Consider the following 1,153,433-nt stretch of genomic DNA (forward strand, 5'->3'; position numbering starts at 1 on the left):
GGGTTGGCACGAGCCTCAATGATCCCCTCTCGTAGGAGTCGCTGGACCTCCGACCTGATAAAGGCCCTGTCCCGTATTATACATAATACAATTGCAATGAAGTTACTGTGAAAAGCCCCTAGTCGCCACATTCCGGCGCCTGTTCGGGTCACAGAGGGAGAATTCAGAATGTCCAATTCACTTAACAAGCACGTCTTTCAGGACTTGTGGGAGGAAACTGGAGCTGCCGGAGGAAACCCGCGCAGTCACGGGGAAAACATGCAGACTCTGCACAGACTGTGAGCCAAGCCGGGAATCAAACCTGGGAGCCTGGCGTAGTAAAGCAGTGTTGGGCAAATTGCTGGAGTCTATAATCAGGGATGGGGTAACTGAGTACCTTGAAAAATTGCAGTTGACCATGGATTCGTGAAGGGAAGGTCATGCCTGACTAATCTGATTGAATGTTTTGAAGAGGTGACTAAAGTTGTGGACAGGGGAATGTCTATGGATGTCATTTATATGGACTTCCAAAAGGCATTTGATAAAGTTGCACACAAGAGACTGTTAACCAAGGTGGGGAAGCCCACGGAGTTGAGGGCAAGTTATTGATGTGTTTAGAAAATTTGTCGAGTGATAGGCTGCAGAGAGTGGGGATGATGGGTAATTACTCGAATTGGCAGGAGGTGACTAGTGGTGTATCACAGCGACCTGTGTTGGGGCCTAATTATTCACACTGTTCTTAATGACTTGGATGATGGCCATAGAAAATCATCTATCCAAAGTTAGGTGGCATTGTAGACAGCCTAGATAATAGCATAAAATTGCAAGGAGACATTGACAGACTAAAGGAATGGGCAAAATTGTGGCAGATGGAATTTAACGTAAGCAAATGTGAGGTTATCAATTTTGGACCAAAAAAGGATAGAGCAGGGTACTTTCTAAATGTAAAGAGGTAAGGTACAGTGGATGTCCAAAGAGATTTGGGGGTTCAGGTGCAAAGATCCTTAAAATGCCAGGAACAAGTGCAGAAAATAATCATAAAGGCTACTGGAATGCTGGACTTTCTATCTAGAGGATTGGAGTATGAAGATACAGAGGTTATGCTGCAGTATGGGGCTGGTTTAGCACACTGGGCTAAATCACTGGCTTTGAAAGCAGACCAAGGCAGGCCAGCAGCATGGTTCAATTCCCGTACCAGCCTCCCCGAACAGGCGCCGGAATGTGGTGACTAGGGGCTTTTCACAGTAACTTCATTTGAAGCCTACTTGTGACAATAAGCGATTTTCATTCATTTCATTTCATTTTTTCAGCTATGCAAAACCCTGGTTAGACCCCAATTGGAGTCACTGTGAGCTGTTCTGGGCATCACACCTGAGGAAGGATATTTTGTCCTTGGAGGGAATGCAATGAAGGTTTCCAAAAATTATATCTCGATTACAGGGGTTGAGTTACGAGGAGTGATTATGCAACTTGACCTGTTTTCAGTATAATTGGGAAGGTTAAGGGGTGATTACATTGAAGTATTCAAGATATTAAATGGGAAATGGTAGATAAAGATATCAAGGGATATGGGTTAAAGTCAGGTATATGGGGTTAGGTCACAGATCTGTCATGATCTCATTGAATGGCAGGAGGCTCGAGGGACTGAATGGCCTACTCACATATATAAGACGATGAGACCTGGGAGCAGAATTAGGCCACTCGGCCCATCGAGTCTGCTCCGCCATTCTATCATGGCTGATATTTTCTCATCCCCATTCTTCTGCCTTCTCTCCATAACGCCTGGTCCCCTTATTAATCAAGAACCTATCTATCTCTGTCTTAAAGACACTCAGTGATTTGGCCTCCACAGCCTTTTGCAGCAAAGAGTTCCACAGATTCACCACCCTCTGGCTGAAGACATTCCTCCTCATCTCTGTTTTAAAGGATCGTCCCTTTAGTCTGAGATTGTGTCCTCTGTTCTAGTTTTTCCTACAAGTGGAAACATCGTCACCACGTCCACTCTATCCAGGCCTCGGAGTATCTTGTAAGTTTCAATAAGATCCCCTCTCATCCTTCTAAACTCCAATGAGTACAGACCCAGAGTCCTCAAACGATGCTCATACGACAAGCTCTTCATTCCAGGGATCATTCTTGTGAACCTCCTCTGGACCCTTTCCAAGGCCAGCACATCCTTCCTTAGATACGGGGCCCAAAACTGCTCACAATACTCCAAATGGGATCTGACTAGAGCCTTATACAGCCTCAGAAGTATATCACTGGTCTTGTATTCTAGCTCTCTTGACATGAATGCTAACATTGCCTTCTTAACTGCCGACTGAACCTGCACATTAACCTTTAGAGAATCCCAAGTCCCTTTGCGCTTCTGCTTTCCGAAGCATTTCCCCATTTAGAAAATAGTCTATGCCTAACTTCCTCCTTCCAAAGTGCATAACCTCACACTTTCCACATTGTATTCCATCTACCACTTCTTTGCCCACTCTCCTAGCCTGTCCAAGTCCTTCTGCAGCCCCCTTGCTTCCTCAATACTACCTGTCCCTCCACAGATCTTTGTATCATCTACAAACCTAGCAACAGTAACAGTGCCTTCAGTACCTTCTTCCAGATCATTAATGTATATTGTAAAACGTTGTGGTCCAGCACAGACCCCTGAGGCACACCACTAGTCACCGGCTGCCATCCTGAAAAAGACCCCTTTAGTCCCCACTCTCTGCCTTCTGCCAGTCAGCCAATCCTCTATCCATGCCAGGATCTTACCCTGAACACCGTGAGCTCTTAACTTATTTAACAGTCTCCTATGCGGCCACTTGTCAAAGGCCTTCTGGAAATCTAAATAAATCATGTGGGCAGCACGGTAGCATTGTGGATAGCACAATTGCTTCACAGCTCCAGGGTCCCAGGTTCGATTCCGGCTTGGGTCACTGTCTGTGCGGAGTCTGCACATCCTCCCCGTGTGTGTGTGGGTTTCCTCCGGGTGCTCCGGTTTCCTCCCACAGTCCAAAGATGTGCAGGTTAGGTGGATTGGCCATGATAAATTGCCCTTAGTGTCCAAAATTGCCCTTAGCGTTGGGTGGGGTTACTGGGTTATGGGGATAGGATGGAGGTGTTGACCTTGGGGAGGGTGCTCTTTCCAAGAGCCGGCGCAGACTCGATGGGCCGAATGGCCTCCTTCTGCACTGTAAATTCTATGATGTCCACTGATTCTCCTTTGTCTACCTTACTTGTTACCTCCTCAAAGAACCTCCCTTTGACGAAGCCGTGCTGACTCAGTCCTATTTTACCATGCACGTCAAAGTGCTTCGTGATTTTATCTTTAATAACAGACTCTAAAATCTTACCAATGACTGAAGTCAGGCTAACCGGCCTATAATTTCCCATCTTCTGCCAACCTCCCTTCTTTTTTTTTGTAAAATATTTTAATTCTCCATTTTCACATTTTCTTCAGAATTTACACCCCACCAACAAGCAGTAAACGGTAACGAATACAAAGTCTATCCCCTTATCAACAACAACGATCCCATCCTCCCACCACCCCAAACAACGCCCCACCTGACAACATAAGCATCAAATAAAACAAACCCTCCCAGGGTGGGAAAAACAAAGGAAAAGAAAAAGGAATCAGGAATCGCCTATGGTCATCATTGACCTATAGAGTCCACCCCCAACCACCCCCCCTAATATTGAATGCAATCCAATCCCTGAAAGAGTACCGTAAATAACACCCATGAATTGTAACCCCCCCCCCCCCCTTCTTGACTCATTCCCTCCACTTCCTCTATTAAACTCTTCCCCCTAACCTCTGTTCCTTCCCCCCATCTTTCCACCCCGGCTAGACTCATCAGACCCTGTTCTGCCAGGCTCCGATGGCCGCAGCCCCTCCCCCCACGTCACTCCCCTTCACTGGCCGGCTTAAACCGGCCAGTGTGGAGGCCCCCACCCGGGTCTCCCTCCCCCTTGCCCATTCCCATGAAAACCAAGAAATCCCCTTTAGCACACAAACCCCGCATACACACCCAAGCCCCAAAGAGTCATCATTGCAAGTGAAAGTCCCATCTCTTCCCTTGTCCAAATATATACAACGTTGGCTCATCTAGCACATACACCAGCACGCAGTGAAAAAATAGTTACATGAGGCTACATCGGTACATGACCATTTCTCAATTCAGCCGCAGTCCTTCTGCCTTCGCAAACTCCTCCGCTGCTTCCGCCGTTCCAAAATAAAAGTCCTTGGATTTGTAGGTCACCCTCAACCTAGCTGGGTATACTATGCCGCACTGCACCTTACTGATGCACAGTGCCTTCTTCACCCGGCTGAAGACCCGGGTGTATGCTACGGGGCCTAAATGATCGTGTCTTTCTTGGAGGAGCACGGCCGAAAGGGTTTGGTCGGTGGTTGCAACCTCAATTGCATATTTGGAGAGTGGATCTGGGACATGGGATCTGTGCTGAGGGCTCTTTTTAATGCATCCATGGCATCCGTGTGCTGTGGAAGCCATTCCCATGGTGCTTGCTTCTTTATGAGTTCAGAGAGGGGCGCTGCCTTTGTGGCAAAACCGTCGATATGATTCCTACAGTAGCCAAAGTCCTAGAAATGACCAGAGAGCTGTGTCATTATGGGGCAGGGGTAATTTGGCAATGGAGTCGATGTGTTTCTGCTCGATCTGCTTGATCCAATGGAATGGACCAAAAGCCATTGCTAATGTCCAAAACCCAAATTCTTTTTGACTGGAGTCCCTGTTTTAGCATTGTCTTGGGACTCGTGGCTACGATGGGGGCTTACTTTGTTTAGTTCCCGGTAATCGATGGTCAGTCGCCGTGATCCATCGCGTTTCCTGACGGGCCAAATTGGGGCATTGTTCGTTGAGGCTACTGAACGGAGTACGCCTTGGTCAAGCAGACTCTGGATAACCTTTGAGATTTCTCCCTCTGCTTTTTGGGGAAAACCGTACAGCTTTTGGGGTTTAGGGTCGGGACCTGTATTGTTTACTAAGCCAGCGATCTTGCCACAGTCGTGCTTGTGCTGGGCAAAAGCTGCTTTGTGTCGCTGCAAAACGTCTCTAACCTCTCTGTCCTGACTAATGGATCGAGGGTCGAACCAGAAGTCTCCTACTGCGCTAATTCTGTTTTCGTAGTCTCCAACTGTGAGCCTGGCGGGGGCTCGTGCTGCCTTTGCCACACACATTTGTTTACGGGGTCGAGCGCTAGATTGTCGGAGCTCATAAAATCTATACCTAAAATGTGTTCGGCTGTCTGGGGTAGATCGACTAGAATTACGGGGTGTTTAGTTTTAATGTTCCCTATCTGAATTGCGAAAGGGGCTGTGAGTGTCCCTGCTGCAAGTGCCCTGTAAAACCTCTGAGAGTAATAGTGTCTGTGGTGGGCCATGTGTCTCGCTGAAAAATTGTGGAGGAGTTGAGCGTGGTGCGGGACCCTCCTGTGTCCCAAAGAAATTCTACGGGGTGTCCTCGGACTGTGCCTGTCGCTACCGGTCTTCCAGACTTGTCCCAAAGGGTGTCGCAGACCCAAGTTGGGGAGTCCGAACACTGTCAATTGGTGCCGTTCATATCTGCGTTCTCGGAACGGGCGCTAATACTATGGATTGGCTTGGCCCTATTCTTATTCAGGGTGCCTGCCTGCTGGTTTCACTGCTGTTTCTGGGGCGCATTCCACTCTCGTGCGTAGTGTCCTAATTGTCATTAATTATAACATTCTTGGGATTTAGGCTGCTGGGGGCTGTTTCTTCCCTCATTTACCCATGGGGGGTTCTGGTGCGTCCTAACTGGATGCATGTTAGCATCTGCCTGCTCTTCCTCTACTTTACCGTAAGCTGATTTTCCCTTAACGGACTGTTCCCAAGCTCGGGACAGTCTCTTTAGTACACATTTCTCATTGTGGGTCTCGTCTGAGGGGTCATAATTGGCGAAGCTCTCTGTCCTGCTTCTGTCGCGTGAGAGACTAGGATTCAAGTCCATTTGGCCATATTGTCTGGGGTCAAATGGGTGCGGGCTAACTCTCCGAAAACTGCTGTGAAATGAATCCACAGGCGTCCAGCAAACGCTGTTGGGTGCTCGGTCTTTTTCTGGCTACATTTGTTTAGGCCTTCTACGGGGTCTCCTTTGTTGCAGCCGATCGCATCTAGGATCGCTGCATGCATTTCTTGGAGGGTGCCTCCTCCTCCATTTTGTGGGTCGGGAAGGGCTGTCACCACTGAGGAGTCGAGGCTCAAAACGGTGAGCTTCACTTGCTCCTTTTCAACCAGGCCGTACATGGTCGCCTGTTGTTTGACTCTTGCGAAATAATGGTGTGGGTCCGATGTGGGTTGGAAAGGTGTAATCGTATCGCACGCGTCCCTGTCGGGATACTGGTGTACTGTATGGGGCTGTAGGGATACTGGATACTGTATGGGACTGTAGAGATACTGGATACTGTATGGGACTGTAGGAATACTGGTGTACTGTATGGGACTGTAGGGATACTGGATACTGTATGGGACTGTAGGGATACTGGTGTACTGTATGGGTCTGTAGGGATACTGGTGTACTGTATTGGACTGTAGGGATACTGGATACTGTATGAGACTGTAGGGATACTGGATACTGTATGGGTCTGTAGGGATACTGGGTACTGTATGGGACTGTAGGGATACTGGGTAATGTATGCGACTGTAGGGATACTGGTGTACTGTATGGGACTGTAGGGATACTGGATACTGTATGGGACTGTAGGCATACTGGTGTACTGTATGGGACTGTAGGGATACTGGATACTGTATGGGACTGTAGGGATACTGGTGTACTGTATGGGACTGTAGGGATACTGGATACTGTATGGGACTGCAGGGATACTGGTGTACTGTATGGGACTGTAGGGATACTGGATACTGTATGGGACTGTAGGGATACTGGATACTGTATGGGACTGTAGGGATACTGGATACTGTATGAGACTGTAGGGATACTGGGTACTGTATGGGACTGTAGGGATACTGGGTACTGTATGGGACTGTAGGGATACTGGTGTACTGTATGGGACTGTAGGGATACTGGGTACTGTATGGGACTGTAGGGATACTGGATACTGTATGGGACTGTAGAGATACTGGATACTGTATGGGGCTGTAGGGATACTGGTGTACTGTATGGGACTGTAGGGATACTGGTGTACTGTATGGGACTGTAGGGATACTGGATACTGTATGGGACTATAGGGATACTGGTGTACTGTATGGGACTGTAGGGATACTGGTGTACTGTATGGGACTGTAGGGATACTGGATACTGTATGGGACTGTAGGGATACTGGATACTGTATGGGACTGTGGGGATACTGGATACTGTATGGGACTGTGGGGATACTGGATACTGTATGGGACTGTAGGGATACTGGATACTGTATGGGACTGTAGGGATACTGGTGTACTGTATGGGGCTATAGGGATACTGGATACTGCATGAGACTGTAGGGATACTGGTGTACTGTATGGGACTGTAGGGATAGTGGATACTGTATGGGACTGTAGGGATACTGGTGTACTGTATGGGACTGTCGGGATACTGGATACTGTATGGGACAGTAGGGATACTGGATACTGTATGAGACTGTAGGGATACTGGATACTGTATGGGACTGTAGGGATACTGTATACTGTATGGGACTGTAGGGATACTGGATACTGTATGAGACTGTAGGGATACTGGATACTGTATGGGTCTGTAGGGATACTGGGTACTGTATGGGACTGTAGGGATACTGGGTAATGTATGCGACTGTAGGGATACTGGTGTACTGTATGGGACTGTAGGGATACTGGATACTGTATGGGACTGTAGGCATACTGGTGTACTGTATGGGACTGTAGGGATACTGGATACTGTATGGGACTGTAGGGATACTGGTGTACTGTATGGGACTGTAGGGATACTGGATACTGTATGGGACTGCAGGGATACTGGTGTACTGTATGGGACTGTAGGGATACTGGATACTGTATGGGACTGTAGGGATACTGGATACTGTATGGGACTGTAGGGATACTGGATACTGTATGAGACTGTAGGGATACTGGGTACTGTATGGGACTGTAGGGATACTGGGTACTGTATGGGACTGTAGGGATACTGGTGTACTGTATGGGACTGTAGGGATACTGGGTACTGTATGGGACTGTAGGGATACTGGATACTGTATGGGACTGTAGAGATACTGGATACTGTATGGGGCTGTAGGGATACTGGTGTACTGTATGGGACTGTAGGGATACTGGTGTACTATATGGTTTGTAGGGATACTGGATAGTGTATGGGATTGTAGGGATACTGGTGTTCTGTTTGGGACTGTAGGGATACCTATGTACTGTATGGGACTGTAAGGATATTGGTGTACTGTATGGGACTGAAGTGATACTGGATACTGAATGTTACTGTAGGGATACTGGTTACTATATGGGACTGTCGAGGTACTGGAGTACTGTATGGGACTGTAGGGATACTGGTGTACTGTATGGATAATTGGAGTACTGTATGGGACTGTAGGGATACGGGTGTACTGTATGGAACTGTAGGGATACTGGTGTACTGTATGGATAATTGGTGTACTGTATGGGGCTGTAGAGATACTGGTGTACCGTATGGGACTGTAGGGATACCGGTGTACTGTATGGGACTGTAGGGATACGGGTGTACTGTATGGGACTGTAGAGAAACTGGATATTGTATGGGACTGTAGGGATTCTGGTTTTCTGTATCGGACTGCAGGGATACCGGTGTACTGTATGGGACTGTAGGGATACTGGATTTCTGTATCGGACTGTAGGGATACTGGATACTGTATGGGACTGTAGGGATACTGGTGTACTGTTTGGGGCTGTAGGAATACTGGATACTGTATGGGGCTGTCGGGATACGGGTGTACTTAGAGATTTCATTTCATAGAATTTACAGTGCAGAAGGAGGCCATTCGGCCCATCGAGTCTGCACCGGCTCTTGGAAAGAGCACCCTATCCGAGGTCCACACTTCTACCCTATCCCCATAACCCAGTAACCCCATCCAACACTACTGGCAATTTTGGACACTAAGGGCAATTTATCATGGCCAATCCACCTAACCTGCACATCTTTGGACTGTGGGAGGAAACCGGAGCACCCGGAGGAAACCCACGCACACACGGGGAGGATGTGCAGACTCCGCACAGACAGTGACCCAAGCCGGAATCGAACCTGGGACCCAGGAGCTGTGAAGCAATTGTGCTATCCACAAGGCTACCGTGCTGCCCCTGTGTATGGGACTGTGAGGATACTGGTGTACTTTATGGGACTGTAGGGATACTGGTTTTCTGTATCGGACTGTAGGGATACTGGATACTGTATGGGACTGTAGGGATACTGGATACTGTTTGGGACTGTAGGGATACTGGTGTACTGTACGGGGCTGTAGGGATACTGGTGTACTGTTTGGGGCTGTAGGGAGACTGGATACTGTATGGGGCTGTAGGGATACGGGTGTACTGTATGGGACTGTAGGGAAACTGGATATTGTATGGGACTGTAGGGATTCTGGTTTTCTGTATCGGACTGCAGGGATACTGGATACTGTATGGGCCTGTAGGGATACTGATGTACTGTATGGGACTGTGAGGATACTGGTGTACTGTATGGGACTGTAGGGATACTGGATACTGTATGGGACTATAGGGATACTGGATACTGTATGGGACTGTAGGGATACTGGTGTACTGTATGGGACTGTAGGGATACTAGTGTACTGTACGGGGCTGTAGGGATACTGGTGTACTGTATGGGACTGTAGGGATACTGGTGTACTTTATGGGATTGTAGGGATACTGGATACTGTATGGGAATGTGGGGATACTTGATAGTGTATGGGATTGTAGGGATACTGGTGTTCTGTTTGGGACTGTAGGGATACCGATGTACTGTATGGGACTGTAAGGATATTGGTGTACTGTATGGGACTGAAGTGATACTGGATACTGAATGTTACTGTAGGGATACTGGTTACTATATGGGACTGTCGAGGTACTGGTGTGCTGTATGGGATTGTAGGAATACTGGATACTGTATGGGGCTGTAGGGATACGGGTGTACTGTATGGGACTGTAGGGATACTGGATATTGTATGGGACTGTAGGGATTCTGGTTTTCTGTATCGGACTGCAGGGATACTGGATACTGTATGGCCCTGTAGGGATACTGATGTACTGTATGGGACTGTCGGGATATTGGTGTACTGTATGGGACTGTAGGGATACTGGATACTGTATGGGACTGTAGGGATACTGGTTACTGTATGGGACTGTAGGGATACTGGTGTACTGTATGGGACTGAAGGGATTCTGGATACTGTATGGGACTACAGGAATACTGGTGCACTGTATCGGACTGGGTATACTGGTGTACTGTATGCAACTGTAGGGATACTGGTGTTCTGTATGGGACTGAAGCGGTAATGGTGTACTGTATGGGACTGTATGGATACTGGTGTACTGTATGGGACTGTAAGGATATTGGTGTACTGTATGGGACTGCATGGGTACAGGTGTACTGTATGGGACTGTAGGGATACTGGTGTACTGTATGGGACTGTGGGGATACTGGTGTACTGTATGGGACTGTAGGGATACTGGATACTGTATGGGACTGTGGGGATACTGGATACTGTATGGGAGTATAGGGATACTGGATACTGTATGGAACTGTAGGGATACTGGTGTACTGTATGGGACTGTAGGGATACTGGTGTACTGTATGGGACTGTGGGGATACTGGATACTGTATGGGACTGTAGGGACACTGGTGTACTGTATGGGACTGTAGAGATGCTAGATACTGCATGGGACTGCAGGGATACTGAATACTGTAATGGACTATAGGGAAACTGGACTCTGTATGGGACTGTGGGGAAACTGGTGTACTGTATGGGACGATAGAGATGCCAGATAGTGTATGGGACTGTAGGGACACTGGTGTACTGCATGGGACTGTAGAGATGCTAGATACTGCATGGGACTGTAGGGAAACTGGTTTTCTGTATCGGACTGTAGGGATGCTGGATGGGACTGTGGGGATACTGGATACTGTATGGGACTGTAGGGACACTGTATACTGTATGGTACTGTGGGGATACTGGATACTGTATGGGACTATGGGGATACTGGATACTGTACGGGACTGTAGGGATACTGGTGTACTATATGGGACTGTGGGGATACTGGATACTGTATGGGACTGTGGGGATCCTGGATACTGTATGGGACTGTGGGGATACTGGATACTGTATGGGACTGTAGGGATACTGGATACTGTATGGGACTGCAGGGATACTGGATACTGTATGGGACAGTAGGGATACTGGTGTACTGTATGGGACTGTAGGGATACTGAATAATGTCTGGGACTGTAGGGATACTGGTGTACTCTATGGGACTGTGGGGATACTGGATACTGTATGGGACTGTGGGGATACTGGATACTGTATGGGACTGTAGGGATACTGGATACTGTATGGGACTGTAGGGATACTGGTGTACTGTATGGGGCTGTAGGGATACTGGATACTGTATGGGACTGTAGGGATACTGGTGTACTGTATGGGACTGTAGGGATAGTGGATACTGTATGGGACTGTAGGGATACTGGTGTACTGTACGGGGCTGTAGGGATACTGGTGTACTGTTTGGGTCTGTAGGGAGACTGGATACTGTATGGGGCTGTAGGGATACGGGTGTACTGTATGGGACTGTAGGGAAACTGGATATTGTATGGGACTGTAGGGATTCTGGTTTTCTGTATCGGACTGCAGGGATACTGGATACTGTATGGGCCTGTAGGGATACTGATGTACTGTATGGGACTGTGAGGATACTGGTGTACTGTATGGGACTGTAGGGATACTGGATACTGTATGGGACTATAGGGATACTGGTTACTGTATGGGACTGTAGGGATACTGGTGTACTGTATGGGACTGTAGGGATACTAGTGTACTGTACGGGGCTGTAGGGATACTGGTGTACTGTATGGGACTGTAGGGATACTGGTGTACTTTATGGGATTGTAGGGATACTGGATACTGTATGGGAATGTGGGGATACTTGATAGTGTATGGGATTGTAGGGATACTGGTGTTCTGTTTGGGACTGTAGGGATACCTATGTACTGTATGGGACTGTAAGGATATTGGTGTACTGTATGGGACTGAAGTGATACTGGATACTGAATGTTACTGTAGGGATACTGGTTACTATATGGGACTGTCGAGGTACTGGTGTGCTGTATGGGATTGTAGGAATACTGGATACTGTATGGGGCTGTAGGGATACGGGTGTACTGTATGGGACTGTAGGGATACTGGATATTGTATGGGACTGTAGGGATTCTGGTTTTCTGTATCGGACTGCAGGGATACTGGATACTGTATGGCCCTGTAGGGATACTGATGTACTGTATGGGACTGTCGGGATATTGGTGTACTGTATGGGACTGTAGGGATACTGGATACTGTATGGGACTGTAGGGATACTGGTTACTGTATGGGACTGTAGGGATACTGGTGTACTGTATGGGACTGAAGGGATTCTGGATACTGTATGGGACTACAGGAATACTGGTGCACTGTATCGGACTGGGTATACTGGTGTACTGTATGCAACTGTAGGGATACTGGTGTTCTGTATGGGACTGAAGCGGTAATGGTGTACTGTATGGGACTGTATGGATACTGGTGTACTGTATGGGACTGTAAGGATATTGGTGTACTGTATGGGACTGCATGGGTACAGGTGTACTGTATGGGACTGTAGGGATACTGGTGTACTGTATGGGACTGTAAGGATCTTGGTGTACTGTATGGGACTGTGGGGATACTGGTGTACTGTATGGGACTGTAGGGATACTGGATACTGTATGGGACTGTGGGGATACTGGATACTGTATGGGAGTATAGGGATACTGGATACTGTATGGAACTGTAGGGATACTGGTGTACTGTATGGGACTGTAGGGATACTGGTGTACTGTATGGGACTGTGGGGATACTGGATACTGTATGGGACTGTCGGGACACTGGTGTACTGTATGGGACTGTAGAGATGCTAGATACTGCATGGGACTGTAGGGATACTGAATACTGTAATGGACTATAGGGAAACTGGACTCTGTATGGGACTGTGGGGAAACTGGTGTACTGTATGGGACGATAGAGATGCCAGATAGTGTATGGGACTGTAGGGACACTGGTGTACTGCATGGGACTGTAGAGATGCTCGATACTGCATGGGACTGTAGGGAAACTGGTTTTCTGTATCGGACTGTAGGGATGCTGGATGGGACTGTGGGGATACTGGATACTGTATGGGACTGTAGGGACACTGTATACTGTATGGTACTGTGGGGATACTGGATACTGTATGGGACTATGGGGATACTGGATACTGTACGGGACTGTAGGGATACTGGTGTACTATATGGGACTGTGGGGATACTGGATACTGTATGGGACTGTGGGGATCCTGGATACTGTATGGGACTGTGGGGATACTGGATACTGTATGGGACTGTAGGGATACTGGATACTGTATGGGACTGCAGGGATACTGGATACTGTATGGGACATTAGGGATACTGGTGTACTGTATGGGACTGTAGGGATACTGAATAATGTCTGGGACTGTAGGGATACTGGTGTACTCTATGGGACTGTGGGGATACTGGATACTGTATGGGACTGTGGGGATACTGGATACTGTATGGGACTGTAGGGATACTGGATACTGTATGGGACTGTAGGGATACTGGTGTACTGTATGGGGCTGTAGGGATACTGGATACTGTATGGGACTGTAGGGATACTGGTGTACTGTATGGGACTGTAGGGATAGTGGATACTGTATGGGACTGTAGGGATACTGGTGTACTGTATGGGACTGTAGGGATACTGGATACTGTATGGGACAGTAGGGATACTGGATACTCTATGAGACTGTAGGGATACAGGATACTGTATGGGACTGTAGGGATACTGTATACTGTATGGGACTGTAGGGATACTGGATACTGTATGAGACTGTAGGGATACTGGATACTGTATGGGTCTGTAGGGATACTGGGTACTGTATGGGACTGTAGGGATACTGGGTAATGTATGGGACTGTAGGGATACTGGTGTACTGTATGGGACTGTAGGGATACTGGATACTGTATGGGACTGTAGGCATACTGGTGTACTGTATGGGACTGTAGGGATACTGGATATTGTATGGGACTGTAGGGATACTGGTGTACTGTATGGGACTGTAGGGACACTGGATACTGTATGGGACTGCAGGGATACTGGTGTACTGTATGGGACTGTAGGGATACAGGATACTGTATGGGACTGTAGGGATACTGGATACTGTATGGCCCTGTAGGGATACTGATGTACTGTATGGGACTGTCGGGATATTGGTGTACTGTATGGGACTGTAGGGATACTGGATACTGTATGGGACTGTAGGGATACTGGCTACTGTATGGGACTGTAGGGATACTGGTGTACTGTATGGGACTGTAGGGATACTGGTGTACTGTATGGGGCTATAGGGATACTGGATACTGCATGAGACTGTAGGGATACTGGTGTACTGTATGGGACTGTTGGGATAGTGGATACTGTATGGGACTGTAGGGATACTGGTGTACTGTATGGGACTGTAGGGATACTGGATACTGTATGGGACAGTAGGGATACTGGATACTGTATGAGACTGTAGGGATACTGGATACTGTATGGGACTGTAGGGATACTGTATACTGTATGGGACTGTAGGGATACTGGATACTGTATGAGACTGTAGGGATACTGGATACTGTATGGGTCTGTAGGGATACTGGGTACTGTATGGGACTGTAGGGATACTGGGTAATGTATGCGACTGTAGGGATACTGGTGTACTGTATGGGACTGTAGGGATACTGGATACTGTATGGGACTGTAGGCATACTGGTGTACTGTATGGGACTGTAGGGATACTGGATACTGTATGGGACTGTAGGGATACTGGTGTACTGTATGGGACTGTAGGGATACTGGATACTGTATGGGACTGCAGGGATACTGGTGTACTGTATGGGACTGTAGGGATACTGGATACTGTATGGGACTGTAGGGATACTGGATACTGTATGGGACTGTAGGGATACTGGATACTGTATGAGACTGTAGGGATACTGGGTACTGTATGGGACTGTAGGGATACTGGGTACTGTATGGGACTGTAGGGATACTGGTGTACTGTATGGGACTGTAGGGATACTGGGTACTGTATGGGACTGTAGGGATACTGGATACTGTATGGGACTGTAGAGATACTGGATACTGTATGGGGCTGTAGGGATACTGGTGTACTGTATGGGACTGTAGGGATACTGGTGTACTATATGGTTTGTAGGGATACTGGATAGTGTATGGGATTGTAGGGATACTGGTGTTCTGTTTGGGACTGTAGGGATACCTATGTACTGTATGGGACTGTAAGGATATTGGTGTACTGTATGGGACTGAAGTGATACTGGATACTGAATGTTACTGTAGGGATACTGGTTACTATATGGGACTGTCGAGGTACTGGAGTACTGTATGGGACTGTAGGGATACTGGTGTACTGTATGGATAATTGGAGTACTGTATGGGACTGTAGGGATACGGGTGTACTGTATGGAACTGTAGGGATACTGGTGTACTGTATGGATAATTGGTGTACTGTATGGGGCTGTAGAGATACTGGTGTACCGTATGGGACTGTAGGGATACCGGTGTACTGTATGGGACTGTAGGGATACGGGTGTACTGTATGGGACTGTAGAGAAACTGGATATTGAATGGGACTGTAGGGATTCTGGTTTTCTGTATCGGACTGCAGGGATACTGGATACTGTATGGGACTGTAGGGATACCGGTGTACTGTATGGGACTGTAGGGATACTGGATTTCTGTATCGGACTGTAGGGATACTGGATACTGTATGGGACTGTAGGGATACTGGTGTACTGTTTGGGGCTGTAGGAATACTGGATACTGTATGGGGCTGTCGGGATACGGGTGTACTTAGAGATTTCATTTCATAGAATTTACAGTGCAGAAGGAGGCCATTCGGCCCATCGAGTCTGCACCGGCTCTTGGAAAGAGCACCCTATCCGAGGTCCACACTTCTACCCTATCCCCATAACCCAGTAACCCCATCCAACACTACTGGCAATTTTGGACACTAAGGGCAATTTATCATGGCCAATCCACCTAACCTGCACATCTTTGGACTGTGGGAGGAAACCGGAGCACCCGGAGGAAACCCACGCACACACGGTGAGGATGTGCAGACTCCGCACAGACAGTGACCCAAGCCGGAATCGAACCTGGGACCCAGGAGCTGTGAAGCAATTGTGCTATCCACAAGGCTACCGTGCTGCCCCTGTGTATGGGACTGTGAGGATACTGGTGTACTGTATGGGACTGTAGGGATACTGGTTTTCTGTATCGGACTGTAGGGATACTGGATACTGTATGGGACTGTAGGGATACTGGATACTGTTTGGGACTGTAGGGATACTGGTGTACTGTACGGGGCTGTAGGGATACTGGTGTACTGTTTGGGGCTGTAGGGAGACTGGATACTGTATGGGGCTGTAGGGATACGGGTGTACTGTATGGGACTGTAGGGAAACTGGATATTGTATGGGACTGTAGGGATTCTGGTTTTCTGTATCGGACTGCAGGGATACTGGATACTGTATGGGCCTGTAGGGATACTGATGTACTGTATGGGACTGTGAGGATACTGGTGTACTGTATGGGACTGTAGGGATACTGGATACTGTATGGGACTATAGGGATACTGGATACTGTATGGGACTGTAGGGATACTGGTGTACTGTATGGGACTGTAGGGATACTAGTGTACTGTACGGGGCTGTAGGGATACTGGTGTACTGTATGGGACTGTAGGGATACTGGTGTACTTTATGGGATTGTAGGGATACTGGATACTGTATGGGAATGTGGGGATACTTGATAGTGTATGGGATTGTAGGGATACTGGTGTTCTGTTTGGGACTGTAGGGATACCTATGTACTGTATGGGACTGTAAGGATATTGGTGTACTGTATGGGACTGAAGTGATACTGGATACTGAATGTTACTGGAGGGATACTGGTTACTATATGGGACTGTCGAGGTACTGGTGTGCTGTATGGGATTGTAGGAATACTGGATACTGTATGGGGCTGTAGGGATACGGGTGTACTGTATGGGACTGTAGGGATACTGGATATTGTATGGGACTGTAGGGATTCTGGTTTTCTGTATCGGACTGCAGGGATACTGGATACTGTATGGCCCTGTAGGGATACTGATGTACTGTATGGGACTGTCGGGATATTGGTGTACTGTATGGGACTGTAGGGATACTGGATACTGTATGGGACTGTAGGGATACTGGTTACTGTATGGGACTGTAGGGATACTGGTGTACTGTATGGGACTGAAGGGATTCTGGATACTGTATGGGACTACAGGAATACTGGTGCACTGTATCGGACTGGGTATACTGGTGTACTGTATGCAACTGTAGGGATACTGGTGTTCTGTATGGGACTGAAGCGGTAATGGTGTACTGTATGGGACTGTATGGATACTGGTGTACTGTATGGGACTGTAAGGATATTGGTGTACTGTATGGCACTGCATGGGTACAGGTGTACTGTATGGGACTGTAGGGATACTGGTGTACTGTATGGGACTGTAAGGATCTTGGTGTACTGTATGGGACTGTGGGGATACTGGTGTACTGTATGGGACTGTAGGGATACTGGATACTGTATGGGACTGTGGGGATACTGGATACTGTATGGGAGAATAGGGATACTGTATGGAACTGTAGGGATACTGGTGTACTGTATGGGACTGTAGGGATACTGGTGTACTGTATGGGACTGTGGGGATACTGGATACTGTATGGGACTGTAGGGACACTCGTGTACTGTATGGGACTGTAGAGATGCTAGATACTGCATGGGACTGTAGGGATACTGAATACTGTAATGGACTATAGGGAAACTGGACTCTGTATTGGACTGTGGGGAAACTGGTGTACTGTATGGGACGATAGAGATGCCAGATAGTGTATGGGACTGTAGGGACACTGGTGTACTGCATGGGACTGTAGAGATGCTAGATACTGCATGGGACTGTAGGGAAACTGGTTTTCTGTATCGGACTGTAGGGATGCTGGATGGGACTGTGGGGATACTGGATACTGTATGGGACTGTAGGGACACTGTATACTGTATGGTACTGTGGGGATACTGGATACTGTATGGGACTATGGGGATACTGGATACTGTACGGGACTGTAGGGATACTGGTGTACTATATGGGACTGTGGGGATACTGGATACTGTATGGGACTGTGGGGATCCTGGATACTGTATGGGACTGTGGGGATACTGGATACTGTATGGGACTGTAGGGATACTGGATACTGTATGGGACTGCAGGGATACTGGATACTGTATGGGACAGTAGGGATACTGGTGTACTGTATGGGACTGTAGGGATACTGAATAATGTCTGGGACTGTAGGGATACTGGTGTACTCTATGGGACTGTGGGGATACTGGATACTGTATGGGACTGTGGGGATACTGGATACTGTATGGGACTGTAGGGATACTGGATACTGTATGGGACTGTAGGGATACTGGTGTACTGTATGGGGCTGTAGGGATACTGGATACTGTATGGGACTGTAGGGATACTGGTGTACTGTATGGGACTGTAGGGATAGTGGATACTGTATGGGACTGTAGGGATACTGGTGTACTGTATGGGACTGTAGGGATACTGGATACTGTATGGGACAGTAGGGATACTGGATACTGTATGAGACTGTAGGGATACAGGATACTGTATGGGACTGTAGGGATACTGTATACTGTATGGGACTGTAGGGATACTGGATACTGTATGAGACTGTAGGGATACTGGATACTGTATGGGTCTGTAGGGATACTGGGTACTGTATGGGACTGTAGGGATACTGGGTAATGTATGGGACTGTAGGGATACTGGTGTACTGTATGGGACTGTAGGGATACTGGATACTGTATGGGACTGTAGGCATACTGGTGTATTGTATGGGACTGTAGGGATACTGGATATTGTATGGGACTGTAGGGATACTGGTGTACTGTATGGGACTGTAGGGACACTGGATACTGTATGGGACTGCAGGGATACTGGTGTACTGTATGGGACTGTAGGGATACAGGATACTGTATGGGACTGTAGGGATACTGGATACTGTATGGCCCTGTAGGGATACTGATGTACTGTATGGGACTGTCGGGATATTGGTGTACTGTATGGGACTGTAGGGATACTGGATACTGTATGGGACTGTAGGGATACTGGCTACTGTATGGGACTGTAGGGATACTGGTGTACTGTATGGGACTGAAGGGATTCTGGATACTGTATGGGACTACAGGAATACTGGTGCACTGTATCGGACTGGGTATACTGGTGTACTGTATGGGACGATAGAGATGCCAGATACTGTATGGGACTGTAGGGACACTGGTGTACTGCATGGGACTGTAGAGATGCTAGATACTGCATGGGACTGTAGGGAAACTGGTTTTCTGTATCGGACTGTAGGGATGCTGGATGGGACTGTGGGGATACTGGATACTGTATGGGACTGTGGGGATACAGGATACTGTGTGGGACTGTAGGGATACTGTATACTGTATGGTACTGTGGGGATACTGGATACTGTATGGGACTGTAGGGATACTGGTGTACTCTATGGGACTGTAGGGATACTGGTGTACTATATGGGACTGTGGGGATACTGGATACTGTATGGGACTGTGGGGATCCTGGATACTGTATGGGACTGTAGGGATACTGGATACTGTATGGGACTGCAGGGATACTGGATACTGTATGGGACAGTAGGGATACTGGTGTACTGTATGGGACTGTAGGGATACTGAATAATGTCTGGGACTGTAGGGATACTGGTGTACTCTATGGGACTGTGGGGATCCTGGATACTGTATGGGACTGTGGGGATACTGGATACTGTATGGGACTGTAGGGATACTGGATACTGTATGGGACTGCAGGGATACTGGATACTGTATGGGACAGTAGGGATACTGGTGTACTGTATGGGACTGTAGGGATACTGAATAATGTCTGGGACTGTAGGGATACTGGTGTACTCTATGGGACTGTGGGGATACTGGATACTGTATGGGACTGTGGGGATACTGGATACTGTATGGGACTGTAGGGATACTGGATACTGTATGGGACTGTAGGGATACTGGTGTACTGTATGGGGCTATAGGGATACTGGATACTGTATGGGACTGTAGGGATACTGGTGTACTGTATGGGACTGTAGGGATAGTGGATACTGTATGGGACTGTAGGGATACTGGTGTACTGTATGGGACTGTAGGGATACTGGATACTGTATGGGACAGTAGGGATACTGGATACTGTATGAGACTGTAGGGATACTGGATACTGTATGGGACTGTAGGGATACTGTATACTGTATGGGACTGTAGGGATACTGGATACTGTATGAGACTGTAGGGATACTGGATACTGTATGGGTCTGTCGGGATACTGGGTACTGTATGGGACTGTAGGGATACTGGGTAATGTATGGGACTGTAGGGATACTGGTGTACTGTATGGGACTGTAGGGATACTGGATACTGTATGGGACTGTAGGCATACTGGTGTACTGTATGGGACTGTAGGGATACTGGATATTGTATGGGATTGTAGGGATACTGGTGTACTGTATGGGACTGTAGGGATACTGGATACTGTATGGGACTGCAGGGATACTGGTGTACTGTATGGGACTGTAGGGATACTGGATACTGTATGGGACTGTAGGGATACTGGATACTGTATGGCCCTGTAGGGATACTGATGTACTGTATGGGACTGTCGGGATATTGGTGTACTGTATGGGACTGTAGGGATACTGGATACTGTATGGGACTGTAGGGATACTGGCTACTGTATGGGACTGTAGGGATACTGGTGTACTGTATGGGACTGAAGGGATTCTGGATACTGTATGGGACTACAGGAATACTGGTGCACTGTATCGGACTGCGTATACTGGTGTACTGTATGCAACTGTAGGGATACTGGTGTTCTGTATGGGACTGAAGCGGTAATGGTGTACTGTATGGGACAGTATGGATACTGGTGTACTGTATGGGACTGTAAGGATATTGGTGTACTGTATGGGACTGCATGGGTACAGGTGTACTGTATGGGACTGTAGGGATACTGGTGTACTGTATGGGACTGTAAGGATCTTGGTGTAATGTATGGGACTGTGGGGATACTGGTGTACTGTATGGGACTGTAGGGATACTGGATACTGTATGGGACTGTGGGGATACTGTATGGGAGTATAGGGATACTGGATACTGTATGGAACTGTAGGGATACTGGTGTACTGTATGGGACTGTAGGGATACTGGTGTACTGTATGGGACTGTGGGGATACTGGATACTGTATGGGACTGTAGGGACACTGGTGTACTGTATGGGACTGTAGAGATGCTAGATACTGCATGGGACTGTAGGGATACTGGATACTGTAATGGACTATAGGGAAACTGGACTCTGTATGGGACTGTGGGGAAACTGGTGTACTGTATGGGACGATAGAGATGCCAGATACTGTATGGGACTGTAGGGACACTGGTTTTCTGTATCGGACTGTAGGGATGCTGGATGGGACTGTGGGGATACTGGATACTGTATGGGACTGTGGGGATACAGGATACTGTGTGGGACTGTAGGGATACTGTATGGTACTGTGGGGATACTGGATGCTGTATGGGACTGTAGGGATACTGGTGTACTCTATGGGACTGTAGGGATACTGGTGTACTATATGGGACTGTGGGAATACTGGATACTGTATGGGACTGTGGGGATCCTGGATACTGTATGGGACTGTAGGGATACTGGATACTGTATGGGACTGCAGGGATACTGGATACTGTATGGGACAGTAGGGATACTGGTGTACTGTATGGGACTGTAGGGATACTGAATAATGTCTGAGACTGTAGGGATACTGGTGTACTCTATGGGACTGTGGGGATACTGGATACTGTATGGGACTGTGGGGATACTGGATACTGTATGGGACTGTAGGGATACTGGATACTGTATGGGACTGTAGGGATACTGGTGTACTGTATGGGGCTATAGGGATACTGGATACTGTATGGGACTGTAGGGATACTGGTGTACTGTATGGGACTGTAGGGATAGTGGATACTGTATGGGACTGTAGGGATACTGGTGTACTGTATGGGACTGTAGGGATACTGGATACTGTATGGGACAGTAGGGATACTGGATACTGTATGAGACTGTAGGGATACTGGATACTGTATGGGACTGTAGGGATACTGTATACTGTATGGGACTGTAGGGATACTGGATACTGTATGAGACTGTAGGGATACTGGATACTGTATGGGTCTGTAGGGATACTGGGTACTGTATGGGACTGTAGGGATACTGGGTAATGTATGGGACTGTAGGGATACTGGTGTACTGTATGGGACTGTAGGGATACTGGATACTGTATGGGACTGTAGGCATACTGGTGTACTGTATCGGACTGTAGGGATACAGGATATTGTATGGGACTGTTGGGATACTGGTGTACTGTATGTGACTGTAGGGATACTGGATACTCTATGGGACTGCAGGGATACTGGTGTACTGTATGGGACTGTAGGGATACTGGATACTGTATGGGACTGTAGGGATACTGGATACTGTATGGGACTGTCGGGATACTGGATACTGTATGAGACTGTAGGGATACTGGGTACTGTATGGGACTGTAGGGATACTGGGTACTGTATGGGACTGTAGGGATACTGGTGTACTGTATGGGACTGTAGGGATACTGGGTACTGTATGGGACTGTAGGGATACTGGATACTGTATGGGACTGTAGAGATACTGGATACTGTATGGGGCTGTAGGGATACTGGTGTACTGTATGGGACTGTAGGGATACTGGTGTACTATATGGGTTGTAGGGATACTGGATAGTGTATGGGATTGTAGGGATACTGGTGTTCTGTTTGGGACTGTAGGGATACCTATGTGCTGTATGGGACTGTAAGGATATTGGTGTACTGTATGGGACTGAAGTGATACTGGAAACTGAATGACAGCAGGGATACTGGTTACTATGTGGGACTGTCGAGGTACTGGAGTACTGTATGGGACTGTAGGGATACTGGTGTACTGTATGGATAATTGGAGTACTGTATGGGACTGTAGGGATACGGGTGTACTGTATGGAACTGTAGGGATACTGGTGTACTGTATGGATAATTGGTGTACTGTATGGGGCTGTAGAGATACTGGTGTACTGTATGGGACTGTAGGGATACCGGTGTACTGTATGGGACTGTAGGGATACTGGATTTCTGTATCGGACTGTAGGGATACTGGATACTGTATGGGACTGTAGGGATACTGGTGTACTGTATGGGACTGTAGGGATACTGGATTTCTGTATCGGACTGTAGGGATACTGGATACTGTATGGGACTGTAGGGATACCGGTGTACTGTATGGGACTGTAGGGATACTGGATTTCTGTATCGGACTGTAGGGATACTGGATACTGTTTGGGGCTGTAGGAATACTGGATACTGTATGGGGCTGTAGGGATACGGGTGTACTTAGAGATTTCATTTCATAGAATTTACAGTGCAGAAGGAGGCCATTCGGCCCATCGAGTCTGCACCGGCTCTTGGAAAGAGCACCCTATCCGAGGTCCACACCTCTACCCTATCCCCATAACCCAGTAACCCCATCCAACACTACTGGCAATTTTGGACACTAAGGGCAATTTATCATGGCCAATCCACCTAACCTGCAGATCTTTGGACTGTGGGAGGAAACCGGAGCACCCGGAGGAAACCCACGCACACACGGGGAGGATGTGCAGACTCCGCACAGACAGTGACCCAAGCCGGAATCGAACCTGGGACCCAGGAGCTGTGAAGCAATTGTGCTATCCACAAGGCTACCGTGCTGCCCCGGTGTATGGGGCTGTGAGGATGCTGGTGTACTGTATGGGACTGTAGGGATACTGGTTTTCTGTATCGGACTGTAGGGATACTGGATACTGTATGGGACTGTAGGGATACTGGATACTGTTTGGGACTGTAGGGATACTGGTGTACTGTATGGGGCTGTAGGGATACTGGTGTACTGTTTGGGGCTGTAGGGAGACTGGACACTGTATGGGGCTGTAGGGATACGGGTGTACTGTATGGGACTGTGAGGATACTGGTGTACTGTATGGGACTGTAGGGATACTGGATACTGTATGGGACTATAGGGATACTGGATACTGTATGGGACTGTAGGGATACTGGTGTACTGTATGGGACTGTAGGGATACTAGTGTACTGTATGGGCTGTAGGGATACTGGTGTACTGTATGGGACTGTAGGGATACTGGTGTACTTTATGGGATTGTAGGGATACTGGATACTGTATGGGACTGTGGGGATACTTGATAGTGTATGGGATTGTAGGGATACTGGATACTGTATGGGACTGTGGGGATACTGTATGGGAGTATAGGGATACTGGATACTGTATGGAACTGTAGGGATACTGGTGTACTGTATGGGACTGTAGGGATACTGGTGTACTGTATGGGACTGTGGGGATACTGGATACTGTATGGGACTGTAGGGACACTGGTGTACTGTATGGGACTGTAGAGATGCTAGATACTGCATGGGACTGTAGGGATACTGGATACTGTAATGGACTATAGGGAAACTGGACTCTGTATGGGACTGTGGGGAAACTGGTGTACTGTATGGGACGATAGAGATGCCAGATACTGTATGGGACTGTAGGGACACTGGTTTTCTGTATCGGACTGTAGGGATGCTGGATGGGACTGTGGGGATACTGGATACTGTATGGGACTGTGGGGATACAGGATACTGTGTGGGACTGTAGGGATACTGTATGGTACTGTGGGGATACTGGATGCTGTATGGGACTGTAGGGATACTGGTGTACTCTATGGGACTGTAGGGATACTGGTGTACTATATGGGACTGTGGGAATACTGGATACTGTATGGGACTGTGGGGATCCTGGATACTGTATGGGACTGTAGGGATACTGGATACTGTATGGGACTGCAGGGATACTGGATACTGTATGGGACAGTAGGGATACTGGTGTACTGTATGGGACTGTAGGGATACTGAATAATGTCTGAGACTGTAGGGATACTGGTGTACTCTATGGGACTGTGGGGATACTGGATACTGTATGGGACTGTGGGGATACTGGATACTGTATGGGACTGTAGGGATACTGGATACTGTATGGGACTGTAGGGATACTGGTGTACTGTATGGGGCTATAGGGATACTGGATACTGTATGGGACTGTAGGGATACTGGTGTACTGTATGGGACTGTAGGGATAGTGGATACTGTATGGGACTGTAGGGATACTGGTGTACTGTATGGGACTGTAGGGATACTGGATACTGTATGGGACAGTAGGGATACTGGATACTGTATGAGACTGTAGGGATACTGGATACTGTATGGGACTGTAGGGATACTGTATACTGTATGGGACTGTAGGGATACTGGATACTGTATGAGACTGTAGGGATACTGGATACTGTATGGGTCTGTAGGGATACTGGGTACTGTATGGGACTGTAGGGATACTGGGTAATGTATGGGACTGTAGGGATACTGGTGTACTGTATGGGACTGTAGGGATACTGGATACTGTATGGGACTGTAGGCATACTGGTGTACTGTATCGGACTGTAGGGATACAGGATATTGTATGGGACTGTTGGGATACTGGTGTACTGTATGTGACTGTAGGGATACTGGATACTCTATGGGACTGCAGGGATACTGGTGTACTGTATGGGACTGTAGGGATACTGGATACTGTATGGGACTGTAGGGATACTGGATACTGTATGGGACTGTCGGGATACTGGATACTGTATGAGACTGTAGGGATACTGGGTACTGTATGGGACTGTAGGGATACTGGGTACTGTATGGGACTGTAGGGATACTGGTGTACTGTATGGGACTGTAGGGATACTGGGTACTGTATGGGACTGTAGGGATACTGGATACTGTATGGGACTGTAGAGATACTGGATACTGTATGGGGCTGTAGGGATACTGGTGTACTGTATGGGACTGTAGGGATACTGGTGTACTATATGGGTTGTAGGGATACTGGATAGTGTATGGGATTGTAGGGATACTGGTGTTCTGTTTGGGACTGTAGGGATACCTATGTGCTGTATGGGACTGTAAGGATATTGGTGTACTGTATGGGACTGAAGTGATACTGGAAACTGAATGACAGCAGGGATACTGGTTACTATGTGGGACTGTCGAGGTACTGGAGTACTGTATGGGACTGTAGGGATACTGGTGTACTGTATGGATAATTGGAGTACTGTATGGGACTGTAGGGATACGGGTGTACTGTATGGAACTGTAGGGATACTGGTGTACTGTATGGATAATTGGTGTACTGTATGGGGCTGTAGAGATACTGGTGTACTGTATGGGACTGTAGGGATACCGGTGTACTGTATGGGACTGTAGGGATACTGGATTTCTGTATCGGACTGTAGGGATACTGGATACTGTATGGGACTGTAGGGATACTGGTGTACTGTATGGGACTGTAGGGATACTGGATTTCTGTATCGGACTGTAGGGATACTGGATACTGTATGGGACTGTAGGGATACCGGTGTACTGTATGGGACTGTAGGGATACTGGATTTCTGTATCGGACTGTAGGGATACTGGATACTGTTTGGGGCTGTAGGAATACTGGATACTGTATGGGGCTGTAGGGATACGGGTGTACTTAGAGATTTCATTTCATAGAATTTACAGTGCAGAAGGAGGCCATTCGGCCCATCGAGTCTGCACCGGCTCTTGGAAAGAGCACCCTATCCGAGGTCCACACCTCTACCCTATCCCCATAACCCAGTAACCCCATCCAACACTACTGGCAATTTTGGACACTAAGGGCAATTTATCATGGCCAATCCACCTAACCTGCAGATCTTTGGACTGTGGGAGGAAACCGGAGCACCCGGAGGAAACCCACGCACACACGGGGAGGATGTGCAGACTCCGCACAGACAGTGACCCAAGCCGGAATCGAACCTGGGACCCTGGAGCTGTGAAGCAATTGTGCTATCCACAAGGCTACCGTTCTGCCCCGGTGTATGGGGCTGTGAGGATGCTGGTGTACTGTATGGGACTGTAGGGATACTGGTTTTCTGTATCGGACTGTAGGGATACTGGATACTGTATGGGACTGTAGGGATACTGGATACTGTTTGGGACTGTAGGGATACTGGTGTACTGTATGGGGCTGTAGGGATACTGGTGTACTGTTTGGGGCTGTAGGGAGACTGGACACTGTATGGGGCTGTAGGGATACGGGTGTACTGTATGGGACTGTGAGGATACTGGTGTACTGTATGGGACTGTAGGGATACTGGATACTGTATGGGACTATAGGGATACTGGATACTGTATGGGACTGTAGGGATACTGGTGTACTGTATGGGACTGTAGGGATACTAGTGTACTGTATGGGCTGTAGGGATACTGGTGTACTGTATGGGACTGTAGGGATACTGGTGTACTTTATGGGATTGTAGGGATACTGGATACTGTATGGGACTGTGGGGATACTTGATAGTGTATGGGATTGTAGGGATACTGGTGTTCTGTTTGGGACTGGAGGGATACCTATGTACTGTATGGGACTGTAAGGATATTGGTGTACTGTATGGGACTGAAGTGATACTGGATACTGAATGTTACTGTAGGGATACTGGTTACTATATGGGACTGTCGAGGTACTGGTGTGCTGTATGGGATTGTAGGGATACTGGATACTGTATGGGGCTGTAGGGATACTGATGTACTGTATGGGACTGTTGGGATATTGGTGTTCTGTATGGGTCTGGAGGGATACTGGTGTACTGTATGGGACTGTAGGGATACTGGATACTGTATGGGACTGTAGGGATACTGGCTACTGTATGGGACTGTAGGGATACTGGTGTACTGTATGGGACTGTCGGGATACTGGATAATGTATGGGACTGTAGGGATACTGCTGCACTGTATGGGACTGTAGGGATACTGGTGTACTGTATGGGATTGTAGGGATACTGGATACTGTATGGGACTGTAGGGATACTGGTGTACTGTATGGGACTGTAGGGATACTGGATACTGTATGGGACTATAGGGATACTGGTGTACTGTATGGGACTGTAGGGATACTGGTGTACTGTATGGGACTGTAGGGATACTGAACACTGTATGGGACTGTAGGGATACTGGATACTGTATGGGACTGTGGGGATACTGGATACTGTATGGGACTGTGGGGATACTGGATACTGTATGGGACTGTAGGGATACTGGATACTGTATGGGACTGTTGGGATACTGGTGTACTGTATGGGGCTATAGGGATACTGGATACTGTATGGGACTGTAGGGATACTGGTGTACTGTATGGGACTGTCGGGATAGTGGATACTGTATGGGACTGTAGGGATACTGGTGTACTGTATGGGACTGTAGGGATACTGGATACTGTATGGGACAGTAGGGATACTGGATACTGTATGAGACTGTAGGGATACTGGATACTGTATGGGACTGTAGGGATACTGTATACTGTATGGGACTGTAGGGATACTGGATACTGTATGAGACTGTAGGGATACTGGATACTGTATGGGTCTGTAGGGATACTGGGTACTGTATGGGACTGTAGGGATACTGGGTAATGTATGCGACTGTAGGGATACTGGTGTACTGTATGGGACTGTAGGGATACTGGATACTGTATGGGACTGTAGGCATACTGGTGTACTGTATGGGACTGTAGGGATACTGGATACTGTATGGGACTGTAGGGATACTGGTGTACTGTATGGGACTGTAGGGATACTGGATACTGTATGGGACTGCAGGGATACTGGTGTACTGTATGGGACTGTAGGGATACTGGATACTGTATGGGACTGTAGGGATACTGGATACTGTATGGGACTGTAGGGATACTGGATACTGTATGAGACTGTAGGGATACTGGGTACTGTATGGGACTGTAGGGATACTGGGTACTGTATGGGACTGTAGGGACATTGGTGTACTGTATGGGACTGTAGGGATACTTGGTACTGTATGGGACTGTAGGGATACTGGATACTGTATGGGATTGTAGGGATACTGGTGTACTGTATGGGACTGTAGGGATACTGGTGTACTATATGGGTTGTAGGGATACTGGATAGTGTATGGGATTGTAGGGATACTGGTGTTCTGTTTGGGACTGTAGGGATACCTATGTACTGTATGGGACTGTAAGGATATTGGTGTACTGTATGGGACTGAAGTGATACTGCATACTGAATGTTACTGTAGGGATACTGGTTACTATATGGGACTGTCGAGGTACTGGAGAACTGTATGGGACTGTCGGGATACTGGTGTACTGTATGGATAATTGGAGTACTGTATGGGACTGTAGGGATACGGGTGTACTGTATGGAACTGTAGGGATACTGGTGTACTGTATGGATAATTGGTGTACTGTATGGGGCTGTAGAGATACTGGTGTACCGTATGGGACTGTAGGGATACCGGTGTACTGTATGGGACTGTAGGGATACTGGATTTCTGTATCGGACTGTAGGGATACTGGATACTGTATGGGACTGTAGGGATACTTGATACTGTATGGGACTGTAGGGATACTGGTGTACTGTATGGGACTGTAGGGATACTGGATACTGTATGGGACTGTAGGGATACTGGTGTACTGTATGGGACTGTAGGGATACGGGTGTACTTAGAGATTTAATTTCATAGAATTTACAGTGCAGAAGGAGGCCATTCGGCCCATCGAGTCTGCACCGGCTCTTGTAAAGAGCACCCTATCCGAGGTCCACACCTCTACTCTATCCCCATAACCCAGTAACCCCATCCAACACTACTGGCAATTTTGGACACTAAGGGCAATTTATCATGGCCAATCCACCTAACCTGCACATCTTTGGACTGTGGGAGGAAACCGGAGCACCCGGAGGAAACCCACGCACACACGGGGAGGATGTGCAGACTCCGCACAGACAGTGACCCAAGCCGGAATCGAACCTGGGACCCAGGAGCTGTGAAGCAATTGTGCTATCCACAAGGCTACCGTGCTGCCCCTGTGTATGGGACTGTGAGGATACTGGTGTACTGTATGGGACTGTAGGGATACTGGTTTTCTGTAGCGGACTGTAGGGATACTGGATACTGTATGGGACTGTAGGGATACTGGATACTGTTTGGGGCTGTAGGGAGACTGGATACTGTATGGGGCTGTAGGGATACGGGTGTACTGTATGGGACTGTAGGGATACTGGATATTGTATGGGACTGTAGGGATTCTGGTTTTCTGTATCGGACTGCAGGGATACTGGATACTGTATGGGCCTGTAGGGATACTGATGTACTGTATGGGACTGTGAGGATACTGGTGTACTGTATGGGACTGTAGGGATACTGGATACTGTATGGGACTATAGGGATACTGGATACTGTATGGGACTGTAGGGATACTGGCGTACTGTATGGGACTGTAGGGATACTAGTGTACTGTATGGGGCTGTAGGGATACTGGTGTACTGTATGGGACTGTAGGGATACTGGTGTACTTTATGGGATTGTAGGGATACTGGATACTGTATGGGACTGTGGGGATACTTGATAGTGTATGGGATTGTAGGGATACCGGTGTACTGTATGGGACTGTAGGGATACTGGATTTCTGTATCGGACTGTAGGGATACTGGATACTGTATGGGACTGTAGGGATACTGGATACTGTATGGGACTGTAGGGATACTGGTGTACTGTATGGGACTGTCGGGATACTGGTGTACTGTATGGGACTGTAGGGATACTGGATACTGTATGGGGCTGTAGGGATACGGGTGTACTTCGAGATTTAATTTCAGAGAATTTACAGTGCAGAAGGAGGCCATTCGGCCCATCGAGTCTGCACCGGCTCTTGTAAAGAGCACCATATCCGAGGTCCACACCTCTACCCTATCCCCATAACCCAGTAACCCCATCCAACACTACTGGCAATTTTGGACACTAAGGGCAATTTATCATGGCCAATCCACCTAACCTGCACATCTTTGGACTGTGGGAGGAAACCGGAGCACCCGGAGGAAACCCACGCACACACGGGGAGGATGTGCAGACTCCGCACAGACAGTGACCCAAGCCGGAATCGAACCTGGGACCCAGGAGCTGTGAAGCAATTGTGCTATCCACAAGGCTACCGTGCTGCCCCTGTGTATGGGACTGTGAGGATACTGGTGTACTGTATGGGACTGTAGGGATACTGGTTTTCTGTATCGGACTGTAGGGATACTGGATACTGTATGGGACTGTAGGGATACTGGATACTGTTTGGGACTGTAGGGATACTGGTGTACTGTATGGGGCTGTAGGGATACTGGTGTACTGTTTGGGGCTGTAGGGAGACTGGATACTGTATGGGGCTGTAGGGATACGGGTGTACTGTATGGGACTGTAGGGATTCTGGTTTTCTGTATCGGACTGCAGGGATACTGGATACTGTATGGGACTGTAGGGATACTGGCGTACTGTATGGGACTGTAGGGATACTAGTGTACTGTATGGGGCTGTAGGGATACTGGTGTACTGTATGGGACTGTGGGGATACTTGATAGTGTATGGGATTGTAGGGATACTGGTGTTCTGTTTGGGACTGTAGGGATACCATGTACTGTATGGGACTGTAAGGATATTGGTGTACTGTATGGGACTGAAGTGATACTGGATACTGAATGTTACTGTAGGGATACTGGTTACTATATGGGACTGTCGAGGTACTGGTGTGCTGTATGGGATTGTAGGGATACTGGATACAGTATGGGGCTGTAGGGATACGGGTGTACTGTATGGGACTGTAGGGATACTGGATATTGTATGGGACTGTAGGGATTCTGGTTTTCTGTATCGGACTGCAGGGATACTGGATACTGTATGGCCCTGTAGGGATACTGATGTACTGTACGGGACTGTCGGGATATTGGTGTACTGTATGGGACTGTAGGGATACTGGATACTGTATGGGATTGTAGGGATACTGGCTACTGTATGGGACTGTAGGGATACTGGTGTACTGTATGGGACTGAAGGGATTCTGGATACTGTATGGGACTACAGGAATACTGGTGCACTGTATCGGACTGGGTATACTGGTGTACTGTATGCAACTGTAGGGATACTGGTGTTCTGTATGGGACTGAAGCGGTAATGGTGTACTGTATGGGACTGTATGGATACTGGTGTACTGTATGGGACTGTAAGGATATTGGTGTACTGTATGGGACTGTGGGGATACTGGTGTACTGTATGGGACTGTAGGGATACTGGATACTGTATGGGACTGTGGGGATACTGGATACTTTATGGAACTGTAGGGATACTGGTGTACTGTATGGGACTGTAGTGATACTGGTGTACTGTATGGGACTGTGTGGATACTGGATACTGTATGGGACTGTAGGGACACTGGTGTACTGTATGGGACTGTAGAGATGCTAGATACTGCATGGGACTGTAGGGATACTGGATACTGTAATGGTCTATAGGGAAACTGGACTCTGTATGGGACTGTGGGGAAACTGGTGTACTGTATGGGACGGTAGAGATGCCAGATACTGTATGGGACTGTAGGGACACTGGTGTACTGCATGGGACTGTAGAGATGCTAGATACTGCATGGGACTGTAGGGAAACTGGTTTTCTGTATTTGACTGTCGGGATGCTGATGGGACTGTGGGGACACTGGATACTGTATGGGACTGTGGGGATACAGGATACTGTGTGGGACTGTAGGGATACTGGATACTGTATGGTACTGTGGGGATACTGGATACTGTATGGGACTATAGGGATACTGGATACTGTATGGGACTGTAGGGATACTGGTGTACTCTATGGGACTGTAGGGATACTGGTGTACTATATGGGAGTGTGGGGATACTGGATACTGTATGGGACTGTGGGGATCCTGGATACTGTATGGGACTGTAGGGATACTGGATACTGTATGGGACTGTGGGGATACTGGTGTACTGTATGGGACTGTAGGGATACTGGTGTACTGTATGGGACTGTAGGGATACTGGTGTACTGTATGGGACTGTAGGGATACTGGTGTACTGTATGGGACAGTAGCGATACTGGATACTGTATGGGACTGTAGGGATACTGGATACTGTATGGGAATGTAGGGATACTGGTGTACTGTATGGGACTGTAGGGATACTGGATACTGTATGGGACTGTGGGGATCCTGGATACTGTATGGGACAGTAGGGATACTGGATACTGTATGGGACTGTGGGGATACTGGATACTGTATGGGACTGCAGGGATACTGGATACTGTATGGGACAGTAGGGATACTGGTGAACTGTATGGGACTGTGGGGATACTGGATACTGTATGGGACTGCAGGGATACTGGATACTGTATGGGACAGTAGGGATACTGGTGTACTGTATGGGACTGTAGGGATACTGAATAATGTCTGGGACTGTAGGGATACTGGTGTACTGTATGGGACTGTAGGGAAACTGGTTTTCTGTGTCGGACTGTAGGGATACTGGATACTGTATGGGCCTGTAGGGATACTGATGTACTGTATGGGACTGTCGGGATATTGGTGTTCTGTATGGGACTGGAGGAATACTGGTGTACTGTATGGGACTGTAGGGATACTGGATACTGTATGGGACTGTAGGGATACTGGTGTACTGTATGGGTCTGGGGATACTGGTGTACTGTATGCGACTGTAGGGATACTGGTGTTCTGTATTGGACTGAAGGGGTAATGGTGTACTGTATGAGACGGTAGGGATACTGGTTACTGTATGGGACTGTCGGGATACTGGATACTGTATGGGACTGTAGGGAAACCGGATACTGTCTGGGGCTGCAGGGATAATGCAGTACTGTATTTGACTGTAGAGATACTGGTGTACTGTATGGGACTGTCGGGATACTGTTGTACTGTAGGGATATTGGTGTACTATATGGGACTTTATGGATATTGGTGTACTGTATGGGACTGTAAGGATATTGGTGTACTGTATGGGACTGTAAGGATATTGGTGTACTGTATGGGACTGTTAGGATATTGGTTTACTGTATGGGACTGGAAGGATATTGGTGTACTGTATGGGACTGTGGGGATACTGGTGTACTCTAAGGGACGGTAAGGATATTGGTGTACTGTGTGGGACTGCAGGGATACAGGTGTACTCTATGGGACTGTAAGGATATTGGTGTACTGTATGGGACGGTAGGGACACTGGTGTACTGTATGGGACTGTAAGGATATTGGTGTACTGTATGGGACTGTAAGGATATTGGTGTACTGTATGGGACTGTAAGGATATTGGTGTACTGTATGGGACTGTGGGGATACTGGTGTACTGTAAGGGACTGTAAGGATATTGGTGTACTGTATGGGACTGCAGGGATACAGGTGTACTCTATGGGACTGTAAGGATATTGGTGTACTGTATGGGACTGCAGGGATACAGGTGTACTGTATGGGACTGTAGGGATACTGGTGTACTGTATGGGACTGTAGGGATACTGGATACTGTATGGGACTGTAGGGATACTGGTGTACTGTATGGGACTGTAGGGATACTTGTGTACTATATGGGTTGTAGGGATACTGGATAGTGTATGGGATTGTAGGGATACTGGTGTTCTGTTTGGGACTGTAGGGATACCTATGTACTGTATGGGACTGTAAGGATATTGGTGTACTGTATGGGACTGAAGTAATACTGGATACTGAATGTTACTCTAGGGATACTGGTTACTATATGGGACTGTCGAGGTACTGGAGAACTGTATGGGACTGTAGGGATACTGGTGTACTGTATGGATAATTGGAGTACTGTATGGGACTGTAGGGATACGGGTGTACTGTATGGAACTGTAGGGATTCTGGTGTACTGTATGGATAATTGGTGTACTGTATGGGGCTGTAGAGATACTGGTGTACCGTATGGGACTGTAGGGATACCGGTGTACTGTATGGGACTGTAGGGATACTGGATTTCTGTATCGGACTGTAGGGATACTGGATACTGTATGGGACTGTAGGGATACTGGATACTGTATGGGACTGTAGGGATACTGGTGTACTGTATGGGACTGTCGGGATACTGGTGTACTGTATGGGACTGTAGGGATACTGGATACTGTATGGGGCTGTAGGGATACGGGTGTACTTCGAGATTTAATTTCAGAGAATTTACAGTGCAGAAGGAGGCCATTCGGCCCATCGAGTCTGCACCGGCTCTTGTAAAGAGCACCATATCCGAGGTCCACACCTCTACCCTATCCCCATAACCCAGTAACCCCATCCAACACTACTGGCAATTTTGGACACTAAGGGCAATTTATCATGGCCAATCCACCTAACCTGCACATCTTTGGACTGTGGGAGGAAACCGGAGCACCCGGAGGAAACCCACGCACACACGGGGAGGATGTGCAGACTCCGCACAGACAGTGACCCAAGCCGGAATCGAACCTGGGACCCAGGAGCTGTGAAGCAATTGTGCTATCCACAAGGCTACCGTGCTGCCCCTGTGTATGGGACTGTGAGGATACTGGTGTACTGTATGGGACTGTAGGGATACTGGTTTTCTGTATCGGACTGTAGGGATACTGGATACTGTATGGGACTGTAGGGATACTGGATACTGTTTGGGACTGTAGGGATACTGGTGTACTGTATGGGGCTGTAGGGATACTGGTGTACTGTTTGGGGCTGTAGGGAGACTGGATACTGTATGGGGCTGTAGGGATACGGGTGTACTGTATGGGACTGTAGGGATACTGGATATTGTATGGGACTGTAGGGATTCTGGTTTTCTGTATCGGACTGCAGGGATACTGGATACTGTATGGGCCTGTAGGGATACTGATGTACTGTATGGGACTGTGAGGATACTGGTGTACTGTATGGGACTGTAGGGATACTGGATACTGTATGGGACTATAGGGATACTGGATACTGTATGGGACTGTAGGGATACTGGCGTACTGTATGGGACTGTAGGGATACTAGTGTACTGTATGGGGCTGTAGGGATACTGGTGTACTGTATGGGACTGTGGGGATACTTGATAGTGTATGGGATTGTAGGGATACTGGTGTTCTGTTTGGGACTGTAGGGATACCATGTACTGTATGGGACTGTAAGGATATTGGTGTACTGTATGGGACTGAAGTGATACTGGATACTGAATGTTACTGGAGGGATACTGGTTACTATATGGGACTGTCGAGGTACTGGTGTGCTGTATGGGATTGTAGGGATACTGGATACAGTATGGGGCTGTAGGGATACGGGTGTACTGTATGGGACTGTAGGGATACTGGATATTGTATGGGACTGTAGGGATTCTGGTTTCCTGTATCGGACTGCAGGGATACTGGATACTGTATGGCCCTGTAGGGATACTGATGTACTGTATGGGACTGTCGGGATATTGGTGTACTGTATGGGACTGTAGGGATACTGGATACTGGATGGGATTGTAGGGATACTGGCTACTGTATGGGACTGTAGGGATACTGGTGTACTGTATGGGACTGAAGGGATTCTGGATACTGTATGGGACTACAGGAATACTGGTGCACTGTATCGGACTGGGTATACTGGTGTACTGTATGCAACTGTAGGGATACTGGTGTTCTGTATGGGACTGAAGCGGTAATGGTGTACTGTATGGGACTGTATGGATACTGGTGTACTGTATGGGACTGTAAGGATATTGGTGTACTGTATGGGACTGTGGGGATACTGGTGTACTGTATGGGACTGTAGGGATACTGGATACTGTATGGGACTGTGGGGATACTGGATACTTTATGGAACTGTAGGGATACTGGTGTACTGTATGGGACTGTAGTGATACTGGTGTACTGTATGGGACTGTGTGGATACTGGATACTGTATGGGACTGTAGGGACACTGGTGTACTGTATGGGACTGTAGAGATGCTAGATACTGCATGGGACTGTTAGGATACTGGATACTGTAATGGTCTATAGGGAAACTGGACTCTGTATGGGACTGTGGGGAAACTGGTGTACTGTATGGGACGGTAGAGATGCCAGATACTGTATGGGACTGTAGGGACACTGGTGTACTGCATGGGACTGTAGAGATGCTAGATACTGCATGGGACTGTAGGGAAACTGGTTTTCTGTATTTTACTGTAGGGATGCTGGATGGGACTGTGGGGATACTGGATACTGTATGGGACTGTGGGGATGCAGGATACTGTGTGGGACTGTAGGGATACTGGATACTGTATGGTACTGTGGGGATACTGGATACTGTATGGGACTATAGGGATACTGGATACTGTATGGGACTGTAGGGATACTGGTGTACTCTATGGGACTGTAGGGATACTGGTGTACTATATGGGAGTGTGGGGATACTGGATACTGTATGGGACTGTGGGGATCCTGGATACTGTATGGGACTGTAGGGATACTGGATACTGTATGGGACTGTGGGGATACTGGTGTACTGTATGGGACTGTAGGGATACTGGTGTACTGTATGGGACTGTAGGGATACTGGTGTACTGTATGGGACTGTAGGGATACTGGTGTACTGTATGGGACAGTAGCGATACTGGATACTGTATGGGACTGTAGGGATACTGGATACTGTATGGGAATGTAGGGATACTGGTGTACTGTATGGGACTGTAGGGATACTGGATACTGTATGGGACTGTGGGGATCCTGGATACTGTATGGGACAGTAGGGATACTGGATACTGTATGGGACTGTGGGGATACTGGATACTGTATGGGACTGCAGGGATACTGAATACTGTATGGGACAGTAGGGATACTGGTGAACTGTATGGGACTGTGGGGATACTGGATACTGTATGGGACTGCAGGGATACTGGATACTGTATGGGACAGTAGGGATACTGTTGTACTGTATGGGACTGTAGGGATACTGAATAATGTCTGGGACTGTAGGGATACTGGTGTACTCTATGGGACAAGGGACACTCGTGTGCTGTATGGGACTGTGGGGGTACTGGATACTCTCTGGGACTGTAGGGAGACTGGACTCTGGATGGGACTGTAGGGACACTGGTGCACTGAATGGGACTGTAGAGATGCTAGATACTGCATGGGACTGTAGGGAAACTGGTTTTCTGTGTCGGACTGTAGGGATACTGGATACTGTATGGGCCTGTAGGGATACTGATGTACTGTATGGGACTGTCGGGATATTGGTGTTCTGTATGGGACTGGAGGAATACTGGTGTACTGTATGGGACTGTAGGGATACTGGATACTGTATGGGACTGTTGGGATACTGGTGTACTGTATGGGACTGTAGGGATACTGGTGTACTGTATGGGACTGTAGGGATACTGGATACTGTATGGGACTACAGGAATACTGGTGCACTGTATGGGTCTGGGGATACTGGTGTACTGTATGCGACTGTAGGGATACTGGTGTTCTGTATGGGACTGAAGGGGTAATGGTGTACTGTATGTGACTGTAGGGATACTGGTTACTGTATGGGACTGTAAGGATATTGGTGTACTGTATGGGACTGTAGGGATACTGGATACTGTATGGGACTGTAGGGAAACCGGATACTGTATGGGGCTGCAGGGATAATGCAGTACTGTATTTGACTGTAGAGATACTGGTGTACTGTATGGGACTGTCGGGATACTGTTGTACTGTAGGGATATTGGTGTACTATATGGGACTGTATGGATACTGGTGTACTGTATGGGACTGTAAGGATATTGGTGTACTGTATGGGACTGTAAGGATATTGGTGTACTGTATGGGACTGTTAGGATATTGGTTTACTGTATGGGACTGTAAGGATATTGGTGTACTGTATGGGGCTGTGGGGATACTGGTGTACTCTAAGGGATGGTAAGGATATTGGTGTACTGTGTGGGACTGCAGGGATACAGGTGTACTCTATGGGACTGTAAGGATATTGGTGTGCTGTATGGGACGGTAGGGACACTGGTGTACTGTATGGGACTGTAAGGATATTGGTGTACTGTATGGGACTGTGGGGATACTGGTGTACTGTAAGGGACTGTAAGGATATTGGTGTACTGTATGGGACTGCAGGGATACAGGTGTACTCTATGGGACTGTAAGGATATTGGTGTACTGTATGGGACTGCAGGGAAACAGGTGTACGGTATGGGACTGTAGGGATACTGGTGTACTGTATGGGACTGTAAGGATATTGGTGTACTGTATGGGACTGCAGGGATACAGGTGTACTGTATGGGACTGTAGGGATACTGGTGTACTGTATGGGACTGTAAGGATATTGGTGTACTGTATGGGACTGCAGGGATACAGGTGTACTGTATGGGACTGTAGGGATACTGGTGTACTGTATGGGACTGTAAGGATATTGGTGTACTGTATGGGACTGCAGGGATACAGGTGTACTGCTTGGGACTGTAGGGATACTGGTGTACTGTATGGGACTGTGAGGATACTGGTGTACTGTATGGGACTGTAAGGATACTGGATACTGCATGGGACTATAGGGATACTGGATACTGTATGGGACTGTAGGGATACTGGGTACTGTATGGGACTGTAGGGATACTGGTGTACTGTATGGGGCTGTAGGGATACTGGTGTACTGTATGGGACTGTAGGGATACTGGTGTACTTTATGGGATTGTAGGGATACTGGATACTGTATGGGACTGTAGGGATACTTGATAGTGTATGGGATTGTAGGGATACTGGTGTTCTGTTTGGGACTGTAGGGATACCGATGTACTGTATGGGACTGTAAGGATATTGGTGTACTGTATGGGACTGAAGTGATACTGGATACTGAATGTTACTGTAGGGATACTGGATACTGTATGGGGCTGTAGGGACACGGGTGTACTGTATGGGACTGCAGGGATACTGGATACTGTATGGCCCTGTAGGGATACTGATGTACTGTATGGGACTGTCGGGATATTGGTGTTCTGTATGGGACTGTAGGGATACTGGTGTACTGTATGGGACTGTAGGGATACTGGATACTGTATGGGACTGTAGGGATACTGGCTACTGTATGGGACTGTAGGGATACTGGTGTACTGTATGGGACTGAAGGGATTCTGGATACTGTATGGGACTACAGGAATACTGGTGCACTGTATCGGACTGGGTATACTGGTGTACTGTATGCGACTGTAGGGATACTGGTGTTCTGTATGGGACTGAAGCGGTAATGGTGTACTGTATGGGACTGTATGGATACTGGTGTACTGTATGGGACTGTAGGGATACTGGTGTACTGTATGGGACTGTGGGGATACTGGACTCTGTATGGGACTGTGAGGAAACTGGTGTACTGTATGGGACGGTAGAGATGCCAGATACTGTATGGGACTGTAGGGACACTGGTGTACTGCATGGGACTGTGGAGATGCTAGATACTGCATGGGACTGTAGGGAAACTAGTTTTCTGTATCGGACTGTAGGGATGCTGGATGGGACTGTGGGGATACTGGATACTGTATGGGACTGTGGGGATACAGGATACTGTGTGGGACTGTAGGGATACTGGATACTGTATGGTACTGTGGGGATACTGGATACTGTATGGGACTATAGGAATACTGGATACTGTATGGGACTGTAGGGATACTGGTGTACTCTATGGGACTGTAGGGATACTGGATACTGTATGGTATTGTGGGGATACTGGATACTGTATGGGACTATAGGAATACTGGATACTGTATGGGACTGTAGGGATACTGGTGTACTCTATGGGACTGTAGGGATACTGGTGTACTATATGGGACTGTGGGGATACTGGATACTGTATGGGACTGTGGGGATACAGGATACTGTGTGGGACTGTAGGGATACTGGATACTGTATGGTACTGTGGGGATACTGGATACTGTATGGAACTATAGGAATACTGGATACTGTATGGGACTGTAAGGATACTGGTGTACTCTATGGGACTGTGGGGATACTGGTGTACTGTATGGGACTGTAGGGATACTGGTGTACTGTATGGGACTGTAGGGATACTGGATACTGTATGGTATTGTGGGGATACTGGATACTGTATGGGACTATAGGAATACTGGATACTGTATGGGACTGTAGGGATACTGGTGTACTCTATGGGACTGTAGGGATACTGGTGTACTATATGGGACTGTGGGGATACTGGATACTGTATGGGACTGTGGGGATCCTGGATACTGTATGGGACTGTAGGGATACTGGATACTGTATGGGACTGTGGGGATACTGGTGTACTGTATGGGACTGTAGGGATACTGGTGTACTGTATGGGACAGTAGAGATACTGGATACTGTATACTGTATGGGGCTGTAGGGATACTGGTGTACTGTATGGGACTGTAGGGATACTGAATAATGTCTGGGACTGTAGGGATACTGGTGTACTCTATGGGACAAGGGACACTCGTGTGCTGTATGGGACTGTGGGGGTACTGGATACTCTCTGGGACTGTAGGGAGACTGGACTCTGGATGGGACTGTAGGGACACTGGTGCACTGTATGGGACTGTAGAGATGCTAGATACTGCATGGGACTGTAGGGAAACTGGTTTTCTGTGTCGGACTGTAGGGATACTGGATACTGTATGGGCCTGTAGGGATACTGATGTACTGTATGGGACTGTCGGGATATTGGTGTTCTGTATGGGACTGTAGGAATACTGGTGTACTGTATGGGACTGTAGGGATACTGGATACTGTATGGGACTGTAGGGATACTGGATACTGTATGGGACTGTAAGGATATTGGTGTACTGTATGGGACTGTAGGGATACTGGATACTGTATGGGACTGTAAGGATATTGGTGTACTGTATGGGACTGTAAGGATATTGGTGTACTGTATGGGACTGTGGGGATACTGGTGTACTCTAAGGGACTGTAAGGATATTGGTGTACTGTGTGGGACTGCAGGGATACAGGTGTACTCTATGGGACTGTAAGGATATTGGTGTACTGTATGGGACGGTAGGGACACTGGTGTACTGTATGGGACTGTAAGGATATTGGTGTACTGTATGGGACTGTAAGGATATTGGTGTACTGTATGGGACTGTAAGGATATTGGTGTACTGTATGGGACTGTGGGGATACTGGTGTACTGTAAGGGACTGTAAGGATATTGGTGTACTGTATGGGGCTGTAGGGATACTGGTGTACTGTATGGGACTGTAGGGATACTGGTGTACTTTATGGGATTGTAGGGATACTGGATACTGTATGGGACTGTAGGGATACTTGATAGTGTATGGGATTGTAGGGATACTGGTGTTCTGTTTGGGACTGTAGGGATACCGATGTACTGTATGGGACTGTAAGGATATTGGTGTACTGTATGGGACTGAAGTGATACTGGATACTGAATGTTACTGTAGGGATACTGGATACTGTATGGGGCTGTAGGGACACGGGTGTACTGTATGGGACTGCAGGGATACTGGATACTGTATGGCCCTGTAGGGATACTGATGTACTGTATGGGACTGTCGGGATATTGGTGTTCTGTATGGGACTGTAGGGATACTGGTGTACTGTATGGGACTGTAGGGATACTGGATACTGTATGGGACTGTAGGGATACTGGCTACTGTATGGGACTGTAGGGATACTGGTGTACTGTATGGGACTGAAGGGATTCTGGATACTGTATGGGACTACAGGAATACTGGTGCACTGTATCGGACTGGGTATACTGGTGTACTGTATGCGACTGTAGGGATACTGGTGTTCTGTATGGGACTGAAGCGGTAATGGTGTACTGTATGGGACTGTATGGATACTGGTGTACTGTATGGGACTGTAGGGATACTGGTGTACTGTATGGGACTGTGGGGATACTGGACTCTGTATGGGACTGTGGGGAAACTGGTGTACTGTATGGGACGGTAGAGATGCCAGATACTGTATGGGACTGTAGGGACACTGGTGTACTGCATGGGACTGTGGAGATGCTAGATACTGCATGGGACTGTAGGGAAACTAGTTTTCTGTATCGGACTGTAGGGATGCTGGATGGGACTGTGGGGATACTGGATACTGTATGGGACTGTGGGGATACAGGATACTGTGTGGGACTGTAGGGATACTGGATACTGTATGGTACTGTGGGGATACTGGATACTGTATGGGACTATAGGAATACTGGATACTGTATGGGACTGTAGGGATACTGGTGTACTCTATGGGACTGTAGGGATACTGGATACTGTATGGTATTGTGGGGATACTGGATACTGTATGGGACTATAGGAATACTGGATACTGTATGGGACTGTAGGGATACTGGTGTACTCTATGGGACTGTAGGGATACTGGTGTACTATATGGGACTGTGGGGATACTGGATACTGTATGGGACTGTGGGGATACAGGATACTGTGTGGGACTGTAGGGATACTGGATACTGTATGGTACTGTGGGGATACTGGATACTGTATGGAACTATAGGAATACTGGATACTGTATGGGACTGTAAGGATACTGGTGTACTCTATGGGACTGTGGGGATACTGGTGTACTGTATGGGACTGTAGGGATACTGGTGTACTGTATGGGACTGTAGGGATACTGGATACTGTATGGTATTGTGGGGATACTGGATACTGTATGGGACTATAGGAATACTGGATACTGTATGGGACTGTAGGGATACTGGTGTACTCTATGGGACTGTAGGGATACTGGTGTACTATATGGGACTGTGGGGATACTGGATACTGTATGGGACTGTGGGGATCCTGGATACTGTATGGGACTGTAGGGATACTGGATACTGTATGGGACTGTGGGGATACTGGTGTACTGTATGGGACTGTAGGGATACTGGTGTACTGTATGGGACAGTAGAGATACTGGATACTGTATACTGTATGGGGCTGTAGGGATACTGGTGTACTGTATGGGACTGTAGGGATACTGAATAATGTCTGGGACTGTAGGGATACTGGTGTACTCTATGGGACAAGGGACACTCGTGTGCTGTATGGGACTGTGGGGGTACTGGATACTCTCTGGGACTGTAGGGAGACTGGACTCTGGATGGGACTGTAGGGACACTGGTGCACTGTATGGGACTGTAGAGATGCTAGATACTGCATGGGACTGTAGGGAAACTGGTTTTCTGTGTCGGACTGTAGGGATACTGGATACTGTATGGGCCTGTAGGGATACTGATGTACTGTATGGGACTGTCGGGATATTGGTGTTCTGTATGGGACTGTAGGAATACTGGTGTACTGTATGGGACTGTAGGGATACTGGATACTGTATGGGACTGTAGGGATACTGGATAGTGTATGGGACTGTAAGGATATTGGTGTACTGTATGGGACTGTAGGGATACTGGATACTGTATGGGACTGTAAGGATATTGGTGTACTGTATGGGACTGTAAGGATATTGGTGTACTGTATGGGACTGTGGGGATACTGGTGTACTCTAAGGGACTGTAAGGATATTGGTGTACTGTGTGGGACTGCAGGGATACAGGTGTACTCTATGGGACTGTAAGGATATTGGTGTACTGTATGGGACGGTAGGGACACTGGTGTACTGTATGGGACTGTAAGGATATTGGTGTACTGTATGGGACTGTAAGGATATTGGTGTACTGTATGGGACTGTAAGGATATTGGTGTACTGTATGGGACTGTGGGGATACTGGTGTACTGTAAGGGACTGTAAGGATATTGGTGTACTGTATGGGACTGCAGGGATACAGGTGTACTCTATGGGACTGTAAGGATATTGGTGTACTGTATGGGACTGCAGGGATACAGGTGTACTGTATGGGACTGTAGGGATACTGGTGTACTGTAAGGGACTGTAAGGATATTGGTGTACTGTATGGGACTGCAGGGATACAGGTGTACTGTATGGGACTGTAGGGATACTGGTGTACTGTATGGGACTTTAAGGATATTGGTGTACTGTATGGGACTGCAGGGATACAGGTGTACTGCTTGGGACTGTAGGGATACTGGTGTACTGTATGGGACTGTAAGGATATTGGTGTACTGTATGGGTCTGTAGGGATACTGGTGTACTGTATGGGACTGTAGAGATACTGGATACTATATGGAACTGTAGGGATACTGGTGTACTGTATGGGTCTGTAGGGATACTGGATGCTGTATGGGACTGTAGGGATACTGGATACTGTATGGGACTGTAGGGATGCTGGATACTGTATGGGACTGTAGGGATACTGGATACTGTATGGGTCTGTGGTGATACTGGATACTGTATGGGACTACAGGGATACTGGATACTGTATGGGACTGTAGGGATACTGGTGTACTGTATGGGACTGTAGGGATACTGGTGTACTTTATGGGATTGTAGGGATACTGGATACTGTATGGGACTGTAGGGATACTGGATACTGTATGGGACTGTAAGGATATTGGTGTACTGTATGGGACTGTAGGGATACTGGATACTGTATGGGATTGTAGGGATACTGGATACTGTATGGGACTGTCGGGATATTGGTGTTCTGTATGGGACTGTAGGGATACTGGTGTACTGTATGGGACTGTAGGGATACTGGATACTGTATGGGACTGTAGGGATACTGGATACTGTATGAGACTGTAGGGATACTGGTGTACTGTATGGGACTGTAGGGATACTGGATACTGAATTGGACTATAGGAATACTGGTGCACTGTATGGGACTGGGGATACTGGTGTACTGTATGCGAATGTATGGATCCTGGTGTTCTGTATGGGACTGAAGGGGTAATGGTGTACTGTATGGGACTGTAGGGATACTGGATACTGTATGGGACTGTAAGGATATTGGTGTACTGTATGGGACTGTAGGGATACTGGATACTGTATGGGATTGTAGGGATACTGGATACTGTATGGGGCTGCAGGGATAATGCAGTACTGTATTTGACTGTAGAGATACTGGTGTACTGTATGGGACTGTCGGAATACTGGTGTACTGTATGGGACTGTAAGGATATTGGTGTACTGTATGGGACTGCCGGGATACAGGTGTACTGTATGGGACTGTAGGGATACTGGTGTACTTTGTGGGATTGTAGGGATACTGGATACTGTATGGGACTGTAGGGATACTTGAAAGTGTATGGGATTGCAGGGATACTGGTGTTCTGTCTGGGACTGTAGGGATACCTATGTACTGTATGGGACTGTAAGGATATTGGTGTACTGTATGGGACTGAAGTGATACTGGATACTGAATGTTACTGTAGGGATACTGGTTACTATATGGGACTGTCGAGGTACTGGTGTGCTGTATGGGATTGTAGGGATACTGGATACTGTATGGAACTGCAGGGATACTGTAAGGGACTGTAAGGATACTGGAGTACTGTATGGGACTTTCGGCATACCGGTGTACTGTATGGGAATGTGAGGATTCTGGTGTACTGTATGGGACTGTAGGGATACTGGATACTGTATGGGGCTGTAGGGATACTGGATACTGTATGGGACTGTAGGGATACTGGTTTTCTGTATCGGACTGTAGGGATACTGGATACTGTATGGGACTGTAGGGATACTGGTGTACTGTTTGGGGCGGTAGGAATACTGGATACTGTATGGGGCTGTAGGGATACGGGTGTACTGTATGGGACTGTAGGGATTCTGGTTTTCTGTATCGGACTGTAGGGATACTGGATACTGTATGGGCCTGTAGGGATACTGATGTACTGTATGGGACTGTCGGGATATTGGTGTTCTGTATGGGACTGTAGGGATACTGGTGTACTGTATGGGACTTTAGGGATACTGGATACTGTATGGGACTGTATGGATACTGGTGTACTGTATGGGACTGTAAGGATATTGGTGTACTGTATGGGACTGCAGGGATACAGGTGTACTGTATGGGACTGTAGGGATACTGGTGTACTGTATGGGACTGTAAGGATATTGGTGTACTGTATGGGATTGTAGGGATACTGGTGTACTGTATGGGACCGTAGGGATACTGGATACTGTATGGGTCTGTGGGGATACTGTATACTGTATGGAACTGTAGGGATACTGGATACTGTATGGAACTGTAGGGATACTGGTGTACTGTACGGGACTGTCGGGATACTGGTGTACTGTATGGGACTATTGGGATACTGGATACTGTATGGAACTGTAGGGATACTGGTGTACTGTATGGGACTGTAGGGATACTAGTGTACTGTATGGGACTGTGGGGATACTGGATACTGTATGGGACTGTGGGGATACTGGATACTGTATGGGACTGTAGGGATACTGGATACTGTATGGGACTGTGGGGATACTGGATACTGTATAGGACTATAGGGATACTGGATACTGTATGGGACTGTAGGGATACTGGTGTACTGTATGGGACTGTAGGGATACTGGTGTACTGTATGGGACTGTGGGGATACTGGATACTGTATGGGACTGTGGGGATACTGGATACTGTATGGGACTGTAGGGATACTGGATACTGTATGGGACTGTGGGGATACTGGTGTACTGTATGGGACTGTAGGGATACTGGTGTACTGTATGGGACAGTAGAGATACTGAATACTGTATGGGGCTGTAGGGATACTGGATACTGTATGGGACTATAGGCATACTGGATACTGTATGGGACTGTGGGGATACTGGTGTACTGTATGGGACTGTAGGGATACTGGTGTACTGTATGGGACAGTAGAGATACTGAATACTGTATGGGGCTGTAGGGATACTGGATACTGTATGGGACTATAGGGATACTGGATACTGTATGGGACTGTAGAGATACTGGTGTACTGTATGGGACTGTAGGGATACTGGTGTACTGTATGGGACAGTAGAGATACTGGATACTGTATGGGACTGTAGGGATACTGGATACTGTATGGGACTGTAGGGATACTGGTGTACTGTATGGGGCTGTAGGGAGACTGGATACTGTATGGGACTGTAGGGATACTGGTGTACTGTATGGGACAGTAGAGATACTGAATAATGTCTGGGACTGTAGGGATACTGGATACTGTATGGGACTGTAGGGATACTGGATACTGTATGGAGCTGTAGGGATACTGGTGTACTGTATGGGACTGTAGGGATACTGGATACTGTATGGGGCTGTAGGGATACTGGTGTACTGTATGGGACTGTAGGGATACTGAATAATGTCTGGGACTGTCGGGATACTGGTGTACTCTATGGGACAAGGGACACTCGTGTGCTGTATGTGACTGTGGGGGTACTGGATACTGTCTGGGACTGTAGGGAGACTGGACTCTGGATGGGACTGTAGGGACACTGGTGTACTGTATGGGACTGTAGAGATGCTAGATCCTGCATGGGACTGTAAGAAAACTGGTTTTCTGTGTCCGGCTGTAGGGATACTGGATACTGTTTGGGCCTGTAGGGATACTGATGTACTGTATGGGACTGTCGGGATATTGGTGTTCTGTATGGGACTGTAGGGATACTGGTGTACTGTATGGGACTGAAAGGATATTGGTGTACTCTATGGGTCTGTAGGGATACTGGTGTACTGTATGGGACTGTAGAGATACTGGATACTATATGGAACTATAGGGATACTGGTGTACTGTATGGGTCTGTAGGGATACTGGATGCTGTATGGGACTGTAGGGATACTGGATACTGTATGGGACTGTAAGGATATTGGTGTACTGTATGGGACTGTAGGGATACTGGATACTGTATGGGATTGTAGGGATACTGGATACTGTATGGGACTGTCGGGATATTGGTGTTCTGTATGGGACTGTAGGGATACTGGTGTACTGTATGGGACTGTAGGGATACTGGATACTGTATGGGACTGTAGGGATACTGGATACTGTATGAGACTGTAGGGATACTGGTGTACTGTATGGGACTGTAGGGATACTGGATACTGAATTGGACTATAGGAATACTGGTGCACTGTATGGGACTGGGGATACTGGTGTACTGTATGCAAATGTATGGATCCTGGTGTTCTGTATGGGACTGAAGGGGTAATGGTGTACTGTATGGGACTGTAGGGATACTGGATACTGTATGGGACTGTAAGGATATTGGTGTACTGTATGGGACTGTAGGGATACTGGATACTGTATGGGATTGTAGGGATACTGGATACTGTATGGGGCTGCAGGGATAATGCAGTACTGTATTTGACTGTAGAGATACTGGTGTACTGTATGGGACTGTCGGGATACTGGTGTACTGTATGGGACTGTAAGGATATTGGTGTACTGTATGGGACTGCCGGGATACAGGTGTACTGTATGGGACTGTAGGGATACTGGTGTACTTTGTGGGATTGTAGGGATACTGGATACTGTAAGGGACTGTAGGGATACTTGAAAGTGTATGGGATTGCAGGGATACTGGTGTTCTGTCTGGGACTGTAGGGATACCTATGTACTGTATGGGACTGTAAGGATATTGGTGTACTGTATGGGACTGAAGTGATACTGGATACTGAATGTTACTGTAGGGATACTGGTTACTATATGGGACTGTCGAGGTACTGGTGTGCTGTATGGGATTGTAGGGATACTGGATACTGTATGGAACTGCAGGGATACTGTAAGGGACTGTAAGGATACTGGAGTACTGTATGGGACTTTCGGCATACCGGTGTACTGTATGGGAATATGAGGATTCTGGTGTACTGTATGGGACTGTAGGGATACTGGATACTGTATGGGGCTGTAGGGATACTGGATACTGTATGGGACTGTAGGGATACTGGTTTTCTGTATCGGACTGTAGGGATACTGGATACTGTATGGGACTGTAGGGATACTGGTGTACTGTTTGGGGCGGTAGGAATACTGGATACTGTATGGGCCTGTAGGGATACTGATGTACTGTATGGGACTGTCGGGATATTGGTGTTCTGTATGGGACTGTAGGGATACTGGTGTACTGTATGGGACTTTAGGGATACTGGATACTGTATGGGACTGTATGGATACTGGTGTACTGTATGGGACTGTAAGGATATTGGTGTACTGTATGGGACTGCAGGGATACAGGTGTACTGTATGGGACTGTAGGGATACTGGTGTACTGTATGGGACTGTAAGGATATTGGTGTACTGTATGGGATTGTAGGGATACTGGTGTACTGTATGGGACCATAGGGATACTGGATACTGTATGGGTCTGTGGGGATACTGTATACTGTATGGAAATGTAGGGATACTGGATACTGTATGGAACTGTAGGGATACTGGTGTACTGTACGGGACTGTGGGGATACTGGTGTACTGTATGGGACTATTGGGATACTGGATACTGTATGGAACTGTAGGGATACTGGTGTACTGTATGGGACTGTAGGGATACTAGTGTACTGTATGGGACTGTGGGGATACTGGATACTGTATGGGACTGTGGGGATACTGGATACTGTATGGGACTGTAGGGATACTGGATACTGTATGGGACTGTGGGGATACTGGATACTGTATAGGACTATAGGGATACTGGATACTGTATGGGACTGTAGGGATACTGGTGTACTGTATGGGACTGTAGGGATACTGGTGTACTGTATGGGACTGTGGGGATACTGGATACTGTATGGGACTGTGGGGATACTGGATACTGTATGGGACTGTAGGGATACTGGATACTGTATGGGACTGTGGGGATACTGGTGTACTGTATGGGACTGTAGGGATACTGGTGTACTGTATGGGACAGTAGAGATACTGAATACTGTATGGGGCTGTAGGGATACTGGATACTGTATGGGACTATAGGCATACTGGATACTGTATGGGACTGTGGGGATACTGGTGTACTGTATGTGACTGTAGGGATACTGGTGTACTGTATGGGACAGTAGAGATACTGAATACTGTATGGGGCTGTAGGGATACTGGATACTGTATGGGACTATAGGGATACTGGATACTGTATGGGACTGTAGAGATACTGGTCTACTGTATGGGACTGTAGGGATACTGGTGTACTGTATGGGACAGTAGAGATACTGGATACTGTATGGGACTGTAGGGATACTGGATACTGTATGGGACTGTAGGGATACTGGTGTACTGTATGGGGCTGTAGGGAGACTGGATACTGTATGGGACTGTAGGGATACTGGTGTACTGTATGGGACAGTAGAGATACTGAATAATGTCTGGGACTGTAGGGATACTGGATACTGTATGGGACTGTAGGGATACTGGATACTGTATGGGGCTGTAGGGATACTGGTGTACTGTATGGGACTGTAGGGATACTGGATACTGTATGGGGCTGTAGGGATACTGGTGTACTGTATGGGACTGTAGGGATACTGAATAATGTCTGGGACTGTCGGGATACTGGTGTACTCTATGGGACAAGGGACACTCGTGTGCTGTATGTGACTGTGGGGGTACTGGATACTGTCTGGGACTGTAGGGAGACTGGACTCTGGATGGGACTGTAGGGACACTGGTGTACTGTATGGGACTGTAGAGATGCTAGATCCTGCATGGGACTGTAAGAAAACTGGTTTTCTGTGTCCGGCTGTAGGGATACTGGATACTGTTTGGGCCTGTAGGGATACTGATGTACTGTATGGGACTGTCGGGATATTGGTGTTCTGCATGGGACTGTAGGGATACTGGTGTACTGTATGGGACTGTAGGGATACTGGATACTGTATGGGACTGTAAGGATACTGGATACTGTATGAGACTGTAGGGATACTGGTTTACTGTATGGGACTGTAGGGATACTGGATACTGTATGGGACTATAGGAATACTGGTGCACTGTATGGGACTGGGGATACTGGTGTACTGTATGCGAATGTAGGGATACTGGTGTTCTGCATGGGACTGAAGGGGTAATGGTGTACTGTATGGGACTGTAGGGATACTGGATACTGTATGGGACTGTAAGGATATTGGTGTACTGTATGGGACTGCCGGGATACAGGTGTACTGTATGGGACTGTAGGGATACTGGTGTACTGTATGGGACTGTAATGATATTGGTGTACTGTATGGGACTGTAAGGATATTGGTGTGCTGTATGGGACTGTAAGGATATTGGTGTACTGTATGGTACTGTAAGGATATTGGTGTACTGTATGGGACTGCAGGGATACAGGTGTACTGTATGGGACTGTAGGGATACTGGTGTACTGTAAGGGACTGTAAGGATATTGGTGTACTGTATGGGACTGCAGGGATACAGGTGTACTGTATGGGACTGTAGGGATACTGGTTTACTGTATGGGACTGGAAGGATATTGGTGTACTGTATGGGACTGCAGGGATACAGGTGTACTGCTTGGGACTGTAGGGATACTGGTGTACTGTATGGGACTGAAAGGATATTGGTGTACTGTATGGGTCTGTAGGGATACTGGTGTACTGTATGGGACTGTAGAGATACTGGATACTATATGGAACTATAGGGATACTGGTGTACTGTATGGGTCTGTAGGGATACTGGATGCTGTATGGGACTGTAGCGATACTGGATACTGTATGGGACTGTAGGGATGCTGGATACTGTATGGGACTGTAGGGATTCTGGATACTGTATGGGTCTGTGGTGATACTGGATACTGTATGGGACTACAGGGATACTGGATACTGTATGGGACTGTAGGGATACTGGTGTACTGTATGGGACTGTAGGGATACTGGTGTACTGTATGGGGCTGTAGGGATACTGGTGTACTGTATGGGACTGTAGGGATACTGGTGTACTTTATGGGATTGTAGGGATACTGGATACTGTATGGGACTCTCAGGATATTGGTGTACTGTATGGGACTGTAGGGATACTGGATACTGTATGGGATTGTAGGGATACTGGATACTGTATGGGACTGTCGGGATATTGGTGTTCTGTGTGGGACTGTAGGGATACTGGTGTACTGTATGGGACTGTAGGGATACTGGATACTGTATGGGACTGTAGGGATACTGGATACTGTATGAGACTGTAGGGATACTGGTGTACTGTATGGGACTGTAGGGATACTGGATACTGTATGGGACTATAGGAATACTGGTGCACTGTATGGGACTGGGGATACTGGTGGACTGTATGCGAATGTATGGATCCTGGTGTTCTGTATGGGACTGAAGGGGTAATGGTGTACTGTATGGGACTGTAGGGATACTGGATACTGTATGGGACTGTAAGGATATTGGTGTACTGTATGGGACTGTAGGGATACTGGATACTGTATGGGATTGTAGGGATACTGGATACTGTATGGGGCTGCAGGGATAATGCAGTACTGTATTTGACTGTAGAGATACTGGTGTACTGTATGGGACTGTCGGGATACTGGTGTACTGTATGGGACTGGAAGGATATTGGTGTACTGTATGGGACTGCCGGGATACAGGTGTACTGTATGGGACTGTAGGGATACTGGTGTACTTTGTGGGATTGTAGGGATACTGGATAATGTATGGGACTGTAGGGATACTTGAAAGTGTATGGGATTGCAGGGATACTGGTGTTCTGTCTGGGACTGTAGGGATACCTATGTACTGTATGGGACTGTAAGGATATTGGTGTACTGTATGGGACTGAAGTGATACTGGATACTGAATGTTACTGTAGGGATACTGGTTACTATATGGGACTGTCGAGGTACTGGTGTGCTGTATGGGATTGTAGGGATACTGGATACTGTATGGAACTGCAGGGATACTGTATGGGACTGTAAGGATACTGGAGTACTGTATGGGACTTTAGGCATACCGGTGTACTGTATGGGAATGTGAGGATTCTGGTGTACTGCATGGAACTGTAGGGATACTGGATACTGTATGGGGCTGTAGGGATACTGGATACTGTATGGGACTGTAGGGATACTGGTTTTCTGTATCGGACTGTAGGGATACTGGATACTGTATGGGACTGTAGGGATACTGGTGTACTGTTTGGGGCGGTAGGAATACTGGATACTGTATGGGGCTGTAGGGATACGGGTGTACTGTATGGGACTCTAGGGATACTGGATACTGTTTGGGACTGTAGGGATACTGGTGGACTGTACGGGTCTGTAGGGATACTGGTGTACTATTTGGGGCTGTTGGGAGAATGGATACTGTATGGGGCTGTAGGGATACGGGTGTACTGTATGGGACTGTAGGGATTCTGGTTTTCTGTATCGGACTGTAGGGAAACTGGATACTGTATGGGCCTGTAGGGATACTGATGTACTGTATGGGACTTTAGGGATACTGGATACTGTACGGGACTGTATGGATACTGGTGTACTGTATGGGACTGTAAGGATATTGGTGTACTGTATGGGACTGCAGGGATACAGGTGTACTGTATGGGACTGTAGGGATACTGGTGTACTGTATGGGACTGTAAGGATATTGGTGTACTGTATGGGATTGTAGGGATACTGGTGTACTGTATGGGACCGTAGGGATACTGGATACTGTACGGGACTGTATGGATACTGGTGTACTGTATGGGACTGTAAGGATATTGGTGTACTGTATGGGACTGCAGGGATACAGGTGTACTGTATGGGACTGTAGGGATACTGGTGTACTGTATGGGACTGTAAGGATATTGGTGTACTGTATGGGATTGTAGGGATACTGGTGTACTGTATGGGACCGTAGGGATACTGGATACTGTATGGGTCTGTGGGGATACTGTATACTGTATGGAACTGTAGGGATACTGGATACTGTATGGAACTGTAGGGATACTGGATACTGTATGGGACTGTAGGGATACTAGTGTACTGTATGGGACTGTGGGGATACTGGATACTGTATGGGACTATAGGGATACTGGATACTGTATGGGACTGTAGGGATACTGGTGTACTGTATGGGACTGTAGGGATACTGGTGTACTGTATGGGACTGTGGGGATACTGGATACTGCATGGGACTGTGGGGATACTGGATACTGTATGGGACTGTAGGGATACTGGATACTGTATGGGACTGTGGGGATACTGGTGTACTGTATGGGACTGTAGGGATACTGGTGTACTGTATGGGACAGTAGAGATACTGAATACTGTATGGGGCTGTAGGGATACTGGATACTGTATGGGACTATAGGCATACTGGATACTGTATGGGACTGTGGGGATACTGGTGTACTGTATGGGACTGTAGGGATACTGGTGTACTGTATGGGACAGTAGAGATACTGAATACTGTATGGGGCTGTAGGGATACTGGATACTGTATGGGACTATCGGGATACTGGATACTGTATGGGACTGTAGAGATACTGGTGTACTGTATGAGACTGTAGGGATACTGGTGTACTGTATGGGACAGTAGAGATACTGGATACTGTATGGGACTGTAGGGATACTGGTGTACTGTATGGGGCTGTAGGGAGACTGGATACTGTATGGGACTGTAGGGATACTGGTGTACTGTATGGGACAGTAGAGATACTGGATACTGTATGGGACTGTAGGGATACTGGATACTGTATGGGGCTGTAGGGATACTGGTGTACTCTATGGGACTGTAGGGATACTGAATAATGTCTGGGACTGTCGGGATACTGGTGTACTCTATGGGACAAGGGACACTCGTGTGCTGTATGTGACTGTGGGGGTACTGGATACTGTCTGGGACTGTAGGGAGACTGGACTCTGGATGGGACTGTAGGGAATCTGGTGTACTGTATGGGACTGTAGAGATGCTAGATCCTGCATGGGACTGTAAGGAAACTGGTTTTCTGTGTCCGGCTGTAGGGATACTGGATACTGTTTGGGCCTGTAGGGATACTGATGTACTGTATGGGACTGTCGGGATATTGGTGTTCTGTATGGGACTGTAGGGATACTGGTGTACTGTATGGGACTGTAGGGATACTGGATACTGTATGGGACTGTAGGCATACTGGATACTGTATGAGACTGTAGGGATACTGGTGTACTGTATGGGACTGTAGGGATACTGGATACTGTATGGGACTATAGGAATACTGGTGCACTGTATGGGACTGGGGATACTGGTGTACTGTATGGTACTGTAGGGATACTGGATACTGTATGGGATTGTAGGGATACTGGATACTGTATGGGGCTGCAGGGATAATGCAGTACTGTATTTGACTGTAGAGATACTGGTGTACTGTATGGGACTGTCGGGATACTGGTGTACTGTCTGGGACTGTAAGGATATTGGTGTACTGTATGGGACTGCCGGGATACAGGTGTACTGTATGGGACTGTAGGGATACTGGTGTACTGTATGGGACTGTAATGATATTGGTGTACTGTATGGGACTGTAAGGATATTGGTGTGCTGTATGGGACTGTAAGGATATTGGTGTACTGTATGAGACTGCAGGGATACAGGTGTACTGTATGGTACTGTAGTGATACTGGTGTACTGTATAGGACTGTAAAGATTATGGTGTACTGTATGGGAATGTATGGTTACTGGTGTACTGTATGGGACTGTAAGGATATTGGTGTACTGTATGGGACAGCAGGGATACAGGTGTACTGTATGGGACTGTAGTGATACTGGAGTACTGTATGGGACTGTAGGGATATTGGTGTACTGTATGGGACTGTCGGGATACTGGTGTACTGTATGGGACTGTAAGGATATTGGTGTACTGTATGGGACTGCAGGGATACAGGTGTACTGTATGGAACTGTAGGGATACTGGTGTACTGTATGGGACTGTAAGGATATTGGTGTACTGTATGGGACTGTAGAGATACTGGATACTGTATGGAACTGTAGGAATACTGGTGTACTGTATGGGTCTATAGGGATACTGGATACTGTATGCGACTGTAGGGACACTGGATACTGTATGGGACTGTAGGGATACTGGATACTGTATGGGACTGTGGGGATACTGGATACTGTATTGGACTGTGGGGATACTGGATACTGTATGGACTGTGGGGATACTGGATACTGTATGGGACTGTAGGGATACTGGTGTACTGTATGGGACTGTAGGGATACTGGTGTACTGTATGGGGCTGTAGGGATACTGGCGTACTGTATGGGACAGTAGAGATACTGGATACTGTATGGGACTATAGGGATACTGGATACTGTATGGGACTGTGGGGATACTGGATACTGTATGGGACTGTAGGGATACTGGTGTACTGTATGGGACTGTGGGGATACTGGATACTGTATGGGACTGTGGGGATACTGGATACTGTATGGGACTGTAGGGATACTGGTGTACTGTATGGGACTGTAGGGATACTGGATACTGTATGGGACTATAGGGATACTGGATACTGTATGGGACTGTGGGGATACTGGATACTGTATGGGACTGTAGGGATACTGGTGTACTGTATGGGACTGTAGGGATACTGGATACTGTATGGGACTATAGGGATACTGGATACTGTATGGGACTGTAGGGATACTGGTGTACTGTATGGGACAGTAGTGATACTGGTGTACTGTATGGGACTGTGGGGATACTGGATACTGTATGGGACTGCAGGGATACTGGATACTGTATGGGACAGTAGTGATACTGGTGTACTGTATGGGACTGTAGGGATACTGAATAATGTCTGGGACTGTAGGGATACTTGTGTACTCTATGGGACAAGGGACCCTCGTGTGCTGTATGGGACTGTGGGGGTACTGGATACTGTCTGGGACTGTAGGGAGACTGGACTCTGGATGGGACTGTAGAGATACTGGTGTACTATACGGGACTGTAGTGATGCTAGATACTGTATGGGACTGTAGAGACACTGGTGTACTGTATGGGACTGTAGGGATACTGGATACTGTATGGGACTGTAGTGAGACTGGACTCTGGATGGGACTGTAAGGACACTGGTGTACTATACGGGACTGTAGAGATGCTAGATACTGTATGGGACTGTAGGGACACTGGTGTACTGTATGGGACTGTAGGGATCCTGGATACTGTATGGGACTGTAGGGAGACTGGACTCTGGATGGGACTGTAGAGATTGTACTATACGGGACTGTAGAGATGCTAGATACTGAATGGGACTGTAAGGACACTGGTGTACTGTATGGGACTGTAGAGATGCTAGATACTGCATGGGACTCTAGGGAAACTGGACTCTGTATGGGACTGTAGGGATACTGGATACTGTATGGGACTGTACGGATACTGGCTACTGTATGGGGCTGTAGGGATACTGGATACTGTATGGGACTGTAGGGATACTGGATACTGTTTGGGACTGTAGGGATACGGGTGTACTGTATGGGACTGTAGGGATTCTGGTTTTCTGTATCGGACTGTAGGGATACTGGATACTGTATGGGCCTGTAGGGATACTGATGTACTGTATGGGACTGTCGGGATATTGGTGTTCTGTATGGGACTGTAGGGATACTGGTGTACTGGATGGGACTTTAGGGATACTGGATACTGTATGGGACTGTATGGATACTGGTGTACTGTATGGGACTGTAAGGATATTGGTGTACTGTATGGGACTGCAGGGATACAGGTGTACTGTATGGGACTGTAGGGTTACTGGTGTACTGTATGGGACTGTAAGTATATTGGTGTACTGTATGGGACTGTAGGGATACTGGTGTACTGTATGGGACCGTAGGGATACTGGATACTGTATGGGTCTGTGGGGATACTGGATACTGTATGGGACTGCAGGGATACAGGTGTACTGTATGGGACTGTAGGGATATTGGTGTTCTGTATGGGACTGTAGGGATACTGGTGTACTGTATGGGACAGTAGAGATACTGAATACTGTATGGGGCTGTAGGGATACTGGATACTGTATGGGACTATCGGGATACTGGATACTGTATGGGACTGTAGAGATACTGGTGTACTGTATGAGACTGTAGGGATACTGGTGTACTGTATGGGACAGTAGAGATACTGGATACTGTATGGGACTGTAGGGATACTGGTGTACTGTATGGGGCTGTAGGGAGACTGGATACTGTATGGGACTGTAGGGATACTGGTGTACTGTATGGGACAGTAGAGATACTGGATACTGTATGGGACTGTAGGGATACTGGATACTGTATGGGGCTGTAGGGATACTGGTGTACTCTATGGGACTGTAGGGATACTGAATAATGTCTGGGACTGTCGGGATACTGGTGTACTCTATGGGACAAGGGACACTCGTGTGCTGTATGTGACTGTGGGGGTACTGGATACTGTCTGGGACTGTAGGGAGACTGGACTCTGGATGGGACTGTAGGGAATCTGGTGTACTGTATGGGACTGTAGAGATGCTAGATCCTGCATGGGACTGTAAGGAAACTGGTTTTCTGTGTCCGGCTGTAGGGATACTGGATACTGTTTGGGCCTGTAGGGATACTGATGTACTGTATGGGACTGTCGGGATATTGGTGTTCTGTATGGGACTGTAGGGATACTGGTGTACTGTATGGGACTGTAGGGATACTGGATACTGTATGGGACTGTAGGGATACTGGATACTGTATGAGACTGTAGGGATACTGGTGTACTGTATGGGACTGTAGGGATACTGGATACTGTATGGGACTATAGGAATACTGGTGCACTGTATGGGACTGGGGATACTGGTGTACTGTATGGTACTGTAGGGATACTGGATACTGTATGGGATTGTAGGGATACTGGATACTGTATGGGGCTGCAGGGATAATGCAGTACTGTATTTGACTGTAGAGATACTGGTGTACTGTATGGGACTGTCGGGATACTGGTGTACTGTCTGGGACTGTAAGGATATTGGTGTACTGTATGGGACTGCCGGGATACAGGTGTACTGTATGGGACTGTAGGGATACTGGTGTACTGTATGGGACTGTAATGATATTGGTGTACTGTATGGGACTGTAAGGATATTGGTGTGCTGTATGGGACTGTAAGGATATTGGTGTACTGTATGAGACTGCAGGGATACAGGTGTACTGTATGGTACTGTAGTGATACTGGTGTACTGTATAGGACTGTAAAGATTATGGTGTACTGTATGGGAATGTATGGTTACTGGTGTACTGTATGGGACTGTAAGGATATTGGTGTACTGTATGGGACAGCAGGGATACAGGTGTACTGTATGGGACTGTAGTGATACTGGAGTACTGTATGGGACTGTAGGGATATTGGTGTACTGTATGGGACTGTCGGGATACTGGTGTACTGTATGGGACTGTAAGGATATTGGTGTACTGTATGGGACTGCAGGGATACAGGTGTACTGTATGGAACTGTAGGGATACTGGTGTACTGTATGGGACTGTAAGGATATTGGTGTACTGTATGGGACTGTAGAGATACTGGATACTGTATGGAACTGTAGGAATACTGGTGTACTGTATGGGTCTATAGGGATACTGGATACTGTATGCGACTGTAGGGACACTGGATACTGTATGGGACTGTAGGGATACTGGATACTGTATGGGACTGTGGGGATACTGGATACTGTATTGGACTGTGGGGATACTGGATACTGTATGGACTGTGGGGATACTGGATACTGTATGGGACTGTAGGGATACTGGTGTACTGTATGGGACTGTAGGGATACTGGTGTACTGTATGGGGCTGTAGGGATACTGGCGTACTGTATGGGACAGTAGAGATACTGGATACTGTATGGGACTATAGGGATACTGGATACTGTATGGGACTGTGGGGATACTGGATACTGTATGGGACTGTAGGGATACTGGTGTACTGTATGGGACTGTGGGGATACTGGATACTGTATGGGACTGTGGGGATACTGGATACTGTATGGGACTGTAGGGATACTGGTGTACTGTATGGGACTGTAGGGATACTGGATACTGTATGGGACTATAGGGATACTGGATACTGTATGGGACTGTGGGGATACTGGATACTGTATGGGACTGTAGGGATACTGGTGTACTGTATGGGACTGTAGGGATACTGGATACTGTATGGGACTATAGGGATACTGGATACTGTATGGGACTGTAGGGATACTGGTGTACTGTATGGGACAGTAGTGATACTGGTGTACTGTATGGGACTGTGGGGATACTGGATACTGTATGGGACTGCAGGGATACTGGATACTGTATGGGACAGTAGTGATACTGGTGTACTGTATGGGACTGTAGGGATACTGAATAATGTCTGGGACTGTAGGGATACTTGTGTACTCTATGGGACAAGGGACCCTCGTGTGCTGTATGGGACTGTGGGGGTACTGGATACTGTCTGGGACTGTAGGGAGACTGGACTCTGGATGGGACTGTAGAGATACTGGTGTACTATACGGGACTGTAGTGATGCTAGATACTGTATGGGACTGTAGAGACACTGGTGTACTGTATGGGACTGTAGGGATACTGGATACTGTATGGGACTGTAGTGAGACTGGACTCTGGATGGGACTGTAAGGACACTGGTGTACTATACGGGACTGTAGAGATGCTAGATACTGTATGGGACTGTAGGGACACTGGTGTACTGTATGGGACTGTAGGGATCCTGGATACTGTATGGGACTGTAGGGAGACTGGACTCTGGATGGGACTGTAGAGATTGTACTATACGGGACTGTAGAGATGCTAGATACTGAATGGGACTGTAAGGACACTGGTGTACTGTATGGGACTGTAGAGATGCTAGATACTGCATGGGACTCTAGGGAAACTGGACTCTGTATGGGACTGTAGGGATACTGGATACTGTATGGGACTGTACGGATACTGGCTACTGTATGGGGCTGTAGGGATACTGGATACTGTATGGGACTGTAGGGATACTGGATACTGTTTGGGACTGTAGGGATACGGGTGTACTGTATGGGACTGTAGGGATTCTGGTTTTCTGTATCGGACTGTAGGGATACTGGATACTGTATGGGCCTGTAGGGATACTGATGTACTGTATGGGACTGTCGGGATATTGGTGTTCTGTATGGGACTGTAGGGATACTGGTGTACTGGATGGGACTTTAGGGATACTGGATACTGTATGGGACTGTATGGATACTGGTGTACTGTATGGGACTGTAAGGATATTGGTGTACTGTATGGGACTGCAGGGATACAGGTGTACTGTATGGGACTGTAGGGTTACTGGTGTACTGTATGGGACTGTAAGTATATTGGTGTACTGTATGGGACTGTAGGGATACTGGTGTACTGTATGGGACCGTAGGGATACTGGATACTGTATGGGTCTGTGGGGATACTGGATACTGTATGGGACTATAAGGATACTGAATACTGTATGGAACTGTAGGGATACTGGTGTACTGTATGGGACTGTAGGGTAACTGGTGTACTGTATGGGACTGTGGGGATACTGGATACTGTATGGGACTGTGGGGATACTGGATACTGTATGGGACTGTAGGGATACTGGATACTGTATGGGACTGTGGGGATACTGGATACTGTATGGGACTATAGGGATACTGGATACTGTATGGGACTGTAGGGATACTGGTGTACTGTATGGGACTGTAGGGATACTGGTGTACTGTATGGGACTGTGGGGATACTGGATACTGTATGGGACTGTGGGGATACTGGATACTGTATGGGACTGTAGGGATACTGGATACTGTATGGGACTGTGGGGATACTGGTGTACTGTATGGGACTGTAGGGATACTGGTGTACTGTATGGGACAGTAGAGATACTGAATACTGTATGGGGCTGTAGGGATACTGGATACTGTATGGGACAGTAGGGATACTGGTGTACTGTATGGGACTGTAGGGATACTGGTGTACTGTGTGGGACAGTAGAGATACTGGATACTGTATGGGACTGTAGGGATACTGGATACTGTATGGGACTGTAGGGATACTGGATACTGTATGGGACTGTGGGGATACTGGTGTACTGTATCGGACTGTAGGGATACTGGATACTGTATGGGACTGCAGGGATACTGGATACTGTATGGGACAGTAGCGATACTGGTGTACTGTATGGGACTGTAGGGATACTGAATAATGTCTGGGACTGTAGGGATACTGGTGTACTCTATGGGACAAGGGACACTCGTGTGCTGTATGTGACTGTGGGGTTACTGGATACTGTCTGGGACTGTAGGGAGACTGGACTCTGGATGGGACTGTAGGGACATTGGTGTACTGTATGGGACTGTAGAGATGCTAGATCCTGCATGGGACTGTAGGGAAACTGGTTTTCTGTGTCCGGCTGTAGGGATACTGGATACTGTTTGGGCCTGTAGGGATACTGATGTACTGTATGGGACTGTCGGGATATTGGTGTTCTGTATGGGACTGTAGGGATACTGGTGTACTGTATGGGACTGTAGGGATACTGGATACTGTATGGGACTGTAGGGATACTGGATACTGTATGGGACTGTAGGGATACTGGTGTACTGTATGGGACTGTAGGGATACTGGATACTGTATGAGACTATAGGAATACTGCTGCACTGTATGGGACTGGGGATACTGGTGTACTGTATGCGAATGTAGGGATACTGGTGTTCTGTCTGGGACTGAAGGGGTAATGGTGTACTGTATTGGACTGTAGGGATACTGGATACTGTATGGGACTGTAAGGATATTGGTGTACTCTATGGGACTGTAGGGATACTGGATACTGTATGGGATTGTAGGGATACTGGATACTGTATGGGGCTGCAGGGATAATGCAGTACTGTATTTGACTGTAGAGATACTGGTGTACTGTATGGGACTGTCGGGATACTGGTGTACTGTATGGGACTGCCGGGATACAGGTGTACTGTCTGGGACTGTAGGGATACTGGTGTACTGTATGGGACTGTAAGGATATTGGTGTACTGTATGGGACTGTAAGGATATTGGTGTACTGTATGGGACTGTAAGGATATTGGTGTACTGTATGGGACTGCAGGGATACAGGTGTACTGTATGGGACTGTAGGGATACTGGTGTACTGTATAGGACTGTAAAGATATTGGTGTACTGTATGGGAATGTATGGATACTGGTGTACTGTATGGGACTGTAAGGATATTGGTGTACTGTATGGGACAGCAGAGATACAGGTGTATTGTATGGGACTGTAGTGATACTGGTGTACTGTATGGGACTGTAAGGATATTGGTGTACTGTATGGGACTGTCGGGATACTGGTGTACTGTATGGGACTGTAAGGACTTTGGTGTACTGTATGGGACTGCAGGGATACAGGTGTACTGTATGGAACTGTAGGGATACTGGTGTACTGTATGGGACTGTAAGGATATTGGTGTACTGTATGGGACTGTAGAGATACTGGATACTGTATGGGACTGTGGGGATACTGGTGTACTGTATGGGGCTGTAGGGATACTGGTGTACTGTATGGGGCTGTAGGGATACTGAATAATGTCTGGGACTGTAGGGACACTGGTGTACTGTATGGGACTGTAGGGACCCTGGATACTGTATGGGACTGTAGGGATACTGGATACTGTATGGGACTGTGGGGATACTGGATACTGTATGGGACTGTGGGGATACTGGATACTGTATGGGACTGTGGGGATACTGGATACTGTATGGGACTGTAGGGATACTGGATACTGTATGGGACTGTGGGGATACTGGTGTACTGTATGGGGCTGTAGGGATACTGGTGTACTGTATGGGGCTGTAGGGATACTGAATAATGTCTGGGACTGTAGGGATACTGGTGTACTCTATGGGACAAGGGACACTCGTGTGCTGTCTGGGACTGTGGGGGTACTGGATACTGTCTGGGACTGTAGGGAGACTGGACTCTGGATGGGACTGTAGAGATACTGGTGTACTATACGGGACTGTAGTGATGCTAGATACTGTATGGGACTGTAGGGACACTGGTGTACTGTATGGGACTGTAGGGATACTGGATACTGTATGGGACTGTAGGGAGACTGGACTCTGGATGGGACTGTAGAGATACTGGTGTACTATACGGGACTGTAGAGATGCTAGATACTGCATGGGACTGTAGGGACACTGGTGTACTGTATGGGACTGTAGAGATGCTAGATACTGCATGGGACTCTAGGGAAACTGGACTCTGTATGGGACTGTAGGGATACTGGATACTGTATGGGACTGTAGGAATACTGGTGTACTATACGGATCAGTAGGGATATGGTGTAATCTCTGGGTCTGTAGGAATTTGGGATGAATGGAAAGGGAACACCATTGCCACAGGCTGCAAGGCAGCCATTGAGCTGCGTACTCTGCTGACTGCCCACTGTGAACTTAGAGCGACAGCTTGTCTGGGTGTCCCCCCAGGGTCCTCCCCCTCGGTGCCCTGTGGCCCTGGCCCACTCATTCGTGGGATGTGGGTGCTCCAGCAGCATCAGTGGCATTGTGTTGGCGGGGATGTTGTGTGTGGGGATTGTAGTGTGTATATGTGGCTGCAGCTTGTCAGCCTCCCGCGTGTTAATGCCGAACCCGGTGAATCCCGCACCATTTTCAATTGGAATTGATTGTGTTCCACATGGCGCCGATTCTACCCCTTCCACGATCGTTGTATCGGTCCAGGTGCGGCCTCGGTTTTGCTGGCGAAGTACACGAATCCCCGGCGTCAACACCTCGGGCGGGATTCTCCGGCCGTGTCCGGCCGCCGACCGGACAATCCTGCCCAAGGTCAATGGACTTCACCATTGTCTGCGGCGCGCCCTTGGCGGAAGAATCCAGACCTTAGTCACAGGAACGGAGAATCCGCCGTCTGTCCTTATTGAGCTGATCAAAAAATGGCAGCTTACAGGAGGCATCCCTGATGGCAGACTTCACATGACTACAGCAAGCCAGTTAGGACATGCAGCACGGTTACATTGCCAACCCCAGTCAGCCTCTGTGATGCACCAGTCTGCTGAATTTCACAGCTCTGTTAAAACTTTAACCTTGGCCTTTGCCCTTCAATGTGAACAAATGAATTTTTGTCAGCCCTGGAAGAATTAAGGAGAAAAACATGAACCTCGAAAGGAGAAACTATCTTCGAACTGGAGGATTGATGTGCCTTCAATAAGCACCTGACGAGTGATGAATGTAACTGAGACTTTAATACACTAAACAGCTAGCCTCCTGGCCTCTGGTCCCGAACCGGGGCGGAGGCGGAGACCAGCCACCTTTATACATGAGTAAAGGGGAGGAGCCACAGGCGGAGCCAGCCGGGACAAGCCCAGGCATGTACAACACAACACAATGCAAGGATTAAGTATTTTACTTCACCAGCCAACAACCAGCCCAGCTAACATTCCAATTACAGAATGCGAGATGAGAGGATCTTCACATCGTTAACTATATTCCACCGTGATTAATTTACACCTTCCCCAGCCATGCTGCAGAATCACAGCAACACTCAAAACCTTGAAGCCTGCACTGGGCCATGTTACTGGCTGCAAAAACTTGGACCACTATTGCTGTTGTTGTGTCCCATCCTCCAGCGGGACCAGTCGAAGGTGCCTCTCTGAGCCAATTGTGCTTCAAATCTAATTCCTCCCTCTGGAACTTGTGGAAGATGTGGAGGCAGAAATGCCTTCAGGTGATTTGAAAGTTGCAGTTCTGGAACTGTTTTTGCATCATCACCGTATCTTATAAAAGCAAGCTTTATGCGGCGTAGTTCAACCGTAAACTATCAACTACTCCAAGAACTTCTCTTGAGCATGTTTGACAGTTATGTGAAGCTTTATTTACTTTTAAACAAGTTAGACAGGCTTTGTTGAGTTGTGCAGATTGCTCCCTTTGTGTACACATTTCACAGAGAAAGCCAGGGTTGGATACAATTGAGGAAGTGGTACCAAAGAGAAAATGCTGGAAAATCTCAGCAGGTCTGGCAGCATCTGTACGGAGAGACAAAGGGCCACCTGGACTCGAAACTGTCGCGTTAGGTACACTGGTCTAACACTGGCTGCAACTGGATGCAGCTTAGATCAGAAGGATACTCCAGGCCTTGAAGTTAGTTCAATCAGGTTTATTGAACGAATAGTACAATTAGCACAGTTCTCTGTGAGTTCGACTCTCTGCTAACTTAAGTGTGGTTACTCTGTCTGACTGAACCAGACTAGCTCTTAGCCATGTGGCGGAGGTGTGAGATTGTAACAACACCCTTGACTGACTCTCTAGATGTTTATCAGTGGAAAGAGGCAGAGTGTGAGTGCCTCGTGTCTTTTATAGTCAGATCCCACCCCTGAGTGTCCTGCCTGCTTATTGGTCATGTCCTGTTCTCTGTGTCCATTAGCTGCTTGTCTGTATATCATTATGTGTGTGTCTGCATATCATGATAGAAAAGTTAGCTCTTTTCTCTCCCTACAGATGCTGCCAGACCTGCTGAGACTTTCCAGCATTTTCTCTTTGGTTTCAGATTCCAGCATCCGCAGTAATTTGCTTTTATTGAGGAAGTGTTATTGGAATGGAGACAACCTTCAATTAATGTAGAGATTCCGTAAATTCACCCGTCAACCCTGTGCTTGCTGATCCAAACTGATTCCCTGTGGCAATGTCACAACTTTTCATTTGTTTTCATATCTTTCCCTCACCCCTCATATCTTTCCCTCACCCCTCCCTAACTCCATCACCTTCCACAGCTGTTGTGTTATGTTATTGCCGGTAACATAAGCTGCCACTTGATGTAGGCTCTGCTGAAAGATGCTCCAGACTCGGAGATAAGTTTAACAATTAACGATTAACAATGCTCTTAAATGAGTTCGACACTGTACTAATCTGCCTCTGGTAACACAGTCTATTCTGCTAACTATACAAGCTTGCTCTCGACCATTTGCTAGGGTGTGATGTTGCTGATAATCAACCCTGTCTTGCTCTCTGGGTTTCTGCCGGTGGAAGAGGCAGAGCCTGTGTGCCTGGTCCTTTTTATATGGATCATGTAGTGCCCCCTTGTGGTAATGCCACCTCTGGGTGTCCTGATTACCCATTGGTTGTGTCCTATTCTAATGACCCATTGGTTGCGTGTCTGCATGTCATGACAGCTCTGGTGCTCCCTCTAGTGGTTACTTAGTTGTAGTGTATTTACATTAACCCCTTGTGTACATACAGTGATGCATATCACTACACCCACCTCGCTACCCTCAGAAATCTCTTTGTTCTCCCGATCCTGGCCTCTTGCACATCCCCCGTTTTAATCACTCCATCACCCAAATAAAACTCTCCTCCTCCCGACATTCCACTTACCCTTCAGGATATTCTCTAAAATCTGACGTGACACCAAACCTATCCTAATATCCTCTTAGGTGTGTCCATGTCAATTATTTAATCATTGTTCCGATGAATCACCTTGAGTAGTTTTATGAGATTAAAGCTGTCATATCAGGCACGGTAAGAAGTCTTACACCACCAGGTTAAAATCCAATAGCTTTATTTGGTATCATAGAATTTACAGTGCAGAAGGAGGCCATTCGGCCCATCGAGTCTGCACCGGCTCTTGGAAAGAGCACCCTAGTCAAGCCTACACCTCCACCCTATCCCTGCAACCCAGTAACCCCATTTAACCTTTTTGGGGCAGTACGGTAGCACAAGTGGATAGCACTGTGGCTTCACAGCGCCAGGGTCCGAGGTTCGATTCCCCGCTGGGTCACTGTCTGTGCGGAGTTTGCACGTTCTCCCCGTGTCTGCGTGGGTTTCCTCCGGGTGCTCCGGTTTCCTCCCACAGTCCAAAGATGTGCAGGTTAGGTGGATTGGCCATGCTAAATTTCCCTTAGTGACCAAAAAGGTTAGGAGGGGTTATTGGGTTACGGGGATAGGGTAGAAGTGAGGGCTTAAGTGGGTCGGTGCAGACTCGATGGGCCGAATGGCCTCCTTCTGCACTGTATGTTCTGTGTTCTATGTAAAAGTAATCTATCATGGCCAATCCACCTAACCTGCACATCTTTGGACTGTGGGAGGAAACCGGAGCACCCGGAGGAAACCCACGCACACACGGGGAGGATGTGCAGACTCCGCACAGACAGTGACCCAAGCCGGGAATCGAACCTGGGACCCTGCAGCTGTGAAGCAACTGTGCTAACCACTATGCTACCATGCTTCTAGCTAACTTATGCTACCGTATCACTAGCTTTCGGAGCACAGCTCCTTCCTCAGGTGATTCCCCCAAACATTTCTTAGCGGGATTCTCTGTCGTCCGACGCTGAAATCGGGAAACACGTTTAGGCAGAGGATCGGTTCCAACGCCGAAATCGCGGCGGGTGCCAATTTGACGCCAAATTGCGATTCTCGTCACCTCGACAGCGACGCCAATGTGTTGCGGAACGCACGGACAGTAAACACCCAGGGCGGGGTTCCCCACTTGCTGATGCCAAAATCTCAAAATGCGATTCAGCGGAGAATAGCCTCCGACGCCAAAATCAGGCTAGGCAGCGGTTTGACGCCAAATCGAGACGTTCCGGCACCCTGAAAATCGCGTAAATGCGTCGCTCGCCGCGCGGCATTGAAGTACATTAGGCATATCATTAGCGGGCCTGAAATCCTATTCTCCTGGGCCTACGAGATTCACCGCCTCCAAGGGGCCGAGTTCCTGACGGCGTCATTCACTCCAGAGGAGGTTCACAAGAATGATCCCTGGAATGAAGAACTTGTCTTATGAGGAACGGTTGAGGACTCTGGGTCTGTACTTGTTGGAGTTTAGAAGGATGAGGGGGGATCTTATTGAAACTTACAGGATACTGAGAGGCCTGGATAGAGTGGACGTGGAGAGGATGTTTCCACTTATCAGAAAAACTAGAATCAGAGGACACTATCTCAGACTAAATCCTTTAAAACAGAGATGAGGAGGAACTTCTTCAGCCAGAGGATGGTGAATCTGAATGGAACACTTTGTCGCAGAAGGCTGTGGAGGCCAATTCACTGAGTGTCTTTAAGACAGAGATCGATAGGTTCTTGATTAATAAGGGGATCAGGGGTTATGGGGAGAAGGCAGGAGAATGGGGATGGGAAAAATATCAGCTATGATTGAATGGCGGAGCAGACTCGATGGGCCGAGTGGCCGAATTCTGCTCCTATGTCTTATGGTTTTATTGTGGCAGCCTGCTATGTACTAAATTGTACCCTGCAGCCGTGCCAACTTAACTGGTGTCTAACTTCCTGACCTTACGACCCTAATGCTATATGTGGGTGGATCCCCAGACAGTATATCAGGAGTGGAGATGGCCTGCTGTGGTTCCCACCCTGCGAACTGAGTCCCCGCTGGCGGCTGTCTTCTGGAGGGGCCCGGCTGCTGCTCAGATGTCCCAGGTGGTGTGGTGCTGCCCTGTTCTGTCCGCTGCCCACCAGATGCACCAGGGACTGCAGGGGTGTAGTTTATGTGCTGCGGTTTACCTGCACCTCCTCTGCGGGAGTCATCGGCACGGGCCCCAGCACTTCCTCCACCCTTGGGGTGCCCGATGGCCCCCGGGCTACTCCATGGGACAGTGGTGGGAGCGGTGCTATCCCCTGAGGCCCCCGCGCCACCTGGCGCTGCCAGTCCTGGAGACCCGCTCTGGTCTCGACCAGGGTCTGCATGTTCGTGGCCATGGAGCACAGGGAGTGGACCATCTCCGTCTGGGATTGCGACAGATCACCCATTGACTGTGCCACCACCTTCTGGGTCTGTGTCACGTCAGCCAGTGACTGTGCCATCTCCCTCTGGGACTGGGCCACCTCCCTCTGTGTCTGCAACACATTGGCCAGCGCCTGGGAAATGCCACCAACGTACTCAGCCATGGCCTGCTGTCACTGGGCCATACTAAGGAACACAGCTGCAATGTCCAGGTGGCTGTGGCACCTGGCTGCCTGTGAGAGGGCCGCCCTGTCCTGGGCCTTGGCTAGTGCCTACACAGAATACCCCAGGCCTTAGACACGCTGATCCACAGCCGCTATCCTCGCCCCAGTGCTTCCACTGCCGACGCCACCCTTGCGGTGTTGGCCAGGGTGGCACGCATTGTTGGCACCACCTGTGCCGTCACACGGTTAGATTCCTCCACCCGTGCCTGCAGGTGCTGGATGCTCGCCGACAACCCCTCATGTGGTCCCTGGCTCTGAGACTGCATCTCCACCATCAATGGGGCTGCCCTTTACAGAAGCCCGAATCCTGTCTGGACGGCAGCTAGTCCCTGGGATCGGCCTGTCCTCCGACCTTCTGCCCCCTCGGGAGTTCCTACCTCCACCTGCTGTACCGGAGCTGCTGCGTATTGCGCACCAGAGAGTGTCCCAGGAGCCTCTTCACCAAACCAGCCAAGGTGAGTGTCTCTGAGATGGTTCAGGGTGGTGTGGGGGTAAGGCTGGGGTGAGGGTCAGGGTCGGGGTGGGGGGAGGTGACGGTGGTGGTGAGGATGATGGTGGGGGGTGATGTGGGGGCGAGGTGATGGTGGTGGTGACGGTGGTGGTGAGGATGGTGGTGTGGGGGGTGGTGTTGTGGGGGGGGGGGGGGTGTTGACACACGTGTCACATGGAACTGCAATTCAGCAGGGTTTCACGCGCAGCCGATCTCCACCCCGACGACGCCCCTTTCGCTGGGCCTGCTGACCACGTCCCGAGCTCTCTGCTCAGCCACAGTGAGTAGGCAGGTCCGGCGGTCCCCCTCCATTCTTCTCCCGCTCCCGGGGGTTATGGGTGACCTTCTCATGGGTGCGAGAGGGGGGGGGCGGGAAACAGGAACAAGTGTTAGACAGTGGGATGCATGCAGCCCGGCGGGGGTGGGGGGGGGGGTGGGGCTAGCTGGTGGCCTCAGTGGGCAGGGCACTCGGCCATGGTGGCTGGTATGGGTGCTGGCATGTGGTGTAGGGTGGGGGTTCGGCCGCCCGCCAGGTGGGGTACGGGTGGGGACGGGGGTTGGTGCCCAGTGTTGCCCACTCACCCTGGCCACCCCGAGGAGGTCTTGCAGTTTCTTCCGGCACTGCTGGCCGGTCTGGGTGACGTTGCCCACGGTGCTGACGACCTCTGCCACCTTCGCCCAGGCATGGTGAATGCCGGGGTATAGGGTTGCCCGCCTCTCCTCCACGGTGTCCAGGAGGGTCTCCAGCTCGGTGTGGGTGGAGCGTGGAGCCACCTTCCTTGCTGCCGTCGTGTTGGCTGGGATGGTGTGTGGGGAGTGCAGTGTGTATATGTGGCTGCAGTTTATTAGCCTCCTGTGTGTCAGTCATGAAACCTGCGACTCCGGCACCGTTTCTCACTGGAATTAATTGTGCTTGCCCCTCCGCAGTTTCTGAATCGGTCTGGGGCGCCGCCAGTTTTGCTGTCCTGGAACCACACGAATCCTGCGCCGGAGTCAACACTTAGAGCGCGATTCTCCGCAAAGATCTCTAAGTGTTGTAGCGAGCGGGAATTTGCGCGGGTTTCCCGACGCTCGGCTCAGCAGGGCCGGAAACGCAATTCAACGTTAATTGGTCCACTTAGCGAGGCCTCGCGGGCTTCTCGCTGTAAATGAAGGCTCGCCAGCTGATTCACCGGTACCGCGCTCACCCCGCTAACGAGGTCGAACAGCACTTAGGCTGCACGTGCTCAGCCGACCCCAGCCAGCTCGCAACAATGGCGCCCAGGAGACTGGCCCCGAGATTCGGGGACACACATTTCAATGAGATCACCTCTCATTCTACTGAACCCCAGAGAATATCAGCCCAATTTACTCAGCCTCGCATCATAAGATAACCCCTCAGCCCAGGGAGCAATCGAGTGAACATTAGCTGCATCACCTCCAATGCAGGTATATCCTTTCTTAAACATGTGCCCAAGTAGCACAGTGTTCCAGATGTGGCCTGTACAACTGGAGCAAGACTTCTTTATCTTTGTTCGCTAAGCCCCGTGCAATAAAGGCCAACATGTTATTTGTCTTTCTAATTGTTCACTGCACCTGCAAGCTAACATTTTGTGTTTGTACCAGCACACCCAAATCTCTCTGAACATCAATATTTACAAGTTACACACCTTTTAAAAAATACTCTGCTTCTTGTTCTTACAGCCAACATGAATAACTTCCTGATATTATACTCCATCTGCCATCTTGTTTCCCACTCACTTAGCCGGTCAATGGGCACGATTCTCTGCAATGAATTCCAAGTGCTGTAGTGAGCGGAAATTGCTGCGAGCTTCCTGATGCTCGGCCCAACGAGGCCGACAACACAATTCAACATTAATTGGTCCACTTAACGAGGCCTCACGTGCTGCTTGCCGCAAATGAAGGCTCGCCAGCTGATTGGCCGGGACCGCACTCGCCAGCCCCCCGCTAACGAGGTCGAGCAGCACTTAGCTGCACTTGCTCAGCCGACCCCAGCCAGCTCGCAATAATGGCGCCCAGGAGACTGGGGATATTGACCAGGGCAGGCTCCTCGACGCGATGGAGGCCAGGGGGGGATGTGCTGTTCCCCCGAGGGTCCTGGGGAGTCAGCCACAAGGCAGCCAGTGCTGCCTGGGATGAGGTGGCGGCAGCTGTGAGCTCAGGGAGTGTGACCAGGAGGACTATCCTCCAGTGCAGGAAGAAGGTCAAAGTCCTGCACCGGGCAGCATGAGTGAGGAGACACCAACGCCCTCACCCCCCCCCGCAAGGGAGCATCCAGCCCCCAACTCCCCATGCAACCCCCAACACTCCTTTCACGCCCCTCCCCCACCACTGTGAACCACGCGTGTGGCTAACGATGCCCCCTCTGTGTCTCCTCCGGAAAAGCTCTCCCAGGTGAGATCCCGATTTCGCCCATGGGAGCGGGCCGGTTGCATCACAAACGGTTTGGCACCTGGTGCGGTTCTCTATTTAACATGTTCCTGGATCTGCTCCTTAAGTGCTGTAAGCTACAGAGCTATGGACTGGGTGCAGGAAGGTGGGATCAGAAAGGTCACCTGGGTGTCCTCGGGCTGGCATGGACAAGGTGGGCTGAACGGCCTCCTTCAGTGATTCTACGATTCAAAATCATCTTTCTCCTGCTTTGTTCCCGATCTCAGTTTCTTCTTAGTAGGCTGTTCAGCAGAGGCCCTGGAGCTCTGCATACAGCTCACACGAGCACTGCTTTGTCCTGCTGTCTTCTCTCCTAAGCAGCTCTCTCCAGCAGATTCAGTTGTGAGGCCCTGGCCTGTTTGTGTCTCTGATCCTCTCTTCCTTATATCATAACTATCCATCTTCAGTTCTTCATAGTCCTGTTGCGTTGCTTACTGGCAGTTAGAAAATGGTGGAATCTTTCCCCTGTGATTTCATGCCAAAAGCACGGACGTACAGGGCTTGATGTCAGTGTACGAGTCGGGCACGTGACCCGCTCTCTGTTACTGCTTCTGGCGGGAAAAGTGCACTGTTCGTGTTGAAACCCTGGCCCAGGTAGGGTGATTATTCAGAGGGTCGGTGAGGACTTGATGAGCAGAAAGGCCTCCTCCCCCCCCCCCCCCCCCCCCTCCCCCCCAGGAGCTGTATTACTTTTGCGCCCATCGCGGGCTCCACTTGATGCTTCCTATTTTTCAATTTCTGTTGTAAACCTCACCGACGTGTCATAGTGAGGAGGTAGTTCCTGAGGGAGAGTGGAGGGGAGCCTTTAACTTCATGTAAATTCATTTGCAGGAGAGGGAGACCGACGAGCATTGGGGAAAATCAGAAAACAAGGTCTCCGTCAGGAGAATCTCCTTTTCCGAAACTTGAGATATTTAAGTCCCACGTTGGGTGACGTAGACTGCAAATCGGCCCCATTATCGGTGCGGATATTAATTTCTCATCCCTCTCTGTTCCTGCTGTGTAAAGCGAGTGAAGACAGGCACAAGTTGTTCGATGCCTCTGCCTTTTCTTCATCCCCAGAATAATTTCTCATCTCCAATTTCTAAGGGACTAATCTTTACTTTAGCTTTTCTCTTCCATTTATATATTTATAAAAACTCTGACAATCTGGTTAGTTTATTTCTGGCTAGTTGACTCTCGTGTTCCATTTCTTCCCTTTCTTTTAACATTTTGGCAGCCTTCTGCTGGTTTATAAACCACCTCCAATGCTCAGACTTGCTCTGGCTTTTCGCAACATTGTGAAGTCTCTTCTTTTAATCTAGTTCCGTCCCTAATGTCCTGTCACTCGCTCAGTTTATGTTCTTCAATAAAGTTAAAGATATTGAATTGTTTCTCGATATGTTTCCCACTGTCCACTTACCTTTTACATTATTTGCCTAATTAACCGTAGTCTGTTCTCCCCTCGCACCAATGTCATTGGTAAATTCAATAGTATTATGATCATTATTTCCCAGAACCTTTAACCACGTCATTTTTAATTAACCCTGTTACATCAGACAATATTCAATGTAAGATAGCTTTAGCCCGAGTTGATTCTACAATGTAATACTCCAATCTCATCTCCTGGAGTACACCTGTATCCCTACAGTCCCATAGAGTACACCTGTATCTCTACAGTCCCATACAGTACACCAGTATCTCTGCAGTCCCTTACAGTACACCTGTGTCCCTACAGTCCCATACAGTACACCTGTATCCCTACACTCATCCAATATCCAATATCCCTACAGTCCCATGCAGTATTCAGTATCCCTACAGTTACAGTACACCTGTATCCCTACAGTATTATACAGTACACCAGTATCCCCACAGTCCCATACAGTATCCAGTACCCATACAGTTCCATACAGTGCACTAGGATCCCTACAATCCCATATATTATCCATCGCTACAGTCCCATACAGAACACCAGTAGCCCTACAGACCCATACAGTACACCAGTATCCCCACAGTCCCATACAGTACACCAGTATCCCTACAGTCCCATACAGTACACCAGTATCCCCACAGTCCCATACAGTGTCCAGTGTCCCTACAGTCCCAGTACACCAGTATCCCAACAGTACCATACAGTACACCAGTATCCCTACAGTCCCATACAGTACACCAGTATCCCCACAGTCCCAGTACACCTGTATCCCTACAGTACCATACAGTACACCAGTATCCTTACAGTCCCATACAGTACATCAGTATATTCAGGGGCTGTTTCGCACAGGGCTAAATCGCTGGGTTTGAAAGCAGGCCAAGGCAGGCCAGCAGCACGGTTCAATTCCCGCAACAGCCTCGCTGAACAGGCGCCGGAATGTGACGACTAGGGGCCTTACACGGTAACTTCATTTGAAGCCTACTTGTGACAATAAGCAATTTTTATTTCATTTCATTTTCAGTATCCCTACAGTCCCATACAGTATCCAGTATCCCTACAGCCCCATACAGTATCCAGTATCCCTACAGTCCCATACAGTATCCAGTATCTCTACAGTCCCATACAGTATCCAGTATCCCTACAGTCCCATACAGTATCCAGTATCCCTACAGTCCCATACAGTATCCAGTATCCCTACAGTCCCATACAGTATCCAGTATCTCAACAGTCCCATACAGTATCCAGTATCCCTACAGTCCCATACAGTACCCAGTATCCCTACAGTCCCATACAGTATCCAGTATCCCTACTGTCCCATACAGTATCCAGTATCTCTACAGTCCCATACAGTATCCAGTATCCCTACAGTCCCATACAGTATCCAGTATCCCTACTGTCCCATACAGTATCCAGTATCTCTACAGACCCATACTGTGCACCAGTATCCCTACAGTCCCATACAGTACACCAGTATCCCTACAATCCCATACAGTACATCAGTATCCCTACAGTCCCATACAGTACACCAGTATCCCTACAGTCCCATTCATTATCCATCGCTACAGACACATACAGTACACCAGTATCCCTACAGTTCCAGACAGTATCCAGTATCCCTGCAGTTCCAGTACACCAGTATCCCTACAGCCCCATACAGTATCCAGTATCCCTACAGTCCCATACAGTATCCAGTATCCCTACAGTCCCATACAGTATCCAGTATCCCTACAGATCCATACAGTGCACTAGGATCCCTACAATCCCATATATTATCCATCGCTACAGTCCCATACAGAACACCAGTAGCCCTACAGACCCATACAGTACATCAGTATCCCCACAGTCCCATACAGTACACCAGTATCCCTACAGTCCCATACAGTACACCAGTATCCCCACAGTCCCATACAGTGTCCAGTGTCCCTACAGTCCCAGTACACCAGTATCCCAACAGTACCATACAGTACACCAGTATCCCTACAGTCCCATACAGTACATCAGTATCCCCACAGTCCCAGTACACCTGTATCCCTACAGTACCATACAGTACACCAGTATCCTTACAGTCCCATACAGTGCATCAGTATATTCAGGGGCTGTTTAGCACAGGGCTAAATCGCTGGGTTTGAAAGCAGGCCAAGGCAGGCCAGCAGCACGGTTCAATTCCCGCAACAGCCTCGCTGAACAGGCGCCGGAATGTGACGACTAGGGGCCTTTCACGGTAACTTCATTTGAAGCCTACTTGTGACAATAAGCGATTTTTATTTCATTTCATTTTCAGTATCCCTACAGTCCCATACAGTATCCAGTATCCCTACAGTCCCATACAGTATCCAGTATCTCTACAGTCCCATACAGTATCCAGTATCCCTCCTGTCCCATACAGTATCCAGTATCCCTACAGTCCCATAGAGTATCCAGTATCCCTACAGTCCCAAACAGTATCCAGTATCCCTACAGTCCCATACAGTATCCAGTATCTCTACAGTCCCATCCAGTATCCAGTATCCCTACAGTCCCATACAGTATCCAGTATCCCTACAGTCCCATCCAGTATCCAGTATCCCTACTGTCCAATACAGTATCCAGTATCTCTACAGACCCATACTGTGCACCAGTATCCCTACAGTCCCATACAGTACACCAGTATCCCTACAGTCCCATACAGTACACCAGTATCCCTACAGTCCCATACAGTACACCAGTATCCCTACAGTCTCATACATTATCCATCGCTACAGACGCATACAGTACACCAGTATCCCTACAGTTCCAGACAGTATCCAGTATCCCTGCAGTTCCAGTACACCAGTATCCCTACAGTTCCAGACAGTATCCAGTATCCCTACAGTCCCATACAGTATCCAGTATCCCTACAGCCCCATAGAGTATCCAGTATCCCCACAGTCCCATACAGTATCCAGTATCCCTACAGTTCCATACAGTGCACTAGGATCCCTACAATCCCATATATTATCCATCGCTCCAGTCCCATACAGAACACCAGTAGCCCTACAGACCCATACAGTACACCAGTATCACCACAGTCCCATACAGTACACTAGTATCCCCACAGTCCCATACAGTATCCAGTATCCCCACAGTCCCATGCAGTATCCAGTATCCCTATAGTCCCATACAGTATCCAGTATCCCCACAGTCCCATACAGTATCCAGTATCCCCACAGTCCCATACAGTATCCAGTATCCCTACAGCCCCATACAGTATCCAGTATCCCCACAGTGCCATACAGTACACCAGTATCCCTACAGTCCCATACAGTATCCAGTATCCCCACAGTCCCATACAGTATCCAGTATCCCCACAGTCCCATACAGTATACAGTATCCCCACAGTCCCATACAGTATCCAGTATCCCTACAGCCCCATACAGTATCCAGTATCCCCACAGCCCCATACAGTATCCAGTATCCCGACAGTCCCATACAGTACACCAGTATCCCTACAGTCCCATACAGTATCCAGTATCCCCACAGTCCCATACAGTATCCAGTATCCCCACAGTCCCATGCAGTATCCAGTATCCCCACAGTCCCATACAGTACCCAGTATCCCCACAGTCCCATACAGTATCCAGTATCCCCACAGTCCCATGCAGTACACCAGTATCCCCACAGTCCCATACTGTACACCAGTATCCCCACAGTCCCATACAGTATCCAGTATCCCCACAGTCCCATACAGTACCCAGTATCCCTACAGTTCCATACAGTATCCAGTATCCCCACAGTCCCATACAGTATCCAGTATCCCCACAGTCCCATACAGTATCCAGTATCCCCACAGTCCCATAAAGTACCCAGTATCCCCACAGTCCCATAAAGTACCCAGTATCCCCACAGTCCCATACAGTATCCAGTATCCCCACAGTCCCATGCAGTATCCAGTATCCCCACAGTCCCATGCAGTATCCAGTATCCCCACAGTCCCATACAGTATCCAGTATCTCTACAGTCCCATACAGTATCCAGTATCCCCAAAGTCCCATACAGTATACAGTATCCCCACAGTCCCATGCAGTACACCAGTATCCCCACAGTCCCATACAGTACACCAGTATCCCCACAGTCCCATACAGTATCCAGTATCCCCACAGTCCCATACAGTATCCAGTATCCCTACAGTCCCAGACAGTATCCAGTATCTCTACAGTCCCATACAGTATCCAGTATCCCCACAGTCCCATACAGTATCCAGTATCCCCACAGTCCGATGCAGTACACCAGTATCACCACAGTCCCATACAGTACACCAGTATCCCCACAGTCCCATACAGTATCCAGTATCCCCACAGTCCCATGCAGTATCCAGTATCCCTATAGTCCCATACAGTATCCAGTATCCCCACAGTCCCATGCAGTACACAAGTATCCCCACAGTCCCATTCAGTATCCAGTATCCCAATAGTCCCATACAGTATCCAGTATCCCCACAGTCCCATACAGTATCCAGTATCCCCACAGTCCCATACAGTATCCAGTATCCCCACAGTCCCATACAATACACCAGTATCCCCACAGTCCCATACAGTACACCAGTATGCCCACAGTCCCATACAGTACACCAGTATCCCTGCAGTCCCATACAGTATCCAGTATCCCCACAGTCCCATACAGTATCCAGTATCCCCACAGTCCCATGCAGTACACCAGTATCCACACAGTCCCATACAGTATCCAGTATCCCTATAGTCCCATACAGTATCCAGTATCCCCACAGTCCCATACAGTATCCAGTATCCCCACAGTCCCATACAGTATCCAGTATCCCCACAGTCCCATACAGTATCCAGTATCCCCACAGTCCCATACAGTATCCAGTATCCCCACAGTCCCATGCAGTACACCAGTATCCCCACAGTCCCATACAGTATCCAGTATCCCTATAGTCCCATACAGTATCCAGTATCCCCACAGTCCCATACAGTATCCAGTATCCCCACAGTCCCATACAGTATCCAGTATCCCTACAGTCCCATACAGTACACCAGTATCCCCACAGTCCCATACAGTATCCAGTATCCCTATAGTCCCATACAGTATCCCGTATCCCCACAGTCCCATACAGTACACCAGTATCCCCACAGTCCCATACAGTATCCAGTATCCCCACAGTCCCATGCAGTACACCAGTATCCCCACAGTCCCATACAGTGTCCAGTATCCCTATAGTCCCATACAGTATCCAGTATGCCCACAGTCCCATGCAGTACACCAGTATCCCCACAGTCCCATACAGTATCCAGTATCCCTATAGTCCCATACAGTATCCAGTATCCCCACAGTCCCGTGCAGTACACCAGTATCCCCACAGTCCCATACAGTATCCAGTATCCCCACAGTCCCATACAGTATCCAGTATCCCCACAGTCCCATGCAGTATCCAGTATCCCCACAGTCCCATGCAGTATCCAGTATCCCCACAGTCCCATACAGTATCCAGTATCCCCACAGTCCCATACAGTATCCAGTATCCCTACAGTCCCATACAGTATCCAGTATCCCCACAGTCCCATACAGTACACCAGTATCCCCACAGTCCCATACAGTATCCAGTATCTCTACAGTCCCATACAGTATCCAGTATCCCCACATTCCCATACAGTACACCAGTATCCCTGCAGTCCCATACAGTATCCAGTATCCCCACAGTCCCATACAGTATCCAGTATCCCTACAGTCCCATACAGTACACCAGTATCCCTACAGTCCCATACAGTACACCACTATCCCCACAGTCCCATACAGTATCCAGTATCCCTACAGTCCCATGCAGTATCCAGTATCCCTACAGTCCCATACAGTATCCAGTATCCCTACAGTCCCATACAGTACACCAGTATCCCCACAGTCCCATACAGTACACCACTATCCCCACAGTCCCATACAGTATCCAGTATCCCTACAGTCCCATGCAGTATCCAGTATCCCTACAGTCCCATACAGTATCCAGTATCCCTACAGTCCCATACAGTACACCAGTATCCCTACAGTCCCATACAGTATCCAGTATCCCCACAGTCCCATGCAGTATCCAGTATCCCCACAGTCCCATGCAGTATCCAGTATCCCCACAGTCCCATACAGTATCCAGTATCCCTACAGTCCCATACAGTATCCAGTATCACCACAGTCCCATACAGTACACCAGTATCCCCACAGTCCCATACAGTACACGAGTATCCCTGCAGTCCCATACAGTATCCAGTATCCTTACAGTCCCATACAGTACACCAGTATCCCTACAGTCCCATACAGTATCCAGTATCCCCACAGTCCCATGCAGTATCCAGTACCCCCACAGTCCCATACAGTATCCAGTATCTCCACAGTCCCATACAGTATCCAGTATCCCTACAGTCCCATACAGTATTAGTATCCCTACAGTCCCATACAGTATCCAGTATCCCTACAGTCCCATACAGTACACCAATATCCCTACAGTCTCATACAGTATCCAGTATCCCCACAGTCCCATACAGTACACCAGTATCCCTACAGTCACATACAGTACACCAATAAACCTACAGTCCCATACAGTATCCAGTATCCCCACAGTCCCATACAGTACACCAATATCCCCACAGTCCCATACAGTATCCAGTATCCCTTCAGTCCCATACAGTATCCAGTATCCCTACAGTCCCATACAGTACACCAATATCCCTACAGTCCCATACAGTATCCAGTATCCCCACAGTCCCATACAGTATCCAGTATCCCCACAGTCCCATACAGTATCCAGTATCCCCACAGTCCCATAAAGTATCCAGTATCCCTACAGTCCCATACAGTATCCAGTATCCCTACAGTCCCATACAGTACACCAGTATCCCCACAGTCCCATACAGTACACCAGTATCCCCACAGTCCCATACAGTATCCAGTATCCCCACAGTCCCATACAGTATCCAGTATCCCTACAGTCTCAAACAGTATCCAGTATCCCCACAGTCCCATACAGTATCCAGTATCCCCACAGTCCCATGCAGTATCCAGTATCCCCACAGTCCCATACAGTACACCAGTATCCCCACAGTCCCATACAGTATCCAGTATCCCCACAGTCCCATACAGTATCCAGTATCCCCACAGTACCATACAGTATCCAGTATCCCCACAGTCCCATACAATACACCAGTATCCCCACAGTCCCATACAGTACACCAGTATCCCCACAGTCCCATACAGTACACCAGTATCCCTGCAGTCCCATACAGTATCCAGTATCCCCACAGTCCCATACAGTATCCAGTATCCCCACAGTCCCATGCAGTACACCAGTATCCCCACAGTCCCATACAGTATCCAGTATCCCTATAGTCCCATACAGTATCCAGTATCCCCACAGTCCCATACAGTATCCAGTATCCCCACAGTCCCATACAGTATCCAGTATCCCCACAGTCCCATACAGTATCCAGTATCCCTACAGTCCCATACAGTATCCAGTATCCCCACAGTCCCATGCAGTACACCAGTATCCCCACAGTCCCATACAGTATCCAGTATCCCTATAGTCCCATACAGTATCCAGTATCCCCACAGTCCCATACAGTATCCAGTATCCCCACAGTCCCATACAGTATCCAGTATCCCTACAGTCCCATACAGTACACCAGTATCCCCACAGTCCCATACAGTATTCAGTATCCCTATAGTCCCATACAGTATCCCGTATCCCCACAGTCCCATACAGTACACCAGTATCCCCACAGTCCCATACAGTATCCAGTATCCCCACAGTCCCATGCAGAACACCAGTATCCCCACAGTCCCATACAGTGTCCAGTATCCCTATAGTCCCATACAGTATCCAGTATCCCCACAGTCCCATGCAGTACACCAGTATCCCCACAGTCCCATACAGTATCCAGTATCCCTATAGTCCCATACAGTATCCAGTATCCCCACAGTCCCTTGCAGTACACCAGTATCCCCACAGTCCCATACAGTATCCAGTATCCCCACAGTCCCATACAGTATCCAGTATCCCCACAGTCCCATGCAGTATCCAGTATCCCCACAGTCCCATGCAGTATCCAGTATCCCCACAGTCCCATACAGTATCCAGTATCCCCACAGTCCCATACAGTATCCAGTATCCCTACAGTCCCATACAGTATCCAGTATCCCCACAGTCCCATACAGTACACCAGTATCCCCACAGTCCCATACAGTATCCAGTATCCCTACAGTCCCATACAGTATCCAGTATCCCCACATTCCCATACAGTACACCAGTATCCCTGCAGTCCCATACAGTATCCAGTATCCCCACAGTCCCATACAGTATCCAGTATCCCTACAGTCCCATACAGTACACCAGTATCCCTACTGTCCCATACAGTACACCACTATCCCCACAGTCCCATACAGTATCCAGTATCCCTACAGTCCCATGCAGTATCCAGTATCCCTACAGTCCCATACAGTATCCAGTATCCCTACAGTCCCATACAGTACACCAGTATCCCTACAGTCCCATACAGTATCCAGTATCCCCACAGTCCCATGCAGTATCCAGTATCCCCACAGTCCCATGCAGTATCCAGTATCCCCACAGTCCCATACAGTATCCAGTATCTCCACAGTCCCATACAGTATCCAGTATCCCTACAGTCCCATACAGTATCCAGTATCACCACAGTCCCATACAGTACACCAGTATCCCCACAGTCCCATACAGTACACGAGTATCCCTGCAGTCCCATACAGTATCCAGTATCCCTACAGTCCCATACAGTACACCAGTATCCCTACAGTCCCATACAGTATCCAGTATCCCCACAGTCCCATGCAGTATCCAGTATCCCCACAGTCCCATACAGTATCCAGTATCTCCACAGTCCCATACAGTATCCAGTATCCCTACAGTCCCATACAGTATTAGTATCCCTACAGTCCCATACAGTATCCAGTATCCCTACAGTCCCATACAGTACACCAATATCCCTACAGTCCCATACAGTATCCAGTATCCCCACAGTCCCATACAGTACACCAGTATCCCTACAGTCCCATACAGTATCTAGCATCTCTACAGTCCAATACAGTACACCAATATCCCCACAGTCCCATACAGTATCCAGTATCCCCACAGTCCCATACAGTATCCAGTATCCCTACAGTCCCATACAGTACACCAATATCCCTACAGTCCCATAGAGTATCCAGTATCCCCACAGTCCCATACAGTACACCAATATCCCCACAGTCCCATACAGTATCCAGTATCCCTACAGTCCCATACAGTATCCAGTATCCCTACAGTCCCATACAGTACACCAATATCCCTACAGTCCCATACAGTATCCAGTATCCCCACAGTCCCATACAGTATCCAGTATCCCCACAGTCCCATACAGTATCCAGTATCCCCACAGTCCCATAAAGTATCCAGTATCCCCACAGTCCCATACAGTACACCAGTATCCCTACAGTCCCATACAGTACACCAATATCCCTACAGTCCCATACAGTATCCAGTTTCCCTACAGTCCCATACAGTACACCAGTATCCCCACAGTCCCATACAGTACACCAGTATCCCCACAGTCCCATACAGTATCCAGTATCCCCACAATCCCATACAGTATCCAGTATCCCTACAGTCTCAAACAGTATCCAGTATCCCCACAGTCCCATACAGTATCTAGTTTCCCCACAGTCCCATGCAGTATCCAGTATCCCCACAGTCCCATACAGTACACCAGTATCCCCACAGTCCCATACAGTATCCAGTATCCCCACAGTCCCATACAGTATCCAGTATCCCTACAGTCCCAAACAGTATCCAGTATCCCCACAGTCCCATGCAGTACACCAGCATCCCCACAGTCCCATACAGTCCACCAGTATCCCCACAGTCCCATACAGTATCCAGTATCCCCACAGTCCCATGCAGTACACCAGTATCCCCACAGTCCCATACAGTACACCAGTATCCCCACAGTCCCATACAGTATCCAGTATCCCCACAGTCCCATACAGTATCCAGTATCCCCACAGTCCCATGCAGTATCCAGTATCCCCACAGTCCCATACAGTATCCAGTATCCCCACAGTCCCATACAGTATCCAGTATCCCTACAGTCCCAAACAGTATCCAGTATCCCCACAGTCCCATACAGTATCCAGTATCCCTACAGTCCCAGACAGTATCCAGTATCCCCACAGTCCCATGCAGTACACCAGTATCCCCACAGTCCCATACAGTATCCAGTATCCCTACAGTCCCATACAGTATCCAGTATCCCTACAGCCCCATACAGTATCCAGTATCCCTACAGTTCCATACAGTGCACTAGGATCCCTACAATCCCATATATTATCCATCGCTACAGTCCCATACAGAACACCAGTAGCCCTACAGACCCATACAGAACACCAGTATCCCCACAGTCCCATACAGTACACCAGTATCCCCACAGTCCCATACAGTATCCAGTATCCCCACAGTCCCATGCAGTACACCAGTATCCCCACAGTCCCATACAGTACACCAGTATCCCTACATTCCCAAACATTATCCAGTATCCCTACAGTACCATACAGTACACCAGTATCTCTACAGTCCCATACAGTACACCAGTAGCCCTACAGACCCATACAGTACACCAGTATCCCTACAGTCCCATACAGTACACCAGTATCCCTACATTCCCATACATTATCCAGTATCCCTACAGTACCATACAGTACACCAGTATCTCTACAGTCCCATACAGTACACCAGTATCCCCACAGTCCCATACAGTACACCAGTATCCCTACAGTCCCATACAGTACACCAGTATCCCTACATTCCCATACAGTACACCAGTATCCCTACAGTCCCATACAGTACACCAGTATCCCTACAGTCCCATACAGTATCCAGTATCCCTACAGTCCCATACAGTACACCAGTATCCCTACAGTCCCATACAGAACACCAGTATCTCTACAGTACCACACAGTACACAGTCTCCCTACAGTCCCATACAGTACAACAGTATCCCTACATTCCCATACTGTACAACAGTGTCCCGACAGTCCCATATAGCACAGCAGTATCCCTACAGTCCCATACAGTACACCAGTAACCCTACAGTCCCATACAGAACACCAGTATCTCTACAGTACCACACATTACATCAGTATCCCTACAGTCCCATACAGTACAACAGTATCCCTACATTCCCATACAGTACACCAGTATCCCTACATTCCCATACAGTACACCAGTATCCCTACAGTCCCATATAGCACACCAGTATCTCTACAGCCCCATACAGTACACCAGTATCCCTAAATTACCATACAGTACACCAGTATCTCTACAGTCCCATACAGTACACCAGTATCCCTACAGTCCCATACAGTATCCAGTATCACCACAGTCCCATACAGTACACCAGTATCCCCACAGTCCCATACAGTACACGAGTATCCCTGCAGTCCCATACAGTATCCAGTATCCTTACAGTCCCATACAGTACACCAGTATCCCTACAGTCCCATACAGTATCCAGTATCCCCACAGTCCCATGCAGTATCCAGTACCCCCACAGTCCCATACAGTATCCAGTATCTCCACAGTCCCATACAGTATCCAGTATCCCTACAGTCCCATACAGTATTAGTATCCCTACAGTCCCATACAGTATCCAGTATCCCTACAGTCCCATACAGTACACCAATATCCCTACAGTCTCATACAGTATCCAGTATCCCCACAGTCCCATACAGTACACCAGTATCCCTACAGTCACATACAGTACACCAATAAACCTACAGTCCCATACAGTATCCAGTATCCCCACAGTCCCATACAGTACACCAATATCCCCACAGTCCCATACAGTATCCAGTATCCCTTCAGTCCCATACAGTATCCAGTATCCCTACAGTCCCATACAGTACACCAATATCCCTACAGTCCCATACAGTATCCAGTATCCCCACAGTCCCATACAGTATCCAGTATCCCCACAGTCCCATACAGTATCCAGTATCCCCACAGTCCCATAAAGTATCCAGTATCCCTACAGTCCCATACAGTATCCAGTATCCCTACAGTCCCATACAGTACACCAGTATCCCCACAGTCCCATACAGTACACCAGTATCCCCACAGTCCCATACAGTATCCAGTATCCCCACAGTCCCATACAGTATCCAGTATCCCTACAGTCTCAAACAGTATCCAGTATCCCCACAGTCCCATACAGTATCCAGTATCCCCACAGTCCCATGCAGTATCCAGTATCCCCACAGTCCCATACAGTACACCAGTATCCCCACAGTCCCATACAGTATCCAGTATCCCCACAGTCCCATACAGTATCCAGTATCCCCACAGTACCATACAGTATCCAGTATCCCCACAGTCCCATACAATACACCAGTATCCCCACAGTCCCATACAGTACACCAGTATCCCCACAGTCCCATACAGTACACCAGTATCCCTGCAGTCCCATACAGTATCCAGTATCCCCACAGTCCCATACAGTATCCAGTATCCCCACAGTCCCATGCAGTACACCAGTATCCCCACAGTCCCATACAGTATCCAGTATCCCTATAGTCCCATACAGTATCCAGTATCCCCACAGTCCCATACAGTATCCAGTATCCCCACAGTCCCATACAGTATCCAGTATCCCCACAGTCCCATACAGTATCCAGTATCCCTACAGTCCCATACAGTATCCAGTATCCCCACAGTCCCATGCAGTACACCAGTATCCCCACAGTCCCATACAGTATCCAGTATCCCTATAGTCCCATACAGTATCCAGTATCCCCACAGTCCCATACAGTATCCAGTATCCCCACAGTCCCATACAGTATCCAGTATCCCTACAGTCCCATACAGTACACCAGTATCCCCACAGTCCCATACAGTATTCAGTATCCCTATAGTCCCATACAGTATCCCGTATCCCCACAGTCCCATACAGTACACCAGTATCCCCACAGTCCCATACAGTATCCAGTATCCCCACAGTCCCATGCAGAACACCAGTATCCCCACAGTCCCATACAGTGTCCAGTATCCCTATAGTCCCATACAGTATCCAGTATCCCCACAGTCCCATGCAGTACACCAGTATCCCCACAGTCCCATACAGTATCCAGTATCCCTATAGTCCCATACAGTATCCAGTATCCCCACAGTCCCTTGCAGTACACCAGTATCCCCACAGTCCCATACAGTATCCAGTATCCCCACAGTCCCATACAGTATCCAGTATCCCCACAGTCCCATGCAGTATCCAGTATCCCCACAGTCCCATGCAGTATCCAGTATCCCCACAGTCCCATACAGTATCCAGTATCCCCACAGTCCCATACAGTATCCAGTATCCCTACAGTCCCATACAGTATCCAGTATCCCCACAGTCCCATACAGTACACCAGTATCCCCACAGTCCCATACAGTATCCAGTATCCCTACAGTCCCATACAGTATCCAGTATCCCCACATTCCCATACAGTACACCAGTATCCCTGCAGTCCCATACAGTATCCAGTATCCCCACAGTCCCATACAGTATCCAGTATCCCTACAGTCCCATACAGTACACCAGTATCCCTACTGTCCCATACAGTACACCACTATCCCCACAGTCCCATACAGTATCCAGTATCCCTACAGTCCCATGCAGTATCCAGTATCCCTACAGTCCCATACAGTATCCAGTATCCCTACAGTCCCATACAGTACACCAGTATCCCTACAGTCCCATACAGTATCCAGTATCCCCACAGTCCCATGCAGTATCCAGTATCCCCACAGTCCCATGCAGTATCCAGTATCCCCACAGTCCCATACAGTATCCAGTATCTCCACAGTCCCATACAGTATCCAGTATCCCTACAGTCCCATACAGTATCCAGTATCACCACAGTCCCATACAGTACACCAGTATCCCCACAGTCCCATACAGTACACGAGTATCCCTGCAGTCCCATACAGTATCCAGTATCCCTACAGTCCCATACAGTACACCAGTATCCCTACAGTCCCATACAGTATCCAGTATCCCCACAGTCCCATGCAGTATCCAGTATCCCCACAGTCCCATACAGTATCCAGTATCTCCACAGTCCCATACAGTATCCAGTATCCCTACAGTCCCATACAGTATTAGTATCCCTACAGTCCCATACAGTATCCAGTATCCCTACAGTCCCATACAGTACACCAATATCCCTACAGTCCCATACAGTATCCAGTATCCCCACAGTCCCATACAGTACACCAGTATCCCTACAGTCCCATACAGTATCTAGCATCTCTACAGTCCAATACAGTACACCAATATCCCCACAGTCCCATACAGTATCCAGTATCCCCACAGTCCCATACAGTATCCAGTATCCCTACAGTCCCATACAGTACACCAATATCCCTACAGTCCCATAGAGTATCCAGTATCCCCACAGTCCCATACAGTACACCAATATCCCCACAGTCCCATACAGTATCCAGTATCCCTACAGTCCCATACAGTATCCAGTATCCCTACAGTCCCATACAGTACACCAATATCCCTACAGTCCCATACAGTATCCAGTATCCCCACAGTCCCATACAGTATCCAGTATCCCCACAGTCCCATACAGTATCCAGTATCCCCACAGTCCCATAAAGTATCCAGTATCCCCACAGTCCCATACAGTACACCAGTATCCCTACAGTCCCATACAGTACACCAATATCCCTACAGTCCCATACAGTATCCAGTTTCCCTACAGTCCCATACAGTACACCAGTATCCCCACAGTCCCATACAGTACACCAGTATCCCCACAGTCCCATACAGTATCCAGTATCCCCACAATCCCATACAGTATCCAGTATCCCTACAGTCTCAAACAGTATCCAGTATCCCCACAGTCCCATACAGTATCTAGTTTCCCCACAGTCCCATGCAGTATCCAGTATCCCCACAGTCCCATACAGTACACCAGTATCCCCACAGTCCCATACAGTATCCAGTATCCCCACAGTCCCATACAGTATCCAGTATCCCTACAGTCCCAAACAGTATCCAGTATCCCCACAGTCCCATGCAGTACACCAGCATCCCCACAGTCCCATACAGTCCACCAGTATCCCCACAGTCCCATACAGTATCCAGTATCCCCACAGTCCCATGCAGTACACCAGTATCCCCACAGTCCCATACAGTACACCAGTATCCCCACAGTCCCATACAGTATCCAGTATCCCCACAGTCCCATACAGTATCCAGTATCCCCACAGTCCCATGCAGTATCCAGTATCCCCACAGTCCCATACAGTATCCAGTATCCCCACAGTCCCATACAGTATCCAGTATCCCTACAGTCCCAAACAGTATCCAGTATCCCCACAGTCCCATACAGTATCCAGTATCCCTACAGTCCCAGACAGTATCCAGTATCCCCACAGTCCCATGCAGTACACCAGTATCCCCACAGTCCCATACAGTATCCAGTATCCCTACAGTCCCATACAGTATCCAGTATCCCTACAGCCCCATACAGTATCCAGTATCCCTACAGTTCCATACAGTGCACTAGGATCCCTACAATCCCATATATTATCCATCGCTACAGTCCCATACAGAACACCAGTAGCCCTACAGACCCATACAGAACACCAGTATCCCCACAGTCCCATACAGTACACCAGTATCCCCACAGTCCCATACAGTATCCAGTATCCCCACAGTCCCATGCAGTACACCAGTATCCCCACAGTCCCATACAGTACACCAGTATCCCTACATTCCCAAACATTATCCAGTATCCCTACAGTACCATACAGTACACCAGTATCTCTACAGTCCCATACAGTACACCAGTAGCCCTACAGACCCATACAGTACACCAGTATCCCTACAGTCCCATACAGTACACCAGTATCCCTACATTCCCATACATTATCCAGTATCCCTACAGTACCATACAGTACACCAGTATCTCTACAGTCCCATACAGTACACCAGTATCCCCACAGTCCCATACAGTACACCAGTATCCCTACAGTCCCATACAGTACACCAGTATCCCTACATTCCCATACAGTACACCAGTATCCCTACAGTCCCATACAGTACACCAGTATCCCTACAGTCCCATACAGTATCCAGTATCCCTACAGTCCCATACAGTACACCAGTATCCCTACAGTCCCATACAGAACACCAGTATCTCTACAGTACCACACAGTACACAGTCTCCCTACAGTCCCATACAGTACAACAGTATCCCTACATTCCCATACTGTACAACAGTGTCCCGACAGTCCCATATAGCACAGCAGTATCCCTACAGTCCCATACAGTACACCAGTAACCCTACAGTCCCATACAGAACACCAGTATCTCTACAGTACCACACATTACATCAGTATCCCTACAGTCCCATACAGTACAACAGTATCCCTACATTCCCATACAGTACACCAGTATCCCTACATTCCCATACAGTACACCAGTATCCCTACAGTCCCATATAGCACACCAGTATCTCTACAGCCCCATACAGTACACCAGTATCCCTAAATTACCATACAGTACACCAGTATCTCTACAGTCCCATACAGTACACCAGTATCCCTACAGTCCCATACAGTACAACAGTATCCCTACAGTCCCATACAGTACAACAGTATCCCAACATTCCCATACAGTACACCAGTATACCTACATTCCCATACAGTACACCAGTATCCCTACAGTCCCAAATAGCACACCAGTATCTCTACAGACCCATACAGTACACCAGTATCCCCACAGTCCCATACAGTACACCAGTATCCCTACAGTCCCATACAGTACACCAGTATCCCTACATTCCCATACAGTACACCAGTATCCCTACAGTCCCATACAGTACGCCAGTATCCCTACAGTCCCATACAGTACACCAGTATCCCTACAGTCCCATACAGAACACCAGTATCTCTCCAGTACCACACAGTACATCAGTATCCCTACAGTCCCATACAGTACAACAGTATCCCTACATTCCCATACTGTACAACAGTATCCCGACAGTCCCATATAGCACACCAGTATCCCTACAGTCCCATACAGTGCACTTGTATCCCTACAGTTACAGTACACCTGTATCCCTACAGTATTATACAGTACTCCTGTATCCCTACAGTCCCATACAGTGTCCAGTATCCCTACAGTCCCAGTACACCAGTATCCCTACAGTCCCATACAGTACACCAGTATCCCCACAGTCCCATACAGTACACCAGTATCCCCACAGTCCCATACAGTACACCAGTATCCCTACAGTCCCATACAGAACACCAGTATCCCCACAGTCCCACACAGTACACAGTATCCCTACAGTCCCATACAGTACAACAGTATCCCTACATTCCCATACTGTACAACAGTATCCCGACAGTCCCATATAGCACACCAGTATCCCTACAGTCCCATACAGTACACCAGTATCCCTACAGTCCCATACTGTACAACAGTATCCCGACAGTCCCATATAGCACACCAGTATCCCTACAGTCCCATACAGTACACCAGTATCCCTACAGTCCCATACAGAACACCAGTATCTCTACAGTACCACACATTACATCAGTATCCCTACAGTCCCATACAGTACAACAGTATCCCTACATTCCCATACAGTACACCAGTATCCCTACATTCCCATACAGTACACCAGTATCCCTACAGTCCCATATAGCACACCAGTATCTCTACAGCCCCATACAGTACACCAGTATCCCTACATTCCCATACAGTACACCAGTATCCCTACATTCCCATACAGTACACCAGTATCCCTACAGTCCCATATAGCACACCAGTATCTCTACAGACCCATACAGTACACCAGTATCCCCACAGTCCCATACAGTACACCAGTATCCCTACAGTCCCATACAGTACACCAGTATCCGTACATTCCCATACAGTACACCAGTATCCCTACAGTCCCATACAGTACACCAGTATCCCTACAGTCCCATACAGTACACCAGTATCCCTACAGTCCCATACAGAACACCAGTATCTCTCCAGTACCACACAGTACATCAGTATCCCTACATTCCCATACTGTACAACAGTATCCCGACAGTCCCATATAGCACACCAGTATCCCTACAGTCCCATACAGTGCACTTGTATCCCTACAGTTACAGTACACCTGTATCCCCACAGTATTATACAGTACACCAGTATACCTACAGTCCCATACAGTGTCCAGTATCCCTACAGTCCCAGTACACCAGTATCCCTACAGTCCCATACAGTACACCAGTATCCCTACAGTCCCATACAGTACACCAGTATCCCAACAGTACCATACAGTACACCAGTATCCCTACAGTCCCATACAGTACACCAGTATCCCCACAGTCCCAGTACACCTGTATCCCTACAGTACCATACAGTAAACCAGTATCCTTACAGTCCCATACAGTACATCAGTATATTCAGGGGCTGTTTAGCACAGGGCTAAATCGCTGGCTTTGAAAGCAGACCAAGGCAGGCCAGCAGCACGGTTCAATTCCCGCAACAGCCTCGCTGAACAGGCGCCGGAATGTGACGACTAGGGGCTTTTCACGGAACTTCATTTGAAGCCTACTTGTGACAATACACGATTTTCATTTCATTTCATTTTCAGTATCCCTACAGTCCCATACAGTATCCAGTATTCCTACAGTCCCATACAGTATCCAGTATCCCTACAGTTCCAGACAGTATCCAGTATCCATACAGTCCCAGACAGTATCCAGTATCTCTACAGACCCATACTGTGCACATGTATCCCTACAGTCCCATACAGTACACCAGTATACCTACAATCCCATACATTATCCATCGCTACAGACGCATACAGTACACCAGTATCCCCACAGTCCCATACAGTATCCAGTATCTCTACAGACCCATACAGTATCCAGTATCCCTACAGTCCCATACAGTATCCAGTATCCCTACAGTCCCATACAGTACAGCAGTATACCTACAATCCCATACATTATCCATCGCTACAGACGCATACAGTACACCAGTATCCCTACAGTCCCATACAGTATCCAGTATCTCTACAGACCCATACAGTACACCAGTATCCCTACAGCCCCATACTGTGCACATGTATCCCTACAGTCCCATACTGTGCAGCAGTATCCCTACAGACCCATACTGTGCACATGTATCCCTACAGTCCCATACAGTACACCAGTATACCTACAATCCCATACATTATCCATCGCTACAGACGCATACAGTACACCAGTATCCCTACAGTTCCAGACAGTATCCAGTATCCCTACAGTCCCATACAGTACACCAGTATCCCTACAGTCCCATACAGTATCCAGTATCCCTTCAGTCCCACACAGTACACAGTATCCCTACAGTCCCATACAGTACAACAGTATCCCTACATTCCCATACTGTACAACAGTATCCCGACAGTCCCATATAGCACACCAGTATCCCTACAGTCCCATACAGTACACCAGTATCCCTACAGTCCCATACAGAACACCAGTATCTCTACAGTACCACACATTACATCAGTATCCCTACAGTCCCATACAGTACAACAGTATCCCTACATTCCCATACAGTACACCAGTATCCCTACATTCCCATACAGTACACCAGTATCCCTACAGTCCCATATAGCACACCAGTATCTCTACAGCCCCATACAGTACACCAGTATCCCTACATTCCCATACAGTACACCAGTATCCCTACATTCCCATACAGTACACCAGTATCCCTACAGTCCCATATAGCACACCAGTATCCCTACAGTCCCATACAGTACACCAGTATCCCCACAGTCCCATACAGTACACCAGTATCCCTACAGTCCCATACAGTACACCAGTATCCCTACAGTCCCATACAGTACACCAGTATCCCTACAGTCCCATACAGAACACCAGTATCTCTCCAGTACCACACAGTACATCAGTATCCCTACATTCCCATACTGTACAACAGTATCCCGACAGTCCCATATAGCACACCAGTATCCCTACAGTCCCATACAGTGCACTTGTATCCCGACAGTTACAGTACACCTGTATCCCCACAGTATTATACAGTACACCAGTATACCTACAGTCCCATACAGTGTCCAGTATCCCTACAGTCCCAGTACACCAGTATCCCTACAGTCCCATACAGTACACCAGTATCCCTACAGTCCCATACAGTACACCAGTATCCCAACAGTACCATACAGTACACCAGTATCCCTACAGTCCCATACAGTACACCAGTATCCCCACAGTCCCAGTACACCTGTATCCCTACAGTACCATACAGTAAACCAGTATCCTTACAGTCCCATACAGTACATCAGTATATTCAGGGGCTGTTTAGCACAGGGCTAAATCGCTGGGTTTGAAAGCAGACCAAGGCAGGCCAGCAGCACGGTTCAATTCCCGCAACAGCCTCGCTGAACAGGCGCCGGAATGTGACGACTAGGGGCTTTTCACGGAACTTCATTTGAAGCCTACTTGTGACAATACACGATTTTCATTTCATTTCATTTTCAGTATCCCTACAGTCCCATACAGTATCCAGTATTCCTACAGTCCCATACAGTATCCAGTATCCCTACAGTTCCAGACAGTATCCAGTATCCATACAGTCCCAGACAGTATCCAGTATCTCTACAGACCCATACTGTGCACATGTATCCCTACAGTCCCATACAGTACACCAGTATACCTACAATCCCATACATTATCCATCGCTACAGACGCATACAGTACACCAGTATCCCCACAGTCCCATACAGTATCCAGTATCCCTACAGTCCCATACAGTATCCAGTATCTCTACAGACCCATACAGTATCCAGTATCCCTACAGTCCCATACAGTACACCAGTATCCCTACAGCCCCATACTGTGCACATGTATCCCTACAGTCCCATACTGTGCAGCAGTATCCCTACAGACCCATACTGTGCACATGTATCCCTACAGTCCCATACTGTGCACCAGTATCCCTACAGTCCCATACAGTACACCAGTATACCTACAATCCCATACATTATCCATCGCTACAGACGCATACAGTACACCAGTATCCCCACAGTCCCATACAGTACACCAGTATCCCTACAGTCCCATACAGTATCCAGTATCCCTTCAGTCCCATACAGTACACCAGTATCCCTACAGTCCCATACAGTATCCAGTATCCCAATAGTCCCATACAGTATCCAGTATCCCTACAGCCCCATACAGTATCCAGTATCCCTACAGTCCCATACAGTGCACTAGTATCCCTACTGTCCCATACAGTATCCAGTATCCCTACAGTTCCATACAGTGCACTAGGATCCCTACAATCACATACATTATCCATCACCACAGACGCATACAGTACACCAGTATCTCTACAGTCCCATACAGTACACCAGTATCGTCACAGTCCCATACAGTACACCAGTATCCCTACATTCCCATAAAGTACACCAGTATCTCTACAGTCCCATACAGTACACCAGTATCCCTACAGTCCCATACAGTACACCAGTATCTCTACAGTACCACACAGGACATCAGTTTCCCTACAGTCCCATACAGTATCCAGTATCCCTAAAGACCCATACAGTGCACTAGGATCCCTACATTCCCATACAGTACACCAGTATCCCTACAGTCCCATACAGTACACCAGTATCCCTACAGCCCCATACAGTATCCAGTATCCCTACAGTCCCATACAGTACACCAGTATCCCTACAGTCCCATACAGTACACCAGTATCCCTACATTCCCATACTGTACACCAGTATCCCTACAGTCCCATACAGTATCTCTACTGCCCCATACAGTACACCAGTATCCCTACAGTCCCATACAGTGTCCAGTATCCCTACAGTCCCAGTACACCAGTATCCGAACAGTCCCATACAGTACACCAGTATCCCTACAGCCCCATACAGTATCCAGTATGCCTACAGTCCCATACTGTACAGCAGTATCCCTACAGTCCCATACAGTACACCAGTATCCCTACAGTCCCATACAGCACACCAGTATCCCTACATTCCCATACTGTACACCAGTATCCCTACAGTCCCATACAGTATCTCTACAGCCCCATACAGTACACCAGTATCCCTACAGTCCCATACAGTGTCCAGTATCCCTACAGTCCCAGTACACCTGTATCCCTACAGTACCATACAGTACACCAGTATCCTTAAAGTCCCATACAGTACATCAGTATATTCAGGGGCTGTTTAGCACAGGGCTAAATCGCTGGCTTTGAAAGCAGACCAAGGCAGGCCAGCAGCACGGTTCAATTCCCGTACCAGCCTCCCGAACAGGCGCCGGAATGTGGCGACTAGGGGCTTTTCACAGTAACTTCATTTGAAGGTTACTTGTGACAATAAGCAATTATCATTATCATTATCAGTATCCAGTATCCCTCCAGTCCCATACAGTATCCAGTATCCCTACAGTCCCATCCAGTATCCATACAGTATCCAGTATCCCTACAGTCCCATACAGTATCCAGTATCCCTACAGTCCCATACAGTATCCAGTATCTCTACAGTCCCATACAGTACACTCGGATCCCTACAGTCCCGTACAGTATCCAGTATCCCTACAGTCCCATACAGTATCCAGTATTCCTACAGTCCCATACAGTGCACTCGTATCCCTACTGTCCCATACAGTATCCAGTATTCCTACAGTCCCATACAGTGCACTCGTATCCCTACTGTCCCATACAGTATCCAGTATCCCTACAGTTCCATACAGTGCACTAGGATCCCTACAGTCCCATACAGTATCCAGTATCGCTACAGTCCCATAAAGTACACCAGTATCCCTACAGTCCCATAAAGTACTCCAGTATCCCTACAGTCCCATAAAGTACACCTATATCCCTACAGTCCCATACAGTACACCAGTGTCCCTACAGTCCCATACAGTACCAGTATCCCTACAGTCCCATACAGTACACCAGTATCCCGACAGTACCATACAGTGCACTAGGATCCCTACAGTCCCATACAGTATCCAGTATCGCTACAGTCCCATAAAGTACACCAGTATCCCTACAGTCCCATACAGTACACCTATATCCCTACAGTCCCATAAAGTACACCTATATCCCTACAGTCCCATACAGTACACCAGTGTCCCTACAGTCCCATACAGTACACCAGTGTCCCTACAGTCACATAAAGTACACCAGTATCCCTACAGTCCCATACTGCACACCAGTATCCCTACAGTCCCATACAGTACACCTATATCCCTAGTTGACCGCTGGCAAGACCACAATTGGCATAGGGCCTCTTTTTTGCTTTAGGTGCTCAGTGATTCTATGAATCCATGACTAATATACACTTGGGTATTTTATTATATAAATAACTAAACACGCTGTCTTATCTGAAGTTATTTCTTGTTCCATGTTCGCTGAACTCATGTGAGATGACCCTTTTTGAAAAGCAATATCTAATTTTAGTAACTCTGTAGATCATATCCCATTAGTATTTACCGCACAATATCGCTTAGGTGACCAGGTCTCGGAAATCACCTCTGCCTGGTTCAGCGAAGGCAGGAAACTGCGTCTTTTAGTGGATAATATCTGTAACCTGCTGTGGTTCTCAATGTTAGTTGGAACAGGCCTCCAAGGTTTGGACATCGATGCAATTGGCCTGCTGACTGTTAGGTCTAGGAGTCGCCTGCTTCCCAGAGAGCGTGCTGCAGTTATACTGATCAGGATTCTCTCGACTCTGGAATGGGTTCCTGCAGATTGGAGGGTGGCTAATTTAACTCTAATATTTAAAAGGGGAGGTGGAGAGAAAACGGAATTATAGACCAGTCAGCCTGACTTAAAGGGCGTCCTTCTCCGAGCCCCCGCCGGGTCGGAGAATCGCCGTTGGCCGCCGTGAATCCCGCCCCCGCCCCCGCCGAAGTCTCCGGTACCGGAGATTGGGCGGGGGCGGGAATCGGGCCGCGCCGGTTGGCGGGACCCCCCGCTGGATTCTCCGGCCCGGATGGGCCGAAGTCCCGCCCAGGAATTGCCTGTCCCGCCGACGTAAATCAAACCTGGTATTTACCGGCGGGACCAGGCGGCGTGGGCGGGCTCCGGGGTCCTTGGGGGGGGCACGGGGCGATCTGACCCCGGGGGGTGCCCCCATGGTGGCCTGGCCCGCGATCGGGGCCCACCGATCCGCGGGCGGGCCTGTGCCGTGGGGGCACTCTTTCCCTTCCGCCTCCGCTACGGCCTCCACCATGGCGGAGGCGGAAGAGACTCTCCCCACTGCGCATGCGCGGGAAACTGACAGCGGCCGCTGACGCTCCCGCGCATGCGCCTGTAAACCGACAGCGGCCGCTGATGCTCCCGCGCATGCGCCGCATTTCCGCGCCAGCTGGCGGGGCAACAAACGACATTTCCGCCAGCTGGCGGGGCGGAAATCCCTCCGGCGTCGGCCTAGCCCCTCAATGTTGGGGCTAGGCCGCCAAAGATGCGGAGCATTCCGTACCTTTGGGGAGGCGCGATGCCCGTCTGATTGGCGCCGTCTTTGGCGCCAGTCGGCGGACATCCCGCCGTTGGGGGAGAATTTCGCCCTAGAAGTGGGGAAAATTCTCGAACCCATTGTCAAGGATTTTATAGCAGAGCTCTTAGCAAACAGTGGCAGGATCGGACAGAGTCAGCATGGATTAATGAAGAGGAAATCATGCTCGACAAATCCACTGGAATTCTTCGAGGATGTAACTAGTAGAGTTGATGAGGGGGAGCCAGTGGATGTGGTATATTTGGACTTTCAGACGGCTTTTGACAAAGTCCAGCGTAAGAGATTAGCGTGTAAAATTAAAGCGCATGGGATTGGGGGGAGTGTATTGGGCTGGATAGAAAACTGGTTGGCAGTGAGGAATCAATTAACGGGTCTTTTTCAGATTGGCAGGCAGTGACTAGTGGGAAACCACAGCGATCGGTGATCGGACCCCAGCTATTCACAAAATCTCCAAATTTGCAGACCAAGTTGGGTGGGAGGGTGAGCTGTGAGGAGGACGCAGAGATCCTTCAGTGGGATTTGGACAGGCTGAGTGAGTGGACAAATGAATTTGGAGAAATGCGAGGTTATCCACTCTGGTAGCAAAAACCGAGAGGGCAGACAATCATCTGAATGGCCATAAATTAGGAGAGGGGAGTGTGCAGCAGGACCTGGGTGTCCTCAGACACCAGTCGCTGAAGGTAAGCCTGCAGGTGCAGCAGGTGGTAAAGAAGGCAAACGGTACACTAGCCTTCATTGCAAGAGGATTCCAGTACAGGAGCTGGGATGTCTTGCTGCAATTATACAGGGCCTGGGTGAGGCCACACCTGGAATATTGTGTGTAGTTTTGGTCTCCTTCTCTGAGATGTTCCAGCTTTAAAGGGATTGTAGCGAAGGTTTTACTGGATTGATTCCTGGGATGGCGGGACTGACGTACGAGAGAGATTGAATCAGTTAGGATTGTATTCACTGGAGTTCAGAAGAATGATGGGGGATCTCATAGAAACTTATAAAATTCTGACAGGACTGGACAGGGTAGGTGCAGGAACGATGTTCCCGATGCTGGGTGTGTCCAGGACCAGGGGGCACAGTCTGAGGATATGGGTTTGACCATTTAGGACAGTGATGAGGAGACATTTCTTCACCCAGAGAGTGGTGAGCCTGTTGAATTCGTTACCACAGGAAGTAGTTGAGGCCAAAGCTTTATGGCCGGGATTTTCGATTCCTGAGACTAAGGGCTGGGTTCTCCGATTTTGAGGCTATTGCCGGAGGAAGTGTCTAGTTTTACGATGTTATCATAGAATTTACAGTGCAGAAGGAGGCCATTCGGCCCATCGAGTCTGCACCGGCTCTTGGAAAGAGCCCCCTACCCAAGGTCAACACCTCCACCCTATCCCCATAACCCAGTAACCCCACCCAACACAAAGGGCAATTTTGGACAGTAAGGGTAATTTATCATGGCCAATCCACCTAACCCGCACATCTTTGGACTGTGGGAGGAAACCGGAGCACCCGGAGGAAACCCACGCAGACACGGGGAGGATGTGCAGACTCCGCACAGACAGTGACCCAAGCCGGAATCGAACCTGGGACCCTGGAGCTGTGAAGCAATTGTGCTATCCACAAGGCTACCGTGCTGCCTGCATGCTTACCGTGATGAAAGGGTAGGCACCGCCCGCACCGATGCTCAGCCCGGTGGGGGGCTAGCAGCCGCACCACGTAAAACTCCCGGCCTTCCCGACAAAACGGCCGGTGAATTGCCGGATCTGTGGCCGCGCATGGGCACGACGATAACCTGCTGCAGCCGCGCCGTACAACATGGCATCGGCCATCCGTGGACCCGAGCTGCCAGATCGTGCCCCCCCCCCCGTACCCCTGCTCACCACGCCCGGACCACCCCCCACCAGTCCTCCCAGCCCCCGCCGGAGCCCCCCCTGGCCAGCAGCCGCCACAAGAGGTCGATGAAAACTCAGACCACGTGATCGGGAAGTCAGCCCATCGGAGGCGGAGCATCGGGGGCGGAGCATCGGGGACGGAGCATCGGGGGCGGAGCATCGGGGGGGGGGGACATATGCCCTGTGGCACTAAGTTGACAGTGGGCAATCAGCAGCGTGCGCAGCTGCACGGCTGCCTTTCGGAATGTGGCAATGGTGCTCCGTGCCCGTCCACCCCGACCCCATGCCCCCCCCCCCCCACTCAGGAGTGCATGCGGAAACATTCTCTTCATTTTAAAACAGCACGTGGTATCCCATGTGTTTTATTTGTGAAGACTGATAATTATAATACAGCATTATCGTGATACCATTGCGGAGATTTCACACAGTCACACAGATTTCACATGCCAGTGCTTCAATTCCACGGCCCCAGAGGAGAGCCACACATCAGTTATTTTCTCTGATTGCTGTTGGTGCCGTCTTGTCCGATCTCAGTTTGGAGAACAAACAAATTGCTGCAGTTCCTGTTTATGGAACTGTCACATAATTCCTCCTCCCTGTGGTGGTGTCGGCATTGATGTACTTGTGGAAGCCAGCGGACTGGGAACTGACTGTCAGCATCGTGAGCCACCATTCTCACTGCTCACACCCCCACACAAACCTCCCTCACCCCCACACAAACCTCCCTCACACAAACCTCCCTCACCCCCACACAAACCTCCTTCACACAAACCTCCCTCAAACAAACCCTCACCCCCACACAAACCTCCCTCACCCCCACACAAACCTCCCTCACCCCCACACAAACCTCCCTCACACAAACCCTCACCCCCACACAAACCTCCCTCACACAAGCCCTCACCCCCACACAAACCTCCCTCACCCCCACACAAACCTCCCTCACACAAACCTCCCTCACACAAACCTCCCTCACCCCCACACAAACCTCCCCCACACAAACCTCCCTCACACAAACCCTCACCCCCACAGAAACCTCCCTCACACAAACCCTCACCCCCACACAAACCTCCCTCACCCCCACACAAACCTCCCTCACCCCCACACAAACCTCCCTCACACAAACCTCCCTCACACAAACCCTCACCCCCACACAAACCTCCCACACCCCCACACAAGCCTCCCACACCCCCACATAAACCTCCCTCACCCCCACAGTGGACTGGGAACTGACTGTCAGCATTGTGAGCCACCATTCTCACTGCTCACACCCCCACACAAACCTCCCTCACCCCCACACAAACCTCCCTCACCCCCACACAAACCTCCCTCACACAAACCCTCACCCCCACACAAACCTCCCTCACCCCCACACAAAACTCCCTCACCCCCACACAAATCTCCCTCACACAAACCTCCCTCACACAAACCTCCCTCACACAAACCCTCACCCCCACACAAACCTCCCACACCCCCACACAAACCCCCCTCACCCCCACACAAACCTCCCTCACCCCCACACAAACCTCCCTCACACAAACCCTCACCCCCACACAAACCTCCCTCACCCCCACACAAAACTCCCTCACCCCCACACAAATCTCCCTCACATGAACCCTCACCCCCACACAAACCTCCCTCACCCCCACACAAACCTCCCTCACACAAACCCTCACCCCCACACAAACCTCCCTCACACAAACCTCACTCACACAAACCCTCACCCCCACACAAACCTCCCACCCCCCCCACACAAACCTCCCTCACCCCCACACAAACCTCCCTCACACAAACCTCCCTCACTCCTCACACAAACCCTCACCCCCACACAAACCTCCCTCACACAAACCCTCACCCCCACACAAACCTCCCTCAAACAAACCCTCACCCCCACACAAACCTCCCTCAAACAAACCTCCCTCACACAAACCCTCACCCCCACACAAACCTCCCTCACACAAACACTCACCCCCACACAAACCTCCCTCACCCCCACACAAACTTCCCTCACACAAACCCTCACCCCCACACAAACCTCCCTCACTCCTCACACAAACCTCCCTCACACAAACCTCCCTCACTCCTCACACAAACCTCCCCCACACAAACCCTCACCCCCACACAAACCTCCCTCACACAAACCTCCCTCACTCCTCACACAAACCCTCACCCCCACACAAACCTCCCTCACCCCTCACACAAACCCTCACCCCTCACACAAACCTCCCTCACACAAACCTCCCTCACCCCTCACACAAACCTCCCTCACTCCTCACACAAACCCTCACCCCCACACAAACCTCCCTCACACAAACCTCCCTCACCCCTCACACAAACCTCCCTCACACAAACCCTCACCCCTCACACAAACCTTTCTCACACAAACCGCCCTCACCCCTCACACAAACCTCCCTCACCCCCACACAAACCTCCCCCACACAAACCTCCCTCACACAAACCTCCCTCACTCCTCACACAAACCCTCACCCCCACACAAACCTCCCTCACCCCTCACACAAACCTTTCTCACACAAACCTCCCTCACCCCTTGCCATGATATCCAGATCAGCGTATCATGGCGCAATCACACACACACTGATGGACAGGTAGTTGGACCAACCAACACACACACAACATCGCAGCCAATCACCAGTGAGAGCACACGCACTATAAAACAGGGAACACCACAGTTCCTGCTCATTCCAGCAGGAGATAGCTCAGGGCACAGAGCTCATAGCGTGCCACTCAGACATACACCATGTGCTGAGTGCTTCACTAAGATAGTGCTGGGGCTGGGTCCACAGGTTAACTGGCGAAGTACGAACCACAGCCAGAAGTGAATAGTTATTATTGTACAGAATAATAAAACAGAGTTGTACCATCTACAACCGTGTTGGTTCGTTTGTGTATCGGAACACCCAACACGACATGATACCAGGACTGGAAACTCGCCAGCGACTGTGAGACCTACCTGCACCTCTTCAGAGATCCGCCATCCTGCACCATGGACACCCTCAGCCGGCCGCAGCTGCTCCAAATCGCTGGAAACCTCGGCGTCAACTGGAAGCTGTTTAAACAGCGCTTCCAGCTCTTCCTAGAAGCCACAGACAGGGAGAATGCATCGGACACCAGGAAGATCGCCCTCCTCCTCTCCTCGGCGGGGCAACACGCCATCCACATCTACAACTCCCTGGTGTTCGCGGAAGGCGAGGACAACACAAAGTACAAGACGGTCCTTCTAAAATTTGAGGAACACTTCAGCGTCGAAGTGAATGAGAGTTTCGAGAGGTACCTCTTCCAGCAGCGCCTGCAGGGTAAGGATGAGCCTTTTCAATCTTTTCTGACACACCTCCGTATCCTCGCGCAGTCCTGCGGCTATGAGGCCACTTCTGATTCCATGATTCGGGATCAGATAGTTTTTGGGGTCACCTCGGGCACCCTACGCCAGCAGCTCCTCAAAATCAAGAGCCTCACCCTAGCCACCGCCATCGAAACCTGCGTCCTCCACGAAAACACGACCAGCCGGTACTCCCAATTCCAGGTGGCCGAATCGGCATGGCAGGGGTCCTACGAGGCCGAGCGGGTCCAGTCAATCGAGTTCCTCCCGGCCCGCAGCCCGGATGAGGGCGGCCATTTAGCGCGCTTTCCGAGGCCTCCCGCGCTTGTACGCGCCAAAAGAGGGGATGTCGCCGCAGAGGGACGTGATACGCAGGCACGCTCTACGCAGGACCGCACTGCGCTTGCGCGATGGTGCAACGAAAGCTATGACGTCACGACGTGCGGCAACTGTGGATCCGCACACTTAAAGCGGCAATGTCCAGCCAAAACTTGACAATGCCTCCGCTGTGGCAGGATGGGCCACTACGCTGCCTGCTGTCGAGCAGCTCAACCTGCCAACGCTCCCCAGTTCCGCCAGCCTTGCAGGGACATGCGGGCCATTCAGCCTCCATACACCGAGTCATACCCTGACAACGTACAGACCGGTGATACAGACGACCGGGAAGCCTTCCGCGTTGCGGTCATTGACAGGAATCGGATGTCCCCAAGTAGGACCCACCAGCCGATGCCAGTGCACAGCGTTAATCCGGGTGATGAATGGTGTGCCACCCTAACGGTCATCCGATCACAAATCACATTCCGTTTAGACACTGGTGCCTCCGCCAATTTCATTGCATGGTCAGCCTTCCACACCTTGAAGGTCAAACCACCGATTCTGCCATCCCACTGTCAGCTGGTTGATTACAACGGTAATGTTACCCCGGCCATGGGATCCTGCCAGCTCGAGGTGGCACACAATTCATACACAGCCACATTGTCTTTTGAGATAGTTGGATCCTCGAAGGACTCTCTGCTAGGCGCACAGGCGTGCAAGATCCTCCATCTCGTTCAGCGGGTACACACGGTCTCCAGAAGGCACGTCCGATTTCCCGGATGCAGACTTTAGGACACAGCTCCACTCGCTCCTCGCGCACAACCAGGAGGTTTTCGAGGGCATGGGCACACTGCCCTACACCTATAGAATTCGGCTCAAACAGGACACCACCCCAGTCATTCACGCACCTCGTAGAGTCCCAGCACCACTCAAGGACCACCTCAAGCAGCAGCCTCAGGATCTGCAGGACCAAGGAGTGCTTTCCCGGGTCACGGAGCCCACGCCATGGGTCAGCTCCATGGTGTGCGTAAAAAAGCCCTCTGGCGAGCTCCGGATCTGCATCGACCTGAAAGACCTGAACAACAACATCATGAGGGAACACTACCCCATACCCAAACGGGAAGAGATCACGAGCGAAATGGCCCGGGCTAAAATTTTTACCAAGCTTGATGCCTCAAAGGATTTTTGGCAGATTCAGCTGGATCAGTCCAGCAGGAAGCTGTGCACCTTCAACACGCCCTTTGGCAGATACTGCTACAATAGGATGCCGTTTGGCATCAGTTCAGCATCCGAGGTGTTTCATCGAATCATGGAACAGATGATGGAGGGCATCGAAGGGGTGCGCGTCTATGTTGACGACGTCATCATCTGGTCCACCACACCACAGGAGCACATCAGTCGTCTCCAGCGTGTCTTTGCGGAGATACGAGATCACGGCCTGCGCCTCAACCGAGCCAAGTGTTCTTTTCGCCAAACTGAGCTAAAGTTTCTGGGGGTTATTATTGTACAGAATAATAAAGCAGAGTTGTACCATCTACAACTGTGTTGGTTCGTTTGTGTATCGGAACACCCAACACGACACCCCTCACACAAACCCTCACCCCTCACACAAACCTCCCTCACCCCTCACACAAACCTCCCTCACCCCTCACACAAACCTCCCTCACCCCTCACACAAACCCTCACCCCTCACACAAACCTCCCTCACCCCCCACACAAACCTCCCTCACCCCCACACAAACCTCCCTCACCCCTCACACAACCCTCCCTCACCCCTCACACAAACCCTCACCCCTCACACAAACCTCCCTCACCCCTCACACAAACCTCCCTCACCCCTCACACAAACCTCCCTCACCCCTCACACAAACCCTCACCCCTCACACAAACCTCCCTCACCCCCACACAAACCTCCCTCACCCCTCACACAAACCTCCCTCACCCCTCACACAAACCCTCACCCCTCACACAAACCCTCACCCCTCACACAAACCTCCCTCACCCCTCACACAAACCTCCCTCACCCCTCACACAAACCCTCACCCCTCACACAAACCTCCCTCACCCCTCACACAAACCTCCATCACCCCTCACACAAACCCTCACCCCTCACACAAACCTCCCTCACCCCTCACACAAACCTCCCTCACCCCTCACACAAACGCTCACCCCTCACACAAACCTCCCTCACCCCTCACACAAACCTCCCTCACCCCTCACACAAACCTCCCTCACCCCCACACAAACCTTCCTCACCCCTCACACAAACCCTCACCCCTCACACAAACCTCCATCACCCCTCACACAATCCCTCACCCCTCACACAAACCTCCCTCACCCCTCACACAAACCTCCCTCACACCTCACACAAACCCTCACCCCTCACACAAACCTCCCTCATCCCTCACACAAACCCTCACCCCTTACACAAACCTCCCTCACCCCTCACACAAACCCTCACACCTCACACAAACCTCCCTCACCCCTCACACAAACCCTCACCCCTCACACAAACCCTCAACCCTCACACAAATCTCCCTCACTCCTCACACAAACCTCCCTCACCCCTCACACAAACCTTCCTCACCCCTCACACAAACCTCCCTCACCCCTCACACAAACCTCTCTCACCCCTCACACAAACCTCTCTCACCCTCACACAAACCTCCCTCACCCCTCACACAAACCTCCCTCACCCCTCACACAAACCCTCACCTCTCACACAAACCTCCCTCACACAAACCTCCCTTACCCCTCACACAAACCTCCCTCACCCCCACACAAACCTCACGGCCCCTAACACTAACCTCACTCGGCCCCTCACACAAACCTCCCTCACCCCTCACACAAACCTCCCTCACCCCTCACACAAACCCTCACCCCTCACACAAACCTGCCTCACCCCTCACACAAACCTCCCTCACCCCTCACACAAACCCTCACCCCTCACACAAACCTCCCTCACCCCTCACACAAACGTCCCTCAACCTCACACAAACCTCCCTCACCCTCACACAAACCTTCCTCACCCCTCACACAAAACTCCCTCACCCCTCACACAAACCTCCCTCACCCCTCACACAAAACCTCACCCCTCACACAAACCTCCCTCGGCCCTTCACACTAACCTCACTCGGCCTCCCTCACCCCTCACACAAACCTCACTCAGCCTCCCTCACCCCTCACACAAACCTCACTCGGTCCCTCACATTAACCTCACTCGGCCTCCCTCACCCCTCACACAAACCTCACTCGGTCCCTCACATTAACCTCACTCGGCCTACCTCACCCCTCACACAAACCTCACTCGGCCCCTCACACAAACCTCACTCGGCCCCTCACACAAACCTCACTCGGCCCCTCACACAAACCTCACGGCCCCTAACACTAACCTCACTCTGCCCCTCACACAAACCTCCCTCACCCCTCACACAAACCTCCCTCACCCCTCACACAAACCTCCCTCACCCCTCACATTATCCTCACTCGGCCCCTCACATTATCCTAACTCGGCCCCTCATACAAACCTCCCTCACTCCTCACACAAACGTCACTCGGCCCCTCACACAAACCTCACTCGGCCCCTCACACAAACCTCACTCGGCCCCTCACACAAACCTCACGGCCCCTAACACTAACCTCACTCAGCCCCTCACACAAACCTCCCTCACCCCTCACACAAACCTCCCTCACCCCTCACACAAACCTCCCTCACCCCTCACATTATCCTCACTCGGCCCCTCACATTATCCTAACTCGGCCCCTCACACAAACCTCCCTCACTCCTCACACAAACGTCACTCGGCCCCTCACGCAAACCTCACTCGGCCCCTCACACAAACCTCACTCGGCCTCCCTCACCCCTCACACAAACCTCACTCGGCCGCTCTCCATGTCCTTCACAGGCCCACTGCTGAAAATCAGGCCCCCGCCTCCTCCGATTGGTCAGCTGAACAACGAGGCGCCGAATGTCTCTTCCTATTGGTCAGCTGGATGTGACCATTGGTTAATCTGGAGCCAATCAGACGGAGCATGGCACAATGCAGCGGCTGCTGGAAGCTGCGGGCTCATTCTCCACCTAAAAGCTGGTCCTGGCCATTGAGCCCTTCTCCCTCATTCGGGAGAACCACGACCGCTCGCTCCGCCACCCTCCAGACACCCACCCACGGATCGAGACCCTGAGTTTCAAAAACCTTGACTTAGGGTGAAGGGAATCATGTGAACCCACCTCCCGTCCATTGACTGCCTGGGGAAAGCGGGCAGCATAATCAAAGACCCCTCCCACCCGGCTTACTCACTCTTCCAACTTCTTCCATTGGGCAGGAGATACAGAAGTCTAAGAACACACAAACAGACTCAAAAACAACTTCTTCCCGCAGACTCCTGAATGACTCCCTTATGGACTGAACTGATCTCTTCACACATCTCCTCTACAATTGGAGCACTATATAACCATATACTTCACCCGCTGTCTATCTTTATGTATTTTCATTATGTATCCTCATGTATGACTTCCGGGTGCGGCTATGCAGAGCTAGGTCGCATATTCGGTAGCTCCTGCTTGGAACGGACTTTTGGGCTCTTTTACAGGGCCCCCACGGCATTTGTTGGACATTTCCCGGTGTGGGAAGAAGGCTGCAATATTCCCCCGACAGTGTCCCCCAGGAAGGGTATGTCTCTTGGTTGCCAGACACGGCAGAAACAGTAAAAGATTTGGCTGCAACTGCAGGATAAACAGGGCCTCTTCCAGCATGCAGGCGGGGGAAGGGCAAGCTTAAAGCTGCAAGCTGACCTGAGGGCCTGTATCAAAGGTAAATTCTAGCAGCAGAGGGAACAACTGTGAAAAGATCTCATCAAGGCCACTGAAGGGACTTCCGGTTGCGGTGATGCCGAGCTAGCCGCAAGCTTCGGCAGCTCCAGCTCCGACGGACCTTCGGGCTCTTTTAAGAGCCCCAACAGGGAATTTTTCGATGACGCAACCCGGTGTGGGGTGTGTGAGAAGGGAGTCCCCCCCAAACGAAGGATGAAAAAACCGGCGGCGGCGGCTGCAGCGCGAGGAATCGTCGACCAAAGGGTCAGAAAGAGAGAAGTACAAGATGGCGGCGGAGAAAACGTAGGCGACATGGGGGCCTGAGCAGGATGAAATTGTGAGACGGTGCGTGGAGCTGCTGAAGAGGGAGGTGCTGACCCCGTTGCTACAGGCAATTGAGGGGCTCAAGGAGACATTAAAGACCCAGGAGACAGAGCTCTGCGTGGTGGAGCAGAAGGTGACAGATATTGAGGACGAGATCCTGGGCTTGGCGGTTAAGACACAGACGCACGAGGCACTTCATAAAAAGTGTACTGAAAGGATCGAGGCCCTAGAAAATGGAGCGCGAAGGAAGAACCTTCGGATACTGGGTCTCCCTGAGGGTGTGGAAGGAGTGGACTGTGGAGCGTACGCAAGTACGATGCTGAGCTCACTGATGGGTGCTGAGGCCCCTACGGGCCCCTTGGAGGTGGAGTGGGCAAATCGGATTCCGGCGAGAAGACCAAAAGCGGGAGAACCACCCAGGGCGATAATCGTGCAATTTTACCGCCTTAAGGATAGAGAAGAGGTCCTGAGATGGGCTAAAAAGGTGTGGAGTAGCAGATGGGAGAATGCAGTGGTACGGGTATACCAGGATTGGAGTGCAGAGGTGGCGAGAAGGAGGGCGAGCTTCAACCGAGCCAAAGAGGTGTTGCATAAAAAGAAGGTGAAGTTCGGGATGCTGTAGCCGGCAAGACTATGGGTCACGTATCAGGAGAGACACCATTATTTCGAGACGGCGGAGGAAGCATGGACCTTCATCAAAGAAGAGAAATTGGATCGGAACTGAGGGACTGATGCTGCAGGAAATGTTATTGTTAATGTTATGGTTGAAGTTAATTGAGAAGTAAATTGGGAAGGGGGGAGACATTGGGGAAATGTGGGCGCCGGTGAGGGGGGAAAGACGGGACATAGTTGGAGAATGGGGAAGGGGAGGGGGAGGGGAAAGGGAGCTGCACCATAAGAGGCGGGTCAGGTAAAGGGATGTTCCCACGCCAGAAAGAATAAGGCGGGAAGACAGGCGCAAGGCGGATGGGAGTTCCCCACACGGGGGGGTCGAGGAGTGAGCAGGAGTAGCCGGGGTCAGTTGAAGTCAGCTGACTTACGGAAGTAATATGGGGGGAGCAATCAAGCTAGAAAGAGATCTAGCGGGGAGGGGGGGAGGGAGGGGGAGGGGGGGGACAACTGGGTTGCTGCTGCGGAAATCCAAAAGGAAATGGCTAAAGAGTGGGTGGGCGGGGATGGTGTGCGACGCTGGGGGAGCGAGCGGGAGCGCGGAGGCGGGATATGGGACTGGCCTAGAGAAGGTAATGGCTAGTCGACACGGGAGGGGGGCAGGTAGCCCCCTAGTGAGGCTGATCACGTGGAACGTGAGAGGCCTGAACGGACCGATAAAAAGGGGCCGAGCGCTCGCGTATTTGAAAGGACTAAGGGCAGACGTGGTTATGCTCCAAGAGACGCACCTAAAGGTGGCGGACCAAGTTAGGCTGAGGAAAGGATGGGTGGGACAGGTGTTCCACTCAGGACTGGACGCAAAGAATAGAGGGGTGGCCATTTTGGTGGGGAAACGGGTAGCATTTGAAGCAAAGAACATCGTAGCAGATAGCGGAGGTAGATATGTAATGGTGAGTGGCAGGCTGGACGGAATGGAGGTCGTGTTGGTTAATGTGTATGCCCCAAACTGGGACGATGCGGGATTTATGAGACGGATGCTGGGGCGTATACCGGACCTGGAGGTAGGAAACTTGATTTTAGGAGGGGACTTTAATATGGTGCTGGACCCGGGGCTAGATAGATCCAGCTCAAGGACCGGAAGAAGGCCGGCAGCGGCCAAGGTACTTAAGGGGTTTATGGACCAAATGGGGGGAGTGGATCCATGGCGATTTCTTAGACCTAGGGCTAGGGAGTTTTCCTTCTTCTCCCATGTCCATAAAGTGTACTCTCGGATAGATTTTTTTGTTTTGGGAAGGTCGTTGATCTCTAGGGTGGAAGAAGCTGAGTACTCAGCCATAGCGGTTTCGGATCATGCCCCACATTGGGTGGACCTGGAATTAGGAGAGGAAAGGGAGCAGAGAACACTCTGGCGATTAGATGTGGGACTGATGGCGGATGAGGGAGTGTGTGCAAGAGTGCGGGGGTGTATTGAGAGATACCTGGAGGTCAATGACGACGGCGAGGTCCCTGTGGGAGTGGTATGGGAAGCACTAAAAGCGGTGGTCAGAGGAGAGCTGATCTCCATTGGGGCCCACAAAAAGAAAACAGAGGCCAAGGAAAGGGAAAGATTACTGGGGAGATTTTAAGGGTGGATAGGGAATTTGCAGAGACCCCGGAGGAGGAATTGTACAGGGAGAGGAGATGACTCCAGACGGAATTTGACCTTCTGACCACCAGAAAGGCGGAGGTACTGTGGAGGAAGGCACAGGGGAGGAGGTATGAATATGGGGAAAAGGCTAGTCGCCTGTTGGCTCATCAATTGCGAAAGAGGGCAGCAGCGAGGGAGATAGGAGGAATTAGAGACGAAAGGGGAGACACGGTGCGAAGGGCAGGAAAGATAAATGAGGTGTTCAAGACCTTCTATGAGGAACTGTATAGGTCTCAACCCCCAGAGGGAGAGGAGGGGATGCGGCAGTTCCTGGACCAATTGAGGTTCCCGAAAGTGGAGGAGCGGGGGGTGGTAGGCCTGGGGGCACCGATTGGGGTGGACGAGGTTATTAAGGGACTGGGAAGCATGCAAGCAGGGAAGGCCCCAGGACCAGACGGGTTCCCGGTGGAGTATTACAGAAAATATGTGGACTTGTTGGCCCCGTTGATGGTGAGGACGTTCAATGAGGCCAGGAAAGGGGGGACTCTACCCCTGACGATGTCGGAGGCGACGATATCGTTAATTTTGAAGAGGGATAAAGATCCGTTGCAGTGCGGGTCCTATAGACCCATTTCATTATTGAACGTGGACGCCAAATTGTTGGCAAAGGTACTGGCATCGAGGATAGAGGACTGTGTCCCGGGGTGGTGCACGAAGACCAGACAGGGTTCGTAAAAGGGAGACAACTGAATGTTAACGTGCGACGACTATTAGGGGTGATAATGATGCCCCCAGTGGAGGGGGAGGCAGAGATAGTGGCGGCAATGGACGCAGAGAAGGCATTTGATAGGGTGGAGTGGGAGTATTTATGGGAAGTGTTAAGGAGGTTTGGGTTTGGGAACGGGTTTATTAGCTGGGTTAGACTTCTTTATGGGGCTCCAACGGCAAGCGTAGTTACAGGTCGACATAGATCGGAGTATTTCCGACCATATAGGGGAACAAGACAGGGATGCCCGCTGTCTCCATTGTTGTTCGCGTTGGCAATTGAACCTCTGGCCATGGCGTTGAGAGACTCCAGGAAATGGAGAGGGGTGATTAGAGGGGGAGAAGAACACCGAGTCTCGTTATACGCGGATGACCTATTGTTATACGTGTCGGACCCAGCGGGGGGGATGATAGAGGTTATGCGAATTTTGAGGGAGTTCGGGGATTTCTCGGGGTATAGGCTAAACATGGGGAAGAGTGAATTATTTGTGATACATCCAGGGGACCAGGGTAGAGAGATAGAAGGCTTGCCTCTAAGGAAAGTGGAAAGAAACTTCCGATACCTGGGGATTCAGATCGCTAGGAGCTGGGGAACCTTGCACAGACTTAATCTGACACGGTTGGTAGAACAAATGGAGGAGGACTTCAAGAGGTGGGACATGCAGCCTCTATCGCTGGCGGGCAGGGTGCAAGCAATTAAGATGATGGTCCTCCCGAGGTTCTTATTTGTATTTCAATGTCTCCCTATACTAATCACCAAGACCTTTTTTAATAAAATAGACAGGAGCATCACGAGCTTCGTGTGGGCAGGGAAAGTTCCGAGAGTAAGGAGGGGGTTCCTTCAGCGTAGTAGGGACAGAGGAGGATTGGCACTACCGAACTTGGGCGATTACAATTGGGCCGCCAATGTGGCAATGATACGTAAATGGATGATGGAGGGTGAGGGAGCAGCGTGGAAAAGACTGGAGAGAAAGTCCTGTAAAGGGACGGGTTTAGAGGCGCTGGTGACGGCGCCGCTACCGATCTCACCTAAAAAGTTTACCACGAACCCGGTGGTGGCGGCAACATTGAATATCTGGCGACAGTGGAGGCGACAGAGAGGGGTGTGGGGAGCCCTGGTGGGGTCCCCAATCAGGAACAACCATAGGTTCGCCCCAGGAAGAATGGATGGAGGATTTCAGAGCTGGTACCAGTTGGGAATTAGGAGGGTGGGAGATTTATTTATAGATGGGACTTTTGCGAGCTTGGGAGCATTGGAGGAAAAGTATAAGTTGCCCCGGGGAAATTTCTTGAGATATATGCAGGTGAGGGCGTTTACTAGACAACAGGTGAGGGAATTTCCGTTGCTCCCGACACAGGGGATACAGGACAGGGTGCTTTCAGGGGTGTGGGTCGGAGAGGGCAAGGTGTCAGAGATTTACCGAGAGATGAGGGAAGAGGGGGAGGAGTCGGTGGGCGAACTAAAAGGAAAGTGGGAAGAAGAACTAGGGGAGGAGATAGAGGAGAGTATGTGGGCTGATGCCCTAAGCAGGGTAAATTCCTCTTCCTCATGCGCCAGGCTTAGCCTGATTCAATTTAAGGTGCTACATAGAGCACACATAACGGGAGCAAGATTGGGCAGGTTCTTTGGAGTGGAGGACAAATGTGGGAGGTGTGGCGGGAGCCCGGCAAACCATGCACATATGTTTTGGGCGTGCCCGGCACTGGAAGGGTATTGGAAGGGAGTGACGGGAGTGATTTCGCGGGTGGTGAAGGCCCGGGTCAAACCAGGCTGGGGGTTAGCTCTATTTGGAGTTGCGGAAGAGCCAGGAGTGCAGGAGGCGAAAGAGGCCGATGTCGTGGCCTTTGCGTCCCTAGTAGCCCGGCGCAGGATCCTACTCATGTGGAAGGAGGCGAAACCCCCCGGACTGGAGGCCTGGGTAAATGATATGGCAGGGTTCATTAAACTGGAGCAGATAAAGTTTGCCCTGAGAGGATCGGCTCAAGGGTTCACCAGGCGGTGGCAGCCATTTCTCGACTACCTAGGGGAACGTTAGAGGGAAGACAGATGACCAGCAGCAGCAACCCAGGGGGAGGGGGGGGGGGGGGGGGTTAGTTTAGTTTAGGTCCAAGATAAAGGGGTTTTATTACTTGTGTATTGTTAAAAATTTCTGTATTGTTATTGTTGCGTTTGCTTTGTAAGAGGGGAAAAATGGTTGTTTGGGAAAAAAATTTCAATAAAACATATTTAAAAAAAAAATGTATCCTCATGTATCTATCGTAAGTCCTATGTTTTTCCATGTATGGAATGATCTGCCTGGACTGGAGGCAGAACAATACTTTTCACTCAGGCCAGTAGCACGGTTCAATTCATGTACCAGCCTCCCCGAACAGGTGCCGGAATGTGGCGACTAGGGGCTTTTCACAGTAACTTCATTTGAAGCCTAGTTGTGACAATAAGCGATTTTCATTCATATGGCGGGAGATGCAGGATGAGGCTATTGAGTTGGATGATCAGCCGTGACCATAATGAATGGGGGAGCAGGCTCGAAGGGCCGAATGGCCTCCCCCTGCTCCTATTTTCTATGTGTCAATTCCACAGTAGGATGTTGACATGCACGGACTCACTTAACTGAAGTGTTTGATGTTTTATGGTCATAGGCATCTGTATATACATACGCAGATATGTATATGTATATTTGATGTGTATGAGTATTTGTAGATAGGTTTTATGTCTTGGAGACATGAAGTGATGATGCCAGTTTATGTGTATGCAACAGGAATTTATTCAGAGTTTTCAGTGTTTACTCCATGCCTCTCGCTCTCGCTTCCAGATCCTACTTATCCTTCGTCCGCACACAGGCTTGACCAATCAAACACAGTGAGCAATCATGTCACGAGGCTCCAGATGATGCTCGCCATGAGGCAGCAGAGATAAACAAACTCACTGACATACATTTGGAATTTACCTCGGGATGTCCCCCCTGACCCCAGGGTCCCCAACCAATCACAATTTGAAACCTGGGCCTGTATATTTCTATACAGCGAAATATTTTAATAGAATTTACAGTGCAGAAGGAGGCCATTCGGCCCATCGAGTCTGCACCGGCTCTTGGAAAGAGCACCCCACCCAAGGTCAACACCGCCACCCTATCCCCATAACCCAGTAACCCCACCCAACACTAAGGGCAATTTTGGACACTAAGGGCAATTTATCATGGCCAATCCACCTAACCTGCACATCTTTGGACTGTGGGAGGAAACCGGAGCACCCGGAGGAAACCCACGCAATCTTTTATAGATTTTTTTAAAAATAGAATTTAATATTGAAATATTAATTGTTACATAAACGAAAGAGAAAATGCTGGAAAATATCAGCAGGTCTGGCAGGATCTGTAGGGAGGGAAAAGTGCGAACGTTATGGTCCGATGACTCTTTGTCAAAGCTATAAGACAGAGAGAGTGGTAAATATTTATACTGTGGGGTGAGAATGAAAGATGAGTCATAGCCACAGAAACCCAGGGAAACCGGGTGCGAATGGCCACAGAAACCACGGGGAAAGTCTCCAGACAGAACAAAAGGTGTGAAAGGCATCTTTGTTACATAATGTTACATAAAGTTACATACAGGGTTTAAGGTTCAGCCCAACCGGTCTACATGTGTGTTTTATGCTTCAGCATTCTCTAACCACGTTTCCTCCAACCCACATCAGCAGATCCTTTAATTCCTTTCCGCCATAAATTAACCAAACCTGATCACATCATCCACTCCCTGTGAAATGTGTGAAGGATTGTGAGGGTGGAAGTGCTCTGTTTCTGCAGGTGACAACTGCTGGCATTGACAAGGAAGATAAGTGTGAGAGATGCCAGGGTATTAAGGGATAAAATAAAAAGCTGCCATGGTCACGGCAAGTTTAATTTGCCAGGTGGCTGACATCCAGTAAACATGTACTCACTCGAACAAAAAGAAGATGTTGCTAAATACTCCAAGGAGCAATTTTGGCCGTGATCAAAGGCCGAGACAGCAGTTAGGCAATATGAAGGGCACATAATACGCAAAGTTTATAGGACCATCTCTGACAGTTCCTTGGGGCAAAGGATGACCTAGCATGACAATGGCTGCATTCAGCATTTGGTCAAGGTGTGGTTAAACGTCATCCTTCAGAACTGGCGATCCAGCAGACAAGGACATTGTTGGCCAGGTGAGAACCAAGACAAAAGAGCAGCCAATGGGCTTGTGGCGTTTTTTTAAATAAATGTTTTTTATTGGATTTTTGCACAGAGTATATTTTGCCATTACGTACACAGGATATGATCTATATATATGTAAGTAGGCATCTGTTTGTGCTGGGGAGACAATTCCGGAGGGCAATCCTCGAGTGGGCCTGGTGCCAGTGTTGCCCCTCGCTTCTCCCGATCGGATTTCGCCGCCGTTGTCTTCTCGTGCACGCTGCCGTTTCAGCCGGCCCTCCCGTCCTCCACCTGTATTCTCCTTTTCCTCTGTTCCTGCCTCCCCTCCCCCACCTCCCTGGCTCTCCTCTATTGTTCCCTATCTCTTCCCCCCACCCCCACTGTGGCTCGCCTTTCCTTCCTCTTAGATTTAGCTATCCCCCCCCCCTCTTCCGGTCTATCTCCCCCCCCCCCCCCCCCCCCCCCCATGCTTTGGCTACTCTCCCCTGATTCTTGGCTACCTGGCTATTTTTCCGCTTGTTCGCTGGCCACAAACAGGTCCCAGAACAATTGGGTGAATGTCTCCCACGTTCTGTGGAAGCCGTTGTCTGACCCTCAGATGGGGAATTTGATTTTCTCCATTTGGAGAGATTCCGAGAGGTCGGACAGCCAGTCTGCAGCTTTGGGTGGTGCTGCTGACCGCCAGCTGAACAGGATTCTACGGCGGGCGATCCGGGAGGCAAAGGCAAGGGCGTCCGCCCTCCTCCCCAGGAATAGATCTGGCTGGTCTGAAACCCCGGAGACCGCCGCTTTCGGGCATGGCTCCACCCTCATCCCCACCACTTTGGACATTGCCTCGAAGAAGGCAGTCCAGTACCCAGCAAGTCTGGGGCAAGACCAGAACATGTGGGCGTGGTTGGCCGGGCCTCCACCTCTGGGAAGAATGTGGCAGCGGGGCCATTCAAGAATGTTCTCAGTGAGCCAGAAACGGAGAATCCCGCCCATGACACCTTGGACGGGATTCTCCCCTCCCCAGCGGGGCGGGTGGTCCCGGCGCCGAGGAGTGGCGGGAACCACTCCGGCGTCGGGCTGCCACGAATGTGCGGAATCCTCCACACCTTCAGGAGCTAGGCCGGCGCCGGAGTGTTTTGCGCTACGCCAAACGGCGCAGAAGGGCTTGACGACACGCCAACCAGCGCCGACCGTTGCGAGTTGGCACATGCGCAGGGGGGTTCTTCTCCACACCGGCCATGGCGGAGGTTGGCAGCCGCCGGTGCAGAGGGACAGAGTGCCCCCACGGCACAGGCCCGCCCGCGGATCGGTGGGCCCCGATCGTTGGCCAGGCCACCGTGGGGGCATCCCCCCGGGATGTGCGTTCACATCTATCCTCCACCTCTGGGAAGAATCTACTCCTACGAGTTCTTGTTAAGTGGGCTCTGTGTACCACCTTTAGCTGCGTCAGGCTGAGCCTTGCGCAGGTGGAGGTGGAGTTGACCCGCTGCAGTGCTTCGCTCCAGAGTCCCCACCCTAGCTCAATCCCCAGGTCCTCCTCCCACTTCATTCTTATTGTGTCCAGTACGGTGTTGGCCCTTTCTACCAGTCGGTCGTACATGTCGCGACAGTTTCCTCTCTTTCATATGCTTGCGTCCAGTAACTCTTCCAGTAATATCTGTCGTGGTGGTTGTGGGTAAGTCCTTGTCTCCTTGTTCCCCCTGGCCAACTGGAATTTCTCCGTCAGTTCGCCCAGTGTTGCGATCCTCCCATCCGTGTATAGCTCCCTGACTGTCAGTGTCCCCTCGTCCTGTCTCCACCTTTTGAAGGTGGCGTCAGTCAGTGCTGGTGTGAACCTATGGTTGTTGCAGATGGGAGCTTTGTCCGACATTTTGGTCAGGCCAAATTGCTGCCGTAGTTGGTTCCAGGACTGGAGGGTGGCTATCACCACCAGGCTGCTGGAGTGTTTTTTGGGTGGGGATGGGAGTGCTGTTGTGGCGAGGGCCCGGAGGGAGGTCCCCATGCAGGAGGCCTCTTCCGCACGCACCCACTCGGCTTCTGGCTCCTTGATCCATCCCCTTATTCGGGCTTGTGGTGTTTTGATGAGACAAGGATAAGGGCGGGATTCTCCGACCCCCCGCTGGGCCGGAGAATCGCTGGGGGGGCGGCGTGCATCCCGACCCCGCCAGATGCCGAATTCTCCAGCGCCGGGGTTTTGGCGGGGGCGGGAATCGTGCCGCACCGGTCGGCGGCCGCTAGCAGCATCCCGGCGATTCTCCGGCCTGCGATGGGCCGAGCGGCCGCCCGTTTTAGGCCGGTCCCACCGGCGTAAATTAGACCTGGTACTTTCTGGCGGGACCTGGCTCTGCAGGCGGCCTCCGGGTCCTTGGGCGGGGGGGCGGGGGGGCCGGGGGGATCTGGCCCGGGGGATGCCCCCACGGTGGCCTGGCCAACGATCGGGGCCCACCGATCCGCGGGCGGGCCTGTGCCGTGGGGGCACTCTGTCCCTCTGCACCGGCGGCTGCCAACCTCCGCCATGGCCGGTGTGGAGAAGAACCCCCCTGCGCATGTGCCAACTCGCGACGGTCGGCATAGGTTGGCGTGTCGTCAAGCCCTTCTGCGCCGTTTGGCGTAGCGCAAAACACTCCTGCGCCGGCCTAGCTCCTGAAGGTGTGGAGGATTCCGCACATTCGTGGCAGCCCGACGCCGGAGTGGTTCCCGCCACTCCTCGGCGCCGGGACCACCCGCCCCGCTGGGGAGGGGAGAATCCCGTCCAAGGTGTCATGGGCGGGATTCTCCGTTTCTGGCTCACTGAGAACATTCTTGAATGGCCCCGCCGCCACATCCTGACCCACAACAATGGGCAGCACAGTAGCACAGTGGTTAGCACTGTTGCTTCACAGCTCCAGGGTCCCAGGTTCAATTCCCAGCTTGGATCACTGTCTGTGCGGAGTCTGCATGTTCTTCCCGTGTCCGCGTGGGTTTCCTCCGGGTGCTCCGGTTTCCTCCTGAAAGACGTGCTGTTAGGTGAATTGGACATTCTGAATTCTCCCTCTGTGACCCGAACAGGCGCCGGAATGTGGCGACTAGGGGCTTTTCACAGTAACTTCATTGCAGCGTTAATGTAAGCCTACTTGTGACAGTAATAAAGATTATTATATTATAAGAACCCCTCATGCACTGTACAGAGCATAACAAACAGAGTGCAATACAATTAAACACTATACCCCTAGCACCAAAGGGCTCCCATCTGAAAAAAGCAGCAATTTAACTTCAATACAAAAGTACACAAACAAAAATGTAAAAAAAATACTAACTAGTAGGTGTGCAACCAACCTCAATTGGCAAACAAAAATATTAAAACATGCTGCTGTGCAGAGGGACCTGGGTGTCCGAGTGCATGAGTCGCAAAAAGTTGGTTTACAGGTGCAACAGGTGATTAAGAAGGCGAATGGAATTTTGTCCTTCATTGCTAGAGGGATGGAGTTTAAGACTAGGGAGGTTATGCTGCAATTGTATAAGGTGTTAGTGAGGCCACACCTGGAGTATTGTGTTCAGTTTTGGTCTCCTTACTTGGGAAAGGACGTACTGGCGCTGGAGGGTGTGCAGAGGAGATTCACTAGGTTAATCCCAGAGCTGAAGGGGTTGGATTACGAGGAGAGGCTGAGTCGACTGGGACTGTACTCGTTGGAATTTAGAAGGATGAGGGGGGACCTTATAGAAACATATAAGATTATGAAGGGAATAGATAGGATAGATGCGGGCAGGTTGTTTCCACTGGCGGGTGAAAGCAGAACTAGGGGGCATAGCCTCAAAATAAGGGGAAGTAGATTTAGGACCGAGCTTAGGAGGAACTTCTTCACCCAAAGGGTTGTGAATCTATGGAATTCCTTGCCCAGTGAAGCAGTAGAGGCTCCTTCATTAAATGTTTTCAAGATAAAGGTAGATAGTTTTTTGAAGAATAAAGGGATTAAGGGTTCTGGTGTTCGGGCCGGAAAGTGGAGCTGAGTCCACAAAAGATCAGCCATGATCTCATTGGCTCCTAGTTCTTATGTACGTATGAGGTGATGTATTTTGGCAGAAAGGATGGGGAGAGACAGCATAGACTTAATGGCACAATTCTAAAGAATCAGGGCCAGTGAAATCTGGAGAGGGGGTGGTATAGGGGGCGGCGATGGGGGGGATCCTGTGTGGTTGGACATATTGAGGGAGTAGTTAGTAAGAAATCTGGTTTTTGCTTCATGATTGGAGGCATTGAATATTAAATTCGGGAAGTTAGGCTGATAGCCACCATCTACCTCCTGAGGTGAACGATGGATTCGGTGCAGAGACATAGAAACTGATTGTTACCCTGAAACCGACTCCCTATTGCGTCAGCACCAGGCAACTTCGGCTCCTTTAGCCTTTGGAAAGTTTTCATGTCACATTCCGAGACTCCCCAGGACAGTCTGCTGTCAACATCCAGCTTGTCAACATTAAAGCTGGACTCCAGGCTAACAATCCAGGCTCAATCTAAACGTCCTCGAAGTCTGGTTCTCAGGAAGGTTCCTGTCACCGCCTGTAGAGCTGACCAAGTCTCTGTATAGCGACCTCATCACCGACTTTGAAGGAATTACGTTCTGCTTTCAGCTAGCTGAGCACACCTGAATTTTAATTCCAACATGAAGGAACCCTCTCTAGACTCTGATATTCATCGGAAAAATACCCTTTTATTCCAGCTTTTTGCTTCCTGTCTGGTAACCAGCTTTCTATCCATCTCAGTTTTGCACTGAGTGCTGAATTTGGTGCTTTTTGAGTGCTATAGTAAGAGTTTGGTGACCGAGGGAGTATAAGGCTTCATTTTTATCTAAAGTTTAGTCTTTCTTTTATTGAGTTAATTAACTTAAAAGTTGCTGTTTGGTTTAGAAGAAGGTGAATTTTCAATAAGCTTTAAACAGGCTTCTACTTGTAGGCACTTGCAGCTGGAGCTTGTTAATTAGTTAATTGGATTAGGCCAGTTTTCAGAGGCTAGACTCACAGTATAAAAGTGATCCCCTACAGTGTCTGCACTGAGTGCTGAATTTGGTGCTTTTTGAGTGCTATAGTAAGAGTTTGGTGACCGAGGGAGTGCTGAATTTGGTGCTTTTTGAGTGCTATAGTAAGAGTTTGGTGACCGAGGGAGTGCTGAAGTTGGTGCTTTTTGAGTGCTATAGTAAGAGTTTGGTGACCGAGGGAGTGCTGAATTTGGTGCTTTTTGAGTGCTATAGTAAGAGTTTGGTGACCGAGGGAGTGCTGAGTTTGGTGCTTTTTGAGTGCTATAGTAAGAGTTTGGTGACCGAGGGAGTTAGGTGAGGAGGGAGGAAGGTGCTCCTTTCATTTTTTTCCCGACATTTCCGCAAAGAGTGCGAAGAGAGCCAGGAGTTTACAGAAAGTGTAGCTGACTGGGAGCAGAGTCGGAGATCTAGTTAGTCCACACGGCAGCTATATTCTGTAAGGTAAGAGGGGATAGAGGCTAGGCCAGTTGCATGCTCCTCCTGTAGGATGTGGGTGGTGAGGGATACCACTGGTGTCCCCGCTGACTATACCTGCGGGAAGTGCACCCAACTTCAGCTCCTCAAAGACCGTGTTAGGGAACTGGAGCTGAAGCTGGATGAACTTCGGATCATCCGGGTGGCAGAAGGGGTGATTGAGAAGAGTTACAAGGAGGTAACCACACCCAAGGTACAGGACAAGAATAGCTGGGTTACAGTCAGGGGGAAAAAAACAAACAGGCAGACAGTGCAGGGATCCCTCGTGGCCGTTCCCCTTCAAAACAAGTATACCGTTTTGGATGCTGTTGGGGGGGATGACCTACCGGGGGAAGGCCCTAGCGGCCAGGTCTCTGGCACTGAGTCTGGCTCTGGGGCTCAGAAGGGAAGGAGGGAGAATAGAAAAGCAATAGTTGTAGGAGATTCAATGGTTAGGGGAATAGATAGGAGATTCTGTTGTCGCGAGCGAGACTCCCGGAAGGTATGTTGCCTCCCGGGTGCCAGGGCCAGGGATGTCTCGGATCGTGTCTTCAGGATCCTTAAGGGGGAGGGGGAGCAGCCAGAAGTCGTGGTGCACATTGGTACCAACGACATAGGTAGGAAAAGGGGTGTGGAGGTAATAAACAAGTTTAGGGAGTTAGGCTGGAAGTTAAAAGCCAGGACAGACAGAGTTGTCATCTCTGGTTTGTTGCCGGTGCCACGTGATAGCGAGGCTAGGAATAGGGAGAGAGTGCAGTTGAACACGTGGCTGCAGGAATGGTGTAGGAGGGAGGGCTTCAGGTATTTGGATAATTGGAGCGCATTCTGGGGAAGGTGGGACCTGTACAAGCAGGACGGGTTGCATCTGAACCAAAGGGGCACCAATATCCTGGGAGGGAGGTTTTCTAGTACTCTTCGGGAGGGTTTAAACTAATTTGGCAGGGGAATGGGAACCGGATTTGTAGTCCAGCAACTAAGGTAGCCGATATTCAGGACGCCAAAGCATGTAGTGAGGCAGTGGGGAAGGGAACACTGACAAAGGAGAGTACTTGCAGGCACGGAGATGGGTTGAAGTGTGTATACTTCAATGCAAGAAGCATCAGGAATAAGGTGGGTGAACTTAAGGCATGGATCGGTACTTGGGACTACGATGTGGTGGCCATCACGGAAACTTGGACAGAAGAGGGGCAGAAATGGTTGTTCGAGGTCCCTGGTTATAGATGTTTCAATAAGATTAGGGAGGGTGGCAAAAGAGGTGGGGGGGGGTGGCATTATTAATTAGAGATAGTATAACAGCTGCAGAAAGGCAGTTCGAGGAGTATCACCCTATTGAGGTAGTATGGGTTGAAGTCAGAAATAGGAAAGGAGCAGTCACCTTGTTAGGAGTTTTCTATAGGCCCCCCAATAGTATCAGAGATTTAGAGGAACAGATTGGGAAACAGATTTTGGAAAGGTGCAGAAGTCATAGGGTAGTAGTCATGGGCGACTTTAACTTCCCAAATATTGAGTGGAAACTCTTTTGATCAAATAGTTTGGATGGGGTGGTGTTTGTGCAGTGTGTCCAGGAAGCTTTTCTAACACAGTATGTAGATTGTCCGACCAGAGGAGGGGCAATATTGGATTTAGTACTGGGTAATGAACCAGGGCAAGTGATAGATTTGTTAGTGGGGGAGCATTTTGGAGATAGTGACCACAATTCTGTGACTTTCACTTCAGTAATGGAGAGGGATAGGTACGTGCAACAGGACAAGGTTTACAATTGGGGGAAGGGTAAATACGATGTTGTCAGACAAGAATTGAAGTGCATAAGTTGGGAACATAGGCTGTCAGGGAAGGACACAAGTGAAATGTGGAACTTGTTCAAGGAACAGGTGCTACGTGTCCTTGATATGTATGTCCCTGTCAGGCAGGGAAGAGATGGTCGAGTGAGGGAACCATGGTTGACAAGAGAGGTTGAATGTCTTGTTAAGAGGAAAAAGGAGACTTATGTAAGGCTGAGGAAACAAGGTTCAGACAGGGCATTGGAGGGATACAAGATAGCCAGGAGGGAACTGAAGAAAGGGATTAGGAGAGCTAAGAGAGGGCATGAACAATCTTTGGCGGGTAGGATCAAGGAAAACCCCAAGGCCTTTTACACATATGTGAGAAATATGAGAATGACGAGAGCGAGGGTAGGTCCGATCAAGGACAGTAGCGGGAGATTGTGTATTGAGTCTGAAGAGATAGGAGAGGTCTTGAACGAGTACTTTTCTTCTGTATTTACAAATGAGAGGGGCGATATTGTTGGAGAGGACAGCGTGAAACAGACTGGTAAGCTCGAGGAAATACTTGTTAGGAAGGAAGATGAGTTGGGCATTTTGAAAAACTTGAGGATAGACAAGTCCCCCGGGCCTGACGGGATATATCCAAGGATTCTATGGGAAGCAAGAGATGAAATTGCAGAGCCGTTGGCAATGATCTTTTCGTCCTCACTGTCAACAAGGGTGGTACCAGGGGATTGGAGAGTGGCGAATGTCGTGCCGCTGTTCAAAAAAGGGACTAGGGATAACCCTGGGAATTACAGGCCAGTTAGTCTTACTTCGGTGGTAGGCAAAGTAATGGAAAGGGTACTGAAGGATAGGATTTCTGAGCATCTGGAAAGACACTGCTTGATTAGGGATAGTCAGCACGGATTTGTGAGGGGTAGGTCTTGCCTTACAAGTCTTATTGAATTCTTTGAGGAGGTGACCAAGCATGTGGATGAAGGTAAAGCAGTGGATGTAGTGTACATGGATTTTAGTAAGGCATTTGATAAGGTTCCCCATGGTAGGCTTATGCAGAAAGTAAGGAGGCATGGGATAGTGGGAAATTTGGCCAGTTGGATAACGAACTGGCTAACCGATAGAAGTCAGAGAGTGGTGGTGGATGGTAAATATTCAGCCTGGATCCCAGTTATCAGTGGCGTACCGCAGGGATCAGTTCTGGGTCCTCTGCTGTTTGAGATTTTCATTAATGACTTGGATGAGGGAGTTGAAGGGTGGGTCAGTAAATTTGCAGACGATACGAAGATTGGTGGAGTTGTGGATAGTGAGGAGGGCTGTTGTCGGCTGCAAAGAGACATAGATAGGATGCAGAGCTGGGCTGAGAAGTGGCAGATGGAGTTTAACCCTGAAAAGTGTGAGGTTGTCCATTTTGGAAGGACAAATATGAATACGGAATACAGGGTTAACGGTAGAGTTCTTGGCAATGTGGAGGAGCAGAGAGATCTTGGGGTCTATGTTCATACATCTTTGAAAGTTGCCACTCAAGTGGATAGAGCTGTGAAGAAGGCCTATGGTGTGCTCGCGTTCATTAACAGAGGGATTGAATTTAAGAGCCGTGAGGTGATGATGCAGCTGTACAAAACTTTGGTAAGGCCACATTTGGAGTACTGTGTACAGTTCTGGTAACCTCATTTTAGGAAGGATGTGGAAGCTTTGGAAAAGGTGCAAAGAAGATTTACCAGGATGTTGCCTGGAATGGAGAGTAGGTCTTACGAGGAAAGGTTGAGGGTGCTAGGCCTTTTCTCATTAGAACGGAGAAGGATGAGGGGCGACTTGATAGAGGTTTATAAGATGATCAGGGGAATAGATAGAGTAGACAGTCAGAGACTTTTTCCCCGGGTGGAACAAACCATTACAAGGGGACATAAATTTAAGGTGAAAGGTGGAAGATATAGGAGGGATATCAGAGGTAGGTTCTTTACCCAGAGAGTAGTGGGGGCATGGAATGCACTGCCTGTGGAAGTAGTTGAGTCGGAAACATTAGGGACCTTCAAGCAGCTATTGGATAGGTACATGGATTACGGTAAAATGATATAGTTTAGATTTATTTGTTCTTAAGGGCAGCACGGTAGCATTGTGGATAGCACAATGCTTCACAGCTCCAGGGTCCCAGGTTCGATTCCGGCTTGGGTCACTGTCTGTGCGGAGTCTGCACGTCCTCCCCGTGTCTGCGTGGGTTTCCTCCGGGTGCTCCGGTTTCCTCCCACAGTCCAAAGATGTGCAGGTTAGGTGAATTGGCCAATGATAAATTGCCCTTAATGTCCAAAATTGCCCTTGGTGTTGGGTGGAGGTGTTGAGTCTGGGTAGGGTGCTCTTTCCAGGAGCCGGTGCAGACTCAAAGGGCCGAATGGCCTCCTTCTGCACTGTAAATTCAATGATAATCTATGATTAATCTAGGACAAAGGTTCGGCACAACATCGTGGGCCGAAGGGCATGTTCTGTGCTGTATTTTCTATGTTCAAGACACTACCCACAATCCCATGCGCTTTAACTTTACATAGTAAACCGCTTATTGACAGAGGCCTCCACACCAGAGACAAAGAGGCCTTCACACCAGAGCACGGAAAACCCTCCACACCAGAGCACGGAGAGGCCTCCACACCAGAGCAGACAGAGAGGCCTCCACACCAGAGCAGACAGAGAGGCCTCCACAGCAGAGCAAACAGAGAGGCCTCCACAGCAGAGCAGACAGAGAGGCCTCCACACCAGAGACAGAGAGGCTTCCACACCAGGACACAGAGAGGCCTCCACACAGGGCACAGAGAGGCCTCCACACCAGGGCACAGAGAGGCTGCCACACCAGAGCAAACAGGGAGGCCTCCACACTAGAGACAGAGAGGCCTCCACACCAGAGCAGACAGAGAGGCCTCCACACCAGAGACACAGAAGCTTCCACACCAGAGCACAGAGAGGCCTCCACACCAGAGCACAGAGAGGCCTCCACACTAGAGACAGAGAGGCCTCCACTCCAGAGACAGAGAGGCCTCCACACCAGAGACAGAGAGGCCTCCACACCAGAGACAGAGAGGCCTCCACACCAGAGACAGAGAGGTCTCCACTCCAGAGACAGAGAGGCCTCAACACCAGAGACAGAGAGGCCTCAACACCAGAGACCGAGAGGCCTCAACACCAGAGACAGAGAGGCCTCCACTCCAGAGACAGAGAGGCCTCCACACCAGAGACAGAGAGGCCTCCACACCAGAGGCAGAGAGGTCTCCACTCCAGAGACAGAGAGGCCTCAACACCAGAGGCAGAGAGGCCTCAACACCAGAGGCAGAGAGGCCTCCACTCCAGAGACAGAGAGGCCTCCACACTAGATACAGAGAGGCCTCCACTCCAGAGACAGAGAGGCCTCAGCACCAGAGCACAGAGAGAGGCCTCAACACTAGAGACAGAGAGGTCTCCACTCCAAGGCACAGGAAGGCCTCCACACCAGAGACAGAGAGGCCTCCACACTAGAGACAGAGAGGCCTCCACTCCAGAGACAGAGAGGCCTCCACTCCAGAGCACAGAGAGAGGCCTCAACACTAGAGACAGAGAGGTCTCCACTCCAGGGCCCAGGAAGGCCTCCACACCAGAGACAGAGAGGCCTCCACACTAGAGACAGAGAGGCCTCCACACTAGAGACAGAGAGGCCTCAACTCCAGAGCAGACAGAGAGGCCTCAACTCCAGAGCAGACAGAGAGGCCTCAACACCAGAGCAGACAGAGAGGCCTCCACATCAGAGCAGACAGAGAGGCCTCCACAGCAGAGCAGACAGAGAGGCCTCCACATCAGAGCAGACAGAGAGGCCTCCACAGCAGAGCAGACAGAGAGGCCTCCACAGCAGAGCAGACAGAGAGGCCTTCACAGCAGAGCAGACAGAGAGGCCTCCACAGCAGAGCAGACAGAGAGGCCTCCACAGCAGAGCAGACAGAGAGGCCTTCACAGCAGAGCAGACAGAGAGGCCTCCACACTAGAGACAGTGAGGCCTCCACACCAGAGCAGACAGAGAGTCCTCCACAGCAGAGCAGACAGAGAGGCCTCCACACCAGAGCAGACAGAGAGGCCTCCACAGCAGAGCAGACAGAGAGGCCTCCACAGCAGAGCAGACAGAGAGGCCTTCACAGCAGAGCAGACAGAGAGGCCTCCACAGCAGAGCAGACAGAGAGGCCTCCACAGCAGAGCAGACAGAGAGTCCTCCACACCAGAGCAGACAGAGAGGCCTCCACAGCAGAACAGACAGAGAGGCTTTGGGTTCAGCTTGGACTTTATCACAGGCCACAGAATTGAAAATTAACTCTCATTGTTAATGTAAATAACCGGTGGATTGGATTTGGGAGCGGTGACTGGGCCGGACATATTAACCCCGCCTGGTGCAATGATAAATACACCAGTCTATTAAACCTATTATGGGCGTTATAAATTATGTTCAATCGACTGGTAAAGATTCAATTCTAGAAGTTTCCGGTGTTCATTGAGTTTTTGCCATTAAGGAATTAAAGGGGGTTCCTGAGGACCCAGCAATGCAGAATATATTCCAGAAATGGGCAGACCCAATAGTAAACAGTATTGTGTGTAAATATTGGGAGAAGAGATTGCAAACGGAAGACCGCATCCGCTCACAAAGACTGCCTGATTTTCCCAAGACAGCGTCTCTATGTGTAGCTGGCTAGTCACCCACTGGCATGGAAAGCTGTTATTAGATCTGACAGCTTTACTGTCAGTTCTCCAATTTGGCCTGCAGCGAAACAATATAATAATTGGCATTTCAGCATTAAGTACTGTAAATTAAATGAAAAGCTCTTTAAAAGTTTGGTAAGATGTGTTGTTGGAGGTTGGGTCAATCGCAAGGGGAGGAGGGTAGTGCGGACTGTACACAGTACAGAGAGGTTGAGAGTGAATGGCCTGCCTCATATCTATTCTGTGGGCGCGATTTAATAGCCACGTTGTGCTTTAGCGAGATTGTGACAAAGATGTTAGATTGCGGGAGAGGCCCAAATGGAGAGCCGAGGCAGGCACCGATCCGTTTGTGATCATACCGGCCGCTCCCATTGGTGAAGTCAGGACCTCGCCTGAGCTCGATGAGAAACCAATAATCACCACTTAAGCCCAATCTCCATGCAATTAACGGGGGCGACCCCCTATCTAACGGCCTCCCGTTAACCAACCGCCTCCTCAGCAAGTGTCGCCGGTTAGTACTCCATTTAAAAACATGAACCTGGCCATCTTCGCTCACAGGCACAGAGCCCAGGGGCACTGGGCTTGCTGCCTCGGTGACCGGAGGGGCAGACACGGTCAGGGTGGGCCGACAGTGGTGGTGGGGGGGGGGGGCGTTGTGGAGCAGGGTGCAGGTGGTCACCCATGGCCTTGGCAGGGCCCAGGGTGGGGTGTAGTCTGGGTGCCTCAGTGCTCACGGGCCCGCCATGCCAACCCTGGACCATGTGGCCCAGTTCCGGGGCCTACCCCAATCCCGCCTGACTCACCGACCGGCCATGAGCCCCACTGACTGCCGAGGTCTCTGGCCGTGCGGCTGAGGGCTATTGCAACCTTGGTTAAGTGAGCCCTTCACACAACCCAAATGGTTTCCTGTGGGTGGGCGGGCCATTTAGCATGTGGGGTTATTGACTAGCATTCCAATCAGACCATTTTGCCTGGACACTGTGCCTAGACACTGGGCGTGGACATTGGGCCTGGACACTGGGACGTGGACACTGTGCCTAGACACTGGGCCTGGACACGGGGCCTGGACACTGGGCCTGGGCACTGTTCCTGGAAACTGGGCCTGGACATGGGGCCTGGACACGGGGCCTGGACACTGGTCCTGGACACTGCCTAGACACTGGGCCTGGACACTGGTCCTGGACACTGGGCCTGGACACTGTGCCGAGACACTAGGCCTGAACACGGGGCCTGGACACTGTGCCTAGACACTGGGCCTGGTCACTGGGCCTGGACACTGGGCCAGGACACTGTGTCTAGACACTGGGCCTGGACATGGGGCCTGGACACTGAGCCTGGACACTGAGCCTGGACACTGGGCCTGGACACTGGGACAGCACACTGGGACAGCACACTGTGCATGGACACTGTGCCTAGACACTGGGCCTGGCCACTGGGCCTGGGCACTCTTCCTGGAATCTGGGCCTGGACACGGGGCCTGGACACTGGTCCTGGACACTGGGCCTGGACACTGTGCCTAGACACTGGGCCTGGACACTGGTCCTGGACACTGTGCATGGACACTGCGCCTAGACACTGGGCCTGGACACGGGGCCTGGACAACTGGGTCTAGACACTGGGCCTGGACAAGGGGCCTGGACACTGGTCCTGGACAATGGGCCTGGACACTGTGCCTAGACACTGGGCCTGAACACGGGGCCTGGTCTCTGGGCCTGGACACTGGGCCTGGACACTGTGCCTAGACACTGGGCCTGGACACGGGGCATGGGCACTGGGCCTGGACACTGGGCGTGGACACTGGGCCTGAACACGGGGCCTGAACACGGGGCCTGGGCACTGGTCCTGGACACTGTGCCTGGACACTGTGCATGGACACTGGGCCTGGACACTGGGCCTGGACACTGGGCCTAGACACGGGGCCTGGACACGGGGCCTGGACACTGGTCCTGGACCTGAGCCTCGACACTGGGCCTGAACACGGGGCCTGGTCTCTGGGCCTGGACACTGGGCCTGGACACTGTGCCTAGACACTGGGCCTGGACACGGGGCATGGACACTGAGCCTGGACACTGGGCGTGGACACTGGGCCTGAACACGGGGCCTGAACACGGGGCCTGGGCACTGGTCCTGGACACTGTGCCTGGACACTGTGCATGGACACTGGGCCTGGACACTGGGCCTGGACACTGGGCCTAGACACTGGGCCCGGACACGGGGCCTGGACACGGGGCCTGGACACTGGTCCTGGACCTGAGCCTCGACACTGTGCCTAGACACTGGGCGTGGACACTGTGCCTGGACACTGGGCCTGGCAACTGGGTCTGGACACTGGGCCTGGACACTGGGCCTGGACACTGGGGCAGCACAGTGTGCATGGACACTGGGCCTGGACACTGGGCCTGGACACGGGGCCTAGACACTGGGCCTAGACACGGGGCCTGGACACTGGTCCTGGACACTGGGCCTGGACACTGTGCCTAGACATTGGGCTTGGACATGGGGCCAGGACATTGGTCCTGGACACTGGGCCTGGACAATGGGCCTGGTCACTGTGCCTAGACACTGTGCCTGAACACGGGGCCTGGTCACTGGGCCTGGACACTGGGCCTGGACACTGTGCCTAGACACTGGGCCTGGACACGGGGCCTGGACACTGAGCCTGGACACTGGGCCTGGACCTGGGCCTCGACACTGTGCTTAGACACTGGGCGTGGACACTGTGCCTGGACACTGGGCCTTCACACTGTGCATGGACACTGGGCCTGGACACTGTACCTGGACACTGGGCCTGGAAACTGGGCCTGGACACTGGGCCTGGACACTGGGCCTGGACACTGGGGCAGCACACTGTGCATGGACACTGGGCCTGGACACTGGGCCTGGACACGGGGCCTAGACACTGGGCCTGGACACGGGGCCTGGACACTGGTCCTGGACACTGAGCCTGGATACTTTGCCTAGACATTGGGCCTTGACATGGGGCCTGGACATTGTTCCTGGACACTGGGCCTGGACACAATGCCTAGACACTGGGCCTGAACACGGGGCCTGGACACTGTGCCTAGACACTGGGCCTGGGCACGGGGCCTGGACACTGGGCCTAGACACTGGGCCTGGACACGGGGCCTGGACACTGGTCCTGGACAATGGGCCTGGACACTGTGCCTAGACACTGAGCCTGGACACTGGGCCTGGACACTGGGCCTGGACACGGGGCCTAGACACTGGGCCTGGACACGGGGCCTGGACACTGGTCCTGGACACTGAGCCTGGACACTGTGCCTAGACATTGGGCCTGGACATGGGGCCTGGACATTGGTCCTGGACACAATGCCTAGACACTGGGCCTGAACATGGGGCCTGGACACTGTGCCTAGACACTGGGCCTGGACACGGGGCCTGGACCCTGGGCCTAGACACTGGGCCTGGACACGGGGCCTGGACACGGGGCCTGGACACGGGGCCTGGACACTGGGCCTGGACACTGTGCCTGGACACTGGGCCTGACACTGGGTCTGGATACTGGGCCTGGATCCAGTGCCTGGACACTGGGCCAGGACACTGTGGCTGGACACTGAGCCTGGACACTGGGCCTGGACACTGAGCCTGGACATTGTGCATGGACACTAGTCCTGGACACTGTGGCTGGACACTGAGCCTGGACACTGAGCATGGGCACTGGGCCTGGACACTGTGGCTAGACACTGGGCCAGGACACTGTGGCTGGATACTTAGCCTGGACACTGAGCCTGGACACTGGGCCTGGACACTGAGCCTGGACACCGGGCCTGGACACTGTGCCTGGACACTGAGCCTGGATACTGAGCCTGGACACTGGGCCTGGACACTGGGCCTGGACACTGAGGCTGGACACTGGTCCTGGACACTGAGCCTGGACACTGAGCATGGGCACCGGGCCTGGACACTGAGCCTGGACACCGGGCCTGGACACTGTGCCTGGACACTGAGCCTGGATACTGAGCCTGGACACTGGGCCTGGACACTGGGCCTGGACACTGAGGCTGGACACTGGTCCTGGACACTGAGCCTGGACACTGAGCATGGGCACCGGGCCTGGACACTGAGCCTGGACACTGAGCCTGGACACTGAGCCTGGACACTGGTCCTGGACATGGGGCCTGGACACTGAGCCTGGACACTGGGCCTGGACACTGGGCCTGAACACTGGGACAGCACACTGGGACAGCACACTGTGCATGGACACTGTGCCTAGACACTGGGCCTGGACACTGGGCCTGGGCACTCTTCCTGGACACGGGGCCTGCACACTGGTCCTGGACACTGGGCCTGGACACTGTGCCTAGACACTGGGCCTGGAAACTGGTCCTGGACACTGTGCATGGACACTGCCCCGAGACACTGGGCCTGGACACGGGGCCTGGACACTGGTCCTGGACATTGGGCCTGGACACTGTGCCTAGACACGGGGCCTGAACACGGGGCCTGGACACTGTGCCTAGACACTGGGCCTGGACACTGGGCCTGGACACGGGACCTGGACAACTGGGTCTCGACACTGGGCCTGGACACGGGGACTGGACACTGGTCCTGGACAATGGGCCTGGACACTGTGCCTAGACACTGGGCCTGAACATGGGGCCTGGTCTCTGGGCCTGGACACTGGGCCTGGACACTATGCCTAGACACTGGGCCTGGACACGGGGCATGGACACTGAGCCTGGACACTGGGCGTGGACACGGGGCCTGAACACGGGGCCTGAACACGGGGCCTGGGCACTGGTCCTGGACACTGTGCCTGGACACTGTGCATGGACACTGGGCCTGGACACTGGGCCTAGACACTAGGCCTGGACACGGGGCCTGGACACGGGGCCTGGACACTGGTCCTGGACCTGAGCCTCGACACTGTGCCTAGACACTGGGCGTGGACACTGTGCCTGGACACTGGGCCTGGACACTGGGCCTAGACACTGGGCCTGGACACTGTGCCTGGACACTGGGCCTGGCAACTGGGTCTGGACACTGGGCCTGGACACTGGGCCTGGACACTGGGGCAGCACAGTGTGCATGGACGCTGGGCCTGGACACTGGGCCTGGACACAGGGCCTAGACACTGGGCCTGGACACGGGGCCTGGACACTGGTCCTGGACACTGGGCCTGGACACGGGGCCTGGACACTGTGCGTAGACACTGTGCCTGACACGGGGCCTGGTCACTGGGCCTGGACACTGGGCCTGGACACTGTGCCTAGACACTGGGCCTGGACACGGGGCCTGGACACTGAGCCTGGACACTGGGCCTGGACCTGGGCCTCGACACTGTGCTTAGACACTGGGCGTGGACACTGTGCCTGGACACTGGGCCTGCACACTGTGCATGGACACTGGGCCTGGACACTGTACCTGGACACTGGGCCTGGAAACTGGGCCTGGACACTGGGCCTGGACACTGGGCCTGGACACTGGGGCAGCACACTGTGCATGGACACTTGTCCTGGACACTGGGCCTGGACACGGGGCCTGGACACTGGTCCTGGACACTGAGCCTGGACACTGTGCCTAGACATTGGGCCTTGACATGGGGCCTGGACATTGGTCCTGGACACTGGGCCTGGACACAATGCCTAGACACTGGGCCTGGACACGGAGCCTGGACACTGTGCCTAGACACTGGGCCTGGACACGGGGCCTGGACACTGGGCCTAGACACTGGGCCTGGACACGGGGCCTGGACACTGGTCCTGGACATTGGGCCTGGACACTGTGCCTAGACACTGAGCCTGGACACTGGGCCTGGACACTGGGCCTGGACACGGGGCCTGGACACGGGGCCTGGACACTGGTCCTGGACACTGAGCCTGGACACTGTGCCTAGACATTGGGCCTTGACATGGGGCCTGGACATTGGTCCTGGACACTGGGCCTGGACACAATGCCTAGACACTGGGCCTGAACACGGGGCCTGGACACTGTGCCTAGACACTGGGCCTGAACACGGGGCCTCGACACTGTGCCTAGACACTGGGCCTGGACATGGGGCCTGGATACTGGGCCTAGACACTGGGCCTGGACACGGGGCCTGGACACTGGCCCTGGACACTGTGCCTGGACAGTGGGCCTGGACACTGGGTCTGGATACTGGGCCTGGATCCAGTGCCTGGACACTGGGCCAGGACACTGTGGCTGGACACTGAGCCTGGACACTGGGCCTGGACACTGAGCCTGGACATTGTGCATGGACACTGGTCCTGGACACTGTGGCTGGACACTGAGCCTGGACACTGAGCATGGGCACTGGGCCTGGACACTGTGGCTAGACACTGGGCCAGGACACTGTGGCTGGATACTTAGCCTGGACACTGAGCCTGGACACTGGGCCTGGACACTGAGCCGGGACACCGGGCCTGGACACTGTGCCTGGACACTGAGCCTGGCTACTGAGCCTGGACACTGGGCCTGGACACTGGGCCTGGACACTGGGCCTGGACACTGAGGCTGGACACTGGTCCTGGACACTGAGTCTGGACACTGAGCATGGGCACTGGGCCTGGACACTGAGCCTGGACACTGAGCCTGGACACTGAGCCTGGACACTGGTCCTGGACATTGAGCCTGCACACTGTGGCTGAACACTGAGCCTGGACACTGAGCATGGACACTGAGCCTGGACACTGAGCCTGGGCACTGGGCCTGGACACTGAGCCTGGACACTGGGCCTGGGCACTGGGTGTGGACACTGGTCCTGGACATTGGTCCTGGACACTGGGTGTGGACACTGGGCCGGGACACTGGTCCTGGGCACTGGTCCTGGACACTGTGCCTGGACACTGTGCATGGACACTGGGCCTGAACACTGGGCCTGGACACTGGGCCTGGACACTGGGCCTAGACACTAGGCCTGGACACGGGGCCTGGACACGGGGCCTGGACACTGGTCCTGGACCTGAGCCTCGACACTGTGCCTAGACACTGGGCGTGGACACTGTGCCTGGACACTGGGCCTGGACACTGGGCCTAGACACTGGGCCTGGACACTGTGCCTGGACACTGGGCCTGGCAACTGGGTCTGGACACTGGGCCTGGACACTGGGCCTGGACACTGGGGCAGCACAGTGTGCATGGACGCTGGGCCTGGACACTGGGCCTGGACACAGGGCCTAGACACTGGGCCTGGACACGGGGCCTGGACACTGGGCCTGGACACGGGGCCTGGACACTGTGCGTAGACACTGTGCCTGAACACGGGGCCTGGTCACTGGGCCAGGACACTGGGCCTGGACACTGTGCCTAGACACTGCGCCTGGACACGGGGCCTGGACACTGAGCCTGGACACTGGGCCTGGACCTGGGCCTCGACACTGTGCTTAGACACTGGGCGTGGACACTGTGCCTGGACACTGGGCCTGCACACTGTGCATGGACACTGGGCCTGGACACTGTACCTGGACACTGGGCCTGGAAACTGGTCCTGGACACTGGGCCTGGACACTGGGCCTGGACACTGGGGCAGCACACTGTGCATGGACACTTGTCCTGGACACTGGGCCTGGACACGGGGCCTGGACACTGGACCTGGACACTGAGCCTGGACACTGTGCCTAGACATTGGGCCTTGACATGGGGCCTGGACATTGGTCCTGGACACTGGGCCTGGACACAATGCCTAGACACTGGGCCTGAACACGGGGCCTGGACACTGTGCCTAGACACTGGGCCTGGACACGGGGCCTGGACACTGGGCCTAGACACTGGGCCTGGACACGGGGCCTGGACACTGGTCCTGGACAATGGGCCTGGACACTGTGCCTAGACACTGAGCCTGGACACTGGGCCTGGACACTGGGCCTGGACACGGGGCCTGGACACGGGGCCTGGACACTGGTCCTGGACACTGAGCCTGGACACTGAGCCTGGACACTGTGCCTAGACATTGGGCCTTGACATGGGGCCTGGACATTGGTCCTGGACACTGTGCCTGGACACAATGCCTAGACACTGGGCCTGAACACGGGGCCTGGACACTGTGCCTAGACACTGGGCCTGAACACGGGGCCTGGACACTGTGCCTAGACACTGGGCCTGGACATGGGGCCTGGATACTGGGCCTGGACACTGTGCCTGGACAGTGGGCCTGGACACTGGGTCTGGATACTGGGCCTGGATCCAGTGCCTGGACACTGGGCCAGGACACTGTGGCTGGACACTGAGCCTGGACACTGGGCCTGGACACTGAGCCTGGACATTGTGCATGGACACTGGTCCTGGACACTGTGGCTGGACACTGAGCCTGGACACTGAGCATGGGCACTGGGCCTGGACACTGTGGCTAGACACTGGGCCAGGACACTGTGGCTGGATACTTAGCCTGGACACTGAGCCTGGACACTGGGCCTGGACACTGAGCCTGGACACCGGGCCTGGACACTGTGCCTGGACACTGAGCCTGGCTACTGAGCCTGGACACTGGGCCTGGACACTGGGCCTGGACACTGGGCCTGGACACTGTGCCTGGACACTGTGCCTAGACACTGGGCCTGGACACGGGGCCTGGACACTGAGCCTGGACACTGGGCCTGGACCTGGGCCTCGACACTGTGCTTAGACACTGGGCGTGGACACTGTGCCTGGACACTGGGCCTTCACACTGTGCATGGACACTGGGCCTGGACACTGTACCTGGACACTGAGCCTGGAAACTGGGCTTGGACACTGGGGCTGGACACTGGGCCTGGACACTGGGTCAGCACACTGTGCATGGACACTGGGCCTGGACACTGGGCCTGGACACGGGGCCTAGACACTGGGCCTGGACACAGGGCCTGGACACTGGTCCTGGACACTGAGCCTGGACACTGTGCCTAGACATTGGGCCTTGACATGGGGCCTGGACATTGTTCCTGGACACTGGGCCTGGACACAATGCCTAGACACTGGGCCTGAACACGGGGCCTGGACACTGTGCCTAGACACTGTGCCTGGGCACGAGGCCTGGACACTGGGCCGAGACACTGGGCCTGGACACGGGGCCTGGACACTGGTCCTGGACAATGGGCCTGGACACTGTGCCTAGACACTGAGCCTGGACACTGGGCCTGGACACTGGGCCTGGACACGGGGCCTAGACACTGGGCCTGGACACGGGGCCTGGACACTGGTCCTGGACACTGAGCCTGGACACTGTGCCTAGACATTGGGCCTGGACATGGGGCCTGGACATTGGTCCTGGACACTGGGCCTGGACACAATGCCTAGACACTGGGCCTGAACATGGGGCCTGGACACTGTGCCTAGACACTGGGCCTGGACACGGGGCCTGGACCCTGGGCCTAGGCACTGGGCCTGGACACGGGGCCTGGACACGGGGCCTGGACACTGGGCCTGGACACTGGGCCTGGACACTGGGCCTGACACTGGGTCTGGATACTGGGCCTGGATCCAGTGCCTGGACACTGGGCCAGGACACTGTGGCTGGACACTGAGCCTGGACACTGGGCCTGGACACTGAGCCTGGACATTGTGCATGGACACTGGTCCTGGACACTGTGGCTGGACACTGAGCCTGGACACTTAGCATGGGCACTGGGCCTGGACACTGTGGCTAGACACTGGGCCAGGACATTGTGGCTGGATACTTAGCCTGGACACTGAGCCTGGACACTGGGCCTGGACACTGAGCCTGGACACCGGGCCTGGACACTGTGCCTGGACACTGAGCCTGGACACTGAGCCTGGATACTGAGCCTGGACACTGGGCCTGGACACTGGGCCTGGACACTGAGGCTGGACACTGGTCCTGGACACTGAGCCTGGACACTGAGCATGGGCACCGGGCCTGGACACTGAGCCTGGACACCGGGCCTGGACACTGTGCCTGGACACTGAGCCTGGATACTGAGCCTGGACACTGGGCCTGGACACTGGGCCTGGACACTGAGCCTGGACACTGGGCCTGGACACTGAGCCTGGACACGGGGCCTGGACACTGGGCCTGGACACGGGGCCTGGACACTGTGCGTAGACACTGTGCCTGAACACGGGGCCTGGTCACTGGGCCTGGACACTGGGCCTGGACACTGTGCCTAGACACTGCGCCTGGACACGGGGCCTGGACACTGAGCCTGGACACTGGGCCTGGACCTGGGCCTCGACACTGTGCTTAGACACTGGGCGTGGACACTGTGCCTGGACACTGGGCCTGCACACTGTGCATGGACACTGGGCCTGGACACTGTACCTGGACACTGGGCCTGGAAACTGGTCCTGGACACTGGGCCTGGACACTGGGCCTGGACACTGGGGCAGCACACTGTGCATGGACACTTGTCCTGGACACTGGGCCTGGACACGGGGCCTGGACACTGGTCCTGGACACTGAGCCTGGACACTGTGCCTAGACATTGGGCCTTGACATGGGGCCTGGACATTGGTCCTGGACACTGGGCCTGGACACAATGCCTAGACACTGGGCCTGAACACGGGGCCTGGACACTGTGCCTAGACACTGTGCCTGGACACGGGGCCTGGACACTGGGCCTAGACACTGGGCCTGGACACGGGGCCTGGACACTGGTCCTGGACAATGGGCCTGGACACTGTGCCTAGACACTGAGCCTGGACACTGGGCCTGGACACTGGGCCTGGACACGGGGCCTGGACACGGGGCCTGGACACTGGTCCTGGACACTGAGCCTGGACACTGTGCCTAGACATTGGGCCTTGACATGGGGCCTGGACATTGGTCCTGGACACTGTGCCTGGACACAATGCCTAGACACTGGGCCTGAACACGGGGCCTGGACACTGTGCCTAGACACTGGGCCTGAACACGGGGCCTGGACACTGTGCCTAGACACTGGGCCTGGACATGGGGCCTGGATACTGGGCCTGGACACTGTGCCTGGACAGTGGGCCTGGACACTGGGTCTGGATACTGGGCCTGGATCCAGTGCCTGGACACTGGGCCAGGACACTGTGGCTGGACACTGAGCCTGGACACTGGGCCTGGACACTGAGCCTGGACATTGTGCATGGACACTGGTCCTGGACACTGTGGCTGGACACTGAGCATGGGCACTGGGCCTGGACACTGTGGCTAGACACTGGGCCAGGACACTGTGGCTGGATACTTAGCCTGGACACTGAGCCTGGACACTGGGCCTGGACACTGAGCCTGGACACCGGGCCTGGACACTGTGCCTGGACACTGAGCCTGGCTACTGAGCCTGGACACTGGGCCTGGACACTGGGCCTGGACACTGGGCCTGGACACTGTGCCTGGACACTGTGCCTAGACACTGGGCCTGGACACGGGGCCTGGACACTGAGCCTGGACACTGGGCCTGGACCTGGGCCTCGACACTGTGCTTAGACACTGGGCGTGGACACTGTGCCTGGACACTGGGCCTTCACACTGTGCATGGACACTGGGCCTGGACACTGTACCTGGACACTGGGCCTGGAAACTGGGCTTGGACACTGGGCCTGGACACTGGGCCTGGACACTGGGTCAGCACACTGTGCATGGACACTGGGCCTGGACACTGGGCCTGGACACGGGGCCTAGACACTGGGCCTGGACACGGGGCCTGGACACTGGTCCTGGACACTGAGCCTGGACACTGTGCCTAGACATTGGGCCTTGACATGGGGCCTGGACATTGTTCCTGGACACTGGGCCTGGACACAATGCCTAGACACTGGGCCTGAACACGGGGCCTGGACACTGTGCCTAGACACTGTGCCTGGGCACGGGGCCTGGACACTGGGCCTAGACACTGGGCCTGGACACGGGGCCTGGACACTGGTCCTGGACAATGGGCCTGGACACTGTGCCTAGACACTGAGCCTGGACACTGGGCCTGGACACTGGGCCTGGACACGGGGCCTAGACACTGGGCCTGGACACGGGGCCTGGACACTGGTCCTGGACACTGAGCCTGGACACTGTGCCTAGACATTGGGCCTGGACATGGGGCCTGGACATTGGTCCTGGACACTGGGCCTGGACACAATGCCTAGACACTGGGCCTGAACATGGGGCCTGGACACTGTGCCTAGACACTGGGCCTGGACACGGGGCCTGGACCCTGGGCCTAGACACTGGGCCTGGACACGGGGCCTGGACACGGGGCCTGGACACGGGGCCTGGACACTGGGCCTGGACACTGTGCCTGGACACTGGGCCTGACACTGGGTCTGGATACTGGGCCTGGATCCAGTGCCTGGACACTGGGCCAGGACACTGTGGCTGGACACTGAGCCTGGACACTGAGCATGGGCACTGGGCCTGGACACTGTGGCTAGACACTGGGCCAGGACACTGTGGCTGGATACTTAGCCTGGACACTGAGCCTGGACACTGGGCCTGGACACTGAGCCTGGACACCGGGCCTGGACACTGTGCCTGGACACTGAGCCTGGATACTGAGCCTGGACACTGGGCCTGGACACTGGGCCTGGACACTGAGGCTGGACACTGGTCCTGGACACTGAGCCTGGACACTGAGCATGGGCACCGGGCCTGGACACTGAGCCTGGACACCGGGCCTGGACACTGTGCCTGGACACTGAGCCTGGATACTGAGCCTGGACACTGGGCCTGGACACTGGGCCTGGACACTGAGGCTGGACACTGGTCCTGGACACTGAGCCTGGACACTGAGCATGGGCACCGGGCCTGGACACTGAGCCTGGACACTGAGCCTGGACACTGGTCCTGGACATGGGGCCTGGACACTGAGCCTGGTCACTGGGCCTGGACACTGGGCCTGAACACTGGGACAGCACACTGGGACAGCACACTGTGCATGGACACTGTGCCTAGACACTGGGCCTGGACACTGGGCCTGGACACTCTTCCTGGACACGGGGCCTGGACACTGGTCCTGGACACTGGGCCTGGACACTGTGCCTAGACACTGGGCCTGGAAACTGGTCCTGGACACTGTGCATGGACACTGCCCCGAGACACTGGGCCTGGACACTGGTCCTGGACATTGGGCCTGGACACTGTGCCTAGACACAGGGCCTGAACACGGGGCCTGGACACTGTGCCTAGACACTGGGCCTGGACACTGGGCCTGGACACGGGACCTGGACAACTGGGTCTAGACACTGGGCCTGGACACGGGGCCTGGACACTGGTCCTGGACAATGGGCCTGGACACTGTGCCTAGACACTGGGCCTGAACATGGGGCCTGGTCTCTGGGCCTGGACACTGGGCCTGGACACTGTGCCTAGACACTAGGCCTGGACACGGGGCATGGACACTGGGCGTGGACACGGGGCCTGAACACGGGGCCTGAACACGGGGCCTGGGCACTGGTCCTGGACACTGTGCCTGGACACTGTGCATGGACACTGGGCCTGGACACTGGGCCTGGACACTGGGCCTAGACACTAGGCCTGGACACGGGGCCTGGACACGGGGCCTGGACACTGGTCCTGGACCTGAGCCTCGACACTGTGCCGAGACACTGGGCGTGGACACTGTGCCTGGACACTGGGCCTGGACACTGGGCCTAGACACTGGGCCTGGACACTGTGCCTGGACACTGGGCCTGGCAACTGGGTCTGGACACTGGGCCTGGACACTGGGCCTGGACACTGGGGCAGCACAGTGTGCATGGACGCTGGGCCTGGACACTGGGCCTGGACACAGGGCCTAGACACTGGGCCTGGACACGGGGCCTGGACACTGGTCCTGGACACTGGGCCTGGACACGGGGCCTGGACACTGTGCGTAGACACTGTGCCTGACACGGGGCCTGGTCACTGGGCCTGGACACTGGGCCTGGACACTGTGCCTAGACACTGGGCCTGGACACGGGGCCTGGACACTGAGCCTGGACACTGGGCCTGGACCTGGGCCTCGACACTGTGCTTAGACACTGGGCGTGGACACTGTGCCTGGACACTGGGCCTGCACACTGTGCATGGACACTGGGCCTGGACACTGTACCTGGACACTGGGCCTGGAAACTGGGCCTGGACACTGGGCCTGGACACTGGGCCTGGACACTGGGGCAGCACACTGTGCATGGACACTTGTCCTGGACACTGGGCCTGGACACGGGGCCTGGACACTGGTCCTGGACACTGAGCCTGGACACTGTGCCTAGACATTGGGCCTTGACATGGGGCCTGGACATTGGTCCTGGACACTGGGCCTGGACACAATGCCTAGACACTGGGCCTGAACACGGAGCCTGGACACTGTGCCTAGACACTGGGCCTGGACACGGGGCCTGGACACTGGGCCTAGACACTGGGCCTGGACACGGGGCCTGGACACTGGTCCTGGACAATGGGCCTGGACACTGTGCCTAGACACTGAGCCTGGACACGGGGCCTGGACACTGGTCCTGGACACTGAGCCTGGACACTGTGCCTAGACATTGGGCCTTGACATGGGGCCTGGACATTGGTCCTGGACACTGTGCCTGGACACAATGCCTAGACACTGGGCCTGAACACGGGGCCTGGACACTGTGCCTAGACACTGGGCCTGAACACGGGGCCTGGACACTGTGCCTAGACACTGGGCCTGGACATGGGGCCTGGATACTGGGCCTAGACACTGGGCCTGGACACGGGGCCTGGACACTGGGCCTGGACACTGTGCCTGGACAGTGGGCCTGGACACTGGGTCTGGATACTGGGCCTGGATCCAGTGCCTGGACACTGGGCCAGGACACTGTGGCTGGACACTGAGCCTGGACACTGGGCCTGGACACTGAGCCTGGACATTGTGCATGGACACTGGTCCTGGACACTGTGGCTGGACACTGAGCCTGGACACTGAGCATGGGCACTGGGCCTGGACACTGTGGCTAGACACTGGGCCAGGACACTGTGGCTGGATACTTAGCCTGGACACTGAGCCTGGACACTGGGCCTGAACACTGAGCCGGGACACCGGGCCTGGACACTGTGCCTGGACACTGAGCCTGGCTACTGAGCCTGGACACTGGGCCTGGACACTGGGCCTGGACACTGGGCCTGGACACTGAGGCTGGACACTGGTCCTGGACACTGAGTCTGGACACTGAGCATGGGCACCGGGCCTGGACACTGAGCCTGGACACTGAGCCTGGACACTGAGCCTGGACACTGGTCCTGGACATTGAGCCTGCACACTGTGGCTGAACACTGAGCCTGGACACTGAGCCTGGACACTGAGCCTGGGCACTGGGCCTGGACACTGAGCCTGGACACTGGGCCTGGGCACTGGGTGTGGACACTGGTCCTGGACACTGGTCCTGGACACTGGGTGTGGACACTGGGCCGGGACACTGGTCCTGGGCACTGCTCCTGGACACTGTGTCTGGACACTGTGCATGGACACTGGGCCTGGACACTGGGCCTAGACACTAGGCCTGGACACGGGGCCTGGACACGGGGCCTGGACACTGGTCCTGGACCTGAGCCTCGACACTGTGCCTAGACACTGGGCGTGGACACTGTGCCTGGACACTGGGCCTGGACACTGGGCCTAGACACTGGGCCTGGACACTGTACCTGGACACTGGGCCTGGCAACTGGGTCTGGACACTGGGCCTGGACACTGGGCCTGGACACTGGGGCAGCACAGTGTGCATGGACGCTGGGCCTGGACACTGGGCCTGGACACAGGGCCTAGACACTGGGCCTGGACACGGGGCCTGGACACTGGGCCTGGACACGGGGCCTGGACACTCTGCGTAGACTCTGTGCATGAACACGGGGCCTGGTCACTGGGCCTGGACACTGGGCCTGGACACTGTGCCTAGACACTGGGCCTGGACACGGGGCCTGGACACTGAGCCTGGACACTGGGCCTGGACCTGGGCCTCGACACTGTGCTTAGACACTGGGCGTGGACACTGTGCCTGGACACTGGGCCTGCACACTGTGCATGGACACTGGGCCTGGACACTGTACCTGGACACTGGGCCTGGAAACTGGTCCTGGACACTGGGCCTGGACACTGGGGCAGCACACTGTGCATGGACACTTGTCCTGGACACTGGGCCTGGACACGGGGCCTGGACACTGGTCGTGGACACTGAGCCTGGACACTGTGCCTAGACATTGGGCCTTGACATGGGGCCTGGACATTGGTCCTGGACACTGGGCCTGGACACAATGCCTAGACACTGGGCCTGAACACGGGGCCTGGACACTGTGCCTAGACACTGGGCCTGGACACGGGGCCTGGACACGGGGCCTGGACACTGGGCCTAGACACTGGGCCTGGACACGGGGCCTGGACACTGGTCCTGGACAATGGGCCTGGACACTGTGCCTAGACACTGAGCCTGGACACTGGGCCTGGACACTGGGCCTGGACACGGGGCCTGGACACGGGGCCTGGACACTGGTCCTGGACACTGAGCCTGGACACTGTGCCTAGACATTGGGCCTTGACATGGGGCCTGGACATTGGTCCTGGACACTGTGCCTGGACACAATGCCTAGACACTGGGCCTGAACACGGGGCCTGGACACTGTGCCTAGACACTGGGCCTGGACACTGAGCCTGGCTACTGGTCCTGGACACTGTGGCTGGACACTGAGCCTGGACACTGAGCATGGGCACTGGGCCTGGACACTGTGGCTAGACACTGGGCCAGGACACTGTGGCTGGATACTTAGCCTGGACACTGAGCCTGGACACTGGGCCTGGACACTGAGCCTGGACACCGGGCCTGGACACTGTGCCTGGACACTGAGCCTGGCTACTGAGCCTGGACACTGGGCCTGGACACTGGGCCTGGACACTGGGCCTGGACACTGAGGCTGGACACTGGTCCTGGACACTGAGCCTGGACACTGAGCCTGGACACTGGGTCTGGATACTGGGCCTGGATCCAGTGCCTGGACACTGGGCCAGGACACTGTGGCTGGACACTGAGCCTGGACACTGGGCCTGGACACTGAGCCTGGACATTGTGCATGGACACTGGTCCTGGACACTGTGGCTGGACACTGAGCCTGGACACTGAGCATGGGCACTGGGCCTGGACACTGTGGCTAGACACTGGGCCAGGACACTGTGGCTGGATACTTAGCCTGGACACTGAGCCTGGACACTGGGCCTGGACACTGAGCCTGGACACCGGGCCTGGACACTGTGCCTGGACACTGAGCCTGGCTACTGAGCCTGGACACTGGGCCTGGACACTGGGCCTGGACACTGGGCCTGGACACTGAGGCTGGACACTGGTCCTGGACACTGAGCCTGGACACTGAGCCTGGACACTGAGCATGGGCACCGGGCCTGGACACTGAGCCTGGACACTGAGCCTGGACACTGAGCCTGGACACTGGTCCTGGACATTGAGCCTGCACACTGTGGCTGGACACTGAGCCTGGACACTGAGCCTGGACACTGTGGCTGGACACTGAGCCATGACACTGAGCATGGGCACTGGTCCTGAACACTGAGCCTGCAAACTGTGGCTGGACACTGAGCCTGGACACTGAGCCTGGACACTGGTCCTGGGCACTGAGCATGGGCACTGGGCCTGGACACTGGTCCTGGACACTGAGCATGGGCACTGGGCCTGGACACTGGTCCTGGACACTGGTGTGTTAACTGGGCCTGGACGATGTGTCTGGACACTGAGCATGGGCACTGGTCCTGGACACTGGTCCTGGACACTGGTCCTGGACACAAGGCATGGACATTTTGCATGGGCACTGTTCCTGGACACTGTGGCTGGACACTGAGCATGGGCACTGGGCCTGGACACTGGTCCTGGACACAGGGTGTGTTCACTGGGCCTGGATGCTGTGTCTGGACACTGAGCATGGGCACTGGTCCTGGACACTGGTCCTGGACACTGGTCCTGGACACTGGGTCTGGATACTGGGTCTGGATACTGGGCCTGGACACTGGGCCAGGACACTAGGCATGGACATTTTGCATGGGGACTGGTCCTGAACACTGTGGCTGGACACTGGGTGTGGACACTGAGGCTGGACGCTGTGTCTGGACACTGGGCCTGGACACTGGTCCTGGACACTGGGTGTGGACACTGGGCCGGGACACTGGTCCTGGACACTGTGGCTGGACACTGGTCCTGGACACTGTGGCTGGACACTGGGCCTGGACACTGGTCCTGGACACTGTGGCTGCACTCTGGTCCTGGACACTGTGGCTGGACACTGGGCCTGGACACTGTGGCTGGACACTGGGCCTGGACTCTGAGCCTGGACACTGAGCCTGGACACTGGTCCTGGACAAGGGCCTGGACACTGAGCCTGGACACTGGTCCTGGGCACTGGGTGTGGACACTGGTCCTGGACACTGGTCCTGGACACTGGGTGTGGACACTGGGCCGGGACACTGGTCCTGGACACTGGTCCTGGGCACTGTGGCTGGACACTGGGCCTGGACACTGTGGCTGGACACTGGGCCTGGACACTGGGCCTGGACACTGGGCCTGGACACTGAGCCTGGACACTGGCCCTGGGCACTGTGGCTGGACACTGGGCCTGGACACTGAGCCTGGGCACTGGGCCTGGACACTGAGCCTGGACACTGGGCCTGGGCACTGGGTGTGGACACTGGTCCTGGACACTGGTCCTGGACACTGGGTGTGGACACTGGGCCGGGACACTGGTCCTGGGCACTGGTCCTGGACACTGTGTCTGGACACTGTGCATGGACACTCGGCCTGGACACTGGGCCTGGACACTGGGCCTAGACACTAGGCCTGGACACGGGGCCTGGACACGGGGCCTGGACACTGGTCCTGGACCTGAGCCTCGACACTGTGCCTAGACACTGGGCGTGGACACTGTGCCTGGACACTGGGCCTGGACACTGGGCCTAGACACTGGGCCTGGACACTGGGCCTGGACACTGGGCCTGGCAACTGGGTCTGGACACTGGACCTGGACACTGGGCCTGGACACTGGGCCTGGACACTGGGCCTAGACACTAGGCCTGGACACGGGGCCTGGACACGGGGCCTGGACACTGGTCCTGGACCTGAGCCTCGACACTGTGCCTAGACACTGGGCGTGGACACTGTGCCTGGACACTGGGCCTGGACACTGGGCCTAGACACTGGGCCTGGACACTGGGCCTGGACACTGGGCCTGGCAACTGGGTCTGGACACTGGGCCTGGACACTGGGCCTGGACACTGGGGCAGCACAGTGTGCATGGACGCTGGGCCTGGACACTGGGCCTGGACACAGGGCCTAGACACTGGGCCTGGACACGGGGCCTGGACACTGGGCCTGGACACGGGGCCTGGACACTGTGCGTAGACACTGTGCCTGAACACGGGGCCTGGTCACTGGGCCTGGACACTGGGCCTGGACACTGTGCCTAGACACTGGGCCTGGACACGGGGCCTGGACTCTGAGCCTGGACACTGGGCCTGGACCTGGGCCTCGACACTGTGCTTAGACACTGGGCGTGGACACTGTGCCTGGACACTGGGCCTGCACACTGTGCATGGACACTGGGCCTGGACACTGTACCTGGACACTGGGCCTGGAAACTGGTCCTGGACACTGGGCCTCGACACTGGGCCTGGACACTGGGGCAGCACACTGTGCATGGACACTTGTCCTGGACACTGGGCCTGGACACGGGGCCTGGACACGGGGCCTGGACACTGAGCCTGGACACTGTGCCTAGACATTGGGCCTTGACATGGGGCCTGGACATTGGTCCTGGACACTGGGCCTGGACACAATGCCTAGACACTGGGCCTGAACACGGGGCCTGGACACTGTGCCTAGACACTGGGCCTGGTCACGGGGCCTGGACACTGGGCCTAGACACTGGGCCTGGACACGGGGCCTGGACACTAGTCCTGGACAATGGGCCTGGACACTGTGCCTAGACACTGAGCCTGGACACTGGGCCTGGACACTGGGCCTGGACACGGGGCCTGGACACGGGGCCTGGACACTGGTCCTGGACACTGAGCCTGGACACTGTGCCTAGACATTGGGCCTTGACATGGGGCCTGGACATTGGTCCTGGACACTGTGCCTGGACACAATGCGTAGACACTGGGCCTGAACACGGGGCCTGGACACTGTGCCTAGACACTGGGCCTGAACACGGGGCCTGGACACTGTGCCTAGACACTGGGCCTGGACATGGGGCCTGGATACTGGGCCTAGACACTGGGCCTGGACACGGGGCCTGGACACTGGGCCTGGACAGTGGGCCTGGACACTGGGTCTGGATACTGGGTCTGGATACTGGGCCTGGATCCAGTGCCTGGACACTGGGCCAGGACACTGTGGCTGGACACTGAGCCTGGACACTGGTCCTGGACACTGAGCCTGGACATTGTGCATGGACACTGGTCCTGGACACTGTGGCTGGACACTGAGCCTGGACACTGAGCATGGGCACTGGGCCTGGACACTGTGGCTAGACACTGGGCCAGGACACTGTGGCTGGATACTTAGCCTGGACACTGAGCCTGGACACTGGGCCTGGACACTGAGCCTGGACACCGGGCCTGGACACTGTGCCTGGACACTGAGCCTGGCTACTGAGCCTGGACACTGGGCCTGGACACTGGGCCTGGACACTGGGCCTGGACACTGAGGCTGGACACTGGTCCTGGACACTGAGCCTGGACACTGAGCCTGGACACTGAGCATGGGCACCGGGCCTGGACACTGAGCCTGGACACTGAGCCTGGACACTGGTCCTGGACATTGAGCCTGCACACTGTGGCTGGACACTGAGCCTGGACACTGAGCCTGGACACTGTGGCTGGACACTGAGCCTGGACACTGAGCCTGGACACTGGTCCTGGACACTGCTCCTGGACACTGGTCCTGGGCACTGAGCATGGGCACTGGGCCTGGACACTGGTCCTGGACACTTAGCATGGGCACTGGGCCTGGACACTGGTCCTGGACACTGGTGTGTTAACTGGGCCTGGACGATGTGTCTGGACACTGAGCATGGGCACTGGTCCTGGACACTGGTCCTGGACACTGGTCCTGGACACAAGGCATGGACATTTTGCATGGGCACTGGTCCTGGACACTGTGGCTGGACACTGAGCATGGGCACTGGGCCTGGACACTGGTCCTGGACACAGGGTGTGTTCACTGGGCCTGGATGCTGTGTCTGGACACTGAGCATGGGCACTGGTCCTGGACACTGGTCCTGGACACTGGTCCTGGACACTGGTTCTGAATACTGGGTCTGGATACTGGGCCTGGACACTGGGCCAGGACACTAGGCATGGACACTGTGGCGGGACACTGGTCCTGGACACTGTGGCTGGACACTGGGCCTGGACAGTGGGCCTGGACACTGGGTCTGGATACTGGGTCTGGATACTGGGCCTGGATCCAGTGCCTGGACACTGGGCCAGGACACTGTGGCTGGACACTGAGCCTGGACACTGGGCCTGGACACTGAGCCTGGACATTGTGCATGGACACTGGTCCTGGACACTGTGGCTGGACACTGAGCCTGGACACTGAGCATGGGCACTGGGCCTGGACACTGTGGCTAGACACTGGGCCAGGACACTGTGGCTGGATACTTAGCCTGGACACTGAGCCTGGACACTGGGCCTGGACACTGAGCCTGGACACCGGGCCTGGACACTGTGCCTGGACACTGAGCCTGGCTACTGAGCCTGGACACTGGGCCTGGACACTGGGCCTGGACACTGGGCCTGGACACCGAGGCTGGACACTGGTCCTGGACACTGAGCCTGGACACTGAGCCTGGACACTGAGCATGGGCACCGGGCCTGGACACTGAGCCTGGACACTGAGCCTGGACACTGGTCCTGGACATTGAGCCTGCACACTGTGGCTGGACACTGAGCCTGGACACTGAGCCTGGACACTGTGGCTGGACACTGAGCCTGGACACTGAGCCTGGACACTGGTCCTGGACACTGGTCCTGGACACTGGTCCTGGGCACTGAGCATGGGCACTGGGCCTGGACACTGGTCCTGGACACTGAGCATGGGCACTGGGCCTGGACACTGGTCCTGGACACTGGTGTGTTAACTGGGCCTGGACGATGTGTCTGGACACTGAGCATGGGCACTGGTCCTGGACACTGGTCCTGGACACTGGTCCTGGACACAAGGCATGGACATTTTGCATGGGCACTGGTCCTGGACACTGTGGCTGGACACTGAGCATGGGCACTGGGCCTGGACACTGGTCCTGGACACAGGGTGTGTTCACTGGGCCTGGATGCTGTGTCTGGACACTGAGCATGGGCACTGGTCCTGGACACTGGTCCTGGACACTGGTCCTGGACACTGGTTCTGAATACTGGGTCTGGATACTGGGCCTGGACACTGGGCCAGGACACTAGGCATGGACACTGTGGCGGGACACTGGTCCTGGACACTGTGGCTGGACACTGGGCCTGGACACTGTGCCTGGACAGTGGGCCTGGACACTGGGTCTGGATACTGGGCCTGGATCCAGTGCCTGGACACTGGGCCAGGACACTGTGGCTGGACACTGAGCCTGGACACTGGGCCTGGACACTGAGCCTGGACATTGTGCATGGACACTGGTCCTGGACACTGTGGCTGGACACTGAGCCTGGACACTGAGCATGGGCACTGGGCCTGGACACTGTGGCTAGACACTGGGCCAGGACACTGTGGCTGGATACTTAGCCTGGACACTGAGCCTGGACACTGGGCCTGGACACTGAGCCTGGACACCGGGCCTGGACACTGTGCCTGGACACTGAGCCTGGCTACTGAGCCTGGACACTGGGCCTGGACACTGGGCCTGGACACTGGGCCTGGACACCGAGGCTGGACACTGGTCCTGGACACTGAGCCTGGACACTGAGCCTGGACACTGAGCATGGGCACCGGGCCTGGACACTGAGCCTGGACACTGAGCCTGGACACTGGTCCTGGACATTGAGCCTGCACACTGTGGCTGGACACTGAGCCTGGACACTGAGCCTGGACACTGTGGCTGGACACTGAGCCTGGACACTGAGCCTGGACACTGGTCCTGGACACTGGTCCTGGACACTGGTCCTGGGCACTGAGCATGGGCACTGGGCCTGGACACTGGTCCTGGACACTGAGCATGGGCACTGGGCCTGGACACTGGTCCTGGACACTGGTGTGTTAACTGGGCCTGGACGATGTGTCTGGACACTGAGCATGGGCACTGGTCCTGGACACTGGTCCTGGACACTGGTCCTGGACACAAGGCATGGACATTTTGCATGGGCACTGGTCCTGGACACTGTGGCTGGACACTGAGCATGGGCACTGGGCCTGGACACTGGTCCTGGACACAGGGTGTGTTCACTGGGCCTGGATGCTGTGTCTGGACACTGAGCATGGGCACTGGTCCTGGACACTGGTCCTGGACACTGGTTCTGAATACTGGGTCTGGATACTGGGCCTGGACACTGGGCCAGGACACTAGGCATGGACATTTTGCATGGGGACTGGTCCTGGACACTGTGGCTGGACACTGGGTGTGGACACTGAGCCTGGACTCTGAGCCTGGACACTGAGCCTGGACACTGATACTGGACAAGGGCCTGGACACTGAGCCTGGACACTGGTCCTGGGCACTGGGTGTGGACACTGGTCCTGGACACTGGTCCTGGACACTGGGTGTGGACACTGGGCCGGGACACTGGTCCTGGACACTGGTCCTGGGCACTGTGGCTGGACACTGGGCCTGGACACTGTGGCTGGACACTGGGCCTGGACACTGGGCCTGGACACTGAGCCTGGACACTGGCCCTGGGCACTGCGGCTGGACACTGGGCCTGGACACTGGGCCTGGACACTGAGCCTGGGCACTGGGCCTGGACACTGAGCCTGGACACTGGGCCTGGACACTGAGCCTGGACACTGGTCCTGGACACTGGTCCTGGACAATGGGCCTGGACACTGTGCCTAGACACTGAGCCTGGACACTGGGCCTGGACACTGGGCCTGGACACGGGGCCTGGACACGGGGCCTGGACACTGGTCCTGGACACTGAGCCTGGACACTGTGCCTAGACATTGGGCCTTGACATGGGGCCTGGACATTGGTCCTGGACACTGTGCCTGGACACAATGCCTAGACACTGGGCCTGAACACGGGGCCTGGACACTGTGCCTAGACACTGGGCCTGAACACGGGGCCTGGACACTGTGCCTAGACACTGGGCCTTGACACGGGGCCTGGATACTGGGCCTAGACACTGGGCCTGGACACGGGGCCTGGACACTGGGCCTGGACACTGTGCCTGGACAGTGGGCCTGGACACTGGGTCTGGATACTGGGCCTGGATCCAGTGCCTGGACACTGGGCCAGGACACTGTGGCTGGACACTGAGCCTGGTCACTGAGCCTGGACATTGTGCATGGACACTGGTCCTGGACACTGTGGCTGGACACTGAGCCTGGACACTGAGCATGGGCACTGGGCCTGGACACTGTGGCTAGACACTGGGCCAGGACACTGTGGCTGGATACTTAGCCTGGACACTGAGCCTGGACACTGGGCCTGGACACTGAGCCTGGACACCGGGCCTGGACACTGTGCCTGGACACTGAGCCTGGATACTGAGCCTGGACACTGGACCTGGACACTGGGCCTGGACACTGGGCCTGGACACTGAGGCTGGACACTGGTCCTGGACACTGAGCCTGGACACTGAGCATGGGCACCGGGCCTGGACACTGAGCCTGGACACTGAGCCTGGACACTCGTTCTGGACATTGAGCCTGCACACTGTGGCTGGACACTGAGCCTGGACACTGAGCCTGGACACTGTGGCTGGACACTGAGCCTGGACACTGAGCCTGCAAACTGTGGCTGGACACTGAGCCTGGACACTGAGCCTGGACACTGGTCCTGGACACTGCCTGGTCCTGGGCACTGAGCATGGGCACTGGGCCTGGACACTGGTCCTGGACACTGAGCATGGGCACTGGGCCTGGACACTGGTCCTGGACACTGGTGTGTTAACTGGGCCTGGACGCTGTGTCTGGACACTGAGCATGGGCACTGGGCCTGGACACTGGTCCTGCACACTGGTGTGTTAACTGGGCCTAGACGCTGTGTCTGGACACTGAGCATGGGCACTGGGCCTGGACACTGGTCCTGGACACTGGTGTGTTAACTGGGCCTGGACGCTGTGTCTGGACACTGAGCATGGGCACTGGGCCTGGACACTGGGCCTGGACACGGGGCCTGGACACGGGGCCTGGACACTGGTCCTGGACACTGAGCCTGGACACTGTGCCTAGACATTGGGCCTTGACATGGGGCCTGGACATTGGTCCTGGACACTGTGCCTGGACACAATGCCTAGACACTGGGCCTGAACACGGGGCCTGGACACTGTGCCTAGACACTGGGCCTGAACACGGGGCCTGGACACTGTGCCTAGACACTGGGCCTGGACACGGGGCCTGGATACTGGGCCTAGACACTGGGCCTGGACACGGGGCCTGGACACTGGGCCTGGACACTGTGCCTGGACAGTGGGCCTGGACACTGGGTCTGGATACTGGGCCTGGATCCAGTGCCTGGACACTGGGCCAGGACACTGTGGCTGGACACTGATCCTGGTCACTGAGCCTGGACATTGTGCATGGACACTGGTCCTGGACACTGTGGCTGGACACTGAGCCTGGACACTGAGCATGGGCACTGGGCCTGGACACTGTGGCTAGACACTGGGCCAGGACACTGTGGCTGGATACTTAGCCTGGACACTGAGCCTGGACACTGGGCCTGGACACTGAGCCTGGACACCGGGCCTGGACACAGTGCCTGGACACTGAGCCTGGATACTGAGCCTGGACACTGGACCTGGACACTGGGCCTGGACACTGGGCCTGGACACTGAGGCTGGACACTGGTCCTGGACACTGAGCCTGGACACTGAGCATGGGCACCGGGCCTGGACACTGAGCCTGGACACTGAGCATGGGCACCGGGCCTGGACACTGAGCCTGGACACTGAGCCTGGACACTCGTCCTGGACATTGAGCCTGCACACTGTGGCTGGACACTGAGCCTGGACACTGAGCCTGGACACTGTGGCTGGACACTGAGCCTGGACACTGAGCCTGCAAACTGTGGCTGGACACTGAGCCTGGACACTGAGCCTGGACACTGGTCCTGGACACTGCCTGGTCCTGGGCACTGAGCATGGGCACTGGGCCTGGACACTGGTCCTGGACACTGAGCATGGGCACTGGGCCTGGACACTGGTCCTGGACACTGGTGTGTTAACTGGGCCTGGACGCTGTGTCTGGACACTGAGCATGGGCACTGGGCCTGGACACTGGTCCTGGACACTGGTGTGTTAACTGGGCCTGGACGCTGTGTCTGGACACTGAGCATGGGCACTGGGCCTGGACACTGGTCCTGGACACTGGTGTGTTAACTGGGCCTGGACGCTGTGTCTGGACACTGAGCATGGGCACTGGGCCTGGACACTGGGCCTGGACACGGGGCCTGGACACGGGGCCTGGACACTGGTCCTGGACACTGAGCCTGGACACTGTGCCTAGACATTGGGCCTTGACATGGGGCCTGGACATTGGTCCTGGACACTGTGCCTGGACACAATGCCTAGACACTGGGCCTGAACACGGGGCCTGGACACTGTGCCTAGACACTGGGCCTGAACACGGGGCCTGGACACTGTGCCTAGACACTGGGCATGGACACGGGGCCTGGATACTGGGCCTAGACACTGGGCCTGGACACGGGGCCTGGACACTGGGCCTGGACACTGTGCCTGGACAGTGGGCCTGGACACTGGGTCTGGATACTGGGCCTGGATCCAGTGCCTGGACACTGGGCCAGGACACTGTGGCTGGACACTGAGCCTGGTCACTGAGCCTGGACATTGTGCATGGACACTGGTCCTGGACACTGTGGCTGGACACTGAGCCTGGACACTGAGCATGGGCACTGGGCCTGGACACTGTGGCTAGACACTGGGCCAGGACACTGTGGCTGGATACTTAGCCTGGACACTGAGCCTGGACACTGGGCCTGGACACTGAGCCTGGACACCGGGCCTGGACACTGTGCCTGGACACTGAGCCTGGATACTGAGCCTGGACACTGGACCTGGACACTGGGCCTCGACACTGGGCCTGGACACTGAGGCTGGACACTGGTCCTGGACACTGAGCCTGGACACTGAGCATGGGCACCGGGCCTGGACACTGAGCCTGGACACTGAGCATGGGCACCGGGCCTGGACACTGAGCCTGGACACTGAGCCTGGACACTCGTCCTGGACATTGAGCCTGCACACTGTGGCTGGACACTGAGCCTGGACACTGAGCCTGGACACTGTGGCTGGACACTGAGCCTGGACACTGAGCCTGCAAACTGTGGCTGGACACTGAGCCTGGACACTGAGCCTGGACACTGGTCCTGGACACTGCCTGGTCCTGGGCACTGAGCATGGGCACTGGGCCTGGACACTGGTCCTGGACACTGAGCATGGGCACTGGGCCTGGACACTGGTCCTGGACACTGGTGTGTTAACTGGGCCTGGACGCTGTGTCTGGACACTGAGCATGGGCACTGGGCCTGGACACTGGTCCTGGACACTGGTGTGTTAACTGGGCCTGGACGCTGTGTCTGGACACTGAGCATGGGCACTGGGCCTGGACACTGGTCCTGGACACTGGTGTGTTAACTGGGCCTGGACGCTGTGTCTGGACACTGAGCATGGGCACTGGGCCTGGACACTGGCCCTGGACACTGGTGTGTTAACTGGGCCACTCTGTTAACAGGGATAAAATAAAAAGCTGCCATGGTCACGGCAAGTTTAATTTGCCAGGTGGCTGACATCCAGTAAACATGTACTCACTCGAACAAAAAGAAGATGTTGCTAAATACTCCAAGGAGCAATTTTGGCCGTGATCAAAGGCCGAGACAGCAGTTAGGCAATATGAAGGGCACATAATACGCAAAGTTTATAGGACCATCTCTGACAGTTCCTTGGGGCAAAGGATGACCTAGCATGACAATGGCTGCATTCAGCATTTGGTCAAGGTGTGGTTAAACGTCATCCTTCAGAACTGGCGATCCAGCAGACAAGGACATTGTTGGCCAGGTGAGAACCAAGACAAAAGAGCAGCCAATGGGCTTGTGGTGTTTTTTTAAATAAATGTTTTTTATTGGATTTTTGCACAGAGTATATTTTGCCATTACGTACACAGGATATGATCTATATATATGTAAGTAGGCATCTGTTTGTGCTGGGGAGACAATTCCGGAGGGCAATCCTCGAGTGGGCCTGGTGCCAGTGTTGCCCCTCGCTTCTCCCGATCGGATTTCGCCGCCGTTGACTTCTCGTGCACCCTGCCGCTTCAGCCGGCCCTCCCGTCCTCCACCTGTATTCTCCTTTTCCTCTGTTCCTGCCTCCCCTCCCCCACCTCCCTGGCTCTCCTCTGTTGTTCCCTATCCCTAAATACGGCAATTTTCGGGAACCTTGGATGACGAGTGATATTGTAGGCCTCGTCAAAAAGAAAAAGGAGGCATTTGTCAGGGCTAAAAGGCTGGGAACAGACGAAGCATGTGTGGCATATAAGGAAAGTAGGAAGGAACTTAAGCAAGGAGTCAGGAGGGCTAGAAGGGGTCATGAAAAGTCATTGGCAAATAGGGTTAAGGAAAATCCCAAGGCTTTTTACACTTACATAAAAAGCAAGAGGGTAGCCAGGGAAAGGGTTGGCCCACTGAAAGATAGGCAAGGGAATCTATGTGTGGAGCCAGAGGAAATGGGCGAGGTACTAAATGAATACTTTGCATCAGTATTCACCAAAGAGAAGGAATTGGTAGATGTTGAGTCTGGAGAAGGGGGTGTAGATAGCCTGGGTCACATTGTGATCCAAAAAGACGAGGTGTTGGGTGTCTTAAAAAATATTAAGGTAGATAAGTCCCCAGGGCCTGATGGGATCTACCCCAGAATACTGAAGGAGGCTGGAGAGGAAATTGCTGAGGCCTTGACAGAAATCTTTGGATCCTCGCTGTCTTCAGGGGATGTCCCGGAGGACTGGAGAATAGCCAATGTTGTTCCTCTGTTTAAGAAGGGTAGCAAGGATAATCCCGGGAACTACAGGCCGGTGAGCCTTACTTCAGTGGTAGGGAAATTACTGGAGAGAATTCTTCGAGACAGGATCTATTCCCATTTGGAAGCAAATGGACGTATTAGTGAGAGGCAGCACGGTTTTGTGAAGGGGAGGTCGTGTCTCACTAACTTGATAGAGTTTTTCGAGGAGGTCACTAAGATGATTGATGCAGGTAGGGCAGTGGATGTTGTCTACATGGACTTCAGTAAGGCCTTTGACAAGGTCCCTCATGGTAGACTAGTACAAAAGGTGAAGTCACACGGGATCAGGGGTGAGCTGGCAAGGTGGATTCAGAACTGGCTAGGCCATAGAAGGCAGAGGGTAGCAATGGAGGGATGCTTTTCTAATTGGAGGGCTGTGACCAGTGGTGTTCCACAGGGATCAGTGCTGGGACCTTTGCTGTTTGTAGTATATATAAATGATTTGGAGGAAAATGTAACTGGTCTGATTAGTAAGTTTGCAGACGACACAAAGGTTGGTGGAATTGCGGATAGCGATGAGGACTGTCTGAGGATACAGCAGGATTTAGGTTGTCTGGAGACTTGGGCGGAGAGATGGCAGATGGAGTTTAATCCGGACAAATGTGAGGTAATGCATTTTGGAAGGGCTAATGCAGGTAGGGAATATACAGTGAATGGTAGAACCCTCAAGAGTATTGAAAGTCAAAGAGATCTAGGAGTACAGGTCCACAGGTCATTGAAAGGGGCAACACAGGTGGAGAAGGTAGTCAAGAAGGCATACGGCATGCTTGCCTTCATTGGACGGGGCATTGAGTATAAGAATTGGCAAGTCATGTTGCAGCTGTATAGAACCTTAGTTAGGCCACACTTGGAGTATAGTGTTCAATTCTGGTCGCCACACTACCAGAAGGATATGGAGGCTTTAGAGAGGGTGCAGAAGAGATTTACCAGAATGTTGCCTGGTATGGAGGGCATAAGCTATGAGGAGCGATTGAATAAACTCGGTTTGTTCTCTCTGGAACGAAGGAGGTTGAGGGGCGACCTGATAGAGGTCTACAAAATTATGAGGGGCATAGACAGAGTGGATAGTCAGAGGCTTTTCCCCAGGGTAGAGGGGTCAATTACTAGGGGGCATAGGTTTAAGGTGAGAGGGGCAAGGTTTAGAGTAGATGTACGAGGCAAGTTTTTTACGCAGAGGGTAGTGGGTGCCTGGAACTCGCTACCGGAGGAGGTAGTGGAAGCAGGGACGATAGGGACATTTAAGGGGCATCTTGACAAATATATGAATAGGATGGGAATAGAAGGATACGGACCCAGGAAGTGTAGAAGATTGTAGTTTAGTCGGGCAGTATGGTCGGCGCGGGCTTGGAGGGCCGAAGGGCCTGTTCCTGTGCTGTACATTTCTTTGTTCTTTGTTTGTTGTTCTTCCCCCCACCCCCACTGTGGCTCGCCTTTCCTTCCTCTTAGATTTAGCTATCCCCCCCCCCTTCCGGTCTATCTCCCCCCCCCCCCCCCCCTTTCCGGTCTATCTCCCCCCCCCCCCCCCATGCTTTGGCTACTTTCCCCTGATTCTTGGCTACCTGGCTATTTTTCCGCTTGTTCGCTGGCCACAAACAGGTCCCGGAACAATTGGGTGAATGTCTCCCACGTTCTGTGGAAGCCGTCGTCTGACCCTCGGATGGGGAATTTGATTTTCTCCATTTGGAGAGATTCCGAGAGGTCGGACAGCCAGTCTGCAGCTTTGGGTGGTGCTGCTGACCGCCAGCCGAACAGGATTCTACGGCGGGCGATCCGGGAGGCAAAGGCAAGGGCATCCGCCCTCCTCCCCAGGAATAGATCTGGCTGGTCTAATACCCCGAAAACCGCCATTTTGGGCATGGCTCCACCCTCATCCCCACCACTTTGGACATTGCCTCGAAGAAGGCTGTCCAGTACCCAGCAAGTCTGGGGCAAGACCAGAACATGTGGGCATGGTTGGCCGGGCCTCCTTGGCACCGTTCACATCTATCCTCCACCTCCGGGAAGAATCTACTCCTACGAGTTCTTGTTAAGTGGGCTCTGTGTACCACCTTTAGCTGCGTCAGGCTGAGCCTTGCGCAGGTGGAGGTGGAGTTGACCCGCTGCAGTGCTTCGCTCCAGAGTCCCCACCCTAGCTCAATCCCCAGGTCCTCCTCCCACTTCATTCTTATTGCGTCCAGTACGGTGTTGGCCCTTTCTACCAGTCGGTCGTACATGTCGCGACAGTTTCCTCTCTTTCATATGCTTGCGTCCAGTAACTCTTCCAGTAATATCTGTCGTGGTGGTTGTGGGTAAGTCCTTGTCTCCTTGTTCCCCCTGGCCAACTGGAATTTCTCCGTCAGTTCGCCCAGTGTTGCGATCCTCCCATCCGTGTATAGCTCCCTGACTGTCAGTGTCCCCTCGTCCTGTCTCCACCTTTTGTAGATGGCGTCAGTCAGTGCTGGTGTGAACCTATGGTTGTTGTAGATGGGAGCTTTGTCCAACATTTTGGTCAGGCCAAATTGCTGCCGTAGTTGGTTCCAGGACTGGAGGGTGGCTATCACCACCAGGCTGCTGGAGTGTTTTTTGGGTGGGGATGGGAGTGCTGTTGTGGCGAGGGCCCGGAGGGAGGTCCCCATGCAGGAGGCCTCTTCCGCATGCACTCACTCGGCTTCTGGCTCCTTGATCCATCCCCTTATTCGGGCTTGTGGTGTTTTGATGAGACAAGGATAAGGGCGGGATTCTCCGACCCCCCCCGCTGGGCCGGAGAATCGCTGGGGGGGGCGGCGTGCATCCCGACCCCGCCAGATGCCGAATTCTCCAGCGCCGGGGTTTTGGCGGGGGCGGGAATCGTGCTGCACCGGTCGGCGGCCGCTAGCAGCATCCTGGCGATTCTCCGGCCTGCGATGGGCCGAGCGGCCGCCCGTTTTAGGCCGGTCCCACCGGCGTAAATTAGACCTGGTACTTTCTGGCGGGACCTGGCTCTGCAGGCGGCCTCCGGGTCCTCGGGCGGGGGGGCCGGGGGGATCTGGCCCCGGGGGGATGCCCCCACGGTGGCCTGGCCAACGATCGGGGCCCACCGATCCGCGGGCGGGCCTGTGCCGTGGGGGCACTCTGTCCCTCTGCACCGGCGGCTGCCAACCTCCGCCATGGCCGGTGTGGAGAAGAACCCCCCTGCGCATGTGCCAACTCGCGACGGTCGGCGTTGGTTGGCGTGTCGTCAAGCCCTTCTGCGCCGTTTGGCGTAGCGCAAAACACTCCGGCGCCGGCCTAGCCCCTGAAGGTGTGGAGGATTCCGCACATTCGTGGCAGCCCGACGCCGGAGTGGTTCCCGCCACTCCTCGGCGCCGGGACCACCCGCCCCGCTGGGGAGGGGAGAATCCCGTCCAAGGTGTCATGGGCGGGATTCTCCGTTTCTGGCTCACTGAGAACATTCTTGAATGGCCCCGCCGCCACATCCTGACCCACAACAATGGGCAGCACAGTAGCACAGTGGTTAGCACTTCACAGTGCCAGAGCCCCAGGTTCGATTCCCGGCTTGGGTCACTGTCTGTGCGGAGTCTGCACGTTCTCCCTGTGTCTGCGTGGGTTTCCTCCGGGTGCTCCGGTTTCCTCCTGAAAGACGTGCTGTTAGGTGAATTCGACATTCTGAATTCTCCCTCTGTGACCCGAACAGGCGCCGGAATGTGGCGACTAGGGGCTTTTCACAGTAACTTCATTGCAGCGTTAATGTCAGCCTACTTGTGACAGTAATAAAGATTATTATATTATAAGAACCCCTCATGCACTGTACAGAGCATAACAAACAGAGTGCAATACAATTAAACACTATACCCCTAGCACCAAAGGGCTCCCATCTGAAAAAAGCAGCAATTTAACTTCAATACAAAAGTACACAAACAAAAATGTAAAAAAAATACTAACTAGTAGGTGTGCAACCAACCTCAATTGGCAAACAAAAATATTAAAACATGCTGCTGTGCAGAGGGACCTAGGTGTCCGAGTGCATGAGTCGCAAAAAGTTGGTTTACAGGTGCAACAGGTGATTAAGAAGGCGAATGGAATTTTGTCCTTCATTGCTAGAGGGATGGAGTTTAAGACTAGGGAGGTTATGCTGCAATTGTATAAGGTGTTAGTGAGGCCACACCTGGAGTATTGTGTTCAGTTTTGGTCTCCTTACTTGAGAAAGGACGTACTGGCACTGGAGGGAGTGCAGAGGAGATTCACAAGGTTAATCCCAGAGCTGAAGGGGTTGGATTACGAGGAGAGGCTGAGTCGACTGGGACTGTACTCGTTGGAATTTAGAAGGATGAGGGGGGACCTTATAGAAACATATAAGATTATGAAGGGAATAGATAGGATAGATGCGGGCAGGTTGTTTCCACTGGCGGGTGAAAGCAGAACTAGGGGGCATAGCCTCAAAATAAGGGGAAGTAGATTTAGGACTGAGTTTAGGAGGAACTTCTTCACCCAAAGGGTTGTGAATCTATGGAATTCCTTGCCCAGTGAAGCAGTCGAGGCTCCTTCATTCAATGTTTTCAAGATAAAGATAGATAGTTTTTTGAAGAATAAAGGGATTAAGGGTTCTGGTGTTCGGGCCGGAAAGTGGAGCTGAGTCCACAAAAGATCAGCCATGATCTCATTGGCTCCTAGTTCTTATGTACGTATGAGGTGATGTATTTTGGCAGAAAGGATGGGGAGAGACAGCATAGACTTAATGGCACAATTCTAAAGAATCAGGGCCAGTGAAATCTGGGGAGGGGGTGGTATAGGGGGCGGCGATGGGGGGGATCCTGTGTGGTTGGACATATTGAGGGAGTAGTTAGTAAGAAATCTGGTTTTTGCTTCATGATTGGAGGCATTGAATATTAAATTCGGGAAGTTAGGCTGATAGCCACCATCTACCTCCTGAGGTGAACGATGGATTCGGTGCAGAGACATAGAAACTGATTGTTACCCTGAAACCGACTCCCTATTGCGTCAGCACCAGGCAACTTCGGCTCCTTTAGCCTTTGGAAAGTTTTCATGTCACATTCCGAGACTCCCCAGGACAGTCTGCTGTCAACATCCAGCTTGTCAACATTAAAGCTGGACTCCAGGCTAACAATCCAGGCTCAATCTAAACGTCCTCGAAGTCTGGTTCTCAGGAAGGTTCCTGTCACCGCCTGTAGAGCTGACCAAGTCTCTGTATAGCGACCTCATCACCGACTTTGAAGGAATTACGTTCTGCTTTCAGCTAGCTGAGCACACCTGAATTTTAATTCCAACATGAAGGAACCCTCTCTAGACTCTGATATTCATCGGAAAAATACCCTTTTATTCCAGCTTTTTGCTTCCTGTCTGGTAACCAGCTTTCTATCCATCTCAGGTTTGCACTGAGTGCTGAATTTGGTGCTTTTTGAGTGCTTTTTAAGAGTTTGGTGACCGAGGGAGTATAAGGCTTCATTTTTATCTAAAGTTTAGTCTTTCTTTTATTTAGTTAATTAACTTAAAAGTTGCTGTTTGGTTTAGAAGAAGGTGAATTTTCAATAAGCTTTAAACAGGCTTCTACTTGTAGGCACTTGCAGCTGGAGCTTGTTAATTAGTTAATTGGATTAGGCCAGTTTTCAGAGGCTCGATTCACAGTATAAAAGTGATCCTCTACAGTGCAGACTTTGTTTTCACTGAGTGCTGAATTTGGTGCTTTTTGAGTGCTATAGTAAGAGTTTGGTGACCGAGGGAGTGCTGAATTTGGTGCTTTTTGAGTGCTATAGTAAGAGTTTGGTGACCGAGGGAGTGCTGAATTTGGTGCTTTTTGAGTGCTATAGTAAGAGTTTGGTGACCGAGGGAGTGCTGAATTTGGTGCTTTTTGAGTGCTATAGTAAGAGTTTGGTGACCGAGGGAGTGCTGAATTTGGTGCTTTTTGAGTGCTACAGTAAGAGTCTGGTGACCGAGGGAGTGCTGAGTTTGGTGCTTTTTGAGTGCTATAGTAAGAGTTTGGTGACCGAGGGAGTTAGGTGAGGAGGGAGGAAGGTGCTCCTTTCATTTTTTTTCCGACATTTCCGCAAAGAGAGCCAGGAGTTTACAGAAAGTGTAGCTGACTGGGAGCAGAGTCGGAGGGCGGAGATCTAGTTAGTCCACACAGCAGCTATATTCTGTAAGGTAAGAGGGGATGGAGGCTAGGCCAGTTGCATGCTCCTCCTGTAGGATGTGGGTGGTGAAGGATACCACTGGTGTCCCCGCTGACTATACCTGCGGGAAGTGCACCCAACTTCAGCTCCTCAAAGACCGTGTTAGGGAACTGGAGCTGAAGCTGGATGAACTTCGGATCACCCGGGAGGAGGAGGGGGTGATTGAGAATAGTTACAAGGAGGTAACCACACCCAAGGTACAGGACAAGAATAGCTGGGTTACAGTCAGGGGGAAAAAAACAAACAGGCAGACAGTGCAGGGATCCCTCGTGGCCGTTCCCCTTCAAAACAAGTATACCGTTTTGGATGCTGTTGGGGGGGATGACCTACCGGGGGAAGGCCCTAGCGGCCAGGTGTCTGGCACTGAGTCTGGCTCTGGGGCTCAGAAGGGAAGGGGGGAGAATAGAAAAGCAATAGTTGTAGGAGATTCAATGGTTAGGGGAATAGATAGGAGATTCTGTGGTCGCGAGCGAGACTCCCGGAAGGTATGTTGCCTCCCGGGTGCCAGGGCCAGGGATGTCTCGGATCGTGTCTTCAGGATCCTTAAGGGGGAGGGTGAGCAGCCAGAAGTCGTGGTGCACATTGGTACCAACGACATAGGTAGGAAAAGGGGTGTGGAGGTAATAAACAAGTTTAGGGAGTTAGGCTGGAAGTTAAAAGCCAGGACAGACAGAGTTGTCATCTCTGGTTTGTTGCCGGTGCCACGTGATAGCGAGGCTAGGAATAGGGAGAGAGTGCAGCTGAACACGTGGCTGCAGGAATGGTGTAGGAGGGAGGGCTTCAGGTATTTGGATAATTGGAGCGCATTCTGAGGAAGGTGGGACCTGTACAAGCAGGACGAGTTGCATCTGAACCAGAGGGGCACCAATATCCTGGGAGGGAGGTTTTCTAGTACTCTTCGGGAGGGTTTAAACTAATTTGGCAGGGGAATGGGAACCGGATTTGTAGTCCAGCAACTAAGGTAGCCGATATTCAGGACGCCAAAGCGTGTAGTGAGGCAGTGGGGAAGGGAACACTGACAAAGGAGAGTACTTGCAGGCACGGAGATGGGTTGAAGTGTGTATACTTCAATGCAAGAAGCATCAGGAATAAGGTGGGTGAACTTAAGGCATGGATCGGTACTTGGGACTACGATGTGGTGGCCATCACGGAAACTTGGATAGAAGAGGGGCAGAAATGGTTGTTCGAGGTCCCTGGTTATAGATGTTTCAATAAGATTAGGGAGGGTGGCAAAAGAGGTGGGGGGGGTGGCATTATTAATTAGAGATAGTATAACAGCTGCAGAAAGGCAGTTCGAGGAGTATCACCCTATTGAGGTAGTATGGGTTGAAGTCAGAAATAGGAAAGGAGCAGTCACCTTGTTAGGAGTTTTCCTTCGGCCCCCCAATAGTAGCAGAGATTTGGAGGAACAGATTGGGAAACAGATTTTGGAAAGGTGCAGAAGTCATAGGGTAGTAGTCATGGGCGACTTTAACTTCCCAAATATTGAGTGGAAACTCTTTAGATCAAATAGTTTGAATGGGGTGGTGTTTGTGCAGTGTGTCCAGGAAGCTTTTCTAACACAGTATGTAGATTGTCCGACCAGAGGAGGGGCAATATTGGATTTAGTACTGGGTAATGAACCAGGGCAAGTGATAGATTTGTTAGTGGGGGAGCATTTTGGAGATAGTGACCACAATTCTGTGACTTTCACTTTAGTAATGGAGAGGGATAGGTACGTGCAACAGGGCAAGGTTTACAATTGGGGGAAGGGTAAATACGATGTTGTCAGACAAGAATTGAAGTGCATAAGTTGGGAACATAGGCTGTCAGGGAAGGACACAAGTGAAATGTGGAACTTGTTCAAGGAACAGGTGCTACGTGTCCTTGATATGTATGTCCCTGTCAGGCAGGGAAGAGATGGTCGAGTGAGGGAACCATGGTTGACAAGAGAGGTTGAATGTCTTGTTAAGAGGAAAAAGGAGAGTTATGTAAGGCTGAGGAAACAAGGTTCAGACAGGGCATTGGAGGGATACAAGATAGCCAGGAGGGAACTGAAGAAAGGGATTAGGAGAGCTAAGAGAGGGCATGAACAATCTTTGGCGGGTAGGATCAAGAAAAACCCCAAGGCCTTTTACACATATGTGAGAAATATGAGAATGACTAGAGCGAGGGTAGGTCCGATCAAGGACAGTAGCGGGAGATTGTGTATTGAGTCTGAAGAGATAGGAGAGGTCTTGAACGAGTACTTTTCTTCTGTATTTACAAATGAGAGGGGCGATATTGTTGGAGAGGACAGTGTGAAACAGATTGGTAAGCTTGAGGAAATACTTGTTAGGAAGGAAGATGAGTTGGGCATTTTGAAAAACTTGAGGATAGACAAGTCCCCCGGGCCTGACGGGATATATCCAAGGATTCTATGGGAAGCAAGAGATGAAATTGCAGAGCCGTTGGCAATGATCTTTTCGTCCTCACTGTCAACAGGGGTGGTACCAGGGGATTGGAGAGTGGCGAATGTCGTGCCGCTGTTCAAAAAAGGGACTAGTGATAACCCTGGGAATTACAGGCCAGTTAGTCTTACTTCGGTGGTAGGCAAAGTAATGGAAAGGGTACTGAAGGATAGGATTTCTGAGCATCTGGAAAGACACTGCTTGATTAGGGATAGTCAGCACGGATTTGTGAGGGGTAGGTCTTGCCTTACAAGTCTTATTGAATTCTTTGAGGAGGTGACCAAGCATGTAGATGAAGGTAAAGCAGTGGATGTAGTGTACATGGATTTTAGTAAGGCATTTGATAAGGTTCCCCATGGTAGGCTTATGCAGAAAGTAAGGAGGCATGGGATAGTGGGAAATTTGGCCAGTTGGATAACGAACTGGCTAACCGATAGAAGTCAGAGAGTGGTGGTGGATGGTAAATATTCAGCCTGGATCCCAGTTACCAGTGGTGTACCGCAGGGATCAGTTCTGGGTCCTCTGCTGTTTGTGATTTTCATTAATGACTTGGATGAGGGAGTTGAAGGGTGGGTCAGTAAATTTGCAGACGATACGAAGATTGGTGGAGTTGTGGATAGTGAGGAGGGCTGTTGTCGGCTGCAAAGAGACATAGATAGGATGCAGAGCTGGGCTGAGAAGTGGCAGATGGAGTTTAACCCTGAAAAGTGTGAGGTTGTCCATTTTGGAAGGACAAATATGAATGCGGAATACAGGGTTAACGGTAGAGTTCTTGGCAATGTGGAGGAGCAGAGAGATCTTGGGGTCTATGTTCATACATCTTTGAAAGTTGCCACTCAAGTGGATAGAGCTGTGAAGAAGGCCTATGGTGTGCTCGCGTTCATTAACAGAGGGATTGAATTTAAGAGCCGTGAGGTGATGATGCAGCTGTACAAAGCTTTGGTAAGGCCACATTTGGAGTACTGTGTACAGTTCTGGTCGCCTCATTTTAGGAAGGACGTGGAAGCTTTGGAAAAGGTGCAAAGAAGATTTACCAGGATGTTGCCTGGAATGGAGAGTAGGTCTTACGAGGAAAGGTTGAGGGTGCTAGGCCTTTTCTCATTAGAACGGAGAAGGATGAGGGGTGACTTGATAGAGGTTTATAAGATGATCAGGGGAATAGATAGAGTAGACAGTCAGAGACTTTTTCCCCGGGTGGAACAAACCCATTACAAGGGGACATAAATTTAAGGTGAAAGGTGGAAGATATAGGAGGGATATCAGAGGTAGGTTCTTTACCCAGAGGGTAGTGGGGGCATGGAATGCACTGCCTGTGGAAGTAGTTGAGTCGGAAACATTAGGGACCTTCAAGCAGCTATTGGATAGGTACATGGATTACGGTAAAATGATATAGTGTAGATTTACTTGTTCTTAAGGGCAGCACGGTAGCATTGTGGATAGCACAATGCTTCACAGCTCCAGGGTCCCAGGTTCGATTCCGGCTTGGGTCATTGTCTGTGCGGAGTCTGCACATCCTCCCCGTGTCTGCGTGGGTTTCCTCCGGGTGCTCCGATTTCCTCCCACAGTCCAAAGATGTGCAGGTTAGGTGACTTGGCCAATGATAAATTGCCCTTAATGTCCAAAATTGCCCTTGGTGTTGGGTGGAGGTGTTGAGTTTGGGTAGGGTGCTCTTTCCAGGAGCCGGTGCAGACTCAAAGGGCCGAATGGCCTCCTTCTGCACTGTAAATTCAATGATAATCTATGCTTAATCTAGGACAAAGGTTCGGCACAACATCGTGGGCCGAAGGGCATGTTCTGTGCTGTATTTTCTATGTTCAAGACACTACCCACAATCCCATGCGCTTTAACTTTACATAGTAAACCTCTTATTGACAGAGGCCTCCACACCAGAGCACAGGGAGGCCTCCATATCAGGGCAGACAGAAAGGCCTCCACCAGAGCAGACAGAGGGGCTTCCACAGCAGAGACAAAGGGGCCTCCACACCAGAGCACAGAGAGGCCTCCACACCAGAGCAGACAGAGAGGCCTCCACAGCAGAGCAGACAGAGAGGTTTCCACACCAGAGCACAGAGAGGCCTCCACACCAGAGACAAAGAGGCCCCCACACCAGAGCATGGAAAACCCTCCACACCAGAGCAGACAGAGAGGCCTCCACACCAGAGCAGACAGAGAGGCCTCCACACCAGAGCAGACAGAGAGGCCTCCACACCAGAGCAGACAGAGAGGCCTCCACACCAGAGCAGACAGAGAGGCCTCCACACCAGAGCAGACAGAGAGGCCTCCACACCAGGACACAGAGAGGCTTCCACACCAGGACACAGAGAGGCTTCCACACCAGGGCACAGAGAGGCCTCCACACCAGGGCACAGAGAGGCCACCACACCAGAGCAAACAGGGAGGCCTCCACACTAGAGACAGAGAGGCCTCCACACCAGAGCAGACAGAGAGGCCTCCACACCAGAGCAGACAGAGGCCTCCACACCAGAGACAGAGAAGCCTCCACACCAGAGCACAGAGAGGCCTCCACACCAGAGCAGACAGAGAGGCCTCCACACCAGAGCAGACAGAGAGGCCTCCACAGCAGAGCAGACAGAGAGGTTTCCACACCAGAGCACAGAGAGGCCTCCACAGCAGAGCAGACAGAGAGGCCTCCACAGCAGAGCAGACAGAGAGGCCTCCACAGCGGAGCAGACAAAGAGGCCCCCACACCAGAGCATGGAAAACCCTCCACACCAGAGCAGACAGAGAGGCCTCCACACCAGAGCAGACAGAGAGGCCTCCACACCAGAGCAGACAGAGAGGCCTCCACACCAGAGCAGACAGAGAGGCCTCCACACCAGGACACAGAGAGGCCTCCACACCAGGACACAGAGAGGCTTCCACACCAGGACACAGAGAGGCTTCCACACCAGGGCACAGAGAGGCCTCCACACCAGGGCACAGAGAGGCCACCACACCAGAGCAAACAGGGAGGCCTCCACACCAGAGCAGACAGAGAGGCCTCCACACCAGAGCAGACAGAGAGGCCTCCACACCAGAGCAGACAGAGAGGCCTCCACACCAGAGCAGACAGAGAGGCCTCCACACCAGAGCAGACAGAGAGGCCTCCACACCAGAGACAGAGAAGCCTCAACACCAGAGACAGAGAGGCCTCAACACCAGAGACAGAGAGGCCTCAACACCAGAGACAGAGAGGCCTCCACACCAGAGACAGAGACGTCTCCACTCCAGAGGCAGAGAGGCCTCAACACCAGAGGCAGAAAGGCCTCCACACCAGAGACAGAGAGGTCTCCACTCCAGAGGCAGAGAGGCCTCAACACCAGAGGCAGAGAGGCCTCCACTCCAGAGTCAGAGAGGCCTCAACACTAGAGACAGAGAGGCCTCCACTCCAGAGACAGAGGCCTCAGCACCAGAGCGCAGAGAGAGGCCTCAACACTAGAGACAGAGAGGTCTCCACTCCAAGACACAGAGAGGCCTCCACACTAGAGACAGAGAGGCCTCCACACTAGAGACAGAGAGGCCTCCACACTAGAGACAGAGAGGCCTCCACACTAGAGACAGAGAGGCCTCCACACTAGAGACAGAGAGGCCTCCACACTAGAGACAGAGAGGCCTCCACACTAGAGACAGAGAGGCCTCCACACTAGAGACAGAGAGGCCTCCACACTAGAGACAGAGAGGCCTCCACACTAGAGACAGAGGCCTCCACTCCAGAGACAGAGAGGCCTCCACTCCAGAGACAGAGAGGCCTCAACACCAGAGCAGACAGAGAGGCCTCAACACCAGAGCAGACAGAGAGGCCTCCACACTAGAGACAGAGAGGCCTCAACACCAGAGCAGACAGAGAGGCCTCTACATCAGAGCAGACAGAGAGTCCCCCACATCAGAGCAGACAGAGAGTCCTCCACATCAGAGCAGACAGAGAGGCCTCCACATCAGAGCAGACAGAGAGGTCTCCACAGCAGAGCAGACAGAGAGGCCTCCACAGCAGAGCAGACAGAGAGTCCTCCACATCAGAGCAGACAGAGAGGCCTCCACAGCAGAGCAGACAGAGAGGCCTCCACAGCAGAGCAGACAGAGAGGCCTCCAGAGCAGACAGAGAGGCCTCCACAGCAGAGCAGACAGAGAGTCCTCCACACCAGAGCAGTCAGAGAGGCCTTCACAGCAGAGCAGACAGAGAGGCTTTGGGTTCAGCTTGGACTTTATCACAGGCCACAGAATTGAAAATTAACTCTCAATGTTAATGTAAATAACCGGTGGATTGGATTTGGGAGCGGTGACTGGGCCGGACATATTAACCCCGCCTGGTGCAATGATAAATACACCAGTCTATTAAACCTATTATGGGCGTTATAAATTATGTTCAATCGACTGGTAAAGATTCAATTCTAGAAGTTTCCGGTGTTCATTGAGTTTTTGCCATTAAGGAATTAAAGGGGGTTCCTGAGGACCCAGCAATGCAGAATATATTCCAGAAATGGGCAGACCCAATAGTAAACAGTATTGTGTGTAAATATTGGGAGAAGAGATTGCAAACGGAAGACCGCATCCGCTCACAAAGACTGCCTGATTTTCCCAAGACAGCGTCTCTATGTGTAGCTGGCTAGTCACCCACTGGCATGGAAAGCTGTTATTAGATCTGACAGCTTTACTGTCAGTTCTCCAATTTGGCCTGCAGCGAAACAATATAATAATTGGCATTTCAGCATTAAGTACTGTAAATTAAATGAAAAGCTCTTTAAAAGTTTGGTAAGATGTGTTGTTGGAGGTTGGGTCAATCGGAAGGGGAGGAGGGTACTGCGGACTGTACACAGTACAGAGAGGTTGAGAGTGAGTGGCCTGCCTCATATCTATTCTGTGGGCGCGATTTAATAGCCACGTTGTGCTTTAGCGAGATTGTGACAAAGATGTTAGATTGCGGGAGAGGCCCAAATGGAGAGCCGAGGCAGGCACCGATCCGTTTGTGATCATACCGGCCGCTCCCATTGGTGAAGTCAGGACCTCGCCTGAGCTCGATGAGAAACCAATAATCACCACTTAAGCCCAATCTCCATGCAATTAACGGGGGCGACCCCCTATCTAACGGCCTCCCGTTAACCAAACGCCTCCTCAGCAAGTGTCACCGGTTAGTACTCCGTTTAAAAACATGAACCTGGCCATCTTCGCTCACAGGCACAGAGCCCAGGGGCACTGGGCTTGCTGCCCCGGTGACCGGAGGGGCAGACACGGTCAGGGTGGGCCGACAGTGGTGGTGGGGGGGGGGGGGGGCGTTGTGGAGCAGGGTGCAGGTGGTCACCCATGGCCTTGGCAGGGCCCAGGGTGGGGTGTAGTCTGGGTGCCTCAGTGCTCCGCAGTGTCTGGGACATGGTGCTGGCACCCTCGGAGATGCTCCGCAGTGTCCGGTCCATGGTGCTGACACCCTCGGAGATGCTCCGCAGTGTCCGGTCCATGGTGCCGACACCCTCGATGCTGCTCCGCAGTGTCTGGGACATGGTGCCGACACCCTCGATGCTGCTCCGCAGTGTCCGGGACATGGTGCTGACACCCTCGGAGATGCTCCGCAGTGTCCGGGACATGGTGCCGACACCCTCGGCGATGCACCGCAGTGTCCGGGACATGGTGCCGACACCCTCGGAGATGCTCCGCAGTGTCTGGGACATGGTGCTGACACCCTCGGAGATGCTCCGCAGTGTCTGGAACATGGTGCTGACACCCTCGGAGATGCCCCGCAGTGTCTGGGACATGGTGCCGACACCCTAGGCGATGCTCCGCAGTGTCTGGGACAGGGTGCCGACACCCTCGGAGATGCTCCGCAGTGTCTGGGACATGGTGCTGACACCCTCGGAGATGCCCCGCAGTGTCTGGGACATGGTGCCGACACCCTCGATGCTGCTCCGCAGTGTCTGGGACATGGTGCCGACACCCTCGATGCTGCTCCGCAGTGTCCGGGACATGGTGCTGACACCCTCGGAGATGCTCCGCAGTGTCCGGGACATGGTGCCGACACCCTCGGAGATGCTCCGCAGTGTCTGGGACATGGTGCTGACACCCTCGATGCTGCTCCGCAGTGTCCGGGACATGGTGCTGACACCCTCGGAGATGCTCCGCAGTGTCCGGGACATGGTGCCGACACCCTCGGAGATGCTCCGCAGTGTCTGGGACATGGTGCTGACACCCTCGGAGATGCCCCGCAGTGTCTGGGACATGGTGCCGACACCCTCGATGCTGCTCCGCAGTGTCTGGGACATGGTGCCGACACCCTCGATGCTGCTCCGCAGTGTCCGGGACATGGTGCTGACACCCTCGGAGATGCTCCGCAGTGTCCGGGACATGGTGCCGACACCCTCGGAGATGCTCCGCAGTGTCTGGGACATGGTGCTGACACCCTCGGAGATGCCCCGCAGTGTCTGGGACATGGTGCCGACACCCTCGATGCTGCTCCGCAGTGTCTGGGACATGGTGCCGACACCCTCGATGCTGCTCCGCAGTGTCCGGGACATGGTGCTGACACCCTCGGAGATGCTCCGCAGTGTCCGGGACATGGTGCCGACACCCTCGGCGATGCTCCGCAGTGTCCGGGACATGGTGCCGACACCCTCGGAGATGCTCCGCAGTGTCTGGGACATGGTGCTGACACCCTCGGAGATGCTCCGCAGTGTCTGGAACATGGTGCTGACACCCTCGGAGATGCCCCGCAGTGTCTGGGACATGGTGCCGACACCCTCGGCGATGCTCCGCAGTGTCTGGGACAGGGTGCCGACACCCTCGGAGATGCTCCGCAGTGTCTGGGACATGGTGCTGACACCCTCGGAGATGCCCCGCAGTGTCTGGGACATGGTGCCGACACCCTCGGCGATGCTCCGCAGTGTCTGGGACATGGTGCCGACACCCTCGATGCTGCTCCGCAGTGTCCGGGACATGGTGCTGACACCCTCGGAGATGCTCCGCAGTGTCCGGGACATGGTGCCGACACCCTCGGAGATGCTCCGCAGTGTCTGGGACATGGTGCCGACACCCTCGGCGATTCTCCGCAGTGTCCGGGACATGGTGCCGACACCCTCGGCGACGCTCCGCAGTGTCCGGGACATGGTGCTGACACCCTCGGCGATGCCCCGCAGTGTCCGGGACATGGTGCCGACACCCTCGGCGACGCTCCGCAGTGTCTGGGACATGGTGCTGACACCCTCGGAGATGCTCCGCAGTGTCTGGGACAAGGTGCTGACACCCTCGGAGATGCTCCGCAGTGTCTGGGACATGGTGCTGACACCCTCGGAGATGCTCCGCAGTGTCCGGGACATGGTGCCGACACCCTCGGCGATGCCCCGCAGTGTCCGGGACATGGTGCTGACACCCTCGGAGATGCTCCGTAGTTTCTGGGACATGGTGCTGACACCCTCGGCGATGCCCCGCAGTGTCCGGGACATGGTGTCGACACCCTCGGAGATGCTCCGCAGTGTCTGGGACATGGTGCTGACACCCTCGGCGATGCTCCGCAGTGTCTGGGACATGGTGCTGACACCCTCGGCGATGCTCCGCAGTGTCTGGGACATGGTGCTCACACCCTCGGAGATGCTCCGTACTGTCTGGGACATGGTGCTGACACCCTCGGCGATGCCCCGCAGTGTCTGGGACATGGTGCTCACACCCTCGGCGATGCTCCGCAGTGTCTGGGACATGGTGCTGACACCCTCTGAGATGCTCCGCAGTGTCCGGGACATGGTGCCGACACCCTCGGCGATGCTCCGCAGTGTCTGGGACATGGTGCTGACACCCTCTGAGATGCTCCGCAGTGTCCGGGACATGGTGCCGACACCCTCGGCGATGCCCCGCAGTGTCCGGGACATGGTGCCGACACCCTCTGAGATGCTCCGCAGTGTCTGGGACATGGTGCTGACACCCTCGGCGATGCCCCGCAGTGTCTGGGACATGGTGCTGACACCCTCGGCGATGCTCCGCAGTGTCTGGGACATGGTGCTCACACCCTCGGAGATGCTCCGTACTGTCTGGGACATGGTGCTGACACCCTCGGCGATGCCCCGCAGTGTCTGGGACATGGTGCTGACACCCTCTGAGATGCTCCGCAGTGTCCGGGACATGGTGCCGACACCCTCGGCGATGCTCCGCAGTGTCTGGGACATGGTGCTGACACCCTCTGAGATGCTCCGCAGTGTCCGGGACATGGTGCCGACACCCTCGGCGATGCTCCGCAGTGTCCGGGACATGGTGCTGACACCCTCGGTGATGCTCCGCAGTGTCCGGGACATGGTGCCGACACCCTCGGCGATGCTCCGCAGTGTCCGGGACATGGTGCTGACACCCTCGGTGATGCTCCGCAGTGTCTGGGACATGGTGCCAACACCCTCGGCGATGCTCCGCAGTGTCCGGGACATGGTGCTGACACCCTCGGAGATGCTCCGCAGTGTCTGGGACATGGTGCTGACACCCTCGGCGATGCTCCGCAGTGTCTGGGACATGGTGCCGACACCCTCGGAGATTCTCCGCAGTGTCTGCGACATGGTGCTGACACCCTCGGAGATTCTCCGCAGTGTCTGGGACATGGTGCCGACACCCTCGGAGATGCTCCGCAGTGTCTGGGACATGGTGCTGACACCCTCGGAGATGCTCCGCAGTGTCTGGGACATGGTGCCGACACCCTCGGAGATGCTCCGCAGTGTCTGCGACATGGTGCTGACACCCTCGGAGATTCTCCGCAGTGTCTGGGACATGGTGCCGACACCCTCGGCGATGCTCCGCAGTGTCTGGGACATGGTGCCGACACCCTCGGCGATGCTCCGCAGTGTCCGGGACATGGTGCTGACACCCTCGGCGATGCTCCGCAGTGTCTGGGACATGGTGCTGACACCCTCGGCGATGCTCCGCAGTGTCTGGGACATGGTGCTGACACCCTCGGATATGCTCCGCAGTGTCTGGGACATGGTGCCGACACCCTCGGCGATGCTCCGCAGTGTCCGGGACATGGTGCTCACACCCTCGACGATGCTCCGCAGTGTCCGGGACATGGTGCTGACACCCTCGGCGATGCTCCGCAGTGTCCGGGACATGGTGCTCACACCCTCGGAGATGCTCCGCAGTGTCTGGGACATGGTGCTGACACCCTCGGCGATGCTCCGCAGTGTCCGGGACATGGTGCTCACACCCTCGACGATGCTCCGCAGTGTCCGGGACATGGTGCTGACACTCTCGGCGATGCTCCGCAGTGTCCGGGACATGGTGCCGACACCCTCGGCGATGCTCCGCAGTGTCTGGGACATGGTGCCGACACCCTCGGAGATGCTCCGCAGTGTCTGGGACATGGTGCTGACACCCTCGGCGATGCTCCGCAGTGTCTGGGACATGGTGCTGACACCCTCGGAGATGCTCCGCAGTGTCTGGGACAGGGTGCTGACACCCTCGGCGATGCTCCGCAGTGTCCGGGACATGGTGCTGACACCCTCGGCGATGCTCCGTAGTTTCTGGGACATGGTGCCGACACCCTCGGCGATGCTCCGCAGTGTCCGGGACATGGTGCTGATACCCTCGGAGATGCTCCGCAGTGTCTGGGACATGGTGCGGACACCCTCGGAGATGCTCCGCAGTGTCTGGGACATGGTGCTGACACCCTCGGAGATGCTCCGCAGTGTCTGGGACATGGTGCGGACACCCTCGGCGATGCTCCGCAGTGTCTGGGACATGGTGCTGACACCCTCGGAGATGCTCCGCAGTGTCTGGGACATGGTGCCGACACCCTCGGCGATGCTCCGCAGTGTCTGGGACATGGTGCTGACACCCTCGGAGATGCTCCGCAGTGTCCGGGACATGGTGCCGACACCCTCGGAGATGCTCCGCAGTGTCTGGGACATGGTGCCGACACCCTCGGCGATGCTCCGCAGTGTCTGGGACATGGTGCCGACCCCCTCGGCGATGCTCCGCAGTGTCTGGGACATGGTGCTGACACCCTCGGAGATGCTCCGCAGTGTCTGGGACATGGTGCTGACCCCCTCGGCGATGCTCCGCAGTGTCTGGGACATGGTGCCGACACCCTCGGAGATGCTCCGCAGTGTCTGGGACATGGTGCCGACCCCCTCGGCGATGCTCCGCAGTGTCTGGGACATGGTGCTGACACCCTCGGCGATGCTCCGCAGTGTCCGGGACATGGTGCTGACACCCTCGGAGATGCTCCGCAGTGTCTGGGACATGGTGCCGACACCCTCGGAGATGCTCCGCAGTGTCTGGGACATGGTGCCGACACCCTCGGCGATGCCCCGCAGTGTCCGGGACATGGTGCTGACACCATCGGAGATGCTCCGCAGTGTCCGGGACATGGTGCCGACACCCTCGGAGATGCTCCGCAGTGTCTGGGACATGGTGCCGACACCCTCGGAGATGCTCCGCAGAGTCCGGGACATGGTGCCGACACCCTCGGAGATGCTCCGCAGTGTCCGGGACATGGTGCTGACACCCTCGGCGATGCTCCGCAGTGTCTGGGACATGGTGCCGACACCCTCGGAGATGCTCCGCAGTGTCTGCGACATGGTGCTGACACCCTCGGAGATTCTCCGCAGTGTCTGGGACATGGTGCCGACACCCTCGGCGATGCTCCGCAGTGTCTGGGACATGGTGCCGACACCCTCGGCGATGCTCCGCAGTGTCCGGGACATGGTGCTGACACCCTCGGCGATGCTCCGCAGTGTCTGGGACATGGTGCTGACACCCTCGGCGATGCTCCGCAGTGTCTGGGACATGGTGCTGACACCCTCGGATATGCTCCGCAGTGTCTGGGACATGGTGCCGACACCCTCGGCGATGCTCCGCAGTGTCCGGGACATGGTGCTCACACCCTCGACGATGCTCCGCAGTGTCCGGGACATGGTGCTGACACCCTCGGCGATGCTCCGCAGTGTCCGGGACATGGTGCTCACACCCTCGGAGATGCTCCGCAGTGTCTGGGACATGGTGCTGACACCCTCGGCGATGCTCCGCAGTGTCCGGGACATGGTGCTCACACCCTCGACGATGCTCCGCAGTGTCCGGGACATGGTGCTGACACTCTCGGCGATGCTCCGCAGTGTCCGGGACATGGTGCCGACACCCTCGGCGATGCTCCGCAGTGTCTGGGACATGGTGCCGACACCCTCGGAGATGCTCCGCAGTGTCTGGGACATGGTGCTGACACCCTCGGCGATGCTCCGCAGTGTCTGGGACATGGTGCTGACACCCTCGGAGATGCTCCGCAGTGTCTGGGACAGGGTGCTGACACCCTCGGCGATGCTCCGCAGTGTCCGGGACATGGTGCTGACACCCTCGGCGATGCTCCGTAGTTTCTGGGACATGGTGCCGACACCCTCGGCGATGCTCCGCAGTGTCCGGGACATGGTGCTGATACCCTCGGAGATGCTCCGCAGTGTCTGGGACATGGTGCGGACACCCTCGGAGATGCTCCGCAGTGTCTGGGACATGGTGCTGACACCCTCGGAGATGCTCCGCAGTGTCTGGGACATGGTGCGGACACCCTCGGCGATGCTCCGCAGTGTCTGGGACATGGTGCTGACACCCTCGGAGATGCTCCGCAGTGTCTGGGACATGGTGCCGACACCCTCGGCGATGCTCCGCAGTGTCTGGGACATGGTGCTGACACCCTCGGAGATGCTCCGCAGTGTCCGGGACATGGTGCCGACACCCTCGGAGATGCTCCGCAGTGTCTGGGACATGGTGCCGACACCCTCGGCGATGCTCCGCAGTGTCTGGGACATGGTGCCGACCCCCTCGGCGATGCTCCGCAGTGTCTGGGACATGGTGCTGACACCCTCGGAGATGCTCCGCAGTGTCTGGGACATGGTGCTGACCCCCTCGGCGATGCTCCGCAGTGTCTGGGACATGGTGCCGACACCCTCGGAGATGCTCCGCAGTGTCTGGGACATGGTGCCGACCCCCTCGGCGATGCTCCGCAGTGTCTGGGACATGGTGCTGACACCCTCGGCGATGCTCCGCAGTGTCCGGGACATGGTGCTGACACCCTCGGAGATGCTCCGCAGTGTCTGGGACATGGTGCCGACACCCTCGGAGATGCTCCGCAGTGTCTGGGACATGGTGCCGACACCCTCGGCGATGCCCCGCAGTGTCCGGGACATGGTGCTGACACCATCGGAGATGCTCCGCAGTGTCCGGGACATGGTGCCGACACCCTCGGAGATGCTCCGCAGTGTCTGGGACATGGTGCCGACACCCTCGGAGATGCTCCGCAGAGTCCGGGACATGGTGCCGACACCCTCGGAGATGCTCCGCAGTGTCCGGGACATGGTGCTGACACCCTCGGCGATGCTCCGCAGTGTCTGGGACATGGTGCCGACACCCTCGGCGATGCTCCGCAGTGTCTGGGACATGGTGCTGACACCCTCGGCGATGCTCCGCAGTGTCTGGGACATGGTGCCGACACCCTCGGAGATGCTCCGCAGTGTCTGGGACATGGTGCCGACACCCTCGGCGATGCTCCGCAGTGTCCGGGACATGGTGCTGACACCCTCGGAGATGCTCCGCAGTGTCTGGGACATGGTGCGGACACCCTCGGCGATGCTCCGCAGTGTCTGGGACATGGTGCTGACACCCTCGGAGATGCTCCGCAGTGTCTGGGACATGGTGCCGACACCCTCGGCGATGCTCCGCAGTGTCTGGGACATGGTGCTGACACCCTCGGAGATGCTCCGCAGTGTCCGGGACATGGTGCCGACACCCTCGGAGATGCTCCGCAGTGTCTGGGACATGGTGCCGACACCCTCGGCGATGCTCCGCAGTGTCTGGGACATGGTGCCGACCCCCTCGGCGATGCTCCGCAGTGTCTGGGACATGGTGCTGACACCCTCGGAGATGCTCCGCAGTGTCTGGGACATGGTGCTGACCCCCTCGGCGATGCTCCGCAGTGTCTGGGACATGGTGCCGACACCCTCGGAGATGCTCCGCAGTGTCTGGGACATGGTGCCGACCCCCTCGGCGATGCTCCGCAGTGTCTGGGACATGGTGCTGACACCCTCGGCGATGCTCCGCAGTGTCCGGGACATGGTGCTGACACCCTCGGAGATGCTCCGCAGTGTCTGGGACATGGTGCCGACACCCTCGGAGATGCTCCGCAGTGTCTGGGACATGGTGCCGACACCCTCGGCGATGCCCCGCAGTGTCCGGGACATGGTGCTGACACCATCGGAGATGCTCCGCAGTGTCCGGGACATGGTGCCGACACCCTCGGAGATGCTCCGCAGTGTCTGGGACATGGTGCCGACACCCTCGGAGATGCTCCGCAGAGTCCGGGACATGGTGCCGACACCCTCGGAGATGCTCCGCAGTGTCCGGGACATGGTGCTGACACCCTCGGCGATGCTCCGCAGTGTCTGGGACATGGCGCCGACACCCTCGGCGATGCTCCGCAGTGTCTGGGACATGGTGCTGACACCCTCGGCGATGCTCCGCAGTGTCTGGGACATGGTGCTGACACCCTCGGAGATGCTCCGCAGTGTCTGGGACATGGTGCCGACACCCTCGGCGATGCTCCGCAGTGTCCGGGACATGGTGCTGACACCCTCGGCGATGCTCCGCAGTGTCCGGGACATGGTGCTGACACCCTCGGCGATGCTCCGCAGTGTCCGGGACATGGTGCCGACACCCTCGGCGATGCCCCGCAGTGTCTGGGACATGGTGCTGACACCCTCGGAGATGCTCCGCAGTGTCTGGGACATGGTGCCGACACCCTCGGCGATGCTCCGCAGTGTCCGGGACATGGTGCCGACACACTCAGAGATGCTCCGCAGTGTCTGGGACATGGTGCTGACACCCTCGGAGATGCTCCGCAGTGTCTGGGACATGGTGCCGACACCCTCGGCGATGCCCCGCAGTGTCTGGGACATGGTGCTGACACCCTCGGCGATGCCCCGCAGTGTCTGGGACATGGTGCCGACACTCTCGGCGATGCTCCGCAGTGTCTGGGACATGGTGCTGACACCCTCGGCGATGTGCCGCAGTGTCTGGGACATGGTGCCGACACCCTCGGAGATGCTCCGCAGTGTCCGGGACATGGTGCCGACACCCTCGGAGATGCTCCGCAGTGTCTGGGACATGGTGCCGACACCCTCGGCGATGCTCCGCAGTGTCCGGGACATGGTGCTGACACCCTCGGCGATGTGCCGCAGTGTCTGGGACATGGTGCCGACACCCTCGGCGATGCTCCGCAGTGTCTGGGACATGGTGCCGACACCCTCGGCGATGCTCCGCAGTGTCTGGGACATGGTGCTGACACCCTCGATGCTGCTCCGCAGTGTCTGGGACATGGTGCTGACACCCTCGGCGATGCTCCGCAGTGACTGGGACATGGTGCCGACACCCTCGGAGATGCCCCGCAGTGTCTGGGACATGGTGCCGACACTCTCGGCGATGCACCGCAGTGTCCGGGACATGGTGCTGACACCCTCGATGCTGCTCCGCAGTGTCTGGGACATGGTGCCGACACCCTCGGCGATGCTCCGCAGTGTCCGGGACATGGTGCTGACACCCTCGATGCTGCTCCGCAGTGTCTGGGACATGGTGCTCACACCCTCGGAGATGCTCCGCAGTGTCTGGGACATGGTGCTGACACCCTCGGCGATGCTCCGCAGTGTCTGGGACATGGTGCCGACACCCTCGGAGATGCTCCGCAGTGTCCGGGACATGGTGCTGACACCCTCGGCGATGCTCCGCAGTGACTGGGACATGGTGCCGACACCCTCGGAGATGCTCCGCAGTGTCTGGGACATGGTGCCGACACCCTCGGAGATGCTCCGCAGTGTCTGGGACATGGTGCTGACACCCTCGGCGATGCTCCGCAGTGACTGGGACATGGTGCCGACTCCCTCGGAGATGCTGCGCAGTGTCTGGGACATGGTGCTCACACCCTCGGCGATGCTCCGCAGTGTCTGGGACATGGTGCCGACACCCTCGGAGATGCTCCGCAGTGTCCGGGACATGGTGCTGACACCCTCGGAGATGCTCCGCAGTGTCCGGGACATGGTGCCGACACCCTCGGCGATGCTCCGCAGTGTCCGGGACATGGTGCCGACACCCTCGGAGATGCTGCGCAGTGTCTGGGACATGGTGCCGACACCCTCGGCGATGCTCCGCAGTGTCTGGGACATGGTGCCGACACCCTCGGAGATGCTCCGCAGTGTCCGGGACATGGTGCTCACACCCTCGGCGATGCTCCGCAGTGTCCGGGACATGGTGCCGACACCCTCGGCGATGCTCCGCAGTGTCCGGGACAAGGTGCCGACACCCTCGGTGATGCTCCGCAGTGTCCGGGACATGGTGCTGATACCCTCGGAGATGCTCCGCAGTGTCCGGGACATGGTGCTGACACCCTCGGCGATGCTCCGCAGTGTCCGGGACATGGTGCCGACACCCTCGGAGATGCTCCGCAGTGTCCGGGACATGGTGCCGACACCCTCGGAGATGCTCCGCAGTGTCTGGGACATGGTGCCGACACCCTCGGAGATGCTCCGCAGTGTCTGGGACATGGTGCCGACACCCTCGGAGATGCTCCGCAGTGTCTGGGACATGGTGCCGACACCCTCGGAGATGCTCCGCAGTGTCTGGGACATGGTGCCGACACCCTCGGAGATGCTCCGCAGTGTCCGGGACATGGTGCTCACACCCTCGGCGATGCTCCGCAGTGTCCGGGACATGGTGCTGACACCCTCGGAGATGCTCCGCAGTGTCTGGGACATGGTGCCGACACCCTCGGAGATGCTCCGCAGTGTCTGGGACATGGTGCTCACACCCTCGGCGATGCTCCGCAGTGTCCGGGACATGGTGCCGACACCCTCGGAGATGCTCCGCAGTGTCTGGGACATGGTGCCGACACCCTCGGAGATGCTCCGCAGTGTCTGGGACATGGTGCCGACACCCTCGGAGATGCTCCGCAGTGTCCGGGACATGGTGCTCACACCCTCGGCGATGCTCCGCAGTGTCTGGGACATGGTGCTGATACCCTCGGAGATGCTCCGCAGTGTCCGGGACATGGTGCTGACACCCTCGGCGATGCTCCGCAGTGTCCGGGACATGGTGCTGACACCCTCGGCGATGCTCCGCAGTGTCTGGGACATGGTGCCGACACCCTCGGAGATGCTCCGCAGTGTCCGGGACATGGTGCCGACACCCTCGGAGATGCTCCGCAGTGTCTGGGACATGGTGCCGACACCCTCGGCGATGCTCCGCAGTGTTTGGGACATGGTGCTGACACCCTCGGCGATGCCCCGCAGTGTCTGGGACATGGTGCTGACCCCCTCGGAGATGCTCCGCAGTGTCTGGGACATGGTGCCGACACCCTCGGAGATGCTCCGCAGTGTCTGCGACATGGTGCTGACACCCTCGGAGATTCTCCGCAGTGTCTGGGACATGGTGCCGACACCCTCGGCGATGCTCCGCAGTGTCTGGGACATGGTGCCGACACCCTCGGCGATGCTCCGCAGTGTCCGGGACATGGTGCTGACACCCTCGGCGATGCTCCGCAGTGTCTGGGACATGGTGCTGACACCCTCGGCGATGCTCCGCAGTGTCTGGGACATGGTGCTGACACCCTCGGATATGCTCCGCAGTGTCTGGGACATGGTGCCGACACCCTCGGCGATGCTCCGCAGTGTCCGGGACATGGTGCTCACACCCTCGACGATGCTCCGCAGTGTCCGGGACATGGTGCTGACACCCTCGGCGATGCTCCGCAGTGTCCGGGACATGGTGCTCACACCCTCGGAGATGCTCCGCAGTGTCTGGGACATGGTGCTGACACCCTCGGCGATGCTCCGCAGTGTCCGGGACATGGTGCTCACACCCTCGACGATGCTCCGCAGTGTCCGGGACATGGTGCTGACACTCTCGGCGATGCTCCGCAGTGTCCGGGACATGGTGCCGACACCCTCGGCGATGCTCCGCAGTGTCTGGGACATGGTGCCGACACCCTCGGATATGCTCCGCAGTGTCTGGGACATGGTGCCGACACCCTCGGCGATGCTCCGCAGTGTCCGGGACATGGTGCTCACACCCTCGACGATGCTCCGCAGTGTCCGGGACATGGTGCTGACACCCTCGGCGATGCTCCGCAGTGTCCGGGACATGGTGCTCACACCCTCGGAGATGCTCCGCAGTGTCTGGGACATGGTGCTGACACCCTCGGCGATGCTCCGCAGTGTCCGGGACATGGTGCTCACACCCTCGACGATGCTCCGCAGTGTCCGGGACATGGTGCTGACACTCTCGGCGATGCTCCGCAGTGTCCGGGACATGGTGCCGACACCCTCGGCGATGCTCCGCAGTGTCTGGGACATGGTGCCGACACCCTCGGAGATGCTCCGCAGTGTCTGGGACATGGTGCTGACACCCTCGGCGATGCTCCGCAGTGTCTGGGACATGGTGCTGACACCCTCGGAGATGCTCCGCAGTGTCTGGGACAGGGTGCTGACACCCTCGGCGATGCTCCGCAGTGTCCGGGACATGGTGCTGACACCCTCGGCGATGCTCCGTAGTTTCTGGGACATGGTGCCGACACCCTCGGCGATGCTCCGCAGTGTCCGGGACATGGTGCTGATACCCTCGGAGATGCTCCGCAGTGTCTGGGACATGGTGCGGACACCCTCGGAGATGCTCCGCAGTGTCTGGGACATGGTGCTGACACCCTCGGAGATGCTCCGCAGTGTCTGGGACATGGTGCGGACACCCTCGGCGATGCTCCGCAGTGTCTGGGACATGGTGCTGACACCCTCGGAGATGCTCCGCAGTGTCTGGGACATGGTGCCGACACCCTCGGCGATGCTCCGCAGTGTCTGGGACATGGTGCTGACACCCTCGGAGATGCTCCGCAGTGTCCGGGACATGGTGCCGACACCCTCGGAGATGCTCCGCAGTGTCTGGGACATGGTGCCGACACCCTCGGCGATGCTCCGCAGTGTCTGGGACATGGTGCCGACCCCCTCGGCGATGCTCCGCAGTGTCTGGGACATGGTGCTGACACCCTCGGAGATGCTCCGCAGTGTCTGGGACATGGTGCTGACCCCCTCGGCGATGCTCCGCAGTGTCTGGGACATGGTGCCGACACCCTCGGAGATGCTCCGCAGTGTCTGGGACATGGTGCCGACCCCCTCGGCGATGCTCCGCAGTGTCCGGGACATGGTGCCGGCACCCTCGGCGATGCCCCGCAGTGTCTGGGACATGGTGCTGACACCCTCGGAGATGCTCAGCAGTGTCTGGGACATGGTGCCGACACCCTCGGCGATGCTCCGCAGTGTCCGGGACATGGTGCCGACACACTCAGAGATGCTCCGCAGTGTCTGGGACATGGTGCTGACACCCTCGGAGATGCTCCGAAGTGTCTGGGACATGGTGCCGACACCCTCGGCGATGCCCCGCAGTGTCTGGGACATGGTGCCGACACCCTCGGCGATGCCCCGCAGTGTCTGGGACATGGTGCCGACACCCTTGGCGATGCCCCGCAGTGTCTGGGACATGGTGCTGACACCCTCGGAGATGCTCCGCAGTGTCTGGGACATGGTGCCGACACCCTCGGCGATGCCCCGCAGTGTCCGGGACATGGTGCCGACACCCTCGGAGATGCTCCGCAGTGTCTGGGACAAGGTGCCGACACCCTCGGCGATGCCCCGCAGTGTCCGGGACATGGTGCCGACACCCTCGGAGATGCTCCGCAGTGTCCGGGACATGGTGCTGACACCCTCGGAGATGCTCCGCAGTGTCTGGGACATGGTGCTGACACCCTCGGCGATGCTCCGCAGTGTCTGGGACATGGTGCTGACACCCTCGGAGATGCTCCGCAGTGTCTGGGACATGGTGCCGACACCCTCGGCGATGCTCCGCAGTGTCTGGGACATGGTGCTCACACCCTCGGAGATGCTCCGCAGTGTCCGGGACATGGTGCCGACACCCTCGGCGATGCTCCGCAGTGTCTGGGACATGGTGCTCACACCCTCGGAGATGCTCCGCAGTGTCCGGGACATGGTGCCGACACCCTCGGCGATGCTCCGCAGTGTCTGGGACAAGGTGCCGACACCCTCGGAGATGCTCCGCAGTGTCTGGGACAAGGTGCCGACACCCTCGGAGATGCTCCGCAGTGTCTGGGACATGGTGCTGACACCCTCGGCGATGCTCCGCAGTGTCTGGGACATGGTGCCGACACCCTCGGAGATGCTCCGCAGTGTCTGGGACATGGTGCCGACACCCTCGGAGATGCTCCGCAGTGTCTGGGACATGGTGCTGACACCCTCGGCGATGCCCCGCAGTGTCTGGGACATGGTGCCGACACTCTCGGCGATGCTCCGCAGTGTCTGGGACATGGTGCTGACACCCTCGGCGATGTGCCGCAGTGTCTGGGACATGGTGCCGACACCCTCGGAGATGCTCCGCAGTGTCCGGGACATGGTGCCGACACCCTCGGAGATGCTCCGCAGTGTCTGGGACATGGTGCCAACACCCTCGGCGATGCTCCGCAGTGTCCGGGACATGGTGCTGACACCCTCGGCGATGTGCCGCAGTGTCTGGGACATGGTGCCGACACCCTCGGCGATGCTCCGCAGTGTCTGGGACATGGTGCCGACACCCTCGGCGATGCTCCGCAGTGTCTGGGACATGGTGCTGACACCCTCGATGCTGCTCCGCAGTGTCTGGGACATGGTGCTGACACCCTCGGCGATGCTCCGCAGTGACTGGGACATGGTGCCGACACCCTCGGAGATGCCCCGCAGTGTCTGGGACATGGTGCCGACACTCTCGGCGATGCACCGCAGTGTCCGGGACATGGTGCTGACACCCTCGATGCTGCTCCGCAGTGTCTGGGACATGGTGCTCACACCCTCGGAGATGCTCCGCAGTGTCTGGGACATGGTGCCGACACCCTCGGCGATGCTCCGCAGTGTCCGGGACATGGTGCTGACACCCTCGATGCTGCTCCGCAGTGTCTGGGACATGGTGCTCACACCCTCGGAGATGCTCCGCAGTGTCTGGGACATGGTGCTGACACCCTCGGCGATGCTCCGCAGTGTCTGGGACATGGTGCCGACACCCTCGGAGATGCTCCGCAGTGTCCGGGACATGGTGCTGACACCCTCGGCGATGCTCCGCAGTGACTGGGACATGGTGCCGACACCCTCGGAGATGCTCCGCAGTGTCTGGGACATGGTGCCGACACCCTCGGAGATGCTCCGCAGTGTCTGGGACATGGTGCTGACACCCTCGGCGATGCTCCGCAGTGACTGGGACATGGTGCCGACTCCCTCGGAGATGCTGCGCAGTGTCTGGGACATGGTGCTCACACCCTCGGCGATGCTCCGCAGTGTCTGGGACATGGTGCCGACACCCTCGGAGATGCTCCGCAGTGTCCGGGACATGGTGCTGACACCCTCGGAGATGTGCCGCAGTGTCTGGGACATGGTGCCGACACCCTCGGCGATGCTCCGCAGTGTCTGGGACATGGTGCCGACACCCTCGGCGATGCTCCGCAGTGTCTGGGACATGGTGCTGACACCCTCGATGCTGCTCCGCAGTGTCTGGGACATGGTGCTGACACCCTCGGCGATGCTCCGCAGTGACTGGGACATGGTGCCGACACCCTCGGAGATGCCCCGCAGTGTCTGGGACATGGTGCCGACACTCTCGGCGATGCACCGCAGTGTCCGGGACATGGTGCTGACACCCTCGATGCTGCTCCGCAGTGTCTGGGACATGGTGCTCACACCCTCGGAGATGCTCCGCAGTGTCTGGGACATGGTGCCGACACCCTCGGCGATGCTCCGCAGTGTCCGGGACATGGTGCTGACACCCTCGATGCTGCTCCGCAGTGTCTGGGACATGGTGCTCACACCCTCGGAGATGCTCCGCAGTGTCTGGGACATGGTGCTGACACCCTCGGCGATGCTCCGCAGTGTCTGGGACATGGTGCCGACACCCTCGGAGATGCTCCGCAGTGTCCGGGACATGGTGCTGACACCCTCGGCGATGCTCCGCAGTGACTGGGACATGGTGCCGACACCCTCGGAGATGCTCCGCAGTGTCTGGGACATGGTGCCGACACCCTCGGAGATGCTCCGCAGTGTCTGGGACATGGTGCTGACACCCTCGGCGATGCTCCGCAGTGACTGGGACATGGTGCCGACTCCCTCGGAGATGCTGCGCAGTGTCTGGGACATGGTGCTCACACCCTCGGCGATGCTCCGCAGTGTCTGGGACATGGTGCCGACACCCTCGGAGATGCTCCGCAGTGTCCGGGACATGGTGCTGACACCCTCGGAGATGCTCCGCAGTGTCCGGGACATGGTGCCGACACCCTCGGCGATGCTCCGCAGTGTCCGGGACATGGTGCCGACACCCTCGGAGATGCTGCGCAGTGTCTGGGACATGGTGCCGACACCCTCGGCGATGCTCCGCAGTGTCTGGGACATGGTGCCGACACCCTCGGAGATGCTCCGCAGTGTCCGGGACATGGTGCTCACACCCTCGGCGATGCTCCGCAGTGTCCGGGACATGGTGCCGACACCCTCGGCGATGCTCCGCAGTGTCCGGGACAAGGTGCCGACACCCTCGGTGATGCTCCGCAGTGTCCGGGACATGGTGCTGATACCCTCGGAGATGCTCCGCAGTGTCCGGGACATGGTGCTGACACCCTCGGCGATGCTCCGCAGTGTCCGGGACATGGTGCCGACACCCTCGGAGATGCTCCGCAGTGTCCGGGACATGGTGCCGACACCCTCGGAGATGCTCCGCAGTGTCTGGGACATGGTGCCGACACCCTCGGAGATGCTCCGCAGTGTCTGGGACATGGTGCCGACACCCTCGGAGATGCTCCGCAGTGTCCGGGACATGGTGCCGACACCCTCGGAGATGCTCCGCAGTGTCTGGGACATGGTGCCGACACCCTCGGAGATGCTCCGCAGTGTCTGGGACATGGTGCCGACACCCTCGGAGATGCTCCGCAGTGTCCGGGACATGGTGCTCACACCCTCGGCGATGCTCCGCAGTGTCTGGGACATGGTGCTGATACCCTCGGAGATGCTCCGCAGTGTCCGGGACATGGTGCTGACACCCTCGGCGATGCTCCGCAGTGTCCGGGACATGGTGCTGACACCCTCGGCGATGCTCCGCAGTGTCTGGGACATGGTGCCGACACCCTCGGAGATGCTCCGCAGTGTCCGGGACATGGTGCCGACACCCTCGGAGATGCTCCGCAGTGTCTGGGACATGGTGCCGACACCCTCGGCGATGCTCCGCAGTGTTTGGGACATGGTGCTGACACCCTCGGCGATGCCCCGCAGTGTCTGGGACATGGTGCTGACCCCCTCGGAGATGCTCCGCAGTGTCTGGGACATGGTGCCGACACCCTCGGAGATGCTCCGCAGTGTCTGGGACATGGTGCCGACACCCTCGGCGATGCTCCGCAGTGTCTGGGACATGGTGCTGACACCCTCGGCGATGCCCCGCAGTGTCTGGGACATGGTGCTGACACCCTCGGAGATGCTCCGCAGTGTCCGGGACATGGTGCCGACACCCTCGGCGATGCTCCGCAGTGCCTGGGACATGGTGCGGACACCCTCGGAGATGCCCCGCAGTGTCTGGGACATGGTGCTGACACCCTCGGCGATGCTCCGCAGTGTCTGGGACATGGTGCTGACCCCCTCGGAGATGCTCCGCAGTGTCCGGGACATGGTGCTGACACCCTCGGAGATGCTCCGCAGTGTCCGGGACATGGTGCTGATACCCTCGGAGATGCTCCGCAGTGTCTGGGACATGGTGCCGACACCCTCGGAGATGCTCCGCAGTGTCTGGGACATGGTGCCGACACCCTCGGAGATGCTCCGCAGTGTCCGGGACATGGTGCCGACACCCTCGGCGATGCTCCGCAGTGTCTGGGACATGGTGCCGACACCCTCGGAGATGCTCCGCAGTGTCCGGGACATGGTGCCGACACCCTCGGAGATGCTCCGCAGTGTCTGGGACATGGTGCCGACACCCTCGGAGATGCTCCGCAGTGTCTGTGACATGGTGCCGACACCCTCGGAGATGCTCCGCAGTGTCTGTGACATGGTGCTGACACCCTCGGAGATGCTCCGTAGTTTCTGGGACAAGGTGCCGACACCCTCGGCGATGCTCCGCAGTGTCCGGGACATGGTGCCGACACCCTGGGAGATGCTCCGCAGTGTCTGGGACTTGGTGCTGACACCCTCGGAGATGCTCCGCAGTCTCTGGGACATGGTGCTGACACCCTCGGAGATGCTCCGCAGTGTCCGGGACATGGTGCTGACACCCTCGGCGATGCTCCGCAGTGTCCGGGACATGGTGCTGACACCCTCGGAGATGCTCCGCAGTGTCCGGGACATGGTGCCGACACCCTCGGCGATGCTCCGCAGTGTCTGGGACATGGTGCTGACACCCTCGGCGATGCTCCGCAGTGTCTGGGACATGGTCCCGACACCCTCGGAGATGCTCCGCAGTGTCCGGGACATGGTGCCGACACCCTCGGCGATGCTCCGCAGTGTCCGGGACAAGGTGCCGACACCCTCGGCGATGCTCCGCAGTGTCTGGGACAAGGTGCCGACACCCTCGGAGATGCTCCGCAGTGTCTGGGACATGGTGCTGACACCCTCGGCGATGCTCCGCAGTGTCTGGGACATGGTGCCGACACCCTCGGAGATGCTCCGCAGTGTCTGGGACATGGTGCCGACACCCTCGGCGATGCCCCGCAGTGTCTGGGACATGGTGCCGACACCCTCGGAGATGCTCCGCAGTGTCTGGGACATGGTGCCGACACTCTCGGCGATGCCCCGCAGTGTCCGGGACATGGTGCTGACACCCTCGGCGATGTGCCGCAGTGTCTGGGACATGGTGCCGACACCCTCGGCGATGCTCCGCAGTGTCTGGGACATGGTGCCGACACCCTCGGCGATGCTCCGCAGTGTCCGGGACATGGTGCCGACCCCCTCGGAGATGCTCCGCAGTGTGTGGTACATGGTGCTGACACCCTCGATGCTGCTCCGCAGTGTCTGGGACATGGTGCTGACACCCTCGGCGATGCTCCGCAGTGACTGGGACATGGTGCTGACACCCTCGGAGATGCCCCGCAGTGTCTGGGACATGGTGCCGACACCCTCGGCGATGCTCCGCAGTGTCCGGGACATGGTGCTGACACCCTCGATGCTGCTCCGCAGTGTCTGGGACATGGTGCTGACACCCTCGGCGATGCTCCGCAGTGACTGGGACATGGTGCCGACACCCTCGGAGATGCTCCGCAGTGTCTGGGACATGGTGCCGACACCCTCGGAGATGCTCCGCAGTGTCTGGGACATGGTGCTGACACCCTCGGCGATGCTCCGCAGTGACTGGGACATGGTGCCGACTCCCTCGGAGATGCTGCGCAGTGTCTGGGACATGGTGCTCACACCCTCGGCGATGCTCCGCAGTGTCTGGGACATGGTGCTCACACCCTCGGAGATGCTCCGCAGTGTCCGGGACATGGTGCTGACACCCTCGGCGATGCTCCGCAGTGTCCGGGACATGGTGCCGACACCCTCGGAGATGCTCCGCAGTGTCCGGGACATGGTGCCGACACCCTCGGCGATGCTCCGCAGTGTCCGGGACATGGTGCCGACACCCTCGGAGATGCTGCGCAGTGTCTGGGACATGGTGCCGACACCCTCGGCGATGCTCCGCAGTGTCTGGGACATGGTGCCGACACCCTCGGAGATGCTCCGCAGTGTCCGGGACATGGTGCTCACACCCTCGGCGATGCTCCGCAGTGTCCGGGACATGGTGCCGACACCCTCGGCGATGCTCCGCAGTGTCCGGGACAAGGTGCCGACACCCTCGGTGATGCTCCGCAGTGTCCGGGACATGGTGCTGATACCCTCGGAGATGCTCCGCAGTGTCCGGGACATGGTGCCGACACCCTCGGAGATGCTCCGCAGTGTCTGGGACATGGTGCCGACACCCTCGGAGATGCTCCGCAGTGTCCGGGACATGGTGCTGACACCCTCGGCGATGCTCCGCAGTGACTGGGACATGGTGCCGACTCCCTCGGAGATGCTGCGCAGTGTCTGGGACATGGTGCTCACACCCTCGGCGATGCTCCGCAGTGTCTGGGACATGGTGCTCACACCCTCGGAGATGCTCCGCAGTGTCCGGGACATGGTGCTGACACCCTCGGCGATGCTCCGCAGTGTCCGGGACATGGTGCCGACACCCTCGGAGATGCTCCGCAGTGTCCGGGACATGGTGCCGACACCCTCGGCGATGCTCCGCAGTGTCCGGGACATGGTGCCGACACCCTCGGAGATGCTGCGCAGTGTCTGGGACATGGTGCCGACACCCTCGGCGATGCTCCGCAGTGTCTGGGACATGGTGCCGACACCCTCGGAGATGCTCCGCAGTGTCCGGGACATGGTGCTCACACCCTCGGCGATGCTCCGCAGTGTCCGGGACATGGTGCCGACACCCTCGGCGATGCTCCGCAGTGTCCGGGACAAGGTGCCGACACCCTCGGTGATGCTCCGCAGTGTCCGGGACATGGTGCTGATACCCTCGGAGATGCTCCGCAGTGTCCGGGACATGGTGCCGACACCCTCGGAGATGCTCCGCAGTGTCTGGGACATGGTGCCGACACCCTCGGAGATGCTCCGCAGTGTCCGGGACATGGTGCTGACACCCTCGGCGATGCTCCGCAGTGTCTGGGACATGGTGCCGACACCCTCGATGCTGCTCCGCAGTGTCCGGGACATGGTGCCGACACCCTCGGAGATGCTCCGCAGTGTCTGGGACATGGTGCCGACACCCTCGGAGATGCTCCACAGTGTCTGGGACATGGTGCCGACACCCTCGGAGATGCTCCGCAGTGTCCGGGACATGGTGCTCACACCCTCGGCGATGCTCCGCAGTGTCCGGGACATGGTGCTGACACCCTCGGAGATGCTCCGCAGTGTCTGGGACATGGTGCCGACACCCTCGGAGATGCTCCGCAGTGTCCGGGACATGGTGCTGACACCCTCGGCGATGCTCCGCAGTGACTGGGACATGGTGCCGACTCCCTCGGAGATGCTGCGCAGTGTCTGGGACATGGTGCTCACACCCTCGGCGATGCTCCGCAGTGTCTGGGACATGGTGCTCACACCCTCGGAGATGCTCCGCAGTGTCCGGGACATGGTGCTGACACCCTCGGCGATGCTCCGCAGTGTCCGGGACATGGTGCCGACACCCTCGGAGATGCTCCGCAGTGTCCGGGACATGGTGCCGACACCCTCGGCGATGCTCCGCAGTGTCCGGGACATGGTGCCGACACCCTCGGAGATGCTGCGCAGTGTCTGGGACATGGTGCCGACACCCTCGGCGATGCTCCGCAGTGTCTGGGACATGGTGCCGACACCCTCGGAGATGCTCCGCAGTGTCCGGGACATGGTGCTCACACCCTCGGCGATGCTCCGCAGTGTCCGGGACATGGTGCCGACACCCTCGGCGATGCTCCGCAGTGTCCGGGACAAGGTGCCGACACCCTCGGTGATGCTCCGCAGTGTCCGGGACATGGTGCTGATACCCTCGGAGATGCTCCGCAGTGTCCGGGACATGGTGCCGACACCCTCGGAGATGCTCCGCAGTGTCTGGGACATGGTGCCGACACCCTCGGAGATGCTCCGCAGTGTCCGGGACATGGTGCTGACACCCTCGGCGATGCTCCGCAGTGTCTGGGACATGGTGCCGACACCCTCGATGCTGCTCCGCAGTGTCCGGGACATGGTGCCGACACCCTCGGAGATGCTCCGCAGTGTCTGGGACATGGTGCCGACACCCTCGGAGATGCTCCACAGTGTCTGGGACATGGTGCCGACACCCTCGGAGATGCTCCGCAGTGTCCGGGACATGGTGCTGACACCCTCGGAGATGCTCCGCAGTGTCCGGGACATGGTGCTGACACCCTCGGAGATGCTCCGCAGTGTCTGGGACATGGTGCCGACACCCTCGGAGATGCTCCGCAGTGTCTGGGACATGGTGCTCACACCCTCGGCGATGCTCCGCAGTGTCCGGGACATGGTGCCGACACCCTCGGAGATGCTCCGCAGTGTCTGGGACATGGTGCTCACACCCTCGGCGATGCTCCGCAGTGTCTGGGACATGGTGCTGATACCCTCGGAGATGCTCCGCAGTGTCCGGGACATGGTGCTGACACCCTCGGCGATGCTCCGCAGTGTCCGGGACATGGTGCTGACACTCTCGGCGATGCTCCGCAGTGTCCGGGACATGGTGCCGACACCCTCGGAGATGCTCCGCAGTGTCTGGGACATGGTGCCGACACCCTCGGCGATGCTCCGCAGTGTCTGGGACATGGTGCCGACCCCCTCGGCGATGCTCCGCAGTGTCCGGGACATGGTGCTCACACCCTCGGCGATGCTCCGCAGTGTCCGGGACATGGTGCCGACACCCTCGGAGATGCTCCGCAGTGTCCGGGACATGGTGCTCACACCCTCGGCGATGCTCCGCAGTGTCTGGGACACGGTGCTGACACCCTCGGAGATGCTCCGTAGTTTCTGGGACATGGTGCCGACACCCTCGGCGATACTCCGCAGTGTCTGGGACATGGTGCCGACACCCTCGGAGATGCTCCGCAGTGTCTGGGACATGGTGCCGACACCCTCGGAGATGCTCCGCAGTGTCCGGGACATGGTGCCAACACCCTCGGAGATGCTCCGCAGTGTCTGGGACATGGTGCTGACACCCTCGGAGATGCTCCGCAGTGTCTGGGACAAGGTGCCGACACCCTCGGAGATGCTCCGCAGTGTCCGGGACATGGTGCCGACACCCTCGGCGATGCTCCGCAGTGTCTGGGACATGGTGCTGACACCCTCGGCGATGCCCCGCAGTGTCCGGGACATGGTGCTCACACCCTCGGCGATGCTCCGCAGTGTCCGGGACATGGTGCCGACACCCTTGGCGATGCTCCGCAGTGTCTGGGACATGGTGCTGACACCCTCGGAGATGCTCCGCAGTGTCCGGGACATGGTGCCGACACCCTCGGCGATGCTCCGCAGTGTCTGGGACATGGTGCCGACACCCTCGGCGATGCTCCGCAGTGTCCAGGACATGGTGCTGACACCCTCGGCGATGCTCCGCAGTGTCCGGGACATGGTGCTGACACCCTCGGAGATGCTCCGCAGTGTCCGGGACATGGTGCTCACACCCTCGGAGATGCTCCGCAATGTCCAGGACATGGTGCTGACACCCTCGGCGATGCTCCGCAGTGTCCGGGACATGGTGCTGACACCCTCGGAGATGCTCCGCAGTGTCCGGGACATGGTGCTCACACCCTCGGCGATGCTCCGCAGTGTCCAGGACATGGTGCTGACACTCTTGGAGATGCTCCGCAGTGTCCGGGACATGGTGCTGACACCCTCGGAGATGCTCCGCAGTGTCCGGGACATGGTGCTCACACCCTCGGCGATGCTCCGCAGTGTCCAGGACATGGTGCTGACACCCTCGGCGATGCTCCGCAGTGTCCGGGACATGGTGCTGACACTCTTGGAGATGCTCCGCAGTGTCCGGGACATGGTGCTCACACCCTCGGAGATGCTCCGCAGTGTCTGGGACATGGTGCTCACACCCTCGGAGAAGCTCCGCAGTGTCTGGGACATGGTGCTCACACCCTCGGAGATGCTCCGCAGTGTCTGGGACATGGTGCTGACACTCTTGGAGATGCTCCGCAGTGTCCGGGACATGGTGCCGACACCCTCGGCGATGCTCCGCAGTGTCTGGGACATGGTGCTGACACCCTCGGCGATGCTCCGCAGTGTCCGGGACATGGTGCCGACACCCTCGGAGATGCTCCGTAGTGTCTGGGACATGGTGCCAACACCCTCGGCGATGCTCCGCAGTGTCTGGGACAGGGTGCTGACACCCTCGGTGATGCTCCGCAGTGTCTGGGACATGGTGCCGACACCCTCTGAGATGCTCCGCAGTGTCCGGGACATGGTGCCGACACCCTCGGAGATGCTCCGTAGTGTCTGGGACATGGTGCCAACACCCTCGGCGATGCTCCGCAGTGTCTGGGACATGGTGCTGACACTCTTGGAGATGCTCCGCAGTGTCCCGGACATGGTGCCAACACCCTCGGCGATGCTCCGCAGTGTCCGGGACATGGTGCTCACACCCTCGGCGATGCTCCGCAGTGTCTGGGACATGGTGCTGACACCCTCGGAGATGCTCCGCAGTGTCTGGGACATGGTGCTGACACTCTTGGAGATGCTCCGCAGTGTCCCGGACATGGTGCCAACACCCTCGGCGATGCTCCGCAGTGTCCGGGACATGGTGCTCACACCCTCGGCGATGCTCCGCAGTGTCTGGGACATGGTGCTCACACCCTCGGAGATACTCCGCAGTGTCCGGGACATGGTGCCGACACCCTCGGAGATACTCCGCAGTGTCCGGGACATGGTGCTGACACCCTCGGAGATGCTCCGCAGTGTCTGGGACATGGTGCTGACACTCTTGGAGATGCTCCGCAGTGTCCCGGACATGGTGCCAACACCCTCGGCGATGCTCCGCAGTGTCCGGGACATGGTGCTCACACCCTCGGCGATGCTCCGCAGTGTCTGGGACATGGTGCTGACACCCTCGGAGATGCTCCACAGTGTCCGGGACATGGTGCCGACACCCTCGGAGATACTCCGCAGTGTCCGGGACATGGTGCTGACACTCTCGGAGATGCTCCGCAGTGTCTGGGACATGGTGCCGACACCCTCGGAGATGCTCCGCAGTGTCTGGGACATGGTGCCGACACCCTCGGAGATGCTCCGCAGTGTCCGGGACATGGTGCTGACACCCTCGGCGATGCTCCGCAGTGTCCGGGACATGGTGCCGACACCCTCGGAGATGCTCCGCAGTGTCTGGGACATGGTGCCGACACCCTCGGAGATGCTCCGCAGTGTCTGGGACATGGTGCTCACACCCTCGGCGATGCTCCGCAGTGTCCGGGACATGGTGCTGACACCCTCGGAGATACTCCGCAGTGTCTGGGACATGGTGCCGACACCCTCGGCGATGCTCCGCAGTGTCTGGGACATGGTGCTCACACCCTCGGCGATGCTCCGCAGTGTCTGGGACATGGTGCTCACACCCTCGGAGATGCTCCGCAGTGTCTGGGACATGGTGCTCACACCCTCGGAGATGCTCCGCAGTCTCTGGGACATGGTGCTGACACTCTCGGCGATGCTCCGCAGTGTCCGGGACATGGTGCTGACACCCTCGGCGATGCTCCGCAGTGTCTGGGACATGGTGCCGACACCCTCGGCGATGCCCCGCAGTGTCCGGGACATGGTGCTCACACCCTCGGCGATGCTCCGCAGTGTCTGGGACATGGTGCCGACACCCTCGGAGATGCTCCGCAGTCTCTGGGACATGGTGCCGACACCCTCGGAGATGCTCCGCAGTGTCTGGGACATGGTGCTGACACCCTGGGAGATGCTCCGCAGTGTCCGGGACATGGTGCTGACACCCTCGGCGATGCTCCGCAGTGTCTGGGACATGGTGCCGACACCCTCGGCGATGCTCCGCAGTGTCTGGGACATGGTGCCGACACCCTGGGAGATGCTCCGCAGTGTCCGGGACATGGTGCTGACACCCTCGGCGATGCTCCGCAGTGTCTGGGACATGGTGCCGACACCCTCGGCGATGCTCCGCAGTGACCGGGACATGGTGCCGACACCCTCGGCGATGCTCCGCAGTGTCCGGGACATGGTGCTGACACCCTCGGAGATGCCCCGCAGTGTCTGGGACATGGTGCTGACACCCTCGGAGATGCTCCGCAGTGTCTGGGACATGGTGCTGACACCCTCGGCGATGCTCCGCAGTGTCCGGGACATGGTGCCGACACCCTCGGCGATTCTCCGCAGTGTCTGGGACATGGTGCTGACACCCTCGGCGATGCTCCGCAGTGTCCGGGACATGGTGCCGACACCCTCGGAGATACTCCGCAGTCTCTGGGACATGGTGTTGACACCCTCGGAGATGCTCCGCAGTGTCTGGGACATGGTGCCGACACCCTCGGAGATGCTCCGCAGTGTCCCGGACATGGTGCTGACACCCTCGGCGATGCTCCGCAGTGTCTGGGACATGGTGCTGACACCCTCGGCGATGCTCCGCAGTGTCTGGGACATGGTGCCGACACCCTCGGTGATGCTCCGCAGTGTCTGGGACATGGTGCCGATACCCTCGGCGATGCTCCGCAGTGTCCGGGACATGGTGCCGACACCCTCGGAGATGCTCCGCAGTGTCTGGGACATGGTGCCGACACCCTCGGCGATGCTCCGCAGTGTCTGGGACATGGTGCCGACACCCTCGGAGATGCCCCGCAGTGTCTGGGACATGGTGCCGACACCCTGGGAGATGCTCCGCAGTGTCCCGGACATGGTGCTGACACCCTCGGAGATGCTCCGCAGTGTCTGGGACATGGTGCTGACACCCTCGGCGATGCTCCGCAGTGTCTGGGACATGGTGCTGACACCCTCGGCGATGCTCCGCAGTGTCCGGGACATGGTGCCGACACCCTCGGAGATGCCCCGCAGTGTCTGGGACATGGTGCTGACACCCTCGGCGATGCCCCGCAGTGTCCGGGACATGGTGCCGACACCCTCGGAGATGCTCCGCAGTGTCCGGGACACGGTGCTGACACCCTCGGCGATGCCCCGCAGTGTCTGGGACATGGTGCCGACACCCTCGGCGATGCTCCGCAGTGTCCGGGACACGGTGCTGACACCCTCGGCGATGCTCCGCAGTGTCTGGGACATGGTGCTGACACCCTCGGCGATGCTCCGCAGTGTCTGGGACATGGTGCCGACACCCTCGGCGATGCCCCGCAGTGTCCGGGACATGGTGCCGACACCCTCGGCGATGCTCCGCAGTGTCCGGGACATGGTGCCGACACCCTCGGCGATGCTCCGTAGTTTCTGGGACATGGTGCTGACACCCTCGGCGATGCTCCGCAGTGTCCGGGACATGGTGCTGACACCCTCGGAGATGCTCCGCAGTGTCTGGGACATGGTGCTGACACCCTCGGAGATGCTCCGCAGTGTCTGGGACAAGGTGCCGACACCCTCGGCGATGCTCCGCGGTGTCTGCGACATGGTGCTGACACCCTCGGAGATGCTCCGCAGTGTCTGGGACATGGTGCCGACACCCTCGGCGATGCTCCGCAGTGTCCGGGACATGGTGCTGACACCCTCGGCGATGCTCCGCAGTGTCTGGGACATGGTGCCGACACCCTCGGAGATGCTCCGCAGTGTCTGGGACATGGTGCCGACACCCTCTGAGATGCTCCGCAGTGTCCGGGACATGGTGCTGACACCCTCGGAGATGCTCCGCAGTGTCTGGGACATGGTGCCGACACCCTCGGAGATGCTCCGCAGTGTCTGGGACATGGTGCTGACACCCTCGGAGATGCTCCGCAGTGTCCGGGACATGGTGCTGACACCCTCGGAGATGCTCCGCAGTGTCCGGGACATGGTGCTGACACCCTCGGAGATGCTCCGCAGTGTCCCGGACATGGTGCTGACACCCTCGGAGATGCTCCGCAGTGTCTGGGACAAGGTGCCGACACCCTCGGCGATGCTCCGCGGTGTCTGCGACATGGTGCTGACACCCTCGGAGATGCTCCGCAGTGTCCGGGACATGGTGCTGACACCCTCGGAGATGCTCCGCAGTGTCTGGGACATGGTGCCGACACCCTCGGCGATGCTCCGCAGTGTCCGGGACATGGTGCCGACACCCTCGGAGATGCTCCGCAGTGTCTGGGACATGGTGCTGACACCCTCAGAGATGCTCCGCAGTGTCCGGGACATGGTGCCGACACCCTCGGAGATGCTCCGCAGTGTCCGGGACATGGTGCTGACACCCTCGGAGATGCTCCGCAGTGTCTGGGACATGGTGCTGACACCCTCGGAGATGCTCCGCAGTGTCCGGGACATGGTGCTGACACCCTCGGAGATGCTCCGCAGTGTCCGGGACATGGTGCCGACACCCTCGGCGATGCTCCGCAGTGTCCGGGACAAGGTGCCGACACCCTCGGCGATGCTCCGCAGTGTCTGGGACATGGTGCCGTCACCCTCGGAGATGCTCCGCAGTCTCTGGGACATGGCGCCGACACCCTCTGAGATGCTCCGCTGTGTCTGGGACATGGTGCTCACACCCTCGGAGATGCTCCGCAGTGTCTGGGACATGGTGCTCACACCCTCGGTGATGCTCCGCAGTGTCTGGGACATGGTGCTCACACCCTCGGAGATGCTCCGCAGTGTCCGGGACATGGTGCCGACACCCTCGGAGATGCTCCGCAGTGTCTGGGACATGGTGCCGTCACCCTCGGAGATGCTCCGCAGTGTCTGGGACATGGTGCCGACACCCTCGGAGATGCTCCGCAGTGTCTGGGACAAGGTGCCGACACCCTCTGAGATGCTCCGCTGTGTCTGGGACATGGTGCCGTCACCCTCGGAGATGCTCCGCAGTCTCTGGGACATGGCGCCGACACCCTTGGAGATACTCCGCAGTGTCCGGGACATGGTGCCGTCACCCTCGGAGATGCTCCGCAGTGTCTGGGACATGGTGCTGACACCCTCGGCGATGCTCCGCAGTGTCCGGGACATGGTGCCGACACCCTCGGAGATGCTCCGCAGTGTCTGGGACATGCCTCTGCATGCCCGGGGCTCAGAGGGTGATGCAGGGCTGGCGGGGGTGGTTGGGGAGACGGCCCGTATGGTGGGGGGGAATGGTGTGTATGGGGCGGTACTTGCGGACATGGGTGGACCGGGGCATGGAACGGTGCTGGTGAGGGCGATGCCAGATACATACGTGTGGCGGTGGGGGCAGTCGGGGGTCCAGTGCCAACTCACCCAGGCAGCCGGGTGGAGGTCGTTGACTTCTTAGCTCAGTTGGTGCTGGTCCTCCTGGTCACACTCCCCGAGATATCGGCCTCTGCCAGAACTGCACACACTTCTCCAGCTGGAGTCTAACCAGTGTTTTATACAGCTCCATCATAACCACCCTGCTCTTATATTCTATGCCTCGGCTAATAAAAGCAGGTATCCCATACGGCTTCTTAACCACCTTTATCTACCTGTCCTGCTGTATTCAGGAATCTATGGACATAAACCCAAGGCTCTGTCCTTCCCAATGACCCACTGTTCATTCTGAATTCTCTTGCTTTGTTAGTCGTCCCAAAGCGCATCACCTCACACATTTCAGGGCTAAATTCTATTTGCCACTGGTCTGCCCATCTGACCAGCCCGTCTATATCATTATGTAATCTGAGTCTTTCCGCCTCGCTATTTACCACACCACTGCCACGACACCCTGGGCCAGAGTGTGGTCAACTACAGCCCCACGGGACCCAGAGTCTCAACATGGGTAAAATGTTATTTTATTTTAAAATACCCGAGGACCTTGGTTGATCCCAATAAACTACAGTCACCTGGTTTGCAACCTTAACACAAGTAACCTTTAATATGGCCAGTATTCCCCTTGAAGGGGAAACAATTTCAGGGCAATGGGGAAAGAGCAGGAGACTGGGACTAATTGGATAGATTTTCCAAAGAGCCAGAACAGGTTTGATGGGCTGAATGGCGTTCTTCAGTGCTGGATTACTATGTGATCTGATTATTCTATTTGAGCAGGTCTATTGGGAAGGTGGTGGCTGAGTGGTATTGTCACTGGACGAGTAATCCAGAGACCCAGAGTACCGCTCTGGGGATCCAGGTTCAAGTCCCACCACTGCAGATGGAGAAATTTGAATTCAATATAAATCTGGAATTAAAAGTCTAATGATGACCATGAAACCATTGTCACTTGTTGTAAAAACCCATCTGGTTCACTAATGTCCTTCAGGGAAGGAAATCTGCCATCCTTAACTGGTCTGGCCTACACGTGACTCCAGACCCTCTTAACTGCCCCCTCGAGGGCAATTAGGGATGGGCAATAAATGCTGGCCCAGCCTGCGATGCCCACGTCGCATGAATAAAAATAAAGGTTCGCTGCTTGACGAGTGCTGTGAAATGAGGAGGAGCCGATGGAGGTTTGTTGGTTTAGTTCTTTGTTCACTTTACCTGTCCGGGCAAGCAGCCCTCATTATGAGATTAGCCTGACGCAGATTGTTGGTTAAATGGCAGCCTTAGCTCCGAGCGATAATTTCTGCTGAGCTGCAAACGAATTTCCACTTTGTTGCGTGGGAGGAATCTCTGGGATCCCAGTTCACAGTCTGAGCTTCTTGCTGCAGGCTGAGCCTCGGCTGAGTGGGCAGCACTCACTCCTATCAGCCCAGCTCAGTGCTGAGAGAATGCTGCAGTGTCGAAGGTGCTGCCTTTTTGGCTGGAGCACTAATTTGTTGCCCTGTCTGTTCCTGAGGAAGGAGCAGCGCTCCGAAAGCTAGTGACATCGAAACAAACCTGTTTTAGGGTAGCCTGCCAGTACTACCCTGCCAACCTGCCACCCTGCCACACTGACAGTGCTCCTGCCAGTCTGCCAGAGCTACCCAGGCACCCTGCCACCCTGCCACCCTGAAACCCTGGGCTTTAACCTGGTGTAAGACTTCGTACTGTGTTCCTGAAAGGGACTGTGAAATATCCTGGGTGAAATTTTTCGGCCCTGTCGAGCCCAACTTGGTGCCGGGTCGCAGGCTGTTCAATCTCGCTCGAGGCCTATTTACTTCTGCATTCCCAGGATTCTCCCGTCTCCCGGGACCGAACGGCCGTTCCTGGGAGACCTCTCCAGGGCGCAGTTTAATACTGCTTTTCACAACTATGGATCAGTCGTAATGGCACCTCTGGGTGGGGTGGGGAGGAGGGGGGGGGTGCATTAGGTCATTAGAGATACACGGCTGGTCGGTGCAGGGCATGGTGGCACTCTGTTGCCCCCTGGCACCCGGGCACCACAGCATTGCCAGACCACCACCCCAGCAGTGCCAACTGGGCACCCTGGAAGTGCCAACGTGGCCCTGCCAGGGTGCCCGGGTAGCACTACCAGGCTGGCACAGGGCACTGTCAGGGTGGAAGTGGCAGGGTGACCAGGTGCCAGGTTGGCACTGTCAGGGATCATGGGGCCTCACCAGGCAGAGGGGGTGGGTGAGGAACTGTTCCCGGGGGCCTCCCGAGGTTGGGGGCGGAAGAGAAGGGGGGGTCAAAAATTGGCACCTGGGCACCCTGCTATGCCACCCTACCACCCTGCCAGTGCCTGTGCCAGCATGCCAGTACTACCGAGGCACACTGCCACCCTGCCAGTGCCTGTGCCAGCCTGTCAGTACTACCCTGGCACACTGCCACCCTGCCACTGTGACAGTGCTCCTGCCAGCCTGCCAGAGCTACCCATGCACCCTGCCACCCTGCCACCCTGACAGTGCTCCTGCCAGCCTGCCAGTACTACCCTGCCAACCTGCCACCCTGCCACACTGACAGTGCTCCTGCCAGTCTGCCAGAGCTACCCAGGCACCCTGCCATCCTGACAGTGCTCCTGCCAGCCTGCCAGTACTACCCGGGTACACTGCCACCCTGCCACCCTGACAGTGCTCCTGCCAGCCTGCCAGAGCTACCCGGGCACACTGCCACCCTGCCACCCTGACAGTGCTCCTGCCAGCCTGCCAGAGCTACCCGGGCACACTGCCACCCTGCCATCCTGACAGTGCTCCTGCCAGCCTGCCAGAGCTACCCGGGCACACTGCCACCCTGCCACCCTGACAGTGCTCCTGCCAGCCTGCCAGAGCTACCCGGGCACACTGCCACCCTGCCATCCTGACAGTGCTCCTGCCAGCCTGCCAGTACTACCCGGGTACACTGCCACCCTGCCACCCTGACAGTGCTCCTGCCAGCCTGCCAGAGCTACCCGGGCACACTGCCACCCTGCCACCCTGACAGTGCTCCTGCCAGCCTGCCAGTACTACCCGGGTACACTGCCACCCTGCCACCCTGACAGTGCTCCTGCCAGCCTGCCAGAGCTACCCGGGCACACTGCCACCCTGCCACACTGACAGTGCTCCTGCCAGCCTGCCAGAGCTACCCGGGCACACTGCCACCCTGCCACTGTGACAGTGCTCCTGCCAGCCTGGCAGTACTACCCGGGCACACTGCCACCCTGCCACTCTGACAGTGCTCCGTGCCAGCCTGGCAGTGCTACCCGGGCACCCCAGGATGCCCAGTTGGCAGTGCTGGGGTGCCAGGCTGGCAATACTGTGGTGCCCGGGTGCCAGAGGGAGTACCAGGCTGAAAGGGAGGAGGGGGGGGGAGATAGACCGGGGCAGCCAGATAAAATGGCGCCTGGTCTGTGAGGAGCCTTTCCTGCTGGCCAGCTGCAGCTCACAAGAAGGAAATTACTCTAAGTGCTGCCTTGGGATTGAGAAACTCCCCAAAGTGCCGTGAAACAGGGATGTTTCTCGGCATGGCAGTCACCGAGAAACACCTGCTAAACACGCCCAAAATTCCGGTTAAATCGTGGCCCCCGTGTCTATACTTCAGGAAGAGCTGGGGGAGTTCTCCTGGAGTTTTCCCCGGACACATGTCCAGTATTTATCCCTCAATCCTCACCACATTAACACATTGCTGACTGTGAGACCATACTGTGGACAAATTGGCTGAGCCTTTACTTGATTGGCTGGGAAGAGGGTTGTAGTTGTGAAAGGCATCAAAGAAATTCAAATCTTTTTGTATGTTAAGCGGCCTTATTGTGAGCACCATTCTCCGGGAAGATTTCTCAGTGAGGTAGAGAGTGGGAACTGCCGCCAGCTTCCCGAGCTCGGCCCACGGTGCGACCAGTGCCGTGCACAGCAACCGGATCCAGCCCAAAACCCCCTGCCCAAACCTGAACCACCCAGGCACCTCCCACACGTACCCCCAGTGCTCCGGGTTGAAAGCCTTCTCCATTGCCACTACCACCTTCTGCCCCTCCGGAGGCATCATAATCACATTAAGCAGCCTCCTCACATTTACCGACAACCATCTCCCTTTCACGAATCACGTTTGCTCCTCACCTATCACCCCCGGGACACAGTCCTCAATTCGCAAAGCCAACACTTTTGCCAACTTGGCCCCACATTCAATAGCGATATTGGACGGTGTGATCCACACTGCTCCGGATCCTTGTCCTTTATCAATATCGAAGAGAGGGATGCCTGCGATAGTGTTGGGAGGAGTTCCTTCCTCTCCCTCGCCTTTTTTTGTGCCCTCAACAGCAGTGGCCCCAGTTCCCCCCCAAACGTTTTACAAAACTCCACCGGGAACCCATCCGGGCCCGGGGCCTTCCCTGCCTGCATCGCCCCTATACTCTCCATCATCTCTCTCAATCCGAGCGGGGCTCCCAATCCCTGCACCAACTCCTCGTCCATCCTGGGGAACTCCAACCCATCCAGGAGCCGTCACATTCCCCCCCCCACCACCAACCCCGTCGAGGGCTCCGACTCATACAATCTTCTGTAAAAATCCTCAAACACTCCATTCACCCCCTTCCCGTCTCGTCCTTTACTACACCAATCTCCTTCGCCGCCTCCTGCTTCCTCAGCCGGTGGGCCAGCATCCTATCCGCCTTCTCCCCATACTCATATACCCTCTGGAGCTGCCCCACTGCCTTCCCCATGGACACTAATCCAAACTCCACCTGGAGCCTCTGTCTCTCCCTCAACAGCCCCGCCTCCGGGGCCTCTGAATACCTCATGTCCACCCTCAGAATCTCTTCCACCAGCCTTGCCATCTCTGCCCATTCCGCCTTTTCCCTATGCGCCCAAATTGAAATAAACTCCCCCCAACCACTGTCTTGAGTGTCTCCCACTGTGTTGTGGCTGTGTCCTCCCGCCTTGTCATTCAGCTCCACCCCCCCCCCCCCCCCCCCCCCCCACCGAATGGCAGCTCTCACCCACCGCACACCTCCTCACTGTTGCTTCACGTCTCCAAGGTCCCAGGTTCGATTCCCCGCTGGGTCACTGTCTGTGCGGAGTCTGCACGTTCTCCCCGTGTCTGCGTGGGTTTCCTCCAGGTGCTCCGGTTTCCTCCCACAATCCAAAAACGTGCAGGTTAGGTGGATTGGCCATGATAAATTGTCCTTAGTGACCAAAAAGGTTAGGAGGTGTTGTTGGGTTACGGGAATAGGGTGGAAGTGAGGGTTTAAGTGGGTCGGTGCAGACTCGATGGGCCGAATGGCCTCCTTCTGCACTGTGTGTTCTATGTACAACATCCATCCTGATAACAGAATCAGAAAGAACAGCAGAGTGGTGCTGGTGAATAAGTGGGTGGCGTTCGAGATGGGGAGCATTGTGGCAGATTCGCGGGAGGGGAGGGGTTGGTTCGTGATGGTGAGCGGGAAGAACAAAGAACAAAGAACAAAGAAATGTACAGCACAGGAACAGGCCCTTCGGCCCTCCAAGCCTGTGCTGACCATGCTGCCCGACTAAACTACAACCTTCTACACTTCCTGGGTCCGTATCCCTCTATTCCCATCCTATTCATGTATTTGTCAAGATGCCCCTTAAATGTCACTATCGTCCCTGCTTCCACCACCTCCTCCGGTAGCGAGTTCCAGGCACCCACTACCCTCTGCGTAAAAAACTTGCCTCGTACATCTACTCTAAACCTTGCCCCTCTCACCTTAAACCTATGCCCCCTAGTAATTGACCCCTCTACCCTGGGGAAAAGCCTCTGACTATCCACTCTGTCTATGCCCCTCATAATTTTGTATACCTCTATCAGGTCTCCCCTCAACCTCCTTCGTTCCAGTGAGAACAAACCGAGTTTATTCAACCGCTCCTCATATCTAATGCCCTCCATACCAGGCAACATTCTGGTAAATCTCTTCTGCACCCTCTCTAAAGCCTCCACATCCTTCTGGTAGTGTGGCGACCAGAATTGAACACTATACTCCAAGTGTGGCCTAACTAAGGTTCTATTCAGCTGCAACATGACTTGCCAATTCTTATACTCAATGCCCCGGCCAATTAAGGCAAGCATGCCATATGCCTTCTTGACTACATTCTCCACCTGTGTTGCCCCTTTCAGTGACCTGTGGACCTGTACACCTAGATCTCTTTGACTTTCAATACTCTTGAGGGTTCTACCATTCACTGTATATTCCCTACCTGCATTAGACCTTCCAAAATGCATTACCTCACATTTGTCCGGATTAAACTCCATCTGCCATCTCTCCGCCCAAGTCTCCAGACAATCTAAATCCTGCTGTATCCTCCGACAGTCCTCATCGCTGTCCGCAATTCCACCAACCTTTGTGTCGTCTGCAAACTTACTAATCAGACCAGTTACATTTTCCTCCAAATCATTTATATATACTACAAACAACAAAGATCCCAGCACTGATCGCTGCGGAACACCACTAGTCACAGCCCTCCAATCAGAAAAGCATCCTTCCATTGCTACTCTCTGCCTTCTATGACCTAGCCAGTTCTGTATTCACCTTGCCAGCTCACCCCTGATCCTGTGTGACTTCACCTTTTGTACTAGTCTGCCATGAGGGACCTTGTCAAAGGCCTTACTGAAGTCCATATAGACAACATCCACTGCCCTACCTGCATCAATCATCTTTGTGACCTCGTCGAAAAACACTATCAAGTTAGTGAGACACGACCTCCTCTTCACAAAACCGTGCTGCCTCTCACTAATACGTCCATTTGCTTCCAAATGGGAGTAGATCCTGTCTCGAAGAATTCTCTCCAGTAATTTCCCTACCACTGACGTAAGGCTCACCGGCCTGTAGTTCCCTGGGTGTTTGGATGTTGGCTGCTGCATGTGTGGTGTTGCCTCCCTCAGTGTTCAAGCCCAGTGTCCAGGCATCATGGTCTGATTGGGATGATAGGCCCCACATGCTACATGGCCCGCCCACACGCGCGAATCCACTTGGGTTGTGTGAAGTGCTCACTTCGCCACAGTTCCCTATTACCAATAGCATTCCGCCGCACAGCCAAAGGCCTCGGCAGTTGATGGGGATTATGGGTAGTCAGTGGGACAGACGGGCAGGCCCAAGGGTTGCCACCGGAACGGGTACGCACCATCCAGGGGTTGGCATGGTGGTGCCGCGCGTGATTACCCTCCCGGTTGCCTCCCAGCGCCTGACCCCCCCCCCTCCCCAGCCGAGTGTCCCCCACCCCCTTCCAAGCCGCTGGAAAACGGGAGGCTGATGGCTCCCGTTAATTGTGTGCAAATAGCAGCCTGCGGTGATTCCCACCCTGTGACCTGCGTCCCCCTTGGCGGTCGTCTTCTGGAGCGATTGGGTCTGGGTGGGCCCGACTGCTGCTTGGGTGACCCAGGTGACGTGGTGCCACAATGCTCTGCCCGCTGCCCACAAGATGGACCAGGGACAGGAGGGGGAGTCCGAGATGATGCGGTGTTGCGGGACCTCCCCTGTGGGAGACACCGGTACGGGCACCAGCAACTCCTCCTCCCTCGGGGTGCCCGATGGTCCCTGAGCTACTCCATGGGACGGGGGTGCGAGCGAAGCTATCCCCGAGGCTCCCCCGCCGCCTGGCGCTGCCAGTTCTGGAGACCCGCTCTGGTCTCGACCAGGGTCTGCATGTTCGCAGCCATGGAGCACAGGGAGTGGACCATCTCTGTCTGGGACTGCGACAGATCACCCATTGACTGCACAGAAAATTACAGCACAGGAACAGGCCCTTCGGCCCTCCCAGCCTGCGCCGATCCAGATCCTTTATCTAAACCTGTCGCCTATTTTCCAAGGATCTACTTCCCTCTGTTCCCCACCCATTCATATATCTGTCTAGATGTATCTTAAATGATGCTATTGTGCCCGCCTCTACCACCTCCGCTGGCAAAGCGTTCCAGGCACCCACCACCCTCTGCGCAAAAAACTTTCCACGCACATCTCCCTTAAACTTTCCCCCTCTCACCTTGAAATCGTGACCCCTTGAAATTGACACCCCCACTCTTCGAAAAAGCTTGTTGCTATCCACCCTGTCCATACCTCTCATAGGTTTGTAGACCTCAATCAGGTCCCCCCTCAACCTCCGTCTTTCCAACGAAAACAATCCCAATCTACTCAACCTTTCTTCATAGCTAGCACCCTCCATACCAGGCAACATCCTGGTGAACCTCCTCTGCACCCTCTCTAAAGCATCCACATCCTTCTGGTAATGTGGCGACCAGAACTGCACGCAGTATTCCAAATGTGGCCGAACCAAATTCCTATACAACTGTAACATGACCTGCCGACTCTTGTACTCAATACCCCGTCCGATGAAGACAAGCATGCTGTATGCCTTCTTGACCACTCTATCGACCTGCATTGCCACCTTCAGGGTACAATGGACCTGAACTCCCAGATCTCTCTGTACATCAATTTTCCCCAGGACTCTTCCATTGACCGTATAGTCCGCTCTTGAATTAGATCTTCCAAAATGCATCACCTCGCATTTGCCTGGATTGAACTCCATCTGCCATTTCTCTTCCCAACTCTCCAGTCTATCCCAATACCAGGTCCAGTATGGCCCCTTCCCGAGTTGGACTATTTACACACTGCTCTAAAAAACTCTCCTGGATGCTCCTTACAAATTCTGCTCCATCTTCGGGAGTGAGAGCTGGGACCTTAGAATCAGCGCGGGAATTTTGAAAAAGCGCGGGGGCTGCGAGGCAGAGGGGACCATTTAAAAGGTCGCTGTCTGTGGTGAGGTGAGTACAGATTAACTTACTTACCTTGCAGGTCAGCTGTTGAGTTCGGGAGTGAGAGCTGGGACCTTAGAATCAGCGCGGGAATTTTGAAAAAGCGCAGATTAACAACTTGCTTACCTTGCAGGCCAAGTCGATTTCAGCAGGAGCGGAGCAGGCTAGTCCATTTCAGTGGGGGCAGTGCGGAAGTGATTTCTGGGAGGTAGGTTTCTCCTTTAAATAAATTTAAAAAAAAATTCTAGTGTTTAAGGTGGGAACAGGAAGTCGACCCGCGGACTTCTGGGAAGACCCTCACCAATAAATTCTGGTGGAGAGGAAACCCGAGACACTACACGTGTAGTGTCTCCCACCCGCCCTCCTCCTCTAACCTAATAATAAAACCCTTTGGTGTGAGGTAAGTACCATATTTTATTATTGTTATTAATAATTTTTTTTTTTAATATATAAAAAATTTTTTTTAGTTGTTAGCCAGATCTTGGTAGAAAGTTAGAGGAATGGCAGGGAAGGGAGTGCAATGTTCCTCCTGCAGGATGTTTGAGGTGAGGGATGCCGTTAGTGTCCCTGCTGATTTTACCTGCAGGAAGTGCTGCCATCTCCAGCTCCTCCAAGACCGAGTTAGGGAACTGGAGCTGGAGTTGGAAGAACTTCGGATCATTCGGGAGGCAGAGGGGGTCATAGATAGCAGCTTCAGGGAATTAGTTACACCAAAGATTGGAGATAGATGGGTAACTGTAAGAGGGACGGGGAAAAAACAGTCAGTGCAGGGATCCCCTGCGGTCGTTCCCCTGAGAAACAAGTATACCGCTTTGGATACTTGTGGGGGGGACGACTTACCAGGGGTAAGCCATGGGGTACAGACCTCTGGCACAGAGTCTGTCCCTGTTGCTCAGAAGGGAAGGGGGGAGAGGAGCAGAGCATTAGTAATTGGGGCTCTATAGTCAGGGGCACAGATAGGAGATTTTGTGGGAGCGTGAGAGACTCACGTTTGGTATGTTGCCTCCCAGGTGCAAGGGTACGTGATGTCTCGGATCGTGTTTTCCGGGTCCTTAAGGGGGAGGGGGAGCAGCCCCAAGTCGTGGTCCACATTGGCACTAACGAGATAGGTAGGAAAGGGGATAAGGATGTCAGGCAGGCTTTCAGGGAGCTAGGATGGAAGCTCAGAACTAGAACAAACAGAGTTGTTATCTCTGGGTTGTTGCCCGTGCCACGTGATAGTGAGATGAGGAATAGGGAGAGAGAGCAATTAAACACGTGGCTACAGGGATAGTGCAGGCGGGAGGGATTCAGATTTCTGGATAACTGGGGTGCTTTCTGGGGAAGGTGGGACCTCTACAGACAGGATGGTCTACATCTGAACCTGCGGGGCACAAATATCCTGGGGGGGGAGATTTGTTAGTGCTCTTTGGGGGGGTTTAAACTAATGCAGCAGGGGCATGGGAACCTGGATTGTAGTTTTAGGGTAAGGGAGAATGAGAGTATAGAGGTCAGGAGCTCAGATTTGACGTCGCAGGAGGGGGCCAGTGTTCAGGTAGGTGGTTTGAAGTGTGTCTACTTCAATGCCAGGAGTATACGAAATAAGGTAGGGGAACTGGCAGCATGGGTTGGTACCTGGGACTTCGATGTTGTGGCCATTTCGGAGACGTGGATAGAGCAGGGACAGGAATGGATGTTGCAGGTTCCGGGGTTTAGGTGTTTTAGTAAGCTCAGAGAAGGAGGCAAAAGAGGGGGAGGTGTGGCGCTGCTAGTCAAGAGCAGTATTACGATGGCGGAGAGGATGCTAGATGGGGACTCATCTTCTGAGGTAGTATGGGCTGAGGTTAGAAACAGGAAAGGAGAGGTCACCCTGTTGGGAGTTTTCTATAGGCCTCCAAATAGTTCTAGGGATGTAGAGGAAAGGATGGCGAGGATGATCCTGGATAAGAGCGAAAGTAATAGGGTAGTTATTATGGGAGACTTTAACTTTCCAAGTATTGACTGGAAAAGATATAGTTCGAGTACATTAGATGGGTCGTTTTTTGTTCAGTGTGTGCAGGAGGGTTTCCTGACACAGTTTGTTGACAGGCCAACAAGAGGCGAGGCCACATTGGATTTGGTTTTGGGTAATGAACCAGGCCAGGTGTTGGATTTGAAGGTAGGTGAGCACTTTGGGGACAGTGACCACAATTCGGTGACGTTTACGTTAAGAATGGAAAGGGATAAGTATACACCGCAGGGCAAGAGTTATAGCTGGGGGAAGGGAAATTATGATGCCATTAGACGTGACTTGGGGGGGATAAGGTGGAGAAGTAGGCTGCAAGTTTTGGACACACTAGATAAGTGGAGCTTGTTCAAGGATCAGCTACTGCGTGTTCTTGATAAGTATGTACCGGTCAGGCAGGGAGGAAGGTGCCGAGCGAGGGAACCGTGGTTTACCAAAGAAGTGGAATCTCTTGTTAAGAGGAAGAAGGAGGCCTATGTGAAGATGAGGTGTGAAGTTTCAGTTGGGGCGATGGATAGTTACAAGGTAGCGAGGAAGGATCTAAAGAGAGAGCTAAGACGAGCAAGGAGGGGACATGAGAAGTATTTGGCAGGAAGGATCAAGGAAAACCCAAAAGCTTTCTATAGGTATGTCAGGAATAAGCGAATGACTAGGGACAGAGTAGGACCAGTCAAGGACAGGGATGGGAAGTTGTGTGTAGAGTCTGAAGAGATAGGCGAGATACTAAATGAATATTTTTCGTCAGTATTCACTCAGGAAAAAGATAATGTTGTGGAGGAGAATGCTGAGCTCCAGGTAAATAGATTAGATGGCATTGAGGTAAGTAGGGAAGAGGTGTTGGCAATTCTGGACAGGCTGAAAATAGATAAGTCCCCGGGACCTGATGGGATTTATCCTAGGATTCTCTGGGAGGCCAGGGAAGAGATTGCTGGACCATTGGCTTTGATTTTTATATCATCATTGGATACAGGAATAGTGCCAGAGGACTGGAGGATAGCAAATGTGGTCCCTTTGTTCAAAAAGGGGAGCAGAGACAACCCCGGCAACTATAGACCGGTGAGCCTCACGTCTGTAGTGGGTAAAGTCTTGGAGGGGATTATAAGAGACAAGATTTATAATCATCTAGATAGGAATAATATGATCAGGGATAGTCAGCATGGCTTTGTGAAGGGTAGGCCATGCCTCACAAACCTTATCGAGTTCTTTGAGAAGGTGACTGAACAGGTAGACGAGGGTAGAGCAGTTGATGTGGTGTATATGGATTTCAGCAAAGCGTTTGATAAGGTTCCCCACGGTAGGCTATTGCAGAAAATACGGAGGCTGGGGATTGAGGGTGATTTAGAGATGTGGATCAGAAATTGGCTAGCTGAAAGAAGACAGAGGGTGGTGGTTGATGGGAAATGTTCAGAATGGAGTTCTGTCACAAGTGGAGTACCACAAGGATCTGTTCTGGGGCCGTTGCTGTTTGTCATTTTTATCAATGACCTAGAGGAAGGCGCAGAAGGGTGGGTGAGTAAATTTGCAGACGATACTAAAGTCGGTGGTGTTGTCGATAGTGTGGAAGGAAGTAGCAGGTTACAGAGGGATATAGATAAGCTGCAGTGCTGGGCTGAGAGGTGGCAAATGGAGTTTAATGTAGAGAAGTGTGAGGTGATTCACTTTGGAAGGAAAAACAGGAATGTGGAATATTTGGCTAATGGAAAAGTTCTTGAAAGTGTGGATGAGCAGAGGGATCTAGGTGTCCATGTACATATATCCCTGAAAGTTGCCAGCCAGGTTGATAGGGTGGTGAAGAAGGCCTATGGAGTGTTGGCCTTTATTGGTAGAGGGATTGAGTTCCGGAGTCAGGAGGTCATGTTGCAGCTGTACAGAACTCTGGTACGGCCGCATTTGGAGTATTGCGTACAGTTCTGGTCACCGCATTATAGGAAGGACGTGGAGGCTTTGGAACGGGTGCAGAGGAGATTTACCAGGATGTTGCCTGGTATGGAGGGAAAATCTTATGAGGAAAGGCTGATGGACTTGAGGTTGTTTTCGTTGGAGAGAAGAAGGTTAAGAGGAGACTTAATAGAGGCATACAAAATGATCAGAGGGTTAGATAGGGTGGACAGTGAGAGCCTTCTCCCGCGGATGGAAATGGCTAGCACGAGGGGACATAGCCTTAAACTGAGGGGTAATAGATATAGGACAGAGGTCAGGGGTAGGTTCTTTACGCAAAGAGTAGTGAGGCCGTGGAATGCCCTACCTGCTACAGTAGTGAACTCGCCAACATTGAGGGCATTTAAAAGTTTATTGGATAAACATATGGATGATAATGGTATAGTGTAGGTTAGATGGTTTTTGTTTCGGTGCAACATCGTGGGCCGAAGGGCCTGTACTGCGCTGTATTGTTCTATGTTCTATGTTCTATCTACGCCTCCAACACTACATGAGTCCCATTCAATGTTGGGGAAGTTAAAATCCCCCATCACAACCACCCTATTGCTCCTACATTTTTCTATAATCTGTCTATATATTTGTACCTCTACTCACGCTCGCTTTGGGGAGGCCTGTAGTAAAGTTCCAACAATGTTACTGCACCCTTCCTATTTCTTAGCTCTACCCATATTGCCTCAGTGCTCGAATCCTCCATCGTGCCCTCCTTAAATCACAGCTGTGATATCATCTCTGACCAGTAATGCAACTCCTCCACCCTCTTTTACCTCCCTCTCTATCCCTCCTGAAGCATCTATACCCTGGGATATTTAGTTGCCAGTCTTGCCCTTCCCTCAACCAATTACCAATAGCATCATATTCCCAGGTACTAATCCAAGCCCTAAGTTCATCTGCCTTACCTGTTACACTTCTCGCATTAAAACAAATGCACCTCAGACCACCTGTCCCTTTGCATTCATCATCTCTTCCCTGTCTACTCTTCCCCTTAGTCACAATGAGTTTATTATCTAGTACCTTACTGGCTTTAGTTGCTGCCTCTTTACTGACCTCTAACTTCCTAATCTGGGGCGAAATTCTCCCGAAACGGCGCGATGTCCGCTGACTGGCGCCCAAAACGGCGCCAATCAGACGGGCATCGCGCCGCCCCAAAGGTACGGAATGCTCCGCATCTTTGGGGGCCGAGCCCCAACATTGAGGGGCTAGGCTGACGGCGGAGGAATTTCCGCCCCGCCAGCTGGCGGAAACGGCCTTTGTTGCCCCACCAGCTGGCCCGGAAATGACATCTCGGGGCGGCGCATGCGCGGGAGCGTCAGCGGCCGCTGAAAGTTTCCCGCGCATGCGCAGTGGAGGGAGTCTCTTCCGCCTCCGCCATGGTGGAGACCGTGGCGGAGGCGGAAGGGAAAGAGTGCCCCCACGGCACAGGCCCGCCCCCAGGACCCCGGAGCCCACCCACGCCGCCTTGTCCCGCCGTTCAAAAGATGGTTTAATCCACGCCGGCGGGACAGGCAATTTATCGGCGGGACCTCGGCCCATTCGGGCCGGAGAATCCAGCGGGGGGGCCCGCCAACCGGCGCGGCGCGATTCCCGCCCCCACCGAATATCCGGTACCGGAGACTTCGGCAACCGGCGGGGGCGGGATTCATGGCAGCCCCCGGCGATTCTCCAACCTGGCGGGGGGTCAGAGAAAGACGCTCCTGGTTCCCATCCCCTGCCACATTAGTTTAAAACCTCCCCAACAGTGTCAGCAAAAGCCCTAGGACATTGGTTCCAGGTCTGTGTCACATCAGCCAGTGACTGCGCCATCTCCCTCTGGGACTGGGCCACTTCCTCTGTGTCTGCCCCACATCAGCCAGCACCTGGGCATTGCCACAATCGTTCCCAGCCATGGCCCGCTGTGACTGGAGCGCCGCTGCAGTCTCCAGGTGGCTCTAGCACATGGCTGCATGTGAGGCGGCAACCCTGTCCTGGGCCTCGGCCACCACCTGCGCCAGTGACAGAATGTCCCAAGTCTTGGACACGCTGATCCATAGCCAAAACGCTCGCCTGCATCACTGCGGACGCCACCCGTGCGGTGTTGGCCTGGGTAGCACACATGGTTGGCACCGTGTCCTACACGCGATTGGATTCCTCCAACTGCACCTGCGGGTACTGGATGCTCGCCAACAATGCCGCATGTACCCCCTGGCTCTGTGACTGCATCTCCACAATAGATGCGCCTGACTGTTCCAGAAGCCCAAAACCCACCTGGGTGGTAGCTCGCTGCTGTGGTCGGCCTGCCCTCCGACCGTCCGCACCCCTCGGGAATTCCTACCTCCACCTGCTGTACTGGAGCATGTGTGTGGTGCGCACCAGAGAGTGCCCCAGGAGCCTAAAGTGCCCAACCGAGTGTCTCTGGGATTGGGGAGGGTGCTGGAGACAGCTGTGACGGAGACAGCTAACCTCCACCCCGACACCCACCTTTTCCTCTCGGCCACTGACCACGTCCAGAACCCTCTGCTCTGCCACAGTGAGTAAGCAAGTCCAGCGTTTCCCCCTCTAGTCTTCTCCCGCTCCCGGCGGTTATGGACGGCCTTCTTCTCCTGGTAGAGGTTAACGGAAATGAACAGTTAGACAGTTCGCGCTTGTAGCTCAGTGGGTGTGTAGCTGGTGGCCTCAGTGGGTAGGGCCATGGCGGCCGGTATGGGTGGGGCAGGGTGGGGGTTCGGCCGCCCATGGGTGGGGGGAGGTGGGCTTACGGGTATGTGAGAGAGGGGTTGGTGCCAAGGGCACAGTACTGCCTACTCACCCATGGCCGCCCTGAGGAGGCCGGGCAGTTTTTTCACACTTGCTGGCTGGTCTGGATGGTGTTATCCACAGCGCTGCCCACCTCTGCCACCTGTACCCAGGTACGATGAACGGCGGTGGCTGGCAGCCTCATTCCGGGCCGGGGTACAGGGTCATTCTCCTCTCCTCCACGGCATCCAAGTGGGTCTCCAGTTCAGCGTTAATAAATCTCGGAGCCGCTCTCCTCTCAGCTATCTTGTTGGCTGGGATGGTGTGTGTGGGGGGGGAGTGTGTACATGTGGCTGCAGCTGGTCAGCCTCCTGAGTGTCAATGGCGAACCCGGAGAATACAGCGTTTCCCATTGGAATCGATTGTGTTCCGTGTGGAGTCGGTGCAGCCCCTCAACAGCAGCAGAATCGGCCCAGGTGCTGCGTCAATGTCTTAAAAGTCCACAAATTCTGTGTTGGCGTCAACAAGGAGTATCCAGGGCAACACAGTGGCGCAGTGGTTAGCACTGCTGCCTATGATGCTGAGGACCCGGGTTCGACGTCACAGCGCCAGGGTCCCAGGTTCAATTCCCTCTTCCACGCCGGCTGTCGTGGCGCCAATCCTGCCGGTGCCAGCCTAGCCCTTGATTCGCCCGCCGGCGTGAGTTGGCGCATGCGCGGGAGCGGCAGCATGTACTGGCATCATCCCAGCGCATGCGCAGGGGGGTTATTCTCCACGCCGGCCATGGCTGCCATGGGTGCCCCCCCCACCGGGGCCAGATCCCCCCGGTGGCCCGAAAAAACGGCGCAAAAGCTGCACCGATCCTCCGTCTGGTGGGGGGTTCGCAGACATTGATATGACCATCAATTCGCTCAAGGACGCGTGTCGGAGAAAAACAGTGGTTTTAATGAACTATTAACTTTGCCTGCCTGCGACTGGTACATACGGAAGACAGTCCCACAGGCCTACTACTCTGATACTCCTTCAAAGGGGCGGAGCCATGGGCTGAGCCCGTACATGCTCCAACATCTCCCCCTGTGGGTGAAGCCATACAATGGCCCACAGATAAAACCCACCGGGTTAATAACGTACAACATAACTGGTGAATTAACTGTATTTACATTCACCACAGGCATGCAACGGAGAGACCCCGGCTTTACTTGCAGATACAGCCGGAGCATTGTCGGGTCCTTGACGGCGGCCGACTTCGTCTGCGGCACGCAACATGGTGCCGGCGGCGTGCATACCCGGCCTGCCGAAAACTGTAATCAGCCTCGCCACCCCCGGAACACCCCCCACCAGTGGCCCCAGCCCCCGTCAAAGCCCCCCTTGCCCGTGGTACGTGCCGTGTACTCTGCGAGTAGGCCATGTTCGAGGGGGCGGAGCATCGCAAAAGCGGCACCGCCCCCGATTTTGGTGCAAGCGGGGATTCTCTGGCCGATTGTCAAACGCGATTTTGGCGTCGGCGGCTGGAGAATCCCGCCCAGGATATCCAATTTAATCGGCCTTAAAACTAGGCCCTGATTATATTACCACACAGCCCTATTGCACCTGACAATAATAATAATGCAATGAAGTTACTGTGAAAAGCCCCTAGTCGCCACACTCTGGCATCTGTTCGGGTACCCGGAGGGAGAATTCAGAATGTCCAATTCACATAACAGCACATCTTTCGGGACTTGTGTGAGGAAACCGGAGCACCCGGATGAAACCCACGCAGGCACGGGGAGAACATGCAGACTCCGCACAGACAGTAACCCAAGCCGGGAATCGAGCCTGGGTCCCTGGAGCTGTCAGGCAATAGTGTGTAGCCACCTAAAATGGCTGATTCCCGATTAATTTGGCCAAAACCCGATTTAAAATGGCTAACCGAAAAGGCTGATGGGAAAAGCAGCCAACAGGACACAAACGGACAGCTTCAGACAGAACAGCATATTCGGCTCTGGGGAAGTCGGTCCAGATCGATACCTAAGACTATTAGCAGCACATCAACCCAGACATCCGGGGCGGAATTCTCCCCCAACAGCGGGATGTCCGCCGACTGGCGCCAAAGACGGCGCCAATCAGACGGGCATCGCGCCGGCCCAAAGGTGTGGAATGCTCCGCATCTTTGGCGGCCTAGCCCCAACATTGAGGGGCTAGGCCGACGCCGGAGGGATTTCCGCCCCGCCAGCTGGTGGAAATGGCGTTTGTTTCCCCGCCAGCTGGCGCGGAAATGCGGCGCATGCGCGGGAGCGTCAGCGGCCGCTGTCAATTTCCCGGCGCATGCGCGGGAGCGTCAGCGGCCGCTGTCAGCTTCCCGCGCATGCGCAGTGGGGAGAGTCTCTTCCGCCTCCGCCATGGTGGAGGCCGTAGCGGAGGCGGAAGGGAAAGAGTGAGTGGGCCCCGATCGCGGGCCAGGCCACCGTGGGGGCACCCCCCGGGGTCAGATCGCCACGTGCCCCCCCCCAGGACCCCGGAGCCCGCCCACGCCGCCTGGTCCCGCCGGTAAATACCAGGTTTGATTTACGCCGGCGGGACAGGCAATTTCTGGGCGGGACTTCGGCCCATCCGGGCCGGAGAATCCAGCGGGGGGTCCCGCCAACCGGCGCGGCCGGATTCCCGCCCCCGCCCAATCTCCGGTACCGGAGACTTCGACGGGGGTGGGGGCGGGATTCACGGCGGCCAACGGCCATTCTCCGACCCGGCGGGGGGTCGGAGAATGACGCCCTTGCAGTTTAATCGGCTACCCCCGGGAACAATTGCAACATATTAGCAATTGAATACCGGGCCAGACCTGTCGGCGCCTGCAGTGGCCGAAACAAAGACAGGTGAACGACCACCCCCTGATCGGGGAATCGCCCCGTTATTGGATATATCGAACCCAGTGATTGGGAACAAGTCCAATCACTTGGGCCTCAGGGTCAAGGGCCGCCCTGAGAGGCGGGAAGCCCCTGGGCCCTATAAAGTGAGGGGCCAAGTTCAGATCTCGCTCTCTCTCCCTTCTTCTCCTGCTTGTAACCTTCGCAAGAACCATCGACCAGAAACCGTAAGTTTGACTCCAGCGATCGCTACCCGATAGAGACTCCTAGCCATTGACCTGTATCAGCCTTTGAATCCCGCGGGCCAGATCCGATTCGATAAGCCATTCTTTTCCCTGACCTGGTGGGCCATTCCCAAAAGTTAAGTATTGGCCAGTAGTGGTAGGTAGTAGTCTAGAAAGTAGGATAATTGTATAAGTATTTATTGCTGTATATAATAAATGACTGTTGATTTCAATCTTACTAAGCGGTGTGCTGACTTATTAATCATAACTCGAGCTTGAACCGCGTGGCGGTATCAGAAAGATACCTGGCAACTCGTGAGCAAAGGTGACAGAATTAGAGCTAATAAACTAAGGCTAATAAGAGCAACAAGTGCTAACCACAGTGTTACCGTGTTACCGTGCCGCCATGCGGGTCCTGTTACAGATAAGTAGAATATCCTGGATGCTGAAAATGCTGAAACTGGTCTGAGGGCGTTTGTGAAGAGAGACACGAGTTAATGATTCAGCTCTACGTGACCTTTTATCAGCCTGAATAGGGAATAGAATGGGAGGGGCATGAAGGACATTCTGTGCGCACCATGTGTCTCGCCCCTCCCCATTCCCAGTCTTCCTGTCTGTCCAGTGTGGCACAGGGAAAATCCAGCTGAGATTTAAGTGGCAGGCGCTTTGTCAATGTCTGTGCGGAGTCGGCACGCTCTCCCCGTGTCTGCGTGGGTTTCCTCCGGGAGCTCCAGTTTCCTCCCACGAGTCTCGAAAGACGAGCTGTTAGGTGAATTGGACATTCTGAATTCTCCCTCAGTGTGAACAGGCGCCGGAATGTGGCGACTAGGGGCTTTTCACAGTAACTTCATTGCAGTGATAATGTAAGCCTATTTGTGACAATAAAGATTATTATTATCCCTGGTGGTGTTTCCATATAAGGTAACAGTAGATACGCTGGCTGGCGAAACGTCTGGCTCGATCTGGGCTATGGACAACACGGGTGGGATTCTCCGACCCCCCGCCGGGTCTGAGAATCGCCGGGGGGGGGGGCGGTGTGAATCCCGCCCCGCCGCCCCAACGCTTGCTGCCAAATTCTCTGGCGCCAGGGTTTTGGCGGGGGCGGGAATGACGCGATGCTGGTCGGCGGTCGCTGACAGCGGCCCCCCCCCCCCCCCGGCGATCCTCCGCCCCGCGATGGGCCGAGCGGCTGCCCGTTTCCGGCCGGTCCCGCCGGCGTAAATCAAACCAGGTCCGTACCGGCGGGACCTGGCTCTACGGGCGGCCTGCAGAGTCCTCGGGGGGGGGGGGGGGGGGGGTGTGGGGGGGGTCTGGCCCCAAGGGGTGCCCGCACGGTGGCCTGGCCCGCGATCAGGGCCCACCGATCTGTGGACGGGCCTGCGCCGTGGGGGCACACTTACCCTCTGCTGTCAACCTCCGCCATGGCCGGCGCGGAGAAGAACCCCCCTGCGCATGCGCCAACTCGTGCCGGCTGGGGGAGGCCCTTCGGCGCCGTTTGGCGCGGTGCCAAGCCCCCTCCATGCCGGCTGGCATGGCGCCAACCCTGCCGGCGCCAGCCTAGACCTTGAAGGTGTGAAGGATTCCTTGCGGGCGGCCCGACGACGGAGTGGTTCACGCCACTCCTCGGCTCGGGACGTCCCGGTCCGCCGGGTAGGGGAGAAACCCGCCCCACATCTGTGCATCTCATAGAATCATAGAATTTACAGCAGAAGGAGACCATTCGGCCCACGATGCTCTCCTACTGGGTCTCAGTAGAATGTGATGATCTTTGATGTGTGTTTGAATGGGCCAGGCCCAGACATGTTCTGCCAGCCTGTCTGTGTATTTGACTTTGGTCAAGTCTGAATTCCAACAGCCTTCCTGAGATTTGACTGCAGTGTGATTTTAAAATGCCCAGTTCTTTAATGTAGGGGCCGGACGCTCCGATTTGAAGACTAAGTGCTGACGCTGGCGTGGGAACAGTGGCGTTTTACGCCCGTAAAAACGTCGCAAAAGCTGCAGCGACCCTCGGTCTGGTGGAGGATTAGCAGTATTGCAGCGGAGAGACCCCGGCGTTACCTGCGGCTACGGCTGGAGCATTGTCGGGTCCATAACCGCACATGTGCATGACGTTTCGTCAGAGGCTTTGAGAGGGATTATGAAACTTTTGTTCCATTGTCAAGCCACTCCCTGCCCCAGTGGCAGCAGCCATTTGACAACTTTGAGGTAAACAGTAATTTCAGGTAACACCAGGTAATGTTACCGGAAACTGGTTGTCAATGAGTGCGGGGGTGGACAGCAGGAAAGTGCAACAGCAAAGTGCTGGGTGTTTGGACTTTAGACACCGAGATAAGAAGATCGATAAAGACAGACAGGCAGGTAGGTAGATGCTAGTTTCTTGGATTTCCACAGAGAGAAAGATGCAGAGAGGCAGGAGACGGTAGAGGAAATTCATCCTTAATTTCAATCTATTCGGCTCTCTCAGTTAATGTCAGAGGGTCGGGTTACGTGAGTGCTCCTCCAGCGAAGGAGGGGGCTGAGTACAGGCTGTATTCATTGACTCTGCTTTATTTCCAGGTGTGCGATTGCCCGAGAGATGGATAGACGACAGTCTCTGCCTCAGAGGATAGATAGGCGCCAGCAAAATTCAGCCACGAGGGAGGGTAGCCTGTCTAACCCCAGGAGGCACAATGGTCAGGACTACAGCTCGTTGCTCAAGACCTGTCTGCACACAGGCTGCTTTTTTGAGGACCCCGAATTCCCAGCAGACTGGTCATCGATAGGCAAATGTGACGTAACTGTAATGGAATGGAGAAGACCACATGTGAGTACGGAATCGGGGCTGGACTACTGACCAGACCCTCCTCTAACTATTGATCTCTGTCCAGACCCTCCTCTAACTATTGATCTCTGTCCAGACCCTCCTCTAACTATTGATCACTGTCCAGACCCTCCTCTAACTATTGATCTCTGTCCAGACCCTCCTCTAACTATTGATCTCTGTCCAGACCCTCCTCTAACTATTGATCACTGTCCAGACTCTCCTCTAACTATTGATCTCTGTCCAGACCCTCCTCTAACTATTGATCTCTGTCCAGACCCTCCTCTAACTATTGATCTCTGTCCAGACCCTCCTCTAACTATTGATCACTGTCCAGACCCTCCTCTAACTATTGATCTCTGTCCAGACCCTCCTCTAACTATTGATCTCTGTCCAGACCCTCCTCTAACTATTGATCTCTGTCCAGACCCTCCTCTAACTATTGATCTCTGTCCAGACTCTCCTCTAACTATTGGTGACTCTGGGCGAGATTCTCCGTTACGGTGACTCTGGGCGAGATTCTCCGTTACGGTGACTCTGGGCGAGATTCTCCGTTACGGTGACTCTGGGCGAGATTCTCCGTCACGGTGACTGTGGACGAGATTCTCCGTTACGGTGACTCTGGGCGAGATTCTCCGTTACGGTGACTCTGGACGAGATTCTCCGTGACAGTGACTCTGGGCGAGATTCTCCTTTACGGTGACTGTGGACGGGATTCTCCGTTACGGTGACTCTGGGCGAGATTCTCCGTCACGGTGACTCTGGGCGAGATTCTCCGTTACGGTGACTCTGGGCGAGATTCTCCGTTACGCTGACTCTGGGCGGGATTCTCCGTTACGGTGACTCTGGACGAGATTCTCCGTTACGGTGACTCTGGGCGAGATTCTCCGTTACGGTGACTCTGGACGAGATTCTCCGTTACGGTGACTCTGGGCGAGATTCTCCGTTACGCTGACTCTGGGCGAGATTCTCCGTTACGGTGACTCTGAGCGAGATTCTCCGTTACGGTGACTCTGAGCGAGATTCTCCGTTACGCTGACTCTGGGCGAGATTCTCCGTTACGGTGACTCTGTGCGAGATTCTCCGTTACGGTGACTCTGGGCGGGATTCTCCGTTACGGTGACTCTGGGCGAGATTCTCTGTTACGGTGACTCTGGGCGAGATTCTCCGTTACGGTGACTCTGGGCGAGATTCTCCGTTACGGTGACTCTGGGCGAGATTCTCCGTCACGGTGACTGTGGACGGGATTCTCCGTTACGGTGACTCTGGGCGAGATTCTCCGTTACGGTGACTCTGGACGAGATTCTCCGTGACGGTGACTCTGGGCGAGATTCTCCGTTACGGTGACTGTGGACGGGATTCTCCGTTACGTTGACTCTGGGCGAGATTCTCCGTCACGGTGACTCTGGGCGAGATTCTCCGTTACGGTGACTCTGGGCGAGATTCTCCGTTACGCTGACTCTGGGCGGGATTCTCCGTTACGGTGACTCTGGACGAGATTCTCCGTTACGGTGACTCTGGGCGAGATTCTCCGTTACGGTGACTCTGGACGAGATTCTCCGTTACGGTGACTCTGGGCGAGATTCTCCGTTACGCTGACTCTGGGCGAGATTCTCCGTTACGGTGACTCTGAGCGAGATTCTCCGTTACGGTGACTCTGAGCGAGATTCTCCGTTACGCTGACTCTGGGCGAGATTCTCCGTTACGGTGACTCTGGGCGAGATTCTCCGTTACCGTGTCTCTGGGCGAGATTCTCCGTGACGGTGACTCTGAGCGAGATTCTCCGTTGCGGTGACTCTGGGCGAGATTCTCCGTTACGGTGACTCTGGGCGAGATTCTCCGTTACGGTGACTCTGGGCGAGATTCTCCGTCACGGTGACTCTGGGCGAGATTCTCCGTTACGGTGACTCTGGGCGAGATTCTCCGTTACGGTGACTCTGGACGAGATTCTGCGTTACGGGGACTCTGGGCGAGATTCTCCGTCACGGTGACTCTGGGCGAGATTCTCCGTTACGGTGACTCTGGGCGAGATTCTCCGTTACGCTGACTCTGGGCGGGATTCTCCGTTACGGTGACTCTGGACGAGATTCTCCATTACGGTGACTCTGGGCGAGATTCTCCGTTACGGTGACTCTGGACGAGATTCTCCGTTACGGTGACTCTGGGCGAGATTCTCCGTTACGCTGACTCTGGGCGAGATTCTCCGTTACGGTGACTCTGAGCGAGATTCTCCGTTACGGTGACTCTGAGCGAGATTCTCCGTTACGCTGACTCTGGGCGAGATTCTCCGTTACGGTGACTCTGTGCGAGATTCTCCGTTACGGTGACTCTGGGCGGGATTCTCCGTTACGGTGACTCTGGGCGAGATTCTCCGTTACGGTGACTCTGGGCGAGATTCTCCGTTACGGTGACTCTGGGCGAGATTCTCCGTTACGGTGACTCTGGGCGAGATTCTCCGTCACGGTGACTCTGACCGAGATTCTCCGTTACGCTGACTCTGGGCGAGATTCTCCGTTACGGTGACTCTGGAAGAGATTCTCCGTGACGGTGACTCTGGGCGAGATTCTCCGTTACGGTGACTGTGGACGGGATTCTCCGTTACGGTGACTCTGGGCGAGATTCTCCGTCACGGTGACTCTGGGCGAGATTCTCCGTTACGGTGACTCTGGGCGAGATTCTCCGTTACGCTGACTCTGGGCGGGATTCTCCGTTACGGTGACTCTGGACGAGATTCTCCGTTACGGTGACTCTGGGCGAGATTCTCCGTTACGGTGACTCTGGACGAGATTCTCCGTTACGGTGACTCTGGGCGAGATTCTCCGTTACGCTGACTCTGGGCGAGATTCTCCGTTACGGTGACTCTGAGCGAGATTCTCCGTTACGCTGACTCTGGGCGAGATTCTCCGTTACGGTGACTCTGTGCGAGATTCTCCGTTACGGTGACTCTGGGCGGGATTCTCCGTTACGGTGACTCTGGGCGAGATTCTCCGTTACGGTGACTCTGGGCGAGATTCTCCGTTACGGTGACTCTGGGCGAGATTCTCCGTTACGGTGACTCTGGGCGAGATTCTCCGTCACGGTGACTGTGGACGGGATTCTCCGTTACGGTGACTCTGGGCGAGATTCTCCGTTACGGTGACTCTGGACGAGATTCTCCGTGACGGTGACTCTGGGCGAGATTCTCCGTTACGGTGACTGTGGACGGGATTCTCCGTTACGGTGACTCTGGGCGAGATTCTCCGTCACGGTGACTCTGGGCGAGATTCTCCGTTACGGTGACTCTGGGCGAGATTCTCCGTTACGCTGACTCTGGGCGGGATTCTCCGTTACGGTGACTCTGGACGAGATTCTCCGTTACGGTGACTCTGGGCGAGATTCTCCGTTACGGTGACTCTGGACGAGATTCTCCGTTACGGTGACTCTGGGCGAGATTCTCCGTTACGCTGACTCTGGGCGAGATTCTCCGTTACGGTGACTCTGAGCGAGATTCTCCGTTACGGTGACTCTGAGCGAGATTCTCCGTTACGCTGACTCTGGGCGAGATTCTCCGTTATGGTGACTCTGGGCGAGATTCTCCGTCACGGTGACTCTGGGCGAGATTCTCCGTTACGGTGACTCTGGGCGAGATTCTCCGTTACGGTGACTCTGGACGAGATTCTGCGTTACGGTGACTCTGGGCGAGATTCTCCGTTACGGTGACTGTGGACGGGATTCTCCGTTACGGTGACTCTGGGCGAGATTCTCCGTCACGGTGACTCTGGGCGAGATTCTCCGTTACGGTGACTCTGGGCGAGATTCTCCGTTACGCTGACTCTGGGCGGGATTCTCCGTTACGGTGACTCTGGACGAGATTCTCCATTACGGTGACTCTGGGCGAGATTCTCCGTTACGGTGACTCTGGACGAGATTCTCCGTTACGGTGACTCTGGGCGAGATTCTCCGTTACGCTGACTCTGGGCGAGATTCTCCGTTACGGTGACTCTGAGCGAGATTCTCCGTTACGGTGACTCTGAGCGAGATTCTCCGTTACGCTGACTCTGGGCGAGATTCTCCGTTACGGTGACTCTGGGCGAGATTCTCCGTTACGGTGACTCTGGGCGGGATTCTCCGTTACGGTGACTCTGGGCGAGATTCTCCGTTACGGTGACTCTGGGCGAGATTCTCCGTTACGGTGACTCTGGGCGAGATTCTCCGTTACGGTGACTCTGGGCGAGATTCTCCGTCACGGTGACTCTGGGCGAGATTCTCCGTTACGCTGACTCTGGGCGAGATTCTCCGTTACGGTGACTCTGGACGAGATTCTCCGTGACGGTGACTCTGGGCGAGATTCTCCGTTACGGTGACTGTGGACGGGATTCTCCGTTACGGTGACTCTGGGCGAGATTCTCCGTCACGGTGACTCTGGGCGAGATTCTCCGTTACGGTGACTCTGGGCGAGATTCTCCGTTACGCTGACTCTGGGCGGGATTCTCCGTTACGGTGACTCTGGACGAGATTCTCCGTTACCGTGTCTCTGGGCGAGATTCTCCGTTACGGTGACTCTGGGCGAGATTCTCCGTTACGCTGACTCTGAGCGAGATTCTCCGTTGCGGTGACTCTGGGCGAGATTCTCCGTTACGGTGACTCTGGGCGAGATTCTCCGTTACGGTGACTCTGGGCGAGATTCTCCGTTACGCTGACTCTGGGCGAGATTCTCCGTTACGGTGACTCTGGGCGAGATTCTCCGTTACGGTGACTCTGGACGAGATTCTCCGTTACGGTGACTCTGGGCGAGATTATCCTCACTGTGACTCTGTGCGAGATTCTCCGTCACGGTGACTCTGGGCGAGATTCTCCGTTATGGTGACTCAGGACGAGGGGCGAAATTCTCCCCCAACGGCGCGATGTCCGCCGACTGGAATGCTCCGAATCTTTGGCGGCCTAGCCCCAACATTGAGGGGCTAGGCCGACGCCGGAGGGATTTGCGCCCCGCCAGCTGGCGGAAATGGCGTTTGTTGCCCCGCCAGCTGGCGCGGAAATGCGGCGCTTGCGTGGGAGCGTCACCGGCCGCTGTCAGTTTCCCGGCGCATGCGCGGTGGGGAGAGTCTCTTCCGCCTCCGCCATGTTGGAGGCCGTAGCGGAGGCGGAAGGGAAAGAGTGCCCCCACGGCACAGGCCCGCCCGGGGATTGGTGGGCACTGATCGCGGGCCAGGCCACCGTGGGTCACCCCCCGGGGTCAGATCGCCCCGTGCCCCCCCCAGGACCCCGGAGCCTGCCCACGCCGCCTGGTCCCACCGGTAAATACCAGGTTTGATTTACGCCGGCGGGACAGGCAATTTCTGGGCTGGGCTTTGGCCCATCCGGGCCGGAGAATCCAGCGGGGGGTCCCGCGAACCGGCGTGGCCCTATTCCCGCCCCAGCACAATCTCCGTACCGGAGACTTCGGCGGGGGCGGGGGTGGGATTCACGGCGGCCAACGGCCATTCTCCAACCCGGCGGGGGGTCGGAGAATGACGCCCGAGATTCTCTGTTCCAGTGACTCTGGGCGAGATTCTCCGTCACGGTGACTCTGGGCGAGATTCTCCGTTACGCTGGGCGAGATTCTCCGATACGGTGACTCTGGGCGAGATTCTCCGTAACGCTGACTCTGGGCGGGATTCTCCGTTACGGTGACTCTGGACGAGATTCTCCGTTACGGTGACTCTGGGCGAGATTCTCCGTTACGGTGACTCTGGACGAGATTCTCCGTTACGGTGACTCTGGGCGAGATTCTCCGTTACGCTGACTCTGGGCGAGATTCTCCGTTACGGTGACTCTGGGCGAGATTCTCCGTTACGGTGACTCTGAGCGAGATTCTCCGTTACGCTGACTCTGGGCGAGATTCTCCATTACGGTGACTCTGGGCGAGATTCTCCGTTACCGTGTCTCTGGGCGAGATTCTCCGTGACGGTGACTCTGAGCGAGATTCTCCGTTGCGGTGACTCTGGGCGAGATTCTCCGTTACGGTGACTCTGGGCGAGATTCTCCGTTACGGTGACTCTGGGCGAGATTCTCCGTCACGGTGACTCTGGGCGAGATTCTCCGTTACGGTGACTCTGGGCGAGATTCTCCGTTACGGTGACTCTGGACGAGATTCTGCGTTACGGTGACTCTGGGCGAGATTCTCCGTTACGGTGACTGTGGACGGGATTCTCCGTTACGGTGACTCTGGGCGAGATTCTCCGTCACGGTGACTCTGGGCGAGATTCTCCGTTACGGTGACTCTGGGCGAGATTCTCCGTTACGCTGACTCTGGGCGGGATTCTCCGTTACGGTGACTCTGGACGAGATTCTCCATTACGGTGACTCTGGGCGAGATTCTCCGTTACGGTGACTCTGGACGAGATTCTCCGTTACGGTGACTCTGGGCGAGATTCTCCGTTACGCTGACTCTGGGCGAGATTCTCCGTTACGGTGACTCTGAGCGAGATTCTCCGTTACGGTGACTCTGAGCGAGATTCTCCGTTACGCTGACTCTGGGCGAGATTCTCCGTTACGGTGACTCTGGGCGAGATTCTCCGTTACGGTGACTCTGGGCGGGATTCTCCGTTACGGTGACTCTGGGCGAGATTCTCCGTTACGGTGACTCTGGGCGAGATTCTCCGTTACGGTGACTCTGGGCGAGATTCTCCGTCACGGTGACTCTGGGCGAGATTCTCCGTCACGGTGACTCTGGGCGAGATTCTCCGTTACGCTGACTCTGGGCGAGATTCTCCGTTACGGTGACTCTGGACGAGATTCTCCGTGACGGTGACTCTGGGCGAGATTCTCCGTTACGGTGACTGTGGACGGGATTCTCCGTTACGGTGACTCTGGGCGAGATTCTCCGTCACGGTGACTCTGGGCGAGATTCTCCGTTACGGTGACTCTGGGCGAGATTGTCCGTTACGCTGACTCTGGGCGGGATTCTCCGTTACGGTGACTCTGGACGAGATTCTCCGTTACCGTGTCTCTGGGCGAGATTCTCCGTGACGGTGACTCTGAGCGAGATTCTCCGTTGCGGTGACTCTGGGCGAGATTCTCCGTTACGGTGACTCTGGGCGAGATTCTCCGTTACGGTGACTCTGGGCGAGATTCTCCGTTACGCTGACTCTGGGCGAGATTCTCCGTTACGGTGACTCTGGGCGAGATTCTCCGTTACGGTGACTCTGGACGAGATTCTCCGTTACGGTGACTCTGGGCGAGATTATCCTCACTGTGACTCTGTGCGAGATTCTCCGTCACGGTGACTCTGGGCGAGATTCTCCGTTATGGTGACTCAGGACGAGGGGCGAAATTCTCCCCCAACGGCGCGATGTCCGCCGACTGGAATGCTCCGAATCTTTGGCGGCCTAGCCCCAACATTGAGGGGCTAGGCCGACGCCGGAGGGATTTGCGCCCCGCCAGCTGGCGGAAATGGCGTTTGTTGCCCCGCCAGCTGGCGCGGAAATGCGGCGCTTGCGTGGGAGCGTCACCGGCCGCTGTCAGTTTCCCGGCGCATGCGCGGTGGGGAGAGTCTCTTCCGCCTCCGCCATGTTGGAGGCCGTAGCGGAGGCGGAAGGGAAAGAGTGCCCCCACGGCACAGGCCCGCCCGGGGATTGGTGGGCACTGATCGCGGGCCAGGCCACCGTGGGTCACCCCCCGGGGTCAGATCGCCCCGTGCCCCCCCCAGGACCCCGGAGCCTGCCCACGCCGCCTGGTCCCACCGGTAAATACCAGGTTTGATTTACGCCGGCGGGACAGGCAATTTCTGGGCTGGGCTTTGGCCCATCCGGGCCGGAGAATCCAGCGGGGGGTCCCGCGAACCGGCGCGGCCCTATTCCCGCCCCAGCACAATCTCCGTACCGGAGACTTCGGCGGGGGCGGGGGTGGGATTCACGTCGGCCAACGGCCATTCTCCAACCCGGCGGGGGGTCGGAGAATGACGCCCGAGATTCTCTGTTCCAGTGACTCTGGGCGAGATTCTCCGTCACGGTGACTCTGGGCGAGATTCTCCGTTACGCTGGGCGAGATTCTCCGATACGGTGACTCTGGGCGAGATTCTCCGATATGGTGACTCTGGGCGAGATTCTCCGATACGGTGACTCTGGGCGGGATTCCCCGTGACGGTGACTCTGGGCGAGATTCTCCGTTACGCTGACTCTGGGCGAGATTCTCCGTTACGCTGACTCTGAGCGGGATTCTCCGTTACGGTGACTCTGGGCGAGATTCTCCGTTACGGTGACTCTGGACGAGGGGCGAAATTCTCCCCCAACGGCGCGATGTCTGCCGACTGGAATGCTCCGCATCTTTGGCGGCCTAGCCCCAACATTGAGGGGCTAGGCCGACGCCGGAGGGATTTGCGCCCCGCCAGCTGGCGGAAATGGCGTTTGTTGCCCCGCCAGCTGGCGCGGAAATGCGGCGCTTGCGTGGGAGCGTCACCGGACGCTGTCAGTTTCCCGGCGCATGCGCGGGAGCGTCAGCGGCCGCTGTCAGTTTCCCGCGCATGCGCAGTGGGGAGAGTCTCTTCCGCCTCCGCCATGTTGGAGGCCGTAGCGGAGGCGGAAGGGAAAGAGTGCCCCCACGGCACAGGCCCGCCCGCGGATTGGTGGGCACTGATCGCGGGCCAGGCCACCGTGGGTCACCCCCCGGGGTCAGATCGCCCCGTGCCCCCCCCCAGGACCCCGGAGCCTGCCCACGCCGCCTGGTCCCACCGGTAAATACCAGGTTTGATTTACGCCGGCGGGACAGGCAATCTCTGGGCGGGGCTTTGGCCCATCCGGGCCGGAGAATCCAGCGGGGGGGTCCCGCGAACCGGCGCAGCCCTATTCCCGCCCCAGCACAATCTCCGTACCGGAGACTTCGGCGGGGGCGGGGGTGGGATTCACGGCGGCCAACGGCCATTCTCCAACCCGGCGGGGGGTCGGAGAATGACGCCCGAGATTCTCTGTCCAGTGACTCTGGGCGAGATTCTCCGTCACGATGACTCTGGACGGGATTCTCCGTTACGCTGGGCGAGATTCTCCGATACGGTGACTCTGGGCGAGATTCTCCGATACGGTGACTCTGGGCGAGATTCTCCGATACGGTGACTCTGGGCGGGATTCCCCGTGACGGTGACTCTGGGCAAGATTCTCCGTTACGCTGACTCTGGGCGAGATTCTCCGTTACGCTGACTCAGGGCGGGATTCTCCGTTACCGTGACTCTGAGCCACATTCTCCGTTACTGTAACTCTGGGCGAGATTCTCCGTTACGGTGACTCTGGACGGGATTCCCCGTGACAGTGACTCTGGGCGAGATTCTCCGTTACCGTGTCTCTGGGCGAGATTCTCCGTTACGGTGACTCTGGGCGAGATTCTCCGTTACGGTGACTCTGGACGGGATTCCCCGTGACAGTGACTCTGGGCGAGATTCTCCGTTACCGTGTCTCTGGGCGAGATTCTCCGTTACGGTGACTCTGGGCGAGATTCTCCGTTACGGTGACTCTGGGCGAGATTCTCTGTTATGGTGACTCTGGACGAGATTCTCCGTTACGGTGACTCTGGGCGAGATTCTCCGTTACGCTGACTCTGGGCGAGATTCTCCGTTACGCTGACTCTGGACGAGATTCTCCGTTACGGTGACTCTGGGCGAGATTCTCCGTTACGGTGACTCTGGGCGAGATTCTCAATTACGCTGACTCTGGATGAGATTCTCCGTTACGGTGACTCTGGGCGAGATTCTCCATTACGGTGACTCTGGGCGAGATTCTCCGTTACGGTGACTGTGGGCGGGATTCTCCGTTACGGTGACTCTGTACGAGATTCTCCATTACGGTGACTCTGGGCGAGATTCTCCGTTACGGTGACTCTGGGCGGGATTCTCCGTCACGGTGACTCTGGGCGAGATTCTCCGTTACGGTGACTCTGGGCGAGATTCTCCGTTAGGGTGACTCTGGGCGGGATTCTCCGTTACGGTGACTCTGGACGGGATTCTCCGTTACACTGACTCTGGGCGAGATTCTCCGTTACGGTGACTCTGGACGAGATTCTCCGTTACGCTGACTCTGGGCGAGATTCTCCGTTACGGTGACTCTGGACGAGATTCTCCGTTACGGTGACTCTGGACGAGAATCTCCGTTACGGTGACTCTGGGCGAGATTCTCTGTTACGGTGACTCTGGACGGGATTCTCCGTTACGGTGATGATGGGCGAGATTCTCCGTTGCGGTGACTCTGGGTGAGATTCTCCGTTACGGTGACTCTGGGTGAGATTCTCCGTTACGGTGACTCTGGGCGAGATTCTCCGTTACGGTGACTCTGGAATGGATTCCCCGTGACAGTGACTCTGGGCGAGATTCTCCGTTACCGTGTCTCTGGGCGAGATTCTCCGTTACGGTGACTCTGGGCGAGATTCTCCGTTACGGTGACTCTGGGCGAGATTCTCTGTTATGGTGACTCTGGACGAGATTCTCCGTTACGGTGACTCTGGGCGAGATTCTCCGTTACGCTGACTCTGGGCGAGATTCTCCGTTACGCTGACTCTGGACGAGATTCTCCGTTACGGTGACTCTGGGCGAGATTCTCCGTTACGGTGACTCTGGGCGAGATTCTCCGTTACGCTGACTCTGGATGAGATTCTCCGTTACGGTGACTCTGGGCGAGATTCTCCATTACGGTGACTCTGGGCGAGATTCTCCGTTACGGTGACTGTGGGCGGGATTCTCCGTTACGGTGACTCTGTACGAGATTCTCCATTACGGTGACTCTGGGCGAGATTCTCCGTTACGGTGACTCTGGGCGGGATTCTCCGTTACGGTGACTCTGGGCGAGATTCTCCGTTACGGTGACTCTGGGCGAGATTCTCCGTTAGGGTGACTCAGGGCGGGATTCTCCGTTACGGTGACTCTGGACGGGATTCTCCGTTACACTGACTCGGGCGAGATTCTCCGTTACGGTGACTCTGGACGAGATTCTCCGTTACGCTGACTCTGGGCGAGATTCTCCGTTACGGTGACTCTGGACGAGATTCTCCGTTACGGTGACTCTGGACGAGAATCTCCGTTACGGTGACTCTGGGCCAGATTCTCTGTTACGGTGTTTCTGGACGGGATTCTCCGTTACGGTGATGATGGGCGAGATTCTCCGTTGCGGTGACTCTGGGTGAGATTCTCCGTTACGGTGACTCTGGGCGAGATTCTCCGTTACGGTGACTCTGGGCGAGATTCTCCGTTACGGTGACTCTGGGCGAGATTCTCCGTTACGGTGACTCTGGACGAGATTCTCTGTTACGGTGACTCTGGACGAGATTCTCCGTTACGGTGACTCTGGACGAGATTCTCAGTTACGGTGACTCTGGGCGAGATTCTCCGTTACGGTGACTCTGGGCGAGATTCTCCGTTACGCTGACTCTGGGCGAGATTCTCCGTTACGGTGACTGGGGACGAGAATCTCCGTTACGGTGACTCTGGACGAGATTCTCCGTTGCGGTGACTCTGGGCGAGATTCTCCGTTACGGTGACTCTGGACGACATTCTCCGTTACGGTGACTCTGGGCGAGATTCTCCGTTACGGTGACTCTGGGCGAGATTCTCCGTTACGGTGACTCTGGACGACATTCTCCGTTACGGTGACTCTGGGCGAGATTCTCCGTTACGGTGACTCTGGGCGAGATTCTCCGTCACGATGACTCTGGGCGAGATTCTCCGTTACGCTGGGCGAGATTCTCCGATACGGTGACTCTGGGCGAGATTCTCCGATACGGTGACTCTGGGCGAGATTCTCCGATACGGTGACTCTGGGCGGGATTCCCCGTGACGGTGACTCTGGGCAAGATTCTCCGTTACGCTGACTCTGGGCGAGATTCTCCGTTACGCTGACTCTGGGCGGGATTCTCCGTTACGGTGACTCTGAGCGAGATTCTCCGTTACGGTGACTCTGGGCGAGATTCTCCGTTACGGTGACTCTGGACGGGATTCCCCGTGACAGTGACTCTGGGCGAGATTCTCCGTTACCGTGTCTCTGGGCGAGATTCTCCGTTACGGTGACTCTGGGCGAGATTCTCCGTTACCGTGTCTCTGGGCGAGATTCTCCGTTACGGTGACTCTGGGCGAGATTCTCCGTTACGGTGACTCTGGGCGAGATTCTCTGTTATGGTGACTCTGGACGAGATTCTCCGTTACGGTGACTCTGGGCGAGATTCTCCGTTACGCTGACTCTGGGCGAGATTCTCCGTTACGCTGACTCTGGACGAGATTCTCCGTTACGGTGACTCTGGGCGAGATTCTCCGTTACGGTGACTCTGGGCGAGATTCTCCGTTACGCTGACTCTGGATGAGATTCTCCGTTACGGTGACTCTGGGCGAGATTCTCCATTACGGTGACTCTGGGCGAGATTCTCCGTTACGGTGACTGTGGGCGGGATTCTCCGTTACGGTGACTCTGTACGAGATTCTCCATTACGGTGACTCTGGGCGAGATTCTCCGTTACGGTGACTCTGGGCGGGATTCTCCGTTACGGTGACTCTGGGCGAGATTCTCCGTTACGGTGACTCTGGGCGAGATTCTCCGTTACGCTGACTCTGGATGAGATTCTCCGTTACGGTGACTCTGGGCGAGATTCTCCATTACGGTGACTCTGGGCGAGATTCTCCGTTACGGTGACTGTGGGCGGGATTCTCCGTTACGGTGACTCTGTACGAGATTCTCCATTACGGTGACTCTGGGCGAGATTCTCCGTTACGGTGACTCTGGGCGGGATTCTCCGTTACGGTGACTCTGGGCGAGATTCTCCGTTACGGTGACTCTGGGCGAGATTCTCCGTTAGGGTGACTCAGGGCGGGATTCTCCGTTACGGTGACTCTGGACGGGATTCTCCGTTACACTGACTCGGGCGAGATTCTCCGTTACGGTGACTCTGGACGAGATTCTCCGTTACGCTGACTCTGGGCGAGATTCTCCGTTACGGTGACTCTGGACGAGATTCTCCGTTACGGTGACTCTGGACGAGAATCTCCGTTACGGTGACCCTGGGCCAGATTCTCTGTTACGGTGTTTCTGGACGGGATTCTCCGTTACGGTGATGATGGGCGAGATTCTCCGTTGCGGTGACTCTGGGTGAGATTCTCCGTTACGGTGACTCTGGGCGAGATTCTCCGTTACGGTGACTCTGGGCGAGATTCTCCGTTACGGTGACTCTGGGCGAGATTCTCCGTTACGGTGACTCTGGACGAGATTCTCTGTTACGGTGACTCTGGACGAGATTCTCCGTTACGGTGACTCTGGACGAGATTCTCAGTTACGGTGACTCTGGGCGAGATTCTCCGTTACGGTGACTCTGGGCGAGATTCTCCGTTACGCTGACTCTGGGCGAGATTCTCCGTTACGGTGACTGGGGACGAGAATCTCCGTTACGGTGACTCTGGACGAGATTCTCCGTTGCGGTGACTCTGGGCGAGATTCTCCGTTACGGTGACTCTGGACGACATTCTCCGTTACGGTGACTCTGGGCGAGATTCTCCGTTACGGTGACTCTGGGCGAGATTCTCCGTTACGGTGACTCTGGACGACATTCTCCGTTACGGTGACTCTGGGCGAGATTCTCCGTTACGGTGACTCTGGGCGAGATTCTCCGTCACGATGACTCTGGGCGAGATTCTCCGTTACGCTGGGCGAGATTCTCCGATACGGTGACTCTGGGCGAGATTCTCCGATACGGTGACTCTGGGCGAGATTCTCCGATACGGTGACTCTGGGCGGGATTCCCCGTGACGGTGACTCTGGGCAAGATTCTCCGTTACGCTGACTCTGGGCGAGATTCTCCGTTACGCTGACTCTGGGCGGGATTCTCCGTTACGGTGACTCTGAGCGAGATTCTCCGTTACGGTGACTCTGGGCGAGATTCTCCGTTACGGTGACTCTGGACGGGATTCCCCGTGACAGTGACTCTGGGCGAGATTCTCCGTTACCGTGTCTCTGGGCGAGATTCTCCGTTACGGTGACTCTGGGCGAGATTCTCCGTTACCGTGTCTCTGGGCGAGATTCTCCGTTACGGTGACTCTGGGCGAGATTCTCCGTTACGGTGACTCTGGGCGAGATTCTCTGTTATGGTGACTCTGGACGAGATTCTCCGTTACGGTGACTCTGGGCGAGATTCTCCGTTACGCTGACTCTGGGCGAGATTCTCCGTTACGCTGACTCTGGACGAGATTCTCCGTTACGGTGACTCTGGGCGAGATTCTCCGTTACGGTGACTCTGGGCGAGATTCTCCGTTACGCTGACTCTGGATGAGATTCTCCGTTACGGTGACTCTGGGCGAGATTCTCCATTACGGTGACTCTGGGCGAGATTCTCCGTTACGGTGACTGTGGGCGGGATTCTCCGTTACGGTGACTCTGTACGAGATTCTCCATTACGGTGACTCTGGGCGAGATTCTCCGTTACGGTGACTCTGGGCGGGATTCTCCGTTACGGTGACTCTGGGCGAGATTCTCCGTTACGGTGACTCTGGGCGAGATTCTCCGTTAGGGTGACTCTGGGCGGGATTCTCCGTTACGGTGACTCTGGACGGGATTCTCCGTTACGCTGACTCTGGACGAGATTCTCCGTTACGGTGACCCTGGGCGAGATTCTCTGTTACGGTGACTCTGGGCGAGATTCTCCGTTACGCTGACTCTGGATGAGATTCTCCGTTACGGTGACTCTGGGCGAGATTCTCCATTACGGTGACTCTGGGCGAGATTCTCCGTTACGGTGACTGTGGGCGGGATTCTCCGTTACGGTGACTCTGTACGAGATTCTCCATTACGGTGACTCTGGGCGAGATTCTCCGTTACGGTGACTCTGGGCGGGATTCTCCTTTACGGTGACTCTGGGCGAGATTCTCCGTTACGGTGACTCTGGGCGAGATTCTCCGTTAGGGTGACTCTGGGCGGGATTCTCCGTTACGGTGACTCTGGACGGGATTCTCCGTTACACTGACTCTGGGCGAGATTCTCCGTTACGGTGACTCTGGACGAGATTCTCCGTTACGCTGACTCTGGGCGAGATTCTCCGTTACGGTGACTCTGGACGAGATTCTCCGTTACGGTGACTCTGGACGAGAATCTCCGTTACGGTGACTCTGGGCGAGATTCTCTGTTACGGTGACTCTGGACGGGATTCTCCGTTACGGTGATGATGGGCGAGATTCTCCGTTGCGGTGACTCTGGGTGAGATTCTCCGTTACGGTGACTCTGGGCGAGATTCTCCGTTACGGTGACTCTGGGCGAGATTCTCCGTTACGGTGACTCTGGGCGAGATTCTCCGTTACGGTGACTCTGGACGAGATTCTCTGTTACGGTGACTCTGGACGAGATTCTCCGTTACGGTGACTCTGGACGAGATTCTCAGTTACGGTGACTCTGGGCGAGATTCTCCGTTACGGTGACTCTGGGCGAGATTCTCCGTTACGCTGACTCTGGGCGAGATTCTCCGTTACGGTGACTGGGGACGAGAATCTCCGTTACGGTGACTCTGGACGAGATTCTCCGTTGCGGTGACTCTGGGCGAGATTCTCCGTTACGGTGACTCTGGACGACATTCTCCGTTACGGTGACTCTGGGCGAGATTCTCCGTTACGGTGACTCTGGGCGAGATTCTCCGTTACGGTGACTCTGGACGACATTCTCCGTTACGGTGACTCTGGGCGAGATTCTCCGTTACGGTGACTCTGGGCGAGATTCTCCGTTACAGTGACTCTGGACGACATTCTCCGTTACGGTGACTCTGGGCGAGATTCTCCGTTGCGGTGACTCTGGGCGAGATTCTCCGTTACGGTGACTCTGGACGACATTCTCCGTTACGGTGACTCTGGGCGAGATTCTCCGTCACGGTGACTCTGGGCGAGATTCTCCGATACGGTGACTCTGGGCGAGATTCTCCGATATGGTGACTCTCGGCGAGATTCTCCCTTACGGTGACTCTGGACGGTATTCCCCGTTACGGTGACTCTGGGTGAGATTCTCCGTTACGGTGACTCTGTGCGAGATTCTCAGTTACCGTGTCTCTGGGCGAGAATCTCCGTTACGGTGACCCTGGGCGAGATTCTCCGTTAGGGTGACTCTGTGCGATATTCTCCGTTACGGTGACTCTGGGCGAGATTCTCCGTTACGGTGACTCTGGGCGGGATTCTGCGTTACGGTGACTCTGTGCGAGATTGTCCGTTACGGTGACTCTGAGCGAGATTCTCCGTTACGGTGACTCGGGGCGAGATTCTCCGTTACGGTGACTCTGGGCGAGATTCTCCGTTACGGTGACTCTGGGCGAGATTCTCCGTTACGGTGACTCTGGGCGAGATTCTCCGTTACGGTGACTCTGGGCGAGATTCTCCGTTACGGTGACTCTGGGCGAGATTCTCCGTTATGGTGACTCTGGACGAGATTCTCCGTTACGGTGACTCTGTGCGAGATTCTCCGTTACGGTGACTCTGGGCGAGATTCTCCGTTACGGTGACTCTGGGCGAGATTCTCCGTTACGGTGACTCTGGGCGAGATTCTCCGTTACGCTGACTCTGGGCGAGATTCTCCGTTACGCTGACCCTGGACGAGATTCTCCGTTCCGGTGACTCTGGGCGAGATTCTCCGTTACGGTGAATCTGGACGAGATTCTCCGTTACGGTGACTCTGGGCGAGATTCTCCGTTACGGTGACTCTGGGCGAGATTCTCCGTTACGCTGACTCTGGGCGCGATTCTCCGTTACGGTGACTCTGGGCGAGATTCTCCGTTACGGTGACTCTGGGCGAGATTCTCCGTTACGGTGACTCTGTGCGAGATTCCCCGTTACGGTGACTTTGTGCGAGACTCTCCGTTACGGTGACTCTGGGCGAGATTCTCCGTTACGGTGACTCTGGGCGAGATTCTCCGTTACGGTGACTGTGGGCGGGATTCTCCGTTACGGTGACTCTGTACGAGATTCTCCATTACGGTGACTCTGGGCGAGATTCTCCGTTACGGTGACTCTGGGCGGGATTCTCCGTTATGGTGACTCTGGGCGAGATTCTCCGTTACGGTGACTCTGGGCGAGATTCACCGTTACGGTGACTCTGGGCGGGATTCTCCGTTACGGGGACTCTGGACGGGATTCTCCGTTACGCTGACTCTGGGCGAGATTCTCCGTTACGGTGACTCTGGACGAGATTCTCCGTTACGCTGACTCTGGGCGAGATTCTCCGTTACGGTGACTCTGGACGAGATTCTCCGTTACGGTGACTCTGGACGAGAATCTCCGTTACGGTGACTCTGGGCGAGATTCTCTGTTACGGTGACTCTGGACGGGATTCTCCGTCACGGTGATGATGGGCGACATTCTCCGTTGCGGTGACTCTGGGTGAGATTCTCCGTTACGGTGACTCTGGGTGAGATTCTCCGTTACGGTGACTCTGGGCGAGATTCTCCGTTACGGTGACTCTGGGCGAGATTCTCCGTTACGGTGACTCTGGACGAGATTCTCTGTTACGGTGACTCTGGGTGAGATTCTCCGTTACGGTGACTCTGGACGGGATTCTCCGTTACGGTGACTCAGGGCGAGATTCTCCGTTACGGTGACTCTGGGCGAGATTCTCCGTTACGGTGACTCTGGGCGAGATTCTCCGTTACGGTGACTCTGGGCGAGATTCTCCGTTACGCTGACTCTGGGCGAGATTCTCCGTTACGGTGATTGTGGACGAGAATCTCCGTTACGGTGACTCTGGACGAGATTCTCCGTTGCGGTGACTCTCGGCGAGATTCTCCGTTACGGTGACTGTGGACGACATTCTCCGTTACGGTGACTCTGGGCGAGATTCTCCGTTACGGTGACTCTGGGCGAGATTCTCCGTTACGGTGACTCTGGACGACATTCTCCGTTACGGTGACTCTGGGCAAGATTCTCCGTTACGGTGACTCTGGGCGAGATTCTCCGTTACGGTGACTCTGGACGACATTCTCCGTTACGGTGACTCTGGGCGAGATTCTCCGTTGCGGTGACTCTGGGCGAGATTCTCCGTTACGGTGACTCTGGACGCCATTCTCCGTTACGGTGACTCTGGGCGAGATTCTCCGTCACGGTGAATCTGGGCGAGATTCTCCGTCACGGTGAATCTGGGCGAGATTCTCCGATACGGTGACTCTGGGCGAGATTCTCCGATACGGTGACTCTGGGCGAGATTCTCCCTTACGGTGACTCTGGACGGGATTCCCCGTTACTGTGACTCTGGGCGAGATTCTCCGTTACGGTGACTCTGTGCGAGATTCTCCGTTACCGTGTCTCTGGGCGAGATTCTCCGTTACGGTGACTCTGGGCGAGGTTCTCCGTTACGGTGACTCTGTGCGATATTCTCCGTTACGGTGACTCTGGGCGAGATTCTCCGTTACGGTGACTCTGGGCGGGATTCTCCGTTACGGTGACTCTGTGCGAGATTGTCCGTTACGGTGACTCTGAGCGAGATTCTCCGTTACGGTGACTCTGGGCGAGATTCTCCGTTACGGTGACTCTGGACGAGATTCTCCGTTACGGTGACTCTGAGCGAGATTCTCAGTTACGGTGACTCTGAGCGAGATTCTCCGTTACGGTGACTCTGGGCGGGATTCTCCGTTACGGTGACTTTGGACGAGATTCTCCGTTACGGTGACTATGGGCGAGATTCTCCGTTACGGTGACTCTGGGCGAGATTCTCCGTTACGCTGACTCTGGATGAGATTCTCCGTTACGGTGACTCTGGGCGAGATTCTCCATTACGGTGACTCTGGGCGAGATTCTCCGTTACGGTGACTGTGGGCGGGATTCTCCGTTACGGTGACTCTGTACGAGATTCTCCATTACGGTGACTCTGGGCGAGATTCTCCGTTACGGTGACTCTGGGCGAGATTCTCCGTTACAGTGACTCTGGACGACATTCTCCGTTACGGTGACTCTGGGCGAGACTCTCCGTTGCGGTGACTCTGGGCGAGATTCTCCGTTACGGTGACTCTGGACGACATTCTCCGTTACGGTGACTCTGGGCGAGATTCTCCGTCACGGTGACTCTGGGCGAGATTCTCCGATACGGTGACTCTGGGCGAGATTCTCCGATACGGTGACTCTGGGCGAGATTCTCCCTTACGGTGACTCTGGACGGGATTCCCCGTTACGGTGACTCTGGGTGAGATTCTCCGTTACGGTGACTCTGTGCGAGATTCTCAGTTACCGTGTCTCTGGGCGAGATTCTCCGTTACGGTGACTCTGGGCGAGATTCTCCGTTACGGTGACTCTGGGCGAGATTCTCCGTTACGGTTACTCTGGGCGAGATTCTCCGTTACGGTGACTGTGGGCGGGATTCTCCGTTACGGTGACTCTGTACGAGATTCTCCATTACGGTGACTCTGGGCGAGATTCTCCGTTACGGTGACTCTGGGCGAGATTCTCCGTTACAGTGACTCTGGACGACATTCTCCGTTACGGTGACTCTGGGCGAGATTCTCCGTTGCGGTGACTCTGGGCGAGATTCTCCGTTACGGTGACTCTGGACGACATTCTCCGTTACGGTGACTCTGGGCGAGATTCTCCGTCACGGTGACTCTGGGCGAGATTCTCCGATACGGTGACTCTGGGCGAGATTCTCCGATACGGTGACTCTGGGCGAGATTCTCCCTTACGGTGTCTCTGGACGGGATTCCCCGTTACGGTGACTCTGGGTGAGATTCTCCGTTACGGTGACTCTGTGCGAGATTCTCAGTTACCGTGTCTCTGGGCGAGAATCTCCGTTACGGTGACCCTGGGCGAGATTCTCTGTTAGGGTGACTCTGTGCGATAATCTCCGTTACGGTGACTCTGGGCGAGATTCTCCTTTACGGTGACTCTGGGCGAGATTCTCCGTTACGGTGACTCTGGGCGAGATTCTCCGTTACGGTGACTCTGGACGAGATTCTCTGTTACGGTGACTCTGGGTGAGATTCTCCGTTACGGTGACTCTGGACGGGATTCTCCGTTACGGTGACTCAGGGCGAGATTCTCCGTTACGGTGACTCTGGGCGAGATTCTCCGTTACGGTGACTCTGGGCGAGATTCTCCGTTACGGTGACTCTGGGCGAGATTCTCCGTTACGCTGACTCTGGGCGAGATTCTCCGTTACGGTGATTGTGGACGAGAATCTCCGTTACGGTGACTCTGGACGAGATTCTCCGTTGCGGTGACTCTGGGCGAGATTCTCCGTTACGGTGACTGTGGACGACATTCTCCGTTACGGTGACTCTGGGCGAGATTCTCCGTTACGGTGACTCTGGGCGAGATTCTCCGTTACGGTGACTCTGGACGACGTTCTCCGTTACGGTGACTCTGGGCAAGATTCTCCGTTACGGTGACTCTGGGCGAGATTCTCCGTTACGGTGACTCTGGACGACATTCTCCGTTACGGTGACTCTGGGCGAGATTCTCCGTTGCGGTGACTCTGGGCGAGATTCTCCGTTACGGTGACTCTGGACGCCATTCTCCGTTACGGTGACTCTGGGCGAGATTCTCCGTCACGGTGAATCTGGGCGAGATTCTCCGTCACGGTGAATCTGGGCGAGATTCTCCGATACGGTGACTCTGGGCGAGATTCTCCGATACGGTGACTCTGGGCGAGATTCTCCCTTACGGTGACTCTGGACGGGATTCCCCGTTACTGTGACTCTGGGCGAGATTCTCCGTTACGGTGACTCTGTGCGAGATTCTCCGTTACCGTGTCTCTGGGCGAGATTCTCCGTTACGGTGACTCTGGGCGAGGTTCTCCGTTACGGTGACTCTGTGCGATATTCTCCGTTACGGTGACTCTGGGCGAGATTCTCCGTTACGGTGACTCTGGGCGAGATTCTCCGTTACGGTGACTCTGGACGAGATTCTCCGTTACGGTGACTCTGAGCGAGATTCTCAGTTACGGTGACTCTGAGCGAGATTCTCCGTTACGGTGACTCTGGGCGGGATTCTCCGTTACGGTGACTTTGGACGAGATTCTCCGTTACGGTGACTCTGGGCGAGATTCTCCGTTACGGTGACTCTGGGCGAGATTCTCCGTTACGCTGACTCTGGATGAGATTCTCCGTTACGGTGACTCTGGGCGAGATTCTCCATTACGGTGACTCTGGGCGAGATTCTCCGTTACGGTGACTGTGGGCGGGATTCTCCGTTACGGTGACTCTGTACGAGATTCTCCATTACGGTGACTCTGGGCGAGATTCTCCGTTACGGTGACTCTGGGCGAGATTCTCCGTTACAGTGACTCTGGACGACATTCTCCGTTACGTTGACTCTGGGCGAGATTCTCCGTTGCGGTGACTCTGGGCGAGATTCTCCGTTACGGTGACTCTGGACGACATTCTCCGTTACGGTGACTCTGGGCGAGATTCTCCGTCACGGTGACTCTGGGCGAGATTCTCCGATACGGTGACTCTGGGCGAGATTCTCCGATACGGTGACTCTGGGCGAGATTCTCCCTTACGGTGACTCTGGACGGGATTCCCCGTTACGGTGACTCTGGGTGAGATTCTCCGTTACGGTGACTCTGTGCGAGATTCTCAGTTACCGTGTCTCTGGGCGAGATTCTCCGTTACGGTGACTCTGGGCGAGATTCTCCGTTACGGTGACTCTGGGCGAGATTCTCCGTTACGGTTACTCTGGGCGAGTTTCTCCGTTACGGTGACTGTGGGCGGGATTCTCCGTTACGGTGACTCTGTACGAGATTCTCCATTACGGTGACTCTGGGCGAGATTCTCCGTTACGGTGACTCTGGGCGAGATTCTCCGTTACAGTGACTCTGGACGACATTCTCCGTTACGGTGACTCTGGGCGAGATTCTCCGTTGCGGTGACTCTGGGCGAGATTCTCCGTTACGGTGACTCTGGACGACATTCTCCGTTACGGTGACTCTGGGCGAGATTCTCCGTCACGGTGACTCTGGGCGAGATTCTCCGATACGGTGACTCTGGGCGAGATTCTCCGATACGGTGACTCTGGGCGAGATTCTCCCTTACGGTGTCTCTGGACGGGATTCCCCGTTACGGTGACTCTGGGTGAGATTCTCCGTTACGGTGACTCTGTGCGAGATTCTCAGTTACCGTGTCTCTGGGCGAGAATCTCCGTTCCGGTGACCCTGGGCGAGATTCTCTGTTAGGGTGACTCTGTGCGATAATCTCCGTTACGGTGACTCTGGGCGAGATTCTCCGTTACGGTGACTCTGGGCGGGATTCTCCGTTACGGTGACTCTGTGCGAGATTGTCCGTTACGGTGACTCTGAGCGAGATTCTCCGTTACGGTGACTCGGGGCGAGATTCTCCGTTACGGTGACTCTGGACGAGATTCTCCGTTACGCTGACTCTGGACGAGATTCTCCGTTACGGTGACTCTGGGCGAGATTCTCCGTTACGGTGACTCTGGGCGAGATTCTCCGTTACGGTGACACTGGGCGAGATTCTCCGTTACGGTGACTCTCGGCGAGATTCTCCGTTACGGTGACTCTGGGCGAGATTCTCCGTTATGGTGACTCTGGACGAGATTCTCCGTTATGGTGACTCTGTGCGAGATTCTCCGTTACGGTGACTCTGGGCGAGATTCTCCGTTACGGTGACTCTGGGCGAGATTCTCCGTTACGGTGACTCTGGGCGAGATTCTCCGTTACGCTGACTCTGGGCGAGATTCTCCGTTACGCTGACCCTGGACGAGATTCTCCGTTCCGGTGACTCTGGACGAGATTCTCCGTTACGGTGACTCTGGGCAAGATTCTCAGTTACGGTGACTCTGGGCGCGATTCTCCGTTACGGTGACTCTGTGCGAGATTCTCCGTTACGGTGACTCTGGGTGAGATTCTCCGTTACGGTGACTCTGGGCGAGATTCTCCGTTACTGTGACTCTGTGCGAGATTCCCCGTTACGGTGACTCTGTGCGAGACTCTCCGTTACGGTGACTCTGGGCGAGATTCTCCGTTACGGTGACTCTGGGCAAGATTCTCCGTTACGGTGACTGTGGACGAGAATCTCCGTTACGGTGACTCTGGACGAGATTCTCCGTTACGGTGACTGTGGGCGGGATTCTCCGTTACGGTGACTCTGTACGAGATTCTCCATTACGGTGACTCTGGGCGAGATTCTCCGTTACGGTGACTCTGGGCGGGATTCTCCGTTACGGTGACTCTGGGCGAGATTCACCGTTACGGTGACTCTGGGCGGGATTCTCCGTTACGGTGACTCTGGACGGGATTCTCCGTTACGCTGACTCTGGGCGAGATTCTCCGTTACGGTGACTCTGGACGAGATTCTCCGTTACGCTGACTCTGGGCGAGATTCTCCGTTACGGTGACTCTGGACGAGATTCTCCGTTACGGTGACTCTGGACGAGAATCTCCGTTACGGTGACTCTGGGCGAGATTCTCTGTTCCGGTGACTCTGGACGGGATTCTCCGTTACGGTGATAATGGACGACATTCTCCGTTGCGGTGACTCTGGGTGAGATTCTCCGTTACGGTGACTCTGGGTGAGATTCTCCGTTACGGTGACTCTGGGCGAGATTCTCTGTTACGGTGACTCTGGGCGAGATTCTCCATTACGGTGACTCTGGACGAGATTCTCTGTTACGGTGACTCTGGGTGAGATTCTCCGTTACGGTGACTCTGGACGGGATTCTCCGTTACGGTGACTCAGGGCGAGATTCTCCGTTACGGTGACTCTGGGCGAGATTCTCCGTTACGGTGACTCTGGGCGAGATTCTCCGTTACGGTGACTCTTGGCGAGATTCTCCGTTACGCTGACTCTGGGCGAGATTCTCCGTTACGGTGACTGTGGACGAGAATCTCCGTTACGGTGACTCTGGACGAGATTCTCCGTTGCGATGACTCTGGGCGAGATTCTCCGTTACGGTGACGGTGGACGACATTCTCCGTTACGGTGACTCTGGGCGAGATTCTCCGTTACGGTGACGGTGGACGACATTCTCCGTTACGGTGACTCTGGGCGAGATTCTCCGTTACGGTGACTCTGGGCGAGATTCTCCGTTACGGTGACTCTGGACGACATTCTCCGTTACGGTGACTCTGGGCAAGATTCTCCGTTACGGTGACTCTGGGCGAGATTCTCCGTTACGGTGACTCTGGACGACATTCTCCGTTACAGTGACTCTGGGCGAGATTCTCCGTTGCGGTGACTCTGGGCGAGATTCTCCGTTACGGTGACTCTGGACGCCATTCTCCGTTACGGTGACTCTGGGCGAGATTCTCCGTCACGGTGAATCTGGGCGAGATTCTCCGATACGGTGACTCTGGGCGAGATTCTCCGATACGGTGACTCTGGGCGAGATTCTCCCTTACGGTGACTCTGGACGGGATTCCCCGTTACTGTGACTCTGGGCGAGATTCTCCGTTACGGTGACTCTGTGCGAGATTCTCCGTTACCGTGTCTCTGGGCGAGATTCTCCGTTACGGTGACTCTGGGCGAGATTCTCCGTTACGGTGACTCTGTGCGATATTCTCCGTTACGGTGACTCTGGGCGAGATTCTCCGTTACGGTGACTCTGGGCGGGATTCTCCGTTACGGTGACTCTGTGCGAGATTGTCCGTTACGGTAACTCTGAGCGAGATTCTCCGTTACGGTGACTCTGGGCGAGTTTCTCCGTTACGGTGACTCTGGACGAGATTCTCCGTTACGGTGACTCTGAGCGAGATTCTCAGTTACGGTGACTCTGAGCGAGATTCTCCGTTACGGTGACTCTGGGCGAGATTCTCCGTTACGGTGACTCTGGGCGAGATTCTCCGTTACGGTGACTCTGGGCGAGATTCTCCGTTCCGGTGACTCTGGGCGAGATTCTCCGTTATGCTGACTCTGGATGTGATTCTCCGTTACGGTGACTCTGGGCGAGATTCTCCATTACGGTGACTCTGTGCGAGATTCTCAGTTACCGTGTCTCTGGGCGAGAATCTCCGTTACGGTGACCCTGGGCGAGATTCTCTGTTAGGGTGACTCTGTGCGATAATCTCCGTTACGGTGACTCTGGGCGAGATTCTCCGTTACGGTGACTCTGGGCGGGATTCTCCGTTACGGTGACTCTGTGCGAGATTGTCCGTTACGGTGACTCTGAGCGAGATTCTCCGTTACGGTGACTCGGGGCGAGATTCTCCGTTACGGTGACTCTGGACGAGATTCTCCGTTACGCTGACTCTGGACGAGATTCTCCGTGACGGTGACTCTGGGCGAGATTCTCCGTTACGGTGACTCTGGGCGAGATTCTCCGTTACGGTGACACTGGGCGAGATTCTCCGTTACGGTGACTCTGGACGGGATTCTCCGTTACGGTGATAATGGACGACATTCTCCGTTGCGGTGACTCTGGGTGAGATTCTCCGTTACGGTGACTCTGGGTGAGATTCTCCGTTACGGTGACTCTGGGCGAGATTCTCTGTTACGGTGACTCTGGGCGAGATTCTCCATTACGGTGACTCTGGACGAGATTCTCTGTTACGGTGACTCTGGGTGAGATTCTCCGTTACGGTGACTCTGGACGGGATTCTCCGTTACGGTGACTCAGGGCGAGATTCTCCGTTACGGTGACTCTGGGCGAGATTCTCCGTTACGGTGACTCTGGGCGAGATTCTCCGTTACGGTGACTCTTGGCGAGATTCTCCGTTACGCTGACTCTGGGCGAGATTCTCCGTTACGGTGACTGTGGACGAGAATCTCCGTTACGGTGACTCTGGACGAGATTCTCCGTTGCGATGACTCTGGGCGAGATTCTCCGTTACGGTGACGGTGGACGACATTCTCCGTTACGGTGACTCTGGGCGAGATTCTCCGTTACGGTGACGGTGGACGACATTCTCCGTTACGGTGACTCTGGGCGAGATTCTCCGTTACGGTGACTCTGGGCGAGATTCTCCGTTACGGTGACTCTGGACGACATTCTCCGTTACGGTGACTCTGGGCAAGATTCTCCGTTACGGTGACTCTGGGCGAGATTCTCCGTTACGGTGACTCTGGACGACATTCTCCGTTACAGTGACTCTGGGCGAGATTCTCCGTTGCGGTGACTCTGGGCGAGATTCTCCGTTACGGTGACTCTGGACGCCATTCTCCGTTACGGTGACTCTGGGCGAGATTCTCCGTCACGGTGAATCTGGGCGAGATTCTCCGATACGGTGACTCTGGGCGAGATTCTCCGATACGGTGACTCTGGGCGAGATTCTCCCTTACGGTGACTCTGGACGGGATTCCCCGTTACTGTGACTCTGGGCGAGATTCTCCGTTACGGTGACTCTGTGCGAGATTCTCCGTTACCGTGTCTCTGGGCGAGATTCTCCGTTACGGTGACTCTGGGCGAGATTCTCCGTTACGGTGACTCTGTGCGATATTCTCCGTTACGGTGACTCTGGGCGAGATTCTCCGTTACGGTGACTCTGGGCGGGATTCTCCGTTACGGTGACTCTGTGCGAGATTGTCCGTTACGGTAACTCTGAGCGAGATTCTCCGTTACGGTGACTCTGGGCGAGTTTCTCCGTTACGGTGACTCTGGACGAGATTCTCCGTTACGGTGACTCTGAGCGAGATTCTCAGTTACGGTGACTCTGAGCGAGATTCTCCGTTACGGTGACTCTGGGCGAGATTCTCCGTTACGGTGACTCTGGGCGAGATTCTCCGTTACGGTGACTCTGGGCGAGATTCTCCGTTCCGGTGACTCTGGGCGAGATTCTCCGTTATGCTGACTCTGGATGTGATTCTCCGTTACGGTGACTCTGGGCGAGATTCTCCATTACGGTGACTCTGTGCGAGATTCTCAGTTACCGTGTCTCTGGGCGAGAATCTCCGTTACGGTGACCCTGGGCGAGATTCTCTGTTAGGGTGACTCTGTGCGATAATCTCCGTTACGGTGACTCTGGGCGAGATTCTCCGTTACGGTGACTCTGGGCGGGATTCTCCGTTACGGTGACTCTGTGCGAGATTGTCCGTTACGGTGACTCTGAGCGAGATTCTCCGTTACGGTGACTCGGGGCGAGATTCTCCGTTACGGTGACTCTGGACGAGATTCTCCGTTACGCTGACTCTGGACGAGATTCTCCGTGACGGTGACTCTGGGCGAGATTCTCCGTTACGGTGACTCTGGGCGAGATTCTCCGTTACGGTGACACTGGGCGAGATTCTCCGTTACGGTGACTCTGGGCGAGATTCTCCGTTACGGTGACTCTGGGCGAGATTCTCCGTTATGGTGACTCTGGACGAGATTCTCCGTTATGGTGACTCTGTGCGAGATTCTCCGTTACGGTGACTCTGGGCGAGATTCTCCGTTACGGTGACTCTGGGCGAGATTCTCCGTTACGGTGACTCTGGGCGAGATTCTCCGTTACGCTGACTCTGGGCGAGATTCTCCGTTACGCTGACCCTGGACGAGATTCTCCGTTCCGGTGACTCTGGGCGAGATTCTCCGTTACGGTGACTCTGGGCGAGATTCTCCGATACGGTGACTCTGGGCGCGATTCTCCATTACGGTGACTCTGGACGAGATTCTCCGTTACGGTGACTCTGGGCGAGATTCTCCGTTACGGTAACTCTGGGCGCGATTCTCCGTTACGGTGACTCTGGGCGAGATTCTCCGTTACGGTGACTCTGGGCGAGATTCTCCGTTACTGTGACTCTGTGCGAGATTCCCCGTTACGGTGACTCTGTGCGAGACTCTCCGTTACGGTGACTCTGGGCGAGATTCTCCGTTACGGTGACTCTGGGCGAGATTCTCCGTTACGGTGACTGTGGGCGGGATTCTCCGTTACGGTGACTCTGGGCGAGATTCTCCGTTACGGTGACTGTGGGCGGGATTCTCCGTTATGGTGACTCTGTACGAGATTCTCCATTACGGTGACTCTGGGCGACATTCTCCGTTACGGTGACTCTGGGCGGGATTCTCCGTTACGGTGACTCTGGGCGAGATTCACCGTTACGGTGACTCTGGGCGGGATTCTCCGTTACGGTGACTCTGGACGGGATTCTCCGTTACGCTGACTCTGGGCGAGATTCTCCGTTACGGTGACTCTGGACGAGATTCTCCGTTACGCTGACTCTGGGCGAGATTCTCCGTTACGGTGACTCTGGACGAGATTCTCCGTTACGGTGACTCTGGACGAGAATCTCCGTTACGGTGACTCTGGGCGAGATTCTCTGTTACGGTGACTCTGGACGGGATTCTCCGTTACGGTGATAATGGACGACATTCTCCGTTGCGGTGACTCTGGGTGAGATTCTCCGTTACGGTGACTCTGGGTGAGATTCTCCGTTACGGTGACTCTGGGCGAGATTCTCTGTTACGGTGACTCTGGGCGAGATTCTCCATTACGGTGACTCTGGACGAGATTCTCTGTTACGGTGACTCTGGGTGAGATTCTCCGTTACGGTGACTCTGGACGGGATTCTCCGTTACGGTGACTCAGGGCGAGATTCTCCGTTACGGTGACTCTGGGCGAGATTCTCCGTTACGGTGACTCTGGGTGAGATTCTCCGTTACGGTGACTCTTGGCGAGATTCTCCGTTACGCTGACTCTGGGCGAGATTCTCCGTTACGGTGACTGTGGACGAGAATCTCCGTTACGGTGACTCTGGACGAGATTCTCCGTTGCGATGACTCTGGGCGAGATTCTCCGTTACGGTGACGGTGGACGACATTCTCCGTTACGGTGACTCTGGGCGAGATTCTCCGTTACGGTGACTCTGGGCGAGATTCTCCGTTACGGTGACTCTGGACGACATTCTCCGTTACGGTGACTCTGGGCAAGATTCTCCGTTACGGTGACTCTGGGCGAGATTCTCCGTTACGGTGACTCTGGACGACATTCTCCGTTACAGTGACTCTGGGCGAGATTCTCCGTTGCGGTGACTCTGGGCGAGATTCTCCGTTACGGTGACTCTGGACGCCATTCTCCGTTACGGTGACTCTGGGCGAGATTCTCCGTCACGGTGAATCTGGGCGAGATTCTCCGATACGGTGACTCTGGGCGAGATTCTCCGATACGGTGACTCTGGGCGAGATTCTCCCTTACGGTGACTCTGGACGGGATTCCCCGTTACTGTGACTCTGGGCGAGATTCTCCGTTACGGTGACTCTGTGCGAGATTCTCCGTTACCGTGTCTCTGGGCGAGATTCTCCGTTACGGTGACTCTGGGCGAGATTCTCCGTTACGGTGACTCTGTGCGATATTCTCCGTTACGGTGACTCTGGGCGAGATTCTCCGTTACGGTGACTCTGGGCGGGATTCTCCGTTACGGTGACTCTGTGCGAGATTGTCCGTTACGGTAACTCTGAGCGAGATTCTCCGTTACGGTGACTCTGGGCGAGATTCTCCGTTACGGTGACTCTGGACGAGATTCTCCGTTACGGTGACTCTGAGCGAGATTCTCAGTTACGGTGACTCTGAGCGAGATTCTCCGTTACGGTGACTCTGGGCGAGATTCTCCGTTACGGTGACTCTGGGCGAGATTCTCCGTTACGGTGACTCTGGGCGAGATTCTCCGTTCCGGTGACTCTGGGCGAGATTCTCCGTTACGCTGACTCTGGATGTGATTCTCCGTTACGGTGACTCTGGGCGAGATTCTCCATTACGGTGACTCTGGGCGAGATTCTCCGTTACGGTGACTGTGGGCGGGAATCTCCGTTACGGTGACTCTGTACGAGATTCTCCATTACGGTGACTCTGGGCGAGATTCTCCGTTACGGTGACTCTGGGCGGGATTCTCCGTTACGGTGACTCTGGGCGAGATTCTCCGTTACGGTGACTCTGGGCGAGATTCTCCGTTAGGGTGACTCTGGGCGGGATTCTCCGTTACGGTGACTCTGGACGGGATTCTCCGTTACACTGACTCTGGGCGAGATTCTCCGTTACGGTGACTCTGGACGAGATTCTCCGTTACGCTGACTCTGGGCGAGATTCTCCGTTACGGTGACTCTGGACGAGATTCTCCGTTACGGTGACTCTGGGTGAGATTCTCTGTTACGGTGACTCTGGACGGGATTCTCCGTTACGGTGATGATGGGCGAGATTCTCCGTTGCGGTGACTCTGGGTGAGATTCTCCGTTACGGTGACTCTGGGTGAGATTCTCCGTTACGGTGACTCTGGGCGAGATTCTCCGTTACGGTGACTCTGGGCGAGATTCTCCGTTACGGTGACTCTGGACGAGATTCTCTGTTACGGTGACTCTGGACGAGATTCTCCGTTACGGTGACTCTGGACGAGATTCTCCGTTACGGTGACTCTGGGCGAGATTCTCCGTTACGCTGACTCTGGGCGAGATTCTCCGTTACGGTGACTGTGGACGAGAATCTCCGTTCCGGTGACTCTGGACGAGATTCTCCGTTGCGGTGACTCTGGGCGAGATTCTCCGTTACGGTGACTCTGGGCGGGATTCTCCGTTACGGTGACTCTGGGCGAGATTCACCGTTACGGTGACTCTGGGCGGGATTCTCCGTTACGGTGACTCTGGACGGGATTCTCCGTTACGCTGACTCTGGGCGAGATTCTCCGTTACGGTGACTCTGGACGAGATTCTCCGTTACGCTGACTCTGGGCGAGATTCTCCGTTACGGTGACTCTGGACGAGATTCTCCGTTACGGTGACTCTGGACGAGAATCTCCGTTACGGTGACTCTGGGCGAGATTCTCTGTTACGGTGACTCTGGACGGGATTCTCCGTTACGGTGATAATGGACGACATTCTCCGTTGCGGTGACTCTGGGTGAGATTCTCCGTTACGGTGACTCTGGGTGAGATTCTCCGTTACGGTGACTCTGGGCGAGATTCTCTGTTACGGTGACTCTGGGCGAGATTCTCCATTACGGTGACTCTGGACGAGATTCTCTGTTACGGTGACTCTGGGTGAGATTCTCCGTTACGGTGACTCTGGACGGGATTCTCCGTTACGGTGACTCAGGGCGAGATTCTCCGTTACGGTGACTCTGGGCGAGATTCTCCGTTACGGTGACTCTGGGTGAGATTCTCCGTTACGGTGACTCTTGGCGAGATTCTCCGTTACGCTGACTCTGGGCGAGATTCTCCGTTACGGTGACTGTGGACGAGAATCTCCGTTACGGTGACTCTGGACGAGATTCTCCGTTGCGATGACTCTGGGCGAGATTCTCCGTTACGGTGACGGTGGACGACATTCTCCGTTACGGTGACTCTGGGCGAGATTCTCCGTTACGGTGACTCTGGGCGAGATTCTCCGTTACGGTGACTCTGGACGACATTCTCCGTTACGGTGACTCTGGGCAAGATTCTCCGTTACGGTGACTCTGGGCGAGATTCTCCGTTACGGTGACTCTGGACGACATTCTCCGTTACAGTGACTCTGGGCGAGATTCTCCGTTGCGGTGACTCTGGGCGAGATTCTCCGTTACGGTGACTCTGGGCGAGATTCTCCGTCACGGTGACTCTGGGCGTGATTCTCCGATACGGTGACTCTGGGCGAGATTCTCCGATACGGTGACTCTGGGCGAGATTCTCCCTTACGGTGACTCTGGACGGGATTCCCCGTTACGGTGACTCTGGGTGAGATTCTCCGTTACGGTGACTCTGTGCGAGATTCTCAGTTACCGTGTCTCTGGGCGAGAATCTCCGTTACGGTGACTCTGGGCGCGATTCTCCGTTAGGGTGACTCTGTGCGATATTCTCCGTTACGGTGACTCTGGGCGAGATTCTCCGTTACGGTGACTCTGGGCGGGATTCTCCGTTACGGTGACTCTGTGCGAGATTGTCCGTTACGGTGACTCTGAGCGAGATTCTCCGTTACGGTGACTCGGGGCGAGATTCTCCGTTACGGTGACGGTGGACGACATTCTCCGTTACGGTGACTCTGGGCGAGATTCTCCGTTACGGTGACTCTGGGCGAGATTCTCCGTTACGGTGACTCTGGACGACATTCTCCGTTACGGTGACTCTGGGCAAGATTCTCCGTTACGGTGACTCTGGGCGAGATTCTCCGTTACGGTGACTCTGGACGACATTCTCCGTTACAGTGACTCTGGGCGAGATTCTCCGTTGCGGTGACTCTGGGCGAGATTCTCCGTTACGGTGACTCTGGACGCCATTCTCCGTTACGGTGACTCTGGGCGAGATTCTCCGTCACGGTGAATCTGGGCGAGATTCTCCGATACGGTGACTCTGGGCGAGATTCTCCGATACGGTGACTCTGGGCGAGATTCTCCGATACGGTGACTCTGGGCGAGATTCTCCCTTACGGTGACTCTGGACGGGATTCCCCGTTACTGTGACTCTGGGCGAGATTCTCCGTTACGGTGACTCTGTGCGAGATTCTCCGTTACCGTGTCTCTGGGCGAGATTCTCCGTTACGGTGACTCTGGGCGAGATTCTCCGTTACGGTGACTGTGGGCGGGAATCTCCGTTACGGTGACTCTGTACGAGATTCTCCATTACGGTGACTCTGGGCGAGATTCTCCGTTACGGTGACTCTGGGCGGGATTCTCCGTTACGGTGACTCTGGGCGAGATTCTCCGTTACGGTGACTCTGGGCGAGATTCTCCGTTAGGGTGACTCTGGGCGGGATTCTCCGTTACGGTGACTCTGGACGGGATTCTCCGTTACACTGACTCTGGGCGAGATTCTCCGTTACGGTGACTCTGGACGAGATTCTCCGTTACGCTGACTCTGGGCGAGATTCTCCGTTACGGTGACTCTGGACGAGATTCTCCGTTACGGTGACTCTGGACGAGAATCTCCGTTACGGTGACTCTGGGCGAGATTCTCTGTTACGGTGACTCTGGACGGGATTCTCCGTTACGGTGACTCTGGACGAGAATCTCCGTTACGGTGACTCTGAGCGAGATTCTCCGTTACCGTGTCTCTGGGCGAGATTCTCCGTTACGGTGACTCTGGGCGAGATTCTCCGTTACGGTGACTGTGGGCGGGAATCTCCGTTACGGTGACTCTGTACGAGATTCTCCATTACGGTGACTCTGGGCGAGATTCTCCGTTACGGTGACTCTGGGCGGGATTCTCCGTTACGGTGACTCTGGGCGAGATTCTCCGTTACGGTGACTCTGGGCGAGATTCTCCGTTAGGGTGACTCTGGGCGGGATTCTCCGTTACGGTGACTCTGGACGGGATTCTCCGTTACACTGACTCTGGGCGAGATTCTCCGTTACGGTGACTCTGGACGAGATTCTCCGTTACGCTGACTCTGGGCGAGATTCTCCGTTACGGTGACTCTGGACGAGATTCTCCGTTACGGTGACTCTGGACGAGAATCTCCGTTACGGTGACTCTGGGCGAGATTCTCTGTTACGGTGACTCTGGACGGGATTCTCCGTTACGGTGACTCTGGACGAGAATCTCCGTTACGGTGACTCTGAGCGAGATTCTCCGTTACGGTGACTCTGGGCGAGATTCTCCGTTACGGTGACTCTGGGCGAGATTCTCTGTTACGGTGACTCTGGACGGGATTCTCCGTTACGGTGATGATGGGCGAGATTCTCCGTTGCGGTGACTCTGGGTGAGATTCTCCATTACGGTGACTCTGGGTGAGATTCTCCGTTACGGTGACTCTGGGCGAGATTCTCCGTTACGGTGACTCTGGGCGAGATTCTCCGTTACGGTGACTCTGGACGAGATTCTCCGTTGCGGTGACTCTGGGTGAGATTCTCCATTACGGTGACTCTGGGTGAGATTCTCCGTTACGGTGACTCTGGGCGAGATTCTCCGTTACGGTGACTCTGGGCGAGATTCTCCGTTACGGTGACTCTGGACGAGATTCTCCGTTACGGTGACTCTGGGCGAGATTCTCCATTACGGTGACTCTGGACGAGATTCTCCGTTACGGTGACTCTGGACGAGATTCTCAGTTACGGTGACTCTGGGCGAGATTCTCCGTTACGGTGACTCTGGGTGAGATTCTCCGTTACGCTGACTCTGGGCGAGATTCTCCGTTACGGTGACTGTGGACGAGAATCTCCGTTACGGTGACTCTGGACGAGATTCTCCGTTGCGGTGACTCTGGGCGAGATTCTCCGTTACGGTGACTCTGGACGACATTCTCCGTTACGGTGACTCTGGGCGAGATTCTCCGTCACGGTGACTCTGGGCGAGATTCTCCGATACGGTGACTCTGGGCGAGATTCTCCGTTGCGGTGACTCTGGGCGAGATTCTCCGTTACGGTGACTCTGGACGACATTCTCCGTTACGGTGACTCTGGGCGAGATTCTCCGTCACGGTGACTCTGGGCGAGATTCTCCGATACGGTGACTCTGGGCGAGATTCTCCGATACGGTGACTCTGGGCGAGAATCTCCGTTACGGTGACTCTGGGCGCGATTCTCCGTTAGGGTGACTCTGTGCGATATTCTCCGTTACGGTGACTCTGGGCGAGATTCTCCGTTACGGTGACTCTGGGCGGGATTCTCCGGTACGGTGACTCTGTGCGAGATTGTCCGTTACGGTGACTCTGAGCGAGATTCTCCGTTACGGTGACTCGGGGCGAGATTCTCCGTTACGGTGACTCTGGACGAGATTCTCCGTTACGCTGACTCTGGACGAGATTCTCCGTTACGGTGACTCTGGGCGAGATTCTCCGTTACGGTGACTCTGGGCGAGATTCTCCGTTACGGTGACTCTGGGCGAGATTCTCCGTTACGGTGACTCTGGGCGAGATTCTCCGTTACGGTGACTCTGGGCGAGATTCTCCGTTACGGTGACTCTGGACGAGATTCTCCGTTACGGTGACTCTGTGCGAGATTCTCCGTTACGGTGACTCTGGGCGAGATTCTCCGTTACGGTGACTCTGGGCGAGATTCTCCGTTACGGTGACTCTGGGCGAGATTCTCCGTTACGCTGACTCTGGGCGAGATTCTCCGTTACGCTGACCCTGGACGAGATTCTCCGTTCCGGTGACTCTGGGCGAGATTCTCCGTTACGGTGAATCTGGACGAGATTCTCCGTCACGGTGACTCTGGGCGAGATTCTCCGTTACGGTGACTCTGGGCGAGATTCTCCGTTACGGTGACTGTGGGCGGGATTCTCCGTTACGGTGACTCTGTACGAGATTCTCCATTACGGTGACTCTGGGCGAGATTCTCCGTTACGGTGACTCTGGGCGGGATTCTCCGTTACGGTGACTCTGGGCGATATTCTCCGTTACGGTGACTCTGGGCGAGATTCACCGTTACGGTGACTCTGGGCGGGATTCTCCGTTACGGTGACTCTGGACGGGATTCTCCGTTACGCTGACTCTGGGCGAGATTCTCCGTTACGGTGACTCTGGACGAGATTCTCCGTTACGCTGACTCTGGGCGAGATTCTCCGTTACGGTGACTCTGGACGAGATTCTCCGTTACGGTGACTCTGGACGAGAATCTCCGTTACGGTGACTCTGGGCGAGATTCTCTGTTACGGTGACTCTGGACGGGATTCTCCGTTACGGTGATGATGGGCGACATTCTCCGTTGCGGTGACTCTGGGTGAGATTCTCCGTTACGGTGACTCTGGGTGAGATTCTCCGTTACGGTGACTCTGGGCGAGATTCTCCGTTACGGTGACTCTGGGCGAGATTCTCCGTTACGGTGACTCTGGACGAGATTCTCTGTTACGGTGACTCTGGGTGAGATTCTCCGTTACGGTGACTCTGGACGGGATTCTCCGTTACGGTGACTCAGGGCGAGATTCTCCGTTACGGTGACTCTGGGCGAGATTCTCCGTTACGGTGACTCTGGGCGAGATTCTCCATTACGGTGACTCTGGACGAGATTCTCTGTTACGGTGACTCTGGGTGAGATTCTCCGTTACGGTGACTCTGGACGGGATTCTCCGTTACGGTGACTCAGGGCGAGATTCTCCGTTACGGTGACTCTGGGCGAGATTCACCGTTACGGTGACTCTGGGCGAGATTCTCCGTTACGGTGACTCTTGGCGAGATTCTCCGTTACGCTGACTCTGGGCGAGATTCTCCGTTACGGTGACTGTGGACGAGAATCTCCGTTACGGTGACTCTGGACGAGATTCTCCGTTGCGATGACTCTGGGCGAGATTCTCCGTTACGGTGACGGTGGACGACATTCTCCGTTACGGTGACTCTGGGCGAGATTCTCCGTTACGGTGACTCTGGGCGAGATTCTCCGTTACGGTGACTCTGGACGACATTCTCCGTTACGGTGACTCTGGGCAAGATTCTCCGTTACGGTGACTCTGGGCGAGATTCTCCGTTACGGTGACTCTGGACGACATTCTCCGTTACAGTGACTCTGGGCGAGATTCTCCGTTGCGGTGACTCTGGGCGAGATTCTCCGTTACGGTGACTCTGGACGCCATTCTCCGTTACGGTGACTCTGGGCGAGATTCTCCGTCACGGTGAATCTGGGCGAGATTCTCCGATACGGTGACTCTGGGCGAGATTCTCCGATACGGTGACTCTGGGCGAGATTCTCCCTTACGGTGACTCTGGACGGGATTCCCCGTTACTGTGACTCTGGGCGAGATTCTCCGTTACGGTGACTCTGTGCGAGATTCTCCGTTACCGTGTCTCTGGGCGAGATTCTCCGTTACGGTGACTCTGGGCGAGATTCTCCGTTACGGTGACTCTGTGCGATATTCTCCGTTACGGTGACTCTGGGCGAGATTCTCCGTTACGGTGACTCTGGGCGGGATTCTCCGTTACGGTGACTCTGTGCGAGATTGTCCGTTACGGTAACTCTGAGCGAGATTCTCCGTTACGGTGACTCTGGGCGAGATTCTCCGTTACGGTGACTCTGGACGAGATTCTCCGTTACGGTGACTCTGAGCGAGATTCTCAGTTACGGTGACTCTGAGCGAGATTCTCCGTTACGGTGACTCTGGGCGAGATTCTCCGTTACGGTGACTTTGGACGAGATTCTCCGTTACGGTGACTCTGGGCGAGATTCTCCGTTCCGGTGACTCTGGGCGAGATTCTCCGTTACGCTGACTCTGGATGTGATTCTCCGTTACGGTGAGTCTGGGCGAGATTCTCCATTACGGTGACTCTGGGCGAGATTCTCCGTTACGGTGACTGTGGGCGGGAATCTCCGTTACGGTGACTCTGTACGAGATTCTCCATTACGGTGACTCTGGGCGAGATTCTCCGTTACGGTGACTCTGGGCGGGATTCTCCGTTACGGTGACTCTGGGCGAGATTCTCCGTTACGGTGACTCTGGGCGAGATTCTCCGTTAGGGTGACTCTGGGCGGGATTCTCCGTTACGGTGACTCTGGACGGGATTCTCCGTTACACTGACTCTGGGCGAGATTCTCCGTTACGGTGACTCTGGACGAGATTCTCCGTTACGCTGACTCTGGGCGAGATTCTCCGTTACGGTGACTCTGGACGAGATTCTCCGTTACGGTGACTCTGGGTGAGATTCTCTGTTACGGTGACTCTGGACGGGATTCTCCGTTACGGTGATGATGGGCGAGATTCTCCGTTGCGGTGACTCTGGGTGAGATTCTCCGTTACGGTGACTCTGGGTGAGATTCTCCGTTACGGTGACTCTGGGCGAGATTCTCCGTTACGGTGACTCTGGGCGAGATTCTCCGTTACGGTGACTCTGGACGAGATTCTCTGTTACGGTGACTCTGGACGAGATTCTCCGTTACGGTGACTCTGGACGAGATTCTCCGTTACGGTGACTCTGGGCGAGATTCTCCGTTACGCTGACTCTGGGCGAGATTCTCCGTTACGGTGACTGTGGACGAGAATCTCCGTTACGGTGACTCTGGACGAGATTCTCCGTTGCGGTGACTCTGGGCGAGATTCTCCGTTACGGTGACTCTGGCCGACATTCTCCGTTGCGGTGACTCTGGCCGAGATTCTCCGTTACGGTGACCTGGGCGAGATTCTCCGTTACGGTGACTCTGGGCGAGATTCTCCGTTACGGTGACTCTGGACGACATTCTCCGTTACGGTGACTCTGGGCGAGATTCTCCGTTACGGTGACTCTGGGCGAGATTCTCCGTTACAGTGACTCTGGACGACATTCTCCGTTACGGTGACTCTGGGCGAGATTCTCCGTTGCGGTGACTCTGGGCGAGATTCTCCGTTACGGTGACTCTGGACGACATTCTCCGTTACGGTGACTCTGGGCGAGATTCTCCGTCACGGTGACTCTGGGCGTGATTCTCCGATACGGTGACTCTGGGCGAGATTCTCCGATACGGTGACTCTGGGCGAGATTCTCCCTTACGGTGACTCTGGACGGGATTCCCCGTTACGGTGACTCTGGGTGAGATTCTCCGTTACGGTGACTCTGTGCGAGATTCTCAGTTACCGTGTCTCTGGGCGAGAATCTCCGTTACGGTGACTCTGGGCGCGATTCTCCGTTAGGGTGACTCTGTGCGATATTCTCCGTTACGGTGACTCTGGGCGGGATTCTCCGTTACGGTGACTCTGTGCGAGATTGTCCGTTACGGTGACTCTGAGCGATATTCTCCGTTACGGTGACTCGGGGCGAGATTCTCCGTTACGGTGACGGTGGACGACATTCTCCGTTACGGTGACTCTGGGCGAGATTCTCCGTTACGGTGACTCTGGGCGAGATTCTCCGTTACGGTGACTCTGGACGACATTCTCCGTTACGGTGACTCTGGGCAAGATTCTCCGTTACGGTGACTCTGGGCGAGATTCTCCGTTACGGTGACTCTGGACGACATTCTCCGTTACAGTGACTCTGGGCGAGATTCTCCGTTGCGGTGACTCTGGGCGAGATTCTCCGTTACGGTGACTCTGGACGCCATTCTCCGTTACGGTGACTCTGGGCGAGATTCTCCGTCACGGTGAATCTGGGCGAGATTCTCCGATACGGTGACTCTGGGCGAGATTCTCCGATACGGTGACTCTGGGCGAGATTCTCCGATACGGTGACTCTGGGCGAGATTCTCCCTTACGGTGACTCTGGACGGGATTCCCCGTTACTGTGACTCTGGGCGAGATTCTCCGTTACGGTGACTCTGTGCGAGATTCTCCGTTACCGTGTCTCTGGGCGAGATTCTCCGTTACGGTGACTCTGGGCGAGATTCTCCGTTACGGTGACTGTGGGCGGGAATCTCCGTTACGGTGACTCTGTACGAGATTCTCCATTACGGTGACTCTGGGCGAGATTCTCCGTTACGGTGACTCTGGGCGGGATTCTCCGTTACGGTGACTCTGGGCGAGATTCTCCGTTACGGTGACTCTGGGCGAGATTCTCCGTTAGGGTGACTCTGGGCGGGATTCTCCGTTACGGTGACTCTGGACGGGATTCTCCGTTACACTGACTCTGGGCGAGATTCTCCGTTACGGTGACTCTGGACGAGATTCTCCGTTACGCTGACTCTGGGCGAGATTCTCCGTTACGGTGACTCTGGACGAGATTCTCCGTTACGGTGACTCTGGACGAGAATCTCCGTTACGGTGACTCTGGGCGAGATTCTCTGTTACGGTGACTCTGGACGGGATTCTCCGTTACGGTGACTCTGGACGAGAATCTCCGTTACGGTGACTCTGAGCGAGATTCTCCGTTACCGTGTCTCTGGGCGAGATTCTCCGTTACGGTGACTCTGGGCGAGATTCTCCGTTACGGTGACTGTGGGCGGGAATCTCCGTTACGGTGACTCTGTACGAGATTCTCCATTACGGTGACTCTGGGCGAGATTCTCCGTTACGGTGACTCTGGGCGGGATTCTCCGTTACGGTGACTCTGGGCGAGATTCTCCGTTACGGTGACTCTGGGCGAGATTCTCCGTTAGGGTGACTCTGGGCGGGATTCTCCGTTACGGTGACTCTGGACGGGATTCTCCGTTACACTGACTCTGGGCGAGATTCTCCGTTACGGTGACTCTGGACGAGATTCTCCGTTACGCTGACTCTGGGCGAGATTCTCCGTTACGGTGACTCTGGACGAGATTCTCCGTTACGGTGACTCTGGACGAGAATCTCCGTTACGGTGACTCTGGGCGAGATTCTCTGTTACGGTGACTCTGGACGGGATTCTCCGTTACGGTGACTCTGGACGAGAATCTCCGTTACGGTGACTCTGAGCGAGATTCTCCGTTACGGTGACTCTGGGCGAGATTCTCCGTTACGGTGACTCTGGGCGAGATTCTCTGTTACGGTGACTCTGGACGGGATTCTCCGTTACGGTGATGATGGGCGAGATTCTCCGTTGCGGTGACTCTGGGTGAGATTCTCCATTACGGTGACTCTGGGTGAGATTCTCCGTTACGGTGACTCTGGGCGAGATTCTCCGTTACGGTGACTCTGGGCGAGATTCTCCGTTACGGTGACTCTGGACGAGATTCTCCGTTGCGGTGACTCTGGGTGAGATTCTCCATTACGGTGACTCTGGGTGAGATTCTCCGTTACGGTGACTCTGGGCGAGATTCTCCGTTACGGTGACTCTGGGCGAGATTCTCCGTTACGGTGACTCTGGACGAGATTCTCCGTTACGGTGACTCTGGGCGAGATTCTCCATTACGGTGACTCTGGACGAGATTCTCCGTTACGGTGACTCTGGACGAGATTCTCAGTTACGGTGACTCTGGGCGAGATTCTCCGTTACGGTGACTCTGGGTGAGATTCTCCGTTACGCTGACTCTGGGCGAGATTCTCCGTTACGGTGACTGTGGACGAGAATCTCCGTTACGGTGACTCTGGACGAGATTCTCCGTTGCGGTGACTCTGGGCGAGATTCTCCGTTACGGTGACTCTGGACGACATTCTCCGTTACGGTGACTCTGGGCGAGATTCTCCGTCACGGTGACTCTGGGCGAGATACTCCGATACGGTGACTCTGGGCGAGATTCTCCGTTGCGGTGACTCTGGGCGAGATTCTCCGTCACGGTGACTCTGGGCGCGATTCTCCGTTAGGGTGACTCTGTGCGATATTCTCCGTTACGGTGACTCTGGGCGAGATTCTCCGTTACGGTGACTCTGGGCGGGATTCTCCGTTACGGTGACTCTGTGCGAGATTGTCCGTTACGGTGACTCTGAGCGAGATTCTCCGTTACGGTGACTCGGGGCGAGATTCTCCGTTACGGTGACTCTGGACGAGATTCTCCGTTACGCTGACTCTGGACGAGATTCTCCGTTACGGTGACTCTGGGCGAGATTCTCCGTTACGGTGACTCTGGGCGAGATTCTCCGTTACGGTGACTCTGGGCGAGATTCTCCGTTACGGTGACTCTGGGCGAGATTCTCCGTTACGGTGACTCTGGGCGAGATTCTCCGTTACGGTGACTCTGGACGAGATTCTCCGTTACGGTGACTCTGTGCGAGATTCTCCGTTACGGTGACTCTGGGCGAGATTCTCCGTTACGGTGACTCTGGGCGAGATTCTCCGTTACGGTGACTCTGGGCGAGATTCTCCGTTACGCTGACTCTGGGCGAGATTCTCCGTTACGCTGACCCTGGACGAGATTCTCCGTTCCGGTGACTCTGGGCGAGATTCTCCGTTACGGTGACTCTGGGCGAGATTCTCCGTTACGGTGACTCTGGGCGAGATTCTCCGTCACGGTGACTCTGGACGACATTCTCCGTTACGGTGACTCTGGGCGAGATTCTCCGTTACGGTGACTCTGTGCGAGATTCCCCGTTACGGTGACTCTGTGCGAGACTCTCCGTTAAGGTGACTCTGGGCGAGATTCTCCGTTACGGTGACTCTGGGCGAGATTCTCCGTTACGGTGACTGTGGGCGGGATTCTCCGTTACGGTGACTCTGTACGAGATTCTCCATTACGGTGACTCTGGGCGAGATTCTCCGTTACGGTGACTCTGGGCGGGATTCTCCGTTACGGTGACTCTGGGCGATATTCTCCGTTACGGTGACTCTGGGCGAGATTCACCGTTACGGTGACTCTGGGCGGGATTCTCCGTTACGGTGACTCTGGACGGGATTCTCCGTTACGCTGACTCTGGGCGAGATTCTCCGTTACGGTGACTCTGGACGAGATTCTCCGTTACGCTGACTCTGGGCGAGATTCTCCGTTACGGTGACTCTGGACGAGATTCTCCGTTACGGTGACTCTGGACGAGAATCTCCGTTACGGTGACTCTGGGCGAGATTCTCTGTTACGGTGACTCTGGACGGGATTCTCCGTTACGGTGATGATGGGCGACATTCTCCGTTGCGGTGACTCTGGGTGAGATTCTCCGTTACGGTGACTCTGGGTGAGATTCTCCGTTACGGTGACTCTGGGCGAGATTCTCCGTTACGGTGACTCTGGGCGAGATTCTCCGTTACGGTGACTCTGGACGAGATTCTCTGTTACGGTGACTCTGGGTGAGATTCTCCGTTACGGTGACTCTGGACGGGATTCTCCGTTACGGTGACTCAGGGCGAGATTCTCCGTTACGGTGACTCTGGGCGAGATTCTCCGTTACGGTGACTCTGGGCGAGATTCTCCGTTACGGTGACTCTGGGCGAGATTCTCCGTTACGGTGACTCTGGCCGAGATTCTCCGTTACGCTGACTCTGGGCGAGATTCTCCGTTACGGTGACTGTGGACGAGAATCTCCGTTACGGTGACTCTGGACGAGATTCTCCGTTGCGGTTACTCTGGGCGAGATTCTCCGTTACGGTGACTGTGGACGACATTCTCCGTTACGGTGACTCTGGGCGAGATTCTCCGTTACGGTGACTCTGCACGACATTCTCCGTTACGGTGACTCTGGGCAAGATTCTCCGTTACGGTGACTCTGGGCGAGATTCTCCGTTACGGTGACTCTGGACGACATTCTCCGTTACGGTGACTCTGGGCGAGATTCTCCGTTGCGGTGACTCTGGGCGAGATTCTCCGTTACGGTGACTCTGGACGACATCCTCCGTTACGGTGACTCTGGGCGAGATTCTCCGTCACGGTCAATCTGGGCGAGATTCTCCGATACGGTGACTCTGGGCGAGATTCTCCGATACGGTGACTCTGGGCGAGATTCTCCCTTACGGTGACTCTGGACGGGATTCACCGTTACTGTGACTCTGGGCGAGATTATCCGTTACGGTGACTCTGTGCGAGATTCTCCGTTACCGTGTCTCTGGGCGAGATTCTCCGTTACGGTGACTCTGGGCGAGATTCTCCGTTACGGTGACTCTGTGCGATATTCTCCGTTACGGTGACTCTGGGCGAGATTCTCCGTTATGGTGACTCTGGGCGGGATTCTCCGTTACGGTGACTCTGTGCGAGATTGTCCGTTACGGTGACTCTGAGCGAGATTCTCCGTTACGGTGACTCTGGGCGAGATTCTCCGTTACGGTGACTCTGGACGAGATTCTCCGTTACGGTGACTCTGAGCGAGATTCTCAGTTACGGTGACTCTGAGCGAGATTCTCCGTTACGGTGACTCTGCGCGAGATTCTCCGTTACGGTGACTCTGGGCGAGATTCTCCGTTACGGTGACTTTGGACGAGATTCTCCGTTACGGTGACTCTGGACTGGATTCTCCGTCACGGTGACTCTGGACGAGATTCTCCGTTACGCTGACTCTGGACGAGATTCTCCGTTACGGTGACTCTGGGCGAGATTCTCCGTTACGGTGACTCTGGGCGAGATTCTCCGTTACGGTGACTCTGGGCGAGATTCTCCGTTACGGTGACTCTGGGCGAGATTCTCCGTTACGGTGACTCTGGGCGAGATTCCCCGTTAAGGTGACTCTGGACGAGATTCTCCGTTACGGTGACTCTGTGCGAGATTCTCCGTTACGGTGACTCTGGGCGAGATTCTCCGTTACGGTGACTCTGGGCGAGATTCTCCGTTACGGTGACTCTGGGCGAGATTCTCCGTTACGCTGACCCTGGGCGAGATTCTCCGTACCGCTGATCCTGGACGAGATTCTCCGTTCCGGTGACTCTGGGCGAGATTCTCCGTTACGGTGACTCTGGGCGAGATTCTCCGTTACGCTGACTCTGGGCGAGATTCTCCGTACCGCTGATCCTGGACGAGATTCTCCGTTCCGGTGACTCTGGGCGAGATTCTCCGTTACGGTGACTCTGGGCGAGATTCTCCGTTCCGGTGACTCTGGGTGAGACTCTCAGTTACGGTGACTCTGGGCGAGATTCTCCGTTACGGTGACTCTGGGCGAGATTCTCCGTTACGGTGACTCTGGGCCAGATTCTCCGTTAGGGTGACTCTGGGCGGGATTCTCCGTTACGGTGACTCTGGACGGGATTCTCCGTTACACTGACTCTGGGCGAGATTCTCCGTTACGGTGACTCTGGACGAGATTCTCCGTTACGCTGACTCTGGGCGAGATTCTCCGTTACGGTGACTCTGGACGAGATTCTCCGTTACGGTGACTCTGGACGAGAATCTCCGTTACGGTGATTCTGGGCGAGATTCTCTGTTACGATGACTCTGGACGAGATTCTCCGTTACGGTGACTCTGGGCGAGATTCTCTGTTACGGTGACTCTGGACGAGATTCTCCGTTACGGTGACTCTGGGCGAGATTCTCTGTTACGGTGACTCTGGACGGGATTCTCCGTTACGGTGATGATGGGCGAGATTCTCCGTTGCGGTGACTCTGGGTGAGATTCTCCGTTACGGTGACTCTGGGTGAGATTCTCCGTTACGGTGACTCTGGGCGAGATTCTCCGTTACGGTGACTCTGGGCGAGATTCTCCGTTACGGTGACTCTGGACGAGATTCTCTGTTACGGTGACTCTGGACGAGATTCTCAGTTACGGTGACTCTGGGCGAGATTCTCCGTTACGGTGACTCTGGGTGAGATTCTCCGTTACGCTGACTCTGGGCGAGATTCTCCGTTACGGTGACTGTGGACGAGAATCTCCGTTACGGTGACTCTGGACGAGATTCTCCGTTGCGGTGACTCTGGCCGAGATTCTCCGTTACGGTGACTCTGGACGACATTCTCCGTTACGGTGACTCTGGGCGAGATTCTCCGTTACGGTGACTCTGGGCGAGATTCTCCGTTACGGTGACTCTGGACGACATTCTCCGTTACGGTGACTCTGGGCGAGATTCTCCGTTACGGTGACTCTGGGCGAGATTCTCCGTTACAGTGACTCTGGACGACATTCTCCGTTACGGTGACTCTAGGCGAGATTCTCCGTTGCGGTGACTCTGGGCGAGATTCTCCGTTACAGTGACTCTGGACGACATTCTCCGTTACGGTGACTCTGGGCGAGATTCTCCGTCACGGTGACTCTGGGCGACATTCTCCGATACGGTGACTCTGGGCGAGATTCTCCGATACGGTGACTCTGGGCGAGATTCTCCCTTACGGTGACTCTGGACGGGATTCCCCGTTACGGTGACTCTGGGTGAGATTCTCCGTTACGGTGACTCTGTGCGAGATTCTCAGTTACCGTGTCTCTGGGCGAGAATCTCCGTTACGGTGACTCTGGGCGAGATTCTCCGTTAGGGTGACTCTGGGCGGGATTCTCCGTTACGGTGACTCTGGGCGAGATTCTCCGTTACGGTGACTCTGGGCGGGATTCTCCGTTACGGTGACTCTGTGCGAGATTGTCCGTTACGGCGACTCTGAGCGAGATTCTCCGTTACGGTGACTCGGGGCGAGATTCTCCGTTACGGTGACTCTGGACGAGATTCTCCGTTACGCTGACTCTGGACGAGATTCTCCGTTACGGTGACTCTGGGCGAGATTCTCCGTTACGGTGACTCTGGGCGAGATTCTCCGTTACGGTGACTCTGGGCGAGATTCTCCGTTACGGTGACTCTGGGCGAGATTCTCCGTTACGGTGACTCTGGGCGAGATTCTCCGTTATGGTGACTCTGGACGAGATTCTCCGTTACGGTGACTCTGTGCGAGATTCTCCGTTACGGTGACTCTGGGCGAGATTCTCCGTTACGGTGACTCTGGGCGAGATTCTCCGTTACGGTGACTCTGGGCGAGATTCTCCGTTACGGTGACTCTGTGCGAGATTCCCCGTTACGGTGACTCTGTGCGAGACTCTCCGTTACGGTGACTCTGGGCGAGATTCTCCGTTACGGTGACTCTGGGCAAGATTCTCCGTTACGGTGACTGTGGGCGGGATTCTCCGTTACGGTGACTCTGTACGAGATTCTCCATTACGGTGACTCTGGGCGAGATTCTCCGTTACGGTGACTCTGGGCGGGATTCTCCGTTACGGTGACTCTGGGCGAGATTCACCGTTACGGTGACTCTGGGCGGGATTCTCCGTTACGGTGACTCTGGACGGGATTCTCCGTTACGCTGACTCTGGGCGAGATTCTCCGTTACGGTGACTCTGGACGAGATTCTCCGTTACGCTGACTCTGGGCGAGATTCTCCGTTACGGTGACTCTGGACGAGATTCTCCGTTACGGTGACTCTGGACGAGAATCTCCGTTACGGTGACTCTGGGCGAGATTCTCCGTTACGGTGACTCTGGACGGGATTCTCCGTTACGGTGATGATGGACGACATTCTCCGTTGCGGTGACTCTGGGTGAGATTCTCCGTTACGGTGACTCTGGGTGAGATTCTCCGTTACGGTGACTCTGGGCGAGATTCTCCGTTACGGTGACTCTGGACGAGATTCTCTGTTACGGTGACTCTGGGTGAGATTCTCCGTTACGGTGACTCTGGACGGGATTCTCCGTTACGGTGACTCAGGGCGAGATTCTCCGTTACGGTGACTCTGGGCGAGATTCTCCGTTACGGTGACTCTGGGCGAGATTCTCCGTTACGGTGACTCTTGGCGAGATTCTCCGTTACGCTGACTCTGGGCGAGATTCTCCGTTACGGTGACTGTGGACGAGAATCTCCGTTACGGTGACTCTGGACGAGATTCTCCGTTGCGGTGACTCTGGGCGAGATTCTCCGTTACGGTGACGGTGGACGACATTCTCCGTTACGGTGACTCTGGGCGAGATTCTCCGTTACGGTGACTCTGGGCGAGATTCTCCGTTACGGTGACTCTGGACGACATTCTCCGTTACGGTGACTCTGGGCAAGATTCTCCGTTACGGTGACTCTGGGCGAGATTCTCCGTTACGGTGACTCTGGACGACATTCTCCGTTACAGTGACTCTGGGCGAGATTCTCCGTTGCGGTGACTCTGGGCGAGATTCTCCGTTACGGTGACTCTGGACGCCATTCTCCGTTACGGTGACTCTGGGCGAGATTCTCCGTCACGGTGAATCTGGGCGAGATTCTCCGATACGGTGACTCTGGGCGAGATTCTCCGATACGGTGACTCTGGGCGAGATTCTCCCTTACGGTGACTCTGGACGGGATTCCCCGTTACTGTGACTCTGGGCGAGATTCTCCGTTACGGTGACTCTGGGCGAGATTCTCCGTTACGGTGACTCTGTGCGAGATTCTCCGTTACCGTGTCTCTGGGCGAGATTCTCCGTTACGGTGACTCTGGGCGAGATTCTCCGTTATGGTGACTCTGTGCGATATTCTCCGTTACGGTGACTCTGGGCGAGATTCTCCATTACGGTGACTCTGGGCGGGATTCTCCGTTACGGTGACTCTGTGCGAGATTGTCCGTTACGGTAACTCTGGGCGAGATTCTCCGTTACGGTGACTCTGGACGAGATTCTCCGTTACGGTGACTCTGAGCGAGATTCTCAGTTACGGTGACTCTGAGCGAGATTCTCCGTTACGGTGACTCTGGGCGAGATTCTCCGTTACGGTGACTTTGGACGAGATTCTCCGTTACGGTGACTCTGGGCGAGATTCTCCGTTCCGGTGACTCTGGGCGAGATTCTCCGTTACGCTGACTCTGGATGTGATTCTCCGTTACGGTGACTCTGGGCGAGATTCTCCATTACGGTGACTCTGGGCGAGATTCTCCGTTACGGTGACTGTGGGCGGGAATCTCCGTTACGGTGACTCTGTACGAGATTCTCCATTACGGTGACTCTGGGCGAGATTCTCCGTTACTGTGACTCTGTGCGAGATTCTCCGTTACGGTGACTCTGTGCGAGATTCCCCGTTACGGTGACTCTGTGCGAGACTCTCCGTTACGGTGACTCTGGGCGAGATTCTCCGTTACTGTGACTCTGTGCGAGATTCTCCGTTACGGTGACTCTGTGCGAGACTCTCCGTTACGGTGACTCTGGGCGAGATTCTCCGTTACGGTGACTCTGGGCGAGATTCTCCGTTACGGTGACTGTGGGCGGGATTCTCCGTTACGGTGACTCTGTACGAGATTCTCCATTACGGTGACTCTGGGCGAGATTCTCCGTTACGGTGACTCTGGGCGGGATTCTCCGTTACGGTGACTCTGGGCGATATTCTCCGTTACGGTGACTCTGGGCGAGATTCACCGTTACGGTGACTCTGGGCGGGATTCTCCGTTACGGTGACTCTGGACGGGATTCTCCGTTACGCTGACTCTGGGCGAGATTCTCCGTTCCGGTGACTCTGGACGAGATTCTCCGTTACGCTGACTCTGGGCGAGATTCTCCGTTACGGTGACTCTGGACGAGATTCTCCGTTACGGTGACTCTGGACGAGAATCTCCGTTACGGTGACTCTGGGCGAGATTCTCTGTTACGGTGACTCTGGACGGGATTCTCCGTTACGGTGATGATGGGCGACATTCTCCGTTGCGGTGACTCTGGGTGAGATTCTCCGTTACGGTGACTCTGGGTGAGATTCTCCGTTACGGTGACTCTGGGCGAGATTCTCCGTTACGGTGACTCTGGGCGAGATTCTCCGTTACGGTGACTCTGGACGAGATTCTCTGTTACGGTGACTCTGGGTGAGATTCTCCGTTACGGTGACTCTGGACGGGATTCTCCGTTACGGTGACTCAGGGCGAGATTCTCCGTTACGGTGACTCTGGGCGAGATTCTCCGTTACGGTGACTCTGGGCGAGATTCTCCGTTACGGTGACTCTGGGCGAGATTCTCCGTTACGGTGACTCTGGCCGAGATTCTCCGTTACGCTGACTCTGGGCGAGATTCTCCGTTACGGTGACTGTGGACGAGAATCTCCGTTACGGTGACTCTGGACGAGATTCTCCGTTGCGGTTACTCTGGGCGAGATTCTCCGTTACGGTGACTGTGGACGACATTCTCCGTTACGGTGACTCTGGGCGAGATTCTCCGTTACGGTGACTCTGCACGACATTCTCCGTTACGGTGACTCTGGGCAAGATTCTCCGTTACGGTGACTCTGGGCGAGATTCTCCGTCACGGTGACTCTGGACGACATTCTCCGTTACGGTGACTCTGGGCGAGATTCTCCGTTGCGGTGACTCTGGGCGAGATTCTCCGTTACGGTGACTCTGGACGACATCCTCCGTTACGGTGACTCTGGGCGAGATTCTCCGTCACGGTCAATCTGGGCGAGATTCTCCGATACGGTGACTCTGGGCGAGATTCTCCGATACGGTGACTCTGGGCGAGATTCTCCCTTACGGTGACTCTGGACGGGATTCACCGTTACTGTGACTCTGGGCGAGATTATCCGTTACGGTGACTCTGTGCGAGATTCTCCGTTACCGTGTCTCTGGGCGAGATTCTCCGTTACGGTGACTCTGGGCGAGATTCTCCGTTACGGTGACTCTGTGCGATATTCTCCGTTACGGTGACTCTGGGCGAGATTCTCCGTTACGGTGACTCTGGGCGGGATTCTCCGTTACGGTGACTCTGTGCGAGATTGTCCGTTACGGTGACTCTGAGCGAGATTCTCCGTTACGGTGACTCTGGGCGAGATTCTCCGTTACGGTGACTCTGGACGAGATTCTCCGTTACGGTGACTCTGAGCGAGATTCTCAGTTACGGTGACTCTGAGCGAGATTCTCCGTTACGGTGACTCTGCGCGAGATTCTCCGTTACGGTGACTCTGGGCGAGATTCTCCGTTACGGTGACTTTGGACGAGATTCTCCGTTACGGTGACTCTGGACTGGATTCTCCGTCACGGTGACTCTGGACGAGATTCTCCGTTACGCTGACTCTGGACGAGATTCTCCGTTACGGTGACTCTGGGCGAGATTCTCCGTTACGGTGACTCTGGGCGAGATTCTCCGTTACGGTGACTCTGGGCGAGATTCTCCGTTACGGTGACTCTGGGCGAGATTCTCCGTTACGGTGACTCTGGGCGAGATTCCCCGTTAAGGTGACTCTGGACGAGATTCTCCGTTACGGTGACTCTGTGCGAGATTCTCCGTTACGGTGACTCTGGGCGAGATTCTCCGTTACGGTGACTCTGGGCGAGATTCTCCGTTACGGTGACTCTGGGCGAGATTCTCCGTTACGCTGACTCTGGGCGAGATTCTCCGTACCGCTGATCCTGGACGAGATTCTCCGTTCCGGTGACTCTGGGCGAGATTCTCCGTTACGGTGAATCTGGACGAGATTCTCCGTTACGGTGACTCTGGGCAAGACTCTCAGTTGCGGTGACTCTGGGCGCGATTCTCCGTTACGGTGACTCTGGGCGAGATTCTCCGTTACGGTGACTCTGGGCGAGATTCTCCGTTACGGTGACTCTGGGCGAGATTCTCCGTTACGGTGACTCTGGACGGGATTCTCCGTTACACTGACTCTGGGCGAGATTCTCCGTTACGGTGACTCTGGACGAGATTCTCCGTTACGGTGACTCTGGGCGAGATTCTCCGTTACACTGACTCTGGGCGAGATTCTCCGTTACGGTGACTCTGGACGAGATTCTCCGTTACGCTGACTCTGGGCGAGATTCTCCGTTACGGTGACTCTGGACGAGATTCTCCGTTACGGTGACTCTGGACGAGAATCTCCGTTAGGGTGATTCTGGGCGAGATTCTCTGTTACGGTGACTCTGGACGAGATTCTCCGTTACGGTGACTCTGGGCGAGATTCTCTGTTACGGTGACTCTGGACGAGATTCTCCGTTACGGTGACTCTGGGCGAGATTCTCTGTTACGGTGACTCTGGGCGAGATTCTCCGTTACGGTGAATCTGGACGAGATTCTCCGTTACGGTGACTCTGGGCAAGACTCTCAGTTGCGGTGACTCTGGGCGCGATTCTCCGTTACGGTGACTCTGGGCGAGATTCTCCGTTACGGTGACTCTGGGCGAGATTCTCCGTTACGGTGACTCTGGGCGAGATTCTCCGTTACGGTGACTCTGGACGGGATTCTCCGTTACACTGACTCTGGGCGAGATTCTCCGTTACGGTGACTCTGGACGAGATTCTCCGTTACGGTGACTCTGGGCGAGATTCTCCGTTACACTGACTCTGGGCGAGATTCTCCGTTACGGTGACTCTGGACGAGATTCTCCGTTACGCTGACTCTGGGCGAGATTCTCCGTTACGGTGACTCTGGACGAGATTCTCCGTTGCGGTGACTCTGGGTGAGATTCTCCATTACGGTGACTCTGGGTGAGATTCTCCGTTACGGTGACTCTGGGCGAGATTCTCCGTTACGGTGACTCTGGGCGAGATTCTCCGTTACGGTGACTCTGGACGAGATTCTCCGTTGCGGTGACTCTGGGTGAGATTCTCCATTACGGTGACTCTGGGTGAGATTCTCCGTTACGGTGACTCTGGGCGAGATTCTCCGTTACGGTGACTCTGGGCGAGATTCTCCGTTACGGTGACTCTGGACGAGATTCTCCGTTACGGTGACTCTGGGCGAGATTCTCCATTACGGTGACTCTGGACGAGATTCTCCGTTACGGTGACTCTGGACGAGATTCTCAGTTACGGTGACTCTGGGCGAGATTCTCCGTTACGGTGACTCTGGGTGAGATTCTCCGTTACGCTGACTCTGGGCGAGATTCTCCGTTACGGTGACTGTGGACGAGAATCTCCGTTACGGTGACTCTGGACGAGATTCTCCGTTGCGGTGACTCTGGGCGAGATTCTCCGTTACGGTGACTCTGGACGACATTCTCCGTTACGGTGACTCTGGGCGAGATTCTCCGTCACGGTGACTCTGGGCGAGATACTCCGATACGGTGACTCTGGGCGAGATTCTCCGTTGCGGTGACTCTGGGCGAGATTCTCCGTCACGGTGACTCTGGGCGCGATTCTCCGTTAGGGTGACTCTGTGCGATATTCTCCGTTACGGTGACTCTGGGCGAGATTCTCCGTTACGGTGACTCTGGGCGGGATTCTCCGTTACGGTGACTCTGTGCGAGATTGTCCGTTACGGTGACTCTGAGCGAGATTCTCCGTTACGGTGACTCGGGGCGAGATTCTCCGTTACGGTGACTCTGGACGAGATTCTCCGTTACGCTGACTCTGGACGAGATTCTCCGTTACGGTGACTCTGGGCGAGATTCTCCGTTACGGTGACTCTGGGCGAGATTCTCCGTTACGGTGACTCTGGGCGAGATTCTCCGTTACGGTGACTCTGGGCGAGATTCTCCGTTACGGTGACTCTGGGCGAGATTCTCCGTTACGGTGACTCTGGACGAGATTCTCCGTTACGGTGACTCTGTGCGAGATTCTCCGTTACGGTGACTCTGGGCGAGATTCTCCGTTACGGTGACTCTGGGCGAGATTCTCCGTTACGGTGACTCTGGGCGAGATTCTCCGTTACGCTGACTCTGGGCGAGATTCTCCGTTACGCTGACCCTGGACGAGATTCTCCGTTCCGGTGACTCTGGGCGAGATTCTCCGTTACGGTGACTCTGGGCGAGATTCTCCGTTACGGTGACTCTGGGCGAGATTCTCCGTCACGGTGACTCTGGACGACATTCTCCGTTACGGTGACTCTGGGCGAGATTCTCCGTTACGGTGACTCTGTGCGAGATTCCCCGTTACGGTGACTCTGTGCGAGACTCTCCGTTAAGGTGACTCTGGGCGAGATTCTCCGTTACGGTGACTCTGGGCGAGATTCTCCGTTACGGTGACTGTGGGCGGGATTCTCCGTTACGGTGACTCTGTACGAGATTCTCCATTACGGTGACTCTGGGCGAGATTCTCCGTTACGGTGACTCTGGGCGGGATTCTCCGTTACGGTGACTCTGGGCGATATTCTCCGTTACGGTGACTCTGGGCGAGATTCACCGTTACGGTGACTCTGGGCGGGATTCTCCGTTACGGTGACTCTGGACGGGATTCTCCGTTACGCTGACTCTGGGCGAGATTCTCCGTTACGGTGACTCTGGACGAGATTCTCCGTTACGCTGACTCTGGGCGAGATTCTCCGTTACGGTGACTCTGGACGAGATTCTCCGTTACGGTGACTCTGGACGAGAATCTCCGTTACGGTGACTCTGGGCGAGATTCTCTGTTACGGTGACTCTGGACGGGATTCTCCGTTACGGTGATGATGGGCGACATTCTCCGTTGCGGTGACTCTGGGTGAGATTCTCCGTTACGGTGACTCTGGGTGAGATTCTCCGTTACGGTGACTCTGGGCGAGATTCTCCGTTACGGTGACTCTGGGCGAGATTCTCCGTTACGGTGACTCTGGACGAGATTCTCTGTTACGGTGACTCTGGGTGAGATTCTCCGTTACGGTGACTCTGGACGGGATTCTCCGTTACGGTGACTCAGGGCGAGATTCTCCGTTACGGTGACTCTGGGCGAGATTCTCCGTTACGGTGACTCTGGGCGAGATTCTCCGTTACGGTGACTCTGGGCGAGATTCTCCGTTACGGTGACTCTGGCCGAGATTCTCCGTTACGCTGACTCTGGGCGAGATTCTCCGTTACGGTGACTGTGGACGAGAATCTCCGTTACGGTGACTCTGGACGAGATTCTCCGTTGCGGTTACTCTGGGCGAGATTCTCCGTTACGGTGACTGTGGACGACATTCTCCGTTACGGTGACTCTGGGCGAGATTCTCCGTTACGGTGACTCTGCACGACATTCTCCGTTACGGTGACTCTGGGCAAGATTCTCCGTTACGGTGACTCTGGGCGAGATTCTCCGTTACGGTGACTCTGGACGACATTCTCCGTTACGGTGACTCTGGGCGAGATTCTCCGTTGCGGTGACTCTGGGCGAGATTCTCCGTTACGGTGACTCTGGACGACATCCTCCGTTACGGTGACTCTGGGCGAGATTCTCCGTCACGGTCAATCTGGGCGAGATTCTCCGATACGGTGACTCTGGGCGAGATTCTCCGATACGGTGACTCTGGGCGAGATTCTCCCTTACGGTGACTCTGGACGGGATTCACCGTTACTGTGACTCTGGGCGAGATTATCCGTTACGGTGACTCTGTGCGAGATTCTCCGTTACCGTGTCTCTGGGCGAGATTCTCCGTTACGGTGACTCTGGGCGAGATTCTCCGTTACGGTGACTCTGTGCGATATTCTCCGTTACGGTGACTCTGGGCGAGATTCTCCGTTATGGTGACTCTGGGCGGGATTCTCCGTTACGGTGACTCTGTGCGAGATTGTCCGTTACGGTGACTCTGAGCGAGATTCTCCGTTACGGTGACTCTGGGCGAGATTCTCCGTTACGGTGACTCTGGACGAGATTCTCCGTTACGGTGACTCTGAGCGAGATTCTCAGTTACGGTGACTCTGAGCGAGATTCTCCGTTACGGTGACTCTGCGCGAGATTCTCCGTTACGGTGACTCTGGGCGAGATTCTCCGTTACGGTGACTTTGGACGAGATTCTCCGTTACGGTGACTCTGGACTGGATTCTCCGTCACGGTGACTCTGGACGAGATTCTCCGTTACGCTGACTCTGGACGAGATTCTCCGTTACGGTGACTCTGGGCGAGATTCTCCGTTACGGTGACTCTGGGCGAGATTCTCCGTTACGGTGACTCTGGGCGAGATTCTCCGTTACGGTGACTCTGGGCGAGATTCTCCGTTACGGTGACTCTGGGCGAGATTCCCCGTTAAGGTGACTCTGGACGAGATTCTCCGTTACGGTGACTCTGTGCGAGATTCTCCGTTACGGTGACTCTGGGCGAGATTCTCCGTTACGGTGACTCTGGGCGAGATTCTCCGTTACGGTGACTCTGGGCGAGATTCTCCGTTACGCTGACCCTGGGCGAGATTCTCCGTACCGCTGATCCTGGACGAGATTCTCCGTTCCGGTGACTCTGGGCGAGATTCTCCGTTACGGTGACTCTGGGCGAGATTCTCCGTTACGCTGACTCTGGGCGAGATTCTCCGTACCGCTGATCCTGGACGAGATTCTCCGTTCCGGTGACTCTGGGCGAGATTCTCCGTTACGGTGACTCTGGGCGAGATTCTCCGTTCCGGTGACTCTGGGTGAGACTCTCAGTTACGGTGACTCTGGGCGAGATTCTCCGTTACGGTGACTCTGGGCGAGATTCTCCGTTACGGTGACTCTGGGCCAGATTCTCCGTTAGGGTGACTCTGGGCGGGATTCTCCGTTACGGTGACTCTGGACGGGATTCTCCGTTACACTGACTCTGGGCGAGATTCTCCGTTACGGTGACTCTGGACGAGATTCTCCGTTACGCTGACTCTGGGCGAGATTCTCCGTTACGGTGACTCTGGACGAGATTCTCCGTTACGGTGACTCTGGACGAGAATCTCCGTTACGGTGATTCTGGGCGAGATTCTCTGTTACGATGACTCTGGACGAGATTCTCCGTTACGGTGACTCTGGGCGAGATTCTCTGTTACGGTGACTCTGGACGAGATTCTCCGTTACGGTGACTCTGGGCGAGATTCTCTGTTACGGTGACTCTGGACGGGATTCTCCGTTACGGTGATGATGGGCGAGATTCTCCGTTGCGGTGACTCTGGGTGAGATTCTCCGTTACGGTGACTCTGGGTGAGATTCTCCGTTACGGTGACTCTGGGCGAGATTCTCCGTTACGGTGACTCTGGGCGAGATTCTCCGTTACGGTGACTCTGGACGAGATTCTCTGTTACGGTGACTCTGGACGAGATTCTCAGTTACGGTGACTCTGGGCGAGATTCTCCGTTACGGTGACTCTGGGTGAGATTCTCCGTTACGCTGACTCTGGGCGAGATTCTCCGTTACGGTGACTGTGGACGAGAATCTCCGTTACGGTGACTCTGGACGAGATTCTCCGTTGCGGTGACTCTGGCCGAGATTCTCCGTTACGGTGACTCTGGACGACATTCTCCGTTACGGTGACTCTGGGCGAGATTCTCCGTTACGGTGACTCTGGGCGAGATTCTCCGTTACGGTGACTCTGGACGACATTCTCCGTTACGGTGACTCTGGGCGAGATTCTCCGTTACGGTGACTCTGGGCGAGATTCTCCGTTACAGTGACTCTGGACGACATTCTCCGTTACGGTGACTCTAGGCGAGATTCTCCGTTGCGGTGACTCTGGGCGAGATTCTCCGTTACAGTGACTCTGGACGACATTCTCCGTTACGGTGACTCTGGGCGAGATTCTCCGTCACGGTGACTCTGGGCGACATTCTCCGATACGGTGACTCTGGGCGAGATTCTCCGATACGGTGACTCTGGGCGAGATTCTCCCTTACGGTGACTCTGGACGGGATTCCCCGTTACGGTGACTCTGGGTGAGATTCTCCGTTACGGTGACTCTGTGCGAGATTCTCAGTTACCGTGTCTCTGGGCGAGAATCTCCGTTACGGTGACTCTGGGCGAGATTCTCCGTTAGGGTGACTCTGGGCGGGATTCTCCGTTACGGTGACTCTGGGCGAGATTCTCCGTTACGGTGACTCTGGGCGGGATTCTCCGTTACGGTGACTCTGTGCGAGATTGTCCGTTACGGCGACTCTGAGCGAGATTCTCCGTTACGGTGACTCGGGGCGAGATTCTCCGTTACGGTGACTCTGGACGAGATTCTCCGTTACGCTGACTCTGGACGAGATTCTCCGTTACGGTGACTCTGGGCGAGATTCTCCGTTACGGTGACTCTGGGCGAGATTCTCCGTTACGGTGACTCTGGGCGAGATTCTCCGTTACGGTGACTCTGGGCGAGATTCTCCGTTACGGTGACTCTGGGCGAGATTCTCCGTTATGGTGACTCTGGACGAGATTCTCCGTTACGGTGACTCTGTGCGAGATTCTCCGTTACGGTGACTCTGGGCGAGATTCTCCGTTACGGTGACTCTGGGCGAGATTCTCCGTTACGGTGACTCTGGGCGAGATTCTCCGTTACGGTGACTCTGTGCGAGATTCCCCGTTACGGTGACTCTGTGCGAGACTCTCCGTTACGGTGACTCTGGGCGAGATTCTCCGTTACGGTGACTCTGGGCAAGATTCTCCGTTACGGTGACTGTGGGCGGGATTCTCCGTTACGGTGACTCTGTACGAGATTCTCCATTACGGTGACTCTGGGCGAGATTCTCCGTTCCGGTGACTCTGGGCGGGATTCTCCGTTACGGTGACTCTGGGCGAGATTCACCGTTACGGTGACTCTGGGCGGGATTCTCCGTTACGGTGACTCTGGACGGGATTCTCCGTTACGCTGACTCTGGGCGAGATTCTCCGTTACGGTGACTCTGGACGAGATTCTCCGTTACGCTGACTCTGGGCGAGATTCTCCGTTACGGTGACTCTGGACGAGATTCTCCGTTACGGTGACTCTGGACGAGAATCTCCGTTACGGTGACTCTGGGCGAGATTCTCCGTTACGGTGACTCTGGACGGGATTCTCCGTTACGGTGATGATGGACGACATTCTCCGTTGCGGTGACTCTGGGTGAGATTCTCCGTTACGGTGACTCTGGGTGAGATTCTCCGTTACGGTGACTCTGGGCGAGATTCTCCGTTACGGTGACTCTGGACGAGATTCTCTGTTACGGTGACTCTGGGTGAGATTCTCCGTTACGGTGACTCTGGACGGGATTCTCCGTTACGGTGACTCAGGGCGAGATTCTCCGTTACGGTGACTCTGGGCGAGATTCTCCGTTACGGTGACTCTGGGCGAGATTCTCCGTTACGGTGACTCTTGGCGAGATTCTCCGTTACGCTGACTCTGGGCGAGATTCTCCGTTACGGTGACTGTGGACGAGAATCTCCGTTACGGTGACTCTGGACGAGATTCTCCGTTGCGGTGACTCTGGGCGAGATTCTCCGTTACGGTGACGGTGGACGACATTCTCCGTTACGGTGACTCTGGGCGAGATTCTCCGTTACGGTGACTCTGGGCGAGATTCTCCGTTACGGTGACTCTGGACGACATTCTCCGTTACGGTGACTCTGGGCAAGATTCTCCGTTACGGTGACTCTGGGCGAGATTCTCCGTTACGGTGACTCTGGACGACATTCTCCGTTACAGTGACTCTGGGCGAGATTCTCCGTTGCGGTGACTCTGGGCGAGATTCTCCGTTACGGTGACTCTGGACGCCATTCTCCGTTACGGTGACTCTGGGCGAGATTCTCCGTCACGGTGAATCTGGGCGAGATTCTCCGATACGGTGACTCTGGGCGAGATTCTCCGATACGGTGACTCTGGGCGAGATTCTCCCTTACGGTGACTCTGGACGGGATTCCCCGTTACTGTGACTCTGGGCGAGATTCTCCGTTACGGTGACTCTGGGCGAGATTCTCCGTTACGGTGACTCTGTGCGAGATTCTCCGTTACCGTGTCTCTGGGCGAGATTCTCCGTTACGGTGACTCTGGGCGAGATTCTCCGTTATGGTGACTCTGTGCGATATTCTCCGTTACGGTGACTCTGGGCGAGATTCTCCATTACGGTGACTCTGGGCGGGATTCTCCGTTACGGTGACTCTGTGCGAGATTGTCCGTTACGGTAACTCTGGGCGAGATTCTCCGTTACGGTGACTCTGGACGAGATTCTCCGTTACGGTGACTCTGAGCGAGATTCTCAGTTACGGTGACTCTGAGCGAGATTCTCCGTTACGGTGACTCTGGGCGAGATTCTCCGTTACGGTGACTTTGGACGAGATTCTCCGTTACGGTGACTCTGGGCGAGATTCTCCGTTCCGGTGACTCTGGGCGAGATTCTCCGTTACGCTGACTCTGGATGTGATTCTCCGTTACGGTGACTCTGGGCGAGATTCTCCATTACGGTGACTCTGGGCGAGATTCTCCGTTACGGTGACTGTGGGCGGGAATCTCCGTTACGGTGACTCTGTACGAGATTCTCCATTACGGTGACTCTGGGCGAGATTCTCCGTTACTGTGACTCTGTGCGAGATTCTCCGTTACGGTGACTCTGTGCGAGATTCCCCGTTACGGTGACTCTGTGCGAGACTCTCCGTTACGGTGACTCTGGGCGAGATTCTCCGTTACTGTGACTCTGTGCGAGATTCTCCGTTACGGTGACTCTGTGCGAGACTCTCCGTTACGGTGACTCTGGGCGAGATTCTCCGTTACGGTGACTCTGGGCGAGATTCTCCGTTACGGTGACTGTGGGCGGGATTCTCCGTTACGGTGACTCTGTACGAGATTCTCCATTACGGTGACTCTGGGCGAGATTCTCCGTTACGGTGACTCTGGGCGGGATTCTCCGTTACGGTGACTCTGGGCGATATTCTCCGTTACGGTGACTCTGGGCGAGATTCACCGTTACGGTGACTCTGGGCGGGATTCTCCGTTACGGTGACTCTGGACGGGATTCTCCGTTACGCTGACTCTGGGCGAGATTCTCCGTTCCGGTGACTCTGGACGAGATTCTCCGTTACGCTGACTCTGGGCGAGATTCTCCGTTACGGTGACTCTGGACGAGATTCTCCGTTACGGTGACTCTGGACGAGAATCTCCGTTACGGTGACTCTGGGCGAGATTCTCTGTTACGGTGACTCTGGACGGGATTCTCCGTTACGGTGATGATGGGCGACATTCTCCGTTGCGGTGACTCTGGGTGAGATTCTCCGTTACGGTGACTCTGGGTGAGATTCTCCGTTACGGTGACTCTGGGCGAGATTCTCCGTTACGGTGACTCTGGGCGAGATTCTCCGTTACGCTGACTCTGGGCGAGATTCTCCGTACCGCTGATCCTGGACGAGATTCTCCGTTCCGGTGACTCTGGGCGAGATTCTCCGTTACGGTGACTCTGGGCGAGATTCTCCGTTCCGGTGACTCTGGGTGAGACTCTCAGTTACGGTGACTCTGGGCGAGATTCTCCGTTACGGTGACTCTGGGCGAGATTCTCCGTTACGGTGACTCTGGGCCAGATTCTCCGTTAGGGTGACTCTGGGCGGGATTCTCCGTTACGGTGACTCTGGACGGGATTCTCCGTTACACTGACTCTGGGCGAGATTCTCCGTTACGGTGACTCTGGACGAGATTCTCCGTTACGCTGACTCTGGGCGAGATTCTCCGTTACGGTGACTCTGGACGAGATTCTCCGTTACGGTGACTCTGGACGAGAATCTCCGTTACGGTGATTCTGGGCGAGATTCTCTGTTACGATGACTCTGGACGAGATTCTCCGTTACGGTGACTCTGGGCGAGATTCTCTGTTACGGTGACTCTGGACGAGATTCTCCGTTACGGTGACTCTGGGCGAGATTCTCTGTTACGGTGACTCTGGACGGGATTCTCCGTTACGGTGATGATGGGCGAGATTCTCCGTTGCGGTGACTCTGGGTGAGATTCTCCGTTACGGTGACTCTGGGTGAGATTCTCCGTTACGGTGACTCTGGGCGAGATTCTCCGTTACGGTGACTCTGGGCGAGATTCTCCGTTACGGTGACTCTGGACGAGATTCTCTGTTACGGTGACTCTGGACGAGATTCTCAGTTACGGTGACTCTGGGCGAGATTCTCCGTTACGGTGACTCTGGGTGAGATTCTCCGTTACGCTGACTCTGGGCGAGATTCTCCGTTACGGTGACTGTGGACGAGAATCTCCGTTACGGTGACTCTGGACGAGATTCTCCGTTGCGGTGACTCTGGCCGAGATTCTCCGTTACGGTGACTCTGGACGACATTCTCCGTTACGGTGACTCTGGGCGAGATTCTCCGTTACGGTGACTCTGGGCGAGATTCTCCGTTACGGTGACTCTGGACGACATTCTCCGTTACGGTGACTCTGGGCGAGATTCTCCGTTACGGTGACTCTGGGCGAGATTCTCCGTTACAGTGACTCTGGACGACATTCTCCGTTACGGTGACTCTAGGCGAGATTCTCCGTTGCGGTGACTCTGGGCGAGATTCTCCGTTACAGTGACTCTGGACGACATTCTCCGTTACGGTGACTCTGGGCGAGATTCTCCGTCACGGTGACTCTGGGCGACATTCTCCGATACGGTGACTCTGGGCGAGATTCTCCGATACGGTGACTCTGGGCGAGATTCTCCCTTACGGTGACTCTGGACGGGATTCCCCGTTACGGTGACTCTGGGTGAGATTCTCCGTTACGGTGACTCTGTGCGAGATTCTCAGTTACCGTGTCTCTGGGCGAGAATCTCCGTTACGGTGACTCTGGGCGAGATTCTCCGTTAGGGTGACTCTGGGCGGGATTCTCCGTTACGGTGACTCTGGGCGAGATTCTCCGTTACGGTGACTCTGGGCGGGATTCTCCGTTACGGTGACTCTGTGCGAGATTGTCCGTTACGGCGACTCTGAGCGAGATTCTCCGTTACGGTGACTCGGGGCGAGATTCTCCGTTACGGTGACTCTGGACGAGATTCTCCGTTACGCTGACTCTGGACGAGATTCTCCGTTACGGTGACTCTGGGCGAGATTCTCCGTTACGGTGACTCTGGGCGAGATTCTCCGTTACGGTGACTCTGGGCGAGATTCTCCGTTACGGTGACTCTGGGCGAGATTCTCCGTTACGGTGACTCTGGGCGAGATTCTCCGTTATGGTGACTCTGGACGAGATTCTCCGTTACGGTGACTCTGTGCGAGATTCTCCGTTACGGTGACTCTGGGCGAGATTCTCCGTTACGGTGACTCTGGGCGAGATTCTCCGTTACGGTGACTCTGGGCGAGATTCTCCGTTACGGTGACTCTGTGCGAGATTCCCCGTTACGGTGACTCTGTGCGAGACTCTCCGTTACGGTGACTCTGGGCGAGATTCTCCGTTACGGTGACTCTGGGCAAGATTCTCCGTTACGGTGACTGTGGGCGGGATTCTCCGTTACGGTGACTCTGTACGAGATTCTCCATTACGGTGACTCTGGGCGAGATTCTCCGTTACGGTGACTCTGGGCGGGATTCTCCGTTACGGTGACTCTGGGCGAGATTCACCGTTACGGTGACTCTGGGCGGGATTCTCCGTTACGGTGACTCTGGACGGGATTCTCCGTTACGCTGACTCTGGGCGAGATTCTCCGTTACGGTGACTCTGGACGAGATTCTCCGTTACGCTGACTCTGGGCGAGATTCTCCGTTACGGTGACTCTGGACGAGATTCTCCGTTACGGTGACTCTGGACGAGAATCTCCGTTACGGTGACTCTGGGCGAGATTCTCCGTTACGGTGACTCTGGACGGGATTCTCCGTTACGGTGATGATGGACGACATTCTCCGTTGCGGTGACTCTGGGTGAGATTCTCCGTTACGGTGACTCTGGGTGAGATTCTCCGTTACGGTGACTCTGGGCGAGATTCTCCGTTACGGTGACTCTGGACGAGATTCTCTGTTACGGTGACTCTGGGTGAGATTCTCCGTTACGGTGACTCTGGACGGGATTCTCCGTTACGGTGACTCAGGGCGAGATTCTCCGTTACGGTGACTCTGGGCGAGATTCTCCGTTACGGTGACTCTGGGCGAGATTCTCCGTTACGGTGACTCTTGGCGAGATTCTCCGTTACGCTGACTCTGGGCGAGATTCTCCGTTACGGTGACTGTGGACGAGAATCTCCGTTACGGTGACTCTGGACGAGATTCTCCGTTGCGGTGACTCTGGGCGAGATTCTCCGTTACGGTGACGGTGGACGACATTCTCCGTTACGGTGACTCTGGGCGAGATTCTCCGTTACGGTGACTCTGGGCGAGATTCTCCGTTACGGTGACTCTGGACGACATTCTCCGTTACGGTGACTCTGGGCAAGATTCTCCGTTACGGTGACTCTGGGCGAGATTCTCCGTTACGGTGACTCTGGACGACATTCTCCGTTACAGTGACTCTGGGCGAGATTCTCCGTTGCGGTGACTCTGGGCGAGATTCTCCGTTACGGTGACTCTGGACGCCATTCTCCGTTACGGTGACTCTGGGCGAGATTCTCCGTCACGGTGAATCTGGGCGAGATTCTCCGATACGGTGACTCTGGGCGAGATTCTCCGATACGGTGACTCTGGGCGAGATTCTCCCTTACGGTGACTCTGGACGGGATTCCCCGTTACTGTGACTCTGGGCGAGATTCTCCGTTACGGTGACTCTGGGCGAGATTCTCCGTTACGGTGACTCTGTGCGAGATTCTCCGTTACCGTGTCTCTGGGCGAGATTCTCCGTTACGGTGACTCTGGGCGAGATTCTCCGTTATGGTGACTCTGTGCGATATTCTCCGTTACGGTGACTCTGGGCGAGATTCTCCATTACGGTGACTCTGGGCGGGATTCTCCGTTACGGTGACTCTGTGCGAGATTGTCCGTTACGGTAACTCTGGGCGAGATTCTCCGTTACGGTGACTCTGGACGAGATTCTCCGTTACGGTGACTCTGAGCGAGATTCTCAGTTACGGTGACTCTGAGCGAGATTCTCCGTTACGGTGACTCTGGGCGAGATTCTCCGTTACGGTGACTTTGGACGAGATTCTCCGTTACGGTGACTCTGGGCGAGATTCTCCGTTCCGGTGACTCTGGGCGAGATTCTCCGTTACGCTGACTCTGGATGTGATTCTCCGTTACGGTGACTCTGGGCGAGATTCTCCATTACGGTGACTCTGGGCGAGATTCTCCGTTACGGTGACTGTGGGCGGGAATCTCCGTTACGGTGACTCTGTACGAGATTCTCCATTACGGTGACTCTGGGCGAGATTCTCCGTTACTGTGACTCTGTGCGAGATTCTCCGTTACGGTGACTCTGTGCGAGATTCCCCGTTACGGTGACTCTGTGCGAGACTCTCCGTTACGGTGACTCTGGGCGAGATTCTCCGTTACTGTGACTCTGTGCGAGATTCTCCGTTACGGTGACTCTGTGCGAGACTCTCCGTTACGGTGACTCTGGGCGAGATTCTCCGTTACGGTGACTCTGGGCGAGATTCTCCGTTACGGTGACTGTGGGCGGGATTCTCCGTTACGGTGACTCTGTACGAGATTCTCCATTACGGTGACTCTGGGCGAGATTCTCCGTTACGGTGACTCTGGGCGGGATTCTCCGTTACGGTGACTCTGGGCGATATTCTCCGTTACGGTGACTCTGGGCGAGATTCACCGTTACGGTGACTCTGGGCGGGATTCTCCGTTACGGTGACTCTGGACGGGATTCTCCGTTACGCTGACTCTGGGCGAGATTCTCCGTTCCGGTGACTCTGGACGAGATTCTCCGTTACGCTGACTCTGGGCGAGATTCTCCGTTACGGTGACTCTGGACGAGATTCTCCGTTACGGTGACTCTGGACGAGAATCTCCGTTACGGTGACTCTGGGCGAGATTCTCTGTTACGGTGACTCTGGACGGGATTCTCCGTTACGGTGATGATGGGCGACATTCTCCGTTGCGGTGACTCTGGGTGAGATTCTCCGTTACGGTGACTCTGGGTGAGATTCTCCGTTACGGTGACTCTGGGCGAGATTCTCCGTTACGGTGACTCTGGGCGAGATTCTCCGTTACGGTGACTCTGGACGAGATTCTCTGTTACGGTGACTCTGGGTGAGATTCTCCGTTACGGTGACTCTGGACGGGATTCTCCGTTACGGTGACTCAGGGCGAGATTCTCCGTTACGGTGACTCTGGGCGAGATTCTCCGTTACGGTGACTCTGGGCGAGATTCTCCGTTACGGTGACTCTGGGCGAGATTCTCCGTTACGGTGACTCTGGCCGAGATTCTCCGTTACGCTGACTCTGGGCGAGATTCTCCGTTACGGTGACTGTGGACGAGAATCTCCGTTACGGTGACTCTGGACGAGATTCTCCGTTGCGGTTACTCTGGGCGAGATTCTCCGTTACGGTGACTGTGGACGACATTCTCCGTTACGGTGACTCTGGGCGAGATTCTCCGTTACGGTGACTCTGCACGACATTCTCCGTTACGGTGACTCTGGGCAAGATTCTCCGTTACGGTGACTCTGGGCGAGATTCTCCGTCACGGTGACTCTGGACGACATTCTCCGTTACGGTGACTCTGGGCGAGATTCTCCGTTGCGGTGACTCTGGGCGAGATTCTCCGTTACGGTGACTCTGGACGACATCCTCCGTTACGGTGACTCTGGGCGAGATTCTCCGTCACGGTCAATCTGGGCGAGATTCTCCGATACGGTGACTCTGGGCGAGATTCTCCGATACGGTGACTCTGGGCGAGATTCTCCCTTACGGTGACTCTGGACGGGATTCACCGTTACTGTGACTCTGGGCGAGATTATCCGTTACGGTGACTCTGTGCGAGATTCTCCGTTACCGTGTCTCTGGGCGAGATTCTCCGTTACGGTGACTCTGGGCGAGATTCTCCGTTACGGTGACTCTGTGCGATATTCTCCGTTACGGTGACTCTGGGCGAGATTCTCCGTTACGGTGACTCTGGGCGGGATTCTCCGTTACGGTGACTCTGTGCGAGATTGTCCGTTACGGTGACTCTGAGCGAGATTCTCCGTTACGGTGACTCTGGGCGAGATTCTCCGTTACGGTGACTCTGGACGAGATTCTCCGTTACGGTGACTCTGAGCGAGATTCTCAGTTACGGTGACTCTGAGCGAGATTCTCCGTTACGGTGACTCTGCGCGAGATTCTCCGTTACGGTGACTCTGGGCGAGATTCTCCGTTACGGTGACTTTGGACGAGATTCTCCGTTACGGTGACTCTGGACTGGATTCTCCGTCACGGTGACTCTGGACGAGATTCTCCGTTACGCTGACTCTGGACGAGATTCTCCGTTACGGTGACTCTGGGCGAGATTCTCCGTTACGGTGACTCTGGGCGAGATTCTCCGTTACGGTGACTCTGGGCGAGATTCTCCGTTACGGTGACTCTGGGCGAGATTCTCCGTTACGGTGACTCTGGGCGAGATTCCCCGTTAAGGTGACTCTGGACGAGATTCTCCGTTACGGTGACTCTGTGCGAGATTCTCCGTTACGGTGACTCTGGGCGAGATTCTCCGTTACGGTGACTCTGGGCGAGATTCTCCGTTACGGTGACTCTGGGCGAGATTCTCCGTTACGCTGACTCTGGGCGAGATTCTCCGTACCGCTGATCCTGGACGAGATTCTCCGTTCCGGTGACTCTGGGCGAGATTCTCCGTTACGGTGAATCTGGACGAGATTCTCCGTTACGGTGACTCTGGGCAAGACTCTCAGTTGCGGTGACTCTGGGCGCGATTCTCCGTTACGGTGACTCTGGGCGAGATTCTCCGTTACGGTGACTCTGGGCGAGATTCTCCGTTACGGTGACTCTGGGCGAGATTCTCCGTTACGGTGACTCTGGACGGGATTCTCCGTTACACTGACTCTGGGCGAGATTCTCCGTTACGGTGACTCTGGACGAGATTCTCCGTTACGGTGACTCTGGGCGAGATTCTCCGTTACACTGACTCTGGGCGAGATTCTCCGTTACGGTGACTCTGGACGAGATTCTCCGTTACGCTGACTCTGGGCGAGATTCTCCGTTACGGTGACTCTGGACGAGATTCTCCGTTACGGTGACTCTGGACGAGAATCTCCGTTAGGGTGATTCTGGGCGAGATTCTCTGTTACGGTGACTCTGGACGAGATTCTCCGTTACGGTGACTCTGGGCGAGATTCTCTGTTACGGTGACTCTGGACGAGATTCTCCGTTACGGTGACTCTGGGCGAGATTCTCTGTTACGGTGACTCTGGGCGAGATTCTCCGTTACGGTGAATCTGGACGAGATTCTCCGTTACGGTGACTCTGGGCAAGACTCTCAGTTGCGGTGACTCTGGGCGCGATTCTCCGTTACGGTGACTCTGGGCGAGATTCTCCGTTACGGTGACTCTGGGCGAGATTCTCCGTTACGGTGACTCTGGGCGAGATTCTCCGTTACGGTGACTCTGGACGGGATTCTCCGTTACACTGACTCTGGGCGAGATTCTCCGTTACGGTGACTCTGGACGAGATTCTCCGTTACGGTGACTCTGGGCGAGATTCTCCGTTACACTGACTCTGGGCGAGATTCTCCGTTACGGTGACTCTGGACGAGATTCTCCGTTACGCTGACTCTGGGCGAGATTCTCCGTTACGGTGACTCTGGACGAGATTCTCCGTTGCGGTGACTCTGGGTGAGATTCTCCATTACGGTGACTCTGGGTGAGATTCTCCGTTACGGTGACTCTGGGCGAGATTCTCCGTTACGGTGACTCTGGGCGAGATTCTCCGTTACGGTGACTCTGGACGAGATTCTCCGTTGCGGTGACTCTGGGTGAGATTCTCCATTACGGTGACTCTGGGTGAGATTCTCCGTTACGGTGACTCTGGGCGAGATTCTCCGTTACGGTGACTCTGGGCGAGATTCTCCGTTACGGTGACTCTGGACGAGATTCTCCGTTACGGTGACTCTGGGCGAGATTCTCCATTACGGTGACTCTGGACGAGATTCTCCGTTACGGTGACTCTGGACGAGATTCTCAGTTACGGTGACTCTGGGCGAGATTCTCCGTTACGGTGACTCTGGGTGAGATTCTCCGTTACGCTGACTCTGGGCGAGATTCTCCGTTACGGTGACTGTGGACGAGAATCTCCGTTACGGTGACTCTGGACGAGATTCTCCGTTGCGGTGACTCTGGGCGAGATTCTCCGTTACGGTGACTCTGGACGACATTCTCCGTTACGGTGACTCTGGGCGAGATTCTCCGTCACGGTGACTCTGGGCGAGATACTCCGATACGGTGACTCTGGGCGAGATTCTCCGTTGCGGTGACTCTGGGCGAGATTCTCCGTCACGGTGACTCTGGGCGCGATTCTCCGTTAGGGTGACTCTGTGCGATATTCTCCGTTACGGTGACTCTGGGCGAGATTCTCCGTTACGGTGACTCTGGGCGGGATTCTCCGTTACGGTGACTCTGTGCGAGATTGTCCGTTACGGTGACTCTGAGCGAGATTCTCCGTTACGGTGACTCGGGGCGAGATTCTCCGTTACGGTGACTCTGGACGAGATTCTCCGTTACGCTGACTCTGGACGAGATTCTCCGTTACGGTGACTCTGGGCGAGATTCTCCGTTACGGTGACTCTGGGCGAGATTCTCCGTTACGGTGACTCTGGGCGAGATTCTCCGTTACGGTGACTCTGGGCGAGATTCTCCGTTACGGTGACTCTGGGCGAGATTCTCCGTTACGGTGACTCTGGACGAGATTCTCCGTTACGGTGACTCTGTGCGAGATTCTCCGTTACGGTGACTCTGGGCGAGATTCTCCGTTACGGTGACTCTGGGCGAGATTCTCCGTTACGGTGACTCTGGGCGAGATTCTCCGTTACGCTGACTCTGGGCGAGATTCTCCGTTACGCTGACCCTGGACGAGATTCTCCGTTCCGGTGACTCTGGGCGAGATTCTCCGTTACGGTGACTCTGGGCGAGATTCTCCGTTACGGTGACTCTGGGCGAGATTCTCCGTCACGGTGACTCTGGACGACATTCTCCGTTACGGTGACTCTGGGCGAGATTCTCCGTTACGGTGACTCTGTGCGAGATTCCCCGTTACGGTGACTCTGTGCGAGACTCTCCGTTAAGGTGACTCTGGGCGAGATTCTCCGTTACGGTGACTCTGGGCGAGATTCTCCGTTACGGTGACTGTGGGCGGGATTCTCCGTTACGGTGACTCTGTACGAGATTCTCCATTACGGTGACTCTGGGCGAGATTCTCCGTTACGGTGACTCTGGGCGGGATTCTCCGTTACGGTGACTCTGGGCGATATTCTCCGTTACGGTGACTCTGGGCGAGATTCACCGTTACGGTGACTCTGGGCGGGATTCTCCGTTACGGTGACTCTGGACGGGATTCTCCGTTACGCTGACTCTGGGCGAGATTCTCCGTTACGGTGACTCTGGACGAGATTCTCCGTTACGCTGACTCTGGGCGAGATTCTCCGTTACGGTGACTCTGGACGAGATTCTCCGTTACGGTGACTCTGGACGAGAATCTCCGTTACGGTGACTCTGGGCGAGATTCTCTGTTACGGTGACTCTGGACGGGATTCTCCGTTACGGTGATGATGGGCGACATTCTCCGTTGCGGTGACTCTGGGTGAGATTCTCCGTTACGGTGACTCTGGGTGAGATTCTCCGTTACGGTGACTCTGGGCGAGATTCTCCGTTACGGTGACTCTGGGCGAGATTCTCCGTTACGGTGACTCTGGACGAGATTCTCTGTTACGGTGACTCTGGGTGAGATTCTCCGTTACGGTGACTCTGGACGGGATTCTCCGTTACGGTGACTCAGGGCGAGATTCTCCGTTACGGTGACTCTGGGCGAGATTCTCCGTTACGGTGACTCTGGGCGAGATTCTCCGTTACGGTGACTCTGGGCGAGATTCTCCGTTACGGTGACTCTGGCCGAGATTCTCCGTTACGCTGACTCTGGGCGAGATTCTCCGTTACGGTGACTGTGGACGAGAATCTCCGTTACGGTGACTCTGGACGAGATTCTCCGTTGCGGTTACTCTGGGCGAGATTCTCCGTTACGGTGACTGTGGACGACATTCTCCGTTACGGTGACTCTGGGCGAGATTCTCCGTTACGGTGACTCTGCACGACATTCTCCGTTACGGTGACTCTGGGCAAGATTCTCCGTTACGGTGACTCTGGGCGAGATTCTCCGTTACGGTGACTCTGGACGACATTCTCCGTTACGGTGACTCTGGGCGAGATTCTCCGTTGCGGTGACTCTGGGCGAGATTCTCCGTTACGGTGACTCTGGACGACATCCTCCGTTACGGTGACTCTGGGCGAGATTCTCCGTCACGGTCAATCTGGGCGAGATTCTCCGATACGGTGACTCTGGGCGAGATTCTCCGATACGGTGACTCTGGGCGAGATTCTCCCTTACGGTGACTCTGGACGGGATTCACCGTTACTGTGACTCTGGGCGAGATTATCCGTTACGGTGACTCTGTGCGAGATTCTCCGTTACCGTGTCTCTGGGCGAGATTCTCCGTTACGGTGACTCTGGGCGAGATTCTCCGTTACGGTGACTCTGTGCGATATTCTCCGTTACGGTGACTCTGGGCGAGATTCTCCGTTATGGTGACTCTGGGCGGGATTCTCCGTTACGGTGACTCTGTGCGAGATTGTCCGTTACGGTGACTCTGAGCGAGATTCTCCGTTACGGTGACTCTGGGCGAGATTCTCCGTTACGGTGACTCTGGACGAGATTCTCCGTTACGGTGACTCTGAGCGAGATTCTCAGTTACGGTGACTCTGAGCGAGATTCTCCGTTACGGTGACTCTGCGCGAGATTCTCCGTTACGGTGACTCTGGGCGAGATTCTCCGTTACGGTGACTTTGGACGAGATTCTCCGTTACGGTGACTCTGGACTGGATTCTCCGTCACGGTGACTCTGGACGAGATTCTCCGTTACGCTGACTCTGGACGAGATTCTCCGTTACGGTGACTCTGGGCGAGATTCTCCGTTACGGTGACTCTGGGCGAGATTCTCCGTTACGGTGACTCTGGGCGAGATTCTCCGTTACGGTGACTCTGGGCGAGATTCTCCGTTACGGTGACTCTGGGCGAGATTCCCCGTTAAGGTGACTCTGGACGAGATTCTCCGTTACGGTGACTCTGTGCGAGATTCTCCGTTACGGTGACTCTGGGCGAGATTCTCCGTTACGGTGACTCTGGGCGAGATTCTCCGTTACGGTGACTCTGGGCGAGATTCTCCGTTACGCTGACCCTGGGCGAGATTCTCCGTACCGCTGATCCTGGACGAGATTCTCCGTTCCGGTGACTCTGGGCGAGATTCTCCGTTACGGTGACTCTGGGCGAGATTCTCCGTTACGCTGACTCTGGGCGAGATTCTCCGTACCGCTGATCCTGGACGAGATTCTCCGTTCCGGTGACTCTGGGCGAGATTCTCCGTTACGGTGACTCTGGGCGAGATTCTCCGTTCCGGTGACTCTGGGTGAGACTCTCAGTTACGGTGACTCTGGGCGAGATTCTCCGTTACGGTGACTCTGGGCGAGATTCTCCGTTACGGTGACTCTGGGCCAGATTCTCCGTTAGGGTGACTCTGGGCGGGATTCTCCGTTACGGTGACTCTGGACGGGATTCTCCGTTACACTGACTCTGGGCGAGATTCTCCGTTACGGTGACTCTGGACGAGATTCTCCGTTACGCTGACTCTGGGCGAGATTCTCCGTTACGGTGACTCTGGACGAGATTCTCCGTTACGGTGACTCTGGACGAGAATCTCCGTTACGGTGATTCTGGGCGAGATTCTCTGTTACGATGACTCTGGACGAGATTCTCCGTTACGGTGACTCTGGGCGAGATTCTCTGTTACGGTGACTCTGGACGAGATTCTCCGTTACGGTGACTCTGGGCGAGATTCTCTGTTACGGTGACTCTGGACGGGATTCTCCGTTACGGTGATGATGGGCGAGATTCTCCGTTGCGGTGACTCTGGGTGAGATTCTCCGTTACGGTGACTCTGGGTGAGATTCTCCGTTACGGTGACTCTGGGCGAGATTCTCCGTTACGGTGACTCTGGGCGAGATTCTCCGTTACGGTGACTCTGGACGAGATTCTCTGTTACGGTGACTCTGGACGAGATTCTCAGTTACGGTGACTCTGGGCGAGATTCTCCGTTACGGTGACTCTGGGTGAGATTCTCCGTTACGCTGACTCTGGGCGAGATTCTCCGTTACGGTGACTGTGGACGAGAATCTCCGTTACGGTGACTCTGGACGAGATTCTCCGTTGCGGTGACTCTGGCCGAGATTCTCCGTTACGGTGACTCTGGACGACATTCTCCGTTACGGTGACTCTGGGCGAGATTCTCCGTTACGGTGACTCTGGGCGAGATTCTCCGTTACGGTGACTCTGGACGACATTCTCCGTTACGGTGACTCTGGGCGAGATTCTCCGTTACGGTGACTCTGGGCGAGATTCTCCGTTACAGTGACTCTGGACGACATTCTCCGTTACGGTGACTCTAGGCGAGATTCTCCGTTGCGGTGACTCTGGGCGAGATTCTCCGTTACAGTGACTCTGGACGACATTCTCCGTTACGGTGACTCTGGGCGAGATTCTCCGTCACGGTGACTCTGGGCGACATTCTCCGATACGGTGACTCTGGGCGAGATTCTCCGATACGGTGACTCTGGGCGAGATTCTCCCTTACGGTGACTCTGGACGGGATTCCCCGTTACGGTGACTCTGGGTGAGATTCTCCGTTACGGTGACTCTGTGCGAGATTCTCAGTTACCGTGTCTCTGGGCGAGAATCTCCGTTACGGTGACTCTGGGCGAGATTCTCCGTTAGGGTGACTCTGGGCGGGATTCTCCGTTACGGTGACTCTGGGCGAGATTCTCCGTTACGGTGACTCTGGGCGGGATTCTCCGTTACGGTGACTCTGTGCGAGATTGTCCGTTACGGCGACTCTGAGCGAGATTCTCCGTTACGGTGACTCGGGGCGAGATTCTCCGTTACGGTGACTCTGGACGAGATTCTCCGTTACGCTGACTCTGGACGAGATTCTCCGTTACGGTGACTCTGGGCGAGATTCTCCGTTACGGTGACTCTGGGCGAGATTCTCCGTTACGGTGACTCTGGGCGAGATTCTCCGTTACGGTGACTCTGGGCGAGATTCTCCGTTACGGTGACTCTGGGCGAGATTCTCCGTTATGGTGACTCTGGACGAGATTCTCCGTTACGGTGACTCTGTGCGAGATTCTCCGTTACGGTGACTCTGGGCGAGATTCTCCGTTACGGTGACTCTGGGCGAGATTCTCCGTTACGGTGACTCTGGGCGAGATTCTCCGTTACGGTGACTCTGTGCGAGATTCCCCGTTACGGTGACTCTGTGCGAGACTCTCCGTTACGGTGACTCTGGGCGAGATTCTCCGTTACGGTGACTCTGGGCAAGATTCTCCGTTACGGTGACTGTGGGCGGGATTCTCCGTTACGGTGACTCTGTACGAGATTCTCCATTACGGTGACTCTGGGCGAGATTCTCCGTTCCGGTGACTCTGGGCGGGATTCTCCGTTACGGTGACTCTGGGCGAGATTCACCGTTACGGTGACTCTGGGCGGGATTCTCCGTTACGGTGACTCTGGACGGGATTCTCCGTTACGCTGACTCTGGGCGAGATTCTCCGTTACGGTGACTCTGGACGAGATTCTCCGTTACGCTGACTCTGGGCGAGATTCTCCGTTACGGTGACTCTGGACGAGATTCTCCGTTACGGTGACTCTGGACGAGAATCTCCGTTACGGTGACTCTGGGCGAGATTCTCCGTTACGGTGACTCTGGACGGGATTCTCCGTTACGGTGATGATGGACGACATTCTCCGTTGCGGTGACTCTGGGTGAGATTCTCCGTTACGGTGACTCTGGGTGAGATTCTCCGTTACGGTGACTCTGGGCGAGATTCTCCGTTACGGTGACTCTGGACGAGATTCTCTGTTACGGTGACTCTGGGTGAGATTCTCCGTTACGGTGACTCTGGACGGGATTCTCCGTTACGGTGACTCAGGGCGAGATTCTCCGTTACGGTGACTCTGGGCGAGATTCTCCGTTACGGTGACTCTGGGCGAGATTCTCCGTTACGGTGACTCTTGGCGAGATTCTCCGTTACGCTGACTCTGGGCGAGATTCTCCGTTACGGTGACTGTGGACGAGAATCTCCGTTACGGTGACTCTGGACGAGATTCTCCGTTGCGGTGACTCTGGGCGAGATTCTCCGTTACGGTGACGGTGGACGACATTCTCCGTTACGGTGACTCTGGGCGAGATTCTCCGTTACGGTGACTCTGGGCGAGATTCTCCGTTACGGTGACTCTGGACGACATTCTCCGTTACGGTGACTCTGGGCAAGATTCTCCGTTACGGTGACTCTGGGCGAGATTCTCCGTTACGGTGACTCTGGACGACATTCTCCGTTACAGTGACTCTGGGCGAGATTCTCCGTTGCGGTGACTCTGGGCGAGATTCTCCGTTACGGTGACTCTGGACGCCATTCTCCGTTACGGTGACTCTGGGCGAGATTCTCCGTCACGGTGAATCTGGGCGAGATTCTCCGATACGGTGACTCTGGGCGAGATTCTCCGATACGGTGACTCTGGGCGAGATTCTCCCTTACGGTGACTCTGGACGGGATTCCCCGTTACTGTGACTCTGGGCGAGATTCTCCGTTACGGTGACTCTGGGCGAGATTCTCCGTTACGGTGACTCTGTGCGAGATTCTCCGTTACCGTGTCTCTGGGCGAGATTCTCCGTTACGGTGACTCTGGGCGAGATTCTCCGTTATGGTGACTCTGTGCGATATTCTCCGTTACGGTGACTCTGGGCGAGATTCTCCATTACGGTGACTCTGGGCGGGATTCTCCGTTACGGTGACTCTGTGCGAGATTGTCCGTTACGGTAACTCTGGGCGAGATTCTCCGTTACGGTGACTCTGGACGAGATTCTCCGTTACGGTGACTCTGAGCGAGATTCTCAGTTACGGTGACTCTGAGCGAGATTCTCCGTTACGGTGACTCTGGGCGAGATTCTCCGTTACGGTGACTTTGGACGAGATTCTCCGTTACGGTGACTCTGGGCGAGATTCTCCGTTCCGGTGACTCTGGGCGAGATTCTCCGTTACGCTGACTCTGGATGTGATTCTCCGTTACGGTGACTCTGGGCGAGATTCTCCATTACGGTGACTCTGGGCGAGATTCTCCGTTACGGTGACTGTGGGCGGGAATCTCCGTTACGGTGACTCTGTACGAGATTCTCCATTACGGTGACTCTGGGCGAGATTCTCCGTTACTGTGACTCTGTGCGAGATTCTCCGTTACGGTGACTCTGTGCGAGATTCCCCGTTACGGTGACTCTGTGCGAGACTCTCCGTTACGGTGACTCTGGGCGAGATTCTCCGTTACTGTGACTCTGTGCGAGATTCTCCGTTACGGTGACTCTGTGCGAGACTCTCCGTTACGGTGACTCTGGGCGAGATTCTCCGTTACGGTGACTCTGGGCGAGATTCTCCGTTACGGTGACTGTGGGCGGGATTCTCCGTTACGGTGACTCTGTACGAGATTCTCCATTACGGTGACTCTGGGCGAGATTCTCCGTTACGGTGACTCTGGGCGGGATTCTCCGTTACGGTGACTCTGGGCGATATTCTCCGTTACGGTGACTCTGGGCGAGATTCACCGTTACGGTGACTCTGGGCGGGATTCTCCGTTACGGTGACTCTGGACGGGATTCTCCGTTACGCTGACTCTGGGCGAGATTCTCCGTTCCGGTGACTCTGGACGAGATTCTCCGTTACGCTGACTCTGGGCGAGATTCTCCGTTACGGTGACTCTGGACGAGATTCTCCGTTACGGTGACTCTGGACGAGAATCTCCGTTACGGTGACTCTGGGCGAGATTCTCTGTTACGGTGACTCTGGACGGGATTCTCCGTTACGGTGATGATGGGCGACATTCTCCGTTGCGGTGACTCTGGGTGAGATTCTCCGTTACGGTGACTCTGGGTGAGATTCTCCGTTACGGTGACTCTGGGCGAGATTCTCCGTTACGGTGACTCTGGGCGAGATTCTCCGTTACGGTGACTCTGGACGAGATTCTCTGTTACGGTGACTCTGGGTGAGATTCTCCGTTACGGTGACTCTGGACGGGATTCTCCGTTACGGTGACTCAGGGCGAGATTCTCCGTTACGGTGACTCTGGGCGAGATTCTCCGTTACGGTGACTCTGGGCGAGATTCTCCGTTACGGTGACTCTGGGCGAGATTCTCCGTTACGGTGACTCTGGCCGAGATTCTCCGTTACGCTGACTCTGGGCGAGATTCTCCGTTACGGTGACTGTGGACGAGAATCTCCGTTACGGTGACTCTGGACGAGATTCTCCGTTGCGGTTACTCTGGGCGAGATTCTCCGTTACGGTGACTGTGGACGACATTCTCCGTTACGGTGACTCTGGGCGAGATTCTCCGTTACGGTGACTCTGCACGACATTCTCCGTTACGGTGACTCTGGGCAAGATTCTCCGTTACGGTGACTCTGGGCGAGATTCTCCGTCACGGTGACTCTGGACGACATTCTCCGTTACGGTGACTCTGGGCGAGATTCTCCGTTGCGGTGACTCTGGGCGAGATTCTCCGTTACGGTGACTCTGGACGACATCCTCCGTTACGGTGACTCTGGGCGAGATTCTCCGTCACGGTCAATCTGGGCGAGATTCTCCGATACGGTGACTCTGGGCGAGATTCTCCGATACGGTGACTCTGGGCGAGATTCTCCCTTACGGTGACTCTGGACGGGATTCACCGTTACTGTGACTCTGGGCGAGATTATCCGTTACGGTGACTCTGTGCGAGATTCTCCGTTACCGTGTCTCTGGGCGAGATTCTCCGTTACGGTGACTCTGGGCGAGATTCTCCGTTACGGTGACTCTGTGCGATATTCTCCGTTACGGTGACTCTGGGCGAGATTCTCCGTTACGGTGACTCTGGGCGGGATTCTCCGTTACGGTGACTCTGTGCGAGATTGTCCGTTACGGTGACTCTGAGCGAGATTCTCCGTTACGGTGACTCTGGGCGAGATTCTCCGTTACGGTGACTCTGGACGAGATTCTCCGTTACGGTGACTCTGAGCGAGATTCTCAGTTACGGTGACTCTGAGCGAGATTCTCCGTTACGGTGACTCTGCGCGAGATTCTCCGTTACGGTGACTCTGGGCGAGATTCTCCGTTACGGTGACTTTGGACGAGATTCTCCGTTACGGTGACTCTGGACTGGATTCTCCGTCACGGTGACTCTGGACGAGATTCTCCGTTACGCTGACTCTGGACGAGATTCTCCGTTACGGTGACTCTGGGCGAGATTCTCCGTTACGGTGACTCTGGGCGAGATTCTCCGTTACGGTGACTCTGGGCGAGATTCTCCGTTACGGTGACTCTGGGCGAGATTCTCCGTTACGGTGACTCTGGGCGAGATTCCCCGTTAAGGTGACTCTGGACGAGATTCTCCGTTACGGTGACTCTGTGCGAGATTCTCCGTTACGGTGACTCTGGGCGAGATTCTCCGTTACGGTGACTCTGGGCGAGATTCTCCGTTACGGTGACTCTGGGCGAGATTCTCCGTTACGCTGACTCTGGGCGAGATTCTCCGTACCGCTGATCCTGGACGAGATTCTCCGTTCCGGTGACTCTGGGCGAGATTCTCCGTTACGGTGAATCTGGACGAGATTCTCCGTTACGGTGACTCTGGGCAAGACTCTCAGTTGCGGTGACTCTGGGCGCGATTCTCCGTTACGGTGACTCTGGGCGAGATTCTCCGTTACGGTGACTCTGGGCGAGATTCTCCGTTACGGTGACTCTGGGCGAGATTCTCCGTTACGGTGACTCTGGACGGGATTCTCCGTTACACTGACTCTGGGCGAGATTCTCCGTTACGGTGACTCTGGACGAGATTCTCCGTTACGGTGACTCTGGGCGAGATTCTCCGTTACACTGACTCTGGGCGAGATTCTCCGTTACGGTGACTCTGGACGAGATTCTCCGTTACGCTGACTCTGGGCGAGATTCTCCGTTACGGTGACTCTGGACGAGATTCTCCGTTACGGTGACTCTGGACGAGAATCTCCGTTAGGGTGATTCTGGGCGAGATTCTCTGTTACGGTGACTCTGGACGAGATTCTCCGTTACGGTGACTCTGGGCGAGATTCTCTGTTACGGTGACTCTGGACGAGATTCTCCGTTACGGTGACTCTGGGCGAGATTCTCTGTTACGGTGACTCTGGGCGAGATTCTCCGTTACGGTGAATCTGGACGAGATTCTCCGTTACGGTGACTCTGGGCAAGACTCTCAGTTGCGGTGACTCTGGGCGCGATTCTCCGTTACGGTGACTCTGGGCGAGATTCTCCGTTACGGTGACTCTGGGCGAGATTCTCCGTTACGGTGACTCTGGGCGAGATTCTCCGTTACGGTGACTCTGGACGGGATTCTCCGTTACACTGACTCTGGGCGAGATTCTCCGTTACGGTGACTCTGGACGAGATTCTCCGTTACGGTGACTCTGGGCGAGATTCTCCGTTACACTGACTCTGGGCGAGATTCTCCGTTACGGTGACTCTGGACGAGATTCTCCGTTACGCTGACTCTGGGCGAGATTCTCCGTTACGGTGACTCTGGACGAGATTCTCCGTTACGGTGACTCTGGACGAGAATCTCCGTTAGGGTGATTCTGGGCGAGATTCTCTGTTACGGTGACTCTGGACGAGATTCTCCGTTACGGTGACTCTGGGCGAGATTCTCTGTTACGGTGACTCTGGACGAGATTCTCCGTTACGGTGACTCTGGGCGAGATTCTCTGTTACGGTGACTCTGGGCGAGATTCTCCGTTACGGTGACTCTGGACGAGATTCTCCGTTACGCTGACTCTGGGCGAGATTCTCCGTTACGGTGACTCTGGACGAGATTCTCCGTTACGGTGACTCTGGACGAGAATCTCCGTTACGGTGATTCTGGGCGAGATTCTCTGTTACGGTGACTCTGGACGAGATTCTCCGTTACGGTGACTCTGGGCGAGATTCTCTGTTACGGTGACTCTGGACGAGATTCTCCGTTACGGTGACTCTGGGCGAGATTCTCTGTTACGGTGACTCTGGACGGGATTCTCCGTTACGGTGATGATGGGCGAGATTCTCCGTTGCGGTGACTCTGGGTGAGATTCTCCGTTACGGTGACTCTGGGTGAGATTCACCGTTACGGTGACTCTGGGCGAGATTCTCCGTTACGGTGACTCTGGGCGAGATTCTCCATTATGGTGACTCTGGACGAGATTCTCTGTTACGGTGACTCTGGACGAGATTCTCAGTTACGGTGACTCTGGGCGAGATTCTCCGTTACGGTGACTCTGGGTGAGATTCTCCGTTACGCTGACTCTGGGCGAGATTCTCCGTTACGGTGACTGTGGACGAGAATCTCCGTTACGGTGACTCTGGACGAGATTCTCCGTTGCGGTGACTCTGGCCGAGATTCTCCGTTACGGTGACTCTGGACGACATTCTCCGTTACGGTGACTCTGGGCGAGATTCTCCGTTACGGTGACTCTGGGCGAGATTCTCCGTTACGGTGACTCTGGACGACATTCTCCGTTACGGTGACTCTGGGCGAGATTCTCCGTTACGGTGACTCTGGGCGAGATTCTCCGTTACAGTGACTCTGGACGACATTCTCCGTTACGGTGACTCTGGGCGAGATTCTCCGTTGCGGTGACTCTGGGCGAGATTCTCCGTTACGGTGACTCTGGACGACATTCTCCGTTACGGTGACTCTGGGCGAGATTCTCCGTCACGGTGACTCTGGGCGAGATTCTCCGATACGGTGACTCTGGGCGAGATTCTCCGATACGGTGACTCTGGGCGAGATTCTCCCTTACGGTGACTCTGGACGGGATTCCCCGTTACGGTGACTCTGGGTGAGATTCTCCGTTACGGTGACTCTGTGCGAGATTCTCAGTTACCGTGTCTCTGGGCGAGAATCTCCGTTACGGTGACTCTGGGCGAGATTCTCCGTTAGGGTGACTCTGGGCGGGATTCTCCGTTACGGTGACTCTGGGCGAGATTCTCCGTTACGGTGACTCTGGGCGGGATTCTCCGTTACGGTGACTCTGTGCGAGATTGTCCGTTACGGCGACTCTGAGCGAGATTCTCCGTTACGGTGACTCGGGGCGAGATTCTCCGTTACGGTGACTCTGGACGAGATTCTCCGTTACGCTGACTCTGGACGAGATTCTCCGTTACGGTGACTCTGGGCGAGATTCTCCGTTACGGTGACTCTGGGCGAGATTCTCCGTTACGGTGACTCTGGGCGAGATTCTCCGTTACGGTGACTCTGGGCGAGATTCTCCGTTACGGTGACTCTGGGCGAGATTCTCCGTTATGGTGACTCTGGACGAGATTCTCCGTTACGGTGACTCTGTGCGAGATTCTCCGTTACGGTGACTCTGGGCGAGATTCTCCGTTACGGTGACTCTGGGCAAGATTCTCCGTTACGGTGACTGTGGGCGGGATTCTCCGTTACGGTGACTCTGTACGAGATTCTCCATTACGGTGACTCTGGGCGAGATTCTCCGTTACGGTGACTCTGGGCGGGATTCTCCGTTACGGTGACTCTGGGCGAGATTCACCGTTACGGTGACTCTGGGCGGGATTCTCCGTTACGGTGACTCTGGACGGGATTCTCCGTTACGCTGACTCTGGGCGAGATTCTCCGTTACGGTGACTCTGGACGAGATTCTCCGTTACGCTGACTCTGGGCGAGATTCTCCGTTACGGTGACTCTGGACGAGATTCTCCGTTACGGTGACTCTGGACGAGAATCTCCGTTACGGTGACTCTGGGCGAGATTCTCTGTTACGGTGACTCTGGACGGGATTCTCCGTTACGGTGATGATGGACGACATTCTCCGTTGCGGTGACTCTGGGTGAGATTCTCCGTTACGGTGACTCTGGGTGAGATTCTCCGTTACGGTGACTCTGGGCGAGATTCTCCGTTACGGTGACTCTGGACGAGATTCTCTGTTACGGTGACTCTGGGTGAGATTCTCCGTTACGGTGACTCTGGACGGGATTCTCCGTTACGGTGACTCAGGGCGAGATTCTCCGTTACGGTGACTCTGGGCGAGATTCTCCGTTACGGTGACTCTGGGCGAGATTCTCCGTTACGGTGACTCTTGGCGAGATTCTCCGTTACGCTGACTCTGGGCGAGATTCTCCGTTACGGTGACTGTGGACGAGAATCTCCGTTACGGTGACTCTGGACGAGATTCTCCGTTGCGGTGACTCTGGGCGAGATTCTCCGTTACGGTGACGGTGGACGACATTCTCCGTTACGGTGACTCTGGGCGAGATTCTCCGTTACGGTGACTCTGGGCGAGATTCTCCGTTACGGTGACTCTGGACGACATTCTCCGTTACGGTGACTCTGGGCAAGATTCTCCGTTACGGTGACTCTGGGCGAGATTCTCCGTTACGGTGACTCTGGACGGGATTCTCCGTTACGGTGATGATGGACGACATTCTCCGTTGCGGTGACTCTGGGTGAGATTCTCCGTTACGGTGACTCTGGGTGAGATTCTCCGTTACGGTGACTCTGGGCGAGATTCTCCGTTACGGTGACTCTGGACGAGATTCTCTGTTACGGTGACTCTGGGTGAGATTCTCCGTTACGGTGACTCTGGACGGGATTCTCCGTTACGGTGACTCAGGGCGAGATTCTCCGTTACGGTGACTCTGGGCGAGATTCTCCGTTACGGTGACTCTGGGCGAGATTCTCCATTACGGTGACTCTTGGCGAGATTCTCCGTTACGCTGACTCTGGGCGAGATTCTCCGTTACGGTGACTGTGGACGAGAATCTCCGTTACGGTGACTCTGGACGAGATTCTCCGTTGCGGTGACTCTGGGCGAGATTCTCCGTTACGGTGACGGTGGACGACATTCTCCGTTACGGTGACTCTGGGCGAGATTCTCCGTTACGGTGACTCTGGGCGAGATTCTCCGTTACGGTGACTCTGGACGACATTCTCCGTTACGGTGACTCTGGGCAAGATTCTCCGTTACGGTGACTCTGGGCGAGATTCTCCGTTACGGTGACTCTGGACGACATTCTCCGTTACAGTGACTCTGGGCGAGATTCTCCGTTGCGGTGACTCTGGGCGAGATTCTCCGTTACGGTGACTCTGGACGCCATTCTCCGTTACGGTGACTCTGGGCGAGATTCTCCGTCACGGTGAATCTGGGCGAGATTCTCCGATACGGTGACTCTGGGCGAGATTCTCCGATACGGTGACTCTGGGCGAGATTCTCCCTTACGGTGACTCTGGACGGGATTCCCCGTTACTGTGACTCTGGGCGAGATTCTCCGTTACGGTGACTCTGTGCGAGATTCTCCGTTACCGTGTCTCTGGGCGAGATTCTCCGTTACGGTGACTCTGGGCGAGATTCTCCGTTATGGTGACTCTGTGCGATATTCTCCGTTACGGTGACTCTGGGCGAGATTCTCCGTTACGGTGACTCTGGGCGGGATTCTCCGTTACGGTGACTCTGTGCGAGATTGTCCGTTACGGTAACTCTGGGCGAGATTCTCCGTTACGGTGACTCTGGACGAGATTCTCCGTTACGGTGACTCTGAGCGAGATTCTCAGTTACGGTGACTCTGAGCGAGAGTCTCCGTTACGGTGACTCTGGGCGAGATTCTCCGTTACGGTGACTTTGGACGAGATTCTCCGTTACGGTGACTCTGGGCGAGATTCTCCGTTCCGGTGACTCTGGGCGAGATTCTCCGTTCCGCTGACTCTGGATGTGATTCTCCGTTACGGTGACTCTGGGCGAGATTCTCCATTACGGTGACTCTGGGCGAGATTCTCCGTTACGGTGACTGTGGTCGGGAATCTCCGTTACGGTGACTCTGTACGAGATTCTCCATTACGGTGACTCTGGGCGAGATTCTCCGTTACGGTGACTCTGGGCGGGATTCTCCGTTACGGTGACTCTGGGCGAGATTCTCCGTTACGGTGACTCTGGGCGAGATTCTCCGTTAGGGTGACTCTGGGCGGGATTCTCCGTTACGGTGACTCTGCACGGGATTCTCCGTTACACTGACTCTGGGCGAGATTCTCCGTTACGGTGACTCTGGACGAGATTCTCCGTTACGCTGACTCTGGGCGAGATTCTCCGTTACGGTGACTCTAGACGAGATTCTCCGTTACGGTGACTCTGGACGAGAATCTCCGTTACGGTGACTCTGGGCGAGATTCTCTGTTACGGTGACTCTGGACGGGATTCTCCGTTACGGTGATGATGGGCGAGATTCTCCGTTGCGGTGACTCTGGGTGAGATTCTCCGTTACGGTGACTCTGGGTGAGATTCTCCGTTACGGTGACTCTGGGCGAGATTCTCCGTTACGGTGACTCTGGGCGAGATTCTCCGTTACGGTGACTCTGGATGAGATTCTCTGTTACGGTGACTCTGGACGAGATTCTCCGTTACGGTGACTCTGGACGAGATTCTCCGTTACGGTGACTCTGGGCGAGATTCTCTGTTACGCTGACTCTGGGCGAGATTCTCCGTTACGGTGACTGTGGACGAGAATCTCCGTTACGGTGACTCTGGACGAGATTCTCCGTTGCGGTGACTCTGGGCGAGATTCTCCGTTACGGTGACTCTGGACGAGATTCTCCGTTACGGTGACTCTGGGCGAGATTCTCTGTTACGCTGACTCTGAGCGAGATTCTCCGTTACGGTGACTGTGGACGAGAATCTCCGTTACGGTGACTCTGGACGAGATTCTCCGTTGCGGTGACTCTGGGCGGGATTCTCCGTTACGGTGACTCTGGACGACATTCTCCGTTGCGGTGACTCTGGCCGAGATTCTCCGTTACGGTGACTCTGGGCGAGATTCTCCGTTACGGTGACTCTGGGCGAGATTCTCCGTTACGGTGACTCTGGACGACATTCTCCGTTACGGTGACTCTGGGCGAGATTCTCCGTTACGGTGACTCTGGGCGAGATTCTCCGTTACAGTGACTCTGGACGACATTCTCCGTTACGGTGACTCTGGGCGAGATTCTCCGTTGCGGTGACTCTGGGCGAGATTCTCCGTTACGGTGACTCTGGACGAGATTCTCCGTCACGGTGACTCTGGGCGAGATTCTCCGATACGGTGACTCTGGGCGAGATTCTCCGATACGGTGACTCTGGGCGAGATTCTCCGATACGGTGACTCTGGGCGAGATTCTCCGTCACGGTGACTCTGGGCGAGATTCTCCGATACGGTGACTCTGGGCGAGATTCTCCGATACGGTGACTCTGGGCGAGATTCTCCCTTACGGTGACTCTGGACGGGATTCCCCGTTACGGTGACTCTGGGTGAGATTCTCCGTTACGGTGACTCTGTGCGAGATTCTCAGTTACCGTGTCTCTGGGCGAGAATCTCCGTTACGGTGACTCTGGGCGCGATTCTCCGTTAGGGTGACTCTGTGCGATATTCTCCGTTACGGTGACTCTGGGCGAGATTCTCCGTTACGGTGACTCTGGGCGGGATTCTCCGTTACGGTGACTCTGTGCGAGATTGTCCGTTACGGTGACTCTGAGCGAGATTCTCCGTTACGGTGACTCGGGGCGAGATTCTCCGTTACGGTGACGGTGGACGACATTCTCCGTTACGGTGACTCTGGGCGAGATTCTCCGTTACGGTGACTCTGGGTGAGATTCTCCGTTACGGTGACTCTGGACGACATTCTCCGTTACGGTGACTCTGGGCAAGATTCTCCGTTACGGTGACTCTGGGCGAGATTCTCCGTTACGGTGACTCTGGACGACATTCTCCGTTACAGTGACTCTGGGCGAGATTCTCCGTTGCGGTGACTCTGGGCGAGATTCTCCGTTACGGTGACTCTGGACGCCATTCTCCGTTACGGTGACTCTGGGCGAGATTCTCCGTCACGGTGAATCTGGGCGAGATTCTCCGATACGGTGACTCTGGGCGAGATTCTCCGATACGGTGACTCTGGGCGAGATTCTCCCTTACGGTGACTCTGGACGGGATTCCCCGTTACTGTGACTCTGGGCGAGATTCTCCGTTACGGTGACTCTGTGCGAGATTCTCCGTTACCGTGTCTCTGGGCGAGATTCTCCGTTACGGTGACTCTGGGCGAGATTCTCCGTTACGGTGACTCTGTGCGATATTCTCCGTTACGGTGACTCTGGGCGAGATTCTCCGTTACGGTGACTCTGGGCGGGATTCTCCGTTACGGTGACTCTGTGCGAGATTGTCCGTTACGGTAACTCTGAGCGAGATTCTCCGTTACGGTGACTCTGGGCGAGATTCTCCGTTACGGTGACTCTGGACGAGATTCTCCGTTACGGTGACTCTGAGCGAGATTCTCAGTTACGGTGACTCTGAGCGAGATTCTCCATTACGGTGACTCTGGGCGAGATTCTCCGTTACGGTGACTTTGGACGAGATTCTCCGTTACGGTGACTCTGGGCGAGATTCTCCGTTCCGGTGACTCTGGGCGAGATTCTCCGTTACGCTGACTCTGGATGTGATTCTCCGTTACGGTGACTCTGGGCGAGATTCTCCATTACGGTGACTCTGGGCGAGATTCTCCGTTACGGTGACTGTGGGCGGGAATCTCCGTTACGGTGACTCTGTACGAGATTCTCCATTACGGTGACTCTGGGCGAGATTCTCCGTTACGGTGACTCTGGGCGGGATTCTCCGTTACGGTGACTCTGGACGAGATTCTCCGTTACGGTGACTCTGGACGAGAATCTCCGTTACGGTGACTCTGGGCGAGATTCTCTGTTACGGTGACTCTGGACGGGATTCTCCGTTACGGTGACTCTGGACGAGAATCTCCGTTACGGTGACTCTGAGCGAGATTCTCCGTTACGGTGACTCTGGGCGAGATTCTCCGTTACGGTGACTCTGGGCGAGATTCTCTGTTACGGTGACTCTGGACGGGATTCTCCGTTACGGTGATGATGGGCGAGATTCTCCGTTGCGGTGACTCTGGGTGAGATTCTCCGTTACGGTGACTCTGGGTGAGATTCTCCGTTACGGTGACTCTGGGCGAGATTCTCCGTTACGGTGACTCTGGGCGAGATTCTCCGTTACGGTGACTCTGGACGAGATTCTCCGTTACGGTGACTCTGGGCGAGATTCTCCGTTACGGTGACTCTGGGCGAGGTTCTCCGTTACGGTGACTCTGGACGAGATTCTCCGTTACGGTGACTCTGGGTGAGATTCTCCGTTACGCTGACTCTGGGCGAGATTCTCCGTTACGGTGACTGTGGACGAGAATCTCCGTTACGGTGACTCTGGACGAGATTCTCCGTTGCGGTGACTCTGGCCGAGATTCTCCGTTACGGTGACTCTGGACGACATTCTCCGTTACGGTGACTCTGGGCGAGATTCTCCGTTACGGTGACTCTGGGCGAGATTCTCCGTTACGGTGACTCTGGGCGAGATTCTCCGTTACGGTGACTCTGGGCGAGATTCTCCGTTACAGTGACTCTGGACGACATTCTCCGTTACGGTGACTCTGGGCGAGATTCTCCGTTGCGGTGACTCTGGGCGAGATTCTCCGTTACGGTGACTCTGGACGACATTCTCCGTTACGGTGACTCTGGGCGAGATTCTCCGTCACGGTGACTCTGGGCGAGATTCTCCGATACGGTGACTCTGGGCGAGATTCTCCGATACGGTGACTCTGGGCGAGATTCTCCCTTACGGTGACTCTGGACGGGATTCCCCGTTACGGTGACTCTGGGTGAGATTCTCCGTTACGGTGACTCTGTGCGAGATTCTCAGTTACCGTGTCTCTGGGCGAGAATCTCCGTTACGGTGACTCTGGGCGCGATTCTCCGTTAGGGTGACTCTGTGCGATATTCTCCGTTACGGTGACTCTGGGCGAGATTCTCCGTTACGGTGACTCTGGGCGAGATTCTCTGTTACGGTGACTCTGGACGGGATTCTCCGTTACGGTGATGATGGGCGAGATTCTCCGTTGCGGTGACTCTGGGTGAGATTCTCCGTTACGGTGACTCTGGGTGAGATTCTCCGTTACGGTGACTCTGGGCGAGATTCTCCGTTACGGTGACTCTGGGCGAGATTCTCCGTTACGGTGACTCTGGGCGGGATTCTCCGTTACGGTGACTCTGGGCGAGGTTCTCCGTTACGGTGACTCTGGACGAGATTCTCCGTTACGGTGACTCTGGACGAGATTCTCCGTTGCGGTGACTCTGGCCGAGATTCTCCGTTACGGTGACTCTGGACGACATTCTCCGTTACGGTGACTCTGGGCGAGATTCTCCGTTACGGTGACTCTGGGCGAGATTCTCCGTTACGGTGACTCTGGACGACATTCTCCGTTACGGTGACTCTGGGCGAGATTCTCCGTTACGGTGACTCTGGGCGAGATTCTCCGTTACAGTGACTCTGGACGACATTGTCCGTTACGGTGACTCTGGGCGAGATTCTCCGTTGCGGTGACTCTGGGCGAGATTCTCCGTTACGGTGACTCTGGACGACATTCTCCGTTACGGTGACTCTGGGCGAGATTCTCCGTCACGGTGACTCTGGGCGAGATTCTCCGATACGGTGACTCTGGGCGAGATTCTCCGATACGGTGACTCTGGGCGAGATTCTCCATTACGGTGACTCTGGACGGGATTCCCCGTTACGGTGACTCTGGGTGAGATTCTCCGTTACGGTGACTCTGTGCGAGATTCTCAGTTACCGTGTCTCTGGGCGAGAATCTCCGTTACGGTGACTCTGGGCGCGATTCTCCGTTAGGGTGACTCTGTGCGATATTCTCCGTTACGGTGACTCTGGGCGAGATTCTCCGTTACGGTGACTCTGGGCGAGATTCTCTGTTACGGTGACTCTGGACGGGATTCTCCGTTACGGTGATGATGGGCGAGATTCTCCGTTGCGGTGACTCTGGGTGAGATTCTCCGTTACGGTGACTCTGGGTGAGATTCTCCGTTACGGTGACTCTGGGCGAGATTCTCCGTTACGGTGACTCTGGGCGAGATTCTCCGTTACGGTGACTCTGGGCGGGATTCTCCGTTACGGTGACTCTGAGCGAGGTTCTCCGTTACGGTGACTCTGGACGAGATTCTCCGTTACGGTGACTCTGGACGAGATTCTCCGTTGCGGTGACTCTGGCCGAGATTCTCCGTTACGGTGACTCTGGACGACATTCTCCGTTACGGTGACTCTGGGCGAGATTCTCCGTTACGGTGACTCTGGGCGAGATTCTCCGTTACGGTGACTCTGGACGACATTCTCCGTTACGGTGACTCTGGGCGAGATTCTCCGTTACGGTGACTCTGGGCGAGATTCTCCGTTACAGTGACTCTGGACGACATTCTCCGTTACGGTGACTCTGGGCGAGATTCTCCGTTGCGGTGACTCTGGGCGAGATTCTCCGTTACGGTGACCCTGGACGACATTCTCCGTTACGGTGACTCTGGGCGAGATTCTCCGTCACGGTGACTCTGGGCGAGATTCTCCGATACGGTGACTCTGGGCGAGATTCTCCGATACGGTGACTCTGGGCGAGATTCTCCCTTACGGTGACTCTGGACGGGATTCCCCGTTACGGTGACTCTGGGTGAGATTCTCCGTTACGGTGACTCTGTGCGAGATTCTCAGTTACCGTGTCTCTGGGCGAGAATCTCCGTTACGGTGACTCTGGGCGCGATTCTCCGTTAGGGTGACTCTGTGCGATATTCTCCGTTACGGTGACTCTGGGCGAGATTCTCCGTTACGGTGACTCTGGGCGAGATTCTCTGTTACGGTGACTCTGGACGGGATTCTCCGTTACGGTGATGATGGGCGAGATTCTCCGTTGCGGTGACTCTGGGTGAGATTCTCCGTTACGGTGACTCTGGGTGAGATTCTCCGTTACGGTGACTCTGGGCGAGATTCTCCGTTACGGTGACTCTGGGCGAGATTCTCCGTTACGGTGACTCTGGGCGGGATTCTCCGTTACGGTGACTCTGGGCGAGGTTCTCCGTTACGGTGACTCTGGACGAGATTCTCCGTTACGGTGACTCTGGACGAGATTCTCCGTTGCGGTGACTCTGGCCGAGATTCTCCGTTACGGTGACTCTGGACGACATTCTCCGTTACGGTGACTCTGGGCGAGATTCTCCGTTACGGTGACTCTGGGCGAGATTCTCCGTTACGGTGACTCTGGACGACATTCTCCGTTACGGTGACTCTGGGCGAGATTCTCCGTTACGGTGACTCTGGGCGAGATTCTCCGTTACAGTGACTCTGGACGACATTGTCCGTTACGGTGACTCTGGGCGAGATTCTCCGTTGCGGTGACTCTGGGCGAGATTCTCCGTTACGGTGACTCTGGACGACATTCTCCGTTACGGTGACTCTGGGCGAGATTCTCCGTCACGGTGACTCTGGGCGAGATTCTCCGATACGGTGACTCTGGGCGAGATTCTCCGATACGGTGACTCTGGGCGAGATTCTCCATTACGGTGACTCTGGACGGGATTCCCCGTTACGGTGACTCTGGGTGAGATTCTCCGTTACGGTGACTCTGTGCGAGATTCTCAGTTACCGTGTCTCTGGGCGAGAATCTCCGTTACGGTGACTCTGGGCGCGATTCTCCGTTAGGGTGACTCTGTGCGATATTCTCCGTTACGGTGACTCTGGGCGAGATTCTCCGTTACGGTGACTCTGGGCGAGATTCTCTGTTACGGTGACTCTGGACGGGATTCTCCGTTACGGTGATGATGGGCGAGATTCTCCGTTGCGGTGACTCTGGGTGAGATTCTCCGTTACGGTGACTCTGGGTGAGATTCTCCGTTACGGTGACTCTGGGCGAGATTCTCCGTTACGGTGACTCTGGGCGAGATTCTCCGTTACGGTGACTCTGGGCGGGATTCTCCGTTACGGTGACTCTGAGCGAGGTTCTCCGTTACGGTGACTCTGGACGAGATTCTCCGTTACGGTGACTCTGGACGAGATTCTCCGTTGCGGTGACTCTGGCCGAGATTCTCCGTTACGGTGACTCTGGACGACATTCTCCGTTACGGTGACTCTGGGCGAGATTCTCCGTTACGGTGACTCTGGGCGAGATTCTCCGTTACGGTGACTCTGGACGACATTCTCCGTTACGGTGACTCTGGGCGAGATTCTCCGTTACGGTGACTCTGGGCGAGATTCTCCGTTACAGTGACTCTGGACGACATTCTCCGTTACGGTGACTCTGGGCGAGATTCTCCGTTGCGGTGACTCTGGGCGAGATTCTCCGTTACGGTGACCCTGGACGACATTCTCCGTTACGGTGACTCTGGGCGAGATTCTCCGTCACGGTGACTCTGGGCGAGATTCTCCGATACGGTGACTCTGGGCGAGATTCTCCGATACGGTGACTCTGGGCGAGATTCTCCCTTACGGTGACTCTGGACGGGATTCCCCGTTACGGTGACTCTGGGTGAGATTCTCCGTTACGGTGACTCTGTGCGAGATTCTCAGTTACCGTGTCTCTGGGCGAGAATCTCCGTTACGGTGACTCTGGGCGCGATTCTCCGTTAGGGTGACTCTGTGCGATATTCTCCGTTACGGTGACTCTGGGCGAGATTCTCCGTTACGGTGACTCTGGGCGGGATTCTCCGTTACGGTGACTCTGTGCGAGATTGTCCGTTACGGTGACTCTGAGCGAGATTCTCCGTTACGGTGACTCGGGGCGAGATTCTCCGTTACGGTGACTCTGGACGAGATTCTCCGTTACGCTGACTCTGGACGAGATTCTCCGTTACGGTGACTCTGGGCGAGATTCTCCGTTACGGTGACTCTGGGCGAGATTCTCCGTTACGGTGACTCTGGGCGAGATTCTCCGTTACGGTGACTCTGGGCGAGATTCTCCGTTACGGTGACTCTGGGCGAGATTCTCCGTTACGGTGACTCTGGACGAGATTCTCCGTTACGGTGACTCTGTGCGAGATTCTCCGTTACGGTGACTCTGGGCGAGATTCTCCGTTACGGTGACTCTGGGCGAGATTCTCCGTTACGGTGACTCTGGGCGAGATTCTCCGTTACGCTGACTCTGGGCGAGATTCTCCGTTACGCTGACCCTGGACGAGATTCTCCGTTCCGGTGACTCTGGGCGAGATTCTCCGTTACGGTGAATCTGGACGAGATTCTCCGTTACGGTGACTCTGTGCGAGATTCCCCGTTACGGTGACTCTGTGCGAGACTCTCCGTTGCGGTGACTCTGGGCGAGATTCTCCGTTACGGTGACTCTGGGCGAGATTCTCCGTTACGGTGACTGTGGGCGGGATTCTCCGTTACGGTGACTCTGTGCGAGATTCTCCATTACGGTGACTCTGGGCGAGATTCTCCGTTACGGTGACTCTGGGCGGGATTCTCCGTTACGGTGACTCTGGGCGATATTCTCCGTTACGGTGACTCTGGGCGAGATTCACCGTTACGGTGACTCTGGGCGGGATTCTCCGTTACGGTGACTCTGGACGGGATTCTCCATTACGCTGACTCTGGGCGAGATTCTCCGTTACGGTGACTCTGGACGAGATTCTCCGTTACGCTGACTCTGGGCGAGATTCTCCGTTACGGTGACTCTGGACGAGATTCTCCGTTACGGTGACTCTGTACGAGAATCTCCGTTACGGTGACTCTGGGCGAGATTCTCTGTTACGGTGACTCTGGACGGGATTCTCCGTTACGGTGATGATGGGCGACATTCTCCGTTGCGGTGACTCTGGGTGAGATTCTCCGTTACGGTGACTCTGGGTGAGATTCTCCGTTACGGTGACTCTGGGCGAGATTCTCCGTTACGGTGACTCTGGGCGAGATTCTCCGTTACGGTGACTCTGGGCGAGATTCTCTGTTACGGTGACTCTGGGTGAGATTCTCCGTTACGGTGACTCTGGACAGGATTCTCCGTTACGGTGACTCAGGGCGAGATTCTCCGTTACGGTGACTCTGGGCGAGATTCTCCGTTACGGTGACTCTGGGCGAGATTCTCCGTTACGGTGACTCTGGGCGAGATTCTCCGTTACGGTGACTCTGGCCGAGATTCTCCGTTACGCTGACTCTGGGCGAGATTCTCCGTTACGGTGACTGTGGACGAGAATCTCCGTTACGGTGACTCTGGACGAGATTCTCCGTTGCGGTGACTCTGGGCGCGATTCTCCGTTACGGTGACTGTGGACGACATTCTCCGTTACGGTGACTCTGGGCGAGATTCTCCGTTACGGTGACTCTGCACGACATTCTCCGTTACGGTGACTCTGGGCAAGATTCTCCGTTACGGTGACTCTGGGCGAGATTCTCCGTTACGGTGACTCTGGACGACATTCTCCGTTACGGTGACTCTGGGCGAGATTCTCCGTTGCGGTGACTCTGGGCGAGATTCTCCGTTACGGTGACTCTGGACGACATCCTCCGTTACGGTGACTCTGGGCGAGATTCTCCGTCACGGTCAATCTGGGCGAGATTCTCCGATACGGTGACTCTGGGCGAGATTCTCCGATACGGTGACTCTGGGCGAGATTCTCCCTTACGGTGACTCTGGACGGGATTCACCGTTACTGTGACTCTGGGCGAGATTATCCGTTACGGTGACTCTGTGCGAGATTCTCCGTTACCGTGTCTCTGGGCGAGATTCTCCGTTACGGTGACTCTGGGCGAGATTCTCCGTTACGGTGACTCTGTGCGATATTCTCCGTTACGGTGACTCTGGGCGAGATTCTCCGTTACGGTGACTCTGGGCGGGATTCTCCGTTACGGTGACTCTGTGCGAGATTGTCCGTTACGGTGACTCTGAGCGAGATTCTCCGTTACGGTGACTCTGGGCGAGATTCTCCGTTACGGTGACTCTGGACGAGATTCTCCGTTACGGTGACTCTGAGCGAGATTCTCAGTTACGGTGACTCTGAGCGAGATTCTCCGTTACGGTGACTCTGCGCGAGATTCTCCGTTACGGTGACTCTGGGCGAGATTCTCCGTTACGGTGACTTTGGACGAGATTCTCCGTTACGGTGACTCTGGACTGGATTCTCCGTCACGGTGACTCTGGACGAGATTCTCCGTTACGCTGACTCTGGACGAGATTCTCCGTTACGGTGACTCTGGGCGAGATTCTCCGTTACGGTGACTCTGGGCGAGATTCTCCGTTACGGTGACTCTGGGCGAGATTCTCCGTTACGGTGACTCTGGGCGAGATTCTCCGTTACGGTGACTCTGGGCGAGATTCCCCGTTAAGGTGACTCTGGACGAGATTCTCCGTTACGGTGACTCTGTGCGAGATTCTCCGTTCCGGTGACTCTGGGCGAGATTCTCCGTTACGGTGACTCTGGGCGAGATTCTCCGTTACGGTGACTCTGGGCGAGATTCTCCGTTACGCTGACTCTGGGCGAGATTCTCCGTACCGCTGATCCTGGACGAGATTCTCCGTTCCGGTTACTCTGGGCGAGATTCTCCATTACGGTGACTCTGGGCGAGATTCTCCGTTACGGTGACTCTGGGCGAGATTCTCCGTTAGGGTGACTCTGGGCGGGATTCTCCGTTACGGTGACTCTGGACGGGATTCTCCGTTACACTGACTCTGGGCGAGATTCTCCGTTACGGTGACTCTGGACGAGATTCTCCGTTACGCTGACTCTGGGCGAGATTCTCCATTACGGTGACTCTGGACGAGATTCTCCGTTACGGTGACTCTGGACGAGAATCTCCGTTACGGTGATTCTGGGCGAGATTCTCCGTTACGGTGACTCTGGACGAGATTCTCCGTTACGGTGACTCTGGGCGAGATTCTCTGTTACGGTGACTCTGGACGAGATTCTCCGTTACGGTGACTCTGGGCGAGATTCTCTGTTACGGTGACTCTGGACGGGATTCTCCGTTACGGTGATGATGGGCGAGATTCTCCGTTGCGGTGACTCTGGGTGAGATTCTCCGTTACGGTGACTCTGGGTGAGATTCTCCGTTACGGTAACTCTGGGCGAGATTCTCCGTTACGGTGACTCTGGGCGAGATTCTCCGTTACGGTGACTCTGGACGAGATTCTCTGTTACGGTGACTCTGGACGAGATTCTCAGTTACGGTGACTCTGGGCGAGATTCTCCGTTACGGTGACTCTGGGTGAGATTCTCCGTTACGCTGACTCTGGGCGAGATTCTCCGTTACGGTGACTGTGGACGAGAATCTCCGTTACGGTGACTCTGGACGAGATTCTCCGTTGCGGTGACTCTGGCCGAGATTCTCCGTTACGGTGACTCTGGACGACATTCTCCGTTACGGTGACTCTGGGCGAGATTCTCCGTTACGGTGACTCTGGGCGAGATTCTCCGTTACGGTGACTCTGGACGACATTCTCCGTTACGGTGACTCTGTGCGAGATTCTCAGTTACCGTGTCTCTGGGCGAGAATCTCCGTTACGGTGACTCTGGGCGCGATTCTCCGTTAGGGTGACTCTGTGCGATATTCTCCGTTACGGTGACTCTGGGCGAGATTCTCCGTTACGGTGACTCTGGGCGAGATTCTCTGTTACGGTGACTCTGGACGGGATTCTCCGTTACGGTGATGATGGGCGAGATTCTCCGTTGCGGTGACTCTGGGTGAGATTCTCCGTTACGGTGACTCTGGGTGAGATTCTCCGTTACGGTGACTCTGGGCGAGATTCTCCGTTACGGTGACTCTGGGCGAGATTCTCCGTTACGGTGACTCTGGGCGGGATTCTCCGTTACGGTGACTCTGGGCGAGGTTCTCCGTTACGGTGACTCTGGACGAGATTCTCCGTTACGGTGACTCTGGACGAGATTCTCCGTTGCGGTGACTCTGGCCGAGATTCTCCGTTACGGTGACTCTGGACGACATTCTCCGTTACGGTGACTCTGGGCGAGATTCTCCGTTACGGTGACTCTGGGCGAGATTCTCCGTTACGGTGACTCTGGACGACATTCTCCGTTACGGTGACTCTGGGCGAGATTCTCCGTTACGGTGACTCTGGGCGAGATTCTCCGTTACAGTGACTCTGGACGACATTCTCCGTTACGGTGACTCTGGGCGAGATTCTCCGTTGCGGTGACTCTGGGCGAGATTCTCCGTTACGGTGACTCTGGACGACATTCTCCGTTACGGTGACTCTGGGCGAGATTCTCCGTCACGGTGACTCTGGGCGAGATTCTCCGATACGGTGACTCTGGGCGAGATTCTCCGATACGGTGACTCTGGGCGAGATTCTCCCTTACGGTGACTCTGGACGGGATTCCCCGTTACGGTGACTCTGGGTGAGATTCTCCGTTACGGTGACTCTGTGCGAGATTCTCAGTTACCGTGTCTCTGGGCGAGAATCTCCGTTACGGTGACTCTGGGCGCGATTCTCCGTTAGGGTGACTCTGTGCGATATTCTCCGTTACGGTGACTCTGGGCGAGATTCTCCGTTACGGTGACTCTGGGCGAGATTCTCTGTTACGGTGACTCTGGACGGGATTCTCCGTTACGGTGACTCTGGGCGAGATTCTCCGTTACGGTGATGATGGGCGAGATTCTCCGTTGCGGTGACTCTGGGTGAGATTCTCCGTTACGGTGAAGCTGGGTGAGATTCTCCGTTACGGTGACTCTGGGCGAGATTCTCCGTTACGGTGACTCTGGGCGAGATTCTCCGTTACGGTGACTCTGGGCGGGATTCTCCGTTACGGTGACTCTGGGCGAGGTTCTCCGTTACGGTGACTCTGGACGAGATTCTCCGTTACGGTGACTCTGGACGAGATTCTCCGTTGCGGTGACTCTGGCCGAGATTCTCCGTTACGGTGACTCTGGACGACATTCTCCGTTACGGTGACTCTGGGCGAGATTCTCCGTTACGGTGACTCTGGGCGAGATTCTCCGTTACGGTGACTCTGGACGACATTCTCCGTTACGGTGACTCTGGGCGAGATTCTCCGTTACGGTGACTCTGGGCGAGATTCTCCGTTACAGTGACTCTGGACGACATTCTCCGTTACGGTGACTCTGGGCGAGATTCTCCGTTGCGGTGACTCTGGGCGAGATTCTCCGTTACGGTGACTCTGGACGACATTCTCCGTTACGGTGACTCTGGGCGAGATTCTCCGTCACGGTGACTCTGGGCGAGATTCTCCGATACGGTGACTCTGGGCGAGATTCTCCGATACGGTGACTCTGGGCGAGATTCTCCCTTACGGTGACTCTGGACGGGATTCCCCGTTACGGTGACTCTGGGTGAGATTCTCCGTTACGGTGACTCTGTGCGAGATTCTCAGTTACCGTGTCTCTGGGCGAGAATCTCCGTTACGGTGACTCTGGGCGCGATTCTCCGTTAGGGTGACTCTGTGCGATATTCTCCGTTACGGTGACTCTGGGCGAGATTCTCCGTTACGGTGACTCTGGGCGGGATTCTCCGTTACGGTGACTCTGTGCGAGATTGTCCGTTACGGTGACTCTGAGCGAGATTCTCCGTTACGGTGACTCGGGGCGAGATTCTCCGTTACGGTGACTCTGGACGAGATTCTCCGTTACGCTGACTCTGGACGAGATTCTCCGTTACGGTGACTCTGGGCGAGATTCTCCGTTACGGTGACTCTGGGCGAGATTCTCCGTTACGGTGACTCTGGGCGAGATTCTCCGTTACGGTGACTCTGGGCGAGATTCTCCGTTACGGTGACTCTGGGCGAGATTCTCCGTTACGGTGACTCTGGGCGAGATTCTCCGTTACGGTGACTCTGGACGAGATTCTCCGTTACGGTGACTCTGGGCGAGATTCTCCGTTACGGTGACTCTGGGCGAGATTCTCCGTTACGGTGACTCTGGACAGGATTCTCCGTTACGGTGACTCTGGGCGAGATTCTCCGTTACGGTGACTCTGGGCGAGATTCTCCGTTACGGTGACTCTGGGCGAGATTCTCCGTTACGCTGACTCTGGGCGAGATTCTCCGTTACGCTGACCCTGGACGAGATTCTCCGTTCCGGTGACTCTGGGCGAGATTCTCCGTTACGGTGACTCTGGGCGCGATTCTCCATTACGGTGACTCTGGGCGAGATTCTCCGTTACGGTGACTCTGGGCGAGATTCTCCGTTACGGTGACTCTGTGCGAGATTCCCCGTTACGGTGACTCTGTGCGAGACTCTCCGTTACGGTGACTCTGGGCGAGATTCTCCGTTACGGTGACTCTGGGCGAGATTCTCCGTTACGGTGACTGTGGGCGGGATTCTCCGTTACGGTGACTCTGTACGAGATTCTCCATTACGGTGACTCTGGGCGAGATTCTCCGTTACGGTGACTCTGGGCGGGATTCTCCGTTACGGTGACTCTGGGCGATATTCTCCGTTACGGTGACTCTGGGCGAGATTCACCGTTACGGTGACTCTGGGCGGGATTCTCCGTTACGGTGACTCTGGACGGGATTCTCCATTACGCTGACTCTGGGCGAGATTCTCCGTTACGGTGACTCTGGACGAGATTCTCCGTTACGCTGACTCTGGGCGAGATTCTCCGTTACGGTGACTCTGGACGAGATTCTCCGTTACGGTGACTCTGTACGAGAATCTCCGTTACGGTGACTCTGGGCGAGATTCTCTGTTACGGTGACTCTGGACGGGATTCTCCGTTACGGTGATGATGGGCGACATTCTCCGTTGCGGTGACTCTGGGTGAGATTCTCCGTTACGGTGACTCTGGGTGAGATTCTCCGTTACGGTGACTCTGGGCGAGATTCTCCGTTACGGTGACTCTGGACGAGATTCTCTGTTACGGTGACTCTGGGTGAGATTCTCCGTTACGGTGACTCTGGACAGGATTCTCCGTTACGGTGACTCAGGGCGAGATTCTCCGTTACGGTGACTCTGGGCGAGATTCTCCGTTACGGTGACTCTGGGCGAGATTCTCCGTTACGGTGACTCTGGGCGAGATTCTCCGTTACGGTGACTCTGGCCGAGATTCTCCGTTACGCTGACTCTGGGCGAGATTCTCCGTTACGGTGACTGTGGACGAGAATCTCCGTTACGGTGACTCTGGACGAGATTCTCCGTTGCGGTGACTCTGGGCGAGATTCTCCGTTACGGTGACTGTGGACGACATTCTCCGTTACGGTGACTCTGGGCGAGATTCTCCGTTACGGTGACTCTGCACGACATTCTCCGTTACGGTGACTCTGGGCAAGATTCTCCGTTACGGTGACTCTGGGCGAGATTCTCCGTTACGGTGACTCTGGACGACATTCTCCGTTACGGTGACTCTGGGCGAGATTCTCCGTTGCGGTGACTCTGGGCGAGATTCTCCGTTACGGTGACTCTGGACGACATCCTCCGTTACGGTGACTCTGGGCGAGATTCTCCGTCACGGTCAATCTGGGCGAGATTCTCCGATACGGTGACTCTGGGCGAGATTCTCCGATACGGTGACTCTGGGCGAGATTCTCCCTTACGGTGACTCTGGACGGGATTCACCGTTACTGTGACTCTGGGCGAGATTATCCGTTACGGTGACTCTGTGCGAGATTCTCCGTTACCGTGTCTCTGGGCGAGATTCTCCGTTACGGTGACTCTGGGCGAGATTCTCCGTTACGGTGACTCTGTGCGATATTCTCCGTTACGGTGACTCTGGGCGAGATTCTCCGTTACGGTGACTCTGGGCGGGATTCTCCGTTACGGTGACTCTGTGCGAGATTGTCCGTTACGGTGACTCTGAGCGAGATTCTCCGTTACGGTGACTCTGGGCGAGATTCTCCGTTACGGTGACTCTGGACGAGATTCTCCGTTACGGTGACTCTGAGCGAGATTCTCAGTTACGGTGACTCTGAGCGAGATTCTCCGTTACGGTGACTCTGCGCGAGATTCTCCGTTACGGTGACTCTGGGCGAGATTCTCCGTTACGGTGACTTTGGACGAGATTCTCCGTTACGGTGACTCTGGACTGGATTCTCCGTCACGGTGACTCTGGACGAGATTCTCCGTTACGCTGACTCTGGACGAGATTCTCCGTTACGGTGACTCTGGGCGAGATTCTCCGTTACGGTGACTCTGGGCGAGATTCTCCGTTACGGTGACTCTGGGCGAGATTCTCCGTTACGGTGACTCTGGGCGAGATTCTCCGTTACGGTGACTCTGGGCGAGATTCCCCGTTAAGGTGACTCTGGACGAGATTCTCCGTTACGGTGACTCTGTGCGAGATTCTCCGTTCCGGTGACTCTGGGCGAGATTCTCCGTTACGGTGACTCTGGGCGAGATTCTCCGTTACGGTGACTCTGGGCGAGATTCTCCGTTACGCTGACTCTGGGCGAGATTCTCCGTACCGCTGATCCTGGACGAGATTCTCCGTTCCGGTGACTCTGGGCGAGATTCTCCGTTACGGTGAATCTGGACGAGATTCTCCGTTACGGTGACTCTGGGCGAGATTCTCCGTTACGGTGACTCTGGGCGAGATTCTCCGTTACGGTGACTCTGGGCGAGATTCTCCGTTAGGGTGACTCTGGGCGGGATTCTCCGTTACGGTGACTCTGGACGGGATTCTCCGTTACACTGACTCTGGGCGAGATTCTCCGTTACGGTGACTCTGGACGAGATTCTCCGTTACGCTGACTCTGGGCGAGATTCTCCGTTACGGTGACTCTGGACGAGATTCTCCGTTACGGTGACTCTGGACGAGAATCTCCGTTACGGTGATTCTGGGCGAGATTCTCCGTTACGGTGACTCTGGACGAGATTCTCCGTTACGGTGACTCTGGGCGAGATTCTCTGTTACGGTGACTCTGGACGAGATTCTCCGTTACGGTGACTCTGGGCGAGATTCTCTGTTACGGTGACTCTGGACGGGATTCTCCGTTACGGTGATGATGGGCGAGATTCTCCGTTGCGGTGACTCTGGGTGAGATTCTCCGTTACGGTGACTCTGGGTGAGATTCTCCGTTACGGTGACTCTGGGCGAGATTCTCCGTTACGGTGACTCTGGGCGAGATTCTCCGTTACGGTGACTCTGGACGAGATTCTCTGTTACGGTGACTCTGGACGAGATTCTCCGTTACGGTGACTCTGGGCGAGATTCTCCGTTACGGTGACTCTGGGTGAGATTCTCCGTTACGCTGACTCTGGGCGAGATTCTCCGTTACGGTGACTGTGGACGAGAATCTCCGTTACGGTGACTCTGGACGAGATTCTCCGTTGCGGTGACTCTGGCCGAGATTCTCCGTTACGGTGACTCTGGACGACATTCTCCGTTACGGTGACTCTGGGCGAGATTGTCCGTTACGGTGACTCTGAGCGAGATTCTCCGTTACGGTGACTCGGGGCGAGATTCTCCGTTACGGTGACTCTGGACGAGATTCTCCGTTACGCTGACTCTGGACGAGATTCTCCGTTACGGTGACTCTGGGCGAGATTCTCCGTTACGGTGACTCTTGGCGAGATTCTCCGTTACGGTGACTCTGGGCGAGATTCTCCGTTACGGTGACTCTGGGCGAGATTCTCCGTTACGGTGACTCTGGGCGAGATTCTCCGTTACGGTGACTCTGGACGAGATTCTCCGTTACGGTGACTCTGAGCGAGATTCTCCGTTACGGTGACTCTGTGCGAGATTCCCCGTTACGGTGACTCTGTGCGAGACTCTCCGTTACGGTGACTCTGGGCGAGATTCTCCGTTACGGTGACTCTGGGCGAGATTCTCCGTTACGGTGACTGTGGGCGGGATTCTCCGTTACGGTGACTCTGTACGAGATTCTCCATTACGGTGACTCTGGGCGAGATTCTCCGTTACGGTGACTCTGGGCGGGATTCTCCGTTACGGTGACTCTGGGCGATATTCTCCGTTACGGTGACTCTGGGCGAGATTCACCGTTACGGTGACTCTGGGCGGGATTCTCCGTTACGGTGACTCTGGACGGGATTCTCCATTACGCTGACTCTGGGCGAGATTCTCCGTTACGGTGACTCTGGACGAGATTCTCCGTTACGCTGACTCTGGGCGAGATTCTCCGTTACGGTGACTCTGGACGAGATTCTCCGTTACGGTGACTCTGTACGAGAATCTCCGTTACGGTGACTCTGGGCGAGATTCTCTGTTACGGTGACTCTGGACGGGATTCTCCGTTACGGTGATGATGGGCGACATTCTCCGTTGCGGTGACTCTGGGTGAGATTCTCCGTTACGGTGACTCTGGGTGAGATTCTCCGTTACGGTGACTCTGGGCGAGATTCTCCGTTACGGTGACTCTGGACGAGATTCTCTGTTACGGTGACTCTGGGTGAGATTCTCCGTTACGGTGACTCTGGACAGGATTCTCCGTTACGGTGACTCAGGGCGAGATTCTCCGTTACGGTGACTCTGGGCGAGATTCTCCGTTACGGTGACTCTGGGCGAGATTCTCCGTTACGGTGACTCTGGGCGAGATTCTCCGTTACGGTGACTCTGGCCGAGATTCTCCGTTACGCTGACTCTGGGCGAGATTCTCCGTTACGGTGACTGTGGACGAGAATCTCCGTTACGGTGACTCTGGACGAGATTCTCCGTTGCGGTGACTCTGGGCGAGATTCTCCGTTACGGTGACTGTGGACGACATTCTCCGTTACGGTGACTCTGGGCGAGATTCTCCGTTACGGTGACTCTGCACGACATTCTCCGTTACGGTGACTCTGGGCAAGATTCTCCGTTACGGTGACTCTGGGCGAGATTCTCCGTTACGGTGACTCTGGACGACATTCTCCGTTACGGTGACTCTGGGCGAGATTCTCCGTTGCGGTGACTCTGGGCGAGATTCTCCGTTACGGTGACTCTGGACGACATCCTCCGTTACGGTGACTCTGGGCGAGATTCTCCGTCACGGTCAATCTGGGCGAGATTCTCCGATACGGTGACTCTGGGCGAGATTCTCCGATACGGTGACTCTGGGCGAGATTCTCCCTTACGGTGACTCTGGACGGGATTCACCGTTACTGTGACTCTGGGCGAGATTATCCGTTACGGTGACTCTGTGCGAGATTCTCCGTTACCGTGTCTCTGGGCGAGATTCTCCGTTACGGTGACTCTGGGCGAGATTCTCCGTTACGGTGACTCTGTGCGATATTCTCCGTTACGGTGACTCTGGGCGAGATTCTCCGTTACGGTGACTCTGGGCGGGATTCTCCGTTACGGTGACTCTGTGCGAGATTGTCCGTTACGGTGACTCTGAGCGAGATTCTCCGTTACGGTGACTCTGGGCGAGATTCTCCGTTACGGTGACTCTGGACGAGATTCTCCGTTACGGTGACTCTGAGCGAGATTCTCAGTTACGGTGACTCTGAGCGAGATTCTCCGTTACGGTGACTCTGCGCGAGATTCTCCGTTACGGTGACTCTGGGCGAGATTCTCCGTTACGGTGACTTTGGACGAGATTCTCCGTTACGGTGACTCTGGACTGGATTCTCCGTCACGGTGACTCTGGACGAGATTCTCCGTTACGCTGACTCTGGACGAGATTCTCCGTTACGGTGACTCTGGGCGAGATTCTCCGTTACGGTGACTCTGGGCGAGATTCTCCGTTACGGTGACTCTGGGCGAGATTCTCCGTTACGGTGACTCTGGGCGAGATTCTCCGTTACGGTGACTCTGGGCGAGATTCCCCGTTAAGGTGACTCTGGACGAGATTCTCCGTTACGGTGACTCTGTGCGAGATTCTCCGTTCCGGTGACTCTGGGCGAGATTCTCCGTTACGGTGACTCTGGGCGAGATTCTCCGTTACGGTGACTCTGGGCGAGATTCTCCGTTACGCTGACTCTGGGCGAGATTCTCCGTACCGCTGATCCTGGACGAGATTCTCCGTTCCGGTGACTCTGGGCGAGATTCTCCGTTACGGTGAATCTGGACGAGATTCTCCGTTACGGTGACTCTGGGCGAGATTCTCCGTTACGGTGACTCTGGGCGAGATTCTCCGTTACGGTGACTCTGGGCGAGATTCTCCGTTAGGGTGACTCTGGGCGGGATTCTCCGTTACGGTGACTCTGGACGGGATTCTCCGTTACACTGACTCTGGGCGAGATTCTCCGTTACGGTGACTCTGGACGAGATTCTCCGTTACGCTGACTCTGGGCGAGATTCTCCGTTACGGTGACTCTGGACGAGATTCTCCGTTACGGTGACTCTGGACGAGAATCTCCGTTACGGTGATTCTGGGCGAGATTCTCCGTTACGGTGACTCTGGACGAGATTCTCCGTTACGGTGACTCTGGGCGAGATTCTCTGTTACGGTGACTCTGGACGAGATTCTCCGTTACGGTGACTCTGGGCGAGATTCTCTGTTACGGTGACTCTGGACGGGATTCTCCGTTACGGTGATGATGGGCGAGATTCTCCGTTGCGGTGACTCTGGGTGAGATTCTCCGTTACGGTGACTCTGGGTGAGATTCTCCGTTACGGTGACTCTGGGCGAGATTCTCCGTTACGGTGACTCTGGGCGAGATTCTCCGTTACGGTGACTCTGGACGAGATTCTCTGTTACGGTGACTCTGGACGAGATTCTCCGTTACGGTGACTCTGGGCGAGATTCTCCGTTACGGTGACTCTGGGTGAGATTCTCCGTTACGCTGACTCTGGGCGAGATTCTCCGTTACGGTGACTGTGGACGAGAATCTCCGTTACGGTGACTCTGGACGAGATTCTCCGTTGCGGTGACTCTGGCCGAGATTCTCCGTTACGGTGACTCTGGACGACATTCTCCGTTACGGTGACTCTGGGCGAGATTGTCCGTTACGGTGACTCTGAGCGAGATTCTCCGTTACGGTGACTCGGGGCGAGATTCTCCGTTACGGTGACTCTGGACGAGATTCTCCGTTACGCTGACTCTGGACGAGATTCTCCGTTACGGTGACTCTGGGCGAGATTCTCCGTTACGGTGACTCTTGGCGAGATTCTCCGTTACGGTGACTCTGGGCGAGATTCTCCGTTACGGTGACTCTGGGCGAGATTCTCCGTTACGGTGACTCTGGGCGAGATTCTCCGTTACGGTGACTCTGGACGAGATTCTCCGTTACGGTGACTCTGGGCGAGATTCTCCGTTACGGTGACTCTGGGCGAGATTCTCCGTTACGGTGACTCTGGGCGAGATTCTCCGTTACGCTGACTCTGGGCGAGATTCTCCGTTACGCTGACCCTGGACGAGATTCTCCGTTCCGGTGACTCTGGGCGAGATTCTCCGTTACGGTGAATCTGGACGAGATTCTCCGTTACGGTGACTCTGGGCGAGATTCTCCGTTACGGTGACTCTGGGCGAGACTCTCCGTTACGGTGACTCTGGGCGAGATTCTCCGTTACGGTGACTCTGGGCGAGATTCTCCGTTACGGTGACTCTGTGCGAGATTCCCCGTTACGGTGACTCTGTGCGAGACTCTCCGTTACGGTGACTCTGGGCGAGATTCTCCATTACGGTGACTCTGTGCGAGACTCTCCGTTACGGTGACTCTGGGCGAGATTCTCCGTTACGGTGACTCTGGGCGAGATTCTCCGTTACGGTGACTCTGTGCGAGATTCCCCGTTACGGTGACTCTGTGCGAGACTCTCCGTTACGGTGACTCTGGGCGAGATTCTCCGTTACGGTGACTCTGGGCGAGATTCTCCGTTACGGTGACTGTGGGCGGGATTCTCCGTTACGGTGACTCTGTACGAGATTCTCCATTACGGTGACTCTGGGCGAGATTCTCCGTTACGGTGACTCTGGGCGGGATTCTCCGTTACGGTGACTCTGGGCGATATTCTCCGTTACGGTGACTCTGGGCGAGATTCACCGTTACGGTGACTCTGGGCGGGATTCTCCGTTACGGTGACTCTGGACGGGATTCTCCATTACGCTGACTCTGGGCGAGATTCTCCGTTACGGTGACTCTGGACGAGATTCTCCGTTACGCTGACTCTGGGCGAGATTCTCCGTTACGGTGACTCTGGACGAGATTCTCCGTTACGGTGACTCTGTACGAGAATCTCCGTTACGGTGACTCTGGGCGAGATTCTCTGTTACGGTGACTCTGGACGGGATTCTCCGTTACGGTGATGATGGGCGACATTCTCCGTTGCGGTGACTCTGGGTGAGATTCTCCGTTACGGTGACTCTGGGTGAGATTCTCCGTTACGGTGACTCTGGGCGAGATTCTCCGTTACGGTGACTCTGGACGAGATTCTCTGTTACGGTGACTCTGGGTGAGATTCTCCGTTACGGTGACTCTGGACAGGATTCTCCGTTACGGTGACTCAGGGCGAGATTCTCCGTTACGGTGACTCTGGGCGAGATTCTCCGTTACGGTGACTCTGGGCGAGATTCTCCGTTACGGTGACTCTGGGCGAGATTCTCCGTTACGGTGACTCTGGCCGAGATTCTCCGTTACGCTGACTCTGGGCGAGATTCTCCGTTACGGTGACTGTGGACGAGAATCTCCGTTACGGTGACTCTGGACGAGATTCTCCGTTGCGGTGACTCTGGGCGAGATTCTCCGTTACGGTGACTGTAGACGACATTCTCCGTTACGGTGACTCTGGGCGAGATTCTCCGTTACGGTGACTCTGCACGACATTCTCCGTTACGGTGACTCTGGGCAAGATTCTCCGTTACGGTGACTCTGGGCGAGATTCTCCGTTACGGTGACTCTGGACGACATTCTCCGTTACGGTGACTCTGGGCGAGATTCTCCGTTGCGGTGACTCTGGGCGAGATTCTCCGTTACGGTGACTCTGGACGACATCCTCCGTTACGGTGACTCTGGGCGAGATTCTCCGTCACGGTCAATCTGGGCGAGATTCTCCGATGCGGTGACTCTGGGCGAGATTCTCCGATACGGTGACTCTGGGCGAGATTCTCCCTTACGGTGACTCTGGACGGGATTCACCGTTACTGTGACTCTGGGCGAGATTATCCGTTACGGTGACTCTGTGCGAGATTCTCCGTTACCGTGTCTCTGGGCGAGATTCTCCGTTACGGTGACTCTGGGCGAGATTCTCCGTTACGGTGACTCTGTGCGATATTCTCCGTTACGGTGACTCTGGGCGAGATTCTCCGTTACGGTGACTCTGGGCGGGATTCTCCGTTACGGTGACTCTGTGCGAGATTGTCCGTTACGGTGACTCTGAGCGAGATTCTCCGTTACGGTGACTCTGGGCGAGATTCTCCGTTACGGTGACTCTGGACGAGATTCTCCGTTACGGTGACTCTGAGCGAGATTCTCAGTTACGGTGACTCTGAGCGAGATTCTCCGTTACGGTGACTCTGCGCGAGATTCTCCGTTACGGTGACTCTGGGCGAGATTCTCCGTTACGGTGACTTTGGACGAGATTCTCCGTTACGGTGACTCTGGACTGGATTCTCCGTCACGGTGACTCTGGACGAGATTCTCCGTTACGCTGACTCTGGACGAGATTCTCCGTTACGGTGACTCTGGGCGAGATTCTCCGTTACGGTGACTCTGGGCGAGATTCTCCGTTACGGTGACTCTGGGCGAGATTCTCCGTTACGGTGACTCTGGGCGAGATTCTCCGTTACGGTGACTCTGGGCGAGATTCCCCGTTAAGGTGACTCTGGACGAGATTCTCCGTTACGGTGACTCTGTGCGAGATTCTCCGTTCCGGTGACTCTGGGCGAGATTCTCCGTTACGGTGACTCTGGGCGAGATTCTCCGTTACGGTGACTCTGGGCGAGATTCTCCGTTACGCTGACTCTGGGCGAGATTCTCCGTACCGCTGATCCTGGACGAGATTCTCCGTTCCGGTGACTCTGGGCGAGATTCTCCGTTACGGTGAATCTGGACGAGATTCTCCGTTACGGTGACTCTGGGCGAGATTCTCCGTTACGGTGACTCTGGGCGAGATTCTCCGTTACGGTGACTCTGGGCGAGATTCTCCGTTACGGTGACTCTGGGCGAGATTCTCCGTTAGGGTGACTCTGGGCGGGATTCTCCGTTACGGTGACTCTGGACGGGATTCTCCGTTACACTGACTCTGGTCGAGATTCTCCGTTACGGTGACTCTGGACGAGATTCTCCGTTACGCTGACTCTGGGCGAGATTCTCCGTTACGGTGACTCTGGACGAGATTCTCCGTTACGGTGACTCTGGACGAGAATCTCCGTTACGGTGATTCTGGGCGAGATTCTCCGTTACGGTGACTCTGGACGAGATTCTCCGTTACGGTGACTCTGGGCGAGATTCTCTGTTACGGTGACTCTGGACGAGATTCTCCGTTACGGTGACTCTGGGCGAGATTCTCTGTTACGGTGACTCTGGACGGGATTCTCCGTTACGGTGATGATGGGCGAGATTCTCCGTTGCGGTGACTCTGGGTGAGATTCTCCGTTACGGTGACTCTGGGTGAGATTCTCCGTTACGGTGACTCTGGGCGAGATTCTCCGTTACGGTGACTCTGGGCGAGATTCTCCGTTACGGTGACTCTGGACGAGATTCTCTGTTACGGTGACTCTGGACGAGATTCTCAGTTACGGTGACTCTGGGCGAGATTCTCCGTTACGGTGACTCTGGGTGAGATTCTCCGTTACGCTGACTCTGGGCGAGATTCTCCGTTACGGTGACTGTGGACGAGAATCTCCGTTACGGTGACTCTGGACGAGATTCTCCGTTGCGGTGACTCTGGCAGAGATTCTCCGTTACGGTGACTCTGGACGACATTCTCCGTTACGGTGACTCTGGGCGAGATTCTCCGTTACGGTGACTCTGGGCGAGATTCTCCGTTACAGTGACTCTGGACGACATTCTCCGTTACGGTGACTCTGGGCGAGATTCTCCCTTACGGTGACTCTGGACGGGATTCCCCGTTACGGTGACTCTGGGTGAGATTCTCCGTTACGGTGACTCTGTGCGAGATTCTCAGTTACCGTGTCTCTGGGCGAGAATCTCCGTTACGGTGACTCTGGGCGAGATTCTCCGTTAGGGTGACTCTGGGCGGGATTCTCCGTTACGGTGACTCTGGGCGAGATTCTCCGTTACGGTGACTCTGGGCGGGATTCTCCGTTACGGTGACTCTGTGCGAGATTGTCCGTTACGGCGACTCTGTGCGAGATTCTCCGTTACGGTGACTCGGGGCGAGATTCTCCGTTACGGTGACTCTGGACGAGATTCTCCGTTACGCTGACTCTGGACTAGATTCTCCGTTACGGTGACTCTGGGCGAGATTCTGCGTTACGGTGACTCTGGGCGAGATTCTCCGTTACGGTGACTCTGGGCGAGATTCTCCGTTACGGTGACTCTGGGCGAGATTCTCCGTTACGGTGACTCTGGGCGAGATTCTCCGTTATGGTGACTCTGGACGAGATTCTCCGTTACGGTGACTCTGTGCGAGATTCTCCGTTACTGTGACTCTGGGCGAGATTCTCCGTTACGGTGACTCTGGGCGAGATTCTCCGTTACGGTGACTCTGGGCGAGATTCTCCGTTACGCTGACCCTGGACGAGATTCTCCGTTCCGGTGACTCTGGGCGAGATTCTCCGTTACGGTGAATCTGGACGAGATTCTCCGTTACGGTGACTCTGGGCGAGATTCTCCGTTACGGTGACTCTGGGCGAGATTCTCCGTTACGGTGACTCTGGGCGAGATTCTCCGTTACGGTGACTCTGGGCAAGACTGTCAGTTACGGTGACTCTGGGCGAGATTCTCCGTTACGGTGACTCTGGGCGAGATTCTCCGTTACGGTGACTCTGAGCGAGATTCTCCGTTACGGTGACTGTGGGCGGGATTCTCCGTTACGGTGACTCTGTACGAGATTCTCCATTACGGTGACTCTGGGCGAGATTCTCCGTTACGGTGACTCTGGGCGGGATTCTCCGTTACGGTGACTCTGGGCGAGATTCTCCGTTACGGTGACTCTGGGCGAGATTCTCCGTTACGGTGACTCTGGGCGGGATTCTCCGTTACGGTGACTCTGGACGGGATTCTCCGTTACGCTGACTCTGGGCGAGATTCTCCATTACGGTGACTCTGGACGAGATTCTCCGTTACGCTGACTCTGGGCGAGATTCTCCGTTACGGTGACTCTGGACGAGATTCTCCGTTACGGTGACTCTGGACGAGAATCTCCGTTACGGTGACTCTGGGCGAGATTCTCTGTTACGGTGACTCTGGACGGGATTCTCCGTTACGGTGATGATGGGCGACATTCTCCGTTGCGGTGACTCTGGGTGAGATTCTCCGTTACGGTGACTCTGGGTGAGATTCTCCGTTACGGTGACTCTGGGTGAGATTCTCCGTTACGGTGACTCTGGGCGAGATTCTCCGTTACGGTGACTCTGGACGAGATTCTCTGTTATGGTGACTCTGGGTGAGATTCTCCGTTACGGTGACTCTGGACGGGATTCTCCGTTACGGTGACTCAGGGCGAGATTCTCCGTTACGGTGACTCTGGGCGAGATTCTCCGTTACGGTGACTCTGGGCGAGATTCTCCGTTACGGTGACTCTGGGCGAGATTCTCCGTTACGCTGACTCTGGGCGAGATTCTCCGTTACGGTGACTGTGGACGAGAATCTCCGTTACGGTGACTCTGGACGAGATTCTCCGTTGCGGTGACTCTGGGCGAGATTCTCCGTTACGGTGACTGTGGACGACATTCTCCGTTACGGTGACTCTGGGCGAGATTCTCCGTTACGGTGACTCTGGACGACATTCTCCGTTACGGTGACTCTGGGCAAGATTCTCCGTTACGGTGACTCTGGGCGAGATTCTCCGTTACGGTGACTCTGGACGACATTCTCCGTTACGGTGACTCTGGGCGAGATTCTCCGTTGCGGTGACTCTGGGCGAGATTCTCCGTTACGGTGACTCTGGACGACATTCTCCGTTACGGTGACTCTGGGCGAGATTCTCCGTCACGGTCAATCTGGGCGAGATTCTCCGATACGGTGACTCTGGGCGAGATTCTCCGATACGGTGACTCTGGGCGAGATTCTCCCTTACGGTGACTCTGGACGGGATTCACCGTTACTGTGACTCTGGGCGAGATTATCCGTTACGGTGACTCTGTGCGAGATTCTCCGTTACGCTGACTCTGGGCGAGATTCTCCATTACGGTGACTCTGGGCGAGATTCTCCGTTACGGTGACTCTGGACGGGATTCTCCGTTACGGTGACTCTGGGCGAGATTCTCCGTTACGGTGACTCTGGGCGCGATTCACCGTTACGGTGACTCTGGGCGGGATTCTCCGTTACGGTGACTCTGGACGGGATTCTCCGTTACGCTGACTCTGGGCGAGATTCTCCATTACGGTGACTCTGGACGAGATTCTCCGTTACGCTGACTCTGGGCGAGATTCTCCGTTACGGTGACTCTGGACGAGATTCTCCGTTACGGTGACTCTGGACGAGAATCTCCGTTACGGTGACTCTGGGCGAGATTCTCTGTTACGGTGACTCTGGACGGGATTCTCCGTTACGGTGATGATGGGCGACATTCTCCGTTGCGGTGACTCTGGGTGAGATTCTCCGTTACGGTGACTCTGGGTGAGATTCTCCGTTACGGTGACTCTGGGTGAGATTCTCCGTTACGGTGACTCTGGGCGAGATTCTCCGTTACGGTGACTCTGGACGAGATTCTCTGTTATGGTGACTCTGGGTGAGATTCTCCGTTACGGTGACTCTGGACGGGATTCTCCGTTACGGTGACTCAGGGCGAGATTCTCCGTTACGGTGACTCTGGGCGAGATTCTCCGTTACGGTGACTCTGGGCGAGATTCTCCGTTACGGTGACTCTGGGCGAGATTCTCCGTTACGCTGACTCTGGGCGAGATTCTCCGTTACGGTGACTGTGGACGAGAATCTCCGTTACGGTGACTCTGGACGAGATTCTCCGTTGCGGTGACTCTGGGCGAGATTCTCCGTTACGGTGACTGTGGACGACATTCTCCGTTACGGTGACTCTGGGCGAGATTCTCCGTTACGGTGACTCTGGACGACATTCTCCGTTACGGTGACTCTGGGCAAGATTCTCCGTTACGGTGACTCTGGGCGAGATTCTCCGTTACGGTGACTCTGGACGACATTCTCCGTTACGGTGACTCTGGGCGAGATTCTCCGTTGCGGTGACTCTGGGCGAGATTCTCCGTTACGGTGACTCTGGACGACATTCTCCGTTACGGTGACTCTGGGCGAGATTCTCCGTCACGGTCAATCTGGGCGAGATTCTCCGATACGGTGACTCTGGGCGAGATTCTCCGATACGGTGACTCTGGGCGAGATTCTCCCTTACGGTGACTCTGGACGGGATTCACCGTTACTGTGACTCTGGGCGAGATTATCCGTTACGGTGACTCTGTGCGAGATTCTCCGTTACCGTGTCTCTGGGCGAGATTCTCCGTTACGGTGACTCTGGGCGGGATTCTCCGTTACGGTGACTCTGTGCGATATTCTCCGTTACGGTGACTCTGGGCGAGATTCTCCGTTATGGTGACTCTGGGCGGGATTCTCCGTTACGGTGACTCTGTGCGAGATTGTCCGTTACGGTGACTCTGAGCGAGATTCTCCGTTACGGTGACTCTGGGCGAGATTCTCCGTTACGGTGACTCTGGACGAGATTCTCCGTTACGGTGACTCTGAGCGAGATTCTCCGTTACGGTGACTCTGGGCGAGATTCTCCGTTACGGTGACTCTGGGCGCGATTCTCCGTTACGGTGACTCTGGGCGATATTCTCCGTTACGGTGACTCTGGGCGAGATTCTCCGTTACGGTGACTCTGGGCGATATTCTCCGTTACGGTGACTCTGGGCGAGATTCTCCGTTACGGTGACTCTGTGCGAGATTCCCCGTTACGGTGACTCTGTGCGAGACTCTCCGTCACGGTGACTCTGGGCGAGATTCTCCGTTACGGTGACTCTGGGCGAGATTCTCCGTTACGGTGACTGTGGGCGGGATTCTCCGTTACGGTGACTCTGTACGAGATTCTCCATTACGGTGACTCTGGGCGAGATTCTCCGTTACGGTGACTCTGGGCGGGATTCTCCGTTACGGTGACTCTGGGCGAGATTCTCTGTTACGGTGACTCTGGGCGAAATTCACCGTTACGGTGACTCCTGGCGGGATTCTCCGTTACGGTGACTCTGGACGGGATTCTCCGTTACGCTGACTCTGGGCGAGATTCTCCGTTACGGTGACTCTGGACGAGATTCTCCGTTACGCTGACTCTGGGCGAGATTCTCCGTTACGGTGACTCTGGACGAGATTCTCCATTACGGTGACTCTGGACGAGATTCTCCGTTACGCTGACTCTGGGTGAGATTCTCCGTTACGGTGACTCTGGACGAGATTCTCCGTTACGGTGACTCTGGACGAGAATCTCCGTTACGGTGACTCTGGGCGAGATTCTCTGTTACGGTGACTCTGGACGGGATTCTCCGTTACGGTGATGATGGGCGACATTCTCCGTTGCGGTAACTCTGGGTGAGATTCTCCGTTACGGTGACTCTGGGTGAGATTCTCCGTTACGGTGACTCTGGGCGAGATTCTCCGTTACTGTGACTCTGGGCGAGATTCTCCGTTACGGTGACTCTGGACGAGATTCTCTGTTACGGTGACTCTGGGTGAGATTCTCCGTTACGGTGACTCTGGACGGGATTCTCCGTTACGGTGACTCAGGGCGAGATTCTCCGTTACGGTGACTCTGGGCGAGATTCTCCGTTACGGTGACTCTGGGCGAGATTCTCCGTTACGGTGACTCTGGGCGAGATTCTCCGTTACGCTGACTCTGGGCGAGATTCTCCGTTACGGTGACTGTGGACGAGAATCTCCGTTACAGTGACTCTGGACGAGATTCTCCGTTGTGGTGACTCTGGGCGAGATTCTCCGTTACGGTGACTGTGGACGACATTCTCCGTTACGGTGACTCTGGGCGAGGTTCTCCGTTACGGTGACTCTGGGCGAGATTCTCCGTTACGGTGACTCTGGACGACATTCTCCGTTACGGTGACTCTGGGCAAGATTCTCCGTTACGGTGACTCTGGGCGAGATTCTCCGTTACGGTGACTCTGGACGACATTCTCCGTTACGGTGACTCTGGGCGAGATTCTCCGTTGCGGTGACGCTGGGCGAGATTCTCCGTTACGGTGACTCTGGACGACATTCTCCGTTACGGTGACTCTGGGCGAGATTCTCCGTCACGGTGAATCTGGGCGAGATTCTCCGATACGGTGACTCTGGGCGAGATTCTCCGATACGGTGACTCTGGGCGAGATTCTCCCTTACGGTGACTCTGGACGGGATTCACCGTTACTGTGACTCTGGGCGAGATTATCCGTTACGGTGACTCTGTGCGAGACTCTCCGTTACCGTGTCTCTGGGCGAGATTCTCCGTTACGGTGACTCTGTGCGATATTCTCCGTTACGGTGACTCTGGGCGAGATTCTCCGTTACGGTGACTCTGGGCGGGATTCTCCGTTACGGTGACTCTGGACGAGATTCTCCGTTACGGTTACTCTGAGCGAGATTCTCAGTTACGGTGACTCTGAGCGAGATTCTCCGTTACGGTGACTCTGGGCGAGATTCTCCGTTACGGTGACTTTGGACGAGATTCTCCGTTACGGTGACTCTGGACTGGATTCTCCGTCACGGTGACTCTGTGCGAGATTCTCCGTTACGGTGACTCTGGACGAGATTCTCCGTTACGGTGACTCTGGACTGGATTCTCTGTCACGGTGACTCTGTGCCATCTTTACAGTGCCATCTTTACAGTGACATCTTATCAGTGCGATCTTTACAGTGCCATCTTCACAGTGCCATCTTCACAGTGCCATCTTCACAGTTCCATCTTTACGGTGCGATCTTCACAGTGCTACCTTTCCAGTGCCATCTTCACAGTCCCATCTTCACAGTCCCATCTTCACAGTGCCAGCTTTACAGTGCCATCTTTACAGTGCCATCTTCCCAGTGCGATCTTTACAGTGCCATCCTCACAGTGACATCTTCACAGTGCTACATTTACAGTGCCATCTTCACAGTGCCATCTTCACAGTGCCATCTTCACAGTGCCATCTTTACGGTGCCATCTTCACAGTGATATCTTTACAGTGCCATCTACACAGTGCCATCTACACAGTGCCATCTTTACAGTGCCTTCTTCACAGAGCCATCTTTACAGTGCCATCTTCACAGTGATATCTTCACAGTGCCATCTTCGCCATGCCATCTTCACAGTGCCATGTTCGCCATGCCATCTTTACAGTTCCATCTTCACAGTGCCATCTTCACAGTGCGATCTTCGCCATGCCATCTTTACAGTGCCATCTTCACATTGCCATCTTCACAGTGCCATCTTTACAGTGCCGTCTTCACAATGCCATCTTCACAGTGATATCTTCACAGTGCCATCATCACAGTGCCATCTTCGCCATGCAATCTTCACAGTGCCATCTTCACAGAGCCATCTTCACAGTGCCATCTTCGCCATGCCATCTTTACAGAGCCATATTCACAGTGATATCTTCACAGAGCCATCATCACAGAGCCAACTTCCCAGTGCCATCTTCACAGTGCCATCTTCGCCATGCCATCTTCACAGTGTCATCTTTACAGAGCCATCTTCACAGTGCCATCTTCACAGTGCTGTCTTCACAGAGCCATCTTCACAGTGCTATCTTAACAGTGCCATCTTCACAGTGCCATCTTCACAGTGCCATCTTCACAGTGCCATCTTCACAGTGCCATCTTCACAGTGACATCTTCACAGTGCCACCTTCACAGTGCCATTTTCATAGCGCCATCTTTACAGTGCCATCTTCACAGAGCCATCTTCACAGTGCTATCTTCACAGTGCCATCTTCACAGTGCCATCTTCGCCATGTCATCTTCATAGTGCCTTCTTCACCGTGCCATCTTCACAGTGCCATCTTCATTGTGACATCTTCACAGTGCCATCTTTACAGTGCCATCTTCACAGTGACTTCTTCACAGTGCCATCTTCACAGTGCTATCTTCACAGTGGCATCTTCATAGTGACATCTTTACAGTGCCATCTTCACAGTGACATCTTCACATTGACAGCTTCACAGTGCCATCTTCACAGTGCCAACTTCATAGTGCCTTCTTCACAGTGACATCTTCACAGTGCCATCTTCACAGTGCCATCTTCACAGTGCCATCTTCACAGTGCTTTCTTCACAGTGCCATCTTCACAGTGCCATCTTCACAGTGCCATCTTCACAGTGCCATCTTTACAGTGCCATCTTCACAGTGACATCTTCACAGTGCCATCTTCACAGTGACATCTTCACAGCCATCTTCACAGAGCCATCTTCACAGTGCCTTCTTCACAGTGCCTTCTTCACAGTGCCATCTTCATAGTGACATCTTTACAGTGCCATCTTTACAGTGATATCTTCACAGTGACATCTTCACAGTGCCATCTTCACAGTGACATCTTCACAGTGACATCTTCACAGTGCCATCTTCATAGTGCTATCTTTACAGTGCCATCTTCACACTGACATCTTCACAGTGCCATCTTCACAGAGATATCTTCACAGTGCCATCTTCACAGTGACATCTTCACATTGCCATCTTTGCAGTGACATCTTCACAGTGACATCTTCACAGTGACATCTTCACAGTGCCATCTTCACAGTGACATCTACACAGTGCCATCTTCACAGTGCCATCTTCACAGTGCCTTCTTCACAGTGCCATCTTCACAGTGCCATCTTCATTGTGACATCTTCACAGTGCCATCTTTACAGTGCCATCTTCACAGTGCCTTCTTCACAGTGACATCTTCACAGTGCCATCTTCACAGTGACATCTTCACAGTGCCATCTTCATAGTGCTATCTTTACAGTGCCATCTTCATAGTGACATCTTCACAGTGACAGCTTCACAGTGCCATCTTCACAGTGCCATCTTCACAGTGCCTTCTTCACAGTGACATCTTCACAGTGCCATCTTCACAGTGCCATCTTCACAGTGCCATCTTCACAGTGCTTTCTTCACAGTGCCATCTTCACAGTGCCATCTTCACAGTGCCATCTTCACAGTGCCATCTTTACAGTGACATCTTCACAGTTCCATCTTTACAGTGCATTCTTCACAGTGCCATCTTCACAGTGCCATCTTCACAGTGCCATCTTCACAGTGCCTTCTTCACAGTCTCATCTTCACAGTGCCATCTTCACAGTGCCATCTTCACAGTGCCATCTTCACAGTGCCTTCTTCACAGTGCCATCTTCACAGTGCCGTCTTCACAGTGCCATCTTCTCAGAGCCATCTTCGCCATTCCATCTTTACAGTGCCATCTTCACAGTGCCATCTTCACAGTGCCATCTTCGCCATGCCATCTTCACAGTGCCATCTTCACAGTGCCATCTTCACAATGCCATCTTCACAGTGATATCTTCACAGTGCCATCATCACAGTGCCATCTTCGCCACGCCATCTTCACCATGCCATCTTCGCCATGCCATCTTTACAGTGCCATCTTCACAGTTCCATCTTCACCATGCCATCTTTACAGAGCCATCTTCACAGTGCCATCTTTACTGTGCCATCTTCACAGTGATATCTTCACAGAGCCATCTTCACAGTGCCATCTTCACAGTGCCATCTTCGCCATGCCATCTTCACAGTGCCACCTTTACAGAGCCATCTTCACAGTACCATCTTCACAGTGCTATCTTCACAGTGCCATCTTTACAGAGCCATCTTCACAGTACCATCTTGACAGTGCTATCTTAACAGTGACATCTTCACAGTGTCATCTTCACAGTGCCATCTTCACAGTGCCATCTTCACAGTGCCATCTTCACAGTGACATCTTCACAGTGCCATCTTCATAGTGCCTTCTTCACAGTGACATCTTCACAGTGCCATCTTCACAGTGCCATCTTCACAATGCCATCTTCACAGTGCCATCTTCACAGTTCCATCTTCACAGTGCCATCTTCACAGTGCCATCTTCACAGATACATCTTCACAGTGCCATCTTCATAGTGACATCTTTACAGTGCCAACTTTACAGTTACATCTTCACAGTGACATCTTCACAGTGCCATCTTCACAGTGACATCTTCACAGTGACATCTTCACAGTGACATTTCCATAGTGCTATCTTTACAGTGCCATCTTCACAGTGACATCTTCACAGTGCCATCTTCACAGTGACATCTTCACAGTGTCATCTTTACAGTGACATCTTCACAGTGACATCTTCACAGTGACATCTTCACAGTGCCATCTTCACAGTGACATCTTCACAGTGACATCTTCACAGTGACATCTTCACAGTGCCATCTTCACAGTTCCATCTTCAAAGTGCCTTCTTCACAGTGCCATCTTCACAGTGCCATCTTCATAGTGACATCTTCACAGTGCCATCTTCACAGTGCCATCTTCACAGTGCCTTCTTCACAGTGCTATCTTCACAGTTCCATCTTCAAAGTGCCTTCTTCACAGTGCCATCTTCACAGTGCCATCTTCATAGTGACATCTTCACAGTGCCATCTTCACAGTGCCATTTTCACAGTGCCATCTTCACAGTGCCATCTTCACAGTGCCATCTTCACAGTGCCATCTTCATAGTGCCTTCTTCACAATGACATCTTCACAGTGCCGTCTTCACAGTGCCATCTTCACAGTGCCATCTTCACAGTGCTTTCTTCACAGTGCCATCTTCACAGTGCCATCTTCACAGTGCCATCTTTACAGTGACATCTTCACAGTGCCATCTTTACAGTGACATCTTCACAGTGACACCTTCACAGTGCCATCTTCACAGTGCCATCTTTACAGTGCAATCTTCACAGTGCCATCTTCACAGTGCCATCTTTACAGTGCCATCTTTTCAGTGCCTTCTTCACAGTGCCATCTTCACAGTGCCATCTTCACAGTGCCATCTTCACAGTGCCATCTTCACAGTGCCTTCTTCATAGTGCCATATTTACAGTGCCATCTTCACAGAGCCATCTTCACAGTGCTATCTTCACAGTGCCATCTTCGCAGTGCCATCTTCACAGATCCATCTTCACAGTGCTATCTTCTCAGAGCCATCTTCACAGATCCATCTTCACAGTGCTATCTTCACAGAGCGATCTTCACAGTGCTTTCTTCACAGAGCCATCTTCACAATGCCATCTTCACAGTGCTATCTTCACAGTGCTAACTTCACAGAGCCATCTTCACAGTGCCATCTTCACAGTGCCATCTTCACAGAGCCATCCTTTCAGTGCCTTCTTTACAGTGCCTTCTTCACAGTGCCATCTTCACAGTGCCATCGTCACAGTGCTTTCTTCACAGTGCCATCTTCACAGTGCCATCTTCACAGTGCCTTTTTTACAGTGCCTTCTTCACAGTGCCATCTTCATAGTGCCATCTTCACAGTGCCATCTTCACAGTGACATCTTCAGAGAGCCATCTTCACAGTGCTTCTTTACAGTACCATCTACGCAGTGCCATCTTCACAGTGCGGTCTTCACAGTGCCATCTTCACAGTGCCTTCTTCACAGTGCCATCTTCACAGTGTCATCTTCACAGTGTCATCTTCACAGTGTCATCTTCACAGTGCCATCTTCACAGTGCCTGCTTCACAGTGACATCTTCACAGTGCCATCTTCACAGTGCCATCTTCAGAGTGACATCTTCACAGTGCCATATTCACAGTGCCATCTCCACAGTGACATCTTCACAGTTCCATCTTCATAGTGCCTTCTTCACAGTGACATCTTCACAGTGCCATCTTCACAGTGCCATCTTCACAGTGACATCTTCACAGTGCCACCTTCACAGTGCCATCTTCACAGTGCCATCTTCCCAGTGACATCTTCACAGTGCCATCTTCACAGTGACATCTTCACAGTGCCATCTTCACAGTGCCATCTTCACAGTGCCATCTTCACAGTGACATCTTCACAGTGACATCTTCACAGTGCCATCTTCACAGTGCCTTCTTCACAGTGCCATCTTCATAGTGACATCTTTACAGTGCCATCTTCACAGTGACATCTTCACAGTGACATCTTCACAGTGACATCTTCACAATGCCATCTTCATAATGCTAACTTTACAGTGCCATCTTCACAGTGACATCTTCACAGTGCCATCTTCACAGTGACATCTTCACAGTGCCATCTTCACAGAGCCATCTTCACAGTGCCATCTTCACAGTGCCTTCTTCACAGTGCCATCTTCACAGAGCGATCTTCACAGTGCTTTCTTCACAGAGCCATCTTCACAATGCCATCTTCACAGTGCTATCTTCACAGTGCTAACTTCACAGAGCCATCTTCACAGTGCCATCTTCACAGTGCCATCTTCACAGAGCCATCTTTTCAGTGCCTTCTTTACAGTGCCTTCTTCACAGTGCCATCTTCACAGTGCCATCTTCACAGTGCTTTCTTCACAGTGCCATCTTCACAGTGCCATCTTCACAGTGCCTTTTTTACAGTGCCTTCTTCACAGTGCCATCTTCATAGTGCCATCTTCACAGTGCCATCTTCACAGTGCCATCTTCAGAGAGCCATCTTCACAGTGCTATCTTCACAGTGCTTCTTTACAGTACCATCTACGCAGTGCCATCTTCACAGTGCAGTCTTCACAGTGCCATCTTCACAGTGCCTTCTTCACAGTGCCATCTTCACAGTGTCATCTTCACAGTGCCATCTTCACAGTGCCATCTTCACAGTGCCATCTTCACAGTGCCTGCTTCACAGTGACATCTTCACAGTGCCATCTTCACAGTGCCATCTTCAGAGTGACATCTTCACAGTGCCATATTCACAGTGCCATCTCCACAGTGCCATCTTCACAGTGACATCTTCACAGTTCCATCTTCATAGTGCCTTCTTCACAGTGACATCTTCACAGTGCCATCTTCACAGTGCCATCTTCACAGTGACATCTTCACAGTGCCACCTTCACAGTGCCATCTTCACAGTGCCATCTTCACAGTGCCATCTTCCCAGTGACATCTTCACAGTGCCATCTTCACAGTGCCATCTTCACAGTGCCATCTTCACAGTGACATCTTCACAGTGCCATCTTCACAGTGCCTTCTTCACAGTGCCACCTTCATAGTGACATCTTTACAGTGCCATCTTTACAGTGACATCTTCACAGTGACATCTTCACAGTGACATCTTCACAATGCCATCTTCATAATGCTAACTTTACGATGCCATCTTCACTCTGACATCTTCACAGTGCCATCTTCACAGTGCCATCTTCACAGTGCCATCTTCACAGTGCCTTCTTCACAATGCCATCTTCACAGTGCCGTCTTCACAGTGCCATCTTCGCAGAGCCATCTTCGACATGCCATCTTTACAGTGCCATCTTCACAGTGCCATCTTCACAGTGCCATCTTCGCCATGCCATCTTCACAGTGCCATCTTCACAGTGCCATCTTCACAATGCCATCTTCACAGTGATATCTTCACAGTGCCATCATCACAGTGCCATCTTCACAATGCCATCTTCACAGTGATATCTTCAAAGTGCCTTCGTCACAGTGCCATCTTCACAGTGCCATCTTCACAGTGCCATCTTCGTCATGCCATCTTTACAGTGCCATCTTCACAGTGTCATCTTTACAGTGCCATCTTCACAGTGCCATCTTCACAGTGCCATCTTCACCATGCCATCTTTACAGAGCCATCTTCACAGTGCCATCTTTACAGTGCCATCTTCACAGTGATATCTTCACAGAGCCATCTTCACAGCCTTCTTCACAGTGCCATCTTCGACATGCCATCTTCACAGTGCCATCTTCAAAGTGCCATCTTCACAGTGCTATCTTAACAGTGACATCTTCACAGTGCCATCTTCACAGTGCCATCTTCACAGTGCCATCTTCCCAGTGCCATCTTCAAAGTGCCTTCTTCACAGTGCCATCTTCACATTGCCATCTTCACAGTGACATCTTCACAGTGCCATCTTTACAGAGCCATCTTCACAGTGTCATCTTCACAGTGCTATCTTCACAGAGCCATCTTCACAGTGCAATCTTCACAGTGACATCTTCACAGTGCCATCTTCACAGTGCCATCTTCACAGTGCCATCTTCCCAGTGCCATCTTCAAAGTGCCTTCTTCACAGTGCCATCTTCACATTGCCATCTTCATAGTGACATCTTCACAGTGCCATCTTTACAGTGCCATCTTCACAGTGCCTTCTTCACAGTGCTATCTTCACAGTGTTATCTTCACAGTGACATCTTCATAGTGACATCTTCACAGTGCCATCTTCACAGTGACATCTTCACAGTGCCATCTTCATAGTGCTATCTTTACAGTGCCATCTTCAGAGTGACATCTTCACAGTGACATCTTCACAGTGCCATCTTCACAGTGCCATCTTCATAGTGCCTTCTTCACAATGACATCTTCACAGTCCCATCTTCACAGTGACATCTTCACAGTGCCATCTTTACAGTGACATCTTCACAGTGCCATCTTTACAGTGACATCTTCACAGTGACATCTTCACAATGCCATCTTCACAGTGCCATCTTCACAGATCCATCTTCACAGTGCTATCTTCACAGAGCGATCTTCACAGTGCTTTCTTCACAGAGCCATCTTCACAATGCCATCTTCACAGTGCTATCTTCACAGTGCTATCTTCACAGTGCTAACTTCACAGAGCCATCTTCACAGTGCCATCTTCACAGTGCCATCTTCACAGAGCCATCCTTTCAGTGCCTTCTTTACAGTGCCTTCTTCACAGTGCCATCTTCACAGTGCCATCTTCACAGTGCTTTCTTCACAGTGCCATCTTCACAGTGCCATCTTCACAGTGCCTTTTTTACAGTGCCTTCTTCACAGTGCCATCTTCATAGTGCCATCTTCATAGTGCCATCTTCATAGTGCCATCTTCACAGTGCCATCTTCACAGTGACATCTTCAGAGAGCCATCTTCACAGTGCTATCTTCACAGTGCTTCTTTACAGTACCATCTACGCAGTGCCATCTTCACAGTGCGGTCTTCACAGTGCCATCTTCACAGTGCCTTCTTCACAGTGCCATCTTCACAGTGTCATCTTCACAGTGTCATCTTCACAGTGCCATCTTCACAGTGCCTGCTTCACAGTGACATCTTCACAGTGCCATCTTCACAGTGCCATCTTCAGAGTGACATCTTCACAGTGCCATATTCACAGTGCCATCTCCACAGTGACATCTTCACAGTTCCATCTTCATAGTGCCTTCTTCACAGTGACATCTTCACAGTGCCATCTTCACAGTGCCATCTTCACAGTGACATCTTCACAGTGCCACCTTCACAGTGCCATCTTCACAGTGCCATCTTCCCAGTAACATCTTCACAGTGCCATCTTCACAGTGACATCTTCACAGTGCCATCTTCACAGTGCCATCTTCACAGTGCCATCTTCACAGTGACATCTTCACAGTGCCATCTTCACAGTGCCTTCTTCACAGTGCCATCTTCATAGTGACATCTTTACAGTGCCATCTTTACAGTGACATCTTCACAGTGACATCTTCACAGTGACATCTTCACAATGCCATCTTCATAATGCTAACTTTACAGTGCCATCTTCACAGTGACATCTTCACAGTGCCATCTTCACAGTGACATCTTCACAGTGCCATCTTCACAGAGCCATCTTCACAGTGCCATCTTCACAGTGCCTTCTTCACAGTGCCATCTTCACAGAGCGATCTTCACAGTGCTTTCTTCACAGAGCCATCTTCACAATGCCATCTTCACAGTGCTATCTTCACAGTGCTAACTTCACAGAGCCATCTTCACAGTGCCATCTTCACAGTGCCATCTTCACAGAGCCATCTTTTCAGTGCCTTCTTTACAGTGCCTTCTTCACAGTGCCATCTTCACAGTGCCATCTTCACAGTGCTTTCTTCACAGTGCCATCTTCACAGTGCCATCTTCACAGTGCCTTTTTTACAGTGCCTTTTTTACAGTGCCTTCTTCACAGTGCCATCTTCATAGTGCCATCTTCACAGTGCCATCTTCACAGTGCCATCTTCAGAGAGCCATCTTCACAGTGCTATCTTCACAGTGCTTCTTTACAGTACCATCTACGCAGTGCCATCTTCACAGTGCAGTCTTCACAGTGCCATCTTCACAGTGCCTTCTTCACAGTGCCATCTTCACAGTGTCATCTTCACAGTGCCATCTTCACAGTGCCATCTTCACAGTGCCTGCTTCACAGTGACATCTTCACAGTGCCATCTTCACAGTGCCATCTTCAGAGTGACATCTTCACAGTGCCATATTCACAGTGCCATCTCCACAGTGCCATCTTCACAGTGACATCTTCACAGTTCCATCTTCATAGTGCCTTCTTCACAGTGACATCTTCACAGTGCCATCTTCACAGTGCCATCTTCACAGTGACATCTTCACAGTGCCACCTTCACAGTGCCATCTTCACAGTGCCATCTTCCCAGTGACATCTTCACAGTGCCATCTTCACAGTGCCATCTTCACAGTGCCATCTTCACAGTGACATCTTCACAGTGCCATCTTCACAGTGCCTTCTTCACAGTGCCACCTTCATAGTGACATCTTTACAGTGCCATCTTTACAGTGACATCTTCACAGTGACATCTTCACAGTGACATCTTCACAATGCCATCTTCATAATGCTAACTTTACGATGCCATCTTCACTCTGACATCTTCACAGTGCCATCTTCACAGTGCCATCTTCACAGTGCCATCTTCACAGTGCCTTCTTCACAATGCCATCTTCACAGTGCCGTCTTCACAGTGCCATCTTCGCAGAGCCATCTTCGCCATGCCATCTTTACAGTGCCATCTTCACAGTGCCATCTTCACAGTGCCATCTTCGCCATGCCATCTTCACAGTGCCATCTTCACAGTGCCATCTTCACAATGCCATCTTCACAGTGATATCTTCACAGTGCCATCATCACAGTGCCATCTTCACAATGCCATCTTCACAGTGATATCTTCAAAGTGCCTTCGTCACAGTGCCATCTTCACAGTGCCATCTTCACAGTGCCATCTTCGTCATGCCATCTTTACAGTGCCATCTTCACAGTGTCATCTTTACAGTGCCATCTTCACAGTGCCATCTTCACAGTGCCATCTTCACCATGCCATCTTTACAGAGCCATCTTCACAGTGCCATCTTTACAGTGCCATCTTCACAGTGATATCTTCACAGAGCCATCTTCACAGCCTTCTTCACAGTGCCATCTTCGACATGCCATCTTCACAGTGCCATCTTCAAAGTGCCATCTTCACAGTGCTATCTTAACAGTGACATCTTCACAGTGCCATCTTCACAGTGCCATCTTCACAGTGCCATCTTCCCAGTGCCATCTTCAAAGTGCCTTCTTCACAGTGCCATCTTCACATTGCCATCTTCATAGTGACATCTTCACAGTGCTATCTTCACAGAGCCATCTTCACAGTGCAATCTTAACAGTGACATCTTCACAGTGCCATCTTCACAGTGCCATCTTCACAGTGCCATCTTCCCAGTGCCATCTTCATAGTGCCTTCTTCACAGTGCCATCTTCACATTGCCATCTTCATAGTGACATCTTCACAGTGCCATCTTTACAGTGCCATCTTCACAGTGCCTTCTTCACAGTGCTATCTTCACAGTGTTATCTTCACAGTGACATCTTCATAGTGACATGTTCACAGTGCCATCTTCACAGTGACATCTTCACAGTGACATCTTCACAGTGCCATCTTCATAGTGCTATCTTTACAGTGCCATCTTCAGAGTGACATCTTCACAGTGACATCTTCACAGTGCCATCTTCACAGTGCCATCTTCATAGTGCCTTCTTCACAATGACATCTTCACAGTCCCATCTTCACAGTGACATCTTCACAGTGCCATCTTTACAGTGACATCTTCACAGTGCCATCTTTACAGTGACATCTTCACAGTGACATCTTCACAATGCCATCTTCACAGTGCCATCTTCACAGTGCCATCTTCACAGTGCCATCTTTACAGTGCCATCTTTTCAGTGCCTTCTTCACAGTGCCATCTTCACAGTGCCATCTTCACAGTGCCTTCTTCAAAGTGCCATCTTCACAGTGCCGTCTTCACAGTGCCATCTTCGCAGAGCCATCTTCGCCATGCCATCTTTACAGTGCCATCTTCACAGTGCCATCTTCACAGTGCCATCTTCGCCATGCCATCTTCACAGTGCCATCTTCACAGTGCCATCTTCACAATGCCATCTTCACAGTGATATCTTCACAGTGCCATCATCACAGTGCCATCTTCACAGTGCTTCTTTACAGTACCATCTACGCAGTGCCATCTTCACAGTGCAGTCTTCACAGTGCCATCTTCACAGTGCCTTCTTCACAGTGCCATCTTCACAGTGTCATCTTCACAGTGCCATCTTCACAGTGCCATCTTCACAGTGCCTGCTTCACAGTGACATCTTCACAGTGCCATCTTCACAGTGCCATCTTCAGAGTGACATCTTCACAGTGCCATATTCACAGTGCCATCTCCACAGTGCCATCTTCACAGTGACATCTTCACAGTTCCATCTTCATAGTGCCTTCTTCACAGTGACATCTTCACAGTGCCATCTTCACAGTGCCATCTTCACAGTGACATCTTCACAGTGCCACCTTCACAGTGCCATCTTCACAGTGCCATCTTCCCAGTGACATCTTCACAGTGCCATCTTCACAGTGCCATCTTCACAGTGCCATCTTCACAGTGACATCTTCACAGTGCCATCTTCACAGTGCCTTCTTCACAGTGCCACCTTCATAGTGACATCTTTACAGTGCCATCTTTACAGTGACATCTTCACAGTGACATCTTCACAGTGACATCTTCACAATGCCATCTTCATAATGCTAACTTTACGATGCCATCTTCACTCTGACATCTTCACAGTGCCATCTTCACAGTGCCATCTTCACAGTGCCATCTTCACAGTGCCTTCTTCACAATGCCATCTTCACAGTGCCGTCTTCACAGTGCCATCTTCGCAGAGCCATCTTCGCCATGCCATCTTTACAGTGCCATCTTCACAGTGCCATCTTCACAGTGCCATCTTCGCCATGCCATCTTCACAGTGCCATCTTCACAGTGCCATCTTCACAATGCCATCTTCACAGTGATATCTTCACAGTGCCATCATCACAGTGCCATCTTCACAATGCCATCTTCACAGTGATATCTTCAAAGTGCCTTCGTCACAGTGCCATCTTCACAGTGCCATCTTCACAGTGCCATCTTCGTCATGCCATCTTTACAGTGCCATCTTCACAGTGTCATCTTTACAGTGCCATCTTCACAGTGCCATCTTCACAGTGCCATCTTCACCATGCCATCTTTACAGAGCCATCTTCACAGTGCCATCTTTACAGTGCCATCTTCACAGTGATATCTTCACAGAGCCATCTTCACAGCCTTCTTCACAGTGCCATCTTCGACATGCCATCTTCACAGTGCCATCTTCAAAGTGCCATCTTCACAGTGCTATCTTAACAGTGACATCTTCACAGTGCCATCTTCACAGTGCCATCTTCACAGTGCCATCTTCACAGTGCCATCTTCCCAGTGCCATCTTCAAAGTGCCTTCTTCACAGTGCCATCTTCACATTGCCATCTTCACAATGACATCTTCACAGTGCCATCTTTACAGAGCCATCTTCACAGTGTCATCTTCACAGTGCTATCTTCACAGAGCCATCTTCACAGTGCAATCTTAACAGTGACATCTTCACAGTGCCATCTTCACAGTGCCATCTTCACAGTGCCATCTTCCCAGTGCCATCTTCAAAGTGCCTTCTTCACAGTGCCATCTTCACATTGCCATCTTCATAGTGACATCTTCACAGTGCCATCTTTACAGTGCCATCTTCACAGTGCCTTCTTCACAGTGCTATCTTCACAGTGTTATCTTCACAGTGACATCTTCATAGTGACATCTTCACAGTGCCATCTTCACAGTGACATCTTCACAGTGACATCTTCACAGTGCCATCTTCATAGTGCTATCTTTACAGTGCCATCTTCAGAGTGACATCTTCACAGTGACATCTTCACAGTGCCATCTTCACAGTGCCATCTTCATAGTGCCTTCTTCACAATGACATTTTCACAGTCCCATCTTCACAGTGACATCTTCACAGTGCCATCTTTACAGTGACATCTTCACAGTGCCATCTTTACAGTGACATCTTCACAGTGACATCTTCACAATGCCATCTTCACAGTGCCATCTTCACAGTGCCATCTTCACAGTGCCATCTTTACAGTGCCATCTTTTCAGTGCCTTCTTCACAGTGCCATCTTCACAGTGCCATCTTCACAGTGCCTTCTTCACAGTGCCATCTTCACAGTGCCGTCTTCACAGTGCCATCTTCGCAGAGCCATCTTCGCCATGCCATCTTTACAGTGCCATCTTCACAGTGCCATCTTCACAGTGCCATCTTCGCCATGCCATCTTCACAGTGCCATCTTCACAGTGCCATCTTCACAATGCCATCTTCACAGTGATATCTTCACAGTGCCATCATCACAGTGCCATCTTCGCCATGCCATCTTCACAGTGCCATCTTCAGAGTGCCATCTTCGCCATGCCATCTTTACAGTGCCATCTTCACAGTGCCATATTCGCCATGCCATCTTTACAGAGCCATCTTCACAGTGCCATCTTCACAATGCCATCTTCACAGTGATATCTTCACAGTGCCATCATCACAGTGCCATCTTCGCCATGCCATCTTCACAGTGCCATCTTCACAATGCCATCTTCACAGTGATATCTTCACAGTGCCATCATCACAGTGCCATCTTCGCCATGCCATCTTCACAGTGGCATCTTCAGAGTGCCATCTTCGCCATGCCATCTTTACAGTGCCATCTTCACAGTGCCATATTCGCCATGCCATCTTTACAGAGCCATCTTCACTGTGCCATCTTTACAGTGCCATCTTCACAGTGATATCTTCACAGAGCCATCTTCACAGCCATCTTCACAGTGCCATCTTCGCCATGCCATTTTCACAGTGCCATCTTTACAGAGCCAACTTCACAGTGCCATCTTCACAGTGCTATATTCACAGAGCCATCTTGACAGTGCTATCTTAACAGTGACATCTTCACAGTGCCATCTTTACAGTGCCATCTTCACAGTGACATCTTCACAGTGCCATCTTCACAGTGCCATCTTCATAGTGCCATCTTTACAGTGCCATCTTCACAGAGCCATCTTTACAGTGCTATCTTCACAGTGCCATCTTCGCAGTGCCATCTTCACAGATCCATCTTCACAGTGCTATCTTCACAGAGCCATCTTCACAGAGCCATCTTCACAGAGCCATCTTCACAGTGCTATCTTCACAGAGCCATCTTCACAGTGCTATCTTCACAGAGCCATTTTCACAATGCCATCTTCACAGTGCTATCTTCACAGTGCTAACTTCACAGAGCCATCTTCACAGTGCCATCTTCACAGTGCCTTCTTTACAGTGCCTTCTTCAAAGTGCCATCTTCACAGGGCCATCTTCACAGTGCCTGCTTCACAGTGCCATCTTCACAGTGCCATCTTCACAGTGCCTTCTTTACAGTGCCTTCTTCACAGTGGCATCTTCATAGTGCCATCTTCACAGTGCCATCTTCACAGTGACATCTTCAGAGAGCCATCTTCACAGTGCTATCTTCACAGTGCTACTTTACTGTACCATCTACGCAGTGCCATCTTCACAGTGCCATCTACACAGTGCCATCTTCACAGTGCCTTCTTCACAGTGCCATCTTCACAGTGTCATGTTCACAGTGCCATCTTCACAGTGCCATCTTCACAGTGCCTTCTTCACATTGACATCTTCACAGTGCCATCTGCACAGTGCCATCTTCACAGTGACATCTTCACAGTGCCATCTTCACAGTGCCATCTCCACAGTCCCATACTCACAGTGACATCTTCACAGTGCCATCTTCATAGTGCCTTCTTCACAGTGACATCTTCACAGTGCCATCTTCACAGTGCCATCTTCACAGTGACATCTTCACAGTGCCATCTTCACAGTGCCATCTTCACAGTGCCATCTTCACAGTGACATCTTCACAGTGCCATCTTCACAGTGCTACTTTACTGTACCATCTACGCAGTGCCATCTTCACAGTGCCATCTACACAGTGCCATCTTCACAGTGCCTTCTTCACAGTGCCATCTTCACAGTGTCATGTTCACAGTGCCATCTTCACAGTGCCATCTTCACAGTGCCTTCTTCACATTGACATCTTCACAGTGCCATCTGCACAGTGCCATCTTCACAGTGACATCTTCACAGTGCCATCTTCACAGTGCCATCTCCACAGTCCCATACTCACAGTGACATCTTCACAGTGCCATCTTCATAGTGCCTTCTTCACAGTGACATCTTCACAGTGCCATCTTCACAGTGCCATCTTCACAGTGACATCTTCACAGTGCCATCTTCACAGTGCCATCTTCACAGTGCCATCTTCACAGTGACATCTTCACAGTGCCATCTTCACAGTGCCATCTTCACAGTGACACCTTCACAGTGCCATCTTCACTGTGCCTTCTTCACAGTGCCATCTTCATAGTGACATCTTTACAGTGCCATCTTTACAGTGACATCTTCACAGTGACATCTTCACAGTGACATCTTCACAGTGCCGTCTTCATAGTGCTATCTTTACAGTGCCATCTTCACAGTGACATCTTCACAGTGACATCTTCACAGTGACATCTTCACAGTGCCATCTTCACAGTGCCATCTTCATAGTGACATCTTCACAGTGACATCTTCACAGTGCCATCTTCACAGTGCCATCTTCATAGTGGCTTCTTTACAGTGCCATCTTCACAGTGCCATCTTCATAGTGACATCTTCACAGTGCCATCTTTACAGTGCCATCTTTACAGTGCCTTCTTCACAGTGCCATCTTCACAGTGCCTTCTTCACAGTGACATCTTCACAGTGCCATCTTCACATTGCTTTCTTCACAGTGCCATCTTCACAGTGCCATCTTCACAGTGCCATCTTCACAGTGCCATCTTTACAGTGACATCTTCACAGTGCCATCTTCATAGTGCCTTCTTCACAGTGACATCTTCACAGTGCCATCTTCACAGTGCCATCTTCACAGTGCTTTCTTCACAGTGCCTTGTTCACAGTGCCATCTTCACAGTGCCATTTTCACAGTGCCATCTTCACAGTGCCATCTTCACAGTGCCATCTTTCCAGTGACATCTTCACAGTGCCATCTTTACAGTGACATCTTCACAGTGACATCTTCACAGTGCCTTCTTCACAGTGCCATCTTCACAGTGCGATCTTTTCAGTGCCACCTTCATAGTGACATCTTCACAGAGCCATCTTCACAGTGCTATCTTCACAGTGCCTTCTTCACAGTAACATCTACGCAGTGCCATCTTCACAGTGCCATCTTCACAGTGCAATCTTCACAGTGCCTTCTTCACAGTGCCATCTTCACAGTGTCATCTTTACAGTGCCATCTTCACAGTGCCATCTTCACAGTGCCTACTTCACAGTGACATTTTCACAGTGCCATCTTCACAGTGCAATCTTCACAGTGACATCTTCACAGTGCCATCTTCACAGTGCCATCTTCACAGTGCCATCTTCACAGTGACATCTTCACAGTGCCATCTTCATAGTGCCTTCTTCAAAGTGACATATTCACAGTGCCATCTTCACTGTGCCACCTTCACAGTGAAATCTTCACAGTCCCATCTTCACAGTGCCATCTTCGCAGTGCCATCTTCACAGTGCCATCTTCACAGTACCATCTTCACAGTGACATCTTCACAGTGCCAATCTCACAGTGCCATCTTCACAGTGCCATCTTCATAGTGACATCTTTACAGTGCCATCTTTACAGTGACATCTTCACAGTGACATCTTCACAGTGACATCTTCACAGTGACATCTTCACAGTGCCATCTTTACAGTGCCATCTTCACAGTGACATCTTCACAGTGCCATCTTCACAGTGACATCTTCACAGTGACATCTTCACAGTGACATCTTCACAGTGCCATCTTCACAGTTCCATCTTTACGGTGCGATCTTCACAGTGCTACCTTTCCAGTGCCATCTTCACAGTCCCATCTTCACAGTGCCAGCTTTACAGTGCCATCTTTACAGTGCCATCTTCCCAGTGCGATCTTTACAGAGCCATCCTCACAGTGACATCTTCACAGTGCATCATTTACAGTGCCATCTTCACAGTGCCATCTTCACAGTGCCATCTTCACAGTGCCATCTTTACGGTGCCATCTTCACAGTGATATCTTTACAGTGCCATCTACACAGTGCCATCTACACAGTGCCATCTTTACAGTGCCTTCTTCACAGAGCCATCTTTACAGTGCCATCTTCACAGTGATATCTTCACAGTGCCATCTTCGCCATGCCATCTTCACAGTGCCATCTTCACAGTGCCATGTTCGCCATGCCATCTTTACAGTTCCATCTTCACAGTGCCATCTTCACAGTGCGATCTTCGCCATGCCATCTTTACAGTGCCATCTTCACATTGCCATCTTCACAGTGCCATCTTTACAGTGCCGTCTTCACAATGCCATCTTCACAGTGATATCTTCACAGTGCCATCATCACAGTGCCATCTTCGCCATGCAATCTTCACAGTGCCATCTTCACAGAGCCATCTTCACAGTGCCATCTTCGCCATGCCATCTTTACAGAGCCATATTCACAGTGATATCTTCACAGAGCCATCATCACAGAGCCAACTTCCCAGTGCCATCTTCACAGTGTCATCTTTACAGAGCCATCTTCACAGTGCCATCTTCACAGTGCTGTCTTCACAGAGCCATCTTCACAGTGCTATCTTAACAGTGACATCTTCACAGTGCCATCTTCACAGTGCCATCTTCACAGTGCCATCTTCACAGTGCCATCTTTACAGTGCCATCTTCACAGTGACATCTTCACAGTGCCACCTTCACAGTGCCATTTTCATAGCGCCATCTTTACAGTGCCATCTTCACAGAGCCATCTTCACAGTGCTATCTTCACAGTGCCATCTTTACAGTGCCATCTTCGCCATGCCATCTTCACCGTGCCATCTTCACCATGCCATCTTTACAGTGCCATCTTCACAGTTCCATCTTCACCATGCCATCTTTACAGAGCCATCTTCACAGTGCCATCTTTACAGTGCCATCTTCACAGTGATATCTTCACAGAGCCATCTTCACAGTGCCATCTTCACAGTGCCATCTTCGCCATGCCATCTTCACAGTGCCATCTTTACAGAGCCATCTTCACAGTACCATCTTCACAGTGCTATCTTCACAGAGCCATCTTCACAGTGCTATCTTAACAGTGACATCTTCACAGTGCCATCTTCACAGTGCCATCTTCACAGTGCCATCTTCACATTGCCATCTTCACAGTGACATCTTCACAGTGCCATCTTCATAGTGCCTTCTTCACAGTGACATCTTCACAGTGCCATCTTCACAGTGCCATCTTCACAATGCCATCTTCACAGTGCCATCTTCACAGTGACATCTTCACAGTGCCATCTTCACAGTGCCATCTTCACAGTGACATCTTCACAGTGCCATCTTCATAGTGCCTTCTTCACCGTGTCATCTTCACAGTGCCATCTTCATTGTGACATCTTCACAGTGCCATCTTTACAGTGCCATCTTCACAGTGCCTTCTTCACAGTGCCATCTTCACAGTGCTATCTTCACAGTGACATCTTCATAGTGACATCTTTACAGTGCCATCTTCACAGTGACATCTTCACATTGACAGCTTCACAGTGCCATCTTCACAGTGCCATCTTCATAGTGCCTTCTTCACAGTGACATCTTCACAGTGCCATCTTCACAGTGCCATCTTCACAGTGCCATCTTCACAGTGCTTTCTTCACAGTGCCATCTTCACAGTGCCATCTTCACAGTGCCATCTTCACAGTGCCATCTTTACAGTGCCATCTTCACAGTGACATCTTCACAGTGCCATCTTCACAGTGACATCTTCACAGTGACATCTTCACAGAGCCATCTTCACAGTGCCTTCTTCACAGTGCCTTCTTCACAGTGCCATCTTCATAGTGACATCTTTACAGTGCCATCTTTACAGTGATATCTTCACAGTGACATCTTCACAGTGCCATCTTCACAGTGACATCTTCACAGTGACATCTTCACAGTGCCATCTTCATAGTGCTATCTTTACAGTGCCATCTTCACACTGACATCTTCACAGTGCCATCTTCACAGAGATACCTTCACAGTGCCATCTTCACAGTGACATCTTCACAATGCCATCTTTGCAGTGACATCTTCACAGTGACATCTGCACAGTGACATCTTCAAAGTCCCATCTTCACAGTGACATCTACACAGTGCCATCTTCACAGTGCCATCTTCACAGTGCCTTCTTCACAGTGCCATCTTCACAGTGCCATCTTCATTGTGACATCTTCACAGTGCCATCTTCATTGTGACATCTTCACAGTGCCATCTTTACAGTGCCATCTTCACAGTGCCTTCTTCACAGTGACATCTTCACAGTGCCATCTTCACAGTGACATCTTCACAGTGCCATCTTCATAGTGCTATCTTTACAGTGCCATCTTCACAGTGACATCTTCACAGTGACAGCTTCACAGTGCCATCTTCACAGTGCCATCTTCACAGTGCCTTCTTCACAGTGACATCTTCACAGTGCCATCTTCACAGTGCCATCTTCACAGTGCCATCTTCACAGTGCTTTCTTCACAGTGCCATCTTCACAGTGCCATCTTCACAGTGCCATCTTCACAGTGCCATCTTTACAGTGACATCTTCACAGTGCCATCTTTACAGTGCATTCTTCACAGTGCCATCTTCACAGTGCCATCTTCACAGTGCCATCTTCACAGTGCCTTCTTCACAGTCTCATCTTCACAGTGCCATCTTCACAGTGCCATCTTCACAGTGCCATCTTCACAGTGCCATCTTCACAGTGCCTTCTTCACAGTGCCATCTTCACAGTGCCGTCTTCACAGTGCCATCTTCTCAGAGCCATCTTCGCCATACCATCTTTACAGTGCCATCTTCACAGTGCCACCTTCACAGTGCCATCTTCGCCATGCCATCTTCACAGTGCCATCTTCACAGTGCCATCTTCACAATGCCATCTTCACAGTGATATCTTCACAGTGCCATCATCACAGTGCCATCTTCACAGTTCCATCTTTACGGTGCGATCTTCACAGTGCTACCTTTCCAGTGCCATCTTCACAGTCCCATCTTCACAGTGCCAGCTTTACAGTGCCATCTTTACAGTGCCATCTTCCCAGTGCGATCTTTACAGAGCCATCCTCACAGTGACATCTTCACAGTGCATCATTTACAGTGCCATCTTCACAGTGCCATCTTCACAGTGCCATCTTTACGGTGCCATCTTCACAGTGATATCTTTACAGTGCCATCTACACAGTGCCATCTACACAGTGCCATCTTTACAGTGCCTTCTTCACAGAGCCATCTTTACAGTGCCATCTTCACAGTGATATCTTCACAGTGCCATCTTCGCCATGCCATCTTCACAGTGCCATCTTCACAGTGCCATGTTCGCCATGCCATCTTTACAGTTCCATCTTCACAGTGCCATCTTCACAGTGCGATCTTCGCCATGCCATCTTTACAGTGCCATCTTCACATTGCCATCTTCACAGTGCCATCTTTACAGTGCCGTCTTCACAATGCCATCTTCACAGTGATATCTTCACAGTGCCATCGTCACAGTGCCATCTTCGCCATGCAATCTTCACAGTGCCATCTTCACAGAGCCATCTTCACAGTGCCATCTTCGCCATGCCATCTTTACAGAGCCATATTCACAGTGATATCTTCACAGAGCCATCATCACAGAGCCAACTTCCCAGTGCCATCTTCACAGTGTCATCTTTACAGAGCCATCTTCACAGTGCCATCTTCACAGTGCTGTCTTCACAGAGCCATCTTCACAGTGCTATCTTAACAGTGACATCTTCACAGTGCCATCTTCACAGTGCCATCTTCACAGTGCCATCTTCACAGTGCCATCTTTACAGTGCCATCTTCACAGTGACATCTTCACAGTGCCACCTTCACAGTGCCATTTTCATAGCGCCATCTTTACAGTGCCATCTTCACAGAGCCATCTTCACAGTGCTATCTTCACAGTGCCATCTTTACAGTGCCATCTTCGCCATGCCATCTTCACCGTGCCATCTTCACCATGCCATCTTTACAGTGCCATCTTCACAGTTCCATCTTCACCATGCCATCTTTACAGAGCCATCTTCACAGTGCCATCTTTACAGTGCCATCTTCACAGTGATATCTTCACAGAGCCATCTTCACAGTGCCATCTTCACAGTGCCATCTTCGCCATGCCATCTTCACAGTGCCATCTTTACAGAGCCATCTTCACAGTACCATCTTCACAGTGCTATCTTCACAGAGCCATCTTCACAGTGCTATCTTAACAGTGACATCTTCACAGTGCCATCTTCACAGTGCCATCTTCACAGTGCCATCTTCACAGTGCCATCTTCACATTGCCATCTTCACAGTGACATCTTCACAGTGCCATCTTCATAGTGCCTTCTTCACAGTGACATCGTCACAGTGCCCTCTTCACAGTGCCATCTTCACAATGCCATCTTCACAGTGCCATCTTCACAGTGACATCTTCACAGTGCCATCTTCACAGTGCCATCTTCACAGTGACATCTTCACAGTGCCATCTTCATAGTGCCTTCTTCACCGTGTCATCTTCACAGTGCCATCTTCATTGTGACATCTTCACAGTGCCATCTTTACAGTGCCATCTTCACAGTGCCTTCTTCACAGTGCCATCTTCACAGTGCTATCTTCACAGTGACATCTTCATAGTGACATCTTTACAGTGCCATCTTCACAGTGACATCTTCACATTGACAGCTTCACAGTGCCATCTTCACAGTGCCATCTTCATAGTGCCTTCTTCACAGTGACATCTTCACAGTGCCATCTTCACAGTGCCATCTTCACAGTGCCATCTTCACAGTGCTTTCTTCACAGTGCCATCTTCACAGTGCCATCTTCACAGTGCCATCTTCACAGTGCCATCTTTACAGTGCCATCTTCACAGTGACATCTTCACAGTGCCATCTTCACAGTGACATCTTCACAGTGACATCTTCACAGAGCCATCTTCACAGTGCCTTCTTCACAGTGCCTTCTTCACAGTGCCATCTTCATAGTGACATCTTTACAGTGCCATCTTTACAGTGATATCTTCACAGTGACATCTTCACAGTGCCATCTTCACAGTGACATCTTCACAGTGACATCTTCACAGTGCCATCTTCATAGTGCTATCTTTACAGTGCCATCTTCACACTGACATCTTCACAGTGCCATCTTCACAGAGATATCTTCACAGTGCCATCTTCACAGTGACATCTTCACAATGCCATCTTTGCAGTGACATCTTCACAGTGACATCTGCACAGTGACATCTTCAAAGTCCCATCTTCACAGTGACATCTACACAGTGCCATCTTCACAGTGCCATCTTCACAGTGCCTTCTTCACAGTGCCATCTTCACAGTGCCATCTTCATTGTGACATCTTCACAGTGCCATCTTTACAGTGCCATCTTCACAGTGCCTTCTTCACAGTGACATCTTCACAGTGCCATCTTCACAGTGACATCTTCACAGTGCCATCTTCATAGTGCTATCTTTACAGTGCCATCTTCACAGTGACATCTTCACAGTGACAGCTTCACAGTGCCATCTTCACAGTGCCATCTTCACAGTGCCTTCTTCACAGTGACATCTTCACAGTGCCATCTTCACAGTGCCATCTTCACAGTGCCATCTTCACAGTGCTTTCTTCACAGTGCCATCTTCACAGTGCCATCTTCACAGTGCCATCTTCACAGTGCCATCTTCACAGTGCCATCTTTACAGTGACATCTTCACAGTGCCATCTTTACAGTGCATTCTTCACAGTGCCATCTTCACAGTGCCATCTTCACAGTGCCATCTTCACAGTGCCTTCTTCACAGTCTCATCTTCACAGTGCCATCTTCACAGTGCCATCTTCACAGTGCCATCTTCACAGTGCCTTCTTCACAGTGCCATCTTCACAGTGCCGTCTTCACAGTGCCATCTTCTCAGAGCCATCTTCGCCATACCATCTTTACAGTGCCATCTTCACAGTGCCATCTTCACAGTGCCATCTTCGCCATGCCATCTTCACAGTGCCATCTTCACAGTGCCATCTTCACAATGCCATCTTCACAGTGATATCTTCACAGTGCCATCATCACAGTGCCATCTTCGCCACGCCATCTTCACCATGCCATCTTCGCCATGCCATCTTTACAGTGCCATCTTCACAGTTCCATCTTCACCATGCCATCTTTACAGAGCCATCTTCACAGTGCCATCTTTACTGTGCCATCTTCACAGTGATATCTTCACAGAGCCATCTTCACAGTGCCATCTTCACAGTGCCATCTTCGCCATGCCATCTTCACAGTGCCATCTTTACAGAGCCATCTTCACAGTACCATCTTCACAGTGCTATCTTCACAGTGCCATCGTTACAGAGCCATCTTCACAGTACCATCTTGACAGTGCTATCTTAACAGTGACATCTTCACAGTGTCATCTTCACAGTGCCATCTTCACAGTGCCATCTTCACAGTGCCATCTTCACAGTGACATCTTCACAGTGCCATCTTCACAGTGCCTTCTTTACAGTGCCTTCTTCACAGTGGCATCTTCATAGTGCCATCTTCACAGTGCCATCTTCACAGTGACATCTTCAGAGAGCCATCTTCACAGTGCTATCTTCACAGTGCTACTTTACTGTACCATCTACGCAGTGCCATCTTCACAGTGCCATCTACACAGTGCCATCTTCACAGTGCCTTCTTCACAGTGCCATCTTCACAGTGTCATGTTCACAGTGCCATCTTCACAGTGCCATCTTCACAGTGCCTTCTTCACATTGACATCTTCACAGTGCCATCTGCACAGTGCCATCTTCACAGTGACATCTTCACAGTGCCATCTTCACAGTGCCATCTCCACAGTCCCATACTCACAGTGACATCTTCACAGTGCCATCTTCATAGTGCCTTCTTCACAGTGACATCTTCACAGTGCCATCTTCACAGTGCCATCTTCACAGTGACATCTTCACAGTGCCATCTTCACAGTGCCATCTTCACAGTGCCATCTTCACAGTGACATCTTCACAGTGCCATCTTCACAGTGCCATCTTCACAGTGACACCTTCACAGTGCCATCTTCACTGTGCCTTCTTCACAGTGCCATCTTCATAGTGACATCTTTACAGTGCCATCTTTACAGTGACATCTTCACAGTGACATCTTCACAGTGACATCTTCACAGTGCCGTCTTCATAGTGCTATCTTTACAGTGCCATCTTCACAGTGACATCTTCACAGTGACATCTTCACAGTGACATCTTCACAGTGCCATCTTCATAGTGACATCTTCACAGTGACATCTTCACAGTGCCATCTTCACAGTGCCATCTTCATAGTGGCTTCTTTACAGTGCCATCTTCACAGTGCCATCTTCATAGTGACATCTTCACAGTGCCATCTTTACAGTGCCATCTTTACAGTGCCTTCTTCACAGTGCCATCTTCACAGTGCCTTCTTCACAGTGACATCTTCACAGTGCCATCTTCACATTGCTTTCTTCACAGTGCCATCTTCACAGTGCCATCTTCACAGTGCCATCTTCACAGTGCCATCTTTACAGTGACATCTTCACAGTGCCATCTTCATAGTGCCTTCTTCACAGTGACATCTTCACAGTGCCATCTTCACAGTGCCATCTTCACAGTGCTTTCTTCACAGTGCCTTGTTCACAGTGCCATTTTCACAGTGCCATTTTCACAGTGCCATCTTCACAGTGCCATCTTCACAGTGCCATCTTTCCAGTGACATCTTCACAGTGCCATCTTTACAGTGACATCTTCACAGTGACATCTTCACAGTGACATCTTCACAGTGCCTTCTTCACAGTGCCATCTTCACAGTGCGATCTTTTCTGTGCCACCTTCATAGTGACATCTTCACAGAGCCATCTTCACAGTGCTATCTTCACAGTGACTTCTTCACAGTAACATCTACGCAGTGCCATCTTCACAGTGCCATCTTCACAGTGCAATCTTCACAGTGCCTTCTTCACAGTGCCATCTTCACAGTGTCATCTTTACAGTGCCATCTTCACAGTGCCATCTTCACAGTGCCTACTTCACAGTGACATTTTCACAGTGCCATCTTCACAGTGCCATCTTCACAGTGACATCTTCACAGTGCCATCTTCACAGTGCCATCTTCACAGTGACATCTTCACAGTGACATCTTCACAGTGCCATCTTCATAGTGCCTTCTTCAAAGTGACATATTCACAGTGCCATCTTCACTGTGCCACCTTCACAGTGAAATCTTCACAGTCCCATCTTCACAGTGCCATCTTCGCAGTGCCATCTTCACAGTGCCATCTTCACAGTACCATCTTCACAGTGACATCTTCACAGTGCCAATCTCACAGTGCCATCTTCACAGTGCCATCTTCATAGTGACATCTTTACAGTGCCATCTTTACAGTGACATCTTCACAGTGACATCTTCACAGTGACATCTTCACAGTGACATCTTCACAGTGCCATCTTTACAGTGCCATCTTCACAGTGACATCTTCACAGTGCCATCTTCACAGTGACATCTTCACAGTGACATCTTCACAGTGACATCTTCACAGTGCCATCTTCACAGTTCCATCTTTACGGTGCGATCTTCACAGTGCTACCTTTCCAGTGCCATCTTCACAGTGACATCTTCACATTGACAGCTTCACAGTGCCATCTTCACAGTGCCATCTTCATAGTGCCTTCTTCACAGTGACATCTTCACAGTGCCATCTTCACAGTGCCATCTTCACAGTGCCATCTTCACAGTGCTTTCTTCACAGTGCCATCTTCACAGTGCCATCTTCACAGTGCCATCTTCACAGTGCCATCTTTACAGTGCCATCTTCACAGTGACATCTTCACAGTGCCATCTTCACAGTGACATCTTCACAGTGACATCTTCACAGAGCCATCTTCACAGTGCCTTCTTCACAGTGCCTTCTTCACAGTGCCATCTTCATAGTGACATCTTTACAGTGCCATCTTTACAGTGATATCTTCACAGTGACATCTTCACCGTGCCATCTTCACAGTGACATCTTCACAGTGACATCTTCACAGTGCCATCTTCATAGTGCTATCTTTACAGTGCCATCTTCACACTGACATCTTCACAGTGCCATCTTCACAGAGATATCTTCACAGTGCCATTTTCACAGTGACATCTTCACAATGCCATCTTTGCAGTGACATCTTCACAGTGACATCTGCACAGTGACATCTTCAAAGTCCCATCTTCACAGTGACATCTACACAGTGCCATCTTCACAGTGCCATCTTCACAGTGCCTTCTTCACAGTGCCATCTTCACAGTGCCATCTTCATTGTGACATCTTCACAGTGCCATCTTTACAGTGCCATCTTCACAGTGCCTTCTTCACAGTGACATCTTCACAGTGCCATCTTCACAGTGACATCTTCACAGTGCCATCTTCATAGTGCTATCTTTACAGTGCCATCTTCACAGTGACATCTTCACAGTGACAGCTTCACAGTGCCATCTTCACAGTGCCATCTTCACAGTGCCTTCTTCACAGTGACATCTTCACAGTGACATCTTCACAGTGCCATCTTCACAGTGCCATCTTCACAGTGCCATCTTCACAGTGCTTTCTTCACAGTGCCATCTTCACAGTGCCATCTTCACAGTGCCATCTTCACAGTGCCATCTTTACAGTGACATCTTCACAGTGCCATCTTTACAGTGCATTCTTCACAGTGCCATCTTCACAGTGCCATCTTCACAGTGCCATCTTCACAGTGCCTTCTTCACAGTCTCATCTTCACAGTGCCATCTTCACAGTGCCATCTTCACAGTGCCATCTTCACAGTGCCTTCTTCACAGTGCCATCTTCACAGTGCCGTCTTCACAGTGCCATCTTCTCAGAGCCATCTTCGCCATACCATCTTTACAGTGCCATCTTCACAGTGCCATCTTCACAGTGCCATCTTCGCCATGCCATCTTCACAGTGCCATCTTCACAGTGCCATCTTCACAGTGCCATCTTCACAATGCCATCTTCACAGTGATATCTTCACAGTGCCATCATCACAGTGCCATCTTCGCCACGCCATCTTCACCATGCCATCTTCGCCATGCCATCTTTACAGTGCCATCTTCACAGTTCCATCTTCACCATGCCATCTTTACAGAGCCATCTTCACAGTGCCATCTTTACTGTGCCATCTTCACAGTGATATCTTCACAGAGCCATCTTCACAGTGCCATCTTCACAGTGCCATCTTCGCCATGCCATCTTCACAGTGCCATCTTTACAGAGCCATCTTCACAGTACCATCTTCACAGTGCTATCTTCACAGTGCCATCGTTACAGAGCCATCTTCACAGTACCATCTTGACAGTGCTATCTTAACAGTGACATCTTCACAGTGTCATCTTCACAGTGCCATCTTCACAGTGCCATCTTCACAGTGCCATCTTCACAGTGCCATCTTCACAGTGACATCTTCACAGTGCCATCTTCACAGTGCCTTCTTTACAGTGCCTTCTTCACAGTGGCATCTTCATAGTGCCATCTTCACAGTGCCATCTTCACAGTGACATCTTCAGAGAGCCATCTTCACAGTGCTATCTTCACAGTGCTACTTTACTGTACCATCTACGCAGTGCCATCTTCACAGTGCCATCTACACAGTGCCATCTTCACAGTGCCTTCTTCACAGTGCCATCTTCACAGTGTCATGTTCACAGTGCCATCTTCACAGTGCCATCTTCACAGTGCCTTCTTCACATTGACATCTTCACAGTGCCATCTGCACAGTGCCATCTTCACAGTGACATCTTCACAGTGCCATCTTCACAGTGCCATCTCCACAGTCCCATACTCACAGTGACATCTTCACAGTGCCATCTTCATAGTGCCTTCTTCACAGTGACATCTTCACAGTGCCATCTTCACAGTGCCATCTTCACAGTGCCATCTTCACAGTGCCATCTTCACAGTGCCATCTTCACAGTGCCATCTTCACAGTGCCATCTTCACAGTGACATCTTCACAGTGCCATCTTCACAGTGCCATCTTCACAGTGACACCTTCACAGTGCCATCTTCACTGTGCCTTCTTCACAGTGCCATCTTCATAGTGACATCTTTACAGTGCCATCTTTACAGTGACATCTTCACAGTGACATCTTCACAGTGACATCTTCACAGTGCCGTCTTCATAGTGCTATCTTTACAGTGCCATCTTCACAGTGACATCTTCACAGTGACATCTTCACAGTGACATCTTCACAGTGCCATCTTCATAGTGACATCTTCACAGTGACATCTTCACAGTGCCATCTTCACAGTGCCATCTTCATAGTGGCTTCTTTACAGTGCCATCTTCACAGTGCCATCTTCATAGTGACATCTTCACAGTGCCATCTTTACAGTGCCATCTTTACAGTGCCTTCTTCACAGTGCCATCTTGACAGTGCCTTCTTCACAGTGACATCTTCACAGTGCCATCTTCACATTGCTTTCTTCACAGTGCCATCTTCACAGTGCCATCTTCACAGTGCCATCTTCACAGTGCCATCTTTACAGTGACATCTTCACAGTGCCATCTTCATAGTGCCTTCTTCACAGTGACATCTTCACAGTGACATCTTCACAGTGCCATCTTCACAGTGCCATCTTCACAGTGCTTTCTTCACAGTGCCTTGTTCACAGTGCCATTTTCACAGTGCCATTTTCACAGTGCCATCTTCACAGTGCCATCTTCACAGTGACATCTTCACAGTGACATCTTCACAGTGCCTTCTTCACAGTGCCATCTTCACAGTGCGATCTTTTCAGTGCCACCTTCATAGTGACATCTTCACAGAGCCATCTTCACAGTGCTATCTTCACAGTGCCTTCTTCACAGTAACATCTACGCAGTGCCATCTTCACAGTGCCATCTTCACAGTGCAATCTTCACAGTGCCTTCTTCACAGTGCCATCTTCACAGTGTCATCTTCACAGTGCCATCTTCACAGTGCCATCTTCACAGTGCCTACTTCACAGTGACATTTTCACAGTGCCATCTTCACAGTGCCATCTTCACAGTGCCATCTTCACAGTGCCATCTTCACAGTGACATCTTCACAGTGCCATCTTCACAGTGCCATCTTCACAGTGCCATCTTCACAGTGCCATCTTCACAGTACCATCTTCACAGTGACATCTTCACAGTGCCAATCTCACAGTGCCATCTTCACAGTGCCATCTTCATAGTGACATCTTTACAGTGCCATCTTTACAGTGACATCTTCACAGTGACATCTTCACAGTGACATCTTCACAGTGACATCTTCACAGTGCCATCTTTACAGTGCCATCTTCACAGTGACATCTTCACAGTGCCATCTTCACAGTGACATCTTCACAGTGACATCTTCACAGTGACATCTTCACAGTGCCATCTTCACAGTTCCATCTTTACGGTGCGATCTTCACAGTGCTACCTTTCCAGTGCCATCTTCACAGTCCCATCTTCACAGTGCCAGCTTTACAGTGCCATCTTTACAGTGCCATCTTCCCAGTGCGATCTTTACAGAGCCATCCTCACAGTGTCATCTTCACAGTGCATCATTTACAGTGCCATCTTCACAGTGCCATCTTCACAGTGCCATCTTCACAGTGCCATCTTTACGGTGCCATCTTCACAGTGATATCTTTACAGTGCCATCTACACAGTGCCATCTACACAGTGCCATCTACACAGTGCCATCTTTACAGTGCCTTCTTCACAGAGCCATCTTTACAGTGCCATCTTCACAGTGATATTTTCACAGTGCCATCTTCGCCATGCCATCTTCACAGTGCCATCTTCACAGTGCCATGTTCGCCATGCCATCTTTACAGTTCCATCTTCACAGTGCCATCTTCACAGTGCGATCTTCGCCATGCCATCTTTACAGTGCCATCTTCACATTGCCATCTTCACAGTGCCATCTTTACAGTGCCGTCTTCACAATGCCATCTTCACAGTGATATCTTCACAGTGCCATCATCACAGTGCCATCTTCGCCATGCAATCTTCACAGTGCCATCTTCACAGAGCCATCTTCACAGTGCCATCTTCGCCATGCCATCTTTACAGAGCCATATTCACAGTGATATCTTCACAGAGCCATCATCACAGAGCCAACTTCCCAGTGCCATCTTCACAGTGTCATCTTTACAAAGCCATCTTCACAGTGCCATCTTCACAGTGCTGTCTTCACAGAGCCATCTTCACAGTGCTATCTTAACAGTGACATCTTCACAGTGCCATCTTCACAGTGCCATCTTCACAGTGCCATATTCACAGTGCCATCTTCACAGTGCCATCTTTACAGTGCCATCTTCACAGTGACATCTTCACAGTGCCACCTTCACAGTGCCATTTTCATAGCGCCATCTTTACAGTGCCATCTTCACAGAGCCATCTTCACAGTGCTATCTTCACAGTGCCATCTTTACAGTGCCATCTTCGCCATGCCATCTTCACCGTGCCATCTTCACCATGCCATCTTTACAGTGCCATCTTCACAGTTCCATCTTCACCATGCCATCTTTACAGAGCCATCTTCACAGTGCCATCTTTACAGTGCCATCTTCACAGTGATATCTTCACAGAGCCATCTTCACAGTGCCATCTTCACAGTGCCATCTTCGCCATGCCATCTTCACAGTGCCATCTTTACAGAGCCATCTTCACAGTACCATCTTCACAGTGCTATCTTCACAGAGCCATCTTCACAGTGCTATCTTAACAGTGACATCTTCACAGTGCCATCTTCACAGTGCCATCTTCACAGTGCCATCTTCACATTGCCATCTTCACAGTGACATCTTCACAGTGCCATCTTCATAGTGCCTTCTTCACAGTGACATCTTCACAGTGCCATCTTCACAGTGCCATCTTCACAATGCCATCTTCACAGTGCCATCTTCACAGTGACATCTTCACAGTGCCATCTTCACAGTGCCATCTTCACAGTGACATCTTCACAGTGCCATCTTCATAGTGCCTTCTTCACCGTGTCATCTTCACAGTGCCATCTTCATTGTGACATCTTCACAGTGCCATCTTTACAGTGCCATCTTCACAGTGCCTTCTTCACAGTGCCATCTTCACAGTGCTATCTTCACAGTGACATCTTCATAGTGACATCTTTACAGTGCCATCTTCACAGTGACATCTTCACATTGACTGCTTCACAGTGCCATCTTCACAGTGCCATCTTCATAGTGCCTTCTTCACAGTGACATCTTCACAGTGCCATCTTCACAGTGCCATCTTCACAGTGCCATCTTCACAGTGCCATCTTCACAGTGCTTTCTTCACAGTGCCATCTTCACAGTGCCATCTTCACAGTGCCATCTTCACAGTGCCATCTTTACAGTGCCATCTTCACAGTGACATCTTCACAGTGCCATCTTCACAGTGACATCTTCACAGTGACATCTTCACAGAGCCATCTTCACAGTGCCTTCTTCACAGTGCCTTCTTCACAGTGCCATCTTCATAGTGACATCTTTACAGTGCCATCTTTACAGTGATATCTTCACAGTGACATCTTCACAGTGCCATCTTCACAGTGACATCTTCACAGTGACATCTTCACAGTGACATCTTCACAGTGCCATCTTCATAGTGCTATCTTTACAGTGCCATCTTCACACTGACATCTTCACAGTGCCATCTTCACAGAGATATCTTCACAGTGCCATCTTCACAGTGACATCTTCACAATGCCATCTTTGCAGTGACATCTTCACAGTGACATCTGCACAGTGACATCTTCAAAGTCCCATCTTCACAGTGACATCTACACAGTGCCATCTTCACAGTGCCATCTTCACAGTGCCTTCTTCACAGTGCCATCTTCACAGTGCCATCTTCATTGTGACATCTTCACAGTGCCATCTTTACAGTGCCATCTTCACAGTGCCTTCTTCACAGTGACATCTTCACAGTGCCATCTTCACAGTGACATCTTCACAGTGCCATCTTCATAGTGCTATCTTTACAGTGCCATCTTCACAGTGACATCTTCACAGTGACAGCTTCACAGTGCCATCTTCACAGTGCCATCTTCACAGTGCCATCTTCACAGTGCCTTCTTCACAGTGACATCTTCACAGTGCCATCTTCACAGTGCCATCTTCACAGTGCCATCTTCACAGTGCTTTCTTCACAGTGCCATCTTCACAGTGCCATCTTCACAGTGCCATCTTCACAGTGCCATCTTTACAGTGACATCTTCACAGTGCCATCTTTACAGTGCATTCTTCACAGTGCCATCTTCACAGTGCCATCTTCACAGTGCCATCTTCACAGTGCCTTCTTCACAGTCTCATCTTCACAGTGCCATCTTCACAGTGCCATCTTCACAGTGCCATCTTCACAGTGCCTTCTTCACAGTGCCATCTTCACAGTGCCGTCTTCACAGTGCCATCTTCACAGTGCCGTCTTCACAGTGCCATCTTCTCAGAGCCATCTTCGCCATACCATCTTTACAGTGCCATCTTCACAGTGCCATCTTCACAGTGCCATCTTCGCCATGCCATCTTCACAGTGCCATCTTCACAGTGCCATCTTCACAATGCCATCTTCACAGTGATATCTTCACAGTGCCATCATCACAGTGCCATCTTCGCCACGCCATCTTCACCATGCCATCTTCGCCATGCCATCTTTACAGTGCCATCTTCACAGTTCCATCTTCACCATGCCATCTTTACAGAGCCATCTTCACAGTGCCATCTTTACTGTGCCATCTTCACAGTGATATCTTCACAGAGCCATCTTCACAGTGCCATCTTCACAGTGCCATCTTCGCCATGCCATCTTCACAGTGCCATCTTTACAGAGCCATCTTCACAGTACCATCTTCACAGTGCTATCTTCACAGTGCCATCGTTACAGAGCCATCTTCACAGTACCATCTTGACAGTGCTATCTTAACAGTGACATCTTCACAGTGTCATCTTCACAGTGCCATCTTCACAGTGCCATCTTCACAGTGCCATCTTCACAGTGACATCTTCACAGTGACATCTTCACAGTGCCATCTTCATAGTGCCTTCTTCACAGTGACATCTTCACAGTGCCATCTTCACAATGCCATCTTCACAATGCCATCTTCACAGTGCCATCTTCACAGCGCCATCTTCACAGTGCCATCTTCACAGTGCCATCTTCACAGATACATCTTCACAGTGCCATCTTCATAGTGACATCTTTACAGTGCCAACTTTACAGTGACATCTTCACAGTGCCATCTTCACAGTGACATCTTCACAGTGACATCTTCACAGTGACATTTTCATAGTGCTATCTTTACAGTGCCATCTTCACAGTGACATCTTCACAGTGCCATCTTCACAGTGACATCTTCACAGTGCCATCTTTACAGTGACATCTTCACAGTGACATCTTCACAGTGACATCTTCACAGTGCCATCTTCACAGTGACATCTTCACAGTGACATCTTCACAGTGCCATCTTCACAGTTCCATCTTCAAAGTGCCTTCTTCACAGTGCCATCTTCACAGTGCCATCTTCATAGTGACATCTTCACAGTGCCATCTTCACAGTGCCATCTTCACAGTGCCTTCTTCGCAGTGCTATCTTCACAGTTCCATCTTCAAAGTGCCTTCTTCACAGTGCCATCTTCACAGTGCCATCTTCATAGTGACATCTTCACAGTGCCATCTTCACAGTGCCATTTTCACAGTGCCATCTTCACAGTGCCATCTTCACAGTGCCATCTTCATAGTGCCTTCTTCACAATGACATCTTCACAGTGCCGTCTTCACAGTGCCGTCTTCACAGTGCCATCTTCACAGTGCCATCTCCACAGTGCTTTCTTCACAGTGTCATTTTCACAGTGCCATCTTCACAGTGCCATCTTTACAGTGACATCTTCACAGTGCCATCTTTACAGTGACATCTTCACAGTGACACCTTCACAGTGCCATATTCACAGTGCCATCTTCACAGTGCAATCTTCACAGTGCCATCTTCACAGTGCCATCTTTACAGTGCCATCTTTTCAGTGCCTTCTTCACAGTGCCTTCTTCACAGTGCCATCTTCACAGTGCCATCTTCACAGTGCCATCTTCACAGTGCCTTCTTCACAGTGCCATATTTACAGTGCCATCTTCACAGAGCCATCTTCACAGTGCTATCTTCACAGTGCCATCTTCGCAGTGCCATCTTCACAGATCCATCTTCACAGTGCTATCTTCTCAGAGCCATCTTCACAGATCCATCTTCACAGTGCTATCTTCACAGAGCGATCTTCACAGTGCTTTCTTCACAGAGCCATCTTCACAATGCCATCTTCACAGTGCTATCTTCACAGTGCTAACTTCACAGAGCCATCTTCACAGTGCCATCTTCACAGTGCCATCTTCACAGAGCCATCCTTTCAGTGCCTTCTTTACAGTGCCTTCTTCACAGTGCCATCTTCACAGTGCCATCTTCACAGTGCTTTCTTCACAGTGCCATCTTCACAGTGCCATCTTCACAGTGCCTTTTTTACAGTGCCTTCTTCACAGTGCCATCTTCATAGTGCCATCTTCACAGTGCCATCTTCACAGTGACATCTTCAGAGAGCCATCTTCACAGTGCTATCTTCACAGTGCTTCTTTACAGTACCATCTACGCAGTGCCATCTTCACAGTGCGGTCTTCACAGTGCCATCTTCACAGTGCCTTCTTCACAGTGCCATCTTCACAGTGTCATCTTCACAGTGTCATCTTCACAGTGTCATCTTCACAGTGCCATCTTCACAGTGCCTGCTTCACAGTGACATCTTCACAGTGCCATCTTCACAGTGCCATCTTCAGAGTGACATCTTCACAGTGCCATATTCACAGTGCCATCTCCACAGTGCCATCTTCACAGTGACATCTTCACAGTTCCATCTTCATAGTGCCTTCTTCACAGTGACATCTTCACAGTGCCATCTTCACAGTGCCATCTTCACAGTGACATCTTCACAGTGCCACCTTCACAGTGCCATCTTCACAGTGCCATCTTCCCAGTGACATCTTCACAGTGCCATCTTCACAGTGACATCTTCACAGTGCCATCTTCACAGTGCCATCTTCACAGTGCCATCTTCACAGTGACATCTTCACAGTGCCATCTTCACAGTGCCTTCTTCACAGTGCCATCTTCATAGTGACATCTTTACAGTGCCATCTTTACAGTGACATCTTCACAGTGACATCTTCACAGTGACATCTTCACAATGCCATCTTCATAATGCTAACTTTACAGTGCCATCTTCACAGTGCCATCTTCACAGTGCCATCTTCACAGTGACATCTTCACAGTGCCATCTTCACAGTGCCATCTTCACAGTGCCTTCTTCACAGTGCCATCTTCACAGAGCGATCGTCACAGTGCTTTCTTCACAGAGCCATCTTCACAATGCCATCTTCACAGTGCTATCTTCACAGTGCTAACTTCACAGAGCCATCTTCACAGTGCCATCTTCACAGTGCCATCTTCACAGAGCCATCTTTTCAGTGCCTTCTTTACAGTGCCTTCTTCACAGTGCCATCTTCACAGTGCCATCTTCACAGTGCTTTCTTCACAGTGCCATCTTCACAGTGCCATCTTCACAGTGCCTTTTTTACAGTGCCTTCTTCACAGTGCCATCTTCATAGTGCCATCTTCACAGTGCCATCTTCACAGTGACATCTTCAGAGAGCCATCTTCACAGTGCTATCTTCACAGTGCTTCTTTACAGTACCATCTACGCAGTGCCATCTTCACAGTGCAGTCTTCACAGTGCCATCTTCACAGTGCCTTCTTCACAGTGCCATCTTCACAGTGTCATCTTCACAGTGCCATCTTCACAGTGCCATCTTCACAGTGCCTGCTTCACAGTGACATCTTCACAGTGCCATCTTCACAGTGCCATCTTCACAGTGCCATCTTCAGAGTGACATCTTCACAGTGCCATATTCACAGTGCCATCTCCACAGTGCCATCTTCACAGTGACATCTTCACAGTTCCATCTTCATAGTGCCTTCTTCACAGTGACATCTTCACAGTGCCATCTTCACAGTGCCATCTTCACAGTGACATCTTCACAGTGCCACCTTCACAGTGCCATCTTCACAGTGCCATCTTCCCAGTGACATCTTCACAGTGCCATCTTCACAGTGCCATCTTCACAGTGCCATCTTCACAGTGCCATCTTCACAGTGACATCTTCACAGTGCCATCTTCACAATGCCTTCTTCACAGTGCCACCTTCATAGTGACATCTTTACAGTGCCATCTTTACAGTGACATCTTCACAGTGACATCTTCACAGTGACATCTTCACAATGCCATCTTCATAATGCTAACTTTACGATGCCATCTTCACTCTGACATCTTCACAGTGACATCTTCACAGTGACATCTTCACAGTGCCATCTTCACAGTGCCTTCTTCACAGTGCCATCTTCACAGTGCCGTCTTCACAGTGCCATCTTCGCAGAGCCATCTTCGCCATGCCATCTTTACAGTGCCATCTTCACAGTGCCATCTTCACAGTGCCATCTTCGCCATGCCATCTTCACAGTGCCATCTTCACAGTGCCATCTTCACAATGCCATCTTCACAGTGATATCTTCACAGTGCCATCTTCACAGTGCCATCTTCACCATGCCATCTTTACAGAGCCATCTTCACAGTGCCATCTTTACAGTGCCATCTTCACAGTGATATCTTCACAGAGCCATCTTCACAGCCTTCTTCAGAGTGCCATCTTCGACATGCCATCTTCACAGTGCCATCTTCAAAGTGCCATCTTCACAGTGCTATCTTAACAGTGACATCTTCACAGTGCCATCTTCACAGTGCCATCTTCACAGTGCCATCTTCCCAGTGCCATCTTCAAAGTGCCTTCTTCACAGTGCCTTCTTCACATTGCCATCTTCACAGTGACATCTTCACAGTGCCATCTTTACAGAGCCATCTTCACAGTGCCATCTTCACAGTGCTATCTTCACAGAGCCATCTTCACAGTGCTATCTTAACAGTGACATCTTCACAGTGCCATCTTCACAGTGCCATCTTCACAGTGCCATCTTCCCAGTGCCATCTTCAAAGTGCCTTCTTCACAGTGCCATCTTCACATTGCCATCTTCATAGTGACATCTTCACAGTGCCATCTTTACAGTGCCATCTTCACAGTGACATCTTCACAGTGACATCTTCACAGTGACATCTTCACAGTGCCATCTTCACAGTTCCATCTTCAAAGTGCCTTCTTCACAGTGCCATCTTCACAGTGCCATCTTCATAGTGACATCTTCACAGTGCCATCTTCACAGTGCCATCTTCACAGTGCCTTCTTCACAGTGCTATCTTCACAGTTCCATCTTCAAAGTGCCTTCTTCACAGTGCCATCTTCACAGTGCCATCTTCATAGTGACATCTTCACAGTGCCATCTTCACAGTGCCATTTTCACAGTGCCATCTTCACAGTGCCATCTTCACAGTGCCATCTTCATAGTGCCTTCTTCACAATGACATCTTCACAGTGCCGTCTTCACAGTGCCATCTTCACAGTGCCATCTCCACAGTGCTTTCTTCACAGTGCCATCTTCACAGTGCCATCTTCACAGTGCCATCTTTACAGTGACATCTTCACAGTGCCATCTTTACAGTGACATCTTCACAGTGACACCTTCACAGTGCCATCTTCACAGTGCCATCTTCACAGTGCAATCTTCACAGTGCCATCTTCACAGTGCCATCTTTACAGTGCCATCTTTTCAGTGCCTTCTTCACAGTGCCATCTTCACAGTGCCATCTTCACAGTGCCATCTTCACAGTGCCATCTTCACAGTGCCTTCTTCATAGTGCCATATTTACAGTGCCATCTTCACAGAGCCATCTTCACAGTGCTATCAACACAGTGCCATCTTCGCAGTGCCATCTTCACAGATCCATCTTCACAGTGCTATCTTCTCAGAGCCATCTTCACAGATCCATCTTCACAGTGCTATCTTCACAGAGCGATCTTCACAGTGCTTTCTTCACAGAGCCATCTTCACAATGCCATCTTCACAGTGCTATCTTCACAGTGCTAACTTCACAGAGCCATCTTCACAGTGCCATCTTCACAGTGCCATCTTCACAGAGCCATCCTTTCAGTGCCTTCTTTACAGTGCCTTCTTCACAGTGCCATCTTCACAGTGCTTTCTTCACAATGCCATCTTCACAGTGCCATCTTCACAGTGCCTTTTTTACAGTGCCTTCTTCACAGTGCCATCTTCATAGTGCCATCTTCACAGTGCCATCTTCACAGTGACATCTTCAGAGAGCCATCTTCACAGTGCTATCTTCACAGTGCTTCTTTACAGTACCATCTACGCAGTGCCATCTTCACAGTGCGGTCTTCACAGTGCCATCTTCACAGTGCCTTCTTCACAGTGCCATCTTCACAGTGTCATCTTCACAGTGTCATCTTCACAGTGCCATCTTCACAGTGCCTGCTTCACAGTGACATCTTCACAGTGCCATCTTCACAGTGCCATCTTCAGAGTGACATCTTCACAGTGCCATATTCACAGTGCCATCTCCACAGTGCCATCTTCACAGTGACATCTTCACAGTTCCATCTTCATAGTGCCTTCTTCACAGTGACATCTTCACAGTGCCATCTTCACAGTGCCATCTTCACAGTGACACCTTCACAGTGCCACCTTCACAGTGCCATCTTCACAGTGCCATCTTCCCAGTGACATCTTCACAGTGCCATCTTCACAGTGACATCTTCACAGTGCCATCTTCACAGTGCCATCTTCACAGTGCCATCTTCGCAGTGACATCTTCACAGTGCCATCTTCACAGTGCCTTCTTCACAGTGCCATCTTCATAGTGACATCTTTACAGTGCCATCTTTACAGTGACATCTTCACAGTGACATCTTCACAGTGACATCTTCACAATGCCATCTTCATAATGCTAACTTTACATTGCCATCTTCACAGTGACATCTTCACAGTGCCATCTTCACAGTGACATCTTCACAGTGCCATCTTCACAGTGCCATCTTCACAGTGCCATCTTCACAGTGCCTTCTTCACAGTGCCATCTTCACAGAGCGATCGTCACAGTGCTTTCTTCACAGAGCCATCTTCACAATGCCATCTTCACAGTGCTATCTTCACAGTGCTAACTTCACAGAGCCATCTTCACAGTGCCATCTTCACAGTGCCATCTTCACAGAGCCATCTTTTCAGTGCCTTCTTTACAGTGCCTTCTTCACAGTGCCATCTTCACAGTGCCATCTTCACAGTGCTTTCTTCACAGTGCCATCTTCACAGTGCCATCTTCACAGTGCCTTTTTTACAGTGCCTTCTTCACAGTGCCATCTTCATAGTGCCATCTTCACAGTGCCATCTTCACAGTGACATCTTCAGAGAGCCATCTTCACAGTGCTATCTTCACAGTGCTTCTTTACAGTACCATCTACGCAGTGCCATCTTCACAGTGCAGTCTTCACAGTGCCTTCTTCACAGTGCCATCTTCACAGTGTCATCTTCACAGTGCCATCTTCACAGTGCCACGTTCACAGTGCCTGCTTCACAGTGACATCTTCACAGTGCCATCTTCACAGTGCCATCTTCAGAATGACATCTTCACAGTGCCATATTCACAGTGCCATCTCCACAGTGCCATCTTCACAGTGACATCTTCACAGTTCCATCTTCATAGTGCCTTCTTCACAGTGACATCTTCACAGTGCCATCTTCACAGTGCCATCTTCACAGTGACATCTTCACAGTGCCACCTTCACAGTGCCATCTTCACAGTGCCATCTTCCCAGTGACATCTTCACAGTGCCATCTTCACAGTGCCATCTTCACAGTGCCATCTTCACAGTGCCATCTTCACAGTGCCATCTTCACAGCGACATCTTCACAGTGCCATCTTCACAGTGCCTTCTTCACAGTGCCACCTTCATAGTGACATCTTTACAGTGCCATCTTTACAGTGACATCTTCACAGTGACATCTTCACAGTGACATCTTCACAATGCCATCTTCATAATGCTAACTTTACGATGCCATCTTCACTCTGACATCTTCACAGTGCCATCTTCACAGTGACATCTTCACAGTGCCATCTTCACAGTGCCTTCTTCACAGTGCCATCTTCACAGTGCCGTCTTCACAGTGCCATCTTCGCAGAGCCATCTTCGCCATGCCATCTTTACAGTGCCATCTTCACAGTGCCATCTTCACAGTGCCATCTTCGCCATGCCATCTTCACAGTGCCATCTTCACAGTGCCATCTTCACAATGCCATCTTCACAGTGATATCTTCACAGTGCCATCATCACAGTGCCATCTTCACAATGCCATCTTCACAGTGATATCTTCAAAGTGCCTTCGTCACAGTGCCATCTTCACAGTGCCATCTTCACAGTGCCATCTTCGACATGCCATCTTTACAGTGCCATCTTCACAGTGTCATCTTTACAGTGCCATCTTCACAGTGCCATCTTCACAGTGCCATCTTCACCATGCCATCTTTACAGAGCCATCTTCACAGTGCCATCTTTACAGTGCCATCTTCACAGTGATATCTTCACAGAGCCATCTTCACAGCCTTCTTCAGAGTGCCATCTTCGACATGCCATCTTCACAGTGCCATCTTCAAAGTGCCATCTTCACAGTGCTATCTTAACAGTGACATCTTCACAGTGCCATCTTCACAGTGCCATCTTCACAGTGCCATCTTCCCAGTGCCATCTTCAAAGTGCCTTCTTCACAGTGCCATCTTCACATTGCCATCTTCACAGTGACATCTTCACAGTGCCATCTTTACAGAGCCATCTTCACAGTGCCATCTTCACAGTGCTATCTTCACAGAGCCATCTTCACATTGCTATCTTAACAGTGACATCTTCACAGTGCCATCTTCACAGTGCCATCTTCACAGTGCCATCTTCCCAGTGCCATCTTCAAAGTGCCTTCTTCACAGTGCCATCTTCACATTGCCATCTTCATAGTGACATCTTCACAGTGCCATCTTTACAGTGCCATCTTCACAGTGCCTTCTTCACAGTGCTATCTTCACAGTGCTATCTTCACAGTGACATCTTCATAGTGACATCTTCACAGTGCCATCTTCACAGTGACATCTTCACAGTGACATCTTCACAGTGCCATCTTCATAGTGCTATCTTTACAGTGCCATCTTCAGAGTGACATCTTCACAGTGACATCTTCACAGTGCCATCTTCACAGTGCCATCTTCATAGTGCCTTCTTCACAATGACATCTTCACAGTCCCATCTTCACAGTGACATCTTCACAGTGCCATCTTTACAGTGACATCTTCACAGTGCCATCTTTACAGTGACATCTTCACAGTGACATCTTCACAATGCCATCTTCACAGTGCCATCTTCACAGTGCCATCTTCACAGTGCCATCTTTACAGTGCCATCTTTTCAGTGCCTTCTTCACAGTGCCATCTTCACAGTGCCATCTTCACAGTGCCTTCTTCACAGTGCCATCTTCACAGTGCCGTCTTCACAGTGCCATCTTCGCAGAGCCATCTTCGCCATGCCATCTTTACAGTGCCATCTTCACAGTGCCATCTTCACAGTGCCATCTTCGCCATGCCATCTTCACAGTGCCATCTTCACAGTGCCATCTTCGCCATGCCATCTTTACAGTGCCATCTTCACAGTGCCATCTTCACAGTGCCATCTTCGCCATGCCATCTTCACAGTGCCATCTTCACAGTGCCATCTTCACAGTGCCATCTTCACAATGCCATCTTCACAGTGATATCTTCACAGTGCCATCATCACAGTGCCATCTTCGCCATGCCATCTTCACAGTGCCATCTTCAGAGTGCCATCTTCGCCATGCCATCTTTACAGTGCCATCTTCACAGTGCCATATTCGCCATGCCATCTTTACAGAGCCATCTTCACAGTGCCATCTTCACAATGCCATCTTCACAGTGATATCTTCACAGTGCCATCATCACAGTGCCATCTTCGCCATGCCATCTTCACAGTGCCATTTTCACAATGCCATCTTCACAGTGATATCTTCACAGTGCCATCATCACAGTGCCATCTTCGCCATGCCATCTTCACAGTGCCATCTTCGGAGTGCCATCTTCGCCATGCCATCTTTACAGTGCCATCTTCACAGTGCCATATTCGCCATGCCATCTTTACAGAGCCATCTTCACTGTGCCATCTTTACAGTGCCATCTTCACAGTGATATCTTCACAGAGCCATCTTCACAGCCATCTTCACAGTGCCATCGTCGCCATGCCATTTTCACAGTGCCATCTTTACAGAGCCATCTTCACAGTGCCATCTTCACAGTGCTATATTCACAGAGCCATCTTGACAGTGCTATCTTAACAGTGACATCTTCACAGTGCCATCTTTACAGTGCCATCTTCACAGTGACATCTTCACAGTGCCATCTTCACAGTGCCATCTTCATAGTGCCATCTTTACAGTGCCATCTTCACAGAGCCATCTTTACAGTGCTATCTTCACAGTGCCATCTTCGCAGTGCCATCTTCACAGATCCATCTTCACAGTGCTATCTTCTCAGAGCCATCTTCACAGAGCCATCTTCACAGAGCCATCTTCACAGTGCTATCTTCACAGAGCCATCTTCACAGTGCTATCTTCACAGAGCCATTTTCACAATGCCATCTTCACAGTGCTATCTTCACAGTGCTAACTTCACAGAGCCATCTTCACAGTGCCATCTTCAGAGTGCCATCTTCACAGAGCCATCTTTCCAGTGCCTTCTTTACAGTGCCTTCTTCAAAGTGCCATCTTCACAGGGCCATCTTCACAGTGCCTGCTTCACAGTGCCATCTTCACAGTGCCATCTTCACAGTGCCTTCTTTACAGTGCCTTCTTCACAGTGGCATCTTCATAGTGCCATCTTCACAGTGCTATCTTCACAGTGCTACTTTACTGTACCATCTACGCAGTGCCATCTTCACAGTGCCATCTCCACAGTGCCATCTTCACCGTGCCTTCTTCACAGTGCCATCTTCACAGTGTCATGTTCACAGTGCCATCTTCACAGTGCCATCTTCACAGTGCCTTCTTCACATTGACATCTTCACAGTGCCATCTGCACAGTGCCATCTTCACAGTGACATCTTCACAGTGCCATCTTCACAGTGCCATCTCCACAGTGCCATACTCACAGTGACATCTTCACAGTGCCATCTTCATAGTGCCTTCTTCACAGTGACATCTTCACAGTGCCATCTTCACAGTGCCATCTTCACAGTGACATCTTCACAGTGCCATCTTCACAGTGCCATCTTCACAGTGACACCTTCACAGTGCCATCTTCACTGTGCCTTCTTCACAGTGCCATCTTCATAGTGACATCTTTACAGTGCCATCTTTACAGTGACATCTTCACAGTGACATCTTCACAGTGACATCTTCACAGTGCCGTCTTCATAGTGCTATCTTTACAGTGCCATCTTCACAGTGACATCTTCACAGTGACATCTTCACAGTGACATCTTCACAGTGCCATCTTCACAGTGACATCTTCACAGTGACATCTTCACAGTGACATCTTCACAGTGCCATCTTCACAGTGACATCTTCACAGTGCCATCTTCACAGTGCCATCTTCACAGTGCCATCTTCATAGTGGCTTCTTTACAGTGCCATCTTCACAGTGCCATCTTCATAGTGACATCTTCACAGTGCCATCTTTACAGTGCCATCTTTACAGTGCCTTCTTCACAGTGCCATCTTCACAGTGCCTTCTTCACAGTGACATCTTCACAGTGCCATCTTCACATTGCTTTCTTCACAGTGCCATCTTCACAGTGCCATCTTCACAGTGCCATCTTCACAGTGCCATCTTTACAGTGACATCTTCACAGTGCCATCTTCATAGTGCCTTCTTCACAGTGACATCTTCACAGTGCCATCTTCACAGTGCCATCTTCACAGTGCTTTCTTCACAGTGCCTTGTTCACAGTGCCATCTTCACAGTGCCATTTTCACAGTGCCATCTTCACAGTGCCATCTTCACAGTGCCATCTTTCCAGTGACATCTTCACAGTGCCATCTTTACAGTGACATCTTCACAGTGACATCTTCACAGTGCCTTCTTCACAGTGCCATCTTCACAGTGCGATCTTTTCAGTGCCACCTTCACAGTGACATCTTCACAGAGCCATCTTCACAGTGCTATCTTCACAGTGCCTTCTTCACAGTAACATCTACGCAGTGCCATCTTCACAGTGCCATCTTCACAGTGCAATCTTCACAGTGCCTTCTTCACAGTGCCATCTTCACAGTGTCATCTTCACAGTGCCATCTTCACAGTGCCATCTTCACAGTGCCTACTTCACAGTGACATCTTCACAGTGCCATCTTCACAGTGCCATCTTCACAGTGCCATCTTCACAGTGACATCTTCACAGTGCCATCTTCACAGTGCCATCTTCACAGTGACATCTTCACAGTGCCATCTTCATAGTGCCTTCTTCAAAGTGACATATTCACAGTGCCATCTTCACTGTGCCACCTTCACAGTGAAATCTTCACAGTCCCATCTTCACAGTGCCATCTTCGCAGTGCCATCTTCACAGTGCCATCTTCACAGTACCATCTTCACAGTGACATCTTCACAGTGCCAATCTCACAGTGCCATCTTCACAGTGCCATCTTCATAGTGACATCTTTACAGTGCCATCTTTACAGTGACATCTTCACAGTGACATCTTCACAGTGACATCTTCACAGTGCCATCTTCATAGTGCTATCTTTACAGTGCCATCTTCACAGTGACATCTTCACAGTGCCATCTTCACAGTGACATCTTCACAGTGACATCTTCACAGTGACATCTTCACAGTGCCATCTTCACAGTGACATCTTCACAGTGACATCTTCACAGTGCCATCTTCACAGTGCCATCTTCATAGTGCCTTCTTTACAGTGCCATCTTCACAGTGCCATCTTCATAGTGACATCTTCACAGTGCCATCTTTTCAGTGCCATCTTTACAGTGCCTTCTTCACAGTGCCACCTTCACAGTGCTATCTTCACAGTGACATCTTCATAGTGACATCTTCACAGTGCCATCTTCACAGTGACATCTTCACAGTGACATCTTCACAGTGACATCTTCACAGTTACATCTTCACAGTGCCATCTTCATAGTGCTATCTTTACAGTGCCATCTTCACAGTATCATCTTCACAGTGACATCTTCACAGTGCCATCTTCACAGTACCATCTACGCAGTGCCATCTTCACAGTGCCATCTTCACAGTGCCATCTTCACAGTGCCTTCTTCACAGTGCCATCTTCACAGTGTCATCTCCACAGTGCAATCTTCACAGTGCCTTCTTCACATTGACATCTTCACAGTGCCATCTTCACAGTGCCATCTTCACAGTGCCATCTTCACAGTGCCATCTTCACAGTGCCATCTCCACAGTGCCATCCTCACAGTGACATCTTCACAGTGCCATCTTCACAGTGCCATCTTCATAGTGACATCTTCACAGTGACATCTTCACAGTGCCATCTTCATAGTCCTTCTTCACAGTGACATCATCACAGTGCCATCTTCACAGTGCCATCTTCACAGTGCCATTTTCACAGTGCCATCTTCACAGTGCCATCTTCACATTGACATCTTCACAGTGCCATCTTCACAGTGCCATCTTCACAGTGACATCTTCACAGTGACATCTTCACAGTGCCATCTTCATAGTCCTTCTTCACAGTGACATCATCACAGTGCCATCTTCACAGTGAAATCTTCACAGTGCCATCTTCACAGTGCCATCTTCACAGTGCCATCTTCACAGTGCCATCTTCCCAGTGACATCTTCACAGTGCCATCTTCACAGTGCCATCTTCACAGTGCCATCTTCACAGTGCCATCTTCACAGTGCCATCTTCACAGTGACATCTTCACAGTGACATCTTCACAGTGACATCTTCACAGTGACATCTTCACAGTGACTTCTTCACAGTGCCATCTTCACAGTGACATCTTCACAGTGACATCTTCACAGTGCCATCTTCACAGTGCCATCTTCATAGTGCCTTCTTTACAGTGCCATCTTCACAGTGCCATCTTCATAGTGACATCTTCACAGTGCAATCTTTACAGTGCCATCTTTACAGTGCCTTCTTCACAGTGCCATCTTCACAGTGCTACCTTCACAGTGACATCTTAATAGTGACATCTTCACAGTGCCATCTTCACAGTGACATCTTCACAGTGACATCTTTACAGTGCCATCTTCATAGTGCTATCTATACAGTGCCATCTTCACAGTGACATCTTCACAGTGCCATCTTCACAGTGCCATCTTCATAGTGCCTTCTTAACAGTGACATCTTCACATTGCCAACTTCACAGTGCCATCTTCACAGTGCTTTCTTCACAGTGCCATCTTCACAGTGACATCTTCACAGTGCCATCTTCACAGTGCCATTTCTACAGTGACATCTTCACAGTGCCATCTTTACAGTGCCATCTTCACAGTGCCTTCTTCACAGTGACATCTTCACAGTGCCATCTTCACAGTGCCATCTTCACAGTGACATCTTCACAGTGCCATCTTCACAGTGCCTTCTTCACAGTGCCATCTTCATAGTGACATCTTTACAGTGCCATCTTCATAGTGCCTTCTTCAAAGTGACATATTCACAGTGCCATCCTCACAGTGCCATCTTCACAGTGAAATCTTCACAGTGCCATCTTCACAGTGCCATCTTCACAGTGCCATCTTCACAGTGCCATCTTCCCAGTGACATCTTCACAGTGCCATCTTCACAGTGCCATCTTCACAGTGCCATCTTCACAGTGATATCTTCACAGTGCCATCTTCACAGTGCCTTCTTCACAGTGCCATCTTCATAGTGACATCTTTACAGTGCCATCTTTACAGTGACATCTTCACAGTGACATCTTCACAGTAACATCTTCACCGTGCCATCTTCATAGTGCTATCTTTACAGTGCCATCTTCACAGTGACATCTTCACAGTGACATCTTCACAGTGACATCTTCACAGTGACTTCTTCACAGTGCCATCTTCACAGTGACATCTTCACAGTGACATCTTCACAGTGCCATCTTCACAGTGCCATCTTCATAGTGCCTTCTTTACAGTGCCATCTTCACAGTGCCATCTTCATAGTGATATCTTCACAGTGCCATCTTTACAGTGCCATCTTTACAGTGCCTTCTTCACAGTGCCATCTTCACAGCGCTACCTTCACAGTGACATCTTCATAGTGACATCTTCACAGTGCCATCTTCACTGTGACATCTTCACAGTGACATCTTCACAGTGCCATCTTCATAGTGCTATCTTTACAGTGCCATCTTCACAGTGACATCTTCACAGTGACAGCTTCACAGTGCCATCTTCACAGTGCCATCTTCATAGTGCCTTCTTCACAGTGACATCTTCACAGTGCCAACTTCACAGTGCCATCTTCACAGTGCTTTCTTCACAGTGCCATCTTCACAGTGACATCTTCACAGTGCCATCTTCACAGTGCCATTTTTACAGTGACATCTTCACAGTGCCATCTCTACAGTGCCATCTTCACAGTGCCTTCTGCACAGTGACATCTTCACAGTGCCATCTTCACATTGCTTTCTTCACAGTGCCATCTTCACAGTGCCATCTTCACAGTGCCATCTTCATAGTGCCTTCTTCACAGTGACATCTTCACAGTGCCATCTTCACAGTGCCATCTTCACAGTGCTTTCTTCACAGTGCCTTTTTCACAGTGCCATCTTCACAGTGCCATTTTCACAGTGCCATCTTCACAGTGCCATCCTCACAGTGCCATCTTTACAGTGACATCTTCACAGTGCCATCTTTACAGTGACATCTTCACAGTGACATCTTCACAGTGACATCTTCACAGTGACATCTTCACAGCGCCGTCTTCACAGTGACATCTTCACAGTGACATCTTCACAGTGCCATCTTCACAGTGCCATCTTCACAGTGCCTTCTTTACAGTGCCATCTTCACAGTGCCATCTTCATAGTGACATCTTCACAGTGCCATCTTTACAGTGCCATCTTTACAGTGCCTCCTTCACAGTGCCACCTTCACAGTGCTATCTTCACAGTGACATCTTCATAGTGACATCTTCACAGTGCCATCTTCACAGTGCCATCTTCACAGTGACATCTTCACAGTGACATCTTCACAGTGCCATCTTCATAGTGCTATCTTTACAGTGCCATCTTCACAGTGCCAACTTCACAGTGACATCTTCACAGTGCCATCTTCACAGTACCATCTACGCAGTGCCATCTTCACAGTGCCATCTTCACAGTGCCATCTTCACAGTGCCTTCTTCACAGTGCCATCTTCACAGTGTCATCTTCACAGTGCCATCTTCACAGTACCATCTACGCAGTGCCATCTTCACAGTGCCATCTTCACAGTGCCATCTTCACAGTGCCATCTTCACAGTGCCTTCTTCACAGTGTCATCTTCACAGTGCCACCTTCACAGTGCCATCTTCACAGTGCCTTCTTCACATTGACATCTTCTCAGTGCCATCTTCACAGTGCCATCTTCACAGTGACATCTTCTCAGTGCCATCTTCACAGTGCCATCTCCACAGTGCCATCCTCACAGTGACATCTTCACAGTGCCATCTTCATAGTGCCTTCTTCACAGTGACATCATCACAGTGCCATCTTCACAGTGCCATCTTCACAGTGCCATCTTCACAGTGCCATCTTCACAGTGCTATCTTCACAGTGCCATCTTCGCAGTGACATCTTCGCAGTGACATCTTCGCAGTGCCATCTTCACAGTGCCATCTTCACAGTGCCATCTTCACAGTGCCATCTTCACAGTGCCTTCTTCACAGTGCCATCTTCATAGTGACATCTTTACAGTGCCATCTTCATAGTGCCTTCTTCAAAGTGACATATTCACAGTGCCATCTTCACAGTGCCATCTTCACAGTGAAATCTTCACAGTGCCATCTTCACAGTGCCATCTTCACAGTGCCATCTTCACAGTGCCATCTTCCCAGTGACATCTTCACAGTGCCATCTTCACAGTGCCATCTTCACAGTGCCATCTTCACAGTGCCATCTTCACAGTGCCATCTTCACAGTGCCTTCTTCACAGTGCCATCTTCATAGTGACATCTTTACAGTGCCATCTTTACAGTGACATCTTCACAGTGCCTTCTGCACAGTGACATCTTCACAGTGCCATCTTCACATTGCTTTCTTCACAGTGCCATCTTCACAGTGCCATCTTCACAGTGCCATCTTCATAGTGCCTTCTTCACAGTGACATCTTCACAGTGCCATCTTCACAGTGCCATCTTCACAGTGCTTTCTTCACAGTGCCTTTTTCACAGTGCCATCTTCACAGTGCCATTTTCACAGTGCCATCTTCACAGTGCCATCTTCACAGTGCCATCTTTACAGTGACATCTTCACAGTGACATCTTCACAGTGCCATCTTCACAGTGCCATTTTTACAGTGACATCTTCACAGTGCCATCTCTACAGTGCCATCTTCACAGTGCCTTCTGCACAGTGACATCTTCACAGTGCCATCTTCACATTGCTTTCTTCACAGTGCCATCTTCACAGTGCCATCTTCACAGTGCCATCTTCACAGTGCCATCTTCATAGTGCCTTCTTCACAGTGACATCTTCACAGTGCCATCTTCACAGTGCCATCTTCACAGTGCTTTCTTCACAGTGCCTTTTTCACAGTGCCATCTTCACAGTGCCATTTTCACAGTGCCATCTTCACAGTGCCATCTTCACAGTGCCATCTTTACAGTGACATCTTCACAGTGCCATCTTTACAGTGACATCTTCACAGTGACATCTTCACAGTGACATCTTCACAGTGACATCTTCACAGCGCCGTCTTCACAGTGACATCTTCACAGTGACATCTTCACAGTGCCATCTTCACAGTGCCATCTTCACAGTGCCTTCTTTACAGTGCCATCTTCACAGTGCCATCTTCATAGTGACATCTTCACAGTGCCATCTTTACAGTGCCATCTTTACAGTGCCTCCTTCACAGTGCCACCTTCACAGTGCTATCTTCACAGTGACATCTTCATAGTGACATCTTCACAGTGCCATCTTCACAGTGACATCTTCACAGTGACATCTTCACAGTGCCATCTTCATAGTGCTATCTTTACAGTGCCATCTTCACAGTGCCAACTTCACAGTGACATCTTCACAGTGCCATCTTCACAGTACCATCTACGCAGTGCCATCTTCACAGTGCCATCTTCACAGTGCCATCTTCACAGTGCCTTCTTCACAGTGCCATCTTCACAGTGTCATCTTCACAGTGCCATCTTCACAGTACCATCTACGCAGTGCCATCTTCACAGTGCCATCTTCACAGTGCCATCTTCACAGTGCCATCTTCACAGTGCCTTCTTCACAGTGTCATCTTCACAGTGCCACCTTCACAGTGCCATCTTCACAGTGCCTTCTTCACATTGACATCTTCACAGTGCCATCTTCACAGTGACATCTTCTCAGTGCCATCTTCACAGTGCCATCTCCACAGTGCCATCCTCACAGTGACATCTTCACAGTGCCATCTTCATAGTGCCTTCTTCACAGTGACATCATCACAGTGCCATCTTCACAGTGCCATCTTCACAGTGCCATCTTCACAGTGCCATCTTCACAGTGCTATCTTCACAGTGCCATCTTCGCAGTGACATCTTCACAGTGCCATCTTCACAGTGCCATCTTCATCGTGACATCTTTACAGTGCCATCTTTACAGTGACATCTTCACAGTGACATCTTCACAGTAACATCTTCACCGTGCCATCTTCATAGTGCTATCTTTACAGTGCCATCTTCACAGTGACATCTTCACAGTGACATCTTCACAATGACATCTTCACAGTGACATCTTCACAGTGACTTCTTCACAGTGCCATCTTCACAGTGACATCTTCACAGTGACATCTTCACAGTGCCATCTTCACAGTGCCATCTTCATAGTGCCTTCTTTACAGTGCCATCTTCACAGTGCCATCTTCATAGTGACATCTTCACAGTGCCATCTTTACAGTGCCATCTTTACAGTGCCTTCTTCACAGTGCCATCTTCACAGCGCTACCTTCACAGTGACATCTTCATAGTGACATCTTCACAGTGCCATCTTCACAGTGACATCTTCACAGTGACATCTTCACAGTGCCATCTTCATAGTGCTATCTTTACAGTGCCATCTTCACAGTGACATCTTCACAGTGACAGCTTCACAGTGCCATCTTCACAGTGCCATCTTCATAGTGCCTTCTTCACAGTGACATCTTCACAGTGCCAACTTCACAGTGCCATCTTCACAGTGCTTTCTTCACAGTGCCATCTTCACAGTGACATCTTCACAGTGCCATCTTCACAGTGCCATTTTTACAGTGACATCTTCACAGTGCCATCTCTACAGTGCCATCTTCACAGTGCCTTCTGCACAGTGACATCTTCACAGTGCCATCTTCACATTGCTTTCTTCACAGTGCCATCTTCACAGTGCCATCTTCACAGTGCCATCCTCACAGTGCCATCTTTACAGTGACATCTTCACAGTGCCATCTTCATAGTGCCTTCTTCACAGTGACATCTTCACAGTGCCATCTTCACAGTGCCATCTTCACAGTGCTTTCTTCACAGTGCCTTTTTCACAGTGCCATCTTCACAGTGCCATTTTCACAGTGCCATCTTCACAGTGCCATCTTCACAGTGCCATCTTCACAGTGCCATCTTTACAGTGACATCTTCACAGTGCCATCTTTACAGTGACATCTTCACAGTGACATCTTCACAGTGCCATCTTCACAGTGCCATCTTTACATTGCCATCTTCACAGTCCCATCTTCACTATGCCTTCTTCACAGTGACATCTTTACATTGCCATCTTCACAGTGCCATCTTCGCAGTGCCATCTTCGCCATACCATCTTCACAGTGCCATCTTCACAGTGCCATCTTCACAGTGCCGTCTTCACAGTGACATCCTCACAGTGCCTTCTTCACAGTGACATCTTTACATTGCCATCTTCACAGTGCCATCTTCACAGTGCCATCTTCACAGTGACATCTTCACAGAGCCATCTTCGCCATGCCATCTTCACAGTGCCATCTTCACAGTGCCATCTTCACAGTGCCATCTTCACAGTGCCATTCTCACAGTGCCATCTTCACAGAGCAATCTTTACATTGCCATCTTCACAGTGCCATCTTCCCAGAGCCATCTTCACAGTGCCATCTTCTCAATGACATCTTCACAGTGCCATCTTCACAATGACATTTTCACAGTGCCATCTTCACAGTGCCATCTTCACAGTGCCATCTTCACAGTGCCATCTTCACAGTGCCTTCTTCGCAGTGCCATCTTTACAGTGCCATCTTTACAGTGCCATCTTCACAGTGCCATCTTCACAGTGCCATCTTTACAGTGCCATCTTCACCGTGCCATAGTCTCAGTGCCATCTTCACAGTGCCATCTTCACAGTGACATCATTACACTGCCATCTTCACAGAGCCGTCTTCACAGTGCTATCTTTGCAGTGCAATCTTCACAGAGCCATCTTCACAGTGCCATCTTCGCAGTGCCATCTTCATAGTGACATCATCACAGTGCCATCTTTACAGTGCCATCTTTACAGTGCCTTCGTCACAGTGCCATCTTCACAGTGCTACCTTCACAGTGACATCTTCATAGTGACATCTTCACAGTGACATCTTCACAGTGACATCTTCACGGTGCCATCTGCATAGTGCTATCATACAGTGCCATCTTCACAGTGACATCTTCACAGTGCCATCTTCACAGTGCCATCTTCACAGTGCCATCTTCACAGTGCCTTCTTCACAGTGACATCTTCACAGTGCCAACTTCACAGTGCCATCTTCACAGTGCTTTCTTCACAGTGCCATCTTCACAGTGACATCTTCACAGTGCCATCTTCACAGTGCCATTTTTACAGTGACACCTTCACAGTTCCATCTTTACAGTGCCATCTTCACAGTGCCTTCTTCACAGTGACATCTTCACAGTGCCATCTTCACATTGCTTTCTTCACAGTGCCATCTTCACAGTGCCATCTTCACAGTGCCATCTTCACAGTGCCATTTTCACAGTGCCATCTTCACAGTGCCATCTTCATAGTGCCTTCTTCACAGTGCCATCTTCACAGTGCCATCTTCACAGTGCCATCTTTACAGTGACATCTTCACAGTGCCATCTTTACAGTGACATCTTCGCAGTGACATCTTCACAGTGCCATCTTCACAGTGCCATCTTTACATTGCCATCTTCACAGTCCCATCTTCACTATGCCTTCTTCACAGTGACATCTTTACATTGCCATCTTCACAGTGCCATCTTCACAGTGCCATCTTCACAGTGACATCTTCACAGAGCCATCTTCGCCATGCCATCTTCACAGTGCCATCTTCACAGTGCCATCTTCATAGTGACATCTTCACAGTGCCATCTTCACAGTGACATCTTCACAGTGACATCTTCACAGTGCCATCTTCATAGTGCTATCTTTACAGTGCCATCTTCACAGTGCCAACTTCACAGTGACATCTTCACAGTACCATCTTCACAGTACCATCTACGCAGTGCCATCTTCACAGTGCCATCTTCACAGTGCCATCTTCACAGTGCCATCTTCACAGTGCCATCTTCCCAGTGACATCTTCACAGTGCCATCTTCACAGTGCCATCTTCACAGTGCCATCTTCACAGTGATATCTTCACAGTGCCATCTTCACAGTGCCTTCTTCACAGTGCCATCTTCATAGTGACATCTTTACAGTGCCATCTTTACAGTGACATCTTCACAGTGACATCTTCACAGTAACATCTTCACCGTGCCATCTTCATAGTGCTATCTTTACAGTGCCATCTTCACAGTGACATCTTCACAGTGACATCTTCACAGTGACATCTTCACAGTGACTTCTTCACAGTGCCATCTTCACAGTGACATCTTCACAGTGACATCTTCACAGTGCCATCTTCACAGTGCCATCTTCATAGTGCCTTCTTTACAGTGCCATCTTCACAGTGCCATCTTCATAGTGACATCTTTACAGTGCCATCTTTACAGTGCCATCTTTACAGTGCCTTCTTCACAGTGCCATCTTCACAGCGCTACCTTCACAGTGACATCTTCATAGTGACATCTTCACAGTGCCATCTTCACAGTGCCATCTTCACAGTGACATCTTCACAGTGACATCTTCACAGTGCCATCTTCATAGTGCTATCTTTACAGTGCCATCTTCACACTGACATCTTCACAGTGACAGCTTCACAGTGCCATCTTCACAGTGCCATCTTCATAGTGCCTTCTTCACAGTGACATCTTCACAGTGCCAACTTCACAGTGCCATCTTCACAGTGCTTTCTTCACAGTGCCATCTTCACAGTGACATCTTCACAGTGCCATCTTCACAGTGCCATTTTTACAGTGACATCTTCACAGTGCCATCTCTACAGTGCCATCTTCACAGTGCCTTCTGCACAGTGACATCTTCACAGTGCCATCTTCACATTGCTTTCTTCACAGTGCCATCTTCACAGTGCCATCTTCACAGTGCCATCTTCACAGTGCCATCCTCACAGTGCCATCTTTACAGTGACATCTTCACAGTGCCATCTTCATTGTGCCTTCTTCACAGTGACATCTTCACAGTGCCATCTTCACAGTGCCATCTTCACAGTGCTTTCTTCACAGTGCCTTTTTCACAGTGCCATCTTCACAGTGCCATTTTCACAGTGCCATCTTCACAGTGCCATCTTCACAGTGCCATCTTTACAGTGACATCTTCACAGTGCCATCTTTACAGTGACATCTTCACAGTGACATCTTCACAGTGCCATCTTCACAGTGCCATCTTTACATTGCCATCTTCACAGTCCCATCTTCACTATGCCTTCTTCACAGTGACATCTTTACATTGCCATCTTCACAGTGCCATCTTCGCAGTGCCATCTTCGCCATACCATCTTCACAGTGCCATCTTCACAGTGCCATCTTCACAGTGCCGTCTTCACAGTGACATCCTCACAGTGCCTTCTTCACAGTGACATCTTTACATTGCCATCTTCACAGTGCCATCTTCACAGTGCCATCTTCACAGTGACATCTTCACAGAGCCATCTTCGCCATGCCATCTTCACAGTGCCATCTTCACAGTGCCATCTTCACAGTGCCATCTTCACAGTGCCATTCTCACAGTGCCATCTTCACAGAGCCATCTTTACATTGCCATCTTCACAGTGCCATCTTCCCAGAGCCATCTTCACAGTGCCATCTTCTCAATGACATCTTCACAGTGCCATCTTCACAATGACATTTTCACAGTGCCATCTTCACAGTGCCATCTTCACAGTGCCATCTTCACAGTGCCATCTTCACAGTGCCATCTTCACAGTGCCATCTTCGCAGTGCCATCTTTACAGTGCCATCTTTACAGTGCCATCTTCACAGTGCCATCTTCACAGTGCCATCTTTACAGTGCCATCTTCACCGTGCCATAGTCTCAGTGCCATCTTCACAGTGCCATCTTCACAGTGACATCATTACACTGCCATCTTCACAGAGCCGTCTTCACAGTGCCATCTTCGCAGTGCCATCTTCACAGTGCCATCTTCACAGTGCCATCTTCACAGTGCTATCTTTGCAGTGCAATCTTCACAGAGCCATCTTCACAGTGCCATCTTCGCAGTGCCATCTTCATAGTGACATCATCACAGTGCCATCTTTACAGTGCCATCTTTACAGTGCCTTCGTCACAGTGCCATCTTCACAGTGCTACCTTCACAGTGACATCTTCATAGTGACATCTTCACAGTGACATCTTCACAGTGACATCTTCACGGTGCCATCTGCATAGTGCTATCATACAGTGCCATCTTCACAGTGACATCTTCACAGTGACATCTTCACAGTACCATCTTCACAGTGCCATCTTCATAGTGCCATCTTCACAGTGCTTTCTTCACAGTGCCATCTTCACAGTGACATCTTCACAGTGCCATCTTCACAGTGCCATTTTTACAGTGACACCTTCACAGTTCCATCTTTACAGTGCCATCTTCACAGTGCCTTCTTCACAGTGACATCTTCACAGTGCCATCTTCACATTGCTTTCTTCACAGTGCCATCTTCACAGTGCCATCTTCACAGTGCCATCTTCACAGTGCCATTTTCACAGTGCCATCTTCACAGTGCCATCTTTATAGTGCCTTCTTCACAGTGCCATCTTCACAGTGCCATCTTCACAGTGCCATCTTTACAGTGACATCTTCACAGTGCCATCTTTACAGTGACATCTTCGCAGTGACATCTTCGCAGTGCCATCTTCACAGTGCCATCTTTACATTGCCATCTTCACAGTCCCATCTTCACTATGCCTTCTTCACAGTGACATCTTTACATTGCCATCTTCACAGTGCCATCTTCACAGTGCCATCTTCACAGTGACATCTTCACAGAGCCATCTTCGCCATGCCATCTTCACAGTGCCATCTTCACAGTGCCATCTTCACAGTGCCATCTTCACAGTGCCATTCTCACAGTGCCATCTTCACAGAGCCATCTTTACATTCCCATCTTCACAGTGCCATCTTCCCAGAGCCATCTTCACAGTGCCATCTTCTCAATGACATCTTCACAGTGACATCTTCACAGTGCCATCTTCACAGTGCCATCTTCATAGTGCCTTCTTTACAGTGCCATCTTCACAGTGCCATCTTCACAGTGCCATCTTCATAGTGACATCTTCACAGTGCCATCTTTACAGTGCCATCTTTACAGTGCCTTCTTCACAGTGCCATCTTCACAGCGCTACCTTCACAGTGACATCTTCATAGTGACATCTTCACAGTGCCATCTTCACAGTGACATCTTCACAGTGACATCTTCACAGTGCCATCTTCATAGTGCTATCTTTACAGTGCCATCTTCACAGTGACATCTTCACAGTGACAGCTTCACAGTGCCATCTTCACAGTGCCATCTTCATAGTGCCTTCTTCACAGTGACATCTTCACAGTGCCAACTTCACAGTGCCATCTTCACAGTGCTTTCTTCACAGTGCCATCTTCACAGTGACATCTTCACAGTGCCATCTTCACAGTGCCATTTTTACAGTAACATCTTCACAGTGCCATCTTTACAGTGCCATCTTCACAGTGCCTTCTGCACAGTGACATCTTCACAGTGCCATCTTCACATTGCTTTCTTCACAGTGCCATCTTCACAGTTCCATCTTCACAGTGCCATCCTCACAGTGCCATCTTTACAGTGACATCTTCACAGTGCCATCTTCATAGTGCCTTCTTCACAGTGACATCTTCACAGTGCCATCTTCACAGTGCCATCTTCACAGTGCCATCTTCACAGTGCTTTCTTCACAGTGCCTTTTTCACAGTGCCATCTTCACAGTGCCATCTTCACAGTGACATTTTCACAGTGCCATTTTCACAGTGCCATTTTCACAGTGCCATCTTCACAGTGCCATCTTCACAGTGCCATCTTTACAGTGACATCTTCACAGTGCCATCTTTACAGTGACATCTTCACAGTGACATCTTCACAGTGCCATCTTCACAGTGCCATCTTTACATTGCCATCTTCACAGTCCCATCTTCACTATGCCTTCTTCACAGTGACATCTTCACAGTGCCAACTTCACAGTGCCATCTTCACAGTGCTTTCTTCACAGTGCCATCTTCACAGTGACATCTTCACAGTGCCATCTTCACAGTGCCATTTTTACAGTGACACCTTCACAGTTCCATCTTTACAGTGCCATCTTCACAGTGCCTTCTTCACAGTGACATCTTCACAGTGCCATCTTCACATTGCTTTCTTCACAGTGCCATCTTCACAGTGCCATCTTCACAGTGCCATCTTCACAGTGCCATTTTCACAGTGCCATCTTCACAGTGCCATCTTCATAGTGCCTTCTTCACAGTGCCATCTTCACAGTGCCATCTTCACAGTGCCATCTTTACAGTGACATCTTCACAGTACCATCTTTACAGTGACATCTTCGCAGTGACATCTTCACAGTGCCATCTTCACAGTGCCATCTTTACATTGCCATCTTCACAGTCCCATCTTCACTATGCCTTCTTCACAGTGACATCTTTACATTGCCATCTTCACAGTGCCATCTTCACAGTGCCATCTTCACAGTGACATCTTCACAGAGCCATCTTCGCCATGCCATCTTCACAGTGCCATCTTCACAGTGCCATCTTCACAGTGCCATCTTCACAGTGCCATTCTCACAGTGCCATCTTCACAGAGCCATCTTTACATTCCCATCTTCACAGTGCCATCTTCCCAGAGCCATCTTCACAGTGCCATCTTCTCAATGACATCTTCACAGTGACATCTTCACAGTGCCATCTTCACAGTGCCATCTTCATAGTGCCTTCTTTACAGTGCCATCTTCACAGTGCCATCTTCATAGTGACATCTTCACAGTGCCATCTTTACAGTGCCATCTTTACAGTGCCTTCTTCACAGTGCCATCTTCACAGCGCTACCTTCACAGTGACATCTTCATAGTGACATCTTCACAGTGCCATCTTCACAGTGACATCTTCACAGTGACATCTTCACAGTGCCATCTTCATAGTGCTATCTTTACAGTGCCATCTTCACAGTGACATCTTCACAGTGACAGCTTCACAGTGCCATCTTCACAGTGCCATCTTCATAGTGCCTTCTTCACAGTGACATCTTCACAGTGCCAACTTCACAGTGCCATCTTCACAGTGCTTTCTTCACAGTGCCATCTTCACAGTGACATCTTCACAGTGCCATCTTCACAGTGCCATTTTTACAGTAACATCTTCACAGTGCCATCTTTACAGTGCCATCTTCACAGTGCCTTCTGCACAGTGACATCTTCACAGTGCCATCTTCACATTGCTTTCTTCACAGTGCCATCTTCACAGTGCCATATTCACAGTACCATCCTCACAGTGCCATCTTTACAGTGACATCTTCACAGTGCCATCTTCATAGTGCCTTCTTCACAGTGACATCTTCACAGTGCCATCTTCACAGTGCCATCTTCACAGTGCTTTCTTCACAGTGCCTTTTTCACAGTGCCATATTCACAGTGCCATTTTCACAGTGCCATTTTCACAGTGCCATCTTCACAGTGACATCTTCACAGTGCGATCTTTACAGTGACATCTTCACAGTGACATCTTCACAGTGCCATCTTCACAGTGCAATCTTTACATTGCCATCTTCACAGTCCCATCTTCACTATGCCTTCTTCACAGTGACATCTTTACATTGCCATCTTCACAGTGCCATCTTCACAGTGCCATCTTCACAGTGCCATCTTCACAGTGCCATCTTCACAGTGACATCCTCACAGTGCCTTCTTCACAGTGACATCTTTACATTGCCATCTTCGCAGTGCCATCTTCCCAGAGCCATCTTCACAGTGCCATCTTCTCAATGACATCTTCACAGTGCCATCTTCACAATGACATCTTCACAGTGCCATCTTCACAGTGACATCTTCACAGTGGCATCTTAACAGCGCCATCTTCGCAGTGCCATCTTTACAATGCCAACTTCACAGTGCCATCTTCACAGTGCCATCTTCACAGTGCCATCTTGGCAGTGCCATCTTTACAGTGCCATCTTTACAGTGCCATCTTCACAGTGCCATCTTCTCAGTGCCATCTTTACAGTGCCATCTTCACAGTGCCATCATCTCAGTGCCATCTTCACAGTGCCATCTTCACAGTGACATCATTACACTGCCATCTTCACAGAGCCGTCTTCACAGTGCCATCTTCGCTGTGCCATCTTCACGTGCCCTCTTCACAGTGCCATCTTCACAGTGCTATCTTTGCAGTGCAATCTTCACAGAGCCATCTTCACAGTGCCATCTTCGCAGTGCCATCTTCACAGTGCGATCGTCACAGTGCCATCTTCACAGTGCTATCTTTGCAGTGCAATCTTCACAGCCATCTTCACAGTGCCATCTTCGCAGTGCCATCTTCACAGTGCCATCTTCACAGTGCCATCTTCACAGTGCTATCTTTGCAGTGCCATCTTAAAAGAGCCATCTTCACAGTGCCATCTTCACAGAGCCATCTTCACAGTGCCATCTTCACAGTGCCATCTTCACAGTGCCATCTTTACAGTGCCATCTTCACAGTGCCATCTTCACAGTGACTTCGTCACAGTGCCATCTTCACAGTGCCATCTTTACAGTGCCATCTTCACAGTGCCATCTTCACAGTGCCATCTTTACAGTGCCATCTTTACAGTGCCATCTTCACAGTGCCATCTTCACAGTGACATCTTCATAGTGCCATCTTCACAGTGCCATCTTCACAGTGCCATCTTCGCAGTGCCATCTTCATAGTGACATCTTCACAGTGCCATCTTTACAGTGCCATCTTTACAGTGCCTTCTTCACAGTGCCATCTTCACAGTGCTACCTTCACAGTGACATCTTCATCGTGACATCTTCACAGTGCCATCTTCACAGTGACATCTTCACAGTGACATATTCACAGTGCCATCTGCATAGTGCTATCTTTACAGTGCCATCTTCACAGTGACATCTTCACAGTGCCATCTTCACAGTGCCATCTTCACAGTGCCATTTTCATAGTGCCTTCATCACAGTGACATCTTCACAGTGCCATCTTCACAGTGCCATCTTCACAGTGCCATCTTTACAGTGACATCTTTACAGTGCCATCTTTACAGTGCCATCTTCACAGTGACATCTTCACAGTGCCATCTTCACAATGTCATCTTTGCAGTGACATCTTCACAGTGCCATCTTCACAGTGCGATCTTCACAGTGCCATCTTCACAGTTCCATCTTTACAGTGCCATCTTCACAGTTCCATCTTTACAGTGCCATCTTCACAATGCCATCTTTGCAGTGACATCTTCACAGTGCTATATTTTCAGTGACATCTTCACAGTGCCATCTTTATAGTGCCATCTACACAGTGCCATATTTGCAGTGACATCTTCCCAGTGCCATCTTCACAGTGCCATCTTCGCAGTGACATCCTCACAGTGACATCTTCACAGTGCCATCGGAACAGTGCCATCTTCACAGTGCCATCTTCACAGTGACATCTTCACAGTGCCATCTTCATCGAGCCATCTTTACAGTGCCATCTTCACAGCGCAATCTTCACAGTGACAGGTTCACAGTGCCATCTTCACAGTGACATCTTCACAGTACCATCTTTACAGTGCCAACTTCACAGTGCCATCTTTACAGTGCCATCTTTACAGTGCCATCTTCACAGCGCCATCTTCACAGTGACAGGTTCACAGTGCCATCTTCACATTGACATCTTCACAGTACCATCTTTACAGTGCCATCTTCACAGTACCATCTTTGCAGTGACATCTTCACAGTGCCATCTTCACAGTGCCATCATCACAGTGACATCTTCACAGTTCCATCTTTACAGTGCCATCTTCACAATGCCATCTTTGCAATGGCATCTTTAGAGTGCCATCTTCACAGTGCCATCTTCACAGTGCCATCTTCACAGTGCCATCTTTACAGTGCCATCTTCACAGTGCCATCTTCACAGTGACTTCGTCACAGTGCCATCTTCACAGTGCCATCTTTACAGTGCCATCTTCACAGTGCCATCTTCACAGTGCCATCTTTACAGTGCCATCTTTACAGTGCCATCTTCACAGTGCCATCTTCACAGTGACATCTTCATAGTGCCATCTTCACAGTGCCATCTTCACAGTGCCATCTTCGCAGTGCCATCTTCATAGTGACATCTTCACAGTGCCATCTTTACAGTGCCATCTTTACAGTGCCTTCTTCACAGTGCCATCTTCACAGTGCTACCTTCACAGTGACATCTTCATCGTGACATCTTCACAGTGCCATCTTCACAGTGACATCTTCACAGTGACATATTCACAGTGCCATCTGCATAGTGCTATCTTTACAGTGCCATCTTCACAGTGACATCTTCACAGTGCCATCTTCACAGTGCCATCTTCACAGTGCCATTTTCATAGTGCCTTCATCACAGTGACATCTTCACAGTGCCATCTTCACAGTGCCATCTTCACAGTGCCATCTTTACAGTGACATCTTTACAGTGCCATCTTTACAGTGCCATCTTCACAGTGACATCTTCACAGTGCCATCTTCACAATGTCATCTTTGCAGTGACATCTTCACAGTGCCATCTTCACAGTGCGATCTTCACAGTGCCATCTTCACAGTTCCATCTTTACAGTGCCATCTTCACAATGCCATCTTTGCAGTGACATCTTCACAGTGCTATATTTTCAGTGACATCTTCACAGTGCCATCTTTATAGTGCCATCTTCACAGTGCCATATTTGCAGTGACATCTTCCCAGTGCCATCTTCACAGTGCCATCTTCGCAGTGACATCCTCACAGTGACATCTTCACAGTGCCATCGGAACAGTGCCATCTTCACAGTGCCATCTTCACAGTGACATCTTCACAGTGCCATCTTCATCGAGCCATCTTTACAGTGCCATCTTCACAGCGCAATCTTCACAGTGACAGGTTCACAGTGCCATCTTCACAGTGACATCTTCACAGTACCATCTTTACAGTGCCAACTTCACAGTGCCATCTTTACAGTGCCATCTTTACAGTGCCATCTTCACAGCGCCATCTTCACAGTGACAGGTTCACAGTGCCATCTTCACATTGACATCTTCACAGTACCATCTTTACAGTGCCATCTTCACAGTACCATCTTTGCAGTGACATCTTCACAGTGCCATCTTCACAGTGCCATCATCACAGTGACATCTTCACAGTTCCATCTTTACAGTGCCATCTTCACAATGCCATCTTTGCAATGGCATCTTTAGAGTGCCATCTTTGCAGTGACATCTTCACAGTGCTATCTTTGCAGTGCCATCTTCACAGTGCCATTCTCACAGTGCCATCTTCACAGAGCCATCTTTACATTCCCATCTTCGCAGTGCCATCTTCCCAGAGCCATCTTCACAGTGCCATCTTCTCAATGACATCTTCACAGTGCCATCTTCACAATGACATCTTCACAGCGCCATCTTCACAGTGACAACTTCACAGTGGCATCTTCACAGCGCCATCTTCCCAGTGCCATCTTTACAGTGCCAACTTCACAGTGCCATCTTCACAGTGCCATCTTCACAGTGCCATCTTTACAGTGCCATCTTCACAGTGCCATCTTCTCAGTGCCATCTTCACAGTGCCATCTTCACAGTGACATCATTACACTGGCATCTTCACAGAGCCGTCTTCACAGTGCCATCTTCGCAGTGCCATCTTCACGTGCCATCTTCACAGTGCCATCTTCACAGTGCTATCTTTGCAGTGCAATCTTCACAGAGCCATCTTCACAGTGTCATCTTCGCAGTGCCATCTTCACAGTGCGATCGTCACATTGCCATCTTCACAGTGCTATCTTTGCAGTGCAATCTTCACAGAGCCATCTGCACAGTGCCATCTTCGCAGTGCCATCTTCACAGTGCCATCTTCACAGTGCTATCTTTGCAGTGCCATCTTAAAAGAGCCATCTTCACTGTGCCATCTTCACAGAGCCATCTTCACAGTGACATCTTCACAGTGACATCTTCACAGAGTCATCTTCACAGTGCCATCTTCACAGTGCCATCTTCACAGTGCCATCTTCACAGTGCTTTCTTCACAGTGCCATCTTCACAGTGCCATCTTCACAGTGCCATCTTTACAGTGACATCTTCACAGTGCCATCTTTACAGTGACATCTTCACAGTGACATCTTCACAGTGCCATCTTTACAGTGCCATCTTTACAGTGCCATTTTCACAGTGCCATCTTCACAGTGCCATCTTCACAGTGCCATCTTCATAGTGCCATCTTCACAGTGCCATCTTCACAGTGCCATCTTCACATTGCTTTCTTCACAGTGCCATCTTCACAGTGCCATATTCACAGTGCCATCCTCACAGTGCCATCTTTACAGTGACATCTTCACAGTGCCATCTTCATAGTGCCTTCTTCACAGTGACATCTTCACAGTGCCATCTTCACAGTGCCATCTTCACAGTGCTTTCTTCACAGTGCCTTTTTCACAGTGCCATATTCACAGTGCCATTTTCACAGTGCCATTTTCACAGTGCCATCTTCACAGTGACATCTTCACAGTGCCATCTTTACAGTGACATCTTCACAGTGACATCTTCACAGTGCCATCTTCACAGTGCAATCTTTACATTGCCATCTTCACAGTCCCATCTTCACTATGCCTTCTTCACAGTGACATCTTTACATTGCCATCTTCACAGTGCCATCTTCACAGTGCCATCTTCACAGTGCCATCTTCACAGTGCCATCTTCACAGTGACATCCTCACAGTGCCTTCTTCACAGTGACATCTTTACATTGCCATCTTCGCAGTGCCATCTTCCCAGAGCCATCTTCACAGTGCCATCTTCTCAATGACATCTTCACAGTGCCATCTTCACAATGACATCTTCACAGTGCCATCTTCACAGTGACATCTTCACAGTGGCATCTTAACAGCGCCATCTTCGCAGTGCCATCTTTACAATGCCAACTTCACAGTGCCATCTTCACAGTGCCATCTTCACAGTGCCATCTTGGCAGTGCCATCTTTACAGTGCCATCTTTACAGTGCCATCTTCACAGTGCCATCTTCTCAGTGCCATCTTTACAGTGCCATCTTCACAGTGCCATCATCTCAGTGCCATCTTCACAGTGCCATCTTCACAGTGACATCATTACACTGCCATCTTCACAGAGCCGTCTTCACAGTGCCATCTTCGCTGTGCCATCTTCACGTGCCCTCTTCACAGTGCCATCTTCACAGTGCTATCTTTGCAGTGCAATCTTCACAGAGCCATCTTCACAGTGCCATCTTCGCAGTGCCATCTTCACAGTGCGATCGTCACAGTGCCATCTTCACAGTGCTATCTTTGCAGTGCAATCTTCACAGCCATCTTCACAGTGCCATCTTCGCAGTGCCATCTTCACAGTGCCATCTTCACAGTGCCATCTTCACAGTGCTATCTTTGCAGTGCCATCTTAAAAGAGCCATCTTCACAGTGCCATCTTCACAGAGCCATCTTCACAGTGCCATCTTCACAGTGCCATCTTCACAGTGCCATCTTTACAGTGCCATCTTCACAGTGCCATCTTCACAGTGACTTCGTCACAGTGCCATCTTCACAGTGCCATCTTTACAGTGCCATCTTCACAGTGCCATCTTCACAGTGCCATCTTTACAGTGCCATCTTTACAGTGCCATCTTCACAGTGCCATCTTCACAGTGACATCTTCATAGTGCCATCTTCACAGTGCCATCTTCACAGTGCCATCTTCGCAGTGCCATCTTCATAGTGACATCTTCACAGTGCCATCTTTACAGTGCCATCTTTACAGTGCCTTCTTCACAGTGCCATCTTCACAGTGCTACCTTCACAGTGACATCTTCATCGTGACATCTTCACAGTGCCATCTTCACAGTGACATCTTCACAGTGACATATTCACAGTGCCATCTGCATAGTGCTATCTTTACAGTGCCATCTTCACAGTGACATCTTCACAGTGCCATCTTCACAGTGCCATCTTCACAGTGCCATTTTCATAGTGCCTTCATCACAGTGACATCTTCACAGTGCCATCTTCACAGTGCCATCTTCACAGTGCCATCTTTACAGTGACATCTTTACAGTGCCATCTTTACAGTGCCATCTTCACAGTGACATCTTCACAGTGCCATCTTCACAATGTCATCTTTGCAGTGACATCTTCACAGTGCCATCTTCACAGTGCGATCTTCACAGTGCCATCTTCACAGTTCCATCTTTACAGTGCCATCTTCACAATGCCATCTTTGCAGTGACATCTTCACAGTGCTATATTTTCAGTGACATCTTCACAGTGCCATCTTTATAGTGCCATCTTCACAGTGCCATATTTGCAGTGACATCTTCCCAGTGCCATCTTCACAGTGCCATCTTCGCAGTGACATCCTCACAGTGACATCTTCACAGTGCCATCGGAACAGTGCCATCTTCACAGTGCCATCTTCACAGTGACATCTTCACAGTGCCATCTTCATCGAGCCATCTTTACAGTGCCATCTTCACAGCGCAATCTTCACAGTGACAGGTTCACAGTGCCATCTTCACAGTGACATCTTCACAGTACCATCTTTACAGTGCCAACTTCACAGTGCCATCTTTACAGTGCCATCTTTACAGTGCCATCTTCACAGCGCCATCTTCACAGTGACAGGTTCACAGTGCCATCTTCACATTGACATCTTCACAGTACCATCTTTACAGTGCCATCTTCACAGTACCATCTTTGCAGTGACATCTTCACAGTGCCATCTTCACAGTGCCATCATCACAGTGACATCTTCACAGTTCCATCTTTACAGTGCCATCTTCACAATGCCATCTTTGCAATGGCATCTTTAGAGTGCCATCTTCACAGTGCCATCTTCACAGTGCCATCTTCACAGTGCCATCTTTACAGTGCCATCTTCACAGTGCCATCTTCACAGTGACTTCGTCACAGTGCCATCTTCACAGTGCCATCTTTACAGTGCCATCTTCACAGTGCCATCTTCACAGTGCCATCTTTACAGTGCCATCTTTACAGTGCCATCTTCACAGTGCCATCTTCACAGTGACATCTTCATAGTGCCATCTTCACAGTGCCATCTTCACAGTGCCATCTTCGCAGTGCCATCTTCATAGTGACATCTTCACAGTGCCATCTTTACAGTGCCATCTTTACAGTGCCTTCTTCACAGTGCCATCTTCACAGTGCTACCTTCACAGTGACATCTTCATCGTGACATCTTCACAGTGACATCTTCACAGTGACATATTCACAGTGCCATCTGCATAGTGCTATCTTTACAGTGCCATCTTCACAGTGACATCTTCACAGTGCCATCTTCACAGTGCCATCTTCACAGTGCCATTTTCATAGTGCCTTCATCACAGTGACATCTTCACAGTGCCATCTTCACAGTGCCATCTTCACAGTGCCATCTTTACAGTGACATCTTTACAGTGCCATCTTTACAGTGCCATCTTCACAGTGACATCTTCACAGTGCCATCTTCACAATGTCATCTTTGCAGTGACATCTTCACAGTGCCATCTTCACAGTGCGATCTTCACAGTGCCATCTTCACAGTTCCATCTTTACAGTGCCATCTTCACAATGCCATCTTTGCAGTGACATCTTCACAGTGCTATATTTTCAGTGACATCTTCACAGTGCCATCTTTATAGTGCCATCTTCACAGTGCCATATTTGCAGTGACATCTTCCCAGTGCCATCTTCACAGTGCCATCTTCGCAGTGACATCCTCACAGTGACATCTTCACAGTGCCATCGGAACAGTGCCATCTTCACAGTGCCATCTTCACAGTGACATCTTCACAGTGCCATCTTCATCGAGCCATCTTTACAGTGCCATCTTCACAGCGCAATCTTCACAGTGACAGGTTCACAGTGCCATCTTCACAGTGACATCTTCACAGTACCATCTTTACAGTGCCAACTTCACAGTGCCATCTTTACAGTGCCATCTTTACAGTGCCATCTTCACAGCGCCATCTTCACAGTGACAGGTTCACAGTGCCATCTTCACATTGACATCTTCACAGTACCATCTTTACAGTGCCATCTTCACAGTACCATCTTTGCAGTGACATCTTCACAGTGCCATCTTCACAGTGCCATCATCACAGTGACATCTTCACAGTTCCATCTTTACAGTGCCATCTTCACAATGCCATCTTTGCAATGGCATCTTTAGAGTGCCATCTTTGCAGTGACATCTTCACAGTGCTATCTTTGCAGTGCCATCTTCACAGTGCCATTCTCACAGTGCCATCTTCACAGAGCCATCTTTACATTCCCATCTTCGCAGTGCCATCTTCCCAGAGCCATCTTCACAGTGCCATCTTCTCAATGACATCTTCACAGTGCCATCTTCACAATGACATCTTCACAGCGCCATCTTCACAGTGACAACTTCACAGTGGCATCTTCACAGCGCCATCTTCCCAGTGCCATCTTTACAGTGCCAACTTCACAGTGCCATCTTCACAGTGCCATCTTCACAGTGCCATCTTCACAGTGCCATCTTTACAGTGCCATCTTCACAGTGCCATCTTCTCAGTGCCATCTTCACAGTGCCATCTTCACAGTGACATCATTACACTGGCATCTTCACAGAGCCGTCTTCACAGTGCCATCTTCGCAGTGCCATCTTCACGTGCCATCTTCACAGTGCCATCTTCACAGTGCTATCTTTGCAGTGCAATCTTCACAGAGCCATCTTCACAGTGTCATCTTCGCAGTGCCATCTTCACAGTGCGATCGTCACATTGCCATCTTCACAGTGCTATCTTTGCAGTGCAATCTTCACAGAGCCATCTGCACAGTGCCATCTTCGCAGTGCCATCTTCACAGTGCCATCTTCACAGTGCTATCTTTGCAGTGCCATCTTAAAAGAGCCATCTTCACTGTGCCATCTTCACAGAGCCATCTTCACAGTGACATCTTCACAGTGACATCTTCACAGAGTCATCTTCACAGTGCCATCTTCACAGTGCCATCTTCACAGTGCCATCTTCACAGTGCTTTCTTCACAGTGCCATCTTCACAGTGCCATCTTCACAGTGCCATCTTTACAGTGACATCTTCACAGTGCCATCTTTACAGTGACATCTTCACAGTGACATCTTCACAGTGCCATCTTTACAGTGCCATCTTTACAGTGCCATTTTCACAGTGCCATCTTCACAGTGCCATCTTCACAGTGACATCTTCATAGTGCCATCTTCACAGTGCCATCTTCACAGTGCCATCTTTACAGTGACATCTTTACAGTGCCATCTTTACAGTGCCATCTTCACAGTGCCATCTTCACAGTGCCATCTTCACAGTGCCATTCTCACAGTGCCATCTTCACAGAGCCATCTTTACATTGCCATCTTCACAGTGCCATCTTCCCAGAACCATCTTCACAGTGCCATCTTCTCAATGACATCTTCACAGTGCCATCTTCACAATGACATCTTCACAGTGCCATCTTCACAGTGCCATTTTCACAGTGCCATCTTCACAGTGCCATCTTCACAGTGCCATCTTCGCAGTGCCATCTTTACAGCGCCATCTTTACAGTGCCATCTTCACAGTGCAATCTTCACAGTTCCATCTTTACAGTGACATCTTCCAGGGCCATCTTCTCAGTGCCATCTTCACAGTGCCATCTTCACAGTGACATCATTACACTGCCATCTTCACAGAGCCGTCTTCACAGTGCCATCTTCGCAGTGCCATCTTCACAGTGACATCTTTACAGTGCCATCTTTACAGTGCCATCTTTACAGTGCCTTCTTCACAGTGCCATCTTCACAGTGCTACCTTCACAGTGACATCTTCATTGTGACATCTTCACAGTGCCATCTTCACAGTGACATCTTCACAGTGACATATTCACAGTGCCATCTGCATAGTGCTATCTTTACAGTGCCATCTTCACAGTGACATCTTCACAGTGACATCTTCACAGTGCCATCTTCACAGTGCCATTTTCATGGTGCCTTTTTCACAGTGACATCTTCACCGTGCTATCTTTGCAGTGCAATCTTCACAGAGCCATCTTCACAGTGCCATCTTCGCAGTGCCATCTTCACAGTGCGATCGTCACAGTGCCATCTTCACAGTGCTATCTTTGCAGTGCCATCTTAAAAGAGCTATCTTCACTGTGCCATCTTCACGGAGCCATCTTCACAGTGCCATCTTCACAGAGTCATTTTCACAGTGCCATCTTTACATTGCGAACTTCACAGTGACATCCTCACAGTGCCATCTTTACAGTGCCATCTTTACAGTGCCATCTTCACAGTGCCATCTTCACAGTGCCATCTTCACAGTGACATCGTCACAGTGCCATCTTCACAGTGCCATCTTTACAGTGCCATCTTTACAGTGCCATCTTCACAGTGCCATCTTCACAGTGCCATCTTCACAGTGCCATCTTTACAGTACGATTTTCACAGTGCCATCTTCACAGTGACATCTTCATAGTGCCATCTTCACAGTGCCATCTTCACAGTGCCATCTTTACAGTGACATCTTTACAGTGCCATCTTCACAGTGCCATCTTCACAGTGCCATCTTCACAGTGCCATCTTCACAGTGCCATTCTCACAGTGCCATCTTCGCAGTGCCATCTTTACAGTGCCATCTTCACAGTGCCATCTTCACAGTGCCATCTTTACAGTGCCATCTTCACAGTGCCATCTTCTCAGTGCCATCTTCACAGTGCCATCTTCACAGTGACATCATTACACTGCCATCTTCACAGAGCCGTCTTCACAGTGCCATCTTCGCAGTGCCATCTTCACAGTGCCATCTTCAAAGTGCCATCTTCACAGTGCCATCTTTACAGTGCCATCTTTACAGTGCCTTCTTCACAGTGCCATCTTCACAGTGCTACCTTCACAGTGACATCTTCATCGTGACATCTTCACAGTGCCATCTTCACAGTGACATCTTCACAGTGACATATTCACAGTGCCATCTGCATAGTGCTATCTTTACAGTGCCATCTTCACAGTGACATCTTCACAGCGCCATCTTAACAGTGCCATCTTCACAGTGCCATTTTCATAGTGCCTTCTTCACAGTGACATCTTCACAGTGCCAACTTCACAGTGCCATCTTCACAGTGCTTTCTTCAGTGCCATCTTCACAGTGACATCTTCACAGTGCCATCTTCACAGTGCCATTTTTACAGTGACATCTTCACAGTGCCATCTTTACAGTGCCATCTTCACAGTGCATTCTTCACAGTGACATCTTCACAGTGCCATCTTCACATTGCTTTCTTCACAGTGCCATCTTCACAGTGCCATCTTCACAGTGCCATTTTCACAGTGCCATCTTTACAGTGACATCTTCACAGTGCCATCTTCATAGTGCCTTCTTCACAGTGACATCTTCACAGTGCCATCTTCACAGTGCCATCTTCACAGTGCTTTCTTCACAGTGCCTTCTTCACAGTGCCATCTTCACAGTGCCATTTTCACAGTGCCATCTTCACAGTGCCATCTTCACAGTGCCATATTTACAGTGACATCTTCACAGTGCCATCTTTACAGTGACATCTTCACAGTGACATCTTCACAGTGCCATCTTCACAGTGCCATCTTTACATTGCCATCTTCACAGTCCCATCTTCACTATGCCTTCGTCACAGTGACATCTTTACATTGCCATCTTCACAGTGCCATCTTCACAGTGCCATCTTCACAGTGCCATCTTCACAGTGCCATCTTCACAGTGACATCCTCACAGTGCCTTCTTCACAGTGACATCTTTACATTGCCATCTTCGCAGTGCCATCTTCCCAGAGCCATCTTCACAGTGCCATCTTCTCAATGACATCTTCACAGTGCCATCTTAACAATGACATCTTCACAGTGCCATCTTCACAGTGACATCTTCACAGTGGCATCTTCACAGCGCCATCTTCGCAGTGCCATCTTTACAATGCCATCTTTACAGTGCCTTCTTCACAGTGCCATCTTCACAGTGCTACCTTCACAGTGACATCTTCATTGTGACATCTTCACAGTGCCATCTTCACAGTGACATCTTCACAGTGACATATTCACAGTGCCATCTGCATAGTGCTATCTTTACAGTGCCATCTTCACAGTGACATCTTCACAGTGACATCTTCACAGTGCCATCTTCACAGTGCCATTTTCATGGTGCCTTTTTCACAGTGACATCTTCACCGTGCTATCTTTGCAGTGCAATCTTCACAGAGCCATCTTCACAGTGCCATCTTCGCAGTGCCATCTTCACAGTGCGATCGTCACAGTGCCATCTTCACAGTGCTATCTTTGCAGTGCCATCTTAAAAGAGCTATCTTCACTGTGCCATCTTCACGGAGCCATCTTCACAGTGCCATCTTCACAGAGTCATCTTCACAGTGCCATCTTTACATTGCGAACTTCACAGTGACATCCTCACAGTGCCATCTTTACAGTGCCATCTTCACAGTGCCATCTTCACAGTGACATCGTCACAGTGCCATCTTCACAATGCCATCTTTACAGTGCCATCTTCACAGTGCCATCTTCACAGTGCCATCTTCACAGTGCCATCTTTACAGTGCCATTTTCACAGTGCCATCTTCACAGTGACATCTTCATAGTGCCATCTTCATAGTGCCATCTTCACAGTGCCATCTTTACAGTGCCATCTTTACAGTGCCTTCTTCACAGTGCCATCTTCACAGTGCTACCTTCACAGTGACATCTTCATCGTGACATCTTCACAGTGCCATCTTCACAGTGACATCTTCACAGTGACATATTCACAGTGCCATCTGCATAGTGCTATCTTTACAGTGCCATCTTCACAGTGACATCTTCACAGTGCCATCTTCACAGTGCCATCTTCACAGTGCCATTTTCATAGTGCCTTCTTCACAGTGACATCTTCACAGTGCCAACTTCACAGTGCCATCTTCACAGTGCTTTCTTCACAGTGCCATCTTCACAGTGACATCTTCACAGTGCCATTTTTACAGTGACATCTTCACAGTGCCATCTTTACAGTGCCATCTTCACAGTGCATTCTTCACAGTGACATCTTCACAGTGCCATCTTCACATTGCTTTCTTCACAGTGCCATCTTCACAGTGCCATCTTCACAGTGCCATTTTCACAGTGCCATCTTTACAGTGACATCTTCACAGTGCCATCTTCATAGTGCCTTCTTCACAGTGACATCTTCACAGTGCCATCTTCACAGTGCCATCTTCACAGTGCTTTCTTCACAGTGCCTTCTTCACAGTGCCATCTTCACAGTGCCATTTTCACAGTGCCATCTTCACAGTGCCATCTTCACAGTGCCATATTTACAGTGACATCTTCACAGTGCCATCTTTACAGTGACATCTTCACAGTGACATCTTCACAGTGCCATCTTCACAGTGCAATCTTTACATTGCCATCTTCACAGTCCCATCTTCACTATGCCTTCTTCACAGTGACATCTTTACATTGCCATCTTCACAGTGCCATCTTCACAGTGCCATCTTCACAGTGCCATCTTCACAGTGCCATCTTCACAGTGACATCCTCACAGTGCCTTCTTCACAGTGCCATCTTCACAGTGCCATCTTCGCAGTGCCATCTTCACAGTGCGATCGTCACAGTGCCATCTTCACAGTGCTATCTTTGCAGTGCAATCTTCACAGAGCCATCTTCACAGTGCCATCTTCGCAGTGCCATCTTCACAGTGCCATCTTCACAGTGCCATCTTCACAGTGCTATCTTTGCAGTGCCATCTTAAAAGAGCCATCTTCACAGTGCCATCTTCACAGTGCCATCTTCACAGAGCCATCTTCACAGTGCCATCTTCACAGAGTCATCTTCACAGTGCCATCTTCACAGTGGTATCTTTGCAGTGCCATCTTCCAGAGCCATCAACGCAGTGCCATCTTCACAATGCCATCTTTGCAGTGACATCTTTACATTGCGAACTTCACAGTGACATCGTCACAGTGCCATCTTTACAGTGCCATCTTCACAGTGCCATCTTCACAGTGACTTCGTCACAGTGCCATCTTCACAGTGCCATCTTTACAGTGCCATCTTCACAGTGCCATCTTCACAGTGCCATCTTTACAGTGCCATCTTTACAGTGCCATCTTCACAGTGCCATCTTCACAGTGACATCTTCATAGTGCCATCTTCAGTGCCATCTTCACAGTGCCATCTTCGCAGTGCCATCTTCATAGTGACATCTTCACAGTGCCATCTTTACAGTGCCATCTTTACAGTGCCTTCTTCACAGTGCCATCTTCACAGTGCTACCTTCACAGTGACATCTTCATCGTGACATCTTCACAGTGCCATCTTCACAGTGACATCTTCACAGTGACATATTCACAGTGCCATCTGCATAGTGCTATCTTTACAGTGCCATCTTCACAGTGACATCTTCACAGTGCCATCTTCACAGTGCCATCTTCACAGTGCCATTTTCATAGTGCCTTCATCACAGTGACATCTTCACAGTGCCATCTTCACAGTGCCATCTTCACAGTGCCATCTTTACAGTGCCATCTTCACAGTGACATCTTCACAGTGCCATCTTCACAATGTCATCTTTGCAGTGACATCTTCACAGTGCCATCTTCACAGTGCGATCTTCACAGTGCCATCTTCACAGTTCCATCTTTACAGTGCCATCTTCACAATGCCATCTTTGCAGTGACATCTTCACAGTGCTATATTTTCAGTGACATCTTCACAGTGCCATCTTTATAGTGCCATCTTCACAGTGCCATATTTGCAGTGACATCTTCCCAGTGCCATCTTCACAGTGCCATCTTCGCAGTGACATCCTCACAGTGACATCTTCACAGTGCCATCGGAACAGTGCCATCTTCACAGTGCCATCTTCACAGTGACATCTTCACAGTGCCATCTTCATCGAGCCATCTTTACAGTGCCATCTTCACAGCGCAATCTTCACAGTGACAGGTTCACAGTGCCATCTTCACAGTGACATCTTCACAGTACCATCTTTACAGTGCCAACTTCACAGTGCCATCTTTACAGTGCCATCTTTACAGTGCCATCTTTACAGTGCCATCTTCACAGCGCCATCTTCACAGTGACAGGTTCACAGTGCCATCTTCACATTGACATCTTCACAGTACCATCTTTACAGTGCCATCTTCACAGTACCATCTTTGCAGTGACATCTTCACAGTGCCATCTTCACAGTGCCATCATCACAGTGACATCTTTACAGTGCCATCTTCACAATGCCATCTTTGCAATGACATCTTTAGAGTGCCATCTTTGCAGTGACATCTTCACAGTGCTATCTTTGCAGTGCCATCTTCACAGTGCCATTCTCACAGTGCCATCTTCACAGAGCCATCTTTACATTCCCATCTTCGCAGTGCCATCTTCCCAGAGCCATCTTCACAGTGCCATCTTCTCAATGACATCTTCACAGTGCCATCTTCACAATGACATCTTCACAGCGTCATCTTCACAGTGACAACTTCACAGTGGCATCTTCACAGCGCCATCTTCCCAGTGCCATCTTTACAGTGCCAACTTCACAGTGCCATCTTCACAGTGCCATCTTCACAGTGCCATCTTCGCAGTGCCATCTTTACAGTGCCATCTTTACAGTGCCATCTTCACAGTGCCATCTTCTCAGTGCCATCTTTACAGTGCCATCTTCACAGTGCCATCTTCTCAGTGCCATCTTCACAGTGCCATCTTCACAGTGACATCATTACACTGCCATCTTCAGAGAGCCGTCTTCACAGTGCCATCTTCGCAGTGCCATCTTCACGTGCCATCTTCACAGTGCCATCTTCACAGTGCTATCTTTGCAGTGCAATCTTCACAGAGCCATCTTCACAGTGCCATTTTCGCAGTGCCATCTTCACAGTGCGATCGTCACAGTGCCATCTTCACAGTTCTATCTTTGCTGTGCAACCTTCACAGAGCCATCTTCACAGTGCCATCTTCGCAGTGCCATCTTCACAGTGCCATCTTCACAGTGCCATCTTCACAGTGCTATCTTTGCAGTGCCATCTTAAAAGAGCCATCTTCACAGTGCCATCTTCACAGTGCCATCTTCACAGAGTCATCTTCACAGTGCCATCTTCACAGTGCTATCTTTGCAGTGCCATCTTCCAGAGCCATCAACGCAGTGCCATCTTCACAATGCCATCTTTGCAGTGACATCTTTACATTGCGAACTTCACAGTGACATCTTCACAGTGCCATCTTTACAGTGCCATCTTCACAGTGCCATCTTCACAGTGACTTCGTCACAGTGCCATCTTCACAGTGCCATCTTTACAGTGCCATCTTCACAGTGCCATCTTCACAGTGCCATCTTTACAGTGCCATCTTTACAGTGCCATCTTCACAGTGCCATCTTCACAGTGACATCTTCATAGTGCCATCTTCACAGTGCCATCTTCACAGTGCCATCTTTACAGTGACATCTTTACAGTGCCATCTTTACAGTGCCATCTTCACAGTGACATCTTCACAGTGCCATCTTCACAATGCCATCTTTGCAGTGACATCTTCACAGTGCCATCTTCACAGTGCCATCTTCACAGTGCCATCTTTACAGTGCCATCTTCACAATGCCATCTTTGCAGTGACATCTTCACAGTGCTATATTTTCAGTGACATCTTCACAGTGCCATCTTTATAGTGCCATCTTCACAGTGCCATATTTGCAGTGACATCTTCCCAGTGCCATCTTCACAGTGCCATCTTCTCAGTGCCAGCTTTGCAGTGACATCTTCACAGTGACTTCTTCACAGTGGCATCTTTACAGTGCCATCTTCACAGTGCCATCTTCGCAGTGACATCCTCACAGTGACATCTTCACAGTGCCATCGGAACAGTGCCATCTTCACAGTGCCATCTTCACAGTGACATCTTCACAGTGCCATCTTCATAGAGCCATCTTTACATTGCCATCTTCACAGTGCCATCTTCACAGAGCCATCTTTACAGTGCCATCTTTACAGTGCCATCTTCACAGCGCCATCTTCACAGTGACACGTTCACAGTGCCATCTTCACAGTGACATCTTCACAGTACCATCTTTACAGTGCCAACTTCACAGTGCCATCTTTACAGTGCCATCTTTACAGTGCCATCTTCACAGCGCCATCTTCACAGTGACAGGTTCACAGTACCATCCTTACAGTGCCATCTTCACAGTACCACCTTTGCAGTGACATCTTCACAGTGCCATCTTCACAGTGCCATCATCACAGTGACATCTTCACAGTTCCATCTTTACAGTGCCATCTTCACAATGCCATCTTTGCAGTGACATCTTTAGAGTGCCATCTTTGCAGTGACATCTTCACAGTGCTATCTTTGCAGTGCCATCTTCACAGTGCCATTCTCACAGTGCCATCTTCACAGAGCCATCTTTACATTCCCATCTTCGCAGTGCCATCTTCCCAGAGCCATCTTCACAGTGCCATCTTCTCAATGACATCTTCACAGTGCCATCTTCACAATGACATCTTCACAGTGCCATCTTCACAGTGACATCTTCACAGTGGCATCTTCACAGCGCCATCTTCGCAGTGCCAACTTTCCAGTGCCAACTTCACAGTGCCATCTTCACAGTGCCATCTTCACAGTGCCATCTTCGCATTGCCATCTTTACAGTGCCATCTTTACAGTGCCATCTTCACAGTGCCATCTTCTCAGTGCCATCTTTACAGTGCCATCTTCACAGTGCCATCTTCTCAGTGCCATCTTCACAGTGCCATCTTCACAGTGACATCATTACACTGCCATCTTCACAGAGCCGTCTTCACAGTGCCATCTTCGCAGTGCCATCTTCACGTGCCATCTTCACAGTGCCATCTTCACAGTGCTATCTTTGCAGTGCAATCTTCACAGAGCCATCTTCACAGTGCCAGCTTTACAGTGCCATCTTCGCAGTGCCATCTTCACAGTGCGATCGTCACAGTGCCATCTTCACAGTGCTATCTTTGCTGTGCAATCTTCACAGAGCCATCTTCACAGTGCCATCTTCGCAGTGCCATCTTCACAGTGCCATCTTCACAGTGCCATCTTCACAGTGCTATCTTTGCAGTGCCATCTTAAAAGAGCCATCTTCACAGTGCCATCTTCACAGAGCCATCTTCACAGTGCCATCTTCACAGAGTCATCTTCACAGTGCCATCTTCACCGTGCTATCTTTGCAGTGCCATCTTCCAGAGCCATCAACGCAGTGCCATCTTCACAATGCCATCTTTGCAGTGACAGCTTTACATTGCGAACTTCACAGTGACATCTTCACAGTGCCATCTTTACAGTGCCATCTTCAAAGTGCCATCTTCACAGTGACTTCGTCACAGTGCCATCTTCACAGTGCCATCTTTACAGTGCCATCTTCACAGTGCCATCTTCACAGTGCCATCTTTACAGTGCCATCTTTACAGTGCCATCTTCACAGTGCCATCTTCACAGTGACATCTTCACAGTGCCATCTTCACAGTGCCATCTTCACAGTGCCATCTTTACAGTGGCATCTATACAGTGCCATCTTTACAGTGCCATCTTCACAGTGACATCTTCACAGTGCCATCTTCACAATGCCATCTTTGCAGTGACATCTTCACAGTGACATCTTCACAGTGCCATCTTCACAGTGCCATCTTCACAGTGCCATCTTCACAGTTCCATCTTTACAGTGCAATCTTCACAGAGCCATCTTCACAGTGCCATCTTCGCAGTGCCATCTTTACAATGCCATCTTTGCAGTGACATCTTCACAGTGCTATATTTTCAGTGACATCTTCACAGTGCCATCTTTATAGTGCCATCTTCACAGTGCCATATTTGCAGTGACATCTTCCCAGTGCCATCTTCACAGTGCCATCCTCACAGTGCCATCTTTGCAGTGACATCTTCACAGTGACATCATCACAGTGCCATCTTTACAGTGCCATCTTCACAGTGCCATATTTGCAGTGACATCTTCCCAGTGCCATCTTCACAGTGCCATCCTCACAGTGCCATCTTTGCAGTGACATCTTCACAGTGACATCATCACAGTGCCATCTTTACAGTGCCATCTTCACAGTGCCATCTTCGCAGTGACATCCTCACAGTGACATCTTCACAGTGCCACCGGAACAGTGCCATCTTCACAGTGCCATCTTCACAGTGACATCTTCACAGTGCCATCTTCATAGAGCCATCTTTTCATTGCCATCTTCACAGTGCCATCTTCACAATGCCATCTTTACAGTGCCATCTTTACAGTGCCATCTTCACAGCGCCATCTTCACAGTGACAGGTTCACAGTGCCATCTTCACAGTGACATCTTCACAGTGCCATCTTCACAATGCCATCTTTGCAGTGACATCTTCACAATGCCATCTTCTCAGTGCCATCTTCACTGTGCCATCTTTACAGTGCCATCTTCACAATGCCATCTTTGCAGTGACATCTTCACAGTGCCATCTTCACAGTGCCATCTTCACAATGCCATCCTCACAGTGACATCTTCACAGTTCCATCTTCACAGTGACATCTTCACAGTTCCATCTTTACAGTGCCATCTTCACAATGCCATCTTTGCAGTGACATCTTCACAGTGCCATCTTCACAGTGCCATCTTCACAGTGACATCTTCACAGTTCCATCTTTACAGTGCCATCTTCATAATGCCATCTTAGCAGTGACATCTTTACAGTGCCATCTTTGCAGTGACATCTTCACAGTGCTATCTTTAGAGTGACATCTTCACAGTGCTATCTTTACAGTGCCATCTTTACAGTGCCATCTTCACAGTGCCATCTTCACAGTGACATCTTCAAAGTGCCATCTTCACAGTGCCATCTTCATAGTGACATCTTCACAGTGCTGCCTTTACAGTGCCATCTTCACAGTGCTATCTTCACAGTGCCATCTTTACAGTGCCATCCTTACAGTGCCATCTTCACAGTGCCATCTTCACAGTGCTATCTTTACAGTGCCATCTTCACAGAGCCATCTTCACAGTGCCATCCTCACAGTGCCAACTTCACAGTGACATCTTCACAGAGCCATCTTCAAAGAGCCATCTTCACAGTGCCATCTTTACAGTGCCATCTTCACAATGCCATCTTTGCAGTGACATCTTTACAGTGCCATCTTTGCAGTGACATTTTCACAGTGCTATTTTTACAGTGACATCTTCACAGTGCCATCGTCACAGTGCCATCTTCACAGTGCCATCTTCACAGTGCCATCTTTGCAGTGACATCTTCACAGTGCCATCTTTACAGTGGCATCTTCACAGTGCCATCTTTGCAGTGACAACTTCACAGTGCTATCTTTACAGTGCCATCATTACAGTGCCATATTCACAGTGCCATCTTCACAGTGACATCTTCACAGTGCCATCTTTACAGTGCCATCTTAACAGTGACATCTTAACAGTGACATCTTCACAGTGCCATCTTCACAGTCTCATCTTCACAGTGACATCTTCACAGTGCCATCTTCGCAGTGCCATCTTCACAGTGCCATCTTTACAGTGACATCTTCACAATGCCATCTTTACAGTGCCATCTTCACAGTGCCATCTTCACAGTGACATCATTATAGTTCCGTCTTCACAGTGCCATCTTCACAGTGCCATCTTCACAGTGCTATCTTTACAGTGACATCTTCACAGTGACATCTTCGCAGTGCCATCTTTACAATGTCATCTTCACAGTGAGAGCTTCACAGTGACATCTTCACAGATCCATCATCACAGTGCCATCTTCGCCATGCAATCTTCACAGTGCCATCTTCACAGAGCCATCTTCACAGTGCCATCTTCGCCATGCCATCTTTACAGAGCCATATTCACAGTGCCATCTTGACAGTGCCATCTTCACAGTGATATCTTCACAGAGCCATCATCACAGAGCCAACTTCACAGTGCCATCTTCACAGAACCATCTTCGCCATGCCATCTTCACAGTGCCATCTTAACAGAGCCATCTTCACAGTGCCATCATCACAGTGCTATCTTCACAGAGCCATCTTCACAGTGCTATCTTAACAGTGACATCTTCACAGTGCCGTCTTCACAGTGCAATCTTCACAGTGCCATCTTCACAGTGCCATCTTTACAGTGCCATCTTCACAGTGACATCTTCACAGTGCCACCTTCACAGTGCCATCTTCACAGTGCTATCTTCTCAGAGCCATCTTCACAGAGCCATCTTCACAGTGCAATCTTCACAGAGCCATCTTCACAATGCCATCTTCACAGTGCCATCTTCACAGTGCCATCTTCACAGTGCTAACTTCACAGAGCCATCTTCACAGTGCCATCTTCACAGTGCCATCTTCACAGAGCCATCTTTACAGTGCCATCTTCATAGTGACATCTTCACAGTGCCATCTTCACAGTGCCATCTTCACAGTGCCTTCTTTACAGTGCCTTCTTCACAGTGCCATCTTCATAGTGCCATCTTCACAGTGACATCTTCAGAGAGCCATCTTCACAGTGCTATCTTCACAGTGCCTTCTTCACAGTGCCATCTACGCAGTGCCATCTTCACAGTGCCGTCTTCACAGTGCCATCTTCACAGTGCCATCTTCACATTGCCATCTTCACAGTGCCTTCTTCACAGTGACATCTTCACAGTGCCAACTTCATAGTGCCATCTTCACAGTGCCATCTTCACAGTGACATCTTCACAGTGCCATCTTCACAGTGCCATCTTCACAGTGCCATCTTCACAGTGACATCTTCACAGTGTCATATTCATAGTGCCTTCTTCACAGTGCCATCTTCGCAGTGCCAACTTCACAGTGCCATCTTCACAGTGCCTTCTTCACAGTGCCTTCTTCACAGTGCCATCTTCATAGTGACATCTTTACAGTGCTATCTTTACAGTGATATCTTCACAGTGACATCTTCACAGTGCCATCTTCACAGTGACATCTTCACAGTGACATCTTCACAGTGCCATCTTCATAGTGCTATCTTTTCAGCGCCATCTTCACACTGACATCTTCACAGTGCCATCTTCACAGAGACATCTTCACAGTGCCATCTTCACAGTGACATCTTCACAGTGTCTTCTTTGCAGTGACATCTTCACAGTGACATCTTCACAGTGACATCTTCACAGTGACATCTTCACAGTGCCATCTTCACAGTGCCATCTTCACAGTGCCATCTTCACTGTGCCTTCTTCACAGTGCCATCTTCACAGTGCCATCTTCATAGTGACATCTTCACAGTGCCATCTTTACAGGGCCATCTTCACGTTGCCATCTTCACAGTGCCATCTTCACAGTGACATCTTCACAGTGCCATCTTCACAGTGCCATCTTCACAGTGACATCTTCACAGTGCCATCTTCATAGTGCCTTCTTCACAGTGCCATCTTTGCAGTGCCATCTTCACAGTGACATCTTCACAGTGCCATCTTCACAGTGCCATCTTCACAGTGCCATCTTCACAGTGACATCTTCACAGTGTCATATTCATAGTGCCTTCTTCACAGTGCCATCTTCGCAGTGCCATCTTCACAGTGCCATCTTCACAGTGCCTTCTTCACAGTGCCTTCTTCACAGTGCCATCTTCATAGTGACATCTTTACAGTGCCATCTTTACAGTGATATCTTCACAGTGACATCTTCACAGTGCCATCTTCACAGTGACATCTTCACAGTGACATCTTCACAGTGCCATCTTCATAGTGCTATCTTTTCAGCGCCATCTTCACACTGACATCTTCACAGTGCCATCTTCACAGAGACATCTTGACAGTGCCATCTTCACAGTGACATCTTCACAGTGTCTTCTTTGCAGTGACATCTTCACAGTGACATCTTCACAGTGACATCTTCACAGTGACATCTTCACAGTGCCATCTTCACAGTGCCATCTTCACTGTGCCTTCTTCACAGTGCCATCTTCACAGTGCCATCTTCACAGTGACATCTTCACAGTGCCATCTTCACAGTGCCATCTTTACAGGGCCATCTTCACGTTGCCATCTTCACAGTGCCATCTTCACAGTGCCATCTTCACAGTGCCATCTTCACAGTGCCATCTTCACAGTGCCAACTTCACAGTGACATCTTCACAGTGCCATCTTCATAGTGCCTTCTTCACAGTGCCATCTTTGCAGTGCCATCTTCACAGTGACATCTTCACAGTGCCATCTTCACAGTGCCATCTTCACAGTGCCATCTTCACAGTGCCTTCTTCACAGTGCCTTCTTCACAGTGCCATCTTCACAGTGACATCTTCACAGTGCCATCTTCACAGTGCCATCTTCACAGTGACATCTTCACAGTGTCATCTTCATAGTGCCTTCTTCACAGTGCCATCTTCGCAGTGCCATCTTCACAGTGCCATCTTCACAGTGCCTTCTTCACAGTGCCTTCTTCACAGTGCCATCTTCATAGTGACATCTTTACAGTGCCATCTTTACAGTGATATCTTCACAGTGACATCTTCACAGTGCCATCTTCACAGTGACATCTTCACAGTGACATCTTCACAGTGCCATCTTCATAGTGCTATCTTTACAGCGCCATCTTCACACTGACATCTTCACAGTGCCATCTTCACAGAGACATCTTCACAGTGCCATCTTCACAGTGACATCTTCAAAGTGTCTTCTTTGCAGTGACATCTTCACAGTGACATCTTCACAGTGACATCTTCACAGTGACATCTTCACAGTGCCATCTTCACAGTGCCATCTTCACAGTCCCTTCTTCACAGTGCCATCTTCACAGTGCCATCTTCATAGTGACATCTTCACAGTGCCATCATAACAGTGCCATCTTCACGTTGCCATCTTCACAGTGCCATCTTCACAGTGACATCTTCACAGTGCCATCTTCACAGTGACATCTTCACAGTGCCATCTTCATAGTGCCTTCTTCACAGTGCCATCTTTGCAGTGCCATCTTCACAGTGACATCTTCACAGTGCCATCTTCACAGTGCCATCTTCACAGTGCCATCTTCACAGTGCCTTCTTCACAGTGCCTTCTTCACAGTGCCATCTTCATAGTGACATCTTTACAGTGCCATCTTTACAGTGATATCTTCACAGTGACATCTTCACAGTGCCATCTTTACAGTGACATCTTCACAGTGACATCTTCACAGTGCCATCTTCATAGTGCTATCTTTACAGCGCCATCTTCACACTGACATCTTCACAGTGCCATCTTCACAGAGACATATTCACAGTGCCATCTTCACAGTGACATCTTCACAGTGTCTTCTTTGCACTGACATCTTCACAGTGACATCTTCACAGTGACATCTTCACAGTGACATCTTCACAGTGACATCTTCACAGTGCCATCTTCACAGTGCCTTCTTCACAGTGCCATCTTCACAGTGCCATCTTCATAGTGACATCTTCACAGTGCCATCTTTACAGTGCCATCTTCACAGTGCCTTCTTCACAGTGCCATCTTCACAGTGCTATCTTCACAGTGACATCTTCATAGTGACATCTTCACAGTGCCATCTTCACAGTGACATCTTCGCAGTGCCATCTTTACAATGTCATCTTCACAGTGAGAGCTTCACAGTGACATCTTCACAGATCCATCATCACAGTGCCATCTTCGCCATGCAGTCTTCACAGTGCCATCTTCACAGAGCCATCTTCACAGTGCCATCTTCGCCATGCCATCTTTACAGAGCCATATTCACAGTGCCATCTTTACAGTGCCATCTTCACAGTGATATCTTCACAGAGCCATCATCACAGAGCCAACTTCACAGTGCCACCTTCACAGAACCATCTTCGCCATGCTATCTTCACAGTGCCATCTTAACAGAGCCATCTTCACAGTGCCATCTTCACAGTGCTATCTTCACAGAGCCATCTTCACAGTGCTATCTTAACAGTGACATCTTCACAGTGCCATCTTCACAGTGCCATCTTCACAGTGCAATCTTCACAGTGCCATCTTCACAGTGCCATCTTTACAGTGCCATCTTCACAGTGACATCTTCACAGTGCCACCTTCACAGTGCCATCTTCACAGAGCCATCTTCACAGTGACATCATTACACTGCCATCTTCACAGAGCCGTCTTCACAGTGCCATCTTCGCAGTGCCATCTTCACGTGCCATCTTCACAGTGCCATCTTCACAGTGCTATCTTTGCAGTGCAATCTTCACAGAGCCATCTTCACAGTGCCATCTTCGCAGTGCCATCTTCACAGTGCGATCGTCACAGTGCCATCTTCATAGTGCTATCTATACAGTGCCATCTTCACAGTGACATCTTCACAGTGACATCTTCACAGTGCCATCTTCACAGTGCCATCTTCATAGTGCCTTCTTAACAGTGACATCTTCACATTGCCAACTTCACAGTGCCATCTTCACAGTGCTTTCTTCACAGTGCCATCTTCACAGTGACATCTTCACAGTGCCATCTTCACAGTGCCATTTCTACAGTGACATCTTCACAGTGCCATCTTTACAGTGCCATCTTCACAGTGCCTTCTTCACAGTGACATCTTCACAGTGCCATCTTCACATTGCTTTCTTCACAGTGCCATCTTCACAGTGCCATCTTCACAGTGCCATCTTCACAGTGCCATCTTTATAGTGACATCTTCACAGTGCCATCTTCATAGTGCATTCTTCACAGTGACATCTTCACAGTGCCATCTTCACAGTGCCATCTTCACAGTGCTTTCTTCACAGTGCCTTTTCACAGTGCCATCTTCACAGTGCCATTTCACAGTGCCATCTTCACAGTGCCATCTTCCCAGAGCCATCTTCACAGTGCCATCTTCTCAATGACATCTTCACAGTGCCATCTTCACAATGCCATCTTCACAGTGCCATCTTCACAGTGCCATCTTCACAGTGCCATCTTCACAGTGCCATCTTCACAGTGCCATCTTCGCAGTGCCATCTTTACAGTGACATCTTCACAGTGACATCTTCACAGTGACATCTTCACAGTGCCATCTTCATAGTGCTATCTTTACAGTGCCATCTTCACAGTGACATCTTCACAGTGCCATCTTCACAGTGACATCTTCACAGTGACATCTTCACAGTGACATCTTCACAGTGACATCTTCACAGCGCCGTCTTCACAGTGACATCTTCACAGTGACATCTTCACAGTGCCATCTTCACAGTGCCATCTTCACAGTGCCTTCTTTACAGTGCCATCTTCACAGTGCCATCTTCATAGTGACATCTTCACAGTGCCATCTTTACAGTGCCATCTTTACAGTGCCTCCTTCACAGTGCCACCTTCACAGTGCTATCTTCACAGTGACATCTTCATAGTGACATCTTCACAGTGCCATCTTCACAGTGACATCTTCACAGTGACATCTTCACAGTGCCATCTTCATAGTGCTATCTTCACAGTGCCATCTTCACAGTGTCATCTTCACAGTGCCATCTTCACAGTACCATCTACGCAGTGCCATCTTCACAGTGCCATCTTCACAGTGCCATCTTCACAGTGCCTTCTTCACAGTGGCATCTTCACAGTGTCATCTTCACAGTGCCACCTTCACAGTGCCATCTTCACAGTGCCTTCTTCACATTGACATCTTCACAGTGCCATCTTCACAGTGCCATCTTCACAGTGACATCTTCTCAGTGCCATCTTCACAGTGCCATCTCCACAGTGCCATCCTCACAGTGACATCTTCACAGTGCCATCTTCATAGTGCCTTCTTCACAGTGACATCATCACAGTGCCATCTTCACAGTGCCATCTTCACAGTGCCATCTTCACAGTGCCATCTTCACAGTGCTATCTTCACAGTGCTATCTTCACAGTGCCATCTTCCCAGTGACATCTTCACAGTGCCATCTTCACAGTGCCATCTTCACAGTGCCATCTTCACAGTGACATCTTCACAGTGCCATCTTCACAGTGCCTTCTTCACAGTGCCATCTTCATAGTGACATCTTTACAGTGCCATCTTCATAGTGCCTTCTTCAAAGTGACATATTCACAGTGCCATCTTCACAGTGCCATCTGCACAGTGAAATCTTCACAGTGCCATCTTCACAGTGCCATCTTCACAGTGCCATCTTCACAGTGCCATCTTCCCAGTGACATCTTCACAGTGCCATCTTCACAGTGCCATCTTCACAGTGCCATCTTCACAGTGATATCTTCACAGTGCCATCTTCACAGTGCCTTCTTCACAGTGCCATCTTCATAGTGACATCTTTACAGTGCCATCTTTACAGTGACATCTTCACAGTGACATCTTCACAGTAACATCTTCACCGTGCCATCTTCATAGTGCTATCTTTACAGTGCCATCTTCACAGTGACATCTTCACAGTGACATCTTCACAGTGACATCTTCACAGTGACTTCTTCACAGTGCCATCTTCACAGTGACATCTTCACAGTGACATCTTCACAGTGCCATCTTCACAGTGCCATCTTCATAGTGCCTTCTTTACAGTGCCATCTTCACAGTGCCATCTTCATAGTGACATCTTCACAGTGCCATCTTTACAGTGCCATCTTTACAGTGCCTTCTTCACAGTGCCATCTTCACAGCGCTACCTTCACAGTGACATCTTCATAGTGACATCTTCATAGTGACATCTTCACAGTGCCATCTTCACAGTGACATCTTCACAGTGACATCTTCACAGTGCCATCTTCATAGTGCTATCTTTACAGTGCCATCTTCACAGTGACATCTTCACAGTGACAGCTTCACAGTGCCATCTTCACAGTGCCATCTTCATAGTGCCTTCTTCACAGTGACATCTTCACAGTGCCAACTTCACAGTGCCATCTTCACAGTGCTTTCTTCACAGTGCCATCTTCACAGTGACATCTTAACAGTGCCATCTTCACAGTGCCATTTTTACAGTGACATCTTCACAGTGCCATCTCTACAGTGCCATCTTCACAGTGCCTTCTGCACAGTGACATCTTCACAGTGCCATCTTCACATTGCTTTCTTCACAGTGCCATCTTCACAGTGCCAACTTCACAGTGCCATCCTCACAGTGCCATCTTTACAGTGACATCTTCACAGTGCCATCTTCATAGTGCCTTCTTCACAGTGACATCTTCACAGTGCCATCTTCACAGTGCCATCTTCACAGTGCTTTCTTCACATGGCCTTTTTCACAGTGCCATCTTCACAGTGCCATTTTCACAGTGCCATTTTCACAGTGCCATCTTCACAGTGCCATCTTCACAGTGCCATCTTTACAGTGACATCTTCACAGTGCCATCTTTACAGTGACATCTTCACAGTGACATCTTCACAGTGCCATCTTCACAGTGCCATCTTTACATTGCCATCTTCACAGTCCCATCTTCACTATGCCTTCTTCACAGTGACATCTTTACATTGCCATCTTCACAGTGCCATCTTCGCAGTGCCATCTTCGCCATTCCATCTTCACAGTGCCATCTTCACAGTGCCATCTTCACAGTGCCGTCTTCACAGTGACATCCTCACAGTGCCTTCTTCACAGTGACATCTTTACATTGCCATCTTCACAGTGCCATCTTCACAGTGCCATCTTCACAGTGACATCTTCACAGAGCCATCTTCGCCATGCCATCTTCACAGTGCCATCTTCACAGTGCCATCTTCACAGTGCCATCTTCACAGTGCCATTCTCACAGTGCCATCTTCACAGAGCCATCTTTACATTGCCATCTTCACAGTGCCATCTTCCCAGAGCCATCTTCACAGTGCCATCTTCTCAATGACATCTTCACAGTGCCATCTTCACAATGACATTTTCACAGTGCCATCTTCACAGTGCCATCTTCACAGTGCCATCTTCACAGTGCCATCTTCACAGTGCCATCTTCGCAGTGCCATCTTTACAGTGCCATCTTTACAGTGCCATCTTCACAGTGCCATCTTCACAGTGCCATCTTTACAGTGCCATCTTCACCGTGCCATAGTCTCAGTGCCATCTTCACAGTGCCATCTTCACAGTGACATCATTACACTGCAATCTTCACAGAGCCGTCTTCACAGTGCCATCTTCGCAGTGCCATCTTCACAGTGCCATCTTCACAGTGCCATCTTCACAGTGCTATCTTTGCAGTGCAATCTTCACAGAGCCATCTTCACAGTGCCATCTTCGCAGTGCCATCTTCACAGTGACATCATCACAGTGCCATCTTTACAGTGCCATCTTTACAGTGCCTTCGTCACAGTGCCATCTTCACAGTGCTACCTTCACAGTGACATCTTCATAGTGACATCTTCACAGTGACATCTTCACAGTGACATCTTCACGGTGCCATCTGCATAGTGCTATCATACAGTGCCATCTTCACAGTGACATCTTCACAGTGACATCTTCACAGTGCCATCTTCACAGTGCCATCTTCATAGTGCCTTCTTCACAGTGACATCTTCACAGTGCCAACTTCACAGTGCCATCTTCACAGTGCTTTCTTCACAGTGCCATCTTCACAGTGACATCTTCACAGTGCCATCTTCACAGTGCCATTTTTACAGTGACACCTTCACAGTTCCACCTTTACAGTGCCATCTTCACAGTGCCTTCTTCACAGTGACATCTTCACAGTGCCATCTTCACATTGCTTTCTTCACAGTGCCATCTTCACAGTGCCATCTTCACAGTGCCATCTTCACAGTGCCATTTTCACAGTGCCATCTTCACAGTGCCATCTTCATAGTGCCTTCTTCACAGTGCCATCTTCACAGTGCCATCTTCACAGTGCCATCTTTACAGTGACATCTTCACAGTGCCATCTTTACAGTGACATCTTCGCAGTGACATCTTCACAGTGCCATCTTCACAGTGCCATCTTTACATTGCCATCTTCACAGTCCCATCTTCACTATGCATTCTTCACAGTGACATCTTTACATTGCCATCTTCACAGTGCCATCTTCACAGTGACATCTTCACAGAGCCATCTTCGCCATGCCTTCTTCACAGTGCCATTTTCACAGTGCCATCTTCACAGTGCCATCTTCACAGTGCCATTCTCACAGTGCCATCTTCACAGAGCCATCTTTACATTCCCATCTTCACAGTGCCATCTTCCCAGAGACATCTTCACAGTGCCATCTTCTCAATGACATCTTCACAGTGACATCTTCACAGTGCCATCTTCACAGTGCCATCTTCATAGTGCCTTCTTTACAGTGCCATCTTCACAGTGCCATCTTCATAGTGACATCTTCACAGTGCTTTCTTCACAGTGCCATCTTCACAGTGACATCTTCACAGTGCCATCTTCACAGTGCCATTTTTACAGTAACATCTTCACAGTGCCATCTTTACAGTGCCATCTTCACAGTGCCTTCTGCACAGTGACATCTTCACAGTGCCATCTTCACATTGCTTTCTTCACAGTGCCATCTTCACAGTGCCATCTTCACAGTGCCATCCTCACAGTGCCATCTTTACAGTGACATCTTCACAGTGCCATCTTCATAGTGCCTTCTTCACAGTGACATCTTCACAGTGCCATCTTCACAGTGCCATCTTCACAGTGCCATCTTCACAGTGCTTTCTTCACAGTGCCTTTTTCACAGTGCCATCTTCACAGTGCCATTTTCACAGTGCCATTTTCACAGTGCCATCTTCACAGTGCCATCTTCACAGTGCCATCTTTACAGTGACATCTTCACAGTGCCATCTTTACAGTGACATCTTCACAGTGACATCTTCACAGTGACATCTTCACAGTGCCATCTTCACAGTGCCATCTTTACATTGCCATCTTCACAGTCCCATCTTCACTATGCCTTCTTCACAGTGACATCTTCATAGTGCCTTCTTCACAGTGACATCTTCACAGTGCCAACTTCACAGTGCCATCTTCACAGTGCTTTCTTCACAGTGCCATCTTCACAGTGACATCTTCACAGTGCCATCTTCACAGTGCCATTTTTACAGTGACACCTTCACAGTTCCATCTTTACAGTGCCATCTTCACAGTGCCTTCTTCACAGTGACATCTTCACAGTGCCATCTTCACATTGCTTTCTTCACAGTGCCATCTTCACAGTGCCATCTTCACAGTGCCATCTTCACAGTGCCATTTTCACAGTGCCATCTTCACAGTGCCATCTTCATAGTGCCTTCTTCACAGTGCCATCTTCACAGTGCCATCTTCACAGTGCCATCTTTACAGTGACATCTTCACAGTGCCATCTTTACAGTGACATCTTCGCAGTGACATCTTCACAGTGCCATCTTCACAGTGCCATCTTTACATTGCCATCTTCACAGTCCCATCTTCACTATGCCTTCTTCACAGTGACATCTTTACATTGCCATCTTCACAGTGCCATCTTCACAGTGCCATCTTCACAGTGACATCTTCACAGAGCCATCTTCGCCATGCCATCTTCACAGTGCCATCTTCACAGTGCCATCTTCACAGTGCCATCTTCACAGTGCCATCTTCACAGTGCCATTCTCACAGTGCCATCTTCACAGAGCCATCTTTACATTCCCATCTTCACAGTGCCATCTTCCCAGAGCCATCTTCACAGTGCCATCTTCTCAATGACATCTTCACAGTGACATCTTCACAGTGCCATCTTCACAGTGCCATCTTCATAGTGCCTTCTTTACAGTGCCATCTTCACAGTGCCATCTTCATAGTGACATCTTCACAGTGCCATCTTTACAGTGCCATCTTTACAGTGCCTTCTTCACAGTGCCATCTTCACAGCGCTACCTTCACAGTGACATCTTCATAGTGACATCTTCACAGTGCCATCTTCACAGTGACATCTTCACAGTGACATCTTCACAGTGCCATCTTCATAGTGCTATCTTTACAGTGCCATCTTCACAGTGACATCTTCACAGTGACAGCTTCACAGTGCCATCTTCACAGTGCCATCTTCATAGTGCCTTCTTCACAGTGACATCTTCACAGTGCCAACTTCACAGTGCCATCTTCACAGTGCTTTCTTCACAGTGCCATCTTCACAGTGACATCTTCACAGTGCCATCTTCACAGTGCCATTTTTACAGTAACATCTTCACAGTGCCATCTTTACAGTGCCATCTTCACAGTGCCTTCTGCACAGTGACATCTTCACAGTGCCATCTTCACATTGCTTTCTTCGCAGTGCCATCTTCACAGTGCCATCTTCACAGTGCCATCCTCACAGTGCCATCTTTACAGTGACATCTTCACAGTGCCATCTTCATAGTGCCTTCTTCACAGTGACATCTTCACAGTGCCATCTTCACAGTGCCATCTTCACAGTGCTTTCTTCACAGTGCCTTTTTCACAGTGCCATCTTCACAGTGCCATTTTCACAGTGCCATTTTCACAGTGCCATCTTCACAGTGCCATCTTCACAGTGCCATCTTTACAGTGACATCTTCACAGTGCCATCTTTACAGTGACATCTTCACAGTGACATCTTCACAGTGCCATCTTCACAGTGCCATCTTTACATTGCCATCTTCACAGTCCCATCTTCACTATGCCTTCTTCACAGTGACATCTTTACATTGCCATCTTCACAGTGCCATCTTCGCAGTGCCATCTTCGCCATACCATCTTCACAGTGCCATCTTCACAGTGACATCTTTACATTGCCATCTTCACAGTGCCATCTTCACAGTGCCATCTTCACAGTGACATCTTCACAGAGCCATCTTCGCCATGCCATCTTCACAGTGCCATCTTCACAGTGCCATCTTCACAGTGCCATCTTCACAGTGCCATTCTCACAGTGCCATCTTCACAGAGCCATCTTTACATTGCCATCTTCAGAGTGCCATCTTCCCAGAGCCATCTTCACAGTGCCATCTTCTCAATGACATCTTCACAGTGCCATCTTCACAATGACATCTTCACAGTGCCATCTTCACAGTGCCATCTTCACAGTGCCATCTTCGCAGTGCCATCTTTACAGTGCCATCTTTACAGTCCCATCTTCACAGTGCCATCTTCACAGTGCCATCTTTACAGTGCCATCTTCACAGTGCCATCTTCTCAGTGCCATCTTCACAGTGCCATCTTCACAGTGACATCATTACACTGCCATCTTCACAGAGCCGTCTTCACAGTGCCATCTTCGCAGTGCCATCTTCACAGTGCCATCTTCACAGTGCCATCTTCTCAGTGCTATCTTTGCAGTGCAATCTTCACAGAGCCATCTTCACAGTGCCATCTTCGCAGTGCCATCTTCATAGTGACATCATCACAGTGCCATCTTTACAGTGCCATCTTTACAGTGCCTTCTTCACAGTGCCATCTTTACAGTGCCATCTTTACAGTGCCTTCTTCACAATGCCATCTTCACAGCGCTACCTTCACATTGACATCTTCAAAGTGACATCTTCACAGTGCCATCTTCACAGTGACATCTTCACAGTGACATCTTCACAGTGCCATCTTCATAGTGCTATCTTTACAGTGCCATCTTCACAGTGACATCTTCACAGTGACAGCTTCACAGTGCCATCTTCACAGTGCCATCTTCATAGTGCCTTCTTCACAGTGACATCTTCACAGTGCCAACTTCACAGTGCCATCTTCACAGTGCTTTCTACACAGTGCCATCTTCACAGTGACATCTTCACAGTGCCATCTTCACAGTGCCATTTTTACAGTGCCATCTTCACAGTGCCATTTTTACAGTGACATCTTCACAGTGCCATCTTTACAGTGGCATCTTCACAGTGCCTTCTGCACAGTGACATCTTCACAGTGCCATCTTCACATTGCTTTCTTCACAGTGCCATCTTCACAGTGCCATCTTCACAGTGCCATCCTCACAGTGCCATCTTTACAGTGACATCTTCACAGTGCCATCTTCATAGTGCCTTCTTCACAGTGACATCTTCACAGTGCCATCTTCACAGTGCTTTCTTCACAGTGCCTTTTTCACAGTGCCATCTTCACAGTGCCATTTTCACAGTGCCATCTTCACAGTGCCATCTTCACAGTGCCATCTTTACAGTGACATCTTCACAGTGCCATCTTTACAGTGACATCTTCACAGTGACATCTTCACAGTGCCATCTTCACAGTGCCATCTTTACATTGCCATCTTCACAGTCCCATCTTCACTATGCCTTCTTCACAGTGACATGTTTACATTGCCATCTTCACAGTGCCATCTTCGCAGTGCCATCTTCGCCATACCATCTTCACAGTGCCATCTTCACAGTGCCATCTTCACAGTGCCGTCTTCACAGTGACATCCTCACAGTGCCTTCTTCACAGTGACATCTTTACACTGCCATCTTCACAGTGCCATCGTCACAGTGCCATCTTCACAGTGACGTCTTCACAGAGCCATCTTCGCCATGCCATCTTCACAGTGCCATCTTCACAGTGCCATCTTCACAGTGCCATCTTCACAGTGCCATTCTCACAGTGCCATCTTCACAGAGCCATCTTTACATTGCCATCTTCACAGTGCCATCTTCCCAGAGCCATCTTCACAGTGCCATCTTCTCAATGACATCTTCACAGTGCCATCTTCACAATGATATCTTCACAGTGCCATCTTCACAGTGCCATCTTCACAGTGCCATCTTCACAGTGCCATCTTTACAGTGCCATCTTTACAGTGCCATCTTCACAGTGCCATCTTCACAGTGCCATCTTTACAGTGTCATCTTCACAGTGCCATCTTCTCAGTGCCATCTTCACAGTGCCATCTTCATAGTGACATCATTACACTGCCATCTTCACAGAGCCGTCTTCACAGTGCCATCTTCGCAGTGCCATCTTCACAGTGCCATCTTCACAGTGCCATCTTCTCAGTGCTATCTTTGCAGTGCAATCTTCACAGAGCCATCTTCACAGTGCCATCTTCGCAGTGCCATCTTCATAGTGACATCATCACAGCGCCATCTTTACAGTGCCATCTTTACAGTGCCTTCTTCACAGTGCCATCTTCACAGTGCTACCTTCAGAGTGACATCTTCACGGTGCCATCTGCATAGTGCTATCACACAGTGCCATCTTCACAGTGACATCTTCACAGTGACATCTTCACAGTGCCATCTTCACAGTGCCATCTTCATAGTGCCATCTTCATAGTGCCTTCTTCACAGTGACATCTTCACAGTGCCAACTTCACAGTGCCATCTTCACAGTGCTTTCTTCACAGTGCCATCTTCACAGTGACATCTTCACAGTGCCATCTTCACAGTGTCATTTTTACAGTGACACCTTCACAGTTCCATCTTTACAGTGCCATCTTCACAGTGCCTTCTTCACAGTGACATCTTCACAGTGCCATCTTCACATTGCTATCTTCACAGTGCAAAATTCACAGTGCCATCTTCACAGTGCCATCATCACAGTGCCATTTTCACAGTGCCATTCTCACAGTGCCATCTTCATAGTGCCTTCTTCACAGTGCCATCTTCACAGTGCCATCTTCACAGTGCCATCTTTACAGTGACATCTTCACAGTGCCATCTTTACAGTGACATCTTCGCAGTGACACCTTCACAGTGCCATCTTCACAGTGCCATCTTTACATTGCCATCTTCACAGTCCCATCTTCACTATGCCTTCTTCACAGTGACATCTTTACATTGCCATCTTCACAGTGCCATCTTCACAGTGCCATCTTCACAGTGCCATCTTCACAGTGCCATCTTCACAGTGACATCCTCACAGTGCCTTCTTCACAGTGACATCTTTACATTGCCATCTTCACAGTGCCATCTTCACAGTGCCATCTTCACAGTGACATCTTCACAGAGCCATCTTCGCCATGCCATCTTCACAGTGCCATCTTCACAGTGCCATCTTCACAGTGCCATCTTCACAGTGCCATTCTCACAGTGCCATCTTCACAGAGCCATCTTTACATTCCCATCTTCACAGTGCCATCTTCCCAGAGCCACCTTCACAGTGCCATCTTCTCAATGACATCTTCACAGTGCCATCTTCACAATGACATCTTCACAGTGCCATCTTCACAGTGACATCTTCACAGTGGCATCTTCACAGCGCCATCTTCGCAGTGCCATCTTTACAGTGCCAACTTCACAGTGCCATCTTCACAGTGCCATCTTCACAGTGCCATCTTCGCAGTGCCATCTTTACAGTGCCATCTTTACAGTGCCATCTTCACAGTGCCATCTTCACAGTGCCATCTTTACAGTGCCATCTTCACAGTGCCATCTTCTCAGTGCCATCTTCACAGTGCCATCTTCACAGTGACATCATTACACTGCCATCTTCACAGAGCCGTCTTCACAGTGCCATCTTCGCAGTGCCATCTTCACGTGCCATCTTCACAGTGCCATCTTCACAGTGCTATCTTTACAGTGCAATCTTCACAGAGCCATCTTCACAGTGCCATCTTCGCAGTGCCATCTTCACAGTGCGATCGTCACATTGCCATCTTCACAGTGCTATCTTTGCAGTGCAATCTTCACAGAGCCATCTGCACAGTGCCATCTTCGCAGTGCCATCTTCACAGTGCCATCTTCACAGTGCCATCTTCACAGTGCTATCTTTGCAGTGCCATCTTAAAAGAGCCATCTTCACTGTGCCATCTTCACAGAGCCATCTTCACAGTGACATCTTCACAGTGACATCTTCACAGAGTCATCTTCACAGTGCCATCTTCACAGTGCCATCTTCACAGTGCCATCTTCACAGTGCTTTCTTCACAGTGCCATCTTCACAGTGCCATCTTTACAGTGACATCTTCACAGTGCCATCTTTACAGTGACATCTTCACATTGACATCTTCACAGTGCCATCTTTACAGTGCCATCTTTACAGTGCCATTTTCACAGTGCCATCTTCACAGTGACATCTTCATAGTGCCATCTTCACAGTGCCATCTTCACAGTGCCATCTTTACAGTGACATCTTTACAGTGCCATCTTTACAGTGCCATCTTCACAGTGCCATCTTCACAGTGCCATCTTCACAGTGCCATTCTCACAGTGCCATCTTCACAGAGCCATCTTTACATTGCCATCTTCACAGTGCCATCTTCCCAGAACCATCTTCACAGTGCCATCTTCTCAATGACATCTTCACAGTGCCATCTTCACAATGACATCTTCACAGTGCCATCTTCACAGTGCCATCTTCACAGTGCCATCTTCACAGTGCCATCTTCGCAGTGCCATCTTTACAGTGCCATCTTTACAGTGCCATCTTCACAGTGCAATCTTCACAGTTCCATCTTTACAGTGACATCTTCCAGTGCCATCTTCTCAGTGCCATCTTCACAGTGCCATCTTCACAGTGACATCATTACACTGCCATCTTCACAGAGCCGTCTTCACAGTGCCATCTTCGCAGTGCCATCTTCATAGTGACATCTTCACGGTGCCATCTTTACAGTGCCATCTTTACAGTGCCTTCTTCACAGTGCCATCTTCACAGTGCTACCTTCACAGTGACATCTTCATTGTGACATCTTCACAGTGCCATCTTCACAGTGACATCTTCACAGTGACATATTCACAGTGCCATCTGCATAGTGCTATCTTTACAGTGCCATCTTCACAGTGACATCTTCACAGTGACATCTTCACAGTGCCATCTTCACAGTGCCATTTTCATGGTGCCTTTTTCACAGTGACATCTTCACCGTGCTATCTTTGCAGTGCAATCTTCACAGAGCCATCTTCACAGTGCCATCTTCGCAGTGCCATCTTCACAGTGCGATCGTCACAGTGCCATCTTCACAGTGCTATCTTTGCAGTGCCATCTTAAAAGAGCTATCTTCACTGTGCCATCTTCACGGAGCCATCTTCACAGTGCCATCTTCACAGAGTCATCTCCACAGTGCCATCTTTACATTGCGAACTTCACAGTGACATCCTCACAGTGCCATCTTTACAGTGCCATCTTCACAGTGCCATCTTCACAGTGACATCGTCACAGTGCCATCTTCACAGTGCCATCTTTACAGTGCCATCTTTACAGTGCCATCTTCACAGTGCCATCTTCACAGTGCCATCTTCACAGTGCCATCTTTACAGTGCCATTTTCACAGTGCCATATTCACAGTGACATCTTCATAGTGCCACCTTCACAGTGCCATCTTCACAGTGCCATCTTTACAGTGACATCTTTACAGTGCCATCTTCACAGTGCCATCTTCACAGTGCCATCTTCACAGTGCCATTCTCACAGTGCCATCTTCACAGAGCCATCTTTACATTGCCATCTTCACAGTGCCATCTTCCCAGAGCCATCTTCACAGTGCCATCATCTCAATGCCATCTTCACAGTGCCATCTTCACAATGACATCTTCACAGTGCCATCTTCACAGTGCCATCTTCACAGTGCCATCTTCACAGTGCCATCTTCGCAGTGCCATCTTCGCAGTGCCATCTTTACAGTGCCATCTTTACAGTGCCATCTTCACAGTGCCATCTTCACAGGGCCATCTTTACAGTGCCATCTTCACAGTGCCATCTTCGCAGTGCCATCTTCACAGTGCCATCTTCACAGTGCCATCTTCACAGTGCCATCTTTGCAGTGCTATCTTTGCAGTGCAATCTTCACAGAGCCATCTTCACAGTGCCATCTTCGCAGTGCCATCTTCATAGTGACATCTTCACAGTGCCATCTTTACAGTGCCATCTTTACAGTGCCTTCTTCACAGTGCCATCTTCACAGTGCTACCTTCACAGTGACATCTTCATCTTGACATCTTCACAGTGCCATCTTCACAGTGACATCTTCACAGTGACATATTCACAGTGCCATCTGCATAGTGCTATCTTTACAGTGCCATCTTCACAGTGACATCTTCACAGTGCCATCTTCACAGTGCCATCTTCACAGTGCCATTTTCATAGTGCCTTCTTCACAGTGACATCTTCACAGTGCCAACTTCACAGTGCCATCTTCACAGTGCTTTCTTCACAGTGCCATCTTCACAGTGACATCTTCACAGTGCCATCTTCACAGTGCCATTTTTACAGTGACATCTTCACAGTGCCATCTTTACAGTGCCATCTTCACAGTGCATTCTTCACAGTGACATCTTCACAGTGCCATCTTCACATTGCTTTCTTCACAGTGCCATCTTCACAGTGCCATCTTCACAGTGCCATTTTCACAGTGCCATCTTTACAGTGACATCTTCACAGTGCCATCTTCGCAGTGCCTTCTTCACAGTGACATCTTCACAGTGCCATCTTCACAGTGCCATCTTCACAGTGCTTTCTTCACAGTGCCTTCTTCACAGTGCCATCTTTACAGTGCCATTTTCACAGTGCCATCTTCACAGTGCCATCTTCACAGTGCCAGATTTACATTGACATCTTCACAGTGCCATCTTTTCAGTGACATCTTCACAGTGACATCTTCACAGTGCCATCTTCACAGTGCCATCTTTACATTGCCATCTTCACAGTCCCATCTTCACTATGCCTTCTTCACAGTGACATCTTTACATTGCCATCTTCACAGTGCCATCTTCACAGTGCCATCTTCACAGTGCCATCTTCACAGTGCCATCTTCACAGTGACATCCTCACAGTGCCTTCTTCACAGTGACATCTTTACATTGCCATCTTCGCAGTGCCATCTTCCCAGAGCCATCTTCACAGTGCCATCTTCTCAATGACATCTTCACAGTGCCACCTTCACAATGACATCTTCACAGTGCCATCTTCACAGTGACATCTTCACAGTGGCATCTTAACAGCGCCATCTTCGCAGTGCCATCTTTACAATGCCAACTTCACAGTGCCATCTTCACAGTGCCATCTTCACAGTGCCATCTTGGCAGTGCCATCTTTACAGTGCCATCTTTACAGTGCCATCTTCACAGTGCCATCTTCTCAGTGCCATCTTTACAGTGCCATCTTCACAGTGCCATCTTCTCAGTGCCATCTTCACAGTGCCATCTTCACAGTGACATCATTACACTGCCATCTTCACAGAGCCGTCTTCACAGTGCCATCTTCGCAGTGCCATCTTCACGTGCCCCCTTCACAGTGCCATCTTCACAGTGCTATCTTTGCAGTGCAATCTTCACAGAGCCATCTTCACAGTGCCATCTTCGCAGTGCCATCTTCACAGTGCGATCGTCACAGTGCCATCTTCACAGTGCTATCTTTGCAGTGCAATCTTCACAGAGCCATCTTCACAGTGCCATCTTCGCAGTGCCATCTTCACAGTGCCATCTTCACAGTGCCATCTTCACAGTGCTATCTTTGCAGTGCCATCTTAAAAGAGCCATCTTCACAGTGCCATCTTCACAGAGCCATTTTCACAGTGCCATCTTCACAGAGTCATCTTCACAGTGCCATCTTCACAGTGGTATCTTTGCAGTGCCATCTTCCAGAGCCATCAACGCAGTGCCATCTTCACAATGCCATCTTTGCAGTGACATCTTTACATTGCGAACTTCACAGTGACATCTTCACAGTGCCATCTTTACAGTGCCATCTTCACAGTGCCATCTTCACAGTGACTTCGTCACAGTGCCATCTTCACAGTGCCATCTTTACAGTGCCATCTTCACAGTGCCATCTTCACAGTGCCATCTTTACAGTGCCATCTTTACAGTGCCATCTTCACAGTGCCATCTTCACAGTGACATCTTCATAGTGCCATCTTCACAGTGCCATCTTCACAGTGCCATCTTCGCAGTGCCATCTTCATAGTGACATCTTCACAGTGCCATCTTTACAGTGCCATCTTTACAGTGCCTTCTTCACAGTGCCATCTTCACAGTGCTACCTTCACAGTGACATCTTCATCGTGACATCTTCACAGTGCCATCTTCACAGTGACATCTTCACAGTGACATATTCACAGTGCCATCTGCATAGTGCTATCTTTACAGTGCCATCTTCACAGTGACATCTTCACAGTGCCATCTTCACAGTGCCATCTTCACAGTGCCATTTTCATAGTGCCTTCTTCACAGTGACATCTTCACAGTGCCATCTTCACAGTGCCATCTTCACAGTGCCATCTTTACAGTGACATCTTTACAGTGCCATCTTTACAGTGCCATCTTCACAGTGACATCTTCACAGTGCCATCTTCACAATGCCATCTTTGCAGTGACATCTTCACAGTGCCATCTTCACAGTGCGATCTTCACAGTGCCATCTTCACAGTTCCATCTTTACAGTGCCATCTTCACAATGCCATCTTTGCAGTGACATCTTCACAGTGCTATATTTTCAGTGACATCTTCACAGTGCCATCTTTATAGTGCCATCTTCACAGTGCCATATTTGCAGTGACATCTTCGCAGTGACATCCTCACAGTGACATCTTCACAGTGCCATCGGAACAGTGCCATCTTCACAGTGCCATCTTCATAGAGCCATCTTTACAGTGCCATCTTCACAGCGCAATCTTCACAGTGACAGGTTCACAGTGCCATCTTCACAGTGACATCTTCACAGTACCATCTTTACAGTGCCAACTTCACAGTGCCATCTTTACAGTGCCATCTTTACAGTGCCATCTTCACAGCGCCATCTTCACAGTGACAGGTTCACAGTGCCATCTTCACATTGACATCTTCACAGTACCATCTTTACAGTGCCATCTTCACAGTACCATCTTTGCAGTGACATCTTCACAGTGCCATCTTCACAGTGCCATCATCACAGTGACATCTTCACAGTTCCATCTTTACAGTGCCATCTTCACAATGCCATCTTTGCAGTGACATCTTTAGAGTGCCATCTTGGCAGTGACATCTTCACAGTGCTATCTTTGCAGTGCCATCTTCACAGTGCCATTCTCACAGTGCCATCTTCACAGAGCCATCTTTACATTCCCATCTTCGCAGTGCCATCTTCCCAGAGCCATCTTCACAGTGCCATCTTCTCAATGACATCTTCACAGTGCCATCTTCACAATGACATCTTCACAGCGCCATCTTCACAGTGACATCTTCACAGTGGCATCTTCATAGCGCCATCTTCCCAGTGCCATCTTTACAGTGCCAACTTCACAGTGCCATGTTCACAGTGCCATCTTCACAGTGCCATCTTCGCAGTGCCATCTTTACAGTGCCATCTTTACAGTGCCATCTTCACAGTGCCATCTTCTCAGTGCCATCTTTACAGTGCCATCTTCACAGTGCCATCTTCTCAGTGCCATCTTCACAGTTCCATCTTCACAGTGACATCATTACACTGCCATCTTCACAGAGCCGTCTTCACAGTGCCATCTTCGCAGTGCCATCTTCACGTGCCATCTTCACAGTGCCATCTTCACAGTGCTATCTTTGCAGTGCAATCTTCACAGAGCCATCTTCACAGTGCCATTTTCGCAGTGCCATCTTCACAGTGCGATCGTCACAGTGCCATCTTCACAGTTCTATCTTTGCTGTGCAACCTTCACAGAGCCATCTTCACAGTGCCATCTTCGCAGTGCCATCTTCACAGTGCCATCTTCACAGTGCCATCTTCACAGTGCTATCTTTGCAGTGCCATCTTAAAAGAGCCATCTTCACAGTGCCATCTTCACAGTGCCATCTTCACAGAGTCATCTTCACAGTGCCATCTTCACAGTGCTATCTTTGCAGTGCCATCTTCCAGAGCCATCAACGCAGTGCCATCTTCACAATGCCATCTTTGCAGTGACATCTTTACATTGCGAACTTCACAGTGACATCTTCACAGTGCCATCTTTACAGTGCCATCTTCACTGTGCCATCTTCACAGTGACTTCGTCACAGTGCCGTCTTCACAGTGCCATCTTTACAGTGCCATCTTCACAGTGCCATCTTCAAAGTGCCATCTTTACAGTGCCATCTTTACAGTGCCATCTTCGCAGTGCCATCTTCACGTGCCATCTTCACAGTGCCATCTTCACAGTGCTATCTTTGCAGTGCAATCTTCACAGAGCCATCTTCACAGTGCCATTTTCGCAGTGCCATCTTCACAGTGCGATCGTCACAGTGCCATCTTCACAGTTCTATCTTTGCTGTGCAACCTTCACAGAGCCATCTTCACAGTGCCATCTTCGCAGTGCCATCTTCACAGTGCCATCTTCACAGTGCCATCTTCACAGTGCTATCTTTGCAGTGCCATCTTAAAAGAGCCATCTTCACAGTGCCATCTTCACAGTGCCATCTTCACAGAGTCATCTTCACAGTGCCATCTTCACAGTGCTATCTTTGCAGTGCCATCTTCCAGAGCCATCAACGCAGTGCCATCTTCACAATGCCATCTTTGCAATGACATCTTTACATTGCGAACTTCACAGTGACATCTTCACAGTGCCATCTTTACAGTGCCATCTTCACTGTGCCATCTTCACAGTGACTTCGTCACAGTGCCGTCTTCACAGTGCCATCTTTACAGTGCCATCTTCACAGTGCCATCTTCAAAGTGCCATCTTTACAGTGCCATCTTTACAGTGCCATCTTCACAGTGCCATCTTCACAGTGCCATCTTCACAGTGCCATCTTCACAGTTCCATCTTTACAGTGCCATCTTCACAATGCCATCTTTGCAGTGACATCTTCACAGTGCTATATTTTCAGTGACATCTTCACAGTGCCATCTTTATAGTGCCATCTTCACAGTGCCATATTTGCAGTGACATCTTCCCAGTGCCATCTTCACAGTGCCATCTTCTCAGTGCCAGCTTTGCAGTGACATCTTCACAGTGACATCTTCAGAGTGCCATCTTTACAGTGCCATCTTCACAGTGCCATCTTCGCAGTGACATCCTCACAGTGACATCTTCACAGTGCCATCGGAACAGTGCCATCTTCACAGTGCCATCTTCACAGTGACATCTTCACAGTGCCATCTTCATAGAGCCATCTTTACATTGCCATCTTCACAGTGCCATCTTCACAGTGCCATCTTTACAGTGCCATCTTTACAGTGCCATCTTCACAGCGCCATCTTCACAGTGACAGGTTCACAGTGCCATCTTCACAGTGACATCTTCACAGTACCATCTTTACAGTGCCAACTTCACAGTGCCATCTTTACAGTGCCATCTTTACAGTGCCATCTTCACAGCGCCATCTTCACAGTGACAGGTTCACAGTGCCATCTTCACAGTGACATCTTCACAGTACCATCCTTACAGTGCCATCTTCACAGTACCACCTTTGCAGTGACATCTTCACAGTGCCATCTTCACAGTGCCATCATCACAGTGACATCTTCACAGTTCCATCTTTACAGTGCCATCTTCACAATGCCATCTTTGCAGTGACATCTTTAGAGTGCCATCTTTGCAGTGACATCTTCACAGTGCTATCTTTGCAGTGCCATCTTCACAGTGCCATTCTCACAGTGCCATCTTCACAGAGCCATCTTTACATTCCCATCTTCGCAGTGCCATCTTCCCAGAGCCATCTTCACAGTGCCATCTTCTCAATGACATCTTCACAGTGCCATCTTCACAATGACATCTTCACAGTGCCATCTTCACAGTGACATCTTCACAGTGGCATCTTCACAGCGCCATCTTCGCAGTGCCATCTTTACAGTGCCAACTTCACAGTGCCATCTTCACAGTGCCATCTTCACAGTGCCATCTTCGCATTGCCATCTTTACAGTGCCATCTTTACAGTGCCATCTTCACAGTGCCATCTCAGTGCCATCTTTACAGTGCCATCTTCACAGTGCCATCTTCTCAGTGCCATCTTCACAGTGCCATCTTCACAGTGACATCATTACACTGCCATCTTCACAGAGCCGTCTTCACAGTGCCATCTTCGCAGTGCCATCTTCACGTGCCATCTTCACAGTGCCATCTTCACAGTGCTATCTTTGCAGTGCAATCTTCACAGAGCCATCTTCACAGTGCCAGCTTTACAGTGCCATCTTCGCAGTGCCATCTTCACAGTGCGATCGTCACAGTGCCATCTTCACAGTGCTATCTTTGCTGTGCAATCTTCACAGAGCCATCTTCACAGTGCCATCTTCGCAGTGCCATCTTCACAGTGCCATCTTCACAGTGCCATCTTCACAGTGCTATCTTTGCAGTACCATCTTAAAAGAGCCATCTTCACAGTGCCATCTTCACAGAGCCATCTTCACAGTGCCATCTTCACAGAGTCATCTTCACAGTGCCATCTTCACAGTGCTATCTTTGCAGTGCCATCTTCCAGAGCCATCAACGCAGTGCCATCTTCACAATGCCATCTTTGCAGTGACATCTTTACATTGCGAACTTCACAGTGACATCTTCACAGTGCCATCTTCACAGTGCCATCTTTACAGTGCCATCTTCACAGTGCCATCTTCACAGTGCCATCTTCACAGTGACTTCGTCACAGTGCCATCTTCACAGTGCCATCTTCACAGTGCCATCTTTACAGTGCCATCTTCACAGTGCCATCTTCACAGTGCCATCTTTACAGGGCCATCTTTACAGTGCCATCTTCACAGTGCCATCTTCACAGTGACATCTTCACAGTGCCATCTTCACAGTGCCATCTACACAGTGCCATCTTTACAGTGGCATCTATACAGTGCCATCTTTACAGTGCCATCTTCACAGTGACATCTTCACAGTGCCATCTTCACAATGCCATCTTTGCAGTGACATCTTCACAGTGACATCTTCACAGTGCCATCTTCACAGTGCCATCTTCACAGTGCCATCTTCACAGTTCCATCTTTACAGTGCAATCTTCACAGAGCCATCTTCACAGTGCCATCTTCGCAGTGCCATCTTCACAGTGCCATCTTCACAGTGCCATCTTAACAGTGCTATCTTTGCAGTGCCATCTTAAAAGAGCCATCTTCACAGTGCCATCTTCACAGAGCCATCTTCACAGTGCCATCTTCACAGAGTCATCTTCACAGTGCCATCTTCACAGTGCTATCTTTGCAGTGCCATCTTCCAGAGCCATCAACGCAGTGCCATCTTCACAATGCCATCTTTGCAGTGACATCTTTACATTGCGAACTTCACAGTGACATCTTCACAGTGCCATCTTTACAGTGCCATCTTCACAGTGCCATCTTCACAGTGCCATCTTCACAGTGACTTCGTCACAGTGCCATCTTCACAGTGCCATCTTTACAGTGCCATCTTCACAGTGCCATCTTCACAGTGCCATCTTTACAGGGCCATCTTTACAGTGCCATCTTCACAGTGCCATCTTCACAGTGACATCTTCACAGTGCCATCTTCACAGTGCCATCTTCACAGTGCCATCTTTACAGTGGCATCTATACAGTGCCATCTTTACAGTGCCATCTTCACAGTGACATCTTCACAGTGCCATCTTCACAATGCCATCTTTGCAGTGACATCTTCACAGTGACATCTTCACAGTGCCATCTTCACAGTGCCATCTTCACAGTGCCATCTTCACAGTTCCATCTTTACAGTGCAATCTTCACAGAGCCATCTTCACAGTGCCATCTTCGCAGTGCCATCTTCACAATGCCATCTTTGCAGTGACATCTTCACAGTGCTATATTTTCAGTGACATCTTCACAGTGCCATCTTTATAGTGCCATCTTCACAGTGCCATATTTGCAGTGACATCTTCCCAATGCCATCTTCACAGTGCCATCTTCACAGTGCCATCTTTGCAGTGACATCTTTGCAGTGACATCTTCACAGTGACATCATCACAGTGCCATCTTTACAGCGCCATCTTCACAGTGCCATCTTCGCAGTGACATCCTCACAGTGACATCTTCACAGTGCCATCGGAACAGTGCCATCTTCACAGTGCCATCTTCACAGTGACATCTTCACAGTGCCATCTTTACATTGCCATCTTCACAGTGCCATCTTCACAATGCCATCTTTACAGTGCCATCTTTACAGTGCCATCTTCACAGCGCCATCTTCACAGTGACAGGTTCACAGTGCCATCTTCACAGTGACATCTTCACAGTGCTATCTTCACAATGCCATCATTGCAGTGACATCTTTAGAGTGCCATCTTTGCAGTGACATCTTCACAGTGCTATCTTTGCAGTGACATCTTCACAATGCCATCTTCTCAGTGCCATCTTCACTGTGCCATCTTTACAGTGCCATCTTCACAATGCCATCTTTGCAGTGACATCTTCACAGTGCCATCTTCACAGTACCATCTTCACAATGCCATCCTCACAGTGACATCTTCACAGTTCCATCTTCACAGTGACATCTTCACAGTTCCATCTTTACAGTGCCATCTTCACAATGCCATCTTTGCAGTGACATCTTCACAGTGCCATCTTCACAGTGCCATCTTCACAGTGCCATCTTCACAGTGACATCTTCACAGTTCCATCTTTACAGTGCCATCTTCAAAATGCCATCTTAGCAGTGACATCTTTACAGTGCCATCTTTGCAGTGACATCTTCACAGTGCTATCTTTAGAGTGACATCTTCACAGTGCTATCTTTACAGTGCCATCTTTACAGTGCCATCTTCACAGTGCCATCTTCACAGTGACATCTTCACAGTGCCATCTTCACAGTGCCATCTTCATAGTGACATCTTCACAGTGCTGCCTTTACAGTGCCATCTTCACAGTGCTATCTTCACAGTGCCATCTTTACAGTGCCATCCTTACAGTGCCATCTTCACAGTGCCATCTTCACAGTGCTATCTTTACAGTGCCATCTTCACAGAGCCATCTTCACAGTGCCATCCTCACAGTGCCAACTTCACAGTGACATCTTCACAGAGCCATCTTCAAAGAGCCATCTTCACAGTGCCATCTTTACAGTGCCATCTTCACAATGCCATCTTTGCAGTGACATCTTTACAGTGCCATCTTTGCAGTGACATCTTCACAGTGCTATCTTTACAGTGACATCTTCACAGTGCCATCGTCACAGTGCCATCTTCACAGTGCCATCGTCACAGTGCCATCTTCACAGTGCCATCTTTGCAGTGACATCTTCACAGTGCCATCTTTACAGTGGCATCTTCACAGTGCCATCTTTGCAGTGACAACTTCACAGTGCTATCTTTACAGTGCCATCATTACAGTGCCATATTCACAGTGCCATCTTCACAGTGACATCTTCACAGTGCCATCTTTACAGTGCCATCTTAACAGTGACATCTTAACAGTGACATCTTCACAGTGCCATCTTCACAGACTCATCTTCACAGTGACATCTTCACAGTGCCATCTTCGCAGTGCCATCTTCACAGTGCCATCTTTACAGTGACATCTTCACAATGCCATCTTTACAGTGCCATCTTCACAGTGCCATCTTCACAGTGACATCATTATAGTTCCGTCTTCACAGTGCCATCTTCACAGTGCCATCTTCACAGTGCTATCTTTACAGTGACATCTTCACAGTGACATCTTCGCAGTGCCATCTTTACAATGTCATCTTCACAGTGAGAGCTTCACAGTGACATCTTCACAGATCCATCATCACAGTGCCATCTTCGCCATGCAATCTTCACAGTGCCATTTTCACAGAGCCATCTTCACAGTGCCATCTTCGCCATGCCATCTTTACAGAGCCATATTCACAGTGCCATCTTGACAGTGCCATCTTCACAGTGATATCTTCACAGAGCCATCATCACAGAGCCAACTTCACAGTGCCATCTTCACAGAACCATCTTCGCCATGCCATCTTCACAGTGCCATCTTAACAGAGCAATCTTCACAGTGCCATCATCACAGTGCTATCTTCACAGAGCCATCTTCACAGTGCTATCTTAACAGTGACATCTTCACAGTGCCGTCTTCACAGTGCAATCTTCACAGTGCAATCTTCACAGTGCCATCTTCACAGTGCCATCTTTACAGTGCCATCTTCACAGTGACATCTTCACAGTGCCACCTTCACAGTGCCATCTTCACAGAGCCATCTTCACAGTGCTATCTTCTCAGAGCCATCTTCACAGAGCCATCTTCACAGTGCAATCTTCACAGAGCCATCTTCACAATGCCATCTTCACAGTGCCATCTTCACAGTGCCATCTTCACAGTGCTAACTTCACAGAGCCATCTTCACAGTGCCATCTTCACAGTGCCATCTTCACAGAGCCATCTTTACAGTGCCATCTTCATAGTGACATCTTCACAGTGCCATCTTCACGGTGCCATCTTCACAGTGCCTTCTTTACAGTGCCTTCTTCACAGTGCCATCTTCATAGTGCCATCTTCACAGTGACATCTTCAGAGAGCCATCTTCACAGTGCTATCTTCACAGTGCCTTCTTCACAGTGCCATCTTCACAGTGCCGTCTTCACAGTGCCATCTTCACATTGCCATCTTCACAGTGCCTTCTTCACAGTGACATCTTCACAGTGCCATCTTCATAGTGCCATCTTCACAGTGCCATCTTCACAGTGACATCTTCACAGTGCCATCTTCACAGTGCCATCTTCACAGTGACATCTTCATAGTGTCATATTCATAGTGCCTTCTTCACAGTGCCATCTTCGCAGTGCCATCTTCACAGTGCCATCTTCACAGTGCCTTCTTCACAGTGCCTTCTTCACAGTGCCATCTTCATAGTGACATCTTTACAGTGCCATCTTTACAGTGATATCTTCACAGTGACATCTTCACAGTGCCATCTTCACAGTGACATCTTCACAGTGACATCTTCACAGTGCCATCTTCATAGTGCTATCTTTTCAGCGCCATCTTCACACTGACATCTTCACAGTGCCATCTTCAGAGAGACATCTTCACAGTGCCATCTTCACAGTGACATCTTCACAGTGTCTTCTTTGCAGTGACATCTTCACAGTGACATCTTCACAGTGACATCTTCACAGTGCCATCTTCACAGTGCCATCTTCACAGTGCCATCTTCACTGTGCCTTCTTCACAGTGCCATCTTCACAGTGCCATCTTCATAGTGACATCTTCACAGTGCCATCTTTACAGGGCCATCTTCACGTTGCCATCTTCACAGTGCCATATTCACAGTGACATCTTCACAGTGCCATCTTCACAGTGCCATCTTCACAGTGACATCTTCACAGTGCCATCTTCATAGTGCCTTCTTCACAGTGCCATCTTTGCAGTGCCATCTTCACAGTGCCATCTTCACAGTGCCATCTTCACAGTGCCATCTTCACAGTGCCTTCTTCACAGTGCCTTCTTCACAGTGCCATCTTCACAGTGACATCTTCACAGTGCCATCTTCACAGTGCCATCTTCACAGTGACATCTTCACAGTGTCATCTTCATAGTGCCTTCTTCACAGTGCCATCTTCGCAGTGCCATCTTCACAGTGCCATCTTCACAGTGCCTTCTTCACAGTGCCTTCTTCACAGTGCCATCTTCATAGTGACATCTTTACAGTGCCATCTTTACAGTGATATCTTCACAGTGACATCTTCACAGTGCCATCTTCACAGTGACATCTTCACAGTGACATCTTCACAGTGCCACCTTCATAGTGCTATCTTTACAGCGCCATCTTCACACTGACATCTTCACAGTGCCATCTTCACAGAGACATCTTCACAGTGCCATCTTCACAGTGACATCTTCACAGTGTCTTCTTTGCAGTGACATCTTCACAGTGACATCTTCACAGTGACATCTTCACAGTGACATCTTCACAGTGCCATCTTCACAGTGCCATCTTCACAGTGCCTTCTTCACAGTGCCATCTTCACAGTGCCATCTTCATAGTGACATCTTCACAGTGCCATCATAACAGGGCCATCTTCACGTTGCCATCTTCACAGTGCCATCTTCACAGTGACATCTTCACAGTGCCATCTTCACAGTGCCATCTTCACAGTGACATCTTCACAGTGCCATCTTCATAGTGCCTTCTTCACAGTGCCATCTTTGCAGTGCCATCTTCACAGTGACATCTTCACAGTGCCATCTTCACAGTGCCATCTTCACAGTGCCATCTTCACAGTGCCTTCTTCACAGTGCCTTCTTCACAGTGCCATCTTCATAGTGACATCTTTACAGTGCCATCTTTACAGTGATATCTTCACAGTGACATCTTCACAGTGCCATCTTTACAGTGACATCTTCACAGTGACATCTTCACAGTGCCATCTTCATAGTGCTATCTTTACAACGCCATCTTCACACTGACATCTTCACAGTGCCATCTTCACAGAGACATATTCACAGTGCCATCTTCACAGTGACATCTTCACAGTGTCTTCTTTGCACTGACATCTTCACAGTGACATCTTCACAGTGACATCTTCACAGTGACATCTTCAAAGTGCCATCTTCACAGTGCCTTCTTCACAGTGCCATCTTCACAGTGCCATCTTCATAGTGACATCTTCACAGTGCCATCTTTACAGTGCCATCTTCACAGTGCCTTCTTCACAGTGCCATCTTCACAGTGCTATCTTCACAGTGACATCTTCATAGTGACATCTTCACAGTGCCATCTTCACAGTGACATCTTCGCAGTGCCATCTTTACAATGTCATCTTCACAGTGAGAGCTTCACAGTGACATCTTCACAGATCCATCATCACAGTGCCATCTTCGCCATGCAGTCTTCACAGTGCCATCTTCACAGAGCCATCTTCACAGTGCCATCTTCGCCATGCCATCTTTACAGAGCCATATTCACAGTGCCATCTTTACAGTGCCATCTTCACAGTGATATCTTCACAGAGCCATCATCACAGAGCCAACTTCACAGTGCCACCTTCACAGAACCATCTTCGCCATGCCATCTTCACAGTGCCATCTTAACAGAGCCATCTTCACAGTGCCATCTTCACAGTGCTATCTTCACAGAGCCATCTTCACAGTGCTATCTTAACAGTGACATCTTCACAGTGCCATCTTCACAGTGCAATCTTCACAGTGCCATCTTCACAGTGCCATCTTTACAGTGCCATCTTCACAGTGACATCTTCACAGTGCCACCTTCACAGTGCCATCGTCACAGAGCCATCTTCACAGTGACATCATTACACTGCCATCTTCACAGAGCCGTCTTCACAGTGCCATCTTCGCAGTGCCATCTTCACGTGCCATCTTCACAGTGCCATATTCACAGTGCTTTCTTTGCTGTGCAATCTTCACAGAGCCATCTTCACAGTGCCATCTTCGCAGTGCCATCTTCGCAGTGCCATCTTCACAGTGCCATCTTCACAGTGCCATCTTCACAGTGCTATCTTTGCAGTGCCATCTTAAAAGAGCCATCTTCACAGTGCCATCTTCACAGAGCCATCTTCACAGTGCCATCTTCACAGAGTCATCTTCACAGTGCCATCTTCACAGTGCTATCTTTGCAGTGCCATCTTCCAGAGCCATCAACGCAGTGCCATCTTCACAATGCCATCTTTGCAGTGACATCTTTACATTGCGAACTTCACAGTGACATCTTCACAGTGCCATCTTTACAGTGCCATCTTCACAGAGCCATCTTCACAGTGACTTCGTCACAGTGCCATCTTCACAGTGCCATCTTTACAGTGCCATCTTCACAGTGCCATCTTCACAGTGCCATCTTTACAGTGCCATCTTTACAGTGCCATCTTCACAGTGCCATCTTCACAGTGACATCTTCATAGTGCCATCTTCACAGTGCCATCTTCACAGTGCCATCTTTACAGTGACATCTTTACAGTGCCATCTTTACAGTGCCATCTTCACAGTGACACCTTCACAGTGCCATCTTCACAATGCCATCTTTGCAGTGACATCTTCACAGTGCCATCTTCACAGTGCCATCTTCACAGTGCCATCTTCACAGTTCCATCTTTACAGTGCCATCTTCACAATGCCATCTTTGCAGTGACATCTTCACAGTGCTATATTTTCAGTGACATCTTCACAGTGCCATCTTTATAGTGCCATCTTCACAGTGCCATATTTGCAGTGACATCTTCCCAGTGCCATCTTCACAGTGCCATCTTCTCAGTGCCATCTTTGCAGTGACATCTTCACAGTGACATCTTCACAGTGCCATCTTTACAGTGCCATCTTCACAGTGCCATCTTCGCAGTGACATCCTCACACTGACATCTTCACAGTGCCATCGGAACAGTGCCATCTTCACAGTGCCATCTTCACAGTGACATCTTCACAGTGCCATCTTCATAGAGCCATCTTTACATTGCCATCTTCACAGTGCCATCTTCACAGTGCCATCTTTACAGTGCCATCTTTACAGTGCCATCTTCACAGCGCCATCTTCACAGTGACAGGTTCACAGTGCCATCTTCACAGTGACATCTTCACAGTACCATCTTTACAGTGCCAACTTCACAGTGCCATCTTTACAGTGCCATCTTTACAGTGCCATCTTCACAGCGCCATCTTCACAGTGACAGGTTCACAGTGCCATCTTCACAGTGACATCTTCACAGTACCATCTTTACAGTGCCATCTTCACAGTACCATCTTTGCAGTGACATCTTCACAGTGCCATCTTCACAGTGCCATCATCACAGTGACATCTTCACAGTTCCATCTTTACAGTGCCATCTTCACAATGCCATCTTTGCAGTGACATCTTTAGAGTGCCATCTTTGCAGTGACATCTTCACAGTGCTATCTTTGCAGTGCCATCTTCACAGTGCCATTCTCACAGTGCCATCTTCACAGAGCCATCTTTACATTCCCATCTTCGCAGTGCCATCTTCCAAGAGCCATCTTCACAGTGCCATCTTCACAGTGACATCTTCACAGTGCCATCTTCACAGCGCCATCTTCGCAGTGCCATCTTTACAGTGCCATCTTCACAGTGCCATCTTCACAGTGCCATCTTCACAGTGACATCTTCACAGTGGCATCTTCACAGCGCCATCTTCACAGCGCCATCTTCACAGTGCCATCTTCACAGTGACATCTTCACAGCGCCATCTTCGCAGTGCCATCTTTACATTCCCATCTTCGCAGTGCCATCTTCTCAATGACATCTTCACAGTGACATCTTCACAGTGGCATCTTCACAGCGCCATCTTCGCAGTGCCATCTTTACAGTGCCATCTTCACAGTGCCATCTTCACAGTGCCATCTTCGCAGTGCCATCTTTACAGTGCCATCTTTACAGTGCCATCTTCACAGTGCCATCTTCTCAGTGCCATCTTTACAGTGCCATCTTCACAGTGCCATCTTCTCAGTGCCATCTTCACAGTGCCATCTTCACAGTGACATCATTACACTGCCATCTTCACAGAGCCGTCTTCACAGTGCCATCTTCGCAGTGCCATCTTCACGTGCCATCTTCACAGTGCCATCTTCACAGTGCTATCTTTGCAGTGCAATCTTCACAGAGCCATCTTCACAGTGCCAGCTTTACAGTGCCATCTTCGCAGTGCCATCTTCACAGTGCGATCGTCACAGTGCCATCTTCACAGTGCTATCTTTGCTGTGCAATCTTCACAGAGCCATCTTCACAGTGCCATCTTCGCAGTGCCATCTTCACAGTGCCATCTTCACAGTGCCATCTTCACAGTGCTATCTTTGCAGTGCCATCTTAAAAGAGCCATCTTCACAGTGCCATCTTCACAGAGCCATCTTCACAGTGCCATCTTCACAGAGTCATCTTCACAGTGCCATCTTCACAGTGCTATCTTTGCAGTGCCATCTTCCAGAGCCATCAACGCAGTGCCATTTTCACAATGCCATCTTTGCAGTGACATCTTTACATTGCGAACTTCACAGTGACATCTTCACAGTGCCATCTTTACAGTGCCATCTTCACAGTGCCACCTTCACAGTGACTTCGTCACAGTGCCATCTTCACAGTGCCATCTTTACAGTGCCATCTTCACAGTGCCATCTTCACAGTGCCATCTTCACAGTGCCATCTTTACAGTGCCATCTTTACAGTGCCATCTTCACAGTGCCATCTTCACAGTGACATCTTCATAGTGCCATCTTCACAGTGCCATCTTCACAGTGCCATCTTTACAGTGACATCTTTACAGTGCCATCTTTACAGTGCCATCTTCACAGTGACATCTTCACAGTGCTATCTTCACAATGCCATCTTTGCAGTGACATCTTCACAGTGCCATCTTTACAGTGCCATCTTCACAGTGCCACCTTCACAGTGACTTCGTCACAGTGCCATCTTCACAGTGCCATCTTCACAGTGCCATCTTTACAGTGCCATCTTCACAGTGCCATCTTCACAGTGCCATCTTTACAGTGCCATCTTCACAGTTCCATCTTTACAGTGCAATCTTCACAGTGCGATCGTCATAGTGCCATCTTCACAGTGCTATATTTTCAGTGACATCTTCACAGTGCCATCTTTCTAGTGCCATCTTCACAGTGCCATATTTGCAGTGACATCTTCCCAGTGCCATCTTCACAGTGCCATCTTCACAGTGCCATCTTTGCAGTGACATCTTCACAGTGACATCTTCACAGTGCCATCTTTACAATGCCATCTTCACAGTGCCATCTTCGCAGTGACATCCTCACAGTGACATCTTCACAGTGCCATCGGAACAGTGCCATCTTCACAGTGCCATCTTCACAGTGACATCTTCACAGTGCCATCTTCATAGAGCCATCTTTACATTGCCATCTTCACAGTGCCATCTTCACAGTGCCATCTTTACAGTGACATCTTCACAGTGCCATCTTCACAATGCCATCTTTGCAGTGACATCTTCACAGTGCCATTTTCACAGTGCCATCTTCACAGTGCCATCTTCACAGTGCCATCTTCACAGTGCCATCTTCGCAGTGCCATCTTCACAGTGCGATCGTCATAGTGCCATCTTCACAGTGCTATATTTTCAGTGACATCTTCACAGTGCCATCTTTATAGTGCCATCTTCACAGTGCCATATTTGCAGTGACATCTTCCCAGTCCCATCTTCACAGTGCCATCTTCACAGTGCCATCTTTGCAGTGACATCTTCACAGTGACATCTTCACAGTGCCTTCTTTACAGTGCCATCTTCACAGTGCCATCTTCGCAGTGACATCCTCACAGTGCCATCTTCACAGTGCCATCGGAACAGTGCCATCTTCACAGTGCCATCTTCACAGTGACATCTTCACAGTGCCATCTTCATAGAGCCATCTTTACATTGCCATCTTCACAGTGCCATCTTCACAGTGCCATCTTCACAGTGCCATGTTTACAGTGCCATCTTTACAGTGCCATCTTCACAGCGCCATCTTCACAGTGACAGGTTCACAGTGCCATCTTCACAGTGACATCTTCACAGTGCCATCTTCACAATGCCATCTTTGCAGTGACATCTTTAGAGTGCCATCTTTGCAGTGACATCTTCACAGTGCTATCTTTGCAGTGACATCTTCACAATGCCATCTTCTCAGTGCCATCTTCACTGTGCCATCTTTACAATGCCATCTTCACAATGCCATCTTTGCAGTGTCATCTTCACAGTGCCATCTTCACAGTGCCATCTTCACAATGCCATCCTCACAGTGACATCTTCAAAGTTCCATCTTCACAGTGACATCTTCACAGTTCCATCTTTACAGTGCCATCTTCACAATGCCATCTTTGTAGTGACATCTTCACAGTGCCATCTTCACAGTGCCATCTTCACAGTGACATCTTCACAGTTCCATCTTTTCAGTGCCATCTTCACAATGCCATCTTAGCAGTGACATCTTTACAGTGCCATCTTTGCAGTGACATCTTCACAGTGCTATCTTTAGAGTGACATCTTCACAGTGCTATCTTTACAGTGCCATCTTTACAGTGCCATCTTTACAGTGCCATCTTTACAGTGCCATCTTCACAGTGCCATCTTCACAGTGACATCTTCACAGTGCCATCTTCATAGTGACATCTTCACAGTGCTGCCTTTACAGTGCCATCTTCACAGTGCTATCTTCACAGTGCCATCTTTACAGTGCCATCTACACAGTGCCATCTTCACAGTGCCATCTTCACAGTGCCATCTTCACAGTGCCATCTTCACAGTGCTATCTTTACAGTGCCATCTTCACAGAGCCATCTTCACAGTGCCATCCTCACAGTGCCATCTTCACTGTGACATCTTCACAGAGCCATCTTCAAAGAGCCATCTTCAGAGTGCCATCTTTACAGTGCCATCTTCACAATGCCATCTTTGCAGTGACATCTTTACAGTGCCACCTTTGCAGTGACATCTTCACAGTGCTATCTTTACAGTGACATCTTCACAGTGCCATCGTCACAGTGCCATCTTCACAGTGCCATCTTTGCAGTGACATCTTCACAGTGCCATCTTTACAGTGGCATCTTCACAATGCAATCTTTGCAGTGACAACTTCACAGTGCTATCTTTACAGTGCCATCATTACAGTGCCATATTCACAGTGCCATCTTCACAGTGACATCTTCACAGTGCCATCTTTACAGTGCCATCTTTACAGTGACATCTTAACAGTGACATCTTCACAGTGCCATCTTCACAGACTCATCTTCACAGTGACATCTTCACAGTGCCATCTTCGCAGTGCCATCTTCACAGTGCCATCTTTACAGTGACATCTTCACAATGCCATCTTTACTGTGCCATCTTCACAGTGCTATCATTACAGTGACATCTTCACAGTGCCATCTTCACAGTGACATCATTACAGTTCCGTCTTCACAGTGCCATCTTCACAGTGCCATCTTCACAGTGCTATCTTTACAGTGACATCTTCACAGTGACATCTTCGCAGTGCCATCTTTACAATGTCATCATCACAGTGAGAGCTTCACAGTGACATCTTCACAGATCCATCATCACAGTGCCATCTTCGCCATGCAATCTTCACAGTGCCATCTTCACAGAGCCATCTTCACAGTGCCATCTTCGCCATGCCATCTTTACAGAGCCATATTCACAGTGCCATCTTTACAGTGCCATCTTCACAGTGATATCTTCACAGAGCCATCATCACAGAGCCAACTTCACAGTGCCATCTTCACAGAACCATCTTCGCCATGCCATCTTCACAGTGCCATCTTAACAGAGCCATCTTCACAGTGCCATCTTCACAGTGCTATCTTCACAGAGCCATCTTCACAGTGCTATCTTAACAGTGACATCTTCACAGTGCCATCTTCACAGTGCAATCTTCACAGTGCCATCTTCACAGTGCCATCTTTACAGTGCCATCTTCACAGTGACATCTTCACAGTGCCACCTTCACAGTGCCATCTTCACAGAGCCATCTTCACAGTGCTATCTTCTCAGAGCCATCTTCACAGAGCCATCTTCACAGTGCAATCTTCACAGAGCCATCTTCACAATGCCATCTTCACAGTGCCATCTTCACAATGCCATCTTCACAGTGCTAACTTCACAGAGCCATCTTCACAGTGCCATCTTCACAGTGCCATCTTCACAGAGCCATCTTTACAGTGCCATCTTCATAGTGACATCTTCACAGTGCCATCTTCACAGTGCCATCTTCACAGTGCCTTCTTCACAGTGCCATCTTCATAGTGCCATCTTCACAGTGACATCTTCAGAGAGCCATCTTCACAGTGCTATCTTCACAGTGCCTTCTTCACAGTGCCATCTACGCAGTGCCATCTTCACAGTGCCGTCTTCAGAGTGCCATCTTCACATTGCCATCTTCACAGTGCCTTCTTCACAGTGACATCTTCACAGTGCCATCTTCATAGTGCCATCTTCACAGTGCCATCTTCACAGTGACATCTTCACAGTGCCATCTTCACAGTGCCATCTTCACCGTGACATCTTCACAGTGCAATCTTCATAGTGCCTTCTTCACAGTGCCATCTTTGCAGTGCCATCTTCACAGTGCCATCTTCACAGTGCCATCTTCACAGTGCCACCTTCACAGTGCCTTCTTCACAGTGCCTTCTTCACAGTGCCATCTTCATAGTGACATCTTTACAGTGCCATCTTTACAGTGATATCTTCACAGTGACATCTTCACAGTGCCATCTTCACAGTGACATCTTCACAGTGACATCTTCACAGTGCCATCTTCATAGTGCTATCTTTACAGCGCCATCTTCACACTGACATCTTCACAGTGCCATCTTCACAGAGACATTTTCACAGTGCCATCTTCACAGTGACATCTTCACAGTGTCTTCTTTGCAGTGACATCTTCACAGTGACATCTTCACAGTGACATCTTCACAGTGAGATCTTCACAGTGCCATCTTCACAGTGCCATCTTCACAGTGCCTTCTTCACAGTGCCATCTTCACAGTGCCATCTTCATAGTGACATCTTCACAGTGCCATCTTTACAGGGCCATCTTCACATTGCCATCTTCACAGTGCCATCTTAACTGTGACATCTTCACAGTGCCATCTTCACAGTGCCATCTTCACAGTGACATCTTCACAGTGCCATCTTCATAGTGCCTTCTTCACAGTGCCATCTTTGCAGTGCCATCTTCACAGTGACATCTTCACAGTGCCATCTTCACAGTGCCATCTTCACAGTGCCATCTTCACAGTGCCTTCTTCACAGTGCCTTCTTCACAGTGCCATCTTCATAGTGACATCTTTACAGTGCCATCTTTACAGTGATATCTTCACAGTGACATCTTCACAGTGCCATCTTCACAGTGACATCTTCACAGTGCCATCTTCATAGTGCTATCTTTACAGCGCCATCTTCACACTGACATCTTCACAGTGCCATCTTCACAGAGACATATTCACAGTGCCATCTTCACAGTGACATCTTCACAGTGTCTTCTTTGCAGTGACATCTTCACAGTGACATCTTCACAGTGACATCTTCACAGTGACATCTTCACAGTGCCATCTTCACAGTGCCATCTTCACAGTGCCTTCTTCACAGTGCCATCTTCACAGTGCCATCTTCATAGTGACAGCTTCAGAGTGCCATCTTTACAGTGCCATCTTCACAGTGCCTTCTTCACAGTGCCATCTTCACAGTGCTATCTTCACAGTGACATCTTCATAGTGACATCTTCACAGTGCCATCTTCACAGTGACATCTTCGCAGTGCCATCTTTACAATGTCATCTTCACAGTGAGAGCTTCACAGTGACTTCTTCACAGATCCATCATCACAGTGCCATCTTCGCCATGCAATCTTCACAGTGCCATCATCACAGAGCCAACTTCACAGTGCCATCTTCACAGAACATCTTCGCCATGCCATCTTCACAGTGCCATCTTAACAGAGCCATCTTCACAGTGCTATCTTAACAGTGACATCTTCACAGTGCCATCTTCACAGTGCAATCTTCACAGTGCCATCTTCACAGTGCCATCTTTACAGTGCCATCTTCACAGTGACATCTTCACAGTGCCACCTTCACAGTGCCATCTTCACAGAGCCATCTTCACAGTGCTATCTTCTCAGAGCCATCTTCACAGAGCCATCTTCACAGTGCAATCTTCACAGAGCCATCTTCACAATGCCATCTTCACAGTGCCATCTTCACAGTGCCATCTTCACAGTGCTAACTTCACAGAGCCATCTTCACAGTGCCATCTTCACAGTGCCATCTTCACAGAGCCATCTTTACAGTGCCATCTTCATAGTGACATCTTCACAGTGCCATCTTCACAGTGCCATCTTCACAGTGCCTTCTTTACAGTGCCTTCTTCACAGTGCCATCGGCATAGTGCCATCTTCACAGTGCCATCTTCACAGTGACATCTTCAGAGAGCCATCTTCACAGTGCTATCTTCACAGTGCCTTCTTCACAGTGCCATCTACGCAGTGCCATCTTCACAGTGCCGTCTTCACAGTGCCATCTTCACATTGCCATCTTCATAGTGCCTTCTTCACAGTGACATCTTCACAGTGCCATCTTCATAGTGCCATCTTCACAGTGCCATCTTCACAGTGACATCTTCACAGTGCCATCTTCACAGTGCCATCTTCACAGTGACATCTTCACAGTGCCATCTTCATAGTGCCTTCTTCACAGTGCCATCTTTGCAGTGCCATCTTCACAGTGACATCTTCACAGTGCCATCTTCACAGTGCCATCTTCACAGTGCCATCTTCACAGTGCCTTCTTCACAGTGCCATCTTCACAGTGCCTTCTTCACAGTGCCTTCTTCACAGTGCCATCTTCATAGTGACATCTTTACAGTGCCATCTTTACAGTGATATCTTCACAGTGACATCTTCACAGTGACATCTTCACAGTGACATCTTCACAGTGCCATCTTCACAATGCCATCTTCACAGTGCCTTCTTCACAGTGCCATCTTCACAGTGCCATCTTCATAGTGACATCTTCACAGTGCCATCTTTACAGTCCCATCCTCACATTGCCATCTTCACAGTGCCATCTTCACAGTGACATCTTCACAGTGCCATTTTCACAGTGCCATCTTCACAGTGACATCTTCACTGTGCCATCTTCATAGTGCCTTCTTCACAGTGCCATCTTTGCAGTGCCATCTTTGCAGTGCCATCTTCACAGTGACATCTTCACAGTGCCATCTTCACAGTGCCATCTTCACAGTGCCATCTTCACAGTGCCTTCTTCACAGTGCCTTCTTCACAGTGCCATCTTCATAGTGACATCTTTACAGTGCCATCTTTACAGTGATATCTTCACAGTGACATCTTCACAGTGCCATCTTCACAGTGCCTTCTTTACAGTGCCTTCTTCACAGTGCCATCTTCATAGTGCCATCTTCACAGTGCCATCTTCACAGTGACATCTTCAGAGAGCCATCTTCACAGTGCTATCTTCACAGTGCCTTCTTCACAGTGCCATCTACGCAGTGCCATCTTCACAGTGCCGTCTTCACAGTGCCATCTTCACATTGCCATCTTCACAGTGCCTTCTTCACAGTGACATCTTCACAGTGCCATCTTCATAGTGCCATCTTCACAGTGCCATCTTCACAGTGACATCTTCACAGTGCCATCTTCACAGTGCCATCTTCACAGTGACATCTTCACAGTGCCATCTTCATAGTGCCTTCTTCACAGTGCCATCTTTGCAGTGCCATCTTCACAGTGACATCTTCACAGTGCCATCTTCACAGTGCCATCTTCACAGTGCCATCTTCACAGTGCCTTCTTCACAGTGCCTTCTTCACAGTGCCATCTTCATAGTGACATCTTTACAGTGCCATCTTTACAGTGATATCTTCACAGTGACATCTTCACAGTGCCATCTTCACAGTGACATCTTCACAGTGACATCTTCACAGTGCCATCTTCATGGTGCTATCTTTACAGCGCCATCTTCACACTGACATCTTCACAGTGCCATCTTCACAGAGACATCTTCACAGTGCCATCTTCACAGTGACATCTTCACAGTGTCTTCTTTGCAGTGACATCTTCACAGTGACATCTTCACAGTGACATCTTCACAGTGACATCTTCACAGTGCCATCTTCACAGTGCCATCTTCACAGTGCCTTCTTCACAGTGCCATCTTCACAGTGCCATCTTCATAGTGACATCTTCACAGTGCCATCTTTACAGTCCCATCTTCACATTGCCATCTTCACAGTGCCATCTTCACAGTGACATCTTCACAGTGCCATTTTCACAGTGCCATCTTCACAGTGACATCTTCACTGTGCCATCTTCATAGTGCCTTCTTCACAGTGCCATCTTTGCAGTGCCATCTTCACAGTGCCATCTTCACAGTGCCATCTTCACAGTGCCATTTTCACAGTGCCATCTTCACAGTGCCTTCTTCACAGTGCCTTCTTCACAGTGCCATCTTCATAGTGACATCTTTACAGTGCCATCTTTACAGTGATATCTTCACAGTGACATCTTCACAGTGCCATCTTCACAGTGACATCTTCACAGTGACATCTTCACAGTGCCATCTTCATAGTGCTATCTTTACAGCGCCATCTTCACACTGACATCTTCACAGTGCCATCTTCACAGAGACATCTTCACAGTGCCATCTTCACAGTGTCATCTTCACAGTGTCTTCTTTGCAGTGACATCTTCACAGTGACATCTTCACAGTGCCATCTTCACAGTGCCGTCTTCACAGTGCCATCTTCACTTTGCCATCTTCACAGTGCCTTCTTCACAGTGACATCTTCACAGTGCAATCTTCATAGTGCCATCTTCCCAGTGCCTTCTTCACAGTGCCATCTTCACAGTGCCATCTTCATAGTGACATCTTCACAGTGCCATCTTTACAGTGCCATCTTCACAGTGCCTTCTTCACAGTGCCATCTTCACAGTGCTATCTTCACAGTGACATCTTCATAGTGACATCTTCACAGTGCCATCTTCACAGTGACATCTTCACAGTGCCATCTTCATAGTGCTATCTTTACAGTGCCATCTTCACAGTGACATCTTCACAGTGACATCTTCACAGTGCCATCTTCACAGTGCCATCTTCATAGTGCCTTCTTCACAGTGACATCTTCACAGTGCCATCTTCACAGTGCCATCTTCACAGTGCCATCTTCACAGTGCCTTCTTTACAGTGCCTTCTTCACAGTGCCATCTTCATATTGCCATCTTCACAGTGCAATCTTCACAGTGACATCTTCAGAGAGCCATCTTCACAGTGCCGTCTTCACAGTGCCATCTTCACATTGCCATCTTCACAGTGCCTTCTTCACAGTGACATCTTCACAGTGCCATCTTCATAGTGCCATCTTCACAGTGCCATCTTCACATTGACATCTTCACAGTGCCATCTTCACAGTGCCATCTTCACAGTGACATCTTCACAGTGCCATCTTCATAGTGCCTTCTTCACAGTGCCATCTTTGCAGTGCCATCTTCAATGTGACATCTTCACAGTGACATCTTCACAGTGCCATCTTCACAGTGCCATCTTCCCAGTGCCTTCTTCACAGTGCCATCTTCACAGTGCCATCTTCATAGTGACATCTTCACAGTGCCATCTTTACAGTGCCATCTTCACAGTGCCTTCTTCACAGTGCCATCTTCACAGTGCTATCTTCACAGTGACATCTTCATAGTGACATCTTCACAGTGCCATCTTCACAGTGACATCTTCACAGTGCCATCTTCATAGTGCTATCTTTACAGTGCCATCTTCACAGTGACATCTTCACAGTGACATCTTCACAGTGCCATCTTCACAGTGCCATCTTCATAGTGCCTTCTTCACAGTGACATCTTCACAGTGCCATCTTCACAGTGCCATCTTCACAGTGCCATCTTCACAGTGCCTTCTTTACAGTGCCTTCTTCACAGTGCCATCTTCATATTGCCATCTTCCCAGTGCCATCTTCACAGTGACATCTTCAGAGAGCCATCTTCACAGTGCTATCTTCACATTGCCTTCTTCACAGTGCCATCTACGCAGTGCCATCTTCACAGTGCCGTCTTCACAGTGCCATCTTCACTTTGCCATCTTCACAGTGCCTTCTTCACAGTGACATCTTCACAGTGCAATCTTCATAGTGCCATCTTCACAGTGCCATCTTCACAGTGACATCTTCACAGTGCCATCTTCACAGTGCCATCTTCACAGTGACATCTTCACAGTGCCAGCTTCATAGTGCCTTCTTCACAGTGCCATCTTTGCAGTGCCATCTTCACAGTGACATCTTCACAGTGCCATCTTCACAGTGCCATCTTCACAGTGCCATCTTCACAGTGCCTTCTTCACAGTGCCTTCTTCACAGTGCCATCTTCATAGTGATATCTTTACAGTGCCATCTTTACAGTGATATCTTCACAGTGACATCTTCACAGTGCCATCTTCACAGTGACATCTTCACAGTGACATCTTCACAGTGCCATCTTCATAGTGCTATCTTTACAGCGCCATCTTCACACTGACATCTTCACAGTGCCATCTTCACAGAGACATCTTCACAGTGCCATCTTCACAGTGACATCTTCACAGTGTCTTCTTTGCAGTGACATCTTCACAGTGACATCTTCACAGTGACATCTTCACAGTGACATCTTCACAGTGCCATCTTCACAGAGCCATCTTCACAGAGCCATCTTCACAGTGCCTTCTTCACAGTGCCATCTTCACAGTGCCATCTTCATAGTGACATCCTCACAGTGCCATCTTTACAGTGCCATCTTCACATTGCCATCTTCACAGTGCCATCTTCACATTGACATCTTCACAGTGCCATTTTCACAGTGCCATCTTCACAGTGACATCTTCACTGTGCCATCTTCATAGTGCCTTCTTCACAGTGCCATCTTTGCAGTGCCATCTTCACAGTGACATCTTCACAGTGCCATCTTCACAGTGCCATCTTCACAGTGCCATCTTCACAGTGCCTTCTTCACAGTGCCTTCTTCACAGTGCCATCTTCATAGTGACATCTTTACAGTGCCATCTTTACAGTGATATCTTCACAGTGACATCTTCACAGTGCCATCTTCACAGTGCCTTCTTTACAGTGCCTTCTTCACAGTGCCATCTTCATAGTGCCATCTTCACAGTGTCATCTTCACAGTGACATCTTCAGAGAGCCATCTTCACAGTGCTATCTTCACAGTGCCTTCTTCACAGTGCCATCTATGCAGTGCCATCTTCACAGTGCCGTCTTCACAGTGCCATCTTCACATTGCCATCTTCACAGTGCCATCTTCACAGTGACATCCTCACAGTGCCATCTTCACAGTGCCATCTTCACAGTGCCATCTTCACAGTGCCATCTTCACAGTGACATCTTCACAGTGCCATCTTCATAGAGCCATCTTTACATTGCCATCTTCACAGTGCCATCTTCACAGTGCCATCTTTACAGTGCCATCTTTACAGTGCCATCTTCACAGCGCCATCTTCACAGTGACAGGTTCACAGTGCCATCTTCACAGTGACATCTTCACAGTGCCATCTTCACAATGCCATCTTTGCAGTGACATCTTTAGAGTGCCATCTTTGCAGTGACATCTTCACAATGCCATCTTCTCAGTGCCATCTTCACTGTGCCATCTTTACAATGCCATCTTCACAATGCCATCTTTGCAGTGTCATCTTCACAGTGCCATCTTCACAGTGCCATCTTCACAATGCCATCCTCACAGTGACATCTTCAAAGTTCCATCTTCACAGTGACATCTTCACAGTTCCATCTTTACAGTGCCATCTTCACAATGCCATCTTTGCAGTGACATCTTCACAGTGCCATCTTCACAGTGCCATCTTCACAGTGACATCTTCACAGTTCCATCTTTTCAGTGCCATCTTCACAATGCCATCTTAGCAGTGACATCTTTACAGTGCTATCTTTACAGTGCCATCTTTACAGTGCCATCTTTACAGTGCCATCTTCACAGTGCCATCTTCACAGTGACATCTTCACAGTGCCATCTTCATAGTGACATCTTCACAGTGCTGCCTTTACAGTGCCATCTTCACAGTGCTATCTTCACAGTGCCATCTTTACAGTGCCATCTTCACAGTGCCATCTTCACAGTGCCATCTTCACAGTGCCATCTTCACAGTGCCATCTTCACAGTGCTATCTTTACAGTGCCATCTTCACAGAGCCATCTTCACAGTGCCATCCTCACAGTGCCATCTTCACTGTGACATCTTCACAGAGCCATCTTCAAAGAGCCATCTTCAGAGTGCCATCTTTACAGTGCCATCTTCACAATGCCATCTTTGCAGTGACATCTTTACAGTGCCACCTTTGCAGTGACATCTTCACAGTGCTATCTTTACAGTGACATCTTCACAGTGCCATCGTCACAGTGCCATCTTCACAGTGCCATCTTTGCAGTGACATCTTCACAGTGCCATCTTTACAGTGGCATCTTCACAATGCAATCTTTGCAGTGACAACTTCACAGTGCTATCTTTACAGTGCCATCATTACAGTGCCATATTCACAGTGCCATCTTCACAGTGACATCTTCACAGTGCCATCTTTACAGTGCCATCTTTACAGTGACATCTTAACAGTGACATCTTCACAGTGCAATCTTCACAGACTCATCTTCACAGTGACATCTTCACAGTGCCATCTTCGCAGTGCCATCTTCACAGTGCCATCTTTACAGTGACATCTTCACAATGCCATCTTTACAGTGCCATCTTCACAGTGCTATCATTACAGTGACATCTTCACAGTGCCATCTTCACAGTGACATCATTACAGTTCCGTCTTCACAGTGCCATCTTCACAGTGCCATCTTCACAGTGCTATCTTTACAGTGACATCTTCACAGTGACATCTTCGCAGTGCCATCTTTACAATGTCATCATCACAGTGAGAGCTTCACAGTGACATCTTCACAGATCCATCATCACAGTGCCATCTTCGCCATGCAATCTTCACAGTGCCATCTTCACAGAGCCATCTTCACAGTGCCATCTTCGCCATGCCATCTTTACAGAGCCATATTCACAGTGCCATCTTTACAGTGCCATCTTCACAGTGATATCTTCACAGAGCCATCATCACAGAGCCAACTTCACAGTGCCATCTTCACAGAACCATCTTCGCCATGCCATCTTCACAGTGCCATCTTAACAGAGCCATCTTCACAGTGCCATCTTCACAGTGCTATCTTCACAGAGCCATCTTCACAGTGCTATCTTAACAGTGACATCTTCACAGTGCCATCTTCACAGTGCAATCTTCACAGTGCCATCTTCACAGTGCCATCTTTACAGTGCCATCTTCACAGTGACATCTTCACAGTGCCACCTTCACAGTGCCATCTTCACAGAGCCATCTTCACAGTGCTATCTTCTCAGAGCCATCTTCACAGAGCCATCTTCACAGTGCAATCTTCACAGAGCCATCTTCACAATGCCATCTTCACAGTGCCATCTTCACAATGCCATCTTCACAGTGCTAACTTCACAGAGCCATCTTCACAGTGCCATCTTCACAGTGCCATCTTCACAGAGCCATCTTTACAGTGCCATCTTCATAGTGACATCTTCACAGTGCCATCTTCACAGTGCCATCTTCACAGTGCCTTCTTCACAGTGCCATCTTCATAGTGCCATCTTCACAGTGACATCTTCAGAGAGCCATCTTCACAGTGCTATCTTCACAGTGCCTTCTTCACAGTGCCATCTACGCAGTGCCATCTTCACAGTGCCGTCTTCACAGTGCCATCTTCACATTGCCATCTTCACAGTGCCTTCTTCACAGTGACATCTTCACAGTGCCATCTTCATAGTGCCATCTTCACAGTGCCATCTTCACAGTGACATCTTCACAGTGCCATCTTCACAGTGCCATCTTCACAGTGACATCTTCACAGTGCAATCTTCATAGTGCCTTCTTCACAGTGCCATCTTTGCAGTGCCATCTTCACAGTGCCATCTTCACAGTGCCATCTTCACAGTGCCACCTTCACAGTGCCTTCTTCACAGTGCCTTCTTCACAGTGCCATCTTCATAGTGACATCTTTACAGTGCCATCTTTACAGTGATATCTTCACAGTGACATCTTCACAGTGCCATCTTCACAGTGACATCTTCACAGTGACATCTTCACAGTGCCATCTTCATAGTGCTATCTTTACAGCGCCATCTTCACACTGACATCTTCACAGTGCCATCTTCACAGAGACATCTTCACAGTGCCATCTTCACAGTGACATCTTCACAGTGTCTTCTTTGCAGTGACATCTTCACAGTGACATCTTCACAGTGACATCTTCACAGTGAGATCTTCACAGTGCCATCTTCACAGTGCCATCTTCACAGTGCCTTCTTCACAGTGCCATCTTCACAGTGCCATCTTCATAGTGACATCTTCACAGTGCCATCTTTACAGGGCCATCTTCACATTGCCATCTTCACAGTGCCATCTTCACTGTGACATCTTCACAGTGCCATCTTCACAGTGCCATCTTCACAGTGACATCTTCACAGTGCCATCTTCATAGTGCCTTCTTCACAGTGCCATCTTTGCAGTGCCATCTTCACAGTGACATCTTCACAGTGCCATCTTCACAGTGCCATCTTCACAGTGCCATCTTCACAGTGCCTTCTTCACAGTGCCTTCTTCACAGTGCCATCTTCATAGTGACATCTTTACAGTGCCATCTTTACAGTGATATCTTCACAGTGACATCTTCACAGTGCCATCTTCACAGTGACATCTTCACAGTGCCATCTTCATAGTGCTATCTTTACAGCGCCATCTTCACACTGACATCTTCACAGTGCCATCTTCACAGAGACATATTCACAGTGCCATCTTCACAGTGACATCTTCACAGTGTCTTCTTTGCAGTGACATCTTCACAGTGACATCTTCACAGTGACATCTTCACAGTGACATCTTCACAGTGCCATCTTCACAGTGCCATCTTCACAGTGCCTTCTTCACAGTGCCATCTTCACAGTGCCATCTTCATAGTGACAGCTTCAGAGTGCCATCTTTACAGTGCCATCTTCACAGTGCCTTCTTCACAGTGCCATCTTCACAGTGCTATCTTCACAGTGACATCTTCATAGTGACATCTTCACAGTGCCATCTTCACAGTGACATCTTCGCAGTGCCATCTTTACAATGTCATCTTCACAGTGAGAGCTTCACAGTGACTTCTTCACAGATCCATCATCACAGTGCCATCTTCGCCATGCAATCTTCACAGTGCCATCATCACAGAGCCAACTTCACAGTGCCATCTTCACAGAACATCTTCGCCATGCCATCTTCACAGTGCCATCTTAACAGAGCCATCTTCACAGTGCTATCTTAACAGTGACATCTTCACAGTGCCATCTTCACAGTGCAATCTTCACAGTGCCATCTTCACAGTGCCATCTTTACAGTGCCATCTTCACAGTGACATCTTCACAGTGCCACCTTCACAGTGCCATCTTCACAGAGCCATCTTCACAGTGCTATCTTCTCAGAGCCATCTTCACAGAGCCATCTTCACAGTGCAATCTTCACAGAGCCATCTTCACAATGCCATCTTCACAGTGCCATCTTCACAGTGCCATCTTCACAGTGCTAACTTCACAGAGCCATCTTCACAGTGCCATCTTCACAGTGCCATCTTCACAGAGCCATCTTTACAGTGCCATCTTCATAGTGACATCTTCACAGTGCCATCTTCACAGTGCCATCTTCACAGTGCCTTCTTTACAGTGCCTTCTTCACAGTGCCATCGGCATAGTGCCATCTTCACAGTGCCATCTTCACAGTGACATCTTCAGAGAGCCATCTTCACAGTGCTATCTTCACAGTGCCTTCTTCACAGTGCCATCTACGCAGTGCCATCTTCACAGTGCCGTCTTCACAGTGCCATCTTCACATTGCCATCTTCATAGTGCCTTCTTCACAGTGACATCTTCACAGTGCCATCTTCATAGTGCCATCTTCACAGTGCCATCTTCACAGTGACATCTTCACAGTGCCATCTTCACAGTGCCATCTTCACAGTGACATCTTCACAGTGCCATCTTCATAGTGCCTTCTTCACAGTGCCATCTTTGCAGTGCCATCTTCACAGTGACATCTTCACAGTGCCATCTTCACAGTGCCATCTTCACAGTGCCATCTTCACAGTGCCTTCTTCACAGTGCCATCTTCACAGTGCCTTCTTCACAGTGCCTTCTTCACAGTGCCATCTTCATAGTGACATCTTTACAGTGCCATCTTTACAGTGATATCTTCACAGTGACATCTTCACAGTGACATCTTCACAGTGACATCTTCACAGTGCGATCTTAACAATGCCATCTTCACAGTGCCTTCTTCACAGTGCCATCTTCACAGTGCCATCTTCATAGTGACATCTTCACAGTGCCATCTTTACAGTCCCATCTTCACATTGCCATCTTCACAGAGCCATCTTCACAGTGACATCTTCACAGTGCCATTTTCACAGTGCCATCTTCACAGTGACATCTTCACTGTGCCATCTTCATAGTGCCTTCTTCACAGTGCCATCTTTGCAGTGCCATCTTCACAGTGACATCTTCACAGTGCCATCTTCACAGTGCCATCTTCACAGTGCCATCTTCACAGTGCCTTCTTCACAGTGCCTTCTTCACAGTGCCATCTTCATAGTGACATCTTTACAGTGCCATCTTTACAGTGATATCTTCACAGTGACATCTTCACAGTGCCATCTTCACAGTGCCTTCTTTACAGTGCCTTCTTCACAGTGCCATCTTCATAGTGCCATCTTCACAGTGCCATCTTCACAGTGACATCTTCAGAGAGCCATCTTCACAGTGCTATCTTCACAGTGCCTTCTTCACAGTGCCATCTACGCAGTGCCATCTTCACAGTGCCGTCTTCACAGTGCCATCTTCACATTGCCATCTTCACAGTGCCTTCTTCACAGTGACATCTTCACAGTGCCATCTTCATAGTGCCATCTTCACAGTGCCATCTTCACAGTGACATCTTCACAGTGCCATCTTCACAGTGCCATCTTCACAGTGACATCTTCACAGTGCCATCTTCATAGTGCCTTCTTCACAGTGCCATCTTTGCAGTGCCATCTTCACAGTGACATCTTCACAGTGCCATCTTCACAGTGCCATCTTCACAGTGCCATCTTCACAGTGCCTTCTTCACAGTGCCTTCTTCACAGTGCCATCTTCATAGTGCCATCTTTACAGTGATATCTTCACAGTGACATCTTCACAGTGCCATCTTCACAGTGACATCTTCACAGTGACATTTTCACAGTGCCATCTTCATAGTGCTATCTTTACAGCGCCATCTTCACACTGACATCTTCACAGTGCCATCTTCACAGAGACATCTTCACAGTGCCATCTTCACAGTGACATCTTCACAGTGTCTTCTTTGCAGTGACATCTTCACAGTGACATCTTCACAGTGACATCTTTACAGTGACATCTTCACAGTGCCATCTTCACAGTGCCATCTTCACAGTGCCTTCTTCACAGTGCCATCTTCACAGTGCCATCTTCACAGTGCCATCTTTACAGTCCCATCTTCACATTGCCATCTTCACATTGCCATCTTCACAGTGCCATCTTCACAGTGACATCTTCACAGTGCCATTTTCACAGTGCCATCTTCACAGTGACATCTTCACTGTGCCATCTTCATAGTGCCTTCTTCACAGTGCCATCTTTGCAGTGCCATCTTCACAGTGCCATCTTCACAGTGCCATCTTCACAGTGCCATTTTCACAGTGCCATCTTCACAGTGCCTTCTTCACAGTGCCTTCTTCACAGTGCCATCTTCATAGTGACATCTTTACAGTGCCATCTTTACAGTGATATCTTCACAGTGACATCTTCACAGTGCCATCTTCACAGTGACATCTTCACAGTGACATCTTCACAGTGCCATCTTCATAGTGCTATCTTTACAGCGCCATCTTCACACTGACATCTTCACAGTGACATCTTCACAGAGACATCTTCACAGTGCCATCTTCACAGTGTCATCTTCACAGTGTCTTCTTTGCAGTGACATCTTCACAGTGACATCTTCACAGTGACATCTTCACAGTGCCATCTTCACAGTGCCATCTTCCCAGTGCCTTCTTCACAGTGCCATCTTCACAGTGCCATCTTCATAGTGACATCTTCACAGTGCCATCTTTACAGTGCCATCTTCACAGTGCCTTCTTCACAGTGCCATCTTCACAGTGCTATCTTCACAGTGACATCTTCATAGTGACATCTTCACAGTGCCATCTTCACAGTGACATCTTCGCAGTGCCATCTTCATAGTGCTATCTTTACAGTGCCATCTTCACAGTGACATCTTCACAGTGACATCTTCACAGTGCCATCTTCACAGTGCCATCTTCATAGTGCCTTCTTCACAGTGACATCTTCACAGTGCCATCTTCACAGTGCCATCTTCACAGTGCCATCTTCACAGTGCCTTCTTTACAGTGCCTTCTTCACAGTGCCATCTTCATATTGCCATCTTCACAGTGCAATCTTCACAGTGACATCTTCAGAGAGCCATCTTCACAGTGCTATCTTCACAGTGCCTTCTTCACAGTGCCATCTACGCAGTGCCATCTTCACAGTGCCGTCTTCACAGTGCCATCTTCACATTGCCATCTTCACAGTGCCTTCTTCACAGTGACATCTTCACAGTGCCATCTTCATAGTGCCATCTTCACAGTGCCATCTTCACATTGACATCTTCACAGTGCCATCTTCACAGTGCCATCTTCACAGTGACATCTTCACAGTGCCATCTTCATAGTGCCTTCTTCACAGTGCCATCTTTGCAGTGCCATCTTCAATGTGACATCTTCACAGTGACATCTTCACAGTGCCATCTTCACAGTGCCATCTTCCCAGTGCCTTCTTCACAGTGCCATCTTCACAGTGCCATCTTCATAGTGACATCTTCACAGTGCCATCTTTACAGTGCCATCTTCACAGTGCCTTCTTCACAGTGCCATCTTCACAGTGCTATCTTCACAGTGACATCTTCATAGTGACATCTTCACAGTGCCATCTTCACAGTGACATCTTCACAGTGCCATCTTCATAGTGCTATCTTTACAGTGCCATCTTCACAGTGACATCTTCACAGTGACATCTTCACAGTGCCATCTTCACAGTGCCATCTTCATAGTGCCTTCTTCACAGTGACATCTTCACAGTGCCATCTTCACAGTGCCATCTTCACAGTGCCATCTTCACAGTGCCTTCTTTACAGTGCCTTCTTCACAGTGCCATCTTCATATTGCCATCTTCACAGTGCCATCTTCACAGTGACATCTTCAGAGAGCCATCTTCACAGTGCTATCTTCACATTGCCTTCTTCACAGTGCCATCTACGCAGTGCCATCTTCACAGTGCCGTCTTCACAGTGCCATCTTCACTTTGCCATCTTCACAGTGCCTTCTTCACAGTGACATCTTCACAGTGCAATCTTCATAGTGCCATCTTCACAGTGCCATCTTCACAGTGACATCTTCACAGTGCCATCTTCACAGTGCCATCTTCACAGTGACATCTTCACAGTGCCAGCTTCATAGTGCCTTCTTCACAGTGCCATCTTTGCAGTGCCATCTTCACAGTGACATCTTCACAGTGCCATCTTCACAGTGCCATCTTCACAGTGCCATCTTCACAGTGCCTTCTTCACAGTGCCTTCTTCACAGTGCCATCTTCATAGTGATATCTTTACAGTGCCATCTTTACAGTGATATCTTCACAGTGACATCTTCACAGTGCCATCTTCACAGTGACATCTTCACAGTGACATCTTCACAGTGCCATCTTCATAGTGCTATCTTTACAGCGCCATCTTCACACTGACATCTTCACAGTGCCATCTTCACAGAGACATCTTCACAGTGCCATCTTCACAGTGACATCTTCACAGTGTCTTCTTTGCAGTGACATCTTCACAGTGACATCTTCACAGTGACATCTTCACAGTGACATCTTCACAGTGCCATCTTCACAGAGCCATCTTCACAGTGCCTTCTTCACAGTGCCATCTTCACAGTGCCATCTTCATAGTGACATCCTCACAGTGCCATCTTTACAGTGCCATCTTCACATTGCCATCTTCACATTGCCATCTTCACAGTGCCATCTTCACATTGACATCTTCACAGTGCCATTTTCACAGTGCCATCTTCACAGTGACATCTTCACAGTGACATCTTCACTGTGCCATCTTCATAGTGCCTTCTTCACAGTGCCATCTTTGCAGTGCCATCTTCACAGTGACATCTTCACAGTGCCATCTTCACAGTGCCATCTTCACAGTGCCATCTTCACAGTGCCTTCTTCACAGTGCCTTCTTCACAGTGCCATCTTCATAGTGACATCTTTACAGTGCCATCTTTACAGTGATATCTTCACAGTGACATCTTCACAGTGCCATCTTCACAGTGCCTTCTTTACAGTGCCTTCTTCACAGTGCCATCTTCATAGTGCCATCTTCACAGTGCCATCTTCACAGTGACATCTTCAGAGAGCCATCTTCACAGTGCTATCTTCACAGTGCCTTCTTCACAGTGCCATCTATGCAGTGCCATCTTCACAGTGCCGTCTTCACAGTGCCATCTTCACATTGCCATCTTCACAGTGCCTTCTTCACAGTGACATCTTCACAGTGCCATCTTCATAGTGCCATCTTCACAGTGCCATCTTCACAGTGACATCTTCACAGTGCCATCTTCACAGTGCCATCTTCACAGTGACATCTTCACAGTGCCATCTTCATAGTGCCTTCTTCACAGTGCCATCTTTTCAGCGCCATCTTCACAGTGACATCTTCACAGTGCCATCTTTACAGTGCCATCTTCACAGTGCCATCTTCACAGTGCCTTCTTCACAGTGCCTTCTTCACAGTGCCATCTTCATAGTGACATCTTTACAGTGCCATCTTTACAGTGATATCTTCACAGTGACATCTTCACAGTGCCATCTTCACAGTGACATCTTCACAGTGACATCTTCACAGTGCCATCTTCATAGTGCTATCTTTACAGCGCCATCTTCACACTGACATCTTCACAGTGCCATCTTCACAGAGACATCTTCACATTGCTATCTTCACAGTGACATCTTCACAGTGTCTTCTTTGCAGTGACATCTTCACAGTGACATCTTCACAGTGACATCTTCACAGTGACATCTTCACAGTGCCATCTTCACAGTGCCATCTTCCCAGTGCCTTCTTCACAGTGCCATCTTCACAGTGCCATCTTCATAGTGACATCTTCACAGTGCCATCTTTACAGTGCCATCTTCACAGTGCCTTCTTCACAGTGCCATCTTCACAGTGCTATCTTCACAGTGACATCTTCATACTGACATCTTCACAGTGCCATCTTCACAGTGACATCTTCAGAGTGCCATCTTCATAGTGCTATCTTTACAGTGCCATCTTCACAGTGACATCTTCACAGTGACATCTTCACAGTGCCATCTTCACAGTGCCATCTTCATAGTGCCTTCTTCACAGTGACATCTTCACAGTGCTATCTTCACAGTGCCATCTTCACAGTGCCATCTTCACAGTGCCTTCTTCACAGTGCCATCTACGCAGTGCCATCTTCACAGTGCCGTCTTCACAGTGCCATCTTCACATTGCCATCTTCACAGTGCCTTCTTCACAGTGACATCTTCACAGTGCCATCATCATAGTGCCATCTTCACAGTGCCATCTTCACAGTGACATCTTCACAGTGCCATCTTCACAGTGCCATCTTCACAGTGACATCTTCACAGTGCCATCTTCACAGTGCCATCTTCCCAGTGCCTTCTTCACAGTGCCATCTTCCCAGTGCCATCTTCATAGTGACATCTTCACAGTGCCATCTTTACAGTGCCATCTTCACAGTGCCTTCTTCACAGTGCCATCTTCACAGTGCTATCTTCACAGTGACATCTTCATAGTGACATCTTCACAGTGCCATCTTCACAGTGACATCTTCACAGTGACATCTTCATAGTGCTATCTTTACAGTGCCATCTTCACAGTGACATCTTCACAGTGACATCTTCACAGTGCCATCTTCACAGTGCCATCTTCATAGTGCCTTCTTCACAGTGACATCTTCACAGTGCCATCTTCACAGTGCCATCTTCACAGTGCCATCTTCACAGTGCCTTCTTTACAGTGCCTTCTTCACAGTGCCATCTTCATATTGCCATCTTCACAGTGCCATCTTCACAGTGACATCTTCAGAGAGCCATCTTCACAGTGCTATCTTCACAGTGCCTTCTTCACAGTGCCATCTACGCAGTGCCATCTTCACAGTGCCGTCTTCACAGTGCCGTCTTCACAGTGCCATCTTCACATTGCCATCTTCACAGTGCCTTCTTCACAGTGACATCTTCACAGTGCCATCTTCATAGTGCCATCTTCACAGTGCCATCTTCACAGTGACATCTTCACAGTGCCATCTTCACAGTGCCATCTTCACAGTGACATCTTAACAGTGCCAGCTTCATAGTGCCTTCTTCACAGTGCCATCTTTGCAGTGCCATCTTCACAGTGACATCTTCACAGTGCCATCTTCACAGTGCCATCTTCACAGTGCCTTCTTCACAGTGCCTTTTTCACAGTGCCATCTTCATAGTGATATCTTTACAGTGCCATCTTTACAGTGATATCTTCACAGTGACATCTTCACAGTGCCATCTTCACAGTGACATCTTCACAGTGACATCTTCACAGTGCCATCTTCATAGTGCTATCTTTACAGCGCCATCTTCACACTGACATCTTCACAGTGCCATCTTCACAGAGACATCTTCACAGTGCCATCTTCACAGTGACATCTTCACAGTGTCTTCTTTGCAGTGACATCTTCACAGTGACATCTTCACAGTGACATCTTCACAGTGACATCTTCACAGTGCCATCTTCACAGAGCCATCTTCACAGTGCCTTCTTCACAGTGCCATCTTCACAGTGCCATCTTCATAGTGACATCCTCACAGTGCCATCTTTACAGTGCCATCTTCACATTGCCATCTTCACATTGCCATCTTCACAGTGCCATCTTCACATTGACATCTTCACAGTGCCATTTTCACAGTGCCATCTTCACAGTGACATCTTCACAGTGACATCTTCACTGTGCCATCTTCATAGTGCCTTCTTCACAGTGCCATCTTTGCAGTGCCATCTTCACAGTGACATCTTCACAGTGCCATCTTCACAGTGCCATCTTCACAGTGCCATCTTCACAGTGCCATCTTCACAGTGCCTTCTTCACAGTGCCTTCTTCACAGTGCCATCTTCATAGTGACATCTTTACAGTGCCATCTTTACAGTGATATCTTCACAGTGACATCTTCACAGTGCCATCTTCACAGTGCCTTCTTTACAGTGCCTTCTTCACAGTGCCATCTTCATAGTGCCATCTTCACAGTGCCATCTTCACAGTGACATCTTCAGAGAGCCATCTTCACAGTGCTATCTTCACAGTGCCTTCTTCACAGTGCCATCTATGCAGTGCCATCTTCACAGTGCCGTCTTCACAGTGCCATCTTCACATTGCCATCTTCACAGTGCCTTCTTCACAGTGACATCTTCACAGTGCCATCTTCATAGTGCCATCTTCACAGTGCCATCTTCACAGTGACATCTTCACAGTGCCATCTTCACAGTGCCATCTTCACAGTGACATCTTCACAGTGCCATCTTCATAGTGCCTTCTTCACAGTGCCATCTTTTCAGCGCCATCTTCACAGTGACATCTTCACAGTGCCATCTTTACAGTGCCATCTTCACAGTGCCATCTTCACAGTGCCTTCTTCACAGTGCCTTCTTCACAGTGCCATCTTCATAGTGACATCTTTACAGTGCCATCTTTACAGTGATATCTTCACAGTGACATCTTCACAGTGCCATCTTCACAGTGACATCTTCACAGTGACATCTTCACAGTGCCATCTTCATAGTGCTATCTTTACAGCGCCATCTTCACACTGACATCTTCACAGTGCCATCTTCACAGAGACATCTTCACATTGCTATCTTCACAGTGACATCTTCACAGTGTCTTCTTTGCAGTGACATCTTCACAGTGACATCTTCACAGTGACATCTTCACAGTGACATCTTCACAGTGCCATCTTCACAGTGCCATCTTCCCAGTGCCTTCTTCACAGTGCCATCTTCACAGTGCCATCTTCATAGTGACATCTTCACAGTGCCATCTTTACAGTGCCATCTTCACAGTGCCTTCTTCACAGTGCCATCTTCACAGTGCTATCTTCACAGTGACATCTTCATACTGACATCTTCACAGTGCCATCTTCACAGTGACATCTTCAGAGTGCCATCTTCATAGTGCTATCTTTACAGTGCCATCTTCACAGTGACATCTTCACAGTGACATCTTCACAGTGCCATCTTCACAGTGCCATCTTCATAGTGCCTTCTTCACAGTGACATCTTCACAGTGCTATCTTCACAGTGCCATCTTCACAGTGCCATCTTCACAGTGCCTTCTTCACAGTGCCATCTACGCAGTGCCATCTTCACAGTGCCGTCTTCACAGTGCCATCTTCACATTGCCATCTTCACAGTGCCTTCTTCACAGTGACATCTTCACAGTGCCATCATCATAGTGCCATCTTCACAGTGCCATCTTCACAGTGACATCTTCACAGTGCCATCTTCACAGTGCCATCTTCACAGTGACATCTTCACAGTGCCATCTTCACAGTGCCATCTTCCCAGTGCCTTCTTCACAGTGCCATCTTCCCAGTGCCATCTTCATAGTGACATCTTCACAGTGCCATCTTTACAGTGCCATCTTCACAGTGCCTTCTTCACAGTGCCATCTTCACAGTGCTATCTTCACAGTGACATCTTCATAGTGACATCTTCACAGTGCCATCTTCACAGTGACATCTTCACAGTGACATCTTCATAGTGCTATCTTTACAGTGCCATCTTCACAGTGACATCTTCACAGTGACATCTTCACAGTGCCATCTTCACAGTGCCATCTTCATAGTGCCTTCTTCACAGTGACATCTTCACAGTGCCATCTTCACAGTGCCATCTTCACAGTGCCATCTTCACAGTGCCTTCTTTACAGTGCCTTCTTCACAGTGCCATCTTCATATTGCCATCTTCACAGTGCCATCTTCACAGTGACATCTTCAGAGAGCCATCTTCACAGTGCTATCTTCACAGTGCCTTCTTCACAGTGCCATCTACGCAGTGCCATCTTCACAGTGCCGTCTTCACAGTGCCGTCTTCACAGTGCCATCTTCACATTGCCATCTTCACAGTGCCTTCTTCACAGTGACATCTTCACAGTGCCATCTTCATAGTGCCATCTTCACAGTGCCATCTTCACAGTGACATCTTCACAGTGCCATCTTCACAGTGCCATCTTCACAGTGACATCTTAACAGTGCCAGCTTCATAGTGCCTTCTTCACAGTGCCATCTTTGCAGTGCCATCTTCACAGTGACATCTTCACAGTGCCATCTTCACAGTGCCATCTTCACAGTGTCATCTTCACAGTGCCTTCTTCACAGTGCCTTCTTCACAGTGCCATCTTCATAGTGATATCTTTACAGTGCCATCTTTACAGTGATATCTTCACAGTGACATCTTCACAGTGCCATCTTCACAGTGACATCTTCACAGTGACATCTTCACAGTGCCATCTTCATAGTGCTATCTTTACAGCGCCATCTTCACACTGACATCTTCACAGTGCCATCTTCACAGAGACATCTTCACAGTGCCATCTTCACAGTGACATCTTCACAGTGTCTTCTTTGCAGTGACATCTTCACAGTGACATCTTCACAGTGACATCTTCACAGTGACATCTTCACAGTGCCATCTTCACAGAGCCATCTTCACAGTGCCTTCTTCACAGTGCCATCTTCACAGTGCCATCTTCATAGTGACATCCTCACAGTGCCATCTTTACAGTGCCATCTTCACATTGCCATCTTCACAGTGCCATCTTCACAGTGCCATTTTCACAGTGCCATCTTCACAGTGACATCTTCACTGTGCCATCTTCATAGTGCCATCTTCATAGTGCCTTCTTCACAGTGCCATCTTTGCAGTGCCATCTTCACAGTGACATCTTCACAGTGCCATCTTCACAGTGCCATCTTCACAGTGCCATCTTCACAGTGCCTTCTTCACAGTGCCTTCTTCACAGTGCCATCTTCATAGTGACATCTTTACAGTGCCATCTTTACAGTGATATCTTCACAGTGACATCTTCACAGTGCCATCTTCACAGTGCCTTCTTTACAGTGCCTTCTTCACAGTGCCATCTTCATAGTGCCATCTTCACAGTGCCATCTTCACAGTGACATCTTCAGAGAGCCATCTTCACAGTGCTATCTTCACAGTGCCTTCTTCACAGTGCCATCTACGCAGTGCCATCTTCACAGTGCCGTCTTCACAGTGCCATCTTCACATTGCCATCTTCACAGTGCTTTCTTCACAGTGACATCTTCACAGTGCCATCTTCATAGTGCCATCTTCACAGTGCCATCTTCACAGTGACATCTTCACAGTGCCATCTTCACAGTGCCATCTTCACAGTGACATCTTCACAGTGCCATCTTCATAGTGCCTTCTTCACAGTGCCATCTTTTCAGTGCCATCTTCACAGTGACATCTTCACAGTGCATCTTCACAGTGCCATCTTCACAGTGCCATCTTCACAGTGCCTTCTTCACAGTGCCTTCTTCACAGTGCCATCTTCATGGTGACATCTTTACAGTGCCATCTTTACAGTGATATCTTCACAGTGACATCTTCACAGTGCCATCTTCACAGTGACATCTTCACAGTGACATCTTCACAGTGCCATCTTCATAGTGCTATCTTTACAGCGCCATCTTCACACTGACATCTTCACAGTGCCATCTTCACAGAGACATCTTCACAGTGCTATCTTCACAGTGACATCTTCACAGTGTCTTCTTTGCAGTGACATCTTCACAGTGACATCTTCACAGTGACATCTTCACAGTGACATCTTCACAGTGCCATCTTCACAGTGCCATCTTCACAGTGCCATCTTCACAGTGCCTTCTTCACAGTGCCATCTTCACAGTGCCATCTTCATAGTGACATCTTCACAGTGCCATCTTTACAGTGCCATCTTCACATTGCCATCTTCACAGTCCCATCTTCACAGTGACATCTTCACAGTGCCATTTTCACAGTGCCATCTTCACAGTGACATCTTCACTGTGCCATCTTCATAGTGCCTTCTTCACAGTGCCATCTTTGCAGTGCCATCTTCACAGTGACATCTTCACAGTGCCATCTTCACAGTGCCATCTTCACAGTGCCATCTTCACAGTGCCTTCTTCACAGTGCCTTCTTCACAGTGCCATCTTCATAGTGACATCTTTACAGTGCCATCTTTACAGTGATATCTTCACAGTGACATCTTCACTGTGCCATCTTCACAGTGACATCTTCACAGTGACATCTTCACAGTGCCATCTTCATAGTGCTATCTTTACAGCGCCATCTTCACACTGACATCTTCACAGTGCCATCTTCACAGAGACATCTTCACAGTGCCATCTTCACAGTGACATCTTCACAGTGTCTTCTTTGCAGTGACATCTTCACAGTGACATCTTCACAGTGACATCTTCACAGTGACATCTTCACAGTGCCATCTTCACAGTGCCATCTTCCCAGTGCCTTCTTCACAGTGCCATCTTCACAGTGCCATCTTCATAGTGACATCTTCACAGTGCCATCTTTACAGTGCCATCTTCACAGTGCCTTCTTCACAGTGCCATCTTGACAGTGCTATCTTCACAGTGACATCTTCATAGTGACATCTTCACAGTGCCATCTTCACAGTGACATCTTCACAGTGCCATCTTCATAGTGCTATCTTTACAGTGCCATCTTCACAGTGACATCTTCACAGTGCCATCTTCACAGTGCCATCTTCACAGTGCCATCTTCATAGTGCCTTCTTCACAGTGACATCTTCACAGTGCCATCTTCACAGTACCATCTTCACAGTGCCATCTTCACAGTGCCTTCTTTACAGTGCCTTCTTCGCAGTGCCATCTTCATATTGCCATCTTCACAGTGCCATCTTCACAGTGACATCTTCAGAGAGCCATCTTCACAGTGCTATCTTCACAGTGCCTTCTTCACAGTGCCATCTACGCAGTGCCATCTTCACAGTGCCGTCTTCACAGTGCCATCTTCACATTGCCATCTTCACAGTGCCTTCTTCACAGTGACATCTTCACAGTGCCATCTTCATAGTGCCATCTTCACAGTGCCATCTTCACAGTGACATCTTCACAGTGCCATCTTCACAGTGCCATCTTCACAGTGACGTCTTCACAGTGCCATCTTCATAGTGCCTTCTTCACAGTGCCATCTTTGCAGTGCCATCTTCACAGTGACATCTTCACAGTGCCATCTTCACAGTGCCATCTTCCCAGTGCCTTCTTCACAGTGCCATCTTCACAGTGCCATCTTCATAGTGACATCTTCACAGTGCCATCTTTACAGTGCCATCTTCACAGTGCCTTCTTCACAGTGCCATCTTCACAGTGCTATCTTCACAGTGACATCTTCATAGTGACATCTTCACAGTGCCATCTTCACAGTGACATCTTCACAGTGCCATCTTCATAGTGCTATCTTTACAGTGCCATCTTCACAGTGACATCTTCACAGTGACATCTTCACAGTGCCATCTTCACAGTGCCATCTTCATAGTGCCTTCTTCACAGTGACATCTTCACAGTGCCATCTTCACAGTGCCATCTTCACAGTGCCATCTTCACAGTGCCTTCTTTACAGTGTCTTCTTCACAGTGCCATCTTCATATTGCCATCTTCACAGTGCCATCTTCACAGTGACATCTTCAGAGAGCCATCTTCACAGTGCTATCTTCACAGTGCCTTCTTCACAGTGCCATCTACGCAGTGCCATCTTCACAGTGCCGTCTTCACAGTGCCGTCTTCACAGTGCCATCTTCACAGTGCCTTCTTCACAGTGACATCTTCACAGTGCCATCTTCATAGTGCCATCTTCAGAGTGCCATCTTCACAGTGACATCTTCACAGTGCCATCTTCACAGTGCCATCTTCACAGTGACATCTTCACAGTGCCATCTTCATAGTGCCTTCTTCACAGTGCCATCTTTGCAGTGCCATCTTCACAGTGACATCTTCACAGTGCCATCTTCACAGTGCCATCTTCACAGTGCCATCTTCACAGTGCCTTCTTCACAGTGCCTTCTTCACAGTGCCATCTTCATAGTGATATCTTTACAGTGCCATCTTTACAGTGATATCTTCACAGTGACATCTTCACAGTGCCATCTTCACAGTGACATCTTCACAGTGACATCTTCACAGTGACATCTTCACAGTGCCATCTTCATAGTGCTATCTTTACAGCGCCATCTTCACACTGACATCTTCACAGTGCCATCTTCACAGAGACATCTTCACAGTGCCATCTTCACAGTGACATCTTCACAGTGTCTTCTTTGCAGTGACATCTTCACAGTGACATCTTCACAGTGACATCTTCACAGTGCCATCTTCTCAGAGCCATCTTCACAGTGCCTTCTTCACAGTGCCATCTTCACAGTGCCATCTTCATAGTGACATCCTCACAGTGCCATCTTTACAGTGCCATCTTCACATTGCCATCTTCACAGTGCCATCTTCACAGTGCCATCTTCACATTGACATCTTCACAGTGCCATTTTCACAGTGCCATCTTCACAGTGACATCTTCACTGTGCCATCTTCATAGTGCCTTCTTCACAGTGCCATCTTTGCAGTGCCATCTTCACAGTGACATCTTCACAGTGCCATCTTCACAGTGCCATCTTCACAGTGCCATCTTCACAGTGCCTTCTTCACAGTGCCTTCTTCACAGTGCCATCTTCATAGTGACATCTTTACAGTGCCATCTTTACAGTGATATCTTCACAGTGACATCTTCACAGTGCCATCTTCACAGTGACATCTTCACAGTGACATCTTCACAGTGCCATCTTCATAGTGCTATCTTTACAGCGCCATCTTCACACTGACATCTTCACAGTGCCATCTTCACAGAGACATCTTCACAGTGCCATCTTCACAGTAACATCTTCACAGTGTCTTCTTTGCAGTGACATCTTCACAGTGACATCTTCACAGTGACATCTTCACAGTGCCATCTTCACAGTGCCATCTTCACATTGCCTTCTTCACAGTGCCATCTTCACAGTGCCATCTTCATAGTGACATCTTCACAGTGCCATCTTTACAGTGCCATCTTCACAGTGCCTTCTTCTCAGTGCCATCTTCACAGTGCTATCTTCACAGTGACATCTTCATAGTGACATCTTCACAGTGCCATCTTCACAGTGACATCTTCACAGTGCCATCTTCATAGTGCTATCTTTACAGTGCCATCTTCACAGTGACATCTTCACAGTGACATCTTCACAGTGCCATCTTCACAGTGCCATCTTCATAGTGCCTTCTTCACAGTGACATCTTCACAGTGCCATCTTCACAGTGCCATCTTCACAGTGCCATCTTCACAGTGCTTTCTTCACAGTGCCATCTTCACAGTGCCATCTTCACAGTGCCATCTTCACAGTGCCATCTTCACAGTGACATCTTCACAGTGCCATCTTTACAGTGACATCTTCACAGTGCCATCTTCACAGTGCCATCTTCACAGTGCCATCTTCACAGTGCCATCTTCACAGTGCCGTCTTCCCAGTGCCATCTTCTCAGAGCCATCTTCGCCATGCCATCTTTACAGTGCCATCTTCACAGTGCCATCTTCACAGTGCCATCTTCGCCATGCCATCTTCAGAGTGCCATCTTCACAGTGCCATCTTCACAGTGCCATCTTCACAATGCCATCTTCACAATGATATCTTCAAAGTGCCATCATCACAGTGCCATCTTTGCCATGCCATCTTCACAGTGCCATCTTCGCCATGCCATCTTTACAGTGCCATCTTCACAGTTCCATCTTCACCATGCCATCTTTACAGAGCCATCTTCCCAGTGCCATCTTCATAGTGCTATCTTTACAGTACCATCTTCACAGTGACATCTTCACAGTGCCATCTTCACAGTGACATCTTCACAGTGCCATCTTTACAGTGACATCTTCACAGTGACATCTTCGCAGTGACATCTTCACAGTGCCATCTTCACAGTGACATCTTCACAGTGACATCTTCACAGTGCCATCTTCACAGTGCCAACTTCACAGTGCCATCTTCAAAGTGACATCTTCACAGTGCCATCTTTACAGTGCCATCTTCACAGTGCCTTCTTCACAGTGCTATCTTCACAGTGCTATCTTCACAGTGACATCTTCATAGTGACATCTTCACAGTGCCATCTTCACAGTGACATCTTCACAGTGACATCTTCACAGTGCCATCTTCATAGTGCTATCTTCACAGTGACATCTTCACAGTGACATCTTCACAGTGCCATCTTCACAGTGCCATCTTTATAGTGCCTTCTTCACAATGACATCTTCACAGTGCCATCTTCACAGTGCCATCTTTACAGTGCCATCTTCACAGTGCTTTCTTCACAGTGCCATCTTCACAGTGCCATCTTCACAGTGCCATCTTTACAGTGACATCTTCACAGTGCCATCTTTACAGTGACATCTTCACAGTGACATCTTCACAGTGCCATCTTCACAGTGCCATCTTCACAGTGCAATCTTTACAGTGCCATCTTCACAGTGCCATCTTTACAATGCCATCTTTTCAGTGCCTGCTTCACAGTGCCATCTTCACAGTGCCATCTTCACAGTGCCATCTTCACAGTGCCTTCTTCATAGTGCCATCTTTACAGTGCCATCTTCACAGAGCCATCTTCACAGTGCTATCTTCACAGTGCCATCTTCGCAGTGCCATCTTCACAGATCCATCTTCACAGTACTATTTTCTCAGAGCCATCTTCACAGAGCCATCTTCACAGTGCTATCTTCACAGAGCCATCTTCACACTGCTATCTTCACAGAGCCATCTTCACAATGCCATCTTCACAGTGCTATCTTCACAGTGCTAACTTCACAGAGCCATCGTCACAGTGCCATCTTCACAGTGCCATCTTCACAGAGCCATCTTTACAGTGCCTTCTTTACAGTGCCTTCTTCACAGTGCCATCTTTACAGTGCCATCTTCACAGTGCCATCTTTACAGTGCCATCTTTACAGTGACATCTTAACAGTGACATATTCACAGTGTCATCTTCACAGACTCATCTTCACAGTGACATCTTCACAGTGCCATCTTCGCAGTGCCATCTTCACAGTGCCATCTTTACAGTGACATCTTCACAATGCCATCTTTACAGTGCCATCTTCACAGTGCTATCATTACAGTGACATCTTCACAGTGCCATCTTCACAGTGACATTATTACAGTTCCGTCTTCACAGTGCCATCTTCACAGTGCCATCTTCACAGTGCTATCTTTACAGTGACATCTTCACAGTGACATCTTCGCAGTGCCATCTTTACAATGTCATCTTCACAGTGAGAGCTTCACAGTGACATCTTCACAGATCCATCATCACAGTGCCATCTTCGCCATGCAATCTTCACAGTGCCATCTTCACAGTGCCATATTCACAGTGACATCTTCACAGTGCCATCTTCATAGTGCCTTCTTCACAGTGCCATCTTTGCAGTGCCATCTTCACAGTGACATCTTCACAGTGCCATCTTCACAGTGCCATCTTCACAGTGCCATCTTCACAGTGCCTTCTTCACAGTGCCTTCTTCACAGTGCAATCTTCATAGTGACATCTTTACAGTGCCATCTTTACAGTGATATCTTCACAGTGACATCTTCACAGTGCCATCTTCACAGTGACATCTTCACAGTGACATCTTCACAGTGCCATCTTCATTGTGCTATCTTTACAGCGCCATCTTCACACTGACATCTTCACAGTGCCATCTTCACAGAGACATCTTCACAGTGCCATCTTCACAGTGACATCTTCACAGTGTCTTCTTTGCAGTGACATCTTCACAGTGACATCTTCACAGTGACATCTTCACAGTGCCATCTTCACAGTGCCATCTTCACAGTGCCTTCTTCACAGTGCCATCTTCACAGTGCCATCTTCATAGTGACATCTTCACAGTGCCATCTTTACAGTGCAATCTTCACATTGCCATCTTCACATTGCCATCTTCACAGTGCCATCTTCACAGTGACATCTTCACAGTGCCATCTTCACAGTGCCATCTTCACAGTGACATCTTCACAGTGCCATCTTCATAGTGCCTTCTTCACAGTGCCATCTTTGCAGTGCCATCTTCATAGTGACATCTTCACAGTGCCATCTTTACAGTGCCATCTTCACAGTGCCTTCTTCACAGTGCCATCTTCACAGTGCTATCCTCACAGTGACATCTTCATAGTGACATCTTCACAGTGCCATCTTCACAGTGACATCTTCACAGTGCCATCTTCATAGTGCTATCTTTACAGTGCCATCTTCACAGTGACATCTTCACAGTGACATCTTCACAGTGCCATCTTCACAGTGCCATCTTCACAGTGCCATCTTCATAGTGCCTTCTTCACAGTGCCATCTTCACAGTGCCATCTTCACAGTGCCATCTTCACAGTGCCATCTTCACAGTGCCATCTTCACAGTGACATCTTCACAGTGACATCTTCACAGTGCCATCTTTACAGTGACATCTTCACAGTGCCATCTTCACAGTGCCATCTTCACAGTGCCATCTTCACAGTGCCGTCTTCTCAGTGCCATCTTCGCAGAGCCATCTTCGCCATGCCATCTTTACAGTGCCATCTTCACAGTGCCATCTTCACAGTGCCATCTTCGCCATGCCATCTTCACAATGCCATCTTCAAAGTGCCTTCTTCACAGTGCCATCTTCACAGTGCCATCTTCACAGTGCCATCTTCACAGTGCCATCTTCGCCATGCCATCTTCACAATGCCATCTTCACAGTGATATCTTCAAAGTGCCATCATCACAGTGCCATCTTTGCCATGCCATCTTCACAGTGCCATCTTCGCCATGCCATCTTTACAGTGCCATCTTCACAGTTCCATCTTCACCATGCCATCTTTACAGAGCCATCTTCACAGTGCCATCTTCATAGTGCTATCTTTACAGTACCATCTTCACAGTGACATCTTCACAGTGCCATCTTCACAGTGACATCTTCACAGTGCCATCTTTACAGTGACATCTTCACAGTGACATCTTCACAGTGACATCTTCACAGTGCCATCTTCACAGTGACATCTTCACAGTGACATCTTCACAGTGCCATCTTCACAGTGCCATCTTCAAAGTGCCTTCGTCACAAAGCCAACTTCACAGTGCCATCTTCACAGTGACATCTTCACAGTGCCATCTTTACAGTGCCATCTTCACAGTGCCTTCTTCACAGTGCTATCTTCACAGTGCTATCTTCACAGTGACATCTTCATAGTGACATCTTCACAGTGCCATCTTCACAGTGCCATCTTCACAGTGACATCTTCACAGTGACATCTTCACAGTGACATCTTCATAGTACTATCTTCACAGTGACATCTTCACAGTGACATCTTCACAGTGCCATCTTCACCGTGCCATCTTTATAGTGCCTTCTTCACAATGACATCTTCACAGTGCCATCTTCACAGTGCCATCTTCACAGTGCCATCTTCACAGTGCTTTCTTCACAGTGCCATCTTCACAGTGCCATTTTCACAGTGCCATCTTTACAGTGACATCTTCACAGTGCCATCTTTACAGTGACATCTTCACAGTGACATCTTCACAGTGCCATCTTCACAGTGCCATCTTCACAGTGCAATCTTCACAGTGCCATCTTCACAGTGCCATCTTTACAATGCCATCTTTTCTGTGCCTGCTTCACAGTGCCATCTTCACAGTGCCATCTTCACAGTGCCATCTTCACAGTGCGATCTTCACAGTGCCATCTTCACAGTGCCTTCTTCATAGTGCCATCTTTACAGTGCCATCTTCACAGAGCCATCTTCACAGTGCTATCTTCACAGTGCCATCTTCGCAGTGCCATCTTCACAGATCCATCTTCACAGTACTATTTTCTCAGAGCCATCTTCACAGAGCCATCTTCACAGTGCTGTCTTCACAGAGCCATCTTCACACTGCTATCTTCACAGAGCTATCTTCACAATGCCATCTTCACAGTGCTATCTTCACAGTGCTAACTTCACAGAGCCATCGTCACAGTGCCATCTTCACAGTGCCATCTTCACAGAGCCATCTTTACAGTGCCTTCTTTACAGTGCCTTCTTCACAGTGCCATCTTTACAGTGCCATCTTCACAGTGCCTTCTTCACAGTGCCATCTTCACAGTGACATCTTCACAGTGCCATCTTTACAGTGCCATCTTTACAGTGACATCTTAACAGTGACATCTTCACAGTGCCATCTTCACAGACTCATCTTCACAGTGACATCTTCACAGTGCCATCTTCGCAGTGCCATCTTTACAGATCCATCTTTACAGTGATATCTTTACAGTGATATCTTTACAGTGCCATCTTCACAGGTCATCTTCACAGTCCCATCTTCACAGAGCCATTTTTACATTGCCATCTTTACAGTGACATCTTCACAGTGACATCTTCACAGTGCCGTCTTCACAGTGATATCTTTACAGTGCCATCTTTACAGTGCTATCTTTACAGTGACATCTTCACAGTGACATCTTCACAGTGCCATCTTCACTGTGCTATCTTTACAGTGCCGTCTTCACTGTGCTATCTTTACAGTGACATCTTCACAGTTACATCTTCACAGTGCTGCCTTTACAGTGCCATCTTTACAGTGCCATCTTCACAGTGCCATCTTTACAGTGCCATCTTCACAGTGCCATCTTCACAGTGCCATCTTTACAGTGCCATCTTCACAGTGACATCTTCACAGTGCCATCTTCACTGTGCTATCTTTACAGTGCCCTCTTCACTGTGCTATCTTTACAGTGACATCTTCACAGTTACATCTTCACAGTGCTGCCTTTACAGTGCCATCTTCACAGTGCCATCTTCACAGTGCCATCTTTACAGTGCCATCTTCACAGTGCCATCTTTACAGTGACACCTTCACACTGCCATCTTTACAATGCCATCTTCACAGTGCAATCTTCACAGTGACATCTTCACAGTGCCATCTTCACAGTGCTATCTTTACAGTGACATCTTCACAGTGACATCTTCACAGTGCCATCTTTACAGTGCCATCTTCACAATGCCATCTTTGCAGTGACATCTTCACAGTGCTATCTTTACAGTGCCATCTTTGCAGTGACATCTTCACAGAGCCATCTTCACAGTGATATCTTTAAAGAGCCAACTTCAAAGTGACATCTTCACAGTGCCATCTTTACAGTGCCATCTTCACAGATCCATCTTTACAGTGATATCTTTACAGTGATATCTTTACAGTGCCATCTTCACAGAGTCATCTTCACACTGCCATCTTCACAGAGCCATTTTTACATTGCCATCTTTACAGTGCCATCTTTACAGAGCCACCTTTCCAGTGCCATCTTCACAGTGCAATCTTTACAGTGCAATCTTTACAGTGCCATTTTTACAGTGATATCTTTACAGTGACATCTTTACAGTGCCATCTTCACTGTGCTATCTTTACAGAGCCATCTTCACTGTGCCGTCTTCACTGTGCCATCTTTCCAGTGATATCTTCACAGTGCCATCTTCACTGTGCTATCTTTACAGTGCCGTCTTCACTGTGCCGTCTTCACTGTGCTATCTTTACAGTGACATCTTCACAGTTACATCTTCACAGTGCTGCCTTTACAGTGCCATCTTCACAGTGCCATCTTCACAGTGCCATCTTTACAGTGCCATCTTTACAGTGCCACCTTCACAGTGCCATCTTTACAGTGCCATCTTTACAGTGCCATCTTTACAGTGATATCTTTACAGTGCCATCTTTGCAGTGATATCTTTACAGTGCCATCTTTACAGTGACATCATCACAGTGACATCTTCACAGTGCCATCTTCACAGAGCCATCTTTGTAGTGACATCTTTACAGAGCCATCTTCACAGTGCCATCTTTACAGTGACATCTTCACATTGCCTTCTTTACAATGCCATCTTTACAGTGACATCTTCACAGTGACATCTTCACAGTGCCATCTTCACAGTGATATCTTTACAGTACCATTTTTACAGTGCTTTCTTTACAGTGACATCTTCACAGTGACATCTTCACAGTGCCATCTTCACTCTGCTATCTTTACAGTGCCATCTTCACTGTGCTATCTTTACAGTGACATCTTCAGAGTTACATCTTCACAGTGCTGCCTTTACAGTGCCATCTTCACAGTGCCATCTTCACAGTGCCATCTTTACAGTGCCATTTTTACAGTGCTTTCTTTACAGTGACATCTTCACAGTGATATCTTCACAGTGCCATCTTCACTCTGCTATCTTTACAGTGCCATCTTCACTGTGCTATCTTTACAGTGACATCTTCACAGTTACATCTTCACAGTGCTGCCTTTACAGTGCCATCTTCACAGTGCCATCTTCACAGTGCCATCTTTACAGTGCCATCTTCTCAGTGCTATCTTTACAGTGACATCTTCACAGTGACATCTTCAGAGTGCCATCTTTACAATGCCATCTTCACAGAGCCATCTTCACAGTGACATCTTCACAGTGCCATCTTTACAGTGCCATCTACGCAGAGCCATCTTCACAGTGCCATCTTCACAGTGCCATCTTCACAATGCCATCTTTGCAGTGACATCTTCACAGTGCCATCTTCACAGAGCCATCTTTCAAGTGCCATCTTCGCAGTGCAATCTTTACAGTGCCGTCTTTACAGTGCCATCTTTACAGTGATATCTTTACAGTGACATCTTTACAGTGCCATCTTCACAGTGCCATCTTCACAGAGCCATCTTCACAGTGCTATCTTTACAGTGACATCTTCACAGTGCCATCTTTACAGTGCCATCTTCACAGACCCATCTTCACAGTGCCATCTTCACAGTGCCATCTTCACAATGCCATCTTTACAGCGCCATCTTCAGAGTGACATCTTCACAGTGCAATCTTTGCAGCGACATCTTCACAGTGCCATCATAACAGTGCCATCTTCACAGTGCCATCTTTGCAGTGACATCTTCACAGTGCTATCTTTACAGTGCCATCTTCACAATGCCATCTTTGCAGTGACAACTTCACAGTGCCATCTTCACAGTGCCATCTTTACAGAGCCATCTTCACAATGCCATCTTTACAGTGCCATCTTTACAGTGATATCTTTACAGTGCGATCTTCACAGAGCCATATTTACAGTGATATCTTTACAGTGCCATCTTCACAGAGCCATCTTTACAGTGCCATCTTTACAGTGCCATCTTCACAGTGACAACTTCACAGTGACATCTTTACAGTGATATCTTTACAGAGCAATCTTCACAGTGACATCTTCACAGTGCCATCGTCACAGTGCCATCTTCACAGTGCTATCTTCACAGTGCTGTCTTCACAGTGACATCTTCACAGAGCCATCTTTACAGTGACATCTTCACAGTGCCGTCTTCACAATGCCATCTTCACAGTGACATCTTCACAGTGCCATCTTCACAGTGACATCTTCACAGTGCTATCTTCACAGTGCCATCTTCACAGTGACATCTTTACAGTGCCATCTTCACAGAGCCATCTTCACAGTGCCATCTTCACAGTGCCATCTCCACAGTGCCATCTTCACAGTGCCATCTTTACAGTGCTATCTTCACAGTGACATCTTCACTGAGCCATCTTCACAGTGCCATCTTTGCGGTGACATCTTCACAGTGCCATCTTTACAGTGACATCTTCACAGTGACATCTTCACAGTGCCATCTTTCCAATGATATCTTTACAGTGCCATCTTCACAGTGCCATCTTTACAGTGCCATCATCACAGTGACATCTTCACATTGCCATCTTTACAGTGCCATCTTCACAGTGCTATCTTTACAGTGACATCTTCACAGTGACATCTTCACAGTGCCATCTTTACAATGCCATCTTCACAGAGCCATCTTCACAGAGCCATCTTCACAGTGCTGCCTTTACAGTGCCATCTTCACAGTGCCATCTTCACAGTGCCATCTTTACAGTGCCATCTTCACAGTGCCATCTTTACAGTGCCATCTTCACAGTGACAGCTTCACAGTGCCATCTTCACTGTGCTATCTTTACAGTGCCGTCTTCACTGTGCTATCTTTACAGTGACATCTTCACAGTTACATCTTCACAGTGCTGCCTTTACAGTGCCATCTTCACAGTGCCATCTTCACAGTGCCATCTTTACAGTGCCATCTTCACAGTGCCATCTTTACAGTGACACCTTCACACTGCCATCTTTACAATGCCATCTTCACAGTGCAATCTTCACAGTGCCATCTTCACAGTGCCATCTTCACAGTGCTATCTTTACAGTGACATCTTCACAGTGACATCTTCACAGTGCCATCTTCACAGTGCTGCCTTTACAATGCCATCTTCACAGTGCCATCTTCACAGTGCCATCTTTACAGTGCCATCTTCACAATGCCATCTTTGCAGTGACATCTTCACAGTGCTATCTTTACAGTGCCATCTTTGCAGTGACATCTTCACAGAGCCATCTTCACAGTGATATCTTTAAAGAGCCAACTTCAAAGTGATATCTTCACAGTGCCATCTTTACAGTGCCATCTTCACAGATCCATCTTTACAGTGATATCTTTACAGTGATATCTTTACAGTGCCATCTTCACAGAGTCATCTTCACACTGCCATCTTCACAGAGCCATTTTTACATTGCCATCTTTACAGTGCCATCTTTACAGAGCCACCTTTCCAGTGCCATCTTCACAGTGCAATCTTTACAGTGCAATCTTTACAGTGCCATTTTTACAGTGATATCTTTACAGTGACATCTTTACAGTGCCATCTTCACTGTGCTATCTTTACAGAGCCATCTTCACTGTGCCGTCTTCACTGTGCCATCTTTACAGTGACATCTTCACAGTGCCATCTTCACTGTGCTATCTTTACAGTGCCGTCTTCACTGTGCCGTCTTCACTGTGCTATCTTTACAGTGACATCTTCACAGTTACATCTTCACAGTGCTGCCTTTACAGTGCCATCTTCACAGTGCCATCTTCACAGTGCCATCTTTACAGTGCCACCTTCACAGTGCCATCTTTACAGTGCCATCTTTACAGTGCCATCTTTACAGTGATATCTTTACAGTGCCATCTTTGCAGTGATATCTTTACAGTGCCATCTTTACAGTGACATCATCACAGTGACATCTTCACAGTGCCATCTTCACAGAGCCATCTTTGTAGTGACATCTTTACAGAGCCATCTTCACAGTGCCATCTTTACAGTGACATCTTCACATTGCCTTCTTTACAATGCCATCTTTACAGTGACATCTTCACAGTGACATCTTCACAGTGCCATCTTCACAGTGATATCTTTACAGTGCCATTTTTACAGTGCTTTCTTTACAGTGACATCTTCACAGTGACATCTTCACAGTGCCATCTTCACTGTGCTATCTTTACAGTGCCATCTTCACTGTGCTATCTTTACAGTGACATCTTCACAGTTACATCTTCACAGTGCTGCCTTTACAGTGCCATCTTCACAGTGCCATCTTCACAGTGCCATCTTTACAGTGACATCTTCACAGTGCCATCTTTACAGTGCCATCTTCACAGTGACATCTTCACAGTGCCATCTTTACAGTGCCATCTTCTCAGTGCTATCTTTACAGTGACATCTTCACAGTGACATCTTCAGAGTGCCATCTTTACAATGCCATCTTCACAGAGCCATCTTCACAGAGCCATCTTCACAGTGCCATCTTTACAGTGCCATCTACGCAGAGCCATCTTCACAGTGCCATCTTCACAGTGCCATCTTCACAATGCCATCTTTGCAGTGACATCTTCACAGTGCCATCTTCACAGAGCCATCTTTCAAGTGCCATCTTCGCAGTGAAATCTTTACAGTGCCGTCTTTACAGTGCCATCTTTACAGTGATATCTTTACAGTGACATCTTTACAGTGCCATCTTCACAGTGCCATCTTCACAGAGCCATCTTCACAGTGCTATCTTTACAGTGACATCTTCACAGTGCCATCTATACAGTGCCATCTTCACAGACCCATCTTCACAGTGCCATCTTCACAGTGCCATCTTCACAATGCCATCTTTACAGCGCCATCTTCAGAGTGACATCTTCACAGTGCAATCTTTGCAGCGACATCTTCACAGTGCCATCATAACAGTGCCATCTTCACAGTGCCATCTTTGCAGTGACATCTTCACAGTGCTATCTTTACAGTGCCATCTTCACAATGCCATCTTTGCAGTGAGAACTTCACAGTGCCATCTTCACAGTGCCATCTTTACAGTGCCATCTTCACAATGCCATCTTTACAGTGCCATCTTTACAGTGATATCTTTACAGTGCCATCTTCACAGAGCCATCTTTACAGTGCCATCTTTACAGTGCCATCTTCACAGTGACATCTTCACAGTGACATCTTTACAGTGATATCTTTACAGAGCAATCTTCACAGTGACATCTTCACAGTGCCATCGTCACAGTGCCATCTTCACAGTGCTATCTTCACAGTGCTGTCTTCACAGTGACATCTTCACAGAGCCATCTTTACAGTGACATCTTCACAGTGCCGTCTTCACAATGCCATCTTCACAGTGACATCTTCACAGTGCCATCTTCACAGTGACATCTTCACAGTGCCATCTTCACAGTGACATCTTTACAGTGCCATCTTCACAGAGCCATCTTCACAGTGCCATCTTCACAGTGCCATCTCCACAGTGCCATCTTCACAGTGCCATCTTTACAGTGCTATCTTCACAGTGACATCTTCACTGAGCCATCTTCACAGTGCCATCTTTGCAGTGACATCTTCACAGTGCCATCTTTACAGTGACATCTTCACAGTGACATCTTCACAGTGCCATCTTTCCAATGATATCTTTATAGTGCCATCTTTACAGTGCTATCTTTACAGTGACATCTTCACAGTGACATCTTCACAGTGCTGCCTTTACAGTGACATCTTCACAGTACCATCTTCACAGTGCCATCTTTACAGTGCCATCATCACAGTGACATCTTCACATTGCCATCTTTACAGTGCCATCTTCACAGTGCTATCTTTACAGTGACATCTTCACAGTGACATCTTCACAGTGCCATCTTTACAATGCCATCTTCACAGAGCCATCTTCACAGAGCCATCTTCACATTGCTGCCTTTACAGTGCCATCTTCACAGTGCCATCTTCACAGTGCCATCTTTACAGTGCCATCTTCACAGTGCCATCTTTACAGTGCCATCTTCACAGTGACATCTTCACAGTGACATCTTCACAGTGACATCTTCACAGTGCCATCTTCATAGTGCTATCTTTACAGTGCCATCTTCACAGTGACATCTTCACAGTGACATCTTCACAGTGCCATCTTCACAGTGCCATCTTCATAGTGCCTTCTTCACAGTGACATCTTCACAGTGCCATCTTCACAGTGCCATCTTCACAGTGCCATCTTCACAGTGCTTTCTTCACAGTGCCATCTTCACAGTGCCATCTTCACAGTGCCATCTTCACAGTGCCATCTTCACAGTGACATCTTCACAGTGCCATCTTTACAGTGACATCTTCACAGTGCCATCTTCACAGTGCCATCTTCACAGTGCCATCTTCACAGTGCCATCTTCACAGTGCCGTCTTCACAGTGCCATCTTCTCAGAGCCATCTTCGCCATGCCATCTTTACAGTGCCATCTTCACAGTGCCATCTTCACAGTGCCATCTTCGCCATGCCATCTTCAGAGTGCCATCTTCACAGTGCCATCTTCACAGTGCCATCTTCACAATGCCATCTTCACAATGATATCTTCAAAGTGCCATCATCACAGTGCCATCTTTGCCATGCCATCTTCACAGTGCCATCTTCGCCATGCCATCTTTACAGTGCCATCTTCACAGTTCCATCTTCACCATGCCATCTTTACAGAGCCATCTTCCCAGTGCCATCTTCATAGTGCTATCTTTACAGTACCATCTTCACAGTGACATCTTCACAGTGCCATCTTCACAGTGACATCTTCACAGTGCCATCTTTACAGTGACATCTTCACAGTGACATCTTCGCAGTGACATCTTCACAGTGCCATCTTCACAGTGACATCTTCACAGTGACATCTTCACAGTGCCATCTTCACAGTGCCAACTTCACAGTGCCATCTTCAAAGTGACATCTTCACAGTGCCATCTTTACAGTGCCATCTTCACAGTGCCTTCTTCACAGTGCTATCTTCACAGTGCTATCTTCACAGTGACATCTTCATAGTGACATCTTCACAGTGCCATCTTCACAGTGACATCTTCACAGTGACATCTTCACAGTGCCATCTTCATAGTGCTATCTTCACAGTGACATCTTCACAGTGACATCTTCACAGTGCCATCTTCACAGTGCCATCTTTATAGTGCCTTCTTCACAATGACATCTTCACAGTGCCATCTTCACAGTGCCATCTTTACAGTGCCATCTTCACAGTGCTTTCTTCACAGTGCCATCTTCACAGTGCCATCTTCACAGTGCCATCTTTACAGTGACATCTTCACAGTGCCATCTTTACAGTGACATCTTCACAGTGACATCTTCACAGTGCCATCTTCACAGTGCCATCTTCACAGTGCAATCTTTACAGTGCCATCTTCACAGTGCCATCTTTACAATGCCATCTTTTCAGTGCCTGCTTCACAGTGCCATCTTCACAGTGCCATCTTCACAGTGCCATCTTCACAGTGCCTTCTTCATAGTGCCATCTTTACAGTGCCATCTTCACAGAGCCATCTTCACAGTGCTATCTTCACAGTGCCATCTTCGCAGTGCCATCTTCACAGATCCATCTTCACAGTACTATTTTCTCAGAGCCATCTTCACAGAGCCATCTTCACAGTGCTATCTTCACAGAGCCATCTTCACACTGCTATCTTCACAGAGCCATCTTCACAATGCCATCTTCACAGTGCTATCTTCACAGTGCTAACTTCACAGAGCCATCGTCACAGTGCCATCTTCACAGTGCCATCTTCACAGAGCCATCTTTACAGTGCCTTCTTTACAGTGCCTTCTTCACAGTGCCATCTTTACAGTGCCATCTTTACAGTGCCATCTTCACAGTGCCATCTTTACAGTGCCATCTTTACAGTGACATCTTAACAGTGACATATTCACAGTGCCATCTTCACAGACTCATCTTCACAGTGACATCTTCACAGTGCCATCTTCGCAGTGCCATCTTCACAGTGCCATCTTTACAGTGACATCTTCACAATGCCATCTTTACAGTGCCATCTTCACAGTGCTATCATTACAGTGACATCTTCACAGTGCCATCTTCACAGTGACATTATTACAGTTCCGTCTTCACAGTGCCATCTTCACAGTGCCATCTTCACAGTGCTATCTTTACAGTGACATCTTCACAGTGACATCTTCGCAGTGCCATCTTTACAATGTCATCTTCACAGTGAGAGCTTCACAGTGACATCTTCACAGATCCATCATCACAGTGCCATCTTCGCCATGCAATCTTCACAGTGCCATCTTCACAGTGCCATATTCACAGTGACATCTTCACAGTGCCATCTTCATAGTGCCTTCTTCACAGTGCCATCTTTGCAGTGCCATCTTCACAGTGACATCTTCACAGTGCCATCTTCACAGTGCCATCTTCACAGTGCCATCTTCACAGTGCCTTCTTCACAGTGCCTTCTTCACAGTGCAATCTTCATAGTGACATCTTTACAGTGCCATCTTTACAGTGATATCTTCACAGTGACATCTTCACAGTGCCATCTTCACAGTGACATCTTCACAGTGACATCTTCACAGTGCCATCTTCATTGTGCTATCTTTACAGCGCCATCTTCACACTGACATCTTCACAGTGCCATCTTCACAGAGACATCTTCACAGTGCCATCTTCACAGTGACATCTTCACAGTGTCTTCTTTGCAGTGACATCTTCACAGTGACATCTTCACAGTGACATCTTCACAGTGCCATCTTCACAGTGCCATCTTCACAGTGCCTTCTTCACAGTGCCATCTTCACAGTGCCATCTTCATAGTGACATCTTCACAGTGCCATCTTTACAGTGCAATCTTCACATTGCCATCTTCACATTGCCATCTTCACAGTGCCATCTTCACAGTGACATCTTCACAGTGCCATCTTCACAGTGCCATCTTCACAGTGACATCTTCACAGTGCCATCTTCATAGTGCCTTCTTCACAGTGCCATCTTTGCAGTGCCATCTTCATAGTGACATCTTCACAGTGCCATCTTTACAGTGCCATCTTCACAGTGCCTTCTTCACAGTGCCATCTTCACAGTGCTATCCTCACAGTGACATCTTCATAGTGACATCTTCACAGTGCCATCTTCACAGTGACATCTTCACAGTGCCATCGTCATAGTGCTATCTTTACAGTGCCATCTTCACAGTGACATCTTCACAGTGACATCTTCACAGTGCCATCTTCACAGTGCCATCTTCATAGTGCCTTCTTCACAGTGCCATCTTCACAGTGCCATCTTCACAGTGCCATCTTCACAGTGCCATCTTCACAGTGCCATCTTCACAGTGACATCTTCACAGTGCCATCTTTACAGTGACATCTTCACAGTGCCATCTTCACAGTGCCATCTTCACAGTGCCATCTTCACAGTGCCGTCTTCTCAGTGCCATCTTCGCAGAGCCATCTTCGCCATGCCATCTTTACAGTGCCATCTTCACAGTGCCATCTTCACAGTGCCATCTTCACAGTGCCATCTTCGCCATGCCATCTTCACAATGCCATCTTCAAAGTGCCTTCTTCACAGTGCCATCTTCACAGTGCCATCTTCACAGTGCCATCTTCACAGTGCCATCTTCGCCATGCCATCTTCACAATGCCATCTTCACAGTGATATCTTCAAAGTGCCATCATCACAGTGCCATCTTTGCCATGCCATCTTCACAGTGCCATCTTCGCCATGCCATCTTTACAGTGCCATCTTCACAGTTCCATCTTCACCATGCCATCTTTACAGAGCCATCTTCACAGTGCCATCTTCATAGTGCTATCTTTACAGTACCATCTTCACAGTGACATCTTCACAGTGCCATCTTCACAGTGACATCTTCACAGTGCCATCTTTACAGTGACATCTTCACAGTGACATCTTCACAGTGACATCTTCACAGTGCCATCTTCACAGTGACATCTTCACAGTGACATCTTCACAGTGCCATCTTCACAGTGCCATCTTCAAAGTGCCTTCGTCACAAAGCCAACTTCACAGTGCCATCTTCACAGTGACATCTTCACAGTGCCATCTTTACAGTGCCATCTTCACAGTGCCTTCTTCACAGTGCTATCTTCACAGTGCTATCTTCACAGTGACATCTTCATAGTGACATCTTCACAGTGCCATCTTCACAGTGCCATCTTCACAGTGACATCTTCACAGTGACATCTTCACAGTGACATCTTCATAGTACTATCTTCACAGTGACATCTTCACAGTGACATCTTCACAGTGCCATCTTCACCGTGCCATCTTTATAGTGCCTTCTTCACAATGACATCTTCACAGTGCCATCTTCACAGTGCCATCTTCACAGTGCCATCTTCACAGTGCTTTCTTCACAGTGCCTTCTTCACAGTGCCATTTTCACAGTGCCATCTTTACAGTGACATCTTCACAGTGCCATCTTTACAGTGACATCTTCACAGTGACATCTTCACAGTGCCATCTTCACAGTGCCATCTTCACAGTGCAATCTTCACAGTGCCATCTTCACAGTGCCATCTTTACAATGCCATCTTTTCTGTGCCTGCTTCACAGTGCCATCTTCACAGTGCCATCTTCACAGTGCCATCTTCACAGTGCGATCTTCACAGTGCCATCTTCACAGTGCCTTCTTCATAGTGCCATCTTTACAGTGCCATCTTCACAGAGCCATCTTCACAGTGCTATCTTCACAGTGCCATCTTCGCAGTGCCATCTTCACAGATCCATCTTCACAGTACTATTTTCTCAGAGCCATCTTCACAGAGCCATCTTCACAGTGCTGTCTTCACAGAGCCATCTTCACACTGCTATCTTCACAGAGCTATCTTCACAATGCCATCTTCACAGTGCTATCTTCACAGTGCTAACTTCACAGAGCCATCGTCACAGTGCCATCTTCACAGTGCCATCTTCACAGAGCCATCTTTACAGTGCCTTCTTTACAGTGCCTTCTTCACAGTGCCATCTTTACAGTGCCATCTTCACAGTGCCTTCTTCACAGTGCCATCTTCACAGTGACATCTTCACAGTGCCATCTTTACAGTGCCATCTTTACAGTGACATCTTAACAGTGACATCTTCACAGTGCCATCTTCACAGACTCATCTTCACAGTGACATCTTCACAGTGCCATCTTCGCAGTGCCATCTTTACAGATCCATCTTTACAGTGATATCTTTACAGTGATATCTTTACAGTGCCATCTTCACAGGTCATCTTCACAGTCCCATCTTCACAGAGCCATTTTTACATTGCCATCTTTACAGTGACATCTTCACAGTGACATCTTCACAGTGCCGTCTTCACAGTGATATCTTTACAGTGCCATCTTTACAGTGCCATCTTTACAGTGCTATCTTTACAGTGACATCTTCACAGTGACATCTTCACAGTGCCATCTTCACTGTGCTATCTTTACAGTGCCGTCTTCACTGTGCTATCTTTACAGTGACATCTTCACAGTTACATCTTCACAGTGCTGCCTTTACAGTGCCATCTTCACAGTGCCATCTTCACAGTGCCATCTTTACAGTGCCATCTTCACAGTGCCATCTTTACAGTGCCATCTTCACAGTGACATCTTCACAGTGCCATCTTCACTGTGCTATCTTTACAGTGCCCTCTTCACTGTGCTATCTTTACAGTGACATCTTCACAGTTACATCTTCACAGTGCTGCCTTTACAGTGCCATCTTCACAGTGCCATCTTCACAGTGCCATCTTTACAGTGCCATCTTCACAGTGCCATCTTTACAGTGACACCTTCACACTGCCATCTTTACAATGCCATCTTCACAGTGCAATCTTCACAGTGACATCTTCACAGTGCCATCTTCACAGTGCTATCTTTACAGTGACATCTTCACAGTGACATCTTCACAGTGCCATCTTTACAGTGCCATCTTCACAATGCCATCTTTGCAGTGACATCTTCACAGTGCTATCTTTACAGTGCCATCTTTGCAGTGACATCTTCACAGAGCCATCTTCACAGTGATATCTTTAAAGAGCCAACTTCAAAGTGATATCTTCACAGTGCCATCTTTACAGTGCCATCTTCACAGATCCATCTTTACAGTGATATCTTTACAGTGATATCTTTACAGTGCCATCTTCACAGAGTCATCTTCACACTGCCATCTTCACAGAGCCATTTTTACATTGCCATCTTTACAGTGCCATCTTTACAGAGCCACCTTTCCAGTGCCATCTTCACAGTGCAATCTTTACAGTGCAATCTTTACAGTGCCATTTTTACAGTGATATCTTTACAGTGACATCTTTACAGTGCCATCTTCACTGTGCTATCTTTACAGAGCCATCTTCACTGTGCCGTCTTCACTGTGCCATCTTTCCAGTGACATCTTCACAGTGCCATCTTCACTGTGCTATCTTTACAGTGCCGTCTTCACTGTGCCGTCTTCACTGTGCTATCTTTACAGTGACATCTTCACAGTTACATCTTCACAGTGCTGCCTTTACAGTGCCATCTTCACAGTGCCATCTTCACAGTGCCATCTTTACAGTGCCATCTTTACAGTGCCACCTTCACAGTGCCATCTTTACAGTGCCATCTTTACAGTGCCATCTTTACAGTGATATCTTTACAGTGCCATCTTTGCAGTGATATCTTTACAGTGCCATCTTTACAGTGACATCATCACAGTGACATCTTCACAGTGCCATCTTCACAGAGCCATCTTTGTAGTGACATCTTTACAGAGCCATCTTCACAGTGCCATCTTTACAGTGACATCTTCACATTGCCTTCTTTACAATGCCATCTTTACAGTGACATCTTCACAGTGACATCTTCACAGTGCCATCTTCACAGTGATATCTTTACAGTACCATTTTTACAGTGCTTTCTTTACAGTGACATCTTCACAGTGACATCTTCACAGTGCCATCTTCACTCTGCTATCTTTACAGTGCCATCTTCACTGTGCTATCTTTACAGTGACATCTTCAGAGTTACATCTTCACAGTGCTGCCTTTACAGTGCCATCTTCACAGTGCCATCTTCACAGTGCCATCTTTACAGTGCCATTTTTACAGTGCTTTCTTTACAGTGACATCTTCACAGTGACATCTTCACAGTGCCATCTTCACTCTGCTATCTTTACAGTGCCATCTTCACTGTGCTATCTTTACAGTGACATCTTCACAGTTACATCTTCACAGTGCTGCCTTTACAGTGCCATCTTCACAGTGCCATCTTCACAGTGCCATCTTTACAGTGCCATCTTCTCAGTGCTATCTTTACAGTGACATCTTCACAGTGACATCTTCAGAGTGCCATCTTTACAATGCCATCTTCACAGAGCCATCTTCACAGTGACATCTTCACAGTGCCATCTTTACAGTGCCATCTACGCAGAGCCATCTTCACAGTGCCATCTTCACAGTGCCATCTTCACAATGCCATCTTTGCAGTGACATCTTCACAGTGCCATCTTCACAGAGCCATCTTTCAAGTGCCATCTTCGCAGTGCAATCTTTACAGTGCCGTCTTTACAGTGCCATCTTTACAGTGATATCTTTACAGTGACATCTTTACAGTGCCATCTTCACAGTGCCATCTTCACAGAGCCATCTTCACAGTGCTATCTTTACAGTGACATCTTCACAGTGCCATCTTTACAGTGCCATCTTCACAGACCCATCTTCACAGTGCCATCTTCACAGTGCCATCTTCACAATGCCATCTTTACAGCGCCATCTTCAGAGTGACATCTTCACAGTGCAATCTTTGCAGCGACATCTTCACAGTGCCATCATAACAGTGCCATCTTCACAGTGCCATCTTTGCAGTGACATCTTCACAGTGCTATCTTTACAGTGCCATCTTCACAATGCCATCTTTGCAGTGACAACTTCACAGTGCCATCTTCACAGTGCCATCTTTACAGAGCCATCTTCACAATGCCATCTTTACAGTGCCATCTTTACAGTGATATCTTTACAGTGCCATCTTCACAGAGCCATATTTACAGTGATATCTTTACAGTGCCATCTTCACAGAGCCATCTTTACAGTGCCATCTTTACAGTGCCATCTTCACAGTGACAACTTCACAGTGACATCTTTACAGTGATATCTTTACAGAGCAATCTTCACAGTGACATCTTCACAGTGCCATCGTCACAGTGCCATCTTCACAGTGCTATCTTCACAGTGCTGTCTTCACAGTGACATCTTCACAGAGCCATCTTTACAGTGACATCTTCACAGTGCCGTCTTCACAATGCCATCTTCACAGTGACATCTTCACAGTGCCATCTTCACAGTGACATCTTCACAGTGCTATCTTCACAGTGCCATCTTCACAGTGACATCTTTACAGTGCCATCTTCACAGAGCCATCTTCACAGTGCCATCTTCACAGTGCCATCTCCACAGTGCCATCTTCACAGTGCCATCTTTACAGTGCTATCTTCACAGTGACATCTTCACTGAGCCATCTTCACAGTGCCATCTTTGCGGTGACATCTTCACAGTGCCATCTTTACAGTGACATCTTCACAGTGACATCTTCACAGTGCCATCTTTCCAATGATATCTTTACAGTGCCATCTTCACAGTGCCATCTTTACAGTGCCATCATCACAGTGACATCTTCACATTGCCATCTTTACAGTGCCATCTTCACAGTGCTATCTTTACAGTGACATCTTCACAGTGACATCTTCACAGTGCCATCTTTACAATGCCATCTTCACAGAGCCATCTTCACAGAGCCATCTTCACAGTGCTGCCTTTACAGTGCCATCTTCACAGTGCCATCTTCACAGTGCCATCTTTACAGTGCCATCTTCACAGTGCCATCTTTACAGTGCCATCTTCACAGTGACAGCTTCACAGTGCCATCTTCACTGTGCTATCTTTACAGTGCCGTCTTCACTGTGCTATCTTTACAGTGACATCTTCACAGTTACATCTTCACAGTGCTGCCTTTACAGTGCCATCTTCACAGTGCCATCTTCACAGTGCCATCTTTACAGTGCCATCTTCACAGTGCCATCTTTACAGTGACACCTTCACACTGCCATCTTTACAATGCCATCTTCACAGTGCAATCTTCACAGTGCCATCTTCACAGTGCCATCTTCACAGTGCTATCTTTACAGTGACATCTTCACAGTGACATCTTCACAGTGCCATCTTCACAGTGCTGCCTTTACAATGCCATCTTCACAGTGCCATCTTCACAGTGCCATCTTTACAGTGCCATCTTCACAATGCCATCTTTGCAGTGACATCTTCACAGTGCTATCTTTACAGTGCCATCTTTGCAGTGACATCTTCACAGAGCCATCTTCACAGTGATATCTTTAAAGAGCCAACTTCAAAGTGATATCTTCACAGTGCCATCTTTACAGTGCCATCTTCACAGATCCATCTTTACAGTGATATCTTTACAGTGATATCTTTACAGTGCCATCTTCACAGAGTCATCTTCACACTGCCATCTTCACAGAGCCATTTTTACATTGCCATCTTTACAGTGCCATCTTTACAGAGCCACCTTTCCAGTGCCATCTTCACAGTGCAATCTTTACAGTGCAATCTTTACAGTGCCATTTTTACAGTGATATCTTTACAGTGACATCTTTACAGTGCCATCTTCACTGTGCTATCTTTACAGAGCCATCTTCACTGTGCCGTCTTCACTGTGCCATCTTTACAGTGACATCTTCACAGTGCCATCTTCACTGTGCTATCTTTACAGTGCCGTCTTCACTGTGCCGTCTTCACTGTGCTATCTTTACAGTGACATCTTCACAGTTACATCTTCACAGTGCTGCCTTTACAGTGCCATCTTCACAGTGCCATCTTCACAGTGCCATCTTTACAGTGCCACCTTCACAGTGCCATCTTTACAGTGCCATCTTTACAGTGCCATCTTTACAGTGATATCTTTACAGTGCCATCTTTGCAGTGATATCTTTACAGTGCCATCTTTACAGTGACATCATCACAGTGACATCTTCACAGTGCCATCTTCACAGAGCCATCTTTGTAGTGACATCTTTACAGAGCCATCTTCACAGTGCCATCTTTACAGTGACATCTTCACATTGCCTTCTTTACAATGCCATCTTTACAGTGACATCTTCACAGTGACATCTTCACAGTGCCATCTTCACAGTGATATCTTTACAGTGCCATTTTTACAGTGCTTTCTTTACAGTGACATCTTCACAGTGACATCTTCACAGTGCCATCTTCACTGTGCTATCTTTACAGTGCCATCTTCACTGTGCTATCTTTACAGTGACATCTTCACAGTTACATCTTCACAGTGCTGCCTTTACAGTGCCATCTTCACAGTGCCATCTTCACAGTGCCATCTTTACAGTGACATCTTCACAGTGCCATCTTTACAGTGCCATCTTCACAGTGACATCTTCACAGTGCCATCTTTACAGTGCCATCTTCTCAGTGCTATCTTTACAGTGACATCTTCACAGTGACATCTTCAGAGTGCCATCTTTACAATGCCATCTTCACAGAGCCATCTTCACAGAGCCATCTTCACAGTGCCATCTTTACAGTGCCATCTACGCAGAGCCATCTTCACAGTGCCATCTTCACAGTGCCATCTTCACAATGCCATCTTTGCAGTGACATCTTCACAGTGCCATCTTCACAGAGCCATCTTTCAAGTGCCATCTTCGCAGTGAAATCTTTACAGTGCCGTCTTTACAGTGCCATCTTTACAGTGATATCTTTACAGTGACATCTTTACAGTGCCATCTTCACAGTGCCATCTTCACAGAGCCATCTTCACAGTGCTATCTTTACAGTGACATCTTCACAGTGCCATCTATACAGTGCCATCTTCACAGACCCATCTTCACAGTGCCATCTTCACAGTGCCATCTTCACAATGCCATCTTTACAGCGCCATCTTCAGAGTGACATCTTCACAGTGCAATCTTTGCAGCGACATCTTCACAGTGCCATCATAACAGTGCCATCTTCACAGTGCCATCTTTGCAGTGACATCTTCACAGTGCTATCTTTACAGTGCCATCTTCACAATGCCATCATTGCAGTGAGAACTTCACAGTGCCATCTTCACAGTGCCATCTTTACAGTGCCATCTTCACAATGCCATCTTTACAGTGCCATCTTTACAGTGATATCTTTACAGTGCCATCTTCACAGAGCCATCTTTACAGTGCCATCTTTACAGTGCCATCTTCACAGTGACATCTTCACAGTGACATCTTTACAGTGATATCTTTACAGAGCAATCTTCACAGTGACATCTTCACAGTGCCATCGTCACAGTGCCATCTTCACAGTGCTATCTTCACAGTGCTGTCTTCACAGTGACATCTTCACAGAGCCATCTTTACAGTGACATCTTCACAGTGCCGTCTTCACAATGCCATCTTCACAGTGACATCTTCACAGTGCCATCTTCACAGTGACATCTTCACAGTGCCATCTTCACAGTGACATCTTTACAGTGCCATCTTCACAGAGCCATCTTCACAGTGCCATCTTCACAGTGCCATCTCCACAGTGCCATCTTCACAGTGCCATCTTTACAGTGCTATCTTCACAGTGACATCTTCACTGAGCCATCTTCACAGTGCCATCTTTGCAGTGACATCTTCACAGTGCCATCTTTACAGTGACATCTTCACAGTGACATCTTCACAGTGCCATCTTTCCAATGATATCTTTATAGTGCCATCTTTACAGTGCTATCTTTACAGTGACATCTTCACAGTGACATCTTCACAGTGCTGCCTTTACAGTGACATCTTCACAGTACCATCTTCACAGTGCCATCTTTACAGTGCCATCATCACAGTGACATCTTCACATTGCCATCTTTACAGTGCCATCTTCACAGTGCTATCTTTACAGTGACATCTTCACAGTGACATCTTCACAGTGCCATCTTTACAATGCCATCTTCACAGAGCCATCTTCACAGAGCCATCTTCACATTGCTGCCTTTACAGTGCCATCTTCACAGTGCCATCTTCACAGTGCCATCTTTACAGTGCCATCTTCACAGTGCCATCTTTACAGTGCCATCTTCACAGTGACATCTTCACAGTGCCATCTTCACTGTGCTATCTTTACAGTGCCGTCTTCACTGTGCTATCTTTACAGTGACATCTTCACAGTTACATCTTCACAGTGCTGCCTTTACAGTGCCATCTTCACAGTGCCATCTTCACAGTGCCATCTTTACAGTGCCATCTTCACAGTGCCATCTTTACAGTGACACCTTCACACTGCCATCTTTACAATGCCATCTTCACAGTGCAATCTTCACAGTGCCATCTTCACAGTGCCATCTTCACAGTGCTATCTTTACAGTGACATCTTCACAGTGACATCTTCACAGTGCCATCTTCACAGTGCTGCCTTTACAATGCCATCTTCACAGTGCCATCTTCACAGTGCCATCTTTACAGTGCCATCTTCACAATGCCATCTTTGCAGTGACATCTTCACAGTGCTATCTTTACAGTGCCATCTTTGCAGTGACATCTTCACAGTGCCATCTTTACAGTGCCATCATCACAGTGACATCTTCACATTGCCATCTTTACAGTGCCATCTTCACAGTGCTATCTTTACAGTGACATCTTCACAGTGACATCTTCACAGTGCCATCTTTACAATGCCATCTTCACAGAGCCATCTTCACAGAGCCATCTTCACAGTGCTGCCTTTACAGTGCCATCTTCACAGTGCCATCTTCACAGTGCCATCTTTACAGTGCCATCTTCACAGTGCCATCTTTACAGTGCCATCTTCACAGTGACATCTTCACAGTGCCATCTTCACTGTGCTATCTTTACAGTGCCGTCTTCACTGTGCTATCTTTACAGTGACATCTTCACAGTTACATCTTCACAGTGCTGCCTTTACAGTGCCATCTTCACAGTGCCATCTTCACAGTGCCATCTTTACAGTGCCATCTTCACAGTGCCATCTTTACAGTGACACCTTCACACTGCCATCTTTACAATGCCATCTTCACAGTCCAATCTTCACAGTGCCATCTTCACAGTGCCATCTTCACAGTGCTATCTTTACAGTGACATCTTCACAGTGACATCTTCACAGTGCCATCTTCACAGTGCTGCCTTTACAATGCCATCTTCACAGTGCCATCTTCACAGTGCCATCTTTACAGTGCCATCTTCACAATGCCATCTTTGCAGTGACATCTTCACAGTGCTATCTTTACAGTGCCATCTTTGCAGTGACATCTTCACAGAGCCATCTTCACAGTGATATCTTTAAAGAGCCAACTTCAAAGTGATATCTTCACAGTGCCATCTTTACAGTGCCATCTTCACAGATCCATCTTTACAGTGATATCTTTACAGTGATATCTTTACAGTGCCATCTTCACAGAGTCATCTTCACACTGCCATCTTCACAGAGCCATTTTTACATTGCCATCTTTACAGTGCCATCTTTACAGAGCCACCTTTCCAGTGCCATCTTCACAGTGCAATCTTTACAGTGCAATCTTTACAGTGCCATTTTTACAGTGATATCTTTACAGTGACATCTTTACAGTGCCATCTTCACTGTGCTATCTTTACAGAGCCATCTTCACTGTGCCGTCTTCACTGTGCCATCTTTACTGTGACATCTTCACAGTGCCATCTTCACTGTGCTATCTTTACAGTGCCGTCTTCACTGTGCCGTCTTCACTGTGCTATCTTTACAGTGACATCTTCACAGTTACATCTTCACAGTGCTGCCTTTACAGTGCCATCTTCACAGTGCCATCTTCACAGTGCCATCTTTACAGTGCCACCTTCACAGTGCCATCTTTACAGTGCCATCTTTACAGTGCCATCTTTACAGTGATATCTTTACAGTGCCATCTTTGCATTGATATCTTTACAGTGCCATCTTTACAGTGACATCATCACAGTGACATCTTCACAGTGCCATCTTCACAGAGCCATCTTTGTAGTGACATCTTTACAGAGCCATCTTCACAGTGCCATCTTTACAGTGACATCTTCACATTGCCTTCTTTACAATGCCATCTTTACAGTGACATCTTCACAGTGACATCTTCACAGTGCCATCTTCACAGTGATATCTTTACAGTGCCATTTTTACAGTGCTTTCTTTACAGTGACATCTTCACAGTGACATCTTCACTGTGCTATCTTTACAGTGCCATCTTCACTGTGCTATCTTTACAGTGACATCTTCACAGTTACATCTTCACAGTGCTGCCTTTACAGTGCCATCTTCACAGTGCCATCTTCACAGTGCCATCTTCACAGTGACATCTTCACAGTGCCATCTTTACAGTGCCATCTTCACAGTGACATCTTCACAGTGCCATCTTTACAGTGCCATCTTCTCAGTGCTATCTTTACAGTGACATCTTCACAGTGACATCTTCAGAGTGCCATCTTTACAATGCCATCTTCACAGAGCCATCTTCACAGTGACATCTTCACAGTGCCATCTTTACAGTGCCATCTACGCAGAGCCATCTTCACAGTGCCATCTTCACAGTGAGATCTTCACAATGCCATCTTTGCAGTGACATCTTCACAGTGCCATCTTCACAGAGCCATCTTTCAAGTGCCATCTTCGCAGTGCAATCTTTACAGTGCCGTCTTTACAGTGCCATCTTTAGAGTGATATCTTTACAGTGACATCTTTACAGTGCCATCTTCACAGTGCCATCTTCACAGAGCCATCTTCACAGTGCTATCTTTACAGTGACATCTTCACAGTGCCATCTTTACAGTGCCATCTTCACAGACCCATCTTCACAGTGCCATCTTCACAGTGCCATCTTCACAATGCCATCTTTACAGCGCCATCTTCAGAGTGACATCTTCACAGTGCAATCTTTGCAGCGACATCTTCACAGTGCCATCATAACAGTGCCATCTTCACAGTGCCATCTTTGCAGTGACATCTTCACAGTGCTATCTTTACAGTGCCATCTTCACAATGCCATCTTTGCAGTGACAACTTCACAGTGCCATCTTCACAGTGCCATCTTTACAGTGCCATCTTCACAATGCCATCTTTACAGTGCCATCTTTACAGTGATATCTTTACAGTGCCATCTTCACAGAGCCATCTTTACAGTGATATCTTTACAGTGCCATCTTCACAGAGCCATCTTTACAGTGCCATCTTTACAGTGCCATCTTCACAGTGACATCTTCACAGTGACATCTTTACAGTGATATCTTTACAGAGCAATCTTCACAGTGACAATCTTCACGGTGCCATCGTCACAGTGCCATCTTCACAGTGCTATCTTCACAGTGCTGTCTTCACAGTGACATCTTCACAGAGCCATCTTTACAGTGACATCTTCCCAGTGCCGTCTTCACAATGCCATCTTCACAGTGACATCTTCACAGTGCCATCTTCACAGTGACATCTTCACAGTGCCATCTTCACAGTGACATCTTTACAGTGCCATCTTCACAGAGCCATCTTCACAGTGCCATCTTCACAGTGCCATCTCCACAGTGCCATCTTCACAGTGCCATCTTTACAGTGCTATGTTCACAGTGACATCTTCACTGAGCCATCTTCACAGTGCCATCTTTGCAGTGACATCTTCACAGTGCCATCTTTACAGTGACATCTTCACAGTGACATCTTCACAGTGCCATCTTTCCAATGATATCTTTACAGTGCCATCTTTACAGTGCTATCTTTACAGTGACAACTTCACAGTGACATCTTCACAGTGCTGCCTTTACAGTGACATCTTCCCAGTACCATCTTCACAGTGCCATCTTTACAGTGCCATCATCACAGTGACATCTTCACATTGCCATCTTTACAGTGCCATCTTCACAGTGCTATCTTTACAGTGACATCTTCACAGTGACATCTTCACAGTGCCATCTTTACAATGCCATCTTCACAGAGCCATCTTCACAGAGCCATCTTCACAGTGCCATCTTTACAGTGACATCTTCACAGTGACACCTTCACACTGCCATCTTTACAATGCCATCTTCACAGTGCCATCTTCACAGTGCCATCTTCACAGTGCTATCTTTACAGTGACATCTTCAGAGTGACATCTTCACAGTGCTGCCTTTACAGTGCCATCTTCACAGTGCCATCTTCACAGTGCCATCTTTACAGTGCCACCTTCACAATGCCATCTTTGCAGTGACATCTTCACAGAGCTATCTTTGCAGTGCCATCTTTGCAGTGACATCTTCACAGAGCCATCTTCACAGTGATATCTTTACAGAGCCATCTTCACAGTGATATCTTCACAGTGCCATCTTTGCAGTGCCATCTTCACAGATCCATCTTTACAGTGATATCTTTACAGTGCCATCTTCACAGAGCCATCTTTACAGTGATATCTTTACAGTGCCATCTTCACAGAGCCATCATCACAGTGCCATCTTCACAGAGCCATCATAACAGTGCCATCTTTACAGTGCCATCTTCACAGAGCCATCTTTCCAGTTCCATCTTCACAGTGCAATCTTTACAGTGCCATCTTTACAGTGCCATCTTTGCAGTGATATCTTTACAGTGACATCTTTACAGTGCCATCTTCACAGTGCTATCTTTACAGTGACATCTTCACAGTGCCATCTTTACAGTGCCATCTACACAGAGCCATCTTTCCAGTGCCATCTTCACAGTGCAATCTTTACAGTGCCATCTTTACAGTGCCATCTTCACAGTGCCATCTTCACAGAGCCATCTTCACAGTGCTATCTTTACAGTGACATCTTCACAGTGCCATCTTTACAGTGCCATCTACACAGAGCCACCTTCACAGTGCCATCTTCACAGTGCCATCTTCACAGTGCCGTCTTCACAGTGCCATCTTTACAGTTCCATTTTTACAGTGATATCTTTACAGTGCCATCTTCACAGGGAAATCTTTACAATGATATCTTTACAGTGCCATCATCACAGAGCCAACTTTACAGTGCCAACTTTACAGTGCCATCTTCTCAGTGACATCTTCACAGTGCCATCTTTACAGTGATATCTTTACAGAGCCATCTTCACCGTGACATCTTCACAGTGCTATCTTCACAGTGACATCTTCACTGAGCCATCTTCACAGTGCCATCTTTGCAGTGACATCTTCACAGTGCCATCTTTACAGTGACATCTTCCCAGTGACATCTTCACAGTGCCATCTTCACAGTGATATCTTTACAGTGCCATCTTTACAGTGCTATCTTTACAGTGACATCTTCACAGTGACATCTTCACAGTGCTGCCTTTACAGTGACATCTTCACAGTGCCATCTCCACGGTGCCATCTTTACAGTGCCATCTTTACAGTGCCATCTTCACAGTGCCATCTTTACAGTGCCATCTTCACAGTGACATCTTCACAGTGCCATCTTTACAGTGCCATCTTCATAGTGCTATCTTTACAGTGACATCTTCACAGTGACATCTTCACAGTGCCATCTTTACAATGCCATCTTCACAGAGCCATCTTCACAGAGCCATCTTCACAGTGCTATCTTTACAGTGACATCTTCACAGTGACACCTTCACACTGCCATCTTTACAATGCCATCTTCACAGTGCCATCTTCACAGTGCCATCTTCACATTGCTATCTTTACAGTGACATCTTCACAGTGCTGCCTTCACAGTGCCATCTTCACAGTGCCATCTTCACAGTGCCATCTTTACAGTGCCATCTTCACATTGCCATCTTTGCAGTGACATCTTCACAGTGCTATCTTTACAGTGCCATCTTTGCAGTGACATCTTCACAGAGCCATCTTCACAGTGATATCTTTACAGAACCATCTTCACAGTGATAGCTTCACAGTGCCATCTTTACAGTGCCATCTTCACAGATCCATCTGTACAGTGATATCTTTACAGTGCCATCTTCACAGAGCCATCTTTACAGTGATATCTTTACAGTGCCATCTTCTCAGAGCCATCTTCACAGTGCCATCTTCACAGCGCCATCATTACAGTGCCATCTTTACAGTGCCATCTTCACAGTGCAATCTTTACAGTGCCATCTTTACAGTGCCATCTTTACAGTGATATCTTTACAGTGATATCTTTACAGTGCCATCTTCACAGTGCTATCTTTACAGTGACATCTTCACAGTGCCATCTTTACAGTGCCATCTACACAGAGCCATCTTCACAGTGCCATCTTCACAGTGCCATCTTCACAATGCCATCTTTGCAGTGACATCTTCACAGTGCCATCTTCACAGAGCCATCTTTCCAGTGCCATCTTCATAGTGCAATCTTTACAGTGCCATCTTTACAGTGCCATCTTTACAGTGATATCTTTACACTGACATCTTTACAGTACCATCTACACAGTGCCATCTTCACAGAGCCATCTTCACAGTGCTATCTTTACAGTGCAATCTTTACAGTGCCATCTTTACAGTGCCATCTTTACAGTGATATCTTTACAGTGCCATCTACACAGAGCCATCTTCACAGTGCCATCTTCACAGTGCCATCTTCACAATCCCATCTTTACAGCGCCATCTTCACAGTGACATCTTCACAGTGCCATCTTTGCAGTGACATCTTCACAGTGCTATCTTTACAGTGCCATCTTCACAAAGCCATCTTTGCAGTGACATCTTCACAGTGCCATCTTCACAGTGCCATCTTCACAGTGCCATCTTTACAGTGCCATCTTCACAATCCCATCTTTACAGTGCCATTTTTACAGTGATATCTTTACATTGCCATCTTCACAGAGCCATCTTTACAGTGATATCTTTACAGTGCCATCTTCACAGAGCCAACTTTACAGTGCCAACTTTACAGTGCCATCTTCACAGTGACATCTTCACAGTGTCATCTTTACAGTGATATCTTTACAGAGCCATCTTCACAGTGACATCTTCACAGCGCCATCTTCACAGTGACATCTTCACAGTGCCATCTTTACAGTGATATCTTCACAGTGCTATCTTCTCAGAGCCAGCTTCACAGTGCCATCTTCACTGTGACATCTTCACAGTGCTATCTTCACAGTGACATCTTCACAGAGCCATCTTTACAGTGACATCTTCACAGTGCCGTCTAAACAATGCCATCTTCACAGTGACATCTTCACAGTGCCATCTTCACAGTAACATCTTCACAGTGCCATCTTCACAGTGACATCTTTACAGTGCCATCTTCACAGAGCCATCTTCACAGAGCCATTTTCACAGTGATATCTTTACAGTGCCATCTTCACAGTGCCATCTTCACAGTGCCATCTTTACAGTGCTATCTTCACAGTGACATCTTCACAGAGCCATCTTCACAGTGACATCTTCACAGTGCCAGCTTTACAGTGATATCTTCACAGTGACATCTTCACAGTGACATCTTCACAGTGACATCTTCACAGAGCCATCTTCACAGAGCCATCTTCACAGTGCTATCTTTACAGTGCCATCTTTGCAGTGACATCTTCACAGTGCCATCTTTACAGTGACATGTTCACAGTGCCGTCTTCACAATGCCATCTTCACAGTGCCATCTTCACAGTGCTATATTTACAGTGCCATCTTCACAGTGCTATTTTTACAGTGACATCTTCACAGTGACATCGTCACAGTGCCTTCTTCACAGTGCCATCTTCACAGTGCCATCTTCACAGTGCCATCTTTACAGTGCCATCTTCACAGTGCCATCTTTACAGTGCCGTCTTCTCAGTGCCATCTTCACAGTGCCATCTTCACAGTCCTATCTTTACAGTGACATCTTCACAGTGACATCTTTACAGTGCCACCTTTACAGTGCCATCTTCACAGTGCCATCTTTACAGTGCCATCTTCACAGTGCCATCTTCACAGTGCCATCTTCACAGTGCTATCTTCACAGAGCCATCTTCACAGTGCCATCTTTACAGTGCCATCTTCACAGTGCCATCTTCACAGAGCCATCTTCACAGTGCTATCTTTACAGTGACATCTTCACAGTGACATTTTCGCAGTGCTGCCTTTACAGTGCCATCTTCACAATGCCATCTTCACAGTGCCATCTTTACAGTGCCATCTTCACAGTGCCATCTTTACAGTGCCATCTTCACAGTGACATCTTCAAAGTGCCATCTTTACAGTGCCATCTTCACAGTGCTATCTTTACAGTGATATCTTCACAGTGACATCTTCACAGTGCCATCTTTACAATGCCATCTTCACAGTGCTATCTTCACAGTGCCATCTTCACAGTGCCATCTTCACAATCCCATCTTTAAAGCGCCATCTTCACAGTGACATCTTCACAGTGCCATCTTTGCAGTGACATCTTCACAGTGCTATCTTTACAGTGCCATCTTCACAAAGCCATCTTTGCAGTGACATCTTCACAGTGCCATCTTCACAGTGCCATCTTCACAGTGCCATCTTTACAGTGCCATCTTCACAATCCCATCTTTACAGTGCCATTTTTACAGTGATATCTTTACATTGCCATCTTCACAGAGCCATCTTTACAGTGATATCTTTACAGTGCCATCTTCACAGAGCCAACTTTACAGTGCCAACTTTACAGTGCCATCTTCACAGTGACAACTTCACAGTGTCATCTTTACAGTGATATCTTTACAGAGCCATCTTCACAGTGACATCTTCACAGCGCCATCTTCACAGTGACATCTTCACAGTGCCATCTTTACAGTGATATCTTCACAGTGCTATCTTCTCAGAGCCATCTTCACAGTGCCATCTTCACTGTGACATCTTCACAGTGCTATCTTCACAGTGACATCTTCACAGAGCCATCTTTACAGTGACATCTTCACAGTGCCGTCTAAACAATGCCATCTTCACAGTGACATCTTCACAGTGCCATCTTCACAGTAACATCTTCACAGTGCCATCTTCACAGTGACATCTTTACAGTGCCATCTTCACAGAGCCATCTTCACAGAGCCATTTTCACAGTGATATCTTTACAGTGCCATCTTCACAGTGCCATCTTCACAGTGCCATCTTTACAGTGCTATCTTCACAGAGCCATCTTCACAGTGACATCTTCACAGTGCCAGCTTTACAGTGATATCTTCACAGTGACATCTTCACAGTGACATCTTCACAGTGACATCTTCACAGAGCCATCTTCACAGAGCCATATTCACAGTGCTATCTTTACAGTGCCATCTTTGCAGTGACATCTTCACAGTGCCATCTTTACAGTGACATGTTCACAGTGCCGTCTTCACAATGCCATCTTCACAGTGCCATCTTCACAGTGCTATATTTACAGTGCCATCTTCCCAGTGCTCTTTTTACAGTGACATCTTCACAGTGACATCTTCACAGTGCCTTCTTCACAGTGCCATCTTCACAGTGCCATCTTCACAGTGCCATCTTTACAGTGCCATCTTCACAGTGCCATCTTTACAGTGCCGTCTTCTCAGTGCCATCTTCACAGTGCCATCTTCACAGTCCTATCTTTACAGTGACATCTTCACAGTGACATCTTTACAGTGCCACCTTTACAGTGCCATCTTCACAGTGCCATCTTTACAGTGCCATCTTCACAGTGCCATCTTCACAGTGCCATCTTCACAGTGCTATCTTCACAGAGCCATCTTCACAGTGCCATCTTTACAGTGCCATCTTCACAGTGCCATCTTCACAGAGCCATCTTCACAGTGCTATCTTTACAGTGACATCTTCACAGTGACATTTTCGCAGTGCTGCCTTTACAGTGCCATCTTCACAGTGCCAACTTCACAGTGCCATCTTTACAGTGCCATCTTCACAGTGCCATCTTTACAGTGCCATCTTCACAGTGACATCTTCAAAGTGCCATCTTTACAGTGCCATCTTCACAGTGCTATCTTTACAGTGATATCTTCACAGTGACATCTTCACAGTGCCATCTTTACAATGCCATCTTCACAGTGACATCTTCACAGTGCCATCTTCACAGTGCAATCTTTACAGTGACATCTTCATAGTGACATCTTCACAGTGCTGCCTTTACAGTGCCATCTTCACAGTGCCATCTTCACAGTGCCATCTTTACAGTGCCATCTTCACAATGCCATCTTTGCAGTGACATCTTCACAGTGCTATCTTTACAGTGCCATCTTCACAGTGCTATCTTTACTGTGCCATCTTTACAGTGCCATCTTCAGAGTGATAATTTTACAGAGCCATCTTCACAGTGATATCTTTACAGTGCCGTCTTTACAGTGCCATCTTTACAGTGCCATCTTCACAGAGCCATCTTTACTGTGATACCTTTACAGTGCCATCTTCACAGAGCCATCTTCACAGTGCCATCCTTACAGTGCCATCTTAACAGAGCCATCTTTACAGTGCAATCTTCACAGTGCAATCTTTACAGTGCCATCCTTACATTGCCATCTTTACAGTGATATCTTTACAGTGCCATCTTTACAGTGCCATCTTTACAGTGATATCTTTACAGTGCCATCTTTACAGTGATATCTTCACAGAGCCATTTTCACAGAGCCATCTTCACAGAGCCATCTTCACAGTGCTATCTTCACAGTTATATCTTTGCAGTGCCATCTTTACAGTGCCATCTTCAGAGTGCCATCATCACAGCGCCATCTTCACAGTTTCATCTTTACAGTGATATCTTGACAGTGCCATCTTTACAGTGACATCTTCACAGTGACATCTTTACAATGCCATCTTCACAGAGCCATCTTTACAGAGCCATCTTCACAGTGCTATCTTTACAGTGCCATATTTGCAGTGACATCTTCACAGTGCCATCTTTACAGTGACATCTTCACAGTGCCGTCTTCACAATGCCATCTTCATAGTGCCATCTTCACAGTGCAAACTTTACAGTGCCATCTTCACAGTGCTATTTTTACATTGACATCTTCACAATGACATCTTCACAGTGTCTTCTTCACAGTGCCATCTTCACAGTGCCATCTTCACAGTGACATCTTCACAGTGCTGCCTTTACAGTGCCATCTTCACAGTGCCATTTTTACTGTGCCATCTTTACTGTCCGATCTTCACAGTGCCATCTTTACAGTGCCGTCTTCTCAGTGCCATCTTCACAGTGCCATCTTCACAGTGCTATCTTTACAGTGACATCTTCTCAGTGACATCTTTACAGTGCCACCTTTACAGTGCCATCTTCTCAGTGCCATCTTCTCAGTGCCATCTTTACAGTGCCATCTTCACAGTGCCATCTTTACAGTGCCATCTTCACAATGCCATCTTTGCAGTAACATCTTCACAGTGCCATCTTCACAGAGCCATCTTTCCAGTGCCATCTTCATAGTGCAATCTTTACAGTGCCATCTTTACAGTGCCATCTTTACAGTGATATCTTTACAGTGACATCTTTACAGTACCATCTACACAGTGCCATCTTCACAGAGCCATCTTCACAGTGCTATCTTTACAGTGCAATCTTTACAGTGCCATCTTTACAGTGCCATCTTTACAGTGATATCTTTACAGTGCCATCTACACAGAGCCATCTTCACAGTGCCATCTTCACAGTGCCATCTTCACAATCCCATCTTTACAGCGCCATCTTCACAGTGACATCTTCACAGTGCCATCTTTGCAGTGACATCTTCACAGTGCCATCTTTACAGTGCCATCTTCACAGTGCCATCTTTGCAGTGACATCTTCACAGTGCTATCTTTACAGTGCCATCTTCACAAAGCCATCTTTGCAGTGACATCTTCACAGTGCCATCTTCACAGTGCCATCTTCACAGTGCCATCTTTACACTGCCATCTTCACAATACCATCTTTACAGTGCCATTTTTACAGTGATATCCTTACATTGCCATCTTCACAGAGCCATCTTTACAGTGATATCTTTACAGTGCCATTTTCACAGAGCCAACTTTACAGTGCCAACTTTACAGTGCCATCTTCACAGTGACATCATCACAGTGCCATCTTTACAGTGATATCTTTACAGAGCCATCTTCACAGTGACATCTTCACAGCGCCGTCTTCACAGTGACATCTTCACAGTGCCATCTTTACAGTGATATCTTCACAGTGCTATCTTCTCAGAGCCATCTTCTCAGAGCCATCTTCACAGTGCCATCTTCACTGTGACATCTTCACATTGCTATCTTCACAGTGACATCTTCACAGAGCCATCTTTACAGTGACATCTTCACAGTGCCGTCTTCACAGTGCTATCTTCACAGTTATATCTTTGCAGTGCCATCTTTACAGTGCCATCTTCAGAGTGCCATCATCACAGCGCCATCTTCACAGTTTAATCTTTACAGTGATATCTTGACAGTGCCATCTTTACAGTGACATCTTCACAGTGACATCTTTACAATGCCATCTTCACAGAGCCATCTTTACAGAGCCATCTTCACAGTGCTATCTTTACAGTGCCATCTTTGCAGTGACATCTTCACAGTGCCATCTTTACAGTGACATCTTCACATTGCCGTCTTCACAATGCCATCTTCATAGTGCCATCTTCACAGTGCAAACTTTACAGTGCCATCTTCACAGTGCTATTTTTACATTGACATCTTCACAATGACTTCTTCACAGTGCCATCTTCACAGTGCCATCTTCACAGTGACATCTTCACAGTGCTGCCTTTACAGTGCCATCTTCACAGTGCCATTTTTACTGTGCCATCTTTACTGTCCCATCTTCACAGTGCCATCTTTACAGTGCCGTCTTCTCAGTGCCATCTTCACATTGCCATCTTCACAGTGCTATCTTTACAGTGACATCTTCTCAGTGACATCTTTACAGTGCCATCTTTACAGTGCCATCTTCTCAGTGCCATCTTTACAGTGCCATCTTCACAGTGCCATCTTTACAGTGCCATCTTCACAATGCCATCTTTGCAGTGACATCTTCACAGTGCCATCTTCACAGAGCCATCTTTCCAGTGCCATCTTCATAGTGCAATCTTTACAGTGCCATCTTTACAGTGCCATCTTTACAGTGATATCTTTACAGTGACATCTTTACAGTACCATCTTCACAGTGCCATCTTCACAGAGCCATCTTCACAGTGCTATCTTTACAGTGCAATCTTTACAGTGCCATCTTTACAGTGCCATCTTTACAGCGATGTCTTTACAGTGCCATCTACACAGAGCCATCTTCACAGTGCCATCTTCACAGTGCCATCTTCACAATCCCATCTTTACAGCGCCATCTTCACAGTGACATCTTCACAGTGCCATCTTTGCAGTGACATCTTCACAGTGCCATCTTTACAGTGCCATCTTCACAGTGCCATCTTTGCAGTGACATCTTCACAGTGCTATCTTTACAGTGCCATCTTCACAAAGCCATCTTTGCAGTGACATCTTCACAGTGCCATCTTCACAGTTCCATCTTCACAGTGCCATCTTTACAGTGCCATCTTCACAATACCATCTTTACAGTGCCATTTTTACAGTGATATCCTTACATTGCCATCTTCACAGAGCCATCTTTACAGTGATATCTTTACAGTGCCATTTTCACAGAGCCAACTTTACAGTGCCAACTTTACAGTGCCATCTTCACAGTGACATCTTCACAGTGCCATCTTTACAGTGATATCTTTACAGAGCCATCTTCACAGTGACATCTTCACAGCGCCGTCTTCACAGTGACATCTTCACAGTGCCATCTTTACAGTGATATCTTCACAGTGCTATCTTCTCAGAGCCATCTTCACAGTGCCATCTTCACTGTGACATCTTCACAGTGCTATCTTCACAGTGACATCTTCACAGAGCCATCTTTACAGTGACATCTTCACAGTGCCGTCTTCACAATGCCATCTTCACAGTGACATCTTCACAGTGCCATCGTCACAGTAACATCTTCACAGTGCCATCTTCACAGTGACATCTTTACAGTGCCATCTTCACAGAGCCATCTTCACAGAGCCATTTTCACAGTGATATCTTTACAGTGCCATCTTCACAGTGCCATCTTCACAGTGCCATCTTTACAGTGCTATCTTCACAGTGACATCTTCACAGAGCCATCTTCACAGTGACATCTTCACAGTGCCAGCTTTACAGTGATATCTTCACAGTGACATCTTCACAGTGTCATCTTCACAGAGCCATCCTCACAGAGCCATCTTTACAGTGCTATCTTTACAGTGCCATCTTTGCAGTGCCATCTTCACAGTGCCATCTTTACAGTGACATGTTCACAGTGCCGTCTTCACAATGCCATCTTCACAGTGCCATCTTCACAGTGCTATCTTTACAGTGCCATCTTCACAGTGCTATTTTTACAGTGACAGCTTCACAGTGACATCTTCACAGTGCCTTCTTGACAGTGCCATCTTCACAGTGCCATCTTTACAGTGCCATCTTTACAGTGCCATCTTTACAGTGCCGTCTTGTCAGTGCCATCTTCACAGTGCCATCTTCACAGTCCTATCTTTACAGTGACATCTTCACAGTGACATCTTTACAGTGCCACCTTTACAGTGCCATCTTCACAGTGCCATCTTCACAGTGCCATCTTCACAGTGCAATCTTCACAGAGCCATCTTCACAGTGCCATCTTTACAGTGCCATCTTCACAGTGCCATCTTCACAGTGCCATCTTTACAGTGACATCTTCACAGTGACATCTTCACAGTGACATCTTCACAGTGCCGTCTTTACAATGCCATCTTCACAGTGACATCTTCACAGAGCCATCTTCACAGTGCTATCTTTACAGTGACATCTTCACAGTGACATTTTCGCAGTGCTGCCTTTACAGTGCCATCTTCACAGTGCCATCTTCACAGTGCCATCTTTACAGTGCCATCTTTACAGTGCCATCTTCACAGTGACATCTTCAAAGTGCCATCTTTACAGTGCCATCTTCACAGTGCTATCTTTACAGTGATATCTTCACAGTGACATCTTCACAGTGCCATCTTTACAATGCCATCTTCACAGTGCTACCTTCACAGAGCCATCTTCACAGTGTCATCTTTACAATGCCAACTTCACAGAGCCATCTTCACAGTGCTATCTTTACAGTGACATCTTCACAGTGACATCTTCACACTGCCATCTTTACAATGCCATCTTCACAGTGACATCTTCACAGTGCCATCTTCACAGTGCAATCTTTACAGTGACATCTTCATAGTGACATCTTCACAGTGCTGCCTTTACAGTGCCATCTTCACAGTTCTATCTTCACAGTGCCATCTTTAAAGTGCCATCTTCACAATGCCATCTTTGCAGTGACATCTTCACAGTGCTATCTTTACAGTGCCATCTTCACAGTGCTATCTTTACAGTGCCATCTTTACAGTGCCATCTTCAGAGTGATAATTTTACAGAGCCATCTTCACAATGATATCTTCACAGTGCCATCTTTACAGTGCCATCTTCACAGAGCCACCTTTACAGTGATATCTTTACAGTGCCGTCTTTACAGTGCCATCTTTACAGTGCCATCTTCACAGAGCCATCATTACTGTGATATCTTTACAGTGCCATCTTCACAGAGCCATCTACACAGTGCCATCTTTACAGTGCCATTTTCACAGAGCCATCTTTACAGTGCAATCTTCACAGTGCAATCTTTACAGTGCCATCCTTACAGTGCCATCTTTACAGTGATACCTTTACAGTGCCATCTTTACAGTGCCATCTTTACAGTGATATCTTTACAGTGCCATCTTTACAGTGATATCTTCACAGAGCCATTTTCACAGAGCCATCTTCACAGAGCCATCTTCACAGTGCTATCTTCACAGTTATATCTTTGCAGTGCCATCTTTACAGTGCCATCTTCAGAGTACCATCATCACAGTGCCATCTTCACAGTTTCATCTTTACAGTGATATCTTGACAGTGCCATCTTTACAGTGACATCTTCACAGTGACATCTTTACAATGCCATCTTCATAGTGCCATCTTCACAGTGCAAACTTTACAGTGCCATCTTCACAGTGCTATTTTTACATTGACATCTTCACAATGACATCTTCACAGTGCCTTCTTCACAGTGCCATCTTCACAGTGCCATCTTCACAGTGACATCTTCACAGTGCTGCCTTTACAGTGCCATCTTCACAGTGCCATCTTTACTGTGCCATCTTTACTGTCCCATCTTCACAGTGCCATCTTTACAGTGCCGTCTTCTCAGTGCCATCTTCACAGTGCCATCTTCACAGTGCTATCTTTACAGTGACATCTTCTCAGTGACATCTTTACAGTGCCATCTTCTCAGTGCCATCTTTACAGTGCCATCTTCACAGTGCCATCTTTACAGTGCCATCTTTACAGTGCCATCTTCACAGTGCCATCTTCACAGTGCTATCTTCACAGAGCCATCTTCACAGTGCTATCTTCACAGAGCCATCTTCACAGTGCCATCTTTACAGTGCTATCTGCACAGTGCCATCTTCACAGTGCCATCTTCACAGTGCCATCTTGACAGTGCCATCTTCACAGTGCCATCTTTACAGTGCCATCTTCACAGTGCCATCTTTACAGTGCCATCTTCACAGTGACATCTTCAAAGTGCCATCTTTACAGTGCCATCTTCACAGTGCTATCTTTACAGTGATATCTTCACAGTGACATCTTCACAGTGCCATCTTCACAGAGCCATCTTCACAGTGCTATCTTCACAGTGCCATCTTTACAGTGCCATCTTCACAGAGCCATCTTTACAGTGATATCTTTACAGTGCCGTCTTTACAGTGCCATCTTTACAGTGCCATCTTCACAGAGCCATCATTACTGTGATAACTTTACAGTGCCATCTTCACAGAGCCATCTTCACAGTGCCATCTTTACAGTGCCATCTTCACAGAGCCATCTTTACAGTGCCATCTTCACAGTGCAATCTTTACAGTGCCATCCTTACAGTGCCATCTTTACAGTGATATCTTTACAGTGCCATCTTTACAGTGCCATCTTCACAGAGCCATCTTTACTGTGATAACTTTACAGTGCCATCTTCACAGAGCCATCTTCACAGTGCCATCTTTACAGTGCCATCTTCACAGAGCCATCTTCACAGAGCCATCTGCACAGAGCCATCTTCACAGTTCTCTCTTCACAGTGATATCTTTACAGTGCCATCTTCACTGTGCCATCTTCACAGTGCCATCTTTACAGTGATATCTTTACAGTGCCATCTTTACAGTGATATCTTCACAGAGCCATCTTCACAGAGCCATCTTCACAGTGCTATCTTTACAGTGCCATCTTTGCAGTGACATCTTCACAGTGCCATCTTTACAGTGACATCTTCACAGTGCCGTCTTCACAATGCCATCTTCACAGTGCCATCTTCACAGTGCCGTCTTCACAATGCCATCTTCACAGTGCCATCTTCACAGTGCAAACTTTACAGTGCCATCTTCACAGTGCTATTTTTACATTGACATCTTCACAATGATATCTTCACAGTGCCTTCTTCACAGTGCCTTCTTCACAGTGCCATCTTCACAGTGCCATCTTCACAGTGACATCTTCACAGTGCTGCCTTTACAGTGCCATCTTCACAGTGCCATCTTCACAGTGCCATCTTTAGAGTGCCATCTTCACAGTGCCATCTGTACAGTGCCGTCTTCTCAGTGCCATCTTCACAGTGCCATCTTCACAGTGCTATCTTTACAGTGACATCTTCTCAGTGACATCTTTACAGTGCCATCTTTACTGTGCCATCTTCACAGTGCCATCTTTACAGTGCCATCTTCACAGTGCTATCTTTACAGTGACATCTTCTCAGTGACATCTTTACAGTGCCATCTTTACAGTGCCATCTTCACAGTGCCATCTTTACAGTCCCATCTTCACAGTGCCATCTTCACAGTGCTATCTTTACAGTGCCATCTTCACAGTGCCATCTTCACAGTGCTATCTTTACAGTGCCATCTTCACAGAGCCATCTTCACAGTACCATCTTCACAGTGCTATCTGCACAGTGCCATCTTCACAGTGACATCTGCACAGTGCCATCTTCACAGTGACATCTTCACAATGCCATCTTCACAGTACCATCTTCACAGTACCATCTTCACAGTGCTATCTGCGCAGTGCCATCTTCACAGTGACATCTTCACAGTGCCATCTTCACAGTGCCATCTTTACAGTGACATCTTCACAGTGCTATCTTCACAGTGCCATCTTTACAGTGATATCTCCACAGAGCCATCTTCACAGAGCCATCTGCACAGAGCCATCTTCACAGTGCTCTCTTCACAGTGATATCTTTACAGTGCCATCTTCACTGTGCCATCTTCACAGTGCCATCTTTACAGTGATATCTTTACAGTGCCATCTTTACAGTGATATCTTCACAGAGCCATCTTCACAGAGCCATCTTTACAGAGCCATCTTCACAGTGCTATCTTTACAGTGCCATCTTCACAGTGCCATCTTTGCAGTGACATCTTCACAGTGCCATCTTTGCAGTGACATCTTCACAGTGCCATCTTTACAGTGACATCTTCACAGTGCCGTCTTCACAATGCCATCTTCACAGTGCCATCTTCACAGTGTAAACTTTACAGTGCCATCTTCACAGTGCTATTTTTACATTGACATCTTCACAATGACATCTTCACAGTGCCTTCTTCACAGTGCCATCTTCACAGTGCTGCCTTTACAGTGCCATCTTCACAGTGCCATCTTCACAGTGCCATCTTTACAGTGCCATCTTCACAGTGCCATCTGTACAGTGCCGTCTTCTCAGTGCCATCTTCACAGTGCCATCTTCACAGTGCCATCTGTACAGTGCCGTCTTCTCAGTGCCATCTTCACAGTGCCATCTTCACAGTGCTATCTTTACAGTGACATCTTCTCAGTGACATCTTTACAGTGCCATCTTTACTGTGCCATCTTCACAGTGCCACCTTTACAGTGCCATCTTCACAGTGCTATCTTTACAGTGACATCTTCTCAGTGACATCTTTACAGTGCCATCTTTACAGTGCCATCTTCACAGTGCCATCTTTACAGTACCATCTTCACAGTGCCATCTTCACAGTGCTATCTTTACAGTGCCATCTTCACAGTGCCATCTTCACAGTGCTATCTTTACAGTGCCATCTTCACAGAGCCATCTTCACAGTACCATCTTCACAGTGCCATCTGCACAGTGCCATCTTCACAGTGCCATCTTCACAGTGACATCTTCACAATGCCATCTTCACAGTACCATCTTCACAGTGCTATCTGCACAGTGCCATCTTCACAGTGCCATCTTCACAGTGCTATCTATACAGTGCCATCTTCACAGAGCCATCTTCACAGTGCCATCTTCACAATGCCATCTTCACAGTACCATCTTCACAGTGCTATCTGCACAGTGCCATCTTCACAGTGCCTTCTTCACAGTGCCATCTTCACAGTGCCATCTTCACAGTGACATCTTCACAGTGCTGCCTTTTACAGTGCCATCTTCACAGTGCCATCTTCACAGTGCCATCTTTACAGTGCCATCTTCACAGTGCCACCTGTACAGTGCCGTCTTCTCAGTGCCATCTTCACCGTGCCATCTTCACAGTGCTATCTTTACAGTGACATCTTCTCAGTGACATCTTTACAGTGCCATCTTTACAGTGCCATCTTCACAGTGCCATCTTTACAGTACCATCTTCAGAGTGCCATCTTCACAGTGCTAATTTTACAGTGCCATTTTCACAGTGCCATCTTCACAGTGCTATCTTTACAGTGCCATCTTCACAGAGCCATCTTCACAGTACCATCTTCACAGTGCTATCTGCCCAGTGCCATCTTCACAGTGACATCTGCACAGTGCCATCTTCACAGTGACATCTTCACAGTGCTATCTATACAGTGCCATCTTCACAGAGCCATCTTCACAGTGCCATCTTCACAATGCCATCTTCACAGTACCATCTTCACAGTGCTATCTGCACAGTGCCATCTTCACAGTGACATCTTCACAGTGCCATCTTCACAGTGCCATCTTTACAGTGACATCTTCACAGTGCTATCTTCACAGTGCCATCTTCACAGAGCCATCTTCACAGAGCCATCTTCACAGAGCCATCTTCACAGTGCCATCTTCACAGTGCCATCGTTACAGTGCCATCTTCACAGAGCCATCTTCACAGTGCCATCTTCACCGTGCCATCTTCGCAGTGCCATCTTTACAGTGATATCTTTACAGTGCCATCTTCACTGTCCCATCTTCACAGTGCCATCTTTACAGTGATATATTTACAGTGCCATCTTTACAGTGATATCTTCACAGAGCCATTTTCACAGAGCCATCTTCACAGAGCCATTTTCACAGTGCTATCTTCACAGTTATATCTTTGCAGTGCCATCTTTACAGTGCCATCTTCAGAGTGCCATCATCACAGTGCCATCTTCACAGTTTCATCTTTACAGTGATATCTTGACAGTGCCATCTTTACAGTGACATCTTCACAGTGACATCTTTACAATGCCATCTTCACAGAGCCATCTTTACAGAGCCATCTTCACAGTGCTATCTTTACAGTGCCATCTTTGCAGTGACATCTTCACAGTGCCATCTTTACAGTGACATCTTCACAGTGCCGTCTTCACAATGCCATCTTCACAGTGCAAACTTTACAGTGCCATCTTCACAGTGCTATTTTTACATTGACATCTTCACAATAACATCTTCACAGTGCCTTCTTCACAGTGCCATCTTCACAGTGCCATCTTCACAGTGACATCTTCACAGTGTTGCCTTTACAGTGCCATCTTCACAGTGCCATCTTCACAGTGCCATCTTTACAGTGCCATCTTCACAGTGCCATCTGTACAGTGCCGTCTTCTCAGTGCCATCTTCACAGTGCCATCTTCACAGTGCTATCTTTACAGTGACATCTTCTCAGTGACATCTTTACAGTGCCATCTTTACAGTGCCATCTTCACAGTGCTATCTTTACTGTGCCATCTTCACAGAGCCATCTTCACAGTGCCATCTTCGCAATGCCATCTTCACAGTACCATCTTCACAGTGCTATCTGCACAGTGCCATCTTCACAGTGACATCTGCACAGTGCCATCTTCACAGTGACATCTTCACAATGCCATCTTCACAGTGCCATCTTCACAGTGCTATCTGCACAGTGCCATCTTCACAGTGCCATATTCACAGTGCTATCTTTACAGTGCCATCTTCACAGAGCCATCTTCACAGTGCCATCTTCACAATGCCATCTTCACAGTACCATCTTCACAGTGCTATCTTCACAGTGCCATCTTCACAGTGCCATCTTTACAGTGACATCTTCACAGTGCTATCTTCACAGTGCCATCTTCACAGAGCCATCTTCACAGAGCCATCTTTACAGTGCCATCTTTACAGTGCCATCTTCACAGTGCCATCTTTACAGTCCCATCTTCACAGTGCCATCTTCACAGTGCTATCTTTACAGTGCCATCTTCACAGTGCCATCTTCACAGTGCTATCTTTACAGTGCCATCTTCACAGAGCCATCTTCACAGTACCATCTTCACAGTGCTATCTGCACAGTGCCATCTTCACAGTGACATCTGCACAGTGCCATCTTCACAGTGACATCTTCACAATGCCATCTTCACAGTACCATCTTCACAGTACCATCTTCACAGTGCTATCTGCACAGTGCCATCTTCACAGTGACATCTTCACAGTGCCATCTTCACAGTGCCATCTTTACAGTGACATCTTCACAGTGACATCTTCACAGTGCCATCTTTACAGTGATATCTCCACAGAGCCATCTTCACAGAGCCATCTGCACAGAGCCATCTTCACAGTGCTCTCTTCACAGTGATATCTTTACAGTGCCATCTTCACTGTGCCATCTTCACAGTGTCATCTTTACAGTGCTATCTTTACTGTGCCATCTTCACAGAGCCATCTTCACAGTGCCATCTTCGCAATGCCATCTTCACAGTACCATCTTCACAGTGCTATCTGCACAGTGCCATCTTCACAGTGACATCTGCACAGTGCCATCTTCACAGTGACATCTTCACAATGCCATCTTCACAGTGCCATCTTCACAGTGCTATCTGCACAGTGCCATCTTCACAGTGCCATCTTCACAGTGCCATCTTCACAGTGCTATCTTTACAGTGCCATCTTCACAGAGCCATCTTCACAGTGCCATCTTCACAATGCCATCTTCACAGTACCATCTTCACAGTGCCATCTTCACAGTGCCATCTTTACAGTGACATCTTCACAGTGCTATCTTCACAGTGCCATCTTCACAGAGCCATCTTCACAGAGCCATCTTTACAGTGCCATTTTTACAGTGCCATCTTCACTGCCATCTTTACAGTCCCATCTTCACAGTGCCATCTTCACAGTGCTATCTTTACAGTGCCATCTTCACAGTGCCATCTTCACAGTGCTATCTTTACAGTGCCATCTTCACAGAGCCATCTTCACAGTACCATCTTCACAGTGCTATCTGCACAGTGCCATCTTCACAGTGACATCTGCACAGTGCCATCTTCACAGTGACATCTTCACAATGCCATCTTCACAGTACCATCTTCACAGTACCATCTTCACAGTGCTATCTGCACAGTGCCATCTTCACAGTGATATCTTCACAGTGCCATCTTCACAGTGCCATCTTTACAGTGACATCTTCACAGTGACATCTTCACAGTGCCATCTTTACAGTGATATCTCCACAGAGCCATCTTCACAGAGCCATCTGCACAGAGCCATCTTCACAGTGCTCTCTTCACAGTGATATCTTTACAGTGCCATCTTCACTGTGCCATCTTCACAGAGCCATCTTTACAGTGATATCTTTACAGTGCCATCTTTACAGTGATATCTTCACAGAGCCATCTTCACAGAGCCATCTTTACAGAGCCATCTTCACAGTGCTATCTTTACAGTGCCATCTTCACAGTGCCATCTTTGCAGTGACATCTTCACAGTGCCATCTTTGCAGTGACATCTTCACAGTGCCATCTTTACAGTGACATCTTCACAGTGCCGTCTTCACAATGCCATCTTCACAGTGCCATCTTCACAGTGTAAACTTTACAGTACCATCTTCACAGTGCTATTTTTACATTGACATCTTCACAATGACATCTTCACAGTGCCTTCTTCACAGTGCTGCCTTTACAGTGCCATCTTCACAGTGACATCTTCACAGTGCTGCCTTTACAGTGCCATCTTCACAGTGCCATCTTCACAGTGCCATCTTTACAGTGCCATCTTCACAGTGCCATCTGTACAGTGCCGTCTTCTCAGTGCCATCTTCACAGTGCCATCTTCACAGTGCTATCTTTACAGTGACATCTTCTCAGTGACATCTTTACAGTGCCATCTTTACTGTGCCATCTTCACAGTGCCATCTTTACAGTGCCATCTTCACAGTGCTATCTTTACAGTGACATCTTCTCAGTGACATCTTTACAGTGCCATCTTTACAGTGCCATCTTCACAGTGCCACCTTTACAGTACCATCTTCACAGTGCCATCTTCACAGTGCTATCTTTACAGTGCCATCTTCACAGTGCCATCTTCACAGTGCTATCTTTACAGTGCCATCTTCACAGAGCCATCTTCACAGTACCATCTTCACAGTGCTATCTGCACAGTGCCATCTTCACAGTGCCATCTTCACAGTGACATCTTCACAATGCCATCTTCACAGTACCATCTTCACAGTGCTATCTGCACAGTGCCATCTTCACAGTGCCATCTTCACAGTGCTATCTATACAGTGCCATCTTCACAGAGCCATCTTCACAGTGCCATCTTCACAATGCCATCTTCACAGTACCATCTTCACAGAGCTATCTGCACAGTGCCATCTTCACAGTGCCTTCTTCACAGTGCCATCTTCACAGTGCCATCTTCACAGTGACATCTTCACAGTGCTGCCTTTTACAGTGCCATCTTCACAGTGCCATCTTCACAGTGCCATCTTCACAGTGCCATCTTTACAGTGCCATCTTCACAGTGCCATCTGTACAGTGCCGTCTTCTCAGTGCCATCTTCACCGTGCCATCTTCACAGTGCTATCTTTACAGTGACATCTTCTCAGTGACATCTTTACAGTGTCATCTTTACAGTGCCATCTTCACAGTGCCATCTTTACAGTACCATCTTCAGAGTGCCATCTTCACAGTGCTAATTTTACAGTGCCATTTTCACAGTGCCATCTTCACAGTGCTATCTTTACAGTGCCATCTTCACAGAGCCATCTTCACAGTACCATCTTCACAGTGCTATCTGCACAGTGCCATCTTCACAGTGACATCTGCACAGTGCCATCTTCACAGTGACATCTTCACAATGCCATCTTCTCAGTACCATCTTCACAGTGCTATCTGCACAGTGCCATCTTCACAGTGCCATCTTCACAGTGCCATCTTCACAGTGCCATCTTCACAGTGCTATCTATACAGTGCCATCTTCACAGAGCCATCTTCACAGTGCTATCTTCACAATGCCATCTTCACAGTACCATCTTCACAGTGCTATCTGCACAGTGCCATCTTCACAGTGACATCTTCACAGTGCCATCTTCACAGTGCCATCTTTACAGTGACATCTTCACAGTGCTATCTTCACAGTGCCATCTTCACAGAGCCATCTTCACAGAGCCATCTTCACAGAGCCATCTTCACAGTGCCATCTTCACAGTGCCATCGTTACAGTGCCATCTTCACAGAGCCATCTTCACAGTGCCATCTTCACCGTGCCATCTTCGCAGTGCCATCTTTACAGTGATATCTTTACAGTGCCATCTTCACTGTCCCATCTTCACAGTGCCATCTTTACAGTGATATATTTACAGTGCCATCTTTACAGTGATATCTTCACAGAGCCATTTTCACAGAGCCATCTTCACAGAGCCATTTTCACAGTGCTATCTTCACAGTTATATCTTTGCAGTGCCATCTTTACAGTGCCATCTTCAGAGTGCCATCATCACAGTGCCATCTTCACAGTTTCATCTTTACAGTGATATCTTGACAGTGCCATCTTTACAGTGACATCTTCACAGTGACATCTTTACAATGCCATCTTCACAGAGCCATCTTTACAGAGCCATCTTCACAGTGCTATCTTTACAGTGCCATCTTTGCAGTGACATCTTCACAGTGCCATCTTTACAGTGACATCTTCACAGTGCCGTCTTCACAATGCCATCTTCACAGTGCCATCTTCACAGTGCAAACTTTACAGTGCCATCTTCACAGTGCTATTTTTACATTGACATCTTCACAATAACATCTTCACAGTGCCTTCTTCACAGTGCCATCTTCACAGTGCCACCTTCACAGTGACATCTTCACAGTGTTGCCTTTACAGTGCCATCTTCACAGTGCCATCTTCACAGTGCCATCTTTACAGTGCCATCTTCACAGTGCCATCTGTACAGTGCCGTCTTCTCAGTGCCATCTTCACAGTGCCATCTTCACAGTGCTATCTTTACAGTGACATCTTCTCAGTGACATCTTTACAGTGCCATCTTTACAGTGCCATCTTCACAGTGCCATCTTTACAGTGCCATCTTCACAGTGCCATCTTCACAGTGCCATCTTCACAGTACCATCTTCACAGTACCATCTTCACAGTGCTATCTGCACAGTGCCATCTTCACAGTGACATCTTCACAGTGCCATCTTCACAGTGCCATCTTTACAGTGACATCTTCACAGTGACATCTTCACAGTGCCATCTTTACAGTGATATCTCCACAGAGCTATCTTTACTGTGCCATCTTCACAGAGCCATCTTCACAGTGCCATCTTCGCAATGCCATCTTCACAGTACCATCTTCACAGTGCTATCTGCACAGTGCCATCTTCACAGTGACATCTGCACAGTGCCATCTTCACAGTGACATCTTCACAATGCCATCTTCACAGTGCCATCTTCACAGTGCTATCTGCACAGTGCCATCTTCACAGTGCCATCTTCACAGTGCTATCTTTACAGTGCCATCTTCACAGAGCCATCTTCACAGTGCCATCTTCACAGTACCATCTTCACAGTACCATCTTCACAGTGCTATCTGCACAGTGCCATCTTCACAGTGACATCTTCACAGTGCCATCTTCACAGTGCCATCTTTACAGTGACATCTTCACAGTGACATCTTCACAGTGCCACCTTTACAGTGATATCTCCACAGAGCCATCTTCACAGAGCCATCTGCACAGAGCCATCTTCACAGTGCTCTCTTCACAGTGATATCTTTACAGTGCCATCTTCACTGTGCCATCTTCACAGTGCCATCTTTACAGTGATATCTTTACAGTGCCATCTTTACAGTGATATCTTCACAGAGCCATCTTCACAGAGCCATCTTTACAGAGCCATCTTCACAGTGCTATCTTTACAGTGCCATCTTCACAGTGCCATCTTTGCAGTGACATCTTCACAGTGCCATCTTTGCAGTGACATCTTCACAGTGCCATCTTTACAGTGACATCTTCACAGTGCCGTCTTCACAATGCCATCTTCACAGTGCCATCTTCACAGTGTAAACTTTACAGTGCCATCTTCACAGTGCTATTTTTTCATTGACATCTTCACAATGACATCTTCACAATGACATCTTCACAGTGCCTTCTTCACAGTGCCATCTTCACAGTGCCATCTTCACAGTGACATCTTCACAGTGCTGCCTTTACAGTGCCATCTTCACAGTGCCATCTTCACAGTGCCATCTTTACAGTGCCATCTTCACAGTGCCATCTGTACAGTGCCGTCTTCTCAGTGCCATCTTCACAGTGCCATCTTCACAGTGCTATCTTTACAGTGACATCTTCTCAGTGACATCTTTACAGTGCCATCTTTACTGTGCCATCTTCACAGTGCCATCTTTACAGTGCCATCTTCACAGTGCTATCTTTACAGTGACATCTTCTCAGTGACATCTTTACAGTGCCATCTTTACAGTGCCATCTTCACAGTGCCATCTTTACAGTACCATCTTCACAGTGCCATCTTCACAGTGCTATCTTTACAGTGCCATCTTCACAGTGCCATCTTCACAGTGCTATCTTTACAGTGCCATCTTCACAGAGCCATCTTCACAGTACCATCTTCACAGTGCTATCTGCACAGTGCCATCTTCACAGTGCCATCTTCACAGTGACATCTTCACAATGCCATCTTCACAGTACCATCTTCACAGTGCTATCTGCACAGTGCCATCTTCACAGTGCCATCTTCACAGTGCTATCTATACAGTGCCATCTTCACAGAGCCATCTTCACAGTGCCATCTTCACAATGCCATCTTCACAGTACCATCTTCACAGTGCTATCTGCACAGTGCCATCTTCACAGTGCCTTCTTCACAGTGCCATCTTCACAGTGCCATCTTCACAGTGCCATCTTCACAGTGACATCTTCACAGTGCTGCCTTTTACAGTGCCATCTTCACAGTGCCATCTTCACAGTGCCATCTTTACAGTGCCATCTTCACAGTGCCATCTGTACAGTGCCGTCTTCTCAGTGCCATCTTCACCGTGCCATCTTCACAGTGCTATCTTTACAGTGACATCTTCTCAGTGACATCTTTACAGTGTCATCTTTACAGTGCCATCTTCACAGTGCCATCTTTACAGTACCATCTTCAGAGTGCCATCTTCACAGTGTTAATTTTACAGTGCCATTTTCACAGTGCTATCTTTACAGTGCCATCTTCACAGAGCCATCTTCACAGTACCATCTTCACAGTGCTATCTGCACAGTGCCATCTTCACAGTGACATCTGCACAGTGCCATCTTCACAGTGACATCTTCACAATGCCATCTTCTCAGTACCATCTTTACAATGCTATCTGCACAGTGCCATCTTCACAGTGCCATCTTCACAGTGCTATCTATACAGTGCCATCTTCACAGAGCCATCTTCACAGTGCCATCTTCACAATGCCATCTTCACAGTACCATCTTCACAGTGCTATCTGCACAGTGCCATCTTCACAGTGACATCTTCACAGTGCCATCTTCACCGTGCCATCTTTACAGTGACATCTTCACAGTGCTATCTTCACAGTGCCATCTTCACAGAGCCATCTTCACAGAGCCATCTTCACAGAGCCATCTTCACAGTGCCATCTTCACAGTGCCATCGTTACAGTGCCATCTTCACAGAGCCATCTTCACAGTGCCATCTTCACCGTGCCATCTTCGCAGTGCCATCTTTACAGTGATATCTTTACAGTGCCATCTTCACTGTCCCATCTTCACAGTGCCATCTTTACAGTGATATATTTACAGTGCCATCTTTACAGTGATATCTTCACAGAGCCATTTTCACAGAGCCATCTTCACAGTACCATCTTCACAGTGCTATCTGCACAGTGCCATCTTCACAGTGCCATCTTCACAGTGCCATCTTCACAGTGCCATCTTCACAGTGACATCTTCACAGTGCTGCCTTTTACAGTGCCATCTTCACAGTGCCATCTTCACAGTGCCATCTTTACAGTGCCATCTTCACAGTGCCATCTGTACAGTGCCGTCTTCTCAGTGCCATCTTCACCATGCCATCTTCACAGTGCTATCTTTACAGTGACATCTTCTCAGTGACATCTTTACAGTGTCATCTTTACAGTGCCATCTTCACAGTGCCATCTTTACAGTACCATCTTCAGAGTGCCATCTTCACAGTGCTAATTTTACAGTGCCATTTTCACAGTGCCATCTTCACAGTGCTATCTTTACAGTGCCATCTTCACAGAGCCATCTTCACAGTACCATCTTCACAGTGCTATCTGCACAGTGCCATCTTCACAGTGACATCTGCACAGTGCCATCTTCACAGTGACATCTTCACAATGCCATCTTCTCAGTACCATCTTCACAATGCTATCTGCACAGTGCCATCTTCACAGTGCCATCTTCACAGTGCTATCTATACAGTGCCATCTTCACAGAGCCATCTTCACAGTGCCATCTTCACAATGCCATCTTCACAGTACCATCTTCACAGTGCTATCTGCACAGTGCCATCTTCACAGTGACATCTTCACAGTGCCATCTTCACCGTGCCATCTTTACAGTGACATCTTCACAGTGCTATCTTCACAGTGCCATCTTCACAGAGCCATCTTCACAGAGCCATCTTCACAGAGCCATCTTCACAGTGCCATCTTCACAGTGCCATCGTTACAGTGCCATCTTCACAGAGCCATCTTCACAGTGCCATCTTCACCGTGCCATCTTCGCAGTGCCATCTTTACAGTGATATCTTTACAGTGCCATCTTCACTGTCCCATCTTCACAGTGCCATCTTTACAGTGATATATTTACAGTGCCATCTTTACAGTGATATCTTCACAGAGCCATTTTCACAGAGCCATCTTCACAGAGCCATTTTCACAGTGCTATCTTCACAGTTATATCTTTGCAGTGCCATCTTTACAGTGCCATCTTCAGAGTGCCATCATCACAGTGCCATCTTCACAGTTTCATCTTTACAGTGATATCTTGACAGTGCCATCTTTACAGTGACATCTTCACAGTGACATCTTTACAATGCCATCTTCACAGAGCCATCTTTACAGAGCCATCTTCACAGTGCTATCTTTACAGTGCCATCTTTGCAGTGACATCTTCACAGTGCCATCTTTACAGTGACATCTTCACAGTGCCGTCTTCACAATGCCATCTTCACAGTGCCATCTTCACAGTGCAAACTTTACAGTGCCATCTTCACAGTGCTATTTTTACATTGACATCTTCACAATAACATCTTCACAGTGCCTTCTTCACAGTGCCATCTTCACAGTGCCATCTTCACAGTGACATCTTCACAGTGTTGCCTTTACAGTGCCATCTTCACAGTGCCATCTTCACAGTGCCATCTTTACAGTGCCATCTTCACAGTGCCATCTGTACAGTGCCGTCTTCTCAGTGCCGTCTTCTCAGTGCCATCTTCACAGTGCCATCTTCACAGTGCTATCTTTACAGTGCTATCTTTACAGTGACATCTTCTCAGTGACATCTTTACAGTGCCATCTTTACAGTGCCATCTTCACAGTGCCATCTTTACAGTGCCATCTTCACAGTGCCATCTTCACAGTGCTATCTTTACTGTGCCATCTTCACAGAGCCATCTTCACAGTGCCATCTTCGCAATGCCATCTTCACAGTACCATCTTCACAGTGCTATCTGCACAGTGCCATCTTCACAGTGACATCTGCACAGTGCCATCTTCACAGTGACATCTTCACAATGCAATCTTCACAGTGCCATCTTCACAGTGCTATCTGCACAGTGCCATCTTCACAGTGCCATCTTCACAGTGCTATCTTTACAGTGCCATCTTCACAGTGCCATCTTCACAGAGCCATCTTCACAGTGCCATCTTCACAATGCCATCTTCACAGTACCATCTTCACAGTGCTATCTTCACAGTGCCATCTTCACAGTGCCATCTTTACAGTGACATCTTCACAGTGCTATCTTCAAAGTGCCATCTTCACAGAGCCATCTTCACAGAGCCATCTTTACAGTGCCATCTTCACAGTGCCATCTTCACAGAGCCATCTTCACAGTACCATCTTCACAGTGCTATCTGCACAGTGCCATCTTCACAGTGACATCTGCACAGTGCCATCTTCACAGTGACATCTTCACAATGCCATCTTACAAGTACCATCTTCACAGTGCTATCTGCACAGTGCCATCTTCACAGTGCCATCTTCACAGTGCTATCTATACAGTGCCATCTTCACAGAGCCATCTTCACAGAGCCATCTTCACAGAGCCATCTTCACAGTGCCATCTTCACAGTGCCATCGTTACAGTGCCATCTTCACAGAGCCATCTTCACAGAGCCATTTTCACAGTGCTATCTTCACAGTTATATCTTTGCAGTGCCATCTTTACAGTGCCATCTTCAGAGTGCCATCATCACAGTGCCATCTTCACAGTTTCATCTTTACAGTGATATCTTGACAGTGCCATCTTTACAGTGACATCTTCACAGTGACATCTTTACAATGCCATCTTCACAGAGCCATCTTTACAGAGCCATCTTCACAGTGCTATCTTTACAGTGCCATCTTTGCAGTGACATCTTCACAGTGCCATCTTTACAGTGACATCTTCACAGTGCCGTCTTCACAATGCCATCTTCACAGTGCCATCTTCACAGTGCAAACTTTACAGTGCCATCTTCACAGTGCTATTTTTACATTGACATCTTCACAATAACATCTTCACAGTGCCTTCTTCACAGTGCCATCTTCACAGTGCCATCTTCACAGTGACATCTTCACAGTGTTGCCTTTACAGTGCCATCTTCACAGTGCCATCTTCACAGTGCCATCTTTACAGTGCCATCTTCACAGTGCCATCTGTACAGTGCCGTCTTCTCAGTGCCATCTTCACAGTGCCATCTTCACAGTGCTATCTTTACAGTGACATCTTCTCAGTGACATCTTTACAGTGCCATCTTTACAGTGCCATCTTCACAGTGCCATCTTTACAGTGCCATCTTCACAGTGCCATCTTCACAGTGCTATCTTTACTGTGCCATCTTCACAGAGCCATCTTCACAGTGCCATCTTCGCAATGCCATCTTCACAGTACCATCTTCACAGTGCTATCTGCACAGTGCCATCTTCACAGTGACATCTGCACAGTGCCATCTTCACAGTGACATCTTCACAATGCAATCTTCACAGTGCCATCTTCACAGTGCTATCTGCACAGTGCCATCTTCACAGTGCCATCTTCACAGTGCTATCTTTACAGTGCCATCTTCACAGAGCCATCTTCACAGAGCCATCTTCACAGTGCCATCTTCACAATGCCATCTTCACAGTACCATCTTCACAGTGCTATCTTCACAGTGCCATCTTCACAGTGCCATCTTTACAGTGACATCTTCACAGTGCTATCTTCAAAGTGCCATCTTCACAGAGCCATCTTCACAGCCATCTTTACAGTGCCATCTTCACAGTGCCATCTTCACAGAGCCATCTTCACAGTACCATCTTCACAGTGCTATCTGCACAGTGCCATCTTCACAGTGACATCTGCACAGTGCCATCTTCACAGTGACATCTTCACAATGCCATCTTACAAGTACCATCTTCACAGTGCAACTGCACAGTGCCATCTTCACAGTGCCATCTTCACAGTGCTATCTATACAGTGCCATCTTCACAGAGCCATCTTCACAGAGCCATCTTCACAGAGCCATCTTCACAGTGCCATCTTCACAGTGCCATCGTTACAGTGCCATCTTCACAGAGCCATCTTCACAGTGCCATCTTCACCGTGCCATCTTCGCAGTGCCATCTTTACAGTGATATCTTTACAGTGCCATCTTCACTGTCCCATCTTCACAGTGCCATCTTTACAGTGATATATTTACAGTGCCATCTTTACAGTGATATCTTCACAGAGCCATTTTCACAGAGCCATCTTCACAGAGCCATCTTCACAGTGCTATCTTCACAGTTATATCTTTGCAGTGCCATCTTTACAGTGCCATCTTCAGAGTGCCATCATCACAGTGCCATCTTCACAGTTTCATCTTTACAGTGATATATTGACAGTGCCATCTTTACAGTGACATCTTCACAGTGACATCTTTACAATGCCATCTTCACAGAGCCATCTTTACAGAGCCATCTTCACAGTGCTATCTTTACAGTGCCATCTTTGCAGTGACATCTTCACAGTGCCATCTTTACAGTGACATCTTCACAGTGCCGTCTTCACAATGCCATCTACACAGTGCCATCTTCACAGTGCAAACTTTACAGTGCCATCTTCACAGTGCTATTTTTACATTGACATCTTCACAATAACATCTTCACAGTGCCTTCTTCACAGTGCCATCTTCACAGTGCTATCTTTACAGTGACATCTTCTCAATGACATCTTTACAGTGCCATCTTTACTGTGCCATCTTCACAGTGCCATCTTTACAGTGCATTCTTCACAGTGCTATCTTTACAGTGACATCTTCTCAGTGACATCTTTACAGTGCCATCTTTACAGTGCCATCTTCACAGTGCCATCTTTACAGTACCATCTTCACAGTGCCATCTTCACAGTGCTATCTTCACAGTGCCATCTTCACAGTGCCATCTTCACAGTGCTATCTTTACAGTGCCATCTTCACAGAGCCATCTTCACAGTACCATCTTCACAGTGCTATCTGCACAGTGCCATCTTCACAGTGACATCTGCACAGTGCCATCTTCACAGTGACATCTTCACAATGCCATCTTCACAGTACCATCTTCACAGTGCTATCTGCACAGTGCCATCTTCACAGTGCCATCTTCACAGTGCTATCTATACAGTGCCATCTTCACAGAGCCATCTTCACAGTGCCATCTTCACAATGCCATCTTCACAGTACCATCTTCACAGTGCTATCTGCACAGTGCCATCTTCACAGTGCCTTATTCACAGTGCCATCTTCACAGTGCCATCTTCACAGTGACATCTTCACAGTGCTGCCTTTTACAGTGCAATCTTCACAGTGCCATCTTCACAGTGCCATCTTTACAGTGCCATCTTCACAGTGCTATCTTTACAGTGACATCTTCTCAGTGACATCTTTACAGTGCCATCTTTACAGTGCCATCTTCACAGTGCCATCTTTACAGTACCATCTTCAGAGTGCCATCTTCACAGTGCTAATTTTACAGTGCCATTTTCACAGTGCCATCTTCACAGTGCTATCTTTACAGTGCCATCTTCACAGAGCCATCTTCACAGTACCATCTTCACAGTGCTATCTGCACAGTGCCATCTTCACAGTGACATCTGCACAGTGCCATCTTCACAGTGACATCTTCACAATGCCATCTTCTCAGTACCATCTTCACAGTGCTATCTGCACAGTGCCATCTTCACAGTGCCATCTTCACAGTGCTATCTATACAGTGCCATCTTCACAGAGCCATCTTCACAGTGCCATCTTCACAATGCCATCTTCACAGTACCATCTTCACAGTGCTATCTGCACAGTGCCATCTTCACAGTGACATCTTCACAGTGCCATCTTCACAGTGCCATCTTTACAGTGACATCTTCACAGTGCTATCTTCACAGTGCCATCTTCACAGAGCCATCTTCACAGAGCCATCTTCACAGAGCAATCTTCACAGTGCCATCTTCACAGTGCCATCGTTACAGTGCCATCTTCACAGAGCCATCTTCACAGTGCCATCTTCACCGTGCCATCTTCGCAGTGCCATCTTCGCAGTGCCATCTTTACAGTGATATCTTTACAGTGCCATCTTCACTGTCCCATCTTCACAGTGCCATCTTTACAGTGATATATTTACAGTGCCTTCTTTACAGTGATATCTTCACAGAGCCATTTTCACAGAGCCATCTTCACAGAGCCATCTTCACAGTGCTATCTTCACAGTTATATCTTTGCAGTGCCATCTTTACAGTGCCATCTTCAGAGTGCCATCATCACAGTGCCATCTTCACAGTTTCATCTTTACAGTGATATCTTGACAGTGCCATCTTTACAGTGACATCTTCACAGTGACATCTTTACAATGCCATCTTCACAGAGCCATCTTTACAGAGCCATCTTCACAGTGCTATCTTTACAGTGCCATCTTTGCAGTGACATCTTCACAGTGCCATCTTTACAGTGACATCTTCACAGTGCCGTCTTCACAATGCCATCTTCACAGTGCCATCTTCACAGTGCAAACTTTACAGTGCCATCTTCACAGTGCTATTTTTACATTGACATCTTCACAATAACATCTTCACAGTGCCTTCTTCACAGTGCCATCTTCACAGTGCCATCTTCACAGTGACATCTTCACAGTGTTGCCTTTACAGTGCCATCTTCACAGTGCCATCTTCACAGTGCCATCTTTACAGTGCCATCTTCACAGTGCCATCTGTACAGTGCCGTCTTCTCAGTGCCATCTTCACAGTGCCATCTTCACAGTGCTATCTTTACAGTGACATCTTCTCAGTGACATCTTTACAGTGCCATCTTTACAGTGCCATCTTCACAGTGCCATCTTTACAGTGCCATCTTCACAGTGCCATCTTCACAGTGCTATCTTTACTGTGCCATCTTCACAGTGCCATCTTCACAGTGCCATCTTCGCAATGCCATCTTCACAGTACCATCTTCACAGTGCTATCTGCACAGTGCCATCTTCACAGTGACATCTGCACAGTGCCATCTTCACAGTGACATCTTCACAATGCCATCTTCACAGTGCCATCTTCACAGTGCTATCTGCACAGTGCCATCTTCACAGTGCCATCTTCACAGTGCTATCTTTACAGTGCCATCTTCACAGAGCCATCTTCACAGTGCCATCTTCACAATGCCATCTTCACAGTACCATCTTCACAGTGCTATCTTCACAGTGCCATCTTCACAGTGCCATCTTTACAGTGACATCTTCACAGTGCTATCTTCACAGTGCCATCTTCACAGTGCCATCTTCACAGAGCCATCTTCACAGAGCCATCTTTACAGTGCCATCTTCACAGTGCCATCTTCACAGAGCCATCTTCACAGTACCATCTTCACAGTGCTATCTGCACAGTGCCATCTTCACAGTGACATCTGCACAGTGCCATCTTCACAGTGACATCTTCACAATGCCAGCTTACAAGTACCATCTTCACAGTGCTATCTGCACAGTGCCATCTTCACAGTGCCATCTTCACAGTGCTATCTATACAGTGCCATCTTCACAGAGCCATCTTCACAGAGCCATCTTCACAGAGCCATCTTCACAGAGCCATCTTCACAGTGCCATCTTCACAGTGCCATCGTTACAGTGCCATCTTCACAGAGCCATCTTCACAGTGCCATCTTCACCGTGCCATCTTCGCAGTGCCAACTTTACAGTGATATCTTTACAGTGCCATCTTCACTGTCCCATCTTCACAGTGCCATCTTTACAGTGATATATTTACAGTGCCATCTTTACAGTGATATCTTCACAGAGCCATTTTCACAGAGCCATCTTCACAGAGCCATCTTCACAGTGCTATCTTCACAGTTATATCTTTGCAGTGCCATCTTTACAGTGCCATCTTCAGAGTGCCATCATCACAGTGCCATCTTCACAGTTTCATCTTTACAGTGATATATTGACAGTGCCATCTTTACAGTGACATCTTCACAGTGACATCTTTACAATGCCATCTTCACAGAGCCATCTTTACAGAGCCATCTTCACAGTGCTATCTTTACAGTGCCATCTTTGCAGTGACATCTTCACAGTGCCATCTTTACAGTGACATCTTCACAGTGCCGTCTTCACAATGCCATCTACACAGTGCCATCTTCACAGTGCAAACTTTACAGTGCCATCTTCACAGTGCTATTTTTACATTGACATCTTCACAATAACATCTTCACAGTGCCTTCTTCACAGTGCCATCTTCACAGTGCTATCTTTACAGTGACATCTTCTCAGTGACATCTTTACAGTGCCATCTTTACTGTGCCATCTTCACAGTGTCATCTTTACAGTGCCATCTTCACAGTGCTATCTTTACAGTGACATCTTCTCAGTGACATCTTTACAGTGCCATCTTTACAGTGCCATCTTCACAGTGCCATCTTTACAGTACCATCTTCACAGTGCCATCTTCACAGTGCTATCTTTACAGTGCCATCTTCACAGTGCCATCTTCACAGTGCTATCTTTACAGTGCCATCTTCACAGAGCTATCTTCACAGTACCATCTTCACAGTGCTATCTGCACAGTGCCATCTTCACAGTGACATCTGCACAGTGCCATCTTCACAGTGACATCTTCACAATGCCATCTTCACAGTACCATCTTCACAGTGCTATCTGCACAGTGCCATCTTCACAGTGCCATCTTCACAGTGCTATCTATACAGTGCCATCTTCACAGAGCCATCTTCACAGTGCCATCTTCACAATGCCATCTTCACAGTACCATCTTCACAGTGCTATCTGCACAGTGCCATCTTCACAGTGCCTTCTTCACAGTGCCATCTTCACAGTGCCATCTTCACAGTGACATCTTCACAGTGCTGCCTTTTACAGTGCAATCTTCACAGTGCCATCTTCACAGTGCCATCTTTACAGTGCCATCTTCACAGTGCCATCTGTACAGTGCCGTCTTCTCAGTGCCATCTTCACAGTGCCATCTTCACAGTGCGATCTTTACAGTGACATCTTCTCAGTGACATCTTTACAGTGCCATCTTTACAGTGCCATCTTCACAGTGCCATCTTTACAGTACCATCTTCAGAGTGCCATCTTCACAGTGCTAATTTTACAGTGCCATCTTCACAGTGCCATCTTCACAGTGCTATCTTTACAGTGCCATCTTCACAGAGCCATCTTCACAGTGACATCTTCACAATGCTATCTGCACAGTGCCATCTTCACAGTGACATCTGCACAGTGCCATCTTCACAGTGACATCTTCACAATGCCATCTTCACAGTACCATCTTCACAGTGCTATCTGCACAGTGCCATCTTCACAGTGCCATCTTCACAGTGCTATCTATACAGTGCCATCTTCACAGAGCCATCTTCACAGTGCCATCTTCACAATGCCATCTTCACAGTACCATCTTCACAGTGCTATCTGCACAGTGCCATCTTCACAGTGACATCTTCACAGTGCCATCATCACAGTGCCATCTTTACAGTGACATCTTCACAGTGCTATCTTCACAGTGCCATCTTCACAGAGCCATCTTCACAGAGCCATCTTCACAGTGCCATCTTCACCGTGCCATCTTCGCAGTGCCATCTTTACAGTGATATCTTTACAGTGCCATTTTCACTGTCCCATCTTCACAGTGCCATCTTTACAGTGATATATTTACAGTGCCATCTTTACAGTGATATCTTCACAGAGCCATTTTCACAGAGCCATCTTCACAGAGCCATCTTCACAGTGCTATCTTCACAGTTATATCTTTGCAGTGCCATCTTTACAGTGCCATCTTCAGAGTGCCATCATCACAGTGCCATCTTCACAGTTTCATCGTTACAGTGATATCTTGACAGTGCCATCTTTACAGTGACATCTTCACAGTGACATCTTTACAATGCCATCTTCACAGAGCCATCTTTACAGAGCCATCTTCACAGTGCTATCTTTACAGTGCCATCTTTGCAGTGACATCTTCACAGTGCCATCTTTACAGTGACATCTTCACAGTGCCGTCTTCACAATGCCATCTTCACAGTGCCATCTTCACAGTGCAAACTTTACAGTGCCATCTTCACAGTGCTATTTTTACATTGACATCTTCACAATAACATCTTCACAGTGACTTCTTCACAGTGCCATCTTCACAGTGCCATCTTCACAGTGACATCTTCACAGTGTTGCCTTTACAGTGCCATCTTCACAGTGCCATCATCACAGTGCCATCTTCACAGTTTCATCTTTACAGTGATATATTGACAGTGCCATCTTTACAGTGACATCTTCACAGTGACATCTTTACAATGCCATCTTCACAGAGCCATCTTTACAGAGCCATCTTCACAGTGCTATCTTTACAGTGCTATCTTTACAGTGCCATCTTCACAGTGCCATCTTTACAGTGCCATCTTTACAGTGACATCTTCACAGTGCCGTCTTCACAATGCCATCTTCACAGTGCCATCTTCACAGTGCCATCTTTACAGTGCCATCTTCACAATGCCATCTGTACAGTGCCGTCTTCTCAGTGCCATCTTCACAGTGCCATCTTCACAGTGCCATCTTCACAGTGCTATCTTTACAGTGCCATCTTCACAGAGCTATCTTCACAGTACCATCTTCACAGTGCTATCTGCACAGTGCCACCTTCACAGTGACATCTGCACAGTGCCATCTTCACAGTGACATCTTCACAATGCCATCTTCACAGTACCATCTTCACAGTGCTATCTGCACAGTGCCATCTTCACAGTGCCATCTTCACAGTGCTATCTATACAGTGCCATCTTCACAGAGCCATCTTCACAGTGCCATCTTCACAATGCCATCTTCACAGTACCATCTTCACAGTGCTATCTGCACAGTGCCATCTTCACAGTGCCTTCTTCACAGTGCCATCTTCACAGTGCCATCTTCACAGTGACATCTTCACAGTGCTTCCTTTTACAGTGCAATCTTCACAGTGCCATCTTCACAGTGCCATCTTTACAGTGCCATCTTCACAGTGCCATCTGTACAGTGCCGTCTTCTCAGTGCCATCTTCACAGTGCCATCTTCACAGTGCTATCTTTACAGTGACATCTTCTCAGTGACATCTTTACAGTGCCATCTTTACAGTGCCATCTTCACAGTGCCATCTTTACAGTACCATCTTCAGAGTGCCATCTTCACAGTGCTAATTTTACAGTGCCATCTTCACAGTGCCATCTTCACAGTGCTATCTTTACAGTGCCATCTTCACAGAGCCATCTTCACAGTGACATCTTCACAATGCTATCTGCACAGTGCCATCTTCACAGTGACATCTGCACAGTGCCATCTTCACAGTGACATCTTCACAATGCCATCTTCACAGTACCATCTTCACAGTGCTATCTGCACAGTGCCATCTTCACAGTGCCATCTTCACAGTGCTATCTATACAGTGCCATCTTCACAGAGCCATCTTCACAGTGCCATCTTCACAATGCCATCTTCACAGTACCATCTTCACAGTGCTATCTGCACAGTGCCATCTTCACAGTGACATCTTCACAGTGCCATCATCACAGTGCCATCTTTACAGTGACATCTTCACAGTGCTATCTTCACAGTGCCATCTTCACAGAGCCATCTTCACAGAGCCATCTTCACAGTGCCATCTTCACCGTGCCATCTTCGCAGTGCCATCTTTACAGTGATATCTTTACAGTGCCATCTTCACTGTCCCATCTTCACAGTGCCATCTTTACAGTGATATATTTACAGTGCCATCTTTACAGTGATATCTTCACAGAGCCATTTTCACAGAGCCATCTTCACAGAGCCATCTTCACAGTGCTATCTTCACAGTTATATCTTTGCAGTGCCATCTTTACAGTGCCATCTTCAGAGTGCCATCATCACAGTGCCATCTTCACAGTTTCATCGTTACAGTGATATCTTGACAGTGCCATCTTTACAGTGACATCTTCACAGTGACATCTTTACAATGCCATCTTCACAGAGCCATCTTTACAGAGCCATCTTCACAGTGCTATCTTTACAGTGCCATCTTTGCAGTGACATCTTCACAGTGCCATCTTTATAGTGACATCTTCACAGTGCCGTCTTCACAATGCCATCTTCACAGTGCCATCTTCACAGTGCAAACTTTACAGTGCCATCTTCACAGTGCTATTTTTACATTGACATCTTCACAATAACATCTTCACAGTGCCTTCTTCACAGTGCCATCTTCACAGTGCCATCTTCACAGTGACATCTTCACAGTGTTGCCTTTACAGTGCCATCTTCACAGTGCCATCATCACAGTGCCATCTTCACAGTTTCATCTTTACAGTGATATATTGACAGTGCCATCTTTACAGTGACATCTTCACAGTGACATCTTTACAATGCCATCTTCACAGAGCCATCTTTACAGAGCCATCTTCACAGTGCTATCTTTACAGTGCTATCTTTACAGTGCCATCTTCACAGTGCCATCTTTACAGTGCCATCTTTACAGTGACATCTTCACAGTGCCGTCTTCACAATGCCATCTTCACAGTGCCATCTTCACAGTGCCATCTTTACAGTGCCATCTTCACAATGCCATCTGTACAGTGCCGTCTTCTCAGTGCCATCTTCACAGTGCCATCTTCACAGTGCTATCTTTACAGTGACATCTTCTCAGTGACATCTTTACAGTGCCATCTTTACAGTGCCATCTTCACAGTGCCATCTTTACAGTGCCATCTTCACAGTGCCATCTTCACAGTGCTATCTTTACTGTGCCATCTTCACAGAGCCATCTTCACAGTGCCATCTTCACAATGCCATCTTCACAGTACCATCTTCACAGTGCTATCTGCACAGTGCCATCTTCACAGTGACATCTGCACAGTGCCATCTTCACAGTGACATCTTCACAATGCCATCTTCACAGTACCATCTTCACAGTGCTATCTGCACAGTGCCATCTTCACAGTGCCATCTTCACAGTGCTATCTTTACAGTGCCATCTTCACAGAGCCATCTTCACAGTGCCATCTTCACAATGCCATCTTCACAGTACCATCTTCACAGTGCTATCTTCACAGTGCCATCTTCACAGTGCCATCTTTACAGTGACATCTTCACAGTGCTATCTTAACAGTGCCATCTTCACAGAGCCATCTTCACAGAGCCATCTTCACAGAGCCATCTTCACAGTGCTATCTTCACAGTGCCATCTTCACAGTGCCATCTTCACAGTGCTATCTTTACAGTGCCATCTTCACAGAGCCATCTTCACAGTACCATCTTCACAGTGCTATCTGCACAGTGCCATCTTCACAGTGACATCTGCACAGTGCCATCTTCACAGTGACATCTTCACAATGCCATCTTACAAGTACCATCTTCACAGTGCTATCTGCACAGTGCCATCTTCACAGTGCCATCTTCACAGTGCTATCTATACAGTGCCATCTTCACAGAGCCATCTTCACAGAGCCATCTTCACAGAGCCATCTTCACAGTGCCATCGTTACAGTGCCATCTTCACAGAGCCATCTTCACAGTGCCATCTTCACCGTGCCATCTTTGCAGTGCCATCTTTACAGTGATATATTTACAGTGCCATCTTCACTGTCCCATCTTCACAGTGCCATCTTTACAGTGATATATTTACAGTGCCATCTTTACAGTGATATCTTCACAGAGCCATTTTCACAGAGCCATCTTCACAGAGCCATCTTCACAGTGCTATCTTCACAGTTATATCTTTGCAGTGCCATCTTTACAGTGCCATCTTCAGAGTGCCATCATCACAGTGCCATCTTCACAGTTTCATCTTTACAGTGATATATTGACAGTGCCATCTTTACAGTGACATCTTCACAGTGACATCTTTACAATGCCATCTTCACAGAGCCATCTTTACAGAGCCATCTTCACAGTGCTATCTTTACAGTGCTATCTTTACAGTGCCATCTTCACAGTGCCATCTTTACAGTGCCATCTTTACAGTGACATCTTCACAGTGCCGTCTTCACAATGCCATCTTCACAGTGCCATCTTCACAGTGCAAACTTTACAGTGCCATCTTCACAGTGCTATTTTTACATTGACATCTTCACAATAACATCTTCACAGTGCCTTCTTCACAGTGCCATCTTCACAGTGCCATCTTCACAGTGACATCTTCACAGTGCTGCCTTTACAGTGCCATCTTCACAGTGCCATCTTCACAGTGCCATCTTTACAGTGCCATCTTCACAGTGCCATCTGTACAGTGCCATCTTCTCAGTGACATCTTTACAGTGTCATCTTTACAGTGCCATCTTCACAGTGCCATCTTTACAGTGCCATCTTCACAGTGCCATCTTCACAGTGCTATCTTTACTGTGCCATCTTCACAGAGCCATCTTCACAGTGCCATCTTCGCAATGCCATCTTCACAGTGCCATCTTCACAGTGCAAACTTTACAGTGCCATCTTCACAGTGCTATTTTTACATTGACATCTTCACAATAACATCTTCACAGTGCCTTCTTCACAGTGCCATCTTCACAGTGCCATCTTCACAGTGACATCTTCACAGTGCTGCCTTTACAGTGCCATCTTCACAGTGCCATCTTCACAGTGCCATCTTTACAGTGCCATCTTCACAGTGCCATCTGTACAGTGCCGTCTTCTCAGTGCCATCTTCACAGTGCCATCTTCACAGTGCTATCTTTACAGTGACATCTTCTCAGTGACATCTTTACAGTGCCATCTTTACAGTGCCATCTTCACAGTGCCATCTTTACAGTGCCATCTTCACAGTGCCATCTTCACAGTGCCATCTTTACAGTACCATCTTCAGAGTGCCATCTTCACAGTGCTAATTTTACAGTGCCATCTTCACAGTGCCATCTTCACAGTGCTATCTTTACAGTGCCATCTTCACAGAGCCATCTTCACAGTGACATCTTCACAATGCTATCTGCACAGTGCCATCTTCACAGTGACATCTGCACAGTGCCATCTTCACAGTGACATCTTCACAATGCCATCTTCACAGTACCATCTTCACAGTGCTATCTGCACAGTGCCATCTTCACAGTGCCATCTTCACAGTGCTATCTATACAGTGCCATCTTCACAGAGCCATCTTCACAGTGCCATCTTCACAATGCCATCTTCACAGTACCATCTTCACAGTGCTATCTGCACAGTGCCATCTTCACAGTGACATCTTCACAGTGCCATCATCACAGTGCCATCTTTACAGTGACATCTTCACAGTGCTATCTTCACAGTGCCATCTTCACAGAGCCATCTTCACAGAGCCATCTTCACAGTGCCATCTTCACCGTGCCATCTTCGCAGTGCCATCTTTACAGTGATATCTTTACAGTGCCATCTTCACTGTCCCATCTTCACAGTGCCATCTTTACAGTGATATATTTACAGTGCCATCTTTACAGTGATATCTTCACAGAGCCATTTTCACAGAGCCATCTTCACAGAGCCATCTTCACAGTGCTATCTTCACAGTTATATCTTTGCAGTGCCATCTTTACAGTGCCATCTTCAGAGTGCCATCATCACAGTGCCATCTTCACAGTTTCATCGTTACAGTGATATCTTGACAGTGCCATCTTTACAGTGACATCTTCACAGTGACATCTTTACAATGCCATCTTCACAGAGCCATCTTTACAGAGCCATCTTCACAGTGCTATCTTTACAGTGCCATCTTTGCAGTGACATCTTCACAGTGCCATCTTTACAGTGACATCTTCACAGTGCCGTCTTCACAATGCCATCTTCACAGTGCCATCTTCACAGTGCAAACTTTACAGTGCCATCTTCACAGTGCTATTTTTACATTGACATCTTCACAATAACATCTTCACAGTGACTTCTTCACAGTGCCATCTTCACAGTGCCATCTTCACAGTGACATCTTCACAGTGTTGCCTTTACAGTGCCATCTTCACAGTGCCATCATCACAGTGCCATCTTCACAGTTTCATCTTTACAGTGATATATTGACAGTGCCATCTTTACAGTGACATCTTCACAGTGACATCTTTACAATGCCATCTTCACAGAGCCATCTTTACAGAGCCATCTTCACAGTGCTATCTTTACAGTGCTATCTTTACAGTGCCATCTTCACAGTGCCATCTTTACAGTGCCATCTTTACAGTGACATCTTCACAGTGCCGTCTTCACAATGCCATCTTCACAGTGCCATCTTCACAGTGCCATCTTTACAGTGCCATCTTCACAATGCCATCTGTACAGTGCCGTCTTCTCAGTGCCATCTTCACAGTGCCATCTTCACAGTGCCATCTTCACAGTGCTATCTTTACAGTGCCATCTTCACAGAGCTATCTTCACAGTACCATCTTCACAGTGCTATCTGCACAGTGCCACCTTCACAGTGACATCTGCACAGTGCCATCTTCACAGTGACATCTTCACAATGCCATCTTCACAGTACCATCTTCACAGTGCTATCTGCACAGTGCCATCTTCACAGTGCCATCTTCACAGTGCTATCTATACAGTGCCATCTTCACAGAGCCATCTTCACAGTGCCATCTTCACAATGCCATCTTCACAGTACCATCTTCACAGTGCTATCTGCACAGTGCCATCTTCACAGTGCCATCTTCACAGTGCCTTCTTCACAGTGCCATCTTCACAGTGCCATCTTCACAGTGACATCTTCACAGTGCTTCCTTTTACAGTGCAATCTTCACAGTGCCATCTTCACAGTGCCATCTTTACAGTGCCATCTTCACAGTGCCATCTGTACAGTGCCGTCTTCTCAGTGCCATCTTCACAGTGCCATCTTCACAGTGCTATCTTTACAGTGACATCTTCTCAGTGACATCTTTACAGTGCCATCTTTACAGTGCCATCTTCACAGTGCCATCTTTACAGTACCATCTTCAGAGTGCCATCTTCACAGTGCTAATTTTACAGTGCCATCTTCACAGTGCCATCTTCACAGTGCTATCTTTACAGTGCCATCTTCACAGAGCCATCTTCACAGTGACATCTTCACAATGCTATCTGCACAGTGCCATCTTCACAGTGACATCTGCACAGTGCCATCTTCACAGTGACATCTTCACAATGCCATCTTCACAGTACCATCTTCACAGTGCTATCTGCACAGTGCCATCTTCACAGTGCCATCTTCACAGTGCTATCTATACAGTGCCATCTTCACAGAGCCATCTTCACAGTGCCATCTTCACAATGCCATCTTCACAGTACCATCTTCACAGTGCTATCTGCACAGTGCCATCTTCACAGTGACATCTTCACAGTGCCATCATCACAGTGCCATCTTTACAGTGACATCTTCACAGTGCTATCTTCACAGTGCCATCTTCACAGAGCCATCTTCACAGAGCCATCTTCACAGTGCCATCTTCACCGTGCCATCTTCGCAGTGCCATCTTTACAGTGATATCTTTACAGTGCCATCTTCACTGTCCCATCTTCACAGTGCCATCTTTACAGTGATATATTTACAGTGCCATCTTTACAGTGATATCTTCACAGAGCCATTTTCACAGAGCCATCTTCACAGAGCCATCTTCACAGTGCTATCTTCACAGTTATATCTTTGCAGTGCCATCTTTACAGTGCCATCTTCAGAGTGCCATCATCACAGTGCCATCTTCACAGTTTCATCGTTACAGTGATATCTTGACAGTGCCATCTTTACAGTGACATCTTCACAGTGACATCTTTACAATGCCATCTTCACAGAGCCATCTTTACAGAGCCATCTTCACAGTGCTATCTTTACAGTGCCATCTTTGCAGTGACATCTTCACAGTGCCATCTTTACAGTGACATCTTCACAGTGCCGTCTTCACAATGCCATCTTCACAGTGCCATCTTCACAGTGCAAACTTTACAGTGCCATCTTCACAGTGCTATTTTTACATTGACATCTTCACAATAACATCTTCACAGTGCCTTCTTCACAGTGCCATCTTCACAGTGCCATCTTCACAGTGACATCTTCACAGTGTTGCCTTTACAGTGCCATCTTCACAGTGCCATCATCACAGTGCCATCTTCACAGTTTCATCTTTACAGTGATATATTGACAGTGCCATCTTTACAGTGACATCTTCACAGTGACATCTTTACAATGCCATCTTCACAGAGCCATCTTTACAGAGCCATCTTCACAGTGCTATCTTTACAGTGCTATCTTTACAGTGCCATCTTCACAGTGCCATCTTTACAGTGCCATCTTTACAGTGACATCTTCACAGTGCCGTCTTCACAATGCCATCTTCACAGTGCCATCTTCACAGTGCCATCTTTACAGTGCCATCTTCACAATGCCATCTGTACAGTGCCGTCTTCTCAGTGCCATCTTCACAGTGCCATCTTCACAGTGCTATCTTTACAGTGACATCTTCTCAGTGACATCTTTACAGTGCCATCTTTACAGTGCCATCTTCACAGTGCCATCTTTACAGTGCCATCTTCACAGTGCCATCTTCACAGTGCTATCTTTACTGTGCCATCTTCACAGAGCCATCTTCACAGTGCCATCTTCACAATGCCATCTTCACAGTACCATCTTCACAGTGCTATCTGCACAGTGCCATCTTCACAGTGACATCTGCACAGTGCCATCTTCACAGTGACATCTTCACAATGCCATCTTCACAGTACCATCTTCACAGTGCTATCTGCACAGTGCCATCTTCACAGTGCCATCTTCACAGTGCTATCTTTACAGTGCCATCTTCACAGAGCCATCTTCACAGTGCCATCTTCACAATGCCATCTTCACAGTACCATCTTCACAGTGCTATCTTCACAGTGCCATCTTCACAGTGCCATCTTTACAGTGACATCTTCACAGTGCTATCTTAACAGTGCCATCTTCACAGAGCCATCTTCACAGAGCCATCTTCACAGAGCCATCTTCACAGTGCTATCTTCACAGTGCCATCTTCACAGTGCCATCTTCACAGTGCTATCTTTACAGTGCCATCTTCACAGAGCCATCTTCACAGTACCATCTTCACAGTGCTATCTGCACAGTGCCATCTTCACAGTGACATCTGCACAGTGCCATCTTCACAGTGACATCTTCACAATGCCATCTTACAAGTACCATCTTCACAGTGCTATCTGCACAGTGCCATCTTCACAGTGCCATCTTCACAGTGCTATCTATACAGTGCCATCTTCACAGAGCCATCTTCACAGAGCCATCTTCACAGAGCCATCTTCACAGTGCCATCTTCACAGTGCCATCGTTACAGTGCCATCTTCACAGAGCCATCTTCACAGTGCCATCTTCACCGTGCCATCTTTGCAGTGCCATCTTTACAGTGATATATTTACAGTGCCATCTTCACTGTCCCATCTTCACAGTGCCATCTTTACAGTGATATATTTACAGTGCCATCTTTACAGTGATATCTTCACAGAGCCATTTTCACAGAGCCATCTTCACAGAGCCATCTTCACAGTGCTATCTTCACAGTTATATCTTTGCAGTGCCATCTTTACAGTGCCATCTTCAGAGTGCCATCATCACAGTGCCATCTTCACAGTTTCATCTTTACAGTGATATATTGACAGTGCCATCTTTACAGTGACATCTTCACAGTGACATCTTTACAATGCCATCTTCACAGAGCCATCTTTACAGAGCCATCTTCACAGTGCTATCTTTACAGTGCTATCTTTACAGTGCCATCTTCACAGTGCCATCTTTACAGTGCCATCTTTACAGTGACATCTTCACAGTGCCGTCTTCACAATGCCATCTTCACAGTGCCATCTTCACAGTGCAAACTTTACAGTGCCATCTTCACAGTGCTATTTTTACATTGACATCTTCACAATAACATCTTCACAGTGCCTTCTTCACAGTGCCATCTTCACAGTGCCATCTTCACAGTGACATCTTCACAGTGCTGCCTTTACAGTGCCATCTTCACAGTGCCATCTTCACAGTGCCATCTTTACAGTGCCATCTTCACAGTGCCATCTGTACAGTGCCATCTTCTCAGTGACATCTTTACAGTGTCATCTTTACAGTGCCATCTTCACAGTGCCATCTTTACAGTGCCATCTTCACAGTGCCATCTTCACAGTGCTATCTTTACTGTGCCATCTTCACAGAGCCATCTTCACAGAGCCATCTTCACAGTGCCATCTTCGCAATGCCATCTTCACAGTGCCATCTTCACAGTGCAAACTTTACAGTGCCATCTTCACAGTGCTATTTTTACATTGACATCTTCACAATAACATCTTCACAGTGCCTTCTTCACAGTGCCATCTTCACAGTGCCATCTTCACAGTGACATCTTCACAGTGCTGCCTTTACAGTGCCATCTTCACAGTGCCATCTTCACAGTGCCATCTTTACAGTGCCATCTTCACAGTGCCATCTGTACAGTGCCGTCTTCTCAGTGCCATCTTCACAGTGCCATCTTCACAGTGCTATCTTTACAGTGACATCTTCTCAGTGACATCTTTACAGTGCCATCTTTACAGTGCCATCTTCACAGTGCCATCTTTACAGTGCCATCTTCACAGTGCCATCTTCACAGTGCTATCTTTACTGTGCCATCTTCACAGTACCATCTTCACAGTGCTATCTGCACAGTGCCATCTTCACAGTGACATCTGCACAGTGCCATCTTCACAGTGACATCTTCACAATGCCATCTTCACAGTACCATCTTCACAGTGCTATCTGCACAGTGCCATCTTCACAGTGCCATCTTCACAGTGCTATCTTTACAGTGCCATCTTCACAGAGCCATCTTCACAGTGCCATCTTCACAATGCCATCTTCACAGTACCATCTTCACAGTGCTATCTTCACAGTGCCATCTTCACAGTGCCATCTTTACAGTGACATCTTCACAGTGCTATCTTCACAGTGCCATCTTCACAGAGCCATCTTCACAGAGCCATCTTCACAGTGCTATCTTCACAGTGCCATCTTCACAGTGCCATCTTCACAGTGCCATCGTTACAGTGCCATCTTCACCGTGCTATCTTCACAGTGCCATCTTCACAGAGCCATCTTCACAGTGCTATCGTCACAGTGCCATCTTCACAGAGCCATCTTCACAGAGCCATCTTCACAGTGCTATCTTCACAGAGCCATCTTCACAGTGCTATCTTTACAGTGCCATCTTTGCAGTGACATCTTCACAGTGCCATCTTTACAGTGACATCTTCACAGTGCCGTCTTCACAATGCCATCTTCACAGTGCCATCTTCACAGTGCAAACTTTACAGTGCCATCTTCACAGTGCTATTTTTACATTGACATCTTCACAATAACATCTTCACAGTGCCTTCTTCACAGTGCCATCTTCACAGTGCCATCTTCACAGTGACATCTTCACAGTGTTGCCTTTACAGTGCCATCTTCACAGTGCCATCTTCACAGTGCCATCTTTACAGTGCCATCTTCACAATGCCATCTGTACAGTGCCGTCTTCTCTGTGCCATCTTCACAGTGCCATCTTCACAGTGCTATCTTTACAGTGACATCTTCTCAGTGACATCTTTACAGTGCCATCTTTACAGTGCCATCTTCCCAGTGCCATCTTTACAGTGCCATCTTCACAGTGCCATCTTCACAGTGCTATCTTTACTGTGCCATCTTCACAGAGCCATCTTCACAGTGCCATCTTCACAATGCCATCTTCACAGTGCCATCTTCACAGAGCCACCTTCACAGAGCCATCTTCACAGTGCTATCGTCACAGTGCCATCTTCACAGAGCCATCTTCACAGAGCCATCTTCACAGAGCCATCTTCACAGTGCTATCTTCACAGAGCCATCTTCACAGTGCTATCTTTACAGTGCCATCTTTACAGTGCCATCTTCACAATGCCATCTGTACAGTGCCGTCTTCTCTGTGCCATCTTCACAGTGCCATCTTCACAGAGCCATCTTCACAGAGCCATCTTCACAGTGCTATCGTCACAGTGCCATCTTCACAGAGCCATCTTCACAGAGCCATCTTCACAGTGCTATCTTCACAGAGCCATCTTCACAGTGCTATCTTTACAGTGCCATCTTTGCAGTGACATCTTCACAGTGCCATCTTTACAGTGACATCTTCACAGTGCCGTCTTCACAATGCCATCTTCACAGTGCCATCTTCACAGTGCAAACTTTACAGTGCCATCTTCACAGTGCTATTTTTACATTGACATCTTCACAATAACATCTTCACAGTGCCTTCTTCACAGTGCCATCTTCACAGTGCCATCTTCACAGTGACATCTTCACAGTGTTGCCTTTACAGTGCCATCTTCACAGTGCCATCTTCACAGTGCCATCTTTACAGTGCCATCTTCACAATGCCATCTGTACAGTGCCGTCTTCTCTGTGCCATCTTCACAGTGCCATCTTCACAGTGCTATCTTTACAGTGACATCTTCTCAGTGACATCTTTACAGTGCCATCTTTACAGTGCCATCTTCCCAGTGCCATCTTTACAGTGCCATCTTCACAGTGCCATCTTCACAGTGCTATCTTTACTGTGCCATCTTCACAGAGCCATCTTCACAGTGCCATCTTCACAATGCCATCTTCACAGTACCATCTTCACAGTGCTATCTGCACAGTGCCATCTTCACAGTGACATCTGCACAGTGCCATCTTCACAGTGACATCTTCACAATGCCATCTTCACAGTACCATCTTCACAGTGCTATCTGCACAGTGCCATCTTCACAGTGCCATCTTCACAGTGCTATCTTTACAGTGCCATCTTCACAGAGCCATCTTCACAGTGCCATCTTCACAATGCCATCTTCACAGTACCATCTTCACAGTGCTATCTTCACAGTGCCATCTTCACAGTGCCATCTTTACAGTGACATCTTCACAGTGCTATCTTAACAGTGCCATCTTCACAGAGCCATCTTCACAGAGCCATCTTCACAGTGCTATCTTTACAGTGCCATCTTCACAGAGCCATCTTCACAGTACCATCTTCACAGTGCTATCTGCACAGTGCCATCTTCACAGTGACATCTGCACAGTGCCATCTTCACAGTGACATCTTCACAATGCCATCTTACAAGTACCATCTTCACAGTGCTATCGGCACAGTGCCATCTTCACAGTGCCATCTTCACAGTGCCATCTTCACAGTGCCATCTTCACAGTGCTATCTATACAGTGCCATCTTCACAGAGCCATCTTCACAGAGCCATCTTCACAGAGCCATCTTCACAGTGCCATCTTCACAGTGCCATCGTTACAGTGCCATCTTCACAGAGCCATCTTCACAGTGCCATCTTCACCGTGCCATCTTTGCAGTGCCATCTTTACAGTGATATCTTTACAGTGCCATCTTCACTGTCCCATCTTCACAGTGCCATCTTTACAGTGATATATTTACAGTGCCATCTTTACAGTGATATCTTCACAGAGCCATTTTCACAGAGCCATCTTCACAGAGCCATCTTCACAGTGCTATCTTCACAGTTATATCTTTGCAGTGCCATCTTTACAGTGCCATCTTCAGAGTGCCATCATCACAGTGCCATCTTCACAGTTTCATCTTTACAGTGATATATTGACAGTGCCATCTTTACAGTGACATCTTCACAGTGACATCTTTACAATGCCATCTTCACAGAGCCATCTTTACAGAGCCATCTTCACAGTGCTATCTTTACAGTGCCATCTTTGCAGTGACATCTTCACAGTGCCATCTTTACAGTGACATCTTTACAGTGCCGTCTTCACAATGCCATCTTCACAGTGCCATCTTCACAGTGCAAACTTTACAGTGCCATCTTCACAGTGCTATTTTTACATTGACATCTTCACAATAACATCTTCACCAGTGCCTTCTTCACAGTGCCATCTTCACAGTGCCATCTTCACAGTGACATCTTCACAGTGCTGCCTTTACAGTGCCATCTTCACAGTGCCATCTTCACAGTGCCATCTTTACAGTGCCATCTTCACAGTGCCATCTGTACAGTGCCATCTTCTCAGTGACATCTTTACAGTGTCATCTTTACAGTGCCATCTTCACAGTGCCATCTTTACAGTGCCATCTTCACAGTGCCATCTTCACAGTGCTATCTTTACTGTGCCATCTTCACAGAGCCATCTTCACAGTGCCATCTTCACAGTGCCATCTTCACAGTGCCATCTTCGCAATGCCATCTTCACAGTGCCATCTTCACAGTGCAAACTTTACAGTGCCATCTTCACAGTGCTATTTTTACATTGACATCTTCACAATAACATCTTCACAGTGCCATCTTCGCAATGCCATCTTCACAGTGCCATCTTCACAGTGCAAACTTTACAGTGCCATCTTCACAGTGCTATTTTTACATTGACATCTTCACAATAACATCTTCACAGTGCCTTCTTCACAGTGCCATCTTCACAGTGCCATCTTCACAGTGACATCTTCACAGTGCTGCCTTTACAGTGCCATCTTCACAGTGCCATCTTCACAGTGCCATCTTTACAGTGCCATCTTCACAGTGCCATCTGTACAGTGCCGTCTTCTCAGTGCCATCTTCACTGTGCCATCTTCACAGTGCTATCTTTACAGTGACATCTTCTCAGTGACATCTTTACAGTGCCATCTTTACAGTGCCATCTTCACAGTGCCATCTTTACAGTGCCATCTTCACAGTGCCATCTTCACAGTGCTATCTTTACTGTGCCATCTTCACAGTACCATCTTCACAGTGCTATCTGCACAGTGCCATCTTCACAGTGACATCTGCACAGTGCCATCTTCACAGTGACATCTTCACAATGCCATCTTCACAGTACCATCTTCACAGTGCTATCTGCACAGTGCCATCTTCACAGTGCCATCTTCACAGTGCTATCTTTACAGTGCCATCTTCACAGAGCCATCTTCACAGTGCCATCTTCACAATGCCATCTTCACAGTACCATCTTCACAGTACCATCTTCACAGTGCTATCTTCACAGTGCCATCTTCACAGTGCCATCTTTACAGTGACATCTTCACAGTGCTATCTTCACAGTGCCATCTTCACAGAGCCATCTTCACAGAGCCATCTTCACAGTGCTATCTTCACAGTGCCATCTTCACAGTGCCATCTTCACAGTGCCATCGTTACAGTGCCATCTTCACCGTGCTATCTTCACAGTGCCATCTTCACAGAGCCATCTTCACAGAGCCATCTTCACAGTGCTATCGTCACAGTGCCATCTTCACAGAGCCATCTTCACAGAGCCATCTTCACAGTGCTATCTTCACAGAGCCATCTTCACAGTGCTATCTTCACAGTGCCATCTTCACAGTGCCATCTTCACAGTGCCATCGTTACAGTGCCATCTTCACAGAGCCATCTTCACAGTGCCATCTTCACCTTGCCATCTTCGCAGTGCCATCTTTACAGTGCCATCTTCACTGTGCCATCTCTACATTGCCATCTTTCTCTAATATGCAGATATGCCAAAAGCTGATCCCGTTGAATCCAGCGAGGCGTACATGCTGGGTAGATTCCGGGAGTGAGGTCTCCCGCCTTTCACCAGCCATACTGCGACGCGGCGTGCTGTTTTTACGGCGCAGCAGGCCGGAAGATCATGCCCAGAATTCTGTTTTTGCATTGGGATCAGAATTCAGAGATCGGACCGCCATTTTGAAATGTGCCACAAACTCTCTGAGCTTGTGGGTCCCTTACACCCACCCAAGTGAGAGCACCCCGCTATGGGGTCCCTTTGGTTCCCCCTCTTCAGGGCCCCCCAATCCCCCTTACAGCACCTCCTCCCTTCCAGGACGCCCACCCGTCACCCCCCCCCCCAACCTCCCTTAAGCCCCCACTTACCTGCCCTGCACTCGCCCACCCTTCAAACCTCCCCTCCACCCTCATGAGCATGGTCCCCCTCGGCCACTGACACATGGCACTGCCACCCTAGCCCCGAGGAAGTATAATGATAATAATCTTTTTTGTCACAAGTAGGCTGACAGTAACACTACAATGAAGTTGCTGTGAAAAGCCCCTAGTCGCCCCATTCCGGTGCCTGTTTGGGTACACGGAGGGAGAATGTAGCTGCGGAAGAGGGAAGCTCTCGGTTCCAGTAACTGTGAAAGTCTCTGAAGAATTGATTAATTAAAATTGTATTTCCCAACTTGCAGCTTCCTGTCCTGATGTGTCGTGTTCTTTGTGCGACAGGTGACAGGTGCAGAGTTGGCAATTTCCCTGTCCGGGCTCCCCCACGGAGTGGAGACCCAACGGAGACTGGGTGGGCGCTTCGCGGAGCGCCTCGCTCTGTCTGCAACCACGAACCCAAGCTTCAGACTGCTCCCACATTCAGGCTTGTCTTCGGCCTACACCAGTGTTTCAGAGTATCCCAAGGCAAGCGCGAGGAACAACGCCTCATCTTCTGATAAGGCACTTTACAGCTTTCTGGACTCAACATTGAGACCATGAAATCTGCCCTCCATTTCGGGTCGGCAATTGTGATTAAATGTATTCCCGGAGGCTCCATCACATGACCTGTACACAGCAGCCTCCTGGAGAATGATCGCCAATTCCTGGAGATTCCAGTCCAATCCTGGAAGGTTCATAGCTCCTTGAAGGTGGAGTCGCAGGTGGATAGGGTGGTGAAGAAGGCATTCAGCATGCTCGGTTTTATTGGTCAGAATATTGAATTCAGGAGTTGGGACATCTCGTTGAAGTTGTACAAGTCATTAGTAAGGCCACACATTGAATACAGTGTACAGTTCTGGTCACCCTATTATAGGAAGGATATTATTAAACTAGAAAGAGTGCAGAGAAGATTTATTAGGATGCTACCGGGACTTGATGGTCTGAGTTATAAGGGGAGGTTGGCTAGACTGGGACTTTTTTTCCCCTGGAGCGTATGAGGCTTAGGGATGATCTTATAGAGATCTATAAAATAATGAGGAGCATAGATAAGATAGATAGTCAACATCTTTTCCCAAAGGTAGAGGAGTCTAGAACTAGAGGGCATAGGTTTAAGGTGAGAGGGGAGAGAGATAAAAGAGACCAGAGGGGTAATTGTTCACACAGAGGGTGGTGAACATCTGGAACGGGCTGCCAGAGGCAGTGGTAGAGGCGGGTACTATTTTGTCCTTTAAAAAGCAGTTAGGCAGTTACATGGGCAGGGTGGGTATAGAGGGATAGGGGCCAAATGCGGGCAAGTGGGACTAGCTTAGTGATAGACACTGGGCGGCATGGACAAGCTGGGCCGAAGTCACATCTATGACTCTATAACCATTCCTCCATTTTGATTCTTTCTGGGGCCAGGTGCCATTTAGCTTTTGTTTTCACACATTTGTTTTTTATATTTCATTTGTTATTTATTCATTTACGGGATGCGGGCGTCGCTGGTTAGGCCAGCATTTATTGCCCATCCCTAGTTGCCCTTCAGAAGGTGGTGGTGAGCTGCCTTCTTGAACCGCGGCAGTCCCTGAGGTGTAGGTACACCCACTGTGCTGTTAGGGAGGGAGTTCCAGGGCGTTGCCCCAGCGACAGTAAAGGAACGGCGATATATTTCTAAGTCAGGGTGGTGAGTGACTTGGAGGGGAACCTCCAGGTGGTGGGTTCCCAGGTATCTGCTGCTCTTGTCCTTCTAGACGGTAGTGGTCGTGGGTTTGGATGATGCTGTTGAACAAAGCTCACAAATACATTCGGCAGGACTCTCTGATTCTGAGGCTAAGTGTTGATGCCGCCGTAAACGGCGTCGCATTTTACAACAGCATCGACAGGCCCCAGGATCAGCGATCCTGCACCTCACAGGGGGCCAGCAAGGCACTGGAGCGACTCACGCAGCTCCAGCTGCCGATACCGGTGTCAAACGTGCGCCGCATGCGCATTCCGCATTACGACCTGCGCGAGCTCGCGCCTGCGCGCTAGTTTCCTTCTCCGTGCCGGCCCCGACGCAACATGGCGGAGAGCTACAGGGGCCCGGTGCAGAGGAACATAGGCCCCCACCAGGAGAGGCCGGCCCATTGATCGGTAGGCCCTGATTGTGGAAGCCACTCCCGGTGCCGGACACCCCTCCCCCCACCAGGCTGCCCTCCGCAGGATGAACGCCGAGGTCACGCCGGGTAGGACCATACATGAACGGCGCCGGTGGGACTCGTCCTATCTCACCGGCCACCCAGCCCATCACGACTGGTGCCGCGCCGACCTTGCCGGCGCCAATGGCGGCGATTCTCTGGCCACCGGAGAATCTGCGGGCCGGCGTCAGAGCGGCGCTGTGTGAATCGGGCACCCCCCACCCTGCCGATTCTCTGACCCGACCCGGGGTCAGCGAATCCGGCCCGTTATTCACGAATGATTTTCGGGAAACACGTTAAATAACCTCTGCCGGCTGTTACTTGGGCCGGGATTCCCGGGGGAGGTGCGAATCCCACCCCGCCCCCCCGGACGCTGGCTGCCCTATTCTCCGCCACCGTTTTTCCGGCGGCGGCGGGATTCCCGCCACGCCGGTCGGAGGCCGTTGACAGCGCCCCGCCCGGCGACTCTCCAGGCCCCGATGGGCCGAGCGGCCGTCCAGTTTTGGCCAGCCCCGCCGGCGTGAATTACTCACCTCACAGAGGCCGGGACCCGGCAGGTGAGTATGCGGGGGCGGTCCTCCGACCCCGGTGGGGGCCCCCACGGTGGCCTGGCCTGTGATCGGGGCCTACCAATCTGCAGGCGGGCTTGTTCCGTGGGGGGCCTTCTTTCTTCCGCGCCGGGTCCCTGTACGGCTCCGCCATATTGTCCGGGGTCCAACCCTGGAAAATGAACGTGCGCGAAAATACGCTGGCCGGTCTGCGTATGCGCGGAAATACGCCGGCCATTCCGCGCATGCGCGAGATCATGCCGGCCGTTCCACGAATGCACGTACTCGCGCCGGCCCTTCGGCGACGGTTGGAGTAGCGGTGACGGCTCCGGAGGCAACCTAGCCTCCTAGAAAGGTGAGAATTCCTCACCTTGGGGGGCCGTTGACGCCGGAGTCGTTGCTGTCGGTTTTCCCGCCAGCGTGGGGACATAGTCCCATTTTCAGAGACTCCCGCCCATGATCTTTGAACTCTGTTGGCCTGAATGTAAAATATTTCCTTTTCTTTCCAGAAAATCCATAACGCTCCCCAGTTTTATGTGCAAGGAGTCAGTCGCTTTGATCTGCTTCAAGGAAAAGTGGGTAAGGTTTTATCATCAGTCCACTGTGTGAATTTAATACAGTGAAGTTTGGAGCTTTCCTTTCGAATAACCCAAAACAATCAAAACATTGTGGGCTGGATTCATCCGAGGCTATGTCCGCAGGATCCGTCTGGGCTTGCGACCAAATCGTCGGCGCTGCCGCTGCACCGATCCTCCGCCCGGGTGGGGGCTGGCAGCCGCGCCATGTAAAGCCCGATACAGACGCAGAATGGCCAGGTCCGTGGCTGCGGCCTGCGGTAGCCACGCCATACAACATGGCGCCAGCTGCGTGTGGACCCGGCCTGCTAAATACTGCCCCCCTATAACAACCCTCGCCACCCCTGGAGCCCCTGCCACCAGTCCCTCCAGCCCCCGCCGAAGCGCCCCCTGCCAGCAGACCGGCTCCCCCACCCTGACTGTGACGGCACTGGGCACAGTCTGCAGACGCCAGGCCAGGTCCCCACGCCGATGGGAATTCGGCCCGTCGGGGGCGCGGCCTCGGGGGAGGGCCTCGGGTGACGTCCTGTGGCCGCCCCAATGGCGTGTGGCATACTCCTCGAGTACGCCGTTTTGAGGGGCCAGAGCATCGGAAAAACGACACCGCTCCCAATTCCGGCGTAAAAAGGGATTCTCTGGCCGATCGCCGAACGCGAATTCGGTGTCGGCAATCAGAGAACCCAGCCCAATAACCTCGAATTCCCCCCACATTTTATAATCCGGACACCCAAGTTATAATCAAACCCCCCCTCCAGTGTTATAGTCCAGCCCTGGTTATAGCCAGAAATACTTCAACATTCTGGGCATGATTCAGCGGAGTGACGTTGGGCGTGTTTAGCGGGATGTTTTCACGGTGGCTGCGGTGCCAAGACAACATCCCGCTATCCAACATCGCTTTGCTGGCTATTTTGGTCTCAGGGGAGTTTCTCCCGTCGAGGCCGCAGTTACAGGGATTGCCTCGCAGATCGGGCGCCATTTTGTCACGCAGCCTCGATCTCCCCCCGCCCCCCACCTCCCCATTTTCAGCCCCCCCACCCGCCACTTTACTGACGTCCCCCAGACCCAACCTTGGGGAGGCTCCTAGGAATTACCGGTTACCTGCTTCTACTTGGCAAGGCTCCCCGACCCCGGCCCCTAGCTAAGCTGGCAATGCCAAGGTGCCCAGGTGCCAGGGTACGACCTGCCCGGACCCCGACCACCCGGGGGACTCCAATGGCCAAAGAGACACCCCCAGGTTCCGTTATGGCGAGTCTACTTTTCGTCCAGCGAGAGTGAGATACTGGTCACGCTGGGCAGAGTGAGTTGGTCACTTGCAGTCAGCCTGGCACAGAGTCACCCACTGCGCCCATATCCGCTCCGGGCACAATGGTGTCACTGAACCGCGCACTATAACTTTGAGCTCCCGTGTCCTGCTGTCTTCAAGGCTGCTTGTTTTGAAGATTGCATTGGCTACATTAGCCAAGATTACAGGGGGCCTAGACTGGACAGATTGGGCTGTAAAATGAGGGCGGGTCACCAGTGTTAGAGTGGGCTCCGTGCTGACTTTCCAGTCAGGATCAGGGGGAGTGGGAGAAATTGCACCGTGTAAAATGCAGTCCACTGTGCTGAATGCTGACCAACTTGATTCTCTCCCTCCAGGAAACTGCTGGTTTGTGGCGGCATTAGCAGCACTGACGATGCAGGAGGAACTCTTCGTTCACGTTGTGCCACCGAATCAAGATTTTCAAAGAAATTATTGTGGCATTTTTCACTTTCGGGTCAGTATAAATGTTGATTAGTCTAATCCTGTATTTATTGTTGCTATGGTGATGGGTCTGGTCCTGTACCCCATTGTTGCTATGGTGATGAGTCTAATCCTGTATTTATTGTTGCTATGGTGATGGGTCTGGTCCTGTACCCCATTGTTGCTATGGTGATGAGTCTAGTCCTGTACCTCATTGTTGCTATGGTGATGAGTCTAGTCCTGTACCTCATTGTTGCTATGGTGATCGGTCTGGTCCTGTACCCCATTGTTGCTATGGTGATGGGTCTGGTCCTGTACCCCATTGTTGCTATGGTGATGAGTCTAATCCTGTATTTATTGTTGCTATGGTGATGGGTCTGGTCCTGTACCCCATTGTTGCTATGGTGATGAGTCTAGTCCTGTACCTCATTGTTGCTATGGTGATGAGTCTAGTCCTGTACCTCATTGTTGCTATGGTGATCGGTCTGGTCCTGTACCCCATTGTTGCTATGGTGATGGATCTGGTCCTGTACCCCATTGTTGCTATGGTGATGAGTCTAGTCCTGTACCTCATTGTTGCTATGGTGATGGGTCTGGTCCTGTACCCCATTGTTGCTATGGTGATGAGTCTAATCCTGTATTTATTGTTGCTATGGTGATGGGTCTGGTCCTGTACCCCATTGTTGCTATGGTGATGAGTCTAGTCCTGTACCTCATTGTTGCTATGGTGATGAGTCTAGTCCTGTACCTCATTGTTGCTATGGTGATCGGTCTGGTCCTGTACCCCATTGTTGCTATGGTGATGGGTCTGGTCCTGTACCCCATTGTTGCTATGGTGATGAGTCTAGTCCTGTACCTCATTGTTGCTATGGTGATGGGTCTGGTCCTGTACCCCATTGTTGCTATGGTGATGGGTCTGGTCCTGTACCCCATTGTTGCTATGGTGATGGGTCTAGTCCTGTACCTCATTGTTGCTATGGTGATGAGTCTAGTCCTGTACCTCATTGTTGCTATGGTGATGGGTCTGGTCCTGTACCCCATTGTTGCTATGGTGATGGGTCTGGTCCTGTACCCCATTGTTGCTATGGTGATCGGTCTAGTCCTGTACCTCATTGTTGCTATGGTGATGGGTCTGGTCCTGTACCCCACTGTTGCTATGGTGATGGGTCTGCTGCTCTCTGAATGTTTACAGTACTCCACAAACCTCAACGCACAAACACAATGATGGGACATGGTGCCCTCAGTCACAGGCTTTGTGTCAGTGAAGCAACTTTATTAAATGTATTAAATCAGAGCTAGATGTGACAATGCTATGAGGCCTTTAAGAATAATTTGGGCATTGGAAAGCGAGGTGGTGTAAAACAATGTTCAGCAATGAAAGCCGCTATGTCAGTAACGGTCACCAGGTCGTGGTTCGAGCTAAGGAACAGAAACGATTGCACGATTCTGGCAGAAGTTATCTACTGTTGACAGAATGCATAAATATGGAAAATAATGGAGAATGGAGTAAAAGAAAAGCTGTTATAATTTTTAGAAAGTGTTGGAATTACAATCAAGATCAGTAAGGAGAACGAAGGGTTAAAATGGGACAAGTAATTTTTATTTTTTGATGGGATGTAGTTACCCAAAACTGGGTGGCTTGCTCGGCCATTTCAGAGAGCAGTTAAGGTTCAGCCACATTGCTGTGGGTCTGGAGTCACAGGTAGGCCAGACCGGGTAAGGATGGCAAATTTCCTCATTGATCCAGGTGGATATTGTTTTTTCACTAGGTGAAATTAGCCACTAATAGTTGGGGGACATTGTCACTTGCCACATTTTAATCGGTCACTACATGAAATATTAGTTACTACTTTAACGGATCCAGTACCGTCGAGGCAAGAGGAGATAATTCCTCTGATGAAGCAATCCGGAACAAAGGGACAAAGTCTTCGGATTATAGCTAGGCCTTTCAAATGTGAAACCAGGAAGTATTATTTTACGCTAATGTAACTTGAATTCTCCTCCATGCAAAAGGTGTGCACCAAATGAAACGTTCAGATAGACAACGTTTTTATGAGGTAAGGACTCTGGGATAAGAATCAAAGATGTTGGAGTTACGATGCCGATCAGATAGGACCTAATTGATGATGGGGCCGCAAGGGGTGAATGGCCATCTCCTGTTCCGATGATTTTGGGGGGAATATTAATTTGTCAAAAGAAAGATTCTTGGGAGTTTGACATTCAATTTAAGAGATTGATTGTGTAAACTTGGCAATATAATGAAAGTAAACAGGTACAAATCTCTCTTTTTGTCCCAGACTGTAGCTCGGCATGGCGTAAATTTGTCATTCAAAGTAAACCAAATAGTGGTGGCATTTTATAATCAATTAATGTCAATCAATTATAATAAGAAAACAGTGGCTTCTTAGTCACACCTGTAACAGAAGGTCAAATGTAAGTACTTTATCTTTGTTACTATGGATACAGATATTTTACAGTTGAGAAACATAGCTGTATGGCCAAGATCCACCATGTGACTCAGTCCCGGAGCTTGGAGACAAGTGGACAGAAAGCAGGATGTGTGGTTCCGAGTGCAGGTGTAATACACTTGTGGCATGGGTGAGGGAAGGAAATATTAGAATAGATCAGGATGTGCTGGGAATGAATGTGAGGAGAGGCTTCCAGACTTATTCCAAGTAGAACAAAGAACAAAGACCACACAGCACAGGGACAGGCCCTTCGGCCCTCCAAGCCTGCGACGAACATGGTGCCTGCCTGAACTAAAACCGTATGCACATACGGAGCCATAAGACCATAAGACTTTGGAGCAGAATTAGGCCACTCGGCCCATCAAGTCTGCTCCGCCATTCAATCATGGCTGATATTTTTCTCATCCCCATTCTCCTGCCTTCTCCCCATAACCCCTGATCCCCTTATTAATCAAGAACCTATCGATCTCTGTCTTAAAGACACTCAGTGATTTGGCCTCCACAGCCTTCTGCGGCAAAGAGTTCCACAGATTCACCACCCTCTGGCTGAAGACATTCCTCTTCATCTCTGTTTTCAAGGATCGTCCCTTCAGTCTGAGATGGTGCCCTCTGATTCTAGTTTTTCCTATAAGTGGAAACATCCTCTCCACGTCCACTCTATCCAGGCCTCGCAGTATCCTGCAAGTTTCAATAAGATCACCCCTCATCCTTCTAAACTCCAATGAGTACAGACCCAGAGTCCTCAACCGTTCCTCATACAAGAAGTTCTGAGGATCATTCTTGTGAACCGCCTCTGGACCCTTTCCAAGGCCAACACATCCTTCCTTAGCTACAGGGCCTTCCTTAGCTATGGAGTCCGTATCCTTCCATTCCCACCCTATTCATATATTTGTCTAGATGCCCCTTGAATGCTGCTAACATACCTGTTCCAACCCCCTCCCCAGGCAGCACGTTCCATATATTTACCACCCTCTGTGTAAAAAACTTGCCTCGCACATCTGTTCTTAACTTTTCCCCACGCACTTTAAACCCATGTCCCCTCATACTTGACCCGCCTACTCTTGGAAAGGGTATCTGACTATCCACTCTGTCTATGCCACTCATAATTTTGTAGACCTCTATCAGGTCGCCCCTCAACTTCCGTCGTTCTAGTGAGAACAAACCGAGTTTATCTAACCGCTCCTCATGGCTAATGCCCTCCATACCAGGCAACATCCCAGTAAACCGCTTCTGTACCCGCTCCAAAGCATCCACATCCTTCTGGTAGTGTGGCGACCAGAATTGTACACAATATTCCAAATGAGGCCGAACTAAGGTTCTGTACAGCTGCAACATGACTTGCCAATTTTTATATTCCATTCCCCGATTGATGAAGGCCAGTGTGCCGTATGCCTTCTTGACCACCTTATCCACATGCGCTGCCACTTTCAGTGATCGGTGGACATACACGCCAAGATCTCTCTGCCTGTCAGTACTCGCAAGAGTTCTACCATTTATTGTGTAATTCATACATGCATTGGACTTTCCAAAGCACATTACCTCACACTTGTCCGGATTAAACTCCATCTGCCATTTCTCCACTCAAGACTCCAACCAGTTGATATCCTGCTGCATCCTCTGACATCCTCTTCACTATCCGCAACTCCAAGAGGGAGATGAGAATGCAGAGCAATGACTCAAAAGTTTGAAGGCTGAAGAAAAGTAAGATTGAGAGGGATAGTAACCATAGTACAAATAGCAAAGGGGGTGGACTTTCATCTCTATCCATCCATTAGTGGCTCCAGTAAAGGGACTGTGAGCAGTGTCCAGATTGTGAAGTCAACAATCTATCCCATGCTACCTTGTGCCTGGGCAGAGGTTAAAGGTCAGAGTTCAAACTCTCTGAGAGACGAGCTTTTACGAATCAGGGTTGTGCGAGAAGCTCTTACAGGAATCCCAAGGCTTTTTACACGTACATAAAAAGCAAGAGGGTAGCCAGGGAAAGGGTTGGCCCACTGAAGGATAGGCAAGGGAATCTATGTGTGGAGCCAGAGGAAATGGGCGAGGTACTAAATGAATACTTTGCATCGGTATTCACCAAAGAGAAGGAATTGGTAGATGTTGAGTCTGGAGAAGGGGGTGTAGATAGCCTGGGTCACATTGTGATCCAAAAAGACAAGGTGTTGGGTGTCTTAAAAAATATTAAGGTAGATAAGTCCCCGGGGCCTGATGGGATCTACCCCAGAATACTGAAGGAGGCTGGAGAGGAAATTGCTGAGGCCTTGACATAAATCTTTGGATCCTCGCTGTCTTCAGGGGATATCCCGGAGGACTGGAGAATAGCCAATGTTGTTCCTCTGTTTAAGAAGGGTAGCAAGGATAATCCCGGGAACTACAGGCCAGTGAGCCTTACTTCAGTGGTAGGGAAATTACTGGAGAGAATTCTTCGAGACAGGATCTACTCCCATTTGGAAGCAAATGGACGTATTAGTGAGAGGCAGCACGGTTTTGTGAAGGGGAGGACGTGTCTCACTAACTTGATAGAGTTTTTCGAGGAGGTCACTAAGATGATTGATGCAGGTAGGGCAGTGGATGTTGTCTATACGGACTTCAGTAAGGCCTTTGACAAGGTCCCTCATGGTAGACTAGTACAAAAGGTGAAGTCACACGGGATCAGGGGTGAGCTGGCAAGGTGGATACAGAACTGGCTAGGCCATAGAAGGCAGAGAGTAGCAATGGAAGGATGCTTTTCTAATTGGAGGGCTGTGACCAGTGGTGTTCCACAGGGATCAGTGCTGGGACCTTTGCTCTTTGTAGTATATATAAATGATTTGGAGGAAAATGTAACTGGTCTGATTAGTAAGTTTGCAGACGACACAAAGGTTGGTGGAATTGCGGATAGCGATGAGGACTATCGGAGGATACAGCAGGATTTAGATTGTTTGGGGACTTGGGCGGAGAGATGGCAGATGGAGTTTAATCCAGACAAATGTGAGGTAATGCATTTTGGAAGGTCTAATGCAGGTAGGGAATATACAGTGAATGGTAGAACCCTCAAGAGTATTGAAAGTCAAAGAGATCTAGGAGTACAGGTCCACAGGTCATTGAAAGGGGCAACACAGGTGGAGAAGGTAGTCAAGAAGGCATACGGCATGCTTGCCTTCATTGGCCGGGGCATTGAGTATAAGAATTGGCAAGTCATGTTGCAGCTGTATAGAACCTTAGTTAGGCCACACTTGGAGTATAGTGTTCAATTCTGGTCGCCACACTACCAGAAGGATGTGGAGGCTTTAGAGAGGGTGCAGAAGAGATTTACCAGAATGATGCCTGGTATGGAGGGCATTAGCTAAGAGGAGCGGTTGAATAAACTCGGTTTGTTCTCACTGGAACGAAGGAGGTTGAGGGGAGACCTGATAGAGGTATACAAAATTATGAGGGGCATAGACAGAGTGGATAGTCAGAGGCTTTTCCCCAGGGTAGAGGGGTCAATTACTAGGGGGCATAGGTTTAAGGTGAGAGGGGCAAGGTTTAGAGTAGATGTACGAGGCAAATTTTTTACGCAGAGGGTAGTGGGTGCCTGGAACTCGCTACCGGAGGAGGTGGTGGAAGCAGGGACAATAGTGACATTTAAGGGGCATCTTGACAAATACATGAATAGGATGGGAATAGAGGGATACGGACCCAGGAAGTGTAGAAGATTGTAGTTTAGTCGGGCAGCATGGTCGGCACGGGCTTGGAGGGCCGAAGGGCCTGTTCCTGTGCTGTACATTTCTTTGTTCTTTGTTCTTTGTTTGAATGACCCCAAATGCATTTATGTGGTAAATTTAAAAAAAAGAAACTCTTGCATTAATCTAGCATCTTCCACAACCTTAGGCTAAAGCATATTTGCAGTCTGTAAATTGAAAAGTGGAAAACACAGCAGGAAATTTGCACAGAGCATTTCCCCAAACTATCAATAAGATATTGACCAACTGAAAAAGTTGTTTTTGGTGATGTTGATTGAACCATATATATTGGACGGAGTGTAGGACCTGAGATTAGCATCTCCTCTAAGCAGCAGTATCTCCTCGACTAGAGCAGCACTCAGTCAGTGTTGTATTGGCGTGCCAGTCTAGATTTTGTGTTCAGGTTCCTGAGGTGGACCTTTCTTACTCAGAAGTGAGTTCCACTGAACTTCTGCAGACGCCAACCTTCAGATGGTTGCATAATAGCTTAGTCGCTGATGCTTTGTTTTCTTATTAAGACTTTTGAGGGAAAAACGAGCTGGATAACTAGCCCTAGAAAAACTGGAGTCAATGGGAATCAGGGGGGAAACTCTCCGCTGGTTGGAGTCATACCTGGCACAAAGGAAGATGGTTGTGGTTATTGGAGTTCAATCATCTCAGCTCCAGGACATCACTGCGGAAGTTCCTCGGGGTAATGTCCTCGGCCCAACCATCTTCAGCTGTTTCATCAATAAGGCCAGAAGTGGGGATGTTTGCAGATGTCTGCACAATGTTCAGCACCATTCACGATTCCTCAAATACTGTAGCAGTCCGTGTCCAAATGCAGCCAGGCTTGGGCTGACAAGCACCCAGGCAATCGTCACCTCTGACAAGAGAGAATCTAACCATCACCCCTTGACATTCAATGGCATTACCATTACTGAATCTCCCACAGTCAACATCCTGGGGTTACCATTTACCAGAAACTGAGCTGGACTCGCCACATTAATACTGTGGCTATAAGATTAGGTCAAAGACTAGGAATACTACGGTGTGTAACTCACCCCCTGACTCCCCAAAGCCTGTCCACCATCTACAAGTCACAAGTCAGGAGTGTAATGGAGTACTCTCCACTTGCCTTGGATGAGTGCAGCTCCAACACTCAAGACGCTCGACACCATCCAGGACAAAGCAACCCGCTTGATTGGCACCCCATTAACAAACATTCAAACCATCCACCACCGACGAACAGTAGCCGCCGTGTGCACCATCTACAAGATGCACTGCAGGAGATCACTGCAAGGTTCCTTAGGCAGCACCTTTCAATCCCACGGCCACTACCCTCTAGAAGGACAAGAGCAGCAGATACCTGGGAACCCCACCACATGGAGGTTCCCCTCCAAGTCACTCACTACCCTGTCTTGGAAATATATCGCCGTTCCTTCACTGTCGCTGGGGCGAGATCCTGGAACTCCCTCCCTAACAGCACTGTGGGTGTACCTACATCATGTGGTCTGCAGCGGTTCAAGAAGGCAGCTCACTACCACCTTCTGAAGGGCCATTAGAATTGGCAACAAGTACTGGCCTAACCAGCGACGCCCACGTCTGAAGAATGATTAATGAAGAACAAAAAGTGAAAGAGAAAGATATGGTTAGCTGTGCCAATAGGGTGGGGAGAAATAGGTTAGGAGGAGGCTCATGTACACCATAAACACCAGCATGGACCAGCTGAACTGATGGGATTTGGGGTGCTGATGATGGTTAATCTATTCTGCATGAAGAAAGACATATTTGTTAATGATCTCAACAGAAAGTGTTCTTTTCCTTCAAATTTCAGTTCTGGTATTTTGGTGACTGGGTGGATGTTGTGGTGGACGATCGTCTTCCTGTCAGTGAAAGGGCTGAGCTCATTTTTGCCAAATCGAGTGCGCCAAACGAGTTCTGGTGTGCCCTGCTGGAGAAGGCCTATGCCAAGTAAGAGATAGCCCGGGGGACAGGGCGGGAGGGAGGGGCAGGGACCCAGCCAGGCTCAGTAAAGCCCACTAAACAGCTCTTCACACTAAACTAGCGTCTCTTCGGTGCGCCACTCAGTGCCAGTCACTGCCGGGGCCTGGTGTCTCTAGGATAATGGCAGCCACATGTGGCCTCATAGCAGTGTTTCAGACAGGAGGGGGTTAACTTAAAATGCACACATTTCTCCTCTCTTTTGATTGGCTTCTCTTTTCATAAGTTGTGTGTTTCCTAATCCCTGGGTTTTGGTATGACCCAACTTGCTATTAGTATCCCCACAGCAAACCCAACATAGGATAAATTCAACGTGTTATTTTAGTGGCACACACTCAAAAAGCAAAATATTGTCCACAACGTCCTTCTCATTTTATTTTATTCGTTCATGGGATGTGGACGTCGCTGGCTGGGCCGGCATTTATTGTCCATCCCTGAGGGAATTTAAGAGTCAACCACATTGCTGTGGGTCTGGAGTCACATGTCGGCCAGACCAGGCAACCGTCAGGTTTCCTTCCCTAAAGGACATTAGTGAACTGGATGGGTTAGATTCATATTCAGATAGTAAAGAGGGGGTTAGAGAGAAGAAAGATTTACAGTACAGAAACCACAGATAAAATAAATACTGTTTCACGTGGGTTTCAGAGTCCAGAATCAAAATCCAACGAGATATTCCTTCACTGAGACCGATGGGTTGAAGACCGATGCTGGATAATTCATTTCGACATATATTTTCTGAAAATATGCAGTCTGTGGGCTCCAGCTCTGACAGAGGATAGGCTACTTTGGACAATTTCACAAATTAATCCCTCTCCTCAAATTGTATCATGTGTTACACTTCTCATCACCTCTCCATCTCATCTTTATTCCAATCTCATCCTGCAGATGCTCACCAGCTCCATTGAACTCCTGTCTGAGGGAGTGAAAAGCAATAGCTTCTAACCTCCTTCTGTGTACTTCAAGAACAATCAGCAATCAGTATGGTGTTGATTCATTCTAACGAAAATAACACTTTGGGACTTTGTACATGTGTAACGTGAGATATGTCCTGGGATGGGGGTAACACGCTCGACAGGAGGAGGCAACTTCGGATCTATGGCTTCCAAATCCCTCAGCCGCTGTGTTTTTCCCTCACCACATGCCTGGGCCTAACTGAGAGAGAATGATCTATAGTCAACAACTCCATTATTGCCTTTGTGCCGGGATGGTAGTAGTCATGGACTTGCACCTGGAATTTGCTTATGTTCCCATAGCCTCTACTTTCAGAGTCCATTTAAAGTACCTTTCTCCATGGGCAGCATGGTAGCACAGTAGTTAGCACAGTTGCTTCACAGCTCCAGGGTCCCAGGCTATCCACAATGCTACCGTGCAGCCCTCCTCGTGTCCTTGTGTCTGCGTGGGTTTCCTCCGGGTGCTCCGGTTTCCTCCCACAATCCAAAGATGTGCAGGTTAAGTGAATTGGCCATGCTAAATTGCCCTCAGTGTCCAAAAATGTTAGGTGGGGTTACTGGGTTACAGGGATAGGGTGGAGGCGTGGGCTTGGGTAGGGTTCTGTTTCTAAGAGCCGGTGCACACTTGCTGGGCTGAATGGCCTCCTTTGGCACCGTAAATTCTATGATCTATGAACTGCATCCAAACCTTTCCCCTCATTTTGTGCTTGGCTGCTCTCGCCAATCTGTCGAGAAGCTGTTACACACAATGGCCGGATTTGCAAGCTTTTCCCGTGGGCAGACTTTCCGCGGGCAGAGGTGGTCCATCATTGGCCAATGGCGGGATCTTCCTGTCCCATCAATGTCTGCGTGGTTTTATGTGATGCGCTCCCTCCACCACTGGGGATCGCATCATTGGAGGGGGGGGGGGCTGCGGGGGGGCCTCATCGGCGAGACCGAGAAACCCCTCCCAGGGAATGAGCCAGAAAAATGTTGGCCAATGGGTTTGATATTGTGATGGAGATATTTGTGGTGTCATTGACTCAGAACGGGTGGGATTGGTCGCCCATTAGACCCCCGCACCCCAACCCCCGCCTGATAAACCGTTCCAAAATTCAATGAAACATTTTGGGGCTAGACTGTTGATCAAGATTCCCACAGGAAGTTAATCTTTCTTTTCACTTCTGCGGGATAGGCTTAATGGATCATATGGAGATTTGCAGATGGGACATATCTCGGACGCACTGGTGGACATCACGGGCGGGATTAAAACCAATATCTTCCTGAAGGACCCTCCTTCGGATCTCTGGGTGAGAATGAAGAGAGCCATCGATCTCGGGTCCTTCGTGGGCTGTGGCACTGCCTCAGTGGTAAGAGTAACTCCTTTCACATCTTCTTCCTTTGCGAATTTAACCTTCAAAAGGGGGAAAAACAAACAAACAAAGAACAAAGAAATGTACAGCACAGGAACAGGCCCTTCGGCCCTCCAAGCCCGTGCCGACCATGCTGCCCGACTAAACTACAATCTTCTACACTTCCTGGGTCCGTATCCTTCTATTCCCATCCTATTCATGTATTTGTCAAGATGCCCCTTAAATGTCACTATCGTCCCTGCTTCCACCACCTCCTCCGGTAGCGAGTTCCAGGCACCCACTACCCTCTGCGTAAATAACTTGCCTCGTACATCTACTCTAAACCTTGCCCCTCGCACCTTAAACCTATGCCCCCTAGTAATTGACCCCTCTACCCTGGGGAAAAGCCTCTGACTATCCACTCTGTCTATGCCCCTCATAATTTTGTATACCTCTATCAGGTCTCCCCTCAACCTCCTTCGTTCCAGTGAGAACAAACCGAGTTTATTCAACCGCTCCTCATAGCTAATGCCCTCCATACCAGGCAACATTCTGGTAAATCTCTTCTGCACCCTCTCTAAAGCCTCCACATCCTTCTGGTAGTGTGGCGACAGAATTGAACACTATACTCCAAGTGTGGCCTAACTAAGGTTCTATACAGCTGCAACATGACTTGCCAATTCTTATACTCAATGCCCCGGCCATGAAGGCAAGCATGCCGTATGCCTTCTTGACTACCTTCTCCACCTGTGTTGCCCCTTTCAATGAACTGTGGACCTGTACTCCTAGATCTCTTTGACTTTCAATACTCTTGAGGGTTCTACTATTCACTGTATATTCCCTACCTGCATTAGCCCTTCCAAAATGCATTACCTCACATTTGTCCGGATTAAACTCCATCTGCCATCTTTCCGCCCAAGTCTCCAAACAATCTAAATCCTGCTGTATCCTCCGACAGTCCTCATCGCTATCCGCAATTCCACCAACCTTTGTGTCGTCTGCAAACTTACTAATCAGACCAGTTACATTTTCCTCCAAATCATTTATATATACTACAAAGAGCAAAGGTCCCAGCACTGATCCCTGTGGAACACCACTGGTCACAGCCCTCCAATTAGAAAAGCATCCTTCCATTGCTACCCTCTGCCTTCTATGGCCTAGCCAGTTCTGTATCCACCTTGCCAGCTCACCCCTGATCCCGTGTGACTTCACCTTTTGTACTAGTCTACCATGAGGGACCTTGTCAAAGGCCTTACTGAAGTCCGTATAGACAACATCCACTGCCCTACCTGCATCAATCATCTTAGTGACCTCCTCGAAAAACTCTATCAAGTTAGTGAGACACGACCTCCCCTTCACAAAACCATGCTGCCTCTCACTAATACGTCCATTTGCTTCCAAATGGGAGTAGATCCTGTCTCGAAGAATTCTCTCCAGTAATTTCCCTACCACTGAAGTAAGGCTCACCGGCCTGTAGTTCCCGGGATTATCCCTGCTACCCTTCTTAAACAGAGGAACAACTTTGGCTATTCTCCAGTCCTCCGGGACATCCCCTGAAGACAGCGAGGATCCAAAGATTTCTGTCAAGGCCCCAGCAATTTCCTCTCCAGCCTCCTTCAGTATTCTGGGGTAGATCCCATCAGGCCCTGGGGACTTATCTACCTTAATATTTTTTAAGACACCCAACACCTCGTCTTTTTGGATCACAATGTGACCCAGGCTATCTACAGACTCAACATCTACCAATTCCTTCTCTTTGGTGAATACTGATGCAAAGTATTCATTTAGTACCTCACCCATTTCCTCTGGCTCCACACATAGATTCCCTTGCCTATCCTTCAGTGGGCCAACCCTTTCCCTGGCTACCCTCTTGCTTTTTAATGTACGTGTAAAAAGCCTTGGGATTTTCCTTAACTCTATTTGCCAATGACTTTTCGTGACCCCTTCTAGCCCTCCTGACTCCTTGCTTAAGTTCCTTCCTACTTTCCTTCTATTCCACGCAGGCTTCGTCTGTTCCCAGCCTTTTAGCCCTGACAAATGCCTCCTTTTTCTTTTTGACGAGGCCTACAATATCACTCGTCATCCAAGGTTCCCGAAAATTGCCGTATTTATCCTTCTTCCTCACAGGAACATGCCGGTCCTGTATTCCTTTCAACTGCCACTTGAAAGCCTCCCACATGTCAGATGTTGATTTGCCCTCAAACATCCGCCCCCAATCTATGTTCTTCAGTTCCCGCCTAATATTGTTATAATTAGCCTTCCCCCAATTTAGCACATTCATCCTAGGACCACTCTTATCCTTGTCCACCAGTACTTTAAAACTTACTGAATTGTGGTCACTGTTACCGAAATGCTCCCCTACTGAAACATCTACCACCTGGCCGGGCTCATTCCCCAATACCAGGTCCAGTACCGCCCCTTCCCTAGTTGGACTGTCTCCATATTGTTTTAAGAAGCCCTCCTGGATGCTCCTTACAAACTCCGCCCCGTCTAAGCCCCTGGCACTAAGTGAGTCCCAGTCAATATTGGGGAAGTTGAAGTCTCCCATCACCACAACCCTGTTGTTTTTACTCTTTTCCAAAATCTGTCTACCTATCTGCTCCTCTATCTCCCGCTGGCTGTTGGGAGGCCTGTAGTATACCCCCAACATTGTGACTGCACCCTTCTTATTCCTGATCTCTACCCATATAGCCTCACTGCCCTCTGAGGTGTCCTCTCGCAGTACAGCTGTGATATTCTCCCGAACCAGTAGCGCAACTCCGCCTCCCCTTTTACATCCCCCTCTATCCCGCCTGAAACATCTAAATCCTGGAACGTTTAGCTGCCAATCCTGCCCTTCCCTCAACCAGGTCTCTGTAATGGCAACAACATCATAGTTCCAAGTACTAATCCAAGCTCTAAGTTCATCTGCCTTACCCGTAATACTTCTTGCATTAAAACATATGCACATCAGGCCACCAGACCCGCTGTGTTCAGCAACTTCTCCCTGTCTGCTCTGCCTCAGAGCCACACTGTCCCTATTCCCTAGTTCTCCCTCAATGCTCTCACCTTCTGACCTATTGCTCCCGTGCCCACCCCCCTGCCATACTAGTTTAAACCCTCCTGTGTGACGCTAGCAAACCTCGCGGCCAGGATATTTATGCCTCTCCGGTTTAGATGCAACCCGTCCTTCTTATACAGGTCACACCTGCCCCGGAAGAGCTCCCAGTGGTCCAGATAATGGAAACCCTCCCTCCTACACCAGCTGTTTAGCCACGTGTTTAGCTGCTCTATCTTCCTATTTCTAGCCTCACTGGCACGTGGCACAGGGAGTAATCCCGAGATTACAACTGATGATTCTTCAGAAGGTACAATATTTGTTGTGTTATACAAGAGGGAAGGATGGAGAATGATGAACGGTGAGTGCAGTGAGGGGAGCGAGAGTCATTACCTTCCCTGAGGGGAGCTTTTCGAAAGCTTGCGATATAAAGTCGACTACCCCGCCCTCTGTACAACTGGCATCAAGCTGAGTTTGTGGGTTACTGGAGGGCGACCAGAGTGGACAGATAATCCAGAGACCCAGAGTCATGCTCAGGGAACCAGGGTTCAAACCCAGCCATGGCAGGTGGTGAAATTTGGATTGAATGGAAACATGCGATTAAAAGTGTGACGATGAACATCAAACATTGTTGTGATAAAGAAACCCCTCTCTGGTTCAGTGCTTCCCTTTCTGTCATTCTCCCCTGGTCTGGCCTCCTGACTCCAGATCCATGGCAATGTGGTTGACTTCTAAACGACCAGTAAACCACTCAGTTCAGGCATGGGTAATCCCCTGCGGGCGTTTCCGGCGGATTACAAAGTGGTTGAGCCTGTGGTCCAGATTCTCTCTTGGGCAGACCAGGGGAATACCCATCTCTGCGAAAACCCAAACTTTAAAATGGCCTCCTGCAGCTCCTATGTTCAGTCCAGGGCTGGATTCGAAGTTGGAGCCTGAAATGCGCGGACGTCCGCAGGGTGTGCGGAAGACCTCAGTGTTTGGCACTTCTTTGAATTTAATAAAAATATGATTTGCAAAGAAATGCCTCCAGCCCTCCACCCCTCATCCCTCCCACACACCCATACATTCTCCATGGCCCCTCATACGCCAATGCTAATCCATGCCCCTCCAACCAAACTCTATTCCCAATCCCATGGACCTTAGCAGATGCTATTCCAAATTAGTGCATTAGCCCCTCCATGCCAACTAACCTAGTATCAACCATGATCGCAAGGCCCATGTTGACATAAAATAAATATGTCTTTATTGAACAAAACACGCTTTGACTGTTCTTTGACAGCTTTGACAGTTCCACTACGTTTACACATTTCTTCCATATTTTGAGTTAACAATCCCAAAGGGTTTCCTAACCTCCTACATTGTCACTGGACGAGTAATCCAGAGACCCAGAGTACCGCTCTGGCGATCCAGGTTCAAATCCCACCACTGCAGATGGAGAAATTTGAATTCAATATAAATCTGGAATTATAAGTCTAATGATGACCATGAAACCATTGTCACTTGTTGTAAAAAAACATCTGGCTCACTAATGTCCTTTAGGGAAGGAAATCTGCCATCCTTACCCGGTCTGGCCTACATGTGACTCCAGACCCACAGCAATGTGATTGACTCTGAAGTGCCCTCTTAAGCCATAAATGCTGGTCCAGCCAACGACACTCACATCCCATGAACACATAAAGAAAATGTGTGTCTGGGGGCGAGAATCCTGAGACTGGGGTGAGCTGGACACAAACAAGCGCACACACGCCCTTCCCATCGCCCACCCTTCCCAAAAACCTAACTGCAAAACTTGACGGGAGGAGTGGATCCCCATCGTGTATAAACTCCACCGAGGCCAGTTCAGAGCTTGTGTCACCAGAGGGTTAGTTAAACCAAAGCCTTATCTCAGACCTGGGGCCTAGTCTGTCTCCCCAACTCCACTTCTTAAAGTGGGAGTCGGGCCTTTCCCACAGGGACAGGGGTGGGATGTCGGGCCTTTCCCACAGAGTCAGGGGTGGGAGTCGGGCCTTTCCCACAGGGACAGGGGTGGGATGTCGGGCCTTTCCCACAGAGTCAGGGGTGGGATGTCGGGCCTTTCCCACAGGGTCAGGGGTGTGAGGCTGGGCTTTTCCCATATGGTCAGGGGTGGGAGTCGGGCCTTTCCCACAGAGTCAGGGGTGGGATGTCGGGCCTTTCCCACAGGGTCAGGGGGGGGAGGCTGGGCCTTTCCCACAGGGTCAGGGGTGGGATCAGGGTCTTACCCACAGGTCAGGGGTTGGAGTCAGGCTTTTCCCTCAGTATCAGGGGTGGGAGTCTGCGTCCCTCTCCCGGGATGAGGGGTGGGAGTCTGGGTCCCTCTCCTGGGATGAAGGGCGGGAGTCTGCGACCCTCTCCCGGGATGAGGGATGGGAGTCTGCGTCCCTCTCCCGGGATGAGGGGTGGGAGTCTGAGGCCCTCTCCCGGGATGAGGGGTGGGAATCTGGGTCTCTCTCCCGGGATGAGGGGTGGGAGTCTGCGTTCCTCTCCCGGGATGAGGGGTGGGAGTCTGGGTCCCTCTCTCGGGATGAGGGGTGGGAGTCTGCGTCCCTCTGCCGGGATGAGGGGTTGGAGTCTGTGTCCCTCTCCCGGGATGAGGGGTGGGAGTCTGCGTCCCACTCCCGGGATGAGGGGTGGGAGCCTGGGTCCCACTCCCGTGATGAGGGGTGAGAGTCTGCGCCCCTCTCCCGGGATGAGGGGTGGAAGTCTGCATCCCTCTCCCGGGATGAGGGGTGGGAGGCTGTGTCGCTCTCCCGGGATGAGGGGTGGGAGTCTGCGTCCCTCTCCCGGGATGAGGGTTGGGAGGCTGTGTCTCTCTCCCGGGATGAGGGGTGGGAGTCTGCGTCCCTCACCCTGGATGAGGGGTGGGAGGCTGTATCTCTCTCCCGGGATCAGGGGTGGGAGTCTGGGTCTCTCTCCCGGGATCAGGGGTGGGAGGCTGTGTCTCTCTCCCGGGATGAGGGGTGGGAGTCTGCGTCCCTCTCCCGGGATGAGGGGTGGGAGTCTGTGTCTCTCTCCTGGGATGAAGGGTGGGAGTCTGCGTCCCTCTCCCAGGATGAGGTGTGGGAGCCTGGGTCCCACTCCCGGGATGAGGGGTGGGAGTCTGCGTCCCTCTCCTGGGATGAGGGGTGGGAGTCTGCGTCCCTCTCCCGGGATGAGGTGTGGGAGCCTGGGTCACACTCCCGGGATGAGGCGTGGGAGGCTGTGTCTCTCTCCCGGGATGAGGGGTGGGAGTCTGCGTCTCTCTCCCGGGATGAGGTGTGGGAGCCTGGGTCCCACTCCCGGGATGAGGGGTCGGAGTCTGTGTCCCTCTCCCGAATTAGGGTGGAAGTCTGCATCCCTCTCCCGGGATGAGGGGTGGGAGTCTGTGTCTCTCTCCTGGGATGAGGGGTGGGAGCCTGTGTCCCTCTCCCGGGATGAGGGTTGGGAGGCTGTGTCGCTCTCCCAGGGTTAATTGGAGTTGTGTGAAAGAGTGAGTGATCTGCTCAGGTTGAACATGGTGTGTGTATTGGAATTGTGCTCACTGGACCACATTGGGGGCCTGCTCATCACTATGTGGGGATCGTCAGTGCTGACAATATTCTCATAGGAGTTTCCATCATCCCGGCTGTCCTTTCACCAATTTCCTGAAATAGGGAATGACTAGATCTTACTTTTTGTTGACTTTGTGCTGTTTATGTTCCTGACCAGAATTCCAAAGAGCTGACCTTGCCGAATGGGATGGTGTTGACTCACGCATACACAGTGACCGGTGTTGAAGAGGTAATGTCTTCAGATCGTGCAGATCACATGAGCTCCATTCCTAACAATCTGCCATGTCCTGGATTTCATTTGGATAGATAAGATAGGGCAGTGGGCGAGTTACAAGGGCGTCTGACATCCTGAAGGACAGAGAGGAAAAGATGGAGGGGTAGCCCTGCTAATCAAAGATGGCGTCACTACATGGGAGAGGGATGACCTTCATTCCAAAGGTCAAGATATAGAATTAGTTTGGGTAGGGATACAAAATAGTAAAGGTGAGAAGCTACTTGAGGAGGAATTTAACGGCACCCTAATGCTAGCCACACTGTAGGACAGGGTATAGAGAAGGAAATGATGGGGGCTTTTGAGAAAGTACATGAATCATCGTGTGTGATTTCAATCTACATACAGTTTGGACCAATCAGGAATTTCTTCAGCCAGAGGGTGGTGAATCTGTGGAACTCTTTGCCGCAGAAGGCTGTGGAGGCCAAATCACTGAGTGTCTTTAAGACAGAGATAGATAGGTTCTTGATTAACGGGGGGATCAGGGGCTATGGGGAGAAGGCAGGAGAAGGGGGATGAGAAACATATCAGCCATGATAGAATGGTGAAGCAGACTCGATGGGCCGAATGGCCTAATTTTGCTCCTATGTCTTACGGTCTTATGGTAGCAGTGATCATGGCCCGTTATCAGTGGAGATGCAGTGGGAGGCATTTCAGGTGATATTTCGTAATATTTAGCAAAAATACATTGCAATGAGAAGGAAGGATTCGAGGGGAAGGACATACCATTTGTAGTTTGTAAGGATCCAAGACCAGACCCCCGGGATTTGGCAAGATCTGGCTATGGACCAATAACATTTGTTTTAAAGTGGAAAAAGTTTGAGATTGAAGAAACTTGTTAAGAGAATAAAGCCACAATACCCCACAGGTTTTGCACAAACAAAAATAAACTTTGCAAGGTTAAATAGATAAAACAATTTCTAATATCTATCTTATGCTCCAACATTCTTGGTTAATATAATTTACCTCGAGACGAAAGGGTTGCCACAGATTTCCCAGCAACCAACCCAGATATCAGTAGACACTAAATCAGCCAAACACATTGCAGCTGTGTCTCCCTCATGAGGATCTCTAAACTTTTCACTTTTGAAGATCAAGCCTCTGAATTCCCACAATACCTCTTCAACTTGGACTGCCTCGATGATTGCACAACCTCTTCCAGGAGTTCATTTTCATCTCCCAAACTAGCTGGCTAGCTTCACTGGGTTGGCACTGGCCATGGTTTCCACTAAGCTCCAAATCCCTCAGGTACACCACACAATAAATGACTCCCAGGGCTTCTTTTGATCCCTAACCATTTCCAGGATGGAGCCAGTGAACCTCTGCCAACTTCTAAACTCCCCAAGACTTCACCTGAGCCCTAACTGCACAGAACTGTCAAATGGCGACTGGAGATTGTCCTGAGCCCCAACGACACATAGCCACCTAACAGCAATACCTGGAAACTGTTAGCAGCAACACCCTTTCAGTATATCTGTTTCCCCACCTGCAGAATACCCACTCCTCCAGCAAACACACAGCTAAATTGACACCCTAGAACTTTCTTAAGCTCCAACCATCTCCATGATGACATAGCCTTCCAGGGGCCACTGGATGCTTTTAAATTAATTGTAGCTTTGACTCCCAAAACAAATCAACTCTGGACTTCTTTGCAAGCTGCGTAGACACCTTGGGCTGGATCCTCTGTTCCAGCAGCTAAATGCGGGCTCCAGCGGAGCATGTGTGGTCCTATACAACCAAGCAATCGTCGTGAAACCCTCAACGATTCCGGGACCGGTGAGGGACTAGCACGGTGACGGTTGAAACTCTTGCCCCTCGTGCCGAAAATGGCCGGAGAATGGCCGGATCCCATACAACATGGCGCCCCGCCATCCGCGACCCCACAGCCCAACCCCTGGCCACCCCCCACCAGTCCCCCAGCGCTCGCAGAAGCCCCCCCACCAGCGGCACAGATCCCGGCCAAGTGTGGCGGCGCTGGACACTGTCCGCAGCCGCCATGCCGGCTTCCCGCACGGCTGAGACCATGGGTGTCCCACGCCGTCAGGAACACAGCCCATCGGGGGCGGAGCGTTGCGGGGGGGGGGGGGGGCCGATGACGCGCCATTGCTGTCCCAACGGCATGCGGCGCACAACGCGATGGTGCCATTTCGGAGGGGGCGGAGCATGGCTGACCGACGTCAAACCGGCACCCGCCCCTATTTCGGCGTCGGAGCCCATTCCCCGCCCAACCCCTTGTCTCCAGTTGCCATCGAAGTAAGTCCACCTGCTGGTTTATGATTTTACCTTTGTTGCTGTTAACCCCTTAAATCAACATCGCTCCCTCATCTTAAATGTAATATTCCTCAAACTACTCAGAGGACCACTAATTAGATTTAACAAGAAAAAAAGATTTACCAACCAATGAAAAAAATTAATTATCATACAACACGCCTTTACTCCCCCTTAGTTTAACAATTACACACAGGGTTTAGGATTAACATGGATTTCAAAATATATCTTAAAGTACAATGTCTCATTAACACAGTGTCCCCTTTAAACACACAAGATGGCTCTGGGCAAATGCGTTCTCCACGCTGAACCCCAAGTGAATATCTCCTCAGAATCCTCCCAGATAATTGTCACATGAGAATTTCCAAACTCCACTCCTCAAAACAGGCTTTAAAATCTTCTCCCACAATTATGCTTTCCCTTAGCGGCATGCATTCGGAAATCCAGACCAGGGGCTGGACTCTCCATTTGGGAGACTACGTCCAGGGACACTTCTGCAAAACGGTCACTGATCCCGTGCTGTGAGGGTGAGGGGGGGCTACCAGGGAGGCAGCGTAGAGCTGTCGGCTCTAGCTGCCAATACGGCCAGAGCATTGCCGGGTCCGTGGCCGTGCATGCACATGGCGTCAGCCTACAGCGGCCGCGCTGTGCTTCATGGTGGACACAGCCCGCAGACCTAGACTGCAAAAATAGTTCCCTTCGCGTGCTCCGGACTGCCCCCCCCCACAGTGCCCCCAGCCCCAAACGAAGCCCCCCCTGCCCGCGGATCGGACCTCCCCCCCCGATTGTCGCGGTGCTGGACTGAGTCCGCAGCCGCCACGCTGAGTTCACAATGGGCAAGACCACACGTGTCCCACGCCGTCGGTAACTCGGCCAAACGGGGGCGGAGCATCACGAAAGCGGCACCGCCCCCGATTTTGGCATCATTGGGAATTCTTTGCCCTCTCGCCGAACGCGATTTCGGCATTAGGAATCGGAGAATTCAGCCCCAGGTTTTCCAAACAAAGCATTGGCTCCACTTTTAACAGTGAATAACCTCACACTTATCCAAATTATACTGCATCTGCCACTGATTCACCCACTTGCCCAACCTGTCCATGCGCTTTAATCTCTTATGCGGGACTTTGTCAAACGCCTTCTGAAAGTCCAAATATACCACATCGACTGGCTCCCTCTTGTCAACTGTACTGGTTACATCTTCAAAGAATTTAACCTTCAAAAGGGGAAAACATTCCAGGATTTTACACCAACCCCTTTTAGGTTTCCGTTGTCTGAACCGCTTTTCCACCAACTCTGATTTCCACAGTTATTTCAACTCCCTCCGGCTATAATAAAATGTCACAAACCTGGAAATCACTTCAGATCTCATTCTGGTGCCTCAGCCTTCTTCTCAGCTCTGTCTGTTTTTACTGAACAGTTTTCGGTTCTAGTACATCTAACCTCAGACTTCTTGGAAACCTTTCTTCTTTTCTCTAATTTTTTCAACCAGCTGCTCTTCAGATCTTTGCACTTGTTTTCTTAACCATTACTCCATGGTAATTGAAGATATAACCAGAACAGTCTGCTCTCTAGTTGGTTTCTCCACATATTGGTCAAGAAAACCATCCCATATACACTCCAGGAATTCCTCCTCTGCGGCATTGTGGCTAATTTGATTTGCCCAATCTATGTGAAGATTCAAATCACCCAAGATCACCGATATTCCCTTATTACATGCATCAGTAACTTCTTGTTTAATGCCATTCCCAACATCACCACTGCAATTTGGGGGTCTATATTGTCATAATATACACCAGTATATCATGGTGCAGACACACACACACACTGATGGACACACAGCAAGACCAATCAACACACACAACACCGCAGCAAATCACCAGTTAGAGCACACTCACTATAAAGACAGGGGGCATCAGAGTTCCCGCTCAGTCGGGATGCAGCCTCTCAGAAGGACAGAGCTTACAGCTTACAGCACAGATCCTCACCATGTGCTGAGTGCATAGACTGGTTCGGACAGGCATAGGTCTTTAGTTTAATCTAACATCGTGTTAACCCACAGTGAAAGTATGTTCAACAGTTTCTAACTTAATCAAATAGTGTTGTACTATTTTAAGTGTTGGTGGCCTGTATGTGTTCCAAGGATCCAGAGCACCCAACACATCATATACACAACATCCACCTTGGTATTTCTCAACTCTACCCATACAGACTCCACATTGTCAGAGCTACTATCCTTTCTCACTATTGTGTTAATTTCAACCTCCAACCAACAGTGCCACGCCACCACCTTTTCTTTTATGCCTGTCCTTCCTAAATATTGAATATCCTGGGACATTCAGTTCCCATCCCTGGTCACCCTGCAGCCATGACTCTGTAATCCCGCAAAGCTAACACCCTCCAGACCAGGCAACATCCTGGTAGACCTCCTCTGCACCCTATCCTAAGCCTCCACATTCTTCTGGTAGTGTGGCGACCAGAATTGTGTGTAATACTCCAAGTGCGGCCTTTCCAATGTTCCATACAACTGCAGCATGACTTGCCAGTTTTAAAACTCAATGCCCCGTCCAATGAAGGCAAGCATTCCGTATACTTTCTTGACTACCTTGTCCACTTGTGTTGCCACTTTCAAAGATCTGTGGACCTACACGCCCAGATATCTCTGACTTTCTCTTGTCCGAAGAGTTTTGCCATTTATGGTATATTTCCCCTCTATGTTAGACGTACCAAAATGCATTTCCTCACATTTGTTTGGATTAAACTCCATTTGCCATTTCTCTGCCCAAGTTTCCAACCTATCCAGATCCTGCTGTATCTTTTGACAATCCTCAACACTATCTGCCACTCCACCAACCTTGGTGTCATCCGCAAACTTACTAACAGATGTCCCAGCACAGATCCCTGTGGAACACCACTAGTCACAACCTTCCATTCAGAAATTCTCCTGTTCCATTCAGAGTTTCTGTGTAATTCTCCAGTCTGAAGCCTGTGTAATTCTCCTGTTTGGGGTGCGTGTATTTATCTTCTTTAATGCCTGTGTAATTATCCTGTTTGAGGCTTGCATAATTGTCTGCCTGAGGCCTGCGTAATTCTCCTGTTTGCGGCCTGTGTATTTCTCCTTTCTGAGGCCTATGTAATTATCCTGTCTGAGGCCAGTGCAGCTCTCCTTTTTGAAGCCTGCATAAATCTCCTGTTTGAGGCCTGTGTAATTCTCTTGTTTGAGGCCTGTGTATTTATCCTCTTTATGACCTGTGTAATTCTCCTCTTTGAGGCCTGTGTATTACTCCTGTCTGAGGCCTGTGTAGCTCTCCTGCTTGAAGCCAATAATTATTCTGTTTGAGGCCTGTGTAATTATTTTGTTTGAGGCCTGTTTAATTTTCCTGTCTGAAGCATGTGTAATTCTCCTGTTCATTGCATGTGTAATTTTCCTTTTTGAGGCCTATGTAATTCTCCTGTTTGAGGCCAGTGTTATTCTTTTGTTGGAGGCCTGTGTAATCCACCCGTTTAAGGTCTGTGTATTTCTCCTCTTAGTAACTTGAGTAATTCTCCTGTTTGAGGCCTGCAAATTACTCCTGTTTAGCCCTCCTGCTTGAAGCCAATAATTATTCAGCTTGAGGCATGTGTAATTCTCTGTTTGGACACCTGTGTATTTCAACTGTTTGAGGCCTGTGTAATTCTCTTGTTTGAAGTCTGCTCAATTCTCTGTTTGAGGCTGTGTAATTTTCCTATTTGAGGCATGTCCAATTCTCTTGGTGTATTTCCCCTGGTGGAGCCCTGTGTAATTCTCCTTTTTGAGCTCTGTGTAATTTTCTGTTTGGGGCATGTATATTTTATCTGTTTGAGGAATGTTTAATTCTCCTGTTTGAGGCCTGTGTATTTCTCCTGTTTAATGCCTGTGTAATTCACCTGTTTGAGGCCTGTGTAGTTCATGTTTTTGCGGCCTGTGTATTTCACCTGTTTGAGGCTTGTGTAATTCTCTTTTTTGAGGCCTGTGTAATTCTGCCATTTGACGCCTATGCAATTCTCTGTGTGAGGCTTGTGTAGCTTTCCTGTTTGAGGGCTGTGTAGTTGTCCTGTCTGAGGAGTGTGTGTTTCTTCTGTTTGTGGTCTGTGTAGCTCTCCTGTTTGAAGCCTATAATTCTCCAGTTTGAGGGCTGTGTTCTTCTCTGTTTGAGGCCTGTGTGATTCTCTGTTTGAGGCCTGTTTATTTTGCCTGTTTGAGAGCTGTGTAATTCTCCTGTTTAAGGCCTCTGCAATTCTACTGTCTGAGGCATGTGTAACTCTCTGGTTGAGATGTGTGTATTTCTTCTGTTTGAGCCCTGTGTAATTCTCTTGTATGATGCCTGTGTAACTCTCTGAGACATGTGTATTTCTCCTGTCTGAAGCCTATGCATGTCTCCTGTTTGAGCCTGTATAATTCTCATGTTTGAGGTATGTAAGGATCCTGCCAAAAAACCTTTGTCCATTTTGTGTTTCTTTCTTAATTCCTGTCCTGATGACTACCTTTAATCTACAGTCTTCTTGCTAGCTGCTGCAATACTGGGATTTTTGCTTAAGCTACAGATTTTAGGCAAACCGAAACACTCCTGGTCTAATGAAGTAGCCCAGGACTCCCCCTTTATGCTTTGTAGCAGGATCCGTGATGTCAGTTTGATAGACTTGGCAAGCAGCCAATTGGTGAGTCTGAAATTCTGAGGCATTGTCTGTTCTTGCTTGCAATTGGTGGAGCCATTTGGAACATTCCAGAAGAAAGGCAGGTCATGTGAAAATCTCCATTTTGTCATGAGTTCTGTGAGAAGTCACAGGCAGGAAGCAGTTGGAAAGCACTCTCTGTTCTCTCTGCCAGGCAATTCAAAACACTCTTAGCCAGACCTGCTTGGCACTCCTATTTAAAAGGCACAGGCAGCAGCCCGACCTGTGAATGGAACTATTGGAGTGAAAGGCTGCAAGTAGGTTCTAATCCTCTGTCCCAATGGCTAGGAAATATCCAACCTGAGAACTTTCTTCATGATACAGCCGGAGTCTCTAAACAGAGACCAGGCGAATGGAAAAGTCTGTACTTCCTCAGGTATAAAGGGCGGGATTCACGACGGCGTGAACGGGCCGCTGGGAGAACCGGTTCTGGCCCCTACAGGGGGCCAGCACGGCGCTGGAGCGGTTCACGCCGCTCCAGCCTCCCATCCTGGCGCCAACTGGGCGCCCCAGCACTGCGGTGGCCATGCCCAACGCGCCGGGCCCGACGCAACATGGCGCGGGGGTTCAGGGGCCGGCGCGCAAGAAAATAGGCCCGGGGAGCGAGAGGCAGGTCTTCCGATCGGTGGGCCCGGACCGTGGACCAGACCCCATTGGAGGCCCCCCCGGGGACGGAGCCCCCCCCCCCCCCCCCCCCCCCACAGGCCATCCCCCCGACCCAGCAGAGTTCCTGCCGGCTGTGACCAGGTCTGGACGGCGCCGGCGGGACTCTGCCGTTTCCGCCCGGCCGCTCAGCCCATCCGGGCCGGAGACTCGGCGGCCCAGCCGCGTACAGCTGCCCGCGACCGGCGCCGTGCCAAACGCGACGGCGCCAATGCCGCCGATTCCGTCGGGGTGGCGTGGCCCGGTCGCGGGGATTCTCCGGCCCGGCCCCGGACTGGGAGAATCCCGCCCAAAGCTCCAGTATTATCTGAGGGAGATGGAGGCTCCATCTGGTGGTCGAAGGACAGACGTGCACCAACCTGTGTAAGGCTCCATCTGGTGGTCGAAGGATAGAATTGAACTGATCTAAATCTCCTGTGTGAATCAATTCCCAGAGGGTCACATTCAGAGAAGACCGGAACATACAGAGACCACAACCTCAGCAGCTAAAATTCATCTCAAACCTTTTCCTTCAATTCCCGTTATTTAAATTCTTCCCCTACTCCTTCACCGTGTGTCTGTCTTGTGTGTGTTTGGGTGGAGCATGGGACGGGGTTTTGGGACTACGTAGCCTCGTAGACTACTGTTCTGTTATTACCATTATATGTCCATCTTACATTCTTATTATAAATAAACAGTTTGTTAATGTTTTACTCATAAATCTGATGCCTGTAACTCAATTGAGCAGTCAAGGATTAAAGATCCCAGGAAAATATACAAATTATTCATTAATTCACTTAGGTTGGGACTCTGGGGTCTGTGGGGCAGGAACTGATCGCACACTCGCCCAAGGCAACAGAGGCCTGTGTCACTCTCTGTTTGAGGCCTGTGTAACTCTAGTTTGAGGCCTGTGCAATTCTCCTGTCTGAGACTTGTGTATTTCTTCTGTTTAAGCCTGTGTAATACTCCTGCATGAGGCCTGTGTATTTCTCCTATCCAAGGCCTGTGTATTTCTCCTGTTTGAGGCCTGTGTAGCTCTCCTGCTGAAGCATGCAATTCTCCTATTTGAGGTGTGTGTAATTCTCTGTTTGAAGCCTGTGTAAGTCTCTGAGGCCTGTGTATTTCGCCTGTTTGAGGCTTGGGCAATTTTCTGTCTGAGGCTTGTATTGCTTTTGTATTGTTTAAGGACATTCCAGTCTCTGAGGCCTGTGCTGTTCTCCAGCTTGGGGCCTGTGTAGTTCTCCTGTTTGAGGCCTGTGTGTTTACCCTGTCCCCATAATGTGTGCTTAGCCTGTCTCCAGCCTGTGTTTAGCTTGTCCCTAACCTTTGTGTTTTAGGGGAGGCCATAGCGTAGTGGCATTGTCACATCAATAGTAAACCAGAAACCCAGGGTAATGCTCTGGGGACCTGGGTTCAAATCCCACCACGGCAGATGGTCAAAATTGACTTCAATAAAAATCTGGAATTAAAAGTCTAATGATGACCATGAAAACATTGTCACTTGTTGTAAAAACCCATCTGGCTCACTAATGTCCTTAAGGGAAGGAAATTGGCCATCCTTACCTGGTCTGGCTCACATCTGACTCCAGACCCACAACAATGTGGTTGACTCTTAACTGCGCCTCAAGGGCAATTAGGGTTGGGCAATAAATACTGGCACAGCCTGCGAAGCCACGCCTGACGGAATTTAAAAAAAAGTCTGTCTCCAGCCTGTGTGTTTCGCCTGTCTTTTGCTTGTCTCTTTACCCTGTCTCCAGCCTGTGCTTAACCTGTCTCCAGCCTGTGTGTTTAACCTGTCTGAGGCCTGTGTATATAGCCTGTCTGAGGCCTGTGTATTTAGCCTGTCTGAGGCTGTGTATTTAGCCTGCCTGAGGCCTGTGTATTTAGCCTGTCTGAATCCTGTGTGTTTAGCCTGTCTGGGCCTGTGTATATCGCCTGTCTGAGGCCTGTGAATTTAGCCTGTCTGAGGCCTGTGAATTTAGCCTGTCTGAGGCCTGTGTATTTAGCCTGTCTGAGGCCTGTGAATTTAGCCTGTCTGAGGCCTGCGTGTTTACCTTAACTGAGCGTTTGCATGAGGCCAGTGTATGGAGCCTGTCTGTGTACTTTTCCTGTTTCATTCTGCCTCTTTATTGTGGAGCACAAGAATCCTGAAATATCTCCCTGTTTTCTTTCCCGGTGGTGTGTGCGGAGCAGGTGCCATACAAAAACCGGATAGAGCAGTTAATCCGAATCAGGAATCCGTGGGGTAACGATGTGGAGTGGAATGAGCGTTGGAGTGATCGGTGAGTTCAGCAGTTACCATGACAACTGAATATTATACCACTCCCTTCATGTGGTAGTCACCACTGTTGTATTGTATATACAGCATACGAGGGGTATTACGGTAAGGCCCCTGTACTACAGGTGCGGGGGTAGATCCCTGCCTGCTGGCTCCGCCCAGTAGGTGGAGTATAAATGTGTGGCTCTTTCGGCAGCAGCTGCGGAAGGCTCCACATCTCTGCGTAATAAAACCTCGATTACTCTCTACTCTTGTATACACAGAACACACACAGAACATTACAGCGCAGTACAGGCCCTTCGGCCCTCGATGTTGCGCCGACCTGTGAAACCACTCTAAAGCCCATCTACACTATTCCCTTATCGTCTCGTCGTAATTGATAGAACATCAATTTATTACGCAGAGATTTTATAACGATGGATCTCCACATCCAGCCTGATCACCTGCAGCTGCACCCTCAAGCAGACAACGCCACGTCGGCATTCGCACATTGGCTAGCTTGCTTTGAAGCCTACATCGGATCTGCGACAGAACCACACTCAGAGGCACAGAAGCTCCAGATCCTTTACACGCGGCTGAGCTCCGATATCTTTCCCCTCATCCGGGACGCACCGACCTACGCTGAGGCCTTGGCGCAACTGAAGGAGAACTACATTCAGCAGACTAACAGAATCTATGCCAGGCACCTCCTGTCCCCGCGGCATCAACTCCCCGGTGAGCCTGTGGAAGATTTCTGGCGTGCCCTGCACATCCTGGTGAGAGGCTGCGATTGCCAGGCCGTTTTGGCCATTGAGCATTCTGACCTGCTGCTGAGAGATGCGTTCGCTACGGGCATAGGGTCGGCCTACATCCGCCAGCGCCTCTTAGAAGGGGCTACCCGCGACCTCGCAGTGACCAAGAAACTAGCGCTCTCGCTCACAGTCGCGTCACGCAATGTACAGGCGTATGTCCCCCTGCCCCCGACCACACGGCCCACCACTCCTGGGCATCGTGTACCCCGTCAGCGAACACCCCATCGTGGACCCCATCAGCAACCGCCCCCAGCCAACTCCAGGCCTGCGCCGCGCGGCAGCCAACCAACCCCGGGGGACCCAAGTGCTACTTCTGCGGACAGTCAAAACACCCCTAGCAGCGCTGCCCGGCGCGGAGCGCGCTCTGCAAGGCCTGCGGGAAGAAAGGACATTTTGCTGCTGTGTGCCAGGCCCGCTCGGTAGCCGCTATTGTCCCTGCACTCTCCACGTGCGTCCCGTGGGCGCCGCCATCTTGCTCGCCATCTTCCTCACCTCACAACACGTGCAGCCCATGGGCACCGCCATCGTGCTCGCCTCACAACACGTGCGGCCGTGGGCTCCGCCATCCTCCCCGCCTCAGGACCCCTGCTCGTCGGCCACCTCTTCGGGCTGCTCATCGCCTGCAACCGCCGCCTCCATCTCGATCGACCAGTCCCGACCGCACAACCTCGCGACCATGTCGACGACAGTGAAGGTCGACAGGCACAAGATAGCCTGCCTTCTGGACTCCGGGAGCACTGAGAGCTTCATCCACCCCGATACGGTAAGGCGCTGCTCCCTCACGGTACACCCCATTAACCAGAAAATCTCCCTGGCCTCCGGATCCCACTCCGTGGCGATCTGGGCGTATTGCACCGCCACCCTCACCATCCAGGGCATAGAGTTCAGCGGCTTCCGGCTCTACGTCCTCCCCGACCCCTGCGCTGCCTTACTACTCGGACTGGACTTCCAGTGCAACCTCCAGAGCCTAACCCTGAAATTTGGCGGGCCCCTACCACCCCTTACTGTGTGCGGCCTCACGACCCTTAAGGTCGACCCGCCTTCTCTGTTTGCAAACCTCACGCCGGATTGCAAACCCGTCGCCACGAGGAGCAGACGGTACAGCGCCCAGGACAGGACCTTCGTCAGGTCTGAGGTCCAGCGGCTGCTGCGGGAAGGTATCATCGAGGCCAGCAACAGCCCCTGGAGAGCCCAAGTGGTAGTTGTGAAAACTGAGGAGAAACACAGGAAGGTCGTTGACTACAGTCAGACCATCAATCGGTACACGCAGCTCGACGCGTACCCCCTCCCACGCATATCTGATATGGTCAATCAGATTGCACAGTACCGGGTCTTCTCGGCAGTGGACCGAAGATCTGCCTACCACCAGCTCCCCATTCGCAAGGTGGACCGCCCGTACACCACGTTTAAAGCAGGCGGCCTCCTTTACCACTTCCTTAGGGTTCCCTTTGGCATCACTAACGAGATCTTGGTCTTCCAATGGGAGATGGACCGAATGGTTGACCGGTACGGGCTACGGGCCATCCTTCCGTACCTGGATAACGTCACTATCTGCGGCCATGACCAGCAGGACCACGACGCTAACCTTTCCAAATTCCTCCACACCGATAAACTCCTCAGCCTAACCGACAACAAGAAGTGCGTGTTCAGCACGAACCGATTAGCCATCCTCGGCTATGTGGTTCAGAACAGAGTTCTAGGGTCCGACCCCGATCACATGCGCCCCCTCATGGAACTCCCCTTTCCCCACTGCCCCAAGGCCCTCAAACGATGCCTGGGCTTCTTCTCGTACTATGCCTAGTGGGTCCCTAACTATGCGGACAATGCCCGCCCACTCATCCACTCCACAGTTTTCCCCTGATGGTCGAGGCTCACCAGGCCTTCAACCGTATCAAGGCCGACATCGCCAAGGCCGCGATGCACGTGGTCGACGAGACGCTCCCCTTCCAAGTCGAGAGCGATGCATCAGACGTCGCTCTAGCCGCCACCCTCAAACAGGCAGGTAGGTCCGTGGCATTCTTTTCCCGCACCCTCCATGCCTCCGAAATTTGCCACTCCTGCGTCGAAAAGGAGACCCAAGCTATCGTTGAAGCTGTGCAGCATTGGAGGCATTACCTGGCCGGCAGGAGATTCACTCTCCTCACTGACCAACGGTCAGTTGCCTTCATGTTTCACAACACACAGCGGGGTAAGATCAAAAATGATAAGATCCACCTACAATTACGAGATTTTGTATCGCCCCGGCAAGCTCAACGAGCCCCTCGATGCCCTATCCCAAGGTACTTGTGCCAGCGCACAAGTGGACCTATTCCGGACTCTGCAAGATGATCTCTGTCACCCAGGGGTCACCTGCTTTTATCACTTCATAAAGGCCCGCAACCTGCCCTTCTCCATTGCGGAGGTCAGGGCTGTCACCAGAGACTGGCAGGTCTGCGCAGAGTGCAAACCGCACTTCTACCGGCCAGACCGTGCGCGCCTGGTGAAGGCCTCCCGCCCCTTTGAACGCCTCAGCGTGGACATCAAAGGCTGATGTCCACCGATGTCCACCCCTCCACCGATCGCAACACGTACTTTCTTAATGTGGTCGACGAGTATTCCAGATTCCCCTTCGCCATCCCATGCCCCGATATGACGTCTGCCACCGTCATCAAAGCCCTCAACACCATCTTCGCTCTGTTCGGGTTCCCTGCCTACGTCCACAGCGACCGGGGATCCTGATTCATGAGCGATGATCTGCGCCAGAACCTGCTCAACAGGGGCATTGCCTCGAGCAGGACGACCAGCTACAACCCCCGGGGAAACGGGCAGGTGGAGCGGGAGAATGGGATGGTCTGGAAGGCCGTCCAGCTGGCCCTACGGTCCAGAAATCTCCCGGCCTCCCGCTGGCAGGAGGTCCTCCCCGACGCCCTCCACTCCATTCGGTCACTCCTTTGCACTGTGACTAACGGAACTCCCCATGAACGTCTCTTTGCCTTCCCCAGGAAGTCCACCTCCGGGGTTTCACTCCCAACATGGCTGGCAGCTCCAGGACCTGTTCATCTCCGCAAGCACGTGCGGCTACACAAGGTGGACCCGTTGGTTGAGAGGGTACAGTTACTCCATGCGAACCCGGAGTACGCCTACGTAGCGTACCCCGACGGCCGCCAAGACACAGTCTCCCTCAGGAACCTGGCACCAGCTGGGTCCCCACACCACCCTCCCCCTCTGCCCCGGCGCCACCCTCCCTCCCCCCAGCGCACCCCACCACAGCCCCCGCTCCAGGCCGATCCGTCCTCCCCTTGGTCCCACCCGGGGATGAAGATGAGGTCGACACGCTCCCGGAGTCACCGACGCCTGAACTGCGGCGCTCGCAACGACGGATCAAGGCGCCCGATCGTCTGAATTTGTAACCTCTTTCTTAAATTTTAAACAACCTGTATGTAAATAGTTTTCCACCACCCCCGCTGGACTCTTTATTAACAGGGGGGTGAATGTGGTAGTCACCACTGTTGTATTGTATATACTGCATTCGAGGGTATGACGGTAAGGCTCCTGTACTACAGGTACGGGGGTAGATCCCTGCCTGCTGGCTCCGCCCAGTAGGCGGAGTATAAATGTGTGTGCTCTCCGAGCTGCAGCCATTTCGGCAGCAGCTGCGGTTGGCTACACATCTCTGCGTAATAAAGCCTCGATTACTCTCTACTCTCGTCTCGTTGTAATTGATAGTGCATCACTTCATTCACACACAGCTTCCCGTGCCGTTCTGACTGAGTCTCATTTACAGTCAGGCCGGTAGCGGGCTCCTCAAGGGTCCTTCTCTGCTCCCATGTCTTTGTGGAAACAGCTTTGAGTTTCCACCGAGTAATCTAGCTGGAAGCTGCTGAATCCTCTCGCTGCCCCTCGCAGTGATGTTAAACACGACACCCATTTATAAATGACCTGGCCGCAATGGAACTGGCAGGAGGTTTGTGAGTAACAATGCACTGGGATGGGTTTATGCTGTGTGTCAGCTGTGCTCACTGTAAAGCACTCTGCAGGTTCACATTGTACTCCAGATATACGATCACAACACTGGTTAAAACACCAGTGCTGCCCTGTTGGAGCTTTTGGATAAGATGTCTTAGACGTGAATGTAAAAGGCCCCCAGGGCACAATTTGAGGAAAAGCTGGAGACGTTTGCCTCAGAAATCATCACAACAACGGCATTTCGAGTCATTTATAACATTGCTGTTTGCAGGAGATGGTCGAGGGAATTTAAAAAAATTTGTTCATGTGTTGTGGCCATCGCTGGTTCAGCCAGCATCTATTCCCCAGCTCTAAATCCTCTTCAGATGGTGGTGGACAGCTGCCTTCTCGAACTGCTGCAGTCCCTGAAGTGTAGGTACACCCGCAGTGCTGCTAGGAAGGGAGTTCCAGGATTTTTCCCAAGCCTGGATATTGTCCAGGTCTTGCTGCATTTGGACATGGACTGCTTCAGTATCTGAGGAGTCGCGAATGGTGCTGAACATTGTGCAGTCATCCGCAAACATCCCCGCTTCTGAGCTTATGATGGAAGGGAGGTCATTGATGAAGCAGCTGAAGATGGTTGGGCCGAGGACACTACCCTGAGGAACTCCTGCAGTGATGTCCTGGAGCTGAGATGATTGAACTCTAACAACCACAACCATCTTCCTCCCTTGTTGTGGATACGCTGGGCGGGATTCTCCCAACGGGAGTCTAAGTGCCGACGCCGGAGTAAAAACCGGAGTATTTTACTCCGGTATCGGTGCCCGTTCCCAGACCCCTATTCTCGGCCCTCCGTGGGGCTAGCAGGGGGGGTCGCGCGATCTACGGTAGCGGGGCCTCGGCACGGCGTCAGAGACCCGGCGCCGCGTTAAAGACGGCAACTAACGCATGCGCGGTGGCCGTCCTCCCAGGCCGCCCCGCACATGGCGAATGGACCCAGGCTCGCCGGCAGAGGAAAGGAGGCCCGCCAACAGAGAGGCTGGCCCGCCGATCAGTTGGTCCCGATCGCGTACCAGGCCACTCGGGAGACCCCCCCCCCGGGGACGGAGCCCCCCCCCGCCCCCCCACAGGCCGCCCCCCCAAGCCTTCGCAATGAGTACCCGCCGGCGCCGTCCACACCTGGGCCGTTTAGGGAGAATTCCGCCCCCTGTGAATTGCACTTTGAGACTTGCTAAGGTATTGAAATGGGCTTTATTTATCTATTTTGTGTAAAAATATCTGAGGGTTTACCACTGTCAAGTCACCTGATCAGATCAGGAACACTTTCATTACTATCCTCACCGAACTCTTGCATATGGGGGGTGCTGGGGGGGGGGGGGAGAGGGGGGAGAGGAAGGGAGGGGAGGGGAGGGGTGGGGCAGGGGGCCAGCGGGGAAGCCTTGCCCAGTACTGCCCTCTCGTTGTCTGATGCACTATCAATTACAACGAGACGAGAGTAGAGAGTAATCGAGCTTTATTACGCAGAGATGTGTGGCCTCCCGCAGCTGCTGCTGAAATGGCTGCAGTTCGGAGAGCACACACATTTATACTCCGCCTACTGGGCGGAGCCAGCAGGCAGGGATCTACCCCCGTACCTGTAGTACAGGAGCCTTACCGTATGTGCACTATATACAAACAGTGGTGACTACCACATTCACCTCCTGTTAAAAAAGAGTCCAGCGGGGGTGGTGGAAAACTATTTACATGTAAGTGAGCATTTTTACGTGTACAGTTCTGGAAAAGTTCACAAATTCAGCCGGTCGGGACCTTGATTCTCCGTTGTGAGCGCCGCAGTCCCGGTGGCGATGCAGGCGGCGGCTTGGTCGCCGGTGACTCCGGGAGCGTGTAGTCCTCATCTTCATCCCCGGGTGGAACCAATGAGAGGTGGGCTGGGGGGAGTATGGGTGGCGCCGGGGCAGTTAGGGGGGGTGGGGACCCAGCTGGTCCCAGGTCCCTGAGGGAGACTGTGTCTTGGCAGCATCGGGGTACACCACGTAGGCGTACTGCGGGTTCGCATGCAGCAGTTGTACCCTCTCAACCAACGGGTCCACCTTGTGGAGCCGCACGTGTTTGCGGAGGAGAACGGGCCCTGGAGCTGCCAGCCATGTTGGGAGCGAAACCCCGGAGGTGGACTTCCTGGGGAAGGCAAAGAGACTTTCATGGGGGATTTCGTTAGTCGCAGTGCACAGGAGCGATCGGATGGAGTGGAGCGCGTTGGGGAGGACCTCCTGCCAGCGGGAGACTGGGAGATTTTCAGACCGCAGGGCCAGCAGGACGGCCTTCCAGACCGTCACGTTCTCCCTCTCCACCTGCCCGTTTCCCCGGGGGTTGTAGCTGGTCGTCCTGCTCGAGGCAATGCCCTTGCTGAGCAGGAACTGACGCAGCTCATCACTCACAAAGGAGGATCCCCGGTCGCTGTTGGCGTAAGTGGGGAAACCGAACAGAGTGAAGATGCTGTTGAGTGCTTTAATGACCGGGCATGGGATGGCGAAGGGGAATCTGGGGTATTCATCGACCACGTTCAGGAAGTATGTGTTTCGGTCGGAGTAGGGGAGGGGCCCTTTGAAGTCCATGCTGAGGTGTTCAAAGGGGCGGGAGGCCTTCACCAGGCGCGCTCCGTCTGGCCGATAGAAGTGTGGTTTGCCCTCCGCACAGACCTGGCAGTCTCTGGTGATAGCCCTGACCTCCGCAATGGAGTCGGGCAGATTGCGGGCCTTTATGAAGTGAAAGAACCGGGTGACCCCTGGGTGACAGAGACCATCGTGGAGGGCCCGGAGTCGGTCCACTTGTGCGCTGGCACATGTACCTCGGGATAGGACATCGGGGGGCTCGTTGAGCTGACCGGGGCGATACAGTATCTCGTAATTGTAAGTGGAGAGCTCGATCCTCCACCTCAAGGTTTTATCGTTTTTGACCTTGGCCCGCTGTGAGTTATTGAACATGAAGGCTACCGACCGTTGGTCAGTGAGGCCGGCAGTGGTCTCCTGCCAGCCAGGTAATGCCTCCAATGCCGCACAGCCTCAACGATGGCTTGGGCCTCCTTTTCGACGGAGGAGTGACGAATTTATGAGGCATGGAGGGTGCGGGGAAAGAATGCCACGGGTCTGCCTGCCTGGTTGAGGGTGGCAGCTGGAGCGACGTCTGATGCATCGCTCTCAACTTGAAAGGGGAGCGTCTCGTCGACCACGTGCATCGCGGCCTTGGCGATGTCGGCCTTGATACGGTTGAAGGCCTGGTGAGCCTCGGGGGGCAGGGGGAAAACTGTGGAGTGAATGAGTGGGCGGGCCTTGTCTGCATCATTAGGGACCCACTGGGCGTAGTGCAAGAAGAACCCCAGGCATTGTTTGATGGCCTTGGGGCAGTGGGGGAGTTCCATGAGGGGGCGCATGTGATCGGGGTCGGGCCCTAGAACTCCATTTTTCACCACATAGCCAAGGATGGCTGAGCGGTTGGTGCTGAACACGCACTTCTCCTTGTTATGGGCAGCACGGTAGCATTGTGGATAGCACAATTGCTTCACAGCTCCAGGGTCCCAGGTTCGATTCCAGCTTGGGTCACTGTCTGTGTGGAGTCTGCACATCCTCCCCGTGTCTGCGTGGGTTTCCTCCGGGTGCACCGGTTTCCTCCCACAGTCCAAAGATGTGCAGGTTAGGTGGATTGGCCATGATAAATTGCCCTTCGTGTCCAAAATTGCCCTTAGGGTTGGGTGGGGTTACTGGGTTATGGGGATAGGGTGGAGGTGTTGACTTGGGGTGCTCTTTCCAAGAGCCGGTGCAGACTCGATGGGCCAAATGGCCTCCTTCTGCACTGTAAATTCTATGAAAAATTATACGTTAGGTTCAGGAGTTTGGCGGTGTGGAGAAATGTGGAAAAGTTAGCGTCGTGGCCCTGCTGATCATGGCCGCAGATAGCGGCGTTATCCAGGTACGGGAAGGTGGCCCGCAGTCCGTACCGGTCAAATATTCGGTCCATCTCCCGTTGGAAGATCGAGACCCCGTTAGTGACGCCGTAGGGAACCCTAAGCAAGTGGTAAAGGCGGCCGTCTGTTTCAAACGCGGTGTACGGGTGGTCCGCCTTGCGAATGGGGAGCTGGTGGTAGGCAGATTTCAGGTCCACTGTCGAGAAGACCCGGTACTGTGCAATCTGATTGACCATATCAGATATGCGTGGGAGGGGGGTACGTGTCGAGCTGCGTGTACCGATTGATGGTCTGACTGTAATCAACGACCATCCTGTGTTTCCCCCCAGTTTTTACAGCTCCACTTGGGCTCTCCAGGGGCTGTTGCTGGCCTTGATGATACCTTCCCGCAGCAGCCTCTGGACCTCAGACCTGACGAAGGTCCTGTCCTAGGCGCTGTACCGTCTGCTCCTGGTGGCGACGGGTTTGCAATCTGGGGTGAGGTTCGCAAACAGGGAAGGTGGGTCAACGTTATGGGTCGTGAGGCCGCACACAGTAAGGGGTGGTAGGGGCCCGCCAAATTTCAGAGTTAGACTTTGGAGGTTGCACTGGAAGTCCAGGCCAAGTAGCAAGGCAGCGCAAAGGTCGGGGAGGACTTAGAGCCGGAAGATGCTGAATTCTATGCCCTGGACGGTGAGGGTGGCGGTGCAGTACCCCCGGATCTCCATGGAGTGGGATCCAGAGGCCAGGGAGATTCGTTGGGTAATGGGGTGTACTGCGAGGGAGCAGCGCCTTACCGTATCGGGGTGGATGAAGCTCTCCGCGCTCCCGGAGTCGAGAAAGCAAGGTGACTTGTGGCCATCAACTTTCACCGTCGTTGTCGCGGTTGCGAGGTTGTGTGGCCGGGACTGGTCGAGCGTGATGGAGGCGTGTTGGTGGCCCCCGGGCTGGTCGGCAGTGGTTCCGGGCGATGAGTGGCCCGATGAGGTGCCCGACGAGCAGGGTTCCTGAGGCGCCGTCCAAAATGGCGCCAAAGATGGAGGTGCCCACGGGCCGCACGTGGGTTGCGGGGGCGAAAATGACAGCACCCACGGGTTGCACGTGGGGGGTGCAGGAACAATGGGGCTGGTTACAGCGGCGATCGACCGGGCCTGGCACACCGCAGCGAAATGTCCTTTCTTCCCACAGGCCTTGCAGAGTGCGCTCCACGCTGGGCAGCGCTGCCGGGGGTGTTTTGTCTGCCCGCAGAAATAGCACTTGGGCCCCCGGGGTTGGCTGACTGCCACGCGGCGCAGACATGGGGTTGGCTGGGGGCGGTCGCTGGTGGGGTCCACGATGTCCAGGATGGGGCCGCCGTGCGGTCGGGGGCGTACGCTTGTACATTACAGGAGGCTTCCGTTAGCGAGGTCGCGAGTTTCTTGATTGCCGCGAGGTCGAGCGTACCCCCTTCTAAGAGGCGCTAGCGGATGTACGCCGACCCTATGCCCCTAACGAAAACCTGATTGGGAGTTCGGAATATTCAACGGCCGAAACTGCCTGGCAATCGCAGTTCCTCGCCAGGGCGTGCAGGACACGCCAGAAATCTTCCAGTGACTCAGCGGGGAGTTGTTGCCGTGTGGACAGGAGGTGCCTGGCATAGAGTTTGTTGATCGGCCGGGTGCAGTTCTCTATCAGAAGCGCCATGGCCTCAGCGCATCTCAGATAAGGGGACAAATATCGGAGCTCAACCGTGTGTACAGGATCTGGAGTTTCTGTGCCTCTGAGTGTGGTTCTGTCGCAGATCCAGTGTATACAAAGCAAGCTAGCCAATGTGCGAAGGCCGACGTGGCGTTGTCTGCTTGAGGGTGCAGCTGCAGGCGATCAGGCTGGATGCGAAGGTCCATCTTTGTAAAATCTCTGTGTAATAAATTGATGCACTATCAATTACAACGAGACGAGAGTAGAGAGTAATCGAGGCTTTATTACGCAGAGATGTGTTGCCTCCTACAGTTGCTGCCGAAATGGCTGCTGTTTGGAGAGCACGCACATTTATACTCCGCCTACTGGGCGGAGCCAGCAGGCAGGGATCTACCCCCGTACCTGTAGTACAGGAACCTTACCGTATTACATCTCGTATGTGTACGATATACAAACAGTGGTGGCTACCACACTGTCCATCTGCTGCCTGTCAAAGTGCTTCCAGAGGGGAATTGGAGCTAAGGCAATGTTCAAATGCTGGGCACGCGCTGCAACCTAGCCAGCAATAAATCACACCACCAAATGCAGGCTGACAAACTGCTGTATTTAAACTGGGCATTGAATGCCAGAACTGAGATTTGACAGTAAATAGTGCGAGTGCCAACTCAGTGGTAGTTATTGACAGTCGAGAATTAAATCACGAACCAGTTATTCACGTCTACCTGGAAGCTTATATTTCAGAATGAACAAAGGGTTTTGCCTGCAGCTGTTTATTCCTCGTCAGGTCTACCTGTCAGCGTTTAATGTTTCTGGAGCAATCATCTTGTCATCAAATAGATGCTTGAGGCAATTTTTCCATTAAATATGGGCAATCACAGTTTCTGAATGTGAGGGCGGAGAGCATCCTTGGTGAGAAAGTTCAGTTGACTGCACAGCTGGTTCAACCAGCAGCGCGGGTTCACAGTCCTGTACCGGCTGAGGTTATTCATGAAGGCCCCGCGTTCTCAACCTTACCCCTTGCCTGGGGTGCGGTAATCCTCAGGTTAAATCACCGCCAGTCAACTCCCCCCTTCAAAGGGGAAAGCAGCCTCTGGTCATCTGGGGTTCTGGCGACTTTACGTTACTCACACCTACGACTCAGGAACACGAGTAGGACATTCAGCCACTCGAATCTGCTCCACCATTTAATCAGATCACGGTTGGCCGCTACTTTCCTGCCTAACCCCTGTACCGTTTGACTCCCCTGTGAATCAGGGATCGATCTAACTCAGCCTGAAAAACATTCAATGACCCAGCCCCTGTTGCTTTCTGGAGAAGCAAATTCCACAGACTATCGAACTTCTCTCCTCACCTCTGAATGTAAATGGTAGAAGGTTGTACCCCCTCGTTCCAGTCTCTCCCATAAGGGGAAACATTCTTTCATCCACCCTGTGAACTCCCATCAGGACCGTTTATGTTTCAATAAGACCATCCCACATTCTTCTGAGCTCCAATGTCCAACCGATCCAGATAGAATAACATAGATTTGCTCAGTTTGGAATGGAAATGTTTCCCAGCAAGTTGAAGCAGACACTTTGCACCTGGTGCTAAGAGTTCATAAAGTTATAGGGCGGGATTCTGCGACCACCCCCCCACCCCCCCCCCCCGGCCGGGTCTGAGAATCGCCGGGGGGCGGCGTGAATCCCGCCCCCGCCAGCTGCCGAATTCTCCGGAGCCGGGGATTTGGCGGGGGCGGGGATCGCACCGTGCCGGTCGGGGGCCGTTGGCAGCGCCCCCCCCCCCCCCCGGCGATTCTCCGGACCGCGATGGGCAGAGTGGCAGCCCGTTTTCGGCCGGTCCCGCCGGCGTATGTTACGACAGGTACTCATCGGCAGGCCCTGTCTGCGCGGGTGGCCTCCGGGGTCCTCGGGGGGTGCGGGGGGGGGGGGATCTGGCCCCCGGTGGGGGGGGGGGGGGTGCCCCCATGGTGGCCTGGCCCGCGATCAGGGCCCACCAAACCGCGGGCGGGCCTGTGCCGTGGGGGCACTCTATTCCTCCGCGCGGGCTGGAGATGAACCCCCCAGCACACGCTGGCACTCCCGCGCACGCGCCAACCCGTGCCGGCCGGCGGAGGCACTTCGGCGGCGGTTGGCGCGGTGCCAAGCCCCTTCGGCGCCGGCCAGCGTGGTGCAAACCACTCCGGGGCCGGCCTAGCACCTGATGGTGCGGATTTTCCACACCTTCGGGGCGGCCCGACGCCGGAGTGGTTCACGCCGCCGGTTTCCGATGAATCCCGCCCATAGAGTCTACAGCACAGAAACAGGCCCTTCGGCCCACCAGACAATCAAATACCGATCTATACTAATCCCATTTACCAGCACTTTGTCCATAGCCGACTATACCGTGGCGATTTAAGTGCTGGTCCAGATGTTTCTTGAGCGTTGCGAGAGTATCTGCCCCACCACCCTCTCAGGCAACGCATTCCATATTCCCATCACCCTCTGGGTGAAAAAATGTTTCCTCAGGTCCCCCCCAAACACTTACTGCTCACCTTAAACCTCTGGTCTTTCTACCTCATCTGTTTCTATACCTTTAGGGGCTGGTTTAGCACACTGGGCTAAATAGCTGGCTTGCAATGCAGAACAAGGCAGCAGTGCAGGTTCAATTCCCATACCGGCCTCTCCGAACAGGCACTGGAATGGGGTGACTAGGGGCTTTTCACAGTAACTTCATTGAAGCTTACTTGTGACAATAAGCGATTATTAGTATTATCAGATCCCTCCTCAACCTCCTCTGCTCCAGGGAAAACAAACCCAGCCTATCCAGTCTCTCCTCATAGCGGAAACCTTCCATCCCAGGCAACATCCTGGTGAATCGCCTCTGCACTCCCTCCAATCCAATCACATCTTCCGATGGTGCGGCGACCAGAACTGCACACGACATTCAAACTGTGGCCTAACCAATCATAGAATAGAACCTATCATAGAAGCACTACAAGTGCAGAAGGAGGCCATTTGGCCCCTCTGAAAGAGCCCCCTATCTAGGACGACTCCCCCGCTGTAACCCCATCTAACCTTCGGACACTGAGGGGTAATTTATCATGGCCAATCCACCTAACCTGCACATCTTTGGACTGTGGGTGGTGGAGAGACTGGGCCGTTGAGTGAGCGCACATGACGAGTTCACAGGTTAGGTGGGGATAGTATGGAGGTAGATTGGGGGCTTGCGTCTAGGTCGGGTGCTCTTCCAGAGGGTCAGTGCTGACATGGTGGGCCGAATGCCCTCCCTCTGCACTGTAGAGATTGCTATGGAATGCCCTCTGAAATGGCCAACCAACCATTCTGTGCATTTAACAGAGTCAAACCTCCCAAGGATTCTTCCCGGATCCTGGGAGGAGATATTAGGAGAAACATGGTCAAGGAGTTAGGTTGTAAGGAGATTGTTAAAGGATGATAGAGAGGTGAGAATCCGCCAGATGTCTCAGTGATGTGATACACACTTACCTCTGACTCCGTGGATCATAGGTTCAAGAATGAGTTCAGGAGTGTGAGGACATAATGCAGGCTGAACCCTCATTGCCGTACTGTGGGAATGCTGCACTGTTAAAAGTCCTGTCATTTGGACGAGATGCTAAACGGAGCTCCCGTGGGCGGGATTCTCCGTTTCCCGACGGCGATTTCATAACCGGCATTTGGGCGGAGAATCTCTTTTTATGCTGGAATTGGGGGCAGTGCCAGTTTTGCGCAGGTTTCACATGCTCCGCCCCGTCTGAAACGGCGTCACAGTGGCACGCGCCGCACGCCATGGCGACAGCCTCAGGAGGTCACCTGAAGGCCCTCCCCAGATGCTGAGCTCCCGTTGGGCCGAGCTCACAATGGCACGGGGATGTATGGTCCTAGCCGTGCGGGAACCCGGCGTGACGGACCGTGTCCAGCGTCGCCACAGTCGGGCGGGAGCCGTGCTGCTGGCCGGGAGGGGGGCTTCCGCGAGGGCCGGTGGGGGGTGGCCGAGGGTGGCGAGGGGGGCACTATCTGGCAGGTCAGGGCTGCAAGCGTGGCCATGGACCCGCCGATTCTCCGGCCGTTTATTTTGTGGAAGCCGGGAGATTTATGTGGGGCAGCTGCTAGCCCCTCACTGGTCGAAGCATCGGTGAGGGGGCGCCGCCAATTTCAATCACGTAAAACACCACGGATCCTCCGCACTTAGTCTCAAAATGGGAGAATGAGACTCTCTGTCCATGGTTCACACGGGTATCACAGACCATGGGCGAGATTCTCTGACCCCCCGCCGGGTCGGAGAATCGCCGGGGGCTGGCGTGAATACCGCCCACGCCGGTAGCCGAAATCTCCGGCACCCGCGATTTAGCGGGGGCAGGAATCGCGCCGCGCCGGTTGTCGGGCCCCCCCGCTCGATTCTCCGGCCCGGATGGGCCGAAGTCCCGCCGCTGAAATGCCTGTCCCGCCGGCGTAAATTGAACCACCTACCTTACCGGCGGGACAAGGCGGCGCGGGCGGGCTCCGGGGTCCTGGGGGGGGCGCGGGGCGATCTGGCCCCGGGGGGTGCCCCCACGGTGGCCTGGCCCGCGATCGGGGCCCACCGATCCGCGGGCGGGCCTGTGCCGTGGGGGCACTCTTTCCCTTCCGCCTCCGCCACGCTCTCCACCATGGCGGCGGCGGTAGAGACTCCCTCCACTGCGCATGCGCGGGAAACTGTCAGCACCCGCTGACGCTCCTGCGCATGCGCCGCCCGGAGATGTCATTTCCGCGCCAGCTAGCGGGGCACCAAAGGCCGTTTCCGCCAGCTGGCGGGGCGGAAATTCGTCCGCCGCCGACCTAGCCCCTCAATGTTGGGGCTCGGCCCCCAAAGATGCGGAGCATTCCGCACCTTTGGGGCGTCGCGATGCCCGTCTGATTTGCGCCGTTTTGGGTGCCAGTCGGCGGACATCGCGCCGTGTCCTGAGAATTTCGCCCCTAATGGCTGAAATGGATAAATCAGGGATTATCAGGGCAGCACAGTAGCACATGTGGATAGCACTGTGGCTTCACAGCGCCAGGGTCCAAGGTTCGATTCCCCACTGGGTCACTGTCTGTGCGGAGTCTGCACTTTCTCCCCGTGTCTGTGTGGGTTTCCTCCGGGTGCTCCCGTTTCCTCCCACAATCCAAAGACGTGCAGGTTACGTGGATTGGCTGTGATAAATTGCCCTGAGTGACCAAAAAGGTTAGGAGGGGTTATTGGGTAACGGGAATAGGGTTGAAGTGAGGGCTTAATGTGGGTCAGTGCAGACTCGATGGAACAAATGGCCTCCTTCTGCACTGTATGTTCTATCTATGTATAATCCAGAAATACTGGCCAACATTCCTCCCTCAAGCAGGGGAACTGAAACCGATTAACTGGTCCTTCATTGCTGTTTGTGCCATCTTGATTTGGGTAGGATGAGATACTTAATTAAAAATTGCCCTACCCTGGGTATCTTAACAATATAATTTACGTAAAATGAACAGGCAATTGTGACCATTCCACATTTACAGGGGTTTCACTCACTCATTTGAAGGCCGATGTGACACAAAGTCCCTCAGTCAGAATTAGTGTGGCTATTAATCTGCCGATTTCCATGTATTACAAACTAGGTCGGTACAGTGGAACCGGATCGATCCCAGAATCAAAGCGAATCTCCTGATCATGCGGGAAGACGGAGAGTTCTGGTAAGAAAAAACATAATAAGCGAGGGATCAGTGATCCTGGGATCTGTACACAGGGAGTGAGGGATCAGTGATCCTGGGATCTGTACACAGGGAGTGAGGGATCAGTGATCCTGGGATCATTACACAGGGAGTGAGGGATCGGTGATCCTGCGATCTGTACACAGGGAGTGAGGGATCAGTGATCCTGGGATCTCTACACAGGGAGTGAGGGATCAGTGATCCTGGGATCTGTACACAGGGAGTGGGATCAGTGATCCTGGGATCATTACACAGGGAGCGAGGGATCAGTGATCCTGCGATCTGTACACAGGGAGTGAGGGATCAGTGATCCTGGGATCTGTACACGGGGAGCGAGGGATCAGTGATCCTGGGATCTGTACACAGGGAGTGGGATCAGTGATCCTGGGATCATTACACAGGGAGCGAGGGATCAGTGATCCTGGGATCTGTACACAGGGAGCGAGGGATCAGTGATCCTGGGATCTGTACACGGGGAGCGAGGGATCAGTGATCCTGGGATCTGTACACAGGGAGTGAGAGATCAGTGATCCTGGGATCTGTACACGGGAGCGAGGGATCAGTGATCCTGGGATCTGTACACAGGGAGCGAGGGATCAGTGATCCTGGGGTCTGTACACAGGGAGCGAGGGATCAGTGATCCTGGGATCTGTACACGGGAGCAAGGGATCAGTGATCCTGGGATCTGTACACAGGGAGCGAGGGATCAGTGATCCTGGGGTCTGTACACAGGGAGCGAGGGATCAGTGATCCTGGGATCTGTACACAGGGAGCGAGGGATCAGTGATCCTGGGATCTGTACACAGGGAGTGAGGGATCAGTGATCCTGGGATCTGTACACAGGGAGTGAGGGATCAGTGATCCTGGGATCTGTACACAGGGAGTGAAGGATCAGTGATCCTGTGATCTGTACACAGGGAGTGAGGGATCAGTGATCCTGGGATCTGTACACGGGGAGTGAGGGATCAGTGATCCTGGGATCTGTACACAGGGAGGGAGGGATCAGTGATCCTGGGACCTGTACACAGGGAGCGAGGGATCAGTGATCCTGGGATCTGTACACGGGGAGTGAGGGATCAGTGATCCTGGGATCTGTACACAGGGAGCGAGGGATCAGTGATCCTGGGATCTGTACACAGGGAGCGAGGGATCAGTGATCCTGGGATCTGTACACAGGGAGCGAGGGATCAGTGATCCTGGGATCTGTACACAGGGAGCGAGGGATCAGTGATCCTGGGATCATTACACAGGGAGTGAGGGATCAGTGATCCTGCGATCTGTACACAGGGAGTGAGGGATGAGTGATCCTGGGATCTGTACACAGGGAGCGAGGGATCAGTGATCCTGTGATCTGTACACAGGGAAGGAGGGATCAGTGATCCTGGGATCTGTACACAGGGAGTGAGGGATCAGTGATCCTGGGATCATTACACAGGGAGCGAGGGATCAGTGATCCTGGGATCTGTACACAGGGAGCGAGGGATCAGTGATCCTGGGATCATTACACAGGGAGTGAGGGATCAGTGATCCTGCGATCTGTACACAGGGAGTGAGGGATGAGTGATCCTGGGATCTGTACACAGGGAGCGAGGGATCAGTGATCCTGTGATCTGTACACAGGGAAGGAGGGATCAGTGATCCTGGGATCTGTACACAGGGAGTGAGGGATCAGTGATCCTGGGATCATTACACAGGGAGCGAGGGATCAGTGATCCTGGGATATGTACACAGGGAGCGAGGGATCAGTGATCCTGGGATCTGTACACGGGGAGCGAGGGATCAGTGATCCTGGGATCTGTACACAGGGAGTGAGAGATCAGTGATCCTGGGATCTGTACACGGGAGCGAGGGATCAGTGATCCAGGGATCTGTACACAGGGAGTGAGGGATCAGTGATCCTGGGATCTGTACACGGGAGCGAGGGATCAGTGATCCTGGGATCTGTACACAGGGAGCGAGGGATCAGTGATCCTGGGGTCTGTACACAGCGAGCGAGGGATCAGTGATCCTGGGATCTGTACACAGGGAGTGAGGGATCAGTGATCCTGGGATCTGTACACAGGGAGTGAGGGATCAGTGATCCTGGGATCTGTACACGGTGAGTGAGGGATCAGTGATCCTGGGATCTGTACACAGGGAGTGAGGGATCAGTGATCCTGGGATCTGTACACGGGGAGCGAGGGATCAGTGATCCTGGGGTCTGTACACAGGGAGTGAGGGATCAGTGATCCTGGGATCTGTACACGGGGAGGGAGGAATCAGTGATCCTGGGATCTGTACACAGGGAGTGAGGGATCAGTGATCCTGGGATCTGTACACGGGGAGGGAGGGATCAGTGACCCTGGGATCTGTACACAGGGAGTGAGGGATCAGTGATCCTGGGATCTGTACACAGGGAGTGAGGGATCAGTGATCCTGGGATCTGTACACGGGAGCGAGGGATCAGTGATCCTGGGATCTGTACACAGGGAGCGAGGGATCAGTGATCCTGGGGTCTGTACACAGGGAGCGAGGGATCAGTGATCCTGGGATCTGTACACAGGGAGTGAGGGATCAGTGATCCTGGGATCTGTACACAGGGAGTGAGGGATCAGTGATCCTTGGATCTGTACACAGGGAGTGAGGTATCAGTGATCCTGGGATATGTACACGGGGAGTGAGGGATCTGTGATCCTGGGATCTGTACACAGGGAGTGATGGATCAGTGATCCTGGGATCTGTACACGGGGAGCGAGGGATCAGTGATCCTGGGGTCTGTACACAGGGAGTGAGGGATCAGTGATCCTGGGATCTGTACACGGGGAGGGAGGAATCAGTGATCCTGGGATCTGTACACAGGGAGTGAGGGATCAGTGATCCTGGGATCTGTACACGGGGAGGGAGGGATCAGTGACCCTGGGATCTGTACACAGGGAGTGAGGGATCAGTGATCCTGGGATCTGTACACAGGGAGTGAGGGATCAGTGATCCTGGGATCTGTACACAGGGAGTGAGGAATCAGTGATCCTGGGATCTGTACACAGGGAGCGAGGGATCAGTGATCCTGGGATCTGTACACGGGAGCGAGGGATCAGTGATCCTGGGATCTGTACACAGGGAGCGAGGGATCAGTGATCCTGGGGTCTGTACACAGGGAGCGAGGGATCAGTGACCCTGGGATATGTACACAGGGAGTGAGGGATCAGTGATCCTGGGATATGTACACAGGGAGTGAGGGATCAGTGATCCTGGGATCTGTACACAGGAAGTGAGGGATCAGTGATCCTGGGATCTGTACGCGGGGAGGGAGGGATCAGTGATTCTGCGATCTGTACACAGGGAGTGAGGGATCAGTGATCCTGGGATCTGTATACAGGGAGTGAGGGATCAGTGATCCTGGGATCTGTACACAGGGAGTGAGGGGGTCTGTGATCCTGGGATCTGTACACAGGGAGTGAGGGATCAGTGATCCTGGGATCTGTACACAGGGAGAGAGGGATCAGTGATCCTGGGATCTGTACACAGGGAGCGAGGGATCAGTGATCCTGGGATCTGTACACGGGGAGCGAGGGATCAGTGATCCTGGGATCTGTACACAGGGAGTGAGAGATCAGTGATCCTGGGATCTGTACACGGGAGCGAGGGATCAGTGATCCTGGGATCTGTACACAGGGAGTGAGGGATCAGTGATCCTGGGATCTGTACACGGGATCGAGGGATCAGTGATCCTGGGATCTGTACACAGGGAGCGAGGGATCAGTGATCCTGGGGTCTGTACACAGGGAGCGAGGGATCAGTGATCCTGGGATCTGTACACAGGGAGCGAGGGATCAGTGATCCTGGGATCTGTACACGGGAGCGAGGGATCAGTGATCCTGGGATCTGTACACAGGGAGCGAGGGATCAGTGATCCTGGGGTCTGTACACAGGGAGCGAGGGATCAGTGATCCTGGGATCTGTACACAGGGAGTGAGGGATCAGTGATCCTGGGATCTGTACACAGGGAGTGAGGGATCAGTGATCCTTGGATCTGTACACAGGGAGTGAGGGATCAGTGATCCTGGGATCTGTACACGGTGAGTGAGGGATCAGTGATCCTGGGATCTGTACACAGGGAGTGAGGGATCAGTGATCCTGGGATCTGTACACGGGGAGCGAGGGATCAGTGATCCTGGGGTCTGTACACAGGGAGTGAGGGATCAGTGATCCTGGGATCTGTACACGGGGAGGGAGGAATCAGTGATCCTGGGATCTGTACACAGGGAGTGAGGGATCAGTGATCCTGGGATCTGTACACGGGGAGGGAGGGATCAGTGACCCTGGGATCTGTACACAGGGAGTGAGGGATCAGTGATCCTGGGATCTGTACACAGGGAGTGAGGGATCAGTGATCCTGGGATCTGTACACGGGAGCGAGGGATCAGTGATCCTGGGATCTGTACACAGGGAGCGAGGGATCAGTGATCCTGGGGTCTGTACACAGGGAGCGAGGGATCAGTGATCCTGGGATCTGTACACAGGGAGTGAGGGATCAGTGATCCTGGGATCTGTACACAGGGAGTGAGGGATCAGTGATCCTTGGATCTGTACACAGGGAGTGAGGGATCAGTGATCCTGGGATATGTACACGGGGAGTGAGGGATCAGTGATCCTGGGATCTGTACACAGGGAGTGAGGGATCTGTGATCCTGGGATCTGCACACGGGGAGCGAGGGATCAGTGATCCTGGGGTCTGTACACAGGGAGTGAGGGATCAGTGATCCTGGGATCTGTACACGGGGAGGGAGGAATCAGTGATCCTGGGATCTGTACACAGGGAGTGAGGGATCAGTGATCCTGGGATCTGTACACGGGGAGGGAGGGATCAGTGACCCTGGGATCTGTACACAGGGAGTGAGGGATCAGTGATCCTGGGATCTGTACACAGGGAGTGAGGGATCAGTGATCCTGGGATCTGTACACAGGGAGTGAGGAATCAGTGATCCTGGGATCTGTACACAGGGAGCGAGGGATCAGTGATCCTGGGATCTGTGCACGGGAGCGAGGGATCAGTGATCCTGGGATCTGTACACAGGGAGCGAGGGATCAGTGATCCTGGGGTCTGTACACAGGGAGCGAGGGATCAGTGACCCTCGGATATGTACACAGGGAGTGAGGGATCAGTGATCCTGGGATATGTACACAGGGAGTGAGGGATCAGTGATCCTGGGATCTGTACACAGGGAGTGAGGGATCAGTGATCCTGGGATCTGTACGCGGGGAGGGAGGGATCAGTGATTCTGCGATCTGTACACAGGGAGTGAGGGATCAGTGATCCTGGGATCTGTATACAGGGAGTGAGGGATCAGTGATCCTGGGATCTGTACACAGGGAGTGAGGGGGTCTGTGATCCTGGGATCTGTACACAGGGAGTGAGGGATCAGTGATCCTGGGATCTGTACACAGGGAGCGAGGGATCAGTGATCCTGGGATCTGTACACAGGGAGTGAGGGATCGGTGATCCTGGGATCTGTACACGGGGACTGAGGGATCAGTGATCCTGGGATCTGTACACAGGGAGCGAGGGATCAGTGATCCTGGGACATGTACACGGGGAGCGAGGGATCAGTGATCCTGGGATCTGTACACGGGGACTGAGGGATCAGTGATCCTGGGATCTGTACACAGGGAGTGAGGGATCAGTGATCCTGGGATCTGTACACAGGGAGCGAGGGATCAGTGATCCTGGGATCTGTACACCGGGAGCGAGAGATCAGTGATCCTGGGATCTGTACACAGGGAGTGAGGGATCAGTGATCCTGGGATCTGTACACAGGGAGCGAGGGATCAGTGATCCTGGGATCTGTAACCAGGGTGCGAGAGATCAGTGATCCTGGGATCTGTAGACGGGGAACGAGGGATCAGTGATCCTGGGATCTGTACACGGGGAGTGAGGGATCAGTGATCCTGGGATCTGTACACAGGGAGTGAGGGATCAGTGATCCTGGGATCTTTACATAGGGAGCGAGGGATCAGTGATCCTGGGATCTGTACACAGGGAGGGTGGGATCAGTGTCCCTGCGATCTGTACACAGGGAGTGAGGGATCAGTGATCATGGGATCTGTACACAGGGAGCGAGGGATCAGTGATCCTGGGATCTGTACACAGGGAGTGAGGGATCAGTGATCCTGGGGTCTGTACACAGGGAGTGAGAGGTCAGTGATCCTGGGATCTGTACACAGGGAGTGAGGGATCAGTGATCCTGGGATCTGTACACATGGAGTGAGGGATCAGTGATCCTGGGATCTGTACACAGGGAGTGAGGGATCAGTGATCCTGGGATCTGTACACAGGGAGTGAGGGATCAGTGATCGTGGGATCTGTACACAAAGAGTGAGGGGGTCTGTGATCATGGGATCTGTACACAGGGAGTGAGGGATCAGTGATCCTGGGATCTGTAAACAGGGAGTGAGGGATCAGTGATCCTGGGATCTGTACACAGGGAGCGAGGGATCAGTGATCCTGGGATCTGTACACGGGGAGCGAGGGATTAGTGATCCTGGGATCTGTACACAGGGAGTGAGGGATCAGTGATCCTGGGATCTGTACACAGGGAGCGAGGGATCAGTGATCCTGGGATCTGTACACGGGGAGCGAGGGATCAGTGATCCTGGGATCTGTACACAAGGAGTGATGGATCAGTGATACTGGGATCTGTACACAGGGAGCGAGGGATCAGTGATCCTGGGATCTGTACACAGGGAGTGAGGGATCAGTGATCCTGGGATCTGTACACAGGGAGCGAGGGATCAGTGATCCTGGGATCTGTTCATGGGGAGCAAGGGATCAGTGATCCTGGGATCTGTACACAGGGAGGGAGGGATCAGTGATCCTGGGATCTGGACACAGGGAGTGAGGGATCAGTGATCATGGGATCTGTTCACGGGGAGTGAGGGATCAGTGATCCTGGGACCTGTACACAGGGATTGAGGGATCAGTGATCCTGGGATCTGTACACAGGGAGTGAGGGATCAGTGATCCTGGGATCTGTACACAGGGAGTGAGGGATCGGTGATCCTGGGATCTGTACACGGGTAGTGAGGGATCAGTGATCCTGGGATCTGTACACAGGGAGCGAGGGATCAGTGATCCTGGGATCTGCACACAGGGAGTGAGGGATCAGTGATCCTGCGATCTGTACACAGGGAGTGAGGGATCAGTGATCCTGGGATCTGTACACAGGGAGTGAGGGATCAGTGATCCTGGGATCTGTACACTGGGAGTGAGGGATCAGTGATCGTGGGATCTGTACACAGGGAGCGAGGGATCAGTGATCCTGGGACCTGTACACAGGGAGTGAGGGATCAGTGATCCTGGAATCTGTACACAGGGAGTGAGGGATCAGTGATCCTGGGATCTGTACACAGGGAGCGAGGGATCAGTGATCCTGGGATCTGTACACAGGGAGTGAGGGATCATGTCAGTGAGTGCAGGGACGATCGGGGAGCAGGATTGAGCATTGGGGATATAAATGTCTTCGACATAGGGATCTGTGTGATGTTTGCCAACTGTTCTGATGACACAAAGATAGAGTGAAAAGTAAGTTGTGGGGTGGACTTGAGGAGGTTACAAAAATATATACGTAAGTTAAGGGAGTGACGCAAGAAAGAAAATGGTGGCTGCGGGGAAGTATGAAATTGTCTACTGCAGCAAGAAGCATTGAAAAGAATCACATTGGGCAGGATTTGCCGCTCCGCCACATTTCTGCTTCACCCCCCCGGCGGGATTCTTCGTTACACCGCCCGGTAAATGGGGTTTCCCATTGTGGGGCAGCCCCACGCCGTTGAGAAACCCTGGACTGCCGGCAAAACAAAGCATACCGCTGCCGGAGAATCCAGCCTATTCTCTTAATGGTGAGAGATTACAGGGCTCTTGAGGTGCAGAGGGATCTGGGTGTCCTAGTGCATGGATTACAAAAGGCTAGTATGCAGGTACAACAAGTAATTCGGAAAGTTAATTGATTATTACCGTTAGTGCGAGGAGAATGAATTACAAAGGTAGGGAGGTTATGCTTCAGTTATCCCGTGTACAGTGTTGTCACGTTATTTAAGGAAAGATGACAATGCATTGGAAGCAGTTCAGGCAATGTTTATTCGGCAAATACTAGGAATGGGAAAGTTGTCAAAAGGGAATGTTAGACAGGCTGGGCTTGCATTTGCTGGAGTTCAGATGAGTAAGAGGCAACTTGATCGAAACATTTACAATCTTGAGGGGTATTGACGGGATGGATGTGGAGAGGATGTCTCCTCTTGTGGGAGAATCTGGAACTACGGGTCACAGTTTAAAAGTAAGGGGTCGCCAATTTACGTCAGAGATGAGGAGAATTGGTTTCTCTCAGAGGGGAATAAGTCTTTGAATCTCTTCCTTAAAGGGTGGTGGAAGCAGAGTCTTTGTTTAAGGCAGAGGTGGATAGATTCTTGGTAAGCACCGTGGTGGGGGGGGGGGGGCAGGGGGGGGGGGTGATCGGTTAACGGGTTGGCAGATTTAAGGTTACCATCCGATCGGCCATGATCTTATTGAATGGAGGAGCAAACTCGAGGGGCCGCGTGCCCCACTCTGCTCCTAATTTGTATGTTTGTGTTATTGGTGAGCTGGATTTTCTGAAGGGTGGAAGTTGTGTCACCTACAGGTAGAAAAGGGTGAGAGGCAGAGAGTTAGAGCAGGAGGAAGTGCCCGTTGGCTCTGAGAGACTGGTGGAGGCCACCTGGAGGAGGAGGTTACAGTGATGGAGCTGCCCTGAGCGGAGCTCTGTCTGATCACACTGCTGGTCCAGGAGGAGGTTACAGCGATGGAGCTGCCCTGAGCGGAGCTCTGTCTGATCACACTGCTGGTCCAGGAGGAGGTTACAGTGATGGAGCTGCCCTGAGCGGAGCTCTGTCTGATCACACTGCTGGTCCAGTGGCTGGGGAGCAGCAGGAGGAGAAATGCACTTCCCAAAATCATTCCTTCAGAACCAGCAGGAGTTCCCTTTCTGTACGGATTTGAAATCCTTGTTTGAATTTTTACAGTTCTTCCAGCCACTTCCTCTTCCTTCCACAGGATGGCATTGCAGGACTTTAAGAGAAACTTTGTCAGCCTGGTCATTTGCAATTTAACCCCAGACTTCTTGAAAGGTGCAAACCAGCAGAAATGGTCTCTGTCCATTCACCATGGCATCTGGCTCAAAGGACAAAGTGCAGGAGGGCCTATCAACAATAAAGGTAAGACCTTTCACTCAGTGACCCTGGAGACCCTTGTAGTCATGTGAGAAATGCAGAAGACATCCACTGTCACCACTACAGCTACCAGAATTCCCATCACCATTAACACCGCCACCATCACCAAAACTATCACAATTCCCATCATCGCCAAGCCCCCTTCCACTACCCCCGGTCGGCACGGTAGTGCAGTGGTTAGCACAGTTGCTTCACAGCTCCAGGGTCCCAGGTTCGATTCCCGGCTTGGGTCTCTGTCTGTGCGGAGTCTGCATGTTCTCCCCGTGTCTGCGTGGGTTTCCTCCGGGTGCTCCGGTTTCCTCCCACAGTCCAAAGATGTGCGGGTTAGGTGGATTGGCCATGATAAATTGCCCTTGGTGTCCAAAGAAAAGGTTAGGTGGGGTTACTGGGTTGTGGGGATAGGGTGGAGGTGTGGGCTTGGGTAGGGTGATCTTTCCAAGGGCCGGTGCAGACTCAACGGGCCGAATGGCCTCCTTGTGCACCTCCCCCCCCCCCCCCCCCCCCACCCACCACCTTCTGGAGGCCCCCACTTATCTGACCTGCACACCTCCACCCTTCAAACTCCCCCGCCACCCTCATTTCATGGGTGTGATGATTGATTACTGCACCTTTAATGTCATGATCCCTTTAAGACCTGGTTTGGAACCCTGGGGACTCCGCCTCCGGCTCCACCCCCCAGGGAGCCAAATATAAGGTAATGTTCAGTGGGCAGTGTGCAGTGAGCACTCTTCTCGGTAGCTGTCTGGTGCTCTGCTAATTAAAGCCTTTGTATTACCAATCATCTCTCTCTCGAGATGTAATTGAGAGTATCTCAATGGGCAAGGCCCCCATCGGTCCCTGACCCTTGCACTGCCACCCTTGCACCCAGGCAGTGCTCCTGCCAGCTTGGCAGTGCCATCTGGGCACCTTGGCAATGCCAGGGTGGCAGCTGGACATCTGAGTGTAAAGTGATGGGACTATTAATATAAGATCATAAGGTATGGGACCAGAAGGAAGCCATTCAGCCCAGTGAGCCTGCTATCCCCTATAAATAAGAACATGGCTGATCTGATTGCTGTTTAACTCCACTTACCTGCCTGTCTCCATAACCCTTGATATCCTTTTAGATTTAAATTGTCTGACTCACCCTTGAATATCACAGAACGGTGACTGCACAGAGGGAGAACATTCAGTCCATTTTATCTCTGCTGGTTCGTTACAAGAGTAGTTGACCCATGTACCACTCGCCCATCTTTCCTCCATAGCCCTTCAAATGTTTCTTTCAGACTATATTCAATGGCACGAGCTGGCGTCGTCATTCACCCTCTCCACCAGAGTTAATGTTGAAGGTGGTGGATGTCATTCAAGCGGGCTTCTTTGTCCTGGATGGTGTCGAGCTTCTTGAGTGTTGTTGGAGCTGCACTCATCCAGGCAAGAGGAGAGTATTCCATTACACTCCTGATTTGTGCCTTGTAGATGGTGGACAGGCTTTGGAGGATCAGGAGGTGAGTTACTCGCCGTAAGATTCCTAGCCTTTGACCTGCTCTGGTAGCCACAGTATTAATGTGGCTAGTCCAGTTCAGTTTCTGATCAATGGTAATCCCCAGGATGTAGATTTGGGGGATTCAGCGATGTTAATGCCATTGAATGTCAAAGGGCGATGGTTAGATTATCCCTCGTTGGTGATGGTCTCTGCCTGGCACTTGTATGGCATGATTATTATTGGCCATTTATCTGCCCAAGCTCAAATGTTTCCCTGTCTTTGCTGCATATGGAAGTCTAATGCTTCAGTATCAGCTGCAACACACGCCTACATGCAAGCCAAACAGCTATAGACAGAGCTGAGGGATTCACATGGGGACTTGGGAGAGGTGGGCTGGAGTCACAGATCTGGGAATTGACAAAAAATATAAAGACCCATCTCAATGAGCTCAGAAATTCCCAAAGCACCTTACTGCCAATCGAACCCAGTTTAGAAGGATAATCACTGTTGTGGAAAGTGTTGCGTTGTAGGAAACATTTGTACGCAGTAATATCCCACAAACAACAATGGGACAATGATGAGTTGATCTGTTCTTTGATTAAGTTAGAAATATCGGCCATCTCACTGGGGACAGCTCCCATGCTTTCAGGAAGACAGAAACAATGTGAGATCACACACACCCTTGTCTTTCCCCTGTAGCCATCAATATTGGCTGCCCAAAATCCATCAGTTAAAATTGATCGAGCATTAACTTCCAAACACTACAACCCTCTGAATGAAGATATGTCTTCAAATAGTCCCGTGGGATGTTTTACATCCACATGAGAGGTTAAACTGGGCCTGGATTTACTCTTTCCCAGCAGCTCGTACGTTCAATTTCCCATTCATTTCCACAGAAATGTTCAGCCTGAATCCACAGTACTGTGTGACTCTGACCGAGAGTGATATGGACAAAGAGACAAACAGCTGCACCTTCATCTCGTGCCTCCTGCAGAAACCCAGCGCTCGCTGCCGAAACGAAAACAGTAATTCTGGCATCGCTTGTTTCCTTTTCAAGGTAAGAACTCTCTTCAAAAGGCAGTGGGAACAGTGGGCGCGATCTTCCCAAAAAGGAATAAAGTCGCTAAGCGAACGTGTTTAGCCGCGTGTTCCCCAGCACTCACCGAGAAACACGTGCGATTCAACGCGACTCGCTTTGAATAAGGGCCTCAATGAGGAACACGTGGCCGAGGCCGTACACAGCAACGTTTTTACAATGGGGTGCGGCGCACACCGGAACTGCCCGTTGTAGCGAGAGATCCAAGGCCCCGAAAAGAATCCCAACCTCCCATCCCCAACCCGAACACAACATGGGAGGGTCCCCCCCCCCCCCCCCCCCCCCACCTCACGCACGCCCCCAACACCCACAATGGACAACGCCAGCCCGTTTTCACGCACATACAAACGTTTCCAGCCTGGTACCCTGGCAGTGCCCCAGCCAGCTGGAAGTGCCACCTGGGCACCTTGGCAGTGCCAGGCATGGCACCCAGGTGGCACTGTCAGGGTGCCGGGCTGGTGTTGCCAGGGTACCCAGATGGCACCAGCAGTGCCAGGGCACCACCCAAAGGGCACTGCCAGGGTGCCAGGCTGGAATTGTTCTGCATGGGTGCAGTTGGACTGGGCTGCCCGGCGTTGGGGGGCGGTGGGGAATGGGGTTCTTCCCAAAACGAACAAAGTCCCCGTTTAGCTACGTATTTCCCGAAACATGGCTGTTCAACGCAACTTGTTTTAAATAAGGGGCCTGAATGGGGAACATGCAGCCGAGGCCGTACATAGGCCCGTCTTTTACAACGGGGAGCTCTGCTCGCCCAAACTCCCTGTTGTAGCGAGAGATAGGGCGCCATTTTTAAATGGCCTCCCGAACTCCGAGGACCCCCAAAAAATCCCCGACCTCCCCCACCAGCCCGAACGCAATATGGGAGGATGATACTACCAAGCCACTCTTGATAAAGTTCCCCAGCCAGAGCATATTCTGCCCCCTTGCCACCCTCTGTGCTTCCTCCAAGTGGTGTTCAACATGGAGGAGTACTGATACTGATCAGCTGATGGTGGCCGGTACGTCATAATCAGCAGGAGGTTTCCTTGCCCATGTTTAACCTGGGGCCATGAGGCTTCATGGGGTCCAGAGTCGATGTTGAGGACTCCCAGGGCAACTTCCTCCTGACTGGATACCACTGTGCTGCCACCTCTGCTGCGTCTGTCCTGTTGGTGAAACAGGACCTACCCAGGAATGGTGATTGTGCTGTCTGGGATAATGCCTGTAAGTTATGATTCTGTGAGTATGACTATGTCAGGCTGTTGCTTAACTGGTCAGTGAGACAGCTGTCCCAACTTTGGCACAAGCCCCCGATGTTAGTAAGGAAGACTTTGCAGGGTCGGCTGGGCTGGGTTTGCCGTTGTCGTTTCCGGGGCCTGGTTCGATGCCGAGTGGTCCGTCCGGTTTCATTCGTTTTTTGTGTCTTTGTCGCTGGTTGAATACAACTGAGTGGTTTACTTGGCCATTTCAGAGGGCAATTCTAGGGAATGAAGCCGGACAGCTGGTAGTGGGGAGTATCTTGGATTGGAGGAGAGTGGATTTTAGTAAAATAAGGCAGGATCTGGCCAAGGTAGACGGGGGACAGCTACTTGTGGGGAAATCTACAGGAGAGCAATGGGGGGGGCATTCAAAAAGGAAATGGGGAGGATACAGGCCAAATTGTTCGACTGAGTTCCAAATTCCTTGACCAGAGGAACCCATTTCCCTCAATTTGCTGGATGCGTTCCCCTTTATATTCTGATTTAATGTTCTGATCAGCTGCTGTAAGCAAATGCAATAAGCTGCAAACAGTGCTGGGAGGTGAAGGGTAAAGTTAATGGTGGAACAGTGGAACTCAGACATGACTGGCAGATATTTGTATTTTACTACACAATAGCCCTCGGCTGAAGTTTCTGTGCTAATTGTTCTGAAATAAGAGAAAGCATCATTAATTTGACCGTGGTCTTGACATCAAAATCTTGCTCAATAAATAGCTTCCCATCTCCACAGGATGGAGGGTGTTAATGGATAACTTGTAACTACAAAGGGGTAAATATGGAATCAACCACTCACTGAACATGCAATATAGCTGACCACCTCTTTTCTCTTTTTCCCTCAGGTTCCTCCCACAGTAAGTATTTATTTTTCACATTTTTATTTCCTGCTTTGTTTTGGATGATTCTCAATGTATAGGAGCTTTAATTGATCAATAATGTTGATTGACGCGACAACGGGAGGAATTTATTGGTGTCAGTGAGGCCACAACCCCCTCAACATGACCTTTATCGGAGGGCCCAATGGGATTCAGGCCCAGTTGTGCACCACCGGACTTCCTGCCTTCGCCCCCCGGGAATCCTAGTGTGTGGCGGATGTCCTGCCCCTGGCAACTGCTGTCCAATCAGAGCAGGCAGCTCTCCACTACTGGTAGGCCACCAGCTGTCGTGGTCGCTGTTGGTACTGCAGTCCTGCTTATGGCCTGAGGATCATGTACAACATAGACATCATAGAACATACAGTGCAGAAGGAGGTCATTCGGCCCATCGAGTCTGCACCGACCCACTTAAGCCCTCACTTCCACCCTATCCCCGTAACCCAATAACCCCTCCTAACCTTTTTGGTCACTAAGGGCAATTTATCATGGCCAATCCACCTAACCTGCACATCTTTGGACTGTGGGAGGAAACCGGAGCACCCGGTGGAAACCCACGCAGACACGGGGAGGATGTGCAGTCTCCGCACAGACAGTGACCCAGCGGGGAATCGAACCTGGGACCCTGGCGCTGTGAAGCTACAGTGCTATCCACTTGTGCTACCGTGCTGCCCAAAATCTCAGTGAGCCTGCCGTGATCAGTGATGGATCCTGGGGAATAAGGTGAGTGGGCAGGTTTACCAGGGTCAGACAGGAAATCTCCAGTCCAGGGAGACGGGGGTGGGTCCACTTGATGGTTGCGAGTTGTGTGCGGAGTGGGGTGATCATACTCAGGATCCCTCCATTCCCCCTGGCAGGCACCTCCATTGGGCACCAAGTGTTTGGCAAGGAGGGTCACCTCACACCCCACCGGGCCCCAGGCCTACCTCTGAGAGTATTCCTGCTGATAATCCTGCACGGCATGACTCCCACCAGCTGCTGGTTAAATGAAGTACCTCCGCACCTGAGTGAAACCGCCTGACCTGCCTCTGGGGGAAGAGGGGTGGGAGGGACATTAAACTCAGCCCATTGTTACAATGTGCAGAGCTATGGAGAAATGGCTGGGTGATTGGTTTGCTCTTCCAAAGTCTTGGCACAGGCAAGATGGCCCGAATGCCCTCCTCTGTGCTATGATGTGATTGCACTAATACTTTTTACTCTCCACGTAAGTTCCAGGTACAGAATGGGAAGTTGCCACCGACATTGCTGGATGAACGTTACCTGGTAAAAAGATTACAGTTCAATCCTACTAGGGAGGTCAGTGAGGTGTACGAGCTGCGACCGAGCACTTATGTCCTGGTGCCATGTACCTACAAACCGAATGAAGAGAAGGAGTTCCTCCTCCGTGCCTACTTCCAGAGGGGGAGCCTTCAAAAGTAATTTATTGTTCCACCCTTATCAGACATTTCCAGTTTCCTCTCTTGCACAACTTCCCTTTCTCGCTGTCCCCTTTACTCTCCGTTTTCCTAGACTGTGAGGAATTAGACACAGGGTGCAGTCACCTCCGAGGATTAGTGATATAGGGGAGGAAGGATGCGCGACTGAGAGCTTCCTGACTCTGCACATGCAGTCCAGAGTGAGGGAGTTCATATCCCAGCATTCCAAACTGGAAAATCAAATAAATCTGACCATTTAGAGTCATAGTTGTACGGCACAGAAACAGGCCCTTCGGCCCACCATATCCATGCCGACCACCAAATACCGATCCATACTAATCCCATTTACCAGAACTTTGTCCATAGCCGACTATGCCATGGCGATTTATGTGCTGGTCCAGATGCTTCTTGAGCGTTGCGAGAGTATCTGCCCCCACCACCCTCTCAGGCAACGCATTCCATATTCCCATCTGGGTGGAAAAATGTTTCTTCAGGTCCCCCCTAAACACTTACTGCTCACCTTAAACCTCTGCCCTCTGGTCCCAGACACCTCTGCATGGGGAAAAGATTATTACGATCTATCCTAGCTATACCTCTATAATAATAATCTTTATTGTCACAAGTAGGCTTACATTAACACTGCAATGAAGTTACTGTGAAAAGCCCCTAGTCGCCACATTTCGGCGCCTGTTCGGGTACACAGAGGGAGAATTCCGCACCGGTTGGGGGCCCCCCCGGCAATTCTGGGGGGCCCCGATGGGCCGGGCGGCTGGCCGTTTTCGGCGAGATCTGGCTTGGAGGGCGGTTAGTGGGGTCCTCAGCGGGAGGATCCAGCCCCAGGGGGGGACGGCCCCCATGGTGGCCTGGCCCGCGATCGGGGCCCACCGATCTGCGGGCGGGCCTGTGCCGTGGGGGCACTCTTTCCCTCCGCGCCGGCCTGCGTAAGGCTGCGCGATGGCCGGCGCGGAGAAGAAACCCTCTGCGCATGCGCAGGAAACACGGCAGCGGCTGGCGGAGACCCTTTGCCGCCGGTTTTGTGGTGCCAGCCCCTCCAGCGCCGGCCCAGCCCCCGGAAGTGCGGAGGATTCCGCAGCTTCCAGGCGGCCCGAGGCCGGAGTGGTTCACGCCGCTCTTTGGCGCCGGTACGGGCTGCCCCGCCGATTCCAGGAGAATCCCGGCACATGTGTCTCTAGTCCCACCCCAACATGAGTCCTCACTGCCCCCTGGTGTGGTCCAGCAGGACAGTCAAACTGGTACAAACATGGATGAGAGCTATTCACAAAGCGGGCAGTCTACTGTCATCTCAGGGCAAGTCGAGCATGGGTAATAACTGCAGCCTGGCCAATAACAGCCCTGTCCCGTCAATGAATGAGATCCAACACCTCAGGTGGGCTGGAGACCAAACAATATCACATCACAAGTGGTCTTGAGCTTTCTCTCTGTTTTAAGCAGGTTGATTTCATTTGTATTAAAAATTGGATGTGTAACCTGTTTTTTATCTCTTTTCTTGCAGCCATCCAAGTTTCAACTTTAACCTTCAACATCCTACGGTACCCGTCAGTTTCTTACTGAGACACGTTAAGAATTAATAACATTTATTAAATGTTTTTTTCACTAATCAGAGTTATATTCACAAGCAGTCAGCTAGAGTTACAATCAGCACATTCGTTTAATGCGAGTAAGCGGGCAGGTACAGCAGGCAGTAAAGAAGGCAAATGGCATGTTGGCCTTCATAGTGAGAGGATTTGAGTATTGGAATAGGATGTTTTACTGTAATTGTATCGGGCATTGGTGAGGCCACACCTGGAGTAGTGTGTGCAGTTTCGGTGTCCTTATCTGAGGAAGGATGTTGTTGCTCTGGAGGGAGTGCAGCGAAGGTTTACCAGGCTGATTCCTGGGATGGCGGGACTGTCATATGAGGAGAGACTAAATCGGTTAGGATTATATTCATTGGAGTTTAGAAGCGTGAGAGGAGATCTCGTATAAAATTCTAACCGGATTAGACAGGGTAGGTTCAGAAAGAATGTTCCCGATGGTGGGGGAGTCCAGAACTAGGGGGTCATGGTTTGAGGATAAGGGGTAAACCTTTTAGGACTGAGGCGAGGAGAAATCTCTTCACCCAGAGAGAGGTGAATCTGTGGAATTCACTAACACAGAAAGTAGCTGAGACCAAAACGTTGTGTAATTTCAAGAAGGAATTAGATATAGCTCTTGGGCTAAAGGATCAAGGTATATGGGGGGAAGGCGGGATCAGGGTATTGAAGGATCAGGGTATTGAACATGATGATCAGCCTTAATGAATGGCGGAGCAGGCTCGAAGGCCGAATGGCCTCCGCCTGGTTTCTATTTGTAACATGTCTGTTTCTATGTTACAATGAGATAACATGCCCACAGATGCTGTTTCAGCCATGTTAGTTGAGGGATAATTATTGGCCAGCACACCAGGGAGGACTCCACCCCCCACACCCCCTCCAGCCCCCCGCCCCCATTCTTCAAATATATCCATGCGAGTGTGCCTAGGTTCAACATCCCACCTGAAGGGCGGCACTGCTGACAGTGCGGCACAGCCTCAGTACGGCACTGGAATGTCGGCCTAGATTTTAGGCTCAAGTGGGTGTTAACCGATCTGACTCCGAGGCGGGAGTGCTGTTGACTGAGCTAAAACTGACAAGCCAAGGAAGTGTCGATAGTCTTTAATAGTCGGCTCAATAAAAATATTTTAGTATTAGTGACATTTAATCCTTTAGTTCCCATATAAGCCTAGGGGAGGAGATGGGAGTTGTAACAAATGCCTGGGTGTTAATGCAAAGACATTGTCAAACAAGGGAATGCATTAAACACTGTGCCACTGAAGGAAACAGTTTATACGACTTATTTCCTATTCGTGTCCTAGGGCCGGCAATTGAATGTTAGGATCGGGTCTTGGGGAAGGCCAGCATGGTTTAAAGGTGTGATATTGTCTTCTCAGAGTGTGGATCCCACAAACACTGTATGCCTCTCCACCCTCGTCTACCCAAGGTGGAGTGAGTGTGATGCCAGGGTATGTGCGAGCAATGGCTGGGTGGAGTGGTGGCAAGGCAGACTCCCAGGGTGGGGCTGCGCTAAAGGACAACCGCCCAGAAGATTTGTAGCTCTCTGCCCCTCACATTCCCACTCCTCAGATACTTGTAACTTCCTCTGTCTTTAGATTTTGTACTTGGCATAAGGCAGCAACCCCTCCAGGCCCCTGAGGGCTCTGGGTGAATGTGGGTCCTCTCCTTTGTAACTCCCAGCAGCATGGGATGGAGCGGGATGGCCTTAGTATTGAGCATCCCCTTCCTCTGTCCGGTTCAGGGACATTCAGTGACTCAGGGAAAAGGGGAAGGTAAGTATTGATCAGGCAGACCATGTATCTAAATATATGTCCTTTTTCTCGCTGTGATATCTTTCTCTCACTCTCTCCCTCTCTCTCTCTCTCCTTCAGCCAGCACTGAACAGAAATGATAACAGCGTTTGGAAACAGATCTTTGATAAATATGCCCAGGTGAGTGTTGTTAATAGACTTTCTGTTAATGATCTGGAATGATCCAGAAACACTAGATTCACTGGAGAGGAAGCTCCAGAAACACTGGGCCCACTGGGTGCAGAAACAGTGCGTTCACTGGAGAGAGAGAGAGAGAGAGAGAGCTGGGGTGCAGAAACACTGGGCCCACTGGAGAGAGAGAGAGAGAGAGCTGGGGTTCAGAAACAGTGCATTCACTGGAGAGAGAGAGAGAGAGAGCTGGGGTCCAGAAACACTGGGCCCACTGGAGAGAGAGAGAGAGAGAGCTGGGGTCCAGAAACACTGGGCCAACTGGAGAGAGAGAGAGAGCTGGGGTCCAGAAACACTGGGCCCACTGGAGAGAGAGAGAGAGAGCTGGGGTCCAGAAACAGTGCATTCACTGGAGAGAGAGAGAGAGAGCTGGGGTCCAGAAACACTGGGCCCACTGGAGAGAGAGAGAGAGCTGGGGTTCAGAAAAACTGGGCCCACTGGAGAGAGAGAGAGAGAGAGAGCTGGGGTTCAGAAACAGTGCATTCACTGGAGAGAGAGAGAGAGAGCTGGGGTCCAGAAACAGTGCGTTCACTGGAGAGAGAGAGAGAGAGCTGGGGTTCAGAAACAGTGCATTCACTGGAGAGAGAGAGAGAGAGAGCTGGAGTCCAGAAACACTGGGCCCACTGGAGAGAGAGAGAGAGGGAGCTGGGGTCCAGAAACACTGGGCCCACTGGAGAGAGAGAGAGAGAGAGCTGGGGTTCAGAAACACTGGGCCCACTGGAGAGAGAGAGAGCTGGGGTTCAGAAACACTGGGCCCACTGGAGAGAGAGTGAGAGAGAGCTGGGGTCCAGAAACACTGGGCCCACTGGAGATAGAGAGAGAGAGAGCTGGGGTTCAGAAACAGTGCATACACTGGAGAGAGAGAGAGATCTGGGGTTCAGAAACACTGGGTCCACTGGAGAGAGAGAGAGAGAGAGAGCTGGGGTCCAGAAACACTGGGCCCACTGGAGAGAGAGAGAGAGAGCTGGGGTCCAGAAACACTGGGCCCACTAGAGAGAGAGAGAGAGAGCTGGGCTACAGAAACACTGGGCCCACTGGAGAGAGAGAGAGAGAGCTGGGGTTCAGAAACACTGGGCCCACTGGAGATAGAGAGAGAGAGAGCTGGGGTTCAGAAACAGTGCATTCACTGGAGAGAGAGAGAGAGCTGGGGTCCAGAAACACTGGGCCCACTGGAGAGAGAGAGAGAGAGCTGGGGTCCAGAAACACTGGGCCCACTGGAGAGAGAGAGAGAGCTGGGGTTCAGAAACAGTGCATTCACTGGAGAGAGAGAGAGAGAGCTGGGCTACAGAAACACTGGGTCCACTGGAGAGAGAGAGAGAGAGAGCTGGGGTCCAGAAACACTGGGCCCACTGGGGAGAGAGAGAGAGAGAGCTGGGGTCCAGAAACACCGGGCCCACTGGAGAGAGAGAGAGAGAGAGCTGGGGTCCAGAAACAGTGCATTCACTGGAGAGAGAGAGAGAGAGCTGGGCTACAGAAACACTGGGTCCACTGGAGAGAGAGAGAGAGAGAGCTGGGCTACAGAAACACTGGGTCCACTGGAGAGAGAGAGAGAGAGAGCTGGGGTTCAGAAACACTGGGCCCACTGGAGAGAGAGAGAGAGAGCTGGGGTCCAGAAACACTGGGCCCACTGGAGAGAGAGAGAGAGAGAGAGCTGGGGTTCAGAAACACTGGGCCCACTGGAGAGAGAGGGAGAGAGCTGGGGTCCAGAAACACTGGGCCCACTGGAGAGAGAGAGAGAGAGAGCTGGGGTCCAGAAACACTGGGCCCACTGGAGAGAGAGAGAGAGAGCTGGGGTCCAGAAACACTGGGCCCACTAGAGAGAGAGAGAGAGAGCTGGGCTACAGAAACACTGGGCCCACTGGAGAGAGAGAGAGAGAGCTGGGGTTCAGAAACACTGGGCCCACTGGAGAGAGAGAGAGAGAGCTGGGGTTCAGAAACAGTGCATTCACTGGAGAGAGAGAGAGAGCTGGGGTCCAGAAACACTGGGCCCACTGGAGAGAGAGAGAGAGAGCTGGGGTCCAGAAACACTGGGCCCACTGGAGAGAGAGAGAGAGCTGGGGTTCAGAAACAGTGCATTCACTGGAGAGAGAGAGAGAGAGCTGGGCTACAGAAACACTGGGTCGACTGGAGAGAGAGAGAGAGAGAGCTGGGGTCCAGAAACACTGGGCCCACTGGGGAGAGAGAGAGAGAGAGCTGGGGTCCAGAAACACCGGGCCCACTGGAGAGAGAGAGAGAGAGAGCTGGGGTCCAGAAACAGTGCATTCACTGGAGAGAGAGAGAGAGAGAGAGACAGAGCTGGGGTGCAGAAACACTGGGCCCACTGGAGAGAGAGAGAGAGAGAGCTGGGGTCCAGAAACAGTGCATTCACTGGAGAGAGAGAGAGAGAGCTGGGGTTCAGAAACACTGGGCCCACTGGAGAGAGAGAGAGAGAGCTGGGGTCCAGAAACACTGGGCCCACTGGAGAGAGAGAGAGAGAGAGAGCTGGGGTTCAGAAACACTGGGCCCACTGGAGAGAGAGAGAGAGAGCTGGGGTCCAGAAACACTGGGCCCACTGGAGAGAGAGAGAGAGCTGGGGTTCAGAAACAGTGCATTCACTGGAGAGAGAGAGAGAGAGCTGGGCTACAGAAACACTGGGTCCACTGGAGAGAGAGAGAGAGAGAGCTGGGGTCCAGAAACACTGGGCCCACTGGGGAGAGAGAGAGAGAGAGCTGGGGTCCAGAAACACCGGGCCCACTGGAGAGAGAGAGAGAGAGAGCTGGGGTCCAGAAACACTGGGCCCACTGGAGAGAGAGAGAGAGCTGGGGTTCAGAAACAGTGCATTCACTGGAGAGAGAGAGAGAGAGCTGAGGTTCAGAAACACTGGGCCCACTGGAGAGAGAGAGAGAGAGCTGGGGTCCAGAAACACTGGGCCCACTGGAGAGAGAGAGAGAGAGAGAGAGCTGGGGTGCAGAAACACTGGGCCCACTGGAGAGAGAGAGAGAGAGAGCTGGGGTCCAGAAACAGTGCATTCACTGGAGAGAGAGAGAGAGAGCTGGGGTTCAGAAACACTGGGCCCACTGGAGAGAGAGAGAGAGGGAGAGCTGGGGTCCAGAAACAGTGCATTCACTGGAGAGAGAGAGAAAGCTGGGGTTCAGAAACACTGGGTCCACTGGAGAGAGAGAGAGAGAGAGAGCTGGGGTTCAGAAACACTGGGCCCACTGGAGAGAGAGAGTGAGAGAGCTGGGGCCAGAAACACTGGGCCCACTGGAGAGAGAGAGAGAGAGCTGGGGTTCAGAAACACTGGGCCCACTGGAGAGAGAGAGAGCTGGGGTTCAGAAACACTGGGTCCACTGGAGAGAGAGAGAGAGAGCTGGGGTCCAGAAACACTGGGCCCACTGGAGAGAGAGAGAAAGCTGGGGTTCAGAAACACTGGGTCCACTGGAGAGAGAGAGAGAGAGAGAGCTGGGGTTCAGAAACACTGGGCCCACTGGAGAGAGAGAGTGAGAGAGCTGGGGCCAGAAACACTGGGCCCACTGGAGAGAGAGAGAGAGAGAGCTGTGGTCCAGAAACACTGGGCCCACTGGAGAGAGAGAGAGAGAGCTGGGGTTCAGAAACACTGGGTCCACTGGAGAGAGAGAGAGAGAGCTGGGGTCCAGAAACACTGGGCCCACTGGAGAGAGAGAGAGAGCTGGGGTCCAGAAACACTGGGCCCACTGGAGAGAGAGAGAGAGAGCTGGGGTTCAGAAACAGTGCATTCACTGGAGAGAGAGAGAGATCTGGGGTTCAGAAACACTGGGTCCACTGGAGAGAGAGAGAGAGAGCTGGGGTTCAGAAACACTGGGCCCACTGGAGAGAGAGAGTGAGAGAGCTGGGGCCAGAAACACTGGGCCCACTGGAGAGAGAGAGAGAGAGCTGGGGTTCAGAAACACTGGGCCCACTGGAGAGAGAGAGAGCTGGGGTTCAGAAACACTGGGTCCACTGGAGAGAGAGAGAGAGAGCTGGGGTCCAGAAACACTGGGCCCACTGGAGAGAGAGAGAAAGCTGGGGTTCAGAAACACTGGGTCCACTGGAGAGAGAGAGAGAGAGAGAGCTGGGGTTCAGAAACACTGGGCCCACTGGAGAGAGAGAGTGAGAGAGCTGGGGCCAGAAACACTGGGCCCACTGGAGAGAGAGAGAGAGAGAGCTGTGGTCCAGAAACACTGGGCCCACTGGAGAGAGAGAGAGAGAGCTGGGGTTCAGAAACACTGGGTCCACTGGAGAGAGAGAGAGAGAGCTGGGGTCCAGAAACACTGGGCCCACTGGAGAGAGAGAGAGAGAGCTGGGGTTCAGAAACACTGGGCCCACTGGAGAGAGAGAGTGAGAGAGCTGGGGCCAGAAACACTGGGCCCACTGGAGAGAGAGAGAGAGAGCTGGGGTTCAGAAACACTGGGCCCACTGGAGAGAGAGAGAGCTGGGGTTCAGAAACACTGGGTCCACTGGAGAGAGAGAGAGAGAGCTGGGGTCCAGAAACACTGGGCCCACTGGAGAGAGAGAGAAAGCTGGGGTTCAGAAACACTGGGTCCACTGGAGAGAGAGAGAGAGAGAGAGCTGGGGTTCAGAAACACTGGGCCCACTGGAGAGAGAGAGTGAGAGAGCTGGGGCCAGAAACACTGGGCCCACTGGAGAGAGAGAGAGAGAGAGCTGTGGTCCAGAAACACTGGGCCCACTGGAGAGAGAGAGAGAGAGCTGGGGTTCAGAAACACTGGGTCCACTGGAGAGAGAGAGAGAGAGCTGGGGTCCAGAAACACTGGGCCCACTGGAGAGAGAGAGAGAGCTGGGGTCCAGAAACACTGGGCCCACTGGAGAGAGAGAGAGAGAGCTGGGGTTCAGAAACAGTGCATTCACTGGAGAGAGAGAGAGATCTGGGGTTCAGAAACACTGGGTCCACTGGAGAGAGAGAGAGAGAGCTGGGGTCCAGAAACACTGGGCCCACTGGAGAGAGAGAGAGAGAGCTGGGGTCCAGAAACACTGGGCCCACTGGAGAGAGAGAGAGCTGGGCTACAGAAACACTGGGCCCACTGGAGAGAGAGAGAGAGAGCTGGGGTTCAGAAACACTGGGCCCATTGGTGAGAGAGAGAGAGCTGGGGTCCAGAAACACTGGGCCCACTGGAGAGAGAGAGAGAGAGCGGGGGTCCAGAAACACTGGGCCCACTGGAGAGAGAGAGAGAGAGAGAGAGAGAGCTGGGCTACAGAAACACTGGGCCCACTGGAGAGAGAGAGAGAGCTGGGGTTCAGAAACACTGGGCCCACTGGAGAGAGAGAGAGAGAGCTGGGGTCCAGAAACACTGGGCCCACTGGAGAGAGAGAGAGAGAGAGAGCTGGGGTCCAGAAACACTGGGCCCACTGGAGAGAGAGAGAGAGAGAGAGAGCTGGGGTTCAGAAACACTGGGCCCACTGAAGAGAGAGAGAGAGAGAGAGAGCTGGGGTTCAGAAACAGTGCGTTCACTGGAATCAGCTGAGCTCCACAATCATTGGAGCCAGTGGGGTGGAGGGAGAGAGCTGAGCTGCAGAAATACTAGACCCAGTGGAGTGGGAGAGAAGTAGCTGAGCTCCAGGAACACTGGACCCAGTGGAGAGGGAATCGACATGTGCTGAGCTCCAGTAACACTGGATCCAGTGGGGTGGGAACGGACATGTGCTGAGCAGGGAGTTGGAAGGTAAACCAGAGCTCTTACCAGAAACCTGTTAGTGCCCGGCTGTCCCAAATGGGATTTGTGACATTCCCTTTTTGTCAGGAAGTATTGGCCTAGGAGGAAGCACAACACTGATTCACCAGATTGATACTGGGACTAAAAGGGTTACATTTTACGTCCAGCTCAGTAATGGTGGCGTATATTAGCATGGCGGGTGATGCACTATCAATTACGACGAGACGAGAGTAGAGAGTAATCGAGGCTTTATTACGCAGAGATGTGGAGCCTCCCGCAGCTGCTGCCGAAATGGCTGCAGCTCGGAGAGCCCACACATTTATACTCCGCCTACTGGACGGAGCCAGCAGGCAGGGATCTACCCCCGTACCTGTAATACAGGGGCCTTACCGTAATACCCCTCGTATGCAGTATATACAATACAACAGTGGTGACTACCACATTCACCCCCTGTTAGAAAACAGTCCAGCGGGGGGGGTGGAAAACTATTTACATTCAGGTGTTTAACATTTTAAGGAAAAGTTTACAAATTCAGACGATCGGGCTCCTTGATCCGTCGTTGCGATCGCCGCAGTTCTGGTGGTGTTTCAGGCGTCGGTTCAGTCGTCGGTGACTCCGGGAGCGTGTCGACCTCATCTTCATCCCCGGGTGGGACCAAGGGGAGGACGGATCGTCCTGGAGCGGGGGCTGTGGTGGGGTGCGCTGGGGGGAGGGAGGGTGGCGCCGGGGCAGAGGGGGAGGGTGGTGTGGGGACCCAGCTGGTGCCAGGTCCCTGAGGGAGACTGTGTCTTGGCGGCCGTCGGGGTACGCTACGTAGGCATACTCCGGGTTCGCATGGAGTAGCTGCACCCTCTCAACCAACGGGTCCGCCTTGTGGAGCCGCACGTGCTTGCGGAGGAGAACGAGTCCTGGATTTGCCAGCCACGTTGAGAGCGAAACCACGGAGGTGGACTTCCTGGGGAAGGCAAAGAGACGTTCATGGAGAGTTCCGTTAGTCGCCGTGCACAGGAGCGACCGAATGGAGTGAAGGGCGTCGGGGAGGACCTCCTGCCAGCGGGAGGCCGGGAGATTTCTGGACTGTAGGGCCAGCTGGACGGCCTTCCAGACCGTCCCATTCTCCCGCTCCACCTGCCCGTTTCCCCGGGGGTTGTAGCTGGTCGTCCTGCTCGAGGCAATGCCCCTGTTGAGCAAGTACTGGCGCAGCTCATCGCTCATGAATGAGGATCCCCGGTCGCTGTGGACGTAGGCGGGGAAACCGAACAGAGTGAAGATGGTTTTGAGGGCTTTGATGACGGTGGCAGACGTCATATCGGGGCATGGGATGGCGAAGGGGAATCTGGAATACTCGTTGACCACATTAAGAAAGCACATGTTGCGGTCGGTGGAGGGGAGGGGCCCTTTGATGTCCACGCTGAGGCGTTCAAAGGGGCGGGAGGCCTTCACGAGGTGCGCTCAGTCTGGCCGGTAGAAGTGCGGTTTGCACTCCGCGCAGACCTGGCAGTCTCTGGTGACAGCCCTGACCTCCGCAATGGAGTAGGGCAGGTTGCGGGCCTTTATGAAGTAATAAAAGCGTGTGACCCCTAGGTGACATAGATCGTCGTGCAGGGTCCGGAGTCGGTCCACTTGTGCGCTGGCACATGTACCTCGGGATAGGGCATCGAGGGGCTCGTTGAGCTTACCGGGACGATACAAAATCTCGTAATTAAAGGTGGAGAGCTCGATGCTCCACCTCAAGATCTTATCATTTTTGATCTTACCCCGCTGTGTGTTGTTGAACATGAAGGCAACCAACCGTTGGTCAGTGAGGAGAGTGAATCTCCTGCCGGCCAGGTAATGCCTCCAATGCTGCACAGCTTCAACGATAACTTGGGCCTCCTTTTCGACAGAAGAGTGCCGAATTTCAGAGGCATGGAGGATGCCGGAAAAGAATGCCACGGGCCTGCCTGCCTGGTTGAGGGTGGCGGCCAGAGCTACGTCTGATGCATCGCTCTCGACTTGGAAGGGTAGCGTCTCGTGGACCGCGTGCATCGCGGCCTTGGCGATGTCGGCCTTTATACGGTTGAATGCCTGGTGAGCCTCGGCCGTCAGGGGAAAAACTGTGGAGTGGATGAGTGAGCGGGCCTTGTCTGCATATTTAGGGACCCACTGGGCATAGTACGAGAAGAACCCCAGGCATCGTTTGAGGGCCTTGGGGCAGTGGGGAAGGGGGAGATCCTTGAGGGGGCGCATGCGATCGGGGTCGGGCCCTAGAACTCCATTCTGAACCACATAGCCGAGGATGGCTAATCGGTTCATGCTGAATATGCACTTCTCCTTGTTGTAGGTTAGGTTGAGGAGTTTGGCGGTGTGGGGGAATTTGGAAAGGTTAGCGTTGTGGTCCTGCTGGTCATGGCCGCAGATGGTGACGTTATCCAGGTATGGGAAAGTGGCCCGCAGTCCATACCAGTCAACCATTCGGTCCATCTCCCGTTGGAAGACCGAGAGGAACTATGCCAAAGGGAACCCGAAGGAAGTGGTAAAGGCGGTCGTCCGCTTTAAACGCGGTGTTCTGGCGGTCCGCCTTGCGAATGGGGAGCTGGTGGTAGGCAGATTTCAGATCTACTGTCAAGAAGACCCGGTACTGTGCAATCTGATTGACCATATCAGATATGCGTGGGAGGGAGTACGCGTCGAGCTGCGTGTACCGATTGATGGTCTGACTGTAGTCAACGACCATCCTGTTTTTCTCCCCAGTTTTCACAACTACCACTTGGGCTCTTCAGGGGCTGTTGCTGGCCTCGATGATACCTTCCCGCAGCAGCCGCTGGACCTCAGACCTGATGAAGATCCTGTCCTGGGCGCTGTACCGTCTGCTCCTGGAGGTGACGGGCTTGCAATCCGGGGTGAGGTTCGCAAACAGGGAAGGTGGGTCGTCCTTAAGGGTCGTGAGGCCGCAAACAGTAAGGGGTGGTAGGGGCCCGCCAAATTTCAGGGTTAGGCTCTGGAGGTTGCACTGGAAGTCCAGGCCGAGTAGTAAGGCAGTGCAGGGGTTGGGGAGGACGTAGAGCCGGAAGCCGCTGAACTCTATGCCCTGGATGGTGAGGGCGGCGGTGCAATACCCCCAGATCGCCACGGAGTGGGATCCGGAGGCCAGGGAGATTCTCTGGTTGATGGGGTGTACCGTGAGGGAGCAGCGCCTCACCGTATCGGGGTGTAGAACATTGAACATAGAAAAATACAGCACAGAACAGGCCCTTCGGCCCACGATGTTGCGCCGAACCTTTGTGCTAGATTAATCATAGATTATCATAGAATTTACAGTGCAGAAGGAGGCAATTCGGCCCATTGAGTCTGCACTGGCTCTTGGAAAGAGCACCCTACCCAAGGTCAACACCTCCACCCAACACTGGGCCATGCCCATTTAAAGGGGAAACATCCCCAATCAAAGAAAAAATCTTTAAAGCCGTAAAACAACCTTCCTTCACCTGGAATGAGCACAATGCCTCAAATTGAACCAGGAAATGAAATTAACCTCCGAAGAACCCTGCAACAAGCAGTTACCTACGCCCAAACCGATGATTCCGACCTTGAATACTTCGATACCAACCTTTACATTTTCTCTGGACCTCGCGAGCCCAATGCCAGCTCCGACGTAAACAGTGATGATATGGTCCTAGAAGACAACGACACAGACAAACCTTTCACCTTGGGAGGCTACCCCAGTACCAAATCCGAACCGCAACTAGACGTGTTGCACATTGGCGACCCCCGTATTGAATCCGACGCAGACGCGGATTCATTCTTCGGATTTGAGGATCTTCAGCCCAGCAGATATGACATCCCGACTCGTGAGTGCAGAATGATGCTGCGGCCTGAAACCAAGAGACAGAGAGTGGTACAAGCCCACAGAGAGCGGCCTGCTGCCACACAGAGCAGCACACAGTGTTCTTGGCAATGTGGAGGAGCAGAGAGATCTTGGGGTCTATGTTCATACATCTTTGAAAGTTGCCACTCAAGTGGATAGAGCTGTGAAGAAGGCCTATGGTGTGCTCGCGTTCATTAACAGAGGGATTGAATTTAAGAGCCGTGAGGTGATGATGCAGCTGTACAAAACTTTGGTAAGGCCACATTTGGAGTACTGTGTACAGTTCTGGTCGCCTCATTTTAGGAAGGATGTGGAAGCTTTGGAAAAGGTGCAAAGAAGATTTACCAGGATGTTGCCTGGAATGGAGAGTAGGTCTTACGAGGAAAGGTTGAGGGTGCTAGGCCTTTTCTCATTAGAACGGAGAAGGATGAGGGGCGACTTGATAGAGGTTTATAAGATGATCAGGGGAATAGATAGAGTAGACAGTCAGAGACTTTTTCCCCGGGTGGAACAAACCATTACAAGGGGACATAAATTTAAGGTGAAAGGTGGAAGATATAGGAGGGATATCAGAGGTAGGTTCTTTACCCAGAGAGTAGTGGGGGCATGGAATGTACTGCCTATGGAAGTAGTTGAGTCGGAAACATTAGGGACCTTCAAGCAGCTATTGGATAGGTACATGGATTACGGTAAAATGATATAGTGTAGATTTATTTGTTCTCAAGGGCAGCACGGTAGCATTGTGGATAGCACAATTGCTTCACAGCTCCAGGGTCCCAGGTTCGATTCAGGCTTGGGTCACTGTCTGTGCGGAGTCTGCACGTCCTCCCCGTGTCTGCGTGGGTTTCCTCCGGGTGCTCCGGTTTCCTCCCACAGTCCAAAGATGTGCGGGTTAGGTGAATTGGCCAATGATAAATTGCCCTTAATGTCCAAATTGCCCTTACTGTTGGGTGGAGGTGTTGAGTTTGGGTAGGGTGCTCTTTCCAAGAGCCGGTGCAGACTCAAAGGGCCGAATGGCCACCTTCTGCACTGTAAATTCAATGATAATCTATGATTAATCTAGGACAAAGGCTCGGCACAACATCGTGGGCCGAAGGGCCTGTTCTGTGCTGTATTTTCTATGTTCTATGTTCATGCTGACTATTCCTAATCAAGCAGTGTCTTTCCAGATGCTCAGAAATCCTATCCTTCAGTACCCTTTCCATTACTTTGCCTACCACCGAAGTAAGACTCACTGGCCTGTAATTCCCAGGGTTATCCCTATTCCCTTTTTTGAACAGGGGCACGGCATTCGCCACTCTCCAATCCCCTGGTACCATCCCCGTTGACAGTGAGGACAAAAAGATCATTGCCAACGGCTCTGCAATTTCGTCTGTTGCTTCCCATGGAATCCTTGGATATATCCCGTCAGGCCCGGGGGGTTTGTCTATCGTCAAGTTTTCCAAAATGCCCAACACATCTTCCTTCCTAACAAGTATTTCCTCAAGCTTACCAGTCTGTTTCACACTGTCCTCTCCAACAATATGGCCCCTCTCATTTGTAAATACAGAAGTAAAGTACTCGTTCAAGACCTCTCCTATCTCTTCAGACTCAATACACAATCTCCCGCTACTGTCCTTGATCGGACCTACACTCGCTCTAGTCATTCTCATATTTCTCACATATGTGTAAAAGGCCTTGGGGTTTTCCTTGTTCCTACCCGCCAAAGATTTTTTGTGCCCTCTCTTAGCTCTCCTAATCCCTTTCTTCAGTTCCCTCCTGGCTACCTTGTATCCCTCCAGCGCCCTGACTGAACCTTGTTTCCTCAGCCTTACATAAGTCTCCTTTTTCCTCTTAACAAGACATTCAACCTCTCTTGTCAACCATGGTTCCCTCACTCGACCATCTCTTCCCTGCCTGACAGGGACATACATATCAAGGACACGTAGTACCTGTTCCTTGAACAAGTTCCACATTTCACTTGTGTCCTTCCCTGACAGCCTATGTGAAGCTCTCAGTGCTCCCGGAGTCCAGAGGGCAGGATATCTTGTGCCCGTCGACCTTCACTGTCGTCGACGCGGTCGCGAGGTTGTGCGGTCGGGACTGGTCGATCGTGATGGAGGCCAGCCATGGCTGGTCGGCGGCGGTTGCAGGCGATGAGCGGCCCGATGAGGTGCCCCACGAGCAGGGGTCCTGAGGTGGGGAAGGTGGCGTCACCCATGGGCCGCACGTGGTCTGAGGATGGCAAGATGGCGATGCCCACGGGCCGCACGTGGTCTGAGGCGAGGAGGATGGCGGCACCCGCGGGTCGCACATGGCGGGTGCCGGGACAATAGCAGCAACCGAGCGGGCCTGGCACACAGCAGTGAAATGTCCTTTCTTCCCGCAGGCCTTGCAGAGCGCGCTCCGCGCCGGGCAGCGCTGCTAGGGGTGTTTTGAGTGTTCGCAGAAGTAGCACTTGGGTCCCCCTGGGGTTGGTTGGCTGCCACGCGGCGCAGGCCTGTGGTTGGCTGGGGGAGGTCGCTGATGGGGTCCACGGTGAGGTGTTCACTGGCGGGGTCCACGATGCCCAGGAGGGGTGCGGCATGTGGTCGGGGGCAGGGGGGCATTCGCCTGTACTTTGCGTGAGGCAACTGTGAGCGAGAGCGCTAGTTTCTTGGTCGGCGCGAGGTCGAGGGTAGCCCCTTCTAAGAGGCGCTGGCGGATGTAGGCCGACCCTATGCCCGTAACGAATGCGTCTCTAAGTAACAGGTCAGAATGTTCAGCGGCCGAAATGGCCTGGCAATCGCAGTCTCTCACCAGGGCGAGCAGGGCACACCAGAAATCTTCCACAGACTCACCGGGGAGTTGGTGCCGCGGGGACAGGAGGTGCCTGGAATAGATTTTGTAAGTCTGCTGAGTGTAGTTATCCTTCAGTAGCGCTAAGGCCTCTGCGTAGGTCGGCGCGTCCCGGATGAGGGGAAAGATATCGGAGCTCAGCCGCGTGTAGGAGATCTGGAGCTTCTGTGCCTCTGAGGGTGGGTCTGTCGCAGATCCAGTGTATACAATGCAAGCTAGCCAATGTGCGAAGTCCTTTTTGGCGTTGTCTGCTTGAGGGTGCAGCTGCAGGCGATCAGGCTTGATGCGGAGATCCATCGTTGTAAAATCTCTGCGTAATAAATTGATGCACTATCAATTACGACGAGACGAGAGTAGAGAGTAATCAAGGCTTTATTACGCACAGATGTGTGGCCTCCTGCAGCTGCTGCCGAAATGGCTGCAGCTCGGAGAGCACACACATTTATACTCCGCCTACTGGGCGGAGCCAGCAGGCAGGGATCTACCCCCGTACCTGTAGTACAGGAGCCTTACCGTAATACCCCTCGTATGCGGTGTATACAATACAACAGTGGTGACTACTACAGTGGGGATTTTTCGGATGGGGAGGTCTCGCTTCCCGCCACCTGAAGAGTGGGAGGGGAACACGCTCCCGCTGACTCCGACTGCCCCGCAGCCATTCCAGGCTCGAATGGACTTTCAACATCTGGCTCAGAGGTGATGCTGCCAACTGCACCAGTGGAGCTCGCAGGTTACAGCGAAGACGGCTGAATGGGGTTTAGGTTCAGATCAGCCATGATTGACAGCACAGGCTCAAGGGGCCGAATGGCTGAGTCCTGTTCCTATGTCAGGTGCTCATGTGTACTTTTGGATTATTTCATTGTCTGGCCCTCTTGGTTTTGGAGGGCAAGGCTGTCCGGGTGAGGCTCTGTGCACACCCCACGTTCACCCCCATTCTCTTTACCCCCCCACAGATCCTACAGCCAAGGTGGTCAATGCCTCGATTCAACTGGTCCGACAGCTTGAGCCCTCCTCTGTCTCCCAGTCCTATGTCTCCTACCAAAATGCAGGTAAGTTGTTAACCATTCTGTGGTGATGTGCATCAATGTAAATGCATGTCGGCTAGCTAGACACCAGAGGGAGCACTAGAAACATCACACACACACACACACACTCAACCAATAGATCAAGTAGATAGGACACGACCAATGGGCATTCACGATACTCAAGGAGGTGACACGACCACAGGGGGGCATTACACCAACCCATATATAAAGGACACCACACACATGATCTGCCTCTTTCCAGTGTGTGCAAGGACTGCGCTCTGGAGTCTTGCATTTGTTCTATCGTGGAGTCTGTCCACGAGCTTGCTGTGGAGTCTTGTGACACTGGAGTCACATCTTGTTCATGCAAGGACTGCGGTGTGGAGTCTTGCGTGTCTTCTTTCATGACGTCAGAGGTCCTGGGCCATGCCCATTTAAAGGGGAAACATCCCCAATCAAAGAAAAAATCTTTAAAGCCGTAAAACAACCTTCCTTCACCTGGAATGAGCACAATGCCTCAAATTGAACCAGGAAATGAAATTAACCTCCGAAGAACCCTGCAACAAGCAGTTACCTACGCCCAAACCGATGATTCCGACCTTGAAGACTTCGATACCGACCTTTACATTTTCTCTGGACCTCGCGAGCCCAATGCCAGCTCCGACGTAAACAGTGATGATATGGTCCTAGAAGACAACGACACAGACAAACCTTTCACCTTGGGAGGCTACCCCAGTACCAAATCCGAACCGCAACTAGACGTGTTGCACATTGGCGACCCCCGTATTGAATCCGACGCAGACGCGGATTCATTCTTCGGATTTGAGGATCTTCAGCCCAGCAGATATGACATCCCGACTTGTGAGTGCAGAATGATGCTGCGGCCTGAAACCAAGAGACAGAGAGTGGTACAAGCCCACAGAGAGCGGCCTGCTGCCACACAGAGCAGCACACAGTGTTCTTGGCAATGTGGAGGAGCAGAGAGATCTTGGGGTCTATGTTCATACATCTTTGAAAGTTGCCACTCAAGTGGATAGAGCTGTGAAGAAGGCCTATGGTGTGCTCGCGTTCATTAACAGAGGGATTGAATTTAAGAGCCGTGAGGTGATGATGCAGCTGTACAAAACTTTGGTAAGGCCACATTTGGAGTACTGTGTACAGTTCTGGTCGCCTCATTTTAGGAAGGATGTGGAAGCTTTGGAAAAGGTGCAAAGAAGATTTACCAGGATGTTGCCTGGAATGGAGAGTAGGTCCTACGAGGAATGGTTGAGGGTGCTAGGCCTTTTCTCATTAGAACGGAGAAGGATGAGGGGCGACTTGATAGAGGTTTATAAGATGATCAGGGGAATAGATAGAGTAGACAGTCAGAGACTTTTTCCCCGGGTGGAACAAACCATTACAAGGGGACATAAATTTAAGGTGAAAGGTGGAAGATATAGGAGGGATATCAGAGGTAGGTTCTTTACCCAGAGAGTAGTGGGGGCATGGAATGCACTGCCTGTGGAAGTAGTTGAGTCGGAAACATTAGGGACCTTCAAGCAGCTATTGGATAGGTACATGGATTATGGTAAAATGATATAGTGTAGATTTATTTGTTCTCAAGGGCAGCACGGTAGCATTGTGGATAGCACAATTGCTTCACAGCTCCAGGGTCCCAGGTTCGATTTCGGCTTGGGTCACTGTCTGTGCGGAGTCTGCACGTCCTCCCCGTGTCTGCGTGGGTTTCCTCCGGGTGCTCCGGTTTCCTCCCACAGTCCAAAGATGTGCGGGTTAGGTGAATTGGCCAATGATAAATTGCCCTTAATGTCCAAATTGCCCTTGGTGTTGGGTGGAGGTGTTGAGTTTGGGTAGGGTGCTCTTTCCAAGAGCTGGTGCAGACTCAAAGGGCCGAATGGCCTCCTTCTGCACTGTAAATTCAATGATAATCTATGATTAATCTAGGACAAAGGTTCGGCACAACATCGTGGGCCGAAGGGCCTGTTCTGTGCTGTATTTTCTATGTTCTATGTTCTATGTTCATGCTGACTATTCCTAATCAAGCAGTGTCTTTCCAGATGCTCAGAAATCCTATCCTTCAGTACCCTTTCCATTACTTTGCCTACCACCGAAGTAAGACGAACTGGCCTGTAATTCCCAGGGTTATCCCTATTCCCTTTTTTGAACAGGGGCACGACATTCGCCACTCTCCAATCCCCTGGTACCACCCCCGTTGACAGTGAGGACAAAAAGATCATTGCCAACGGCTCTGCAATTTCGTCTGTTGCTTCCCATGGCATCCTTGGATATATCCCGTCAGGCCCGGAGGATTTGTCTAGCCTCAAGTTTTCCAAAATGCCCAACACATCTTCCTTCCTAACAAGCATTTCCTCGAGCTTACCAATCTGTTTCACACTGTCCTCTCCAACAATATGGCCCCTCTCATTTGTAAATACAGAAGTAAAGTACTCATTCAAGACCTCTCCTATCTCTTCAGACTCAATACACAATCGCCCGCTACTGTCCTTGATCGGACCTACCCTCGCTCTAGTCATTCTCATATTTCTCACATATGTGTAAAAAGCCTTGGGGTTTTCCTTGATCCTACCCGCCAAAGATTTTTTGTGCCCTCTCTTAGCTCTCCTAATCCCTTTCTTCAGTTCCCTCCTGGCTACCTTGTATCCCTCCAATGCCCTGTCTGAACCTTGTTTCCTCAGCCTTACATAAGTCTCCTTTTTCCTCTTAACAAGACATTCAACCTCTCTTGTCAACCATGGTTCCCTCACTCGACCATCTCTTCCCTGCCTGACAGGGACATACATATCAAGGACACGTAGTACCTGTTCCTTGAACAAGTTCCACATTTCACTTGTGTCCTTCCCTGACAGCCTATGCGAAGCTCTCAGTGCTCCCGGAGTCCAGAGGGCAGGATATCTTGTGCCCGTCGACCTTCACTGTCGTCGATGCGGTCGCGAGGTTGTGCGGTCGGGACTGGTCGATCGTGATGGAGGCCAGACATGGCTGGTCGGCAGCGGTTGCAGGCGATGAGCGGCCCGATGAGGTGCCCCACGAGCAGGGGTCCTGAGGTGGGGAAGGTGGCGTCGCCCATGGGCCGCATGTGTCCTGAGGATGGCAAGATGGCGATGCCCACGGGCCGCACGTGGTCTGAGGCGAGGAGGATGGCGGCACCCGCAGGTCACACATGGGGGGTGCCGGGACAATAGCGGCAACCGAGCGGGCCTGGCACACAGCAGTAAAATGTCCTTTCTTCCCGCAGGCCTTGCAGAGCGCGCTCCGCGCCGGGCAGCGCTGCTAGGGGTGTTTTGAGTGTTCGCAGAAGTAGCACTTGGGTCCCCCTGGGGTTGGTTGGCTGCCACGCGGCGCAGGCCTGTGGTTGGCTGGGGGAGGTCGCTGATGGGGTCCACGGTGAGGTGTTCACTGGCGGGGTCCACGATGCCCAGGAGGGGTGCGGCGTGTGGTCGGGGGCAGGGGGGCATTCGCCTGTACTTTGCGTGAGGCAACTGTGAGCGAGAGCGCTAGTTTCTTGGTCGGCGCGAGGTCGAGGGTAGCCCCTTCTAAGAGGCGCTGGCGGATGTAGGCCGACCCTATGCCCGTAACGAATGCGTCTCTAAGTAGCAGGTCAGAATGTTCAGCGGCCGAAATGGCCTGGCAATCGCAGTCTCTCACCAGGGCGAGCAGGGCACACCAGAAATCTTCCACAGACTCACCGGGGAGTTGGTGCCGCGGGGACAGGAGGTGCCTGGAATAGATTTTGTAAGTCTGCTGAGTGTAGTTATCCTTCAGTAGCGCTAAGGCCTCTGCGTAGGTCGGCGCGTCCCGGATGAGGGGAAAGATATCGGAGCTCAGCCGCGTGTAGGAGATCTGGAGCTTCTGTGCCTCTGAGGGTGGGTCTGTCGCAGATCCAGTGTATACAATGCAAGCTAGCCAATGTGCGAAGTCCTTTTTGGCGTTGTCTGCTTGAGGGTGCAGCTGCAGGCGATCAGGCTTGATGCGGAGATCCATCGTTGTAAAATCTCTGCGTAATAAATTGATGCACTATCAATTACGACGAGACGAGAGTAGAGAGTAATCAAGGCTTTATTACGCAGAGATGTGTGGCCTCCTGCAGCTGCTGCCGAAATGGCTGCAGCTCGGAGAGCACACACATTTATACTCCGCCTACTGGGCGGAGCCAGCAGGCAGGGATCTACCCCCGTACCTGTAGTACAGGAGCCTTACCGTCATACCCCTCGTATGCGGTGTATACAATACAACAGTGGTGACTACTACAGTGGGGATTTTTCGGATGGGGAGGTCTCGCTTCCCGCCACCTGAAGAGTGGGAGGGGAACACGCTCCCGCTGACTCCGACTGCCCCGCAGCCATTCCAGGCTCGAATGGACTTTCAACATCTGGCTCAGAGGTGATGCTGCCAACTGCACCAGTGGAGCTCGCAGGTTACAGCGAAGACGGCTGAATGGGGTTTAGGTTCAGATCAGCCATGATTGACAGCACAGGCTCAAGGGGCCGAATGGCTGAGTCCTGTTCCTATGTCAGGTGCTCATGTGTACTTTTGGATTATTTCATTGTCTGGCCCTCTTGGTTTTGGAGGGAGAGGCTGTCCGGGTGAGGCTCTGTGCACACCCCACGTTCACCCCCATTCTCTTTACCCCCCCACAGATCCTACAGCCAAGGTGGTCAATGCCTCGATTCAGCTGGTCCGACAGCTTGAGCCCTCCTCTGTCTCCCAGTCCTATGTCTCCTACCAAAATGCAGGTAAGTTGTTGACCATTCTGTGGTGATGTGCATCAATGTAAATGCATGTCGGCTAGCTAGACACCAGAGGGAGCACTAGAAACATCACACACACACACACACACACTCAACCAATAGATCAAGTAGATAGGACACGACCAATGGGCATTCACGATACTCAAGGAGGTGACACGACCACAGGGGGGCATTACACCAACCCATATATAAAGGACACCACACACATGATCTGCCTCTTTCCAGTGTGTGCAAGGACTGCGCTCTGGAGTCTTGCATTTTTTCTATCGTGGAGTCTGTCCACGAGCTTGCTGTGGAGTCTTGTGACACTGGAGTCACATCTTGTTCATGCAAGGACTGCGGTGTGAAGTCTTGCGTGTCTTCTTTCATGACGTCAGAGGCCCTGGGCCATGCCCATTTAAAGGGGAAACATCCCCAATCAAAGAAAAAATCTTTAAAGCCGTAAAACAACCTTCCTTCACCTGGAATGACAGCGCAATGCCTCAAATTGAACCAGGAAATTAATCTCCGAAGAACCCTGCAACAAGCAGTTACCTACGCCCAAACCGATGATTCCGACCTTGAATACTTCGAAACCGACCTTTACATTTTCTCTGGACCTCGCGAGCCCGATGACAGCTCCATGGTCCTAGAAGACTGCAACTCGGACGAACCTTTTACCTTGAGAGGCTACCCCAGTACCAAATCCGAACCGCAACTAGACGTGTTGCACATTGTCGACCCCCGAATTGAATCCGATGCAGACGCGGATTCATTCTTCGGATTTGAGGATCTTCAGCCTAGCAGATATGACATCCCGACTCGTGAGCGCAGGATGATGCTGCAGCCTGAAACCAAGAGACAGAGAGTGGTACAAGCCCACAGAGAGCGGCCTGCTGCCACACAGAGCGTGGTCCACGCACCGTTCAGGGTTCCAGACTCTATGAAAGAAGACACGCAAGACTCCACACCGCAGTCCTTGCATGAACAAGAAGTGACTCCAGTGTCACAAGCCTCCACAGCGAGCTCGTGAACAGACTCCACGATAGAAGCAATGCAAGACTCCGATGCGCAGTCCTTGCAGGAACAAGACCATGAGGGTCTAACAACCTCCTCTGACCAACTAGCGGCAGACGATGCAAGTCTGCCATGCTCAAGTAAACAGCAAGAAGACTATGACAGTCTACCTGCTCCAGTGCACAGCAGGACAACCATGACGGTCTATCATGCCACAGTGAAGAACAAAGCAATGATGACTGTTCAAGCCCAAATGAAGGACAACAGCAAGACAATGACAGTCCACCCACATTGTTTGCACCATCAGATGAAAACTCTGACAATTTCCCCAACCCAAATGAACAACAAGCAGCTACTGAGGCTCTATCCACGGTATGTGAGACGAGTGACGACAACATCCCACTTCCCATGCAAGATGTGCAAAGTGACAGACCTCAGCTAGTGTGTACAGAGGCACTCGACGATCACTGTGAGACCACTGGTGACTCCGGTGACACCACGATACTTCCACCCTCATTCGCTCGAACCTCTCCACAAGTCAATGCATTCCTGCATGTTCCGACTCCAGACGTGCAGCTTCTAGAAATCTCAGCTGACTCCAGTGAACCTGCTAAGACTCCGGACGGGGAGCATCAACAAAACAACACTGACTCAGTTAAAACAGACCAGACTCCAGATGGGGAGCAACCAAACGCCGACTCTGATTCACGTAAGCCGGACTTTACTCCAGACAGGGAGTGCCGCAACCTCAGTGATGGCGCGCTCAGGGTGACAGCAGATGCCACAACGACAGGAGATGGATCACTTGACAATTACACTAGATCAGTAATAACAAGCAGCGGCTACAGTCCAAGAGGAATACACCAATATTCACCACAGCTATATCCACACATTCTTTCCACACCAGCAGTGCAGCCAATGACAGCTCATGCTGGACAAACCCAGTATTCAGGCATGCAGCAGCCAGCAGTCCATGCAGCATATTCTCAAACAGGCCAGCACTACGGATTGCCCACTAATGGAATCAAGACCGAAGGAGGACTACCGCAAACGCAATCTGCACTACAGACTGGATTCCTTAGTTACAGCCCAGGATTTGCTGCACCCCAGCCTGGCCAGACGGCATATTCCTACCAGATGCAAGGTTCTAGTTTCACACCATCACCAGACATTGATGCGAGCAGCAATTCTGTTTCCAAATCGACAGGCTTCAACGGTTCTCAGCAGAATCACCCTTCCAGCACAGCACGTGGCCAGAACCAGTATGTACAGTCTCATCCAACTTCAACATATGGAACATCCGCAACCTCGAATGATACTGTTTATGGTGCCTCTTCAACGTCAACATCTTATCAGCTACAAGGTGCCATCCGACAGCATCATCACAAACACCGAAAAAAGAAAGGGACTCCAAATCAGACAGCGAAGTGATTTGACCACTTCTTGGTTCCTGTGGCACAGGGACGTTGATGGCGTTCATAACCAAGAGAGACACTTGACCATGATGATTGATGGTTTTTGGACTCACATTAATGATTTGGACTTATTGTTTAATCACTGTTCCCATGACTTGTAAATACCTTAACGTATCTACCTGTTTTTTGTTCAATTTTCTTAAAGTGTACAGAAAATATGAACATATAAAAAAGGGAGGATGTGGTGATGTGCATCACTGTAAATGCATGTAGGCTAGCCAGACACTAGAGGGAGCACTAGAAACATCACACACTCAACCAATAGATCAAGTAGATAGGACACGACCAATAGACATTCACGATACACAAGGAGGTGACACGACCACAGGGGGGCATTACACCAACCCATATATAAAGGACACCACACACATGATCTGCCTCTTTCCAGTGGAGACAGTCAGTGAGTAGAGACACAGGGTTGATTCAATATTACACCCACCACGTGGATTGCAGTCTGGGTAGCTATAGAGGGGATGCCGCACTGGGACACCTCCGCGGGAGAGAGCACTGAATCAAGCCTGCCGTTTATCCCTAACCGGAAGCCTGAGGCTTATATCACACAGATATCCAGACCCCTACCAATGCCCAGGTGATTCTCTCTCTTGCCGGTGGTGCAACACCCACCCGGTTCCTACTTCGCTGGAGTAGCTTTCCCAAGAGAGAGAATAGGACGCTGCTGTTTATTACCTAACCAGCAGTCTGTCCTGAGTGAATCGCTCAAGATGACCCTAGATTCTTGAACCCGGAATTAAGATGAGGAATATTTTAACAATGACTTGGTCAGAGATCGCTGGTGAGAGATTGAAGAATTTAAACGACTCCAATTATCAGCAAATCAAGGTTTATTGCAAAACCCAGGTCAAAATCATCAAACAGAAGAAATTATAATAAAATCTTAAACTCTAACACAAACTAAGTCTATTCAGAAAGTACTATAACGGACACAACGAAAAATCTTATTGTTACACAGTTTTAGCAATGACACAGAACACAAATCAAGTCCCCTTCCCCAAAGCCTCAACCACTATCAAAGTCAAGGGAGCTTCGCAAGCTGCTGCAGGGTACTTACGGTCACAGGCTGCAGAGGTCAAGTCAAAGGTGGAGAGGTCGAGCCCAAGAGAGCCTCAATCGAAACACAGCCCCTTTTATACCCGTTTTACCAGGCTTTTCCTGTGTTCGGTCAGCCCCTTTTGCATTGAATTGGTAAGGTTTAAAGTTCCCGCTGGTCCCGCCCCCTTTGAGCCGGTCAGAGCTGTCGACTTCCGGGTTTTCCTCCTCCTTTGCGTTGTATCAGTCCAAGTTTAAAGTTCCCGCTGGTCCCGCCCCCTTTGAGCCGGTCAGAGCTGTTTGCTTCCGGGTTTTCCTCGCAGGTCCGCTCCTTCCAGCCAGGCAGACCTGCCGCGATTTGAATTTGGCGCCGACTCCGCCCCCTCCTTCCAGTGAGTTCCTGCCGGTGGCTTCTGTCAAGATTGGAGTACCTCCCCCAGGTCCGCCTCCAACTTGTTTTTTTCTACCGCTTATCTTCAAGGGGCTTTTCCAGCGCAATATACTGAGCCCAGCAGTCTGCTTTTTTAGGATAACAAGGTTAGGCTCTCTTGTGAAGATTTTCAAAAGGTCTTCCAGCTGCTCCGGAGATGGCTGCTATTCTCACCTTGCTATGTTGATGGGGTGTTAATTGGATTCTGCTCTGGTGGAGGCCAGGTCATTTACATCTGCATGGGGCTATGACCATCCCATTGTCCTGCTTGCAGGCAGGCCCCCTGTGTATTCCCGTGCCCCTTTGTCTGTGTTTTGATCTTATCTCGTTGTCTGGCTCCTTCTTCCTTGTAGCTCCTAGGGGGGGGGGGGGGTTTGTAAATACTTATGCCCCTACTCAGCTCAGCGGACCAAGCCTGCTGGGAAATCTGGTTACGTTCTCTTGGCTGAAAAGTCAGTTTACAGTCTCTGAGTTTTATTCTTGGGCAGTCCAAAAAGGGCCGAATTGCCCGAAAACCTTACAGATGCCCCTTCGATACGTCCCTACCTGCTTGGACCGTATCGACACAGGTGAAGGGCAATCATTTCCTTTTGTGTGGACCGTAGGCCCCCCCTCAACAACATGCGAAACTACAAGTCCCAAGACAGTTCCCTTAATCTAGGCTACCCCTGATTTCAATGAAAGGGAAAGACAAGACCATACTTAATTCAAACACACAGTAACATATACACATTTCACCGGAACCCCAAACGTAAGGGTCCCTGTACATATATCACAATCAAGTAACTGAAACCCGCGAATCCATACAACTATTTACAATTGCATCTCTTTATTTCACTAAGGATCCTCCTTTCTTGGCTGCACTTCGCTTCTTCCCGTTGAAGGCTCTTCATTTTCCTCCGTCGTCGATACCTGCAGCTGAGAGGTTTAGTCCAACTGAGGCGACAGCATAATGTACCCCCTGTACAACATTTTCTTTGTGGGGGCAAACACTAAACCATTCTCAGGCCCCCCCTGGTGGTGATCGGACAGTTGTGAGGGTCGATCGGTTGGGCTGTGGGCAGGGGTCGCTTTATCTGAACCAGCAGTTCGGTAGCTTTTACAGTCATCCCTTCCCTGGGCGTTACACATCCCTCCCCACTGCGGTCAATTTATCCCGTTCCCTGGGTTCTGCCACCACCTTACAAAAGTGATTAATGCCCCTTGTGGACATGCCTTGGTAGATCCCCATAAACACAAATAAATGCCCTGGTCAGAAGCCCACCACTTATCCCAGCAAACGGTGATCCTACCCGGTGACCCCGTGATGGTCCGGTAGGTGTTGTTGTCCAGGCGTTCCCAGTCCGAGGACCGATCCCTCATGTCCAGCCTCAGCTTCCTGGGCCACCACCATCTCCCCAAAGGAACGTCCCCCTCACAGGTTAAACACACCCGCCTGCCCTCAGTCACCCTAACCCGGTCAGTCGAAGGACTCTTCTGTCTCGCCTCTGCGGAGTTCTCCCGGTCCCACCATCGCCAAGATCATCAGCAAGCTCCACATCGTCGGGTGCCCCATCTGTAAAACAGACAAAACACATCCTTGCCTCTACAGCCCTACCTACCTTAAAGTGCATGGGTTCTATCCAGCGGCAGCAGCAGCTTCCGCTTTGAAGTTGTGAAATCAACATGAAATTGCCGCAGCCTGTCTGTGGTTCTGTGTCCACAGCCCGGCTCCCCCAGGGTCCTAGTGCCTGCTGCTATCCGGCGGCAGCAGCAGCTCCCGCTTTGAAGTTGCCGCAGCCTGTCTGTGGTTCTGTGTCCACAGCCCGGCTCCACCAGGGTCCTAGTGCCTGCTGCTTCATCATTCTACCATTGCACTAGGCGCTTCTGTGATCCCACGATCCTAAATAATCCACACACCACTACACACTAATTAGAACTGGGAGGGGGAAAATGATATATACAATGCCACCCGTCTCCGGGTGGCCAAATTAAAACTGGGCCCCGCTATACTGGGGCAGTTCACCTGGTTGGACCAACGGCTCGGGCCAGACCGTCCCCTCCCGGGGGTTCGGGCTGCCCCTTGCCTCTCCTCCCCCAACAGGGTTCGGTGATCCCTCAGCGCTCCCTTCTACTCGGGCCCCCTTACTGCGGGACCGGGTTCTAGGGAGGTGTGATGGGGACCATCTTACCGGGGGCTTGGAGACCCGATTGCTCCTTCGTCCCCTGACTGGTTCCCAAGCCCAAGGTGATACCTCCACTTCCTCCGCCTCCTTAGCCTCTATACTATGGCAGGCCACCTGACCCACAGGGAAGGGCTTGGGAATCATCACTGTCCCTGGGCTGGGTGCTTGCAGCACTGTCGGTCTCTTTGGGACTGCCCCTTCGGGACAGCACCTTGTCACCGGTTGTGTGACCGTGGAGTCGGGGACCTCCCCCACCGTCGTTAATTCTGCAGGCGGCTTCTCCACTATCACCCCCAGCCCCCCCCCAACTTGCTCTTACCGGCCCTGGTGGGGTCGAAAAGTTTGCACTGGTTCACGTGGAACCATTTAATCTTCCGGGGGAGCTGTACGGCGTAAACCATGGGGCTGGCCTTGTCCACTATACTGTACGGTCCCGCGTACAGTGGCTCAAAGGCTCCTACCCGTGCAAAATTCCGGATCATTACTTGTTCCCCTATGGCCCATTCCTGGGTATTGTGGGGCTCGAGCAGCAGCTTGTTCCTCCGGTGCTGGGTTCCCATGTTAAATGCTGCCTGCCAATTAATTTCCTTCAGCTGCTCCATCAGTTTCTTCGCGAACCTGTCCCGGTTTACCTCCCTAAGCTGCCCCTCTGTCAGGGAAGGTACCCTGACATGGATCGGGGTTCTCATAACCCTCCCTGTCATGAGCTCGTGCGGGGAGTACCCTGTGCTCCTGGACTGGCTTGCTCGGATCCCCATTAAAACTAGGGGTAAGATTTCTACCCACCGGTTGGGCGAGTTGCCTGTTTCTTTCCTGATCCTCTCCTTTATGGTCCTGTTTAACCTTTCCACAGGACCTGAGGATTGAGGGTTATAGGCCACATGCCACTTTGCCTTAATCCCCAGGACTTTTAGGGTCGCTTGCATCACCTGTCCCGTGAAGTGACTCCCCTGATCTGACTCCACAAACTGTGGGAGTCCCCACCTCGAGAATACCTCCCTGACCAATATCCTGGCTGTGCCTGCTGCGGTGGCTGTTCGGCAGGGGAAGGCTTCTACCCACTTTGTGAAAATATCCACCAGCACCAGACAGTACTTGTAACCCCCTGCCGCTGGGGGAAGGGGTCCAATATAGTCGATCTGTATCGACTGCCAGGGCCCCTCCACCCTGCGGATGTGCCCCAACGAGACCTTTCTTTTCTTGGGATCCGGGTTATTAGTAGCACACACCAAACAACTCGCACAGAAATCGCGAGCATCCTCCCGGAGGCTCGGCCACCACCCCACCCTCTCCACCCGTTGCCAGGTGGTCTCAGGGCCGGGATGTCCCGCTCCGGGGCTCTCATGGGCCATTTCAATAAATTCCCTATGGTGCTGGGAAGGCACTATCCACTGGTCCCCCCTGAAGAGCATGCCCTCCTTCAGGGTGATGTCCTTTCCCCCATAGGGCCCCTCTATCCTTTCCTGCCTACCCATGGCCGTTATGACTTTCTTTAGCTCGGGGTCCTGTCCCTGGGCAGTGGCTAGATCTGGGGCCAAACTCGTTCTATCCCCCCTCTGGGGCTGTCTTGTAACGGCCGCTACCTGTCCCTCTTCGTACGGGTCCCACGCTATCCCATTCTTAGCCCCCTCTCGAGCCAGGCCGTCTGCTCTCTGGTTCCCCTCGCCCCGTGGCTCTGTTTTGGAGTGAGCTTTCACCTTAAGGATATACCTGTCCTCCCCCTGCCCAACTGCTGCCACGATCTTCTCGAGGAGGGGTTTTGTGGCCAGTGGCTTTCCATCCGAGGAGGTGTATCCTCGGCGGGACCAGATAGCCAGGTACTCCGTGCAGGAGTTGCATGTAAACATGCTATCTGAGCAGATGGTATACGGCGTGGGAAAACGGTCGGGGTGGGTCACCACATACATCACTGCAGCCAGCTCTGCCTGCTGGGCGCTGAGTGTATGGGGGAGTTTAAGGGCCAGGGCTATGTCTGCATCGGGGTCCCAGATCCCACAGCCCGTGAACCTGACGCCCTCTGCTACAGTACTGGACCCATCCACATAGATCTCCCTCCCTGTGGGGTGCAGCCCTGCCCGGAGTCCGAACCCTACCTCCCATACCCCTTCTACGGAACAGTGGTGTGGCTCCCCGGGGTATATCAGGTTGGCAGCGAGCTGTGGCTCATTCAGCCCTTTTACCTGAAGGGCCATTTGTGACAGCAGGAGGGTCCACCTGGTGATTCTGGCGCTGCTGACCGTGCCGTCCTTAATCCTGCCGTCCAGCAGCATTTGGGTCGGGGTGTGATGTGTCAGGAGGGTGATGGGGCCCATCCTGACAAATACCTGCATCCGCTTTACCGCCCAGTGGGTGGCCAGCAGATGCCTCTCACAGTTGGAGTATGCCCGCTCCACGTCTGTGAGGACCCGAGAGGAGTATACCACCGGCCTCAACTTGCCATGCCGGGTCTGGAGGAGCACGGCACTCAGGCCATCACTGCCTGCGGCCACCTCCAGGAAAAACTCCTCCCGGGGGTTAATGGCTCCCAGGGCTGGGGCTTTCTGCAAGTCCTCCTTGAGTCGGACGAACGCCGTCTCACACTTACTGTCCCAGTCCCACTCCACCCCCTTGTGCAGCAGCCTAAGCAGAGGCGCTGCTGTGGTGGCATAGTCCTCAATGAAATCCCTGCAGTAGCCGGTGATTCCTAAAAAGGACCGTATCCCCTTTACATCTACGGGGACTGGGAGTTCCTGCACTGTTTGTCTCCTGGCAGTGTCAATCCCTCTCTCTCCAGCTCTCAGGGTTAACCCCAGGAACTTCACCTCTCCTAACCCGATCTGTGCCTTTTTAGGGTTAACTTTCAGCCCTCCTTTGTACAATAACCCTAACAGCTCGTCCACCAGGGGCCCATGCTCCTCACTATTACTGGTGAACAACAGGATGTCGTCCACATACTGCACCAACTTGTGTGGCTCACTGAACCCCTTTAAGCATTCGGCCATGCATTGATGGAAAATGCTCGGGCTGTTATGGAATCCCTGCGGGAGACAGGTCCAGGTGTACTGTTGCCCCTTAAAGGTAAAGGCAAACTTATATTGGTCCTCCCGTCTGACCGGGACGGACCAAAATCCATTCGAAATATCCAGCACCGTAAAAATTGAGGCGGATGCTGGAATTTCTCCTAGCAAGTCTGCCACGGCCGCCACCGTTGGGGCGCAGGCCGGAATGTTTTTATTCAGGACTCTGTAGTCCACGGTGGCCCTCCAGGAGTTGTCCGGCTTCCTCACCGGCCAGAGCGGTGAGTTCACATGGGTGGCAATTGTCCTCAACACCCCTTGCCGCACCAGTGAGTTTAGGGCCACCTCCAAGTCTGCCTCTGCTTCCCGGGGGAAGCGGTACTGTTTCTGGGGCTGGGACATGGGGTCCCCATCTACCCTGACCTCTGTCCCAGTAACTCTCCCACAATCATGCTTGTGGGTGGCAAAAGCAGCCAGATTCCTGCGGACATACTCCCTGAACTCTTCCGGGGTATTCCTCTCCAGGGCTTCTAAATCGTACCCTTCCTTTGGCTGTACCACGCACAAAGCTCCCTTCTCCTGGGCTCTGTCAATTACCCTCAACTCCCTTTCAGTCCCTTCCGTTGCTGCACCCCACAGGCAGTGATTTCTTAGGTCCACCAGGATCTGATGAGCCACTATGAAATCAACTCCTAGGATCCCTTTCCCCTCCTGTTCCCATCTCATCAGGACGCATTTCCAGTGCGCCTGGAGTGCCCCTAACCTGATAGACAGGGGAACAGAGAAAAAACCCATTTTTTCGTTCCCGGTAAATCCAATGAGACTATAGGGTACCCCGCTAGACAGAGGGGATGCTCGGGGATTGTCCGTGTGGACTATAGTACTGGAAGCACCTGTGTCCAGTAGGTAACTCCCGACCGTATCCTGGACCTCCATCTTGACCCAGGGTCTCCCGCACGGGCCATACTCCAGTGGGCATAGAAAGGTGGGCTGCTGAGGGGCTAGTCATTCGGAGGCTTCCCTGGGTGCGGGGGCGGGCTGACCCTGGCCCGTTGCCATTGCCACCTGTCCTGAGCCTTGCAAAAAGGCTAAAAGTTTCTTTACCTCGAAGGTTTCCGGGGCAGCTGCTCCTGCCGCCGGGGTCTGACTCTCTACTGCGGGAGCCCTCTCCTGCTTGCTAGGGTTTTTACATTCCCTCTTGAAATGCCCGGCCTCCCCACACCCGTAGCATACCGGTTTCTTGTCGGAGGTCCGGGTGCCCTCATGCTTCCACTCTCTCTTAGGGGCTGCTGGCGCGATTTCATGCACCCTACCCTTAAGGGGCTTGTCCTCACCCCTCTCCCCATTACGATATGCGAGGGTAAGTTTCCTAAGGACCTCTTCCTCATTAAGGGCCGGGGTCTGCGGGTCGAACCAGTGTTCGGCTTTTGCCCTAACGTTAGGGAGACAGTTGGCAACTAGGGTCTTCAGCCAGTGGGCGGTTCTTTCCCCTAAATTCCGTCTATCCGCTTGAATCCCGCATGCCTCCATATAGACAATCCACAGCCTGTCTGCGAACATGGTGGGAGATTCCCCTGGTTGCTGCTTGGTTTCCCCCACTCTCATGAAAGGGCTCCCCAGATTCAAGCCCATCGCCTCCAGAACAGCAGTCTGTGCTGCCGCCCATGTGTCAGGTCTTCCCCCATTCCCAGAGGTCACTGTCCTGCATAGCTGTGCATCTAGGGTCATCAGGAGCATCCTTATTTGCTCCCCCTCGTCGCAGTCATTAATGCTGGCTGCCTGTTCCACCTCCATAAAATGAAGCGACGGATCCCCTTTTGGAGTTAGCCTGGGAACGTGGGCCACCATCCCCCTGAGCGCGGATGCCCCATGAGGAATGATAATGTCGCCCTCAACCGGTCCCCTATTCGCCAGCCCCGCCGGGGGACCATACCTTCTTTGTCTGACAGGGCACATCTGCCCTACCTGGGGTTCCTGCTCCTCCTCCCCACTGTCCAGCTCTCCTGCCCCGTTGGGTAGCCCCCTGTCCCCGGGCTAGCTACCCATATAGGAGACGCCGCTATCTGGGGATACACCACTGACCCCCCTTGGACCTGCCCCTGACCGGGCGGTCCAAACCCTACCTGCTGACCCGGCCCCATCACCGGCATCCCAGGCAGCGGTCTGTCCCCATCCCATGGGGACCCACATACGAAACCAGGCGGACACGCCTCCAGCTGGGGGTACCCTGCCGACCCCCCTTGGACTTGCCCCTGAACGTGCAGTCCGTTCCCCGCCTGCCGACCCGGGCACGATCCCGGTGCCTCAGGAGGCGGTCTATTCCCCTTGGCCTGTGGGGAATCATCCGCTGCGAGGAGCACCTTGCCCCTTGGGAACCCCCCTGGACCTACCAGGTGTACCTGTCCCCTGACCTTGGACAAGGCCTCCTCCAACTCCGTTATTCGTGCCTGGCACGGCCCATGGGCACAGTCCCCTACTTCCTCGCGAGCCACTCGGTACGCTGCCTGGATGTCCCGGAACTTCCCCTCCAGCTTCCTACACTGCTCTGTACTCCGAGCATAGAGTTCCTGGAGCCTCCGTTCCTTTTCTTTACCCTCCACTATCTGGCAGTGGAGATAGTCCTTCTCACACCGGTTAGACTCGCTTTCCTGTTTCATTTCTGCCAATTCCTCCCGCAGTCGTTCCGCTGCGCTCGCGCTGTCCTGTTTAATTTCTGCCAATTCCTCCCGCAGTCGTTCCGCTGCGCTAGCGCTGTCCCCTGCGCTGGCCCTCACTTCTCTCAACTCCTGCTCTGTTTTGACTACCTGCTCGGACAGGCAAACCAGCCAAACTGCCTTCTCCAAGTGCTTTTTGTGCGCCTTACTTTCTGTCCATGCAGCCGCTGCCATTACCGGTTGCTCCGCATTGATTAGTTCTGAGACCCAAGGTTTGGTGAGGTTGACCTTTTGCCACAAATACGAGGAGATTCTCTCCTCCATTTTACTTCATTCCCTCACCCCCTCTGCCAAGTCACATACTCCAAACCACCGGGGTCCTGCCGCGGTCGCCATTGTAGAGGGTGCCATCTCTGCCACTCCACTACTGGGCCGATATCTGGGGTTTGAGTATCTGTGTGTGTCTCTCTCCAGCTGGCACTGAAACTTCAGAGGCCAGGGGATGCCGCACTGGGACACCTCCGCGGGAGAGAGCACTGAATCAAGCCTGCCGTTTATCCCTAACCGGAAGCCTGAGGCTTATATCACACAGATATCCAGACCCCTACCAATGCCCAGGTGATTCTCTCTCTTGCCGGTGGTGCAACACCCACCCGGTTCCTACTTCGCTGGAGTAGCTTTCCCAAGAGAGAGAATAGGACGCTGCTGTTTATTACCTAACCAGCAGTCTGTCCTGAGTGAATCGCTCAAGGTGACCCTAGATTCTTGAACCCGGAATTAAGGTGAGGAATATTTTAACAATGACTTGGTCAGAGATCGCTGGTGAGAGATTGAAGAATTTAAACGACTCCAATTATCAGCAAATCAAGGTTTATTGCAAAACCCAGGTCAAAATCATCAAACAGAAGAAATTATAATAAAATCTTAAACTCTAACACAACTAAGTCTATTCAGAAAGTACTATAACGGACACAACGAAAAAATCTTATTGTTGCACAGTTTTAGCAATGACACAGAACACAAATCAAGTCCCCTTCCCCAAAGCCTCAACCACTATCAAGGTCGAGGGAGTTTCGCAAGCTGCTGCAGGGTACTTACGGTCACAGGCTGCAGAGGTCAAGTCAAAGGTGGAGAGGTCGAGCCAAGAGACCCTCAATCGAAACACAGCCCCTTTTATACCCGTTTTACCAGGCTTTTCCTGTGTTCGGCCAGCCCCTTTTGCATTGAATTGGTAAGGTTTAAAGTTCCCGCTGGTCCCGCCCCCTTTGAGCCGGTCAGAGCTGTCGACTTCCGGGTTTTCCTCCTCCTTTGCGTTGTATCAGTCCAAGTTTAAAGTTCCCGCTGGTCCCGCCCCCTTTGAGCCGGTCAGAGCTGTTTGCTTCCGGGTATTCCTCGCAGGTCCGCTCCTTCCAGCCAGGCAGACCTGCCGCGATTTGAATTTGGCGCCGACTCCGCCCCCTCCTTCCAGTGAGTTCCTGCCGGTGGCTTCTGTCAAGATTGGAGTACCTCCCCCAGGTCCGCCTCCAACTTGGTTTTTTCTACCGTCCGCGATTTGAATTTGGCGCCGACTCCGCCCCCTCCTCCCAGTGAGTTCCTGCCGGTGGCTTCTGTCAAGATTGGAGTACCTCCCCCAGGTCCGCCTCCAACTTGGTTTTTTCTACCGCTTATCTTCAAGGGGCTTTTCCAGCGCAATGTACTGAGCCCAGACAGTCTGCTTTTTAGGATAACAAGGTTAGGCTCTCTTGTGAAGATTTTCAAACGTCTTCCAGCTGCTCCGGAGATGGCTGCTATTCTCACCTTGCTATGTTGATGGGGTGTTAATTGGATTCTGCTCTGGTGGAGGCCAGGTCATTTACATCTGCATGGGGCTATGACCATCCCATTGTCCTGCTTGCAGGCAGGCCCCCTGTGTATTCCCGTGACCCTTTGTCTGTGTGTTAATCTTATCTCGTTGTCTGGCTCCTTCCTCCTTGTAGCTCCTAGGGGGGGGTTTGTAAATACCTATGCCCCTACTCAGCTCAGCGGACCAAGCCTGCTGGGAAATCTGGTTACGTTCTCTTGGCTGAAAAGTCAGTTTACAGTCTCTGGGTTTTATTCTTGGGCAGTCCAAAAAGCCGAATTGACCGAAAACCTTACAGGGTGGAGGCATTCACCCTCCGGAGCATCTCTTTTTAAACATTCTTAAAAACAATTCCAGATTCCACAAAGGCATCACACTGGTACGACTTTCCCATTCCTCCCACTGAAACGATTCCAGATTTTGTGCTGTGTTATTGGCAGTTATGTTCCCTCGATTGGCACAGACAATGGGCTGGATTGGTACAGCGGTTACCTCCGCAGCCGCCCTAAGCTCGGGCGGCCTGGTAGTACAGTGGTTAGCACTGTTGCTTCACAGCGCCAGGGTCCCAGGTTCGAGTCCCAGCTTGGGCCACTGTGCGGAGTCTGCACGTTCTCCCCGTGTCTGCGTGGGTTTCCTCCGGGTGCTCCGGTTTCCTCCCACAAGTCCCGAAGATGTTCGGTAATTTGGACATTCTGAATTCTCCCTCAGTGTACCCAAGCAGGCGCCGGAGTGCGGAGACGAGGGGATTTTTACAGTAACTTCATTGCAGTCTTAATGTAAGCCTACTTGTGACAATAAAGATTATTATTATGTTGTGAATCTCTCCGGAGCCAACGGAATGGGAAGGTTTCTGTGGAATTCAGTCTTGTAAATAGATTTTTTTCCTGGAATACGCGGTTGCTCCTGGGAATACGAACTAATGCAGTGTCAATTCAAGACAGACCGAGGTTACCGCGACCATCCTGATAGGCACACACGACCCAACAATTGATGAATCATTGTGAGTAATCACTAACGTTCACGCACTATCCCTCTCCTCACTCTCACTTTATACTGATCACACCAGGAGCCACTATATTGAGTCCTCGCTCACCCACACTTTTATTTCCTTCCAGGCCTGGCAATTCCAAACTAACAAACACCATCACAGTTGGTCAGAGGGGATGCCTCTGCCCATGTCACCTATGTCACCCACTGCTCAGGTAGGTTCTAGTTCTTTAATCCTCGATTTATTTCCGTCTGTAGCCTCGCCATCCTACCCGTGGGGTTGACGGGAGAGAAGAAAATGATTGAATGCTCATGTTGTGAACTTGGGACTCCACACCACAAGCAGCTGGTGGCCCTGGGTTAATTATTTTCAAAACCTCCTGCTGATTACCACGTACCGGCCACCATTAGCTGATGAATCAGTGCCTCCTCCATGTTCAACACCATTTGGAGGAAGCACTGAGGGTGGCAAGGGCACAGAATATGCTCTGTACACCCAGTCCCAGAGAGGAAAGGACAGTGCGTGACCCACTGTACACCCAGTCCCAGAGGGGGAACGGACAGTGTGTGACCCACTGTACACCCAGTCCCAGAGGGGGAAACACAGTGTGTGACCCACTGTACACCGAGCCCCAGAGGGGGAACGAACAGTGTGTGACCCACTGTACACCCAGTCCCAGAGGGGAAAGGACAGTGTGTGACCCACTGTACACCCAGTCCCAGAGGGGGAAAGGACAGTGTGTGACCCACTGTACACCCAGTCCCAGAGAGGAAAGGACAGTGTGTGACTCACTGTACACCCAGTCCCAGAGGGGAAAGGACAGTGTGTGACCCACTGTACACCCAGTCCCAGAGGGGGAAAGGACAGTGTGTGACCCACTGTACACCCAGTCCCAGAGGGGGAAAGGACAGTGTGTGACCGACTGTACACCCAGTCCCAGAGGGGAAAGGACAGTGTGTGACCCACTGTACACCCAGTCCCAGAGGGGGAAAGGATAGTGTGTGACCCACTGTACACCCAGTCCCAGAGGGGGAAAGGACAGTGTGTGACCCACTGTACACCGAGTCCCAGAGAGGGAAAGGACAGTGTGTGACCCACTGTACACCCAGTCCCAGAGGGGAAAGGACAGCGTGTGACCCACTGTGCACCCAGTCCCAGAGGGGGAAAGGACAGTGTGTGACACACTGTACTCCCAGTCCCAGAGGGGAAAGGACAGTGTGTGACCCACTGTACACCCAGTCCCAGAGGGGAAAGGACAGTGTGTGCCCCACTGTACACCCAGTCCCAGAGGGGGAAAGGACAGTGTGTGACTCACTGTACACCCAGTCCCAGGGGGGAAAGGACAGTGTGTGACCCACTGTACACCCAGTCCCAGAGGGGAAAGGACAATGTGTGACCCACTGTACACCCAGTCCCAGAGGGGGAAAGGACAGTTTGTGACCCACTGTACACCCAGTCCCAGGGGGGAAAGGACAGTGTGTGACCCACTGTACACCCAGTCCCAGAGGGGGAAAGGACAGTGTGTGACCCACTGTACACCCAGTCCCAGAGGGGGAAAGGACAGTGTGTGACCCACTGTACGCACAGTCCCAGAGAGGGAAAGGACAGTATGTGACCCACTGTACACCCAGTCCCAGAGGGGGAAAGGACAGTGTGTGACCCACTGTACACCCAGTCCCAGAGGGGGAAAGGACAGTGTGTGACCCACTGTACACCCAGTCCCAGAGGGGGAAAGGACAGTGTGTGACCCACTGTACACCCAGTCCCAGAGGGGAAAGGACAGTGTGTGGCCCACTGTACATCCAGTCACAGAGGGGAAAGGACAGTGTGTGACCCACTGTACACCCAGTCCCAGAGGAGGAAAGGACAGTGTGTGACCCACTGTACACCCTGTCCCAGAGGGGAAAGGACAGTGTGTGGCCCACTGTACATCCAGTCACAGAGGGGAAAGGACAGTGTGTGACCCACTGTACACCCAGTCCCAGAGGGGGAAAGGACAGTGTGTGACACACTGTACACCCAGTCCCAGAGGGGAAAGGACAGTGTGTGGCCCACTGTACATCCAGTCCCAGAGGGGGAAAGGACAGTGTGTGACCCACTGTACACCCAGTCCCAGAGAGGGAAAGGACAGTGTGTGACCCCTGTACACCCAGTCCCAGAGGGGGAAAGGACAGTGTGTGACCCACTGTACACCCAGTCCCAGAGGGGAAAGGACAGTGTGTGACCCACTGTACACCCAGTCCCAGAGAGGGAAAGGACAGTGTGTGACCCCCTGTACACCCAGTCCCAGAGGGGGAAAGGACAGTGTGTGACCCACTGTACACCCAGCCCCAGAGGGGAAAGGACAGTGTGTGACCCACTGTACACCCAGTCCCAGAGGGGAAAGGACAGTGTGTGACCCACTGTACACCCAGCCCCAGAGGGGAAAGGACAGTGTGTGACCCACTGTACACCCAGTCCCAGAGGGGAAAGGACAGTGTGTGACCCACTGTACATCCAGTCCCAGAGGGGGAAAGGACAGTGTGTGACCCACTGTACACCCAGTCCCAGAGGGGAAAGGAGAGTGTGTGACCCACTGTACACCCAGTCCCAGAGGGGAAAGGACAGTGTGTGACCCACTGTACACCCAGTCCCAGAGCGTTAAGCCTAATGTTAAAAATGATTTCCCAGATAACAGTGCTGTGTCTTTGAATCACAGAAGCCAGAGATCAATGCTGCTACCTTACAGAAGATCTTAAATGAAGTATTTCTGAATGGTGAGTCACAGGGCTGCTAGTCTGAATAATAGACTGAGTTGGTACTGTCTATCTTTCTGTTTCTGAAATTGTTAACCTGCCACCTCCCTGTTTGCACTCATTGCAGATTCTCTTTGTTTACCCACAGGCCAGCGGACCGTGGCAGGTTTCAGCCTGGATAACTGCAGAGGGATTGTGCTGACGATGGATGTATCCTTGGACTTGCAACTTCTTCCTCACAGTATTTACTCTACATTGCAGTCTCAACACAGAACAGAGACCAGTACAGGCCCTTCAGCCCACGATGTCGTGCCGACCATTTATCCTAATCTAAGATCAACCTAACCTACACCTCTTCAATTTACTGCTGTCCATGTGACTGTCCAAGAGTCGCTTAAATATCCCGAATGACTCTTGACTCCACCACCTCCGCTGGGGCATTCCACACACCCACCACTCTCTGTGTAAAGAACCTACCTCTGACATCTCCCCTATACCTTCCTCCAATCACCTTAAAATTATGTCCCCTCGTGACAGCCATTTCTGCCCTGGGGAAAAGTCTCTGGCTATCCACTCTATTCATGCCTCTCATTACCTTGTGCACCTCTATCATGTCACCTCTCTGCCTTCTTTGCTCCAGTGAGAAAAGCCCTAGCTCCCTCAACCTTTCTTTATAAGTCATGCCCTCCAGTCCAGGCAGCATCCTGGTAAATCTCCTCTGTACCCTCTCCAAAGCATCCACATCTTTCCTATAATGAGGCGACCAGAACTGGACACAATATTCCAAGTGTGGTCGAACCAGGGTTTTATAAAGCTGCAGCAAAACCTCGCGGCTCTTAAACTCAATCCCCCTGTTAATGAAAGCCAACACACCACACGCCTTCTTAACCCTATCAACCTGGGTGGCAACTATGAGGGATCTGTGTACATGGACCCCAAGATCCCTCTGTTCATCCACACTTCCAAGAATAATGGGTGGGATTCTCTAATAATGGGACTATGGCCCCACGCCGGCGGGAAAAGCGGCGCCAGCGACTCCATCAACAGCCCCCGAAAGTGAGGAATTCTCACCTTTCTAGGGGGTTAGGTTGCCGCCGGAGACGTCCCCGCAGCTCCAGCCGGCGCCGAAGAGCCGGGTTTATGCATGCGTGGACCGGCCGGCGTATTTCTGCAGATGCGCAGAACGGCCGGTGTATTTCCGCGCATGCGCGGGGGTTCCCTTCTCCCCGCCGGCCCCCGGGCAACGTGGCGGAGCCCTACTGGGGCCCGGCGCGGAGGAAAGAAGGCTCCCACAGAACCAGCCCGCCCTCCGATTGGTAGTCCCCGATCGCAGGCCACAGTGTCCCGCCCCCCCCCCCCCCCCCCCCCCACTGCCACCGGGGTCGGATCCACCCCCCACCCCTCCCAGGACGGCACTCGCACACCTACCTGCCAGGTCCCGCCGTGTCTGAGGTGAGTAATTCACGCCGGCGGGCCTGGGCAATACCTGACAGCCACTCGGCCCATCGTGGGCCTGGAGAATCGGCGGAGGGGCCGCTGTCAACGGCTGCCGATCGGTGTGGCGGGAATCCTGCTGGCACCCTTAAAACGGTGCCTGGAGAATAGGGAGGCGCATGGTCGGAGAATCCCGGCCCTTGCCTTTAACCCTGTATTCAGCGTTCAAATTCGACCTTCCAAAATGAATCAGTTCACATTTATCAAGGTTGAACTCCATCTGCCACTTCTCAGCCCAGCTCGGCATCCTGCCAATGTTCTGTTGTAACCTGCAACAACCCTCAACACTATCTTCAACTCCCCCAACCTTCGTGTCATCGGCAAACTTACTAACCCACCCTTCCACTTCCTCATCCAAGTCATTTATAAAAACCACAAAGAGCAGAGGTCTCAGAACAGATCCCCAGGGACACCACTGGTCACCGACCTCCAGGCAGAATACTTTCCATCCACTACCACTCGCTGTCTTCTTTCGGCCAGCCAATTCCGTATCCAGACAGCCAAATTTCCCTGTATCCCATGCCCCCTAATTTTCTGAATGAGCCTACCATGGGGAACCTTATCAATTGTCTTAGTGAAATCCATGTTCCCGTAACAGCCTCCCTGAACAAGTGCCAGAATGTGGCGACTAGGGGCTTTTCGCAGTAACTTCATTCGAAGCCTACTTGTGACAATAAGCGATTTTCATTTCATTTCCACCACATCCACTGCCCGACCTTCATCAATGTGTCTCGTCACATCCTCAAAGAATTCAATGAGACTTGTGAAGCATGACCTGCCCCTTACAAAGCCATGCTGACTATATTTAATCAAACTATGTTTTTCTAAATAATCATAAATCTCTCAATCCTTTCCAATATTTTGCTCACCACAGATGTAAGACTGATGGGTCTGTAATTCCCAGGGATTTCCCTATTCCCTTTCTTGAACAGGGGAACAACATTCGCCTCCCTCCAATCGTCCGGTACTACTCCAGTGGAGAGTGAGGACAGAAAGATCATCACCAACGGTGCAGCAATCTCCTCCCATGCTTCCCGTAGTAACCTTGGGTATATCCCGTCAGGCCCAGGGGACTTATCTATACTGATGCTTTTCAAAATTTCCAGCACATCCTCCTTTTTAATATCAACCTGTTCAAGTCTATTAATCTGGTTCTCATGAGCAACAAGGTCCCTCTCTCTAGTGAATACTGAAGCAAAATATTCATTTCTGGCCTCCCCTTCTTCCTCAGACTCTCGACACAAGTTTCCTCCACTATCCCTGATCAGCCCTACTCTCACTCTGAAAATCGTTATTTCTCACATAAGTGTGGAACGCCTTGGGGGTTTTCCCTAATCCTTTCCGCCAGGGCTTTTTCATGCCCCCTTTGAGCTCTCCTCAGTCCATTTTTGAGTTCCTTCCTGACTACCTTGTAACCCTCTAGAACCGAGCCAGATCCTTGCTTCCTCAACCTTACGTAAGCTTCCTTCTTCCTCTTGACTAGAAGCTCGACTACTCTTGTCTTCCAAGGCTCCTTCACCTTACCATTCCTTCCTCGTCTCAGTGGGACAAAACTATCCAGCACTCGCAGCAAGTACTCCATAAACCACCCCCACATTACTGTTGTGCATTTCCCCAAGAGCAATTGTTCCCACTTTATGCTCCTCAGCTCCTGTCTAATAGCAGTATAATTTCCCCTCCCCCAATTAAATACCTTCCCATACTGTCTGTTCCTATCCCTCTCCATGACTCTGACTATGTTAAAGGTCAAGGAGTATATGACCTTAGTCTCACTTTAATTTCTAGGTCTATCCTTGTGTTTTGATCACACCTCAGTCTTCCTCTGCGGTTCCCTGCATTGAGTGGGCATTCACATCTGCTTGAGTTTCCTCTCATTATTTCTGCTTTTCCATTGCTTTTGTTCTGAACTTTCAGCAAAGACATTAGAGACCAATAGTGAAAATCTATCCCCTGCTCCACCTCGGCTAAGTCTTCCTATTTGCTGTGCAGCCTGCCCTTTGTATCGTTTTCTCCTCCCTGAACTCTTATGTCCCCCAATGTCTTCATCTGTCTTCCCCTATCCCCCAGTCATCCATTCCACTGGTAGCACATTGCTGAAAGTTCGGGTCGGCACCCCAGGACAGTCTTCGAGTAGGGTGTTGGGCTGGCAGACGACACAGTGAAAGGCATATCGCCAACCACACGAGGTAGTGAAGCTATCAGAAAGAGCTTTTGGTGAAGTGGAGGGCAGTCCGAGGCCAGACTCTCTATTTGCCGGAAGGTTTGGGATGACGATAGAAGGACAATGGATAATCCAGAGTCAGAGTAATTGACTGGGGGAGAGCCAACGTCAATGGGACAAGAACAGAGCTGGGACAGTTAGACTGAAATGGAAGGTTGGCGGGAAAATCTGTAGCTGAACAATGGGCTACCTTCAAAACGGAAATGGTCCGGACACATAGTCCCTTAAAAAGAAAAGGGTGGGGCAAACAAATCCAGAGTCCCTAGACGAAAAAGGAGATAGAAAGTAAGATAAGGAAGAAAACTGTCCCTGTAACAGGTTTCAGGTGGAAAATACAGTTGGGAATCGAGAGGAATACAGAAGGTTCAGAGGGGAGGCGAAAAAGCACATTCAGGAAGCGAAGAAGGATAATGAGAAAAGACCAGCAGCCAACATAGACGGGAATCCCAAAGTTTTCTATCGGCATTTAAATAGTAAAAGGGTGGGAAAAGGGTTCTCTGATTCTGGATCTAAAAGGGAATTTACACATGGAGTCAGGAGGCATGGCTGAGATACTAAATGAATATTTTGCATCTGGCTCTACCAAGGTAGATGGTACCCAGGCCATACTGACGGAGGAGGAAGATCTGTCCCCAGAAGCGTTGAATATTTTTTAGGAGGAAGTGTTGAATTGACTGTCAGGACTGAAAGTTGACCAGGCACCAGGACTGGATGTGATGCATCCCAGTATATTGAATAAAGTGAGAGTGGAAATTGCTGACCATAATCATCCAGTCTTCTCCAGACTCAAGGGGAGGTGCCAGAGGACTAGAGAATTGCACATGATACGCCCTTGTTTAAAATAGGTTGCAAGGTTAGCTCCAGCAATTACAAACCAGCCAGTTTAACTTCAGTGTGGGGAAGCTTCTGGAAGCAATTATTCAGGATAGAGTTAGTAGTCACATGGAAAAGGGTGGATGAACTTCAGGAGGAAGAACATGGGCAAACAATATAAAATAGGGGGTAAGGTTCCTAAGGGGATGCAGTGGCAAAGGATCTGCGTATATATGTGCATCAATCATTGAATGTAGCAGGGCAGGTGGAGAGGGCAGTTAATAAAGCATTTAATATTCTGGGCATAGAGTGCAAGAGCAAGGAGATTATGCTGAACTTATTGAATCATAGAATTTACAGTGCAGAAGGAGGCCCATCGATTCTGCACCGACTCTTGGAAAGAGCAGCTTACTTCAGCCCACGCCTCCAACCTATCCCCGTAACCCAGTAATCCCACCTAACCTTTTTGGACATTAAGGGCAATGTATCCTGGCCGATCCACCTAACCTGCACATCTTTGGGACTGTGGGAGGAAACCGGAGCACCCGGAGGAAACCCACGCACACACGGGGAGAAAGTGCAGACTCCGCATAGACAGTGACCCAAGCCGGGAATCGAACCTGGGAACCTGGAGCTGTGCAGCAACGGTGCTAACCACTATGCTACCGTGCTGCCCCAAAGACACTCGTTAGATCTCAGCTGGAGAATTGTGCACAGTTCTGGGCACCACACTATAGGAAGGATGTGATTCCATTGGAGAGAGTGCAGAAAGGGTTTACAAAAATAGTTCCAGGGATGAGAAACTTCAATTATGAGGATAGATTGGCAAGGTTGGGACTGTTCTCCTTGGAGAGAAGAAGGCGAAGAGGAGATTTGATAGAGATGTTCAAAATCATGAGGGGGCTGGACAGAGTAGAGAGGGAGGCAGGTGGAGGCAGGTTCATTTAGAGCATTCAGGAGGCTAATAGAATGTGCAGGGGGATGGGGAAAAGGCAGGGAATTGGTACTAAGTCACAATGCTCGTTTGGAGAGCCAGTACAGATACTGGCCTGTAATTACAATCTTGTAATTCTGGGATTCCCCGAGGAGGAGAAAATGATGTGACCAGAGGATTCAATTCTGTCAGCTGGGTGCCCTGGTCGACCCCAGATTAGGTGGGGAGGGTTAGGGGTTGTGGATGGGGTGTCGACCTCAGACTGGGTGAGATCAGAGGATCGAGTGGGGGTGGAGCGGGGGGGGGGGGGGGGGGGGCAGAGGGTGGTAGTCCTGAGCCTGAGGGGTGGGATATAGATCCGAGACTGGGATTGGGTAGCCCCGAGGCTGGAGGGCAAACCCAAGGTGAGGTTAGACCTTGTTTGGCCTGTTTTGAAATGACCTATTTTGGGGGCTCAAAGATTCCAACCATTAAGTGGTCACTAAACAAGCAACAAGACAGACCCCAGTGCTCTGCCCTGCCTATCTTAGAATGTTAAAGATCAACATGACCCAGCCTCAGAGAAGTGCAGGGTGTCCTGGTGAGGAGAGAGTATAATCTCCAAATTGAGAGAGTGTAAATATGTATTTATCAGGAAAACACATGAATTAACTTCCACTGGCCTCAGACACCCTGGATTGGATCTTACCAAAATGCGATTGTGTAAAATGGACAACAATGTGTCGGCAGCCAATCATTGCACGTCGTAATTTGAATTCCCAGTGGCTCCTTAGGAAATCAAATGTAAAACAAGTTGTCAGATCAATGTCACCTCTTCTGCACTATCACACGGGGAAGATTCCCTGTTCCTGTGAGCTCCTACCAGCACAGGCTCCTGCCTCGTCCAATCCTGTCCAGGACATTATGTCCTTGTTACACAGCGTCACGTCAGACATAGCAGCCAGACAAGTTGCAGTACAAATTACACTTCTGTTTTACACACTATGTTTAACATATCGATACTTAACCAGTGACTCAGCTCAGTGGAACAGGAAGACTTGACAGGCACAATTTCAGACGCCTCTGGGAAAAGCTGGTGCTTTTTAAGGTATAATGAAGCAAATATGCAAGGTTGACAAGATGTTTTTGTTAATGGTTGACTAAGATTTGATATGTGTAGTGTACTCTTACTGTGTGACCGTTCTGCTGTAATTCATGATCCTTGACTGTGGCCAGTACACTTGTCAACTTGTCTGTATGGTGATTTCGCAACTATCGTCAATTCTTCTCGGGCCGTTTGGTATGGGAGTGATGGTTCTGCTGGGCTAACAATCTAAGGTCATGAGTTTAAATTGCATCGTAGCAAGATGTGAAACTGCTCCATAAAGGTCAGCATTTCTGGGCTGTTTCGAGAAAATGACCACCTAAGCTGCCAGGTTGGTTGTGAAAGGCACTTGGCTCATTGATGTGCTGTTTAATCATTTGTTGAATCTCGCCCCACTTCTTTCTGACCCCTGAGCACACACAACCTCCTGTTTTCTTGTAGCATGATGACTGATTCACACCTTAAAAACCCTCAACCTGATGCATGAGGTCCATTTTGATCTGGGGTGATCCCGATACCAGGAGTGATGCTGGGGCTGAAGGCTGTTTCTGATTGTTGACACAAGCCAGTACGGACAAGTTAAACTTTCTCTAGCTGTTCAGTGAAAGTCTCTGGTGAAGCTCCAATTCACTTTGGCCATGTGCACCCCTGTACATTGGGGTTGGGTGGGTATTCTGTCCACCCAAGGGTGGCATGGTAGCACAGTGGTTCGATTCCCGGCTTGGGTCACTGTCTGTGCGGAGTCTGCACGTTCTCCCCGTGTCTGCGTGGGTTTCCTCCGGGTGCTCCGGTTTCCTCCCACAAGTCCCAAAAGACGTGCTGTTAGGTAATTTGGACATTCTGAATTCTCCCTCTGTGACCCGAACAGGAGCCGGAATGTGGTGACGAGGGGATTTTCACAGTAACTTCATTACAGTGTTAATGTAAGAATACTTGTGACAATAAAGATTATTATTATTAAAGTGAGGCAGGGCAGGAGTGAGGGAGGGCAGTGGATGAGTGGCCAACCCTATTTCTGTTTCAATTTTCCCTGGATCTCTGTGGGATGGGAAAGTGGCAGAGAAGGGTCGTGACCCAATTTCCTGCCTCTCTGTTCGATGGGCCCCTGACCTGTGACCCAACCCAACCCCCCCCCCCCCCCCCCCCCCCCCCCCGCCCCCCGCCCCCGCCCCCACACACACACACAAAGCGGAATGGAATGTTCCAGTTTCTTTTGCTTAAAGTCTGCTCAGGTTCGTGGCCTTAGTTGTTACCCTGTGACCCATTAACCACCATACTTGCCCCCTGACCTTTGAGGTTAGGTTGAGGCAGCTGAGGCCAGAATCAGGATTGATGGATCTCTGTGTCTATTCGGATCCCTGGATATGCGGTCTCCCTTCTTAATTCCCAAATAACAGAGATTCCAGACTGTGCTTTTTGGCAAAGTTTTGTTGAACTTTATTTGTCAGCTTTAGTGTCTACTGGTAAACTTTTGGTTACAATACAAATTAGGTCAGATTGGTTGTCTTTAGCGAATACAGTGGTTGAGTTTAAAATACAATTACCAATCTTGGTTATTTCTTCAAATCATGAGACACAGTACAAAATTACGATTGATTTAAACAAAAAGAAAATGGCGATTTTAGCAAAGGCAAGCAGCAAAGACATTGGTTTCAGAAAGAAGTTCGATTGATTCCGGATTGGATATTTCCATCCCAACAAGTGATTTTTAAGAAGATCAGTATCTTAAAGTTCCGCCTTCTTTACAGTTGTGTTTGGCTTTAACTGATTTATAATTCACTCAATTTGCCCAAACTGTCTGTCTGTCAATTTAAGAGATGAATGTTTTGGTGTAATTTTCCATACCCTGGCTTGCCAATTATGCCTCTAACATTAATTAGATTAACACAGTTTTTGAAAAGTCACTATGACCCTGACTGACTGTTACAATGGAAACGGACCTGACCAGGCCTTGGAAGGCATCTGCATATGATGGAGTCTTTTGTCCCTGGCCTTGGTTTCTGGCCAGTCTCGAACAACTTGCAAAATGTGAAATTTTAGAGTCTTATCTGATTAGTTCCCAGCCAGTCAGCTTTCCCCACTCTCATGGTTAATATGATTTAGTCAATTACTCTTAACGATTTCTCAATTAAACCTTTTACCGATCTCATCTGTAGCTAACCAGAAAAGCTGATTTCTATCTGGTGCCCACCCCACACTTGGCAGAAGGAGACCAGATGGGAGATCAGGGCAGAAGGCAGGAGAATGGGGATGAGAAAAATATCGGCCATGATTGAATGGCGGAGCAGACTCGATGGGCCGAGTGGCCTAATTCTGCTCCCATGTCTTATGGTCTTATGGGAGAAGGGGTGTCAGTGTTGACTGGGGGAAAGAGTCCCATTGCTGGGAGAGTGAGGCCTCGCTGGTTTGAGGAGGAAAGTTCTCATAGTTGCTTTATCCATGTTTAGGAAATTTTCCACCAGAGTGATGTAGAAGACGCAGGGTTCCTGCGTCCAACACAACTATCCAACAGCTTGCAAGTTGCTGGTAAGTACCCTGTTTACTCCACCTTTTCCATTGACGCCATTAGGTTGAATAATGTTACAGGAGAGGGTAACGATGCTGGAATTGTCTGCTTTACACAAAAGGCAGTTTCAGGGTGAATTCATTTATCCCGGAGAATGGGGAAAAATGACAAAATGGTCATGTTTCATTGGACAGTATAGAGGGAAATTTAATCTGTATCTCATCCCAAGCTGCAGCTGTCCTGGGAACATAGGCCCCTCCCCGGAATGACGTGCCCGCTGATCGTTTGCTCCCGGTCGCGGGCCTGGCCACCGTAGAGACACCCCCCCCCCCCCCGGCGTATTCGGCTCCCCCCGCTCCCCCACTAGGACGGTCCCCACAGCCAGAACGGCGAGGTCCCACCGGGGAGGACCATACGTGAAGGACGCCCGCGGGACTCAGCGGGCGCTCGGCCCATTGAGCGCGGAGAATCGCTGCGGGCGCCGCTGGAGAATCGGTGGCCCAGCGACGTGGCGGGATTCGCGCTCTCCCCGCGATTCTCTGACCCGGCGCGGGCACGGAGAATCCCGCCCGGTGTGTTTGATAGGACAGTATAGAGGGAGCGTCACTCTGTGTCTAACCCTGTGCTGTACCTGTCCTGGGTGTGTTTGATAGGACAGTATAGAGGGAGCATCACTCTGTGTCTAACCCTGTGCTGTACCTGTCCTGGGTGTGTTTGATAGGACAGTATCGAGGGAGCGTCACTCTGTGTCTAACCCTGTGCTGTACCTGTCCTGGGTGTGTTTGATGGGGACAGTACAGAGGGAGCATCACTCTGTGTCTAACCCTGTGCTGTACCTGTCCTGGGTGTGTTTGATAGGACAGTATAGAGGGAGCATCACTCTGTGTCTAACCCTGTGCTGTACCTGTCCTGGGTGTGTTTGATGGGGACAGTACAGAGGGAGCATCACTCTGTGTCTAACCCTGTGCTGTACCTGTCCTGGGTGTGTTTGATAGGACAGTATAGAGGGAGCATCACTCTGTGTCTAACCCTGTGCTGTACCTGTCCTGGGTGTGTTTGATAGGACAGTATAGAGGGAGCATCACTCTGTGTCTAACCCTGTGCTGTACCTGTCCTGGGTGTGTTTGATAGGACAGTATCGAGGGAGCGTCACTCTGTGTCTAACCCTGTGCTGTACCTGTTCTGGGTGTGTTTGATAGGACAGTATAGAGGGAGCGTCACTCTGTGTCTAACCCTGTGCTGTACCTGTCCTGGGTGTGTTTGATAGGACAGTATAGAGGGAGCTTCACTCTGTGTCTAACCCTGTGCTGTGCCTGTCCTGGGTGTGTTTGATAGGACAGTATAGAGGGAGCGTCACTCTGTGTCTAACCCTGTGCTGTACCTGTCCTGGGTGTGTTTGATAGGACAGTACAGAGGGAGCTTCACTCTGTGTCTAACCCTGTGCTGTACCTGTCCTGGGTGTGTTTGATGGGGACAGTATAGAGGGAGCATCACTCTGTGTCTAACCCTGTGCTGTACCTGTCCTGGGTGTGTTTGATAGGACAGTATAGAGGGAGCATCACTCGGTATCTAACCCTGTGCTGTACCTGTCCTGGGTGTGTTTGATAGGACAGTATAGAGGGAGCATCACTCGGTGTCTAACCCTGTGCTGTACCTGTCCTGGGTGTGTTTGATAGGACAGTATAGAGGGAGCATCACTCTGTGTCTAACCCTGTGCTGTACCTGTCCTGGGTGTGTTTGATAGGACAGTATAGAGGGAGCATCACTCGGTATCTAACCCTGTGCTGTACCTGTCCTGGGTGTGTTTGATAGGACAGTATAGAGGGAGCATCACTCGGTGTCTAACCCTGTGCTGTACCTGTCCTGGGTGTGTTTGATAGGACAGTATAGAGGGAGCATCACTCGGTATCTAACCCTGTGCTGGACCTGTCCTGGGTGTGTTTGATAGGACAGTATAGAGGGAGCATCACTCTGTATCTAACCCTGTGCTGTATCTGTCCTGGGAGTGTTTGATAGGACAGTATAGAGGGAGCTTCACTCTGTGTCTAACCCTGTGCTGTACCTGTCCTGGGTGTGTTTGATAGGACAGTATAGAGGGAGCTTCACTCTGTGTCTAACCCTGTGCTGTATCTGTCCTGGGTGTGTTTGATAGGACAGTATAGAGGGAGTTTCACTCTGTGTCTAACCCTGTGCTGTACCTGTCCTGGGTGTGTTTGATAGGACAGTATAGAGGGAGCTTCACTCTGTGTCTAACCCTGTGCTGTACCTGTCCTGGGTGTGTTTGAGAGGACAGTATAGAGGGAGCATCACTCTGTGTCTAACCCTGTGCTGTACCTGTCCTGGGTGTGTTTGAGAGGACAGTATAGAGGGAGCATCACTCTGTGTCTAACCCTGTGCTGTGCCTGTCCTGGGTGTGTTTGATAGGACAGTATAGAGGGAACATCACTCTGTGTCTAACCCTGTGCTGTACCTGTCCTGGGTGTGTTTGAGAGGACAGTATAGAGGGAGCATCACTCTGTGTCTAACCCTGTGCTGTGCCTGTCCTGGGTGTGTTTGATAGGACAGTACAGAGGGAGCTTCACTCTGTGTCTAACCCTGTGCTGTACCTGTCCTGGGTGTGTTTGATAGGACAGTATAGAGGGAGCGTCACTCTGTGTCTAACCCTGTGCTGTACCTGTCCTGGGTGTGTTTGATAGGACAGTATAGAGAGAGCTTCACTCTGTGTCTAACCCTGTGCTGTACCTGTCCTGGGAGTGTTTGATAGGACAGTATAGAGGGAGCGTCACTCTGTGTCTAACCCTGTGCTGTACCTGTCCTGGGTGTGTTTGATCGGACAGTATAGAGGGAGCATCACTCTGTGTCTAACCCTGTGCTGTACCTGTCCTGGGAGTGTTTGATAGGACAGTATAGAGGGAGCATCACTCTGTGTCTAACCCTGTGCTGTATCTGTCCTGGGTGTGTTTGATCGGACAGTATAGAGGGAGCATCACTTTGTGTCTAACCCTGTGCTGTACCTGTCCTGGGAGTGTTTGATAGGACAGTATAGAGGGAGCATCACCCTGTGTCTAACCCTGTGCTGTATCTGTCCTGGGTGTGTTTGATAGGACAGTATAGAGGGAGCATCACTCTGTGTCTAACCCTGTGCTGTACCTGTCCTGGTTGTGTTTGATAGGACAGTATAGAGGGAGCATCACTCTGTGTCTAACCCTGTGCTGTACCTGTCCTGGGTGTGTTTGATAGGACAGTATAGAGGGAGCTTCACTCTGTGTCTAACCCTGTGCTGTACCTGTCCTGGGTGTGTTTGAGAGGATAATATAGAGGGAGCATCACTCTGTGTCTAACCCTGTGCTGTACCTGTCCTGGGAGTGTTTGATAGGACAGTATAGAGGGAGCTTCACTCTGTGTCTAACCCTGTGCTGTACCTGTCCTGGTGTGTTTGAGAGGATAATATAGAGGGAGCTTCACTCTGTGTCTAACCCTGTGCTGTACCTGTCCTGGGAGTGTTTGATAGGACAGTATAGAGGGAGCTTCACTCTGTGTCTAACCCTGTGCTGTACCTGTCCTGGGTGTGTTTGATAGGACAGTATAGAGAGAGCTTCACTCTGTGTCTAACCCTGTGCTGTACCTGTCCTGGGAGTGTTTGATAGGACAGTATAGAGGGAGCGTCACTCTGTGTCTAACCCTGTGCTGTACCTGTCCTGGGTGTGTTTGATCGGACAGTATAGAGGGAGCATCACTCTGTGTCTAACCCTGTGCTGTACCTGTCCTGGGAGTGTTTGATAGGACAGTATAGAGGGAGCATCACTCTGTGTCTAACCCTGTGCTGTATCTGTCCTGGGTGTGTTTGATTGGACAGTATAGAGGGAGCATCACTTTGTGTCTAACCCTGTGCTGTACCTGTCCTGGAGTGTTTGATAGGACAGTATAGAGGGAGCATCACCCTGTGTCTAACCCTGTGCTGTATCTGTCCTGGGTGTGTTTGATAGGACAGTATAGAGGGAGCATCACTCTGTGTCTAACCCTGTGCTGTACCTGTCCTGGGTGTGTTTGATAGGACAGTATAGAGGGAGCATCACTCTGTGTCTAACCCTGTGCTGTACCTGTCCTGGGTGTGTTTGATAGGACAGTATAGAGGGAGCTTTCACTCTGTGTCTAACCCTGTGCTGTACCTGTCCTGGGTGTGTTTGAGAGGATAATATAGAGGGAGCATCACTCTGTGTCTAACCCTGTGCTGTACCTGTCCTGGGAGTGTTTGATAGGACAGTATAGAGGGAGCTTCACTCTGTGTCTAACCCTGTGCTGTACCTGTCCTGGGTGTGTTTGAGAGGATAATATAGAGGGAGCTTCACTCTGTATCTAACCCTGTGCTGTGCCTGTCCTGGGTGTGTTTGATGGGGACAGTATAGAGGGAGCTTCACTCTGTATCTAACCCTGTGCTGTGCCTGTCCTGGGTGTGTTTGATAGGACAGTATAGAGGGAGCTTCACTCTGTATCTAACCCTGTGCTGTGCCTGTCCTGGGTGTGTTTGATAGGACAGTATAGAGGGAGCTTCACTCTGTATCTAACCCTGTGCTGTGCCTGTCCTGGGTGTGTTTGATGGGGACAGTATAGAGGGAGCTTCACTCTGTATCTAACCCTGTGCTGTGCCTGTCCTGGGTGTGTTTGATAGGACAGTATAGAGGGAGCTTCACTCTGTATCTAACCCTGTGCTGTACCTGTCCTGGGTGTGTTTGATGGGGACAGTATAGAGGGAGCTTCACTCTGTATCTAACCCTGTGCTGTACCTGTCCTGGGTGTGTTTGATAGGACAGTATAGAGGGAGCTTCACTCTGTGTCTAACCCTGTGCTGTACCTGTCCTGGGTGTGTTTGATAGGACAGTATAGAGGGAGCTTCACTCTGTGTCTAACCCTGTGCTGTATCTATTTGGCCGCTCTGGTGAGGCCTAAGGTGTAGGTTAGTACTGGACTCCACAGAGACCAGGCGTGATGGCTGGGTGGGGGTGGGGGTGGGGGGGTTGGTAACATGTGATGGGTCTCAGTATAACTGTTGATTTTCCCTGTTCCCGTTCTTGTTGGCTGACCGATAGTGACTGCCTCAGTGGTTCCTGCTGCATTTTTTCTTTATCTCAAAGGTTTTGAAGTCACGAACTCTGCGCTCAATCTCATGGCTCTAAGATACGGTGACTCGTCAGGAAGGATCACTTTGGAGAGTTTCATCAACTGCTTCCTCCGTGTGGAATTTGCAACCAGTAAGTCGTTCTCTAACATAAAGAGAAGGAGGCCATTCTGCCCTGCGTGCCTGTGCTAGACCCTTTTCGATGACTTATCCAACTGAGTAATGAGTCTGCATTCACCACACATTTAGTTCCTGGCCATGTCAGCTGACTGATTAAACATCTCTCCCCTGGCCTTTGTCACTTATTTCATATCTTCCCACTCCTCCCAGCAGAAACAGCTTTTTCTCGAACTGCTCTGTAGAAACATCTCATAATTTCGAGCATCTCTATTAAGTCTCTTTTTAACTTTTTAGCCGTGATGTGGAGATGCCAGCGTTGGACCGGGGTGAGTACAGTACGAAGTCTTACAACACCAGGTTAAAGTCCAACAGGTTTGTTTCAAATCACTAGCTTTCGGAACTCACCTGATGAAGGAGCTGCGCTCCGAAAGCTAGTGATTCGAAACAACTTTAACCTGGTGTTGTAAGACTTCTTACTGTAACTTTTTAGAATCATAGAGCAGTTGCAGCGCAGAAGGAGGCCATTCCGCCCATCTTGTGCATGCCAGCCCGAGGACACATGGGTGCCCTTTCTGATCCCACCTTCCTGCACCCCATCCACAGCCCTGTAACTTACAGCACTTAAGGTCTGATTTGATTTGATATTTATTGTCACATGTACCGAAGTACAGTGAAAAGTATTTTTCTGCGGCCGAGGGAACGTACGCAGTACGTACATAGTAGACAAAAGAATAATCAACAGAGAACATAGACAAATGGTACATCGACAAACAGTGATTGGTTACAGTGCGGAACAAGGGGCCAAACAAAGCAAATACATGAGCAAGAGCAACATAGGGCGTCGTGAATAGTGTACTGACAGGGAACAGATCAGTCCGAGGGGGAGTCGTTGAGGTGTCTTGTAGCTGTGGGGAAGAAGCTGTTCCAATGTCTGGATGTGCGAGTCTTCAGACTTCTGTACCTTCTGCCTGATGGAAGGGTCTGGAAGAGGGTAATGCCTGGGTCTGAGGGGTCTCTGACAATACGGTCTGTCTGGCTGAGGCAGCAGGAGGTGTACACAGAATCAATGTGGGGGTACCTTTTTTTAAAATGTATTTTAATCAAATTTTTTTTTCGGCCAAGATTCTGCGAGATAGTCAATGAACGGTTGCCACCGCCTGGTGAACCCTTGAGCCGAACCTCTTAGTGCGAACTTTATCCGTTCCAGTTTTATAAACCCTGCCATGTCGTTTATCCAGGCCTCCACGCCCAGGGGTTTAGCTTCCTTCCACATTAACAATATCCTTCGCCAGGCTACTAGGGACGCAAAGGCCAAAACATCAGCCTCTCTCGCCTCCTGCACTCCCGGCTCTTCTGCAACCCCGAATATAGCCAACTCCCAGCTTGGCTCGACCCGGACCCCCACCATCTTCGAAAGCACATTTGCCACCCCCACCCAGAACCTATGCAGTGCCGAGCAGGGGGGTACCTTTTAAAAGTGTTTAGGATCTCTGTGTTCACCATCAACTCAGGCAGTGAATTCCAGACTCCCACTACCCTCGATAAAAAGGTTCTTCCTCATGTCCCCTCTACACCTTCTGCCTCTTATCTTGAATCTGTGTTCCCTGGTTCTAGAATTCTCCACCAAGGGAAAATGTTTTATCCTGTCCACTACCTATTCCCCTCATAATTCTGGACACCTCAATTACGTCACCCCTCAGCCTCCTTTGTTCCAAGGAAAATAACCCCAGTCTATCCAATCTCTCCTCGTAGCTACACTTTTCTATCCCTGGCAACATTCTTGTAAACCACCTCTGCACTGGGCTGTTTAGCACAGGGGCTGTTTAGGGGCTGTTTAGCACAGGGCTAAATCGCTGGCTTTGAAAGCAGACCTAGGCAGGCCAGCAGCATGGTTCAATTCCCGTAACAGCCTCCCCGAACAGGCGCCGGAATGTGGCGACTAGGGGCTTTTCACAGTAACTTCATTTGAAGCCTTCTCGTGACAATAAGCGATTTTCATTTTTCATCATTTTCATTTCATTTCACTCTCTCCAGAGCAATAACGTCCTTCCTGTAATGTAGTGACTAGAACCGCATACGGTGGGCGTCATTCTCCGACCCCCCGCCGGGTTGGAGAATCGCCGGGGGCTGCCGTGAATCCCGCCCCCGCCGGTTGCCGAAGTCTCCGGTACCGGATATTCGGCGGGGGCGGGAACCCGCCCGCGGATCTGTGGGCCCCGATCGCGAGCCAGGTCACCATGGGGGCACCCCCCGGGGTCAGATCGCCCCGCTGGATTCTCCGGCCCGGATGGGCCGAAGTCCCGCCGATAAATTGCCGGTCCCGCCGGCGTGGATTAAACCACCTTTTGAACGGCGGGACAAGGCGGTGCGGGCGGGCTCAGGGGTCCTGGGGGGGGCGCGGGGCGATCTGACCCCGGGGGGTGCCCCCATGGTGACCTGGCTCGCGATCGGGGCCCACAGATCCGCGGGCGGGCCTGTGCCATGGGGGCACACTTTCCCTTCCGCCTCCGCCACGGTCTCCACCATGGCGGAGGCGGAAGAGACTCCCTCCACTGCGCATGCGTGGGAAACTGTCAGCGGCCGCTGATGCTCCCGCGCATGCGCCGCCCCAACATGTCATTTCCGCGCCAGCTGGTGGGGCAACAAAGGCCGTTTCCACCAGCTGGCCGGGCGGAAATCCCTCCGGCGTCGGCCTAGCCCCTCAATGTTGGGGCTTGCCCCCAAAAAATGCGGAGCATTCCGCACCTTTGGGGCGGCGCGATGCCCATCTGATTGGCACCGTTTTGGGCGCCAGTCGGCGGACATCGCACCGTTTGGGGAGAATTTCGCCCAGTATTCCAGTTGTGGCCTCACCAGTGTCTTCTACAATACTAACATTATATCCTTTCTTATATATTCTATACCTCTGACAATGAAGGAGAGCATTCTATATGCTTTCTTCACAACCTTGTCTGCTTGAGTTGCTGCCTTTAGGGACCTGGGTACTTATACTCGATGGTAAACTATCCCAGCACCTCCAGACTCTCCACATATCTGCTCCCTCATCCTGATAGATTCTGGTAAATCTCTTATTTCCCATCTCCAAGACCTTTCTTTCAAGGCTAAATTCAGCCCCAATGGGAGTATTAGGCTCAGTTGTGGGAACTACACTTTAGGCATGGCATAGACCTGATGGGTTGAATGGCCTTCTTTTGTACTTTACTGTTCATGATTCTGTGCCATGTCCAAACTCATCTTGTCCATGATCAGTCATGGGAGGTGGGATGGATTGTAGGGGTTAGAATTGATTGGGAGAGGCCTGAATGGGTTGGGGGTAGGATGGTGGGGAGTAGGATGGGTTGGGGGGTGTCTGGGTGGTCAGTCAGGCAGGGGTAGGAAGGGTCTGGGGTATGGTTGATCAGTTCTGGGCTGGAGATGGTCTGGGGATAGGGGGGGAGGTAGGTGAGGGGGTTAGGGGGAGGTAGGTGAAGAGGATAGGGGGAGGTAGGTGAGGGGGATGGGGGGAGGTAGGTGAGTAGGATAGGGGGGAGTGAGGTGATGGGGATATGGGGGAGGTAGGTGAGGGGGATATGGGGGAGGTAGGTGAAGAGGATAGGGGGAGGTAGGTGAGGGGGATGGGGAGAGGTAGGTGAGGGGGATAGGGGAGAGGAAGGTGAGGGGGATGGGGAGGTAGATGAGGGGGATGGCGGGAGGTAGGTGAGTAGGATAGGGGGGAGGGTGATGGGGATACGGGGAGGTAGGTGAGGGGGATATGGGGGAGGTAGGTGAGGGGGATAGGGGGGAGGTAGGTGAAGAGGATAGGAGGAGGTAGGTAAGGGGGATGGGGGGAGGTAGGTGAGGGGGTTAGGGGGAGTAGGTGAGGGGGATAGGGGGAGGTATGGTTGATCAGTTCTGGGCTGGAGATGGTCTGGGGATAGGGGGGGAGGTAGGTGAAGGGGTTAGGGGGAGTAGGTGAGGGGGATGGGGGGAGGTAGGTGAGGGGGATATGGGGGAGGTAGGTGAGGGGGATGGGGAGAGGTAGGTGAGTAGGATAGGGGGGAGGGAGGTGATGGGGATACGGGGAGGTAGGTGAGGGAGATAGGGGGGAGGTAGGTGAAGAGGATAGGGGAGGTAGGTGAGGGGGATGGGGGGAGGTAGGTGAGGGGGATGGGGGAGGTAGGTGAGGGGGATAGGGGAGGTAGGGGAGGGGGATAGGGGGGAGGTAGGGGAGGGGGATAGGGGGGAGGTGGGTGAAGGGGATAGGGGGGAGTTAGGTGAGAGGGATAGAGGTAGGTAGGACAGGGGGATAGGGGGGAGGTAGGTGAGGGGGATAGGGAGAGGTAGGTGAGAGGGATAGGGGGTAGGTAGGTGAAGGGGATAGGGGGGAGGTAGGTGAGGGGGATAGGGGGGAGGTAGGTGATGGGGATACGGGGGAGGTAGGTGAGAGGGATAGGGGGGAGGTAGGGGAGGGGTGTAGGGGGGAGGTAGGTGAAGGGGATACGGGGGAGGTAGGTGAGGGGGATAGGGGGAGGTAGGTGAGGATGATGGGGGGAGGTAGGTGAAGGGGATACGGGGGGGGTAGGTGAGGGGGATACGGGGGAGGTAGGTGAAGGGGATAGGGGGGAGGTAGGTGAGGATGATGGGGGGTGGGAGGTGATGGGGATGGGGGGAGGGAGGTGAGGGGGATGGGGGGAGGGAGGTGAGGGGGATGGGGGGAGGGAGGTGAGGGGGATGGGGGGAGGTAGGTGAGAGGGATGGGGGGAGGTAGGTGAAGGGGATAGGGGGAGGTAGGTGAGGGGGATACGGGGGAGGTAGGTGAGAGGGATAGGGGGAGGTAGGTGAAGGGGATAGGGGGGAGGTAGGTGAGAGGGATGGGGGGAGGTAGGTGAGGGGGATACGTGGGAGATAGGTGAGAGGGATAGGGGGGAGGTAGGTGAGGATGATGGGGGGAGGGAGGTGATGGGGATACGGGGGAGGTAGGTGAGAGGGATAGGGGGAGTAGGTGAGGGGGAGAGGGGGGAGGTAGGTGAGGGGGATATGGGAGAGGTAGGTGAGGGGGATGGGGAGAGGTAGGTGAAGAGGATAGGGGGAAGTAGGTGAGGGGGATGGGGGGAGGTAGGTGAGTAGGATAGGGGGGAGGGAGGTGATGGGGATACGGGGGAGGTAGGTGAGGGAGATAGGGGGGAGGTAGGTGAAGAGGATAGGGGAGGTAGGTGAGGGGGATGGGGGAGCTAGGTGAGGGGGATGGGGGGGAGGTAGGTGAGGGGGATAGGGGGAGGTAGGGGAGGGGGATAGGGGGGAGGTAGGTGAGGGGGATAGGGGGAGGTGGGTGAAGGGGATAGGGGGAGTTAGGTGAGAGGGATAGAGGTAGGTAGGGGAGGGAGATGGGGGGAGGTAGGTGAGGGGGATAGGGGGAGGTAGGTGAGAGGGATAGGGGGTAGGTAGGTGAAGGGGATAGGGGGGAGGTAGGTGAGGGGGATAGGGGGGAGGTAGGTGATGGGGATACGGGGGAGGTAGGTGAGAGGGATAGGGGGGAGGTAGGGGAGGGGTGTAGGGGGAGGTAGGTGAAGGGGATAGGGGGGAGGTAGGTGAAGGGGATAGGGGAGGTAGGTGAAGGGGGTAGGTAGGTGAGAGGGATGGGGGGAGGTAGGTGAGGGGGATACGTGGGAGATAGGTGAGAGGGATAGGGGGGAGGTAGGGGAGGATGATGGGGGGAGGGAGGTGATGAGGATACGGGGGAGGTAGGTGAAAGGGATAGGGGGAGGTAGGTGAAGGGGATAGGGAGGAGGTAGGTGAGAGGGATAGGGCGAGGTAGGTGAAGGGAATAGGGGGAGGTAGATGAAGGGGATAGGGGGAGGTAGGTGAGAGGGATGGGGGAAGGTAGGTGAGGGGGATACGTGGGAGATAGGTGAGAGGGATAGGGGGAGGTTGGTGAGGATGATGGGGGGAGGGAGGTGATGGGGATACGGGGGAGATAGGTGAGAGGGATAGGGGAGGTAGGTGAGGGGGGTAGGGGGGAGGTAGGTGGAGGGGATAGGGGGGAGGTAGGTGAGGGGGGTAGGGGAGGTAGGTGAGGATGATGGGGGGAGGGAGGTGATGGGGATACGGGGAGGTAGGTGAGAGGGATAGGGGGAGGTAGGTGATGGGGATACGTGGGAGATGGGTGAGAGGGATAGGGGGGAGGTAGGTGAGGATGATGGGGGGAGGTAGGTGAGAGGGATGGGGGAGGTAGGTGAGAGGGATAGGGGGTAGGTAGGTGAAGGGGATAGGGGGAGGTAGGTAAGGGGGATAGGAGGGAGGTCGGTGATGGGAATACGGGGGAGGTAGGTGAGAGGGATAGGGGGGAGGTAGGGGAGGGGTGTAGTGGGGAGGTAGGTGAAGGGGATGGGGGGAGGTAGCTGAAGGGGATAGGGAGGAGGTAGGTGAGGGGGATATGGGGGAGGTAGGTGAGGGGGATATGGGGGAGGTAGGTGAGGGGGAAACAGGGGAGGTAGGTGAAGGGGATAGGGGGAGGGAGGTGAGGGGGGATACAGGGGAGGTAGGTGAAGGGGATAGGGGGAGGTAGATGAAGGGGATACGGGGGAGGTAGGTGAGGGGGATAGGGGGGAGGTAGGTGAGGATGATGGGAGGAGGTAGGTGAAGGGGATACGGGGGAGGTAGGTGAGGGGGATACGGGGGAGGTAGGTGAAGGGGATAGGGGGGAGGTAGGTGAGGATGATGGGGGGTGGGAGGTGATGGGGATGGGGGGAGGGAGGTGAGGGGGATGGGGGAGGGAGGTGAGGGGGATGGGGGGAAGTAGGTGAGAGGGATGGGGAGGTAGGTGAAGAGGATAGGGGGAGGTAGGTGAGGGGGATACGGGGGAGGTAGGTGAGGGGGATACGGGGGAGGTAGGTGAAGGGGATACGGGGGAGGTAGGTGAGGGGGATAGGGGGAGGTAGGTGAGGATGATGGGAGGAGGTAGGTGAAGGGGATACGGGGGAGGTAGGTGAGGGGGATACGGGGGAGGTAGGTGAGGGGGATAGGGGGGAGGTAGGTGAGGATGATGGGAGGAGGTAGGTGAAGGGGATACGGGGGAGGTAGGTGAGGGGGATACGGGGGAGGTAGGTGAAGGGGATAGGGGGGAGGTAGGTGAGGATGATGGGGGGTGGGAGGTGATGGGGATGGGGGGAGGGAGGTGAGGGGGATGGGGGAGGGAGGTGAGGGGGATGGGGGGAAGTAGGTGAGAGGGATGGGGAGGTAGGTGAAGAGGATAGGGGGAGGTAGGTGAGGGGGATACGGGGGAGGTAGGTGAAGGGGATAGGGGGGAGGTAGGTGAGGATGATGGGGGGAGGGAGGTGATGGGGATACAGGGGAGGTAGGTGAGAGGGATAGAGGGGAGGTAGGTGAAGGGGATAGGGAGGAGGTAGGTGAAGGGAATAGGGGGAGGTAGATGAAGAGGATAGGGGAGAGGCAGGTGAGAGGGATGGGGGAAGGTAGGTGAGGGGGATACGTGGGAGATAGGTGAGAGGGATAGGGGGAGGTAGGTGAGGGGGGTAGGGGGGAGGTAGGTGAAGGGGATAGGGGGGAGGTAGGTGAGGGGGGTAGGGGGAGGTAGGTGAGGATGATGGGGGGAGGTAGGTGAGGGGGATACGTGGGAGATGGGTGAGAGGGATAGGGGGGAGGTAGGTGAGGATGATGGGGGAGGTAGGTGAGAGGGATGGGGGAGGTAGGTGAGGATGATGGGGGGAGGGAGGTGATGGGGATACGGGGGAGGTAGGTGAGGGGGGTAGGGGGGAGGGAGGTGAGAAGGTCAAGTTAGGGTTTGGGGACAGCAGTGCCATGGCTAGCCCAAGAGTTAGAAGTTGTTCTAACACGACATTCAAGAGAGCAAAGTGTGAGGTGATTTATTTTGGTAGGTGGAATAAGGAGGCAGTTTATTCCTTGGAAGGAAGAAATTAAATTAAATGGAGGAGCAAGGGACTTGGAAATACAGATTGCCAAAACGCTGGAAGTTGATAGGGTCATACCGTGAATTAGAGGAATTGGATACAAAAGTAGGGAGGCAATGGTCTTTCTGTAGATCATTGTTTTGACCACGCCTGCAGTACTGAGTACAGTTCTAGTCTCCATACAGTGCAAGAACCTTCTTCGTCTTTGTCGATCACTCACTAACGAGTGTGAGTGTCCACTTAACAAGCTCCGTGTTACTGGTTCTTGCATAGCTGAATAGCCCGATTCTAGAGTCACACTTGGCAGGTGTTTCCGGGAGGTGGGATCGGTCCTTGGACTCTCAATCACTGGTATTCCTTTTTCAGGCTCCTTTTCCAGGCCTCCTCTGGTTTGAACGTTCTGAAATTGAGTTTAACTCTGATTTCCTGGCCGCAGGTAGATGAGCTGCTGGATGCAGTTTTCCAGCCAGATTGGGACGGAACAGACTATTTTTAGGGCACCTGTTCTAGTCCTTTCCCCAAGCGGGGGGAGCAGAGTGGATCCTGAAGAGGGCTGCCCAGTCGCGAATAAAGCTGCCGAAACGTTCTCCTGTTCTTATTCTCAGAGCGAGACGACTGAAGTAAATTCCACCGCCAATATGCCGGTCTGAAGCTAAGGACTTCCAGACCTCACTGTCTTTCCCCTATCAACTCTCGCTGATTGCCGCACGGCTTGTCTATGTGGGGGCTGTGTTGTTTTCCTCTAGGTAGACGTCTGGTGCGGGACATCTTTAACATGGGAATGCCGTTGCACATCAGCAGACACATCATCCTCGACAGAGGGTAGTCCAGTCCAGTGCCAGTGGCAAGGGCACCTCGATGACTGGGCATCTCCCTACAGGGTTAATCTGCCATTGCAGTCGGTGATACCATACGAGTATCTTCCGCCTGATCCGCCGTTGGGGACTTTGCACTGTACTTCACTTGGTTCTTCCCCTCCCCCCTTACCGTCAGGAGCTTAAGAATCCTGACGAAGAGATGGCACGATAGTGCAGTGGTTAGCACTGCTGCCTCACAGCGCTGAGGACCCAGGTCTGATCCCGGCTCTGGGTCACTGTCCATGTGGAGTTTGCACATTCTCCCCGTGTTTGCGTAGGTTTCGCCCCCACAACCCCAAAGATGTGCAGGTTAGGTGGATTGGCCACGTTAAATTGCCCCTTAATTGGAAAAAAATAATTGGGTACTCTAAATTTTTTTTTCAAAAAAAGAATCCCGAAAGCATCGCTCTCGGGATCAAGGGAACGTTCAAGCCTCTCCACCACGGCAAGGTGGAAATCCAAGGAAAGAAATACTAAGAGTATTGAAATATCGGAGAAAGCATAAACAATATTTAGAAGGTAACAATCAGAATTTGGAGGATGGAACCATGCAGAAACACGGAGTAGGATAAGATGTGATTGAATATCAAAGAGAAGAGTAAGTGGAGATCAGATATAGATGTAAATTATAAATGGTTCGCATCAGGAATTTCTTCTTGTGGGCAAGTCCAAAATAAGGGAAGATTAATACAAGAGCCATTAAATACATCAGATAAAGAATTGAGGTCAGAATGTGGAACTTGCTGCTACAGAGAGGTTGAAATAGATAACATTGGTATGTTTAAAGAGAGGCATAAACAGGAGAGAAGGCAATAGAGGGCTATGAGGGAAGGGTGGGAAGTGGTAGCTATACTGGGAGGTAGTTTATGTGGAGTGTGAATACTGGAGCAGACCAGTGAGGCTGATGTTTCTGACCTGTGACCTCTGTCATCTGCATCATTCTTCAGTTGACTAACTCCACCTTATTCCATTTCTCTTCATACACTTATCAAAAAGATCCGCTGTTGGTTTCAATTCTGGTTCCTTTTTGAACCTGTGATTTTAAAAAAAAATTGTATACCAGTGAAGCTTTTAAAATCTCTCATAATTCATTTAATTTCACATTTGTTTGTATCACTTTAAGGGCATGATTCCCACACAAGGGAACAAAGTCTCCTCGCGAGCGCGTTTAGCCACGTGCCGAGAAACACATGGCTATTCAACACGACTGGCGTTGATTCAGGGTCCTGAATGGGGAACAGCACATAGCCCCGTTTTGTACAGTGGGGCTCTCCGCCTGCTGGAACTCCCCATTGGAGCGAGAGATCAGGGCGCCATGAAATGGCGATTCCAATCTCCGAGACGCCCAAAATAATCCCCAACCTCCCACCAGCCCGACCGCAATGTGGAAGGCCAGCCCCCAAGGTGCATGCAGCTGGGGGCCTCCAATCCCCTGGGAGACCCCCATGAGTGCCGTTCAGCCTGGTCCCCGTTTGTGCTGAATGGTGCTCGCCCGTGGTCTCGGAGGTGAAGGGTTTGAATCCCAAAGCTTCAGGTACTTCGGGAAGCTGCCCATTAGAGTGAGACTTACTGCCTTGATCCAAGATGGAGATTTGCCGAAACGTGATCCTGCCGTTGTGTGCAGGATTCACATTGCACCATCTCGTGAGGTTGCGTTTAATCTCACGAGGCGCTGCGAGCCGGGTAGGTCCCGTGAACTGCATCGCGGCGAGCTGCTTTTCGGGCGCAGTGTGGCTATTTGATTGCGCCCAAGGTTTTTTTAACCTTGACTCAGATTGTTAACCATTGCTGTTTAAGAATTGAGTCTCTGATTTTTTGGGACATGGAATATTTTTGTTTCCTACCAAGTATTTATTTCAATATTTACCACTTTACTTTAGGTTAACGGTTCAGTCCAGTTTGTTGTGTCGAACTCATTTCTCAACCTTTCCAGGTTTGCCCTACCTAAATTTAAACCCAGAGGTTGAGACTGTCCCTTTCCTCCCTCTCAAACCCGATAACAAACTCAATGTCTAATTGTAGATTACCCTCCGATTGTCAAATCCCTGCCAATTCCTCCAAAATCCTCTGAGCTCCCAGCGCTCCTCCAAATCTGGCCTCTTGTCCATATCCAATTTTAATCAGTTTATCATTGGTGACTGTACTCTCAGCTGTCTCTGACCCAAGAAGACCATAAGACATAGGAGCAGAATTAGGCCACTCGGCCCATCGAGTCTGCTCCGCCATCAATCATGGCTGATATTTTCTCATCCCCATTCTCCTGCCTTCTCCCCATAACCCCTGATCTCCTTTTTAATCGAGAAACTATATCTCGGTCTTAAAGACACTCAGTGATTTGGCCTCCACAGCCTTCTGCGGCAAAGAGTTCCACAGATTCACCAGCCTCTGGCTGAAGAAATTTCTCCTCATCTCTGTTTTAAAGGATCGTCCCTTCAGTCTGAGATGGTGTCCTCTGCTTCTAGTTTTTCCTCCTAGTGGAAACATCCTCTCCACGTCCACTCTATCCAGGCCTCGCAGTATCCTGTAAGTTTCAATAAGACAAGTAGGTCTCCAGAGCCCCTTCGGAGATGTGGGGATGAAGGCTAATGAATATGTGGAAATCAGGATGATCCCCTCCATTCCTTCTAAACTCCCAACGGGTACAGACCCAGAGTCCGCAAACGTTGCTCATATGACAAGATGATGAGAACAAAAGGAATAAGGGCTGGAGTAGGCCATTCAGCCCCTTGAGCTTTCTCTGCCTGTGAGATCATGGCTGATCTGATTGTGACCTTAACTACACTTTCTCCCATAACCCTCGACTCCCTTGTTCATCACAATTTTGTCTAACTTAGTCTCCCCTGCATTTCCCCTCCGTCTCCCTGTGTCTCTAAAATCCTCATTCACCAACCATCTTTCAAGGCTGTTGTTTTCCCAACCTTCCTTCTAAACACAATAATTTCCGCATCTTGGCCGTTGTCTCCGCACCTACCAGGCTTTACCTTGTGCCTCAGACACTTGACCTGAATGCAGCCACCAACTGAGGCCTTGCCACCTCCATGGAGCCTGACTTTATTTTAGGGTGTGATTCTGACACCTCCATCAATCCCAAACGCTTTTCTCTGCAATAATTTCTGTTTTATTTTACAGAGATGTACACCAGGTTAAGCAAAGGTGGGCCTGCACTCCATTTGACCGCAGCTGAGGTAAGGAATACCTACTGGGAGTTGACAATCCTATAAACTGGTCTAGTTCATGGATCGTTACACTTGGAGTTGAAGGCTTGAAGTTCCAGAGAGTGGGTTTTCCCTGATTTCCCAGGAGACAGGCAGAACCCTCCGGGCAAAGATGCAACCTGATATATGGATTCCAGGCAGGAATTCCGACGCTGGGATTGGGGATGTTAAGAAAGTTTGAAGGTGGGGCTCATTATTCCAGATTCATTTGAGGCAGATATATTGGAAGCAATTTTCCTCTCACTGCAGAGCCAGTTGATGCCAGAAAATACAAGGCGGTTCTGGGATCACAATTCCGTAGAGCGCAGAACCGCCGACGTCTTACTGGCCACTGTCTGGTCTTCAGGAGGACCTCGGTTTAGGTCCATCATAAGACCATAAGACATAGAAGCAGAATTAGGCCACTCAGCCCATCGAGTCTGCTCCGCCATTCAATCATGGCTGATATTTTTCTCATCCCCATTCTCCTGCCTTCTCCCCATAACCCCTGATCCCCTTATTAATCAAGAACCTATCTACCTCTGTCTTAAAGACACTCAGTGATTTGGCCTCCACAGCCTTCTGCGGCAAACAATTCCACAGATTCACCACCCTCTGGCTGAAGACATTCCTCCTCATCTCGGTTTTAAAGGATCGTCCCTTTAGTCTGAGATTGTGTCCTCTGGTTCTAGTTTTTCCTACAAGTGGAAACATCCTCTCCACGTCCACTCTATCCAGGCCTTGCAGTATCCTGTAAGTTTCAATAAGATCCCCCCTCATCCTTCTAAACTCCGAGTACAGACCCAGAGTCCTCAACCGCTTCTCATATGACAAGTAGGTCTCCAGAGCCCCTTCGGAGGTGTGGGGATGAAGGCTAATGAATATGTGGAAATCAGCTGACATTATGTTGTTGATCGAAGGGATTGACCGTGGAACTTACTATCACGAGGAAAAGTTGGGGAAAATGTTCTGGACACATTTAAGGGGAAGTTGGTAGAGTACATGTGGGAATGAGGATGAGAAGATCATGTTGCTGGATGTCAGATGAAGTACGGTGGGAGGAGGTTTGTGTGGAGTGTTGGTTACCATCATACCAGCGGGGCTGAATGGCCGTTTTCTACGCCGGATGTACTTTGTAATTTGACGTATTACCATTTCCATCTTTACACTCATTCCCACCGTCTCGTCTGCTGAGCCATTCGATCTTGGCTGCATCTTACTCTGTGGGATTTTGGTCATCGTTCCTGCTGCTCAAAATAAAAACACTCGTAAGATGATAATATTCTGTCCAATTTCTCTGTGAATTAATCAGTGGAAATCTCAGGGGTACTGACTTAATAGGAGACTATTCAACTCTGACTGATTGCATTCCACGGGTGAACTTGCCTGTGTCCCGGCAGTATTCGAATCATGTGAGCTGCGGAATATGAGAAAGTACAGTCTGTTCCTCCCTGGCTAGCGGTTTTTCGAACCTATCAAGACAAATTATCAGTTTAATCATCCCTGGAGTGGGGACATGATGTGAGAGACATTCGATTCACATCAGCAAGTTAGTCAAACGAGGATTGTCCTCCAGACCCCTGATTGCGCAGTATTCACTCTCAGACCAGGTACTGCTGTGGTGCGTACTGAATACCCATTTTCCCACGCTGATTCAGCACACAGAGGCTGCTAATCCCACGAGAGGGGCTGTTTGCACAGGGCTAAATAGCTGGCTTTGAAAGCAGACCAAGACAAGCCAGCAGCACGGTTCAATTCCCGTAACAGCCTCCCCGAACAGGGCCGGAATGTGGCGACTAGGGGCTTTTCACAGTAACTTCATTTGAAGCCTACTTGTGGACAATAAGCAATTTTCATTTTCATATCACTGAGCTCAAATCTTCCTATTCTCTTGTCGAAGATGGTAAAGCCCAAGTTAATTATATAGGTTCACCTCAGCTTCTCTTTGACTCTTTCAGGCTTGTCCTGGCCCATTGGTCCATCATCTTGTATTTTCGGTGTGTGTTTTATTCATTTACGGGATGTGGGTGTCGCTGGTTAGGCCAGCATTTATTGCCCATCCCTAGCTGTCCTTGAGAAGGTGGTGGTGAGCTGCCTTCTTGAACCGCTGCAGTCCGTGAGGTGAAGGTATACCCACTGTGCTGTTAGGGAGGGAGTTCCAGGGCGTTGCCCCAGCGACAGTAAAGGAACGGGGATATATTTCCAAGTCAGGATGGTGAGTGACTTGGAGGAGAACCTCCAGGTGGTGGGGTTCCCAGGAATCTGCTGCTCCTGTCCTTCTAGATGGTGGTGGTCATGGGTTTGGAAAGTGCTGCCATGGGGGTGCCACGGTGGCACAGTGGTTAGCACTGCTGCCTCACAGCTCCAGGGACCCGGGGTTCAATTCCGGCCTCGGGTGACTGTCTGTGTGGAGTTTGCACTTTCTCCCCGTGTGTGTGTGGGTTTCCTCCGGGTGCACCGGTTTCCTCATACAGTCCAAAGATGTGCAGGTTAGGTGGATTGGCCATGATAAATGTCCCCTTAGTGTCCAAAAGGTTAGGAGGGGTTACTGGGTTACAGGGATAGGGTGGAGGGGTGGGCTTAATAGGGTGCTCCTTCCAAGGGTCGGTGCAGACTCGATAGGCTGAATGGTCTCCTTCTGCACTGTAAATTCTATGATTCTATGAGCCTTGGTGTTGCTGCAGTGCATCTTGTCGATGGGTCAGACGGCTGCTACTGTGTGTCGGTGGTGGAGGGAGTGGATGTTGAAGGTGGTGGAAGGGGTGCCAATCAAGCCGGGCTGCTTTGTCCTGGGCTGGATGGTATTGAGCTTCTATAGTGTTGCTGCTGCACCATCCAGGCATTGGGGCGTATTCCATCACACTCCTAGATATGTGTGTGGATGCACCGGGCCATCAGATTACAGATTGGGGTTGAATACAATTCTGCTGCTTGCGAAGGCCCACAGCACCTCACAGATGCCCAGTCTTCAATTACTCGATCTGATTGAAGTGTATCCCATTTAGCACGGTGGTAGTACCACACAACTCAACGTGAAGACAGGACTTTGTCTCCACAAGGACTGTGCTGTGCTCACTTCTACCGATACTGTCATGGGCAGATGCAGCTGCAGCAGGCAGATTGGTGAGGATGAGGTCAAGTATGTTTTCCCCTCTTGTTGGTTCCCTCACCACCTGCTGCGGTCCCAGTCTAGCAGCGATGTCCTTTAGGACCCGGCCAGCTCGGTCTGTGGTGGTAGTACCCAGCCACTCTTGGTGAGGGACATTGAAGTCCCCCACCCAGAGTACATTCTGCACTCCTGTCACCCTCAGAACTTCCTCCAAGTGGTGTTCAACATGGAGGAGTACTGATACTGATCAGCTGATGGTGGCCGGTACGTGGTAATCAGCAGGAAGTTTCCTTGCCCATGTTTAACCTGGGGCCATGAGACTTTGTGGGGTCCAGAGTCGATGTTGAGGACTCCCAGGGCAACTTCCTCCTGACTGGATACCACTGTGCTGCCACCTCTGCTGGGTCTGTCCTGTTGGTGAGACAGGACCTACCCAGGAATGGTGATAGTGCTGTCTGGGATAATGCCTGTAAGTTATGATTCTGTGAGTATGACTATGTCAGGCTGTTGCTTAACTAGTCTGTGAGACAGCCGTCCCAACTTTGGCACCAGCCCCCAGATGTTAGTCAGGAGGACTTTGCAGATCGACAAGGCTGGGTTTGCCATTGTTGTTTCCAGTGACTGGGCCGATGCCGGGTGGTCCGTCCGGTTTCGATGATTTCAGATTGGGTAGCAGCTTTCTGGAACAGAATGGTTTGCTTGGCCATTTCAGAGGGCATTTAAGATTCAGCCACATTGCAGTGGGTCTGGAGTCACATACAGGCCAGACCAGGGAGGCTGGCAGAATGATTCCTAAAAGGGGGATTAATGAACCAGCTGAATTTTTACAACAATGAACAATAGTTTTGTGATCGGCATGAGACATGTTTTTTTAATTGCAGCTCTATTAATTGAAATTAAATAGCTCCAGCTGCTGTGGCTAGATTTGCAACATGTCCCCAGAGCACTAGCGTGAACTTCTCTATAACCAGTCCATTGCGCCCCTATCTCCCCAAATGTGTCCTGAACTACATCCTCAGCCTGAATCCGTAATGTTTCAAATGATCAGTCCAGTGCCTTATCTTGAGAGTTAACTCCTTTCTAATCCATCATATATTCCGATTATATCCCAGACCAGACGAAAACCATTGCTTGGCTACCGGAGAGAAACACCAAAATTTTATTTAATTTGTCAGACTGTGAATAAAGTGTATTCAGTCTGGGAGTAATTGTACGCACACAGAGAGATATCTAAACAAACATTATTACTGACACAGGATTAATAACTTGTAACGTATCAATACAATTGGCTTTCAATTGCCAGTTTAACAATACTTATCAGTATAATCACACATTAACCCTTAACTGTTATCTTTATTTCCAATCAAACAACACCCACCTCAAACCAAAATCCATTTTTAAATTCAGTTAGCTGATTTAGGAATACTTCCTATAAAAAGACATGTTAGATAAATCACTTTGAGAAAAAGATATCCCTCAGGAACCAGCTGTAGATTCCGGCCTGTCTCAATTTACGACTGAAACTGTCAGCCTTTGAAAATGCTCTTATACTGTTCTTTAAATCTTGAACTCACTGTCTTGAGGTCAGCTGAACAACACAAACCCAGGATTTTAACCCTTACTGCCGCAAATAAAATAAAACAATATCTGAAAATCCCGCATTCATCATCACCCACAGCAATGACAATGTCCTGCTCTATAATCTATTGTCCATCACCCAGCATTGAAAATGTCCTGCTCTATAATCTATTGCCCATGCCCAGCATTGACAATGTCCTGCTCTATAATCTATTGTCCATCCCCAGCATTGACAATGCCCTGCTCTATAATCTATTCTCCATCCCCAGCATTGACAATGTCCTGCTCTACAATCTATTGTCCATCAACAGCATTGAAAATGTCCTGCTCTATAATCTATTGTCCATCCCCAGCATTGACAATGTCCTGCTCTATAATCTATTGTCCATCCCCAGAATTGACAATGTCCTGCTCTATAATCTATTGTCCATCCCCAGCATTGACAATGTACTGCTCTATAATCTATTGTCCATCCCCAGCATTGACAACGTCCTGCTCTATAATCGATTGTCCATCCCCAGTATTTACAATGTCCTGCTCTATAATCTATTGTCCATCCCCAGCATTGACAATATCCTGCTCTGTAATCTATTGGCTATCCCCAGCATTGACAATATCCTGCTCTGTAATCTATTGTCTATCACTCAGCATTGACAATGGTCCTGTCATCTATAATCTATTGCCCATCCCCAGCATTGACAATGTCCTGCTCTATAACCTATTGTCTATCCCAAGCATTGACAATGTCCTGCTCAATAATCTACTGTTCATCCCAAGCATTGACAATGTCCTGCTCTATAACCTATTGTCTATCCCCAGCATTGACAATGTCCTGCTCTATAACCTATTGCCTATCCCAAGCATTGACAATGTCCTGCTCTATAATCCATTGTCTATCACTCAGCATGGACAATGTCCTGCTCAATAATCTACTGTTCATCCCCAGCATTGACAATGTCCTGCTCTATAATCTATTGTTCATCACTCAGTATTGACAATGTCCTGCTCTATAATCTACTGTTCATCCCCAGCATTGACAATGTCCTGCTCTATTATCTATTGTCCATCCACAGCATTGACAATGTCCTGTTCTATAATCTATTGTCCATCCCCAGCATTGACAATGTTCTGCTCTAAAATCTATTGTCCATCCCCAGCAATGACAATGTCCTGTTCTATAATCTATTGTCCATCCCCAGCATTGACAATGTCCTGCAATATAATCTATTGCCCATGCCCAGGATTAATAATGTCCTGCTCTATAATCGATTGTCTATCACTTAGCATTGACAGTCTCCTGCTCAATAATCTATTTTCCATCCCGATCACTGAGAATGTCCTGCTCTATAATTTATTGTCCATCCCCAGCATTGACAATGTCCTGCACGAGAATCTATTGTCCATCCCCAGCATTGACTATGTCCTACTCTATAATCTATTGTTCATCCCCAGTATTGACAATGTCCTGCTCTTAATCTGTTGTCCATCACTCAGCATTGACAATGTCCTGCTCTATAATCAATTGTCTATCACGCAGCATTGACAATTTCCTGCTCTATAATTTATTGTCTATCACCCAGCATTGACAATGTCCTGCACTATAATCTATTGCCCATCCACAGCATTGACAATCTCCTGCTCTATAATCTATTGTCCATTCCCAGCGTTCACAATATCCTGCTCTATAATCTACTGTCCATCCCCAGTTTTGACAATGTCCTGCTCTATAAACTATTGTCCATCCCCAGCATTGACAATATCCTGCTCTATAATCTATTGTCCATCCCCAGCATTGACAGTATCCTGCTATTTAATCTATTGCCCATCCCCAGCGATAACAATGTCCTGCTCTATAATCTATTGTTCATCCGCAGAATTGACTCGTGCTCTCCAATCGATTGTCCATCCCCAGCATTGACAATGCCCTGCTCTGTAAACTACTGTCCATCCCCAGTTTTGACAATCTCCTGCTCTATAATCTATTGTCCATCCCCAGCATTGACAATGTCCTGCTCTTTAATCTATTGCCCTTCCCCAGCGATAACAATGTCCTGCTCTATAATCTATTATTCATCCGCAGAATTGACAATGTCGTGCTCTATAATTGATTGTCCATTCCCAGCATTGACAATGTCCTGCTCTGTCATCTACTGTCCATCCCCAGTTTTGACAATGTCCTGCTCTATAATCTATTGCCCATCCCCAGCATTGACAATGTCCTGCTCTATAATCTATTGTCCATCCCCAGCATTGACAATGTCCTGCTTTATAATCTATTGTCCATCCCCAGCATTGACAATGTCCCGCTCTGTCATCTACTGTCCATCCCCAGTTTTGACAATGTCCTGCTCTATAATCTATTGCCCATCCACAGCATTGACAATGTCCTGCTCTATAATCTATTGTCTATCACTTAGCATTGACAATGTCCTGCTCTATAATCTATTGCCAATCCCCAAAATTGACAATCTCCTGCTCCATAATCTATTGTCGATCACTCAGCATTGACAATGTCATGCTCTATAATCTATTGTCCATCCCCAGCATTGACAATGTCCTGCTCAATAATCTATTGTCCATCCCCAGCATTGACAATGTTCTGCTCTACAACCTATTTTCCATCCCCAGCATTGACAATGTCCTGCTCTATAATCTATTGTCCATCAACAGCATTGACAATGTCCTGCTCTATAATCTATTGTCCATCCCCAGCATTGACAATGTCCTCTCTAATCTATTGTCCATCCCCAGTATTTACAATGTCCTGCAATATAATCTATTGTCCATCCCCAGCATTGACAACGTCCTGCATTATAATCGATTGTCCATCCCCAGTATTTACAATGTCCTGCTCTATAATCTATTGTCCATCCCCAGCATTGACAATATCCTGCTCTGTAATCTATTGTCTATCACTCAGCATTGACAATGCCCTGTCATCTATAATCTATTGCCCATCCCCAGCATTGACAATGTCCTGCTCTATAATCTATTGTCTATCCCAAGCATTGACAATGTCCTGCTCTATAATCCATTGTCTATCACTCAGCATTGACAATGTCCTGCTCTAGAATCTACTGTTCATCCCCAGCATTGACAATGTCCTGCTCTATAATCTATTGTCCATCACTCAGTATTGACAATGTCCTGCTCTAGAATCTACTGTTCATCCCCAGAATTGCGAATGTCCTGCTCTATAATCAATTATCCACCCCAGATTTGACAATGTCCTACTCTACAATCTATTGTCCATTCCCAGAATTGTCAATGTCTTGCTCTATTATCTATTGTCCATCACCAGCACTGACAATGTCCTACACTATAATCTATTGCCCATGCCCAGGATTAATAATGTCCTGCTGTATAATCTATTGTCTATCACTTAGCATTGACAGTCTCCTGCTCAATAATCTATTTTCCATCCCGATCACTGAGAATGTCCTGCTCTATAATTTATTGTCCATCCCCAGCATTGACAATGTCCTGCTCTATAATCTATTGTCCGCCCCCAGTATTGACAATGTCCTGCTCTATAATCTATTGTCCATCCCCAGCATTGACTATGTCCTACTCTATAATCTATTGTTCATCCCCACTATTGACAATGCCCTGCTCTTAACCTATTGTCCATCACTCATCATTGACAATGTCCTGCTCTATAATCAATTGTCTATCACGCAGCATTGACAATGTCCTGCTCTATAATCTATTGCCCATCCACAGCATTGACAATGTCCTGCTCTATAATCTATTGTCCACCCCTTAGCAGTAGTCTCCTGCTCAATAATCTATTGTCCATTCCGATCACTGACATGTCCTGCACTATAATTTATTGTCCATCTCCAGCATTGACAATGTCCTGCTTTATAATCTATTGTCCATCCCGAGCGTTGACAATATCCTGCTCTATAATCTATTGTCCATCTCCAGCATTGACAATGTCCTGCTTTATAATCTATTGTCCATCCCCAGTTTTGACAATGTCATGCTCGATAATCTACTGTCCATCCCCAGTTTTGACAATGTAGTGCTCTATAATCTATTGTCTACCACTTAGCAGTGGCAGTCTCCAGCTCAATAATCTATTGTCCATCCCCAACACTGACATGTCCTGCTCTATAATTTATTGTCCATACCCAGCATTGACAATGTCTTGCTGTATAATCTATTGTCTATCACTCATCATTGAGAATGTCCTCCTCTGTAACCTACTGTCCTTCGACAGAATTGACAATGTCCTGCTCCTTAATCTATTGCCCATCCCCAGCATTGACAATGTCCTGCTCTATAATCTATTGGCTGTCATGCAGCATTGATAATGTCCTGCTCTATAATCTATTGTCCATCCCCAGCATTGACAGTATCCTGCTCTTTGATCTATTGCCCATCCCCAGCGATAACAATGTCCTGCTCTATAATCTATTGTCCATCCCCAGCATTGATAATGTCGTGCTTTCTAATCTATTGTCCATCCGGAACATTGACAATGTCCTGCTCTATAATCTATTGTCCATCCCTCAGTATTGAGAATGTCCTCCTCTGTAACCTACTGTCCATCGACAGAATTGACAATGTCCTGCTCTTTAATCTATTGTCCACCCCCAGCATTGACAATGTCCTGCTCTATAATCTATTGTACATCGCCAGCATTGGCAATGTTCTGCTCTATAATCTATTGCCCATACCCAGCATTGACAATGTCCTGCTCTATAATCTATTGTCTATCACGCAGCATTGACAATGTCCTGCTCTATAATCTATTGTCTATCACGCAGCATTGACAATGTCCTGCTCTATAATCTATTGCCCATCCATAGCATTGACAATGTCCTGCTCTATAATCTATTGTCCATTCCCAGCATTGACAATATCCTGCTCGATAATCTACTGTCCATCCCCAGTTTTGACAATGTCCTGCTCTATAATCTATTGTCTATCCCCAGTATTTACAATGTCCTGCTCTATAATCTATTGCCCGTCCCCAGCATTGACAATGTCCTGCTCTATAATCTATTGTCCATCCCCAGTATTGACATTGTCTTTCTGTATAATCTATTGTCTATCACTCAGCATTGAGAATGTCCTCGTCTGTAATCTACTGTCCATCGACAGAATTGACAATGACCTGCTCTTTAATCTATTGTCCATCCCCAGCATTGACAATGTTCTGCTCTATAATCTATTGTCCATGCCCAACAGTGACAATGTCCTGCTCTATAATCTATTGTCGATCATGCAGCATTGACACTGTCCTGCTCTAAAATCTATTGTCTATCACGCAGCATTGACAATGTCCTGCTCTACAATCTATTGCCCATCCACAGCATTGACTATGTCCTGCTCTAGAATCTATTGTCCATCCCCAGCGTTGACAATTTCCTGCTCGATAATCTACAGGCCATCCCTAGTTTTGACAATGTAGTGCTCTATAATCTATTGTCTACCACTTAGCAGTGACAGTATCCTGCTCTATAATATATTGTTGATCCCCAGCATTGACAATGTCCTGCTCTATAATCTACTGTCCATCCCCAGCATTGACAATGTCCTGCTTTATAACCTATTGTCCATACCCAGCATTGACAATGTCCTGCTCTGTCACCTACTGTCCATCCCCAGTTTTGAAAATGTCCTGCTCTAAAATCTAATGCCCATCCCCAGCATTGACAATGTCCTGCTCTATAATCTATTGTCCATACCCAGCATTGACAATGTCCTGCTCTTTAATCAATTGCCCATCCCCAGCGATAACAATGTCCTGCTCTATAATCTATTATTCATCCGCAGAATTGACAATGTCGTGCTCTATAATCGATTGTCCATCCCCAGCATTGACAATGTCCTGCTCTGTCATCTTCTGTCCATCCCCAGTTTTGACAATGCCCTGCTCTATAATCTATTGCCCATCCACAGCATTGACAATATGCTGCTCTGTAATCTACTGTCCATCCCCAGTTTTGACAATGTCCTGCTCTATAAACTATTGTCTACCCCTTGGCAGTGACAGTCTCCTGCTGAATAATCTATTGTCCATCCCGATCACTGACATGTCCTGCTGTATAATTTATTGTCCAAAACCAGCATTGACAATGCCCTGCTCTATAATCTATTGTCCATCCCCAGTATTTACAATGTCCTGCTCTATAATCTATTGCCCGTCCCGAGCATTGACAATGTCCTGCTCTATAATCTATTGTCCATCCCCAGTATTGACAATGTCTTTCTGTATAATCTGTTGCCTATCACTCAGCATTCAGAATGTGCTCCTCTATAATCGACTGTCCATCCCCAGTTTTGACAATGTCCTGCTCTATAAACTATTGTCTACCCCTTGGCAGTGACAGTCTCCTGCTCAATAATCTATTGTCCATCCCGATCACTGACATGTCCTGCTGTATAATTTATTGTCCAAAACCAGCATTGACAATGCCCTGCTCTATAATCTATTGTCCATCCCCAGTATTTACAATGTCCTGCTCTATAATCTATTGTCCATCCCCAGAATTGTCAATGTCCTGCTCTATAATCTATTGTCCATCCCCAGCATTGACAATGTCCTGCTCTATAATCTATTGTCCATTCCCAGCATTGACAATGTCCTGCTCTATAATCTATTGTCCATCCCTGGAATTGACAATGTCCTGCTCTATAATCTATTGACCATCCCCGGAATTGACAATGTCCTGTTCTATAATCTATTGTCCATCCTCAGAATTGACAATATCCTGCTGTACAATCTATTGTACATCCCCAGCTTTGATAATGTCCTGCTCTATAATCTATTGGCCATCCCCAGCATTGTCAATGTCCTGCTCGATAATCTATTGCCCATCCTGAGGATGGACAATGTTCAGCACTATAATCTAATGTCCATCCCCAACATCGACAATACACCTGCTCTATAATCTATTGTCCATCCCCAGAATTGACAATATCCTGCTCTATAATCTATTGTCCATCCCCAGCATTGACAATGTCCTGCTCTATAATCTATTGTCCATCCCCACCAATGTCAGTACACTGCTCGATAATCTATTGTCCATACCCTGCGTTGACAATTTCCTGCACTATAATCTATTGTCCATCCCCAGCATTGACAATGTCCTGCTCTATAATCTATTGTCCTTCCCCAATATTGAAAATGTCCTGCTCTATAATCTACTGTCCATCCCCAGTATTGACAATATCCTGCTCTATAGCTATTGTCCACCTTCAGTATTGACAATGCCCTGCTCTATAATCTGTTGTCCATCACTCTGCATTGACAATGTCCTGCTCTAAAATCTATTGTCCATCCCCAGGATTGAAAATGTCGTCCTCCGATAACCTATTGTCCGTCCCCAGCATTGACAATGTCCTGCTCTATAATCTATTGTCCTTCCCCAATATTGAAAATGTCCTGCTCTATAATCTACTATCCATCCCCAGCATTGAAAATGTCCTGCTCTATAATCTACTGTCCATCCCAAGTATTGAAAATGTCCTGCTCTATAATCTACTGTCCATCCCCAGTATTGACAATGCCCTGCTCTATAATCTATTGTCTATCACCCAGCATTGACAATGTCCTGCTCTATAATCTATTGTCCATCACTCTGCATTGACAATGTCCTGCTCTATAATCTATTGTCCATCCCCAGGATTGACAATGTCGTCCTCCTATAACCTATTGTCCATCCCCAGCATTGACAATGTCCTGCTCAATAATCTATTGTCCATCCCCAGCATTGACAATGTTCTGCTCTATAACCTATTTTCCATCCCCAGCATTGACAATGTCCTGCTCTATAATCTATTGTCCATCAACAGCATTGACAATGTCCTGCTCTATAATCTATTGTCCATCCCCAGCATTGACAATGTCCTCTCTAACCTATTGTCCATCCCCAGTATTTACAATGTCCTGCAATATAATCTATTGTCCATCCCCAGGATTGACAGTCTCCTGCTCAATAAACTATTGTCCATCCCCAGTATTGACAATGTCCTGCTCTATAATCTATTGTCCATCTCCAGTATTGACAATGTCCTGCTCTATAATCTCTTGTCCATCCCCAGAATTGACAATGTCCTGCTCTATAATCTATTGTCCATCCCCAGAATTGACAATGTCCTGCTCTATAATCTATTGTCCATCCCCAGCATTGATAATGTCCTGCTCTATAATCTATTGTCCGTCACTCAGCATTGACAATGTCCTGCTCTATAATCTATTGTCCATCCCCAGAATTGACAATGTCCTGCTCTATAATCTATTGTCCATCCGCAGCATTGACAATGTCTTGCTCTATAACCTATTGTCCATCCGCAGCACTGACAATGTCCTGCTCTATAATCTGTTGTCCATCCCCAGCATTGACAATATCCTGCTCTACAATCTATTGTCCATCCCCAGCATTGACAATGTCCTGCTCTATAATCTATTGTCCATCCCCAGCAATGACAATACACTGCTCGATAATCTATTGTCCATACCCTGCGTTGACAATGTCCTGCACTATAATCTATTGTCCATCCCCAGCATTGGCAATGTCCTGCTCTATAATCTATTGTCCATCCCGAATATTGAAAATGTCCTGCTCTGTAATCTACTGTCCATCCCCAGCATTCAAAATGTCCTGCTCTATAATCTACTGTCCATCCCCAGTATTGACAATATCCTGCTCTATAATCTACTGTCCATCCCCAGCATTGACAATGTCCTGCTATTTAATCTATTATCCATCCCCAGCATTGACAATGTCCTGCTCTATAATCTATTGTCCATCCCCAGCATTGACAATGTCCTGCTCTATAATCTATTGACCATCCCCAGCATTGACAATGACCTGCTTTATAATCTATTGTCCGTCACTCAGCATTGACAATGTCCTGCTCTATAATCTATTGTCCATCCCCGGCATTGACAATGTCCTGCTCTATAATCTATTGTCCATCCGCAGCATTGACAATGTCCTGCTCTATAATCTATTGTCCATCCCCAGCATTGACAATGTCCTGCTCTATAATCTATTGTCCATCCCCAGCATTGACAATGTCCTGCTCTATAATCTATTGTCCATGCCCAGCATTGACAATGTCCTGCTCTATAATCTATTGTCCATGCCCAGCATTGACAATGTCCTGCTCTATAATCTATTGTCCATCCGCAGCATTGACAATGTCCTGCTCTATAATCTATTATCCATCCCCAGCAGTGACAATGCCATGCTCTATAATCTATTGTCCATCCCCAGCATTGACAATGTACTGCTCTATAATCTATTGTTCATCCGCAGCATTGACAATGTCCTGCTCTATAATCTAATGTCTATCACTCAGCATTGACAATGTCCTGCTCTATAACCTATTGTCCATCCCCAGCATTGACAATGTCCTGCTCTATAATCTGTTGTCCATCCGCAGCATTGGCAATGTCCTGCTCTGTAATCTATTGTCTGTTACTCACTATTGACAAAGTCCTGCACTATAATCTATTGTCCATCCCCAGAATTGACAATGTCCTGCTCTATAATCTATTGTCCGCCACTCAGCATTGGCAATGTCCTGCTCTATAATCTATTGTCCATCCCCAGCATTGACAATATCCTGCTCTTTAATCTATTGTCCATCCCCAGCATTGACAATGTCCTGCTCTATAATCTATTGTCCATCCCCAGCATTGACAATGTCCTGCTCAATATTCCATTGCCCATCCCCAGAATTGACAATGTCCTGCTCTATAATTTATTGCCCATCCCCTTCATTGACAATATCCTGCTCTATAAGCTACTGTCCATCCCCAGCATTGAAAATGTCCTGCTCTATAATCTACTGTCCATCCCCAGTATTGACAATATCCTGGTCTATAGCTATTGTCCATCTTCAGTATTGACAATGTCCTGCTCTTTAATCTATTGTCTATCACCCAGCATTGACAATGTCCTGCTCTATAATCTATTGTCCATCACTCAGCATTGGCAATGTCCTGCTCTATAATCTATTGTCCATTCCCAGGATTGGCAATGTCCTCCTCTATAGCCTATTGTCCATCCCCAGCATTGACAATGTCCTGCTCAATAATCTATTGTCCATCCCCTGGATTGACAGTCTCCTGCTCAATAATCTATTGTCCATCCCCATCACTGACAATGTCCTGCTCTTTAATCTATTGTCCATCCCCAGCATTGACAATGTCCTGCTCTCTAATCTATTGTCCATCCCCAGTATTGACAATGTCCTGGTCTATAATCTATTGTCCATCCCCAGAACTGTCAATGTCCTGCTCTATAATCTATTGTCCATCCCCAGCATTGACAATGTCCTGCTCTATAATCTATTGTCCATCCCCAGCATTGACAATGTCCTGCTCTATAATCTATTGTCCATCCCCGGAATTGACAATGTCCTGCTCTATAATCTATTGACCATCCCCGGAATTGACAATGTCCTGTTCTATAATCTATTGTCCATCCCCAGAATTGACAATATCCTGCTCTACAATCTATTGTACATCCCCAGCTTTGATAATGTCCTGCTCTATAATCTATTGGCCATCCCCAGCATTGTCAATGTCCTGCTCGATAATCTATTGCCCATCCTGAGGATGGACAATGTTCAGCACTATAATCTAATGTCCATCCCCAACATCGACAATACACCTGCTCTCTAATCTATTGTCCATCCCCAGAATTGACAATGTCCTGCTCTATAATTGCCCATCCCCAGCATTGACAATGTCCTGCTCTATAATCTATTGTCCATCCCCAGCATTGACAATGTCCTGCTCTATAATCTATTGTCCATCCCCAGCAATGTCAGTACACTGCTCGATAATCTATTGTCCATACCCTGCGTTGACAATTTCCTGCACTATAATCTATTGTCCATCCCCAGCATTGACAATGTCCTGCTCTATAATCTATTGTCCTTCCCCAATATTGAAAATGTCCTGCTCTATAATCTACTGTCCATCCCCAGCATTGAAAATGTCCTGCTCTATAATCTACTGTCCATCCCCAGTATTGACAATATCCTGCTCTATAGCTATTGTCCATCTTCAGGATTGACAATGCCCTGCTCTATAATCTGTTGTCCATCACTCTGCATTGACAATGTCCTGCTCTAAAATCTATTGTCCATCCCCAGGATTGAAAATGTCGTCCTCCGATAACCTATTGTCCGTCCCCAGCATTGACAATGTCCTGCTTTATAATCTATTGTCCTTCCCCAATATTGAAAATGTCCTGCTCTATAATCTACTGTCCATCCCCAGCATTGAAAATGTCCTGCTCTATAATCTACTGTCCATCCCAAGTATTGACAATATCCTGCTCCATAGCTATTGTCCATTTTCAGTACTGACAGTGCCCTGCTCTATAATCTATTGTCTATCACCCAGCATTGACAATGTCCTGCTCTATAATCTATTGTCCATCCCCAGGATTGACAATGTCGTCCTCCTATAAGCTATTGTCCATCACTCTGCATTGACATTGTCCTGCTCTATAATCTATTGTCCATCCCCAGGATTGACAATGTCGTCCTCCTATAAGCTATTGTCCATCCCTAGCATTGACAATGTCCTGCTCAATAATCTATTGTCCATCCCCAGGATTGACAGTCTCCTGCTCAATAAACTATTGCCCATCCCCAGTATTGACAATGTCCTGCTCTATAATCTATTGTCCATCCCCGGCATTGACAATGTCCTGCTCTATAATCTATTGTCCATCCCCGGCATTGACAATGTCCTGCTCTATAATCTATTGTCCATCCGCAGCATTGACACTGTCCTGCTCTATAATCTATTGTCCATCCCCAGCATTGACAATGTCCTGCTCTATAATCTATTGTCCATCCCCAGCATTGACAATGTCCTGCTCTATAATCTATTGTCCATGCCCAGCATTGACAATGTCCTGCTCTATAATCTATTGTCCATCCCCGGAATTGACAATGTCCTGCTCTATAATCTATTGACCATCCCCGGAATTGACAATGTCCTGTTCTATAATCTATTGTCCATCCCCAGAATTGACAATATCCTGCTCTACAATCTATTGTACATCCCCAGCTTTGATAATGTCCTGCTCTATAATCTATTGGCCATCCCCAGCATTGTCAATGTCCTGCTCGATAATCTATTGCCCATCCTGAGGATGGACAATGTTCAGCACTATAATCTAATGTCCATCCCCAACATCGACAATACACCTGCTCTCTAATCTATTGTCCATCCCCAGAATTGACAATGTCCTGCTCTATAATTGTCCATCCCCAGCATTGACAATGTCCTGCTCTATAATCTATTGTCCATCCCCAGCAATGGCAGTACACTGCTCGATAATCTATTGTCCATACCCTGCGTTGACAATTTCCTGCACTATAATCTATTGTCCATCCCCAGCATTGACAATGTCCTGCTCAATAATCTATTGTCCATCCCCAGGATTGACAGTCTCCTGCTCAATAAACTATTGTCCATCCCCAGTATTGACAATGTCCTGCTCTATAATCTATTGTCCATCCCTGGCATTGACAATGTCCTGCTCTATAATCTATTGTCCATCCCCGGCATTGACAATGTCCTGCTCTATAATCTATTGTCCATCCCCAGCATTGACAATGTCCTGCTCTATAATCTATTGTCCATCCCCAGCATTGACAATGTCCTGCTCTATAATCTACTGTCCATCGCCAGCATTGAAAATGTCCTGCTCTATAATCTACTGTCCATCCCCAGTATTGACAATATCCTGCTCTATAGCTATTGTCCACCTTCAGTATTGACAATGCCCTGCTCTATAATCTGTTGTCCATCACTCTGCATTGACAATGTCCTGCTCTAAAATCTATTGTCCATCCCCAGGATTGAAAATGTCGTCCTCCGATAACCTATTGTCCGTCCCCAGCATTGACAATGTCCTGCTCTATAATCTATTGTCCATCCCCAATATTGAAAATGTCCTGCTCTATAATCTACTATCCATCCCCAGCATTGAAAATGTCCTGCTCTATAATCTACTGTCCATCCCAAGTATTGAAAATGTCCTGCTCTATAATCTACTGTCCATCCCCAGTATTGACAATGCCCTGCTCTATAATCTATTGTCTATCACCCAGCATTGACAATGTCCTGCTCTATAATCTATTGTCCATCACTCTGCATTGACAATGTCCTGCTCTATAATCTATTGTCCATCCCCAGGATTGACAATGTCGTCCTCCTATAACCTATTGTCCATCCCCAGCATTGACAATGTCCTGCTCAATAATCTATTGTCCATCCCCAGCATTGACAATGTTCTGCTCTATAACCTATTTTCCATCCCCGGCATTGACAATGTCCTGCTCTATAATCTATTGTCCATCAACAGCATTGACAAAGTCCTGCTCTATAATCTATTGTCCATCCCCAGCATTGACAATGTCCTCTCTAATCTATTGTCCATCCCCAGTATTTACAATGTCCTGCAATATAATCTATTGTCCATCCCCAGGATTGACAGTCTCCTGCTCAATAAACTATTGTCCATCCCCAGTATTGACAATGTCCTGCTCTATAATCTATTGTCCATCTCCAGTATTGACAATGTCCTGCTCTATAATCTCTTGTCCATCCCCAGAATTGACAATGTCCTGCTCTATAATCTATTGTCCATCCCCAGAATTGACAATGTCCTGCTCTATAATCTATTGTCCATCCCCAGCATTGATAATGTCCTGCTCTATAATTTATTGTCCGTCACTCAGCATTGACAATGTCCTGCGCTATAATCTATTGTCCATCCCCAGAATTGACAATGTCCTGCTCTATAATCTATTGTCCATCCGCAGCATTGACAATGTCTTGCTCTATAACCTATTGTCCATCCGCAGCATTGACAATGTCCTGCTCTATAATCTGTTGTCCATCCCCAGCATTGACAATATCCTGCTCTACAATCTATTGTCCATCCCCAGCATTGACAATGTCCTGCTCTATAATCTATTGTCCATCCCCAGCAATGACAATACACTGCTCGATAATCTATTGTCCATACCCTGCGTTGACAATGTCCTGCACTATAATCTATTGTCCATCCCCAGCATTGGCAATGTCCTGCTCTATAATCTATTGTCCATCCCGAATATTGAAAATGTCCTGCTCTGTAATCTACTGTCCATCCCCAGCATTCAAAATGTCCTGCTCTATAATCTACTGTCCATCCCCAGTATTGACAATATCCTGCTCTATAATCTACTGTCCATCCCCAGCATTGACAATGTCCTGCTCTTTAATCTATTATCCATCCCCAGCATTGACAATGTCCTGCTCTATAATCTATTGTCCATCCCCAGCATTGACAATGTCCTGCTCTATAATCTATTGACCATCCCCAGCATTGACAATGTCCTGCTTTATAATCTATTGTCCGTCACTCAGCATTGACAATGTCCTGCTCTATAATCTATTGTCCATCCCCGGCATTGACAATGTCCTGCTCTATAATCTATTGTCCATCCGCAGCATTGACAATGTCCTGCTCTATAATCTATTGTCCATCCCCAGCATTGACAATGTCCTGCTCTATAATCTATTGTCCATCCCCAGCATTGACAATGTCCTGCTCTATAATCTATTGTCCATGCCCAGCATTGACAATGTCCTGCTCTATAATCTATTGTCCATGCCCAGCATTGACAATGTCCTGCTCTATAATCTATTGTCCATCCGCAGCATTGACAATGTCCTGCTCTATAATCTATTATCCATCCCCAGCAGTGACAATGCCATGCTCTATAATCTATTGTCCATCCCCAGCATTGACAATGTACTGCTCTATAATCTATTGTTCATCCGCAGCATTGACAATGTCCTGCTCTATAATCTAATGTCTATCACTCAGCATTGACAATGTCCTGCTCTATAATCTATTGTCCATCCCCAGCATTGACAATGTCCTGCTCTATAATCTGTTGTCCATCCGCAGCATTGGCAATGTCCTGCTCTGTAATCTATTGTCTGTTACTCACTATTGACAAAGTCCTGCACTATAATCTATTGTCCATCCCCAGAATTGACAATGTCCTGCTCTATAATCTATTGTCCGCCACTCAGCATTGGCAATGTCCTGCTCTATAATCTATTGTCCATCCCCAGCATTGACAATATCCTGCTCTTTAATCTATTGTCCATCCCCAGCATTGACAATGTCCTGCTCTATAATCTATTGTCCATCCCCAGCATTGACAATGTCCTGCTCAATATTCCATTGCCCATCCCCAGAATTGACAATGTCCTGCTCTATAATTTATTGCCCATCCCCTTCATTGACAATATCCTGCTCTATAAGCTACTGTCCATCCCCAGCATTGAAAATGTCCTGCTCTATAATCTACTGTCCATCCCCAGTATTGACAATATCCTGGTCTATAGCTATTGTCCATCTTCAGTATTGACAATGTCCTGCTCTTTAATCTATTGTCTATCACCCAGCATTGACAATGTCCTGCTCTATAATCTATTGTCCATCACTCAGCATTGGCAATGTCCTGCTCAATAATCTATTGTCCATCCCCTGGATTGACAGTCTCCTGCTCAATAATCTATTGTCCATCCCCATCACTGACAATGTCCTGCTCTTTAATCTATTGTCCATCCCCAGCATTGACAATGTCCTGCTCTCTAATCTATTGTCCATCCCCAGTATTGACAATGTCCTGGTCTATAATCTATTGTCCATCCCCAGAATTGTCAATGTCCTGCTCTATAATCTATTGTCCATCCCCAGCATTGACAATGTCCTGCTCTATAATCTATTGTCCATCCCCAGCATTGACAATGTCCTGCTCTATAATCTATTGTCCATCCCCGGAATTGACAATGTCCTGCTCTATAATCTATTGACCATCCCCGGAATTGACAATGTCCTGTTCTATAATCTATTGTCCATCCCCAGAATTGACAATATCCTGCTCTACAATCTATTGTACATCCCCAGCATTGTCAATGTCCTGCTCGATAATCTATTGCCCATCCTGAGGATGGACAATGTTCAGCACTATAATCTAATGTCCATCCCCAACATCGACAATACACCTGCTCTCTAATCTATTGTCCATCCCCAGAATTGACAATGTCCTGCTCTATAATTGCCCATCCCCAGCATTGACAATGTCCTGCTCTATAATCTATTGTCCATCCCCAGCATTGACAATGTCCTGCTCTATAATCTATTGTCCATCCCCAGCAATGTCAGTACACTGCTCGATAATCTATTGTCCATACCCTGCGTTGACAATTTCCTGCACTATAATCTATTGTCCATCCCCAGCATTGACAATGTCCTGCTCTATAATCTATTGTCCTTCCCCAATATTGAAAATGTCCTGCTCTATAATCTACTGTCCATCCCCAGCATTGAAAATGTCCTGCTCTATAATCTACTGTCCATCCCCAGTATTGACAATATCCTGCTCTATAGCTATTGTCTATCTTCAGGATTGACAATGCCCTGCTCTATAATCTGTTGTCCATCACTCTGCATTGACAATGTCCTGCTCTAAAATCTATTGTCCATCCCCAGGATTGAAAATGTCGTCCTCCGATAACCTATTGTCCGTCCCCAGCATTGACAATGTCCTGCTTTATAATCTATTGTCCTTCCCCAATATTGAAAATGTCCTGCTCTATAATCTACTGTCCATCCCCAGCATTGAAAATGTCCTGCTCTATAATCTACTGTCCATCCCAAGTATTGACAATATCCTGCTCCATAGCTATTGTCCATTTTCAGTACTGACAGTGCCCTGCTCTATAATCTATTGTCTATCACCCAGCATTGACAATGTCCTGCTCTATAATCTATTGTCCATCACTCTGCATTGACAATGTCCTGCTCTATAATCTATTGTCCATCCCCAGGATTGACAATGTCGTCCTCCTATAAGCTATTGTCCATCCCTAGCATTGACAATGTCCTGCTCAATAATCTATTGTCCATCCCCAGGATTGACAGTCTCCTGCTCAATAAACTATTGCCCATCCCCAGTATTGACAATGTCCTGCTCTATAATCTATTGTCCATCCCCGGCATTGACAATGTCCTGCTCTATAATCTATTGTCCATCCCCGGCATTGACAATGTCCTGCTCTATAATCTATTGTCCATCCGCAGCATTGACACTGTCCTGCTCTATAATCTATTGTCCATCCCCAGCATTGACAATGTCCTGCTCTATAATCTATTGTCCATCCCCAGCATTGACAATGTCCTGCTCTATAATCTATTGTCCATGCCCAGCATTGACAATGTCCTGCTCTATAATCTATTGTCCATCCCCGGAATTGACAATGTCCTGCTCTATAATCTATTGACCATCCCCGGAATTGACAATGTCCTGTTCTATAATCTATTGTCCATCCCCAGAATTGACAATATCCTGCTCTACAATCTATTGTACATCCCCAGCTTTGATAATGTCCTGCTCTATAATCTATTGGCCATCCCCAGCATTGTCAATGTCCTGCTCGATAATCTATTGCCCATCCTGAGGATGGACAATGTTCAGCACTATAATCTAATGTCCATCCCCAACATCGACAATACACCTGCTCTCTAATCTATTGTCCATCCCCAGAATTGACAATGTCCTGCTCTATAATTGTCCATCCCCAGCATTGACAATGTCCTGCTCTATAATCTATTGTCCATCCCCAGCAATGTCAGTACACTGCTCGATAATCTATTGTCCATACCCTGCGTTGACAATTTCCTGCACTATAATCTATTGTCCATCCCCAGCATTGACAATGTCCTGCTCTATAATCTATTGTCCTTCCCCAATATTGAAAATGTCCTGCTCTATAATCTACTGTCCATCCCCAGCATTGAAAATGTCCTGCTCTATAATCTACTGTCCATCCCCAGTATTGACAATATCCTGCTCTATAGCTATTGTCCATCTTCAGGATTGACAATGCCCTGCTCTATAATCTGTTGTCCATCACTCTGCATTGACAATGTCCTGCTCTAAAATCTATTGTCCATCCCCAGGATTGAAAATGTCGTCCTCCGATAACCTATTGTCCGTCCCCAGCATTGACAATGTCCTGCTTTATAATCTATTGTCCTTCCCCAATATTGAAAATGTCCTGCTCTATAATCTACTGTCCATCCCCAGCATTGAAAATGTCCTGCTCTATAATCTACTGTCCATCCCAAGTATTGACAATATCCTGCTCCATAGCTATTGTCCATCTTCAGTACTGACAGTGCCCTGCTCTATAATCTATTGTCTATCACCCAGCATTGACAATGTCCTGCTCTATAATCTATTGTCCATCACTCTGCATTGACAATGTCCTGCTCTATAATCTATTGTCCATCCCCAGGATTGACAATGTCGTCCTCCTATAAGCTATTGTCCATCCCCAGCATTGACAATGTCCTGCTCAATAATCTATTGTCCATCCCCAGGATTGACAGTCTCCTGCTCAATAAACTATTGTCCATCCCCAGTATTGACAATGTCCTGCTCTATAATCTATTGTCCATCCCCGGCATTGACAATGTCCTGCTCTATAATCTATTGTCCATCCCCGGCATTGACAATGTCCTGCTCTATAATCTATTGTCCATCCCCAGCATTGACAATGTCCTGCTCTATAATCCATTGTCCATCCCCAGCATTGACAATGTCCTGCTCTATAATCTATTGTCCATCCCCAGCATTGACAATGTCCTGCTCTATAATCTATTGTCCATGCCCAGCATTGACAATGTCCTGCTCTATAATCTATTGTCCATGCCCAGCATTGACAATGTCCTGCTCTATAATCTATTGTCCATCCGCAGCATTGACAATGTCCTGCTCTATAATCTATTATCCATCCTCAGCAGTGACAATGCCCTGCTCTATAATCTATTGTCCATCCCCAGCATTGACAATGTACTGCTCTATAATCTATTGTTCATCCGCAGCATTGACAATGTCCTGCTCTATAATCTAATGTCTATCACTCAGCATTGACAATGTCCTGCTCTATAATCTATTGTCCATCCCCAGCATTGACAATGTCCTGCTCTATAATCTATTGTCCATCCGCAGCATTGGCAATGTCCTGCTCTGTAATCTATTGTCTGTTACTCACTATTGACAAAGTCCTGCTCTATAATCTATTGTCCATCCCCAGAATTGACAATGTCCTGCTCTATAATCTATTGTCCGCCACTCAGCATTGGCAATGTCCTGCTCTATAATCTATTGTCCATCCCCAGCATTGACAATATCCTGCTCTATAATCTATTGTCCATCCCCAGCATTGACAATGTCCTGCTCTATAATCTATTGTCCATGCCCAGCATTGACAATGTCCTGCTCTATAATCTATTGTCCATGCCCAGCATTGACAATGTCCTGCTCTCTAATCTTTTGTCCATCCGCAGCATTGACAATGTCCTGCTCTATAATCTATTATCCATCCCCAGCAGTGACAATGTCCTGCTCTATAATCTATTGTCCATCCCCAGCATTGACAATGTCCTGCTCTATAATCTTTTGTCCATCCGCAGCATTGACAATGTCCTGCTCTATAATCTAATGTCTATCACTCAGCATTGACAATGTCCTGCTCTATAATCTATTGTCCATCCGCAGCATTGGCAATGTCCTGCTCTGTAATCTATTGTCTGTTACTCAGTATTGACAAAGTCCTGCTCTATAATCTATTGTCCATCCCCTGGATTGTCAATGTCCTCCTCTATAACCTATTGTCCATCCCCAGCATTGACAATGTCCTGCTCAATAATCTATTGTCCATCCCCAGGATTGACAGTCTCCTGCTCAATAATCTATTGTCCATCCCCACCACTGACAATGTCCTGCTCTATAATCTATTGTCCATCCCCAGCGTTGACAATGTCCTGCTCTATAATCTATTATCCATCCGCAGCATTGACAATGTCCTGCTCTATAATCTATTGTCCCTCCCCAGCATTGACAATGTCCTGCTCTATAATCTATTATCCATCCCCAGCATTGACAATGTTGTGCTCTGCAATCTATTGTCCATCCCCAGCATTGACAATGCCCTGCTCTATAATCTATTGTCCATCCCCAGCATTGACAATGTCCTGCTCTGTAATCTGTTGTCCATCCCCAGCATTGACAATGTTCCGCTCTAAAGCAGTCAAAACACTTGTCAATAGGAAGAAGGAGACTTTTGTAAAGATGAGACATGAAGGTTCAGTTAGGGCGCTCGAGAGTTACAAGTTGGCTAGGAAGGACCTAAAGAGAGAAATAAGAAGAGCCAGGAGGGGACATGAGAAGTCTTTGGCAGGTAGGATCAAGGATAGCCCTAAAGCTTTCTGTCGATTTGTCAGGAATAAAAGAATGACTAGGGTAAGAGTAGGGCCAGTCAAGGACAGTAGTGGGAAGTTGTGCTCGGAGTCCGAGGAGATAGGAGAGGTGCTAAATGAATATTTTTCGTCAGTATTCACACAGGAAAAAGACAATGTTGTCGAGGAGAATACTGAGATTCAGGCTACTAGACTAGAAGAGCTTGAGGTTCATAAGGAGGAGGTGTTAGCAATTCTGGAAAGTGTGAAAATAGATAAGTCCCCTGGGCTGGATGGGATTTATCGTAGGATTCTCTGGGAAGCTAGGGAGGAGATTGCTGAGCCTTTGGCCTTGATCTTTAAGTCATCTTTGTCTACAGGAATAGTGCCTGAAGACTGGAGGATAGCAAATGTTGTCCCCTTGTTCAAGAAGGGGAGTAGAGATAACCCCGGTAACTATAGACCAGTGAGCCTTACTTCTGTTGTGGGAAAAATCTTGGAAAGGATTATAATAGATAGGATGTATAATCATCTGGAAAGGAATAATTTGATTAGAGATAGTCAACATGATTTTGTGAAGGGTAGGTTGTGCCTCACAAACCTTATTGAGTTCTTTGAGAAGGTGACCAAACAGGTGGATGAGGGTAAAGCAGTTGATGTGGTGTATATGGATTTCAGTAAAGCGTTTGATAAGGTTCACCATGGTAGGCTACTGCAGAAAATACGGAGGCATGGGATTCAGGGTGATTTAGCAGTTTGGATCAGAAATTGGCGAGCTGGAAGAAGACAAAGGGTGGTGGTTGATGGGAAATGTTCAGACTGGAGTCTAGTTCCTAGTGGTGTACCACAAGGATCTGTTTTGGGGCCACTGCTGTTTGTCATTTTTATAAATGACCTGGTGGAGGGCGTAGAAGGATGGGTGAGTAAATTTGCAGATGACACTAAAGTCGGTGGAGTTGTGGACAGTGCGGAAGGATGTTACAAGTTACAGAGGGACATAGATAAGCTGCAGCACTGGGCTGAGAGGTGGCAAATTGAGTTTAATGCAGAAAAGTGATTCATTTTGGAAGGAATAACAGGAAGTCTGAGTACTGGGCTAATGGTAAGATTCTTGGCAGTGTGGATGAATAGAGAGATCTCGGTGTCCATGTACATAGATCCCTGAAAGTTGCCACCCAGGTTGAGAGGGTTGTTAAGAAGGTGTACGGCGTGTTAGCTTTTATTGGTAGAGGGATTGAGTTTAGGAGCCATGAGGTCATGTTGCAGCTATACAACACTCTGGTGCGGCCGCATTTGAAGTATTGCGTGCAATTCTGGTCGCCACATTATAGGAAGGACGTGGAAACATTGGAAAGGGTACAGAGGAGATTTCCCAGAATGTTGCCTGGTATGGAGGGAAGATCTTATGAGGAAAGGCTGAGGGACTTAAGGCTGTTTTCGTTAGAGAGAAGAAGGTTAAGAGGTGACTTAATTGAGGCATACAAGATGATCAGAGGATTGGATAGGGTGGACAGTGAGAGCCTTTTTCCTCGGATGGTGATGTCTAGCACGAGGGGACATACCTTTAAATTGAGGGGAGACAGATATAATACAGATGTCAGAGGTAGGTTCTTTACTCAGAGAGTAGTCAGGGCGTGGAATGCCCTGCCTGCAACAGTAGTGGACTCGCCACCACTAAGGACATTCAAATGGCCATTGGATAGACATATGGACAATAAGGGAATAGTGTAGATGGGCTTTAGAGTGGTTTCACAGGTCGGCGCAATATCGAGGGCCGAAGGGCCTGTACTGCGCTGTAATGTTCTATGATCTATTGTCTTATCACTCAGCATTGACAATCTCCTGCTCAATAATCTATTGTCCATCCCCAGCATTGACAATATCCTTCTCTATACTCTATTGTCCATCCCCAGCATTGACAATGTCCTGCTCTATAATCTATTGTCCATCCCCAGCATTGACAATGTCCTGCTCTATAATCTATTGTCCATCCCCAACATTGACAATGTCCTGCTCTATAATCTATTGTCCATCCCCAGCATTGACAATGTCCTGCTCTATAATCTATTGCCCATCCCCAGCATTGACAATGTCCTGCTCTATAATCTATTGTCCATCCCCAGCATTGACAATGTCCTGCTCTATAATCTATTGTCCATCCCCAGCATTGACAATGTCCTGCTCTATAATCTGTTGTCCATCCCCAGTATTGACAATGTCCTGCTCTATAATCTGTTGTCCATCCCCGGCATTGACAATGTCCTGCTCTATAATCTGTTGTCCATCCCCAGTATTGACAATGTCCTGCTCTATAATCTATTGTCCATCCCCAGCATTGACAATGTCCTGCTCTATAATCTATTGTCCATCCCCAGCATTGACAATGTCCTGCTCTATAATCTGTTGTCCATCCCCAGTATTGACAATGTCCTGCTCTATAATCTATTGTCCATTCCCTGCATTGACAATATCCTGCTCTATAATCTGTTGTCCATCCCCAGCATTGACAATGTCCTGCTCTATAATCTATTGTCCATCCCCAGCATTGACAATGTCCTGCTCTATAATCTATTGTCCATCCCCAGCATTGACAATGTCCTGCTCTATAATCTATTGTCCATCCCCAGCATTGACAATGTCCTGCTCTATAATCTGTTGTCCATCCCCAGTATTGACAATGTCCTGGTCTATCATCTACTGTCCGTCACTCAGTATTGACAATGTCCTGCTCTATAATCTATTGTCTATCACTCGGCATTGACAATATCCTACTCTATCATCTATTGTCTATCACTCAGCATTGACAGTATCCTGCTCTATAATCTATTGTCCATCCCCAGCATTGACAATGTCCTGCTCTATAATCTATTGTCTATCACTCAGCATTGACAATGTCCTGCTCTATAATCTATTGTCTATCACTCAGTATTGACAATGTCCTACTCTATGATCTATTGTCCATCCCCAGCATTGACAATGTCCAGCTCTATTATCTATTGTCCATCCCCAGCATTGACAATGTCCTGCTCTATAATCTATTGTCCATCCCCAGCATTGACAATGTCCTGCTCTATAATCTGTTGTCCACCCCCAGCATTCACAATGTCCTGCCCTATAATCTATTGTCCAACCCCAGCATTCACAATGTCCTGCTCTAGAATCTATTGTCCATCCCCAGCATTGACAATGTCCTGCTCTATAATCTGTTGTCCATCCCCAGTATTGACAATGTCCTGCTCTATAATCTATTGTCCATCCCCAGCATTGACAATGTCCTGCTCTATAATCTGTTGTCCATCCCCAGTATTGACAATATCCTGCTCTATAATGTATTGTCTATCACTCAGTATTGACAATGTCCTGCTTTATAATCTGTTGTCTATCACTCAGCATTGACAGTATCCTGCTCTATAATCTATTGTCCATACCCAGCATTGACAATGTCCTGCTCTATAATCTTTTGTCCATCCCCAGCATTGACAATGTCCTGCTCTATAATCTGTTGTCCATCCCCAGCATTGACAATATCCTGCTCTATAATCTATTGTCTATCACTCAACATTGACAATATCCTGTTCTATAATCTATTGTCCATCCCCAGCATTGACAATGTCCTGCTCTATAATCTATTGTTCATCCCCAGCATTGACAATGTACTGCTCTATAATCTATTGTCCATCCCCAGCATTGACAATGCCCTGCTCTATAATCTATTGTCCATCCCCAGCATTGACAATGTCCTGCTCTATAATCTATTGTCTATCACTCAACATTGACAATATCCTGTTCTATAATCTATTGTCCATCCCCAGCATTGACAATATCCTGCTCTATAATCTATTGTCTATCACTCAACATTGACAATATCCTGTTCTATAATCTATTGTCCATCCCCAGCATTGACAATGTCCTGCTCTATAATCTATTGTCCATCCCCAGCATTGACAATGTCCTGCTCTATAATCTATTGTCCATCCCCAGCATTGACAATATCCTGTTCTATAATCTATTGTCCGTACCCAGCATTGACAGTATCCTGCTCTATAATCTATTGTCTATCACTCAACATTGACAATACCCTGTTCTATAATCTATTGTCCATCCCCAGCATTGACAATGTCCTGCTCTATAATCTATTGTCTATCACTCAGCATTGACAATGTCCTGCTCTATAATCTACTGTCCATCCCCAGTATTGACAATGTCCTGCTCTATAATCTATTGTCTATCACTCAGCATTGACAATGTCCTGCTCTATAATCTATTGTCCATCCCCAGCATTGACAATGTCCTGCTCTATAATCTGTTGTCCATCCCCAGTATTGACAATGTCCTGCTCTATAATCTGTTGTCCATCCCCAGCATTGACAATGTCCTGCTCTATAATCTGTTGTCCATCCCCAGTATTGACAATGTCCTGCTCTATAATCTATTGTCCATCCCCAGCATTGACAATGTCCTGCGCTATAACCTAGTGTCCATCCCCAGCATTGACAATGTCCTGCTCTATAATCTGTTGTCCATCCCCAGTATTGACAATGTCCTGCTCTATAATCTATTGTCCATTCCCTGCATTGACAATATCCTGCTCTATAATCTGTTGTCCATCCCCAGCATTGACAATGTCCTGCTCTATAATCTATTGTCCATCCCCAGCATTGACAATGTCCTGCTCTATAATCTATTGTCCATCCCCAGCATTGACAATGTCCTGCTCTATTATCTATTGTCCATTCCCAGCATTGACAATGTCCTGCTCTATAATCTATTGTCTATCACTCAGTATTGACAATGTCCTACTCTATGATCTATTGTCCATCCCCAGCATTGACAATGTCCTGCTCTATAATCTGTTGTCCATCCCCAGTATTGACAATGTCCTGGTCTATCATCTACTGTCCGTCACTCAGTATTGACAATGTCCTGCTCTATAATCTATTGTCTATCACTCGGCATTGACAATATCCTAATCTATCATCTATTGTCTATCACTCAGCATTGATAGTATCCTGCTCTATAATCTATTGTCCATCCCCAGCATTGACAATGTCCTGCTCTATAATCTATTGTCTATCACTCAGCATTGACAATGTCCTGCTCTATAATCTATTGTCTATCACTCAGTATTGACAATGTCCTACTCTATGATCTATTGTCCATCCCCAGCATTGACAATGTCCAGCTCTATTATCTGTTGTCCATCCCCAGCATTGACAATGTCCTGCTCTATAATCTATTGTCCAACCCCAGCATTGACAATGTCCTGCTCTATAATCTGTTGTCCACCCCCAGCATTCACAATGTCCTGCTCTATAATCTATTGTCCATCCCCAGCATTCACAATGTCCTGCTCTATAATCTATTGTCCATCCCCAGCATTGACAAAGTTCTGCTCTATAATCTGTTGTCCATCCCCAGTATTGACAATGTCCTGCTCTATAATCTATTGTCTATCACTCAGCATTGACAATGTCCTGCTCTATAATCTATTGTCCATCCCCAGCATTGACAATGTCCTGCTCTATAATCTGTTGTCCATCCCCAGTATTGACAATGTCCTGCTCTATAATCTGTTGTCCATCCCCAGCATTGACAATGTCCTGCTCTATAATCTGTTGTCCATCCCCAGTATTGACAATGTCCTGCTCTATAATCTATTGTCCATCCCCAGCATTGACAATGTCCTGCTCTATAACCTAGTGTCCATCCCCAGCATTGACAATGTCCTGCTCTATAATCTGTTGTCCATCCCCAGTATTGACAATGTCCTGCTCTATAATCTATTGTCCATTCCCTGCATTGACAATATCCTGCTCTATAATCTGTTGTCCATCCCCAGCATTGACAATGTCCTGCTCTATAATCTATTGTCCATCCCCAGCATTGACAATGTCCTGCTCTATAATCTATTGTCCATCCCCAGCATTGACAATGTCCTGCTCTATTATCTATTGTCCATTCCCAGCATTGACAATGTCCTGCTCTATAATCTATTGTCTATCACTCAGTATTGACAATGTCCTACTCTATGATCTATTGTCCATCCCCAGCATTGACAATGTCCTGCTCTATAATCTGTTGTCCATCCCCAGTATTGACAATGTCCTGGTCTATCATCTACTGTCCGTCACTCAGTATTGACAATGTCCTGCTCTATAATCTATTGTCTATCACTCGGCATTGACAATATCCTACTCTATCATCTATTGTCTATCACTCAGCATTGATAGTATCCTGCTCTATAATCTATTGTCCATCCCCAGCATTGACAATGTCCTGCTCTATAATCTATTGTCTATCACTCAGCATTGACAATGTCCTGCTCTATAATCTATTGTCTATCACTCAGTATTGACAATGTCCTACTCTATGATCTATTGTCCATCCCCAGCATTGACAATGTCCAGCTCTATTATCTGTTGTCCATCCCCAGCATTGACAATGTCCTGCTCTATAATCTATTGTCCAACCCCAGCATTGACAATGTCCTGCTCTATAATCTGTTGTCCACCCCCAGCATTCACAATGTCCTGCTCTATAATCTATTGTCCATCCCCAGCATTCACAATGTCCTGCTCTATAATCTATTGTCCATCCCCAGCATTGACAAAGTTCTGCTCTATAATCTGTTGTCCATCCCCAGTATTGACAATGTCCTGGTCTATAATCTACTGTCCGTCACACAGTATTGACAATGTCCTGCTCTATAATCTATTGTCTATCACTCGGCATTGACAATATCCTGCTCTATCACCTATTGTCTATCACTCAGCATTGACAGTATCCTGCTCTATAATCTATTGTCCATACCCATCATTGACAATGTCCTGCTCTATAATCTGTTGTCCATCCCCAGTATTGACAATGTCCTGCTCTATAATCTATTGTCCATCCCCAGCATTGACAATGTCCTGCTCTATAATCTGTTGTCCATCCCCAGTATTGACAATATCCTGCTCTATAATGTATTGTCTATCACTCAGTATTGACAATGTCCTGCTTTATAATCTGTTGTCTATCACTCAGCATTGACAGTATCCTGCTCTATAATCTATTGTCCATACCCAGCATTGACAATGTCCTGCTCTATAATCTTTTGTCCATCCCCAGTATTGACAATATCCTGCTCTATAATGTATTGTCTATCACTCAGTATTGACAATGTCCTGCTCTATAATCTGTTGTCCATACCCAGCATTGACAATGTCCTGCTCTATAATCTATTGTCCATCCCCAGCATTGACAATGTCCTGCTCTATAATCTATTGTCCATCCCCAGCATTGACAATGTCCTGCTCTATAATCTATTGTCCATCCCCAGCATTGACAATGTCCTGCTCTATAATCTGTTGTCCATCCCCAGTATTGGCAATATCCTGCTCTATAATCTATTGTCTATCACTCAACATTGACAATATCCTGTTCTATAATCTATTGTCCATCCCCAGCATTGACAATGTCCTGCTCTATAATCTATTGTTCATCCCCAGCATTGACAATGTCCTGCCCTATAATCTATTGTCTATCACTCAACATTGACAATGTCCTGTTCTATAATCTATTGTCTATCACTCAACATTGACAATATCCTGTTCTATAATCTATTGTCCATCCCCAGCATTGACAATATCCTGCTCTATAATCTATTGTCTATCACTCAACATTGACAATATCCGGTTCTATAATCTATTGTCCATCCCCAGTATTGACAATGTCCTGCTCTATAATCTGTTGTCCATCCCCTGCATTGACAATGTCCTGCTCTATAATCTGTTGTCCATCCCCAGTATTGACAATGTCCTGCTCTATAATCTATTGTCCATCCCCAGCATTGACAATGTCCTGCTCTATAATCTATTGTCCATCCCCAGCATTGACAATGTCCTGCTCTATAATCTGTTGTCCATCCCCAGTATTGACAATGTCCTGCTCTATAATCTATTGTCCATTCCCTGCATTGACAATATCCTGCTCTATAATCTGTTGTCCATCCCCAGCATTGACAATGTCCTGCTCTATAATCTATTGTCCATCCCCAGCATTGACAATGTCCTGCTCTATAATCTATTGTCCATCCCCAGCATTGACAATGTCCTGCTCTATAATCTATTGTCCATCCCCAGCATTGACAATGTCCTGCTCTATAATCTATTGTCTAAAACTCAGTATTGACAATGTCCTACTCTATGATCTATTGTCCATCCCCAGCATTGACAATGTCCTGCTCTATAATCTGTTGTCCATCCCCAGTATTGACAATGTCCTGGTCTATCATCTACTGTCCATCACTCAGTATTGACAATGTCCTGCTCTATAATCTATTGTCTATCACTCGGCATTGACAATATCCTACTCTATCATCTATTGTCTATCACTCAGCATTGACAGTATCCTGCTCTATAATCTATTGTCCATCCCCAGCATTGACAATGTCCTGCTCTATAATCTATTGTCTATCACTCAGCATTGACAATGTCCTGCTCTATAATCTATTGTCTATCACTCAGTATTGACAATGTCCTACTCTATGATCTATTGTCCATCCCCAGCATTGACAATGTCCAGCTCTATTATCTATTGTCCATCCCCAGCATTGACAATGTCCTGCTCTATAATCTATTGTCCATCCCCAGCATTGACAATGTCCTGCTCTATAATCTGTTGTCCACCCCCAGCATTCACAATGTCCTGCTCTATAATCTATTGTCCATCCCCAGCATTCACAATGTCCTGCTCTATAATCTATTGTCCATCCCCAGCATTGACAAAGTTCTGCTCTATAATCTGTTGTCCATCCCCAGTATTGACAATGTCCTGGTCTATAATCTACTGTCCGTCACACAGTATTGACAATGTCCTGCTCTATAATCTATTGTCTATCACTCGGCATTGACAATATCCTGCTCTATCATCTATTGTCTATCACTCAGCATTGACAGTATCCTGCTCTATAATCTATTGTCCATACCCAGCATTGACAATGTCCTGCTCTATAATCTGTTGTCCATCCCCAGTATTGACAATGTCCTGCTCTATAATCTATTGTCCATCCCCAGCATTGACAATGTCCTGCTCTATAATCTGTTGTCCATCCCCAGTATTGACAATATCCTGCTCTATAATGTATTGTCTATCACTCAGTATTGACAATGTCCTGCTTTATAATCTGTTGTCTATCACTCAGCATTGACAGTATCCTGCTCTATAATCTATTGTCCATACCCAGCATTGACAATGTCCTGCTCTATAATCTTTTGTCCATCCCCAGCATTGACAATGTCCTGCTCTATAATCTGTTGTCCATCCCCAGTATTGACAATATCCTGCTCTACAATGTATTGTCTATCACTCAGTATTGACAATGTCCTGCTCTATAATCTGTTGTCCATACCCAGCATTGACAATGTCCTGCTCTATAATCTATTGTCCATCCCCAGCATTGACAATGTCCTGCTCTATAATCTATTGTCCATCCCCAGCATTGACAATGTCCTGCTCTATAATCTATTGTCCATCCCCAGCATTGACAATGTCCTGCTCTATAACCTGTTGTCCATCCCCAGTATTGGCAATATCCTGCTCTATAATCTATTGTCTATCACTCAACATTGACAATATCCTGTTCTATAATCTATTGTCCATCCCCAGCATTGACAATGTCCTGCTCTATAATCTATTGTTCATCCCCAGCATTGACAATGTCCTGCTCTATAATCTATTGTCTATCACTCAACATTGACAATGTCCTGTTCTATAATCTATTGTCTATCACTCAACATTGACAATATCCTGTTCTATAATCTATTGTCCATCCCCAGCATTGACAACATCCTGCTCTATAATCTATTGTCTATCACTCAACATTGACAATATCCTGTTCTATAATCTATTGTCCATCCCCAGCATTGACAATGTCCTGCTCTATAATCTATTGTTCATCCCCAGCATTGACAATGTACTGCTCTATAATCTATTGTCCATCCCCAGCATTGACAATGTCCTGCTCTATAATCTATTGTCCATCCCCAGCATTGACAATGTCCTGCTCTATAATCTATTGTCTATCACTCAACATTGACAATATCCTGTTCTATAATCTATTGTCCATCCCCAGCATTGACAATATCCGGCTCTATAATCTATTGTCTATCACTCAACATTGACAATATCCTGTTCTATAATCTATTGTCCATCCCCAGCATTGACAATGTCCTGCTCTATAATCTATTGTCCATCCCCAGCATTGACAATGTCCTGCTCAATAATCTATTGTCCATCCCCAGCATTGACAATATCCTGTTCTATAATCTATTGTCCATCCCCAGCATTGACAGTATCCTGCTCTATAATCTATTGTCTATCACTCAACATTGACAATATCCTGTTCTATAATCTATTGTCCATCCCCAGCATTGACAATGTCCTGCTCTATAATCTATTGTCTATCACTCAGCATTGACAATGTCCTGCTCTATAATCTACTGTCCATCCCCAGTATTGACAATGTCCTGCTCTATAATCTATTGTCTATCACTCAGCATTGACAATGTCCTGCTCTATAATCTATTTTCTATCACACAGCATTGACAATGTCCTGCTCGATAATCTATTGTCCATCCCCAGCATTGACAATGTCCTGCTCTATAATCTATTGTCCATCCCCAGTATTGACAATGTCCTGCTCTATAATCTATTGTCCATACCCAGCATGGACAATGTCCTGCTCTATAATCTATTATCCATCCCCAGCATTGACAATGTCCTGCTCTATAATCTATTGTCCATCCCCAGCATTGACAATGTCCTGCTCTATAATGTATTGTCTATCCCCAGCATTGACAATGTCCTGCTCTATAATCTATTGTCCATCCCCAGCATTGACAATGTCCTGCTCTATAATGTAATGTCTATCCCCAGCATTGACAATGTCCTGCTCTATAATGTATTGTCTATCCCCAGCATTGACAATGTCCTGCTCTATAATCTATTGTCCATCCCCAGTATTGGCAATATCCTGCTCTATAATGTATTGTCTATCACTCAACATTGACAATATCTTGTTCTATAATCTATTGTCCATCACCAGTATTGACAATGTCCTGCTCTATAATCTATTGTCCATACCCAGCATGGACAATATCCTGCTCTATAATCTGTTGTCCATCACTCAGCATTGACAATGTCCTGCTCTATAATCTATTGTCCATCCTCAGCATGGACAATATCCTGCTCTATAATCTGTTGTCCATCACTCAACATTGACAATATCCTGTTCTATAATCTATTGTCCATCCCCAGCATTGACAATGTACTGCTCTATAATCTATTGTCCGTCCCCAGCATTGACAATGTCCTGCTCTATAATCTGTTGCCCATCCCCAGCATTGACAATGTCCTGCTCTATAATCTATTGTCTATCACTCAACATTGACAATGTCCTGCTCTATAATTTACTGCCCATCCCCAGTATTGACAATGTCCTGCTCTATAATCTATATGTATCACTGAATGTATGTAATCCCAGTTGTGATGCCTTTTGCCACCTTCTGCAGTGTGAAGACACAGGAGGTCGAGCAGCTGCTTTATTCAAGGTCTCAGGAATCGGCTTCTGTGGCGGCAGACACACCCTGCACGTCCTAATTCGGACTTCCATGGTGCTCATCCCTGTCCGGGCCCACTTTGATACAGTCTCATTGTGAGCCTCAGCTATGTGGGGTGGTGGCCCAGTTGCGGGAAGCTCGTATTCCATGGTGCCCCTGAAAGATCGATGAGGGTATCCTCATGGGCCTCTCGAGGGTTATAACATCCACATTGCTAGTTTTTTGTGATTATGCTTTGATTTTACATTATTGTACATATGCTTATCTCTGAAGGCTAAAACTAAACAGAACAATATCAATGTTCTTCATTTCTCCTTGCAGTGGATCCAGCTTACTACTTACTTTTAAAAGAAGTTTGGTCGTTGATCGGAAGACTATTGTCCGATTGTAAAGCACCTTGAACCATGATTGGTATTGAGTTGGCGGCCATTTGCATTCAAAGATATGTGAAAGGAATTCATGGTGCTTCACTGGACGATCCATCGATGTATTGGAAGGAAAGTTGATTGCCTCTTTGATGCTTCCCCTCTGGATATCTTCACAACAAGAAACACAGAACTTACAACACTCGAATGAGTTGCCAACGCGAGCCTCACTTTCCTAACCAATGGTTTATGTTTGTATTTTTAATCCCAATTATTACTGCGGCCTCCGTCAGTTGGATTTCCGTCTGTTTTCACAAACCACGGCCTACATGACGCTGGGACGATGGTTTTGTATTGCCAATTATCTGCTTAATTTTAAGACAGCAAAACTCATGTTGTACACTGTTGATTGTCAACCAATTTGGAAAAGGGGCGACAGAACGTGTTAATGGCTCACAAAAGCTTTCACAAGATGAAATCCATAGAATGTCTAAAATCTACACGGTAGTTAGATCTTATTGACTATAAATTGGAGTTACTCAGGCAACGGTTTAAGTTAATGAACATTTTTTTTTAGTCTGAGGTATGAGTCTCTTCCTGAATTGGGTCTTAGATCTGATTTGAATATTTTGGGGTGATGCCAGTCCCTGCCATGTACCTGGAGGCACCTGACACAATTCCGCAGGATCAGGAATTGCTGTGGAGCCAGAGGGGCTGAATCCAGCCGCAATGAAAATGTCTTTGTCACCATTTTGGTAGTGGCCATTTGCTCAGCGGTATCCATAACCGGGGGAAACTGAGGGCCACGGGCCTGATATCAGCGAAAGGCACTCGGCTCCTAATTAATGTACAAATGGGGCCTCATCCTTCCTTTGAGTCCCAAAGAGGAAAGGACAGTTTGACCCATTGGATCACTCTGCTCTTTCTCCTCTTTGTGACCCACTGTACACCCAGTCCCAGAGGTTTAAGGACAGTGTGTGACCCACTGTACACCCAGTCCCAGAGGGCAAAGGACAGTGTGTGACCCACTGTACACCCAGTCCCAGAGGTTTAAGGACAGTGTGTGACCCACTGTACACCCAGTCCCAGAGGGGAAAGGACAGTGTGTGACCCACTGTACACCCAGTCCCAGAGGGGAAAGGTCAGTGTGTGACCCACTGTACACCCAGTCCCAGAGGGGAAAGGACAGTGTGTGACCCACTGTACACCCAGTCCCAGAGGGGGAAAGGACAGTGTGTGACCCACTGTACACCCAGTCCCAGAGGAGAAAGGACAGTGTGTGACCCACTGTACACCCAGTCCCAGAGGGGAAAGGACAGTGTGTGACCCACTGTACACCCAGTCCCAGAGAGGGAAAGGACAGTGTGTGACCCACTGTACACCCAGTCCCAGAGGGGAAAGGACAGTGTGTGACCCACTGTACACCCAGTCCCAGAGAGGGAAAGGACAGTGTGTGACCCACTGTACACCCAGTCCCAGAGGGGAAAGGACAGTGTGTGACCCACTGTACACCCAGTCCCAGAGAGGGAAAGGACAGTGTGTGACCCACTGTACACCCAGTCCCAGAGGGGAAAGGACAGTGTGTGACCCACTGTACACCCAGTCCCAGAGGGGAAAGGACAGTGTGCGACCCACTGTACACCCAGTCCCAGAGGGGAAAGGACAGTGTGTGACCCACTGTACACCCAGTCCCAGAGGGGAAAGGACAGTGCGCGACCCACTGTACACCCAGTCCCAGAGGGGAAAGGACAGTGTGTGACCCACTGTACACCCAGTCCCAGAGGGGAAAGGACAGTGTGTGACCCACTGTACACCCAGTCCCAGAGGGGAAAGGTCAGTGTGTGACCCGCTGTACACCCAGTCCCAGAGGAGAAAGGACAGTGTGTGACCCACTGTACACCCAGTCCCAGAGGGGAAAGGACAGTGTGTGACCCACTGTACACCCAGTCCCAGAGAGGAAAAGGACAGTGTGTGACCCACTATACACCCAGTCCCAGAGGGGAAAGGACAGTGTGTGACCCACTGTACACCCAGTCCCAGAGAGGGAAAGGACAGTGTGTGACCCACTGTACACCCAGTCCCAGAGGGGAAAGGACAGTGTGTGACCCACTGTACACCCAGTCCCAGAGAGGGAAAGGACAGTGTGTGACCCACTGTACACCCAGTCCCAGAGGGGAAAGGACAGTGTGTGACCCACTGTACACCCAGTCCCAGATGGGGAAAGGACAGTGTGCGACCCACTGTACACCCAGTCCCAGAGGGGAAAGGACAGTGTGTGACCCACTGTACACCCAGTCCCAGAGGGGAAAGGACAGTGTGCGACCCACTGTACACCCAGTCCCAGAGGGGAAAGGACAGTGTGTGACCCACTGTACACCCAGTCCCAGAGGGGAAAGGACAGTGTGTGCCCCACTGTACACCCAGTCCCAGAGGGGGAAAGGACAGTGTGTGACCCACTGTACACCCAGTCCCAGAGGGGAAAGGACAGTGTGTGACCCACTGTACACCCAGTCCCAGAGGGGAAAGGACAGTGTGTGCCCCACTGTACACCGAGTCCCAGAGGGGGAAAGGACAGTGTGTGACCCACTGTACACCCAGTCCCAGAGGGGAAAGGACAGTGTGTAACCCACTGTACACCCAGTCCCAGAGGGGAAAGGACAGTGTGTGACCCACTGTACACCCAGTCCCAGAGGGGAAAGGACAGTGTGTGTCCCACTGTACACCCAGTCCCAGAGGGGGAAAGGACAGCGCGTGACCCACTGTACACCCAGTCCCAGAGGGGAAAGGACAGTGTGTGACCCACTGTACACCCAGTCCCAGAGGGGAAAGGACAGTGTGTGACCCACTGTACACCCAGTCCCAGAGGGGAAAGGACAGTGTGTGACCCACTGTACACCCAGTCCGACAGGGGGAAAGGACAGTGTGTGACCCACTGTACACCCAGTCCCAGAGGGGGAAAGGACAGTGTGTGACCCACTGTACACCCAGTCCCAGAGGGGGAAAGGACAGTGTGTGACCCACTGTACACCCAGTCTCAGAGGGGAAAGGACAGTGTGTGACCCACTGTACACCCAGTCCCAGATGGGGAAAGGACAGTGTGTGACCCACTGTACACCCAGTCCCAGAGGGGGAAAGGACAGTGTGTGACCCACTGTACACCCAGTCCCAGAGGGGAAAGGACAGTGTGTGACCCACTGTACACCCAGTCCCAGAGGGGGAAAGGACAGTGTGTGACCCTCTGTACACCCAGTCCCAGAGGGGAAAGGACAGTGTGTGACCCACTGTACACCCAGTCCCAGAGCGGAAAGGTCAGTGTGTGACCCACTCTACACCCAGTCCCAGAGGGGGAAAGGACAGTGTGTGACCCACTGTACACCCAGTCCCAGAGGGGAAAGGACAGTGTGACCCACTGTACACCCAGTCCCATAGGGGAAAGGACAGTGTGTGACCCACTGTACACCCAGTCCCAGAGGGGGAAAGGACAGTGTGTGACCCACTCTACACCCAGTCCCAGAGGGGAAAGGACAGTGTGTGACCCACTGTACACCCAGTCCCAGAGGGGAAAGGTCAGTGTGTGACCCACTCTACACCCAGTCCCAGAGGGGGAAAGGACAGTGTGTGACCCACTGTACACCCAGTCCCAGAGGGGAAAGGACAGTGTGTGACCCACTGTACACCCAGTCCCAGAGGGGGAAAGGACAGTGTGTGACCCACTGTACACCCAGTCCCAGAGGGGAAAGGACAGTGTGTGACCCACTGTACACCCTGTCCCAGAGGTGGAAAGGACAGTGTGTGACCCACTGTACACCCAGTCCCAGAGGGGAAAAGGACAGTGTGTGACCCACTGTACACCCAGTCCCAGAGGGGGAAGGTCAGTGTGTGACCCACTGTACACCCAGTCCCAGGGGGGGGTCTGAGCAATGTATGAAATTTCAAACGCTCCTTTTTAATAACTCAATAATGTACGATTATGTTCTGTATTTGTGTTGTGGTTTTCCGCCTTTAAATAAACTTTGAGCTTTTCCATGCCCAGCGACACGTGAAGCAGTCAAAGCCCCTGTTTGTATCTGTTTGCTGTCTGGAACTGGTTGTCATTCTGTCAGCAGCTTGATCAGCTCTGAACCAGTACGGCAGACTGTGTCCGCCAGAGGCATATTTGAAGGATTCACAAGCTGATAAGACTGGACACGTTAGCTCCCTTCTCTCTCCACAGACGCTGACAGACCTGCTGAGATTGTCCAGTGTTTTCTGTTTTTATTTCAGATTCCAGCATCCGCAGTGATTTGTTTTCTATCTCGATAATCAACCTGTTTGGTTGTGAACATTTTCCATAGCCCTCAAGTTCTGGAGTGGGCATTGAACTTCTGGTTCGGAGACGAGGGACGGGATTCAGTGACCCCGCGCTGGGTCGGAGAATCGCCGGCGGTCCACGCGAATCGCGCCACGCTGCCCCGATGGCGGCAGGCGATTCTCCGCAGAGCAGATAATCGGCACCATTGGGGCCGGCTTGGTTGGCGCGGCGCCGGTCGCGGGGCGTTCCACGTGGCCGGCCTGCCGATTCTCTGGCCCAGATGGGCCGAGATGCCGTAAGAAAAGAGCTGAGTCCCGCCGACGCCGTTCTGACCGCTCTGGGCCGGCGGGTCCTCGGCGTGGAAGGTGATGCGACCATCAATTCACACGAGACAGAGAGTTGAAGTGAACAGTGGCTTTAATCAACCAGCACAGTGCCTGCCTGCGACTGCTCTGCACTGACAGCCGCCTACAGGACAGCTGCTCTATATACCTCCCACAAGGGGGCAGAGCCATGGGCGGAGCCCACAAGGGCACCAACATGATACAAGTGGTACAATACAGTACAATGGTCCATAGGTGGAGCCCACATGGGCAACAGCATAGTACAATGTAGTACAGTGGTGAATGGTTACCATAATACGTTCACCACAGAAGGGTCGGGTGGCGGCCTTTGTGGGGGGAAGGGGTGGTCCGATTTCGGGGGGAGGGGGGCTTCCGATGTGGCCTGGCCCGCGATGGGGTCACCGATCGGCGGGCCGGCCTCTGTGGCTGGGGGCCTCCTTTCCTACGGGCCGGTCCCTGTAGTCCTGCGCCATGTGGCGTCAGGGCCGGCACATTGAAGGAGGCCACTGCGCATGGCCTCGTTGGCGCCGGCGCAACTGTGCATGCGCGGATCCCGCGGCGCGCAGTTTGCGTCGGGATGTGCAGCTCGAGCGGCACGGACTGCTCCAGCGTTTAGGACGACGTGGACACTCTGCCGCAGGATGGGAGAATCCCGCTCAGGGATTCTGCCCCCTGTGCCACTGGCCCCCCTAGTTATCAGGATAATTAATACATATTCCAAAGTCTGTGGGCGGGGTTTTCCAGACCCTCCTTGGCCTGTTTCCTGGTAGCCGAGGTCTAGCCCATGGGCACCAGTGGGAAGCCTCTTGTCCTTCTTACAGGCGGCACGGTAGTCCAGTGGTTAGCACTGTTGCTTCACAGCTCCTGGGTCCCAGGTTCGATTCCCGGCTTGGGTCACTGTCTGTGCAGAGTCTGCACGTTCTCACCGAGTCTGCGTGGGTTTCCTCCGGATGCTCCGGTTTCCTCCCACAAATCCCGAAAGACATGCTGTTAGGTAATTTGGACATTCTGAATCCTCCCTCTGTGACCCGAACAGGCGCCGGAATGTGGTGACTAGGGGCTTTTCACAGTAACACACTCCCCACTTAAACCAAAATACCACACCTGAAAAGCAGCCACAATATGCTCACCCCTCACTGTCTTTAAGTTCGCTACGCCAATCCAATAGATAGACTTTTAAGACCATAAGACATAGGAGCGGAAGTAAGGCCATTCGGCCCATCGAGTCCACTCCACCATTCAATCATGGCTGATTTCAACTCCATTTACCCGCTCTCTCTCCATAGCCCTTAATTCCTCAAGAAATCAAGAATTTATCAACTTCTGTCTTAAAGACACTCAACGTCCCGGCCTCCACCGCCCTCTGTGGCAATGAATTCCACAGACCCACCACTCTCTGGCTGAAGAAATTTCTCCTCATCTCTGTTCTAAAGTGACTCCCTTTTATTCTAAGGCTGTGCCCCCGGGTCCTAGTCTCCCCTGCTAATGGAAACAACTTCCCTACGTCCACCCTATCTAAGTCCCCCTCGAGCCCCCAATTGTTATGGGTCCGGGTTTACAGAACCCCAAAGTGTTTCATGGAGTTCAACCGACCCACAACTTGTAATAGATTGTGGTGTGGGAAGCACACGGCCTACTCTCCAGGTGTGATACAGCAGAAATGGACAAGTGGTTTTTAAAACAAAACAATGTTTATTCTATGAACTCAAGTTAACATTTTAAAAACAAACATTGAATATCTTAACACCCATTACTTCAAAGAAAACCGCAAAAGACTACAACAGGTAGCTCCGCCCTGATAGGCGGGGTATAAGAACCCGTGCCGCCCCAGCAGCCCTCATTCTGTACCTGAGCTGCTGCGGGAAACATTTAGCTTATTAAAGCCTTCAGTTGGACTACAACCTCGCTTTAGTGGTCATTGATCGTGCATCAATTTAATAAGCTAGATTTAAAAGGATGGAGCTCCGAATCAAGCCGGAGTGTCTGCAACTCAGCCCCCACGCGGCAAACTCAGCGGCAACCTTTAAGCACTGTCTGGCTTGTTTTAAAGGATATCTCGGAACGGCCGAAAACACACCCACGGGAGAACAGAAATTGCAAGTCCTGCACTCGAGGACCAGATGGTGGGAGTGGATCCATGGAGGTTTGCCAGGCCGGTTTGCAAGGAATTTTCCTTTTTTTCCTACGTCCATAAAGCCTACTCCCGGATCGATTTTTTCATCGTGAGCAGGGCGCTAATCCCAAGAGTGGAGAGCACGGAGTATTCGGCCATAGCCATCTCAGACCATGCCCCGCATTGGGTGGAGCTGGAGCTGAGGGAGGAGAGGGACCAGCGCCCGCCGTGGTGCCTCGATGTGGGACTGTTGGCAGATTAGTAGGTGTGTGGGCGGGTGTGGGGGTGCATCGAAAGATACATAGAGGCCAACGACAATGGGGAGGTGCAGGTGGGAGTAGTCTGGGAGGCGTTGAAGGCGGTGGTCAGGGGAGAGCTAATCTCCATTAGGGCCCAAAGGGAGAAGAGCGAGAGGAGGGAGAGGGAGAGACTGGTGGGGGGTATATTAAGGGTGGGCAGGAGCTATGCAGAGGCCCCCGAGGAGGGACTACTTAGGGTGAGGGAGGGAGGGGGGGACCTTGCCCCCGACAATGTCCAGGGTGCTGACCTCTTTGATCTTGAAGCGGGACAAGGATCCATTGCAATGTGGGTCGTATAGATCGTTCTCGCTCCTCAATGTTGATGCTAAGTTGCTGGCGAAGGTTCTGGCCACGAGAATTGAGGACTGTGTCCCGGGGGTGATTCATGAGGACCGAACGGGATTTGTGAAGGGTAGGCAGCTGAACACCAATGTGCGGAGGCTCCTCAATGTGATTATGATGCCCTCGTTGGAGGGGGAAGCGGAGGTAGTGGCAGCTATGGACGCGGAGAAGGCCTTCGATAGGGTGGAGTGGGAGTATCTTTGGGAGGTGCTGCGGAGGTTTGGGTTTGGGGAGTGTTTTTGAAAACTCACCACTATTCTTAGAATTCCCCCTATACCAAAAAGGGCCGACATTCTAAATGATGATCAGGGATTCTCACTCCCCGACTCCGATGCAAGCTTCAGTGGGTGCTATTCAGGTCAAACTATATTTTCAAGTTATCCCCCGGTATAACCCATAACTTCACCGAAGATTTCATCTACTTGCCACTTAGTAGCATTGATCCTGTGTCCCGCATTGCTAAGTAAGTAAAGTAGACTAATAACCACTGTTTCAGGTTAAAACTTTTAAGTTATTTTATTATATATTTTTTTCCCTTTTTCCAAAAGATGCAATCACTGTCTTTACAGTAACGTAAAAAGATCTTGTTTCTGGATCCTTCAGGTTGGTTGAAGGGACCTTCAGGCCCAACTTGACAATCAATCTTCTTTAAAGTCTGGTCTTCTTTAGATGTATCAGCTATTTTAGCTCGGCTGCTCTGCCCTGTCCATTTCCCATGACCGAGCTGACTGTATTCTGTCTCTAGCTGCTTCTCCCCTCTCTCTCTCTCCCTGAGTTCTGGTTCTCGTTCTGATTCTTCCTGCCCTGGTCTCGAGGTTTATATTCGCTTTCTAACAATTACGTTTTTTGATGTTATTGTAAAGTAACTCTTATTTTCTTTGATTGTAAAAAGTACCTTTGATCTAAACCTTTTAATCCAACTAAGTATTCATTTTGACATGACTTCATCTCATCGATCTGATTACATTGTGTCCTTTGTGATGTTCAAAATGCTTTGGTTTCAAGAGGTGTTACTTTTAATTCCTGTTATTTCTATAGTTTTATTTTCCAATTGTGTCCTCAGCTCAATTTTGACTTTGATTTTGGCTTTGAATTATGTTTCTCATAGACTGAGAGCCTCCAGGTTTCTTTAATTTACCTTGTATTAGCAAATTTTCACACCTAGAATCTCATCCATTCTTTTCCAGATCCTTACTAAGATAGTTGCTTTCAATGAAGGTGTGAGCCATTGTTTTTGGCTTCATTCAAAATCCTGTTTGCTAAGCCTGCTTGACCAAGGATATCTGCATTTTACAATCCTTCCCTGGCAGCTGCTGTTAACCCTTTGTGGGATCTTTCCCTACATTCTCTCATGTTTCTCTCAGACCAGTTATTGTCAGACTTCCATGTTTCAAATGACACATTTTTCCATATTATCAATTACAGGAGGGGTTCATCAGTTGGGTCAGGCTGCTATATAGAGCCCCGGTGGCGAGTGTGGCTACGGACCGGCGGAGGTCGGAGTACTTTCGGCTGTACCGGGGGGACGAGGCAGGGGTGTCCCCTGTCCCCCTTGTTGTTTGCACTGGCAATTGAGCCTCTGGCCATGACATTGAGGGAGTCCAGAAACTGGAGGGGAGAGGAACACCGGGTGTCGTTGTATGCTGACGACCTGTTGCTGTATGTGGCAGATCCAGTGGAGGGGATGGCGGTGGTCATGCGGATCCTTAGGGAGTTTGGGGGCTTTTCGGGGTATGAACATAACATGGGGAAGAGTGAGCTCTTTGTGGTGCACCCAGGAGACCAGGAAAGGGGGGATAGACGAGCTTCCACTGAAGAGGGCAGAAAGGAGCTTTCGGTACCTGGGGGTCTAGATAGCCAGGAGTTGGGGGGCCCTACACAAGCTCAATTTGTTGCGGTTGGTGGAGCAGATGGAGGAGGATTTTAAAAGATGGGATATGCTGCCACTCTCACTAGCGAGTAGGATGCAGGGTTTCTCTTTGTATTTCAGTGCCTTCCCATTCTGATCCCTAAGGCTTTTTTTAAATGGTTAAGCAGGAACATCATGGGATTCGTGTGGGCGAATAAGACCCCGAGGGTAAAAAGGGTTTTCCTGGAGCGTAGCCAAATCTATGTGGCTACTACTGGGCAGCGAATGTGCCGATGATCGATAAGTGGGTAATGGAAGGGGAGGGCGTGGCGTGGAAGAGGTTAGAGATGGCGTCCTGTGTGGGCACGAGTCTGAGGGCGCTGGTGACGGCACCGTTGCCGCTCCCGCCAACAAGGTACACCACGAGTCCGGTGGTGGTGGCGACTCTGAAGATTTGGGGGCAGTAGAGGCATTATAGGGGTGAGGTGGGAGCCTCGGTTTGGTCCCCGATTCGAGAGAACCATCGGTTCGTCCCGGGAAGGATGGGTGGGGGGTTTCGGAGCTGGCATTGGGCAGGGATTAGAAGAATGGGGGACCTGTTCATCGATGGGACATTTGCGAGCTTAGGGGCGCTGGAGGAGAAGTTTGGGCTACCCTGGGAAACGATTTCAGGTACATGCAAGTGAGGGCGTTCGTGAGGCGGCAGGTGAGGGAATTCCCACTGCTTCCAGCATACAGGATTCAGGACAGGGTGATCTCGGGGGTATGGGTTGGAGAAGGCAAGGTTTCGGTGATTTACCAGGAGCTGAAGGAAGAGGAGGCGGCCTCGGTGGAGGAGTTAAAGGGCAAGTGGGAGGAGGAGCTTGGGGAGGAGATAGATGAGGGTCTGTGGGCTGATGCCCTGAGTAGGGTTAATTCTTTCTCCTGCTCCAGGCTCAGCCTGATACAGTTTAAAGTTGTTCACAGAGCGCATCTGACAGGGCGAGGTTGAGTAGGTTCTTTGGGGTGGAGGACAGATGTCTGAGGTGCTCGGGAAGCCCGGCAAATCACGTCCATATGTTCTGGCCGTGCCCGGCGCTGGATGGGTTTTGGAGGGGTTTTGCGAGGACTATGTCCAAGGTGGTGAACGCCCGGGTCAAGCCGAGCTGGGGATTAGCATTATTTGGGGTAACGGACGAGCCGGGAGTGCAGGAGGCGAAAGAGGCCGGTATTCTGGCCTTTGCTTCCCTGGTAGCCCGGCGGAGGATTTTGTTACTGTGGAAGGATGCGAAGCCCCCCAGCGTGGAATCCTGGATCAGCAATATGGCAGGGTTCATTAAATTGGAGAGGATAAAATTTGCCTTGAGAGGGTTTGTGCAAGGGTTCCTCAGGCGGTGGCAACCGTTCCTAGACTTTCTCGCGGAGCGTTAGGAGGAGGTCGGTCAGCAGCAGCAACCCGGGGGGGGGGGGTTCTTTAGGGGTGGCGTTTGGGTTGGGGGGGTGTTTCCCTATTTGTGTTTTTATTGGTATCTGGGGGGTTATGGTAGTTTGGGGAAATTCTAGGTATAATTCTTGCGCGTTGTGTCGTTATGTTCTTGTTTCCTTTTTCTGTAGGGGGGGAGGTTTGTTGAGAATCTGTTAAAAAGTTGAATACAGATATTTTTTTTTTAAATGACATGGCAGGGTTCATAAAGCTGGAGGGGATAAAGTTTGCCTTGCGAGGGTCTGTGCAGGGGTTCCTCGGGCGGTGGCAACCGTTCCTAGACTATCTCGCGGAGCGTTAGGAGGAGGTCAGCAGCAGCCCGGGGGGGGGGGGGGGGGGGGGGCGGGGGTTGGTTTATGTTTTGTTAAAAGTGGGCATTCTCCCCACTTTTGTATTTAATGGTTAAATGGGGTTAATGTAGCCTTGTTCGGTTTCCTGTGTACCATTTTATTTTTCTTTCTTTCTTTCTGGAGTGTTTGGTTGAAAATTGTTGAAAATTTTGAATAAATGTATTTTTTAAAAAAAAGACTTCTTACTGTGCAAAAGGTTAGGCAAGGTTACTCGGATAGGGTGGAGACAGGGTGGGCTTAGGCAGGGGGCTCTTTCCAGGGGCCGGTGCTGACTCGCTGGGCCGAATGGCCTCCTTCTGCACTGTCAATTCTATGACTCAATGACTGAAGGACACCGCACAGCAAGATGACCAATGAACCTCTTCACATTGCACAGAATCTAGACTAGCCTGTTCCCTAGTTGGTTCCAGGACACACTGGTTTAAAAAAAAGAGAACGATAAAGACAAGCAGAGAAAAGGTATTGAGGGAGAAGGTGGGGTGGAGGGGGGAGGGAGATGGTGAGAGATTGTTGGGGGGTAAGGGAGAAGCTCATGAATTATAGAGGGGGGCGGGTGCCCTGATGGCAGGCTGTGTGTGCACCCTGCCTGTCACAGGGGCTGTGTATCCGGGCAGTGTGCTGTAGGAGGTGCTGATCAGCAGAGAAGCCCTGCCTCTGTCTCTCTCTCAGTCAGTATGAGAATCTGATCCACAGCTGGCTGCCTTCCAACAAGCCGCCGGCCACTCTCCGCCAGTCAGCAGGCAGGGAGATGGGGGAGAGAGGCAGCTGATCAAGCGGGAGGTGCTGGCCTCAGCCCTGCTTCAGCTGGGAGGGGATATTAACCAGGGGCATGTCATTTCCAGCAAAGAGGAAGGAGAGGAGACAAGCTGGGAGCCGGCTGCGATCACAGGACTGGGCAGCTCTGCTAGGAGTTGTGTGCATGTCCAGCTCCTTGTGTGCATCTCCAGCTCCCTCTGTGCATCCCCAGCTCCCTGTGTATACTGCTGTTGCTGTGTCTCTAGCTGTTCTCTCTGCATTTTGGTTCTGTGAAAGGGGATGCTGATGAGGAGGAGACTCTCTCGCAGCTCTGAGGGGCTGCTCCTGATCAGCCTGGGCTGTCTGGCCGCTCTACTTTATTTCTTCCAACCTGAGCTGACTCGTGTGGTGTGGGGGCGAAAGCAGAGATACCTCGTTCCAGAGTTACCGGATGCTCAAGTAAGTTGTGTGTGTGTGAGAGAAAGAGAGAGAGAGTGTGTGTGTGTGAGACAGAGAGAGTGTGTATCTGTGTCTGTGTGAGTGTGAAACAGAGTTGTGTGTGTGTCTGTGTGAATGTGTCTGTGTGTGTGCGAGACAGAGTTGTGTGTGCCTGTGTGTGTGCGAGACAGAGTTGTGTGTGTCTGTGTGTGCGTGACAGAGTTGTGTGTGTGTGTGTGTCTGTGTGAGAGTGTGAGAGACTGAGCTGTGTGTGTGAGTGTGTCTGTGAGGGAGAGAGTGTGATGTCTGTGTGCGTGTGTGTGTGAGTGTGATGTTTGTGTGTGAGAGAGTGTGATGTCTGTGTGTGAGTGTGATGTTTGTGTGTGAGAGTGTGATGTCTGTGTGAGTGTGATGTTTGTGTGTGAGAGAGTGTGATGTCTGTGTGTGTGTGAGTGTGATGTCTGTGTGTGAGAGAGTGTGATGTCTGTATATGTGATGCACTATCAATTACGACGAGACGAGAGTAGAATGTAATCGAGGCTTTATTACGCAGAGACGTGTTGCCTCCTACAGCAGATGACGAAACGGCTGCAGCTCGGAGAGCACACACATTTATACTCCGCCTACTGGGCGGAGCCAGCAGGCAGGGATCTACCCCCGTACCTGTAGTACAGGGGCCTTACCGTAATACCCATATATATATATATACAGTATAATACATCAGTGGTGACTACCACATTCACCCCTGTTAAAAATGAGTCCAGCGGGGGTGGTGGAGAAGTTACTTTTAAAAATCACAGAGAATATTACAAATTCAGGCGGTCCGTCGGGGTACGCTACGTAAGCGTACTGTGGGTTGGCGTGGAGTAGCTGTACCCTCTCAACCAACGGGTCCGCCTTGTGTAGCCGCACATGTCTAAGGAGGAGAACGGGCCCTGGAGCTGCCAGTCATGTTGGGAGCGAAACCCCGGAGGTTGACTTCCTGGGGAAGGCAAAGAGACGTTCATGGGGGGCTTCGTTAGTCGCGACCGAATGGAGTGAAGGGCGTCGGGGAGGACCTCCTGCCAGCGGAAGGCCGGGAGATTTCTGGACCGTAGGGCCAGCTGGACAGCCCTCCAGACCATCCCATTCTCCCGCTCCACCTGCCCGTTTCCCCGGGGGTTGTAGCTGGTCGTCCTGCTCGAGGCAATGCCCCTGTTGAGCAAGTACTGGCGCAACTCATCGCTCATGAATGAGGATCCCCGGTCGCTGTGGATGTAGGCGGGGAAACCGAACAGAGCGAAGATGGTGCTGAGGGCTTTGATGATGGTGGCAGACGTCATGTCGGGGCATGGGATGGCGAAGGGGAATCGGGAATATTCATCGACCACACTGAGAAAGTACGTGTTGCTGTCGGTGGAGGGGAGGGGCCCTTTGAAGTCCATGCTGAGGCGTTCAAAGGGGCGGGAGGCCTTCACCAGGCGCGCACGGTCTGGCCGGTAGAAGTGCGGTTTACACTCCGCGCAGACCTGGCAGTCCCTGGTGACAGCCCTGACTTCCTCGATGGAGCAGGGCAGATTGCGGGCCAAAATCTTCACAATTTCATTTTGTTGTGGGTCGTGGTGCTCCTTTTCTGGAGTAAAAATCTTCAAGATTCCTATTGACGCGGTCTCTCTGGACTCATGGGTGGCCGTCCTCTGATTATTGAATGCTACTGTGCAGACGAGCTGAGATATGTCAGTGTCGCTGTGATCCTGTATTGGAATTGTGATTTCTTCATCACTTGTCTCACATACAGTGGATACACATTCAGTGTCTTCTTCTGGTGGCTCAAATAAGCTTGATAAATCTTCATGGTCTTGTACATGCATGGCGTTCACTATGGAGTGTTTGCTTGCTTCCATTTTTGAGTCTGTCACCGAGCTGTCTGTGGAGGCTTGCGTCGCTCTCTTTGTGGAGGCTTGCGTCGCTCTCCTTGTGGAGGCTTGCGTCGCTCTCTTTGTGGAGGCTTGCGTCGCTCTCTTTGTGGAGGCTTGCGTCGCTCTCTTTGTGGAGGCTTGCGTCGCTCTCTTTGTAGAGGCTTGCGTCGCTCTCTTTGTGGAGGCTTGCGTCGCTCACTTTGTGGAGGATTGCGTCGCTCTCTTTGTGGAGGCTTGCGTTGCTCTTTGTGGAGGCTTGCGTCGCTCTCTTTGTGGAGGCTTGCGTCGCTCTCTTTGTGGAGGCTCGCGTCGCTCTCTTTGTGGAGGCTTGTGTCGCTCTCTTTGTGGAGGCTTGTGTCGCTCTCTTTGTGGAGGCTTGAGTCGCTCTCTTTGTGGAGGCTTGCGTCGCTCTCTTTGTGGAGGCTTGCTTCGCTCTCTTTGTGGAGGCTTGCGTCGCTCTCTTTGTGGAGGCTTGCGTCGCTCTCTTTGTGAGGCTTGCGTCGCTCTCTCTGTGGAGGCTTGCGTCGCTCTCTTTGTGAGGCTTGCGTCGCTCTCTTTGTGGAGGCTTGCGTCGCTCTCTCTGTGGAGTCCTTCGTCGCTCTCTCTGTGGAGGCTTGCGTTGCTCTCTTTGTAGAGGCTTGCGTCGCTCTCTCTGTGGAGGCTTGCGTCGCTCTCTTTGTGGAGGCTTGCATCGCTCTCTTTGTGGAGGCTTGTGTCGCTCTCTTTGTGGCGTCTTGCGTCGCTCTCTTTGTGGAGGCTTGTGTCGCTCTCTTTGTGGAGGCTTGAGTCGCTCTCTTTGTGGAGTCTTTCATCACTTGTTCTGTGGAGTCCTTCACCGCTCTCTCTGTGGAGTCGTGCAGTGTTCTCGCTGTAGAGTCGTTCTGTGCTCTCTGTGTGGGGTCGTCTTCGTCTTGGGTATTGCTGTCATCCAATGTATCTACGATCTGCCATGGCACCATGGTATTGGATTCGCCTTGTATGGAGGGCATTAGCTATGAGGAGCGGTTGAATAAACTCGGTTTGTTCTCACTGGAACGACGGAGGTTGAGGGGTGACCTGATAGAGGTATACAAAATTATGAGGGGCATAGACAGAGTGGATAGTCAGAGGCTTTTCCCCGGGGTAGAGGGGTCAATTACTAGGGGGCATAGGTTTAAGGTGAGAGGGGCAAGGTTTAGAGTAGATGTATGAGGCAAGTTTTTTACACAGCGGGTAGTGGGTGCCTGGAACTCGCTACCGGAGGAGGTGGTGGAAGCAGGGACGATAGTGACATTTAAGGGGCATCTTGACAAATACATGAATAGGATGGGAATAGAGGGATACGGACCCGGAAGTGTAGAAGATTGTAGTTTAGTCGGGCAGCATGGTCGGCACGGGCTTGGAGGGCCGAAGGGCCTGTTCCTGTGCTGTACATTTATTTGTTCTTTATTCTTTGTTTGCAATCCGGGGTGAGGTTTGCAAACATGGAAGGCGGGTCGACCAGTAATGGGTAGTAGGGGCCTGCCAAATTTTGGGGTTAGGCTCTGGAGGTTGCACTGGAAGTCGAGGTCGAGTAGCAAGGCAGCGCAGAGGTCGGGGAGGACGGAGAGCCGGAAGCCACTGAAGCCCTGGACAGTGAGGGTGGCAATGCAGTACCCCCGGATCGCCACGGAGTGGGATCCGAAGGCCAGGGAGATTCTTTGGTTAGCGGGGTGTACCGCGAGGGAGCAGCGCCTCACCGTATCAGGGTGGATGAAGCTCTCAGTGCTCCCGGAGTCCAGAGGGCAGGATATCTCATGCCCGTCGACCTTCACCTTTGTCGACGCGGTCGCGAGGTTGTGCGGTCGAGACTGGTCGATCGTGACCGAGGCGAGACGCGGCTGGTCGCCGGTGGTTGCAGGCGATGAGCGGCCCGATGAGGTGCCCGACGGGCAGGGGTCCTGAGGCGGGGAAGATGGCGGCGCCCATGGGCCGCACGTGTTATGAGTGGAGCAAGATGGCGGCGCCCACGGGCTGCACGTGGTCTGAGGAGAGGACGATGGCGATGCCCACTGGCCGCACATGGGGGGTGCCAGGACAATAGCGGTGATTGAGCGGACCTGGCACCTGTAGCGAAATGTCCCTTCTTGCCACAGGCCTTGCAGAGCGCGCTCCGTGCCGGGCAGCACTGCCGGGGGTGTTTTGTCCGTCCGCAGAAGTAGCACTTGGGTCCCCCGGGGCTGGTTGGCTGCCGCGCAGGCGTGGGGTTGGCTGAGGGCGGTCGCTGATGGGGTTCACAATGGGGTGGCCGCTGGTGGGGTCCATGATGCACGGGGGGGTGGGCTGTGCGGTCGGGGGCATAAGCCTGTACGTTGCGTGAGGCGACCGTGAGCGAGAGAGCGTGGCCCCTTCTAAAAGGCGCTGGTGGATGTAGTCAGACCCTATGCCTGTAACGAATGCGTCTCTCATTAGCAGGTTCGAATGTCTCTCACCAGGGCGAGCAGGGTGTGGTGATACACCACTGTATTTCCCTAGCACTGTACATAGTTATATAATAGTTGTGTGTAACGTGGCCCTGTAATCCTGTGTATTGTACTGTGTATTGTACTGTAGCTCTGTAGAGGTTCGGTCACCTGTATGTAACCTGACCTGGCCACGGAGAGCTCCGCCTTGGCCACTCCCCCGGGAGTTAGGTATAAGACCCAACTTCTGAGACCGAACCCACTTTGTCTGGGGTCGTCTGTGTCGGGTAAGCTTCCTATGTAGTGTATTAAAGCCTTGGTTAAAGTCTTACATGTCTTTGTGGTTCTTGATGCTTAGTGCATCAATTTAATACACTACAGTTATAATGGAGGCTGCTCTGAAACCCGACAAGCTCTCGCTCGTCCCCCATGCTCCACGCGCGAATCACCTTTTCAACTGCTGGCTCCGGTGTTTCAAGGCCTACCTGGAAGCATCCTCCGCCTTCGCCAAAACTGACGCTGACCGACTCAACCTCCTGTGCTCACGGCTCGACTACGGGCTTTTCGACCTCATCACGGGAACAACGACCTACGCCGATGCCATCGTGAAGCTCAAAAGCCGGTATGCACGAACTGTTAATTCTATTTACGCCCGCCACCGCCTCGCCTCCCGGCACCAGCAGCCGGGTGAACCCCTCTCCGTGTTCGTTCGGGACCTCCGTGCCCTCGCGCTCACCTGCAACGCGCCAGCAGTCTCCGCTGAGCAGAACACTGAGGCCCTGGCGCTCGATGCCTTTGTAGCCGGCACCGCTTCCGTCCAAATTCGCCAACTCCTACTGGCACAAACTACCCTGACTCTGGACACGGCAGTCACTATGGCAGCGGCCCAACAGGCAGCCTATGACAATAATGCGTCCTACACGCCTGCCCAAACTTCCTATGCGCCTGCCCACTTTCCCTACGTGGCCGCTACTCAGCAACAACCCCTGCAAGTCACGGCCTACCCAGCCACACCAGCAGTAAAAATAATGCCTGGGCCCCAGTGTTACTTTTGTGGCCAGGCAAAGCACCCCAGGAAACGCTGCCCTGCTAGAGATGCTACCTGTTCAGCCTGTGGCAAGAAAGGCCATTTTGCAAATGTCTGCCGCTCCACCGCTGCCTCGGGGTCCAACGCCGTGGCCTGCAACTCCTGGGTGCCGCCATCCTCCATTCCCGGCTCGCTATTCGACACGTGCGACGCATGGGCGCCGCCATCTTTGATTATCCCCGGCCCGGCTTCCTTCACTTCCGGTCCGCCGCCGATCGTCGCTTCCGGGCCCGCCCCACCGCCGATCGTCACTTTCGGACCTGCGCACTCGACCGAAATGCTGCAAACAACTGAGATGCAGCCAACGACAGCAACCTGGCCTCCAACAGCAGCCGACGACGCCTGGGCGCCGCCCCCTTCTTCCGCAGGCCGCTCCCCGGATCCGGCACCCTTCTCCAACAGCTCCACCATCGCATCCATCGTCCTCGACCAGGACCGACCGCATCAGCTCGCCAGATCCACCATGGAGGTTCAGGTAAATTGTTACACTGTTACCTGCCTCTTCGACAGCGGCAGCACGGAGAGCTTCCTCCACCCGGACACCGTGCGCCGCTGCTCCCTCAAGGTACTACCCACGCGCAGGCATATTTCCATGGCCTCCAACTCCCAGTCGGCCGAGGTTTCGGGCTACTGCGTCGTCACCCTCTCAGTGAACGGCGCGGTGTTCCAGGATTTCAAATTCATGGTCCTCCCTCACCTCTGCGCCGCCGCGATCCTCGGCCTGGACTTCCAATGCCACCTGCGCAGCCTCACCTTGCATTTTAACGGCCCCCTCCCCCCTCCTCACGGTCTCCAACCTCCAGTTCTTCCCTGATCCCCCCCCGGGTCCCACCTGTAGTCTCTCCACGCTCAGGATACCCCCCCCTTCACTGTTTGCTAATCTCACCCCCGACTGCAAGCCCGTGGCTACTAAAAGTCAGCGTTACAGTTTCGGGGACCGCCAATTCATTCGAGCGGAGATTAAGCGCCTTCTCTCGGAAAAGATCATTGCTCCCAGCACCAGCCCCTGGCGAGCCCAAGTGGTGGTAGTCAAGTCTGGCGAGAAACACCGCATGGTCATTGACTACAGTCAGACCATCAACCGGTACACGCTGCTTGATGCGTATCCCCTCCCCCGCATATCTGACATGGTCAACCGGATTGCACAGTACCGGGTGTTCTCCACCATAGACTTGAAATCCGCCGACCACCAGCTCCCTATCCGCCCGGAGGACCGTAACTTCACGGCCTTCGAGGCGGACGGCCGCCTCTACCACTTTCTTAGGGTACCCTTTGGCGTCACCAATGGAGTCGCGGCCTTCCAACGGGAGATGGACCGAATGGTGGACCAGAAAAGACTGCGGGCTACCTTCCCGTATCTGGACAACGTCACCATCTGCGGCCACAACCAGCAGGACCATGACATCAACCTCACTAAATTCCTCCAAACTGCCAAACGCCTCAATCTCACACACAACGAGGCAAAATGTGTTTTCGGCACCACCCGCCTCGCCATACTCGGCTACGTGGTGGAGAACGGTGTCCTCGGCCCCGATCCCGACCGTCTGCGCCCCCTTCTCGAACTCCCCATTCCCACCTGCCCCAAAGAACTGAGGCGATGCCTCGGGTTCTTTGCCTACTATGCCCAGTGGGTGCCCGAGTACGCTGACAAGGCCCGACCCCTCCTCCGTTCCCCCTCATTCCCCCTCCCGCCCGAGGCCTGCCAGGCCTTCCACCTCCTAAAAACCGCTATTGCCAAAGCCGCCATGCATGCGGTAGACGAGTCTGCACCATTCCAAGTCGAGAGCGATGCCTCCGACTTTGCCCTGGGTGCCACCTTCAACCAGGCGGGCAGGCCCATCGCCTTCTTTTCCCGCACACTCCAAGGCCCCGAGATCCGCCACTCCTCTGTTGAGAAGGAGGCACAGGCCATAGTGGAAGCCGTCCGGCACTGGAGGCACTTCCTGGCCGGAAAACCATTTACCCTCGTTACTGACCAACGATCAGTTGCGTTCATGTTCGACAACAAACAACGAGGTAAAATCAAAAATGATAAGATATTACGGTGGAGGATCGAACTCTCCACCTACAATTATAGTATCTTATACCGGCCAGGTAAGCTCAATGATCCTCCTGATGCCCTGCCCCGTAGTACTTGTGCCAACGCACAGGATGACCGACTGCGGGCACTACATAATGACCTCTGTCACCCGGGCGTCAGGCGGTTCTACCACTACACCAAGGGCCACAACCTGCCCTTCTCAGTCGAGGAGGTCAAGGCCATGACTAGGGACTGCCAAGTCTGTGCGGAGTGCAAGCCGCAATTCTACAAGCCAGACAAGGCGCACCTAATCAAGGCCACCCGCCCCTTTGAACGTCTCAGCATTGACTTCAAAGGGCCCCTCCCCACCCACAACCACAACACGTACTTCCTCAATGTCATCGACGGGTACTCGCGGTTCCCCTTCGCCATTCCCTGTCCCGACACGACCTCCGCCACCGTCATCAAAGCATTGCATGACCTCTTCATGCTGTTCGGTTATCCCAATTACATTCACAGTGACCGGGGCTCCTCCTTCATGAGTGAGGAGCTGCGTCGGTACCTGCTCGCCAGGGGCGTTGCCTCGAGCAGGACGACCAGCTACAACCCCCGGGGGAACGGACAGGTGGAGAGGGAGAACGCGACTGTTTGGAAGGCCGTGCTGCTAGCCCTCAAGTCCAAAGGCCTACCAGTCTCCCGTTGGCAGGAGGCCCTCCCTGCCGCACTCCACTCCATCCGGTCCCTTTTGTGTACTGCAACGAATGCTACCCCTCATGAGCGGATGTTTCTCTTCTCCAGGAGATCGGCATCCGTGACATCGCTTCCGTCCTGGCTCCTGTCCCCGGGAGACGTCCTGCTCCGCAAGCACGTGCGGACCTCTAAGGCGGAGCCCCTGGTGGAGAGAGTCCATCTCCTCCACGCCAACCCACAGTACGCGTACATAGCGTACCCCGAAGGGCGTGAGGAGACCGTCTCTATAAAGGACCTGGCCCCCTCTGGGGCCCCTGCCGCCCCCGTCCCGCAACCTCCACCCCGCTCCCTCTCTGCTCCCGTTGATCCCTCGGCCTGTTACTACTCCGTGCCAGCCGCTGTCATCCCGCAGTTTCGCCTCGAGCCAGCCGAAGCGGTGGGGGACGTCATGCCGCCTCGCGACCCAGCACCACCGACCGCACGGATAGCGCCGGACACTACCTCAGCGCCGCAGCTCCGACGTTCAAAGAGATGACCAAACCCATCGTTCGTCTCGACCTCTGACAACACGGAACCTCCTGATGGACTCTGTTCGTTACTCCCTGGTTGTTCACTGTGTTTGCTACTCCATATTTTCACCCCGGACTTCCTTCTAAACAAGGGGTGAATGTGGTGATACACCACTGTACTTCCCTAGCATTGTACATAGTTATATAATAGTTGTGTGTAACGTGGCCCTGTAATCCTGTGTATTGTACTGTGTATTGTACTGTAGCTCTGTAGAGGTTCGGTCACCTGTATGTAACCTGACCTGGCCACGGAGAGCTCCACCTTGGCCACTCCCCCGGGAGTTAGGTATAAGACCCAGCTTCTGAGACCGGACCCACTTTGTCTGGGGTCGTCTGTGTCGGGTAAGCTTCCTATGTAGTGTATTAAAGCCTTGGTTAAAGTCTCACATGTCTTTGTGGTTCTTGACGCTTAGTGCATCACAGGGCACACCAGAAATCATCTACAGACTCACCGGGAAGTTGGTGCCACGTGGATAGGAGGTGCCTGGCGTAGATCTTGGTCTGCTGAGCGTAATTCTCCTTCAGTAGTGTCATGGCCTCTGCGTATGTCGGCGCATCCTGGACGAGGGGAAAAACGTTGGAGTTCAGCCGCGTGTACAGAATCTGGAGCGTCTGTGCTTCTGAGATTGGGTCTGGCGCAGACCCGATGTATGCTTCAAAGCAAGCGAGCCAATGTTGGAAGTCCTTTTTGGCGTTGTCTGCTTGAGGGTGCAGCTGCAGGCGATCCGGCTTGATGCGGACGTCCATCTCTGAAAAATCTCTGAGTAATAAATTGATGCACTATCAATTACGACGAGCTGAGAGTAGAGAGTAATCGAGGCTTTATTACGCAGAGATGTGTGGCCTCCTACAGCATCTTACGAAATGGCTGCTGTTTGGAGAGCACACATATTTATACTCCGCCTACTGGGCGGAGCCAGCAGGCAGGGATCTACCCCCGTACCTGTAGTACAGGGGCCTTACCGTAATACCCATATATACAATATAATACACCAGTGCTGAACCACAGGGAGAGAGAATTAATGTGTGTGGGAGAGAGGGAATGTGTATGTGGGGCAGTATGTGTGTGAGAGAGTGTGTGTGTGAGAGAGTGTGTGTGTGTGAGAGAGTGTGTGTATCTGAGAGAGTGTGTGAGGGAGAGTGTGTGTGTGGAAGAGTGTGTGTGTGTGAGAGAGTGTGTGTGTGTGAGAGAGTGTGTGTATCTGAGAGAGTGTGTGAGGGAGAGTCTGTGTGTGGAAGAGTGTGTGTGTGGGAGAGTGTGTGTATGTAAGAGAGAGTGTGTATGTGGAAGAGAGCGTGTGTGTGTGAGAGAGAGTGTGTGTATCTGAGAGAGTGTGTGAGGGAGAGTGTGTGTGTGGAAGAGTGTGTGTGTGGGAGAGTGTGTGTATGTAAGAGAGAGTGTGTATGTGGAAGAGAGCGTGTGTGTGTGAGAGAGAGTGTGTGTGTGTGAGTGTGGGAGAGCGTGTGTGGGAAAGAAAATGTGTGTGTGGGAGAGTGTGTGTGTGTGGGAGAGAGTGTGTGTGAGAGAGAGTGTTTGTGGGAGAGTGTGTGTGGGAGAGTGTGTGTGTGTGTGTGTGTGTGTGTGTGGGAGAGTGTGTGTGTGTGTGGGAGAGTGTGTGTGGGAAAGAGAATGTGTGTGTGGGAGAGTGTGTGTGTGTGGGAGAGTGTGTGTGTGTGGGAGAGTGCGTGTGTGTGGGAGAGTGCGTGTGTGTGGGAGAGTGTGTGTGGGAGGGAGAGTGTGTGTGTGTGAGCGTGTGTGTGTGGGAGAGTGTGTGTGTGTGGGAGAGTGTGTGTGTGTGGGAGAGTGCGTGTGTGTGGGAGAGTGTGTGTGTGGTAGAGTGTGTGTGTGGGAGGGAGAGTGTGTGTGTGTGAGCGTGTGTGTGTGGGAGAGTGTGTGTGTGTGGGAGAGTGTGTGTGTGTGGGAGAGTGCGTGTGTGTGGGAGAGTGTGTGTGTGGTAGAGTGTGTGTGTGGGAGGGAGAGTGTGTGTGTGGGAGCGTGTGTGTGTGGGAGAGTGTGTGTGTGTGGGAGAGTGTGTGTGGGAGAGTGTGTGTATGTGTGTGGGAGAGTGTGTGTGTGTGTGTGGGAGAGTGTGTGTGTGTGTGGGAGAGTGTGTGTGTGTGTGGGAGAGTGTGTGTGTGTGGGAGTGTGTGTGTGGGAGTGTGTGTGTGTGTGGGAGAGTGTGTGCAGGGGAGAGAGTGTGTGTGTGAGGGAGTGTGTGTGTGGGAGAGTGTGTGCAGGGGAGAGAGTGTGTGTGTGAGGGAGTGTGTGTGTGGGAGAGTGTGTGTGGGAGAGTGTGTGTATGTGTGTGGGAGAGTGTGTGTGTGTGTGTGGGAGAGTGTGTGTGTGTGTGGGAGAGTGTGTGTGTGTGTGTGGGAGAGTGTGTGTGTGTGGGAGAGTGTGTGCAGGGGAGAGAGTGTGTGTGTGAGGGAGTGTGTGTGTGGGAGAGTGTGTGCAGGGGAGAGAGTGTGTGTGTGAGGGAGTGTGTGTGTGGGAGAGTGTGTGCAGGGGAGAGAGTGTGTGTGGGAGTGTGTAGCACAATCAATCACTCACGAGATGAGATGGAGTCAATCGATGGCTTTATTACACAGACTTGTTCCCCAGCAGCACAGTTACAGAATGCGGCTGCTGGGACAACCCGGGCTCTTATACGCCGCCTTACTGGGTGGAGCGCCAGTAGGCGGCTGATCCAATTGGGGCCCGGCGTCTATCCACCAATAGCCTCTCGGCATCACAGGGTACCGTAATACCCCTAATGCATACCACCACATTCACCCCTTGTTAAAAAAGAACCCGGCGGGGGTAGTGGGCCGTATGGTGGTAGGGGTTTACAGAGTCGGTACCTGGGATGCCACTAACACAGCGGCTATGCTCCGATATCAATCTACCAGTACTATTTACAATGCCGCTTTTACTGGGCAACTAAATTATTTACAGAGGCATTTCTTGCTTTGTTATAAAGATTCGATGAGTCGAATGGGTGCCCTGGTCGGCCTCACTGATCGTCTCAGCCCCGGTGGTGATGCAGGCGCTGGCTCGGGCACCGTCGTCTCTGGGAGCATAGCAATGTCTCTTCCTGCTTCATTACCCCTAGGCGGGACCGGGGGAAGGACCGATCCATCCGGGAAGGGGGCGGCTGTGGGGTGCACCGGTGGGAGGGAGGGGGCGATTGGCGTTGGGGGTGTGTGTGGAGCTCCGGCAGGTGCCAGGTCCCACAGGGAGACCGTGTCCTGTCGGCCGTCGGGGTACGCCCCGTAGGCGTATTGAAGGTTTGCGTGGAGGATATGAACCTTCTCGGCCAACGGGTCTGATTTGTGCGCCCGCACATGTTTTCGGAGCAGGATGGGTCCCGGGGCTGCCAGCCAGGTTGGGAGTGACGTTCCGGAGGAGGACTTCCTAGGGAAGACAAGGAGGCGTTCGTGAGGTGTTTGATTTGTCGTGGTACAAAGCAGTGACCGGATGAAGTGGAGGGCGTCCGGGAGGACTTCCTGCCAGCGGGAAACTGGGAGACCTCTGGACCGCAGGGCCAGTAGGACGGTCTTCCAGACCGTACCGTTCTCCCTCTCCACCTGTCCGTTACCCCAGGGGTTGTAACTGATCGTCCTGCTCGAGGCGATGCCCTTGCTGAGCAGGAATTGACGCAGTTAGTCGCGTAGGGGCTGGTTTAGCACACTGGGCTAAATCGCTGGCTTTTAAAGCAGACCAAGGCAGGCCAGCAGCACGGTTCAATTCCCATACCAGCCTCCCCGAACAGGCGCCGGAATGTGGCGACTAGGGGCTTTTCACAGTAACTTCATTGAAGCCTACTCGTGACAATAAGCGATTCTCATTTTCATGAAGGAGGACCCCCTATCGCTATGTATGTAGGCGGGGAAACCGAACAGTGTAAAGATGGTGCAGAGGGCTTTAATGACCGTGGCCGCGGTCATGTCGGGACAGGGGATGGCCCATGTGTCCCGGCGAATGGGAAACGGGAGTACTCGTCAACCACGTTCAGGAAATACGTTTTGCAGTCGGTGGAGGGAGAGAACTGGAGAGAATTCTTCGAGACAGGATCTACTCCCATTTGGATGCAAATGGACGTATTAGTGAGAGGCAGCATGGTTTTGTGAAGGGGAGGTCGTGTCTCACTAACTTGATAGAGTTTTTCGAGGAGGTCACTAAGTTGATTGATGCAGGTAGGGCAGTGGATGTTGTCTATATGGACTTCAGTAAGGCCTTTGACAAGGTCCCTCATGGTAGATTAGTACAAAAGGTGAAGTCACACGGGATCAGGGGTGAGCTGGCAAGGTGGATACAGAACTGGCTATGTCATAGAAGGCAGAGAGTAGCAATGGAAGGATGCTTTTCTAATTGGAGGGCTGTGACCAGTGGTGTTCCACAGGGATCAGTGCTGGGACCTTTGCTCTTTGTAGTATATATAAATGATTTGGAGGAAAATGTAACTGGTCTGATTAGTAAGTTTGCAGACGACACAAAGGTTGGTGGAATTGCGGATAGCGATGAGGACTGTCAGAGGATACAGCAGGATTTAGATTGTTTGGAGACTTGGGCGGAGAGATGGCAGATGGAGTTTAATCCGAACAAATGTGAGGTAATGCATTTTGGAAGGTCTAATGCAGGTAGGGAATATACAGTGAATGGTAGAACCCTCAAGAGTATTGAAAGTCAAAGAGATCTAGGAGTACAGGTCCACAGGTCATTGAAAGGGGCAACACAGGTGGAGAAGGTAGTCAAGAAGGCATACGGCATGCTTGCCTTCGTTGGCCGGGGCATTGAGTATAAGAATTGGCAAGTCATGTTGCAGCTGTATAGAACCTTAGTTAGGCCACACTTGGAGTATAGTGTTCAATTCTGGTCGCCACACTACCAGAAGGATGTGGAGGCTTTAGAGAGGGTGCAGAAGAGATTTACCAGAATGCTGCCTGGTATGGAGGGCATTAGCTATGAGGAGCGGTTGAATAAACTCGGTTTGTTCTCACTGGAACGAAGGAGGTTGAGGGGAGACCTGATAGAGGTCTACAAAATTATGAGGGGCATAGACAGAGTGGATAGTCGGCACGGGCTTGGAGGGCCGAAGGGCCTGTTCCTGTGCTGTACATTTCTTTGTTCTTTGTTCTTTGAGGGGAGGGGGCCTTTGAAGTCCAGACTGAGGAGCTCAAAGGGACGGGAAGCCTTTATCAGGTGCGCTTTCTCTGCGCAGATTTGGCAGTCCCTGGTGACTGTCCTGACCTCCTCGACGGAGTAGGGCCGGTTGCGGGTCTTCACAAAGTGATAAAATCGAGTGACCCCCGGGTGGCAGAGGTCCTCATGGAGGGTTCGGAGGCGGTCAACTTGTGCGTTGGCACATGTGCCGTGGGACAGGGCGTCAGGAGGCTTGTTCAGCTTCCCGGGACGATACAAGATCTCATAGTTCTAGGTGGTGTGTTCGATCCTCCACCGCAAGATTTTGTCATTCTTGATCTTGCCCCGCTGTGCATAATCGAACATAAAGGCAACTGACCGTTGATCAGTGAGGAGAGTGAATCTCCTGCCGGCCAGGTAATGCCTCCAATGTCGCACAGCTTCCACTATGGCCTGGGCCTCCTTTTCCACTGAGGAGTGGCGGATTTCTGAAGCGTGGAGGGTCCGGGAGAAAAAGGCCACGGGTCTGGCTGCTTGGTTGAGGGTGGCCGTCAGAGCTACGTCTGACGCGTCACTCTCGACTTGGAAGGGGGGGGATTCGTCGATCGCGTGCATCGTGGCCTTTGTGATATCCGCTTTGATGCGGCTGAAGGCCTTGCGGGCCTCTGTCGACAGGGGAAAGACAGTGGACTGAAATAGCGGACGGGCCTTGTCCGCGTAGTGGGGGACCCACTGGGCATAATAAGAGAAAAAGCCCAGGCAGCGTTTCAGGGCCTTGGAACAGTGAGGGAAGGAGAACTCCATGAGGGGGCGCATGCGTTCAGGGTCGGGGCCTATAACTCCATTTCGCACTACGTAGCCGAGGATGGCTAGGCGGTCGGTGCTAAACACGCATTTTTCCCTGTTGTACGTTAAGGATTTTTGCGGTCTGGAGATATTTGTGGAGGTTGGTGTCATCATAGATTATCATAGAATTTACAGTGCAGAAGGAGGCCATTCGGCCCATCGAGTCTGCACCGGCTCTTGGAAAGAGCACCCTACCCAAGGTCCGCTGACAGCCCGCCTGTGTCCACTGACAGCCCGCCTGTGTCCACTGACAGCCCGCCTGTGTCCGCTGACAGCCCGCCTGTGTCCGCTGACAGCCCGCCTGTGTCCACTGACAGCCCGCCTGTGTCTACTGACAGCCCGCCTGTGTCCGCTGACAGCCCGCCTGTGTCCGCTGACAGCCCGCCTGTGTCCACTGACAGCCCGCCTGTGTCTACTGACAGCCCGCCTGTGTCCACTGACAGCCCGCCTGTGTCCACTGACAGCCCGCCTGTGTCCTCTGACAGCCCGCCTGTGTCCACTGACAGCCCGCCTGTGTCCACTGACAGCCCGCCTGTGTCCGCTGACAGCCCGCCTGTGTCCGCTGACAGCCCGCCTGTGTCCACTGACAGCCCGCCTGTGTCCGCTGACAGCCCGCCTGTGCCCGCTGACAGCCCGCCTGTGCCCGCTGACAGCCCGCCTGTGTCCGCTGACAGCCCGTCCGAAGGAGGAAGACTGATTGGAGAGCAGAAAGGGAGGTTGTGTTTGGAGGCAGAAGCTGTGGGCCTGCTTCTGAATGAATTTGTGACACAGACGAGGAGGCGATACTGACATTGTAGTTAAGGAGGAAGAGTGTGAAATATTAAATAGGATAAACATTGTGAGGGAGGCAATACGAAGGTGTGTAGCATTCCTGAATTGACCCAGCTGGAATGCATCCCAGGCTGTTAAGCAAAGTAGAGGTCGATTGTGATTTTCCAGTCCTCTATAGCTACAGTCCTGATGTCCTGGGGGATGACTGTGTTGTGCTGCTATTTAAAAAGGATTACGGGAAAAGTCCGGCTAATTATTTTAAATTATTTGAAGAAATGTGAGGCAGTAGAAATTGACAGTAATCGTGGATTTGTCTGTGTCTGACTGACTTGATTAAATTATTTGAGGAGGTAACAAGGGGGCTTTTAACAAATTCATTCAGGAGATGTGGGCAACCCTGGCTAGGCCAACATTTATTGAACCGAGTGGCTTGGTGGGCCATTTCAGAGTTCACCACATTGCTGTGGGTCTGGAGTCACTTGTAGGCCAGACCGGGTAAGGACGACAGATTTCCTTCCCTAAAGGACATGAGTGAACCAGATGGGTTTTTGCGACAATGGTTTCAGATTTTTAGTGAATTCAACTTTCACCATCTGCCGTTGCGGGATTCGAGCCCAGGTCCCCAGAGGACTAACCTGGGTGATGAATGTAGAAATTGTTATATGTTACATTTTATATTTGTTGCAGTAATGATTTAAGAAGTCTTGGTTAAGGTATATATTTTCTGCAGTAATATTATTAAAGAACCTAGGTTAAGGTACCTACACTGTGTGTCTGCTAAAGCTGTAATTAAGGAGTCATAAAATATTTTAACCACTTACTTGGCTACAAATAAAGGGCTAATGGAATTCTGTTTTGATTGCTGGTGACTCCCTGGAGTATAGCTCATTTATGAGGGAGTGCTGTTTAGTCCCAGCTGAGCAGGTCATGGTACTTAGTGGGATACAGATGGTGTAATTAATAAGAGGAGCCAGGTTTGTCAGTAGTTTTGCAGTTTGATTATAGGATTTGAGCCTGATAAGACAGAAGTGTACCGAATCTGCTCTTGAATGGAACTCTCTCCAAAGGTCCCTACAGAGCTAAGCAAGTAAACCTGTCCTGCCAACTTTATTTATGAGTGGCATTTGAACTGTATTGGGTTGCAAAATTTGAGTTAGTAGCAGGTATAGATAGGAAGATTAACCTCTTAAATTTGTGATAACATAATTGTAAAGCTATTTCTTTGATGTTAATGTGGTTAAGTTTGTGTTTAAAAGCCTATTGGTCAGAGTCACACTCCTGGGGTGAAGTATCCATTTTTCCCAGTTTTACAAACTAAAAGAAATTGTTTGATGTTCTCATCCGGCATCCTAACAAATGTTGGGGTCTGGTCCGGTATCCTAACTCCTGGGTCTCTGCGTTACTCGTCCATAAGAAACAACATCAAAGGGCTCATCCTGGACGAGCTCTTTGATGTTGTTTCTTATAGGGGCTGGTTTAGCACAGTGGGCTAAACAGCTGTCTTGTAAAGCAGAACAAAGCCAGCAGCGCGGGTTCAATTCCCGTACCGGCCTCCCCGAACAGGCGCCGGAATGTGGCGACTAGGGGCTTTTCACAGTACCTTCATTTGAAGCCGACTTGTGACAATTAGCGATTTTCATTTCATTTTCATTTTCAGTGACTATGCCACAGCCTCCTGGTGACAGGGGCTGGTTTGATGTAGTCTCTGTGGTTTGTAGCAAGACTTTTGACAATGTTCCACATGGCAGACTGGTCAGAAAATTAAAAGCCGAAGGGATAGGGGGGAAGATGGCAAGGCGGATCCAAAACTGGTTCAGAGGCAGGAAGTGATATTTGTGGATGTTTTGGGAACTAGAAGGTGGTTTCCAGTCAGGTTCCGCAGGGCTCAGCACTAGGATTGGTCCCTGACTCCAGACATAAATATAGGACATATGTTTAAGAAGTTTGCAGATGATGCAAAACATTGGCCATTTGGTTCGTAGTGAGGAGAGAAGCTATGGACTGACCAATGAACTGGTCAGGCGGGTGGAACAGTGGCAAATGGAGTTCAATCTGGAGAATATGAGGAGGGCAAACAGGGTAAAGGTGAGAAATGCAGATGAACAGAGGAACCTTGGAGTCCATGTCCACAGGTCACTGAAGGTGGACGGATAGGTGGATGGGATGATCAAAGAGGCTGGCTTTCCTTTGCTGAATAAGACATAGGAGCAGGGAGGTTATACTAGAGCGATATAAAACACTAGTTAAACCATAGCTAGAGTACCGTGGACAGTTCTGGCCACCATGTTGAAGGGTTATAGACCAAGAGCTGGAAGGTTAACCCCCACTGCCATTTGTTACATTTATCCCACAGTTCCAGTGGGCTCCTGACCATTCCTATGGGATAAATGTCACCTACTCTAAGGCACTTCCTCCACCCAGATGGTTACGTTTTGATGGATTATGTTAAAGTTAAAACATAGACAAAAGTGCTGAATGCCAGAGGTGAGGTGATAGTGACTGCCCTGGACATCAAGGCAGCATTTGACCGAGTATGGCACCAAGGAGTCCTAGCTAAACTGGAGTCAATGGGAATCGGGGAAAACTCTCCGCTGGTTGGAGTCATACCTGGCACAAAGGAAGATGGTTGTGGTGGTCGGAGGTCAATCATCTCAGCTCCAGGACATCTCTGCAGGAGTTCCTCAGGGTGGTGTCCTCGGCCCAACCATCTTCAACTGCTTCATCAATGACCTCCCTTCCATCATAAGGTCAGAAGTGGGGATGTTTGCGGATGACTGCACAATGTTCAGCACCATTCGTGACTCCTCAAATACTGAAGCAGTCCATGTTCAAATGCAGTAAGACCTGGACAGTATCCAGGCTTGGGCTGACAAGTGGCAAGTTACATTCGTGCTACACAAGTGCCAGGCAATGACCATCTCCTACAAGAGAGGATCTAACCACCACCCCTTGACATTCAATGGCATTACTGGTGTTGAAGACTGGAGCCAATACACTGAATGAATGCATTATTTCCTCTGGGCCAAAAATATGATGGAAATGAGCGGCAGGCGATCATAGTGTTGATGGCCACCGGAGAGCACATGTTCAGGCTGATGTTACTTGGTGGCGCTGGATATGCCATCGTTTGACCAACAGGTGGCAACACTTTAATCTGATATGTCCCCATCGGTAATCGTTCAAAGAACTCGGCGGAGTTATAAGGGTGGAACTAAACGTTCTGGGGAATTGCCCCTCATGTCGCCCCCACACCCTGGACCGAATGCCGCTGCTGCCTGGGCCTCTGGGTGAAGAGCCAGCGGCCGAGACTTGCAATGTCACTGGACTTGGCTGAAGGCGATTCCGGCCTTTGTGCGACATATGGGCGCTGGTCCAGGTGTACCCGAGGGCAGTAGGAGTGTTAAAGATCCAGGCGCCCCGGTAGAGGTAAGCGTCGGCCCTGGGGGGGTGGGCCTTGCACATAGATGACCCAGAAGAGGCCGAGGATGAGGCTGAGGTGCAGCTGAACTGTTTGACATCGCCCCGTGTGGCCTCTATTCATGTTCTGATGCAGGAGAACGTCCCGTGCTTGCGTGCGCAGTCCTCCAGTGCGTCATGGAGAACATCCTGCGTAGATTGCTGCGTGTTGCGGTTTATTTAGATGACATGTTAGTCACTGGGACCGCGGACCAGGAACATTTGCAGAACCCCGAGGCAATGTTGAAGTGTTTTCCCGAGTATGGGGTCTGCCTGCGAAGCGCATGTTTCACACGAAGGAAGTGGTATGTTTGGGGTATCGGGAGGGCCAAGACAGCCTGCACGCTGTTGCCGAGAAAGTGAGGGTGATCAAAAAGGCCCGGCCCCGCGAGACACCACGGGGCTTCACTCCTTTCTTGGACGAGTGAATTACTACGGCCAATCTATTCCAAATCTGGCAACCATCCTGCACTTTCTCCTCAAGGAGCACCATCAGCTGCATGATGAATTGCCAGAACCGACGTCCTCCGCCTGCTCCCCCTTCTCCGCCTCATCAGTCCTCGACGGGTCCGTGTTAGGACCCTTGCTTTTCCTGATATATATTAATGTCCTAAATCGTATTGTGGAGGGGACAATTTCAAAGCATTGTAAACTGTGAGGACAGTATAGAACTTCAAAAAGACAAGTTGGGGGAGTGGGCAGATAGGTGGCAGATGAAGTTCAATGCGGAGAAGTGTGAGGTGATACATTTTAGTCGGAAGAAAATGGAGAGACAATAGAAAATTATGGGTAACATTCTGAATGGAGCACCGGAGCAGAGGGGCCTCCGGTATATGTGCCTAGATCATTGAAGGTGGCAGGACAGGTGGAGAGAGCAGCTAATAAAGCATACAATATTCTGGGTTTCATTAACAGGGCATAGAGTACAAGGGCAAGGAGATTATGCTGAATTTATACAAGACACTAGTTAGACCTCAGATGGAATATTGTGTACAGTTCTGGGCGCCACACTATAGGAAGGATGTGACTGCATTTGGAGAGAGTGCAGAAGAGGTTTACAAAAATGGTTCTAGGAAGAAACTTCAGCGATGAGGATAGATTGGAGAGGTTGGGACTGTGCTCCTTGGAGAGAAGGAGGCTAAGAGATTTGATAGAGATGTTCAAAATCACGAGGGGGCTGGACAGAGTAGAGAGGGAGCAGCTGTTCCCACTCGTAAAAAGATCAAGAACGAGACGCAGAGATTTAAAAATATTTGCAAAAGAAGCAAATGTGATGTGAGAAAAAGCTCTTTCACTCAGTGAGTGGTTGGGGTCTGGAACGCTCGGCTTGGAAGTGTGGTGGGGGCAATCGAGAGAGAGAATGAGATGGTTACTTGAGTCGAAACAATGTGCAGGCGTGCGGGGAAAAGGCAGGGGAACGGCACTAAGTGAAATGCTCATTCAGACACCCTGAACACACACAATGGGCTGACTGGCCTCCTTCTATGCATTGACAACATTTTTATTCAGTAAAAAAGTTTAAAGGTGACCATGGAACCTTTGTCGATTGTCGTAAAAACTCAGCTGGTTCACTACTGTCCTTTAATAATAATAATCTTTATTACTGTCACAAGTAGGCTTACATTAACACTGCAATGAAGTTACTGTGAAAAGCCCCTAGTTGCCACATTCCGGCGCCTGTTCGGGTCACAGAGGGAGAATTCAGAATGTCCAATTCACCTAACAGCATATCTTCCGGGACATGTGGGAGGAAACCGGAGCATCCGAAGGAAACCCACGCAGACACGGGGAGAACGTGCAGACTCCGCACAGACAGTGACCCAAGCGGGAATCGAACCTGGGACCCTGCGGCTGTGAAGCAACAGTGCTAACCACTGTGCTATTTAGGGAAGTGAATCTGCCGTCTTTACCTGGCCTGACCTACATGCGACTCCGGATCCACAACAACATGGTTGACTGTTGAATTCAGCAGTAACTTCCAAAAGGAAATGGAATAAATGCTTGTGAAGCTGGAATTGGCAAGGTTATGGGGAAGTCAGAAGAGCCAATTACCTCCGCTTGAGCCAAACTGTGGCTCAACAAACCCTTGAACATTTTACTGAGCAAGAATCTGTCGGTCTCGAGGGTTGAAAATTTCAATTGACCCCCCCTGCAATATCCACAGACCTTTGAGAAAGAGGCTATTGCATTTGCATTAGCCTCTGTGTGAGAAGCACTTCCTGATTCCCCTCCTAAGTGACCGAGCTCCAGTTTGAAGATGATGTATCTTTATTCTGGATTCCTCCACCTGGGGAATTAACTGTTCAGCTCGCTGCAATCATTTTAAAGACCTCAATTAGATAGGCCCTGAAACCTCTGAGCTCGAGAGAATTCAAGCCACATTTATACAATCTGTCCTCATAATGCAATCCTGTTACCAGTTTGATTAATCTGTCCGGCGAACCCTGTATTTCCTTCCTGAGATTCGATGCCCGAAACTGAATGCAGATGGGGCCCAATCAAGGCCTTGTGCGCCTGATATATAACCTCCTCCCTTTTGTAGTCCAATCCCTTTGAGATATAGGCCAGTGTTCCATTAGTTCTTATGTTTACCATTTGTATCTGGGCAACTAGTGATCAGAGACGCCAGATGCCATTGCCCATCCACAGCTTCTAATCTCACACCATTAATAACATTTCCTATTTGTCTCTGTTCCTATCCCATGCGGGGTAATCCACAGTCAGGCAGGTTTCCTCCAGCTGAAACATGTAAGGGGTTAGTTTTATTGTGTTAAAAACTCACTCAGGTAAAGATATTAAAAAATAATTAAAAGGGCAAGAACACATCTTCACTGTCGCAACACACATATAATCACACACAAGCATGCATACACACACACATACACACACACACGCACACAAGCATGCATACACTCACACATACACTCACACATACACACAAGCATGCATACACACACACGTATACACACACATGCAATCACACACACGCATGCATACACACATGCATGCATACACACATACATGCATGCATACACATACACACATAAACACGCATGCATACACATACAATCACACACATACGAATGCACACATGTACACACAAGCATACACGCACACATGCATACATACACATACACAAACACACATGGACACACACTCATGCATACACATGTGTGTACACACATACATACACACATGAATACACACACGCACACACATGCAAAAATTCAAGCTGCAAAGTAAGGGAGGTTAACTTTTAAATTTAGATTTATTGTCATGTGCACCAAGTTACAGTGAAAAGTATTGTTCTGCGTACAGTCTAGGCAGATCATTCCATACAGGAAAAACAGGACAGATTATAAATGCACAATCTAAATACAAAGACACAGACATCGGGTGAAGCATACGGAGTAAATGCACCAAGAAAAGGCAAATAAATAGAGTTTGCTGATTGGAAGTGGCTGCTGGGTGTAGTTGTAGCGATTCAAAAGCCTAGATTCTCAGCTGGCTCAGTTCCAGTTTCTTTGTTCCTGGAACACTGCAGTGGAGATCAGAATCTTCTTTTGAATTCTCTTGTCTGCTGCCCAGAGTCTGATATAAACAAACAGGGTCCAAAGTTAGCTGAGCTGTAGAGCAAGAAGAGGCAAGTAGCTTTCTGCCTTGCTGCTGGTGTGATCAGTCCCGATAACAAAACTGTTCCTTTCGTAAAAGGTGGTGAGCAGATTTGGTCACATGACATAGAACATAGAACAATACAGCGCAGTACAGGCCCTTCGGCCCACGATGTTGCACCGAAACAAAAGCCATCTAACCTACACTATGCCATTATCATCCATATGTTTATCCAATAAACTTTTAAATGCCCTCAATGTTAGCGAGTTCACTACTGTTGCAGGTAGGGCATTCCACGGCCTCACTACTCTTTGCGTAAAGAACCTACCTCTGACCTCTGTCCTATATCTATTACCCCTCAGTTTAAAGTTATGTCCCCTCGTGCCAGCCATATCCATCCGCGGGAGAAGGCTCTCACTGTCCACCCTATCCAACCCCCTGATCATTTTGTATGCCTCTATTAAGTCTCCTCTTAACCTTCTTCTCTCCAACGAAAACAACCTCAAGTCCATCAGCCTTTCCTCATAAGATTTTCCCTCCATACCAGGCAACATCCTGGTAAATCTCCTCTGCACCCGCTCCAAAGCCTCCACGTCCTTCCTATAATGCGGTGATCAGAACTGTACGCAATACTCCAAATGCGACCGTACCAGAGTTCTGTACAGCTGCAACATGACCTCCCGACTCCGGAACTCAATCCCTCTACCAATAAAGGCCAACACTCCATAGGCCTTCTTCACAACCCTATCAACCTGGGTGGCAACTTTCAGGGATCTATGTACATGGACACCTAGATCCCTCTGCTCATCCACACTTTCAAGAACTTTACCATTAGCCAAATATTCCGCATTCCTGTTATTCCTCCCAAAGTGAATCACCTCACACTTCTCTACATTAAACTCCATTTGCCACCTCTCAGCCCAGCTCTGCAGCTTATCTATATCCCTCAGTAACCTGCTACATCCTTCCACACTATCGACAACACCACCGACTTTAGTATCGTCTGCAAATTTACTCACCCACCCTTCTGCGCCTTCCTCTAGGTCATTGATAAAAATGACAAACAGCAACGGCCCCAGAACAGATCCTTGTGGTACTCCACTTGTGACTGTACTCCATTCTGAACATTTCCCATCAACCACCACCCTCTGTCTTCTTTCAGCTAGCCAATTTCTGATCCACATCTCTAAATCACCCTCAATCCCCAGCCTCCGTATTTTTTGCAATAGCCTACCGTGGGGAACCTTATCAAACGCTTTGCTGAAATCCATATACACCACATCAACTGCTCTACCCTCGTCTACCTGTTCAGTCACCTTCTCAAAGAACTCCATAAGGTTTGTGAGGCATGATCTACCCTTCACAAAGCCATGCTGACTATCCCTGATCATATTATTCCTATCTAGATGATTATAAATCTTGTCTCTTATAATCCCCTCCAAGACTTTACCCACTACAGACGTGAGGCTCACCGGTCTATAGTTGCCGGGGTTGTCTCTGCTCCCCTTTTTGAACAAAGGGACCACATTTGCTGTCCTCCAGTCCTCTGGCACTATTCCTGTAGCCAATGATGACATAAAAATCAAAGCCAAAGGTCCAGCAATCTATTCCCTGGCCTCCCAGAGAATCCTAGGATAAATCCCATCAGGTCCCGGGGACTTATCTATTTTCAGCCTGTCCAGAATTGCCAACACCTCTTCCCTACGTACCTCAATGCCATCTATTCTATTAGCCTGGGGCTCAGCATTCTCCTCCACAACATTATCTTTTTCCTGAGTGAATACTGACGAAAAATATTCATTTAGTATCTCGCCAATCTCTTCAGACTCCACACTCAATTTCCCATCCCTGTCCTTGACTGGTCCTACTCTTTCCCTAGTCATTCGCTTATTCCTGACATACCTATAGAAAGCTTTTGGGTTTTCCTTGATCCTTCCTGCCAAATACTTCTCATGTCCCCTCCTTGCTCGTCTTAGCTCTCTCTTTAGATCCTTCCTCGCTACCTTGTAACTATCCATCGCCCCAACCAAAACTTCACACTTCATCTTCACATAGGCCTCCTTCTTCCTCTTAACAAGAGATTCCACTTCCTTGGTAAACCACGGTTCCCTCGCTCGACGCCTTCCTCCCTGCCTGACCGGTACATACTTATCAAGAACACGCAGTAGCTGATCCTTGAACAAGCCCCACTTATCCAGTGTGCCCAACACTTGCAGCCTACTTCTCCACCTGATCCCCCCCAAGTCACGTCTAATGGCATCATAATTGCCCTCCCCCCCAGCTATAACTCTTGCCCTGCGGTGTATACTTATCCCTTTCCATCATTAACGTAAACGTCACCAAATTGTGGTCACTGTCCCCAAAGTGCTCTCCTACCTCCAAATCCAACACCTGGCCTGGTTCATTACCCAAAACCAAATCCAACGTGGCCTCGCCTCTTGTTGGCCTGTCAACATGTTGTTTCAGGAAACCCTCCTGCACACACTGTACAAAAAACGACCCATCTATTGTACTCGAACTATATCTTTTCCAGTCAATATTTGGAAAGTTAAAGTCTCCCATAATAACTACCCTGTTACTTTCGCTCATATCCAGAATCATCTTCGCCATCCTTTCCTCTACATCCCTAGAACTATTAGGAGGCCTATAAAAAACTCCCAACAGGGTGACCTCTCCTTTCCTGTTTCTAACTTCAGCCCATACTACCTCGGAAGAAGAGTCCCCATCTAGCATCCTCTCCGCCACAGTAATACTGCTCTTGACTAGCAGCGCCACACCTCCCCCTCTTTTGCCTCCTTCTCTGAGCTTACTAAAACACCTAAACCCCGCAACCTGCAACATCCATTCCTGTCCCTGCTCTATCCATGTCTCCGAAATGGCCACAACATCGAAGTCCCAGGTACCAACCCATGCTGCCAGTTCCCCAACCTTGTTTCGTATACTCCTGGCATTGAAGTAGACACACTTCAAACCACCTACCTGAACACTGGCCCCCTCCTGCGACGTCAAATCTGTGCTCCTGACCTCTATACTCTCATTCTCCCTTACCCTAAAACTACAATCCAGGTTCCCATGCCCCTGCTGCATTAGTTTAAACCCCCCCCCCCCCCAAAGAGCACTAACAAATCTCCCCCCCAGGATATTTGTGCCCCTCAGGTTCAGATGTAGACCATCCTGTCTGTAGAGGTCCCACCTTCCCCAGAAAGAGCCCCAGTTATCCAGAAATCTGAATCCCTCCCGCCTGCACCATCCCTGTAGCCACGTGTTTAAATGCTCTCTCTCCCTATTCCTCATCTCACTATCACGTGGCACGGGCAACAACCCAGAGATAACAACTCTGTTTGTTCTAGTTCTGAGCTTCCATCCTAGCTCCCTGAAAGCCTGCCTGACATCCTTGTCCCCTTTCCTACCTATGTCGTTCGTGCCAATGTGGACCACGACTTGGGGCTGCTCCCCCTCCCCCTAAGGACCCGGAAAACACGATCCGAGACATCACGTACCCTTGCACCTGGGAGGCAACATACCAAACGTGAGTCTCTCACGCTCCCACACTAACAGGGACACTAACTGCATCCCTCACCTCAAACATCCTGCAGGAGGAACATTACACTCCCTTCCCTGCCATTCCTCTAACTTTCTACCAAGATCTGGCTAACAACTAAATTAAATTTTTATAAAAATTAATAATAATAATATAATAAAATATGGTACTTAACTCAGACCAATGGGTTTTATTATTAGGTTAGAGGAGGAGGGCGGGTGGGAGACACTACACGTGTAGTGTCTCGGGTTTCCTCTCCACCACAATTTATTGGTGAGGGTCTTCCCAGACGTCCGCGGGTCGACTTCCTGTTCCCGCCTAAAAAAACTAATTTAAAAAAAAGAAAAATTCTCAGCTCCTGCTGAAATTGACTAACCAGCCAGCTCCACTCCCGCCGAAATCGACTGGCCTGCCCCTGCAAAGACAAGTGCTTTTAAAGGTTGACTTACCTCCCAGCAGCCACTTCCGCACTGCTCCCGCTGAAACTGACTCACCAGCTGTTCTCCCACCGAAATCGACTGGCCTGCCCCTGCAAAGACAAGTGCTTTTAAAGGACACACTTACCTCCCAGCAGCCACTTCCGCACTGCTCCCGCTGAAACTGACTCACCAGCCAGCTCCACTCCCGCCGAAATCGACTGGCCTGCCCCTGCAAAGACAAGTGCTTTTAAAGGACACACTTACCTCCCAGCAGCCACTTCCGCACTGCTCCCGCTGAAACTGACTCACCAGCCAGCTCCACTCCCGCCGAAATCGACTGGCCTGCCCCTGCAAAGACAAGTGCTTTTAAAGGACAGACTTACCTCCCAGCAACCACCTCCGCAATGCTCCCGCTGAAACTGACTCACCAGCTGTTCCCACGCCGAAATCGACTGGCCTGCCCCTGCAAAGACAAGTGCTTTTAAAGGACAGACTTACCTCCCAGCAACCACTTCCGCACTGCTCCCGCTGAAACTGACTCACCAGCTGTTCTCACGCCGAAATCGACTGGCCTGCCCCTGCAAAGACAAGTGCTTTTAAAGGACAGACTTACCTCCCAGCAACCACTTCCGCACTGCTGCCGCTGAAACTGACTCACCAGCTGATTCTCCCGCCGAAATCGACTGGCCTGCCCCTGCAAAGACAAGTGCTTTTAAAGGACAGACTTACCTTCCAGCAGCCACTTCCGCACTGCTCCCGCTGAAACTGACTCACCAGCTGTTCTCACGCCGAAATCGACTGGCCTGCCCCTGCAAAGACAAGTGCTTTTAAAGGACAGACTTACCTCCCAGCAGCCACTTCCGCACTGCTCCCGCTGAAACTGACTCACCAGCTGTTCCCACGCCGAAATCGACTGGCCTGCCCCTGCAAAGACAAGTGCTTTGAAAGGTTGCCTTACCTCCCAGCAGCCACTTCCGCAATGCTCCCGCTGAAACTGACTCACCAGCTGTTCTCCCGCCGAAATCGACTGGCCTGCCCCTGCAAAGACAAGTGCTTTTAAAGGACAGACTTACCTCCCAGCAACCACCTCCGCACTGCTCCCGCTGAAACTGACTCACCAGCTGTTCTTCCGCCGAAGTCGACTGGCCTGCCCCTGCAAAGACAAGTGCTTTTAAAGGACAGACTTACCTCCCAGCAACCACCTCCGCACTGCTCCCGCTGAAACTGACTCACCAGCTGTTCTTCCGCCGAAATCGACTGGCCTGCCCCTACAAAGACAAGTGCTTTTAAAGGACACACTTACCTCCCAGCAGCCACTTCCGCACTGCTCCCGCTGAAACTGACTCACCAGCTGATTCTCCCGCCGAAATCGACTGGCCTGCCCCTGCAAAGACAAGTGCTTTTAAAGGACACACTTACCTCCCAGCAACCACTTCCAAACAAAGAACAAAGAACAAAGAAATGTACAGCACAGGAACAGGCCCTTCGGCCCTCCAAGCCCGTGCCGACCATACTGCCCGCCTAAACTACAATCTTCTACACTTCCTGGGTCCGTATCCTTCTATTCCCATCCTATTCATATATTTGTCAAGATGCCCCTTAAATGTCCCTATCGTCCCTGCTTCCACTACCTCCTCCGGTAGTGAGTTCCAGGCACCCACTACCCTCTGCGTAAAAAACTTGCCTCGTACATCTACTCTAAACTTTGCCCCTCTCACCTTAAACCTATGCCCCCTCGTAATTGACCCCTCTACCCTGGGGAAAAGCCTCTGACTATCCACTCTGTCTATGCCCCTCATAATTTTGTATACCTCTATCAGGTCGCCCCTCAACCTCCTTCGTTCCAGTGAGAACAAACCGAGTTTATTCAATCGCTCCTCATAGCTTATGCCCTCCATACCAGGCAACATTCTGGTAAATCTCTTCTGCACCCTCTCTAAAGCCTCCACATCCTTCTGGTAGTGTGGCGACCAGAATTGAACACTATACTCCAAGTGTGGCCTAACTAAGGTTCTATACAGCTGCAACATGACTTGCCAATTCCTATACTCAATGCCCCGGCCAATGAAGGCAAGCATGCCGTATGCCTTCTTGACTACCTTCTCCACCTGTGTTGCCCCCTTCAATGACCTGTGGACCTGTACTCCTAGATCTCTTTGACTTTCAATACTCTTGAGGGTTCTACCATTCACTGTATATTCCCTACCTGCATTAGCCCTTCCAAAATGCATTACCTCACATTTGTCTGGATTAAACTCCATCTGCCATCTCTCCGCCCAAGTCTCCAGACAATCTAAATCCTGCTGTATCCTCAGACAGTCCTCATCGCTATCCGCAATTCCACCAACCTTTGTGTCGTCTGCAAACTTACTAATCAGACCAGTTACATTTTCCTCCAAATCATTTATATATACTACAAAGAGCAAAGGTCCCAGCACTGATCCCTGTGGAACACCACTGGTCACAGCCCTCCAATTAGAAAAGCATCCCTCCATTGCTACCCTCTGCCTTCTATGGCCTAGCCAGTTCAGTATCCACCTTGCCAGTTCACCCCTGATCCCGTGTGACTTCACCTTTTGTACTAGTCTACCATGAGGGACCTTGTCAAAGGCCTTACTGAAGTCCATATAGACAACATCTACTGCCCTACCTGCATCAATCATCTTAGTGACCTCCTCGAAAAACTCTATCAAGTTAGTGAGACTCGACCTCCCCTTCACAAAACCGTGCTGCCTCTCACTAATACGTCCATTTGCTTCCAAATGGGAGTAGATCCTGTCTCGAAGAATTCTCTCCAGTAATTTCCCTACCACTGAAGTAAGGCTCACCGGCCTGTAGTTCCCGGGATTATCCTTGCTACCCTTCTTAAACAGAGAAACAACATTGGCTATTCTCCAGTCCTCCGGGACATCCCCTGAAGACAGCGAGGATCCAAAGATTTCTGTCAAGGCCTCAGCAATTTCCTCTCCAGCCTCCTTCAGTATTCTGGGGTAGATCCCATCCGGCCCTGGGGACTTATCTACCTTAATATTTTTTAAGACACCCAACACCTCGTCTTTTTGGATCACAATGTGACCCAGGCTATCTACACCCCCTTCTCCAGACTCAACATCTACCAATTCCTTCTCTTTGGTGAATACTGATGCAAAGTATTCATTTAGTACCTCGCCCATTTCCTCTGGCTCCACACATAGATTCCCTTGCCTATCCTTCAGTGGGCCAACCCTTTCCCTGGCTACCCTCTTGCTTTTTATGTACGTGTAAAAAGCCTTGGGATTTTCCTTAACCCTATTTGCCAATGACTTTTCATGACCCCTTCTAGCCCTCCTGACTCCTTGCTTAAGTTCCTTCCTACTTTCCTTATATGCCACACAGGCTTCGTCTGTTCCCAGCCTTTTAGCCCTGACAAATGCCTCCTTTTTCTTTTTGACGAGGCCTACAATATCACTCGTCATCCAAGGTTCCCGAAAATTACCTCCCAGCAACCACCTCCGCACTGCTCCCGCTGAAACTGACTCACCAGCTGTTCTTCCGCCGAAATCGACTGGCCTGCCCCTGCAAAGACAAGTGCTTTTAAAGGACACACTTACCTCCCAGCAGCCACTTCCGCACTGCTCCCGCTGAAACTGACTCACCAGCTGATTCTCCCGCCGAAATCGACTGGCCTGCCCCTGCAAAGACAAGTGCTTTTAAAGGACAGACTTACCTCCCAGCAACCACCTCCGCACTGCTCCCGCTGAAACTGACTCACCAGCTGTTCTCACGCCGAAATCGACTGGCCTGCCCCTGCAAAGACAAGTGTCCATTGCTACATAATGAATGGCAATTAACAGTCTGCTCATGGTAAGGATGTAGATTCCAACCAGAGAGCCCGGTGGAAGAAGGTAATGGTTGCTTTTAGCATCTCGTAGTGTCTAATCAGTTTTGATAGCTTTAACTGGACCAGACTCGGAGTCGAAGGTCTGGGACTATTGTTCTGGAAGTAATCCTCAACATTAGCAGGTGTAACATTTCCCAAGAGGGTTGTCGAGGCCTGTCCATTTGTGAACCACTTTGGAAGCTTCTGGAAGCTTGACCAACTTGCATTTGCAGAACAGGCAGGCAATAAAAAGCAGGGAGAAAGAGAGGACGAGACTTCAGTAAAGAGCGCGGAGAGAGAGAGGGCGAGACTTCAGTAAAGAGCGCAGAGAGAGAGAGAGGGCGAGACTTCAGTAAAGAGCGCAGAGAGAGAGAGAGGGCGAGACTTCAGTAAAGAGCGCGGAGAGAGAGAGAGGGCGAGACTTTAGTAAAGAGCGCGGAGAGAGAGAGAGGGCGAGACTTCAGTAAAGAGCACGGAGAGAGAGAGAGGGCGAGACTTCAGTAAAGAGCGCAGAGAGAGAGAGAGGGCGAGACTTCAGTAAAGAGCACAGAGAGAGAGAGAGGGCGAGACTTCAGTAAAGAGCGCGGAGAGAGAGAGAGGGCGAGACTTTAGTAAAGAGCGCAGAGAGAGAGAGGGCGAGACTTCAGTAAAGAGCGCAGAGAGAGAGAGAGGGCGAGACTTCAGTAAAGAGCGCAGAGAGAGAGAGAGGGCGAGACTTCAGTAAAGAGCGCAGAGAGAGAGAGAGGGCGAGACTTCAGTAAAGAGCACAGAGAGAGAGAGAGGGCGAGACTTCAGTAAAGAGCGCGGAGAGAGAGAGAGGGCGAGACTTTAGTAAAGAGCGCAGAGAGAGAGAGGGCGAGACTTCAGTAAAGAGCGCAGAGAGAGAGAGAGGGCGAGACTTCAGTAAAGAGCGCAGAGAGAGAGAGAGGGCGAGACTTCAGTAAAGAGCACAGAGAGAGAGAGAGGGCGAGACTTCAGTAAAGAGCGCGGAGAGAGAGAGAGGGCGAGACTTTAGTAAAGAGCGCAGAGAGAGAGAGGGCGAGACTTCAGTAAAGAGCGCAGAGAGAGAGAGAGGGCGAGACTTCAGTAAAGAGCGCAGAGAGAGAGAGAGGGTGAGACTTCAGTAAAGAGCGCGGAGAAAGAGAGAGGGCGAGACTTCAGTAAAGAGCGCAGAGAGAGAGAGAGGGCGAGACTTCAGTAAAGAGCACAGAGAGAGAGAGAGGGCGAGACTTCAGTAAAGAGCGCAGAGAGAGAGAGAGGGCGAGACTTCAGTAAAGAGCGCAGAGAGAGAGAGGGCGAGACTTCAGTAAAGAGCGCAGAGAGAGAGAGAGGGCGAGACTTCAATAAAGAGCACGGAGAAAGAGAGGGCGAGACTTCAATAAAGAGCGCAGAGAGAGAGAGGGCGAGACTTCAGTAAAGAGCGCAGAGAGAGAGAGGGCGGACTTCAGTAAAGAGCGCAGAGAGAGAGAGAGGGCGAGACTTCAGTAAAGAGCGCAGAGAGAGAGAGGGCGAGACTTCAGTAAAGAGCGCAGAGAGAGAGAGGGCGAGACTTCAGTAAAGAGCGCAGAGAGAGAGAGAGTGCGAGACTTCAATAAAGAGCACGGAGAAAGAGAGGGCGAGACTTCAGTAAAGAGCGCAGAGAGAGAGAGAGGGCGAGACTTCAGTGAGGAGCGCAGAGAGAGAGAGAGGGCGAGACTTCAGTAAAGAGCGCAGAGAAAGAGAGAGGGCGAGACTTCAGTAAAGAGCGCAGAGAGAGAGAGAGGGCGAGACTTCAGTAAAGAGCGCAGAGAGAGAGAGGGTGAGACTTCAGTAAAGAGCGCAGAGAGAGAGAGAGAGGGCGAGACTTCAGTAAAGAGCGCGGAGAAAGAGAGGGCGAGACTTCAGTAAAGAGCGCGGAGAGAGAGAGAGGGAGACTTCAGGAAAGAGCGCGGAGAGAGAGAGAGGGCGAGACTTCAATAAAGAGCACGGAGAAAGAGAGGGCGAGACTTCAGTAAAGAGCGCAGAGAGAGAGAGGGCGAGACTTCAGTAAAGAGCGCAGAGAGAGAGAGAGGGCTAGACTTCAATAAAGATCGCGGAGAAAGAGAGGTCGAGACTTCAGTAAAGAGCGCAGAGAGAGAGAGGGCAAGACTTCAGTTAAGAGCGCAGAGAGAGAGAGAGGGCGAGACTTCAGTAAAGAGCGCAGAGAGAGAGAGAGGGCGAGACTTCAGTAAAGTGCGCGGAGAGAGGGAGGGCGAGACTTCAGTAAAGAGCGCGGAGAGAGAGAGGGCGAGACTTCAGTAACGAGTGCGGAGAGAGAGAGGGCGAGACTTCAGTAACGAGTGCGGAGAGAGAGAGGGCGAGACTTCAGTAAAGAGCGCGGAGAGAGAGAGGGCGAGACTTCCGTAAAGAGCGTGTAGAGAGAGGGCGAGATTTCAGTAAAGAGCGCGAAGAGAGAGAGAGTGAGACTTCAGTAAAGAGTGCGGAGAGAGAGAGGGCGAGCCTTCAGTAAAGAGCGCGAAGAGAGGGACGGCGAGACTTCAGTCAAGAGCGCGGAGAAAGGGAGGTCGAGACTTCAGTAAAGAGCGCGGAGTGAGAGACATGGCGAGATTTCAGTAAAGTGCGCGGAGAGAGGGAGGGCGAGACATCAGTAAAGAGCGCGGAGAGAGGGAGGGCGAGATTTCAGTAAAGAGCGCGGAGAGAGGGAGGGCGAGACTTCAATAAAGAGCGCGGAGAAAGAGAGTGCGAGACTTCGGTAAAGAGCGCAGAGAGAGAGGGCGAGACTTCAGTAAAGAGCGCGGAGAAAGAGAGGGCGAGACTTCAGCAAAGGGCGGAGAGAGAGAGAGGGCGAGACTTCAGTAAAGAGCGCAGAGAGAGGGTGAGACTTCAGTAAAGAGCGCGGAGAGAGAGAGGGCGAGACTTCAGTAAAGAGCACGGAGAGAGAGAGGGCGAGACTTCAGTCAAGAGCGCGGCGAGAGAGAGGGCGAGACTTCAGTAAAGAGCGCAGAGAGAGAGAGAGAGGGCGAGACTTCATTAAAGAGCGCAAAGAGAGGGAGGGAGGGCGAGACTTCAGTAAAGAGCGCGGAGAAAGAGAGAGAGGGCGAGACTTCAGTAAAGAGCGCGGAGAAAGAGAGAGAGGGCGAGACTTCAGTAAAGAGCGCGGAGAGAGAGGGGGCGAGACTTCAGTGAAGAGCGCGGAGAGAGAGAGAGAGGGCGAGACTTCAGTAAAGAGTGCAGAGAGAGAGGGCGAGATTTCAGTAAAGAGCGCGAAGAGAGAGAGAGTGAGACTTCAGTGAAGAGCGCGGGGAGAGGGAGGAGAAAGAGAGGGCGAGACTTCAGTAAAGAGCGCGGAGAGAGAGAGAGGGCGAGACTTCAGTAAAGAGAGCGGAGAGAGAGAGAGGGCGAGACTTCAGTAAAGAGCGCGGAGAGAGAGAGGGCGAGACTTCAGTAAAGAGCGCGGAGAGAGAGAGAGGGCGAGACTTCCGTAAAGAGCGCGGAGAAAGAGAGGGCGAGACTTCAGTAAAGAGCGCGGAGAGAGAGAGAGGGAGAGACTTCAGTAAAGAGCGCGGAGAGAGAGAGAGGGCGAGACTTCAGTAAAGAGCGCGGAGGGAGAGAGGGCGAGACTTCAGTAAAGAGCGCAGAGAGAGAGTGAGGGCGAGACTTCAGTAAAGAGCGCAGAGAGAGAGAGGGCGAGACTTCAGTAAAGAGCGCAGAGAGAGAGAGAGGGCGAGACTTCAGTAAAGAGCGCGGAGAGAGGGTGAGACTTCAGTAAAGAGTGCAGAGAGAGAGAGAGGGCGAGACTTCAGTAAAGAGCGCAGAGAGAGAGAGCGGGCGAGACTTCAGTAAAGAGCGCAGAGAGAGAGAGAGGGCGAGACTTCAGTAAAGAGCGCAGAGAGAGAGAGAGGGCGAGACTTCAGTAAAGAGCGCGGAGAGAGGGTGAGACTTCAGTAAAGAGTGCAGAGAGAGAGAGAGGGCGAGACTTCAGTAAAGAGCGCAGAGAGAGAGAGCGGGCGAGACTTCAGTAAAGAGCGCAGAGAGAGAGAGAGGGCGAGACTTCAGTAAAGAGCGCAGAGAGAGAGAGAGAGGGCGAGACTTCAGTAAAGAGCGCGGAGAAAGAGAGGGCGAGACTTCAGTAAAGAGCGCAGAGAGAGAGAGAGAGGGCGAGACTTCAGTAAAGAGCGCAGAGAGAGAGAGGGCGAGACTTCAATAAAGAGCGCGGAGAAAGAGAGGGCGAGACTTCGGTAAAGAGCGCAGAGAGAGAGGGCGAGACTTCAGTAAAGAGCGCGGAGAAAGAGAGGGCGAGACTTCGGTAAAGAGCGCAGAGAGAGAGGGCGAGACTTCAGTTAAGAGCGCAGAGAGAGAGAGAGGGCGAGACTTCAGTAAAGAGCGCAGAGAGAGAGAGAGGGCGAGACTTCAGTAAAGTGCGCGGAGAGAGGGAGGGCGAGACTTCAGTAAAGAGCGCGGAGAGAGAGGGGGCGAGACTTCAGTAACGAGTGCGGAGAATGAGAGGGCGAGACTTCAGTAAAGAGCGCGGAGAGAGAGAGGGCGAGACTTCAGTAAAGAGCGTGGAGAGAGAGGGCGAGATTTCAGTAAAGAGCGCGAAGAGAGAGAGAGTGAGACTTCAGTAAAGAGTGCGGAGAGAGAGAGGGCGAGCCTCCAGTAAAGAGCGCGAAGAGAGGGAGGGCGAGACTTCAGTAAAGAGCGCGGAGAGAGAGAGAGGGCGAGACTTCAGTAAAGAGCGCGGAGGGAGAGAGGGCGAGACTTCAGTAAAGAGCGCAGAGAGAGAGAGAGGGCGAGACTTCAGTAAAGAGCGCAGAGAGAGAGAGAGGGCGAGACTTCAGTAAAGAGCGCAGAGAGAGAGAGAGGGCGAGACTTCAGTAAAGAGCGCGGAGAGAGGGTGAGACTTCAGTAAAGAGTGCAGAGAGAGAGAGAGGGTGAGACTTCAGTAAAGAGCGCAGAGAGAGAGAGAGGGCGAGACTTCAGTAAAGAGCGCAGAGAGAGAGAGCGGGCGAGACTTCAGTAAAGAGCGCAGAGAGAGAGAGGGCGAGACTTCAGTAAAGAGCGCAGAGAGAGAGAGAGGGCGAGACTTCAGTAAAGAGCGCGGAGAGAGGGTGAGACTTCAGTAAAGAGTGCAGAGAGAGAGAGAGGGCGAGACTTCAGTAAAGAGCGCAGAGAGAGAGAGAGAGGGCGAGACTTCAGTAAAGAGCGCAGAGAGAGAGAGGGCGAGACTTCAATAAAGAGCGCGGAGAAAGAGAGTGCGAGACTTCGGTAAAGAGCGCAGAGAGAGAGGGCGAGACTTCAGTAAAGAGCGCGGAGAAAGAGAGGGCGAGACTTCGGTAAAGAGCGCAGAGAGAGAGGGCGAGACTTCAGTTAAGAGCGCAGAGAGAGAGAGAGGGCGAGACTTCAGTAAAGAGCGCAGAGAGAGAGAGAGGGCGAGACTTCAGTAAAGTGCGCGGAGAGAGGGAGGGCGAGACTTCAGTAAAGAGCGCGGAGAGAGAGGGGGCGAGACTTCAATAACGAGTGCGGAGAGAGAGAGGGCGAGACTTCAGTAAAGAGCGCGGAGAGAGAGAGGGCGAGACTTCAGTAAAGAGCGCGGCGAGAGAGGGCGAGATTTCAGTAAAGAGCGCGAAGAGAGAGAGAGTGAGACTTCAGTAAAGAGTGCGGAGAGAGAGAGGGCGAGCCTTCAGTAAAGAGCGTGAAGAGAGGGAGGGAGAGACTTCAGTCAAGAGCGCGGAGAGAGGGAGGGCGAGACTTCAATAAAGAGCGCGGAGAAAGAGAGTGCGAGACTTCGGTAAAGAGTGCAGAGAGAGAGGGCGAGACTTCAGTAAAGAGCGCGGAGAAAGAGAGGGCGAGACTTCAGCAAAGGGCGGAGAGAGAGAGAGGGCGAGACTTCAGTAAAGAGCGCGGAGAAAGAGAGTGCGAGACTTCGGTAAAGAGCGCAGAGAGAGAGGGCGAGACTTCAGTAAAGAGCGCGGAGAAAGAGAGGGCGAGACTTCGGTAAAGAGCGCAGAGAGAGAGAGAGAGCGAGACTTCAGTAAAGAGCGCGGAGAAAGAGAGGGCGAGACTTCAGTAAAGAGCGCGCAGAGAGAGAGAGGGCGAGACTTCAGTTAAGAGCGCAGAGAGAGAGAGAGGGCGAGACTTCAGTAAAGAGCGCGCAGAGAGAGAGAGGGCGAGACTTCAGTTAAGAGCGCAGAGAGAGAGAGAGGGCGAGACTTCAGTAAAGTGTGCGGAGAGAGGGAGGGCGAGACTTCAGTAAAGAGCGCGGAGAGAGAGAGGGCGAGACTTCAGTAAAGAGCGCGGCGAGAGAGGGCGAGATTTCAGTAAAGAGCGCGAAGAGAGAGAGAGTGAGACTTCAGTAAAGAGTGCGGAGAGAGAGAGGGCGAGCCTTCAGTAAAGAGCGCGAAGAGAGGGAGGGCGAGACTTCAGTCAAGAGCGCGGAGAGAGGGAGGGCGAGACTTCAATAAAGAGCGCGGAGAAAGAGAGTGCGAGACTTCGGTAAAGAGTGCAGAGAGAGAGGGCGAGACTTCAGTAAAGAGCGCGGAGAAAGAGAGGGCGAGACTTCAGCAAAGGGCGGAGAGAGAGAGAGGGCGAGACTTCAGTAAAGAGCGCGGAGAAAGAGAGTGCGAGACTTCGGTAAAGAGCGCAGAGAGAGAGGGCGAGACTTCAGTAAAGAGCGCGGAGAGAGAGAGGGCGAGACTTCAGTAAAGAGCGTGGAGAGAGAGGGCGAGATTTCAGTAAAGAGCGCGAAGAGAGAGAGAGTGAGACTTCAGTAAAGAGTGCGGAGAGAGAGAGGGCGAGCCTTCAGTAAAGAGCGCGAAGAGAGGGAGGGCGAGACTTCAGTAAAGAGCGCGGAGAGAGAGAGAGGGCGAGACTTCAGTAAAGAGCGCGAAGAGAGGGAGGGCGAGACTTCAGTCAAGAGCGCGGAGAAAGGGAGGTCGAGACTTCAGTAAAGAGCGTGGAATGAGAGACATGGCGAGATTTCAGTAAAGAGCGCGAAGAGAGGGAGGGCGAGACATCAGTAAAGAGCGCGGAGAGAGGGAGGGCGAGACTTCAATAAAGAGCGCGGAGAAAGAGAGTGCGAGACTTCGGTAAAGAGTGCAGAGAGAGAGGGCGAGACTTCAGTAAAGAGCGCGGAGAAAGAGAGGGCGAGACTTCGGTAAAGAGCGCAGAGAGAGGGTGAGACTTCAGCAAAGGGCGGAGAGAGAGAGAGGGCGAGACTTCAGTAAAGAGCGCAGAGAGAGGGTGAGACTTCAGTAAAGAGCGCGGAGAGAGAGAGAGGGCGAGACTTCAGTAAAGAGCACGGAGAGAGAGAGGGCGAGACTTCAGTCAAGAGCGCGGCGAGAGAGAGGGCGAGACTTCAGTAAAGAGCGCAGAGAGAGAGAGAGAGGGCGAGACTTCAGTAAAGAGCGCGAAGAGAGGGAGGGCGAGTTCTACAGTAAAGAGCGCGGAGAGAGGGAGGGCGAGACTTCAGTAAAGAGCGCGGAGAAAGAGAGAGAGGGCGAGACTTCAGTAAAGAGCGTGGAGAAAGAGAGAGAGGGCGAGACTTCAGTAAAGAGCGCGGAGAGAGAGGGGGCGAGACTTCAGTAAAGAGCGCGGAGAGAGAGAGAGAGGGCGAGACTTCAGTAAAGCGCGCGGAGGGAGAGAGGGTGAGACTTCAGTAAAGAGTGCAGAGAGAGAGGGCGAGATTTCAGTAAAGAGCGCGAAGAGAGAGAGAGTGAGACTTCAGTGAAGAGCGCGGAGAGAGAGAGAGGGCGAGACTTCAGTAAAGAGCGCGGAGAGAGAGAGAGGGCGAGACTTCAGTAAAGAGCGCGGAGAGAGAGAGAGGGCGAGACTTCAGTAAAGAGCGCGGAGAGAGAGAGGGCGAGACTTCAGTAAAGAGCGCGGAGAGAGAGAGAGGGCGAGACTTCAGTAAAGAGCGCGGAGAAAGAGAGGGCGAGACTTCAGTAAAGAGCGCGGAGAGAGAGAGAGGGAGAGACTTCAGTAAAGAGCGCGGAGAGAGAGAGAGGGCGAGACTTCAGTAAAGAGCGCGGAGGGAGAGAGGGCGAGACTTCAGTAAAGAGCGCAGAGAGAGAGAGAGGGCGAGACTTCAGTAAAGAGCGCAGAGAGAGAGAGAGGGCGAGACTTCAGTAAAGAGCGCAGAGAGAGAGAGAGGGCGAGACTTCAGTAAAGAGCGCAGAGAGAGAGAGAGGGCGAGACTTCAGTAAAGAGCGCGGAGAGAGGGTGAGACTTCAGTAAAGAGTGCAGAGAGAGAGAGAGGGCGAGACTTCAGTAAAGAGCGCAGAGAGAGAGAGAGAGGGCGAGACTTCAGTAAAGAGCGCAGAGAGAGAGAGGGCGAGACTTCAATAAAGAGCGCGGAGAAAGAGAGTGCGAGACTTCGGTAAAGAGCGCAGAGAGAGAGGGCGAGACTTCAGTAAAGAGCGCGGAGAAAGAGAGGGCGAGACTTCGGTAAAGAGCGCAGAGAGAGAGGGCGAGACTTCAGTTAAGAGCGCAGAGAGAGAGAGAGGGCGAGACTTCAGTAAAGAGCGCAGAGAGAGAGAGAGGGCGAGACTTCAGTAAAGTGCGCGGAGAGAGGGAGGGCGAGACTTCAGTAAAGAGCGCGGAGAGAGAGGGGGCGAGACTTCAATAACGAGTGCGGAGAGAGAGAGGGCGAGACTTCAGTAAAGAGCGCGGAGAGAGAGAGGGCGAGACTTCAGTAAAGAGCGCGGCGAGAGAGGGCGAGATTTCAGTAAAGAGCGCGAAGAGAGAGAGAGTGAGACTTCAGTAAAGAGTGCGGAGAGAGAGAGGGCGAGCCTTCAGTAAAGAGCGCGAAGAGAGGGAGGGAGAGACTTCAGTCAAGAGCGCGGAGAGAGGGAGGGCGAGACTTCAATAAAGAGCGCGGAGAAAGAGAGTGCGAGACTTCGGTAAAGAGTGCAGAGAGAGAGGGCGAGACTTCAGTAAAGAGCGCGGAGAAAGAGAGGGCGAGACTTCAGCAAAGGGCGGAGAGAGAGAGAGGGCGAGACTTCAGTAAAGAGCGCGGAGAAAGAGAGTGCGAGACTTCGGTAAAGAGCGCAGAGAGAGAGGGCGAGACTTCAGTAAAGAGCGCGGAGAAAGAGAGGGCGAGACTTCGGTAAAGAGCGCAGAGAGAGAGAGAGAGCGAGACTTCAGTAAAGAGCGCGGAGAAAGAGAGGGCGAGACTTCAGTAAAGAGCGCGCAGAGAGAGAGAGGGCGAGACTTCAGTTAAGAGCGCAGAGAGAGAGAGAGGGCGAGACTTCAGTAAAGAGCGCGCAGAGAGAGAGAGGGCGAGACTTCAGTTAAGAGCGCAGAGAGAGAGAGAGGGCGAGACTTCAGTAAAGTGTGCGGAGAGAGGGAGGGCGAGACTTCAGTAAAGAGCGCGGAGAGAGAGAGGGCGAGACTTCAGTAAAGAGCGCGGCGAGAGAGGGCGAGATTTCAGTAAAGAGCGCGAAGAGAGAGAGAGTGAGACTTCAGTAAAGAGTGCGGAGAGAGAGAGGGCGAGCCTTCAGTAAAGAGCGCGAAGAGAGGGAGGGCGAGACTTCAGTCAAGAGCGCGGAGAGAGGGAGGGCGAGACTTCAATAAAGAGCGCGGAGAAAGAGAGTGCGAGACTTCGGTAAAGAGTGCAGAGAGAGAGGGCGAGACTTCAGTAAAGAGCGCGGAGAAAGAGAGGGCGAGACTTCAGCAAAGGGCGGAGAGAGAGAGAGGGCGAGACTTCAGTAAAGAGCGCGGAGAAAGAGAGTGCAAGACTTCGGTAAAGAGCGCAGAGAGAGAGGGCGAGACTTCAGTAAAGAGCGCGGAGAGAGAGAGGGCGAGACTTCAGTAAAGAGCGTGGAGAGAGAGGGCGAGATTTCAGTAAAGAGCGCGAAGAGAGAGAGAGTGAGACTTCAGTAAAGAGTGCGGAGAGAGAGAGGGCGAGCCTTCAGTAAAGAGCGCGAAGAGAGGGAGGGCGAGACTTCAGTAAAGAGCGCGGAGAGAGAGAGAGGGCGAGACTTCAGTAAAGAGCGCGAAGAGAGGGAGGGCGAGACTTCAGTCAAGAGCGCGGAGAAAGGGAGGTCGAGACTTCAGTAAAGAGCGTGGAATGAGAGACATGGCGAGATTTCAGTAAAGAGCGCGAAGAGAGGGAGGGCGAGACATCAGTAAAGAGCGCGGAGAGAGGGAGGGCGAGACTTCAATAAAGAGCGCGGAGAAAGAGAGTGCGAGACTTCGGTAAAGAGTGCAGAGAGAGAGGGCGAGACTTCAGTAAAGAGCGCGGAGAAAGAGAGGGCGAGACTTCGGTAAAGAGCGCAGAGAGAGGGTGAGACTTCAGCAAAGGGCGGAGAGAGAGAGAGGGCGAGACTTCAGTAAAGAGCGCAGAGAGAGGGTGAGACTTCAGTAAAGAGCGCGGAGAGAGAGAGAGGGCGAGACTTCAGTAAAGAGCACGGAGAGAGAGAGGGCGAGACTTCAGTCAAGAGCGCGGCGAGAGAGAGGGCGAGACTTCAGTAAAGAGCGCAGAGAGAGAGAGAGAGGGCGAGACTTCAGTAAAGAGCGCGAAGAGAGGGAGGGCGAGTTCTACAGTAAAGAGCGCGGAGAGAGGGAGGGCGAGACTTCAGTAAAGAGCGCGGAGAAAGAGAGAGAGGGCGAGACTTCAGTAAAGAGCGTGGAGAAAGAGAGAGAGGGCGAGACTTCAGTAAATAGCGCGGAGAGAGAGGGGGCGAGACTTCAGTAAAGAGCGCGGAGAGAGAGAGAGAGGGCGAGACTTCAGTAAAGCGCGCGGAGGGAGAGAGGGTGAGACTTCAGTAAAGAGTGCAGAGAGAGAGGGCGAGATTTCAGTAAAGAGCGCGAAGAGAGAGAGAGTGAGACTTCAGTGAAGAGCGCGGAGAGAGAGAGAGGGCGAGACTTCAGTAAAGAGCGCGGAGAGAGAGAGAGGGCGAGACTTCAGTAAAGAGCGCGGAGAGAGAGAGAGGGCGAGACTTCAGTAAAGAGCGCGGAGAGAGAGAGGGCGAGACTTCAGTAAAGAGCGCGGAGAGAGAGAGAGGGCGAGACTTCAGTAAAGAGCGCGGAGAAAGAGAGGGCGAGACTTCAGTAAAGAGCGCGGAGAGAGAGAGAGGGAGAGACTTCAGTAAAGAGCGCGGAGAGAGAGAGAGGGCGAGACTTCAGTAAAGAGCGCGGAGGGAGAGAGGGCGAGACTTCAGTAAAGAGCGCAGAGAGAGAGAGAGGGCGAGACTTCAGTAAAGAGCGCAGAGAGAGAGAGAGGGCGAGACTTCAGTAAAGAGCGCAGAGAGAGAGAGAGGGCGAGACTTCAGTAAAGAGCGCGGAGAGAGGGTGAGACTTCAGTAAACAGTGCAGAGAGAGAGAGAGGGCGAGACTTCAGTAAAGAGCGCAGAGAGAGAGAGCGGGCGAGACTTCAGTAAAGAGCGCAGAGAGAGAGAGAGGGCGAGACTTCAGTAAAGAGCGCAGAGAGAGAGAGAGGGCGAGACTTCAGTAAAGAGCGCGGAGAGAGGGTGAGACTTCAGTAAAGAGTGCAGAGAGAGAGAGAGGGCGAGACTTCAGTAAAGAGCGCAGAGAGAGAGAGCGGGCGAGACTTCAGTAAAGAGCGCAGAGAGAGAGAGAGGGCGAGACTTCAGTAAACAGCGCAGAGAGAGAGAGAGAGGGCGAGACTTCAGTAAAGAGCGCGGAGAAAGAGAGGGCGAGACTTCAGTAAAGAGCGCAGAGAGAGAGAGAGAGGGCGAGACTTCAGTAAAGAGCGCAGAGAGAGAGAGGGCGAGACTTCAATAAAGAGCGCGGAGAAAGAGAGGGCGAGACTTCGGTAAAGAGCGCAGAGAGAGAGGGCGAGACTTCAGTAAAGAGCGCAGAGAGAGAGAGAGGGCGAGACTTCAGTAAAGAGCGCGGAGAGAGGGTGAGACTTCAGTAAAGAGTGCAGAGAGAGAGAGAGGGCGAGACTTCAGTAAAGAGCGCAGAGAGAGAGAGCGGGCGAGACTTCAGTAAAGAGCGCAGAGAGAGAGAGAGGGCGAGACTTCAGTAAAGAGCGCAGAGAGAGAGAGAGAGGGCGAGACTTCAGTAAAGAGCGCGGAGAAAGAGAGGGCGAGACTTCAGTAAAGAGCGCAGAGAGAGAGAGAGAGGGCGAGACTTCAGTAAAGAGCGCAGAGAGAGAGAGGGCGAGACTTCAATAAAGAGCGCGGAGAAAGAGAGGGCGAGACTTCGGTAAAGAGCGCAGAGAGAGAGGGCGAGACTTCAGTAAAGAGCGCGGAGAAAGAGAGGGCGAGACTTCGGTAAAGAGCGCAGAGAGAGAGGGCGAGACTTTAGTAAAGAGCGCGGAGAGAGAGAGGGCGAGACTTCGGTAAAGAGCGCCGAGAGCGAGGGCGAGACTTCAGTAAAGAGCGCGGAGAGAGAGGGCGAGACTTCAGTAAAGAGCGCGGAGAAAGAGAGGGCGAGACTTCGGTAAAGAGCGCAGAGAGAGAGGGCGAGACTTCAGTAAAGAGCGCGGAGAGAGAGAGGGCGAGACTTCAATAAAGAGCGCGGAGAAAGAGAGAGGGCGAGACTTCAGTAAAGAGCGCAGAGAGAGAGAGAGAGGGCGAGACTTCAGTAAAGAGCGCGGAGAAAGAGAGGGCGAGACTTCAGTAAAGAGCGCAGAGAGAGAGAGAGAGGGCGAGACTTCAGTAAAGAGCGCAGAGAGAGAGAGGGCGAGACTTCAATAAAGAGCGCGGAGAAAGAGAGGGCGAGACTTCGGTAAAGAGCGCAGAGAGAGAGGGCGAGACTTCAGTAAAGAGCGCAGAGAGAGAGAGAGGGCGAGACTTCAGTAAAGAGCGCGGAGAGAGGGTGAGACTTCAGTAAAGAGTGCAGAGAGAGAGAGAGGGCGAGACTTCAGTAAAGAGCGCAGAGAGAGAGAGCGGGCGAGACTTCAGTAAAGAGCGCAGAGAGAGAGAGAGGGCGAGACTTCAGTAAAGAGCGCAGAGAGAGAGAGAGAGGGCGAGACTTCAGTAAAGAGCGCGGAGAAAGAGAGGGCGAGACTTCAGTAAAGAGCGCAGAGAGAGAGAGAGAGGGCGAGACTTCAGTAAAGAGCGCAGAGAGAGAGAGGGCGAGACTTCAATAAAGAGCGCGGAGAAAGAGAGGGCGAGACTTCGGTAAAGAGCGCAGAGAGAGAGGGCGAGACTTCAGTAAAGAGCGCGGAGAAAGAGAGGGCGAGACTTCGGTAAAGAGCGCAGAGAGAGAGGGCGAGACTTTAGTAAAGAGCGCGGAGAGAGAGAGGGCGAGACTTCGGTAAAGAGCGCAGAGAGCGAGGGCGAGACTTCAGTAAAGAGCGCGGAGAGAGAGGGCGAGACTTCAGTAAAGAGCGCGGAGAAAGAGAGGGCGAGACTTCGGTAAAGAGCGCAGAGAGAGAGGGCGAGACTTCAGTAAAGAGCGCGGAGAGAGAGAGGGCGAGACTTCAATAAAGAGCGCGGAGAAAGAGAGGGCGAGACTTCGGTAAAGAGCGCAGAGAGAGAGGGCGAGACTTCAGTAAAGAGCGCGGAGAAAGAGAGGGAGAGACTTCAGCAAAGGGCGGAGAGAGAGAGAGGGCGAGACTTCAGTAAAGAGCGCGGAGAAAGAGAGGGCAAGACTTCAGCAAAGGGCGGAGAGAGGGAGAGAGAGGGCGAGACTTCAGTAAAGAGCGCGGAGAAAGAGAGGGTGAGACTTCAGTAAAGAGCGCGGAGAGAGAGAGGGCGAGACTTCAGTAAAGAGCACGGAGAGAGAGAGGGCGAGACTTCAGTCAAGAGCGCGGCGAGAGAGAGGGCGAGACTTCAGTAAAGAGCGCAGAGAGAGAGAGAGAGGGCGAGACTTCAGTAAAGAGCGCGGAGAGAGAGAGGGCGAGACTTCAATAAAGAGCGCAGAGAGAGAGGGCGAGACTTCAGTAAAGAGCGCGGAGAAAGAGAGGGCGAGACTTCGGTAAAGAGCGCAGAGAGAGAGGGCGAGACTTCAGTAAAGAGCGCGGAGAAAGAAAGGGAGAGACTTCAGCAAAGGGCGGAGAGAGAGAGAGAGGGCGAGACTTCAGTAAAGAGCGCGGAGAAAGAGAGGGCGAGACTTCAGCAAAGGGCGGAGAGAGAGAGAGGGCGAGACTTCAGTAAAGAGCGCGGAGAAAGAGAGGGCAAGACTTCAGCAAAGGGCGGAGAGAGGGAGAGAGAGGGCGAGACTTCAGTAAAGAGCGCGGAGAAAGAGAGGGTGAGACTTCAGTAAAGAGCGCGGAGAGAGAGAGGGCGAGACTTCAGTAAAGAGCACGGAGAGAGAGAGGGCGAGACTTCAGTCAAGAGCGCGGCGAGAGAGAGGGCGAGACTTCAGTAAAGAGCGCAGAGAGAGAGAGAGAGGGCGAGACTTCAGTAAAGAGCGCGGAGAGAGAGAGGGCGAGACTTCAATAAAGAGCGCAGAGAGAGAGGGCGAGACTTCAGTAAAGAGCGCGGAGAAAGAGAGGGCGAGACTTCGGTAAAGAGCGCAGAGAGTGAGGGCGAGACTTCAGTAAAGAGCGCGGAGAAAGAAAGGGAGAGACTTCAGCAAAGGGCGGAGAGAGAGAGAGAGGGCGAGACTTCAGTAAAGAGCGCGGAGAAAGAGAGGGCGAGACTTCAGCAAAGGGCGGAGAGAGAGAGAGGGCGAGACTTCAGTAAAGAGCGCAGAGAGAGGGTGAGACTTCAGTAAAGAGCGCGGAGAGAGAGAGGGCGAGACTTCAGTAAAGAGCACGGAGAGAGAGAGGGCGAGACTTCAGTCAAGAGCGCGGCGAGAGAGAGGGCGAGACTTCAGTAAAGAGCGCAGAGAGAGAGAGAGAGGGCGAGACTTCAGTAAAGAGCGCGAAGAGAGGGAGGGCGAGTTCTTCAGTAAAGAGCGCGGAGTGAGGGAGGGCGAGACTTCAGTAAAGAGCGCGGAGAAAGAGAGAGAGGGCGAGACTTCAGTAAAGAGCGCGGAGAGAGAGGGGGCGAGACTTCAGTAAAGAGCGCGGAGAGAGAGAGAGAGGGCGAGACTTCAGTAAAGCGCGCGGAGGGAGAGAGGGTGAGACTTCAGTAAAGAGTGCAGAGAGAGAGGGCGAGATTTCAGTAAAGAGCGCGAAGAGAGAGAGAATGAGACTTCAGTGAAGAGCGCGGAGAGAGGGAGGGCGAGACTTCAATAAAGAGCGCGGAGAGAGAGAGGGTGAGACTTCAGTAAAGAGCGCGAAGAGAGGGAGGGCCAGACTTCAGTGAAGAGCGCAAGGAGAGAGGGAGGGCGAGACTTCAGTAAAGAGCGCGGAGTGAGAGACAGGGCGAGATTTCAGTAAAGTGCGCGGAGAGAGGGAGGGCGAGACTTCAGTAAAGAGCGCGGAGAGAGAGGGGGCGAGACTTCAGTAACGAGTGCGGAGAGAGAGAGGGCGAGACTTCAGTAAAGAGCGCGGAGAGAGAGTGGGCGAGACTTCAGTAAAGAGCGTGGAGAGAGAGGGCGAGATTTCAGTAAAGAGCGCGAAGAGAGGGAGGGCGAGACTTCAGTAAAGAGCGCGGAGAGAGAGAGGGCGAGACTTCAGTAAAGAGTGCAGAGAGAGAGAGAGAGGGCGAGACTTCAGTAAAGAGCGCGAAGAGAGGGAGGGCGAGACTTCAGTAAAGAGCGCGGAGAGAGAGGGGGCGAGACTTCAGTAAAGAGCGCGGAGAGAGAGAGAGAGGGCGAGACTTCGGTAAAGCGGGCGGAGGGAGAGAGGGTGAGACTTCAGTAAAGAGTGCAGAGAGAGAGGGCGAGATTTCAGGAAAGAGCGCGAAGAGAGAGAGAGTGAGACTTCAGTGAAGAGCGCGGAGAGAGGGAGGGCAAGACTTCAATAAAGAGCGCGGAGAGAGAGGGTGAGACTTCAGTAAAGAGCGCGAAGAGAGGGAGGGCGAGACTTCAGTAAAGAGCGCGGAGAGAGAGAGAGGGAGAGACTTCAGTAAAGACCGCGGAGAGAGAGAGGGCGAGACTTCAGTAAAGAGCGCGGAGAAAGAGAGGGCGAGACTTCAGTAAAGAGCGCGGAGAGAGAGAGAGAGCGAGACTTCAGTAAAGAGCGCGGAGAAAGAGAGGGCGAGACTTCAGTAAAGAGCGCGGAGAGAGAGAGAGGGAGAGACTTCAGTAAAGAGCGCGGAGAGAGAGAGAGGGCGATACTTCAGTAAAGAGAGCGGAGAGAGAGAGAGGGCGAGACTTCAGTAAAGAGCGCGGAGAGAGAGAGGGCGAGACTTCAGTAAAGAGCGCGGAGAGAGAGAGAGGGCGAGACTTCAGTAAAGAGCGCGGAGAAAGAGAGGGCGAGACTTCAGTAAAGAGCGCGGAGAGAGAGAGAGGGAGAGACTTCAGTAAATAGCGCGGAGAGAGAGAGAGGGTGAGACTGCAGTAAAGAGCGCGGAGAAATTGAGAGGGCGAGACTTCAGTAAAGAGCGCAGAGAGAGAGAGAGGGCGAGACTTCAGTAAAGAGCGCAGAGAGAGAGAGAGGGCGAGACTTCAGTAAAGAGCGCAGAGAGAGAGAGAGGGCAAGACTTCAGTAAAGAGCGCGGAGAGAGGGTGAGACTTCAGTAAAGAGTGCAGAGAGAGAGAGAGGGCGAGACTTCAGTAAAGAGCGCAGAGAGAGAGAGCGGGCGAGACTTCAGTAAAGAGCGCAGAGAAAGAGAGAGGGCGAGACTTCAGTAAAGAGCGCAGAGAGAGAGAGAGAGGGCGAGACTTCAGTAAAGAGCGCGGAGAAAGAGAGGGTGAGACTTCAGTAAAGAGCGCGGAGAGAGAGAGGGCGAGACTTCAATAAAGAGCGCGGAGAAAGAGAGTGCGAGACTTCGGTAAAGAGCGCAGAGAGAGAGGGCGAGACTTCAGTAAAGAGCGCGGAGAAAGAGAGGGCGAGACTTCAGCAAAGGGCGGAGAGAGAGAGAGGGCGAGACTTCAGTAAAGAGCGCAGAGAGAGGGTGAGACTTCAGTAAAGAGCGCGGAGAGAGAGAGGGCGAGACTTCAGTAAAGAGCACGGAGAGAGAGAGGGCGAGACTTCAGTCAAGAGCGCGGCGAGAGAGAGGGCGAGACTTCAGTAAAGAGCGCAGAGAGAGAGAGAGAGGGCGAGACTTCATTAAAGAGCGCAAAGAGAGGGAGGGAGGGCGAGACTTCAGTAAAGAGCGCGGAGAAAGAGAGAGAGGGCGAGACTTCAGTAAAGAGCGCGGAGAAAGAGAGAGAGGGCGAGACTTCAGTAAAGAGCGCGGAGAGAGGGGGGCGAGACTTCAGTGAAGAGCGCGGAGAGAGAGAGAGAGGGCGAGACTTCAGTAAAGCGCGCGGAGGGAGAGAGGGTGAGACTTCAGTAAAGAGTGCAGAGAGAGAGGGCGAGATTTCAGTAAAGAGCGCGAAGAGATAGAGAGTGAGACTTCAGTGAAGAGCGCGGGGAGAGGGAGGAGAAAGAGAGGGCGAGACTTCAGTAAAGAGCGCGGAGAGAGAGAGAGGGCGAGACTTCAGTAAAGAGAGCGGAGAGAGAGAGAGGGCGAGACTTCAGTAAAGAGCGCGGAGAGAGAGAGGGCGAGACTTCAGTAAAGAGCGCGGAGAGAGAGAGAGGGCGAGACTTCCGTAAAGAGCGCGGAGAAAGCGAGGGCGAGACTTCAGTAAAGAGCGCGGAGAGAGAGAGAGGGAGAGACTTCAGTAAAGAGCGCGGAGAGAGAGAGAGGGCGAGACTTCAGTAAAGAGCGCGGAGGGAGAGAGGGCGAGACTTCAGTAAAGAGCGCAGAGAGAGAGAGAGGGCGAGACTTCAGTAAAGAGCGCAGAGAGAGAGAGGGCGAGACTTCAGTAAAGAGCGCAGAGAGAGAGAGAGGGCGAGACTTCAGTAAAGAGCGCGGAGAGAGGGTGAGACTTCAGTAAAGAGTGCAGAGAGAGAGAGAGGGCGAGACTTCAGTAAAGAGCGCAGAGAGAGAGAGCGGGCGAGACTTCAGTAAAGAGCGCAGAGAGAGAGAGAGGGCGAGACTTCAGTAAAGAGCGCAGAGAGAGAGAGAGGGCGAGACTTCAGTAAAGAGCGCGGAGAGAGGGTGAGACTTCAGTAAAGAGTGCAGAGAGAGAGAGAGGGCGAGACTTCAGTAAAGAGCGCAGAGAGAGAGAGCGGGCGAGACTTCAGTAAAGAGCGCAGAGAGAGAGAGAGGGCGAGACTTCAGTAAAGAGCGCAGAGAGAGAGAGAGAGGGCGAGACTTCAGTAAAGAGCGCGGAGAAAGAGAGGGCGAGACTTCAGTAAAGAGCGCAGAGAGAGAGAGAGAGGGCGAGACTTCAGTAAAGAGCGCAGAGAGAGAGAGGGCGAGACTTCAATAAAGAGCGCGGAGAAAGAGAGGGCGAGACTTCGGTAAAGAGCGCAGAGAGAGAGGGCGAGACTTCAGTAAAGAGCGCGGAGAAAGAGAGGGCGAGACTTCGGTAAAGAGCGCAGAGAGAGAGGGCGAGACTTCAGTTAAGAGCGCAGAGAGAGAGAGAGGGCGAGACTTCAGTAAAGAGCGCAGAGAGAGAGAGAGGGCGAGACTTCAGTAAAGTGCGCGGAGAGAGGGAGGGCGAGACTTCAGTAAAGAGCGCGGAGAGAGAGGGGGCGAGACTTCAGTAACGAGTGCGGAGAATGAGAGGGCGAGACTTCAGTAAAGAGCGCGGAGAGAGAGAGGGCGAGACTTCAGTAAAGAGAGTGGAGAGAGAGGGCGAGATTTCAGTAAAGAGCGCGAAGAGAGAGAGAGTGAGACTTCAGTAAAGAGTGCGGAGAGAGAGAGGGCGAGCCTTCAGTAAAGAGCGCGAAGAGAGGGAGGGCGAGACTTCAGTAAAGAGCGCGGAGAGAGAGAGAGGGCGAGACTTCAGTAAAGAGCGCGGAGGGAGAGAGGGCGAGACTTCAGTAAAGAGCGCAGAGAGAGAGAGAGGGCGAGACTTCAGTAAAGAGCGCAGAGAGAGAGAGAGGGCGAGACTTCAGTAAAGAGCGCAGAGAGAGAGAGAGGGCGAGACTTCAGTAAAGAGCGCGGAGAGAGGGTGAGACTTCAGTAAAGAGTGCAGAGAGAGAGAGAGGGCGAGACTTCAGTAAAGAGCGCAGAGAGAGAGAGCGGGCGAGACTTCAGTAAAGAGCGCAGAGAGAGAGAGAGGGCGAGACTTCAGTAAAGAGCGCAGAGAGAGAGAGAGGGCGAGACTTCAGTAAAGAGCGCGGAGAGAGGGTGAGACTTCAGTAAAGAGTGCAGAGAGAGAGAGAGGGCGAGACTTCAGTAAAGAGCGCAGAGAGAGAGAGAGAGGGCGAGACTTCAGTAAAGAGCGCAGAGAGAGAGAGGGCGAGACTTCAATAAAGAGCGCGGAGAAAGAGAGTGCGAGACTTCGGTAAAGAGCGCAGAGAGAGAGGGCGAGACTTCAGTAAAGAGCGCGGAGAAAGAGAGGGCGAGACTTCGGTAAAGAGCGCAGAGAGAGAGGGCGAGACTTCAGTTAAGAGCGCAGAGAGAGAGAGAGGGCGAGACTTCAGTAAAGAGCGCAGAGAGAGAGAGAGGGCGAGACTTCAGTAAAGTGCGCGGAGAGAGGGAGGGCGAGACTTCAGTAAAGAGCGCGGAGAGAGAGGGGGCGAGACTTCAGTAACGAGTGCGGAGAGAGAGAGGGCGAGACTTCAGTAAAGAGCGCGGAGAGAGAGAGGGCGAGACTTCAGTAAAGAGCGCGGCGAGAGAGGGCGAGATTTCAGTAAAGAGCGCGAAGAGAGAGAGAGTGAGACTTCAGTAAAGAGTGCGGAGAGAGAGAGGGCGAGCCTTCAGTAAAGAGCGCGAAGAGAGGGAGGGCGAGACTTCAGTCAAGAGCGCGGAGAGAGGGAGGGCGAGACTTCAATAAAGAGCGCGGAGAAAGAGAGTGCGAGACTTCGGTAAAGAGTGCAGAGAGAGAGGGCGAGACTTCAGTAAAGAGCGCGGAGAAAGAGAGGGCGAGACTTCAGCAAAGGGCGGAGAGAGAGAGCGGGCGAGACTTCAGTAAAGAGCGCGGAGAAAGAGAGTGCGAGACTTCGGTAAAGAGCGCAGAGAGAGAGGGCGAGACTTCAGTAAAGAGCGCGGAGAAAGAGAGGGCGAGACTTCGGTAAAGAGCGCAGAGAGAGAGAGAGAGCGAGACTTCAGTAAAGAGCGCGGAGAAAGAGAGGGCGAGACTTCAGTAAAGAGCGCGCAGAGAGAGAGAGGGCGAGACTTCAGTTAAGAGCGCAGAGAGAGAGAGAGGGCGAGACTTCAGTAAAGTGTGCGGAGAGAGGGAGGGCGAGACTTCAGTAAAGAGCGCGGAGAGAGAGGGGACGAGACTTCAGTAACGAGTGCGGAGAGAGAGAGGGCGAGACTTCAGTAAAGAGCGCGGAGAGAGAGAGGGCGAGACTTCAGTAAAGAGCGTGGAGAGAGAGGGCGAGATTTCAGTAAAGAGCGCGAAGAGAGAGAGAGTGAGACTTCAGTAAAGAGTGCGGAGAGAGAGAGGGCGAGCCTTCAGTAAAGAGTGTGGAATGAGAGACATGGCGAGATTTCAGTAAAGAGCGCGAAGAGAGGGAGGGCGAGACTTCAGTCAAGAGCGCGGAGAAAGGGAGGTCGAGACTTCAGTAAAGAGCGTGGAATGAGAGACATGGCGAGATTTCAGTAAAGAGCGCGAAGAGAGGGAGGGCGAGACATCAGTAAAGAGCGCGGAGAGAGGGAGGGCGAGACTTCAATAAAGAGCGCGGAGAAAGAGAGTGCGAGACTTCGGTAAAGAGTGCAGAGAGAGAGGGCGAGACTTCAGTAAAGAGCGCGGAGAAAGAGAGGGCGAGACTTCGGTAAAGAGCGCAGAGAGAGGGTGAGACTTCAGCAAAGGGCAGAGCGAGAGAGAGGGCGAGACTTCAGTAAAGAGCGCAGAGAGAGGGTGAGACTTCAGTAAAGAGCGCGGAGAGAGAGAGGGCGAGACTTCAGTAAAGAGCACGGAGAGAGAGAGGGCGAGACTTCAGTCAAGAGCGCGGCGAGAGAGAGGGCGAGACTTCAGTAAAGAGCGCAGAGAGAGAGAGAGAGGGCGAGACTTCAGTAAAGAGCGCGAAGAGAGGGAGGGCGAGTTCTACAGTAAAGAGCGCGGAGAGAGGGAGGGCGAGACTTCAGTAAAGAGCGCGGAGAAAGAGAGAGAGGGCGAGACTTCAGTAAAGAGCGCGGAGAAAGAGAGAGAGGGCGAGACTTCAGTAAAGAGCGCGGAGAGAGAGGGGGCGAGACTTCAGTAAAGAGCGCGGAGAGAGAGAGAGAGGGCGAGACTTCAGTAAAGCGCGCGGAGGGAGAGAGGGTGAGACTTCAGTAAAGAGTGCTGAGAGAGAGGGCGAGATTTCAGTAAAGAGCGCGAAGAGAGAGAGAGTGAGACTTCAGTGAAGAGCGCGGAGAGACAGAGAGGGCGAGACTTCAGTAAAGAGCGCGGAGAGAGAGAGAGGGCGAGACTTCAGTAAAGAGCGCGGAGAGAGAGAGAGGGCGAGACTTCAGTAAAGAGCGCGGAGAGAGAGAGGGCGAGACTTCAGCAAAGAGCGCGGAGAGAGAGAGAGGGCGAGACTTCAGTAAAGAGCGCGGAGAAAGAGAGGGCGAGACTTCAGTAAAGAGCGCGGAGAGAGAGAGAGGGAGAGACTTCAGTAAAGAGCGCGGAGAGAGAGACAGGGCGAGACTTCAGTAAAGAGCGCGGAGGGAGAGAGGGCGAGACTTCAGTAAAGAGCGCAGAGAGAGAGAGAGGGCGAGACTTCAGTAAAGAGCGCAGAGAGAGAGAGAGGGCGAGACTTCAGTAAAGAGCGCAGAGAGAGAGAGAGGGCGAGACTTCAGTAAAGAGCGCGGAGAGAGGGTGAGACTTCAGTAAAGAGTGCAGAGAGAGAGAGAGGGCGAGACTTCAGTAAAGAGCGCAGAGAGAGAGAGCGGGCGAGACTTCAGTAAAGAGCGCAGAGAGAGAGAGAGGGCGAGACTTCAGTAAAGAGCGCAGAGAGAGAGAGAGGGCGAGACTTCAGTGAAGAGCGCGGAGAGAGGGTGAGACTTCAGTAAAGAGTGCAGAGAGAGAGAGAGAGGGCGAGACTTCAGTAAAGAGCGCAGAGAGAGAGAGCGGGCGAGACTTCAGTAAAGAGCGCAGAGAGAGAGAGAGGGCGAGACTTCAGTAAAGAGCGCAGAGAGAGAGAGAGAGGGCGAGACTTCAGTAAAGAGCGCGGAGAAAGAGAGGGCGAGACTTCAGTAAAGAGCGCAGAGAGAGAGAGAGAGGGCGAGACTTCAGTAAAGAGCGCAGAGAGAGAGAGGGCGAGACTTCAATAAAGAGCGCGGAGAAGGAGAGGGCGAGACTTCGGTAAAGAGCGCAGAGAGAGAGGGCGAGACTTCAGTAAAGAGCGCAGAGAGAGAGAGAGGGCGAGACTTCAGTAAAGAGCGCGGAGAGAGGGTGAGACTTCAGTAAAGAGTGCAGAGAGAGAGAGAGGGCGAGACTTCAGTAAAGAGCGCAGAGAGAGAGAGCGGGCGAGACTTCAGTAAAGAGCGCAGAGAGAGAGAGAGGGCGAGACTTCAGTAAAGAGCGCAGAGAGAGAGAGAGAGGGCGAGACTTCAGTAAAGAGCGCGGAGAAAGAGAGGGCGAGACTTCAGTAAAGAGCGCAGAGAGAGAGAGAGAGGGCGAGACTTCAGTAAAGAGCGCAGAGAGAGAGAGGGCGAGACTTCAATAAAGAGCGCGGAGAAAGAGAGGGCGAGACTTCGGTAAAGAGCGCAGAGAGAGAGGGCGAGACTTCAGTAAAGAGCGCGGAGAAAGAGAGGGCGAGACTTCGGTAAAGAGCGCAGAGAGAGAGGGCGAGACTTTAGTAAAGAGCGCGGAGAGAGAGAGGGCGAGACTTCGGTAAAGAGCGCAGAGAGCGAGGGCGAGACTTCAGTAAAGAGCGCGGAGAGAGAGGGCGAGACTTCAGTAAAGAGCGCGGAGAAAGAGAGGGCGAGACTTCGGTAAAGAGCGCAGAGAGAGAGGGCGAGACTTCAGTAAAGAGCGCGGAGAGAGAGAGGGCGAGACTTCAATAAAGAGCGCGGAGAAAGAGAGAGGGCGAGACTTCAGTAAAGAGCGCAGAGAGAGAGAGAGAGGGCGAGACTTCAGTAAAGAGCGCGGAGAAAGAGAGGGCGAGACTTCAGTAAAGAGCGCAGAGAGAGAGAGAGAGGGCGAGACTTCAGTAAAGAGCGCAGAGAGAGAGAGGGCGAGACTTCAATAAAGAACGCGGAGAAAGAGAGGGCGAGACTTCGGTAAAGAGCGCAGAGAGAGAGGGCGAGACTTCAGTAAAGAGCGCAGAGAGAGAGAGAGGGCGAGACTTCAGTAAAGAGCGCGGAGAGAGGGTGAGACTTCAGTAAAGAGTGCAGAGAGAGAGAGAGGGCGAGACTTCAGTAAAGAGCGCAGAGAGAGAGAGCGGGCGAGACTTCAGTAAAGAGCGCAGAGAGAGAGAGAGGGCGAGACTTCAGTAAAGAGCGCAGAGAGAGAGAGAGAGGGCGAGACTTCAGTAAAGAGCGCGGAGAAAGAGAGGGCGAGACTTCAGTAAAGAGCGCAGAGAGAGAGAGAGAGGGCGAGACTTCAGTAAAGAGCGCAGAGAGAGAGAGGGCGAGACTTCAATAAAGAGCGCGGAGAAAGAGAGGGCGAGACTTCGGTAAAGAGCGCAGAGAGAGAGGGCGAGACTTCAGTAAAGAGCGCGGAGAAAGAGAGGGCGAGACTTCGGTAAAGAGCGCAGAGAGAGAGGGCGAGACTTTAGTAAAGAGCGCGGAGAGAGAGAGGGCGAGACTTCGGTAAAGAGCGCAGAGAGCGAGGGCGAGACTTCAGTAAAGAGCGCGGAGAGAGAGGGCGAGACTTCAGTAAAGAGCGCGGAGAAAGAGAGGGCGAGACTTCGGTAAAGAGCGCAGAGAGAGAGGGCGAGACTTCAGTAAAGAGCGCGGAGAGAGAGAGGGGGAGACTTCAATAAAGAGCGCGGAGAAAGAGAGGACGAGACTTCGGTAAAGAGCGCAGAGAGAGAGGGCGAGACTTCAGTAAAGAGCGCGGAGAAAGAGAGGGAGAGACTTCAGCAAAGGGCGGAGAGAGAGAGAGGGCGAGACTTCAGTAAAGAGCGCGGAGAAAGAGAGGGCAAGACTTCAGCAAAGGGCGGAGAGAGAGAGAGAGAGGGCGAGACTTCAGTAAAGAGCGCGGAGAAAGAGAGGGTGAGACTTCAGTAAAGAGCGCGGAGAGAGAGAGGGCGAGACTTCAGTAAAGAGCACGGAGAGAGAGAGGGCGAGACTTCAGTCAAGAGCGCGGCGAGAGAGAGGGCGAGACTTCAGTAAAGAGCGTAGAGAGAGAGAGAGAGGGCGAGACTTCAGTAAAGAGCGCGGAGAGAGAGAGGGCGAGACTTCAATAAAGAGCGCAGAGAGAGAGGGCGAGACTTCAGTAAAGAGCGCGGAGAAAGAGAGGGCGAGACTTCGGTAAAGAGCGCAGAGAGAGAGGGCGAGACTTCAGTAAAGAGCGCGGAGAAAGAGAGGGAGAGACTTCAATAAAGAGCGCGGAGAGAGAGAGGGTGAGACTTCAGTAAAGAGCGCGGAGAGAGAGAGAGAGGGCGAGACTTCAGTAAAGCGCGCGGAGGGAGAGAGGGTGAGACTTCAGTAAAGAGTGCAGAGAGAGAGGGCGAGATTTCAGTAAAGAGCGCGAAGAGAGAGAGAGTGAGACTTCAGTGAAGAGCGCGGAGAGAGGGAGGGCGAGACTTCAATAAAGAGCGCGGAGAGAGAGAGGGTGAGACTTCAGTAAAGAGCGCGAAGAGAGGGAGGGCCAGACTTCAGTGAAGAGCGCAAGGAGAGAGGGAGGGCGAGACTTCAGTAAAGAGCGCGGAGTGAGAGACAGGGCGAGATTTCAGTAAAGTGCGCGGAGAGAGGGAGGGCGAGACTTCAGTAAAGAGCGCGGAGAGAGAGGGGGCGAGACTTCAGTAACGAGTGCGGAGAGAGAGAGGGCGAGGCTTCAGTGAAGAGCGCGGAGAGAGAGTGGGCGAGACTTCAGTAAAGAGCGTGGAGAGAGAGGGCGAGATTTCAGTAAAGAGCGCGAAGAGAGGGAGGGCGAGACTTCAGTAAAGAGCGCGGAGAGAGAGAGGGCGAGACTTCAGTAAAGAGTGCAGAGAGAGAGAGAGAGGGCGAGACTTCAGTAAAGAGCGCGAAGAGAGGGAGGGCGAGACTTCAGTAAAGAGCGCGGAGAGAGAGGGGGCGAGACTTCAGTAAAGAGCGCGGAGAGAGAGAGAGAGGGCGAGACTTCAGTAAAGCGGGCGGAGGGAGAGAGGGTGAGACTTCAGTAAAGAGTGCAGAGAGAGAGGGCGAGATTTCAGGAAAGAGCGCGAAGAGAGAGAGAGTGAGACTTCAGTGAAGAGCGCGGAGAGAGGGAGGGCAAGACTTCAATAAAGAGCGCGGAGAGAGAGAGGGTGAGACTTCAGTAAAGAGCGCGAAGAGAGGGAGGGCGAGACTTCAGTAAAGAGCGCGGAGAGAGAGAGAGGGAGAGACTTCAGTAAAGACCGCGGAGAGAGAGAGAGGGCGAGACTTCAGTAAAGAGCGCGGAGAAAGAGAGGGCGAGACTTCAGTAAAGAGCGCGGAGAGAGAGAGAGAGCGAGACTTCAGTAAAGAGCGCGGAGAAAGAGAGGGCGAGACTTCAGTAAAGAGCGCGGAGAGAGAGAGAGGGAGAGACTTCAGTAAAGAGCGCGGAGAGAGAGAGAGGGCGATACTTCAGTAAAGAGAGCGGAGAGAGAGAGAGGGCGAGACTTCAGTAAAGAGCGCGGAGAGAGAGAGGGCGAGACTTCAGTAATGAGCGCGGAGAGAGAGAGAGGGCGAGACTTCAGTAAAGAGCGCGGAGAAAGAGAGGGCGAGACTTCAGTAAAGAGCGCGGAGAGAGAGAGAGGGAGAGACTTCAGTAAATAGCGCGGAGAGAGAGAGAGGGTGAGACTGCAGTAAAGAGCGCGGAGAAATTGAGAGGGCGAGACTTCAGTAAAGAGCGCAGAGAGAGAGAGAGGGCGAGACTTCAGTAAAGAGCGCAGAGAGAGAGAGAGGGCGAGACTTCAGTAAAGAGCGCAGAGAGAGAGAGAGGGCAAGACTTCAGTAAAGAGCGCGGAGAGAGGGTGAGACTTCAGTAAAGAGTGCAGAGAGAGAGAGAGGGCGAGACTTCAGTAAAGAGCGCAGAGAGAGAGAGCGGGCGAGACTTCAGTAAAGAGCGCAGAGAAAGAGAGAGGGCGAGACTTCAGTAAAGAGCGCAGAGAGAGAGAGAGAGGGCGAGACTTCAGTAAAGAGCGCGGAGAAAGAGAGGGTGAGACTTCAGTAAAGAGCGCGGAGAGAGAGAGGGCGAGACTTCAGGAAAGAGCGCGGAGAAAGAGAGGGCGATACTTCAGTAAAGAGCGCAGAAAGAGAGAGGGCGAGACTTCAATAAAGAGCGCGGAGAAAGAGAGGGCGAGACTTCGGTAAAGAGCGCAGAGAGAGAGGGCGAGACTTCAGTAAAGAGCGCGGAGAAAGAGAGGGCGAGACTTCGGTAAAGAGCGCAGAGAGAGAGGGCGAGACTTCATTAACGAGCGCGGAGAGAGAGAGGGCGAGACTTCGGTAAAGAGCGCAGAGAGCGAGGGCGAGACTTCAGTAAAGAGCGCGGAGAAAGAGAGGGCGAGACTTCGGCAAAGAGCGCAGAGAGAGAGCGCGAGACTTCAGTAAGGAGCGCCGAGAAAGAGAGGGAGAGACTTCAGCAAAGGGCGGAGAGAGAGAGAGGGCGAGACTTCAGTAAAGAGCGCGGAGAAAGAGAGGGCGAGATTTCAGTAAAGAGCGCGAAGAGAGGGAGTGCGAGACTTCAGTAAAGAGCGCGGAGAGAGGGAGGGCGAGACTTCAGTAAAGAGCGCGGAGAGAGTGAGGGCAAGACTTCAGTAAAGAGCGCGGAGAGAGAGAGGGCGAGACTTCAGTAAAGAGCGCGGAGAGAGGGTGGGCGAGACTTCAGTAAAGAGCGCGAAGATAGAAAGGGCAAGACTTCAGTAAAGAGTGTGGAGAGAGAGAGGGCGAGATTTCAAGGAAGAGCGCAGAGAGACAGAGGGCGAGACTTCAAGATAGAGCGCGGAGAGAGAGAGGGCGAGACTTCAATAAAGAGCGAGGAGTGAGATAGTTAGGGTTAGGGACACCGCTATCGTGTAAGTGGTTTACACCGGTAAAGTGACGTCACACGAGACTGTGACCTGGTTGGCTGAAAGGCAGACTCGGCTAAATTTGAATATCTGGAGTGACAGCTTTAAATACTGGTTTTGATTTGACTTAGATTACTATTTTTAATTTGATTTGAATTACTATATTTAAATTTTTTAAATTTGACTTAAATAACTATTTTGGATTGATTTAAATTACTATTTTTGAGCTGATTTAAATAACTTTTTAAATTTCAATTAAATAACTATTTTTAATTTGTTGTCAGATCAAGAGGGTTAAATACAGTTTTAAAAAATAATATACGGGGATTAGATTTAATCTGATAAAAAAACATCTTTCTCAAGTTTAATTTCAAAAGTTTAATTGAAAGGAATAAATCATGGCAGGACAGCTCCAAGGTGTGGTTTGCTCCTTTTGCTCCATGCGGCAGGTTGGGGACAGTTCCAGTCCCCAGGGTCAGCATGTGTGCAGGAAGTCTCTCCAGTTACAGGTCCTGGAAGCTCGGGTTTCAGAGCTGGAGCGGTGGCTGGAGACACTGAGGAGCATCCGCGAGTCAGAGAGCATCGTGGATAGCACGTATAGCGAGGTGGTCACACCGCAGGCTCAGACTCCGCAGGGAGGAAGGGAATGGGTGACCATCAGACAGAGCAAGAGAGCGAGGCAGGTAGTGCAGGAATCTCCTGTGGCTATTCCTTTGCAGAACACTACCGTTTTGGATAGTGTTGAGGGGAATGGTCTCTCAGGAGAAAACAGCAACAGCCAATCCCGTGGCACCACGGTTGGTTCTGCTGCAGAGGGGAGGGACAATAAGTGTGACAGTGCAATAGTTATAGAGGATTCAATTGTAAGGGGAATAGACAGGCGTTTCTGTGGCCGCAAACGAGACTCCAGGATGCTATGTTGCCTCCCTGGTGCTAGGGTCAAGGATATCTCGGAGCGGGTACAGGACATTCTGGAGGGGGAGGGTGAACAGCCAGTGGTCGTGGTACACATAGGTACAAATGACATAGATAAAAAAAGGGATGAGGTCCTAAAAGCAGAATACAGGGAGCTAGGAAGGAAGTTAAGAAATCGGACCTCGAAGGTAGTGATCTCAGGATTACTACTGGTGCCACGTGCTAGTCAGAGTAGAAATGAAAGGATATAGAGTATGAATATGTGGCTGAAGAGATGCTGTCAGGGGGAGGGTTTCAGATTCCTGGGGCATTGGGACCGGTTCTGGGGAAGGTGGGACCTGTACAAACTGGACTTGTTACACCTGAGCAGGACTGGAACTGATATCCTATTTGCTAGAGTGGTTGGGGAGGGTTTAAACTAGAATGCCAGGGGGGTGGGAACTTACGCAAGGAGTCAGAGAAAGAGGGAGCAAGGACAAAAGCAAAAGGTAGAAAAGTGAATAAGAAAAGTGATAGGTGGAGAAACCAAGGAGAACATTCAAACAGGAGCAAGACGAGCATTGTGAAAAAGACAAACTTAAAGGCCCTGTGCCTTAATGCACGGGGCGTTTGCAATAAAGTGGATGAACTAATCGCGCAGATAGATATAAATGGGTATAATATAATTGGGATTATGGAGACATGGCTGCAGGGTGAACAGGGATGGGAACTGAATGTCCCAGGGTTTTCAGTATTTGGAAGGACCGGCATAAAAGAAAAGGTGGTGGTGTGGCACTGCTGGTTAAAGAGAAATTAACACAGCAGTGAGAAAGGATATTAGCTCTGACAATGTGGAATCTGTATGGGTAGAGTTGAGAAGTACCAAGGGACAAAAAACATTAGTGGGTGTCATATATAGACCCCCAAACTGCACTGGTGAGGTTGGGAATGGCATTAAACTAGAAGTTAGTGATGCATGTAATAAGGGAATATCGGTGATCATGGGTGATTTGAATCTTCACATAGATTGGGCAAATCAAATTAGCCACAATGCCGCAGAGGAGGAATTCCTGGAGTGTATACGGGATGGTTTTCTTGACCAATATGTGGAGGAACCAACTAGAGAGCAGGCCATCTTAGACTGGGTACTGTGTAATGAGAAGGGAACCATTGCCAAACTGGCTGTGCGAGACCCCTTGGGGATGAGCGACCATAACATGATAGAATTTTTTATCAGGATGGAGAGCGAAGTAGTTGATTCGGAGACTCGGGTGCTGAATCTTAATAAAGGGAACTATGAGGATATGAAGCGTGAGTTGGCCTTGATAGATTGAGAGAGTTACTTACAGGGATGACATTGGATAGACAATGGCAAACATTCAAGGAATGCATGGAGGAACTACAGCAACTGTTCATTCCTGCCTGGCACAAAAGCAAAGGGGGAAGAGGGCCAATCCATGGCTTACAAAGGAAATTAGAAATAGTATCCGATACAAGGAAGAAGCATACAGATTGGCCAAGAAAAATAATAGGTCTGAGGATTGGGAGCAGTTTAGAATTCAGCAAAGAAGGACGAAGGGATTGATTAAGAAGGGGAAAGTACAGTACGAAAGGAAGCTTGCAGGGAACATAAAGACTGACACTAAGAGTTTCTACAGATATGTGAAGAGAAGGAGATTGGTAAAGAGAAATGTAGGCCCACTACAGACAGAAACAGGGGAATGCATAATAAGGGACAAAGAAATGGCTGAGCAATTGAATACATACTTTGGTTCTGTCTTCACAAATGAGGACACAAATCAGATCCCAGAAATACTGGAGAATGAAAGGTTTAGTGAGAGGGAAGAACTGAGGGAGATCAACATTAGTAGAGAAATGGTGCTGGGAAAAGTGATGGGATTGAAGGTGGATAAATCCCCAGGGCCTGAGAATATGCATCCCAGAGTGCTTAAGGAGGTGGCTCTGGAAATAGTGGATGCATTGGTGGTCATCTTCCGGGATTCTATAGACTCTGGAACTGTCCCTGCAGATTGGAGTCCCTGTCACTCCGATATTCAAAAAGGGAGGTAGAGAGAAAGCAGGGAATTATAGACCAATAAGCCTAACATTGGTAGTGGGGAAAATGCTTGAATCCATTATAAGGACTTTATAGCGGAACATTTAGAAAGCAGTGGCAGGATCAGTCAGAGTCAGCATGGATTTATGAAGGGAAAATCATGCTTGACAAATTTGTTGGAATTCTTTGAAGAGGTAACCAATACAGTCGACATGGGGGAGCCAGTCGATGTGGTATATTTGGACTTTCAGAAGGCGTTTGACAAAGTCCCGCATAAGAGATTATTGTGCAAAGTTAAAGCGCATGGGATTGGGGGAAATGTATTTAGTTGGATAGAAGAGAGGAAACAAAGAGTAGGGATTAATGGGTCCTTTTCAAATTGGCAGGCAGTAACCAGTGGGGTACCACAGGGATCGGTGCTGGGACCCCAGCTATTCACAATATATATTAATGATTTGGATGAGGGAACAAAATGTAACATGTCAAAGTTTGCAGATGATACCAGATTAGGTGGGAGGGTGAATTGTGACGAGGATGCAGAGATCCTACAACAAGATCTGAACAGATTGGGCGAGTGGGCAAACCAATGGCAGATGCAGTATAATTTGGATAAGTGTGAGGTTATTCATTTTGGAAGCAAAAACAGGAAGGCAGATTACTACCTGAATGGTTGTAAATTGGGAGAGGGGAGTGTGCAGCGGGACCTGGGTATCCTTGTGCACCATTCGCTGAAGGTAAGCATGCAGGTGCAGCAGGCAGTGAAGAAGGCTAATGGTATGTTGGCCTTCATTGCGAGAGGATTTGAGTGTAGAAGCAGGGATGTATTGCTGCAATTGTACAGTGCTTTGGTGAGGCCACACTTGGAGTATTGTGTGCAGTTTTGGTCTCCTTCTCTGAGGAAGGATGTTCTGCTCTCGCGGGAGTGCAGCGAAGGTTTACCAGACTGATTCCAGGGGTGGCAGGACTGTCATATGAGGAGAGATTGGGATTGTTCTTGATGGAGTTCAGAAGAATGAGGGGGGATCTCATAGAGACTTATAAAATTCTAACAGTATGAGACAGGGTAGATGCAGGGAAGATGTTACCAATGATGGGTGTGTCCAGAACCAGGGGTCACAGCCATGAGGATTCAGGGTAAACTATTTTGGACAGAGATAAGGAGACGCTTCTTCACACAAAGAGTGGTGAGCCTGTGGAATACATTGCCACTGGAAGTAGTTGATACTAAAACATTGAATACATCCAAAAGATGGCTGGATATTGCACTTGGGGAGAATGGGATCAAAGGCTATGGGGAGAAGCGGGATTAAGCTATTGAGTTGGATGATCAGCCATGATCGTGATGAATAGAACATAGAACATTACAGCGCAGTACAGGCCCTTCGGCCCTCGATGTTGCGCCGACCTGTGAAACCACTCTAAAGCCCATCTACACTATTCCCTTATCGTCCCTATGTCTATCCAATGACCATTTGAATGCCCTTAGTGAGTCAATGCCTTGGCAAGTCCACTACTGTTGCAGGCAGGGCATTCCACGCCCTTGCTACTCTCTGAGTAAAGAACCTACCTCTGACATCTGTCCTATATCTATCTCCCCTCAATTTAAAGTTATGTCCCCTCGTGCTAGACATCACCATCCGAGGAAAAAGGCTCTCACTGTCCACCCTATCCAATCCTCTGATCATCTTGTATGCCTCAATTAAGTCACCTCTTAACCTTCTTCTCTCTAACGAAAACAAAAGGCCTCCTCCTGCTCCTATCTTCTGTGTATCTATGTGACCTCTGGCATCCATCTTAAGTCAGTGCCTTTGTTTCAACAGTTGAAGCTGCCTGGAAAAAAAGTTCCATATGTGAGCTCAGCCAATTAAGTTAAAATGTAATATCTGACATCAACACACCGCCATAACACCCTGTAAATTGCTGCTCCCGCCGATGCAACCTCCCAACAGTGTCATTTGCAAACTTGGACACACAGCTCCTAATGCCTCATCCAAGTGGGGAAAAAATTATGGAAACTAATGGCTAAAGGCCCTGAAACATCCTGATCTACGTTTGATAGGCGACTTTAATTTTCCAGGAATTCAGTGGAACATAACAGATCGTCTGATATGACGGGAAATACGGCTGAAAGATTGGTTGTTTTAAAACGCAGAGAAAAAACCTGGAGTAATCGAAAAATAGTTCACGCGTTTAAAAAGTGAAAAACAAGACTTGCGTTTATCTTTAATTTATTCATGACCCCAGGGCATCCTAAAGCGACCAACTAGTTTTAAAGTGCAGTCACGGTTTTATTGTAGAAGTTCAATTTGCAGCCAGCACTGTCCCACAGTGAGATAATGAGCAGATGGTCTGCGAGAGTGATGTTGGTTGAAGGGTAAATATCGGTCATAATCCCAGGCAGAACTCCGCTGCTGCTCCATAAAATGATGACATGGGGCTTTCGACATCTACCTGAGAGGAGTGACAGAGAAGATGGCACCTCCAACAGTGCGGCACTCCCTTCGCCCTGCATTGCACTGTTTGACCTGAAATTTGTACGCAGGCCTCTGGAGTGGAACTGAAGCCACAGTCTTCAGCCTCACACATCCGAGGCTGAGGATCCCCTTGGAAGCACAGCTGAGCCCATATCTCCATGAGGGGCAGTACCTAGGAAACAGTTACCAGAAGGGTCCGGTCTGCGCATGCACAGGGCTGACTAGCTGCAGCCTTGCATGCCTACGCCCCCACTGGTCGCACCAGGAAACATGCCGCCGGCTGTGCTGGATCACATACCCCCCCAGCATTTTTTAATTTTTGGGGGGGTTGTGGCTAGGCCAGCATTTACTGCCCATCCCTAATTGCCCTCGAGAAGGTGGTGGTGAGCTGCCTTCTTGAACGGCTGCAAGTCTATGGGGTGTAGGTGCAACCTACACTGAGCTGTTCGGGAGGGAGTTCCAGGATGTTGTCCCAGCGACACTGAAGGAACGGCAATATATTTCCAAGAGGGGGGGTGGCGAGTGACTTGGAGGTGAACCTCCAGGTGGTGGGGTTGAAATGAAAAATGAAAATTGTCACAAGTAGGCTTCAAATGAAGTTACTGTGAAAAGCCCCTAGCCGCCACATTCCGGCACCTGTTCAGGGAGGCTGGTACGGGAATTGAACCATGCTGCTGGTCTGCCTCGGTCTGCTTTCAAAGCCAGCGATTTAGCCCTGTGCTAAATTCCCAGGTATCTGCTCCTCTTGTCCTTCTAGATGGTAGTTGTCGTGTGTTTGGAAGGTTCTCTAAGGAACCTTGGTGAGTTACTGCAGTGCATCTTGTAGATGGTACACAAGGCTGCTACTGTTCGTCAGTGGTGGAGGGTTTGAATGTTTGTGGAAGGGGCTTAAGAGTGTGATTGGTCATGTATGAAGGCAAATAAGTTGTAAATAATATTTTTTTTTATACTAAAGGTATACAATATCCAGGAGTATAGTATTCAATTCCGGTCGCCACACTACCAGATGGATGTGGAGGCTTTAGAGAGGGTGCAGAAGAGATTTACCAGAATGTTGCCTGGTATGGAGGGCATTAGCTACGAGGAGAGGTTGAATAAACTCGGTTTGTTCTCACTGGAACGAAGGAGGTTGAGGGGAGACCTGATAGAGGTCTACAAAATTATGAGGGGCATAGACAGAATGGATAGTCAGAGGCTTTTCCCCAGGGTAGAGGGGGAATAGGTTACTAGGGGGCATAGGTTTAAGGTGAGAGGGGCAAGGTTTAGAGTAGATGCACGAGGCAGGTTTTTTACACAGAGGGTAGTGGGTGCCTGGAACTCGCTACCGGAGGAGGTGGTGGAAGCAGGGACGATAGTGACATTTAAGGGGCATCTTGACAAATACATGAATAGGATGGGAATAGAGGGATACGGACCCAGGAAGTGTAGAAGATTGTAGTTTAGTCGGGCAGCATGGTCGGCCTAGGATTGGAGGACCGAAGGGCCTGTTCCTGTGCTGTACTTTTCTTTGTTCTTTGTTCTTTGAAAGCAGAGACTAATATCATGAACAGTTGAAGAAAACTAAGATGGATATTAGACCAGCTAAAAGGTTAATGGAAAATAGAATAATGGACCCTGCTGGAAATGAGAACAGCTTTCACATCTCTGTGTGGTGGACATTCAGTGAAGGTGCAAGGCTGCTTTCTGATGTTGAAACCCGGTGGAGCGGTTTTTGAAAGATTGTGCCCTTGTTTCTGTCTCCTCTTTGAGAAAGGGAACCGCCGAGATATGGGAAGTGATCAACAATTACCAATATCTCCCCATCACAAGGGCTGGATTGTTCTCCGGTGGGCTGCTGGAGGATTTTAGTCTTGCTGATATTGAGTGAGGTACCAACACTTCTGAATGTGGAGTTCAAGAGGTTGAGGATGATATGAAAGTAAGCTCGCGGGTACTGCAGGCAGTAAAGGAGGCAAATGGTATGTTGGCCTTCATAATGAGAGGATTTGAGTATAGGAATAAGGATGTTTTACTGCAATTCTATAGGGTATTGGTGAGGCCACACCTAATAATAATAATAATAATAATCGCTTATTGTCACAAGTAGGCTTCAATGAAGTTACTGTGAAAAGCCCCTAGTCGCCACATTCCGGCATCTGTTTGGGGAGGCTGGTACGGGTACCTGGAGTATTGTGTGCAGTTTTGGTGTCTTGCTATGGAGGGAGTGCAGCGAAGGTTTGTCAGGCTGATTCCTGGGATGGCGGGACTGTGAGGAGAGACTAAGCTGGTTAGAATTATATTCATTGGAGTTTAGAAAAGTGAGAGGGGATCTCACAGAAACGTATAAAATTCTAACCGGATTAGACAGGGTAGATTCGGAAAGAATGTTCCCGATGGTGGATCCAGAACTAGGGGGTCATAGTTTGAGGTCAAGGGGTAAACCTTTTAGGACTGAGGTGAGGAGAAATGTCTTCACCCAGCGAGTGGTGAATCTGTGGAATTCACTACCACAGAAAGTAGTTGAGGCCAAAACGTTGTGTAATTTCAAGAAGGAATTAGATAAAGCTCTTGGGCTAAAGGGATCAAGGGATATGGGGAGAGGCGGGATCAGGGTATTGAACTTGGTGATCAGCCATGATCATAATGAATGGCGGAGCAGGCTCGAAGGGCCGAATGGCCTCCTCCTGCTTCTATGTTTCTATCTATGATCTGATTGTCATTTTGGAGTGTGGGCCACGGCTGCACAACTTGCAGACAGTAAGTTGTGGATATGCAGCACGTCCATCTTGGCTCTTGGCCTGTTGTGGTTAAAAAGCTTTTTGTTGAGTTAAAAGTCAACCATCATCCCTTTGGGAAGTTGGTCATTAATTAGTCCCGTGACGAGGCTGAGGTCGATAGTGAACAGAGTTGGTGCAATAGAACAGCCTTTCTTCACACCCATCTGCACACAAATGGGCTCAGTCTCCAATCCATTACAACACCAGCATTTCAAACACCAAACTCATTGAGACAGTAGCCTGTTCATTGATGCTTAGTCCTGCCAGGGTCACCCAGCTCCTGACTTCATTGCACTCTTGGTTCAGGCATGGACAAAAGAGCTGAACTCGTGAGGTGAGAGTGTCTGCCCTTGATTCCCCTTTCCAAGCAGTGGCACATTTTCCCAACCCCTTGGTTTTGTTGTGATCCAATTTCTATTAATAACCTCAAAGCAAAGTCGAGACAGGGTAAACGAAGAGTTTGTTTATTCGCGCACACTCAAGGAGAGTCGCGAAATAGTCCTCTTTCATTCATGTAATTAAAGAGGGGGGATAGAGAAATAAAGAGTTACATGGAAAAGACCACAAAGCAAAGACTTAGTGTCTCACATGAATCCAGAAACCAAAATCAAAGTCCAGCAGTGTATTCTTCCACAGGCCCAAAACAGCATTAACTGCAGAATTCACTTTTCCAGTAGAATTGACTGCCACAATGAAACAGGCGCACAGAGAGTTTAATCTTGTAGATGACGATAGAGAAGTTCAGAAGTCCCATTAGTGTCAATGGGGCAGGTATTTAAACGTGGACAGAGCCCCTTTTCTGAGCCGCTGCTTGCTGGATGGAAGATGGCAGACTGCTTTGCTATCCAGCAAGACATTCATCCCCCACCATCTGGCCTTGGCTTGCAAAATCCAACAACTGTCCTGGCGTGTGACAATTCACACCTCTTTAACCTGTGATTATCCCTCTCTCCAGTCACACCGTCTGGACCTGTAAAGACTTAATTACCTGCAAAGACTCGCTTTCAAAGTATCGCCTTGCATCATTGACTTTGTCTATATATGCCTTTGTGGAACCCAGCTCTTCACTCACCCGATGAAGGAGCAGCGCTCCGAAAGCTAGTGATTCCAAACAAACCTGTTGGACTTTAACCTGGTGTTGTAAGACATCTTACTGTGCCCACCCCAGTCCAACGCCGGCATCTCCACATCCAATCCATTAACATGATGTTTGCTGTCACAGGTTAATACCAACAATACTGGACATCACAGATCTCTGGCGCACTTTCCAAAGTGCTTCTTGATTGATGGAATCAAAGGCCTTTGACAGATCACTAAAAGCCATGTAGTAGGAGCTCTTTGCCTTATTCCAGACACTTTTCTTGGATTTGTCAAGTGACAAAGATCATTGGTCCCTTGGCTGACTGGAAACCACATTGGGGGCTGGATTTTACATGCCCATCAGGCGTGTTTTCCGGGGAGGGAGGAGGGGGCACTTGCCCAATCCACCACCTTCCTGCCCATCCCCGAGCTCATCATCAGAACACGGTGGGTAGAGCTGCCCACACTATAATACGGTTGATGTGGACAGTCAAGCAGGAGTGGGCAGGTCATTTTTACAAAAACATTTTTAAAAGGACAAGTAGGAAGGGGGAGTACTATCTTTCAAAGGGGGGCAGTCTTTGCACATCAAGGGGCAAATCAACTAACATTATACCCTCCCTTCTTACCTGACTGCTCGATAAAACACACCATACCCAAATCCCAACCCTAACCCCTGCTCCCACTCTCCTGGCCACACCTAAGGTAGCCAAACGTTCCAGGCCCAATAACCCAGACCCCAGTTGATCCAATGGGCCTTCTTATTCCGGGCTGCAGTCCGGCAACGGCCACTACTGAGCTCTTGTCGTGTCACCACCACGCCACCCCCCCCCCCCCCCCCCCCCCCCCCGCATAGTGGACAGAAGGGCTAAACCTCATTAAATTCCCACAAGGTGATTTGTTGAAAGCTGAAACAATATTGGCATTGCAGAATAAAAGCAAATTACTGCGGATGCTGGAATCTGAAACCAAAGAGAAAATGCTGGAAAATCTCAGCAGCATCTGTAAGGAGAGAAAGGAGCTAACGTTTCAAGTCCAGATGACCCTTTGTCAAAGCTATTAGACGGGGAAAGTGGGAAATATTTATACTGTGGAGTGAGAATGAAAGATGAGTCATAGCCACAGAAACCCAGGGAAACCGGGTGCGAATGGCCACAGAAACCAAGAGGAAAGAGTTATAATGGCAGTCCCCAGAGAGGACAGAAGGTGTGAAAGGCCACAGAGCAGGGACACTGACATCAGAGGGTAAACTGTGACAGATGTAGATGTGGGGGGAGGGGAAGGGGGAAGCATGGGGTAAGGAAAGGTGGAAAGGATGGGGGGGGGGGGGTTAAATATATATAAAGAAAGGCAAGAGAGAAAGAAACGGCAAAAGACAGTTAAAATGGAATGGGATGAAAACAAATGGGTCGAGGTGGGGTAGAGCTGATCATCTGAAGTTGTTGAAGTCGATGTTGAGACTGGAAAGCTGTAGCGTGCCTAACCGGAAGATGAGCTGTTGTTCCTCCAGTTGCGTTGAGCTTCACTGGAACAGCAGGCCAAGGACAGACATGTGGACATGGGAGCAGGGTCTTGTGTTAAAATGGCAAGCAACGGGAAGGTCAGGGTCCTGAATGCGCACAGACCGAAGATGCTCAGCAAAGCGATCACCCAGTCTGCGGTTGGCCTCTCCAATATAGAGGAGACCACATTGGGAGCAGCGAATGCAATAGACCAAATTGGAAGAGGTGCAAATGAAACGCTGCTTAACCTGGAATGAGTGTTTTGGGCCTGAGATGTTAAGCATGGAAGAGGTAAAGGGGCAGGTGTTACACCTTCTGCGATTGCATGGGAAGGTCCCATGGGTGATGGGAGAGGTACTGGGTATGGTGGAGGAGTGGTCTAGGTTGTCTCAGAGGGAACGGTCTCTGCAGAATGCTGACCGAGGGAGTGAAGGGAAGGTGTGTTTGGTGGTGGCATCACGCTGGAGTTGGCGAAAATGGCAGAGGATTATGCTTTGCATACGGAGACTGGTGGGGTGAAATGTGAGAACGAGGGGGACTCTATGCCCTGGAGACATTTGTCATTCTCACTCCACAGTATAAATATTTCCCACTTTCCCTGTCTTATAGCTTTGACAAAGGGTCATCTGGACTCGAAACGTCAGCTCTTTTCTCTCCCGACAGATGCTGCCAGACCTGCTGAGATTTTCCAGCATTTTCTCTTTGGTTTGGCACTGCAGAAGATAGCAGGTTGGACCTCTTCTACCTACATTTTTGAAAATTTCATGGTAGAATATATATCTCTGGAGCAACATTGACCGATTACCGATCGCTATAGGAACGTCCCTGATTACAGATCTCTATAGGAACATTCCTGATTACAGATCTCTATAGGAACATTCCTGATTACAGATCTCTATAGGAACATTCCTGATTACAGATCTCTATAGGAACGTCCCTGATTACAGATGTCTATAGGAACATTCCTGATTACAGATCTCGATAGGAACATTCCTGATTACAGATCTCCATAGGAACATTCCTGATTACAGATCTCTATAGGAACGTCCCTGATTACAGATCTCTATAGGAACATTCCTGATTACCGATCTCTATAGGAACGTCCCTGATTACAGATCTCTATAGGAACATCCCTGATTACCGATCTCTATAGGAACGTCCCTGATTACAGATCTCTATAGGAACATTCCTGATTACAGATCTCTATAGGAACATTCCTGATTACAGATGTCTATAGGAACATTCCTGATTACAGATCTCGATAGGAACATTCCTGATTACAGATCTCGATAGGAACATTCCTGATTACAGATCTCCATAGGAACATTCCTGATTACAGATCTCTAAAGGAACATCCCTGATTACAGAACTCGATAGGAACGTTACCCTGATTACAGATCTCTGTAGGAACGTCCCTGATTACAGATCTCTATAGGAATGTCCCTGATTACAGATCTCTAGAGGAATGTCACCCTGATTACCGATCTCTATAGTCCCTGATTACAGATCTCCATAGGAACGCCCCTGATTACAGATCTCTATAGGAATGTCCCTGATTACAGATCTCTAGAGGAATGTCACCCTGATTACCGATCTCTATAGGAACATCCCTGATTACAGATCTCTATAGGAACACCCCTGATTACCGATCTCTATAGGAACGTCCCTGATTACAGATCTCTATAGGAACATCCCTGATTACCGATCTCTATAGGAACGTTACCCTGATTACCGATCTCTATAGGAATGTTACCCTGATTCCAGATCTCTATAGGAACATCCCTGATTCCAGATCTCTATGGTAACGTTACCCTGATTACAGAACTCGATAGGAACGTTACCCTGATTACCAATCTCTATAGGAACGTCCCTGATTACAGATCTCTATAGGAACATCCCTAATTACCGATCCAAATAGGAACGTTACCCTGATTACAGATCTCTATAGGAACGTCCCTGATTACCGATTTCTATAGGAACGTTACCCTGATTCCAGATATCTATAGGAACGTCCCTGATTACAGATCTCTATAGGGACATCCCTGATTACAGAACTCCATAGGAACATCCCTGATTACAGATCTCTATAGGAACATCCCTGATTACCGATCTCTAGTAATGGTTCCTGGATTACAAATCTCTGTTGGAAAGTTGCTCGGATTACAGACCTCTGTAGGAATGTTGCCTGGATTACAGATCTCCATAGGAATGTTGCCCGGATTGTAGAATTCTGAAGGAACATTGCCCCAATTACAGAACTCTGATGGAACATTGCTCAGATAATAGAACTCTGTAGGAACGTTGCCCGATTACAGGGGATGTAAACTTTTGGGGCTGGTTTAGCACAGTGGGCTAAACAGCTTGCTTGTAATACAGAACAAGGCCAGTAGCGCGGGTTCAATTCCCGTACCGGCCTCCCCGAACAGGCGCCGGAATGTGGAGACTAGGGGCTTTTGACAGTAACTTTATATCAGTCTACTTGTGACAATAAGCATTATTATTATTACAGATCTCTGTAGGGACGTTGCCCCAATTACAAATCACTGGAGGAAAATTGCTCCGATTACAGATCTTCCTAGCAATGTTGCCCCGATTACAGATCTCGGTTGAACATTGCCCGGTTTACAGGGGCGTCATTCTCCGAACCCCCCGCCGGGTTGGAGAATCGCCGGGGGCTGCCGTGAATCCCGCCCCCGCTGGTTGCCGAAGTCTCCGGCACCGGATATTCGGCGGGGGCGGGAATCGGGCCGCGCCGGTTGGCGGGCCCCCCCCGCTCGATTCTCCGGCCCGGATGGGCCGAAGTCCCGCCGATAAATTGCCTGTCCCACCAGCGTGGATTAAACCACCTTTTGAACGGCGGGACAAGGCGGTGCGGGCGGGCTCCGGGGTCCTGGGGGGGGGCGCGGGGTGATCTGACCCCGGGGGGTGCCCCCACGGTGGCCTGGCCCGCGATCGGGGCCCACCGATCCGCGGGCGGGCCTGTGCCGTGGGGGCACTCTTTCCCTTCCGCCTCCGCTACGGTCTCCACCATGGCGGAGGTGGATGAGACTCCCTCCACTGCACATGAGTGGGAAACTGTCAGCGGCCGCTGACGCTCCCGCGCATGCGCCGCCCGGGATGTCATTTCCGCGCCAGCTGGCGGGGCAACAAAGGCCGTTTCCCCAGCTGGCGGGGCGGAAATTCCTCCGGCGCCGGCCTAGCCCCTCAATGTTGGGGCACGGCCTCCAAAGATGCGGAGCATTCCGCACCTTTGGGGCGGCGCGATGCCCGTCTGATTGGCGCCGTTTTGGGCGCCAGTCGGCGGACATCGCGCCGTTTCGGGAGAATTACGCCACAGATCTCTGTAGAAATGTTGCCCCAATTACAGATCATTGCAGAAATGTTGCCTGGATTACAGATCTCTGCATGAATGTTACCCTCATTATAGATCTTTGTAGAAATATTGCCTGGATTACAGATATCTGTGGGAACATTGCCCGGATTACAGATCTTTGTAGAAATGTGCCTGAATTACAGATGTCTGTAGAATTGTTGCCTGGATTACAGATCCCATCAGAAATGTTGCCTGGATTACAGATCTCTGTAGAAATGTTGCCTGGATTACAGATCTCTGTAGAAATGTTGCCTGGATTACAGATCCCTGTAGAAATGTTGCCTGGATTACAGATCTCTGTAGAAATGTTGCCTGGATTACTGATCCCATCAGAAATATTGCCTGGATTACAGATCTCTGCAGAAATGTTGCTTGGATTACTGGTCTCCAGAGGAATGTTGCCTGGATTACAGATCTCTGTAGAAATGTTGCCTGGATTACAGATCCCATCAGAAATATTGCCTGGATTACAGATCTCTGCAGAAATGTTGCTTGGATTACTGGTCTCCAGAGGAATGTTGCCTGGATTACAGATCCCTGTAGAAATGTTGCCTGGATTACAGATCTCTGTAGAATTGTTGCTTGGATTACAGATTTCAGCAGAAATGTTGCCTGGATTACAGATCTCTGCAGAAATGTTGCCTGGATTACAGATCTCTGTAGAATTGTTGCCTGGATTACAGATCTCTGTAGAATTGTTGCCTGGATTACAGATCTCTGCAGAAATGTTGCCTGGATTACAGATCCCATCAGAAATGTTGCCTGGATTACAGATCCCTGTAGATTTGTTGCCTGGATTACAGATCTCTGTAGAATTGTTGCCTGGATTACAGATCTCTGTAGAATTGTTGCCTGGATTACAGATCCCTGTAGAATTGTTGCCTGGATTACTGATCTCTGCAGAAATGTTGCCTGGATTACAGATCCCTGTAGAATTGTTGCCTGGATTACAGATCCCTGTAGAATTGTTGCCTGAATTACAGATCTCTGTAGAAATGTTGCCTGGATTACTGATCTCTGCAGAAATGTTGCCTGGATTACAGATCCCATCAGAAATGTTGCCTGGATTACAGATGTCTGTAGAATTGTTGCTTGGATTACAGATCTCTGTAGAATTGTTGCCTGATTTACAGATCTTGGTAGAAATGTGCCTGAATTACAGATGTCTGTAGAATTGTTGCCTGGATTACAGATCTCTGTAGAATTGTTGCCTGGATTACAGGTCTCTGTAGAAATGTTGCCTGGATTACAGATCTCTGTTGGAACGTTGCCCCGATTACAGATCTCTGTAGAAATGTTGCCGGGATTACAGATCTCTGTAGGGACGTTGCCCCAATTACAAATCACTGGAGGAAAATTGCTCCGATTACAGATCTTCCTAGAAATGTTGCCCCGATTACAGATCTCGGTGGAACATTGCCCGGTTTACAGGGGCGTCATTCTCCGACCCCCCCGCCGGGTTGGAGAATCGCCGGGGGCTGCCGTGAATCCCGCCCCCGCTGGTTGCCGAAGTCTCCGGCACCGGATATTCGGCGGGGGCGGGAATCGGGCCGCGCCGGTTGGCGGGCCCCCCCCGCTCGATTCTCCGGCCCGGATGGGCCGAAGTCCTGCCGATAAATTGCCTGTCCCACCGGCGTGGATTAAACCACCTTTTGAACGGCGGAACAAGGTGGTGTGGGCGGGCTCCGGGGTCCTGTGGGGGGCGCAGGGCGATCTGACCCCGGGGGGTGCCCCCACGGTGGCCTGGCCCGCGATCGGGGCCCACCGATCCGCGGGCGGGCCTGTGCCATGGGGGCACTCTTTCCCTTCCGCCTCCGCCACGGTCTCCACCATGGCGGAGGTGGAAGAGACTCCCTCCACTGCACATGAGTGGGAAACTGTCAGCGGCCGCTGACGCTCCTGCGCATGCGCCGTCCGGGGATGTCATTTCCGCGCCAGCTGGCGGGGCAACAAAGGCCGTTTCCACCAGCTGGCGGGGCGGAAATTCCTCCGGCGCTGGCCTAGCCCCTCAATGTTGAGGCTCGGCCCCCAAAGATGCGGAGCATTCCGCACCTTGGGGCGGTGCGATGCCCGTCTGATTGGCGCCGTTTTGTGCGCCAGTCGGCGGACATCGCGCCGTTTCGGGAGAATTACGCCACAGGTCTCTGTAGAAATGTTGCCCCAATTACAGATCATTGCAGAAATGTTGCCTGGATTACAGATCTCTGCATGAATGTTACCCGCATTATAGATCTTTGTAGAAATATTGCCTGGATTACAGATATCTGTGGGAACATTGCCCGGATTACAGATTTTTGTAGAAATGTGCCTGAATTACAGATGTCTGTAGAATTGTTGCCTGGATTACAGATCTCTGTAGAAATGTTGCCTGGTTTACAGATCCCTGTAGAATTGTTGCCTGGATTACAGATCTCTGTAGAAATATTGCCTGGATTACAGATCTCTGTAGAATTGTTGCCTGGATTACAGATCCCATCAGAAATGTTGCCTGGATTACAGATCTCTGTAGAAATGTTGCCTGGATTACAGATCCCTGTAGAATTGTTGCCTGGATTACAGATCTCTGTAGAAATATTGCCTGGATTACAGATCTCTGTAGAATTGCTGCCTGGATTACAGATCCCATCAGAAATGTTGCCTGGATTACAGATGTCTGTAGAAATGTTGCCTGGATTACAGATCTCTGTAGAAATGTTGCCTGGATTACAGATCTCTGTAGAAATGTTGCCTGGATTACAGATCTCTGTAGAAATGTTGCCTGGATTACAGATCCCTGTAGAAGTGTTGGCTGGATTACAGATCCCTGTAGAAATGTTGTCTGGATTACAGATCCCATCAGAAATGTTGCCTGGATTACTGATCTCTGCAGAAATGTTGCTTGGATTACTGGTCTCCAGAGGAATGTTGCCTGGATTACAGATCCCATCAGAAATGTTGCCTGGATTACAGATCTCTGTAGAAATGTTGCCTGGATTACAGATCTCTGTAGAAATGTTGCCTGGATTACAGATCCCTGTAGAATTGTTGCCTGGATTACAGATCTCTGTAGAAATATTGCCTGGATTACAGATCTCTGTAGAATTGTTGCCTGGATTACAGATCCCATCAGAAATGTTGCCTGGATTACAGATCTCTGTAGAAATGTTGCCTGGATTACAGATCCCTGTAGAATTGTTGCCTGGATTACAGATCTCTGTAGAAATGTTGCCTAGATTACAGATCTCTGTAGAATTGTTGCCTGGATTACAGATGTCTGTAGAAATGTTGCCTGGATTACAGATGTCTGTAGAAATGTTGCCTGGATTACAGATCTCTGTAGAAATGTTGCCTGGATTACAAATCTCTGTAGAAATGTTGCCTGGATTACAGATCTCTGTAGAAATGTTGCCTGGATTACAGATCCCTGTAGAAGTGTTGGCTGGATTACAGATCTCTGTAGAAATGTTGTCTGGATTACAGATCCCATCAGAAATGTTGCCTGGATTACTGATCTCTGCAGAAATGTTGCTTGGATTACTGGTCTCCAGAGGAATGTTGCCTGGATTACAGATCCCTGTAGAAATGTTGCCTGGATTACTGATGTCTGTAGAAATGTTGCCTGGATTACTGATCTCTGCAGAAATGTTGCCTGGATTACTGATCCCATCAGAAATGTTGCCTGGATTACTGATCTCTGCAGAAATGTTGCCTGGATTACTGATCTCTGCAGAAATGTTGCTTGGATTACTGGTCTCCAGAGGAATGTTGCCTGGATTACAGATGTCTGTAGAAATGTTGCCTGGATTACAGATCTCTGTAGAATTGTTGCCTGGATTACAGATCCCATCAGAAATGTTGCCTGGATTACAGATGTCTGTAGAAATGTTGCCTGCATTACAGATCTTTGTAGAAATGTGCCTGAATTACAGATGTCTGTAGAAATGTTGCCTGGATTACAGATCTCTGTAGAAATGTTGCCTGGATTACAGATGTCTGTAGAAATGTTGCCTGGATTACAGATGTCTGTAGAAATGTTGCCTGGATTACAGATGTCTGTAGAATTGTTGCCTGGATTACAGATCTCTGTAGAAATGTGCCTGAATTACAGATCTCTGTAGAATTGTTGCCTGGATTACAGATCCCATCAGAAATGTTGCCTGGATTACAGATCTCTGTAGAAATGTTGCCTGGATTACAGATCCCTGTAGAATTGTTGCCTGGATTACAGATCTCTGTAGAAATGTTGCCTGGATTACAGATCTCTGTAGAATTGTTGCCTGGATTACAGATCCCATCAGAAATGTTGCCTGGATTACAGATCTCTGTAGAAATGTTGCCTGGATTACAGATGTCTGTAGAAATGTTGCCTGGATTACAGATCTCTGTAGAAATGTTGCCTGGATTACAAATCTCTGTAGAAATGTTGCCTGGATTACAGATCTCTGTAGAAATGTTGCCTGGATTACAGATCCCTGTAGAAGTGTTGGCTGGATTACAGATCTCTGTAGAAATGTTGTCTGGATTACAGATCCCATCAGAAATGTTGCCTGGATTACTGATCTCTGCAGAAATGTTGCTTGGATTACTGGTCTCCAGAGGAATGTTGCCTGGATTACAGATCCCTGTAGAAATGTTGCCTGGATTACTGATGTCTGTAGAAATGTTGCCTGGATTACTGATCTCTGCAGAAATGTTGCCTGGATTACTGATCCCATCAGAAATGTTGCCTGGATTACTGATCTCTGCAGAAATGTTGCTTGGATTACTGGTCTCCAGAGGAATGTTGCCTGGATTACAGATGTCTGTAGAAATGTTGCCTGGATTACAGATCTCTGTAGAATTGTTGCCTGGATTACAGATCTCTGTAGAATTGTTGCCTGGATTACAGATCCCATCAGAAATGTTGCCTGGATTACAGATCTCTGTAGAATTGTTGCCTGATTTACAGATCTTGGTAGAAATGTGCCTGAATTACAGATGTCTGTAGAATTGTTGCCTGGATTACAGATCTCTGTAGAAATGTGCCTGAATTACAGATCTCTGTAGAATTGTTGCCTGGATTACAGATCTCTGTAGAATTGTTGCTTGGATTACAGGGGCGAAATTCTCCGTTATCGGCGGAAAGTCCGCCGATCGGCGCAAAAAACGGCGCAAATCCCACTTGCGTCACGTCATAAAAATGGGACGATAGTCCTCTGGTCCGAAATGGGCTAGCAGCGACGTAACGGGATCCGCGCATGCGCATGGTCATACGCGCTGCACGGCGTGACGGCTCATAAGGCCGCGCTGCTCCCCCCCACCCGACCGGAACACCCGACCGCAACACCCGACTGGATGGCTGGCCGTTTCTCAGCCCCGAGGTTCGAGTCACGCGATGTGGAGGCGCTCCTGGACGCGGTGGAGCAGAGGAGGGACCGCCCTGTATCCCGGGCATGGCCGCAGAGTTGCCCCCACGCCACAGCAGGCGTCTGTGGAGGGAAGTGGCAGAGGCCGTCACCGCTGTGGCCCTGACACCACGGACAGGCACCCAGTGCCACAAGAAGGTGAACGACCTCGTCAGAGCAGGCAGGGTGAGCCTCCCCCATATCCCCCCTCCCCCATATCCCCCCTCCCCCATATCCCCCATATCCCCCTCCCCCATATCCCCCCTCCCCCATATCCCCCATATCCCCCCTCCCCCATATCCCCCCTCCCCCATATCCCCCCATATCCCCCCTCCCCCATATCCCCCTCCCCCATGTCCCCCCCTCCCCCATATCCCCCCTCCCCATATCCCCCCTCCCCATATCCCCCCTCCCCCATATCCCCCATATCCCCCCTCCTCCCTTATCCCCCCTCCCCCTATCCCCCCTCCCCCATATCCCCCTCCCCCATATCCCCCCTCCCCCATATACCCCCTCCCCCATATCCCCCCTCCCCATATCCCCCCTCCCCCATAGCCCCCTCCCCATATACCCCCCTCCCCCCAATATCCCCCCTCCCCATATCCCCCCTCCCCCATATCCCCCATATCCCCCCTCCCCATATCCCACCCTCCCCCATATCCCCCCTCCTCCATATCCCCCCCTCCCCCATATCCCCCCTCCCCCATATCCCCCGTCCCCCATATCCCCCATATCCCCCTCCCCCCATATCCCCCCTCCCCCATATCCCCCATATCCCCCCTCCCCCATATCCCCCATATCCCCAAGTGAATCCAGCCCTAACCTTAACCTCTGCAATGCACGCGCATCCGATGGCGTGCATTCATATACCTGCCTACCACCTGTTGCCTTTTACCCCTGCCACCCCCCTCCCCCCCCCCCCCCCCACAGGAGAAGCGCGCACACAACAATAGGGAGCATGTGAGGACTGGAGGAGGGCCCGCTGATGAGAGGCCACTGACCGGACACGAGGAAAGGGCCCTGGAACTGGCTGGCGGACCTGAGGACCGGGAGGTTGCTGATGCAGAGGTCGGGGGCGTACTAGTGAGTGAGCCACCGACAGCCCGTCCCCATATCCCCCCCTCCCCTATATCCCCCCTCCCCGGTATCACCTGATCACTGCCTGATGTCTAAACCATGCATGCTTCATTGTGTATCGCAGGACCAAACGTCCAGGCACCCATCCCCCCCGCAGATGCAGACCGCCCGCAGGATGCCCCTCGGAGACCACAGGAGACGGAGAGACCCGCACCCTCCAGCATGCGACGCCCGCAGGATGCCCCTCGGAGACCACGGGAGTCGGAGAGACCCGGACCCTCCAGCATGCGACGCGCCGCAGGATGCCCTCGGAGACCACGGGAGACGGAGAGACCCGGACCCTCCAGCATGCGACGCCCGCAGGATGCCCCTCGCACACCACGGGAGACGGAGAGACCTGGAGCAACAGGGAGACGACACCCCCGTCACGTGCGGGAGCGACCACCCAGCGATGAGGGGGGCAGCCACAGGCCCCCGTCACATCCGAGCCAGGACACCACTACCCAGGACACCACTATCCAGGACACCCCCTACCCGGGACACCACTACCCAGGACACCCCTACCCGGGACAGGACTACCCGGGACAGCACTACCCAGGACACCCCTACCCGGGACACCACTACCCAGGACACCACTACCCGGGACAACCCCTACCCGGGACAGCACTACCCAGGACACCCCTACCCGGGACAGCACTACCCAGGACACCACTACCCAGGACACCACTACCCAGGACACCACTACCCGGGACACCCCTACCCGGGACAGCACTACCCAGGACACCACTACCCAGGACACCACTACCCAGGACACCACTACCCAGGACACCACTACCCGGGACACCCCTACCCGGGACAGCCCCCTACCCGGGACAACCCCTACCCGGGACAGCACTACCTAGGACACCCCTACCCGGGACAGCACTACCCAGGACACCACTACCCAGGACACCACTACCCAGGACACCACTACCCGGACACCCCCTACCCGGGACAGCACTACCCAGGACACACTACCCAGGACACCACTACCCAGGACACCACTACCCAGGACACCCCTACCTGGGACTGCACTACCCGGGACAGCACTACCCGGGACAGCACTACCCAGGACACCCCTACCCGGGACAGCACTATCCGGGACAGCACTACCCGGGACAGCACTACCCAGGACACCCCTACCCGGGAAGACGAAATACCGGACAGTGACTCAGAGTGGATGGGTGGAGACGAACCCCCACCCCAAAGTGCCATGGAGTCAGAGTGGGACGAAGAGCACGACACAACGCCACTGCTGTCACCAACACCCTCCACCATCGCAGAAACACTCACCTCGGTTGGGCACTTTCGTGATGAGGCGTCTGGTACACTCACTGGTGCGCACAACACAGCCGTCCCGGTACAGCAGGTGGAGGTAGGAGCAGCAGAGGGACCGGGCGGTCGGAGGGCAGCCCAGGCCAAGCGAACATCTGCCGCCCAGATGGATCCCGGGTTCCTGGAGTTACCGCACCCACACATAGATCCGATGCAACCACCGATACGGAGACGAGCGAATAGGGCGACGGGTGGCTTGCGGCGGCTGCGGTCGCAGGTGGAGGAATCCACCCGCGTCCAGGAGCTGGGAGTGGTCCCGGTCATGCGTGCCACCCAGGCTGACACCGCGTCCGCGGTGGAGGCAATGGGTGCGACGGTGTCAGACATGGGGAACGGTTTGCGAGGCCTGGGGCCTTCCGTGCAGGCGGCGTCTGTGGCCCAGGAAATGGCTGCCCTCTCACAGGAGGCCATGAGCAAGTGCCAGCGCCAGATGGCAGAGGCGCTCAACGCCATAGCCCAGTCTCAGCAGGCCATGGCCCAGTCTCTGCAGGCCATAGCCCAGTCTCTGCAGGCCATGGCCCAGTCTCTGCAGGCCATGGCCCAGTCTCAGCAAGCCATGGCCCAGTCTCAGCAGGCCATGGCCCAGTCTCAGCAGGCCATCGCTGAGGGCATCGGCGCCAGTGGCCATGTGCGAGCCGGCGTCGCACTGTCACAGATAGGGTTTGACAACCCCCTGGGCTCCATGGCTGCAAACCTGCAGACCCCTGTCGATACCAGCACGGGCCTCCAGGACTGGCAGCGCCAGATGTCGGGGGCGCGTCGGATGGCCAGTCCGTTCGCATCCCCCACCCATGTAGAGGCCTGGGGGCCATCGGGCACCCCGAGGGAGGAGGAGGTGGTGTGGTCCGTCCCGGCTCCCTCTGTAGGGGAGGTCCCGGTGCACCGCGACACCTCGGACTCCCCCCCCTTCCGTCCCAGGTGCATCGGGTGGGCAATGGGCAGGACAGGCTGGCAGCTCGCCATCCCAGTCGCCCGGGCCGCAGCCTGGCCCATCTAGGCCAGGACGCCCCAGGAAACGGCCGCCAAAAGGATCCAGTGTCAGAGGGCAGGAATCACAGGAGTCCACCTCCAGTTCTGCTGTACCGTCTGGGGAACCACGTAGACGTAGTCAAAGGGCCCGTAAGGCCAAACAATTAGACACTGAGTAAGTTGGCACGAGTTTTAGGGGCTAGGGCACGTGCATGAACTCCTTTGGTTATTAAAGTCAATGTTACACCTACCGAAGCTGCCTTTGTGCTCTGTCCAAAGTGTGCGGGCGTGTCATGTACGTTGAGCGCAACACATGTGTGTGTGACGGGTGGTCTTACCTCAGCCCCAGGTGAGTCTGCCCCCTTCTCCCTGGGCCGCCATCAACATCCCCCGGGCAGAGGACGGGACCGTGCGCTGCAGTGTCACAGCCGCATGCAGGGATGGTCCGGGTGGATGGTGGTACTGTGGCCATGGGTCAGACATAGTCCAACGATGTAGAGCCAGGAGCTCATCGCAGGGCGGGTTGTCATCATCCTCCATGGCCTGCGATAGCCACGCGTCCACCCGCAACTGGGTGAGCCCGGCCCGTTGTGCCGCCGGTGGATCGGCAATTGGGGGGGGGGGGTGGTGTGCATGCGGGTGGGGTGTGTGGGGTTGGGGAGGGGGGTGAGGGTGCTGGGTGGGTGGATGGGTGGGGGGTGTGGGTGGTCGGCTGTTGCCATGGTGTGCGGTCTGTGGCCATACTACCCGATTCCCACGCCCATCTAGTCAGTGAAGCGGGCGGCTATCAGTCTGTCCCGTGCCCGCTGGGCCAGCCGGTAACGGTGGACAGCCACCCGCCTGTGTCTACCCCGTCTGCCCTGACCATTGCCCCCATCCCCCTCATCTGGGGAGGACTGCGCCTCTTCCTGCTGCTCCTCCACTCCGCCCTCCTCTGCCTGCGGCACATCGCCCCTCTGCTGGGCTATGTTGTGCAGGACGCAGCACACCACAATGATGCGGCCGACCCTATCTGACCGATACTGGAGGGCGCCCCCAGAGAGGTCCAGGCACCTGAAACGCATCTCCAGCACGCCAAAGCACCTCTCGATCACGCCCCTTGTCGCTACATGGGCATCATTGTAGCGGTTCTCCACCTCATTGCGTGGCCTCCGTATAGGCGTCATCAGCCACGATCGCAATGGGTAGCCCCTGTCGCCCAGCAACCAGTCCCTCAGCCGGGGATGGCGTCCCTCGTACATGCCGGGGATGGATGACCGCGACAACACGAATGAGTCGTGTACACTGCCTGGGTGACGGGCGCAGACGTGCAGGATCATCATGCGGTGGTCGCAGACCACCTGTACGTTCATCGAATAGGTCCCCTTCCTATTGGTGAACACGGCCCTGTTATCTGCAGGTGGCCGCACGGCGACGTGCATCCCATCGATCGCGCCCTGGGCCATGGGGAACCCAGCAACGGCAGAGAAGCCCACGGCCCGGGCATCTTGGCTGGCCCGGTCCACGGGAAAGCGGATGTAGCGGTGCGCCATGGCATAAAGGGCATCTGTCACTGCCCGGATGCACCGGTGCACCGATGTCTGCGATATGCCGGACAGGTCCCCACTCGGTGCCTGGAATGACCCCGTTGCATAAAAGTTCAGGGCCACCGTAACCTTGACGGACACGGGGAGAGGGTGTCCCCCGCCAGTGCCACGCGGTGACAGGTGTGCCAGCAGGTGGCAGATGTGTGCCACGGTTTCCCGGCTCATCCGGAGTCTCCTCCTGCATTCCCGGTCCGTGAGGTCCTGGTATGACTGCCGGGGCCGGTACACACGGGGCGCCCTCGGGTGCCTCCGTTGCCGTGGGGCCGCGACGTCCTCCTCCCCCTCCTCGTCCTGTCAGGTGTCCCTCCAGCCTGGGCAGCTGCCGCCTGCCCCTCTGCGGCAGCCTGCGCCGCCTCTCTGGCACGCTCCTCCTCCTCCTCCTCCTCCTCCTCCTCATCCAGGGAAACATAGACATGAGCGGCTGCCACCACGGCGGCCAACATCGCTGGATGGTCTGAAAATATGACGGCCTGGTGGGGGGGAGGGGAACGACGACATGTCATCATTGCCCATATCCCCTCCTCCCCCCAGCCAGGTGTCATGGACCGCATGGGTCCAACGGTTGGAGGCTGGCACCTGGCCAGGTGGACCAACTCATTTGCCCTCCCATCACCCTCCTCGGCACGGACCCCCTCCCCAACCTCCACCCCGGCACGGACCCCCCCCCTACCCCCAACCTCCACCCCAGCACTGACACCCCCCCAACCTCCACCCCAGCACGGACCCCCTCCCCAACCTCCACCCCGGCACGGACCCCCCCCAACCCCCAACCTCCACCCCAGCACGGACCCCCCCCCAACCTCCACCCCGGCACGGACCCCCTCCCCAACCCCCAACCTCCACCCCGGCACGGACCCCCCCCCCAACCTCCACCCCAGCACGGACCCCCCCCAACCGCCACCCCGGCACGGACCCCCCCCCAACCTCCACCCCGGCACGGACCCCCTCCCCAACCTCCACCCCAGCACGGACCCCCCCCAACCCCCAACCTCCACCCCAGCACGGACACCCCCCCCCAACCTCCACCCCGGCACGGACCCCCCCCAACCCCCAACCTCCACCCCGGCACGGACCCCCTCCCCAACCTCCACCCCAGCACGGACCCCCCCCAACCCCCAACCTCCACCCCAGCACGGACCCCCCCCAACCTCCACCCCGGCACGGACCCCCCCCCCAACCTCCACCCCGGCACGGACCCCCCCCCAACCTCCACCCCGGCACGGACCCCCTCCCCAACCTCCACCCCAGCACGGATCCCCCCCCCCCCAACCTCCACCCCGGCACGGACCCCCCCCCCCCCAACCTCCACCCCGGCACGGACCCCCCCCCAACCTCCACCCCAGCACGGATCCCCCCGCCCCAACCTCCACCCCGGCACGGACCCCCCCCAACCTCCACCCCGGCACGGACCCTCTCCCGCCACTCCCCCGGAGCCCAGCCTACTCTAACCACCCCCCTCCCCCCCCCCCCCGCCGCACACACACACACACACACAAGCCGAGACACACCTCTCCTCACGCAATCAGTCTGCGGCCACGCCATTTCCTGCCCAGAGCCAACCCCCCAGGCCGTCACTCACCTCCTCGCTGGTCGGCGTGAGCCTGGAGCACCGGGTCACGCCGATGAAAAGGAGGTTTGATTCACGTCGACGTGAACGGTCATCACGCCGACGGGACTTTGGCCCATCCGGAAGGGAGAATATCGGCAGGCCGAAAATCGGCTGCCTTGCGCAGACCCGTGACATTCTCCGCGGCAGCGGCGCCATTAACGCCCCGCCGACTTTTCTCCCTTCGGAGACTTCGGCAACTGGCGGGGGCGAGATTCACAGCGGCCAACGGCCATTCTCCGACCCGGCGGGGGGGTCGGAGAATGACGCCCCAGATCTCTGTAGAAATGTTTCCTGGATTACAGATCTCTGTAGAAGTGTTGCCTGGATTACAGATCTCTGTAGAAGTGTTGCCTGGATTACAGATCTCTGTAGAATTGTTGCCTGGATTACAGATCTCTGTAGAAATGTTGCCTGGATTACAGATCTCTGTAGAAATGTTGCCTGGATTACAGATCTCTGTAGAAGTGTTGCCTGGATTACAGATCTCTGTAGAAATGTTGCCTGGATTACAGATCTCTGTAGAAGTGTTGCCTGGATTACAGATCTCTGTAGAAGTGTTGCCTGGATTACAGATCTCTGTAGAATTGTTGCCTGGATTACAGATCTCTGTAGAATTGTTGCCTGGATTACAGATCTCTGTAGAAATGTTGCCTGGATTACAGATCTCTGTAGAAATGTTGCCTGGATTACAGATCTCTGTAGAATTGTTGCCTGGATTACAGATCTCTGTAGAAATGTTGCCTGGATTACAGATCTCTGTAGAAGTGTTGCCTGGATTACAGATCTCTGTAGAAATGTTGCCTGGATTACAGATCTCTGTAGAAGTGTTGCCTGGATTACAGATCTCTGTAGAATTGTTGCCTGGATTACAGATCTCTGTAGAAATGTTGCCTGGATTACAGATCTCTGTAGAAGTGTTGCCTGGATTACAGATCGCTGTAGAAATGTTGCCTGAATTACAGATGTCTGTAGAAGTGTTGCCTGGATTACAGATCTCTGTAGAAATGTTGCCTGGATTACAGATCTCTGTAGAATTGTTGCCTGGATTACAGATCTCTGTAGAAATGTTGCCTGGATTACAGATCTCTGTCGGAACATTGCCCTGATTACAGATCTCTGTAGGAATGTTGTCCTGATTACAGATCTCTCGAGGAACATTGCCCGGATTACAGATCTCTGTAGGAACGTAGCCCGGATTTCTGATCTCCATAGGAATGTTGCTTGGATTGTAGAATTCTGAAGGAACTGTTGCCCCAATTACAGAACTCAGTAGGATTGTTGCCCAGATTACAGGGGCTGTAAACTTTTGGGGCTGGTTTAGCACAGTGGGCAAAACAGCTGGCTTGCAATACAGAACAAGGCCAGCAGCACGGGTTCAATTCCCGTTGGTGGGGAGCATTAACACCCCATAGACCTGCTGGTGGGGCATTAACACCCCATAAATCAGTTGGTGGGAGCATTAACACCCCATAGACCAGCTGGTGGGGAGCATTGACACCCCATAGACCAGCTGGTGGGCAGTATTAACACCCCATAGACCAGCTGGTGGGGAGCATTAACACCCCCTAGACCAGCTGGTGGGGAGCATTAACACCCCATAGACCAGCTGGTGGGGAGCATTAACACCCCATAGACCAGCTGGTGGGGAGCATTAACACCCCCTAGACCAGCTGGTGGGGAGCATTAACACCCCATAGACCAGCTGGTGGGGAGCATTAACACCCCATAGACCAGCTGGTGGGGGGTATTAACACCCCATAGACCAGCTGGTGGGGCATTAACATCCCATAGACCAGCTGGTAGGGAGCATTAACACCCCATAGACCAGCTGGTGGGAGCATTAACATCCCATAGACCAGCTGGTGGGGAGCATTAACACCCCATAGACCAGCTGGTGGGGAGTATTAACACCCCAGAGACCAGCTGGTGGGGAGCATTAACACCCCATAGACCAGCTGGTGGGGAGCATTAACATCCGAAAAACCTGCTGGTGGGGAGCATTACACCCCATACACCTGCTGGTGGGGAGCATTAACACCCCATAGTCCAGCTTGTGGGGAGCATTAACACCCCATAGACAAGCTGGTGGGGAGCATTAACACCCCATAGGCCAGCTGGTGGGGAGCATTAACATCCGAAAAACCTGCTGGTGGGGAGCATTACACCCCATACACCTGCTGGTGGGGAGCATTAACACCCCATAGACCAGCTGGTGGGCAGCATTAACACCCCATAGACCAGCTGGTGGGGAGCATTAACACCCCATAGACCAGCTGGTGGGGAGCATTAACATCCAAAAAACCTGCAGGTGGGGAGCATTAACATCCCACAGACCAGCTGGTGGGGAGCATTAACACCCCATGGACCTGCTGGTGGGGCATTAACACCCCATTGACCTGCTGGTGGGGCAATAACACCCCATAGATCAGCTGGTGGGCAGCATTAACACCCCTTGACCTGCTGGTGGGGCATTAACACCCCATAGACCTGCTGGTGGGGAGCATTGACACCCCATAGACCAGCTGGTGGGGAGCATTAACACCCCATAGACCAGCTGGTGGGGCATTAACACCCCATAGACCTGCTGGTGGGGCATGAACACCCCATAGACCAGCTGATGGGGAGCATTAACATCCCACAGACCAGCTGGTGGGGAGCATTAACACCCCATAGACCAGCTGGTGGGGCATTAACACTCCATTGACCTGCTGGTGGGACCATTAACACCCCATTGACCTGCTGGTGGGGAGCATTAACACCCCATAGACCTGCTGGTGTGGAGCATTATCACCCCATAGGCCAGCTGGTGGGGAGCATTAGCACCCCATAGACCAGCTGGTGTGGAGCATTATCACCCCATAGGCCAGCTGGTGGGGAGCATTAACACCCCATCGACCTGCTGGTGGGGAGCATTAACACCTCATAGACCAGCTGGTGGGGAGCATTAACACCCCATAGACCTGCTGGTGGGGAGCATTAACACCACATAGAGCAGCTGGTGGGGAGCATTAACACCCCATACACCTGCTGGTGGCGAGCATTAACTCCCCATAGACCAGCTGGTGGGGCATTAACACCCCATAGACCAGCTGGTGGGGCATTAACATCCCATAGACCAGCTGGTGTGGCATTAACACCCCATAGACCTGTTGGTGGGGAGCATTAACACCCCACAGACCAGCTGGTGTGGCATTAACACCCCATAGACCAGCTGGTGGGGCATTAACACCCCATAGACCAGCTGATGGGGAGCATTAACACCCCATAGATCAGCTGGTGGGGAGCATTAACACCCCATAGACCAGCTGGTGGGGCATTAACACTCCATAGACCAGTTGGTGGGGCATTAACACCCCATAGACCAGTTGGTGGGGAGCATTAACACCCCCTAGACCAGCTGGTGGGGAGCATTAACACCCCATAGATCAGCTGGTGGGGAGCATTAACACCCCATAGACCAGCTGGTGGGGAGCATTAACACCCCATAGATCAGCTGGTGGGGAGCATTAACACCCCATAGACCAGCTGGTGGGGCATTAACACTCCATAGACCAGTTGGTGGGGCATTAACACCCCATAGACCAGTTGGTGGGGAGCATTAACACCCCCTAGACCAGCTGGTGGGGAGCATTAACACCCCATAGACCTGCTGGTAGGGAGCATTAACACCCCACAGACCAGCTGGTGGGGAGCATTAACACCACATAGACCAGCTGGTGGGCAGCATTAACACCCCATAGACCTGCTGGTGGGGAGCATTAACACCCGACAGACCAGCTGCTGGGGAGCATTAACACCCCATAGACCTGCTGGTGGGGAGCATTAACACCCCCATAGACCTGCTGGTGGGGAGCATTAACACCCCCATAGACCTGCTGGTGGGGAGCATTAACACCCCCTAGACCAGCTGGTGGGAGCATTAACCCCCCGTAGACCAGCTGGTGGGGAGCATTAACACCCCATAGACCTGCTGGTGGGAGCATTAACCCCCCGTAGACCAGCTGGTGGGGAGCATTAACACCCCATAGACCTGCTGGTGGGGAGCATTAACACCCCCATAGACCTGCTGGTGGGGAGCATTAACACCCCCATAGACCTGCTGGTGGGGAGCATTAACACCCCCTAGACGAGCTGGTGGGGAGCATTAACACCCCATTTACCAGCTGGTGGGGAGCATTAACACCCCGTAGACCAGCTGGTGGGAAGCATTAACACCCCATTAACCAGCTGGTGGGAAGCATTGACACCCCATTCACCAGCTGGCGGGGAGCATTCACACCCCATAGACCAGCTGGTGGGAAGCATTAACACCCCATTAACCAGCTGGTGGGAAGCATTGACACCCCATAGATCAGCTGGTGGGGAGCATTAACACCCCATAGATCAGCTGGTGGGGAGCATGAACACCCCATTAACCAGCTGGTGGGGAGCATTAACACCCCCTAGACGAGCTGGTGGGGAGCATTAACACCCCATTAACCAGCTGGTGGGGAGCATTAACACTCCATAGATCAGCTGGTGGGGAGCATTAACACCCCCTAGACCAGCTGGTGGGGAGCATTAACACTCCATAGACCAGCTGGTGGGGCATTAACACCCCGTAGGCCTGCTGGTGGGGAGCATTAACACCCCGTAGACCTGCTGGTGGGGAGCATTAACAACCCCTAGGCCAGCTGGTGGGGAGCATTAACACCCCGTAGACCTGCTGGTGGGGAGCATTAACACCCCATAGACCAGCTGGAGGGGAGCATTAACACCCCCTAGTCCAGCTGGTGGGGAGCATTAACACCCCATAGACCAGCTGGTGGGGAGCATTAACACCCCATAGACCTGCTGGTGGGTAGCATTAACACCACATAGAGCAGCTGGTGGGGAGCATTAACACCCCATACACCTGCTGGTGGCGAGCATTAACTCCCCATAGACCAGCTGGTGGGGCATTAACACCCCATAGACCAGCTGGTGGGGCATTAACACCCCATAGACCAGCTGGTGTGGAATAAACACCCCATAGACCTGTTGGTGGGGAGCATTAACACCCCACAGACCAGCTGGTGTGGCATTAACACCCCATAGACCAGCTGGTGGGGCATTAACACCCCATAGACCAGCTGATGGGGAGCATTAACACCCCATAGATCAGCTGGTGGGGAGCATTAACACCCCATAGACCAGCTGGTGGGGAGCATTAACACCCCATAGACCAGCTGGTGGGGCATTAACACCCCATAGACCAGCTGGTGGGGCATTAACACCCCATAGACCAGCTGGTGTGGCATTAACACCCCATAGACCTGTTGGTGGGGAGCATTAACACCCCACAGACCAGCTGGTGTGGCATTAACACCCCATAGACCAGCTGGTGGGGCATTAACACCCCATAGACCAGCTGATGGGGAGCATTAACACCCCATAGATCAGCTGGTGGGGAGCATTAACACCCCATAGACCAGCTGGTGGGGAGCATTAACACCCCATAGACCAGCTGGTGGGGCATTAACACTCCATAGACCAGTTGGTGGGGCATTAACACCCCATAGACCAGCTGGTGGGGAGCATTAACACCCCCTAGACCAGCTGGTGGGGAGCATTAACACCCCATAGACCTGCTGGTAGGGAGCATTAACACCCCACAGACCAGCTGGTGGGGAGCATTAACACCACATAGACCAGCTGGTGGGCAGCATTAACACCCCATAGACCAGCTGGTGGGGAGCATTAACACCCCATAGACCTGCTGGTGGGGAGCATTAACACCCGACAGACCAGCTGCTGGGGAGCATTAACACCCCATAGACCTGCTGGTGGGGAGCATTAACACCCCCATAGACCTGCTGGTGGGGAGCATTAACACCCCCATAGACCTGCTGGTGGGGAGCATTAACACCCCCTAGACCAGCTGGTGGGGAGCATTAACACCCCATAGACCTGCTGGTAGGGAGCATTAACACCCCACAGACCAGCTGGTGGGGAGCATTAACACCACATAGACCAGCTGGTGGGCAGCATTAACACCCCATAGACCAGCTGGTGGGGAGCATTAACACCCCATAGACCTGCTGGTGGGGAGCATTAACACCCGACAGACCAGCTGCTGGGGAGCATTAACACCCCATAGACCTGCTGGTGGGGAGCATTAACACCCCCATAGACCTGCTGGTGGGGAGCATTAACACCCCCATAGACCTGCTGGTGGGGAGCATTAACACCCCCTAGACCAGCTGGTGGGGAGCATTAACACCCCATAGACCTGCTGGTGGGAGCATTAACCCCCCGTAGACCAGCTGGTGGGGAGCATTAACACCCCATAGACCTGCTGGTGGGGAGCATTAACACCCCCATAGACCTGCTGGTGGGGAGCATTAACACCCCCATAGACCTGCTGGTGGGGAGCATTAACACCCCCTAGACGAGCTGGTGGGGAGCATTAACACCCCATTTACCAGCTGGTGGGGAGCATTAACACCCCGTAGACCAGCTGGTGGGAAGCATTAACACCCCATTAACCAGCTGGTGGGAAGCATTGACACCCCATTAACCAGCTGGCGGGGAGCATTAACACCCCATAGACCAGCTGGTGGGAAGCATTAACACCCCATTAACCAGCTGGTGGGAAGCATTGACACCCCATAGATCAGCTGGTGGGGAGCATTAACACCCCATAGATCAGCTGGTGGGGAGCATTAACACCCCATTAACCAGCTGGTGGGGAGCATTAACACTCCATAGATCAGCTGGTGGGGAGCATTAACACCCCCTAGACCAGCTGGTGGGGAGCATTAACACTCCATAGACCAGCTGGTGGGGCATTAACACCCCGTAGGCCTGCTGGTGGGGAGCATTAACACCCCGTAGACCTGCTGGTGGGGAGCATTAACAACCCCTAGGCCAGCTGGTGGGGAGCATTAACACCCCGTAGACCTGCTGGTGGGGAGCATTAACACCCCATAGACCAGCTGGAGGGGAGCATTAACACCCCCTAGTCCAGCTGGTGGGGAGCATTAACACCCCATAGACCAGCTGGTGGGTAGCATTAACACCACATAGAGCAGCTGGTGGGGAGCATTAACACCCCATACACCTGCTGGTGGCGAGCATTAACTCCCCATAGACCAGCTGGTGGGGCATTAACACCCCATAGACCAGCTGGTGGGGCATTAACACCCCATAGACCAGCTGATGGGGAGCATTAACACCCCATAGATCAGCTGGTGGGGAGCATTAACACCCCATAGACCAGCTGGTGGGGAGCATTAACACCCCATAGACCAGCTGGTGGGGCATTAACACTCCATAGACCAGTTGGTGGGGCATTAACACCCCATAGACCAGCTGGTGGGGAGCATTAACACCCCATAGACCAGCTGGTGGGGAGCATTAACACCCCATAGACCTGCTGGTGGGGAGCATTAACACCCCCATAGACCTGCTGGTGGGGAGCATTAACACCCCCATAGACCTGCTGGTGGGGAGCATTAAAACCCCATAGACCAGCTGGTGGGGCATTAACACTCCATAGACCAGTTGGTGGGGCATTAACACCCCATAGACCAGCTGGTGGGGAGCATTAACACCCCCTAGACCAGCTGGTGGGGAGCATTAACACCCCATAGACCTGCTGGTAGGGAGCATTAACACCCCACAGACCAGCTGGTGGGGAGCATTAACACCACATAGACCAGCTGGTGGGCAGCATTAACACCCCATAGACCTGCTGGTGGGGAGCATTAACACCCCATAGACCTGCTGGTGGGGAGCATTAACACCCCATAGACCAGCTGGTGGGAGCATTAACACCCCATAGACCTGCTGGTGGGGAGCATTAACACCCCCATAGACCTGCTGGTGGGGAGCATTAACACCCCCATAGACCTGCTGGTGGGGAGCATTAACACCCCCTAGACCAGCTGGTGGGGAGCATTAACACCCCATTTACCAGCTCGTGGGGAGCATTAACACCCCGTAGACCAGCTGGTGGGGAGCATTAACACCCCATAGACCAGCTGGTGGGGAGCATTAACACCCCATCAACCAGCTGGTGGGAAGCATTGACACCCCATAGATCAGCTGGTGGGGAGCATTAACACCCCATAGATCAGCTGGTGGGGAGCATGAACACCCCATTAACCAGCTGGTGGGGAGCATTAACACCCCCTAGACGAGCTGGTGGGGAGCATTAACACCCCATTAACCAGCTGGTGGGGAGCATTAACACTCCATAGATCAGCTGGTGGGGAGCATTAACACCCCCTAGACCAGCTGGTGGGGAGCATTAACACTCCATAGACCAGCTGGTGGGGCATTAACACCCCGTAGACCTGCTGGTGGGGAGCATTAACACCCCATAGACCTGCTGGAGGGGAGCACTAACACCCCCTAGTCCAGCTGGTGGGGAGCATTAACACCCCATAGACCAGCTGGTGGGGAGCATTAACACCCCGTAGACCTGCTGGTGGGGGCATTAACACCACATAGACCAGCTGGTGGGGAGAATTAACACCCCCTAGACCAGATGGTGGGGAGCATTAAGGCCCCCTAGACCAGCTGGTGGGGCATTAACACCCCACAGACCAGCTGGTGGTGAGCATTAACACCCCCTAGACCTGCTGGTGGGGAGCATTAACACCCCATAGACCAGCTGGTGGGGAGCATTAACACCCCCTAGACCAGCTGGTGGGGAGCATTAACACCCCATAGACCAGCTGGTGGGGAGCATTAACACCCCATAGACCAGCTGATGGGGAGCATTAACATCCCATAGACCAGCTGGTGGGGAGCATTAACACCCCATAGACCAGCTGGTGGGGAGCATTAACATCCCATAGACCAGCTGGTGGGGAGCATTAACATCCCATAGACCAGCTGGTAGGGAGCATTAACACCCCCTAGACCAGCTGGTGGGGAGCATTAACACCCCATAGACCAGCTGGTGGGGAGCATTAACACCCCATAGACCAGCTGGTGGGGAGTATTAACACCCCATAGACCAGCTGGTAGGGAGCATTAACACCCCATAGACCAGCTGGTGGGGAGCATTAACATCCCATAGACCAGCTGGTGGGGAGCATTAACACCCCATAGTCCAGCTGGTGGGGCATTAACACCCCATAGACCAGCTGGTGGGGGGCATTAACACCCCCTAGATGAGCTGGTGGGGATCATTAACACCCCGTAGACCAGATGGTGGGGCATTAACACCCCATAGAACAGCTGGTGGGGAGCATTAACACCCCCTAGACCAGCTGGTGGGGCATTAACACCCCATTGACCAGCTGGTGGAGAGCATTAACACCCCATAGACCTGCTGGTGGGAGCATTAACACCCCATAGACCAGCTGGTGGGGCATTAACACCCCATAGACCAGCTGATAGGGAGCATTAACACCCCATAGACCAGCTGGTGGGGAGTATTAACATCCGAAAAACCTGCTGGTGGGGAGCATTACACCCCATACACCTGCTGGTGGGGAGCATTAACACCCCATAGACCAGCTTGTGGGGAGCATTAACACCCCATAGACCAGCTGGTGGGGAGCATTAACACCCCATAGACCAGCTGGTGGGGAGCATTAACATCCGAAAAACCTGCTGGTGGGGGGCATTACACCCCATACACCTGCTGGTGGGGAGCATTAACACCCCATAGACCAGCTGGTGGGGAGCATTAACACCCATAGACCAGCTGGTGAGGAGCATTAACACCCCATAGGCCAGCTGGTGGGGAGCATTAACATCCAAAAAACCTGCTGGTGGGGAGCATTAACATCCCACAGACCAGCTGGTGGGGAGCATTAACACCCCATGGACATCCTGGTGGGGCATTAACACCCCATTGAACTGCTGGTGGGGCATTAACACCCCATAGATCAGCTGGTGGGGAGCATTAACACCCCTTGACCTGCTGGTGGGGCATTAACACCCCATAGACCTGCTGGTGGGGAGCATTAACACCCCATAGACCAGCTGGTGGGGAGCATTAACACCCCATAGACCAGCTGGTGGGGCATTAACACCCCATAGACCTGCTGGTGGGGCATGAACACCCCATAGACCAGCTGATGGGGAGCATTAACATCCCATAGACCAGCTGGTGGGGAGCATTAACACCCCATAGACCAGCTGGTGGGGCATTAACACTCCATTGACCTGCTGGTGGGAGCATTAACACCCCATTGACCTGCTGGTGGGGAGCATTAACACCCCATAGATCAGCTGGTGGGGCATTAACATCCCATAGACCTGCTGGTGTGGAGCATTATCACCCCATATGCCAGCTGGTGGGGAGCATTATCACCCCATAGACCAGCTGGTGGGGAGCATTAACACCCCATAGATGTGCTGGTGGGGAGCATTAACACCTCATAGACCAGCTGGTGGGGAGCATTAACACCCCATAGACCTGCTGGTGGGGAGCATTAACACCCCATAGAGCAGCTGGTGGGGAGCATTAACACCCCATACACCTGCTGGTGGCGAGCATTAACTCCCCACAGACCAGCTGGTGGGGCATTAACACCCCATAGACCAGCTGGTGGGGCATTAACACCCCAAAGACCAGCTGGTGTGGCACTAACACCCCATAGACCTGTTGGTGGGGAGCATTAACACCCCATAGACCAGCTGGTGTGGCATTAACACCCCATAGACCAGCTGGTGGGGCATTAACACCCCATAGACCAGCTGATGGGGAGCATTAACACCCCATAGATCAGCTGGTGGGGAGCATTAACACCCCATAGACCTGCTGGTGGGGAGCATTAACACCCCATAGACCAGCTGGTGGGGCATTAACACCCCATAGACCAGTTGGTGGGGCATTAACACCCCATAGACCAGCTGGTGGGGAGCATTAACACCCCCTAGACCAGCTGGTGGGGAGCATTAACACCCCATAGACCTGCTGGTGGGGAGCATTAACACCGCATAGACCTGCTGGTGGGGAGCATTAACACCCCACAGACCAGCTGCTGGGTAGCATTAACACCCCATAGACCAGCTGGTGGGAGCATTAACACCCCATAGACCTGCTGGTGGGGAGCATTAACACCCCCATAGACCTGCTGGTGGGGAGCATTAACACCCCCATAGACCTGCTGGTGGGGAGCATTAACACCCCCTAGACCAGCTGGTGGGGAGCATTAACACCCCATTAACCAGCTGGTGGGGAGCATTAACACCCCATAATCCAGCTGGTGGGGAGCATTAACTCCCCATTAACCAGCTGGCGGGGAGCATTAACAGCCCATAGACCAGCTGGTGGGGAGCATTAACACCCCATTAACCAGCTGGTGGGAAGCATTGACACCCCATAGATCAGCTGGTGGGGAGCATTAACACCCCATAGATCAGCTGGTGGGGAGCATTAACACCCCATTAACCAGCTGGTGGGGAGCATTAACACCCCCTAGACGAGCTGGTGTGGAGCATTAACACCCCATTAACCAGCTGGTGCGGAGCATTAACACTCCATAGATCAGCTGTTGGGGAGCATTAACACCCCCTAGACCAGCTGGTGGGGAGCATTAACACCCCCATAGACCAGCTGGTGGGGAGAATTAGCACCCCGTAGACCTGCTGGTGGGGAGCATTAACACCCCGTAGACCTGCTGGTGGGGAGCATTAACACCCCCTAGGCCAGCTGGTGGGGAGCATTAACACCCCGTAGACCTGCTGGTGGGGAGCATTAACACCCCATAGACCTGCTGGAGGGGAGCATTAACACCCCCTAGTCCAGCTGGTGGGGAGCATTAACACCCCATAGACCAGCTGGTGGGGAGCATTAACACCCCGTAGACCTGCTGGTGGGAGCATTAACACCCCGTAGACCAGCTGGTGGGGAGCATTAACACCCCCTAGACCAGCTGGTGGGGCATTAACACCCCATAGACCAGATGGTGGGGAGCATTAACACCCCCTACACCAGCTGGTGGGGCATTAACACCCCATAGACCAGCTGGTGGGGAGCATTAACACCCCGTAGACCTGCTGGTGGGAGCATTAACACCCCGTAGACCAGCTGGTGGGGAGCATTAACACCCCCTAGACCAGCTGGTGGGGCATTAACACCCCATAGACCAGATGGTGGGGAGCATTAACACCCCCTACACCAGCTGGTGGGGCATTAACACCCCATAGGCCAGCTGGTGGGGAGCATTAACACCCCCTAGACCTGCTGGTGTGGAGCATTAACACCCCATAGACCAGCTGGTCGGGAGCATTAACACCCCATAGACCAGCTGGTGGGGAGCATTAACACCCCATAGACCAGCTGGTGGGGAGCATTAACACCCCATTGAGCTGCTGGTGGGGAGCATTAACACCCCATTGACCAGCTGGTGGGGTGCATTAACACCATGTAGACCTGCTGGTGGGGAGCATTAACACCCCATTGACCAGCTGGTGGGGTGCATTAACACCATGTAGACCTGCTGGTGGGGAGCATTAACACCCCATTGACCAGCTGGTGGGGCATTAACACCGCATAGACCTGCTGGTGGGGAGCAATAACACCCCATTGACCAGCTGGTGGGGAGCATTAACACCCCGTAGACCTGCTGGTGGGGAGCATTAACACCCCATAGACCTGCTGGTGGGGAGCATTAACACCCCATAGACCAGCTGGTGGGGAGCATTAACACCCCACAGACCAGCTGGTGGGAGCATTAACACCCCGTAGACCTGCTGGTGGGGAGCATTAACACCCCATAGACCTGCTGGTGGGGAGCATTAACACCCCATAGACCTGCTGGTGGGGAGCATTAACACCCCATAGACCAGCTGGTGGGGAGCATTAACACCCACAGACCAGCTGGTGGGGAGCATTAACACCCCGTAGACCTGCTGGTGGGGAGCATTAACACCCCGTAGACCTGCTGGTGGGAGCATTAACACCCCGTAGACCAGTTGTGCTGAATAGTCTCTTCCTGTGCTGCAGATTCTGTGGAATTCTATCGAATTGTGCGACCCTCCGCAGCCCATGTGGAAGTGATTCCTGGATCCGGAACATAACGGGACAGACATCCCACTGTGTGCAATCAAATAGAGAAGTCACTGTCCACAGACAGTTTCCAGCGAGGAACTCTCAACCTGCTCCACCTTCAGCTCCTTAGTGCCGTGAATCCCTGGGGGAGGGGGGGGTGGGGGACACAGGGGAGTAGTCTTCGGCCTGTGAGGTTGGGTACACAGGCAGCGTATAACTTTGTGAGGTCCAGGCCCCTGGTCCTGCCAGCGTCCTGCTGATCTCAAGCCAATGGCAGACATGATTGAGTCCTATATATCTTGGAGAGGAAGGTGTGATATGGTGGTGGGGGAGGGGCGATCGGCGGTGGGGATGGGGTGGGGGTTGGGAGGAGGGCATAACTCCCTGCAAAGTAAAGAGTGGTGTTCAGTGGTGAGCGATCCTTGCTGCTCGCGGGTCGGGTCCATTACAGTCTGTTATTCCGAGGAGCCAGGCCCGGCAAATGGCTAAGAATTGAGGACGGAAACTAAGAAACTATGTTCCAGTGGGCAGAATGGTAGCATAGTGGTTAGCACTGTGGCTTCACAGCCCCAGGGTCCCAGGTTTGATTCCCCGCTGGGTCACTGTCTGTGCGGAGTCTGCACGTCCTCCCCGTGTCTGCGTGGGTTTCCTCCGGGTGCTCCGGTTTCCTCCCACAGTCCAAAGATATGCAGGTTAGGTGGATTGGCCATGATAAATTGCCCTTAGTGTCCAAAAAGGTTAGGAGGGGTTATTGGGTTACGGGGATAGGGTGGAAGTGAGGGTTTAAGTGGGTCGGTGCAGATTCGATGGGCCGAATGGCCTCCTTCTGCACTGTATGTTCTATGTTTTCTGTTATATAGAACATTGGTTAGGCCACATTTGGAATACTGTGTCCAATTCTGGTCACCGCACTACCAGAAGGACGTGGAGACTTTCGAGAGTACAGAAAAGGTTTACCAGGATGTTGCCTGGTGAGGAGGGTATGAGCTATGAGGAGAGATTGAATAAACTGGGATTGTTCTCCCTCGAGAGATGGGGGCTGAGGGGCGACCTGATAGAAGTTTATAAAATTATTGGGGGTATAGATAGGGGGAACAGTTAGAGCTTTTTTCCAGGGCGGAAATCACAATTACAAGGGGGCACAAGTTCAAGGTGAGGGGGGATATGTTCAGTGGAGATGTGCGGGGAAAGTTTTTTTACACAGAGGGTGGTGGTGGCCTGGAATGCACTGCCAAGTGAGGTGGTTGAGGTAGATACGTTAGTGACGTTTAAGACTTATCTGGATAGGCACGGGAACAGACGGGATATAGAAGGATTTGGCGGTTGGTCTAGATAGGACACGTGATCGGTGCAGGCTTGGAGGGCCGAAGGGCCTGTTCCTGTGCTGTATTGTTCTTTGTTCTTTGAAGGAAAAGAAGACAAATTGTACCAATTGTACTTTCAGCTCTTGAGGAAAAAATGTAAAATACTTGACATCAGGGCGACAGTGAACATTTTTACAGCACAGAAACAGGTCCTTCAGTGTCCACACCGTCTGCCCATCCCCTCATCATCAATCCTAACATCGTATATAAATTGAAAAGTCAACTGTCACAGTAACAATACTTGTTGGCAAATGATTAACCTATCTTCAGTGCAATACTGCAAGGTACGCAATAAGCAATCTCAGATTTGGGCCCTATTCTGATCGGTTTGCTTATCATAGGAACAGGAGTAGACCATTCAACCCTTCGAGCTGTCCCGGCATTCAATGAGATCTGTGATCTATCTCCGTACACCTACCTTTGACCCATATCCCTTGATATCTGTGCTAAACAAAAATCTATTGCAGATTTAAAATGAACAACAGTTCTTGCTTCAACTGCAGTTTGTGGGAGAGTTCCAAACCACGACCACCCTTTCTGTGTACAAGTTTCTTCCTAACATCTCTCCTGAATAGCCTGGCCCTAACTTGTAGACTATGCCCCTGGGTTTATAATCTCTAACCAATGCAAATAGTTTATCTTTAACTGTCCTTTCTTTCCCTGTTAATATCTTGAAGTCTTTGATCAGATCGCTGCACAGTTCTAAATTCTAGAGAAAACTGGTCTAATTTGTATAATCTCTCCTTGTAACTTAATCCCTCAAGTCCAGGTATAATTTCTGTAAACCCACGTTGCACTCCCTCCAAGGCCAAAATATCCTTCCTCAGATGAGGTTCCCAGATCATAGGCAGGTTGGTGGGAAGTTGCTGAGGTTGACCATGGTGGCGAAGAAGGTCAGTCAGCGTTCCGGGTCCTCATCATGTTCCAGGGATCTCTGTTTGGAATATAGACTGATTGGGCTGGTCTGTAGCTTCTCAATCATAGTTCATTGCCAACACACTGAGGCTACAGGCCGATGAGGACAGTGCACTTCATCCCAGCGGAGGGGAGGATAGGGTTAACAAGCAAGCTGTTTCTCCAGCGATAAATCTGTACTTCATTTCTGCTGTTTGAATCTGCGATAGATCACACTTGGCTGTTCTGTTTCTGCTTTAGACAGGAGGATTTTCGCCAAAACTCCTGAATGGTTAGATCCACAAAGTGCGATGTGGCCGTCATGATTAAGCACTCTGAACCTCCCATCACCATGGCCCCACCACTCTCCCCTCCTCCAAAACCTATCCTATCTTGCTGAACAAACAGGAAACGCGTCCAGCCCACACCATTTAACAGCAGTATGGACTGTTTAGCAGATTGCAAACACTTGTGCAAGCTTTTTAGCGAATAAAGTTTCAACTCTTTGACTGCCTGCCAAAGTCTGTTTGAATTGGAAACTGGCTGCGGACTCCTTATATCCCCTGATAGCCCTCCAGCTTAAGTTAGCTTAGAGGCTTCCCATCTGTGCTCTGTTCAGTTCCCTCACACTGACAGGCCACATTCTGCTGCTTTTTTTAAAGTTCAATTATGAGATGAGAATCATTACTGTCAAGGCCAGCGTTTATTGCCCATCCCTAGTTACCCTTCAGAAGGTGGTCTGAGCTGCCTTCTTGAACCGCAGCAGTGTGAAAATCTCAGCATCGGTGCCATCGACATTGGTGGTCATTTTCCAAAATTCTTTGGACTCTGGAATGGTTCCTACAGATTTGAGGGTAGCGAATGTAACCCTTCTATTCAAACAGGGAGGTAGAGAGAAAACAGAACTATAGACCAGTGAGCCTAATGCCAGTCGTTAATGTCAGAGAGGTTGCTGGAGTCCATTATCCAGGATTTCATAGCATTCGGAAAGCAGTGGTGTAATCAGACAAAGTCAGCATGGATTTACGAAAGGAAAATCATGCTTGACAAATCTACTAGAATTCTTTGAAGATGTAACTGGTAGAGTTGACCGGGGAGAACCAGTGGATGTGGTTTATTTAGACTTTCAGAAGGCTTTCGACACGGTCTCACACAGCAGATTGCTATGTAAAGTTAAAGTGCATGGGATTACGGGTAGTGTTTTGAGATAGATAGAAAGCTGGTTAGCAGACAGGAAGCAAAACGTTGGAATAAATGGGTCTTTTTCAGATTGGCAGGCAGTGACTAGTGGGGTACCGCAGGGATCTGTCCTAGGACACCAACTGTTCACATTATATATTAATGATTTGGACGAGGGAACTAAATGTATTATCTCCAAATTTGCAGATGATACAAAGTTAGGTGGGAGGGTGAGCTGTGAGGAGGATGCAGAGATTCTTCAGCGGGATTGGGACAGGCTGAGTGAGTGGGCAGATGCATGGCAGATGCAGTTTAATGTGGATAAATGTGAGGTTATCCACTTTGGTTGCAAAAATAGGAAGGCAGATCATTGTTTGAATGGATTTAAATTTAGAGAGTTGGATACTCAGCAAGACCTTGGTGTCCTCGTGCATCAGTCGCTGTGAGTAAGTGCGCAATAACACAGGCAGTAAAGAAAACAAATGGTATGTTGGCCTTCATAGTGAGAGGATTTGAGTATCGAAATAGAGATGTTTTACTACAATTGTATCGGGCATTGGTGAGGCCACACCTGGAGTAGTGTGTGCAGTGTTACTGTCCTTACCTGAGGAAGGATGTTGTTGCTATGGAGGGAGTGCAGCGAAGGTTTACCAGACTGATTCCTGGGATGGTGGGACTGTCATACGAGGAGAGACTAAATCGGTTAGGATTAGATTCATGGGAGTTTAGAAGAGTGAGGGGGGATCTCATAAAAACTTACAAAATTCTAACAGGATTAGACAGGGTAGATTCAGAAAGAATGTTCCCGATGGTGGATCCAGAACAAGGGGTCGTTCTTTGAGGATAAGGGGTAAACTTTTAGGACTGAGGTGAGGAGAAATGTCTTCACCCAGAGAGTGGTGAATCTGTGGAATTTGCTACCACAGAAAGTAGCTGAGGCGAAAACGTTTGTGTGATTTCAATTAGATATAATTCCTGGGGCTAAAGGGTCAAGGGATATGGGTAGAAGGTGGGATCAGGATGGAGCAGGCTTGAAGGGCCTCCTCCTGCTTCTATTTTCTATGTTTCTATGTTAATTTGCCAGGAGCACAAAAGTGGACTAATTAGCCCAAAGTCTCCCTTGGCACCCCTTGTCAAACTCTTTCTACTGATTCAAGATGACATGGCAAACCCTGTACTTTTGCAATATGCAGGGGCCGGGATTCTCCCCTACCCGGCGGGGCGAGGGGTCCCGGTGGGATGGAGTGGCGTGAACCACTCCGGCGTCGGGCCGCCCCAAATCCGCACCTTTAGGAGCCAAGCCCTCACCGCGAGGGGCCCGCGCCGGAGCGGTTTCCGCTCCACCGGCTGGCGTGGAAGGCCTTTGGCGCCACGCCAGCCGGGGCCGAAAGGACTCCGCCGGGCGGCGGAAGTCCGTGCTTGCACGGGAGCGTCAACGGCCGCTGACGTCATCCCCGCGCATGCGCGGGGGGGGTGTCTCTTATGCGTCGGCCATCGCGGAGGCTGTGGGCGAGGCGGAGGGAAAAGAGTGCCCCCACGGCACAGGCCCGCCCGCGGATCGGTGGCCAGGCCACCGTGGGGGCACCCCCGGGGCCAGATCGCTCCGCGCACCCCCCAGGACCCCGGAGCCTGCCCGCGCCGCCAGTCCTGCAGGGAAGGTAGGTGGTTTGATTCACGCCGGCGGGACTGGCGTTCCAGCAGCAGGACTTCGGCCCATCGCGGGCCGGAGAATCGCCGGGCGGGGAGCCCGCCATGTTACAATTTAGGATCACAATAAAGTGTCTGCAATTTATTCTGCCTATCATTGTAATTCTCACCGTTTTCAAAATGGATTGGCTCTTTCAAACTCACTGACGAAGCCCCGGCCATTTTGTGTTTTGTGTCTCCAAAACCCAATGAAGAATGTTCCATGAGGTTATCTGGTGGAAGGGGTGGGTCGGCGTATTGTGATGTGGTAATGTGATGAACGGTTACTGCATTACTGTACCCTTATCATCATGTAAGGTGATGTCCCCTTTAAGACCGGGCTTGGAACCCTGGGGGGACTCCGCCTCCGGCTCCGCCCACCTGGCAGTCGTATATAAGTGGCCGCCTTGAGGGCGGCACCCAGTTAGCACCCACCTCGGCACCAGGCTAGTTCTTAGCTTATTAATGCCTTCTTTACCGTTTACTCTCTCAGCGTCGTTATTGAGGGTACAACAATTTAATAAGCTAAACTACATCAGGATGGACGCAGGCCTAAAACCAGAGAAGCTCAATCTGGAAGCACGGACACCGGAGGCAAAATACATTTTTAAATACTGGCTCCGATGTTTCGAGGCCTACATGGACTCCTCAGAGACTCCCATCCTGGGGCCACGCAAGCTGCGCCTACTCCACGCCCGGGTGAGTCACAGAATTTCCGCCACACTCGAACAGGTGGCTACCTATGAAGAGGTGGTCGAGTTACGCCGCAAGCGGCTCGTCAAACCCATCAACGAGGTACATGCCAGGCACCTGCTCTCTACCTGCCGGCAGCGCTCAGGGGAATCGCTAGACGAATTCATTGAAAAACTCACCGCGCTTGCCAGGGACTGTGACCATCAGGATGTGACAGGGGAAACCCATATAGACCTGCACACCAGAGACACGTTCGTGTCCGGCATCTGCTCAACCTACATCCAGCAGCGGCTACTCGAAAACGGGGCAAAAGACCTCCAGGAGACGCTAACGCTCGCCTCCTCGCTGGAGGTGGCCCGACATAATTTGGGCACGTACCCCGCGGACTCTGCGAGCCCCCCTCGGACTTCCTCAGACTCAGCCACGTTACAGGCCTGCGCCGCGCGGCGACCTGCTCAGACTGGGGGCACACCGTGCTACTTCTGCGGGCAGGGCCAGCATCGACGCCCACGCTGCCCAGCCCGCTCCATTATATGTAGCGACTGCGGGAAGAAGGGGAACTTTGTGAGGGTCTGCCTGGCCAGGCCCAGAGGCCAGAAACACAAAGAACAGCTGGCCCGAAAATCAGGCTCTCAGGCCCGCAGGCCTCGCAATGCGGCTGCGCATCGACCCCACACGCCCGCTTCTGACGCGTCATCCACCTCGTGTGAATCATGGGAGTGGCCATCTTGTCAGCGGCCATCTTCTCGACCCGGCACGCGCAGCCGATGGCCACGGCCATTTTACGAGTCCGACACGGCTGAGGACTCGGACTACCCGCGATTGGGAGCGATCACCCTCGACCAAACTCGGCCAAAACATCTGCAGAACTCGATGATGAAGGTCCAAGTCAACGGGCGCGACACTGCATGCCTCTTCGACTCCGGGAGCACGGAGAGCTTTATTCATCCGGAAACGGTAAGGCGCTGTTCCTGCGCACCCATCCCACGTCCCAAACCATAGCCCTCGCATCCGGGTCCCACTCGGTACAAATCAAGGGGTACTGTATTGTGGATCTCTCGATCCAGGGCGCCAAATACACCCGTTTCAAATTTTATATCCTTCCCCACCTCTGTGCCCCCCTGCTGCTCGGACTGGATTTCCAGTGCAGCCACCGAAGCCTGACACTGAAGTTCGGCGGACCCCCCCTCACGGTATGCAGCCTTGCGACACTGAACGCCGCACCCCCTATTCGCGAGCCTCACTCCCGACTGTAAGCCCGTCGCCACCAGGAGCCAACGCTACAGTGCCCAAGACATGACTTTTATCAAGTCAAAGGTCCAGCGTTTACTGGGAGAGGGGGTCAGCGAGGCTAGCAACAGCCCCTGGAGAGCACAAGTGGTGGTAGTCCGGTCCGGGGATAAGAAACGGATGGTCGTGGATTATAGCCAGACCATAAACCACTTCACACAGCTTGATGCGTACCCCCTTCCTCGAATCGCAGAAATGGTAAATCGGATTGCCCAATACCGAGTATTTTCCACGGTCGACCTCAAATCCGCCTACCACCAGCTCCCCATCCGACCGAAAGACCACCCCTATACTGCCTTCCACTTCCTCAGGATCCCCTTCGGCGTCACAAATGGGGTCTCCGTCTTCCAAAGGGCGATGGACCAAATGGTGGACCAGTACGGTTTGCGGGCTACATACCCGTACTTGGACAATGTCACCATCTGCGGCCATGATCAGCAGGACAATGACGCTAACCTCAAAAAGTTCCTCCAGACCACCCGAGCCCTTAACCTGACCTATAACGAGGAAAAATGCGTTTTGCACACAACCCAGCTAGCCATCCTCGGCTATGTTGTGGAAAACGGGGTCCTAGGTCCCGACCCCAACCGCATGCACCCCCTAAAGGAACTCCCCCTTCCCCGCAGCCTCAGGGCCCTCAAATGGTGCTTGGGGCTCTTCTCCTATTACGCCCAGTGGGTCCCCAAATATGCGGACAAAGCCCGCCAGCTCAGAAAGACCATGATATTTCCCCAGTCGGCTGAGGCTCGATTGGCCTTCAACCGCATCAAGGCCGATATCATCAAGGCCGCTATGCACGCGGTGGACGAAACCATCCCTTTCCAGGTAGAGAGCGATGCGTCAGACATCGCCCTGGCTGCTACCCTCAATCAAGGAGGCAGGCCAGTAGCGTTCTTCTCCCGAACCCTCACCGCCTCCGAGATTCGACACTCTGCAGTCGAGAAGGAGACACAAGCCATTGTGGAGGCTGTACGGCGCTGGAGGCACTACCTAGCCGGTAGGAGGTTCACCCTCGTCACCGACCAATGGTGGGTCACCTTTATGTTCGATAACGCACAACTGGGCAAAATAAAAAACAATAACATTTTGAGGTGGAGGATTGAACTCTCCACCTACTCGTACGATATCAAGTATCGTCCAGGGGAGTTCAACGAGCCCCCAGATGCCCTGTCCCCTGGCACGAGTGCCAACGCGCAGGAGGACCGCCTGCAAGCCATCCACAATGAACTCTGCCACCCGGGGGTTACCCGGCTCGTCCACTTTATCAAGTCCCGCAACCTACCTTACTCAACCGAGGAGGTCAAGGCCATGGTCAGGGCCTGCCAGATCTGTGCAGAGTGCAAACCGCACTTCTATCGGCCAGACAAGGCTCAGCTCGTGAAGCCTCGGGGCCCTTTGAGTGACTAAGCGTCGACTTCAAGGGCCCCCTCCCATCCACCAACCGCAATGCCTATTTCCTCACCGTTATCGATGAGTTCTCCCACTTCCCATTCGCCATTCCCTGCACCGGCATGACCTCAGCCACGGTGATTAAGGCACTGCACAGCATCTTCACCCTGTTCGGTTTCCCCGCTTATATCCACAGCGACCGGGGTACATCGTTCATGAGCGATGAACTGCGTCAGTATCTGCTCAGCAAAGGCATCGCCTCGAGCAGAACGACCAGTTATAACCCGCGGGGAAACGGGCAGGTGGAGAGGGAGAACGCGACCGTGTGGAAGGCTGTCCTTCTGGCCCTACGGTCGAGAAGTCTCCCAACTACCCGCTGGCAGGAGGTCCTACCCGATGCCCTACACTCCATTAGGTCGCTCCTCTGCACGGCCACGAATGAGACCCCCCACAACCGATTGTTTCTCTTCCCCAGGAAGTCTACCTCCGGGGTCTCGCTTCCACCTTGGCTGACGGCTCCAGGACCTGTTCTTCTCCGGAGGCACACGAAGAGCCATAAAACGGAGCCCCTGGTTGAGAAGGTCCGATTACTACACGCAAACCCCCGATACGCCTGCGTCGAGTACCCCGAAGGCAGGCAAGATACGGTTTCCCTCCGGGATCTGGCACCCGCTGGTGCCCCCACTACAGACGCCCCTTCCCTCACAGCTCCCCTGCGGGATCCGGCACCCACTACAACCCCCCCCCCCCCCCGGCCCCACGTTGGTGGGCACCTACCGCGCGCGCCCCCTAGCACCCCCCCTCTACACACCCCGCCGGTGCCGGCACCGCTATCCCCAGCCCCAACTATTCCCCCTGCGCCCCGATCCCCTACCCCGACCCGGAACAAGGCTCCGACCACCGTTCTCCCGGACGTACCCTCAACCAAGATGCCCGGGACCGCCGCACCACCACCCAAGCTGAGGAGGTCGATAAGGACGATCAGGCCGCCTAGACGAATGGACCTATGATGGCACTTCACCCCCGACAGACCTTTTTTAAAACAGGGGGTGAATGTGATGAATGGTTACTGTATTACTGTACCCTTATCATCATGTAAGGTGATGTCCCCTTTAAGACCGGGCTTGGAACCCTGGGGGACTCCGCCTCTGGCTCCGTCCACCTGGGAGTAATGTATAAGGGGCTTGCAGGCAGCACCCAGTGAGCACCCGTCTCGGGATGCGAGAAATGACATCGGGTGTGTGTCCCAATGTCATCGCGCACCAGTTCAATATTGAGGTTGGCAGGTGTGCACGGGAACTGGAGCCAAACCAATCAACAATTAAAGGGCAAATTAAGGTCATTAAAAAGCCGATTGACTGAGATTTGAAGTTGGCCATGTAATGAATGCTTGTTGCCGAGCCTAAACTGTCAGAAGACAATACTCCTGCTTCATTTTCTATGTTTCTATGTTACTTCACCTGAGGGTTAGTCAACTAAACCACCCTCCGCAGACACAACTCATCTTCCTGTCCCGAAAGCCTCTGGTAAAAGATCCCTTGGGACTCTTTAAAGAGTTGAAAGGTTTTGTAGCTAAAACTCTCTGTTCAGCCAACACTCCGTCAGCTGGCCTGTTTGTGGGACAGAATGCTGCTTTCCCAGACTAGAAGGCAGTGACCGCGTTTCAAAGTCACTGTGAAGCACTTTGAGATGTTTTGACAGTGTGGGGAGGACCTGTACAAAGGTCAGAATGATGTTTTAATTTTCTCTGACCTAAGCTTGGAATCTATATTTGGACCACCAGCTAAATGGAGTGTGAAGATTTTACCAGTCTCCTTTTCCCAAATTCTGAGGATACAAGAGGTTGAGAGAGTTCCTGGGGATTCGGGGGTGGCGGTTGAGGGGGTGGTAGGGGGGGGGGGGGGGTGGTGTTGTGGGGAGAGGGGAGAGGCCAGGGTTTCAAAGTACACACTGCCCTGGGTGGATAGATGCCAGGGATCGGGAAGTGTCACGGGTAGCAAAGTAATACAGTGCCTATTTGTCTTAAGGTTTAACCATAAATCCTTACGAACCTGCGCATTATTAAACCTGTACTCCATGGCAATTCTAAAGCCTGGCTAGGTCCCTCCCTACTCTCTCCGCCACGTTATGTCTCCTTCCCACCCACTGCTTTCTAAACTGCTTTTCCTGAGTGGATCTATGCTGCACTGAGATAATATTGCCGAAAAGCCAGCCATGTTGCCGAAGCTTCGCATCTTGCATTCATCAGAAAAACACAAGAATGTCAAATTTCAAACAATCACACCAATAAGTATTATTAGAGGAAAGGCTGCTGATTAGGTGTGAATTCGGCTCTGATCGGCCGAGGTATGTGTTAGGATACCCTGGACCAGACCGCACTTTTTGTTAAGATACCGGACCAGACCTCAAACAATTTTTCTAATTGTAAAACTGAGAGGAAAGGTTACTTCACCCTAGGTGTGATGGCTCTGACCAATCTGTATTTTTTATGTTAAAACAAACTTTAATTTTAACACAGAATTAACCACATTAACATCAAAGTAATAGCTTTGCAATTATCAGTTAAACAATTCTTAAATAAAAGGAAAAACCTTAACCTACTATCTACACCCGCCACTAATTCCAATTAAACAAACCAATACAGTTCAAATGCCACTTATAAATAAAGTTAACAAAAAAGGTTGCTTGCTTATCTGTGTAGGCCTTTAGAGAGAGAGAGAGATGCCTTATTCAGGAACAACCTGAAAATCCTTCTGTCTTTTCAGACCCTTCTGCTCAACCTAAGAGCATTTCATAAAACTTCAAACTACAGACAGACCTGGCTCCTCCCATTAATCGCATGATCTGTATCCCTCCAAGATGTCCCATCACCTGCTTAGCTAGGACAAAATACAATCCCTCAAATTATATACAACCCATGAAATCTCCTGCGATCAAAACAATGTTCCATTAATTATCTCTCTGTAAACAAGTAAAGGCAGAATGGTAGCACGGTGGTTAGCACACTTGATTCACAGCTCCAGAGTCCCAGGTTTGATTCCCGGCTTGGGTCACTGTCTGCAAGGAGTCTGCATGTTCTCCCAGTGTCCGCGTGGGTTTCCTCCAGGTGCTCCGGTTTCCTCCCACAGTCCAAAGATGTGCAGGTTAGGTGGATTGGCCATGCTACATTACCCTTAGGTTAGGTGAGGTTACTGGGCTACAGGATGGGGTGAAGGTATGGGCTTAAGTAGGGTGCTCTTTCCAAGAGCTGGTGCAGACTCGATGGACCGAATGAACTCCTTCTGCACTGTAAATTCTATAATTCTATGATTCTATAATTACCTCACCTTTTACAATATCTTAATTACAGCTATAGTAAATACGCTGCCTGTATGTATTTGAAACCAGGACTTTTAATAACATTATTGTCACAATTTTGCAATATTGTAGATAACAATTTATACATTCATCACACCTCCCCCTTTGAAAGAATGAATCAGCAATATGAAAAGATGGCTTCATTTTCCAAAGCCTTTTCAACTTTAATTTCTAATATTAGACTATATGATACATTTCTTGTCATATTTACATGGAAATTTAAACATCAGTATAGTTCATTTCAACCTTGCTTTCCCAACTTTGAACATTCCATTCTTCTTACAGCTCAAAGTTGAGATAAAGCATCTGTGATCACGTTTTCTATTCCTGTCACATGTATAATTTTCAAAGTAAATGGTTGTAGCAATAAACTCTGTACAGCATTTTGATCCTTAGACTTCTCCAGAAACGTCAATGGATTATGGTCTTTATGAACAATTGCCTCTGATGAGTTATTAGCAACAATACATTTCAAAATCCTGCAACGCCAACACTAAACTCAATGCGCAGGATTCGCCGATTTAGAGACTAAGTGCCCTTATCCTGCGGCCGGTGAGGGGCTAGTAGCCGTGCCGATTGAAATTCACGAGAAAAACGTCTGGAGGATGGGCAGGTCCGTGGCTGTGCATGCGCGTGACAACAACCTGCAGCGGCTGCATCGTAAAACATGGCACCGGCCGAGCGCGGACCCCACCTGCCAAGTACTGCCCCTCTGGCCACCCCCCCACCAGTCCCCCAGCCCCTGCGGAAGTCCCCCCGGCCAGCAGCATGGCTCCCGGCCGACTGTGATGGCGCTGGACATAGTCCACAGCTGCCTCGCTGGGTTCCCGGCCGCTGAGACCACAAGTGAACCGCGCTATTGGGAACTCGGCCCATTGCCGTTGGTGAATCGCGGAGGTCCCGGAGAATAGAGGGTCAGGCCCGCTAATGATATGCTTAAACGCCGCATGGCAAGCAATGCATTTACGCCAATTTCGGGGTGCCAGAAGTTCCCAATTTGGCGTCAAACCGGCATCTACAATTTTTGGCATCAGAGACTATTCTCCACCCAATTGCATTTCGCTATTTCGGCGTTGGCCGACGTGAATCTCGCCAAATGTCTCCTGCTCGATGGTTGAATACTTCTTTTGATGAATACTTTGTTTTCTGAAAAAATAACCAATCGATCTTTCTATATCTTCATCGTCATTTTGTAACAGTACAGCACCAATGTTCACAACACCCACATCAATGGCCACCTTACATTGCTGTCAGAATTCGATGTTGCCACAACCTGTGCGATGGTTCACACAGTTTTCTGATTGTCACCTTTTCAATGTTCTCTGTGATTCTGGATGATACGCAGTTGATTTAAATTGCTTTACATCTAAACTACCCATAACTTCCCGGAATAACATTGACATAAAATTGGATCCCAGATCTGATTGGATTTTTTTGGTAGTCCAAATCCGGTTTTTAAAAAAAATGTAGTTAACTCCTCTAAAACACTTTTAGCTGCAACATTTTGGAATAGAATGGCCTCTGGAAATCTAGTAGATAAATCCATTATGGTCAACAAATACTGATTACCACTTTTTGTCTTCAGAAAGGGTCCCAAGCATTAAATTAAGATGCCAGTAAAAGGTTCCTCAAATGCTGGAATGGATATTAAGGAGGCTGGTTTGATTACTGCTTGAGATTTTCCTGTTACCTGACATGTGAAAGTAAGTGCTCTGGTACAGCAGGCAGCAAAGTAGACAAATTATGTGTTGGCCTTCATAGCAAGAGGATTTGAATGTAGGAATACTGCAATTGTATCGGACATTGGTGAGGCCACACCTGGAGTAGTGTGTGCAGTGTTACTGTCCTTACCTGAGGAAGGATGTTGTTGCTATGGAGGGAATGCAACAAAGGTTTACTAGGCTGATTCCTGGGATGGCGGGACTGTCATACGAGGAGAGACTAAGTCGGTTAGGATTATATTCATTGGAGTTTAGAAGAGTGAGGGGGGATCTCATAGAAACTTACAAGATTAGACAGGGTTGATTCAGAAAGAATGTTCCCGATGGTGGGGGAGTCCAGAACTCGGGGTCAGAGTTTGAGGATAAGGAGTAAATCTTTTAGGACTGAGATGAGGAGAATTTCTTCCCCCAGAGAGAGGTGAATCTGGAATTCACTACCACATAAAGTAGTTGAGGTCAAAACGTTTGTGTAATTTCAAGAAGGAGACAGATATAGCTCTTTGGCTAAAGGGATTTGGAGGGGGGGGGGGGGAAGGCGGGATCAGGGTATTGAACTTGATGATCAGCCATGATCACAATAACTGGTGGAACAGGCTTGAAGGGCCGAATGCCCTCCTCCTGCTTCGATTTTCTGTCTGTTTCTATGTAACCAGTCCCAATCTGCAGAATCCCTAATTAAGCAGACGTGTCAGATCATTCCTGAAGCAGAATTATTCTCCTGAGTTAGCTGAATGATAATGTTCAGTAGTGATTGCTGCTTGAAGACAATCCACAAACACAGTTTGCCTGGAGGCACAGGTCATTTTGTGATCAAGTGACTTAGTTGAACATGTTTGTGTTTTCTGCTTCAATTTTATTCTGAAACAAAGGAGGAAAACATTTAAAGGCCTAAAATTGGGCAAGGATCCTGTTGCACGATTAACCGGGGTGTTCCATTGCGGGCAGCATGTTGATATCTTGATTGCAGTGAGCAGCCAGAGATAGCAGACTGCTGAGCGACTGCATGTCTGAGCAGGGAACACCACATTATGGAAGGCCAAGTTCAAACTAACACACGCCACTTAAAGGCAGACTGCACCTCTCTTAAAGGGGAGGTGCATTTTGGCTGAAGGTCATTCTAGACGTCAGTTTGACCTCGGAGAGGCAAGGGGATGGCGCGACTGCCAATTGCTGTCAGACTCGCAACCACCTGCTGAGTGGCGCTGCGAGAGGGCATCAGCACATGGTGAGACACCGGGCGTGAGGGGCTGGCAGGTGCCAGCTCGCAGTCCCTCCCTGTGTAAAGCAGCAGCCTTCCACCGGCCAAGGAGAAACCACTGGGATAGCCTTGTGTAGAAGCACCAGGCCAGGAAAATACCCATGGAAGACAGAGGGCGGGATTCTCCGGTCGCCCATGCCAAAACCGTGTTTGCCAATCGGACGGAGAATACCCGTTTGCGCTGAAATCGGGGGAGGGGGGGGGGCACTTTTGCGATGCTCCGCCTCCTTGAAAACGGCGTACTCGTTTTCGTTCACGTGAGGCTTTCCCCCGATGCTCCGCCCCCGATGCTCCGCCCCCGATGCTCCGCCCCCGATGCTCCGCCCCCGATGGCCCTAGTTCCTGACGGCATAGGTCACTCATAGAATCATAGAGGCATAGATGTTTACATCATGGAAACAGGCCGTTCGGCCCAGCTGGCCCATGCCGCCCAGTGTCTATCACTAAGCTAGTCCCACTTGCCCGCATGTGGTCCATATCCCTCTATACCCACTCTGCCCATGTAACTGCCTAACTGCTTTTAAAGAACAAAATTGTACCTGCCTCTACCACTGCCTCTGGCAGCCCGTTCCAGATGTTCACCACCCTCTGTGTGAACAATTACCCCTCTGGTCTCTTTTATCTCTCTCCCCTCTCACCTTAAACCTATGCCCTCTAGTTCTAGACTCCTCTACCTTTGGGAAAAGATGTTGACTATCTACCTTATCTATGCTCCTCATTATTTTATAGATCTCTATAAGGTCATCCCTAAGCCTCCTGCGCTCCAGGGAAAAAAAGTCCGCCTATCCAACCTCCCCTTATAACTCATGCTATCTTTTTGGTGAACCCGACGTGGAGCCTGCGGACTGAGTCCAGCGGCGCCACAGTCGGGGGGAGGGGGGGGGGAGCCGTTCTGCTGGCAGGGGGGGCTTTGACAGGGACTGGGGGCACTGGTGGGCGGTTGTCGGGGGTGGCAAGGGGTGTTACTGGGGGACAATATGTTGCAGGCCCGGTCTGTGGAGGCCGGCGCCTTGTTGCACGGCCCGGTCTGTGGAGGCCGCCGCCGTGCTCCTGCGTGGCCATGGACCCAGCAACCCTCCGCCCGTATCCGCAGGTAACGCCGGGGGCATTACGCTGCGTGCCTGCTAACCCACCACCAGACGGAGGATCGGGGCAGCTTTTGCGCCGTTTCTTCTGGCGCAAAATGCACCGTTCCCACGCCGCCGTCAGCACTTCGTCGTGAAATCGGAGAATCCAGCCCAGGAACTGAGGGAATACCCAGGGAAAAGAGTTGACGTTTGTGGGGAATATTGGGTGCTTTGTTGGGATGCATGTTTTGTGGTGGTTTTTATTTCACCATGGTGGTCAGGGACACTGTGATGGTCAGTAACAGAGGGAAGATAACGGTTTGGGACTGCGCTGAACGGGGAATTGGGATTATTTTCACTGTTCATAGAATCATAGAATCATAGAAGTTTACAGCATGGAAACAGGCCCTTCGGCCCAACCAGTCCATGCCGCCCAGTTTTTACCATTAAGCTAGTCCCAGTTGCCCGCACTTGGCCCATAACCCTCTATACCCATCTTACCCATGTAACCATCTAAATGCTTTTTGAAAGACACAATTGTACCCGCTTCTACTACTACCTCTGGCAGCCCATTCCAGACACTCACTACCCTCTGAGTGAAGAAATTGCCCCTCTGGGCCCTTCTGAATCTCTCCCCTCTCACCTTAAACCTATGCCCTCTAGTTTTAGACTCCCCTACCTTTGGGAAAAGATGTTGACTATCTACCTTATCTATGCCCCTCATTATTTTATAGACCTCTATAAGATCACCCCTAAGCCTCCTACGCTCCAGGGAAAAAAGTCCCAGTCTATCCAGCCTCTCCTTATAACTCAAACCATCAAGTCCCGGCAACATCCTAGTAAATCTTTTCTGCACTCTTTCTAGTTTAATAATATCCTTTCTATAATAGGGTGACCAGAACTGCACACAGTATTCCAAGTGTGGCCGTACCAATGTCTTGTACAACTTCAACAAGACGTCCCAACTCCTATATTCAATGTTCTGACCAATGAAACCAAGCATGCCGAATGCCTTCTTCACCACCCTGTCCACCTGCGACTCCACCTTCAAGGAGCTATGAACCTGTACTCCTAGATCTCTTTGTTCTATAACTCTCCCCAACGCCATACCATTAACTGAGTAGGTCCTGGCCTGATTCGATCTGCCAAAATGCATCACCTCACATTTATCTAAATTAAACTCCATCTGCCATTCGTCGGCCCACTGGCCTAATTGATCAAGATCCCGTTGCAATCCTAGATAACCTTCTTCACTATCCACTGTGCCACCAATCTTGGTGTCATCTGCAAACTTACTAACCATGCCTCCTAAATTCTCATCCAAATCATTAATATAAATCACAAATAACAGTGGACCCAGCACCGATCCCTGAGGCACACCACTGGTCACAGGCCTCCAGTTTGAAAAACAACCCTCTACAACCACCCTCTGCCTTCTGTCGTCCAGCCAATTTTGAATCCAATTGGCAACCTCACCCTGGATCCCGTGAGCTTTAACCTTCTGCAACAACCTACCATGCGGTACCTTGTCAAAGGCTTTGCTAAAGTCCATGTAGACAACGTCTACTGCACTGCCCTCATCTACCTTCTTGGTCACTCCCTCAAAAAACTCAATCAAATTTGTGAGACATGATTTTCCACGCACAAAGCCATGCTGACTGCCCCGAATCAGTTCTGGTCATCGGATGAGATGATCATGGATACCTCGACCAGAAAGAGAATATAGTGGCTGCTGTGTCACTTCCCCTCCTCTTCCCCAGTTTCTTGCTAACTGTCCTCATGATGGGGAAGTTGTGAGGGACGTGCCAGTCCGTGACACATACCCGTGATACCCCCTGGCATGTCCTGCCAGGCTCCTGTTTCATAGAATTTACAGTGCAGAAGAAGGCCATTCGGCCCATCGAGTCTGCACCAGCTCTTGGAAAGAGCACCCTAACCAAGGTCAACACCTCCACCTTATTCCCACAACCCAGTAACCCCACCCAACACTAAGGGCAATTTTGGACACTAAGGGCAATTTAGCATGGCCAATCCACCTAACCTGCACATCTTTGGACTGTGGGAGGAAACCGGAGCACCCGGAGGAAACCCACGCACACACGGGGAGGACGTGCAGACTCCACACAGACAGTGACCCAAGCCGGAATCGAACCTGGGACCCTGGAGCTGTGAAGCAATTGTGCTATCCACAATGCTACGGTGCTGCCCTTGGTATATTCCTAAACCCATAAGATCAAAGTGCCCAATTAACATCAGGATATCCTGAGCCTCTGTTATTTTGTGCACTTTTAGAGAGTTTTCTTGTTTATTTACACTCGGCTTCAAAGTGTGACTTAGACAATTGTGACTGATTTTGCTTATAGAGCCTGGCCGGAATTCTCTGTTTCGCTGCAACTCAGCAGCCTCAAGTTAAAGTCCGCTGAACAGTATATTTAGAGGTCGGGGGGGGGGGGGGGGGGGGGGGGGGGTTCTAAGCACCTTTTTGAACCTCAGGACTTCCCATTTATCCACTTTACAAATCCAAACCTGTTTTTAATTACATCTTCCACTCCATGACACTTAAGTGCAGAAGTAATGCTGAGCCAAGCACACCAAGATTTCAATTATGAATATTTTCATTCCTCAACATTGTTATCTTAATATGGAGCTTTACAGTGAACAAACTGTCTTGGGAGAATGCTTACTGTTGCAGTGTAAGGAGGGTTGTGTGTCTTGAAACATTGAAGCGTTGTTCAAAGAGTAGTTTGAGCTTCAACCACACAGAACAGCTCAGGCTGCTCCCTTGACTTTTAAATTGAATCAAATCTGAGTGTGCTGTACAATCTGCCCTCGCTTCCCCAAGGACATCTCTGCCAAGACAGGCTACAGATCTCAAGGAGCAATCAATCCAGAACTCACGGCAGATCTCGCGGGAGATCAGTCAGGTGTGCACACATTTCTTTTCCCCCGAAAGATTCACAAGATCAAAGTTGGAAACGAATAATTGGAAATCGAGCAGTGGAAATGGAAATGCTGTATGTTCACTTTGTACTGACTCACAACCTAGCAGTTGATGTTAAGATTCCCTGAGCTCTGGAATTGCCTCTCTAAACCTCTCTCTCTTCCATTATGACACTCCTTAAAACCCATCACTTTGACCAAACTTTTAATAACATCTTCTCTTTTCTGTTTGTAAAACCTCCTTACCCAGGAAGCGATTAGAATGTAGAATGCGCGACCACAAGGAGTGGTTGAGGTGAACATCATTTATGGATTTAAATAGAAGCTGAATAAACACAATACATCTTGGATTCTAGAATTCCTACGGTGTAGAAGGCGGCCATTCAGCACCGACCCTTGGGAAGAGCACCCTACCTAGGTCCACTCCTGGCCCAATGCCCGTAATCCCTTAAACCCACCTTACCTGTACAACTTTGGACACTAAAGGGCAATTGATCATGGCCAATCCACCTAACCCACACATCCTTGGACACTGGAAGGAGCACCCGGAGGGACCCACACAGACACGGGGAGAACTTGCAGACTCCGCACAGATAGTCACCTGAGGCCGGAATTGAACTCCGGGTCCCTGGCGCAGTGAGGCAGCCATGGTAACCACTATGCCGCCCTGGGACCCTGGCGCTATGAGGCAGCCATGGTAACCACTGTGCCACCGTGATGCACATGGGGGAGAAAGGATTAGAGTCATGCTATTTGATTTACTGCAGGAAAGGTAGAATGTGGCTTCAATGGAGGGTAAACTGGGATGGTGGGGGTCGGTTTGCTCAGCGGGCTGGATAGCTGGTCGTGATGCGGAGTGAGGCGAACAGCGCGGGCTCAATTTCCATACCGGCTTATTCATGAAGGCCCCACCTTCTCAAACTTGCCCCTTGCCTGAGGTGTGGTGATCCTTGTTGTGTTATGCTGCTTCGGATAACACGGGCTGCTACTTGATGCAGTCTTAACTAAAGGATGCTCCAGACTCTGAAATGAGTTCAACGTGTTTATTGAACTATGAACAGTGTTCTCAAATGAGTTTGACTCTCTGCTAATCTAACTGCAGTAACTCAGTCTAACTGTACCAGCTTGCTCGAAGCCCCGTGCTGGGGTGTGATGCTGCTGATCAACCCTGTCTAACTCTCTAGATGTCGGTCTGTGGAAAGAGGCAGGGTGTGAGTGCCTCATCCCTTTTATAGTGTTTATGTCATGCCCCCTTGTGGTGATGCCACCTCTGAGTGTCCTGACTGCCCATTGGTTGTGTCCTACTCCGAGTGTTCATTGGTTGCATGTTTGCATATCAGGACAATCCCCAGGTTAAATCACCAGTGGGTCGGTGCAGACTCAATGGGCCGAATAGCTCCTTCTGCACTGTAAATTCTATGATCTGTGCCAATGATTCACCTCATCTACTCCTTGTGCTGGCGAGTTCCACATGTTAACCATTCTCTGGGTAAAGGAACGTCTCAATTTCACACTTTCAGGGCCTCTAGTTTGTCTTCTGCATAAGTGGAAACATCTTCACTGTGTCTACCCTATTAAACCCTTCTATCAGCACACAATGGGCCGAATGGCCTCTTTTTGTGCTGTAAACCCCGGTGACTCTGCCCTGGGAGAACAGCTAAATTAAAGCACATCATCAGGGGCTAGTTTAGCACAGGGCTAAATCGCTGGTTTTGAAAGCAGACCAAGGCAGGCCAGCAGCACGATTCAATTCCTGTACCAGCCTCCCCGAACAGGCGCCGGAATGTGGCGACTAGGGGCTTTTCACAGTAACTTCATTTGAAGTTTACTTGAGACAATAAGCGATTTTCATTTCATTTTCATTTCATAAATAACAGGGAGCGAAATTCTCCCGAAATGGCGCGATATCCGCCGACTGGCGCCCAAAACGGCGCCAATCAGACGGGCATCGCGCCGCCCCAAAGGTGCGGAATGCTCCGCATCTTTGGGGGTCGAGCCCCAACATTGAGGGGCTAGGCCGGCGCCGGAGGAATTTCCGCCCCGCCAGCTGGTGGAAACGGCCTTTGTTGCCCCGCCAGCTGGCGCGGAAATGACATCCCCGGGCGGCGCATGCGCGGGAGCATCAGCGGCCGCTGACAGTTTCCCGCGCATGCGCAGTGGAGGGAGTCTCTTCCGCCTCCGCCATGGTGGAGAGCGTGGCGGAGGCGGAAGGGAAAGAGTGCCCCCACGGCACAGGCCCGCCCGCGGATCGGTGGGCCCCGATCGCGGGCCAGGCCACCGTGGGGGCACCCCCCGGGGCCAGATCGCCCCGCGCCCCCCCCAGGACCCCGGAGCCCGCCCACGCCGCCTTGTCCCGCCGTTCAAAAGGTGGTTTAATCCACGCCGGTGGGGCAGGCAATTTATCGGCGGGACTTCGGCCCATCCGGGCCAGAGAATCGAGCGGGGGGCCCGCCAACCAGCGCGGCGCGATTCCCGCCCCCGCCGAATATCCGGTGCGGGAGACTTCGGCAACCGGCGGGGGCGGGATTCATGCCAGCCCCCGGCGATTCTCCGACCCGGCAGGGGGTCGGAGAATGAAGCCCAGGATCTTTTTACAGGAACCTATTCGCGTGCCAATGCTGAGCAAACAATACTGAGGAACCACTGTTCATTGTGCTGAGGAATGAAAATGTTAATGATTGAAATCTTTTCATGCTTGGCTTGTGGTGACTCTGCTAATTAAGTGCCGTGGAGTAGAATGAAGGGTTTTGATTAAGGAAGGACTTGGACTTGCTTTGCAAAACAATTGACTGGGAAGGAGGTATTCTATTCGGACACTGTGCGTGAGATTGAACAGGAAGCACCGATCCACTAAGCTTCTGGACAATGGGAAGAAAGAGAAAGAGGCTTCTTCCACTGGGATAGAAGCAAAATACTGCAGGTGCTGGACATCTGAAATAAAAATGGAATATTCTGGAAAAACTGAGGTCTGATAACTGTGGAGAGGGAAACCGAGGATGGCATTCTCCGGAAAAATATCAAAGTGTGATTTTGGGCGTGTTTGGCAGGGTGTTCGGTGATGGCTGCAATGCCGAGGTGGAGACCGCTATTCACCGGCACTTGGCTGTTTTTTTGAGGCCTTGGGTAGTTCCTCCCCGGTCCTGGCCACTCTTTGACATTTTTCCGGCACTGGGGGAGCTGCACTTGTCGGCGCGGCTGGCTCCTCAGGGATCGGGATGCCATTTTGAAAGGCTGTTCCATTGGGATTCTGTACGATGGGAAGAGGTTTGTGAAAATCTATGAGATTGAGTGTCCCCATTTCAGGAGCCCCCCTTCACCATCCCAACCTTCCTGCGGCCCCTACATATGCCCTCAACCCCCTTTCATGGTCCTGGCCCCCCTTAGGCAGTGCCAAAGGGGGGCCAAACCAGTTTGGCAACCAGAGAGTGCCCCGGCACCAGGCAGTGCCAACCATGCACTCTGGCATTGCCAGGGCGGTACTGACAAGCTGCCTGTTTGGTACTACCCTGCCCTGTCTCCGAGCATCGGGGGAGTCTCATGCCCCCCCCCCCCCCCCCCCCCCCCCCCGGTTGCAATCATGTCTGGTCAATGCGTATGGAAACCAGCACTAATCGGCACCTCGCTGAGGCCTCGCAGGCATTGCCGTTGACTCATTAACTTGATCATGCCCAGTAGCAAGTCGAGTGACTCGAATTAGCCCGGCAGTTTGCAAAGCCCAGTTTGCGGCTCTCAAGCGATTCACCCATCATGCCCGGCTCCGCCCCGGGGACAACGCAATGGATGAAACGTGCTCAGAGTTAAAGTTTGGAGAGAAACAGAGTGAAGGTTTTAACCCAAATTACTCTTCTTCAGAGATGTGGGTCTGGAATCAGTGTGGTGCAATGGGGTTACATCCATAAAGAGTGAACTATGGGAGTTGGTCAATGAGATTCTATTTAATAGGTGGCAATGGAAGGAGGGCTGTTCCATTGGGATTGAAAAGAATCAGAGTGAACACAAAAGGGTTTTTCCCATTGGGGTTGTGTACAGTGGGAGTAAATGGGAAAGAGTTTGTCCCATTGGGATTGTGTACAGTGGGAGAAAATGGGAAAGGGTCTGTTCCATTGGGATTGTGTACAATGGGAGTAAATGGGAAAGGGTTTGTTCCATTGGGATTGTGTACAATGGGAGTAAATGGGAAAGGGTTTGTCCCATTGGGATTGTGTACAGTGGGAGAAAATGGGAAAGGGTTTGTTCCATTGGGATTCTGTACAATATGAGTAAATGGGAAAGGGTTTGTTCCATTGGGACTCTGTACAATGGGAGTAAATGGGAAAGAGTTTGTCCCATTGGGATTGTGTAAAATGGGAGTAAATGGGAAAGGGTTTGTTCCATTGGGATTCTGTACAATGGGAGTAAATGGGAAACGGTTTGTCATTGGGATTGTGTACAATGGGAGTAAATCGGAAAGGGTTTGTTCCATTGGGATTGTGTACAATGGGAGTAAATGGGAAAGGGTTTGTTCCATTGGGATTGTGTACAATGGGAGTAAATGGGAAAGGGTTTGTTCCATTGGGATGGTGTACAATGGGAGTAAATGGGAAAGGGTTTGTTCCATTGGGATGGTGTACAATGGGAGTAAATGGGAAAAGATTTGTTCCATTGGGATTCGGTTCAATGGGAGTAAATGGGAAAGCGTTTGTTCCATTGGGATTGTGTACAATGGGAGTAAATGGGAAAGGGTTTGTTCCATTGGGATGGTGTACAATGGGAGTAAATGGAAAAGGGTTTGTTCCATTGGGATTGTGTACGATGAGAGTAAATGGGGAAGGGTTTGTACCATTGGGAATTTGCACAACGGGAGTAAATGGGAAAGGGTTTGGTCCATTGGGACTCTGTACAATGGGAGTAAATGGGAAAAGATCTGTTCCATTGGGATTCGGTTCAATGGGAGTAAATGGGAAAGCGTTTGTTCCATTGGGATTGTGTACAATGGGAGTAAATGGGAAAGGGTTTGTTCCATTGGGATTGTGTACAATGGGAGTAAATGGGAAAAGATCTGTTCCATTGGGATTCGGTTCAATGGGAGTAAATGGGAAAGGGTTTGTTCCATTGGGATTGTGTACAATGGGAGTAAATGGGAAACGGTTTATAGAACATGGAACATTACAGCCCAGTACAGGCCCTTCGGCCCTCGATGTTGCACCGACCTGTGAAACCACTCTAAAGCCCATCTACGCTATTCCCTTATCGTCCATATGTCTATCCAATGACCATTTGAATGCCCTTAGTGTTGGCGTGTCCACTACTGTTTCAGGGAGGGCATTCCACGCCCTTACTACTCTCTGATAAAGAACCTACCTCTGACATCTGTCTTATATATATCTCCCCTCAATTTAAAGCTCTGTCCCCTCGTGCTAGACATCACCATCCAAGGAAACAGGCTCTCACTGTCCACTCTATCCAATCCTCTGATCATCTTGTATGCCTCAATTAAGTCACCTCTCAACCTTCTTCTCTCTAATGAAAACAGCCTCAAGCCCCTCAGCCTTTCCTCATAAGATCTTCCCTTCATACCAGGCAACATTCTGGTAAGTCTCCTCTGCACCCTTTCCAATGCTTCCACATCCTTCCTATAATGCGGCGACCAGAATTGCATACAATTCTTCAAATGCGGCTGCACCAGAGTTTTGTACAGCTGCAACATGACCTCATGGCTCCGAAACTCAATCCCTCTACCAATAAAAGCTAACACACCGGACGCTTTCTTAACAACCCTCTCAACCTGGGTGGCAACTTTCAGGGATCTATGTACATGGACCCCGATATCTCGCTGCTCATCCACACTGCCAAGAATCTTACCATTAGCCCAGTGCTCAGTCTTCCTGTTATTCCTTCCAAAATGAATCACCTCACACTTTTCTGCATTAAACTCCATTTGCCTCCTCTCAGCCCAGCGCTGCAGCTTATCTATGTCCCTCTGTAACTTGTAACATCCTTCCGCACTGTCCACAATGCCACCGACTTTAGTGTCATCTGCAAATTTACTCACCCATCCTTCTACTCCCTCCTCCAGGTCATTTATATAAATGACAAACAGCAGTGGCCCCAAAACAGATCCTTGTGGTACACCACTAGTAACTGGACTCCACTCTGAACATTTCCCACCAACCACAACCCTTTGTCTTCTTCCAGCTAGCGAATTTCTGATCCAAACTGCGAAATCACTCTGAATCCCATGCCTCCGTATTTTCTGTTGTAGCCTACCGTGGGGAACCTTATCAAACACTTTACTGAAATCCATATACACCACATCAACTGCTTTGCCATCATCCACCTGTTTGGTCACCTTCTCAAAGAACTCAATAAGTTTTGTGAGGCACGACCTACCCTTCACAAAACCGTGTTGACTATCTCTAATCAAATTATTCCTTTCCAGATGATTATACATCCTATCTCTTATAAACCTTTCCAAGATTTTGCCCACAACAGAAGTAAGGCTCACTGGTCTATAGTTACCTGAGTTGTCTCTACTCCCCTTCTTGAACAAGGGGACAACATTTGCTATCCTCCAGTCTTCTGGCACTATTCCTGTAGACAAAGATGACTTAAAGATCAATGCCAAAGGCTCAGCAATCTCCTCCCTAGCTTCCCAGAGAATCCTCGGATAAATCCCATCTGGCCCAGGGGACTTATCTATTTTCACACTTTCCAGAATTGCTAACACCTCCTCCTTATGAACCTCAAGCCCTTCTAGTCTAGTAGTCTGAATCTCAGTATTCTCCTCAACAACATTGTCTTTTTCCTGTGTGAATACTGATGAAAAATATTCATTTAGCACCTCTCCTATCTCCTCGGACTCCAAGCACAACTTCCCACTACTGTCCTTGACTGGCCCTACTCTTACCCTAGTCATTTGTTTTTTCCTGACATATCTATAGAAAGTTTTAGGGTTATCCTTGCTCCTACCTGCCAAAGACTTCTCATGTCCCCTCCTGGCTCTTCTTAGCTCTCTCTTTAGGTCCTTCCTAGCTAACTTGTAACTCTTGAGCACCCTAACTGAACCTTCATGTCTCATCTTTACATAAGCCTCCTTCTTCCTCTTGACAAGTGTTTTGACTGCTTTAGTAAACCACTGTTCTCTTGCTTGACCACTTCCTCCCTGCCTGACAGGTACATACTTATCAAGGACACGCAGTAGCTGTTCCTTCAACAAGTTCCACGTTTCCATTGTGCCCATCCCCTGCAGTTTTCCTCTCCATCCGATGCATCCTAAGTCTTGCCTCATCGCATCATAATTGCCTTTCCCCCAGATATAACTCTTGCCCTGCAGTATATACCTATCCCTTTCCATCACTAAAGTAAACGTAATCGAATTGTGGTCACTATCACCAAAGTGCTCACCTACCTAAGGGGCTGGTTTAGCACACTGGGCTAAATTGCTGGCTTTGAAAGCAGACCAAGGCAGGCCAGCAGCACGGTTCGATTCCCGTACCATCCTCCCCGAACAGGCGCCGGAATGTGGCGACTAGGGGCTTTTCACAGTAATTTCATTTGGAGCCTCCTTGTGACAATAAGCGATTTTCATTTCAGTTTTTCATTTTCATACCTTGAAATCTATCACCTGTCCTAGTTCATGAAATGAAATGAAATCAAAATCGCTTATTGTCACAAGTAGGCTTCAATGAAGTTACTGTGAAAAGCCCCTAGTCGCCACATTCCGGCGCCTGTTCGGGGAGGCTGGTACGGGAATTGAACCATGCTGCTGTCCTGCACCCAGTACCAAATCCAATATGGCCTCGCCTCTCATTGGCCTATCTACATACTGTGTCAGGAAACCCTCCTGCAGACATTAGACAAAAACCGACCCATCTAAAGTATACTAGCCGACCCATCTAAAGAACTATAGCATTTCCAGTCAATATTTGGAAAGTTAATGTCCCCCATAACAACTACCTTGTTGCTTTCGCTCCTATCCAGAATCATCTTTGCAATCCTTTCCTCTACATCTCTGGAACTTTTCGGAGGCCTATAGAAAACCCCTAACAGGGTGACCTCTCCTTTGCTGTTTCTAACCTCAGCCCATACTACCTCAGTAGACTAGTCCTCATCAAACGTCTTTTCTGCCACCGTAATACTGTCCTTGACTAACAATGCCACCCCTCCCCCTCTTTTACCACCTTCCCTGAGCTTACTGAAATATCTAAACTCCGGCACCTGCAACAACCATTCCTGTCCCTGCTCTATCCATGTCTCCGAAATGGCCACAACATTGAAGTCCCAGGTACTAACCCATGCCGCAAGTTCACCCACCTTATTCCGGATGCTCCTGGCATTGAAGAAGACACACTTTAAACCACCTTCCTGCCTGCCGGTACACTCCTGCAACTTTGAAACCTTACTCATGACCTCACTACTCTCAACCTCCTGTATATTGGAGCTACAATTTAGGTTCCCAAGCCCCTGCTGAACTAGTTTAAACCCTCCCGAAGAGCATTAGCAAATTTCCCCCGGAGGATATTGGTACCCCTCTGGTCCAGGTGTAGACAATCCCGTTTGTCGAGGTCCCACCGACCCCAGAATGAGCCCCAATTATCCAGACGTCTGAAACCCTCCCTCCTGCACCATCCCTGTAGCCACGTGTTCAACTCCTCTCTCTCCCTATTCCTCGTCTCGCTAGCACGTGGCACGGGTAACAACCCAGAGATAATAACTCTGTCCGAGATCTAAGTTTCCACCCTAGCTCCCTGAATTCCTGCCTTACATCCCTATCCCTTTTCCTACCTATGTCATTGGTACCTATGTGGACCACGACTTGGGGCTGCTCCCCCTCCCTCTTAAGGATCCCGAAAACACGATCCGAGACATCACGCACCCTGGCACCTGGGAGACAACACACCAACCGCGAGTCTCTCTCGTTCCCACAGAATCTCCTATCTATCCCCCTAACTATGGAGTCTCCAATGACTAATGCTCTGCTCCTCTCCCCCCGTCCCTTCTGAGCAACAGGGACAGACTCTGTGCCAAAGACCTGTAACCCATGGCTTAACCCTGGTAAGTCCTCCCCCGCAACAGTATCCAAAGTGGTATACTTGTTACTAAGGGGAACGACCACAGGGAATCCCTGTACTGACTGCTTCCTCCCAGCCCCTCTCACCGTCACCCATCTATCTTTATTCTTCGGAGTAACTACATCCCTGAAGCTTCTATCTATGACCACCTCTGCCTCCCGAATGATCCGAAGTTCATCCAGCTCCAGCTCCAGTTCCCTCACGCGGTTTCGGAGTAGCTGGAGATGGGTGCACTTCCCACAGATGAAATTAGCAGGGACACTGACGGCGTCCCTCACCTCAAACATTCTGCAGGAGGAACATTGCACTACCTTCCCTGCCATCCCCTCTAGATAAATAAAGAAAACGACAGAAAGAGCTTACCTGTTATTCACTCCCCTTCTCAGCAAGTACTCACTCAGCAACCTCTGCGCCCTGCACGATAACACCGGAGGGAAAATAGAAGAAAAACTACTTACCAGTCACCAGCCAATCCCTTACCTGCAGGCTGTGACTTCACGGTTCAACTTAATTCTACTTCTACCTGCCCTCGAGCCTTCCTCTTGATCTTTACAGCAGTTGGGGTTTATTTGGTTAGAGGAGGGGGTATGGAGGGAAACACTGAAGAAGTGTTTCTGGTTTAAGTGTCACTTGACAACAGCTCCTCCACAAACCACCTTCAAGTTAGGGTGAGCACAACAGATGTATGCAAATTGCCCCCGCAACAGCCAATCAGCAGCTTCGCTCTACTGCCCTCTGCTGGATGCCTGTCTTCGCTTGTACAGCTAGGGTCTCTTGCTTAGGTACACCTTCAAGTTTTGGTGAGAACAACAGACGTATGCAAATTGCCCCCGCAACAGCCAATGAGCATCTCCGCTCTACTGCCCTCTGCTGGATGCTTATCGTCACTTGAACAGCTAGGGTCTCTTGCTCAGGTACACCTTCAAGCTAGGGTGAGCACCACATGTATGCAAATTGCCCCCACAACAGCCAATCAGCAGCTCCGCTCTACTGCCCTCTGCTGGATGCTTGTCTTCACTTGAACAGCTAGGGTCACTTGAACAGCTAGGGTCTCTTGCTCAGGTACACATTCAAGTTAGGGTGAGCACAACAGACGTATGTAAATTGCCGCTGCAACAGCCAATCAGCAGCTCCGCTCTACTGTCCTCTGCTGGATCTAAAGGGTTTGTTCCATTGGGATTCTGTACAATGGGAGTAAATGGGAAAATGTTTGTTCCATTGGGATTCTGTACAATGGGAGTAAATGGGAAAATGTTTGTTCCATTGGGATTCTGTACAATGGGAGTAAATGGGAAAATGTTTGTTCCATTGAGATTCTGTACAATGGGAGTAAATGGGAAAGGGTTTGTCATTGGGATTCTGTACAATGGCAGTAAATGGGAAAGGGTTTGTCCCATTGGGATTGTGTACAATGGGAGTAAATGGGAAAGGGTTTGTCATTGAGATTCTGTACAATGGGAGTAAATGGGAAAGGGGCTGTCCCATTGGGATTGTGTACAATGGGAGTAAATGGGAAAGGGTTTGTCATTGAGATTCTGTACAATGGGAGTAAATGGGAAAGGGGCTGTCCCATTGGGATTGTGTACATGGGAGTAAATGGGAAAGGGTTTGTCCCATTGGGATTGTGTACAATGGGAGTAAATGGGAAAGGGTTTGTCATTGGGATTGTGTACAATGGGAGTAAATGGGAAAGGGGTTGTACCATTGGGATTGTGTACAATGGGAGTAAATAGGAAAGGGTTTGTCTCATTGGGATTCTGTACATGGGAGTAAATGGGAAATAGGGTTTGTTCCATTGGGATTGTGTACAATGGGAGTAAATGGGAAAGGGTTTGTCATTGGGATTGTGTACAATGGGAGTAAATAGGAAAGGGTTTGTCTCATTGGGATTCTGTACATGGGAGTAAGTGGGAAAAGGGTTTGTTCCATTGGGATTCGGTACAATGGGAGTGAATGGGAAAGGGTTTGTCATTGGGATTTGGTACAATGGGATTAAATGGGAAAGGATTTGTTCTATTCAGATTGTGTACAATGGGAGTAAATGGGAAAGGGTTTGTCGCATTGGGAATCTGTACAATGGGAGTGAATGGGAAAGGGTTTGTCATTGGGATTCTGTACAATGGGAGTAAATGGGAAAGGGTTTGTCATTGGGATTCTGTACAATGGGAGTAAATGGGAAAGGGTTTGTTTCATTGGCATTGTGTGCAATGGGAGTAAATGGGAAAGGGTTTCTCCCATTGGGATTGTGTACAATGGGAGTAAACGGGAAATGGTTTGTTCCATTGGGACTGTGTACAATGGGAGTAAATGGAAAAGGTTTGACATTGGGATTCTGTACAATGGCAGTAAATGGGAAAGGATTTGTCCCATTGGGATTGTGTACAATGGGAGTAAATGGGAATGGGTTTGTCCCTTTGGGATTGTGTACAATGGGAGTAAATGGGAAAGGGTTTGTTCCATCTGGATTCTGTGCAATGGGAGTAAATGGAAAATGGTTTGTTCCATTGTGATTGTGTACAATGGGAGTAATTGGGAAAGGGTTTGCCCCATTGGGATTATGTACAATGGGAGTAAATGGGAAAGGGTTTGTCCCATTGGGATTGTGTACAATGGGAGTAAATGGGAAAGGGTTTGTCATTGGGATTCTGTACAATGGGAGTAAATGGGAAAGGGGTTGTACCATTGGGATTGTGCACAATGGGAGTAAATAGGAAAGGGTTTGTCTCATTGGGATTCTGTACATGGGAGTAAGTGGGAAAAGGGTTTGTTCCATTGGGATTCGGTTCAATGGGAGTGAATGGGAAAGGGTTTGTCATTGGGATTTGGTACAATGGGAGTAAATGGGAAAGGATTCATTCTATTCAGATTGTGTACAATGGGATTAAATAGGAAAGGTTTTGTCCCTTTGGGATTGTGTACAATGGGAGTAAATGGGAAAGAGTTTGTTCCATTTGGATTGTGGACAATGGGAGTAAATGGGAAAGGGTTTGTCATTGGGACTCTACAATGGGAGTAAATGGGAAAGGGGTTGTCCCATTGGGATTCTGTACAATCGGAGTAAATCGGAAAGGGTTTGTTCCATTTGGATTGTGGACAATGGGACTAAATGGGAAAGGATTTGTTCTATTCAGATTGTGTACAATGGGATTTAATGGGAAAGGGTTTGTCCCTTTGGGATTCTGTACAATGGGAGTGAATGGGAAAGGGTTTGTCATTGGGATTGTGTACAATGGGAGTAAATGGGAAAAGGGTTTGTCATTGGGATTCTGTACAATGGGAGTAAATGGGAAAGGGCTTGTTCCATTGGGATTCTGTACAATGGGAGTAAATGGGAAAGGTTTTGTTCCATTGGGATTCTGTACAATGGGAGTAAATGGGAAAGGGTTTGTTCCATTGCGATTGTGTACAGTGGGAGTAAATGGGAAAGGGTTTGTTCCATTGGGATTGTGTACAATGGGAGTAAATGGGAAAGGGTTTGTTCCATTGGGATTGTGTACAATGGGAGAAAATGGGAAAGGTTTTGTTCCATTGGGATTCTGTACAATGGGAGTGAATGGGAAAGGGTTTGTTCCATTGGGATTGTGTACAATGGGAGAAAATGGGAAAGGTTTTGTTCCATTGGGATTCTGTACAATGGGAGTAAATGGGAAAGGGTTTGTTCCATTGGGATTGTGTACAATGGGACTAAATGGGAAAGGGTTTGTTCCATTGGGATTGTGTACAATGGAAGTAAATGGGAAAAGTTTTGTTCCATTGGGATTGTGTACAATGGGAGTAAATCGGAAAGGGCTTGTTCCATTGGGATTGTGTACAATGGGAGTAAATGGGAAAGGTTTTGTTCCATTGGGATTGTGTACAATGGGAGTAAATGGGAAAGGGTTTGTTCCATTGGGACTCTGTACAATGGGAGTAAATGGGAAAGGTTTTGTTCCATTGGGATTGTGTACAATGGGAGTAAATGGGAAAGGGTTTGTTCCATTGCGATTGTGTATAATGGGAGTAAATGGGAAAGGGTTTGTCCATTTGGGATTGTGTACAATGGGGGTAAATGGAAAAGGGTTTGTTCCATTGGGATTGTGTACAATGGGACTAAATAGGAAAGGGTTTGTTCCATTGGGACTGTGTACAATGGGAGTAAATGGGAAAGGGGTTGTTCCATTGGGATTGTGTACAATGGGAGTAAATGGGAAAGGGGTTGTTCCATTGGGATTGTGTACAATGGGAGTAAATGGGAAAGGGGTTGTTCCATTGGGTCTCTGTACAATGGGAGTAAATGGGAAAGGGGTTGTTCCATTGGGATTGTGTACAATGGGAGTAAATGGGAAAGGGGTTGTTCCATTGGGACTCTGTACAATGGGAGTAAATGGGAAAGGGGTTGTTCCATTGGGATTGTGTACAATGGTAGTAAATGGGAAAGGGTTTGTTCCATTGGGATTGTGTACAATGGTAGTAAATGGGAAAGGGTTTGTTCCATTGGGATTGTGTACAATGGGAGTAAATCGGAAAGGGTTTGTTCCATTGGGATTGTGTACAATGGAAGTAAATGGGAAAGGATTTGTTCCATTGGGATTGTGTACAATGGGAGTAAATGGGAAAGGGGTTGTTCCAAAGAACAAAGAACAAAGAACAAAGAAATGTACAGCACAGGAACAGGCCCTTCGGCCCTCCAAGCCCGTGCCGACCATGCTGCCCGACTAAACTACAATCTTCTACACTTCCTGGGTCCGTATCCTTCTATTCCCATCCTATTCATATATTTGTCAAGATGCCACTTAAATGTCCCTATCGTCCCTGCTTCCACTACCTCCTCCGGTAGCGAGTTCCAGGCACCCACTACCCTTTGCGTAAAAAACTTGCCTCGTACATCTACTCTAAACCTTGCCCCTCTCACCTTAAACCTATGCCCCCTAGTAATTGACCCCTCTACCCTGGGGAAAAGCCTCTGACTATCCACTCTGTCTATGCTTCTCATAATTTTGTATACCTTTATCAGGTCTCCCCTCAACCTCCTTCGTTCCAGTGAGAACAAACCGAGTTTATTCAATCGCTCCTCATAGCTAATGCCCTCCATACCAGGCAACATTCTGGTAAATCTCTTCTGCACCCTCTCTAAAGCCTCCACATCCTTCTGGTAGTGTGGCGACCAGAATTGAACACTATACTCCAAGTGTGGCCTAACTAAGGTTCTATACAACTGCAACATGACTTGCCAATTCTTATACTCAATGCCCCGGCCAATGAAGGCAAGCATGCCGTATGCCTTCTTGACTACCTTCTCCACCTGTGTTGCCCCTTTCAATGACTGTGGACCTGTACTCCTAGATCTCTTTGACTTTCAATACTCTTGAGGGTTCTACCATTCACTGTATATTCCCTACCTGCATTAGACCTTCCAAAATGCATTACATCACATTTGTCCGGATTAAACTCCATCTGCCATCTCTCCGCCCAAGTCTCCAGACAATCTAAATCCTGCTGTATCCTCCGACAGTCCTCATCGCTATCCGCAATTCCACCAACCTTTGTGTCGTCTGCAAACTTACTAATCAGACCAGTTACATTTTCCTCCAAATCATTTATATATACTACAAAGAGCAAAGGTCCCAGCACTGATCCCTGTGGAACACCACTGATCACAGCCCTCCAATTAGAAAAGCATCCCTCCATTGCTACTCTCTGCCTTCTATGGCCTAGCCAGTTCTGTATCCACCTTGCCAGCTCACCCCTGATCCCGTGTGACTTCACCTTTTGGACTAGTCTACCATGAGGGACCTTGTCAAAGGCCTTACTGAAGTCCATATAGACAACATCTACTGCCCTACCTGCATCAATCATCTTAGTGACCTCCTCGAAAAACTCTATCAAGTTAGTGAGACACGACCTCCCCTTCACAAAACCGTGCTGCCTCTCACTAATACATCCATTTGCTTCCAAATGGGAGTAGATCCTGTCTCGAAGAATTCTCTCCAGTAATTTCCCAACCACTGAAGTAAGGCTCACCGGCCTGTAGTTCCCGGGATTATCCTTGCTACCCTTCTTAACCAGAGGAACAACATTGGCTATTCTCCAGTCCTCCGGGACATCCCCTGAAGACAGCGAGGATCCAAAGATTTCTGTCAAGGCCTCAGCAATTTCCTCTCCAGCCTCCTTCAGTATTCTGGGGTAGATCCCATCAGGCCCTGGGGACTTACCTACCTTAATATTTTTTAAGACACCCAACACCTCGTCTTTTTGGATCACAATGTGACCCAGGCTATCTACACCCCCTTCTCCAGACTCAACATCTACCAATTCCTTCTCTTTGGTGAATACTGATGCAAAGTATTCATTTAGTACCTCGCCCATTTCCTCTGGCTCCACACATAGATTCCCTTGCCTATCCTTCAGTGGGCCAACCCTTTCCCTGGCTACCCTCTTGCTTTTTATGTACGTGTAAAAAGCCTTGGGGTTTTCCTTAACCCTATTTGCCAATGACTTTTCATGACCCCTTCTAGCCCTCCTGACTCCTTGCTTAAGTTCCTTCCTACTTTCCTTATATGCCACGCAGGCTTCGTCTGTTCCCCGCCTTTTAGCCCTGACAAATGCCTCCTTTTTCTTTTTGACGAGGCCTACAATATCACTCGTCATCCAAGGTTCCCGAAAATTGCCGTATTTATCTTTCTTCCTCACAGGAACATGCCGGTCCTGCATTCCTTTCAACTGCCACTTGAAAGCCTCCCACATGTCAGATGTTGATTTGCCCTCAAACATCCGCCCCCAATCTATGTTCTTCAGTTCCCGCCTAATATTGTTATAATTAGCCTTCCCCCAATTTAGCACATTCATCCTCGGACCACTCTTATCCTTGTCCACCAGTACTTTAAAACTTACTGAATTGTGGTCACTGTTACCTAAATGCTCCCCTACTGAAACATCTACCACCTGGCTGGGCTCATTCCCCAATACCAGGTCCAGTACCGCCCCTTCCCTAGTTGGACTGTCTACATATTGTTTTAAGAAGCCCTCCTGGATGCTCCTTACAAACTCCACCCCGTCTAAGCCCCTGGCACTAAGTGAGTCCCAGTCAATATTGGGGAAGTTGAAGTCTCCCATCACCACAACCCTGTTGTTTTTACTCTTTTCCAAAATCTGTCTACCTATCTGCTCCTCTATCTCCCGCTGGCTGTTGGGAGGCCTGTAGTATACCCCCAACATTGTGACTGCACCCTTCTTATTCCTGATCTCTACCCATATAGCCTCACTGCCCTCTGAGGTGTCCTCTCGCAGTACAGCTGTGATATTCTCCCGAACAAGTAGCGCAACTCCGCCTCCCCTTTTACATCCCCCTCTATCCCGCCTGAAACATCTAAATCCTGGAACGTTTAGCTGCCAATCCTGCCCTTCCCTCAACCAGGTCTCTGTAATGGCAACAACATCATAGTTCCAAGTACTAATCCAAGCTCTAAGTTCATCTGCCTTACCCGTAATGCTCCTTGCATTAAAACGTATGCACTTCAGGCCACCAGACCCGCTGTGTTCAGCAACTTCTCCCCGTCTGCTCTGCCTCAGAGCCACACTGTCTCTATTCCCTAGTTCTCCCTCAATGCTCTCACCTTCTGACCTATTGCTCCCGTGCCCACCCCCCTGCCATACTAGTTTAAACCCTCCCATGTGACACTAGCAAACCTCGCGGCCAGGATATTTATGCCTCTCCGGTTTAGATGCAACCCGTCCTTCTTATACAGGTCACACCTGCCCCGGAAGTTCCATTGGGATTGTGTACAATGGGAGTAAATGGGAAAGGGTTTGTTCCATTCGGATTCTGTACAATGGGGGTAAATGGGAAAGGGGTTGTTCCATTGGGACTCTGTACAATGGGGGTAAATGGGAAAGGTTTTGTTCCATTGGGATTGTGTACAATGGGAGTAAATGGGAAAGGGTTTGTTCCATTGGGATTCTGTACAATGGGAGTAAATGGGAAAGGTTTTGTTCCATTGGGATTCTGTACAATGGGAGTAAATGGGAAAGGTTTTGTTCCATTGGGATTCTGTACAATGGGAGTAAATGGGAAAGGGTTTGTTCCATTGGGATTGTGTACAATGGGAGTAAATGGGAAAGGATTTGTTCCATTCGGATTCTGTACAATGGGAGTAAATGGTAAAGGGTTTGTTCCATTGGGATTGTGTACAATGGGAGTAAATGGGAAAGGGTTTGTTCCATTGGGATTGTGTACAATGGGAGTAAATGGGAAACGGTTTGTTCCATTGGGACTCTGTACAATGGGAGTAAATGGGAAAGGGTTTGTTCCATTGGGATTGTGTACAGTGGGAGTAAATGGGAAACGGTTTGTTCCATTGGGATTCTGTACAATGGGAGTAAATGGGAAAGGGTTTGTTCCATTGGGATTGTGTACAATGGGAGTAAATGGGAAAGGATTTGTTCCATTCGGATTCTGTACAATGGGAGTAAATGGGAAAGGGTTTGTTCCATTGGGATTGTGTACAATGGGAGTAAATGGGAAAGGGTTTGTCCCTTTGGGATTGTGTACAATGGGAGTAAATGGGAATGGATTTGTTCCATTGGGATTGTGTACAATGGGAGTAAATGGGAAAGGGTTTATAGAACATGGAACATTACAGCGCAGTGCAGGCCCTTCGGCCCTCGATGTTGCACCGACCTGTGAAACCACTCTAAAGCCCATCTACACTATTCCCTTATCGTCCATATGTCTATCCAATGACCATTTGAATGCCCTTAGTGTTGGCGAGTCCACTACTGTTTCAGGCAGGGCATTCTACGCCCTTACTACTCTCTGATAAAGAACCTACCTTTGACATCTGTCTTATATCTATCTCCCCTCAATTTAAAGCTATGCCCGCTCGTGCTATACATCACCATCCGAGGAAACAGGCTCTCACTGTCCACCCTATCCAATCCTCTGATCAGCTTGTATGCCTAAATTAAGTCACCTCTCAACCTTCTTCTCTCTAATGAAAACAGCCTCAAGTCCCTCAGCCTTTCCTCATAAGATCTTCCCTTTATACCAGGCAACATTCTGGTAAGTCTCCTCTGCACCCTTTCCAATGTTTCCACATCCTTCCTATAATGCGGCGACCAGAATTGCATACAATTCTTCAAATGCGGCTGCACCAGAGTTTTGTACAGCTGCAACATGACCTCATGGCTCCGAAACTCAATCCCTCTACCAATAAAAGCTAACACACCGGACGCCTTCTTAACAATCCTCTCAACCTGGGTGGCAACTTTCAGGGGTCTATGTACATGGACCCCGATATCTCGCTGCTCATCCATACTGTCAAGAATCTTACCATTAGCCCAGTACTCTGTCTTCCTGTTATTCCTTCCAAAATGAATCACCTCACACTTTTCTGCATTAAACTCCATTTGACACCTCTCAGCCCAGCGCTGCAGCTTATCTATGTCCCTCTGTAACCTGTAACATCCTTCCACACTATCCACAACTCCACCGACTTTAGTGTCATCTGCAAATTTACTCACCCATGCTTCTACTCCCTCCTCCAGGTCATTTATAAAAATGACAAACAGCAGTGGCCCCAAAACAGATCCTTGTGGTACACCACTAGTAACTGGACTCCAGTCTGAACATTTCCCACCAACCACGACCCTTTGTCTTCTTCCAGCTAGCCAATTTCTGATCCAAACTGCGAAATTACTCTGAATCCCATGCCTCCGTATTTTCTGTAGTAGCCTACCGTGGGGAACCTTATCAAACACTTTACTGAAATCCATATACACCACATCAACTGCTTTACCATCATCCACCTGTTTGGTCACCTTCTCAAAGAACTCAATAAGGTTTGTGAGGCACGACCTACCCTTCACAAAACCGTGTTGACTATCTCTAATCAAATTATTCCTTTCCAGATGATTATACATCCTATCTCTTATAAACCTTTCCAAGATTTTGCCCACAACAGAAGTAAGGCTCACTGGTCTATAGTTACCTGAGTTGTCTCTACTCCCCTTCTTGAACAAGGGGACAACATTTGCTATCCTCCAGTCTTCTGGCACTATTCCTGTAGACAAAGATGACTTAAAGATCAATGCCAAAGGCTCAGCAATCTCCTCCCTAGCTTCCCAGAGAATCCTCGGATAAATCCCATCTGGCCCAGGGGACTTATCTATTTTCACACTTTCCAGAATTGCTAACACCTCCTCCTTATGAACCTCAAGCCCTTCTAGTCTAGTAGCCTGAATCTCAGTATTCTCCTCAACAACATTGTCTTTTTCCTGTGTGAATACTGATGAAAAATATTCATTTAGCACCTCTCCTATCTCCTCGGACTCCAAGCACAACTTCCCACTACTGTCCTTGACTGGCCCTACTCTTACCCTCGTCATTTGTTTTTTCCTGACATATCTATAGAAAGCTTTAGGGTTATCCTTGATCCTACCTGCCAAAGACTTCTCATGTCCCCTCCTGGCTCTTCTTCGCTCTCTCTTTAGGTCCTTCCTAGCTAACTTGTAACTTTTGAGCACCCTAACCGAACCTTCATGTCTCATCTTTACATAAGCCTCCTTCTTCCTCTTGACAAGTGTTTTGACTGCTTTAGTAAACCACGGTTCCCTCCCTCGACCACTTCCCCCCTGCCTGACAGGTACATACCTATCAAGGACACGCAGTAACTGTTCCTTCAACAAGCTCCACATTTCCATTGTGCCCATCCCCTGCAGTTTTCCTCTCCATCCGATGCATCCTACGTCTTGCCTCATCGCATCATAATTGCCTTTCCCCCAGATATAACTCTTGCCCTGCAGTATATACCTATCCCTTTCCATCACTAAAGTAAACGTAATCGAATTGTGGTCACTATCACCAAAGTGCTCACCTACCTAAGGGGCTGGTTTAGCACACTGGGCTAAATTGCTGGCTTTGAAAGCAGACCAAGGCAGGCCAGCAGCACGGTTCGATTCCCGTACCATCCTCCCCGAACAGGCGCCGGAATGTGGCGACTAGGGGCTTTTCACAGTAATTTCATTTGAAGCCTCCTTGTGACAATAAGCGATTTTCATTTCAGTTTTTCATTTTCATACCTTGAAATCTAACACCTGCCCTGGTTCATGAAATGAAATGAAATGAAAATCGCTTATTGTCACAAGTAGGCTTCAATGAAGTTACTGTGAAAAGCCCCTAGTCGCCACATTCTGGCGCCTGTTCGGGGAGGCTGGTACGGGAATTGAACCATGCTGCTGTCCTGCACCCAGTACCAAATCCAATTTGGCCTCGCCTCTCATTGGCCTATCTACATACTGTGCCAGGAAACCCTCCTGCAGACATTGGACAAAAACCGACCCATCTAAAGTACTCGAACTATAGCATTTCCAGTCAATATTTGGAAAGTTAATGTCCCCCATAACAACTACCCTGTTGCTTTCGCTCCTATCCAGAATCATCTTTGCAATCCTTTCCTCTACATCTCTGGAACTTTTCGGAGGCTTATAGAAAACCCCTAACAGGGTGACCTCTCCTTTGCTGTTTCTAACCTCAGCCCATACTACCTCAGTAGATGAGTCCTCATCAAACGTCCTTTCTGCCACCGTAATACTGTCCTTGACTAACAATGCCACCCCTCCCCCTCTTTTACCACCTTCTCTGAGCTTACTGAAATATCTAAACCCCGGCACCTGCAACAACCATTCCTGTACCTGCTCTATCCATGTCTCCGAAATGGTCACAACATTGACGTCCCAGGTACTAACCCATGCCGCAAGTTCACCCACCTTATTCCGGATGCTCCTGGCATTGAAGAAGACACACTTTAAACCACCTTCCTGCCTGCTGGTACACTCCTGCAACTTTGAAACCTTACTCATGACCTCACTACTCTCAATCTCCTGTATACTGGAGCTACAATTCAGGTACCCAAGCCCCTGCTGAACTAGTTTAAACCCTCCATTAGCAAATTTCCCCCCCAGGATATTGGTACCCCTCTGGTCCAGGTGTAGACAATCCCGTTTGTCGAGGTCCCACCGACCCCAGAATGAGCCCCAATTATCCAGACGTCTGAAACCCTCCCTCCTGCACCATCCCTGTAGCCACGTGTTCAACTCCTCTCTCTCCCTATTCCTCGTCTCGCTAGCACGTGGCATGGGTAACAACCCAGAGATAATAACTCTGTCCGAGATCTAAGTTTCCACCCTAGCTCCCTGAATTCCTGCCTTACATCCCTATCCCTTTTCCTACCTATGTCATTGGTACCTATGTGGACCACGACTTGGGGCTGCTCCCCCTCCCTCTTAAGGATCCCGAAAACACGATCCGAGACATCACGCACCCTGGCACCTGGGAGACAACACACCAACCGCGAGTCTCTCTCGTTCCCACAGAATCTCCTATCTATCCCCCTAACTATGGAGTCTCCAATGACTAATGCTCTACTCCTCTCCCCCCGTCCCTTCTGAGCAACATGGACAGACTCTGTGCCAAAGACCTGTACCCCATGGCTTAACCCTGGTAAGTCCTCCCCCGCAACAGTATCCAAAGCAGTATACTTGTTACTAAGGGGAACGACCACAGGGGATCCCTGTACTGACTGCTTCCTCCCAGCCCCTCTCACCGTCACCCATCTATCTTTATTCTTCGGAGTAACTACATCCCTGAAGCTTCTATCTATGACCACCTCTGCCTCCCGAATGATCCGAAGTTCATCCAGCTCCAGCTCCAGTTCCCTCACGCGGTTTCGGAGTAGCTGGAGATGGGTGCACTTCCCACAGATGAAATCAGCAGGGACACTGACGGCGTCCCTCACCTCAAACATTCTGCAGGAGGAACATTGCACTACCTTCCCTGCCATCCCCTCTAGATAAATAAAGAAAACGACAGAAAGAGCTTACCTGTTATTCACTCCCCTTCTCAGCAAGTACTCACTCAGCAACCTCTGCGCCCTGCACGATAACACCGGAGGGAAAATAAAAGAAAAACTACTTACCAGTCACCAGCCAATCCCTTACCTGCAGGCTGTGACTTCACGGTTCAACTTAATTCTACTTCTACCTGCCCTCGAGCCTTCCTCTTGATCTTTACAGCAGTTGGGGTTTATTTGGTTAGAGGAGGGGGTATGGAGGGAAACACTGAAGAAGTGTTTCTGGTTTAAGTGTCACTTGACAACAGCTCCTCCACAAACCACCTTCAAGTTAGGGTGAGCACAACAGATGTATGCAAATTGCCCCCGCAACAGCCAATCAGCAGCTTCGCTCTACTGCCCTCTGCTGGATGCTTGTCTTCACTTGAACAGCTAGGTTCTCTTGCTCAGGTACACCTTCAAGTTTTGGTGAGCACAACAGACGTATGCAAATTGCCCCCGCAACAGCCAATGAGCATCTCCGCTCTACTGCCCTCTGCTGGATGCTTATCTTCACTTGAACAGCTAGGGTCTCTTGCTCAGGTACACCTTCAAGCTAGGGTGAGCACAACAGACGTATGCAAATTGCCTCCGCAACAGCCAATCAGCAGCTCCGCTCTACTGCCCTCTGCTGGATTCTTGTCTTCACTTGAACAGCTAGGGTCACTTGAACAGCTAGGGTCTCTTGCTCAGGTACACATTCAAGTTAGGGTGAGCACAACAGACGTATGTAAATTGCCGCTGCAACAGCCAATCAGCAGCTCTGCTCTACTGTCCTCTGCTGGATCTAAAGGGTTTGTTCCATTGGGATTCTGTACAATGGGAGTAAATGGGAAAGGGTTTGTTCCATTGGGATGGTGTACAATGGGAGTAAATGGGAAAGGGTTTCTCCCACTGGGTTTGTGTACAATGGGAGTAAATGGAAAAATGTTTGTTCCATTCGGATTGTGTACAATGGCAGTAAATGGGAAAATGTTAGTTCCATTGGGATTGTGCACAATGGGAGTAAATGGGAAAGGGTTTGTCCCATTGGGATTGTGTACAATGGGAGTAAATGGGAAAGGGTTTGTCCCATTGGGATTGTGTACAGTGGGAGTAAATGGAAAAGGGTTTTTTCCCATTGGGATTGTGTACAATGGGAGTAAATGGGAAAGGGTTTGTTCCATTGGGTTTGTGTGCAATGGGAGTAAATGGGAAAGGGTTTGTCCCATTGGGATTGTGTACAATGGGAGTAAATGGGAAAGGGTTTGTCCCATTGGGATTGTGTACAGTGGGAGTAAATGGAAAAGGGTTTTTTCCCATTGGGATTGTGTACAATGGGAGTAAATGGAAAAGGGTTTGTCCCATTGGGATTGTGTACAATGGGAGTAAATGGGAAAGGGTTTGTCCCATTGGGATTGTGTACAGTGGGAGTAAATGGAAAAGGGTTTTTTCCCATTGGGATTGTGTACAATGGGAGTAAATGGGAAAGGGTTTGTTCCATTGGGTTTGTGTGCAATGGGAGTAAATGGGAAAGGGTTTGTTCCATTGGGATTCTGTACAATGGGAGTAAATGGAAAAGGGTTTGTCCCATTGGGATTGTGTACAATGGGGGTAAATGGGAAAGGGTTTGTCTCATTGGGATTGTGTACAATGGGAGTAAATGGGAAACGGTTTGTTCCATTGGGACTCTGTACATTGGGAGTAAATGGGAAAGGGTTTGTTCCATTGGGATTCTGTACAATGGGAGTAAATGGGAAAGGGTTTGTTCCATTGGGATGGTGTACAATGGGAGTAAATGGGAAAGGGTTTCTCCCACTGGGTTTGTGTACAATGGGAGTAAATGGAAAAATGTTTGTTCCATTCGGATTGTGTACAATGGCAGTAAATGGGAAAATGTTAGTTCCATTGGGATTGTGCACAATGGGAGTAAATGGGAAAGGGTTTGTCCCATTGGGATTGTGTACAATGGGAGTAAATGGGAAAGGGTTTGTCCCATTGGGATTGTGTACAGTGGGAGTAAATGGAAAAGGGTTTTTTCCCATTGGGATTGTGTACAATGGGAGTAAATGGGAAAGGGTTTGTTCCATTGGGTTTGTGTGCAATGGGAGTAAATGGGAAAGGGTTTGTCCCATTGGGATTGTGTACAATGGGAGTAAATGGGAAAGGGTTTGTCCCATTGGGATTGTGTACAGTGGGAGTAAATGGAAAAGGGTTTTTTCCCATTGGGATTGTGTACAATGGGAGTAAATGGAAAAGGGTTTGTCCCATTGGGATTGTGTACAATGGGAGTAAATGGGAAAGGGTTTGTCCCATTGGGATTGTGTACAGTGGGAGTAAATGGAAAAGGGTTTTTTCCCATTGGGATTGTGTACAATGGGAGTAAATGGGAAAGGGTTTGTTCCATTGGGTTTGTGTGCAATGGGAGTAAATGGGAAAGGGTTTGTTCCATTGGGATTCTGTACAATGGGAGTAAATGGAAAAGGGTTTGTCCCATTGGGATTGTGTACAATGGGGGTAAATGGGAAAGGGTTTGTCTCATTGGGATTGTGTACAATGGGAGTAAATGGGAAACGGTTTGTTCCATTGGGACTCTGTACATTGGGAGTAAATGGGAAAGGGTTTGTTCCATTGGGATTCTGTACAGTGGGAGTAAATGGGAATATAACATCTCATGAAAATAGTTTCTGACTTATTATAACAAAAATCTTGAGAATTGTGAAGTCTGTCAAATCTCCCTTAACCTTTCCTTCTGGAGGGAAGATTGTGTTATAAACAAAATGGCGACTGTCGAAGAGTCTGTTGGTTAATGCCTGTTTGTACTCTGTTGATAGCTTCCATGTGCAGAATGAGATTTTGATGAGGGATGTTGAAGCAAAGTATTTTTGTTGTTTAAAAGCCAATGTGATGACTCCTTTGTACTCTGAGTTCACTGTTTACATTACAGGGAGTGTATAGAGCACTCATGGCAGCATTAACATGTAGACCCATGAGTGATTTGGGACATGACATGCAGTAAGGTTCACAGACACACGAGAAACAGGGTAACTGTGCACTTGTGGTTTACAAAGCTCTGCACCACCTGCCGTGCTCTACCTCTGGACAAATCGAATGTCAGGATTAACCAACAGCTCATCATCATTGTGTTTTGTGAGCTTTTTTAACCTCAGTCTCGAGAGGTGAGCGATACTGGCTAGGCTAACATTTATTGAGTGTTGGTGGGCCAATTTCGTGAACCGCTGCAGTCCAGATGTTGTAGGTACACCCACTGTGCTTTCAGTGAGTTCTAAAATTTGACCTAGTGACAGTGAAGGAGCGGCGATATATTTCCTAGTCAGGATGGTGAGTGGCTTGGAGGGGATGATGTTCCCATGTATCTGCTGTCCTTGGCCTTCTAGGTGATAGAGATTTGGAAGGCACTGGCAAAGGAATCTTGCTGAGTTGCAGTGCAGACGCTGTGCGTTGGTTGTGAAGGCAGTGAATATTTGTGGAAGGGGAGGGTTATATTTATTTGTCGCAAAGAGAAAGGTCTGGAGGTTCCTACGCACTGGATTCTTGTAAAACACGATGAGAGGTTTATACACGGTCTGCACGGTAGCATAGTGATTAACAGTATAACATTACAGTGCCAGGGCCCCAGGTTCAATTCCTGGCTTGGGTCACTGTCTGTGGGAAGTCTGCACGTTCTCCCCGTGACTGCGTGGGTTTCCTCCGGGTGCTCCGGTTTCCTCCCACATGTCCCGAAAGACGAGCTGTTAGGTAATTTGGACATTCTGAATTCTCCCTCAGTGACCCGAACAGGAGCAGGAATGTGGTGACTAGGGTTTTTTCACAGTAACTTCATTGCAGTGTTAATGTAAGGTTACTTGTGACAATAAAGATTATTATTATTATTAGAAGAGATGTTGCTCATATGATCCAATATGTGCCCAAAGACTGAAAGAATGTATTCCCAAAGTCTCTGACCTTAACATAACAGAACAATCAAGCGGGTTGCTTTGTCCTGGATGGTGTTGAGCTTCTTGAGTGTTGTTGGAGCTGCACTCATCCAGGCAAGTGGAGAGTGCTCCATCAGCCTTCTGACTTGTAGATGGTGGACAGGTTTTGGGGATGGTCAGGATGTGATTTATTTGTTGCAGAATTAACAGCTCTGACCTGCCCTGGTAGCCACAGTATTAATGTGGCTAGTCCAGTTCAGTTTCTGATCAATGGTAACCCCCAGGATGTTGATTGTGGGGGATTCAGCGATGGCAATGCCATTGAATGTCACGGGGCGGCGGTTAGATCCTCTCTTGTTGGAGATGGTCATTACCGGGCACTTGTGTGGCACGAATGGTGCTGGTCAGCCCAAGCCTGGATATTGTCCAGGTCTTGCTGCATTTGGACATGGACTGCTTCAGTATCTGAGGAGTCGTGAATGGTGCTGAACATTGTGCAGTCATCCGCAAACACCCCCACTTCTGACCTTATGATGGAAGGGAGATCATTGATGAAGCAGCTGAAGATGGTTGGGCCGAGGACACCACCCTGAGGGACCCCTGCAGTGATGTCTGCCAGGATAGTAAAGATGACCGAGAAGGACCTTGGGCGTCATTCTCCGACCCCCCAGAGGGTCGGAGAATGGCCGTTGGCTGGCGTGATTCCGCCCCCGCCGGTTGCCGAAGTCTCCGAAGGGAGAAAAGTCGGCGGGGTGTTAATGTCGCCGCTGCCATCGGAGAATGGCACGGGTCTGCGCAAGGCAGCCGATTTTCGGCCTGCCGATATTCTCCCTTCCGGATGGGCCGAAGTCCCGTCGACGTGATGACCGTTCACGTCGACGTAAATTAAACCTCCTTTTCATCGGCGTGACCCGGTGCTCCAGGCTCACGCCGACCAGCGTGGAGGTGAGTGACGGCCTTGGGGGTTGGCTCTGGGCAGGCGATGGCGTGGCCGCAGTCTGAATGTGTGGGGGAGACGTGTGTGTAGGGTTTTGTGTGTGTGTGTGTGCGGCGGGGGGGGTGGTTAGAGTGGGCTGGGCTCCGGGGGAGAGCCGGGAGGGGGGTCCGTGCTGGGGAGGAGGTTGGGGTCCGTGCCGGGGAGGAGGTTGGGGGGGTCCGTGCCGGGGAGGAGGTTGGGGGGGTCCGTGCCGGGGTGGAGGTCGGGGGGGGTCCGTGCCCAGGAGGGGGATGGGGGGTCCGTGCCAGGGAGGGGGATGGGGGGGGTCCGTGCCAGGGAGGAGGTTGGGGTCCGTGCCGGGGAGGAGGTTTGGGGGGTCTGTGCCGGGGAGGGGGATGGGGGGTCCGTGCCGGGGAGGGGGATGGGGGCTCCGTGCCAGGGAGGAGGTTGGGGTCCGTGCCGGGGAGGAGGTTGGGGGGGTCCGTGCCGGGGAGGGGGATGGGGGGTCCGTGCCGGGGAGGAGGTTGGGGTCCGTGCCGGGGAGGAGGTTGGGGGGGTCCGTGCCGGGGAGGGGGATGGGGGGTCCGTGCCGGGGAGGTGGTTGGGGTCCGTGCCGGGGAGGAGGTTGGGGGGGGGTCCGTGCCGTGGAGGGGGATGGGGGGGGTCCGTGCCGGGGAGGAGGTTGGGGGGGTCCGTGCCGGGGAGGAGGTTGCGGTCCGTGCCGGGGAGGAGGTTGGGGGGGTCCGTGCCGGGGAGGAGGTTGGGGGGGTCCGTGCCCGGGAGGAGGATGGGGGGTCCGTGCCGTGGAGGAGGTTGGGGTCCGTTCCGGGGAGGAGGTTGGGGGGGTCCGTGCCAGGGAGGGGGATGGGGGGTCCGTGCCGGGGAGGAGGTTGGGGTCCATGCCGGGGAGGGGGATGGGGGGTCCGTGCCGGGGAGGAGGTTAGGGTCCGTGTCGGGGAGGAGGTTGGGGGGGTCCGTGCCGGGGAGGGGGATGGGGGGTCCGTGCCAGGGAGGGGGCTGCGAGGGCAAGTGAGTTGGTCCACCTGGCCAGGTGCCAGCCTCCAACAGTTGGACCCATGCGGTCCATGCCACCTGGTTGGGGGGAGGAGGGGATATGGGCAATGATGACATGTCGTTGTTCCCCTCCCCCCCCCACCAGGCCGTCATGTTTTCCGATCATCCAGCGATGTTGGCCGCCGTGGCTGCAGCCGCTAATGTCCATGTTGCCCTGGATGAGGAGGAGGAGGAGGAGGAGGAGCGTGCCAGAGAGGCGCGCAGGCTGCCGCAGAGGGACAGGCGGCAGCCGCCCAGGCTGGAGGGACACCTGACCGACAGGACGAGGAGGGGGAGGAGGACGTCGCGGCCCCACGGCAACGGAGGCACCCGAGGGCGCCCCGTGTGTACCGGCCCCGGCAGTCATACCAGGACCTCACGGACTGGGAATGCAGGAGGAGACTCCGGATGAGGCGGGAAACCGTGGCACACATCTGCCACCTGCTGGCACACCTGTCACCGCGTGGCACTGGCGGGGGACACCCTCTCCCCGTGTCTGTCAAGGTTACGGTGGCCCTGAACTTTTATGCAACGGGGTCATTCCAGGCACCGAGTGGGGACCTGTCCGGCATATCGCTGACATCGGTGCATCGGTGCATCCGGGCAGTGACAGATGCCCTATATGCCATGGCGCACCGCTACATCCGCTTCCCTGTGGACTGGGCCAGCCAAGATGCCCGGGCCGTGGGCTTCTCTGCCGTGGCCGGGTTCCCCATGGTCCAGGGCGCGATCGATGGGATGCACGTCGCCGTGCGGCCACCTGCAGATAACAGGGCCGTGTTCACCAATAGGAAGGGGACCTATTCGATGAACATACAGGTGGTCTGCGACCACCGCATGATGATCCTGCACGTCTGCGCCCGTTACCCGGGCAGTGTACACGACTCATACGTGTTGTCGCGGTCATACATCACCGGCATGTACGAATGACGCCATCCCCGGCTGAGGGGCTGGTTGCTGGGCGACAGGGGCTACCCATTGCGATCGTGGCTGATGACGCCTATACGGAGGCCACGCAATGAGGCGGAGAACCGCTACAATAATGCCCATGTAGCGACAAGGGGAGTAATAGAGAGGTGCTTTGGCGTGCTGAAGATGCGTTTCAGGTGCCTGGACCTCTCTGGGGGCGCCCTCCAGTATCGGTCAGATAGGGTCGGCCGCATCATTGTGGTGTGCTGCGTCCTGCACAACATAGCCCAGCAGAGGGGCGATGTGCCGCAGGCAGAGGAGGGCGGAGTGGAGGAGCAGCAGGAAGAGGTGCAGTCCTCCCCAGATGAGGGGGATGGGGGTAATGGTCAGGGCAGACGGGGTAGACACAGGCGGGTGGCTGTCCACCGTTACCGGCTGGCCCAGCGGGCACGGGACAGACTGATAGACGCCCGCTTCACTGACTAGATGGGCGTGGGAATCGGGTAGTATGGCCACAGACCGCACACCATGGCAACAGCCGACCACCCACACCCCCCACCCATCCACCCACCCAGCACCCTCCCCCCCCTCCCCAACCCCACCCACCCCACCCGCATGCACACCACCCCCCCCCCATTGCCGATCCACCTGCGGCACAACGGGCCGGGCTCACACAGTTGCGGGTGGACGCGTGTCTATTGCAGGCCATGGAGGATGATGACAACCCGCCCTGCGGTGAGCTCCTGGCTCCACATCGTTGGACTATGTCTGACCCATGGCCACAGTACCACCATCCACCCGGACCATCCCTGCATGCGGCTGTGACACTGCAGCGCACGGTCCCGTCCTCTGCCCGGGGGGATGTTGATGGCGGCCCAGGGGGAAGGGGGCAGACTCACCTGGGGCTGAGGTAAGACCACCCCTCACACAAACACTTGCGCTCAACGTACATGACACCCCCGCACGCTTTGGACAGAGCACAAAGGCAGCTTCTGTAGGTGTAACATTGACTTTAATAACCAAACGAGTTCATACACGTGCCCTAGCCCCTAAAACTCATCTGTGCCCTGCACCCGTGCCAACTTACTCAGTGTCTAATTGTTTGGCCTTACGGGCCCTTTGACTATGTCTACGTGGTTCCCCAGACGGTACAGCAGAACTGGAGGTGGACTCCTGTGATTCCTGCCCTCTGACACTGGATCCCTTTGGCGGCCGTTTCCTGGGGCGTCCTGGCCTAGATGGGCCAGGCTGCGGCCCGGGCGACTGGGATGGCGAGCTGCCAGCCTGTCCTGCCCATTGCCCACCTGATGCACCTGGGACGGAAGGGGGGGAGTCCCAGGTGTCGCGGTGTTCCCGGACCTCCCCTACAGGGGGACCCGGGACGGACCACATCACCTCCTCCTCCCTCGGGGTGCCCGATGGCCCCCAGGCCTCTAAATGGGTGGGGGATGCGAACGGACTGGCCATCCGATGCCCCCCCGACATCTGGCGCTGCCAGTCCTGGAGGCCCGTGCTGGTATCGACAGGGGTCTGCAGGTTTGCAGCCATGGAGCCCAGGGGGTTGGCAAACCCTGTCTGTGACAGTGCGATGCCGGCTCGCACATAGCCACTGGCGCCGATGCCCTCAGCGATGGCCTGCAGAGACTGGGCCATGGCCTGCAGAGACTGGGCTATGGCCTGCTGAGTTTGGGCTATGGTGTTGAGTGCCTCTGCCATCTGGCGCTGGCACTGGCTCATGGCCTCCTGTGAGAGGGCAGCCGTGTCCTGGGCCTGCACGGAAAGCCCCAGGCCTCAAAACCGTTCCCCATGTCTGACACCGTCGTACCCATTGCCTCCACCGCGGATGCCACCCGTGCGGTGTTAGCCTGGGTGGCACGCAGGACCGGCACCACTCCCAGCTCCTGGACGCGGGTGGACTCCTCCACCTGCGACTGCAGCCGCCGCAAGCCGCCCGTCACCCTCTTCGCTCGTCTCCGGGTCGGTGGTTGCATCGGATCTATGTGTGGGTGTGGTAACTCCAGGAACCCGGGATCCATCTGGGCGGCAGATGTTCGCTTGGGCTGGGCTGCCCTCCAACCGCCCGGCCCCTCTGCTGCTCCCACCTCCACCTGCTGTACCGGGTCGGCTGTGTTGTGCGCACCAGTGAGTGTACCAGACGCCTCATCACTAAAGTGCCCAACCGAGGTGAGTGTTTCTGCGATGGTGGAGGGTGTTGGTGACAGCAGTGGCGTTGTGTCGTGCTCTTCGTCCCACTCTGAGTCCATGGCACTTTGGGGTGGGGGTTCGTCTCCACCCATCCACTCTGAGTCACTGTCCGGTATTTTGTCTTCCTGCGTAGTGCTGTCCCTGGTAGGGGTGTCCTGGGCATTGCTTCCCGGGTAGTGGTGTCCTGGGTAGTGGTGTCCTGGGTAGTGGTGTCCTGGGTAGTGGTGTCCTGGCTCGGATGTGACGGGGGCCTGTGGCTGCCCCCCTCGTCGCTGGGTGGTCGCTCCCGCACGTGACGGGGGTGTCGTCTCCCTGTTGCTCCAGGTCTCTCCGTCTCCCGTGGCCTCCGAGGGGCATCCTGCGGGCGTCGCATGCTGGAGGGTCCGGGTCTCTCCATCTCCCGTGGCCTCCGAGGGGCATCCTGCGGGCGTCGCATGCTGGAGGGTCCGGGTCTCTCTGTCTCCCGTGGCCTCCGAGGGGCATCCTGCGGGCGTCGCATGCTGGAGGTTGCGGGTCTCTCTGTCTCCCGTGGCCTCCGAGGGGCATCCTGCGGGCGGTATGCATCTGCGGGGATGGGTGCTTGGACGTTTGGTCCTGCGATACACAATGAAGCATGCATGGTTAGACACGCAGGCAGTGATCAGGTGATATGGGGGAGGGGGATATGGGGGAGGGTGGGATATGGGGGAGGGGGGATATGGGGTATATGGGGTAGGGGGGATATGGGGGATATGGGGGAGGGGGGATATGGGGGAGGGGGATATGGGGGATATGGGGAAGGGGGGGATATGGGGGATATGGGGGAGGGGGATATGGGGGAGGGGGATATGGGGGAGGGGGGATATGGGGAGGGGGGATATGGGGAGGGGGGATATGGGGGATATGGGGGAGGGGGCGATATGGGGGAGGGGGAATATGGGGGATATGGGGAGGGGGGATATGGGGAGGGGATATGGGGGAGGGGGGATATGGGGAGGGGGGATATGGGGAAGGGGGATATGGGGGAGGGGGGATATGGGGAAGGGGGGATATGGGGGAGGGGGGATATGGGGAAGGGGGGATATGGGGGATATGGGGGAGGGGGATATGGGGGAGGGGGATATGGGGGAGGGGGGATATGGGGAGGGGGGATATGGGGAGGGGGGATATGGGGGAGGGGGCGATATGGGGGAGGGGGAATATGGGGGATATGGGGAGGGGGGATATGGGGAGGGGATATGGGGGAGGGGGGATATCGGGAGGGGGGATATGGGGAAGGGGATATGGGGGAGGGGGGATATGGGGAAGGGGGGATATGGGGGAGGGGGGATATGGGGGAAGGGGAGGATATGGGGAGGGGGGATATGGGGAGGGGGAATATGGGGGAGGGGGGATATGGGGGAGGCTCACCCTCGGGGCTGAGCGGCGGCCAGCCATCCAGTCGGGTGTTCCGGTCGGGTGTTCCGGTCGGGTGGGGGGGAGCTGCGCGGCCTTATGAGCCGTCACGCCGTGCGGCGCGTGTGACGCTGCACGGCGTGAACCACGTGCGCAAGCGTGGATCCCGTTACGTCGCTGCTAGCCCATTTCGGGCCGGAGACTTTCGACCCATTTTTCCGACGTGACGCAAGTCGGATTTGCGCCGTTTTTTGCGCCGATTGGCGGACTTTGCGCCGATGACGGAGAATTTCGCCCCTTGTTCCTTTTTAATTTTTGGTTTGCGACATTTAATCTGGCCGTGTTTCTGGCTTTGTATTTGAACTGACTATTCGCACAGGCTCAGGACTGCAGCCTTTGTCTCAGTACCTGTTGTAATTGAGTTGGTCACAATGTTGTTTCAGAGCGAGAGGATAGTGGGTGCAAGGTCCACTCCAGGGCTGTAGCACAGAATCGAGACTGACGATTCAGTCCAGTATGAGAGAGTGCCTCCTTGCAGGATGTGCTGTTATTTGACTGGAATGTTAAAGGAAGCCTCCACCTGCCCTCTCCGACGATGTAAAAGACCAATTGATGCTATTTCAGAGAAGGATTTTCCACCGTTTCCACAGTGGCCACCCTGCCGTCTGCAGTGGGCACCCTGCCGTCTGCAGTGGGCACCCTGCCGTCTGCAGTGGGCACCCTGCCGTCTGCAGTGGGCACCCTGCCGTCTGTTGGACACGTCATTCAGATCTGAAAGTTGGAATTGATAGCCATGCTGAGAGATTTACTTTGAAGTATTCAACTTGAAGCATTGATTTCCACAGCGTGTTTCAGGAGGGGAGGGAGCGATGTAACCTTCCTTCATTGCTCGTCGTTCCTCTGCTGGCAGTCTTTCAATAAACCATTCCCAGCAGACAGCAGTCCCCGTCAGACAGACCGAGAGCGATGCCTGACTTGGCAACACTACCATGAACCGAACTGACTCTGCAGATCTTTCCATGGGTCCTGTGTATCCCACCCTGCCTGGAGGATGTGGCTGGAGTCGGCCCCGTCAGGCTGGCCCTGCCATCCAGTACCTTGCTGCTGACCTACACCTGAACCCCATTTTCCTGCACGGTCTCCATATCCCTTCATTCCCTTCGGATTCGATTGATACTGAATTATACTGAACAACAGACCATCCACTGACCTTCACACACAGAGTTCTTCACCTTAATCGCCCTGACCACAATGGGAAGACAGACTCACTACCACATCTCCCTGCTGGACTGACCTGGGACTCCCAGTCTCTCTCTCTCTCTCTCTATCCTGGGTATACCTGGGACACCCAGTCTCTCTCTCTCTCTATCCTGGGTATACCTGGGACACCCAGTCTCTCTCTCTCTATCCTGGGTATTCCTGGGACACCCAGTCTCTCTCTCTCTCTATCCTGGGTATACCTCGGACACCCAGTCTCTCTCTCTCTCTATCCTGGGTATTCCTGGGACACCCAGTCTCTCTCACTCTATCCTGGGTATACCTGGGACACCCAGTCTCTCTCACTCTATCCTGGGTATACCTGGGACACCCAGTCTCTCTCTCTCTACCCTGGGTATACCTGGGACACCCAGTCTCTCTCTCTCTATCCTGGGTATACCTGGGACACCCAGTCTCTCTCTCTCTATCCTGGGTATACCTGGGACTCCCAGTCTCTCTCTCTCTATCCTGGGTATACCTGGGACTCCCAGTCTCTCTCTCTCTATCCTGGGTATACCTGGGACTCCCAGTCTCTCTCTCTCTATCCTGGGTATACCTGGGACTCCCAGTCTCTCTCACTCTATCCTGGATATACCTGGGACACCCAGTCTCTCTCTCTCTACCCTGGGTATACCTGGGACACCCAGTCTCTCTCTCTCTATCCTGGGTATACCTGGGTCACCCAGTCTCTCTCTCTCTACCCTGGGTATACCTGGGACACCCAGTCTCTCTCTCTCTATCCTGGGTATACCTGGGACTCCCAGTCTCTCTCTCTCTATCCTGGGTATACCTGGGACTCCCAGTCTCTCTCTCTCTCTACCCTGGGTATACCTGGGACACCCAGTCTCTCTCTCTCTCTACCCTGGGTATACCTGGGACACCCAGTCTCTCTCTCTCTATCCTGGGTATACCTGGGACACCCAGTCTCTCTCTCTCTACCCTGGGTATACCTGGGACACCCAGTCTCTCTCTCTATCCTGGGTATACCTGGGACTCCCAGTCTCTCTCTCTCTATCCTGGGTATACCTGGGACTCCCAGTCTCTCTCTCTCTATCCTGGGTATACCTGGGACACCCAGTATCTCTCTCTCTATCCTGGGTATACCTGGGACACCCAGTCTCTCTCTCTCTATCCTGGGTATACCTGGGACTCCCAGTCTCTCGCTCTCTATCCTGGGTATACCTGGGACTCCCAGTCTCTCTCTCTCTACCCTGGGTATACCTGGGACACCCAGTCTCTCTCTCTCTATCCTGGGTATACCTGGGACACCCAGTCTCTCTCTCTCTACCCTGGGTATACCTGGGACACCCAGTCTCTCTCTCTCTATCCTGGGTATACCTGGGACTCCCAGTCTCTCTCTCTCTATCCTGGGTATACCTGGGACTCCCAGTCTCTCTCTCTCTACCCTGGGTATACCTGGGACACCCAGTCTCTCTCTCTCTCTATCCTGGGTATACCTGGGGCACCCAGTCTCTCTCTCTCTATCCTGGGTATACCTGGGACACCCAGTCTCTCTCACTCTATCCTGGGTATACCTGGGACACCCAGTCTCTCTCTCTCTATCCTGGGTATACCTGGGACTCCCAGTCTCTCTCTCTCTACCCTGGGTATACCTGGGACACCCAGTCTCTCTCTCTCTATCCTGGGTATACCTGGGACACCCAGTCTCTTTCTCTCTACCCTGGGTATACCTGGGACTCCCAGTCTCTCTCTCTCTATCCTGGGTATACCTGGGACTCCCAGTCTCTCTCTATCTTTTGAAATATTTAATATAACAGTCTGAATAATTTATTAGAAAGATGCAGCCTGATAGTCCCACAGGAAGGATTAGCAGCAATGTATTTGTAAATTAAATCTGCAGTACATGCAGATAGTGGCATCGTACAGCCCAGAAGGAATATCTTTGGAAAGAGCATTTGCACGGCGCATTGGAAACTTTACACAACAGTTAATTTAATTTTTCATGACTGTTGCCCAAGCAACATCATCGCCTTACAGGAGTCGAGTTATGTTACACTCAGAGACCTCACAATATCAGCCTCTCAGTTACAGCAATATCATTTCTTATTGCTTCAGATGATGAGGACGGTGTTGGTTAGGGCAGCATGTATTGTCCATTCCCACTAGCTGTGAGAAGGGGGTGAACAGCCACTTTAAACCACTGCGGTATATGTGGTGTAGGTACACCCACAGTGCTGCGGTATATGTGGTGCAGGTACACCCACAGTGCTGCGGTATATGTGGTGTAGGTACACCCACAGTGCTGCGGTATATGTGGTGTAGGTACACCCACAGTGCTGCGGTACATGTGGTGTAGGTACACCCACAGTGCTGCGGTATATGTGGTGTAGGTACACCCACAGTGCTGCGGTACATGTGGTGTAGGTACACCCACAGTGCTGCGGTATATGTGGTGTAGGTACACCCACAGTGCTGCGGTACATGTGGTGTAGGTACACCCACAGTGCTGCGGTATATGTGGTGCAGGTACACCCACAGTGCTGCGGTATATGTGGTGTAGGTACACCCACAGTGCTGCGGTATATGTGGTGTAGGTACACCCACAGTGCTGCGGTATATGTGGTGTAGGTACACCCACAGTGCTGTGGTATATGTGGTGTAGGTACACCCACAGAGCTGCGGTATATGTAGTGTAGGTACACCCACAGTGCTGTGGTATATGTGGTGTAGGTACACCCACAGTGCTGCGGTACATGTGGTGTAGGTACACCCACAATTCTGTGGTATATGTGGTGCAGGTACACCCACAGTGCTGCGGTATATGTGGTGCAGGTACACCCACAGTGCTGCGGTATATGTGGTGTAGGTACACCCACAGTGCTGTGGTATATGTGGTGTAGGTACACCCACAGAGCTGCGGTATATGTGGTGTAGGTACACCCACAGTGCCGTGATATATGTGGTGTAGGTACACCCACAGTGCTGCGTTATATGTGGTGCAGGTACACCCACAGTGCCGCGGTATATGTGGTGTAGGTACACCCACAGTGCTGTGGTATATGTGGTGCAGGTACAGCCACAGTGCTGCGGTATATGTGGTGTAGGTACACCCACAGTGCTGCGGTATATGTGGTGTAGGTACACCCACAGTGCTGCGATATATGTGGTGTAGGTACAAACACAGTGCTGCGGTATATGTGGTGTAGGTACACCCACTGTGCTGCGGTATATGTGGTGTAGGTACACCCACAGTGCTGCGGTATATGTGGTGTAGGTACACCCCCAGTGCTGTGGTATATGTGGTGTAGGTACACCCACTGTGCTGCGGTATATGTGGTGTAGGTACACCCACTGTGCTGCGGTATATGTGGTGTAGGTACACCCACAGTGCTGTGGTATATGTGGTGTAGGTACACCCCCAGTGCTGTGGTATATGTGGTGTAGGTACACCCACTGTGCTGTGGTATATGTGGTGTAGGTACACCCCCAGTGCTGCGGTATATGTGGTGTAGGTACACCCACAGTGCTGCGGTATATGTGGTGCATGTATACCCAGAGTGCTGCGGTATATGGAGTATAGGTACACCACAGTGCTGCGGTATATGTGGTGTATGTGGTGTAGGTACACCCACAGTGCTGCGGTGTATGTGGTGTAGGTACACGCACAGTGCTGCGGTGTATGTGGTGTAGGTACACCCACTGTGCTGTGGTATATGTGGTGCAGGTACACCCACAGTGCTATGGTATATGTGGTGTAGGTACACCCACAGTGCTGCGGTACATGTGGTGTAGGTACACCCACAGTGCTGCGGTATATGTGGTGTAGGTACACCCACAGAGCTGCGGTATATGTGGTGTAGGTACACCCACAGTCCTGCGGTACATGTGGTGTAGGTACACCCACAGTGCTGTGCTATATGTGGTGCAGGTACACCCACAGTGCTGTGCTATATGTGGTGCAGGTACACCCACAGTGCTGTGGTATATGCGGTGCAGGTACACCCACAGTGCTGCGGTATATGTGGTGCATGTATACCCACAGTGCTGCGGTATATGTGGTGTAGGTACACCACAGTGCTGCGGTATATGTGTTGTATGTGGTGTAGGTACATCGACAGTGCTGTGGTATATGTGGTGTAGATACACCCACAGTGCAGTGGTATATGTGGTTTAGGTACACCCACAGTGCTGCGGTATATGTGGTGCATGTATACCCACAGTGCTGCGGTATATGTGGTGTAGGTACACCACAGTGCTGCGGTAAATGTGGTGTATGTGGTGTAGGTACACCCACAGTGCTGTTGTATATGTGGTGTAGATACACCCACAGTGCTGTGGTATATGTGGTGTAGGTACAACCACAGTGCTGTGGTATATATGGTGCAGGTACACCCACAGTGCTGCGGTATATGTGGTGTAGGTACACCCACAGTGCTGCGGTATATGTGGTGCAGGTACACCCACAGTGCTGCGGTATATGTGGTGTAGGTACACCACAGTGCTGCGGTATATGTGGTGTATGTGGTGTAGGTACACCCACTGTGCTGCGGTACATGTGGTGCATGTATACCCACAGTGCTGTTGTATATGTGGTGTAGGTACACCCCCAGTGCTGCGGTATATGTGGTGTAGGTACACCCACAGTGCTGCGGTATATGTGGTGCATGTATACCCACAGTGCTGCGGTATATGGAGTATAGGTACACCACAGTGCTGCGGTATATGTGGTGTATGTGGTGTAGGTACACCCACAGTGCTGCGGTGTATGTGGTGTAGGTACATGCACAGTGCTGCGGTGTATGTGGTGTAGGTACACCCACTGTGCTGTGGTATATGTGGTGCAGGTACACCCACAGTGCTGTGGTATATGTGGTGTAGGTACACCCACAGTGCTGCGGGACATGTGGTGTAGGTACACCCACAGTGCTGCGGTATATGTGGTGTAGGTACACCCACAGAGCTGCGGTATATGTGGTGTAGGTACACCCACAGTCCTGCGGTACATGTGGTGTAGGTACACCCACAGTGCTGCGGTATATGTGGTGTAGGTACACCCACAGTGCTGCGGTATATGTGGTGCAGGTACACCCACAGAGCTGCGGTATATGTGGTGTAGGTACACCCACAGTCCTGCGGTACATGTGGTGTAGGTACACCCACAGTGCTGCGGTATATGTGGTGTAGGTACACCCACAGTGCTGCGGTATATGTGGTGTAGGTACACCCACAGTGCTGCGGTGTATGTGGTGTAGGTACACCCACAGTGCTGCGGTGTATGTGGTGTAGGTACACCCACTGTGCTGTGGTATATGTGGTGCAGGTACACCCACAGTGCTGTGGTATATGTGGTGTAGGTACACCCACAGTGCTGCGGTACATGTGGTGTAGGTACACCCACAGTGCTGTGCTATATGTGGTGCAGGTACACCCACAGTGCTGTGGTATATGTGGTGCAGGTACACCCACAGTGCTGCGGTATATGTGGTGCATGTATACCCACAGTGCTGCGGTATATGTGGTGTAGGTACACCACAGTGCTGCGGTATATGTGTTGTATGTGGTGTAGGTACACCGACAGTGCTGTGGTATATGTGGTGTAGATACACCCACAGTGCAGTGGTATATGTGGTTTAGGTACACCCACAGTGCTGCGGTATATGTGGTGCATGTATACCCACAGTGCTGCGGTATATGTGGTGTAGGTACACCACTGTGCTGCGGTAAATGTGGTGTATGTGGTGTAGGTACACCCACAGTGCTGTTGTATATGTGGTGTAGGTACACCCACAGTGCTGTGGTATATGTGGTGTAGGTACACCCACAGTGGTGTGGTATATATGGTGCAGGTACACCCAAAGTGCTGCGGTATATGTGGTGTAGGTACACCACAGTGCTGCGGTATATGTGGTGTATGTGGTGTAGGTACACCCACTGTGCTGCGGTACATGTGGTGCATGTATACCCACAGTGCTGTGGTATATGTGGTGTAGGTACACCCCCAGTGCTGCGGTATATGTGGTGTAGGTACACCCACAGTGCTGCGGTATATGTGGTGCAAGTATACCCACAGTGCTGCGGTATATGGAGTATAGGTACACCACAGTGCTGCGGTATATGTGGTGTATGTGGTGTAGGTACACCCACAGTGCTGCGGTGTATGTGGTGTAGGTACACGCACAGTGCTGCGGTGTATGTGGTGTAGGTACACCCACTGTGCTGTGGTATATGTGGTGCAGGTACACCCACAGTGCTGTGGTATATGTGGTGTAGGTGCACCCACAGTGCTGTGGTATATGTGCTGTAGGTAACTCACTGTGCTGCGGTATATGTGCTGTAGGTAACTCACTGTGCTGCGGTATATGTGATGCAGGTACATCCACAGTGCTGTGGTATATGCGGTGTAGGTACACCCACAGTGCTGTGGTATATGCGGTATAGGTACACCCACAGTGCTGTTGTATATGTGGTGTCGGTACACCCACAGTGTTGCGGTATATGTGGTGTAGGTACACCCCCAGTGCTGCGGTATATTTGGTGCAGGTACACCCACAGTGTTGTGGTATATGTGGTGTAGGTACACCCACAGTGCTGTGGTATTTGTGGTGCAGGTACACCCACAGTGCTGCGGTATATGTGGTGCAGGTACACCCACAGTGCTGTGGTATATGTGGTGTAGGTGCACCCACAGTGCTGTGGTATATGTGCTGTAGGTAACTCACTGTGCTGCGGTATATGTGATGCAGGTACACCCACAGTGCTGTGGCATAGGTGGTGCAGGTACACCCACTGTGCAGTGGTATATGTGGTGTATGTACACCCACAGTGCTGCGGTATATGTGGTGCAGGTACACCCCCAGTGCTGCGGTATATGTGGTGTAGGTAACCCACTGTGCTGCGGTATATGTGGTGTATATACACCCACTGTGCTGCGGTATAGGTGGTGCAGGTACACCCACTGTGCAGCGGTATAGGTGGTGTATGTACACCCACAGAGCTGTGGTATATGTGGTGTAGGTATACGCACAGTGCTGCGGTATATGTGGTGTAGGTACACCCACAGTGCTGTGGAATATGTGGTGTAGGTGCACCCACTGTGCTGCGGTACATGTGGTGAGGGTACACCCCCAGTGCTGCGGTATATGTGGTGTAGGTACACCCACTGTGCTGCGGTACATGTGGAGTAGGTACACGCACAGTGCTGCAGTATATGTGGTGTAGGTACACCCACATTGCTGTGGTATATGTAGTGTAGGTACACACACAGTGCTGCGGTATATGTGGTGTAGGTACACCCACTGTGCTGTGGTATATGTGGTGTATGTACACCCACAGTGCTGCGGTATATGTGGTGTATGTACACCCACTGTGCTGCATTATATATGGTATATGTGGTTTAGGTGCACCCACTGTGCTGTGGTATATGTGGTGTATGTACACCCACTGTGCTGCGTTATATGTGGTATATGTGGTGTAGGTACACCCACAGAGCTGCGGTATATGTGGTGTAGGTACACCCACAGTGCTGCGGTTTATGTGGTGTAGGTACACCCACAGTGCTGCGGTATATGTGGTGTAGTTACACCCACAGTGCTGCTGTATATGTGATGTAGGTACACCCACAGTGCTGCGGTACATGTGGTGTAGGTACACCCACAGTGCTGCGTTATATGTGGTGTAGGTACACCCTCAGTGCTGCGATACATGTGGTATATGTACACCCACAGTACTGTGGTATATGTGATGTATGTACACCCACAGTGCTGCGGTATATGTGGTGTAGGTACACGCACAGTGCTGTGGTACATGTGGTGTAGGTACACCCACAGTGCTGCGGTACATGTGGTGTAGGTACTCCCACAGTGCTGTGGTACATGTGGTGTAGGTACACCCACAGTGCTGCGGTACATGTGGTGTAGGTACACCCACTGTGCTGCGGTATATGTGGTGTAGGTACACCCACAGTACTGTGGTATATGTGGTGTAGGTACACCCACAGTGCTGCGGTATATGTGGTGTAGGTACACCCACAGTGCTGCGGTATATGTGGTGCTAGTACACCCACAGTGCTGCGGTATTTGTTGTGCAGGTACACCCACAGTGCTGTGGTATATGTGGTGTAGGTACACCCACAGTGCTGCGGTATATGTGGTATATGTGGTGCAGGTACACCCACAGTGCTGCAGTATATGTGGTGTAGGTACACCCACAGTGCTGCGGTATATGTGGTGTAGGTACACCCACAGTGGCGTGGTATATGTGGTGTAGGAACACCCACAGTGCTGTGGTATTTGTGGTGCAGGTACGCCCACAGTGCTGCGGTATATGTGGTGCAGGTACACCCACATTGTTGTGGTATATGTGGTGTAGGTGCACCCACAGTGCTGTGGTATATGTGCTGTAGGTAACTCACTGTGCTGCGGTATATGTGATGCAGGTACATCCACAGTGCTGTGGCATAGGTGGTGCAGGTACACCCACTGTGCAGCGGTATATGTGGTGTATGTACACCCACAGTGCTGCGGTATATGTGGTGCAGGTACACCCCCAGTGCTGCGGTATATGTGGTGTATATACACCCACTGTGCTGCGGTATAGGTGGTGCAGGTACACCCACTGTCCAGCGGTATAGGTGGTGTATGTACACCCACAGAGCTGTGGTATATGTGGTGTAGGTGCACCCACGGTGCTGCGGTATATGTGGTGAGGGTACACCCCCAGTGCTGCGGTATATGTGGTGTAGGTACACCCACTGTGCTGCGGTACATGTGGATTAGGTACACGCACAGTGCTGCAGTATATGTGGTGTAGGTACACCCACATTGCTGTGGTATATGTAGTGTAGGTACACACACAATGCTGCGGTATATGTGGTGTAGGTACTCCCACTGTGCTGTGGTATATGTGGTGTATGTACACCCACAGTGCTGCGGTATATGTGGTGTATGTACACCCACTGTGCTGCGTTATATATGGTATATGTGGTTTAGGTACACCCACTGTGCTGTGGTATATGCGGTGGATGTACACCCACTGTGCTGCGTTATATGTAGTATATGTGGTGTAGGTACACCCACAGAGCTGCGGTATATGTGGTGTAGGTACACCCACAGTGCTGCTGTATATGTGGTGTAGGTACACCCACAGTGCTGTGGTATATGTGGTGTAGGTACACCCACAGTGCTGCGGTACATGTGGTGTAGGTTCACCCACAGTGCTGCGGTATATGTGGTGTAGGTACACCCACAGTGCTGCGATACATGTGGTATAGGTACACCCACAGTACTGTGGTATATGTGGTGTATGTACACCCACAGTGCTGCGGTATATGTGGTGTAGGTACACCCACAGTGCTGTGGTACATGTGGTGTAGGTACACCCACAGTGCTGTGGTACATGTGGTGTAGGTACTCCCACAGTGCTGTGGTACATGTGGTGTAGGTACACCCACAGTGCTGTGGTATATGTGGTGTAGGTACACCCACAGTGCTGTGGTATATATGGTGCAGGTACACCCAAAGTGCTGCGGTATATGTGGTGTAGGTACACCACAGTGCTGCGGTATATGTGGTGTATGTGGTGTAGGTACACCCACTGTGCTGCGGTACATGTGGTGCATGTATACCCACAGTGCTGTGGTATATGTGGTGTCGGTACACCCCCAGTGCTGCGGTATATGTGGTGTAGGTACACCCACAGTGCTGCGGTATATGTGGTGCAAGTATACCCACAGTGCTGCGGTATATGGAGTATAGGTACACCACAGTGCTGCGGTATATGTGGTGTATGTGGTGTAGGTACACCCACAGTGCTGCGGTGTATGTGGTGTAGGTACACGCACAGTGCTGCGGTGTATGTGGTGTAGGTACACCCACTGTGCTGTGGTATATGTGGTGCAGGTACACCCACAGTGCTGTGGTATATGTGGTGTAGGTGCACCCACAGTGCTGTGATATATGTGCTGTAGGTAACTCACTGTGCTGCGGTATATGTGCTGTAGGTAACTCACTGTGCTGCGGTATATGTGATGCAGGTACATCCACAGTGCTGTGGTATATGCGGTGTAGGTACACCCACAGTGCTGTGGTATATGCGGTATAGGTACACCCACAGTGCTGTGGTATATGTGGTGTCGGTACACCCACAGTGTTGCGGTATATATGGTGTAGGTACACCCCCAGTGCTGCGGTATATTTGGTGCAGGTACACCCACAGTGTTGTGGTATATGTGGTGTAGGTACACCCACAGTGCTGTGGTATTTGTGGTGCAGGTACACCCACAGTGCTGCGGTATATGTGGTGCAGGTACACCCACAGTGCTGTGGTATATGTGGTGTAGGTGCACCCACAGTGCTGTGGTATATGTGCTGTAGGTAACTCACTGTGCTGCGGTATATGTGATGCAGGTACACCCACAGTGCTGTGGCATAGGTGGTGCAGGTACACCCACTGTGCAGCGGTATATGTGGTGTATGTACACCCACAGTGCTGCGGTATATGTGGTGCAGGTACACCCCCAGTGCTGCGGTATATGTGGTGTAGGTAACCCACTGTGCTGCGGTATATGTGGTGTATATACACCCACTGTGCTGCGGTATAGGTGGTGCAGGTACACCCACTGTGCAGCGGTATAGGTGGTGTATGTACACCCACAGAGCTGTGGTATATGTGGTGTAGGTATACGCACAGTGCTGCGGTATATGTGGTGTAGGTACACCCACAGTGCTGTGGAATATGTGGTGTAGGTGCACGCACAGTGCTGCAGTATATGTGGTGTAGGTACACCCACATTGCTGTGGTATATGTAGTGTAGGTACACACACAGTGCTGCGGTATATGTGGTGTAGGTACACCCACTGTGCTGTGGTATATGTGGTGTATGTACACCCACAGTGCTGCGGTATATGTGGTGTATGTACACCCACTGTGCTGCATTATATATGGTATATGTGGTTTAGGTGCACCCACTGTGCTGTGGTATATGTGGTGTATGTACACCCACTGTGCTGCGTTATATGTGGTATATGTGGTGTAGGTACACCCACAGAGCTGCGGTATATGTGGTGTAGGTACACCCACAGTGCTGCGGTATATGTGGTGTAGGTACACCCACAGTGCTGCGGTATATGTGGTGTAGTTACACCCACAGTGCTGCTGTATATGTGATGTAGGTACACCCACAGTGCTGCGGTACATGTGGTGTAGGTACACCCACAGTGCTGCGTTATATGTGGTGTAGGTACACCCTCAGTGCTGCGATACATGTGGTATATGTACACCCACAGTACTGTGGTATATGTGATGTATGTACACCCACAGTGCTGCGGTATATGTGGTGTAGGTACACCCACAGTGCTGTGGTACATGTGGTGTAGGTACACCCACAGTGCTGCGGTACATGTGGTGTAGGTACTCCCACAGTGCTGTGGTACATGTGGTGTAGGTACACCCACAGTGCTGCGGTACATGTGGTGTAGGTACACCCACTGTGCTGCGGTATATGTGGTGTAGGTACACCCACAGTACTGTGGTATATGTGGTGTAGGTACACCCACAGTGCTGCGGTATATGTGGTGTAGGTACACCCACAGTGCTGCGGTATATGTGGTGTAGGTGCACCCACAGTGCTGCGGTATATGTGGTGCTAGTACACCCACAGTGCTGCGGTATTTGTTGTGCAGGTACACCCACAGTGCTGTGGTATATGTGGTGTAGGTACACCCACAGTGCTGCGGTATATGTGGTGCAGGTACACCCACAGTGCTGCAGTATATGTGGTGTAGGTACACCCACAGTGCTGCGGTATATGTGGTGTAGGTACACCCACAGTGGCGTGGTATATGTGGTGTAGGAACACCCACAGTGCTGTGGTATTTGTGGTGCAGGTACGCCCACAGTGCTGCGGTATATGTGGTGCAGGTACACCCACATTGTTGTGGTATATGTGGTGTAGGTGCACCCACAGTGCTGTGGTATATGTGCTGTAGGTAACTCACTGTGCTGCGGTATATGTGATGCAGGTACATCCACAGTGCTGTGGCATAGGTGGTGCAGGTACACCCACTGTGCAGCGGTATATGTGGTGTATGTACACCCACAGTGCTGCGGTATATGTGGTGCAGGTACACCCCCAGTGCTGCGGTATATGTGGTGTATATACACCCACTGTGCTGCGATATAGGTGGTGCAGGTACACCCATTGTCCAGCGGTATAGGTGGTGTATGTACACCCACAGAGCTGTGGTATATGTGGTGTAGGTGCACCCACGGTGCTGCGGTATATGTGGTGAGGGTACACCCCCAGTGCTGCGGTATATGTGGTGGAGGTACACCCACTGTGCTGCGGTACATGTGGATTAGGTACACGCACAGTGCTGCAGTATATGTGGTGTAGGTACACCCACATTGCTGTGGTATATGTAGTGTAGGTACACACACAATGCTGCGGTATATGTGGTGTAGGTACTCCCACTGTGCTGTGGTATATGTGGTGTATGTACACCCACAGTGCTGCGGTATATGTGGTGTATGTACACCCACTGTGCTGCGTTATATATGGTATATGTGGTTTAGGTACACCCACTGTGCTGTGGTATATGTGGTGGATGTACACCCACTGTGCTGCGTTATATGTAGTATGTGTGGTGTAGGTACACCCACAGAGCTGCGGTATATGTGCTGTAGGTACACCCACAGTGCTGCTGTATATGTGGTGTAGGTACACCCACAGTGCTGTGGTATATGTGGTGTAGGTACACCCACAGTGCTGCGGTACATGTGGTGTAGGTTCACCCACAGTGCTGCGGTATATGTGGTGTAGGTACACCCACAGTGCTGCGATACATGTGGTATAGGTACACCCACAGTACTGTGGTATATGTGGTGTATGTACACCCACAGTGCTGCGGTATATGTGGTGTAGGTACACCCACAGTGCTGTGGTACATGTGGTGTAGGTACACCCACAGTGCTGTGGTACATGTGGTGTAGGTACTCCCACAGTGCTGTGGTACATGTGGTGTAGGTACACCCACAGTGCTGCGGTACATGTGGTGTAGGTACACCCACAGTACTGTGGTATATGTGGTGTAGGTACACCCACAGTGCTGCGGTATATGTGGTGTAGGTACACCCACAGTGCTGCGGTATATGTGGTGTAGGTGCACCCACAGTGCTGTGGTATATGTGGCGCTAGTACACCCACAGTGCTACGGTATATATTGTGCAGGTACACCCACAGTGCTGTGGTATATGTGGTGTAGGTACACCCACAGTGCTGCGGTATATGTGGTATATGTGGTACAGGTACACCCACAGAGCTGCAGTATATGTGGTGTAGGTACACCCACAGTGCTGCGGTATATGTGGTGTAGGTACAGCCACAGTGCCGTGGTATATGTGGTGTAGGAACACCCACAGTGCTGCGGTATATGTGGTGTAGGTACACGCACAGCGCTGCGGTATATGTGGTGCAGGTACACCCACAGTGCTGCGGTATATGTGCTGTATGTATACCCACAGTGCTGCGGTATATGTGGTGTATGTACACCCACAGTGCTGCGGTATAAGTGGTGCACGTACACCCACAGTGCTGTGGTATATGTGGTGTAGGTACACCCACAGTGCTGCGGTATATGTGGTGCAGGTACACCCCCAGTGCTGCGGTATATGTGGTGCAGGTACACCCACAGTGCTGCGGTATATGTGCTCTATGTATACCCACAGTGCTGCGGTATATGTTGTGTAGGGAGACCCCCAGTGCTGCGGTATATGTGGTGTATGTACACCCACAGTGCTGCGGTATATGTGGTGCAGGTACATCCACAGTGCTGCGGTACATGTGGTGTAGGTAACCCACTGTGCTGCGGTATATGTGGTGCAGGTACACCCACAGTGCTGCGGTATATGTGGTGTAGGTACACCCCCAGTGCTGCGGTATATGTGGTGCAGGTACCCCCACAGTGCTGTGGTATATGTGGTGCATGTATACCCACAGTGCTGCGGTATATGTGGTGCAGGTACACCCACAGTGCTGTGGTATATGTGGTGCATGTATACCCACTGTGCTGCGGTATATGTGGTGTAGTTACACCCACAGTGCTGCGGTATATGTGGTGTAGTTCCACCCACAGTGCTGCGGAATATGTGGTGCAGGTACACCCACAGTGCTGCGGTATATGTGGTGTAGGTACACCCACAGTGCTGTGGTATATTTGGTGCATGTATACCTTCTGTGCTGCGGTATATGTGGTGTAGTTACACCCACAGTGCTGCGGTATATGTGGTGTAGTTTCACCCACAGTGCTGCGGTATATGTGGTGCATGTATACCCACAGTGCTGCGGTATATGTGGTGTAGGTACACCCACTGTGCTGCGGTATATGTGGTGTAGGTATACCCACAGTGCTGTGGTATATGTGGTGCAGGTACACCCACAGTGCTGTGGTATATGTGGTGTAGGTACACCCACAGTGCTGCGGTATATGTGGTGTAGGTACACCCACAGTGCTGCGGTATATGTGTTGCATGTATTCCCACAGTACTGCGGTATATGTGGTGCATGTATACCCACAGTGCTGCGGTATATGTGGTGTAGTTACTCCCACTGTGCTGCGGTATATGTGTTGCATGTATTCCCACAGTACTGCGATATATGTGGTGCATGTATACCCACAGTACTGCGGTATATGTGGTGCATGTATACCCACAGTGCTGCGGTATATGTGGTGCTGGTACACCCACAGTGCTGTGGTATATGTGGTGCAGGTACACCCACAGTGCTGCGGTATATGTGGTGTAGGTACACCCACAGTGCTGTGGTATATGTGGTGTATGTACACCCACAGTGCTGTGGTATATGTTGTACAGGTACACCCACAGTGCTGTGGTATATGTGGTGCAGGTACACCCACAGTGCTGCGGTATATGTGGTGTAGGTACTCCCACAGTGCTGTGGTATATGTGGTGCAGGTACACCCACAGTGCTGCGGTATATGTGGTGTAGGTACACCCACAGAGCTACGGTATATGTTGTGTAGGTATACCACAGTACTGCGGTATATGTGGTGCATGTATACCCACAGTGCTGCGGTATATGTGGTGCTGGTACACCCACAGTGCTGTGGTATATGTGGTGCAGGTACACCCACAGTGCTGCGGTATATGTGGTGTAGGTACACCCACAGTGCTGTGGTATATGTGGTGTATGTACACCCACAGTGCTGTGGTATATGTTGTACAGGTACACCCACAGTGCTGTGGTATATGTGGTGCAGGTACACCCACAGTGCTGCGGTATATGTGGTGTAGGTACTCCCACAGTGCTGTGGTATATGTGGTGCAGGTACACCCACAGTGCTGCGGTATATGTGGTGTAGGTACACCCACAGAGCTACGGTATATGTTGTGTAGGTATACCACAGAGCTACGGTATATGTTGTGTAGGTATACCACAGTGCTGCGCTATATGTGGTGTAGGTAGACTCACAGTGCTGCGGTATATGTGGTGTAGGTACACCCACAGTGCTGTGGTATATGTGGTGTAGGTACACTCACAGTGCTGTGGTATATGTGGTGCAGGTACACCCACAGTGCTGTGGTATATGTGGTGCAGGTACACCCACAGTGCTGCGGTATATGTGGTGTAGGTACACTCACAGTGCTGTGGTATATGTGGTGCAGGTACACCCACAGTGCTGTGGTATATGTGGTGTAGGTACACCCACATTGCTGTGGTATATGTAGTGTAGGTACACACACAATGCTGCGGTATATGTGGTGTAGGTACTCCCACTGTGCTGTGGTATATGTGGTGTATGTACACCCACAGTGCTGCGGTATATGTGGTGTATGTACACCCACTGTGCTGCGTTATATATGGTATATGTGGTTTAGGTACACCCACTGTGCTGTGGTATATGTGGTGGATGTACACCCACTGTGCTGCGTTATATGTAGTATATGTGGTGTAGGTACACCCACAGAGCTGCGGTATATGTGGTGTAGGTACACCCACAGTGCTGCTGTATATGTGGTGTAGGTACACCCACAGTGCTGTGGTATATGTGGTGTAGGTACACCCACAGTGCTGCGGTACATGTGGTGTAGGTTCACCCACAGTGCTGCGGTATATGTGGTGTAGGTACACCCACAGTGCTGCGATACATGTGGTATAGGTACACCCACAGTACTGTGGTATATGTGGTGTATGTACACCCACAGTGCTGCGGTATATGTGGTGTAGGTACACCCACAGTGCTGTGGTACATGTGGTGTAGGTACACCCACAGTGCTGTGGTACATGTGGTGTAGGTACTCCCACAGTGCTGTGGTACATGTGGTGTAGGTACACCCACAGTGCTGCGGTACATGTGGTGTAGGTACACCCACAGTACTGTGGTATATGTGGTGTAGGTACACCCACAGTGCTGCGGTATATGTGGTGTAGGTACACCCACAGTGCTGCGGTATATGTGGTGTAGGTGCACCCACAGTGCTGTGGTATATGTGGCGCTAGTACACCCACAGTGCTACGGTATATATTGTGCAGGTACACCCACAGTGCTGTGGTATATGTGGTGTAGGTACACCCACAGTGCTGCGGTATATGTGGTATATGTGGTACAGGTACACCCACAGAGCTGCAGTATATGTGGTGTAGGTACACCCACAGTGCTGCGGTATATGTGGTGTAGGTACAGCCACAGTGCCGTGGTATATGTGGTGTAGGAACACCCACAGTGCTGCGGTATATGTGGTGTAGGTACACGCACAGTGCTGCGGTATATGTGGTGCAGGTACACCCACAGTGCTGCGGTATATGTGCTGTATGTATACCCACAGTGCTGCGGTATATGTGGTGTATTGTACACCCACAGTGCTGCGGTATAAGTGGTGCACGTACACCCACAGTGCTGTGGTATATGTGGTGTAGGTACACCCACAGTGCTGCGGTATATGTGGTGCAGGTACACCCCCAGTGCTGCGGTATATGTGGTGCATGTACACCCACAGTGCTGCGGTATATGTGCTCTATGTATACCCACAGTGCTGCGGTATATGTTGTGTAGGGAGACCCCCAGTGCTGCGGTATATGTCGTGTATGTACACCCACAGTGCTGCGGTATATGTGGTGCAGGTACATCCACAGTGCTGCGGTACATGTGGTGTAGGTAACCCACTGTGCTGCGGTATATGTGGTGCAGGTACACCCACAGTGCTGCGGTATATGTGGTGTAGGTACACCCCCAGTGCTGCGGTATATGTGGTGCAGGTACCCCCACAGTGCTGTGGTATATGTGGTGCATGTATACCCACAGTGCTGCGGTATATGTGGTGCAGGTACACCCACAGTGCTGTGGTATATGTGGTGCATGTATACCCACTGTGCTGCGGTATATGTGGTGTAGTTACACCCACAGTGCTGCGGTATATGTGGTGTAGTTCCACCCACAGTGCTGCGGAATATGTGGTGCAGGTACACCCACAGTGCTGCGGTATATGTGGTGTAGGTACACCCACAGTGCTGTGGTATATTTGGTGCATGTATACCTTCTGTGCTGCGGTATATGTGGTGTAGTTACACCCACAGTGCTGCGGTATATGTGGTGCAGGTACACCCACAGTGCTGCGGTATATGTGGTGTAGGTACACCCACTGTGCTGCGGTATATGTGGTGTAGGTATACCCACAGTGCTGTGGTATATGTGGTGCAGGTACACCCACAGTGCTGTGGTATATGTGGTGTAGGTACACCCACAGTGCTGCGGTATATGTGGTGTAGGTACACCCACAGTGCTGCGGTATATGTGTTGCATGTATTCCCACAGTACTGCGGTATATGTGGTGCATGTATACCCACAGTGCTGCGGTATATGTGGTGTAGTTACTCCCACTGTGCTGCGGTATATGTGTTGCATGTATTCCCACAGTACTGCGATATATGTGGTGCATGTATACCCACAGTACTGCGGTATATGTGGTGCATGTATACCCACAGTGCTGCGGTATATGTGGTGCTGGTACACCCACAGTGCTGTGGTATATGTGGTGCAGGTATACCCACAGTGCTGCGGTATATGTGGTGTAGGTACACCCACAGTGCTGTGGTATATGTGGTGTATGTACACCCACAGTGCTGTGGTATATGTTGTACAGGTACACCCACAGTGCTGTGGTATATGTGGTGCAGGTACACCCACAGTGCTGCGGTATATGTGGTGTAGGTACTCCCACAGTGCTGTGGTATATGTGGTGCAGGTACACCCACAGTGCTGCGGTATATGTGGTGTAGGTACACCCACAGAGCTACGGTATATGTTGTGTAGGTATACCACAGTACTGCGGTATATGTGGTGCATGTATACCCACAGTGCTGCGGTATATGTGGTGCTGGTACACCCACAGTGCTGTGGTATATGTGGTGCAGGTACACCCACAGTGCTGCGGTATATGTGGTGTAGGTACACCCACAGTGCTGTTGTATATGTGGTGTATGTACACCCACAGTGCTGTGGTATATGTTGTACAGGTACACCCACAGTGCTGTGGTATATGTGGTGCAGGTACACCCACAGTGCTGCGGTATATGTGGTGTAGGTACTCCCACAGTGCTGTGGTATATGTGGTGCAGGTACACCCACAGTGCTGCGGTATATGTGGTGTAGGTACACCCACAGAGCTACGGTATATGTTGTGTAGGTATACCACAGAGCTACGGTATATGTTGTGTAGGTATACCACAGTGCTGCGGTATATGTGGTGTAGCTGCACGCACAGCGCTGCGCTATATGTGGTGTAGGTACACTCACAGTGCTGTGGTATATGTGGTGCAGGTACACCCACAGTGCTGCGGTATATGTGGTGTAGTTACACCCACTGTGCTGCGGTATATGTGGTGCATGTATACCCACAGTGCTGTGGTATATGTGGTGCAGGTACACCCACTGTGCTGCGGTATATGTGGTGTATGTACACCCACTGGGCTGCGGTATATGTCGTGTATGTACACCCACAGTGCTGTGGTATATGTGGTGTAGGTACACCCACAGTGCTGCGGTATATGTGGTGTAGGTACACCCACAGTGCTGTGGTACATGTGGTGTAGGTACACCCCCAGTGCTGTGGTATATGTGGTGTAGTACACCCACAGTGCTGCGGTATATGTGGTGTAGGTATACCCACTGTGCTGCGGTATATGTGGTTTATGTACACCCACTGGGCTGCGGTATATGTGGTGTAGGTACACCCACAGTGCTGTGGTATATGTGGTGTAGGTACACCCACAGTGCTGCGGTATATGTGGTGTAGGTACACCCACAGTGCTGCGGTATATGTGGTGTAGGTACACCCCCAGTGCTGCGGTATATGTGGTGTAGGTACACCCACAGTGCTGCGGTATATGTGGTGTAGGTACACCCACAGTGCTGCGGTATATGTGGTGTAGGTACACCCACAGTGCTGCGGTATATGTGGTGTAGGTACACCCACAGTGCTGCGGTATATGTGGTATATGTGGTGTAGGTACACCCACAGTGCTGCGGTATATGTGGTATATGTGGTGTAGGTACACCCACAGTGCTGCGGTATATGTGGTATATGTGGTGTAGGTACACCCACAGTGCTGCGGTATATGTGGTGTAGGTACACCCCCAGTGCTGCGGTATATGTGGTGCAGGTACACCCACTGTGCTGCGGTATATGTGGTGTAGGTATACCCACAGCGCTGCGGTATATTTGGGGTAGGTACACCCACAGTGCTGGTAGTGAGTGAGTACTGAGCATTCACACCATTCCAAGTTAGCAAACACAGGGGTCGGGATTCTCCGTTAGCCGACGCTGTAATTGGGAAAGACGACTGCGTGGAGAATCGGTTCCGACAGCGAAATTGGGGTAGGCACCGATCTGATGCCAAATTGCAATTCTCCAGCACCTCGACAGCGTCGCCAATGTTTCTTCCATCGGGCAGGAGATGCAAAAGACTGAGCACACGCACCAACAGACTCCAGAACAGCTACTTTTCAACAAAATCCAATCCAAATCCAATGCATTGCAGAATGCACAGACGCGTTGGCGTCATCGCAGTCTCAGGAACGGAGGATCTCGCCCCACAGTTTTGCTTTAACCTGGCTGACTGGTTGCACCTTGTGACAGGGAGTGTGTTAAACAATAGTGATTTTGGGGGTATTTGCCTGGTGTGCAGCAAACACTCCTTTGTCGACCTTATGGAGGTTTTCACCTCGGTGAAGAAGCATGGCTCAGAAATCCGCCTTCTACACACCGCAATGCCAACATGACACTGAACCTGGGACTTGCCTTGCAGGTGACTGCCGAGAATTTACACACAAACTGAACCGCAATCGTGCGAGGATTTGCCAACAGCGTCACCGTCTCTCCTAACATGCTTTTACTGCTGCTAATTGGACAGATTAGTGTGTGGGAGTGGGAGCTTTGAAGCTGTCAAGCCCCAAGTGAGAGATCCAGCTCTCCCACTGTCAGATTGATTGCTGGGGGAGGCTTCAGGGCTGATGGAGCCCATCCTGCCCCCATGATCCCCCTCAGCCTCTCGTGCACCTCCAGTTGTATATGATGAATCTTGGGCAGACCCCCGCGCCCTCCGCTCTTTCCCCCATCATTCGCATTTTAAGGTACGGTGGCACTGTGGTTAGCACTGCTGCCTCACAGTGCCAGGGACTCAGGTTTGATTCCGACATCAGGCGACTGTGTGGAGTTTGAACGATCTCGCCAATCTACATGTGTTCCTCCGGATGCTCTGGTTTCCTCTCTGTTATAAGCCCCGTGGAGGTCACAGTATAAGCACTGTTAGATTCCCCGTGACCTCCACAGAATATCAACTTCCCTGGTAACGGGAGGTTCCCCCTTAACAAGGTGAAAGCTCACCACTATGTAAATTCTAACCAGGGTGCAGATCAGGGAGGGAGACCCTTTGGGGAGTGGACATTATTGTCATCAAAATAAACCCAGTCATTTTTTTTACCTGCTTGTCTATGTGAGCTACTTTGGTGGATTCTACATTCCCACATTCCAAAGGAATTGGAGTCAATGGGAATCAGGGGGAAAACTCTCCGCTGGTTGGAACATACCTGGCACAAAGGAAGATGGTTGTGGTGGTTGGAGGTCAATCATCTCAGCTCCAGGATATCGCTGCAGGAGTTCCTCAGGGTAGTGTCCTAGGCCCAACCACCTTCAGCTGCTTCAACAATGACCTTCAATCATAAGGTCAGAAGTGGGGGTGTTTGCGGATGACTGCACAATGTTCAGCACCATTCGCGACTCCTCAGATACTGAAGCAGTCCATGTCCAAATGCAGCAAGACCTGGACAATATCCAGGCTTGGGCTGACAAGTGGCAAGTTACATTCGTGCTACACAACTGCCAGGCAATGACCATCTCCTACAAGAGAGGATCTAACCGCTGCCCCGTGACATTCAATAGCATTACCATCACTGAATCCCCCACAATCAACATCCTGGGGGTTACCATTGATTAGAAACTGAACTGGACTAACCACATTAATACTGTGGCTACCAGGGCAGGTCAAAGGCTAGGAATCCTACAGCGAGTAACTCACCTCCTGAACCCCTAAAGCCTGTCCACCATCTCCAAGGCACAAGTCAGGAGTGTAATGGAATACTCTCCACTTGCCTGGATGAGTGCAGCTCCAACAACTCTCAAGAAGCTCGACACCATCCAGGACAAGTGTGAGGTAATGCACTTTGGACGGTCCAATGCATGTAGGAATTACACAATAAATGGTAGCACCTTTGCAAGTACTGACAGGCAGAGAGATCTGGGCGTGCATGTCCACCGATCACTGAAAGTGGCAACGCATGTGGATAAGGTGGTCAAGAAGACATACGGCATGCTGGCCTTCATCAATCGGGGCATTGAATATAAAAGTTGGCAAGTCATGTTGCAGCTATACAGGAACTCAGTTAGGCCTCATTTGGAATATCGTGTACAATTCTGGTCGCCACACTACCAGAAGGATGTGGATGCTTTGGAGAGGGTACAGAAGTGGTTTACTAGGATTTTGCCTGGTATGGAGGGCATTCGCTATGAGGAGCGGTTAGATAAACTCTTCTCATTGGAACGACGGAGGTTGAGGGGCGACCTGATAGAGGTCTACAAGATTATGAGTGGCATGGACAGAGTGGATAGTCAGATGCTCTTTCCTAGGGTAGGAGAGTCAAGTACTGGGGGACATGGGTTTAAAGTGCGCGAGGGGGGGGGAGGGGGGAGCAGTTTAGAACAGATGTGCGAGGCAAGTTTTTTTACACAGAGGGTGTAAAATAGGGAATGCGATGCCTGGGGAGGTGGTGGGAGCAGGTACGATAGCGGCATTTAAGGGACATCTACTCAAATATATGAATAGGGTGAGAATGGAAGGATACGGACTCAGTAAATGCAGACGGTTTTAATTTAGGCAGGTACCATGGTCGGCGCAGGCTTGGAGGGCCGAAGGGCCTGTCCATGTGCTGTATTGTTCTTTGTTCTTTGAATCTCCATCAAGTCCAGTCTAACTAATCTGCAAGTGTTGTGTTGGCAGCTCCTGGGAGCAGATTTGTCGATGAAAAGCGTTTCGAGAGCTTGAACTCAGTTCTCAGTGGGCGGGGGGAGGGGGGGTGCGGGGGAATTATTCAATCACACAGCCCTGAATAATGGGATGTTATTTTTTCCACAATTACTAATTTGAAAAAGCAGTGCAGCGAGTAGAAATGCCAGACTGTCACAGTTCAGAGCGATCTCTCACAGTCTGACCTGTCTTGTGTCATTCCGCAAGGCTTGAAACTCAGGTTGGTTAAACAGAAGAATGACATCTCAAATTCCGAGCAGTCTCGAGGGTTCTTCGCTGACTGTACTTGTCAAAATGTCATCCTCCCTTGATCAGCAGTTCATTATTCACATTTCCATCAGGGTGCAAAACCTTCCGACAATCTGAAAGCTCCTCGTTCACCTCAGGTGTCAATCCATTTACACTCATGCAGCTCAAAGACATGCTTAATAGACCATGCTGGCAGAGTGTCTGATCATCGCTTGTAAGATGGAGAACTACCTCAGGGAATTCAGGGAGTTATTTATAAGATATTTCGCTGACACGCAGCACAGTATTATAGCATTCAAACAATATTTATATTATCGACACAATCTTGTAGCCTTGACTTCACACAGTAACAGTTGCCAAAGACAACAGAGCCTCCTAAGGATTTAGCTTTGGTGAATTCAGTCTGTCAATCCTTGCTCCGTGCAAGCCACCCCATGCAAGTTAATACTATAATGCTAAAAATGATCTGAATGTAGGCTAGAGTCAAAGAGAATATCCAAATATGGCCAGATTTCAGGCAGGGTCAATAATGTCACATTCACTACAGTTACACATTATTGGCGAGCCCTCAATGTCGCGCATTCAGCAGAAGATTCGATTCATTTGTTTTTCACTTTTTAATTTTTACGCTTCGGGGTAATTTAGTGTGGCCAATCCACCTACCCTGCACATCTTTGGGTTGTGGGGGTGAGACCCACGCAGACACAAGGTGACCCGGGCCGAGGAAGGTTCTATTCATTGGATTTTTCGGAGTAACTATTTGGAATAGCGGAGGAAACGTGTCTGTGAGAGGTTTGTCCCCAGCTAATCACCTTATTGAGAAACCAAGCACAGGGAGTCAAGGCACGATGTAATGGAGAATGGTGAACTATCAGAGCATGGTGACATCTGGGTGAATGGTGATGTCTGGGTGAATGATGATGTCTGGGTGAATGGTGCTGTCTGGGTGAATGGTGCTGTCTGGGTGAATGGTGATGTCTGGGTGAATGGTGATGTCTGGGTGAATGGTGCTGTCTGGGTGAATGGTGATGTCTGGGTGAATGGTGATGTCTGGGTGAATGGTGCTGTCTGGGTGAATGGTGCTGTCTGGGTGAATGGTGACGTCTGGGTGAATGGTGACGTCTGGGTGAATGGTGCTGTCTGGGTGAATGGTGATGTCTGGGTGAATGGTGATGTCTGGGTGAATGGTGATGTCTGGGTGAATGGTGCTGTCTGGGTGAATGGTGATGTCTGGGTGAATGGTGATGTCTGGGTGAATGGTGATGTCTGGGTGAATGGTGATGTCTGGGTGAATGGTGCTGTCTGGGTGAATGGTGATGTCTGGGTGAATGGTGATGTCTGGGTGAATGGTGATGTCTGGGTGAATGGTGATGTCTGGGTGAATGGTGATGTCTGGGTGAATGGTGATGTCTGGGTAGCATTCCTTGTCTAACAGCCTTTAACCACAACTGTGGTTTCTGTCTTGTCGCCAGCTTCATATCCATTCTGTCACTAGTCGCTAATCCACACACCCTGATCTTAATGTATAGTTTACTGTGTGGTCAGCAGCTTATAAAAGGTCTTTTTGAAATCCAAATATATTACATCTATTACATGACCCTTATCTCCCCTTTCTGTTACTTATTTTAAGAAGTTGACGATCGGTATCCAAGGAACAATTAAATTGTTCACTACCTTCAATGTATGGTAAATGTCAAATTAATCTTGAAAACCACTTTTGACACTGCTGTGTCAAGAATCAGACAGTGAAAGTCAAAGAGTTGTTCGGCCAAAAGAAGTTTAGTTTCCTTATATATCACTAGCAGGTTGCTCTGCATCACAGGAAGCTCTCTATGTCTAGAGGCTCCGTACTGTGGCGATCAGTACCAGGTCTCGGGTGGGACTTCCAGTTTACCGTCACTTTTACTGCTACCAACGTTTTGCCTCTACATTTTTGATGAATTGATTGCAATATTAACCAGCTACAGTGGGATTCGAACTCACATTATAAGTGGATTGCTTATCTAGTGACGTAACCACTCCTACGCCAGAACATAACGCAGACTCTTCTGATTTCCCTGCTCAGGAAGTTCTGGAGGACTCCAGTGAACAATCCGATAGCTTTGATGAGAGGAGATACCTTGATGCTAAACGTTGGAGACCTGGTGAAGACCCTTACAAGCTCTATGCCTTCAACCAGCGAGAGAGTGGCCGTGTTCCCAGCAGTCGGGGGATCAGGGATACCAGACATTACAGGTACGTCACACTGGCTTCTCATTGTCCCACATCGGGAAACTCAGGCACGTCAGTAACCTCCCTGCTTCTTCACACGCCTCATGGTGTCGTTGCCCTTGAGGGGGCCACAAGAGAAATAGGAGCCGGAGTAGATGCTTCATCAGGGCATGGCTGATCTCCGGGTGAAACTCTGCTTTCCTGCCCGCTCCCCACATCCCTGGATTCCCTGAGAGAGAGAAAAGATCTGTCTGTCGCAGCCTCAGTGATGGACCCTCCATAACACTCTGGAGTAGAAAATATGAAAGATTCACAACCTCAGGGCGGCACGGTGGCGCAGTGGTTAGCACTGCTGCCTCACGCCGCCGAGGTCCCAGGTTCGATCCCGGCCCTGGGTCACTGTCCGTGTGGAGATTGCACATTCTCTGTGTTTGCGTGGGTTTTGCTCCCACAACCCAAGGATGTGCAGGGTAGGTGGACTGGCCACGCTAAATTGCCCCTTAATTGGAAAAAATGTATTGGGTGCTCTAAATTTATAAAAATAGAAAAATAATAAAGATTCACAGTGCGTTTGAGTGAGGTAATTTCTCCTCACCTCATCCACTTATCCTGAGACTGTGATCCTGTGTTTTAGACTCCCCGACCAGCTCTCTAGCCTATCCAATCCCTTCAAAATGTTCAATGTTTCAATGAGATCGCCTTTCATTCGTCCAAATTCCAGTGAATATTGACCCAATTTACTCAGCTGCTCATCGGAGGGACCAACCCACTGTGCTGTCTGCAAATCAGCACATTCTTCATCAAGGGCAGGAAAGTGGACGTAAGGAACGTCAGGTCAGCCATGATCCTACTGAATGGCGGAGCAGACTCGAGGGGCCGAATGGCCTTTTGTTCCTATTTCTTACGGTCTTATGCAGCAAGATCTCTTAATTCCTGCACTCCAATCCCATTACAATAAAGGCCAACATGCTATTTGCCTTCCTAATTGCATGCTGCACCTACGTGTGAGCTTTCTGTGTTCTTTGCACCAGCAAATCCGAGTCTATAAGAGCATCAACATTTACAAGTTTCACACATTTAAAAAGTATTCTGCTTTTCTAGTCTTACAATCAAAGTGAATTGCTTCCCACTTCCCCACAATATGCTCTATCTGCCATCTTGTTGTCCATTCACTTAATCCGACTGTATCTCTTTGCAATCTCTGTGTGTCCTCCCCACAACTTACATTTCCATCTAGCTTTGCATCATCCGCAATCTCAGATACTTTTACAGGGCCACACGAGAGTCCACACCGAGTAGTTGAGAGAAACTTGGTTTATTTACAATAACTATGATGTACATCACACGGTATATGAAAATGAAAAATGAAAATCGCTTATTGTCACAAGTAGGCTTCAAATGAAGTTACTGTGAAAAGCCCCTAGTCGCCACATTCCGGCGCCTGTTCGGGGAGGATGGTACGGGAATTGAACCGTGCTGCTGGCCTGCCTGGGTCTGCTTTCAAAGCCAGCGACTTAGCCCTGTGCTAAACAGCCCCTAATATCCCAACTGGCTCTGCGTTGCCGGTGCCGGATTCGATCACAACCCTGGGTCACTGTCCGTGTGGAGTTTGCACGTTCTCCTCGTGTCTGCGTGGGTCTCACCCCACAACCCAAAGATGTGCAGGGTAGGTGGATTGGCCACGCTAAATTGCCCCTTAACTGGTGGAAAAAAAAATTCTTCAAGGAACCCTAGGATGTCGGCCGTCAGGTCCTGGGGACTTGTTTGATTTTGGTTCCTTAAGGTCCTCCAATATTTTTTATTTGCTGCTATTAATCACCTTAATTTCCTCCCCCTTTTTAGCATCTCGTTCCCCTATATTTGTGCAGCAGTGCAAGAAGGCAGTTCACCGCCACCTTCTGAAGGGGAGCTCGGGATGGGCATTCCATAACAATGAATTAATTTGCTCAGAGTTCTGAAATTTCTCCTTAAATGCCGGGCTTTCTGGGACATTGCTGTGGGTCTGGAGTCACACACAGGCCAGACCAGGTAAGGGTGGCAAATTTCCTCCCCAAAAGGTCATCAGTGGACCAGATGTGTTTTTAATGACAATCGATGATATCCATGGTCACCATCACTGAGGTTAGCTTTACAATTCCCAGATTTATTAATTGGATTTAAATTCCACCAGTTGCCATGGTGGGATTTGAACCTGTGGTCCCATGGCATTAACCTGGGCCTCTGGATTGTCAGCAGGGTAATGAGGGGGCAGGGGGGGATTCTCTGCTCTCGCCCGCTAAAGTCAGGAATCCCAATTGGGCAGACAATCGCAGATCGGGCCAAAAATGGGTTTGAGGCCGGGCGGCAGGCCCGACCCCCTGCTCCAGCCCCACACCCCTGCTGGCGGGAACATGCAAGCAGCTCATATGCATTCATCTGAATTCAATTAAAGGGCTGGAAGCGTGAATCTGCCAGATTGCAGAGGGGGCTCCTCCAAGACTCCTGGGAGTTGGGTGGGCTCGGGCTGGGAGTAAGGTGTTGAGCTCAGGACCCTCCCCTGGGATGGGGTCACGTATCTGGACTGCCCCTTCTAGCCCTGGGCAACTTGAAGAAGACTGTTGACTTGGTGATTTCAGGTAACCCGCTGCTGCTCCTAGATACTTCAAGAATGCTAAGTGCTTAGCACTGCAACCTCAGTGTGCTGAGGTCCCAGGTTCGATCCCGGCTCTGGGTCACTGTCCGTGTGGAGTTTGCACATTCTCCCCGTGTTTGCATGGGTTTCGCCCCCACAACCCAAAAGATGTACAGGGTAGGTGGATTGGCCACGCTAAATTGCCCCTTAATTGGAAAAAATGAATTGGGTACTCTCAAATTATTTTAAGAAAGAATGCAAAGTATTTTTTGCTATTGAAAGAGGAAATGAAAGCACTTGGCATTTTTGAAGTAGCCAACAGCTATCAATCAGCACAAGAATGTTTATAAACAGTGTGATCAGAATCAATGGAAGGTACTTCAGATGCATTCAAGCATGAAAGGAAAGATAGATAAACAAACCTCCTTTGTGCTTTGTTTAAACCAATGATTTGTCAATCAAAGGCTAGTTAAAGGCACTGCACTGTGAAATTGAATGAATGTAAACCATTTCAAAGGATCTCAGGGGATTTCAAAGCTTTTCCAGTGTTGTGGGCATTCTAAAAAAGGCTCAGACACTTCAAAAAGCAACAGCTTTAAACACATTGGGCTAAGTGAAGAGATGTACGAAATGGAAAGTCCATGCAGTTTCCTGGCTTGATCTTCAATGAACTGTTTGATCTGCTCATCAGCTGTCAGGCTGAGCACTTCAAAGTGAGTCGGCCACTTCAAAGTTTTCAGAGTTCACAGACAAGGATAATGATTTTGAACAGTGGATTAGCCTGAGATCACCATGCCAAGAGTGATCTTCAGGTTGTCCAGGGCTGGAAGACACAGGACTTCAATTCTGGGGGAGGGTTCCGAGGTCAACAGCTTACCCATAGCCCAAGCCCACCCAACTCCCCGGGTGCTTGGGGGACTCTACCTCTGCAGCCTGACAGTGCCATGAGGGGCACAAGCACAGTGGCCTAACACCCTTGACATCACTCAGGGTCCAACCTGCCAGGCCGGGATGCCTGTGCCAGGGTATTAGGGCCATAGCGTCAGGGGACAGTGCACCACTGGCAATGCCAGGGGGCAGGGCTGGAAGGGGGGTGGTTGAGGGGAGGGAAGGGGAGGGGGTAGCTGAGGGGGATTGGGTCACCCTTATGCATGTGTGGTGTGGAGAGTGACCCTCATGGATGGGGGGTTGGGGGTGCTCCCCTTGTCAGTGGGGGTGGGGGTCAACATTTGCATTGTGGCGGATCAGGGCACCAGTTCAGAAAGGGGGCCTGCGATTGGTCAGTGCAAGGAGGCTGGCGCGCTCTTCACTCTGAATGATGCAGCACAGCCAAGGTTTGGCAATGCAGCCTTGGCGAGGGCCATATTGCCAGTGGGACAGTCCCGATTCTCTGCTGGCGGAACACATAGCTTAAAAACCAGAGATTCCTGCCCACAGTATCACTACATTACCATCTCCCTGCCCACAGGGAGGAGCGCTGAGCCCAAAGGGAGGAGCGCTGCGGCACCATCTCCTCACCCACAGGGAGGAGCGCTGCGGCACCATCTCCGCACCCACAGGGAGGAGCGCTGAGGCACCATCTCCCTGCCCACAGGGAGGAGCGCTGCGGCACCATCTCCGCACCCACAGGGAGGAGCGCTGAGGCACCATCTCCTCACCCACAGGGAGGAGCGCTGCGGCACCATCTCCGCACCCACAGGGAGGAGCGCTGAGACACCATCTCCCTGCCCACAGGGAGGAGCGCTGAGGCACCATCTCCCTGCCCACAGGGAGGAGCGCTGAGGCACCATCTCCCTGCCCACAGGGAGGAGCGCTGAGACACCATCTCCTCACCCACAGGGAGGAGCGCTGAGGCACCATCTCCTCACCGACAGGGAGGAGCGCTGAGGCACCATCTCCTCACCCACAGGGAGGAGCGCTGACGCACCATCTCCCTGCCCACAGGGAGGAGCGCTGAGGCACCATCTCCCTGCCCACAGGGAGGAGCGCTGAGGCACCATATCCTCACCCACAGGGAGGAGCGCTGAGGCACCATCTCCTCACCCACAGGGAGGAGCGCTGAGGCACCATCTCCTCACCAACAGGGAGGAGCGCTGAGACACCATCTCCTCACCCACAGGGAAGAGCGCTGAGGCACCATCTCCCTGCCCACAGGGAGGAGCGCTGAGGCACCATCTCCTCACCCACAGGGAGGAGCGCTGAGGCACCATCTCCTCACCCACAGGGAGGAGCGCTGAGGCACCATCTCCTCACCCACAGGGAGGAGCACTGAGACACCATCTCCTCACCCACAGGGAAGAGCGCTGAGGCACCATCTCCCTGTCCACAGGGAGGAGCGCTGAGGCACCATCTCCCTGCCCACAGGGAGGAGCGCTGAGGCACCATCTCCTCACCCACAGGGAGGAGCGCTGAGGCACCATCTCCTCACCCACAGGGAGGAGCGCTGAGGCACCATCTCCTCACCCACAGGGTGGAGCGCTGAGACACCATCTCCTCACCCACAAGGAGGAGCGCTGAGACACCATCTCAATGCCCACAGGGAGGAGCGCTGAGACACCATCTCCCTGCCCACAGGGAGGAGCGCTGAGGCACCATCTCCTCACCCACAGGGAGGAGCGCTGAGGCACCATCTCCTCACCCACAGGGAGGAGCGCTGAGACACCATCTCCCTGCCCACAGGGAGGAGCGCTGAGACACCATCTCCCTGCCCACAGGGAGGAGCGCTGAGACAACATCTCCCTGCCCACAGGGAGGAGCGCTGAGGCACCATCTCCCTGCCCACAGGGAGGAACGCTGAGACACCATCTCCTCACCCACAGGGAGGAGCGCTGAGGCACCATCTCCTCACCCACAGGGAGGAGCGCTGAGGCACCATCTCCTCACCCACAGGGAGGAGCGCTGAGGCACCATCTCCTCACCCACAGGGAGGAGCGCTGAGACACCATCTCCCTGCCCACAGGGAGGAGCGCTGAGACACCATCTCCTCACCCACAGGGAGGAGCGCTGAGGCACCATCTCCTCACCCACAGGGAGGAGCGCTGAGACACCATCTCCCTGCCCACAGGGAGGAGCGCTGAGACACCATCTCCTCACCCACAGGGAGGAGCGCTGAGACACCATCTCCTCACCCACAGGGAGGAGCGCTGAGACACCATCTCCTCACCCACAGGGAGGAGCGCTGAGGCACCATCTCCTCACCCACAGGGAGGAGCGCTGAGACACCATCTCCTCACCCACAGGGAGGAGCGCTGAGGCACCATCTCCTCACCCACAGGGAGGAGCGCTGAGGCACCATCTCCTCACCCACAGGGAGGAGCGCTGAGACACCATCTCCTCACTCACAGGGAGGAGCGCTGAGGCACCATCTCCTCACCCACAGGGAGTAGCGCTGAGGCACCATCTCCCTGCACACGGGGAGGAGCGCTGAGGCACCATCTCCTCACCCACAGGGAGGAGCGCTGAGACACCATCTCCTCACCCACAGGGAGGAGCGCTGAGGCACCATCTCCTCACCCACAGGGAGGAGCGCTGAGACACCATCTCCTCACCCACAGGGAGGAGCGCTGAGACACCATCTCCTCACCCACAGGGAGGAGCGCTGAGGCACCATCTCCTTGCCCACAGGGAGGAGCGCTGAGACACCATCTCCTCACCCACAGGGAGGAGCGCTGAGGCACCATCTCCCTGCCCACAGGGAGGAGCGCTGAGGCACCATCTCCCTGCCCACAGGGAGGAGCGCTGAGGCACCATCTCCCTGCCCACAGGGAGGAGCGCTGAGACACCATCTCCTCACCCACAGGGAGGAGCGCTGAGACACCATCTCCTCACCCACAGGGAGGAGCGCTGAGACACCATCTCCTCACCCACAGGGAGGAGCGCTGAGACACCATCTCCCTGCCCACAGGGAGGAGCGCTGAGACACCATCTCCTCACCCACAGGGAGGAGCGCTGAGGCACCATCTCCCTGCCCACAGCGAGGAGCGCTGAGGCACCATCTCCCTGCCCACAGGGAGGAGCGCTGAGACACCATCTCCTCACCCACAGGGAGGAGCGCTGAGGCACCATCTCCTCACCCACAGGGAGGAGCGCTGAGACACCATCTCCTCACCCACAGGGAGGAGCGCTGAGGCACCATCTCCTCACCCACAGGGAGGAGCGCTGAGACACCATCTCCTCACCCACAGGGAGGAACGCTGAGGCACCATCTCCCTGCCCACAGCGAGGAGCGCTGAGGCACCATCTCCCTGCCCACAGGGAGGAGCGCTGAGACACCATCTCCTCACCCACAGGGAGGAGCGCTGAGACACCATCTCCCAGCCCACAGGGAGGAGCGCTGAGGCACCATCTCCCTGCCCACAGGGAGGAGCGCTGAGGCACCATCTCCCTGCCCACAGGGAGGAGCGCTGAGGCACCATCGCCTCACCCACAGGGAGGAGCGCTGAGGCACCATCTCCTCACCCACAGGGAGGAGCGCTGAGACACCATCTCCTCACCCACAGGGAGGAGCGCTGAGACACCATCTCCTCACCCACAGGGAGGAGCGCTGAGGCACCATCTCCCTGCCCACAGGTAGGAGCGCTGAGGCACCATCGCCTCACCCACAGGGAGGAGCGCTGAGGCACCATCTCCTCACCCACAGGGAGGAGCGCTGAGACACCATCTCCTCACCCACAGGGAGGAGCGCTGAGGCACCATCTCCTCACCCACAGGGAGGAGCGCTGAGGCACCATCGCCTCACCCACAGGGAGGAGCGCTGAGACACCATCTCCTCACCCACAGGGAGGAGCGCTGAGGCACCATCTCCCTGCCCACAGGGAGGAGCGCTGAGACACCATCTCCCTGCCCACAGGGAGGAGCGCTGAGACACCATCTCCTCACCCACAGGGAGGAGCGCTGAGGCACCATCTCCCTGCCCACAGGGAGGAGCGCTGAGGCACCATCTCCTCACCCACAGGGAGGAGCGCTGAGACACCATCTCCCTGCCCACAGGGAGGAGCGCTGAGGCACCATCTCCTCACCCACAGGGAGGAGCGCTGAGGCACCATCTCCCTGTCCACAGGGAGGAGCGCTGAGGCACCATCTCCTCACCCACAGGGAGGAGCGCTGAGACACCATCTCCTCACCCACAAGGAGGAGCGCTGAGGCACCATCTCCCTGCCCACAGGGAGGAGCGCTGAGGCACCATCTCCCTGCCCACAGGGAGGAGCGCTGAGGCACCATCTCCCTGCCCACAGGGAGGAGCGCTGAGACACCATCTCCTCACCCACAGGGAGGAGCGCTGAGGCACCATCTCCTCACCCACAGGGAGGAGCGCTGAGACACCATCTGCCAGCCCACAGGGAGGAGCGCTGAGGCACCATCTCCCTGCCCACAGGGAGGAGCGCTGAGGCACCATCTCCCTGCCCACAGGGAGGAGCGCTGAGGCACCATCGCCTCACCCACAGGGAGGAGCGCTGAGGCACCATCTCCTCACCCACAGGGAGGAGCGCTGAGGCACCATATCCTCACCCACAGGGAGGAGCGCTGAGACACCATCTCCTCACCCACAGGGAGGAGCGCTGAGGCACCATCTCCTCACCCACAGGGAGGAGCGCTGAGGCACCATCGCCTCACCCACAGGGAGGAGCGCTGAGGCACCATCTCCTCACCCACAGGGAGGAGCGCTGAGGCACCATCTCCTCACCCACAGGGAGGAGCGCTGAGACACCATCTCCTCACCCACAGGGAGGAGCGCTGAGGCACCATCTCCCTGCCCACAGGGAGGAGCGCTGAGACACCATCTCCCTGCCCACAGGGAGGAGCGCTGAGACACCATCTCCTCACCCACAGGGAGGAGCGCTGAGGCTCCATCTCCCTGCCCACAGGGAGGAGCGCTGAGGCACCATCTCCTCACCCACAGGGAGGAGCGCTGAGACACCATCTACCTGCCCACAGGGAGGAGCGCTGAGGCACCATCTCCTCACCCACAGGGAGGAGCGCTGAGGCACCATCTCCCTGCCCACAGGGAGGAGCGCTGAGGCACCATCTCCTCACCCACAGGGAGGAGCGCTGCGACACCATCTCCTCACCCACAGGGAGGAGCGCTGAGGCACCATCTCCCTGCCCACAGGGAGGAGCGCTGAGGCACCATCGCCTCACCCACAGGGAGGAGCGCTGAGGCACCATCTCCCTGCCCACAGGAAGGAGCGCTGAGACACCATCTCCTCACCCACAGGGAGGAGCGCTGAGGCACCATCTCCTCACCCACAGGGAGGAGCGCTGAGGCACCATCTCCTCACCCACAGGGAGGAGCGCTGAGACACCATCTCCCTGCCCACAGGGAGGAGCGCTGAGACACCATCTCCCTGCCCACAGGGAGGAGCGCTGAGGCACCATCTCCTCACACACAGGGAGGAGCGCTGAGGCACCATCTCCCTGCCCACAGGGAGGAGCGCTGAGACACCATCTCCTTACCCACAGGGAGGAGCGCTGAGGCACCATCTCCTCACCCACAGGGAAGAGCGCTGAGGCACCATCTCCTCACCCACAGGGAGGAGCGCTGAGACACCATCTCCGTACCCACAGGGAGGAGCGCTGAGGCACCATCTCCTCACCCACAGGGAGGAGCGCTGAGGCACCATCTCCTCACCCACAGGGAGGAGCGCTGAGGCACCATCTCCTTACCCACAGGGAGGAGCGCTGAGGCACCATCTCCTCACCCACAGGGAGGAGCGCTGAGGCACCATCTCCTCACCCACAGGGAGGAGCGCTGAGGCACCATCTCCCTGCCCACAGGGAGGAGCGCTGAGACACCATCTCCTCACCCACAGGGAGGAACGGTGAGGCACCATGTCCCTGCCCACAGGGAGGAGCGCTGAGGCACCATCTCCTCACCCACAGGGAGGAGCGCTGCGGCACCATCTCCTCACCCACAGGGAGGAGCGCTGAGGCACCATCCCCTCACCCACAGGGAGGAGCGCTGAGGCACCATCTCCCTGCCCACAGGGAGGAGCGCTGAGGCACCATCTCCTCACCCACAGGGAGGAGCGCTGAGGCACCATCTCCCTGCCCACAGGGAGGAGCGCTGAGACACCATCTCCTCACCCACAGGGAGGAGCGCTGAGGCACCATCCCCTCACCCACAGGGAGGAGCGCTGAGGCACCATCTCCCTGCCCACAGGGAGGAGCGCTGAGGCACCATCTCCCTGCCCACAGGGAGGAGCGCTGAGACACCATCTCCTCACCCACAGGGAGGAGCGCTGAGGCACCATCTCCTCACCCACAGGGAGGAGCGCTGAGACACCATCTCCCAGCCCACAGGGAGGAGCGCTGAGGCACCATCTCCCTGCCCACAGGGAGGAGCGCTGAGGCACCATCTCCCTGCCCACAGGGAGGAGCGCTGAGGCACCATCGCCTCACCCACAGGGAGGAGCGCTGAGGCACCATCTCCTCACCCACAGGGAGGAGCGCTGAGACACCATCTCCTCACCCACAGGGAGGAGCGCTGAGGCACCATCTCCTCACCCACAGGGAGGAGCGCTGAGACACCATCTCCTCACCCACAGGGAGGAGCGCTGAGGCACCATCTCCTCACCCACAGGGAGGAGCGCTGAGGCACCATCGCCTCACCCACAGGGAGGAGCGCTGAGACACCATCTCCTCACCCACAGGGAGGAGCGCTGAGGCACCATCTCCCTGCCCACAGGGAGGAGCGCTGAGACACCATCTCCCTGCCCACAGGGAGGAGCGCTGAGACACCATCTCCTCACCCACAGGGAGGAGCGCTGAGGCTCCATCTCCCTGCCCACAGGGAGGAGCGCTGAGGCACCATCTCCTCACCCACAGGGAGGAGCGCTGAGACACCATCTACCTGCCCACAGGGAGGAGCGCTGAGGCACCATCTCCTCACCCACAGGGAGGAGCGCTGAGGCACCATCTCCCTGCCCACAGGGAGGAGCGCTGAGGCACCATCTCCTCACCCACAGGGAGGAGCGCTGCGACACCATCTCCTCACCCACAGGGAGGAGCGCTGAGGCACCATCTCCCTGCCCACAGGGAGGAGCGCTGAGGCACCATCGCCTCACCCACAGGGAGGAGCGCTGAGGCACCATCTCCCTGCCCACAGGGAGGAGCGCTGAGACACCATCTCCTCACCCACAGGGAGGAGCGCTGAGGCACCATCTCCTCACCCACAGGGAGGAGCGCTGAGGCACCATCTCCTCACCCACAGGGAGGAGCGCTGAGACACCATCTCCCTGCCCACAGGGAGGAGCGCTGAGACACCATCTCCCTGCCCACAGGGAGGAGCGCTGAGGCACCATCTCCTCACACACAGGGAGGAGCGCTGAGGCACCATCTCCCTGCCCACAGGGAGGAGCGCTGAGACACCATCTCCTTACCCACAGGGAGGAGCGCTGAGGCACCATCTCCTCACCCACAGGGAGGAGCGCTGAGGCACCATCTCCTCACCCACAGGGAGGAGCGCTGAGACACCATCTCCGTACCCACAGGGAGGAGCGCTGAGGCACCATCTCCTCACCCACAGGGAGGAGCGCTGAGGCACCATCTCCTCACCCACAGGGAGGAGCGCTGAGGCACCATCTCCTTACCCACAGGGAGGAGCGCTGAGGCACCATCTCCTCACCCACAGGGAGGAGCGCTGAGGCACCATCTCCTCACCCACAGGGAGGAGCGCTGAGGCACCATCTCCCTGCCCACAGGGAGGAGCGCTGAGACACCATCTCCTCACCCACAGGGAGGAACGGTGAGGCACCATGTCCCTGCCCACAGGGAGGAGCGCTGAGGCACCATCTCCTCACCCACAGGGAGGAGCGCTGCGGCACCATCTCCTCACCCACAGGGAGGAGCGCTGAGGCACCATCCCCTCACCCACAGGGAGGAGCGCTGAGGCACCATCTCCCTGCCCACAGGGAGGAGCGCTGAGGCACCATCTCCTCACCCACAGGGAGGAGCGCTGAGGCACCATCTCCCTGCCCACAGGGAGGAGCGCTGAGACACCATCTCCTCACCCACAGGGAGGAGCGCTGAGGCACCATCCCCTCACCCACAGGGAGGAGCGCTGAGGCACCATCTCCCTGCCCACAGGGAGGAGCGCTGAGGCACCATCTCCCTGCCCACAGGGAGGAGCGCTGAGACACCATCTCCTCACCCACAGGGAGGAGCGCTGAGGCACCATCTCCTCACCCACAGGGAGGAGCGCTGAGACACCATCTCCCAGCCCACAGGGAGGAGCGCTGAGGCACCATCTCCCTGCCCACAGGGAGGAGCGCTGAGGCACCATCTCCCTGCCCACAGGGAGGAGCGCTGAGGCACCATCGCCTCACCCACAGGGAGGAGCGCTGAGGCACCATCTCCTCACCCACAGGGAGGAGCGCTGAGACACCATCTCCTCACCCACAGGGAGGAGCGCTGAGGCACCATCTCCTCACCCACAGGGAGGAGCGCTGAGGCACCATATCCTCACCCACAGGGAGGAGCGCTGAGACACCATCTCCTCACCCACAGGGAGGAGCGCTGAGGCACCATCTCCTCACCCACAGGGAGGAGCGCTGAGGCACCATCGCCTCACCCACAGGGAGGAGCGCTGAGACACCATCTCCTCACCCACAGGGAGGAGCGCTGAGGCACCATCTCCCTGCCCACAGGGAGGAGCGCTGAGACACCATCTCCCTGCCCACAGGGAGGAGCGCTGAGACACCATCTCCTCACCCACAGGGAGGAGCGCTGAGGCTCCATCTCCCTGCCCACAGGGAGGAGCGCTGAGGCACCATCTCCTCACCCACAGGGAGGAGCGCTGAGACACCATCTCCCTGCCCACAGGGAGGAGCGCTGAGGCACCATCTCCTCACCCACAGGGAGGAGCGCTGAGGCACCATCTCCCTGCCCACAGGGAGGAGCGCTGAGGCACCATCTCCTCACCCACAGGGAGGAGCGCTGCGACACCATCTCCTCACCCACAGGGAGGAGCGCTGAGGCACCATCTCCCTGCCCACAGGGAGGAGCGCTGAGGCACCATCGCCTCACCCACAGGGAGGAGCGCTGAGGCACCATCTCCCTGCCCACAGGGAGGAGCGCTGAGACACCATCTCCTCACCCACAGGGAGGAGCGCTGAGGCACCATCTCCTCACCCACAGGGAGGAGCGCTGAGGCACCATCTCCTCACCCACAGGGAGGAGCGCTGAGACACCATCTCCCTGCCCACAGGGAGGAGCGCTGAGACACCATCTCCCTGCCCACAGGGAGGAGCGCTGAGGCACCATCTCCTCACACACAGGGAGGAGCGCTGAGGCACCATCTCCCTGCCCACAGGGAGGAGCGCTGAGACACCATCTCCTTACCCACAGGGAGGAGCGCTGAGGCACCATCTCCTCACCCACAGGGAGGAGCGCTGAGGCACCATCTCCTCACCCACAGGGAGGAGCGCTGAGACACCATCTCCTTACCCACAGGGAGGAGCGCTGAGGCACCATCTCCTCACCCACAGGGAGGAGCGCTGAGGCACCATCTCCTCACCCACAGGGAGGAGCGCTGAGGCACCATCTCCTTACCCACAGGGAGGAGCGCTGAGGCACCATCTCCTCACCCACAGGGAGGAGCGCTGAGGCACCATCTCCTCACCCACAGGGAGGAGCGCTGAGGCACCATCTCCCTGCCCACAGGGAGGAGCGCTGAGACACCATCTCCTCACCCACAGGGAGGAACGGTGAGGCACCATGTCCCTGCCCACAGGGAGGAGCGCTGAGGCACCATCTCCTCACCCACAGGGAGGAGCGCTGCGGCACCATCTCCTCACCCACAGGGAGGAGCGCTGAGGCACCATCCCCTCACCCACAGGGAGGAGCGCTGAGGCACCATCTCCCTGCCCACAGGGAGGAGCGCTGAGGCACCATCTCCTCACCCACAGGGAGGAGCGCTGAGGCACCATCTCCCTGCCCACAGGGAGGAGCGCTGAGACACCATCTCCTCACCCACAGGGAGGAGCGCTGAGGCACCATCCCCTCACCCACAGGGAGGAGCGCTGAGGCACCATCTCCTCACCCACAGGGAGGAGCGCTGCGACACCATCTCCTCACCCACAGGGAGGAGCGCTGAGGCACCATCTCCCTGCCCACAGGGAGGAGCGCTGAGGCACCATCGCCTCACCCACAGGGAGGAGCGCTGAGGCACCATCTCCCTGCCCACAGGGAGGAGCGCTGAGACACCATCTCCTCACCCACAGGGAGGAGCGCTGAGGCACCATCTCCTCACCCACAGGGAGGAGCGCTGAGGCACCATCTCCTCACCCACAGGGAGGAGCGCTGAGACACCATCTCCCTGCCCACAGGGAGGAGCGCTGAGACACCATCTCCCTGCCCACAGGGAGGAGCGCTGAGGCACCATCTCCTCACACACAGGGAGGAGCGCTGAGGCACCATCTCCCTGCCCACAATGAGGAGCGCTGAGACACCATCTCCTTACCCACAGGGAGGAGCGCTGAGGCACCATCTCCTCACCCACAGGGAGGAGCGCTGAGGCACCATCTCCTCACCCACAGGGAGGAGCGCTGAGACACCATCTCCTTACCCACAGGGAGGAGCGCTGAGGCACCATCTCCTCACCCACAGGGAGGAGCGCTGAGGCACCATCTCCTCACCCACAGGGAGGAGCGCTGAGGCACCATCTCCTTACCCACAGGGAGGAGCGCTGAGGCACCATCTCCTCACCCACAGGGAGGAGCGCTGAGGCACCATCTCCTCACCCACAGGGAGGAGCGCTGAGGCACCATCTCCCTGCCCACAGGGAGGAGCGCTGAGACACCATCTCCTCACCCACAGGGAGGAACGGTGAGGCACCATGTCCCTGCCCACAGGGAGGAGCGCTGAGGCACCATCTCCTCACCCACAGGGAGGAGCGCTGCGGCACCATCTCCTCACCCACAGGGAGGAGCGCTGAGGCACCATCCCCTCACCCACAGGGAGGAGCGCTGAGGCACCATCTCCCTGCCCACAGGGAGGAGCGCTGAGGCACCATCTCCTCACCCACAGGGAGGAGCGCTGAGGCACCATCTCCCTGCCCACAGGGAGGAGCGCTGAGACACCATCTCCTCACCCACAGGGAGGAGCGCTGAGGCACCATCCCCTCACCCACAGGGAGGAGCGCTGAGGCACCATCTCCCTGCCCACAGGGAGGAGCGCTGAGGCACCATCTCCTCACCCACAGGGAGGAGCGCTGAGGCACCATCTCCTCACCCACAGGGAGGAGTGCTGAGACACCATCTCCTCACCCACAGGGAGGAGCGCTGAGGCACCATCTCCTCACCCACAGGGAGGAGCGCTGAGACACCATCTCCTCACCCACAGGGAGGAGTGCTGAGGCACCATCTCCTCACCCACAGGGAGGAGCGCTGAGGCACCATCTCCTCACCCACAGGGAGGAGCGCTGAGGCACCATCTCCTCACCCACAGGGAGGAGTGCTGAGACACCATCTCCTCACCCACAGGGAGGAGCGCTGAGGCACCATCTCCTCACCCACAGGGAGGAGCACTGAGACACCATCTCCTCACCCACAGGGAGGAGCGCTGAGGCACCATCTCCTCACCCACAGGGAGGAGTGCTGAGGCACCATCTCCTCACCCACAGGGAGGAGCGCTGAGGCACCATCTCCCTGCCCACAGGGAGGAGCGCTGAGGCACCATCTCCTCACCCACAGGGAGGAGCGCTGAGACACCATCTCCCTGCCCACAGGGAGGAGCGCTGAGGCACCATCTCCTCACCCACAGGGAGGAGCGCTGAGGCACCATCTCCCTGCCCACAGGGAGGAGCGCTGAGGCACCATCTCCTCACCCACAGGGAGGAGCGCTGAGGCACCATCTCCTCACCCACAGGGAGGAACGCTGAGGCACCATCTCCTCACCCACAGGGAGGAGCGCTGAGACACCATCTCCCTGCCCACAGGGAGGAGCGCTGAGGCACCATCTCCTCACCCACAGCGAGGAGCGCTGAAGCACCATCTCCCTGCCCACAGGGAGGAGCGCTGAGACACCATCTCCTCACCCACAGGGAGGAGCGCTAAGGCACCATCTCCTCACCCACAGGGAGGAGCGCTGAGGCACCATCTCCTCACCCACAGGGAGGAACGCTGAGGCACCATCTCCTCACCCACAGGGAGGAGCGCTGAGGCACCATCTCCTCACCCACAGGGAGGAACGCTGAGGCACCATCTCCCTGCCCAGAGGGAGGAGCGCTGAGACTCCATCTCCTCACCCACAGGGAGGAGCGCTGAGGCACCATCTCCCTGCCCACAGGGAGGAGCGCTGAGGCACCATCTCCTCACCCACAGGGAGGAGCGCTGAGGCACCATCTCCTCACCCACAGGGAGGAGCGCTGAGGCACCATCTCCTCACCCACAGGGAGGAGCGCTGAGGCACCATCTCCTCACCCACAGGGAGGAGCGCTGAGGCACCATCTCCCTGCCCACAGGGAGGAGCGCTGAGGCACCATCTCCTCACCCACAGGGAGGAGCGCTGAGGCACCATGTCCCTGCCCACAGGGAGGAGCGCTGAGGCACCATCTCCCTGCCCACAGGGAGGAGCGCTGAGGCACCATCTCCTCACCCACAGGGAGGAGCGCTGAGGCACCATCTCCTCACCCAGAGGGAGGAGCGCTGAGGCACCATCTCCACACCCACAGGGAGGAGCGCTGAGACACCATCTCCTCACCCACAGGGAGGAGCGCTGAGGCACCATCTCCCTGCCCACAGGGAGGAGCGCTGAGGCACCATCTCCTCACCCACAGGGAGGAGCGCTGAGGCACCATCTCCCTGCCCACAGGGAGGAGCCCTGAGGCACCACCTCCCTGCCCACAGGGAGGAGCGCTGAGACACCATCTCCTCACCCAGAGGGCGGAGCGCTGAGGCACCATCTCCTCACCCACAGGGAGGAGCGCTGAGACACCATCTCCTCACCCACAGGGAGGAGCGCTGAGGCACCATCTCCCTGCCCACAGGGAGGAGCGCTGAGACACCATCTCCTCACCCACAGGGAGGAGCGCTGAGGCACCATCTCCTCACCCACCGGGAGGAGCGCTGAGGCACCATCTCCCTGCCCACAGGGAGGAGCGCTGAGGCACCATCTCCTCACCCACAGGGAGAAGCGCTGAGGCACCATCTCCTCACCCACAGGGAGGAGCGTGAGACACCATCTCCCTGCCCACAGGGAGGAGCGCTGAGGCACCATCTCCTCACCCACAGGGAGGAGCGCTGAGGCACCATCTCCCTGCCCACAGAGAGGAGCGCTGAGACACCATCTCCTCACCCACAGGGAGGAGCGCTGCGGCACCATCTCCCTGCCCACAGGGAGGAACGCTGAGACACCATCTCCTCACCCACATGGAGGAGCGCTGAGGCACCATCTCCTCACCCACAGGGAGCAGCGCTGAGGCACCATCTCCCTGCCCACAGGGAGGAGCGCTGAGGCACCATCTCCTCACCCACAGGGAGGAGCGCTGAGGCACCATCTCCCAGCCCACAGGGAGGAGCGCTGAGGCACCATCTCCTCACCCACAGGGAGGAGCGCTGAGGCACCATCTCCTCACCCACAGGGAGGAGTGCTGAGGCACCATCTCCCTGCCCACAGGGAGGAGCGCTGAGGCACCATCTCCTCACCCACAGGGAGGAGCGCTGAGGCACCATGTCCCTGCCCACAGGGAGGAGCGCTGAGGCACCATCTCCCTGCCCACAGGGAGGAGCGCTGAGACACCATCTCCTCACCCACAGGGAGGAGCGCTGAGACACCATCTCCCTGCCCACAGGGAGGAGCGCTGAGGCACCATGTCCCTGCCCACAGGGAGGAGCGCTGAGGCACCATCTCCTCACCCACAGGGAGGAGCGCTGAGACACCATCTCCTCACCCACAGGGAGGAGCGCTGAGGCACCATCTCCTCACCCACAGCGAGGAGCGCTGAGGCACCATCTCCTCACCCACAGGGAGGAGCGCTGAGGCACCATCTCCTCACCCACAGGGAGGAGCGCTGAGGCACCATCTCCTCACCCACAGGGAGGAGCGCTGAGACACCATCTCCCTGCCCACAGGGAGGAGCGCTGAGACACCATCTCCCTGCCCACAGGGAGGAGCGCTGAGACACCATCTCCCTGCCCACAGGGAGGAGCGCTGAGACACCATCTCCCTGCCCGCAGCGAGGAGCGCTGAGGCACCATCTCCTCACCCACAGGGAGGAGCGCTGAGGCACCATCTCCTCACCCACAGGTAGGAGCGCTGATGCACCATCTCCTCACCCACAGCGAGGAGCGCTGAGGCACCATCTCCTCACCCACAGGGAGGAGCGGTGAGACACCATCTCAATGCCCACAGGGAGGAGCGCTGAGACACCATCTCCCTGCCCACAGGGAGGAGCGCTGAGGCACCATCTCCTCACCCACAGGGAGGAGCGCTGAGGCACCATCTCCTCACCCACAGGGAGGAGCGCTGAGACACCATCTCCCTGCCCACAGGGAGGAGCGCTGAGACACCATCTCCCTGCCCACAGGGAGGAGCGCTGAGACACCATCTCCCTGCCCACAGGGAGGAGCGCTGAGGCACCATTTCCCTGCCCACAGGGAGGAACGCTGAGACACCATCTCCTCACCCACAGGGAGGAGCGCTGAGGCACCATCTCCTCACCCACAGGGAGGAGCGCTGAGGCACCATCTCCTCACCCACAGGGAGGAGCGCTGAGGCACCATCTCCTCACCCACAGGGAGGAGCGCTGAGACACCATCTCCCTGCCCACAGGGAGGAGCGCTGAGACACCATCTCCTCACCCACAGGGAGGAGCGCTGAGGCACCATCTCCTCACCCACAGGGAGGAGCGCTGAGACACCATCTCCCTGCCCACAGGGAGGAGCGCTGAGACACCATCTCCTCACCCACAGGGAGGAGCGCTGAGGCACCATCTCCCTGCCCACAGGGAGGAGCGCTGAGACACCATCTCCTCACCCACAGGGAGGAGCGCTGAGGCACCATCTCCTCACCCACAGGGAGGAGCGCTGAGACACCATCTCCTCACCCACAGGGAGGAGCGCTGAGGCACCATCTCCTCACCCACAGGGAGGAGCGCTGAGGCACCATCTCCTCAACCACAGGGAGGAGCGCTGAGACACCATCTCCTCACCCACAGGGAGGAACGCTGAGGCACCATCTCCCTGCCCACAGGGAGGAGCGCTGAGGCACCATCTCCTCACCCACAGGGAGGAGCGCTGAGGCACCATCTCCCTGCACACGGGGAGGAGCGCTGAGGCACCATCTCCTCACCCACAGGGAGGAGCGCTGAGACACCATCTCCTCACCCACAGGGAGGAGCGCTGAGGCACCATCTCCTCACCCACAGGGAGCAGCGCTGAGACACCATCTCCTCACCCACAGGGAGGAGCGCTGAGACACCATCTCCTCACCCACAGGGAGGAGCGCTGAGGCACCATCTCCTTGCCCACAGGGAGGAGCGCTGAGACACCATCTCCTCACCCACAGGGAGGAGCGCTGAGGCACCATCTCCCTGCCCACAGGGAGGAGCGCTGAGGCACCATCTCCCTGCACACGGGGAGGAGCGCTGAGGCACCATCTCCTCACCCACAGGGAGGAGCCCTGAGGCACCATCTCCTCACCCACAGGGAGGAGCGCTGAGGCACCATCTCCTCACCCACAGGGAGGAGCGCTGAGACACCATCTCCTCACCCACAGGGAGGAGCGCTGAGACACCATCTCCTCACCCACAGGGAGGAGCGCTGAGGCACCATCTCCTTGCCCACAGGGAGGAGCGCTGAGACACCATTTCCCTGCCCACAGGGAGGAACGCTGAGACACCATCTCCTCACCCACAGGGAGGAGCGCTGAGGCACCATCTCCTCACCCACAGGGAGGAGCGCTGAGGCACCATCTCCTCACCCACAGGGAGGAGCGCTGAGGCACCATCTCCTCACCCACAGGGAGGAGCGCTGAGACACCATCTCCCTGCCCACAGGGAGGAGCGCTGAGACACCATCTCCTCACCCACAGGGAGGAGCGCTGAGGCACCATCTCCTCACCCACAGGGAGGAGCGCTGAGACACCATCTCCCTGCCCACAGGGAGGAGCGCTGAGACACCATCTCCTCACCCACAGGGAGGAGCGCTGAGGCACCATCTCCCTGCCCACAGGGAGGAGCGCTGAGACACCATCTCCTCACCCACATGGAGGAGCGCTGAGGCACCATCTCCTCACCCACAGGGAGGAGCGCTGAGACACCATCTCCTCACCCACAGTGAGGAGCGCTGAGGCACCATCTCCTCACCCACAGGGAGGAGCGCTGAGGCACCATCTCCTCACCCACAGGGAGGAGCGCTGAGACACCATCTCCTCACCCACAGGGAGGAACGCTGAGGCACCATCTCCCTGCCCACAGGGAGGAGCGCTGAGGCACCATCTCCTCACCCACAGGGAGGAGCGCTGAGGCACCTTCTCCCTGCACACGGGGAGGAGCGCTGAGGCACCATCTCCTCACCCACAGGGAGGAGCGCTGAGACACCATCTCCTCACCCACAGGGAGGAGCGCTGAGGCACCATCTCCTCACCCACAGGGAGCAGCGCTGAGACACCATCTCCTCACCCACAGGGAGGAGCGCTGAGACACCATCTCCTCACCCACAGGGAGGAGCGCTGAGGCACCATCTCCTTGCCCACAGGGAGGAGCGCTGAGACACCATCTCCTCACCCACAGGGAGGAGCGCTGAGGCACCATCTCCCTGCCCACAGGGAGGAGCGCTGAGGCACCATCTCCCTGCACACGGGGAGGAGCGCTGAGGCACCATCTCCTCACCCACAGGGAGGAGCCCTGAGGCACCATCTCCTCACCCACAGGGAGGAGCGCTGAGGCACCATCTCCTCACCCACAGGGAGGAGCGCTGAGACACCATCTCCTCACCCACAGGGAGGAGCGCTGAGACGCCATCTCCTCACCCACAGGGAGGAGCGCTGAGGCACCATCTCCTTGCCCACAGGGAGGAGCGCTGAGACACCATCTCCTCACCCACAGGGAGGAGCGCTGAAGCACCATCTCCCTGCCCACAGGGAGGAGCGCTGAAGCACCATCTCCCTGCCCACAGGGAGGAGCGCTGAGGCACCATCTCCCTGCCCACAGGGAGGAGCGCTGAGACACCATCTCCTCACCCACAGGGAGGAGCGCTGAGACACCATCTCCTCACCCACAGGGAGGAGCGCTGAGACACCATCTCCTCACCCACAGGGAGGAGCGGTGAGGCACCATCTCCCTGCCCACAGGGTGGAGCGCTGAGACACCATCTCCTCACCCACAGGGAGGAGCGCTGAGGCACCATCTCCTCACCCACAGGGAGGAGCGCTGAGACACCATCTCCTCACCCACAGGGAGGAGCGCTGAGGCACCATCTCCTCACCCACAGGGAGGAGCGCTGAGACACCATCTCCTCACCCACAGGGAGGAACGCTGAGGCACCATCTCCCTGCCCACAGGGAGGAGCGCTGAGGCACCATCTCCCTGCCCACAGGGAGGAGCGCTGAGGCACCATCTCCTCACCCACAGGGAGGAGCGCTGAGACACCATCTCCTCACCCACAAGGAGGAGCGCTGAGGCACCATCTCCCTGCCCACAGGGAGGAGCGCTGAGGCACCATCTCCCTGCCCACAGGGAGGAGCGCTGAGGCACCATCTCCCTGCCCACAGGGAGGAGCGCTGAGACACCATCTCCTCACCCACAGGGAGGAGCGCTGAGGCACCATCTCCCAGCCCACAGGGAGGAGCGCTGAGACACCATCTCCCAGCCCACAGGGAGGAGCGCTGAGGCACCATCTCCCTGCCCACAGGGAGGAGCGCTGAGGCACCATCGCCTCACCCACAGGGAGGAGCGCTGAGGCACCATCTCCTCACCCACAGGGAGGAGCGCTGAGACACCATCTCCTCACCCACAGGGAGGAACGCTGAGACACCATCTCCTCACCCACAGGGAGGAGCGCTGAGGCACCATCGCCTCACCCACAGGGAGGAGCGCTGAGACACCATCTCCTCACCCACAGGGAGGAGCGCTGAGGCACCATCTCCTTGCCCACAGGGAGGAGCGCTGAGGCACCATCTCCTCACCCACAGGGAGGAGCGCTGAGACACCATCTCCTCACCCACTGGGAGGAACGCTGAGACACCATCTCCTCACCCACAGGGAGGAGCGCTGAGACACCATCTCCTCACCCACAGGGAGGAGCGCTGAGACACCATCTCCTCACCCACAGGGAGGAGCGCTGAGGCACCATCTCCCTGCCCACAGGGAGGAGCGCTGAGGCACCATCTCCTCACCCACAGGGAGGAGCGCTGAGACACGATCTCCCTGCCCACAGGGAGGAGCGCTGAGGCACCATCTCCTCACCCACAGGGAGGAGCGCTGCGACACCATCTCCTCACCCACAGGGAGGAGCGCTGAGGCACCATCTCCCTGCCCACAGGGAGGAGCGCTGAGGCACCATCGCCTCACCCACAGGGAGGAGCGCTGAGGCACCATCTCCTCACCCACAGGGAGGAGCGCTGAGACACCATCTCCCTGCCCACAGGGAGGAGCGCTGAGACACCATCTCCCTGCCCACAGGGAGGTGCGCTGAGGCACCATCTCCTCACACACAGGGAGGAGCGCTGAGGCACCATCTCCCTGCCCACAGGGAGGAGCGCTGAGGCACCATCTCCTCACACACAGGGAGGAGCGCTGAGGCACCATCTCCCTGCCCACAGGGAGGAGCGCTGAGACACCATCTCCTTACCCACAGGGAGGAGCGCTGAGGCACCATCTCCTCACCCACAGGGAGGAGCGCTGAGGCACCATCTCCTCACCCACAGGGAGGGGCGCTGAGACACCATCTCCTTACCCACAGGGAGGAGCGCTGAGGCACCATCTCCTCACCCACAGGGAGGAGCGCTGAGGCACCATCTCCTCACCCACAGGGAGGAGCGCTGAGGCACCATCTCCTTACCCACAGGGAGGAGCGCTGAGGCACCATCTCCTCACCCACAGGGAGGAGCGCTGAGGCACCATCTCCTTACCCACAGGGAGGAGCGCTGAGGCACCATCTCCTCACCCACAGGGAGGAGCGCTGAGGCACCATCTCCTCACCCACAGGGAGGAGCGCTGAGGCACCATCTCCCTGCCCACAGGGAGGAGCGCTGAGGCACCATCTCCTCACCCACAGGGAGGAACGGTGAGGCACCATGTCCCTGCCCACAGGGAGGAGCGCTGAGGCACCATCTCCTCACCCACAGGGAGGAGCGCTGCGGCACCATCTCCTCACCCACAGGGAGGAGCGCTGAGGCACCATCCCCTCACCCACAGGGAGGAGCGCTGAGGCACCATCTCCCTGCCCACAGGGAGGAGCGCTGAGGCACCATCTCCTCACCCACAGGGAGGAGCGCTGAGGCACCATCTCCCTGCCCACAGGGAGGAGCGCTGAGACACCATCTCCTCACCCACAGGGAGGAGCGCTGCGGCACCATCTCCTCACCCACAGGGAGGAGCGCTGAGGCACCATCCCCTCACCCACAGGGAGGAGCGCTGAGGCACCATCTCCCTGCCCACAGGGAGGAGCGCTGAGGCACCATCTCCTCACCCACAGGGAGGAGCGCTGAGGCACCATCTCCTCACCCACAGGGAGGAGCGCTGAGGCACAATCTCCTCACCCACAGGGAGGAGCGCTGAGGCACCATCTCCTCACCCACAGGGAGGAGCGCTGAGACACCATCTCCCTGCCCACAGGGAGGAGCGCTGAGGCACCATCTCCTCACCCACAGCGAGGAGCGCTGATGCACCATCTCCCTGCCCACAGGGAGGAGCGCTGAGACACCATCTCCTCACCCACAGGGAGGAGCGCTGAGGCACCATCTCCTCACCCACAGGGAGGAGCGCTGAGGCACCATCTCCTCACCCACAGGGAGGAGCGCTGAGACACCATCTCCCTGCCCAGAGGGAGGAGCGCTGAGACACCATCTCCTCACCCACAGGGAGGAGCGCTGAGGCACCATCTCCTCACCCACAGGGAGGAGCGCTGAGGCACCATCTCCCTGCCCACAGGGAGGAGCGCTGAGGCACCATCTCCTCACCCACAGGGAGGAGCGCTGAGGCACCATCTCCTCACCCACAGGGAGGAACGCTGAGGCACCATCTCCTCACCCACAGGGAGGAGCGCTGAGGCACCATCTCCTCACCCACAGGGAGGAGCGCTGAGGCACCATCTCCCTGCCCACAGGGAGGAGCGCTGAGACACCATCTCCTCACCCACAGGGAGGAGCGCTGAGGCACCATCTCCCTGCCCACAGGGAGGAGCGCTGAGACACCATCTCCTCACCCACAGGGAGGAGCGCTGAGACACCATCTCCTCACCCACAGGGAGGAGCGCTGAGGCACCATCTCCCTGCCCACAGGGAGGAGCGCTGAGGCACCATCTCCTCACCCACAGGGAGGAGCGCTGAGGCACCATCTCCCTGCCCACAGGGAGGAGCCCTGAGGCACCATCTCCCTGCCCACAGGGAGGAGCGCTGAGACACCATCTCCTCACCCACAGGGAGGAGCGCTGAGGGACCATCTCCTCACCCACAGGGAGGAGCGCTGAGACACCATCTCCTCACCCACAGAGAGGAGCCCTGAGGCACCATCTCCCTGCCCACAGGGAGGAGCGCTGAGACACCATCTCCCTGCCCACAGGGAGGAGCGCTGAGGCACCATCTCCTCACCCACAGGGAGGAGCGCTGAGGCACCATGTCCCTGCCCACAGGGAGGAGCGCTGAAGCACCATCTCCTCACCCACAGGGAGGAGCGCTGAGGCACCATCTCCTCACCCACAGGGAGGAGGGCTGAGACACCATCTCCCTGCCCACAGGGAGGAGCGCTGAGACACCATCTCCTCACCCACAGGGAGGAGCGCTGAGGCACCATCTCCTCACCCACAGGGAGGAGCGCTGAGGCACCATCTCCCAGCCCACAGGGAGGAGCGCTGAGACACCATCTCCTCACCCACAGGGAGGAGCGCTGAGGCACCATCTCCCTGCCCACAGGGAGGAGCGCTGAGGCACCATCTCCTCACCCACAGGGAGGAGCGCTGAGGCACCATCTCCCTGCCCACAGGGAGGAGCGCTGAGACACCATCTCCCTGCCCACAGGGAGGAGCGCTGAGGCACCATCTCCTTACCCACAGGGAGGAGCGCTGAGGCACCATCTCCTCACCCACAGGGAGGAGCGCTGAGACACTATCTCCTCACCCACAGGGAGGAGCGCTGAGGCACCATCTCCCTGCCCACAGGGAGGAACGCTGAGACACCATCTCCTCACCCACAGGGAGGAGCGCTGAGACACCATCTCCTCACCCACAGGGAGGAGCGCTGAGGCACCATCTCCCTGCCCACAGGGAGGAGCGCTGAGACACCATCTCCTCACCCACAGGGAGGAGCGATGAGGCACCATCTCCTCACCCACAGGGAGGAGCGCTGAGGCACCATCTCCCTGCCCACAGGGAGGAGCGCTGAGGCACCATCTCCTCACCCACAGGGAGGAGCGCTGAGGCACCATCTCCCTGCCCACAGGGAGGAGCGCTGAGGCACCATGTCCCTGCCCACAGGGAGGAGCGCTGAGGCACCATCTCCTCACCCACAGGGAGAAGCGCTGAGGCACCATCTCCTCACGCACAGGGAGGAGCGCTGAGGCACCATCTCCTCACCCACAGGGAGGAGCGCTGAGACACCATTTCCCTGCCCACAGGGAGGAGCGCTGAGGCACCATCTCCTCACCCACAGGGAGGAGCGCTGAGGCACCATCTCCCTGCCCACAGGGAGGAGCGCTGAGGCACCATCTCCTCACCCACAGGGAGGAGCGCTGAGGCGCCCTCTCCTTGCCCACAGGGAGGAGCGCTGAGGCACCATCTCCCTGCCCACAGGGAGGAGCGCTGAGGCACCATCTCCCTGCCCACAGGGAGGAGCGCTGAGGCACCATGTCCCTGCCCACAGGGAGGAGCGCTGAGACACCATCTCCCTGCCCACAGGGAGGAGCGCTGAGGCACCATCTCCCAGCCCACAGGGAGGAGCGCTGAGACACCATCTCCTCACCCACAGGGAGGAGCGCTGAGACACCATCTCCTCACCCACAGGGAGGAGCGCTGAGTCACCATCTCCCTGCCCACAGGGAGGAGCGCTGAGGCACCATGTCCCTGCCCACAGGGAGGAGCGCTGAGGCACCATCTCCCTGCCCACAGGGAGGAGCGCTGAGGCACCATCTCCCAGCCCACAGGGAGGAGCGCTGAGACACCATCTCCTCACCCACAGGGAGGAGCGCTGAGACACCATCTCCTCACCCACAGGGAGGAGCGCTGGGGCACCATCTCCTCACCCACAGGGAGGAGCGCTGAGGCACCATCTCCTCACCCACAGGGAGGAGCGCTGAGGCACCATCTCCTCACCCACAGGTAGGAGCGCTGATGCACCATCTCCTCACCCACAGGGAGGAGCGCTGAGGCACCATCTCCTCACACACAGGGAGGAGCGCTGAGGCACCATCTCCTCACCCACAGGGAGGAGCGCTGAGGCACCATCTCCTCACCCACAGGGAGGAGCGCTGAGGCACCATCTCCTCACCCACAGGGAGGAGCGCTGAGGCACCATCTCCTCACCCACAGGGAGGAGCGCTGAGGCACCATCTCCTCACCCACAGGGAGGAACGCTGAGACACCATCTCCTCACCCACAGGGAGGAGCGCTGAGGCACCATCTCCTCACCCACAGGGAGGAGCGCTGAGGCACCATCTCCTCACCCACAGGGAGGAGCGCTGAGACACCATCTCCTCACCCACAGGTAGGAGCGCTGATGCACCATCTCCTCACCCACAGGGAGGAGCGCTGAGACACCATCTCCACACCCACAGCGAGGAGCGCTGAGGCACCATCTCTACACCCACAGGGAGGAGCGCTGAGGCACCATCTCCCTGCCCACAGGGAGGAGCGCTGAGACACCATCTCCTCACCCACAGGGAGGAGCGCTGAGACACCATCTCCCTGCCCACAGGGAGGAGCGCTGAGGCACCATGTCCCTGCCCACAGGGAGGAGCGCTGAGGCACCATCTCCTCACCCACAGGGAGGAGCGCTGAGGCACCATGTCCCTGCCCACAGGGAGGAGCGCTGAGACACCATCTCCTCACCCACAGGGAGGAGCGCTGAGGCACCATCTCCTCACCCACAGGGAGGAGCGCTGAGGCACCATCTCCTCACCCACAGGTAGGAGCGCTGATGCACCATCTCCTCACCCACAGCGAGGAGCGCTGAGGCACCATCTCCTCACCCACAGGGAGGAGCGCTGAGGCACCATCTCCTCACCCACAGGGAGGAGCGCTGAGGCACCATCTCCTCACCCACAGGGAGGAGCGCTGAGGCACCATCTCCTCACCCACAGGGAGGAGCGCTGAGGCACCATCTCCTCACCCACAGGGAGGAGCGCTGAGGCACCATCTCCTCACCCACAGGGAGGAACGCTGAGACACCATCTCCTCACCCACAGGGAGGAGCGCTGAGGCACCATCTCCTCACCCACAGGGAGGAGCGCTGAGGCACCATCTCCTCACCCACAGGGAGGAGCGCTGAGACACCAACTCCTCACCCACAGGTAGGAGCGCTGATGCACCATCTCCTCACCCACAGGGAGGAGCGCTGAGACACCATCTCCACACCCACAGCGAGGAGCGCTGAGGCACCATCTCCACACCCACAGGGAGGAGCGCTGAGGCACCATCTCCCTGCCCACAGGGAGGAGCGCTGAGGCACCATCTCCCTGCCCACAGGGAGGAGCGCTGAGACACCATCTCCTCACCCACAGGGAGGAGCGCTGAGGCACCATGTCCCTGCCCACAGGGAGGAGCGCTGAAGCACCATCTCCCTGCCCACAGGGAGGAGCGCTGAGGCACCATCTCCTCACCCACAGGGAGGAGCGCTGAGGCACCATGTCCCTGCCCACAGGGAGGAGCGCTGAAGCACCATCTCCCTGCCCACAGGGAGGAGCGCTGAGACACCATCTCCTCACCCACAGGGAGGAGCGCTGAGGCACCATGTCCCTGCCCACAGGGAGGAGCGCTGAGGCACCAACTTCTTACCCACAGGGAGGAGCGCTGAGGCACCATCTCCCTGCCCACAGGGAGGAGCGCTGAGGCACCATCTCCCTGCCCACAGGGAGGAGCGCTGAGGCACCATCTCCCTGCCCACAGGGAGGAGCGCTGAAGCACCATCTCCCTGCCCACAGGGAGGAGCGCTGAGACACCATCTCCTCACCCACAGGGAGGAGCGCTGAGGCACCATGTCCCTGCCCACAGGGAGGAGCGCTGAGGCACCATGTCCCTGCCCACAGGGAGGAGCGCTGAAGCACCATCTCCTCACCCACAGGGAGGAGCGCTGAGGCACCATCTCCTCACCCACAGGGAGGAACGCTGAGGCACCATCTCCCTGCCCACAGGGAGGAGCGCTGAGACACCATCTCCTCACCCACAGGGAGGAGCGCTGAGGCACCATGTCCCTGCCCACAGGGAGGAGCGCTGAGGCACCATCTCCTCACCCACAGGGAGGAGCGCTGAGGCACCATCTCCTCACCCACAGGGAGGAACGCTGAGGCACCATCTCCCTGCCCACAGGGAGGAGCGCTGAGACACCATCTCCTCACCCACAGGGAGGAGCGCTGAGGCACCATCTCCCTGCCCACAGGGAGGAGCGCTGAGGCACCATCTCCTCACCCACAGGGAGGAGCGCTGAGACACCATCTCCACACCCACAGGGAGGAGCGCTGAGGCACCATGTCCTTGCCCACAGGGAGGAGCGCTGAAGCACCAGCTCCCTGCCCACAGGGAGGAGCGCTGAGACACCATCTCCTCACCCACAGGGAGGAGCGCTGAGACACCATCTCCCTGCCCACAGGGAGGAGCGCTGAGGCACCATGTCCCTGCCCACAGGGAGGAGCGCTGAGGCACCATCTCCTCACCCACAGGGAGGAGCGCTGAGGCACCATGTCCCTGCCCACAGGGAGGAGCGCTGAGACACCATCTCCTCACCCACAGGGAGGAGCGCTGAGGCACCATCTCCTCACCCACAGCGAGGAGCGCTGAGGCACCATCTCCTCACCCACAGGGAGGAGCGCTGAGGCACCATCTCCTCACCCACAGGGAGGAGCGCTGAGGCACCATCTCCTCACCCACAGGTAGGAGCGCTGATGCACCATCTCCTCACCCACAGCGAGGAGCGCTGAGACACCATCTCCTCACCCACAGGGAGGAGCGCTGAGGCAGCATCTCCTCACGCACAGGGAGGAGCGCTGAGGCACCATCTCCTCACCCACAGGGAGGAGCGCTGAGGCACCATCTCCTCACCCACAGGGAGGAGCGCTGAGGCACCATCTCCTCACCCACAGGGAGGAGCGCTGAGGCACCATCTCCTCACCCACAGGGAGGAACGCTGAGACACCATTTCCTCACCCACAGGGAGGAGCGCTGAGGCACCATCTCCTCACCCACAGGGAGGAGCGCTGAGGCACCATCTCCTCACCCACAGGGAGGAGCGCTGAGACACCATCTCCTCACCCACAGGTAGGAGCGCTGATGCACCATCTCCTCACCCACAGGGAGGAGCGCTGAGACACCATCTCCACACCCACAGCGAGGAGCGCTGAGGCACCATCTCCACACCCACAGGGAGGAGCGCTGAGGCACCATCTCCCTGCCCACAGGGAGGAGCGCTGAGGCACCATCTCCCTGCCCACAGGGAGGAGCGCTGAGACACCATCTCCTCACCCACAGGTAGGAGCGCTGATGCACCATCTCCTCACCCACAGCGAGGAGCGCTGAGGCACCATCTCCTCACCCACAGGGAGGAGCGCTGAGGCACCATCTCCTCACCCACAGGGAGGAGCGCTGAGGCACCATCTCCTCACCCACAGGGAGGAGCGCTGAGGCACCATCTCCTCACCCACAGGGAGGAGCGCTGAGGCACCATCTCCTCACCCACAGGGAGGAGCGCTGAGGCACCATCTCCTCACCCACAGGGAGGAACGCTGAGACACCATCTCCTCACCCACAGGGAGGAGCGCTGAGGCACCATCTCCTCACCCACAGGGAGGAGCGCTGAGGCACCATCTCCTCACCCACAGGGAGGAGCGCTGAGACACCATCTCCTCACCCACAGGTAGGAGCGCTGATGCACCATCTCCTCACCCACAGGGAGGAGCGCTGAGACACCATCTCCACACCCACAGCGAGGAGCGCTGAGGCACCATCTCCACACCCACAGGGAGGAGCGCTGAGGCACCATCTCCCTGCCCACAGGGAGGAGCGCTGAGGCACCATCTCCCTGCCCACAGGGAGGAGCGCTGAGACACCATCTCCTCACCCACAGGGAGGAGCGCTGAGGCACCATGTCCCTGCCCACAGGGAGGAGCGCTGAAGCACCATCTCCCTGCCCACAGGGAGGAGCGCTGAGGCACCATCTCCTCACCCACAGGGAGGAGCGCTGAGGCACCATGTCCCTGCCCACAGGGAGGAGCGCTGAAGCACCATCTCCCTGCCCACAGGGAGGAGCGCTGAGACACCATCTCCTCACCCACAGGGAGGAGCGCTGAGGCACCATGTCCCTGCCCACAGGGAGGAGCGCTGAGGCACCATCTTCTTACCCACAGGGAGGAGCGCTGAGGCACCATCTCCCTGCCCACAGGGAGGAGCGCTGAGGCACCATCTCCCTGCCCACAGGGAGGAGCGCTGAGGCACCATCTCCCTGCCCACAGGGAGGAGCGCTGAAGCACCATCTCCCTGCCCACAGGGAGGAGCGCTGAGACACCATCTCCTCACCCACAGGGAGGAGCGCTGAGGCACCATGTCCCTGCCCACAGGGAGGAGCGCTGAGGCACCATGTCCCTGCCCACAGGGAGGAGCGCTGAAGCACCATCTCCTCACCCACAGGGAGGAGCGCTGAGGCACCATCTCCTCACCCACAGGGAGGAACGCTGAGGCACCATCTCCCTGCCCACAGGGAGGAGCGCTGAGACACCATCTCCTCACCCACAGGGAGGAGCGCTGAGGCACCATGTCCCTGCCCACAGGGAGGAGCGCTGAGGCACCATCTCCTCACCCACAGGGAGGAGCGCTGAGGCACCATCTCCTCACCCACAGGGAGGAACGCTGAGGCACCATCTCCCTGCCCACAGGGAGGAGCGCTGAGACACCATCTCCTCACCCACAGGGAGGAGCGCTGAGGCACCATCTCCCTGCCCACAGGGAGGAGCGCTGAGGCACCATCTCCTCACCCACAGGGAGGAGCGCTGAGACACCATCTCCACACCCACAGGGAGGAGCGCTGAGGCACCATGTCCTTGCCCACAGGGAGGAGCGCTGAAGCACCAGCTCCCTGCCCACAGGGAGGAGCGCTGAGACACCATCTCCTCACCCACAGGGAGGAGCGCTGAGACACCATCTCCCTGCCCACAGGGAGGAGCGCTGAGGCACCATGTCCCTGCCCACAGGGAGGAGCGCTGAGGCACCATCTCCTCACCCACAGGGAGGAGCGCTGAGGCACCATGTCCCTGCCCACAGGGAGGAGCGCTGAGACACCATCTCCTCACCCACAGGGAGGAGCGCTGAGGCACCATCTCCTCACCCACAGCGAGGAGCGCTGAGGCACCATCTCCTCACCCACAGGGAGGAGCGCTGAGGCACCATCTCCTCACCCACAGGGAGGAGCGCTGAGGCACCATCTCCTCACCCACAGGTAGGAGCGCTGATGCACCATCTCCTCACCCACAGCGAGGAGCGCTGAGACACCATCTCCTCACCCACAGGGAGGAGCGCTGAGGCAGCATCTCCTCACCCACAGGGAGGAGCGCTGAGGCACCATCTCCTCACCCACAGGGAGGAGCGCTGAGGCACCATCTCCTCACCCACAGGGAGGAGCGCTGAGGCACCATCTCCTCACCCACAGGGAGGAGCGCTGAGGCACCATCTCCTCACCCACAGGGAGGAACGCTGAGACACCATTTCCTCACCCACAGGGAGGAGCGCTGAGGCACCATCTCCTCACCCACAGGGAGGAGCGCTGAGGCACCATCTCCTCACCCACAGGGAGGAGCGCTGAGACACCATCTCCTCACCCACAGGTAGGAGCGCTGATGCACCATCTCCTCACCCACAGGGAGGAGCGCTGAGACACCATCTCCACACCCACAGCGAGGAGCGCTGAGGCACCATCTCCACACCCACAGGGAGGAGCGCTGAGGCACCATCTCCCTGCCCACAGGGAGGAGCGCTGAGGCACCATCTCCCTGCCCACAGGGAGGAGCGCTGAGACACCATCTCCTCACCCACAGGTAGGAGCGCTGATGCACCATCTCCTCACCCACAGCGAGGAGCGCTGAGGCACCATCTCCTCACCCACAGGGAGGAGCGCTGAGGCACCATCTCCTCACCCACAGGGAGGAGCGCTGAGGCACCATCTCCTCACCCACAGGGAGGAGCGCTGAGGCACCATCTCCTCACCCACAGGGAGGAGCGCTGAGGCACCATCTCCTCACCCACAGGGAGGAGCGCTGAGGCACCATCTCCTCACCCACAGGGAGGAACGCTGAGACACCATCTCCTCACCCACAGGGAGGAGCGCTGAGGCACCATCTCCTCACCCACAGGGAGGAGCGCTGAGGCACCATCTCCTCACCCACAGGGAGGAGCGCTGAGACACCATCTCCTCACCCACAGGTAGGAGCGCTGATGCACCATCTCCTCACCCACAGGGAGGAGCGCTGAGACACCATCTCCACACCCACAGCGAGGAGCGCTGAGGCACCATCTCCACACCCACAGGGAGGAGCGCTGAGGCACCATCTCCCTGCCCACAGGGAGGAGCGCTGAGGCACCATCTCCCTGCCCACAGGGAGGAGCGCTGAGACACCATCTCCTCACCCACAGGGAGGAGCGCTGAGGCACCATGTCCCTGCCCACAGGGAGGAGCGCTGAAGCACCATCTCCCTGCCCACAGGGAGGAGCGCTGAGGCACCATCTCCTCACCCACAGGGAGGAGCGCTGAGGCACCATGTCCCTGCCCACAGGGAGGAGCGCTGAAGCACCATCTCCCTGCCCACAGGGAGGAGCGCTGAGACACCATCTCCTCACCCACAGGGAGGAGCGCTGAGGCACCATGTCCCTGCCCACAGGGAGGAGCGCTGAGGCACCATCTTCTTACCCACAGGGAGGAGCGCTGAGGCACCATCTCCCTGCCCACAGGGAGGAGCGCTGAGGCACCATCTCCCTGCCCACAGGGAGGAGCGCTGAGGCACCATCTCCCTGCCCACAGGGAGGAGCGCTGAAGCACCATCTCCCTGCCCACAGGGAGGAGCGCTGAGACACCATCTCCTCACCCACAGGGAGGAGCGCTGAGGCACCATGTCCCTGCCCACAGGGAGGAGCGCTGAGGCACCATGTCCCTGCCCACAGGGAGGAGCGCTGAAGCACCATCTCCTCACCCACAGGGAGGAGCGCTGAGGCACCATCTCCTCACCCACAGGGAGGAACGCTGAGGCACCATCTCCCTGCCCACAGGGAGGAGCGCTGAGACACCATCTCCTCACCCACAGGGAGGAGCGCTGAGGCACCATGTCCCTGCCCACAGGGAGGAGCGCTGAGGCACCATCTCCTCACCCACAGGGAGGAGCGCTGAGGCACCATCTCCTCACCCACAGGGAGGAACGCTGAGGCACCATCTCCCTGCCCACAGGGAGGAGCGCTGAGACACCATCTCCTCACCCACAGGGAGGAGCGCTGAGGCACCATCTCCCTGCCCACAGGGAGGAGCGCTGAGGCACCATCTCCTCACCCACAGGGAGGAGCGCTGAGACACCATCTCCACACCCACAGGGAGGAGCGCTGAGGCACCATGTCCTTGCCCACAGGGAGGAGCGCTGAAGCACCAGCTCCCTGCCCACAGGGAGGAGCGCTGAGACACCATCTCCTCACCCACAGGGAGGAGCGCTGAGACACCATCTCCCTGCCCACAGGGAGGAGCGCTGAGGCACCATGTCCCTGCCCACAGGGAGGAGCGCTGAGGCACCATCTCCTCACCCACAGGGAGGAGCGCTGAGGCACCATGTCCCTGCCCACAGGGAGGAGCGCTGAGACACCATCTCCTCACCCACAGGGAGGAGCGCTGAGGCACCATCTCCTCACCCACAGCGAGGAGCGCTGAGGCACCATCTCCTCACCCACAGGGAGGAGCGCTGAGGCACCATCTCCTCACCCACAGGGAGGAGCGCTGAGGCACCATCTCCTCACCCACAGGTAGGAGCGCTGATGCACCATCTCCTCACCCACAGCGAGGAGCGCTGAGACACCATCTCCTCACCCACAGGGAGGAGCGCTGAGGCAGCATCTCCTCACCCACAGGGAGGAGCGCTGAGGCACCATCTCCTCACCCACAGGGAGGAGCGCTGAGGCACCATCTCCTCACCCACAGGGAGGAGCGCTGAGGCACCATCTCCTCACCCACAGGGAGGAGCGCTGAGGCACCATCTCCTCACCCACAGGGAGGAACGCTGAGACACCATTTCCTCACCCACAGGGAGGAGCGCTGAGGCACCATCTCCTCACCCACAGGGAGGAGCGCTGAGGCACCATCTCCTCACCCACAGGGAGGAGCGCTGAGACACCATCTCCTCACCCACAGGTAGGAGCGCTGATGCACCATCTCCTCACCCACAGGGAGGAGCGCTGAGACACCATCTCCACACCCACAGCGAGGAGCGCTGAGGCACCATCTCCACACCCACAGGGAGGAGCGCTGAGGCACCATCTCCCTGCCCACAGGGAGGAGCGCTGAGGCACCATCTCCCTGCCCACAGGGAGGAGCGCTGAGACACCATCTCCTCACCCACAGGGAGGAGCGCTGAGGCACCATGTCCCTGCCCACAGGGAGGAGCGCTGAAGCACCATCTCCCTGCCCACAGGGAGGAGCGCTGAGGCACCATCTCCTCACCCACAGGGAGGAGCGCTGAGGCACCATGTCCCTGCCCACAGGGAGGAGCGCTGAAGCACCATCTCCCTGCCCACAGGGAGGAGCGCTGAGACACCATCTCCTCACCCACAGGGAGGAGCGCTGAGGCACCATGTCCCTGCCCACAGGGAGGAGCGCTGAGGCACCATCTTCTTACCCACAGGGAGGAGCGCTGAGGCACCATCTCCCTGCCCACAGGGAGGAGCGCTGAGGCACCATCTCCCTGCCCACAGGGAGGAGCGCTGAGGCACCATCTCCTCACACACAGGGAGGAGCGCTGAGACACCATCTCCTCACCCACAGGGAGGAGCGCTGAGGCACCATCTCCCTGCCCACAGGGAGGAGCGCTGAGGCACCATCTCCTCACCCACAGGGAGGAGCGCTGAGGCACCATCTCCCTGCCCACAGGGAGGAGTGCTGAGGCACCATCTCCTCACCCACAGGGAGGAGCGCTGAGGCACCATCTCCCTGCCCACAGGGAGGAGCGCTGAGACACCATCTCCTCACCCACAGGGAGGAGCGCTGAGGCACCATGTCCCTGCCCACAGGGAGGAGCGCTGAAGCACCATCTCCCTGCCCACAGGGAGGAGCGCTGAGGCACCATCTCCTCACCCACAGGGAGGAGCGCTGAGGCACCATGTCCCTGCCCACAGGGAGGAGCGCTGAAGCACCATCTCCCTGCCCACAGGGAGGAGCGCTGAGACACCATCTCCTCACCCACAGGGAGGAGCGCTGAGGCACCATGTCCCTGCCCACAGGGAGGAGCGCTGAGGCACCATCTTCTTACCCACAGGGAGGAGCGCTGAGGCACCATCTCCCTGCCCACAGGGAGGAGCGCTGAGGCACCATCTCCCTGCCCACAGGGAGGAGCGCTGAGGCACCATCTCCCTGCCCACAGCGAGGAGCGCTGAAGCACCATCTCCCTGCCCACAGGGAGGAGCGCTGAGACACCATCTCCTCACCCACAGGGAGGAGCGCTGAGGCACCATGTCCCTGCCCACAGGGAGGAGCGCTGAGGCACCATCTCCTCACCCACAGGGAGGAGCGCTGAGGCACCATCTCCTCACCCACAGGGAGGAACGCTGAGGCACCATCTCCCTGCCCACAGGGAGGAGCGCTGAGACACCATCTCCTCACCCACAGGGAGGAGCGCTGAGGCACCATGTCCCTGCCCACAGGGAGGAGCGCTGAGGCACCATCTCCTCACCCACAGGGAGGAGCGCTGAGGCACCATCTCCTCACCCACAGGGAGGAACGCTGAGGCACCATCTCCCTGCCCACAGGGAGGAGCGCTGAGACACCATCTCCACACCCACAGGGAGGAGCGCTGAGGCACCATGTCCTTGCGCACAGGGAGGAGCGCTGAAGCACCATCTCCCTGCCCACAGGGAGGAGCGCTGAGACACCATCTCCTCACCCACAGGGAGGAGCGCTGAGACACCATCTCCTCACCCACAGGGAGGAGCGCTGAGGCACCATGTCCCTGCCCACAGGGAGTAGCGCTGAGGCACCATGTCCCTGCCCACAGGGAGGAGCGCTGAAGCACCATCTCCTCACCCACAGGGAGGAGCGCTGAGACACCATCTCCTCACCTACAGGGAGGAGCGCTGAGGCACCATGTCCCTGCCCACAGGGAGGAGCGCTGAGGCACCATGTCCCTGCCCACAGGGAGGAGCGCTGAGGCACCATCTCCTCACCCACAGGGAGGAGCGCTGAGGCACCATCTCCTCACCCACAAAGAGGAGCGCTGAGGCACCATCTCCTCACCCACAGGGAGGAGCGCTGAGGCAACCATCTCCCTGCCCACAGGGAGGAGCGCTGAGACACCATCTCCTCACACACAAGGAGGAGCGCTGAAGCACCATCTCCTCACCCACAGGGAGGAGCGCTGAGACACCATCTCCTCACACACAAGGAGGAGCGCTGAGGCACCATCTCCTCACCCACAGGGAGGAGCACTGAGACACCATCTCCCTGCCCACAGGGAGGAGCGCTGAGGCACCATCTCCCTGCCCACAGGGAGGAGCGCTGAGGCACCATCTCCTCACCCACAGGGAGGAGCGCTGAGACACCATCTCCCTGCCCACAGGGAGGAGCGCTGAGACACCATCTCCTCACCCACAGGGAGGAGCGCTGAGGCACCATCTCCTCTCCCACAGGGAGGAGCGCTGAGGCACCATCTCCCAGCCCACAGGGAGGAGCGCTGAGGCACCATCTCCTCACCCACAGGGAGGAGCGCTGAGGCACCATCTCCTCACCCACAGGGAGGAGCGCTGAGGCACCATCTCATCACCCACAGGGAGGAGCGCTGAGACACCATCTCCTCACCCACAGGGAGGAGCGCTCAGGCACCATGTCCCTGCCCACAGGGAGGAGCGCTGAGGCACCATCTTCTTACCCACAGGGAGGAGCGCTGAGGCACCATCTCCCTGCCCACAGGGAGGAGCGCTGAGGCACCATCTCCCTGCCCACAGGGAGGAGCGCTGAGGCACCATCTCCGTGCCCACAGCGAGGAGCGCTGAAGCACCATCTCCCTGCCCACAGGGAGGAGCGCTGAGACACCATCTCCTCACCCACAGGGAGGAGCGCTGAGGCACCATGTCCCTGCCCACAGGGAGGAGCGCTGAGGCACCATCTCCTCACCCACAGGGAGGAGCGCTGAGGCACCATCTCCTCACCCACAGGGAGGAACGCTGAGGCACCATCTCCCTGCCCACAGGGAGGAGCGCTGAGACACCATCTCCTCACCCACAGGGAGGAGCGCTGAGGCACCATGTCCCTGCCCACAGGGAGGAGCGCTGAGGCACCATCTCCTCACCCACAGGGAGGAGCGCTGAGGCACCATCTCCTCACCCACAGGGAGGAACGCTGAGGCACCATCTCCCTGCCCACAGGGAGGAGCGCTGAGACACCATCTCCACACCCACAGGGAGGAGCGCTGAGGCACCATGTCCTTGCGCACAGGGAGGAGCGCTGAAGCACCATCTCCCTGCCCACAGGGAGGAGCGCTGAGACACCATCTCCTCACCCACAGGGAGGAGCGCTGAGACACCATCTCCTCGCCCACAGGGAGGAGCGCTGAGGCACCATGTCCCTGCCCACAGGGAGTAGCGCTGAGGCACCATGTCCCTGCCCACAGGGAGGAGCGCTGAAGCACCATCTCCTCACCCACAGGGAGGAGCGCTGAGACACCATCTCCTCACCCACAGGGAGGAGCGCTGAGGCACCATGTCCCTGCCCACAGGGAGGAGCGCTGAGGCACCATGTCCCTGCCCACAGGGAGGAGCGCTGAGGCACCATCTCCTCACCCACAGGGAGGAGCGCTGAGGCACCATCTCCTCACCCACAAAGAGGAGCGCTGAGGCACCATCTCCTCACCCACAGGGAGGAGCGCTGAGGCAACCATCTCCCTGCCCACAGGGAGGAGCGCTGAGACACCATCTCCTCACACACAAGGAGGAGCGCTGAAGCACCATCTCCTCACCCACAGGGAGGAGCGCTGAGACACCATCTCCTCACACACAAGGAGGAGCGCTGAGGCACCATCTCCTCACCCACAGGGAGGAGCACTGAGACACCATCTCCCTGCCCACAGGGAGGAGCGCTGAGGCACCATCTCCCTGCCCACAGGGAGGAGCGCTGAGGCACCATCTCCTCACCCACAGGGAGGAGCGCTGAGACACCATCTCCCTGCCCACAGGGAGGAGCGCTGAGACACCATCTCCTCACCCACAGGGAGGAGCGCTGAGGCACCATCTCCTCTCCCACAGGGAGGAGCGCTGAGGCACCATCTCCCAGCCCACAGGGAGGAGCGCTGAGGCACCATCTCCTCACCCACAGGGAGGAGCGCTGAGGCACCATCTCCTCACCCACAGGGAGGAGCGCTGAGGCACCATCTCCTCACCCACAGGGAGGAGCGCTGAGACACCATCTCCTCACCCACAGGGAGGAGCGCTGAGGCACCATCTCCCTGCCCACAGGGAGGAGCGCTGAGGCACCATCTCCTCACCCACAGGGAGGAGCGCTGAGGCACCATCTCCCTGCCCACAGGGAGGAGTGCTGAGGCACCATCTCCTCACCCACAGGGAGGAGCGCTGAGGCACCATCTCCCTGCCCACAGGGAGGAGCGCTGAGACACCATCTCCTCACCCACAGGGAGGAGCGCTGAGGCACCATGTCCCTGCCCACAGGGAGGAGCGCTGAAGCACCATCTCCCTGCCCACAGGGAGGAGCGCTGAGGCACCATCTCCTCACCCACAGGGAGGAGCGCTGAGGCACCATGTCCCTGCCCACAGGGAGGAGCGCTGAAGCACCATCTCCCTGCCCACAGGGAGGAGCGCTGAGACACCATCTCCTCACCCACAGGGAGGAGCGCTGAGGCACCATGTCCCTGCCCACAGGGAGGAGCGCTGAGGCACCATCTTCTTACCCACAGGGAGGAGCGCTGAGGCACCATCTCCCTGCCCACAGGGAGGAGCGCTGAGGCACCATCTCCCTGCCCACAGGGAGGAGCGCTGAGGCACCATCTCCCTGCCCACAGCGAGGAGCGCTGAAGCACCATCTCCCTGCCCACAGGGAGGAGCGCTGAGACACCATCTCCTCACCCACAGGGAGGAGCGCTGAGGCACCATGTCCCTGCCCACAGGGAGGAGCGCTGAGGCACCATCTCCTCACCCACAGGGAGGAGCGCTGAGGCACCATCTCCTCACCCACAGGGAGGAACGCTGAGGCACCATCTCCCTGCCCACAGGGAGGAGCGCTGAGACACCATCTCCTCACCCACAGGGAGGAGCGCTGAGGCACCATGTCCCTGCCCACAGGGAGGAGCGCTGAGGCACCATCTCCTCACCCACAGGGAGGAGCGCTGAGGCACCATCTCCTCACCCACAGGGAGGAACGCTGAGGCACCATCTCCCTGCCCACAGGGAGGAGCGCTGAGACACCATCTCCACACCCACAGGGAGGAGCGCTGAGGCACCATGTCCTTGCGCACAGGGAGGAGCGCTGAAGCACCATCTCCCTGCCCACAGGGAGGAGCGCTGAGACACCATCTCCTCACCCACAGGGAGGAGCGCTGAGACACCATCTCCTCACCCACAGGGAGGAGCGCTGAGGCACCATGTCCCTGCCCACAGGGAGTAGCGCTGAGGCACCATGTCCCTGCCCACAGGGAGGAGCGCTGAAGCACCATCTCGTCACCCACATGGAGGAGCGCTGAGACACCATCTCCTCACCCACAGGGAGGAGCGCTGAGGCACCATGTCCCTGCCCACAGGGAGGAGCGCTGAGGCACCATGTCCCTGCCCACAGGGAGGAGCGCTGAGGCACCATCTCCTCACCCACAGGGAGGAGCGCTGAGGCACCATCTCCTCACCCACAAAGAGGAGCGCTGAGGCACCATCTCCTCACCCACAGGGAGGAGCGCTGAGGCAACCATCTCCCTGCCCACAGGGAGGAGCGCTGAGACACCATCTCCTCACACACAAGGAGGAGCGCTGAAGCACCATCTCCTCACCCACAGGGAGGAGCGCTGAGACACCATCTCCTCACACACAAGGAGGAGCGCTGAGGCACCATCTCCTCACCCACAGGGAGGAGCACTGAGACACCATCTCCCTGCCCACAGGGAGGAGCGCTGAGGCACCATCTCCCTGCCCACAGGGAGGAGCGCTGAGGCACCATCTCCTCACCCACAGGGAGGAGCGCTGAGACACCATCTCCCTGCCCACAGGGAGGAGCGCTGAGACACCATCTCCTCACCCACAGGGAGGAGCGCTGAGGCACCATCTCCTCTCCCACAGGGAGGAGCGCTGAGGCACCATCTCCCAGCCCACAGGGAGGAGCGCTGAGGCACCATCTCCTCACCCACAGGGAGGAGCGCTGAGGCACCATCTCCTCACCCACAGGGAGGAGCGCTGAGGCACCATCTCCTCACCCACAGGGAGGAGCGCTGAGACACCATCTCCTCACCCACAGGGAGGAGCGCTGAGGCACCATCTCCCTGCCCACAGGGAGGAGCGCTGAGGCACCATCTCCTCACCCACAGGGAGGAGCGCTGAGGCACCATCTCCCTGCCCACAGGGAGGAGTGCTGAGGCACCATCTCCTCACCCACAGGGAGGAGTGCTGAGGCACCATCTCCTCACCCACAAGGAGGAGCGCTGAGGCACCATCTCCCTGCCCACAGGGAGGAGCGCTGAGACACCATCTCCCAGCCCACAGGTAGGAGCGCTGATGCACCATCTCCTCACCCACAGGGAGGAGCGCTGAGACACCATCTCCACACCCACAGCGAGGAGCGCTGAGGCACCATCTCCACACCCACAGGGAGGAGCGCTGAGGCACCATCTCCCTGCCCACAGGGAGGAGCGCTGAGGCACCATCTCCCTGCCCACAGGGAGGAGCGCTGAGACACCATCTCCTCACCCACAGGGAGGAGCGCTGAGGCACCATGTCCCTGCCCACAGGGAGGAGCGCTGAAGCACCATCTCCCTGCCCACAGGGAGGAGCGCTGAGGCACCATCTCCTCACCCACAGGGAGGAGCGCTGAGGCACCATGTCCCTGCCCACAGGGAGGAGCGCTGAAGCACCATCTCCCTGCCCACAGGGAGGAGCGCTGAGACACCATCTCCTCACCCACAGGGAGGAGCGCTGAGGCACCATGTCCCTGCCCACAGGGAGGAGCGCTGAGGCACCATCTTCCTACCCACAGGGAGGAGCGCTGAGGCACCATCTCCCTGCCCACAGGGAGGAGCGCTGAGGCACCATCTCCCTGCCCACAGGGAGGAGCGCTGAGGCACCATCTCCCTGCCCACAGGGAGGAGCGCTGAAGCACCATCTCCCTGCCCACAGGGAGGAGCGCTGAGACACCATCTCCTCACCCACAGGGAGGAGCGCTGAGGCACCATGTCCCTGCCCACAGGGAGGAGCGCTGAGGCACCATCTCCTCACCCACAGGGAGGAGCGCTGAGGCACCATCTCCTCACCCACAGGGAGGAACGCTGAGGCACCATCTCCCTGCCCACAGGGAGGAGCGCTGAGACACCATCTCCTCACCCACAGGGAGGAGCGCTGAGGGACCATGTCCCTGCCCACAGGGAGGAGCGCTGAGGCACCATCTCCTCACCCACAGGGAGGAGCGCTGAGGCACCATCTCCTCACCCACAGGGAGGAACGCTGAGGCACCATCTCCCTGCCCACAGGGAGGAGCGCTGAGACACCATCTCCACACCCACAGGGAGGAGCGCTGAGGCACCATGTCCTTGCCCACAGGGAGGAGCGCTGAAGCACCATCTCCCTGCCCACAGGGAGGAGCGCTGAGACACCATCTCCTCACCCACAGGGAGGAGCGCTGAGACACCATCTCCTCACTCACAGGGAGGAGCGCTGAGGCACCATGTCCCTGCCCACAGGGAGTAGCGCTGAGGCACCATGTCCCTGCCCACAGGGAGGAGCGCTGAAGCACCATCTCCTCACCCACAGGGAGTAGCGCTGAGACACCATCTCCTCACCCACAGGGAGGAGCGCTGAGGCACCATGTCCCTGCCCACAGGGAGGAGCGCTGAGGCACCATGTCCCTGCCCACAGGGAGGAGCGCTGAGGCACCATCTCCTCACCCACAGGGAGGAGCGCTGAGGCACCATCTCCTCACCGACAGGGAGGAGCGCTGAGGCACCATCTCCCTGCCCACAGGGAGGAGCGCTGAGACACCATCTCCTCACACACAAGGAGGAGCGCTGAAGCACCATCTCCTCACCCACAGGGAGGAGCGCTGAGACACCATCTCCTCACACACAAGGAGGAGCGCTGAGGCACCATCTCCTCACCCACAGGGAGGAGCACTGAGACACCATCTCCCTGCCCACAGGGAGGAGCGCTGAGGCACCATCTCCCTGCCCACAGGGAGGAGCGCTGAGGCACCATCTCCTCACCCACAGGGAGGAGCGCTGAGACACCATCTCCCTGCCCACAGGGAGGAGCGCTGAGACACCATCTCCTCACCCACAGGGAGGAGCGCTGAGGCACCATCTCCTCTCCCACAGGGAGGAGCGCTGAGGCACCATCTCCCAGCCCACAGGGAGGAGCGCTGAGGCACCATCTCTTCACCCACAGGGAGGAGCGCTGAGGCACCATCTCCTCACCCACAGGGAGGAGCGCTGAGGCACCATCTCCTCACCCACAGGGAGGAGCGCTGAGACACCATCTGCTCACCCACAGGGAGGAGCGCTGAGGCACCATCTCCCTGCCCACAGGGAGGAGCGCTGAGGCACCATCTCCTCACCCACAGGGAGGAGCGCTGAGGCACCATCTCCCTGCCCACAGGGAGGAGTGCTGAGGCACCATCTCCTCACCCACAGGGAGGAGTGCTGAGGCACCATCTCCTCACCCACAAGGAGGAGCGCTGAGGCACCATCTCCCTGCCCACAGGGAGGAGCGCTGAGACACCATCTCCCAGCCCACAGGGAGGAGCGCTGAGGCACCATCTCCCTGCCCACAGGGAGGAGCGCTGAGGCACCATCTCCTCACCCACAGGGAGGAGCGCTGAGACACCATCTCCTCACCCACAGGGAGGAGCGCTGAGGCACCATCTCCCTACCCACAGGGAGGAGCGCTGAGGCACCATCGCCTCACCCACAGGGAGGAGCGCTGAGGCACCATCTCCCTGCCCACAGGGAGGAGCGCTGAGGCACCATCTCCTCACCCACAGGGAGGAGCGCTGAGGCACCATCGCCTCACCCACAGGGAGGAGCGCTGAGGCACCATCTCCTCACCCACAGGGAGGAGCGCTGAGACACCATCTCCTCACCCACAGGGAGGAGCGCTGAGGCACCATCTCCCTGCCCACAGGGAGGAGCGCTGAGGCACCATGTCCCTGCCCACAGGGAGGAGCGCTGAGGCACCATGTCCCTGCCCACAGGGAGGAGCGCTGAAGCACCATCTCCTCACCCACAGGGAGGAGCGCTGAGGCACCATCTCCTCACCCACAGGGAGGAACGCTGAGGCACCATCTCCCTGCCCACAGGGAGGAGCGCTGAGACACCATCTCCTCACCCACAGGGAGGAGCGCTGAGGCACCATGTCCCTGCCCACAGGGAGGAGCGCTGAGGCACCATCTCCTCACCCACATGGAGGAGCGCTGAGGCACCATCTCCTCACCCACAGGGAGGAACGCTGAGGCACCATCTCCCTGCCCACAGGGAGGAGCGCTGAGACACCATCTCCACACCCACAGGGAGGAGCGCTGAGGCACCATGTCCTTGCCCACAGGGAGGAGCGCTGAAGCACCATCTCCCTGCCCACAGGGAGGAGCGCTGAGACACCATCTCCTCACCCACAGGGAGGAGCGCTGAGGCACCATCTCCTCACCCACAGGGAGGAACGCTGAGGCACCATCTCCCTGCCCACAGGGAGGAGCGCTGAGACACCATCTCCTCACCCACAGGGAGGAGCGCTGAGGCACCATGTCCCTGCCCACAGGGAGGAGCGCTGAGGCACCATCTCCTCACCCACAGGGAGGAGCGCTGAGGCACCATCTCCTCACCCACAGGGAGGAACGCTGAGGCACCATCTCCCTGCCCACAGGGAGGAGCGCTGAGACACCATCTCCTCACCCACAGGGAGGAGCGCTGAGGCACCATCTCCCTGCCCACAGGGAGGAGCGCTGAGGCACCATCTCCTCACCCACAGGGAGGAGCGCTGAAACACCATCTCCTCACCCACAGGGAGGAGCGCTGAGACACCATCTCCCTGCCCACAGGGAGGAGCGCTGAGGCACCATGTCCCTGCCCACAGGGAGGAGCGCTGAGGCACCATCTCCTCACCCACAGGGAGGAGCGCTGAGGCACCATGTCCCTGCCCACAGGGAGGAGCGCTGAGACACCATCTCCTCACCCACAGGGAGGAGCGCTGAGGCACCATCTCCTCACCCACAGCGAGGAGCGCTGAGGCACCATCTCCTCACCCACAGGGAGGAGCGCTGAGGCACCATCTCCTCACCCACAGGGAGGAACGCTGAGGCACCATCTCCCTGCCCACAGGGAGGAGCGCTGAGACACCATCTCCACACCCACAGGGAGGAGCGCTGAGGCACCATGTCCTTGCCCACAGGGAGGAGCGCTGAAGCACCATCTCCCTGCCCACAGGGAGGAGCGCTGAGACACCATCTCCTCACCCACAGGGAGGAGCGCTGAGGCACCATCTCCTCACCCACAGGGAGGAACGCTGAGGCACCATCTCCCTGCCCACAGGGAGGAGCGCTGAGACACCATCTCCTCACCCACAGGGAGGAGCGCTGAGGCACCATGTCCCTGCCCACAGGGAGGAGCGCTGAGGCACCATCTCCTCACCCACAGGGAGGAGCGCTGAGGCACCATCTCCTCACCCACAGGGAGGAACGCTGAGGCACCATCTCCCTGCCCACAGGGAGGAGCGCTGAGACACCATCTCCTCACCCACAGGGAGGAGCGCTGAGGCACCATCTCCTCACCCACAGGGAGGAGCGCTGAAACACCATCTCCTCACCCACAGGGAGGAGCGCTGAGACACCATCTCCCTGCCCACAGGGAGGAGCGCTGAGGCACCATGTCCCTGCCCACAGGGAGGAGCGCTGAGGCACCATCTCCTCACCCACAGGGAGGAGCGCTGAGGCACCATGTCCCTGCCCACAGGGAGGAGCGCTGAGACACCATCTCCTCACCCACAGGGAGGAGCGCTGAGGCACCATCTCCTCACCCACAGCGAGGAGCGCTGAGGCACCATCTCCTCACCCACAGGGAGGAGCGCTGAGGCACCATCTCCTCACCCACAGGGAGGAGCGCTGAGGCACCATCTCCTCACCCACAGGTAGGAGCGCTGATGCACCATCTCCTCACCCACAGCGAGGAGCGCTGAGGCACCATCTCCTCACCCACAGGGAGGAGCGCTGAGGCACCATCTCCTCACCCACAGGGAGGAGCGCTGAGGCACCATCTCCTCACCCACAGGGAGGAGCGCTGAGGCACCATCTCCTCACCCACAGGGAGGAGCGCTGAGGCACCATCTCCTCACCCACAGGGAGGAACGCTGAGACACCATCTCCTCACCCACAGGGAGGAGCGCTGAGGCACCATCTCCTCACCCACAGGGAGGAGCGCTGAGGCACCATCTCCTCACCCACAGGGAGGAGCGCTGAGACACCATCTCCTCACCCACAGGTAGGAGCGCTGATGCACCATCTCCTCACCCACAGGGAGGAGCGCTGAGACACCATCTCCACACCCACAGCGAGGAGCGCTGAGGCACCATCTCCACACCCACAGGGAGGAGCGCTGAGGCACCATCTCCCTGCCCACAGGGAGGAGCGCTGAGGCACCATCTCCCTGCCCACAGGGAGGAGCGCTGAGACACCATCTCCTCACCCACAGGGAGGAGCGCTGAGGCACCATGTCCCTGCCCACAGGGAGGAGCGCTGAAGCACCATCTCCCTGCCCACAGGGAGGAGCGCTGAGGCACCATCTCCTCACCCACAGGGAGGAGCGCTGAGGCACCATGTCCCTGCCCACAGGGAGGAGCGCTGAAGCACCATCTCCCTGCCCACAGGGAGGAGCGCTGAGACACCATCTCCTCACCCACAGGGAGGAGCGCTGAGGCACCATGTCCCTGCCCACAGGGAGGAGCGCTGAGGCACCATCTTCTTACCCACAGGGAGGAGCGCTGAGGCACCATCTCCCTGCCCACAGGGAGGAGCGCTGAGGCACCATCTCCCTGCCCACAGGGAGGAGCGCTGAGGCACCATCTCCCTGCCCACAGGGAGGAGCGCTGAAGCACCATCTCCCTGCCCACAGGGAGGAGCGCTGAGACACCATCTCCTCACCCACAGGGAGGAGCGCTGAGGCACCATGTCCCTGCCCACAGGGAGGAGCGCTGAGGCACCATCTCCTCACCCACAGGGAGGAGCGCTGAGGCACCATCTCCTCACCCACAGGGAGGAACGCTGAGGCACCATCTCCCTGCCCACAGGGAGGAGCGCTGAGACACCATCTCCTCACCCACAGGGAGGAGCGCTGAGGCACCATGTCCCTGCCCACAGGGAGGAGCGCTGAGGCACCATCTCCTCACCCACAGGGAGGAGCGCTGAGGCACCATCTCCTCACCCACAGGGAGGAACGCTGAGGCACCATCTCCCTGCCCACAGGGAGGAGCGCTGAGACACCATCTCCACACCCACAGGGAGGAGCGCTGAGGCACCATGTCCTTGCCCACAGGGAGGAGCGCTGAAGCACCATCTCCCTGCCCACAGGGAGGAGCGCTGAGACACCATCTCCTCACCCACAGGGAGGAGCGCTGAGACACCATCTCCTCATCCACAGGGAGGAGCGCTGAGGCACCATGTCCCTGCCCACAGGGAGTAGCGCTGAGGCACCATGTCCCTGCCCACAGGGAGGAGCGCTGAAGCACCATCTCCTCACCCACAGGGAGGAGCGCTGAGACACCATCTCCTCACCCACAGGGAGGAGCGCTGAGGCACCATGTCCCTGCCCACAGGGAGGAGCGCTGAGGCACCATGTCCCTGCCCACAGGGAGGAGCGCTGAGGCACCATCTCCTCACCCACAGGGAGGAGCGCTGAGGCACCATCTCCTCACCCACAAAGAGGAGCGCTGAGGCACCATCTCCTCACCCACAGGGAGGAGCGCTGAGGCAACCATCTCCCTGCCCACAGGGAGGAGCGCTGAGACACCATCTCCTCACACACAAGGAGGAGCGCTGAAGCACCATCTCCTCACCCACAGGGAGGAGCGCTGAGACACCATCTCCTCACACACAAGGAGGAGCGCTGAGGCACCATCTCCTCACCCACAGGGAGGAGCACTGAGACACCATCTCCCTGCCCACAGGGAGGAGCGCTGAGGCACCATCTCCCTGCCCACAGGGAGGAGCGCTGAGGCACCATCTCCTCACCCACAGGGAGGAGCGCTGAGACACCATCTCCCTGCCCACAGGGAGGAGCGCTGAGACACCATCTCCTCACCCACAGGGAGGAGCGCTGAGGCACCATCTCCTCTCCCACAGGGAGGAGCGCTGAGGCACCATCTCCCAGCCCACAGGGAGGAGCGCTGAGGCACCATCTCCTCACCCACAGGGAGGAGCGCTGAGGCACCATCTCCTCACCCACAGGGAGGAGCGCTGAGGCACCATCTCCTCACCCACAGGGAGGAGCGCTGAGACACCATCTCCTCACCCACAGGGAGGAGCGCTGAGGCACCATCTCCCTGCCCACAGGGAGGAGCGCTGAGGCACCATCTCCTCACCCACAGGGAGGAGCGCTGAGGCACCATCTCCCTGCCCACAGGGAGGAGTGCTGAGGCACCATCTCCTCACCCACAGGGAGGAGTGCTGGGGCACCATCTCCTCACCCACAAGGAGGAGCGCTGAGGCACCATCTCCCTGCCCACAGGGAGGAGCGCTTAGACACCATCTCCCAGCCCACAGGGAGGAGAGCTGAGGCACCATCTCCCTGCCCACAGGGAGGAGCGCTGAGGCACCATCTCCTCACCCACAGGGAGGAGCGCTGAGACACCATCTCCTCACCCACAGGGAGGAGCGCTGAGGCACCATCTCCCTACCCACAGGGAGGAGCGCTGAGGCACCATCGCCTCACCCACAGGGAGGAGCGCTGAGGCACCATCTCCCTGCCCACAGGGAGGAGCGCTGAGGCACCATCTCCTCACCCACAGGGAGGAGCGCTGAGGCACCATCGCCTCACCCACAGGGAGGAGCGCTGAGGCACCATCTCCTCACCCACAGGGAGGAGCGCTGAGACACCATCTCCTCACCCACAGGGAGGAGCGCTGAGGCACCATCTCCCTGCCCACAGGGAGGAGCGCTGAGGCACCATGTCCCTGCCCACAGGGAGGAGCGCTGAGGCACCATGTCCCTGCCCACAGGGAGGAGCGCTGAAGCACCATCTCTTCACCCACAGGGAGGAGCGCTGAGGCACCATCTCCTCACCCACAGGGAGGAACGCTGAGGCACCATCTCCCTGCCCACAGGGAGGAGCGCTGGGACACCATCTCCTCACCCACAGGGAGGAGCGCTGAGGCACCATGTCCCTGCCCACAGGGAGGAGCGCTGAGGCACCATCTCCTCACCCACAGGGAGGAGCGCTGAGGCACCATCTCCTCACCCACAGGGAGGAACGCTGAGGCACCATCTCCCTGCCCACAGGGAGGAGCGCTGAGACACCATCTCCACACCCACAGGGAGGAGCGCTGAGGCACCATGTCCTTGCCCACAGGGAGGAGCGCTGAAGCACCATCTCCCTGCCCACAGGGAGGAGCGCTGAGACACCATCTCCTCACCCACAGGGAGGAGCGCTGAGACACCATCTCCTCACCCACAGGGAGGAGCGCTGAGGCACCATGTCCCTGCCCACAGGGAGGAGCGCTGAGGCACCATGTCCCTGCCCACAGGGAGGAGCGCTGAAGCACCATCTCCTCACCCACAGGGAGGAGCGCTGAGACACCATCTCCTCACCCACAGGGAGGAGCGCTGAGGCACCATGTCCCTGCCCACAGGGAGGAGCGCTGAGGCACCATGTCCCTGCCCACAGGGAGGAGCGCTGAGGCACCATCTCCTCACCCACAGGGAGGAGCGCTGAGGCACCATCTCCTCCCCCATAAAGAGGAGCGCTGAGGCACCATCTCCTCACCCACAGGGAGGAGCGCTGAGGCAACCATCTCCCTGCCCACAGGGAGGAGCGCTGAGACACCATCTCCTCACACACAAGGAGGAGCGCTGAAGCACCATCTCCTCACCCACAGGGAGGAGCGCTGAGACACCATCTCCTCACACACAAGGAGGAGCGCTGAGGCACCATCTCCTCACCCACAGGGAGGAGCACTGAGACACCATCTCCCTGCCCACAGGGAGGAGCGCTGAGGCACCATCTCCCTGCCCACAGGGAGGAGCGCTGAGGCACCAACTCCTCACCCACAGGGAGGAGCGCTGAGACACCATCTCCCTGCCCACAGGGAGGAGCGCTGAGACACCATCTCCTCACCCACAGGGAGGAGCGCTAAGGCACCATCTCCTCTCCCACAGGGAGGAGCGCTGAGGCACCATCTCCCAGCCCACAGGGAGGAGCGCTGAGGCACCATCTCCTCACCCACAGGGAGGAGCGCTGAGGCACCATCTCCTCACCCACAGGGAGGAGCGCTGAGGCACCATCTCCTCACCCACAGGGAGGAGCGCTGAGGCACCATCTCCTCACCCACAGGGAGGAGCGCTGAGGCACCATCTCCCTGCCCACAGAGAGGAGCGCTGAGGCACCATCTCCTCACCCACAGGGAGGAGCGCTGAGGCACCATCTCCCTGCCCACAGGGAGGAGTGCTGAGGCACCATCTCCTCACCCACAGGGAGGAGTGCTGAGGCACCATCTCCTCACCCACAAGGAGGAGCGCTGAGGCACCATCTCCCAGCCCACAGGGAGGAGCGCTGAGGCACCATCTCCCTACCCACAGGGAGGAGCGCTGAGGCACCATCGCCTCACCCACAGGGAGGAGCGCTGAGGCACCATCTCCCTGCCCACAGGGAGAAGCGCTGAGGCACCATCTCCTCACCCACAGGGAGGAGCGCTGAGGCACCATCGCCTCACCCACAGGGAGGAGCGCTGAGGCACCATCTCCTCACCCACAGGGAGGAGCGCTGAGACACCATCTCCTCACCCACAGGGAGGAGCGCTGAGGCACCATCTCCCTGCCCACAGGGAGGAGCGCTGAGGCACCATGTCCCTGCCCACAGGGAGGAGCGCTGAGGCACCATGTCCCTGCCCACAGGGAGGAGCGCTGAAGCACCATCTCCTCACCCACAGGGAGGAGCGCTGAGGCACCATCTCCTCACCCACAGGGAGGAACGCTGAGGCACCATCTCCCTGCCCACAGGGAGGAGCGCTGAGACACCATCTCCTCACCCACAGGGAGGAGCGCTGAGGCACCATGTCCCTGCCCACAGGGAGGAGCGCTGAGGCACCATCTCCTCACCCACAGGGAGGAGCGCTGAGGCACCATCTCCTCACCCACAGGGAGGAACGCTGAGGCACCATCTCCCTGCCCACAGGGAGGAGCGCTGAGACACCATCTCCACACCCACAGGGAGGAGCGCTGAGGCACCATGTCCTTGCCCACAGGGAGGAGCGCTGAAGCACCATCTCCCTGCCCACAGGGAGGAGCGCTGAGACACCATCTCCTCACCCACAGGGAGGAGCGCTGAGACACCATCTCCTCACCCACAGGGAGTAGCGCTGAGGCACCATGTCCCTGCCCACAGGGAGGAGCGCTGAGGCACCATGTCCCTGCCCATAGGGAGGAGCGCTGAAGCACCATCTCCTCACCCACAGGGAGGAGCGCTGAGACACCATCTCCTCACCCACAGGGAGGAGCGCTGAGGCACCATGTCCCTGCCCACAGGGAGGAGCGCTGAGGCACCATGTCCCTGCCCACAGGGAGGAGCGCTGAGGCACCATCTCCTCACCCACAGGGAGGAGCGCTGAGGCACCATCTCCTCACCCACAGGGAGGAACGCTGAGGCACCATCTCCCTGCCCACAGGGAGGAGCGCTGAGACACCATCTCCTCACCCACAGGGAGGAGCGCTGAGGCACCATGTCCCTGCCCACAGGGAGGAGCGCTGAGGCACCATCTCCTCACCCACAGGGAGGAGCGCTGAGGCACCATCTCCTCACCCACAGGGAGGAACGCTGAGGCACCATCTCCCTGCCCACAGGGAGGAGCGCTGAGACACCATCTCCACACCCACAGGGAGGAACGCTGAGGCACCATCTCCCTGCCCACAGGGAGGAGCGCTGAGACACCATCTCCACACCCACAGGGAGGAGCGCTGAGGCACCATGTCCTTGCCCACAGGGAGGAGCGCTGAAGCACCATCTCCCTGCCCACAGGGAGGAGCGCTGAGACACCATCTCCTCACCCACAGGGAGGAGCGCTGAGACACCATCTCCTCACCCACAGGGAGTAGCGCTGAGGCACCATGTCCCTGCCCACAGGGAGGAGCGCTGAGGCACCATGTCCCTGCCCATAGGGAGGAGCGCTGAAGCACCATCTCCTCACCCACAGGGAGGAGCGCTGAGACACCATCTCCTCACCCACAGGGAGGAGCGCTGAGGCACCATGTCCCTGCCCACAGGGAGGAGCGCTGAGGCACCATGTCCCTGCCCACAGGGAGGAGCGCTGAGGCACCATCTCCTCACCCACAGGGAGGAGCGCTGAGGCACCATCTCCTCCCCCACAAAGAGGAGCGCTGAGGCACCATCTCCTCACCCACAGGGAGGAGCGCTGAGGCAACCATCTCCCTGCCCACAGGGAGGAGCGCTGAGACACCATCTCCTCACACACAAGGAGGAGCGCTGAAGCACCATCTCCTCACCCACAGGGAGGAGCGCTGAGACACCATCTCCTCACACACAAGGAGGAGCGCTGAGGCACCATCTCCTCACCCACAGGGAGGAGCACTGAGACACCATCTCCCTGCCCACAGGGAGGAGCGCTGAGGCACCATCTCCCTGCCCACAGGGAGGAGCGCTGAGGCACCATCTCCTCACCCACAGGGAGGAGCGCTGAGACATCATCTCCCTGCCCACAGGGAGGAGCGCTGAGACACCATCTCCTCACCCACAGGGAGGAGCGCTGAGGCACCATCTCCTCTCCCACAGGGAGGAGCGCTGAGGCACCATCTCCCAGCCCACAGGGAGGAGCGCTGAGGCACCATCTCCTCACCCACAGGGAGGAGCGCTGAGGCACCATCTCCTCACCCACAGGGAGGAGCGCTGAGGCACCATCTCCTCACCCACAGGGAGGAGCGCTGAGACACCATCTCCTCACCCACAGGGAGGAGCGCTGAGGCACCATCTCCCTGCCCACAGAGAGGAGCGCTGAGGCACCATCTCCTCACCCACAGGGAGGAGCGCTGAGGCACCATCTCCCTGCCCACAGGGAGGAGTGCTGAGGCACCATCTCCTCACCCACAGGGAGGAGTGCTGAGGCACCATCTCCTCACCCACAAGGAGGAGCGCTGAGGCACCATCTCCCTGCCCACAGGGAGGAGCGCTGAGACACCATCTCCCAGCCCACAGGGAGGAGCGCTGAGGCACCATCTCCCTGCCCACAGGGAGGAGCGCTGAGGCACCATCTCCTCACCCACAGGGAGGAGCGCTGAGACACCATCTCCTCACCCACAGGGAGGAGCGCTGAGGCACCATCTCCCTACCCACAGGGAGGAGCGCTGAGGCACCATCGCCTCACCCACAGGGAGGAGCGCTGAGGCACCATCTCCCTGCCCACAGGGAGGAGCGCTGAGGCACCATCTCCTCACCCACAGGGAGGAGCGCTGAGGCACCATCGCCTCACACACAGCGAGGAGCGCTGAGGCACCATCTCCTCACCCACAGGGAGGAGCGCTGAGACACCATCTCCTCACCCACAGGGAGGAGCGCTGAGGCACCATCTCCCTGCCCACAGGGAGGAGCGCTGAGGCACCATGTCCCTGCCCGCAGGGAGGAGCGTGAGGCACCATCTCCCTGCCCACAAGGAGGAGCGCTGAGGCACCATCTCCTCACCCACAGGGAGGAGCGCTGAGGCACCATCTCCCTGCTCACAGGGAGGAGCGCTGAGGCACCATCTCCCTGCCCACAGGGAGGAGCGCTGAGGCACGATCTCCCTGCCCACAGGGAGGAGCGCTGAGGCACCATCTCCTCACCCACAGGGAGGAGCGCTGAGGCACCATCTCCCTGCCCACAGGGAGGAGCGCTGAGACACCATCTCCTCACCCACAGGGAGGAGCGCTGAGGCACCATGTCCCTGCCCACAGGGAGGAGCGCTGAGACACCATCTCCTCACCCACAGGGAGGAGCGCTGAAGCACCATCTCCTCACCCACAGGGAGGAGCGCTGAGGCACCATCTCCTCACCCACAGGGAGGAGCGCTGAGGCACCATGTCCCTGCCCACAGGGTGGAGCGCTGAAGCACCATCTCCTCACCCACAGGGAGGAGCGCTGAGGCACCATCTCCTCACCCACAGGGAGGAGAGCTGAGGCACCATCTCCTCACCCACAGGGAGGAGCGCTGAGGCACCATCTCCCTGCCCACAGGGAGTAGCGCTGAGGCACCATCTCCTTACCCACAGGGAGGAGCGCTGAGGCACCATCTCCTCACCCACAGGGAGGAGCGCTGAGGCACCATCTCCTCACCCACAGGGAGGAGCGCTGAGGCACCATCTCCCTGCCCACAGGGAGGAGCGCTGAGGCACCATCTCCCTGCCCACAGGGAGGAGCGCTGAGACACCATCTCCTCACCCACAGGGAGGAGCGCTGAGGCACCATCTCCTCACCCACAGGGAGGAGCGCTGAGGCACCATCTCCCAGCCCACAGGGAGGAGCGCTGAGACACCATCTCCTCACCCACAGGGAGGAGCGCTGAGGCACCATCTCCCTGCCCACAGGGAGGAGCGCTGAGACACCATCTCCTCACCCACAGGGAGGAGCGCTGAGGCACCATCTCCTCACCCACAGGGAGGAGCGCTGAGGCACCATCTCCCTGCCCACAGGGAGGAGCGCTGAGACACCATCTCCTCACCCACAGGGAGGAGCGCTGAGACACCATCTCCTCACCCACAGGGAGGAGCGCTGAGACACCATCTCCTCACCCACAGGGAGGAGCGCTGAGGCACCATCTCCCTGCCCACAGGGAGGAGCGTTGAGACACCATCTCCTCACCCACAGGGAGGAGCGCTGAGGCACCATCTCCCTGCCCACAGGGAGGAGCGCTGAGGCACCATCTCCTTACCCACAGGGAGGAGCGCTGAGGCACCATCTCCCTGCCCACAGGAAGGAGCGCTGATGCACCATCTCCTCACCCACAGGGAGGAGCGCTGAGGCACCATGTCCCTGCCCACAGGGAGGAGCGCTGAGGCACCATCTCCCTGCCCACAGGGAGGAGCGCTGAGGCACCATCTCCTCACCCACAGGGAGGAGCGCTGAGACACCATCTCCTCACCCACAGGGAGGAGCCCTGAGGCACCATCTCCCTGCCCACAGGGAGGAGCGCTGAGACACCATCTCCTCACCCACAGGGAGGAGCGCTGAGGCACCATCTCCCTGCCCACAGGGAGGAGCGCTGAGACACCATCTCCTCACCCACAGGGAGGAGCGCTGAGGCACCATCTCCCTGCCCACAGGGAGGAGCGCTGAGGAACCATCTCCTCACCCACAGGCAGGAGCGCTGAGGCACCATCTCCTCACCCACAGGGAGGAGCGCTGAGACACCATCTCCTCACCCACAGGGAGTAGCGCTGAGGCACCATCTCCTCACCCACAGGGAAGAGCGCTGAGGCACCATCTCCTCATCCACAGGGAGGAGCGCTGAGACACCATCTCCCTGCCCACATGGAGGAGCGCTGAGACACCATCTCCCTACCCACAGGGAGGAGCGCTGAGGCACCATCGCCTCACCCACAGGGAGGAGCGCTGAGGCACCATCTCCTCACCCACAGGGAGGAGCGCTGAGGCACCATCTCCTCACCCACAGGGAGGAGCGCTGAGACACCATCTCCCTGCCCACATGGAGGAGCGCTGAGGCACCATCTCCCTACCCACAGGGAGGAGCGCTGAGGCACCATCGCCTCACCCACAGGGAGGAGCGCTGAGGCACCATCTCCTCACCCACCAATCCCCAAACCACTCCCCAAACCAATCCCCAAACCACTCCCCAAACCAATCCCCAAACCAATCCCCAAACCAATCCGCAAACCAATCCGCAAACCAATCCCCAAACCACTCCCCAAACCACTCCCCAAACCAATCCCTGAACCAATCCCCAAACCAATCCCCAAACCACTCCCCAAACCAATCCCCAAACCACTCCCCAAACCAATCCCCAAACCAATCCCCAAACCAGTCCCCAAACCACTCCCCAAACCAATCCCTGAACCAATCCCCAAACCACTCCCCGAACCAATCCCCAAACCAATCCGCAAACCAATCCCCAAACCAATCCCCAAACCACTCCCCAAACCAATCCCCAAACCAATCCCCAAACCAGTCCCCAAACCACTCCCCAAACCAATCCCTGAACCAATCCCCAAACCACTCCCCGAACCAATCCCCAAACCACGCCCCAAACCACTCCCCAAAGCAATCCCCAAACCAATCCCCAAACCAATCCCCAAACCATTCCCCAAACCACTCCCCAAACCAATCCCCAAACCAATCCCCAAACCATTCCCCAAACCACTCCCCAAACCAATCCCCAAACCAATCCCCAAACCAATCCCCAAACCATTCCCCAAACCACTCCCCAAACCAATCCCCAGACCAATCCCCAAACCACTCCCCAAACCACTCCCCAAACCAATCCCCGATCCAATCCCCAAACCACTCCCCAAACCAATCCCCAAACCACTCCCCAAACCACTCCCCAAACCAATCCACAAACCACTCCACAAACCACTCCCCAAACCAATCCCCAGACCAATCCCCAAACCACTCCCCAGACGAATCCGCAAACCACTCCCCAATCCACTCCCCAAACCACTCCCCAAACCAATCCCCAAACCACTCCCCAAACCACTCCCCAAACCAATCCCCAAACCACTCCCCAAACCACTCCCCAAACCAATCCCCAAACTAATACCCAAACCACTCCCTAAACCACTCCCCAAAAGAATCCCCAAACCACTCCCCAAACCAATCCCCAAACCACTCCCCAAACCAATCCCCAAACCAATCCCCAAACCACTCCCCAAACCAATCCCCAAACCAATCCCCAAACCACTCCCCAAACCACTCCCCAAACCACTCCCCAAACCAATCCCCAAACCACTCCCCAAACCACTCCCCAAACCAATCCCCAAACCACTCCCCAAACCATTCCCCAGTCCAATCCCCAAACCAATCCCCAAACCACTCCCCAAATCAATCCCAAAACCAATCCGCAAACCAATCCCCAAACCAATCCCCAAACCACTCCCCAAACCAATCCCCAAACCAATCCCCAAACCAATCCGCAAACCACTCCCCAAACCACTCCCCAGACCAATCCGCAAACCAATCCCCAAACCACTCCCCAAACCAATCCCCAAACCAATCCCCAAACCAGTCCCCAAACCAATCCCCAAACCAATCCCCAAACCAATCCCCAAACCACTCCCCAAACCAATCCCCAAACCAATCCCCAAACCAATCCCCAAACCACTCCCCAAACCAATCCGCAAACCAATCCCCAAACCACTCCCCAAACCAATCCCCAAACCAATCCGCAAACCACTCCCCAAACCAATCCGCAAACCAATCCGCAAACCACTCCCCAAACCAATCCGCAAACCAATCCCCAAACCAATCCGCAAACCACTCCCCAAACCAATCCCCAAACCAATCCCCAAACCAATCCCCTGGCCAATCCCCAAACCAATCCCCAAACCAATCCCCAAATCAATCCCGAAACCACTCCCCAAACCAATCCGCAAACCACTCCCGAAACCACTCCCCAAACCACTCCCCAAACCAATCCCCAAACCAATCCCCAAACTAATCACCAAACCAATCCCCAAACCATTCCCCAAACCAATCCTCAAACCACTCCCCAGACCAATCCGCAAACCACTCCCCAAAACATTCCCCAAACCAATCCGCAAACCAATCCGCAAACCACTCCCCAAACCACTCCTCAAACTAATCCGCACACCACTCCCCAGACCTCTCCCCTGACCAATCCCCAAACCAATCCCCAAATCAATTCCCAAACCAATCCCCAAACCAATCCCCAAACCACTCCCCAAACCAATCCCCAAACCACTCCCCAAACCAATCTCCAAACCACTCCCCAAACCAATCCGCAAACCAATCCCCAAACCAATCCCCAAACCACTCCCCAAACCACTCCCCAAACCAATCCGCAAACCACTCCCCAAACAATCCCCAAATCAACACCAAACCAATCCCCAAACAAACCCCCAAACCACTCCCCGAACCAATCCCCAGACCACTCCCCAGACCACTCCCCAAACCAATCCCCAAACCAATCCGCAAACCAATCCCCAAACCAATCCGCAAACCACTCCCCAAACCAATCCCCAAACCACTCCCCAAACCACTCACCAAACCAATCCCCAAACCAATCCCCAAACCAATCCCCAAACCACTCCCCAAACTACTCCCCAAACCAATCCCCACCGCTCCCCAAACCACTCCCCAAACCACTCCCCAAACCAATCCCCAAACCAATCCCCAAACCATTCCCCAAACCACTCCCCAAACCAATCCCCAAACCACTCCCCAAACCAATCCCCAAACCAATCCGCAAACCACTCCCCAAACCAATCCCCAAACCAATCCCCAAACCACTCCCCAAACCAATCCCCAAACCACTCCCCAAAACCAATCCCCAAACCAATCCGCAAACCACTCCCCAAACCACTCCCCAGACCACTCCCCAAACCAATCTCCAAACCAATCCGCAAACCACTCCCCAAACCACTCCCCAGACCAATCCGCAAACCAATCCCCAAACCACTTCCCAAACCATTCCCCAAACCAATCCGCAAACCAATCCGCAAACCACTCAGCAGACCAATCCCCAAACCACTCCCCAAACCACTCCCCAAACCAATCCCCAAACCAATCCCCAAACCAACCCCCAAACCAACCGCTAGACCAATTCCCAAACCAATCCGCAAACCAATCCCCAAACCACTCCCCAAACCAATCCCCAAACCAATCCTCAAACCACTCCCCAGACCAATCCGTAAACCACTCCCCAAACCAATCCCCAAACCACTCCCCAAACCAATCCGCAAACCACTCCCCAAACCACTCCCCAAACCAGTCCCCAAACCAATCCGCAAACCACTCCCCAAACCACTCCCCAAACCAATCCCCAAACCACTCCCCAAACCAATCCGCAAACCACTCCCCAAACCAATCCCCAAACCACTCCCCAAACCTCTCCCCAGACCACTCCCCAAACCAATCCCCAAACCACTCCCCAAACCACTCCCCAGACCACACCCCAGACCACTCCTCAAACCACTCCCTAGACCAATCCCCAGACCAATCCATAAGACCATAAGACAGAGGAGCGGAAGTAAGGCCATTCGGCACATCGAGTCCACTCCGCCATTCAATCATGGCTGATTTCAACTCCATTTACTCGCTCTCTCTCCATAGCCCTTAATTCCTCGAGAAATCAAGAATTTATCAACTTCTGTCTTAAAGACACTCAACGTCCCGGCCTCCACCGCCCTCTGTGGCAATGAATTCCACAGACCCACCACTCTCTGGCTGAAGAAATTTCTCCTCATCTCCGTTCTAAAGTGACTCCCTTTTATTCTAAGGCTGTGCCCCCGGGTCCTAGTCTCCCCTGCTAATGGAAACAACTTCCCTACATCCACCCTATCTAAGCAATTCATTATCTTGTAAGTTTGTATTAGATCTCCCCTCAACCTCCTAAACTCCAATGAATATAATCCCAGGATCCTCAGACGTTCATCGTATGTTAGGCCTACCATTCCTGGGATCATCCGTGTGAATCTCCGCTGGACCCGCTCCAGTGCCAGTATGTCCTTCCTGAGGTGTGGGGCCCAAAATTGCTCACAGTATTCTAAATGGTGCCTAACTAATGCTTTACAAAGCTTCAGAAGTACATCCCTGCTTTTATATTCCAAGCCTCTTGAGATGAATGACAACATTGCATTTGCTTTCTTAATTACGGACTCAACCTGCAAGTTTACCTTTAGAGAATCCTGGACTCGGACTCCCAAGTCCCTTTGCACTTCAGCATTATGAATTTTGTCACCGTTTAGAAAATAGTCCATGCCTCTATTCTTTTTTCCAAAGTGCAAGACCTCGCACTTGCCCACGTTGAATTTCATCAGCCATTTCTTGGACCACTCTCCTAAACTGTCTAAATCTTTCTGCAGCCTCCCCACCTCCTCCATACTACCTGTCCCTCCACCTATCTTTGTATCATCGGCAAACTTAGCCAGAATGCCCCCAGTCCCGTCATCTAGATCGTTAATATATAAAGAGAACAGCTGTGGCCCCAACACTGAACCCTGCGGGACACCGCTCGTCACCGGTTGCCATTCCGAAAAAGAACCTTTTATCCCAACTCTCTGCCTTCTGCCTGACAGCCAATCGTCAATCCATGTTAGTACCTTGCCTCGAATACCATGGGGTCTTATTTTACTCATCAGTCTCCCGTGAGGCACCTTATCAAAGGCCTTTTGGAAGTCAAGATAGATAACATCCATTGGCTCTCCTTGGTCTAACCTATTTGTTATCTCTTTAAAGAACTCTAACAGGTTTGTCAGGCACGACCTCCCCTTACTAAATCCATGCTGACTTGTCCTAACCACTAATCCCCAAACCACTCCCCAAACCACTCCCCAAACCACTCCCCAAACCAGTCCGCAAACCAATCCCCAGACCAATCCCCAAATCAATCCCCAAACCAATCCCCAAACCATTCCCCAAATCAATCCCCAGACCAATCCCCAGACCAATCCCCAAATCAATCCCCAAACCAATCCTCAAACCAATCCTCAAACCAGTCTCCAAACCAATCCCCAAACCAATCCCCAAACCAATCCGCAAACCAATCCCCAAATCACTCCCCAAACCAATCCCCAAATCAACCCCAAACCAATCCCCAAACCACTCCCCAAACCAATCCGCAAACCAATCCCCAAACCACTCCCCAAACCAATCCCCAAACCAATCCCCAAACCAATCACCAAACCAATCCCCAAACCAATCCCCAAACCACTCCCCAAACCAATCCGCAAACCAATCCCCAAACCAATCCCCAAACCACTCCCCAAACCAATCCCCAAACCAATCCCCAAACCACTCCCCAAACCAATCCCCAAACCAATCCCCAAACCACTCCCCAAACCACTCCCCAAACCAATCTGCAAACCAATCCCCAAACCACTCCCCAAACCAATCCCCAAATCAACACCAAACCAATCCCCAAACCAATCCCCAAACCACTCCCCAAACCAATCCCCAAACCACTCCCCAAACCACTCCCCAAACCAATCCCCAAACCAATTCCCAAACCAATCCGCAAACCAATCCCCAAAACACTCCCCAAACCAATCCACAGACCAATCCCCAAACCAAACCGCAAACCACTCCCCAAACCACTCCCCAAACCAATCCCCAAACCAGTCCCCAAACCAATCCCCAAACCAATCCCCAAACCAATCTGCAAACCACTCCGCAAACCACTCCTCAAACCACTCCCCAAAACAATCCCCAAACCAATCCCCAAACCACTCCCCAAACCACTCCCCAAACCACTCCCCAAACCAATCCCCAAACCAATCCGCAAACCACTCCCCAAACCACTCCCCAGACCAATCCGAAAACCACTCCCCAAACCATTCCCCAAACCAATCCGCAAACCAATCTGCAAACCACTCCCCAGACCAATCCCCAAACCAATCCACAAACCACTCCCCAAACCACTCCCCAAACCAATCCCCAAAGCAATCCCCAAACCAATCCCCAAACCAATCCCCAAACCACTCCCCAAACCAATCCCCAAACCAATCCGCAAACCACTCCCCAAACCAATTCCCAAACCAATCCTCAAACCAATCCCCAAAACACTCCCCAAACCAATCCACAGACCAATCCCCAAACCAAACCGCAAACCACTCCCCAAACCACTCCCCAAACCAATCCCCAAACCAGTCCCCAAACCAATCCCCAAACCAATCCCCAAACCAATCTGCAAACCACTCCGCAAACCACTCCTCAAACCACTCCCCAAAACAATCCCCAAACCAATCCCCAAACCACTCCCCAAACCACTCCCCAAACCACTCCCCAAACCAATCCCCAAACCAATCCGCAAACCACTCCCCAAACCACTCCCCAGACCAATCCGAAAACCACTCCCCAAACCATTCCCCAAACCAATCCGCAAACCAATCCGCAAACCACTTCCCAGACCAATCCCCAAACCAATCCACAAACCACTCCCCAAACCACTCTCCAAACCAATCCCCAAAGCAATCCCCAAACCAATCCCCAAACCAATCCCCAAACCACTCCCCAAACCAATCCCCAAACCAATCCGCAAACCACTCCCCAAACCAATCCCCAAACCAATCCCCAAACCAATCCCCAAACCAATCCCCAAACCAATCCCCAAACCACTCCCCAAACCAATCCGCAAACCAATCCCCAAACCAATCCCCAAACCAATCCGCAAACCAATCCCCAAACCAATCCCCAAACCAATCCCCAAACCAATCTGCAAACCACTCCGCAAACCACTCCTCAAACCACTCCCCAAAACAATCCCCAAACCACTCCCCAGACCAATCCGAAAACCACTCCCCAAACCATTCCCCAAACCAATCCGCAAACCAATCCGCAAACCACTCCCCAGACCAATCCCCAAACCAATCCACAAACCACTCCCCAAACCACTCTCCAAACCAATCCCCAAAGCAATCCCCAAACCAATCCCCAAACCAATCCCCAAACCACTCCCCAAACCAATCCCCAAACCAATCCGCAAACCACTCCCCGAACCAATCCCCAAACCAATCCCCAAACCAATCCCCAAACCAATCCCCAAACCAATCCCCAAACCAATCCGCAAACCAATCCCCAAACCAATCCCCAAACCAATCCGCAAACCAATCCCCAAACCAATCCCCAAACCATTCCGCAAACCAATCCCCAAACCAATCCCCAAACCAATCCCCAAACCATTCCCCAAACCAATCCCCAAACCAATCCCCAAACCATTCCCCAAACCAATCCCCAAACCAATCCCCAAACCACTCCCCAAACCAAACCCCAAACCACTCCCCAAACCAATCCGCAAACCAATCTCCAAACCAATCCCCAAACCAATCCGCAAACCAATCCCCAAACCAATCCCCAAACCATTCCGCAAACCAATCCCCAAACCAATCCCCAAACCAATCCCCAAACCATTCCCCAAACCAATCCCCAAACCAATCCCCAAACCATTCCCCAAACCAATCCCCAAACCAATCCCCAAACCACTCCCCAAACCAAACCCCAAACCAATCCCCAAACCAATCCCCAAATCTCTCCCCAAACCAATTCCCAAACCAATCCCCAAACCACTCCCCAAACCAATCCCCAAACCACTCCCCAGACCACTCCCCAGACCAATCCCCAAACCAATCCCCAAACCAATCCCCAAACCAGTCCCCAAACCAATCCCCAAACCACCCCCCAGACCACTCCCCAGACCAATCCCCAAACCAATCCCCAAACCAATCCCCAAACCAATCCCCAAACCAATCCGCAAACCAATCCCCAAACCAATCCCCAAACCAATCCCCAAACCACTCCCCAAACCAAACCCCAAACCAATCCCCAAACCAATCCCCAAATCTCTCCCCAAACCAATTCCCAAACCAATCCCCAAACCACTCCCCAAACCAATCCCCAAACCACTCCCCAGACCACTCCCCAGACCAATCCCCAAACCAATCCCCAAACCAAACCGCAAACCACTCCCCAAACCACTCCCCAAACCAATCCCCAAACCAGTCCCCAAACCAATCCCCAAACCAATCCCCAAACCAATCTGCAAACCACTCCGCAAACCACTCCTCAAACCACTCCCCAAAACAATCCCCAAACCAATCCCCAAACCACTCCCCAAACCACTCCCCAAACCACTTCCCAAACCAATCCCCAAACCAATCCGCAAACCACTCCCCAAACCACTCCCCAGACCAATCCGAAAACCACTCCCCAAACCATTCCCCAAACCAATCCGCAAACCAATCCGCAAACCACTCCCCAGACCAATCCCCAAACCAATCCCCAAACCACTCCCCAAACCACTCCCCAAACCAATCCCCAAACCACTCCCCAAACCAATCCCCAAACCAATCCCCAAACCACTCCCCAAACCAATCCCCAAACCAATCCGCAAACCACTCCCCAAACCAATTCCCAAACCAATCCTCAAACCAATCCCCAAAACACTCCCCAAACCAATCCACAGACCAATCCCCAAACCAAACCGCAAACCACTCCCCAAACCACTCCCCAAACCAATCCCCAAACCAGTCCCCAAACCAGTCCCCAAACCAATCCCCAAACCAATCTGCAAACCACTCCGCAAACCACTCCTCAAACCACTCCCCAAAACAATCCCCAAACCAAACCCCAAACCACTCCCCAAACCACTCCCCAAACCACTCCCCAAACCAATCCCCAAACCAATCCGAAAACCACTCCCCAAACCATTCCCCAAACCAATCCGCAAACCAATCCGCAAACCACTTCCCAGACCAATCCCCAAACCAATCCACAAACCACTCCCCAAACCACTCTCCAAACCAATCCCCAAAGCAATCCCCAAACCAATCCCCAAACCAATCCCCAAACCACTCCCCAAACCAATCCCCAAACCAATCCGCAAACCACTCCCCAAACCAATCCCCAAACCAATCCCCAAACCAATCCCCAAACCAATCCCCAAACCAATCCCCAAACCACTCCCCAAACCAATCCGCAAACCAATCCCCAAACCAATCCCCAAACCAATCCGCAAACCAATCCCCAAACCAATCCCCAAACCAATCCCCAAACCAATCTGCAAACCACTCCGCAAACCACTCCTCAAACCACTCCCCAAAACAATCCCCAAACCAATCCCCAAACCACTCCCCAAACCACTCCCCAAACCACTCCCCAAACCAATCCCCAAACCAATCCGCAAACCACTCCACAAACCACTCCCCAGACCAATCCGAAAACCACTCCCCAAACCATTCCCCAAACCAATCCGCAAACCAATCCGCAAACCACTCCCCAGACCAATCCCCAAACCAATCCACAAACCACTCCCCAAACCACTCTCCAAACCAATCCCCAAAGCAATCCCCAAACCAATCCCCAAACCAATCCCCAAACCACTCCCCAAACCAATCCCCAAACCAATCCGCAAACCACTCCCCAAACCAATCCCCAAACCAATCCCCAAACCAATACCCAAACCAATCCCCAAACCAATCCCCAAACCAATCCGCAAACCAATCCCCAAACCAATCCCCAAACCAATCCGCAAACCAATCCCCAAACCAATCCCCAAACCATTCCGCAAACCAATCCCCAAACCAATCCCCAAACCAATCCCCAAACCATTCCCCAAACCAATCCCCAAACCAATCCCCAAACCATTCCCCAAACCAATCCCCAAACCAATCCCCAAACCACTCCCCAAACCAAACCCCAAACCACTCCCCAAACCAATCCGCAAACCAATCCCCAAACCAATCCCCAAACCAATCCGCAAACCAATCCCCAAACCAATCCCCAAACCATTCCGCAAACCAATCCCCAAACCAATCCCCAAACCAATCCCCAAACCATTCCCCAAATCAATCCCCAAACCAATCCCCAAACCATTCCCCAAACCAATCCCCAAACCAATCCCCAAACCACTCCCCAAACCAAACCCCAAACCAATCCCCAAACCAATCCCCAAATCTCTCCCCAAACCAATTCCTAAACCAATCCCCAAACCACTCCCCAAACCAATCCCCAAACCACTCCCCAGACCACTCCCCAGACCAATCCCCAAACCAATCCCCAAACCAATCCCCAAACCAGTCCCCAAACCAATCCCCAAACCACCCCCCAGACCACTCCCCAGACCAATCCCCAAACCAATCCCCAAACCAATCCCCAAACCAATCCCCAAACCAATCCGCAAACCAATCCCCAAACCAATCCCCAAACCAATTCCCAAACCAATCCCCAAACGACTCCCCAGACCAATCCCCAAACCAATCCCCAAACCACTCCCCAAACCAATCCCCAAACCAATCCCCAAAAGAATCCGCAAACCAGTCCCCAAACCACTCCCCAAACCACTCCCCAAACCAGTCCCCAAACCAGTCCTCAAACCACTCCCCAAACCAATCCCCAAACCAATCCCCAAACCAATCCCCAAACCAATCCCCAAACCAATCCCCAAACCAATCCCCAAACCAATCCCCAAACCAATCCGCAAACCAATCCGCAAACCAATCCCCAAACCAATCCCCAAACCATTCCCCAAACCAATCCCCAAACGACTCCCCAGACCAATCCCCAAACCAATCCCCAAACCACTCCCCAAACCAATCCCCAAACCAATCCCCAAACCAATCCGCAAACCAGTCCCCAAACCACTCCCCAAACCACTCGCCAAACCAGTCCCCAAACCACTCCCCAAACCAATCCCCAAACCAATCCCCAAACCACTCCCCAAACCACTCCCCAAACCAATCCCCAAACCACTCCCCAAACCAATCCCCAAACCAATCCCCAAACCACTCCCCAAACCACTCCCCAGACCAATCCGCAAACCACTCCCCAAACCACTCCCCAAACCTCTCCCCAAACCAATCCCCAAACCACTCCCCAAACCACTCCCCAAACCAATCCCCAAACCAATCCCCAAACCAATCCCCAAACCACTCCCCAAACCACTCCCCAAACCAATCCCCAAACCAATCCCCAAAACAATCCGCAAACCACTCCCCAAACCACTCCCCAAACCAATCCGCAAACCACTCCCCAAACCACTCCCCAAACCACTCCCCAAACCAATCCCCAAACCACTCCTCAAACCAATCCGCAAACCACTCCCCAAACCACTCCCCAAACCACTCCCCAAACCAATCCGCAAACCACTCCCCAAACCACTCCCCAGACCACTCCCCAAACCAATCCCCAACCCAATCCCCAAATCAATTCCCAAACCACTCCCCAAACCAATCCCCAAACCAATCCGCAAACCAATCCCCAAACCAATCCCCAAACCAATCCCCAAACCAATCCCCAAACGACTCCCCAGACCAATCCCCAAACCAATCCCCAAACCACTCCCCAAACCAATCCCCAAACCAATCCCCAAACCAATCCGCAAACCAGTCCCCAAACGACTCCCCAAATCACTCCCCAAACCAGTCCCCAAACCACTCCCCAAACCAATCCCCAAACCAATCCCCAAACCACTCCCCAAACCACTCCCCAAACCAATCCCCAAACCAATCCCCAAACGCCTCCCCAAACCAATCCCCAAACCAATCCCCAAACCACTCCCCAAACCACTCCCCAAACCAATCCGCAAACCACTCACCAAACCACTCCCCAGACCACTCCCCAAACCTAGCCCCAAACCAATCCGCAAACCACTCCCCAAACCACTCCCCAGACCAATCCGCAAACCACTCCCCAAACCATTCCCCAAACCAATCCGCAAACCAATCCGCAAACCACTCCCCAAACCACTCCCCAAACCAGTCCCCAAACCAATCCCCAAACCAATCCCCAAACCACTCCCCAGACCAATCTGCAAACCAATCCCCAAACCAATCCCCAAACCAATCCCCAGACCAATCCCCGAACCACTCCCCAAACCAATCCCCAAACAAATCCCCAAACCAATCCCCAAACCACTCCCCAAACCAATCCCCAAACCAATCCCCAAACCAATCCCCAAACCACTCCCCAAACCATTCCCCAAACCAATCCCCAAACCACTCTCCAAAGCAATCCCCAAACCAATCCCCAAACCAATCCCCAAACCAATCCCCAAACCAATACGCAAACCAATCCCCAAACCAATCCCCAAACCAATCCCCAAACCACTCCCCAAACCAATCCCCAAACCAATCCCCAAAACAATCCGCAAACCACTCCCCAAACCACTCCCCAAACCACTCCCCAAACCAGTCCCCAAATCACTCCCCAAACCAATCCCCAAACCAATCCCCAAACCAATCCCCAAACCAATCCCCAAACCAATCCGCAAACCAATCCCCAAACCAATCCCCAAACCAATCCCCAAACCAATCACCAAACGACTCCCCAGACCAATCTCCAAACCAATCCCCAAACCACTCCCCAAACCAATCCCCAAACCAATCCCCAAACCAATCCGCAAACCAGTCCCCAAACCACTCCCCAAACCACTCGCCAAACCAGTCCCCAGACCACTCCCCAGACCACTCCCCAAACCAATCCCCAAACCACTCCCCAAACCACTCCCCAAACCAATCCCCAAACCACTCCCCAAACCAATCCCCAAACCAATCCCCAAACCACTCACCAAACCAATCCCCAAACCACTCCCCAAACCACTCCCCAAACCAATCCCCACCGCTCCCCAAACCACTCCCCAAACCACTCCCCAAACCAATCCCCAAACCAATCCCCAAACCATTCCCCAAACCACTCCCCAAACCAATCCCCAAACCACTCCCCAAACCAATCCCCAAACCAATCCGCAAACCACTCCCCAAACCAATCCCCAAACCAATCCCCAAACCACTCCCCAAACCAATCCCCAAACCACTCCCCAAAACCAATCCCCAAACCAATCCGCAAACCACTCCCCAAACCGCTCCCCAGACCACTCCCCAAACCAATCTCCAAAACAATCCGCAAACCACTCCCCAAACCACTCCCCAGACCAATCCGCAAACCAATCCCCAAACCACTTCCCAAACCATTCCCCAAACCAATCCACAAACCAATCCCCAAATCTCTCCCCAAACCAATTCCCAAACCAATCCCCAAACCACTCCCCAAACCAATCCCCAAACCACTCCCCAGACCACTCCCCAGACCACTCCCCAGACCAATCCCCAAACCAATCCCCAAACCAATCCCCAAACCAGTCCCCAAACCAATCCCCAAACCACCCCCCAGACCACTCCCCAGACCAATCCCCAAACCAATCCCCAAACCAATCCCCAAACCAATCCCCAAACCAATCCCCAAACCAATCCCCAAACCAATCCCCAAACCAATCCCCAAACCAATCCCCAAACCAATCCGCAAACCAATCCGCAAACCAATCCCCAAACCAATCCCCAAACCAATCCCCAAACCAATCCCCAAACCAATCCCCAAACGACTCCCCAGACCAATCCCCAAACCAATCCCCAAACCACTCCCCAAACCAATCCCCAAACCAATCCCCAAACCAATCCGCAAACCAGTCCCCAAACCACTCCCCAAACCACTCGCCAAACCAGTCCCCAAACCACTCCCCAAACCAATCCACAAACCAATCCCCAAACCACTCCCCAAACCACTCCCCAAACCAATCCCCAAACCACTCCCCAAACCAATCCCCAAACCAATCCCCAAACCACTCCCCAAACCACTCCCCAGACCAATCCGCAAACCACTCCCCAAACCACTCCCCAAACCTCTCCCCAAACCAATCCCCAAACCACTCCCCAAACCACTCCCCAAACCAATCCCCAAACCAATCCCCAAACCAATCCCCAAACCACTCCCCAAACCACTCCCCAAACCAATCCCCAAACCAATCCCCAAAACAATCCGCAAACCACTCCCCAAACCACTCCCCAAACCAATCCGCAAACCACTCCCCAAACCACTCCCCAAACCACTCCCCAAACCAATCCCCAAACCACTCCTCAAACCAATCCGCAAACCACTCCCCAAACCACTCCCCAAACCACTCCCCAAACCAATCCGCAAACCACTCCCCAAACCACTCCCCAGACCACTCCCCAAACCAATCCCCAACCCAATCCCCAAATCAATTCCCAAACCACTCCCCAAACCAATCCCCAAACCAATCCGCAAACCAATCCCCAAACCAATCCCCAAACAAATCCCCAAACCAATCCCCAAACGACTCCACAGACCAATCCCCAAACCAATCCCCAAACCACTCCCCAAACCAATCCCCAAACCAATCCGCAAACCAGTCCCCAAACGACTCCCCAAATCACTCCCCAAACCAGTCCCCAAACCACTCCCCAAACCAATCCCCAAACCAATCCCCAAACCACTCCCCAAACCACTCCCCAAACCAATCCCCAAACCAATCCCCAAACGCCTCCCCAAACCAATCCCCAAACCAATCCCCAAACCACTCCCCAAACCACTCCCCAAACCAATCCGCAAACCACTCACCAAACCACTCCCCAGACCACTCCCCAAACCTAGCCCCAAACCAATCCGCAAACCACTCCCCAAACCACTCCCCAGACCAATCCGCAAACCACTCCCCAAACCATTCCCCAAACCAATCCGCAAACCAATCCGCAAACCACTCCCCAAACCAATCCCCAAACCAATCCCCAAACCAATCCCCAAACCACTCCCCAAACCATTCCCCAAACCAATCCCCAAACCACTCTCCAAACCAATCCCCAAACCAATCCCCAAACCAATCCCCAAACCAATCCCCAAACCAATACGCAAACCAATCCCCAAACCAATCCCCAAACCAATCCCCAAACCAATCCCCAAACCACTCCCCAAACCAATCCCCAAACCAATCCCCAAAACAATCCGCAAACCAGTCCCCAAACCACTCCCCAAACCACTCCCCAAACCAGTCCCCAAATCACTCCCCAAACCAATCCCCAAACCAATCCCCAAACCAATCCCCAAACCAATCCCCAAACCAATCCGCAAACCAATCCGCAAACCAATCCCCAAACCAATCCCCAAACCAATCCCCAAACCAATCACCAAACGACTCCCCAGACCAATCTCCAAACCAATCCCCAAACCACTCCCCAAACCAATCCCCAAACCAATACCCAAACCAATCCGCAAACCAGTCCCCAAACCACTCCCCAAACCACTCGCCAAACCAGTCCCCAGACCACTCCCCAGACCACTCCCCAAACCAATCCCCAAACCACTCCCCAAACCACTCCCCAAACCAATCCCCAAACCACTCCCCAAACCAATCCCCAAACCAATCCCCAAACCACTCACCAAACCAATCCCCAAACCAATCCCCAAACCACTCCCCAAACCACTCCCCAAACCAATCCCCACCGCTCCCCAAACCACTCCCCAAACCACTCCCCAAACCAATCCCCAAACCAATCCCCAAACCATTCCCCAAACCACTCCCCAAACCAATCCCCAAACCAATCCCCAAACCAATCCGCAAACCACTCCCCAAACCAATCCCCAAACCAATTCCCAAACCACTCCCCAAACCAATCCCCAAACCACTCCCCAAAACCAATCCACAAACCAATCCGCAAACCACTCCCCAAACCGCTCCCCAGACCACTCCCCAAACCAATCTCCAAACCAATCCGCAAACCACTCCCCAAACCACTCCCCAGACCAATCCGCAAACCAATCCCCAAACCACTTCCCAAACCATTCCCCAAACCAATCCACAAACCAATCCCCAAACCAATCCCCAAACCAATCCCCAAACCAATCCCCAAACGACTCCCCAGACCAATCCCCAAACCAATCCCCAAACCACTCCCCAAACCAATCCCCAAACCAATCCCCAAACCAATCCGCAAACCAGTCCCCAAACCACTCCCCAAATCACTCCCCAAACCAGTCCCCAAACCACTCCCCAAACCAATCCCCAAACCAATCCCCAAACCACTCCCCAAACCACTCCCCAAACCAATCCCCAAACCAATCCCCAAACGCCTCCCCAAACCAATCCCCAAACCAATCCCCAAACCACTCCCCAAACCACTCCCCAAACCAATCCGCAAACCACTCACCAAACCACTCCCCAGACCACTCCCCAAACCTAGCCCCAAACCAATCCGCAAACCACTCCCCAAACCACTCCCCAGACCAATCCGCAAACCACTCCCCAAACCATTCCCCAAACCAATCCGCAAACCAATCCGCAAACCACTCCCCAAACCACTCCCCAAACCAGTCCCCAAACCAATCCCCAAACCAATCCCCAAACCACTCCCCAAACCAATCCCCAAACCAATCCCCAAACCAATCCCCAGACCACTCCCCAAACCAATCCCCAAACAAATCCCCAAACCAATCCCCAAACCACTCCCCAAAGCAATCCCCAAACCAATCCCCAAACCAATCCCCAAACCACTCCCCAAACCATTCCCCAAACCAATCCCCAAACCACTCTCCAAACCAATCCCCAAACCACTCCCCAAACCAATCCCCAAACCAATCCCCAAACCAATCCGCAAACCAGTCCCCAAACCACACCCCAAACCACTCGCCAAACCAGTCCCCAAACCACTCCCCAAACCAATCCCCAAACCACTCCCCAAACCAATCCCCAAACCACTCCCCAAACCAATCCCCAAACCAATCCCCAAACCACTCCCCAAACCACTCCCCAGACCAATCCGCAAACCAATCCGCAAACCACTCCCCAAACCACTCCCCAAACCTCTCCCCAAACCAATCCCCAAACCACTCCCCAAACCACTCCCCAAACCAATCCCCAAACCAATCCCCAAACCAATACCCAAACCACTCCCCAAACCACTCCCCAAACCAATCCCCAAACCACTCCCCAAACCACTCCCCAAACCAATCCGCAAACCACTCCCCAAATCACTCCCCAAACCACTCCCCAAACCAATCCCCAAACCACTCCTCAAACCAATCCGCAAACCACTCCCCAAACCACTCCCCAAACCAATCCGCAAACCACTCCCCAAACCACTCCCCAGACCACTCCCCAAACCAATCCCCAACCCAATCCCCAAATCAATTCCCAAACCACTCCCCAAACCAATCCCCAAACCAATCCACAAACCAATCCCCAAACCAATCCCCAAACCAATCCCCAAACCAATCCCCAAACGACTCCCCAGACCAATCCCCAAACCAATCCCCAAACCACTCCCCAAACCAATCCCCAAACCAATCCCCAAACCACTCCCCAAACCAATCCCCAAACCAATCCCCAAATCAATCCGCAAACCAGTCCCCAAACCACTCCCCAAATCACTCCACAAACCAGTCCCCAAACCACTCCCCAAACCAATCCCCAAACCAATCCCCAAACCACTCCCCAAACCACTCCCCAAACCAATCCCCAAACCAATCCCCAAACGCCTCCCCAAACCAATCACCAAACCAATCCCCAAACCACTCCCCAAACCTAGCCCCAAACCAATCCGCAAACCACTCCCGAAACCACTCCCCAGACCAATCCGCAAACCACTCCCCAAACCATTCCCCAAACCAATCCGCAAACCAATCCGCAAACCACTCCCCAAACCACTCCCCAAACCAGTCCCCAAACCAATCCCCAAACCAATCCCCAAACCACTCCCCAGACCAATCTGCAAACCAATCCCCAAACCAATCCCCAAACCAATCCCCAGACCAATCCCCGAACCACTCCCCAAACCAATCCCCAAACAAATCCCCAAACCAATCCCCAAACCACTCCCCAAACCAATCCACAAACCAATCCCTAAACCAATCCCCAAACCACTCCCCAAACCATTCCCCAAACCAATCCCCAAACCACTCTCCAAACCAATCCCCAAACCAATTCCAAACCAATCCCCAAACCAATCCCCAAAACAATCCGCAAACCATTCCCCAAACCAATCCCCAAATCAATCCCCAAACCACTCCCCAAACCAATCCCCAAACCAATCCCCAAATCAACCCCAAACCACTCCCCAAACCACTCCCCAAACCAATCCGCAAACCAATCCCCAAACCACTCCCCAAACCAATCCCCAAACCAATCCCCAAACCAATCCCCAAACCAATCCCCACACCACTCCCCAAACCAATCCCCAAACCAATCCCCAAAGCACTCCCCAAAACACTCCCCACACCAATCCGCAAACAAATCCCCAAACCACTCCCCAAACCAATCCCCAAATCAACACCAAACCAATCCCCAAACCGATACCCAAACCAATCCCCTAACCAATCCGCAAACCAATCCCCAAACCACTCCCCAAACCAATCCCCAAACCAGTCCGCAAACCAATCCCCAAACCACTCGCCAAACCACTCCCCAAACCACTCGCCAAACCAATCCCCGATCCAATCCCCAAACCAATCCCCAAACCAATCCCCAAATCAATCCCTAAAACACTCCCCAGACCAAATCGCAAACCACTCCCATACCCATTCCCCAAACCAATCCCCAAACCACTCCCCAAACCAATCCGCAAACCACTCCCCAAATCACTCCCCAAACCACTCCCCAAACCACTCCCCAAACCAATCCCCAAACCAATCCCCAAACCAATCCCCAAACCAATACCCAAACCATTCCCCAAACCAATCCTCAAACCACTCCCCAGACCAATCCGCAAACCACTCCCCAAACCACTCCCCAAAACACTCCCCAAACCAATCCGCAAACCAATCCCCAGACCAATTCCCAAACCAATCCCCAAACCAATACCCAAACCATTCCCCAAACCAATCCTCAAACCACTCCCCAGACCAATCCGCAAACCACTCCCCAAACCACTCCCCAAAACACTCCCCAAACCAATCCGCAAACCACTCCCCAAACCACTCCCCAAACCAATCCGCAAACCACTCCCCAAACCACTCCCCAAACCACTCCCCAAACCAATCCGCAAACCACTCCCCAAACCACTCCCCAAACCAATCCGCAAACCAATCCGCAAACCACTCCCCAAACCACTCCCCAAACCACTCCCCAAACCAATCCCCAAACCATTCCCAAACCAATCCCCAAATCAATTCCCAAACCACTCCCCAAACCACTCCCCAAACCAATCCGCAAACCACTCCCCAAACCACTCCCCAAACCACTCCCCAAACCAATCCCCAGGCCAATCCCCAAACCAATCCCCAACCCACTCCCCAAACCAATCCCCAAATCAATTCCCAAACCACTCCCCAAACCACTCCCCAAACCAATCCGCAAACCAATCCGCAAACCACTCCCCAAACCACTCCCCAAACCACTCCCCAAACCAATCCCCAGACCAATCCCCAAACCAATCCCCAAATCAATTCCCAAACCAATCCCCAAACCAATCCCCAAACCACTCCCCAAACCAATCCCCAAACCACTCCCCAAACCAATCTCCAAACCACTCCCCAAACCAATCCGCAAAACAATCCCCAAACCAATCCGCAAACCACTCCCCAAACCACTCCCCAAACCAATCCCCAAACCAATCCCCAAATCAACACCAAACCACTCCCCAAACCACTCCCCGAACCAATCCCCAAACCACTCCCCAAACCACTCACCAAACCAATCCCCAAACCAATCCCCAAACCACTCCCCAAACCAATCCCCAAACCAATCTCCAAACCAATCCCCAAACCAATCCCCAAACCACTCCCCAGACCTCTCCCCAAACCAATCCCCAAACCAATCCCCACCGCTCCCCAAACCACTCCCCAAACCACTCCCCAAACCAATCCCCAAACCAATCCCCAAACCATTCCCCAAACCACTCCCCAAACCAATCCCCAAACCACTCCCCAAACCAATCCCCAAACCAATCCGCAAACCACTCCCCAAACCAATCCCCAAACCAATCCCCAAACCACTCCCCAAACCAATCCCCAAACCACTCCCCAAACCAATCCCCAAACCAATCCGCAAACCACTCCCCAAACCACTCCCCAGACCACTCCCCAAACCAATCTCCAAACCAATCGGCAAACAACTCCCCAAACCACTCCCCAGACCAATCCGCAAACCAATCCCCAAACCACTTCCCAAACCATTCCCCAAACCAATCCGCAAACCAATCCCGAAACCACTCCCCAAACCAATCCCCAAACCAATCCCCAAACCACTCCCCAGACCAATCCGCAAACCACTCCCCAAACCATTCCCCAAACCAATCCCCAAACCACTCCCCAAACCAATCCGCAAACCACTCCCCAAACCACTCCCCAAACCAGTCCCCAAACCAATCCGCAAACCACTCCCCAAACCACTCCCCAAACCAATCCCCAAACCACTCCCCAAACCAATCCGCAAACCACTCCCCAAACCAATCCCCAAACCACTCCCCAAACCAATCCCCAAACCACTCCCCAAACCAATCCCCAAACCACTCCCCAAACCACTCCCCAGACCACACCCCAGACCACACCCCAGACCACTCCTCAAACCACTCCCTAGACCAATCCCCAGACCAATCCATAAGACCATAAGACAGAGGAGCGGAAGTAAGGCCATTCGGCACATCGAGTCCACTCCGCCATTCAATCATGGCTGATTTCAACTCCATTTACCCGCTCTCTCTCCATAGCCCTTAATTCCTCGAGAAATGAAGAATTTATCAACTTCTGTCTTAAAGACACTCAACGTCCCGGCCTCCACCGCCCTCTGTGGCAATGAATTCCACAGACCCACCACTCTCTGGCTGAAGAAATTTCTCCTCATCTCCGTTCTAAAGTGACTCCCTTTTATTCTAAGGCTGTGCCCCCGGGTCCTAGTCTCCCCTGCTAATGGAAACAACTTCCCTACATCCACCCTATCTAAGCAATTCATTATCTTGTAAGTTTCTATTAGATCTCCCCTCAACCTCCTAAACTCCAATGAATATAATCCCAGGATCCTCAGACGTTCATCGTATGTTAGGCCTACCATTCCTGGGATCATCCGTGTGAATCTCCGCTGGACCCGCTCCAGTGCCAGTATGTCCTTCCTGAGGTGTGGGGCCCAAAATTGCTCACAGTATTCTAAATGGGGCCTAACTAATGCTTTACAAAGCTTCAGAAGTACATCCCTGCTTTTATATTCCAAGCCTCTTGAGATGAATGACAACATTGCATTTGCTTTCTTAATTACGGACTCAACCTGCAAGTTTACCTTTAGAGAATCCTGGACTCGGACTCCCAAGTCCCTTTGCACTTCAGCATTATGAATTTTGTCACCGTTTAGAAAATAGTCCATGCCTCTATTCTTTTTTCCAAAGTGCAAGACCTCGCACTTGCCCACGTTGAATTTCATCAGCCATTTCTTGGACCACTCTCCTAAACTGTCTAAATCTTTCTGCAGCCTCCCCACCTCCTCCATACTACCTGTCCCTCCACCTATCTTTGTATCATCGGCAAACTTAGCCAGAATGCCCCCAGTCCCGTCATCTAGATCGTTAATATATAAAGAGAACAGCTGTGGCCCCTACACTGAACCCTGCGGGACACCACTCGTCACCGGTTGCTATTCCGAAAAAGAACCTTTTATTCCAACTCTCTGCCTTCTGCCTGACAGCCAATCGTCAATCCATGTTAGTACCTTGCCTCGAATACCATGGGGTCTTATTTTACTCATCAGTTTCCCGTGAGGCACCTTATCAAAGGCCTTTTGGAAGTCAAGATAGATAACATCCATTGGCTCTCCTTGGTCTAACCTATTTGTTATCTCTTTAAAGAACTCTAACAGGTTTGTCAGGCACGACCTCCCCTTACTAAATCCATGCTAACTATTCCTAACCACTAATCCCCAAACCACTCCCCAAGCCACTCCCCAAACCACTCCCCAAACCAGTCCGCAAACCAATCCCCAGACCAATCCCCAAATCAATCCCAAAACCAATCCCCAAACCATTCCCCAAACCAATCCCCAGACCAATCCCCAAATCAATCCCCAAATCAACCCCAAACCAATCCCCAAACCACTCCCCAAACCAATCCGCAAACCAATCCCCAAACCACTCCCCAAACCAATCCCCAAACCAATCCCCAAACCAATCCCCAAACCAATCCCCAAACCAATCCCCAAACCACTCCCCAAATCAATCCGCAAACCAATCCCCAAACCAATCCCCAAACCACTCCCCAAACCAATCCCCAAACCACTCCCCAAACCAATCCCCAAACCAATCCCCAAACCACTCCCCAAACCTCTCCCCAAACCAATCTGCAAACCAATCCCCAAACCACTCCCCAAACCAATCCCCAAATCAACACCAAACCAATCCCCAAACCAACCCCCAAACCAATCCCCAAACCACTCCCCGAACCAATCACCAGACCACTCCCCAGACAACTCCCCAAACCAATCCCCAAACCAATCCCCAAACCAATCCCCAAACCAATCCCCAAACCACTCCCCAAACCAATCCCCAAACCACTCCCCAAACCACTCCCCAAACCAATCCCCAAACCAATCCGCAAACCAATCCCCAAAACACACCCCAAACCAATCCCCAGACCAATCCCCAAACCAATCCGCAAACCACTCCCCAAACCACTCCCCAAACCAATCCCCAAACCACTCCCCAAACCAATCCCCAAACCAATCCCCAAACCAATCTGCAAACCACACCCCAAACCAATCCCCAAACCAATCCCCAAACCAATCCCCAAACCACTCCCCAAACCACTCCTCAAACCAATCCCCCAAACAATCCGCAAACCACTCCCCAAACCAATCCGCAAACCACTCCCCAAACCACTCCCCAAACCAATCCCCAAACCAATCCCCAAACCACTCCCCAAACCACTCCCCAAACCACTCCCCAAACCAATCCCCAAACCAATCCGCAAACCACTCCCCAAACCACTCCCCAGACCAATCCGCAAACCACTCCCCAAACCATTCCCCAAACCAATCCGCAAACCAATCCGCAAACCACTCCCCAGACCAATCCCCAAACCAATCCACAAACCAATCCCCAAACCAATCGCCAGACCAATCCCCAGACCAATCCGCAAACCACTCCCCAAACCATTCCCCAAACCAATCCGCAAACCAATCCGCAAACCACTCCCCAGACCAATCCCCAAACCAATCCACAAACCAATCCGCAAACCAATCGCCAGACCAATCCCCAAACCAATCCGCAAACCAATCCCGAAACCACTCCCCAAACCAATCCCCAAACCAATCCCCAAACCACACCCCAGACCAATCCGCAAACCACTCCCCAAACCATTCCTCAAACCAATCCCCAAACCACTCCCCAAACCAATCCGCAAACCACTCCCCAAACCACTCCCCAAACCAGTCCCCAAACCAATCCGCAAACCACTCCCCAAACCACTCCCCAAACCAATCCCCAAACCACTCCCCAAACCAATCCGCAAACCACTCCCCAAACCACTCCCCAAACCACTCCCCAAACCACTCCCCAAACCAATCCCCAAACCAATCCCCAAACCAATACCCAAACCATTCCCCAAACCATTCCCCAAACCAATCCTCAAACCACTCCCCAGACCAATCCGCAAACCACTCCCCAAACCACTCCCCAAAACACTCCCCAAACCAATCCGCAAACCAATCCGCAAACCACTCCCCAAACCACTCCCCAAACCAATCCGCAAACCACTCCCCAAACCACTCCCCAAACCACTCCCCAAACCATTCCGCAAACCACTCCCCAAACCACTCCCCAAACCAATCCGCAAACCAATCCGCAAACCACTCCCCAAACCACTCCCCAAACCACTCCCCAAACCAATCCCCAAACCATTCCCAAACAAATCCCCAAATCAATTCCCAAACCACTCCCCAAACCACTCCCCAAACCAATCCGCAAACCACTCCCCAAACCACTCCCCAAACCACTCCCCAAACCAATCCCCAGGCCAATCCCCAAACCAATCCCCAACCCACTCCCCAAACCAATCCCCAAATCAATTCCCAAACCACTCCCCAAACCACTCCCCAAACCAATCCGCAAACCAATCCGCAAACCACTCCCCAAACCACTCCCCAAACCACTCCCCAAACCAATCCCCAGACCAATCCCCAAACCAATCCCCAAATCAATTCCCAAACCAATCCCCAAACCAATCCCCAAACCACTCCCCAAACCAATCTCCAAACCACTCCCCAAACCAATCCGCAAACCAATTCCCAAACCAATCCGCAAACCACTCCCCAAACCACTCCCCAAACCAATACCCAAACCAATCCCCAAATCAACACCAAACCACTCCCCAAACCACTCCCCGAACCAATCCCCAAACCACTCCCCAAACCACTCACCAAACCAATCCCCAAACCAATCCCCAAACCACTCCCCAAACCAATCCCCAAACCAATCCCCAAACCATTCCCCAAACCACTCCCCAGACCTCTCCCCAAACCAATCCCCAAACCAATCCCCACCGCTCCCCAAACCACTCCCCAAACCACTCCCCAAACCAATCCCCAAACCAATCCCCAAACCATTCCCCAAACCACTCCCCAAACCACTCCCCAAACCAATCCCCAAACCAATCCGCAAACCACTCCCCAAACCAATCCCCAAACCACTCCCCAAACCAATCCCCAAACCACTCCCCAAACCAATCCCCAAACCAATCCGCAAACCACTCCCCAAACCACTCCCCAGACCACTCCCCAAACCAATCTCCAAACCAATCGGCAAACCACTCCCCAGACCAATCCGCAAACCAATCCCCAAACCACTTCCCAAACCATTCCCCAAACCAATCCGCAAACCAATCCGCAAACCACTCACCAGACCAATCCCCAAACCACTCCCCAAACCACTACCCAAACCAATCCCCAAACCAATCCCCAAACCAATCGCCAGACCAATCCCCAAACCAATCCGCAAACCAATCCCGAAACCACTCCCCAAACCAATCCCCAAACCAATCCCCAAACCATTCCCCAGACCAATCCGCAAACCACTCCCCAAACCACTCCCCAAACCACTCCCCAAACCAATCCCCAAACCAATCCCCAAACCAATCGCCAGACCAATCCCCAAACCAATCCGCAAACCAATCCCGAAACCACTCCCCAAACCAATCCCCAAACCATTCCCCAGACCAATCCGCAAACCAATCCCCAAACCACTCCCCAGACCAATCCGCAAACCACTCCCCAAACCAATCCCCAAACCATTCCCCAGACCAATCCGCAAACCAATCCCCAAACCACTCCCCAGACCAATCCGCAAACCACTCCCCAAACCATTCCCCAAACCAATCCTCAAACCACTCCCCAAACCAATCCGCAAACCACTCCCCAAACCACTCCCCAAACCAGTCCCCAAACCAATCCGCAAACCACTCCCCAAACCACTCCCCAAACCAATCCCCAAACCACTCCCCAAACCAATCCGCAAACCACTCCCCAAACCAATCCCCAAACCACTCCCCAAACCACTCCCCAAACCAATCCCCAAACCAATCCCCAAACCACTCCCCAGACCAATCCCCAAACCAATCCCCAAACCACTCCCCAAACCACTCCCCAGACCACACCCCAGACCACTCCTCAAACCACTCCCCAAACCAATCGCCAGACCACTCCCCAAACCATTCCCCAAACCAATCCGCAAACCAATCCGCAAACCACTCCCCAGACCAATCCCCAAACCAATCCACAAACCAATCCCCAAACCAATCGCCAGACCAATCCCCAAACCAATCCGCAAACCAATCCCGAAACCACTCCCCAAACCAATCCCCAAACCAATCCCCAAACCACACCCCAGACCAATCCGCAAACCACTCCCCAAACCATTCCCCAAACCAATCCCCAAACCACTCCCCAAACCAATCCGCAAACCACTCCCCAAACCACTCCCCAAACCAGTCCCCAAACCAATCCGCAAACCACTCCCCAAACCACTCCCCAAACCAATCCCCAAACCACTCCCCAAACCAATCCGCAAACCACTCCCCAAACCACTCCCCAAACCACTCCCCAAACCACTCCCCAAACCAATCCCCAAACCAATCCCCAAACCAATCCCCAAACCAATACCCAAACCATTCCCCAAACCAATCCTCAAACCACTCCCCAAACCAATCCGCAAACCAATCCGCAAACCACTCCCCAAACCACTCCCCAAACCACTCCCCAAACCAATCCCCAAACCATTCCCAAACCAATCCCCAAATCAATTCCCAAACCACTCCCCAAACCACTCCCCAAACCAATCCGCAAACCACTCCCCAAACCACTCCCCAAACCACTCCCCAAACCAATCCCCAGGCCAATCCCCAAACCAATCCCCAACCCACTCCCCAAACCAATCCCCAAATCAATTCCCAAACCACTCCCCAAACCACTCCCCAAACCAATCCGCAAACCAATCCGCAAACCACTCCCCAAACCACTCCCCAAACCACTCGCCAAACCAATCCCCAGACCAATCCCCAAACCAATCCCCAAATCAATTCCCAAACCAATCCCCAAACCAATCCCCAAACCACTCCCCAAACCAATCCCCAAACCACTCCCCAAACCAATCTCCAAACCACTCCCCAAACCAATCCGCAAACCAATCCACAAACCAATCCGCAAACCACTCCCCAAACCACTCCCCAAACCAATACCCAAACCAATCCCCAAATCAACACCAAACCACTCCCCAAACCACTCCCCGAACCAATCCCCAAACCACTCCCCAAACCACTCACCAAACCAATCCCCAAACCAATCCCCAAACCACTCCCCAAACCAATCCCCAAACCAATCCCCAAACCAATCCCCAAACCACTCCCCAGACCTCTCCCCAAACCAATCCCCAAACCAATCCCCACCGCTCCCCAAACCACTCCCCAAACCACTCCCCAAACCAATCCCCAAACCAATCCCCAAACCATTCCCCAAACCACTCCCCAAACCAATCCCCAAACCACTCCCCAATCCAATCCCCAAACCAATCCGCAAACCACTCCCCAAACCAATCCCCAAACCAATCCCCAAACCACTCCCCAAACCAATCCCCAAACCACTCCCCAAACCAATCCCCAAACCAATCCGCAAACCACTCCCCAAACCACTCCCCAGACCACTCCCCAAACCAATCTCCAAACCAATCGGCAAACCACTCCCCAGACCAATCCGCAAACCAATCCCCAAACCACTTCCCAAACCATTCCCCAAACCAATCCGCAAACCAATCCGCAAACCACTCACCAGACCAATCCTCAAACCACTCCCCAAACCACTCCCCAAACCAATCCCCAAACCAATCCCCAAACCAATCCCCAAACCAATCGCCAGACCAATCCCCAAACCAATCCGCAAACCAATCCCGAAACCACTCCCCAAACCAATCCCCAAACCAATCCCCAAACCACTCCCCAGACCAATCCGCAAACCACTCCCCAAACCATTCCCCAAACCAATCCTCAAACCACTCCCCAAACCAATCCGCAAACCACTCCCCAAACCACTCCCCAAACCAGTCCCCAAACCAATCCGCAAACCACTCCCCAAACCACTCCCCAAACCAATCCCCAAACCACTCCCCAAACCAATCCGCAAACCACTCCCCAAACCAATCCCCAAACCACTCCCCAAACCAATCCCCAAACCAATCCCCAAACCACTCCCCAGACCAATCCCCAAACCAATCCCCAAACCACTCCCCAAACCACTCCCCAGACCACCCCCCAGACCACTCCTCAAACCACTCCCTAGACCAATCCCCAGACCAATCCATAAGACCATAAGACAGAGGAGCGGAAGTAAGGCCATTCGGCACATCGAGTCCACTCCGCCATTCAATCATGGCTGATTTCAACTCCATTTACCCGCTCTCTCTCCATAGCCCTTAATTCCTCGAGAAATCAAGAATTTATCAACTTCTGTCTTAAAGACACTCAACGTCCCGGCCTCCACCGCCCTCTGTGGCAATGAATTCCACAGACCCACCACTCTCTGGCTGAAGAAATTTCTCCTCATCTCCGTTCTAAAGTGACTCCCTTTTATTCTAAGGCTGTGCCCCCGGGTCCTAGTCTCCCCTGCTAATGGAAACAACTTCCCTACATCCACCCTATCTAAGCAATTCATTATCTTGTAAGTTTCTATTAGATCTCCCCTCAACCTCCTAAACTCCAATGAATATAATCCCAGGATCCTCAGACGTTCATCGTATGTTAGGCCTACCATTCCTGGGATCATCCGTGTGAATCTCCGCTGGACCCGCTCCAGTGCCAGTATGTCCTTCCTGAGGTGTGGGGCCCAAAATTGCTCACAGTATTCTAAATGGGGCCTAACTAATGCTTTACAAAGCTTCAGAAGTACATCCCTGCTTTTATATTCCAAGCCTCTTGAGATGAATGACAACATTGCATTTGCTTTCTTAATTACGGACTCAACCTGCAAGTTTACCTTTAGAGAATCCTGGACTCGGACTCCCAAGTCCCTTTGCACTTCAGCATTATGAATTTTGTCACCGTTTAGAAAATAGTCCATGCCTCTATTCTTTTTTCCAAAGTGCAAGACCTCGCACTTGCCCACGTTGAATTTCATCAGCCATTTCTTGGACCACTCTCCTAAACTGTCTAAATCTTTCTGCAGCCTCCCCACCTCCTCCATACTACCTGTCCCTCCACCTATCTTTGTATCATCGGCAAACTTAGCCAGAATGCCCCCAATCCCGTCATCTAGATCGTTAATATATAAAGAGAACAGCTGTGGCCCCAATACTGAACCCTGCGGGACACCACTCGTCACCAGTTGCCATTCCGAAAAAGAACCTTTTATTCCAACTCTCTGCCTTCTGCCTGACAGCCAATCGTCAATCCATGTTAGTACCTTGCCTCGAATACCATGGGGTCTTATTTTACTCATCAGTTTCCCGTGAGGCACCTTATCAAAGGCCTTTTGGAAGTCAAGATAGATAACATCCATTGGCTCTCCTTGGTCTAACCTATTTGTTATCTCTTTAAAGAACTCTAACAGGTTTGTCAGGCACGACCTCCCCTTACTAAATCCATGCTAACTTGTCCTAACCACTAATCCCCAAACCACTCCCCAAACCACTCCCCAAACCACTCCCCAAACCAGTCCGCAAACCAATCCCCAGACCAATCCCCAAATCAATCCCAAAACCAATCCCCAAACCATTCCCCAAACCAATCCCCAGACCAATCCCCAAATCAATCCCCAAACCACTCCTCAAACCAATCCTCAAACCAATCCCCAAACCAGTCCCCAAACCAATCCCCAAACCAATCCCCAAACCAATCCGCAAACCAATCCCCAAATCACTCCCCAAACCAATCCCCAAATCAACCCCAAACCAATCCCCAAACCACTCCCCAAACCAATCCGCAAACCAATCCCCAAACCACTCCCCAAACCAATCCCCAAACCAATCCCCAAACCAATCCCCAAACCAATCCCCAAACCAATCCCCAAACCACTCCCCAAATCAATCCGCAAACCAATCCCCAAACCAATCCCCAAACCACTCCCCAAACCAATCCCCAAACCACTCCCCAAACCAATCCCCAAACCACTCCCCAAACCTCTCCCCAAGCCAATCTGCAAACCAATCCCCAAACCACTCCCCAAACCAATCCCCAAATCAACACCAAACCAATCCCCAAACCACTCACCAAACCAATCACCAGACCACTCCCCAGACAACTCCCCAAACCAATCCCCAAACCAACCCCCAAACCAATCCCCAAACCACTCCCCAAACCACTCCCCAAACCAATCCCCAAACCAATCCGCAAACCAATCCCCAAAACACTCCCCAAACCAATCCCCAGACCACTCCCCAAACCAATCCCCAAACCCATCCCCAAACCAATCACCAGACCACTCCCCAAACCAATCCCCAAACCACTCCCCAAACCACTCCCCAAACCAATCCCCAAACCAATCCGCAAACCAATCCCCAAAACACTCCCCAAACCAATCCCCAGACCAATCCCCAAACCACTCCCCAAACCACTCCCCAAACCACTCCCCAAACCAATCCCCAAACCACTCCCCAAACCAATCCCCAAACCAATCCCCAAACCAATCTGCAAACCACACCCCAAACCAATCCCCAAACCAATCCCCAAACCAATCCCCAAACCACTCCCCAAACCACTCCTCAAACCAATCCCCCAACCAATACGCAAACCACTCCCCAAACCAATCCGCAAACCACTCCCCAAACCACTCCCCAAACCAATCCCCAAACCAATCCCCAAACCACTCCCCAAACCACTCCCCAAACCAATCCGCAAACCACTCCCCAAACCATTCCCCAAACCAATCCGCAAATCAATCCGCAAACCACTCCCCAGACCAATCCCCAAACCAATCCACAAACCAATCCCCAAACCAATCGCCAGACCAATCCCCAAACCAATCCGCAAACCAATCCCGAAACCACTCCCCAAACCAATCCCCAAACCAATCCCCAAACCACTCCCCAGACCAATCCGCAAACCACTCCCCAAACCAATCCGCAAACCAATCCCCAAACCACTCCCCAAACCAATCCGCAAACCACTCCCCAAACCACTCCCCAAACCAGTCCCCAAACCAATCCGCAAACCACTCCCCAAACCACTCCCCAAACCAATCCCCAAACCACTCCCCAAACCAATCCGCAAACCACTTCCCAAACCACTCCCCAAACCACTCCCCAAACCAATCCCCAAACCAATCCCCAAACCACTCCCCAGACCAATCCCCAAACCAATCCCCAAACCACTCCCCAAACCACTCCCCAGACCACACCCCAGACCACTCCTCAAACCACTCCCTAGACCAATCCCCAGACCAATCCATAAGACCATAAGACAGAGGAGCGGAAGTAAGGCCATTCGGCACATCGAGTCCACTCCGCCATTCAATCATGGCTGATTTCAACTCCATTTACCCGCTCTCTCTCCATAGCCCTTAATTCCTCGAGAAATCAAGAATTTATCAACTTCTGTCTTAAAGACACTCAACGTCCCGGCCTCCACCGCCCTCTGTGGCAATGAATTCCACAGACCCACCACTCTCTGGCTGAAGAAATTTCTCCTCATCTCCGTTCTAAAGTGACTCCCTTTTATTCTAAGGCTGTGCCCCCGGGTCCTAGTCTCCCCTGCTAATGGAAACAACTTCCCTACATCCACCCTATCTAAGCAATTCATTATCTTGTAAGTTTCTATTAGATCTCCCCTCAACCTCCTAAACTCCAATGAATATAATCCCAGGATCCTCAGACGTTCATCGTATGTTAGGCCTACCATTCCTGGGATCATCCGTGTGAATCTCCGCTGGACCCGCTCCAGTGCCAGTATGTCCTTCCTGAGGTGTGGGGCCCAAAATTGCTCACAGTATTCTAAATGGGGCCTAACTAATGCTTTACAAAGCTTCAGAAGTACATCCCTGCTTTTATATTCCAAGCCTCTTGAGATGAATGACAACATTGCATTTGCTTTCTTAATTACGGACTCAACCTGCAAGTTTACCTTTAGAGAATCCTGGACTCGGACTCCCAAGTCCCTTTGCACTTCAGCATTATGAATTTTGTCACCGTTTAGAAAATAGTCCATGCCTCTATTCTTTTTTCCAAAGTGCAAGACCTCGCACTTGCCCACGTTGAATTTCATCAGCCATTTCTTGGACCACTCTCCTAAACTGTCTAAATCTTTCTGCAGCCTCCCCACCTCCTCCATACTACCTGTCCCTCCACCTATCTTTGTATCATCGGCAAACTTAGCCAGAATGCCCCCAATCCCGTCATCTAGATCGTTAATATATAAAGAGAACAGCTGTGGCCCCAACACTGAACCCTGCGGGACACCACTCGTCACCGGTTGCCATTCCGAAAAAGAACCTTTTATTCCAACTCTCTGCCTTCTGCCTGACAGCCAATCGTCAATCCATGTTAGTACCTTGCCTCGAATACCATGGGGTCTTATTTTACTCATCAGTTTCCCGTGAGGCACGTTATCAAAGGCCTTTTGGAAGTCAAGATAGATAACATCCATTGGCTCTCCTTGGTCTAACCTATTTGTTATCTCTTTAAAGAACTCTAACAGGTTTGTCAGGCACGACCTCCCCTTACTAAATCCATGCTAACTTGTCCTAACCACTAATCCCCAAACCACTCCCCAAACCACTCCCCAAACCACTCCCCAAACCAGTCCGCAAACCAATCCCCAGACCAATCCCCAAATCAATCCCCAAACCAATCCCCAAACCATTCGCCAAACCAATCCCCAGACCAATCCCCAAATCAATCCCCAAACCACTCCTCAAACCAATCCTCAAACCAATCCCCAAACCAGTCCCCAAACCAATCCCCAAACCAATCCCCAAACCAATCCGCAAACCAATCCCCAAATCACTCCCCAAACCAATCCCCAAATCAACCCCAAAGCAATCCCCAAACCACTCCCCAAACCAATCCGCAAACCAATCCCCAAACCACTCCCCAAACCAATCCCCAAACCAATCCCCAAACCAATCCCCAAACCAATCCCCAAACCACTCCCCAAATCAATCCGCAAACCAATCCCCAAACCAATCCCCAAACCACTCCCCAAACCAATCCCCAAACCACTCCCCAAACCAATCCCCAAACCAATCCCCAAACCACTCCCCAAACCTCTCCCCAAACCAATCTGCAAACCAATCCCCAAACCACTCCCCAAACCAATCCCCAAACCAATCCCCAAATCAACACCAAACCAATCCCCAAACCGATACCCAAACCAATCCCCAAACCACTCCCCGAACCAATCCCCAAACCACTCCCCAAACCACTCCCCAAACCACTCCCCGAACCACTCCCCAAACCACTCCCCAAACCAATCCCCAAACCAATCCCCAAACCAATCCCCAAACCACTCCCCGAACCAATCCCCAAACCAATCCCCAAACCACTCCCCAAACCAATCCCCAAACCAATCCCCAAACCAATCCGCAAACCAATCCCCAAAACACTCCCCAAACCAATCCCCAGACCAATCCCCAAACCAATCCCCAAACCACTCCCCAAACCAATCCCCAGACCAATCCCCAAACCAATCCACAAACCACTCCCCAAACCAATCCCCAAACCACTCCCCAAACCACTCCCCAAGCCACTCCCCAAACCAATCCCCAAACCAATCCCCAAACCAATCCCCAAACCAATCCCCAAACCAATCCCCAAACCAATCCCCAAACCACTCCCCGAACCAATCACCAGACCAATCCCCAAACCACTCCCCAAACCAATCCCCAAACCAATCCCCAAATCACTCCCCAAACCACTCCCCAAACCACTCCCCAAACCACTCCCCAAACCAATCCCCAAACCAATCCCCAAACCAATCCGCAAACCAATCCCCAAAACACTCCCCAAACCAATCCCCAGACCAATCCCCAAACCAATCCGCAAACCACTCCCCAAACCACTCCCCAAACCAATCCCCAAACCACTCCCCAAACCAATCCCCAAACCAATCCCCAAACCAATCTGCAAACCACACCCCAAACCAATCCCCAAACCAATCCCCAAACCAATCCCCAAACCACTCCCCAAACCACTCCTCAAACCAATCCCCCAACCAATCCGCAAACCACTCCCCAAACCAATCCGCAAACCACTCCCCAAACCACTCCCCAAACCAATCCCCAAACCAATCCCCAAACCACTCCCCAAACCAATCCCCAAACCACTCCCCAAACCAATCCGCAAACCACTCCCCAAACCACTCCCCAAACCAATCCCCAAACCACTCCCCAAACCAATTCCCAAACCAATCCGCAAACCACTCCCCAAACCACTCCCCAGACCAATCCGCAAACCACTCCCCAAACCATTCCCGAAACCAATCCGCAAACCAATCCGCAAACCACTCCCCAGACCAATCCCCAATCCAATCCACAAACCACTCCCCAAACCACTCCCCAAACCAATCCCTAAAGCAATCCCCAAACCAATCCCCAAACCAATCCCGAAACCACTCCCCAAACCAATCCCCAAACCAATCCCCAAACCACTCCCCAAACCTCTCCCCAAACCAATCTGCAAACCAATCCCCAAACCACTCCCCAAACCAATCCCCAAATCAACACCAAACCAATCCCCAAACCAACCCCCAAACCAATCCCCAAACCACTCCCCGAACCAATCCCCAGACCACTCCCCAGACAACTCCCCAAACCAATCCCCAAACCAATCCCCAAACCAATCCCCAAACCACTCTCCAAACCAATCCCCAAACCACTCCCCAAACCACTCCCCAAACCAATCCCCAAACCAATCCCCAAACCAATCCGCAAACCAATCCCCAAAACACTCCCCAAACCAATCCCCAGACCAATCCCCAAACCAATCCGCAAATCACTCCCCAAACCACTCCCCAAACCAATCCCCAAACCACTCCCCAAACCAATCCCCAAACCAATCCCCAAACCAATCTGCAAACCACACCCCAAACCAATCCCCAAACCAATCCCCAAACCAATCCCCAAACCACTCCCCAAACCTCTCCTCAAACCAATCCCCCAACCAATCCGCAAACCACTCCCCAAACCAATCCGCAAACCACTCCCCAAACCACTCCCCAAAGCAATCCCCAAACCAATCCCCAAACCACTCCCCAAACCACTCCCCAAACCAATCCCCAAACCACTCCCCAAACCAATCCCCAAACCAATCCGCAAACCACTCCCCAAACCACTCCCCAGACCAATCCGCAAACCACTCCCCAAACCATTCCCCAAACCAATCCGCAAACCAATCCGCAAACCACTCCCCAGACCAATCCCCAAACCAATCCACAAACCATTCCCCAAACCACTCCCCAAACCAATCCCCAAAGCAATCCCCAAACAATCCCCAAACCAATCCCCAAACCAATCCCCAAACCACTCCCCAAACCAATCCCCAAACCAATCCGCAAACAACTCCCCAAACCAATCCCCAAACCAATCCCCAAACCAATCCCCAAACCAATCCCCAAACCAATCCCCAAACCACTCCCCAAACCAATCCGCAAACCAATCCCCAAACCAATCCCCAAACCAATCCGCAAACCAATCCCCAAACCAATCCCCAAACCATTCCGCAAACCAATCCCCAAACCAATCCCCAAACCATTCCCCAAACCAATCTCCAAACCAATCCCCAAACCAATCCCCAAACCAATCCGCAAACCAATCCCCATACCACTCCCCAAACCAATCCCCAAACCAATCCCCAAACCAATCCCCAAACCACTCCCCAATCCAATCCCCAAACCAATCCTCAAACCACTCCCCAAACCAATCCCCAAACCACTCCCCAGACCACTCCCCAGACCAATCCCCAAACCAATCCCCAAACCAATCCCCAAACCAATCCCCAAACCAATCCCCAAACCACCCCCCAGACCACTCCCCAGACCAATCCCCAAACCAATCCCCAAACCAATCCCCAAACCAATCCCCAAACCAATCCGCAAACCAATCCGCAAACCAGTCCCCAAACCACTCCCCAAACCACTCCCCAAACCAATCCCCAAACCAATCCCCAAACCACTCCCCAAACCACCCCCCAAACCAATCCCCAAACCAATCCCCAAACCAATCCCCAAACCAATCCCCAAACGACTCCCCAGACCAATCCCCAAACCAATCCCCAAACCACTCCCCAAACCAATCCCCAAACCAATCCCCAAACCAATCCGCAAACCAGTCCCCAAACCACTCCCCAAACCACTCCCCAAACCAGTCCGCAAACCACTCCCCAAACCAATCCCCAATCCAATCCCCAAACCAATCCCCAAACCAGTCCCCAAACCAATCCCCAAACCAATCCGCAAACAAATCCCCAAATCAACACCAAACCGCTCCCCAAACCAATCCCCTAACCACTCCCCGAACCACTCCCCAGACCACTCCCCAGACCACTCCCCAAACCAATCCCCAAACCAATCCGCAAACCAATCCCCAAACCAATCCGCAAACCAATCCCCAAAACACTCCCCAAACCAATCCCCAGACCAATCCCCAAACCAATCCGCAAACCACTCCCCAAACTACTCCCCAAACCAATCCCCAAACCACTCCCCAAACCAATCCCCAAACCAATCCCCAAACCAATCTGCAAACCACACCCCAAACCAATCCCCAAACCAATCCCCAAACCACTCCCCAAACCACTTCTCAAACCAATCCCCCAACCAATCCGCAAACCACTCCCCAAACCAATCCGCAAACCACTCCCCAAACCACTCCCCAAACCAATCCCCAAACCAATACCCAAACCACTCCCCAAACCACTCCCCAAACCACTCCCCAAACCAATCCCAAAACCAATCCGCAAACCACTCCCCAAACCACTCCCCAGACCAATCCGCAAACCACTCCCCAAACCATTCCCCAAACCAATCCGCAAACCAATCCGCAAACCACTCCCCAGACCAATCCCCAAATCAATCCACAAACCACTCCCCAAACCACTCCCCAAACCAATCCCCAAAGCAATCCCCAAACCAATCCCCAAACCAATCCCCAAACCAATCCCCAAACCACTCCCCAAACCAATCCCCAAACCAATCCCCAAACCACTCCCCAAACCTCTCCCCAAACCAATCTGCAAACCAATCCCCAAACCACTCCCCAAACCAATCCCCAAATCAACACCAAACCAATCCCCAAACCAACCCCCAAACCAATCCCCAAACCACTCCCCGAACCAATCCCCAGACCACTCCCCAGACAACTCCCCAAACCAATCCCCAAAACAATCCCCAAACCACTCCCCAAACCACTCTCCGAACCAATCCCCAAACCACTCCCCAAACCACTCCCCAAACCAATCCCCAAACCAATCCCCAAACCAATCCGCAAACCAATCCCCAAAACACTCCCCAAACCAATCCCCAGACCAATCCCCAAACCAATCCGCAAACCACTCCCCAAACCACTCCCCAAACCAATCCCCAAACCACTCCCCAAACCAATCCCCAAACCAATCCCCAAACCAATCTGCAAACCACACCCCAAACCAATCCCCAAACCAATCCCCAAACCTATTCTCAAACCACTCCCCAAACCACTCCTCAAACCAATCCCCCAACCAATCTGCAAACCACTCCACAAACCAATCCGCAAACCACTCCCCAAACCACCCCCCAAACCAATCCCCAAACCAATCCCCAAACCACTCCCCAAACCACTCCCCAAACCACTCCCCAAACCAATCCCCAAACCAATCCGCAAACCACTCCCCAAACCACTCCCCAGACCAATCCGCAAACCACTCCCCAAACCATTCCCCAAACCAATCCGCAAACCAATCCGCAAACCACTCCCCAGACCAATCCCCAAACCAATCCACAAACCACTCCCCAAACCACTCCCGAAACCAATCCCCAAAGCAATCCCCAAACCAATCCCCAAACCAATCCCCAAACCAATCCCCAAACCACTCCCCAAACCAATCCCCAAACCAATCCGCAAACCACTCCCCAAACCAATCCCCAAACCAATCCCCAAACCAATCCCCAAACCAATCCCCAAACCACTCCCAAAACCAATCCGCAAACCAATCCCCAAACCAATCCCCAAACCAATCCGCAAACCAATCCCCAAACCAATCCCCAAACCAATCCGCAAACCAATCCCCAAACCAATCCCCAAACCAATCCCCAAACCTTTCCCCAAACCAATCTCCAAACCAATCCCCAAACCAATCCCCAAACCAATCCGCAAACCAATCGCCATACCACTCCCCAAACCAATCCCCAAACCAATCCCCAAACCAATCCCCAAACCACTCCCCAAACCAATCCCCAAACCAATCCCCAAACCACTCCCCAAACCATTCCCCAAACCACGCCCCAGACCACTCCCCAGACCAATCCCCAAACCAATCCCCAAACCAATCCCCAAACCAATCCCCAAACCAATCCCCAAACCACCCCCCAGACCACTCCCCAGACCAATCCCCAAACCAATCCCCAAACCAATCCCCAAACCAATCCCCAAACCAATCCGCAAACCAATCCGCAAACCAGTCCCCAAACCACTCCCCAAACCACTCCCCAAACCAATCCCCAAACCAATCCCCAAACCACTCCCCAAACCACCCCCCAAACCAATCCCCAAACCAATCCCCAAACCAATCCCCAAACCAATCCCCAAACGACTCCCCAGACCAATCCCCAAACCACTCCCCAAACCAATCCCCAAACCAATCCCCAAACCAATCCGCAAACCAGTCCCCAAACCACTGCCCAAACCACTCCCCAAACCAGTCCCCAAACCACTCCCCAAACCAATCCCCAATCCAATCCCCAAACCAATCCCCAAACCACTCCCCAAACCAATCCCCAAACCAATCCGCAAACAAATCCCCAAATCAACACCAAACCACTCCCCAAACCAATCCCCAAACCACCCCCCAGACCACTCCCCAGACCAATCCCCAAACCAATCCCCAAACCAATCCCCAAACCAATCCCCAAACCAATCCGCAAACCAATCCGCAAACCAGTCCCCAAACCACTCCCCAAACCACTCCCCAAACCAATCCCCAAACCAATCCCCAAACCACTCCCCAAACCACCCCCCAAACCAATCCCCAAACCAATCCCCAAACCAATCCCCAAACCAATCCCCAAACGACTCCCCAGACCAATCCCCAAACCACTCCCCAAACCAATCCCCAAACCAATCCCCAAACCAATCCGCAAACCAGTCCCCAAACCACTCCCCAAACCACTCCCCAAACCAGTCCCCAAACCACTCCCCAAACCAATCCCCAATCCAATCCCCAAACCAATCCCCAAACCACTCCCCAAACCAATCCCCAAACCAATCCGCAAACAAATCCCCAAATCAACACCAAACCACTCCCCAAACCAATCCCCTAACCACTCCCCGAACCACTCCCCAGGCCACTCCCCAGACCACTCCCCAAACCAATCCCCAAACCAATCCGCAAACCAATCCCCAAACCAATCCGCAAACCACTCCCCAAACCAATCCCCAAACCACTCCCCAAACCACTCCCCAAACCACTCCCCAAACCAATCCCCATACCAATCCCCAAACCAATCCGCAAACCAATCCCCAAACCATTCCCCAAACCAATGCCCACCGCTCCCCAAACCACTCCCCAAACCACTCCCCAAACCAATCCCCAAACCAATCCCCAAACCACTCCCCAAACCAATCCCCAAATCAATCCCCAAACCAATCCCCAAACCAATCCCCAGACCAATCCCCAAACCAATCCGCAAACCAATACCCAAACCACTCCCCAAACCAATCCCCAAACCACTCCCCAAACCACTCCCCAAACCACTCCCCAGACCAATCCGCAAACCACTCCCCAAACCATTCCCCAAACCAATCCCCAAACCACTCCCCAAACCAATCCGCTAACCACTCCCCAAACCACTCCCCAAATCAATCCCCAAGCCAGTCCCCAAACCAATCCGCAAACCAATCCGCAAACCACTCCCCAAACCAACCCCAAACCACTCCCCAAACCACTCCCCAAACCAATCCCCAAACCAATCCGCAAACCAATCCGCAAACCACTCCCCAAACCAATCCCCAAACCTCTCCCCAAACCAATCCCCAAACCAATCCGCAAACCAATCCCCAAACCACTCCCCAAACCAATCCCCAAGCCATTCCCCAAACCAATCCGCAAACCAATCCGCAAACCACTCCCCAAACCAATCCCCAAACCTCTCCCCAAACCAATCCGCAAACCACTCCCCAAACCAATCCCCAAACCACTCCCCAAACCAATCCTCAAACCAATCCCCAAACCACTCCCCAGACCACACCCCAGACCACTCCTCAAACCACTCCCTAGACCAATCCCCAGACCAATCCATAAGACCATAAGACATAGGAGCGGAAGTAAGGCCATTCGGCACATCGAGTCCACTCCGCCATTCAATCATGGCTGATTTCAACTCCATTTACCCGCTCTCTCTCCATAGCCCTTAATTCCTCGAGAAATCAAGAATTTATCAACTTCTGTCTTAAAGACACTCAACGTCCCGGCCTCCACCGCCCTCTGTGGCAACGAATTCCACAGACCCACCACTCTCTGGCTGAAGAAATTTCTCCTCATCTCCGTTCTAAAGTGACTCCCTTTTATTCTAAGGCTGTGCCCCCGGGTCCTAGTCTCCCCTGCTAATGGAAACAACTTCCCTACATCCACCCTATCTAAGCAATTCATTATCTTGTAAGTTTCTATTAGATCTCCCCTCAACCTCCTAAACTCCAATGAATATAATCGCAGGATCCTCAGACATTCATCGTATGTTAGGCCTACCATTCCTGGGATCATCCGTGTGAATCTCCGCTGGACCCGCTCCAGTGCCAGTATGTCCTTCCTGAGGTGTGGGGCCCAAAATTGCTCACAGTATTCTAAATGGGGCCTAACTAATGCTTTACAAAGCTTCAGAAGTACATCCCTGCTTTTATATTCCAAGCCTCTTGAGATGAATGACAACATTGCATTTGCTTTCTTAATTACGGACTCAACCTGCAAGTTTACCTTTAGAGAATCCTGGACTCGGACTCCCAAGTCCCTTTGCACTTCAGCATTATGAATTTTGTCACCGTTTAGAAAATAGTCCATGCCTCTATTCTTTTTTCCAAAGTGCAAGACCTCGCACTTGCCCACGTTGAATTTCATCAGCCATTTCTTGGACCACTCTCCTAAACTGTCTAAATCTTTCTGCAGCCTTGCCACCTCCTCCATACTACCTGTCCCTCCACCTATCTTTGTATCATCGGCAATCTTAGCCAGAATGCCCCCAGTCCCGTCATCTAGATCGTTAATATATAAAGAGAACAGCTGTGGCCCCAACACTGAACCCTGCGGGACACCACTCGTCACCGGTCGCCATTCCGAAAAAGAACCTTTTATCCCAACTCTCTGCCTTCTGCCTGACAGCCAATCGTCAATCCATGTTAGTACCTTGCCTCGAATACCATGGGCCCTTATTTTACTCAGCAGTCTCCCGTGAGGCACCTTATCAAAGGCCTTTTGGAAGTCAAGATAGATAACATCCATTGGCTCTCCATGGTCTAACCTATTTGTTATCTCTTCAAAGAACTCTAACAGGTTTGTCAGGCACGACCTCCCCTTACTAAATCCATGCTGACTTGTCCTAACCACTAATCCCCAAACCACTCCCCAAACCACTCCCCAAACCAGTCCGCAAACCAATCCCCAGACCAATCCCCAAATTAATCCCCAAACCAATCCTCAAACCAATCCTCAAACCAATCCCCAAACCAGTCCCCAAACCAATCCCAAAACCACTCCCCAAACCAATCCCCAAATGACTCCCCAGACCATTCCCCAGACCACTCCCCAGACCAATCCCCAGACCAATCCCCAAATCAATCCCCAAGCCAATTCCCAGACCAATCCCCAGACCAATCCCCAGACCACTCCCCAGACCAATCCCCAAATCAATCCCGAAACCACTCCCCAAACCACTCCCCAGACCAATCCCCAAACCAATCCCCAAACCACTCCCCAGACCAATCCCCAAACCACTCCCCAAACCAATCCCCAAACAACTCCCCAGACCAATCCCCAGACCAATCCCCAGACCCATCCCCAAACCAATCCCCAAACCACTCCCCAGACCAATCCCCAAACCAGTCCCCAAACCAATCCCCAAACCACTCCCCCGACCAATCGCCAGACCAATCCCCAAACCAATCCCCAAACCACTCCCCAAACCAATCCCCAGACCAATCCCCAAACCAATCCCCAAATCAATTCCCAAACCAATCCACAAACCAATCCTCAAACCAATCCCCAAACCACTCCCCAGACCACACCCCAGACCACTCCTCAAACCACTCCCTAGACCAATCCCCAGACCACTCCCCAGACAACTCCCCAAACCAATCCCCAAACCAATCCACAAACCACTCCCCAAACCACTCCCCAAACCAATCCCCAAAGCAATCCCCAAACCAATCCCCAAACCAATCCCCAAACCAATCCCCAAACCAATCCCCAAACCACTCCCTAAACCAATCCCCAAACCAATCCCCAAACCTCTCCCCAAACCAATCTGCAAACCAATCCCCAAACCACTCCCCAAACCAATCCCCAAATCAACACCAAACCAATCCCCAAACCAACCCCCAAACCAATCCCCAAACCACTCCCCGAACCAATCCCCAGACCACCCCCAGACAACTCCCCAAACCAATCCCCAAAACAATCCCCAAACCACTCCCCAAACCACTCTCCAAACCAATCCCCAAACCACTCCCCAAACCACTCCCCAAACCAATCCCCAAACCAATCCCCAAACCAATCCGCAAACAAATCCCCAAAACACTCCCCAAACCAATCCCCAGACCAATCCCCAAACCAATCCGCAAACCACTCCCCAAACCACTCCCCAAACCAATCCCCAAACCACTCCCCAAACCAATCCCCAAACCAATCCCCAAACCAATCTGCAAACCACACCCCAAACCAATCCCCAAACCAATCCCCAAACCTATCCCCAAACCACTCCCCAAACCACTCCTCAAACCAATCCCCCAACCAATCTGCAAACCACTCCACAAACCAATCCGCAAACCACTCCCCAAACCACCCCCCAAACCAATCCCCAAACCAATCCCCAAACCACTCCCCAAACCACTCCCCAAACCACTCCCCAAACCAATCCCCAAACCAATCCGCAAACCACTCCCCAAACCACTCCCCAGACCAATCCGCAAACCACTCCCCAAACCATTCCCCAAACCAATCCGCAAACCAATCCGCAAACCACTCCCCAGACCAATCCCCAAACCAATCCACAAACCACTCCCCAAACCACTCCCGAAACCAATCCCCAAAGCAATCCCCAAACCAATCCCCAAACCAATCCCCAAACCAATCCCCAAACCACTCCCCAAACCAATCCCCAAACCAATCCGCAAACCACTCCCCAAACCAATCCCCAAACCAATCCCCAAACCAATCCCCAAACCAATCCCCAAACCAATCCCCAAACAACTCCCAAAACCAATCCGCAAACCAATCCCCAAACCAATCCCCAAACCAATCCGCAAAGCAATCCCCAAACCAATCCCCAAACCATTCCACAAACCAATCCCCAAACCAATCCCCAAACCAATCCCCAAACCTTTCCCCAAACCAATCTCCAAACCAATCCCCAAACCAATTCCCAAACCAATCCGCAAACAAATCCCCATACCACTCCCCAAACCAATCCCCAAACCAATCCCCAAACCAATCCCCAAACCACTCCCCAAACCAATCCCCAAACCAATCCCCAAACCACTCCCCAAACCATTCCCCAAACCACTCCCCAGACCACTCCCCAGACCAATCCCCAAACCAATCCCCAAACCAATCCCCAAACCAATCCCCAAACCAATCCCCAAACCACCCCCCAGACCACTCCCCAGACCAATCCCCAAACCAATCCCCAAACCAATCCCCAAACCAATCCCCAAACCAATCCGCAAACCAATCCGCAAACCAGTCCCCAAACCACTCCCCAAACCACTCCCCAAACCAATCCCCAAACCAATCCCCAAACCACTCCCCAAACCACCCCCCAAACCAATCCCCAAACCAATCCCCAAACCATTCCCCAAACCAATCCCCAAACGACTCCCCAGACCAATCCCCAAACCAATCCCCAAACCACTCCCCAAACCAATCCCCAAACCAATCCCCAAACCAATCCGCAAACCAGTCCCCAAACCACTCCCCAAACCACTCCCCAAACCAGTCCCCAAACCACTCCCCAAACCAATCCCCAATCCAATCCCCAAACCAATCCCCAAACCACTCCCCAAACCAATCCCCAAACCAATCCGCAAACAAATCCCCAAATCAACACCAAACCACTCCCCAAACCAATCCCCTAACCACTCCCCGAACCACTCCCCAGACCACTCCCCAGACCACTCCCCAAACCAATCCCCAAACCAATCCGCAAACCAATCCCCAAACCAATCCGCAAACCACTCCCCAAACCAATCCCCAAACCACTCCCCAAACCACTCCCCAAACCAATCCCCATACCAATCCCCAAACCAATCCGCAAACCAATCCCCAAACCATTCCCCAAACCAATGCCCACCACTCCCCAAACCACTCCCCAAACCACTCCCCAAACCAATCCCCAAACCAATCCCCAAACCAATCCCCAAACCACTCCCCAAACCAATCCCCAAATCAATCCCCAAACCAATCCCCAAACCAATCCCCAGACCAATCCCCAAACCAATCCGCAAACCAATACCCAAACCACTCCCCAAACCAATCCCCAAACCACTCCCCAAACCACTCCCCAAACCACTCCCCAGACCAATCCGCAAACCACTCCCCAAACCATTCCCCAAACCAATCCCCAAACCACTCCCCAAACCAATCCGCTAACCACTCCCCAAACCACTCCCCAAACCAATCCCCAAGCCAGTCCCCAAACCAATCCGCAAACCACTCCCCAAACCACTTCCCAAACCAATCCCCAAAGCACTCCCCAAACCACTCCCCAAACCAATCCCCAAGCCAGTCCCCAAACCAATCCGCAAACCAATCCGCAAACCACTCCCCAAACCAATCCCCAAACCTCTCCCCAAACCAATCCGCAAACCACTCCCCAAACCACTCCCCAAACCACTCCCCAAACCACTCCCCAAACCAATCCCCAGACCAATCCCCAAACCAATCCCCAAATCAATTCCCAAACCAATCCCCAAACCAATCCTCAAACCAATCCCCAAACCACTCCCCAGACCACACCCCAGACCACTCCTCAAACCACTCGCTAGACCAATCCCCAGACCAATCCATAAGACCATAAGACATAGGAGCGGAAGTAAGGCCATTCGGCACATCGAGTCCACTCCGCCATTCAATCATGGCTGATTTCAACTCCATTTACCCGCTCTCTCTCCATAGCCCTTAATTCCTCGAGAAATCAAGAATTTATCAACTTCTGTCTTAAAGACACTCAACGTCCCGGCCTCCACCGCCCTCTGTGGCAACGAATTCCACAGACCCACCACTCTCTGGCTGAAGAAATTTCTCCTCATCTCCGTTCTAAAGTGACTCCCTTTTATTCTAAGGCTGTGCCCCCGGGTCCTAGTCTCCCCTGCTAATGGAAACAACTTCCCTACATCCACCCTATCTAAGCAATTCATTATCTTGTAAGTTTCTATTAGATCTCCCCTCAACCTCCTAAACTCCAATGAATATAATCGCAGGATCCTCAGACATTCATCGTATGTTAGGCCTACCATTCCTGGGATCATCCGTGTGAATCTCCGCTGGACCCGCTCCAGTGCCAGTATGTCCTTCCTGAGGTGTGGGGCCCAAAATTGCTTACAGTATTCTAAATGGGGCCTAACTAATGCTTTACAAAGCTTCAGAAGTACATCCCTGCTTTTATATTCCAAGCCTCTTGAGATGAATGACAACATTGCATTTGCTTTCTTAATTACGGACTCAACCTGCAAGTTTACCTTTAGAGAATCCTGGACTCGGACTCCCAAGTCCCTTTGCACTTCAGCATTATGAATTTTGTCACCGTTTAGAAAATAGTCCATGCCTCTATTCTTTTTTCCAAAGTGCAAGACCTCGCACTTGCCCACGTTGAATTTCATCAGCCATTTCTTGGACCACTCTCCTAAACTGTCTAAATCTTTCTGCAGCCTCCCCACCTCCTCCATACTACCTGTCCCTCCACCTATCTTTGTATCATCGTCAAACTTAGCCAGAATGCCCCCAGTCCCGTCATCTAGATCGTTAATATATAAAGAGAACAGCTGTGGCCCCAACACTGAACCCTGCGGGACACCACTCGTCACCGGTCGCCATTCCGAAAAAGAACCTTTTATCCCAACTCTCTGCCTTCTGCCTGACAGCCAATCGTCAATCCATGTTAGTACCTTGCCTCGAATACCATGGGCCCTTATTTTACTCAGCAGTCTCCCGTGAGGCACCTTATCAAAGGCCTTTTGGAAGTCAAGATAGATAACATCCATTGGCTCTCCATGGTCTAACCTATTTGTTATCTCTTCAAAGAACTCTAACAGGTTTGTCAGGCACGACCTCCCCTTACTAAATCCATGCTGACTTGTCCTAACCACTAATCCCCAAACCACTCCCCAAACCACTCCCCAAACCAGTCCGCAAACCAATCCCCAGACCAATCCCCAAATTAATCCCCAAACCAATCCTCAAACCAATCCTCAAACCAATCCCCAAACCAGCCCCCAAACCAATCCCAAAACCACTCCCCAAACCAATCCCCAAATGACTCCCCAGACCATTCCCCAGACCACTCCCCAGACCAATCCCCAGACCAATCCCCAAATCAATCCCCAAGCCAATTCCCAGACCAATCCCCAGACCAATCCCCAGACCACTCCCCAGACCAAACCCCAAATCAATCCCGAAACCACTCCCCAAACCACTCCCCAGACCAATCCCCAAACCAATCCCCAAACCACTCCCCAGACCAATCCCCAAACCACTCCCCAAACCAATCCTCAAACAACTCCCCAGACCAATCCCCAGACCAATCCCCAGACCCATCCCCAAACCAATCCCCAAACCACTCCCCAGACCAATCCCCAAACCAGTCCCCAAACCAATCCCCAAACCACTCCCCCGACCAATCGCCAGACCAATCCCCAAACCAATCCCCAAACCACTCCCCAAACCAATCCCCAAACCACTCCCCAAACCAATCCCCAAACCACGACCCAAACCACTCCCCAAACCAATCCCCAAACAACTCCCCAGACCAATCCCCAAACCACTCCCCAAAACAATCCCCAAACAACTCCCCAGACCAATCCCCAAACCACTCCCCAAAACAATCCCCAAACCACTCCCCAAACCAATCCCCAAACCATTCCGCAAACCAATCCCCAAACCAATCCCCAAACCAATCCCCAAACCTTTCCCCAAACCAATCTCCAAACCAATCCCCAAACCAATTCCCAAACCAATCCGCAAACAAATCCCCATACCACTCCCCAAACCAATCCCCAAACCAATCCCCAAACCAATCCCCAAACCACTCCCCAAACCAATCCCCAAACCAATCCCCAAACCACTCCCCAAACCATTCCCCAAACCACTCCCCAGACCACTCCCCAGACCAATCCCCAAACAAATCCCCAAACCAATCCCCAAACCAATCCCCAAACCAATCCCCAAACCACCCCCCAGACCACTCCCCAGACCAATCCCCAAACCAATCCCCAAACCAATCCCCAAACCAATCCCCAAACCAATCCGCAAACCAATCCGCAAACCAGTCCCCAAACCACTCCCCAAACCACTCCCCAAACCAATCCCCAAACCAATCCCCAAACCACTCCCCAAACCACCCCCCAAACCAATCCCCAAACCAATCCCCAAACCATTCCCCAAACCAATCCCCAAACGACTCCCCAGACCAATCCCCAAACCAATCCCCAAACCACTCCCCAAACCAATCCCCAAACCAATCCCCAAACCAATCCGCAAACCAGTCCCCAAACCACTCCCCAAACCACTCCCCAAACCAGTCCCCAAACCACTCCCCAAACCAATCCCCAATCCAATCCCCAAACCAATCCCCAAACCACTCCCCAAACCAATCCCCAAACCAATCCGCAAACAAATCCCCAAATCAACACCAAACCACTCCCCAAACCAATCCCCTAACCACTCCCCGAACCACTCCCCAGACCACTCCCCAGACCACTCCCCAAACCAATCCCCAAACCAATCCGCAAACCAATCCCCAAACCAATCCGCAAACCACTCCCCAAACCAATCCGCAAACCAATCCCCAAACCATTCCCCAAACCAATGCCCACCACTCCCCAAACCACTCCCCAAACCACTCCCCAAACCAATCCCCAAACCAATCCCCAAACCAATCCCCAAACCACTCCCCAAACCAATCCCCAAATCAATCCCCAAACCAATCCCCAAACCAATCCCCAGACCAATCCCCAAACCAATCCGCAAACCAATACCCAAACCACTCCCCAAACCAATCCCCAAACCACTCCCCAAACCACTCCCCAAACCACTCCCCAGACCAATCCGCAAACCACTCCCCAAACCATTCCCCAAACCAATCCCCAAACCACTCCCCAAACCATTCCCCAAACCAATCCCCAAACCACTCGCCAAACCAATCCGCTAACCACTCCCCAAACCACTCCCCAAACCAATCCCCAAGCCAGTCCCCAAACCAATCCGCAAACCACTCCCCAAACCACTCCCCAAACCAATCCCCAAAGCACTCCCCAAACCACTCCCCAAACCAATCCCCAAGCCAGTCCCCAAACCAATCCGCAAACCAATCCGCAAACCACTCCCCAAACCAATCCCCAAACCTCTCCCCAAACCAATCCGCAAACCACTCCCCAAACCACTCCCCAAACCACTCCCCAAAGCAATCCCCAGACCAATCCCCAAACCAATCCCCAAATCAATTCCCAAACCAATCCCCAAACCAATCCTCAAACCAATCCCCAAACCACTCCCCAGACCACACCCCAGACCACTCCTCAAACCACTCCCTAGACCAATCCCCAGACCAATCCATAAGACCATAAGACATAGGAGCGGAAGTAAGGCCATTCGGCACATCGAGTCCACTCCGCCATTCAATCATGGCTGATTTCAACTCCATTTACCCGCTCTCTCTCCATAGCCCTTAATTCCTCGAGAAATCAAGAATTTATCAACTTCTGTCTTAAAGACACTCAACGTCCCGGCCTCCACCGCCCTCTGTGGCAACGAATTCCACAGACCCACCACTCTCTGGCTGAAGAAATTTCTCCTCATCTCCGTTCTAAAGTGACTCCCTTTTATTCTAAGGCTGTGCCCCCGGGTCCTAGTCTCCCCTGCTAATGGAAACAACTTCCCTACATCCACCCTATCTAAGCAATTCATTATCTTGTAAGTTTCTATTAGATCTCCCCTCAACCTCCTAAACTCCAATGAATATAATCGCAGGATCCTCAGACATTCATCGTATGTTAGGCCTACCATTCCTGGGATCATCCGTGTGAATCTCCGCTGGACCCGCTCCAGTGCCAGTATGTCCTTCCTGAGGTGTGGGGCCCAAAATTGCTCACAGTATTCTAAATGGGGCCTAACTAATGCTTTACAAAGCTTCAGAAGTACATCCCTGCTTTTATATTCCAAGCCTCTTGAGATGAATGACAACATTGCATTTGCTTTCTTAATTACGGACTCAACCTGCAAGTTTACCTTTAGGGAATCCTGGACTCGGACTCCCAAGTCCCTTTGCACTTCAGCATTATGAATTTTGTCACCGTTTAGAAAATAGTCCATGCCTCTATTCTTTTTTCCAAAGTGCAAGACCTCGCACTTGCCCACGTTGAATTTCATCAGCCATTTCTTGGACCACTCTCCTAAACTGTCTAAATCTTTCTGCAGCCTCCCCACCTCCTCCATACTACCTGTCCCTCCACCTATCTTTGTATCATCGTCAAACTTAGCCAGAATGCCCCCAGTCCCGTCATCTAGATCGTTAATATATAAAGAGAACAGCTGTGGCCCCAACACTGAACCCTGCGGGACACCACTCGTCACCGGTCGCCATTCCGAAAAAGAACCTTTTATCCCAACTCTCTGCCTTCTGCCTGACAGCCAATCGTCAATCCATGTTAGTACCTTGCCTCGAATACCATGGGCCCTTATTTTACTCAGCAGTCTCCCGTGAGGCACCTTATCAAAGGCCTTTTGGAAGTCAAGATAGATAACATCCATTGGCTCTCCATGGTCTAACCTATTTGTTATCTCTTCAAAGAACTCTAACAGGTTTGTCAGGCACGACCTCCCCTTACTAAATCCATGCTGACTTGTCCTAACCACTAATCCCCAAACCACTCCCCAAACCACTCCCCAAACCAGTCCGCAAACCAATCCCCAGACCAATCCCCAAATTAATCCCCAAACCAATCCTCAAACCAATCCTCAAACCAATCCCCAAACCAGTCCCCAAACCAATCCCAAAACCACTCCCCAAACCAATCCCCAAATGACTCCCCAGACCATTCCCCAGACCACTCCCCAGACCAATCCCCAGACCAATCCCCAAATCAATCCCCAAGCCAATTCCCAGACCAATCCCCAGACCAATCCCCAGACCACTCCCCAGACCAAACCCCAAATCAATCCCGAAACCACTCCCCAAACCACTCCCCAGACCAATCCCCAAACCAATCCCCAAACCACTCCCCAGACCAATCCCCAAACCACTCCCCAAACCAATCCCCAAACAACTCCCCAGACCAATCCCCAGACCAATCCCCAGACCCATCCCCAAACCAATCCCCAAACCACTCCCCAGACCAATCCCCAAACCAGTCCCCAAACCAATCCCCAAACCACTCCCCCGACCAATCGCCAGACCAATCCCCAAACCAATCCCCAAACCACTCCCCAAACCAATCCCCAAACCACTCCCCAAACCAATCCCCAAACCACTACCCAAACCACTCCCCAAACCAATCCCCAAACAACTCCCCAGACCAATCCCCAAACCACTCCCCAAAACAATCCCCAAACCACTCCCCAGACCAATCCCCAGACCAATCCCCAAACCAATCCCCAAACCACTCCCCAAACCAATCCCCAAACCACTCCCCAAACCAATCCCCAAACCACTCCCCAAACCAATCCGCAAACCAATCCCCAAACCAATCCCCAAACCAATCCCCAAACCACTGCCCAGACCAATCCCCAGACCAATCCCAAAACCAATCCCCAAACCAGTCCCCAAACCAATCCCCAAACCACTCCCCAAACCAATCCCCAAACCACTCCCCAGACCATTCCCCAGACCATTCAGCAGACCACGCCCCAGACCACGCCCCAAACCAATCCCCAGACCAATCCCCAAATCAATCCCCAAGCCAATTCCCAGACCAATCCCCAGACCACTCCCCAGACCACTCCCCAGACCAATCCCCAAATCAATCCCCAAACCACTCCCCAAACCACTGCCCAGACCAATCACCAAACCAATCCACAAACCACTCCCCAGACCAATCCCCAAACCACTCCCCAAACCATTTACAAACCACTCCCTAGACCAATCCCCAGACCAATCCCCAAACCAATCCCCAAACCACTCCCCAAACCAATCCCCAAACCAATCCCCAAAACACTCCCCAAACCTTTCCCCAAACCAATCCCCAAACCACTCCCCAAATCACTCCCCAGACCAATCCCCAGACCAATCCCCAAACCAATCCCCAAACCAGTCCCCAAACCAATCCCCAAACCACACCCCAAACCAATCCCCAGACCACTCCCCAAACCACTCCCCAAACCAATCCCCAAACCAATCCCGAAACCATCCCCAAACCAATCACCAAACCACTCCCCAAACCAATCCCCAAACCACTCCCCAGACCAATCTGCAAACCACTCCCCAGACCAATCCGCAAACCAATCCCCAAACCAATCCCCAAACCAATCCGCAAACCAATCCCCAAACCACTCCCCAAACCAATCCCCAAACCAATCCCCAAACCACTCCCCAAACCACTCCCCAAACCAATCCCCAAATCAATTCCCAAACCAATCCCCAAACCAATCCTCAAACCAATCCCCAAACCACTCCCCAGACCACACCCCAGACCACTCCTCAAACCACTCCCTAGACCAATCCCCAGACCAATCCATAAGACCATAAGACATAGGAGCGGAAGTAAGGCCATTCGGCACATCGAGTCCACTCCGCCATTCAATCATGGCTGATTTCAACTCCATTTACCCGCTCTCTCTCCATAGCCCTTAATTCCTCGAGAAATCAAGAATTTATCAACTTCTGTCTTAAAGACACTCAACGTCCCGGCCTCCACCGCCCTCTGTGGCAACGAATTCCACAGACCCACCACTCTCTGGCTGAAGAAATTTCTCCTCATCTCCGTTCTAAAGTGACTCCCTTTTATTCTAAGGCTGTGCCCCCGGGTCCTAGTCTCCCCTGCTAATGGAAACAACTTCCCTACATCCACCCTATCTAAGCAATTCATTATCTTGTAAGTTTCTATTAGATCTCCCCTCAACCTCCTAAACTCCAATGAATATAATCGCAGGATCCTCAGACATTCATCGTATGTTAGGCCTACCATTCCTGGGATCATCCGTGTGAATCTCCGCTGGACCCGCTCCAGTGCCAGTATGTCCTTCCTGAGGTGTGGGGCCCAAAATTGCTCACAGTATTCTAAATGGGGCCTAACTAATGCTTTACAAAGCTTCAGAAGTACATCCCTGCTTTTATATTCCAAGCCTCTTGAGATGAATGACAACATTGCATTTGCTTTCTTAATTACGGACTCAACCTGCAAGTTTACCTTTAGAGAATCCTGGACTCGGACTCCCAAGTCCCTTTGCACTTCAGCATTATGAATTTTGTCACCGTTTAGAAAATAGTCCATGCCTCTATTCTTTTTTCCAAAGTGCAAGACCTCGCACTTGCCCACGTTGAATTTCATCAGCCATTTCTTGGACCACTCTCCTAAACTGTCTAAATCTTTCTGCAGCCTCCCCACCTCCTCCATACTACCTGTCCCTCCACCTATCTTTGTATCATCGTCAAACTTAGCCAGAATGCCCCCAGTCCCGTCATCTAGATCGTTAATATATAAAGAGAACAGCTGTGGCCCCAACACTGAACCCTGCGGGACACCACTCGTCACCGGTCGCCATTCCGAAAAAGAACCTTTTATCCCAACTCTCTGCCTTCTGCCTGACAGCCAATCGTCAATCCATGTTAGTACCTTGCCTCGAATACCATGGGCCCTTATTTTACTCAGCAGTCTCCCGTGAGGCACCTTATCAAAGGCCTTTTGGAAGTCAAGATAGATAACATCCATTGGCTCTCCATGGTCTAACCTATTTGTTATCTCTTCAAAGAACTCTAACAGGTTTGTCAGGCACGACCTCCCCTTACTAAATCCATGCTGACTTGTCCTAACCACTAATCCCCAAACCACTCCCCAAACCACTCCCCAAACCAGTCCGCAAACCAATCCCCAGACCAATCCCCAAATTAATCCCCAAACCAATCCTCAAACCAATCCTCAAACCAATCCCCAAACCAGTCCCCAAACCAATCCCAAAACCACTCCCCAAACCAATCCCCAAATGACTCCCCAGACCATTCCCCAGACCACTCCCCAGACCAATCCCCAGACCAATCCCCAAATCAATCCCCAAGCCAATTCCCAGACCAATCCCCAGACCAATCCCCAGACCACTCCCCAGACCAATCCCCAAATCAATCCCGAAACCACTCCCCAAACCACTCCCCAGACCAATCCCCAAACCAATCCCCAAACCACTCCCCAGACCAATCCCCAAACCACTCCCCAAACCAATCCCCAAACAACTCCCCAGACCAATCCCCAGACCAATCCCCAGACCCATCCCCAAACCAATCCCCAAACCACTCCCCAGACCAATCCCCAAACCAGTCCCCAAACCAATCCCCAAACCACTCCCCCGACCAATCGCCAGACCAATCCCCAAACCAATCCCCAAACCACTCCCCAAACCAATCCCCAAACCACTCCCCAAACCAATCCCCAAACCACTACCCAAACCACTCCCCAAACCAATCCCCAAACAACTCCCCAGACCAATCCCCAAACCACTCCCCAAAACAATCCCCAAACCACTCCCCAAACCAATCCCCAGACCAATCCCCAGACCAATCCCCAAACCAATCCCCAAACCACTCCCCAAACCAATCCCCAAACCACTCCCCAAACCAATCCCCAAACCACTCCCCAAACCAATCCGCAAACCAATCCCCAAACCAATCCCCAAACCAATCCCCAAACCACTGCCCAGACCAATCCCCAGACCAATCCCAAAACCAATCCCCAAACCAGTCCCCAAACCAATCCCCAAACCACTCCCCAAACCAATCCCCAAACCAATCCCCAGACCATTCCCCAGACCATTCCGCAGACCACGCCCCAGACCACGCCCCAAACCAATCCCCAGACCAATCCCCAAATCAATCCCCAAGCCAATTCCCAGACCAATCCCCAGACCACTCCCCAGACCACTCCCCAGACCAATCCCCAAATCAATCCCCAAACCACTCCCCAAACCACTGCCGAGACCAATCACCAAACCAATCCACAAACCACTCCCCAGACCAATCCCCAAACCACTCCCCAAACCATTTACAAACCACTCCCTAGACCAATCCCCAGACCAATCCCCAAACCAATCCCCAAACCACTCCCCAAACCAATCCCCAAACCAATCCCCAAAACACTCCCCAAACCTTTCCCCAACCCAATCCCCAAACCACTCCCCAAATCACTCCCCAGACCAATCCCCAGACCAATCCCCAAACGAATCCCCAAACCAGTCCCCAAACCAATCCCCAAACCACACCCCAAACCAATCCCCAGACCACTCCCCAAACCACTCCCCAAACCAATCCCCAATCCAATCCCGAAACCATCCCCAAACCAATCACCAAACCACTCCCCAAACCAATCCCCAAACCACTCCCCAGACCAATCTGCAAACCACTCCCCAGACCAATCCGCAAACCAATCCCCAAACCAATCCCCAAACCAATCCGCAAACCAATCCCCAAACCACTCCCCAAACCAATCCCCAAACCAATCCCCAAACCACTCCCCAAACCACTCCCCAAACCACTCCCCAAACCACTCCCCAAACCAATCCCCAAACCAATCCCCAAACCACTCCCCAAACCACTCCCCAAACCAATCCCCACCGCTCCCCAAACCACTCCCCAAACCACTCCCCAAACCAATTGCCAAACCAATCCCAAAACCATTCCCCAAACCACTCCCCAAACCAATCCCCAAACCACTCCCCAAACCAATCCCCAAACCAATCCGCAAACCACTTCCCAAACCAATCCCCAAACCAATCCCCAAACGACTCCCCAAACCAATCCCCAAACCACTCCCCAAACCAATCCCCAAACCAATCCGCAAACCACTCCCCAAACCACTCCCCAGACCACTCCCCAAACCAATCCCCAAATCAATCCGCAAACCACTCCCCAAACCACTCCCCAGACCAATCCGCAAACCAATACCCAAACCACTCCCCAAACCATTCCCCAAACCAATCCGCAAACCACTCCCTAGACCAATCCCCAAACCAATCCCCAAACCACTCCCCAAACCACACCCCAAATCAATCCCCAAACCAATCCCCAAACCAATCCCCAGACCAATCCCCAAACCAATCCGCAAACCAATCCCCAAACCACTCCCCAAACCAATCCCCAAACCACTCCCCAAACCACTCCCCAAACCAGTCCCCAGACCAATCCGCAAACCACTCCCCAAACCACTCCCCAAACCAATCCCCAAACCAGTCCCCAAACCAATCCGCAAACCACTCCCCAAACCAATCCCCAAACCACTCCCCAAACCAATCCGCAAACCACTCCCCAAACCACTCCCCAAACCAATCCCCAAACCACTCCCCAAACCAATCCCCAAACCATTCCCCAAACCACTCCCCAGACCAATCCCCAAACCAATCCCCAAATCAATTCCCAAACCAATCCCCAAACCAATCCTCAAACCACTCCCCAGACCACACCCCAGACCACTCCTCAAACCACTCCCTAGACCAATCCCCAGACCAATCCATAAGACCATAAGACATAGGAGCGGAAGTAAGGCCATTCGGCACATCGAGTCCACTCCACCATTCAATCATGGCTGATTTCAACTCCATTTACCCGCTCTCTCTCCATAGCCCTTAATTCCTCGAGAAATCAAGAATTTATCAACTTCTGTCTTAGACACTCAACGTCCCGGCCTCCACCGCCCTCTGTGGCAATGAATTCAAAAGACTCACCACTCTCTGGCTGAAGAAATTTCTCCTCATCTCCGTTCTAAAGTGACTCCCTTTTATTCTAAGGCTGTGCCCCCGGGTCCTAGTCTCCCCTGCTAATGGAAACAACTTCCCTACATCCACCCTATCTAAGCAATTCATTATCTTGTAAGTTTCTATTAGATCTCCCCTCAACCTCCTAAACTCCAATGAATATAATCCCAGGATCCTCAGACGTTCATCGTATGTTAGGCCTACCATTCCTGGGATCATCCGTGTGAATCTCCGCTGGACCCGCTCCAGTGCCAGTATGTCCTTCCTGAGGTGTGGGGCCCAAAATTGCTCACAGTATTCTAAATGGGGCCTAACTAATGCTTTACAAAGCTTCAGAAGTACATCCCTGCTTTTATATTCCAAGCCTCTTGAGATGAATGACAACATTGCATTTGCTTTCTTAATTACGGACTCAACCTGCAAGTTTACCTTTAGAGAATCCTGGACTCGGACTCCCAAGTCCCTTTGCACTTCAGCATTATGAATTTTGTCACCATTTAGAAAATAGTCCATGCCTCTATTCTTTTTTCCAAAGTGCAAGACCTCGCACTTGCCCACGTTGAATTTCATCAGCCATTTCTTGGACCACTCTCCTAAACTGTCTAAATCTTTCGGCAGCCTTGCCACCTCCTCCATACTACCTGTCCCTCCACCTATCTTTGTATCATCGTCAAACTTAGCCAGAATGCCCCCAGTCCCGTCATCTAGATCGTTAATATATAAAGAGAACAGCTGTGGCCCCAACACTGAACCCTGCGGGACACCACTCGTCACCGGTTGCCATTCCGAAAAAGAACCTTTTATCCCAACTCTCTGCCTTCTGCCTGACAGCCAATCGTCAATCCATGTTAGTACCTTGCCTCAAATACCATGGGCCCTTATTTTACTCAGCAGTCTCCCGTGAGGCAACTTATCAAAGGACATTTGGAAGTCAAGATAGATAACATCCATTGGCTCTCTTTGGTCTAACCTATTTGTTATCTCTTTAAAGAACTCTAACAGGTTTGTCAGGCACGACCTGCCCTTACTAAATCCATGCTGACTTGTCCTAACCACTAATCCCCAAACCATCCCCAAACCAATCACCAAACCACTCCCCAAACCAATCCCCAAACCACTCCCCAGACCAATCTGCAAACCACTCCCCAGACCAATCCGCAAACCAATCCCCAAACCAATCCCCAAACCAATCCGCAAACCAATCCCCAAACCACTCCCCAAACCAATCCCCAAACCAATCCCCAAACCAATCCCCAAACCACTCCCCAAACCACTCCCCAAACCAATCCCCAAACCAATCCCCAAACCACTCCCCAAACCACTCCCCAAACCAATCCCCACCGCTCCCCAAACCACTCCCCAAACCACTCCCCAAACCAATCCCCAAACCAATCCCCAAACCATTCCCCAAACCACTCCCCAACCACTCCCCAAACCAATCCCCAAACCAATCCGCAAAGCACTCCCCAAACCAATCCCCAAACCAATGCCCAAACCACTCCCCAAACCAATCCCCAAACAACTCCCCAAACCAATCCCCAAACCAATCCGCAAACTACTCCCCAAACCACTCCCCAGACCACTCCCCAAACCAATCTCCAAACCAATTCGCAAACCACTCCCCAAACCACTCCCCAGACCAATCCGCAAACCAATCCCCAAACCACTCCCCAAACCATTCCCCAAACCAATCCCCAAACCAATCCCCAAACCAATCGCCAGACCAATCCCCAAACCAATCCGCAAACCAATTCCCAAACCACTCCCCAAACCACTCCCCAAACCAATCCCCAAACCACTCCCCAAACCATTCCCCAAACCAATCCCCAAACCAATTCCCAAACCACTCCCCAGACCAATCCGCAAACCACTCCCCAAACCATTCCCCAAACCAATCCCCAAACCACTCCCCAAACCAATCCGCAAACCACTCCCCAAACCACTCCCCAAACCAATCCCCAAACCACTCCCCAAACCAATCCGCAAACCACTCCCCAAACCAAACCCCAAACCACTCCCCAAACCTCTCCCCAGACCAATCCCCAAACCAATCCCCAAATCAATTCCCAAACCAATCCCCAAACCAATCCCCAAACCAATCCCCAAACCAATCCCCAAACCACTCCCCAAACCAATCCCCAAACCAATCCCCAAACCAATCCCCAAACCACTCCCCAAACCAATCCCCAAACCTCTCCCCAGACCAATCCCCAAACCACTCCCCAAACCAATCCCCAAACCAATCCCCAAACCACTCCCCAACCAATCCGCAAACCACTCACCAAACCAATCCCCAAACCAATCCCCAAACCAATCCCCAAACCAATCCCCAAACCACTCCCCAAACCACTCCCCAAACCACTCCCCAAACCAATCAGCAAACCACTCCCCAAACCATCCCCAAACCACTCCCCAAACCACTCCCCAAACCACTCCCCAAACCAATCCGCAAACCACTCCCCAAACCATCCCCAAACCACTCCCCAAACCATTCCCAAAACCAATCCCCAAACCAATCCCCAAACCAATCCCCAAACCACTCACCAAACCACTCCCCAAACCAATCCGCAAACCACTCCCCAAACCATCCCCAAACCACTCCCCAAACCACTCCCCAAAATACTCCCCAAACCACTCCCCAAACCAATCCCCAAACCAATCCCCAAACCACTCCCCAAACCAATCCCCAGACCAATCCCCAGACCAATCCCCAGACCACTCCCCAGACCAATCCGCAAACCAATCCCCAAACCACTCCCCAAACCACTCCCCAAACCATCCCCAAACCACTCCCCAAACCACTCCCCAAACCACTCCCCAAACCAATCCCCAAACCAATCCCCAAACCACTCCCCAAACCAATCCCCAAACCACTCCCCAAACCAATCCCCAAACCAATCCCCAAACCACTCCCCAAACCATCCCCAAACCACTCCCCAAACCACTCCCCAAACCACTCCCCAAACCACTCCCCAAACCACTCCCCAAACCAATCCCCAAACCAATCCGCAAACCAATCCGCAAACCACTCCCCAAACCATCCCCAAACCACTCCCCAAACCACTCCCCAAACCATCCCCAAACCACTCCCCAAAACACTCCCCAAACCACTCCCCAAACCAATCCGCAAACCACTCCCCAAACCATCCCCAAACCACTCCCCAAACCACTCCCCACACCACTCCCCAAACCATCCCCAAACCAATCACCAAACCAATCCCCAAACCACTCCCCAAACCAATCCCCAGACCAATCCCCAAACCACTGCCCAGACCAATCCGCAAACCAATCCCCAAACCACTCCCCAAACCACTCCCCAAACCATCCCCAAACCACTCCCCAAACCACTCCCCAAACCACTCCCCAAACCAATCCCCAAACCAATCCCCAAGCCACTCCCCAAACCAATCCCCAAACCAATCCCCAAACCACTCCCCAAACCAATCCCCAAACCAATCCCCAGACCAATCCCCAAACCAATCCGCAAACCAATCCCCAAACCACTCCCCAAACCACTCCCCAAACCACTCCCCAAACCACTCCCCAGACCAATCCGCAAACCAATCCCCAAACCAATCCGCAAATCAATCCCCAAACCACTCCCCAAACCAATCCGCAAACCACTCCCCAAACCACTCCCCAAACCAATCCCCAAACCAGTCCCCAAACCAATCCGCAAACCACTCCCCAAACCAATCCCCAAACCAATCCCCAGACCACTCCCCAAACCACTCCCCAAACCAATCCGCAAACCACTCCCCAAACCACTCCCCAAACCAATCCCCAAACCAGTCCCCAAACCACTCCCCAAACCAAACCGCAAACCACGCCCCAAACCACTCCCCAAACCAATCCCCAAACCACTCCCCAAACCAATCCCCAAACCAATCCCCATACCATTCCCCAAACCACTCCCCAGACCACTCCCCAGACCAATCCCCAAACCAATCCCCAAATCAATTCCCAAACCAATCCCCAAACCAATCCTCAAACCAATCCCCAAACCACTCCCCAGACCACACCCCAGACCACTCCTCAAACCACTCCCTAGACCAATCCCCAGACCAATCCATAAGACCATAAGACATAGGAGCGGAAGTAAGGCCATTCGGCACATCGAGTCCACTCCGCCATTCAATCATGGCTGATTTCAACTCCATTTACCCGCTCTCTCTCCATAGCCCTTAATTCCTCGAGAAATCAAGAATTTATCACCTTCTGTCTTAAAGACACTCAACGTCCCGGCCTCCACCGCCCTCTGTGGCAACGAATTCCACAGACCCACCACTCTCTGGCTGTAGAAATTTCTCCTCATCTCCGTTCTAAAGTGACTCCCTTTTATTCTAAGGTTGTGCCCCCGGGTCCTAGTCTCCCCTGCTAATGGAAACAACTTCCCTACATCCACCCTATCTAAGCAATTCATTATCTTGTAAGTTTCTATTAGATCTCCCCTCAACCTCCTAAACTCCAATGAATATAATCCCAGGATCCTCAGACGTTCATCGTATGTTAGGCCTACCATTCCTGGGATCATCCGTGTGAATCTCCGCTGGACCCGCTCCAGTGCCAGTATGTCCTTCCTGAGGTGTGGGGCCCAAAATTGCTCACAGTATTCTAAATGGGGCCTAACTAATGCTTTTCAAAGCTTCAGAAGTACATCCCTGCTTTTATATTCCAAGCCTCTTGAGATAAATGACAACATTGCATTTGCTTTCTTAATTACGGACTCAACCTGCAAGTTTACCTTTAGAGAATCCTGGACTAGGACTCCCAAGTCCCTTTGCACTTCAGCATTATGAATTTTGTCACCGTTTAGAAAATAGTCCATGCCTCTATTCTTTTTTCCAAAGTGCAAGACCTCGCACTTGCCCACGTTGAATTTCATCAGCCATTTCTTGGACCACTCTCCTAAACTGTCTAAATCTTTCTGCAGCCTCCCCACCTCCTCCATACTACCTGTCCCTCCACCTATCTTTGTATCATCGTCAAACTTAGCCAGAATGCCCCCAGTCCCGTCATCTAGATCGTTAATATATAAAGGGAACAGCTGTGGCCCCAACACTGAACCCTGCGGGACACCACTCGTCACCGGTTGCCATTCCGAAAAAGAACCTTTTATCCCAACTCTCTGCCTTCTTCCTGACAGCCAATCGTCAATCCATGTTAGTACCTTCCCTCGAATACCATGGGCCCTTATTTTACTCAGCAGTCTCCCGTGAGGCACCTTATCAAAGGCCTTTTGGAAGTCAAGATAGATAACATCCATTGGCTCTCCTTGGTCTAACCTATTTGTTATCTCTTTAAAGAACTCTAACAGGTTTGTCAGGCACGACCTCCCCTTACTAAATTCATGCTGACTTGTCCTAACCACTAATCCCCAAACCACTCCCCAAACCACTCCCCAAACCAGTCCGCAAACCAATCCCCAGACCAATCCCCAAATTAATCCCCAAACCAATCCTCAAACCAATCCTCAAACCAATCCCCAAACCAGTCCCGAAACCAATCCCAAAACCACTCCCCAAACCAATCCCCCAATGGCTCCCCAGACCATTCCCCAGACCACTCCACAGACCAATCCCCAGACAATCCCCAAATCAATCCCCAAGCCAATTCCCAGACCAATCCCCAGACCAATCCCCAGACCACTCCCCAGACCAATCCCCAAATCAATCCCCAAACCACTCCCCAAACCACTCCCCAGACCAATCCCCAAACCAATCCCCAAACCACTCCCCAGACCAATCCCCAAACCACTCCCCAAACCAATCCCCAAACAACTCCCCAGACCAATCCCCAGACCAATCCCCAGACCAATCCCCCAAACCAATCCCCAAACCACTCCCCAAACCAGTCCCCAAACCAATCCCCAAACCACTCCCCAGACCAATCCCCAGACCAATCCCCAAACCAATCCCCAAACCACTCCCCAAACCAATCCCCAAACCACTCCCCAAACCAATCCGCAAACCAATCCCCAAACCAATCCCCAAACCAATCCCCAAACCACTGCCCAGACCAATCCCCAGACCAATCCCCAAACCAATCCCCAAACCAGTCCCCAAACCAATCCACAAACCACTCCCCAAACCAATCCCCAAACCACTCCCCAGACCATTCCCCAGACCACGTCCCAGACCACGCCCCAGACCAATCCCCAGACCAATCCCCAAATAAATCCCCAAGCCAATTCCCAGACCAATCCCCAGACCAATCCCCAGACCACTCCCCAGACCAATCCCCAAATCAATCCCCAAACCACTCCCCAAACCACTGCCCAGACCAATCACCAAACCAATCCCCAAACCACTCCCCAGACCAATCCCCAAACCACTCCCCAAACCAATCCCCAAACCACTCCCCAGACCAATCCCCAGACCAATCCCCAAACCAATCCCCAAACCAATCCCCAAACCAATCCCCAAACCACTCCCCAAATCTTTCCACAAACCAATCCCCAAACCAATCCCCAAACCAATCCCCAAACCAATCCCCAAACCAATCCCCAAACCACTCCCCAGACCAATCCCCAGACCAATCCCCAAACCAATCCCCAAACCAGTCCCCAAACCAGTCCCCAAACCAATCCCCAAACCAATCCCCAAACCAATCCCCAAACCAATCCCCAAACCATCCCCAAACCAATCACCAAACCACTCCCCAAACCAATCCCCAAACCAATCTGCAAACCAATCCCCAAACGACTCCCCAAACCAATCCCCAAACCAATCCCCAAACCACTCCCCAAACCACTCCCCAAACCACTCCCCAAACCAATCCCCAAACCAATCCCCAGACCAATCCCCAAACCAATCCGCTAACCAATCCCCAAACCACTCCCAAAACCAATCCCAACACCAATCCCAACACCAATCCCCAAACCACTCCCAAAACCAATCCCCAGACCAATCCCCAAAACAATCCCCAAACCAATCCCCAAACCACTCCCCAAACCAATCCCCAAACCAGTCCCCAAACCAATCCTCAAAACACTCCCCAAACCAATCCCCAAACCACTCCCCAAACCACTCCCCAAACCAATCCCCAGACCACTCCCCAGACCATTCCACAGACCACTCCCCAGACCAATCCCCAGACCAATCCCCAAACCAATCCCCAAACCAGTCCCCAAACCAATCCCCAAATCAATCCCCAAACCAATCCCCAAACCAGTCCCCAAACCAATCCCCAAACCAATCCCCAGACCAATCCCCAAATCAATCCCCAAACCACTCCCCAAATCAATCCCCAAACCACTCACAAACCAATCCCCAGACCACTCCCCAAACCACTCCCCAAACCACTCCCCAAACCAATCCCCAAACCACTCCCCAAACCAATCCCCAAACCACTCCCCAAACCAATCCCCAAACCAATCCCCAAATCAATCCGCAAACCAATCTTCAAACCAATCCCCAAACCAATCCCCAGACCACTCCCCAGACCAATCCCCAAATCAATCCCCAGACCACTCCCCAGACCAATTCCCAAACCACTCCCCAAACCACTCCGCAAACCAATCCCCAAACCACTCCCCAGACCACTCCCAGACTAATCCCCAAACCAATCCTCAAACCACTCCCCAAACCACTCCCCAAACCACTCCCCAGACCAATCCCCAAACCAATCCCCACACCACTCCCCAAATCAATCCCCAGACCAATCCCCAGACCACTCCCCAAACCAATCCCCAAACCACTCGCCAAACCACTCCCCAACCAATCCCCAAACCACTCCCCAGACCAATCCGCAAACCACTCCCCAAACCACTCCCCAAACCACTCCCCAAACCAATCCGCAGACCAATCCCCAAACCAATCCCCAACCACTCCCCAAACCAATCCCCAGACCAATCCCCAAACCACCCCCCAAACCACTCCCCAGACCAATCCCCAAACCACTCCCCAAACCAATCCCCAAATCAATCCCCAGACCAATCCCCAAACCACTCCCCAGACCAATCCCCAAACCACTCCCCAAACCAATCCCCAGACCACTCCCCAAACCAATCCCCAAACCAATCCCCAAACTAACTCCCCAAACCAATCCCCAAACCACTCCCCAGACCACTCCCCAAACCACTCCCCAAACCAATCCCCAGACCACTCCCCAAACCAATCCCCAAACCAATCCCCAAACTAACTCCCCAAACCAATCCCCAAACCACTCCCCAGACCACTCCCCAAACCAATCCCCAAACCACTCCCTAAACCACACCCCAGACCAATCCCCAAACCAATCCGCAAACCAATCCCCAAACCAATCCCCAAACCACTCCCCAAACCAATCCCCAAACCAATCCGCAAACCAATCCCCAAACCACTCCGCAAACCAATCCCCAAACCAATCCCCAGACCAATCCCCCGACCACTCCCCAGACCAATCCCCAAATCAATCCCCAAGCCAATCCCCAGACCAATCCCCAGACCAATCCCCAAACCCCTTCCCAAATCAATCCCCAAGCCAATCCCCAGACCAATCCCCAGACCAATCCCCAGACCAATCCCCAAATGAATCCCCAAACCAATCCCCAGACCAATCCCCAAATCAATCCCCAAACCACTCCCCAAATCAATCCCCAAACCACTCACAAACCAATCCCCAGACCACTCCCCAAACCACTCCCCAAACCACTCCCCAAACCAATCCCCAAACCACTCCCCAAACCAATCCCCAAACCACTCCCCAAACCAATCCCCAAACCAATCCCCAAATCAATCCGCAAACCAATCTTCAAACCAATCCCCAAACCAATCCCCAGACCACTCCCCAGACCAATCCCCAAATCAATCCCCAGACCACTCCCCAGACCAATTCCCAAACCACTCCCCAAACCACTCCGCAAACCAATCCCCAAACCACTCCCCAGACCACTCCCAGACTAATCCCCAAACCAATCCTCAAACCACTCCCCAAACCACTCCCCAAACCACTCCCCAGACCAATCCCCAAACCAATCCCCACACCACTCCCCAAATCAATCCCCAGACCAATCCCCAGACCACTCCCCAAACCAATCCCCAAACCACTCGCCAAACCACTCCCCAACCAATCCCCAAACCACTCCCCAGACCAATCCGCAAACCACTCCCCAAACCACTCCCCAAACCACTCCCCAAACCAATCCGCAGACCAATCCCCAAACCAATCCCCAACCACTCCCCAAACCAATCCCCAGACCAATCCCCAAACCACCCCCCAAACCACTCCCCAGACCAATCCCCAAACCACTCCCCAAACCAATCCCCAAATCAATCCCCAGACCAATCCCCAAACCACTCCCCAGACCAATCCCCAAACCACTCCCCAAACCAATCCCCAGACCACTCCCCAAACCAATCCCCAAACCAATCCCCAAACTAACTCCCCAAACCAATCCCCAAACCACTCCCCAGACCACTCCCCAAACCAATCCCCAAACCAATCCCCAAACTAACTCCCCAAACCAATCCCCAAACCACTCCCCAGACCACTCCCCAAACCAATCCCCAAACCACTCCCTAAACCACACCCCAGACCAATCCCCAAACCAATCCGCAAACCAATCCCCAAACCAATCCCCAAACCACTCCCCAAACCAATCCCCAAACCAATCCGCAAACCAATCCCCAAACCACTCCGCAAACCAATCCCCAAACCAATCCCCAGACCAATCCCCCGACCACTCCCCAGACCAATCCCCAAATCAATCCCCAAGCCAATCCCCAGACCAATCCCCAGACCAATCCCCAAACCCCTTCCCAAATCAATCCCCAAGCCAATCCCCAGACCAATCCCCAGACCAATCCCCAGACCAATCCCCAAATGAATCCCCAAACCAATCCCCAAACCACTCCCCAGACCAATCCCCAAACCACTCCCCAAACCAATCCGCAAACCACTCCCCAAACCACTCCCCAAACCACTCCCCAAATCAATCCCCAGACCACTCCCCAGACCAATCCCCGAACCTATCCCCAAACCACTCCCCAAACCACTCCCCAAATCAATCCCCAGACCAATCCCCAAACCAATCCCCAAACCAATCCCCAAACCACTCCCCAAACCAATCCCCAAACCACTCGCCAGACCACTCCCCAAATCAATCCCCAGACCACTCCCCAGACCAATCCCCAAATCACTCCCCAAACCACTCCCCAAATCAATCCCCAGACCAATCCCCAAACCAATCCCCAAACCAATCCCCAAACCACTCCCCAAACCAATCCCCAAACCGCTCCCCAAATCAATCCCCAGACCAATCCCCAAACCAATCCCCAAACTAATCCCCAAACCAATCCCCAAACCACTCCCCAAACCACTCCCCAAACCACTCCCCAAATCAATCTCCAGACCAATCCCCAGACCACCCCCCAAACCAATCCCCAAACCAATCCCCAAACCACTCCCCAGACCACTCCCCAAATCAATCCCCAAACCTGTCCCCAAACCAATCCCCGAACCAATCCCCAAACCTGTCCCCAAACCAATCCCCAAACCACTCCCCAAACCAATCCCCAAACCAATCCCCAAACCACTCCCCAGACCAATCCGCAAACCAATTCCCAGACCTCTCCCCAAACCACTCCCCAGACCAATCCCCAGACCAATCCCCAAACCAATCCGCAAACCAATCCCTAAACCACTCCCCAAATCAATCCCCAAACCACTCACAAACCAGTCCCCAAACCAATCCCCAAACCAATCCCCAGACCAATCCCCAGACCACTCCCCAGACCACTCCCCAGACCAATCCCCAGACCAATCCCCAAACCAATCCCTAGACCAATCCCCAAACCAATCCCCAAACCACTTCCAAACCACTCCCCAAACCAAGCCCCAAACCAATCCCCAAACCACTCCCCAAACCACTCCCAAACCACTCCTCAAACCAAGCCCCAAACCAATCCCCACCGCTCCCCAAACCAATCCCCTGTTCAGTCTGTGGAGAACTTTTGTCTGAATTTTCACTCCTGCAGATTCTGTCATGTACCAATCAAAACTCGAAGCCTGAGATAGAATTAGTGGTGGGGAAGTGAGAGGTGATCGGTGTTATGTTATTCACCCTGGGGTAACACGGACTGCAACACGATGCAGATAAGCCATAAAGCAGACACCAAACGTAGGTGTTGGTTCAATACGATTTATTGAACTTCTGTAACAATGCACACAGCTGGCTGTGGGTTGGCTCTCTACTACTCTAAGTGTACTAACTCTAACTAACCAGGTTAGCTCTGATCCATGTGTAGAAGGTGCTGACTGATATATACACCCTGACTGTTACTACAGTTGTCACCAGTGGAAAGAGGCAGAGTACTGATGCCTTGTGTTTTTTATAGTTGGAAGCCCCCCTCTGGTGTTCTGTCTGGTGATTGGTTGTGTTCTGTCCTGTATATTGATTGGCTAACCTGGGTGCCTGTCACTGCCTGCTTTTGCCTCATGATGTGCATGGGTGCATATTATGACTTCCCCCCTTTTAAAAAAAAAATTGTCGGTTGCTTAGAGCATATACAACATATTTACAGAGATAACTATTTACAGCAAATGGTGAGTGAATGCATATGCACATGTAAGGTGTCTAGCGTGCAGATACTGAACAATATATAAAAAGGAATATTTATAAGTCCAGTCGCTGGGGCTGGCGTCGGATTCTTGTCGATCGCCTGAGAGGTGGAGGTTGTGATGACGGCGCCTTGACAGGCGGGAATGCAGCCAGATTGGTGGCCTCGTGGAGCGAGGTGTCCGGAGAAGGCATAACGATGTATGAGCCGCTGCAGAAGAGGGTCCGTGGCGGTCTCTTCTCGAATGTTGACGACTCGTTCGTCTGAGGCCGGGAGGTTGCTGGCACACAGTTGCACCTGTGCTTCAATTTGGCGGATGAAGTCGACCTGTTCACAGGGCGAGGTGATGGCGCGAGACGGGCATCGGCAATGATTAGCTCCTTTCCAGGTGTGTAAACCAGGTGTCGAAATCATACCTGCAGAGTCGAAGGAGAATGTGCTGAAGCCTGGGCGTCATGTCATTCAAGTCCTTGTGAATGATATGGACTAGGGGTCTGTGGTCAGTCTCTACTGTGAAGGTTGGTAGACGTAGACGTAATCGTGGAACTTTACAATGCCGGTGAGGAGGCCCAGGCATTCTTTCTCTATCTGAGCATACCTTTGCTCAGTGCGGGTCATGGGCCTTGACGCATAGGCCACTGGAGCCCAGGACGAGGAGTCGTCTCTCTGGAGGAGCACCGTCCCAATGCCGTCCTGGCCGGCGTCCGTGGAGATTTTGGTCTCCCGCTCTGGGTCAAAAAACGCTAGCACTGGAGCAGTGGTGAGCTTTGCCTTTAACTCGAGCCACTCTGCTTGATGTGTGGGTAGCCACTAGAATTCAGTGGACTTCTTCACCAGATGCCTGAGAGCCATGGTGTGTGATGCGAGGTTGGGAATTAACTTTCCCAAAATATTTACCATACCCAGGAAGCGGAGTACCGCCTTTTTGTCTTCCGGGGTCTTCATGGTGTTGATAGTCTTGACTTTGTCCGAGACCGGTTGCACGCTCTGCTGGGATATTTGATCGCCCAAAAGCTTGATTGATGACATGCCAAAGGAGCATTTGGCCTTGTCCAACTTGAGGCCGTTTGCATGGATGCGTCTGAAGACTTGTTGCAGATGAGAGATATGTTCCTCTGGGGTCGTGGACCATATAATGACGTCATCAACGTAAACCCGCACACCCTCAATGCCCTCTAGCATCTGTTCCATGATCCTGTGAAAGACTTCAGAGGCTGAAACAATACCAAAGGGCATGCGGTAGTAACAGTACCTTCCGAAAGGTGTATTAAACGTGCAGAGATTCCTGCTGGACTCGTCCAGTTCTATCTGCCAGAAGCCACGCGATGCATCCAGCTTTGTGAAGAATTTGGCGTGTGCCATCTCACTTGTCAGCTCCTCCCACTTCGGGATCGGGTAGTGTTCCCGCATTATGTTTCGGTTAAGATCCTTGGGATCTATACATAGCGTAGTTCTCCAGAGGGCTTCTTCACACGGACCATCGAGCTGACCCAGTCAGTCGGTTCCGTCACTTTGGAGATTATGCCCTGGTCTTGGAGCTCCTGCAGCTGCGCCTTTAAACATTCCTTCAGAGGAGCCGGCACCCGGCGTGGTGCATGGATCACAGGCGTGGCATCAGGCCTGAGCAAGATTTTGTAGCGGTACGGCAGCGTGCCCATCGCACTGAACACGTCCGGATATTGCGATAGGAGTTCGTCAATTTTAGCCTGAAGATTCATGTTGGCTGAGGACATGGCATGTACCCGCTGGACCAGATTGAGTACCTTGCATGCATGGGCGCCAAGCTTGTCAGGCTTGACGATTTCAAACCGCAATGTGCCTTGATGGCCTTGTTGGAGATATGCAGGTGACAGGACCCTAACACAGTGATGGCATTGCCATTATAATCAAGCAGCTGGCAGGCCGGCGAAAGAATTTTTGGCTGCCTTTGGATGCGAGCAAGATCTGTTTGAGATGAGATTGGCTGAACCGGATGCTGCATTGGTTGACTTGTACGATTGCACGCCACCCGTCCGCAGAATCCACGTTGCTGAATGTGAGGCGGCCTTGTCATACACGGTAACGATGCCCACTCGATATGGGGACTCCAGGCAGCCGTCTTCTGGACCCGCGGTGGTATCAGGTCCCAAATCCAGCAGCCCTTGCTGCACACTTTGAACGCGTTTGCGTTGGAACTGGGATCGCTGGCCCACAATCGGAGGTGCAGACCTGCACAAGGCTGCAGAATGGCCAGGCTTCCCACAATTTAAACATCGCCTGCCTCTTGCTGGGCATTGTCGCTTTAAGTGGACGGTGCCGCAGTGCGGGCACGTCATGACGTTGACGTCGTACCGCTCCGTGCGTTGTCGCACATGCGCAGTGCGGTCAGCCGGTGCTCGCACCTGCGCAATATGGTCTTCGGTTGCTTCGTTCTTTGTCCGTGGTGCGCATGCATGGTACCCCGGGAAAAGCGCGCGAAATGGCTGCCTTGATTGATGCTAAGGCACCGCATTCGGGCGATGGCCTGAACACTCTCAGCCTCGTGGGAGGCAAGTTAGTCCTGTTCTGCCGATTTAAGGCGGGAATAGCGACTTTTCGCCTGTTCGTGGACTTTGCACATCTCGATGGCCACTGGCAGGGTCATATTTTTAATTTTTAGGAGCTGCTCCTGCAGGGCGTCGGAGTGGATGCCAAACACGATCCGATCCCTGATGAGGGAGTCAGCGGTGTCACCGTAGCTGCAGGATTGCGCTGGAATGCGGAGGTGAGTGAGAAAAGACTGGAAAGGCTCATCCTTACCCTAAAGGCACTGCTGGAAGACATAGCGCTCAAAGTTCTCGTTCGTTTCGACTTCACAGTGACTGTCGAATTTGGCTCACACGGTCTGGAACTTGGTCTTGTCCTCGCCGTCAGCAAAAGTGAGCGAATTGAAGATTTGGATGGCCTGGTCCCCCGCAGTCGACAGTAGCAGCGCGATATTTCGGGCATCGGACGCATCCTCGAGGCCCGAGGCCTCAATGTAGAGACTGAATTTCTGCTTGAAGACCTGCCAGTCGGCGCCAAGGTTCCGGAGAACCGGAGCTCTGGAGGGGCCTGGATCTTCTCCGTGCCGCTGGAAGGCACTTGCTGGTCGTCACTGAATTAGTCAAGGTAAATTACTTTGATGAAGTAGACTCCTGGTATCATGTCGTGTTGTTCACCCTGGGGTAACACGGACTGCAACAGGATGCAGTTGGACTGTAAAGCAGACACCAAACATAGGCGTTGGTTCAATACGATTTATTGAACTTCTGTAACAATGCACACAGCTGGCTGTGGGTTGACACTCTACTACTCTAGTGTGCTAACTCTAACTAACTAGACCAGGCTAGCTCTGATCCACATGCAGAAGGTGCTAACTGATATATACACCCTGACTGTCACTGCAGTTATCACCAGTGGAAACAGGCGGAGTGCTGATGCCTCGTGTGTTTTATAGTTGGAAGCCCCCCTCTGGTGTTCTGTCTGGTGATTGGTTGTTTTGTCCTGTAAGTTGATTGGCTCAGCTGGGTGTCTGTCAGTGCCTGCTTTTACCTCATGATGTGCATGGGTGCATATTATGACAATCAGTAACCTCAGAGATGATCCTTCTTTGATGTTTCAGTATAATTGGTGTAGCTCATCTCCTCGGTAATCACTCCTCCAGAAAATGTCACTTTTCATCTTGGGTGTGTCTGTCAGCCAGAGACACAAAACTGTTGCTTCCATTATTCCTCAGACTCGAATGAGCTGACTGACAGCGATGATGTGTCAGCGACCCTGGGAACAAGGAAGCAGCGACAACTTTCACAACGCTCGAGGCTGCGGAGAAATGGCCCTGCCCTCCCATAGCCCACCTCACTTAGCCCCTCGTCCACATCCTCCCTTACCCTAAACACCACCGCAACCACGCCCAGAAACACATCTCCACCCACACACACATCCCCCCGACCCCCACACACACACATCCCCCGTCCCCCACACACACACATCCCCCCGACACCCCCACACACACATCCCTCTGCCCCTCCCACACACACACATTCTCCCGACCCCCACACACACACATCCCCCGTCCCCCACACACACACATCCCCCCGACACCCCCACACACACATCCCTCTGCCCCTCCCACACACACACATCCCCCCGACCCCCCCACACACACACATCCCCCCGGCCCCCCACACACACATCCCCCCGTCCCCCACACACACACATCCCCCCGACACCCCACACACACACACACATCCCCCCGACCCCCACACACACACATCCCCCCGACCCCCCACACACACACACACCCCCGACCCCCCCCACACACACATACAACCCCCGTCCCCCACACACACACATCCCCCCGACCCCCCCCACACACACATCCCCCAACCCCCTCACACACACATCCCCCGACCCCCACACACACACATCCCCCCGACACCCCACACACACACATCCCCCCGACCCCCACACACACACATCCCCCGACCCCCCCACACACACACACACCCCCGACCCCCACACACACACATCCGCTGACCCACACACACACACACACCCCCGACCCCCACACACACACACACCCCCGACCCCCCCACACACACATCCCCCCAACCTCCACACACACACACCCCCGACCCCCCCACACACACATCACCCCGACCCCCACACACACACATCTCCCCAACCCCCCCACACACACACCCCCGACCCCCACACACACACCCCCCCGACCACCACACAGACACATCCCCCCGACCCCCACACACACACATCCACCCGACCCCCACACACACACATCCCCCCCGACCCCCCCACACACATCCCCCCGACCTCCACACACACACACACACGACCCCCTCACACACACACACCCCCGACCCCCCCACACACACCCCCGACCTCCACACATACACACACACCCCCGACCCCCACACACACACACACCCCCGACCCCCACACACACACATCCCCCCGACCTCCACAAACGCACATCCCCCCGACCCCCACACACACACATCCTCCCGACCCCCCCCCACACACACACATCTCCCCGACCCCCCCACACACACATCCCCCCGACCCCCACACACAATCACATCCCCCCGACCCCCACACACACACATCCCCCCGACCCCCACACACACACACCCCCCCGACCCCCACACACACACATCCCCCCGACCCCCACACACACACATCCTCCCGGCCCCCACACACACACATCCCCCAGACCTCCCCACACACACATCCCCCCCCCGACCCCCCCACACACATACATCCTCCCGACCCCCACACACACACACCCTCTGCCTCTCCCACACACACACATGCTCCCGACACACACACACACACATCCCCCCCACACCCCTACACACACATCCCCCCCGACACCCCTACACACACATCCCCCCTGACCCCCACACACACACATCCCCCAACCCCCCCACACACACACACATCCCCTGACCCCCACACACACACACACCCCCGACCCCTCCACACACACAACTCCCTGACCTCCACACACACACACACCCCCGACCCCCCCACACACACATCACCCCGACCCCCACACACACACATCCCCCCGACCCCCACACACACACATCCCCCCGACCCCCACACACACACATCCCCCCGACCCCCACACACACACATCCCCCCAACCCCCCCACACACACACCCCCGACCCCCCCACACACACATCCCCCCAACCTCCACACACACACACCCCCGACCCCCCCACACACACATCACCCCGACCCCCACACACACATCCCCCCGACCCCCACACACATACATCCCCCCAACCCCCCCACACACACACCCCCGACCCCCACACACACACCCCCCAAACCCCCCACACACACATTCCCCCGAACCCCCCCACACACATCCCCCCGACCCCCACACAGACACATCCCCCCGACCCCCACACACACACATCCACCCGACCCCCACACACACACATCCCCCCGACCCCCCCCACACCCCCACACACACATCCCCCCGACCTCCACACACACACACACACCCCCGACCCCCTCACACACACACACCCCCGACCCCCCCACACACACATACCCCCGACTTCCACACATACACACACACCCCCGACCCCCACACACACACACCCCCCCGACCCCCACACACACACATCCCCCCGACCCCCACAAACACACATCCCCCCGACCCCCACACACAATCACATCCCCCCGACCCCCACACACACACATCCCCCCGACCCCCACACACACACACCCCCCCGACCCCCACACACACACATCCCCCTGACCCCCACACACACACATCCTCCCGACCCCCCCCCCACACACACACATCTCCCCGACCCCCCCAAAAAGACATCCCCCCGACCCCCACACACAATCACATCCCCCCGACCCCCACACACACACATCCCCCCGACCCCCACACACACACACCCCCCCGACCCCCACACACACACATCCCCCCGACCCCCACACACACACATCCTCCCGGCCCCCACACACACACATCCCCCAGACCTCCCCACACACACATCCCCCCCCCGACCCCCCCACACACATACATCCTCCCGACCCCCACACACACACACCCTCTGCCTCTCCCACACACACACATGCTCCCGACACACACACACACACATCCCCCCCCACACCCCTACACACACATCCCCCCCGACACCCCTACACACACATCCCCCCTGACCCCCACACACACACACCCCCCAACCCCCCCACACACACACACATCCCCTGACCCCCACACACACACACACCCCCGACCCCTCCACACACACAACCCCCTGACCTCCACACACACACACACCCCCGACCCCCCCACACACACATCACCCCGACCCCCACACACACACATCCCCCCGACCCCCACACACACACATCCCCCCGACCCCCACACACACACATCCCCCCGACCCCCACACACACACATCCCCCCAACCCCCCCACACACACACCCCCGACCCCCCCACACACATCCCCCCAACCTCCACACACACACACCCCCGACCCCCCCACACACACATCACCCCGACCCCCACACACACATCCCCCCGACCCCCACACACATACATCCCCCCAACCCCCCCACACACACACCCCCGACCCCCACACACACACCCCCCAAACCCCCCACACACACATTCCCCCGAACCCCCCCACACACATCCCCCCGACCCCCACACAGACACATCCCCCCGACACCCACACACACACATCCTCCCGACCCCCACACACACACATCCTCCCGACCCCCACACACACATCCCCCCGACCAACCCACACACACATCCCCCCGACCCCCACACACACACATCCCCCCGACCCCCACACACACACACCCCCCCGACCCCCACACACACACATCCCCCCGACCCCCACACACACACATCCTCCCGGCCCCCACACACACACATCCCCCAGACCTCCCCACACACACATCCCCCCCCCGACCCCCCCACACACATACATCCTCCCGACCCCCACACACACACACCCTCTGCCTCTCCCACACACACACATGCTCCCGACACACACACACACACATCCCCCCCACACCCCTACACACACATCCCCCCCGACACCCCTACACACACATCCCCCCTGACCCCCACACACACACATCCCCCAACCCCCCCACACACACACACATCCCCTGACCCCCACACACACACACACCCCCGACCCCTCCACACACACAACCCCCTGACCTCCACACACACACACACCCCCGACCCCCCCACACACACATCACCCCGACCCCCACACACACACATCCCCCCGACCCCCACACACACACATCCCCCCGACCCCCACACACACACATCCCCCCGACCCCCACACACACACATCCCCCCAACCCCCCCACACACACACCCCCGACCCCCCCACACACATCCCCCCAACCTCCACACACACACACCCCCGACCCCCCCACACACACATCACCCCGACCCCCACACACACATCCCCCCGACCCCCACACACATACATCCCCCCAACCCCCCCACACACACACCCCCGACCCCCACACACACACCCCCCAAACCCCCCACACACACATTCCCCCGAACCCCCCCACACACATCCCCCCCGACCCCCACACAGACACATCCCCCCGACCCCCACACACACACATCCACCCGACCCCCACACACACACATCCCCCCGACCCCCCCCACACCCCCACACACACATCCCCCCGACCTCCACACACACACACACACCCCCGACCCCCTCACAAACACACACCCCCGACCCCCCCACACACACATACCCCCGACTTCCACACATACACACACACCCCCGACCCCCACACACACACACCCCCCCGACCCCCACACACACACATCCCCCCGACCCCCACAAACACACATCCCCCCGACCCCCACACACACACATCCTCCCGACCCCCCCCACACACACACATCTCCCCGACCCCCCCACACACACATCCCCCCGACCCCCACACACAATCACATCCCCCCGACCCCCACACACACACATCCCCCCGACCCCCACACACACACACCCCCCCGACCCCCCCACACACACATTCCCCGACCCCCACACACACACATCCCCCCGATCCCCACACACACACATCCTCCCGGCCCCCACACACACACATCCCCCCGACCTCCCCACACACACATCCCCCCGACCCCCCCACACACACCCTCTGCCCCTCCCACACAAATACATCCTCCCGACCCCCCCACACACACATCCCCCCGACCCCCACAAACACACATCCCCCCGACCCCCACACACACACACATCCCTCTGCCCCTCCCACACACACACATCCTCCCAACCCCCCCACACACACACATCCCCCCGACCCCCACAAGCACACATCCCTCTGACCCCCAAACACACACATCCCCCCGACCCCCACACACACACATCCTCCCGACCCCCACACACACTCATCCCCCCCGACCCCCACACACACACATCCTCCCGACCCCCACACACACACACATCCCTCTGCCCCTCCCACCCACACACATCCTACCGACCCCCCCACACACACACATCCTCCCGACCCCCACCAGCACACAACCCCCCGACCCCCACACACACACATCCCCCCGACCCCCACACACACACATCCTCCCGACCCCCACACACACATCCCCCCCCGACCCCCACACACACACATCCCCCCCGACCCCCACACACACACACATCTTCCCGACCCCCACGCACACACATCCCCCCGACTCCCACAAACACACATCCCCCCGACCCCCACACACACACATCCCCTCGACCCCCACACACACACATCCTCCCGACCCCCACACATACACATCCCCCGACCCCCACACACACACATGCTCCCGACACCCCCACACACACACTTCCCCCGACCCCCACACACACACATCCCCCCAACCCCCACATCCCTCTGCCCCTCCCACACACACACATCCTCCCGACCCCCACACAGACACACATCCCCCCGACCCCCCACACACACATCCCCCCGACGCCCACACACACATCCCCCCATCCCACACACACACACATCCCCCCGACCCCCACACACACACATCCCCCCCGACCCCCACACACACACATCCCCCCGACCCCCACACACACACATCCTCCCGACCCCCCCACACACACACATCCCCCCGACCCCACACACACACATCCTCCCGACCCCACACACACATCCCTCTGCCCCTCCCACACACACACATCCTCCCGACCCCCACACACACACATCCTCCCGACCCCCCCACACACACACATCCCCCCGACCCCCCCACACACACATCCCCCCGACCCTCACACACACACATCCCCCCGACCCCCCCACACACACATCCTCCCGACCCCCACACACACACATCCTCCCGACCCGCACACACACATCCCCCCGACCCCCACACACACACATCCTCCCGACCCCCACACACACACATCCCCCCGACCCCCACACACACACACATCCTCCCGACCCCCACACACACACATCCCCCCTACCCCCACACACACACATCCTCCCGACCCCCACACACACATCCCCCGACACCCACACACACACATCCTCCCGACCCCCACACACACACATCCTCCCGACCCCCACACACACATCCCCCCGACCACCCCACACACACATCCCCCCGACCCCCACACACACACATCCCCCCGGCCCCCACACACATCCCCCCGACCCCCCCACACACACACATCCCCCCGACCCCCACAAGCGCACATCCCCCCGACCCCCACACACACACATCCCCCCGACCCCCACACACACACATCCTCCCGACCCCCACACACACATCCCCCCGACCCCCACACACACACATCCCCCCCGACCCCCACACACACATCCCCCCCGACCCCCACACACACACACATCCTCCCGACCCCCACGCACACACATCCCCCCGACTCCCACAAACACACATACCCCGACCCCCACACACACACATCCTCCCGACACCCCCACATACACACATCCCCCGACCCCCACACACACACATCCCCCCAACCCCCACACACACACATCCCTCTGCCCCTCCCACACACACACATCCTCCCGACCCCCACACACACACACATCCCCCCGACCCCCCACACACACATCCCCCCGACGCCCACACACACATCCCCCCATCCCACACACACACACATCCCCCCGACCCCCACACACACACATCCCCCCCGACCCCCACACACACACATCCCCCCGACCCCCACACACACACATCCTCCCGACCCCCACACACACACATCCGCCGACCCCCACACACACACATCCTCCCGACCCCCCCACACACACACATCCCCCCGACCCCACACACACACATCCTCCCGACCCCACACACACATCCCTCTGCCCCTCCCACACACACACATCCTCCCGACCCCCACACACACACATCCTCCCGACCCCCCCACACACACACATCCCCCCGACCCCCCCCACACACACATCCCCCCGACCCTCACACACACACATCCCCCCGACCCCCCCACACACACATCCTCCCGACCCCCACACACACACATCCTCCCAACCCCCACACACACATCCCCCCGACTCCCACACACACACATCCTCCCGACCCCCACACACACACATCCCCCCGACCCCCACACACACACACATCCTCCCGACCCCCACACACACACATCCCCCCTACCCCCACACACACACATCCCCCCGACCCCCACACACATCCCCCCGACCCCCCCACACACACATCCCCCCGACCCCCACACACATCCCCCCGACCCCCCCACACACACATCCTCCCGACCCCCACACACACACATCCCCCCGACCCCCACACACACACACATCCTCCCGACCCCCACACACACACATCCCCCCTACCCCCACACACACACATCCCCCCGACCCCCACACACATCCCCCCGACCCCCCCACACACACATCCTCCCTTACCCTAAACACCACCGCAACCATGCCCAGCCTCCATGCCTGCCTGCCCACCCCCTGCCTTTCTGTGCAAACATCAAATTCAGCTGCCAGGGTCACAGATCTGAAACTCCGTCAACTCTTCCCCCCCCTGCACAGATCCTGCCTCAGCCTCGTGTGTTTCCTGTATTTTCTGTTACAGTTTCCACGTCTGCAGACGTTTGTTTCTGTTTCGGTAACAACAGCGAATGAACATACGATTCGGAGCAGAATAGGCCACTCGGTCCCTCGAGCCTACTCCACCATTCAGTAAGATCATGGCTGGTCTGATTGCAACCTCCACCCTGTGGTGTTGGGTGCTCTGGTGCACAGATGAGCCAACACAGTTGTATGTGGTACAACTCTATTTTATTATAACTCTTATAATACAGTTCGTTCTGGATACTCTGCACGTGCTGTCTCCCTGAGTGTGTTTGGTAACAGATGTGTCCTGGTTCTCCTCTGCAGCTAATACTGACCACCGGGGGTCGTGTCTGTGCTTTTATATCTTTCTGTCATTGGTTGTGGTGTTGTGTGTTCTGATTTGTCTGTTGGTGTGTCTATCATGATGTGTGTGTTTGAATATCATGACATCCCCCCTTTTTACAAAGATATGTGCCTACGTGGTTATAAATATAATTGTGTCGTGAGTGCATCGAAGAGTGTGTGTGTGTGTTATGTACAGCGTGTGTATATGACGTAACTATTTACATGGGGCGATGTCGGGTGCGTCACACTAACAAGGTTGTACCATAACAAAACTTGGATGCGAGAGAAAAAAAAACTTGAACATTGGTCTGGTCAGACGATATCTGGAACAATAAACAACAACAGGTTATAATACAGAAGTGTTTGACTTTTTGAACGTATGAACAGCGTTATAAGTCCAGTCTAATGGGTGACCGCCTCAAGAATGGGCTGGTCCTCAAGCCGGTTCAGCTGTGGAGATTTGGGGTCACACTGGTTCACCTTGGACTGTTGGAGGTGATGCTGTTGCCGAAGTCTCTACTTTACCATTTGTTGTACTTCCTGCAGTGCTTGGTTTTTTCATTCGTGCAAATATAACATTCAACATCTTTGTTAGTGGTGCCTTGGCTGTGGTTTGGTTCTGGTGGCGATGGAAGGGGCATGATCCGTGGCATCTCCACGAAGTCATCCTTGGGAACCAGTGGAGGATCCGGCGTGTGCGTACGGTTCAGTTGCGAGCGTGGAAGGCGGCGCAAAGCTCGCTGATTGCGCCTACGCACCAATCCATCCGCCCTGCATGCCAGGAACAAGGTGGAGTCTTTTTCTTTTTATGTTTGTGGTGGACGGCATCTTGTAGCCGATGGGTCGTTGCCATCGAAGTAGCACCATCACTAATATCATGCAAGGCGATGACTGTGCCAGATGTGGAAGTTGGCCGAGACCGTGTACGCTGGTTCCGGCCACCTGCTGTGCCGGAAGGGCGACTCCGCAGAGAAACGTCGAAGCATGTCGCCTTGGAGAGAGAATTGTTGCTCGCATCAACGTCTGGCGATGGCGCGAATTGGTGTGTCCATCTTGGACCGCCGGTGCTGGTTGCCACTGGCGACCCAGTGGGACTGCCACGCGATCCATTCCCTGTCGCCGTGGCATCCGCCGTCACCTTGAGCATGCCATCACCGAGGCCGCGACACCGCCCGTCCGGAGCAAGGTCTGGCGTGCGCGAATCAGAGTCGGCGCTTGGCTGCTCCCCATCTGGAGTCCGGTCTGCCTTCCGTCGATGCCCCCCGTCCGGAGTCCCAACAGGTTCACTGGAGGCAGCCGAGATTCCCTGAAGCTGCACTTCTGGAGTCGGAACATGCAGGAATGCACCAACCAGTGGAGAGGGTCGAGCCATCGAGGGTGGAAGCGGTGCGCCGCCACCGCAGTCGTCAGTGGTCCCACCGTGATCGTCGAGTGCCTCGGTACGCACTAGGCGAGGTCTGTCACCTTGCACCTTTTGCATGGGAAGTGGGATGCTGTCGTCACTCGTCTCACATCCCGTGGATAGATCCTCATTAGCAGCTTGCTGTTCACTAGGGTTGGGTAAATTGTCAGAGTTTTCATCTGGTGGTGCACACCATGTCGGTGGACTGTCATTGTCTTGCCGTTGTCCTTCATTTGGGCTTTTCTTCTTTGGAATTTTAAATCTTCCCCCAGACATTGCAGAACCTTGTTTATTACCCCCAAATTCTCCCATAGGTATGGTCTCGAATATAGGATCCAATGTTTCTATCGACATTGTACTATTTTCCAAAGAACATTCCGTTTCACTTTTCTTCTCAGGTGCCTTATATGTATCTTTGTCTAATGTACATGCCTTCATGGTCTCTGGGTCTGATTTTGCTGGGACTGGCATGGTCACAGTCTCTCTTTTACTGTTCTCAATTGCCCACATTATACTCCCCATACATAACTGCTTAATCACTGGGGTTAGTGTGGTACAATGGATAATCGGGTCAACCTTATCTGCATCTTCACCATTAGTGGAAAGCACACTTGGTTCACTTGAAACTGCTGTGGGTTTTAAATTCGTTATCTGGCTACTCGATGTCGGTGTCCTCAGGATTCTTGCTCCAATGTTCTGCTCAATAATCAGTGGAGCGTGTATAGGTTCAATGCAATTAATGTTCCCCTCAAGGTTTGAAGAGTCATTACTGACTAACTGCTGGTCTCCGAAGTTGGGATTTTGCGGTGTTGTGTTGAAGGGAGACATTTGTCCCTGCTGTAGATATGATTCAGGTTGTGTTATTTCCATTACCTGAGGATCAATGTCTTGTCCATTTTTTCGATCCGTACTAAAACACTGGCAATTCTCAGTCTGCTCCTTGCAAGTTAAACATTCAATTAATTTCGTTAGCAAATCCTCAGCATCCTTCTGTGGCCGTGCAGCATTATTAATCTCTGTTCGGCTATAATGATCCTGAAGGTCAGCGCATAAACCTTTTTTCTTCGGGCTTGGACGAGGCGATTCCTTTGGCTTGTCTTCAGTTGGGCTTGAACAGTCTTCAGCGCTGTGCCCTTCATTGTAGCATGAGAGACCGTCATGTTCATGCTGCTGTGTAGTGGAGCATGGTAGGCTGTTATAGCCTTCTTGCTGTTCACGTGAGCATGGCAGACTTGCATCGTCTGCCGCTGGTTGGTCAGGAGAGGTTGCTAGACCCTCATGGTCTTGTTCCTGCAAGGACTGCGCTCTGGAGTCTTGCGTTCCTTCCATCGTGGAGTCCGTCCACGAGCTCTCTGTGGAGGCTTGTGACACTGGAGTCACTTCTTGTTCGTGCAAGGACTGCGCTCTGGAGTCTTGCGTTGCTTCTATCGTGGAGGCTGTCCACGAGCTCTCTGTGGAGGCTTGTGACACTGGAGTCACTTCTTGTTCGTGCAAGGACTGCGCTCTGGAGTCTTGCGTTGCTTCTATCGTGGAGGCTGTCCACGAGCTCTCTGTGGAGGCTTGTGACACTGGAGTCACTTCTTGTTCGTGCAAGGACTGCGCTCTGGAGTCTTGCGTTGCCTCTATCGTGGAGGCTGTCCACGAGCTCTCTGTGGAGGCTTGTGACACTGGAGTCACTTCTTGTCCGTGCAAGGACTGCGCTCTGGAGTCTTGCATTTCTGCAATTGTGGAGTCTGTCCACGAGCTTGCTGTGGAAGCTTGTGACACTGGAGTCACTTCTGGTTCATGCGAGGACTGCACTCTGGAGTCTTGCATGTCTTCTTTCATAGAGTCGGGAACGTTGAGCGGGACGTGGACCACGCTCTGTGTGGCAGCAGGGCACTCTCCGTGTGCTTGCACCGCTCCCTGTCTGTTAATGTCAGGCTGCAGCATCATCCGGTACTGATAAGTTGGAACGTCATATCTGCTGGATTGAAGATCCTCAAATCCGAAAAATGAATCCGCATCTGCGTCGGATTCAATGTGGGGGCCGCCAATGTGCAACACGAAAGGTTCGTCCGAGTCATAGTCATATAGGACCACGGAGCTATCATTGGGCTCGCGAGGTCCGGAAACACTGTAAAGATCGTCATCGAAGTATTCAAGGTCGGAATCATCGGCTTGTGCGTAGGTAACTGCTTGTCGGAGGGTTCTTCGGAGGTCAAATTCATCTCCTGGGTCGATTTGCGGCACTGTGCTGTCATTCCAGGTGAGGGAAGGTTGTTTTACAGCTTTAACAGATTTTTGTTTTTTTGATTTGGGACGTTTCCCTTTTAAATTGGATTTGGGACGTTTCCCTTTCAAATTGGTGCAGTCTGGGGCCTCTGACATCCTGACGCTCGGTATGTAGCACGTAGGAAGCGACTGCGCATGCTCAGATCGCTGTTCCTTTACCGATGGCCGTTTTCTTGACTGCGCATGCGCAGCATCTCGCGCATGCGCAAACGAAACTTCCGGTTCTGCGCACTGCTCGCGCAACTGTGCTAGCGTGATACCTTTAGCAAGATGGCCGCCGACCTCGACCCAGCCTTCTCTCAGGCCCGGGATTTCGGCCTCTGGGAATTCGGGCTCCGGGATCCCAGCCACGAGGTGAGTACTGCAGCTTTTCTTACCTTTATTTGCCGATTGGATTGCGTTTTCTTCACAGTACTTGGAGAATTTGTCCAGGACTGCCTGGTAATCGTACCTTTGCTGCCTCCTGAAGAACCTGAACCTTGTGAATATTTCTCTTGCCCTTGCACCGGCGATGGTGAGGAGAAATTCAATTTTTTCGCTATCATCCAGGTCTTGGAGTTCAGCTGCCACCAGGAACAATTCGAACATTTGCCGGAATCGCCGCCAGTTTTCGCGGAGATCGCCGTAGCACTGGAGCGGCTGCGGAACCGGGAGCTCTATCATTTTGCCTGGGCACTGCTGGTTGTCTGTGTACACTGAGGTATGCCGGCAGGTATCGATCCACTCCTGTACCATGTGGTGTTGGGTGCTCTGGTGCACAGATGAGCCAACACAGTTGTATGTGGTACAACTCTATTTTATTATAACTCTTATAATACAGTTCGTTCTGGATACTCTGCACGTGCTGTCTCCCTGAGTGTGTTTGGTAACAGATGTGTCCTGGTTCTCCTCTGCAGCTAATACTGACCACCGGGGGTCGTGTCTGTGCTACTTGTAGGCACTTGCAGCTGGAGCTTGTTAATTAGTTAATTGGATTAGGCCAGGTTTTCAGAGGCTAGACTCACAGTATAAAAGTGATCCCCTACAGTGCAGACTTTGTTTGCACTGAGTGCTGAATTTGGTGCATTTGAGTGTGATAGTGAGAGTTTGGTGACCAAGGGAGTTAGGTGAGGAGGGAGTAAGGCGCTCCTTTCATTTTGTTTCCGACATTTCCGCAAAGAGTGCGAAGAGAGCCAGGAGTTTACAGAAAGTGTAGCTGACTGGGAGCAGGGTCGGTGGGCGGAGATCTAGTTAGTCCACAGGGCAGCTATATTCTGTCAGGTAAGAGGGGATGGAGGCTAGGCCAGTTACATGCTCCTCCTGTAGGATGTGGGTGGTGAGGGATACCACCGGTGTCCCCGCTGACTATACCTGCGGGAAGTGCACCCAACTTCAGCTCCTCAAAGACCGTGTTAGGGAACTGGAGCTGAAGCTGGATGAACTTCGGATCATCCGGGAGGCAGAGGGGGTGATTGAGAAGAGTTACAAGGAGGTAACCACACCCAAGGTACAGGACAAGAATAGCTGGGTTACAGTCAGGGGGAAAAAAACAAACAGGCAGAAAGTGCAGGGATCCCTCGTGGCCGTTCCCCTTCAAAACAAGTATACCGTTTTGGATGCTGTTGGGGGGGATGACCTACCGGGGGAAGGCCCTAGCGGCCAGGTCTCTGGCACTGAGTCTGGCTCTGGGGCTCAGAAGGGAAGGGGGGAGAATAGTAAAGCAATAGTTGTAGGAGATTCAATGGTTAGGGGAATAGATAGGAGATTCTGTGGTCGCGAGCGAGACTCCCGGAAGGTATGTTGCCTCCCGGGTGCCAGGGCCAGGGATGTCTCGGATCGTGTCTTCAGGATCCTTAAGGGGGAGGGTGAGCAGCCAGAAGTTGTGGTGCACATTGGTACCAACGACATAGGTAGGAAAAGGGGTGTGGAGGTAATAAACAAGTTTAGGGAGTTAGGCTGGAAGTTAAAAGCCAGGACAGACAGAGTTGTCATCTCTGGTTTGTTGCCGGTGCCACGTGATAGCGAGGCTAGGAATAGGGAGAGAGTGCAGTTGAACACGTGGCTGCAGGAATGGTGTAGGAGGGAGGGCTTCAGGTATTTGGATAATTGGAGCGCATTCTGGGGAAGGTGGGACCTGTACAAGCAGGACGGGTTGCATCTGAACCAGAGGGGCACCAATATCCTGGGAGGGAGGTTTTCTAGTACTCTTCGGGAGGGTTTAAACTAATTTGGCAGGGGAATGGGAACCGGATTTGTAGTCCAGCAACTAAGGTAGCCGATATTCAGGACGCGAAAGCGTGTAATGAGGCAGTGGGGAAGGGAACACTGACAAAGGAGAGTACTTGCAGGCACGGAGAGGGGTTGAAGTGTGTATACTTCAACGCAAGAAGCATCAGGAATAAGGTGGGTGAACTTAAGGCATGGATCGGTACTTGGGACTACGATGTGGTGGCCATCACGGAAACTTGGATAGAAGAGGGGCAGAAATGGTTGTTGGAGGTCCCTGGTTATAGATGTTTCAATAAGATTAGGGAGGGTGGTAAAAGAGGTGGGGGGGTGGCATTATTAATTAGAGATAGTATAACAGCTGCAGAAAGGCAGTTCGAGGAGTATCAGCCTACTGAGGTAGTATGGGTTGAAGTCAGAAATAGGAAAGGAGCAGTCACCTTGTTAGGAGTTTTCTATAGGCCCCCCAATAGTAGCAGAGATGTGGAGGAACAGATTGGGAAACAGATTTTGGAAAGGTGCAGAAGTCATAGGGTAGTAGTCATGGGCGACTTTAACTTCCAAAATATTGAGTGGAAACTCTTTAGATCAAATAGTTTGGATGGGGTGGTGTTTGTGCAGTGTGTCCAGGAAGCTTTTCTAACGCAGTATGTAGACTGTCCGACCAGAGGAGGGGCAATATTGGATTTAGTACTGGGTAATGAGCCAGGGCAAGTGATAGATTTGTTAGTGGGGGAGCATTTTGGAGATAGTGACCACAATTCTGTGACTTTCACTTTAGTAATGGAGAGGGACAGGTACGTGCAACAGGGCAAGGTTTACAATTGGGGGAAGGGTAAATACGATGTTGTCAGACAAGAATTGAAGTGCATAAGTTGGGAACATAGGCTGGCAGGGAAGGACACAAATGAAATGTGGAACTTGTTCAAGGAACAGGTGCTACGTGTCCTTGATATGTATGTCCCTGTCAGGCAGGGAAGAGATGGTCGAGTGAGGGAACCATGGTTGACAAGAGAGGTTGAATGTCTTGTTAAGAGGAAAAAGGTGACTTATGTAAGGCTGAGGAAACAAGGTTCAGACAGGGCATTGGAGGGATACAAGATAGCCAGGAGGGAACTGAAGAAAGGGATTAGGAGAGCTAAGAGAGGCCATGAACAATCTTTGGCGGGTAGGATCAAGGAAAACCCCAAGGCCTTTTACACATATGTGAGAAATATGAGAATGACTAGAGCGAGGGTAGGTCCGATCAAGGACAGTAGCGGGAGATTGTGTATTGAGTCTGAAGAGATAGGAGAGGTCTTGAACGAGTACTTTTCTTCTGTATTTACAAATGAGAGGGGCGATATTGTTGGAGAGGACAGTGTGAAACAGATTGGTAAGCTCGAGGAAATACTTGTTAGGAAGGAAGATGTGTTGGGCATTTTGAAAAACTTGAGGATAGACAAGTCCCCCGGGCCTGACGGGATATATCCAAGGATTCTATGGGAAGCAAGAGATGAAATTGCAGAGCCGTTGGCAATGATCTTTTCGTCCTCACTGTCAACAGGGGTGGTACCAGGGGATTGGAGAGTGGCGAATGTCGTGCCCCTGTTCAAAAAAGGGACTAGGGATAACCCTGGGAATTACAGGCCAGTTAGTCTTACTTCGGTGGTAGGCAAAGTAATGGAAAGGGTACTGAAGGATAGGATTTCTGAGCATCTGGAAAGACACTGCTTGATTAGGGATAGTCAGCACGGATTTGTGAGGGGTAGGTCTTGCCTTACAAATCTTATTGAATTCTTTGAGGAGGTGACCAAGCATGTGGATGAAGGTAAAGCAGTGGATGTAGTGTACATGGATTTTAGTAAGGCATTTGATAAAGTTCCCCATGGTAGGCTTATGCAGAAAGTAAGGAGGCATGGGATAGTGGGAAATTTGGCCAGTTGGATAACGAACTGGCTAACCGATAGAAGTCAGAGAGTGGTGGTGGATGGCAAATATTCAGCCTGGATCCCAGTTACCAGTGGCGTACCGCAGGGATCAGTTCTGGGTCCTCTGCTGTTTGTGATTTTCATTAATGACTTGGATGAGGGAGTTGAAGGGTGGGTCAGTAAATTTGCAGATGATACGAAGATTGGTGGAGTTGTGGATAGTAAGGAGGGCTGTTGTCGGCTGCAAAGAGACATAGATAGGATGCAGAGCTGGGCTGAGAAGTGGCAGATGGAGTTTAACCCTGAAAAGTGTGAGGTTGTCCATTTTGGAAGGACAAATATGAATGCGGAATACAGGGTTAACGGTAGAGTTCTTGGCAATGTGGAGGAGCTGAGAGATCTTGGGGTCTATGTTCATACATCTTTGAAAGTTGCCACTCAAGTGGATAGAGCTGTGAAGAAGGCCTATGGTGTGCTCGCGTTCATTAACAGAGGGATTGAATTTAAGAGCCGTGAGGTGATGATGCAGCTGTACAAAACTTTGGTAAGGCCACATTTGGAGTACTGTGTACAGTTCTGGTCGCCTCATTTTAGGAAGGATGTGGAAACTTTGGAAAAGGTGCAAAGAAGATTTACCAGGATGTTGCCTGGAATGGAGAGTAGGTCTTACGAGGAAAGGTTGACGGTGCTAGGCCTTTTCTCATTAGAACGGAGAAGGATGAGGGGCGACTTGATAGAGGTTTATAAGATGATCAGGGGAATAGATAGAGTAGACAGTCAGAGACTTTTTCCCCGGGTGGAACAAACCATTACAAGGGGACATAAATTTAAGGTGAAAGGTGGAAGATATAGGAGGGATATCAGAGGTAGGTTCTTTACCCAGAGAGTAGTGGGGGCATGGAATGCACTGCCTGTGGAAGTAGTTGAGTCGGAAACATTAGGGACCTTCAAGCAGCTATTGGATAGGTACATGGATTACGGTTAAATGATATAGTGTAGATTTATTTGTTCTCAAGGGCAGCACGGTAGCATTGTGGATAGCACAATTGCTTCACAGCTCCAGGGTCCCAGGTTCGATTCCGGCTTGGGTCACTGACTGTGCGGAGTCTGCACGTCCTCCCCGTGTCTGCGTGGGTTTCCTCCGGGTGCTCCGGTTTCCTCCCACAATCCAAAGATGTGCAGGTTAGGTGAATTGGCCAATGATAAATTGCCCTTAATGTCCAAATTACCCTTGGTGTTGGGTGGGGGTGTTGGGTTTGGGTGGGGTGCTCTTTCCGGGGGCCGGTGCGGACTCGGGGGGCCGGGTGGCCTCCTTCTGCACTGTAAATTCAATGATAATCTATGATTAATCTAGGACAAAGGTTCGGCACAACATCGTGGGCCGAAGGGCCTGTTCTGTGCTGTATTTTCTATGTTCTATGTTCTATGTTCTTTTATATCTTTCTGTCATTGGTTGTGGTGTTGTGTGTTCTGATTTGTCTGTTGGTGTGTCTATCATGATGTGTGTGTTTGAATATCATGACACACCCCACATCCCTGCTCGATAACCTTCCACCCGCTTGTCTATCACGAATCTACCTCACTTTGCCTGAGAAATATTCAAAGACTTTGCTTCCACTGCCCTTTGAGAAAGCGAGTTCCAGAAAATCTGACCATCTGAGAAAAGGTTTCCCCTTGTCTCTGTTTTAAATAGTGACCCCCATGTTCCTGATTCCCCACAAGACCCTCTCCAGATCCACCCAGTCAATGCCACTCCGGATCTTATATGTTACAGTCAACTCATCTCTTTCTCTTCTAAATTCCATTGGATACAAGCCCAAACTGCCCAACCTTTCTTCATAAGACAACACACCAATTCTTATAAACCTTCTCTGAACTGATTCGAACACATTTACATCTTTCCTGAAGGTGACCAATGCTGGACACAATGGGCGGGATTCTCCCAGCCCCGCGCTAGGCCGGAGAATAACCGCGAACGGGCCAAGCCGCCCCGATGCCGGCAGGTGATTCTCCGCAGTGCGCGGTGCCGGTCGTGGGCTGCTCTACGCGGCTGGCCCCCCGCTTCTCCGTCCCGCATGGGCCGAGCGGCGATAGGGAAAGAGCCGAGTCCCGCCGGCGCCGTTCTAACTTGCTCTGGGCCGGCGGGACCTCGGCGTGTCAGGGTCGGGTGGCGGCCTGTGTGGGGGAGGGGTGTCCGACCCCGGGAGGGGGGCCTCCGATGTGGCCTGGCTCGCGATCGGGACCCACCGATCGGCGGGCCTCTGTGGCTGGGGGCCTCCTTTCCTACGAGCCGGCCCCTGTAGTCCTGCGCCATGTGGCGTCGGGGCCGGCGTGTTGAAGGAGGCCACTGCTCCGGGGCCCTGGGGGGGGCGCGGGGCGATCTGGCCCCGGGGGGTGCCCCCACGGTGGCCTGGCCCGCGATCGGGGCCCATCGATCCGCGGGCGGGCCTGTGCCGTGGGGGCACTCTTTTCCTTCCACCTTCGCCACGGTCTCCACCATGGCGGAGGCGGAAGAGACTCCCTCCACTGCGCATGCGCGGGGATGCCGTGAGCGGCCGCTCACGCTCCCGCGCATGCGCCACCTGGCAATGCCATTTCTGCCACCGGACTGATTTCCGCCCCGCCAGCTGGCGGGGCACCAAAGTCCTTTCCCGCCAGCTGGCGGGGCGGAAATCAGTCCGGTGCGGGCCTAGCCCCTCAAGGTGAGGGCTCGGCCGCTCAAGATGCGGAGGATTCCGCACCTTTGGGTGGCGCGATGCCGGACTGATTTGCTCCGTTTTTGGCGCCGGTTGCGGACATCGCGCCGATTATGGAGAATTTGCCCGTGGTCTCAACAACGTCCTGTACAACTGAAGCATAACCTCACTACTTTTGCAATCAACTCCCCTCAAAATAAACAATCGCAATCTATTAACTTTCCTAATTACTTGCTCTACAAACATTCTAACGGTTTGCGATCCATGCACTAGGACACCCAGATCCCTCTGCATCTCAGAGCTCTGCAATCTCTCACCATTTAGAGAATATACGCTTTTTTATTCTTCCTGCAAAAATAGGCAATTCACATGTCCCCACATTATACTCCATTTGCCAGATCTTTGTCCACTCACTTAACCTATCTCTATCCCTTTGTAGCCTCCTTATGAACCCATCACAACTTACTTTCCTATCTATCTGTATATCATCAGCAAATTTAACATTCGTGCCTTCAGTCTCTTCATCCAAGTCATTTATATAAATGTATATAAATTGTTGAGGCCCCAGCACTGATCTCTGTTGCTCACCACTCGTTACATCTTGTCAACCAGAAAAAGACCCATTTCTGCCTTCTCTCTGCGTTCTGTTAGCTGGCCAATCTTTAATCAATATGTTATCCCCTATAATGTCAGCTTTTATTTTCCGCAATAACCATTGATGTGGCATTTTATCACATGCTTGCTGGAAATCTAAGTGCAGTACATCCACCAGTTCCCCTTTATCCACAGCACATCTGACACCTTCAAAGAACTTCAGTAAATTGGTTAGATGTGATTTCCCTTTCACAAAACCATGTTGACTCTGCCTGTTTACCTTGAATTTTTCCAAGTGCCCTCTTATAACATCTTCAATAATGACTTCTAGCATTTTCCCTCTGACAGATTTTAAACTAACTGGCCTTTATTTCCTCTTTTCAGTTTCCCACACTTTTTGAATAATGGAGTTGCATTCATTGTTTTCCAATCTAATGGAACCTTCCCCAAATCTAGAGAATTTTGGAAAATTAAAACCAATGCATTAAGTGTCTTTGTCACTCGTCACTTTGTTTAAGATGGGCCGGCACAGTGGTTAGCACTGCTGCCTCACAGTGCAGGGGACCCTCGGTGCGAAGATGTGCAGATTAGGTGGGGTTATAGGGAGTGGGCCTAGGTGTGGAGCTCTTTCAGAGGTCGATGCAGACTCAATGGGCCGAATGGCCTCCTTCTGCACTGTAGAAATTCTATGGTGCGATGGTTTAAAACTCTAGGATGAAGTCGGTCAGGACCCGAGCTTGTCACCCCACAGCTCCAACAATTTATTCAATGCCACTTCCTTGGCGATTGTAATTTTCCTGAGCTCCTCCCTTCCTGATTGACAGCACACCTTTCTCCATCGCCCTCTGCTGGGAGCACTGACTGCAACATTGTCAGACTTCAGCTGCACCCTCGCGATCAAACCTGATCTCACATCACACCCGGCCCTGTCGCTCCCTATCTCTCCTCTCTTCCCCAGACCTGAGAGAACGATTAGCATTTGTATCGAGTGTTTCACGATCACCGGATGTCTGAAAACACTTAACAATCAACGGAATGCTTTTGAAGGGTAGTCACTGTTGTGGAGTAGGAAATGCAGCACAGCAAGATCCCACAAGCCACGGTCGGATGATCTGTTTTACTCAGGTTGATTCAACAATCAATATTGGCAGGGACACCAGGGATAACTCCCCTGATCATCTTCAAACCAGTACCATGGGGTCTTTGACAGCCACCTGAGCAGGCAGGTGGTGGCCACAGATAAATGCCTCAGCTGAAAGACAACATGGGAGCACTCCCTCGGTCCCGCAGAGGGTCAGCCTTCACTGCTCAGCTCAAGCCCGGGAGTGGGATTTGAACCCCCAACTTGTGATTCCGAAACAAAAGTGTTGCCAATGAAGCCCCAGCGGACACTGTTCTAGTGGCTCTTCACCCATCCTTCCTTCCATGGTTTAATCTTGTGCTTGATGGGAGATCTGCTCACTCGCTCCCCTCCGAATTGCTCTCTGCTCCGTCCCTCCTCTCCCTCAGCCTGTCAGTCTCAGAGTTTTCAGTTTCACAGCTGGATGTGTCCCTGTGTCCTACCCGCACACACTGACTCAGACGCCAGCTTTCCCGGCCATATCCACTTCCTGTTCGAGAGTTCTTGATGTTTTATAAGGATTTCCTTGGTGATTATTCCCTGTCTTTTCACAGATGCTCCATGCAGCAGTACAATGCTGATCTTCCACCCACCAGCATTATCATCACACTCCACAACGAAGCCAGGTCAGCCCTGCTACGCACTGTCAGGAGGTAAGCTCAGTGTAACCTCCTGTTGGTCAGTGGCTGCTGTCTGACCACAGTCACTCGCACAGGGGACATTCTGAATGTGTGTGAGTGTGAGCGAGAGCGTGTGTGTGAGTGTGAGAGAGAGAGTGTGTGTGAGTGTGAGAGAGTGTGTGTGTGAGTGTGAGAGAGAGTGTGTGTGTGCGCGTGTGGGAGAGAGAGGGTGTGTGTGAGAGAGAGGGAGTGTGTGTGTGTGAGAGAGAGGGAGTGTGTGTGTGTGAGAGAGAGGGAGTGTGTGTGTGTGAGAGAGAGAGGGTGTGGGAGAGACAGTGTGTTGGTGTGTGTGGGTGAGAGTGTGTGTGTAGACAGAGTGTGAGTGTGGACAGAGTGTGAGTGTGGACAGAGTGTGAGTGTGGATAGAGTGTGAGTGTGGATAGAGTGTGTGTGTGGACAGAGTGTGAGTGTGGACAGAGTGTGTGTGTGTGTGGACAGAGTGTGTGTGTGGACAGAGTGTGTGGACAGAGTGTGTGTGTGGACAGAGTGTGTGTGTGGACAGTGTGTGTGTGGACAGAGTGTGTGTGTGGACAGAGTGTGTGTGTGTGGACAGAGTGTGTGAGTGTGGACAGACTGTGTGTGGACAGAGTGTGTGTGTGTGGACAGACTGTGTGTGTGGACATAGTGTGTGTGTGTGGACAGAGTGTGTGTGTGTGGACAGAGTGTGTGTGTGTGGACAGAGTGTGTGTGTGTGGACAGACTGTGTGTGTGGACATAGTGTGTGTGTGTGGACAGAGTGTGTGTGTGTGGACAGAGTGTGTGTGTGTGGACAGAGTGTGTGTGTGTGGACAGAGTGTGTGTGGACAGAGTGTATGTGTGGACAGTGTGTGTGTGTGTGGACAGAGTGTGTGTGTGTGGACAGAGTGTGTGCGTGTGGACAGAGTGTGTGCGTGTGGACAGAGTGTGTGTGTGTGGACAGAGAGTGTGTGTGTGGACAGAGTGTGTGTGTGTGGACAGAGTGTGTGTGTGGACAGAGTGTGTGTGTGTGGACAGAGTGTGTGTGTGGACAGAGTGTGTGTGTGGACAGAGTGTGTGTGTGTGTGGACAGTGTGTGTGTGTGGACAGAGTGTGTGTGTGGACAGTGTGTGTGTGTGTGTGGACAGTGTGTGTGTGTGTGGACAGAGTGTGTGTGTGTGGACAGAGTGTGTGCGTGTGGACAGAGTGTGTGCGTGTGGACAGAGTGTGTGTGTGTGGACAGAGAGTGTGTGTGTGGACAGAGTGTGTGTGTGTGGACAGAGTGTGTGTGTGGACAGAGTGTGTGTGTGTGGACAGAGTGTGTGTGTGGACAGAGTGTGTGTGTGGACAGAGTGTGTGTGTGTGTGGACAGAGTGTGTGTGTGGACAGAGTGTGTGTGTCTGTGTGGACAGAGTGTGTGTGTGGACAGAGTGTCTGTGTGGACAGAGTGTGAGTGTGGACAGAGTGTGTGTGTGGACAGAGTGTCTGTGTGGACAGAGTGTGTGTGTGTGGACAGCGTGTGTGTGCGTGGACAGAGTGTGTGCGTGGACAGAGTGTCTGCGTGGACAGAGTGTGTGTGTGGACAGTGTGTGTGTGTGGACAGTGTGTGTGTGTGGACAGAGTGTGAGTGTGGACAGAGTGTGAGTGTGGACAGAGTGTGTGTGTGGACAGAGTGTGTGTGTGGACAGAGTGTGTGTGTGTGGACAGAGTGTGTGCGTGGACAGAGTGTGTGTGGACAGAGTGTGTGTGTGGACAGAGTGTGTGCGTGGAGAGCGTGTGTGTGTGGACAGAGTGTGAGTGTGGACAGAGTGTGTGTGTGGACAGAGTGTGAGTGTGGACAGAGTGTGAGTGTGGACAGAGTGTGAGTGTGGACAGAGTGTGAGTATGGACAGAGTGTGAGTGTGGACAGAGTGTGAGTGTGGACAGAGTGTGTGTGTGGACAGAGTGTGAGTGTGGACAGAGTGTGAGTGTGGACAGAGTGTGAGTGTGGACAGAGTGTGAGTGTGGACAGAGTGTGAGTGTGGACAGAGTGTGTGTGTGGACAGAGTGTGTGCGTGTGGACAGAGTGTGTGCGTGTGGACAGAGTGTGTGTGTGTGGACAGAGAGTGTGTGTGTGGACAGAGTGTGTGTGTGTGGACAGAGTGTGTGTGTGTGGACAGAGTGTGTGTGTGGACAGAGTGTGTGTGTGTGTGGACAGAGTGTGTGTGTGGACAGAGTGTGTGTGTCTGTGTGGACAGAGTGTGTGTGTGGACAGAGTGTGTGTGTGTGTGGACAGAGTGTGTGTGTGGACAGAGTGTGTGTGTCTGTGTGGACAGAGTGTGTGTGTGGACAGAGTGTGTGTGTGGACAGAGTGTGTGTGTCTGTGTGGACAGAGTGTGTGTGTGGACAGAGTGTGTGTGTGGACAGAGTGTGTGTGTGTGGACAGAGTGTGTGTGTGGACAGAGTGTGTGTGTGGACAGAGTGTGTGTGTGTGTGGACAGAGTGTGTGTGTGGACAGAGTGTGTGTGTCTGTGTGGACAGAGTGTGTGTGTGGACAGAGTGTCTGTGTGGACAGAGTGTGAGTGTGGACAGAGTGTGTGTGTGGACAGAGTGTCTGTGTGGACAGAGTGTGTGTGTGGACAGAGTGTGTGTGTGGACAGAGTGTGAGTGTGGACAGAGTGTGAGTGTGGACAGAGTGTGTGTGTGGACAGAGTGTGTGTGCGTGGACAGAGTGTGTGTGCGTGGACAGAGTGTGTGCGTGGACAGAGTGTCTGCGTGGACAGAGTGTGTGTGTGGACAGTGTGTGTGTGTGGACAGTGTGTGTGTGTGGACAGAGTGTGAGTGTGGACAGAGTGTGAGTGTGGACAGAGTGTGTGTGTGGACAGAGTGTGTGTGTGGACAGTGTGTGTGTGTGTGGACAGAGTGTGTGCGTGGACAGAGTGTGTGTGGACAGAGTGTGTGTGTGGACAGAGTGTGTGTGTGGACAGAGTGTGTGTGTGGAGAGCGTGTGTGTGTGGACAGAGTGTGAGTGTGGACAGAGTGTGTGTGTGGACAGAGTGTGAGTGTGGACAGTGTGTGTGTGTGTGGACAGAGTGTGTGTGTGGACAGAGTGTGTGTGTGGAGAGCGTGTGTGTGTGGACAGAGTGTGAGTGTGGACAGAGTGTGTGTGTGGACAGAGTGTGAGTGTGGACAGAGTGTGAGTGTGGACAGAGTGTGAGTGTGGACAGAGTGTGAGTATGGACAGAGTGTGAGTGTGGACAGAGTGTGAGTGTGGACAGAGTGTGTGTGTGGACAGAGTGTGAGTGTGGACAGAGTGTGAGTGTGGACAGAGTGTGAGTGTGGACAGAGTGTGAGTGTGGACAGAGTGTGAGTGTGGACAGAGTGTGTGCGTGGACAGAGTGTGTGTGTGTGTGGACAGAGTGTGTGTGTGTGGACAGAGTGTGTGTGTGGACAGAGTGTGTGGACAGAGTGTGTGTGTGGACAGCCTGTGTGTGGACAGAGTGTGTGTGTGGACAGAGTGTGTGTGTGGACAGAGTGTGTGTGTGGACAGACTGTGTGTGTGGACAGACTGTGTAGGTGGACAGAGTGTGTGTGTGGACAGAGTGTGTGTGTGGACAGAGTGTGTGTGTGGACAGAGTGTGTGTGTGGACAGAGTGTGTGGACAGAGTGTGTGTGTGGACATAGTGTGTGGACAGAGTGTGTGTGTGGACAGTGTGTGTGGACAGAGTGTGTGTGTGTGTGTGGACAGAGTGTGTGTGTGTGGACAGAGAGTGTGTGTGTGGACAGAGTGTGTGGACAGAGTGTGTGTGTGTGGTGGACAGAGTGTGTGTGTGTGTGGACAGATTGTGTGTGTGTGGACAGAGAGTGTGTGTGTGGACAGAGTGTGTGGACAGAGTGTGTGTGTGGACAGAGTGTGTGTGGACAGAGTGTGTGTGTGTGTGTGTGGACAGAGTATGTGTGTGTGGTGGACAGAGTGTGTGTGTGTGTGGACAGAGTGTGTGTGTGTGGACAGAGTGTGTGTGTGTGTGGACAGAGTGTGTGTGTGGACAGAGTGGGTGGACAGAGTGTGTGTGTGGACAGAGTGTGAGTGTGGACAGAATGTGTGTGTGGACAGAGTGTGTGTGTGGACAGAGTGTCAGTGTGTGGACAGAGTGTGTGTGTGTGGACAGAGTGTGTGTGTGGACAGAGTGTGTGTGGACAGAGTGTGTGTGTGTGTGGACAGAGTGTGTGTGTGGACAGAGTGTGTGTGTGGACAGAGTGTGTGTGTGGACAGAGTGTGTGTGTGGACAGAGTGTGTGTGTGGACAGAGTGTGTGTGTGGACAGAGTGTGTGTGTGGACAGAGTGTGTGTGTGGACAGACTGTGTGTGTGGACAGAGTGTGTGTGTGGACAGAGTGTGTGTGTGGACAGAGATTGTGTGTGTGGACAGAGTGTGTGGACAGAGTGTGTGTGTGGACAGAGTGTGTGTGTGGACAGAGTGTGTGTGTGGACAGACTGTGTGTGTGGACAGAGTGTGTGTGTGGACAGAGTGTGTGTGTGGACAGAGATTGTGTGTGTGGACAGAGTGTGTGTGTGGACAGAGTGTGTGTGTGGACAGACTGTGTGTGTGGACAGAGTGTGTGTGTGGACAGAGATTGTGTGTGTGGACAGAGTGTGTGGACAGAGTGTGTGTGTGGACAGAGTGTGTGTGTGGACAGTGTGTGTGTGTGGACAGAGTGTGTGTGTGGGCAGAGTGTGTGTGTGGGCAGAGTGTGTGTGTGGACAGTGTGTGTGTCTGTGGACAGTGTGTGTGTGTGTGGACAGAGTGTGTGTGTGTGTGTGGACAGAGTGTGTGTGTGGACAGTGTGTGTGTGGACAGAGTGTGTGTGTGGACAGAGTGTGTGTGTGGACAGAGTGTGTGTGTGGACAGAGTGTGTGTGTGGACAGACTGTGTGTGTGGACAGAGTGTGTGTGTGGACAGAGTGTGTGTGTGGACAGAGTGTGTGTGTGGACAGAGTGTGTGTGTGGACAGAGTGTGTGTGTGGACAGAGTGTGTGTGTGGACAGACTGTGTGTGTGGACAGAGTGTGTGTGTGGACAGAGTGTGTGTGTGTGGACAGAGTGTGAGTGTGGACAGAGTGTGTGTGTGGACAGAGTGTGTGTGTGGACAGAGTGTGTGTGTGTGGACAGAGTGTGTGTGTGTGGACAGAGTGTGTGTGTGTGGACAGAGTGTGTGTGTGGACAGAGTGTGTGTGTGTGGACAGAGTGTGTGTGTGGACAGAGTGTGTGTGTGTGTGGACAGAGTGTGTGTGTGGACAGAGTGTGTGTGTGTGTGGACAGAGTGTGTGTGTGGATAGAGTGTGTGTGTGTGGGCAGAGTGTGTGTGTGGACAGGGTGTGTATGTGGACAGAGTGTGTGTGTGGACAGAGTGTGAGTGTGGACAGAGTGTGTGTGTGGACAGAGTGTGAGTGTGGACAGAGTGTGTGTGTGGACAGAGTGTGTGTGTGGACAGAGTGCGTGTGTGGACAGAGTGTGTGTGTGTGTGGACAGAGTGTGTGTGTGTGGACAGAGTGTGTGTGTGGACAGTGTGTGTGTGGACAGAGTGTGTGTGTGTGGACAGAGTGTGTGTGTGGACAGAGTGTGTGTGTGGACAGAGTGCGTGTGTGGACAGAGTGTGAGTGTGGACAGAGTGTGTGTGTGGACAGAGTGTGTGTGTGGACAGAGTGCGTGTGTGGACAGAGTGTGTGTGTGTGGACAGAGTGTGTGTGTGGACAGAGTGTGTGTGTGGACAGAGTGTGTGTGTGGACAGTGTGTGTGTGGACAGAGTGTGTGTGTGTGGACAGAGTGTGTGTGTGTGGACAGAGTGTGTGTGTGGACAGAGTGTGTGTGTGGACAGAGTGTGTGTGTGGACAGAGTGTGTGTGTGGACAGAGTGTGTGTGTGGACAGAGTGTGTGTGTGTGTGGACAGAGTGTGTGTGTGTGGACAGAGTGTGTGTGTGGACAGAGTGTGTGTGTAGACAGAGTGTGTGTGTGGACAGAGTGTGTGTGTGGACAGAGTGTGTGTGGACAGAGTGTGTATGTGGACATAGTATGTGTGTGTGGGCAGAGTGTGTGTGTGTGGACAGAGTGTGTGTGGACAGAGTGTGTGTGTGGACAGAGTGTGTGTGTGGACAGAGTGTGTGTGTGGACAGAGTGTGTGTGTGGACAGAGTGTGTGTGGACAGAGTGTGTGTGTGTGTGTGTGGACAGAGTGTGTGTGTGTGTGGACAGAGTGTGTGTGTGTGGACAGAGTGTGTGTGTGGACAGAGTGTGTGTGTGTGTGTGGACAGAGTGTGTGTGTGGACAGAGTGTGTGTGGACAGAGTGTGAGTGTGTGTGGACAGAGTGTGTGTGTGTGGACAGAGTGTGTGTGTGTGTGTGGACAGAGTGTGTGTGTGGACAGAGTGTGTGTGGACAGAGTGTGTGTGTGTGTGGACAGAGTGTGTGTGTATGGTGGACAGAGTGTGTGTGTGTGTGGACAGAGTGTGTGTGTGGACAGAGTGTGTGTGTGTGTGGACAGAGTGTGTGTGGACAGAGTGTGAGTGTGTGTGGACAGAGTGTGTGTGTGTGGACAGAGTGTGTGTGTGGACAGAGTGTGTGGACAGAGTGTGTGTGTGGACAGAGTGTGTGTGTGGACAGAGTGTGTGTGTGGACAGAGTGTGTGTGTGTGGACAGTGTGTGTGTGTGGACAGAGTGTGTGTGTGTGGACAGAGTGTGTGTGTGGACAGAGTGTGTGTGTGTGGACAGAGTGTGTGTGTGTGGACAGAGTGTGTGTGTGTGGACAGAGTGTGTGTGTGGACAGAGTGTGAGTGTGGCCAGAGTGTGTGTGTGGACAGTGTGTGTGTGTGTGTGTGTATGTGGACAGTGTGTGTGTGTGTGTGGACAGAGTGTGTGTGTGGACAGTGTGTGTGTGTGGACAGAGTGTGTGTGTGGACAGAGTGTGTGTGTGTGTGTGTGTGGACAGTGTGTGTGTGTGGACAGAGTGTGTGTGTGGACAGTGTGTGTGTGTGTGAACCGAGTGTGTGTGTGAACCGAGTGTGTGTGTGGACAGTGTGTGTGTGTGTGTGGACAGTGTGTGTGTGTGTGTGTGTGGACAGAGTGTGTGTGTGTGTGGACAGAGTGTGTGTGTGGACAGTGTGTGTGTGTGTGGACAGTGTGTGTGTGTGTGGACAGAGTGTGTGTGTGGACAGAGTGTGTGTGTGGACAGTGTGTGTGTGTGTGTGTGTGGACAGAGTGTGTGTGTGGACAGTGTGTGTGTGTGTGTGTGTGGACAGAGTGTGTGTGTGGACAGAGTGTGTGTGTGTGGACAGAGTGTTTGTGTGGACAGAGTGTGTGTGTGTGTGGACAGAGTGTGTGTGTGGACAGTGTGTATGTGTGTGTGTGTGAACAGAGTGTGTGTGTGGACTGTGTGTGTGTGTGTGTGTGGACAGTGTGTGTGTGTGTGTGTGGACAGTGTGTGTGTGTGTGTGGACAGAGTGTGTGTGTGGACAGTGTGTCTGTGTGTGTGTGGACAGTGTGTGTGTGTGTGTGGACAGTGTGTGTGTGTGGACAGTGTGTGTGTGTGTGTGGACAGAGTGTGTGTGTGGACAGTGTGTGTGTGTGGACAGAGTGTGTGTGTGTGTGTGTGTGGACAGTGTGTGTGTGTGGACAGAGTGTGTGTGTGTGTGAACCAAGTGTGTGTGTGAACCGAGTGTGTGTGTGGACAGTGTGTGTGTGTGTGTGGACAGTGTGTGTGTGTGTGTGTGGACAGAGTGTGTGTGTGTGTGGACAGAGTGTGTGTGTGGACAGTGTGTGTGTGTGTGGACAGTGTGTGTGTGTGTGGACAGAGTGTGTGTGTGGACAGAGTGTGTGTGTGGACAGTGTGTGTGTGTGGACAGAGTGTGTGTGTGGACAGAGTGTGTGTGTGGACAGTGTGTGTGTGTGTGTGTGGACAGAGTGTGTGTGTGGACAGTGTGTGTGTGTGTGTGTGGACAGAGTGTGTGTGTGGACAGAGTGTGTGTGTGTGGACAGAGTGTGTGTGTGTGGACAGAGTGTGTGTGTGGACAGAGTGTGTGGACAGTGTGTGTGTGTGGACAGTGTGTGTGTGTGTGGACAGTGTGTGTGTGTGGACAGAGTGTGTGTGTGTGTGGACAGAGTGTGTGTGTGTGTGGACAGAGTGTGTGTGTGGACAGTGTGTGTGTGTGTGGACAGTGTGTGTGTGTGTGGACAGAGTGTGTGTGTGGACAGAGTGTGTGTGTGGACAGTGTGTGTGTGTGTGGACAGAGTGTGTGTGTGGACAGTGTGTGTGTGTGTGTGTGTGGACAGAGTGTGTGTGTGGACAGAGTGTGTGTGTGTGGACAGAGTGTTTGTGTGGACAGAGTGTGTGTGTGTGGACAGAGTGTGTGTGTGGACAGTGTGTGTGTGGACAGTGTGTATGTGTGTGTGTGTGAACAGAGTGTGTGTGTGGACTGTGTGTGTGTGTGTGTGGACAGTGTGTGTGTGTGTGTGTGGACAGTGTGTGTGTGTGTGTGGACAGAGTGTGTGTGTGGACAGTGTGTCTGTGTGTGTGGACAGAGTGTGTGTGTGGACAGTGTGTGTGTGTGTGTGGACAGTGTGTGTGTGTGTGTGTGTGGACAGTGTGTGTGTGTGTGTGGACAGAGTGTGTGTGTGGACAGTGTGTCTGTGTGTGTGTGGACAGAGTGTGTGTGTGGACAGTGTGTGTGTGTGTGTGGACAGTGTGTGTGTGTGTGTGTGTGGACAGTGTGTGAGTGTGTGTGTGTGAACAGAGTGTGTGTGTGGACAGTGTGTGTGTGTGTGTGGACAGTGTGTGTGTGTGTGTGGACAGAGTGTGTGTGTGGACAGAGTGTGTGTGTGTGTGGACAGTGTGTGTGTGTGGACAGAGTATGTGTGTGGACAGTGTGTGTGTGTGGACAGTGTGTGTGTGTGGACAGAGTGTGTGTGTGGACAGTGTGTGTGTGTGTGTGGACAGTGTGTGTGTGTGGACAGAGTGTGTGTGTGGACAGTGTGTCTGTGTGTGTGTGGACAGAGTGTGTGTGTGGACAGAGTGTGTTTGTGGACAGAGTGTGTGTGTGGACAGAGTGTGTGTGTGGACAGTGTGTGTGTGTGTGTGTGGACAGAGTGTGTGTGTGGACAGAGTGTGTGTGTGGACAGTGTGTGTGTGTGTGTGGACAGAGTGTGTGTGTGGACAGTGTGTGTGTGTGTGGACAGAGTGTGTGTGTGTGTGGACAGAGTGTGTGTGTGGACAGTGTGTGTGTGTGGACAGAGTGTGTGTGTGGACAGAGTGTGTGTGTGTGGACAGAGTGTGTGTGTGGACAGAGTGTGTGTGTGTGGACAGAGTGTGTGTGTGGACAGAGTGTGTGTGTGTGGACAGAGTGTGTGTGTGGACAGAGTGTGTGTGTGGACAAAGAAAAAAAAAATTACAGCCCTTCGGCCCTCCCAGCCTGCGCCGATCCAGATCCTTTATCTCAACTTGTCTTCTATTTTCCATAGATCTACTTCCCTCTGTTCCCCGCCCATTCATATATCTGGCTAGATGAATCTTAAATGATGCTATCGTGCCCGCCTCTACCACCTCCGCTGGCAAAGCGTTCCAGGCACCCACCACCCTCTGCGTAAAAAACCTTCCACGCTCATCTCCCTTAAACATTCCCCCTCTCACCTTGAAATCGTGACCCCTAGTAATTGACACCCCCACTCTTGGAAAAAGCTTGTTGCTATCCACCCTGTCCATACCTCTCATAATTTTGTAGACCTCAATCAGGTCCCCCCCTTAACCTCCGTCTTTCCAACGAAAACAATCCTAATCTACTCAACCTTTCTTCATAGCTAGCACCCTCTATACCAGGCAACATCCTGGTGAACCTCCTCTGCACCCTCTCTAAAGCATCCACATCCTTCTGGTAATGTGGCGACCAGAACTGCACGCAGTATTCCAAATGTGGCCTAACCAAAGTCCTATACAACTGTAACATGACCTGCCGACTCTTGTACTCAATACCCCGTCCGATGAAGACAAGCATGCTGTATGCCTTCTTGACCACTCTATCGATCTGTGTTGCCACCTTCAGGGTACAATGGACCTGAACTCCCAGATCTCTCTGTACATCAATTTTCCCCAGGACTCTTCCATTGACCGTATAGTCCGCTCTTGAATTAGATCTTCCAAAACGCATCACCTTGCATTTGCCTGGATTGAACTCCATCTGCCATTTCTCTGCCCAACTCTCCAATCCATCTATATTTTGCTGTATTCTCTGACAGTCCTCCTCGCTATCTGCAACTCCACCAATCTTAGCATCATCTGCAAACTTGCTAATCAGACCACCGATACCTTCGTCCAGATCATTTATGAAATGAAATGAAATGAAAATCGCTTATTGTCACAAGTAGTCTTCAAATGAAGTTACTGTGAAAAGCCCCTAGTCGCCACATTCCGGCGCCTGTTCAGGGAGGCTGGCACGGGAATTTAACCGTGATGCTGGCCTGCCTTGGTCTGCTTTCAAAGCCAGTGATTTAGCCCTGTGCTAAACCAGTATATCACAAACAACAGTGGTCCGAGCACGGATCCCTGTGGAACACCAGTAGTTCCTTTCTCCATTTTGAGACACTCCCTTCCACCACTCCTCTCTGTCTCCTGTTGCCCAGCCAGTTCTTTATCCATCTAGCTAGTACACCCTGAACCCCATACAACTTCACTTTTTCCATCAACCTGCCATGGGAAACTTTATCAAACGCCTTACTGAGGTGCATGCATATGACATCTACAACCCTTCCCTCATCAATTAACTTTGTCACTTCCTCAAAGAATTATATTAGATTTGTAAGAAATGAAATGAAAATCGCTTATTGTCACAAGTAGGCTTCAAATGAAGTTACTGTGAAAAGCCCCTCGTCGCCACATTCCGGCGCCTGTTCGGGGAGGCTGTTACGGGAATCGAACCGTGCTGCTGGCCTGCCTTGGTCTGCTTTCAAAGCCAACGAATTAGCCCTATGCTAAACAGCCCCTGGCCTTCCCTGCACAAAACCATGCTGCCTATCACTGATAAGTCTATTTTCTTCCAAATGTGAATAGATCCTATCCCCCAGTATCTTCTCCAACAGTTTGCCTACCACTGACGTCAAGTTCACAGGTCTATAATTCCCTGGATTATCCCTGCTACCCTTCTTAAACAAAGGGTCAACATTAGCAATTCTCCAGTCCTCCAGGACCTCACCCGAGCTCAAGGATGCTGCAAAGATATCTGTTAAGGCCCCAGCTATTTCGTCCCTCGCTTCCCTCAGCAACCTGGGATAGATCCCATCCGGACCTGGGGACTTGTCCACCTTAATGCCTTTTAGAATACCCAAAACTTCCCCCTTCCTTATGCCGACTTGACCTAGAGTATTTAAACATCCATCCTTAGCCTCAACATCCGTCATGTCCCTCTCCTTGGTGAATACCGATGCAAAGTACTCATTAAGAATCTCATCCATTTCCTCTGACTCCACTCAGCGGTGGGAGGGGGGGTGGGGGGGTCACCTTGGCGATCCATGGGAGGATTTTGGAGGAGGATACGCCGTCTCTGGAGGAAGTTAAGGCCAAGTGGGAGGAGGGACTGGGGTTGGCGTTGGAGGAGGGACTGGGGTGTGAGGTGCTGCGGAGGGTGAATAGAACATGATGCCTCAACTTTGCGCGCGAGGCTGGGGTTGATACAGCGAAAGGGAGCACACCTGACAAAGTCGCGGATAAGCTGGTTGTTTGAGGGGGTAGAGGAGATACAGCGGTGAGGGAGGGGCCCAGCCAATCACGGACAGATGTTCTGGTCCTGCCCAATGTTGGGGAAAGGTTGGAGGTCATTCTTCAGAACCATGTTGGTGACCTTGCAGTGCACTTAGAGCCCAATCACCTGGGGGCCACATTCGGGGTGTCAGACCTGACGGAGTGGCAGACGGGAGCGGGGGCAGATGTTTTAGCCTTCACCTCATTGATCGCTCGCAGGCGGGTCCTGTTGGGGTGGAGGTCAGTCTCTGCACCCTGTGCCTCGGTGTGGCTGGGGGGTTTAGTGGAGTTTTTGCACTTGGTTGGGGTGGGGTCTGTTTACACTACATTGCAAGGAGCTGGTTACCATCAACTGCTAGGGGAGGAGACTTAGGATATTGGGGGGTGGTTTGGGGGTTTTGTGTTATCATAGAATTTACAGTGCAGAAGGAGGCCATTCGGCCCATCGAGTCTGCACCGGCTCTTGGAAAGAGCACCCTACCCAAGGTCCACACCTCCACCCTATCCCCATAACCCAGTAACTCCACCCAACACTAAGGGCAATTTTGGACACTAAGGGCAATTTATCATGGCCAATCCACCTAACCTGCACATCTTGGACTGTGGGAGGAAACCGGAGCACCCGGAGGAAATCCACGCACACACGGGGAGGATGTGCAGACTCCGCACAGACAGTGACCCAAGCAGGAATCGAACCTGGGACCCTGGAGCTGTGAAGCAATTGTGCTATCCACAATGCTATCGTGCTGCCCTTCTGTTGGTTTTACTTTGTAACATTAGGTGTTTTGAATGTGAATATGTTAAAAATTTGAATGAGAAAACTTTTTTTTTTAAATGATTGGTTGGCTGCCATTGGGAGTTTGATTCTATTGGTAGATTGTAATTGGGAGGTTGATTGTGATTGGTTGGCTGCCATTGGGAGGTTGGTTGTGATTGGTTGGCTGCCATTGGGATGTTGGCTGTGATTGGCTGGATGCAATTGGAAGGTTGGTTGTGATTGGTTGGCTGCTATTGGGAGTTGGTTGTGATTAGTTGGCTGCTTTTGGCAGGTTGGTTGTGATTGGTAGCTTGTCATTGGAAGAGTGGTTGTAATTGGCTGGCTGCCCTTGTGAGGTTGGTTGTGATTGGTGAACTGCCATTGGGAGCGTGGTTGTCATTGGCTGGCTGCCATTGGGAAGTTAGTCTTGATTGGCTGGCTAGTTGTAATCAATTGACTTGTTTCAAAACCCATAACATATCATGTGAACCCAATTAATTTTTGATTCTTACTTCATCCTTTGATAAAATGTAACATTAATTCCCAAATAAGAAGCATACAGCACAGGAACAGGCCCTTCGGCCCTCCAAGCCTGCGCCGATCACGTGTCCTATCCAGACCAACCGCCTGTATCATTCTATACCCCATCTGTTCATGTGTCCATCTAGGTAAGGTCGCTAATGTATCCGCCTCACTTGGCAGTGCATTCCAGGCCACCACCACCCTCTCCCCGCACATCCCCACTGAACCTTTCCCCCCTCACCTTGAGCCTGTGCCCCCTTGTAAAGTAACACTTTAGTTATTTTATTCAATGATTAGATTCCACAGACCAGGCTTCGTCATTACTCCCTAATTGAAATGTTTCCATCTTTTTTTGCTGACAGTGTGCTGAATCGCAGTCCTGCCTACCTCGTCCATGAGATCATTCTAGTCGATGACTTCAGTGAGGACGGTAAGTATCGGATAACCTCTAGACTGACCTTTCCTTCAACCACTCTGGTGACAGAAAAAGCTCACGTCTCAGTGTTTCAGGGATTTAATCATTTAAAAGGGAGTTGGATTAAATATATGAAAATGAAGAATGTGGATTGAGGAAGGTACAGGAACAGTGGCCCGAATGGCCTTATTGTGCGATATATCACAGAATCTTTGCAGTGTAGATCAAGTCTGCACTGGCTCTCTGAAAGTGCATTCCACCTAATCCCACTCCCCTGCCTTATCCCTGTACCCGTACACATTCTTTTCAGATAACAATCTAATTCCCTGTTGAATACCTCGATCAAATCTGCCTCCACCACCTTCTCAGGAAGTTCGTTCCAGGTTCTAAACACCCTCTGAAATATATTTTTCCTCCATCACTTTTGCTCACTTTGTCCATTATATTGAATCCGTGTCCTCTCATTCTCGATGCTCTCTTGTGTGGGAGCAGTATCTCACTATTTACCCTCTCCATGCCCCGTCGGATCTTCAATACCTCCATCAAGTCTGCTCTCTGCCTTCTGTCCAAGGTAAACAGATCCAGCCTCTCCAACCTATCCTCAATGATACAGTTCTTTGTCGCTGGAATCATGCTTGTGAATCTCTTCTGCACTCTCTCTAATGCCTTCACACCCTTCCTCGAGTATGGCGTCCAGAGCTGGTCGCAGTTCTTCAGATGAGGCCTCACTCCTGTCTGATACAAGTTCAATATGACCTCCTGACTCTTGTACTCAATTAATAGCCTATTATTAAAGGCTAAGATACTAGATGCTTTATTAACTGCTCTCTCAACATGTCCTGCCATCTTCAATGACTTCATACATAAGTACCATAGGCGGCACAGTAACATTACTGCTTCACAGTGCCAATGTCCTGGATTCGATTGAATTAGCTTCCGGTCACCCTACCTGTAGAGCCAGCTAGGTATCAATAATGCAGTGTGAATTAAGTGCTTCCTGTCTTGTATCAATTTGTACCTAAGCATGCTTGTTCTGCAGTCTTGCTTTAATCTCTCATTGCTGAGCATTACACTTTTGCATATTTAATATCTTCATAAGGTTTTCTTTAATTTGTCTTTACTAACTTCCTAACCGTCCCTTCAAAGCACAGTGGTTAGTACTGTGGCTCCACAGCACCAGGGTCCCAGGTTCGATTCCCGGCTTGGGTCACTGTCTGTGTGGAGTCTGCATGTTCTCCCCGTGTCTGCGTGGGTTTCCTCCGGGTGCTCCGGTTTCCTCCCACAAGTCCCGAAAGACGTGCTGTTGGATGAATTGCACATTCTGAATTCTCCCTCTGTGACCCGAACAGGCGCCAGAATGTGGTGACTAGGGGATTTTCACTGTAACTTTGCAGTGTTAATGTAAGCCTACTTGTGACAATAAAGATCATTAAAATTAAATGATTACAATGAACAGCAGTGGTCATTAACATGTATCAGGAACAGTGAGGGTCCCAACACTGACCCATGGGAAACTCCAGTATAAACCTTCCTCCAATCTGAAAAACAACCATTTATCACTCCTGTCACTCAGCCAATTTCTTATCCAAGTGCCTACCTTCCCTTTTATTCCACCATCTACAATTTTGTTCACAAGTCTGTTGTGTGGCACTGCATCAAATGCCTTTTGAAAATCCACATACACCACATCAACAGTGTTTCCCTTATCAACCTTCTGTGTTGCCTTCTCAATAAGCTCCAGTAAGTTAGTTAAACATGATTTTCTCTTAATGAGTCCATGCTAACTTTCCTTAATTATCCTGTCCAGGCGATAGTTTCCAAAGGTTCCCTACCACTGAAGTAAAACTGACTGGTCTGTTTTGCCAGATTTATCCCAGCAACCCTTTTTTTGAACAAGGGTGTACCATTCACCAGTCCCCATTTCTATGGCAGCAGTAATTTAGCTTTCTATCTATTTCTTTAGTGATGATTTTATCTACTGCTCAATAGTGCTGCAAACTGTCATATGAAACATTGCTCCCGATCAGTTAGGTTCTGTTTAAGCGTATCTTTGCACCCACACACTGTTCCTTATCCTTTTGGGTAATAGCGGGGGAAGGATTCCCCAACTGATTTATCCCTCCATTGAACCACGTTGAAAGCTCCTTCCGTAGCCAACAAGCCCTGGCATTGGACTGGAACCCGGAGTTGCTGCTCCTGTGGTGGGGATCCTACCACATGATCAGTTAGTGGATGTAACACTTTGGAGTGGTTAAAAAGTGGAGACGGAGTTTGCAGACAGACTTCAGAAACTTACTCCACAGTGCCACCGGCTGGACAGAGCCTGGAACTGCACTCTTCTGCCAAGTTGGTAAATCACAGAAGTGTTACAGTGCAGGAGAAGGCCATTTGGCCAGTCATGTTTGCACTGGCTCTCCAAATGAGCATCATGACTCAGTTCCATTCCCCTGCCTTTTCCCCGTAACCCCTGCGCATTGGTTCTATTCAAACAATCATTCGAATGTCCTCTTGAATGCCTCGATTGAACCTGCCTCCACCACACTCCCAGACAGTGCATTTCATTATTATTATTATTAGCCCCTCACTGAGTGAGGGATTTTATCACATCACTGTTGCATCTTTTGTAACTCACTTTAAACCTGTGCCGTCCTGTTCGTGATCCTTTTACGAGTGGGAACAACTTCTCCCTCTCTACTCTGTCCAGCCCCCTCGTGATTTTGAACATCTCTATCAAATCGCCTCTTAACCTTCTTCTCTCCAAGGAGAACAGTCCCAACCTCGCCAATCTATCCTCATCACTGACGTTTCTCATCCCTGGAACCATTTCTGTAAACCTCTTCTGCACTCTCTCCAATGTGATCACAGCCTTCCTATAGTGTGGCGCCCAGAATTGTACATATCCTATAGTGTGGCGCCCAGAATTGTACATATCCTATAGTTGGTGCCCAGAACTGTACATATCCTATAGTGGGGTGCCCAGAACTGTACATATCCTATAGCGTGGTGCCCAGAACTGTACACATCCTATAGTTGGTGCCCAGAACTGTACATATCCTATAGTGTGGCGCCCAGAATTGTACATATCCTATAGTGTGGTGCCCAGAACTGTACATATCCTATAGTGTGGTGCCCAGAACTGTACACATCCTATAGTTGGTGCCCAGAACTGTACATATCCTATAGTGTGGCGCCCAGAACTGTACATATACTATAGTGTGGTGCCCAGAACTGTGCATATCCTATAGTGTGGTGCCCAGAACTGTACACATCCTATAGTGTGGCGCCCAGAACTGTACATATCCTATAGTGTGGCGCCCAGAACTGTACATATACTATAGTGTGGTGCCCAGAACTGTGCACATCCTCTTGTGTGGTTCCCAGAACTGTACATAATATTCCAGCTGAGGTCTAACTAGTGTCTTGTATAAGTTCAGCATAATCTCCTTGCTCTTGTGCTCTATGCCCTGTTAATAAAACCCAGAATATTATATGCTTTATTAGCTGCTCTCTCCACCTGTCCTGCCACCTTCAATGATCTATGCACATATACACCCAGGTCCCTCTGCTCCTACCTCCCTTTTAGAATTTAACCCTCATTTTTTTTCTATTGTCTCTCCATGTTCTTCCTATCGAACCCAAATACATCATCTCACACTTCTCCGCATTGAACTTTAACTACAACCTATCTTCCCGCTCCCCCAACTTGTCTATGTCCTTTTCAAGTTCTATACTGTCCTCTTCACAGTTTACAATCCTTCCAACTTTTGTGTCATCTGGAAACTTTGAAATTGTCCCCTGCACACCGAGCCCTAGATCATCAATATAGATCAGGAAAAGCAAGGGTCCCAATACCGACCCCTGGTGAACTCCACTATAAGCGTTCCTCCAGCCCGAAAAATATCCATTTGTCAATACTCTCTGCTTCCTGTGAGTCATCAATTTTGTATGCCCAGACTCCAGGATTTTGAGGATTCCCATAGACTCTGAAATGTTGGGAATTCCCATAGTCCCGGATATTGAGGATTCCCATTGACGCTGGGACACTGGAAATACTCACAGACTCTAGGATATTGGGAATTCTCATAGACACTGAAATATTGAGGATTCCCATAGACTCTGGGAAATTGGAATTATATTAGAATCTGGAATATTGGGAATATTCATAGTCTCTGGGACATTAGAAATGACCTTAGACTCTGGGATATTGAATGTTCGGAGCAGAATTTGGGAAGAGCTGCTTTATTATGTATTAGTTCACACGATGTGGACAATGTTAAATTTCTCACACACCCCAAGTTACACGGGTTCGATGGTCATGAACCCTCTCCCAGTGATTGTTTTCACAACTAAGAGAATTGCGAGGCCTAAATCACATCCTAAGAGTCACAATATAAAAGGCGATTTGAACATGGACCTGTATCACAAGGGGGCCACAATGCCAAAAGGAGCAACTGCTGCTTCAGGTGTACAGAGCCCTGATTAGACCCCACCTCGAGCCGTGTGTTCAGTTCCGGGCAAAGCACTTTAGGAGGAATATAATTGCCCTGGAGTGGGCAAAACCGGTTTCAGCAGAATTATACCCGTCCTTAAAAGGAGTAAATTCTGAAGCAGGCAACATTCCATCAAACAAACGATTGGATAACGATTGGATCTGAGGTACAGTGAAAAGTATTGCTCTTCGTAAAGTCCAGACCGATCATTCCATACATGGAAAAATCGCCAGTTCCTGTGCTGTACTTTTCTTTGTTCTTGATAGTGGAAATCTAGATCTCACTTCTCCAAAGAACTATTGATGCTTGGGGGTTAATAGATCTTTAAAGTCTGAGATGGGAGAAAGAGTTGTGCAGGCAAGGTAAGATAGATAAACAAAGTAGAGATAGAAACCAGCCATGATCTTGTTGACTGGCGGTACAGGTTAGAGGGGCTGAGTGGTCTCCTTCTATTCCCTTGTTCTTCCAAAGCATGTATGGGCTGGACCACAGGAGGTAATGCTCCTGCTCTGAGAGAGATGGTTGTGGGTTCAAGTCCCACTGCAAGATTTGCAACAACCAGGACTGGCCCTCAGTGGAGCAGCAAGTGAGTGCTGCACTGTCAGAGTGTCTCTTTCCATTGAGACATAAACCAAGACCCCTCTCGAGTGGACCTGGAAGAATAGCAGGCGTGTGAGCCTCCCATCAACTTCAGGAATAACAGCTGCCGATCCAGTGATGATCAAATTGCTGTTTGCGGGGTCTTGCTGTCCGCACATTTGCTGCCCCCTTTCCCACATCACAGCAGCGACTGACCACCAAAACTGCAAGGCACCTAGAGAGGTCAGGGGCTGTACAAAGTGCTGTGTAAGTGCAAGTCCTTCTTTATAGACTTGAACCAGTTGGGGATGTTAGATGACCTTTCCTAGTTTTACCCGGTGCTAAAACACAAGTTCCCAGGTTTTTATTAAATATCGCTGCTGGCGTTTGGACGCTCAGGCTGCGAGCTGCAGCTCCATTCTCTCCACTGTCAAACTATGAAACTGTGCCATTCTCTCCCTCCAGCCAACGACTGCCAGTTACTGACCAGGCTCCCGAAGGTGAAATGTTTGAGGAACAAGCAGCGGGAAGGTGAGCTGCAAGCCGGTGCCAATTTGCTCGGATGGTTTACAAGCTCTCGGAGCTGCTCGGTCTCTGTACCATTTCACAGTTGCAGCAACCAGCGTATTTACCTGTGGTAACACACACTGGGCCAGCAGCTTTACTTAAAGGGATACCTTCAGAAGGGATGGGTTGGGGGGGGGGGGGGGGGGGGGGTGGGGGAGAGGGGCATGGGGGGGGGGGGGGACAATCGCCCCCATCTTCAGAGATCAAAGGTTTGATTTCTTATTTTCAGCCATCTGAACCTTGCACAAACATTCACTCCTCTCCCTGAGGTGCCAACCCAACGCTGAGGTTTGATCCCCCAGGGAACTGGGACAGAGGGTGTGATCTTCATACGCAACTGTTGCACAGCTATTCGACTACAGAACACTTCACCTCTTATCACTCAGCAGCCCTGAGTGGGTACTTTCCAGCAATGGGGGGGATGAGGGCTAGGAGATTGAGGTGCCTGGAGACAGAATGATAATTTTGCCCATGTGACAGGATGTGTGGATGTCATACCCAGACCATCAACATCACAGGGAGTTTAAGTGCTGGACTTGCACACTGTAGTTTACAGACTCTCGGCTGACATTCTGCTTGCGTTCAGGGTTGATCAGGTCCCGGGTACGAGGAGCAGAAGCTGCAGAAGCTGGAGTACTCACTTTCCTAGACAGTCACTGCGAGGTCAACAAGGATTGGCTGCCTCCCCTTCTACACCGAACAAAAGAGGTGAGATATATTATACCATCATCAGGGTGAGGTGTTAAGTAAGTTGGTTCGACGTTGACTGCAACTGGATGCAGTGAAACTAGAAACAGGCTTCTGAACAGGAGATGGTCCAACACTGTTTTATTGAACTTCCTGATTGCTGTACATAGACTGCTGTGAGTTGACCCTCTATCAATCAAACTGATAACCTCCTACTGGCTTGACCAGACTAACTCTCTACCTCATGGTGATAGTCCTCACTGGCTTGTGCACTCTAACTATCTCAGTAGCTGTGTCCTGTGAGAGAGGGAGAGTCTTAATGCCCTGTGTGCTTTATAGTGGTGGTGTCCTGTCTGGTGATTGGTTGTTCTGTGTCGTGTGTGTTCATTGGTTATCCTGTGTGTCAATCACTGCCTGTCTGCATCTCATTATATACATGAGTGGATATTATGACATTTCCCCTTTTTGAAGTAAATTTTGGAACGTGGTGATATATATACATGCATGATTATATACAAGTGGTGAGTGAATGAACAGATGTACATGGGAAGGTGTCTATCGTGCAGATACAGAGCAAACCGAACAAAATTTACAAGATTTGAGTCTATAGATTCAGTCTTTGTGGCGGGCGACAAATTCTTGTTGATCGCCTCAGAGGTGGCGGGGGGGACGCCGGCACTTGGACAGGCGGGATTGCTGCCATGTCGGTGGCCTCATGGGGAGGCGGGATCGCTGCCAGATCGGTGGCCTCGTGGTGCGAGGTGTTCGGAGGAGGCATGATGACATGCGAAGAAGTGCGGCCAGGCGGTGAACAGGGAACTTTCCGTAGCGCCCTCCTGTTGCGCCGTAGAATAGAGCCATCATCCATTTGGACAACGAAGGACCTGGGGGCAGCCTGCCTGACGACAATAGCTGGGGCTGACCAACCTCCCTCAGGCAACTGGACGCGAACAACATCGTCTGGAGCCAGCGCAGGTAGATCCGTGGTCTGCGCATCATACGTGATCTTCTGCTGGTCCCTGAATCGCTGCACTTTCTGCAGCACTGTGAGGCGGTCAAGGTCTGGAACGTGGATGGCTGGAACAGTGGTCCTCAGGTTGCGGTTCATGAGCAGCTGCGCCGGAGACAAACCAGTCGACAGAGGGGTTGCTCTGTATGCCAACAGCGCCAGGCTGAAGTCCAAGGCTGAGTCTGCAGCCTTGCACAGCAACCGCTTGACAATATGGACCCCTTTTTCGGCCTTCCCGTTTGATTGCGGGTAATGGGGACTGGATGTGATGTGACTGAAGTGGTAGAATCGTGCAGTCGGACCACTCTTGGCTGTAGAAACATGGGCCGTTGTCACTCATTACTGTGAGTGGTATGCCGTGCCTGGCAAACGTCTCTTTGCAGGCTTTAATCACTGACTTGGACGTGAGGTCCGACAGTTTCACCACTTCCGGGTAGCTGGAGGAGTAGTCGACCAAGAGCACGTAATCACGCCCATTTGCGTGAAAGAGGTCTATCCCCACCTTGGACCATGGAGAAGTCACGATCTCGTGCTGTTGCAGTGTTTCCTTGGGCTGAGCTGGTTGAAATTTCTGGCATGTTGTGCAGTTGAGGACTGTGTTGGCAATTTCCTGGCTGATGCCAGGCCAGTAGACTGCCTGCCGAGCTCTGCTTCGACATTTTCCGACCCCTAGGTGACCTTCATGGATCTGTCTGAGCACCATGGCTTGCATGCTTTGGGGAATGACGATTCTATCTAGTTTAAGATGGATCCCCTCAACAACCTTAACTCGTCCTTAACGTTGAAGAACTGGGGGCTCTGCCCCTTTTGCCAGCCATGGGCAAGGTGTTGCATCACGCGCTGCAGTAGAGGATCTTTGGCAGTTTCTTCGGCAGTATCTGGACAACTCGTCCATCAGTGGCTGGGAGGTTGCTGGCACACAACTGCACCTGTGCCTCGATGTGGCGAATGAAGTCGCCCGGTTCACACGGAGTGGTGATGGATCGGGATAGGGCATCCGCGACGATCAGCTCCTTGCCCGGTGTATAGACGAGTTCAAAGTCATATCGGCGGAGACAAAGAAGAATTCGCTGCAGCCAGGGTGTCATGTCATGTAAATCCTTCTGGATTATGTGGACTAGAGGCCTGTGGTCTGTTTCCACCGTGAACTTCGGCAGACCGTCTACGTAGTCAGGGAACTTGACTATTCCTGTCAGGAGACCCAGAGACTCCTTTTCGATCTGGGCATACCGTTGTTCGGTCGGAGTCATGGCCCTGGAGGCATATGCCACTGGAGCCCAGGACGAGGAATCGTCTCGCTGGAGGAGCACCGCCCCAATGCCGGCCTGGCTTGCGTCTGTGGATATCTTGGTATCCTTGGTTGGGTCAAAGAACACCAGTACTGGGGCTGTGGTGAGCTTCGCCTTCAGCTAAGCCACTCTGCTTGATGTGCGAGGACCGCCTTTTTGTCCTCTGGTGTCTTCATGGCATTGATTGCCAGCACCTTGTCGGCGTCAGGTTGCACACCTTGCTGTGAAATGTGGTCACCCAGAGACTTGATAGCGGACCGCCCACATGAGTATTTGGCCCTGTTGAGCTGGAGGCCATTTTCATGAATCCTCTGGAAAACCTGTTTGAGGCGAACAATGTGATCCTCGGGCGTCGTGGACCAGATGATCACGTCGTCCACATAGACTCGCACCCCCTTGATGCCCTCCATCATTTGCTCCATTATGCGATGAAATACTTCGGTAGCTGAAATGATACCAAAAGGCCTGCGGTTGTAGCAATACCAGCCGAACGGAGTGTTAAACGTGCACAGATTCCGACTGGACTCGTCCAGCTGTATCTGCCAGAAACCGCGGGTGTCCAGCTTGGTAAAGAATTGGGCATGAGCCATCTCACAGGTTATTTCTTCACACTTCGGGATCGGGTAATGCTCTCGCATGATGTTGCGATTCTGGGCCGGGGTTCTCCCCTACCCGGCGGGGCGTGGTGTCCCGGCAGGATGGAGTAGCGGGAACCACTCCGGCGTCGGGCCGCCCCAAAGGTGTGGATTTCTCCTCACCTTGAGGGGCTGGGCCTGCGCCGAAGTGGGCCCACGCCAGCCGGGGCCGAAAGGACTGCGCCGGCCGACGGATGTCCGCGCATGCGCGGGAGCATCGGCTGCTGATGTCATCCCCGCGCATGCGTAGGGGGGTCACTTCCGCATCGCCATCGCGGAGGCTGTGGCCGAGGCGGAAGGAAAAGAGTGCCCCCGCGGCACAGGCCCGCCCGTGGATCGGTGGGCCCCGATCGCGGGCCAGGCCACCGTGGGGGCACCCCCCCCCCCGGGGCCAGATCGCCCAGCGCCCCCCCCCCCCCCCCCCCCCCAGGACCCCAGAGCCCGCCCGCGCCGCCTTGTCCCACCGGGAAGGTTGGTGGTTTGATTCTCGCCGGCGGGACTGGCATGACAGCAGCGGGACTTCGGCCCATCGCGGGCCGGAGAATCGCCGGGGGGGGGGGGCCCGCCAACCGGCGCGGCGCGATTCCCACCCCCGCTGAATTTTCGGTGCCGGAGAATTCAGCAGCTGGCGGGGGCGGAATTCACGCCGCCCCCACTGCGGGGGGGGGGGGGGTCGGAGAATTCCGCCCCAGGTCGTGGGATCAATGCAAATGCGGAGTTCGCCAGAGGGTTTCTTTTTTTTTTAATATGTTTTATTGAAATTTTTTTCCCAAACAACAATTTTTCCCTCTTACAAAGCAAACGCAACAATAACAATACAGAAATTTTTAACAATACACAAGTAACAAAACCCCTTTATCTTTGACCTAAACTAAACTAAACCCCCCCCCCCCCTCCCCCCCCCTTCCCCCTGGGTTGCTGCTGCTGGTCATCTGTCTTCCCTCTAACGTTCCCCTAGGTAGTCGAGAAATGGCTGCCACCGCCTGGTGAACCCTTGAGCCGATCCTCTCAGGGCAAACTTTATCTGCTCCAGTTTAATGAACCCCGCCATATCATTTACCCAGGCCTCCAGTCCGGGGGGTTTCGCCTCCTTCCACATGAGTAGGATCCTGCGCCGGGCTACTAGGGACGCAAAGGCCACGACATCGGCCTCTTTCGCCTCCTGCACTCCCGGCTCTTCCGCAACTCCAAATAGAGCTAACCCCCAGCTTGGTTTGACCCGGGCCTTCACCACCCGCGAAATCACTCCCGTCACTCCCTTCCAATACCCTTCCAGTGCCGGGCACGCCCAAAACATATGTGCATGGTTTGCCGGGCTCCCGCCACACCTCCCACATTTGTCCTCCACTCCAAAGAACCTGCTCAATCTTGCTCCCGTTATGTGTGCTCTATGTAGCACCTTAAATTGAATCAGGCTAAGCCTGGGCATGAGGAAGAGGAATTTACCCTGCTTAGGGCATCAGCCCACATACCCTCCTCTATCTCCTCCCCTAGTTCTTCTTCCCACTTTCCTTTTAGTTCGCCCACCGACTCCTCCCCCTCTTCCCTCATCTCTCTGTAAATCTCTGACACCTTGCCCTCTCCGACCCACACCCCTGAAAGCACCCTGTCCTGTATCCCCTGTGTCGGGAGCAACGGAAATTCCCTCACCTGTTGTCTAGTAAACGCCCTCACCTGCATATATCTCAAGAAATTTCCCCGGGACAACTTATACTTTTCCTCCAATGCTCCCAAGCTCGCAAAAGTCCCATCTATAAATAAATCTCCCACCTTCTGAATTCCCAACTGGTACCAGCTCTGAAATCCTCCATCCATTCTTCCTGGGGCAAACCTATGGTTGTTCCTGATTGGGGACCCCACCAGGGCTCCCCGCACCCCTCTCTGTCACCTCCACTGTCCCCAGATATTCAATGTTGCCGCCACCACCGGGTTCGTGGTAAACTTTTTAGGTGAGATCGGTAGCGGCGCCGTCACCAGCGCCTCTAAACTCGTCCCTTTACAGGACTTTCTCTCCAGTCTTTTCCACGCCGCTCCCTCACCCTCCATCATCCATCTACGTATCATTGCCACATTGGCGGCCCAATAATAATCGCCCAAGTTCGGTAGTGCCAATCCTCCTCTGTCCCTACTACGCTGAAGGAACCCCCTCCTTACTCTCGGGACTTTCCCTGCCCACACGAAGCTCGTGATGCTCCTGTCTATTTTATTAGAAAAGGTCTTAGTGATTAGTATAGGGAGATATTGAAATACAAATAAGAACCTCGGGAGGACCATCATCTTAATTGCTTGCACCCTGCCCGCCAGCGATAGAGGCTGCATGTCCCACCTCTTGAAGTCCTCCTCCATTTGTTCTACCAACCGTGTCAGATTAAGTCTGTGCAAGGTTCCCCAGCTCCTAGCGATCTGAATCCCCAGGTATCGGAAGTTTCTTTCAACTTCCTTAGAGGCAAGCCTTCTATCTCTCTACTCTGGTCCCCTGGATGTATCACAAATAATTCACTCTTCCCCATGTTTAGCCTATACCCCGAGAAATCCCCGAACCCCCTCAAAATTCGCATAACCTCTATCATCCCCCCCGCTGGTTCCGACACGTATAACAATAGGTCATCCGCGTATAACGAGGCTCGGTGCTCTTCTCCCCCTCTAATCACCCCTCTCCATTTCCTGGAGTCTCTCAGCGCCATGGCCAGAGGTTCAATTGCCAACGCGAACAACAATGGAGACAGCGGGCATCCCTGTCTTGTTCCCCTATATAGTCGGAAATACTCCGATCTATGTCGACCTGTAACTACGCTTGCCGTTGGAGCCCCATAAAGAAATCTAACCCAGCTAATAAACCCGTTCCCAAACCCAAACCTCCTTAACACTTCCCATAAATACTCCCACTCCACCCTAACAAATGCCTTCTCTGCGTCCATTGCCGCCACTATCTCTGCCTCCCCCTCCACTGGGGGCATCATTATCACCCCTAATAGTCGTCGCACGTTAACATTCAGTTGTCTCCCTTTTACGAACCCTGTCTGGTCTTCGTGCACCACCCCCGGGACACAGTCCTCTATCCTCGATGCCAGCACCTTTGCCAACAATTTGGCGTCCACGTTCAACAATGAAATGGGTCTATAGGACCCGCACTGCAACGGATCTTTGTCCCTCTTCAAAATTAGCGATATCGTCGCCTCCGACATCATCGGGGGTAGAGTCCCCCCTTCCCTGGCCTCATTGAACGTCCTCGCCATCAACGGGGCCAACAAGTCCACATATTTTCTGTAATACTCCACCGGGAACCCGTCTGGTCCTGGGGCCTTCCCTGCTTGCATGCTTCCCAGTCCCTTAATAACCTCGTCCACCCCAATCGGTGCCCCCAGGCCTGCCACCTCCTGCTCCTCCACTTTCGGGAACCTCAATTGGTCCAGGAACTGCCGCATCCCCTCCTCTCCCTCTGGGGGTTGAGACCTATACAGTTCCTCATAGAAGGTCTTGAACACCTCATTTATCTTTCCTGCCCTTCGCACCGTGTCTCCCCTTTTGTCTCTAATTCCTCCTATCTCCCTCGCTGCTGCCCTCTTTCGCCAGAGGGTTTCTTGACGCAGACCATGGAGCTGACCCAGTCTGTGGGTTCCGTGTCCTTTGAGGTGATGCCCTGGTCTTGGAGCTCTCGTAGCTGCGTTTTCAGACGATCCTTGAGGGGAGCCGGCACCCGGCGTGGTGCATGGATGACTGGGGTGGCATTCGGCTTGAGCAATACCTTGTAGCGATATGGGAGCGTGCCCATCCCATCAAACACACTGTGGTATTGTGTGAGAATGTCGTCTATCTCAGCCTGGAGATTCGCATTGGGCGAGGCAGTCGCCGGTGTCGAGGACATGGCATGAACTCGCTGGACCAGATTTAGGAGTTTGCATGCGCTAGCACCGAGCAGGGATGCCGTGTCAGCCCGGACGATCTCGAATCTCAACATCACCTTGATTGCCTTGTGAGAGACACCTAGCTGGCACGACCCACTGGCAGCTATGGCATTACCATTGTAGTCAAGGAGCTGGCAGGCTGGTGGAAGAATGCTAGGTTGGTCTCGGATGCTGTTGAGGTCCGACTGTGATATGAGGTTTGCAGACGCACCAGTGTCCAATTTAAATCGGATGCGAGACTGGTTGACCGTGATGACGGCACACCACTCGTCGTCAGGATCCACACTGAGGATCGAAAGGCGGTTTGCAGGAGCGGAGGAGACCAGCTCGCGTGTGGTGATGATGCCCACCCGATATGGAGACTCGAGGCAGTCAGCATCGGGGTCCGTTGGGCTGTCTGGATCAGAATCCTGCATGCCTTGCTGTACGCAGCGGACACGTCTGCGCTGCAGCTGGGATCGCTGGCTGTTGTTCGGTGGAGTGGACCTGCAGAAGGCCGCGAAGTGGCCAGGCTTTCCACACTAGACATCGCCTGCCTTTGGCTGGACATTGCTTCTTTAAATGGGCGGAGCCACAATTCAGACACGTCATGACGCTGACGTCCGCACGTTCTGTGCGCCATCGCACATGCGCAGTGCGGTCGGCCGACGTTCGCGCATGCGCCTCAGGGTTTTCGGCCTCATCGTCTACCCGGTTGTGGCGCACATGCGTGGGGACCCAAGAAAAGCGCGCGAAACGGCCACTCTCCTCGATGTTCAAGCCTTGCATTTTCGCCATGGCCTGCACCCTTTCTGCCTCGTGGGAGGCCAGTTTTGCAGTTTCGGCCGCCCTGATGCGGGAGTAGCGATTTCTGGCATGCTCATGGACAATGCACGTTTCGATGGCGATGGAGAGGGTCAACTGTTTGATTTTGAGGGGGTCGGACTGGACCCCGAAAACGATCTGATCCCGGATCATGGAATCAGTCGTCGAGTCATAGTTACATGACTGCGCTAGGATCCAGAGATGGGTCAAGAAGGACTGAAAAGGTTCATCCTTACCCTGAAGCCTCTGTTGGAAGATGTACCGTTCAAAGCTCTCATTCACCTCAATGTCGCAGTGGCTGTCGAATTTCAGCAGAACTGTCTTGAACTTCGTCTTGTCTTCGCCATCGGCAAACGTGAGCGAGTTATAGCTGTGGATGGCGTGATCCCCCGCAGTTGACAGGAACAGCACGATCTTTCTGGCTTCCGATCGTGCCTCGAGGTCGGAGGTCTCGATGTACAGGAGGAACTTTTGTTTGAAGACTTTCCAGTTGGCGCCGAGGTTGCCGGAGATCCGGAGTTGCGAAGGAGGCTGGATCCTTTCCATGCCGCTGGATGGCTGCTTGCTGGTCGTTGCAGATTCACTCGAGGTAGGTTCGTTAGGATTAATAGCACTCTGGTACCATGATGTGTTAAGTAGGTTGGTTCAACGTTGACTGCAACTGGATGCAGTGAAACTAGAAACGGGCTTCTGAACGGGAGATGGTGCAACACTGTTTTATTGAACTTCCCGATTGCTGTACATAGTCTGCTGTGAGTTGACACTCGATCAATCTAACTGATAACCTCCTACTGGCCTGACCAGACTAGCTCTCTACCTCATGGTGATAGTGCTCACTGGCTTGTGCACTCTTACTATCTCAGTAGCTGTGTCCTGTGAGAGAGGGAGAGTCTTAATGCCCTGTGTGCTTTATAATGGTGGGGTCCTGTCTGGTGATTGGTTGTTCTGTGTTGTGTGTGTTCATTGGTTATCCTGTGTGTCAATCACTGCCTGTCTGCATCTCATTATATACATGAGTGGATATTATGTCACAGACGACTGGGAGCAAGTGATCCTGCTCCTGTCACAGTAAAGGGAGTGATCGATCCTGTCTCTCTGTCACAGTCAAGGGAGTGATCGATCCTGTCTCTCTCTCACAATAAAGGGAGTGATCGATGCTGTCTCTCTCACAGTAAAGGGAGTGATCGATCCTGTCTCTCTCACAGTAAAGGGAGTGAGCGATCCGGTCTCCCTCACAGTAAAGGGAGTGATCGATCCTGTCTCTGTCACAGTAAAGGGAGTGATCGATCCTGTCTCTCTCTCACAGTAAAGGGAGTGATCAATCCTGTCTCTCACAGTAAAGGGAGTGATCGATCCTGTCTCTCTCACAGTAAAGGGAGTGATTGATCCTGTCTCTCTCTCACAGTAAAGGGAGTGATCGATCCGGTCTCTCTCTCACAGTAAAGGGAGTGATCGATCCTGTCTCTCTCTCACAGTAAAGGGAGTGACCGATCCTGTCTCTCTCTGTCACAGTAAAGGGAGTGATCGATCCTGTCTCTCACAGTAAAGGGAGTGATCGATCCTGTCTCTCTCACAGTAAAGGGAGTGATCGATCCTGTCTCTCTGTCACAGTCAAGGGAGTGATCGATCCTGTCTCTCTCTCACAATAAAGGGAGTGATCGATGCTGTCTCTCTCACAGTAAAGGGAGTGATCGATCCTGTCTCTCTCACAGTAAAGGGAGTGAGCGATCCGGTCTCCCTCACAGTAAAGGGAGTGATCGATCCTGTCTCTGTCACAGTAAAGGGAGTGATCGATCCTGTCTCTCTCTCACAGTAAAGGGAGTGATCAATCCTGTCTCTCACAGTAAAGGGAGTGATCGATCCTGTCTCTCTCACAGTAAAGGGAGTGATTGATCCTGTCTCTCTCTCACAGTAAAGGGAGTGATCGATCCGGTCTCTCTCTCACAGTAAAGGGAGTGATCGATCCTGTCTCTCTCTCACAGTAAAGGGAGTGACCGATCCTGTCTCTCTCTGTCACAGTAAAGGGAGTGATCGATCCTGTCTCTCACAGTAAAGGGAGTGATCGATCCTGTCTCTCTCACAGTAAAGGGAGTGATTGATCCTGTTTTTCTCTCACAGTAAAGGGAGTGATCGATCCTGTCTCTCTCACAGTAAAGGGAGTGATCGATCCTGTTTTTCTCTCACAGTAAAGGGAGTGATCGATCCTGTCACTCTCTCACAGTAAAGGGAGTGATCGATCCTGCTCCTGTCACAGTAAAGGGAGTGATCGATCCTGTCTCTCTCACAGTAGAGGGAGTGATCGATCCTGTCTCTCTCTCACAGTAAAGGGAGTGATCGATCCTGTCTCTCTCTCACAGTAAAGGGAGTGATCGATCCTGTCTCTCTCTCACAGTAAAGGGAGTGACCAATCGTGTCTCTCTCTGTCACAGTAAAGGGAGTGATCGATCCTGTCTCTCTCACAGTAAAGGGAGTGATCGATCCTGTCTCTCTCTCACAGTAAAGGAGTGATCGATCCTGTCTCTCTCTCACAGTAAAGGGAGTGATCGATCCTGCTCCTGTCACAGTAAAGGGAGTGATCAATCCTGTCTCTCTCACAGTAAAGTGAGTGATCGATCCTGTCTCTCTCTCACAGTAAAGGGAGTGATCGATCCGGTCTCTCTCTCACAGTAAAGGGAGTGATCGATCCTGTCTCTCTCTCACAGTAAAGGGAGTGACCGATCCTGTCTCTCTCTGTCACAGTAAAGGGAGTGATCGATCCTGTCTCTCTCACAGTAAAGGGCGTGATCGATCCTGCCTCTCTCTCACAGTAAAGGGAGTGATCGATGCTGTCTCTCTCACAGTAAAGGGAGTGATCGATGCTATCTCTCTCACAGTAAAGGGAGTGATCGATCCTGTCTCTCTCTCACAGTAAAGGGAGTGATCGATGCTATCTCTCTCACAATAAAGGGAGTGATCGATGCTATCTCTCTCACAGTAAAGGGAGTGATCGATCCTGTCTCTCTCTCACAGTAAAGGAGTGATCGATCCTGTCTCTCTCTCACAGTAAAGGGAGTAATCGATCCTGCTCCTGTCACAGTAAAGGGAGTGATCGATCCTGTCTCTCTCACAGTAAAGGGAGTGATCGATCCTGTCTCTCTCTGTCACAGTAAAGGGAGTGATCGATGCTATCTCTCACACAGTAAAGGGAGTGATCGATCCTGTCTCTCTCTCACAGTAAAGGGAGAGATCGATCCTGTCTCTCTCTCACAGTAAAGGGAGTGATCGATCCTGTCTCTCTCTCTCACAGTAAAGGGAGAGATCGATCCTGTCTCTCTCTCACAGTAAAGGGAGTGATCGATCCTGTCTCTCTCACACAGTAAAGGGAGTGATCGATCCTATCTCTCTCTCACAGTAAAGGGAGAGATCGATCCTGTCTCTCTCACAGTAAAGGGAGTGATCGATCCTGTCTCTCTCTCACAGTAAAGGGAGAGATCGATCCTGTCTCTCTCTCACAGTAAAGGGAGTGATCGATGCTGTCTCTCACAGTAAAGGGAGTGATCGATGCTATCTCTCTCACAGTAAAGGGAGTGATCGATCCTGTCTCTCTCTCACAGTAAAGGGAGAGATCGATCCTGTCTCTCTCTCACAGTAAAGGGAGTGATCGATCCTGTCTCTCTCTCACAGTAAAGGGAGTGACCGATCCTGTCTCTCTCTGTCACAGTAAAGGGAGTGATCGATGCTATCTCTCTCACAGTAAAGGGAGTGATCGATCCTGTCTCTCTCTCACAGTAAAGGTAGAGATCGATCCTGTCTCTCTCTCACAGAAAAGGGATTGATCGATCCTGTCTCTCTCTCTCACAGTAAAGGGAGTGATCGATCCTGTCTCTCTCTCACAGTAAAGGGAGTGATCGATCCTGTCTCACTGTCACAGTAAAGGGAGTGATCGATCCTGTCTCTCTCTCACAGTAAAGGGAGTGATCGATCCTGTCTCTCTCTGTCACAGTAAAGGGAGTGATCGATTCTGTCTCTCTCTCACAGTAAAGGGAGTGATCGATCCTGTCTCTCTGTCACAGTAAAGGGAGTGATCGATCCTGTCTCTCTCTCACAGTAAAGGGAGTGATCGATCCTGTCTCTCTCTCTCACAGTAAAGGGAGTGATCGATCCTGTCTCTCTCTCACAGTAAAGGGAGTAATCGATCCTGCTCCTGTCACAGTAAAGGGAGTGATCGATCCTGTCTCTCTCACAGTAAAGGGAGTGATCGATCCTGTCTCTCTCTCACAGTAAAGGGAGTGATCGATCCGGTCTCTCTCTCACAGTAAAGAGAGTGATCGATCCGGTCTCTCTCTCACAGTAAAGGGAGTGATCGATCCTGTCTCTCTCTCACAGTAAAGGGAGTGACCGATCCTGTCTCTCTCTGTCACAGTAAAGGGAGTGATCGATCCTGTCTCTCTCTCACAGTAAAGGAGTAATCGATCCTGCTCCTGTCACAGTAAAGGGAGTGATCGATCCTGTCTCTCTCACAGTAAAGGGAGTGATCGATCCTGTCTCTCTCTCACAGTCAAGGGAGTGATCGATCCGGTCTCTCTCTCACAGTAAAGAGAGTGATCGACCCGGTCTCTCTCTCACAGTAAAGGGAGTGATCGATCCTGTCTCTCTCTCACAGTAAAGGAAGTGATCGATGCTGTCTCTCACAGTAAAGGGAGTGATTGATGCTATCTCTCTCACAGTAAAGGGAGTGATCGATCCTGTCTCTCTCTCACAGTAAAGGGAGAGATCGATCCTGTCTCTCTCTGTCACAGTAAAGGGAGTGATCGATCCTGTCTCTCTCTCACAGTAAAGGGAGTGATCGATCCTGTCTCTCTCTGTCACAGTAAAGGGAGTGATCGATCCTGTCTCTCTCTCACAGTAAAGGGAGTGATCGATCCTGTCTCTCTGTCACAGTAAAGGGAGTGATCGATCCTGTCTCTCTCTCACAGTAAAGGGAGTGATCGATCCTGTCTCTCTCTCTCACAGTAAAGGGAGTGATCGATCCTGTCTCTCTCTCACAGTAAAGGGAGTAATCGATCCTGCTCCTGTCACAGTAAAGGGAGTGATCGATCCTGTCTCTCTCACAGTAAAGGGAGTGATCGATCCTGTCTCTCTCTCACAGTAAAGGGAGTGATCGATCCGGTCTCTCTCTCACAGTAAAGAGAGTGATCGATCCGGTCTCTCTCTCACAGTAAAGGGAATGATCGATCCTGTCTCTCTCTCTCAGTAAAGGGAGTGATCGATCCTGTCTCTCTGTCACAGTAAAGGGAGTGATCGATCCTGTCTCTCTCTCACAGTAAAGGGAGTGATCGATCCTGTCTCTCTGTCACAATAAAGGGAGTGATCGATCCTGTCTCTCTCACAGTAAAGGGAGTGATCGATCCTGTCTCTGTCACAGTAAAGGGAGTGATCGATGCTGTCTCTCTCTCACAGTAAAGGGAATGATCGATCCTGTCTCTGTCACAGTAAAGGGAGTGATCGATGCTATCTCTCACACAGTAAAGGGAGTGATCGATCCTATCTCTCTCACAGTAAAGGGAGTGATCGATCCTCTCTCAATCACAGAAAAGGGAGGGATCGATCCTGTCTCTCTCACAGATATAGGACAGAGGTCAGAGGTAGTTTCTTTACGCAAAGAGTAGTAAAGCCGTGGAATGCCCCACCTACTACAGTCGTGAACTCGCCAACATTGAGGGCATTTAAAACTTTATTGGATAAACATATGGATGATAATGGCATAGTGTAGGTTAGATGGCTTTTGTTTCGGTGCAACGTTGTGGGCTGAAGGGCCTGTACTGCGCTGTATCGTTCAATGTTCTATGTTCTATGAGTGATCGATGCTGTCTCTCTCTCACAGTAAAGGGAGTGATCGATCCTGTCTCTCTCTGTCACAGTAAAGGGAGTGATCGATCCTGTCTCTCTCACAGTAAAGGGCGTGATCGATCCTGTCTCTGTCACAGTAAAGGGAGTGATCGATCCTGTCTCTCTCTCACAGTAAAGGGAGTGATCGATCCTGTCTCTCTCTGTCACAGTAAAGGGAGTGATCGATGCTATCTCTCACACAGTAAAGGGAGTGATCGATCCTGTCTCTCTCTCACAGTAAAGGGAGTGATCGATCCTGTCTCTGTCACAGTAAAGGGAGTGATCGATCCTGTCTCTCTCTCACAGTAAAGGGAGTGATCGATCCTGTCTCTCTCTCACAGTAAAGGGAGTGATCGATCCTGTCTCTCTGTCACAGTAAAGGGAGTGATCGATCCTGTCTCGCTCTCACAGTAAAGGGAGTGATCGATCCTGTCTCTCTCTCTCACAGTAAAGGGAGTGATCGATCCTGTCTCTCTCTCACAGTAAAGGGAGTAATCGATCCTGCTCCTGTCACAGTAAAGGGAGTGATCGATCCTGTCTCTCTCACAGTAAAGGGAGTGATCGATCCTGTCTCTCTCTCACAGTAAAGGGAGTGATCGATCCGGTCTCTCTCTCACAGTAAAGAGAGTGATCGATCCGGTCTCTCTCTCACAGTAAAGGGAATGATCGATCCTGTCTCTGTCACAGTAAAGGGAGTGATCGATGCTATCTCTCACACAGTAAAGGGAGTGATCGAGCCTATCTCTCTCACAGTAAAGGGAGTGATCGATCCTCTCTCAATCACAGAAAAGGGAGGGATCGATCCTGTCTCTCTCACAGATATAGGACAGAGGTCAGAGGTAGTTTCTTTACGCAAAGAGTAGTAAAGCCGTGGAATGCCCCACCTACTACAGTCGTGAACTCGCCAACATTGAGGGAATTTAAAACTTTATTGGATAAACATATGGATGATAATGGCATAGTGTAGGTTAGTTGGCTTTTATTTCGGTGCAACATTGTGGGCTGAAGGGCCTGTACTGCGCTGTATCGTTCAATGTTCTATGTTCTATGAGTGATCGATGCTGTCTCTCTCTCACAGTAAAGGGAGTGATCGATCCTGTCTCTCTCTGTCACAGTAAAGGGAGTGATCGATCCTGTCTCTTTCACAGTAAAGGGCGTGATCGATCCTGTCTCTGTCACAGTAAAGGGAGTGATCGATCCTGTCTCTCTCTCACAGTAAAGGGAGTGATCGATCCTGTCTCTCTCTGTCACAGTAAAGGGAGTGATCGATGCTATCTCTCACACAGTAAAGGGAGTGATCGATCCTGTCTCTCTCTCACAGTAAAGGGAGTGATCGATCCTGTCTCTGTCACAGTAAAGGGAGTGATCGATCCTGTCTCTCTCTCACAGTAAAGGGAGTGATCGTTCCTGTCTCTCTCTGTCACAGTAAAGGGAGTGATCGATGCTATCTCTCACACAGTAAAGGGAGTGATCGATCCTGTCTCTCTCTCACAGTAAAGGGAGAGATCGATCCTGTCTCTCTCTCACAGTAAAGGGAGTGATCAATCCTGTCTCTCTCTCACAGTAAAGGGAGTGATCGATCCTGTCTCTCTCTCACAGTAAAGGGAGTGATCAATCCTGTCTCTCTCTGTCACAGTAAAGGGAGTGATCGATCCTGTCTCTCTCTCACAGTAAAGGGAGTGATCGATCCTGTCTCTCTCTCACAGTAAAGGGAGTGATCGATGCTATCTCTCACACAGTAAAGGGAGTGATCGATCCTGTCTCTCTCTCACAGTAAAGGGAGCGATCGATCCTGTCTCTCTCACAGTAAAGGGAGTGATCGATCCTGTCTCTCTCTCACAGTAAAGGGAGTGATCGATCCTGTCTCTCTCTCACAGTAAAGGGAGTGATCGATCCTGTCGCTCTCTCACAGTAAAGGGAGTGATCGATCCTGTCTCTCTGTCACAGTAAAGGGAGTGATCGATCCTGTCTCTCTCTGCACAGTAAAGGGGGTGATCGATCCTGTCTCTCTCACAGTAAAGGGAGTGATCGATCCGGTCTCTCTCTCACAGTAAAGGGAGTGATCGATCCTGTCTCTCTCACAGTAAAGGGAGTGATCGATCCTGTCTCTCTCACAGTAAAGGGAGTGATCGATCCGGTCTCTCTCTCACAGTAAAGGGAGTGATCGATCCTGTCTCTCTCTGCACAGTAAAGGGGGTGATCGATCCTGTCTCTCTCACAGTAAAGGGAGTGATCGATCCGGTCTCTCTCTCACAGTAAAGGGAGTGATCGATCCTGTCTCTCTCACAGTAAAGGGAGTGATCGATCCTGTCTCTCTCACAGTAAAGGGAGTGATCGATCCTGGCTCTCTCTCACAGTAAAGGGAGTGATCGATCCTTTCTCTCTCACACAGTAAAGGGAGTGATCGATCCTGTCTCTCTCTCACAGTAAAGGGAGTGATCGATCCTGTCTCTCTGTCACAGTCAAGGGAGTGATCGATCCTGTCTCTCTCACAGTAAAGGGAGTGATCGATCCTGTCTCTCTCACACAGTAAAGGGAGTGATCGATCCTGTCTCTCTCACAGTAAAGGGAGTGATCGATCCTGTCTCTCTCTCACAGTAAAGGGAGTGATCGATCCTGTCTCTCTCTCACAGTAAAGGGAGTGATCGATCCTGTCTCTCTCACAGTAAAGGGAGTGATCGATCCTGTCTCTCTCTCACAGTAAAGGAAGTGATCGATCCTGTCTCTCTCTCACAATAAAGGGAGTGATCGGTGCTATCTCTCTCACAGTAAAGGGAGTGATCGATCCTGTCTCTCTCACAGTTAAGGGAGTGATCGATCCTGTCTCTGTCACAGTAAAGGGAGTGATCGATGCTGTCTCTCTCACAGTAAAGGGAGTGATCGATCCTGTCTCTCTCACAGTAAAGGGAGTGATCGATCCTATCTCACTCACAGTAAAGGGAGTGATCGATCCTTTCTCAATCACAGAAAAGGGAGTGATCGATCCTGTCTCTCTCACAGTAAAGGGAGTGATCGATCCTATCTCACTCACAGTAAAGGGAGTGATCGATCCTGTCGCTCTCTCAGATATAGGACAGAGGTCAGAGGTAGTTTCTTTACGCAAAGAGTAGTGAGGCCGTGGAATGCCCCACCTACTACAGTAGTGAACTCGCCAACATTGAGGGCATTTAAAACTTTATTGGATAAACATATGGATGATAATGGCATAGTGTAGGTGAGATGGCTTTTGTTTCGGTGCAACATCGTGGGCCGAAGGGCCTGTACTGCGCTGTATCGTTCAATGTTCTATGAGTGATCGATTCTGTCTCTCTCTCACAGTAAAGGGAGTGATCGATCCTGTCTCTGTCACAGTAAAGGGAGTTATCGATGCTATCTCTCTCACAGTAAAGGGAGTGATCGATCCTGTCTCTCTCTGTCACAGTAAAGGAAGTGATCGATCCTGTCTCTCTCTCACAGTAAAGGGAGTGATCGATCCTGTCTCTCTGTCACAGTAAAGGGAGTGATCGATCCTGTCTCTCTCTCACTGTAAAGGGAGTGATCGATCCTGTCTCTCTGTCACAGTAAAGGGAGTGATCGATCCTGTCTCTCTCTCACAGTAAAGGGAGTGATCGATGCTGTCTCTCTCTCACAGTAAAGGGAGTGATCGATCCAGTCTCTCTCTGTCACAGTAAAGGGAGTGATCGATGCTATCTCTCACACAGTAAAGGGAGTGATCGATCCTGTCTCTCTCTCACAGTAAAGGGAGTGATCGATCCTGTCTCTCTCTCACAGTAAAGGGAGTGATCGATCCTGTCTCTGTCACAGTAAAGGGAGTGATCGATGCTGTCTCTCTCTCACAGTAAAGGGAGTGATCGATCCTGTCTCTCTCTGTCACAGTAAAGGGAGTGATCGATGCTATCTCTCACACAGTAAAGGGAGTGAACGATCCTGTCTCTCTCTCACAGTAAAGGGAGTGATCGATGCTGTCTCTCTCTCACAGTAAAGGGAGTGATCGATCCTGTCTCTCTCTCACAGTAAAGGGAGTGATCGATCCTGTCTCTCTCTCACAGTAAAGGGAGTGATCGATCCTGTCTCTCTCTCACAGTAAAGGGAGTGATCGATCCTGTCTCTCTCTCACAGTAAAGGGAGTGATCGATGCTATCTCTCTCACAGTAAAGGGAGTGATCGATCCTGTCTCTCTCACACAGTAAAGGGAGTGATCGATCCTGTCTCTCTCTCACAGTAAAGGGAGTGATCGATCCTGTCTCTCTCTCACAGTAAAGGGAGTGATCGATCCTGTCTCTCTCTCACAGTAAAGGGAGTGATCGATCCTGTCTCTGTCACAGTAAAGGGAGTGATCGATGCTGTCTCTCTCTCACAGTAAAGGGAGTGATCGATCCTGTCTCTCTCTGTCACAGTAAAGGGAGTGATCGATGCTATCTCTCACACAGTAAAGGGAGTGATCGATCCTGTCTCTCTCTCACAGTAAAGGGAGTGATCGATGCTGTCTCTCTCTTACAGTAAAGGGAGTGATCGATCCTGTCTCTCTCTGTCACAGTAAAGGGAGTGATCGATGCTATCTCTCACACAGTAAAGGGAGTGATCGATCCTGTCTCTCTCTCACAGTAAAGGGAGAGATCGATCCTGTCTCTCTCTCACAGTAAAGGGAGTGATCGATCCTGTCTCTCTCTCTCACAGTAAAGGGAGAGATCGATCCTGTCTCTCTCTCACAGTAAAGGGAGTGATCGATCCTGTCTCTCTCACACAGTAAAGGGAGTGATCGATCCTATCTCTCTCTCACAGTAAAGGGAGAGATCGATCCTGTCTCTCTCACAGTAAAGGGAGTGATCGATCCTGTCTCTCTCTCACAGTAAAGGGAGAGATCGATCCTGTCTCTCTCTCACAGTAAAGGGAGTGATCGATGCTGTCTCTCACAGTAAAGGGAGTGATCGATGCTATCTCTCTCACAGTAAAGGGAGTGATCGATCCTGTCTCTCTCTCACAGTAAAGGGAGAGATCGATCCTGTCTCTCTCTCACAGTAAAGGGAGTGATCGATCCTGTCTCTCTCTCACAGTAAAGGGAGTGACCGATCCTGTCTCTCTCTGTCACAGTAAAGGGAGTGATCGATGCTATCTCTCTCACAGTAAAGGGAGTGATCGATCCTGTCTCTCTCTCACAGTAAAGGTAGAGATCGATCCTGTCTCTCTCTCACAGAAAAGGGATTGATCGATCCTGTCTCTCTCTCTCACAGTAAAGGGAGTGATCGATCCTGTCTCTCTCTCACAGTAAAGGGAGTGATCGATCCTGTCTCACTGTCACAGTAAAGGGAGTGATCGATCCTGTCTCTCTCTCACAGTAAAGGGAGTGATCGATCCTGTCTCTCTCTGTCACAGTAAAGGGAGTGATCGATTCTGTCTCTCTCTCACAGTAAAGGGAGTGATCGATCCTGTCTCTCTGTCACAGTAAAGGGAGTGATCGATCCTGTCTCTCTCTCACAGTAAAGGGAGTGATCGATCCTGTCTCTCTCTCTCACAGTAAAGGGAGTGATCGATCCTGTCTCTCTCTCACAGTAAAGGGAGTAATCGATCCTGCTCCTGTCACAGTAAAGGGAGTGATCGATCCTGTCTCTCTCACAGTAAAGGGAGTGATCGATCCTGTCTCTCTCTCACAGTAAAGGGAGTGATCGATCCGGTCTCTCTCTCACAGTAAAGAGAGTGATCGATCCGGTCTCTCTCTCACAGTAAAGGGAGTGATCGATCCTGTCTCTCTCTCACAGTAAAGGGAGTGACCGATCCTGTCTCTCTCTGTCACAGTAAAGGGAGTGATCGATCCTGTCTCTCTCTCACAGTAAAGGAGTAATCGATCCTGCTCCTGTCACAGTAAAGGGAGTGATCGATCCTGTCTCTCTCACAGTAAAGGGAGTGATCGATCCTGTCTCTCTCTCACAGTCAAGGGAGTGATCGATCCGGTCTCTCTCTCACAGTAAAGAGAGTGATCGACCCGGTCTCTCTCTCACAGTAAAGGGAGTGATCGATCCTGTCTCTCTCTCACAGTAAAGGAAGTGATCGATGCTGTCTCTCACAGTAAAGGGAGTGATTGATGCTATCTCTCTCACAGTAAAGGGAGTGATCGATCCTGTCTCTCTCTCACAGTAAAGGGAGAGATCGATCCTGTCTCTCTCTGTCACAGTAAAGGGAGTGATCGATCCTGTCTCTCTCTCACAGTAAAGGGAGTGATCGATCCTGTCTCTCTCTGTCACAGTAAAGGGAGTGATCGATCCTGTCTCTCTCTCACAGTAAAGGGAGTGATCGATCCTGTCTCTCTGTCACAGTAAAGGGAGTGATCGATCCTGTCTCTCTCTCACAGTAAAGGGAGTGATCGATCCTGTCTCTCTCTCTCACAGTAAAGGGAGTGATCGATCCTGTCTCTCTCTCACAGTAAAGGGAGTAATCGATCCTGCTCCTGTCACAGTAAAGGGAGTGATCGATCCTGTCTCTCTCACAGTAAAGGGAGTGATCGATCCTGTCTCTCTCTCACAGTAAAGGGAGTGATCGATCCGGTCTCTCTCTCACAGTAAAGAGAGTGATCGATCCGGTCTCTCTCTCACAGTAAAGGGAATGATCGATCCTGTCTCTCTCTCTCAGTAAAGGGAGTGATCGATCCTGTCTCTCTGTCACAGTAAAGGGAGTGATCGATCCTGTCTCTCTCTCACAGTAAAGGGAGTGATCGATCCTGTCTCTCTGTCACAATAAAGGGGGTGATCGATCCTGTCTCTCTCACAGTAAAGGGAGTGATCGATCCTGTCTCTGTCACAGTAAAGGGAGTGATCGATGCTGGCTCTCTCTCACAGTAAAGGGAATGATCGATCCTGTCTCTGTCACAGTAAAGGGAGTGATCGATGCTATCTCTCACACAGTAAAGGGAGTGATCGATCCTATCTCTCTCACAGTAAAGGGAGTGATCGATCCTCTCTCAATCACAGAAAAGGGAGGGATCGATCCTGTCTCTCTCACAGATATAGGACAGAGGTCAGAGGTAGTTTCTTTACGCAAAGAGTAGTAAAGCCGTGGAATGCCCCACCTACTACAGTCGTGAACTCGCCAACATTGAGGGCATTTAAAACTTTATTGGATAAACATATGGATGATAATGGCATAGTGTAGGTTAGATGGCTTTTGTTTCGGTGCAACGTTGTGGGCTGAAGGGCCTGTACTGCGCTGTATCGTTCTATGTTCTATGAGTGATCGATGCTGTCTCTCTCTCACAGTAAAGGGAGTGATCGATCCTGTCTCTCTCTGTCACAGTAAAGGGAGTGATCGATCCTGTCTCTCTCACAGTAAAGGGCGTGATCGATCCTGTCTCTGTCACAGTAAAGGGAGTGATCGATCCTGTCTCTCTCTCACAGTAAAGGGAGTGATCGATCCTGTCTCTCTCTGTCACAGTAAAGGGAGTGATCGATGCTATCTCTCACACAGTAAAGGGAGTGATCGATCCTGTCTCTCTCTCACAGTAAAGGGAGTGATCGATCCTGTCTCTGTCACAGTAAAGGGAGTGATCGATCCTGTCTCTCTCTCACAGTAAAGGGAGTGATCGATCCTGTCTCTCTCTCACAGTAAAGGGAGTGATCGATCCTGTCTCTCTGTCACAGTAAAGGGAGTGATCGATCCTGTCTCGCTCTCACAGTAAAGGGAGTGATCGATCCTGTCTCTCTCTCTCACAGTAAAGGGAGTGATCGATCCTGTCTCTCTCTCACAGTAAAGGGAGTAATCGATCCTGCTCCTGTCACAGTAAAGGGAGTGATCGATCCTGTCTCTCTCACAGTAAAGGGAGTGATCGATCCTGTCTCTCTCTCACAGTAAAGGGAGTGATCGATCCGGTCTCTCTCTCACAGTAAAGAGAGTGATCGATCCGGTCTCTCTCTCACAGTAAAGGGAATGATCGATCCTGTCTCTGTCACAGTAAAGGGAGTGATCGATGCTATCTCTCACACAGTAAAGGGAGTGATCGAGCCTATCTCTCTCACAGTAAAGGGAGTGATCGATCCTCTCTCAATCACAGAAAAGGGAGGGATCGATCCTGTCTCTCTCACAGATATAGGACAGAGGTCAGAGGTAGTTTCTTTACGCAAAGAGTAGTAAAGCCGTGGAATGCCCCACCTACTACAGTCGTGAACTCGCCAACATTGAGGGAATTTAAAACTTTATTGGATAAACATATGGATGATAATGGCATAGTGTAGGTTAGTTGGCTTTTATTTCGGTGCAACGTTGTGGGCTGAAGGGCCTGTACTGCGCTGTATCGTTCAATGTTCTATGTTCTATGAGTGATCGATGCTGTCTCTCTCTCACAGTAAAGGGAGTGATCGATCCTGTCTCTCTCTGTCACAGTAAAGGGAGTGATCGATCCTGTCTCTTTCACAGTAAAGGGCGTGATCGATCCTGTCTCTGTCACAGTAAAGGGAGTGATCGATCCTGTCTCTCTCTCACAGTAAAGGGAGTGATCGATCCTGTCTCTCTCTGTCACAGTAAAGGGAGTGATCGATGCTATCTCTCACACAGTAAAGGGAGTGATCGATCCTGTCTCTCTCTCACAGTAAAGGGAGTGATCGATCCTGTCTCTGTCACAGTAAAGGGAGTGATCGATCCTGTCTCTCTCTCACAGTAAAGGGAGTGATCGTTCCTGTCTCTCTCTGTCACAGTAAAGGGAGTGATCGATGCTATCTCTCACACAGTAAAGGGAGTGATCGATCCTGTCTCTCTCTCACAGTAAAGGGAGAGATCGATCCTGTCTCTCTCTCACAGTAAAGGGAGTGATCGATCCTGTCTCTCTCTCACAGTAAAGGGAGTGATCGATCCTGTCTCTCTCTCACAGTAAAGGGAGTGATCAATCCTGTCTCTCTCTGTCACAGTAAAGGGAGTGATCGATCCTGTCTCTCTCTCACAGTAAAGGGAGTGATCGATCCTGTCTCTCTCTCACAGTAAAGGGAGTGATCGATGCTATCTCTCACACAGTAAAGGGAGTGATCGATCCTGTCTCTCTCTCACAGTAAAGGGAGCGATCGATCCTGTCTCTCTCACAGTAAAGGGAGTGATCGATCCTGTCTCTCTCTCACAGTAAAGGGAGTGATCGATCCTGTCTCTCTCTCACAGTAAAGGGAGTGATCGATCCTGTCGCTCTCTCACAGTAAAGGGAGTGATCGATCCTGTCTCTCTGTCACAGTAAAGGGAGTGATCGATCCTGTCTCTCTCTGCACAGTAAAGGGGGTGATCGATCCTGTCTCTCTCACAGTAAAGGGAGTGATCGATCCGGTCTCTCTCTCACAGTAAAGGGAGTGATCGATCCTGTCTCTCTCACAGTAAAGGGAGTGATCGATCCTGTCTCTCTCACAGTAAAGGGAGTGATCGATCCGGTCTCTCTCTCACAGTAAAGGGAGTGATCGATCCTGTCTCTCTCTGCACAGTAAAGGGGGTGATCGATCCTGTCTCTCTCACAGTAAAGGGAGTGATCGATCCGGTCTCTCTCTCACAGTAAAGGGAGTGATCGATCCTGTCTCTCTCACAGTAAAGGGAGTGATCGATCCTGTCTCTCTCACAGTAAAGGGAGTGATCGATCCTGGCTCTCTCTCACAGTAAAGGGAGTGATCGATCCTGTCTCTCTCACACAGTAAAGGGAGTGATCGATCCTGTCTCTCTCTCACAGTAAAGGGAGTGATCGATCCTGTCTCTCTGTCACAGTCAAGGGAGTGATCGATCCTGTCTCTCTCACAGTAAAGGGAGTGATCGATCCTGTCTCTCTCACACAGTAAAGGGAGTGATCGATCCTGTCTCTCTCACAGTAAAGGGAGTGATCGATCCTGTCTCTCTCTCACAGTAAAGGGAGTGATCGATCCTGTCTCTCTCTCACAGTAAAGGGAGTGATCGATCCTGTCTCTCTCTCACAGTAAAGGGAGTGATCGATCCTGTCTCTCTCTCACAGTAAAGGAAGTGATCGATCCTGTCTCTCTCTCACAATAAAGGGAGTGATCGGTGCTATCTCTCTCACAGTAAAGGGAGTGATCGATCCTGTCTCTCTCACAGTTAAGGGAGTGATCGATCCTGTCTCTGTCACAGTAAAGGGAGTGATCGATGCTGTCTCTCTCACAGTAAAGGGAGTGATCGATCCTGTCTCTCTCACAGTAAAGGGAGTGATCGATCCTATCTCACTCACAGTAAAGGGAGTGATCGATCCTTTCTCAATCACAGAAAAGGGAGAGATCGATCCTGTCTCTCTCACAGTAAAGGGAGTGATCGATCCTATCTCACTCACAGTAAAGGGAGTGATCGATCCTGTCGCTCTCTCAGATATAGGACAGAGGTCAGAGGTAGTTTCTTTACGCAAAGAGTAGTGATGCCGTGGAATGCCCCACCTACTACAGTAGTGAACTCGCCAACATTGAGGGCATTTAAAACTTTATTGGATAAACATATGGATGATAATGGCATAGTGTAGGTGAGATGGCTTTTGTTTCGGTGCAACATCGTGGGCCGAAGGGCCTGTACTGCGCTGTATCGTTCAATGTTCTATGAGTGATCGATTCTGTCTCTCTCTCACAGTAAAGGGAGTGATCGATCCTGTCTCTGTCACAGTAAAGGGAGTTATCGATGCTATCTCTCTCACAGTAAAGGGAGTGATCGATCCTGTCTCTCTCTGTCACAGTAAAGGAAGTGATCGATCCTGTCTCTCTCTCACAGTAAAGGGAGTGATCGATCCTGTCTCTCTGTCACAGTAAAGGGAGTGATCGATCCTGTCTCTCTCTCACAGTAAAGGGAGTGATCGATCCTGTCTCTCTGTCACAGTAAAGGGAGTGATCGATCCTGTCTCTCTCTCACAGTAAAGGGAGTGATCGATGCTGTCTCTCTCTCACAGTAAAGGGAGTGATCGATCCAGTCTCTCTCTGTCACAGTAAAGGGAGTGATCGATGCTATCTCTCACACAGTAAAGGGAGTGATCGATCCTGTCTCTCTCTCACAGTAAAGGGAGTGATCGATCCTGTCTCTCTCTCACAGTAAAGGGAGTGATCGATCCTGTCTCTGTCACAGTAAAGGGAGTGATCGATGCTGTCTCTCTCTCACAGTAAAGGGAGTGATCGATCCTGTCTCTCTCTGTCACAGTAAAGGGAGTGATCGATGCTATCTCTCACACAGTAAAGGGAGTGAACGATCCTGTCTCTCTCTCACAGTAAAGGGAGTGATCGATGCTGTCTCTCTCTCACAGTAAAGGGAGTGATCGATCCTGTCTCTCTCTCACAGTAAAGGGAGTGATCGATCCTGTCTCTCTCTCACAGTAAAGGGAGTGATCGATCCTGTCTCTCTCTCACAGTAAAGGGAGTGATCGATCCTGTCTCTCTCTCACAGTAAAGGGAGTGATCGATGCTATCTCTCTCACAGTAAAGGGAGTGATCGATCCTGTCTCTCTCACACAGTAAAGGGAGTGATCGATCCTGTCTCTCTCTCACAGTAAAGGGAGTGATCGATCCTGTCTCTCTCTCACAGTAAAGGGAGTGATCGATCCTGTCTCTCTCTCACAGTAAAGGGAGTGATCGATCCTGTCTCTGTCACAGTAAAGGGAGTGATCGATGCTGTCTCTCTCTCACAGTAAAGGGAGTGATCGATCCTGTCTCTCTCTGTCACAGTAAAGGGAGTGATCGATGCTATCTCTCACACAGTAAAGGGAGTGATCGATCCTGTCTCTCTCTCACAGTAAAGGGAGTGATCGATGCTGTCTCTCTCTTACAGTAAAGGGAGTGATCGATCCTGTCTCTCTCTGTCACAGTAAAGGGAGTGATCGATGCTATCTCTCACACAGTAAAGGGAGTGATCGATCCTGTCTCTCTCTCACAGTAAAGGGAGAGATCGATCCTGTCTCTCTCTCACAGTAAAGGGAGTGATCGATCCTGTCTCTCTCTCTCACAGTAAAGGGAGAGATCGATCCTGTCTCTCTCTCACAGTAAAGGGAGTGATCGATCCTGTCTCTCTCACACAGTAAAGGGAGTGATCGATCCTATCTCTCTCTCACAGTAAAGGGAGAGATCGATCCTGTCTCTCTCACAGTAAAGGGAGTGATCGATCCTGTCTCTCTCTCACAGTAAAGGGAGAGATCGATCCTGTCTCTCTCTCACAGTAAAGGGAGTGATCGATCCTGTCTCTCTCACAGTAAAGTGCGTGATCGATCCTGTCTCTCTCACAGTAAAGGGAGTGATCGATCCTGTCTCTCTCTCACAGTAAAGGGAGTGATCGATCCTGTCTCTCTCACAGTAAAGTGCGTGATCGATCCTGTCTCTCTCACAGTAAAGGGAGTGATCGATCCTGTCTCTCTCTCACAGTAAAGGGAGTGATCGATGCTATCTCTCACACAGTAAAGGGAGTGATCGATCCTGTCTCTCTCTCACAGTAAAGGGAGAGATCGATCCTGTCTCTCTCACAGTAAAGGGAGTGATCGTTCATGTCTCTCTCTCACAGTAAAGGGAGTGATCGATCCTGTCTCTCTGTCACAGTAAAGGGAGTGATCGATCCTGTCTCTCTCTCACAGTAAAGGGAGTGATCGATCCTGTCTCTCTCACACAGTAAAGGGAGTGATTGATCCTGTCTCTCTCTCACAGTAAAGGGAGTGTGGCGCACAAAGACTCCGTGAGACAAGCAGAGTGAAGTCGATGAGGCTTTATTAAGCGTGTCTGTTCCCCAGCAGCTCGATAGTAAACTGGCATGCGGGGGAAGGCACCGGCTTCTTATACTTCGCCTTCAGGGCGTAGTATGAGGTCAACGGCCAACCAGGACCCGGGATCTGTCAGCCAATGACATTAGGGCTTCCAGTCCCACATGACCCCCAATACATACTACCACATTCACCCCTTGTCAAAAATGAACCCGGCGGGGTGATGCTTCGTATGGTGGTAAGGGTTTACAGTACTGGTCCTGGGAGGAGAGAACAGTTACATGGTAGGACCGTATTGGACAGTATCGTCCTGTTACAACTATTTACAGAGGATATATGAAAACAAAATGTTCATTGGACAGTCCATCTTTGTTTTACATCGACGCCACGAGTCGGTCGGGCGGCCTGGTCGTCCGTGTCGATCGCCTCGGCCCCGGCGGTGGTGGTAGTGCTTGTACCAGCGTTGTCGCCTCCGGGAACCGCACGGTTTTAGCTGTCGGTGCAAAGGGGAGGGGGGCTGATCCTCCTGGGAAGGGGGCGGTCGCGGGGTGCGGCGGTGGCAGGAAGGGGGGCGGTTGGGTTGATGGTGCCGGGGGGGGTGTGCGTGGTGCCGGCGGGCGCCAGATCCCGCAGGGAGACCGTGTCCTGTCGGCCGTCGGGGTACTCCACGTAGGCGTACTGGGGGTTTGCGTGGAGGAGGTGAACCCTTTCGACCAACGGGTCCGCCTTATGTGCCCGCACGTGCTTTCGGAGCAGGATGGGTCCTGGGGCCGCCAGCCAGGTCGGCAGCGACGTTCCAGAGGAGGACCTCCTAGGGAAGACAAGGAGACGCTCGTGAGGAGTTTGATTAGTGCTCGTACATAATAACGACCGGATGGAATGGAGAGCGTCCGGGAGGACCTCCTGCCACCGTGAAACTGGGAGATCCCTGGACCGTAGGGCCAGTAGGACGGCCTTCCAGACCGTGCCGTTCTCCCTTTCTACTTGCCCGTTCCCCCGGGGGTTGTAGCTGGTCGTCCTGCTTGAAGCTATACCCTTGCTGAGCAGGAACTGGCGCAGCTCGTCACTCATGAAAGAGGACCCCCTGTCGCTGTGGACGTATGCGGGGTAACCGAACAGTGTGAATATGCTGTTCAGGGCTTTAATGACTGTGGCCGCGGTCATGTTGGAGCAGGGAATGGCAAAAGGGAAGCGGGAGTATTCGTCCACTACATTAAGGAAATACGCGTTGCGGTCGGTGGAGGGGAGGGGCCCTTTGAAATCGAGACTGAGGCGTTCAGAGGGGCGGGAAGCCTTAATCAGGTGCGCTCCATCTGGCCTGAAAAAATGCGGTTTGCATTCTGCGCAGATGTGGCAGTCTCTTGTGACTGTACGGACCTCCTCTAAGGAGTAGGGGAGATTGCGGGACTTGATGAAGTGGTAAAAACGAGTGACCCCCGGGTGGCAGAGGTCCTCGTGGAGGGCTTGGAGGCGGTCAATTTGTGCGTTGGCACATGTCCCGCGGGATAGGGCATCAGACGGCTCGTTCAGCTTTCCGGGCCGGTACAAGATCTCATAGTTGAAGGTGGAGAGTTCGATCCTCCACCGCAAGATCTTGTCGTTCTTGATCTTGCCCCGCTGTGCATTATCGAACATGAAGGCAACCGACCGTTGGTCAGTGAGGAGAGTGAATCTCCTGCCGGCCAGGTAATGCCTCCAATGTCGCACAGCCTCCACTATGGCTTGGGCTTCCTTTTCCACTGAGGAGTGGCGGATTTCTGAGGCGTGGAGGGTTCGGGAGAAAAAGGCCACGGGTCTGCCCGCTTGGTTAAGGGTAGCCGCGAGAGCTACGTCAGAGGCGTCGCTCTCGACCTGGAAGGGGAGGGACTCGTCGATGGCGCGCATCGTGGCCTTTGCGATGTCCGCTTTGATGCGGCTGAAAGCCTGGCAAGCCTCTGTCGACAGCGGGAAAGCCGTGGTCTGTATTAGGGGGCGGGCCTTGTCTGCGTACTGGGGGACCCACTGGGCGTAGTATGAAAAGAACCCCAGGCAGCGTTTCAGGGCTTTTGGGCAGTGCGGGAGGGGAAATTCCATGAGTGCGCGCATACGTTCGGGGTCGGGGCCTATTATCCCATTGCGCACTATGTAGCCCAGAATGGCTAGCCGATCGGTGCTAAAAACGCACTTGTCCTCATTGTACGTGAGGTTCAAGGCTTTGGCAGTCTGGAGGAATTTTTGGAGGTTGGCGTCGTGGTCCTGCTGATCGTGGCCGCAGATGGTTACATTGTCGAGGTACGGGAACGTGGCCCGTAACCCATGTTGATCAACCATTCGGTCCATTTCCCGTTGGAAGACCGAGACGCCGTTTGTGACGCCAAAAGGGACCCTTAGGAAGTGGTATAATCGCCCGTCTGCCTCGAAGGCTGTGTACTTGCGGTCACTTGGGCGGATGGGGAGCTGATGGTAGGCGGACTTGAGGTCCACGGTGGAGAAGACTTTATACTGGGCAATCCGATTGACCATGTCGGATATGCGGGGGAGAGGGTACGCGTCTAGTTGTGTGTACCTGTTGATGGTCTGGCTATAGTCAATGACCATCCTTTGTTTCTCCCCTGTCTTCACTACTACCACCTGCGCTCTCCAGGGACTATTGCTGGCCTGGATTATGCCCTCCTTTAGTAGCCGCTGGACTTCGGAGCGAATGAAGGTCCGGTCCTGGGCGCTGTACCGTCTGCTCCTAGTGGCGACGGGTTTGCAATCCGGGGTGAGGTTCGCAAACAAGGACGGGGGTTGCACCTTGAGGGTGGCGAGGCCGCAGATAGTGAGTGGGGGTATGGGGCCGCCGAATTTAAACGTAAGGCTCTGTAGGTTACATTGAAAATCTAAGCCCAGCAAGGTGGGGGCACAGAGTTGGGGAAGGACGTTAAGTTTGTAGTTTTTGAATTCCCTCCCCTGTACCGTTAGGGTAACTATGCAGAATCCCTGGATCTGTACGGAGTGGGATCCTGCAGCTAGGCAAATCTTTTGTGCGCTGGGGTAGGTAGTTAGGGAACAGCGTCTTACCGTGTCGGGATGTATAAAACTTTCCGTGCTCCCGGAGTCGACTAGGCATGGCGTCTCGTGGCCGTTAATTAGGACCGTTGTCGTCGTCGTCTGGAGAGTCCGGGGCCGAGCCTGATCGAGCGTAACCGAAGCGAGCCGTGGTTGTAGTAGTGGGGTGGGGTCCGTTGTTGCCGTCCAAGAGGACGTCGGGGATGGATAAAATGGCCGCCCCCATACCTCGCCCGTAGATGAGGGGTCACAAGATGGCGTCGGGGGTGGACAAAATGGCCGCCCCCATGCGTCGTACAGGTCGGGGGCGGTCCAAGATGGCGGGGCCCCTCCTCCCCTCGTGGTGGTCGGGACCCAAAATGGCGGCGTCTGCGGGTCGCACATTGAGTGCTGGGGGGTCTGGGGGGCGCTAGGACCGCGCGGAGTTCCCGGGCCGCGGGCGCTAGGACCGCGCGGAGTTCCTTTGGTGCGAGCGCCAGGGCCGCGGGCGCTAGGACCGCGCGGAGCTCCCTCGCTGGGGACCGGCAGGTCAGTGCGAGCGCTGGGACAGTGAGGAGGTCCCTCGCCGGGGACGGAGGTCGGGGTCCAGGTGAGTTGTATTGCCGGCGGGTCAGGCGTGGGGCGCGGGACGGGGGTGATGGACCAGGTCGGCGGCGTTGGCGGGTCAGGCGTGGGGCGCGGGACGGGGGCGAGGGCCCAGGTCGGCGGGTCAGGCGTGGGGCGCGGGACGGGGGCGAGGGCCCAGGTCGGCGGCGCTGGCGGGTCAGGCGTGGGGCGCGGGACGGGGGCGAGGGCCCAGGTCGGCGGGTCAGGCGTGGGGCGCGGGACGGGGGCGAGGGCCCAGGTCGGCGGCGCTGGCGGGTCAGGCGTGGGGCGCGGGACGGGGGCGAGGGCCCAGGTCGGCGGGTCAGGCGGGTCAGTCGTGGGGCCGCGAGCGCTGGCACCGCGCGGAGCTCCCTCGCCGGGGACAGCGGTGGTCGGGGTCAAGGTAGGTGGCGCCGGCGGGTCAGGCGTGGGGCGCGGGACGGGGGTGAGGGTGGCGTTCGGGATACGGAAAACCCCTTCCTCTCCGTGGAGAGTGTTGGCTGGCACCCAAATCGGGAGCGCCGGCGGCGGGTCATACATGGGCTGCGGGGAGGGGGGTTGGGGAGCGTAGGCGGCGTGCAGGGCTCCCAGTTCTCCCGGGGCCGCGGTGGTCGGGACCCAAAATGGCGGCGCCTGGGGGTCGCACATGGCGTGCTGGGGGGGTTGGGAGGCATAGACTGCCTGTAGGGCTCCCTGTTCTCCCGGGACGGCGGCGACCACGCGGGACCGGCACACCACCGCATAGTGGCCCTTTTTGCTGCAGCTTTTGCAGATGGCTGCGCGGGCCGGACAGCGTTGTCGGGGGTGCTTCGCCTGGCCGCAGAAATAACTGCGGGCGCCCCCGGTGCGACTCGGCGTTTGGACTGCGCAAGCCTGTGGGGTGTCCGGGGGGGGGGGGGTAGGGGGTTTGCCGCGGCGGGTACGTACGGGGCCCAATGGCCTGCCGCGCGGTCGGGGCCGTAGGCGCGGGTATTACGCGCGGCTACGTCCAGCGAGGCTGCCAGGGCCCGTGCCTCTGAGAGTCCTAGTGACTCTTTTTCTAGAAGTCTTTGGCGGATTTGGGAGGATTGTATACCTGCAACAAAAGCATCGCGCATTAACATGTCCGTGTGTTCGTTTGCGTTCACCGACGGGCAGCTGCAGGCTCGTCCCAAAATCAGCAGCGCAGCGTAGAACTCGTCCATCGATTCTCCGGGAGCTTGCCGTCTCGTCGCGAGCTGGTAGCGAGCGTAGATTTGGTTAACTGGGCGAACGTAGAGACTTCTCAGTGCTGCGAACGCCGTCTGGAAATCGCGGGTGTCTTCAATGAGGGTGAAAATCTCCGTGCTCACCCTCGAGTGCAGGACCTGCAGTTTTTGTTCATCTGAGACTCGGCCTGTGGTCGATGTGATGTAGGCCTCAAAGCAAGTCTGCCAGTGTTTGAAGGCTGCTGCTGCATTCACTGCGTGGGGGCTGATCCTCAGGCATTCTGGAATGATCCTGAGCTCCATAGTCCTTTTTAGGCACGCTTAATAAATTGTGGCGCACAAAGACTCCGTGAGACAAGCAGAGTGAAGTCGATGAGGCTTTATTAAGCGTGTCTGTTCCCCAGCAGCCCGATAGTAAACTGGCATGCGGGGGAAGGCACCGGCTTCTTATACTTCGCCTTCAGGGCGGAGTATGAGGTCAACGGCCAATCAGGACCCGGGATCTGTCAGCCAATGACATTAGGGCTTCCAGTCCCACATGACCCCCAATACATACTACCACAGGGAGTGATCGATCCTGTCTCTCTGTCACAGTAAAGGGAGTGATCGATCCTGTCTCTCTCACAGTAAAGGGAGTGATCGATCCTGTCTCTCTCTGTCACAGTAAAGGGAGTGATCGATCCTGTCTCTCTGTCACAGTCCAGGGAGTGATCGATCCTGTCTCTCTCTCACAGTAAAGGGAGTGATCGATCCTGTCTCTCTGTCACAGTAAAGGGAGTGATCGATCCTGTCTCTCTCACAGTAAAGGGAGTGATCGATCCTGTCTCTCTCTGTCACAGTAAAGGGAGTGATTGATCCTGTCTCTCTGTCACAGTAAAGGGAGTGATCGATCCTGTCTCTGTCACAGTAAAGAGAGTGATCGATCCTGTCTCTCTCTCTCAGTAAACGGAGTGATCGATCCTGTCTCTCTCTCGCAGTAAAGAGAGTGATCGATCCTGTATTTCTCTCACAGTAAAGGGAGTGATCGATTCTGTCTCTCTCACAGTAAAGGGAGTGATCGATTCTATCTCTCTCACAGTAAAGGGAGTGATCGATCCTGTCTCTCTCTCACAGTAAAGGGAGTGATCGATCCCGTCTCTCTCACAGTAAAGGGAGTGATCGATCCTGTCTCTCTCACAGTAAAGGGAGTGATCGATCCTGTCTCTCTCTCACAGTAAAGGGAGTGATCGATCCGGTCTCTCTGTCACAGTAAAGGGAGTGATCGATGCTGTCTCTCTCACAGTAAAGGGAGTGATCGATCCTGTCTCTCTCACAGTTAAGGGAGTGATCGATCCTGTCTCTGTCACAGTAAAGGGAGTGATCGATCCTGTCTCTCTCTCACAGTAAAGGGAGTGATCGATCCTGTCTCTCTCACACAGTAAAGGGAGTGATTGATCCTGTCTCTCTCTCACAGTAAAGGGAGTGATCGATCCTGTCTCTCTGTCACAGTAAAGGGAGTGATCGATCCTGTCTCTCTCACAGTAAAGGGAGTGATCGATCCTGTCTCTCTCTGTCACAGTAAAGGGAGTGATCGATCCTGTCTCTCTGTCACAGTCCAGGGAGTGATCGATCCTGTCTCTCTCTCTCACAGTAAAGGGAGTGATCGATCCTGTCTCTCTGTCACAGTAAAGGGAGTGATCGATCCTGTCTCTCTCACAGTAAAGGGAGTGATTGATCCTGTCTCTCTCTGTCACAGTAAAGGGAGTGATTGATCCTGTCTCTCTGTCACAGTAAAGGGAGTGATCGATCCTGTCTCTGTCACAGTAAAGAGAGTGATCGATCCTGTCTCTCTCTCTCAGTAAACGGAGTGATCGATCCTGTCTCTCTCTCGCAGTAAAGAGAGTGATCGATCCTGTATTTCTCTCACAGTAAAGGGAGTGATCGATTCTGTCTCTCTCACAGTAAAGGGAGTGATCGATTCTATCTCTCTCACAGTAAAGGGAGTGATCGATCCTGTCTCTCTCTCACAGTAAAGGGAGTGATCGATCCCGTCTCTCTCACAGTAAAGGGAGTGATCGATCCTGTCTCTCTCACAGTAAAGGGAGTGATCGATCCTGTCTCTCTCTCACAGTAAAGGGAGTGATCGATCCTGTCTCTCTGTCACAGTAAAGGGAGTGATCGATGCTGTCTCTCTCACAGTAAAGGGAGTGATCGATCCTGTCTCTCTCACAGTTAAGGGAGTGATCGATCCTGTCTCTGTCACAGTAAAGGGAGTGATCGATCCTGTCTCTCTCTCACAGTAAAGGGAGTGATCGATCCTGTCTCTCTCACACAGTAAAGGGAGTGATTGATCCTGTCTCTCTCTCACAGTAAAGGGAGTGATCGATCCTGTCTCTCTGTCACAGTAAAGGGAGTGATCGATCCTGTCTCTCTCACAGTAAAGGGAGTGATCGATCCTGTCTCTCTCTGTCACAGTAAAGGGAGTGATCGATCCTGTCTCTCTGTCACAGTCCAGGGAGTGATCGATCCTGTCTCTCTCTCTCACAGTAAAGGGAGTGATCGATCCTGTCTCTCTGTCACAGTAAAGGGAGTGATCGATCCTGTCTCTCTCACAGTAAAGGGAGTGATTGATCCTGTCTCTCTCTGTCACAGTAAAGGGAGTGATTGATCCTGTCTCTCTGTCACAGTAAAGGGAGTGATCGATCCTGTCTCTGTCACAGTAAAGAGAGTGATCGATCCTGTCTCTCTCTCTCAGTAAACGGAGTGATCGATCCTGTCTCTCTCTCGCAGTAAAGAGAGTGATCGATCCTGTATTTCTCTCACAGTAAAGGGAGTGATCGATCCTGTCTCTCTCTCACAGTAAAGGGAGTGATCGATTCTGTCTCTCTCACAGTAAAGGGAGTGATCGATTCTATCTCTCTCACAGTAAAGGGAGTGATCGATCCTGTCTCTCTCTCACAGTAAAGGGAGTGATCGATCCCGTCTCTCTCACAGTAAAGGGAGTGATCGATCCTGTCTCTCTCACAGTAAAGGGAGTGATCGATCCTGTCTCTCTCTCACAGTAAAGGGAGTGATCGATCCGGTCTCTCTGTCACAGTAAAGGGAGTGATCGATCCTGTCTCTCTCACAGTAAAGGGAGTGATCGATCCTGCCTCTCTCACAGTAAAGGGAGTGATCGATCTTGTCTCTCTCACAGTAAAGGGAGTCAGGAGGTCATGGTGCAGCTGTACAGAACTATGGTTCGACCGCATTTGGAGTATTGCGTACAGTTCTGGTCACCGCATTATAGGAAGGACGTGGAGGCTTTGGAGCGGGTGCAGAGGAGATTTACCAGGATGCTGCCTGTTATGGAGGCAAAATCTTATGAGGAAAGGCTGATGGACTTGAGGTTGTTTTCGTTGGAGAGAAGAAGATTAAGAGGAGACTTAATAGAGGCATACAAAATGATCAGGGGGTTAGACAGGGTGGACAGTGAGAGCCTTCTCCCGCGGATGGAAATGGCTGGCACGAGGGGACATAGCTTTAAACTGAGGGGTAATAGATATAGGACAGAGGTCAGAGGTAGGTTCTTTACGCAAAGAGTAGTGAGGCCGTGGAATGCCCTACCTGCTACAGTAGTGAACTCGCCAACATTGAGGGCATTTAAAACTTTATTGGATAAACATATGGATGATAATGGCATAGTGTAGGTTAGATGGCTTTTGTTTCGGTGCAACGTTGTGGGCTGAAGGGCCTGTACTGCGCTGTATCGTTCTATGTTCTATGAGTGATCGATGCTGTCTCTCTCTCACAGTAAAGGGAGTGATCAATCCTGTCTCTCTGTCACAGTAAAGGGAGTGATCGATGCTATCTCTCTCACAGTAAAGGGAGTGATCAATCCTGTCTCTCTCACAGTAAAGGGAGTGATCGATCCTGTCTCTCTCTCACAGTAAAGGGAGTGATCGATCCTGTCTCTCTCTCACAGTAAAGGGTGAGATCGATCCTGTCTCTCTCTCACAGTAAAGGGAGTGATCAATCCTGTCTCTCTCTCACAGTAAAGGGAGTGATCGATCCTGTCTCTCTCTCACAGTAAAGGGTGAGATCGATCCTGTCTCTCTCTCACAGTAAAGGGAGTGATCGATGCTATCTCTCACACAGTAAAGGGAGTGATCGATCCTGTCTCTGTCACAGTAAAGGGAGTGATCGATCCGGTCTCTCTCTCACAGTAAAGGGAGTGATCGATCCTGTCTCTCTCTCACAGTAAAGGGAGTGATCGATCCTATCTCTCTCACAGTAAAGGGAGTGATCGATCCTCTCTGAATCACAGAAAAGGGAGTGATCGATCCTGTCTCTCTCACAGTAAAGGGAGTGATCGATCCTGTCTCTCTGTCACAGTAAAGGTAGTGATCGATCCTGTCTCTCTCTCACAATAAAGGGAGTGATCGATGCTGTCTCTCTCACAGTAAAGGGAGTGATCGATCCTGTCTCTCTCACAGTTAAGGGAGTGATCGATCCTGTCTCTGTCACAGTAAAGGGAGTGATCGATCCTGTCTCTCTCTCACAGTCAAGGGAGTGATCGATCCTGTCTCTCACAGTAAAGGGAGTGATCGATCCTGTCTCTCTCACAGTAAAGGGAGTGATCGATCCTGTTTTTCTCCCACAGTAAAGGGAGTGATCGATCCTGTATTTCTCTCACAGTAAAGGGAGTGATCGATTCTGTCTCTCTCACAGTAAAGGGAGTGATCGATTCTATCTCTCTCACAGTAAAGGGAGTGATCGATCCTGTCTCTCTGTCACAGTCAAGGGAGTGATCGATCCCGTCTCTCTCACAGTAAAGGGAGTGATCGATCCTGTCTCTCTCACAGTAAAGGGAGTGATCGATCCTGTCTCTCTCTCACAGTAAAGGGAGTGATCGATCCGGTCTCTCTGTCACAGTAAAGGGAGTGATCGATGCTGTCTCTCTCACAGTAAAGGGAGTGATCGATCCTGTCTCTCTCACAGTTAAGGGAGTGATCGATCCTGTCTCTGTCACAGTAAAGGGAGTGATCGATCCTGTCTCTCTCTCACAGTAAAGGGAGTGATCGATCCTGTCTCTCTCACACAGTAAAGGGAGTGATTGATCCTGTCTCTCTCTCACAGTAAAGGGAGTGATCGATCCTGTCTCTCTGTCACAGTAAAGGGAGTGATCGATCCTGTCTCTCTCACAGTAAAGGGAGTGATCGATCCTGTCTCTCTCTGTCACAGTAAAGGGAGTGATCGATCCTGTCTCTCTGTCACAGTCCAGGGAGTGATCGATCCTGTCTCTCTCTCACAGTAAAGGGAGTGATCGATCCTGTCTCTCTGTCACAGTAAAGGGAGTGATCGATCCTGTCTCTCTCACAGTAAAGGGAGTGATTGATCCTGTCTCTCTCTGTCACAGTAAAGGGAGTGATTGATCCTGTCTCTCTGTCACAGTAAAGGGAGTGATCGATCCTGTCTCTGTCACAGTAAAGAGAGTGATCGATCCTGTCTCTCTCTCTCAGTAAACGGAGTGATCGATCCTGTCTCTCTCTCGCAGTAAAGAGAGTGATCGATCCTGTATTTCTCTCACAGTAAAGGGAGTGATCGATCCTGTCTCTCTCTCACAGTAAAGGGAGTGATCGATTCTGTCTCTCTCACAGTAAAGGGAGTGATCGATTCTATCTCTCTCACAGTAAAGGGAGTGATCGATCCTGTCTCTCTCTCACAGTAAAGGGAGTGATCGATCCCGTCTCTCTCACAGTAAAGGGAGTGATCGATCCTGTCTCTCTCACAGTAAAGGGAGTGATCGATCCTGTCTCTCTCTCACAGTAAAGGGAGTGATCGATCCGGTCTCTCTGTCACAGTATAGGGAGTGATCGATCCTGTCTCTCTCACAGTAAAGGGAGTGATCGATCCTGTCTCTCTCACAGTAAAGGGAGTAATCGATCTTGTCTCTCTCACAGGAAAGGGAGTCAGGAGGTCATGGTGCAGCTGTACAGAACTATGGTTCGACCGCATTTGGAGTATTGCGTACAGTTCTGGTCACCGCATTATAGGAAGGACGTGGAGGCTTTGGAGCGGGTGCAGAGGAGATTTACCAGGATGTTGCCTGTTATGGAGGCAAAATCTTATGAGGAAAGGCTGATGGACTTGAGGTTGTTTTCGTTGGAGAGAAGAAGATTAAGAGGAGACTTAATAGAGGCATACAAAATGATCAGGGGGTTAGACAGGGTGGACAGTGAGAGCCTTCTCCCGCGGATGGAAATGGCTGGCACGAGGGGACATAGCTTGAAACTGAGGGGTAATAGATATAGGTCAGAGGTAGGTTCTTTACGCAAAGAGTAGTGAGGCCGTGGAATGCCCTACCTGCTACAGTAGTGAACTCGCCAACATTGAGGGCATTTAAAACTTTATTGGATAAACATATGGATGATAATGGCATAGTGTAGGTTAGATGGCTTTTGTTTCGGTGCAACGTTGTGGGCTGAAGGGCCTGTACTGCGCTGTATCGTTCTATGTTCTATGAGTGATCGATGCTGTCTCTCTCTCACAGTAAAGGGAGTGATCAATCCTGTCTCTCTGTCACAGTAAAGGGAGTGATCGATGCTATCTCTCTCACAGTAAAGGGAGTGATCAATCCTGTCTCTCTCACAGTAAAGGGAGTGATCGATCCTGTCTCTCTCTCACAGTAAAGGGTGAGATCGATCCTGTCTCTCTCTCACAGTAAAGGGAGTGATCAATCCTGTCTCTCTCTCACAGTAAAGGGAGTGATCGATCCTGTCTCTCTCTCACAGTAAAGGGTGAGATCGATCCTGTCTCTCTCTCACAGTAAAGGGAGTGATCGATGCTATCTCTCACACAGTAAAGGGAGTGATCGATCCTGTCTCTGTCACAGTAAAGGGAGTGATCGATCCGGTCTCTCTCTCACAGTAAAGGGAGTGATCGATCCTGTCTCTCACAGTAAAGGGAGTGATCGATCCTGTCTCTCTCACAGTAAAGGGAGTGATCGATCCTGTTTTTCTCTCACAGTGAAGGGAGTGATCGATCCTGTCTCTCTCTCACAGTCAAGGGAGTGATCGATGCTACCTCTCTCACAGTAAAGGGAGTGATCGATCCTGTCTCTCTCTCACAGTAAAGGGAGGGATCGATCCTGTCTCTCTCTCACAGTAAAGGGAGTGATCGATCCTGTCTCTCTCTCACAGTAAAGGGAGTGATCGATCCTGTCTGTCTCACAGTAAAGGGAGTGATCGATCCTGTCTCTCTCTCACAGTAAAGGGAGTGATCGATCCTGTCTCTCTGTCACAGTAAAGGGAGTGATCGATCCTGTCTCTCTCTCACAGTAAAGGGAGTGATCGATCCTATCTCTCTCACAGTAAAGGGAGTGATCGATCCTCTCTGAATCACAGAAAAGGGAGTGATCGATCCTGTCTCTCTCACAGTAAAGGGAGTGATCGATCCTGTCTCTCTGTCACAGTAAAGGTAGTGATCGATCCTGTCTCTCTCTCACAATAAAGGGAGTGATCGATGCTGTCTCTCTCACAGTAAAGGGAGTGATCGATCCTGTCTCTCTCACAGTTAAGGGAGTGATCGATCCTGTCTCTGTCACAGTAAAGGGAGTGATCGATCCTGTCTCTCTCTCACAGTCAAGGGAGTGATCGATCCTGTCTCTCACAGTAAAGGGAGTGATCGATCCTGTCTCTCTCACAGTAAAGGGAGTGATCGATCCTGTTTTTCTCCCACAGTAAAGGGAGTGATCGATCCTGTCTCTCTCTCACAGTCAAGGGAGTGATCGATGCTATCTCTCTCACAGTAAAGGGAGTGATCGAAAGGGAGTGACCGATCCTGTCTCTCTCACAGTAAAGGGAGTGATCGATCCTGTCTCTCTCTCACAATAAAGGGAGTGATCGATGCTGTCTCTCTCACAGTAAAGGGAGTGATCGATCCTGTCTCTCTCACAGTTAAGGGAGTGATCGATCCTGTCTCTGTCACAGTAAAGGGAGTGATCGATCCTGTCTCTCTCTCACAGTCAAGGGAGTGATCGATCCTGTCTCTCACAGTAAAGGGAGTGATCGATCCTGTCTCTCTCACAGTAAAGGGAGTGATCGATCCTGTTTTTCTCCCACAGTAAAGGGAGTGATCGATCCTGTCTCTCTCTCACAGTCAAGGGAGTGATCGATGCTATCTCTCTCACAGTAAAGGGAGTGATCGAAAGGGAGTGACCGATCCTGTCTCTCTCACAGTAAAGGGAGTGATCGATCCTGTCTCTCTCTCACAGTTAAGGGAGTGATCGATCCTGTCTCTGTCACAGTAAAGGGAGTGATCGATCCTGTCTCTCTCTCACAGTAAAGGGAGTGATCGATCCTGTCTCTCTCACACAGTAAAGGGAGTGATTGATCCTGTCTCTCTCTCACAGTAAAGGGAGTGATCGATCCTGTCTCTCTGTCACAGTAAAGGGAGTGATCGATCCTGTCTCTCTCACAGTAAAGGGAGTGATCGATCCTGTCTCTCTCTGTCACAGTAAAGGGAGTGATCGATCCTGTCTCTCTGTCACAGTCCAGGGAGTGATCGATCCTGTCTCTCTCTCACAGTAAAGGGAGTGATCGATCCTGTCTCTCTGTCACAGTAAAGGGAGTGATCGATCCTGTCTCTCTCACAGTAAAGGGAGTGATTGATCCTGTCTCTCTCTGTCACAGTAAAGGGAGTGATTGATCCTGTCTCTCTGTCACAGTAAAGGGAGTGATCGATCCTGTCTCTGTCACAGTAAAGAGAGTGATCGATCCTGTCTCTCTCTCTCAGTAAACGGAGTGATCGATCCTGTCTCTCTCTCGCAGTAAAGAGAGTGATCGATCCTGTATTTCTCTCACAGTAAAGGGAGTGATCGATCCTGTCTCTCTCTCACAGTAAAGGGAGTGATCGATTCTGTCTCTCTCACAGTAAAGGGAGTGATCGATTCTATCTCTCTCACAGTAAAGGGAGTGATCGATCCTGTCTCTCTCTCACAGTAAAGGGAGTGATCGATCCCGTCTCTCTCACAGTAAAGGGAGTGATCGATCCTGTCTCTCTCACAGTAAAGGGAGTGATCGATCCTGTCTCTCTCACACAGTAAAGGGAGTGATCGATCCGGTCTCTCTGTCACAGTATAGGGAGTGATCGATCCTGTCTCTCTCACAGTAAAGGGAGTGATCGATCCTGTCTCTCTCACAGTAAAGGGAGTCAGGAGGTCATGGTGCAGCTGTACAGAACTATGGTTCGACCGCATTTGGAGTATTGCGTACAGTTCTGGTCACCGCATTATAGGAAGGACGTGGAGGCTTTGGAGCGGGTGCAGAGGAGATTTACCAGGATGTTGCCTGTTATGGAGGCAAAATCTTATGAGGAAAGGCTGATGGACTTGAGGTTGTTTTCGTTGGAGAGAAGAAGATTAAGAGGAGACTTAATAGAGGCATACAAAATGATCAGGGGGTTAGACAGGGTGGACAGTGAGAGCCTTCTCCCGCGGATGGAAATGGCTGGCACGAGGGGACATAGCTTGAAACTGAGGGGTAATAGATATAGGTCAGAGGTAGGTTCTTTACGCAAAGAGTAGTGAGGCCGTGGAATGCCCTACCTGCTACAGTAGTGAACTCGCCAACATTGAGGGCATTTAAAACTTTATTGGATAAACATATGGATGATAATGGCATAGTGTAGGTTAGATGGCTTTTGTTTCGGTGCAACGTTGTGGGCTGAAGGGCCTGTACTGCGCTGTATCGTTCTATGTTCTATGAGTGATCGATGCTGTCTCTCTCTCACAGTAAAGGGAGTGATCAATCCTGTCTCTCTGTCACAGTAAAGGGAGTGATCGATGCTATCTCTCTCACAGTAAAGGGAGTGATCAATCCTGTCTCTCTCACAGTAAAGGGAGTGATCGATCCTGTCTCTCTCTCACAGTAAAGGGAGTGATCGATCCTGTCTCTCTCTCACAGTAAAGGGTGAGATCGATCCTGTCTCTCTCTCACAGTAAAGGGAGTGATCAATCCTGTCTCTCTCTCACAGTAAAGGGAGTGATCGATCCTGTCTCTCTCTCACAGTAAAGGGTGAGATCGATCCTGTCTCTCTCTCACAGTAAAGGGAGTGATCGATGCTATCTCTCACACAGTAAAGGGAGTGATCGATCCTGTCTCTGTCACAGTAAAGGGAGTGATCGATCCGGTCTCTCTCTCACAGTAAAGGGAGTGATCGATCCTGTCTCTCACAGTTAAGGGAGTGATCGATCCTGTCTCTCTCTCACAGTCAAGGGAGTGATCGATGCTATCTCTCTCACAGTAAAGGGAGTGATCGAAAGGGAGTGACCGATCCTGTCTCTCTCACAGTAAAGGGAGTGATCGATCCTGTCTCTCTCTCACAGTTAAGGGAGTGATCGATCCTGTCTCTGTCACAGTAAAGGGAGTGATCGATCCTGTCTCTCTCTCACAGTAAAGGGAGTGATCGATCCTGTCTCTCTCACACAGTAAAGGGAGTGATTGATCCTGTCTCTCTCTCACAGTAAAGGGAGTGATCGATCCTGTCTCTCTGTCACAGTAAAGGGAGTGATCGATCCTGTCTCTCTCACAGTAAAGGGAGTGATCGATCCTGTCTCTCTCTGTCACAGTAAAGGGAGTGATCGATCCTGTCTCTCTGTCACAGTCCAGGGAGTGATCGATCCTGTCTCTCTCTCACAGTAAAGGGAGTGATCGATCCTGTCTCTCTGTCACAGTAAAGGGAGTGATCGATCCTGTCTCTCTCACAGTAAAGGGAGTGATTGATCCTGTCTCTCTCTGTCACAGTAAAGGGAGTGATTGATCCTGTCTCTCTGTCACAGTAAAGGGAGTGATCGATCCTGTCTCTGTCACAGTAAAGAGAGTGATCGATCCTGTCTCTCTCTCTCAGTAAACGGAGTGATCGATCCTGTCTCTCTCTCGCAGTAAAGAGAGTGATCGATCCTGTATTTCTCTCACAGTAAAGGGAGTGATCGATCCTGTCTCTCTCTCACAGTAAAGGGAGTGATCGATTCTGTCTCTCTCACAGTAAAGGGAGTGATCGATTCTATCTCTCTCACAGTAAAGGGAGTGATCGATCCTGTCTCTCTCTCACAGTAAAGGGAGTGATCGATCCCGTCTCTCTCACAGTAAAGGGAGTGATCGATCCTGTCTCTCTCACAGTAAAGGGAGTGATCGATCCTGTCTCTCTCTCACAGTAAAGGGAGTGATCGATCCGGTCTCTCTGTCACAGTATAGGGAGTGATCGATCCTGTCTCTCTCACAGTAAAGGGAGTGATCGATCCTGTCTCTCTCACAGTAAAGGGAGTAATCGATCTTGTCTCTCTCACAGTAAAGGGAGTCAGGAGGTCATGGTGCAGCTGTACAGAACTATGGTTCGACCGCATTTGGAGTATTGCGTACAGTTCTGGTCACCGCATTATAGGAAGGACGTGGAGGCTTTGGAGCGGGTGCAGAGGAGATTTACCAGGATGTTGCCTGTTATGGAGGCAAAATCTTATGAGGAAAGGCTGATGGACTTGAGGTTGTTTTCGTTGGAGAGAAGAAGATTAAGAGGAGACTTAATAGAGGCATACAAAATGATCAGGGGGTTAGACAGGGTGGACAGTGAGAGCCTTCTCCCGCGGATGGAAATGGCTGGCACGAGGGGACATAGCTTGAAACTGAGGGGTAATAGATATAGGTCAGAGGTAGGTTCTTTACGCAAAGAGTAGTGAGGCCGTGGAATGCCCTACCTGCTACAGTAGTGAACTCGCCAACATTGAGGGCATTTAAAACTTTATTGGATAAACATATGGATGATAATGGCATAGTGTAGGTTAGATGGCTTTTGTTTCGGTGCAACGTTGTGGGCTGAAGGGCCTGTACTGCGCTGTATCGTTCTATGTTCTATGAGTGATCGATGCTGTCTCTCTCTCACAGTAAAGGGAGTGATCAATCCTGTCTCTCTGTCACAGTAAAGGGAGTGATCGATGCTATCTCTCTCACAGTAAAGGGAGTGATCAATCCTGTCTCTCTCACAGTAAAGGGAGTGATCGATCCTGTCTCTCTCTCACATTAAAGGGAGTGATCGATCCTGTCTCTCTCTCACAGTAAAGGGTGAGATCGATCCTGTCTCTCTCTCACAGTAAAGGGAGTGATCAATCCTGTCTCTCTCTCACAGTAAAGGGAGTGATCGATCCTGTCTCTCTCTCACAGTAAAGGGTGAGATCGATCCTGTCTCTCTCTCACAGTAAAGGGTGAGATCGATCCTGTCTCTCTCTCACAGTAAAGGGAGTGATCGATGCTATCTCTCACACAGTAAAGGGAGTGATCGATCCTGTCTCTGTCACAGTAAAGGGAGTGATCGATCCGGTCTCTCTCTCACAGTAAAGGGAGTGATCGATCCTGTCTCTCACAGTAAAGGGAGTGATCGATCCTGTCTCTCTCACAGTAAAGGGAGTGATCGATCCTGTTTTTCTCTCACAGTAAAGGGAGTGATCGATCCTGTCTCTCTCTCACAGTCAAGGGAGTGATCGATGCTACCTCTCTCACAGTAAAGGGAGTGATCGATCCTGTCTCTCTCTCACAGTAAAGGGAGGGATCGATCCTGTCTCTCTCTCACAGTAAAGGGAGTGATCGATCCTGTCTCTCTCTCACAGTAAAGGGAGTGATCGATCCTGTCTGTCTCACAGTAAAGGGAGTGATCGTTCCTGTCTCTCTCTCACAGTAAAGGGAGTGATCGATCCTGTCTCTCTGTCACAGTAAAGGGAGTGATCGATCCTGTCTCTCTCTCACAGTAAAGGGAGTGATCGATCCTATCTCTCTCACAGTAAAGGGAGTGATCGATCCTCTCTGAATCACAGAAAAGGGAGTGATCGATCCTGTCTCTCTCACAGTAAAGGGAGTGATCGATCCTGTCTCTCTGTCACAGTAAAGGTAGTGATCGATCCTGTCTCTCTCTCACAATAAAGGGAGTGATCGATGCTGTCTCTCTCACAGTAAAGGGAGTGATCGATCCTGTCTCTCTCACAGTTAAGGGAGTGATCGATCCTGTCTCTGTCACAGTAAAGGGAGTGATCGATCCTGTCTCTCTCTCACAGTCAAGGGAGTGATCGATCCTGTCTCTCACAGTAAAGGGAGTGATCGATCCTGTCTCTCTCACAGTAAAGGGAGTGATCGATCCTGTTTTTCTCCCACAGTAAAGGGAGTGATCGATCCTGTCTCTCTCTCACAGTCAAGGGAGTGATCGATGCTATCTCTCTCACAGTAAAGGGAGTGATCGAAAGGGAGTGACCGATCCTGTCTCTCTCACAGTAAAGGGAGTGATCGATCCTGTCTCTCTCTCACAATAAAGGGAGTGATCGATGCTGTCTCTCTCACAGTAAAGGGAGTGATCGATCCTGTCTCTCTCACAGTTAAGGGAGTGATCGATCCTGTCTCTGTCACAGTAAAGGGAGTGATCGATCCTGTCTCTCTCTCACAGTAAAGGGAGTGATCGATCCTGTCTCTCACAGTAAAGGGAGTGATCGATCCTGTCTCTCTCACAGTAAAGGGAGTGATCGATCCTGTTTTTCTCTCACAGTAAAGGGAGTGATCGATCCTGTCTCTCTCTCACAGTAAAGGGAGTGATCGATCCTGTCTCTCTCTCACAGTAAAGGGAGTGATCAAACCTGTCTCTCTCACAGTAAAGGGAGTGATCGATCCTGTCTCTCTCTCACAGTAAAGGGAGTGATCGATCCTGTCTCTCTCACAGTTAAGGGAGTGATCGATCCTGTCTCTGTCACAGTAAAGGGAGTGATCGATCCTGTCTCTCTCACAGTAAAGGGAGTGATCGATGCTGTCTCTGTCACAGTAAAGGGAGTGATCGATCCTGTCTCTCTCTCACAGTAAAGGGAGTGATCGATCCTGTCTCTCTCACAGTTAAGGGAGTGATCGATCCTGTCTCTGTCACAGCAAAGGCAGTGATCGATCCTGCCTCTCTCTCACAGTAAAGGGAGTGATCGATCCTGTCTCTCTCTCACAGTAAAGGGAGTGATCGATCCTGTCTCTGTCACAGCAAAGGCAGTGATCGATCCTGCCTCTCTCTCACAGTAAAGGGAGTGATCAATCCTGTCTCTCTCACAGTAAAGGCAGTGATCGATCCTGTCTCTCTCACAGTAAAGGGAGTGATCAATCCTGTCTCTCTCACAGTAAAGGGAGTGATCGATCCTGTCTCTCTCACAGTAAAGGGAGTGATCGAAAGGGAGTGACCGATCCTGTCTCTCTCACAGTAAAGGGAGTCAGGAGGTCATGGTGCAGCTGTACAGAACTCTGGTACGGCCGCAATTGGAGTATTGCGTACAGTTCTGGTCACCGCATTATAGGAAGGACGTGGAGGCTTTGGAGCGGGTGCAGAGGAGATTTACCAGGATGTTGCCTGGTATGGAGGGAAAATCTTATGAGGAAAAGCTGATGGACTTGAGGTTGTTTTCGTTGGAGAGAAGAAGGTTAAGAGGAGACTTAATAGAGGCATACAAAATGATCAGGGGGTTAGATAGGGTGGACAGTGAGAGCCTTCTCCCGCGGATGGAAATGGCTGGCACGGAGGGACATAGCTTTAAACTGAGGGGTAATAGATATAGGACAGAGGTCAGAGGTAGTTTCTTTACGCAAAGAGTAGTGAGGCCGTGGAATGCGCCACCTCCTACAGTAGTGAACTCGCCAACATTGATGGCATTTAGAACTTTATTGGATAAACATATGGATGATAATGGCATAGTGTAGGTTAGATGGCTTTTGTTTCGGTGCAACATTGTGGGCCGAAGGGCCTGTACTGCGCTGTATCGTTCTATGTTCTATGAGTGATCGATGCTGTCTCTCTCTCACAGTAAAGGGAGTGATCGATCCTGTCTCTCTGTCACAGTAAAGGGAGTGATCGATCCTGTCTCTCTCTCACAATTAAGGGAGTGATCGATGCTGTCTCTCTCACAGTAAAGGGAGTGATCGATCCTGTCTCTCTCACAGTTAAGGGAGTGATCGATCCTGTCTCTGTCACAGTAAAGGGAGTGATCGATGCTGTCTCTCTCACAGTAAAGGGAGTGATCGATCCTGTCTCTCTCACAGTAAAGGGAGTGATCGATCCTCTCTCAATCACAGAAAAGGGAGTGATCGATCCTGTCTCTCTCACAGATATAGGACAGAGGTCAGAGGTAGTTTCTTTACGCAAAGAGTAGTTAGGCCGTGGAATGCCCCACCTACTACAGTAGTGAACTCGCCAACATTGAGGGCATTTAAAACTTTATTGGATAAACATATGGATGATAATGGCATAGTGTAGGTGAGATGGCTTTTGTTTCGGTGCAACATTGTGGGCCGAAGGGCCTGTACTGCGCTGTATTGTTCTATGTTCTATGTTCTATGAGTGATCGATGCTGTCTCTCTCTCACAGTAAAGGGAGTGATCGATCCTGTCTCTGTCACAGTAAAGGGAGTGATCGATGCTGTCTCTCTCTCACAGTAAAGGGAGTGATCGATCCTGTCTCTCTCTGTCACAGTAAAGGGAGTGATCGATGCTATCTCTCACACAGTAAAGGGAGTGATCGATCCTGTCTCTCTCTCACAGTAAAGGGAGAGATCGATCCTGTCTCTCTCTCACAGTAAAGGGAGTGATCGATCCTGTCTCTCTCTCACAGTAAAGGGAGTGATCGATCCTGTCTCTCTCTCACAGTAAAGGGAGTGATCAATCCTGTCTCTCTCTGTCACAGTAAAGGGAGTGATCGATCCTGTCTCTCTCTCACAGTAAAGGGAGTGATCGATCCGGTCTCTCTCTCACAGTAAAGGGAGTGATCGATGCTATCTCTCTCACAGTAAAGGGAGTGATCGATCCTGTCTCTCTCTGTCACAGTAAAGGGAGTGATCGATGCTATCTCTCACACAGTAAAGGGAGTGATCGATCCTGTCTCTCTCTCACAGTAAAGGGAGAGATCGATCCTGTCTCTCTCTCACAGTAAAGGGAGTGATCGATCCTGTCTCTCTCTCACAGTAAAGGGAGTGATCGATCCTGTCTCTCTCTCACAGTAAAGGGAGTGATCAATCCTGTCTCTCTCTGTCACAGTAAAGGGAGTGATCGATCCTGTCTCTCTCTCACAGTAAAGGGAGTGATCGATCCTGGCTCTCTCTCACAGTAAAGGGAGTGATCGATGCTATCTCTCACACAGTAAAGGGAGTGATCGATCCTGTCTCTCTCTGTCACAGTAAAGGGAGTGATCGATGCTATCTCTCACACAGTAAGGGGAGTGATCGATCCTGTCTCTCTCTCACAGTAAAGGGAGAGATCGATCCTGTCTCTCTCTCACAGTAAAGGGAGTGATCGATCCTGTCTCTCTCTCACAGTAAAGGGAGTGATCGATCCTGTCTCTCTCTCACAGTAAAGGGAGTGATCAATCCTGTCTCTCTCTGTCACAGTAAAGGGAGTGATCGATGCTGTCTCTCTCACAGTAAAGGGAGTGATCGATCCTGTCTCTCTCACAGTAAAGGGAGTGATCGATCCTCTCTCAATCACAGAAAAGGGAGTGATCGATCCTGTCTCTCTCACAGATATAGGACAGAGGTCAGAGGTAGTTTCTTTACGCAAAGAGTAGTTAGGCCGTGGAATGCCCCACCTACTACAGTAGTGAACTCGCCAACATTGAGGGCATTTAAAACTTTATTGGATAAACATATGGATGATAATGGCATAGTGTAGGTGAGATGGCTTTTGTTTCGGTGCAACATTGTGGGCCGAAGGGCCTGTACTGCGCTGTATTGTTCTATGTTCTATGTTCTATGAGTGATCGATGCTGTCTCTCTCTCACAGTAAAGGGAGTGATCGATCCTGTCTCTGTCACAGTAAAGGGAGTGATCGATGCTGTCTCTCTCTCACAGTAAAGGGAGTGATCGATCCTGTCTCTCTCTGTCACAGTAAAGGGAGTGATCGATGCTATCTCTCACACAGTAAAGGGAGTGATCGATCCTGTCTCTCTCTCACAGTAAAGGGAGAGATCGATCCTGTCTCTCTCTCACAGTAAAGGGAGTGATCGATCCTGTCTCTCTCTCACAGTAAAGGGAGTGATCGATCCTGTCTCTCTCTCACAGTAAAGGGAGTGATCAATCCTGTCTCTCTCTGTCACAGTAAAGGGAGTGATCGATCCTGTCTCTCTCTCACAGTAAAGGGAGTGATCGATCCGGTCTCTCTCTCACAGTAAAGGGAGTGATCGATGCTATCTCTCTCACAGTAAAGGGAGTGATCGATCCTGTCTCTCTCTGTCACAGTAAAGGGAGTGATCGATGCTATCTCTCACACAGTAAAGGGAGTGATCGATCCTGTCTCTCTCTCACAGTAAAGGGAGAGATCGATCCTGTCTCTCTCTCACAGTAAAGGGAGTGATCGATCCTGTCTCTCTCTCACAGTAAAGGGAGTGATCGATCCTGTCTCTCTCTCACAGTAAAGGGAGTGATCAATCCTGTCTCTCTCTGTCACAGTAAAGGGAGTGATCGATCCTGTCTCTCTCTCACAGTAAAGGGAGTGATCGATCCTGGCTCTCTCTCACAGTAAAGGGAGTGATCGATGCTATCTCTCACACAGTAAAGGGAGTGATCGATCCTGTCTCTCTCTGTCACAGTAAAGGGAGTGATCGATGCTATCTCTCACACAGTAAGGGGAGTGATCGATCCTGTCTCTCTCTCACAGTAAAGGGAGAGATCGATCCTGTCTCTCTCTCACAGTAAAGGGAGTGATCGATCCTGTCTCTCTCTCACAGTAAAGGGAGTGATCGATCCTGTCTCTCTCTCACAGTAAAGGGAGTGATCAATCCTGTCTCTCTCTGTCACAGTAAAGGGAGTGATCGATCCTGTCTCTCTCTCACAGTAAAGGGAGTGATCGATCCTGTCTCTCTCTCACAGTAAAGGGAGTGATCGATGCTATCTCTCACACAGTAAAGGGAGTGATCGATCCTGTCTCTCTCTCACAGTAAAGGGAGCGATCGATCCTGTCTCTCTCACAGTAAAGGAAGTGAACGATCCTGTCTCTCTCTCACAGTAAAGGGAGTGATCGATCCTGTCTCTCTCTCACAGTAAAGGGAGTGATCGATCCTGTCGCTCTCTCACAGTAAAGGGAGTGATCGATCCTGTCTCTCTGTCACAGTAAAGGGAGTGATCGATCCTGTCTCTCTCTCACAGTAAAGGGAGTGATCGATCCTGTCTCTCTCTCACAGTAAAGGGAGTGATCGATCCTGTCTCTCTCTCACAGTAAAGGGAGTGATCGATCCTGTCTCTCTTTGCACATTAAAGGGGGTGATCAATCCTGTCTCTCTCACAGTAAAGGGAGTGATCGATCCGGTCTCTCTCTCACAGTAAAGGGAGTGATCGATCCTGTCACTCTCACAGTAAAGGGAGTGATCGATCCTGTCTCTCTCACAGTAAAGTGAGTGATCGATCCTGTCTCTCTCTCACAGTAAAGGGAGTGATCGATCCTGTCTCTCTCTCACAGTAAAGGGAGTGATCGATCCTGCTCCTGTCACAGTAAAGGGAGTGATCGATCCTGTCTCTCTCACAGTAAAGTGAGTGATCGATCCTGTCTCTCTCTCACAGTAAAGGGAGTGATCGATCCGGTCTCTCTCTCACAGTAAAGGGAGTGATCGATGCTATCTCTCACACAGTAAAGGGAGTGATCAATCCTGTCTCTCTCTCACAGTAAAGGGAGTGATCGATCCTGTCTCTCTCACACAGTAAAGGGAGAGATCGATCCTGTCTCTCTCACAGTAAAGGGAGTGATCGATCCTCTCTCTCTCACACAGTAAAGGGAGTGATAGATCCTGTCTCTCTCACACAGTAAAGGGAGAGATCGATCCTGTCTCTCTCACAGTAAAGGGAGTGATCGATCCTGTCTCTCTCACAGTAAAGGGAGTGATCGATCCTGTCTCTGTCACAGTAAACAGAGTGATCAATCCTGTCTCTCTCGCACAGTAAAGGGACCGATCGATCCTGTCTGGCTGTTGGGTTATTTTGTGGTGAACGGTGAACTTGGTCACTTTGATCATAATAGAAAAGCAGAATTCTTTGCAATGTTTTGGTGCGTTTGCTTGTATAAGTTACATAAATGCAGCTTGCATGAGTGTGGCACGGTAGCACAGTGTTTAGCACTGTTGCTTCACAGCTCCTGGGTCCCAGGTTCGAAACCCGGGCTTGGGTCACTGTCTGTGCGGAGTCGGCATATTCTCCCTGTGTCTGTGCGGGTTTCCTCCGGGTGCTCCGGTTTCCTCCCACAAGTCCCGAAAGACGTGCTGTTAGGTGAATTGGACATTCTGAATTCTCCCTCCGTGACCCGAACAGGCGCCGGAATGTGGCGACTAGGGGCTTTTCATACTGGTGACAATAAAGATTATTATTATGTGTACAAAATCATTATGACACCAAGTGGCTTGTTGGCCTTTCTGCTAAGGTGTTTGAATTACAAGAATAGAGGAGGTTCGCTCCAATAATAAAGGAGTTTATTGGGACCACAGCTGGAAACACGGGCAGTTTCGCTCGGCATATTTTAGGTTGGCAGCAAAGATTCTTTAGTTTTGTTTCCTGATGAGAGGGTTGTCCTGGAGGCTAAATAAATTTGGATTATACTCTCTGGAGTTTAAAATAATGAGAGGTAACCCCATTAGAAACATACCAGTGTGTGCGGGCCTTTGATAGCTGGATGCTGTGCGATTCTTACCCCAGGAGGTGAATCCGGAACATGGGTCATGGGTCAAGGGTCAAGGGTCAACGATGTAGGATTGTGAAGAGGAAAAATGTCTCCGTTGCAAAGGTGGTGAATCTTTGGAATTACCCAATCCAGAGTTGTGTGACAGTTCCGTCACATTTGTGATCTCTCTGGGAATTATGGGATATGTGAAGCAGGGGCCTAAGCTGGAGTTGAAGCCTATGGTTGTATTGAGCAGGGGAGCAGGCTCAGGGCATGGACTGAATAATCTACTTCAGGGATCAGTGCTGGGTCCACTGGTATTTATTACTAGTGGCATAGTGGACAGTGAAGAAGGTTATCTAGGATTGCAACGGGATCTTCATCAATTGGGCCAGTGGTGGGTCGATGAATGGCAGATGGAGTTTAATTTAGATAAACGTGAGATGATGCATTTTGGTAAATCAAATCGGGGCAGGACCCAATCAGTCAATGGTAGGGAGTTGGGGAGAGTTATAGAACAAAGAGATCTAGGATTCGAGGTTCATAGCTCCTTGAAGGTGGAATCACAGGTGGACAGGGTGGTGAAGAAGGCATCTGGCATGCTTGGTTTCATTGGTCAGAACATTTGTATACAGGAGTTGGGACGTCTTGTTGACTTTGTACAAGACATTAGTAAGGCCACACTATGTACAGTTCTGGTCACGCTATTATAGAAAGGATATTATTAAACTAGAAAGAGCGCAGAAAAGTTTTACGAGGATGCTACCGGGATTTGATGGCTTGAGTTATAAGGAGAGGCTGGATAGACTGGGACATTTCTCCCTGGATCGTAGGAGGCTTAGGGGTGATCTGTAGAGGTCTATAAAATAATGAGGTAGATAGTCAACATCTTTTCCCAAAAGTAGAGGAGTCTAAAACTAGAGAGCATAGGTTTAAGGTGAGAGGGGAGAGATACATCAGGGTCCAGAGGGATAATTGTTTCACACAGAGGGTGGAGAGTGTCTGGGACGAGCTGCTAGAGGCAGTAGTAGAGGCGGGTACAATTTTGTCTTTGAAAAAGCATTTAGACAGTAAGATGGGTAAGATGGGTATAGCGGGATATGGGTCAAATGCGGGTAATTGGGACTAGCTTAGTGTTAAAAACTGGATGGCATGGACAAGTTGTGCCGAAGGGGCTGTTTTCATGCTGTAAACGTCTATGACTCTATGAGCTACTATTTGTCCTTGTGATTCATCCCTTCAGGGTCAGAGGAAAGGGAGAGAGACAGCCTGAGGTAAGGTCCCAGGACACACTGTGTAACGGTGGCTTCTGGTCCAGGCTGTCATGTTCCTGTGTGATCATGGCTTGGTCGCATTTAGTTACTGTACATTCTCTGTGTCAGGACCCGACCCGTGTTCTCAGTCCGGTTATCGACATCATCAACATGGACACCTTCGCATATGTGGCAGCTTCATCGGATCTGAGGGGAGGTAAGACAGAGAGGCGGCAAGATGTATCTCGATTGCGTTCTTTATCTTAATATAAATCACACAAGCTGATTCTGGAACCACGGTTGCCACTGAACCGGACCCCAAGCCACCAGAGGGGCGTTAAGGTGGAATAGCTATAGGTGAATGAAATCCAACACTCTGCCAGTCTCTCTCTCCACTTAGAGAGGGCGGCACAGTGGTTAGCACTGCTGCATCACAGCGGCAGGAACTCGGGGTGGCACAGTGACACAGTGGTTAGCACTGCTGCATCACAGCGGCAGGAACTCGGAGTGACACAGCGGTTAGCACTGCTGCATCACAGCGGCAGGAACTCGGGGTGGCACAGTGGTTAGCACTTCTTTACACAGAGGGTAGTGGGTGCCTGGAACTCGCTGCCGGAGGAGGTGGTGGAAGCAGGGACGATAGTGACATTTAAGGGGCATCTTGACAAATGCATGAATATGATGGGAATAGAGGGATACGGACCCAGGAAGTGTAGAAGATTGTAGTTTAGCCGGGCAGCATGGTCGGCACGGGCTTGGAGGGCTGAAGGGCCTGTTCTTGTGCTGTACTTTTCTTTGTTCTTTGTTTGCTGCCTCATAATGCCAGGAACCCGGGGCAGCATGGTGGCACAGTGTAGCACTGCTGCCTCACAGCTCCAGGGTCCCGGGTTCAATTCTGGCCTCGGGTAACCGTGTGGAGTTTGCACGTTCTCCCCGTGTCTGCGTGGGTTTCCTGCGGGCGCTCCGGTTTCCTCCCACAGTGCAAAGGTGAAAATCGCTTATTTTGTGCAGTTTAGGTGGATTGGCCACGCTAAATAGACCCAAGTTGGTTGATGGGGATAGGGTGGGGGATTGGACCGAGGTAGGGTGCTCTTTCAGAGGGTCAGTGCAGACATGATGGGCTGAATGGCCTCCTTCAGCACTGTCGGGATTGCGTGAGGTGGAAAATGGGAACTTGAGAAGGTTCCCGACAGACGGCCTGCTTTAGGAGGATGTATTGCTGAGAGGGGCTGAGGTGTTTAAAAGATTTTCCGGCAGTGCAGAGGAGGAGATGGAGAGATAAATGCATAAGGTCAGACTGCGGGAACCGGGGGGGATTTTGGGATCGGAGAGATGCAACTGGAGGAAGGAAGAACAATAGGGGGAGGTGAGGTCAGGTTGCGAAGGAATTTGGATTGGATTGGATTGGATTTGTTTATTGTCACGTGTACCGAGGTCCAGTGAAAAGTATTTTTCTGCGAGCAGCTCAACAGATCATTAAGTACATGAGAAGAAAAGGGAATAAAAGAAAATACATAATAGGGCAACACAACATATACAATGTAACTACATAAGCACTGGCATCGGATGAAGCATACAGGGTGTAGTGTTAATGAGGTCAGTCCATAAGAGGGTCATTTAGGAGTCTGGTAACAGCGGGGAAGAAGCTGTTTTTGAGTCTGTTCGTGCGTGTTCTCAGACTTCTGTATCTCCTGCCCGATGGAAGAAGTTGGAAGAGTGAGTAAGCCGGGTGGGGGGGATCTTTGATTATACTGCCTGCTTTCCCCAGGCAGCGGGAGGTGTAGGTGGAGTCAACGGATGGGAGGCAGGTTTGTGTGATGGACTGGGCGGTGTTCACGACTCTCTGAAGTTTCTTGCGGTCCTGGGCTGAGCAGTTGCCAGACCAGGCTGTGATGCAGCCTGATAGGATGCTTTCTATGGTGCATCTGTAAAAGTTGGTAAGAGTCAATTTGCAGATGCTTCCAAGGAATGTAAATTGGACGTGTTGCAGGACAGACAGTGCTCCTGGGTCACTGAGGGTGGAGGCGATGGAGGAACAGGTCTTTCTGTGGGACTCTGGACACTTTAGTCAGGTTGGAAGTTGTTGACGGTACAGGAAAGGAGTGCAGAGAGAAGACATTGGAATAAAGGAGGTGATAGAAGCATGGATAAGAACCCCGGCAGAGGAGGACTGAGATATGAATGGAGGTGAGTGATAACCAAGTAACTCACCGGAAACAGAGTTAGAACGATGATCACGTTCAGGCTGGTAAACTCAAAAGAGTGAGGGGATCAGAGCTGGGGCCTCAACTATTTACAATTCAAAAATATAAGGTTTATAATTCTAATTGGATGAAGGGACTGACTATATTGTAACCAAATTTGCAGATGATACAAGGATGGGGATGAACACAAGTTCTGAGGAGGATACAAAGTCTGCAGAGGGATATAGATAGGTTAAGCGATGGAATGAAAATATGGCAGACGGAGTACAACGTGGGAAAATGTGAGGTTGTCCACTTTGGCAGGAAGAATAAAACAGCAGAATATTTTTGAAATGGAGAGAGGCGGCAGAAAGCTGCAGTGCAGAGGGAACTGGGTGGCCTTGTGCATGAATCGCAACAAGGTGGCATGTAGATACAGCATGCAAGGGGGGTGGAGTATAGTAGGGACGTCATGCTACAACTGTACACGGCTTTGCAGAGTCACACGTTGTATAAATATGTAGGTTTCTGAGGGGTATGACAGGATAGGTTTCCCATTTAGACAGAGTTGCGGAGAGATTTCTTCTCCGAGGGTTATTCATGTTTGGAATTCTCTTGCCGAGAGAGCAGTGGAGGCTGGGTCATTAAATGTACACCAGGCTGAGTCAGATTTGTGATGCACGAGCAGTCGAGGGTGATGGAGGGACAGGCAGGAGACGAGAATTAATGCCACAATCAGATCAGCCGTCTTCCTAGGTGACGGTGGAGCAGGCTGGACTCCTACTTCTTATGGTCTTATATGGTGAAGGTGAAAGTTCTTAGTTGTGGATGTTTAGCGTTGAGAAGCGTGTGGAGATTTTGGGCGGGATTCTCCCAGCCCTGCGCTGGGCCGGAGAATCCCCGCCAACGGGCCGCGTCGCCCTGAAGCCGGCACGCGATTCTCCGCAGTGCGAGGTTTGAACTACTGGCAAGGGAGAAGGGTTTGTGACAGAGCGGGGAAACCTTGGCCTCAGTCCTGCCAATCATAAGTTGCAGAAAGTTCTAGCTGTTCCAAGACATGGCATCGGACAGGGTCTGGCAACACTGGGGTGGGGTGGTGCTGACGTTACTTGATTAGTAACCTAGACTCTGAGACTAATAATCCAGAGAACAGGGGCGAAATTCTCCCGAAACGGCACGATGTCCGCCGACTGCCGCCCAAAACGGCGCCAATCAGACGGGCATCGCGCCGCCCCAAAGGTGCGGAATGCTCCGCATCTTTGGGGGCCGAGCCCCAACATTGAGGGGCTAGTCCGACGCCGGAGGAATTTCCGCCCCGCCAGCTGGCGGAAACGGCGTTTGTTGCCCCGCCAGCTGGCCCGGAAATGACATCTCGGGGCGGCGCATGCGCGGGAGCGTCAGCGGCCGCTGAAAGTTTCCCGCGCATGCGCAGTGGAGGGAGTCTCTTCTGCCTCCGCCATGGTGGAGACCGTGGCGGAGGCGGAAGGGAAAGAGTGCCCCCACGGCACAGGCCCGCCCGCGGATCGGTGGGCCCCGATCGCGGGCCAGGCCACCGTGGGGGCACCCCCCGGGGTCAGATCGCCCCGCGCCCCCCCCACGCCGCCTTGTCCCGCCGGTAAATAGGTTCTTTAATTTACGCCGGCGGGACAGGCAATTTATCGGCGGGAATCGAGCCCCCGGCGGGGGGTCGGAGAATGACGCCCATGGAGTTCAAATGTCTACCCTGGGCTGTTTGAGAATTGTGAATTTAGTTTTTGGAAAAGATATTAAAAAGCTGGTGTCAGGAATAGTGACCATAAAGCTGTCAGATTACAGAGTTGAGTTTCATTGCGAAAGGTTTTGTTAAGATACCTGACAGTTATGCCCTTAGCTACCCTCCCATTGCCCATATTGGTGAAGCTCAGTGATTGAATGTTTGTTATGTTTCCCCAGGCTTTGACTGGAGTCTACACTTTAAATGGGAACAGCTTACATCTGAACTCAGGGCCAAAAGACTGGAGCCTATCGAGCCAATCAGGTAATTAGTGGAGCGTGAGGTGTTGTGCCAAGGGTAGAGAGGCATTAGGAAGGAGGACACCCAGGCGCAGAGACCCAGGCCCAGAGACCCAGGGAGATGGGCATCAGGAGGGAGCAGAACCAGTGACCCCCCCCCCCCCACAGGGAGATGGAGATTGGAGGGAGCAGGCCCAGAGACCCAGGCCCAGTGACCCAGGGAGATGGGCATCAGGAGGGAGCAATGCCCAGTGACACAGGGAGATGTGCATCAGGAGTGAGCAGGCCCAGTGCCTCAGGCCCAGTGACCCAGATAGATGTGCATCAGGAGGGAGCAGGCCCAGTGCCCCAGGCCCAGTGCATCAGGCCCAGTGACCCAGAGAGATGTGCATCAGGGGGGAGCAGGCCCAGTACCCCAGGCCCAGTGCCCCAGGCCCAGTGCCTCAGGGAGATGTGTATCAGGAGGAAGCAGGCCCAGTGCCCCAGGCCCAGTGTCCCAGGCCCGGTGCCCCAGGCCCATTGACCCAGAGAGATGTGCATCAGGAGGGAGCAGGCCCAGTGCCCCAGGCCTAGTGACTCAGGGAATGGGCATCAAGAGGGAGCAGGCCCAGTGACCCAGGCCCAGTGACTCAGGCCCAGTGACCCAGAGAGAAGTGCATCAGGAGGGAGCAGGCCCAGTACCCCAGGCCCAGTGCCCCAGGCCCAGTACCTGAGGCCCAGTGCCCCAGGCCCAGTGACCCAGAGAGATGTGCATCAGGAGGGAGCAGGCCCAGTGACCCATGCCCAGTGACCCAGGCCCAGTACCTGAGGCCCAGTGACCCAGAGAGATGTGCATCAGGAGGGAGCAGGCCCAGTGCCCCAGGTTCAGTGTCCCAGGCCCAGTGACCCAGAGAGATGTGCATCAGGAGGGAGCAGGCCCAGTGCCCCAGGCCCAGTGCCTCAGTCCCAGTGACCCAGAGAGATGTGCATCAGGAGGGAGCAGGCCCAGTACCCCAGGCCCAGTGCCCCAGGCCCAGTGCCTCAGGCCCAGTGCCTCAGGGAGATGTGTATCAGTAAGGAGCAGGCCCAGTGTCCAAGGCCCAGTGACCCAGGCCCGGTGCCTCAGGCCCGGTGGCTGAGGCCCAGTGACCCAGAGAGATGTGCATCAGGAGGGAGCAGGCCCAGTGACCCTGGCCCAGTGCCTCAGGCCCAGTGACCCAGGGAGATCTGCATCAGGAGGGAGCAGGCCCAGTGCCCCAGGCCCAGTGTCCCAGGCCCAGTGACCCAGAGAGATGTGCATCAGGAGGGAGCAGGCCCAATGCCCCAGGCCCAGTTCCCCAGGCCCAGTGCCTCAGGCCCAGTGACCCAGGGAGATGTGCATCAGGAGGGAGCAGGCCCAGTGCCCCAAGCCCAGTGTCCCAGGCCCAGTGACCCAGAGAGATGTGCATCAGGAGGGAGCAGGCCCAGTGCCCCAGGCCCAGTGCCCAAGGCCCAGTGCCTCAGGGAGATGTGCATCAGGAGGGAGCAGGCCCAGTGACCCAGGCCCAGTGCCCAAGGTCCAGTGACCCAGGGAGATGTGCATCTGGAAGGAGCAGGCCCAGTGCCCCAGGCCCAGTGCCCCAGTCCCAGTGACCCAGGCCCAGTGACCTAGGGAAATGGGTATCAGGAGGGAGCAGGCACAGTGCCCCAGGCCCAGTGCCTCAGGCCCAGTGCCCCAGGGAGATGTGCATCAGGAGGCATCAGGCCCAGTGACCCAGGCCCAGTGACTCAGGGAGATGTGTATCAGGAGGGAGCAGGCCCAGTGTCCCAGGCCCAGTGCCCCAGGCCCAGTATCCCAGGCCCAGTGACTCAGGGAGATGTGCATCAGGAGGGAGCAGGCCCAGTGACCCAGGCCCAGTGCCCCAGGCCCAGTACCTCAGGGAAATGGGCATCAGGTGGGAGCAGGCCCAGTATCCCAGGCCCAGTGACCCAGGCCCAGTGACTCAGGGAGATGTGTATCAGGAGGGAGCAGGCCCAGTGCCTCAGGCCCAGTGCCCCAGGCCCAGTGCCCCAGGGAGATGTGCATCAGGAGGGAGCAGGCCCAGTACCTCAGGCCCAGTGCCCCAGGCCCAGTGACCAAGGGAGATGTGCATCAGTAAGGAGCAGGCCCAGTGACCCAGGCCCAGTGACCCAGGGAGATGTGCATCAGGAGGGAGCAGGCCCAGTGACCCAGGCCCAGTGCCCCAGGGAGATGTGCATCAGGAGGGAGCAGGCCCAGTGACCCAGGTCAGTGACCCAGGGAGATGTGCATCAGGAGGGAGCAGGCCCAGTGACCCAGGCCCAGTGCCCCAGGCCCAGTGACCCAGGGAAATGGGCATCAGGAGGGAGCAGGCCCAGTGACCCAGGCCCAGTGCATCACGCCCAGTGACCCAGGCCCAGTGACCCAGGGATATGTAAATCAGGAGGGAACAATGGGATTTCTCTCACCTCCTACTCGAGCCTCGTCATTTTAACAGTAGTACGAGTTAGCACCCAATCAGAAGTCTGGAGACGGCCTGGATATTCAAGGGAATATCATGTTAAACTTTTAGTCTGGTGTCTTGTGGCCCAGGAGATGCAGGAGAGCTGACCCTGAGTCAAGAGAAAATCCTTAGCCCCAGAATTCAATTTTCTTACAGCTGGAAACACCCCAGAGTTACCAACTCTGATTCGACATATTCCTGGCGGTATTGTCACATGACCTCCACATGGGTTGCCCAGTTAAGCAGAGATTCCTCCCATCTCTCAGATCTTTTTAACTAATAAACAAAGGAAATAAAAATCAATTACACTGACATTTTCTCTACGGTTGCATGCAGTAGTGTCCTGGAGATTAATCGTTACTTCCTGGAAGGCTTGTAAGCTTATCCAAGACTCTACCCGGTCCTCACTTACCTTTCCTGGTGCATGTCCCTTGGGTTCTTAGTGGTTCGCTGGAGCTGAATGAGCACCTGCTTCTCCCCCCAGACCAATGTTATCTGTGGGACTGTGGCTGGGAATCAGTGAGGGAGGGGCTGAATAATCATCGCTCAATTCTGACCACCGTACCTGCGATTCCAAATCCAGGCTCGAACATGGGCTGTACTTGCAGAGTACGCCTTCAGAGGCTGACATAGCGTTTTTCTAGAATTTTGCTTTGGTTTGAGATTTCCGCGGTGGTTTTAAATGTGTGTGGGCATATCTACACACTTACTAACACAGCCTCTGTCCACAGGACGCCTGTTATAGCTGGAGGCCTCTTTGTGATAGACAAGGCCTGGTTCAATCACCTGGGAAAGTATGACACTGCGATGGATATCTGGGGAGGAGAGAACTTTGGTAAGACCGGTGTGAGGAGGTGGTAAGGTTTAACCAGATCCTGGGCGGGATTCTCTGATCCTGAGGCTCAGTGTTGATGCCATCGGAAATGCCGTCGCCGGCACTGGAGCGGTTCCCTTCCACGGCGTGTTCCCGCCGGCTGAGAGCAGGTGCGGACGGTGACGGCGGGACTCCGTTTTTTTGTTTGCGACGGCCGTTTGGCCCATCCCGGGCCGAGAATCGCCGGGGGGGCGCCCCGTAGAGCGGCCCCCAACCGGTGCCGCGCCAACCACACCGGCGCCAATGACGCCGATTCTCCGCTCTGCGACGAATAGCGCCAGGGCGGTGTGGCCCGATTCGCGTAGATACTCCGGCCCGGCCCCAGGCTGAGGGAATCTTGCCCCCTGTGTATGAAAGCAAATGGAGGTTAATGGAGGCCGCAGCTGGAGGAAGTGGGATTGGGGAAACAGACCCAATGTATTCATTTCTTGTGGGTGTCACTGGGTTTATTGTCCATCCTGATAGTCACCCTGGGAAAGTAGTGTCAAATGGGCGACGTGATTCTTTGGTTCTAAAAGACATTAGTGAAGCAGATGAGTTTTTTCTACAATGTTTTCACCATCATTGGACTTTTAATTCCAGATTTTATGGGATTCCAATTTCCGCCATGGTGGGATTCGATCCTCGGTGCCCGGGGGGCAGGTTATTGTCCAGTGACAGTACCACTACGCCGCCATGGAGGGCAGTAAAGAGTAACCACCTTGCTGTGGACTGCAGTCAAATATAGACTGGATGGGGCTGGAACAGCAGGATCTATCCCCAAGGGGAGATGAAGTAATACAGTTTATAACGACAGATAGCCCATGGTCACGGTTACTGAAACCAGCTTTCTGAATCCCAGATTTTAAAACTGAGTTTAAATGATATCCACAGTATTCAAAGCTTTGACAAAGTCACCAGACTCAAAACGTCAGCTCCCTTCTCTCTCCTGTTGAGATGGGAATTGGACCACATGATCCATACTGAACAACCTGATCACTCCCGTCTCACTGGTACTACACCTGTGCACAACTGGCAGGGGGTAGGGTGTAGGGGGGTCGGGTACCATAGGCAGCACGGGTAGGGTGCAGTAGGCAGGGTGAGGGGGGTAGGGTGTTGGGGGGCAGGGTGTTGGGGGGCAGGGTGTGGGGGGGCAGGGTGTGGGCGGCAGGGTGAGGAGGGGCAGTGTGTCGGTGGGCAGGGTGTGGAGGGCAGGGGGCAGGGTGTGGGGGGGCAGTGTCGGTGGGCAGGGTGGGGGGCAGGGTGTGGGGGGCAGGGGGCAGGGTGTGGGGGGGCAGGGTGTGGGGGGCAGGGTGAGGAGGGGCAGAGTGTAGGGGGCAGGGGGCAGGGTGTGGGGGGCAGGGTGTGGGGGGGCAGTGTGTCGGTGGGCAGGGTGGGGGGCAGGGTGAGGGGGGCAGGGTGTGGGGGGCAGGGGGCAGGGTCAGGGGGGCAGGGTCAGGGGGGCAGGGTGTGGGGGGCAGGGTGGAGGGGGGCAGGGTGGAGGGGGGCAGGGGCAGGGGCAGGGGGCAGGGTGCGGGGGGCAGGGTGTGGGGGGCAGGGTGTGGGGGGCAGGGGGCAGGGGGCAGGGTGTAGGGGGGCAGGGTGTAGGGGGCAGGGTCAGGGGGGCAGGGTGTAGGGGGGCAGGGGGCAGGGGCAGGGTGTGGGGGGCAGGGTGTGGGGGGAATGGGGGCAGGGTGTGGGGGGCAGGGGGCAGGGTGTAGGGGGGCTGGGTCAGGGGGCAGGGTGTGGGGGTCAGGGGGCAGGGTGTGGGGGAATGGGGGCAGGGTGTGGGGGGCAGGGGGCAGGGTGTAGGGGGGCTGGGTCAGGGGGCAGGGTGTGGGGGTCAGGGGGCAGGGTGTGGGGGGCAGGGGGCAGGGCGTGGGAGGCAGGGGGCAGGGTGTGGGGGGCAGGGTGTGGGAGGCAGGGTGTAGGGGGGCAGGGTCAGGGGGGCAGGGTGTGGGAGGCAGGGGGCAGGGGGCAGGGTGTAGGGGGGCAGGGTGTGGGGGGAATGGGGGCAGGGTGTGGGGGGCAGGGTGTGGGAGGCAGGGGGCAGGGTGTATGGGGGTTGGGTCAGGGGGGCAGGGTGTGGGAGGCAGGGTATGGGAGGCAGGGGGCAGGTTGTGGGGGGCAGGGGCAGGGTGTGGGGGGCAGGGGGGCAGGGGGGCAGGGGCAGGGTGTGGGAGGCAGGGTATGGGAGGCAGGGGGCAGGATGTAGGGGGCAGGATGTAGGGGGCAGGGGCTGGGTGTGGGGGGCAGGGGCAGGGTGTGGGGGCAGGGTGTAGGAGGCAGGGTATGGGAGGCAGGGGGCAGGGTGTAGGGGGCAGGGGGCAGGGGCAGGGTGTGGAGGGCAGGGGCAGGGTGTGGGGGGCAAGGGGGCAGGGTCGGGGGAAGGGTGTGGGGGGCAGGGGCAGGGTGTGGGGGGCAGGGTGTGGGAGGCAGGGGGCAGGGTGTAGGGGGGCAGGGTGGCAGGGTGTGGGGGGCAGGGGGCGGGGTGTAGGGGGCAGGGTGTGGGGGGCAGGGTGTGGGGGGCAGGGTGTGGGAGGCGGGGGGCAGGGTATGGGAGGCAGGAGGCAGGGTGTAGGGGGGCAGGGGCAGGGGGCAGGGTGTGGGAGGCAGGGTATGGGAGGCAGGGGGCAGGGGCAGGGTGTGGGGGCAGGGGGGCAGGGGCAGGGTGTGGGGGGCAGGGTGTGGGAGGCAGGGTATGGGAGGCAGGGGGCAGGGTGTAGGGGGAATGGGGCAGGGGCAGGGTGTGGGGGAATGGGGCAGGGGCAGGGTGTGGGGGAATGGGGCAGGGGCAGGGTGTGGGGGAATGGGGCAGGGGCAGGGTGTGGGGGAAGGGTGTGGGAGGCAGGGTGCAGGGTGTAGGGGGGAAGGGGCAGGGGGGCAGGGTGTGGTGGGCCGGGTGTGGGGGGCAGGGGGCAGGGTGTAGGGGGGCAGGGTGTAGGGGGGCAGGGTGTAGGGGGGCAGGGTGTGGGGGGCAGGGTGTGGGGGGCAGGGTGTGGGAGGCGGGGGGCAGGGTGTGGGAGGCAGGGGGCAGGGTGTAGGGGGCAGGGGGGCAGGGTGTGGGGGGCAGGGGGCAGGGTGTAGGGGGGCAGAGTGTGGGAGGCAGGGGGCAGGGCGTGGGAGGCAGGGGGCAGGGTGTGGGGGGCAGGGGGCAGGGTGTGGGGGGCAGGGGGCAGGGTGTGGGAGGCAGGGTGTAGGGGGGCAGGGTCAGGGGGGCAGGGTGTGGGAGGCAGGGGGCAGGGTGTAGGGGGGCAGGGTCTGGGGGGAATGGGGGCAGGGTGTGGGGGGCAGGGTGTGGGGGGCAGGGTGTGGGGGGCAGGGTGTGGGAGGCAGGGGGCAGGGTGTATGGGGGTAGGGTCAGGGGGGCAGGGTGTGGGAGGCAGGGTATGGGAGGCAGGGGGCAGGGTGTAGGGGTCAGGGGGCAGGGAAAGGGTGTGGGGGGCAGGGGCAGGGTGTGGGGGGCAGGGTGTGGGAGGCAGGGTATGGGAGGCAGGGGGCAGGGGCAAGGTGTGGGGGGCAGGGGCAGGGTGTGGGGGGCAGGGGGGCAGGGGCAGGGTGTGGGAGGCAGGGTATGGGAGGCAGGGGGCAGGATGTAGGGGGCAGGATGTAGGGGGCAGGGGCAGGGTGTGGGGGGCAGGGGCAGGGTGTGGGGGCAGGGTGTAGGAGGCAGGGTATGGGAGGCAGGGGGCAGGGTGTAGGGGGCAGGGGGCAGGGGCAGGGTGTGGAGGGCAGGGGCAGGGTGTGGGGGGCAAGGGGGCAGGGTCGGGGGAAGGGTGTGGGGGGCAGGGGCAGGGTGTGGGGGGCAGGGTGTGGGAGGCAGGGGGCAGGGTGTAGGGGGGCAGGGTGGCAGGGTTTGGGGGGCAGGGGGCGGGGTGTAGGGGGCAGGGTGTGGGGGGCAGGGTGTGGGAGGCGGGGGGCAGGGTATGGGAGGCAGGGGGCAGGGTGTAGGGGGGCAGGGGCAGGGGGCAGGGTGTGGGAGGCAGGGTATGGGAGGCAGGGGGCAGGGGCAGGGTGTGGGGGCAGGGGGGCAGGGGCAGGGTGTGGGGGGCAGGGTGTGGGAGGCAGGGTATGGGAGGCAGGGGGCAGGGTGTAGGGGGAATGGGGCAGGGGCAGGGTGTGCGGGGCAGGGGCAGGGTGTGGGGGGCAGGGGCAGGGTGTGGGGGGCAGGGGCAGGGTGTGGGGGAAGGGTGTGGGAGGCAGGGGGCAGGGTGTAGGGGGGAAGGGGCAGGGGGGCAGGGTGTGGTGGGCAGGGTGTGGGGGGCAGGGGGCAGGGTGTAGGGGGGCAGGGTGTAGGGGGGCAGGGTGTAGGGGGGCAGGGTGTGGGGGGCAGGGTGTGGGAGGCGGGGGGCAGGGTGTGGGAGGCAGGGGGCAGGGTGTAGTGGGCAGGGGGGCTGGGTGTGGGGGGCAGGGGGCAGGGTGTATGGGGGCAGGGTGTGGGGGGCAGGGTGTGGGAGGCGGGGGGCAGGGTGTGGGAGGCGGGGGGCAGGTGTAGGGGGGGCAGGGTCAGGGGGGCAGGGTGTGGGGGGCAGGGGCAGGGTGTGGGAGGCAGCGGGCAGGGTGTATGGGGGCAGGGTGTATGGGGGCAGGGTGTGGGGGGCAGGGTGTGGGAGGCAGGGGGCAGGGTGTAGGGGGCAGGGTGTAGGGGGGCAGGGTGTAGGGGGGCAGGGTCAGGGGGGCAGGGTGTGGGGGGCAGGGTGTAGGGGGCAGGATGTAGGGGGGCAGGGGCAGGGTGTGGGGGGCAGGATGTAGGGGGGCAGGGGCAGGGTGTGGGGGGCAGGGTGTGGGGGGCAGGGTGTGGGAGGCAGGGGGCAGGGGGCAGGGGCAGGGTGTGGGGGGCAGGGTGTGGGGGGTAGGGTGTGGGAGGTGTGGGGGACAGGGTGTGGGGGGTAGGATGTGGGAGGCAGGGGGCAGGGTGTGGGGGGCAGGGTGTGGGGGGCAGGGTGTGGGTGGCAGGGTGTGGGAGGCACGGGGCAGGGTGTAGGGGGGCAGGGGGCAGGGGCAGGGTGTGGGGGGTAGGTGTGGGAGGCAGGTGGCAGGGTGTGGGAGGCAGGGGGCAGGGTGTAGGGGGGCAAGGGGCAGGGTGTGGGGGGCAGGGTGTGGGGGGTAGGGGGGCAGGGTCAGGGGGGAAGGGTGTGGGGGGCAGGGGCAGGGTGTGGGGGGTCGGGGGGTCAGGGTGTGGGGGGCAGGGGGCAGGGGCAGGGTGTGGGGGGCAGGGTGTGGGGGCAGGGGGCAGGGTGTGGGGGGCAGGGGGCAGGGTGTGAGGGGCAGGGGGCAGGGTGTGAGGGGCAGGGGGCAGGGTGTGGGGGGCAGGGGCAGGGTGTGGGGGGTAGGGGGCAGGGTGTGGGGGGTAGGGGGCAGGGTTTGCGGGGCAGGGTGTGGGAGGCAGGGGGCAGGGTGTGGGGGGTAGGGGGCCGGGGCAGGGTGTGGGGGGTAGGGGGCAGGGGCAGGGTGTGGGGGGTAGGGGGCAGGGGCAGGGTGTGGGGGGCAGGGGCAGGGTGTGGGGGGCAGGGTGTGGGGGGCAGGGTGTGGCGGGCAGGGGGCAGGGTGTGGGGGGCAGGGTGTGGGGGGCAGGGTGTGGGGGGCAGGGGGCAGGGTGTGGGAGGCAGGGTGCATGGTGTGGGGGGCAGGGTGTGGGAGGCAGGGGGCAGGGTGTAGGGGGGCAGGGTCAGGGTGTGGGGGGCAGGTGCAGGGTGTGGGGGGCAGGTGCAGGGTGTGGGGGGCAGGTGCAGGGTGTGGGGGGCAGGGTGTGGGAGGCAGGGGGCAGGGTGTGGGCGGCAGGGTGTGGGGGGTAGGGGGGCAGGGTCAGGGGGGCAGGGTGTGGAGGGCAGGGGGGCAGGGTGTGGGGGGCAGGGTGTGGGGGGGCAGGGTGTGGAGGGCAGGGGGGCAGGGTGTGGGGGGGCAGGGTGTGGGAGGCAGGGTGTGGGAGGCAGGGTGTGGGGGGGCAGGGTGTGGGGGGCAGGGGGGCAGGGTGTGGGGGGGCAGGGTGTGGAGGGCAGGGGGGCAGGGTGTGGGGGGCATGGGGCAGGGTGTGGTGGGCAGGGGGGCAGGGTGTGGGGGGCAGGGTGTGGGGGGGCAGGGTGTGGAGGGCAGGGGGGGCAGGGTGTGGGGGGCAGGGTGTGGGATAGGGGGGCAGGGTGTGGGGGGCAGGGGGGCAGGGTGTGGGGGGCAGGGAGCAGGTGTGGGGGTCAGAAGTCAGGGTGTGGGGGCAGGGTGTGGGGTCAGAGGTCAGGGTGTGGGGGGCAAAGTGCGGTGGGAATCAGCCGTCTCTCACTTTAATCTGGGCCGCTCCTCACTCCAGGCTGACTGATGCTTTGTACCAAATGGTGATGTGTATCTGGGATGCTTCGAGCTGGTAAGAGGGAAATGCACCTGGTGGTTGGGCCCTAACTGCCCCCGATGGGCATTTACCTCTGGTGTGCCAGCATGGGGACATGCTGCCCAACAGCAGCGAAAACAACAGGCCCTGGCATGCCTGTGTCCTGGAGTATAGTGTGAGGCCACCTGTAGTTAAATAGCCTGTAAAATCCACTGTCTCAGTTCACATCCAAAGATTTGTGTTTAAGTGAATTATTGATAAAAGGGGAATTTGTTCAGAAACATTAAACCCTTCAAGTTGATCAACTGGCTTGGAATGCAGAACAATACCAGCAGCGCGGGTTCAATTCCCGTCCCAGCCTCCCCGAACAGGCGCCGAATGTGGCGACTAGGGGCTTTTCACAGTGACTTCATTGAAGCCTACTTGTGACAATAAGCTACAAAGAAAAAGGAGGAAGTATTGGATCGGGTGCCTGTATTGAAAGTTGACACGGCATCAGGACTGGATGAGATGCATCCGAGAACCTGAGGGAAGTGAGAGAGGAAATTGCAGAGATATTGGCTGTAATTTTCCAATATTCCTTAGACTCAAGAGGTGGTGCCTGAGGACTGGAGCACTGCAGATGTTACACTCTGATTCATGGTGTTCTCTCGAAAGCATTCCCCAATTCGGGATCAGTGGCACTGGGAGAGGATCAGAGAGAAAGTCCAGCTAAATGACTAGAACAGGCTCTGGAGGAGAGAAGGCTGGAGGGTGATCTGATAGATGATTCCAATTATGGCGGAGACCAGAACTCGGGGTTACTTCAGCGTCAGAGCAGGTCGATCTAAACCCCTGTTTTGCACCTGATCCCCATATCCATTGCTTTCATTCGTCTGAAAGTCTATCGCTGTCAGTCTTGAATATAATAAATCCTGGAATCCTCGGGGTAATGAATCCAAAGATTCCTAACCCTTTGAGTGAAGACGTTCCTCATCTTCAATCCCTTTGCCCATTATCCTCAGAATGTTTTAGATTCCCGACAAGGGGAAACAACCTCTATCTTCCCTGTTAAACCCCTTCACAATCCGGAATGTTAGAAATCATCTGTCATTTGTCTAAACTCCAGAGAATATAGACCTAATTTACTCAACCTCTCATCAGAGGACAACCTCCTCTTACCCGAGGGACCAACCCAATGAAGCTGTGTTGCACTGCCGCCCACCTGAGGTAGTTTAGGCATGGGGAGGAGAAGCTCATGGGGAAGGCATACCCCAGCATGGCCCAGTGGGGCTGAATGAGTCTGTTTCTGTGCTGTACATTGTATAATTACACCATGTCATTCTTGCAGAGATGTCCTTTCGTGTCTGGATGTGCGGTGGCAGCTTGGAGATCATCCCCTGTAGTCGAGTAGGCCACGTCTTCCGCAAGAAACATCCCTATGTTTTCCCAGAGGGCAATGCCAACACCTACATCAAGTACGTTCCAGAAGCTGTGGGAGGATCGACAGTGGTCTTTCTGACAAATAGAGCATCACTCTTAAAGGGGTGTTAGGACTGTGTTTTTCAAACGTTTTTCCCCCGAGACCCAGTTTCCCCAACCGGCCGACCTTTGCGACCCACGCCGGCCGACCTTCGCGACCCACGCCGGCCGACCTTCGCGACCCACGCCGGCCGACCTGCGCGATCCACGCCGGCCGACCTGCGCGACCCACGCTGGCCGTCCTTCGCGACCCACGCCGGCCGACCTTCGCGACCCACGCCGGCCGACCTTCGCGACCCACGCCGGCCGACCTTCGCGACCCACGCCGGCCGACCTTCGCGACCCACGCCGGCCGGCCTGCGCGACCCACGCCGGCCGACCTGCGCTATCCACGCCGGCCGACCTGCGCGACCCACGCCGGCCGACCTTCGCGACCCACGCCGGCCGACCTTCGCGACCCACGCCGGCCGACCTTCGCGACCCACGCCGGCCGACCTTCGCGACCCACGCCGGCCGACCTTCGCGACCCACGCCGGCCGACCTTCCCGACCCACGCCGGCCGACCTTCGGGACCCAACCCGGCCGACCTTCGCGACCCACGCCGGCCGACCTTCGCGACCCACGCCGGCCGACCTTCCCGACCCACGCCGGCCGACCTTCCCGACCCACGCCGGCCGACCTTCCCGACCCACGCCGGCCGACCTTCCCGACCCACGCCGGCCGACCTTCGCGACCCACGCCGGCCGACCTTCGCGACCCACGCCGACCGTCCATCGCGACCCACGCCGGCCGACCTTCCCGACCCACGCCGGCCGACCTTCCCGACCCACGCCGGCCGACCTTCGCGACCCACGCCGGCCGACCTTCGCGACCCACGCCGGCCGACCTTCGCGACCCACGCCGGCCGACCTTCGCGACCCACGCCGGCCGACCTTCGCGACCCACGCCGGCCGACCTTCGCGACCCACGCCGGCCGACCTTCGCGACCCACGCCGGCCGACCTTCGCGACCCACGCCGGCCGACCTTCGCGACCCACGCCGGCCGACCTTCGCGACCCACGCCGGCCGTCCTTCGCGACCCACGCCGGCCGACCTTCGCGACCCACGCCGGCCGTCCTTCGCGACCCACGCCGGCCGACCTTCGCGACCCACGCTGGCCGTCCTTCGCGACCCACGCCGGCCGACCTTCGCGACCCACGCCGGCCGACCTTCGCGACCCACGCCGGCCGACCTTCGCGACCCACGGCGGCCGACCTTCGCGACCCACGCCGGCCGACCTTCGCGACCCACGCCGGCCGACCTTCGCGACCCACGCCGGCCGACCTTCGGGACCCACGCCGGCCGTCCATCGCGACCCACGCCGGCCGACCTTCCCGACCCACGCCGGCCGACCTTCGCGACCCACGCCGGCCGACCTTCGCGACCCACGCCGGCCGACCTTCGCGACCCACGCCGGCTGACCTTCGCGACCCACGCCGGCCGACCTTTGCGACCCACGCCGGCCGACCTTCGCGACCCACGCCGGCCGACCTTCGCGACCCACGCCGGCCGACCTTCGCGACCCACGCCGGCCGACCTTCGCGACCCACGCCGGCCGACCTTCGCGACCCACGCCGGCCGTCCTTCGCGACCCACGCCGGCCGACCTTTGCGACCCACGCCGGCCGACCTTGGCGACCCACGCCGGCCGACCTTGGCGACCCACGCCGGCCGACCTTGGCGACCCACGCCAGCCGACCTTTGCGACCCACACCGGCCGACCTTTGCGACCCACGCCGGCCGACCTTTGCGACCCACGCCGGCCGACCTTTGCGGCCGACCTTCACGACCCACGCCGGCCGACCTTCGCGACCCACGCCGGCCGACCTTGGCGACCCACGCCGGCCGACCTTCGCGACCCACGCCGGCCGACCTTGGCGACCCACGCCGGCCGACCTTGGCGACCCACGCCGGCCGACCTTCACGACCCACGTCGGCCGACCTTTGCGACCCACGTCGGCGGACCTTCGTGACACATGCCACATTCAGTTACCTTTAGTGCGAAAGGGGAGCCTGCTTAATCCTCATGATCTCACTCCAATCAGGTTCAAGACAATGTGCATATCAGGCACAGACTTCAGCCAGTTACTTTGTGCTGTCTTCATCTTTCTGGAAATAGAAAATCCAACTGTGCACTTGTAGGTCGTCGTGAAGGGAAATAGCAACCTCGAAAGGAACTTTTCACACACCACTTTGCTTTCAAAATCTGAAACTCCTCACATTTGCCAGTACTCCCCCGCATAAAACACACATGGACTTTGCAGCCTTATTTGCATTGACACAATTGACAAAACCATACCTCACGAAATCATCTTTCTACTGCTTTGTTCCCGGGTTAAATTTCTTCTTTGTAGGCTGTTAACCAGAGGCCCTCAAGCTCTGTACAAAGTTAACACTAGCACTGCTCTGTCCTGGACTCTCCAAATCAGCTCTCTCCAGCAGATTCTGTTGTGAGATTCTTCCAGTCGGTACATTGCCTTTTTGTATCTTTGGTCGTCTCTTACTTTTAAGAAAACTATTCATTTTCACAGTCCACTTGCCAGCAGCTGGAAAATGGAAGCAACTCTGCTCTGTGATTTGGCGCCAAAAGCACTGACATGGAGGATGTTTGACGCCAAGTGTGCGAACCAGAACCCAATTTCTGTTAGAATACCGGACGTGAAACCCCAAACAATTTACAATTGGTAAAACTTCACCCAGGGAGTGATGTCTCAGACCAATACATATTTTTTATTTTAAAATAAACGTTATTTTAACCACAGAATCAACCATATTTACACCAAAGAAATAGCTCTGCAATTAATATTAAACAGTTGATAGTTAATATTACCATCCCAGACCAGACCGGACACAAGACTGGGGTACCAGACAGTTGATAGTTAATGTTACCATCCCAGACCAGACCCCAGACTGGGGTACCAGACAGTTGATAGTTAATATTACCATCCCAGACCAGACCCCAGACTGGGATACCAGACAGTTGATAGTTATTATTACCATCCCAGACCAGACCGGACCCCAGACTGGGGTACCAGACAGTTGATAGTTAATATGACCATCCCAGACCAGACCAGACCCCAGACTGGGATACCAGACAGTTGATAGTTAATATTACCATCCCAGACCAGACCGGACCTCAGACTGGGGTACCAGACAGTTGATAGTTAATATTACCATCCCAGACCAGACCCCAGACTGGGGGACCAGACAGTTGATAGTTAATATTACCATCCCAGACCAGACCCCAGACTGGGGTACCAGACAGTTGATAGTTAATATTACCATCCCAGACCGGACCCCAGACTGGGGTACCAGACAGTTGATAGTTAATATTACAATCCCAGACCAGACCCCAGACTGGGATACCAGACAGTTGATAGTTAATATTACCATCCCAGACCAGACCCCAGACTGGGATACCAGACAGTTGATAGTTAATATTGCCATCCCAGACCAGACCCCAGACTGGGGTACCAGACAGTTGATAGTTAATATTACCATCCCAGACCGGACCCCAGACTGGGATACCAGACAGTTGATAGTTAATATTACCATCCCAGACCAGACCCCAGACTGGGATACCAGACAGTTGATAGTTAATATTGCCATCCCAGACCAGACCCCAGACTGGGGTACCAGACAGTTGATAGTTAATATTACCATCCCAGACCAGACCCCAGACTGGGGTACCAGACAGTTGATAGTTAATATTACCATCCCAGACCGGACCCCAGACTGGGATACCAGACAGTTGATAGTTAATATTACCATCCCAGACCAGACCCCAGACTGGGATACCAGACAGTTGATAGTTAATATTACCATACCAGACCAGACCCCAGACTGGGGTACCAGACAGTTGATAGTTAATATTACCATCCCAGACCAGACCCCAGACTGGGATACCAGACAGTTGATAGTTAATATGACCATCCCAGACCAGACCCCAGACTGGGATACCAGACAGTTGATAGTTAATATTACCATCCCAGACCAGACCCCAGACTGGGATACCAGACAGTTGATAGTTAATATTACCATACCAGACCAGAACCCAGACTGGGGTACCAGACAGTTGATAGTTAATATTACCATCCCAGACCAGACCCCAGACTGGGATACCAGACAGTTGATAGTTAATATTACCATCCCAGACCAGACCCCAGACTGGGATACCAGACAGTTGATAGTTAATATGACCATCCCAGACCAGACCCCAGACTGGGATACCAGACAGTTGATAGTTAATATTACCATCCCAGACCAGACCCCAGACTGGGGTACCAGACAGTTGATAGTTAATATTACCATCCCAGACCAGACCCCAGACTGGGATACCAGACAGTTGATAGTTAATATTACCATCCCAGACCAGACCCCAGACTGGGATACCAGACAGTTGATAGTTAATATGACCATCCCAGACCAGACCCCAGACTGGGATACCAGACAGTTGATAGTTAATATGACCATCCCAGACCAGACCCCAGACTGGGATACCAGACAGTTGATAGTTAATATTACCATCCCAGACCAGACCCCAGACTGGGGTACCAGACAGTTGATAGTTAATATTACCATCCCAGACCGGACCCCAGACTGGGGTACCAGACAGTTGATAGTTAATATTACCATCCCAGACCAGACCCCAGACTGGGATACCAGACAGTTGATAGTTAATATTACCATCCCAGACCAGACCCCAGACTGGGATACCAGACAGTTGATAGTTAATATTACCATCCCAGACCAGACCCCAGACTGGGATACCAGACAGTTGATAGTTAATATTACCATCCCAGACCAGACCCCAGACTGGGGTACCAGACAGTTGATAGTTAATATTACCATCCCAGACCGGACCCCAGACTGGGGTACCAGACAGTTGATAGTTAATGTTACCATCCCAGAACGGACCCCAGACTGGGGTACCAGACAGTTGATAGTTAATATGACCATCCCAGACCAGACCCCAGACTGGGATACCAGACAGTTGATAGTTAATATGACCATCCCAGACCAGACCCCAGACTGGGATACCAGACAGTTGATAGTTAATATGACCATCCCAGACCAGACCCCAGACTGGGATACCAGACAGTTGATAGTTAATATTACCGTCCAAGACCAGACCCCAGACTGGGATACCAGACAGGTGATAGTTAATATGACCATCCCAGACCAGACCCCAGACTGGGATACCAGACAGTTGATAGTTAATATGACCATCCCAGACCAGACCCCAGACTGGGATACCAGACAGTTGATAGTTAATATGACCATCCCAGACCAGACCCCAGACTGGGGTACCAGACAGTTGATAGTTAATATTACCATCGCGGACCAGACCCCAGACTGGGATACCAGACAGTTGATAGTTAATATTACCATCCCAGACCAGACCCCAGACTGGGATACCAGACAGTTGATAGTTAATATTACCATCCCAGACCGGATACCAGACAGTTGATAGTTAATATTACCATCCCAGACCAGACCCCAGACTGGGATACCAGACAGTTGATAGTTAATATTACCATCCTAGACCAGACCCCAGACTGGGATACCAGACAGTTGATAGTTAATATTACCATCCCAGACCAGACCCCAGACTGGGGTACCAGACAGTTGATAGTTAATATTACCATCCCAGACCAGACCCCAGACTGGGGTACCAGACAGTTGATAGTTAATATTACCATCGCGGACCAGACCCCAGACTGGGATACCAGACAGTTGATAGTTAATATTACCATCCCAGACCAGACCCCAGACTGGGATACCAGACAGTTGATAGTTAATATTACCATCCCAGACCGGACCCCAGACGGTACCAGACAGTTGATAGTTAATATTACCATCCCAGACCAGACCCCAGACTGGGATACCAGACAGTTGATAGTTAATATTACCATCCCAGACCAGACCCCAGACTGGGGTACCAGACAGTTGATAGTTAATATGACCATCCCAGACCAGACCCCAGAATGGGGTACCAGACAGTTGATAGTTAATGTTACCATCCCAGACCAGACCCCAGACTGGGATACCAGACAGTTGATAGTTAATATTACCATCCCAGACCAGACCCCAGACTGGGATACCAGACAGTTGATAGTTAATGTTACCATCCCAGACCGGACCCCAGACTGGGGTACCAGACAGTTGATAGTTAATATTACCATCCCAGACCAGACCCCAGACTGGGATACCAGACAGTTGATAGTTAATATTACCATCGCGGACCAGACCCCAGACTGGGGTACCAGACAGTTGATAGTTAATATTACCATCCCAGACCAGACCCCAGACTGGGATACCAGACAGTTGATAGTTAATATTACCATCCCAGACCAGACCCCAGACTGGGGTACCAGACAGTTGATAGTTAATGTTACCATCCCAGACCAGACCCCAGACTGGGATATCAGACAGTTGATAGTTAATATTACCATCCCAGACCAGACCCCAGACTGGGATACCAGACAGTTGATAGTTAATATTACCATCCCAGACCAGACCCCAGACTGGGATACCAGACAGTTGATAGTTAATATTACCATCCCAGACCAGACCCCAGACTGGGATACCAGACAGTTGATAGTTAATATTACCATCCCAGACCAGACCCCAGACTGGGATACCAGACAGTTGATAGTTAATATTACCATCCCAGACCAGACCCCAGACTGGGATACCAGACAGTTGATAGTTAATATTACCATCCCAGACCAGACCCCAGACTGGGATACCAGACAGTTGATAGTTAATATTACCATCCCAGACCAGACCCCAGACTGGGATACCAGACAGTTGATAGTTAATATTACCATCCCAGACCAGACCCCAGACTGGGATACCAGACAGTTGATAGTTAATATTACCATCCCAGACCAGACCCCAGACTGGGATACCAGACAGTTGACAGTTAATATGACCATCCCAGACCAGACCCCAGACTGGGATACCAGACAGTTGATAGTTAATATTACCATCCCAGACCAGACCCCAGACTGGGATACCAGACAGTTGATAGTTAATATGACCATCCCAGGCCAGACCCCAGACTGGGGTACCAGACAGTTGATAGTTAATATTACCATCCCAGACCAGACCGGACCCCAGACTGGGATACCAGACAGTTGATAGTTAATATTACCATCCCAGACCAGACCCCAGACTGGGATACCAGACAGTTGATAGTTAATATTACCATCCCAGACCAGACCCCAGACTGGGGTACCAGACAGTTGATAGTTAATATTACCATCCCAGACCAGACCCCAGACTGGGGTACCAGACAGTTGATAGTTAATATTACCATCCCAGACCAGACCCCAGACTGGGATACCAGACAGTTGATAGTTAATATTACCATCCCAGACCAGACCCCAGACTGGGATACCAGACAGTTGATAGTTAATATTACCATCCCAGACCAGACCCCAGACTGGGATACCAGACAGTTGATAGTTAATATTACCATCCCAGACCAGACCCTAGACTGGGATACCAGACAGTTGATAGTTAATATTACCATCCCAGACCGGACCCCAGACTGGGGTACCAGACAGTTGATAGTTAATATTACCATCCCAGACCAGACCCCAGACTGGGGTACCAGACAGTTGATAGTTAATATTACCATCCCAGACCAGACCCCAGACTGGGATACCAGACAGTTGATAGTTAATATTACCATCCCAGACCGGACCCCAGACTGGGATACCAGACAGTTGATAGTTAATATTACCATCCCAGACCAGACCCCAGACTGGGATACCAGACAGTTGATAGTTAATATTACCATCCGAGACCAGACCCCAGACTGGGATACCAGACAGTTGATAGTTAATATTACCATCCCAGACCAGACCCCAGACTGGGATACCAGACAGTTGATAGTTAATATTACCATCCCAGACCGGACCCCAGACTGGGGTACCAGACAGTTGATAGTTAATATTACCATCCCAGACCGGACCCCAGACTGGTGTACCAGACAGTTGATAGTTAATATTACCATCCCAGACCAGACCCCAGACTGGGGTACCAGACAGTTGATAGTTAATATTACCATCCCAGACCAGACCCCAGACTGGGGTACCAGACAGTTGATAGTTAATATTACCATCCCAGACCGGACCCCAGACTGGGATACCAGACAGTTGATAGTTAATATGACCATCCCAGACCAGACCCCAGACTGGGATACCAGACAGTTGATAGTTAATATTACCATCCCAGACCAGACCCCAGACTGGGATACCAGACAGTTGATAGTTAATATTACCATCCCAGACCGGACCCCAGACTGGGGTACCAGACAGTTGATAGTTAATATTACCATCCCAGACCAGACCCTAGACTGGGATACCAGACAGTTGATAGTTAATATTACCATCCCAGACCAGACCCCAGACTGGGATACCAGACAGTTGATAGTTAATATGACCATCCCAGACCAGACCCCAGACTGGGATACCAGACAGTTGATAGTTAATATTACCATCCCAGACCAGACCCCAGACTGGGATACCAGACAGTTGATAGTTAATATTACCATCCCAGACCGGACCCCAGACTGGGGTACCAGACAGTTGATAGTTAATATTGCCATCCCAGACCAGACCCTAGACTGGGATACCAGACAGTTGATAGTTAATATTACCATCCCAGACCAGACCCCAGACTGGGGTACCAGACAGTTGATAGTTAATATTACCATCCCAGACCGGACCCCAGACTGGGGTACCAGACAGTTGATAGTTAATATTACCATCCCAGACCGGACCCCAGACTGGGATACCAGACAGTTGACAGTTAATATTACCATCCCAGACCGGACCCCAGACTGGAGTGCCAGACAGTTGATAGTTAATATTACCATCCCAGACCAGACCCCAGACT

At 52.0% G+C, this 1,153,433-nt stretch overlaps 2 protein-coding genes across 2 annotated transcripts in view; both read left to right on the forward strand.

The window, feature by feature from the left end:
• Window positions 1-221,803: 221,803 nt before the first annotated feature.
• LOC140411161 (calpain-14-like) lies at window positions 221,804-728,174 on the forward strand. Its single transcript, XM_072500239.1, has 24 exons — window positions 221,804-221,945; window positions 222,297-222,543; window positions 561,621-561,690; window positions 563,325-563,443; window positions 571,398-571,534; window positions 573,689-573,863; window positions 580,588-580,659; window positions 590,494-590,582; window positions 606,514-606,588; window positions 615,665-615,825; window positions 618,199-618,359; window positions 621,715-621,920; window positions 623,434-623,470; window positions 625,384-625,443; window positions 638,772-638,867; window positions 643,499-643,594; window positions 658,328-658,414; window positions 660,899-660,956; window positions 661,084-661,145; window positions 667,416-667,484; window positions 669,929-670,007; window positions 675,120-675,236; window positions 687,117-687,172; window positions 724,093-728,174. Exons 1-24 carry the CDS (start codon window positions 221,878-221,880, stop codon window positions 724,117-724,119), a joined length of 2,424 nt encoding a protein of 807 aa, XP_072356340.1. The 5' UTR covers window positions 221,804-221,877; the 3' UTR covers window positions 724,120-728,174.
• A 7,682-nt stretch (window positions 728,175-735,856) lies between these two features.
• Window positions 735,857-1,153,433, forward strand: part of LOC140411162 (polypeptide N-acetylgalactosaminyltransferase 14-like) — a 457,946-nt gene continuing 40,369 nt past the window's right edge. The window contains exons 1-10 of the mRNA XM_072500240.1: window positions 735,857-736,380; window positions 910,017-910,186; window positions 1,057,465-1,057,563; window positions 1,070,938-1,071,005; window positions 1,076,525-1,076,590; window positions 1,077,213-1,077,334; window positions 1,129,327-1,129,414; window positions 1,133,313-1,133,397; window positions 1,136,584-1,136,687; window positions 1,144,355-1,144,481. Of these exons, the coding sequence (XP_072356341.1) occupies window positions 736,222-736,380; window positions 910,017-910,186; window positions 1,057,465-1,057,563; window positions 1,070,938-1,071,005; window positions 1,076,525-1,076,590; window positions 1,077,213-1,077,334; window positions 1,129,327-1,129,414; window positions 1,133,313-1,133,397; window positions 1,136,584-1,136,687; window positions 1,144,355-1,144,481 (1,088 nt within the window). The 5' untranslated portion in view covers window positions 735,857-736,221. The remainder of the gene's footprint in view (window positions 736,381-910,016; window positions 910,187-1,057,464; window positions 1,057,564-1,070,937; window positions 1,071,006-1,076,524; window positions 1,076,591-1,077,212; window positions 1,077,335-1,129,326; window positions 1,129,415-1,133,312; window positions 1,133,398-1,136,583; window positions 1,136,688-1,144,354; window positions 1,144,482-1,153,433) is intronic.

Source organism: Scyliorhinus torazame, chromosome 4 (genome assembly GCF_047496885.1).
Source record: "Scyliorhinus torazame isolate Kashiwa2021f chromosome 4, sScyTor2.1, whole genome shotgun sequence".
NCBI classification, from domain to species: Eukaryota; Metazoa; Chordata; class Chondrichthyes; order Carcharhiniformes; family Scyliorhinidae; genus Scyliorhinus; species Scyliorhinus torazame.

Excerpts from the sequence above, each read along its gene's own strand:
- LOC140411161 (XM_072500239.1), top strand. The coding sequence starts at position 221,878 with ATGAAACTTTTGTTCCATTGTCAAGCCACTCCCTGCCCCAGTGGCAGC. Across the intron at positions 625,444-638,771 it reads TCTTTGATAAATATGCCCAG|ATCCTACAGCCAAGGTGGTC; the intron begins GTGAGTGTTGTT and ends ACCCCCCCACAG. Across the intron at positions 658,415-660,898 it reads CTATGTCACCCACTGCTCAG|AAGCCAGAGATCAATGCTGC; the intron begins GTAGGTTCTAGT and ends TTTGAATCACAG.